The 1153433-nt window shown below is 42.6% G+C and overlaps 1 protein-coding gene and 1 pseudogene across 1 annotated transcript; one reads left to right on the forward strand and one right to left on the reverse strand.

The window, feature by feature from the left end:
* The first annotated feature begins 146321 nt into the window (after positions 1-146321).
* LOC124796073 (chondroitin sulfate proteoglycan 4) lies at positions 146322-689848 on the forward strand. The gene is made up of 22 exons (XM_047260159.1): positions 146322-146561; positions 173452-173594; positions 193776-194081; positions 203220-203514; positions 208912-209214; positions 300881-301165; positions 351743-351940; positions 387541-387896; positions 456744-456999; positions 498186-498541; positions 529079-529190; positions 554037-554381; positions 558368-558790; positions 583498-583791; positions 592615-593166; positions 605634-605826; positions 630292-630447; positions 636800-637061; positions 663728-663899; positions 667889-668149; positions 676640-676963; positions 687036-689848. The coding sequence occupies exons 1-22, from the start codon at positions 146322-146324 to the stop codon at positions 688515-688517; spliced, it is 7314 nt and encodes a 2437-aa protein (XP_047116115.1). The 3' UTR covers positions 688518-689848.
* Positions 689849-698978: 9130 nt separating this feature from the next.
* Positions 698979-699096, reverse strand: LOC124796622 (annotated as a pseudogene).
* Between the last annotated feature and the right edge of the window lie 454337 nt (positions 699097-1153433).

Genomic DNA, 1153433 nt, shown 5'->3' on the forward strand with positions numbered 1-1153433 from the left:
ACTGTTTATGTTATATTACTGCTGCTTATCACAGTGTAAACTGAACCAAGAATGGAGGAGTAAAAACGGAAGTGCAGTTGAAAAACAACAATGCAACGGTACAAAACAATGTTATACATGTGAGCGCCGGCTCGAGGGTTAAACAGACGAAAGTTTTCAATACATCAGTCACTTATCTCTTTCAGAGGAATGTCGTGTTTTTTTCCAAAACTGCTTCATCCTGGTCAAAAGCCATCGACTCTGTATCTCAGACCTGACTGGCTGAAAGGAGTCGATGCTTACCGAATTTGACAATTTGCTAGGATCCCGCCAGAATCTAGGGGGTTTTGGTAGATCTCACAGCTGTAGGAGGCCCTCGAAATGGTGGCGATGTTCCGTAACGTTACTTATTTCTGACGTCACCCGTTAGTTATCCCCAGTAACTGACAGTCACCTCCAGTGCGGCAAACTTAAAAGAAATTTTAAGTGCGTTTCCCTTCCACGGATTTGTAGTTGCGAGTTGTCTTATCCGATTTTTGTGGGGGAATTGTTTCGGGTAAGTATATGTAGGTGAATAAATGATCGATAGTCACGGCCCTCATATTAGATCGTTAAACTGTTGGCTATCTGAAGACCCTGTTGACAGAAGAGACAGACGTGGCGACGTACAATTATTACTATTGCGGTCTGAAACCTGAAGAATAATTCGATCAGATACCTATGCTTGTCATCACCCTTGCATAGCTACTGCCATCTACACTCACATTGCACGTAAACTGTTTATTATAGCCGAGTATTTCCCCATTCCTAACACTTTACTCAAACGTTCATTAGCAAACTAACTATTTCTTGCTTATACGTGATGTGTCATGTCAACATGTCACTTCTTTCAGTCAATATGTGCCGTAAATTTCCTTTCTTCGGTTCAGCATTTCATTATTTGTTCTATCTACGCATCTAGCTTCAGCATTCTTCTGTAGCATCACATTTAAAGTGTTACTATTCTCTCTCCCTGTGTGTAGTATTTACTGTTCACATTTTGTTTTATTATCAAGCTTCACTACAAATTCGTTCAGAAATGACTACCGTACTTGCCATCATATTCCTCTTTTTCAGGAAAGGTTTCTTGTTATTCCCAGTCTGCATTTTATACACACTTTACTTCTACCATGTTCTAGTTTCTCTTTGTGAAGATTTCTTTGGAATTTTTAAGAAAAAATTATGATCTGTTGAATCAACAGCAACGTACATCTTTCAATCCAGTATCTTTGTAACAACAAAAAGGAGCTGTGTTAAGTACTGTGCTTTATTATCAGTTCCTTCATGATAAAAAAAAACAAGTACTAATATCTTTCAATAATTTTTAGTAAATTGCTACTGGATCTTTGTCTTTGATGACAGAATAGTCACTACTTCAGCCTTGACTCGCTAGTCAAAATTAGGCTTAACCCTCGGAGTACCAATTGGGGAGTGGGTAGGGGGGGAGGGTGGAGGAGACAAGGGTACTTTATATCACGTTTCGATAACTTTAAGCAGATATTTTATATTTTAAAACGTGAGAAATTATGGAGTTTTGATGACACCTCGTACCAGATTCCACAACCGTCTTAAATATGTCATTTAAACTTAGCCAAAGAAATTGTCTTACAATTAGACGCCACTTTCCCCAGTGAATGTCACATTCAATATTTTCAGTTTCAGGACGTCACTTACACATCAGTATCTCTTTAACTGTCTGTTGTGAATAAAAGTCGACAAAACTAGAAGTTTTTAAATTTTTGGTTGTGGTCATAGAGTAGCACTTCCAACCCCCCCTCACTCCCCTGCCTAGCATACCTTATAGAAAATGCGTTTATATAGCTAAGAATGTGCTAAAAGGTATTTTCAGGTTCCGGACTCTACTTGCGCCAATGCCTCTTGAGAAAGTAAGTTGTTAATTTAAGTCAACAACACTTAGCGGATTTTACATTATTTTTTATTTTTTAGAGATAGGTGTAAGGTACCGTTCCTCCTCTTGTCATGCGCGATATGGATAATGTTTTGGTATAGCAATGCATAAAGGTGTTCTGGAAGTGTGGCTGCGCCTAGACGTGCTCCGCGTCTTCTAACGTTTTCTTGCTGACCATCGTGTAAAACGTCTCATAATCTTACGCGCGTCGTAGTTCGCGTAAGACTCCGTACGACCCATGACCACTGGGAAAACAATGAAATGAACACTTCCCTTATTAACACGACGCAAATTACTACCAGAAAAAGGAGTATCAATCTGAACTGATCACTTGGAGTGAACTGCAATAGACCACTGTTTCCTGACATCAAAACCATTGATCAGGATATGAAATGTAGTCGGTAGAAATTATTGTCACGCTCTATAAAAGATTCGGTATCCATTGAAACGTCCCCTTTTTGAACAATTTGTACAGGACTGTGCTTAACCTGACAACAATATTTTTAGCGCAACGCAATCTGACTTTCAAGAATCCCTACAAAAGAATGGCCCTGACTAACAGTAAACTATACCTTTCACAAATCACTTACCTCACAAAAATCTTCGCTACTCAAGCTACTGCAATACAGCGAGCGCCACTACTGCCAGCTAAATAAAAGATTCAAACTATGGAAGGCACTAACTACTGATAGGGATAGTTAGCAAATGAAAGATATTAATAGAGAACGAACAATGTATTTACCTTGATATCATCATATATAAATATAGCAGTTCATGACAAATTTCAAAACTCCGCCATCTCTCTCTCCACATCCACCACTGCTGGCGGCTCACCTCCAACTGCGCAACGCTATGCGCTGTTAACAGCCCAGCTGCCGCTGCCCAACACTACAATGGTGAGTATTACAACAATGCAAAGCAGCCACAGACTGCACACAGCACAGCCAGTGATTTTCATACAGAGGTGGCGTTACCAATAAAAAAACCTAAACAGCCTACTTACATAGCCCCCATGCTCCCCACAAAAAATTTTACAAATTGGATTGGGCAGTGGCCAATACAGATTTGAAAAAAATTTTTCATAATTACAATAACAAAGAAATCAAATGCACACACTTATTGATACAATGTTGGTCAAAAGCTAAAATTTTCTCACAGTCTATAAAGACAGTCCTGATTCATCACAGTACAATTACAGTGTTTTTCTTTTTTTTTCAAAGTCTGAACAGTAAAAGAGAATGCACACAGAAGTAGTGGATTTCCATGCAGTCTTGAAGAAGTAGTGTCCTTCCATCGGAAAGACGGTGCTGACTCTTGACATGCTGACAGGTAATGGGCCACAACATAGCAAACCCACAGCAGAGTCATTCGACGTTTTGAAGAACATTGGTAGGTAGGTCATCACAGAGTAGACCCACTGCAGTCCTGGTAGAGATTACGGTATTAGTGGGCCATCAGAGGCGCAGACCCACTGCAGTCCTAGATTAATGTTAGTCAGGGCCATTCTTTTGTAGGGATTTCTGAAAGCCAGATTGCGTTGCGCTAAAAATATTGTATGCCAGTTTAAGGACAGTCATTTGTATAATTGTTCAAAGGGGACGTTTCAGGCAGGGTCGCCATATGAAACGTCCCCTTTTTGAACAATTTATACAGGACTGTGCTTAACCTGACACACAATATTTTTAGCGCAACGCAATCTGACTTTCAAGAATCCCTACAAAAGAATGGCCCTGACTAACAGTAAACTATACCTTTCACAAATCACTTACCTCACAAAAATCTTCGCTACTCAAGCTACTGCAATACAGCGAGCGCCACTACTGCCAGCTAAATAAAAGATTCAAACTATGGAAGGCACTAACTACTGTTAGGGATAGTTAGCAAATGAAAGATATTAATAGAGAACGAACAATGTATTTACCTTGATATCATCATATATAAATATAGCAGTTCATGACAAATTTCAAAACTCCGCCATCTCTCTCTCCACATCCACCACTGCTGGCGGCTCACCTCCAACTGCGCAACGCTATGCGCTGTTAACAGCCCAGCTGCCGCTGCCCAACACTACAATGGTGAGTATTACAACAATGCAAAGCAGCCACAGACTGCACACAGCACAGCCAGTGATTTTCATACAGAGGTGGCGTTACCAATAAAAAAACCTAAACAGCCTACTTACACCATGAATCATTTTCCTAGATTGTATTCACACTTTCTGGTAAGCAACGTCAAACTCACGGCGCTTATGGCCTCTTACTGGTCATGAAACATACAATTTGCATAAATATACCGATTAATATCTTCGGTATCATTGCAGGAGGACTTTCGTTACAGTATTCTGCAGCTACGACGGACTTTCAGTAATTAAAGCAACACGGTTTTCTTTCTGAAAGCAGTTTTATTTTAGCCAGGATTTCACTACACCGTATTACTTTCCACTATTTTGGCTACAAAATCCTTTTTTCAACATAACCTTCGTATAATGCGATGGCCTCACACCACCATACTGGGAGGCTCTGCGTACCCGCATGGTACTACTCTGCTGGCCGACGTCGGATGGAACTTGCTGCATCAATAGCGCCCCCATCACCCATGTATATCGGCGAAATGCATCTTTCATCGGGCCAAACAGATGGTGAACTCATAATGATGGTCTTCTGGGACTCTGAAGGGGTTGTTCTGTTCGATGTCCTCCGCTCATAATGGAACGATCAGCTCTGAGGCGTATTGTGCTAACCACAGGAAATTGAAGAGACTACTTCAGCGTGCTCGCGCCAGAAAAATGCAAACGAGTATCTGCATCTCCATGACAACGCAATCCTCACAAAAATTTGCTCAATCGACGAACTCATAAAATTAATTGGAGGGTTCTTTCTCGTTCACCTTACAGCCCCGATCTCTCACCTTTCGTCTTCCATCTGCTTGGCCCAACGAAGCATGCGCTCAGCGGAAAGCAGTACGTGGATTATGGACAGGTTACTGATGCAGCAAAAAGTTGTCTGTGACGTCATACAGTAAAGTGGTACCATGCGAGCGTACAGAACCTCCCAGTAAAGCGACGGATATGATGTCGAAAAATTGGGTTTCTTAGCGAAAAGAGTGAGGTATAATATGGTGTACTGTAATCCTGAATAAAACCAACCTGCTTTCATTTAAAAAAAGTGTTGTGTTACTTATTGAACGCTCCTCTTATATTAACCGTGGGAATGTTAATAAATGATCGGTAACAGCAACATCGATTCAGACGTCTTTTTGACTGCAGTCACCACTTCGTTGCCACAGTCACAAAAAGAGCGCCAATTTCAGCCTAAATTTTAAGAAACAGAGCTGTGACCAGGGACGGAAGCAGATTTTTTCGGGGGGGGGGGGGGGGGGGGCGGGGCGGGTCTACGGATCGCGCGGGCGCCGGCCCTTTGGGTTGTGGACCAGTATGCAGATGGGCCACGCGGCGCCATTTAAAAGGCAAATGGCAGCGGCGGCACACGCAGGGGCGTCGCCCTCCAACTGCAGTGCCTCACCAACACTTGGTGTCATCCTCTTGTACGATGTCGCTCAAGGCCCACGTTCCGTGTTACACTCATCTTGCTATTCGGTTGCCTCTCTCTGTCTACAAATACCTGCATATCGAAACCCAAATCTCGTACCACGGGATATTAGGAATATGCGAGCAGTGAACAGCGCTCGAAGACAACACAACTTCTTGGGTACAATACAGAGTGTCCCACTCAAACATCCCTGATTCCAAGGACTCAGGGGAGAAAAACCACAGTAGGTACGACAGAAAAAAATGCACCACATTGTATTTTTTTTAAGAGTTGGAGCCCCTCCACGCCCACACCGGCATGATGTCCAACTCAGTAGGTCTACTGCCATCTCTGCATAAGTATTCACTAAAGTGGAGTGTCGCAGGATGTGGGTACTGCGATGTTTTCGTACGTCTGGTTAAGGGTAACCAATAATACGCGCTCATCTGGAGATAGATTGGGTCGAAGTCGAAGGAAGGGTAGTGGTTTGAAGGGCAGAGGAAAAAAAGTGCCAAGGCAAGAGCCAAGGGAAAAAAGCCTCTACGATAGTTAGGTCGGGTGGTATGAACAGCAGCGGATGTCTTGCTGCCTGCAAGGGTAGGCTTTGCTAGTTGTGGGTATCATGCATGTCGATACCTTTGACGTTGTGCGGTTGTGTTGCTCGGTGGCTGCCGCTGGGTGCCGGTGTAGAGCTCTCGTTCATCGTCAGCAAGCTGCAACAGGTTTATTATCGTTTTTGTGTCCGATAGGTCATATATCGGATGCACAGTGTAGGGTGATGTTGGCAAATTGTTTGTGCGTCAGTGGGCGAGCTCGTCGGTGTCCCTGCTGTGGCCTGTTGGTCGGCTCTAATAGTAGCTGGTTATTACCATTCAGTGTTGCTCATACGCAGGGGCTTGCCGACGTTTGTTGCTTGTTAGCGTATGTTAGTTTACCAAAGGGGGCTATGCCCTAGCTAGTAGTGTCTTTGGCTGCTTGTGCTTCCACCTATGGTTGTGATCGTAGTTTCCCAGTGAGGATGAAAGGATTGTTCGAGTGTCTCGTGTTCCTATATAGTCGTGCGGCGTGTTTTTTTGAATACTTCCTTGAGGGTATCAAGGCGGTATTCGTGGTGAAAATCCACGGTGCGTGTGTAGCGTGGAGCGTTGCTAATGATTCGTAGCACTTTGTTCTGTATGATCTGCAGTCGGTGCAGTCGTGTAGGAGCTGCATATCCCCAGACGGGAGCTGCGTACGTCATCAGAGGTCTAATCAGTGTCATGTATATGGACCTCGACACCCTCCCATTCAGTGTGCTTTCCCTGTTGAGCGTTGGGTAGAGCTGTTTGAGCCTCGCGTGCGCTCTGTTGGCAACGTACTCGATGTGGTCCTCCCATGTAAGTTTCCGGTCCAGCCAGACACATAGGTATCTGACTTTCTCTCGGAAACGTATTGGGCGTGTATGTAGTGTTATCGGTCTACTGTGTTGATGTTTGCCCAGTAGTTTCGGTCTGCGTGTGAACAGAATTGCTTCGCACTTGATGTTTACTTTAATACGCCATCGCTCCAACCAAGGCTCAGCTGTTCTGAGTGCTGCCTGTATTCGTGAATTGATGTTCGACGGTTTCCAATCTTGCGCAAGGATGGCGGTGTCATCCGCGTAGACGGCTAACGTGTTTTGTGTTGCAGAAACAACATCGCCGATTACTTTGCAAAGAAATTATCGTCGTGTGTATGAATGTGATCCACCTCATGTGAAAACAATTAAGGAATAGTATAGAAAGTTTCTGACAACAGGAAGTGTTCTGAAATATTCTGGTGGTGCATGTTACGGAGGTTCATAAGAGACAGTGGAGGACATCAAACGTTTCTCAGAAGCCCACGTAAGTCAATTCGTCAATCATCTAGGCAACCTGATGTACCTCAATCAACATTGCGTTGTGTAGTTCACCAGCGTCTTCGTATGTGTGCTTAAAAAGCGCAAATTATGCACTTGAAGTAGTCAAGACTCGTTCTTCATCGCGGATGAACCACAATTTTCTAAAATTCTCTTTATAAACAGAAGGCGGCCATTCACCTTCAGCACTACAGTCCTTACGTGCTCGTTCCGTTTCATACCGCTTAGCAACGTTACGCTCTTATATTTAATAATACTAATGTTGTATTTTAACGTTACAGAATTGTTTTCTTTACTCAACTCCAAAAAACTTACATTTTTCTGCGTTTAGAGCAAGCTGCCATTGGACCATTCGTAACTTCAACTAGAAATTTTATCTAAGTCATCTTCTGTCCTCCTACAATTACTCAAAGATGACACTTTCCCGTACACTGCCGCATCATCAGGAAACAGTCGTGTATTGCTGCTTCTCCTGTGTGACACATCATTTATGTATACAGAAAATAAGAGTGGTCCTCTGTGTCTCTGCCCTGTTTTCTCTGGGACACTCCTGACGATAGCCTTATCTCTCATGTGTTCTAGGACGACGTACGTGTCCTATTAAGTGCGAAGCTCTTGAGCTATGCACATACCTGGAAACATAGTCCATATATTTCTACTTTCGTTACTAGTCTGCAGGAGAACACCGTGTTAAATGCTTTCCCGAAATCTAGTAACAGGCCTGTTGTCGCTCATCCACGTTTCGCAGCTTACTATGTGCCAAAGGGAAATCTGAGTTTACCGCGTTCATCCACGTTTCGCAGGATATTATGTCCCAAAAGGCAATCTGAGTTTAGCACGAGTGCTGCTTTTTACGTCCGTGCTGGTTTTGTGAAAAGAAACTCTGCCATCATAAGGGAATTTATTATAATCGAACTGAGAATATTATCAAGAATTCTTCAGCAAACCGATGTTAAGGATTTAGCTCTGAAATTTTGCGGGTCCATTCTTTAACCTTTCTTGTACACAAGAGTCACGTGAGCTTTTTTTCCAGGCGTTGCACTGGGTGAGAAACTCACGATAAATGCAATATAAGAAAGGGGTCAATGCCGCAGCCTACTGTCGGCAAAACTAAACTGAGATTCCATCAGGACCTGGCGACATATTTGTTTTCAAATCTCTGCTGACTCTCTACACCAGGAATGGGAGTCTGTATGGCTGTCAAACAGCACTATGCCTGTACGATCCCCCTGCGTGAATGATTTTTTAAGTGCGAGACTTAAAACTTCGATTTCCCTTGTGCTGTCTTCCTCTGCCAAATCAGAGCGGTAACGAGTGACTAGATAGAAGCCTTCGAGCCACTTAATGATTTTATCTTTCTTTCTTTCTTTCGCTTACGCCATAGTCCCGCTGCGATCGCAGGGTCGGCGTGGTTACAACGAATTTGGCAATGTTAGGGATGGCCGGATGCCCTTCCTGCCCCCAGGATGGAATCAGTGTACCCCAACTGTCTGCGTCTAGCGTAAATCGTGAAATAGCGTGGAAGTGTTTCAAATGTCTGCACGCGTGTAACTGAGGCGGAACGTGGGGACCAGCCCGGTGTTCACCTGTCGGGATGCGGAAAACCGCCTAAAAACCACATCCAAGCTGGCCGGCACACCGACCCTCGTCTTTAATCCGCCGGGCGGATTCGATGCGGGGCCGTCGCGCCTACCCGAGTCCAGGAAGCAGCGCGATAGCGCGCTCGACTACCCTGGCGGGTATATAGGACCATAATTTTTTCGGGTCCTCGGATAGATCCTTTGCTAACGTATGACGATGGGTCTTTTCCTTTAATCCACTTACTCGGCACATAGTTTTCCGTGAGTCTTTGTCCATAATTCCTCAATGCCCATCACACAGTAACCTAATGATGTCCATAGATTTTTTCCTACGTACGACGCTAACATCTGCTCATCTGCTCCTTGCAGCGAAACACTGCCTGACAAATAAAATGAAGCACCTAGAAGATGTAGTCCGAAGTTAACTGTATCTTCGTTCACTTACACACAGTCAGCGAAAATGCACTCAAATTCAGAAAACGCAGAACAATTTGCACGACTATGGATAGGACGTTCATATTCACAAGACATGTACATTAATATCTTCTGCAGAAATAATTAGCGTTTGAACCATGTCAGTTCTCTGGTTCAAGCAATATCAACATCGGTATCGCGTTGCAACATCATCTACCGGTAAAATGTGACTGCGGTTCTCTTTGTCGCTATAAACAGAAGGTAATGGATCACTGTGACTTGAGCGGACGTCCAGAATGCCTCGCAGACGTATGCACGAACCTTGTCGTCAAATCAATAAGTTTGAAAGAGGACGCATTATTGGCATGAGAGAATGTGATGCATCCATCCGCGAAGTGTTTCGGGAGTGCAATGGGTATGTGGAGAATGGTTCACGGAAGGCCTTCAACACGACGAGATAGATCGGGTCACATTACCCAGACCAGCCCCCAAGAAGATCGACACGTCGTCAGAATGGTATTGCAGCACAAATCTGCGTCCTCCTAGACTCTAGCATAACAGTGGAACACATCGTACACTATCAGAGGTGACAGGCCGTTGCCTTTTATTATGGTACGGGTTTTCTTTCAAATTTATCGCCGCATTTTTGTTCGCCGCAGAGAGGGGGAGCGGCGTTACAGTGACTGCATTCCCACAAGACATACAGCGCCAACTCAAGGCCTTATCGTGTGGGGTGTTATTGGGCACAACCATGAATCGTAGTAGTTGCGTGTCCTTAGCACTGTGACCAGTGTGGCCTACGTGAACGACATCGTGTGACACGCAGCCATACCTTTTCTGCACGTCATCCCAGACGTCATGAGCCGTGATTTATTTTCAAAGAATATTCTTAAGAATTTATTTTATTTACCAGCGATTCATCAAGAACATTAACACATTTGATCGCACTATATGAGCATGGAAGTATTGCCAGGGAGTAACTGATGAAATCATAACCAAATTCCTTTTAACAAATGGGAATTTTATTCACTTTAATAGTGCCTAAAAGCATTTTTTAGAAGAAACAGATTTAAAATTATAATCAGAAAGCACCCTCTAAATATCAAAATTACAATTTATTTACAGGCAGAAAGAAACTAGTTTTGACTGTATGAGCTTTCGGGCATAGAATCTTGCCGCTCCTTTTTGACACGGCCGTAGTTACGACCGCTCACAAAAGTCTCTGAAAGCCTACACTGGTGCCAATCTGCAACACACCAGACAACTTTAAACTAAGAGTTTTAACAATTTACAAAAGCACACAAACTATGTACCCCCCATAAGAGGGATGGAAATGGTACAAAACACTAACAATAAAAATATTAACCTTGCCACCGAAGGTGCAACTTGATTTTAACTTCTAAGCAAAGTCTTACGGTGAAAGGGTGGCAACTTTATATACTAAAATGATCATTTAAATAAAAGCCCATGAAATGCAATCTTATATAAAATTCTACAAGGTTGGCCAAACAATAGTTAAGATGCTCTACAGTACACAGATACCGCCTCTCAAGACCATAGGCAATAATATCAAAGATTCCAAAGATCAAAACATATATCAGGTATTAGGCCGTTACACTCCAAGCAATAAATTCGTTAACACACCAAATTCGACAAACATGACAGAGGCAGCTACTAACGTACGGTAGATTGATAGGAAGATACCGAACCGCAGGTTGCTCCAACCCGTCCCTACTCCACAAGGGAAAAACGGACCAACCAATTTATAAACAACCACCTTCCCGCGGGTGGACAAACGGAGAAGAATGGTTGGACGATTACAAAGCAAAACGGCTGGTGACCCCACCAAGAAAACAAGTAGAACTTAACAAGAGTAAATCAAAAAAGATATCACCAGTCACTTCTAATAAACTGCGATCTCTCTAGAAGACCTGGCGCAGCACCCCCCAAATCGCTCTCCCGAACCGTCCGCTGCCAGCTACTTCAACGGACGCAGGAGGGCGCGCCGATCTCCCGTCTCAGGGCGTCGCATCTCTCACCGACCAGACTGATGTAGGGATTGACTCCTGTTGCTCTCATGTCGACCGCGAAGTCACTCCCCCTCGCTATACGCCGCGGCCCGCTGGACTCACGTGGCGACCTCACATGCGCCGACGCTCAAGACTGGGAAGTCATCTCGTGTCTCAGTGCGCGACCGACCAACCAATCGATCCAACCGCCAATGACCATTGCCTGAGCAAACTCGAGCAGACTGGCGGCCTAATGCGCAGACTCAGATGCAGGAACTAAGCCCCGACCGGGCGACCACTCGCTGAGTTCTCTTACTGGCGGAGTGGAAAGACTCTCATTTTGCCGGCTTTAAGGGCTGATCCGAACGACAGACATACTAGCACTCCGAACGACAGACAGAGACTAACTGCCTAACAAATGCGGACCAGAGACAGACTAGCAAGCTGGGGACGAGAGACTGACCCAGACTGACCGCTTGGAGAGCTCATAGCGCCCCTTAAATGCACGTGAACAGGCAACCTTTCCCCTTTCCCACCAGAGGGAGACACCAAAGCTGCGATTGCCACAGCGGCTCCACCGCCAGAAACGGAGGGCGACTGCTTCACACTACGCGCTGCGGCGCGCTCTTCACAACAGCCCTTTTTACTACGGCTCACGTCATTTTTCAGCAAGACAACGGACGACCACATGTTTCTGCACAAACACGTGCCTTCTTGGTGTCCCAGGAAGTCAGCCTTTTGCCCTGGCCCGCCAGATCAGCAGACTTGTAGGCAGTCGAAAATGTGTGGGATGTGGTGAAATGCTTTGACCCAATGCAAACCATCACAGATGAACTTTGGAATTAGGTGAATGTAGCATGGATAGCTATAGTACAGTACGCCATGGGCGCCTTATACGTGTCGATGCCACCACGCATGGAACACGTTATCGGGGTCCATGGCAGCCCTGTGCCTACAAGGCAACAGGACACATGCTGAACCGAAGTTACTGAAATGCTAATAGTTTCTGCAGAACATACTAATGTACAGGTACTGTGGATATGAACGTCCTACCTCTAGTCGTTGACGATGTTCTGTTTTTTTTCTTTTTTATAAACATGAGTATATAAATGATTATAGTTGCAAATCTCTGTGACAGAACTGCCACCAGAGTGCACTAATGTTATTAATGTTCAGAGATGTAAGAATTATCTGGTACGGTTTATAAGGGACGTGAAAGACCTCAGATGTTGAATGATCACACGCAGATACCGCATCAGCACCTGAAACAATTTAAAAGAAGCTTCATTTTGGGTTACCATTTAGCCGCCTGGTCGAATCGAAAAACATTCAGACTTATGGGGCATTAGGATACGACAGTTGGCTCGATGTTGGACTGCATAAGAAACTGATCCCAGATGTACTTGTCGTCAAGATGCCCGTCGCCCATACGTGACCATAGGGGAGGATAGCCATATTGTGCACCAAGAACGTCGTAATCCCTTCACATATGCGCCTGCCAAATCAGACACACGTACTGGACAACCAACAACATTCTGTGTCATCCCGCACTGTTGATAGAAGACCAGCTGAAGCCAGACTAAGGAATTGCCCTGCCAAGCGTACGCTACCGTTTACAACAAAATACGAATAACTGCGTTCCAAGTGATACCATCAACGGAAGCATGGACTAATGATGAATGCCGTCGCATTGTGTACAACAATGAATCGTGGTTCTTACGCTACTCCAGATGACCATCATCGGTGAATATGGCGGCAACCTGGGGAAATGTCCCATTTTTGCTGTCGTTATAATGGGGGGAACCATTCGGTATAACTTTAAGCTACGGCTGGCATTCAGTGAGGAACTCTGTCTACACAATGGTGAGCCACGGATCTCCTGCGTCCTCAGGTGCATCTCTCATGCGAATATCATCCTGCCATATGTGAACAGGACATGCTCGTCCACACGTGGCACGTATCTCTAAGAACGCGTGATGCCGAGGTAGTCCAATTGCCAGCAAGATTTCCAGATCAGTCAGCGACTGAACCTGCGTAGGACCATTTCGGTCGTTAACTCCGCCTCCGTGCAAGTACCTGGGATATCAAGGACCAGTTACATCACATGTGGACAGGATGCAAAGGCTCTATCACACACTTCCAACCGAATCAGTGCATGCATACATACCAGAGAGTGGCTGCTACATCGTACTAGTAAATGGGCTCATACTGCCAAGTTCTTCGTAAATCTGGCTCAGTTCTTTGCTAATCGAAATAACATCAAATACCCTCTCAATCTGTGAAGTTTCAATTCGTTCCCCCTCCCCTTCTCGGTGTATATGAAAAATATCTACCGCTAATCTAGGGCGTTTGATGGGCACAAGCACATCTAACACTACCAACAGCTCTTACCAACCAAAATTTGAACAGGTCACGATTTTCCATTCCAACCGATATGGTCCCGAGCTCAGGGAGGCCGCTGCAGGCGATGTCTTGCTGTTAGCAAAGGCACTCACGTCGACCGTCTGTTGCTATGAACTATTAACACCAAATTTAGCTCACTGTCCTCACGGATACGTTCGTCGTACGCTCCATATTGATTTCGATAGTTATTTGATGAAGTCTTGCTTGTCTGTTAGCACTGACAACTCTACGCAAACGCCGCTGCTCTCGGTTGTTAAGTGAAGGTCGTCGGCCATTGCATTGCCCGGCCGGCCGGGGTGGCTGAACGGTTATAGGCGCTACAGTCTGGAACCGCGCGACCACTGCAGTCGCAGGTTCGAATCCTGCCGCGGGCATGGATGTGTGTGATGTGCTTAGGTTAGTAAGGTTTAAGTAGTTCTAAATTCTAGGGGACTGATGACAGAAGTTAAGTCCCATAGTGCTCAGAGCCATTTCAACCATTTTTGCAATGCCCGTGATAAGAGGTAATGCCAGAAATCTCGTATTCGCGGCACACTCTTGACATTGTGAAGCTCTGAATATTGAATTCCCCAATGATTTCCGAAATGGAACATCCCAAGAACCTAGCTTCAGCTACCATTGCGCGTTCAAAGTCTGTTAATTTTCTCCGTGCGGCGATTATCACGTCGGAAATCTTTCCACATGAACAATCAGAGTACAAATGAGAGCTCCGCCAAAGTACTCCTCTTGTATACCATGAGTACGTGATACTACCACCATCTGTATACAGGGTGTTACATACAGATACGGCCAAACTTTCAGGAAACATTCCTCACAAACAAAGAAAGAAAATCTATTATGTGCACATGTGTCCAGAAACGCTTACTTTGCATGTTAGAGCACATTTTATTACTCCTCCTCAAATCCCGCTAATCATGGAATGGAAACACACAGCAACAAAACGTACCAGCGTGACTTCAAACACTTTGTTACAGGAAATGTTCAAAATGTCCTCCGTTAGCGAGGATACATGCATCCAGCCTCCGTCGCATGGAATCCCTGATGCGCTGATGCAGCCCTGGAGAATGGCGTATTGTATCACAGCCGTCCACAATAAGAGCTCGAAGAGTCTCTACATTTGGTACCGGGGTTGCGTAGACAAGAGCTTTCAAATGCCCCCATAAATGAAAGTCAAGAGGGTTGAGGTCAGGAGAGCGTGGAGGCCATGGAATTGGTCCGCCTCTACCAATCCATCGGTCACCGAATCTGTTGTTGAGAAGCGTACGAACACTTCGACTGAAATGTGCAGGAGCTCCATAGTGCATGAACCACATGTTGTGTCGTACTTGTAAAGGCACATGTTCTAGCAGCACAGGTAGAGTATCCCGTATGAAATCATGATAACGTGCTCCATTGAGCGTAGGTAGAAGAACATGGGGCCCAATCAAGACATCACCAACAATGCCTGCCCAAACGTTCACGGAAAATCTGTGTTGATGACGTGATTGCACAATTGCGTGCGGATTCTCGTCAGCCCACACATGTTGATTGTGAAAATTTACAATTTGATCACGTTCGAATGAAGCCCCATCCGTAAGAGAACATTTGCACTGAAATGAGGATTGACACACTGTTGAATGAACCATTCGGAGAAGTGTACCCGTGGAGGCCGATCAGCTGCTGATAGTGCCTGCACACGCTGTACATGATACGGAAACAACTGGTTCTCCCGTAGCACTCTGCATACAGTGACGTGGTCAACGTTACCTTGTACAGCAGCAACTTCTCTGACGCTGACATTAGGGTTATCGTCAACTGCACGAAGAATTGCCTCGTCCATTGCAGGTGTCCTCGTCGTTCTAGGTCTTCCCCAGTCGCGAGTCATAGGCTGGAATGTTCCGTGCTCCCTAAGACGCCGATCAATTGCTTCGAACGTCTTCCTGTCGGGACACCTTCGTTCTGGAAATCTGTCTCGATACAAACGTACCGCGCCACGGCTATTGCCCCGTGCTAATCCATACATCAAATGGGCATCTGCCAACTCCGCATTTGTAAACATTGCACTGACTGCAAAACCACGTTCGTGATGAACACTAACCTGTTGATGCTACGTACTGATGTGCTTGATGCTAGTACTGTAGAGCAATGAGTCGCATGTCAACAGAAGCACCGAAGTGAACATTACCTTCCTTCAATTGGGCCAACTGGCGGTGAATCGAGGAAGTACAGTACATACTGACGAAACTAAAATGAGCTCTAACATGGTAATTAAGCGTCTCCGGACACATGTCCACATAACATCTTTTCTTTATTTGTGTGTGAGGAATGTTTCCTTAAAGTTTGGCTGTACCTTTTTGTAACACCCTGTATGTGCCTATTTGCTATTCAATGACTTACGTCACCTCAGTGTACGGACCCTCGGAAACAAAACAAGACAGAGCTCGTCAGAGTTCGAGAGTTCCGTGAATGACAGAAACCTCGGATTAACGATCTACAGCGGGTACTACGTAAGTGAGCAACAGGCTCCAATAACTTTGTGCTTTAAGGAGGACATGCAAAAGGTTGCCCGTACATACCTTCTAAGGGTTCGTTCAGAACAGCTCTTCCGTGGTTGGTTCTGAGTATCAATAGCACCATATGTTACTGTATCTTAAGTTACAATTTGGTATGGCCATCTGTTCTAGTAACCCTCGTCCAGTAAGCATCATCAGATCGCTCTTCCCTATCTCTTTATCTGCCTCCTTATCCTTACATCCGAATGTTTCAGTAGTGTCTGTAACCAAAGAGCTCTGAAAAAGATCAGCTTGAACCTGTCGCTTTTCAATCCTGTATGCATCCGCTCGTGTACGAAGAACGGTGAGCTTAAATCCCGCGTCGCCTTTGATCTGATAACGACCTAAAGTAAGTACAGGGTGGCGCACGAAATGTATTACCAATGGTTTCTTTCACAATGTACGACGCACATTAGATATCCAGCTGGGATCTCTACAGCAGTACCAGCAGATCACTTGGAGAAACAAATGAGTTACGAAATGACGTGTAATTCACGATACTGCCGCTAGGAGACTAGTAAGCAGCAATGGCTGACAATCGAAGACTGACGACACAGCAACGATCGGCAATTGTGTTACTTTTTCATGAAACGAAAAGCCTTGTTGTGACTCAGAGGCGTTTTCGACAATAGTTTAACACACGAAGGGTCCCTTGCAAGAAGACCATCCACAGGTTGTACGATAAATTTGTACAGGAAGGAACGGTATTGGAAGAAAAGTGACCTCGGCCTAAGCTTGTTTGTTCGCCAGAGAATATTGAAGCGGTATGAGTTGCTGTACATAGAAGTCCCGGGAAATCGTGTAGAAAGGCAGCAGTGCAACAGGGAATATCCAGACGCTCCGTTCAACGCATTAGTAAAAGTGACCTCCATATGCACCCATACAAGATGATCTGTGCAAAGAAGCTCACTGAAGAACACAAGCAGCAGAGACTACTGTTTGCTCAGTGGGCGGAGGATAGGGAAGAAACTCTCAACAACGTTTGGTTTTCAGACGAGGCGCCTTTTTTATTTAGACGGTGTGGTTAACAAACAAAATGTACGGTTTTGGGCCACTGAAAACCCGTAAGTGCTTCATGAACGACAACATTATGCTCCGAGGATTACAGCGTGGGCAGCAATTTCCGGTCACGGACTAACTGGACCCTTTTTCTTTGAAGAAACTATGAACAGGGAAAGTTATTTGAGCATGCTTCGCGATAGCTTCATTCCACAGCTTCTTGCTACTGCCTTGCCCTTCAACACGCAGTGGTTCATGCAAGATGGAGCAAGGCCACATACTGCAAACACTGTGTTGGAGTTTTTACACGAGCATTTCGACATACGGATCATGTCACTCAGGTTTCCAGGTCGCTTCAGTGACGGGCAAAATTGGCCCCCCAATAGTCCAGACCTCAATCCACGTGGCTTTTTTCTTTGGGGGTACCTAAAGGAATAAATTTTCCCGAAACGTCCCCGTGATTTAATGGAGCCCAGAAGACTTAGTCTTCAAGCTTGCAGTGAATTACGGAAGACATGTGTCGTAGGATAATCACTAACTTGAGTGTTCGTTTGACGGAAGTTAGGAAACGAAATGGTGGACATATTGAGCATGTGCTGTGTTAGAACAAATCTCCATGGACGGCTCTTCATTTTAGTATATGTTTCTTTCAGATTGTATTGACAATAAAGTTTATATTCAAAAACAAAATGGTAACACATTTCGTGCGCCACCCTGTATGTTCAAACGGTTGAAATGGCTCTGAGCACTATGGGACTTGACATCTATGGTCATCAGTCCCCTAGAACTTAGAACTACTTAAACCTAACTAACCTAAGGACAGCACACAACACCCAGTCATCACGAGGCAGAGAAAATCCCTGACCCCGCCGGGAACCCTGTATGTCGCGACCCACGTCGTGTTACGTCATATAAAACTGGTAGGCTATCAGATGTTGGGCGTTGGCTTCCATTTCTGGTTGAGCACCTTTAATAAGGAGAAAGAAGCCTCAGAGTACTGAAGACAGGATTTTCTGTTAGGAGGACTAGTAAGCCGCATCTTACGACGAATCCGCTTGAGCTTCTGAGGCAGACCAGGTACACTGTACAGGCTGAGCTGTCCTTTGTAGTGTACAACAGCGGAGAAGCAAGAAAGCAAAAGAAGGTACCGTCCCGTTTTAAAGAATTATGAGATCGCAACAGTAAATATCAGAGGACGCCTTCACAGCACGTACAACAACCAAGGCTGCGGAAAACAACATTTGAATCCACGGCACGTGTTTGCTGACAACACCGAACGGGAATCGACAGCTGTGAGCTAGCATTCAAACCAAAGCGAAGCCATAGTCACAGAGTACTATTAAAATTTGTTAAAACTAGGACTGCGGGTGCAGCTCGAAGTAAACTACTCTCACTGGAGTGAACAGCAACTTAGGCAGATGGCGAAGAAATTTTACTGGAGAACTATGAGTTGAACGAACTTTGGATTTCCATGCGTGTTTGCTACTCTCTAGCATAAAAAAAGGGCCAAAAGTATGGCCGAATGGGCAAGTCTTATTGACATATTGCAACAGCAGTTTTGAAAAGCCTTCCAAGGAGAGATAAGGGCATCAGACGTTCCAGATAGCCATGGTGCATTTGGGAACCTGGTGCCTGCGGTGTTCATACAGGGAACCGAAAATGAGATGTTTAAAACAGTCGTGAGTGCAAGAGGATCAGAACTTAGCACAAGCAGTACAACTTGCATTAACTGAAGAAGCGTCTACCGCCTCTTCTGAAAAAGTTTGCAGACTTCAGTCGCCCGAGAGAGTACTGTTTTAGGTGTAAGAGAGGATTTCGTCATGCGAGGAATTGCACTATGCAGGAACACGTCAGGAAAATAAACACCATGCAGTCGAGTTGTAGTGGAGCACCAACACAGAGGAGGATAGAGGAAACTCTATGCAGAGGTCATCATAGGAAAATTGGAAGCCTGCGAGCGACGGGGTGTCATCGATGCGAACTTCGAGGGTTATTTAAGGTCGTATGATCAGGCGAGAGTCCTGATGTGTTACTTTTGTAAAGAAGCAGGGCATCTAGCCTGACAGGGCACTATAAATCCCAGGCTAGTGAATACGAAGACCCAGAGACTGGACAACCAAAGAACTGGATGAGCATGCAGCCATCCCTTGTCGCAAAACAATGCTGGGGAGGCGACAAGAGCGGGAATAATTTTATATTTATAAGATGTGTGCAGCGAAGCTGCGGGAACAAATGTTTGTTTGCAGACAGTGGAGGTAAAAAAAGACGCAGTCATTTACCATCTACACGCAGCCCAAAACGCAGTATACAGGGGCCCTCGAACGCCAAGCAAGGCAGAGTTAGAGTCTTCCAAGAAACGACAGTACCCTCTAATGCACGAACCTACAGCAGATACTATGTAAGTACAGTCAAACTCAATTATCTTTGTGCACTAAGAAGAACTTGCAAAAACTTCGGTCGTCATACCTCGGGACTAGAGTTACTGGTTTCCATCGTACATTTGTCTAGATGTACCTAGTCTGTGTGTCACTTTCATTGTGAAGTGTACTTGCACCTAAGAGTTTGATTAGAACAGTAGCATCTACCTCTTCCATGGTGAGTGGTCAGGGATACCGTATGTTACTGCGTCTTAACAAAGTCATAAGCCGGAGAAGCCATTTTTACTAGTAAGCCTCGTCAATGTTTTTCCAAACAAGTGTCTGTGCTCTTCTGCATCTTCATTGCTAACAGGTGAAGATGTAATAAAACGCAGACCAGTAAGCCAACTCAGAGTTTTATTTCTGTATCATCTCCATATCTACCCCATTTATCCTAACATCCAAATCTTTCTGTACAGTCTCCAACAACAGAGACCTCAGCTTGACCCGTCACTGTTTCGCTGCTATAGACATCCGCTCGCATATCGAGAAATGGATCACATTAAATCCATTGTCACTTCTGATCTGAGGGATGAGCTTCTAAAGCAAGTGTATAGCGACCCACGTCTGGATACGACATGTGCAAGGCTGTAGCAGCTTCCCTCCCCATTATTGTTATGGAACTAATACCCCTGTCACATGTACCGGTGTTATTTATTATTGTTCCCACATATTCGTACTTCTGCACGTTTTATTTCGCCCTCTTCTGTGTCATTTTTCACCAAGTCCTATCCCATACACACAGACCCTCATGTCCAGATTTATTTCCAAACCGCATTTGCTGTATCGCTCTTTAATCTTTCCAAGCAAATTTTTCATATCCTCTTCCTGTTGAGAGAACCTCACAATGTCATCTGCAAATAAGAGAGAATGAAGGATATAGTCACCATTGTTTTTTCTCATGCCTGACTATTTCCTGCACTAGCCATGCACGGCCTATTAAAAATAAACGTTAAACAGAATAGGTGACATTGCTTTAGAATAAGGTGCCTTTGAGAAAAACAGATAGACATTACGTAACAGCCGGCCGGCGTGGCCAAGCGGTTCTAGGTGCTTTAGTCTTGAACCGCGGGCCCGCAACGGTCGCAGGTGCGAGTCCTGCCTCGGGCATGGATGTGAGTGATGTCCTTAGGTAGTTAGATTTAAGTAGTTCCAAGTTGGCGAGTAGGCATTCTTCGGCTGCTGATTAATAGGGCTGTGTTTGAATACTGCTCGAACTGTTCGAAAAATTTACATCACAGTTCGGGAAATCTCGGATTCTGTTCCATCTTTTGATTGGCGTGCGATGCAGTGACTTGTTTTGGTAGTATCACAACGACCTGTCTTAGCTTGTTAATGCCTTGTGGATTTTAACAATAAAAAAACTGTGAAACACGGACCAATATATTTTCTACGGTGTAGGTCACGCGTAACAACGACAACTAATAAATAAATAAAAGATTACAATCATGATAATATAATGAAGTGTGATGATAATATTTCCGAGACGTGTCACTCCATTGTAACTTATTCTCGCCGTAAAAGTTAGTCACTTTATTACGATACATTTCGTTTGTTCGGTATTTAATTCTTCATCAGTTGTCTTGATTGTTTTATTTGAATGTTGCCGTCGTGTTTCCAAACTGATTAAACTCTGGTACTGTTTTTATCAATTATTCTAATTGAATTGCTCATTTGCAACCTACTTCAATAATCATTATCGCCTCTCGTAGTAAAATAAAATTTTATGTTGGGTTCACTCAAGCAATATTTTTTGGAGGACAATATTTTCGACTTTGTCTGCTACCTTTACTACAAAATCACATAAATATTTAAATATACATACTGTATCCTGCCCCCATGAACCATGGACCTTGCTGTTGGTGGGGAGGCTTGCGTGCCTCAATGATACAGATAGCCGCACCGTAGGTGCAACCACAACGGAGGGGCATCTGTTGAGAGGCCAGACAAACGTGTGGTTCCTGAAGAGGGGCAGCAGCCTTTCCAGTAGTTGCAGGGGCAACAGTCTGGATGATTGACTGATCTGGCCTTGTAACACTAACCAAAATGGCCTTGCTGTGCTGGTACTGCGAACGGCTGAAGGCAAGGGGAAACTACAGCCGTAATTTTTCCCGAGGGCATGCAGATTAACTTATAATGGCGTCCTCTTGGGTAAAATATTCCGGAGGTAAAATAGTCCCCCATTCGGATCTCCGGGCGGGGACTACTCAGGAGGACGTTGTTATCAGGAGAAAAAAAAATGGTTCAAATGGCTCTGAGCACCATGGGACCCAACTGTTGTGGTCATAAGTCCCCTAGAACTTAGAACTACTTAAACCTAACTAACCTATAGACACCACACACATCCATGCCCGAGGCAGGATTCGAACCTGCGACCGTAGTGGTCGTGCGGTTCCAGACTGTAGCGCCTTTAACCGCTCGGCCACTCCGGCCGGCCAGGAGAAAAAAAAAAAACTGGCGTTTTGCGGATCGGAGCGTGGAATGTCAGATCCCTTAATCGGGCAGGTAGGTTAAAAAATTTAAAAAGGAAAATGGATAGGTTAAAGTTAGATATAGTGGGAATTAGTGAAGTTCGGTTGCAGGAGGAACAAGACTTTTGGTCAGGTGAATACAGGGTTATAAATACAAAATCAAATAGGGGTAATGCAGGAGTAAGTTTAATAATGAATAAAAGAAATAGGAGTAGGGTAAGCTACTACAAACGGCATAGTGAACGCATTATTGTGGCCAAGATAGACACGAAGCCCACGCCTACTACAGTAGTACAAGTTTATATGCCAACTACATCTACATCTACATCTACATTTATACTCCGCAAGCCACCCAACGGTGTGTGGCGGAGGGCACTTTACGTGCCACTGTCATTACCTCCCTTTCCTGTTCCAGTCGCGTATGGTTCGCGGGAAGAACGACTGTCTTAAAGCCTCCGTGCGCGCTATAATCTCTCTAATTTTACATTCGTGATCTCCTCGGGAGGTATAATTAGGGGGAAGCAATATATTCGATACCTCATGCAGAAACGCACCCTCTCGAAACCTGGCGAGCAAGCTACACCGCGATGCAGAGAGAGCTCCTCTCTTGCAGAGTCTGCCACTTGAGTTTGTTAAACATCTCCGTAACGCTATCACGGTCACCAATTTAGTATTGGAGGGCAGCGTGGAGGGTAAAAGTCGTAGAGTGAGACCAAGAGACGAATACACTAAGCAGATTCATAAGGATGTAGGCTGCAGTAGGTACTGGTAGTTGAAGAAGCTTACATAGGATAGAGTAGCATGGAGAGCTGCATCAAAGTAGTCTCTGGATTGAAGACCACAACAACAACAACAACATACTGTATGAGACCTCGTATTGTAAATTTGTTTCAGCACAATAGAAGTTTGTGCAGTGATGGGATTTAATGCTGTTTCCTCCACCCTGTCACAAAACTGTAAAAGTTATTGCTGTGTCAAGTTCGTAGTTTCTTGCGGTTCCTTGCACTCCTACCGCACGAGTCAACTGTCACGTTATATTTCGAACAAGATCGATACTGTACCGGACGTTGCAATGTGTCGGGAAATCTCGATCCTGTTCGAACACGAGTATCGTCTGCCCAGCCCCAGTGATCCTTCTTATCACCGCTGTAGCTGTACTGCTCTTGAGCTGTTTACTTGTGACTCTGGCAATGAAAATTGTGTTATAGAGGGCCTTGTTTGCGACACTCCGTTCCCGAGCCTTCTCTTTAGCCTACGACAGCTGGAGATATGTTGACACCAATGAATGTTTGGCGATATGTTTTCTGCTCATGGAGGTGAATTCATCATCCAGTTACATTCCCAGCCTACAGCGAAAAATCAGAACGGCTTTCTTCTTCTCGTTCTACGTAGCACGATCCAACTGCCAGGGTAGGCATACCGCAGGATAAAATTTTGTATCCAGCAAGTCTCCATGTGCAGTGGAACCTTCTTTACACTGCCCTCATTAAACCGAATCACCGGTTCTAGGCCATATTTTTTATTTTTTGTTTGTACAGCAACCTTAATTGTGCAGTAAGAAGTTTTGTTTATTTTTGACAAAATCATTTTTTATGACATCATAAAGAGTTTTGGCCCACAACGATCATCTTCAAATGGCATACGTGGTTTCGAAGGAGCACAGCACGACAGTCATATTCTGAACACGAAAGTAACGCAACCAAAGTGCGTAACATTGAACTTTATCGTAGCTATCATTACATGACTACTACAACAGAGTGTATAAGAAATGGATCCTCAATGAATTCCCCAGGGAAAAAAATGTCACAACATTTCACACATCACAACGCTATAACAGAGATATCAGACCCACAATCTTACCAGTAGGAATATTTGAATAACAGCGTATGTGGAAGATGTATAAAATGATAAATAATTCTAAATTAAGGATAGAAAGAAGTAATTTTGAACTTAACACGTGCGGATGACCTCGGTACTGACAAAGGATATTAATACTAACAGCTTAGTTCATATAAAAATGGATCCCATTTAACTTCCTTTACAAACAATCGATGCCAAAAGTAAGAGGCTCATGAAAAATCTTAATTTCGAGTGAAGTTAAACTGATGGCCTGCAGTATATCCTTGGTTGTCATACAGTCCCCATCGTTTTCAAAACATTTGTTGTTACCCACAATGAAGCAATTTGTTTCGACTCCTTGCAGCGGTTATGTGCCAGTGTGATGAGCATATGCATAGTCTGGGATATACGAGACTAATTTCGTTTAGTACTGCACCATCCGCCGGAACTGATAATGAAGAAAATTTACGAAAGTTTTCACATTTCCCCTAGAAAGGCTGAAACCTGTGCGACTGTTTTCATTCTTAAAAGCAGCGTGTCTGACGCAGTTCCAATTCCATTACCTTTGTTGCTTCACTTATTCCGAAACTACTTTAGCGCAGCATTCGAATGCTCTACTGGAAAAAGACTGTTCTTAATCAGCATTCCTCTATCGGTTGCCCCCACTCAAGTCTATAAGACTGTAAGGTCCCTTCGTTAGGCCAACATTTAGACATCCATATTTAGAACATTTCCTCGGAACGGTTTCAAAATAAACTTTTATGAATGCAATCTCAACCGGAGAAGGCGGAAGACGTTTACTTCGAATTGCTAATTAAATAACTGTCTTGTTAATTGTAAGAGTTTTCAGAGTGCCTTAATTTGCATTTTAATTAGCACTCCCATGGTTCTGGCATTTTAATTTATTGTATCCTTAATGGTTTTCTGAAACAAGACTAAATGCTTTAAGGGAACCCCAGAGAGAGAACACAGAATACAGTATTATTCTTGTCGGTCTAATTTCAGACTGCGATTCTTAACTTAATCTCGTTTCTCGGCCACGATTGCTTGTTTTACAGCTTGTGAAACGTAGATAAGGTTTCACGAAAGCGTGTTAGATTTGTAGCAATTTCAACTTCATTATCATGTAAGTGAGAGCAAATTCCCTCCGTACAGTGCGCCGCAAGAGGGATTACGCTAGTGATGTTCGTATGAAAAATTACATTTATTAAAATGTAACCCAAGTTTTAATATACCAACTGCCCGGAGTATGCAGTGACCGCAAAGATCGTGTTTCAGCTGGATTGGTGTACATTGTCGTCATTTCAGGAAGTAAATGTAAGTTAAAAACCTATTAGGGTAATTCACCTGCCCCTGCTTTATGCAACACGTTATGTTACAGCAGGGCTTCAAGAACTATGTGCGAGATTTTCATATTCTCTCGCATTCCACGAGCGGACTAGTAGTCGTACATAAAAAATTAACACGATCTTTTTGTAGAAAATTTAACGTAGTTAAAATTTTTACTGGGATACGTATCGCTTCATGCAGTAGTTTTCAAGTTATTCAAGAAAAACCTACAGAAGCGACCTTCAAACATACCCCTACTTTCACACTCATCCACCATCGGTCTAAATTTCTAGTACGTTGTTCACGGTACTCGCCTCTAATACTGTACAAAAACTTGCGACTGTAAGAATTATTTTCTAAATTCGGCTGGAATTATTACGCCACCGACATAGTCGAGCACTTACAAATTGTGAAACTGACGTTTGTGCAAATTTTACCTAACAATTTTGTGGATTTGAGCAGCGTAAAATAAACGATTACATCGTTGTATTCGTCAGGAGGTCTGACAACGAAGCTACTGTTAAGGGTAAGTTCGGATCGAATAGTCAACGTAATTAGTTGTACCGTGACCTTGACAAAAGTCCTTTTCTTTTCATTACCCTGACAGGCACATTTAAATTAATAATGTTAACAAAATAGCAGACAATGCCAGTAGCTTAAGAGCCCAGTCAGCAGAGACTAAAAAATGTCTAATACCGTTTAGTCGTAAATGAGTGTAAGAAGGAGGGCCACGAACAACATATAACGAACGCCACTAGTGAGGCATGAGTGTGGGGACGGAGGTGTGTTTGCAGGTCATTTTTGTGCGGTTTTCTTGAATAACTTTCAAACCATGCCCTCCGGTGGAAACGTATCCAATTACAAGACTTAATTACGTTAAACTTCCTACAAAAAGATCTGTTCACTTTTGCGTTTGCAGTCAAATCGTCTTTTTCTCTTTACACAACATTTCGGCAACATCCTTGTTTCGTCGCAAGCAGATATTGTTTCCCTCAGTCTGGAAAGCAACCAAACTGGGATAGAGACACGTTACACACCACCTTGGGCGATTGTTTTCAGGCGCCTTTAAGCAATGAAAGTCAATTCAGATTCATAATCAACGGAAAAGTTTTACGAAAACGTAAAGCAGTAATAATAAATTCGTCACCTGAAACATGATGTTGGTACCAGTATATTTCATTTCATGCTCGGAGATGGAATAGAAGGCTATCAAAAAAATTCATCAGTAAGGATAACATCTTAATAAGGACAGAGGCTTTAGCGCTAAGCGCGGGAACTGGAACACAAATCACGCAGGGAAAGCTCTCAGTGTGTTCTCTCTGCTCATAGAAAGCATCGATTGCATCCGTTTTTGTATGTGAAGGTTATGTCTTAAGATTTTTCCTTGCATCGAAATGTCATCTAAAGAGACAATGACAACTCGACCTCAAACTTAAAAACTTGTAAACCGTCAGTTTCCTAGGAAGTCTGAAGAACCACATTAACTAGAGAACCTGTGAAAGACGATTATTGTTAATGAAGTAAAAGATCCACGCAGAGGATACCAAAGGAAAAAAATGAAAGACTGCCATAAAAATGCGAAGGAACTGTTAATCAGAACTCAGGGAGAAGTAGTCTAATTCACAATCGATTTATTGATCTTAAACAAGACAAGACAACAAAATTATTAAAGAAAAACATACAACAATATTTATTTAACAAAAGCCTTACTAAAATGGGATCTATGGTGGCCAAAGCGATCTGCTGGGGATCGACACACGACACTAACCAGAAAACTATTCGCTCCATCTCACTTCATACACGAGAATCCAGGTTATGGCATCAAACTAGGCCACCACCAATCATCTATATTCTACCATACAAAACAAAAAAGGAAAAATATGGTTAGAAAGAACAGGGTCCTGAGAAATAGATATTATAGCCCTACGTTGCAGCAGCGAATACTTTACCGTCCTACTGGTCAAGGCGTCATACTACGATGCGTTCGGCGACTGAAGTCATGGACGGCAGAAATCTGTTATTAAATGCGCGTTCCCGAAAAATGCAAGTACGCGGTCTCGCGTTCGGTTAATTGAGAATGTAGGTACTTCCCTAAGAGCCTCTGAAACCCCGACGGATTCCAGTGTGCAGGTGGACCCGTTTGCTGGTCTGCCAAACCAATTTGACTCCGTGCCACGACTGTGCGTGTCGGAATACGTCAAATGTTTAGGCGGCCGACTCAAGACAAATAAGTACACCCAGGCGTCACTCGTTGTGACCGTGATGATATAAGCAGTACCTCTGCCGGTTCAGAAGGTGACTGGCACAGGCTATAAGTCGCACCCTAGCAAAGGACACAAGTCTCACTGTTTAGCTAGAGACCTGCAGTTCTTTACTAGCGAAGCGCCAGTACAAGAGACTTGTACAAGAGAGACGATCTCCCTTTCTCTGTGTTACCTCCTCAGCTCGGTTCCAAAAGCACACTTCTGTTTTTTTTTTTTTTTTGACTTCCCCCAATCTCGCACAAGCCAATCGCGAGCTGGATCCCAGCATTCTAAGCTCAGTGAATGGTCTTTGCACTGCAAACTGATTTGACCAATCAGAGACTTAAAGTTAATTGGTAGAAAATGCAAAAAAAAAAAAAAAGAAATCAGCTTTGCGGCCTCTTTCCCACACGTTTGCCGTGTCTTTTGCTAACACAATACAGGGTGGAAGCACAGCCCTCCATAAACAGCTTGTTATATCCCCTGTTGCGTCCATTTCCAAGTTTGCAAAGAACGGCCATAAACTTGCATTGACAAAAGATGTTTTGAAACAGCGTCTGCGCGTCTGGGCGCCAGTTTTCCTGTCCCACAGACATTTGCAGAACGTTTACATTTCTTTTGGCGGCTTGCTCGCTAACAAGGCCTACAACGCGCTGTCGGCGAATTTTAGGCGCTGGGCCGTATACCTGGACGCCTGGCGCCAAAGCTAATGTGTTTCGCACAATGCGAACACTGCACGCGGCCGTCTCTTCATCGTTCTCCAGAAAGAAACGCGCTTTGTCGCCCCCCCCCCCCCCCAACTGCAGTCGTTTAAGTCGGCACCCTGTTCCTTTGATCGTAGGTAAAGCTTACCGTATTTCTTTCCCTAGAGCACTCAAACAAGACCATAAACTGCTGCCCACCATTTCATCACAATGTATGAAGTCAAATCGCCGTAGACCGTATTCCATACACCAAATCAGAAGTGAGAGTGCCCTGCAATCTCTCACCTGAAGTAGCTCATTTCCCTACTTCAGCCTTATAAGTAAAAGTATCGCCTCAGAAAAGATGGTTATGGTTTAACAACAAGCTACGGAAAGAAGCGTTGTGAACTGATGAATGATATGGTAAGGGTGACAGTAAAGCTAAGCAATTTAAATAGTTTTCATTTCTTTTATTTCTCTCTTCCAAGCCCTGAATAGAATGTAAGAAGACATTATATAGAAATTCATTTTTATTGTATTGAAGCTAAATCGCACGTGCAAAAGGAGATAAATTTAATAACTGATGGTGAAGTGTGGTACAATGATGGCTAGGGTCGGCAAACCATGTTAATTGCACTACTTGTTAATAGATGGTGCCAATGTTTCCAACCAGATCAAAACTGTAGCGCTGCCGTGCTATTTCAAACATAGGTACGTTTATAAATAAATGTAAGAATTTCGTTATTATGTGAAAAAATTATTTGCAAAATATTTTTAATTAAAAGCTCGATCATTGTAACTAAACTGGAAACGATATCTTTGACAACTGTTTTACCTTAACTGTCACACTGGAATGTAATTCACACTTCACTTAATTTTCTGAGATCGGCTAGAGGTAATTGCTGTAAGAAAGGACACTAAGCATTTCGTACTAAAGAGTTGTTAAACTGATATCAGTAAGACTTTTCTGTCATGTAATGCGAGGAATAATCTTGATTGGGAGGAGCGAGAAAATTTTTTTGAGTACATCTATGATAGATCTGCACAGTCCCAGCTTGCCAAGCCGTACTTTCATTGTTCGTCATTATTAATTTCTGTTAAAGCTATGATTGCAATTAGGTATTTAATATTATTATAAGTTTTCATTTCTCACGAAAACATGAATGAGCAAACTGTAGACAAACCATCATCTATGCGTATACAGGTTGTTCCAAAAAGGTACGGCGAAACTTTCAGGAAACATTCCACACACACAAATAAAGAAAAGATGTTATGTGGACATGTGTTCGGAAACGCTTAATTTCCATGTTAGAGCTCATTTTAGTTTCGTCAGTATGTACTGTACTTCCTCGATCCACCGCCAGTTGGCCCAACTGAAGGAAGGTAATGTTCACTTCGGTGCTTCTGTTGACATGCGACTCATTGCTCTACAGTACTAGCATCAAGCACATCAGTACGTAGCATCAACAGGTTAGTGTTCATCACGAACGTGGTTTTGCAGTCAGTGCAATGTTTACAAATGCGGGGTTAGCAGATACCCATTTGATGTATGGATTAGCACTGGGCAATAGCCGTGGCGCGGTACGTTTGTATCGAGACAAATTTCCAGAACGAAGGTGTCCCGACAGGAAGACGTTCGAAGCAATTGATCGGCGTCTTAGGGAGCACGGAACATTCCAGCCTATGACTCGCGACGAGGACACCTGCAATGGACGAGGCAATTCTTCGTGCAGTTGACGATAACCCTAATGTCAGCGTCAGAGAAGTTGCTGCTGTACAAGGTAACGTTGACCACGTCACTGTATACAGAGTGCTACGGGAGAACCAGTTGTTTCCGTATCATGTACAGCGTGTGCAGGCACTATCAGCAGCTGATCGGCCTCCACGGGTACACTTCTCCGAATGGTTCATTCAACAGTGTGTCAATCCTCATTTCAGTGCAAATGTTCTCTTACGGATGGGGCTTCATTCGAACGTGATCAAATTGTAAATTTTCACAATCAACATGTGTGGGCTGACGAGAATCCGCACGCAATTGTGCAATCACGTCATCAACACAGATTTTCCGTGAACGTTTGGGCAGGCATTGTTGGTGATGTCTTGATTGGGCCCCATGTTCTTCTACCTACGCTCAATGGAGCACGTTATCATGATTTCATACGGGATACTCTACCTGTGCTGCTAGAACATGTGCCTTTACAAGTACGACACAACATGTGGTTCATGCACTATGGAGCTCCTGCACATTTCAGTCGAAGTGTTCGTACGCTTCTCAACAACAGATTCGGTCACCGATGGATTGGTAGAGGCGGACCAATTCCATGGCCTCCACGCTCTCCTGACCTCAACCTTCTTGACTTTCATTTATGGGGGCATTTGAAAGCTCTTGTCTACGCAACCCCGGTACCAAATGTAGAGACTCTTCGAGCTCGTATTGTGGACGGCTGTGATACAATACGCCATTCTCCAGGGCTGCATCAGCGCATCAGGGATTCCATGCGACGGAGGGTGGATGCATGTATCCTCGCTAACGGAGGACATTTTGAACATTTCCTGTAACAAAGTGTTTGAAGTCACGCTGGTACGTTTTGTTTCTGTGTGTTTCCATTCCATGATTATTGTGATTTGAAGAGAAGTAATAAAATATGCTCTAACATGGAAAGTAAGCGTTTCCGGACACATGTCCACATAACATATTTTCTTTCTTTGTGTGTGAGGAATGTTTCCTGAAAGTTTGACCGTACCTTGTTGTAACACCCTGTATACTCAAGCAGCAGAACTTTCTACCAGAGTAACTATGTCGGATAGATGGCAGATAGGACACCGAAATTCGCCTTCGTGGAAAACTGGCAGGAGTAATAATATTTTAAATGGAATTTTTTGGTTTACGTTGGAGTTAGGGAAGGAGATAAGACCTCGGATGAGGAGATATAATTTCCGCTGGATCAGTAGGAGCAGAAGACGTTAATCCGTCCATTGTGTTGCCAACCTGGCACGTACAACTCGATGGCCTCCCAGAATGACTTTTTCCGACAAGAGCCCCCTCCGCCTATTGTGCAGGCCAGACGACAGAAGCGACTTGTAGAGCCCAGCGCCTCACCGTCCCCATTATTCTCCTCCCAATCGATAGGCCCAAGAGGCAATCTGGGAGGGTAATTAGTTGTAGGCCCGGAGGTCCAGGGGCGCCGCCCGTAAAGACAGGAGCGGCCGCTGCCATGTAAAACCGCCTCAGCGCTCGTTCCATCCATCCATTGTGGACAGTATCGAATTTACAAGAGATCAGATGAGAAGTAATCATCTCTCCCGACGAGTAAATCAACAGATCAGTCTACATCAACACGTCAAGCGCTGAAAAAGTAGTGTCTCTTATTTCTTATTTACTAACCGAGTGACAGGGCGCAGCCTTTCTTTTTTTCAGTACTAAAAATGTTTCAGGAGGGACAAAATTAGCTTAACAGCAGTAGTACCGGAATGTCTGATAGTATAGAAAATGTGTTTTCAGTATTAGAAATTTCTCTGAAGACTGTGTTGAAACATTCTTCACACTGAACATTACTACGGGGGTCGACCAGAAAGTAACGCACCGCATTTTTTTTCTCAGCCGAAAACAGTGCTACGAATGCGAAACGTTACGCATGTATTATTTGAAGTCTGCTGAGTGAGCGCGCCAGGTTTCCGTTTCAGATAACGTAGCTGCAGGACAGTTTCAAAATGGCGTCTGTAGATGATTCAAAATGGTTCAAATGGCTCTGAGCACTATGGGACTTAACATCTGAGGTCATCAGTCCCCTAGATTTAGAACTACTTAAAACTGACTAACCTAAAGACGTCACACACATCCATGCCCGAGGCAGGATTCGAACCTACGACCGTAGCAGCCGCGTGGTTCCGGATTGAAGCGCCTAGAACCGCTCGGCCACAGCGGCCGGCTCCGTAGGTGATGTACGTTACAAATAACGTGCCGTCATTGAATTTTACCTTGCAGAAAAAGAAAGTGTGGCGAGTATTCACAAACGCTTGTGCGAAGTCTAAGGAGCATCTGCTGTCGACGGAAGTACAGTCAGTCGCTGGGCACGGAGAGTGAGGTCATCAGAAGGTGGTTCGGCGGAGCTCCACGATTTGCAGCGGTCGGGGAGACCATCCACGGCTGTCACACCCGACAAGTCCGGAACCGTGCGACTGCTACGGTCGCAGGTTCGAATCCTGCCTCGGGCATGGATGTGTGTGATGTCCTTAGGTTAGTTAGGTGTAAGTAGTTCTAAGTTCTAGGGGACTAATAACCACAGCAGTTGAGTCCCATAGTGCTCAGAGCCATTTGAACCATTTTGAACCACACCCGACATGTTGCAGCGAACTGATGTTGTAATTGGCGAGGACACACGCATTACGACTCGGCAGTTGGCAGCCAGTTGGAGGGTGATGAGGTGAGTCACTCAGTGAAGCCCTGACTTCGCCACCAGGACGAGGATTGGTACCGACAGGGCACACATGCACTTGTTTCGCGCTGCAGGAAGGCCGTAGAACGGCATGGATATTACGCGGAAAAATAGGGTTCAAATGGCTCTGAGCACAATGGGACTTAACATCTATGGTCATCAGTCCCCTAGAACTTAGAACTACTTAAACCTAACTAATCTAAGGACATCACATACAACACCCAGTGATCACGAGGCAGAGAAAATCCCTGACCCCGCCGGGAATCGAACCCGGGAACCCGGGCGTGGGAAGCGAGAACGCTACCGCACGACCACGAGCTGCGGACGGAAAAATAGGACGTGTAGGTGAAACACCATTGTTACGTGTGTGTGATTCTCATTATGTTCAATAAAGAATTGTTGAAGAAAAAATTGCGGTGCATTACATTCTGAGCAACACTCGTGTGGTACGTTACTTGTGTAAGTAGGCTGTTTAGGTTTTTATGTTGGCAACGTCACCTAGCGCTCTGTATGAAAATCACTGGCTGTGCTGAGTGCAGTCTGTGGCTTGTTTGCATTGTTGTTTGCTATTGTAGTGTTGGACAGTTGGCTGTTAACAGCGCGTAGCGTTGCGCAGTTGGAGGTGAGCTGCCAGCAGTGGTGGATGTGAGGAGAGAAATGGCGGAGTTTTGAGAGCGGATGATCTGGACGTGTGTCCATCAGAGACAGTAAATTTGTAAGACTGGATGCCATGAACTGCTACATATATTATGACTTTTGAACACTATTAAGGTAAATACATTGTTTGTTCTCTATCAAAATCTTTCATTTGCTAACTATGCCTATCAGTAGTTAGTGCCTTCAGTAGTCTGAATCTTTTATTTAGCTGACAGTAGTGGCGCTCGCTGTATTGCAGTAGTTCGACTAACGAAGATTTTTGTGAGGTAAGCGATTTGTGAAAGGTATAGGTTAATGTTAGTCAGGGCCATTCTTTTGTAGGGATTATTGAAAGATTGCGTTGCGCTAAAAAAGAAAATACTATGTGTCAGTTTAGTGTTGATCAGAATAGGTAAAGAGCGAAATGTCTGAGTACGTTCAGTTCTGCTCAGCTGTTTGAAAATCAAATAATGTAAGAGGTTTATCAGCACAGTAATTTATAAATTTTTCTAAGGGGATGTTTCACTTGTTACACCTATGTAACTAGATGTCATAGGAATATACGCTAGTTTATTTTATACATATTTCTGCCCGTCACGTTTTGGTTGTTTACATTTATGGACAGTTGTAGCGGAATTGAAATATCTACAAAAGTAATTTTTTTTCTTAAGGTTTTAATTGGATCGTCAGCTCTTATAAACTTGATCGTATCCCCAAGCTCACATAGTTTGTCAAAGAATCTATCAGCTTGTTAATTGCTACAACCTACTGCTTGCTGCAAACTCGTCTATTCGTGTGTCCTCAGCCGTAAATTTCCATGTTCATAAAATCATGTTGATTGATTCTTCCTTCGCTTCTTGGTAGAACAACACACTTTAAACGAAAAGTACAGTATTGTCCCTGTCATTTATAATTACAAAATCATTGTAAAAGTCTTTTACCACTTTCAATTTTTACCTTATTTAATCGATACTTTATTTTCAGTTGCTCTGTATTTTCGTACACTAAATTCACGGCATAGGCTGTCTATCACATTTGGCAAAATCTTCAATGACACCCACGCTCATTTACTGAGGATTTTAAAAACGTGCCTTTAAATAGAAAACCTAGAAATAGCTCTACGTGTCTGCATCAACCATCTGGCGTCGGAAGTGTACCAAGTGGTTGCCTACCTGTGGCCTGTAAGCATACGTTCCGAGCGTCGGTCTATCTGGAATATCCTCCTCGGCCACTCACACGAAAACAGCGCAATTTCACCGCTGGGCGTCGGAGTTCTGAGTTGCATCGCAGAGGCGTCAAAAGAAGGGATAGGTAAGAAGGGCTGTGGCGACTTTCCCATAGTGTGACACGTCCTTCGGCGGAGTTGGGCAGAACTGTGTTGAAACTTGGTGACAATGTGTAATCATTAACCTAGTTTACAAAAACATGAACTTCTGCGCTCTAGCCTATATTTCTCACGTGTCAACACATAGCTGTTGACACCGTCGTCGACTCCTAGGGTGACGTCGTAGTGTGCCACGCTTTTACACAATTACGTAGGAAGTTAGTATGAACCTTTGAGACAAATGTAAACACATCGCAGTGATAGAAAATCACGGTGTTTCGAAAAAGTTGTGCTATAATTCTGTTGCGCACTTTAGTCTCTTTGATAAAATTGTAAGGACAGCGAAACTGTACCGGTGGCATGAACCATCTGCATCTAAATCTACGTGACTATTCTGCAAATTCCTGGCAGAAGGTTCATTGATCACCTTCAGAGTGTTTCTCTTGCATTCCACTCTGGAACAGTGCGAGGGAAAAACAAAAACGTAAATATTTCCGTATGAGCTCATATTTACTTTATTACGATTTTGTTTCTTTCTAAGAAGGCTGGCGTCAACAACATATTTTCGCACTCAGAGGAGAAAGTTGGTGATAAAAATTACGTGAAAAGATCTCACTGCAACGAAAAACGCCTTTATTTTTATGATTCCGTCCCCAACTAGCGCATCATATCCGTGACATTCTCTCCTCTTTTCTGTTATAATAGAAAACGAGCTACCTTTCTTTCAACTTTCCTTCGTCAGTCCTTTCTGGCAAGGATTCCGTGTCGCACAGCAATATTCAAGCGAAAGACGGAGAAACGTAGTGTAGTTGTTTCTATAATGCTTTGGTGGTGCATCTTCAAGTGTTCTGCCAATAGAACGCTGTCTCTTGTTCGTCTTCCCCACAACATTATCTATGTGATCATTCTAATTTAAGTTGTTCATAATTCTTATCAATAGATATGTAGATGGATTGACATTTGAATTTGTGTGATTAACTGTGTAACCGAAATCTAAATGATTCCTTTTATCACTCATGTGGATTACCTCACACATTACATTATTCAGAGTCAATTTTCATTTTTTCACACCATACAGATACATTGCCTAAATCATTTAGCAATTGGTTTCGGTCTTCTGATTACTTTGGTAGACGCTAAATGACAGTGTCATATGCAGAGGCCTGCTTAGATTGTCACAGAAACAGGTTTTACTGATTAGGAATTGAAACTTTGACAAATTTTTTGATTTAAACGGTTTATCACGTAAGATACAAAAAGTGCAATGCTTGTAATTTTGTACAAGGCAGTATATAACGGCAATAACAATACAGCACAAGGAAAAGTGAAAATGTAAAAGATATTGCTGAGAATCTCTAGATATGCATACAGATATACAGATAATAACATGATCGGGGAAATATTAAACATTTTCTTAACACAATGCGACATTACTGATTTGGGTGACGACAGCACCAGAAAATAGGCGTACTTTATCATGGTAATATGGATTAATACTAATAGGCTGTTCCGCATGTACAAGTTAGGATTAATTTTATATAAAGTTAATACTCTGTATATACCCTTGAAGCATTAAGTACCTGCGCATATTACCCGCAGCCTTCTGCAATTTGTTCTTAAAATATATCTCTATTTAAAGAAATTTTGTAATAATCAAACTTGGAACAACAATGGCCTCTTCTACTCACAACTTTACCTTACCTTTGCACAAGAAAGGGGAAAAAGTTACGAACTAAGATATTTTTGACACTCTACCTTGTGAATTAATGTTTATGACACACACGGAACCAGTTTCATTAGCAAATTGAGATCAGTATTGCTTGACAAAGCGGTTCTAAACATCAATGCCGGAATAGATTAAAAAAAATAAATTTGAGCGTAGATTGAGAGCTGTCATTTCACTGAGAGAAATTGTTATAGCGAGAAACAAATGTTCACATTTTACATTATAACGAGAGAATACATTATCGAAGGAACATGCAAACAGCTGAGCTCAGTTATAGCTCACGTGGGAAAATCATGCAGCTGACTGGTTCCTCACGCATAAAAATGTCTTTCCACCTAATCTACAAACTCTAATCTAAAACCCTGCAAACAAGCTTTCTGGGCGCAGCTTAAGAAAAATTAAGCCGATTTTATCCGCCTTCCTCCCTGGCCACGTGTGGCCAAATGCAGAATTCTACAGATTAAACGGTGATCAATAAACTTCAGAGTGCTTCAGAATTTACGTACCGGACGTGTACCACGATTAAGATCCCATTTGCAGCGCAAAACGGGAAACTTTGATGCGCGTAGCAGACGGGACGGTGTTCTGTGAGGATTAAGTGGTCCCGGACAGCGAGGGGGTTTGGTTTTGCGTCGCGCCGCAGATTCGGCGAACTGTGGGCGGATGGAAGGCTATTCATTCCCAAGTATCCGGCAGGACGTGTGGGGGCGGCCCTGTAGGACTAGCCCTGTGTGTGTGTGTGTGTGTGTGTGTGTGTGTGTGTGTGTGTGCGCGTGCCACCTGGTGAAGCACCTGCCTCCTTTGAGCAGTAGAAGCAGCGACAGTAGCGCCACTCAGCGTCGAGCGCGCCAGTTACGAGTTTGCCTCCTTTTTCTCCGGCAGGCAGTCGGAAATTCAGTTGCAACATTTCGCCCGTGCTGTGTGGGGAAATGCCTGCCGTTTGAATACAAACGGCTCAGGCGGACGGCGCGCCAGGGAGGCAAAGAAACAAGTTTCATGAGCACGGATGCGGCGTGGAAAAAGTTGCCCGTTGGGTCTTGTATAGTATACTGCTGTCGCCGACCAACAGCTGCTTCGGAGATCGGAAGCGTGTTTGCGCTGCTAATGACCGGCTGAATAAAAGAATGTTGGGAGTAAACGGAAAGCGTTTATCACAAGGAGTGGCTAAAAGGATTCGAATGACGCTTTTCTGCTCAGTATTGGACAATCGACTTTCGTTTAGGTTCCGCCCTCAGTCCAAGCCCAGAGCGTAGACTAAAAGCGACATTTAAGAAAGCGGCAGTGCTTTCAGATTTTACGTTACTTGTCGCATTCAGACTATGAAAGCGAATAAAAGCGAAAATCTCTGCACTGGAACACCTTCTCGGTCCTAGACTCGAGTATATATGGCGTCACTGGCCCTTAAGCTAGCACCTTGCTCAAATTAGATATAATAATGGAAAACATATAGGCAGATTCACAAGCAGCGACATCGTCGCGAAAAAACACGGTGACCCGTATTTGTAATAAGTTTCCTTTAATTTACGTCTATGGTCACAACCTTTTCTGTTTAACAGATTACCGGTTTCGGTCTTTAATGACCATCATCAGATCTGCAGTAAACATGGGAAAAATATAAATACACTCGCAAACTGTATACAGCTTAAGAACAGTACATAGAGCATATTGAAAAGTAGTACTGACAAAATTTACATTTGTGCGCTTTAAATGTGAAGAGGCGTACCTGTCTCATAAAAACGAAGTCCTAATGCACTGCAGTCATAGTGGCATTGTCAAATGTTTAATGCGGAATCAGCACCAGCATCGTCAAATACATATAAATCACATCACATGCACGAGTCATGTTGCCAGTAAAACTACTGTTTAAAACAAGCTGCCGTACAGTGGGCACAAGATGTTTGTGTAGTACGTTGACCAGATGTCGCTAATGTCAGCATACACTAGATTTCAATAATTAATTGAAACAGCGAAAATAAAAGGAGGATACAATAGTTAAAGTCTGTAGTAAGCTTATAACATATAAAAGGTATTACAGTAATAAAAAGCAATAAAAAGAAGAACACGACAAAAGTAATATTACTAAAAAGACGAAAAGTTAAAAAAACAGTGGTTGACATATGCTCTAGTGCCAATATTCTAGACAATGACATAAATATTAAACACAGTTGATATTGCACCGGGTAATATTAAACAACATAAAACAAATCGCTAAAGGAGCCACAAACGAATGGAAATATAGTTCTGCACATAATCAGCGCCCTCTGTTAGCGCTAACGCCAGATTTCCGCACAGGCGGGAAGTGGTTGCAACGGAGTGCCGCAGGGTACGAGGGGCCCTCTGCCGGTCACGTTCCTCCAACCACTTCCCGCCTGTGCGGAATTCTGGCCCTCCCCTATACCGCCCCACCAGGCGCACACACACAAACATTAGCAGTCACAGAGATGAAACAATCCATAATTTCGCGACAAGAAGACACTGCAGTATAATTCCTTCCAAAATGGCGTACACTTCAGTACTTCAGGAATATATCAGACATTGTAAGAAAAGGAGAAAGCAATCGCAAGCAGATACTAAATATTGAAAATTTAGAAACTTCCTGTAAAACATTTTAAAGCTTCCAACATTTTTAATGTATTGCCTCAGTTGCATTTAACATTTTTTTTTTTTCAAATTGATGAACAGTTTCAGTAGCTCATCTACCATACTGAGATCTGAGAACAGACAAACGAAAAGAAAAATTGCCTTTAATAACGGGGTTATGTAAAAAAGTGTTGTTGGCTTACTTCTAGAAGAAAACTACAGGGAATTAACGAGTCATGTAGTATTACAAATGCAGTATCAGAGGGAGCTCAAGAGATTACTGTAGTAAGCATACTCTGAAGTATGTTAGTTGCAATATTTATTAGGAGATGAAGAGGCAGAGCAGTGTGGGAGCTGCATCAGACCAGTCTTCGGACTGAAGACCACCACCACAGCAACAACAACAACAGCACAAACTTGTGAAATTTATTTAACATGAGTGTACATGGGCAAATCCATGGGTAAAAGCCTCCTCTAATCCCCTTAAACAATTTCAACAAAATCTGATATACATATTAGTTACCATCTGGAAAGAGTGAGGGGGTAAGAACCACAGTCCTGCTATTGGCGTCGGAAGGAGGAGATGGACACAGACAAGAGGGAGGAGGAAATAGACAGAGAGAGAGGAAGGAATAAATAAACAGACAGGAGAAGTGGAGATGCTGAGAGAAAGGAAAGAGTAGGAGATGGACAGACAGGGGCAGAAAGAGATAGGTAGAGGGAGGGGTAGGAGGAGATGAACGGGGAGAGTATGAAGTGGACAGAGAGAGAAATGGACAAGGAGCAGATAGACAGAGAGAGTGGAGTATATGAACGGAGAAAGGGAACAGGAAGAGATGACCATGGGGAGGTTAGTTAATTAGTTGATTCGTGGGAAGGAACCGAACAGTGAGATCATAGGCCCCATTGGATTAGGAAAGGATGGGAAAGGAAGTCGGCCGTGCCCTTTCAAAGGAACCATCCCGGCATTTGCCTAATGCGATGTAGGGAAATCATGGAAAACCTTAATCAGGATGGCCGGACGCGAGTTTGAGCCGTCGTCCTCCATAATGCGAATCAATATGCTAACCACTGCGTCACCTCGATCGGTTTGTCTAGATGTAGACAGTGTACATCGACAACTTCAACCATCTGAAAGGAAAGACCAGCCCGTTAATAACATAGCACATGCCACACGACAGCGCCTTTAGTCAGATATCAGCACAGAGAAACACCAGTTTAAAGCTATATCGGACTGTGTAACCAGTTTGGCATTTATGATTTATTTGTAACTTTTGTTATGACTCTGCAGGATTACACTATGTCGCATTAAAAATGAGAATCGTAAGTGTTGATGGTTTTCTTGCTGACATAAACGACTAATTTTTTGCGTTTGTCTTTGTAAATTATATTGGATTCTTTGTCACTGAACATTATTTTTATCATTGTTTCAGGTAAGGAAGTTTCATAGTGCACTGATCACCGATATTCCACCTGCTGCCTGTGGAAGAAAACTCTACAAAAGTTCGTATCAATTAAAATGTATACAATTTCATTAGTGTAAATCAAATGTTTCAAAGTGACCTTAAGTAATGAAAAGCCTAAATTTTTTCACTACTTCAGTGGTGGTGTTCAGTATGAAAAATTATATGTATATATATATGCCAGCTTGCAGCGAAGAAGTTAGCGTGCAAATGGTTATGAGAAGTGACTGTGAACTGAGTGGCGTGGTTAGTTGTCGCTAGAGATCAATTTGTGCTTGCTGTTTTCCGAAAGATGGCCCGACAGAGTAGCGTGTTTGTGTAAAGTTTTCATTTCAACTTAGGAAAACCGCTGCAGAAACTGACCAGACGTTTGGGCAAGCTTTTGGAGATTACTCTTAAGGTCAGATACAGCTTTTCAAACCGAGTGACGGACAGGACTTGAAGATGATCCGAACTTTCTTTCAAGGATTACCAATGGTGACAAAAGTTATGTTTATGGCTAACACAATGAAACAAAAAATGTATATGTCGTGTGACTAGGGCCTCCCGTCGGTTAGACCGTTCGTCGGGTGTAAGTCTATCGATCTGACGCCACTTCGGCGACTTGCGCGTCGATGTGGATGAAATGATGATGATTAGGACAACATAACACCCAGTCCCTGAGCGGAGAAAATATGTGACCCAGCCGGGAATCGAACCCGGGCATTTAGGATTGGCATTCTGTTGCGCTTTCCACTTTTTTTTTATTGATATAGTTCGTTGCGTTTGATCTGGGCGGACGTCACAAGACATCCGTTCAAGCTGATCGTTGATTCCTTTACTCATTTTTTTAATTTTTTTTCAATTTTTTTTTTTTTATTTTATTTTTTTCACAGGGCGAACAGCCCTCGCGCATTGGAAGACTTATTTTTCAGCTTGGTCAAAGAATTTCGACAAGTCAAGAGTAGCATAATGTACGGGATTATTCATAAAGTGTTCGTCGCTCTGAACAAATGGTCAGTAGAGGCTTCTGTCTCGATGTTTTTAGACGTTTGAAGAGAGAACTTCCACAGAAGTGGCGTACGAGCGACTGATTACTCCACCATGACAGACCGCGTACTGCCTACATCATACAGGAACACTTTTTTTTCCTCAAAGCGAGATTACACTGTACTCAACAGACCTAGCTCCGTGTGACTGCCTCAAGTTAAAAATGAAGTTGAAAAGATGAATACCTGATTCAGTGAAAGATTCAGACGAAGTTGTAGAGGGTACTAAACACACCAACAATGAAACACTTCCAGAAGGCGTTCCATAAATGGCATAAACGGTGGAATCGCTTTATTCTGGCCCAAGAGGATTATTTTGAAGGTGATGGTGCACAACAAAACATAGATGAGCCTTAAGAGCAGGTAGTATTAAAGTAGTGGATGTGCGACTGTAGAGTATCAACGTTATTGTGTAATAAATCCCCATGGAGCATCATCACTAAATGAAATATTCAAGACATTCACCTGAATGTTTTGAATAAGAGAAAAGTGTGTGCAAAGTTTGTGCGCACGGCTTGAATACCGAAAGAAAACGACGTTCTACATGCCGCGACTTGACTGAAATGCGAGCACGGTCAATTCTTTTCTAGACAAGATCTACATGGGTGACGAGACATTGTATTATCAGTAAGAACATACCACCGAACGACAAAGTACAGTAATTTACATGGAGGGTTGACGATCTGAGGGCATAACTGACATTGACGTCAGTGTAAACCGCAAGTTGAACAACATCCCAGAGAAGGACTTCTTCTGACAGCTTCACATGTGTGTATGGACCTTATGAGCTTTGTACTCTTAGTGGGAGGGGGGGGGGCTGACTTTAAAACTATCAGTTTAATTTTTTTCAATTTTTATGGTTGCGTGCTTCAGTCCGTAAAAATGGGAACCTTACATTATCACATTATTGTCGGTCCGTCTGTCTGACTAATTGTTTAAAAACCTTTTCTTTAGGTACGAGTAGCCGTATCAAGTAGAAATTTATGTCTACGGTCCATTGCAGCTGTAAAAAGGTGAAGCAGCTAAGTTAGAGCAGTGAGAAGATACGGCCATCTATTTAGCATATTCGGTCATCCGCAGACTACTCATCAAAACCACCAGGGTACTCCCCTTTGGCATACAATCATGAGATTTGGAAAGGGGAATGTTTCGAAGTACAAGTATGGGGATAAATCCTAACTGTTAATTTGTAATTATAACAAACTAATTTTGTTTCGTTTGTTATCTGACTGTATGTCTTTCTCTCCATCAGTTTAAAATTTATGTCACATACTGAAGTCTATAGTCCTTTGGTGATGTAAAAATGTAAAGCTTCTAAGTCAGCGTAATCAAAAAATACGGCCATCTATGTGACATGTTTGGTACTCGCAAACTTATATAGCCATGAAAGTTGGCAAGAAGAATGGTTTCACAATACAGATAAAGGAAAATATATATAATTTGTGACTATACCATATGACAAAAAATTGTCATTTGTTATCCGACTTCTGACATGAAATTAAAACATTCTAGAAAGTCTTGGAATATGTGGGTCCAATATTCTGCCAGTGTCGATAAGTCTTGGAATATGTGGGTCCGAAATTCTGTTAGTGTTGATAATAGGCAAAAATCGTCATTCTCATCGATTTCCGGTAAGGCTGAACTCTCCATGTACATACACGGAAGAGCCAAAGAAACTGATACACCTGCCTAATATCGTGTAGGACGCCCGCAAACACGCAGAAGCGCCGCAACACGACGTGCCATGGACACGACTAATGTCTGAAGTAGGGTTGGGGGAAACTGATACGATGAATTCTGCAGAACTGTCAATAATTCTGTTAGACTACGAGGGGGTGGAGGTCTCTTCTGAACAGCACGTTGCAAGGCATCCCAGTGTTCCTGGAGCCACTCTGTAGCAATTCTAGACGTGTATGGTGTCGCATGGTCCTGCTGGAATTGCCCAAGGTCATCGGAATGCACCACTCACATGAATGGATGTAGGTGATCAGACAGGATGTTTAAGTACGTGCCACCTGTCAGATCATTATTGAGCATATCTGGGGTGCCTTGCAACGTGCTGTTCAGAAGAGATCTCCACCCCCTCGTAGTCTTACAGATTTATGGACAGTCCTGCAGGATTCATAGTATCAGTTCCCTCCAGCACTACTTCAGACGTTAGTCGAGTCTATGGCACGTCGTGTTGCTGTCAGAGCCGTACGTAGACGTGTCATATGTCTGCAACTGCGCTCGACCCACACCATTACAGAGTCTCCGCCAGCTTGAACAGTCCCCTGCTGAAATGTGGGGTTCATGGATTCATGAGGTTGTCTCCATACCCGTACACGCCCATCCGTTCGATATAATTTGAAACGAAACTCGTCTAACCATGCAGCATGTTTTTATTCATCAGTCGTCCAATGTCGGTGTTTACGGGCCCATGAGAGAAGTAAAGCTTTGTGTCGTGAAGTCATCTAGGGTACATGAGTGGTCCTTCGGCTTCGAAAGCTCATATCGATGATGTTTCGGTGATTGGTTCGCCGGCCGGAGTGGCCAAGCGGTTCTAGGCGCTACAGTCTGGAACCGCGCGACTGCTACGGTCGCAGGATCGAATCCCGCCTCGGGCATGGATGTGTGTGATGTCCTTAGTTTAGTTAGGTTTAAGTAGTTCTAAGTTCTAGGGGACTGATGACCTCATAAGTTCAGTCCCATAGTGCTCAGAGCCATTTTTTGAGTGGTTCTCACGCGACACTTGTTGCTGACCCAGGACTGAAATCTGCAGCAATCTGCGGAGGTGTTGCACTTCTTTCACATTGAAGGATTCTCTTCAGTCGTCGTTGGTTGCGTTCTTGCATGATCTTTTTCCATCTGCCGCGATGTCGCAGATTTTATGTTTTACCGAATTCCTGATATTCGCGGTACACTCCTGAAATGGTTGTACGGGACCATCCTCTTTTCATAGCTACCTCGGAGATGCTGTGTCCCATTGCTCGTGCGTCGACTGTAATACAACGTTAAAACTCACTTAAATCTTGATAACCTGGCATTGTAGCGACACTAACCGATCTAAGAATTGCGCCACACAAATATTGTCTCATGCAGTTGTTGCCGACAGCAGCAACTAGTTTTGCCTGTTTACATATCTCTGTACGGATGCCTAGACCAATTTCTTTGGCACTGCAGTGTATTTTGCTATAGAACCGTCAGTACGCGAGTTCTACCCGCATCTGGCCAATTTTTATTAACGTAGTCTTCGAAACATTTCGGAGGGTCGGCGTGTTATAAAGTCCCCTGCGACCTTTTCCTGTCTCAATGTGAAGGCTAATTTCAGGATCTGCTATAGGGATTTTCATACGGTTTTCGCTAATAGAGAGACTGATTCACAAGGAATATGTGTAATTTATTACCACTACGCCTGAAAGTCGTTCGGCCGTAGACAGTGCTACTCATGTGAAACCGTGGCGGGTCGCGTCGGTTGTTTTAAAACAAAAACTTTCTCTTTATGAATAACGCCATAGAAAGACTACTGCCGCTTGTGCTTTTAGAATTCTGAGTGGAATACACTTCTTCACGACGAGGCGGATATTTCCCTGGAAGGATGTTGTAGGGGGCATAAGAACAACAAAGTCAGGAGGAGGACACGCTGCTCCGGCCCTGGCGTCCCACTTTATCTTGGGGGTCGCGTTGTGAGTTTGGCACAGGACATCCATAAAGCACCGCCCTGTTTATTTATTCCGGTTCGGGGCGCGCGCAGCTACAGTCGGCAGGAGGAACAAAAAGCACTTCAGTCGTGTCGATTTCCTGGTACGACGGTGGCGACTGAATCTTTTATAATAGCTCCGTAAATTTCATCCGAAACTGCCGCGGGCACGCAAAGTGGTGTTCATAACACGCTTATAAATTGCTCGGCGTTACGGCGAGATGAGCTAATACTCGTGATGTACGGCCGCGTCTGGCCGAATACGAGCGGCATGCTGCGGGCAATTAGCACAAAATGGCCGTAACTTGCAGTACGCCGCACGCCGATGTCTTTCCCCTTTAAAAAAGATTAAGCGCTTCCAACTGTAGCAGGGCCGTTAATTAAAAACTAGCGTCTCTTTTGTATGCAAATGATCCCAGATGCGGAACGTATACTTGAATATGTTAATACTCCAGAGGATTCGTCTTGTTACTGCAGGATTCAGAAATGAAACAGCTCCAGATTACAGCAGTCATTATCTTTTCGGGGCGATTTATGACGGAGTGCAAGTCTAAAACATTCCCTTCCTACGGTTGGTGAGTCATGTTGTGCCAATGGAATGAAAGGAAAGTTCACCTTGTCCGAGGGTAATACAAATGTCCAACAACCAGCTTACACTTACTTGAGACTAAGGTAAATGGTATCAGGGTAATCCAGGGAATAACGACCTATGGCGCAATCTAGCTGCGAAGACTGTTGTCAGTCTTCGTTCGAATGTTTCTTCGACGTTTTATCTCAGAAGTCAGTGAGTGCCAGTCGAATCAAGCTGTTATTGTGCGTTTTGTGGTACTGAAAAATAGAACGAGTGCTGTAAATTCCCACCTACGTTGAGATCAGAGCTGTTGTTCTCACTTTTCTAAGTTCGAAAGCTTAAACCTCGACGAAAGGAAACTTAAATCGGTACAGTAATGATCGAAATAGATGAGAGGCACTTGTGTAAAATGTTCAGCAATGGATGAACAAATTTGCCTTATGAAAACTTGACTGTGTCGTCGCTCTACACAGACGATTTAGACAGTGAAAAACAAAATCATGCACGTTTTCACGAATCTCAAAGAGTCTTGTTATGTTAACCGGGGACCTAGAAACGACGGAGAGGCTCCTTCCCCGCCGCAGCCACAGTGGTCCACAACCCGACGACGACTACCGCAGTCCGCTTCACCCCTCCGCCACCCTACACCGAACCCAGGGTTATTGTGCGGTTTGGCCCCCGGTGGACCCCCAAGGAACGTCTCACACCAGACGAGTGTAACCCCTATCTTTGCGTGGTACAGTAATGGAGGTGTACCCGAACGTGGAGAACTTGTTTTGCGCAGCAATGTCCGACATAGTGTAACTGAGGCGGAATAAGGGGAACCAGCCCGCATTCGCCGAGGCAAATGGAAAACCGCCTAAAAACCATCCACAGACTGGCCGGCTCACCGGACCTCTACACAAATCCGACGGGCGGATTCGTGCGGGGGACCGGCGCTCCTTCCCGCCCGGAAAGCTGCACGGTCAACCAGGCGGGCTTCAAAGAGTCCTTGGGCAAGAAATATTTTAGTAACGATGGACACGTTAAGAAACAGAGAGCAACCAGTTTAACGGACTGGCGACAGTCGACAGCGATTTTGGAAATCTGTTGTGCGTGAACAGATACGACAAATACTTAAATAACAAAGAACGCAACATAGGGGTATAAAGTGAGACTCAGTTGTAATAGTGTCATGATTTTCGTTGACAAAAATGTTCCTTGAATCTTCTCAAACCAGTTAATCGTAACTTCGTTTTATTCCAAAGTGTACATTTCACTGGGGCCTTTAGAATTAACAGTGCACAAAAGTAAGTAGTTCAGATATTGGATAGAAATACGGCAGCGTTTACGGCGCTGAGTTACTGGTGCAGTGCTCAAATTTTATCACTTCTTATTTCTTCCATTCATTGTCACTAAAATGTTCGGGCCAAATTACTTGCAATTTCCGAAACCGAATTTCGTAGAGCATCCCCCTATCGTTTCGCTGTTGAGGCGCAGAGTCATGCGTCGACGGAAAGATAAAGTGGCTGGAAGTGAAGGAGAATAAGCTCCGACTAGTAAAGCCCACACCGCGGCCGTGAGGTGTCTCCTTCCAGCCATCCAGACGGGACGAGATCCTCTTTACTCGTCTTCGCATAGCCCATAGCCCTATGATGCATGGCTTCTTGTTCCGGCGACAGGAACTTCCAATGTGTCGTGCTTGTGTCGTACAAATCACTGTGCGCCATGTTTTATTAGACTGTGTTCCATTTTCAGACAAAAGGGCAGAGGCGAATTTGCCTGCAGATCTGCCCTATCTTCCACGTAACGTTCAAACAAATATGGTGACAGTTTACGGTTTTGTGATTTGTAAAACTTGTTTCCTACGATATTACAGAAACGTTCTTAAAGTGTTTACAAGGTGCTGGTTCAGCAATGTTTTTTGTAAGCGGCCGGGCAGTCACGTTTCGGTATGCCTACTTTTACATCAACCGTCATTTTACATTTGTTTCAATCCCAGGTATAGCACCTTGCACTCTGTCTCCGTTATCGTAATGCGTCTGAGATGGGGAGTAATTTTACAGGTCAGCGGGGCTGAGGTAGGAGTGAATGAATGAGTAACATGTTGTAGGTTTCTTCTGAACGGCGTGACAACAATTTTATTCACTCTATCCACTTTTGTTCCCTTTAATATGTGTAAGGGCGCTGACAAACTCGCCGTCGGACAACTGTAAGCTCCAACCAAATATATAGGCCTTCACGCGATTTTCAAAGACGATTTTAGCTTGGGAAAAGTTGCGCTGTTTCAGGAGGAAGGTTACATATGTCAAGAGGCAACAGAATTGGTACTAATTATATGTTGTTCAGCGGCCTTGTACAAGTGTTTCAGTCGTACCCTGTTTCGACGGGTTGCGCAGGATACGGTCGCCGAGGTGCAGTGAACAGTTCTCATCGAAAGCGCTAAGCGAGTTCATTCGTTGGTTCAGAAGTTTTCAACCTTTCGGCCCGTCAGCGGTGATAGAATCGGGGCTCGCACACTGCAGTCCTCCTCAAACGATTTTACAGAAACTATTTGTTAAGAATAATTCATTTTTGCTTTACTTGTGGCTTTATATGTCAGCTTCATGACGATGCGCCCATTATTCCGATAATGGTCATAGTTATTGTGATAACTACGTGAAAGTAAGTCACTGCGCGAAATTCAGAAAAGTGTGGAATGAAAAATAGAGTTCGCTATGATTATGAGTTTGGTGCATATTACATAACATGCTGCTGCGTATGTAATTTAGCTAACATATTGAATTTCTCATTAGACTTGAGTAGAACTATAAATCTGTCACCAATCTCGAGAAAATTGATCTGATATAGCACACTCCTTTGCATACACGCCGCGCTAGCGATAAGGCCAAAGTGAAATATCCACAACATTCCTCGTATTTCATAAACGGTTTCACATATCGAAATGAGATTTTGGTGAATCATAGTACACAAAGAGGAGAGTATTTTACTATATCGTTATAATGTAAAACTTCATTATCTACCGTGTTATTCCAATAACTACAGACTTTTTCGGTGAAAGAATGTAATTTTTAACGGTTATCGATAGCTGATGAAACGAGAAATGCTAAGCATTTTTGTACTGAGGATGTGCTTTTTCATAAGCTACTGACTTTACTTTTCCTCAGTTCCTAAATTAATAAACCACTGTTTCAGAACTCTCTCGCAATTTTATCTGCACAGGATGTTAATGAGATGAGACAGTGTAAATTCCACTATGTTTTGGCAAAAAAAGCAGATTTTGACATGGCAACCAGAGAAATGTGTAGGTTTTACTCAAAATTCGCCATTCCTAACGCTTCTCTGAAATTTACGAATGGTTAACAACCCAGGCGAAAATAAATCGTTTCGTTTTAGGCAGAATTCTTTTAGGTACTAACGAAAGCCGAAGTCACTGTAGATCTATTAGAATTGTCACCATGCAAGTGAGGGCGTGGAGGGGCCCCACTTAATATCTACAAAAAATATGAGCATAGGCTGCAGTTTTGAACGGTACTTTCCCCTCTAGCCCTCAGCATTTCCCTACAGCGCTCTGAGCGGCCACGGCATTTTGCGCGCGTTGTATCTCTCTAGCCTATCCCAGTAATACTGCTCTTACCTAGATTCTGAAGTGGTGAATGTAATTCGCCTGCGATATCTACAAACCTTCGATGCGGGAAAAGCTGCAAGACATTTTGAGGTAACATCCGTTACTCTTTCCTATTCAGGATGCAGATTCTCGTTGAATGCTTCGTTACTAATCGTACTCGAGAAAGGTGTCCTTCACATGTATTTTGTACTATTGTGCAACTAGAAGCGATGTGTGAAATCGATTGCAAAAGTTTATTGAAGACACGAGTGAGCTCTCCGTTACTCCCTATACTCTGTCTACTCATCCGCTTTGTATTGTGTGGCAGATCTCAATCACTGAATGGGGCTTCCTCCCCGATAGCTGAGTGGTCAGCGTGACGGATTGCCGTCCTACGAGCCCGGGTTCGATTCCCGGCTGGGCTGGGGATTTGCTCCGGTCAGGGACTGGGTGTTGTGTTGTCTTCATCATCTCATCCCCGTCCGGCGCAGCAGGTCGCCTAATGTGGTGTCGAATGTAATAAGACTTGCACCAAGGTGGCCAGACCTGCCCCGTAAGGGGCCTCCCGGCCAATGACGCCAAACGCTCATTTCAGTTTTTTACTGCGTGGGGCAACATCCACCAGCATAACTGTCGGCGCCACACTTGAAGTCCGAACCATAGGAGACTGCTGAGTAGGCGCCCAGTGTGAGTGAGTGTCTGGCCAGGTAGTTGAATGGTCAGCGTGACGGATTGTCGGTCCTCTGGGCCCGGTTCGATTACCGGCTGCGTCGTGGAATTTTCTCCGCCCAGGGACTGGGTGTTGTGCTGTCCTCATCACCATCCTATCATCCTCATCGACTGCAGGTCGCCGAGTGGCCTCAAATTGAAGGATCGGCACCCGGCGAACGGTGTGCCCAACTGGGGGCCCTAGCCATACTGTTAAATAAATAAACAATGTGGTGGGTACATCAGGAAGAGGAACGCAGATAGTGCTTAACTACCTATCGAAGGGGAGATCAGAGATGAAGCTCAAGCTCGGATGAAAGACCAGCAGCGAAACCGCTAACGTCTTTTAAAAAGGAATTACCCGAACATTCGTCTGAAGTTCTTAACGAAATCTAGTAAAACCGAAATCCCGCCGGTCGGGCTTCTCATGGAACACTATCCCTCCTAAATACGAATGCAGTTTTTCAACGAATGTATCACTTTCCTCACTTCTCGCGGCAGCTGGATAAGAACGATGGTGAAACCCAGACGCAGCATACAGCTAACCCTTGATGATAACCGCCAAAGGAACAGTCGAGCTTAATGTCCCATCTGACGAATCGATGAAGTACCATAAACGGCGTGTACACCCAGACGCACAACTGCTGCCAAATAACTGTTCAAATAATGTCCGACTACCTCAATTTCTGTATATATATATATATATATATATATATATATATATATATATATATATATATTTACATGGATACTCTGCAAATCACATTTAAGTGCCTGGCAGGGGGTTCATCGAACCACCTTGACAATTCTCTATTATTGCAATCTCGTATATCGCGCGGAAGGAATGAACACCTATATCTTTCAGTACAAGTTTTGATTTCCCTTATTTTATCGTGGTGATCGTTCCACCCTATGTAGGTCGGTGTCAACAAAATATTTTCGCATTCGGAGAAGATTCCAACCGAGCGACGTGGCTCAGTGTTTAGCACACTGGACTCACATTCGGGAGGACGACGGTTCAATCCCGCGTTCGGCCATCTTGATTTAGGGTTTCAGTGATTTCCCTAAATCGCTCCAGGCAAATGCCGGGATGGTTCCTTGGAAAGGCCACGGCCGACTTCCTTTCCCATCCTTCCCTAATCCGATGAGACCGATGACCTCGCTGTTTGGTCTCCTCCCCCAAAACAACAACAACAAGAAGATTCCGTCGCAACGAAAAACGCCTTTCTTTTAATGATTTCCAGCGCAAATCCTGTATCATTTCTGTGACACACCCTCCCGTATTTCTCGATAATACAAAACGTGCTGCCTTTCTTTGAACTTTTTCGATGTACTCCGTCAGTCCTACCTGGTAAGCATCCCGCACCGAGCAGCAGTATTCTAAAAGACGACGGACAAGCGTAGTGTAGGAAGCGTCTTTAGTAGGTCTGTTACATTTTCTAAGTGCCCTGCCAATAAAACGCAGCCTTTAGTTAGCCTTCCCCACAACATTTTCTGTGTGTTCTTTCCAATTCAAGTTGTTCGTAATTGTAATACTCTTGGATTCTTTAGATTATTGCCCGCATCTCGTGGTCGTGCGGTAGCGTTCTCGCTTCCCACGCCCGGGTTCCCGGGTTCGGTTCCCGGCGGGGTCAGGGATTTTCTCTGCCTCGTGATGGCTGGGTGTTGTGTGCTGTCCTTAGGTTAGTTAGGTTTAAGTAGTTCTAGGGGACTAGTGACCATAGATGTTAAGTCCCATAGTGCTCAGAGCCATTTGAACCATTTTTTTTTTAGATTATTGCAGGGAAACGCCAGACTCAAACAAAGACACCGTCTCTCCTTCGTCTCTGTTAAGCTGACAAAGTAATTCGTTTGCACTACTGTCGTCGTCGATGAAGTACTAAATGTGAAGGGAAAGACGTCGCGAAAGTACAGTATGACAAAATCCCGGCTGCTCCCGAGCTGCAGTGTCTGACTGACAGTAGCGTCCTGTTTTGTTTACTTCTCCCCTTTCTGTCTCTCCGACCGCTAACGTGCAACGTGTACTGCTTCCCACTGATCTGAATATTCGTTGAGTCCTGCCAGCGTACACAGCTAGAGGCACAACGGGTGCGGACTCGGTAATAACGGCGAGCCCGCTGCTCGGAGCGAGGCGTCTCCACGAGGGACAGGGAAACGGCATTATCGATTCCTCCTTGCCGGCCGTAATATGAGGAAATAATCCTTTGAGTGCACAGCTTCTTTGAAGCAGCGTGCAGCACTGTCAGACCGGGCGTGGGGGCAGAACCGCATGCAACGGCCGAGGGCCAAAGCTAGCCGCCACCACCACACAGAGAGCATGTCGTCCATTGTCATTCCGAACGGCGCCAGCAGCACGAGGTCATCGTACTGAGAAGTATTACTTGTAGCACCTAACAAGGACCAATTTCACTTTTCATCTTGGACAGCTAAGCTAGACGTACACAAAGGGCGTACTTGCCGAACAATAGCAGCGCTCATTCGGCAGAATTTCTTTGTGCGTCATTTCTGCGTGAGAGCCAGTTTCACTTGGCGTATATCACAGTTACAATCAAAAAGTTTCTCATTTTACTTCCACGACAATTCATCTAAGTGACATATCGGATCTGAGGTAATTACGTCTTTTGTTCCACCGAGCGAGGAAGCGCAGTTATTAACAGACTAGGCACTGGTCTCTAATTTATCTCCCAGAAAACGTAATTTATCTTCTGCGCGGGTTCTAGACACTACTTCAGCCTAAAGTCAAGGCAACTGCCTTACTATCGTCAGGTTACGACTGATGTTCTTCCACTACTGGGCAATTAAATTGCTGCACCAAGAAGAAATACAGATGATAAACGGGTATTCATTGGACAAATGTATTGTACTAGAACTGACATGTGATTACATTTTCACGCAATTTGGGTGCATAGATCCTGAGAAATCAGTACCCAGAACAACCATCTCTGGCCGTAATAACGGCCTTGATACGCCTGGGCATTGACTCAAACAGAGCTTGGATGGCGTGTACAGGTACAGCTGCCCATGCAGTTTCAACACGATACCACAGTTCATCAAGAGTAGTGACTGGCGTATTGTGAAGTGCCAGTTGCTCGGCCACCATTGGCCAGACGTTTTCAATTGGTGAGAGATTTGGAGAATGTGCTGGCCAGGGCATCAGTCGAACATTTTATGTATCAAGAAAGGCCCGTAGAGGACCTGCAACATGCGGTCGTCCATTATCCTGCTGAAAAGTGCGGTTTCGCAGGGATCGAAAGAAGGGTAGAGCCACGAGTCGTAACACATCTGAAATGTAACGTCCACTGTTCAAAGTGCCGTCAGTGCGAACAAGAGGTGACCGAGACGTGTAACCAATGGCACATCATACCATCACGCCGGGTGATACGCCAGTATGGCGATGACGAATAAACGCTTCCAATGTGCGTTCACCGCGATGTCACCAAACACTGATGCGACCATCATGATGCTGTAAACAGAACCTGGACTCATCTGAAAAAATGACGTTTTGCCATTCGTGCACCCAGATTCGTCGTTGAGTACACCATCGCAGGCGCTCCTGTCTGTGGTGCAGCGTCAAGGGTAACCGCAGGCACGGTCTCCGAGTTGATAGTCCATGCTACTGCAAACGTCGTCGAGCTGTTTGTGCAGATGGTTGTTGTCTTGCAAACGTCTCCATCTGTTGACTCAGGGATCGAGACGTGACTTCACGATCCGTTACAGCGAAGCGGATAAGATGCCTGTCATATCGACTGCTAGTGGTACGAGGCCGTTGGGACCAGCACGGCGTCCCGTATGACCCTCCTGAACCCACCGGTCCATATTTTGCTAACAGTCATCGGATCTCGACCAACACGAGTAGCAATGTCGCGATACGATAAACCGCAATCGCGATAGGCTACAATCCGACCTTCATCAAAGTCGGAAACGTGATGGTACGCTTTTCTCCTCCTTACACGATGCATCACAGCAACGTTTCACCAGGCAACGCCGGTCAACTGCTGTTTGTGTATGAGAAATCGGTTGGAAACTTTCCTCATGTCAACACATTGTAGGTGTCGCCCCCGGCGCCAACCTTGTGTGAATGCTCTGAAAAGCTAATCATTTGCATATCACAGCATCTTCTTCCTGTCGGTTAAATTTCGCGTCTGTAGCACGTTATCTTCGTGGAGTAGCAATTTTAATGGCCAGTAGTGTGTGTGTATATACGAGGGATATCCACAAAGTACATTACGTTTTCGTTTGTGTCTGTTACGGGCGGGGCTAGCGCGGCCCTCTTGGTGTCATGGCATTCCGCCGCTCAGTCTGCATCCTGCCGTGCTAGTGAGAGGTTCGTGCTGTACTCCGTTGAGTTACTGTGACAGTTTGAAATGTCAGCGTTAATTGAAAATGCCGCGAAGTGTGAAGTGCGTGCTGTAATAAGGTTTCTGACTGGAAAAAACTGTACACCGATAGAAATCTATCGGCAGCTTTGTGAAGTGTATGGGGACAACATAATCACTGAAGGTGGAGTGCGTCAATGGGCCATAAAATTTAAAAATGGCTGAACTAACGTTCAAGACGAAGAGCGAAGTGGAAGACCCAGCATAGTGACTGCCGAACTTGTCGAAAAAGTCGATGCCGCGGTCCGTGAAAACCGTAAGTTCACAATAACGGAACTCTCTATGAGTTTTCCACAAATTTCACGAAGTTTGTTGCACGAAATCATTACGGAAAAGCTTGGTTACCACAAGTTTTATGCAAGATGGATACCAAAAATCTTGACAGAGATTCACAAAAATCAGCGAATGGCTGCAGCGTTAACGTTTTTGGACGCTTACGATAAAGATGGCGCCTCATTACTCGATCGCATCGTTACTGGTGACGAAACATGGGTTAAGCATGTGAACTGCGAGACGAAATTGCAGTCAATGCAGTGGGGGCACACAGATTCCCCCCAAAAACCCAAGAAATGCATGCAGACAATGTCGGCAAGGAAGGTGATGGCGACTGTCTTTTGGGACAGAAAAGGTGTGATTTTTGTGGATTTCCTGGAAAGAGGTACTATAATAAACTCTCAAAGGTATTGTCAAACTCTGCACAACCTCAGAAGAGCAATACGAAACAAGCGCAGGGGAAAGTTGGGCTCAAAGACCTTGCTGATTCACGACAACCCCTGGGCCCACACGGCAAATGCCACTCGTGAAGTTCTCGAATCTTTTAAGTGGGAGTTGTTTCCTCATCCGCCGTACAGTCCCGACCTGGCACCGAGCGACTTCCACTTATTCCCAGCAATGAAGAGGTGGTTGGCTATGCAGCATTTTGATGACGACGCACAGCTTCATGAAGAGGTAACCACGTGGTTGAAGGCGCAGGCGGCCGAATTTTACGACGAAGGAATTTCCAAGCTCGTCCATCGCTACGATAAGTGCATTAATTTAAATGGCAACTATGTAGAAAAGTAGTATTTAAGTGTGGCTTTCATCTGTATATAATAAAAAAATTTCCAATCCTTTATTTATTTTTAATTTCAAAACGTAATGTACTTTGTGGATAGCCCTCGTATATATTTTTTGTCGGACGTCTTGTCTGACTGGTTTGATGCGGCCACTACCAATTCTTAAATTTCTCTGCTGTGCTAGAGCTCCCTCTAGTACTATGAAGCTTATTCCGTGATACTTCAGTAGATGTCCTGTCATCCTGCACCTTTTTCTCTTCAGTGTTTTTCATGTAGTTCTTTCTTCGCCGCTTCTCCGGAGAATCTCCTTATTACTTACTTTATCAGTCCACCAAATTTTCCACATTCCTCTTTAGCCCCACATCTCAAATGCTTCGATTCCCTTCGGGTTCCGGTTTTCCCACTGTCAATGTCTCACTACCATTCAGTGCTGTGCTCCGAACGCGTATTCCCACTTAGGTAAATTAAGGCCTATGTTTGATTCTAGATGACTTCTCCTGAACAGGAATGCCCTTTTTGCTCCGACCATCATGGGTTATTTTCCTACCTTGGTAGCAGAATTCCTCAAATTCATCTACTTTGTGATCACCAATTGCAATGTCAAGTTTCTCACTGAGCTCACTTCTGCTACTTCTTATTAATATCGTCTTGCTTCACTTTCCTCTCAATCCATTTTCTGTACTCATTAGACTCTTCAGCCCAACAGGTAGTGTAATTCTTCACGTTCACCGACGATAGCAGTCTCATCATGGAATCTTATCACTGAGACAATTGCACCTCTAATTAGAATTCCACTCTTATCCATTTTACTTCGACGTGTATATTGAACAGCAGGGCTGAAAGACGACATCCCTGCCTTGCACGCTTTTTCATCCGTTCCCTCCTTTCTTGGTGTTCCGCTCTTATTGTTCCATCTTTGTTCATGTACATTTTCCCTACAGCTAATCCCCGTTTTGTCTGAGGTTTTCGAACGTCTTGCACCGTTTTACACTGGCAAACGCTTTTATCACGTCAACAAATCCTATGAACGATGCTTGATTTTTCTACAGTCTTGCTTTCATTATCATCCGCAACGTTATTAGCAACCGCAACGTCAGAACTGCCTCTCTGGTGCCTATATATTTCCCAAAGTCAAACTGATCTTCATCTAATACCTCCTCAATTTTCTTTTCTGTTCCTCTGTATCTTATTATTGCCAGGAACTTGGATACAAGAGCTCTCAAGCTGAATGTGCCATAGTTCTCGCACTCGTCGGCCCTCGCAACCTTGGTAATTGTCTACTACATTGCCAGTCCCATACATTCTACACACAAACGTGAATAATCGTTCTGTTGCCACTCGTCCCAATGATTTGAGAAATTCCGATAGAACGCTATCGGTCCAACTGTCTTACTTTGTTTTAAGTCTTCCAAAGCTCTTCTAAATTCTGATCCTAATACTGGATCCCTATTTCTTCAGTATAGACTCCTGTTTCTTGTCCTATCACGTCATCAGATAATTTCTCCCCTTCATAGAGGCCCACTGTGTACACTGTCCACGTATCCGCTCTTCCCTTCCACACTTAATGTTAACACTCTTGCTTTTAATTATACCGAAGATTGTTTTGACTTTCCTTTCCCCCTGCAACTGCCTTCCTATCCCTCATGACTGTTACGAGGTACACCCAGAAAGTTGTGCACCGGATTTTTTTTCTTCAACAATTCTTTACTGAACAGAAATAGAATTACCTACACGAAACAATGGTGTTTTATCTAAACACTCTATTTCTCCATGTAATCTCAACCTCGCTCTATGGCCTTCCTCCAACGCGAAACAAGAGTGTGTAAGCCCCGTCGATACCAGCCCTTGTCCTGGTGGCGGAGCCAGTGCTGCACTGTGTGAATCACCTCCACATCGTCCTCAAAATATCTTCCACGAATGGCATCCTTCAACGGCCCAAACAAGTACAAGTCCGAGGGGGCCTAGGTAGGACTGCAGGGTGGATGGGGTAACATTGTCCAACCCTGTTTTGCGATGTGTTCAACAGTCCTCAGACTTATGTGTTGCAGCAAAACATCTCCTACGTTGTTGTGGCGCCGAAGTCTCCAGAAGCGCATATTGAGCTTTGTTAATGTGTTGAGATATGCTTCTGAAGTAATGGTACCGTCTCTTGGCATAACATCAATGAGAATCACACCTTCACAGTCCTAGAACACAGTGATCAAGACATTACCAGCGGAAGCAGACGCTTCGAATTTTTTTTCTTCTATGTGGAGTGGGAATGGCGCCATGAAACCCAGGTTTCATCACCTGTCACAGACCGGGTCCAGAAGGCCTTCCCCTCGGCTTCAAAACGTTGCAACAAATGAAGACAAATGTTTTTTTTTCTGTGCAATTTGTGATCCACTGTTAGATACCGCGGGACCTATCTTGCACACACTTTTGAATGTCCAAGAGTGCGTATAATTGCATCCACTCTTCCTTCCTGATTGACAGAATGCAGCGCCAACTGTCAGGTCGTAATGCGCCTGTCCTCGTGAATGACTTCATTAGCTCGCTGCAACATGTCATGTGTGACAACGTGGATGGTCTCCCCGACCGCTGCAAATCATGGAGCTCCGCCGAACCGCCCTCCGATGACCCCACCCTCCGTGCCCAGCTTTTAACTGTCGACAGCAGATGCTCCATAGACCTTCCATAAGCATTTGTGAATAATCCCCATAGTTTCTTTCTCTGCAGTGAGAAATTCAAGACGGCACGTTGCTTGTAACGTACATCACCTACAGGCGCCATTTTGAAACTGTCCTGCAGCTATGCTGTGTCGGAAGTGACGGAAACTTGGTGCGCTCACTCAGGAGATTTCAGATAATACATACGTAACGTTTCGCGTTAGTGGCAATGTTCTCAGCTGAGAAAAAAAAAATGCGGTGCATTACTTTCTGGGCAACGCTCATATAATCTCATCTGCTTTTATATACTAAATTACCCGTTCAGTATCCTCATATAATTTCTCTGTGTCTTCACCTTCTGCTTGTGACGTTGACATGTATATCCGAACTATTGTTATCGGTGTTAGCGTGCTGTTGTTTCTGATGAGAGCGACCGTATCGTTGAACTTTCCACAGTAACTCGCTCTCTGCACTATCTTCCTATTCATAACGAACCCCGCTCCCGTTGTAGCGTTTTCTGCTGCAATTGGTATTACCCTATACGCGCCTGACCAGTTCAAGTTACACTATAAAGACTAAACACAGCCTTTTGCAAGCGTCATAAAGCCACTGTAACAATACAATTTTTCTAATAGTTTCGGTTTGCTAGGTTCGTGAATGAATAAGTAAATGTACACACACACACACACACACACACACACACACACACACACGCACACGCGCGCGCGCCTAAATATACACACACACACACACACACACACACACACGTCAAAAAATAGAAACACACAGATAGCAATAGCAGTCGCTGTCACTACCGCTGGAACTAAACAATTCATAAACGCATTGCCCTCATCAAAACAAAGCTCACAAAATGGTGAGATGGCAGTGATACTTCCCAACACAAAAACGTGAACATATTTAGTGGTGGTGAAAGTGCTGTGTGCTAAAACCTACCACATATGTATAGAAGAAAGCGAAGAAGAATGGCGTAAGAAACAAAATAAACCGTGACTAACGGTAATAGTTAATACTGTTTATAATAGTTGAAAGCGTGAAACTGTTCTCGATCCTAGAAAACCGAAATTGTCAGAAAAGCTGCATTTTTACATTAATCATTGAAGAGGCTTCAGAATATAGTGATACGGCTTTGGTGTTGGCGAAATAAATCTCAGGTAAACAGACTGGTATGAGTGTGCATAGGACACAATACTTCGGCAATCGACCACGTTGCCATCATCAGGTGCGCTTATGTACTGACAGGCGGTGGGCCGGCGCCAGGTATATATAGGACAATCCCCCTCGCTCCTCCCTCAGGCACTTCCTATGAGGGTGCGGTCCGCGCCCCACGCGGTCCAGGTACAGCGTCCGTTCTCCTGCCGTCTGGGCGCTGCGTCTTCTCGTTCAGGAGGGTCTGACGGCACCGCTCTCGTTATTCTTCCATCCTCACCCGAAGTTGGTACACTCTGGGAAATATGCTTTTTCTTCTTAATCTGCGTGATCGAGGCGTCCCACGCCTTGCTAAGGATGTAACCGCTGTCACGATTTAGTTGTGGCTCCCTTATTCTGATATCTATGGCTTCTTTGATGACACAGTCCCAGTATTTGGAAGTCTGTGTCAGGACTTTGGTTGGTCATAATCCACGCTGTGGAGTTCCGACAGGCAATGGTCAGCCATAGTGACTTATTGGGCTGTTGCAGTATAGTTCTAAACATTCTGCGTGGTGTCTGTTTGTTCTATATCGTGTCTCCCTACCACTTTCGCGCAACGACGCTCTGAGCGTGTTTTTTAGGGAATTGACTAGTTTGTATCTGGGACCTGTTGCTGGTAAGGAGACGCCAGACCACACATGATATGTAGAATTCAGAAGAATTCAGTGAGACTAGCGATGATGTAACCAAATATTTAATTATTTCAGCGTCAGCTCCACTGCACTCCCTGTAAAAGAATCTTAATACTAACTAAATTTAGTGGAAGGGGTTCAAGGCTTTCCTATTTTTAGTTAGCTGGTAAAATATCGTCGAAAAAGCAGTTAAGTTTACCAGTGGAAATTTTATTCTACTGACAAAATATTGTTTATAAATTGCACTATTGATAAAAGGAAATGTTTTAATACAGGATGGTAAAAACCAACTGCGTTCAACAAAAATGTGGACGAATATTCCCTGAATGGGTTTCCAAGTTCTACAATGGATCGAAGGATGACCTATGCCATATCACATCTATTATCTAGGTTTAAATTGAGTTTCACAAAAGAGAAAACTATCAAAATGGTCTACAGTGACTCTCAGTTATCTTTAATTACTTATCTAACTTGTCGTAAATTACAGTGGCTGATGTGGCATCTCAATAACTATATAACAGAAAAATCATCGCGTTTCAGATTTTTACTTCAAGTGGCAAATGTGAACACCATGAGCTTTAATTGACGATCGACACTAGTATTACGCAAAAAGGGGGTGTAACAGATGAGACTTCTGCAGTTCTGAGTGAAACTTTATGCGCTGTTATGCGGCATCGCGTGCGTTCATTACCTTGCCGGTGTTCGTCAGGGGGCGGCTGGCAGCACAGCTCCGCTCACATCGCCGTCTCGGAAGCAACTCTCGTACCTAACTTCTCCTTACTACAATTTACCGAAGTTGGTTTAAAAAACTATCTGGCTGTGTTTTCATCTGACCAATCAGGGTCTCAATGTTAACTGTAAGCTCCGCCTACAATAATTCTGTCTATCCAATGAGAAACGTTATACTTTTCATGGTGGGGCAATGTTTTTAAAGCTTGCAACGTAACAGAGACGCGGAAAAGTCTCACGCTAAAATTTGCAGCTGGTGTGGTCCTTTTAATGTTATCATAAGATCTATACTGTTCTTCTGGAGGGCTCTATCTTTTAACATGGGCTGGGGGGTGGTCCTGACGTAACAGAGACGCGAAAAAGTCTCACGCTAAAACATGCGGCTGGGGTGGCCCTTTTTGTGTTATCGTAAGATCTATACTGTTCTTCTGGAGGACTCTAGCTTTTAACATGGGCTGGGGGGTGGTCCTAACGTAACAGAGACGCGAAAAAGTCTCACGCTAAAACTTGCACCTGCGGTGGTCCTAGTGGTTAGCTGGCGACGTGGGTGTCCAGTCCGTCCCTTATCGTAGGGCCTTCTAACTTAACACGGTTCTGCTCTCGGCTTCTGTTCTCGTTTCTCCCCTCGGAACTGCGTCTGTCTCACAGTGCGAAGGTATGACATGCATTTAGGCATTCTTGTGTTAGTCTGTGGTATTCCATTTGTTCACTCGTTACTCGTATTACTTTGGTTAATTTAATGTCACGATTTATTCGGAGCTATGTGACATACTACTGGATTTCCTTATCATGTCAGGGTTTTCATGGAAGGTGTTGGATTTGCCTGACACCTTACATAATGTGCTGTTGATGTTCTCGGCATCGGTCCTCAATGGTACGAGTGGTTTGACCTATGTATACACTACCGCACTGGCAAGGTATCTGATAAACCCCTGATTTACGAAGACCAGGGTTGTCCTTGACACTACCAAGAAGGCTCTTGATTTTGCTTGGAGGACGGTTTTCACTTGGTGTTTACTTAAAATGCGTCCAGTTTTTCCGGATAAGACCCAAAAAAAACGGAATAATAGCCAAGGCAGCCTCCTCCTGAGGTTCATCCTCAGTTCCCGCCGGTGCTGCAGATGTGAGATGTAGAGCCTTCCGAATTTTCCCTTCCTTGTAACCGTTCCCCCGAAACACGGTCTTCAGATGGTCCAATTCTTGTGGGAGACTGTCCCTGTCGGAGATGGTCTGAGCTCTGTGTACAAGAGTTTTGAGCACGCCATTCTTTTGTGCCGGGTGGTGGCAGCTATCCGCATGTAGGTATAAATCGGTGTGCATCTTCTCCTTATACACGCTGTGACCCAAAGTGCCGTGAGCTCGTCTTCTAATCAAAACATCTAGGAAAGGGGCATCCCATCCGTTTCGATCTCCATGGTGAACTTAATATACTCGTGTCTGGAGTTGAGATGTGTGAGGAAGTCTGCCAGTTTATCTCTTCCATGTGGCCAGATAACGAAAGTCTACAAATTATGAATTTTTACGATATTTGTGCTTTAAAAAGAAACAAGAATCATATGTACATCATCTAAGTAATTAAATTTAGAATAGAATATTTGTGCTCCTCATTTTCAAGAAGCAATTTCACTCACGTAATGTATTTTCATCACTTTTGTAAGCATCACTGGGTGTCGATAGTGGATAGATTTTAATTTTTCGATTATACTATATAACACGTATCAGAATACTACATTTTATGCAGTAGAATTAAAAAGAATAAAGCGTTGGTGACAACTCACGGCCCTCCTGTGCAGCAACTAGGTTTGAGCATTTTATTATCCTTGTTTTATAGTGCTGGACGTATTTTTATGTCACGTCTTAAATTGTATAGCGGTTCTATTTGTTAATTTTAGATCGAAAGATGGCCATTGGAGACGGCCCAAATCAATAATATGAAAAGATAATCGTAGACTGGAAATGGGAATCGCTGAAAGTGGGAAATAGCAGAATGTAAGAAAACGAGAAAAACCATGACACACTAACATTACAAGTCTTTAAATCCGAAAGAATTATGTTTTCACATCATTTTTTTACAGCATTTAATTTGTTGGTCAGTGAAAGGCGAGGAATATTTCCTATGATGAGTAGCTCCTGCAGTCTGAACCCCAAAATTACATGATACTTTGTTTCATTTCATCATGCTGCACAGTACAAAGTTAAATTCACTTGATATCAACTTACACCACATTGTGGTGGTCCTTTCTATGCAAGAGCCGCCCCTTTGTTAGTTACATAATGTGTTCCTCGCATTCTTGGCTCAGTATTCTTCTCACAGCTGCTGATATTTCCTTTTCTTTCCAGCACAAGGCACCGCACACAAAAGATTCATGGCGAAAATAACTGAAATGAAGTAAAATGTATTATTGCTTGCTGCGTGTGGAAAAGGCAGCGAGAGACGGGTTGTATCACGTTAACCACCGCCGTCAGACACGCTGTGCACATTCAGCATTCCTCATGTCTCAGACAAAGGAACTTATACTAAGCTAAATCTAGTGGCAGGCGTTTAGCACAAGGAGGTTTCTCTGATACTTTCAGCGTATCTCAAGTTGCTAAACACGGTACTTACAGCGGTTTACAGGAAAAATACTTGTAAAAATGAAAATTCCAATTTTTACACATCTCAGCGTATCCCATGTTCATCCTTCAGTTGTGATTGTGTCGGGAAATAAAAAAAAAAGTTAATAACCACATCAGCAGTCGCGGTCGTTTCCACACGATAGCTGAAAATAATGTCGTATTGTTTTAGACATTCGTCATAATTCTTTCTGAAAGTCGCTTCCCTGGCGTCTGCCTTCTTCTTACATCTATCCACCTTGTTGTCAGGAGTTCCTCTAAAATGCAGTAAAGCAACACTTCATTATTTAGCATTGACATGTATTAACCGAAGATATTATATTAGAATAGCGCCGCCAAAGAATCGAAAATCTTACCTCAGTCAATTGTATTATCCCCAAATAGACGCTATTGTTTTTGGTTACGCTAGGTCTTTAATTTCTGTGAATATTTCATGTGAGGATCGGAAAGTAGTAAGATACCTTTGAGCTAGTCCCTGTGGCAATCTCCAACATCAGTGCTGTACCGACTGTTGCATACAGAACACTGTCTCGATATGGTTGTTTGTTGCTCGTTGTAACGCAGCGGTTCCCAACCTGGTCGTAATTACCCCATGGGGGGTGAAAAGAAACTTTCTGAGAGGTAAAAACTAAACTATTCCATTCTGTTTCAGTCACGAAACTAAATTATTTTCAAAACATCATTACTATTATCACAATTTTGTAAGGCTAATTTTGATTCTATAATTTATTAATAATTACTTTTGCTCAATGAGTAGCATTTATGCAGTGGATATTACAGGTTCTTTACATACTCCACCCACCACATAGATATGTTGTGCTTTGTCCCATATTCACGAGCGATAAATGTGTCCTATACGTAACAATTGCTAAATATATCACGAAAACAATTGTTAAATATCTCAAGAAAATGTCTTCTCCAATTTGTAGATAGTACCTGTATTAGTCCAGAAGTTGCTTCATTACTCGCTTCGAAACAGATAAATGAATTAATTGACAACACGACACAGCAGTAACTACATAATGGCTACTATAGTGCTGTACACAGTTTAAGTACTGTTATTATTAGAGGGGTTAGATACAAAACATTAACAGCCGGAAGTCACCCAATTTCTGCCCGTTCAAAGTAAGGAGAGTAGCAATGAAGTGATTTACGAGCAATAAGTACAGTCCATACATCTGTAATTGTTTTATTTTAAATAGGGTTGCAGGGTGCAGGTCAAGGAAGTATGCGAAGAGGAGTAATGCAGGGGACGTATGTCTTGTAACCAGAGCGTACACTCACTTCGATTGTTAGCTTTCATTTCTAAGAAGGAGTTGTGGGTAGCACTTGCGATGCACCACGAATTCCTTCGTCATTTATTCTAAAACACACACACACAAACTAACGAAATATCATTCTTCTTTCATCATTTCAAAAATAAGAGTGTTCCAAGCAAAGTCATTCTTTCTACAAGTTAGCTAGGTGCTAAGGTGATACTGTGGGGGAGGTGGGGGGCAACAGACGGCACGGAGGGGGAGGGGTGCAGGGGGGGGGGGGAGGGTAATAGCTAGTGTCTGATTGCACTCGTGGGTAACGGTCTAAGAAAGGTTGGGAACCACTGCCCTAAACGGGCCTGTCATAGAGGGCGAGACGGCGAATGACCAGCGCGACACCGTGGAACGGCCATTAAGTTCCTGTTTATAGTGTGTCTTCATTAGCATTACAGGATGCAGACATTGCATTTACCATGCAGGAGGGCGGTAATCATAGAATGATGCCTCCTTGGTGGTTGCGGCCCGTCACGAATTCTTCTCTTGTACCAACCTCTTTCGCTTCGGCGTAGAGCTTGAACCCTCGATTTTTATGAAATTTCGTCTATGTTGAATACTAACAGACTTCTCTTGGTCAGGAATGCCCTCCTCGCTGGTGATAATCTGGATTTGTCCGTCATGCGTTAATTCACTTCCAAAACAGCAGAATTCCTGAACTTCTCTCTTTCAAGCAATCAGATTTTGAATTTCATCATTAGTCTAATTTCTCCAAATCGTGATTACTTGCGCTTTTCTGTGGTTTACTCTCAGTCCATATTCTCATTAGACAGTTCATTGCATTCAGAATGTCCTGCAATTATTCACTTTCACTGAGGATAGCAATGTAAAAAGCCAATCTTGCCATTGATAGTCTCAATTTTAATCCCATTTTTGAACCTTTCTTTTATTTCCGTCATTGCTTCTTTGATGAACAGATTGAACAGTAGGGGTGAAAGACTACATGCCTCTCTTATACATGTCTTAAGCCGAGCGCTTCCTTCTAGGTCCTCGGTTCTTATTGTTTCCTGTTTCTTCTTCCTCTACACAACGTTCGTAGCTGTCAAATGACATAATTACATTTATGATAAATATGAATAGGTGCCGCACGGGATTAGCCGAGCGGTCTAGGGCTCTGCAGTCACGGACTGTGCGGCTGATCCCGGCGGAGGTTCGAGTCCTCCCTCGGGCATGGGTGTGTGTTCGTCCTTAGGATAATTTAAGTTAAGTAGTGTGTAAGCTTGGGGACTGATGACCTTAACAGTTAAGTCCCATACGATTTCACACACATTTGAACATTTTTATGAAGAGGTAAAAATCTGGTTGTAACTATGGCGTTTTATTACACGAACATGGAATACGACCATTATTTATCTGCTGATTCAAGGCATGCTGTTTCGGGATGGCAGGTCTGCAACTGCGTAGCTCTGAGGAAATTTGTCAATTTTTTATTTTGTCCGTCTCAGTTGTATGAATAAATAACCTTGGCTGCAGTGGTTACCGTTTTCTGGCTGACACGCCCATTCTCAAACCACACACCTTGCTAGCAACCGTAACTAATTGCCTTCTGGCGCCATATTGTATAATTAGTTATGGTTAATAACAAGGTATGTGGTTTGGGAATGGGCATGTCAGCCAGAAACCGTTAACTACTCAGCAAAAACTGTTTATTCATGCAAATGAAACATACAAAATAAATAATCATCAAATTTACTCATTGTTTTATTGGCTAAGAAAGCAATACGTGTCGTAATTCAGTACATTCAATGAACAGCGAGTTGCCGGCTATGCGTCTTGCGGATTTAGCGTGCACTTTCTTTTCTATCTTCCGTCGAGTCTTCACTGTATTGACTGGTTTGGTGCGGCTCGCCACGAATTCTTCTCCTGCGCTAACCTCCTCATCTGCGAGTAGCACTTGCACCCTACTACATCCTCTATTATTTGTTGTTTGTATTCCAATCTCTGTCTTCCTCAGCACTTTTTACCCTCCACATCTCCCTCTAGTACCACGGAGTTTATTCCCCGACGTATTAACACATGTCCTATCACCCTGTCCCTTCTCCTTGTAAGTAGGCTGTTTAGGTTTTTATGTTAGTAACGTCACCTAGCGCTCTGTATGAAAATCACTCTGGCTGTGCTGTGTGCAGTCTGTGCTTGGTTGCATTGTTGTTCGCCCTTGTAGTGTTCGGCGGTTCGATGTTAACAGCGCATAGCATTGCGCAGTTGGAGGTGAGCAGCCAGCAGTGGTGGATGTGGGGAGAGAGAGCAGTCAGCAGTGGTGGATGTGAGGAGAGAGATGGCGGAATTTTGAGAGCGGACGATCTGGACGTGTGTCCATCAGAGACAGTAAATTTGTAATATTGGATATCATGGACTGATAAATATATTATGACTTTTGAACACTATTAAGGTGAATACATTGCTTGTTCTCTATCAAAATCTTTCATTTGCTAACTATGCCTATCAGTAGTTAGTCCCTTCAGTAGTTTGAATCTTTTATTTAGCTGGCAGTAGTGGCGCTCGCTGTATTGCAGTAGTTCGAGTAACGAAGATTTTTGTCAGGTAAGTGATTTGTGAAAGGTATAGATTATTGTTAGTCAGGGCCATGAAAGTCTGATTGCGTTGCGCTAAAAATATTGTGTTTCAAAAAATGGTTCAAATGGCTCTTAGCACTATGGGACTCAACTGCTGTGGTCATCAGTCCGCTAGAACTTAGAAGTACTTAAACCTAACTAACCTAAGGACATCACACACACCCATGCCCGAGGCAGGATTCGAACCTGCGACCGTAGCAGCAGCGCGGCTCCGGACTGGAGCGCCTAGAACCGCAACGCCACCTTGGCCGGCTATTGTGTTTCAGTTTAGTGTTGATCAGAATAGGCAAAGAGCGAAATGTCTGAGTACGTTCAGTTCTGCTCAGCTGTTCGAAAACCAAATAATGTAAAAGGTTTATCAGTACAGTAATTCATTAATTTTTCGAAGGAGACATTTCATCCTTTCCAGTGTTTCCCAAACGTTCCTTTCTTTCTAAATTGCAGGCGACATATTCTGTGGGTAGAAAAGTGTACAACATGCGTTAATTTTGCTATGTATTATATTAAGTGAATTTCATGCTTCATTGCATCAAAAGGTACTGAAAATATTGAGGCAGAAGCAAACAGAAAAGCGAATTACTCGTTTGACGCAAGCACGTCTTCACCTGAGTACAACCGCCATGTAGTGTCTGAAAATTTGAACTAGGAACTATGTTTCTGCGAAAAGAGAGCAAATAAAGGTATGATGTGTTTTAACTGTAATCATCTCAGCAATGTGAATGCTAATCTAAGTCAGAAAATCTGGTTCTGCTCGAAATATGAAAGCAAATAATTAGGTCTAAAGCTAAATGAATACAGATCCACTACGGAAATTATTTCAGTGCTACTTCAGGAGATATGGCACTTAAAAATTAATACAGCGTGAAGCATTTAGTGCTTTGGAAGAACTCAATAGCGGTAAGATCCAAAGAAAATCGAATGAAAACGAAAATGTTTGTGCAAATCTTTGCAAAATGGTTCAAATCGCTCTGAGCACTATGGGACTTAACATCTGAGGTCATCAGTCCCCTAGAACTTAGAACTACTTAAACCTGACTAACCTAATGACATCACACACATCCATGCCTGAGGCAGGATTCGAACCTGCGACCGTAGCGGTCGCGCGGTTCCAGACTGTAGCGCCTAGAACCGCTCGGCCACACTGGCCGGCAAAACTTTGCAAAAAGTGTTCAAAAGAAAAGAATGGTGTCGTATGTGTGTGCTGCGAAAGCACATTTCATTATCGATGTGGCAAACTAGACCCATCACTAAAGAATAATGTAAATTGGGTACGAGTGTGGAAGTCTGAATTGTGCAGACTCAATAAGAACAGCAGTCCAAATCTTTCCGACGCTTCTGATATAAACATCGCAAATAAGTGCTCGCCAGTCATACAAGTGAAAAACAGATCAAAAGATTATAGTGTTTACAGTGACGAAACCCTTTCATCACAATTTATAGGTGAAGGCACGCTTAACCGGCGTACGACAGACATTCAAATAAGTGGTACTAAGGTGAATAACAGCTCTGAAGATAATCAGTCCGATCAACACGCAGCTACTACCCAACACCATCACCCACTATCTCAAAGCTCCAAGGAAGAAAAATCAAGAAGAAAACTGATGCTTATTGCCGACAGCCATTGGCGCGGAATCGCCTCTCATATACCAAATGAGGCATCTACAACGATTGCTGCTACGGGATTCATCAAACCAGATGCAGGTTTAAATGAACTGAGGAAACACGCAAACTCAGCAGAAGTCGGCAAGTTATCCACAAATGATTACGTTGCGCTAATTGGAGGATCGAACGATATCTTTAAAACGAAACATCAAATGCCTGTCAGGAACTAAAGAAATGTTTGAGTCACTTAACTCACACTAATGTTGTTGTTCTCAACATCCCACATCGTTATGATCTACCACAATGGTCATGCCTGTCAGGAACTAAAGGAATGTTTGGGTCACTTATACTAATATTGTTGTTCTCAACATCCCACATCGTCATGATCTATCACAATGGTCATGCGTGGATCATGAAATAAGTGCAGCTAATGAGCAATATGAATCAGTTGCTAAATACTTCAAAAACATTACTATAGTGAATATAAACAATATTGGCCACCGATTTCACACGAATCATGGACTGCATCTAAATAGCCTAGGAAACGACTTGTAACGAATAAAGAGCTAATTGTAATAGGAAATAAGCCTCAAGAGATAATCCCGCCGTCAGTATCGTTAGACAAACATCATCGGTCTGTTTCTAAGGCTTTTTAGGCCTAATGTTAAGACTGGTGATAATCCAAGGTGTAATAATTTATCAAACAGTCTTAGTTTATGGGGAGATGCTAAGCTATCGAAGTGTAGCTACTAAAACAAGAAATACCAGTAGCAGTAAACTCTGTGCGTTCGCCAAAACATCAGTGATTTCAGAAACAAACTGGAGCTTCCAAATCTCGACATTATTGACACTAAATCTGTAAACCATGCACAAGTAATATGTCTTACAGAACACCAAGTGACAAGTGGAACTGAAATGCCTCAAACTGATGGACACTCATTAGCAGTCAGCTATTGTAGATCCATAAAGGAAAAAGGATGCACTGCAGTCTATGTTAAAACTAATGTAGAATATAAATCCCTAGACATAAGTACTTACAGTCTAGATTCTCACTTTGGAGCCTGTGGAATCGAAATTACTACAAATAACAAGTCAATTATAAATTGGCAGTTTACAGGGCCCCTGCAAGGAAAATATGTATCTTTCTTAACCATATGGAACAACTTTTGAACCAAATATATTAAAAACACAAGGATTTAATTATCATGGATGATTTTAATACTAACTTCTTAACTACAAATAGCAGCTGAAGAGAACTAGAACACCTGATGCAACCATTTAACCTAATCTCAGTACTTAACTTTCACACTAGAGCTACTAGTACTTGGAAGAACAAAAGAGATACAGAGGCAGCAGTATCATTGTTAAGTCAAATTCTGAATGGTGTGTCATATCATGATGGTCAGCTGCTTAGAGTAAACGATATCAAACTGTGTGATAAACTTAAACACTCCTTTAAGACTGTCAGTCCAGTCAAAAATGATAACTTAGAAATCTTTAGACTTCTCTTACAGAAGTTCGACTGGACCCCTGTATTTATGTAGAGGAATATTAATGAAAAATTTAATCTGTTCTCTAATGCATTTCTGTCATTACTTGAAACTGTATTTCCAAAAATAATCTTGAGAAACAATCCTCATGCCGCAAAACGGAAACGTTGGATTACTAAAGAGATCAGAATTTCCTACCGAAAAAAAGAAATTTATTAGAATCCCTAACGTTATATAATGGTCCCATCAAAAAGGACTATAGATTGTACTGTAATACTGTAGAAAGAGTAATAAAAAAACCAAAACTATGTACATAACATCTGAAATTGAGAAATCAAACAACAAATCGAAAATCATCTGGCAAGTTATAAAAAGGGAGAGTGCTAAAAAAATATAGTACATGACTCACATAGAATTAATTCAGGATGGAAATATTGTAAAAAATTCTGAGGAAATTGCTAGTATCTTCAATAAGTATTTTTAACAGCTGCAGAAAAAATTGGCTGTGAAGGCTCAATGGATGATGCGATAGCCCTTCTGCATAAAGTTAATAATGCCAGAGTTTGCCAGATGCAGATAACCCCCATAAGAATTAGTGAGAGCAATAAGATAATCAGAGTGATGAAGTAAAAAAACTCTTGTGGGGTTGATAATATTTCAACTAAGATGGCTTCAAATGGCTCTGAGCACTATGGGACTTAACTTCTGAGGTCATCAGTCCCCTAGAACTTAGAACTAGTTAAACCTAACAAACCTAAGGACATCACAAACATCCATGCCCGAGGCAGGATTCGAACCTGCGACCGGAGCGGTCTTGCGGTTCCAGACTGCAGCGCCTTTAACCGCACGGCCACTTCGGCCTGCGCCGTTCTTTAAGATTAACTATTTACGTATTGTAATGTACCTGACCAGCGCCAAAAATTCGTTTCAGTCACATGGATCGTTCTTAGTGTATAATTAATACAAAATTTCTTGTAATTTGAATAGCAGAATATTCGGTATTCCTTCAAACTCATCTCCTCTTAAGTGACTGCATTGGTTCAAATGGCTCTGAGCACTATGGGACTTACCATCTGTGGTCATCAGTCCCCTAGAACTTAGAACTACTTAAACATAACTAACCTAAGGACATCACACACATCCATTCCCGAGGAAGGATTCGAACCTGCAACCGTAGCGGTCACGCGGTTCCAGACTGAAGCACGTAGAACCGCACGGCCCCACCAGCCGGCTTAGTGATTGCATTAAGAGAGGTTATCGAAAGCTGTTAGAAAAGGCCTTCGAAGATGTACCAACCATCATCGTCCTCTTGCGGATTACTCACCTGTTGATCCTCTGTTCCCAGACGTCAGATTTCGTTTCTTACAGAAACTGTTTCGTCGCCCAGTAAAGAATTGATTAACGAAAAGGGGCAGCAGAGAAGCTACATACCAATGATTTTCTGTATAGTCTGACAATGTATGTGTTTATAAATGGATACATAAATGAGAGGTAGCCCTATAAGAAGTTTCCTAAACTGAAAGAATAATAAATCCACTGGGAGAGCAGTGGACTTGCTGTAGCACAAGTCAAAAGAACAAAAGTTCACACAATCAGTAACTTCTTCAGAATAATAACCAATCACTAAAGAGAGCGCAGAAATGAATTACTATGAACCACTGTTGCCAAAGACGCTAGTCATGGATCAAGAATGTGGTCACAGTAACAGGGGTTGGACAATAGAACTTACCATCCTACATGTCGATTTGCAGCGCCGGTATCTCGTGGCGCAAATGTAGCGGCAACCATCATAGTTGCAGCGTGCTTCGCATTGGTATACATCACGAGCAGTTCGCGGATGGCTAACGCAAGACTGCTCCCAAGGTAATGGAAGACAACACTTGCCACAAAATAGCGGTAGTTGCTGGACGATGAACGTCACTATGTCGACACCTTTAGAACCTGCTGCGGAGTGGGTTGAAGAGCTGCTCTCCGTAGTACTTAAAGACTCAGTCGATGAACTACAGTGCACCTCCTCGGTATACGAAAAGGTCCTTGCAGCCAACCTAACAAAGGTTGGAGGTATAACCGATCCTGCTGTTCTGGCCTACTGGAGTGGCCAAATTCCTGCATTCATGTTCGATGTCCCGAACTGTCGCGGATTCCCAAAACGTAGAAGAGCCGGGCCAAATTGTCCTACCGCCTCCAACCGATGGTGTTCCATGCAAACATACCCTGCAGACCTGGAAAAATTACTTTAATCGTATTAAATGTGTAATTAAAATCGACGACTTCTCAGTTAATTAACTGATTAGTCTCATTATCGTATCAGCTTCCTTGCTACTTTATTGGGAGTGCGAATCGTGATCAGAATTAAAGGATTAGTTTTGCTACTGTTTCTTCCTATGCGGTAGAAATTGGTCTGGACAAATGCTGTGGCGACGTCACGTAAGTTATGTGTTTATTAAAGTCACTGCCTTACGCTATGAATAAATTGTTGAAAAACCTATTTGGGCATAAGTTGCTGTTACTCTTTTGCCTAGCCGTAGGACAGCTATTCTCAATTGTGTTGGCTTCAAATGCATAACTCATTTCGCAGTTCTGCCCGTATAACAGTCTTCCCGTATGTGCTTAATGATTTTCTACTTCCCTGGAATAACTATTAATTTTTCTGTGTAGCGAAAGATAAAGGAGAGACCATCTGAGTACAAAGCGCTTTACTAAACGTGGTCCTGTTTGAGGTGGTATCCTCTCGCCTTCCTCCTACCCCTGAACTGACTTACCTTGCCCTTTACAGAGGACCGACAGTTCAATCTGGACTCGCTATTTTTGACATTAAAAATCGTTGCTAAATGATTTTTTGAGTCATCAGTCTTGTAACTAGTTTGATGGGGTCCACCACGAATTCCTCTCCTGTGTCAGCGTCTTCATCTCAGCGTAGCACTTGCAATCTGTGTCCTCAATTATTTGGCGGATGTATTTCAATCTCTGTCTTCCTCTATAGTTTTTTGCCCTCTACGACCCCCTCTAGCACCATGTAAGTTATTCCCTCACGTCGTATCACCTGCCCTTTCATCCTGTTCCTTCTCCTAGTCAGTCTTTTCCATATATGTCTTTCCTCTCCGATTCTTCGCAGAACTTCCTCATTCCTTCCTTACCTTATCAGTCCACCTAATTTTCAACATTCGTCTGTAGCACTATATCTCAAAAGCTTCGATTCTCTTCTGTTCCGGTTTTCCCACAGTCCATGTTTCACTACCATGCTCCAAACTTACAATCTCAGGAATTCCTTCCTCAAATTAACGCCTATATTTGATAGTAGTAGACCCCTCTTGTCCAGGAATGACATTTTTGTCAGTACTAGTCGGCTTTTGATGTCCTTATTGCCCTATCCGTCATTGGTTATTTTCCTGCGTAGATAGTAAATTTCCTTAACTTCATCCACTTCGTGACCATCAATCCTGATGTCAAGTCTCTCGCTGTTCTCATTTCTGATCATGCTCATTACTTTCGTCTTTCTTTGATTTAGTCTCAGTCCGTTTCTGTACTCATTAGACCATTACTCCTTTCAGCAGATTTTGTAATACTTCTTGACTTTCACTAAGGATAGCATTGATATCATCGAATCGTATCTTTGATATTCTTTCACCTTGAATTTAAATTCCACTCCTGAACCGTTCTTTTATTTCCATCATTGCTTCTTCGATGTACATATTGAACAATAGGTGCGAAAGACTACATCCCAGTCTTACACCATTTTTAATCTAAGCACTTCGTACTTGGTCGTCCACTATTACTATTTCCTCGTGGCTCTTCTGCCTATTGTATATTGCCAGTCTCTCTCTATAACTTACCCCCATTTTTCTTAGCATTTCGGACGTCTTGTACTATTTTACACTGTCGAACGCTTTTTCCAGATCGACAAATCCTATGAATGTGTCGAGTCTTCCTTCCATTATCAACCGCAACGTCTGAATTGCCTCCTCATCTAACACATCCTCAGTTTCCTTTTCCATTCTTCTATATATTATTCTTGTCAGCAACTTGGATGCATGACCTGCTAAGCTGATTGTTCGCTAATTGTCGCACTTCTCAGCTCTTGTGGTCATCGGAGTAGTGTGGATGATATTTATTGGAAAGCGAGAGGGTACGTCGCCAGACCTAGACTTCCATTCCTCTTCAATGCACTGCCTACTGAGCTATTCCGTTATGCCGTATCTATACCTTTAGAGAACTTCAACCCTATCTCGTCATTCCGTAGTACTTTCGTATCCCAGTTCTTTGCGCATTGATTCTTCCTGACTAATGTCTTAAACTTCAGCCTACTCTTCATCACTACTACATTGTGATCTGAGTCAATATGTGCTCCTGGGTACGCCGTACAATCCAGTATCTGATTTCGGAATCTCTGTCTGACCATGATGTAATCTAATTGAAATCTTCCCGTACCTCCCGGTCTTTTCCAAGTATATCTCCTCCTCTTGTGATTCTCACTATTACTAGCTGAAATTTATTACAGACTCAATTAGTCTTTCTCCTCTTTCATTCCTTGTCCCAAGCCCATATCCTGATCTGACTTCTTCTACTAATCTTGCCCATACAACTCCATTCCAGTCCGCGATGACTATTAGAGTTTCATCTCCTTTTACGTACTTCATTACACATTCAGCATCCTCGCATACTTTCTCTATCTCTTCAGCTTTCGATGTCGGCATATATACCTGAACTATCATTGTCGCATGGGTTTGCTTTCGATTCTGATAAGAACAAACCTATCACTGAGCTGTTCACAGAAACATACTCTCCGCACTACCTTTCTATTCACTACGAACCCTACTCACGTTACACCATTTCCTGCTGCTGTTGATGTTACCCTATACTCATCTGACCAGAAATTCTTGTCTTCTTTCCATTTCACTTCACTGACACCTACTATATCCAAATTTAGTCTTTGCATTTCCCTTTTCATATTTTTTAGTTTCCCTCCCGGAGATCCGAAAGGAAAATACTCCGGAATATTTTTGCCAACGGAAAGATCATCATGATACTCTGAATTACAGGCCACATGCCGTGTGGATACACGTTACGTGTCTTTAACGCAGTGGTTTCCATAACCTTCTGCATCCTCATGCCATTGATCATTGCTGATTCTTCCGCCTTTAGGGGCAGATTCCCACCCCAAGAGCAAGAGAGTGCCCTGAACCTCTGTCTGCTCCTCCGCCCTTTTTGACAAGGCCGTTGGCAGAATGAGGGTGATTTCTTATGTCGGAAGCATTGGGAAGCCAATGCTGATTATTAACCAAAATTTAAGAGGTGGCGTGTTCCCGAGTTCGGGACCGAGGCCGTTTTCATTACTAATAAATGACGATAGCCGTAGACGATGATATGTGGGACGTAGAAATCCTACTACTGGCTGGAGGTTGAAGGCCAGCCTTATATATGTGGAGCCTAGCGCTTAACAACAGAGCCACCGAGCACGTTTACAGCATTAATTGACTTCGATTACCTTATATATTGTAATAGACACTGTTCCCGCCTGCATTCTGTTTTACTTCTTTTTGTTCATTCATATGATTTTCCATTAGTTCCATTAGAACTACTGACAGCCCTGGGAGAGCCAGTCCTGACAAAACTCCACCATCGGGTGAGCAAGTTATATGAGACAGGCGAAATTCCCTCAGACTTCAAGAAGAATATAATAATTCCAATCCCAAAGAAACCAGGTGTTGACAGATGTGAAAATTACCGAACTATCAGTTTAAAGAGCCACAGCTGCAAAATACTAACGCGAATTCTTTACAGACGAATGGAGAAACTGGTAGAAGCCCACCTCGGGGAAGATCTGTTTGGATTCCGTTGAAATGTTGGAACACGTGAGGCAATACTGACCCTACGACTTATCTTAGAAGCAAGATTAAGGAAAGGCAAACCTACGTTTCTAGCATTTGTAGACTTAGAGAAAGCTTTTGACAATGTTGACTGGAATACTGTCTTTCAAATTCTGAAGGTGGCAGGGTCAAAATACAGGGAGCGAAATGCTATTTACAGTTTGTACAGAAAGGAGATGGCAGTTATAAGAGTCAAGGGGTATGAAAGGGAAGCAGTGGTTGGGAAGGGAGTGAGACAGGGTTGTAGCCTCTCCCCGATGCTATTCAATCTGTATATTGAGCAAGCAGTAAAGGAAATGAAACAAAAGTTCGGAGTAGGTATTAAGACCCATGGAGAAGAAATAAAAACTTTGAGGTTCGCCGATGACATTGTAATTCTGTCAGAGACAGCAAAGGACTTGCAAGAGCAGTTGAACGGAATGGACAGTGTCTTGAAAGGAGGGTATAAGATGAACATCAACAAAAGCAAAACGAGGATAATGGAATGTAGTCGAATTAAGTCGGGTGATGCTGCGGGTATTAGATTAGGAAATGAGACGCTTAAAGTAGGAAAGGAGTTTCGCTATTTGGGGAGCAAAATAACTGATGATGGTCGAAGTAGAGAGGATCTAAAATGTAGACTGGCAATGGCAAGGAAAGCGTTTCTGAAGAAGAGAAATTTGTTAACATCGAGTATTGATTTAAGTGTCAGGAAGTCGTTTCTGAAAGTATTTGTATGGAGTGTAGCCATGTATGGAAGTGAAACACGGACGATAAATAGTTTGAACATGAAGAGAATAGAAGCTTTCGAAATGTGGTGCTACAGAAGAATGCTGAAGATTAGATGGGAAGATCACATAACTAATGAGGAATTACTGAATAGGATTGGGGAGAAGAGAAGTTTGTGGCACAACTTGACAAGAAGAAGGGACCGGTTGGTAGGACGTGTTCTGAGGCATCAAGGGATCACCAATTTAGTATTGGAGGGCAGCGTGGAGGGTAAAAATCGTAGAGGGAGACCAAGAGATGAATACGCTAAGCATATTCAGAAGGGTGTAGGTTGCAGTAGGTACTGTGAGATGAAGCAGCTTGCACAGGATAGAGTAGCATGGAAGGCTGCATCAAACCAGTCTCAGGACTGAAGACCACAACAACAACAACAATTTCAATTACTCTTTCTTTTTGGCTATACCGACAGCCTGTCGCTGAATTCTCGAAATTTTTTTGTGTTGTCTACTTGATCAGGAAAATAAAAACTGAACAACAGCCTAGAATTGGTCGCACGTCTTGTGTGTGACTTCCTTTATAGGTGAAACATGGACGATAAATACACTCCTGGAAATTGAAATACGAACACCGTGAATTCATTGTCCCAGGAAGGGGAAACTTTATTGACACATTCCTGGGGTCAGATACATCACATGATCACACTGACAGAACCACAGGCACATAGACACAGGCAACAGAGCATGCACAATGTCGGCACTAGTACAGTGTATATCCACCTTTCGCAGCAATGCAGGCTGCTATTCTCCCATGGAGACGATCGTAGAGATGTGGATGTAGTCCTGTGGAACGGCTTGCCATGCCATTTCCACCTGGCGCCTCAGTTGGACCAGCGTTCGTGCTGGACGTGCAGACCGCGTGAGACGACGCTTCATCCAGTCCCAAACATGCTCAATGGGGGACAGATCCGGAGATCTTGCTGGCCAGGGTAGTTGACTTACACCTTCTAGAACACATTGGGTGGCACGGGATACATGCGAACGTGCATTGTCCTGTTGGAACAGCAAGTTCCCTTGCCGGTCTAGGAATGGTAGAACGATGGGTTCGATGACGGTTTGGATGTACCGTGCACTATTCAGTGTCCCCTCGACGATCACCAGTGGTGTACGGCCAGTGTAGGAGATCGCTCCCCACACCATGATGCCGGGTGTTGGCCCTGTGTGCCTCTGTCGTATGCAGTCCTGATTGTGGCGCTCACCTGCACGGCGCCGAACACGCATACGACCATCATCGGCACCAAGGCAGAAGCGACTCTCATCGCTGAAGACGACACGTCTCCATTCGTCCCTCCATTCACGCCTGTCGCGACACCACTGGAGGCGGGCTGCACGATGTTGGGGCGTGAGCGGAAGACGGCCTAACGGTGTGCGGGACCGTAGCCCAGCTTCATGGAGACGGTTGCGAATGGTCCTCGCCGATACCCCAGGAGCAACAGTGTCCCTAATTTGCTGGGAAGTGGCGGTGCGGTCCCCTACGGCACTGCGTAGGATCCTACGGTCTTGGCGTGCATCCGTGTGTCGCTGCGGTCCGGTCCCAGGTCGACGGGCACGTGCACCTTCCGCCGACCACTGGCGACAACATCGATGTACTGTGGAGACCTCACACCCCACGTCTTGAGCAATTCGGCGGTACGTCCACCCGGCCTCCCGCATGCCCACTATACGCCCTCGCTCAAAGTCCGTCAACTGCACATGCGGTTCACGTCCACGCTGTCGCGGCATGCTACCAGTGTTAAAGACTGCGATGGAGCTCCGTATGCCACGGCAAACTGGCTGACACTGACGGCGGCGGTGCACAAATGCTGCGCAGCTAGCGCCATTCGACGGCCAACACCGCGGTTCCTGGTGTGTCCGCTGTGCCGTGCGTGTGATCATTGCTTGTACAGCCCTCTCGCAGTGTCCGGAGCAAGTATGGTGGGTCTGACACACCGGTGTCAATGTGTTCTTTTTTCCATTTCCAGGAGTGTAGTTTAGACAAGAAGAGAATAGAAGCTTTCAAAATGTGGTGCTACAGAAGAAAGCTGAAGATTAGATGGGTAGATCACATAACTAGTGAGGAGGTATTGAATAGAATTGGGGAGAAGAGGAGTTCGTGGCACAACTTGACTAGAAGAAGAGATCGGTTAATAGAACATGTTCTGAGGCATCAAGGGATCACAAATGTAGTACTGGAGGGCAGGGTGGAGGGTAAAAATCGTAGAGGGAGACCAAGAGATGAATACACTTAGCAGATTCAGAAGGATGTAGGCTGCAGTAGGTACTGGGAGATGAAAAGGCTTGTACATGATAGAGTAGCATGGAGAGCTGCATCAAACCAGTCTCAGGGCTGAAGACCACACCAACAACAACATGATTTTTAAGCTATATTCCGTAATCAACTCCGCCATACCCGTCATAGATGCTGGTGGCGTGGCACCGAGATCGAGCCCACATTCCATTGCACCTCATTCCACTTTGGTAATAATTATTGAGTAATTATTTTATAGAAGAGGTAGTGAAGGAAACCTTTATTCAGTATTGTCTTTTTATGTAAATGATCTCATGAGCTAATGTGAGCTCTAATTACGCACCAGAGGAGTGTATGCAAAAAAGAATCGAGATGCAACAGGGCCAGTCTTACGGTAAAATCTGGCTGGAAAGGAGCATCTGGCGACGCCTCTGACGGTCGGGATCCGCTTGTGGAAGCTTCCACAACATTTGAGGAATCTTTATCACCCTTGCGAGGAAAGCCTTTGCTGGAAGAATGCGACCGCGAGTGAGCCAGAGCGGGAACGTTCGTAAAATAGTGAGCAGCAGTTTTACATCCTACAGGCACTCCTATTAGCTTCATATAAAAATATCTGTTCAGAACAATAGTTGCTCCCCACTGAGCAGATGCTGTAAGCACGGGAGCGTTTCCGTGACTTCCCTAAACTGCTCCAGGCAAGTGTCGGGGTGGTACCTTTGAAAGGGCACAGCCGGTTTCCTTCCCCATCCTCGAATCAGACCGAGCTTGTGCTGCACCTCCAGTGTCCCCGATGTCGGCGGGACATTAAGCTCTTATCTTCGTTTTTATTCTGCTGATTGGAGAGAGGGCGTTACGAAAGAGAACTCAACGGAAGTGTGAGAATGCTCGATGAAAACGACGTAACTGAGATGGTTATTTTGGAGCTAACCACGAGAACAGCTCCAGGGAAGCTACCACATTCCGTACTTTCTCATGTTCTATTACGTTGACAGCAGATTTTGCAGCATCTTACCAACATTAGAGAAATTTAGAAATGAAAATTACTTATCGCGACACAATGGCCCTCAGAGATTTTGGTCCACAGTCAGGAAGCGAAGCACTAGTGCGTCAATATCTTATAATGATCTCGTGTAGCAGGAAGAAGATTTTCCTGTTACTACTTTGGTACCAGGCATAAGCGCAATTGGGGAAGTGCTTTATAAAGTATTGTTTTAGGAAGCCACCGCGCCTCAAAGCAAATGGTGTTTTCTCTCCAGAGATAAATCTGTTTTGATCGACTAAAAATTATTTCGAGCAGGTAGTTCACGAGCCCACGTGAATGTAAACGGTTGCGAAAGCACACTTGACCTCTTAGCAACAAATAATCCTGAGTTAATAACGAGCATCAAAACGGATACAGGGATTAGTGCACACAGGGTTGTCGTAGCGACATTGAATTTTGTAACCCCCAAATCCTCCAAAAATAAACAAAATGTATAATTATCCAAAAAGCAGATAAAAAATAACTTCATGCCTTCCTGAGATACGATGTCCACTCCTTCAAAATTAATAGCGCACTGTAGGTGTAGACCAGATGCGGCTTGAATTCAAAGAAATAGTATCGGCAGCAATTGAGAGACTTATACCAAATAAATTAAGAAATGATCCTCCTTCGTACACAAAATGGGACAGAACATTCTTGCAGAAACAATGAAAAAAACATGTCAAATTTAAACAGACGCAAAATCTTCTAGATTGACAGTCTTTTACCGAAGCTCAAAATTAACGTGGACTTCAGTGGGAGATGTTTGTAATAGTTTCTGCAACGAAACTTTGTCTCGAAACCCATCAGAAAACCCAAAGACATTCTGGTCGTATGTGAAATATGCTAGCGGCCAGACACAATCAATGGCTTCTTTGCTCGATAGCAATGGAGATACAATCGAAAGCAGTGCTGCCAAATCAGAGTTATTAAACACTGCCTTCCGAAATTTCTTCACCAAAAAGGATGAAGTAAATATTTCAGAATTCTAATTAAGAGTAGTTGCCAACATGAGTAACGTAGAAGCAGATATCCTGGGAGTAGTGAAGCAACTTACGTCACTTAATAAAAGCAAGTCTTCTGGTCCAAAATGTATACCAATTAGGTTCCTTTCAGAGTATGCTGATGCAACAGCTTCATACTTAACAATCATATACAACCGTTTGCTCGACGAAAGATCTGTACCAAAAGACTGGAAAGTTGCACAGGTCACACCAATATTCAAGAAAGGTAGTAGGAGTAATACACTAAATTAAAGGATCATATCATTTACGTCGATATGCAGCAGGATTTTGGAACACATATTGTGTTCGAAGTTCATGAATTACGTCAAAGAAAACGGTCTGTTGACACAGTCAAGACGGATTTAGAAAAATCGTTCTTGTGAAATACAACTAGCTCTTTACTCGCACGAAGTGTTGAGTGCTATTGACAAGGGATTTCAAATTGAATCCGTATTTCTGGGTTTCCAGAAGGCTTTTGTACTGTGCCACACAAGTGGCTCATTGTGAAATTGCGTGCTTATGGAATATCATCTCAGTTATGTGACTGGATTTGTGATTTCCTGTCAGAGAGGTCACAGTTCGTAGTGACTGACGGAAAGTCATCGAGTAAAACAGAAGTGACATCAGGCGTTCCCCAAGTTAGTGTTATGGACCCTTTGCTGTTCCTTATCTATATAAACGATTTGGGAGACAGCCGTCTTAGGTTGTTTGCAGATGACGCTGTCGCTTATCGACTATTAAAGTCATCTGAAGAACAAAACATCTTGTAAAGCTATTTAGAAAAGATATCTGTATGTAGCGAAAATTGGCAATTGACCGAAATAACAAGAAGTGCGAGGTCATCCTCATGAGTGCTGAAAGGAAACCGTTAAACTTCGGTTACTCTATAAGTCAGTCAAATCTAAGGGCAGTAAATTCAACGCATTACAATTACGAACAACTTAAATTGGAAGGAACACATAGAAAATGTTGTGGGCAAGGCTAACCAAAGACTGAGTTTTATTGGCAGGGCACTTAGAAAATATAACAGATCTACTAAACAGACTGCCTACACCACGCTTGTCCACCCTCTTTTAGAATACTGCTGCGCGGTGTGGCATCCCTACCAGATATGACAGACGGAGTACATCGAAAATGTTCAAAGAAGGGCAGCGCGTTTTGTATTATCGGGAAATAGGGGAAGAGTGTCACTGAAATGATAAAGGATTTGGTGTGGACGTAATTAAAACAAAAGCGTGTTTCGTTACGGAGGAATCTTCTCACGAAGCTCCTATTACCAACTTTCTCTTACGAATAAGAAAATATTTTGTTTACGCCGACCTACGTAGGGACAAACGACCACCGGGATAAAATAAGGGAAATCAGAGCTCGCACGGAAGGGCATAGGTGTTCGTTCTTTCCGCGGGCTGTCGAGATTGGAATAATAGAGAATTCTGATGGTGGTTCGATGAACCCTCTGCCAGGTACTTAAACGTGATTTGCAGGGTGTCCATGTAGATGTAGACACATCTTGGATCTACCTAACGAAAACGCTTCTTTAACGTTCTTAACCATTGTGATGCTCGTGATTTTTGTAAACAACAAGCAGGTAGCAGCAGGGCTCCAGTCTTTAGCTCATGTAATATCAAGATAAGAGCGTCTGAGCCAAGATAAGAGCGTTTAAGTCGGGGGTCCGTTAGCACATAATGTGGACATACAGCAAGGAGGTGGTGTTAGTTACCGCACTCTCTCGGCCTACTTCACAGGGCGTAGCACCCTATGGTGCGCTCTAATCCCTGAATTTATTCCCCTTCATTCTTATTCCATTCTTTTAAATATCACACGACTAATTGTCCGTAGAAATGGATGCTTGCTTTCACTGCCTTAATTCGTTTCGTTAGATCTTAATTTTTCTGTTTCATAACTCTACGAATTTTTAGGATTTTTACAGTCTGTGAAGTGTTTTATCTGTCAGTCTGTCAGTCTTCCGCTTTATAGCACTACACTTAAGGTGCCCTTAACATCAGTGCAATTTTTCGGTTTTATTTTACTCTTAAAATCACATACGAAGTCCCTGGCGATGTTTGTTATTTAGTCTGTAAATGTGGGACAAACATGCCCAAAATATTCATTTGCCTTTCCTTATCCACTTAATTTTTTACTTCCAGTCGTAAACATTCGCCCTAACTTCACGAATCATTTTCATCGACGAAATTTATCTTTTTCGGTTATTTCCTGACGTATTGCTACGAATTGCAGTAGTATCCACATATCTTCATATTATAGTATTAGTAGTAAGCTATGTAAGTATTTGGATGCAAATCATCCGGAATAAAAAATTATAATCGTGTGATAATGGTAAAAATAATAGTAAGAAAGGTTCAGATATGATGCTGTATCTATGTAATAGCTCATAGAAGTCTATAGAAGAATATCGAAATAGATGGTAACACATATAATGGTCAATCGACAGTAGTGCAGATTCTTAAGACACGTCTGATAGCTTTTGGTCCGTGGAACAAAACTGAAGTAGTTGCCATGTTACCCGAATATACAAGGTGGTCCATTGATAATGACAGCGCCAAATATCTCACGAAATAAGCATCAATCGAAAAAACTGCAAAGAACGAAACTCGTCTAGCGTGAAGGGGTAAACCAGATGGCGCTACGGTTGGCCCGCTAGATGGCGCTGCCATAGGCCAAACGGAACCCCCATTTTTATTACACATTCGTGTAGTAAGTAAAGAAATATGGGTGTTTTAGTTGCACCAGTTTTTTCGCTTTGTGATAGATGGCGCTGTAATAGTCACAAACGTATAAGTACGTGGTATCACGTAACATTCCGACAGTGCGGACGGTATTTGTTTCGTGATAAATTACCCGTGTTAAAATGGACCGTTTACCAATTCCGGAAAAGGTCGATATCGTATTGATGTATGGCTATTGTAATCAAAATGCCGACCGGACGTGTCCTATGTATGCTGCTCTATATCCTGGACGACATCATTCATGTGTCCGGACCGTTCGCCGGATAGTTACGTTTTTTTAAGGAAACAGGAAGTGTCGAGCCACATGTGAAACGTCAACCACGACCTGCAACAAATGATGATGCCCAAGTAGGTGTTTTAGCTACTATCGCGGCCAATCCGCACAGCAGTAGCAGACAAATTGCGCGAGAATCGGGAATCTCAAAACCGTCGGTGTTGAGAATGCTACATCAACATTGATTGCACCCGTACCATAGTTCTATGCACCAGGAATTGCATGGCGACGACTTTGAACGTCGTGTACAGTTCTGCCACTGGGGACAAGAGAAATTACGGAACGATGAAAGATTGTTTGCACGCGTTCTATTTAGCGACGAAGCGTCATTCACCAACAGCGGTAACGTAAACCGGCGTAATATGCACTATTGCGCAACGTAAGATCCACGATGGCTGCGACAAGTGGAACATCAGCGAACTTCGCGGGTTAATGTATGGTGCGGCATTATGGGAGGAAGGATAATTGGCCTCCATTTATCGATGGCAATCTAAATGGTGCAATGTATACTGATTTCATACGTAATGTTCTACCGATGTAACTATAAGATGTTTCACTGCATGACAGAATGGCGATGTGCTTCCAACATGATGGATGTTCGGCACATAGCTCGCGTGCGGTTGAAGCGGTATTGAATAGCATATTTCATGACAGGTGGATTGGTCGTCGAAGCACCAAACCATGGCCCGCACGTTCACTGGATCTGACATCCTCGTATTTCTCTCTGTGGGGAAAGTTGAAGGGTATTTTCTATCGTGATCCACCGACAACGCCTGACCACTTGCGTCAGCGCATTGTCATTGCATGTGCAAACATTACGGAAGGCGAACTACTCGCTGTTGAGAGGAATGTCGTTACATGTATTGCCAAATGCATTGAGATTGACGGACATAATTTTGAGCATTTATTGCATTAATGTGATATTTACAGGTAATCACGCTGTAACAGCATGCGTTCTCAGAAATGCTAAGTTCACAAAGGTACATGTATCATATTGTAACAACCGAAATAAAATGTTCAAACGTACCTACATTCTGTATTTTAATTTAAAAAACCTACCTGTTACCAACTGTTCGTCTAAAATTTTAAGCCATATGTTTGTGACTATTACAGTGCCATCTATCACAAAGCGAAAAAACTGGTTCAACTAAAAAATTCATATATCTTTACGTACTACACGAATATGTAATAAAAATGAGGGTTCGTATTTAAAAAAAACGCAGTTGTAGTTGATATCCGTTTGACCTATGCGAGCGCCGTCTAGCGGGCCAACCATAGCGCCATCTGGTTTCCCCCTTCAGGCAAAACAGGTTTCGTCTTCGTAGTTTTTTTCGTTTCACGCTTATTTTGTGAGATATTTGGCCCGGTCACGATCAATGGATCATCCTGTATATACTGTCACAGGATATGGAAATGAGTATAGTTTGGCTGGGACGTATGTACGTCTGGGCTTTTTCATAAGTTTTGTTTCATTAAACAACAATTTACAATACCAGAGCACATATAAATACAACAAACCCTGCATTCAGCCTCTTGGTGAAATTAACTTAAAACAACAAATGCCAAATAAAAAAATCAATTATTTGCCCCACAGTAAAAAATAACATGAGCTACAAAGTGGGTAACAATAATACACAATAACACCTTATCCTAAGGTACAGGCATACCGTATACAGATAAAACCCTATTGCTTCTGCCTATAAATGACTTTGCAAGAGGACACAAAAATAAAATAGCAACAAGCGGAATGGCTCACTAAAAAGGTCTACAGTCCATGTAACTACCAACTCCACCACAGTACTCCAGACAGCTAACATACAAGTACAACACAATCCATACACACGCTCAATGCGCTATCGAATCTATAAGGGATATTCATAAAGAAGCAAAGCTACAATGACTTATCACCAAAATTTCATGACAGCCTCACAGTGTTTCTACATTCAAAACAATAATGGTACATTCAGCGAGCACCATGGCTTCGCTATGCAAATGCACTTCAATACAGTTACGTTAAAATCAGATTCATTCTAGCCTCACCATGCTTGTTTACAACAACAAATGATATCATACCGACTTCCCTGATCCAGCAGCAACGCCGCACTGTGTTGTGGTCAGTCGAAATTCTGACACCTACTAATGCCCACCAACTGCAATTATGGCACACACAAAAAGCACAGTCACTGTATACTCTGCTCTGTATTGCTGTAACCGAAAGCCTCCATCGTACTTCCTCGCTGTATCCGACCTTTCTTTTTCTCCTCTATGTGTCACTTGGCCTTTCTGCCATACATACTCAGAGCGACGGGCAGAATCGACAGTATATTGCGCAGATATGGCTTCAAGACTATTTATAAACTGGCAAAGAAGATCAGAGTGTGTCTCAGATTGGCAAAGCAGAAAAGGGACCCACGTGCAATGTCGGGAATATACTGTATACCAAGTACAGGTGGAAAAGCCAGTGTTACAATTACTGGATGATCAGACAGCAAAAGGATCGCCGAACATAAGCAGCATTGCAGATTGGGGCAGGTAGACAAATCAGCCGTGGCAAAGCACGCTCTGTGTGAGACCGATCAGACACTAAAATTCGCCGACACGAAGTTCTTGCTGTAGAGAAGAGCTATCACACCTGCATGTTCAGGGAAGCTGTAGAAATACAACAAGAAAGAAGAAAGCCTCCAGGTAAACTGATCCTGGAGTTCCATGCTGCAGAGAACGACCGTTGCAGATAGAAAAGGTAGAATCGCAATGGTAACGACCACGGGAAAGCTCTTGGATAGTGGCGCGCCAGGTAAAAGTAATCCGTAGCCGCGAGCTCCACTCCAGTCCATTACCAGCAATGGAGGGTGAAGCGGCGACAATGCCAGCCACTCGTGCTAGCGAAACGTTAGAAAAATTGTCGAAGAAACGGCCGAGGAATCCGACATCGAAGCCAAAAGGTAACTTTTCAACAAGTGGCCACGAAACCCTTAACAGTTACGTCAAAGATACATACACTATTGCCATTAAAATTACTACACCAAGAAAAAATGCAGATGATAAACGGGAATTCATTGGACAAATATATTATACTAGAACTCACATGTGATTACATTTTCACGCAGTTTGGGTGCATTGATCCTCAGACATCAGTACCCAGAACAACACCTCTGGCCGTAATAACGGCCCTGATACGCTTGGGCATTGAGCCAAACAGAGCTTGGAAGGCGTGTACAGGTACAGCTGCCCATATAGCTTCAACACGATACCACAGTTCATCAAGAGTGACTGGCGTATTGTGACGAGCCAGTTGCTCGCCTACCATTGACAAGAAGTTTTCAGTTAGTGAGAGATCTGGAGAATGTGCTGGCCAGGGTAGCAGTCGAACATTTTCTGTATCCAGAAAGGCCTGTGCAGGACCTGCAACATGTGGTCGTGCATTATCCTGCTGAAATGTAGGGTTTCGCAGGGACTGAATGAAATGTAGAGCCTCGGGTCGTAACAGATCTGAAATGCAACGTCCACTGCTCAAAGCGCCATCAATGCGAACAAGAGGTGACCGAGACGTGTAACCAATGGCACCCCATACCATCATGCCGGGTGGTATGCCAGTATGGCGATGGCGATTACATGTGCGTTCACCGCGATGTCGCCAAACACGGATGCGACCATCATTGTGCTGTAAACAGGACCTGGATTCATCCGAAAAAATGACGTTTCGCCATTCGTGCACCCAGGTTCGTCGTTGAGTACACCATCGCAGGCGCTCCTGTCTGTGATGCAGCGGCAAGGGTAACTGGAGGGATGGTCTCCGAGCTGATAGTCAATGCTGCTACAAACGTCGTCGAAGCGTTCGTGCAGATGGATGTCGTCTTGCAAACGTCCCCATCTGTTGATTCAGGGATCGAGACGTGGCTGCACGATACGTTACAGCCATGCGGATAAGATGCCTGTCATCTCGACTGCTAGTGATACGAGGTCGTTGGGATCCAGCACGGCGTTCCGTATTACCATCCTGAACCCACCGATTCCATATTCTGCTAACAGTCATAGGATCTCGACCAACACGAGCAGCAATGTCGCCATACGATAAACCGCAATCGCGATAGGCTACTATCCGACCTTTATCAAAGTTGGAAACGTGATGGTACGCATTTCTCCCGCTTACACGAGGCATCACAACAACGTTTCACCAGGCAACGCCGGTCGACTGCTGTTTTTGTATGAGAAATCGATTGGAAACTTTGCTCATGTTAGCCCGTTGTAGGTGTCGCCCCCGGCGCCAACCTTGTGTGAAGCTCTGAAAAGCTAATCATTTGCATATCACAGCAACTTCTTCGTGTCGGTGAAATTTCGCGTCTGTAGCACGTCACCATCGTAGTGTAGCAATTTTAATGGCCAGTAGTGTAATAATAAACTACCCCCGACGAGACACTGCCATGCATGCAGTCTTTCCTGCAGCGCTGCAGCTTTTTGGATGGGTTCGTAGACTCGCCTTTTCTTTTTCATGTGTGGCCTAACTGCTGTAACTATTCTCGCATGCCACTGTGCGCTAAAACTAGTCCACCTCCCGAGAATGGTAGGGTCGTCAGTTGCGGTCCGGCTTGGCGCACTCGCCTCTTTCGGTTGCTGGTCGTACAGGGTTTTCGTCCCGTTCGTCTCGTTCTAAACAGCATCATTCGTCACTGGCCCATTTTTCCATTTAGAACCGGAGGAACCGCTCTGGAGGCGGCTTAACGCATTGCGCTGCCGCCGAAGCCGGGAAGCGGCGTCCACAAAGCCGCCACGCACGCGCGTAGAGCAGGCGTGAGAAATTGTTAAGAGTGCCGGACGGCGGAAAAGCGAAGCTTTAATCTCGGGGAAAATAAATGAAAAACCAGTGCGCGCGCGCGGGAGGCCAGAGCAGTGGTGCCGCGCCGGTCCCCGCGGACGACCAGTAAATCAGCGGGGAGGGAAAGCATTGTCTCGCCGGAAACAATCGCTGCCGACCGCCGCGCCGCGCCCAACTTGCCGCCAACAAAAGAACGTACACAAGCGGTATGGCACCAGAAAATAGAGCCCCGCCAGAATTAAAAATACTGTACGCCGCGCAAGGAGCACAATACTCTAAGTGTAATATACTCGAGAGACTGCAGCGCGTTCCACTAGGCTGGTCAGAATCATTTTTTATGTCTTTATCTAAGCTTGAGGGGCGACTGCGCACAAGTTGGCCAAGAACTCGAAATAATCCAACAGACTCAGATGCAACAGCGTTGTAGTTTGTGTAAACAAAACCAGGAGTGCGGCGCAGAGAGAATCCCGGATCTGATAGCGCGTCATGAGCTGATGGGAATTTGTTTGAAAAATTACGAATTTCTGCAGCTTGAGAAGTAATCAGAGACGCCACTTTCCTTAATGAACTTTTTAGGCTAATGGTACGTGATCAATATACGCCCTCCTTCTCGGTCTGAGATTCTTATTTCACGTCTAATATCGGATGTCTCTCCATAGTCACAGTATTTTTTGTTTTCCTCTTTTCTTGTCTAAACATCATTGTACATCCCGATTCTAATATATAAAAATCCAAAAAAGCGTTTAAACAAATTAAATTCTAGTGTAAATCATTGTAAGAGTGATCACACAGGGCTCATGGACACAAATTCCCTCTCTCTCCCTCTCCCCACATCCTTCATATCCTCTCTTCGCACACTCACAAACACACACACACACACACACAAACAGAAGAAAACAAACAAATCTATTCTATGGTTTAGAATCTTGCATATAGTGCAGCAAAATATTTTTTATATCATTATTTGCCTAGTGGTTATAAAGTTAAATATACCTAGTATTAATAAAGTACATTATGTAGCAAGTTTTCCGTCATAGAGTGTGACCGAACACTAGCAGTTTTACGTGAATTCAGTTCGTGCTTTTGAGTGGCAACAAATTTCATGTAGCCGCTAGTTTTCTCATACCGCAGTTAGCTTACAAGACCGATGTTTTGTGACCAATTCGTCATATAATTGTTTACTGGATATGTTAATATCGTTTAAATGCACCACAAAACTTTTATACTGACTTACGAAATCTGTTGTTCCGCATTATTAGACGCTGCGCGCCACATCAGATGCTGTAGCTACCGTCTGCGTAATCGTGGGGCGTAATCTTGGCTGTAGCACAAATGTTAATTTTTATCCTTCTCAGAAGTTACCATTTTGCTCGAAAGATTCGCCCCATCACTCAATGGAGCCGTGGCAATGTTTTTATTTGGCCAAATAACGTTATCACCATCGTCTTTCTTTATGAACTGAACAGTGCACGTGCTAAATGGATTGTTGTTGAACAATTAAGGCGAACATCCATCAGTTCCGAGGTAACTGATGGATGCAGGGGCTCGATCGTAATATTTACCCCCTACTCCCGAAAACAATGCCTTAATCATAGTACTGCCTAGCTTCAATATCGTTTTGATACCTTGAATATAGTTAACTATTGAACAGATTATACTGCAGGCACATAGTTAGAGGTGATTGTGTCTTACCTTATTAACCCTCTCGAAGAACTACTATATCTGCATTTTTACGGTCGCCGAGCTCTGAAGAGCTAATTTAACTTCGCCTAATTTTGAAATTGACCGTGAATTTAAAAGCAAATATATTAACAGTGCTTTATACTCAGAACTCTAATTTGGAAACGAGCCATACTGGTTATAATACCATTTTTAGCAATCGTTTTCAAACTCTTTAATGTGTTGATTTATTGAAAATTGTTAACTGGATCGTGAACTTTCAGGTTGGAAAATTTACATCAGCAAATGGAAAACTAAAAGCGACCGATGCGAGGATCTTAAATTTATCCAGTTTGAACGATCTGCATTGTTAGCAGTATGTTCTGAAGTACTAAATTCTGAAAATATTATTAAGATTCTATATACGGTAGCTTCTGTACAGGTTATTAGTTATAAAACTTGATTAAGTATTTAGGATAGAACAACGATATTGCTTCACTTTGACCTATCGTGATTGTTTACTTATTTACAACATCGAAGTCTTGCCTGGGTGGTGTGCATCGTCGGCTGTATGAGGTAATTGCATCATCGGAGCGTTGGTGGAGAATGATCTCACACAGCTTCTTCTCGTCTCTGAAAAATTAATACACGCCAAGTAACATGACGCTTCCGAGAGCCACTGTTCCAGTAGCAGCCGTGGATCACAGACTTTCAGAGCGTCATTAAGTCTAGAAATTCTCGTTTCCGCAACTTGTTGATTTCAGGGACGACTTAATAGCGTGCACGTGAATAGCCACACCACTCTGGTGAAGATTCGACGCATCTTTTAACACCACAATAATTATACATCTGTTGCGCACGTCACCATGGAGTGCGCCAAGCTACTCGTGCTGTCCGTTCACTTGAGTTTCGCGGTATTAATTTTACTTCTAATTACCTCATTGTCTAAACTGCTGGAGCAGAGCCGTCGCTTTCTGTTAAAGAGGCAGATAATACATTTATTTATCATTTTAAATGAGTCCACCTATAAAAAGTAAAACATTTTACACGCCTACGAGGATGCCTCTTTTGCCAACCTCCACATATTGTTATAAGATTAATCGATCGATAGCTGTACGGAAAGCGATTTTGAAATAAATTATTATTAATGTGTTTGATTATAGTTGTTCCGTTACAATCTAACATTCTGCGTGGTGTCTGTTTGTTCTATATCGTGTCTCCCTACCACTTCCGCGCAACGACGCTCTGAGCGTGTTTTTAAGGGAATTGACTAGTTTGAACCTGGGACCTCTTGCTGGTAAGGAGACGTCAGACCACACATGATATGTAGAATTCAGAAGAGTTCAGTGAGACTAGCGATGATATAACCAAATACTTAATGATTTCAGCGTCAGCTCCACTGCACTCCCTGTAAAAGAATCTTAATACTAACTAAATTTAGTGGAAGGGGTTCAAGGCTTTCCTCTTTTTAGTTAGCTGGTAAAATAACGTCGAAAAAGCAGTTAAGTTTACCATTGGAAATTTTATTCTACTCACAAAACATTGTTTATAAATTGCACTATTGATAAAAGGAAATGTTTTAATACAGGATGGTAAAAACCAACTGCGTTCAACAAAAATGTGAACGAATATTGCCTGAATGGGTTTCCAAGTTCTACAATGGATCTAAGCATGACCTGTGCCATATCACATCTATAATCTAGGTTTAAATTAAGTTTCACAAAAGAGAAAACTATCAAAATGGTCTACAGCGACCCTCAATTATCTTAAATTACATATCTAACTTCTCGTAAATTACAGAGGCTGATGTGGCTTCTCAGTAACTATATAACTGAAAACTCATCGCGTTTCAGATTTTTACTTCAAGTGGCAAATGTGAACACCATGAGCTTTAATTGACGATCGACACTAGTATTACGCAAAAAGGGGGTGTAACAGATGAGACTTCTGCAGTTCTGAGTGAAGCTTTATGCGCTGTTATGCGGCATCGCGTGCGTTCATTACCTTTTTGGTGTTCGTCAGGTGGCGGCGGGCAGCACAGCTCCGCTCACCTCGCCGTCTCGGAAGCAACTCTCTCCTAACTTCTCCTTACTACAATTTACCGAAGTTGGTTTAAAAAAACTATCTGGCTGTGTTTTCATCTGACCAATCAGGGTCTCAATGTTAACCTTATGCTCCGCCTACAAAAATTCTGTCTATCCAATGGGAAACGTTATACTTTTCGTGGTGGGGCAATGTTTTTAAAGTTTGCAACGTAACAGAGACGCGAGTAAGTCTGACGCTAAAACTTGCAGCTGGTGTGGTCCTTTTTGTGTTATCTTCTATACTGTTCTTCTGGAGGGCTCTATCTTTTAACATGGGCTGGGAAGTGGTCCTGACGTAACAGAGACGCGCAAAAGTCTCACGCTAAAACTTGCGACTGGGGTGGCCCTTTTTGTGTTATCGTAAGATCTATACTGTTCTTCTGGATGGCTCTAGCTTTTAACATGGGCTGGGGCGGGTGGTCCTAACGGTTAGCTGGCGACGTGGGTGTCCGTGCCTTATCGTAGGGCCTTCCAGCTTAACACGGTTCTGCTCTCGGCTTCTGTTCTCGTTTCTCCCCTCGGATCTGCGTCTGTCTCACGGTGGGAAGGTATGACATGCATTTAGGCATTCTTGTGTTAGTGTGTGATATTCCATTTGCTCACTCATTACTCGTATTACTTTGGTTAATTTAAAGTCACGATTTATTCGGAGCTATGTGACATACCACTGGATTTCCTTATCATGTCAGGGTTTTCATGGAAGGTGTTGGATTTGCGTGACACAGTACATATCACCAACCTTTGAACTTAATTTTTGTACTGAAGTTAGGCAGTGATTGAATCGTTGTCCAAGCCAGTCAAAAATTATTCCGTTATCTAAATTTTGTTGCCTACTGTTCAGCTACATTATTCTGTTCTATGCTAGTTTGCATTCCTAATTTATATTTTTATAGTCTTCCACATTATTATCAAAAATATGTTTATATTGACAAGGGAAGAATATTTTTATTCTATTATAATAATTATTTTTTAATTATTTTCTTTCTTTATTTAATTGTGAAGTTTGTTTCTTAAGAAGTTTGTTATCGAAAGTGAGGAGTCTTTCACATCGATTTTCTTGGAAATATTGTTTTTATAAATGTAGTATTTAAGTAAAATCTATTCCTAACACATTTTCTAAATATCATGTACAAGTAAAATGTTTTTGTTTCTAGACACACATTTCAACATTGTTACACTAACAAATAAGAATTATGTCCAAGATTTGCTTTGACAAAGAAATATACATACACAAGTATTGAGATATTATCCTAACAAATGGTACAAATGTTAAAAAAAAGGGAAAACATCCAATAAGATAATTTTTTATTCTTTGTTTTTATAAGGAGAAAATAAGTAAAATATAGTTATTCTTTTATTTTGTGAGGAGAAAACAAGTGGCATATAGTTTTAGTGTTTATTACACCTTAATTTTGTTCTTTATATACTGTCCATTTCAGAACTAATGACTTATTTTTATCGATAGTCACTGACTGTTATTTTGTAGTTTATTAGCTGTCTGGTGTGCTTAACTTATTTAGTTTTTCACACGTTTCTTTTGCACAATTCCTACATCACATAATTTGATTTCACACATTCACACAATCCTATGAATGCTTAAGCATGAGGTTGGCAAATGTTTTTTGGACGAAGGTGATGGACTTGAGCGAGATGGATGTGGGCAAGTATTTGATTTACAGCTTCGTTCGTCATTCCTTGTTGGCTTTGCAAGTGTGTGTTGCTGTTGTGGAGGTCTCATAATGGAATGGAGCTGTGAGTGCAGAATCTCGTGGGTTACTGGCTTCGTATGCGTGAATGTCATCGTTATGTGTCGCTGAAAGCGGTCGTTTTTCGTTGTAATACTTCGCAGACGACTACTTTACAGTAGGATAGGGATTTGGGGAGGTATGTCGTCTATTCTTCAGCCATCTTCTTTCTTGGTCTCAATCTTGCGAATCTTCAACTTCTGTTCTTCCTACTTTTTCTCTGCTTCTTACTTGATTCTTGGTTCTTCTCTGGGCAGGATATGGAAATAATTATTGATAACTAGTCACTCTGAAGTTCTCCTCTTAGTAACAGTTTGTTAAATTATTTGGGCATGTCATTTTTACTTTGGGGAAGTTTTCTTCAGTTTCGTGCATCAGTGTGCTGTTCAATAGCAGTAAAGTGGCTTTTACACTTTTTTTTTTTTTTTTGCCAGTGGTGGCTTGCCCAAGTGGTCTTCTCATCGGGCCGTTTTTTGCTCGTTCCGCTGAATCAGGGCGTCCCGGGGTTTACGAGCGGTGAAAGTCCGGTGTTTGCTTGTCAGTCCCTGCACTGGTCCCTTCCATGTTCCACCACCCTGTGGTTCAGCAGATATACAGCCCACTTCAGCTACAAGGGCCTTCTGTTGGTCTCGCTGTCCTTTCCCTTCTCTCGACACTTCTGCCTTGTAGGAATCGTGTTTTGCTAATTATGTCCTTTTCTTTCTTGATACTTCTCGCGTTGCAACTTGTGGGTCGTTGCATCTGGTCTTTGCTGGAGTTTTTACAATGGTTCTTACAAAAAGTTTTACTTATAATCATCTAACATATGTCTAGTACCTACATTGTTTTACGCCTTCTTAAAAAGCTTTACAAATTTTGGCGCCCTTTCCGTGTTAAAATTCTAAGATATTTTGAGTCTTAACTTCTACAAAAATCCTCAAATTCGTTTTTTTTATTTTTTGTGTAGTGTCGTGGTGTATACCATTTTAGTATTTCATGCTGTTAGACTATCTACGCTTTATCCCTTCACCTTAATCTATCTACTATTGGTGTTATTTTTGTTTTTGTTTTTGTTTTTATTGAAACTTCTTTCTCCTGACGATCTTATCTGCAACATAATCTAGAAATATTGTGCTGATTATTTACCAGTAATAAAATTAATCTTCAAACTTGTACTGAAAGTGTTTAATACTGCCAGTCTTAGGTAAAAATACCTCTGCTTTATCTCGTAAAATACCCTCTAATTCTCTTTTAATGTGTTCCGAAATACCTTGAATTTCTTGGAATTTTTCGTCGATTTCTTTATGGACTTCTAACATGAGTTGAGGCGATTCCCCCTTTTGTACATGCCATTCTAATTCTCGCATCATTCTTAATTGTTTGTTTGTAACTGGTATTTCTTCTAATTTTAGCTTTTGCTCAAAGAGAAGTGTGACATTCCCGAATGTTACACTACCTTTCCCCATATCTATTATCGCTCATCTCTCATTTAAAATATCTGCACCTATAATCAAATCTACAGTTAGTTTAGGTATAATCACAAAGTTAGCTTCGATCTTTTGACCTTGGCACGAAAGAGTTAACCTTGTTTGTCTCGTAACTTCCGCAGCATTGTTTCTAATAGGACCTCTTACTTTAATCTTACGTGTTTTCAGAACTGGCAATTCCTCATTGGCATTACACTGCATGAATAAATTTTCTGAGATCGCAGTCAGTTCACTTCCACTATCAATTACAGTATTGACTGGGATATGCTTTACCATGGCCTTCACAATTGGTTGAATTTGAAAGGGTTGGTTCTGTTCTTCTTCTTCTTGCATCAACGAATCCTCCACTGGATCATACGTGAGTCTTTTTAGGACTTTCCCTTGTGACTTCGAACTTTCTGTAGGATAAGCTTCGACTGCTACTTGTCTCTCTTTTATTTCCTCTTCTCTATTTCTTCCTTCATTTACGCTTTCTTCAACATCCTCTACTTTTTCCTCATCCTCGTCTATCTTTTCCTTCTTCGTCGCTACTTCCACATAATCGCATCTAAATGCTCTAATTATCGCTTCATAACTTCCTTCATTATACACGTTGGGTTGTGTGCCCACTCATAACTTATTTTCAACTTCTGTCGACTGCACATTATCGTCATTGAATTCTCTTTCCCTGGTTTCCATCTCAAATAGCTCTGCAATACTCATTACATCGTCCTTTCCTCCTACATTCATTGTACATGCCTCTGGTAATTCATCTTCCTCGTCAGTATTCTCCCAATTAATTTCGTCCCAACACGATATTGTTATTTTCTTGTCTTCGTTTTCATCTGGTCCCTGCGGATTTGTTTCTTCCATCTTCTCTTCTCGTGATAAGATTTGTACTTCTCTGTTCAAGGTGCTGCAATTGTCCTGAGTCAGTGCGTCATTCCCTTTGGCATGGGCGCTTAGCTGTCAATTAGAACGTATTTCGGGGTTTGGTGGTCTTACCTCCACCTCTTCTATCTGTATTCTCTTTTCTTGTTCAGCTTGTTGATAGTGGTTTCTTTGTTGATAATTTGTCGGTCTATTGGTTCTCCAGTACCCGTTCCGGTTGTCGTTATTTCCTCTGTAATAGTTGTTGCCGTTCCTGGGTGAATTATAGTTATTGGCATATTCTCTTCTAAATCCATAACCGGTTCTTTGTTGAAATCTATTGTCGTTTCTTGGTGCGAAGTTATGACATGGTTCGTAATTATTGTTTCTTCGTACTGTGTCTTGTGGACTCCACTGCTTTTTGCTTTTGTTTTCACGTGCGCTTCGTCTTTTTCTTGCGTCATCTTCCGAAAATATGAACTCTAGTTCCCTTAGAATGCCTTTAAATGCTTCGACGTCGTTGCCTCCGCGACCTACTAATGATTGCTGGTATTTCAATGGTAGCTTCATCGCATTATTTAATCAACTCTCTGTCACTGTATGGTACATCTAAGCATTGATTTTTCTTTGCCATTAATTCGAAAAATTTCACGGGACTCTTCTCTCCTGAATTTTCAAAATATTGGTTCTGTAATAATTCGTACTTCACTCTGTTCTGTGCTTCGCTAGACCAATATCGTGAGAGAAAGTTCTCTCTGAAATCTTCGTACGATCGGCATGTCGCTGCAACATTCTGCATGGTTTCTGCGATTGTTCCTGACATGTGTGCACATGTGGTCTGGTAATTACTCGGAATTGAGTAATAAAAGTTCGTGTAAGTAATGAGTTTCCTTCTCGAAAGTGTTGAAATTTTCTGACTGTGAGGAAATGGTCGTTGTCGTACTTCGTCATAGTTCCATATGAAATTCTCGATTCTTCGCCACCTTTGTTTCTGATCATTTCTCCCGTCGTTCATTCCGGTTGTGGTAGATCCATTTGATATTGTCCACTGTAACTTTCGCCTACCTTTGCGTAGTATCGGTTGTGAACGTGTAGCTGAATGCATTGCACTGTACTCTTCGCGACCTGGCTTTCCATTGTCAGGTATTGGTTCCGTATCTTGTCTGGCTAACCTTGCTGCTTCATTGCACGATCAAACTATCTTCAAACATACGTTTGTGGTTCCGCATGTGTTTGTGATGACGTTTGTTCATCAAGAATTTCAAAACGTGTTTGTTGCTGTGCAGGCTGTCTGATTTCACGTATGCTACATTCCGCCTGTGATTGGAATCGCAAATGCTTGTTTTTCCGGTGCTACTACAGATACGGATGTGGTTGCAGACTCTGTGCTTGTTCGATCCCGTTCACTACGCTCTTCAATGGTTTGCAACAACTCTGCTCGCAATTTCTGAAATTGTGGCTTCGTTTGCGCTTCTATTTTGACTATGCGGTTATCATATCTTTTCAGCGCTGCTTTTGTGATACGTTTGTGTAACACACTGGTTTCAACAACTTCACCCGCTGTACCTGCTGCTTGTCTAGTAATTTCGTTTATCTGTTTCACTAGTTTCTTGACTTCTCCCTGGGTGTTGTTACGAAATTTTTTTGATCTCGTTCTGAATGTCATTACGCAATGTTTGTACGTCCGCTTGTACCTTGTCAATGTCTGTTCTCAATTGATTGTGACCTGTTATTAAGTTTCCTATCACTTCTCGAGATTCTTTTGCCTCGTCTTCAATATGACTTAGGTGTAACTGAATTTTTTTTTGTTTTGTTCTTTAATCTCACGCATTTGTCTCGTGGTTTCTGCATTCTAATTTGAATTTGGTTCGCTATGTCTTTATTTTGCCTTGTCATGGTTTCCGTAATTTGTTGTAATAATACTGCCAAATTGGTGGGTCCTATTGCGTTTTCTTCCGACGTCCTACGCTCTGTGTGTTCGCCCAAGTGTTGGTTCGCAACCGATTGCATTCAACTGTGCTGTGACACGTTTCTGCTCGCATTCCTTGCACTCTGTGGTGAGGGAGCTCTGATTACTTGTACTATGGGTTCTACGTATTCAAGGCGCAAGTTAGAATCCTCATCGACTGTCTCTCTACTTTCCTGCTCCTCTGTCGTATGCTGACTTATGTTTTCTATGCCTTGACGTACATTATCCTCGTTATGGTGCGTTATATGTCCTATTTATCGCGATACTGCATCGTCTGTTGTACTGTCCTCTATTCTCTGTCCATTTTCGTGCTGGGTCTCTACCTCAATTCGGTCAAGGTCTCAATCTGCCATTGCTAATCTTTCCGAATCCCTTATTTTCTGTTTTAAAAGCAATTCACGCGCCCTACTTCGAGTCAACATGCGCTCATACGATCTCACGCGTTTCATAAAATTTTTGTTCACACGACTTGACAAACCATTCACTTAATTGTTGGGTCAGAACCAACTTGTCAACGATGTATTCGCCACCTGTGCGCTTGCATTGGAGAGAAAACTTAATTCTAACATTTTTTAAAAATTCATAACTTAATTATGCTATCGTCTCTGCTAGAATGTCTCACTATCTATCGCTGCAGCTACTGTTTTCAACTATTTATGCCTTTAAAAAAAATTTTGTTATACGAAAATTTTTTAACAGGATATTTTTCTGACCTAGTTAGGCATGTGGTCGACCTTCTATCATGGTATTTTACCACCCTGGCAGGGTCGCCATTTTCTAACATTCTGCGTGGTGTCTGTTTGTTCTATAACGTATCTCCCTACCACTTTCGCGCAACGACGCTCTGAGCGTGTTTTTTAGGGAATTGACTAGTTTGAACCTGGGACCTGTTGCTGGTAAGGAGACGCCAGACCACACATGACATGTAGAGTTCAGAAGAGTTCTGTGAGACTAGCGATGATATAACCAAATACTTAATGATTTCAGCGTCAGCTCCACTGCACTCCCTGTAAAAGAATCTTAATACTAACTAAATTTAGTGGAAGGGGTTCAAGGCTTTCCTCTTTTTAGTTAGCTGGTAAAATAACGTCGAAAAAGCAGTTAAGTTTACCATTGGAAATTTTATTCTACTCACAAAACATTGTTTTTAAATTGCACTATTGATAAAAGGAAATGTTTTAATACAGGATGGTAAAAACCAACTGCGTTCAACAAAAATATGAACGAATATTTCCTGAATGGGTTTCCAAGTTCTACAATGGATCTAACGATGACCTATGCCATATCACATCTATATTCTAGGTTTAAATTAAGTTTCACAAAATAGAAAACTATCAAAATGGCCTACAGTGACCCTCAATTATCTTTAATAACTTATCTAACTTGTCGTAAATTACAGTGGCTGATGTGGCTTCTCAGTAACTATATAACTGAAAAATCATCGCGTTTCAGATTTTTACTTCAAGTGGCAAATGTGAACACCATGAGCTTTAATTGACGATCGACACTAGTATTACGCTAAAAGGGGGTGTAACAGATGAGACTTCTGCAGTTCTGAGTGAAGCTTTATGCGCTTTTACGCGGCATCGCGTGCGTTCATTACCATTTCGGTGTTCGTCAGGTGGCAGCAGGCAGCACAGCTCCGCTCACCTTGCCGTCTCGAAAGCAACTCTCTCCTAACTTCTCCTTACTACAATTTACCGAAGTTGGTTTAAAAAAACTATCTGGCTGTCTTTTCATCTGACCAATCAGGGTCTCAATGTTAACCTTATGCTCCGCCTACAAAAATTCTGTCTGTCCAATGAGAAACGTTATACTGTTCGTGATGGAGAAATGTTTTTAAAGTTTACAACGTAACAGAGACGCGAAAAAGTCTCACGCTAGAACTTGCGACTGGGGTGGCCCTTTTTGTGTTATCGTAAGATCTATACTGTTCTTCGGGAGGGCCGTAGCTTTTAACATGGGCTTGGGGGGTGGTCCTAGCGGTTAGCTGGCGACGTGGGTGTCCGTCCCTTATCGTAGGGCCTTCCTCGTTTCTCCCTCGGAAGTGCGTCTGTCTCACGGTGGGAAGGTATGACATGCATGTAGGCATTCTTGTGTTAGTCTTTCGTATTGCATTTGCTCTCTCGTTACTCGTCTTACTTTGGTTAATTTAATGTCACGATTTATTCGGAGCTATGTGACATACTATTGGATTTGTGTATCATGTCAGGGTTTTCATGGAAGGTGTTGGATTTGCCTGACACCTTACAACAAGAAGAAATTCCCTACGCAGGGTGTTACAGAGTGATGTTTAAATATTTGGGCAATTGCGGGGTATGCAACTTTGATTGTTTTGATATAAGGAACCTAGAACGGTAAATGTGAAACCAAGTTTCTACAGTACCACTGGTCTGTTGAAAATGCGCGCACTACCTGTAGGACGAGTTGCCAGGTGAGATTATTAGTGAAAATTTGAGCTGAAGTTCTTCGAGATCACCTTATTGGGCCACACAGCGTACCATATCGTTTGAGTGGCACATGATACTTCACCTTCCTGGACAATGCCTTGCATGTACTTCTGGAGGACGTTCGCTTGTAAATGCGCTCTAGTTTGTGATTGAGAACGATTGTACTGCAGCGTACTTTTGTAGTTGAGCTGGGGCATATGTCATCGACAACTTCAAATTTAGAATAACTGTCAGAAGTTGCTGAATCGCTTGGTCTGTGCATTCCCTTGACCTCAGATCTCTTTTTCGACTGCGGTTATGTAAAGTCGATTGACCGGCATCTGAGGCCGAGCGGTTCCAGGCGCTTCAGTCTGGAACCGCGCGACTGCTACGGTCGCAGGTTCGAATCCTGCCTCGGGCATGGATGTGTGTGACGTCCTTAGGTTAGTTAGTTCTAAGTTCTTGGGGAGTGATGACCTCAGATGTTAAGTCCCATGGTGCTCAGAGCAATTTGTAAGGTCGATTGTGTGCTCAGCACCAATAGTAACAATACCTGAGCTTGTTGAGCGCCCCTTTACAGCGTCTGATATCACCAGAGGGTAGCGCAGAATCTTACAGGGTATTAGTCAAAACATGACTCATTATGAAACGCTGTAGATGGTTGTTACATTGAATACCTGCTTTAGAAAAATGAAGCCACAGTTTCAGTTTACACTATCAATTGCACTCTACTGTCAATAAACTTTTTCTTATGTTTCATTTAGCCTACAGAATGCATAGAAATTATGTAGTGCTGTAGTAATATTATTTCACATTTCAGGCTTAAAATTTGGAATGAAAAATTTTAGGAAGTAATTAAAGGAAAACAAAGAGCATACCAGTGTTTTCTGCAAACTACCAGACTGATGAGAAATAAAGCCAAATCACTAATAAAACGCTTATCTAGATAGTTGGGATAAATTTTTAGCAGCGATAGAGCGTGTCGTATATGGCAGACTAGACTTGGCTTTCAAAATATTAAGATACTTAAGCAGATCTGAGCAAAATACAGCATAAATAAATGTAATACGTCAGGAACATCTGGCAAAACATTACAAGAACCTGTGGTATAATCCAAAGGCAAGAAGTCATTATGAAAATATAACTGATTATGTTAAGACAGATTTGCTTATCTTACAATAAATGGAAGATGTAATTAAAAACGGACATTCAGAAATGCTCTAGACCCAACGCGATTAATATAGAGTAGATTATACATGGTGGAGTATTGCTTAAGTTGATAATCTTACATCTGATCCATCCCTGCCGTCTAAACACTAAAATTCCGAAGACTGGCTAACTGCAAAAGCGTAATCACAGCAAAACTTCAATTTATAGATGTGTCAGTGTGTTAAACACTGTCTGCTATATACATTTAACTGCGTTAAATAACGTATTAAAGACTGTTATAGAAGCACTATTTCCAGAAGGACAAAGTGGCTTCATTAGGGGAAGGTTACATAGCGATATTATAGTTACATTGCAACAAATAATACAGAAAAGACGAGAATACAATTTACGAACCTACCTACCTTTAATAGATTTTGAAAAAGTATTTGACAGGATGGCATGAAAGAGCCTGTGAGAAACCATGGCAAAATGTGAGTACCGAAATCACTAAATTGCATCAAGAGTCTGTATAATGAAACTTAGATTGTACGTGATACCCCCAATTACACAGGGAAAGAGAGATTATTAAACCACGATTTGAGACAAGGATGTACATTATCACCTTCTCTTTCTAATTGTAACTCGAAGGAGGAGTAGTGCGACATTCACTGAGTTTGAAAGGGGTCGTGTAATAGGGCTACGAGTAGCTAGATGTTCTTTCTGCTATTCAACGTACATAATTTCTGACGTAAATGTACGTTCGCTAGAAGATTGGACTTAGGACCACCACATGGCACTTCCGCGAGGGGAAACCATCGTGTTCGTCGTATGTCTCTTCCGCATCGTACTGCATCTGCAGCGGCAAACTGAGCAGCAGCTTACACCACAGTGATACAAAGAACTGTTACAAGTCGGTTACTTCAAGGACAGCTTGACCACCGCCGTTTGCGACTTCAGCGGTGTAAAACGAGAGCCAATTGGAGGGCAGGACGGAGGTCTATTGTGTTTTGTGGCGAAAGCTAGTTCCGTCTCGGAGCCAGTGATGGCCCTGTTTTGGTTAGAAGGATACTAGTTAAGGGCCTGTGCCAACCTGCGGCCAAGACACACTGGACTCGGAGCTATGGTCTGGTCGTTATCCCACGCACCATCACTACAAATTTGTGCGTCAGTCAGGTGATTCGACCTGTTGGGGTGTCATTCATGAACAGCATTTCAGTGGATGCTTTCCAACAGGATAACGCTCGTCCAGATACCACTGTTACAAGGCAATATGCTCTACAGAGTGTCTACATGTTGCATTGGCCTGCTCGGTCCCCAGATCTGTCTCCAATCGACCTTGTATAAGATACCATCGAAGGACAATTCCAACGTCTTCCACAGGCAGCATTGATCGACTAAGTGCAACACAGTGCATGCACGTTTACCTGCTTACAATCAACATTTTGGTGGCTACACCTGTTATTAGAATACCAGTATTTCACATTTTCAGACTTATCTCGCGCTTCCGTTAACATGTGATCTTGCATTGTTAATCACTTAAATATGTTACGTAAACAAAGGTTTTCCCGAAATTTCACTACTCTAGTTAATTATTTTTTAGTGCTGTGAATTTTTTCCCGCCATTGTATATAGGCAATGCCATCCGAACGTGTAAACACGGATAAACCGCCAAAATGGATCCCTAACCACAAGAATAAATGTAATAAAGAAAAAATGTATTAATATTCTACTATATTCAGACGATAATATATTAATGACAAATTCTGAAGACGAACTACATAAATCAATCCATATTTTAAACTTAATTTGAAGTCGTTAAAATTTTAAGATAGTAGCAAATAAAATTAAACGATGGCTTTCCGTGGGAAATAACGAGTAAGAAGCAAAACTGTAATCGAAGATCAGATTTTGGAACAAGTTCAGCACTTGCGTTAGTTAGGGAGGTATATTACTTTTATCGAAGATAAAGCCATAGCCTCAACTGAAAAATAAATAAATAAAAGAAACTGCAAAAAAGTTTATCGCTACTATAGAATTTCACTAACAACTGCGACATTTTGAGAACTTTTGTCTCGCAACAGAACTTAATTCTATCGATAATGAGCCATGCAGTCCAACGTTCTGTGTTGCATCTGTCTAGAGTTTTCTGTCCAGTCACCGATCAAAGTATTTTCATAGTACGTGCCACTGTATATCCCAACTGAAAACTTAGGAAAAATTGATAATTACTCAATGGAACTAGTAACCTTAGGATATCATGTGTGAAGGTAGCAAGTTGAGTGTCGCGTGAGGGATGATATTACGTTACCCCAGCATGTATGCAGTATTTATTTTATTTCTTTGTTTATTCTGGCAGGATCAGGCCATGAAGGCTCTACGCGTTTTACACCGAGACTATAACTAATCACGCTTTTTGTAGTGACAGTTTCCAGTATCATACAAACGAATTTTACAACTGCTTACTGGTAAATTATAAGTTTTTGTACGTTTAAAATATGTCTTATGTAACTCTTTAATCTTCATCAACCATCACAGAATTCTATGAAGTGCACCCATAAGGTTCAACTATTTCCATCCAGTAATAGCCACTTTCTTAATATTGCATCACTTTTCCCCCAAGCAGTTAAATTGTCTTTGTACAGTATTCACATCTCGACGTGTTACATCCCAGCTTTAACTTTACAACATCTTATATGCATGTAGTTTTGGCAACCGGCAATCGTATCTGTGACTTACAGAGTGAGGGTCTCGTTCCGGGATATAACTACGACTAGAATAACTGCGCAGCAGAAAATGAGGAAGCACCATGATAACAAACTAGCATAATAAGAACATGTAGAACAGAGCGCTGCCATATTGCTCAATAAACGATGAGATTTGAATATAAAGGAAATCACTGGAAACTAACAGTAGTGTTAGCTCTACATAACAGATAATGTATCATATCGATTCATGGTAATCTTTGACATAATAATCAGCCATTTAAAACTGTGTCTGTCCAAAATCGCAAACAAGGTAGTGAGCTCAACAGACATTGTGCCTAACCCTAGCTTACTGTTGACTTTAAGAATACATTTTAAAATCAGTCAGCCTAATACCCAAGGCAAAAGAACTGACAAATGGTTGGAAAGGGCAAAAAGCCGTAGCGAATATGAGTGCTAAACTCCCGATATAGGTTCTTTACCTGGCTTAGCTGCAAAGTCCGGAGAGGAAGAGGCGGCATCTGACGTTGCGGCAGCTCCGACGGCGGTTTTTTTTACTAACAACATTGCGACGGGGTTCTTTCTGCAAAACATCGCTTAATGCGCACAGGAGTGGTTAACTTCCTCAGTTCGCCAACACTTGCTGTTCGCCAACGCTTGCTCTTTCTGTATCGGAAAACAGACCAAGATGGACTCCCTACACTAAACGCTGCTGTTCTTGAAATCTTTCTTCTTTGTCCTATTCAGGGCGATTCGCCTGCACCGGGATATGATCCGGATGAACTGCAGGCATAGCGTGAGAGAGAGGCGAGGTGCAGTTTTATTAGATCGGTTTGAGAAAAAACGGGAGACTGCCGTAGATTTCACGTTACCAACGCTCTAGCGACAATGGTACCAGCACCTACATCCACCCCCACTGGCTCAGGAGGAACCGAAGGAAACGCATTCGGTTGGCAACCACTGTGCATGGTAAAGGGAAGTTTTAAACAAAGCAACTGCGTTCAGACAAAGACTTCTGGGTTTCATTAGCACCCGTCTTATGTATTTTAAATAAGCAGTTAACAATTAATGCCATCAAATTGAAACTTTGGGTACTGTGACTCTCGTACCTCGAGATGTTATTGATAGCTCTCCTTGCTCAGTCCAACGCAATTAAACATATAAAATTCGACCATAGGGTTTTAATGAATCTAAATTAGTCAAACAATAAATTATATGACTACATTTCTTCAATTACTATTAAAAGATATGATTGTCTAAAGGAAGCTCTCAATTTCTGAGGTGCTACAACACAAATGGTCTTTTCTGATTACATACCGATCCCCTAGGAGAAGATTCTTTCCCTCCACAAACGCTGTAATGTCCGATCATAGAATATTCTATACGATCCTGTAATTGACCCGTGCGCTGTTTCGATATGAAATGGAACGGGTGGTATAACCTCTTTCCTTGTAGCTAACAAGTATACCGGGGTAGCAGCTGGCCGCGTCAGTTTGCTCTCAGTCGGTAACCGGCAACAGCTGGCAGATGGTGCTCCAAGGACAAATGCTGACAGGCATGTGGGTTTTGGTCGCTATGAGCAGTTACTGTAACTGAATATTATTTTGAGCGAAATGGAGGCGCCATTGTAGCAGCTATTCATTTTGAGTCATTAGTCTGCTTAAATACGGCCCGCCATGAATCTCACTCCTGCACCAACCTTTTCGTCTCAGAGTAACGCTTGCAGCTTACGTCCTCAGTTATTTGCTGGATGGATTCCAGTCTCTGTCTTCCCCTACATTTTTTATCCTCTACAACTCCGTCCAGTATTGTGGAAGTCATCCCCTGATGTTTTAACATATTTCGTATCACCCTGCCCCATCGTCTTGCCAGTGTTTTCCATATATTCCTTTCCTTGAAGATTCTGCGGAGAACCTCTTAATTACCTACCTTATCAGTCCACCTAATTTTCAGTATCACAAATGCTTCGATTCTCTCTTGCTTCGGTTTACCACAGCCCTTGTTTCACTACCAGAAAATAGTGTCTTCTAAACGGACATTCTTAGACATTTCTTCCTCACACTGAGACCTATGTTTGATACTACTGTAGACTAGAATTTTCCTTTTTTTCCATTCTAGCCTGCTTTTTGTGTTTTCCTTGCTCCACCCATCATTGGTTACTTTGCTTTCTAGACAGCAGAATACCTTAACTTCTGATGTTTTTTTAAGTTTCTCGCTGTCCTCATTTCTCCTATTTCTCATTACTGTCGTGTTTCTTCAGATTACCCTCAATCCACATTCTCGTTACACAGTTCATTCCATTCAAAACATATTGTAGCCCTCCTTCACTTTCACTGAGGATAGCAATGCCATCAGCGAATCTTACCAATTTACAGACCCGAGAAGCACGTCGATCTGGTTTGGTGAGTGATGGCACTTTAACTTAATCTGCTATTTATAGCTACAGAATTCACGGACAAAGTGGAATCATTGAATCATAGGCATTGTCGTCACTTGGACTGGCTTGGTGAGCACACTAGCGCATAGACTATACAAACATTCAGAGTTATCGACCGTGTCGCAAAGATCGTTATGTAATGTGTTATGGTCTGAGTTAATTTCATTTTATTAAAAAGCTTTTACCAGTGCCTAACCTACATTGCGGAAGGTTTCTGGCTGTTCGGAGCATAGTAATTCTTGCTTAGCGGATTTTTGTTCGGTTCTTAATTTATCATTATTCTCGCTGTCTTTGTATGATATAATTTTGTACTGAGAATTAATTTAACTGCTTGTTATTCTAACTTTTCTGTTTATTACTAGGTTTGTGTGTGTTGTACAGTGTACGAAATTAATTACTGAAAAATGTGATTACTTAAGCCTTATATTGAGCAATAAAGTGAGCAATGCTGTAATCCCTGACGTCACAGTGGACAGTTTTCAATAACTGAAAGATACATCAAAATAAAACCAATAAAAATTGCACATCAAATGAATTACTAAATTTTGTCTGACTAAATTATCTAAATTACATTACTTAAAGTCCACTGCCAATTTACGTATCTAACTTACGAAACCAAACTCAAAGTACGAAAAAAGGTTCACACACGGATAAATCACACTGTTGACTCAAATGTGCAGGGTGTCCTACTCAAATCTCCCTGATTTCAAAGACCGTGAAGAAAACACACATCAGACACGACAATGAAAAATGCACCACATTGTAGAGCATCTCAAATGACTTATTTATTTATCATCAATACACCTCTACATGTGAACCATTCATAGCATGAAGAATACCGAGACTATACTCAATTTCTTGCCAAGTCCTTTGTAGCATTTCTTCTGTTATTGTTGCAATCGCATTAGTGATACGATGTCGCAACGTAGGACTATCGTCCACTTTGGTAGCATACACACAATCTTTCACGAATTCCCACATGAAGAAATCAAGCAGCATAATGTCAGGTGAAAGTGGTGGTCAGGCAATGGGTCCTCCGTGTCCGATCCAATGACTGGGAAATTTCCTATCCAGGAACTTGCGAACAGCCGTTGACCGATGCAGCGGAGCTCCATCTTGTTGAAAAATGATGTTGGGTTGCACGTCTTGCATCTGAGGGTACACAAACATCTCCAACATGTCCAGATACGCCGGCCGGAGTGGCCGAGCGGTTGTGGAGCTTCAGTTTGGAACCGCGCGACCGCTACGAGCGCAGGTTCGAAACCTGCCTCGGGCTTGAATGTGTGTGATGTCCTTAGGTTAGTTAGGTTTAAGTAGTTCTAAGTTCTAGGGGACTGATGACCTCAGCTGTTAAGTCCCATAGTGCTCAGAGCCATTTGAACCATTTTTGTCTAGATACACTGACCCATTCACTGTTTCTTCCGCAAAGAAGAACGGTTGCAGAATTTGCACTTTATAAGCACACGTACGAGGTGAACTACACGATGCAATGTTGATCGAGGTACATCAAGTTGCCTAGATGCTTGACGAATTGACTTACGTAGGCTTCTGAGAAACGTTTGCCTGATGTCCTCCACTGTGTCTTCTGAAACTCCGAAACGTGCATTGCCAGAATTTTTCAGAACACTCCCTGTTGGCAGAAACTTCCTATACCATTCCTTAGTTGTTTTCACACCAGGTGAATCACATTCATACACACGGCGATAATTTCTGTGCACAGTAGTCGGCGATTTTGTTTATGCAAACCACACTACTGCTTGCGAGTACTGATGTGGAGTCGCCATTTTCACTTCATGCGACCGTGCTGCACTCTGGCGACGATACTTGACACTTCTGACGACGGAATATAAATTCTTTGAGATGCTCTGCAAGGTGGTGCATTTTTCAGTGTCGTATCTACCGTGGTTTTTCTCTCCTGAATCCATGAAATCAGGGAGGTTTGAGTGGAACACCTTGTACTTAGCACAACGAGAGCCCGCCTGCTTAGCTCGGTGGTAACATGCTTGCCTCCCGTGCAGTGGGCCCAGGTTCGATTCCCGATTCTCCACTCGTGGACTGGGTGTTGCGTTGTCCTCGTCAGCATTTCATCCTCATCACCGGTACGCAAGTCGCACCATGTAGCGTCGACTGAACCAGTAATGCCATACGTTCATTTCATTTCGTTTGTACAGCAAGAAAATAACTTCGAAACTGAATGTAGGTTATATGGCCTAATCACAGATTAACTCTGTAATAACATTATTCTGTATGTGTAGTGTAACTGTATGACTGTGGTCCTTTATGCAGCAAAAGTTTTTTCTCGAAAGTGGAGCACAGCATGCAGCGCTGCAGAAAAGCTACATTAAAATTTAACCTAAAAATAACATTCAGAAGTGTGTGATCACTATTGTTTCACAAAAACGTATGCCTGAGGAAAGAGAACTAACTTCCCTAGCTGTGAGCAGTCTTTGAGATATGTTTCAATCATGTTTCGGTACGACAGTTAATTTTACAATAGAATGCTAATTACGTGCAAGTGTGCAAAATTGTAAATTTACTTTAAATCAGCTCTTCGCGAACGTCTTTTACAAAACCCATAAATTCTGTCATCTTTCTGTTATTCACTCATTCCTATCAAGTCTGTATTCAATACTTAGCGGATCATTTCCAGATAAAATTTACTGACTATTCAGCTCCATGTCTGCTTCCCAACACACCTCCACTAATAAGAATGCTCTCTCTGTGAGCGCCCTCTTGCAGAGATGGTGTAACAAGATCGCGGGTCAGTATAACTTGCTCTCTTTGTCAGATGTGAGCAAATCGATATGAAATTAACAACTTTGTAATGACGAAGATGACATCCACATCTCCCATTGTTCTAGTGAAAACCTCGTGGACATGGTTGTTCGGATTTTATTTATACATTCGTGTAAGCAATCACCGGTAGTTATTTTCATTTCACCTGGAGAGTATAAGTAATATTTCCTTGATTTAGCTAAGCTTGTATATTACGACTGCCCATTCCATCCTTTCATTTGCTCAGCTTACAAGTCTCAGTTGGTGTGTTGACTACTGATGTGTATTTCTCTTTGGAACATGAGTAAACTAAAAACGTCTTATTGCGTTCTTGTAAGTCTGGATTCCATACTGCGCCATCTCAAATTCTTTTGATAGAAGGTCCACCATGCTATCCAGTTCTGTCGACTTTCAGTTCCTAGTTATTAAAGTATTTTGCTCTTTCGTTCCATTTAATTGAAAGTGCTGAAGTTCAGGTGTTAAAAAAGAAAAGAGGAAATGTAAGCTGTTTACTAAGTAAAGTCTTTTCTGGATCAGACGTTATTTTTTATGGCCTGGTACCTTACTACACCTAACAGTTCGGTTGTTACTCTATTTCAGCACCGGACGAAAAGACAGTCATTGACTCTCCAGGAAGTACACGTTGATGTAAACTCTCTGAAGGTGGCTAACTATCTCGCTCTTGTTTCCTGAGCTTATCCACATAGCTCAGTGAGATACTCAGAACCACTTCTTGCCCTGAAGCACTCTATGATGTGTTTCAACCTGAAAAAGCTGTTTTAAGGGCATGCTGCTCCATACATCTCAGCAGGTGGCGTAAAAGTTGCTGTTATCATAACTGAAAAGAGGCTCCTACTCAAGGTACTGAATGAAACCAATTCTCGTCTAAAATGTATGTGCTGTTTTTTCATTTTAACAATACACATACTACTACCAAGTTCACCCTGACAGGCAGTTAGCGACGTAACAGAAATATTACGTCAAGGTTTGTACTACCGTAATCCGTTCATTCACACAGAACATTCTCTCACTAGCAGTAAACTTAAGCCCGGAACTGGGTATCTGCTGTTCAAGGAACTACTTCTTTAAACAGTCAGTCACTTGTTTGAAAAAACGAAATTTATGTGTAATATGATTACACACGATCCTTTCACATTAATGTGACTACCGCCTATGCTAGAAGTCAACGTGCAATAACCACCCATAGACAGCAGGTGGCAGCACAAACAGTCGAGGGTGTATAAAGCGTGTCGAGGGGAACGCAGAAAATACTGCAGTCGTTGTCATAATGCGGAAAGGGAACGATTTTGACGTCTAAAATGGCATGATCGTTGGCTTCGGGCCAAGGGCGGAAGCATTTCCCAAATGGCTGCATGTAAATTGCTCCCGCGCGCCCCATAGTTGAAGCATACCGTACTGGTGAAATGATGCTATCCAAAATCGGTGCCAAGGTAATAGTGATGATAGATGTGAACGACGGTGCAGAGATGTGTACGGGTGAATAGAGGTGCAAAATTTAAGCAACTGACCGCCCAGATGAAGGGGCTACCAACAGTGTCTCCTCAACGATGATTCAATGAACGTTGGTGCATGTAGGCCTTCGCAACAGGCAACCATGCTGACTCTGTTCATCGGCGACGAAGGCTGGAATGCGCAAGCAGTTGCCACAGCTGGACGTCCAGTGAGTGCCGACAAGTGACCCTTTCAAATGATTCAAGTTTAATGCTCAGTCGAACTGAAGGCCGTTGGCGTGTACGGAGTGAAATGTCTGAAACCAAACACCCTCCAACAATCGTCGGAAGGGCCCCGGCCGGAGGAAGGTGAGTTATGTCCTGGGGAATGTTTTCGTCGCATTCAATAGGCGATCTCGACATTCTGGAAGTCACAATAGATCGATACATGTATGCATCTATACTTGGAGACCATGTCCACCCAGACATGAAGTTCGTTTTTCCTCGGCGCGATGACATATACCACCAGCTATAATGCAATATGTCATACAGCTCACAGTTTACGTGCTTACTTCGAAGAGCAACATGGTGAATTAAACCTTAACCGCCTGGCCACCAAACAGCCCCGATTAAAACCCAGTCGAGAACCTGTGGGACCGCCTTGATCTGGCTGTTCGCGCCATGGATCCACAAGGAGTGGGCATGACTTCATATTCCTGTTGGCACCTTCCACATCCTCGCTGAGTCTCTTGCTGCACTTGCTGCATCGACCAGAGCTACAAAAGGTGGTTATTCAGTCTTTGACAGGTGGTCTCATCAATGTCACTAGACAGTGTAGTTCACCACTTGAAATGTGTGTTCTTATAGGACAATTACTCAATGAGTTCCACCCAATAATATCCAAACAGTAGACTCTGTACACAATTTATTAAATTGCCAATACTAAAATCTTTGAAATAACAACAAATTCATATAACTTACAAAACTTAACAAATGGTTAAAGAATGAGCTTTAAAAACAATAACGGCGCCTTGCTACAACAAACCAAGAACCTTTTACAATAGTGCTTTTAGAGTTTATCCAAAAGACAAAATCCAATAATAAGCTAACTTGGCATTACAATTTAAAACGATTTATATAAAAAACTTTGAGAAAGACAACGGCGCTTGGCACCATAATATGAAAGAAACGCAACACACAACCAATAAATATAATAACAAAATAATAATTTGATACAACCAAAGGGCGAGGGCAACTCCCAACGCAATCACAGACGAGCCAGTTCTCCACACTTCGGATCCTTCCCGCCAGAAACGGTCCCCGAAAAAACCGCTGAGGGCTTACCGACAAGCCTCCCACAACTGCCCGTCACTTACGCACTTTGGTTATGTTCTGTAACACACGACAGATAATATCAACACAAGATAACATTCAAAAATACAGTATAACATCCCGACAGCACATGAGACCCACAGCGCCGTTAACTCGGGCGCTCTTAATAAGTGCCAGAAGCCAACACACACAAATCTCAAACAATTCTCGCTTCCTAAAACGAAACAATAAAAGTCAAGCGCACATGAATAGTCAAACCACAGTCTTAGAAGTGCCTTAACGACACTAAACGCGACTATTCCACCAAGTTAATAATAACACAGTAAAAAAATACAGAACATACCACTAAATGTTGTTACACAACCAAATTGACTAGATCGTGTTGTTCAGGTCCCAGAAGACCCCATATACCAAGCAGCAGTAATTCACTATGTATATACTGTACAAAACTGCCCGTCTTAGGCAGACTTTACCTAACACATCGATTGCCAAATGTACCATACATGAACGCAACTCCGGGCAGGACTCAAGTTGAGCAATAAATTAGTACAAACAAATATCGTAACGAGCCACACACACAGAAAAAGGTTCCAACAACACCGTCCCACATCATAAAAGTTCAGAAACCGCTGCTGGAGCTTCCAGCCCACACCCTAACCTGGCAGACGACTCCAAAATTCAGCAACTAGTTGTCTCCGGGCCAGAGTATCACAGGACCCCGCCGGACCTCCACATCAGACAGGCAGGAAGAACAAGTACGCCGACTCCAATTAATCACCATCGCATGGCCAGAACAGGGACGAGTCGCCTCTGCCCCAGACCACTCTACTCATATTGCGAGGCACAACAACCTTAGCGCTAGTCACTAGTCGGTCAGGCAGAGCGAACTTCACGTTGCGTGCAATACCCGGAAAACCAACTACCCTCTCGCTTTCCACCGGCCACCGCAAACACACGCCAGCGACGTCATAGCAAATCGCCACCGGAGCGCCACCCGCATTAGGACAGCGAACTATAATCGATTACAGTGCGCACTCTGAACAAGATCAAAGGTTAGCGGCGCGCGCCATTATCACCACTATTCCGTAAGCTGAAGTTTCTGATATAAGGGTGCAGAGTACGCCATACAAAATTTTAGCCCGACGGAAGAAAGTCATAATTGTCATCGGAAATCCCTCAACTTTTGAAAACGTGGTTTGTAGCTAATATCATCAGTTTCCATACTAGTCAGCTTCTCAGCAAATACCTAAATTCGAGCATTTTTATGAAACTACTAGTGCACCGGGAAATACGTCCACACGTTAGTAAACCTAAATCTGGACTCGTATCGACGAGCTCCAATGTCTCCCGCTTCCAGAACGCGAAATAGTCGTCATCAGACTGGCTGGAACAAAGTGTACCTAATCAGCTTCATGTCATTCCCGTCCTTGATCAGTCGTCACACTCAAAGTCAATTTAATCATATGCCAAAACTTACACTGTCCGAAAGACAAACTCAAATGAAGCCCTTACCTGTCGTAAGCACGGAAGTAAATATTTTGATTCTAGAATACCTATACTAGTAACATTATAATAAGCATTTCCTTCCATACATGTGACTCACTGCACCATTGCACCATGTGAATCACACACTTATTCGTAGTTAATTGTAACAAATTCCAAAATACCCACCTCACGCTCTGCTTTCACCCCCTCACATACCCTAGCCTTTCCCGGTTCCTACAAAAAGTAGACTAAAAGAAAGAGATTCTGTAACGTCTAGCAACTAAAACATAGCATTAGTTCCTGCTTACAGGTGTGAGTCAATCTATGAATTGTTACAATAGTTTTTCAATGTCAGTCATACGAATATCGTCGAACAGAAATTGCCTTACTCAGTCTTAACATCGAGACTCGATATTTTAAGTGTATTGCGCACCAAGTGTTGACATTTACTCAAGGAAATACATATCTTCCAATGATATCAGGTGAGAGAAATGTATTGTTCATAAAATTTCACAGATTAGCGAAGATATCAATGTAGAAATGGTAAAGTATGACTATTTTCTGATATTTTGAAAGGTCCTTCTTCTTCTTCTTCTTCTTCTTATTTTCAAGGAGTAGGCATCTCGCCTGCTACCATTTTGGATGTATTCCTCGCTCTTGCTTTCCTTGGCTTGTAGTTCAGTACTTGTATTGTCTGTCTTTCTTCTGGCACTCTGTCTATATGTTCCAGCCATTTTATTCTCATTTATTCATCAACTAGATCAATTCCAAATTCTACTTTGATGCCATAATATCTTATCTGGTCGCTCAGGCTCTCACAGTTGTTGCATGTCATAACTTCCATTTTACTGCCCTGTATACGTGTTTCTTCTTGCTTTCGTATTGTCCAAATCCCTGAGCCGTCGTCAGCACTAATGTAGCCATGGCTTTATATTTGCTTGTCTCGGCAATTTGTAGCCTAATGTTCTGGTATCATACCAAACATTATCTGATAATTATGCAACTTATTCTTTAAGTCGTTTTCAGAGTGGTAGCTTACGTCACAGTCTAATAACTAATGAGAAACGTATTCTAAAACAAGACCAGTTTTTGATCGTCCAGGTTTTTGCTTTAAATGCCATAACTGTGGTCATTCTGTAGGAAATAATAAAATAGTAGTCCCTGTATATGTGGTCTCAATCACTTTTAAAATTATTTGGTGGCCAGTAAATACCTAAATACCACGGCGTTTATCTGGTTATCTGGTCCTATTTTAACGCCTCGCTCAGCCTTGGATTTCCTTTGTCTAACAGTATCGTCAAGATAAATATTAAACAGTCCCGGCGATAAGTTACACCCTTGTCTGATACCTCTGTCAATTGCTATAGTTCCTGTCTTCTCTGTTCCATGCGTTTATTACAATTTTTGTTTCATGACACAGCCTTTTAACAACTTCCGTTAAATGACTGCAGCACCACCGTCTTTCTAAACTACTACATAAAATATGTCGGCTGACCCAGTCGAAAACTTTCTCGTGCTTTATAAAACGGATACGTGTTTCTATATTAAATTCCCTCCTTTTCTATGATTTGTCTTAAAATATAGCGATTTTTCCCGGCCTCGTACGGGTAGCACTTTGTGTCTACAGCCGTACGGTTTATCAGGCATAACGGTAATAAATTATGTACACAAACCTTCCTCGTGAATCAAGCTGTTAGTGAAAACCGTAATAAAATCCCTACAGCAGTTCCTGAGGGTAGCTTTCATATACTGACAGAAAAACAGGCGGGGACAGGAATTAAAAAAAAAATGGTTCAAATAGCTCTGAGCACTATGGGGCATTAACATCTATGGTCAACAGTCCCGTAGAACTTAGAACTACTTAAACCTAACTAACCTAAGGACAGCACACAACACCCAGTCATCACGAGGCAGAGAAAATCCCTGACCCCGCCGGGAATCGAACCCGGGAACCCGGGCGTGACAGGAATTCAGTAACACGTATACATTTCCTAAGGAAAATGTTGTGGATGTTGTGTTTGAATGTTACAGGCGGGGACAGGAATTAAAAAAAAAATGGTTCAAATAGCTCTGAGCACTATGGGGCATTAACATCTATGGTCAACAGTCCCGTAGAACTTAGAACTACTTAAACCTAACTAACCTAAGGACAGCACACAACACCCAGTCATCACGAGGCAGAGAAAATCCCTGACCCCACCGGGAATCGAACCCGGGAACCCGGGCGTGACAGGAATTCAGTAACACGTATACATTTCCTAAGGAAAATGTTGTGGATGTTGTGTTTGAATGTTACAGGCGGGGACAGGAATTAAAAAAAAAATGGTTCAAATGGCTCTGAGCACTATTGGACTTAACATCTATGGTCATCAGTCCCCTAGAACTTAGAACTACTTAAACCTAACTAACCTAAGGACGCACACAACACCCAGTCATCACGAGGCAGAGAAAATCCCTGACCCCGCCGGGAATCGAACCCGGGAACCCGGGCGTAACAGGAATTCAGTAACACGTATACATTTCCTAAGGATAATGTTGTGGATGTTGTGTTTGAATGTTACTATTAATTCGGCAGCAGAAAACTGGTTTACTGCTATATCCCACCAAGATGGAGGTCAGATTGCACGATAGTATAAGGGGCGATCAAAACGTTTTCGTTCGAAGGCCATACGGTCCGGAATCGGTATGCCAATCAGCAATATCTCCGTGAGTATAGAGGCAATCATCCCACCAACACAGCAACGCCTTGTTTAAGGGATCAAAGGCATGGTAGTCATTCGTGGAGGTACCAGGACTGTAGGGCGGACGTATGAGTTCCTCCCAGTTGGGTTGCTGCAACTTCTGCGTTACGAGATTTGCTACATGGGGCATACGTTATCATGAAGCAGCACCTTTTGGGGCACCATTCCACAACTGGGGCTTGCGACGGACGTACTGCCTCATACACACATTCTTCATTCTCCCATGGATGTCTAACGGTGCTGGTCCTCCAAGAGTCAGAAAAAGGAATAACTCGTTGGTGCTGTTTGGACGCATTTATAGTAACGTCGCCGTAGTTCACGTTCCCACATCTATCACACGCACGTCACAAATATGTGAACAACACACTAATCCTTTGCGTACATGTCGGTGCTTATATACCCTTACAGGAGTCGCCTTACGCTGTATTTTCCCTGCAGCAACGACCTCAAATGGAAACTTTCTTTTCGCCCCTTACACCATCAAGTTACACACTTGCTTGACAGTGCGTCGTTAGAACCGAGATGTGGCAATACAGTAAGAAATAACCAGTAACATTTATTAAGACAGTAAGTTTACTTAACTTTTGGTAACAGTCTGATGTGTGGCACTGGATGTCCTACACCGAACACAGTAAAATCTAAATAACTCTGCAGTCACTATGAAAGTAATTTATACAGACACTCGTTTGAATGTATCTATTGCTCCGTAAATAGTGACTGCTGAGTTGCAGTGTAGTCTTTAGAATATAATCTGTGGCGCTATCCGCCGAAGTGTAATTGCAGGGACTGTACTGAGCTGCCTGCAGGCGTTGAACTCTACTAGTTCCTAATGCGTCTTCCCGGCTGTATGGTAGAAATTTCATAAGCATCTGCCTTGTCGAGCTGCCAAAACCGTGGTAGCTTCGTTATATAATCTTAAATATAAAATCTCCGCATTAACAGGTGTATTTCCGAGAAGCTTATTCCAATTTGTAATCATAAGTATCGTAAGATCAAGAAGAACTAAGAGCCACGTGCAGATATGTTCAAATGTGCAAAGACAGTTGGGATTGATGAAGCGTGGCGTTGGCATAAGGAAAAAGACCGGTTATATATTGTAGCTTTTTATCGCTTATTTTGGTGCCACTAATCTCTTAAGCGCTTCTAGTTTTCAAGATCTAATGAGAATTTTAAATTTTACAATCTTGGAAAGAAGTCAGCTGATACAACACATGAACGTAAGAAGAAAATTCTTAGAAACTTATATCCTCACTCGAAATGGGAATAAGCTAGAAAAATATTTCTTTCCCTGAATACAGGTTTGAAATCGATTAATAAAAAACTGCTGATGAAGGGAAGATCTTGAAAGACGATTACATAGCAAAACCCTTAAAATTTTCAAACTTGCAGCAAACAGACGTAGACACCACAGTTTCTTGCGCGAAGAAACTCACAAACAACCTAGATGCCTGTACTTACATCGTTGCACCTGAAGTGTTGCCTAGGTTCAAACTGATGAATCCTACGACCCCATATCTAAGAGGACAATTAAAGACCCATAAAGAACATAGCCCTATTCGTCCAGTAATTAATATTATTTATAACCCAGGGATGCTGCATCATAATTTCTTTTATGTTATTTTGAAAAAAAGAATTTTGTTTTCGAAAATGATAACCCTTTTCGTAATAGGAACCAGCTTGTGGACCTATTATATGGACGTTCTTTTCCAGAATTTCCCTTACTATTGTTTGTGGACATAAGGAATCCCTACACAAAGGTGCCTCTAGAGGAAACTATTTCAATTATTCAAGAAAATTTTTCAAGCATCTATCATTAAAATATTACGTTACTTAAAGTTCCTACTTCATTTAATTATTTCTCTTTTAATAATTCTCTTTGCAAACAAGGCGATGGCTTGGCAATGGGCAGTTTCTTCGTGGGATTTTTGACCGATGCATTCATCAGTTTCATTGAGCAAAATTATTTGAGGAACACTTTAACCCTAGACAAGAAAATTTTTGTTTACAAACGTTACGTTGAGGATATATTCATTCTTTTCAGTGGAAATACAGTAGCTTGCCAATGAATCTGATGAACTGCTGAAGATTATTTACAAATGAAATCATGGATGAGTCGGGTAAACTAAATTACCTAGTCCTCCATTTACAGTGGATTAATGATCAAGCTAGTTTTGATGTCTACAGAAAATCAGTCACAAGCAATTCAGTCGTTCACGCTACATCTGACCATCCTTGACGTTATAAACTAAGTTTTTTCAGCTCCGTGATTGATCGTAGCCTTGGTCTACCACTCGGTGAAAATGCCATCCGTGAAGAACTGAATTATCTAGAATTTATAGCAAGTAGAAATGGCTACAGTATTTCTGTAGTGTAGATGTTGTATAAAGAAAAGAAACTGAAATTGGACGCTTCATCTACAGCCGAGTGCCCTAGACCAGAGGTAGAGTGGATCTCCCTCCCTTTCGTAGGCTACATGTCTTACAACCTAGCCAACGTTTTCGGCGTACAAACGCACGTATAGCTTTCACTGGTGGTACAGCTTCTCCATAATGAACAGGCACAGAAAAGTATACATGTTATGGGGTTTCCATATCAGAATGAACCCAGTGCAGCGTTGGTTATGTTACACAGACGTGAAGAATGTTTAAAATCATGTTTCACGAACTTCTGTTCACAAAAAGAAGCCAGATAAACAAAAACCCTCGTCCTTGCAGAACATCTAAAGATATCCGGCCATTGTCCGCCTATTATCAGTAATATGCAGAGTTTGCATTTTTCCCATAAAGGACTCAAACTAAAGTAATTTGTAAAATTTAAGATCGCTTAACGCACTGATTTTGGTGTTGATAGCCTCCTCAGTGATCAGCTGATAAGCAAAAATCAATCTTTTTTGATATAATGACGTCTATCTTTAAAGAAGTTTAGTCTCGTGGCTGTGAAGTATGCTGGTATCTCTTTTGTTATGTGTTTGACGCCTTTATCACTAAGACGTAATTTAATTCCTGTTTTTCGTACTTATAGCGAACTTTACGTAAGGTATAATTATCTTTTCAGGTAGATGCCCATTAACTTAACTCTTATTTTAGGGCTGTCATTTTAGAAAATATGTACATTGTGATTTCTGTATATGAATACGGTCCTGCGTTGTGGATAATGCCAACGAAATTTGTCTGGTTTTACTGCACTAATTACACTCGAGACCCGATTACCATATTTTCCACATTCTCTGTTCGTTAGCGGGGCATCTCATACATGTTTTGGTCTCACTCCACGAATCTCTGCTGTATGTGTGTGTTCCTAACCTGGCGTCCTTCACGCATGGCAATGAGAAAGGCAATTAAATGATTTTTCGGTATCTATTTTCATTGCCTCCATAGTTGCCGGTGTCAATAGTAATTATTTTCAGTAATTTTTTTTTCGCTATAATTTTTTATCGTTCCGGTTCTTTTCAGGAACCGGCTTGACATGCATTGGGAATTTTCAACTTCTTGATATCCCAATCGCATGTTGCCGATGTATTTGCATCGCGTAATCATTTTATGGATGCGCCGTGAAAAGTTTCCATAAATATTCAAAAAACTTTTAGAGTGCGCTTTTGCACAATTGCACGATATGGGATCAGGATCTTTCCGTATAATTATTTTTTGCATTGTAGATATTCTGAAGATCCCTACAACAGGCGAAACACAACACTGAAATTTGAAAATAAAAGCCTCCGAAATCGAGACTGTGATTTTATCTAAGAAATTTTTCCGGTTCCTAATGTATCTTCCAGAGCTATGTTAGACATCTGCGGTGTGTTTCTGGCGACGCTGAGCAATCTTAGACGACCAGACTCAGTGTTGCCAGGAGCACCTCCGAAGATGTCCAGCGCAGATATGGACGAAACGTCAGGAACAGAAAAGTTTCTTCGACAATAGCGATGCAGGCCACAAGTCTCATCTGCTACTAAGTCTTCATTCTATGACTGCACTGCGCTGTACTGTCTGACTGCAGGATGTGCACACTGCGTGTGTATGTGTGTGTGTGTGTGTGTGTGTGTGTGTGTGTGTGTGTGTGCCGTGGTGCGTCGTCTCTTCTCCTTGTCGATGGCAGAGCTTTCATTTCCGCACAGCTCTAGCCAGATTAAAAGTAGTCCCCAGATGACAGCGCTCTCTTCGGTAGCTGGCACCTCTAAGGGAAGGGCAGATGAGTACGACGCGCTGGTGGATGTGGCGCGGAAGCAGAAAGTGGCCCGGATTGGTGAGTGCTATTTGAAAGCTTTAGCGTACTCCTTAAGCCTAGTACACAACAGAAAACATCACATTTAAATTCGATGAAGTGTCCTTGTTTTTCGGTACATAATAAAGTTACAATTTCCACTCCTTTTATTGTCAAGCTGCAGTACAAACTGAAACGTAAGGAAACACAATAAATTAGTAACAAGAAAATTACGCACTTATTCGTTAGAGAACGATTTTATGTTCAGTGCTGTGTCCCGAGCGGTACTCGCCGAGTATGAAACGAAGTAGGCCGAAGCACAAAGCTGAGCGACGTTTGAGCTGTTGGCAATAAAGAGACGAGTGGATGTGCAGCAAAAAATGTAATATGGGGCGAAAGGCGCATCCGAGGCGAGTCGTCCGCCGCAGAACGTAAAGAGAGGCACGCGGCTCGAGCAACATTTTAATTTGACGCTGCATGCTCAGCAGGCCGGCATAATTCATCCCGGCCCGCTCTACTCTCCTCTAACGCTCTCCAGCTCTCCAGCAGGTCCGTCCGGACCCACCTCTCCAGGCGCGAGCAAGCGGCTACCGCCCTCGTTTCAGTGAAAACACCGACTCCCCACCTCGATGGGCGCACCGCGTTTGCTGTTCTGCATTTGCATCTCATTTAAGAAGGTCGGCACGTATCGTCCCTTATTTAAATCAGTCTGGGGTATTGCTCCATCGTCTTATAAAGTACTTACAAACATAAAATACTAAACTGAAATTACTGCCGTGTTACAGCGGCCTTCTCAGGGCATAGTCTGTTCCCTGAGGAACACTGCTACAACACGGCCCCATTACCGGTTATTTTAAAATTTTATCGTATTAAGTATTTTATAACATTACGCAGCAGTACATCCAAAGCGATTTTAATTACTCTGGCACCGACTGTGGAAGCGTACGAATTTCTATGTGTAATCGTCTTGTCTCTGTTATAATCTCATACTGCAAGCCCAATCAGTTATGGAGCTAGCAGTATGGAGGCAACAAACTCCATTCCAAGCACTTTTAATTCAAAAGAATTACACATATTCAAAACTTAGTTTTATCACGAAGTCGTTTATCAGTATTTAAAACGTGGATTGGTTGGTAGGTTGATTTTTTTTTTTTTTTTGGGGGGGGGGTGGACCAAACAGCGAGGCCATCGGTCCCACGGATTAGGGAAGAAAATGGGCCACGTCCTTTCAAAGGAACCATCTCGGCATTTGCATGAAGCGATTTAGAGAAATCACGGAAACGTAAATCAGGACGGCTGGACACTGGTTTTAAGACGTAAGCACGGAATATTATAGATTTAAGGCCGTAGGTTTTATGATAAGATAATAATCACTCGATTCTATTTAAATGCACCTATAAAGGAAGTCACACACAAGACGTGCGACCAATTCTAGGCTGTTGTTCAGTTTTTATTTTCCTGATCAAGTACACAACACAAAAAAATTTACAGTATTCAGCGACAGGCTGTCGGTATACCCAATAAGAAAGAGTAATGGAAATTGTTGTTGTTGCTGTTGTTGTGGTCTTCAGTCCTGAGCCTGGTTTGATGCAGCCTTCCATGCTACTCTATCCTGTGCAAGCTGCTTCATCTCACAGTACCTACTGCAACAGACCATCAGCTGTAAACAAGTGCTAGCGGACAGCCAACGTCGAAGGTCGAATTGTTTATCAAATACTACAGCCTTAACTAAAAACAATATGACAACAGTCCAGAATGAATTACTCAGTCATCATTGAGACTAGGTTCAGAACTCTTTCATCATCAAACTACAGATGAGAGTATTTATCTAGTACATTATTTTAAGAAATGATTGCCCCTTGTTACTTTGGTGTTGCCCACATTATCTGTGTTTTATTTACAATAGCCGTGTGATGAGATTAGTTGTAAGTGTGCAAGCACGCCACTTCATACGGCAACTACTTTTATGTAGTAGGGGGTTCCCTTCCTGCTACCATTTGTCTTCGGCGCTGAATTTCTTTGGTGAATACAACGCCAATGACAGTGATCAAATTTCCCTGCATTCACCTAGCACCAAGAACTCTCACAGGTATGTGAAATAGAAAAAAGCGCACAGGCATGCATACACCTTACCAGTGAGGGAGGAGACCTAGAAAGTGGTTGTAGAAGTGTCACTGAACTGAAAGAATAGCACAGCGACTGAGATATACGTGCTGCAAGCTACTTTTTAAAAAATGGTGGGAAATACCATTTCCTAATATAAGGGATCATCTAAAACCGCTTGTGGCTCACTGATCTCCAACGTGTTGATTTCTTCTGACTGTACTGAATAGTCGGGTCATAAATATATATAACTAAACAAGGAAAAATTCAAGCTGAAAAATATGTGGCTACTACAACTGAAATATAACACACTAAAATCACAACGCAGCGGAGAAAACATAGAGTCTACATTTGGAGATTATAGCGATGTATCAGTTGCTCGAGCTATAAGTCCTCAGTGGTGTGTCAGAAACCCGGCCGCTGTGGCCGAGTGGTTCTAGGTGCTTCAGCCCGGAACCTCGCTGCTGCTAGGGTCGCAGGTTCGAATTCTGCCTCGGGCATGGATGTGTGTGATGTCCTTAGGTTAGTTAGGTTTAAGTAGTTCTAAGTTCTAGGGGACTGATGACCTCAGGCGTAAAGTCCCATAGTGCTCAGAGCCATTTGAACCATTTGAACTTCACAATATGGTAACTCAAACTAGTGGCAGTCTAACGAATGACTAATGATAATCTTGCTGAAGCTACCTGACGTCCAATAAACTAAATGCAACGATGGAAGAATACGCCAAAGCCGGAAGCGGCGGTGTGCACTACGTGCCGGCCGCGGTGGTCTCGCGGTTAAGACGCTCAGTCCGGAACCGCGCGACTGCCACGGTCGCAGGTTCGAATCCTGCCTCGGGCATGGATGTGTGTGATGTTCTTAGGTTAGTTAGGTTTAAGTAGTTCTAATTTCTAGGGGACTGATGACCACTGATGTTAAGTCCCATAGTGCTCAGAGCCATTTGAACCAGCCAGCACTACGTCCCCAGTATACTGTGTTTAGAGCGCCCAGAACGAGAAAGGGATCACTACCACCAGAGTAGAAGACTCACCAACCGTCCTACAATCAAGCAAGCTGTCAAAACTACACGACTTACCGGACAGCAGAGGCAAGACGAGGAAACGAACACTGCCGTTACATACACTAAACCCCAGGGCAGGTAACTGGGGCGTTATCGGCCACCAGGCAAGAAAAATTACCGCTGGTTGAACTTAACAAATTGTAACAAATTGGCGTCTTGCCTGTGTCATTGCCAATAATATGTAAAATTCGTCGAAATCCTCGATTCCCACAATGGATGGTCTACATACTTAATTAAGTTTGTTCGGAAGCCTCAGCGCGCGAGGTCTACGCGCACCTTGTCAATTTCTCTAAATCGCCTGACTGGTAACTTGAAGAGTTTCATATATTCCGTTTGCATATCTTGTGTTATTAACTCATTTTATTCAAATATTTTTTCTCTCTTTTTTTATATTGCATTTCTATTCCGCTATGTTCGCTTCATTCTCGTCATTTATCATGGTGTAATGAATTGATTATCCACAAAACTGCCAGTGTTACTGGACATGGCTCTACAGAATGATAGGAATGACGAATTAATCGATTATGAGAACGGTATCACTCTCTGCTGAGTTTCTGCCGTCATCTACTTGAGGCATCAAGTGCGTGCAAGTCACCTGAATTTTGTTAAGCAAACACTTACAGGGAAACCTCCTTTTCACTACGATCGGGTGGCTTTGATTGTCTATTCTGTAACATTTACGTTGTGTTTAGATTTCCAAAACACTTGCACAGTGTTTTGATCTATTTCAATTTCTTTGTAACACGCCTTTCTAAAATTTATTGTATTCATTACAACCTTCCATTCGAATGTACTCCATTCAGTATGATGTCATGTTTGCTAGTGGAAATGGTTCAAATGGCTCTGAGCACTATGGGACTTAACATCTGTGGTCATCAGTCCCCTAGAACTTAGAACTACTTAAACCTAACTAACCTAAGGACATCACACACATCCATGCCCGAGGCAGGATTCCAACCTGCGACCGTAGCGGTCACGCGGTTCCAGACTGTAGCGCCTAGAACCGCTCGGCCACCACGCCCCGCTGCTAGTGGAACTCCACAAGTTATGATCCAAGTCTTCATGCAAAGCTAGCATGTTAAAGGTTGGGAAATGTGGGTATTATAAGTTGTAAGGAAAACGACCGACTGAAATTGACTGTCAGAAGAAATCGAAACCGTCCACAACAATGGAAATCTTCTGAGTAGTCTAGACCGAATGCTACCCGCCTTTACAGCTGAGATCACTAACAAACCTCCTAGGGGCGGTGCTCGACTTGGAGATAGCCCTGTTCTAAATCTGCGGGTGGAAGGAATTTTTGACACAGATTGATTGGCCAGTAAGAGGAGAATAGGAGGTAGCCAGAAGTAGAGCATTGCAGCCGCGTAGCGCATGCGCGTGAACAGCGTTCGTCTGTATCACTAACTATACACTGATACGCGGAAGCACGTGGCTGACTCGGTGTCACACGGCTCTTACTGGGACTGGAGGACAATAGCCGCACGGCCTTGCCGTGCCGGTAAGAAAACATAGACTCTACCTACACGCCTTCGACATTACTTACCGGTGGCCAAGTAAATGTTGAAATGCGCTTAGAATTAGAATTTCTTTTTAGCTGTCGATTTTCCATGTTTTCTATGGAGAAGGTGTGCGCTATACAACTGAGTTTCCCCAAATATTACCACAGTATAACGAAAATTAAACTGATTCTGGAATATTGAATGTTTGAAAAGCAGTTGTTTCAGTCATATATATCAGTGAAATAATAGCTACTGAATTAACCCTCGCTTTCAATCAGCTGCTAAAATCGCACTGACATGTAGACATATTTTGAACAGAACGAATTAAAAACATTTACGTTGGCAGTGTGATTTTAGACTACACTCATGGAAATTGAAATAAGAACACTGTGAATTCATTGTCCCAGGAAGGGGAAACTTTATTGACACATTCCTGGGGTTAGATACATCACATGATCACACTGACAGAATCACAGGCACATAGACACAGGCAACAGAGTATGCACAATGTCGGCACTAGTACAGTGTATATCCACCTTTCGCAGCAATGCAGGCTGCTATTCTCCCATCTAGACGATCGTAGAGATGCTGGATGTAGTCCTGTGGAACGGCTTCCCATGCCATTTCCACCTGGCGCCTCAGTTGGACCAGCGTTCGTGCTGGACGTGCAGACCGCGTGAGACGACGCTTCATCCAGTCCCAAACATGCTCAATGGGGGACAGATCCGGAGATCTTGCTGGCCAGGGTAGTTGACTTACACCTTCTAGAGCACGTTGGGTGGCACGGGATACATGCGGACGTGCATTGTCCTGTTGGAACAGCAAGTTCCCTTGTCGGTCTAGGAATGGTAGAACGATGGGTTCGATGACGGTTTGGATGTACCGTGCACTATTCAGTGTCCCCTCGACGATCACCAGTGGTGTACGGCCAGTGTAGGAGATCGCTCCCCACACCATGATGCCGGGTGTTGGCCCTGTGTGCCTCGGTCGTATGCAGTCCTGACTGTGGCGCTCACCTGCACGGCGCCAAACACGCATACGACCATCATTGGCACCAAGGCAGAAGCGACTCTCATCGCTGAAGACGACACGTCTCCATTCGTCCCTCCATTCACGCCTGTCGCGACACCACTGGAGGCGGGCTGCACGATGTTGGGGCGTGAGCGGAAGACGGCCTAACAGTGTGCGGGACCGTAGCCCAGCTTCATGGAGACGGTTGCGAATGGTCCTCGCCGATACCCCAGGAGCAACAGTGTCCCTAATTTGCTGGGAAGTGGCGGTGCGGTCCCCTACGGCACCGCGTAGGATCCTACGGTCTTGGCATGCATCCGTGCGTCGCTGCGGTCCGGTCCCAGGTCGACGGGCACGTGCACCTTCCGCCGACCACTGGCGACAACATCGATGTACTGTGGAGACCTCACGCCCCACGTGTTGAGCAATTCGGCGGTACGTCCACCCGGCCTCCCGCATGCCCACTATACGCCCTCGCTCGAAGTCCGTCAACTGCACATACGGTTCACGTCCACGCTGTCGCGGCATGCTACCAGTGTTAAAGACTGCGATGGAGCTCCGTATGCCACGGCAAACTGGCTGACACTGACGGCGGCGGTGCACAAATGCTGCGCAGCTAGCGCCATTCGACGGCCAACACCGCGGTTCCTGGTGTGTCCGCTGTGCCGTGCGTGTGATCATTGCTTGTACAGCCCTCTCGCAGTGTCCGGAGCAAGTATGGTGGGTCTGACACACCGGTGTCAATGTGTTCTTTTTTCCATTTCCAGTAGTGTATAATTCTCAACTCTGTTTATAATTAACTAAAAATCTCTAATCCAGCTGCACCGTAGGCTTTTGTGAGTAAATCGAGAAACTGAAGTAGTAGAACTTGTCACATATCGTAATATGAACACAAAGAGAAAGGAAGCGTAAGGTGTGGTGCTGAAACGAGATGGATATTAATTCGAATAGATTTCTGTTTGGATAATTCTTCGCGTAAGTAGGACATTACAAAAGGTATTCGCCAATAAATTATCTGTAAATTAATGAACGAATAACATACAATGGCACTGTATTTTTATTGTTTGCCTCCTGTACAGAATTAGCATTTGTCCGTTGGCTCAGTGCAGTTTCTATTTTATAAATAACTTATTTATGGTTTGTCCAGAAATGTGCCTTTGTGGCTCAGTGTCTTAAGTTCCAGATTACAACACTCAGGGTGGTTGGATACCAGGTTTTTCCTACGATTTTGTCTGTTCTTACTGCTACTTTCACCTTCAACAATGACAATTATGCCATGTCAAGTTGCACCGTATTTCTGAATGTTGTTGTTGTCTTCAGTCCTGAGACTGGTTTGATGCAGCTCTCCATGCTACTCTATCCTGTGCAAGCTTCTTCATCTCCCAGTACTTACTGCAACCTACATCCTTCTGAATCTGCTTAGTGTATTCATCTCTTGGTCTCCCTCTACGATTTTTACCCTCCACGCTGCCCTCCAATGCTAAATTTGTGATCCCATGATGCCTCAGAACATGTCCTACCAACCGGTCCCTTCTTCTTTTCAAGTTGTGCCACAAACTCCTCTTCTCCCCAATTCTATTCAATACCTCCGCATTAGGTATGTGATCTACCCATCTAATCTTCAACATTCTTCTGTAACACCACATTTCGAAAGCTTCTATTCTCTTCTTGTCCAAACTATTTATCGTCCATGTTTCACTTCCATACATGGCCACACTCCATACAAATACTTTCGGAAACGACTTCCTGACACTTACGTCAATGCTCGATGTTAACAAATTTCTCTTCTTCAGAAATGCTTTCCTTGCCATTGCCATTCAACATTTTATATCCTCTCTACTTCGACCATCATCAGTTATTTTGCTCCCCAAATAGCAAAACTCCTTTACTACTTTTAGTGTGTCATTTCCTAATCTACACTCCTGGAAATTGAAATAAGAACACCGTGAATTCATTGTCCCAGGAAGGGGAAACTTTATTGACACATTCCTGGGGTCAGATACATCACATGATCACACTGACAGAACCACAGGCACATAGACACAGGCAACAGAGCATGCACAATGTCGGCACTAGTACAGTGTATATCCACCTTTCGCAGCAATGCAGGCTGCTATTCTCCCATGGAGACGATCGTAGAGATGCTGGATGTAGTCCTGTGGAACGGCTTGCCATGCCATTTCCACCTGGCGCCTCAGTTGGACCAGCGTTCGTGCTGGACGTTGCAGACCGCGTGAGACGACGCTTCATCCAGTCCCAAACATGCTCAATGGGGGACAGATCCGGAGATCTTGCTGGCCAGGGTAGTTGACTTACACCTTCTAGAGCACGTTGGGTGGCACGGGATACATGCGGACGTGCATTGTCCTGTTGGAACAGCAAGTTCCCTTGCCGGTCTAGGAATGGTAGAACGATGGGTTCGATGACGGTTTGGATGTACCGTGCACTATTCAGTGTCCCCTCGATGATCACCAGTGGTGTACGGCCAGTGTAGGAGATCGCTCCCCACACCATGATGCCGGGTGTTGGCCCTGTGTGCCTCGGTCGTATGCAGTCCTGATTGTGGCGCTCACCTGCACGGCGCCAAACACGCATACGACCATCATTGGCACCAAGGAAGAAGCGACTCTCATCGCTGAAGACGACACGTCTCCATTCGTCCCTCCATTCACGCCTGTCGCGACACCACTGGAGGCGGGCTGCACGATGTTGGGGCGTGAGCGGAAGACGGCCTAACGGTGTGCGGGACCGTAGCCCAGCTTCATGGAGACGGTTGCGAATGGTCCTCGCCGATACCCCAGGAGCAACAGTGTCCCTAATTTGCTGGGAAGTGGCGGTGCGGTCCCCTACGCCACTGCGTAGGATCCTACGGTCTTGGCGTGCATCTGTGCGTCGCTGCGCTCCGGTCCCAGGTCGACGGGCACGTGCACCTTCCGCCGACCACTGGCGACAACATCGATGTACTGTGGAGACCTCACGCCCCACGTGTTGAGCAATTCGGCGGTACGTCCACCCGGCCTCCCGCATGCCCACTATACGCCCTCGCTCAAAGTCCGTCAACTGCACATATGGTTCACGTCCACGCTGTCGCGGCATGCTACCAGTGTTAAAGACTGCGATGGAGCTCCGTATGCCACGGCAAACTGGCTGAAACTGACGGCGGCGGTGCACAAATGCTGCGCAGCTAGCGCCATTCGACGGCCAACACCGCGGTTCCTGGTGTGTCCGCTGTGCCGTGCGTGTGATCATTGCTTGTACAGCCCTCTCGCAGTGTCCGGAGCAAGTATGGTCGGTCTGACACACCGGTGTCAATGTGTTCTTTTTTCCATTTCCAGGAGTGTAATTCCCTCAGCATCATCAGACTTAATTCGACTACATTCCATTATCCTTGTTTTGCTTTTGTTGATGTTCATCTTATATCCTCCTTTCAAGATACTGTCCATTCCGTTCAACTGCTCTTCCAAGTCCTTTGCTGTCTCTGACAGATTTACAATGTCATCGGCGAACCTCAAGGTTTTTATTTCTTCTCCATGGACTTCAATACCTACTCCGAATTTTTCTTTTGTTTCCTTTACTGCTTGCTCATAATACAGATTGAATAACATCGGGGACAGGTTACAACCCTGTCTCACTCCCTTCCAAACCGCTGCTTCCCTTTCATGCCCCTCGACTCTTATAACTGCCATCTGGTTTCTGTACAAATTGTAAATAGCATTTCGCTCCCTGTATTTTACCCCTGCCACGTTTAGAATTTGAAAGAGAGTATTCCAGTCAACATTGTGAAAAGCTTTCTCTAAGTCCACAAATGATAGAAATGTAGGTTTGCCTATTTCTGAATACGTGTTGAAATGTAGCTCCCGCTCTAACTGGCTTTATCTATTCGGAGATGGGAGGAAGTCAAGGACACACCACCGTGTCTCGTAAAGCACTGCAATGCTTAAAATGTTTCACTTACATTGTGTTGGACCATACAGAGTATGTAGTGACTCATATGTTTTATGCAATCAGCTTTGCATGAAAATCTCGCTGGTAAAAATTTAAAAGAAAAGGAGAAAAGCCTTATATCAAACAAGGGGTTATCGATGCCATGCATCATTGTCGGAGATAAGGCATTTCAAAAAATGGTTCAAATGGCTCTGAGCACTATGGAACTTAACATCTGTGGTCATCAGTCCCATAGAACTTAGAACTACTTAAACCTAACTAACCTAAGGACATCACACACATCCAAGCCCGAGGCAGGATTCGAACCTACGACCGTAGCGGTCACGCGGTACCAGACCGAAGCGCCTAGAACCGCACTGCCACACCGGCCGGCGAGGCATTTCGTATACATGAAAATTTAATGTGTCCTTGTGGAGGAAGGAGTTTAATAAAAAATAAAAGAATCTTTAAAAATTGACCGCCACGGACTACGCTGTTCATAGAATACACTCTGGCAAATACGAAAAATGGAGAACGGAGATTTTTTCATCGCCAAGTGAATGTTCGAGATGGACTTTCAATTGACGTAATAAATGTATGCTGTGTTTTACAAAACATGCCAGAAAGAGATAAACTGAAACTTTCCCGAAGTCCTACAAGCTGCTGGAAGTCGTCATGAAATTTGTATCACGATACAAGGAAGGACTGGCTGCTTCGACAAGTGCATGGACAATGAAGGCAGACAGCCTGCTTAGAAATGGTACCGCGGAGCCAGCTGGCCGTTACAGTACCCGGGCTACAGTGCACTTGGCACGTCATCTTTTTATTGGCTGCCACAGACTGCCTGCATAGTGAGTTAGAGCCCTACCGCACTACCGACCGAATCCCCTGTTCTTGCGCATGCACGTACCCCCCCCCCCCCCCCCTTCCCTGCTGCTAAGATGGCCCAAGAACTCTACGTAAGCAGCCAACGATGAGAATGCAGCCGACAAAAACTCTCAGTCTTCAAAAATTTTCTTACTTTACTAACACTATCAGATATGAGTGTCTCTTTAGTCTAATTAAGCAATTCGTTGTTGTAGTGCTATAAAATGAGTGAACCAAGGAAGATCTCCGTGGTTCCTAACGATTAACATCACCAGAATTTTAATCTAAAGTCTCCTAAAACATTTATGGAATGCCACTGGACGACCAGAGCCATCCAAAGTGTTTTACTATTACCTCTGAGTGAGCTAGCCTTTAGAATATGGAATAATTTTTCAAGCCGATATCCGTCTATGCAGATACTCAGAGCTTTTGGATCAAAAAATTTCAGAAGAGACGCTGGGTTCGTGTTATGAAGAGTTCGTAATATTGCAGCACACTTGCAGCTGTTGTATCGTGAATGTGCCGAGAGACGATTGTAAGACCTTTTACGCCTTTATATACAACCTGAAATTATTGCAGCAAAATCTTACCCACAATTTAAAAACAATCTTTAGAAAGAATGCTATTGAGGAGAAACAAAAGAAAAATAAACAGGAATAAAACCAAGTTTCTTTTAGGAATTACGTAAACTGTAATTATCTAGAAGGGAACGGTCGCCACCCTGATTTGGCAATATTGTACCAAGTGCTAGTGTGGTTCATAAAGAAAGTTAACTACTGGACTGAACTTTACTTGATACTATTGGATTAAACTTTACTTGATACTGAAATTCCATTAATTTGAGATGAAGCAGGTGGCAATGTCGGTCTCCTGTGCTATTCAAAGAAAGAGGAAAAAGTATCCATGGGTCTTGCTCTGTAACTATATCTGAAGATTCTCTTCTTAGCCTCTGATTTTCGCAGTACAAAGCCAGTCAAAGTTACCATGAATAATAAGCCAAATTATGTCCACATTCTAGAATGTGTTATAGAATCTTGCAGTTCTTCTCGCCCTTTTCAGGTCATAAGATGCACGTGCGTTGTCTGCTAGCCACCAACTGAGTCAAGGCTCACAGCAGCCTTGCAGTTCGCCCGCTAGATCCACTTTTTCTATATCCGCCCAGCCAGTTCCTTTGCGGAGGGACTTCCCTCCAAGTTTTACGTGATTACAAGGCTACTTTCCCTACCTGCGAGCCAGTGTTACAAGTAAAGTTTTAACATTTTCATTCCCTTACAGTACATTACTTTTGAAATTACGTTCATAGATTAATCGCGATTACACGGATAGCGCTATGGGACTTAACATCTATGGTCATCAGTCCCCTAGAACTTAGAACTACTTAAACCTAACTAACCTAAGGGCATCACACAATACCCAGTCATCACGAGGCAGAGAAAATCCCTGACGCCGCCGGGAATCGAACCCGGGAACCCGGGGTAGATGTTTATCATTGGGCCTTAAGCCGTTTGTGCAGTTGCTAAGAATTATTATTTTTTGGTCTTCACCAGTAACTTTTTTTAACCACTTGTACCGCAGCAAAATAAATCTTTAAGTTATTTTAGGCATCGGCGTGAAAGGCACTCATTATAAGGCCTTAGGTCATTTATGCAGGTGCTAAGTATAGTCAATTGATATTTTTTAATTTTCTGTTAACGAGCAACCATAGGGCGACTAACAATTTGGTTACAAATGCTTTGTGCTTGAGTTATTTGATAATTTCATTTTTTCCCTCCAACATGGGGCGACCATTTTTAATACATCATATTCCCATGCATTTCAAGGGTTTAGACTTTATTTTGTGGTCCAAGTAGCTTTCCATGCCCCAGTCACCCGGTACCACTTTATATCTGTCTCATAGTTAACGGCGACACAGATTACTTTTCATAACACTGGGGTTTCACAAGTTTCTCGTTACTAGACCTTCCCCCAGGGCCCTTGATTGAATTTCACGCTTCTCTGCTGTCTCTCACGAAGTGAAGACATATGATTTTGTAGATGTCATCCACCCCTCATATGGTGGTATTAAGCCCAATTGTCACTTTGGGGCTACTAGAGAGCAGCAGGCTATGCCAGAACTAGGTTTCACCTCTACTTTCTCTCACCACCATATAACATAACCGTAATACCACAATTTGTATACATCCCTTACAAGCATTATACTCATTTGACATTCTGAAAGTCACAACTCTCGTACACCGGTTGGAAAGGTGGCACAATTTCCAGAGGAAGACAACCCTTATCGACTAGACAGCGGGACAAACTATGTGCAACAATATATAGATACTACGCTAAATTACGGATAGGAATGCCACATGACTTTTTCTTCCTTTGTACTAAACACTATCTGTCCGTCCAAAAAGTTCGAAGGATGCTTCAATAAAAAAAAAAGCATTAAGATGGTGGTTTTAAAGCTTCAAGTGTTTAACACAGTCTTCACTCCCCCAACCCCACCCCTCTCTCTCTCTCTCACACGCACACACACACACACATACACATACACACACACACACACATACACATACACACACACACACACACACACACACACACACACACACAGGCGCGCGCGCACCCGAGCACACACATGCGGACAACGTACAGATTGTCCATAGAACGCTTTGTTGGGATAATGTTCAAGTGCCACTTTAAAAAAAATGGTAAAAATGGCTCTGAGCACTATGGGACTCAAGTTCTGAGGTCATCAGTCCCCTAGAACTTAGAACTACTTAAACCTAAGTAACCTAAGGACATCACACACATCCATGCCCGAAGCAGGATTCGAACCTGCGACCGTAGTGGTCTCGCGGTTCCAGACTGTAGCGCCTAGAACCGCACGGCCACTCCGGCCGACAAGTGCCACTTTACATTGGCTTGAATGTAGGATGCACCGTCAAGGCCCTGAGCCTTCATGTGAATTACTGCAATTCGTCGTTATGTGGTAGGTTTGTTATGATTACACCAAGGCACGTCGCCAGTGATCCTTTTTTTTTTTTTAGATAAAAATATCGGATTTTTGCATTATGTTGGGGAACCAAGGTACGCAGGTCGAACTTTATACACATTTTTCTCAAGACATTCTGGACAACCTCTTGAACACTGTTACATTGCGATTTCTGACACAACCTCGCTGATGACACACTGCTTTTACACGTCCGGAACTTAATACTACCAACTCTCTGATTAGTCAAATGCACATCTCCTGTTTACAGTTGTTAGTTCAAAATCCCACCGTCGCCACCGCGCTGACGTCGCTTGTGCGCCCTGAAATAAAATCACTCTCGGAATTTTTTGGACAGGCAGTGTAAGAAATTTAAATTTAAGGCTTCGCTAGTCTGATCGAACACTTGTTATGCTTTACCCTCCCAGAATCACAGAACAGTCATATCTGTACCCAGAATACCACGCTAAGAGTCGAGTTGCAAGCAAAAATTTTACAAAGAGCAGTTATAGGCGACTGTAATCATTTCGAGGTACAATATTTCGTCTCTGTAGAGCTCGCAAAATGCTTCGGAGATTCATTTGTGACGCTATGGTTTTGTTCACGGATTATGTATAAGAGCACTGAAACAAACAGAATAAAAGCTAAATTTAACGGTAGCCTGACAAAGTCATCGCTGTAACAGAACATTAGTAAGTCCCTAAATACGACTTAAAAATTTAAATTAAAGCTTCATTTCCGTATTTTTCTTCCAATATTCATACATCATCCGTCAAAATTATACATCTCGTCATTTGCAGAAGGTCTAAATATTACAGAATTCGAATCAGGCAGTTTCGAACGTAAGTAACTTAAAAGTAGATACCCTCGGCGAAGCGAAGCAGCTTACGTCAGCAAAGGCAACTCATCTGGTCCAGACCGTAAACCTGTTAGATCCCTATCAGACAATTTTGATGCAACAACCCCATATTTAGCACTTATATACAGCTACTCTCTACGGCAAAGATCTACACCTAAGGACAGCACAGTGGTACAGATCACACAGACATACAAGAAAGCAAATAGAAGTAGTACCCTAAATTATAGACCAATTTCACTGTAATCTATTTGCAGCAGAATTCTGGAACACATACTATGTTCGAACTTTATGGTTGGCTGGTTGATATAGCGGGAAGGAACCAAACAGAAAGGTCATCGGTCCCATCGGATTTGGGAAGGAAGTCGGCGGTGCCCTTTCAAAGAAACCACCACGCCATTTGCCTAAAGCGATTTAGGGAAATCACGGAAAACCTACAACAGGATGGCTGGACATGGGTTTGAACCGTCATCCGCCAGAATTCGAGTCCAGTGTGCTAACCACTGAGCCATCTCGCTCGGTCAAACGTTATACACAGAAGGAAACCATACACTGGTGTATAGTCAACATGGTGTCAAAAAATTTCCTTCTTGTGAAACACAACTGGCTCTCTATTCTCACGAACTAACTAGATCCATGAACCGGACATCTCGGATTGCTTTCATATTTCTGTATTTCCAGAAAGTCATTCTTCATAAGCACCTTCTAATCAGATTGCACGCATGTGAAGTAATGCCGCAGTTGTGCTACTGGATTCGTGATTTCCTTTCAGGGCGGTCATAGTTTTTTCTAACTGAAGGAAAGTCACCGAGATATTTGGCGTTCCCCAAGGAAACGTTATAGACCCTCTGCTGTTCCTAATACACTACTGGCCATTAAAATTCCTACACCAAGATGACGTCCTACAGACGCGAAATTTAACGGACAGGAAGAAGATGCTGTTATATGCAAATGATTAGCTTTTCAGAGCATTCACACAAGGTTGGCGCCGGTGCCGACACCTACAACGTGCTGACATAAGGAAAGTTTCAAACCGATTTCTCATACACAAACAGCAGTTCACCGGCGTTGCCTGGTGAAACGTTGTTGTGATGCCTCGTGTAATGAGGAGAAATGCGTACCATCACGTTTCCGACTTTGATAAACGTCAGATTGTAGCCTATAGCGATTGCGTTTTATCGTATCGCGACATTGCTGCTCGCGTTGGTCGAGATCCAATGACTCTTAGCAGAATAAGGACTCGGTGGGTTCATGAGAGTAATACGGAATGCGGTGCTGGATCCCAACGGCCTGGTATCACTAGCAGTCGAGATGGCAGGCATCTTATCTGCATGGCTGTAACTGATCGTGCAGCCACGTCTTGATCCCTGAGTCAACAGATGGGGACGTTTGCAAGACAACAACCATCTGCACGAATAGTTCGACGACGTTTCCAGTAGCATGGACTATCTCCTCGGAGACAATGGCTACTGTTACCTTTGACGTATCACAGGAGCGCCTGCGATGGTGTACTCAACGATGAACCTGGGTGGACGAATGGCAAAACGTCATTTTTTCGGATGAATCCAGGTTCTGTTTACAGCATCATCATGGTGGCATCCGTGTTTGGCGACATTGCGGTGAACGCACATTGGAAGCGTGTATTTGTCATCGCCATACTGGCGTATCACCCGGCGTGATGGTTTGGGGTGCCATTGGTTCCACGTCTCGGTCACCTATTGTTCTCATTGAGGGCAGTTTGAACAGTGGACGTTACATTTCAGTTGTGTTACGACCCGTGGCTCTACCCTTCATTCGATCCCCGCGAAGCCCTACATTTCAGCAGGATAATGCACGACCGCATGTTGCAGGTCCTGAACGGGCCTTACTGGATACAGAAAATGTTCGACTGCTGCCCTGGCCAGCACCAATTGAAGACGTCTGGGCAATGGTGGTCGAGCAACTGGCTCATCACAATACGCCAGTCACTACTCTTGATGAACTGTGGTATCATGTTGAAGCTGCATGGGCAGCTGTACCTGTACACGCCATCCAAGCTCTGTTGACTCAATGCCCAGGCGTATTAAGGCCGTCATTACGTCAAGAGGTGGTTGTTCTGGGTACTGATTTCTCAGGATCTATGCACCCAAATTGCATGTAAATGTAATCACATGTCAGTTCTTGTATAATATATTTGTTCAATGAATAACCGTTTATCATCTGCATTTCTTCGTGGTGTAGCAATTTTAATGGCCAATAGTGTACATATAAACGATTTAGTTGACAATCTGAGCGTCCTATTACATTGTTTGTAGTTGATACTGTCGTTTAGCGTCCGGCAATATCAGCAGAAGATCAAAACCAAGCGTGTGAAAGGGAAAATAACCTGAAAGTGGTTTAATGAAACTTCTTCCAAGCACGCAAGCGTGAACTGGAGAGTAATTGTGTAGGTGTAAATGTTAACAAAAATGAGAACATATCACTGTTTGTAGAGTAAGTTTTCTCCTCTTCGGCCACTAATTTTGCGAAAGAGCATGCTAGGAGAACGTGTTCTTCAGCAAGAACGTGTCCTTCGGGCGGCTACACGAAACATAATCGCGTGCGTGCTTGTGTGTGTGTGTGTGTGTGTGTGTGTGTGTGTGTGTGTGCTCGACGTTTGTTCGAGCAGAGAGAGAGAGAGAGAGAGGAAAGGAAAGGAAAGGAAAGGGTTCCCTTTCAGAGGCCTTCCTGCTGTACTTCATACACTCAGTAAATGGAGCCTCGCAGCTGAGTTACGAGTGGAGGTGTTTGCTTGAGTAAAGCTTCTACACGTTCGCGGACTATTGCGACTAATCTAGATTTCCGCTCTAGACAGCACGAAGGCGTTAAATCCAGGCAGAGGGAAGCCACGGGCGACGGCCTTTTGTGTGGCACGGAGCCTGTAGAGATTACGCTAAATTACGGATACGAATGAGTCCTCTTCACGCACTACTCTCATGCGGTATAACCATTTGTCTTAAAGCCACATTAAATGTCGACAGAAATTACTGGAACTAGGCTACACTAGAAATTGCCTACAACCTTCTCACAAACTTCTTCATCATCACCACCATTATCACCTTCTTTTTCTTCTCCTTTTTAGATTCGTTCATTTAGAGAGCCCGTATAAACTTCATTGCTGGCTTAGTGGTTTTTGCCATTCTGTTCTCTCAGTAAAGGCTACATGAGGGTCATCAGTTTTCTGATAGTTCTCTGTGTCTCACCACGGTAAAACTTATCAGCCAAGATGCCAAGCACACCTCCTCGAAAACACAGTAGTCAACCTTCCGTTTATGAATCGAAGTGTTATGTTCATTTTACTCAGCTATTCTTTCTTGTAGGAAAGAAAAGGAAAATGTTTTCTATACTGATAGACGGCATCTGACGAAGGAGATTAAAAAATATTTCTTCGTTTTATAGAAGTCACTGATTGGGTTTCTTGAAAGACACATTTTATGTGTGAAAACTGGAACAAGAGAACAGAATCATCTGAGATGTGATGCTTCAGAAAGATGCTGAAAACTAAGAGCACATAACAAAGATTCTCCACAAAATCATTGACGAACAGAAGATATGAAAAACGCTGTCTAGAGGAAGAGACAATGGGGTTGGTGTAGAGATAGGTTAACGTTTCTAGTCTTGGGGGAAACTGAAAAAGGCAGATGTTTTATGCAACAAACAATTTAGGGCGTTAAGTGTAAGTATTACTTGGAGGAGGGGGAGATTAGTGTTTAACATCCCGTCAGCAACGAGGACATTAAAAACGGAGCACAAGCCCGGATTAGTGAAGGAAGAGCAAGGAAATCGGCCGTGCCCTTTCACAGGAACCGGCCCAGCATTTGCTGAAGCGATTTAGGGAAATCATGGAAAACCTAAATCAGGATGGCCGGACGCGAGTTTGGCCCGTTGTCCTCTTGAATGCGAGCCCAGTGTGCTAACCACTGCGCCATCTCGTTCGGTAAGTATTACTTGAAGATGAAGAAAATGATAAGTAGAAGAAATCGTGGTAGCCGGCATAAGTCTGCCGCGTCATTTTGAAACAGTCAAAACAGCTAGCAAATCGCCTTTTGCCACTCTTTGAAACAGTATAATCAACTCTAAAAATTGTCGAAGTGTCAATTTTGTAGTTGTTTTGACCGTTTCAAAGTAACGCTGCCAAGCAGCCAGAAAGTTTTATTCGTAGTGTCGTAAACTATATTTACCACTAACTTGAATTACCATTTCTCTATTCCTACTATAATGTGTTTTATTTATACTATTTATTTCTCTGAGTTGATTTCACCCGTTTTCCCTGCATATAGTGCGTCACCGGATGCGGTCGAATATTCTCTTAATATCCTTGTAATTGTGTTTAAAAGTACTTGCCTCTAGCATTGATTCGTGTACATGAAAAATACCAAGCTAGACCATGATAAAGGCTGCGTATTACGCCCTCCTCCGTAACAGGCAGCGCAGCTACTCCAGAGCTGGTAGCCTACTGCCACCAACTTTTTGTTGAAACCGAGCTAATGGTGATGGCATCTTTACATTTATGAATAATGTGTACAAACTGCGAGCACTTATTATGATTACGAATATTGTAGTGGCACGGGCGTGTACAATTGCTCGTTGCCATGATCATACTGGTTCCAGTAATCAGCTAGTGGAGCATTTTGCCATCACGCCTGTCTCGGTACGCGGTCAAAACTGCTTGGTCAATGAGCAAACGATGTTACCGAAACTTGGAACGCTTCGGCGGGATTGTTGCATGTGGAGTAAGTGAGACGTGAGGCTCTGCTCACCAACAGTTCCGACCTGGCGTGTATAAATTCCGATCGTCCAGGTGGCAAGTGCTACGGAATCGACGATGGTGTAAAGGGGGCAGCCGCCCTGAGGCCATCGTTGTTCATTCACGAACTGTCAGCAGACGTCTCCATTCGCCATCCTACAGGACCACATACTTGGTATTCCAGACGCAATGTCGATGTACCGATGGTCGAACTAAGTCCCTCCCCAGATCCCGCTCCACTGGGCGTCCGCCGATGCCAGACGCTACCAGACGGACACGGGTGAGACTTCGCAAGCGGACATCACCACGCCACTGCAGGCCAACGGCGCGCCTTTCTAGTGGCATTGCCCCATCAGACAGCTGCGCCAGCACAAGACAGCTCTGCCCCTTCATTACCGCCCTGGGCCGTTGGTTGTAGCAACTGCTTGTTTCTCCACGGCAATATATTCCACACCAATGACGAATTAGGGTCAGATGTCCAACCCGCTCCTTTCCCAACGCACCTGCAGGAATTGGTCATGAGACTTTTGTAGTAAACCAGTAGCATCCATTCAGAATGTGCTGGCACAATAGCTCTATGCTTAGCTTTCATGAGGGGGGACTTCAGATGTACAAAGAATACATTAAAATAGTCCCGCCACCATCTCCGAACACCTACCATGTATAAATAGTAATGATGTGGCACTCTGAAACAGGACGAACGCCGAGAAGCTTACATCAAGGTCACATAGCTCCAAAGACTTGTATACCTTCTTGGCTTTTTCCAAGATCAGTGTGTAGTATGCCTTGAACCCGAAATACGAGCTGCGACGATAAAGCAATGAGACTGAGTTTCTTTGCAAGATGTGGCAACCCTGCAGGCTTGCGTAGGCACAATATCTTTGACCTTGGTCTATAAGCTGCTTCTGGTCCAAGCGTCACATCGATGCAACTGCTCAGTCGCGAGTTGTCCTGTAATAAGTTAACACGTATTTGTGTCTCTCGTCACGGAAACGGAACTGCATAATATTGCGCAAAGGTATGCCATTTCTTTTTTAATTAAATTGGGTGAAAAAGCGACGACATCTTCAGAAGGCTTTTGGAGAGGATGTTATGTCAAGAGATCAAGTTTTTCGTTGGCTTAAAATGTTTAGTAACGGTAGAATGAATGTTGAAGATTAAGACCGCAGTGGACGACCATCAACCTCACGGACGGATGTCAACATGGCCAGGGTGCGTAAACCCGTACAATCTGATCGAAGATTATCCATGAAAATGAAAATGATCGGAGAAGAACTGAACATCAATCTAGAAACGTTTCGTCTAATAATAACTGAAGATCTTGTATGAGAAAGAACTGTGCAAAAATGGCCCCCAAAAACCTCACACCACAACAGCGAGAAACACGGAAAAATGTCGCAGCCGATCTCTTAGAGCAAACGGAAATCAATCCAAAATTGTTGAGCAGTGTTATCACTGGTGACGAAAGTTGGTTTTTTCAGTGCGATCCAGAGACAAATCGCCAAAGTTCGCAGTGGTGCTCAAAGGGATCACCCTGACCAAATAAAGCTCGCATGTCAAAGTCAAAAGTGAAATGCATGCTTGTGCGATACTTTGATTCCAAGGGAATTTTTCATAAAGAGTAGGTGCCTCCTGGACGGACAGTTAACCAATATTACTACAAAGAAATTTTAGAAAGACTTTGTAAATGAGTTCTTCGTGCCCATGCCAACATTGCTGATAATTGGATTCTGCATCACGATAATGCGCCATCCCATACTGCTCTGTTAGTGTAGCAATTTTTAACCTCAAAACAAATTTCATTACTACCACAGCCTCCTTATTCACCAGATATCGCTCCGTGCGACTTCTTTCTGTTTCCAAGAGTCAAAACGGCGGTATAGGGATACCATTTTCAAGCAACACAAGATGTCCAAAAAGCTATGACGAGGATCTTGGAGGATATTACAGAAGATGAGATCCAGAAATGTTATCATCAGTGGCAGAAACGCTGGAAAAAGTGTTTGCAGTCAGAAGGGAACCACTTTGAAGGAGACAACACTAAACTTGAGGAAAATGGTAAGCAACATTTTTTTTCCACATCAGTCTCATTACTTTATTGACGCACATCGTATGCCGTTGCAAAGATCAAGTGGGTATTTAATCTCAAAATCTATATATATTTCATTACAAAATTGATACGTGTATTTTATCAAGTAACGTACAACTAAGGGAGGCATATCCAGAGAACTTGGATTTATGGACGTTACGGATTCTTCCTTTGACTAAGATAACACTTTTGCTTGCCGTTATGTTTGGAACTTTGCTGTAGTCTTAACTTCTCCGGCGATCGTTCCGTTTCAGGCTGCCACGTCATCACTACTAAAATATGATAAGTGTTTCGGGATGGTGTCGAACCTATTTTAATATATTTTTGGTACATGTGAAGTCCCCCTAATGAAAACAAGAGTCCGAAACGTCAATACGTACCAGAATTTTGGTTATGCCTCCCTTAGCTGTATACCGCGTGATCCCTATAGTATGTGACTGGAAAGCTTCACATGTCATACCAATACACAAAAGAGAAAATAGACCCACATCGCTAACGTCGGTTTGCAGTAGGATTTTGAAACATACGAGATACTGTGTTAGAACATTGTAAGTTACCTCGAAGAAATCGATTTATTGACATACAGTCATGACGGGTTCAGAAAATTTTATTCTTGAGAAACACAACTGGCTCATTATTCTCATAAAGTAATGAGCTATCGACAGGGTATCTCCAACTGGATCCATATCTGTAGATTTCCAGAAGGCTTTTGACACATTCCTAACAAGCAACTTGTAATCCATATTGCGTTCCTATGGAGTGTGTGGAGTATCGTTTCAGTTGTGCTACTGGATTTGTGATTTCCCGTCAGAAAGTGGCAGCTAGTAATAACTGACGGAAAGTCATCGAGTAAAACAGAAGTAATATCTGGCTCTCCACAAGGAAGTGTTATAGGCCTTGTGCTGTTCATGATATACATACAGGATTTAGGAGACAATTTGAGCAACTCAGTTACATTGTTCGCAGATGGTGCTGTCATTTACCGTATTCTGAAGTCATCAGAGATCAAAACCAATTGCAAAATGATATAGACAATATATCTGTATCGCGCAAAAAGTGGAAATTATGAAAAGTGTGAAGTCGTCTACAGGAGTACTAAAAGGAATCCGCTAAATTTCGGTTACAGGGTAAAACACACAAATCCAAAGGCTGTAACTTCAACTAAATACTTAGTGATTAAAATTACGAATAACTTAAATCAGAACGATCATGCAGGTAATGTTGTGGGGAGAGCAAACCAGAGACCGCGATTTATTGGTAGAATGCTTAGAAAATGCAACAGGTCTGCTAAATAGACTGCCTACACTACGCTGGTCCTTTCTTTTGTGAAGTACTGCTGAGTGGTATGGGATCAACATGAGATAGTTAAATGTTGTATGGATCATTTTACATGGTAAATCGTAATGATGCTCAGAGTCATTTTACATTCGAATTGCAAATTAATTTGTGCAATCGGTTTCATTCTGAACATTTCTGAGTGAAAACTAAAACAGATGTGAGTTAGTAATTCCTACCTACCACCTTCTACAAATTACAGTAATAGCCATTCTTTTTCGAGATAGTAGGAGCTGTCGAGGAGAAACTTTCTCGGTTTGTTACGACATTTTACTTTGCTGTGTGTGAGACGTTTCACAGGACTGAGTAAGTGGTCAAAAATTTTTGTTGCAGCATTGTGCTGCCCTTTTGTGCTAAAGACAAGCTTAATGTGGAGAAATGAATTTCATTTTTCCTTCTGGTATTGTAATTATGTACTTCATTTCTCCTTTTGGACTGTAGTGGGTTATTTACAATAAACTTTAAGAGGGAAGAAATATACTGTGAAGCAGTAGTCAGAATGCCCAACTCCTTAAATAGATGCCTACAAGGTGATAGTGGGTGAGCACAACATATTATTCTTACAGCACGTTTTTGCGCAATAAGGGATTTCTTTCTTAAAGATGAGTTACCCCAGAGCATTATTCCACATGACATTGTTGAATGAAAATACGCAATTATATCAAATTACTGGTTTGTCTCTCCTGAAGACTTACAATGATTCTAAGCGCGCATGTGACTGTTTTAGGTGTTCTAAAATGTGTTTTATTTAAGTTGAAGTTCCCATCAATATGGACTCAAAAGATATTTAAAGTTTCCACCCTATTTATTATTTCCTCACCATGTGTTACATGTACCATTGATGTAGTAGCTCATGATGTATAGAACGGAAAATGTGTCTTTGTAAGATTGAGGATAAGACCATTCGCAGAAAACCAGTCAATGATACTTTTAAGAGTTTGGTTTACCATTTCTTCTGTGTCTGTACATATGCCTGGGTTTATTACAATACTAGTGTCATTAGCAAAGAGAATTAATTCTGCTTGTTGTATACTAGGCGGAAAATCGCTCATTATTTGAGGAACTGTAGTGGGCCTAAGACTGAACCTTGGAGAACCCTATTCGTGATTTCTCCCCAGTCGGAATTATGTGGTTGGACTATATTGCTTGAATTACTAAGTACAACTTTCTGCATGCTCTTGGTCAAATGTGACATTACCCATTGGTTGGCTGTACCATCAGTCCCATAAAACGTCAATTTTTTAGGAGCACACTATGATTCACACAGTCAAATGCCTTAGAGAAACCGCAGAAAATGTCAGTCCACCCTATTTTATAATTCAATGCTTCTAACATCTGGTGAATGAACGTGTAAATAACATTCTCAGTAGAGCAAGCCTCCTGAAACCCAAACCGTGATTTGCTAGGGATACAGTTGTTGCTAAGGTGATAAACTATTCTAGAATACATCATCTTCTCAAAAATTTTAGAGTGATATCAGCAGTAAAACAGGTTAGTATTTTGACATTTCTCATATCACGTTTCTTAAATACAGGTTTTATACCAGCATATTTCAGTCTCTCTGGAAAAGCCTTAAGTTAGTGATACATTCATTACTGGGCTTATTCCACTGGCACAGATTGTTAGTATTCAATTGGAAACACCAAAAGAACCAGATGAGCTTTTATTTTTGAAAGAACATGTAATTTTCTTAGTTTCACAAGTTGGTATGACTGAATTATATGAAAGCTACATTTTCTACATTCCGCTGGGATTTGGCTCTTGAATTGTTTGTCCCGATGTTTTCTGCTATTTTAAAGAAATGATTATTAAACGCATTTGCTACCTGTGACTCATCATTTTCACTAAACTAACTTATTAAATTGTAAATAACTTACCTTAGCGAGAGTACAAAATCTCAGATGTCACGCGCGGCGCAGGGCTGCGCGGAAGACGTGGGAAAAGTTCATAGAAGTATCGCTTATTTTTTGTTATCGCGAAACAAGAAAGAGAGTGCCACGGGTATGATATGCGGATTGGCGTGCCAATCTTTAAAATAAAAGCGCTTTTCGTTGCGGCAGGATCTTCTCGTGAAATTTCAGTCACCAACTTTCTCCTCGGAGTGTGAATTTTTTTTTCTTTTTTTTTTTTCGCGCTCATCTACGTAGGAAGGAACGATCATCATAAAATAAGAGAAAACCGAGCTCACACAGAAAGATCAAGTCTTTGGTTTTCCTGCGCGCTGTTCGAGAGTGGATGGAATTGTGAATTGTAGAGTAATAGCATAGATCTATATGAAACTGTTGTAAATAAAGAAATGCTTCCTCTCTCCACTATGTAAGTGACGGGAACTGCCCACACCTACAAATAAGAGAACGCAGCACATTTTCCTACTGTTCACTAAATCAGCCTATCTTGCTGTTAGGAGCTTAGAAAGGGGATGCATGGAGAGAGAGAGAGGAGGGGGCGGTGGGTGTTGTGCGGTGGCTGACGCCGGCCCTGGCTGCCCTGCTGTTGCAGCGTCCTTCTACGGGGCGAGCTACATCGCGGTGCCGCTCCAGGACGCTCGCAGCACCACCGAGCTGGAGATGCGCTTCCGCACGCAGCGCGCCGACGCCATGCTCTTCCTGGCCGCCGGCCGCATCGACTACTGCCTCGTCATCCTCGAGACCGGCAGACTCAAGGTACGGTACGCCGCAGCAGCCGCCGCCTTAGACTGCTTCAGGACGCCACGCCGCCCTCTTTCTGGTGCCAGAGTACCAAGAATTGCGCAAACGTAAACAGATTCAGTTAAGGCGACCACGCTCTGCCTATCTAAACCATGTTAATTTAGGCAAGTATTTGATCCATTTCTGAAAAAAACTATTTGATGCAGGACCTTAATATTTTACTGTATGTTACATGATGCTACTAGAGTCAACTGTACTAAAATCAACTTTATCCATTTCATAGTTTTTAAGAAATACTTTTTTAAATTTATTAACAAAAAATATTAAGTTTTTTCTGCAGAAAATATTTCTGTGAACTTCCCAATGGGGGAATATTAATGAATGTAGTACCAGAAGTGGCTTTTTATGTTATACAGAGTCTCTTAAAATTTCATTCACTTAGCTAAGTTTCTGATATATAGGGGAATGTTGTTGTTGTGGTCTTCAGTCCTGAGACTGGTTTGATGCAGCTCTCCATGCTGCTCTATCCTGTGCAAGCTTCTTCATCCCCCAGTACCTACTGCAGCCTGCATCCTTCTGAATCTGCTTAGTGTATTCATCTCTTGGTCTCCCTCTACGATTTTTAACCTCCACGCTGCCCTCCAGTACTAAATTGGTGATCCCTTGATGCCTCAGAACGTGTCCTATCAGTCGATCCCTTCTTCTAGTCAAGTTGTGCGACAAACTCCTCTTCTTCCCAATTCTATTCAATACCTCATCATTAGTTATGTGATCTACCCATCTAATCTTCAGCATTCTTCTGTAGCACCACATTTCGAAAGCTTCTATTCTCTTCTTGTCTAAACTATTTATCGTCCATGTTTCATTTTCATACATGGCTACACTCCATACAAATCCTTTCAGAAACGACTTCCTGACACTTAAATCTATCTCGATGTTAACAAATTTCTCTTCTTCAGAAACGCTTTCCTTGCCATTGCCAGTCTACATTTTATATCTTCGACCATCATCAGTTATTTTGCTCCCCAAATAGCAAAACTCCTTAATTCAACTACATTCCATTATCCTCGTTTTGCTTTTGTTGATGTTCATCTTATACCCTCCTTTCAAGACACTGTCCGTTCCGTTCAACTGCTCTTCCAAGTCGTTTGCTGTCTCTGACAGAATTACAATGTCATCGGCGAACCTCAAAGTTTTTATTTCTTCTCCATGGATCTTAATACCTACTCCGCACTTTTCTTTTGTTTCCTTTACTGCTTGCTCAATATACAGATTGAATAGCATCGGGGAGAGGCTATAATCCTGTCGCACTCCCTTCCAACCACTGCTTCCCTTTCATGCCCCTCGACTCTTATAACTGCCATCTGGTTTCTGTACAAATTGTAAGTAGCCTTTCGCTCCCTGTATTTTACCCTTCCCACCTTCAGAATTTGTAAGATAAAGGGGCATATGTATTGAAAATTTTAGTTTGCGGGAAATTAACTTTAAAGAAAAAACTTTTGAAATTTGTTACTTACATTTAATTACAACTGTCCTGCTGCATATGATGGCCCTTCTTTGGCTTCTAGCAGGTGTTCTAGCTTCTTTTTCATCTTCCTGGAAGTTTGTCTTGCTTTCTTGGCCGTATTAGACGCCGACCTGTCTTCATCGGCTATCCTCATTTTTTCGCACCAGGGTTAATTCCCAGATATTTTAGTACCCAACACTTGCCAATATTACCGCAATTGAATGTAATAACAGCATCATGATCTCCCAGTTTCATTGTATGCATGCCTACAAATACAGTTTTAGGAAGCCGGTTCCAAATTATGCTGTTGAAACATTCGTTTGGGTTCTGTGTCTGCCCATACAGACATTTCCTTAGAAGGTCAGGATGAGCCAAGTCTCTGAAAATAGGCTTAACTGCTGTAATAACTGCAGCAGGAAGAGAATGCTAGTGAGAATAAGATTCTCCAGTTGCCTGAGTCCTATTGTATTTGCACCACGAATTTTCTCCTGATGGACACAATCCAGGACATGGCTTATCATCAGTAGAGGACTTATGGAAGAATAAGGCCCAGACATCTCTCTCCACTGCCTCCAGATTTTCTTTATTTCTCCTAATTGCCTGCCCATAGTATACCCGTAAGTTTTCTGTAACAACTACTCGCAGTCCCACTTGAACAAAACTAACCGCATGTTTGAAGACGTGTTGTTTACAAACAGCAGAAAGAAAAGAATACGGACCGTTGCAGTCCAAGGTTAGCCAACACACTCGGGAGTAAAAAAAATCTCTAACGTGCAATGTAGAGGATATAAAGATCTAAAATATATGCCGAAAAGTGGGTGACAGTAAAGTGAGCGTCGCACATAAACACACGTGGTAGGAAAATGGTCTTTAAATGCTAGAAAAAAAATTTTCAGCAAAACTTTTCAGAGTACTTAAATAAAACCTTAATCTATCGAAATATGATGAAAACGGAAAATCGACTTTTTTCGACCTGGACGACGGTGTGGTCCCCTTACGTTACTTTGCCTGTGAGGTTGAAGATCATCAGTGCTGATCGTTCGACTGTTTATTTATTGGTTGGTTGTTGGTAATTACCGAATGTGAAGGAAACTACTCTTCGTGCACTGACGCATTCTAGCCTACAGCTCAGTGCCAATATACATGAGGATATTTAACAGTTTAATTCGTGAAAGGTGACTCATCGCTACCAATTTCCTATAGTTTCCATAAAAATGTAATATTGTGAGGACGGACAGACGCTCAGAACTTCGAGGAAAGTATATATCTTCTGCGAATCGATGCACAGGTTGTCCATGACTGAAGTTCCAGTTTAAAAACGCCCAGAATGTGAACAGAATATTGATGACGCGGGGTGAAACGTCGAAAGGGCGAAAACAACGAAAATTTCACCAACAGATGGCGCTCTAAGCATCAGAATGTTCACATCAAAAGACGTGCGACATACACCTGCCTCTCAGTCTGCGTCCGAGATGCACAAAATGACTGTCTCCATGAACGACCTCTCGCTTTTACAAGAAAGATGGCTGTGCACCAGTAGCTCTGCAGAAATTCTGAACACTGAAGGGTATGAAAAAAAAGCATTGGTCCGATGTCTGCTAAGGGTCTGGAGAAAATGATTACAAAATTCGAAAAGACAGGTTCTTTCGAAGTTCATTGTGGCAGAGGAAGGGAAGATGTTAATCTGACATTTGTCAAAGATGTGGCCACAACATTGGAGGTGGGATTTACAAACGCACATTGCATAAAATCCTACAAAACATAAGAGTATTGCTTTCCATAAAATCACCCACGTCAGGAGTTGCTTCCTGCTGACGTGTACGGCAAACCAAACGCTCGCCGTGGAATTTCTTGCTAGCATAGAGGTGGAAAATGAAAGGCCATGGAATATTCTGTGAACAAACGAGTCCCACTACCTTCTCCAACGACATGTCAATAAGCAGACTTGCAGGTTATGACAAAAGAAAAATCCGCAAGTGGCCGCGCGGCTTGAGGCGCCATGTCACGGACTGCGCGGCCCCTCCCGCCGGAGGTTTGGGTCCTCCCTCGGGCATGGGTGAGTGTGTTGTCCTTAGCATAAGTTAAAGTCGTCCCAAAGTCAAGGGACCGATGACCTAAGCAATTAGGTCCCATAGGAATTCATACACATTTGAAGTATTTTTTTTTTCTCCAAGGGTGACTGTATGATGCTGATTGAGAGCATCACTTATCGGTGATATGGTATGTTCGGTAGGCTGTGATGTCACGATCAACGAAGCTTTCCAGTCCGGATACATTGGGTACGCCTGTACCACCACGTACAACAGCGACTGTTAACCATCCGTTACCATGAGTAAACGAATCATTGATGTCGATGCTGAAGTTCAGTCTGCAACCACAAAAGACTGCAGGTCCATCCAATAGAGAGTGTGCAGCGACAGATTTGATGGTATTCTTTTTCTTGTCGGCAGCAGATGTGGTCATTTCCACGTCTTCAATTGTTTTGTATATTGTCTGTCTTGCACGGCAGAACAAAAAATACCATCTACCACACAATTATTGAAAGTAGCACAACATATGGTGCAGAGTTGTGGGAACTAACTCAGAGGCAGAAAGATCACCTGCTGGCTGTCGAGATGGATTTCTGGAGATGGAGTTGTGGATACTCCAGACTTGACCATATTAGAAATGATAAGATCAGAGAGGTTATGAATGTCAAAAGCACAATCCTAGACTTCATAGAAAGGAAGCGCCTACTCTGGTATGGTCACTTACAGCGTATGCCAGACACAAGATGGCCAAAACGGGTTGGCAATGGACTCCACATCAAAGAAGAAAGCGCGGTAGACCTGCGAGATGCTGGAATGACGACGTCAACGAAGCAATGGCGGCGAGAGGTCTTGATAAAGGAGACTGGAATGACCGTGAACGATGGAGATTGGGGTGCGAAAGGCGGCGGCAGCCGTAGAAACCACGCTCATATATATATATATATATATATATATATATATATATATATATATATATATATTTTCTGCTGCCTCAGTAATATGCTGTTCAAATTTGTTCTCTTTCTACAGCGTTTATAAAGTGGAACTTTAAATATGAACATCCTGTACTGCACTTCCTCCACAAATATCATCCAACAAAGAGTATGAGGAAACTGCAGTCACAAGCGAGAAGACACTTCAGCTTACTGACCCATTGAACTTCGTACAAGATGACAATGTAAGTTATCAGTATTTTAAATTTGCGCTCTAAATATCTTGTCGAAGTATGGGTCGATTCTGCTTGTTGATCAGAGAATTTGACCGCTTCTGTATTACGGTAGTTAGCGCGGCTAGCTTATGAAATGAAAATACTGGAATCGACTGTAGTTGTAAGTTCTGTAACAGGGTTCTCTATACCTCAAACGTCAAATGATAAGCTACTTGGATATGTAAACAACATAAACGATAAACGCAGATCGCCAAATTGAAATCTACAAGCCTACACCAGCCTTGTACCCGTATAACATACATTCACTCACCAATAAAAGAAATAAAAATACTGCATACTTGCTTAAGAAACGAACGGTGTGTTAGTTCGCAAAATGGTTCAAATAGCTCTGAGCACTATGGAACGGAGCCTCTATGGTTAACATTTTCATACGATGGCTCCAATATAAGTCACTGCGAAAAGTTTGCCTTTTTCTCTATGATAATGCCACAAAAGTGTTATGATCACTAACATGCCACCACACGAGAGTACTTTAGCACCCTCTTCTGCAGAGGCAGGTTGAAGCACCCCATTGTTCGTTGTAATATATCAGTTAGAGTATGGAAATTCTAACTTTATTTCGTTGCATTTTTCAATTCGTCGTGCTTGGCCTGTGTTTGTAGGCACATCCCCAAGGAATCTTACATGCGAAATCAAACTACAAGCGAACAATTCTGGTTAACTTAAAGGACAGTTAATACACTGAAATGCGAAATATGACCTGATTACCATTAATAAGCATTTATCAGTCATTGTCTGTTACGGAGATGCTGTCGATTCTGTCAAAAGCCAGATGTAGTGGCCTCGTGAAAAATACTGTAACGCCGCTGCTATAAAATTTCGTTCCACCCCTTGCGTACCTGCCATGACTGATGTTAGGGGATTCCAAAATCAACTCGAAACATTATAGTGAAATTTTCTCATAACAGTACTTACTGAAATACAGAAAAGGAAGGGTATGGTTTGTACCCAGATTTAAACTAGTTGACTGCTAACGGGAGGGATAGTTCCCGCCAACAATACAGCAATGGGAAACTAACACTGTCGGCTCTTACTACGTTGCCACTTCCAATGGGCAGTTGTTCCTGCCCGATCTCGGTTGAAATGTTGCAGTAAGTATTCGTATAACGTTTGATCTTGCGTGCCCTTTAATGTGTGATGAAAGTAAGCTAAGGAAGGGCACAGCTGAGGCACTGTAGACTCTAGAGGCTAAGTCAATTTCAGAAATTTTACCGCATTTTTGAAGGACATAGACTCTTAAAGCTTTATACTTTTTACGAGTTTCATGGTGACAAAAAAAGCCATCTTCCGTAGCTTATGCATAATAAAATAAATACTGTACCAAACTGCAGGAAGCCCCGTTGTCGAGCCGGAATTTTAGTAATCAATGGAAAATCTGCTTGAGTGATTTCAGTAGTTTTCGAGACATAACGTTATAAGTTTGAAACAACTTCTCGTACGCGAAATTTTACACCTTTCAAGAACATTAAAGTAACTCTGGTCCTTGTTCAAATGGCTCTGAGCACTATGGGACTTAACATCTGAGGTCATCAGCCCCCTACAACTTAGAACTACTTAAACCTAACTAACCTAAGGACATCACACAGAGCCATGCCCGAGGCAGGATTCGAACCTGTGACCGTAGTGGTCGCGCGGTTCCAGATTGCAGCGCCTAGAACCTGTCGGCCACAACGGCCCGCTCTGGTCCTTGTTGAAACTAAGAGTAGCTTTCTAATACGCTTAGAGGCAAATTAGATATCTACATCGCACGTAAATTTCAGATTGTCTTCTGATTTTTGCAGGAGACGGAGACATTAAAGCGATTTTACATGACGTGGAGAGCAGGTACTACGGCGGTTGCCAGCAGACAAACATTTGTCATAACAACGTCGCAAGCTAGGATACCAGATTTCATGTCCCAAGTAATTTAAATCACACTGTATTGATTAAGAGACAGGATTCAAATTAGGGTATGGTGATTTAGGCTTAGTGCGTATTCCCCAATTTTCTATAAGGTTAAATCGCGGATAATTTATTTACAAAATATGACCAAAGTTCCGTAATCAATGCTTGCGCTCTCTCTGTAGTGACGTGTCTGTTACTTTCTATTTAGACTAGTTTTTAGATACAGTTTTCCTTCCTTAGATACCTAGTGAGGAAGCCCTCAGTGGTCAAGAACATGTCATATAGAAAGAACAAATTATAAAAATTATACAAGTTTAACGTCATGTCAGCAAAGAAGAAATCATGGTAACGGAATGTTCTCACAGTTTCTTAATTGTACTTCTGTGCACGAAAGTTGTTTGTGGTGTTCAACTTTAAAAGAAAGATACGTACACGCATCGCGAGTACATTCGACGGTACTTAGGTGTACACAGCTGAGCAAATAGTTTCTTACATTAGTCATGGTGTACAGGGTTCGGATAAACCTGTAAGGGTACATACAGGGTGTTTCAAAAATGACCGGTATATTTTGAAACGGCAATAAAAACTAAACGAGCAGCGATAGAAATACACCGTTTGTTGCAATATGCTTGGGACAACAGTACATTTTCAGGCAGACAAACTTTCGAAATTACAGTAGTTACAACTTTCAACAACAGATGGCGCTGCGGTCTGGGAAACTCTATAGTACGATATTTTCCACATATCCACCATGCGTAGCAATAATATGGCGTAGTCTCTGAATGAAATTACCCGAAACCTTTGACAACGTGTCTGGCGGAATGGCTTCACATGCAGATGAGATGTACTGCTTCAGCTGTTCAATTGTTTCTGGATTCTGGCGGTACACCTGGTCTTTCAAGTGTCCCCACAGAAAGAAATCACAGGGGTTCATGTCTGGCGAATAGGGAGGCCAATCCATGCCGCCTCCTGTTTGTTTCGGATAGCCCAAAGCAATCACACGATCATCGAAATATTCATTCAGGAAATTAAAGACGTCGGCCGTGCGATGTGGCCGGGCACCATCTTGCATAAACCACGAGGTGTTCGCAGTGTCGTCTAAGGCAGTTTGTACCGCCACAAATTCACGAAGAATGTCCAGATAGCGTGATGCAGTAATCGTTTCGGATCTGAAAAATGGGCCAATGATTCCTTTGGAAGAAATGGCGGCCCAGACCAGTACTTTTTGAGGATGCAGGGACGATGGGACTGCAACATGGGGCTTTTCGGTTCCCCATATGCGCCAGTTCTGTTCATTGACGAAGCCGTCGAGGTAAAAATAAGCTTCGTCAGTAAACCAAATGCTGCCCACATGCATATCGCCGTCATCAATCCTGTGCACTATATCGTTAGCGAATGGTCTCGTGCAGCAATGGTAGCGGCGCTGAGGGGATGCCGCGTTTGAATTTTGTATGGATAGAGGTGTAAACTCTGGCGCATGAGACGATACGTGGACGTTGGCGTCATTTGGACCGCAGCTGCAACACGGCGAACGGAAATCCGAGGCCGCTGTTCGATCACCTGCTGCACTAGCTGCGCGTTGCCCTCTGTGGTTGCCGTACGCGGTCGCCCTACCTTTCCAGCACGTTCATCCGTCACGTTCCCAGTCCGTTGAAATTTTTCAAACAGATCCTTTATTGTATCGCTTTTCGGTCCTTTGGTTACATTAAACCTCCGTTGAAAACTTCGTCTTGTTGCAACAACACTGTGTTCTAGGCGGTGGAATTCCAACACCAGAAAAATCCTCTGTTCTAAGGAATAAACCATGTTGTCTACAGCACACTTGCACGTTGTGAACAGCACACGCTTACAGCAGAAAGACGACGTACAGAATGGCGCACCCACAGACTGCGTTGTCTTCTATGTCTTTCACATCACTTGCAGCGCCATCTGTTGTTCAAAATTGTAACTACTGTAATTTCGAAAGTTTGTCCGCCTGAAAATGTACTGTTGTCCCAAGCTTATTGCAACAAACGGTGTATTTCTATCGCTGCTCGTTTAGTTTTTATTGCCGTTTCAAATATACCGGTCATTTTTGAAACACCCTGTATGTACTCTTATGTACATAGACGATAGGAGCATGGTAAACGTTTCAGTAGCTGGATCTTTTTTGCCCTATTTAGTAACTCCATAATTGTATAGATTTCACATTAGAACGTACTGTTATACAAAGTGTTTGGGTATTGCTGAAATTACAACAAAGGAGATGCTGGACTACCGGCAGACCAAGTTGTGTAGGTAGCACAGTCATTCATTAACATAACTCACTTCAGAAACCGTGCCATTTGATGTGTATGGGTTTGTAAAGTAAAACGTTTTCCCTCCTGCTGAATTATAAATTCCTTTGACCGCATCACGTTTTGTTAGATTCGCTTTGATTACGACTGTCACTTTTCCTCACAAAAAGGGGTGACAAGAGAATCGAGGCGTGAATGTCAGCACCTCTTTAACAGTGCTCTGGTCTTTTAAATATTATAATTGCATATATGTGCATGCCGGCTGCTCAAAAGCTAAAGGGCGTTTCGCGATGTACATGATGCCACATATTACATCTAGCTGTCTGCTGGCTCGTTATTAAAGCTCCTCTTTGATTTTTTTTCTCCTCTGTCTCTGTCTCTCTCTTTCTCCCTCAATCACACTCACTTTTGGCTTTTGACTTTTACAATATACTCATGTTCTGTGAAAAAGTACTTCAAGCAGATTGCATTTCTACTGACAAAAACATAGTTATACTTACTATGCAAAAATTGAAACTATTTACACAACCGCACCCTAGTTGTAAGCACCGACACCAAATAAAGACAACTCAGATCCGTTAGCCTCAGGCGACGAAGTTTAGCTACTGGGAAAATATTTCGTGTTTAGAAATACTCGTACATGTGTCTTGGTAGCTCCAAAAGTGAAAGCGGACTGCATTTCCACGGCTTCGTAGCTCGATCAGTGTTCAAACCTGGGACATTTTTTGCCACTTAACGCGACTTTAACCACGTCTTTAACCAGTAGCAGTTCTGTAGGAGAATTATCAAGCTGTGTTGTAGGTCAGATTATACTTTAAAGACTGGCAAGGTAGGTTGGTTAACTAATTACGTGGAATCTAAGAACATTTCACTGTCAGTTGGACCACGTACCTCTCGAATGTTAAAACCAACTTTTCTGTTGATACTAACCTGAAGACTTTTACGAACGTTTGTACTCAGTAGGCATTCTCGTAACTCTATAACACACCAAACGTTAGTGAACAAATGCTTCGGTCATAATATTTAAAGACTTCTTCAAAAGAAAACGAAGTTAGTTGCTCTAGTTGGTGCAAGGGGAATAAGAAGGCAAACGTAAAATTTTTATGTTCATTCGGTGTTGTGGTCATTAAATACACAACGCTAAAATCGAAACTGATCTCTGCCGAGGCGTTGTGCAGGTAACATCATATCATTCGACTAATGTATTGAGACAAAGTGTGCAGAACTAAAATCAGTATGGTCGTATGTGAATTTAAACCTATAGCGTGCACTTATAGTGTCCTAACTGTTCTTGCCAGAAACGTTCAGAGTGTGCGAACAACAAATTCCACATTTTTTCGACCAAAACTCTCCGAGAAAACAATACATTGAATTATTTATTGACTGTTCCTCGTATTTCGCATCTTTTTTCGCTTTCATTCTTTGCAGGTGCCATATGCCCACCCCCAGTATATGAATAGAATGATTTGTTGATATCCATTAAAAGATACAATTTTAAATATTGGATCTGAAGCTGAGGTCAGTTTTGTTTGGCTGACACAGGAAAATGCTTCTAGCATGTCATGAGCAGTTAAAGTATACTATAAAAAATTGCAAGTGACAATAGAAGTTGTTATACTGTATGTTATTTTAGCTTGTGAACATAATAGGAATTGAAAATGGTTTCATAGAGTGATTTTTTATTTGAAGGAAAAACCAAACGACGTCTACATAATGGTGAATAGAAATGAAAAATGATGTACCATATTTATGAAAACCAGTATTTATGAAGCTTGAAAGATCATAATTCAAAAGCACTCACCTTTACGCGTGAACATGCGGAGCACAGAAATCCGTATTGCATGTAAACCATTTCAAACGTTCTTCCATCCAAACTCCTCACGGCATTTTCAAGACAGTCTGAAGGTAACAACATAAAACACATTCATATATAAGTCAACAATAATTTCATGGTAGCTTAAACAGTAACCACGGCCTCTTCATATAAGGTGGTCATCAGCAACAGTACTCCGGAAAAACAGAAATCGGCATATGCTTCATATGAAAACTGGTATTCACAGTAGCAGGAATTCCTATGGCCATTTTATTGTAAATCCTAAGGCACAAGTTGGAAGAACGTAGAACTAACTCATTCATGCATAAAATGATCACTTTATAAGGTTTCCTTTGCGCTGCTTCGTCTAAAGGAACCACGTGGATCACAAAATGAATGGAAAGTGTCATTTGTGTACTAATCGAAAGAGATCAGTATCTTTGGAAACAGTAATTTCTCCGGCAGCGATTTTTTGAGAACTGAATGTGAGTTTTACTCGAGCCTCTTTCGACGTCGGCATATATGCATGTGCCTCTTGCGGCCAAAGGTGGTCTGCGAAGGTCGTTCCTATACCAGGTGTAGAAGTATGAAACTAAAGTTCCCCTACAGATGGTTCTAGCCGTCAGTGAGACTGCGTCTGCAGGTACATCTGCTTGCTTTAACTGCTGACGAAGAATGTCAACATACTGTAACCCAAGTTCCATACATTGGTATCTGTTTCAAACCAGTAAACATGTCGAGTTTTCTGCCTACCAACTACGACTTGCGGACAGCGTTGGTTTTCTGCTATCAGTTGAAGAAAACGCCTGCAGAATCGTTTAGAATGGTTGTCGAAGCATTCGGCGAACATGCTCTTGGGAAAACACAGTGTTTTGAGTGGTTCAAAAAATTTAAACTTGGGATTTTGACGTGAGAACCGTGAGAAACGACGAGCGCGGGAAACCACCGAAAAAAATTGTAAGTCAACGAATTTCAAGCGTTATTGAATGATGATATCATCAAATTCTACAGGAACTAGCGGAACAATTGAATGCGACGCAAAGGCCGTTTCTAGTCGGTTGAAAGCTATAGAAAAGGTACAGAAAGTGGGAAAATGGATTCCGCATGAACTAAATCAAAGACAGCAAGCAGTTAGAAAGACCACTTCTGAAATATGCTGCTCGCCAGACTCAAAAGAAAGTTGTTTCTCCATCGAATAGTGACAGATGATCAAAAATGGATATATTTTGACACTACTAAGCATCGCAAATCATGGGCGAATCCAGGCAAAACATCGACATCCACAGCAAGACCAAATTGCTTCGGAAAGAGGACTATGGACTGTGTTTGGTGGTATCAGCAGGGTGTCATCTATTATGAGCTGCTAAAAACTGGTGAAAACGTTAACACTGATCGCTACCAATAGCAAATGATCGAATTAAATCGGGCATTATGCAAAAAACGACCGGAATATGGAAACTGGCAACACAGAGGCATATTGCTCCATGATAACACCACATCATACACAGATAAACGGGTCAGGGAAACGATCGAGGCGAGTTCAGTTGGGAAATTCTAGGGCATGCGGCTTATTCTCCAGACTTGGCTCCGTCCGATTAACATCTCTTTGCATCACTGGAACACGCTCTCACTGAACAACGCTTCAGTTCGTATGAATTGGCTCGCTGACTGGTTAGCTTCAAAAAAGGAACTGTTTTTTGGCGCAGCATTCATACCCTTCTGGAGAGGTGGGAGAAATGGAGATTATGTTGAATAAAATATTGTTTATCAGTTTCAAACAACACACGTCTAATTATTGCAATCAAATTCCGGTTAACTAACTGCATAAAAGATATTTAATTTCTTTACCGATTTCGGGCACTTAGTTTACCTTCTTCAGAAGGTTATGCCTATTGCATATCAGTAAAGAAACTAAATTTCTTTTATGCAACTGGCTGCTTATTATTTCATTATACGCGACTACAGTTACTGAAGATACATAAAATACAATACTATGAAACTATGACTTTATTTGCCAGTTAAACGGCTGGTTAATAAAGAAAAGGAATGGGAATTCTCATCTGCAGATTGGTTGTACTTTCTGCAGACCCCATTTCTACGTGCATCGAAAATTCACATTGTATTTTCTTCCATGTCACTTCTTCGAAAACTTTTCCGACAGGCTTGGTTTCTTGTATGATCAGTTAAAGGGATTGAAAGCAGAAGGAAATTTCAATAACAGAGTGAGAATATTCATTTTAAGTTTGCGTTGTAGTAACCTTACGTTTATCGCAACATATTTTGAATCTCTCGATCTGAGGTGACGTGTTATTTGAGGTCACCCGTCCTAGGGACGCGAGCGGCTACTTGTGATGACAGTAGTCAAGATGAGATTTTCCAGGGCTCTGCGGTTGGAGACAGTACAAAACTACTTCGGAGGTAGATATGGGGTTCATATAGAAATGAGACTCTGGGTTGGCTTTTGATCTGCTTTTAATGCTTGTTCAAGTGTTGACATGAACATGCTAAGAGCACAGATACTGATTTATCACTTGAGTCCTAAGACCCATGGGAAACATAGACGACGCTTTCAAACGTCATCTTAATATTGGATGCTCTAACCCTTTACTTGAACAAATGGCCACTCCGGCCGACAACTGTGTTAGGAATAGGGTACACTCCATAACGTATGGCATATAAGACAACGAATCATGAAGTAAGGCACTTTTTATTGCTCAAATCGAGCCTTTAGGTTCAGTTATATTCCGTTGGTCCATAAGTTGGTAGCGTTTTTGTTTCTCATTTCGGTATTCCGATAGCTGTGGGTTTATTTATAGATTGTCATTGTTTCTTTGTAGTTCACTGTTACTATTTGAGATAACATATGGCCATTTTGTCATTTGGAGATAGAAAGTGGAACTCTGGACGCCAGAAAATGGAGTGCCAAGTGGAGAAATCGGAACATTTCCGAGATATTCTTCTCTTGGAGTTCAGTAGAAGGGTGAGAACAGCGGAGGCATCCAGGCACATTTGCACCTTGTATGGGGAAATGCCATGCGGCAGAGCACGGCGAGAAAATGGTTTTCTTGTTTTCAAGAGGATCGTTGTGTCATTAGTGCTTGTCCACGTTCAAGAAGATCTTCGGGGTTTGCTGAAGAACGTTTAAAAGCATTAATCCATAGTGATGCATGTCAGTGTACTTGAGAACTGTCGAATCTGATGAACTGTGGTATTTCACCATTGTGCGACATTTGCATCAAAAGGGGAAGGTTAAAAAAAACCGGCGTTTGGGTACCGCAAGCTACTGGTGTCTCTATGCTAACATAAGGCACATAAAGGAACGGTTTAGCCCAAACAAAGCTGCAACTTTCCGTACAAAGACCTGCGTACATCTTTCAAAAGGTAATCTTACGCATCTATTCTAACAGCATGGGTCCTACTAATTACTTCGAGATGTAACAACCATTGCTGACATTTATTTTCAATAACTGAGACGTCTTCCAGACTTTATCCAAGAACAACAATCAGGAAGACTGCCTTCTAAAACACTATACAGGAGTTGGGTTGGAAAGTCATGCCCCATCTACCTTATTCACCAGATATCGTACCCTCAGATTTCCACCTTCTTCGCTCTCTATCGAACAGCCTTCAAGGAACTTCCTTTCCTAATGGAAATGCGCTCTGAACAGGACGAGTTCTTCGTCTCAAAACCACGAGATTTCTACGGTCGTAAATTCGAAAAATTACCCTGGCGTTGACAGATTGTTGTAAATAGTGAAGGATAAAATACTACTGATGACTAAAGTCTCTGTTATACGTATGTGTTGAGTCTGTTGTACATGTGGAAAAACGATACGAACGTGTGCGCCATCTTAATACATCACAATGAAAGTGACAACCATATCTACGAACTGGTATGCAAAGGTGCAAAAGAAACCACTAACCAAAGTCTAGAGGTACAATGAGGCAAGTTTTACAAACCTTTTTCACAGAAGTTTAATTAAGTGTAATTCTTCTCACTCACACAGTTTCCTCTGTTGGTAATCACACGAGGCACTGATCTCAATGTACGTTAGGGACAAACTTTGTTGCTGGCTGGAACTTTTAACTGACAGTCGATTAGTGGCCTGCGTTTGGGCCTGTTTTAATTATAGATCGCACCTAACTGCGTCGCTTGTTGTGTGCAATTCGCAATCCGGGGAGCACGACATGGGTGGTTTCTTAATGCGTATGACCATATACCGAAGTTACGAAAGCGTCTGGTGCTTTATACCTCGAACTAAGTTACAAGGATTGCTACTGATATTTACACCAAGACGATTTTTATATTTTTCTGGCAACCTTTCATGATTAGGTTACTACACGTTCTATTTAAGCTGATGATAATCTATTTACTTGAGTCACACAGAAAATACATCTTTATTAAAACCAAAATCGAAAATCAATTTAAACCATTGGAACAGATGGTTTTCTATTCTGAAAATAAAATTACAAAATAATAAAACGGTACGAACTATTACTTGCATTAAAAACTTCGACCGACAAGTAAGATATCAGACGGGCTGCTTCACTTATACTTGAAACGCGATCAAGTATAGTCTTATATTCGAAACATGGTCGAAACCTTCTTTGCAAAAAAAATATGCTGTGAAAGACCTCGTGGTGCCAGTGTGACGTGAAATGATGGCATCATCACTGAGAGGCGACCTCGCGTTATGGCAACTCTCTCTATGCTTAGTTTATGCTACAAAATGTAATTAATTTTATGTATGTTCTCATAATGTTATGTGTTCACTTGTGTTTTATTCGATGATACACATCCTTCGTCCCCTCTTTCAGTTTCGTAGCGTTTTTTCTGTACTTTTATTTATCTAATCATTGCGGACAATGCATGGGAACCGGACATACACTAGTAACAGTATTTTTATTTATATTACTGTGACACATGTGTAATAAAGTGTAGATGTAGTTGCGTGAGTAAATGTCAGACCATAATTCCCAAGGTTTTGGATTCAACTCCAGTTCAGTATTTATGTATTCGTTTACAGTATGAGAAACAACATACTCCCCGTTGAAGTGTAAGTCACCGTGCAATAGGTGGAGCACCCAACAGTAGGTGGAACGAATACAACGTTGTACCGCTTCCAATAGGACCACTGCAAACCATTATGATATTACGAAGTTTCAGGTTGATGAACGTGTCACTTATTAGATTCAGCAATCCATACTAATAGTATAAATGCGAAAGTAACTGTGTCTGTTGCGTTTTCACGACCAAACCGCTGAAACGATTTCATATTAAATGATTATATGGGCGATGTACTTGAGGACAATATTATGGAAATGGAAGAGGATGTAGATGAAATGGGAGATAAGATACTGCGTGAAGAGTTTGACAGAGCACTGAAAGACCTGAGTCGAAACAAGGCCCAGGGAGTAGACAACATTCCATTAGAACTACTGATGGCCTTGGGAGAGCCAGTCCTGACAAAACTCTACCGTCTGGTGAGCAAGATGTATGAGATAGACGAAATACCCACAGACTTCAAGAAGAATATAATAATTCCAATCCCAAAAAAAGCAGGTGTTGACAGATGTGAAAATTACCGAACTATCAGTTTAATAAGTGACGGCCGCAAAATACTAACGCGAATTCTTTACAGACGAATGGAAAAACTGGTAGAAGCGGACCTCGGGGAAGATCAGTTTGGATTCCGTAGAAATGTTGGAACACGTGAGGCAATACTAACCTTACGATTTATCTTAGAAGAAAGATTAAGAAAAGGCAAACCTACGTTTCTAGCATTTGTAGACTTAGAGAAAGCTTTTGACAACGTTAACTGGAATACTCTCTTTCAAATTCTGAAGGTGGCAGGGGTAAAATACAGGGAGCGAAAGGCTATTTACAATTTGTACAGAAACCAGATGGCAGTTATAAGAGTCGAGGGGCATGAAAGGGTAGCAGTGGTTGGGAAAGGAGTGAGACAGGGTTGTAGCCTCTCCCCGATGTTATTCAATCTGTATATTGAGCAAGCAGTAAAGGAAACAAAAGAAAAATTCGGAGTAGGTATTAAAATCCATGGAGAGGAAATAAAAACTTTGAGGTTCACCGATGACATTGTAATTCTGTCAGAGACAGCAAAGGACTTGGAAGAGCAGTTGAACGGAATGGACAGTGTCTTGAACGGAGGATATAAGATGAACATCAACAAGAGCAAAACGAGGATAATGGAATGTAGTCAAATTAAATCGGGTGATGCTGAGGGGATTAGATTGGGAAATGAGACACTTAAAGTAGTAAAGGAGTTTTGCTATTTAGGGAGTAAAATAACTGATGATGGTCGAAGTAGAGAGGATATTAAATGTAGACTGGCAATGGCAAGGAAATCGTTTCTGAAGAAGAGAAATTTGTTAACATCGAGTATAGATTTAAGTGTCAGGAAGTCGTTTCTGAAAGTATTTGTATGGAGTGTAGCCATGTATGGAAGTGAAACATGGACGATAACCATTTTGGACAAGAAGAGAAGAGAAGCTTTCGAAATGTGGTGCTACAGAAGAATGCTGAAGATAAGGTGGGTAGATCACGTAACTAATGAGGAGGTATTGAATAGGATTGGGGAGAAGAGGAGTGGCACAACTTGACTAGAAGAAGGGATTGGTTGGTAGGACATGTTTTGAGGCATCAAGGGATCACAAATTTAGCATTGGAGGGCAGCGTGGAGGGTAAAAATCGTAGAGGGAGACCAAGAGATCAACACACTAAGCATATTCAGAAGGATGTAGGTTGCAGTAGGTACTGGGAGATGAAGAAGCTTGCACAGGATAGAGTAGCATGGAGAGCTGCATCAAACCAGTCTCAGGACTGAAGACCACAACAACAACAACAACAACGTACACAATATAATATAATGTATAGATCTGCACTCGATATACAGATGCGTGCACGACAGATAGATTTGCACCATTGCCCATAGCCCTCCGCCCGCAATAATCCGTATCCTGCGTTGAGTAGTTGGGAGGAGGGGGGTGGCGTGTTGAGCGACCGCAGTCGCAGTTAGCGACTGGTTATGATCAATGTGGCACGCCCACTGAAAATTTTGCATATCACCATTTCCTGTTTATCGAGAACAGCTGGCCAACCGAGAGAAGATTACCAGAACTGATCCAAACTGTCACTGTCAATTATGTTGGCCTCTTATTTTTCAAATAACCAGAGGTTCCTCCACCACATCAATGGTTATAATAGAAAACTGACGTATTATACAAATAATAGTCAGGGTCAAAATGAGTTTGTTAAAAGTATTAGTAAAATGGACTACCGTCTTAAGCGTTCTGCATATAACAACGTAAAATGCAACAACGTCTATTAGATGACAATTAATAGCTGCCGACAGATGTTGTCCCGATGGGGACAGCTGAGAATGTGTACCTTGACCTGGACTCGAACCCGCGATGTCCTGCTTACATGGCAGACGCTCTATTCATTTCAGCCACTGAGGACACAGATGAACAGCGCGACGGCAGGGACTTATCCCTCGCACGCTTCCCATGAGACCCACATTCCCAACTGTCCACAGTCTACACTCGTAATGTTCGTAATAGATATTTGCCCAGCTACTTATTACTCGCGCACACTAAGGTGACGATTCCCGTAACAGGTAGGGCAACCTGTGCGCATTCGCACAGACGAAGGTCAATGGCCGGGTAGCCATTTTAACTGTTCTCGACAGTAACTGTTCTCGAAAGAACAGATTCCATTGATGTCCGTGCAGCTTCTCTAGAATAAATGATAATTAATTGAAACCCTCAGCTGCCGACAGGTGTTGTTGATGTACCTCGATGGGAACAGCTGAAAATGTGTGTCTATTAGCAAATCCGATTTAACTGGATCATTCGTGACATGAGCAAGAGGGGTCCCACCACAGGGCACTAGATGCAATGGCCAGCAAACCATCAGGTGTTTCATCAACTTTCTGGATCGCCGCCAGATGACGACATCTAGGCTAAGTACGAATATTTGGTATTTAGACAATGCCAAGCGTGCAGCAGAACAAACGTCTTCCGTCTGAAACCCATAAAAATTCGTGAAATATTCCGTACGCTGTGGAACTGGATGGCCCAGAACATCTGTTGGACGTAGTGAAGAAACAATCTAGATTTCATCCACTCTTTCGGCATTCTACAGGAAACTACGGTGTGATATCCACACTTGAGCCAATACGTGGAGTTTATAACTGTGAATGAGAATCAGCGGAAAGTACACTTCATGGAAGCGAAAGTGTTACAACATGAAACACCATCCCAATAGTTGTGAAACTCTGCGGAGATGCTATTCACTATTCCTGGTATATGAACCCAGACCTGAGCGCAGGCTGTGTGGAAGGAAGTGGGTTAGAGGGTCTGAGGAAACCACAGAAAGGACGTCCGTCTAAAAGGGGGCAGGTAAAACATATTAAGGTAATTGTAAAAATGATCGATATTGTAGTTGTAAAAATTTCGTAGCTGTATTGGCAAGGTTAGGTTAGGTTAGTGTTGTTTAACGTCCCGTCGACAACGAGGTCATTAGAGACGGAGCGCAAGCTCGGGTTAGGGAAGGATGGGGAAGGAAATCAGCCGTGCCCTTTCAAAGGAACCACCCCGGCATTTGCCTGAAACGATTTAGGGAAATCACGGAAAACCTAAATCAGGATGGCTGGAGACGGGGTTGAACCGTCGTCCTCCCGAATGCGAGTCCAGTGTGCTAACCACTGCGCCACCTCGCTCGGTCTATTGGCAAGGAACCAGAGCTCCAAGCCCTAATAGAAAGCTCTGAAGCTCAAACAGTTATAGTACGGAAAGCTGGCTAAAGCCGGAAATAAGTTCAGAAGAAATTTTTCGAAACGACCTAACAGTGTTCAGAGAGGATAGCTTAAATACAGTATGTGGTAGGGTATTTACTGCTGTCAGAAGTAGTTTACCGTATAGTGAAACTGAAGTAAATAGCTCGTGCGAAATAGTACGGGTAGAGGTTATACTTGACAATCGGACTAAATTACTAATTGGATCGTTTTACGACCCCCCGACAGATATACTTGCTGAACAGTTCAAAGAAAACTTGGGTCTCATTTCAAAGAGGTACCCCACTCAAACGATATAGTCGGTGGTGACTTCAATCTACCGTCGAAATGATGGAAAACTTATACTTTTAAAGCCCGCGGCAGGCATAAAACTTCATCCGAAATTGCACTGAATGCTTTCTCAGAAAATTGCTTTGAACAATTAGTTCATGAGCCTACTCGAAGAGGAAATAGTTGCTAAAACATACTGGACCTCTTAGCAACAAATAATCCTGGACAAGTAGGGAGTATCATGACGAATACAGGGATTAGCGACCACTAGGCATTTGCTGCTAGACTGAATACCGTAACACCTACAACCATCAAAAAGAAACGCAAAGTACACCTATTTAAAAAAGCTGTTAACACCTTTTTAAGAGACAGTCTCAACTCATTCCTATCTGATCACGTAAGAGTAGAAAAGATGTGGAATGACTTCAAAGAGATAGCATCGACAGCAATTGAGGGACATATACCACATAAATTAATAAGTGATGGTACTGATCCCCCTTGGCACACAAAGCGTGTCCGATCGCTGTTGCAGAAAAAACGAAAAAAAGCAAGTCAAATTTAAGAGAGCGCATAATTCCCAAGATTGGCAAAGTTTTGCAGAAGTTCGAAATATAGGGCGTACTTCAATACGAGATGCTTTTAATTATTTCCACAACGAAACTCTGTCTCAGAATCTGGCAGAAAACCCAATCAATACCTTTATGACAGTGCCACTAAAGCAGAGTTATTAAACACGGTTTTCCGAAAGTCCTTCACGAAAGAAGACGAAGTGAAAATTTCTGAGTTCGAATCAAGAACAGCTGCCAAGATGAGAAACTTCTCGGTGTAGAAAAGCAGATTAAATCACAATAAAAGCAAAGCTTCCGGTCCAGATTGTATACCAGTCAGGTTTCTTTCAGAGTATGCTCATACAATAGCTCCATATTTAGCAATTAGTACAACCACTTGCTCACAGAAAGAACCGTACATAAAGACTGGGAAATTGCTGAAGTCACAACAATATCCAAAAAGGGAAATAGGAGTAATCCGCTGAATTACGGGCCCTAACACTAACGTCGATTTGCAATAGGGTTTTGGAATATATACTGTGTTCCAACATTATGAACTACTTCGGAGAAAACGATGTATTGATATATAGTCATTACGGATTGAGAAAACATCGTTCTTGTGAAGCGCGACTAGCCCTTTATACTCATGTAGTAATGAGTGCTATCGACAGGGGATGTCAAATTGATTCCATATTTTTAGATTTCCAGAAGGCTTTCGACACCCTTCCTCACAAGCGTCTTCTAACCAAACTGCGTGCGTATGGAAAATCGCTTCAGTTGTGCGACAGGATTCGTGATTTCCTGTCAGAAAGGACACAGTTCGTAGTAACAGAGGGAAAGTCATCGAGTAAAAGAGAAATAATATCAAATTACCTGGTAGATTAAAACTGTGTGCCGGACCGAGACTCGAACTCGGGACCTTTGCCTTTCGCGGGCAAGTGCTCTACCAGCTGAGCTACCCAAGCACGACTCACGCCCCGTCCTCACAGCTTTATTTCTGCCAGTACCTCGCCTCCTACCTTCCAAACTTTACAGAAGCTCTCCTGCGAACCACACTAGAGCACTTGCCCGCGAAAGGCAAAGGTCCCGAGTTCGAATCTCGGTCCGGGACACAGTTTTAATCTGCCAGGAAATTTCATATCAGCGTACACTCCGCTGCAGAGTGAAAATCTCACTCTAGAAATAATATCCTCCGTTCCCCAAGGAACTGTTGTAGGCCCTCTATTGTTCCTGATCTATATTAACGACATAGGAGACAATCTGAGTAGCCGTCTTAGATTGTTAGCAGATGATGCTGTCATTTGCCGTCTTTTAAAGTCATCAGATGACCAAAACGAAATGCAAAATGATTTAGGTGAAATATCTGTTTGGTGCGAAAAGTGGCAGTTGAACCTGAATATAGAAAAGTGCGAAGTTATTCACGTGAATACTAAGAGAATTCCGCTAAATTTCGATTACGTGGTAAGTCACACAAATCGGAGGACCGTAAATTCAACTAAATACTTAAGGATTACAATTACAAATAACCTAAATTGGAATGATCACATAGATAATGTTGTGGGTAGAGCAAACCAAAGACGGCGATTCATTGGCTCTTAGAAGGTTCAATAGGTGTAATAAAGAGACTGCTTACACCACGCTTGTCAGCCCTATTCTGGATTATTGCTGTGCGGTGTGGGATCCGCATCAGGTGGGACTGACGGATGACATCGAAAAAGTTCAAAGAAGGGCGACTCGTTTTGTACTATCGTGAAATAGGGGAGATAGTGCCACAGACATGATACGTGAATTGGAGTGGCAATCATTAAAAACAAAGGCGTTTTTCATTGCGATGGGGTCTTCCCATGAAATTTCTATCAGCAGTGTTCTCCTCTGATTGCGAAAACATTCTGTTGGCAGCCACCAACATAGGGAGAAATGATCATCACGATAAAATAAGAGAATCAGGGATCGCACAGAAAAATTTAAGTGCTCGTTTTTCCCGCGCGGCGTTCGAAAGTGGAACGGTAGAGAGACAGCTTGAAGGTGGTTGATTGAACCCTCTGCCAAGCACTTTATTGTGAATAGCAGAGTAATCATGTATACGTAGATGTAGAGTGCTGCTCATCGGCGTAGGATTTTGCACGTTAGTACCGCAACCGGACGTCGAGTGGCGGCAGGTGGCCTTTCCAGACGAATTACATTATATGCTCCAGCGGAGAGATATCCACTGGCATTCCCTGGATGATCTCTTTCTGGAAGGCACAATGGATCAACACAGGTATGTATGTGTCCTTGTGGACCATGTCCATCTCAACATGCTGGTTTGTGTTTCCCTCGGCTTGTTGGTAATCTACCAACAGGACAACGCAACGTGTCAAATACTTCACATTGTGCGTGCGAGGTTCGAAGCCCACTAGGATAGTCTACCGTACTTCCTTCGCCACCAGGCTCTCCGGATTTAAGCCCAGTCCAGAATCAGTTGGACTACCTCGATCGCGCTGTTCGCGCCATGAATCCTCAACCGAGAAACCCGGGACTGGTGTCGGCATGGCTGCACATCCCTGACGGTGTCTTGCAGAGCCTACTCTTTCTCTGCCTGCACGTCCGCGCTGCAAAAGATGGTTATTGACGCTATTGACAGGTGGCTGCATTAATGTGACTCGATTGTGTAACTTCCCAATATCTTTTTGAGGAATCTCTTGTCATGTCTGAGACAAATGTGGTGTCAGTCCCTCAAGATTGATCCCTGAAGACTGGTGTGCAAGCAAAGATAAGTTTGATACGCCATCGCGGACGTAGTACACTAGTGACAAGTAGGAGAACAGGGTAGGCCAATCCAGAACTCGTTCGTTTTTGGAGGCTTTTGTGATTAAACTGTAATTGGTGTTTTACTTCAACGTGCTGAAATCAACCATTTGACGGTATAACAATGGGTTTTAACCATCTTGCTACGTATTGGCGAGCATTCAAAATCCCTTCGAAAATTAACAAATCAGTCCTATTGTCATATGAAATAGTTCCCCGCAACACGATTGTAGGAGCTCGAGAGTTATAGGCTTCAGAGTTGCCGTTGCGAGTGAGATTTCACTAAGTCGACTACGTGCTCATTGAATTCAGTGTGACCACCAGAAAATGAAACTACATTCCTCGCTGAGCATCACAGTGTGCCAGTGAGAATCCCAATTGACTGTCTCTCTACATCGTGAAAGTCTCTGTTGTATGTGGTATGGCGTCAGGGGTTAACGACGCTTGGAAACGAGAGATGTTAGCGCAGCTTCCAGTAATCAGTTTTCGACGGTCTTTCTGCCTTAACTTCTGCTCTGATTTTAGCTATTGTAATCCATCTACTCCTCATTCGAGTCACTTCAACTCGTGGTGTAAACCTTCCGCAAAAGTACACGTGCCTGCATTTCTTGCCTGAATCCATCTCAACACTAGTGGTTCCGGACACATCGCACAACTGCTCTTTGTCAGTATGATGCATGCATATTACACACGGCAGTGATTCGACTTTTCTCACAGTCTTAATAATTTTGATTCGTTGCACATGGCCGTCCCCCGAACCTGCTGTGTTGCGACGTCCACCTGAAAAGTTCCACTAAAGTTAGACTCAGCCAACAGCCACATTATAGTCACTCTATTCCTCCTCTGTGCGAATAAGTTTTGTCAGCACCGAATATATCGAAGACACAGAAGTAGTAAATTTTAAGAAACATGCCCGACAGCTTTGGAAACACTGGAGGATCATTTTGGTAGCCATCGATGAAGGTGTTGTTGATGGGACACTTTAGATTTCCGTCTGTGTAATTAATTAATTAATTAATCTGACTTTAAGCCTTACTCCTAGCATGATAGCTGCTGTTACAAGTGGGAACCGAATGAAAAGAGGGTGATGGAAAAAAGTAAGTACTTTCATTCTTATTTCGAAAGTAACCGCTATAACTGTGGGACAAGACGGTCAAAGCCTTCATGGAAAAACGTTACCGTTTCCTACAGAAGCACGTTTGGACTTCTGCGTGCACCTCTTCGTTCGGAGCGAATCAATAGCCACGAATGTCTTTCTTCAGAAATTAAAAGACATCGTAATCGCTTGGGGAGAGATTGAGACTTACTGGGGAATGTGTAAGACCTTTCCAGTGGGACTTCTTCGGATCCACCCACATGTTGCCAGGTTGTTTCGACAACGCTGCAAAAGTTTCGCTGGGAAACAATTATACATCCTCCATACAACCGAGCGAGGTGGCGCAGTGGTTAGCACACTGGACTCGCATTCGGGAGGACGACGGTTCAATCCCTCGTCCGGCCATCCAGATTTAGGTTTTCCGTAGCCGGCCGGTGTGGCCGTGCGGTTAAAGGCGCTTCAGTCTGGAACCGCGTGACCGCTACGGTCGCAGGTTCGAATCCTGCCTCGGGCATGGATGTGTGTGATGTCCCTAGGTTAGTTAGGTTTAATTAGTTCTAAGTTCTAGGCGACTGATGACCTCAGAAGTTAAGTCGCATAGTGCTCAGGGCCATTTGAACCATTTTTTAGGTTTTCCGTGATTTCCCTAAATCGCTCCAGGCAAACGCCTGGATGGTTCCTTTGAAAGGGCACGACCGACTTCCTTCCGCGTCCTTCCATAATCCGACGAGACCGATGACCTCGCTGTTTGGTCTCTTCCCCCAAACAACCCAACCCATCCTCCATACAGCGCCTGAAGAAAGACATTCGTGGCTGCCGATTTTCATCAGACGCCGAAGGCACTGCATGTCTTGTCCCATAGGGTGATAAATGTATTAAAGATTGTGACGATTAGTTTTGAAAAATAAAGTTTACTTTCTTTTTTACATCTGTCTCTTGTTCATTTGACCGTCTTCCGAAGACGGCAAGAGCTGACAAGTGCGAGAATTATCGCACAATCAGCTTAGCAGCTCATGCATCGAAGCTGCTTACAAGAATAATATACAGAAGAATGGAAAAGAAAATTGAGAATGCGCTAGGTGACGATCAGTTTGGCTTTAGGAAATGTAAAGGGACGAGAGAGGCAATTATGACATTAAGGCTAATAATGGAAGCAAGGCTAAAGAAAAATCAAGACACTTTCATAGGATTTGTCGACCTGGAAAAAAATGGTGCAAGCTGTTCGACATTCTGAAAAAGTAGGGGTAAGCTATAGGGAGAGACAGGTCATATACAATATGTACAACAACCAAGAGGGAATAATAAGAGTGGACGATCAAGAACGAAGTGCTCGTATTAAGATGGGTGTAAGACAAGGCTGTAGCCTTTCGCCCCTACTCTTCAATCTGTACATCGAGGACGCAATGATGGAAATAAAAGAAAGGTTCAGGAGTGGAATAAAAATACAAAGTGAAAGGATATCAATAATACGATTCGCTGATGACATTGCTATCCTGAGTGAAAGTGAAGAAGAATTAAATGATCTGCTGAACGGAATGAACAGTGTAATGAGTACACAGTATGGTTTGAGAGTAAATCAGAGAAAGACGAAGGTAATGAGAAGTAGTAGAAATGAGAACAGCGAGAAACTTAACATCAGGATTGATGGTCACGAAGGCAATGAAGTTAAGGAATTCTGCTACCTAGGCAGTAAAATAACCAGTGACGGACGGAGCAAGGAGGACATCAAAAGCAGACTCGCTATGGCAAAAAAGGCATTTCTGGCCAAGAGAAGTCTACTAATATCAAATACCAGCCTTAATTTGAGGAAGAAATTTCTGAGGATGTACGTCTGGAGTACAGCATTGTATGGTAGTGAAACATTGACTGTGGGAAAACCGGAACAGAAGAGAATCGAAACATTTGAGATGTGGTGCTACAGACGAATGTTGAAAATTAGGTGGACTGATAAGGTAAGGAATGAGGAGGTTCTACGCAGAATCGGAGAGGAAAGGAATATGTGGAAAATACTGATAAGGAGAAGGGACAGGATGATAGGACATCTGCTAAGACATGAGGGAATGACTTCCATGGTACTAGAGGGAGCTGTAGAGGGCAAAAACGAGGAAGACAGAGATTGGAATACGTCAAGCAAATGAGGACGTAGGTTGCAAGTGCTACTCTGAGATGAAGAGGTTAGCACAGGAAAGGAATTCGTGGCGTTCCGCATCAAACCAGTCAGTAGACTGACGACCAAAAAAAACTGTAGGATGGCCGTGGTTAGTGGCTAGAACACTGGGTACCCTCGCTGGAGGTCCCCAGTTTAGCTCGAGATAGGGGAGGGGAATTTTCCTCGTTCCAGTCGCTCCAGGTCCACTCACCTGCCATCAAAGAAGAATCGGGTTATCCTCCCCGGGAATAAAATGCGGCTGGGGCGCTCGATTCGCCACCAGCTCCCTCCGTCACTACCCTACCAACAGCGAGGCAAATGACGCGGTCAAGAGCTTGTGCTGCAGATTTCACCACTTTTTTTGCTTTTTGGTACTACACGGCGTTCTCTCTAGCGAATGCGATCCGTGACATTTCACCGGCCCGCTACACCTGTTTGCAGCAGTTGCGCTCTCTCACTGAGGACGCGGCTGATAGTGGCTGCCGCCCTTTCTGCCGACAGGTGCGCATCAACGTGGGCGACGGCGAGCGCGAGATCTCGTCGCCCAAGGGGCTGCGCCTGGACGACCTGCAGTGGCACGACGTGCTCATCTCGCGCCGCGACGCCGCCTTCAGCCTCACCATCGACACCATTCACGTCGTCACGTACGTATCCGCCGGTGCTACCATAGACTGACAAATAGCCAACATTTTGCTGCAATACTGCTTCGATAGAAACAGTTATACACTTGGATGAACCTCAGTTAAACATCATCCTCCAACTGGTTATTTTATCCCTGTTGGACTTTCGCGACCGTTAACGATGGTTGGTGAATGATGCAACCAGCCACAAATACTTTCTCAATGTTTCATTTTGCTGCCATAAGCGATATCGGACTAGCAAGCCCATCTTCAGATGACTAATATTTTTCGTTACATAGATGTTTTGGTCAACAACATGTCTGCTCCACACTGAGCTAATATGTTTGAGGAATTAGAGCTACTTTATGAGTTGTTTCATTAATAAAAATACGGTAAAGTGCATGCGTTATATATATATATATATATATATATATATATATATATATATATATATATATGTTGAATTGCAGTAGAGGGTGGTTCGTTTTGTTTTGACCCACGTGGTTTTCTAGCTCGATGTATATGTTCTTGAATTCCACCACAATACACAGATTGTAAATCAGTTACTGTAGCACTCTTCACAATATTCTTAAAATCGGAGTTGAGCATCGCACGTGTGTTACACCTTTTCCTTTACAGTGTCAAGATTGTCATCACGCAAAGATACAAAGATATCATTCACTGAACATCGACAAGGATGTAAACGGAGCAAATGATTATTTGTGGGATGTGCAAAATGTAACATGTTAATAATAGATAAATATTTGCACCTTAAGCTGACACATATATCTGCTTTATAATATGGAGTCGTTAATAATTATCACTGATAGTATAAAAATCTTAGTACAAACAGTTTATCGTGCTGTCTTTTAATAATAAGTTTACGCTTACGGTGCAAACATTTTTCTGTTATTAACATGTAAAATTTGGATATCCCACACATCATCTTTGTTCTGTTTATATCCATGGTCGACATTTAATGAACGATAGCTTTGTAAATTTACTTAATGATAATCTCTGCGTTGTAGAGAAAATCAAGTCTATAACAACTGTGCGATGCTCAACATGCATTTTCAGAATGTCCGCCCCTAGTAGCTGAGTGGTCAGTGCGAGGGAATGTCATACCTAACGGCCCGGATTCGATTCCCGGCTGGGTCGGAGATTTTTCTTCGCTCAGGGACTGGATGTTGTGTTGTCCTTATCATCATGATTTCATGAGTATCGACATGCAAGGCGCCGAAGTGGCGTCAACTCGAAAGACTTTCACCAGGCGAACGGTCTACCCGACGGGAGGCCCTAGCCACACGGCACGGCATTTTCAGAATGCTGCGAAGTGTGCCAAGTTACAATATGTGTGTTGTGGTACAATTTAAGAGCATATACATGGAGCTAGAAGATCACGCGGATCACAAAAGAACGAACCACCTTCTATTGCAATATACGTAAGTGAACACAACTACACTCCTGGAAATGGAAAAAAGAACACATTGACACCGGTGTGTCAGACCCACCATACTTGCTCCGGACACTGCGAGAGGGCTGCACAAGCAATGATCACACGCACGGCACAGCGGACACACCAGGAACCGCGGTGTTGGCCGTCGAATGGCGCTAGCTGCGCAGCATTTGTGCACCGCCGCCGTCAGTGTCAGCCAGTTTGCCGTGGCATACGGAGCTCCATCGCAGTCTTTAACACTGGTAGCATGCCGCGACAGCGTGGACGTGAACCGTATGTGCAGTTGACGGACTTTGAGCGAGGGCGTATAGTGGGCATGCGGGAGGCCGGGTGGACGTACCGCCGAATTGCTCAACACGTGGGGCGTGAGGTCTCCACAGTACATCGATGTTGTCGCCAGTGGTCGGCGGAAGGTGCACGTGCCCGTCGACCTGGGACCGGAACGCAGCGACGCACGGATGCACGCCAAGACCGTAGGATCCTACGCAGTGCCGTAGGGGACCGCACCGCCACTTCCCAGCAAATTAGGGACACTGTTGCTCCTGGGGTATCGGCGAGGACCATTCGCAACCGTCTCCATGAAGCTGGGCTACGGTCCCGCACACCGTTAGGCCGTCTTCCGCTCACGCCCCAACATCGCGCAGCCCGCCTCCAGTGGTGTCGCGACAGGCGTGAATGGAGGGACGAATGGAGACGTGTCGTCTTCAGCGATGAGAGTCGCTTCTGCCTTGGTGCCAATGATGGTCGTATACGTGTTTGGCGCCGTGCAGGTGAGCGCCACAATCAGGACTGCATACGACCGAGGCACACAGGGCCAACACCCGGCATCATGGTGTGGGGAGCGATCTCCTACACTGGCCGTACACCACTGGTGATCGTCGAGGGGACACTGAATAGTGCACGGTACATCCAAACCGTCATCGAACCCATCGTTCTACCATTCCTAGACCGGCAAGGGAACTTGCTGTTCCAACAGGACAATGCACGTCCGCATGTATCCCGTGCCACCCAACGTGCTCTAGAAGGTGTAAGTCAACTACGCTGGCCAGCAAGATCTCCGGATCTGTCCCCCATTGAGCATGTTTGGGACTGGATGAAGCGTCGTCTCACGCGGTCTGCACGTCCAGCACGAACGCTGGTCCAACTGAGGCGCCAGGTGGAAATGGCATGGCAAGCCGTTCCACAGGACTACATCCAGCATTCTACGATCGTCTCCATGGGAGAATAGCAGCCTGCATTGTTGCGAAAGGTGGATGTACACTGTACTAGTGCCGACATTGTGCATGCTCTGTTGCCTGTGTCTATGTGCCTGTGGTTCTGTCAGTGTGATCATGTGATGTATCTGACCCCAGGAATGTGTCAATAAAGTTTCCCCTTCCTGGGACAATGAATTCACGGTGTTCTTATTTCAATTTCCAGGAGTGTATGTTGCACCATATACAATGCAAACACTTTAGCGTATTTTTATTAATGAAACAACTGACAATGTGTGGAGCAGACGGCATGCTGCTGACCAAAACATTTATGTAATGAAAAATATTAGCCATCCGAAGATCGGCATGGTAGAGGTAAACCAGTTATGGCAAAAAAATAAAACATTCGGAAAGAATTTGTGGCTGGATGGGTCATTTACCAAATACCTGGTTCTCAACTGTTGTAATAAAAAGGATATCAATAAATTTTCTTCACAGCTTTAGCCTGTAAAAATTTAAACCGATACTAATTAATGACAGCTGTTTTCAGCGTCATAAAGTTTTGTTTCCGCATTCGTATACGCCAATGTGTGCACCCCTGGTGGCATGCATGGACAATGTTGAGTGCTCAGGGTTGGGGTGGATGGGGGGGGGGGGGAGGTGCGGCGTGGCTTCGGTCGGATTCCCATATTTCGTCGTTTTTTCCACTTCAAAGTTCCATTATTACGCCTTTTGAAACTTATTTTCCGATTTCCTTTATCGTTATCCATTCTCGCATATTGAAAATTTTCGTATGTGTCTTCTGTTTTTGTTTAAAATCTCACTCACCTCAGCAGCTTTTAACATTCCCTTGCCTGCCTGGTTCAACGTCCAGCTCTAGCTTCCTTAAGGTGACGCACCTTACAAACAGTCTCCTAAACTCTGGGTTTTACTTCCTAATGCTCTGGTGATTGTACCAAAGAATTCTTCGAAACTCTCTTTGTGTCATTGTGAATGTCAATTAGCTCGCAGTAAGACACATTGCATCCTGATATATACCCTATGATGTTATCATTTACATTGAACTCGAGCATGGAAGCACATTCTGTATGTGACGTTTTCACATGCAAAAAAATAAAATAAAATAAAATAAAATAAAATGATACACAAAGGCTCTCTTGACTGTCGATCGTGTTGTCCAGATACTCCTCACATTACTGTATAAGCACCATCTCGTTACAGCTACATTCTGTGGTGGTTGAGGCAGGTCTGTAACCCTTCAGACTTGAGCATCCCGTGTACAGCTGGCGCAGAGAAAGGGGAACATTTGATCTTGATGTTTCCTAGCCTGTTCATGGTCGACAGTTGGAGGAAAACGCCAAACTGTCGGGTAGTAACCGACATTTAATTAAAGTGCAGCGGTGCGGAGTATGTGTGGTCGCCGTGAGGGCGTATTATCAGCCATGGTGACAGTATCACAGAAGCACATAGAGTGTTTAGGAGCCACTATCAGGTCAATTTCCTTCATCATACGTAATCAAGACGTAGATTCCTATCTTTTAAGAGACTGCGTCGGTTTTAGAAACAAAAGAAACCTAGTGGGTTTGTGTAATTTATACCTGTACAGCGTCGATGCTGTGCGAGCTGCATTGGTAAGGTGTCGTCATACTTCACTACGAAAAGTGGCCTCGTCATTGGGGATCGGACGTAGGAACTGGTAAAGAATATTCCACAGTCTTCACTTTAATCCTTACAAGCTTCCGATTCTTCAAGAACTAAAACTTCATTATTCTGTATTGCGGGAACAATATTCTGAAAACCTGTTGGCTAAAATCAATGAGGATGCTAACATCGCTGAAAAATTTTTGGATGTAAGATGAAGCCCATTTTCCTCTAACTGCTTACGTGAATAACCAGAACATTTTGCACTGGGCAAAAAAGAAACAAAAAAGCCAAAGTTGCTATGCGGCGTGGAGTGTCGTGTTGCAGGATGATCGACCCTTACTTCTTTTCATAGTAAAGCAGGCTCTGCCGTCAGTGTCACGTCTCAGTGTTATGTCAACGTGACACATTTTTGGCTTCAAGGCTTCATTCTGTTAAAGATCTTGATATTCTGCTCACTAGGCTTCAACAGACTGAAGCCACCTCACTCACTGCCTGTAGCTGCAGTGACACGTTTGTTTGTGGATCTAATTTCAAAGAATTCCGACATCACTTGGTGCCAGAAGCTCCAGACTTCTCAGTCTGTGACTACATGTGACATCTGAAGAGCGTTGTATACCAGATTAAACCAACAAACCTTGCCCAGCACACGACTGAGATTGAGGAAAACGTTGTCGGCATCCCGGAAAATATATTGCACAGCGCTGAGAAAGACCTACAGAACCGAATTGCTGAATTTGTACGGCGAAATGGACAGCTGTTTTGAAAGTGATGCCAGTGAAATTTCCCCTCTGGTAAAACACCGATTTCTGCACCTGGTTGCTAATACACTCGATGTACGGTGCTTGAAAATGGTCTAAGGCCGACATTCTGCAAACGTACTGCAATGAAAAAAGTCCAAATGTAGGCCACATTCTTTCATTTAAATATTGCTGAAATGTTGTAGTGCAACGGAAAACATTGCCATCCACCAAAACTTTAATCAGTAACGACCACTGAAAACACATTACACTCAAAACCATGAATCCCAACGGAATTAATTTATTATTTTTCAACCGAAAGCTCAGACTTGATAACGATTCTGAATGGACATTGGCAACCCATAACATCTGCACTACTATTCTATGAAGCTAACTAACAGTACTGTGAGAACTAGAGGATAATCTTGCTCATAAAGTCGTAAGGTGCAATATTTGTGGTTTACTTACTCTAAGATTGAAGACAACCGTGTAAGTTGAAATGACATCTTTAATGTCGCAATATTAGCAGAAAAATAACCGCTTCTACACAGTTTCCAATGTGAAAAAAAAACAGTTGTCACTATAACGCATCTCGTAAACATCAAAAAGTGAAATAATCCTAAACACAACAATATTAAATTTTAACTCTCAGAAGGTTAAATTTTCCAAAACATGATAATATTAATGTTTAACTAGAAGTTTCTTTACAAAATTGTTCCTACATTTACGTTATGATGTTGGTCACTGCCACGAAAATCGTCTGATTCCGGTTCGAAGTTTGGTACTATTTGTAGGATGACAATCAAGTCTATGGTGGATGGTTAGTTATGTGACAAATTGAGCAAACGATTACCCAAGATCGCTCGGGTTTACAGTGGACGCAAGTTGGTGAACCAACAATTTTATGCCGCTGCGTGCGGTATTTACCTTAAGCTGCGATGTGCTGTCTTCTACTAGACCGCTCTCTTCCGCTGAAATTACTATAAAACTAATTACACCTTTGCTACGTTTCTCGTTATGTGAGAGAACAAGTACTCATCCCCAGTCTTAGAATGTGGCAATATACACGCGTATGGTTGTAGCAGTGTGCATATTATAATTCCCTCTCAGTTCTCACGAGAACAATTAACTAATTGGCTGGTTCGTTTCTCCACAGTTGGAGCTAAACGGTGCTACAGTTAATTTCTAGCTGGATATCAGCCACTGTGAACGCAGTGTTCAAACAAATGTGCTCTGATCTGCACTTGACGCCAGTTCAGAGAAGAGTCCACGAAAATTTACGTCTTCTCTTACTCATAGCCGAACTGTCTCCCCACCTGTGTTTTTTCGTTTTCACGTAACGGCTTTTTTCGACCAATAGGAGCGTTCGTCTTATTTTGTGGAAACACTCTCTACCAATCGCAAGGTCCCTACCATTAAACTGCGTCGAAACTTTGGCTCTTTTCTCCTTCCTAGCACGTTCCGCCAATCGGACGTTCTGTGCCCGTTCTAGATGCCTAAATGCGTACGTTGACTCTCTCAAGTGTGCACCACTCACTGGACATGTGATGGAAAATGCGTCACTGGTCTTGTTTTGTATCCACTTGGAATTCCAAAACGCAGTTTTCTAAAAGTTTCCTTTCCTGTCCTCCATTAGATGAGCCACTATACTCGCTCTCCCAATCTGAGTCACCTGGTCGGTCATTGACTTTCTGGGTGGGACACCCCTTTAAGTGGTTTCCATGGTACCCCCTGTAGCACGGCCTTACCTCAGCGTCGACCCTCTGAATTCCAAACTAAAACGCCTCTTGCTGCATGTTTCACCTTCCGCTCAAACATGTATTGTAGGAACGGTGTGTTAATTACTGCTGATTGAATGTCATCCCTTTGTGCATCACATACTGCTAGACAAATTTGCTCCTTATTGCCGAATTAAGTTAGGTACTATATTCACCTACCCTTTGCGATGTATAAACCTCTCATGTAAGGTGAGAATCTGGCCTTCATTTCTTCTGCCACCTTACAAAGTGTTTCACCCGAAGCTAAAAACTACAAGGAAAGCAATGGTGTGCTACATCTGGTAAAATTTCATCATGGAGTGGACTTCATCATCCCTCACAACTTGGGCTATAAGCTATTTGATATCTTTAAAACTGAAGATGCGAAGATTTTATGTGTTCGTTTAAATCCGATTAGAACTGCCTATTGTTCTGTTAAAAACATTATTTAAATCTGAAACAGAATGCCTGTTTTAACGTGAAGGATCTAACTGTAGAAAATGAGAGCATGTGATGAACAAGCGCAAGATATTTTGATTTCAGTACCGATTAACTTGATACACGAAAGCGCGCATTGTTCTCACTTTCACTCAGATTCACCACACATCACATATATTGCGCGCCAGAACAAAAGCATTCGGAAACAAAGGAAATTTCGTGATTGAAACCAAACTCGTGAATTCCACTTTCACCTGAAGAACGGTATGTATTAAAATAGAAAACAATAGGAGCAATGCGAGTGACAGAACAAACAGATATTAAAAAATGGTTCAAGTTACATGAGCCAGCAGACACTCGGTCGACACAAAGATTTCACGTTTCCACAGTTAAACAAATGAAAATTATTTCGAGTCTGACTAAAACTAGAAATTTCTACGTAATAGCAAAGAGCTGGCCAGCTGCTTTAATGAAGCAGCCACTGCATTCAGAACTGGGCGCTAATGACCATAGAAGTTTTGCGCCCTAAAACAAAAAAAAAAAAAAAATGCATTCAGAAAATAAATAACGCGTCAAGGTGTCTGTATGTTTTGAATTAGTTATCAGTTGAGGAACGTGATGGCAGGCACGTAGAGCTCCAGAGCGAGACTCACTTCCGGGTTTCTTTACCATGTATACACAATAACAATCCCATACATATTATATTATAAAGTCTGTTTTTGAGTATGTTTGTTATGCCGTCATGCTGACACTGCTGGACGGATTTTGAAAAAATCTGGAATCAGCTTACAGCCGAAATTAACACACAGGCTACTATTAAAAGTGTGTAGTAAAGATATTTTTTTATTTGAATAACACACAAATCAAAAAAGTTTTGCATCACCCCGGTTCCCAGAACTCCTGAACATAGACGTTGTCTGTGGATGTTGTATCACAGACCCAGTCCCTTTGACCAGAGATATCACTAAACCCGCCCAAAGATGTAAAGAACCATGCATCAGCAGCGCCTATTAGACGGAGGGGGTCCGACAGCCGATCAGTTCCAGTCATTCCACCAGGAAGGAAGTACACGGCTCGTGTTGTCTGTAGTTCAACCATGCCTAGACGGTCAATAGCGCGGATCGATCGCGTCCGCCTTGTTACTATGTGTCAGGAAGGGCTCTCAACAAGGGAAGTGTCCAGGCATCTCAGAGTGAACCAAAGCGATGATGTTCGGACATGGAGGACATACAGAGAGACAAGAACAGTCGATGACATGCCTCTCTCAGGCTGCCCAAGGACTACTACTGCAGTAGTTGACCGCTACCTACGGATTGTGGTCGGAGGAACCCAGCCAGCAACACCACCATGTTGAATAATGCTTTTCTTGCAGCCACAGGACGTTGTGTTACGACTCAAACTGTGGGCAATTGGCTGCTTGATGCGCAGCTTCACTTCCGACGTCCATGGAGAAATCCATCTTTGCAACCACGACAAAATGCAGCGCGATACAGATGGGCCTAACAACATGCCGAATGGACCGCTCAGGATTGGCATCACGTTCTCTTCACCGATGAGTATCGCATGTGCCTTCAACCAGACAATCGTCGGAGACGTGTTTGGAGGGAATCCGGTCAGGCTGAACGCCTTAGACACACTGTCCAGCGAGTGCAGCAAGGTGGAGGTTACCTGCTGTTTTGGGGTGGCATTATGTGGGGCCGACGTATGCCGCTGGTGGTCATGGAAGACGCCGTAACGGCTGTACGACACGTAAATGCCATCCTTCGACCGATAGTGCAACCATATGGGCAGCATATTGGCGAGATATTGGTCTTAATGGACGACAGTTCGGTCCCCATCGTGTACTTCTTGTGTATGACTTTCTTCAGGATAACAACACCCCTCGACTTAAGTGGGCAGCGTGTTCTCCAGACATGAAACCTACCGAACACGCCTGGGATAGATTGAAAAGGGCTGTTTATGGACGACGTGACCCAGTAACAACTCTGAGGGATTTACGCCGAATCACTGTTGAGGAGTGGGACAATCTGGACCAACAGTGCCTTGATGAGCTTGTGGATAGTATACCAGGACGAATACAGGCATGCATCAATGCAAGAGGACGTGCTACTGGGTATTAGAGGTTCCGGTGTGTACAGCAATCTGTACCACCACCTCTGCAGGTCTAGCTGTATGGTGGTACAACATGCGATGTGTGGTTTTCATGAGCAATAAAAAGGGCGGAAATTATGTTATGTTGATCTCTATTCAAATTTTCTTTACAGGTTCCGGAACTCTCGCAACCGAGGTAATCCAAAACTTTTTTTGATGTGTGTATAAAGCGAAATCTAGAACAATAGTTACTGTTAGAAGAAGGTATTTACTCTGACTTTTGAACTGTATCGTATTTGTGAAAATACTTTTATTGCTTAGTTTGCCCTACATAATACTATTAAATGTAATGAATACAATGCTTACACAATCTTAAAAGTGTTTAGTCAATACCTCCATACAAGCCCGTCGCATTTTAGCCGCTAATGTCAGGCATACCATATAACTTGAGGATTCACAACGACAGTGTCATTTAAATGCTGAGACAGAGAAACGTGGTGCCTTTAAATGTAGAACGTGGTAGGCTTTCAGTTAACCTGAATTTGATTATGATACAAACACATCAAGACAATCATGATCTTCTCCATGATAGGCATGTCGCAAACAGTCATGAAATTATTTACTCCCTTTCCTGGCACGTTTTGTAATTGGCTACTCGGTGGCGTAAAAACTTTTTCCGTAATTAGACGAGTGAGTAGTGAGCGACATGTAGTACGTTAACGTCTCCCAGCGTCTCAGAATTTGATTTTGATTATTATTGTTTTTATTATTATTATTAGTAGTAGTAGTAATAGCAGTAGTATTTTTATTCTGGCCCGTGCAGTTTGCTAGCCCACAAGTGGCTGGCCCCTAAATACCTCCAAGAGATAGCATTTGTTATGGTGCATATGCGTCATTTGTGAGTTTCGGCACTAACATTTCTCTATAAATGACTGTTTAACCACGGGTAGCACCGTTGGAGCGCAGTTAGTAATAATAATAATAATAATAATAATAATAATAATAATAATAATAACTCTATGGCCGGCCACTGTGGTCGAGCAGTTCTAGGCGCTTCAGTCCAGAACCGTGCTGCTGCTACGGTCGCAGGTTCGAATCCTGCCTCGGGCAGGATGTCCTTAGGTTAGTTATGTTTACGTAGTTCTACGTCTAGGGGACTGATGACCTCAGATGCTAAGTCCCGAAGTGATTAGAGCCAATTGATTTTGAATAATGCTGTCCTCCATTGCAACATGTGAAATTGTATTAACAAAATTCCTCCTAACACACACACACACACACACACACACACACAGAAATCAACTAGACATCATAGACAAGGAAATAAAAAGCAAATCAGAAAGTAAGTCTTAAAGCAAATCTCTTTAAGAGCACAGCTCACTAAAAGAATAACAATGTACCACGCATAGCTGGCCACCATCGTGCTACGCAGTGGCATACGGTAATTGCTCTCTTGCTGCAGTTACAAAAAATTCGACATATAACACAGGCTCCCAGCAATTCGCAAATAGCTGAAAATAGCAACAAACAGCCTAACACAGTTAATTAACAAGCTCATTCTAGACCGCTTGTGTGCAAACCACAGAAGAACCACTTCAAAAGTGCAACGTAACAAGGGTGACGGAGCTTCAGGACAGTTGTTCAACAAGTTCAAATCGCTGCCCAGTGACAGAGGTAGGTGCTCAAAACAAATATTACTGCAGTTTTCAGCTAAGAAAAAATTCCACGGCAGGTTCCCGGCCATCAAATGGTTGAGCGTTCAGTGACTCGGAATTGGTGCCTCCAGAGAGCCAGCTCCCTTAACATACGACTGCACGCCCATGTATCACAGCTCGACGCCACAACACTACCGCCCTGCAGAAGTGTGCCCACTAGTTACCCAGCAACCAGGCAAAGATGTTCCCGCAGAGCGGTTGCATGCACGAAACTTATCTGTCGCGCGCGGCTCAGTATGTTCTGAAGCAAAGTTTGGGACAAAACTAGCATATACCTTCATGAGCGTGGGACACCACCTAAAGAGCACACTCAGGCTGCCTGGTGAACCAGCCGATGGTCGTTAGCTTGCCATGCAGATTCGATCTGGTGTAAGTCAACACCCTGTCTCGCAATTTAGTATGCTGCACATGTTCTCTTGTGTATTTCTAAGATCACTTAACGGACTGACTGCACTAGACGCCATAGGTGGCGCCATGATATGGTACATTGTGAGTTCCTTTATCAATCCAGCAAGACACAGTTGAGGATATCGCAGTTAAAACAATGAATAAACAACAAGATCTGTCAGAGATCATAAAAAATCACTATCGGAACGTCTCACACGATGCAGAAATTTTACCGTGATGGCACATAGAGTCACAGTATTGTGTTTACGTAGTGGTGTGGCTTTACGCAAGGGAAGACAGTTTGGACGATGATATGAGAACTCTTCAGCCACCAAAATTTCGACCTATTCGCAAGATTGAAGAGTTTGCAATGTTAGTGCATGCCAACTGTTTCAAAACGGTAAACCATCTCACAGCACAATAGGAGTCTTTCACAGGAAGCGCTACAAAATTCAGACTGATGACCTGAACTTATGCTTCCCAGCAATGTGTGCTATACATCCTCATGCAAGACCAGCATGCTTATCACACGACGGTTTGTGTGGATGTGATCGGTAATTATGATGAGCCGGCCGTGGTGGCCAAGCGGTTCTAGGCGCTTCAGTATGGAACCGCGCGACCGCTACGGTCGCAGGTTCGAATCCTGCCTCGGGCATGGATGTGTATGATGTCCTTAGGTTAGTTAGCTTTAAGTAGTTCTAAGTTCTAGGGGACTGATGACCTCAGATGTTAAGTCCCATAGTGCTCAGAGCCATTTGAACCATTTTTGAGTTCTGATTACGATTTGATGTTTGTCAATCGGATCATACTGGAAAAGAAGCATGGTCTTCCCAGTACGGTGCGCAACTGAATCGACAATCCGCCACTTAGAGAATGTCACTATCGCCAACACAGAAAAAAAGGCGACAACACTGGGCAAAAGGCATTGTGATACTTGAAGTGTTCAAATCCAATTGGTGACTTGGAATTCTACCCAGCTGGTTATCCCAGTATGATCCCAGCTATTTACGCGATTCAGTTCGTCGCAAGCCTCCCGAGCTATAGCGTCGAAAGAACTGGCTGTTGCTACACTATAGCACAAATGCACATCGCTCTGTCCTTGAGGAACTCATAAAGCAACAGGGCACCGTTTTATCACAGCCTCCGTTCAACGTGTCTCGCACCATGCGACTTTTCTGTCTTTCCCCGCACTCCTTGGGGGATGTAGATTTCATTCGGCTGAAGAGGACATTACTACCGCAAGAGAGCCGGTACGGGACCTTCCTGCCCATATGTATCAGCAGCTGCGTGGGCGACTACGAGCATACCCGCCAACGACAACTATTTTGGGTGAGGATGAGGAGCTGTTTAAGTTTTCACCGTGGCCATGTGGCCTTCAGGCCAAAAACCGATAAAAAACATAAAATGTGTACACAACCTTGGCTATATGTCCTTCTGGACTAACGCCAATAAACAAAAAGAAAGGGAAGTGTAAGTCGCGCCCGCACGCATCAGTCTGAAAAATTAATAATTAATAACATGAATAAACCATTTTATTAAAAAAATTCTTTGGATGTCAAACATTAGAACTCTTAAAAGATAGCCATCTTTTAAAGTCCATTAGACCAATGTTTAGTAATCTCCATAGAAGCTGATGTTACTATAACGTGGTTATTCTTTGTGCCCCGTAGAGTAAATGGAGTGCAGTTCAGTAACAGAGATTTGTACTCCACGGCAGTCACAATAATTTGCATTATCAGATAGAGAATAAGAATGTAGTATGACACAGTATCCCTGAAGACTACAGAAGCGAGGAACCTTTGCTTAGAAATTGAGTGATTGACTTTCAGTTATTTGACTCTCATCTGCTGCAGTTCTAACGACAGTTTATGGGGAATGACTGGTTGGTCAGGCTGTCACTACCAGAAATCGTTGGCTCACTCAGGTAATAGCTGTTCGTCATCAACCATATAATGTGTGCTTGGTAAACTGTTCTGTCAAGTGTGACAATCGTTACTGTGTTTGAAAACAGCAGGGTAGTCCGTGTACGCACTTCACGTGTTGGCTTAACGGCCAATGTTTCGATGCTGTCATTTACGCGTTTTCGTCACGTTGATAACATGAACAGTATGCCGCAAATGCAGCAATAACCTTTTTGTAATGCAAATGCAGGAACTTTTCATACGACGGTGTATTCGTGCAGTCATGAACTTATTAACGTAGTTCTTTATAGAAGCCGAAATATACGGCTCTAACACGTATATGGTAAGTTATTATGGCAAAATAGACTTGCACCATAAGCAATACGTGAGTGGTCCAACGTCTTCCCATGTGAGTCGGCAGGTAGAAGTATCTACGCTCAGTTACAGAAAGTCACAAATGCAAAATCTCACAAGATGATAGTGACGATTTTTTTAATGGAAAAGTATGACGAAAAAAAAGAAAGATCTTCAATGGTAAACATCGAGTATAACACCACAAATGACACGTTAACAGAATTTACTGAGAATGTCAGGCCTGTCCATAACATGTTTCTATTAAATAAAACAAACGGGCTTGACAGCTGCTAAATAGTGGCAAAATTTAAATTGATCAAGTTACATCAAATGTGCAGCCCTGTACCATTTTAAATGCAATTGGACCAACACGCCATTAAGCAGGTGGTCTTAATTTTTTGGCTCTTAAGTGTATTTCATTGCCCAATCGTATCCTGGTATTCGGTCTTTTGCTTCTAATATTTCTTTGGCGTATGGCGCCTTTCTCATTGCTGAAGATATTAACTTTGTCCATTCAGCTTTCTCAATTTCTAAGTTCAGCAAGACGATAGAGTTCTTTTTACATCTCCGCACTACTTTGATCATTGATTGTCCGTGCAGAATCCAAAGTCTGTGTTTAGCAGTGTTACCACTACCTAAATTGTTAAATTCTGCCACACTCCCTATTTTTAAGCCTGGCATTTTTATTCCCACTCTGCAAACCTCATTGCTTTGCTGTCTCTCTGTCATTCATTTTGGACAAGAGTGGCTATAAGCTGCGAATAAGAACCAGTTTATCGTGCATTACAAATCATTTTTCTTACTATGGAGATGTGGTTGGTTCCTCACTATAAGAGGTCGTACCTCAAAGTACTAGCTGCATTGGTGACAAGCCGAGTTCAGAATAACATGACACGAACTCGAAATTACACTCGCGTATATTCCGAAAATATTTCAAGGAAAATACGAAGGCGTGCTGAAAAGTAATGCCTCTGAATCTTTTATGTGAAAACTCTTAAAGATTTCCCAGTTTTAAAAATGTTATTAACATCCTAAATATCTGTTCTCTACATATTTGCAGGTCTCTGTGACTAGAGGGCTACGAATTGTAGCATGTAACATGGCGGTGTATAACCTAACTGTGTCGGTATGTGAGAAACAGCGTGCTGTAATCGAGTTTCGAATTCAAAGAGTTCGCTGCCATGTTTGCAACAAAACGAAGCCTTGGGTTCGCTTTCACTGCCCGTTCTCCATACAGTCCCCTCTTCACCCCATCCAATTTTCATCTGTTTCCAAGACTTAAGGAGCACGTTCGATGACTGCACTTTCATAGTAACGAAGCAGTGGAAGCAAAGATGAGGTTGTGGTTTCGTAAAGAAATTGAAACAGTCTATAGTGACGGTATCAACGAAATTGTCCCTCGTTGGGAGAAAACATGTGTCTGTTGGCAGGGCGAGTATACCGAGAGACAATTATACAATGAAGAATAAAGATCTAGGACATTACCAATGTTTGTCTCATTGAAAAAGGTCTAAGAATTTTTACATAACAAATTCGGAGATATTATATTTCAACAAGTCCTGGTATTTAGTGTTTTTCTGCTTGTCTGAGTTCCCATGGTTCACTTTGGTACGGCACACTCAAGCTGTCTTTATGACTTCTTCTGTGGGGTGTCGAAAGGATGTGGAACGCTGTTATCGGCTGACGTTATGGAATTTTCACAGTAGAGGGGAAATAAGAGTGCCTGTGTCATTAAGAAGTACGAAGCAATTATCCTTCAAGCATGCATGCATGTCCGTACAAACAGGCACTACAGCGACCACAGCCGTCAAGAAATTCCGGAAATGTATTCGCAGTAGCAAATATGACCCACTAGCGACTCTATTTTGGAATTACGACAGCGAAAATTCATGGTAGACAGGTACTCAAACATGGATTTCCCTCTGTAGGCGAGCAGTCACCTTGAACGCTTCGGGTATCCGTGTACGAATCACAGCCAATCTTCCCATCCAGGAAGTACATATTTGATGAGAGTAGGAGGCCTGGCATTGGCGAATAAATACGAAATAGCAGTGGCTGCGTTGTTAGGAAGTACGATGCAATTTTACTTCGAATACGCAAGCATGGCCGAAGGAACAGGCACTTCAGTGAGTACAACCGTCAAGAAACAAAGCAAATGTATTTTCAGTTGCGATTATGAACACCCATCAACTGTGTATTGAAATGGCGACAGTGACAATTTGTGACAGACTGGGTCTTGAACCCGAATTTCCCAACTTAACGCGAGCGTTCGCCTTCGGTTATCCCTGCACGAATTACGGCCAGGCGCGAACTTCCATGCACGCATATCTGAAGGAATATTTCATTCTACTTCTTAATAACATAGGCTCTGCTTTTTCTTATTTATTCTCCAATACCAAGCCCTAGCTCTAAATACAGGGTGTTTCAAAAATGACCGGTATATTTGAAACGGCAATAAAAACTAAACGAGCAGCGATAGAAGTACACCATTTGTTGCAATATGCTTGGGACAACAGTACATTTTCAGGCGGACAAACTTTCGAAATTACAGTAGTTACAATTTTCAACAACAGATGGCGCTGCAAGTGATGTGAAAGATATAGAAGACAACGCAGTCTGTGGGTGCGCCATTCTGTACGTCGTCTTTCTGCTGTAAGCGTGTGCTGTTCACAACGTGCAAGTGTGCTGTAGACAACATGGTTTATTCCTTAGAACAGAGGATTCTTCTGGTGTTGGAATTCCACCGCCTAGAACACAGTGTTGTTGCAACAAGACGAAGTTTTCAACGGAGGTTTAATGTAACCAAAGGACCGAAAAGCGATACAATAAAGGATCTGTTTGAAAAATTTCAACGGCTGGGAACGTGACGGATGAACGTGCTGGAAAGGTAGGGCGACCGCGTACGGCAACCACAGAGGGCAATGCGCAGCTAGTGCAGCAGGTGATCCAACAGCGGCCTCGGGTTTCCGTTCGCCGTGTTGCAGCTGCGGTCCAAATGACGCCAACGTCCACGTATCGTCTCATGCGCCAGAGTTTACACCTCTATCCATACAAAATTCAAACGCGGCAACCCCTCAGCGCCGCTACCATTGCTGCACGAGAGACATTCGCTAACGACATAGTGCACAGGATTGATGACGAGGATATGCATGTGGGCAGCATTTGGTTTACTGACGAAGCTTCTTTTTACCTGGACGGCTTCGTCAATAAACAGAACTGGCGCATATGGGGAACCGAAAAGCCCCATGTTGCAGTCCCATCGTCCCTGCATCCTCAAAAAGTAATGGTCTGGGCCGCCATTTCTTCCAAAGGAATCATTGGCCCATTTTTCAGATCCGAAACGATTACTGCATCACGCTATCTGGACATTCTTCGTGAATTTGTGGCGGTACAAACTGCCTTAGACGACACTGCGAACACCTCGTGGTTTATGCAAGATGGTGCCCGGCCACATCGCACGGCCGACGTCTTTAATTTCCTGAATGAATATTTCGATGATCGTGTGATTGCTTTGGGCTATCCGAAACATACAGGAGGCGGCGTGGATTGGCCTCCCTCGTCGTCAGACATGAACCCCTGTGACTTCTTTCTGTGGGGACACTTGAAAGACCAGGTGTACCGCCAGAATCCAGAAACAATTGAACAGCTGAAGCAGTACATCTCATCTGCATGTGAAGCCATTCCGCCAGACACGTTGTCAAAGGTTTCGGGTAATTTCATTCAGAGACTACGCCATATTATTGCTACGCATGGTGGATATGTGGAAAATATCGTACTATAGAGTTTCCCAGACCGCAGCGCCATCTGTTGTTGAAAATTGTAACTACTGTAATTTCGAAAGTTTGTCTGCCTGAAAATGTACTGTTGTCCCAAGCATATTGCAACAAACGGTGTATTTCTATCGCTGCTCGTTTAGTTTTTATTGCCGTTTCAAATATACCGGTCATTCTTGAAACGCCCTGTAAATATGACGTTCCTGGACAGAAATATACGTAACGTACGAGTGGAGGTTGTGACATACGGACTACGTTAGGACGTGGTTCGCGCACGGATAGCAGAAGTGATTAAGGCTACCGCTCGCATAAAGCGGTAAATACGGGTTTTGGTCCCTGGTCCAGCACGAATTTTCTCTGTCGTCATTCCAATATACAACATGATAATAGCGATATGCTTGTAAACAGATGGCGGTCGTATCGCGTACAGGAGGTATAAAAGTATAAAAGGGCAGTGCATTATTGGACCGCCATTTGTACTCGGTTGATTTATGTAAAAAGCTTTCCGAAGTGATTACGGCGGCGCAACTTGAATTAATACACCTTGAACGCGGAATGGTAATTCGGGCTAGACGTACTGGAAATTCCATTTCGGAAATCTTTAGAGAATTCAGTAGTACGAGATGCACAGTGTCAGGAGTGCGCCTAGAATACCAAATTTCAGACAACGCAGTGGCCGACGGTCTTCATTTAACGACCGCGAGATGCGGCGTTTGGGTAGAGTTGTCAGACCTAAAAGACAATCAATACTGAGTGAAACAACCGCAGCAATCAATATGGGACCTACAACGAACGTATCCGTTTGGACAGTGCGGAGATATTTTGTGTTTATGGGTTATGTAAGAAGACGGTGGAGGCGAATGCCTTTGGTAGCAGCACATCGCCTGCAGCGGCTTTCTTGGCTGGTGACCATATCGGTTGAACCCGAGACGACTGGAAAACCGTGGCCTGGTGAGATGAGTCCTGAATTCAGGTGGTAAGAGCTGATGGTAGGGTTCGAGGATGGCGCAAGCGTCACGAAACCATGGACACAGGTGGCCACGAAACCATGGACACAGGTTGTCAACAAGCCACAGTGCAATATGGTGGTAGCTCCGCAATGGTGTGAGCTAAATTTATATGATCATTGACTGGAAATGGTCGGGTTCAGGTATTTGGAGACCATTTGCAGCCATTCCTGAACTTTATGTTACCAAACAACAGCTGAATTTTAATCAATGACAATGCGCCTTGTCACAGGGCCACAATTGCTCGCGATTGGTTTGAAAAACATTCTGGACCACTAGAAGGGACACTATACAGGGTGTTACAAAAAGGTACGGCCAAACTTTCAGGAAACATTCCCCACACACAAATAAAGAAAAGATGTTATGTGGACATGTGTCCGGAAACGCTTAAATTCCATGTTAGAGCTCATTTTAGTTTCGTCAGTATGTTCCTCCACCTACGCTCAATGGAGCACGTTATCATGATTTCATACGGGATACTCTACCTGTGCTGCTAGAACATGTGCCTTTACAAGTACGACACAACATGTGGTTCATGCACGGTGGAGCTCCTGCACGTTTCAGTCGAAGTGTTAGTACGCTTCTCAACAACAGATTCGGTGACCGATGGATTGGTAGAGGCGGACCAATGCCATGGCCTCCACGCTCTCCTGACCTCAACCCTCTTGACTTTCAATTATGGGGGCATTTGAAAGCTCTTGTCTACGCAACCCCGGTACCAAATGTAGAGACTCTTCGTGCTCGTATTGTGGACGGCTGTGATACAATACGCCATTCTCCAGGGCTGCATCAGCGCATCAGGGATTCAATGCGACCGAGGGTGGATGCATGTATCCTCGCTAACGGAGGACATTTTGAACATTTCCTGTAACAAAGTGTTTGAAGTCACGCTGGTACGTTCTGTTGCTGTGTGTTTCCATTCCATGACTAATGTGATTTGAAGAGAAGTAATAAAATGAGCTCTAACATGGAAAGTAAGCGTTTCCGGACACATGTCCACATAACATATTTTCTTTCTTTGTGTGTGAGGAATGTTTCCTGAAAGTTTGGTCGTACCTTTTTGTAACACCCTGCAGAGAGGTCAGTTGGTACCAAAACCCTTAAAGGGGACACTTCCTCAATTATGGACGGCTGTAGAGGCACCATGGCTCAATATTTCTGCAGGACACTTCCAACGGCTTGTTGGGTCCATGCCATGTCGAGTAGCTGCACTACGCCGGCCAAAAGAAGGTCCAACATGGTACCAGGAGGTAACCCATGACTTTTAACACCTCAGTTTTCAGCCAATGGTGATTCATATTCGCAATCGTCGATAAATTTCTTGCATTTTGTAGTATACTTCATTTGGCGAGGGATGCTCTTTTTGGATGTTCTTGTCTGTTCCTTACATCCTTCCTGCTTTGTGGGTTATGCATTATTTTGGTCCTCAAGCATCAAAATTTCTTCACTTCGTCTGTTCTTAATTGAGATGACAAGTTTGTCGTTAACGTCTTGTTGAGAACCAGCAGAAATGGTATTAGAATCGGGCATTATTTGCATAAATTATCCAGCGCCTTCTTCCCCTGTGTGAAGATCTTAATCCTGTTGCTCCCTGTGGCTCCTCGTTTGCGCTCAGTGAGTAATGGCTGCCGAGTGCGGCCCGCCGCCACTGATTAGAGGCCCCCTCGGCTGGCGGTAACGAGTCGCCGCTAGCGTAGAGGGCGGCGGAGGCGGACAGACCTGTTGAGCCCCCTGCGGGCGCCGCCTTTGCAGGGAGAAGCTGCCGGGGCGCTTCTTCGAGCTGAACGTGCACTTCGGGCTGTTCGTGGGCAGCCAGGGCGACTTCTCGGAGCTGTTCCTGGGCCACCTGGAGAACCTGCGCGGCTGCCTGGCCGACGTGCGCTACAACGGCGTCGACGTGCTGCGGCGCGCGCGCGAGAGGCACGGCCACGTCGACGTGCACGGCGTCACCTGGACCTGCGCGCCCGAGTTCGACGCCGCCAGCGACCGCGACATCAGCTTCGTCGAGAACGACGCCTTTCTAGCGCTGCCCAACCTCATCTCGCGCACCGGCGTCAGGTAAGGGCTGCGCAGCGGATTACCTCGAAAAGTGTAAAACCGGAATTTGGTTGCAATAATTACACGTCTGTACTTTGATAAACAATATTTTATTCAAAGTAATCTCCATTGCTATTTGTACATTACTCCCAGCTCTCTGGCAAGCTACACTACTGGCCATTAAAATTGCTACACCAAGAAGAAATGCAGGTGATAAACGGATATTCATTGGACAAATATATTATACTAGAACTGACACGTGATTACATTTCCACGCAATTTGGGTGCATAGATCCTGAAAAATCAGTACCCAGAACAACCACCTCTGCCCGTAATAACGGCCGTGATACGCCTGGTCATTGAGTCAAACAGAGCTTGGATGGCGTGTACACGTACAGCTGCCCATGCAGCCTCAACACGATACCACAGTTCATCAAGAGTAGTGACTGGCGTATTGTGACGAGCCAGTTGCTCGGCCACCATTGACCAGACGTTTTCAATTGGTGAGAGATCTGGAGAATGTGCTGGCCAGGGCAGCAGTCGAACATATTCTGTATCCTGAAAGGCCCGTACAGGACCTGCAACATGCGGTCGTGCATTATCCTGCTGAAATGTAGGGTTTCGCAGGGGTCGAATGAAGGATAGAGCCACGGGTCGTAACACATCTGAAATGTAACGCCTACAGTTCAAAGTGCCGTCAATGCGAACAAGAGGTGACCGAGACGTGTAATCAATGGCACCCCCATACCATCACGCCGGGTGATACGCCAGTATGGCGATGTTGAATACACGCTTCCAATGTGCGTTCACTGCGATGTCGCCAAACACGGATGCGACCATCATGATGCTGTAAACAGAACCTGGATTCATCCGAAAAAATGACGTTTTGCCATTCGTGCACCCAGGTTCGTCGTTGAGTACACAATCGCAGGCTCTCCTGATTGTGATGCCGCGCACAAGGGTAACCGTAGCCATGGTCTCCGAGCCGGTAGTAGATGCTGCTGCAAACGTCGTCGAACTGTTCTTGCAGATGGTTGTTGTCTTGCAAACGTCCCCATCCGTTGACTCAGGGATCGAGACGTGGCTGCACGATCCGTTACAGCCATGCGGATAAGATTCCTGTCATCTCGACTGCTAGTGATAGGAGGCCGTTGGGATCCAGCACGGCGTTCCGTATTACCCTCCTGAACCCACCAATTCCATATTCTGTTAACAGTAATTGGATCTCGACCAACTCGAGCAGCAATGTCGCGATACGATATACCGCATCCCGATAGGCTACAATCCGACCTTTATCAAACTCGGAAACGTGATGGTAAGCATTTCTCCTCCTTACACGAGGCATCACATCAACGTTTCAGAAGGCAATGCCGGTCAACTGCTGTTTGTGTATGAGAAATCGGTTGGAAACTTTCGTCATGTCAGCACATTGTAGCTGTCGCCAACGACGCCAACCTTGTGTGAATGCTCAGAAAAGCTAATCATATCACAGCATCTTCTTTCCGTCGGTTAAATTTTGCGTCTGTAGCACGTCATCTTCGTGGTGTAGCAATTTTAATGGCCAGTAGTATATGAATGCCGCACCATAAAAACAGTTCTTCTTTTGAAGCGAAGCAGCCAAAGAGTCATTTTCGTACATTTTCATACGAACTGAGACGTTGTTCAGCGACAGCGTGTCCCGGTGATACAATTAGACGATAATTGGACGGAGCCAAGTCTGGAGAACTGGCCGCATGCCCTAGTATTTCCCAATTCAATGCATGGATTGTTTCCCTGACCCGTTTTGCTGTGTGTGATGGGGCGTTGTCATGGAGCAATTTGCCTCTGTGTTGCCTGTTTCCAAATTCCGGTAGTTTTTCACGTAATGCTAGATTTAAATCGATCACTTGCTGTTGGTAGCGATCAGTGTTAACGGTTTCACTGGGTTTTAGCAGCTCTTCTGATCCCACCAAACACAGAGTATTGTGTTCTTTCCAAAGCGATTTGATCTCGCAGTGGATGTCGATGGTTTGCCGGGATTCACCCATGATTTACGACGCTTAGGATTGTCATAATACATCCATTTTTGAACACCTGTCACTATTCGATGGAGAAACGACTTTGTTTTGTATTTGGCGAGCAGCATTTCACAAGTGGTCTTTCGATTTGCTTGCAGTTCATGCGGAACCCATCTTTTCACTTTCTGCACCTCTCGCGTAGCGTCCGAGCGAAGAAAAATGACTTTCTGCGTCACATTCAATTCTTCCCCGAGTTCCTGTTGAGGCTGAGTATCGTCTTCATCCACTAAGGTCTGCAATTCGTTATCTTCGAACTTTTTCCGTGGTTTCCCGCGCTCGTCATTTCTCACGTCAAAATCGCCACTTCTGAGTTTTTTGAACCACTCGAACCACTATGTTATCCCAAGAGCATGATCGCGGAAAGCTTCGACAAGAAAATTCGATGCGATCCTGCAGCAGTTTACTTCAAATGATAACAGAAAACCTCTGCTGTCCGCAAATCGTAGTTCGTAGGCACAAAAGGCGACGTGTTTACGGGTTTGTAACAGATAATGATATATGGAACTTGGGTTGTGTGTGTTGACATTCGTCGTCACCGTTACAGGAAGCAGATGGCCCTGCAGACGCGGTTTCACGGACCCTACACTGACGGCCAGCACCATCTACAGGGAAATTCCGGTTTCATATTTCTACACCTGGTATACACGGTAACATCGGTGGAGTAACGAAACGAGGATACTTCTAATTTCTCATACGAAAATAGTTAAAAGCTGACACATAAAAATAAAAAAGACCTACGACGAAGGAAGTACAGAACGGCATCTGACTCTGACAAAAGAATGAAGTTAAAAACACAAGATAGTACCATGAACTTCTACAAAGTGAATCTTTTGTTTGGTAAAGATACTTCGAAACTTTGAAATTGGCACCTATAAGCCCAACAGATGTTCTGAAATAATTACAGTATTGCTTGGCCGAATGTTAAACTGAAAAAAAACCGCATGCATTTACCAAGGATAGTTGTGGAACACACAATAGTACTGCTCAGACTAAATTCTGGCGAGGAATCGTCCTAATATGCTGGTGCTGCTATAACTACTCACCATTAATTAGCAGCCCAACATGAGCAGAAAGTTGCCTCCGTCTCTGGCTGCCTCAAGTACGATGCTGGGATCGCACAGAGGAGAACTTTGGATCCCCGACTCGCTGCTCCAGTGGCGGCTGCATATTGCAAAGCTGTGTTCGGCACCACAACCTGCGTCGAAATCCCTCTTGTCTGTGTCATTCCAACACCTCGCTCTTTCCTTACCACCAAGAAAACATGACCACCAATCATTTTACAATTGTCCAGTGTCTGCCTGTGGCATAATTGCTTCTGTACCAAAGTATCCCATCAAGAATGTGCACCATGTTAAAATTAAGTCCATTGACCTCTTTAGCGTCCCCTCCTCTCTAAAAAAACTTCCTTCTGTGTGATGCGACCTCCGGACATCACATGGGTTTTACCAATCGGCATTTCGCATCCAGCAGCTAGCTTCACTTCTCAGGTCCTGGGACAGTTAATGAACTATGCCCGGGGCTAACTCCTTAATCTGCGACAGATTCATGTTTTTTGGAATACTGGAGACTTTTATCTGCTTGGGACACTATTCTTAGTATGTGTTGTGCACCGACCTTCTCCCATCCCACAGTGCTCTGCTCGCTAGGCGAAAGTGCAAACATACCATAAAACTGATCAACAGCTGTATTCCGCCAAGAAACTGCACGATGACACAATTTCCAGCTTGACAGCACTCCTCTACCTGCAGCACGGCCCGGCTCTGTTTCCATGAACACCTGTGTCCCAGCTGCATCCCAAAGCTCGTTTTTTTCTGCTGGACCTCCACCACATGTGGATGAGATTCCCAAGCTCTCTCAGAACAGCAAAGAACAAATACACCACCAGTTGAAATGTGAAAATGCTATTCAAGAAATAAGTCACCAAGAAGTCAGCACATACAGTAACTGCAGTCATGTTTAGTCTTTAAAGGCATTGTTGTTAGATCCTACTTCTGCATTGTTCTCTAGTTGAAGTAAGTATGATATTGAATGAAAAGAGACAAGCAAAATGGCTTGTCGTTTTTCATGACCAGATGTTCCTGATGATAGAATGTTGGTATGCCTACGAGGTATTCGGTTCCCTCACAACACTGAAGATAACTCTTATCTACGACTGAACTGTGTATCGGTTCCAATTCATATCCCAATAGCTTGTTAGATGCAGGTATTTGTCTGAGTTGACCGATTTCAACTGTGAGTCTCTACAGTTATCATCAAAGATTACTACGTTTTTCGTTTTGCGAAGTGAAAAGTTTTACATTTCTAGACATCTGAGACGAGTTGCCAGTCTTAGCACCATTTCTAAATCTTATTGATATCTGACTCTTTGCGCAGCTTTTTTCAGGCATTACCACATTACAGATAACTGCATCATCTGCGAAAATGTCTGAGCTTACTATTAACATTGTCTGCAAGGTCATTAATACACGGTATAAATACCATATTTGTTTGACAGGTATTCGACCGTGCTATGGAACTTTGTTCAATCCAAACGATTCCATTTGCGTTCAGAATACGTTCTAAAATTCTACGACGAACCGACGTCAAGGAAATGGGACGATAGTTTTGTGGGTCCCTTCTGCTGTCCTTGTTGTAGATGGATGTGACCTGCGCCTTCTTCCAACCACTAGGCACATTTTTTTGCTCGAGTAATGTACATTATGGTTAAAAGAGAGGATAATTGCTGAAAATTTGCTGTAGGGTCTGTCAGGTATTGTTTTTGTGAGATGTTTTCGATTATATTCTGCTACGACAGTAGTTGAAGGTTTCATGCATTTCTCTCTTGACAGCCGAATATGTTTCATTCAGCATCTCGCTACGTACAGCTCTATGCTTCGTTTTGAACTTGCTACGAAATGCCTCCTATTTCTTTATGAGTTTTATTACAGTGACCATATACCATGGAGCGTCACTCCCATCATAAACCGCTCTACTAGGTACATATCTATCAAGTACGTGATCATCTTGTAATGCTACTACTCGATTAACTTACGAGAAATCATAATTTTAACAAGAATTTCAACTTTATAAACAGTGGTTGATATGATTGCTACATTTCCAGTGTACATCTTGGGCGTTACAAAATATCGGATGGTAACGTACAACTGGGATAAATTTTTGAAACTCTAGTAAGTCTGAGATATGGCAAGCCATTTGGATTGTCTCTTCTTATTCAATATCATAATTCAGCTAGAGGATGATGAGGAGGCAGAACATAACAATAATAGCTTTGAAGAGTGAAAAGACTGCAGTGACTATAAATGCTAACGTCTTGGTGACTTCTTCTCTTATTTAGCTTTTTTTATATTTAACATGGTGCTGGTTCTGTTCTTAAACTTTTCTGAGAGAGCTTGCGAGACGGCACACTTGTTGGACACAGGACAGGTGATGCCGGATCTGGCAGAAAATGCTGGCCTTTGTTATGTAGCTGGGACGGGTATTTACAGACAAAGAGTTGGACCATGCCACAGGTAGACAGAGATGCGTTTTCAGGGTGGAAGTTGCGTCACCTGGAGGCTCCCTGATGGGTGGCATCTTTTGTTTGGCTTTATAGCGTGTTTCAATTGTGGCCAGGTGAACAGAACTGCGAGATGGAAGAGAGAACTTCTATCAGCAGGAGGCCAGTATTTTGCCATGTTCAACAGATAAAAACCTCGAGCTTTTAAAAACACATGAAGAGGCTGCAGAATAAGTGGCTAGCCGTAGGCACAGTTCTTTAACTTTCCCACACTCTGGTAGGCGAGCCCTGCTGCTGTGTGCAAAATTGTCAGTTGGTAAAATTCATGTGATGTCATGAGGTCAGACCACATAGCTGGAAGTCTTTTAGAGAAGAGGGGACGACAGAGAAGTCATCGGGGCTTTTTATCATTATGCACATTTTGGATGAGATATTTTGATGAAGAAGCAGTTATGCCTGACAGTGCATGTTAAATTATTGACAGTCGTGTTTTCTTGGTGGGAAGGGAAGAGCTGGCTGTTCTATTCTGATAGATAAGAACGGACTTTAGGGGGGACCTTGACGCTGAAGGCATCTCTACAGGCTGCAGTCTCTACTGGAGCTGCCCGTCGCAGGTCCAATGTTCGAGTCTGCAGAATCGCAATACTAGCGTCGCACTTCAGAGACCCAGAGACAGAGACCGCATTTTGCTTGTCTCTCACTGGTAATTTATGGGGAGCAATACTAGCAATACCAACACATTGGGACAATCGCTGATCAGAATTCAGTCTCAACATTGTAATTACTTGTTCCACGTCCATCAGTGTACTGGTAGATGCATTATTATCAGCAAAGCAGTTATTGTAATCGATCAGTAGGAAAATCATGAGTTCTTTCAGAACATCAGTTGCACTTACGGTTGTTAATTTCAAACTTTTGAAGCAACTTTGCCAAACGGAAGATTCACTTTATTTTGAGCTCATGGTACTTTTTTGTATCTTTAACTTTTTATGTCATAGAGTCAGCTGCATTTCCATATTCGTTCATTCTTTGAATAAATTAATATGTTTATTCCAATCTTTTTCTTGTTAAAACACTTTTTTTTATTTTTGAAAGTGGGCAATTTCCCCTCCCTTAGGATTCACAGCTAAGGCCTTAACATTCCTTTGGTTTATTAATCTGCTTTCATGTAGTAATGTGGCGTGAATCTTACGCGTGTGCGTCTGCTTCATAATTAATTTTTTTAATCGGGTTTCAATAGACATGGGGTTTTGCAAGTATGCATTTCTGCCTGGGTTTTTGCGTATCGACTAATAAAAAGATCAGTTTTTCAGTTAGATGTTATTTATTCGTTGCATTTGCACCAATTTTTGACAAAACCTTTTCCATTAAACAAGGCGTACTGACAAACGTGAACTTAGAAGGTTATTGGACTATGACTAAACAAATTCCGACAAGGCTCCACATTGGTGGGTCCTGAAACCTCCATATAAATGACGTTCTAATATTACGACATTTTTCAGAGCTGTTGTAGTCTGCATGTAATTAAATTTTTAATAAAAATTATGAAGTCTACTAACGGAATTTGGTTTTACATGGTAACATGTTTGTCAATTAGAAAATTGCTAAAAATGTTTTCATATTGAAATTTTATTAAAGAGCTTTTGCAAGCAGACAAGTGAAATAAATCTGAATTGTATTTTAATTGCATAGTAATTTAATAAATTTAACAATCTTTTACTCAGATATTTGACTAATAATTCGTACATATTGCCAAGCTGGTTGCGATGAATCGAGTTTTCTGGAATGAGCGATAAATGGTAATTTTAAGTAAAATAATAGCATTATGGTGTCAAACAGCATGTTCATTAATTATATTGGAAATCTGACAAAAAATTGAAATTACAAGTTGCAAAACCGGCACAGTAATTTCAAACATTCCCCTAATCACTGCTTATGCATCGTATAATTGGTTAGATATGATCAAAAAGTTAACTAGAATGACATGTTACAACCTGTTCCTTTATATTTGACAGAAAGTTCTTTTGTGTGCCACGGTCCAGAGTTGAATGTTTCATATGTCTGTCACTTTATCTACACTGCCGGCCATCCAAAACGCAACACCAAGAACCACCAGATATCATAGCCAAATTGGTATGGGATATAAGGCGTTGAACAAAGATCATATGATTGAAAATACACCCCTCTGTGAAGCGAGGAAGATGATGAAATCAGTATTGGGTGTTGCTGCTATTTCTGGCTGGAATTGGTGCTACACGCCTCGGCATTGAATGGAAGAGGCTCTGGATCTGTTGTTGTGGTACAGCAGTTCATGCTGCTTTTACATATCGTCAAAGTTCAACAACCATAGACCAGATGTTTACCGGGATACCGGGAGGACAGGGAGAAAAAAGCAGCAACCAAGTCTGAAGGGCGAAGAAGAGGTCTTGAACATTGTGTGCCATGAATGGTTGCGCATTAATCTCCTACAACGTGCCCGTCGCCAAGCTCCAAAGGTATGGGAGCACAACAGGCTCCAACACTTCAGAGATGCAGATCTGGCTGGTTAGTCGGCCGGCAGTGCGAATTGGGGAGGGGGGGGGGGAGGGGGGAGGAGTGGAAGTGGAATCCAGTAACACCCAAAACCGTAATATCGCGTACAGGAGCAGTTTCTCACCACGGTGATTCTAGACTCTAATCTACCATCTCGGCAGCGCGGGCGGAATTGGGACCCGTCGGTAAAACAATTTCTTACCTTTCCATTGGCCATATCCGTCGTTCATTGCGCCATTGCCGGCTCAAACGCCTATGGTGTTGACTCAAAGGTAAACGCAGCAATGGACGCCTTGCGGACAATCTACACAGTTGCAAACGACGACGAATCGTATACGCGGGCACTGCTTGTTGCGCAACAGACCGAATTCTTTGTTATGTGGTTCGTGATTTGGCTGAGCTATCCATCACTGCGTGGCGCTCAGTATAGCCGTTATTATTTGCAGTGCAGCAACGAGGTGGGTGCAGTAGGTCTCGTCGGTCCGTCATTCTCTTCTGCAGACAGCGATTGCAGATCCTCATTACAGCTGTTTGGTTCCGTCCTACACGATCACCAATTTTTCTGAAGGGTAACCGCAATCGTTATAGGCAACTATTCTTCCTCCGCCGAATTCCGAAAGGTGCAAGCTTTCTTCTACGCGGCGTTCTGAAACTGCTTATTCAAAACAATTGCACAAAAGTACAATTCCAGTACATCCACGCGGCCGTGTGTTCCCCCTTTATACAGCGCTTGAAATTGGCTCTACTGGCACCCATGGTGTGCGCCTGCACTGCAAAACTAGTTGTCTGCCTCTTTCTTCACCACAAACGCAAGCTGAAAATTTCACCTGATTTGGATGCTCCCTTCAGGGTGTTGAATTTTGGGTGGCGAGCAATGTAGTCTGCTGAACACACAAATCTTTCTGATCCCTTCAGTTGTCCACTGTATTTTGGTAATCATTGTTGTAAGGCGAGACGAGAAGTGTGCCTGGATAGCTCAGGTAGTAAAAGTACTACTGGCGAAAAATAAAGTTCCCGATCAGACACACAGTTCCAGAGTGGACGAGGTGTGACGCTGGTGGCTGTGGCACGCAGGTGGCGCATGGACGTGAAGACGGCGTCGCCGCTGGGGCTGCTGGTCTACAACGCGGGGCTGACGACGCAGTCGGACTTCGTGGCCCTGGAGCTGGTGGACGGCCGGCCGCGACTGCTGCTCAACAAGGGCAACGGACCCACAGAGCTGCAGAGCGACGTCGCCGTGGCGGACGGCGCCTGGCACACGCTAGCCGTCCACTTCAACCCCACCTTCATGGAGGTCTCCGTGGATGGCGCAGTCTCCAGTCTGCGCCTCCCACCGGGCGGTAGCCGCTTCTTCGACCTCGCTGACACCGTACGTAAGCTCTCCTGTCGCACAGCTCCCTCACTGTTTTATGCTCAAAACGCAGAGTAAATGTAACACTTGAGGCTGGGAGTGATTCGGACGACAGATTCTCTTTGGTGTGAGAACAAGAAAACTAGCTATATCTCTCAATTGATGTTAGTCCTATAAAGATCATTGTAGTCTGACAATGCAGAAACAACTACAATGGCAATCAAGACTAAAGGGTGAGTCTGGAAACATCCCCCAGGCTGTGGCTAAGACATGTCTCCGCAATATCCATTCTTGCAGGAGTGCTAGTTCTGCAAGCTTCGCAGGAGAGCTTCTATGAAGTTTGGAAAGTGGGAGACGAGGTACTGGCGGAAGTAAAGCTGTGAGGACGGGTCGTGAGTCGTGCTCGGGTAGCTCAGATGGTAGAGCACTTTCCCGCGAAAGCCAAAGATCCCGAGTTCGAGTCTCGGTCCGGCACACTGTTTTAATCTGCTAGGAAGTTTCAAGACTACAGGGTGTTCAAAAAGTTTGGACCGGAATAAATGTCGCGAAAGTTGTCAGAGGCAGGGACGAGCTGTCCGGCATCGTAGAATCCGCGATTCAGTTTCCATTTCTTCAATGGGTGGGTAGTCATGATATACATGTTTTAAGGGTATAATCTGAACAGAAACACAGTGGCGAAGTCCGTTCAAATGGTTCAAATGGCTCTGAGCTCTGTGGGATATACATCTGTGTCATCAGTCACCTAGAACTTATAACTACTTAAACCTAACTAAACTAAGGACATCACATACATCGATGCCCAAGGCAGGATTCGAATCTGCGATCGTAGCGCCTAGAACCACTCGGCCACAGTGGCCGGCGGTGAAGCCAGTTTCGCACTGTTTTTGATGGGTACAAAGTTATGCATCATTTATTATATCATTTGTAATTCGTCATCAGCCATGACACGAATGGCTCGCATCACCTTGAAAAGCAAATTGCACTTAACAGAATGTGTTCCATATGCTGTCCGTATAACTAAAAACATTTCCGTTTCCGTCAGAGAAAGCTTGCATGGTCACAGGTAGACATCTACGGATGTCAGATCAGGTGAATGTGACAGCCACTTCGTGGGATCACGATCTCCAATCCAACAGTTGGGTAACTAGGCATCTAACGATTCCAGTACACAGGCGTGTTAATGGGGTGGTTCCCCATCCCGCTGAAAGTACGAAGGAAATGCCCCATCTTTGTTGAGAACTATAAACAAGACCACCCCATCCAGCACCTGCAGCTAGGTCAAAGCACTGATGGTTTCCATCAGGAAGATAGAGCCAATGAGACGCATTCCAAATGCCACACCATATCATCACTTTGCCACGTCCTTTAGACCTACAGAGAGATGTCCAACTCGGATTTTCCTATGGCCACTATCGCTAGTTGACGTGCCCATTGACGTAAGAACTCGCGTCATCGCTAAAGAGTATGTTGCAAGCAATATTGTGTATGGTGGCGTGTTGTGCTAACACCTACTCACGAAATTTGCATCTTACGCTCACGGATGATTTCCACCAGATACTGTTCGAGCTGCATTTGAATGGATCCCATTTCTGTTGCGTAGGATTCGGTGAATAATGCTCCGAGGGATGCCGTGCCGTTGAGCGAGTTGCCCGATACCTTGGACGGGAGTCATTTCCACTGCTGCTAACAGTGTCGTGGTCGTAGCCCTATTAGTTGTTGTGTGGGGACGGCCAGTACGGAGTTTATCTGCCACTGACGTCGTTTCTTGAAACTTTCTGAACAATTTCCTGACGGCACTTTCCGTAATGATTTCCCTGCCAAGGTGTCGCTGGCTGAAGTCCCTGGTAATTGTCATGGAACTCCGGCCACCAGCTAGCAGGATGATTTCTATCCTCTCTTCTTTGGTCAGCGGCATGTTGTCCTTTACATTAACTGCCCATCTGTAACGACAGGAACAGAATGTGATTAGCTTTGAACACCCTGCATGACGAATTACACATGTTATAACAAATTATGCATAACTTTTTACTTATCAAATATCTTGGCGAACGGAATTCACCATTGTGTTTCTCGTCAAAGTCTACTCTTAAAATATGTATCACAAGACCCTCTCCTTTTGAAAGAAACTGAACTGAATCCAATGTGGCAGATACCAAGATGGCGGAAGGCTCTCGCAGGTCACTCAAAAACTTTTCACCCTCCAACTTTGCTTATATCCATATCCACTGCGTCCCTGCTTCTTACTAGGTTAGCGATGTTTAGCCTAGTCGCTACTTTCGCGACACTCTCTCCAATTTAGCAGGCTACCATATGATGGAACGTAATGCGTTATTTGCTTCAACAGTGACAGTTTTATATGGAAGCAAGAAAAAAGTTGTGGGACCACCCCCCACGCCCAAACAGTTAGTTTAAATCACCTGCCTCTGTGATGATTTTTAAGTGACGTGGGGTGAAAAACCATTTCTGTGCAAGAATGGGTTGCGTCATTGAGTCGTGGCAGGGATGCAGGCCATTGGCAGCTCGAGAAAAACAATATCAGTAAGTTAAATATCTTTTTGAGATTCGTACTATCACAATCGTGCTGCAGTCCATGGAACTCTAAGAACTCCAAAGATTTTGCTCCAGAACTCCTATTCGAAGCTGTTTATTATACGACTTTCACCCATTCTTATGGTCGAAATCTAACATCGGTACATCTCAATTGGAGACACTGTAATCACTGCTGTTCGGAATTTTGTTGTTAAAGTTATGTCTCTACCAAATCAGAAATCATGAGGTAGGACATTGCCTTTCTGCCAAGCAAAAGTGTCTCCTGATGTCGTCGGTGAAGTTTCCGTCAGGAGAAATATGGGATCCGAGATAGTTGAAAGCAGAAGCAGGTAGTGATAGGTGAAAATTCTGGCTTTAAATTTATGTTTATTCTTCTGATTCTGTTTTAAAATGGTGGTTCCGCATCTACGGATCATTCAACGTTATTCTTGTCTATGTATTCCCGCGGTGATTAGGTCTAGTCCCACTGAACTCATCCACAATGGCCAAGCAGAAAATTTTAATTCATGTTAATTACTTTTGAAAACAGTTTTGGAGAAAGTCAGCAATCACAATGTAATACTTAAAATTAATCACAAAACTCTCAAGATCGCCAGGAACATTTATTAACAGATGACCGGCTCCGATCATCACTTAATCATCTTCAGATCTTCACCTGTAATACACGGCGGACATTAAGAAAGCCGATAAACTGCAGGGACCTATTCCTGAATGGAAATGGGGGAAAAAACGGTTCTTTGAGCACGTGTCAGGAGAGACATCGTATCCACGGTAGATGGCGCTGACGAATGAAAGTTCTTTTGTCCACATGCCATGTTCTCCTTGTGTGTTGCAGGGTGTGTGTTTGACACAGCGTACTGTAAGCAGGAGAATGGTCCGGTATTTATGTCGGGAACAAGCCGAGACGGTGTTTGTGTACGGCCAAGAAGATGGAAACGGTCAAGAGGCAACATACCCTGTAGAAGTCGGCTCTACAGATGTGGTGTACGCACAGTCCGACGCCTCTCAGCACCGTCCTCTGTCTGGGAAGGCCCATGGGCACATAAATGCTCAAACAGGTCGTGAAATGTTGCGTGATGCGATTGGTGAGAGTACTTGTTCTGGTATAGACCATTTCGACCTGCTTGGCCGTACACAGATACCATCACGGCTTGTTCCCGACGTGAATACCGGTCCATTCCGCTGCTTACAGTGCGCTGTATCAGTCACCCAGCCACGTTACAGCAGGAACACACGGGACGTTTCAGAGCAACTTTTATTCGTCAGCGCCATGTAACGTTGTAACGGTGCATTTAGAAATATATATTCATAGGAGATTTTTTCCTCCATTTCCTATCAGCAGTCTGTCCCTTCTGTTTATTGTTTTTATTAATGTTCACCCGCTATAAGACAAGATATCAATTGGAGTGATACATAAGGAGAACCTAATATTGGGTATAAAATTACGGAAACATAGATGTAGCCGTATCGATCGACAATGGGCATGCACGGAGAAGGAACTGCTGAATGACGATAATCAACTACTAGAAAGAACTGTAGAGCTGTTTCTTTAACACTAGAGACTCCGGCTACAGATGACAGCATGATGTCCAGTATTAACCGAGAGGATTATGTGCAAAACGATGTGCTTGTCAGCAAATACAACGTCAAAAATACGTAGAATAATTTTATAATAAAGGGGTAAGAGGTTAGTAATACAGCTATTGTCAAATATATTAAGAGCTTTAAAAAGGAAACAAATGATCATCAAATTCGTTGGTGTAATTTGCTCGTTAGTGGGATGCTGGAAAAATAATAACTGTATTTTGATTTCTAAGGGGATGGAGTACGCCAAAGATGTAGCAGGAAGGCCACTCCAAAGAGTGTATCGACAAGTGACGTCCATCATCTCTTTGTGAATCACCCCGCTGTTCTATCTTTGGAACGCCGTCCACCGTCTCCATAGAAACCAACAACATAGCAATTATTTTTCGAGCGTGGGCCTAGAGGGCAAATTACACACAATTAATGTGATGCCATTTCCTATTCTTAAAGCTCTCGGCGTATTTATTTGACATTAGCTCTATTAACAAACTGTTCATCAAGCGAGGTGGCGCAGTGGTTAGCACACTAGACTCGCATTCCGGAGAACGACGGGTGAAACCTGCGTCCGGCCATCTCGATTTAGGTTTTCCGTGATTTCTCTTAAACGCTTCAGGCAAATACCGGGACGGTCCTTTGAAACGGCACGGCCGACTTCCATATCCTTCTCTAGTCTGATGAGACGGATGACCTCATTGTTTGGTACCTTGCCCCGAATCAACCAACAAGCTGTTTGTCTTTTATTATAAAATTATTCTACGTAATTTTTACGCTCTATTTATTAAAAGTACATCTTTTTGTACGTAGTTCTCTCGACTTATGTAGCCGCGCGGGGTAGCCATGCGGTTTCAAGTGCCTTGTCACGGTCGATGCGGCGGCTCCCCCCCCCCCCCCCTCCCCGTCGGAGGTTCGAGTCCTCCCTCGGGCATGGAGCGTAAGTTAGTTTAAGTTAGATTAAGAAGTGTTTAGGCTTAGGGACGGATGACCTCAGCAGTTTGGTCCCATAAGACCTTAACGCAAATTTCCAAATTTTCGAATCATGTCTGATCGGGTAACGCTGACATCACGCAGTAAGATGTATTCCTCTATATATCCTGTATTATATTTCACTTGAAGGTCTGAAGATGAACATGTAGTGATCGAAACCGGTCACCTTGTAATAAACATGACTTGCGACCTAGATTTTTTCGTAATTAATTTCAAATCAATTCGTATTGTCACTGTACGTGCATTTCGTGCTGTGCTACGGGGGCGAGCGAGTGATGGGTCCCGCCGTGCCGGCAGGTGTTCGTGGGCGGCACGGAGGTGAACAAGCGGGCGCGCGCGCGGACGCAGGGCGTGCGCTCCGCGACGTCGTCCTTCCGCGGCTGCGTGCGCAACATGTGGGCCGAGCAGCGGCGCGTCGGTTTCCCCGAGGCGCGCGTCACGCACGGCGTGCTGCCCGACTGCGTGTGGACGTTCGCGTGCGCCGCGCGCCAGCCGTGCGTGCCCTCGGCGCGCTGCCACCAGCACGGCGTCGACTCGTTCCGCTGCTCCGACTGCGGCCAGCCCATGTGCGTCAAGCCCGACTACGCGGAGAGCTACAAGGTGCGTGCCGCCACTGCCCTCTGCCTGCCACCCGCTGCACTAGGCCGACCAAGCCGACGAACGACAGAGACTGGATTCGGCTGATAGTTGGTAGCCAATGCACTGGCGTTCGGCTTCTCATCCACACCAAACGAAGGGCTTGCGGCATAGAGATTTGGCCTTGTAGGAAAGCAATTGATCCATAACTTGCCGGCGTTGCTGCCGTTTTGTTATTCTTATGAAGTAGCGTTTTAATTGCCATTTCACCTGACCCTATTACGAGGTGAGAAGCGGATTTAACAGTCGTCGCAAGTGTAAAATTTATTTTAATGCAAGAAGCTTAGCACTAGAAAAATAATAATAAGAAGAAGAACAATAAGAAGGAGAAGAAACGACAACAATGTCTGTAGACGACCTCTCTTTTAAAAAAAAACTGAGCAGCAGTGTGGTGGGACAAAATTAATGACTACCTTAAAGCTGAATTGGAATATGGGCCATTTAACAATGTTTTGCTAATGGAAGCTACAGATTTATTATGGAATGTTGAAGGCCCCAAAAGCCCCAAAATTTCCGAATATGACACGTCTTCAAGGAGAACTGTACCTGCCGCAGAAAGTTAATAGTCACTTCCAGTTTTGTCGTGTATTTCACTCTCTAATTGCTGATATCGCCCCCACCCAGGAGTCTAATATTTCCAGTTTGCTTTTAAAATCGTAGTTCGTAGATGCCCATAAATATTCCCATTTACGATAAAACTGCCAGCTTTAATGCTCTCTCCATTTTTCACTCTATACCCCACTATTTTTAGACACAATAAATACATGCAGTCAGCAAGAGCAATCATTATCTAAATGGAAAACAGCGACTATTAAAGTTAAGTTTTTCAGGACAACCACAAGTCGCACTCAATATATTTTATTGACTGATTTCTCTCTTAAATTGAACAGCCTGCTACTGTACTTTCAATTGTAAAGTCCAGTGTTTCTCATGCTAAATTAAAAAGCGAAACATTTCAATAAAACATACTAAGCATGCCTTGTCGCTGTCCTGAAAAGCGTACGCACCAGTTCTAGACACACAGCAAATCGGTACTGTACCAACGAATGTTCGACCCAGCGTCCACACTAGGAGGAGGATCACAAGGCCAACCAACCGCCAGCGCTTTCATGTTACCGCCGTCAGATGTAACCGCAAACGGTTCCAGCCTCCTCGTTGGCTCCAAATTGCCCTCCGTACGCCTTAAGCAAATCTCGGCTCATGAAGCGGTTGGCTGTCGTTCGTTGGCCTTCGTTGGCCTAGTGTGTACTCGACTTGGAAGAGTAGCAGTGTGCCATTCACCTTGCCTCTTTGAATACACCGCTCCTCATCAGTTCACCGTAGTTAAGAAACGTCGCATGTGGCCAGTACTCGGATGGGTAACCGCCTGGGTAGTCCTCTTGCTGTTTGCTACTTTTCCGTTGCTTTTACGGCAAAGAGGAGGAGCGTTGGTTGCGTAAAGCCCCGATCACCAATATTGGTGTCAATGCTCTGGGTTAAATTCTAATCTTCTCCGCAGTGTTTCATGAAGTCATGGAACATGACATGGTTGAAAGTGATCCGTCAGTTTGATGAGGACCTTAAGCTCGACGGCACCCTTGATGCTATTCGACAGGAGTAGGCTATTTCCTGGCACCAGCTTTTACCCTTTCTTCCACTTTTCTCATCATCCTCCAACATAAACACGATACCACACTACTCAAACCCACTACAGCCACCACACTTACCAGTAAGACTTAAACACACAAGTGTCTCACATTCCGACGGGAAGGTGCCGTTGTGGTCCAATGACACGAAACCTTCCCAATCAGGTAGCTGCACCTGCCCGTACGTGTCACGAGCCAACGATGCCATACGACTTTACTTAACTCGGAAAAGTGTAGCTGTGAATATGAAACCTATCGATGGCGTTAGCCCTGCATATTAAACACTCATTGCCACTCATTACTCCCAACGATAGATCACCTGGTAGCTATCTCCATTACGGAAATATGTATTTCGACTGTTATATATAATGTAACAGTCAGCCAAACGGATGTACACAACTTTTTCAAAAACCACATTAACCATGTTTTGACAGCTCTAAGACTATCTTCATCAGAATGGTAAAAGTTACCTAGGAAAATCTATAAGGTACAGGTAATATACACCAAATAGTTACATATGTGGAAATTTTCAAATAAAAACCAGAAAACTGTACTTACATGAACTCACATGGCAACTTTTAAATTATCAGCAACAGTGCTATCGTCAAATGACATGGTTTTGATGCATGAGTCAAGAATAAAGGTTATAATAAAAAAGACAGACAGTGATCACAGAATAATGCAATCTTAAGAGCGGCGGCACTGGTTAAGTTCTGTAACCGACTAAGATGTAACCGACTAAGACCGGCACATACACGGCGCAAGAGTCATCAGACTAAACGGCATATAAGCCAACACTGCCATGAGATGGACACAAGGATTAGTAGTGCCATCTAGTAACAAAGCGGCAAACATAAAAACATCTACGTTAAGAGCAAAATTACATAGCTGTAGGTATATATTAGTAACAGATAGTAGGAAATACGAAAGTTTGCAAAAATAGTAAATCAGCCTTTTTACAGGTAGTTATAAATAAAGTAGAAGACTGACAATGTCAGTTGAATAAGGGAAACCGACATTCCCAACACTACTCTGAGGAAAATTTCAAAACTTAGGCTGTTCTAAGTAACGCCCCTAAACCTTGAAAAACGTTTTTATTACGCATCTGCAATTGTTCGTTAAGAATGAAACCGTATTTAAGCGACAGATGCTTGAAAATTTCTAGCTCTTCAAGGATATCGAGTCGGAGACCTTTTTTCTTGGATTGTGGAATACTGACATCTGGAACGTCTTTGAGTTTATGGCCTGTGATTAACAAGTGACCGGCAAAGGATGAATTATGAACATTAGTACCCTATTTTCCTAGAAGATGTTCTCTAAATCTTGCAGATATAGCTCGCTCTGTTTGCCCTATGTAATGAATTTTGACTGTTAACGTAGCGTTCCACTTCGAAAATCACTTCCGGAAATTCGTGCCAAGCAGTGGATTCTTGGTCGGAGGAAAGAGGTGAAAGACATTCCGTTCCGTGTCGGGAGAGTACAGAGAGAAAAGCAAAATTTGAAAGCTCATAAACCCAGTACGTATCCTGTGCAGAGTGATGTCGTCTGAGTCACTCGAAACCCAGTCTGCGGCAATCTTTCTCATATTCCAAATTAAGTGTAAGATGCTCAAACTGGCCCACGGACGGTTTCTACTTTTTAGGCTATCGCCTAGGTTGTGATATCTCGGTCTTGGTGCTTTCTCTTTCTCTTCCCGGGTGATCAAAGAGAAATGGTCTGCTACTCCGTTCGTAGTCATTCAGATTCGTGTGAAGGCTCTGTAAGAGTCTGCGATTCCTAATCATTTTGTCATACATGGGTAGAATAAAAATATCGAAAGCCCGCGAGAATTGCATGCTTGAACATAAATGCAGACGCTAACCGAACATGCAGATTGTGGTGTTATATTCGACGACGAACGGTACCTGCAAATGTCAGTCGTGTTCAGAAGAGTGTTCTGTTTAGTTTTGAGTACACTATGTCGGCAGTAAGTCGACATGAACATGAAGAATTGTTTTCGCTCGTATGATAGGTGCTTCTGTAAGCAAGGTAACTGAAGTGTTTAGTGTTTTAAAAGGCACCACATCGAAGATCTATAAGACACACAGGAAAAGTGAAAAAGCATCAACCGCTGGAGGAAATACGCAGAGTGCAACAGTGACAGACAGTCACTGAACAGTACCGTGACGAAAAGTATGAGGACGGAATTTGTCAATGTCACTGTAGAACTGAATGTCACACTAGCGAACCCTGTCAGCAAAAAAAAAAAAGCAACACGAACGCGTGATACATAAGGAAGGAATTACAGGGAGGGCTAGAATTCCAAAACACTAAGCAGTGACGCAAATGCCTGTGACGGGAAAACGTTGTGCCGAAGCCGTAAAACCTAGACAATGGAGCTGAAGGAGGAAGTCTTTTAGACGGACGAGCCTTGTTTCACACCGTTTCCATCTTCAGGAAGAGTTTACGTCCCAAAAGTGAAACAAACTGGGAGTTCAGTTATGATTTGGGCAGCCATATCAGGTATTTCATGGACCCATGGTTACGTTGGACGGTTTATGCGACCCTTCTTGCTGACGCGGTGTATCCCGTGGTGCAGTGTCCGTTCCCCAGTGGTGATGCTGTGATGCAAGAGGACAGAGCCTTTCTTCTATTCCCTTGAAAACCATGCAGAACCTGTATTCACTAGACGCGGTGCGTGAAAGCTGTTTCCAATGCCTATCGTTTTCATACACCGTATTATTCATGGTAATGTGCTGTGTCTTTGATGTTTCCATATTTTTATCCACCCCTGTACGTTGGTACACTGCCAGCGCTTACTTACACCAACTCAGCATGGATTGTTGCACCGTTCTCTCTTCTTCAAGCGCCGAAAACAAATTACAGCATTCCACTCCGCTTCATCGGTGGACCGTGTTATTTAGTTGTGGCTCCTCTAGTGGCGCGCTAGTGGCTAGCAAAACAAACAAAACATGCATTACGTGTCTTCATTTCTTCGATTTTGTATGCCATTGGTACAGGAACATAGACAAATTAAAAACGAAAATGAGAAGTACTGATGTTCGCAATAAAATGATTACTGTTGTGAAACATTAATACTGTGTATTTCAGATATTTTTTCGAGGTGGTAATTAAAATTTTATGAGCATCTCTTTTATTCCTCTCCTTTTGCAAGAAGAGATTATCTGGACAATAAAAGCTATAGAGTCTGAAGCTAACACCTTCCACTTCCAAGACCTGAATTTTAACTTTGATTTTATTCGTTTGAATACTAAGACAGGATCGTGTTAAAATGTAAACTGTTCTCCTATTCACGATGTAAAAGTGGTAATTGTTTACTTGTGTCGGAAGTACATGGGAATTATCTAAACAGAGGCATCTGATTCGCATGAAAAGCGCTCACAAAACACTATTAAAAATGTTTCGGTTGTCGAACAAAGATGAAACACGGCCATATAAAAGTCAGTAAACCTTGATTTTTCGTCGTCAGTTGCCTTGTAACTATGTCTTCTTAAATCGTAGTCTAACTGTACAGACCAATTCTAGAGCGCGGCGTCCTCTGCACCAGGAAAAACGCATCTCGGCTGAGCACCTCGTGTGTTACTCGGCAAAGACTATCGTAGCATGAACTAATTTCGTCATATGAATAGGTACAGCCACGCTCCAGTTCAAAGTAGTAATCGTTTGAAATATTGGATTTTTAGAAAGAATGAGACGAAGCTCTCGGAGGAAGAGACCAATTGACCTAAGTAAAAGCATCCAGAGCAATTCACTGGAAAAACTGTGGGAGGTAATAAAGAATGAAATAATTGAGGCAGGACGGGATACGCTGAAACAAGAGGCCAAGAGATCCTAGATAACTCACAAAGTGCTCTCTTTTATTGATAAAACAATAAAATGAAGGTAAATGAGGTAGGGTAGGCTATTTAGAAATGAAATTAATTGGTAGTATAAACAGGTAAAATCAGAACGAATGAGAGGCACTTGAGAGACAAAGAGAAATAGAGGAATATTAAATGTAACATTGTTGTTGTTGTTGTTGTGGTCTTCAGTCCTGAGACTGGTTTGATGCAGCTCTCCATACTACTCTATCCTGTGCAAGCTTTTTTATCTCCCAGTACCTACTGCAACCTACATCCTTCTGAATCTGCTTAGTGTGTTGATCTCTTGGTCTCCCTCTACGATTTTTACCCTCCACGCTGCACTCCAATACTAAATTGGTGATCCCTTGATGCCTCAGAACATGTCCTACCAACCGATCCCTTCTTCTGGTCAAATTGTGCCACAAACTTCTCTTCTCCCCAATCCTATTCAATACTTCCTCATTAGTTATGTGATCTACCCATCTAATCTTCAGCATTCTTCTGTAGCACCACATTTCGAAAGCTTCTATTCTCTTCTTGTCCAAACTATTTATCGTCCATGTTTCACTTCCATACATGGCTACACTCCATACAAATACTTTCAGAAACGACTTCCTGACACTTAAATCTATACTCGATGTTAACAAATTTCTCTTCTTCAGAAACGCTTTCCTTGCCATTGCCTGTCTACATTTTATATCCTCTCTACTTCGACCATCATCAGTTATTTTGCTCCCCAAATAGCAAAACTCCTTTACTACCTTAAGTGTCTCATTTCCTAATCTAATTCCCTCAGCATCACCCGACTTAATTAGACTACATTCCATTATCCTTGTTTTGCTTTTGTTGATGTTCATCTTATATCCTCCTTTCAAGACACTGTCCATTCCATTCAACTGCTCTTCCAAGTCCTTTGCTGACAGAATTACAATGTCATCGGCGAACCTCAAAGTTTTTATTTCTTCTCCATGAATTTTAATACCTACTCCGAATTTTTCTTTTGTTTCCTTTACTGCTTGCTCAATATACAGATTGAACAACATCGGGGAGAGGCTACAACCCTGTCTTACTCCCTTCCCAACCACTGCTTCCCTTTCATGTCCCTCGACTCTTATAACTGCCATCTGGTTTCTGTACAAATTGTAAATAGCCTTTCGCTCCCTGTATTTTACCCCTGCCACCTTTAGAGTTTGAAAGAGAGTATTCCAGTCAACATTGTCAAAAGCTTTCTCTAAGTCTTCAAATGCTAGAAACGTAGGTTTGCCTTTCCTTAATCTTTCTTCTAAGATAAGTCGTAAGGTCAGTATTGCCTCACGTGTTCCAGTGTTTCTACGGAATCCAAACTGATCTTCCCCGAGGTTGGCTTTTACTAGTTTTTCCATTCGTCTGTAAAGAATTCGTGTTAGTATTTTGCAGCTGTGACTTATTAAACTGATAGTTCGGTAATTTTCACATCTGTCAACACCTGCTTTCTTTGGGATTGGAATTACTATATTTTTCTTGAAGTCTGAGGGTATTTCGCCTGTTTCATACATCTTGCTCACCAGATGGTAGAGTTTTGTCAGGACTGGCTCTCCCACGGCCGTCAGTAGATCCAATGGAATATTGTCTACTCCGGGGGCCTTGTTTCGACTCAGGTCTTTCAGTGCTCTGTCAAACTCTTCAACCAGTATCATATCTCCCATTTCATCTTCATCTACATCCTCTTCCATTTCCATAATATTGTCCTCAAGTACATCGCCCTTGTATAGACCCTCTATATACTCCTTCCACCTTTCTGCTTTCCCTTCTTTGCTTAGAACCGGGTTTCCATCTGAGCCCTTGATATTCATACAAGTCGTTCTCTTATCTCCAAAGGTCTGTTTAATTTTCCTGTAGGCGGCATCTATCTTACCTCTAGTGAGATAGGCCTCTACATCCTTACATTTGTCCTCTAGCCATCCCTGCTTAGCCATTTTGCACTTCCTGTCGATCTCATTTTTGAGACGTTTGTATTCCTTTTTGCCTGTTTCACTTACTGCATTTTTGTATTTTCTCCTTTCATCAATTAAATTCAATGTTTCTTCTGTTACCCAAGGATTTCTACTAGCCCTCGTCTTTTTACCTACTTGATCCTCTGCTGCCTTCACTACTTCATCCCTCAAAGCTACCCATTCTTCTTCTACTGTATTTATTTCCCCCATTCCTGTCAATTGCTCCCTTATGCTCTCCCTGAATCTCTGTACAACCTCTGGTTCTTTTAGTTTGTCCAGGTCCCATCTCCTTAAATTCCCACCTTTTTGCAGTTTCTTCAGTTTTAATCTACAGGTCATAACCAATAGATTGTGGTCAGAGTCCACATCTGCCCCTGGAAATGTCTTACAATTTAAAACCTGGTTCCTAAATCTCTGTCTTACCATTATATAATCTATCTGATACCTTTTAGTATCTCCAGGGTTCTTCCATGTATACAACCTTCTTTCATGATTCTTAAACCAAGTGTTAGTTATGATTATGTTGTGCTCTGTGCAAAATTCTACCAGGCGGCTTCCTCTTTCATTTCTGTCCCCCAATCCATATTCACCTACTACACTCCTGGAAATTGAAATAAGAACACCGTGAATTCATTGTCCCAGGAAGGGGAAACTTTATTGACACATTCCTGGGGTCAGATACATCACATGATCACATTGACAGAACCACAGGCACATAGACACAGGCAACAGAGCATGCACAATGTCGGCACTAGTACAGTGTATATCCACCTTTCGCAGCAATGCAGGCTGCTATTCTCCCGTGGAGACGATCGTAGAGATGCTGGATGTAGTCCTGTGGAACGGCTTGCCATGCCATTTCCACCTGGCGCCTCAGTTGGACCAGCGTTCGTGCTGGACGTGCAGACCGCGTGAGACGACGCTTCATCCAGTCCCAAACATGCTCAATGGGGGACAGATCCGGAGATCTTGCTGGCCAGGGTAGTTGACTTACACCTTCCAGAGCACGTTGGGTGGCACGGGATACATGCGGACGTGCATTGTCCTGTTGGAACAGCAAGTTCCCTTGCCGGTCTAGGAATGGTAGAACGATGGGTTCGATGACGGTTTGGATGTACCGTGCACTATTCAGTGTCCCCTCGACGATCACCAATGGTGTACGGCCAGTGTAGGAGATCGCTCCCCACACCATGATGCCGGGTGTTGGCCCTGTGTGCCTCGGTCGTATGCAGTCCTGATTGTGGCGCTCACCTGCACGGCGCCAAACACGTATACGACCATCATTGGCACCAAGGCAGAAGCGACTCTCATCGCTGAAGACGACACGTCTCCATTCGTCCCTCCATTCACGCCTGTCGCGACACCACTGGAGGCGGGCTGCACGATGTTGGGGCGTGAGCGGAAGACGGCCTAACGGTGTGCGGGACCGTAGCCCAGCTTCATGGAGACGGTTGCGAATGGTCCTCGCCGATACCCCAGGAGCAACAGTGTCCGTAATTTGCTGGGAAGTGGTGGTGCGGTCCCCTACGGCACTGTGTAGGATCCTACGGTCTTGGCGTGCATCCGTGCGTCGCTGCGGTCCTGTCCCAGGTCGACGGGCACGTGCACCTTCCACCGACCACTGGCGACAACATCGATGTACTGTGGAGACCTCACGCCCCACGTGTTGAGCAATTCGGCGGTACGTCCACCCGGCCTCCCGCATGCCCACTATACGCCCTCGCTCAAAGTCCGTCAACTGCACATACGGTTCACGTCCACGCTGTCGCGGCATGCTACCAGTGTTAAAGACTGCGATGGAGCTCCGTATGCCACGGCAAACTGGCTGACACTGACGACGACGGTGCACAAATGCTGCGCAGCTAGCGCCATTCGACGGCCAACACCGCGGTTCCTGGTGTGTCCGCTGTGCCGTGCGTGTGATCATTGCTTGTACAGCCCTCTCGCAGTGTCCGGAGCAAGTATGGTGGGTCTGACACACCGGTGTCAATGTGTTCTTTTTTCCATTTCCAGGAGTGTATGTTTCCTTCTCTCCCTTTTCCTACACTCGAATTCTAGTCACCCATGACTATTAAATTTTCGTCTCCCTTCACAATCTGAATAATTTCTTTTATTTCATCATACATTTCTTCAATTTCTTCGTCATCTGCAGAGCTAGTTGGCATAAATAAATGTAATGTTGGCATAATAAATGTAACATTATTTAACTAATATGTGCAAGTTAGTATTAACCTACGAAATTTAGATCGAAAACCTCCATTAATAGTAGAAGAAAGAGCAGACAGATGGCAAGAATACACTGAGGATCCGTAGGAATGGGAGAAACGATCTAGAAATGTGATACAGAACGAGGACGAAGATATAGGTGGTACAATAATGCGGTCGTACTATGAGGAACGCTGAGTCGTCTGAATTCAAATCAGCTGGAATCGGTTAGCACAGAATTCTATGGGAAGTGTGAATGTTTTTGAGAGTATCAGAGATATGTAGAATGGATGACTGAAGCAACTGATTACCACAAAATTATCATCATCACGTTACGAAAGAAGGTACGTGCAAATGAATATAAAAATTATCGAACGACTGATTCGACAGGCCATGCTTGTAAAGTACGACAGTCACGTTTGCCCCATGAGAATGACGATGGAGGCAATCGATGATAGTGAACCGAGAACTTTACATGTAAGGACTCCGTCCCTAAAACCTTCGTAACCATGTGAACACAATAGATAGTAATTGACTAAGAGTAAGTATATCACGCGCTCTGAAGGTTATATACAAACTTAATTATGTATTAGATCATTCATCACGAGAACCGAGGATCTCGATGATTTTTGCCTGTTATTGATATCGGTACAGGAAAATATCGGTCCCAGGAATTCCTAGACTTCTCTGTGTTATAATTACAGATTAAGAATTTTCGGATTTTTTTTCCTTTACTTGTACCGTGAAACGTTGCTTCTAGCCAAAATTCATGATTCTATGTTTTTTATGAGTGAGTTTCCCAGTATCAAAATATTTGACATAAATAAATGGCTGCATCTTTTGATTACATTGACTTAGAAGCTTAAACTTTTTACACCGCCAAGGTATGTGGCACAAATTTGAACTTGTTACGTCAACCTGCTCAAGAGAAAAATATTCTTAACAGTTGGACAGACAGAAGGAAAGATGGACAACAGAGTGATCCGTTAAGGGTTCCGCTTGTACCATCCGATGAACGAAAGCCTGAAAACAGAATGATACACAGTTTGTTTTTAAAAAGGAAAGAGGTAAGACAAAAGCCATTTTGACATTGCGCTTAGTATTGGAAAGCAGATGAAAAATACCAGAATATCTTGAGACGTTCCCTTCCTCCATCACTCGGAGCTACCATGGCGTGCCACGAAATCAAACTGGCAGCCGCCGCCAGTCCACATGCTGTTGGCGATGTGCAGTGCGCGAATCTCGCTGCTCTCACAGTACTGCTCGCAGGATTTAATCGGAAACGTATATTCGCGAGTTCGGATTATTTTTCTGCTCTGCTTCCCTATAAAATCACTCTGAAATACCGAACGCCAGCCCCACTTTGATCCGTGAGACAGAGTTATGTAAACTTCTCACTAATACAATGTCAATATCGAAGCCCTGTAGTAATCCTACTACTTCCAGGAAAGATCCCGAGATCAGACAGCTGATTTGTGATGGTTGACGACTAATACACGGCTCCATGTGGCCTCTAACAACTCTTGTCGATATTTCCTCACAACAAAATCAGCAGTGCAGTTCAAAGGCAATAGGGAAAGAATTGTACCTAAACATCACTCTCAAACTTACAATGCAACAAATATCCGCCACTTTCCCGACACCACCTGCAGCTAGCTAGTTGTTTCAGGTTCTGCTCTGAGGCCTTTATTTATCCATAAAGTCCGCACTCACTAATAAGCAACACTCGCCAACAAAACGGAAAATTATCTAACTTAGTAACTTAGAAGTAGATGCTTCGATGTATGAAAGTCACTTAACCACTTGATGAAGCCAAGTCATCCGATCCAGACGGTAGACCAATTAGGGTCGTCTTTTCGGATCAAAATGGTTCAAATGGCTCTAAGCACTATGGGACTTAACATCTGAGGTCATCAGTCCCCTAGACTTTGAACTACTTAAACCTAACTGACCTAAGGACTTTACATACCTCCATGCCCGAGGCAGGATGCGAACCTGCGACCGTAGCAGCAGCGCTGTTCCGGACTGAAGCGCCTAGAACCGCTCGGCTACAGCTGCCGGCCTTTTCGGATCATGCTGAATTAACAATCATAGATAACTCATCGCTTGACGAAAGATCACCACATAAAGCGCAAGATAGGAAACTGAAGTAATCCTACTAATTATAGACCTGTATCGCTGACGTCGTTTTTTGGCTTCTCGAATATATACTGTGTTTGAGAATTATGAGTTACTTAGAAAACTACTAATGACACACACACCGAGCTGTTGAAAGTCATCCGATAGCGGTAATGACTTACATAGGTGGCGGTGTTACCGCGTACACGAAGTATAGAAGGACAATGATTGACAGGCCTGTCATTTGTACTCAGGTAACTCATCTGAAAAGGTTTCTGACGACGGGAATTAACAGACTTTGAACGTGGAAAAATAGTTGAAGCTAGAAGATTAGGACATCCAATTTAGGAAAATGTAACTAAATCCAATATTGCGAGATCCACCGTGTCAAGAGTGTTCTGAGAATACAACATTTCAGGCATTACATGTCGCCACGGACAACGCAATACCCATAGGCCTTCATTTAACGACCGGGAGCAGCGGTGTTTGCTTAGTGTTGTTAGTGCTAACAGACGAGCAACACTGCGTGAAATAACCGCAGAAATCAATGTGGGACGCTCGACGAACGTATCCGTTAGAACAGTATGTCGAAATTTGGAGTTATAGGCTATGAGAGGAGACGATTGACGTGAGTGCCTTTGCTATCAACACAACATCGCTGCAGCTTCTCTCCTGGGGTTGTGATCATATCGATTTGACCCTAGACGACTGGAAGACCGTTGCCTGCTCGCATGAATCCAGATCTCAGACGGTAAGAGCTGATGACAGTGTTCGAGTGTGGAGCAGATCCCACGAATCCAGGAGTCCAAGTTGTCAACAACGCACCGTGCAAGCTGATGGTGGCTACCTAATGACGTGGCTGTGTATACACGGATGGACTGGGTTCTCTGGATGTTCAGCTACAGGGAGGCCATTTGCAACTGTTCATGGACTCCATCTTCCGAAGCAACAATGGAATGCTTATAGATGATAATGCGCCATGTAGCCGGGACACAGTTGTTAGCGATTTGTAAAAGAACGTTCCTGAACAACTGAGCGAATGTTTTCGTCACCCGAATAGCCCGACGTATATCCCATCTGACATTTACAGGACACAGTCGAGAGGTCAGTTCGTGCACAAAATCCAACACAAACAATACTTTCGCAACTACGGACGGCTATAGTGACTACATGACTCAGTATTTCTGCATGGGACTGCCACCGTGTTGTTGAGTCCATGCTACGTCGAGTTACCGCACTAAGCCGGAAAGAAAGTGGTATGAAACGGTATCAGAAGATATCTCATTACTTTTGTTATCGCTTTGTAGTTATCACGGTTCAGAAAATCGTTCTTCTACAACACAACTAGCTGTTTATTCTCAAGAAATAATGATTGATATCGGAAGGAAGATCTCAGACTGATATCATATTTCAAGATTTCTAGAAGGTTTTTAACACCGTTCCTCGCAAGAAGCTTCCAACTAAATCAGGTGCTTATGGACTATCACCTCAGTTGCGCAATGGATTCGTGATTCTCTGTCAGTTCGCAGTTCGCAGTAATTGACGGAAAGTCATAAAGAAAGTACACATGATGTTCGACGTTCCCGAAGAAAGTATTAGACGCCCTCTGTTGTTGCTAATCTGTATAAACGTTTTAGGAAACAATCTGAGCCGCCTTCTTACCTTGTTTGTAGATCATACTGTCCTTTACTGTCTAGAGCAGTCATCAGAAATGATTTAGACAAAAACTGCTGTATGGTGCGAAAAGTGGCAATTGAGCCTAAGTAGTGAAAGTATGAGGTCATCCACATAAGTGGTTAAAGCAATTCGCTACATTACAGTGCATCGATATATCACACAAATCTGTACTGAAGAGCCAAAGGAACTGGTACCCCTGCCTAACATCGTGTAGGGAACTCGCGAGCTCGCAGAAGTGCCGCAGCACGACGTGGCATGGACCTGACTAATGTCTGAAGTAGTGCTGGAGGGAATCCTGCAGGGCTGGCCATAAACCCGTAAGAGTGTGAGGGGGTGGAGATCTCCTCTGAACGGCGCGTTGCAAGGCTTCCCAGATATGCTCAATAATGTTCATGTATGGGGAGTTTGGTAGCCAGCGGAAGTGTTTAAACTCAGAAGAGTTTTCCTGGAGCCCCTCTATAGAAATTCTGGACGTGTGGGGTGTCCCATTGACCTGCAGGAATTGTCCAAGTCCGTTGAGATGCACAATGGACATGAATGGATGCTGGTGATGAGACAGGATGCGTAAGTACCCATCACCTGTCAGAGTCCTTTCTAGACATATCAGAGATCCAACATCACTCCAACTGCACACGCCTCACACAATTACAGAACCCCCATCAGCTTGAACAGTCCCCTGCCGATATGCAGGGTCTATGGATTCCTAAGGTTGTCTCCATACCCGTACACGTCCTTCCGCTTGATACAATTTGAAACGAGACTCGTCCGACCAGGCAATATGTTTCCAGTCATCAATAGTCCACTGTCGGTGTTGACGGGCCGTGGTGAGGCGTAAAGCTTTGTGTCGTGCAGTCAGCAAGGGTACACAAATGGGCCTTCGGCTCCGAACCGCCTTATCTTTGATGTTTCGTTGAATGGTTCGCACGCTGACATTTGTTGATGGCCCAGCATTGAAATCTGGAGCAGTTTGCGCAAGTGTTGCACTTCTGTCATGTTGATCGATTCTCTTCAGTAGTTGTTGGTCCCGTTCTTGCAGGATCCTCTCCCCGCCACAAAGATGTTGAAGATTAGATGTTTTACCGGATCCCTGATACTCACGGTACACTCATGAAGTAGTTATGCGGGAAAATCCCCACTTCATCGCTAACTCTGACATGCTGTGTCCCAGCACATGTGCGCCGACTATAACACCACGTTCAAACTCACTTAAATCTTGCTAACCTTTTATTTTAGCAGCAGTAACCGATCTAACAACTGGACCCAACACTTTGTAACTAACCTGCTACTACGGGTTATTACGTTATTATTGGGAATGGAAATACTTATTGCTTATGAAATTAACGTGAGAAGATTGGGGTCGCCACCGACTCTAACTATACAACTAATCAAAGGTTTGGTCGAGTCGGAAAATAAATTAAAATGATCACAGACCAAAAACTCACAAAAATGCATACGTTGTGATGTCGCTCATAGGGGATACGATGTAATTAATAGTATTCCCCGTGCACTGTTCACGACAATCAAACATTTAAAATAAAATATCACATGCAAGAATGCTGTGCAGAAGATCAGCTCCCAGCAACACACCTGAAAATAAGACTTAATCTAAAGCATTTGTTGTAAAATACAAGGGGAGACTAATCACTGGACCTGTGCATAAGGAAACGCATTGGATGTGCTAACGGGAAAGCTACGAGGTGACTGGCTTAGGTGCAAAAACGTAATCTCGGAACACAAGAGAAAATTGTAGGTAAAATCATTTATTCCTAAGATAAGGATGTGAGGCATGTACGCGATTCCTGCTAACACGTGGTTTGTGGAGACACAATTTCTAGGTATAGTGCCCAAATTGCAACAATATCACATCACACAATCATGTTAACATTATCTAAAACAAACATGCGATCGGACAGTTAGTGATGCCGGTAGCCCAACAACTATAATGTTCTACCACGTGGTTGGCTCCCCACGGACGAAAGACACATAAAGCAAGGAAAATTCACGAGAAGGCAAAGCTCTAAATATTTAGAAAGGTAAAAGCTTATGCAGGCACAGCTGAAGGCAAACAGACATTCATACAGAAGCGAGTGCTCACTTCTTATCGACACCTTTGTGTGACGCTCTTCCGGTGGATCCAAGTCTGCTACAGAAATTTGCTAAAAGAAAAATCTGCCAAAGTTTTGCATTCCTTGCTGCGACAAGGCAAAGCAATCTTCCAGATGTGAAAAGCGAGACCAAAAACTAACAGGTCTCCTCTCGCCAAGTAACAGCGCGCCACGCGGTCAGTCTAACTCACCCTTCTTCGACTGGAGCACAGCTGTGGACGCTTCCCGTACCGGCGGCAGACTGCCACCCTTTTTCCTCTCCAGCCTCCTCCACGCTCCGCGTGGACCGGAAAACCCAAAGATGCCATTTCCGCCACCACTCTAACGCAGGTGGATTTCTCACAAGTAGCGAAAACCTCTTTGCCGACTTGACCACTACGAGAGTTGGCTATTCTGTACCACTGCTGCTGAATCTGTACGACTATCGCAGACTTTCTGCAGCAGACTACGCCACCGTCTAGCAACGTGACACACAACGACATTCATTCAATCACACCACTATGAGAGTTATGAGGAAAGAGAAACAAGGGAAAGAGTTATTTTATTTGAGCGCCGGTTTCGGCGCTACATGATTGAAGGGGTCGCCGTGTTAAAAATGTATGCCTAGTAGTCATTGAATGCTAACTCGTATTTTGATTGGACCAGAAATGGAAATCTTCCCTTACGTCAGTCAGGGGACCTGAAGATAGCATAATGTAGCGACGAAACTGGTTGCTCAAATAAAATAACAGTTGGAACCTTAGACGGCTGAAAGGTGTTTTGACTCAACATTCCATTTTCTTCAGGCTCAACGAAAACCGCCTTCACCCTGTAGCTGGAACCTGGTTGAGTCGACTAGAACAGCTAACATGCAAGCATAAATGGGCTGTAAAGCAATGATGTGTTACAACTTACCTAGCATTTGTGTACCTAGATGACGTGTTCGGCAATGTGAGATTGAAGCAAGTAGTCCCCACTTCTTGCAAGGGAAGCATCCAGTTTCTAAATCGTAAAACTGAATAAAAATGATTTAAAATACGGAGATATGTCTATTCTACTTCCCAACCAGATTATTTAGCTATAACACTCAGTATTTGTGTGGACTTGATTTTTGAAGGCTGGCGAAACAAAAGACTACACAAGCCACTGAAGGAACAGTATCTTATAACAAATAATTGTGAGTGGTACATTTACTACAATCATAAATGTGGTATTATGCGGGAAAAAGCAAAAAGTGTGCTTGAAACAATGTGCAGTGTGTCCGGTAAAAATACAATAATATAAAATTTAATAACTTGAGGTAATTGGGAATTTTATTGCTGGCTTGCTTCTACAAGTATAAAACTAGTAAATAAACTCCACCCGTACAGGCCACGAAGGCCCAACGGTACCGACCGGCTACCGAGTCATCCTGGGGCCATAGGCGTCGGTGGGTGCGGAATGGAGGGTCATGTGGTCAGCACACCGCTGTCCCGACCGTTATGTCAGTTTACGAGACCGAAGCCGCTGCTTCTCAATCAATCAGCTCCTCAGTTTGCCTCACTGTCAGTGCACCCTGCTTGCCAACAGCGCTCGGCATATCAGATGGTCACCCATCTAAGTGATAGCCCAGCCCGACAGCGCTTAACTTCGGTGGCCTGACGGGAACCGGTGTTACTACTACGCCAAGGCCGTTGGCAGTCTGCAAGCATAGTAATTCAAAATGTTTTCTGTGTTTGCTTCCGGCAGTTGGTACCGCGTGCGCATGCGCCTAACTGCTTTGTTCACATAAACGCTCGTTAGGAGTCATGTCGCCTCCAAAGCAGAATGTTTTCTGTGTACCTTCTCTCGGGGAGCTAAAGTCTGTCACAACGACGTTTTCGGCCTGAGTATGGACTGTGGCCAACTGACGATATTTCCAGTTATGTAAGAAGAGAAGCGGAACTACCAGCTTCGGCAAACAGAGAGTTTGCTTTCGGTATCGGGCCGCCACGCTAAGCACTCACTGACAGAGGCTACTGTTGAATTAATACGTACGTCCTTCCGGCGGAGCCATCGTAGATCAATCAGCAAGTAGGCAGCTACAGTTATATCGTTCGACAGTACACTATGTCCTCCAAAAAAGGCTCCATCTAATGCTGTACTCTAACTGCAGCTTCGTCACAAAATCAAGGATGATGGCAGGCCGCGATTGAAGGCATTCGCGGAGACAGTTCTGGTCAAAACGGATGAAAACGAGGCGTTCCTCAATTTGATCTGTTTCTCAGACGACGCTATATTCCACACTTCTATCCCGGTAAACACGGCACAATTGCCGCAACTGAGGAATTGTATTTCCTTCTCCCCACCCCCATGTAGTGATGCACTGTGAACTTGACTCTCCGAAAGTGAATGAGTGGTGCAGTTTGTTGAAGGACAGCGTTATAGATCCATTCTCTTTCGCGGAGCCTGCAGTTCACGCATCAACGCACGTAGACATGTGGAGCTGTAAGTTATGCCACACCTTCCTCATGACCCTGCCATTTTGCGGACATCGCGTGGGATTTATTGCATCATGAGTTCCCAGATTGCCGGACTCGGTGAGGTGGTCCATTGACTTCTTTGTCCCTTAGAAGCATAGACATTACATCACTTTACGACACTGAAGAGCCAAAGAAACCGATACACCTGCCTAATATCGTGAAGTGCCTCAATACGGTGTGGCATGGACTCAACTAATGTCTGAGGTAGTGCCCGTGGGAACTGACACAATGAATCCTGCAGTGCTGTCCGTAAATCCGTAAGAATACGAGGGGGTGGAGATCTCTTCTGAGCAGCACGTTGCAAGGCGTCCCAGATATCCTCACTAATGTTCATGTCTGGGGACTTTGGTGGCCAGCGGAAGTGTTTAAACTCAGAAGAGTGTTCCTGGAGCCACTCTGTAGCAACTCTGGGCGTTTGAGGTGTCGCATTGTCCAGCTGGAATTGCACAAATCTGAATGTACAATGGACATGAATGGATGCAGGTGATCACAGAGGATGCTTACGTACTTGTCACCTGTCAGAGTCGTATCCCATATCACACCGGCAGCACATGCTCCACGCCATTACAGAGCCTCCACGAGCTGGAATAATCCCCTGCTGACATGCTGGGTCCGTGGATTCACGAGGTTGTCTCCATACCCGTACACGTCCAACCACTCGATACAATTTGAAACGAGACTCGTCCTACCAAGCATCATGTTTTCAGTCATACACAGTCCAATGTCGGTGTTGACGGGCCCAGGCGAGGCGTAGAGCTTTGTGTTGAGCATTCATCAAGGGTACACGAGTGGGCCTTCGGCACCGAAAAGCCCATATCGATGATGTTTCGTTGAATGGTTCGCACACTGACGTTAGTTGATGGCCCAACACTGAGATCTGCAGTAGTTTGCGTAAGGGTTGCACTTCTGTCTCGTTGAATGAGTCTCTTCAGTCGTCGCTGATCCAGCTCTTGCAGGATATTTTTCCGATCGCAACGATGTCGGAGATTTGTTGTATTACCGGATTCCTTATATTCACGAAACACTCATGAAATGGTCATACGGGAAAATCCCAACCTCATCGCTATCTCGGAGATGCTGTGTCCCATCGCTCGTGCGCCGACTATATCACTACGTTCAAACTCACTTAAATCTCGGTAACCTGCCACTGTAGCAGCAGTAACCTATCTAACAATTACGCCAGACGTTTATCTTATAAAGGCGTTGCCGACCGCAGCACCGTATTCTCGTGTGTGTGTATATGTATGTATGTACGCATGCCTGTACCAGTTTCTTTGGCGCTTCAGTGTATTTTCTGTAGAAGTTTATAAAGAATCAAGTGTCCCAGACATCAAATCGTGATTTATCCGATCTGCGACATCGCATTCGTGCAGCTATCGCAGTTGTTACACCTGCAATCCTGCAAAGCACTTGGAGAAAAATGAAGCAGAGCTTAAATGTCTGTCGCGCCACTAATGGTACTCAGTCGAAGTGTATCAGGTATGAATCGGTTACCATGCTTGTGGAAACATTCCCTCAATAAATATGTGAATTACTTCTCAAGTCACTATATTCTATATCATTATATTTTTAAGGCAGACATGTTGTTGTTGTTGTGGTCTTCAGTCCTGAGACTGGTTTGATGCAGCTCTCCATGCTACTCTATCCTGTGCAAGCTTTTTCATCTCCCAGTACCTACTGCAACCTACATCCTTCTGAATCTGCTTAGTGTATTCGTCTCTTGGTCTCCCTCTACGATTTTTACCCTCCACGCTGCCCTCCAATACTAAATTGGTGATCCCTTGATGCCTCAGAACATGTCCTACCAACCGATCCCTTCTTCTGGTCAGGTTGTGCCACAAACTTCTCTTCTCCCCAATCCTATTCAATACTTCCTCATTAGTTACGTGATCTACCCACCTAATCTTCAGCATTCTTCTGTAGCACCACATTTCGAAAGCTTCTATTCTCTTCTTGTCCTAACTATTTATCGTCCATGTTTCACTTCCATACATGGCTACACTCCATACGAATACTTTCAGAAATGACTTCCTGACACTTAAACCAATACTGGATGTTAACAAATTTCTCTTCTTCAGAAACGCTTTCCTTGCCATTGCCAGCCTACATTTTATATCCTCTCTACTTCGACCATCATCAGTTATTTTGCTCCCCAAATAGCAAAACTCCTTTACTACTTTAAGTGCCTCATTTCCTAATCTAATTCCCTCAGCATCACCCGACTTAATTAGACTACATTCCATTATCCTTGTTTTGCTTTTGTTGATGTTCATCTTATATCCTTCTTTCAAGACACTGTCCATTCCATTCAACTGCTCTTGCAAGTCCTTTGCTGTCTCTGACAGAATTACAATGTCATCGGCGAACCTCAAAGTTTTTATTTCTTCTCCATGAATTTTAATACCTACTCCGAATCTTTCTTTTGTTTCCGTTACTGCTTGCTCAATATACAGATTGAACAACATCGGAGAGAGGCTACAACCCTGTCTTACTCCCTTCCCAACCACTGCTTCCCTTTCATGTCCCTCGACTCTTATAACTGCCATCTGGTTTCTGTACAAATTGTAAATAGCCTTTCGCTCCCTGTATTTTACCCCTGCCACCTTTAGAATTTGAAAGAGAGTATTCCAGTCAACATTGTCAAAAGCTTTCTCTAAGTCTACAAATGCTAGAAACGTAGGTTTGCCTTTCCTTAATCTTTCTTCTAAGATAAGTCGTAAGGTCAGTATTGCCTCACGTGTTCCAGTGTTTCTACGGAATCCAAACTGATCTTCCCCGAGGTTGGCTTCTACTAGGTTTTCCATTCGTCTGTAAAGAATTCGTGTTAGTATTTTGCAGCTGTGACTTATTAAGCTGATAGTTCGGTAATTTTCACATCTGTCAACACCTGCTTTCTTTGGGATTGGAATTATTATATTCTTCTTGAAGTCTGAGGGTATTTCGCCTGATTCATACATCTTGCTCACCAGACATCCTGTACGTTAATACGTACAGTATTTACAGCCCCATATTTCCCGAAATGGAAGTGTTGTGCTATCCTAAACCTTTCCCTTTCTCGTTATCGAATTTCAATAACGTGATCAAAACACATCGAAAGTGAACTTTATGCACACGTTACAAGGATAACTTGTTGACATACTATGTACTACTCCAGTGCTAAGACACCGAAAATGATGTGGCGATCATTGTATGAGATTGAAATAAGTTCTGTTGATGTTAGTGATAGCGAAATGTAATATCAGCTAAAATCATAGGAAAGGCTACTGGATCCATTGAGAAAACTATAAGTGTCTGCATGAATTACACAAAAAGCTTGTTTCTCACCTTACAACAGGTTACCGTGACGCAATGCTGCAACAAAGCGTTCGGTCAGACTGGAAACAGTAACAGGTCATTCCCGTTTACAAGAAGGATTCTCCGAAGATCCGCTGACGTCAATATATTGTAGAATGTTATTTTTTGTGAATTTTTTGAAGATAATAAATATCAGTATGGATTGATAGCACTGTTCGTCCGTGGTTCGATGAACCCTCAGCTAGGTACTTAAGTGAAGTTTGCAGCGTATCCATGTAGATGCAGATGCAGACCATCATGGCAGAAAACAAGGGCTTCCATATCGGGAAAATGGGAATGGGGGGCTTGGCCAAATATTTCACTGTTGAGAGAAACGTAAACGTTCAGATGGTGCGTCATCGAAGACATTGCAAAACTCATTTTAAAATACATATCAGTCTCATTATATGTCATATTTACAAGATAGTTGCACCTTCAATTTGTATGAGTTGTATCTTCGTCAATATCTGAGACTTTATAATTCTCGTATTCCATTTTTTGCGAAATTTATTTTACTTACACATACGAGATATCAAAAAATTCCGGAACTTTGTACAGAAAATTTTTCTACCTTACCTTTTACTTATTGTGCATGGTCTCCTTTGAAATACTCTCGTCCACAATTGATACACATCTCCCAACGTCGTTTCCACTTCCGGAAGCAGTCTTTTGTACGCCTCTTTCTGGATTGCGCAAAGATTCATCTACGAATTTTCTCTTATCTCGTTAACGTTGATAATTTTCGTCCTTTCAAAGGGGTTTTCAACGTTGGAAATGAAAATGATTCACAGAGGCCAGGTCTGGGAGTACAGAGGATGAGGCAGAACAGCGATTTCGTTTTTTGTGCAATAGTCACGCACCAACTGGGATGAATGTGGGGGTGCGCTGTTGTGTGTCATGAATTCTCCCGACACATTTCAAGCTATTACCTTCTCACATTTTCTCGCAGGCATGGCACCACTCCCGATAACCATCAGTTAACAGTTTGTCCTCGTGGCACGAATTCGTGTTGAACTAATCCTTCAAGGTCAAAGGAAACTATCAGCATGGCTTTGACATTTGATCTGACCTGACGAGTTTTTTATGTCTTGGAGAATCTTCCCCGACCCATTGTGAAGACTGAACCTTGCTCTCAACATCATAGCCATAGACCCACATCTTATCACCAGTTATTATTCTCTTCAGGAACATCTCGTTCTCATTTGCGCTATCCAAAAGCTCTTCACAGGCTGCGAGGCGAAATCCTGTGTGTTCTTACTAATGAGCCGTGGGAAGAACTTAGCAGAAAGACGATGAATTGCAAGATGCTGTGTCAGGATTTCATAGCATGATCCAACTGAAATGTCACATTCTTCTGCAGTCTCTCTCGCAGATTGGCACGTACCATTTCGTTGACGTCCCTGTCATGAGCATCATCGGTAGACGTCGAAAGGCTTTCTGAACGCGGATCATCTTTAACTTCCGTCCGGACGTTTTTAAACCGTGTAAACCATTCATAACACAGAATACGGCGTAATCAGTCATCACTGTGGGTTTCCTGCAACATGTAACGCACTGTATCTCTGTAAAGGTTTTCTTGAGTTTAATGCAAAATTTACTGCAGACGTGTTGCTCCTCTAAGTCTGCCATCTCGACTTTCGCGAACTGTTTGACACAATAGTCTACCCAGTACACAACTGAACTGTAACTAATAGATATACAAGAATGAAACTTCCGGTCGTTACATTTTTAACACAGGCATGTGCAGGGATGCCAACCGCATTTCACTCCAAAACATAATTGGCGTGAAATTACGAATGTTTCGGATTCTTTTGAACAGACCTAGTATTATTAGCCCCAACAAACATGCAATATAAAAGATGAATTTGAAAGACATGTGTGAAAGTGCGCGTTCTACCAAAATAGTTATTTTGAGCCAAACAGAGAGCCTGTAGCAAGGATTTTAAACTAAAATTCCTTCACGGCAAGACCCCAGGGTAACGGCGGATCCCACACATCTCCCATTCTGGCGTCTGCACCTGACTACACAAGTTATCTTTTCAAAAGGACTTTTTTAGATGTCAGACAATGGAGTTTTACAACGGTTAGTCTGGTCCTTGGGCCACCCGGTGAGCAGAGACGGGCGCAAGGAAATTCTGCGCTGAAGGACAGCTCTCAGCCCTGAATGCATTTGTAGCTCAATCTCGTCCTTTTTAAGAAAACTGCTGTGTTTCCCGAACCAGCTGTGAAGCCTTCAAGACTACAGAAAGTAGCACTACCCTCGCCGTAATAAGAGTAAGGGAAGAGATGAAGTAATTAACTGGGCAGTAACTGGTAGTACTGAAAATTTTCTGTAGTCATGATGCAACGTCAAAGGATCGGCTACATTGACCATTAAAATGAGCATGTATCGTTGTAAAATACGTTGCATGGCTGTTTAGCGATAAGCTGCCATGTAACACAACCTTCTCAACACAGGGTAGCAGTGGCACGCTACATCTGAATTACTTGTCGGATATATTCCAAACTCTATCTCACTACAGTTTCTACTTTCTACATCTCAGTCTAGTACCACGGAAGTTACTCCTTGAAGTCTTCAAAAATGTTCTATCATCCTGTCCGTTCTTCTTGTCACTGTTTTACATATATTTCTTTCCTCGCCCATTCTCTGCAGGACCTTCGCATTGCTTGTCTTGTGAGTTCACCCAAATTTTAGCATCCTTCCGTTCCATCACGTCACAAACGCCTCGATTCTTTTCCTCTCCAGTGCCCCCGTAATTCATGATTCACTTCCATACAACATTGTGCTCCAGATGCACATTCTCAGAAATTTCTTCCTCAAATTAAGATCCACGTTTATTACTAGTACACCTCTTCATGCCAGGAATGCCCTCTCTGCCTGTGTTAGACTGCATTTCTCGTTCTCCATCCTTCGCCCATCATACATTAGTTTGCTTCCAAGATATCACATTTTCTTAATTTCATCTACTTTGTGGTCACCAGTTGTGATGTTAACTTTATCACTAATCTGGTTTCTCCTACTTCTCATTACTTTTGTTTCTGTTCAGTTTAATTTCAATATCATCACCGAACCTTACAGTTGATAATCTTTCACTCTGAATTTTAATCCCACTCATGAATTTATTTTTTATTTCCTTCATTGCTTCTTCATTGTACAATTGTAACAACAGGGGCAAAAAAATTATTAATCAGTAGGAACTCTATTTAACCTGAACACTCTTTTCTTTATCTTCCGTTCTTATAGTTCCGTCTTGCTTATTATGCATATTGTATATTATGCATTTTTCCAATTTCAAATATCTTGTACCATTTTACATTATCGAACTTTTTTCTACGTCGATAGATCCTATGATTTTGTCTTGATTTGTCCTTAGTTTTGTTTCTGTTATGAAGCGCCACGTCATAACTGCTTATGGTGCCTTTACCTTCCCGAAACCCAAATTTATCGTCGTCTAATGTCCTCAGGATCTTTTCCATCAGTATTGTCAGCAAAGTGGATGCATGATCTGTTAAACTGAGTATACGATCGTTTTCGCAGTTACTGCTCTTGTATTCTCTGGAACATGCTAATGATAAACTTCCTAAAGTTCGGTAATACATCTGCAGTCTCATAGACTCTTCAAATCAACCGGATTAATCGCTTGTTTGTCGTTTTCCAGTGATTTTAGAAATGCCGAAGGTATATTTTCTATCCCCTTTGCCTTATTTGATCTCTAAGCTTCCAAAGCTCCATTTGATTCCAACACTGGATCCCTTATGTCTTCCATATCGACACCCGTTTCTTCTTCCAGCACTTTCTCACCGATAAAACCTCCCTCAATTTTCTAACTTACCCCTTGATGTCTCAGGATGTGTCCTATATCTATCTGTCCTTTCAGTCAAATTGTACCATAAATTACTTTTCCCCCAATTCGACTCAGTCAGAAACGTTCTTCGGTAACATTACATTACATAAGCTCCTCTTCTCTTCCTATATCTGTTGCTTATCCTCCCAGATTCGTAATCGTATAAGGCTTTAATATAGACATACACTTTTAGAAAAGAGTTACTAACATTTAAATTTTTCTTCCGTTTACCCGTTATGATCTTAGATCCTCTGTAACTCAACGATCGTCGATTATCTTGTTGACCAAATAACATAATTCATCTACTTCTTTCAGTGTCTCATTTCCTAACATGGTTATCCCTGAATCGACTTATGTAATTCAGTTACGTATCATTACACGTGTTTTATTTTGTTTTTCATTTGATAACCTCTTTTCAAGACACAAGTGTATGTCATCTTTATAATTCTGTCAATATCATCTGCAAACACTGAATTTTTCATCCCTGAATTTTAATTCCTATTCCACAGTGCTCTTTCGTCTCCCTTAGTGCTTTCTTAACGTACAGACTCAATAATACTGGGTTGTCTACGACCTTGCCATACTTCTTTCCCAACTACAGCATCTCTTTCATGTCTACCAAGTGCTATATCTGCGGTCTGTACAAGTTGTAGCTAACGTATCATTCATTATGTAATCCCCGCCACCTTAAGAATTCCAGAGAGTGTGTTGTAGTCCACATTGTCAAAGCTTTTTTTCCTAAATCTACAAATACCATAGATGCAGGTTTCCAATCTGTCTTATAAAATAAGTCGAAGGCACAGTTTTACTTCGCGTGTTCGTATATTTCTCTGCAACCCAAGCCGATCTTCACAAATGTCGGCTTCTACCACTCTCTCTATTCTTCTGCAAATAATTTGTGTCAATATTATGCAATCACGATTCATGAGACATGATTCTGTAATATTCACGCCAATAATACTCACCAGCCTCTTTGTTATTGGGATTATTACTTTTTTTACACGTCCGGTGCTTTAGTTTTGACTTGTTTAGTTCTCTCAAAGATCTTAAACATTTTGAGGAAATGTCGTCTAATCCAGACTTCTGGTTTCGAGTTAGATCTTGCAAAATTCTTCTCGCGGTATCACAGATCCCAGCTCATATTAATTTACTTCTTCTTTGTTTTCTTCATATTCATTTCCTCCAGAGGTGTTTCTAATTTTTCCTAAAAGCGGCGTCTGTGTTCCATCTATTCTTGCACGCTTCTGCAGCTTTGCATTTCTTGTCTAACCGTTCGTGCTTAACCTGTTTACATCTTCTGTGAATCAAATTTTCCTGATGTCTGTATTCCGTTTTACCTGTTAGCTGGCTGCATTTTTACCTTTCTGCCTCTCGTCCGGTACATTTAATATCTCGTGTGTTATCGAAGGTCCCTGCTAGATCTCTTCTTTTGTTGTTGTTGCCATACTATCTTCGTTTTTCCATCTGTCGAAGCTACCGATTCGCCTTCTGTGTGTTCCAGCTGCGTTTCAATCTATAGTTATCTAATGTTCCCTTTACAACTGTGAACAACCTTTGTTTGTTTCAACTTATCTATGTCCCATCTTCTTAATTTCCTAACTTTCTCTAATTTCTTCACTTTTAATACACAATCCATAACCAATAACCTATGTTCTGAGTCGTCATCTGGCCATGGAAAATTTTTGCAGTTTGAAAGATGGTTTATGCAATCTGTCTGAAACCTCCCGTCGTCTCCAAGTTTGTTGCAGGTATGCAGACGTCTTTCGCGATTATTAAACTATATCTTAAGCTAGGTTCTGCACAAACCAGCAGGTTTCACTTTTCATTTCTTACTCCTAGCCCATGTTCCCCATTTACTTTTCCGTCTCTTCCTTTAGCTAATATCGAAATACAGTTCATCGTCACATTAAATTTTCATCTCCTGTTAAGAAGTGAGTAAGCTGCATTTGTCACACCATACATTCTTTCAATCCCTTCTCTATCTAAGGAGCTAGTAGGTATGTACACTTTTACCGTTTGTGGGTCTTGGGTTTATGTTGTCAAGGCTAAGATAATGCGTTTACATAACCATTCACAGTTATTCAACCACATTTCTATTTTGTCAATCACTGTTAGATCTATTCCTGCACTGATTTTCTTTTAATGCATTTTTGTCACCTTTCTGTGGATCATTATTAAACCCACTTCCACACCACAGCCTTTGATTTTGTTTTGATACGCTTCCCTCGCGTGATTCTAAATTCTGCCCTTCCAGCAACCTCGCTTCAGTTCATTTCATTTCACTTCACTGAACCCAACTACGACTAACCACAACCTATCCATTTCTGACTAATGGCGACGTGCTCATCGCGAGAGATTCAGCATCTGTTTTGATATTTAAAATGTACTGTTCATTTTGCGATCTCAGTAGCACTGTTTTTCTATGACTAGTTTCGTTCAAACTTGATCATCTTCAGATCTATCCATCTCTGTTTTTAACTAGTGTATCTTACATACACCATTCAATGATCTAATATTCCACACTCTGACCCGTAGAACGCCAGGTTTATTTTCTCTTGTGACAACATCCTCCTTACGAGTTCCATCCCAGAGATACGAATGGGGATATATTTTACTTTCGGAATATTTTACCCAAAATGATGTAATCATTAAATCGTACAGTAGAGCTTCATGAAGTCGAAAAACGTAACTAGTGTACAAGACTAGCTCAGTCAATCATCCAGCTGCTGCCCTGCAGTTAGTGGAAAGTCAGCTACCGCACTTGAGGAACCATACTTTAGACTAGTTTTTCCAAATATAACATTTGGATTTGGAGGTATCTGTGGTATAGCTATTTGTATTGTTGACACGCAGCCCATTCCACCGCGTCAAGTTTCACGATTCTAGGAGGTTGTAAGCGATTAAATAGAGTTAACACTGAGCCCAGCTTCATATTCCTCCTGCTGCTGTCTATACGGCACCGTGCACACGTTAGTCTTACCGAAAACCATATTGATGAGTTTGACGTTGACGCTGTGAAGTCTGTGTAGTCTGCAGTCCGAACGGCACACTGCAGCCATGAAACTGGCGGGCATCCCCACAGCAGTGGACGGCTGTCGTGCCGTTAGCACGGCGACATGTGGGCTACTAGCGCCTCGGTAAGCATTGGAGCCTCAACATCTTTCAGACACGGCATGACACGGCTGTCTTAAAGTCAAACAACAGCATGTACAGTATAAGGGTCTATCTAAAAGTTTCCATTCGAAGGCAGTACAATTCACAGTCTGTAAGCAATCAGGCAAAATCACCGTGAGCGTCGAGGCAACCATCATGCCGACGCACTAGGTTGAACATCCCCGTTTCGTAAGACACCGTATCCTGCTGCTTGAAGAAGTCCCTAACTGTCTGCTGCATATCCTCGCCCGACAGAAATCGTCATCCCTTCAAGGCCTTTTTTAACGGACCGAAAGCATAATAATCGCATGGGGAGTGTTCGGGACTATCGGGCGGGTGCTCTAGTGTATGCCACTCGAGTTGGCGTAACTTCTACGTTTAGACATTTGTGATATGGGGACGAGCGTTATCATGAAGCAGCAGCACGTCTTGTCGCGGTTTTCCGCCAACTTAACTGCACATCGTAATTTCTTCAGCACAGCGCCGTACCGTTCCCCAGTGACGGGGATTCTAGTTTCCTTGAAATCAGTAAGCAATGAGCTTCAACATTCCAGCAGACGGCTAACTCTGGAACTTCTTGGGATGAGCGAACGATGTATGACAGAACTCCATCGTCGACGCTTTCGACTCCGGTTCCCAGTGGTGGCGCCAGCTATCGTCGCCTGCAACAATGGAGCTGACCTCCCGGATCGACTCGTGTGTGTCGAAGCCTTGTCGCGCTATTGCACAACGGTGGTTTTCGACATTCATGCTGCCGCACACACGTTCACCATTCTCTGATGGATGTCTACTGGTGTTTGCCCTTCGGCAGCCAGGAGAAGAGAAACCGCACTTTGCCCCTGTCTAGGCATTTGGTAGTAACGTCGCCATGTGTACGGATTTAACGCACGTACATGTGAAAGACACAAATGACACACTAAACCTTGCCTACATGTTGGTGCTTACACACCCGCATTGGAGTCACGCTACGTTGCGTATACGTTGCAGGAACTCCCTCAAACATACTTTTTGATCACCCCTCATTCGTTCTACAGTAATTTTTTTTAAATTTTGTTTTCATTATGTCTTCTCATAGTCCTATATATGGCTTGGGAACTCGCTGAGCGATTAATTTCCTCAGTGTAAGAATGGTCCGTTTTCTGGGACGAAATTCTAGAAAATAACATGGACAGGGTTCACAAAGAGAAGTGCAGTGATCTATGTATTCTAGAAACTGAATGGATAATTTCAAGAAATGAACGACAAAGGAGAAATACGATAACTAAATTGTTCAATCACTTAAAGATGTTATATTATGCCATTTTGAAAAAAAAAATATGTACATTGAATGGAGCAAGAACAATCTTTACAAAAATTACAATTTAGATTATTGGCAGTTTACAGACACAGTTGAAGTCAAAATGTAATCCTCAACTGTGTTCCTCACATCATTTGCCGAAAATTCTCCTCGCACGAATCTAGCAGCCTCCATTCTTTTAAGTCCAGTTAACGGTAACTTATCTTCATGTAAGTCTGGATGTTTCCGTGGCCGCTGTCGTTGATGATAAGACGTTCTGAATCGTTAGAGCACGTCATATACCTCTTCAGACATCTTTCTGTTTTTCGACAGTGTTCACCCACCCAGGGACATCTGTGCAATCCCGAATAGGATCCCAACACAAGGATCTAAATGTCGAACAGTGAACGAGTTTCATAGGAATTTAACGGAACCCAACGATACAAAATATTTTAGCGTCAAAGTATTTCCAGATTTATAAAAATGGTTCAAATGGCTCTAAGCGCTATGGGACTTAACATCTGAGGTCATCACTCCCCTACACCTAGAACTACTTAAACCTAACTAACCTAAGGACGTCACAGACACCCATGCCCGAGTCAGGATTCGAACCTGCGACCGTAGTAGCAGCGCGGTTCCGGACTGAAGAGTCTAGAACCGCTCGGCCACAGCGGCCAGCCTCAGATTTAAAGCCCCCTCTGTCACGCACTAAGTTACGTGAAACGTCATTGGTTCTCTCAGTACCTACACAATAAATAGGAAGTGTACATTATTTTTGCTATCATAGGCGAAGATATTCAAAATCTCAAAAGTAAGGGAGCTACAACTGGGTGCACAACAGCAGCCGGATAAAAACGAAACCGTTACCGCAGGATACGGTTGTCAGCCAAATGTGAAACGGTATAAGAGGACTTGGATCAGAGCATGGAGGACCTGAAGAATTGCCTAAATGGGGCATCTTGACTTGGAAGAAATTTTCGTTTTAAGAGGCAAGATGACGTTTTTCCGAGGTTCGTTATGCAGTTAATTGAACGCAAATCCATTCATAGCATAAAAATGCACACTATGTGATCAAATGTATCAGGACATAACCAGAAACACAAGTTTTTCATATTAGGTGCATTGTGATGCCACCTCGTCCCAGGTACTCCATATGAGCGACCTCAGTAGTCATCAGACATTGTGAGAGAGCAGAGTGGGGCGCTCCGCGGAACTCACGGACTTCGAACGTGGTCAGATGATTGGGTGTGACTTGTGACACACGTCTGTGCGCCAGATTTCCACTCTGCTAAACATCAGTGGGTCCAATGTTTCAGATGTGATAGTGAAGTGGAAACGTGAACGGACACGTACAGCACAAAAGCATACAGGCCGACCTCGTCTGTTGACTGAGAGATACCGCCGACAGTTGAAGAAGGTCATAATGTATATTAAGCTGACATCTATCCAGAACATCACACAGGAATTCTAAACTGCATTAGCGTTCACTGCAAGTGTAATGGCAGTTAAGCGGGAGGTGAGAAAACTTTGATTCCATGTTCGAACGGCAGCTCGTAAGCCACACATCACCCCGGTAAATGCCAAACGACGCCTCGCTTGGTATAAGAACCGTAAATATTGGACGATTGAACAGTGGAAAAACGTTGTGTGGAGTGACGAATCACGGTGCACCATGTGACGATTCGATGGCAGGGTGTGCGTAGGGCGAATGCCCAGTGAACGTCATCTGCCAGCGTGTGTAGTGCCAACAGTAAAATTCGGAGGCGGTAGTGTTATGGTGTGCTCGTGCTTTTCATGGAGGAGGGTTGCACCCCTTGTTTTGCGTGGCACTATCACAGCACAGGCCTACATTGATGCTTTAAGCACCTTCTTACTTCCCGCTGTTGAAGAGCAATTCCGGGATGGAGATTGCATCTTTCAACACGATCGAGCACCTGTTCATAATGGACGGCCTGTGACGGAGCGGTTAAACGACAATAATAACCCTGTAATGGACTGCCCGGCACAGGGTCTTGACCTAAATCCTTATGAAACACCTTTGGGATGTTTTGTAACGCCGCCTTCTGTCAGGCCTCTCAGTGCAGCACTCCGTGAAGAATGGGCTGCCATTCCCCAAGAAACCTTCAAGCACCTAATTGAACGCATAACTGAGAGAGTGAAAGCTGTCATCAAGGCTAAGGGTGGGCCAACACCTTATTGAATCCCAGCATTATCGATGGAGAGCACCACCAACTTGTAAATCATTTTCAGCCAGGTGTACGGATACTTTTGATCACACAGTGTAAGAGTACAAATTCGAGTGAAATACATTAAACATATGTGACACATGCGTATGCAGGTAGAGCTCCACGCAAAAATCTCCTTCTAAGCCCCAACATGGATTTCAGCCAGACTTGGTACCCATATTATTTACCATCTAGTAAGTAGTACTGTGAGCACAGGAAACAGCAAAGTCCTATTGGGATGGGTGTGATTACGTGAAGAGAAAGGGGTGAGGAAGGACAGATAAAGAGGAGTACATGGTCGCAGATATGTGGAGGACGAAATGGACAGAGAGAGGGGGAAGACAAATGCACAAAGAAAGGGGAGATGGACAGAGGGGGGAGGGGCGGAGGAGGAGATGGGCAGAGAGAGGGAAGAGGAGGCGATAGAAGGAGTGAGGAGGAGAAGGGGAAGGAGTTGAAGGACTCATATAACTGGAAGAGAACGTGGACAGATTGGGAAAGAAGCAGATGGACAGAGAGAGTGGACAGTAGCAAACGGATAGCGAGAGGGCGGAAGGACTTGGAAGGACAGTGGAGGAAGGAGGACGTGAATAGAGAAACGAGATGAAAGGAGATGGACAGAGAGGAGGGTGGAGGAGGTGATTAGTCAGGGGGGGGAAGGAGATGGAGTAACACAATTGGAGAAAATACAAACCTGGGCAACGTGGAGTACTCAACTAGCCCTTCATATGTCGTGGGCTTTTACATGTTTCCTACACTGAAGTATCAAGTTTCCAATTTAATATTTCGTTAACAAGTATATGTAATTAATTAGAAAAACTGTGGTAGGATGCTGTGTAATTTTCAGTAATTTTGTCATAGCAAAATGAATCAGGTATTGGCTATATTACTGTTAATCTTGATCCGCCTCTTTCGTAACGAATAGATTTTTTAAGCGTTGTTACTGTTTCGCTAGCTCATATTTCAAATAGGAAATTGCAGAAAATATCCATACATCAGTCGCCTAGAGAGCTTTTGCTGGTTAAATCTGCTGTTGCGTGTTACACGACTCTCTTGTTTCGGGAAAGCCGACATTACCGGCAGGGAAAGTGTTGTGTTAACCTCATGTCTCTCCATTCCATTTATTTCCCGTGTCGGATTACACACTGTAAAAATGAAGCGCAGTGGTGCCGGTGATGGAGTATGATGTAGCATACGTCTCGCCCACGAGGTCTGACAGGGGAGTTTATTACTGTTACTAAAGTGGCCGTCACGAATATAGTTATCTGAAGGTCATCTCAGAGAGTCCTAAAGCACTGCCAGGTAGTGAAAATTTCAAATGTTAGTAAAAATTGCGAAAAATTTGTATTTTAGTCTAGTCCAAAAGAAACTTTGCCAGCTGCTACGAAAAAAAAAATAAATAAAAAGTGACGTGGCAAGAAGTTTAAACACACACACTATATATATATATATATATATATATATATATATATATATATAGTGTGTGTGTTTAAACTTCTTGCCACGTCACTTTTTATTTATTTTTTTTTTCGTAGCAGCTGGCAAAGTTTCTTTTGGACTAGACTAAAATACAAATTTTTCGCAATTTTTACTAACATTTGCAGTCCAAGTATGTAAGTGGTTCTGTTTTTTTCCACATTTTAAAGAATATATATATATATATATATATATATATATATATATATTCTTTAAAATGTGGAAAAAAACAGAACCACTTACATACTTGGACTGCAAATAATATATGTACATTCACACAGTTTACAGATGCATGTAATACATATTTTATCGTGAAAATATAAAAGCATCCAGAGATAAAAAATAAAATACTGCAATATGCGTGAAACAGTTCAGACCGTATTTCGAAAATTGTTGTCGCTGATGAAATTCTTTTCTGTTGGGCGTTGTACAAACTTCGAGCCACAAATTTGTAAAAAGCCTATGAAGTTACTGGCATTTCGTCACTTCAGTCATCAACCAAATTGCCGATATACGATGTACAAAAGTAACTGTACGTACTTTCAGGATAATATTTCCTCTGAAGTTGAGCAAAAGATACTTTTGGGCGTGATTTTGTGAACCCAAGTTTTATCGAAGTATATTATAAGACAGTTGTCCTATGCATGCAGGAAGTGCGCTTTACACAAAACTACATTCTTACTGCTGAAGTATCTTTGCATAACATTAAAAATTGTAGTCCCTCATTTTACTTTCTGAATTAAAGGCCAAGTGAGTGGAGAAGACAAAGAACGGAGATCCTTGAGGCACAATAACTAATTTTGTCACGGTGATCGCTTCGTATTTTTCTAGCCGTCGGATAGTCAGCTCTGTCTTGCCATCTACGCACTAATATTGTGTCAAAACCGTCAAATTCCATAATTTCCGTTTTAATTTATATCCCTTTCTTAGAGAGTCAAAACAATTGTTCACATCTAGAGATTCTGCTAATGTTTCTGCACTGTTAATAAGGAGTGCTGTCGCTTCGAAAATACTATGGACTTTTGCAGAATTTGTGTTAATCTTGTCTTCTTCACTGTTGGGTAGATTAGTAAAAAAACCTTCAATACGTCCGGCATTACAAGCTTAGATTGTTTCCGAATGTCTCTTCGTCCTTTACACGCATCGACCGAAGTAGCATTACATATAGCCCATTGTTCCTACATTTCGCTCACTTCCAAACACACGGCAGTGCACAACTCCACACATGTCTGAAACCACACTTGAAACCACGAAATCGCACAGAGACATAGAACATCTAGCTGTTAATTGTACACGTCGCAACAAAGCTGTGAGGTGGGCGAATCGCAAAGCTTAGCGCAGGTGACCAGGTTCAAAAAATGGTTCAAATGGCTCTAAGCACTATCTGGGGTCATCAGTCCCCTAGACTTAGAACTACTTAAACCTAACTAACCTAAGGACATCACACACATCCATGCCCGGGGCAGGATTCGAACCTGCGACCGTAGCAGCCGCGTGGTTCCGGACTGAAGCGCCTAGAAACGCTCGGTCACAGCGGCCGGCAGGTGACCAGGGAGTGGGTGTCACCCTGAGACCCTGAGGTGTATACTTTCGGGATGGCCACTGTTGCTATTTTTGGCCACGCTTTGCTGCGGCTCTGTCTGGTTAAATGGAATAGAAAGAAAAGAGAAAGCACCCGTTTCTTACATACATGGGAATTGGGAATTGGATATACACCTTAAACTCCTTCTCTCCCCCCCCCCACCCCCACCTTTCACTGTTCATCTTCTCCTCCTCCTCTCTTTATCCATTTCCTCCTTCCTCCTCTCCCTATCTATCACGTTCTCCTCCTTTCTGTGTACATCTTCTTCTCCCTCCTCTCTCTCCAAATCTTCCTGCTCTCTCTTTCTCCACTCCTCTCTGTCCATCACCTCCTCCTTTTTATTGCTATCTTCGCTTCTCTCTCCATTTCCTCTCCCTCCCTTTCTTTATCCATCTCCACTTTCCGTATTCTGTCTCCATTTCCTTCCACCCCTCTGACCATCACCTTTTCCCCTTCTCTCTGACCTTGAGCCTTGTTCATCGTTATTCCATATACAGATTCAGTAGTAATATTCTAAACATAAGCCAATCAGTCGTACATATATCTTCTCTGTTTGGTTACTACGTTTCACTGTTTCTGTCCGAATGTACATTAGAATGTAAAAATTTAAAGTAAATCAGTCAGGAACTTTCCGAGATATTTGGTAATGACGTTTCCTCTTTATGTCTTTCATATTAATTTATGTACTCACCATATAGTGGACATGTTGATTCGCAGAAAGAGACAACCAAAACCGTGTCGAAAAGGTAGCTACTGGCCAACACACACACACACACACACACACACACACACACACACACACACAAACGCCACTCACACACACATGACCGCAGTCTCTGACAGTTGGTGCCAGCTGCTAGAGCGGTGTGTGTGAGTTGATGAGTTGCATTTGCGCGCGTGTGTTGTGCGTGTGTGTGTGTGTGTGTGTGTGTGTGTGTGTGTGTGTTGTCTGTTTTTGCCATAGGCCTTGCTGGCCGAAAGCGAACTTTCCGACAGTCTTCTTGTTTTGCCTTTCTGCATCTCAGCATCTCCACTACAAGATGAGTAGCAACTATCCTTTTCATCATATTCTTACATTCCATCCTGAATTTTCCACTGTTTGATATTGGTTTACATGTAATACATATTATATGTAGGTATATAAAACACGCTCATTATTAACGTTATGTCATAATTTCGAAGGAATCGTCAAGAACATTCAGACATTTACGATTTTTTACAAATGAACAATTACATTGACTTAACAATGTCAATGTGAACATTAAGTAAACCTGTACAAAATTTGCCATCTGGTGGAGAAGTAGCGGTGAATTTCTAACTGGTAATTAAACAAGAAAAAAGTGTGAAAAGAGTTTGTCCAGAAACTTAGCATGAAAGAAAATCGAAATGCAAATTTACATTAGAAAGAATGCAGGCTGATTCCTCGACTTAACAGCAGAGCGTTAGACAGTTTCAAAATCTGCGGCAAATAACGCAGATAATACTACGAATGTGTGAAATTATACCTCCTGTATTCATAGGAAATATTCTGTTTTAGGGAATATAATTTATTTAGACGCTACATATGCCAGTACCAGTCTTGTGCAAACAACCACTTGTCACATCCACTCAGATAATAGTGTGTACATGATATTCTCTTACAGTTTTGTATTTAATTATTCGCTACATCGTAATATTTTTACTATAACAGCAGTGTATGGGATAAGATGTAGTTCCATTATTGAGGTGTTATAGTAGCCAAGAACGAAGAATGCATTGTATGCATATTTAAAAATTACTGGAGGACCATTAGACATAGCTCACAGAAAATAATGTTGGAGAAAAACGTAGTATATTGTCATTGAAGTGCAAGTTCATAACAGTGCTTGGGCGTCACAGTGACACTGGATTGAAGGGTCGAGCAAGGTGTACAGAATAAAATGAAGTGAAGGTTATAATTTAGCAACTACTTACGGTATTATGGAATTACAGTATCTCCAAAATTACTAGGAAGCGACTATACACACGTTTTGTGGAAATTATTGTGAAGAGGTATAGATACTAAAAAGAAAAAGAAAGTCTCCACGCAACAGAAGTGAGGTATTAGAGGAGTTGAAAAATCACAATAAACGTCAGGGTAAAGAAGAGGCCGTCAAGTAAGTGAATGTAATAGATGTAATATTATTACATTACATAGAAAGGAAATAACGAGAATGGTATGGATGTTTATTGAACACCTCAAGAAGTATAGCCAAAAAGGTATGGAAGAAAATTTTAATGTAAGAATTATACAGGTTATGCTGCAAAGACAATTACCAAACGATACTTGCAAGTGTAAAACTGCATCGAGACTGGATTGGATGTTCTATCAAGGATGCTGTAAAATAATCGCTGGAGCTTATATACATATTGTAAACCTTCAGGAAATTTCAAATTAACTCCATTCTTATCAAATTCTTGTCACAAGCTACCTTTTGATCATACTAACATTAGTGCATATATAACGGATGTCCATCTGTCACTGTTGCAAAACGGAGTATCTCATCATACTAATACATGTATGTAAATACAATGAAGAGTGAAGATCAGCAGAATTTGCGAACACATTGACTTGTTTATTTATCAGGCTTTCAGTGATACAAATTTAAGTATACTTATTTGATAGTCTGCAAAAAATATATTTTATTGGTTTAAATTCCCAGTTGTAATACGTCCCAAAACAGAGGAAGTGGAATCTTCATTGATTACTATTGAACAAATGTACGATTACTGTTGACATTGTGTTCATTGGGGTACAGAAATTAGTAGACAATGTTTCCCAAAAGCATAAGAGACACGATATCTTATTACTACTTCAGAATGATTGCTCTACAATATATGCAATATATGCATGTCGATGAAAAGCAATTATCTGTTACGTGGCCCAATAAATAAAAACTCACTTCTTTTAGAGAACGTTCTGCAACACACACTGCCTTGTGAAATTCAGCTGCTTTGGTTTTATATTTAGTCTTTTAGTACCTGGTGATCAATTGTATGAGTGCTGGTTTTCAACCGAGTCATACTTGCACCATAAATTGCCGTTGTCAGCAAGTCATGTTGTTGTATATTGCATTTCCTCCACACACATTTAGAGATTAGTATCAGCAATGAACTAGTCCTATAATTACTGACAATTATCGCAATTACAATGTGATTTTCTTTACAACAGGTTTAACAATGGCAGTTACAATTCAAATATCAGTTAGCCACTGACAGGTGTCGCAAACTGTATAGTGTCACGGGTTATTTCTTCGAATACTGCACACATATGTAAATTGCCAAATGCTGATTTCCTTTGGTCTGAATTCAACGCTAGAATATTACGCATTCTGTGTTGATTACTGGCCTCGAGATGAATTCATAGGCACATCTCCATGTCGACTTCTCTTTTTTCTGATAAAGACCATACACTTGTCCATGTCACACCAGTTTGACGAAGTATGTAATGTTTTGAGTGCTTTTAACTGGCTTTAGTCTGAAAACAGAAAAATTTCTTTGGAACTACGACCTGACGGATGAAACATCTACTTCGCTAAATTTGGACACATCGTGCACTGGTATTTTGTAAAGCTAAGTGTAACACGAAACGATGGGATCTCGTCTGTTACACAGACTTCCGTATGAGGATCTTAAAGAGTTTACTGACGACTTGTCTAAGACTACAGCGGGGAGAAATTCGTGCGCTGATTACTATCTTCCAGACGCTTGCACCCTAAACGCATACTATATAGTGCACAGCAGAAACAAAAATGCTAATAACTATAGTCTACATCTATCATACATCAACATTATCATCTCTTACTTAAATATTTGGTAGAGGCTTCATAGGACTTGTTTGACTATTTTCGACCATTCCACTCTCGAATAGCACATGGAAAGAATAAATATTTAAATCGTTCAGTGAGAGCTTCAATTTACCTTATTTTATTACGATGTCCAGTTGTCCGTATGTAAGTGGGAGTCAACAAAAAAATATTGTCACTCAGAGGAGAAAGATAATGGCAGTTATTTAGTGAGAAGGTCAAGTAGCAACAGAAAACGCCTTTGTTTCAGTGATTGCCACCCCCATTCACCTATCACATTCATTATTCTCTCTCCCCTGTTCGCGTTAATACAAAACGAGCTGCCCTTCTTAGAACTTTTTCAATGTCCTCTATCAGTCCTTTCTGGTAAGGATCCCAGACAGTACAGCAATACTCCAGCAGAGGACGGACAAGCGTAGTACAGGCAATCTCTGTAATAGATCTATTGCATTTTCTAAGCGTTCTGCGAATAATACGCAGTCTTCGGTTTGCCTTCTGTAGAAAATTTTCTATATAATGGTTGAGATTTAACGTGTTCGCAATTGTAATCCCTAGGTATTTATCTATAACTTTTAAATCTGTATAACAAATTTTACGGAATTTTATCACTCATGTGCAGACATTGTTCGGGCTAAAGTGCCACTTTTCCCATCATCTTGTATAATGCATTTTGCAAATCGTTTTGCCGGCCGAAGTGGCCGTGCGGTTAAAGGCGCTGCAGTCTGGAACCGCAAGACCGCTACGGTCGCAGGTTCGAATCCTGCCTCGGGCATGGATGTTTGTGATGTCCTTAGGTTAGTTAGGTTTAACTAGTTCTAAGTTCTAGGGGACTAATGACCTCAGCAGTTGAGTCCCATAGTGCTCAGAGCCATTTGAATTTTGCAAATCGTTTTCATGTTTTAATAACTTTCCTAAAAGGCAAACGACAGCAGCAATTGGAAACAATCTAATAAGCCCACTCACACTGTTTACTAAATTATTTATATCGATTTGGAATAGCAGAGGACTTACAAGACTTCCATGGGCAGTCCAAGATATCACTTCTGTGTCAGTTTATGTGTACTCATTAAGAGCGTACTAAAATGATTGCAGTTGAAACGACGCATAACCTGAAATTAATAGTCCTTGAGCCTTCAGAGTCGTGTTCAGATGTTTCATGTAGCTGAACGACCATTTATTTCGCACGTTCTCTGATGTTACTTGCTATCAATGTTGCAGTCACAGAATTTTAATCAGTTGAACCACATTTCATAATCTGTAAAGAAAATAATTAAATCACTGATTTTCATGGCCAAGACCCGTTTTACAGAAATGGATATTTAAGCGAGAAATTTTATTTTCAGAATAATGATTCCCATTCATCATTTTCAAATAACTGACGTTACGCTGTCAGGGACTATGACAGTAGTAAACAGCTACTCATTTCTTCTTCTTCTTCTTCTTCTTCTTCTTCTTCTTCTTCTTCTTCTTCTTACTGTTATCCTATGCTAAGTCCTGTTTCCTTCAAAACTCATCAGTCTGCCCTGAGGTTGTCGCTCCATCTTTTCCCTGGACGCCCAATGGTTTTTCTTTAATCTGTTCGGCTGGTCCCGGCGGAGGTTCGAGTCCTCCTTCGGGCATGGGTGTGTGTGTTTGTCCCTAGGATAATTTAGGATAAGTAGTGTGCAAGCTTAGGGACTGATGACCGTAGCAGTTAAGTTCCATAAGATTCCACCCACATTTGAACTTTTTTTTATCTGTTGGTGATTTATTTCTTACCACTTTCACAATATTCCTTGCATCCATCTCGTCTAAGTGTACGTTCGATTCATGTCTTTTCTTATGTACTCATTCATTAATGGTGTTCAGTTGACATCCTTTTATAATTCTTTCACTTCTCTGTTTCTCAGTGTCTTTCCTGTAATACTTTTCAGAACTTTCATTTCTGTGTTTCCCAAATGCCTTTTTGTTTTTGCGTTTCTGGACTTGTCTCAGCTGTGTGTGTCATAATTGGTCTCACTGTTACGTACCTTCTTGCCTTTGCATGTTTTCCTGTAGGCTTACTTTTCCAAATAGCATCATTTAAACACCTTACCACTTTGTTCGCTTTTGCTACGTCTACCCATTTCGTCATGTTATTTATTTGTTATGGCACTCGTCGAAAACATTAACTTAATAACTGATGGTGAGCTTAAACGTCTGGCTGATAATAAAATACATACAAGGGTATGTCATCATTTAGACCTTTTCTGCACCTCCAGGATCGTCCTCTACATCTACATTTACATCCACATCGGTACTCTGAAAACCACTGTGACGAGGATGATAGACCGTACTTCCCATTGTCCAACGTATTATGATCTCTTCGCATTCCATTCGAGTATGGAGAACAGCAAGAACGTGTGTTTAGGTGCTTCTGTGCACGCTCTGATTAGACTAATCTTGTAGTGAAGACAGAATCTGGAAGCGGTACGTAGAAGGTTGCAGTGTATTCCTAGATACATCAGTTAACTCTGGGTTCTGAAATACCGTAAGTAGTTTCTCGCGGGACTGTTGGCGTTTCTCTTCAAGGATCTACCGTTTCAGTTCTCCGATACTGTCCCATCGTTAAAACAAATAGGTAAACATTGTGCTCCCATTAGTATACATTCAACATCATCTGTTAACATTATTTGACTAGCATCCCGCACACCTCACTAGTATTCTAGCACGGGTTGCACTTGGTGTTTCATAAGCAATGTAGACTAATTGTATTTTCCCAGATTCCTAAGAATGAACCAAATTCTGACACCTCTTTTACCTACGGCTTTATGTGATCCTTCCATTTCATATCGCCTACAAATTGGTTCCCCCAAATATTTGTTGAGCTGACTGATTCTATATGTGAATCATACGTATTTTATTAATTAGATACTAAGTTTTCGCCATTTATCAAGTGTTAAAATTTACGTTTCTGGTCGTTTAAAACAGTCTTTGGGCTACTTAGAAGCCTTATTTCTGCCACTTTTTGGAGGCATTACTTTGTTGTATTACGGAAGTTTCATATGCCTAGGTACATGGAACATAACTGCGAAAAAAAACCTTGCCTAACAGAATAAATATTTGAATTGTTCGAGGATAGAAGGAAGAAGTATAATTTGCGGGGAAAAACTGGAATACAAAAATTTAAGTCACTTAGGAATGAAGTAAATAGGAAATGTAGGAAACCAGGGTTAAGTGTCTGCAGGTATAATGCGAAGAAATCATCGGAAGCAAACGGTCTTCGGAAGAACTGATTCAGTGAATAGGAAAGTTAACCTCGGGTGAAATTAAAAACATGGTCGACAACATCAAGGGTACTACTGGAATTCCACTGTTAAAGGCGAAAGCGAAAGCAGATACGTGGCAAGAGTACAAGGAAGGCCTCTACGACAGGGAGAAACTGTATGATGACGTGATAGCAGGAGAAAAAAGGAATCGTTGTGGAAGATATTGGATATCCAACATCAGAGAGACAGACTTTACAGAGCTTTGAGATACTAACAATCAAATAAGGCAGAAGGGATAGGAAACATCCCTTTGCAACATCTAAAATCATTCGGAAGAAACTGTATATAAACGACTGTTCATGTTAGTGCGCAGAAACTATAAGACTGGAGACATACGATGAGACTTTCAGAAAAAATCATCCATACAATTCCGAAGGCAGCAAGGGTAGATAAGTGTGAGAGCCATGACGCAATCAGCTTAAAAGCTCAAGCATCATAAGAATGCAAGATTTCACCGACGATGAAGCTCATTCCGTTTTCGGAAGGGTAAAGGGACCATTGACGCCCTGATTGATAATGAAAGCAAGGTTCGAAGAAAAGTCAAAACACATTCATGGAAAGAGCTTTCAACAATGTAAACTGGTGCAAGATGTTCAAAATCCGGAAAATATAGCAGGAAAATATAGGGTTTAGACGGATAATATACGATATATACTAAAACCAAGATGAAACAAAAGGAATGAGAGGGAAAAAAGATTAAAATGGATGTAAGAAAATATACAGTATTTCGTTTCTACTCTCCGACCTATACATCGAATAAGAAATGACGAGCAAAAACAAAAAGTTGAAGAATGGGATGGAAGTCGCGCTGTAAGGATATCAATCATAAGATTATATGAAGGTATTGGTATCCTCTGTGGTAACGAAGAGGAATTACAGGACCTGTTGAACAGAATCAACGTTCTAATGAAGTCAGAATATGGATGAGAGTATACCGAACAAAGGCGAAGGTGATAAGGAGTAGCAGTAAAGAAATTAACGCAAAGCTTAATATCAGTACTCGTTACGACGAAGTAGTTAAAGTAAAGGAATTCTGTTTTATGGAAGCAAGATTATACACTGCCTGAAAAAATTAGTAGATCATTTTGAAGGTTTCCAGCTCAGTCAATGTTTATGCTTGCAACGGTGCATGCGGAGTACATAAATGATTATATTTACGGATTAATAGATCAATAGCACAAGCGATTCTGTGGTTCCAGGTATCGACCCATGTTGAAATATCTGTATTAGTACGTGATGGAGCCTCCACCGGCGGCAATTCAGGCACTGACTCTGGCAACCAGTCAGTCGTACAGATAGCGAATACTGACGTTGGATACGTTATACCAGACCTGATCAACCCGCTCACATGGTTCCGTAAGGGATGTTGGCTGACGATTCACGCGGGTCACTTCTCGCCCCATCATATCCCTCATACTCAGTAGGAGACAAGTCCGGACACCATGCTGGCCAGGGGAGTGGCTGCACGTCTTGCAGAGGAAGTGGAGTTTCACGGCCAGTGTGCGGGCGGGCATTATCCTGTTGGAACAAAGTATCTCCTTCCTGTTGCAAGAACACAAAAGAAAGGATCCAACTACATTCTGCACGTACTGAGCGCTGGTTAGTGCCACCTCCAGATATACCGAAAGTGAGCGAGAGGTGTTGCCTTTCGCACCCCAGAGCTCGAGGTCTATCTATTATGGGGCCAGTGTGTCTTGGACGAATGCACTCTACGAGTCAGCGACCACCACCTCTACGTCGTACGCACAAACGAACGAGCATCACTTGCTCGCAGGCAGAACCTGCTTTCATCGCTAAAGACTACGGCACTCCTTCAAGTCGAGCGGTGCACATTGATATTGTGGTGTGAGTGGAAGACGGGTTAGAGATGTCCGTGCCCGTGTTCCCATTACCAATAACCGGCTCGAAAATTTCGTGTTGACACGTCCGAGCTATAGGCTGCGGTAGCTCTACGATCTGCCACTGTTGCCCATGCAATACCATGATCCTGGAGAGATTCTGTGCTGTGTGGACTTCCACAACTTCGTCTAAGGGTGTGAAAATACGCATGTGACCACTGATACCAGCATTGTTGCACAACTGACGCAGAACATCCAACTTGGCAGTCCTCCTAAAGGACTGTTCCGCCACCCGGAGGTCTGAAATGTGACCCTTTCTAAAATCGCTCAGTTGGTTGTAGGCACTATTGCGTCTGCCTGGCACAGTCGCCTGCGTGCTTCACACGTTTGCACCACATTGAGTCTTCTGGCTGTGAGCATTCCCTATTAAACGGTAGACACAGATGGCGCTCTGGTAGCTATGCCATTACGCTATTTGTTGGCGGAAGACGTTGAAACCATTATCAGTACATATACTATACCCCAGTTGGCATACGCCGTTATCGGATCAAAATCGACGTCGACGTTCCAGGTGCACATTTTGTTTTTCCTGGCAGTGTATATGATGGAAGAGCAAAGATGACATAAAAAGTGAAACGTCCCCTTAGAAAAATTATACATGACTGTGCTTAAACTGACAATGTATTTACCTTAATAGTGTTCAAAAGTCATTATATAGCAGTTCATGACATCCAATATTACAAATGTACTGTTTCTGATTGACACACGTCCAGATCATCCGCTCTCAAAAATCCGCCATCTCACTTCTCCACATCCACCACTGCTGGCGACTCACCTCCAACTGCGTAATAATTTCCTTTATACTGTAGGGGAAGACAGAGATTCGAATACGTCCAACAAATAAGTTTGGAGTTGTTGAAGTTGGAACAAGACAGGAATTCATGGTGGGCCGCATCAAACCCGACAACAGAGTGATGACAAAAAAAGATTAATTACAGATAATAGCATCATCTCCCAAAGCGAACATTATTGTTGATACTGTCTGCCAGGTCATTATTATACATAAACAGCAGCGGTTCCAATACACTTCCCTGTGGGCACGCCTGAACCTACTTCCACATCTGTGACCAGACTTCGCAGTCACGACACCACACTGCATTTTCTCCACTAATGAAACCTCAGTACAGTCGCAATTTTTGTTTAATACGCCACATCTATAGTACTTTCATTAACAGTGTCGCAATGAGTCACATGCTTTTTGGAAGTCAACAGATGTTGCATCTGTCTCCGCCTTGATATAAAATGGTTCAAATGGCTCTGAGCACTATGGGACTTAACATCTATGGTCATCAGTCCCCTAGAACATAGAACTACTTAAATCTAACTAACCTAAGGACAGCACACAACACCCAGCCATCACGAGGCAGAGAAAATCCCTGACCCCGCCGGGAATCGAACCCGGGAACCCGGGCGTGGGAAGCGAGAACGCTACCGCACGACCACGAGATGCGGGCACCCTTGATATATTCAGGACGTTATGTGCGGAAAACTTGGGAATAATGTTTTTGCAGAAAATGTCCGCACCAATTGCTCTTTTCTGTTTGTTTAAAAACACGACCAGTTTCGGTTCCCGAGGACATTATCTAGCGGCATCTACACACTATCAAACATCAAAGTACAATAGAATTAGACAAGGAGAAGTAATAAGAATCATCAGCAACAATCCAAATACGTAAATGTTAGAAACAGTTGATACATATAGTTCTTAAAAGCAGTAAACTAACATAATGTAGTGTGAACTCGTCTGTTAATAAAATGGATAGAAATTATTTAATTAAAACTATGTTGAAAGACAACTTGACAACAAAGAAAATAAAAATATGATAATAACGAAGGTGGTTACACCGTAGTATCGACGTATGTCTACATCTACATCCATACTCCGCAAGCCACCTGACGGTGTGTGGCGGAGGGTACTTTGAGTACCTCTATCGGTTCTCCCTTCTATTCCAGTCTCGTATTGTTCGTGGAAAGAAAGATTGTCGGTATGCCTCTGTGTAAGCTCTAATCTTTCTGATTTTATCCTCATGGTCTCTTCGCAAGATATACGTAGGAGGGAGCAATATACTGCTTGACTCCTCGGAGAAGGTATGTTCTTGAAACTTCAACAAACGCCCGTAACGTGCTACTGAGCGTCTCTCTTGCAGAGTCTTCCACTGGAGTTTATCTATCATCTCCGTAACGCTTCCGCGATTACTAAATGATCCTGTGACGAAGCGCGCTACTCTCCGTTGGATCTTCTCTATCTCTTCTATCAACCCTATCTGGTACGGATCCCACACCGGTGAGCAGTATTCAACCAATGGGCGAACAAGTGTACTGTAACCTAATTCCTTTGTTTTCGTATTGCATTACCTTAGGATTCTTCCAATGAATCTCAGCCTGGCATCTGCTTTATCGACGATTAATTTTATATGATTATTCCATTTTAGCCGGCCGGTGTGGCCGAGCGGTTCTAGGCGCTTCAGTCTGAAACCGCGCCATCGCTACGCTCACAGGTTCGAATCCTGCCTCGGACATGGATGTGTATGATGTCTTTAGGTTAGTTAGGTTTAATTAGTTCTAAGTTCTAGCGGACTGATGACCTCAGATGTTAAGTCCCATAGTGCTCAGAGCCATTTGAACCATTTTATTCCATTTTAAATCACTCCTAATGCCTACTCCCAGATAATTTATGGAATTAACTGCTTCCGGTTGCTGACCTGCCATATTGAAGCTAAATGATAAAGGATTATGTATCTCTTAGATACATGATAAAAAGGTTGTTCAATAGTCTTACAACGAAACGAGAAAGCACAGTAGACGACACTCTGTGACCCTATGATGGACGAAAAGTCTATCTGGTGAACAACGACGGTAAACGAGCGGAAGCAGCAAACGATATATATCTCTGCATACGAACACTTTGTTACTATGATATATACCCATAAAGAACTGAGCATGGTCTGTTGTTAACAATAAATGAGCCTGCTGTACAATGTAAAGAGACATTATAATACATGAAACGTTTGTTCGTTATGAACATCGCTCTTATTATGGTGCGCATGACTGTAGATTTCAAATTCCTCAGAGATGTTCATACCGGTACCTTTCTCCCTTTTATGCAAAGCTGTGAGATTATTGGTAATACTAGTGGGACTGTGTCATTCTGGAATTAAGTGAGAAACAAAGTTTGATTCGTCTTCATCATTCTTCCTTCTACTTCTGTATCCCCTTTCGACGTAGTTTTAAGTTTCTGTCTGTTTGGCCAATATGGTACGTACTGCAATCAGTGTGGCAGATTTTATAAATACCTGCACTTGCAAATTTTAGACTAATGTTGTACACAAGTAGCTGACCAAGTGTGTCACGCTTCTGAAGGCAGTTCCAACATTAAATCTACGAAACAGTGAACTTCGTTTTCAAGAAAAATTTCTTCAAAAGAGAAACAAGATGGATTTTACCTTTTCGGCCAGATCGTCACTAGCTACACTGATCAGTCAGAACATAATGACCACTGCCCACCGCGACGCTGGATGCAGCCTGATGCAGTTTCGGGCACGTGTCACGACAACAGAGGTATTAAGTGGAGCAGACATGGACGGGGAATCACCCTGGTGAAGATATGGGCTGCAAAGATATTGAGATAAGCGACTTTGACAAAGGGCAGGCTATTATTACGCAGATACAGTGAACGAGTATCTTTAAAACGGCGAAGGTACTAAAATGTTCACATGATACCGTCGTGAGTATCTACGAGCCGGCCGTTGTGGCCGAGCCGTTCTAGGCGCTTCAGTCCGGAACCGCGCTGCTGCTACGGTCACAGATTCGAATCCTGCCTCGGGCATGGATGGTTCAAATGGTTCAAATGGCTCTGAGCACTATGGGACTTAACATCTTTGGTCATCAGTCCCCTAGAACTTAGAACTACTTAAACCCAACCAACCTAAGGACATCACACACATCCATGCCCGAGGCAGGATTCGAACCTGCGACCGTAGCGGTCGCGCGGCTCCGGACTGAGCGCCTAGAACCGCGAGACCACCGCGGCCGACGGGCATGGATGTTTGTAATGTCCTTAGGTTAGTTAGGTTTAAATAGTTTCTAAGTGTAAGGGATTGAAGACCTCAGATTTTAGGTTCCATTGTGCTTAGAGCCATTTGAACCACTTTTTGAGTACCTACGAAAGCAGGCAGAAGGTCAGTGAAACTATCACTAGGCTCTAAACAGTTGGACGTTCACATTTCTCGAAGGCTTGTCTGCTTTGTAAAGTATTGTAGATGGTGATCTGTGGCATCTCTGCCGAAAGAGCACAATGCTGGGGCACGCACAAGTGTTTTGGAGCCCAGCGTTCATCGTACATTATTGAACATGGAATCCGCAGCACACCACCCCCAAGATTTCACATGTTGTCCCAACGACATCGTTAATTACAACTGCAGTCGGAATTCGATCGTCAATCAATGGAAACGCTTCAGCCCTTCGGGTGAATCACATTTTTGCTACACTAGGTCGATGGTCGTCTTCACAAATGTTGTCATCGAGGTGAACGGTGCATCGAAGCGTGCTGCGCGCCATGGACGCAGGCTGATGGGAGAAGCATTTTGCTATGTAAGACCTTCTCCTGCACCTGCATTGGACCTGTGGTACAAATCGAACACCCGTTGACACCTGCGAGCCACCTGCATCCCTTCATGCTTGATGTCTTCCCCTCGGGTCTGTCATCTTTCAGCAGTATAACTGTTCGTGTCCCGGAGCCAGAACCGTGCTACAGTGGTCTGAGGAGCATAATAGTGAACTCACGTTGATGCCTTGGCGACGATATTCGCCTGTTGTAAATCCTACGGAACCCATCTGGGTCGCTATCGGGCGCCATCACCTCGTGCGTATATGTTCAAATGTGCGTGAATTCCTAAGGGAGCAAACTGTTGTGGTCATGAGTTCCTCGACTTACACACTATTTAAACTAACTTATGCTAGGAATAGCACAAACACACACCCATGCCCGAGAGAGGACTCGAACCTCGGCGGGACGGGCCGCCACACTCCGTGACATGGCGCCTTAAACCACACGGACACTCCGCGCGGCGTACGTGTATCAGCGGCCCATTATTTACAAGAATTCCGTGACCTGTCCATAGACGTCTACTGCCACATATGTCCACAAACCTCCCAACAAACTGTCGGATCCTTGATATGCAGAATCAATTATGTATTTAATTCCAAAGGCGGACAAGCAAGCTACTGTATCAAGCAGATAGTCATAATGTTTTGGCACGTAAGTGTATGATGCCTTTGTTTCCGAATACCTAAAGTTTTAGAATTATATATATTGTCAACAACAGAAAGATGATATCCGGTTTTGGAGGCAATTTAGCACAGTATACAGGGTGGTCCATTGATCGTGATCGGGCGAAATATCTCACGAAATAAGCATGAAATGAAAAAACTACAAAGAACGAAATTTGTCTAGCTTGAAGGGGGAAAACAGATGGCGCTATGGTTGGCGCGCTAGATGGCGCTGCCTTAGGTCAAACAGATATCAACTGCGTCTTTTTTTTGTAAATAGGAACCCCCATTTCTCATTACAGAGTCGTGTAGTACGTAAAGAAATATGAATGTTTTAGTTGGACCACTTTTTTCGCTTTGTGCTAGATGGTGCTGTAATAGTCACAAACATATGGCTCACAATTTTAGACGAACAGTTGGTAACAGGTAGGTTTTTTAAATTAAAATACAGAACGTAGGTACGTTTGAACATTTTATTTCGGTTGTTCCAATGTGATACATGTACCTTTGTCAACTTATCATTTCTGAGAACGCATGCTGTTACAGCGTGATTACCTGTAAATACCACATTAATGTAATAAATGCTCAAAATGATGTCCGTCAATCTCATTGCATTTGGCAATACATGTAACGACATTCCTCTCAACAGCGAGTAGTTCGCCTTCCGTAATGTTCGCACATGCATTGACAATGCGCTGACGCATATTATCAGGCGTTGTCGGTGGATCACAACAGCAAATATCCTTCAAGTTTCCCCACAGAAAGAAATCCGGGTATGTCAGATCCGGTGAACGTGCGGGCCATGGTATGGTGCTTCGACGACCAATGCACCTGTCATGAAATATGCTATTCACTACCGCTTCCACCACACCCGAGCTATGTGCGGGACATCCATCATGTTGGAAGTACATCGCCATTCTGTCATGCAGTGAATCGTCTTCCATCGGTAGAACATTTCGTAGAAAATCAGCATACATTGACCATCTAAATTGCCATCGATAAAATGGGGGCCAATTATCCTTCCTCCCATAATACCGCACCATACATTAACCCGCCAAAGTCGCTGATGTTCCACTTGTCGTAGCCATCGCGGATTTTCCGTTGCCAAATAGTGCATATTATGGTGGTTTACGTTACCGCTGTTGGTGAATGACGCTTCGTTGCGAAATAGAACGCGTGAAAAAAATCTGTCATCGTCCTGTAATTTCTCTTGTGCCCAGTGGCAGAACTGTACACGACGTTCAAAGTCGCCGCCATGCAATTCCTGGTGCATAGAAATATGGTACGGGTGTAATCGATGTTGATGTAGCGTTCTCAACACCGACGTTTCTGAGACTCCCGATTCTCGCGCAATTTTGTCTGCTACTGATGTGCGGATTAGCCGCGACAGCAACTAAAACACCTACTTGGGCATCATCATTTGTTGCAGGTCGTGGTTGACGTTTCACATGAGGCTGAACGCTTCCTATTTCCTTAAATAACGTAACTATCCGGCGAACGGTCCGGACACTTGGATGATGTCGTCCAGGATACCGAGCAGCATACGTAGCACACTCCCAGTGGGCATTTTGATCACAAAAGCCATGCATCAACACGATAGCGACCTTTTCCGCAATTGGTAAACGGTCGCTTTTAACACGGGTAATGTATCACGAAGCAAATACCGTCCGCACTGGCGGAATGGCACTTGATACCACGTATTTATACGTTTGTGACTAATACATCGCCATCCATCACAAAGCGAAAAAAGTGGTCCAACTAAAACATTCATATTTCTTTACGTACTGCACGACTATGTAATAAGAAATGGGTGTTCGTATTTTAAAAAACGCAGTTGATATCCGTTTGACCTATGGCAGCGCCATCTAGCGGGCCAACCATAGCGGAGTCTGGTTTCCGCCTTCAAGCTAGACGAGTTTTGTTCTTTGTAATTTTTTCGTTTGATGCTTATTTGGTGAGATATTTGGTCCGGTCACTATCAATGGACCACCCTGTATACATTTTTTTGTTAGTTTCTATGTTATTAAGGTGTAATCTAAGTAATCTGCTTATCACTGATTGGATAAAAGCTTTCTTTTGCTGCTCTGGGTGACAAGAGTTCATCTGCATCTACAGCTACATCGCACTCCGCAAGCATCCTAACGGCATGTGGCGGAGGGTACTCCTGATACCACTATCTGTTCCCCCCAACCCTGTTCCACTCACGAATTTCTCGAGGGAAGAATGATTGTCGGTAAGCTTCTGCATTAGCTCTAATTTCTCGAAGTTATTCGTCACGGTCTTTGGCGAGATGCAAATGGGAGTGATTAATATAATATCCTACACTTCCCGAAAAGTACACTCTGAAAATTTCGATATTAAGCCTCTCTTGTAACGTCTGTCACAGGAGTTTGTTACAGATCTGTGTATCGCTCTGGCGCCGAATAAACAACCCTATGACAAAATGCGTCGCTCTTAGTTCGATCTTCACTATCTCTTCTGTCTGTACTATCTGGTAGGGACTGATGAACAGCACATTTCCTTAAGATTCTTCATACATTTCCTACTATTTTTTTGTGTGTCTATTCCACTGGGTAGATGAGTTATGAGAAATAATGATATCAGTTGTGTGTATGTTTATGATATATAGCAAATGAACGACTTTAATTACATAAATCCGGAAAATTGTCGTACTTTTCTGATGTTCAGCAGAAAATTTAATATTGGGATGAAGTTCGTTCATCTTACGGGCTAACAGATCAACGTCATCTTTAGATAAAAAAAATGGCTCTGAGCATTATGCGACTTAACTTCTGAGGTCATCAGTCGCCTAGAACTTAGAACTAATTAAACCTAACTAACATAAGGACATGATAGTAGTAGAAATACATTTACTGGTACACAGAGATATTCTATTATGCTACGATTTATCAATTAACACGCGCACGTAAGCCGCTACGCATCTGGCCTCATTAATATTTCATCCTGTTTCAGGCGTATTATATGAAGGAAATAATAGCATCCCGGATGCCCTCCCGGAAGATGATACAATATTCTGGCAGCCGGGAAAACTTCAAGAAAATATCTCATTAATACTCGTTTCGTGTTGTTCGTGTACGGGGCAGCGCGCACACATTAAAATTTTAAGCAAAGGTCACACGGCCACGTTTTTCACCAGCCATATTACGGAGGTCAGTCACAACAGTAGCTGTTCGCGGATACCACTAACTTTAACTAACAGAAACTTTTCCTCTTGCTGTTAACCTATGAACGGGGCAATCCTTTCTGTTGGCCACGATCTGTAACAATACTCAATAGAATTTTATGACATAAAATGAATATGATATCCGAAAGGGAAAATAAGTTCAGAAATAATTCCATCTGCAAATGCTAGACGACAAATCAAGCGCCGGCCGGTGTGGCCGTGAGGTTCTAGGCGCTTCAGTTTGGAACTGCGGGACCGCTATGGTCGCAGGTCCGAATCCTACCTTGGGCATGGATGTGTGTGATGTCCTTAGGTTAGTTAGGTTTAAGTAGATCTAAGTTCTAGGGGACAGATGACCTCAGATGTTGAGTCCCATAGTGTTCAGAACGTTTTTGACAAATCAAGCAACGCCTCAAGCTAAATACGAAAGACTTCAATTCCTATGACATCACCTGAGCAAATGTCAACGGTTGTTGAAACTATATGCATAAGAGGACCTACGTACGATGTAATTTGTATTCATTCTACACGCAGCGGTGTTAGTATATTCCTGGGAAGCTAGGAATAGAAGTTAACAACAGTACAAACACAAGAATCCTTTAAGCACAGCATTATTAAACTGGCTTACATCGAACATTTACTTTGAGTATTTCCTTCTTTTGTTCAGTCTGTATTCGGCTGCACACTCTATATTATTGTTCCCCTCCGTCATTTCCTTTCCTTCACCTCTCACTTACTTGTTGGCCCATTCTCCTACATTTCCCGACCCTCATTATTTGAATTCCTCAGGTCTTCCTTCCTATTTTCCTCTCTTACTGTTATCTCCCTATTTCTCTCCATATTTTTCCCTCTCTTCGTCTTTCACACACTTCCTCATACTCTCTCTTCCTCTACGATTACCTTCTATATTCTTTCCATTAATCAGACTCTTCTTTTTCCCTTTCATCACGTTTCTTGCCCTTAGTTCCTCGATCTGTTCCCTTGCCAAAGGCTTTGTCATACTTACCCTTCCCAATGACTTCCTTTTTCCCCCATATTCATCATCTCATTCGTTCCTTCCTTCCTCTTTCCCTCTTCCTTGCTAACATCGCATCCTGTTTCCATTACTTCATTTTTCACACGCTCCCCCATTCCACTCTATCCATATTCTCTCTTTTCATCATCATCCCCGTCCCCTTCATGCCTACCTACCCTTACATTCTTCTGCTTCAGTTTATTAGATACCTATGTGTTATATAAATCATCTTCACGATAAACCTTGTGATGTGAAACGTGGCAACCGAAAAGAAACATAGACCAAATACTTTAAAAAGCTGAAAAAAATTAAGTGGCTACGTGCTGGCAATTTTCTACACGAATAATTAATTATATCTATTCAAGAATTTCTCTATGATGTGGAAGTTGTTCCGGCGAAACATCTTTAATCTACACTGCAGCTATGTGCCAAACATTTTATTTTCATGAGCAGATTTGCAAAGATATTTATAGCTGCACCTTTCACCATTTTCTGTGCCAAAGTTTGAATCTTTGAAAGGTTCTCAGATCAGTGTACTTCTAGTAAATACCTCTGTTATTCCAAACTCATATCGATTGTTGGTAGAAAATTTCGTAAGTGTGAGGCTGTAGTAACTATGCCCAGATGCTTAAAAGATGAATGAAATGAATGCAAGATGTACATGTGTGAATCCCACACACAATTCTAATTACTTTCTTTTGTGCATAGAGTGATTTTTGCCAGAATGTTATTCCAAAAGACTTCGGTGATTAAAGATAGGCAAAATATGTTCACATACTGCCTTTTATATTCCGAAAGTAGGCAGTAGTTATTATCGCAATAGCAGCCGATCGACACACTTTTTTTTCAATAAAGCTTAGAACTAGCCCAGTTGGGCAACATTTTGAAAAAACATAGTTTTTCTGTTCCTGTGTCTTTGGTCGGCACCACACGCTTGTATCAAGCTAATTGGTTCAAATGGCTCTGAGCACTATGGTAATTAACATCTGAGGTCATCAGTCCCCTAGAACTTATAACTACTTAAACCTAACTAACCTAAAGAAATCACACACATCCACGCCCAGGTAGGATTCGAACCTGCGACCGCAGCGGCCGCGCGGTTCCAGACTGTAGCGCCTAGAACCGCTTGGCCACCACGGCCGGCTCATCATAATTACCGATCACATCCACACAAACCGTCGTGTGATAAGCATGCTGGTCTTGCATGAGGATGTATAGCACACCCCGGCCGGCCCAAGCTAATTCTGCTTTCTGATTGAAATAAAATGGCAGAGCATTGACATAAGGCTGTATACCTCTTAATGAGTAATTAAGAAATTAAATTTGGTAAATAATTATGTGGAATACAGGAAATAAAATTTTTGTTGCCCCTGTAAGTCATTATACACGCTACCTTGGTTAGTGTTTTAGACTTTTAATGATACAAACTCCACAAAAGAACTAAAAGGTAGCCTTTTTCCGAGGTTTCCACCGTTATAACACAGAAGTATGAAATTTGTCTCCGAGGTGCCTACAGTCTTCCTCTGTAATGAAGATAAGGCATTGGGCCATGCAATGTCAGCCCCAGGGTAGGTGACGCTTCAATGAGCAAATGCTCGACACATGAGAAAAACAGGCCAGAGGACAAAAGTTCATGTCAGGTGGGTTAATGATGTCACAATGGCACCAAATTTCACCAAAATTCTGCCCGGTGCTACCGTAGTTGTGTCACACGATGGGGAGGTTGTCACAGACCGCCCCCTCTCCCCCTCCATTATATACGTGTCACCTCTTTACTTGACACCGTGGTGATCGAGTAAGAACCATAGCGCCCAGTGTCGAAATCACGCGGTTTTAGTATGGGTGCGTGAGGAAACATTTCAGACACACTACCGCTCAGAGCTGCCGCGAAAACTCCTTAGCAGATGGCAAAAAAGACCTGGGACCTGAATGTAATGACTCCTTTCGTTGCAGCATTCATTTACACAAACTTCGTAGTCAAAAACGACAGTTTGCACAGTGCGATTTACAACAGAACGACTTTCTTGACAACCTTTAACACTGCTAACACGCTCCAGATGATTGAACCCATTTGTAAGGACATCACAGAATTCAACTCCACTGAATATGATTGCACCTCATTGGAGTCTGCAGCACGACCGCAATTTTGGGTCTGGTACACAGACTGGAACCACTACGGATCGTTCAAAACCTCTTGACGAAATGTGAACGTGATTCTAAGCAGCAAAGTGTATTTCTGCTTTCCCAATCGTTCTGCTTTGTACGCCTTCTGTAGCGTGATGATCGGGTATGCGACATTGACATGTGCGTAAAGAAAACAGCAAAGGTTCTCCGTAAGTTCAGCAACACCATCTCTGCCACCCTTGCACCTCTGTTGACCACCTTAAAAATGTACCAGTACAGAGACCACCATTGATCGACTCCTAGGTTCCTGTGGGCACGCAACCCCCCGACATGTTTCAACTGAATGGCACTATGCTGTAGATGTAGATGCTGCTGTTTTAGCAACTGCTCTTCGTCATGAGGAATCTGAGTGATGATGAAGGGGTCGCCTACCTGCAGGCACCACGTAACCAGTCAAGGGTTATCCCGGTACACATACATGTTTAAAGTGCTCAACAAAGGTGCGCAGTGCCACCAATAGTGTTGCCAAACTGCGAGGGGGAGCCTTTGTAGCATCGCAATGGGGAAATCGCAGAGTTTCTATGAAGTTACTCTTTAATTTTGAGCAGTGTATTCTAGAGACAATGCCTTTATTGTTCCTATACGGTCATAATGATTCACAGCTAATCTATCGAATGTAGATAGAGAGAAAATAACCAATCTCCGTCGATTTAAACCCTGGCTCTTCATTGTGAAGCCACCTCATTCGCTTTCGGGCAGGATTTACGGGGAAGAGGGGGGTGGGGGGGGAGGGGGTGGAGCAGACATTTCTAGTGTGTTGCCACTGTACACAGTGTTTCTTTTTTTCCCGCTGCAGACAGCCCAGCGCGGCCCAGCCTGTCAGCTGTGCAGCTTGCGCAATCCGCACTGTTATGTATTTTAACGATCGTGTAAGGACGCCCAGAGCACAGCTGTTGGCATCGCTTGACACGAGTGAATGTCCCTTGTTTTTGGGCTCATTGGGACTCGAAATGTCCGAGTGTTCATTTCAAGAGGAACGATAAAAATTTCCACTCATGTTCCACCACCATCATTGCTCATAATTTGTTATCTTGCTTTTTCGAAACATCCGTTCGTTATGATCCAGAGATTAACAGAAGCAGTTCCCTTCAATAGCGTGTACCGCCACTGTCATCCAAAAAGAGTTACACTGAAATTTGTAAGTCATATGCTGATTAGCGGATATGAATGAAATTCAGTCTCTTTTGTACGTAACAGAAAAAATAATTTCCACTGAATACTGCCTGATTCAGTTAAGATGGACAGTTCGTTAGAACGGCGTGATATGGACAAACTCCTCAATATTATTAAATAAACGAAAACTATTCCAACTAAAAATACACATTTTCCTATGTTTCATAAAATTTTAATAATATTAACCTAAACTTGTAGAAAAATATGTTTCGTTTTGTAATTATTTACGATGTTTCATTAATAACCGACCGTGGGAAGGGTATGTAATGTAAATATAACTGAAAACGCAATCTGTGATCATGAAACTCAATACAGCAGGCCGCACATAAAGAGTCGTAGATACAAATCGTCTACGCCTTATTAACTGAAATAAATCCGTACTGAATTCTCTGAAGCGCGAAGTAAAATGAGTAGAAATTTTGACTGGATGAATTTCTGTTTTCAAATTTATATTCATAACAGTAACAGTCAAGCCTAAATAAAATGCTAGTATTTAAAGTTAAGACGTTGTGCTGGGTAGGATCTCACTGTTCTGTCGTACTCTTTTACCTTGTGCTAGGTACGAACTCAGCAATGCGGAGCTCCTTTGTGAGTGAAAAATGATCGACCCAAGTATAATTGCATACGCTTCCGCGGCCAGAGTCAATTGAGATGTAAGTTTTCTTGATCTCGTACCGCGTCATAACGTAAAAACCTACCGGAGGCCAGGAAGAAGACCACTGTTACCGTCGTCGAAACGTTCATTTCTCCTGTATGGTTTTTTACTTTAAGTGGTACATACTCAAAAAAATTTTGTATTAAAAAACATCAAGCAATCTGCATTTAATAATTGCTGAGATACTGGACCTAAATTGTACATTAACTAAATGGCAAGTAAATGGCTACTTTGAGCTGAAGACTCATTTACTAATTTGTTGCCAGTCTTACCCAACTATAGTTTCATGTGCACACCATGGACATAACTAAGGCAACTGTAAGCCCATCGGCAATACTTTAGTCATACACATAAGAAAATATGAACATGGATAAGCTACTGCGAACAGCATAGTGAACGCAGTATTGTAGCCAAGATAGACACTACACCTACACCCATCGCAGGAGTGCTAGTTTATATGCCACCTACCTCCGCAAATGCCCAAGAAATTGACGAAATATATAAAGCGATAAAAGGAATTATTCAGATAGTTAAGGTAGAGAGGTGGTAGAGAGTTTCAGGGAGAGCGTTAGGGAACGATTGAAAAGAATGGGGGAAAAATACAGTAGCAGGAGTATGGGTAGCTTTGAGAGATGAAATAGTGAAGGCAGCAGAGGATCAAGTAGGTAAAAAGACGAGGACTAGTAGAAATCCTTGGGTAACAGAAGATGTATTGAATTTAATTGACGAAAGGAGAAAATATAAAAATACAGTAAATGAAACAGGCAAAAAGGAATACAAATGTCTCAAAAATGAGATCGGCAGGAAGTGCAAAATGGCTAAGCAGGGATGGCTAGAGGACAAATGTAAGGATGTAGAGGCTTATCTCACTAGGGGTAAGATGGATACTGCCTACAGGAGAAAGGAGAACCATTTGTATGAATATCAAGAACTCAGATGGAAAACCAGATCTAAGCAAAGAAGGGAAAGCAGGAAAGTGGAAGGTGTGTATAGAGTGTCTATACAAGGGCGATGTACTTGACGGCAGTATTATGGAAATGTAAGAGGCCGTAGATGAGAATGACATGAGCGATATGATACTGCGTGAAGAATTTGACAGAGAACAGAAAAAGCTAAGTCGAAACAAAGCACCGGGAGTAGACAACATACCGTTTGGACTGCTGATTACCTTGGAAGAGCCAGCCTTGTCAAAACTCTTCCATCTGGTGAGCAAGATGTATGAGGCAGGTGAAATACCCTCAGACTTCAAGAACAATATAATAATACCAGTTCCAAACAAAACAGGTGCTGCCACGTGTGAAAATCACCGACTATCAGTTTACTAAGTCACGGATCCAAAATACTGACACGAATTCTGTACAGGCCAATGGAAAAACTGGTAGAAGCCGACCTCCAGGAAGATCAATTTGGATTCCAGAAAAATGTAGGAACACTCGAGGCAATGCTAACCCTACAACTTCTCATAGCAGATAGGTTTAGGAAAGGCAAACCTACGTTCATAGGATTTGTAGACACAGAGAAAGCTGTTGACAATGATGACTGGTATACCCCCTTTGAAATTGTGAAGGTGTCAGGGGTAATATACAGGGAGCGAAAGTCTATTTACAAATCAATACAGAAATCTGGACGTTATAAGAGTAAAATGGCAGGAAAGGGAAGTAATGGTTGAGAAGGAAGTGAGATAGTGTTTAACCTGTCTCCGGTGTTATTCAATTTGTACACTGAGCAAGCAGTAAAGAAAACAAAAGAAAAATTTGGAGTAGGAGTTGAAGTCCGTGGAGAAGAAATAAAAGCTCTGAGATTTGCCGATTGCATTGTATTTCTGTCAGAGACAGCAAAGGACTTGGAAGAGCAGCTGAACGGAATGGTCAGTGTCTTAAAAGGAGAATATAAGATGAACATTAACAAAAGCGAAACGAGGATAATGGAATGTAGTCGAATTATACCAGGTGATGCTGAGGGAATTAGATTAGTAAGTGAGACACTAAAAGTAGTAGATGAGTTTTGCTATTTGGGTAGCAAAATAACTGATGATGGCCGAAGTAGAGATGATACAAAATGTAGATTGTAACCATGTATGGAAGTGAAACATTGACGATAAACATTTTCGCAAGAAAAGAATAGAAACTTTTGAAACGAGATGCTACCGCAGAATGCTGAAGATTTGGTGGATAGATCATGTAACTAATGAGGTGGTAGTGAAAAGAATTGTGGAGAAGAGGAATTTATGGCACAAATTGACCAGGAGAAGGGTTCGCTTAATAGGGCACATTCTGAGGTATCAAGGGATCGCCAGGGAAGTGCGTAGGGTAAAAGTCGTAGCCGGAGATCAAGAGATGAATACAGCAAGCAGATTCAGAAGTATGTAGGTTCCAGTAGTTACTCGGAGATGAAGACGCTTGCACAGGACAGAGTTGCATGGAGAGTGGCATCAAACCATCCTTTGGATTGAAGAACACCACCACCACAATAACAATACGCCTAAAGAACAACCGAGTCGCTTTGAGATGCTTTGCAGGTGGTGTAGGTCTGTTACCAGCAGGTCACGTAACCGACGACCACTTAGTTAAATAATGGCAGTTACAACAACACATTTCCTTTCAAACAGCCACCCTGACTGACCCTGATAGCCGGCCGGTGTGGCCGTGTGGTTAAAGGCGCTTCAGTCTGGAACCGCGTGACCGCTACGGTCGCAGGTTCGAATCCTGCCTCGGGCATGGATGTGTGTGATGTCCTTAAGTTTAATTAGTTCTAAGTTCTAGGCGACTGATGACCTCAGAAGTTAAGTCGCATAGTGCTCAGAGTCATTTTTGACCCTGATATTTCGATGCTAGAGATGACATTACGTCTCTTTGTATATGAATTACCTGTGAAAGACATTTTCGACTCATTTTTGTTAAACTAAAAGAACTGATATTCCTTTCTTCTACCTCTTCTTCTTTTTCGAACTTTGGTGATATAAGGTTCTATCCTGCCAGTAACCTGCATTCCGTGTTAAAAAATAACACTGTTCGAATTGTTTCGTCTTTATTTTCGCAGCATAGTACGAAACTATGCCTTCCCGTTCTAATAAAGTTTGTTTCGTATAATTTTTGGCCTGCAAATTAGTTGGAAGTAGTTCGGTGGGGTGACGATCGCGCTCCTTAAGAGCATTATTGTATTCCAATTACAACATTTGTAAGTCGAACTAGCAGCCTACATTTCAAACAAAACCAGAATGTGATTATTATTATTTTTGTGAGGTGCCGGGGCTAGCAGTGTATTTAACACTAAATTCTCCTCGAATCTTCATATGGAAATGATGCTCTAAGCCCCCCCTTTTATAACTCCTACTTTTGCTGTTGCACATGGATTAAGAAGAAATTGCGAACTGACTGTAATCGACCTGGCAAGTGGAGTAGAAAAGAGTTTGGCACCTGCAATAATTTAATTTGATAGACATTAATTAAATAAGGGAAAGTTTCAGTAACATAGTGAGAAATGAAAAGGTTGCTCTACCGATTAACCGAATGAAAGTTCTGTCCAAAATAACAATTTGATTTATTATGACTAAACTCAAAATCATAAACAAAACACATGAAACATTTACAATACCTCAAACTGGATCAAATTGGATACTCAAATAAATGCTGTGAAGGTGAAGTTGTCCATAAACTAGATTGTGACATCTATGACAAAGTGGTATGTGGAGCCAATTCCTTGCAACTCAAATCATAAGAGAAACACCCAGCCAACTCAACATTAATTGCTGCTATGGTAGTGATAACTCAGAAAATGAACACCCAAGACAGAACAAAGTTAGAATATACGAACAGGCGCGCTCTGCTGAGCTCTGATTATCACAGTGCAAATTCCCTAATCTGCCGGTGCTGCGGACATACATTACCAAGCTGTCTTTTTAACTGCAAGGACATGATCTGGCGTACCGGAAGCGACGGCTGGCTGCTTCGACGTCCCGTCGTGGTGATGAGAATGTCGCGAGTATAGCCCGAAACAAATTGTCCTGGTCTGGTTGTTCCAGACTAAAGACTTTCCATCAATACAAATGCGCCTCTGAGGGAGACGAAGAAGGCTCGCCACACAATCACTGACGGTACAGTGATTGATTTTAACAAGCGAAGTCACACAGTAACTCCGATACAGTCAACTTTAGCCAAAACTGCCCAAGACAGACAACATAGCTCGCTTGTACGCAGAACGCTCAGTTGCCAACTATACTCGGAAAGTTACGTTGAAGTCGAAACTTCAGCAGCTTCGTTAAACAGTTACAATCAAATAAAAGTATATTAGACAGCCAACGGAAGGCAGGCTGTCCACAGCAGCGAGAGCTTGGTCTTGTAACCTACTCCGACCGAAAGGCGAGAACCGACTCTCACAAGAGCACCCGTACAAACCGAACACAAAACATTCCAGCCCCCATGACAGTGGCCGTGGTTAAACGTTCCATCAGCAACTCGAAAACCGGCGGAAAATTCCACTCTATTGCACTACAATTCCACCAATGGAGATTCTTGGCGTCAATTTCTGCGCCGATTTTGCTACGTCGCGGAGCTATGCCCTGAGCAAGCCAATCACAGTTACGACTTCGAAGAAAACGCTGGGATTTGCCCGCTAAGACTGCCTGGGGACACAAGTCATTCCCACGCCTCGATGGTAGCCCGCCAGAAAGAGTTTTCGCTAAGTTTCTGCGAAATAACGGAATCTCTAGCCCAGCCGCTCCTTCAGGCCCCTGCGGGCGTGTCTCCGCTGCTATTATGACAATGTCGGCGTCTGGAAAGCATTCACTCGACTCCCTCACACCCATCGGCTTAACCATTTCAAGATCAGCGGAGCCTGCCTGTCACCGGACCACCCGGGTGACGAGAGACGCTGCATGGGAAGTCCGCGTGTGAAGGAATAGCAACTTTTCACCACTTGCAGTTAGAGAGGAAAATCGAATTAGTCAGAGTGAGATAGAAATATGAGAGGCGGCTTCTGCCACCTCTCATTATGCAGAACTAACTCTTTGGATTAACGATTAAGGATAACACGGTTTTTCACCACCTAGCTCGCTGCATTCAAATGACGACTGCTTGGTATGAAGCTAATTCTTGCGTGAGAATGAAAGTAAACTAATACGAGTAATAATAATTTTCTGACGTGAGGAAGTACTAGTGAAGCTAATACCTTCTTGCCAATTTATGATTTCTTGATTGCAGTGTAATGTACCCTTCCTTCGAAAGTATTTTACTTTGATAAACAAATTTAGGCGGGGGCATTAGATAAGTAATGACAAGGAGGGCATGTATGCCAGTATGGTACCACTCCGATGGACGACGCGGAGCCAACGTCTTGCTGCATCAGTAAACTCCCCATCATCCATGTACTGCTTCGCGTACAGTGAATCTTTCATTGGGCCAAACAGGTGGAAGTCTGAAGGTGCGAGATCTGGGCTGTAGGCTGGATGAGGAAGAACAGACAAATAAAGTTTTGTGAGCTCCTCTTGACTGCTCACACTTTTGAGTGAGGTCTTGGATTATCTTGGAGAAGGAGAAATTCGTTTGCATTTTTCTGGTGACAAACACGCTGAAATCGTTCCCTCATTGTCCTGAGACTAGCACAGTACATTTCAGAACTGATGGTGGCGTCACGAGGGAGGACATGAAACAGAATAGCCCCTTCAGAACCACAGTCGACCGTCGCCTTGACTTTAACGCCTGATAGTGTGGCTTCGAACTTTATCTGCGGAGGAGAGGTGGTGTGGCGCCACTCCATTGACTACCGTTTTGTTTCTGGTTCGGGCGGGTGAACACATGTTTCATTGCCTGTTACGATGTTCGACATCCTCGTAACCTGTAAGCAATTCTGCAAAGATGTTCGTTTATTGTTCTTTATTATCTTGTGTCAGGCAGCGAGGAACTCAGCGGACACACTCCTTTAAGTACCAAATTGTTCAAATGGCTCTGAGCACTATGGACTTAACATCTGAGGTCATCAGTCCCCTAGACTTAGAACTACTTAAACGTAACTAACCTAAGGGCAACACATACATCCATGCCCAAGGCAGGATTCGAACCTGCGACCATAGCAGCGGTGCGGTTTCGGACTGAAGTGCCTAGAACCGCTCGGCCATAACGGCCAGCTCTTTAAGTAACCCAGCTGATGGATGTGAGCCGGCCGCGTTGGATTTGATGGTCGAGCGGCTGCTCATAAGCCACACATCACAGCAGTAAAAGCCAAACGACGCCTCGCTTGGTGTGAGGAGCGTAAGCATTGGACAATTGAACAATGGAAAAACGTTGTGTGGAGTGACGAATCACGGTATACAATGTAGTGATCCGATGGCAAGTTGTGGGTATGGCGAATGCCCGGTGAACGTCATCTGCCAGCGTGTGTGTAGTGTCAACAGTAATATTCGGAGGCGGTGGTGTTATGGTGTAGTCGTGTTTTTCATGGAGGGGGCTTGCACTCCTTGTTGTTTTGCGTGGCACTATCACAGAACAGGCCAACATTGATGTTTTAAGGATCTTCTTGCTCCCCACTGTTGAAAAGCAATTCGGGGATGGCGACTGCATGTTTCAACACGGTCAAGCACCTGTTCATAATGCATGGCCTTTGTCGGAGTGGTTACTCGACAATAACATCTCTGTAATGGACTGGCCGAGCGGTCTCAGGCGCTGCAGTCATGGAATGTGCGGCTAATCTCGGCGGAGGTTCGAGTCCTCCCTCAGGCATGGGTGGGTGTGTTTGTCTTTACGATAATTTAGGTTAAGTAGTGTGTAAGCTTAGGGACTGATGACCTTAGCAGTTAAGTCCCATAAGATTTCTCACACAGTTGAACATTTTTTTGGACTGGCCTGCACAGAGTCCTGATCTGAATCCTATAGAACACCTTCGGGATGTTCTGGAACGCCTACTTCGTACCAGGCGTCACCGACCAACATCGATACCTCTCCTCAGAGCAGCGTTCTCTTTAGAATGGACTGCCGTTCCCAAAGAAACCTTCCAGCACCTGATTGAACGTATGCCTGCGGGAGTGGAAGCTGTCATCAAGGCTAAGAGTGGGCCAACACCAACTTTCATCAAGGCTAAGGGTGGGCCAATATCATACTGAATTCCAGTATTACCGATGGAAGGCGACACGAACTTGTAAGTCATTTTCTGCCAGGTGTCCGGATACTTTTGATCACATATACCTAGCAACCAACCGTTGGATCCCTGATAGACAGAATCGGTTAATTTATTGCGTTGCAAACAGCGGCAAACAAGCTGTTAAGTAGGTGGTCATAATGTTTTGGCTCATCAGTGTAGTTGCGCCTTTAAATACGACCATCCCAGTGCCACACCGCTCCGCGACGAAAGTTCACAAAATAGGTCTACCTTTGACGCCAGACTCATCACGTACTGTGACTCGAGATTCCGCAATCCGTGCACTGTTGGCACACCTGCATCAAACTGGGTGACAGTAGCGCTCGTAGTTCGCCTCACACACCGCATGACGTCTTATGGTCTCATGCCAGCAACGACTTTCAAGTATTAGCCCAGCTGTTTTCTCCTGAACAGTACGAATTTAAACAGAATGGCACCAGCTCGAGTAGAGGTTGCTGTCTCCTATTGTTCGATACCGGTTGGATACCTCGACACCCAGCTACGTTATTTCACGCCTAAATATTGAATAACGATCTATTTTGCTGCACTACCGTCCCGAGCCGCAGGCTATCATCGTGACTGCCTTCCGTCCTCCGTTCCCTCGTCTCTTCCCGCAGTCAACAGTAACAGTACCTTCACGATGTACAGTACGTATCACGGGCGGGCTGGCACGTGCAGTGCATTCCAACAGAAGATCTGACTTAGCACATGCTTACGCAGACGTGTTCCTAAGATCTTAATCACATTTCAATTTTAAAACTGGATAGCCGCTTACTATGTGGACGAGCGCCTAATGGCTGAGATATGCGCTAACAACATCGTGTACACGGCACCAGACAGCAGCGATGTTACAAGCTGGAATAATATCCCCTGAAGGAATGCACGTAACTACTTTTAAGCACGAACTTCATGTATCTTACGAACAACACGCTGTGTAATATGAATGCTCCAACCCAATTACAAATCTATTCATATAGTGACAGTGCCGGTACCGACATTGACACCCGTACATAACGCCAACCACTTTCGTGAAAGAGCACATCGTGTATCCCCATAGCTAAGAATAACTTGCTATTAGTTATCAACTCTTCATCTACATCTACATGATTACTCTCCCAGTCATACCTGCCTGTCAAGGGCGCATGGAACCACTTTTCACTATTTCTCTACTATTCCACTCTCTAACAGTGCACGGGAAAAACAAACGCTTGAAACTTCTAGTACGAACTCTGATTTCGCTTATTATATTACGACGATCATTTCTCCACGTCTAAGTGAGGGTCAACAAAATGTTTTCGTTTTCAGGGCACGGAGCTAGAGATTGAAATTTCGTGAAAACATCTCACCGCAACGAAAAACGCGTTTGTTTCAGTGATCGCCACCCCAATTCGTATATAATTTCCTTGACACACGCTCACATATTTCCCGATTACACAAAAAGATTTGCCTTTCTTTGAAGTTTTTCGAGGTCTTTCGTCAGTCCTACTGGTAAGGATCCCATACTGCAAAGCAGTATTATAGCAGAGGCCGACAAGCATAGTGCAGGCTCTCTCTTTATTGGATTTATTGCATCTGTCAATATAACGCAGTCTTTGGTTCACCTTCCTCACAGCATTATCTACGTGCCTGTTTTAATTTAAGTTGCTTTTCAGTTCAATATGAAATCCGGTGAACTGTACTGAACGCTGTCCAGAAGTCAGGGAACATGACCTCTACCACTTTCTGTGTTTATGGAATGCATGGTGATTTTCTCTCTCCAGAAAGGGAAGGGCAAAATACGTGTTTCAAAAGTATACAGCCAACTAAAGCTACCAATATAGGTAGACACCGAACGAAATGCGTACCGTATTCGCATTCCAACGTCGTGACTGTTTTGTACAAAAGCAGAAGGGCAGATCGCTGCCGCAACACAGTAGGTCCGCAGTGCTAACATACTGATGTACAGATACTGGGCTACTGTTAGCTGCTAGCCACTGCAGTGCAGACAGGCCGTCAGACAGCTGTGCTAGGAAGAGCCGCACTACGGATCGGAAGCCTCGCCTTTCAATCCATACTCAGTCAGTTGCAGGATGTCTCTGCCACTTCGCATTTATTTGAACTCCGTAATGTTTGTGTAGTGGTAGTTATAAACTGTAGCTTAATACCACTTCTTCTTTAGTCAGAGAAGTATGTATAACACTAGTGGAGATCTGAATAACAACGTATTGGTACACCTTGTATATCGATTACAGCAGTGAAAATATTATTATTTGCTTACAAAACTCACGTAGACCGCAAGCATATAGTGGTATTCCAACAGAATGGACGGTAACCTCGAAGAGAGGGGGCAAGCTCGTCAGCAATTATCTGAATCTCCTTGTGCAAAACCTTTACTAATTTTTACACACTACATGACACTCATTTTGCAAACTATGTAATGTTTGTGCTAGTGATTTCTCTGCCTCCGACCTGCATACAGAACTAAAATCTTACACGTTTTGGCAAACGAATGATCGTTATGGTAATTCCACATTTCTTTAAACTTCTCAAATTACCTTCCAGCTTCTTGGTGCATACTGTTTGTTTCCAAAATGACTAACACTAACAAGGAGTTATAAATCGAACCTTAATACCGTCTTAGTTAGTCCAGGTAGTGTATATCCCGGCATTTTATAACTTCGGTAACATGTCCATGTTAGGTCGTTTTTATTTATAAATATTCAGCTACGGTATTCCGGTGCTGTGTATAGTAGCATGTGCATGTAGGCTAGTGTTTTTATCCTATTATTTCGGATATATTTTTGTTGAGTTGGATGCTTTGCTTCAGTTACACGAACTACACACCACTAAGACGTATGCAGGAGTTCGCATGATCACTACACAGTGCCACATCAGCGGGCACACTACGCTGAGCGGCGATGTTTAGCGTATCCCCCAATCAACAGCAGCCACCGTCTAAGTAGTCAACCTTCTCTGAACAAGCGGCTCTGTGCTGGGCGCCTAGACTGACGTTAGGAGCGACTGCACTACTGCAGCAAAAACCTCCGAGCGCTGGACATCGGGCGGAATGCATAGCTACAACTAAACATTAGAAAGCGGCGCTCTTTGTGGTGCTCTAAGTTTAAATCTAAGTCGCTGCTTCCCTTTATAAAACCGATACATTTCTGAAACGGCTTTACACTTACCCACGATCCAGTTACCAAACTTGATAGTAACCTAGTGTGCTTGAAGGAGCGCGATGTAACAATTTTGGAGGCTACTTTCAACAATACACACAGCAAAGCAGATGCCTCTAACCAACACTGTTCATAGTGCCCAAACATTCCACTGACTGACGTACTGTCACGATTAGAATGCTATCCACTATCAATAATAACAGCGATTGTCGTAGAATAAAATCTCGAGCGGGTGAACACTGCATATAACCATTACATTAGGTTGAAAAAATCATAAGGTGTGGTCTGAAACCAAAATGCAAATGGCTTTCCGTAAGCAGTGTACACAACGAGTATGAACCGTTTTAAGTAAATCGCATAGAGAACGTTGTGTTATCAGTTTTTAAGTATTTGTCCTGTATTGGAATCCATACCAAGAAAATATGATAAGAAACATCGAATTCAGAGACGTGCCGCAAAGATATTAACAGGTCGAAATAAATGAACCAGTTGAAGTTGCAAGAGAAATGTTCGTGGAACTTAAATTAGATTATCTTTGAGCACATTCTACAAATGCACCAAGAAGGAATTATTGGAATGGAACGAAAATAAGGAGATGTGATGTACACCACTACGAAAGCAGTAATTCGGCTTGGCTTGATCGACACAGTTGTTGGATCCCATCCTCAGTGATATCGTGAAACATATGTCCAATTAGCGATTTATATCGTCAGAATCCCGAGTTGGGTAGAGAGCCCTGCCCATAATGTTCCAAATGTTCTCAAACGTGGCGAGATCCGGCGACCTTGCTGGCCAAGGTATGGTTTGGCAAACACGGAGACAAGCAGTAGAAACTCTCGCCTTGCGCGGACGGGCATTATCTTGCTGAAATCAAAGCCCAGGGTGGCTTGCCATGAAGTACAATAAAACGGAGTGTAGAATACCGTTGAGGAACGGTTGTGCTGTAAGCGCAGAGCATGACAACCAAAGGGTCATGCTATCGAAAGGAGCGGCACCCCAAACTACTACTGCTGGTTCTCAGGCCGTATGGCAGCCGGCAATCAGCTTGATACCCTCCGCAGTCTGGGGTGTCTCCAGATATGTCTTTGCGGATCACTAGGGCTCAGTTCGAAGTGGAACTCATCACTGAAGACAGTTATACTCCAGACAATGAGCTTCCAGGCCGATGAAGTGTCTGGAGACACCCTGGACAGCGGTGTGATACCAACTTGACTGTCACCAGCCATGCAGCCCGACAGCCAGGAGCGGTAGTCTGGGATTCATATTTTCATATGTTAATATGTGTGTGAAATCTTATGGGACTTAACTGCTTAGGTCATCAGTCCCCAAGCTTACACACTACTTAATCCAAACTATCCTAACGACCAACACACACACCCATGCCCGAGGGAGGACCCGAACCTCCGCCGGGACCAGCCGCACAGTCCATGACTGCAGAGCCTAAGACGGGTCGGCTTATCCCGCGCGGCAGTATGGGATTCCATTACTTTTTATAGCAGGACTCTTTCATTGTCATTCGCGGAACCCTTATGGCACAGCGTTTGCGTACGTCGATAGTTTCTACTGCTTGTCTCTGTGCTTGCCAAACCCTAAAGCTACGCGGTCTGGGGAGCCTTGTCACGGTCCGCGCGGCTCCCCCGTCGGAGGTTCGAGTCTTCCCTCGGGAATGGGTGTGTGTGTTGTCCTTAGCATAAGTTAAAGTTAGATTAAGTAGTGTGTAGGCTTAGGGACCGATGACCTCAGGACCACACCAGCTTGGCCCCATAAGACCTTACCACGAATTTCCAAAAATTTTCCAAACCCTACCTTGGCCAGCTAGGTCGCCGGATCTCACCCCAGTTGAGAACGTTTGTAGCATTATGGGAAGGGCCTCTACCCAGCTCGGGATTCTAACTATCTAACGCGTCAATTGGACAGAATTTTCCATGCTGTTCTTCAGGATGACATCCAATAACTCTGTCAATCAATGCCAAACCAAACAACCGCTTGCATAAGGGCCAGAGGCGGACCCACCAGTTGCTCAATTTGTAAAGCTCTTTCTCTTGAATAAATCGTCCAATTTTACTGAAATTGTCATCATTTGTTCGTTTGTACGTCACATCGACGTAGTTCTCGCGAAACAATGTTCTGTCAAAGGACAGAAACATCAGGATGGAAGAAAGGCCCCACCAGTAAAAATAACTCGGTTCACCTGAAACGAAAGTGCTCGTATGTAGTATTGTGTATACATACAGCAAATTTTATGAAATTTTATAGTTTTTCTTCTGTAACTGCAACGATATCGTTTAGTGTTACATAGACAGCTCGTGAAACGGGCTATTATCAATATGTATATGCGTAGTCGTGAAACAAACATCCAAGAGATGAATTTTCTGATATAGCTTTCTAAAGTTTCATCCGTCAGACGCCATAGTAGACAGTTCCTCTCGAGCGTAATTTCCGATTACATGATAGGCCCCGGCATTGTTGTACAGCTGTTATTCTGTCTATTGTAACAGAGATATTTTTATTAATTTTTGCTGCAACAGAGACTATTTTCTGTAGCATTTTGATATACAGGATCGCTAAATGTCATGTAGTCGTCAAAGTTGCGACTGTTTCAGTTAGCACTTTCAACAGAATGTGACAAAGGTTTCGTGCTACAAGATAAACTTAATACCCCAGTGTGACATCGAAGAGTAGTTGAATGTAGATCTGGAAGCAGGACTACCATCAATTCCTAACTATGCAAATTTGTGTTCTTACCTTTCCACATGCTATTTCGTCCAAATGTTATTTATTTTCCACTGTATGACAGCTTAAGTCAGTCATCGAGACGTACATCGTCACGGTATACGTATGGTCGTGGAACCAAAGGTCTAAAAGAGAAATGCTAGAATTGAAAAAGTGCACGAGACGGTTGTAGTCCTACCACACTACAGTTGAAGCTGTACATAAGATGAACCATGAGCTACTGCTATAATCCAGACAGCTGTTCCATCCGAACACTATTTCAACTTCAGTCAGTTCCACATTAAATGGTACGATCACGGGAGTTCTAGATGCTTCCTTTCCAGTTTTTACCCAGAACCCCACATGGTATTACATTGTTGTTCCCACGCAGATGAAACTGAGTTTCCAAATGGCTCTGAGCACTATGCGACTTAACTTCTGAGGTCATCAGTCGCCTAGAACTTAGAACTAATTAAACTTAACTTAACCTAAGGACATCACACACATCCATGCCCGAGGCAGGATTCGAACCTGCGACCGGAGCGGTCGCTCGGCTCCAGACTGTAGCGCCTAGAATCGCACGGCCACTCCGGCCGGCCTGAGTTTCCATCTCGACGTTGTCTCCCACAGAGATGAACTTGGAGAATGTACTGCGTAGATACCTGTTAAATGCATCACACATTTTTCTTACGATGCACAATCCTTTCTTTACTATTTTCATGAAATTCCACTTGGTCAAAGATTTTAACCACGGCAAGTCCGCCAGAAAACGGTACTGTGACGCCATATGCACATTAAAATTTCTTGCTAGGGAGCATACCATTCCGGTGTGCTTCTTTTATCAGTGTCAATGACAAGTCGGACGCACTTCTGTAGCAGTACCCGTAAATCAAAGCGTTCGTCAGTTGGACTCATCTTTCCACCAAGACGTTTTGAGCTGTTAACAACTTCACAGCGGGTATGAACAAATGAACGATAGAATGTGTGTCTGGGTTGAAGTGAGGTGGTGCACTCTCAAAAACGACAATATCAGGCCTCCGCTGCGTAATAGGTGCAAAAGCATAAGACTGCACCTAGAGAGGAATCTTACAACCCATAATGTTGGCATGCTGATCGATTTAGCACAGTTTGCTTGAGATGAAACATGGCAGATCAACTAAGGCAATGTCAATGGCAGTTCAATAGTTCATACATTTTCCACTCCTCTCTCTATGTTAGAAACAAACTTAGCATTTCATGCATTTATAGCTTTTGTTTCACTTCACAGTTCATTAATAGAAAAAATTATTAGATATGTTTGGACTATAGTTGCTCAGAAATTAAAGTGCGTATACATCCAACATGCAAGACGTCTTTGACAAGAGGCTTCCCTCTTCACACGAACACCTGCGTATTTGTTGGCGGATTAACCTACATTCACATCATACTACACATATCAGCGATGACAACCGTTTTTTTTTTTTTTTTTTTTTTTTTTTTTTTTTTGCGACATCGCTTGTAGCGCCTCTGCGCGGCCCATGATTATATTGGTTGAACGATAGATGATTGGAGAAGCGAGACCTGGTCAGATCAGTCATGATTTCAGTTGGTAAAAGTTGATGGTAGGCTTCCTGTGTGGCACAGACCCCACGAATCAATGGACTCAGGTTGCAACAAGACACTGTGCAAACTGGTAGTGGCTCCGTAATGGTGTGGACTGAGCTCACATGGAAAATACTGGTACTTCCGTATTGATAACTGACTGTAAATGGTTATGTTCTGCTACTTTAAACCATTTGCAGACATTCATGGACTTCGTTTTCGCAAACAACGATGGAATTTTTATGGATGACAAGGCACCATATCACCGGACCACAGAATATTCTGCACAGTTCTAGCGAATGATTTAGCCACACAGATCGCCGATCGCGAATCCTACTGAACATTTGTGGGACATAATCAAGAGGTCAGTTGGTGCACAAAATTCTGCAGAGGCAACAAAAAAATGGTTCAAATGGCTCTGAGCACTATGGGACTTAACATCTTAGGTCATCAGTCCCTGGAACTTAGAACTACTTAAACCTAACTAACCTAAGGACATCACACACATTCATGGCCGAGGCAGGATTCGAACCTGCGACCGTAGCAGTCCCGCGGTTGCGGACTGCAGCGCCTAGAACCGCTCCGTCACCGCGGCCGGCCACAGAGGCAACACTTTCGCAGTTATGGACGGTTATAGAGGCTGTATGGCTCAATATTTCTGCAGGGAATTTTAGTGAGTAGTTGAGTTCCCGCCACGTCGAGTTGCTGTACTATGCCATGCAAAAGGAGGTCCGACGCACTATTTTTGGGCATTTCAAGACTTTTGTCACCTCAGTTTAAGAATGACGAGACGTAGACATCGTACAGACCTTATAAAATGTCGTGATATATATTATCACAACTAACGGATATGATATTAAGCTGCGATTTATAAGTACACTGTTTGACTCTACACAAATGTAAACAGATCTGAAACAAATGGAATGTGAAATTTCAATCCTGCGGCTGGCTAAGTAGAGATCAAAACAGAAACCTCCTGATTCATTGTACAGCTCCTTCTATCACAGATACTGTCTGATGATGCTTTCTACGCTGCTGTGGCTAGGAGATGACGTTCTCTGAATCTTCTGACTGGCTTGATGTGACCCGCCACGAATTCGTCTTCTGTGCCAAACTTTCCATCTCAGAGTAGCAATTGCAACCTACGTCGTCAGTTATCTTTTGGATGTCTACCTCTATGGTTGTTATCCTCTACAGCTCCCTCCACAAGAATTCAAGCTAATAAGAGCCCAGTACCTATGCGATCGCTATGCTACAGTCACTGACCTTTGACCATTCAACTTTTGCGAAATGACAATCATGGCATTGTACTGCAGATATGGTGCGTGAATCTGTTGGTGTCTAGATCGCCAGTGTCAGCCGGTGTGCAATTTTATACACGTCTTACGCCATTACTGGAGACAGAATATCAGCATGCATTCCATAAACATTGATTATGGACAATTGAGGTCGCTCTATTCGTCCACGAATCCCAGAAGGTAGTCGGTACTGTCTTCCCCGACTTCTGATTAGTGTTCAGTACAGCTCTGAGATGCCAACACATACAAAAATACAGAATATCACGTTACATTTGTGATTGACCTGAAGGATGCTGAAAATTTTGTGTGAGGGCAAACCAAAGACAGAACACTTCGAAGACGCAACAAAGACTGCCTACATTACACTTATCTGTCCTCTGCTAGAGTACTGCTGTGCGTTATGGGATGCTCACCAGATAAGATTGACGGATGTCATCGCAGTGCTCAGAGAGGGGCAGCTAGTTTAGTATTATCGCGAAACAGAGGAGACAGCGCCACGGTTATGATACGTGAGTTGGGGTGGCAATCATTAAAACGAAGGCGTTTATCGTTGCTGCGAGATCTTTGCATGAAATTCCAATCTCCAACATTTTCCTCTGACTGCGAAAATATTTTGTTGACGCCTACCACGCACGGATAAATGAACATCGTAATAAAATGCGAGAAATCGGAGCTTACACGAGAAGATTTAAGTGCTGATTTTTCCTGTGCGCCGTTCGCGAATGGAACGGTACAGAGACGGTGTGAAGTGGTTCGATGAACCCTCTGCGAAGTGCGTAAGTATGAATGGCACAGCAGTGATGTAGACGTAGCTGTAGATGAAGATTCGTAGTAAATAGCATGTTGTTCTTAACGGTGGGAAAACTCGCTGTGTTTGTTCACAATCCTGGATGGCGTTAGATACATGAGTGTGTGACGATAACATATTCGATACAGCTCGGCGATGTAGCCATATAAATAAAATACGGAAAATCAAGCTAGATTTCTGACTGGGATGGAGAGTTCCTAGAAAACACCGTGTTGTTCTTAATATAGAGGAACGTTCGTGCTTAGTTACACGCAGTCCTTCAGGGAATACGATTATAGCTTCATAGGTACTCTCTAGTGCGGTGTGCACGATGGGGTGCTATCAGGTGTCCTCTGGTTGAAGGCACTGAATCACACAGTACGTTCGAGATACACACTGGGAGGGTGATAAAAGTAGTGAGATACCTCCTATAGCGTGTCGGACCTCCTTATGCCCCTCCCCTACAGAAAAATTGAACCAGGCTGCATCCACAGTCGTCCATAATTTTGAAAGTGTCGCCGGTGCAGGATTTTGCGTACTAACTGACCTCTCGACTGTGCCCCATAAACGTTCAATGGGATTTATGTCGGGCGACCTCGAAGGCCAAGTCGTTCTTTCGAATTATTCAAAATGTTCTTCAAACAAGTTACGAACAATTGTAGCCCGGTGTCATAGCACATTGCTCTCCATAAAAATTCTGCTGTTGTTTTAGGTAGTGGAAATCCATGATCGGTTGCAAATTGTCTCCATGTAGCCGAACACAATAATTTTCAGTCAGTGATTTGTTCAGGTGGACTGGAGGACCTAGTCCATTCCATATAAACACACGCCACACCATCATAGAGCCGCCACCTTCTTGCACAGTGCCTTGCAGACAACTTGGCTCCGTAACTTCGTGGGGTCTCCACTACATTCGAATACTACCATCAACTCTTGGCAACAGCGAGAAGCACAGCAGGCGATATCGTGTTATCAGCAAAGGCACTCGTGTCCCTTGTCTGCTGCCATAGCCCATTAATGCAAAATTTCGCCTCACCGTCTCAACGGATACGTCCGTCGTACGTCCCACATTCATTTGTGCGGTTATTTCACGCAGTGGTGCTTGTCTGTTAGCACTGACAACTCTACGAAAACGCCGCTGATCTCGGTCGCTAAGGCCGTCGGCCACCGCGTTATCCTTTGTGAGAGGTAATGCCTAAAATTTGGTACTATTGATACTGTGGATCTCGGAATATTGAATTCTCTAACAACCTCCAAAATGGAATGTCCCATGCGTCCAGCTTCAACCACCATTCTGCCTTCAAGATCTCTTCCAGGGCTGAGTTGCGTTCATCTGGGGACAGTGTTTTTTTTTTTTTGCAGTTATGTCAGCTAGCCGTATCTCCGCCGCCTGTGCCATGAGTAATTAATATCTCAGAAGGAAACCAACAAAGGAGCACTACCACAACTTCGTGAAAGAAGCCATTGAGAACTTTTGAAAGCATAAAAAGGATGTTTAAGTTTAAAAACAAGCAAAGCCTCGCAGTATTTAATCGATAGGCTCACGATGACTCTAGCGCCGTGAATTAATTGTCTGTTACGTGCTCCTACGTTAGTACAGTCTTTTGCCCAATTCAGTACTGTGATTGATCCCTGATTCTTAGCAGTTACCTCCAGCTATGAACTGTCCCTGAGCATCATAGTCAGAAGCTAAAATCCATTATATGTATATGCAAAAGAAACTGGTTTAGACATACGTATTCCAATACATATATATGTAAACAGGCAGAATATGAAGCCACGGTCGGCAAAGCCTATGTAAATGAAATGGAAATGGCGTAATTTGTTGGGAGGCCCCTTGCGGGGCACGTCCGACCACCTTGGTGCAGGTCTTATTACATTCGACGCCACATTAGGCGACCTGGGCAACGCCTATACAGGGTGATTCACGAAGATATGCAAATATTTTAATGTGTTATTCTACAAGTAAAACTAAAGAAAAAAGCTCATATAAACATACGTCCACAAATGTTAGCAACTTCGCTAATATGAAGCCATCGCCATCTCAAAACTGTAATAGGTTAAAGTGCAGCAGGATTCCCATTTATTTTTTTGTTATTGGTCAGTTGAATTTAATAAAACTTGTCCCAGACGTCTACCTCCAGTAGTTTTTCAGAACATCCAGAGAAGCAAAGATTATTATACAAGTGAATTTGGTTACTTTACATTAAGAATGCAGAAACGTTTATGTCACTGTTAACAACCATCAGTGAGTTGTTTCAGTCGTTTCCTAATCTTGAAACGAGTTCGTTGTTCAGTGAAAGAACATAACAACAGTGTATTTAAGTGAAACCACATAGTAACTGTTGTAGTTTGTAGATTATTTATGAAATAGGGATGCCTTTCAAATTTACAGCAGAGGAATAGCCTAGATTGTGTTTATTTATGGCAAATATGATGGTAATGCTACGGCTGCAGTTAACGAACATCGCATACGTTATCCAACTCGGAGTATCCCGAATGCACGATCCATTAGTGGATTATTTCGAATGTTACGGGAGACAGGTTATCTACCTAGCGTTCATGATCAGTACGAGCGCTCGATACGTGAAGACGATGATGACTACATTATGGATGCTATTCAACGTAGCCCAGGTACCAGTACACGACGTATCTCTCAACGATTAGGCGTTTCACAATCTAAGTTATGGCATACGCTGAAGTACAATAAGCTGTATCCTTACCATAAAAAAGTGTATCATTTACATCCGGGAGATCCTGACCTTTGCGTGGAGTTATGCAGCTGGTTAAATACTAATCGGCAGTTACACAAATACGTTTTATTTACTGATGAGGCACACTTTACCCGAGATGGTATAAACAATTTACATAACGAGCGTGTCAACGTAATTTCCAGCAGCGAAAAATGGTTCAAATGGCTCTGAGCATTATGGGACTTAACTTCTGACATCATCAGTCCCCTAGAACTTAGAACTACTTATATCTAGCTAACCTAAGGACATCACACATATCCATGCCCGAGGCAGGATTCGAACCTGCGACCGTAGCTGTTGCGCGGTTCCAGACTGTAGCGCCTAGAACCGCTCGGTCACCCCGGCCGGCTCCAGCAGCGATTTAGCGTAAATGTGTGGTGTGGTGTAATCAACACACACTTTATTGGACCATTCATTTTCCCAGAACGTCTAACTGGCGAGACGTACTTACAATAGCTTCAAAAAGAAATACCCCTCTTGCTCGAAGATGTTGCATTTGTTACGCGATTGCAAATGTATTTTCAACATGAGGACTCGCCTCCACATTTCACCAACGCCGTTACTACACATTTAAATCAACATCTTTCCCATAAATGGATTGGTCCTGGCGCTACACGTCTGCAGCCACCCACATCGCCCGATTTAACACCAATGTATTTTTGTGTATGGCAATGTATGAAAGACATAGTTTATAAGAACGGACTCAATGAGGCATAACTTGCTTGAATTATGAACGCAATAGACGAAATTAAGATCAACCCTGTGAAACCGAAACGACCAACAAAATACGTTCATACACGTGCAGCTAAATGCATTGAACTTGGTGGAGACTTTTTTGAACATTTATTGTGAATGTATTGGGAAATTGTAGGTACACTGTACAACTTCCTTAACACTGAGCTTTGTTTTTTCCGGTTTAACGTAAATTCACGTGAGCTATGGTATTATTTATTTTTTTAAAGCGGATTATCTGAGACATTCATACAGTTTCAGTTACCGATATTACCATCATTTTCCCAAAATTAAATTCTGTACAATATCTGTTGAAAACTTTGTGCAATTTTCTGGAATTTAAAACAAAAATTGGACCAAGTATTGAATGAATTAAAAATTTTACGAAATTATATCTTTGGTTCTCTGGATGTTCTGGAAAACTACTGCAGATACACGTCTGGGAGATGTTTCACTATATTCATCAGACCAATAACAAAAAAATAAATGGAAATCGTGCTCTACTTTAACCTCGTACAGTTTTGCTATATGTTTATGTGTTTTTCTTTAGTTTCACTTGTAGAATAACATATTAAAATAGCAATTAATATTTGCATGTCTTCGTGAATCAGCCTGTATAAGACGACAAGTGTTTGCCGCAGTTGTCATATCGGTCTCTGCTGCTACAATGGCAGGTTATCAAGATTTAAGTGAGTTTTAACGTGGTGTTATAGTCAGCGCACGAGCGATGCGGCACAGCATCTCCGAGGTCGCGATAAAGTGGGGATTTTCCCGTACGACAATTTCAATAGTGTACGGTAAATATTAAGAATCTGGTAAAAATGCAAATTTCCGACATAGCTGCGGCTGGAAAAAAGATCCTACAATAGCGGGACCAACGATGACTGAAGAGAATCGTTCACTGTGACGGAAGTGCAATCCTTCCTCAAATTGCTGCAGATTTAAACGCTGGGCCATCCACAAGTGTCAGTGTGCGAATCATTAAACAAAACATCATCGATATGGGCTTTTGGAGCCGAAGGCCCACTCGTGTACGCTTGATAACGGCACGACACAAAGCTTTACGCGTCGCCTGGGCCCGTCTATATCGAAATTGGGCTGTTAATGACTGGAAACATGTTGCCTGATCGGACGGGTCTTGCTTATTGTATCGAGCGGATGGACGAGCACGGGTATAGAAACAACCTCATGAATCCATGAACCCTGCATGTCAGCAGGGGACCGTTCAAGTTGGTGGAGGCTCTATAATGGTGTGGGGCGTGTGCACTTGGAGTGAAACGGGACCTCTCATACGTCTAGATACGATTCTGACAAATGACACGTACGTAAGCATCCTGTCTGATCACCTGCATCCTTTCATGTCCATTGTGCATTCCGACGAACTAGGGCAATTCCAGTCGGACAATGCAACACTCCATACGCCCACATTTGCAACAGAATGGCTCCAGGAGCACTGCTCAGAGTTAAAACAATTCCGACGGCCACGAATCTCCCCAGCCATGAACATTATTGAGCATATCTGGGATGCCTTGCAACGTACTATTCAGAAGGATCTTCACCCTCTCGTACTCTTACGTATTTATTGACAGCCCTGCAGGATACAGGGTGTCCATTCCCTCCAGCACTACTTCAGACATTAGTCGAGTCCATGCCAGCTGGTGTCGCGACACTTCAGCGTGCTCGCGGGGGCCCTACAAGATAGTAGGCGGGTGTACCAGTTTCTTTGGCCCTTCAGTGTAAAAGTGGGAACCAGCTTCCAGACTTGCTATATATATCCTCTACTGTCAGGTAACAATCGCTGCGGTGGATAAGAAGCACCTACCTATCATAGTGTAGGATAGATGAGTCATAAATAAGATGCGTGAAAAAGTGCCTCTTCATGTAAGACGTTTAAATTTGTTACTTCTGCACTACTAACTCTATGCGCAATAAATTTCGCAGACTGTAGCATGCCGCGAAATACGTCTACAAAATTACATCGTGCTACAACACACAGTTCAGGAGTTATGGTGTCATAAACACTGAGATGCGTGAGAAAAATGCTGCATTATATATGAAATTTTAATATATTTTTTTCTTTACTACAAGGCTCTCCGACCGTCTGTTCATCTTAAGGAAATTCCTGACACCTCGCAGCACTTTTGACAGCTTTCAACTGCGAAGTAGAAACCGCTGTACGTGAAAACGACAGCCGTCTATAGAGCTGTGAAGAACCATTGCCATAGAGACGTTTACAAAATCTCACTGTAAACATTGCGAAGCAGATGTGCCCAGCGTACAGAAACTGTCCGGGATTCTGTTCCTACACACTTGTACGTTTTACATATTTATTAGTAAAATCGTTTCCTAATTTCAAACGAGTTTTCGCGAATATATGGAAATTAATCTTTTTCAGTATTACACCACAAACACAGTTCATTATTTGTTTTCGATTGTAATAGAAGGCCGACCGGTGTGGCCAAAAGGTTCTGGGCGCTTCAGTCTGGAACCGCGCTACCGCTACGGTCGCCTCGGGCATGGATGTGTGTGATGTCCTTATGTTAGTTAGGTTTAAGTAGTTCTAAGTTCTAGGGGGCTGGTGACCTCAGATGTTAAGTCCCGTAGTGCTCAGAGCCATTTGAACTACTTTTCTAATAGAAAACTAGCAAAATGAGTGCCCGGATATTTGCCAGTTCTTATTTAGATAAAGCACTTAGCTAGAAATTTAAAAGTGAAGCAGCATACAGGGCACATATATAAAACCTTTTCTTCCCGTTCCTTACAATAAACACCAGTAACTTACATTCCCCCTACTTTACGTCGCAAAATAGCGCATCTGCCGAGTGCAACACTTGAAACACGAGCTGCTGCTGCACAAGGGCGGCTGTATGCAATATTCCTTCACATTTATCTAACGCTTTTGGCACGCCGTATTTCCTCGTCATTATTCTGCAATTACCGCTCCTTTTTGTAACCTAGTATCTCTCCCGTAGTCGTACAATTCCAGGAGAGACCTTTGCAGGGGTCTTTGCTTGCTGGAAATACGAAGAGGCAATAAGCACCAAATTGAGATATCTGAAATTGCTTGCTCGGAGACATGAAGCTGTAGTTATGGGCATATTACCGATACTCGACGCAGTGTGCTGGAGCGGTACAAACATATTGCAACGCATTCCTCGCTATAAGAAGAGCGCTTTGATAAATCAGAGTCTTGTGTGACATTGAAAGATGCTACACTCCTTATATCTTCTGCAATATCTCTTTCGTCGCGTATTCTATTCGCGTAGCATGCTAAGAGATAATATAATGGTAGTAAGCACATCATCAGGGAAGAAGTTTCTAAAGACTGTAATGGAAAACACAACCACATGTTCTTAGGTGTTTCTCAAAGATCTTAGCTGCGACAGTGCTAAATTAACGTTGTCTTCCGACTTTCCATACGTTCAACCGACGTCTAGCATACTAACAGTGTATGGCCACAGTCCCTTTCATCATAGCGATCTTTAGGCTACTTTTCCATTACAGCCGAATCAAGTTATCTATAGGCCTATACGCTGCATTGGAAATGAATTCTGAGGTTTATTCATATCAAATTCTGTTATACTGTAGAGACTGTAGGTTACTAAAGTGAAGAAACTATCAAATATGATTTGGGAAAATAGCAACAGCCGAATGTTGGTATTTCCAGTTTGCAGTAGAAATTGTATCCGTTATATACAGTTTGCGTGAAGCGAGCGAGGAACAATATGAGGTACGCCTTGTCTTTGATAGAAGAAATACTGAGATGTCATTCTGGACACTGCAGGCAGCATACTACTGAAATGGTGGAACACATTCTCTTTTTTGAATTGTTACGATATTTTTTGGAGACAACGAAGTACGTATGAGTGAAACATTATTTCTTAAGCATTTTGGGATATTTAGCAAAAAGCCGTAGTCTCCATAATGTGCGTTGGTACCATTCGTATTGCGTGACAAATCGTGACTGAATTCACTCAAACTATATCTTTTTTCATTGGAGGAGGACGTCATTTTGAATATTCTTACCGCGACGGCAGTCAGATTTATCTGAATTGTATTATTCTTAGTCAGAGCTTAATTACAAAACAGCAAGTGCAGTGGAAAAATGTAGAAATTTTCAACCGAGTTTTTAATGGTTGTGAGTCGAGGACTGGGAATTTTACTAACTGACGATATTGAGCTGGATAGCATTTATTAAAAAGTTCAGTTGCGGTAGGCACCATTGTCTTGGAGGCTACAGTGGAGATTTCCTCGCGGCTGCTGCGGGACCACCAACTGGGAAGGCAATGTGAGATCCGAACGATCCCCTCCAGTAACGGCCACAGACCCCTTACTGCCATCGGTGTAAGAACCATGGCCCACTTGTAATGTTAAAACCCTATAAACACGACAGGCAACATAAGATTAGGTAATTATGTATGAAAGGAATTCTGAAGCAATTCGTTCAAAATCTCGCATATGCAACATTAAGAAACCATTTAAAATTTACAAAATCCATATATTCTCTTGCAGTACTAGAATTTTTAAAACTGGCTTTATATACTACCTTTACTCAAGAGGTTAAATCTTACTCAGTTGTGAACACAAAGTCAAATTTCACCATTAATATCAGTGCTTGAGTTTACTTTGTAACAGTCTTTCACATTGAAATAAGGCAAGGGGATTCATTATTTATCCAGTTTATCCTCGTCGACGAAAATTACCCTACAAAGCAATTTACACCGCATTAATAACATATCACCACAGGACAACACACAAAACGGGATTACGACTTTAAAGGTGTGCTGTTAAACGCTGTGCTCTCTACATGTCAAAACAGCAACCGTTCAAACTAAGATAGCTCAGGGCCAGCATAACAGCGCTAGATATGTCTGGATACTACTTACGCTAGATAGCTAATCAGTACACCATCGTAAGAGAGTGAGGTGCACCACATCTAACTTCGAATTTACGGGCAGCGCTACTGCGCGCAGGAACATTTCTTACACTAGTATTCGTTATTTACGAGGCGTATTCGGAAAGTAAAGTCCGATTTGGCGCGAAATGGAAACCACTGAGAAAATCCGATAGAACTTTGCACAGATGTGATGGACATCATTAGTGTCTTTAGTGTGCCCGTCGATCGCTTCACGTCGCTCTTTTCAGTTCAGAGCGCAAAGTGATAACGTAGAAATGCCTAAAACAAAAGTGTCTCCCACCAAGTATATGGATCCGGTGAGGGATTTCGCCTGAAGCTATGCAGCCTACACAACATAAGTGTCTTGCTTTTCTTTCTTCAAGACAATTCTCAGACGCATTCTTCAGGGCTGCTGAGGACGCTCCTGCAGCGTTTACGATGGGAAGTGTTTGATTACCTACAATACAGCCGTTAATTGACTCCCTCGGTTGTTTATCTCTGCTCACATGAACCGCTGGCTACGAAAACAACATTTTTGCAGAAAGAACGAAAGGCAGACCAGCGTGGAGAAATGGCGGAAATTAGAGGCGGCTACTTTTTGTGATGAAGGTACGGGAAACTTTGTACAACGCCACGACAGATGTCTAAGTCGGAGCGGCGACTATTTAGAGAGGTTGCTGGAAGGTGTGGCTAACTGTTGCGAATAAAAACTTTTTGATATTCACACTGGTATCCATTTCGCGATCGATCGGGCCTTACTTTTCGAACAGCCTTCGTAACTAAGTACAGCACAGGAAACCAGCATCAGAAGGCCACACCGGTTGCGCTGTACACAAACTACAAAATCATCACCTGTTTGCTCACACTGTATTTGGCTTTGCAAATACCCTGTCTGGTATATTTGACCAGGACACACAAGGCGTGTAATACTTTCAGAGACACAGCCGCTAACGGCACAGACCTACCCTTTCATCGCGCATATGGCGCCGGAAAAGAGGTCTGAACCAGAATCGCAAATACAATCTTGCAGTACCAGCACACATGCGTGAAATCTGCAATCACGTTAAGCCACAAGTTGTAAAACGTCACCGTAGGAAACCCATAGCAATGAGCTCAGATAGAGAGAGAATGAACCACTCACGTCTTGCTGTGAGCCTCATGCCAGACCAACAATAATAGCAATACCATGTGACAGCGCCGGAACAACTTACGTGCGCCGCAGGCCGTCCTAGCTCGTGGCATCAGAAGCAGACAACACTGACCTTGTGCCGCTCCAGTAGATGGCGCACATGACCCACCACACAAAGACCGTGGTTAATTTGCAGCGTCTCCTGACCAGGTGCTTCCACAGAATTCCAGTCGTGGTCACTACAAATGGAATAACACCTTTTCGCTATTACAGATTGTCACTAAAAAAATCGTGAACTCTCGTCAAAACAGCGAAGTTAAGGAGCTCGCAGTATCAACAACGATAGAACAAAAGCCAACTGCACCTCAATCACAATTTCGCCGACCAGAACGTGCCTACACAAGACGACCACCAACAATGGCGACGACGTTAACTCAAATACTAAATAGCAAACCTAAGGTACGACACAAACCAATCAAACTCAACGTAAATGGTCTCCATTAAATAACCTGCTATCTGGTTTTTGCATCGACGACCCTGTCCACTATTGTAATACCATCTTTTATAGAGCCATCATCCCATAATTCAGACAAGTCATGTGGAATTCGCAGTAGAAAAAACTACAGGTCAACTATGTGCCCACAGACGCCAACCATTAACACTTCTCGCTATTATGCCCGAGCCACATAACACGAGTTCCGTGATGAACACTGAAACGTCTAACTCGCAGCATATCACAGGCCCGCCAGACAGCTCCACGCCTCGCCGTGCGCCGCTGTCTGCCACAGAGGGCGCTCACTCGACAGCCAAGAAGATAGCTGCCCATCAGTGCCCCTAAGTGCGGCGCCTGCCAAGCAGACGAGCGGATTCAAATCGCCGGAGCGGTGGACAACCTGCACAACTTTATGAAACATAATGAACTTACCATGACGCAATCATTACTGACTACGATCCCTGCAAGTCCTAATATGGTGCTGCACTTGAACAATTACAGCTTACTGGCATCCTCTATATGGTTAAAGCAAGCACATCCAGTTTCTGTAATAAGAGGCAAAGAATTAATTTTAGGTTTCATGCTCTAACAATAAGCGAAATAGAGCCTCTGTAAAACGAAAACACAGTATTTTATTCTTCTTTAACAAAAGTTAAAGAAGATGAAATCAAGACTGACAACACAGAGGTCATGGTGGTGTGACGAATTGTGGGTTATTAACGTCCTCTCATATGGCTTAAATTTTTCTGCGCATCAATGTCCATGCGAGCATAGGCAATGTGCCCGAAGCCGGCTACGGAAGTCTCTGCGCTTGGCTTCCTCCAGGCCACCATATATTGCTCTTTGCAAATAAATGCGGACATGCATGAGTTGGAGGTCACATCCCTCTCATTGGACTATCTCACAGAGATTCAAACGGAAGGCAGCTGCTCTTAACGCAAATTGTGAAATGAATTTTCTCGTAGGATTCAAAATATTTATTACGTATTTAATAAAAGAAACTTACAAGGACTCCCAAAATCTTACATTCCTTTCCTCAGTCAGTGAGTTTTATATTCCCTTCCTGCGACCCGTTAATGACGAGTCTAACTTTCATTGGTGTCACGTGAGTGAATGACGGGTACTTCTGCAGTTAAGTGCACTAAGATTGAATATCCCGCAGACAAATTACCAAACACTTGATGATGTTACGAGACACTACGGCGACGGGGATTTAACCCACGATATTGACAACTAGTCTAACGACGGCGGTACGCCATTAATTTTCCATCCCTAGGAAACCAAAATCGGGAAACAAACATTACGTCTACCTCAACGTTACTTTTAGAACGAGTCACACGTCCTGAGATTGAATGTGTTATCGCAGCAACTGTGGCAGACTGACACAAGTGTTGTAACTTATGCTACCTTCTTTTGTATATCATTTGTGCTTATGTTTTACCGTGAACGTCGCACGACACGTTACGTTTCCCCCTCACAATCTACCTCTCGTAGGTGATTTCTCTTCCAAAAGTAAAGACAAATCTGTTTTATATATTTTCTGAGTGGTTAGATAGTGATTTTTTCCTTTCTGTCTCGTGTCATTGTCTTCATCCACTGATACGTATTGCTACATCTCTGCATTAAGGCTCTAGAAAATTTTTCGTTGTAGCTTTATGCGCCTGTGAATACTGCGAAATCGACAAAAACATTGACTCCCTTACATCTATGTGGTTTCTGACTGCTGGGTAAACTCGTAATTTGTGACTGTCACTGCGCAGCGATACGGTCATATATAACTCAGTGTTAAGGTGTAGAACTGGGCTTACATAGTGCGAAGACATATAATGAAGACCCAAAGAAATCGGACACCTGTCTAACATCGTCTAGGGCCCCCACGAGTGCACAGAAGTGCCGCAGCACGACGTGGCATGGGCTAAACTAACGTCTGAAGTATAGCTTGAGGGAACTGACACCATGAATCCCGCAGGGCTGCTCACAAATCCGTAAGAGAACGAGGGGGTGGAGATCTCTTCCGAACAGCACGTTGCAAGACACCCAACATATCCTCAATAATGTTTATTCTGGGGACTTTCATGGCCATCGAAAGTCTATAAACTGAGAAGAGCATTCCTGGAGCCACTCTGTAGCAAATCTGGACATGTGGGGTGCCGCATTGTCCTGCTGTAATTGCCCGGATCCGTCGGAATGCACAATGGACATGAATGTAAGCAGGTGATTACGTACGCGTCGCTGTCAGACTCGTATTTAGACGTATCAAGGGTCCCACATCACTCCAACCGCGCACGCCCCACACCATTACAGAGCCTCCATCAACTTGAACAGTCTCCTGCTGACACGCAGGGTCCACGGATTCATGAGGTTGTCTCCATCCGCTCGATACAATTTGAAACGAGACTCGTCCGACCAGGCAACATGTTTCCAGTCATCAACAGCCCAATTTCGATATAGACGGGCCCAGGCGAGACGTAAAGCTTTGTGTCGTTCAGTCATCAAGGGTACACAACTGGTCCTCGGCTCCGAAAGCCCATATCGATGAAGTTTGATTGAATGGTTCGCACGCTGACAGTTGTTGATGACCCAGCACTGAAATCTGCAGCAATTTGCGGAAGCGTTGCACTTCTGTCACTTTGAACGATTCTCTTCAGTCGTCGTTGGCACCGTTCTTGCAGGATCATTTTCCGGCCGCAGCGATATCGGAGATTGATATTTTACAGGATTCCTGACATTCACGGTACACTCGTGAAACGATCTTACGGGATAATTCCCACTTCGTCGCTACTTCGGAGATGCTGTGTCTCATTGCTCGTGTGCCGGCTATAACAACATGTTCAAACTCACTTAAATCGAGATAACCTGTCATTGTGGCAGCAGTAACCAATCTGACAATTGCGTCAGACACTTGTCTTATATAGGCGTTGCCGACCGCAGCGGCATATTCTGCGTGTTCACATATCTCTGTATTTGAATACATAAAGCCTATACCAGTTTCCTTACTGCTCCAGTTTACATTGACCCGTTGGTTTAAAAGGCTCTGAGCACTATGGTACTTAACATCTTAGGTCATCAGTCCCCTAGAACTTAGAAGTACTTATACGTAACTAACGGAAGGACATCACACACATCCATGCCCGAGGCAGGATTCGAACCTGTGACCGTAGTAGTCGCGCGGTTCCGGACTGAAGCGCCTAGAGCCGCTCGGCCACCGAGGCCGGCTGACCTGTTGGTAACTTCTCACTTTCCACAAATAGCATGCCGCAATGTCACCATGTTCCTGCATGAATTACACGATTTCATATCAGCAAGGTGTAAGAATGAGCATGACGACGCTAGAACACATACAGAATTCTAGTATTTTCAGTGCTCAACAGTCGTTTGTATAAAAACGGAGAATTTTTGTTTTAGTAAAATCTTAGATTGTGGCTAACGAAGTGAAAAATAATTTTGTCGCCTGATTACGAGATAATGCCATTGAAATAGGTTTTAATAAAGAATATAATACATAAACCGCACAAACAGTCGATTTGTTGATGCGTCCGGCTGCGACTGTCTTTACTAGTGTTGCCGTCGTGAGGTATGAACTTTTGCAGCAGACGACATCACAATGCGGAGTTTCAATGACGACTTTCCTTACGCTTCTGTACTACGTGAGGTTTTCTTAAGACGACGCTGCTGCTGGATATGGAAATCCTGGTGCTGGCAAATGAAGGTGGCAAAAGGTGTCTTATACTCAATAAGACACTGCGAGCTACTATGCAATGGTCTAAGGAATTTCTTGGCCAGATCCAAATTCTTGTTTCCATCTGCGGAGTATACCTTCTACAACTACATCTACACTTGCGTAGTCACTATGCTACCCACAATAAAGATACTGGCAGAGAGTTCAATGAACCACCTTCAAGGTGTCTGTACCGTTCCACTCTCGAACGGTTCAAATGGTTCAAATGGCTCTGAGCACTATGGGACTCAACTGCTGAGGTCATTAGTCCCCTAGAACTTAGAACTAGTTAAACCTAAGTAACGTAAGGACATCACAAACATCCATGCCCGAGGCAGGATTCGAACCTGCGACCGTAGCGGTCTTGCGGTTCCAGACTGCAGCGCCTTTAACCGCACGGCCACTTCGGCCGGCTCACGAACGGTGAGCGGGACTTAAATTTATCTGTGCGAGCCCTAATTTCTCTTGTTTTATCGTAATGATAATTTCTCCCTTTGTAGATGGGTGCCAACAGAATGTTTTCGCAATCGGAGGAGAACATTGGTTATTGAAATTTCATGAGAAGATCCCGTCGCTACGAGAAACGCTTTGTTTTAATGATTGCCACTCCATTTAATCTATCATGTGTAGCCCTGTCTCCCCTAATTCGCGATAAGAAGTTGTCCATTACACACTCTGAGTTGTTACAGTTCTGCTTCTCCAACTAATTCATTCGACGATGACATAATTGCCAAGAATATTTTAAGAAGTGTGACAGTTCCAGAAGGCTTAAGAAGCTATCGATGGCCTGGCTCCATCGATGGGCCGGCTCTGTTTTGTCTGTGGGTACTGAAAGTAGTCACTTGCTAGTAGTCACTAAGTGTTTCCAGCATTGTCAAAGAATTGCCATGTTTGTGGTGACCTGTTCTAGAAATTCACAAAGCGCAAGGGAAACTAGGTAAGATTTGCAATATGTTCTTGTAATTGACTAGTGTTAATGGCTGAAACGTCGTAGTGATATGGTAATAGTGCAGCCATGTCCTTGGAAAACACGAGCAATTTACTTCATTTTGTCATACTAACAACATAAAGACTTGGGGTTGTTCAGCGATACCTTGAATGAGCCACATCGAATTCGTCTAACACACACATCAAAAAAAGTTTTGCATCACCCGGGTTCCCAGAACTCCTGAAGATAGAAATTGAATGTGGTTATTTAATTATAGACAAGCCCCTTTGACTGCTCACTAAACCCGCCCACTGATGTTAACAACCATGATGGAGCAGCGAACAGTTCCAGTCATTTCAACAAGGAAGGATGTACACGGCTCGTGTTGTCTGTAGTTCAATTATGCCTAGACGGTCAATACTGCGGTTCGATCGTGTCCGCATTGTTACTTTGTGCCAGAAAGGGGTCTCAACAAGGGAAGGGTCCAGGCGTCTCGGAGTGAACCAAAGCGATATTGTTCGGAAATGGAGGAGATACAGAGAGACGGGAACTGTCGATGACATGCCTCACTCAGGGCGCCCAAGGCCTACTACTGCAGTGTATGATCGTTACCTACGGATTATGGTTCTGAGGAACCCTGACAGCAACACCACCACGTTGAATAATGCGTTTCGTGCAGCCACAGGACGTCATGTTAGGACTCAAACAGTGCGCAGTAGGCTGCATGATATGCGACGTCACTCCAGACGTCGATGGCGAGGTCGATCTTTGAGCGCCGTACAGATGGGCCGAACAACATGCCGAAAGGACCGCTCAGGATTGGCATCACTTTATCTTCACCGATGAGTGTCGCATATGCCTTCAACCAGACAATCGTCGGAGATGTGTTTGGAGGCAACCCGGTCAGGCTGAGCGCATTAGACATACTGTCCAGCGAGTGCAGCAAGGTGGAGGTTCCCTGCTGTTTGAGGTAGCATTATGTGGGGCCGACGTACGCCGCAGGTGGTCATGGAACGATTGTACGATACGTGAATGTCATCCTCCGACCGATTGTGCAACCACATCGGCAGCACATTGGCGAGGCATTCGTCTTCATGGACGACAATTCGAGCCCCCATCGCGCACATCTTGTGAATGACTTCCTTTAGGATAACGACATCGCTCGTCTAGAGCGGCCAGCATGTTCTCCACACATGAACCCTATTGAACATGGCTGGGATGGATTGAAAAGGGCTGTTTATGGACGACGTGACCCAGCAACCACTCTGAGGGATCTACACAGAATCGCCGTTGAGGAGTGGGACAATTTGGACCAACAGTGCCTTGATGAACTTGTGGATAGTATGCCACGACTAATACAGGCATGCATCAGTGCAAGAGGACATGCTACTGGGCATTAGAGGTACCGGTGTGTACAGCAATCTGGACCACCACCTCTGAAAGTATCTCTATATGGTTGTACATTATGCAATGTGTGGTTTTCATGAGCAATAAAAAGGGCGGAAATGGTGTTTATGTTGATCTCTATTCCAAGTTTCTGTACAGGTTCCGGAGCTCTCGGAACCGTTGTGATGCAGAACTTTTTTTGATGTGTGTATAAGGTCTAAGCAGCCCATTACGAACAAAATTTAAGTTCTCAATAGTTTGTAAGAGGTTTCACAATTAGTTAGATAGTTTTTATTGAAAGTCCTAAGGAGTCGACATTTCTTCTTTTATGCGTTTTGGTTTCGAATACATGTTATTCAGTTTCAGATTCCAACAATGAACTATTAAAAATAATAAAAAAATGAAATTTATTGACACTTTATTAGATGTGTATAGTATTTAACAGCCCGTTCACGGAAATTTTGTGGCCGAATGAAGGAAGCCAATCCCCTTGATTGCGCCAAAGACATATGTTTTAATTTTTTAAACATTTCATTAACAGTGAATATTTATGTCTTCTGTGCCTACCAAATGGAAATTCAAAAGAAAATGTTCAAGTACAGAGACAATGAAATATTTAATACAATAGCCAAGGATTGTATTATGTACTAGCTTAGCGTCCACCGTTTCACTCGTGTAGAATACATCACTGCAGAGAGTTCTTAGTTTTTATCTAATCGAATTGTTATGTTGTTCACGAATTGCAACACCTTCAGAGCTTTTCACGCTACTTAAGGCTATATAAGCATGGTCTTTTCCGAAAGCACTTATAATCTAAAGGCGATTCTGTTACCTGGAGCCCATGCCTTTTGTTGTCTTATGGAGATATTTCTATAACAACTTTCATCCCCTAACAAATATTCCTTTACATCTGACCGAGAAGTGAAATGCCTATCTTGATAACTCAGCTTCAAAATTTTTTTAATGTGATGAAATATTTTGTTAAAAATTTTCATCGCCTATTGCACTACTTTAGGGGTTGAAATTCCAGAAATACTGAGACACGTATTTTTGTTATTTCTAACTCTGAAGTCAAACACCAGTTGCCACAGATAAAGCCTTAAAAATCCTTTAGTAGTTCTTTAGTAATTACTTATTTTCAAAAAAAACTTTCACTCACTATCTCACCCCCTCCCCCTAGTGGTTCAATTTCAAAACGTTGTAAAACACATATTGTTTATTTTGCGACTCAGAAACCAAATACCAGTTTTCGTAGTTCTAGCTTCAAAATTCCCTTGGAAGTGGAATTTCTAAAAGTCGCTTCTGAAACGACGCCTACAGTATAAGATTCACACATCCTCCAAATTTCAAGTTTCTGCCCGTAGTGGTTTGGGCTGGGCCATGGTGAGTCAGTCAGTCAGTCAGGACATGGCCTGTTATTTCTTTAGGTGGCCCATCGACAACAATCTTCCCATAAAATGAGGCACTACTCTGACTTCGCACTCGACCTCCACAAGGTGCTGACGGCAGCTGGTTTGGCGACTGCTGCAGGTGTTCTCCAAGCCGACGCTGCCGGTCGACCTGGAGATCCTGGTGCTGACGCCGCTGCAGGTGGCCGAGGGCGGCTCGGCGCCGGTGACGACGCGCAACGTGGACGTGGTGCTGGACTTTCCCAAGTACGGCGTGCGCGACACGGGCGTGCTCTTCTTCGTGGTGGAGCCGCCCAGGCACGGCCGCCTGGAAGTGGACCGCCAGCCGCACGGCCAGGGCCAGCAGTCGCAGTCGCCGGCGCAGGCGCCGCTCGCCTTCACGCTGCTCGACATGACCAAGGACAAGGTGCGTGCCGCCTCCGTAGCACGCTGCAGCGAACGTGGCGAGTACACCGCTCAAAACATTAGCCAGCCCTAAGACACTAGTACGGCAACGACCTGGCCGCAGTGGCTACACCGGTTCCCGTGAGATCACCGAAGTTAAGTGCTGTCGGGCGTGGTCGGCATTTGGATGGGTGACCATCGAAGCCGCCATGCACTGTTGCCATTTTTCGGGATGCACTCAGCCTCGTGATGCCAATTGAGGAGCTACTCGATCGAATGGTAGAGGCTTCCGTCAAGAATATCATCATAACGACTGGGAGAGCGGTGGGCTGACCCCACGCCTCTCCTATCCGCATCCTTCCCCTAAGGATGACAAGGCGGTCGGATGGTCCCGGTAGGCCACTCGTGGCCTGAAGACGGACTGCTAAGACACTAGTACCGTCCCTAGAGGCTGTAATTATTTCAATTCGACTAGTACAGACAGTCCATGAATCCCTTCGGGTATTTTTAATTATTCATTGCTGTTACATCTGAATTTGACCACTTCTGATTCTGAGGTAGATTGTTACATTCTGCATCTCGCATATTTCTTTCAATACTATATTTTATCTTTATAAATAAAAATTTTAAATTCGTTTATTAAAATCTTAAATCACCCAAAGTTCTTCACCGATTGCTTTGAAATTTTGACAACAACGTTGCATTTGCATAACGCGAGTTTTTATATACCTCCTTTTAATATACAAGGTATATAAATAAAAAGTAATACGTAAAGGGGAAACGTTATTACATATGAACAGATACTGACTGTATATTTTTATTACATGTTGTTGTTGTTGTGGTGGTCTTCAGTTTAGTGACAGGTTTGATGTAGCTCTCTATCTCCATGCTACTCTACCCTGTGCAAGCTTCTTCATCTCCCAGTACCTGCAGCAACCTACATCCTTCTGAATCTGTTTAGTGTATTCATCTCTTGGTCTCCCTCTACGATTTTTACCCTCCACGCCGCCCTCCAATACTAAATTGGTGATCCCTTGATGCCTCAGAACATGTCCTACCAACCGATCCCTTCTTCTGGTCAAGTTGTGCCACAAACTCCTCTTCTCCCCAATTATATTCAGTACCTCTTCATTAGTTATGTGATCTACCCATCTAATCTTCAGCATTCTTCTGTAGCACCACATTTCAAAAGCTTCTATTCTCTTCTTCTCCAAACTTTTTATCGTCCATTTTTCACTTCCATACGTGCCTACACTCCATACAAATACTTTCAGAAATGACTTCCTGACACTTAAATCTATACTCAATGTTAACAAATTTCTCTTCTTCAGAAACGCTTTCCTTGCCGTTGCCAGTCTACATTTTATATCCTCTCTACTTCGACCATCATCAGTTATATTGCTCCCCAAATAGCAAAACTCCTTTACTACTTTAAGTGTCTCATTTCCTAATGTAATTCCCTCAGCATCACCCGAGTTAACTTGACTACATTCCATTATCCTCGTTTTGATTTTGCTGTTGTTCATCTTATATCCTCCTTTGAAGACACTGTCCATTCCGTTCAACTGCCCTTCCAAGTCCTTTGCTGTCTCTGACAGAATTACAATGTCATCGGCGAACCTTAAAGTTTTTATTTCTTCTCCATGGATTTTAATACCTACTCCGAATTTTTCTTTTGTTTTCTTTACTGCATGCTCAATACATAGATTGAATAACATCGGGGATAGGCTACAACCCTGTCTCACTCCCTTCGCAACCACTACTTCCCTTTCATGTCCCTCGACATGTGGGCTATATCTTCTTAATATAAGAAACGTTGTCAGCTAACAGGAAAGTTGTATTGTGCCTTATCGGCTTATGATTACAATATTACTACAGAGACCGAACTTGCAATAACAATAAACAAAGCGCAATGTCAGTGGGTGAGGGGGTGGTGGGACATAAAAGGTGGAAAAGGAGGAAACGCACAGTGGCAGGGGGAAGAAGGCAAGAGGGAGTGAGAACGAGAAGATGGACTTACTCTGACGGAAAAAGAGTCCAATACCAAGACGTAACTAATGTAGAATATTGAACTCTCGCGAATACATTTCCCTAGGTAACATATTTAAGTGATTAAAGTTTTAGCACCACATGTTAATGTAAGCACGAGAAAAGCCAATGCAAATGTGAAGTGCCAGTACATTAATATCTGGCGCAACCACCAGAATCTTGAATACAAGCATGCAAACATTGTACAGGGCCGCATTTGAGTTTGTGCAATGGAGTTCCATACCTGTTGCACTTGCAGGGACCGTTCATCTTGGTTTTGGATGACGCTGAAGTTGTCGTCCGATATGGGCTCGATTGGAGACAGATCAGGTGATCGAGCAGGCCGTCAACATGTCGACACACTGTAGAGCATGTTGGTTTACAACAGCGGTATGTGGACTGGCGTTATCCTGTTGGAAAGCATCCCATAGAATGCTGTTCATGAATGGTAGCACATCAAGTCGAATCGCCAGACTGACGTATAATTTTGCGTTCAAGGTGTGTGGGATAGTCAACAGAGTGCTCCTGCGGTCATACGAAATCGACACCAGACCATAACTCCAGGTGTAGGTCCACTGTGTCCAGCACGCAGACAGGTTGGTCGCAGGCCCTCAGCTGGCCTCCTCTTAAGCAACACACGGCCTTCACTGGTACCGAAACACAACCAGATTTTATCAGAAAACACAACTGACCTTCACCCTGTGTACCAAGTATTTTTCGCTTTTCAGCACTAAGTCGCAAATGGCTGTGTTCTCGGGTTAGTGTAATGCACGGCATTGGGCTACTGGTTCGGAGCTCTCCTCGAAGTAATCGATTTGTAACTGTTCGATGTGTCACTGTGGTTCCAACGGCGGCTCAGTTTGCTGCTGCACGTGCATTACGACGCGCAGAGTCATCCGCCGAACACGATGGTCTTCCCTCTCGGTAGTGTCACTTGGCCGTCAGGAGCCCGCTCTTCTTGCAACCGTACATTCCTGTGACCACCTCCTCCAGTAGTCATTACAAGGGCTACGTTTCTGTCAAGTCTTCCTTCAATATCGCAGAAGGTATATCCAGCTCTTCGTACCCCTATTACACAGCTTCCTTCAACCTCTGGTGCCTTCGCCGTATTAAAGGCACTCTTGTCTATCATCAACTTACCACGACCTATCTCATAGGTAGCTGATGCTCACGACATTTCAGTGCGTATTTAAAGTAAACCTTATACGCATCCTCATTGTGGAGCTATTAGCGCCACTCTTTGCAACTGGTGCGAAATTTTAATAGGCATCATCTTTCACGCCTGCCAACTACCGTTCATGTCGCACAACTCCTTCGTGCTGTTGCGAATTTGTCTACCGTCACTGTATTTATGCATAGAGTAAAACACAGCATGTCATGCAACTTTACTTCATTCATAAATAAGTTTTGCAGCAACGCAGCAGATGACTCAGCTGTCAGTTTTCTGCTTTCCATAAGTCAAACATACATGCGAACACAGTTCTCTGCGCGGTAGGGCGAAAAATTCGTTTCAATTATTTCAAATTATACAGAAGACCGATAAACAAATCCTCCACTAGATAGAAAGGTATTTAGAACTAAATAAAGAGCATAAAGTCATGGTCACACCTTTTTTTAATGAGATTCAGAAATTGCTTGCTGATGAATACACAAAAATTCGGATTACCTCTAAAGATATTTGAGGGGCGCTTTTCGAAATGCAAAAACATTTTCAGACTTCCAGTTTCTGCTTCACTGAGATTACCAGTCACGATTCACACTTTTAATTCATTATAAATTCTTCGAATAATGGAGAGTGAGTGAGTAACTCAGTTTTATTTCATTAAAAATTGTTCGAACAATGGAGAGGGAGTTACTCATCTTCGAAGTATCCCATAAATGTAAGCAATAACGAAAAGACAGCCATCTACATCTACATGATTACTCTGCTATTCACAATAAAGTGCCTGCCAGAGGGTTCAATGAACCACCTTCAAGCAGGTCTCTCTACCGTTCCACTCTCGATCGGCACGCGGGAAAAACGACCACTTAAATTTTTCTGTGCGAGCCCTGATTTCTCTTATTTTATCGTGATGATCACTTCTCCCTATGTAGGTGGGTGCCAACAGAATATTTTCGCAATCGGAGGAGAAAACTGGTGATTGAAATTTCATGAGAAGATCTCTTAGCAACGAAAAACGCTTTTGTTTTAATAATTGCCACTCTAATTCACGTATCATGTCTGTGAAACTATCTCCCCTATTTCATAATAATACAAAACGAGCTGCCCTTCTTTGTACTTTTTCGATGTCACCCGTCAGCCCCACCTGATGCGGATCCCACACTGCACAGCAATACTCCAGAACAGGGCGGACAAGCGTCGTGCAAGCAGTCTCTTTAGTAGACCTGTTGCTCCTTCTAAGTGTTCTGCCAATGAATCGCAGTCTTTGGTTTGCTCTACCCACAATGTTATCTATGTGATCGTTCCAATTTAGGTTATTCGTAATTGTAATCCCTAAGTATTTAGTTGAATTGACAGCCTTCAAATTTGTGTGACTTTTCGCGTAATCGAAATTTAGCTGATTTCTTTTAGTACTCATGTGAATAACTTCACACTTTTCTTTATTGCGAATGAGGCTGTGATGCGAGACAATGTTTTTAACCTACAGTTTTGCTGCAGTCGTTTCACAGCAACTTCATAGTGAATCCAAAATATGTGTTTCATTTTTTATGCTTCAAGTAAAACGTTTTCCGAAAAAGTACTTCGGCAACTTTGCTTCTTTTACATATGGTACGTTCTTTCAGCATCGCAGCAAACGACTCAGTTTCCAGCTTTGTGCATTCCTTGAATTAAATTTAAATCTGGACACGATTATTTGCGTGGTATGGCAAAGAAGTCTGCCATAAAAGAATTCTGTTAGTGAGTCTCAACAACGCATTGCACTGCGTATGCTTCACAAGAGGAATGTTGTAAGACGAGCTAAACGGGTATGTCATCCATGTCTCTTCTTTTTTTTCTTTTATTTGTACCACATCAGCCAGCTTCCGATACATGCACTATGTGATCAAAAGTATTCTGACACCAACCAGAAAACTTTTTCATATTAGGGTCGTTGTGCTACCGCTTACTGCCAAGTACTCCATATTAGCGACCTCAGTAGTCATTAGACATCGTGAGAGAGCTGAATGGGGCACTCCGTGGAACTCACTGACTTCGAACGGGGTCAGGTGATTGGGCGTCCTTGTGTCATACGTCTATATGTGAGATTTCCACACTCCCAAACATCCATAGGTTCACTGTTCCCGATGTGATAGAGAAGTGGAAACGTGGAGGGACACACAGGCACAAAAGCATACAGGCCGACCTCGTCTGTTGAGTGACAGATCGCCGACAGTTGAAGAGGGCCTAAATGTGTAATAGGCAGACATCTATGCAAACCATCACCCAGGTATTCCGAACTGCGTCAGGATCCTCTGCAAATGCTATGGCAGTTAGGCGGGAGGTAGTAAAACTTGGAATTCATCTTCGAGCGGCTGCTCATAAGCCACACATCACGTTGGTAATAGTCAAACGACGCCTCGCTTGGTGTGAGAAGCGTAAGCATTGAACGATTGAACAGTGGAAAACCTTGTACACAATGATGCGATCCGATGGCAGAGTGTGGGTATGGCTAATGACCGATGAACTTCATCTGTCAGCGTGTGTAGTGCCAACAGTAAAATTCGGAGGCGGTGGTGGTGTGGTCGTGTTTTTCATAGAGGGGGCTTGCACCTCTTTTTTTTGCGTGGCACTATCACAGCACAGGGATGCACTGATGTTTTAAGCACCTTCTTGCTTCCCACTGTTGAAGAGTAATTCGAGGATGGCGATTGCATTTTTCAACACGATCCAGCACCTGTTCATAATGCATGGCCTGTGGTGGAGTGGTTACACGACAATAAAATCCCTTAAATGGACTGGCCTGCACAGAGTCCTGACCTGAATCCTACAGAACTCCTTCGGGATGTTTTGGAACGCCGACTTCATTCAAATGGTTCAAATGGCTCTAAGCACTGTGGGACTTAACATTGGAGGTCATCAGCCCCCTAGACTTAGAACTACTTAAACCTAACTAACCTAAGGACATCACACACATCCATTGCCGAGGCAGGATTCGAACCCGCGACCGCAGCTGCAACGCGGTTCCGGACTGAAGCGCCTAGAACCGCTAGGCCACGGCGGCCGGCGCCGACTTCCTACCAGGCCTCACCGACAGACATCAATGCCTCTCCTCAGTGCAGCACTCCGTGAAGAATGGGCTGCCATTTCCCTAAGAAACCTTCCAGTACCTGATTGAACGTATGACCGCGACAGTGGAAGCTGTCATCAAGGCTAAAGATGGACCAACACCATACTGAATTCCAGAATTACCGATGGAGGGCGCCACGAACTTGTAAGTCATTTTCAGCCAGGTGTCTGGATATTTTTGATCACATAGTGTATTGAATAACTCACACGTACATACACCCATGATTCGCATACAACATTTACCTTGGTTGTACACGTATTACTTACGGTGTGTTCCTACCACTGTCATGAGATGTCACGACGTATGTCATTTCAGTATCGAACAGTAACCATTCATGCCTCCAGACAACCTTCCTGCTGTGAGCTGCTTTCAGGGTGTAACTAATATGAAAGTGATGACATTCACTTACTTAGCACTGTTCTCTGAATTTTATTCTCGGCTCCCAAACTAAATTCGTTACACCAGTCAAGTTGTCTTATCGTAGATAATGCTACCAGTGTGGAACCGGAAAGTGCCGCTAGTAATATATGATATTAAACATCAACAGCATAATCCTACAATCCTATCAACAGGAAACTGTAGAAATGAAAGAAAGTGACAAGAGTCAAGTAAAAGTTAAATCAAAACCCACTACTACGGGACACCCTGTCCATATTCCATTGCAACACTCATCAGCAATCTTTGAACTTCTGAAGATTGCCTATCATGCATTCCTCTGCGTCTATGTTTAACCCTAATCACACTACTGCCACGTCAGCCTACCTATCCCGGCAGCGCTGGAGCCTCCGCATTGACATTTGGTTCCCTATGACTAATTTTTTGTACCAGTTTAAACAATAGTGCTCTCTACATATCTTTATGTTTAAATTAACCATTTCAATCGATAGTGAATGTTACTGACGTACATAATTCAGCATTATAACTAACATCTACATCCATTAGTGTGGTCCCAACATGACCATTAGACCAATCGCCTAAAAGAACCTTCCTGCTGCTGATAGTGTCCAATACTTATCTTAATTTCTCATCATGCTCATCGTTGGCATTGACTTTATTATAATGTGATGGAGCGTACACTCGAATTACAACTACCTTCTAAACTTTCACTTCAAGCTTTACTTTTATAGCACGCTCATCTTCTGCATTCCAATTCTTATAATTTTTTGCTAAGTTTCTCTTGATAATCATAGAAACTCCACCCTTTGCTCATTTGTCTTTATGGACACCTGTCTAATAATTGAACATCAACCGTCAGCTTTTCGCTTCCTTTCCCCTTCCGTTTCTACTTAGTGGTTTGGAAATGCGATGTGTATTTCAGGTATTACCCGATTATTCTTACAGACAAGCCGTCTTCAGATCCCTCTAAAAACTAAATAAAATGTCACTTAAGCACACTAAACTATTGACTTCATATGACATGTACAAAGTCAAATATACTTATTCTCGATGCGACATTGGAGTCATACTCAGGGCCTCCTATGTAGTGTGACTGTTGACTCATGTTCATCAATTACTTTATGAATTGTTGACGCATGTGCTACCTACGTTTTCACATTTCGAGGCTTCTTGATGCTAAAATTGATGCGTTACTTCGTACCCAGGATGAAAATGTGTTACTCTGTAAGTGCTATATGCTACTAATGTACTTAAACGACATTTTTCCTTTGGAAATGGGTTGTTTGTCATCTGAAAACAGTAATATTTATAAAGACTTAGCGATCCAAGGCTGTTAAATAAAAACCTGTACTTCTGCCTTACTTATTCCTCACTGGACAAACAGTGCGTAATTTCTGAGAAATGGATAAATTTGGACAGCATTTACTACACTGAACCTGTGGATGCAAATCCTTGGCCAAGCGTATAGATTGACGTCATCTGTAATTTTTCTAATCCGATTTTAACGAATGCATGTAAGTAAAATGTAGACTTTTTACTGCCAGAAATGTCAAACACATGAAAATGTTCCAAGTTATTATGCCGAATGAATTTCATGTTGAAATCGAAATTTCATCTCCGTCTACCAAGATAACATCTTCAAATGCAGTTGGTCTAAGGCACTGTAGTCATGGACTGTGCGGCTGGTCCCGGCGGAGGTTCGAGTCCTCCCTCGGGGTTGGGTGTGTGTGTTTGTCCTTAGAATAGGTTAAGTAGTGTGTAAGCATAGGGACTGATGACTTTAGCAGTTAAGTCCCATAAGATTTCACACAAATTTGAACATTTATTTTTTCAAATGCAGTTGTAGCTTTTTTTTAAGGTTCTATCCACACCTTGGCTCGCTACTGAGTCAGCGCTGAGCGAGTATGTACATAAAAAAAGCTATAACCCTCCTTGAATCGATCCTCTGCAGGACCAAGGTATGCTTTAATACGTCTGAATGCACGGGCGGTCCCTTCTAAAACGGAGGTACGATTTCCTTTCCCTTCTCTTTCCTATCTGACATCTGGAAACAAATGAAATTATCATTAGACCTTCAGACCGTGAACTTCCTTCCGTGTGCATTTGCTGTGGATTTTTCGTGTGGTTTAAACGAGTTCATCGTCCAGTGCTTCGTCTCTTGTACAAATGTGAGGTCGTCAGATACAGATCAGAGGTTGGAAAGCCTTAGCTTCCTTTCCACAAACTTCGGGCTGGCGAAGCCTGTTGTTCACTTCCTTTACGCAAAAGATGAACACTCTTTCTCTGGACACTTTAAAGATTTTTACTTCTGTTGTCACTCGGACGACACTGCGGCTAGCAAGGTGGCCTGCTAGGGCAAGAACCATAACTTTTTCCACTCAGCGCTACGTAGTTTTTAGATCGCAGATCAAAGAAGTCGACGATTTATATGCATTTCACCTGTGCTTGGCTACTGGTGTATGAGACATAACAATTGATACTTCTTAACTGTAATGAACCGTTCTTTCCAAATTTGTGCTGTAATGAGCTATTATGAACTGGCGGAACGTAAATCTTAGTAGCAATACAGTTGTATTTTTTGTCGGGTCGTAGATGTTTTTTTAAACGACTTCTTAACGCCATCGGATGTACTGCACCTTGTGGCCCTGCGGACGTGTGACGCGGTAAAAAAAGTAGGTAAGCAGAACAGACACGGATGGGGGATCACCCTAGCGAAGATATGCGCTGCAGATGGAGAAATCCACTGAGGCAAGTGATTTCGAAAAAAGGGCAGATTATTGTTATTACACAGAACCTGTGAACGAGTGTCTCGAAATTGCGAAGCTGTTCACGTGCTACTGTAGTGAGCATCTACTGAATGAGGCAGGACAGTGAAACTACCACTAGGCGCTAAATGGCTGGACGTCCACGACCCTTAAAAAAAGGGGGGAGGGGGTTTCGGAGGCTTGTCTGCTCTGTAATTAGGACAGATGGTAATGTGTGGCATCTCTGCACAAAGAGCGCAATGCTGGTGCATGCAACAAATATTTCGGAGCACACCGTTGATCGCACAATGTTGAACATGGAGCTCCGCAGCAGACTACCCCTACGAGTCATGCGTTGGACCAATGACGTCTTCAATTACGGTTGCAGTGAGCATGGGACCGTCCGAATTCGACCATCGATCAATGGAAACGTGTCGGCTCTTCGGGTGGATAACATTTTTGCTACGATAGTCGATGGTCGTCTCCACAAAAGCTGTCACCGAGGTGAACAGCGGCTCGAAACATGCAGCCCGCCAGGGACGCAGCCTGGTGGGAACAGTATTATGCTATGGGAGACATTATCCTGCGCTTACATGGGACCTGTGGTACTAACTGACAGCTGCGTGCCACTTGCATTCATTCATGCTTGATGTCTTCCCCGATGGCGATTTATTGTTTCAGCAGCAAAATTTTCATTGTCTCGGAGCCAGAATTGTGCTACAGTGTTTTGAGCAGCACTACAGTGAACTCACACTGAGGATTGGCGACCAAATTCGCCTGACGTTACTCGTTGGAAGCCATCTGGGTCGGCACCGGACGTCATCACCGCGTACGCATATCTGCGGCCCATTATTTACGCGAATTACATGATCTGTGCGTAGACATGTAATGCCACATACCCCCCAAAAACCTACCAACAAACAGTCGCATCCCTGATACGTAGAATCAGTAATGTATTTCGTTCCAGGGATGGACAAACAAGCTATTAAGCAGGTGGTCATTATGTTTTGGCTCATCTGTGTGTAATAAAAATAATAATGCCAGTCAGTGAAAGCAGTGCCTACGTGGCAGGCTCGTATCGTCTTGGAAGAGAAACCGCTATCTCAACTCTGTATTTTCGCTGTCATTCTGCACTACACGGCTCCGTCTTTGTTTTCTTTTCTGTCTGAGCCTGACGCCAGCTCCTTTAGCCACGTCAAAACATCCGCTGATTGACAGCCCGCTGCTGTAATCGTCCGAGTCTACAAACCATCAGACTCCTTAAGAACGTCCAAACAACGAATAACAGTTAGCTTAAGGAAGTGGGAAGATTTATTCACCGAAGGCGGCTTCTAACGATATGACAAAATAAGCAGAGATGTGTTGAAGTGTGATGGTGCACTGTACTCGGAAAATATTTTGCTTCGCATAATATTACGAGTTCACGTGTGGCAGATTTCGTCACAGCTAAGAAGATTAATGTTTGCGTAAAGGTTTTCATCTTAGTTCATTAGGATGATTCGCTTTGCTCCTTAACAGAGTGTATAGATAACAATTCGCTAAATGAATTCAAAAGTAAACTGACGATTTTAATATTTTTTGTAAGTAAACCTTATACAAATGTACACTATGACATATGTAACTTTTATCCTTTAATTTTGTTGACAATAAAGTTTTCATATGAACAATAGGTTTCGAATATGAAATGTTGATTGTCACATACCCCCTCATCGCAAAACAACATCGTGTTATGAAGACAGGCAGAGTAAATTCATTTGTCACAGAGATGGGCTGATCATGGAAAATCCTAAATTGCATGAAGTAGTAAAAGTAAACAGAACTTTGTACACTTATTTACGGATTTGTCCATGGAAATCGTGTCATATAAAACAGCTCAAAACGCCCTTAACACAATATCATGTAAGCAAGGAAGTTAGTTCAAACTCTTGACATTTACATACGATTTCAACGGTATGAGAGAAAACAAAGCCTTGACACGTTTTATACGACATTCTGAGCTACTGTACGTTGTATTTCGAAACAAAGTTATACTGCTCAATAAAATTTCGTCTTGTTTGCAAAATCATTAACAAATTTCCTTTATTTCATTAATGAGACTTATTTTCTATAACTTCAGTGGTTTTGGCAAGTATTGCTGCTGCCACACAGTTACACCTGTAATCCGTAGACTTGACTGCTTTCGCTTTATAATGGCTGAACACATTTTTTGTAAAATTTAACTCTTATACAGAACGGTCTCCATATGTACTGAAGCAGCAAAGAACCGGTATAGGCATTCGTATTCAAATACAGAGATATGTAAGCAGGCAGAATACGGTGCTGCGGTCGGCAACGACTACATAAGACGACAAGTGTCTGGCGCAATTAATAAACCGGTTACTGCTGCCACAATGACAGGTTATCAAGATTTAAGTGAGTTTGAACATGTTGTTATGGTCGGCACACGAGCGATGGGATACAGTATCTCCGAGGTAGCGATGAAGTGGGGATTTTCCAGCGTGTACCATGAATATCAGCACCCGGTAAAACATCGAATCTCCGACATCGCTGCGGCTGGAAAAAGATCCTGCAAGAACATTACCAACGACAACTGAAGAGAATCGTTCATCGTGACAGAAGTGGAATCCTTCCGCAAATTGCTGTAGATTTCAATGCTGGGCCATCAGCAAGTGTCAGAGTGTGAACCATTCAACGAAACTTCATCGATACGGGCTTTCGGAGCCGAAGGCCCAGTTGTGTACCCTTGTTACTGAACGATACAAAGCTTTACGTCTCGCCTGGGCCCGTCTGTATCGAAATTGGGCTGTTGATGACTGGAAACATGTTGCCTGGTCGGACGAGTCTTGTTTCAAATTGTATCGAGCGGATGGACGAGTACGGGTATGGAGACAGCCTCATGAATCTATGGATTCTGCATGTCAGCAGGGGACTGTTCGGGCTGGTGGAGGCTCTGTAATGGTGCGGGGCGTGTGCAGCTTCAGTCATATAGGCCGCCTGATACGTCTAGATGAAGCTCTAAGAGGTGATACGTACGTAAGCATCCTGTGTGACCACTTGCATCCATTATGTCCATTGTGCATTCCGACGGACTAGAAATACTTCCGCTGGCCACCAGACTCCCCGGACATGAACACTATTGATCATATCTGGGATGCTTTGCAACATTCTGTTCAGAAGAGATCGCCACCCCCACTTACTCTTACGGATTTACTGACAGCTCTTCAGGATTCTGGTGTCAGTTTCCTCCAGAACTTCTTCAGACATTAGTCGAATCCATGCCACGTCGTGTTGAGGCACTTCGGCGTGCTCGCGGGGGTCCTACGCGATATTGGGCAGGTGTACCAGTTTCTTTGGCTCCTTAATGTATCTCTTACTTACATCAATTTACTTTCAATTAGCTAATTCTTCAAATTTATCAGCAATAGCAGATGGTTATCGATACGTCTAGAATCGCGTATTTTGCTCCTACAAACAAAATAGGTATGTGACCAGCTCAAATGCTATGCACTAATTGTGATTTCCATCACTAACGGCAGCAGTGCGCAAGAACACACTGTAGCAGAACTGTGTGTTGAATGTTGACCCGAGTTCCAGTATTTAGTAATAAAATGTTAGAACGCATCGTTTTCACAAGTTCCAGAGTTCAGCAGTTTTGTGGTACATCAGTAAACAAAAGAAAATTATCTACAAACCGCTCATGGACCATACTAGCACCAGAAATGGAGTGAGTCTCAGAAAAGGCAGAAATTGTTAATTCCGTCTTTTGAAATCGTTTCACTGGGGAAGATCGTAATATTGTCTCCCACTGCGATTAACGCTATTATTGAAAATCGCATTAATTAAGAGTCATATGTGAAGACTCTGAACACACTCAGGAACACGTTTCTGATATGTTAAATCTAATAACAATCTAAACGAAATCTTGTTCCGACGCAACAGTGCGCACTCGTACACAGATCAGATTGGGTTTGACATCACTGCTTCATCCACCCGGTAGGCCAGACCTGGCGATCTCGGAGCTCCTTCTGTTGGGGCTAGTTTGGATTCTTTAGGTGGAACACATTTTGAAGTTGATGAGAGCGTGATAGACGAAAGGTAAACATAGCTACGAGAGTAGGCAAGAGCTTTTGCCAGAAGGAAAACGTGCTCTTACACTACATGGTGCTAAGGCCACAGAACGTGAGGGAGAATTTGTAGAAAGACAGCAGACGTAAAAGAAAATATATTGATTGATATCGTCATCAAATTCTAGCTGTTAAGAATATTCTGAGAAAAAAATTTTTGGGCATTATTTACTGATTGGTCCTGGTAAATAAACGACACCTCATCCCTTATTTTCTTCTAAAGTTGCTTTTCAGTTTCTTTCTGCCATCTGCTGGTCGACTGGAATGAAAAGTCAGATGACTCTCATGAACAAACACTTTTCCAGCTTACAGTTTTTGAGCCACTTTTTGATTAGCAAATAGCAATCTATGTCAGTTCTGCAGCGAATAATGCCTTCGCCATTAATACTGCCAGTGACAGTATAAGAGCACAGAAGTAACTAATAGATTAGAGATTATACTCTCAATATCAGCGGAGATGCTATCAGGTGATACCGCTGACGATGCTATCAGGTGATATATATTTGACTCTCGTAATCTCGCTAACAATTTCTGCCATTTCCTTTCTACAAATTACATGGAATTTTAATAAAATGGTTTCACGTTCACTGTTTCTGAAGATTTTGAAAACCAGGATTCTATTATTTTGTAACAAACGCCTTATCTTGCTGTAAATTCTCATGTAAATTTTCATATTCACCTCATTAATTAAATAATCAGTTTAGAGCGATATTCTTCGGCCACTAACAGGTGACCAGTTTGGGATGCTTTCAGGGGCACTGATGTTAATTTTGGTATACAGAATGCAATATCATAAACTGACTAGAGGGAAATGTTGCAGCTGCATAGTTTCGCTCGCTTGCGCTGATAGCACGCATTCCTTTCTACGGCTCACTGACCACTGGTTTAGAAACAAATACCGTGCTAGGAGATCAAACGTGCACAGCAAATACCATTGCGTCCAACACAGCATTGCAGTAGTAGGTTGGATTCGTTATCGGACAAAAATTTTAATGTGTAAGCTTTTGCTTTCTGCCCAATTGCCATTCCGAGCGGTGTTGCGTCAACAGTAATCATAACAAGAATGTACTTCACGTTCCAGAGTCGTATTGGCGTAAATAACTGAAGCCACTTACATTCGTAAGTCTGTGAAGGATTAGAAAATCAAGATGTCGCCAAGTTTAGCACTAAAGTGATGTGGTTCCTGTAGACATGAACAGAAAGGATACTGATATTCGTTTAACCATGAAGTAATTGCTGGGGTAGGTACGTACAGTTCACAGGGAAAGACGTCAAATACCTGAGAAAAAAGTCTGTAAAATACTTTATCATTGTAGGCACATAAGCTTTGATAATGGCAGTTAACGCAAACGGTCTTCCCTTGGTGGTAACACCGGTTCCCGTTAGATCACCGAAGTTAAGCACTTTCGGGCTGGGCTTGCAGTTGGATGGGTGCCCATCCTGTCTGCCGAGCTCTGTTGCCAAGCGGGGTGCACTCAGCCCTGTGAGACAGGCTGAGGAGCTACTTGACTGAGAAGTAGCGGCTCCGGTCTCGTAAACTGACATACGGCCGGGAGAGCAATGTGTCGACCACATGCCCCTACATCCACATCCAGTGACGCCTGTGGTCTGAGGATGACACGGCGGCTGGTCGGTACCGTCGAGCCTTCATAGCCTATTCGAGCGGAGTTTACTTAGCTTAGTTTAACTACAGTTAACACTTACCAAAGCAGGCATCTGATGGAGCTTGACACTGAAGAGGAATTTAACTGTTATACCTGACGCATTGAAACGTTCCTTTAGTTCACGCCTTGGAGCATGCATGGAGTCACGAGTCCGCGGGCTGTATCCACTTACTCATGGCTATTTGCAACACGCGAAACAAATTACGCTACGGAAATGTTTATTGGCGGACCCGTATTGATTCTCAAAACTCCTACACATTTAAAATCAATGTAAATAAGTGTCGCACGTCTAATCAATAATTAAGAGCCCGGTTGTCATACGAACTGCTCTCATTGAGATTCCGATATCCAATCACTGGGCTGGAATACGTACGCCGCTAGAAATTCATACACCGCTTCAAAGTGATTACTGGTAATTTTTCCCAATATTCTCCACAACATAAAATACTATTCAAAGTCAATAGCAGAATTACATAAAAACAGCATACTCATATTTTAATCCGAAGTAATGCAATTTATTGGCTTCAACGGAAACCTCGCCCAGTCTGCCCCGTTCGCTAGACACCTCCGTCCAGATAGCTCTTTCCGTCCACAGCCTGACTTCCGGCATCTACCTACTGAGATCTGCTCACTCGTTTAACGGCAACGCTCTCCTAAAGAACTGAAATGATTTAACCCGAAACCTACACCTGCGGATTGTATTACTTTCTTAATTTTACGTACTGCTGATCACGTACGATTACTTTCTACCGACGTCTGGAACATGATATGAGAACATTACCTCCGTCCCAGAAGGCACACGAGTTCTACACACCACGAGGGCTCCAGGGCTAACACCTCATCTCGCGCGATTCAAACCGCTCCGTTACATTATTAAAGAAATAGGCCTTCCACAGAATCAGAAGCAGCTAGTCATTGACTATTTCCTGTCACGGCGTATTGCGCTTCTGCAAGGTGTTGCATCCTGTCTGGACTTTTCACAGTTTCTCTGCAGCTGGTGTTGGCAGACAGTGGGCGTTACGGGAAATTACTGAATAAAACGCTCTCGGTTTTCAAGCCGCGTCAGTTCGAATAAAATCCTCGATCTTTCGATGACCATCTGCGCCATCGTCGTCAGAAATTCACTAACTGCCGGGGCTGCTACGGTTTCTCGCTTATATGGGCATGATGACATCATCAGCAGCCAGTCAGATAGACCCAATGTAGAACGCCCGTAAGTCGACCCAGGCAGCTAGAGCAGTTACTGCCCGTGCCAGCACCGGTGACGTCAGGTGGCTCCAGGGGCAGGCGCCACGTTCGAAACTGCCGCTCCCGCATCGCGCATCTTTCTGTGCTTTCTTTCATGTCCAATGCCCGCCCCCATGCCCTGCTGAGTGTGTACCACTGGTCTCTGTTGAAATTGTTGTTTAAACAAATCTCGGCAGCTTCCGTCATAACGGAGTCCCAATATGTAGATGCATGAGCCAACAGTTTTGTATCTTCGAATTGTATTTTATATCCGTTTTCTAGGCAATGCTCCGCTTTTGACTTCCCAGTGCAGAGGAAATATACCGCAGAAAATTTCACAACATTAATTTCAGTAATTACAGCAGAAAACTGTGTTGTTGTTGTTGTGGTCTTCAGTCCTGAGACTGGTTTGATGCAGCTCTCCATGCTACTCTATCCTGTGCAAGCTTCTTCATCTCCCACTACCTACTGCAACCTACATCCTTCTGAACCTGCTTAGTGTATTCATCTCTTGGTCTCCCTCTACGATTTTTACCCTCCACGCTGCACTCCAATACTAAATTGGTGATCCCTTGATGCCTCAGAACATGTCCTACCAACCGATCCCTTCTTCTGGTCAAATTGTGCCACAAACTTCTCTTCTCCCCAATCCTATTCAATACTTCCTCATTAGTTATGTGATCTACCCATCTAATCTTCAGCATTCTTCTGTAGCACCACATTTCGAAAGCTTCTATTCTCTTCTTGTCCAAACTATTTATCGTCCATGTTTCACTTCCATACATGGCTACACTCCATACAAATACTTTCAGAAAGGACTTCCTGACACTTAAATCTATACTCGATGTTAACAAATTTCTCTTCTTCAGAAACGCTTTCCTTGCCATTGCCAGTCTACATTTTATATCCTCTCTACTTCGACCATCATCAGTTATTTTGCTCCCCAAATAGCAAAACTCCTTTGCTACTTTAAGTGTCTCATTTCTTAATCTAATTCCCTCAGCATCACCCGACTTAATTAGACTACATTCCATTATCCTTGTTTTGCTTTTGTTGATGTTCATCTTATATCGTCCTTTCAAGACACTGTCCATTCCATTCAACTGCTCTTCCAAGTCCTTTGCTGTCTCTGACAGAATTACAATGTCATCGGCGAACCTCAAAGTTTTTATTTCTTCTCCATGAATTTTAATACCTACTCCGAATTTTTCTTTTGTTTCCTTTACTGCTTGCTCAATATACAGATTGAACAACATCGGGGAGAGGCTACAACCCTGTCTTACTCCCTTCCCAACCACTGCTTCTCTTTCATGTCCCTCGACTCTTATAACTGCCATCTGGTTTCTGTACAAATTGTAAATAGCCTTTCGCTCCCTGTATTTTACCCCTGCCACCTTTAGAGTTTGAAAGAGAGTATTCCAGTCAACATTGTCAAAAGCTTTCTCTAAGTCTACAAATGCTAGAAACGTAGGTTTGCCTTTCCTTAATCTTTCTTCTAAGATAAGTCGTAAGGTCAGTATTGCCTCACGTGTTCCAGTGTTTCTACGGAATCCAAACTGATCTTCCCCGAGGTTGGCTTCTACTAGTTTTTCCATTCGTCTGTAAAGAATTCGTGTTAGTATTTTGCAGCTGTGACTTATTAAACTGATAGTTCGGTAATTTTCACATCTGTCAACACCTGCTTTCTTTGGGATTGGAATTATTATATTCTTCTTGAAGTCTGAGGGTATTTCGCCTGTTTCATACATCTTGCTCACCAGATGGTAGAGTTTTGTCAGGACTGGCTCTCCCACGGCCGTCAGTAGTTCCAATGGAATATTGTCTACTCCGGGGGCCTTGTTTCGACTCAGGTCTTTCAGTGCTCTGTCAAACTCTTCACGCAGTATCATATCTCCCATTTCATCTTCATCTACATCCTCTTCCATTTCCATAATATTGTCCTCAAGTACATCGCCCTTGTATAGACCCTCTATATACTCCTTCCACCTTTCTGCTTTCCCTTCTTTGCTTAGAACCGGGTTTCCATCTGAGCTCTTGATATTCATACAAGTGGTTCTCTTCTCTCCAAAGGTCTCTTTAATTTTCCTGCAGGCGGTATCTATCTTACCTCTAGTGAGATAGGCCTCTACATCCTTACATTTGTCCTCTAGCCATCCCTGCTTAGCCATTTTGCACTTCCTGTCGATCTCATTTTTGAGACGTTTGTATTCCTTTTTGCCTGTTTCACTTACTGCATTTTTATATTTTCTCCTTTCATCAATTAAATTCAATATTTCTTCTGTTACCCAAGGATTTCTACTATCCCTCGTCTTTTTACCTACTTGATCCTCTGCTGCCTTCACTACTTCATCCCTCAAAGCTACCCATTCTTCTTCTACTGTATTTATTTCCCCCATTCCTGTCAATTGCTCCCTTATGCTCTCCCTGAATCTCTGTACAACCTCTGGTTCCTTTAGTTTGTCCAGGTCCCATCTCCTTAAATTCCCACCTTTTTGCAGTTTCTTCAGTTTTAATCTACAGGTCATAACCAATAGATTGTGGTCAGAGTCCACATCTGCCCCTGGAAATGTCTTACAATTTAAAACCTGGTTCCTAAATCTCTGTCTTACCATTATATAATCTATCTGATACCTTTTAGTATCTCCAGGGTTCTTCCATGTATACAACCTTCTTTCATGATTCTTAAACCAAGTGTTAGTTATGATTATGTTGTGCTCTGTGCAAAATTCTACCAGGCGGCTTCCTCTTTCATTTCTGTCCCCCAATCCATATTCACCTACTATGTTTCCTTCTCTCCCTTTTCCTACACTCGAATTCCAGTCACCCATGACTATTAAATTTTCGTCTCCCTTCACAATCTGAATAATTTCTTTTATTTCATCATACATTTCTTCAATTTCTTCGTCATCTGCAGAGCTAGTTGGCATATAAACTTGTACTACTGTAGTAGGTGTGGGCTTCGTATCCATCTTGGCCACAATAATGCGTTCACTATGCTGTTTGTAGTAGCTTACCCGCATTCCTATTTTCCTATTCATTATTAAACCTACTCCTGCATTACCCCTATTTGATTTTGTGTTTATAACCCTGTATTCACCTGACCAGAAGTCTTGTTCCTCCTGCCACCGAACTTCACTAATTCCCACTATATCTAACTTCAACCTATCCATTTCCCTTTTTAAATTTTCTAACCTACCTGCCCGATTAAGGGATCTGACATTCCACGCTTGTGAAAAGTACCAGCAATATGACAGGCTATGTGGTATCAAAATTTTCTCTTGATTGGTGTCTGCGTATGTAGTCTTGCTATGTAAATTACGGGCAAAATTTAGTCCAACTTTGATCCTAAGTACCGGCCGGATGAAATTGCTTTAGAAATATTGATATTCGCGGAGATGGATAAAACGTCTGCAGATAAGTAGGGTATTTGTCTTATCCGCGCATACCTCTACCTGTGTTCTAGGAATGCTAGCTTTCGACTGCAGCATCCTAATCCAAGTAAAGTTGTTTGTTTGAGGCAGTTCATGGTCCATGCTGCATAATGTGGCCAGAGTCTGTTGCGCTCGCTTAATCGTTTATAGGACTGCCAGTGATCTGTGATATACTTCCACTATGTAAAAATAACATTAAGTGGGAAATAATAATGTCAAAATTCCTGCCAGAAGGTATCTCTTGCGAGAGAAACCCTGTTAGCGGGGGGAAGGGAATGATGACGGAGGATGCTCGTGTTTGGGTCAAAAGCAAATCCATTCTACATATCTGGGCTAGTTTCCTGCAGAACTCAATGTGTAACCAATTTCGCAAGCCGCTAGGAGCTCGCCAAAAAGAAGACCTCAACTGTAAACGATGGTACGGACCAAGTTAGTTGTTTTGAAAGATTGCACAGTGAAGTTTCAGTAACATCTCAAAATGCGTTCTGTCAAGTACATGCAGTGTGATTTTCTTATAAAAATAAGTTATTATTGCAAACATACTCACAATTTACGACACATTTTTAAAAGGACCAATTATAGCTAAAATTTTATTCTTAAAAATTTGTGAATGGTTATGTAACATTGTTGACTTGCAAGGATCTGAATTAATGATTTTTGCCATAATAAGTTCTAAGAGCCTCTATTCAGCACAATACAAAAATTAATTTTAGCAATCACTTTACTAAACCATGTAAACAATGTCAAGAATGGCCCTTATCATTTCTACCATCATTTTGTCACGTAAATTCACATAAACTATGGCAAGGAACACAGCTAAATATTGTTCATTTGCTTAAATAAAAATTCATATTTACATGATAAGTAACAACTTTTGAAGAGCCTTTGCGTTTTTTAACGTGTTCAGAATCTTTATCGAAATCATAGTTACCCATATCATCCTCAAATTCGTAAAAATCCTCTCAGAAAAGCATTTTCCTGGCACGAAAACCACCCGTGTTACTACCAGTGACAGCTATATTTCCGGCAGTTACCACTGTTTATGTGTACACATCCTGACAAAGTTACCATGCAGTGACAATCTGAAATTAGAGATTATGTTGCCATTTCTCGATTTATCGTAGTAGTGTCAACTATATGAATAAATAACATCATTTAGCATGTTCAGCATGCTGTAACTCTGCTTCTCATCGATCGTTCCTTTACATAGTATACAGTCGAAGACTTCAAATCTGAGAGTAGGATGAGCAGACCGCGTCGGAGAAAGAGGCGAGTTATGGACCTCAGAGTCGGAGGTAGTGTGTTGCTAAAGTTTAAAGTTTGTGAACCGCGCTGATCGAAAAAGAAATTTTCCCTGTGAAGGAAGCTTACAAGAAATCACTGGTGTGTTGTGATGAGCTCGCTATGAGTTCTGATTGACAACGGTGTCCCTTCCGTCGAAACATAAGTGTCGTTCGGTTCTGAAGTGATTTTTAGCTTAAGTAGGTTTTAAATTTGATCGTGTTTTATATATGTGGAACTTTATTCCAAAGTTGCAAGAATAAAGTTAGAGTTAGCTATTAGCGGTGTGGTTCTATAGAGGTCCTGAGATCTTTCTGAGTACTATTAAATTCCTATAGACCTTAACCAGTGCTCAATGTATCATGACCGTAACTTTTCACGTGGTTCAGAACAAATATTAGTAAACTTGTAATTTGTGTGGATATTACAATTAAATATGAAAACTTTCAAACACAGAGGGACGAAAATGTCAGTTAACATTCCATTGGTTGTCCGAGCTTTTAGTATAACTTTTGCTCTTAGGTCATTCAGTTCATAAAGAGACATTATGTTACTCCTATTTCCATTCCATGAGAAATATAAATTGGCATACAATTCGATCGTTATTCTATATTTAATTAATTTCAAGTTTCATACCGACCACTAATATTCAACCTGGACTCTTCATTTCTACAAGAGTGTAATCAGACTTTTAAAATCTCACTGTATCAGATTGTCTGTAAAGGGACCCCAAGGTAAACCAATTGGACCATTGTGAATGACAATTTTTAAATAGTACATCACTTACGTTTCACAGTTTACTCGAATCAGAAATCAGCACTTAATATTTTTGGCTAAAAACTGGTTTAAGCAGTACAGTTGCTTGGTACCAAGGTAGTGTTTTAGGAATGGGAACTACTTTTTGGCGTCTGAAAGACACCGGCGTACGTTATAGAAATCCTTCGCGCTAGCTGTAAGTTTAGAGGCAGAATATTCAATCAGTAAAAGCTGCACGTCCTCATGATTTAACATCAGTTCCCTGACGCCAGGCACAGAGCTTCAGTAAGAGCAGCCGTGAAATATTGCGCTTCATTTTACACTCACGCATAATGCGGAGAGCTTATATTCGTGAAGAAGAATGGTCGGGTATTTCAGCGGGCGCGTTCAGCTCCCAGATTCTGGCGATAAAGTGAAGGCATCCATAAGGTTGATGGCGGAGGGCGCCGCTCGAAGCTTCGCCCCGCCCGAGGCCCTAGGTCGCCGGCGGCCGGCGTTAGCGCCATGTTGTTCGGACTTGTACAGCTTTCGCAGCGCGGTATGAGCCCCAAGTTTTTGGAAGAACATCTGCATACTTTCAGGCACTCTCCCAAAGCGAATCTACTGTGAAACATGAGAAGTGTGTTGCAGATTTGTGCATGTTCTTCAAGCAGTATCCCAATAATGTAACTTTCGTTGTTGCCGATTACATGATGTATAAGCATGGAGGCACCGCTTACTAGGCTAACACTCAACTCACTTAACCACAGCAGTGAGGCTGATCTTCAATTTTCTCGTTGAGACTCAAGACTAAGAGTATTAAAATAGTATACCAGAAATCACGAATTATTTTCCCCTAGCTTTCATAAATTTCAAACTGAAGCAAATGTGTTTTGCCACCGTCACCTTCACGTTCTGTTACATTCATTTTCAGTCTGCAATCTTCGGACAGATGATTCTCTGTTGGTACAAATGGTTCAAATGGCTCTGAGCAGTATGGGACTTCTGGGCTGTTCAGTCCCATAGAACTTAGAACTACTTAAACCTAACCCACCTAAGGACATCACACACATCCATGCCGAGGCAGAATTCGAACCTGCGACAGTAGCGGTCGCGCGGTTCCAGACTGTAGCGCCTAGAACCACTCGCCCCCCCCCCCCCCTCGGCCGACTTCTGTGTTGGCACTCGTATCTTGTACAATAACATACCGATTTCTAACCTAATTTTGTAATTCCGAAAACAAAAACACGGCACAGAATTGGATTAAAAGATTAGTTGCGGACGTAATGTGTATATGGATCATAAAAGTATTTAGAGGTAGCTCTTAGATGCCCTGTGAAATGGGATTATCACGTACGATGAGTATTAGGGAAGACGAATGGAAGTCTTAATTTTGTTGGAAAAGTCCTGGGAAAGTCCTGGGTAACCTCTTTATCTCAGAGTAGCGTTCGCATCAGACGTCCTCAGTTACTTATGCGCGTAAAAAATTGTAAATTTGTGGTAAGATCTTATGGGACCAAACTGCTTAGGTCATCGGTCCCTCAGCTTACACCCTACTTAATCTAACTTAAAAACTTACGCTATGGACAACACACACACACCCGTGCCCGAGGGAGGACTCGAACCTCCGACGGGGAGGGGGGGGGGGGGGGGACAAGGCGCCCTAGACCACGCGGCTACCCCACGCGGCCACTTATACGTGCATTTATTGTCTTCACATACAGATTTTACCGTTTATGCTTCCTCTAGTACCATGAAAAATATTCCCTAGTGTGGTAACACGCATCCTTTTATTCCGTTCTTCTTGTCATTGTTCTCCGTATGTTCCTTTCTCCAACGACTCTGCGGAGAACCTTCTTATTCCTTAGCAGCCCCCATTTTCAACATCCTTCTGTTGCACCACGTCTCAAACTCTTCAGTTCTTTTCTTTTCCGGTTTTCCCACAGTTCAAACTTCACTGCCATACAATGCTGTGGCCAGAATGTTCAATCTCAGAAATTTCTTACTTAGATTAAGACAGATATTTGATACTACACCTATATCTACATGGATACTCCGCAAATCACATTTAAGTGCCTGGCAGAGGATTCATCGAATCATCTTCACAATTCTGTATTATTCCAATCTCGTACAGCGCGCGGAGAGAAAGAACACCTATATCTTTCCGTATGAGCTCTGATTTCCCTTATTTTACTGTGGTGATCGTTTTTCCCTATGTAGGTCTGGGGTCAACAGAATATTTTCGCATTCGGAGGAGAAAGTTGGTGATTGGAATTTCGTGAGAAGATTCTGTCGCAATAAAAAACGCCTTTCTTTTAATGATATCCAGCCTAAATTCTGTATCACTTCTGTGACAGTCCCTCCCATATTTCGCGATAACACAACACGTGCTACCCTTTTTTGAACTTTTTCGATGTACTCCGTCAGTCCTGTCTGGTAAGGATCCCACACCTCTCAGCAGTTTTCTAAAATAGGACGGACAAGTGTAGCGCAGGCAGTCTCCTTAGTAGATCTGTTACATTCTCCAAATGTCCTGCCAATAAAACGCAGTCTTTGGTTAGCCTTCCCCACAACATTTTCTATGTGTTCCTTCCAATTTAAGTTGTTCGTAATTGCAATACCTACGTATTTAGTTGAATTTACGGCTTTTAGGTTAGACTTATCATTCGTGTAACCGAAGTTTAACGAATTCTTTTGGCACTCATGTGGACGACTTCACACTTTTCGTTATTTAGAGTCAACTGCCAATTTTCGCACCATTCTACAAGTAGGCCTCTCTTGACCAGACCCGTTATGCCAGTTTTGATTTCTTTTAATGCCCTCCTTGATTGGTCTGTCATGTGTTACTTTGCTTCCAAGTGAGCAAAACTCCTTAGTATGGTCTACCTCGTGGTCCCCAGTTTTCATTTTCAGTTTATCACTATCTCATTTCTACTACTTTTCAATACGTTCGTCTTTTTCTGGTATACGCTGTTCATAGTATGTAGTCATTAGACAGTACATTTCATTCAACATGTCCTCTAATTCTTCTTCACTTTCAACGAGGATAGTAATTTCATCAACGACTCTTATAAGCGATATCCTCTCGCCCTGAATTGTGATCTCAGCCTCTAACGGTTCCCTTATTGAAGCCAGTGCTTGTTCGATATACAAATTGAATTGTGGGGTATAAAGACTACATCCTTGTCTCACACCTTTTTTAATCCTAGTACATCGTTCCCTTCTTTCCATTCTTATTGTACACTAGGTGAGTACCTGGCGTTATCCGGGCATGTTTTTATTCTTGTCTTTCATTAGTCTATCTTCTCCTTCCCCCTCTTCCTGTAACACTACTCCTCTTTCTATCCTGTGGCCATCTCTTCCACTTTCCCTCTCAGGCCATTACCTCCTCTTTTCTTTCTCTGTCTCTTTTCTCCTCCCCTCTCTCTATCCATCCACTCCTCCCCCGCCCCTCCATTGTCTGCTTATCTCTTCCTCGCCCTGTCTCTCTCCATCTCCTCCTCTTTCCTTTCCCTGTTCCAGAAGGTCGCTGGTGATTCTTATCCCCACACTACCTCGAGACTAGTATGCATACCCAGTTTGGTTGAAATCGTTCGAGGGTTGCAGGATGAGCTTTTTACCCGTGTCTTTGAACGCATATCCACATGTCATATCCATTTCACATACATTTGTACATATATTTCACCTTTATTTCTACCTAATTTCGCCCTACAGCTTCATTTTCACGTAGCTCAATGTCGTATCTCCCGAACTATGTCTCATGCAATGACAAAATTTTGTAGAAATTCACTGGCATACCTCAATACCGCCTAAAAATTTGTCGTGAATACAGTCAGTAGTAAAGAAGTAATAAGCTGAAACGTCATGCTTGTTGCGGTGATTTTACTACATGAACAGCGAAAATGTGGTAATCGATAAACATTTTCCTTTCATCATTTTGTGGAGGTTATCAGCCAGATTAAGATTCGTAAAAATTTGAAATTATGTTTAAACTTTGTTGCAAATCACTAGGTGTTCTCATTCTTAAATACTGAATAACTGAAGTACGGTTATTTGTGTATCGTGGGCTACGTTCCTTTTTCACCCCCACCACCACTCCTGTGATATGTAAGTCGCCCTAACCCTAAAAGCGATTCTTTTTAGACAGTAAGTGAATTGTGCACAAAGTATGGTTGAAATCGGTCCAGTGGTTCGGTAGGGGATGTGGAACATAAATATATACATATACAGGGTGTTAAAGGTATAGGTACAGATATTGGGATAAGTGGTACCTTAATGTGTACCCACTTCAGTGTGTTAGTTGCTTTTTCTTTGCATCTAACAGTCTTTCCACAAGCACACCGCATAATTCACTGTCTGATGTTTTCTGCAATGTCGTAACTGCGCCACGAAGTGGAATGCCCCTGTCAGTATAGGCTATCCGTTCAGCGTTCACACGTGAACACTCAGTATCTAACCTGCTGCCCAAGGGAAAATAAACTGCAATGGCTTACTTGTGTCACGCGTGCTCGGAAGTACCATACTACGCGTAATAGCTACAATTATTAGTCTGCAGACGATGTAACGGTGTTTAGTACACTGTCCTCAGTCATAACAAAAAGTTAACACTCTGTATATACACATCCATTTTTATAATGTGTATATATTCTTTGTATTGTTCATATTGTTTATTGTCCGTCTTTCCATATACCTTACTCCTGTTTCTCTCGGAATTTTGAATATCATTCATCATTTCATATTGTCGAACACTTTTTCCAGATCAATAAATCCTATGAAGGTGTCATGTTTTACTTAAGTCTTGCGTCCATTAGCTATCACAACCTGAGAATTACCTGTCTGCTGCTCTTACCTTAAGCCATACTGATCATGTACTGTCTTTTCATTCTTAGTGTATTATTCTTGTTAGCAACTACAGGAGTCCTTCCGACGACTATTTCTCTTTCGATTTCTTCATATTTTTTCTGCAACCATTTGGCCTTGGTTCCGTTGCATTTCCTATTTATTTAATATCAGAGTCACTAATGTTTGTGTATTCCTCAGTTTCGCTGTACTCTTTTTCATTGATCCATTGAAGGACTTCTCCTGTTACCCAAGCTTTCTTCGCAGTTACGTTCCTAGCACCAGTCTTTGTCTACCCAACTTCTGTGGTCGCCCTTTTTGGAGACGTATATTCCTCTTGAACTAAACTGTTAGCTGGGTTATTTCCAACATACACACAGCCACAGAACGTCGAACGCATCTCCACATTGCTCAGTACATCAGTCTTCGGTTTCTTTGCATTCTGACTCTTCCAGAAGATTCTCTTAAACTTCAGTCTACTCTTCCTCATTGCTGGATTGTGAACCGATTTTGTATCTGCTCCTCGGTATTTCTGACAATCCAATACCTGATTTCTGAATCTCTGACTGACCATGATATAATCCAGCTGGAATTTTCCCGCATCATGTGATATTTGACCAGTTTATTCGCAATTATTTGCGGAAACTATCTGGCGAACTCAGTTAGTCTTTCTCCTTTTTCATTCAAACTATCATAGCAAACTTTTGGAACTCTACCTTCTGCCCCCTTCTCACTACCATCTTCTAATCCCCCAGGTAGCGTTTCGGTGACCGACTATAAGATGTTCCATCTTACTGAAGTTTTAGCGACCGAGCAAGGAGTCAGTGACGACATGCGCAGTACAGCTCATCTCTAGTGACGCCGTAGCTAAGCAAACATTTCTTGATCACACTATCAGGGATGTCTGAGTTTCCTCTACAATTACTGGTTGCACTTACTTTCATGACTCATCTATAGCGCTTTAGTCACGTTCGCCAAGGCTTTAGCTTGCGTAAAAAGTGGTCCGTTGATACTCTAATGATGTACCACCATATCGGAGGATATATTCAATTCTTTCTGTAGAACCATTAGGAATAGAGTATCTTTCCCTATTCGCTACCTAATCTCTCTATTCATTTGATTGCCTATTTAGTTTTTTATTACCCCTTCCATTCAGAGTTGCTCATTTATTGGTCTGGGCTATGTTCAGAGTAGTTAAGAACCCAGTCGCCTGTTATTACGAACGAGGTTACAGTCCTTAATAATAATTTAGCGCCATTATTACTCATAAATACAAATATATATTCTCATAAGCAAGTTTACAAGCTGTAAGGGTTCCACAGTTTTTTTGTGAAATTACCCACTCGTTAGGGGGCGTTACGCTTAAAATTTAACTACGAGGGCTCTTTGAGGCTTATCTCTGGGCGGACAGTTTCAAATATGTCGCAGTAGGCTATTACGGGAATATATCTGCATTCACTTTAAAATAAAAGGTTCGGTGCAGTCGTTAGAACTAACAGATACACTCTGAACAAAAGCCTCTAGAATATAATGGGTGAGCTTGCCAGATTAGAAATCATAGAATGTAAGTGAAAACAACAGATCAAGGTGGCCAAGTGATTAATGAAGTGGACTCACATCGGAAAAAGTGGCATACAAATCACCATACAGCCTTTCACATTTAGGTTTACCATGGTTTCCCTCAAGCTGTTTCACCTTATTGCGGATATCTACGGCCGGCGCCGCTTCTCCACCTCCAGTCGCCATTTCCCTTTGTCTCGAATTTCCTCAATGTTCATATTCCTTGCTTCCATTTCCTCCTCCACATCATTTTGCTTGTTGCGTCGTGAGCGAACCCTTTTCTTTCGGTGGGATGGCATCTTGGTATCCTCAAGTTTTTTGTTTTATTTTATTTTATTTTATTTTCGGCATCAGCCTCCCATGAAGCCCTCTGCTGTGCCAATCCCCTCATCTGGAGTATCACTTGCAACTAACGTCCTCATTTGTTGTATACTTTCTACTCTACATCTACATCTATACTCCGCGAGCCACCTTACGGTGTGTGGCGGAGGGTACTTATTGTACCACTATCTGATCCCCCCTTCCCTGTTCCATTCACGAATTGTGCGTGGGGAGAACGACTGCTTGTAAGTCTCCGTATTTGCTCTAATTTCTCGGATCTTTTCGTTGTGATCATTACGCGAGATATATGTGGGCGGTAGTAATATGTTGCCCATCTCTTCCCGGAATGTGCTCTCTCGTAATTTCGATAATAAACCTCTCCGTATTGCGTAACGCCTTTCTTGAAGTGTCCGCCACTGGAGCTTGTTCAGCATCTCCGTAACGCTCTCGCGCTGACTAAATGTCCCCATGACGAATCGCGCTGCTTTTCGCTGGATCATGTCTATCTCTTCTATTAATCCAACCTGGTAAGGGTCCCATACTGATGAGCAATACTCAAGAATCGGACGAACAAGCGTTTTGTAAGCTACTTCTTTCGTCGATGAGTCACATTTTCTTAGAATTCTTCCTATGAATCTCAACCTGGCGCCTGCTTTTCCCACTATTTGTTTTATGTGATCATTCCACTTCAGATCGCTCCGGATAGTAACTCCTAAGTATTTTACGGTCGTTACCGCTTCCAATGATTTACCACCTATGGCATAATCGTACTGGAATGGATTTCTGCCCCTATGTATGCGCATTATATTACATTTATCTACGTTTAGGGAAAGCTGCCAGCTGTCGCACCATGCATTAATCCTCTGCAGGTCCTCCTGGAGTACGTACGAGTCTTCTGATGTTGCTACTTTCTTGTAGACAACCGTGTCATCTGCAAATAGCCTCACGGAGCTACCGATGTTGTCAACTAAGTCATTTATGTATATTGTAAACAATAAAGGTCCTATCACGCTTCCCTGCGGTACTCCCGAAATTACCTCTACATCTGCAGATTTTGAACCGTTAAGAATGACATGTTGTGTTCTTTCTTCTAGGAAATCCTGAATCCAATCACAAACCTGGTCCGATATTCCGTAAGCTCGTATTTTTTTCACTAAACGTAAGTGCGGAAGCGTATCAAATGCCTTCCTGAAGTCCAGGAATACGGTATCAATCTGCTCGCCAGTGTCTACGGCACTGTGAATTTCTTGGGCAAATAGGGCGATCTGAGTTTCACATGATCTCTGTTTGCGGAATCCATGTTGGTTATGATGAAGGAGATTTGTATTATCTAAGAACGTCATAATACGAGAACACAAAACATGTTCCATTATTCTACAACAGATTGACGTAAGCGAAATAGGCCTATAATTATTCGCATCTGATTTATGACCTTTCTTGTCTGTGTCTGCCCCTACTACTTTTACACTCTCCAGCACCCTCGCGTACCATAGAAGTCATATCCTGATATCTTAACACGTGTTCTGTCATCCTGCCCCCTGTTCTTGCCAGTGTTTTCCACACTTTTTTCTCCTTGACGATTCTGCAGAGGAAGTTCTCATTTCTTCATAATTTTCGGTACCATTTTACAGCACCACACCTCAAAAGCCCCAGTTCTTCTTCCCAAGTTTTCTTCAGTCCACGATTCTTTTCATACAATCCTATGTTCCCAATCTATTTTCCTCGAATAAAGCCCAGTGTATGATAGTAATAGATTCTTTTTGGCCAATGATGTCTTCTTCGACTGTGTTAATATGAATCTGGACCTGAACAATTCCTTTGAAAAAATGCAGTTAATTTCCTTCCGAATTCTCATTCTATCGGAGCTAGCCTTCTAATGATGTAACCGTCGACTAGATGTTAAACCCTATTGTCCCTACATCACAGGTTTCAAGTTGCCACCATGCAGACCTACGCAGACGTACATCTACTTGGGGTAAATAGACTGATAATCTAACCTCCACAGAAACCAAATTTATAGCTTGTAAAACACAGTTACTCTTCCATTCAGATCACTACGAATCAAGATTTCTGTGCATCTTCATTATAAGGTGAGTCTGACAGAGTCCACTAGTGATCATTTGAGATAAATAACGTTTGGAATATTCCGCCAATATGGCCATTGATTCCATTTTAGTAAAAACCAGTAAACACTCGATTCCTTGAAGAGTCGCACTACCACGTATAAAACCGCTTCAAATGTATAGTTACCTTACAAATGAGTTAATGTACTAAGTATTTGAGGTTAAGCAAATGAGCATGAAAAACTACAAAAAATGTCTGAAGTTTTGCTTGAAGTCTGCTGGAAGCCCGTAAGTGCTCTCATAATGAAAAACTACACTGAAGAACCACAGAAACTGGTATACCTGCCTAATATCGTGTAGGACCCCAACGAGCACGCGAAAGTGCAGCAATACAACGTGGCATGGACTCGACTAATGTCTGAAGTAGTGCTGGAGGGAACTGACACCATGAATCCTGCAGGGCTGTTCATAAATCCGTAAGAGTACGAGGGGGTGGACCTCTCTTCTGAACATCAAGTTGAAAGGCACCTCAGATATACCCAATGATTTTCATGTCTGGGAAGTTTGGCGGCCAGCAGAAGAGTTGAAACTCAGAAGAGCGTTCCTGGAGCCACTCTGTAGCAATTCTGGACATGTGGGGTGTGCTATTGTCCTGCTCCAATTGCCCGTATATGTCGGAATGTACAACAGACATGAATGGATGCAGGTGATCAGAAAGGATGCTTAATTACGTGTCACGTATGAGATTCGTATCTAGACGTATCAGGGGTCCCATATCACTTCAAATGCACACACCCCACATCATTGGAGAACCTCCACCAGCTTGAACAGTCCCCTGCTGACATGCAGGGTCCATGAATTCATGAGGTTGTCTCCATACCCGTACACGTCCATCCGCTAGATGCAATTTGAAACGAGACTCGTCCGACCAGGCAATATGTTTCCAGTCATCAACAGTCTAATTTCGATGTGTACGGGTCCCAGGCGAGGCGTAATGGTTTTGTCGTGCTGTCATCAAGGGTTCACGAATGTGCCTTTGGTTCCGAAAGGCAATATCGATGATGTTTCGTTGAATAGTTCGCACGCTGACGCTTGTTTATGGCCCAGCATCGAAATCTGCGGCAATCTCTGGACGGGTTGCACTTGTGTCACGTTGCACAATTTTCTTCAGACATCACTGGTCCCGTTCTTGCATGAACTTTTTCCGGCTGCAGCGATGTCGGAGATTTGATGTTTTATCGGATTCCCGATATTCATGGTACACTCGTGAAACGGCCGTACGGGAAAATTACCACTTCATCGCTACCTTGGAGATGCTGTGTCGCATACCTCGTGCCCCGACCATAACACCACTCACTTTAATCTTGAGAACCTGTCATTGTAGCAGCAGTAACTGATCTAAAAGCTGCGCCAGACACTTGTTGTCTTATATAGGCGTTGCCCACTGCAGTGCCGTAATCTCCCTGTTTACATATCTCTGTATTTGAATACGCATGCCTATACCAGTTTGTTTGCCGCTTACCAATTTAGATGAATGCAAGTAATAAAATGAAAGACCTGCTGCCATCGTTTTGCTGTTATTTTACTATACTGCAACCAGGAACTTCATATTTGATGGCTGCAGACACCATCTCTCTTTCACAATATTCTACGAAAGTCAATTCATAGATTTTCACCACTGATGGTATCGTGTATACGACTAGAGTTCAGCCCCTCAGCGTCAGTTAAGCCATGAAGATGGTGCACTGTATCACACCACACAGGTGATTAATATCAATATCCCGGTTACAGATGTTTCATTTTATTAAGTAAGTGAATGGTTCAAGTCTCTCAGACTGTCAATCACAGGGATGGACATTCAAAATCTACATGAAAGTAATCTGGGTAATTGGCGCTCCATAATGAGCAAAAACAAGTTTTTCGCGCAACTAAATGCTTATGACGTCATATTTCCTAAACTATGGGTCATATAATATTTGTACAGGTATATTCAGTTATAAGAGTGTATATAGATATTGTCTGTTAACAGTGGCCGGTCGGTGCGGCCGAGCGGTTCTAGGCGCTTCAGTCTGGAACCGCGCGACCACTACGGTCGCAGGTTCGAATCCTGCCTCGGGCATGGATGTGTGTGATGTTAGGTTTAAATAGTTCTAAGTTCTAGCTGAATGATGGCCTCAGATGTTGAGTCAAATAGTGCTCAGAGCCAATTGTTAACGGTGTTGCGAACATAATCGGTAGCAAATCATTTTGTAGGAGGTGTCGGCGAGGAAAGATTCGTAAAAGTTTTTAATTATGTGGAAAGGTGGTCGGAACGACCTTTGGAATGCAATGCGGCAGTGAATCTGCGTGGCATGGATTCGATAAGTCCTTGGTAGGTTTCCAGTGATAGGAGGTACTAGATGTCTATGCACACGTTACGGCGTTCCAATACATTATTGTTGGCCCGTGATTTACTATCATAGCTCCTATGAATGTCCATGTGAATGCCACACATAGCATAATACTGTCGCGACCATCCTGTGCCTGTCTTGCAGCTCGTGTCTCGAGAATCTGCTCACATAGATAACGACGCGTTCGCACCAGACCATCAACCTGTTGTAACAATAAATGTGGTTCATCCGACTAGACGACATGGTTCCATCGATTCACAGTCCAGTCTCGATGATCCCGAGCCCATTGTAATCGTTGCTGACGATATAGTCAACGTGAGGGGGCTGTCTGCTGCATTTTCAGCAATGTGCACTGAACACTTTGGTCCGAAACACTTACGCCGGCATCCTCATTGTACTCTATCGCCAGGTATCCCTCATCATGTCTTTTTTGCATTTAATATTACTTTATATTCTCTAATAGTCATGCATTATAAGCAGCAGAGGTGCAAAGACAGTGACAGGATTTAATTAAGAGTCAAGCACATTGAGAAACTGCAGCTACTGCAGGTAACACAACGAGGAGGAAGAAGGAACATTGCAGCTTAGCATTCGGTCGACGACGACATCATTAGAAACTTAACCAAAGCTCTTATTGGGGAAGGGTCGAGAAAGAACCCGCCAATGCCCTTTCAAAGAATCCGTTGTGGCAGTTGCCTTAACAATCTTTGGGGACTCAGGGAAGACCTCAGAGTGGAGGGTAGGATGAACTCATTGTCTTACGAGAGTTGGAACCTTAACACTGTCAGCAACTTGTTTACAACTTATACAAAATAGATACACGTTTCAAAGTTGTACTTTGCAGCATCAGTTGTGTTGATGGTTTGAAAGGAGCGACCTAGAGCCCAATGAATCCCTGTAACAGTTCTGAAGCGAATGCCGCGAAGTACTTCATCTTAGGACTCAAGATAGAGTCACAAGGGCTTAAATCTGCGGGTGGTACAACACTTCCCAGTCCCATTGTTCGAACATCTTAGTCTCAAATTGCGCCATATGCTACCGAGCATTGTCCCACATAGTCGTGGGCGGATCCTGCAGAAACTGTCGCCGCTTCTCTCTCTAATACAGTCGCAGGATGAGTGCCAGAAATGAAGAGCAGGGAATTTATGTGCCCCCGCCAATCTCCTTGGACTTAAGCCACTGTGACTTCAAATAGATTCCTAATAGAAGGAAGCACTTCACGGCATGCGCTTCAGAACACGTACAGCGATTCGTCGGGCAATAGACCGCTCCATTCGAACTATCAACACAAATTCTACAACGCTAGTCACTCTTTTCGAGGGTGGTAAAACTTCGAAACATTTGAGATTTGTATACGTTTTAGCCGGCCGTTGTGGCCAAGTGGTTCTAGCCGCTTCAGTCCGGAACCGCGCTGCTGCTACGGTCGCAGGTTCGAAACTTACCACAGGCATGGATGTGTGTAATGTCCTTAGATTAGTTAGGTTTAAGTAGTTCTAAGTCTAGGGGACTGATGACCTGAGATGTTAAATCCCATAGTACTCAGAGCCATTTGAACCATTTATATGTTGTAAATAAATTGTTGGCAGTATTAAAGTTCCAACCCTCGCACATCTGTGCCATTTCAGACCGTATGAACGAGGAGTTTTGACAACCATGATTCCGTTAGTCTCCTGTGTAGAGGTAATTCGTTCCCTAGCCCGCACATCCTTCTTGGTGTGCTGAGAGATTCAGGCTGGTGTGTCGCGCGTCGGCTGCCCTCAAACTTGTGGCAATATCAGCAGTTCTGGTAGCTTGCCTCTCTAGGGACCTGGCTCACGGTTCTCTGCGGAAGGAATCGCAAACTGCGGTTAAGCCTGCCGCAGGGGATAATAAGTAAGCCTACAGTTTCTGACAGACTTAGGGCCAAGCTACTAGCTTCTGTTTTAACAGTGCGCTCCTTCTCAAGCGCTCGACCTACTTTTGAACAATATCTGCAGCTAGTGTCCACAACTCGTAAGTGAAAAGCATATTTCAGAACCGACAAGATAATTGCAACCTTTCTAAATGGAACTTCATCAAGTACCGGTTTTGATCAGCTGCTGATTTTGAGGCGTAATATACGTCTGTATTGCAATGTCCTTACTGTAGCGTCGAATAAAATAAAAAAAATCCTTTGTGATTGCCACCCATATTATGTATTGACTATAAAAGTCATTTTACCATTGACAACAGTGACGCAAAATAGTCTTTCTTTTATTTGATACCACAGTGTGGATCTTACCATAAAGGCTGTTGCAAATAATTTTTTGATCCCTGTAATTCATGAGAAGATCTAAAAGAGCAGTTCTTCTTCTCTGCACTTTTCGTATTAGGCCATTTGTGGTCTTTTATGGTTCACATCTTTTTCTCGGTCTTCTAGAGAGTTCTTTATCTGGCGTGATGTTCTCTCTAGATCCAGGATTATGCATGGTCCATTCCATTTCTTCATGTTTTAATCCAGTTCTTCTTTCACACTCCTAATTTTCAAGTCCTTTCGAATATCTTCACCTCGCATTCCATCTAGTCTTATACATCCACTCACTTTCCAACGAAATAATATTTCTGTTCCCTGTACTTGCTTTCCTGGTCTTTTATTCAGTACCCACGGTTCACTTCCATATAACAGAACTGACAATGTGACTATTTTACATAAGTTCAGTCCTATTTCTTTCTGTGTTTTATGCTTTAAAGTTCTATTAACTGTAGCGCAGATACTTAAGGATCTATTCAACTTAATCGACATACTCTTCGTCTTCATACTACATTTTATATCCATGATAGTTAAAATATTGTACTTGTTCGATTGTTTTTAAACTAATCGCTATCTTAATTCTCAGTGAATATTTTCCACAGATCACTTTTGGCTCATATTTACTAGATGGTAGCTTCATATTATAGTCTGTTCATGTTTTATTTAGTTCATAAATTCGTCTCTGTAAATCATCTTCTCTTTAAAATATCGCTGTAAGGTCATGAAGGAATAGGAGTGATTTTAGGCTGGTCTGGCCCTCTTTATTTGTTTGTATCGGTTCTGTACATACGGCTTGCATATTACCGCTACTATATTTAAGATCACACATTTTTGTTTTTGCAGACTTTTGATAGTTGATACAAACTGTAAAGGGTAGCCTCTGTGCTCCTTTATTCTCCATAACTTGCATTTGCGAAGTAAAATCGCGAATAAGGGTTGAGTCCATGTCGATACTAGATGGGAGTAGCTTGCCATACTTCTATCTATTCTGCGTAACTTTTTCTAAAAATACTACGGAAAGCCTTCTCAAAATATATAAAAACAGTTTCAGTCTTTTTGTTAAACTCTCTCTGCTTGTCAGTAATCTGTCGTAAAACCTTAAACATGGCTACAACTTCAGCAAATGTATGAAAGTAAACTTGGAGAGGTTGAAAAAATCAGCAACCAGTTCAGTCAAAGGTTTTCTGTAAAATAAAAAAAAAACTGCGTCAGTCGTTGATTGTCCCTTTCCAAATCCGACTTGTTATCCTACAGTTATTGTTTTAAGTATTTTGTTTAACATTCTTGCATAAAATATACGTGTTGTGTCAAAATGTTTATTCTTCTGGGGTTCTCGCCTATATTCTTTCCTCCTTTCTTACGCAACAATATTACTCTGGCGTTCTTTCATTTTCGCTGTATATCTTTTTGTTTCCAGCACAAGATAAGCATATGAGTTAACTTAAGGTTTAGTGACAATGTTCCATAATCGATCAAAATTTGTTGGTTTTCGATTTTTTCCAGAGCTGCTGTGAGTTCTTTTGTTGTTCTGTCATCTAGGCCCTTTACTTCTCTTTCGGGATTGTTGTCTTTCCTCTGTTCTTGTTTCTATAGTATTTTATCTTCTCTTCTTTCGTAGTATTATTGAAATTAATTGTATCTTTTTTGTTTTATCTAACGCTTTCAAATCTCTATATGCTCGCGCTGATGACCATGACCAGAATATTCTGTACTTCTGAAGTATCTAAATCATTATCAGATAAAATATGCTTAGAAAAGCTCATTTGTATGAGCTTTCCTAAGCACATTTTATTTGATGATGATTACTCGAAACGCGTGTTACATAAAGTTTTTAGAGGTCAAGACGTTTCCATGGAATTAGTACATGCCAAGTCTGGATGGTTGCATAAGTTACAAATGGAAGACTTCATCAGTCAAATGGAAGTATTGTATCTTGCTGGTGGGCTCTCCCTTCCTTCTGTGTAATTTCTCTTTTGTAAATAGATTTGCTTTCCAGGGTAAGCTTTCAAAGATATTTTTATATGACACTTTTTTGTATTGCTTCCGCAATATCTGCTGATCAAATTTGGCAGCTTTTTTTGTTGCTTATGTTTGTCAGTTCTTCTTTGGTGGTGCTCCTGGTAGGCAATCGCTCTAACTTAGTATGTTCTGATATAACTCGAAATACTTTCATCCTGACGTAAATATAGTTTATAGATCTCATCTTGCTTATTTTTAATGAAAGATTTCTTCTGCTTCCATTTAGCAAAAGTTTCAGTTTGACATACTACAAGATAGTCATCAGACCCGATATCTAGTGGAGGTCAGTGAACTTAAACTGAAAGAAGATAATCATTTCTTACTTATCAGCCAAATACAGAGTAATATTAGCAACAACAGAAAATATTAAAACGGGAGTAAGACTGATTGTGCACTGGCGAAGGAAGGGACAAATGGAAAACGTAGACATGAAGGGACAGGATGATAAGACATCAGATCACAGCTTCCGCTCCACTAGAGAGAGCTGTAGAGGGTAAAAACCGTAGTGGAAATATGGACTAGAATATATCCAACTAGTAACTGAGGACGAAGAGGTTGGTATAAGTGGAAATTTGTGGCGCGCCGCATTAAACCAGCCGTAAGACTGAAAGTTCCTCAGTAGCCGTATCTTGGTTTATCTTCGGAGCAATATGACGCGTAATCTCGCGCTAAGAACGCATCGTCCTTGACCTCGTTCATGAGCGGTACTTCGCCCGATGCCACAGCAGCTGTGAGATCGAGACAGAGGAATATTTCAGTGTTTGTGTGATTATTTGCAGAGCCTATAACATCCGAGGCCATACACACCACTTTCTCATACTGAGCTGTTGTAGCAAGCTAGTAGCTTTCAAATGGCTTTGTGAGATATCACGATTGTCTTTCTGGTCACCAGTTTGCCAAATTCTGTTACTTGTTTGGTATTCTTCTTAGGAGCAAATGGGGTTGAAATGAATGACTGTTCGGCGGGAAACAAGCCAAGTATTTTGCAACTACCGTGTTAAATAACAAATTTTGGAAGCTACTCTGAATGAAAGCTGGAGAAAGGATACGGTTACTCTGGCGGTACCTGGATGATAAGGGCTTTCGGCTACTGCAATTTCTGAATACACGCTGGCGCTGGAGAGGGTGATTTAATGGCAGCAGCTCCGTGATTGCTATAGTGGATTGCTAGCTGACGTTTCCAAAGCGGTGGAAACAGTTATTTAACCTACGATGGTATTGTTGTTCGACAGCAGTATCATTTAGGTAGTGGGAGGAGCTGCAGGTGGAGGTGGAAGAAACAAACTTGGAGGAAATTTTAGTTTGAATAATTCCTATCACTTCTGTGAATGCGCAGTTTTGGTGTTACTTTACGAGCTTCACAGTTTTAAGTTCCATCCACAGATGTTTATGTTTTCTCATACTGCCGAAGACATCGAAAATATCCACTTTGAGGTTAAGCATAAAATGTTAGCGTTTTTCCCAGAACTGAGTGCAATAGGACTGCTAAGGCGTAGTGCAAAAGGAAGAGTAGGATTTAATATTCGTCGACGTCGAGATCACTAGAGGGTGGAGCGCAGGCTCGAACTAGGGACAAATTTCCGTCGTGCCTTTTCAAAGGAACTATTCTAACAGTCGTCTTAAGCGATTAAGGACATAGGAAATCTAAATCTCGGTTGCAGACAGGGATCGCAACCTCGGTTCTTACGAAGACGATTCCCGCCTCTTAGGTCTGCGGCACCTGACTGGGTTACATGACTGAGAAGCAGGGGGTGGGGGCAGCTGTATTTTGTAACGAAATTTTAGCTTTTTAACGTTGTAGGTTTAAGTGATGCTTGGAAATTTCACCAAAAACTATTTCTATAATATACAGGATGGTCCATTGATCGTGACCGGGCCAAATATCTCACCAAATAAGCGTCAAACGAACGAAAAAACTACAAAGAACGAAACTTCGGTCTAGGTTGAAGGGGGAAACCAGATGGCGCTATGGTCGGCCCGCTAGATGGCGTTGCCATAGGTCAAACTGATATAAACTGCGTTTTTTTTAAAAATAGGAACCCCCATTTTTTATTACATATTCGTGTAGTACATAAAGAAATATGAATGTTTTAGTTGGACCACTTTTTTCGTTTTGTGATAGTCACAAACATATCGCTCACAATTTTAGACGAACAGTTGGTAACAGGTAGGTTTTTTAAATTAAAATACAGAACGTAGGTACGTTTGAACATTTTATTTCATATGTTCCAATGTGATACATGTACCTTTGTGAACTTATCATTTCTGAGAACGAATGCTGCTACAGCGTGATTACCTGTAAGTACCACATTAATGTAATAAATGCTCAAAATGATGTCCGTCAACCTCAATACATTTGGCAATACGTGTAACGAAATTCCTCTCAACAGCGAGTAGTTCGCCTTTCGTAATGTTCGCACATGCATTGACAATACGCTGACGCATGTTGTCAGGCGTTGTCGGTGGATCACGATAGCAAATATCCTTCAACTCTCCCCACAGAATGAAATCCGGGGACGTCAGATCCGGTAAACGTGCGGGCTATGGTATGGTGCTTCGACGACCAATCCACCTGTCATGAAATATGCTATTCAATACCGCTTCAACCGCACGCGAGCTATGTGCCGGACATCCATCATGTTGGAAGTACATCGCCATTCTGTCATGCAGTGAAACATCCTGTAGTAACATTGGTAGAACATTACTTAAGAAATCAGCATACATGACAACATTTAGATTGATATCGATAAAATGGGGGCCAATTATCCTTCCTCCCATAATGCCGCATCATACATTAACCCGCCAAGGTCGCTGATGTTCCACTTGTCGCAGCCATCGTGGATTTCCCGTTGCCCAATAGTGCATATTATGCCAGTTTACGTTACCGCTGTTGGTGAATGACGCTTCGTCGCTAAATAGAACGCGTGCAAAAAAACTGTCATCGTCCCGTAATTTCTCTTGTGCCCAGTGGCAGAACTGTACACGACGTTCAAAGTCGTCGCCATGCTATTCCTGGTGCATAGAAACATGGTACGGGTGCAATCGATGTTGATGTAGCATTCTCAACACCGACGTTTTTGAGATTCTCCATCCTCGCACAATTTGTCTGCTACGGATTAACCGCAACAGCAGCTAAAACACCTACTTGGGTGTCATCATTTGTTGCAGGTCGTGGTAGACGTTTCACATGTGGCTCAACACTTCCTGTTTCCTTAAATAACTTAACTATCCGGCGAACGATCCGGACACTTGGATGACGTCGTCCAGGATACCGAGTAGCATACATAGCAGACGCCCGTTGGGAATTTCGATCACAATAGCCATACATCAACACAATGTCGACCTTTTCCGCAATTGGTAAATGGTCCATTTTAACACGTGTAATGTATCACGAAGCAAGTACCGTCCGCACTGGCGGAATGTTACGTGATACCACGTAGTTACAGGTTTGTGACTATTGCAGTGCCATCTGTCACTAAGCGAAAATAGCAGTCCAACTAAAACATTCATGTTTCTTTACGTACTACACGGATATGTAATAAAAAGGGGGTTCCTATTTAAAGAAAGGCAATTGTTATCCGTTTGACGTATGGCAGCGCCATCTAGCGGACTAACCACAGCGAAGTCTGCTTTCCCCCTTCAAGCCAGACGAGTTTCGTTCTTTCTAGTTTTTTCGTTTGATGCTTATCTCGTGTGATATTTGGCCCGGTCACTATCAATGAACCACCCTGTACAGTTTAGAGAGTTAATCCGGCTCTACAGCTACATCTACCTACATACATACTCAGCAAATCACCGTAGTCTGCATGAGGTACTTTGAACCACAACTAGTCATTCTCCTTCGTCGCAAATAGAGCGTGGGAAAGACAGCTATCTATATGCCTCCGTAGGAGCCCTAATTTCTCTTATTTTCTCTTCGCCGTCCTCACGCGGGACGTATGTCTGCAGCAATAGAATTGTTCTGCAGTCTATAGCAAATGTCAGTTGTCTAAACTTTCTAATAGCGTTTCGCGAAAAGAATGTCCACCGATAGATAGTTTTTCGACGACTGCAGTGAAGTTATTAGCGTAATGGTACTATGCGTGTGGCCGCCAGTGCACATCTCAAACTCAAATTCTGTCTAAACAGGCCTTGAGACCCAACGGTACCGATGGACAGCCATCTCATCCTCAGCCCATAGGCGTCAATGGGTGCTAATATTGAGGAACAAGTGGTCAGCACACCGCTCTCGCGATCGTTGCAGTTTTTGTGACCGAAACGGCTACAATCAAGTAGCACCTCAATTGGCCTCACAAGCGCTGAGTGCACCTCGCGTGTCAACAACGATCGGCAGATCCTGTCGGACACCCATCGAAGTGCTACCCTAGACTGATAACGCTAAACATCGGTGATCTTACGGGAACCATGTTACCATAGCGGCAAGGTTGTTTCCGGAGCATATATACCGCTGTGTGTAGTCGTTTGAGAAACGTCGTGCTGTTAACAAGAGGAGAAGCAGACTGTAAAAATGCTGTATTTGTCGAATTGATGGCAGCAGCTCCGCGATTGCTGTGGTGGGTTGCTAGCTAATGTTTCTAAGGCTGTGGTTCGGTTTTGAAGACTCGTTTCTCGAAATTTTTATATTAGCCTAGAAGATATACACTGCTATGTTCGTCATTGGAGAGGGTTTCAAGATAACTCCACGACACAAACCATCAACTGAAAACAATTCTACGTTTCCAAATTAATATAAACAATTGTCCTCGACATATCTCTCCACTCGGACATTCTTTGTGACATATCTGCAAGATCAATAGCCGTACGCCATTTCATATAGAACGTATTGTCTTTAGCACAGAGCCAACGCATTTGTAAGACGTGTTTGTATTTTATTTAACCCAGTTTCTGAGAATGTTATCACTGCACAAAACTATCCTCTTACGTCGCTTCCCACGGAGAAGTTAGTTAAAAAAAAGTTGGTTAATACTTTGGTAATGGCTATATGTATGAACATAGTCGTATAGAACATAAAATATATTTTGATTATCGAGAAAAGCACAACAGTCACTGGCTGTAACAATACTGTCAATCTACAAGATACGAATTTTTCCCGTAAATAGAATTCTGACGTAGACTACTTTTATAGATTCGACTGAACGTTCAGGATCTCAGTTCTATTTACGATATTCTTCAAAAAGTGGGGTTAAATATTTTAATACCTATGTTAACGTTACTGGCCGGCCGCGGTGCCGGCTGATGTGGCCGAGCGGTTCTAGGTACTACAGTCTGGAACCGCGTGACGTTGCGGTCCCAGGTTCGAATCTTGCCTCGGGTATGGATGTGTGTGATGTCCTTAGGTTTGAGTAGTTCTATGTTCTAGGGGACTGATGAACTCAGATGTTAAGTCCCATAGTGCTCAGAGCCACTTTATTGGCGTTACTGTGATGTATCTGTCATAATGGTTCGGTCTTAAGGTATTTTCTCTGATAGTTGCAGATACGAGCGTCATAAGTCTGGCGACAGATCACTGCGGAAGGCTCATCAGTATCAAGAAAACAATACTTCTTCCTCTTTTCACCGCTTCATCCAGTTCACTCAATAAATATGTACATTTGTCTAGCAGTCGAGCAGAAAGAGTGCTCTCGAAGTTGTTCAAAGACTTATCAGAAACATTAATAACAGTGTAAGAGGTTTTTGAAATATTTCTCTAGATAGACCTTTTGTATCTCTTGGAAGGGGAACTCGCTTTTATTTCGGCGACTACTTCTATCGCATTTATTACGAGCTTATAAATTTCCACAGCTCTCCTGAAAGGGAATTCCTGTAAAAAGAAGAAGATATCAAGGGAGGACTAGTTAGTTAAGTGACATCGTCCTCAATTCTATGACGAATTCAAATGGACAATGCAAGTGTTCTGAAAAAGATAAAAGGCAGATGATCACAGTGTAGTTTCCTCTTAGCTGATATCTCTTCTTTTATATAATTAAGTATCGACATCCTGTCTTACAACCTCATTTCTCGAGCTGAGCGGAACTGGAAAAGAATCAGTGTTTGCAGAACCAAGCGTTACACAGTATTATCTGGACTTAATTTACTTCAGTTGTTTTCTCTGATGATTTCAATTGAAATTACGTTGGGTCGCTTTAGCAAGCTCGATCGGAAGGTACAAGGGTGATCAAACTTCAGTACGTATACTTTTCTGTCTTATTACGTAAACATCCCACATCGAAGGCTGCAGTCTCTAATTACCTCTCTTCCAATAGAAGATCAAATGCTATTGAATGATGAAGCTAAGGCAGTTTTGTCAGAGAAGTAGCACAAAGATAATACAGATCTGATTCTGCGTGTGTTCCCAGCGCTGGATGGAATTGGTGTAAGGAAACTGCTAAAAATTCTGTGACAATTACAGTTAGAGAATATCAAGTCCAATACACCTCTAAAAATTGGGTATGTGACAATAATATCTAATTCTCTGGTCACCAAAGTGAGTGAAATCGCACATTAATTACAACAACATTCGGAAGAATAGATGTTTTGCTCACCTTACGGCTATTCTGATTTGTAATTTTTTTGTTGTTTCACTGTCAACTAAATTTTTAAATTCTTTCTACATGGTGTTCTAATGTCGCTTCACAACCAATTTTCAGTACTCGTCGCTTAAACGACTGCATAATAGACATTGAGAATCCTTGTCCCTCCCTTCTGTTGCTCCCATTCACTTTATATACCTGTGACGATAGTTCACTTAACTGCCTCTTTCTGTGCAAATAGCCACTGGACATGTGAAAGCCCTTCATACCACAATCAAATAGCGAAGAGTAAACAGCGCTGACACCACGATTCTGCCAAACTCAAGTGAGTTGTGCCGACTGAAAAATGCGACACCGCAATAGTGACTCAAATGTTGTGCGGTACCTGGTACTTCCCAGCAGAGGTAGACCCGTACAACCAGCTCGCATGTGGTTAGGCACACCGTGGTCAGTCCTGTGTTAAACCGTAACCAAGTTCCGCCTAAATCACCGGAAGGCAGGTTCTCTTCTCCGTAGAGGTGTTCCGTATGTTCCTGAAGGACGCAACAGAAACTGATGCTACTACCATCCCCCAGAGCAAACCCAAAACTGCTCGTTGACACGGAGCTTGCAAACGTGTCCAGAACTGAAGAGTACAACCATTGCTCCTGTAGTCATATTGTGCAAGCTGCCCAAGACAAATCGAACACATCAGCCTCTTCGGTGCTCGACTGTATCTCATTTTGTTGTTTTAATCGAGATATAGGTTCGTGGACGCAATCCATTTCTGGAGCGCTCAATGTAGTTCGGAGCATCAGTTATAAAATAATGGAGATCATGGATAAAGTAATAAATTTACAATGTATAACTGTAAACGTAGATTCTAACGGTGTATCTTCCCTGATGGAGAGTATCTGGTCACCTATAAGTGAACATTAATAAGGAGTGCATGCAGCCTTCGCCTTTGTCATGAACTCCAATGGGGACACTTTCAGTGAGGTGTCAATGTCTGTCGAAGTATGGAAGCACATCCTTCCCCAAGAGCGGAAGCAGATACTGTAATAATGTTGGACCGTGGGATATAAAAGGAAGCCGACATAGTATCTCATTAGAGAGGTGTGCTACAGCTTTCAGGTCGGAAATTTGGACAGACCGCTCCTTTCCAAGAATGTTATTGTCCACAAATTATTGCCCACAGATGCTGATTTATGACAGAGTGCATTGTCATGAAGATAAAGTGATCGTCATGTAACTGCTTCTCTACTGTAAAATGTGTTCATATCCTCCCGCATTTAGTATTTTCTCAGGAACACCAAGAGAATGACAACCTAAGGGCAAATACGCCACCATAAAGCAACAACACATCCTCTGTATCCTCTACACATGGTGGCAAGTAACGGTCTCCAGGCTTTCGCCAAAACCAAACCCTTCCATCGGTCTGCCACAGGGCATAAGGTGATTTATCATTGCGCAACACTCGTTTACAGTCATCCACTGACTAGTGACGTCACCCCTTACAGTATCTCAAGCGTAGCTTACCAGTGACCGCAGTAATGTGTCGCTTATAGGGAGTTGATCGATCAATGTACCCCATTCATTTTTAACTACCTATGCATTGCCATGGGGCTAAATGGACTGGTGGTAGCAGTTAGAAACTCCGAGTAAATTCCTCCGCTGATTTCATGAGATATTTTAGCACAGTGCTCCTAAAAAGGTTTTGCTCAATAGCCAATACTGACATTGTGAGGCGACCCTTTGGACAGCATATGTATCAATCTTATTACTAATTGATAACTTATATACATATGTCCGTGTAACGTCAGTTCGTAATTGACTAGCTATAATAAAGCGCCATAAGTTGACGGGAAATGAGCGTTTGGCATCATTGGCAGGGAGGCCCCTTGCGGGACGGCTCCTGCCGCCTTGGTGCAGGTCTTGTTACATTCGACGCCACATTGGGCGACCTGCGCGCCGGATGGGGATAAAATGATGGTGAAGACAACACAAGACCCAGTCCCTGAGCGGAGAAAATCCCGAATCCAGCCTGGAATCGAATCTGGGCCTGTAGCACCACAATCTGTCACGCTAACCATTCAGTTATCGGGGCGGACATAAGTGGTGATCACATCATATCTACACCATTCGGAACACTCTGCCTCTAACTGAGGCCTTTTCCAGATTGCTGCCAGCCATACTGATCCATCGGTTCTAAGACTACTGTAGCGAGGAGAGATGTTGTTTGTTTTAGTATGTGTGCGGACGACTTTGATTAATAACACACCGAAGCGCCAAGGAAACTGATATAGATCTGCATATTCAAATACAGAGAGATGTGAAAAGGCAGAACACGGCGCTGTGGGTCGGCAACGCCTGTATAAGACAAGTGCCTGGCGCACTTGTTAGAACGGATACTGCTGCTACAATGACAGGTTACCAAGATTTAAGGGAGTCTGATCGTAGTGCTATAGTCAAAACACGAGCGATGGGACACAGCCTCTCCGAGGTAGCGTTAAAGTGGGGATTTTCCCGTACGACCATTTCACGAGTGTATAGTGAATGTCAGAAGTGCAGCTTCTTCCGCAAATTGCTGCACATTTCAGCGCTGAGCCACCAACAAGTGTCAGCATGCGAACCATTCAACGAAATATCGTCTGTATATGCTTTCGGGTCCGAAGGCCCACTCGTGTACCGTTGATGACTGCACGACAGAAAGCTTTACGCCTTGCATGCGACCCAACACCGACATTGGTCTGTTGATGACGTTGGTTTTGGCGAAAGCCTGGAGACCGTTACTTGCCACCATGTGTAGAGGATACAGAGGATGGGTTGTTGCTTTATGGTGGCGTATTTGCCGTTAGGTTGATGACATGTTGCCTGGTCGGACGAGTCTCGTTTCAAATTGTATCGAGCCGATTGACGTGTACGGTATGGAGACAACCTCATGAATCCATGGGCTCTGCATGTGAGCAGGGGACTGTTGAAGTTGGTGGAGGCTCTGTAATGGTGTGGGGCGTGTGTAGTTGGACTGGTATGGGACCCTGATACGTCTCGATATGACTCTTACAGGTGACGCGTACGTAAGCGTCCTCTGTGATCACCTGCATCCGTTCATGTCCATTGGGGATTTCGGTGGACTTGGGCAATTCCATTCCAGCACGACAGTGCGACGCCTCACACGTCTACAATTGCTACAGAATGGCTTCGGGAACACACTCCTGAGTTTAAAAACTTCCGCTGGCCACCAGACTCCCGAGACAAGAACATTACTGAGCATATGTGCGATGCTGTTCAGAAGAGATCTCCACCCCGTCGTACTCTTACGGATTTATGGACAGACCTGCAGCATTCGTGGTATCAATTCCCTCCAGCAGTACTTCAGTCATTAGTCGAGTCCATCTCACAAAGTGTTGCGGGACTTCTGCTTGATGGCGGGGGCATTAAACGATATTATTCAGGTGTGTTAGTTTCTTTGGCTCAGCAGAGTAGTATCTGTACTCATATTTAAATACAGAACTGAATATGAAACACGATCATAATGGTTTGATAAATTTTCTTGAACTGACTGCGTTGTATTACAGCAGCCTTAATTAATTTAATGTTCTTTGTTACAAGTAAGTACGGTACCACATTTGATAATGACCATCTCTGTAATGCGAATACACGAATCCATTTTACTTCCGTGTCGAAATTTATACCATATAAGCTAATCGGTACTGGTTGCGCAACTTCGTGAATTATCAGTCCTGAAAGACAAACAATAAAGCGTAGCCCCTCTCACATCCTGTAGGCTTTAACCTTGCAATGGTCAGGCGCCACCCTGCTTAACGCTCTGCCTCTGAGGTGAGCGCCCAACTGTACTCATTCCACAGCCGAATTTACCAATTTCAATTAAAATTAAGCACATTTTTACTGTCTCAGTAGTTTCATTTCTTACTCAGCAGAAAAACTACACTATTAAGGAGCTCTTCACGTTAGTTGACGTGTTTGACTTCGGTTGTTAGTTGCTAGATGCATATTATTTTAACATTCGGGTAAGAACTGCGGATCACACGAATTCTTGATTCGAGCTGCATGTCACCCGCTGGCCACAGTTTGATGAGCACTGTTTAGGAACGCCCCTGCTATGCTCGACGATCCCTGACCGTCAGTACATGAGGTGCACCTGCTCTTGATTTAGTTGTGGTTAAACTTCCTGGCAGATTAAAACTGTGTGCCGGACCGAGACTCGAACTCGGAACCTTTGTCTTTCGCGCGCAAGTGCTCTACCAAGTGAGCCACCCAAGCACGACTCACGCCCCGGCCTCACAGCTTTACTTCTGCCAGTACCTCGTCTCCTACCTTCCAAACTTTACAGAAGCTCTCCTGCGAACCTAGCAGAACTAGCACTCCTGAAAGAAAGGATATCCTTTCATGCTTGGGTAGCTCGGCTGGTAGAGCACTTGCCCGCGAAAGGCAAAGGTCCCGAGTTCGAGTCTCATTCAGGCACAGAGTTTTAATTTGCCAGGAAGTTTCAAACCAGCGCAAACTCTGCTGCAGACTAAAAATCTCATTCTGGAAACATCCCCCAGGCTGTGGCTAAGCCATGTCTCCGCAATATCCTTTCTTTCAGGACTGCTAGTTCTGCTAGGTTCGCAGGAGAGCTTCTGTAAAGTTTGGAAGGTAGAAGACGAGGTACTGGCAGAAGTAAGGCTGTGAGGACGGGGCGTGAGTCGAGCTAGGGTTGCTCACTTGGTAGAGCACTTGCCCGCAAATGGCAAAGGTCCCGAGTTCGAGTCTCGGTCCGGCACACAGTTTTAATTTGCCGGGAAGTTTCATACCAGCACACACTTCGCTGCAAAGTGAAAACCTCGTTCTCAAAAATAGCTCTGAGCACTATGGGACTTAACATCTGACGTCATCAGTCCCCTAGAACTTAGAACTACTTAAACCTAACTAACCTAAGGACATCACACACATCCATGCCCGAGGCAGGATTCGAACCTGCGACTGTAGCGGTCGCGCGGCTCCAGACTGAAGCGCCTAGAACCGCTCAGCCACATCGGCCGGCAAAATCTCGTTCTGTTAGCTGTGGTTGTTCCCTCGCGTTACCATTACAGTCACTTCGCCAATGGTCGACTCCTCGATGGATTTGTTACTCAGTTTATATTCAATGACTAGACCACTGCGGTCTCATTCTGCTGTAACTCCTTCCTACTGACAATATTGCTCGCCTTCCTTTATAGGGGAAAGTCGTGCAGTATTGGCCGGCTTAAGTCTTTAGACTTTACTATAAAACTGTCGTGGTTAATCGGAATATTAATACATTATTTTGTTGCCCCAATACATGTTCTATGAATAGCACAATGTAGTGATTATTTGATATCTAATTAAACCGAAAATAAGACTATTACCAATATAACGTTCGTAGAAAGTGCCTCGCAGTATCGGCCATTGTCTTTCTGTGATAATATTGATTGTTAGCGATGTGCACTGGCACTTACTGAATAATAATAGAACACATAACCATGGGTATGTATTGTTACGATTTCAGCTTAGTTCGCCGATGTTCAGATCACTGTTTTACAGAGACATCCAATAAAATATATTCTGCTCATCCACACATCCAAGAAACGGTCCGATTCTAAACTAGGTTCACAGAACCCAGTGTTCTTCAAATGACTCAGAAAACAGAGTGCGCTTTTCAGTTTCTTCTGCTGACCCATTATTGCCCGTTTACTCCGCCACTATGTAATTGACTGTCTATGGCCACCCTCTGTGTGTTTATTTTATTTTGGAACACGCGACTGCAGTACATCTTTCTTCTACTGTCTCCTTCAGTCTTTATTTTTTCTGCTTTTATATTCTCTCTTTAGTCGCGATCTTCTTTTCTAATCGTTGAAAACGCTTTAGCAGCCACCCTCGCTCACTCCCATTTTCATGCACTCCTTATTCCATTTTCCTCTTACTTTTCCTCATGTTCTTCCATTTCAGTCTTAAAAGAAGTAAAAAGTAGAAAATACAATTAAAAAATTTAAATTACTTCTGAACGATACTGAAAGACAAGGTGGTGGCTTGTACTCCACGACGAACTCCAGTATTGTACGTTCTTCTATAGAAATTATCATGAAACGTTGGTAGATGTCATTCCTTACACAACACAGGTAACCAAAATATAGCAGCGAGCGAGGTGGCGCAGTGATTAGCACACTGGCCTCGCATTCCGGGGGACGAAGATTCAAACCGGTTTCGGGCATCCCGATTTAGGTTTTTCGTGATTTCCCTAAAACCGCTTCAGTCAAATGTTCCTTTGAATGAGCACGGCCGAATTCCGTCCTCATCCTTCCCTAATCCGGTAAGACCGATGAAATCGCTGTTTTGCCCCCTCGCCCGAATCAATCAACCGAAATACAACAACTTACCTTAAAAATTGGTACCGCGCTCCTCAAAATATCTTCGCTTCACTAGGAACTACAACAACCACCATCATGTACTAAAGGCAGAGAAAGCACTGAAGAGAGGAAGAAGATATCCTACTCCAGTGCATATGGATACGTAAGCCAGCTCCTGTTTACTGTACACGTTTGCTGCTTGGAGACGCGGCCGGTAGTGTAAGCCAGCCGATGGTGCACGAATCTCCGCTACTGACGGGTCCTCCTCTTGTAACGTCTAGTGGTCAGTTCTGAATTACCTGGGGTTGTCCGGGTGCTTTTCATTAGATTGTGTAGTGGATGGATAGACAGCAAGTAACTTCTCTTTCCGTGTGCGGTTGGCAGGTGCGGTACACGCACGACGGCTCGGAGCAGCACCAGGACGCGGTCTCGCTGGAGGTGGAGCTGTCGCCCGACGCTGAGTTCACGCTGCCCGGCTACCTGCAGGGGCGCCACCGCTTCGCGCTGCACGTCAACGTTACGCCCGTCAACGACCCGCCGCTGCTCTTCCTGCCGCCCGGCAAGACGCTGCGCCTGGCCCAGGTAGGCAGCCCGCGGCTCACGCCTCGCCCACTATATTGCCCGCGCCTGCATGATGAATGGCGCGCCGCGCGCATTCGTTTCCGTCGTCGTCCGGGCACAACCTCCACCCCGTCCCACTCGTCTTGCTTCCTCTCTCACTCCTCGTTTCTCACACCTGGAAAAAAACGCGCGGGGATACGTGTCTGGAAGCTTCCGCCGGGAAAGGTGTCATTTTGCTGCTCTCTCGAGCCATCCAACAGACGATTTTTTTTTTTTTCATTGTGCTTTAGAACAGGTACACATTCGAGAGCTACTCTCGTACACAAGTCTGAGATATTTTTTGTTTTGTTTTTACAAACATATAAATAATTGCCATAAAATGCGACGCAACGTAACAGTTTTCAGTTTCAAAAAAATAGATAATATTAAAAGAAATATGAAAATCAAATTTATACGTGGTTACAGGTCTTGTGCCTATTTTTAAAATTATAATTACGTTTGGGACCTAACTCACGCTTCTATAACATAAAAAAATAAAAACTTTCTGCTTGCATTTAGCCCAGAGAAAAGAGCGAATAGAACCAGAAGGGTCGCTCTTACTACTTTTCCTGTTTATTTGTTTTAAGTAAGTAGGCGAATAGCGAACATGGTTTTATTCAATACAGCAATCAAATATATTGCACGAATTGTAGTTCTTTTATTCTGTTTTCCAAATAAAAATTATCATTTCAGTAATTATTTTACTTTAACTTTAAACTGATGAACTTGGTGTCTTTGTTAGTACGTTAAATACCAACACCTTTTTTTAAAAAATGATGTTCCTGAATCGAAAAGCCGTATCCCCAGAAGTAACGGAGTGCTTTCTAACAACATCTCCTTGACAAAAAAATGACTCCTCACCAGATATAAGAAAACATCTTTCATCGGCTTTTTTTCTAAAATAAAATGCATTTAGTCTGCTAAATGACTGCTTCCTTTTTCCATGCACTTTAGTCACATCATAATCTTTTGGGTGGAGAACAGTGCCAGGTAGATATTCATTTCCATCAATCTTTTGGTGTTCTTCTGGAAAAACACTGACGATTACTGTGTCTACAAACATCTCAAATTACCAAAACACAACCCTATATTCTCAGTAAGCCGAAACGATAGTCAGATTAAAGTATATTTTTTTAAAAACTGAACGTTTAGTTCATGAAACGGAACTGCAAAACTGATTGTTGTTACTGTGGTCTTCAGTCCAAAGATTGGTTTGATGCAGTTCTCTATGCTGCTCTATCCTGTGCGAGACTCTTCATCCCTGAATAACTGCTGCAACTTACATCCTTCGAAATGTGATTATTGTATTCATCACTTGGTCTTCTACGATTTTTACACCCCCACTTCCCTCCAACACTAATTTGGTGATGCCTTGATATCTCAGAATGTGTCTAACAAGTGATTCGTTCTTCTAGTCAGGTTCTGCGACAAATTTCTTTTATTTTCTTTCCTTTTCAGCACCTCCTCCTAAGTTACGTGCTCTACTCATCTAATCTTCTGCATTATTCTGTAGCACCAAGTTTCTAAAGCCTCTTCTTGTCAATACTGCTTATCGTCTGTGCTTCGCTTCCATACAAGGCTACATTTCGTACAAATGCTTTCAGAAAAGACTTCCTAAAATTTAAGTCTGTGCTCGATGTTAGCGAACACCTCTTTCTTCGAAACGCTTTTCTTACCATTGTCAGTCTACGCAGCATGTCACTCTCAATGGAGAGAAGTCTTCCGAAGTAAGAGTGATTTCAGGTGTGCCGCAGGAGAGTGTCGTGGGACCGTTGCTGTTCACAATATACGTAAATGACCTTGTGGATGACATCGGAAGTTCACTGAGGCTTTTTGCGGATGATGCTGCAGTATATCGAGAGATTATAACAATGGAAAATTGCACTGAAATGCAGGAGGTTCTGCAGCCAATTGACGCATGGCGCAGGGAATGGCAATTGAATCTCAATGTAGACAAGTGTATTGTTCTGCGAATACATAGAAAGAAAGATCCTTTATCATTTAGCTACAATATAGCAGGTCAGCAAGTGGAAGCAGTTAATTCCATAAATTATCTGGGAGTACGCATTAGGAGTGATTTAAAATGGAATGATTATAAAAAGTTGATCATCGGTAAAGCAGATGCCAGACTGAGATTCATTGGAAGAATCCTAAGGAAATGCAATCCGAAAACCAAGGAAGTAAGTTACACTACGCTTCTTCTCCCACTGCTTGAATACTGCTCAGTAGTGTGGTGTCCGTACCAGATGGGGTTGACAGAAGAGATAGAGAAGATCCAACGGAGAGCAGCGCGCTTCGTTACAGGATCATTTAGTAATCGCGGAAGCGTTACGGAGATGGTAAATAAACTACAGTGGAAGACTCTGCAGGAGAGACGCTCAATAGCTCGGTACGGGCTTTTGTTGAAGTTTCGAGAGCGTACCTTCACCGAGGAGTCAAGCAGTATATTGTTCCCTCCTACGTATATCTCGCGAAGAGACCATGAGGATAAAATCATAGAGATTAGAGCCCACGTAGAGGCACACCGACAATCCTTCTTTCCACGAACAATACGACACTGGAATAGGAGGGAGAACCGATAGAGATACACAAGGTTCCCTCCGCCACACACGGTCAGGTGGCTTGCGGAGTATGGATGTAGATGTAGATATCCTCTATACTTTGGCCATAATCAGTTATTTTTCTGCCCAAACAGCAATCTTAACGTTCAATATCTCGTTTTCTAATTTAATTTCCTCAGTGTCGTCTGATTTAATTCTAATACTATCTATTATCCCTGCATTGGTTTTTTTTTGTGTCCATCTTATATCCGTCTTCCAAGACATTGTTGTTGTGCCAAAATGGAAGCCGAAGAACTCTCATTTTCCTATTTTGCATTACTGTTATGATGTTACACTGCTGCTTGATCTCTTTGGAGATTCCACTATTTTTCTCAATAGCCATATTTCCATCGTTCATTAGTGGACTCTGTCTAGAGTGTCAGTCTTCTACAACTATACGGTAATGCATTCCAGATGAATTTGACAGTTACAATGAACAACAGATTTGAAGCGAGAATGTGTAAATTGCATGATTTTAAGTTAGTTACGTTTATCTCAGTATAAAATGATACAAAATCAACATCTCCATATATATTTAGCTCTAGTTTTTTTTAAAAGTAATATACATTTTTGGTATAAATAGCTCACTAACTAAATATGCGTTCATGCTCAAAGATTCGGAACAACATATTTTAAGTGAATAATTACTTGAATTATGTGTTATGCATTGATAAATCTCAGTGCCATTCTGGAATTACAAAAGTAAAATATTAAGAAAAAATGAAGATAATATTACATGAAAGAAAATACTTTGTAAGTCTACTTTGTACCCGAACTATATAAACCACAAAAGGAAATATATAAATCACCTGGTCACAAACACATTTAAAGGATTACAAATGTTAAATGTTCATATATAATGTATATACAATTACATATTTTGTTCAGAGATAAATTCAGAAGATGGCCGTTTTCGCTGGCTTGACGTTTATATGCATACTCGGGAACATCCCTTATGACAGTCCAGCAGTAATCTACTAAAACAGTAGGGCTCCACTTTCCGGCATATCTCTTCTCAAATGTGGCAATATCTTGATGAAATCGCTCCCCATGTTCATCACTTACTGCACCACAATATTTGGGGAAGAAGTCAAAGATGACTACGTAAGAAATGCATTTTCAGTGACACATTGTCTACAATCTCCTTGTAGTTTATTGCTCGTTTGTTCACTAAGAACTGTAAACAGACTGTCCTAAAACATCCCCATGCATGCTTTTCATCACCTTGTATGATTCCACCAAAAGTCTCGAATCTGTGTGCCTACAAAGATGCCCTCCTTTACTTTGGCATCACTTAAGTAAGGCAGTTTTCGCCTTAAGTACTTAACCACGTCACCATCTTTGTTCATTCTCTTAACAAAGTTTTTCATGAGACCGAACTTGATGTGCAAGGGCGGAAGCAGAATCTTTTTCGGGTCTACTGGAGTTTCATTCTTAGTGTTCTTTATAGCTGGTTGAAGAGATTTTCTGGTGGGCCACTCATGTTTGCTGTAATGAGATGCACGAGCTCGGCAATCCCTTTCACAGAGAAAGAATGAATATATAGTACACCCTAACTGCATACCTAATAGCAGTGCAACCCCTTTTAAGTCACCACAAATGTGCCATTGAGATTTTACTTGATGGCTTCTAGTAAAGTTTTCATGTTTTGGTATGACTCTTTCATATGCACACTATGCCCAAATGGAATAGAAGGAAGCTCATTACCAATATATAAAAGCACTGCTTTTAAGCTCAGACGAATCAACAGTCTCCACTCATCATGGTTGTAATTAATTCTCAGAGCCTTCATTAGACCATTTATGTCTACACATGCCACAAGACTGTCTTGCATGTTAAAAAAGGAGTGAATTGTTGCTCTCTTCTGTTCTAGAATAAAATATTTACAATTGCTTTCCAGAAAATGGCACTGCTGCAGTCTTGATGCTAAAATCTCAGCCTTTGCTTTAGAGACCTACAAATCTCTAATGAGATCACTTAACATATTTTGGGACAATTTTTGTGGATCATCAGTTGATGATATATTTGCAAGAAACTCTGGATCTTGTTATGTACATGTTTCAGGACATTCCGAATCCCTATCAGAAGTAATCCTGTACTCTGTCGGTGGTTCAAGTATCGGCAATCCTTCCCCATGTAGAATTGGACGTATGGTAGATGGAATGATAAGATAGATCACTGTCCGCTTCTTCTTCTCCTCCTCCTCCTCCTCCTCCTCCTCCTTCTTCTTCTTCTTCTTCTTAGATATTCCCTTCTTGATCGGAGGAACCGCACAAAAGCAGCAGTTACTGACACGGTTAGGTGGCTCACGCCAGATCATCGGCACTGCAAAGGACACTGAACGTCCTTTCCCATGCAGCCAATTCCTGAGGTTGCTGGCACATGCATTGCAGCTCACTTGTGGAGCCCAGAGTTTATCCTGATCACCTATTTTGCACCCAGAATAACAACTGTAAGCTTTTTTAATCAATGGAGGTATTCGCTGCTTTTGTGAAGCAAATATCACTTCTCCACACACATAGCAAAATGTGTCAGCACTGTTAACACAAACTCGTGGCATTTTTGTCCACTTCATTAGCAGACAACTTGAACAACTGGCAGTTAATCTGGAAACAAATGTACAAAAAGTATTACATGCATTAATAAAGTCACTGAAGTTGAAGAGGAGGGAAACAAAAAGATCAGTAATTATTGGTACCAAAATGTTTATATCCAAAATATTGCACACAAGTAAGACCATGGACAATAATATAATCCATTGTAACTAGTAATTATGACTCTGACAAACCATTATAATATTTAATTTTAAACTTAATATAAAAATCCGTATATAATCATCTCAACATAATAAAACAGTGTAAAACGTGAAGTAGAGCTAATTTAGAATTGTCGTTGTTCAAAAATCAAATGGCTCTGAGCACTATGCGACTTAAATTCTGAGGTCACCAGTCGCCTAGAACTTAGAACTAATTAAACCTAACTAACCGAAGGACATCACACACATCCATGCCCGAGGCAGGATTCGAACCTGCGACCGTTGCGGTCGCTAGGTTCCAGACTGCAGCGCCTAGAACAGCACGGCCACTCCGGCCGGCAATTGTCTTTGTGATGTTCGCGATCAGCACTTTAGAATTGACAGGAATTGGCTATTTTAATTCGGTTTACATTTTCATTGTTGCACAGTGTTATTTTTTCACTAAACGTAATTTACTTGCTTCAGTTCTGATCTCAGATATCCTTTTAGATTTCTATTTCTTTACTATCATAATTTTTTCTAGTTTATTTCCCTTGTTTCAAATTTAGAAAGCATATTTAGCATATGTTTTTTGCGATTCGCTATGAAGGCAATATCATTCACAAATCATAGGCAGTTCATGGAAACTGTAGTTTCCAGCCGCTATATACAAGCTTTCTTTACTCACACTAGCCGAAATATAAAATTAGCGTCTGTAGGGAAGAGACATAAAAAACGATTTTTATGTGGGAGATGAAAGCAATTTTCCCCTCATCCACAAGGAATCTTTAGAGAATCTAAGGAAACACAAAGCTCGTAGACATTTGGAAAAATATCTCTTTCTTCTGACAATTCGGATGCACACCACGCTTAACGCAACATCGGTGCTGGAATTTGGCGATATGTGAAGCGATTTCTCGTTCGCTATAATTCAAATTTGAAAAAGTTTGAACGCGCCTTATACAGTTCTTAACGTGCCTATAGAAACCAAAGTCGATTAATTTTTGTTGGAACAATAAAAGTTGGTTAACAGCCACCCTAACATTGGACATTCAATAAAATTTCATGGAATTGCTCATGTATTTTCATTATTTTACCTTTGAAACGTAATATGTATGAAATAATATGACAAGTGTTGAGAAAAATACAAATTTAAGGAAATATGAGTGGAACTCGATCCAGTGATCCACGGATTACGGATCTTAAAGCTAACAACATGACCGCCACCATCCCACGGTCGGGATCGCAACGCACCAGTATATCATCGACGTATAAAATGTCTCTCGGATTCGCCTAAGTAGAACGCTTCGTTACTTACACACTATGTTGTCGTAATGGACTGTTAAAAGTGTACAAAGCTTAAAGAAAAACTGTAATCCGAAAGTCGTGACCTCCCCTTGTATCAGAAACCGAGTTTATACCGATTGTCACATCGCAACCAGTTGATCTGTTGGGTCAAATATAGTATCCGGTCAGTAAATACTTTTTACTTTCTTGGGCGGTATCAGGTTATTTGTGATCTGATGACCAGTTTCTGTTAGGTCTAACATTCTACTCCGCAAGTAAATATTCTAGACGTGCCAGAACGATCACAGACCATGTAGCTGGATTAATTTCAGCGTGGCCCTACTGTCAGCATAGGTGAGGTTGGATGACACTTTCAAATAATTACCCAAAACTTGGGACTTCAGTTGAAGGGAACGTTTACTTGCCCAAACGGATGTGAGCTACAGATAAGTCTCAGGACTCCTGTTCAGACAAACAGTCGTTGCTGACCACACAGCGTGCCTATGACAGACTATCACATTGCAGTCTGCCAACTAAGATCGTAGGGAATCGATTTCTTGGTCCCAGACTGTGAGAAAAGGTCCAAATCGGCAAAGTTTCTCTCACAAATGCACAGTACCTCTTGTGCCATTGCGAGTCTTTTGTAAGACTTCATTTTCAGTCAAATTTCACAGAAGGCTGGGAGTGAGACACGGAATCTTTATGAGGGGATTTCCAGTTCCGACATTTGCTTGATGACCAAGGGAAACCTCCTAAACCTTGATCGAATTGGGGGATTGGAACTATTGTATTTCTACATAGTGTTGCCCATTGTCCCCAACAAAAATTAAATTTTCTTTTTATGTATGTATATATCAGAACAGATTCAACTATGGTGTCACTGATAACAGTTAGCTAGTAGACAATCGCTTGGGAGAGTGGCTGTTGTTCGAATACATCAGACACGCGTAACGAGAAAAACTAAGACTCCTTCCTACGGGCAGCTGTACTTTCCAGCCGCACACAATCTTGTAACGATAAAACAGTACGAAGTACATACAGATCTGCTCCTACGTGATACGTTATGCTTTAGCAGCAGAACAACTCATAAGCATTCGTTGTTGCCTAACGTGCTCATCACGATGGTAAACTTGCCTAGACAAACTCGACTGTCAGTCTCTCTACCACTGGCCTCTGGTGTTGTGGGGTCTAGGCTGGTTCACAATTTCCGGCAACGTCTTTTCGTCATTTACTACAGGTAGCGTTGACCTAACTCGATCTTCCAAAATGACATTCCACGTATCTATGTGATAACGGCGGGGCGGGGGAAAGGGGGCGGACAGAGGGAGTCTTTGGGAAGTGGTAAGATGCAGGGGATAATTTTCAAATAGGATACTAGAACAAAGTTTTTATTAATTTATTCTCCTACTGTACGGCGAATATAAAATCTACTTTCAAAACATCTCCACATTTCATCATAAAAGAGCTTTTACTCAATTTAAAAGTAAAAGAAATATCTCTGAAATTAATGAGAAGTACAATGTTGAGCTCGATGAACTGATTAACAACCTTCCCCTCAGTGAAGTTGTTAAATAACAAAAAAATAGGAACTTTAACTAACTATACTCTTTAATCACCCTTGTTTCAAAACATACATTTCTTATTTCCCAGTGTTGGTATAACCAATTGGCGCCTTGGAATGATAATAACTAATAGACAGGATACCGAATGACGGATTATTGTAACAGACACAAAGCAACAAAATTAAAAATTGCATTTAGACCGCTAAAACATCAATTTAAACACAAACCAAATATGGCTACTAAAAGCACCGAAAATGCTCAAACGTAGTTTGTTAGAGCTTTAAATCCTTTAAATTACTGCAGAATATGTAGAAAGATTTTACGGTTGAGTGCTCTTAACTATATCTCGCTCCAGAAATTCATATAGCTTAAGAGCAACAAACAATTGTTAAATTAAAAGGATTACACAGCTGAGGTGATGATAATAAAAAAGAAGAAACATAATATTGATTTAAATTGAAGGAGATCACTGCTGTCAACAACAGCGGGACACTGCGCAGAGCCGGCCGGTGTGGCCACGCGGTTCTAGGCGCTTCAGTCTGGAACCGCGTGGCCGCTACGGTCGCAGGTTCGAATCCTGCCTCGGGCATGGATGTGTGTGATGTCGTTAGGTGAGTCAGGTTTAAGTAGTTCTAAGTTCTAGGGGACTGATGACCACAGATGTTAAGTCCCATAGTGCTCGGAGCCATTTGAACCACTGCGCAGAATCAGCGGTGACGAGTGAAAATGTGTACTGGACCGGGATTGGAACCCGGGATCTCCTGCTTATTAGGCAGGTACGTTAACCACTGCACCATTCGCGACACAGCGTTATCGGACCTGCGCGGACCATCTCGGCTCGGTTCATCGCCGATCCTTGTGCCCACCGACAGCAAGGTATCCGCAGTTCCTGTCCACTGACTCCACGTTCGCTACTCTGAGATTTCCACGTGAGGTCGGACATCCGCAATGAAGAAGGTGGATCCATTGCCCAGCTAGGCGTATAAATTATATGAATGCATGGTGTTTGTTCTTTCAGAGATGTCCGAAAGAACAGACACCACGCATTCGTATAATACATAGTATTCAACCGTTATCATCCCACTCAATGGAATATCGAATGCGTTATCACTCAGAATAAACGACGCTGTTGAACACAACGACAAAATGTCTACCGAGGCTGACAGCAATAAGTTAAAAGTTCAGTGCCAATCTCCTGTAAAATCCGAAGAACAATGTTTAACAAAAGGTTCTCACCAAAACTATTTTCGTCTGTGACCGGCGTGGAATAACGATGTCATAGCCGTCGGTGTCGTGTAGCAACGGTCGTTAACCCTCTAGGGACCAGTTCCTTCGTAAGGCGCTTCTCAAAGTTAACAGAGAGGCCTGGCCTGCAGGAAATGCACCAGAAACAGGGGCCCCAAATAGAAGACTCCCGCTTGGCCACAACAGAGGGTAATATGACCTAATACCACACCTAACCCATGAGCAGAGATACTGTCCGCCCTTCCTCCGCTCAGCATGACCGCTCCGCTTGTCTGCATAACGCCAGATGCTCACTCTGGGCAAGGAAGACAAACACGTACGCACAAGTCTAGCGAAGATACAGTGGCCCACACATCGATTCCACGCACTCGCGGGTCCTATGGTCCTCTCCCTGTGCTACTGCCTAATTCGAGGAGACTGAAACTGTTATCCTTATGCTTCCATAGACGTATGACACTCTGACTGTGGCCATATAAAGTACAAAAAGTATGTAATATGCGAACAAAATTTCACGTTTGATCATTCCTTGAGGGTCTCTAATTTCCAGTTGCCCTTTCTTTTTTTTAAGCTGTCATTGAGTTAGATGGTGCGTTGGCTCAGCTACTGGACTCGCATTCGGCATGTGCTCAAATTTTCATTGAACATATACAGGAAAGCGCCAAAGAAACTGGTATAAGCATGATTATTCAGATACAGAGATATGTAAACAGGCATAATACGTCGCTGGGGTTGGCAACGCCTATATCAAGCAGCAAGTGTCTCGCGCAGTTATTAGATCAGTTACTGCTCCTACAATAGCAGGTTATCAAGATTTAAGTGAGTTTGAACGTGCTGTTTTAGTCGGATCACGAGCGATGGGACACAGCGTCTCCGAGGTAGCGATGAAGTGGAGATCTTCCCGTACGACCGTATCACAAATGTACCGTAAATATCACGAAGCCGGTAAAACATCAAATCTCTGGCATCTCTGCGACCGTAAAAAGATCCTCCAATAACGGGACCAACGAGGACTGAACTGAATCGTTCAACGTGACAGGAGTTCAAAAATGGTTCAAATGGTTCTGAACACTATGGGACTTAACTTCTGAGGTCATCGGTCCCATAGAACTTCGAACTACTTAAACCTAACTAACTTAAGGACACCACACACATACGTGCCCGAGGCAGGATTCGAACCTGCGTTTGTAGCGGTCGCGCGGTTCCAGACTGTAGCGCCGGCGTGTGAGAGGAGTGCAAACCCCATTCTCAAATTGCTGCAGATTTCAATGCTGGGCCATCAACAAGTGTCAGGGTGCGAACCATTCTACGAAACATCATAGATATGGACTTTCGATAGCCCACTCGTGTACCCTTGATGACTGCATGATACAAAGCTTTACACCTCTCCTGCACTCGTCAAAACCGACGTTGGACTGTTGATGCCTGGAAACATGTTGCCTGGACGGAAGAGTCTCGTTTCTAACTGTATCTCATGCGGATGGACGTGTACCGGTACGGAAACAACCTCTTGAATCCATGGACCCTGCGTGTCAGCAGAGGACCGTTCAAGCTGGTGGAGGGTTTGTAATGGTGTGAGTCGTGTGCAGTCTGAATGATATGGGACCCTTGATACGTCTAAATACGGCTGGGATTCGTAACACGTACGTCAGAATCCTGTCTGATCACCTGCATCCATTCATGTCCATTGGGCATTCCGACATACTTGGACATTTCCAGCAGGACAATGCGACATCCCAGACGTCCAGAATTGCTACGAAGTGGCTCCAGGAACACACTTCTGAGTTTAAGCACCTCCTATGCCCACCAAACTCCCCAGATATGAACATTATTGAGCATATCAGGGATGACTGGCAACGCGCTGTTCAGAAGAAATTTCCACCACCTCGTACTCATACAGATTTATGGTCAGCCCTGCAGGATTCATGGCGTCAATTCCCTCCAGCACCATTTCATACATTAGTCGAGTCCATACCACATCGTGTTGCGGCAGTTCTGCGTGCTCGCAGGGGCCCTACCCGATATTTGATAGGTGTACCAGTTTTTTTTTTTGCTCTTCAGTGTAGATATTTCATGATTTCCCTTAACTGATCAAGGAAAATGCTGGGCTGTTACTTTGGAAATGAGACGCTCGATTTCTTACCCCGTTCCTCTACCATCCAAGACAGTATTCCATTAGCAGTGACCTAGTACATGGCGGGGCATTAAAGGCCAATCTACCTTTTCTATACTTAAAATATGTATTATTACGTATATATATAGCTACCTTGTGAAGTTATGTACTGTTACAACGCAAAGATACAGGACTAGTTTTTGTCATGAGAGGAATTCAAATCCCGTCCGACTATTCTCCTTAAAGCTTTCCTTGATTTCTGAAACCACTTCGCGGATATACCCGGATGAATATTTAGACTAGAACAAGACTGTTTCCCTTGTCGGTTGTTATCCGCTGTAGCTCATCCTCCGTTTCTATCGAAATCAGAGCCGTCAGGACGTTAAGATACAACTTTCATAAAGGGACAACTTTTTAAACGGAATCATTCGGTATTCGATCATCAGAACTATATACAACCCTGACAAACACAGCCACGTTCCACCTCGAAAATAAATAACAAAACTTCCGTCATAGTTAACACTTATTATGAGTAAAGTACACCAACAAACTGACAGTTGTTATTGACTTAATTTGTTCAAGTGCAAATGGCTCTGAGCACTATGGGACTTAACATCTGTGGTCATCAGTCCCCCAGAACTTAGAACTACTTAAACCTAACTAACCTAAGAACATCACACACGTGCATGCTCGAGGCAGTATTCGAAGCTGCGACCGTAGCGGTCACGCGGTTCCAGACTGAAGCGCCTACAACCGCACGGGCACACCGGCTGGCATTTGTTCAAGTAAGTATGGTATTATGTTTTGAGCAGTTACGCATTCATCCATCATAGACCTTCTTCTACGACATAATATTTAGTGATTATTCAATGTCAATAAACTTCACCTACACCCGTTTGTTTGAAGATGTTTCATTTTATTCTGAAAGCAACCAGTTTCGGCAAATTGTTTACCCACCTTCAGCTCCATACGCTTTCATTCAAATAAACGACCTTGTCGTAAGCGCCCTCAAACACTGGATATCGCGAACTGCAATCGTTATACAAATGCTTCATACGAAAATGTGACAGAAAGCTGCTGTCACGTCTTCGTATGAAGCATTTGCATAACAAATGGAATTCACGAAATCCAATGTCTTATAGCGCTATTAGATAAGTTAGTTTATTTGGATAAAAGCGTATGGGGCCTGAAGATGGCAACATGTATTACGGTAGCTGGTTGGTTTCAGAATAAAATAAAATATCTTGAAGTATACGGCTGTTATTGAATTTCATTGACATTGAGTGAGTACTTACCAGCCGATGTCTCCTGGCCATGATGGACCAACAGAGATTTAATATTTAGTGCGTCGTCATGAGGTTTAGTGTGTCGACATTAGGTTTAGTGCATGAGATAGACGTGCACGCTGAGATATCCATCAAATCCACTCAACCGGTTTGTAGACCGTAGGACTCATATACTGGCAGCCGACGGGTGATTCCTTGGTGGTTTCCCACACTCGTTACGGCTGACCTTGATGTAGTATCTTAGCATCGCCTCAAAAACACAGCAAACTATTGATGCAATACAGAGAATAGATTTAAACAATTTACACATATGAAACATACTCGACACTCGTACTCTTGTGGCCTTAGACATTACATCTGATCTCAGAAAGAAGGAAATACGCAAAACTTGCCGAGTCAAAATCCCCCAACGATTTTGGTATAATGCCAGGAAATGAAATGTGTGGTCAGCCACCAAACAGTCCGTTGTGACTATCCGACCTCACAAGTTAATAATATTTACTGCAAATAATCCCCGAACATAACTCATTTCTTGACCCATATCTAGAACTTCATCCATCTCTGTTAGAGAACATACTGATGCGCTAAGAGTGAATTGTCTGCCAGTCTTACACTTTTTAGAAAAGCTTTAATTTCTTTTGAAGCATCCAAGACGTCACCTAATTCTCTCACGGTCCACCCTAAATCGCAAAAGCCGTAGAAGATTCGCGACTGTCTTCACGTTATCAGCCCACATACGTCCGCACATTTGGTCGGGACCATTACTGCAGATTGTGAAAAACTCGAGCATTGTAATCTGCATGTAAAAGATTTGGCAATATGCGTAACACTAAAGGCAGTTAATGAGAATTGTATACACATTTTTCTCAGCGATGTAAGAGGAACAAAGAACGGGAACAGACACAGGAAAGTATTTTGAACGGAACAGGTCTTAGACAGGTTGCTTTATTGAGCATGGAAATAAAACTACAGTAATTAAATTACAACCTGCGCCCCAGGCTGACAAGAAGAATCGGAGAATAAGCAAAGTAAAATGCGTTGTTTCTAAATATTCTTTGTAGAGTAATTTTTGATGGTTCCTTTCTTTCGTTTCCAAGCATTGTACTACCAAAACACAGACGTGTGCATAACAGGAACTGGTTTCTGACACGGCAATATGTCCTATAGGCACATAGACCATACTCCATGGTCACATCGCATTTCCAGCGCATCAGTAGAATCGAGCGCGCCACGGTTTAACTCCCGTGAGAAGTTGGAGGATAACCTGCATTACATATCTTAGGAAAGAAAAATTCTGCGTTGTTTCTAAATATTCTTTGTAGAGTAATTTTTGATGGTTCCTTTCTTTCGTTTCCAAGCATTGTACTACCAAAACACAGACGTGTGCATAACAGGAACTGGTTTCTGACACGGCAATATGTCCTATAGGCACATAGACCATACTCCATGGTAACATCGCATTTCCAGCGCATCAGTAGAATCGAGCGCGCCACGGTTTAACTCCCGTGAGAAGTTGGAGGATAACCTGCATTACATATCTTAGGAAAGAAAAATTCTAAGTCGCTAGTACCAGATACTATATTCCCAGTTGGGATCTTTCTCGTCGATCTGGAGCGCTATAGAACTCGCCTGTCGTACTCTCCGCCTGCTGAGAGCATCTCGTTATTCCCAAAGGAATTCCTAGGTGCCGACTGCGAGAGAATATTATTCACTCGGAGTAAATGTTGGTAGAAAACGATAAGAGTTAATTACTTAACGTTAGCCAGATATATAAACCTACAGTCAGCTGGCGGGAAATTTGTGGCTAGGTTTCATGTCGTGTACTTCCGATTATATAGATATACAACAATTTGGACCTTTATAGGTCCTTCTACGAAAACAGGGCAATTTTTTTCATCTCTAGAAGTGCAGACAAAAGGTATATGTTGGAGATCTACTTCTTGGTCATTATTGTATCCTGACAGTTTTCTTAAAGCAAGAAAAAAAGGAGAAAAATCACAGTCAGGACAGTGTCAAAAGACTTTATGTTTCTTTTGCTTCTTATCGTTCCTGTTCTCCTTTAGTTGTTGATACTATGTGAGGTGGTGCAGCGATAATATGTTAGGATCGCATTCGAAAGGCGGTCTAAATCTCTGTGCAGGCACTTACATTTAGGTTTTCCGAGGTTCCCCTATATCGCTTAAGGTAAATGTAGGGACTTTCCTCAGAAAAAGACACGGTCGATTTCCTTCCCCTGATTAAGCCTCCGTCGACAACAGGGGTGGCCAAGTATTCGGGTCGAATGCCATGCCCTGGCACAAGTGCCGTAGCGGTCACCCTCAATACAAATTTCCCACACTACCACTACAGATTGTCTGAGCATGAGGTGGAGCAAGAAGGAGAAATTGAGGTCATGCTGCCATTAAAGTCAGTGTAGTCGCACTGAATCAGACTTAGATTTATACCTCACATTTCTCAACAACATTGGTCAAAAGCAAAACCAATGTTCAGTATTATTTAGTTATTTTTGAAACACTAAAGACAATATAATTTTTATCTGGTACCATTTGTTGGCATACGGACAGACGCAGGCAATTTCACTCAGACACTCAGAGTGCCGCGTGATATTGACTTTATTTAGTTTCGTACTCGAAAAAAAGTATTTAACGTATGTATGTTAATCGAAATCTTGTGGCACTTCTGCAGCCTCATTATGGAGACATGGTACTGTACCTCAGGAAAGCAATGTAGACGTCTTGGACAGGCTTACCACAAAAGCCTTAGTCTTTAAAACTGAAATCGCTTTGCAAATCAATCAGTTACATCTGCACATGCACTGTGGCGCTTTCAGATGAAACATCAAACGGTCTCGAAAATAGCTCGATGATGTAAGATTGGGTGTGTCCTCAAAACGTTACGAGACTATCCTTGTAATTCTTTCAAAACCACAATGAATTCTTCAAACTTCGCGTGCTTTTCTTCTTGTTTTCGTACAGCAGTGGGCTTAGGGAAATGGGCAGTGTTTGCCACAATTCGTCTTTCCTACGACGCGATTTTCTCTTATTCTTGCATCCTCATTAAATCAGAAATAATTTGTTTCTCACCTTGCAGTGTCTTACTGTGGGCAGTGTACAATTAAGCACACTTAAAATGTGAGATCTGTAGTCTACTCCAGAAGTTCAAATTTTCGTTCCTGTTCTTTTTCCGTCATAAATTATACAATATTGGATGCTCCTTCATTTAACAAACGTACTTTGCAGTGATACAAAAAATATCCATACTCTTCATACAGTTCCATCGAAAACTGTTGCAACTGACAGGAATAATGTGTGTGAGTACAGAAGTTTTACTGTTCCTAGCACCAGTTCCTTCACGTGCTCCATGTCTGCAATTTAGCACAAATTGGTTCTTGATATACGGAACAATGAACCCCGTCTGTTGATCGTTGTAATCGTTTACTCTTTGACAGTCAACTAAATCTTTAAATGCTTTGTGCGCGTATTGGAATGTCGTTTCACAGCAAATCAGAAGTACCCGTCGATTATGCGAATGCTTCGTAGGTATAGAGAATTCCCATTCCTCTCTTCTGCCATTTCCATTCATTCTTAAAGGCTGATCGCTAGAGTGCCTCGTTTGCGCAAAAACAGTCAACGGAACTGTAAACGTCCTCCATACCACAAACAAATAGCGAAGGGTTAACAGCGCTGACAGCGCAATTCTGCCGAGCTGAAGAGAATTGTGCCGCGCGAAAAATGCCACACCGCGATATTAAGTGAAATGGCGACCTTTACCGAGTACCTTCGAGAAGAACCGAGGAAAGCAGAGACAGACTGGGCCTTGGCGCTCATGCGACTCGCACGCGACGGCCGGAGTGGCCGAGCGGCTCTAGGCGCTACAGTCTGGAACCGCGCGACCGCTACGGTCGTAGGTTCGAATCCTGCCTCGCGCAGGGATGTGCGTGATGTCCTTAAGTTAGTTAGGTTTAAGTAGTTCTAAGTTCTAGGGGACTGATGACCTCAGAAGTCCTATAGTGCTCAGAGCCATTTGAACCATTTCATTTGACTCGCACGCTTGCTGCACGTGCAGTTTGGCACGCCATGGCCGAACATTGTCTTGAGTGACTCGTCGGTGATGGAACGTTAAAACTCAAGTTTCCTTCCTTCCTCTGACCGTTTTCTGTTGTGCATCAATTTTTTTCCTTTTTTCGTTTCTCAAACATTTCTCTATCCCCAGGCGTTTGGTACCAGTTGTTGTTGTTGTTGTCTTCAGTCCTGAGACTGGTTTGATGCGGCTCTCCATGCTACTCTATCCTATACAAAAAGTAACTTGGACGTCTGTTTTCTTGTAGGTCCTACATGATGGTGTATTCTGGCGGCTCCTGTAGGGTGAATTTTGCTCTCAGATGGTCATAAGTTCCCATTATATGATTCGTCTCTGTTGCCTTGTACTGACACACTGTTTGTCGGTGAGTGTAGTCTTGATGCTAGTCGTGGGTCCGCCGCTTCTTTCTACTTGTGGTTCGATCATCATCCAAGTTGTTGATTCGAACTCGAGCACTGGGTGGACACAGTGAAATCTGGTTTCGCAGGACAGAGCGGTTCAGGTTATAGTTGTAGAAAGGGGCCAAAATCAATTATTGTCAGTTGCCCAAAACATACAAACTTTATTTACCTAAAACACGTAATCAAACATGCCCTTAAAAGCATTCAAAAACAAGACGGCGGAAGGCCTTATCTTAAAATATTTCACGTAAAGCTCGGATGAAGGCCACATACTGAACATATAACAACTCAAGGCTTAAGGCGTGGATAATAATAAGGATGTCCGCCCTCGGTAGCTGAGTGGTCAGCGTGACAGACTGTCAATCCTAAGGGCCCGGGTTCGATTCTCGGCTGGGTCGCAGATTTTCTCTGCTCAGGGACTGGGTGTTGTGTTGTCCTAATCATCATCATTTCATCCCCATCGACGCACAGGTCGCCGAAGTGGCGTCAAATCGAAAGACCTGCACCAGGCAAACGGTCTACGCGACGGGAGGCCCTAGCCACACGACATTTCATTTCATTTCATAATAAGGATTTCAATGGGCAAAATCTCCTTTTCTTTAACCCTTAATCACAGTCGTGAGTAATTCTCACGCAACTACCGTCGTGCGGCCCCGTGGACTGCTTTCAGAAGGCAAGAAAAATATGTAAAAATCACCAATCTAGCGCTACTTTTTGAATTTAGTACTAAGTATTTATTCCTCAATTATAAATAAATGGTAACATATGCACAAAATATTGTTTCGCTGCTGTGAAAATTACATATTCATATTGCACTCTAAATTCTCATTGAATTTTACAGTGATGGACAAATATCGAAATATCTAAGTGTAGTTAGTTACTTGAAACTTGGTTGTTGCAGGTTAATGTTGATCAAGTACCATCAGTGTTAAATTTAACGAATACTCTTGACAGCGAATTAAACAGAAAAAATCTGCACTACTGAAAGTGGCCACATTTCGCACCACCTTACACGCAATGCGGACACACCTTACAAGAACATTAGAAACAAAATGGGACCTTGCACTTGCGACACAAATAACGTCTTTCTCTTCTTTTTTGTTGGATAAATGCGACATGTCTTCCTTCCATCCCTAGGAAGTTTGTCCTCCTTGTCCAGCTCTTCATAGAGATGTACTTCAGTTCCTAGAACTCGACCGATAGAAAATTTCTATTCTCGTGGGAGGCGTTTATTCATTATCCTTTCGCGCAGTGAAGTGCATGGGGGCTTAATTAAATATATGATTGAAAATATTTTTTTTGTTTTAGTATGTCTGTCCGATTACGCAGTGTCTCGTAATCGGCTGGCCCTGACTAGAATTATTACGCTATCTGACTGCAAAGAACAATGTAAGAAAATTTTCGTAAACACAGTTAATTAATTAAGTCCCCAGCAACTAAAAAACCAACAAAACCAATAAGCACAAGAGTCACTGTTCTGTATGTGGGAGTGTGACTCAACGTCCACATCTGGCACGGTTCTTTTCCAACAAGACAAGAATTTTTAAATACCAACTATACTGACGTGACAAAAGAAATTTAGAAAAACTATAATTACGCAAGAAAACCAGAATTCACTCCAATACAAGAACACAAGCCAGATGCTTTGTTGACTGAACCTGTAGTGACGCATTATTTCAGACACACAATTAATAAAAGAACATTGTAGTTTTTACCTTCATATATATTGACGAAATGCACACAATAACATCTGCTATCTCTCCCATCAAATAACTGCATAAAACATGGAACAACACTCTTTACTACAACATCTTACTCCGACTTCACGACAAGCAGTGCCCACTAGCACATCTCGGTACGAACTCTTAACACATACTGTCGTCTACGAGCTCTCTACTAGCACTCTCCTCTCCGATCTCATAACAAGCACTGACCGCTACGAACTCCCGACAATCACTGACCTCTACAATCTCATAACAAGCACTGACTCCCATGAACTCTCGACAACCACTGACTGCTACGAGCTCTTAACACACACTGTCCTCTACGAGCTCTCCACTAGCACTGACAGCCATGAACTCTCGACAACCACTGTGGAGGCGGCTTAATAGTACTCTTTGGCGCAATCTCTGGCGCAGTGGCACAGTGTAGCCACCTTTCAGAAGGTTCGATCAGTTCTTTCGCCAGGGCTTTCATGAAGTTCATCCTGGTAAGCACAGTTTTTTCCTTGAACGACTGATGAGCAATATATGCATTGACAACACTCACGTCAAGAATACGGAAAAACACGGCCATGGTCCAGCGTTGTGTGCAGCGACTTGAACAATATTTGACAAACTTGTCATCTACAGTATCAACACCACCCTTTGTGTTATTCTAGTGGGCTATTATTACAGGTTTTTTACTTTCCACGTCATCTTGTACGGAGTGATGCATTGTTGATACACGAATTACTGCTCTTCCTTTCTTAGGCACATGCGAAATGAGGGTGATGTGTTTGGTAAATCCATCCTTCACGTCTACCCGAAGGCAACAAAGATGCCGGACGCATTTTTCCCACTGTGGTCAAACCATTTTTCCGTAGCACATCTGCAAGTTCGATTGTCACATACCAGTTATCAGCGGTATGTGCTATTGGCTTGCACAGTTTGAGGACAGCCTGAGTAGGAACGGCGTATTTCTTCTCGTCTGGGGAAAGTCCTGCTCCATCTGTACCTTTTCCACAGTAGAGATAGGTGTTGAAGATGTAGTTAGTCCTGGAGTCTGCGAGGCATTGAAGCTTCAGGCCGTACTTCGCCGGTTTACATGGAATATACATTTTGAATTTACGGCGTCCTCTGAAACTGATTAGCATTTCATCAACTGTAACATTAGTCCAAATAATATAGGATCGCTGCGAATTTTCGTTGAATTTATGTAGAATGTTTGTTATAGCAGCTGCTGGATCAGAAACCCTACGTAACTCCCTGTCATTAGGGTTGTCAAATCTCAGGCAGTTGAAAATTACAGCAAATCTTGTTGACGACATACTGATACGGAAAATACCACGGCCAGTCCCATCAGTACAAAAGAGAGAACGTATGTCTTCGTTATTCGATTTGAATACTGCAGTGTATATAAGAAGGCTGATGAAACTCTTCGTTTCAGACATAGTACAAGGTCTGACTTCTGTTCTCTCAGTATTCGTGTATTTTACACGAATTTTTTCAAGTTTCTCATTTGTCCATGTGAGTATTTCGTTCAGCATATCATCACTGAAAATATAGCTCGAAGCAGTCAGTGGATCGATCTGTGATTGTCCTCTGACTTCGTGTCGAAGTGCTGGTATCTTCAATATATTATGAGCTGGTATTCTGACATGCCTGTTTGGTTCTACTGCCGACCACATGAACCTGTTTCTGCCATAGAAGTACTTCCTAGCACGTCCCTCATCTTCATCGTTATATGATTCTCCTTCAGACCTTTCCTCGTCACTTTCACTCTCGCCAGACACACTGGATTCCGAATCATGATCTTTATGAATAAAATCGCTATCCTCCACATCAGAAAAGTCAAAATCGGGTATGTCGCTCCCTGCTTCATCAATAATTTTTGAAAGTTTTTCTTCAAAATTCGGATCGTCTGTTCTCACAAACGAAGGACCAGGTTCACCTGACGTATTTCCAATGTCATTGTCACCGACAGATGCAAAGAACAAAACAACCAAAACCAAAAAATAAAAATTTTCAGTCAGTCACTGACTTACACTAACACAGTTGTGCGGACCCGTGGACGTCGTTTCAACGAAACAAAAGCACACACAGCAATTTCAGCAGTCACTGGCGTGGCAACAAGCAGTAGACTGAGAATAAGGAAGCTACTGGGCCGCCTAGCTCTTCAAGATCAATAGCGTTCCTAGAAACAGTGGTGTGAAAAGTAGCGCAGTCCCAGGGACTGCACGACTGTAGTTCAGGGTTGAAAAAAAAATTAGTTTAAGCAAGAATCTTCGAAGTTTTAATTTAAGACGGCTGCAGGCCTTATCTTAACATTAAAACTAAATTAATAGACGGCTGAAGGCCTTGCTCAGTACTTGAGATTAAAAGAAAATCACAGTCTAAAACAACAGAACAGTGGTGCTCAGAAGTGCCCCAAGGGTCGGTCTGAGTTGGAAACTCTAAAATAAGTTTAGGTGAAACAGGCAGCCAAGCGTAATACTAAATAACCGGATGGCAACCAAACCCAGGGACGGCTGAAGGACCGACCAACAACCTAATCAATTCCCTTCCACCCGACCATCAGCACGACAATAGAAAAATCAGCGACGACGAAGATACCAGCAGCATTACGTCTTGAAAACTGGCGTCTAAATACAGTCAAGATACAATAACCACTCGAAAATCTGAAAAAGACCAAAGGTTGTCGAAATAAAGTCCGTGCTGGACAGCAGCAACATGGCGAGGAAAAACACACTGCTGGAAAACTTCACTAATGACCAGGGCAGGTAACTGGAATGTTAATGGCCACCAGGCAGAAGATACCGCTGGTGCACTTCACTAATAAGTATCAACCAATTCAATACTTAAACACCATACAGGAAGACGGCTGCAAAATTTCGCCGACTCCAACACACCATACATCGCTGCTTGCAGGAACAGCCCAGAAAACAACGAATATAGAGATGTCACAGCAGTTGAGGTTTGTTAACAGGTTAACTTATCAATTAACTTCAGTGTCCAGGATCGGTGGGCGACGAGCTTTGTAGCTCTCGCAGCTAGCTGCTCACAAATTGTACCGCGCGTGCATGCCGCCAGCGGCCCCGGCTTGACGTCACGCCGCGGAGGTTTCCTCGCTGCTCTGTCCCAACCAACCGACTGCCACACACAGCACACATGCAAATATAGCGGTCACACCAAAGATGGTACCGCAGTACTAGTATCGATAAGCGCTGCTGCTGCCACTAAGGAGGCAAGTCAGCGACTAGTTATGGCAGTAACTCAGGGAGAAATAAGACGCCACTCGATTGTGACAAATACCAAAGAACAAGGCATCATTGCGAGCTGGCCATGGCTCAGACAGTTTTCTAGTTTTATATTGCCGCCGGTTGGTCAACTCTTTGCTGACGCAATTTATGTAATTAGCTGATACTCGTCATTTTCGGGGACCTTAGATATTGTTTATGTGATATGAGGGTTTCATGACGTAGTTTGATCTAATGTGTTGCTTCATATGTGACTGGATGGGCTTTATTCTCCAGTTCTTGTTTTTAGGCCCCGAGTGCGTTTGTGTACACTCATGTTCAGAAAAAACAGAAACCTTAAACGATTAGGAATGGGACATTCATACTCATAGGACACGAACATTAGTATTTTCTGCAGAAATGATTAGCATTTCAACCATGTTCACCCGCGGGTTCAAGGTCAGCATCGATACCGCGCCGCAACACCACCTACCAGTGAAGTTTGCTTGTGGCTCTTGTTGCCTTGCAGGCGTATGCGCGAACTGTACCACAAAATCAGTGATTTTTAATGACTCATTATTTCCATGAGTGAATGGGATGCGGATACCAGGTCGCATCACCCATATCCCCCCTCCCCCCGAGAAGATCGACAGCTCTTCCGCATCGTATACTATCAGAAGTGACAGTACATCGTCGTTCTTTACGGCATGGGTTATGTATAGGTCGTCCACTTCTCCGTCTACCTTTGAAAAATATGCAGAAACTTGTTAAACGGCAATGGTGTATGGAATGTTGTCACTGGGAACAGGAATGGCGTCAGACAGTGTTTTCGGACGAATCTAGGTTCCGTTTGTTTGAAACTGGTGGCCGCGTTTTGGTTCGCCCAGACAGGGGGAGTGGCATCACAGTGACACACAGCACGCACTTAAGGCCTTATGGTGTGGGGTGCTACTGGCTACAATCACAGCTGGTGAGTGTCCAGGGCACTGTGGCCAGTGTGACCTACGTGAATGATACCCTGCGGCCCATAGCCATACCTTTCTGCACGACGCTCCAGAGGTCATTTTCCAGCAGGACAATGCGCGTCCACATGTTGCTGCACGAACACGTGTCATAGGATGTCAGGCTTTTGGCCTGGTCCTGGCCCGCCAGATCCCCACTCGTAATACTAACCGAAAATGGGTAGGATATGGTCAAACGACAGGTGCAGCGCTATGACCAAACGCCAACCACCATAGATGAACTTTGGAACCAGCTGATTGCAGCATGGGTAACTATACCACAGGACGCCATTCACGCCATACAGCGCCGATGCCATAGCGCATGGATCAAGCTATCAAGGCCCATGGCGGACCCTGTGCCTACTAGGCAACATGACGCATGCTGAACCAAGGTGACTGAAACGCTAATCATTTCTGCAGAACATATTAATGTACATGTCCTGTGAATGTGAACGTCCTATTTCTACTCGTTCACAGTGGCCTATTTTTTCTGAACATGAGTATATTTTCCTGTAGCTCGAAAAGTTTTATTGAAAAGCTGCAAAGTACAAAATATTTAGTACGCAGTATCGTTCACGGATTGAGCAATTTCTTAGTAGGCCGTTGTTTCTCGTGGAATGTCCAATACGTACAGGTTGTATAGAAAAACGGAAGTATCGTACCCAATGAGTTTGTGCTGTAAGGTTAATATTTCCACGTTTTTCATCTTTGGAACTGTGTACACTTTTAAAACCATTCCAAGGTGAGGTACTATGTTCTTAAGTGGCTCAGCAATTTAAATCCGCTGTGTCAGCAGTCTTGACTTCCATACATAACACATTTTCTATTTTATTTTGCAGTACTTTTCAGTAAAAACCATTAGAAATTTACAGCGGTACATTGCTCTTTTCCGATGATCTCACAGATGGGTATTGTTACTTCATCTGTTCAATACATGAAAGGTATTAATAGTGTGGCGTTCTTGTCATTATATTTATTTCGATGTACAGGGTGTCCCAAAATAGTGTAAACACTCTTTGAAAATGAACATCTCTTTAATGAAAGAGGTTAAAAATATAAATTTAGTGGTGTTAGGTGCCTCATGGATCGACTTAAGGTGGTAAATGCTCAAAGAGGTGTCAGTCCATCGCAATACACCGTCGACAACAGCTTACAACTGAGCGACATGCCAACTTTATTGTTTCCAACGGAATAGCATCACCAGCTTGCTCGATTTACTCTCTGAGATCATCCAGCGTGTATGGTCTCGCAGAGTAAACTGTGTTGTTGAGAGTACCCCACAGAAAGAAGTCTAGAGAACGTGGAGATCGAGCGGGTTACTCCACACTCCCACTTCGTCCAATCCATCTGGCAGGAATGTACGATTGAGGAATGCCCTCACATTCAGGTGAAATTGAGGTGGCGCCCCATCCTGTTGGAAGTAATAATCTTCATTTCCAAACAGAATGCTACGACCAGGAGTTATCATTTCCAACATTTCCAAGTACAAGTCGCCCGTATCAGTGTTGTCAAAGAATTACGGCCCGATTAACCCTTTAGAAGACAGACCACACCAGGCTGTTATACCTGATATTAAAATGCCTTTGCTCGGTTGCATGTATTCTCCCTGGTCCAGTATACGTAATTATGGCGGTTAGTTGTTCCATCTAGTTTAAACGTCGCTTCATCTGACCAAGAATTCGTTCTTGGAATCGCTGCTCTTCTTCTCGTCTGTTAATGAACCACTCACAAAATTCACTTCGCCTTCGCCTGCAGAATCATGCATGGAGAAGTCTCGAAATGTAAGGCTTGAAGTTGTGAGACCGGAAAATTCTGTGAACACTGCTTCTGATATCCCAATTTCAAGAGAGCATTGCCTCACAGATTTCTTCGGGGATCGTGTATATGGCTGGATTATTGCATCAACACTCTCATTGTCTGTTGAATTTATCTTTCGTTCGCTATGTCCCTTCTTCAAATCGTGCACCGTCCCTTCGACTTCAGACTTATCTCTGATTCTTGTAATTGTTACTCTTGGCCGTGGTGGTGTTCCAAATTCAACTCTCCAACATCGGCATACCGCACTCACATGCTCTGTTTTCCAGTAACATTTTATCACCAATTTCCGTTGTTCAAACGATAATGCCATGCTTGTTGACAATCCTGAAAAAAGAGAAAGTAGTGTTACGTTTTTCACCGGTTTCTAAATTATTAGCCATAAAATTGTATGTCTGTCTCCATTCATTAAAGAGATATTTTCTTTCAAATATACATTATTTTGGGGCACACTATGTTCATTCGTTTGAGAAACATTCCCTGTTGTTAGTCTCGATAATTTATTGTTCATATTCTGTTAGCATACAACTCTAGCTCTCCATCGTTTTTTCTTGTTAACTTCTTAAATCAGTTATTTTCTCCTTGTCCTTGTTACTCTATTTACGCATTTCAAGGTTAAATATTTCGATCCATCTTCCAAGTGGTCTTCTTGCGTTACTCTTGCCAACTGAATTATTTACGTTATATGTCACGAAGGCATAACGCAAGTGTACCATGGTATCAGTGCGGAGATTATGACGCACCAGTTACCCTAATGTGTGATTTATTTAATTTAAAAACATAATTTATTTCTGGAAAAGATGATCCTGTTATCAAGTGAATAAAAATATTATGCCATCAGGCGTACTTTTCGCTGTGCCTTATGGCGTAATACTTACAAGAACGTGATGATGGGATCATTTCTGCCTGAAACATTTTTACTTCGTACGTTAAATAAATCAGATATCTGGAAACATGATACATACATTATAATCTCCAAACTGAAATTTATAGCTAAATTTGTTTACTTCATTATTAATATATAACAAATTATTTTTCATACGCTGTCCATGCTATTGCTGTTTTATGTATTTGGAGCTGCTATTACAGATTTTCCTTCTTTTCCTCTAGAGTGGGTTGTAAGCTTACACTTTGTACAGAAATGGCATGCCAACAGCATACGTATTCACAACTCAGAAGCAGATATCCATAAATCTGGCTTCTTTGTTAGCCATTACTTGTTCCTTCTAAGAGCACCCCTCCCCCCAACCCCCCCCCCCCCCCCCTCCCGTAAGCTACTGCTTTCTGCTGTTACTCTTCAAAAATTCGTTTAAAAGCTGTGCAGGAAAATAGCGGCCTTTGTCGAAAGATCACTCACACTGAAGCCATCATTGTAGGCCCAGATCACAACCCATTTAGAAGGATAACAGGAAGACCGTTCCATCATCTCCAATATGAACCCTCCTTCTCCTTGATGCTGGAAACCTGCTCTGGTGCTCACAGTAGCCAGGAATGCAGTCAACAGATGTAGCCAGTAAATATTGTCTGAAGTGAAAGTTTCGCCTTCATCTGTAATTACTATTAATTTTACACTATTTGACGATTTCGCCTATTATGCCATTTTCTAACGATAGTTTCTGTACTTAAGCACAATCCAGTAACTTTACCTGCCACTATAAAATGGCAGGCAGAAATTTATAGCCGTGCTAGCAGTTGGTAAAAAGAATACGTTAAAGTAGTATCTGAACCGATAAACTGATTATTGTGAGTAGACAGTAATAAAACAGCTCCGGCATTCGCCGAACAGATAACACCGGCAACTGAGTACAAATTGAAGTGTTCCTGCCGTTCGTACCAACAGAGAGAAACTTTCTGGCAGGTGAAAACTGTGTGCCGGACTGGGACCTGAGTTCGATATTTTTGGCTTTCGCGGACAAGTGCGTTTCCGCATGATCTATTCAAGCATAGCTCACGACACGCTCTCACAGCTTCACCACTGCCTATCGTCGTTGGATATTTCAGTCGGTAGACTACTATCGACCGACTTCTAATGTTAGTCCGGATCCGACGCACAGTTCGAATATGCCAGAAAGATTCAAATCGGCGCAGAGCGAAAAGTCATACTGTAAATACAAAGACTGTATGCATGACTACTTGTCAGTTTTACTAGCGATCTGCATCGGCTTGCCACGGTCAGCACTTTCTACTGTTCAACGACTTATCTGGAGTAATGGTAATATGTATACTATATCCACAAAGTTTCCTGGTTAGTTAGACTATTACTGAAAACCGTATCAAAATCCCTACATTAGTTCACACAGAAACATAAAAACGCTGTCGCTACTAATTACTGAATATATTCCAATTCTCTGTCTTCTTTTACAGTTTTTGCCCTCTACAGCTCCCTCTAGTACCATGGAAGTCATTCCCTCATGTCTTAACATATGTCGTATCATCCTGTCCATTCTCCTTATCAGTGTTTTGCTAATATTTCTTTCCTCTCCGATTCTGCGCAGAACGCATTCCGTACCTTAACAGTCCACCTAATTTTCAACATTCTTCTGTAGCACCACATCTTAAATGTTTCGATTCTCTTCTGTTCCAGTTTTCCCAAAATCCACACAATGCTCTGCTCCAAACGTATATTCTCAGAAATTTCTTTCTCAAACCAATATCAGTGTTTGACACTAACAGACTTCTCTTGGCGCCGTCCACTGTGGTCAGTGGACGCTTCAGTCCGGAACCACGTGGCTGCTATGTCGCAGGTTCGAATCCTGCCTGTGGCATGGATGTCTGTGATATCCTTAGGTTAGTTAGGTTTAGGTAGTTCTAAGTATAGGGGACTGATGAACTCAGATGTTAAGTCCCATAGTGCTTAGGGTCATTTGAACAACTTGAACTTCTCTTGGTCAGGAATGCTCTTTTCGTCAGTGCTAGTCTGCCTTTGACGTCCTCCTTGCTCCTTCCGTCATTGCTTATTTTGCTGCCTTGTAGCAGATTTCCTTAACTTCATCTACTTCGTGACCATGAATCCTGATGTTAAGTTTCTCGCTGTTCTCATTTCAGCTGTTTCTCATTAGTTTCGATTTTCCTCGATTTACTCTCAATCCATATTCTGTACTCGTTAAACTGCCCATTCCATTCAGCAGATAATTTAATTCTTCTTCACTTACACTCAGGATAGCAAGGTCATCAGTGAGTCGTATCATTGATATCCTTTCAGCTTGTATTTTAATTCCACTTCCTATATTTACATCACTACTTCTTCGTTGTACAGATTGAACAGTAGGGGCGGAAGACTACCTCCTGGTCTTACACCCTTTTTAACCCGAGCACTTCACTCTTGGTCGTCCACTCTTTCTATTTCCTCGTGGCTCCTGTACATATTGTATATTACCCGTCTCCCTCTATAACTTACCCCTATATCTCTCAGAATTTCGAACATCTTGCACCATCTTACATAGTCGAACGCCAAATCGACAAATCCTATGAACGTGCTCTGATTTTTTTTACTCTCGCTTCCATTATTAACCACAATGTCAGAATTGCCTCTCTGGTGCCTTTACCTTTGCTTAAGCCAAACTGATCGTCATATATCACTTCTCAATTTTCTTTTCCATTCTTCTGTGTATTATTCTTGTCAACAACTTGGATGCATGAGCTGTTAAGCTGATAGTATGATAATTCTCGCAGTTGTTAGCTCTTGTAGTCTTCGGAATTATGTGGATGATACTTTTCCCAAAGTTAGATGATATATCAGTCGGAGGTATATCAACAGGCGCATACATTCTAAACACCAACGTGAATAGTCGTTTTGTTGCCACTTCCCCCAATGATTTCAATAATTTCTCCCTCATTTGATCTTAAGTTCCCCAAGCCTCTCATAAATTCTACTTCTAATACTGGATCCGCTGTCTCTTCTATACCAACTGCTGTTTCTTCTTCTATCAAGTCATCAGACAAGTCTCTCCCCTCTTAGAGATATTCAATGTACTCTTTCCACCTATCAGCTCTCTCCTCTGCATTTAACTGAGAATTTGCCGTTGCGCTCTTAATGTTACCACCCTTGATTTTAATTTCACCGAAGGATATTTTGACTTTCCTATATACCGAGTCAGTCCTTCCGACAGTCGTTTCTTTTTCGATTTCTTTGAGAGGTTCCATGCCCTCTTTTGCATGTCTCCTCTCATTTTCATCAATTTTATTAATGTTCTATGTCATTGCACGGTAGTAACAGACCGAATAAGGTTATTGTAATGAGGATATTTGCACTGAGAGCTCAAAAAACTCTTTTCACTTGATTCCTAAACATTTTGGGTTACTTGCCTGCGTGACCTGTGCGAGACAAACATCGGAGGACGCGGCACACGGCACTTCCGGTTGGGGGTTGCACTTCCCTGAATTCTGAGGGGTTCGCACAATAGGGTTAAGCGCCTGGTGGAACGACTGACGTCGGTCGAGTTTCGCCTATTGTATGCAGGGCGAAACGACCTGCGAGATGTCTGAGTGTCGCCGCATTTTATGTGATTACCGTTCCGGCGCGTCCGGAACAAAGATTCTGGCACCGACTGACTGCATTGTCCTCTTGATTCTGATAATACTTGTGGACAGTGCCCTGCTGGGTGCGACTGTCTGGCGCCGAATGGCCGGTGGTCTAGGCTGGTTGTTTTCGTAGCTGGTCAAACGGCAAGTTCAGTGCCCTCAGCTGAATAGCAGAGGCATGATTGGTCAAGTTAAACTGGGGCTTGTTGACGTCATAAGACCCTGCTCGAAATTGGAGGGAATAGTCGCTATTGGCGCGATTGATGCTTTGAGACAGTGTGTGGGACTTTTGGAATCAGAGCTGAATGCTGATTCGCGGTTTTCGAGGAGAGTAGGGAGTTGAGCAATGTTGGCTTCGCTCACGCGTTGCGAGGGCATGGGGATTCGGAATCTGACTTCCTCGGAGTCGGACGGTCTTGCAACTTGGTCGCTCCTTTTCGGAAGAACGTAGAATTCTCGGACAGCCTTCACGGCCAGGGATTGACACAGAGTTGCTGCACGGAAGAAGTGGGTGCCTACATCATCAGGACGCTGCCTACCGACGACGTGCTGCAGATTTCAGTACTGGTACAGTATTTTGCGGCTCCGGCTTTGTAGGTCCTTGTCAGTTTTATACTGAATCCCTCAGCACCACTTGCGCTCGCTTTGCTACAAGCCCACCTTACTTGTTTCTCCATGTGATCCCATTTGAGATCCCACTATTAATTGCGATACTGTTATACAGTCGGAAGATTAATACTTGATTCATCAGGACCTCCAGTCACTATCGTCATTCTATTGCATCACAGAGAAGAGGAGCCCATGTTCTCGAGCGAACTCTTGTTCTCATAATATTTCAGTATACCCTATCCTTTAACCTACTGTTTGTGTCGATATTCATGTGCATTTATGTTATGATTTATAGTGAATCTCATTGTAATATTTAATCCGCATGTCATTTCGTAGATATACGCAGAATCCCATTTCTTGTTGTTTATTACGATAAAGTTCTCTTTTTTCTGTCTAGATTACGATTTTTATTAAATTATTGTGAGTGTGCAGGGGCCACCATCATTTTCTTCCATTGCCGTTGTGCACATAATTAATTAGCTGGTAGATACGGAAGGGGTCGAGTGCATGTCTCGTTCTCATGCTAAATTCGTCTGAACTAAATAGGAACAAATTTTCTCCACCCCGGCATCTCGCATCTTCACATTTGTCATGCAGCCATTTCGCCTTAGCTTTCTGCACTTCGTATTCATTCCATCGAACGATTCTAGAAAATTATCCGCCAATTCGTAGACGGTAAAAGTAATCATATAACTGTCTATCACGCGAACTCTGGCGATGTACAGAATCAGAGAACAGAATGTGTAGTCACATGCGTAGACAAAGCTTAAATCACCTTGTAGGTGCACGGTCTCTAAACGATAACCAGAAAATGGCGATATGCCGACACCTAGACACAGTACCTCTTTCAGTCAGAGGCTTATATGCAGTTATCCGTGTTTCATTAGACACAATATAGTCGCTGCCGTAAGTTCAGGCTGCAACATGTACAGACTCCATACTATTACAGGCTCGCGATCGCTGAGTGTCTTCGGCCGGCCAATAAAAAAGCCGCAATGACGGCTTGCAGAATAGCTCTTCCCGACCGAGGAAAACAACCACTTTTCTTCTCGTGGCTCCGACTAGTGATCGACTAACTTTTCCGTGTTCTACTCACGCTAATCAAACACTACTGCCACCAGAGAGGAAAGAGCACCAATCAGTAGCAAGTGTGGCCAACTCATGTGTGCTAATACCAACCTAAACAGTAGTGCCGCACACGGCACAACTGTGATATGCGTTTTTCATTCGGTGTGAAACTGTTATCACTTACTCATACTACGATGAACTACCTATAAATAAAATGACCTTGCCCATGAGAGTATTTCACTTTTATTTTTCGGCATTGTATAAACAGGATTCATAAACATTCCTTGTGAATCAGTGTGTCTCCTATTGAACACTGTATAAAAATCCCTACTGTAATTCCTGAGATTAGCCTTCACATGCTGACGGAAAACGCGGTGGATAACTTTAAATTAGAACTACGTACGGATTTGTAGATTTTTATGTTTGGTTGGCATACACTATAGGCTGGACAGCTTGGTGACTTGTCCTCATGCGCGTCAACTACAGATGGAAAATGGTGTAACAGCTAAAATTGGTCACAAGTGTAAAATCCATATCTATTACAAAATGTATGTATGTAATGTATGTATGTATGTAACGACTGGACCGACTTCAACCAAACTTGTCTGGAAGCACTTTCTGTGGTGGTGAGAATCACTTACCTTTCAAAAAGTCGGAGATGGGTGTGAAAATATTTTGTAGCTCACGACGGGCAAACTCGCAAACTTTATTCATCCGGAACTTGAAAATGAGTGCACTTAGTCACTTGCAGCAAACTTTACATATTATTTAGAACAGTTGCGAAACTTTTTCTTGCTGCAAACCTTCTCAAAATGATGCGAGGAAAAAAGTTTATTGCTTACTACTGTTCATGCAGTGAAACTTCCGCATCAGGCGTGACATTTAATTTATTACTTCTGTACTATAACTGTGTTCACGACTCACTTTACAGCTAATACACACATATATTCTTGAGTGTAACTCCAAAATTACATCATTTTACGACTCATAGTTCAAGAGATATGACATCATATACACTGCGTCGCGCGAAAATAAACTACAAGGTGCAATTCGTTAGAGATTCAGCTGCAATATATGTGCAGATATGTGTGACGTATGTCATGCAAAGTAAATGTGAATGTAAGTACTCTGGAAAAGCTGCAGGTAAGCTCCTCCAAAACCCCCTGGATCGATTTCAACCAAATGTGATAAACATATTAGTATGCGGAAGAAGTATTGTAGAACTCATTTTGGGGCAGGAGTGACAACGTGGAGCGGGGAGGGGGAAGGAGTATGTGGAGAGACAGTGGGGGGGGGGGGGGAAGGAGAACGTGGACAGACATATGAGGGAGGAGAAGATGAACAAAGTGATGGGAGGTGGAATGGCCAGGAAAAGGGAAACTGAGGAGGTGGACAGAGAGAGGTAAGAGGAGGAAGGAAAGAGGAGGAAATAGGCAAAAAGAGGAGGAGGTGGAGATGGACTGAGAGAGGTTGGAAGACGAGATGGACATAGAGAGGAACAGGTGGAGATAGTGGAGGATGGACGAGGTGGCCAGAGAGAGAGGAGAGGGGGAGGACAGAGAGGAGGGTAGAGAAGATTGCCAAAGATACGGAGAAGGAGGAAATAGAGTAACAGAATTGGAAGAAACACATACCTGAGAAATGCTGCATATTCAGGTAGTGTGTAGTAAACACATTCGAATGTAGAAAAAAAAATTGTCATTTTAGAAATTTTGTACATCTGTGCTACATGACAAAAGAAAAGTAAGTAAAAGCTACGTCAAAAGGAAAGGAAATCCCAGATACCGCATGCTGTTACTTCAGATTTACAGCAGTGTGAATACTGACGAAAGTTTACTGTCGAGAATAAAGTCTTACAATGTTGGTCAGCTTGGGGATTTTAAAAGAAAGAACGGGAAAAATGAAACTGTTCCAGAAAGTACAGGGTCTCCCGAAAGTACGATAACTTTTGAAAAATCGTGAATTCGTGATAGAATAACGTAGGTAGAGAGATGAAAACTGGAACACATTCCTGAAATGTCGCGTGAGAATTGTGCTGATGACTGGGTGTTGTGTGATGTCCTTAGGTTAGTTAGGTTTAAGTAGTTCTAAGTTCTAGGGGACTGATGACCATAGATGTTAAGTCCCATAGTGCTCAGAGCCATTTGAAGGATTTTTGAGAATTGTGCGTAAAATGACCTGTAGTTAGGGAGAGATCATCCTGACAGGCACCTGCTGGAAGGTACGGCCCTATGCAGAATGGCGCTCCACCCCATAATTCTACACATATAAAAGACCTCTTGAGCATACAGTTTTGTGAGGATAAAGTACTGGGCTGCCACATCCCTCATGCTTGACCTCCCAGGTACCCAAACCTCGATCGGTATGATTTCATTATTGGTAGTGACACACTGTCAACCTGGAGATACGCGGTATGTTGTAATTTTTTTTTATTTTTGTTACGGACTGAAAAACCCATGAAGAGAAGAAAGCCCAAAAAATCGTCTTTGTTTGGATGGGATACTAGTTTCGGCTAGGGATCTAGCCATCTCAGATTATAAAACGTTCTTCATGTGTGTTGATATGCCGTAATGATTCAGATTGCTCTGAGCACTATGGGACTTAACATCTGTGGTCAACAGTCCCCTAGAACTTAGAACTACTTAAACCTAACTAACCTAAGGACATCACACACATCCATGCCCGAGGCAGGATTCGAACCTGCGACCGTAGCGGTCACGCAGTTCCAGACTGAAGCGCCTAGAACCACACGGCCACACCGGCCGGCTATGCCGTAATGGCACCAACAAAAATCAAGAATTTTTATAATCTGAAGATGGCTAGATTGATAGACGAAACTAGCAATCCACGCAAATAAAGGAGATTACTTTACGGGTCTTCAGCCTCTAACGTAAATAGACAAAATTGTCTCTGTTAGAAATCAGTTGTCGTGTTAATTACTGGTTCTGTGTCACACGAAGGGCGATTTGTTGGTCATTTTGCGCACTTTTGGATTCAATAAAACCCCAAATTATTTCAAGCACTTGTGTCAACTTTTTCAACCTCGACCAACATTGTTCCGTGAAGTCTTGGATTTTCAAAAGTAAACGGACATTTGAGTCACTTTAAAATAGGCAACCCAGTTTACGTCAACTGCTCCAAGTGCGGTTGATGTAAGTTGTGTCGCCTACCTTAAGGTTCTAACAACCCAACCACAACAAAGATCAAAATGTAATAATGATTGTGGTGTTGCTCACGCTGCTAAATATTGCATTATCGGGCAACAACAAAGTTATTATGTGGAAGGTGTCATTAGAGCACAGTTAATAAAGTCATTTCATGTAATAGTGAATAAACTAGGCACTCATCTTCTCGTGTTTCCCACACTAGTCTCGTAAAATCATGGCTCAATCGTCGAAAATCTAGGTGGTGATGATTCCTAGCTCGGATGCAAAGAGGCCTAGGTTTATTCTGCTATAATCATAAGTTTTATAGATGTGTTTCACAAACCATTCTTGAAGATTAATCCTTTGAAAGTTAGCACCACGGTGATGTTAATCAGCACTCCGAATTGAAGTTACACTTTTTTTTATTGCTTTTGTTGCAATATCACGTAACACACAAAACATCACTTCACAATACAAAACATACTTGAAAACATCTTCCTCACTGTTAAAGTTCACATTTTATAAGCTGACTACAATATGCGTCTTTCCAACATGAGGTCCAAGACTTGACTTTTTCAGGGTCCGACTCTCTAACTAACTAATAATCGCTTACGCGCCCAAAAATCAGAGTTGAAAATTGAAATGTGTGTGAAATCTTATGGGACTTAACTGCTAAGGTGATCAGTCCCTAAGCTTACACACTACTTAACCTACATTATCCTAACACATACACCCATGCCCGAGGGAGGACTCGAACCTCCGCCAGGACCAGCCGTACAGTCCATGACTGCAGCGCCTTAGACCTCTCGGCTAATCCCTCGCGGCAAAATCAGAGTTACAATTACGTCAAAGACCATAGTGACAAAAGAAAGAATACGCACAAGGATAATATCTTTGCAATATAAAAATATCGATGAATCAAAGTACTTCTACATTAATGAAATCAAATCTGAATGTTGTCTCAGAAATATGTCAACTACTTTACAGAAACACAGTTGAATATTACTGGTATCGAGAGGTTCGGGTGAGGTGCCGCAATGGTGACGTAATTCAAGTTCCATTACAAGGTGCACGAACATTTTGGCGGGTCAGTTTCATTTCGGCCAGCCTGTGTTACCAGCTCAGCTGGTCTCCGTCCTCGAGCTAGCCGGCAGGGCTGAGGAGGGCTTCGCGTGCCGCAGGGGACGCGCAAGGTGCTGACGCGGTCGCTGCTGCGCGCCGAGGACCCTGACAGCCCGCCCGAGGAGCTGGTGTTCACCGTGCTGAGCCGCGACGCGGCCGGCGGCCACGTGGAGCGCGCGCTGCAGCCGGGCCGGCCGCTCGACTCGTTCACGCAGCGCGACCTGGACGCCGGGCTCGTCGCCTACGCCCACCCGCCGGCGTCGGCGTCGCCCGGCGCCCCTGCCGGCGCGCAGTCGCGGCTCGCGCTGCAGGTGTCCGACGGCATCGAGACCAGCGCCGCCGCCGTGCTGCGCATCGCCGCCTACCCGCTGCAGCTCACGCTCATCAACAACACCGGGCTCGTCATCACGCACAGGTAGGCCGCCGCTGCTCCCCAGCTAAAGCGCCAGCAGGTGACTAAGTGCAAATTCATAGCCAAAACATGCCGTAGAAGAGAAGTGATGCAGCTGCCTCGAACCGAAGTCGCCATCTGTAGGCGCACACACACACACACACACACACACACACACACACACACACACATATACAGGGTGAGTCACCGACCGCTACCGCTGGATATATTTCGTAAACCACATCAAATACTGACAAACCGATTCCACAGACCGAACGTGAGGAGAGGGGCTAGTGTAATTGGTTAATACAAACCATAAAAAAAATGCACGAAAGTATGTTTTTTAACACAAACCTACGTTTTTTTAAATGTTAGTTTTGTTAGCACATCTGAACATACAAACAAATATGTAATCAGTGCCGTTTGTTGCATTGTAAAATGTTAATTACATCCGGAGATATTGTAACCTAAAGTTGACGCTTGAGTACCACTCCTCTGCTGTTCGATCGTGTGTATCGGAGAGCACCGAATTACGTAGGGATCCAAAGGGAACGGTGATGGACCTTAGGTACAGAAGAGACTGGAACAGCACATTACGTCCACATGCTAACACACGTGGTTACCGTTTTCAATTACGGAGTGGAATAGAGTGTGTCCCGACATGTGAGGCCAATAGATGTTCAATGTGGTGGCCATCATTTGCTGCACACAATTGCCATCTCTGGCGTAATGAATGTCGTACACGCCGCAGTACATCTGGCGTAATGTCGCCGCAGACTGCCACAATACGTTGTTTCATATCCCCTGGGGTTGTAGGCACATCACGCTGGCCAATTTATGCGTCCTCCTTGTCTTGTGAAACGCCCGTCGAACATCCTGTCAAGGGTCAGCCTAGTGTTAATTGCGGAATGTGCAGGTGCACCATCATGCTGATACCACATACGTCGACGCGTTTCCATTGGGACATTTTCGAGCAACGTTGGCAGATCATTCTGCAGAAACGAGATGTATGTTGCAGTGCTCTCCGATACACACGATCGAACAGCGGAGGAGTGGTACTCAAGCGTCAACTTGAGGTTACAATATCTCCGGCTTTAATTAACATTTTACAATGCAACGAACGGCACCGATTACATATTTGTTTATTTGTTCAGATGTGCTAACAAAATTAACGGGTTTCCATTTTAAAAAACGAAGGTTTGTGTTAAAAAACATACTTCGGTGCATTTTTTTATGGTTTGTATTAACCAATTACGCTAGCCCCTCTCCTCACATTCGGTCTGTGGAATCGGTTCGTCAATATTTGATGTGGTTTACAAAAACTATATATATATATATATATATATATATATACCACTGGCAAAATTGCTACGCCACGAAGATGACGTGCTACAGAAGCGAAATTTAACCGGCAGGATGAAGATACTGTGATATGCAAATGATTAGCTTTTCAGAGCATTAACGCAAGGTTGGCGCCGGGGGCGACACCTACAACGTGCTGACATGAGGAAAGTTTCCAACCGATTTCTCATACACAAACAGCAGTTGACAGGCGTTGCCTGGTGAAACATTGTTGTCATGATTGCTGTCATGCCTCCTGTAAGGAGGAGAAATGCCTACCACCAAGTTTCCGACTCGGATTGTAGCCTATCGAGATTGCGGTTTATCGTATCGCGACACTGCTGCTCGCGTTCGTCGATATCCAGTGACTGTTAGCAGAATATGGAATCGGTGGGTTCAGGAGGGTAATACGCAATGCCGTGCTGGATCCCAACGGCCTCGTATCACTAGCAGTCGAGATGACAGGCATCTTATCCGCATGACTGTAACGGATCGTGCAGCCACGTCTCGATCCCTGATTCAACAGATGGGTAAAAGACAACAACGATCTGCACGAACAGTCCGACGACGTTAGCACCAGCATGGACTATCAGCCCAGAGGCCACGGTTGCGGTTACCGTTGACGCTGCATTACAGTCAGGAGCGCCTGCGATGGTGTACTCAACGACGAACCTGGGTGCACGAATGGCAAAACGTCATTTTTTCGGATGAATCCAGGTTCTGTTTACAGCATCATGATGGTCGCATCCGTGTTTGGCGACATCGCGGTGAACGCACATTGGAAGCGTATATTCGTCATCGCCATACTGGCGTATCACCCGTCGTGATGGTATGGGGTGCCATTGGCTTCACGTCTCGGTCACCTCTTGCTCGCATTGAAGGCACTTTGAACAGTGGACGTTACATTTCAGATGTGTTACGACCCGTGACTCTACCCTTCATTTGATCCCTGCGGATCCCTACATTTCAGCAGGATAATGCACGACCGCCGCATGTTGCAGGTCCTGTACGACCTTTTCTGGATACAGAAAATGCTCTACTTCTGTCCTGGCCAGCACATTTTCAGATCTCTCACCAATTGAAAACGTCTAGTCAATGGTGGCTGAGCAACTGGCTAGTCACAATACGCCAGTCACTACTCTTGATGAACTGTGGTATCGTGTTGAAGCTGCATGGGCAGCTGTACCTGTACACGCCATCCAAGCTCTGTTTGACCCAATGCCCAGGCGTATCAAGGCCGTTATTACGGCCAGAGGTGGTTGTTCTGGGTACTGATTTCTCAGGATCTATGCACCCAAATTGCGTGAAAATGTAATCACATGTTAGTTGCAGTATAACGTATTTGTCCAATGAATATTCGTTTAGCATCTGCATTTCTTCTTGGTGTAGCAATTTTAATGGCCAGTAGCGTATATATAATAATTGATGTTCAAATTTAAAGCGACAAACGGTTTCCATGGTCGCCTTTATTTTGCTACAAATGAAATGTGTTGTGGCGAGGGCCTCCCGGCGAGTAGACCCGATCGCCTGGTGCAAGTCTTTTGAGGTGACGCCACATCGGCGACTTGCGCGCCGATGAGGATGACATGATTACGATGAAGACGACACCTTCTGCCAGTCCCTAGGCGGAGAAAATCTCCAACGTAGCCGGGAAGCGAACCCGGGCTCCCCTGTTTGATAAGCCGGCGCGCTGTCCACTCAGCCACGGCGGCGGACATTTTGCTACAAAACAGTACAAACAGATGATAGTAAAGTAGAAAAAAATGTAAATAATACAGAACGTAAATGACTGCAACATGCGTAGCGGTTGACAAAAATGTTCTTCGTTTTTTCCAACTTAACGGATTTATATAAGTATATACAGCCTACAGTTGCAGATTAACTTTATCGTTAACCTTGGTTTCAACGTTAGTAATAACGTCTTCTTCAAAACATAAAATATTATTTAAATGTTTGCCTAAAACAAGCCATGTTTTAGGCAAACATTTAAATAATATTTTATGTTCTCTAGAAGACGTTATTACTAACGTTGAAACCTAGGTAAACGACAAGGTTAACCTGCAACTGTAGGCTGTATATTCTTATATAAACAATATCCGTTGCTGTCGCTGCATAAAAATGTTAAAAATTATTAATGGATTTACACTCAAATTCTGACAATTGGTTGTTGTGCTCAGTATGGGGTGTGACCACCTCCGGCATCAATACAGGCCTGACAACGGCGGGGCATGCTGTGAATGACGTCATGCTGACGTGATAAGGCCTGTGTCCCTAGTGCGTCACAGACGTTCTGTATGGGATTCAAATCGGGAGGGTGAGCAGGCCACGCTATGTGTGCAAATTCTTCCTTTCCAAGGAAACATCAACCACTGGTGCTCTTGAGGTCGAACATTATCGTCCGTCAACACAAAGTCTGGGCCGATAGCACCTCGCAACAACCACTCGTGAGGTGCCAAGATCTCGTCACAATACCTGGCAGCAATTACACCTTGCCGATTCAACCGTGCAATTTCATGAAGAGCTTTTCAAAATGATCCCTGCTCAAACAGTTAGGGCCCTCCTCGATATCGATTTCCCTCCTCAGTGTTTGGGTCCAGAAATTGTGTTCCACATACCCTCCGCCGACAATCACTCTACAGTGCAGACTCGTCTCTGAACGAACATTGGCCCTGTTGTGACGTAACAAGACAGCTACGCCACACTAAAGTAGCCGAAAGGCACGCGTTAATCTCACGTAGGTTAGAGAGAGGTCTGAAACAGGATACGTAATGAATGGTAGCAAGAAAAGTACGTAGCTGCTATAATACTTAACTTTTAATCCATCATTCGTATACAGCATTCCTTGATGATACAAGTGAGACTCTATCTTAAAATGGTTAATGGCGCCTTGCTAGGTCGTAGCCATTGACTTAGCTGAAGGCTATTCTAACTGTCTCTCGGCAAATGAGAGAAAGGCTTCGTCAGTGTAGTCGCTAGCAAAGTCGTCGTACAACTGGGGCGAGTGCTATTCCGTATCTCGAGACCTGCCTTGTGGTGGCGCTCGGTCTGCGATCACACAGTGGCGACACGCGGGTCCGACATGTACTAAATGGACCGCGGCCGATTTAAGCTACCACCTAGCAAGTGTGGTGTCTGGCGGTGACACCACAGGCCCACTATTCCACCCGCCAAGTGGAATGTTGACAGCTCCACTCTAGACGTTCCCTTCTGTGAAGACGCATCAGCGGTACACATACAGCAGGTCTCCGACAATAAAAGTCACTCTGCTGAAATCTTCTACACACCGTTTGCCTGTATACAGTACCTCCAGTGGATGCTGCCACGTCAGATGTCAATTGCCGTGATGTACTAAGGCGTGCACTTCCAAATAACGGTCCTCTCTTTCTGATGTCACACGTCGTCCGCCCTGGCCTGGTCTTCTCGGATGCAGTTCTGGTCTCGAAACTGTCGCCCCATCCGAAAAATAACCGAACGATTCACGTGGGTCATCGGCCACATCAGTTTGCGACTGTCCTGCTTCCATTTTCCCTATGGCGCTCCACCATAGAGAGTCTGCTAGGAGTCTTCTCTATGCCAAACAGCACCGTCTATGACTGTGTACACAGCGATTGTGGATGTGGGACTATGCAGCAAACACCATCCCGTTCGCTAGATGCCCAGACGGTGCGGAACACGAATCATACTGGCATCTGTTGACAGTTTGTATGATTATATCGAGAATTAGAAACAGGTCGGGATAAAGCGGTTTGGCCACAGCGTACTTTGGTAATTTGCGATAGTCAGCGCTAGTCGCCAACATCACGAGATCAGGTACGGAGCGAGCTTTCTGTATGTTCGAGGTCAACAAAAACAAGTGTGCTACAGCTATTCAATGGATGTTTAGAACCAAGTACCGTAAGAAGCCACCAACAAGGAAAAACACGAAAAGAGAATACGAAAAGCGACTTCCACAGCCGACGATACCATGTTGGGACGGGTATGGCAAGAATTCGATTACCGTACTAATGTCTGCCGGGTCACTCACGGTTCGCATATGTTTGTAAAAAAAACATTCTGAGTTTCTCTTCAAAAAGCAAAATATATGACACCGGTACATGGAGAAAAATTGTATCACAAAATTTTAAGCATGGGTAGCTGATGCCAGTAGGAACCAGAATTACTGATGTTGTGTAGGCCGACAAAGCACAATTTTTTTGAATGCCTTGCCTCCCGTCAACAGCTGTTAGTTCGCGTACAGAAATTCTTTTACAAATTGTGTCGGCCCTGGAAAGGACCTTCTTTGTAGCTAGGACTTTGTTCACTTACAGGAGGTGCTCGAACTAGCTACCCTATGACGCTGCGCAAGCTTGGTAACGTCGAACGGGTTTTGCCGAACTCTTTCAAAGTTTCCTGGCATTGTCCTGATGTGATTGGCGGCATGTTGAATGCGATCCATCCGTTCCTCTCCATTTCTAGGTGATACGCGTCCCGATGAGTGAATTAGAACTTTGAAGAGTCCCCACAGGAAAAAGTTTGGTGGCGCGAGGTCTGGTAATCGAGGGGGCCATGTCCTACTACCACGTCTGCCAATTACCCTGTCGTCGAAGAGTTCATTTAAATATCCGCGCACAGAACGACTGTCACGTGCGGGCGCCCCATCATGCTGCAACCACATGCGTAGCCGTATATCCAGGGAAACACCTTCCAGCAGGCGGGGTGGAGTTTCTTGCAAAAAGTGAAGGTAATATGCCCTGGTAAGTCGAGGAGGTAGACGGATCGGCCCAATCAGATGGTCACCCAGGACGCCTGCCCAAATGTTGAGCGAAAATCGTTCCTGTTATCCGTTGACGTGTATGACATGAGGATTTCCCCTTCTCCAGTAATGAACGTTTCGAGTGTTGTAAAGGCCATCCCGAGGGAAGGTGCACTCGTCGGTAAAACACAGGGGCGGGGAAGTCGGGATCTCGTGCAACATGTAGCAGAAACCACCGGCAGAAACCTAGCCTGTGTTCATAGTCCGCCACAGGATTTGTATCTTGGACAGGGTGGAGACTAAATGGATGCTGGCCGTCATCCCTCAAAACCTCCCACCGTTCCTCATACAACCGCCGAGATTCATGCGAATTACCTTCGGCTAGTCCATAAACAAAAACCATACCTCGTTCTGCTTGAAACGAATACTGTATGACTAAATCGCTGGTGACGTGTGTGTGCTCTGAAGCGAAGCGTACGTGTGAATGCCTCTGACGTGAGGTGGTTACAAGACCTATTCGACACGTTTGCGTATCACGTTGGAGCAGTGACGGGAAGAGGGGCATTTGTATGTGCGAACCGACAACCTTAGCGCTGCCCGTCACCCGACGAACGGCAACAGGGCAATCCCACTGCAAATCGGAGCGAGTGACGCAAAGTTTCCGTAGTTTAAAAATGGTAGGCTGTCGGCCTACATAACATTAGTAATTTTGGTTCCTACTGGCACCAACTATCCAGGGATATATATATATATATATATATATATATATATATAGGGTGAGTCACCTAACATTACCGCTGGATATATTTCGTAAACCACATCAAATACTGACGAATCGATTCCACAGACCGAACGTGAGGAGAGGGGCTAGTGTAATAGGTTACTACAAACCATAAAAAATGCACGGAAGTATGTTTTTTAACACAAACCTACGTTTTTTTAAATGGAACCCCGTTAGTTTTGTTAGCACATCTGAACATATAAACAAATACGTAATCAGTGCCGTTTGCTGCAGTGTAAAATGTTAATTACATCGGCAGATATTGTAACCTAAAGTAGACGCTTGTGTACCACTCCTCCGGCTGTTCGATCGGGTGTATCGGAGAGCACCGAACAACGTAGGGATCAAAAGGGAACGGTGATGGACCTTAGGTACAGAAGAGACTGAAACAGGACATTACGTTCACATGCTAACACCGTTTTATTGGTCTTTTTCACTGACGCACATGTACGTTACCATGAGGGGTGAGATACACGTACACACGTGGTTTCCGTTTTCAATTACGGAGTGGAATAGAGTGTGTCCCGACATGTCAGGCCAACAGATGTTCAATGTGGTGGCCATCATTTGCTGCACACAATTGCAATCTCTGGCGCAATGAATGTAGTACACGCCGCAGTACATCTGGTGTAATGTCGCCGCAGGCTGCCACAATACGTTGTTTCATATCCTCTGGGGTTGTAGGCACATTCTCCTTTAACGTACCCCACAGAAAGAAGTCCAGAGGTGTAAAATCAGGAGAACGGGCTGGCCAATTTACGAACATCCTGTCAGGGGTCAGCCTAGTGTTAATTGCGGAATGTGCAGGTGCACCATCATGCTGATACCACATACGTCGACGCGTTTCCAGTGGGACATTTTCGAGCAACGTTGGCAGATCATTCTGTAGAAACGCGATGTATGTTGCAGCTGTTTCGGCCCCTGCAATGAAGTGAGGAGCAACGAGGTGGTCGCCAATGATTCCGCACCATACATTCACAGTCCACGGTCGCTGTCGCTCTACCTGTCTGAGCCAGCGAGGATTGTCCACGGACCAGTAATGTATGTTACATATATTCACTGCCCCGTGGTTTGTGAAACCCGCTTCATCGGTAAACAGGTAGAACTGCAACGCATTCTCTGTTAATGCCCATTGACAGAATTGCACTCGATGATTAAAGTCATCACCATGGAATTGCTGATGCAGCGACACATGATTCGGGTGAAAGCGGTGACGATGCAGTATGCCCATGACACTACTTTGGCTCAGTCCACCGGCTCTCGCAATGTCCCGTGTACTCATGTGTGGTTTCATGGTAACAGCAGCTAACACACCAACTGCACCCGCTTTTCCTGTGACGGGCCTGTTACGGACCCGTTTGCGTGCTACGACCATACTTGTTGCATACAGTTGGCGGTAGATGTTTTGCAATGTGCGGCACGTTGGATGCTCTCTGTCCGAGTACCGTTCTGCGTACACCCTGCAGGCTTCAGCTGCATTTCGTCGACACTCACCATAGATGAGTATCATCTCCGCCTTTTCAGAGTTCGAATACACTATGGCCACAGTTCCTACAACACTACACTATCACAGACGTCTGGTAACACGGTGTACTACAGTTGGTCTGCGTGCGGAGACGAATGCAGAATAACAATAGCAGCAAGCGCTACATGCGGACACTGCGACAGCTAGACCAAACCCCAACAGTGCACTACAGCCACACTCGTAAACACGGTCGTCATCGTAAACATGTCCCTGCAGATGCTGCTGGCCGACCGTGGCCCGTGTTTGTTACAACACGCAACTGAACGTCGGAGGTTTCAAGCGTCAACTTTAGGTTACAATATCTCCGGATTTAATTAACATTTTACAATGCAACAAACGGCACTGATTAGGTATTTGTTTATATGTTCACATGTGCTAACAAAACTAACGTGGTTTCATTTAGAAAAACGTATGTTTGTGTTAAAAAACATACTTCCGTGCATTTTTGTATGGTTTGTATTAAACAATTACACTAGCCCCTCTCCTCACGTTCGGTCTGTGGAATCGGTTCGTCAGTATTTGTTGTGGTTTACGAAATATATCCAGCGGTAACTTTACCGCTGGACATTAGAGGTTAGAGAACTACTGTCGGTATTTCGAATTGCTCACTATCTTCAGACGTCGTTCCTCTAAAAAGTTTCAAAAGTCCATCATATTCTCTGGACCGTCTCAACAAATAGAGCATCGCCGGCCTTTGTGGCCGAGCGGTTCTAGGCGCTTCAGTCTGGAACCGCGCGACCGCTACGGTCACAGGTTCGAATCCTGTCTCGGCCGTGGATGTGTGTGATATCCTTAGGTTAGTTAGGTTTAAGTAGTTCTAAGTTCTAAGGGACTGATGACCTCAGATGTTAAGTCCAATAGTGCTCAAAGCCATGTGAACCATTTTTTGAAATAGAGGATCGTCTGGCCCCGAAACCACGATAATGTGTTCGTTTTAGTAGGTGGTTACTACGTCCCTTCTGGGAAGAATGCAAGCCCTGCTCCAATGTTGTGTTGTCCCATTCGAAGAAAGAAAGCGACCATTTGCGTCGCCAAACGCCACACTTCTGCCGAGGGGCCGCATATGAGGCATCTACATCTACATCTACATTTATACTCCGCAAGCCGCCCAACGGTGTGGGGCGGAGTGCACTTTCCGTGCCACTGTCATTACCTCCCTTTCCGGTTCCAGTCGCGTATGGTTCGCGGGAAGAACGACTGCCGGAAAGCCTCCGTGCGCGCTCGAATCTCTCTAATTTTACATTCGTGATCTCCTCGGGAGGTATAAGTAGGGGGAGACAATATATTCGATACCTCATCCAGAAACGCACCCTCTCGAAACCTGGACAGCAAGCTACACCGCGAAGCAGAGCGCCTCTCTTGCAGAGTCTGCCGCTTGAGTTTGCTAAACATCTCCGTCACGCCATCACGCTTACCAAATAACCCTGTGACGAAACGCGCCGCTCTTCTTTGGATCTTCTCTATCTCCTCCGTCAACCCGCCCTGGTACGGATCCCACACAGATGAGCAATACTCAAGTATAGGTCGAACGAGTGTTTTGTAAGCCACCTCCTTTGTTGACGGACTACATTTTCTAAGGACTCTCCCAATGAATCTCAGTGTTCATCGAAGTGCAGAGATTGGCATTGAGGACATAATGGTGAATCCGTCATACGTATCGCACGTAGTCTGGATCGAGCGAATTTTTGCCATTAACTGTTAGGCGCCACACCGCACGTTTCTCTGTTCTAAGGAAACTTAGTGTATCGATCGCCGTATCACATGCCACGTGTTATTTGGCTGCCTCCCCTAATCAGGAGGTGAAGTGACCGGGAAATGTACTGGATCGCCATTGGCGCCATTCAAGGAACTGATACTAGTTCTTCTATTAATATTCCTGTCAAACATGTCTGAAGTCGTCTCCAGAATTTTAACATCGTGCTGATATATAGTGCTACCGCTCGTCAGTGAAAATCCACAAGACCCAGTCCAACCTCAGCAGGAGGGAGGGTAAGGGCGTCGTATCTTGTTGTAAATAGTACACCTGCACTCACGAAGGAACCGAGCACCGCCAGTATGTGTCATGCCATCGTCATCGGCATTCGGAGTACTTGGGCAAAGCGCGGAATTCGTGACGCTAGGTAGGTGTTAGCATATGTGACCCCTTGGAGCACGTCTAATGCCCGTGTGATGTTACTTTTGTCTCCCGTCCGGACTGACTGTATTAGTGTCATAGTTGTACGCTGCTGTGTATCGTATGTCAAAAAAATGGTTCAAATGGCTCTGAGCACTTTGGGACTCAACTTCTGAGGTCATTAGTCCCCTAGAACTTAGAACTAGTTAAACCTAACTAACCTAAGGAGATCAAAAACATCCATGCCCGAGGAAGGATTTGAACCTGCGACCGTAGCGGTCTTAAGATTCCAGACTGCAGCGCCTTTAACCGCACGGCCACTTCGGCCGGCTGTCGTATGTCGTTGGTGAAAACAATCCCTATACATTTCAGGGTATCCATGAGCCGTAAAGGTGCTACACATTCTTCCTTTAATCCAAGAGCAATATTTAACGTCACCGACTTGTCCATATTTATACGGCTCCCAGTGGCGATTCCATATTTGTGGATTCAATCTAAAGCTACGCGCATATCGTTTCCACTTCGACGTTTGATCGAGTGAGATATCTTGGGGCAAATTGCGGAGGCGTGCTGCCGTATTTAAAATATTTTACAGTCGCAGATAAGGAGCGTGAGTGGCCGTTAGTCCCGTATCCGTGAGGCAACCGAGGGTTTATGTGTCGAGATAATCAGCCCCTCCACGGAAGCAGGCGTTAAGGGCACGTCAGGAGACATTAATTCGCGGCAGATAGCAGTCACTCTGGATGCCATCATATAGCTAAATGTCCTACAGAATGCCAAAGGGAACCCATCAGGACCCGGTGATTCATTCACCGCTCCCCTACCAATCGTCTCCAACCCTTCTCTTCTGCAATCACCTCCATCAATTGTGCATCCACCTCTGGTGGAATCGCCGGCCACGGTGGTCTAGCGGTTCTAGGCGCGCAGTCCGGAACCGCGCGACTGCTACGGTCGCAGGTTCGAATCCTGCCTCGGGCATGGATGTGTGTGATGTCCTTAGGTTAGTTAGGTTTAAGTAGTTCTAGGTTCTAGGGGACTGATGACCACAGTAGTTAAGTCCCATAGTGCTCAGAGCCATTTGAACCTCTGGTGGAATCGTAGGTGTAGCTTCGCTTATGGCCATCATTTCGGTATCCAATACAGTGTGAAGTTGAGTGTAATGTATGCAAAGTCATTGTCTATTTCTTGTTGTGATGTTAGGTGTCTGCTGCACGTACCAGGACTCTTCGTTGGTTTTTGCTTTCGTTCACAATGTGATATAACGAAGGGCGTTTGCCTGTAACCTGTTCTAATGTCCATACCCTGACCACTGCACCTTCGAGGTGGCGTCGCATGATGGATATAATTTTGGCCTTTTCGCTCCGGAGAAGGCCCATTCCCGTAGCACCGTTAAATAGTTTTCCATCGTCTGACGTCACCGCACTACCTGTTCACGACCACATGTCGTCATTACACGGCGTAGAGCCCGTTTGGCATAATCCATCCGCCAACGCAGGGTCATGGAATACTCCCGAAGGCGATGTTCACAAGATGTGCAAACACCTTCAATGACGTCCCGACAAGCTGAGTCCCTCAGGTGGGCGACCTTCATTTTCCAAGGACCGCGGATACTACCACCGGAGGGAGATCGTACATGTAACGCTGTATGGTCGATACAGGTTGTAGGACATAATTCCACTTCGTTCGAGACTACTAGCGGAATGACAGTTTCCATGGACATGCTTTCAGGTGTCAACCAAACGCACGTCCTGCGCCAGCATTCGTAGTTGTGGGCACGAGTATATCGAGGAAATTGAGCTTTGGGTGGAAGTACACAATTAAAATCGCCGCCTAGGATCAAGTGGTCGTTTCAACCTTGGAAGAGCGAGGTAGTTTCCTCTGCGAAGAAGCGGGAACGCTCTCATCTCCTGTCTGTACCGCATGGTAAGTAGATGTTGATGAGTCGTATATCAATCACCGTAATTGCTAATCCACGCGCCGACGGTAGCTACAGCATATCCTCTGCCGTAGAGCCTTCTCTGAGAAGTACTGCAATGCCGCTGTCAATTTCGGAGGCACGTGAGAGAGAGGATTCGTCGCCGTACGTGACAGGAAATTCGTTGACGTATCCTTCCTGGAAGAGGACGATGTCGATGTCTGCCGCTTGTAACATATGTTTGAGCAAAGACATCGTAATAGCCGGCCGAAGTGGCCGAGCGGTTCTAGGCGCTGCAGTCTGGAACCGCGAGACCGCTACGGTTGCAGGTTCGAATCCTGCCTCGGGCATGGATGTGTGTGATGTCCTTAGGTTAGTTATGTTTTACTAGTTCTAAGTTCTAGGGGACTAATGACCTCAGAAGTTGAGTCCCATAGTGCTCAGAGCCATTTGAACCATTTTGAACATCGTAATATGAAACCGTGTGGATTGATATTGATAAAAGTTACCTGATATGCTTGTCTTCGTTCCGTCGCAGTTTTTTCGGATATGGGAGCTTACGCCATCTGTTATTTAAGTCGCTCCGTCCTGTCCGCGCCCTTGGGTTATTTTTTTTTATTTTAAAGTGACGGCGCCCCGGACTGTCGACTGTTGCGACCTTCAGTTGACACCCTTCACAATCATCAGGCCAGTCTCCTTGGGAAAAGTTTGCCGTCGGTAGAGTCCTTCCAACCCCGTCAGTCTCTGTCGTCTCTTCTACTGACCTGGATTGCAGCGGACTGCTGGTAGCTCTGTGTTGTCGAGCTTTTCAGTTCGCTCTTGGCAAATGCTGCTGTCGAGACGGTGGTGTTCCGGATCTGAGGCCTCGGTAGCCTCTGTAAAGTGGCCTCTTCCTCGTTGTTTTCTTGATCGTCGCCCTTCGTGAATATTAAGCAGTCGTTCGACGAGGTGAGAGCTCGTTTGTTGTGCCGTTTCGAGTATCGTGGCTTACGTGTGTGCGTTTCTGTATCCGAATGAGGGCGAGCGAATCTGTCACCACAGTAGGTAGCCATTGCCACCATCTGACAATGGATGTCCATTTTCTCTGTGTTATAGGCACCAGTAGTTAGTAGTTGCTGCTCGATGGGAGGAGGGGGAGGATCGTTGCTGCCCAGAACATGCTCGTGGGCCGTAGTCGGCTGTTCGAGGGAGTGTCCATCTGTTCACTGAGGTCATTGTTCAGAGGGGTGTTCTTCCGGAACAAATTTGTATACGTGAGAAGTAAGGCTGTCACGATAGGTGTTGCTACAGCTTCACCTGTCGGTACTTGTACAGTTCACCGTTGCAGACATGCTGAGCCAACGTGGCCCTGACCACAGCCTGAGCAAGGTTTTGGCTGACCATAATAAATGACTATCGCTCTGCAGCTTGCAATTGTGAGATAATACGGCACATTTTTTGTTATCTCCATCTGCATTTCTTTCACCCCATTAAGTTCTGGGTACGTCGTAAAGGTTTTAGATTTTTCTGCACCTTCTCATAGAGTTGTAGCGCGGCAATCACGATGCCAGTCGGAACCTCAAACGGTAACTCCAATACTCTGACAGTTCTTAATCCATGCCCCGCATGATCGATAGTTACAGCTCCGACATAACTGTCAGAATGTCTAAAACTAAGTCCATCTTGGTTGTCCCTTACAATCTTGTCACACACCGTGTCACTGATCAATTTGACTTGTGATAGAGGAGTTGATTTTAGTAATATCCTGTGATTCGATTTTAATCTCTTCTCGTATAAATCGTTCCACTTCAAATGCGTTCGGTGATGGAAATTCATTAGCTGATCTCGATGGTGGACTTTCGGTACGGATGAGCCATTCTACATACCAAGTGCAAGTACTAGCGAAGAGTAACAGGAAGTAAACAACCTTGCGAGTGTGAAGCTCCGCGGAAGGACCTAAATAGACGTTCGAGCCGTACGACTGCTGATAGCAGGCTACTGCTCGGAACCCCGAAGGCTATCATCTGCGCTGCAGCTTCGACGAGGAAGCTGGTCCTCCGTATATGAGATACATTGCCTAAAGACTGTACCTACAAACGTCGTTTGATTTTTAAAATGTAAACTGTACCAAAAAGAATCGCTTTTGGTATATCGCCAATGTGCCGCAGCACTGAAACGGTATACTTTCGTAGCACATACAATAACACTAAAAACGTCAACTGCAGGAAGCTTTTACCTACCGATATGTAGTTTCCTGTCATTTTAGCTGTCGTTGTAGCTAAACCGACGCGTTTTTGAGAGATCCTCAAGTTGCAAATTTTTTGGAACAGCTTGTATTCGCACCACGTACTCTATGATAGAGAAAATCTACTAAATAAAGCCAAACAATATGGCGGCTCCTATGCTCCTTGAGTGGACGGCTTCTTAAGTTAACGTGCGTACGTTAGAGCCTAGGTTACGCCGGAACCAGCGAAGTTACCTCGTCCACGACTAGTTTGCAGTGCCGGGGTATAGCTGTGGAACCAGGGCGACTCCAGAAACTCCGACACTGTTAGGAAGAAAGAAGTTATGGACGTTATCTGCGAAGTGTTGCTGTCCATTTGAAAAGAAATATTTTTCGTTTCCAGAAGACTTCTGATGCACTCATGTCCGGGACTGAATGGTTTCCTCCTTGGGCGTCGTACTGTTCCTCATGCGTCATGCCCTAGCGCCCTCTCCTGTCATAGTAACTGATAATTTGTCCGAGTCACTTCTCTTGCTGACTCAGCTTGTAGTGTATGTGACACAGCACTGTACACAGTTGTTCTGTATTCGTATTGAGAGCTTGCCAACATGCTGCTTACTGACGGAAAGGCAAATGGCAACGGGCGATGGGAAGCAACGTTGTATCATGAGACCTACCCACGGCAACAATAACCACAGCATTCAATGTTTGCAGCAGTGTTTCACCATTTGTCTGAGACAGGATCCTTTCAGAGAGCAGGAAGTCGTGAAGGACGTACCCGAAATGTTCGGACACCAGACGTGGAGGAAAATGTGATTAACACAGTGGAAGGCGACCGCCGTGTCAGTACCAGGCAGGTATCTTTACAGGGCAAGTCAAACGACCGCGTTGAACATTTTCCATGACAGTTGTTACTACCCCTATAACTTACAGCGTGTGCTGTAGCGACAGACTTTCCTCATCGGCAGCAGCTTTGTTACTGGTTTCTTTACCAGGCAACCACGATTCCGGGATTTGTGTCACCCATCCCATTCACAGGTGACGCCACCTTTACGCGGAGTGGTGTCTTCGACTTTTATAACAGTCATCTGTGGGATAGTATGCAGAACTCCCATGGAATGGCGACAGCATATCATCAGCGTCGGTGCAGCCGGAACGTGTGGGTCGGCATAATTGGCGACTGTTTCGGGAATAGTCTTCCTTCCACGTCACCTAACAGGCGGGGTGATTTTTCCTCCCCTGCTGGAAGAAGTGTCATTAATGATACCAAAGGGTTATGTGGCTGCTAGAAGATGGTGCTCCAGCCCACATCGCTGTTAGCGCCCGGACGCATCTCAAACGTGTCTTCCCTGGTTGATGGATCAGACTCGGGGATCAAGTTTTATGGCCTGCTCGTTCACCGGAACTTAACCCATGTGATTTCTGGTAATGGAGCCATCTTAGAAATATCGTGTATGCAGAGCCCATTCCACATGTGGAGACACTGAAGCAGTGAATTCATACTGACTTTGACACTGTTCGTATGCAGCCTGGACGATGTCAACGCTATGTTATTTGCTGAAGCTTAAGTGGCGTCACAAGCTAGGAGTAGGATGATGCTATATCTGTGTTATAGGGTTATTAGCCGAAGTTACTGGTGGTTTTTCATACTTTTTCTGCCGAAAGTTTAGTTATTTAGTGATGCTAAACGCATTTACAACTTTTCAGTAACAATGGAGAGGAATTTTGTGAAAGATGGTAACGGACACCTTAGGAAAGTTGATGCGTTTATGGTTTCTTCGTTCCTCAGATACAATCAAGGTCTCATTTTGCGAAAATTAGACACATGAAAACTGCGTTGCAGGGTGACGGACGGAAGAACAGTGAGTCGCAGAATTGCCCTAAAACTGAGGGTATCTGGAATTGTGTATTATTTGCTCGGACCATGCTGAAAATATTTTCCAGGGCAACCTGTGACAGCCTGAGGGGGTTGTTTGGGAAAGGAGACCAGACAGCGTGGTCATCGGTCTCATCGGTTTAGGGAAGGACGGGGAAGGAAGTCGGTCGGGCCCTTTGAAAGGAACCATCCCGGCATTTGCCTGGAGCGATTTAGGGAAATCACGGAAAACCTAAATCAGGATGGCCGGACGCCCTCCCGAATGCGAGTCCAGTGTCTTAACAACTGCGCCACCTCGCTCGGTGTGACAGCCTGAACAATAAAACACAGTGGAAAGCTTTTCATTCAGAAGATAATTATGACTGTCAATTGCTGTGGTTGTTGCCAGAACTACTACTATTTTCCTGGTATCTGTTGTGACTTGGCAAGACAGCCAAGCCACTAGGAGAGGAAGCCGAAAGGCACGCGTTTAAGCTCACGCAGGCTGGCGTGAGGTCTGGAACAGGTAAAGTAATTATACTAGCAAAAGAAGGTACGTAGCTTCTGAAATACTTAACTTTAATCCATAATTGGTGAACATCGGTCTGACGGTACATGCATCACAAGATAAATAGCAAATGATAATGGCGCCTTGCTAGGTCGTAGCAAATGACGTAGCTGAAGGCTATGCTAACTATCGTCTCGGCAAATGAGAGCGTAATTTGTCAGTGAACCATCGCTAGCAAAGTCGGCTGTACAACTGGGGCGAGTGCTAGGAAGTCTCTCTAGACCTGCCGTGTGGCGGCGCTCGGTCTGCAATCACTGATAGTGGCGACACGCGGGTCCGACGTATACTAGCGGACCGCGGCCGATTTAAAGGCTACCACCTAGCAAGTGTGGTGTCTGGCGGTGACACCACAGTATCTCTTTTTCTCAATTTAAAATTTTGAGACGGCGTAATAAACCTCATGGGAAATTGCTGGGCATCATCGTGTTTGCCGTCAACAATTTTACACATTGCAGTGTTTCTGTTCCGCCAAATCATTAATTTCAACCGACGGAAAATCATGTGGATATCCACTCGACGGAGCACAACCTGGAAATGTCTGTTGTTCTATTGCTTATTTAACAAACGCTCAAACATCATTGTTTAAAATGCTTAAGCTGGACCAATATTCTTTTCAACGTAACTCTCTGGTTTCAGACAATACTAACATTTTCTCTTTGTTTAAATCATACAACCCTACAACAGGCTCAGTGTAGACATTTGGAAGTGGCAAATTATGGTCTTCAGCGTCTTGTTTGAGAAGTATAATGTGGTCGGAAATTGTTAAATTGTTTCTCAGATTCTTCAGAATAAGAGCTACATCAGCCATGAACTACAGCTTTTTAACAACTTGCTTGTGATCCATCTCAAATCGCTATACTAGGTACACAAGGTGAGTCAGCTAAGATACACCTCCACAGACATAACCAGAAGGATTGAAATTTCTCATAATAAGAGTAGATGAGAACACCTGGAAATTCGCCAATTGTCCGCTATCACTTGGCGAAACGGCACCTCGATATTTTTGTTCACTCAGGATATGTTTGGGGTGACCTGTATTAGCTGTCTCCCCCTGTAAAAGATAGTACAGTTTGCGCTTCCTAGTATGTAATCCATCCATTAAGTGGAACAAATTAAGCAATGACACACCATTAGTCACTATTCGGTATGAGATGATGCATTGCCTAAGACACTGGATCTCATCTACTCAACCCTCATTGAATTATGGGTTTGTTTATAATACTGGAGATTACGCTAAAGGATAACTTTCCTTTCTTTCGTTTGTTAGATTGTAAATGTAAAAATCCTCCATTTACAATATACTCATAGAATGAAACCAAAAGTTTAAAACAATCCTGATTATCATTGCCACTATCGAGAAGTTACAAAGAGAAAGCTGCCAAGGTATTAAATATCAGATTTGCGAACAAATGAATGCTTAAAAATGTTTCAGTGTAGAACGAAACAACGGTTATTTCCATGGAAATGAGCAGAAGATATGATCAAAGAGGTAAGAACGATGTTAGCGACCCTGTTATGGTAGGCAGCAGACAACGCCTGTGCGACGTTAAAATAGTGGCAGAGTGAGAAGCTTACTCATTTCTTTGCTGGAACGTTATTCAGTATGTGAGGTCTACTTTAATCTTCGTAAATTCTGCAATAATCTAAAGAGACAGCACATACTCGGCATATTACTTATTCTGGCATTCATTTCAAGTGACGCTCCTGTATGGCATTAAAAGAAAGGGTTAATAACATCTGCTCTGCAGTGAAGAGTCAGCAGTTTCTGACTTTGGAATGGAGGTCACGGGTAATTGAAACGCTCCGCCACAAAGGAAGTCATTTCCTGACAAAAAATGTAGCCAGAACGTTTCTTTACGATCGCTTCGGAGAGACTTTTTAAAATGAAACAATTTACGGCTGCCTTTGGCCAACGCTTAAAGAGGCTTTTAAAGGGCACGAGCGGAATAAATTTCAGCCGCGTGGAATGAACAACAGTCTCTCGCTCGCCTGTCGCCTTCTTTTTTGCCGTCCGTTTTCCTCCGTCTTGCCGGAGGAACCGCTTGCAAACAATCTGTCCACTTCTATTTAAATCGTGTGCGAGAACAGGGTTCATTTGCTTAAAAGTGTCCTCGCAGACTCACAAAGACGACATCTTCAGAAACTGCTTGGAGAGTTAGAAATAATTTAGTACCTTAATATTTATATCGATGGTTTTGTTCGCTGGCGAACTAATTACTGTAGGATTAGTGGAGATGTTACTGTAATGAGAGAAGTTTTCTGTTTGCAACCAAACAGTTTTCTACGCTCTACCAAGTGGACGTCACGGAGGACGTAATTAATTAATGATGTTACACGGAACTTGCTGCGTAGTCTGTGTTTGCTCTTCTTCTGGAAATTCACAACCGAATGCTCTATCGGAATGTAGAAAATATCGATCGATAATCGCAATAAGAACTGATTCAGTCAGTGCTATAAAATGAATTTGATGGTCATGTTAAACATCCAGCATAGCATGCAATGTTACGGTTGTGCCCTTAGCGCTAAACGGGAGCAACCACCTGTGACAAGCAACGTGAAAAACTGATGGCTCATTATTTTACTGTTCGTGTGCGTCGCCGTTGGACTGACCAAAATCAAGAATACTTGTCGGTAGAGAATCTCCATTGAGAGAAAAAAATATCGTTACCCTTTCTTATATAATACGCTATTTTCCTTTGCTAAAAATATGGTTCGGATTGTTGATATTCGGAGTGATTATAACATTCAAATCGCATTTAAGGTCAATTTTCTCACAAAATATCTTATTTTTAAGTAATTAAAAGTTAAAAATCGTTAAATATCAAGGTTAAGTCACGTGATCGAAAACGTTCTATTATTGGCTGAAGCTCTACTGACGTCACAGACTATGACTAACACGAAGCTATATGTGTGTTACAGGAGTGTTAGCCGAAGATACTAGGTTTTTACGTGCTTTTTCTGCAAATAGTTCAGCTATTTGGTGATGTAAAACCCATTTACAACTATTAAGTGTCAACAGAAAGGAATTTCGTGCACGCTGATAGTGGAAACCTTTCGAAAATTAATGCGTTGATGCTCCACTCATATAGAGCGGCATTATGTGCAAGGACTTACATTCTTTTCTCTGCTCATGCAACATCGCTAAAACCATAGAAAACTAAGGAATTGTGGAACTTTTGCAAATGGATCCTTATATCTAGATTGTCGACTAACAGTCATGAAATACGACCCTAAGCACAATAAAATTATTCACTAATTCTTGGCAAGAAACTCAGCAGAGTTACCGCTTTCTTTTTAGTACACAGGGCAGCCATCCCTCTGACTGAACACGCTGAGCTACCGTGCCGACGCTAGAAGCAAATGCTCTGTGGCACAACAGATAGCGCATGTGACTGTAGAGAGAGAGAGCGCGGGTTAGAATAATGGAATAGTTGTATATTTTTAAAAGATTTACACGAAATATGAAAATAGCGTTAGCGAGAACTTATTCTATCAGTCGTTTCGATGGTGGGATGTACTGTATATAGCTTCATATTAATCTTAGTCTGAAAAATGGACGACTGAAGATAAATGCATCCTCTTTGCTTACAATCAGTTACCTTTTTTTGTAAAGCATTGCTAGTAGTCGAGATATCTCCGTGCTCGCACAGTACAACGAGGTGCAGGACGATAAGGTTTTATATGCGGAGAGATATAAAGCATATTCAACATGCATGTAATTGAAAGCTAAGTGCGGTGCCATTTGTGAGTGTAAACTAACATCAGTGTCTGAAGCAGACTAGCCGGCCGCTGTGGCCGAGCGATTATAGGTGCTTCAGTCCAGACCCGGGCGACTGCTAAGTTGGTAGGTTCGAATCCTGCCTCGGGCATGGATGCGTGTGATGTCCTTAGGTTAGTTAGTTTTAAGTAGATCTAAGTTGTAGGGAACTGATGATCTCAGATGTTAAGTCCTTTAGTGCTCAGAGCCATCTGAACTATTTTTGTGAAGCAGACTTAATTTCATTTTATTTAAGATGATGAAAGTTAAAAGCTTAAACAGTATTGTTCCTAGATGGACAATACGAAGATAAAAAACACTGTTTCTCATAAAGTAAAAAGTGTGTGGTCACATCAACTAGAAAACATATTTTAGAACGTTACGTGTGTGAACAGCTATTGCGAAGGTAAGTGAATGTAAACGCCAAGGGAAACACAATAATACTCTGTTTGTAATCGGTGCGGAGAAATTTTTGTCCTTGTGATATGGTTTTTACATGAAAGGAATATCGCTTTGTTTTATAAAGAAGTTAAAACATTGTCGCAGGCTAGATTAAACCCAACGATCTACGCATATCATCCTTTAATATTCGACAGTCCACCGCTCTACAAACCGAGCTACCAATGATGTGTATGGAAGCGGGCATAACGATAATTTTTACTAGGAGTTTGATTTCGTCGACTGACGCTATCCTTCTTTGTAACAGTGGGCAAGAGTATCACGGAGGTAAATTAATGATAACTTCAGAGCGCAAGACATTTTTAATTAAGAAAGGGAACTTGGACATCGACTTCATGGAATTTGCCTTTACAGTGCAACAAATTTTTACCCACGTCCTCATTTTCTGAAACACCCAAAAACAATTTCTTCAAGATTTTTTGTAGATGTTTTTGTGCGGTGTGGTACTAAACACTAATAGTAATCCATTTTCCGAAATGTTAATGCAAAAACAAGAAAGCTGCTGAAAATACTTTTTTTACCTGAGCGTCTCAATACGAGGTTTAATGAGATATGTGTCCATTTTGGTTCATTGTACGCCAGAAAATTGCGGACTTTATTTTTTTTTTTCCTGCACACTTCAGACTTTTTTCTTTATTTCGACATGAACGGTTTTCTCTGCTTCACCTTCTTTGGACTATTCTCAGTAAGAACCACATAAAGTCACCTCTGATATACGATTTCTGTATGAAGCAGAACCTTCTATGACAGTTGAGATCCTATGCACCTAAGAACTTTAAGATTTCTGTTATACTACAACGCCAACTGAAGTAAGACTTTAGAAGTCTAGTTTCTGCAACCTGATTGTGTTCACACCAGGTGTGATCCTAGTTGAAGCAGCCGGCCGAAGTGGCCGTGCGGTTAAAGGCGCTGCAGTCTGGAACCGCAAGACCGCTACGGTCGCAGGTTCGAATCCTGCCTCGGGCATGGATGTTTGTGATGTCCTTAGGTTTAACTAGTTCTAAGTTCTAGGGGACTAATGACCTCAGCAGTTGAGTCCCATAGTGCTCAGAGCCATTTGAACCAACCTAGTTGAAGCAGCTTTAACCACTTTGTCCAGGGTGTGTGTTGCTGGTTAGCTGAGTTCATTCTAAGTGGACAAAATACTTCATTCTAAATTCCCCAAATGCATTTTGGCGAACACGAAGTTCGTTTATCATGTTATGTTAATCTAGAAAGAACTTGTCTGAGAGAGTAGATTTTCCTTTTTACTAAAAATCTCACTACGTTGCATCCCATCAGAATGTGTTCTTTTAATATCCACTGAGCCATGTTTTTTTCGTATTTCACCAAAAGTTTGCCTAAATTCAGAAAGACTATATACCGCTAAATGGGCTCAAGTCCTTAGCACATATTTCCACACACTGGTCAGCCACTGAGTCTTTACCCTCTTATATGTATGGAGTGGGGAAATTGTTAGTGAACTTTACAAACAGATCGTAACATACTTGGGATTCCCGAATGAGTGTTTACTAACTTTTTACGCAATTTGCATTGCGAGTCACCTACCGATATATTTGAAGCTGCTCTTTTTTGTGACCGGTATATATTCCCCAATTCTTAATTTCTCCCAAGTTTCATTTAAGTTTTGTTTGTTCATTATGATAAATGAGCTGCAGTGAAACTATCTACGCATATACCTGCATAGTGACGTTGGATGGATAACGCTACCTGTTGTCAGGGGTAGCAGGCTGAACGGGTCCCGGGAAACTTGCCGGTATTGCTTCATCCTAAGCTGGCCTCCGTTGGCCACTGTTCCTCATTACACACGCACTGTTGTGTTTCCATTGCAGCAAGTTGAGCTGCTTTAATGGTTGCAGCGGAGATAGGTGCAGGCAGGAGAGACTGTAAGGAAAATCTGTAGACCTCTGGTTGTGTCCTGTATGGACTGGCGTTCGTATATGCCGGTGCTGGTTTCCACCAGGCTGAACAAAGTTCACAGTGTCTCGTTGTCTGCACTAGGCACATATTTCCTTGGAATAGTTCAAACTGTGGCTCACACTTTCCAGGAATGAGTTACTGTTGGTTTCCTATTGATCGCACCACTCCAGACGTAGTTTGTGGGTAAAATTACTGCTGCCATTGTATGGAACTCAGCTAGCTCAGGATGTGGCTCTAATTGTGGCGAATGTGTATGGGAATGGCATTACATCACTAGCAATGAAGGACACAGTGAGAGTTGTATTGGTAAGCACTGCCCTGTTCTAAATATACCTATTAAAGTAAAACTGGGTGAAGGAAAGGCCCTTCCTTGTTTTTTTTTCTTTTTTTAGTCTTCTGGCTGGTCTGATGCGCCCGCCACGAATTCCTCTCTTGTGTCAGTCTCTACATCTCAGAGCAGCACTTCCAACTTACGTCCTCGATTGTTTGCTGCTGGATGTATTCCATTCTATGTTTTCTTCTACAGTTTTTACCCTTTACAGTTCCCTCTAGTACCACGGAAGTTATTCCTTTGATGTCTTAACAGAAGTCCTACCGTTCTATCCCTTCTTCCTGTCAGTGTTTCCCATGTATTCCTTTCCTCGCCGCTTGTCTAGTGACATGCATGCATGTCCAAAGGAATATTACATCGTAATTCGGAATAACACAGGCACCGCAATCTCTTATTTATCCGCCGACATCGGACAAGCGACTTTCAAGTAAAATGTCTCAGCTGTACGGTAATATACATAATGGATGTACGAGGACGGATTGTAGGCAAATGGTTGACGACGAATAAAAGTTTGGGTCTGGCCGCGAGTCGTGATCGGATAGCCTAATGGTAAACCAACCACTCGCGATAACCGGGAAATCCGGGTTCGAGTCCCGGTTAAGCACAAGTTTTAATTTTCGTCATTCCACTATAATCGTGATGGTTGTCAATATCTGCAAACACATTTCTTGTACATCTCAAACAGTTAGATTCTCTTCTTTTCCGGTTTTCCTACAGTCCACGTTTCACAACCATACAAGACTGTGCTCCTAACGTACATTTTCAGAAATTTCTTCCTCAGATTAAGGCCTGTGCCTGACCAGTAGACTTCTCTTGGCAAGGTATGCCCTTTTTGGCCGAGCTTGTCTCCTTTTTATGTCTTCATTGCTCCGTCCGTCATGAGTTATTTTGCTGCCTAAGTGAAGAGGTAGAGAAAGTATATCAGAATACTGAACTGGCTGAACTGGTAGTTCAGTACGTAAAGGAAGACGAGAACCTAATAGTTCAAGGGGGACTGGAATGCGGTTGTAGGGGAAGCAGAAAAAGAAAGGCGGTACGGGTGAGTACTCACTTGGTAGTAAGAATGAGGGCGAAGAACGTCAAATTGTGTTCTGCAATACATTTCAGCTAGTAATAGCAAATACTCCGTCGAAGAAAAATATATTTCTTCTCCTTTCAGCAATTAAATTCAATATATCTTCTGTTACCCAAGGATTTCTATTAGCCTCGTCTTATTACCTACTTGAACCTCTGCTGCCTTCACTATTTCATACCTCAAAGCTACCCATTGTTCTACTACTGTATTTCTTCCCCCATCAGTCGCTCCCTAATGCTCTCCCTGAAACTCTGTACAACCTCTGGTTCTGTCAATTTATCCAGGTCTCACCTCCTGTAATTCCCACCTTTTTGCAGTTTCTTCAGTTTTAATCTACAGTTCATAACCAATAGATTGTGGTCAGAGTCCACATCTGCCCCTGGCAATGTCTTACAATTTAAAACCTGGTTCCTAAATCTATGTCTTACCATTATATAATCTGAGACCTTCCAGTATCTCCAGGCCTCTTCCATGTATATAGCTTTCTTGCATGATTCTTGAACCAAGTATTAGCTATGATTAAATTATACTCTGCGCAAAATTCTACCAGGCAGCTTCCTCTTTCATTTCTTACCCCCATTCCATATTCACCTACTACGTTTCCTTCTCTTCCTTTTCCGACTACCGAATTCCAGTCACCCATCACTATTAAATTTTCGTCTCCATTAACTATCTGAATAATTGCTTTTATCTCATCATACCTTTCGTCAATCTCTTCGTCATCTGTGGAGCTAATTGGCATATAAACTTGTGCTTCCGTGCTAGGCATGGGTTTCGTGCCTATATTGACCACAATAATACGTTCACTATGCCGTTTGTAGTAGCTTACCCGCACTCCTATTTCTTTATTCATTATTAAACTTATTCCTGCAATACCCCTATTTGATTTTGTATCTATAGCCCTGTATTCACCTGACCAGAAGTCTTGTTCCTCCTGCCACCGAATTTCATTAATTCCCACCATATCTAAATTTTTAACCTATCCATTTCCCTTTCAAAATTTTCTAACCTACCTGCCTGATTAAGAGGACGCCATCATCATTTAATCATACAGTATAGCTGCAAGCCCTAGGGAAAAATTACGGCTGTAGTTTCCCCTTGCTTTCAGCCGTTCGCAGTACCAGCACAGCAAGGCCGTTTTGATTAGTGATACAAGACCAGTTCAGTCAATCATCCAGCCTGTTCCGCTGGGGACCTGTCCTTGTCAGACAAATGTTATAAAACTAAGTTTACCGTTGAATGTACCACATTGCGTTATTTGCAAAGCTTTTTGGCCAGTCATGATAGTGTTTACAAGTATTACGGCTAGGTGAGTATGAATCTTGCGTGTATTATTCAGCGACTCACTAAAATAGACGAAATTTACGCGTGCCTCCGCCGTCTCGGTTACAATGATATTCTTGTATCGGGCATTGTGCTGGCTACACGGAGTGTAGTTAATAGAATTCGTGCCTATTTCCTAATTTGTTGGAACATAGCAGATAGGAGGAACGATGAGGGTTGTAAGGTCCATGATGTTTATAGCTTCTGTTTATAACAGCGCAAGGATACTTGTTGTTACGAGCGTCGTTGTACTTGTGAAGTATAAACAAAAATTGTAATATTTGGCAAAAAATAAATTCATAAAATATGCTTATTTATTTGTCTTGCTGCCGTATTTGACTCGTAAGATCGTCTACAAACAATCCTCAGTACAAATAAAAGCAGCGCATGAAAGGGTTAAATTAGCTAACAGGGCAAAAAAAGTCTCCCCAATTTGACGCACAGATGAATCGTTAAGCTTTTACACATGGCGCAGCGACCTAGCGACGTGCTCATCCGCTCACCCACTGTCTCTGCGTGAGCTTAAGGAAATAGTGATCACTGAAACATTTCATTTTTCAATCGGACATTGTGCGTAAACATGGGTAATGTAAGGACATGATGGACAGATAAAAAGGGCAATCCTGTTTGGCCTTGCCCATGGCCATACCGTGTGTAAAGTTTTCAGATTTGTTGGTGTTTCAAGGCAGATGGTTTACGTGTTTAGAAGCAATGGTGTAACACAACGTGGTCACAAATACGACATGAGAACTGCGATTGGGAAAATATCTTGGCTGAGAGACACCGAAAGAGAATTTCACGGCTTGTGAATCAAAATCGCATTAAAACCCCGACTGGAATCGCTGCGGACAGTGAATGAAGGTCCATCCCAGCCAGTTAGTGAGAATATTGCGACTGAATCGCCGTGCAAGGAATATGTGGAGAAGTCACCTAGGAAGAGACCATTGCCCCTAATGGTGCATAAAGCCGGGCTGGAATTCATCGAACCTGGACAGTAGCTGACTGGCGAAACGTAGTATGCTCTGACGAATCACTATAGCCAATGCCGCACGTCGTCGCGTTCACCGAAGGCTAAATAAAGTATTTCATCCCGGATGTGTGGAACGTCAGGTTCAAGTCGGAGATAGGTCTGAAGTTCTGGGGGTGGTGGTGTTATCATGAATTGGGCCTGCTCTTGAGCTCACCACTAACATGTAACAGCATGTTTATTTAAACTTTCTGAATGATCAAGTGTTGCCTTTTAGTCAACATCTCCATGATGCTTATGCTATTGGTATCTGTATTTTTCAAGACACCTGCTTCAAAGTTCAGCGGACTGGAAGAATATGTGACTGTATTCTCAACACCCACTGCCTCCCCAATTACGTCTCGATTGGCCTGTAAAATCACTTTGCTTAAACCATACAGAAAACCTGTGTAAAAAATCGGTGGCACGTGTTGTAATAGTGGGTAAAACGCAATTTGTTGGAATTACGAAATGAAATCCTCAGCGAGTGGATTAATCTGGATACGACATACCTGCACAAACTTGCGCATCGCTACCTAATCGAATACAGCGGATATCATGTCCAGCGTCGGAATTACACGTTATAAAATGATGCTCGTAATGGTTTCTCTAGGGATCACTACTTTCTTATCTGGTGAGCTTATGAAGAGGCACACGCGCTATACAGAATTGTATGCTTTGAGTGCCTTAAGGAAACAGAAACTTTAAAATTCCAAACAGATCGATGTTTAAGCTTGTTTGTGTAGTTACTTAATACACGCCTGTGGCTACATTCAAGTTGTTTGTATTTACTGTGTTTCGAAATAGCTACATATTCCATAAATTACTTACCAGTGGTATTTACTCTGACGGAGGAGGTGACGGGCTGAAAGACTGTGCAGAAAATCGCGGCGTGGCGGTAACAATACACTACAACAACGGAAACAACGCGGACGAGTGTTCTCGTAAGGTACAGATCTGGCATGCGTTTATCGTTGAAACAACCGGTTTGCGATTACACCGATTTTTCTTCTCCAGATTAACCTGTTTGTTAAAACCACTCAGAACAAGCTGTTTCTGAAATATCCCATTTTCGGTCGTTTACTTCCATTATTTGCGGCAATAAACGTAGACAGAGGGCAAAGACTGAAAAATTCTAAGACTCCCTCCGACTTTCGCATTACACGTTTCAAGACATGTACAATCAAAGTATCAAATAAAATAGTTAATTAAAAGAAAACAAGGTCTGTCCATCGTTCTCTGCTTTTCCCCAATCAACCTCTTCTTTCACCTTGTCGTCGGAGCTGAATCGCTTTCCGGCCATATGTTCTTTTAACCTAGGGAACAGGTGGTAGTCACATGGCGACAAGTCAGGACTATAGGGTGGTTGGGTGACTATGTACCATTGAAACTGTTGCAGGAGCGTAACGGTTTGCCGAGCAACGTGTGGGCGAGCATTGTCATGGAGAATGTGTACGCTCTTGCTCAACAGTCCTCTTCTCCTGTTCTGAATTGTCCGTTTGAGTTTTTTAAGAGTCTCACAGTACAAGTCAGCGTTAATTGTGGTCCCAGCGATTCAGCTCCGACGACGTGGTGAAAGAAGCGGTTCATAACTTTCTGAACATTACGGCGGCAAGCTGGTATGAAATGGGCACACAAAAACTGCCATAGCGTCTACAAAAAGCATCGACAGAAATGGTATTTATGTCGAAAAATAGCTAAATGTTCAAGCTGTAAACTGATGTAAACCGTTGTAGAAATAAACAGGTCTATGTACTTATAAAAAAATTGGAGACCTTACTTTTGGGATTACCCTCGTATTATAAGCATCTCGCACTGAATTCCGCGCTACATTTCGAGCTTCCGTAAACATCGACAATCTAGGGGTTTTTGTGTTCTAGACGGTCAATACCGCGGTTCGATTGCGTCCGCATTGTTACTTTGTGCCAGGAATGGCTCTCAACAATTGAAGTATCCAGACGTCTCGGAGTGAACCAAAGTGATGTTGTTCGGACATGGAGGAGATACAGAGAGACAGGAACTGTCGATGACATGCCTTGCTCAGATCGCCCAAGGCCAACTACTGCAGTGAATGACCGCTACCTATGGATTATAGCTGGGAGAAACCCTGACAGCAACGCCACCATGTTGAACAATGCTTCTCGTGCAGCCACAGGACGTCGTGTTACGACTCACACTGTGCGCAATAGGCTGCATGAAGCGCAACTTCATTCCCGACGTCCATGGCGAGGTACATCTTTGCGACCACGACACCGTGCAGCGCGGTGAAGATGGGCCAAACAACATGCCGAATGGACCGTTCAGGATTGGCATCACGTTCTCTTCACCGGTGAGTGTCGCATACGCCTTCACCCAGACAATCGCCGGAGACGTGTTTGGAGGCAAGCCGGTCAGGCTGAACGCCTTAGACATACTGTCCATCGAGTGCTGCAAGGTAGAGGTTCACTGCTGTTTTGTGGTGGTATTATGTGGACCCGACGTACGCCGCTGGTGGTCGTGAAAGGCGCCGTAATAGCTGTACGGTATGTGAATACCATCGTCCAACCTTTAGCGCAACCATATCGGCAGCATATTGGTGAGGCATTCGTCTTCCTGGACGACAATTCGTACCCCCATCGGGAGCACATCTTTTGAATGACTTTCTTCGTGACAACGACATCGCTCGACTAGAGTGGCTAGCATGTTCTCCAGACATGAAACCTATCGACATTCCTGGGATAGATTGAAAAGTGCTGTTTATGGACGACGTGACCCACCCAACCCCTCTGAGGGATCTACGCCGAATCGCCGTTCACGAGTGGGTCAATCTGGACCAACAGTGCCTTGATGAACTTGTGGGTAGTATGCCACGACGAAAACAGGTATGCATCACTGCAAGAGGACGTGCTAATGGGTATTAGAGGTAACGGTGTGTACAGCAATGTGGACCACCACCTCTGAAGATCTCGCTGTGTGGTGGCACAACATGCAATGTGTGGTTTTCATGAGCAATAAAAACGGCGGAAATGACGTACACATTGATCACTACTCCAGTTTTCTGTACAGGTTCCGGAACTCTCGGAACCGAGGTGATGCAAAAATTTGTTTGAAGTGTGTGTGTGTGTGTGTGTGTGTCACAAAATCGGTTTACCTTCCGAAACAAACGAAAGCGCCAGAACTGGGTCGATTAAATATTAAATTAATATGCAGAAATTCAAAAACTAAACTACCGAATCACGCAAGTAAAATTAAATAATTGACTGGTTGTTGCGTACTAGTAAGATGTCACAATATCGGGAACTTCCCTGCTGCTGCTGTTTATCGAATGACGGCTGCTGCCTGACTGACATAACAATTCCATCTATTTATATACTTACCTGTTTCCAGACGTTAAGGAAACTTTAGAATGAATGAGAAGGTTACATTTCTCAAACTGCCTTAGGTAGCGTATAGCACGTAACGTGGATGAAAACATATTCGCACGTCGCATTGTTTAAAACAATACCACGATATCTTCCGATCGTTTTCCTTGTTGCAAACGATGATCCTCTCACAGAGGGCAGGGCTGGATACATCAGATGCACGCTCCTGCGTCGTCGCTGAAGCGTTGCCAATTGACGCACGGTGGTGCAGGAGAGTCGAGCAGCAACTGACAGATGCAGCTTCCGACCTCGCCACCAACTGCCGCGTCCACCGCTCTCCTTGCTGCGTGTGTCAGTGTCCAGCGCTACCGCACTGCGGGGCTCCGTGCTCCCTTCTTGGTGACCACAGTTACCTGCTGACAGCCACGCCACGCTTGTGCTCATCGCTCTGCCCGCCACTTCCTCTGCTCCCCTCTACGACACTCATATATCGATTATGTAGACCAGCTGCTTAGTTCGTGCCTCTGAGAAGCAGCCGAAAAACTTCGGCTTAACCCCGATCTTGCCAGGCCAATACTTCGACACTGCACAATAATCGCAAGAGGTTTTCCTCTTCGAATCAGCGATTTCTTCATTGTGTTCCTCCGTCATGATGCATTTATACGAATTTACGAGCAGTAGAGACAGGTTTTCCCCCGTTTGGACGTAGTAAATAACGTGAAAAATTTTTATATGTATGTTTAGATTTTCAAAGAGAAATTTTTTAAAATAATCTCCTACCTATCCGAAGACACTCATTTGCATATGATATCAGTTCACATCTGCCTACTGATCCCATTGATTGTAGTCCAACAAGCATTTCCCTTTCAATTTTTCGAGATTGCTTTGGCGGTCTATTATTTCTGTCGATGCCATTTCAACTGCATCACATGCGGACGACATACGCACGTCTCTTCTGACGCGCCACTTCAATGCCATTAGCGCACTCGTCCAGCTAATTTCCAGTTCTCCTCGCTGCAAATTGCATTCTACTTTTGCAGTCTTTTTTGTCTATTCACACGAACCATACTCAGTACGTCTGTTCGTCTGTCATGCAAATACTGGGATACATTTGTACTTGTGAACCAGTTGTCAATGCACAATTGGGTCCTCTTCCAAAATAACCTTCCAGAAGTGTTGTTCCTAAATTGCCCCATTCTTTGAAAGCCTTCATTAGTTCCAACATCAGTCGTTCCATCCGTGTAACCGAGCGAGGTGGCGCAGTGGTTAGCACACTGGACTCGCATTCGGAAGGACGACGGTTCAATCCCGCGTCCGGCCATCCCGATTTAGGTTTTCCGTGATTTCCCTAAATCGCTCCAGGCAAATGCCGGGATGGTCCCTTTGAAAGGGCGCGGCCGACTTCCTTCCCCATCCTTCCCTAATCCTATGAGACCGATAACCTCGCTGTTTCGTCTCTTTCCCCCAAACAACCAACCAACCAACCGTGTAAACTAACAAAAACAGTACACCTCCTGTTTCACAAGCACATAGTTCTTCCTTCTCCTTTTCCAGTATCTTCATGGGGTCGGCAGTTTAATTTTAGTAACATTAGTCGTATAGGCTAACCGAATAGCCTTCCTGCTCTCCAACCGTCCCCCCCCCCCCCTCCCTCCTCCACCTGAGACGGAATTTCTGTACTCCAGCTGTCTCCATCTACTGTTATCATATGCGAAAATGTGCAAACGTTTTCTAAGCCACATATGGAACCATACTGCTTCCGTGTTTATCTACATCTACATCGGTAGTCTGCAAGTTACATTTAAGTGCCTGGCAGACGGTTCATCGAACCACCATCAACAATTCTCTATTCCTCGAATCTCGTATAGCGCGCGGAAAGAACGAACACCTATATCTTTCCGTAAGAGCTCTGATTTTCCTTATTTTATCATGGCGATCTTTTCTCCATACGTAGGTCGGCGTGAACAAAATATTTTCGCATTCCGAGGAGAAAGTTGGTGATTGAAATTGGCCTTTCTTCGAACAATTTAAAAAGCTTCTTCTTCCATGTATATGAGCTATATCAACAAAATTTTGTAAGTATGTTTATTAGTACGACTATCAACCGCATGAATTGCTGTAGTTCACGTAACGTGTTCCTCTCACGAAAAAAGTTTGAAATTGAAATGTCGAACATCTTCGTTCCTTTATTCCTGCCGCATAAATACGTTGATAGCACAAGGCGTACCCAAATTAACGATAGGTATATGCTTTGCAAGTAGTTACATGTAATTCTACAGCCATACACTGGAGACCATTGCGGAGTGCACAGCAGCGGTAATTCTCATGGAGAGCGAGATGAACGGTTCCTTAAATGCCTCTGAACGCGCTGTAATTAGTCTCATATTGTCCTCACGGGTCGCTACGGGAACAATACGTTAAGGGTCTGTGGGACACTAATAGACTCATCACTTAAAGCTACTCCATGACATTTTGTAAACAGACTTTCCCGTATCACTTCGTCTCTGTCTACAACAGTTGCCGGCCGGTGTGGCCGTGCGGCTCTAGGCGCTTTAGTCTGGAACCGCGTGACCGCTACGGTCGCAGGTTCGAATCCTGCCTCGGGCATGGATGTGTGTGATGTCCTTAGGTTAGTTAGGTTTAAGTAGTTCTAAGTTCTACGGGACTGATGACCACAGATGTTAAGTCCCATAGTGCTCAGAGCCATTTGAACCAATCTACAACAGTTCAGTTTATTCAGCATCTCCTTGACACTCTGGGTCAAACAAAGCTGTGACAATTCTCTCTATTAGTTCAGTATTCCCTTATGGCTGAACCCGCCGATTTCCCGTTTAGACCTGTCTGCTGAATCCTTAAGAAGCTGTTGGTGTGGAAGCGAAACTTTAAATTTATCATTTTTGGGTCTAAACTTTTTAATTACGAAAATAACAAGTATCAGTTGCCTTTAATTTACGTCTATGGTCACAAACCTTTTGTTAACAGATTACCGGTTTCGGTCTATAATGACCATCATCAAATCAGTTTTATAAAAACAAAGTCCTAATGTACTGCAGGACTTTGTTTTTATAAAACAGATCTGATGATGGTCATTATAGACCGAAGCTGGTAATCTGTTAACAAAAAGTTTGTGACAATAGGCGTAAATAAAAGGAGACTTATTGTATATACGGGTCACTGTTTTATTCGCGGCAATGTCGCAGCTTGTGAAAGTATCAGTTGATTTGAATTTACTTGCAGCAGTGTTTAAATATTGTACAGAATCAAACTGTTGAGAATACCGTGCTTGGAAAAATGCTGCTGTCCAAAACCGGCCAGGAGGGAACTGTGGTGCAGCACAGGCCATAGATGACAGGGTGAACGACGGCTGCGGAGACGTATACAGGGGAATAGACGTGCAACTGTTGAGCAACTGACCTCTCAGATGAAGCAAGGGGCTACCAATAGTGTCTCCTCAACGACTGTTCAGCTAAAGTTGCAGCGTATGGGCCTTCGCAGCAGGCGCCTGGTCCATGCTGACCGGCGTCGAAAGCTGGAATTTGACGCTAGTGCCGCAGCTGGGCTTCCACTGAGTGGCGAAACTGGCCTTTTCACATGAATCACATTCCATGCTATGTTGCATAAAACGTCTTAGAGTAAACACCCAGCCACAATCAAAAATGTTCAAATGTGTGTGAAATCTTATGGGACTTAACTGCTAAGGTCATCAGTCCCTAAACTTACACACTACTTAACCTAAATTATCCTAAGGACAAACACACACACCCATGCCCGAGGGAGGACTCGAACTTCCGCCGAGACCAACCTGACAGTCCATGACTGCAACAATCGTTGGAAGGCTCCGACCAGGAGAATGGAGCTTTATGGTCTGCGGAATATTTTCGTGATATCCTCTTGGTGACCTCGTCTTTCGAAGGAAGGCACAGTGCATCAACACAAGGATGTATCTATCCTTGGGGACCTCGTCTTTCGAAGGAAGGCACAGTGCATCAACACAAGGATGTATCTATCCTTGGGGACCTTGTCTAGCCCTACACGCAGTTTGCTTATTCCTCGGCACGATATCATCTACAAGCTGGACAATGCAACATGTACGTTCGTGGTTCGGAGAGCTCCAGGATGAGTTTACCGTACTCCTCTGGCCACCACACGCCCCGGATTAAAACCCAATCGAGAATCTGTGGGACCACATTGATCTGGCTCTTGGTTGCATGGACCCTGAACAGAGAAACCGTTCGCAGCTGGCCGAGGCACTGCAGTCAGCATGGCTCCAAATCCCTGTCAGCACCTGTCAGAGCCTCTTTGACTCTCGTCCAGCACAACAAGCACCGTTCCGCGCTGCAGAAGGTGGGTATTCAGATTTTGACAGGTGATCACATTAAGGTGACTGGACAGAAAGGTGTGTGTTGCACGAATGTTTTTGTAAGCAATCTGCTTTGCAGATTGTTTAGGTTCCTCTAGTCCATTATCAGTGAAACGCAGTGCAGGGGATGGACAAAAATATGGAATCGACAAACACACGACGCACTACCATGCCTAACACGGTGTAGGAAAACCGTCGGCACACAAAACAGCTTCCTTTCGTCTTGGATTATGCGCGTTTATAGGTGGCATAAACTCTGCATAGCTTCTCCTTCCACTCCTTGCCCTACATGCCCGCATCTTCTATGTGTGACTTAAAAAATTAAAAGAGAAGGCTTGAAAAATTATGGAAACATCCTTGCCCTACATGCACGCATCTTCTATGTGTGACTTAAAAAAATTAAAAGAGAAGGCTTGAAAAATTATGGAAACATCACAAACACAGCACATTACCATGTTTAATACGGCGTAGGAAAATAGTCGTCTCGGAAAGGGTAAATACATGTTGTGTATGATTTCCACGAGACCCATGTACCAAAACAGTGGCAAATTTAAGTACCGATGATAGAGGATAGCGATCAAGCACTCTTCGCTCCAGAGTAGACCAAAAAGGCTCTACAACATACGGTGTCTGGGCTGCATCTTCGTGTTCACAATACCAGTCCCAGACGATGCGAGCTACGAGAACAGTGGTCCTGTCGCCTTGGAACAAAGCATTACGTTTGGGGAAATACATATACCATGGGATGGACCTTATCAGCCAAAATGGTAAAAAAATGGCTCTCAGCAGTATGGGACCTAACATCTGAGGTCATCAGTCCCCTAGAACGTAGAACTACTTAAATCTAACTAACCTAAGGACATCACACACATCCATGCCCGAGGCAGGATTCGAACCTGCGACCGCGGTCGCGCGGTTCCAGACTGTAGCGCCTAGAAACGCTCGGCCTCTTCGGCCGGGAAAATGGTCACATAATCCTTGGCAGCGATGCGACCTTGCAGAGTAACCATGGGGTCCATGGAATACCACGATATGGCTGTCCAAATTGTCACCTAACCTCCGCCATGTTTCACTCTTGGGACTTAAATTCGGACAGAAGTTACTGACAGTTGGCAGCGAGACATATTATCGTCCGCATTGTGACTTAGCGGAAGATGCTTTCCCGCTTTCCCTGTATGCGGTATAAATCTTCGATGTTGTGTCTCTTCACACACCAGACTCCTCGGTTACGTTGATTGCTAAAGCACCCACCATACGAGCACCAGAAATTCGCCACGACTGGCGCCTCCAACACTTTGAGGATATTGCACAAGTTCCGTCCGTTGTCAAATACAACAGTGCAGACTTGGCTAGTAACTGCATTTATGTCTTATAGTGTTTGCATATTTTTGTGCAAACTCTGTATGCCACCTGCTTTACTTACGACTGAGTCTTTGCGATAGTTCCATTTCATATCCCTAAGATTGTTACACCCAAGTGTTTGCATGAGTTGACCAATTCCGACCTTGTGTCACTGATATTTTAGTCGTACGATATTAGATGCTTTCCCTTGGTAATGAGAAAAATTTTTACATTTCTAAATCCTGAAGGCAATTTTCCAATGTTTCCGTCACTCTGAAAGCTTTAAGACATATCAGATCAGTACCTGTGCAGTTATGAAGATCGTAATAGGAAACGTAACTAGTGCGTTAAGATGAACGGCATGAAAAGGGCTGAGACGTCTCTGACAGACTGAAATAAAATTTTGCAGAACTAGCAGGTAATATACACTACTGGCCATTAAAATTGCTACACCAAGAAGAATTGCAGATGATAAACGGGTGTTCATTGGACAAATATATTATACTAGAACTGACATGTGATTACATTTTCACGCAATTTGGGTGCATAGATCCTGAGAAATAAGTACCCAGAACAACCACCTCTGGCCGTAATAACGGCCTTGATACGCCTGGGCACTGAGTCAAACAGAGCTTGGATGGTGTGTACAGGTACAGCCGCCCATGCAGCTTCAACACGATACCACACTTCATCAATAGTAGTGACTGCCGTATTGTGACGAGCCAGTTGCTCGGCCACCATTGACCAGACGTTTCCAATCGGCGAGAGATCTGGAGAATGTGCTGGCCAGGGCAGCAGACGAACATTTTCTGTATACAGAAAGGCCCGTACAGGACCTGCAACATGTGGTCGTGCATTATCCTGCTGAAATGTAGGGTTTCGCAGGGATCAAATGAAGGGTAGAGTCACGGGTCGTAACACATCTGAAATGTAACGTCCACTGCTCAAAGTGCCGTTAATGCGAACAAGAGGTGACCGAGACCTGTAACCAATGGCACCTCATACCATCACGCCGGGTGATACGCCAGTATGGCGATGACGAATACACGCTTCCAATGTGCGTTCACTGCGATGTCACCAAACACGGATGAGACCATCATCATCATCATCATCATCATCATCAGCCAATTCAATCATTAGATGATGTGGCCTCTTCGAGTCGTGGATTCAGGTAGGCTTTCAGAAGTCTTCTCCAAGTGGGACGGTCTTGGGCAGTTCTCTGCCAGGTGTTACCAGCGATCTTCTTGATGTCTTTGTCCCATCTGTCTGGTGGTCTTCCTCTAGGCCTCCGGTGCTCTCTCGGACTCCACTCCAGTACCATGATGAGACCATCATGATGCTGTAAATAAAACCTGGATTCGTCCGAAAAAATGACGTTTTGCCATTCGTGCACCCAGGTTCCTCGTTGAGTACATCATCGCAGGCGCTCATGTCTGTGATGCAGCGTCAAGGGTAACAGCAGCCAGCGTCTCCGAGCTGATAATCCATGCTGCTGCAAACGTCGTCGAACTGTTCGTGCAGATGGTTGTTGTCTTGCAAACGTCCCCATCTGTTGACTCAGGGATCGAGACGTGGCTGCGCGATCCGTTACAGCCGTGCGGATAAGATGCCTGTCATCTCGACTGTTAGTGATACGAGGCCGTTGGGATCCAGCACGGCGTTCCGTATTACCCTCCTGAACCCACCGATTCCATATTCTGCTAACAGTCATTGGATCTCGACCAACGCGAGCAGCAATGTCTCGATACGAGAAACCGCAATCGCGATAAGCTACAATCCGACATTTATCAAAGTCGGAATCGTGATGGTACGCATTTCTCCTCCTTACAACGTTTCTTCAGGCAACGACGGTCAACTGCTGTTTGTGTATGAGAAATCGGTTGGAAACTTTCCTCGTGTCAGCACGTTGTAGGTGTCGCCACCGGCGCCAATCTTGTGTGAATGCTCTGAAAAGCTAATCATTTACATACCACAGAATGTTCTTCCTGCCGGTTAAATTTCGCGTCTGTAGCACGTCATCTTGGTGGTGTAACAATTTTAATGGCCAGTAGTGTACACACACACACACACACACAAACACACACACACACACACACACACACACACACATGGGATAAAGAAGGATGAATTCTTAAGCGACTGCTGATAATTCTCTACCTCTCTGTAAGTCAAACACAGACTCGCACCCATAGTGAAGTTTTCCAATGTGCGACAGATGTCGGTTTTTGATTGAGTGCCCTTCTGGGCGCGGCGTTGATTATTCCCTCGAAAGCATTCTCCTCCAGTGTGAGGGGGCAGTTTGAAGAATCGATCACTTCGTGTTGACAGTGGCTGTTTGCACGGAGGCGCTCTCAGCCTCGATAAACTGGTCTGCGAAAGTGGCAGCCGAAAGGGAGAGGAAAAGTGAAGAGAGTGAGCAGTCCTCCGGCTGTTCTCTCGGCGAGTAGCATACTTATCTGTCAGCAGACTTCGTTTTGCAAACAGCATTCACAATCCTATCAGCGCGCTCACGAACTGCCTTCACACAAATACTGAAATTTTCTTTTGAAAGTGTTAATACACTTAGCAACGTTCACACACCGTTATATTTGTGACTGTTCGAATAGAATTAATTGCTAGCGAGAAGTACGAGTTTAAAATAAATAAACGAATTCCCGTGATGCCTTAGTTAAAGAGATTGTGTATCATAAAGGTGATTTATTAATCGCTGCGGAACCAATATTACATTAACCCTCTAAATACCGCATGCGTCAGACTCTCATGAGATACCACGCACGGATCTGGGCCCCGCGTTACCAAATTGGTACCATCAGTATTATTACTTGTATAATGTCAGTACAATATAAGGACATTAAACATCACAGAAAAATAATATTTATTTTAACTTCGGTACCAATTTAGGGGTTCAGATAAATGAATACGTAACTATGCTTTATATTATAATAGCAATACATTTGCTTTTATTAATGTGTAATATTGAATAATTACAGAATAAGTCATACACATGTATTTCTCATATTAACTGAAACTAATGATATTACAAATTACACCATATACAAATATGAAAATACTAAATATCAATCGCTCTGCTCTTCCATTTTCACATTTCTGTTCGACGACAGCAACCGCATGTTTGTAGGAATGAATCTCATAAACACGCCCTGCCCTCAACTCGTGGTCTCGTGGCTAGCGTTGCTGCCTCTGGATCACGGAGTCCCGGGTTCTGTTCCCGGCCGGATTGGGTATTTTCTCCATCCGGGGACTGGGTGTTTGTATTGTCCTCGTCATTTCATCATCATTCGTGAAAGTGGCGAGATTGGACTGTGTAAAGATTGCGAAATTGCACGGGCGCTGACAACCGAGCAGTTGACCACCCCACAAACAAAACATCATAATCGCATCCAATTCCTAGGAAATATTCCTGCGCGCGAGTCAGGCCTGGAAGTACTTTTACAATGTTTTTTTTTTATTTCTTTTTATTCGACAAAGATAAGGAATTGTTTATCCAAAGTGTTTACCCATCTTTTCCGACGTAAAAACGGTAATCATTGCCTGGGATTTCGTTTAAGGGATCGGAATTTTCCTCCCCGAATTGTTCTGAATCGCTACTGTGGCAGTCCTTGTACACACTTCCCTCCTCTCCTTCACTTTCATCGATGAAAGCGCATGGAGGCTCTCACACACAGCCCATGAAATATTTGAGGTATAACTTCAACATGTTTATTGTCCCTATTCCTGGAAAATCAAAAGGGAACAAAAATGTAATTGTATGCATTGCGTTTATGGCATTATCAGCAGCCGGCCGCTGTAACCGAGCGGTTCTAGGCGCTTCAGTCCGGAATTGCGCGACTGCTACGGTCGCAGGTTCAAATTCTGCCTCGGGCATGGATGTGTGTGACGTCCTTAGGTTAGTTAGGTTTAAGTAGTTCTAAGTTGTAGGGGACTGATGACCTCAGAAGTTAAGTCCCATAGTGCTCTGAGCCAGAGCAATATGCAGCGGCGGTTAGTACAAACAAGGGAAAAAGCAAAGGAAGATCAGACAAAGCAATGACGCACATGATTGACCGCGCGATATAGAGTGTCGCCTTTATGATGTTTTCAGTTCAGCGGATAGTTTCTTAATGACTGTACAAGGAAACAGAAGACTAACACGTTCAATGCTCGAGGAAAGGGTGAACCTGTGTATTCCTATAAACTGAAACTGAGGGTACTTACGAGTAATACGTACTTACGCGTACTGTGATGTTGCGGCACTCCCTGCCACACCCCCCCCCCCCCCCTACCCCCGCGCTTTTTAGACCGTTAATAGTTAACGATAAATGAAAAGAGACATCATAGAAAAATAATGCTGGAATGCAAGCACATCGAGAAAGATAAAGTTTTAACTAGATTCATCCAATTTTATGTTTCAGATTAATAAAATAAGGAACTTGGGGTAAATTTTCACTTACACACCGGATTAAAAACTTGCTGTTTCAGACGAACGATCGAATTTTACGATGGTATGTTCTTTAACTTGCTTGTACAGACAACTTTGGTGTACTTTCTACAATTACGTTTAGCATCAAAGTTTTCATTTACTTGCCACATGTGTTCAGTGTGATAAATTCTTCTCGGGTTATCAGCCGAATGGTGGCGTCGTCTTATCGCAACGTTTCAATGAGTTTCGTACCCGTCATCTACGCCAGAAGATGATGGGTACGAAACTCATTGAAACGTTGCGACATGAAGACGCCACCACTCGGCTGATAACCCGATGAGAATTCATCAGTGGAATACGCCGAGAAAGACTGCAATCGCATATGTGTTCAGTGTGTCTTCCACTGGACGCACGACAAATATCCAGGCAACAGCCAAACTTGTTCCGCACTATAGCGAAGGTGAATGGAGTTATTGCATGCGGCTTGAAGGTCACTCAGCGTTGCTGGAAGTACAGGCACATGCATGGACATGGTGCTCCACAAAAAAATCGCATGTAGCGAGATCAGGCGACCTTCAAGGACAGTGGTGGAATGCGAGTTCCATACGCACCCTAAGCCATCTCCATACAGCCTATAACATTCAACGTGCATCGTGCTGACTTGATGTCCACCATGCTGCTGTACGCTCAGAATGCCTGTTTACACAGTAAGTGTCCCTCAGTGTGGTAAACGCGACCGCAGCGCGCTCAGGCGGCAGTCCTTGGCCATGCCTTGAATAAAAATCTCTCGGTGTACACGCCGCGTCAATTCAGGATAACACTCCAAGCTTTCGACCACTACCTCCATGGTCGTCGTCAGGGCTAAAACTGACTGTCGTGAACTATTTTCTTTCTTCATTGTGATTTTAATACCTGTATAAAAAAAACAGGTAGGCTGGCAGCAGCACATTACGCCGCTCTTCAGCCCATGATATTACAATGGTAAAACAAAGAAGACACATAAGTTGGATCAAAACGGCGGGGAAAAAAACAGTAGACACATGAACATAAAAAACATGAAGCCGTTCACACTCGATGACAAGCCACACTACAAACTGTTGACACGACGCACAGGCACTGATGACGTTGATAGTACACGTGAACGATGGAGCGCGACGGTGAACACTGAACACAAAACACGACGGCACACACGAGACATGGATGGCGATGATCTATGGCACGCGAATGTCCACTTAATGTGTGCGAGTCCGGAGACCTGCCAAGAGGGGAAGAAGGGTGAAGGTGGGGGGAGGGTAGAACAAAGATGCCAATGGCAGAGGAAATGGGAGGAGGAGTAGAGGGACGGGGGAGGGGAAGCCCGAGAGAGGAGTGGGGAGCAAGGGAGGAGGGAGGGAAGGGGAAGAGAAGGGAGGGAGGGTGCCCAAAGGAACAAACACAGGAAGTGGGAGGGAGGATCAAAGTTAGTAGGAGGAGTAGATGGAGGGGAGGAGGGCATCATCAGGGAGGGGGAGCCGGCGGAAGCCACCTTGGGAGAGTGTAAGGAGGGTGGAGAGATGGAGAGCAGGTGGGACGTGGGAATACATGTGCGGCAGCAGGCGGGGGTGGGAGAGGATGGGGGAGACAAGCGGGTAAGGACGATCGAGTTTACGGGATGTGTAGAGGATCCATATCCTTTCAAGGAAAACGAGGAGGTGGGGGAACGGAATGAGGTCATAAAGGATCTGCGTGGGGGAGGGGAGACGGATGCGATAGGCGAGGCGGAGAGCATGGCGTTCAAGGATCTGAAGGGATTTGTAAAAGATATGGAAGGCAGAGATCCAGGCAGGATGGGCGTAACAGAGGATAGGGCGGATGAGGGATTTATAGGTGTGGAGGATGGTGGAGGGGTCCAGACCCCACGTACAGCCGGAAAGGAGCTTGAGGAGACGGAGTCAGGAGAGTGCCTTGGCTTGGATTGTCTGAAGATGGGGGGTCCAGGAGAGGCGACGGTCGAGGGTGACGCCAAGGTACTTATGGGTGGGGGTGAGGGCGATAGGACGGCGATAGATGGTTAGATAGAAATCGAGGAGGCGGAAGAAAGGAGTGGTTTTGCCTACAATGATCGCCTGGGTTTTGGAGGGATTGACCTTAAGCAACCACTGGCTGCACCAAGCGGTGAACCGGTCAAGATGGGATTGGAGAAGGTGTTGGGAACGCTGCAGGGTGGGGGCAAGGGCAAGGAAGGCGGTGTCATCGGCAAACTGGAGAAGGTGGACGGGGGGTGACGGCGGCGGCATGTCCGCCGTATACAAAAGGTACAGAAGGGGGGAGAGGATGGCGCCTTGGGGCACACCGGCGGAGGGAAAAAAGGTGTAGCAATCCATGTTATGGATGGTGACGTAGGAAGGACGTTGGGAGGGAAAGGAACCGATCAGACGGACATAGTTAATAGGAAGGGAGAAGGTTTGGAGCTTGAAGAGGAGACCAGAATGCCATACGTGGTCATAGGCATGTTCGAGGTCCAAGGAGTGGAAGATTGCGGAGCGACGGGAATTAAGCTGTTCGGAAAGGAGATGAGTGAGGTGAAGGAGAAGGTCATCGGAAGAGAAGGACGGCCGAAAGCCACACTGGGTAACGGGAAGGAGGCAGTGCTGGCGGAGATGCTGGTGGATGCGTCGGGTGAGAATGGATTCCAGGACCTTGCTGAAGTCCGAGGTAAGGCTGATGGGACGGTAGGAGGAGACGGCGGACGGCGATTTACCGGGTTTAAGGAACATCAGGATATAGGAGGTTTTCCACAGGTCGGCGCAGTAGTCGGTGGACAGGACTACATTGTAGAGCCTGGCCGGGGTGGAGAGGAAAGAGACAGGAGCTTCACGAAGGTGGCGGTAGGTGACACGATCGTGACCAGGAGCGGTGTTTCTTCCGGCTGAGCGCCGATGTTCGTCGAACATTTAAATGGTGTACATCCAAACATAAAATTTACATTGGAGGTAGAAAAGGAAGGGAAGTTACCTTTTTTAGATGTGTTGGTGGAGCGAAAGCCAGATGGACGATTCGGCCATTCTGTGTACAGGAAGCCAACCCATACAGACTTATATCTGAATAGCCACAGCTTCCATCGTCCGTCTCAGAAGAGAACTATGCTGAATACTTTAGTACACAGAGCCAGGACTATTTCCGACTAGAACCACCTCGTTCCCGAGATTAACCATTTGACGATTGTTTTCAAGAGGAATGGTTATTCTGCCGGTGAAATTAAATCAGTATTGTCCAAGAAAGTAAGACACGATGCCGGCCATATACAAGAAGAGGACCAACACATAACGCGGCTTCCTTTTTGCGGTGTTACAACAAGCAAGATAGACAGAATCCTAAAGAGGCAAGGAATAAAACCAGTGTTCCGACCACCTAGGAAAATTAAGGGAATGTTGAGACCACTCAAAGATAGTCTCTGCTTAAGAGTGCCGGGAATTTATAATATTCCCTGCGAATGCGGCATGAATTACGTGGGCCAGTCTGTAAGAACCGTTGCCGACCGCTGCATCGAGCACCAACGCCACCTGAAATACAGGTATTTGGAAAAATCAGCGGTGGCTGAACATAGCCTGCTTAACAAGCATAAGATTTTATTTGAAGAAACCAGAGTAATAGCCCACGCATCGAATCACTGGGACTCTGTGATCCGGGAAGCAGTCGAAATTAGCGATAGTAACTTTAACAGACACAACGGCTATGCACTTAGCAACACGTGGAAGAGTGCACTGGATAAAGAAAAGTCGCAGAGAAAAACTTCCCGCACTTTACCTCCTGATTCAAGGGGTGGCGCTGCAAGCAAAGCGGGATAGAAACTACATCTTTGGAAGTAGAGGGCACCACTTCACTACGCGCCATATCGCTGTTGCTATGACCTATTCCAGCCAATCAGAAGCCGTCCTTTGCATATAAAAGTGGGAACCTCGCTAGTTCACGACAGTCAGTTTTAGCCCTGACGACGACCATGGAGATAGTGATCGAAAGCTAGGAGTTTTATCCTGAATTGACGCGTCATGTACACCGAGAGATTTTTATTCAAGAAATACGTCGCCAAAGACTTCGTAGCACTGGTCATATCTGACCCGCACATCACACAGTTTATTTATGAAATGTAAAGTTCCCACGTTAGCTCAAGTGCACGTTTCTTCCCTTGCCAATATGATAATCAAGTTGTCTGTAGTCAATCTAAGGGGAACCTTCAGTAACCATGAACACTGTATAAACCAAAAAGGAAAGGTCAATACCCAGTCATCAAGGACATCAGCTTATTAAAGTTCGATTAGATATAATGAGAGACAAATTTACAGTAGTCTTTAACATAAGATAAAAAATTATCTCATCACTCTCACTTTGTATTAAAAACTCTAATGTCATTCTTATTTGATCAGTGATTCTGTTCACAATCGGAATCTTTACAATATGTGAGCGACAACAGTTGAAACATGAAACTGCAAAATATCTTAGTGCAAATAGTGCAAGGTTTCTTGCAAATAAAGCCAATCGAATGAACCCACTACTGAGAGAGAGCACATTTATACTTACGTAACACTGAATATTACAGAACTTATTTCCGTTGAATTAATAAGAAAGTCTCAAGAGTCTTTTATAAAACGTGAAGGTGTGCAAAAAGTTTTAGGGATATAGCGGGAGGCGCACCTGAGACACCCTACAAACACGGTTCGTAACTGTATGTCTCTGTTTATTACATGATGCTGAACTTCGGTAACTTGTGAAAATGAGTTGTATGTTACCATCTCCTGGACGCTTTAGTCACCAAAATGTTATTGACTCACACTTAATTATAACAAATCGCAGTAACAACAGTGTGTTGTTGGTGGATCGTCAATGTGATGATACCTTGAAACATGGAACTTACAACATGAAAATTCTTTAACCACCGGGGATTACAACAAATCGCACCTATGACTACATGTTTTTGAGAGATCAGTGTCCTGGTGCTTTGAAACGGCATATATTCATTGGACGTAAGCTACAATATAAAACTCATCAACTATGGACTTCAAGTGAAATCCAATATGGCGCCTCGCTACTTTGTACTGAAAAGAGAGACGGCTTGCAAGTGACGTAGGTGGCACTCTTCCACCTCGTTGGTCTACGTTCCAAAACGCACATGTGACACTCTCGACACAGCTCTGCGCATTCGTAAGGCCTCCGTGGTGTGCTTTCTTCATGGTGTGACGTCAGAAACTCAGCACGCTCAGCATTGACGTTCATTTGCACAGTCCGTGTGACGACAGCTTTGCGATCAATCAATCGTTGAGGTAGCGCTTTGTTACAATACGCTCTTACACGCAGACGCCAGTGCGGTGGAGCACCGTCCCGTTAAAAATTAAAATTTTCGGAATGTTCTCGCAATTGTGGCAAAATGCAGACGTCCAACACATCCAGACACGTGATTTCTGCAGCTATCTTTTCTGCAAAAAAGAACGGTCCGTAAATATTTTCTCCGGAAACGACACAAAACACGTGAAAGATCGGAACGTGTGTTTTCGATCACGGTATGTAGATACTGTTTCCCCCACATGCGTACGTTGGGCCTGTTCAATTCTACTTGAATGGAAGGTAGCCTCATCACTGAGTAAACGTGATAGGAAACTTATTTTCCATCTCTATGCACAGAACAGACTGACTAAAATTTTCGCTTAGTTGTTTATCACCACCATGAAGGGCTGGTAGCAACCCTATATGGTTTGGAACACAAAAGGCTCCGCAAAATATTCCATACAGACACGTTACACCGAGGTGACAAAAGTCATAGCATACACTCCCATATCGTGTCGGGCCTTCTTAAGCAAGCTGTAGTGCAGCAACTCGACGAGACATGGACTTAAAAAGTTGTTGGAAGTCCCCTGCAGTAATATTAAGCCATGCTGCACGTGTAGCTAGCCATTATTGCGAAAGTGTTGCCGGTGCATGATTTTGTGCAAAACCTGGCCTCTCTATTATGTGCCATAAAAATTCAGTGTGCCGGCTACTGTGGCCGAGCGGTTTTAGGCGCTGCAGTCTGGAACGGCGCTGCTGCTACGGTCGCAGGTTCGAATCCTGCTTCGGGCATGGATGTGTGTGATGTCCTTGGGTTAGTTAGGTTTAAGTAGTTGTAAGTCTAGGGGACTGATGACCTCAGATGTTAAGTCCCATGGTGCTCAGAGCCACTTTTGAAATACTGAGTGCGATTCGTGTAAGGCGTCTGGGTGTCAAATCACTCGCACGAGTTGTCCAGAATGTTCTTCAAACAAATCGCGAACAATCGTCGTCCGGTGACATGGCACATTGACATCCATAATAATTTCAGCGTTGATTGGAAACATGAAGTCCCTGAATGGCAGCAAATTGTCTCCAAGCAGCTGAACCGAGCGAGGTGGCGCAGTGGTTCGTTCGCACACTGAACTCGCACTCGGGAGGACGACGGTTCAATCCCGCGTCCGGCCATCATGATTTAGGTTTTCCGTGATTTCCCTAAATCACTCCAGGCAAATGCCGGGATGGTTCCTTTGAAAGAGCACGGCCGACTTCCTTCCCCATCCTTTCCTAATCCGATGAGACCGATGAGCTCGCTGATTGGTCTCTTCCCCCAAACAACCCAACCCAACCCAAGCAGCTGAACATAATCATTAATAGTCAGTGATCGGTTCAGTTGGAACAGAGGACTCAATACATTCCATGTAAACACAGCCACTGCTCTTGGTCTTTAAATGAAGCCCGTCGGCCACTGCGTTATCTGCGGTGGGAGGTAACGTCAGAAATTGGATATTCTCGCCACATTCTTGACACTGTGGACCTTGGAATATTGAATTCCCTAACGATTTACGAAATAGAATGCCCCATGCGTCTAGCTCCAACTAGCATTCCCCGATCGAAGTCTGTTAATTTCCGTCATGCGACAGTAATTACGTCGGAACCTTTTCACATGAATTACCTGAGAGCAAATGACAGCTCCGATAATGCACTGACCTTGTATGCCTTATCTACGCGATACTACCGCCATCTGTACACGTGCATCTCGCTATGCTACGACATTGTCACATCGACTGAATTTTCTCATTTTGAGGAGACAGATGGAGCGCTCTGATGTACTTGCCAACAACTTCCTAAAGCCAGCATTGCATAAATATTTCTTTATTTAAAACAACGACTTCGACAGTCTTTGCTGTAATCTTCATGTCTCAAAGAATGTTTCTTATATGGATCGTGTACGCTTTAAACTGGACCTCATGCCAAGTTTTCATATGAATAAAAACAGCCCATTACAAAAGTATGGTTATGGCACACATCAAAGAAAGTTTTGCATCACCTCGGTTCCGAGAGTTCCGGAACCTGTACAGCAAATTGGAATAGAGACCATCATAAACATCATTTCCACCCCTTTTATTGCTCATGAAAACCACACATTGCATGTTGTACCACCATACAGAGAGACCTTCAGACGTGTTGGTCAAGATTGCTGTACACACCGGTACCTCTAATACCCAGTAGCACGTCGTATTGCATTGATGCATGACTGTTCTCGTCGTGGCATACTACAAGTTCATCAAGGCACTGTTGGTCCAGAGTGTCCCACTTCTCAACGACGATTCGGCGTAGATCCCTCAGAGTGGTTGGTGGGTCACGTCGTCCATAAACAACCATTTTCAATCCATCCCAGGCATGTTCGATAGGGTTCATGTCTAGAGAACATGCTAGCCACTCTAGTCGAGCGATGTAGTTATCCTGAAGGAAGTCATTCGTCCATGAAGACGAATGCCTCGCCAATATGCTGCCGATATGGTTGCACTATCAGTCGGAGGATGGCATTCACGTCCTGTGTCTGCACGAAAAACATTATTCAACACGGTGGCGTTGCAGTCAGGGTTCCTCCGAGCCATAATCCGTAAGTAGCGGTTTGTCCACTTCAGTAGTAACCCTTGGGCGGCCTGAGGGAGGCGTGTCATAGACAGTTCCTGTCTCCCTGTATCTCCTCCATAATCGAACAACATCGCTTTGGTTCACTCCGAGACGCCTGGACACTTCCCTTGTTGAGAGCCGTTCGTGGCGCAACGTAACAATGCAAACGCGATCGAACCGCGGTATTGACCGTATAGGCATGGTTGAACTACAGACTACACCAGCCCTGTAGCCTACCTCCTTCCTGGTGAAATGACTGGAACTGATCGACTGTCGGACTCTCTCGATCTAATAGGCGCTGCTGATGCGCGGTTGTTTACATCTTTGGACGGGTTTTGTGACATCTCTGAACAACCAAAGGGACTGTGTCTGTGATGAAATATCCACAGTCAACCTCTATCTTCAGGAGTTCTGGGAACCGAAGTGATTCAAAACTTTATTTTGATGCGTGTGTAACTGTTAAAAATTGAGAACGCAAAACTACTTTTGATGTTGTATAATGGACGAACCAGCGACCAAGCTACGGTTTCTACCGACTCCCGCATAAACCGGCCACTTACAAGTTGCATAAAGATTAATTTTTAATCTCTAAGTTAAAATCCACCAAATATTCTACCTTCATTCTTGTAGATGATATAGTCTTGTAAAACCAGATCTGTCTGAAACATGTTGTATTTAGACTGTTTATTTTAGTAGTCGTACTGTATGGGAATATCGAAAAATACACACGGGGCTGACAAAAATGTGGGGATGTCATAAACCTAGCACATTGCTATGCCCAGCAGGATGTAGGGAAGCCATATGAATTTAAAACAGCTTCCTGTCGTCCCAGAATAGACAGATATGGGTCATGTACGGTTTTCAAGGTAATCATACCATTATTCCTACGAAAATGTGGCAAGTTCAAGTACTGATGATGGAGGTCGATAGATATCACCCACCCTTCTCTCGAAAGCAGACCGCAAAGTCTCATTAACTCTCAGATATGGTGAACGTGGTGGCTAGGGTAGATGAGACAATTCGTCCTAGTGCTCACAAAACCAGTGCTGGATGAAGCGAGTTGTGTGAACAGGGCGCACTTCCTTGTAACACACCATATCACCACTGAGGATTGAACCTTGTAGAGTCCACGTTTGATGACGACGGCCGATGCACAGTGACCCATTTTCGTCCAAAGCGCTTGGCGAGTTCGTACGTTTGAAATTTAGCTAAAACATTAAATTTTTCTTTATACTTGGGTGGAGGGTTCTATCTGTCACCGATCTCGAGAAAACTGATCTGACGTAGCACACTCATTTGCGATCGCGCAGTGCCAGCGAGAACGCCAGCGTGAAACTTCCACAAAGTGAAACATCCACAACATTCCTTGCATTTCATAAACCGTTTGCGATGTCGAAACGTGATTTTGGTAAATGATAGCACACAAGCAGGACCGTATTTTGCCATATGGTTATTATGAATATCTACATTATCTGTCGTGTTATTTCAGTAACTACAGACTTTTCCGATGAAAACATGTAGTTTTAAAGGCCATCGATACTGGTGAAACAAGATATGCTATGGTTTTGGGAACAACATACGTGAAGGCATTATACATTTATTTCGTACCGAGGATTTATTTTTTCATAAGATACTGACTATACGTTTCATCAATTACTCAATTAATAAACTTCATAAACCACTGTTTCAGTATTCTGTCGCAATTGCGACTGCACAACATATTAGTGAGGTGAAACTGTGTAAACTCCGGTGTGCTTTGACAAAGGAAGCAAATTTTAACGTGATAACAATAGAAATGTGTAGGTTTTTCTCAAAATTCGCCACTCCTGATGCTTCTCTGAAAGTTACAAGGGGTTAACAAGTCAGGCGAAAATAAATCATTGCATTTTCGGCGGAATTCTTTTTAGATACTCACCAAAGCTGAGGTCACAGATCTTTATGAATGGTCACCATGCAAGTGTGGGCACGGAGGGGCCCCACATAATATTTTTTTAAAAAATGCGAGTTTAGGCTTCAGTTTAGAATAGCACTTTCCCTCCAGCACTCAGCATTTCCCCTACAGCATCTTCCCGCAACCCCCACCACTACCACTCTCCCCAAGCCTATACTGCCGTCTGTGCATCTATCGACCACAATATTCTGTGTGGACTCTACCTTGGGATGGACCTGCAAAGCCTCGACACTACTGCGACTACACAGAGTGCCCATGGGACCCAAGGAATACAACGAGATGACTGTCCAAATCACCACCGAACCCCCACTGCTTTTTAGTCTTGGGATGTTATTTCAGCCATACGTCGGAAACAATGTGCAACAACACTCATCCAACCAAACAACTTTCTTCCATTGCACCATTATCCAGATGTAGCGGCCTCGGCATCACGTTAGCCCAACACATTTAGTTTTGTAATTCCAGCTCGCCCTGGAATTTCCAGCTTATGGTGATCCATTTGTGGTGTTTCGCGAGTGCGTCATTCAGTTCTGCAGTGAGTGTATTGCTCGTTAAAATCCAATTGAATGGACGTATTTCACGATCACTGTGAACACATTTTCGTCCCCTTTGTGACTTAGCGGATGCTGTTTTACCGCTTTCTGAGTGTGAGGTAAAAATTTCCTATTGGTGCCTTTTGAGATACCAACCATTTTGGTTAACTTGGGTGTGGAAGCACGCAGCATACTAAGCACCAACTATTCACCAACGTTTGAAATCACATAGCTCCAACTCAATGCACTCATAATCAGTCGGAACGCTGTTCTGACCCCGACTGAAACTTGGAATGTATTGAGGAACTGCTTATTTTCTGTTCGTGGTCAACTAAAACAGCGCAACGTGAAGACTTGGCTAACATCTGTATTTATGTTCAAGCATGCGTTTCTCTCTGTGTTTACATATTTACGTCCAAGGCCTGTATACGGTATTAACCTGCGTGTGCTTATAAACGGTGGTCAGAAACAGTCTGAGAAGCCTGTGAGGGCGTTGCAGGGTAGTTTGTGCTGAGAAATGAATGTTAAAAGAAATTCGATACGTTGCGTTGTTTAATTAGCATTGAAGTTAACCAATCGGGCCGTTACGAGATCAAATTCAAGCAGCCTCTCCAGGTAATACAATTGGTGTCAGTTGTTATCATAGCGTAGATGACAGCGCATGAGACTGCTTAATCTTCGGCTGGGGTTGAATACTTACAACCGCCAAACGTCCACTTTTTGTATCGCTCTCTTGTTCGGTTTTACAAAGGAACACATTTGGCGGCACCGTCTCTGCCGGGCCGCTTGAATTTCGGTACTTATCGATATCGATTACTTTCATCTCGATATCGATACCTTTCTATTTATATGTTAACTCGTATATCATATGTGCACTTTATAGCGTGCCTCATATCGAATAATTTCAGTAAAAATTTATTATATTTTGCATCACCTCGGTTCCAAGAGTTGCGGAATCTGTACAGAAATTTGGTACAGAGATCGACGTAAATATCATTTCCGCTCTTTTTGTTGCTCATTAAAACCACACATTGCATGTTGTACCACCATACAGCGAGACCTGTGGTCGTGGTCAAGATTGCTGTACAAAATGGCTCTGAGTACTATGCGACTTAACTTCTGAGGTCATCAGTCGCCTAGAACTTAGAACTAATTAAACCTAACTAACCTAAGGACATCACACACATCCATGCCCGAGGCAGAATTCGAACCTGCGACCGAAGCTGTCGCACAGCTCCAGACTGCAACGCCTAGAACCACACGGCCACTCCAGCCGGCATTGCTGTACACACCGGTACCTCTAATACCCAGCAGCACCTCCTTTGGCATGGATGCATGCCTGTATTCGTCGTGGCATACTATCCACAAGTTCATCAAGGCGCTGTTGGCCCATGTTGTCCAACTCCTCAACGGCTATTCGGCGTAGACCTCTCAGAGTCGTCCTTAAAACAGCCCTTTTCGATCCATCACAAGAATGTTCGATAAGATTCAGGTCTGGAGAACATGCTAGCCACTCTAGTCGAGCGATGTCGTTATACTGAAGGAAGTTGTGGTGTCACCGCCAGACACCACACTTGCTAGGTGGTAGCTTAAATCGGCCGCGGTCCATTTAGTACATGTCGGACCCGCGTGTCGCCACTGTGTGATCGCAGACCTAGCGCCACCACAAGGCAGGTGTCGAGATACGGACGAGCACTCGCCCCAGTTGTACGGACGACATTGCTAGCGACAATACGGACGAAGCCTTCCTCTCATTTGCCGAGAGACAGTTAGAATAGCCTTCTGCTAAGTCCATGGCTACGACCTAGCAAGGCGCCATTAGCCTTACCTACTTTGAGAGTTATCGTATAAATGTCTCAAGAAGAACGTTGTAAACCAACAAAGAATAAAGTTAAGTATATTCCAAAGCTACGTATTTTCTGTATAGCAGTCCTGTCGCTGTACGAAAAGCGTTATTCAACGTGGTGGCGTTGCTGTCAGGCAAATCTGTAGGTAGCGGTCATCCACTGCAGTAGTAGCCCTTGGGCGGCCTGAGCGAGCCATGTCATCAACAATTCCTGTCTCTCTGTATCTCCTCCATGTCCGAACAACATCGCTTTGGTTCACTCTGAGACGCCTGGACACTTCCCTTTTTGAGAGTCCTTTCTGGTACAAAGTAACAATGTGGTCGCAATCGACCCGCGGTATTGACCATCTAGGCACGTTTGAGCTACAGACAACACGAACAGTATTCCTCCTTCCTGGTGGAATGACTGGAACTGTTCAGCTGTCGCAATGCCTCCGTCTAATAGGCGCTGCTCATGCATGGTTGTTTACATCTTTAGGCGGGTTTAGTGACATGTCTGAACAGTCAGAGGGACTGTGACTGTGATACAATATCCACAGTCAACGTCTACCTTCAGTAGTTCTGGGAACTAGGATGAATCAAAACTTTTTTTGACGTATGTATTTGCCAAAAGTTTTGCTGCGAGACTTACTTCCGACAGTTTTAAGAACTGAATGCTTGAGCGCCAACAGGCAAGAATTTCACAAGCCATGTGCGTTCTAGCAACTGAGTGAGTGTACGAAATTATTTGTAACGCTCCGACGTCGTTGGCAAGGTTTCGTTCGCTGTTCGTTCACTGGGAATTCCCTTGCGTACACGATATGGCTTATTTATTTCGTTTTGTATTGTTATTTAAAACAGGTTAAGTACTTGCATTACTGAATCAATAGGCAGAATGAAACTGAGATTTGCCAGTGTTTTGATAAACTGGACGGCGACGAAGTGCAGTGCAAAATCTGTTTTAAAAATTTGAATTCTTCCGAAGATATTTCACACCTGAAAAGTCATTTAAGGCAACACCTCGCAACCCAAGGTAAAAATATTTACTTCATAAGATAATGAAAAAATGAACTAAACACCGCATTATTGGCCTGGGCATCACCTCTGGAGTTCTTCCGCCACATGGCACAGTCTTTCTACTTAGCTCCACTTCGATGGCATGTGTGTCTTTGTAGAGAATATAAGATAACTACTCAAACATAAAAACCCAGAATATCTCCGACCTAGTCAGTAATCGATACCGGTATCTCGCAATGCTAACCGCTAGACCCCAAAGACGGTCGCACATTTGTAAATATATGACATGGTAGATGGAAGAATGGTAAGATTAGGGACGATTTAATTTTCTTATTTTCGGTACTGTTAGGCTGTTTTTCTAAAAATGTGTTCGATAATTTCATATATAAAGTTCTAAACTTTTAAAAATTGTAATCTGTGATGAGAATAAACACATTGCTTGATATAATGCTTGTATTATTCTGTTTAAAACATTATTTATCTCCCTGTATTACAGACAGATTTTAAAAACCATAGCTTGAGATTTTGATAAAGATCGATAAAGCACAGATAGCTTTTCGGATGTTTTCATGAATACGACACTTCCTTACGATACTACATATGAGTAAAATATCGATATCTTTAGTTCGACAGAGTGTAATTTCATGTAACTTTTAAACCGCAGTTCGAAACACACTGCTTTCCATGGAACACGCACCCTTCTAACAAGCGAATTTTCCATCCATCTCATGAAACCATCTGATCTCATTATGAAAACATTTATCAGTACTAGACATAATCCGCAACTCTAGTTATTCTGTGATGATGACCCAGCGAAAACGTTGTGTAGTTAGAGGTTCAAAGCGTTTTATCCATTTGTATCCAGTTTACATTAGGATAGGTAATACTGACTTTAACCACATATAATTTCTATAAGTCTTGATGGTGATTCGCAGTAACTTGTAGGCCATATAAGTACTAGTCTTTCGCTGCTACACTTTTTTTCAGTTGACTTATTCTGATAGTATAGCTATGACTCTGAAGCCCTTTTATGTGTTTGTGCGCGTTCTTCATGAGGTTCGTAGGATGTTCGCAACACAGCGTCCCTGTTCATGACACACCGCGGTTTTTTTTTCTTCCAGCTTCATGTTACTTTTAAACTGTGCAGTCGATTCACAACACCTTTCCTGGTAACAAAGTATAATTTCCATCTTTCTCATTATAATTACCTTATTTCATAAGGAGCATATTTATTACTAATACGACAATCCGTAGCTCGGTTGTTCTGTGAAGTTGTGTGTAAGATTCTGTGTGTAAGATTCCCGTTAAAATAGTTTTAACTGAGTTAAAGAATCTGGTGTGTATAGTATTTTATTCTTGTTCCACAATGTGTCATTTTCACAAATATATCGCTCTTGAAATTTAACTTGTTCTGACTAATGATAACTGTGCAGCAGGAAGCATATCGGCAGCACAGAACAGCATACCTCCCCTCAGGCTACTTTTTTTTTTTTTTTAAAAAAAAAAAAGGAGGACTCATTTGTAGTAGTGATCGCGTCAATAACTGGGAAAGATTTTAAAAAATAACGAATCCCGAATTCCGCTTGATACCAGAGGGATTCACTTTTTCCTCTGTGTGTATGTTAATTAATTAATTTAGTGTATATGAAAATCTGCGTACTTTTAATTATGACCATAATTGATAATTTTCAGGTCTCGTTCACTGAAATTTTGTACCGTTTCGTATTAACGCTTATCATTTTTGCCGAGTACGACTTTCCTGACAGTGGAATACCATGCTACCAGCGCTTCCGAACGTATTTATTTATTCATTCATTCCCCGTACTGTCCTTCCGTGCTTTTCCTTCACCCTCCGAACAAGATACCAATGTGTGTCAGTCTCCATTGCAGGTTGTTCGGTATTCACTTTTTCAAATTATTTACTGTGTTGTTTTGAGTCATCAGTCTTCTGATTGGTTTGATGTGGCTCGCTACGAATTCCTCCCTGTGCCATCCTCTTCATCTCAGAGTACCATATGCAGTCTACGTCCTCAGTTATTTTTTGGATATATTACAGTTTTTATCCTCTAAATATCCCTGTTGTACCACTGAAGTAACTCCTTGATGTCCCAGCAGGCGTCCTACCACCTTGCTCCTTCTTCTTATCAGTGTTCTACATATGTAACTTTATTCGCCGAGTCTGCGAAGAATCCCTCTCATTCCTTACTTTGTCAGTCCACGTACTTTTCAACATCCTTCTGTGGCACCACGTCTCAAACATTTCGATTCTCCTTTGTCCCGGTTCCCCACTGTCCATCTTTCATTACCATACAATACTGTGATCCAAACGCACATTCTCAGAAATTTCTTCCTCAAATTACGAACTACGTTTGACACCAGTTAGCTGGTCTTAGCCAGGTATGTCCTCTTTGTGTGTACTAGTCTGCTTTTTATGTCCTTGCTTCGTCCGTCATGGGTTACTTTGCTCCCAAGATAGCAGAATTCTTTAACTGTACCCATTAGACTGTTTAATGCATTCTACAAATCTTATAATTCTTCTTCACTTTCACTGAAGAGAGCTATGTCATCTGCGAGTCTTATTATTGATATCCCTTCATCTTGAATTTTAATCGCTGTTGAAACTTTCTTTTATTTCCATCATTGCTTCTTTGGTGTAGAGATTGAACAGCGTGGGATAAGGTTTGCGTTCCTGTCTTTTTTTTTTTTTGTCATCAGTCTACTGACTGGTTTGATGCGGCCCGCCACGAATTCCTTTCCTGTGCTAACCTCCTCATCTCAGAGTAGCACTTGCAACCTACGTCCTCAATTATTTGCTTGACGTATTCCAATCTCTGTCTTTCTCTACAGTTTTTGCCCTCTACAGCTCCCTCTAGTACCATGGAAGTCATTCCCTCATGTCTTAGCAGATGTCCTATCATCCTGTCCCTTCTCCTTCTCAGAGTTTTCCACATATTCCTTTCCTCTCCGATTCTGCATAGAACCTCCTCATTCCTTACTTTATCAGTCCACCTAATTTTCAACATTCGTCTATAGCACCACATCTCCAATGCAAATGTTTCGATTCTCTTCTGTTCCGGTTTTCCCACAGTCCATGTTTCACTACCATACAATGCTGTACTCCAGACGTACATCCTCAGAAATTTCTTCCTCAAATTAAGGCCGGTATTTGATATTAGTAGACTTCTCTTGGCCAGAAATGCCTATTTTGCCATAGCGAGTCTACTTTTGATCTCCTCCTTGCTCCGTCCGTCATTGGTTATTTTACTGCCTAGGTAGCAGAATTCCTTAACTTCATTGACTTCGTGACCATCAATTCTGATGTTAAGTTTCTCGCTGTTCTCATTTGTACTACTTCTCATTACCTTCGTCTTTCTCCGATTTACTCTCAAACCATACTGTGTACTCATTAGACTGTTCATTCCGTTCAGCAGATCATTTAATTCTTCTTCACTTTCACTCAGGATAGCAATGTCATCAGCGAAGCGTGTCATTGATATCCTTTCACCTTGTATTTTAATTCCACTCCTGAACCTTTCTTTTATTTCCATCATTGCTTCCTCGATGTATAGATTGAAGAGTAGGGGCGACAGGCTACAGCCTTGTCTTAGACCCTTCTTAATACGAGCACTTCGTTCTTGATCGTCCGCTCTTATTTTTCCCTCTTGGTTGTTGTACATATTGTATATGACCCGTCTCTCCCTATAACTTACCCCTACTTTTTTCAGAATCTCGAACAGCTTGCACCATTTTATATTGTCGACAAATCCTATGAAAGTGTCTTGATTTTTCTTTAGCCTTGCTTCCATTATTAGCCGAAACGTCAGAATTGCCTCTCTCGTCCCTTTACTTTTCCTAAAGCCAAACTGATCACCTAGCGCATTCTCAATTTTATTTTCCATTCTTCTGTATATTATTCTTGTAAGCAGCTTCGACGCATGAGCTGTTAAGCTGATTGTGCGATAATTCTCGCACTTGTCAGCTCATGCCGTCTTCGGAATTGTGTGGATGATGCTTTTCCGAAAGTCAGATGGTATGTCGCCAGACTCATATATTCTACACACCAACGTGAATAGTCCATTTGTTGCCACTTCCTCCAATGATTTTAGGAATTCTGATGGAATGTTATCTATCCCTTCTGCCTTATTTGACCGTAAGTCCTCCATAGCTCTTTTAACTTCCGATTCTAATACTGGATCCCCTATCTCTTCTAAATCGACTCCTGTTTCTTCTTCAATCACATCAGACAAAGCTTCACCCTCATAGAGCCTTTCAATGTATTCTTTCCACCTATCTGCTCTCTCCTCTGCATTTAACAGCGGAATTCCCGTTGCACTCTTAATGTTACCACCGTTGCTTTTTTTAATGTCACCAAAGGTTGTTTTGACTTTCCTGTATGCTGAGTCTGTCCTTCCGACAATCATATCTTTTTCAATGTCTTCACGTTTTCCCTGCAGCCATTTCGTCTTAGCTTCCCTGCACTTCCTATTTATTTCATTTCTCAGCGACTTGTATTTCTGTATTCCTGATTTTCCCGGAACATGTTTGTACTTCCTCCTTTCATCAATCAACTGAAGTATTTCTTCTGTTACCCATGGTTTCTTCGCAGCTACCTTCTTTGTACCTATGTTTTCCTTCCTAATTTCTGTGATGGCCCTTTTTAGAGATGTCCATTCCTCTTCAACTGTACTGCCTACTGCGCTATTCCTTATTGCTGTATCTATAGCGTTAGAGAAGTTCAAACGTATCTCGTCATTCCTCAGTACTTCCGTATCCCACTTCTTTGCGTATTGATTCTTCCTGACTAATGTCTTGAACTTCAGCCTACTCTTCGTCACTACTATATTGTGATCTGAGTCTATATCTGCTCCTGGGTACGCCTTACAGTCCAGTATCTGATTTCGGAATCTCTGTCTGACCATGATGTAATCTAATTGAAATCTTCCCGTATCTCCCGGCCTTTTCCAAGTATACCTCCTCCTCTTGTGATTCTTGAACAGGGTATTCGCTATTACTAGCTGAAACTTGTTACAGAACTCAATTACTCTTTCTCCTCTTTCATTCCTTGTCCCAAGCCCATATTGTCCTGTAACCTTTTCTTCTACTCCTTCCCCTACAACTGCATTCCAGTCGCCCATGACTATTAGATTTTCGTCACCCTTTACATACTGCATTACCCTTTCAATATCCTCATACACTTTCTCTATCTGTTCATCTTCAGCTTGCGACGTCGGCATGTATACCTGAACTATCGTTGTCGGTGTTGGTCTGCTGTCGATTCTGATTAGAACAACCCAGTCACTGAACTGTTCACAGTAACACACCCTCTTCCCCTACCTTCCTATTCATAACGAATCCTACACCTGTTATACCATTTTCTGCTGCTGTTGATATTACCCGATACTCATCTGGCCAGAAATCCTTGTCTTCCTTCCACTTCACTTCACTGACCCCTACTATATCTAGATTGAGCCTGCATTTCCCTTTTCAGATTTTCTAGTTTCCCTACGACGTTCAAGCTTCTGACATTCCACGCCCCGACTCGTAGAACGTTATCCTTTCGTTGATTATTCAATCTTTTCCTCATGGCAACCTCCCCCTTGGCAGTCCCCTCCCGGAGATCCGAATGGGGGACTATTCCGGAATCCTCTGCCAATGGAGAGATCATCATGACACTTCTTCAATTACAGGCCACATGTCCTGTGGATACACGTTACGTGTCTTTAATGCAGTGGTTTCCATTGCTTTCTGCATCCTCATGTCGTTGATCATTGCTGACTCTTCCGCCTTTAGGCTCTGGCTCTGAGCACTATGGGACTCAACTGCTGTCGTCATAAGTCCCCTAGAACTTAGAACTACTTAAACCTAACTAACCTAAGGACATCACACACATTCATGCTCGAGGCAGGATTCGAACCTGCGACCGTAGCGGTCGTGCGGTTCCAGACTGTAGCGCCTTTAACCGCTCGGCCAATCCGGCCGGCTCCGCCTTTAGGGGCAATTTCCCACCCCTAGGACAAGAGAGTGCCCTGAACCTCTATCCGCTCCTCCACCCTCTTTGACAAGGCCGTTGGCAAAATGAGGCTGACTCCTTATGCCGGAAGTCTTCGGCTGCCAATGCTGATTATTTATCAAAATTTAGGCAGTGGCGGGGATCGAACCCGGGACCGAAGACATTTTGATTATGAATCAAAGATGCTACCCCTTTTTTTTGTTTTTTTGATTTTTTTTATATCTCATTTTCTTAGCTTTTGTTCGTTGCATCTGCTCGGGGCGGACGTCGTAAGACATCCATTTTATGTTCGTTGTTGATCGATTGACTCAGTTTTTTTATTACAGAGGGCACGTAACCCTCTGACCGGACACGCTGAGCTACCGTGCCGGCCCCCTAGACCACGGGTGCTTCTGTTCCTGTCTTACACCCATTTTAATTCAAGCACATCATTTTTCGTCTTCTTAACTTATTCTTTCCTGTTGATTCTTGTAGTATTGTATATTACCCGTTTTTCCGTATACCCTACCAATATTTTTTTTGGAAATTTTTTCACATTGCATCATTTTACACCGTCCACTGCTTTTTCTGGTACGACATAACCAATGAACGTGGCTTAATATTTCGTCAGTCATGTTTCCCATTATCATGTGCAACGTTAGGACTGTCTCTCTGTGGCCTCTACCTTTCATAAAGCCAAACTTGTCTATATTATTTTTGCAAGGAACTTGGGTGCAAGATCTGTGCAAATTGTGTGGATGACATTTTTCCGAAAATCTGATGGCGTGTCACCAGTCTCATAGATTCTATACACCTGCATGGATAGTCGCCTGGTTGCCACTTCGCTCCAAATATGTTTGAAGTTCTTAAGGAATGTTGTCTCTCCTTATTGCCTTATTTTCTCTCAAGTATTCAAATGCCCTTTTAACTTCTAGTACTGTATCCACTATATCTTCTCTGTCGACTGCAATTTCTTCTTCTGTGACGCCCTTAGACAAGTCCGCCCCCTAACAGCGGCCTTGAATGTGTTCTTTCCACCTATCTGCTCTCTCCCCTGCGTTTAATACGGGCATTGACACTGCACTCTTGCTTTTAATTTCACCGAAGGTTGTTTTAATTTTTCCAATCGTTGAGTTAGTCCTTCCCACGATCATTTCTTTTTTCGGCTTCTTCACATGTTTACCGCAGCCATTTTGCCTTGGGTACCCTCCACTTCCAACTTATTTCATTCCTAAGTGATTTGTATTACAGTAGTCCTGTCTTTCCCTGAACAGATTTCTATTACCTTCTTTCGTGAATGAACTGGAGTATTTCTTCTGTTACCCAGAGTTTCTTCGCAGATACCTTTCTTGTATCTGTGTTTGACTGTCCAACATGTGTGATTGTCATTTTTTAGAGAATTGCATTACTCTTTAACTGATCTGCCTACTCGATATTCCTTATGGAGGTAGCCACATCCTTAAGAACTTCATTACATCTCATCATTCCTCAGTACGTTGGTATCCCAGTTAGTTCCAAACTGTTTGTACGAACGATTCACTTAAACTTCGAGTAACTCTTCATCACTTTTGAATTGCGATGGGGGTCTAGATCTCTACATCTACATTTACATGGATACTCTGCAAATCACACTTAAGTGCCTGGAAGGGGTTTCATCGAACCACCTTCAAAATAATTCTATATTATTCCAGTCGCACGCGGTAAAAACGAGCACCTATATCTTTCCGTGCGAGCTCTGATTTCCCTTATTTTATTGTGATGATAGTTTCTCCTTATTTAGATCGGCGCCAACAAAATATTTTCGCATTCGGAGGAGTACGTAGTTGATTGATATTTCGTGAGAAGATTCCGCCGCAGCGAACAACGTCTTTGTTTTAATGGTGTCCATCGAAAAACTTGTATCGCGTCAGTGACACTCTCTCCCCTATTTCGCAATTATACAAAACGTACTGCTCTCTTTGAACTATCTCGATGTACTCCGTTAATCCTATCGGGTAAGAATCCCAGACCGCGCAGCAATACTCCAAAAGAGGACGGACTGTCTGTTGAGTAGATCTGTTACATTTTCTTTGTGTTCTGCAAGTGAAACGCAGTCTTACGTTTGCATTCCCCACAACATATTCTATGAGTTCTGTCCAGTTTAAGTTGTATGTAATTGTAATTCCTAGGCATGTAGTTGAATTTACAACGTTCGGATGTGATTGATTTATCGTGTAATCGAATTTTACCGGATTCCTTTTAGCAGTCATGTAGATGACCACACACTTCTAATTTTTTAGGGTCAACTGCCAATTTCGTCTTCTGATGGCTTTACTAGATGATAAACGACAGCATCATCTGCAAACAATCTGATTTTCTCCTAAAACTTTTTTATAAATAAGAAACAATAGAGGGCCTATAACACTACGTTGAGAAAAGCCAGAAATCACATCCGTTTTACTTGATGATTTCCCGTCAATTACTACGAACTGTGACCTCTCTGATGGGCAATCACGAATCTAGCCGAACAACTGAGACAATATTCCGTAAGCACGGAATTTCACTGTAAGACATTTGTGTGGTACAGTGTCAAAAGCCTTCTGTAAGTCTAGAAATACGGAATCAACTTGAAATCCATTGTTAATAGTACTTAACACTTCGTGTGGGTAAAGGCTAGTTGCGTTTCACTAGAACTATGTTTTTTTTTAAATCCTTGTTGGCTATTTGTCAATAGTCCGATCTCTTCGAGGCAATTCATAATGTTCCTCCTGGGCGTGCCTTAAAATAAAATATCTGCTTTCGGAATCTCTTTCTGACCATGGGTTAATAAAGCTGAAATCTTGTCGTGTCTCCAGGCCTATTCCAAGCATACCTCCTCGTCTTGTGAGTCTTGAATATGGTATTCGCTAATACCACCTGAAATTTGATGCAGAGTCTGCCTCCATAACTGTGGGGTGATTGCTATGCGGGGGTGGGCGGCTCGGGTTCGATTCTCAGCCGGGTCGGGGATTTTATGTGCTCGGTTGTTCTGTTGTCCACGTCATCGTTTCACCATCATCGACGTGCAAGTAGCTGAAGTGGCGTCAAAGAAAAAATCTTACTCTAGACGGCTTAACGATCCCAAACCGGAGTCCCTGTCAGTAATCCCATACAGTCATATTATTTCACTTAAGACCGAACTCAGTCTTTCCCCTCTCTCATTCCTATACTAACAACAATAATGTAACAACACTATTCTCCACCTGAAGTTCATGGTGTGAAACATCGAAACGCGTGGTGGGAAAAAAGACAAGTGACTGACACAGTAAACTGTTTAATTTAAGTAAAGCTATAATTCCATTCATTAAACTTTTCTCCTTTTTTGTTTTCTGTTCTACACGTAATAGGCGTATGCTATTAATACTTGAAAGTTCTACATTCTTATCCATACTGTGTTTATCTTAACGTTATTATTCAGTGTATATTTGTCAGATTAATGAAGATGATGATAATATAAATAATAATGGCATATGGCTCGATGGCCGAGTGTAGTCTGTCTATTAGACGCCACTTCCGCGAGTTTCCTGCCATTATCCTGCTCCAGTTTTCATACTGGGAAAATGAGAAAAATAGTTTAACGTGAAATCGGAACTAAGTGTCGCTCCTATCGCCTTGTGACACTGTCGAGAGGTGAAGGTTAGACTAAAGGCAGACTGGAAATTTTCATATCCCGACCTGGCTTCGGTCCCATGATCTTTCGCTTTCCGGGCACGTATTGTACTGCTGGGCCACCAGACTCGGCAGAGCACTGAGGACGTTTTCAGTTAAATTTAAAGTTACAAAAATTGTAAAACCTATCTATAACACTCTGTGTATTGTCTCAATCGTATTTAACATTAATATTTCGGTTTATTAACTACCATCGTCAGATATTAGACTGGACAAACCAGAAGAAAAATTTATTAATTAACAAATGGTTCAAATGGCTCTGAGCACTATGGGATTTAACATCGGAAGTCATCAGTCCCCTTGAATTTAGAACTACTTTAACTAACCTAAGGACATCACACACATCCATGCCCGAGGCAGGATTCGAACCTGCGACCGTAGCAGTCGCGCGGTTCCGGACTGAAGTGTCTAGAACAGCTCGACCACCGCGGCCGGCTTATTAATTATCAAAGTGATGTAAAAATTGCTATTCACCTTATTTATAAAAATTAACATATCACATGTAGTATTATAAACCCACTCGCTATGTACAACACGCTTGCATCGTATGTAATATTCTTATTTTAAATCTTCAGGTAAAATGTGCTATGCACAGCTTACAACGAACTAAAGTCATATATATTATGTAATAGCAAACCAATAAGAAAAATAAATAATTATTTAGTGGAAATACTATTTCGTTGAACAAATCGTGCTATATGTGACAGCAATTGAAACAAATAGCCCGTACACCATCGTAAAAAAGTTCGTATATAATATTCTGGTAACAGTCAGTAAATGTAAGCAGAAATTTGTCTCTGGAAAGGTAGAAGTAAGTCTCAAATGTTTGCTTGTTATTAACCGAGCATAAAACTAATATGATTCTCCAAAATTGTAAAACATTCGCAGTGAAACATCCCATGTAAGGTGTACTTTAAGTCAAAAGTAAATCATAAAATGTATATACTACTATATTACATTGCCACTCGCCACACTGGTTAACTTGTCAAAACAGTAAAGATATACGTACACTGGGTGATGTACGATCCCCCCCACCATAGTTTCAGCAATACTGACCGTTGTGTTTACATGAAAAATGTGAGTTAAAAGCCACAGGAAGTGCAGGTAGTTGTCGTTTTGGTATATAAGCGATAAGCGAGAAAAAAGATTTTTCTTTTCCTCCTTTTTTTAAAGAGAGAAAAAGAATTAAAACTGTGTGAATGCATATTGCAAAGGATAAAGAATATGAAACGACTTAAAAAAGTTTTCCATTTCAAAAGATTAAAAATATCGTGTGACTAAAATAGATGAAGCAAACAAATGTTGTAATTTATCACATGACATAAATCATCGTCATTCATAAGCAAAACTATTTAAATTAACAAATTTATTCGTCAGTGCATAACATGGAACAATTAGTAAAGTATATTTAATATCAAATGCAATTAATGAGGACGACACGCCATATAGTATGACGTGACCGCAGGCAGAGCCGTTGTTGAGTTTAAGGCGCCATTCGATGGAGGTTGATGGGATTGTATCCAATGGCTTTCGGGCTGCCACTCTCGCCCTGCCTATCTTGCTATGATTGCCGCCGTTAGAGTATCTCATGATCGACACTAAAATAATAGTTCTGATTAAATTCAGTTTGTTCGTTTAATATACGATCTGGCGCGCCCTTCCTGCTGTTATAAATTTCCAATTTCTTTTACTAAACTAACCTGCTTCCCTTAGGCACATTGTGTAATACTTATGTTCCGCGAGTAGTGTCTCGTATTGCATGCTTCTGCATACCGAAAGCTGTTTTTATGTTGAGTGTACAAGTGTTTCCTAAACCGAATGTCAAATGAACGACCAGTTCAGCCGAAATAATAGCGGTCACAGCCGTTACAACTTATTGTGTACGCCACAAATTTCTAAATTTATCCAGTTTTGGATCTATTCGGTGGGGTAAGCATACTGTCTACGTTATCAGTTATCTGTACACCGACCTTGACGTCCGTTGTCTGGAAGCATTGTTCAATCTTATTAGAAATTGGTCCACTATGGATCGTGGTCGTATATCTATTTTTAGCATTATGATCTCATTCTTGTTTGCTGTGCTGTCGCTGATTTCAGAAGCTAGTTCTTTTTTTCTAAATTTATGGTGCGTTTTTTTGCATCCGTTGGCAAAAGCAATCTGTTTCAGTGAACTAGATTCTTTATTAGGTTCGTTTTCGTGTGAAGACAAACGTAATATTCGATTTATCATTAGAAAGAAAGCGTTCTTTTACTCTTTTCTTTGATGAAATGTTTTAAATTTACGAGTCACAATGACCATGTCCTCCACAGCATTCTATCCTCATGCTAATTATTTGTTTTTAGATTAACATATCATATTTAAAATCTCTGCTTCTCATTTTACTTTTTCAGAAACTTAGATATTTAAATAGTTATCCCTAATCAAAGTTGTTGTATTCCAGAATGTTGGAATATTAATACGTAATCGTTTCAAAATGTCAGTTGTTTCTAAAAATGTATACTTTTTGCAAACCTAACGCATTAGTTAACAAAATATTGCAATTACAAAATTTAACTCCCCAGGGAATGGGCTTTGGAATTCGTAGTGCACGTTAAAACTTTCCTATCAACAAGTAGTGTCTACCATTTTAAACATTTTTTCATTATACAGTTTAAAATTAAACCAAATACCGTGTATGTGTATTACCTTTTTTCTCGTCTTTTGTATTTTCATTGCGTATGTAATTACTGAGTGTTTTAGCATTTTGTAATTCCTCCATATGGTGCGTCTTTGAACAGGTAGTCGTTACGTAAATTCATACACCAGTTTCAGGTCAGTGAGTGTTTATTATTCAGTAGTAGTCTAGCACTGAAAGAACAAAATTACTGTGTTAATTATCTGTGTTGCCACTCAGTGGGTCATAAGCGGATTATGTGAGTTGCTGATGTGTGTTATTATATCCACCAAAGTTACGTTTAGTATCAATAAATATGATAAACTGAAAAATAAGGTTTGGAAGTGTTCTGCAAATTTACTTAATAACTGTTTAAAACACTAAGTTACCAACGGGAAATTAGCGACGGAAGGAGATCATCCAAAGAAGGCAACCAAAACGGATGGTAACGTTACAAGTTCTTCCAGAGTTTTCAGTTGGTGTGCATAAATTCACAGGTCCTCCAGTATCAGTACACTGTCTAAACTTTAGTAAACAGTTTTCTTTCCTGCCTATGTAATTCTGTAACTGGAGAGGAAGGGAAGGGCGCTCTCTGCCATCCCTTTGTTCTTACAGTTCATCCCTTCTACTTGCAAGACTGTATTGATCGGCCTCTCTCGTAAAGACTGAACTTCGTAGCATGAAACACATAGCTGTTGGGTCTTTCGTCGTGATGTCGATGACACACGAAGTTATTCGTCTCTGTCTCGCTACCAAAATATTCACGACAAAGTATTGAGAGATTCTCCCCTAAAATTATAAACAAAATATGAAATACGCTGTAGTAATAATTAGTTTTAACAATACGACTGGAAGACCAAGAATGAGGTGCTCAGATAAAAAGAGTGTAAGACAAGGATGTAGTCTTCTGCCCCTAATGTTCAGTCTACGCTTTTAAGGCGCAATGACGGAAATAAAATAAAAGCTGAACAGGGGAATTAAAATTCAGGGTGAGGTGTGTCAATGGTAAGATTTACTGATGACATCGTTACACTCAATGGAAGCAAATAAGGATGTGTTGAAAAGAATGAACAGTGTAACGGGTACAGCAATTGGATTGAGAGTAAACCGAAAAAGAGACAAAATTAATGAGGAGCACTAAATATGAGAGTTGCGATAAACTAAATCTCAATATTGGCGACCACTAAGAGGGTGAAGTGGAAGAAATCTCCTACTTGGGAAGCAAAGTAACTCGTGATAGATGAAGCAAGGAGGACATAAGAAAGGCGAAGTAAGGAGACGTAGCAGAAATGAGAACAGTAACAAGCCTGACTGACATCACAATTGGGGTTCACGATGTAGACGAACGTAAGTTATCCTGCTCCCTAGGCAGCAAAATAATCCAAAACGCACGAGGCAAGGACATAAAAAGCAGCCTAGCACTGCCAAATAGAGCATTCCTGGCAAAGGGAAGTTTACTAATATCAAACGTATGTCTTAATTTGAGGAAGAAATTTCTGAGAATGTACGTTTGGAGCACAGCATTGTATGGTAGAGAAAAACATGGACTGTGGGAAAAATAGAACCATTTGCGATGTTGTGCTAAAGAAGGATGTTGAGAATTCGATGGACAGTTAAGGTAAGGAATGAGGAGGTTCTGCGCTGAGTAGGAGAGGTACAAATGGTTCAAATGGCTCTGAGCACTATGGGACTTAACTTCTGAGGTCATCAGTCCCATACAACTTAGACTACTTAAACCTAACTAACCTAATGACATCACACACATCCATGCCCGAGGCAGGATCGAACCTGCGACCGTAGCGCCGTGCGGTTCCAGACTGCAGCGCCTAGAACCGCTCGGCCACGCCGGTCGGCTGAATAGGAGAGGAAAACACTGACAAGGTGAAGGGACAAAATGATAGGACATCTGTTAGGACATCACAGAAAGACTTCTATGGTACTAGAGGGGACTCCAGAGGGTAACAACTGAGATTCATTGGAAGAATCCTAAGGAAATGCAATCCGAAAACAAAGGAAGTAGGTTACAGTACACTTGTTCGCCCACTGCTTGAATGCTGCTCACCAGTGTGGGATCCGTACCAGACAGGGTTGATAGAATAGATAGAGAAGATCCAACGGATAGCAGCACGCTTCGTTACATGATCATTTAGTAATCGCGAAAGCGTTACGGAGATGATAGATAAACTCCAGTGGAAGACTCTGCAGGAGAGACGCTCAGTAGCTCGGTACGGGCTTTTGTTGAAGTTTCGAGAACATACCTTCACTGAGGACTGAAGCAGTATATTGCTCCCTCCTACATATATCTCGCGAAGAGACCATGAGGATAAAATCAGAGAGATTAGAGCCCACACAGAGGCATACCGACAATCCTTCTTTCCATTAACAATACGAGACTGGAATAGAAGGGAGAACAGATAGAGGTGCTCAAGGTATCCTCCGCCACACGCCGTCAGGTGGCTTGCCGAGTATGGATGTAGATTTAGATGTAGATGTACAGGACGTCAGAGACTGGAATATATCCAGTAAATAATTATTAAGGATGTAGTTTACAATTGCTACTCTGCGATGACAAGTTTGGCACAGGAGACGACTTCGTGGCAGCAAACTAGTCAGCAAATGAAATGTGGTTCACGATGTAGACGCGGGCTTGAGGGTAATCCCTACATCTTAGATTACAGCAACCAATGAGGTTACAAGACTATTCTGTTGGCGCAATCTCTCACGACAAGTGTAGTTGTAGTACTATATGTTGTTCGTTCCTCACTTCGCTGACGTTATCCGTCAGTTACTGTATCTTTGCTCAAATGAAAAGTGAGAAATTGGAAAAAAGTTGATGGCTGCCAGAGCCAGAATTGCCAAACACACTTGATTGTCGAATGTAATTTTTTTGCTCGCTGTATGAAACTCTAGTTCCCGCTGTCGGGCTGCGCAGGACGTGGGCGCGGCTGCAGCCGGGGAACCTGTCCTTCGCGGTGAACGCGGACGACCCCAGCCTGGACGTGCGCTACGAAGTGGTGCGGCCGCCGCAGTTCGGCCACGTGCAGCGGCAGCGCGGCGCGGGCGCCGACGGGCCCTCCTCCACCCCGACGCAGTGGGTCAACGTGGACCACTTCACCAACCACCAGCTGGCGCGCGGCATCGTCCGCTACGTGCACACCGAGGGCGCGCCCGCCCACGACGACTTCAAGGTGAGCCCCGCCACTGCCGCCTGCACCGGGACCGGGTCCACAGGCCTGTCCGATACGGCCAGACATCATTACTTGTTGCATAAAAAGTTCTCGGTTTACTTGCCGCGTCAGATTTGGATCCAATCCCAAGCTTACGATGACTACCTCCATCATCTTCCTTTATTATGATTTCATTCCCCTGCCCCATATGGGCAGGGGAGGGCTGTCAGCGGCACAGTCCGCCGCTCTTCAGGCCAATGACAGGACAACTTAAAATAAGAATACAATGTTACATACATAAGGTGATAAAGGGGAACTTAAAACAGAATAATGCGAGAAAATGGAGGTAAAAAATAGAGACTAACAGGGAGACGTTCATGGAGGACAGTTAAAAAAAGTCACCAGAAAGTTAAAAAAACACAGTTATTCTTCAAAACTCAGAGAAGACACTGAATGGACACGCACACGTTAAAAGTCGGCCACAGTAGTAAAAACGCTATGGAACAACACACTTAAAACCCACTTGGAGCACACATGACGAAGAATAAAACTGCCAGGCGGGATCTGCCGAGGGAAGGGCAGAGAGGATGGAAAAGGAGAGGAGAGCAAGGGGCAGCAGGGGAAGCAGCGGGATGAAGAGAGGAGGGGCATCAATGGGTACACGAAGAGGCAGGAGACACAAGGGGCAGGGGATGAAGAGGGAAGACAGGGCAGGAGGGAGTGCAGAGACACTGAAGGAGGCAAAAGAGATGGAGGGGGAGTAGGAGGGGGAAGTCGCTCAGGAGGAGGGAGGGGGAGGAGAGGGAGCCCTGAGGAGGAGGCAGGAAGATGGGGTTAGCGTTGGTAGGAAGGGTAGATGTGAGAGCAAAGCTCATCATCCGGGAGTGGTAGACGGTGGAAGTTGCGTTGGGAAAGGAGATGAAGGGTGTGGAGATGGAGAGAGAGTGGGACACAACGATAAAGGAGCGTCAACTGGTTGGAGGTGGAGAGGAAGGGAGACACCAGGGGGTGAGGGGGATCAAGGCACCGGACAGTGTATAGTGTGCAGATGTGTTCAAGGAAAAGGAGAAGGTGGGGGAAGGGGATGAGGTCGTAGAGGATACGCGTGGTGGTCGGAAGGCGGATGCGGAAGGCGAGGTGGAGCGCATGGCGTTCGAGGATTTGGAGGGCAACAGCTGTGTGGAACATCAGCGTCACCTGAAATACCGGTATCTAGAAAAATAAGCGATGGCTGAGCACAGTTTGTTAAATAAACATAAGATTTTATTTGATGAAACAAGACTACTTGCTCACGCTTCTATTGGGACTCTGTCATCTGGCAAGCAGTAGAAATCAGACTCTGTGAAAATAATTTCAACAGAGACTCCGGTTATGCACTCAGCAATGCATGGAAGCGCGCAATTGATACCGTCTGTTACGATGGATGGCGCTGCAAGTAACGCTGGATAAAGCGCGCAAATAAAATCTATGGATATAGAGGCCGCCACCTCGCCGTTTCCACCGTGACGTCATCCAGCCAATGAGAAGCCGTCCACTGCTTATAAAAGCGGAAGCCTCGCCGGTCCACGACAGTCAGTTTTACCCCTGACGAAGATGGCGGAGGTAGTCACCGAAAGCTTGGTATTTGATCCAAATTTGACGCGGCAAGTAAACCGAGAAATTTTTATGCAAGGACTCCGTCGCGAAAGACTTCGTAATCATGTCATATTGTATCATTATTTATTGAAAACACTCTCAGACAAAAAAAGACGCACCCCGAAGGAATTAATGGAATGGGACGGAAATCGATAGCTGTGATGTACATTTACAAACAAACAAATGATTACAATAAAAAAATGAATGATCTATTCAAAAGAAAGAGCTATACAAATTGGACAGCGTAATAACACATTGGCCCACCTCTGGTCCTTAACGCAAGCAGTCGGCTTGGCATTGATTGCTATACACTTGTTAGATGTCCTCCTGAGGGCTATTCTGTGCAACTGGCCCTTAGGTCGTCAAAATCTCGAGCTAGCTGGAGGCCTCTGCCCATAATCCTTCAAACGTTCTCAATTGAGGAGAGATCCTGTAACCTTGCTGGCCAAGGTAGGTTTAGCAAGCTCGAAGACAACCAGTAGAATCTCTCGCCATGTACGGACGGGCATAACTTTGCTTAAATGTAAGCCCAAGAGGGCTTCCCACGAAAGGCAACAAAACAGGGCGTAGAATATCGTCGACATACTACATGTCATCGGGGCTCAATTCAAAGTGTAACTCATCACCGAAAGCAATTCCACTTCAGTTAATGAGATTCCAGACCGAAGATGTGACTGGACACCCCTTGGACAGCGCTGGGACACCAACCTGAATGTCGCCCGCCATACAGCCCGACAACCATGACTAATAGTCTGGGGTGCCACTTCTTTGCGTAGCTGGACCCCCTTGGTTGTCGTCCCCGGCACCCTTGGAACAAACGGTACGTCTATAATATACTACTCCCCATTTTGTTGGGCTTCATGGGAAGATATCCTGGGCTTACATGTCAGTAAGACATGTACACTACGGAAGTTTCTAATGCTTGTCATTATGCTTGCGAAATCCTACCGTTGTAGGAGCTCTCGCCAATTTAGAACATTTGGAACTTTATGAGCAGGGCAAGCTTTTGACAATGTTGACTGGAATATCTCTTTCACATTCTAAAGGTTACAGGGGTCAAATACAGGGAGCGAAAGGCTATTTACAATTTGTACAGAAACGAGATTGCAGTTATAAGAGTCGAGGGGCATGAAAGGGAAGCAGTGGTTGGTAAGGGAGTGAGACAGGGCTCTAGCCTCTCCCCGATGTTATTCAATCTGTATATTGACCAAGCAGTAAAGAAAACAAAAGAAAAATTCGAAGTAGGTATTAAAATCCATGGAGAAGAGAGGTTCGCTGATGACATTGTAATTCTGTCAGAGGCAGCAAAGCACTTGGAAGTGCAGTTGAACGGAATGGACAGTGTCTTGAAACGAGGATGTAAGATGAACAACAACAAAAGAAGAACTAGGATACTGGAATGTAGTCGAATTAACTCAGGTGATATGAAACTTCCTGGTGGATTAAAACTGTGTGCCCGACCGAGACTCGAACTCGGGACCTTTGCCTTACGCGGGCAAGTGCTCTACCATCTGAGCTACCGAAACTCGACTCACGCCCGGTTCTCACAGCTTTACGTCTGCCAGTAACTCGTCTCCTACTTTCCAAACTTTACAGAAGCTCTTCTGCGAACCTAGCACAACTAGCACTCCTGAAAGAAAGGATACTGCGGAGACATGGCTTAGCCACAGACTGGGGGATGTTTCCAGAATGAAATTTTCACTCTGCAGCGGAGTGTGCGCTGATATGAAACTTCCTGGCAGATTAAAACAGGTTCGCAGAAGAGCTTCTGTAAAGTTTGGAAGGTAGAAGACGAGATACTGCCAAAAGTAAAGCTGTGAGTACTGGGCGTGAGTCGTGCTTCGGTAGCTCAGATGGTAGAGCACTTGCCCGTATAAGGCAAAGGTCCCGAGTTCGAGTCTCAGTCAGGCACACAGTTTTAATCTGCCAGGAAGTTTCATATCAGCGCACACTCCGCTGCAGAGTGAAAATTTCATTGTGGAACTCAGGTGATGCTGAGGGAATTAGTTTAGGAAATGAGACACTTAAACTAATAAAAGAATTTTGCTATTTGGGGTGCAAAATAACTGATGATGGTCGAAGTAGAGAGGATATAAGAGGTAGACTGGCAACGGCAAGGAAAGTGTTTCTGAAGGAGAGAAATTTGTTAATATCGAGTATAGATTTAAGTGTCAGGAAGTTGTTTCTGAAAGTATTTTTATGGAGTGTAGCCATGTATGGAAGTGTAACATGGACGATAAATATTTTGGACAAGAAGGGAATAAAAGCTTTCGAAATGTGGTGCTATAGAAGAATGCTGAAGATTAGATAGGTAGATCGCATAACTAATGAGGAGGTGTTGAACAGAATTGGGGAGGAGTTTGTGGCACAACTTGACAAGAAGAAGGGACCGGTTGGTAGGACATGCTCTGAGGCATCAAGGGATCACAAATTTAGCATTGGAGGGCAGCGTGGAGGGTAAAAATCGTAGACGGAGACCAAGGGATGAATACACTAAGCAGATTGAGAGGGATGTAGGTTGCAGTAAGTACTGGGAGTTGAAGAAGCTTGCACACAATAGAGTAGCATGGAGAGCTGCATCAAACCAGTCTCAGGACTGAAGACCACAACAACAACAACAACAACACCAACATGAGCAGGACTCTCCACAACCGAAACCGCCAATGGGACAGAATTTGGCAGCTTGCCCCACAGAAAGACATCCAACGACTCTTTCAATCAGTGCCAAGATGTATCACTGCTTGCATAAGGGCCATAAGCGGAGCAATACGTTATTAACTTGCTCAATTTGTGAAGGTCTTTCTCGTGAATAAATCATCCAATTTTTCTGAAATTGTAATGATTTGTTTGTGTGCACATTTGCGTCATATTTACCGATTTCCGCCCCATTCGGATAATTGATTCTTGGTGTGTCGGTTTCTTTTTTTTATAGTCTTGGAGTGTATGATCCAAACTCTTCCCCCACAGATTTTACTCTCTACAGTCCCGTATAATAACATGGAAATTATTCCATACTTCAAGTGCTCTCCACATGTTCCTTTCTTCACCGATGCTACGGACATCCAACTCATTTCTTATCTTCTAAGCTTACCTAGTTTTCCTCAACATTCTACAGCACTACATCGCAAACACTTCGCTTTCCTTCTCTTCCAGTTTAGCCCACAGTCCTCGAATCACTTGGCGACAATGGTGTGCGCCAAACGTCTATTATCAGACATTTATTCTTGAAATTAAGGCCGACATTCGATATTAGACGACTTCTTTTGGCCAGTAATCGCCTCTTTTCCTGTGCCAGCCTGCCTTTTATGTCCTCCTGGATTCATCTATCATGTGTTAATTTGCTTCCAAGACAACAGATTTCTTCCACTTCATCTGCTTCGTGGTCGTCAATATCGATATTAAGTGTATCTTTAATCTCATTTATCCTACTGCTCATTACTTTTATCTTTGTGCAGTTTATTCTCAAATCATGTACTATGCTCAATAGGCTGTTCATTCCATTCAACAGTTCCTTAATCCCCCCCATATTCTCTGAGGGCAGCAATGTCTTCAGCGATTGTTCTCATTGACATGTTTACATCCTGGATTTTAATCGTTTACAAGTTTTTTTTCTAATTTTCCTATATCTCTGTCAAACTGACCTAGGGCAGCAAATTTCCACAGCCTGACTGAAACCCAATACACTATCTGATAAAAAGTATCCTGACAGGTTAGCCGAGCGGTCTAAGGCGCTGCAGTCATGGACTGTGCGGCTGATCCCGACGGAGGTTCGAGTCCTCTCTCGGGCATGGGTGTATGTGTTTGTCCTTAGAATAATTTTGGTTACGTAGTGTGAAAGCTTAGGGACTGATGACCTTAGCAGTTAAGTCCCATAACATTTCACATACATTTGAACATTTTTTTAGCGTCCTGACACCTATTAACAGACATTAATATGGAGTGTGCCCATTCTTCTACTTTATAAATGCTTGAACTTTGCCGGGGACGTTTTCAGTGATGTTTTTCAATGTCTGTGGAAGAAAGGCTGACCATTTATCCTCGATCAAAATCCGAAACCAAACAAGTTGGTGATGTAGGATGCTGTGGTCTGGAAGGAAGGCGGCGTTCTATTCATCATAAAAGTTTTCCGTTGCGCTCGGCCTGGACTCTGGGCGGGCCAGTCCATTTCGGGCATGTTACTGGCCACAACCATTGTCTCATACTCGTAAATGCTATTTCATGAGAGCGAGTGTTGTCATGCTGATATCAACAATGATCGTCTCCAAACTGCATTCAGTGCATATTGTACTCATATCCCTCCACACTTCGCGTTTTCTTACGTTCAGTAGTTAGCCACCTCCTCCGCACATCACTGCTGGCATTTCATATGACGGCTGATACCGTCGTCCAGGCATTTGCCAAACCCAAACCCTTCCACCGGATTGACACACTATATAGCGTGATTCATGGCTGCAAACCACTCGCTTTCAGTCACCCGGTGTCCAGTCATGTCGCTCTTTACAGCATCTTAACCTTTGCTTAGCACTCATTACAGAAACGTGTTGCTTACGAACAACTGCTCACGCTATTCTTTTTAATTCCCTGCGTACAGTCATTATGCCAGCTAGATTTCTGGCAGCACTTTCTCATAAGTGGTTTGTCCCGCTGACTTCATGCAATTTTTTACAACGGCCCTCAGCAGTTTCTGAGGATCCCTGTCAGTCAGTCCATGAGATCTATCTGGTGTTGGTTTAACTGTGATTGTTTCTTCACATTTACATTTGACGGTCACTGGCATTACATGTGACGGCAGGTACCGTTGTCCAGGCATTTGCGAAACCCACTTGTGCAGCTTTAGAGGAGTTGAAGCGTACACCATGTTCGAATTCACTGAGCTCTCCAAACCTACCTATTCCTCTGTTACTGCTTCTCTACTATCCACCCAACACTCCTACCCTCCTTTTGTACCGGCGGGTCAGCTTCTCGTGACAGCTACTGATTAATTCCGCGTTACACAGGGGTATCCGGAAGCTTTTGATCAAAGAGTGTATGTCTTTCCTAAATATTTCCTTACAAATTTCTCTCTGAGGCAAAGTTAAGGTATCATTCGATCTGTCAAGCACTACTTGGTTTGATTCTTTACATTCTACCGGCATATTTGTGGACAGTTCAGTCTTTTTCCAGTGTCGTGCTAAACTTTTCATCTCTTTTGTCTTAGAACATCCATAATCTGTTTTCCTTATATTGATTTTCTCCTCCTGTTACTCCTTCAGCGCCAGATTCACTATTCTGCAGCTGATGTCCCACAAACTTGTCCCTTCTTCTGGTAATAATGTCCCTAAAAGTCGTCCCTCATCTATCCTTTCTAGCACATTTTCATTTCATAGTTAATTTTGAACGTTCTTGGACAGATCCGTTTATCGAATGCCACAGTTTTATTTGGATGTCGAGTGATCCATATCAGTTCAAAATAGTGCTGTCTTCCGAACTGTTAGAAACTCCTTTCTCATTTCCTAATCAATATCTGATACTAACAGACATCATTTATTCAAGAAAACTTGTTTCGCCAATGCCAGTCTGTTATTGATATCGTCCTGGCTTCAGCATTCCAGTAAAGTAGTCTTTCCTAAGGGCTTCTGCTCATGACCTTCACCTTTTCTTGCCTCGCCCTTACACCGGTTCCTGTGGTAGGTATGCTGAATACTGCTTTCAACAGAGCTGAGTCTTCCTTCCTTTCTGCCAGATGTGCTACGTCTTCTAACAACAATATCGTCAGCATTTGTACCCGTAACAGTTTCATACCTTCTCCAGTTTTTCCCTGTTTCTTGATTCTTGAAATAAAACTTCAGCAAAACTAGTGCACAGCTGCAACCTTGGCTTATATACTTCTGAACGCTAAGTCGTCTTTCCACAACTCTAAGTGCAATGTCAGAATTGCTTCTGCTCTCTCCCTGAAACGATGGAGTGTAGCCTTTCCGTCTCACACTCAATTTCTTCCGAGGTGTTGTTCCGCCCCCTCTGAACAGGGAGAAATATTACGGTTTAATTTCCCATCGTCGAGTAGATCATTACAGACAAAAAAACAGTCTCACTTGGAAATGATGGGGGATAGCAGCTACCATTCGGGATCAGTAGACTGTCGTTTCTCTTTTTTTAAATTTTATTGTGATTACTTTTCATTCAAACCCAAAAGGAGTTCAAAAATGGTTTCACATTTTCAACGTCTACCGTGCATTGATGGTACAGTGATTAGACCGAGATGACTACTTGTTAGGCTCTTCTTTCATTGGAAGAGGTTCAGAGATGAAACTCTGCAACGAAGGAATACATACTGACATTATTACCAAGGTACAACGTGCAGGACAGTAGCGTCCACCAACTGCAATTAGAGAGACAACGTTAACATCTCTTAGGCTGTGGAATTGCGAAGCGCTCATTAACATTGGATTCAGTATTTTCATGTGCAATTCAGCGCACAAAGCTCAGTGCACAAATAAACTGTCACGAACGCACACAGCTTTTAACTCGGTACTAGAGCTATATCACGCAATACAATGTATACATTCATTCTCTCCATGTATGTACATTAATGCCATGGCCGCGATTGGTGCTTCAGTGTTAATTGCTAGATGCGAAGAACGTTAGTTTCCTTTCTGTTGAGAATCCTGAATCCATTAAAACTTTCGTAGAGCCAATCACGTATCTCAGTAGGTGCGCCGTACGATCGCGTCGTGATAGTTATTCGACCATTATCACCATTATGACAAGGTTGTAGTATACCCACCCAAAAGCAATGATCCCCCTTTCGGCATTTGAGAGGCGACCCATCCCCAAAAAAGTTATTTGTTTTCGACTTTGGAATTTTTTAGTTTTCATGCGTTTTTGTGGCTCTACAAAATTAATATCCCATATTACAAAGAGTGTATTAACACTTCAATTACGTAAAATAAACATATCAAGTATCCAGCACTTAAAAGTTCTCTATGTGCTGCGAAAAGGGAAAGTACAGTGGTGCCAAGGAAAGGCCAACCACTACTTATGTGGTATCGCATTTTGGACGCAAAGGGGATATGTAGGAAGGAAACCTTCACCTTAGGTTAACAACGAAACAAATCAGACAAGTGTAGTTTATTCACCGAAAGAAAAGAAGTGAAATGTCGTATGGCTAGGGCCTCCCATCGGATAGACCGGTCGCCTGGTGCAGGGCTTTTGAGTTGACGGCCCTTCGGCGACTTGCGCGTCGAAGTAAAGAAGTAGATGTATTTCGATGAGATAACATGAATATATGCATTAACATAGAAAATTTGCATTACGACGTGATGTCTTTTCATCGAGATTTACTTTCCTCTAAGTCATTAGTTATATAATCACTATTAATCTTGTTTACAAGCTGCTGCATTGCAGTCCCTATTTCTAATTACATGCCGTTCTGCTTTATTTTTGTGATGTCCATCGCTGTCTAATTTCCTCTCGGCGCCCTAGCCACTAGACTACGTGACCTAGACGGAATCCGCCCCTGAGCGAAGACCTGAATCAGTTCCACGAAAAAAATCACGGACAATTAGTAATTTTCCAGGTGATTATTATGTCAATGCTAAACGTCGTTCAACGAAAACATTTTGCTGTATGTCTTGTTAGTGAGAGAGTAAGATCACTTCTTAAGACCTGTAGCTAACCAGATCCTTGGAAACGGAACAGTGGCTTGGACTGAACAAGAAGTGCGGGGGGGGTGGGGGTGGGAAGGGGGGGGGGGGGTAGGAACATGAAGGGTTAACGTCCTGAAGACGACAAGATTATCAGAGACAGAGCAGAAAATAGGAATCGGGAAGGATGGGGAAGAGAATCAAACGTCGCTTTACCAAAGATTCCATCCCATCTCTTACCTTAAGTGATTTCAGGCTACACGGGAAACCTTAAATCTCAGACTAGCTCGCAGTTTAAAACTAAGCTATGTAAAGGACAGGGAACCTCCGCAAGCTCTACGGACCGGGATATCCGGGTACGACTCACGGCCCACTCCCGCCACCCCCTCCCCTCGAGGATCAGCTTCACATCCGCCATTACCCCTCTCGTATCTCCCAAACATCACAGAGGTTGTCCTGTATACCTTGCGGGACTAGAGCTCGTCAAAGAAAGAATATAGGGAGAAACAAATTACCACAAGCTAGGTAATTCTTCCATTTTGATGACGTCACGGGTCAAAGCAGTATTTCCCAGGATGTTAGTGCGACACCGAACTGCAGGTTCCAGTTCATTGTCTGCACCGACGCGATGTACATCGTCTGATCAGAAGTGTTCGGACACCTCTATGTAATACTAACTCGACCACTAGATGTCACTAGAGGCAGGCCCGCCAGTGTAAAAGGAGGCGAGAAGTATTGTTCTATCAGTAGAGAAGGAGAAACAGCAGGTCAGTCGGGCACAGTGACTTCGAATGTGGGCTACTCATTGGATGTCACCTGAATGACAAATACGTCACGGACATTTCATCCCGTCTAAAGCTGCCCAACTAGACGCCCTCTCGTGGGCGACCGAGCGGGGTAGTGCCATGGTTAGCACACTGGACCCGCATTTTGGAGGACGATGGTTGAAACCTGTCTTCGGTCGTTCGAGTCTCGGTCCGGCACACCGTTTTAATCTGCCAGTAAGTTTCATATCCACACTCTGCTGTAGAGTGATAATCTCATTCTCGGACATCCCCCAGGCTGTGGCTAAGTCATGTCTCCGCAATATCCTCTCTTTCAGGAGTGCTAGTTCTGCAAGGTTCGCAGGAGAGCTTATGTTAAGTTTGGAAGGTAGGAGACGAGGTACTGGCAGAAGTAAAGCTGTGAGGACGGGGCGCGAGTCGTGCTTGGGTAGCTCAGAATGTAGAGCACTTGTCCGCGAAAGGCGAAGGTCCCGAGTTCGAGTCTCAGTCCGGCACACCGTTTTAATCTGCCAGGAAGTTTCACTTAAGGCAAATTCCGAGATGGTTCCTTCAAAAGGGCACAGCTGTTTTCTTGCAGCTTCCTTCCTTAATCCGAGCTTCAGCTCCGACTCTAATGACCTCGTTGTCGACGGGATGTTAAACACTTATCTCCTCCTCCTCCTTCTGTAGTGGTCGGTAGAGACCAAGTTGACTATCATTGTTCTAACTCGCCACAAAGGTGTTCAATCGGGTGCAGGTCAGGACTCCGGGCAGGGCAGTCCATTTGTGAAATGTTGTTGTCCACAAACCATTGGCTCACAGACGTTGCTGATAAGATGGATTGGCATGCTGATACAGTCACCGTTTCCGAAACGTTCCTCTACTGTACGCTGCACAAACGTTGTAAAACGTGTCCATGTCCTTCCATATTTAGCGTTTTTTTAAGCGCAATACGGTGAACACACAGTAACAACGACTACATCCCGGTACCTTAACAACACCTTCTCAGCGCTTCACTTTTGGATCGGTATCCCACAAGATGCGGCGTAAACCATCACCCCAAATGACTTGTTTACAGTCATTCATTGATCATTGGCGTCGCTCTTTAGACTACCAGACTTACCTTTTACAAAGGAAATTTGTTACTTATGAGAAGCTGCAGGATGATTGTGCCCCATTCTTTCTAACTCCCAATGCAGGGTCGTTGCACTAGCTGGACAGCTGTTAGCACTTTGGAATTCTGTAGTGATTCGTTTCGCTAATTTAATGCCAAAATTTTACAATCACTCTCCACTGTGTTCGACAGTCCCTGTCCGTCAGTGCGTGAGGTCTACCTGGTCCTCGCTTAGCTGTGATTCTTACGTCGCACTGCCTCTCCACAATCACATCACCAACAGAGACACAAAGGTGGGCCGTAGGTGAGAAAGGTTGGCTACCTCTGAGTTAGAACGTCATCTTCGCTCCAGATCCCAGAGTCCAACATCGCTATCTTCTCTGGTTTCGACTTATCAGGAAGAATTGACTGCCATTTCTTCACAGTCAGACACCTTATTGAAAGTGTCTCCAGCGAAGGTATCAAAAAGAAGGGTGGGAAAACCTCACATTAATCTCCACTAATAAGTGCCTAGGTAACGCTTATTAGATAGCGTATATTCTATCAAAGAACGGTATCAATGTTTGCGAATTAATACATGTCAACACACCACTGAAGGTTGCCCTTATAATCGCATAATTCCAAAAGTTTCACAACTAGCGTACGAGACTTTTCAGCCATCATAGAATGTTAGCGCAAGGAACATATATTTGTAGTTGCCTTTGCCTTACTTTTTAAAATGATGCTCCAGACCAGCAGTTCCCAACCTGCAGGTAATTACTCCATGAAGGGTAAAATCACATTTTCTCAAGGGTAAAAACGAAAAACGTTTCATTACGTTTCAGTCGTGGAACTATATTTTATAAAAAAATAATATTGAATATAAAGTTATCAATAATTACTTTTTCTCATTCACTAGCATTAATGCATGACAATATGCCTCGGAGGTTTCAGACCCTTCACATATTCCCCCAAGTGCACACGTACTTTGTGTTTTCTACCATACATCAGTGACCGCAAAAACGATACATACGAAACTATACATAACAAAAGTTAGATATACGATGAAAATATCTTCTCCATGTTGTAGGTATTTCATCCAACAGACCAGAAAGTGCTTCATTACTCAGTTCGAAACTGATAAATGAATTAATTGACACCATGACACAACAGTAACTACACAAAGAATACTATGCTGTACACAGGATTTTAAATTATTTATTATCATTATTATAGTGGCTAGAAACAAAGCATTAACACCCTGAAGCCTGATAGTTTCTACCACAGAAGAGTCCAACAATCAAGAGATTTACAAATAGTAAGTACAGTGCACACATTTTGACATGGTTGATTTCAAATGGGGTTGTACTTGAAGCAGTTGCCGATAGGAAGAGGAGTAGTGAAGAGGAAGCATGTTTTGTAACAAGTGACTACCCTCACTGGGGACAGTAGGTTTTCTTATGTTAGAAGGATTTGCAGTAGCAGTCACGATGCTTCACCATTCGTTGTAAACACACACACACACACACTCACACACGGAAATGTGGGTGTCAATATTTATAAATGTGAAATTTTATTTTTGACTATGATAACAGTTATAAAACAAGGGACTGAATGGATTTGGAACTTGATGTACGATGTGTATTAACTGATAAACTCTCACATATATATTGTTACACACAAGCAGCACCAATCGTCTCATTGACTCATAGTCCGAGGTTTATTAAAACACAAAAGCGAACTATAATTTATCTTTCATCAGTTTAGAAAGAAAAGTGCTCAAAGAAAATTATTTTTTATTCTTACGTTTAAGTAGGAGCTAATGTTGGTAATGGAGTGGAGGAGGGGAGGGAGGTGAGTGGTGGGAGGTGAGTGGGGCAGGGGGGGGGGGGCTACCAAATATCTAATTGGGGGAGGGCTACCAAATATCTAATTGCACTCAGCGCAATCGTCTATGAAAGGCTGGGAACCACTGCTCTAGGCAAAGCCGTTAGCGTGAATTTGTTCCTCATCTTGTCTGAATCCACCAGACGCGTAAGCAGCGCTGGAGACGGCGAGCCGGTATGTATTTTTCAGAGGAATTTGATGGCGGCGCCCGCTATGAGCCCAGCGTGGCTCTGAAGTCGCAATTTGCCGCGCGACGTATCGGTTTGCTCGCCGCTTGTGAACTGCGACTGCTCTTCCGCTGCCGTCTCTGATCGGCTACGTGATATGAATCTGGCAGACCGACACAAGCGCTGAATGCTCCCGTATCCCTTTTCCGAGTCGTTGTGAGGAATCACAGCGGCAGTTGCCGGCACGGACGTGATCTGTGTGGACCAGCGATACCTGACAGTTTCCTAAACGAGTTGGAGACAGCAGGTTTCACGTCACTGAAACTGTAAAGGTCCACAGAACCACAAGAGAAGCGCTTGTTTCGCATTACGTTTCAGTTGCTACGCAAACGAAAATAAATTCAAAATATCTCCGGGATAACTGTCGAAAACGTTTAATAAAGACTGTCGTTTTATCCGCCCCATGGCAGAGAATTGTTTGACGTGTTCCTTCGCCGAAATGATTTATTTCTAACGCAGAAGAATTTTCAGAAGCAACCCGCTCGCAGGAGGCTGGACGTGCGTAACAGGACTGTACCTTCACTACAACCAAATACAGCGACCGACTCTGTCAAGGAGATAGTATTCCGGCTCATTTGCTGGTGATTCCCAAAGTGACTTTACCAGTTTATCCGTACGGTACATACATACTTTGACGAACGAATACCAACCTTGGAACAGTGTTGCAGCAACATAACTGTATGTTTCTTATCCTGCGTCCGTTGTCGATCATAAATAATCATAACATCTAGCCATTATCATTATCGACATCATGGACTATACCTATTGGCCTGTTCCTCCTCAGGCCTCTTCGCACCATCTTTCTAAAGGATGACCAATATTTAGTTTCCTCTGGGACTTTATTGCAAAACAGTGTGCGTGTCTATATTGTCTGTTGTACACTGAACATGATCCCTCCATTTTATTCCGTAAATTTTTGCAACACCTGTAACTGACTCCACTTTTAATTCCTGTTTTCCAATATTCTTATAATCTAGAAGGGACTGTCCCGCTACATAGCGGAGAAACCTCATTTCAGACGGTTCAATTTGTCTTAATAGGTCAGAAGTTTAAATTCAACCGTCGCATCGATACAATAACGGAAGAGCTATAATTTTTTATTACTGGACTAGGGTTTCGTTTTGAACGTTACGTCTCATTGTGCTACAGACTGCCCCAATCTTTGAAACTTAGTAACAACATTGTCTGATATGTACATACAGTAAGGAGACAAAAGTCATGGGCTAAGGATATGCACATGTACAGACGGTGACAGTATTGCGTACATAGGGTGCAAAACAACAGTGCATAGGCCCAACTGCCACTGGTACTCAGGTAGTTCATGTGAAAAAGTTTTTGACGTATGGCCGCACTACTGGAGTTAACAAACTTTGTATGCGGAATTAACACATTTTGAATGGAACTACACGCATGGGACAATCCATTATGGAAATCGTTAGAGAATTCTGTATTCCACGATCCACAGGTTCAAGAATGCTTGGAATTCCAAATTTCTGGGATTACCTCTCACTACGGACAACGTAGTGACAAATGGCCTTCATTTAACGAACAAGAGCAGGGAGTTTGGGTAGAGTTGTCAGTACTAACAGACAAGCAACACTGTATGAAATAACCGCAGAAATCAATGTAGGACACACGACGAATGTATTCGTTTGGACAGTGGACGAAATCTGGCGTTAATCGGCTATGGAAGTAGACGACGGACCCCGAGTACCTTCGCTAGCAGGAAGGACTTGATCGTCCGCAGCGCCTCTCTTAGGCTCGTTACCATATCGGTTGGGCCATAGACTACCCGAAAACCATGGCCTCGTCATTTGGTAAGTTCGAGTGTGGCGCAGATCCTACGAAGCCATGGATCCAAGCTGTCAACAAGGCATTGTGCAGGTTTGGGGTGGCTCCATAATGGTGTGTTCTGTGTTTACACGGAATGGACTGCATGCTGTGAATGTTCGGACACTTGGAGACCATTTGCAGCCATTCTTGGACGTCATGTTCCCAAGCAACGATGGAATTTTTATGGATGACAATGCGCCATGTCACCGGACCGCAGTTGTTCGCGATTGGTTTGAAGAACTTTCTGGACAAATCGAGCGAATGGTTTGGCCACCCACATTGCCCGATATGAATCCCATCGAAGATTTATCGGCCATAATTGAGCACAGAATCCTGCACAGGCAACAGCTCAGCAATTATGGGCGTCTATAGAGCCAGGTAGTATTAATATTTCTGCAGGGGACTTCCAACGACTTGTTGAGTACGTGCCACGTCGAATTAATGCACTATACCGGGCAAAAGCAGGCCCGAAACGATATTAGGAGGTAGCCCATGACTTTCATCACTGTCAGTGTAAAATACGATTATTTATTCATTTAGTACAAACCGTGCCTCTGTTGGTTCAGATCCTCAATATGCCATCACTTTAGTTTCACTTGTGGAAATTTTTACACCATGTGTAACAGGAAGCCGGTTTAATTTATGTATTACTGTCTGTATCTAATTTTTAGCGAAAACATCGCGAAGAACTAAATTACATTCTAGAAGATAGGTTAACTCCCAACAAAAAACTTTCTCATCAACATCGTTTGGTTGCAGATGACAAGCTACCTGTTAGTAATGAACACAATAGTGATCCAGAAAATTCATGCACACCAAATGTAAAGGTATTTACGAAAAGTTACGATCTGTTGTTTGAATTAAAAATACACATAATTTTATAATCATTTAACAAAAATGTCCACATTGCAGAATAAATAAATTCGAAAACCCGCTGATGATTGCACAGTGGTGCCGAAACATGTTTGGGTACTGAGAAAAACGGTGTTTTTCATAACTGGCGGACCTCACATCCAAAAAAATTACCTGGTCGTCATCAAACCGTAATGTTCTACAATTTATACTGTCAATAATAAAAGTATTGTTTATATTATAAAAAAAATTCTCGCGACCCCTTCAGCATAAACGTCAAAAAGCGTGTGTAAATTAAGACCCTTTCTTTTGATACGTCGTTAAGAGCTTTATGAGACTGATTCACTTTTATGACGGTCAATCTTTATCTTCTTGTTTACGTAAAGGCATTGTACAGCTGATATTGAGTGCTCTGGGGTTCCCATTATGCATTTCGTTTCGCCCTGTCATATGCCTTCTCATTGTCTATGAACACACAGTAACTCGGTAAATAAAACTCTTTTTTGTGGATATTTGTGTAAACGAAAAAACGCATTCTGTACATGACATTTCATTTCGGCATTAAAATCGGACACCAGATAATAGAGCATCGTTAAATGGGACAAATTTTTTATTAATACTTTGACGAATATTTTATAACGGGAATTACAACAGAGTTGTTGTTGTTGTGGTCTTCACTCCAGAGACTGGTTTGATGCAGCTCTCCATGCTACTATATCCCGTGCAAGCTTCTTCATCTCCCAGTACCTACTGCAACCTACATCCATCTGATTCTGCTTAGTGTATTCATCTCTGGGTCTCCCTCTACGATTTTTACCCTCCACGTTGACTTCAAATACTAAATTGGAGATACCTTAATGCCTCAGAACATATCCTACCAACCGATCCCTTCTTCCAGTTAGGTTGTGTCACAAATTACTCTTCTCCCCAATTCTATTCAGCCCCAATTCTGTTCAGTACCTCCTCATTAGTTATGTGATCTACGCATCTAATCTTCAGCATTCTCCTGTAGCACCACATTTCAAAAGCTTCTATTCTATTCTTATGGTTCAAATGGCTCTGAGCACTATGGGACTTAACATCTGTGGTCATCAGTCCCCTAGAACTTAGAACTACTTAAACCTAACCAACCTAAGGACATCACACACATCCATGCCCGAGGCAGGATTCGAACCTGCGACCGTAGCAGTCGCGCGGTTCCGGACTGAGCGCCTAGAACCGCGAGACCACCGCGGCCGGCTCTGTTCTTATCTAAGCTGTTTATCGTCCACGTTTCAGTTCCATACATGGCTACACTCCATACAAATACTTTCAGAAACGACTTCCTGACGCATAAATCCATCCTCAATGGTAACAAATTTCTCTTCTTTAGAAATGCTTTCCTGGCCATTGCCAGTCTACATTTTATATCCTCTCTACTTCGACCATCATCAGTTATTTTGCTTCCCAAATATCAAAACTCATTTATTACTTTAGGCATCTCATTTCCTAATTATTTTTCTTCCCAAATACCCAAACTCATTTACTACTTTAAGCGTGTCGCGGCTCGTGGTCTTGCGGTAGCGTTCTCGCTTCCCGCGCACGGGGTCCCGGGTTATTATCCTCGTTTCGCTTTTTTTGATGTTCATCTTATATCCTCCTTTAAATGCACTGTCCATTCCATTCAGCCGCGCGGAATTAGCCGAGCGGTCTGGGGCGCTGCAGTCATGGACTGTGCGGCTTGTCCCGGCGGAGGTTCGAGTCCTCCCTCAGGCATGGGTGTGTGTGTTTGTCCTTAGAATAATTTAGGTTAAGTAGTGTGTAAGCTTAGGGACTGATGACCTTAGCAGTTAAGTCCCTTAAGATTTGACACACATTTGAACATTTTTGAACATTCCATTCAGATGCTCTTCCAGCTCCTTTGCTGTCTCTGACAGAATTACAATGTCATCGGCGAACCTCAAAGTTTTTATTTCTTCTCCATGGATTTTAATTACAACTCCGAATTATTCTTTTGTTTCCTTTAATGATTGCTCAATATACAGATTCAATTAAGCTTTACACCTAAGATATTTGCTGAATTGTTTAAAATATCCTTATCCTGTTTTCAATCAAATTAAGTGTATAAAATGACGCATAGTTTCTATCCATAGCTATAAGGGCCAGTCAAATGAAAACGAGGGAGACGAAAAAAGTAACTAACTTTCTAACTAATCCTCTTAGCTGTTAACACGTTTATCCCATTGTGGGACAAGACGGTCGCTACCTTCTACAGAATCATAGTTGCATCCAGGCGTGCACATCTCCGTCCGAAGCGTATGTACTGCCACGAATGTCTTTCCTCAGGGCTCCAAAAATAGGGAAACAGCATCGAGATAGACCAGTACAGTACGGAGGATGTGTAACGGCTTCTCAGCGAAACTTACGCACCGTTAATAGAAGCACCCGCCAGCAAAATGCCCGTCTGCATGTTATCAAGGTTGTTTCAACTACGCTGCGTAAGTTTCGCTAAGCCGATACACATCCTCCTTACTGTCCTGGTCTTGCTCGATGGTGTTTCCGTATTTTTGGAGCCCTGAAGAAAGACATTCGTGGCCATGCCTTTGCTTCGGACGGAGATGTGCACGCCTGGAAACAACTATGTTTCTGTAGGCAACTGTAAACATTTTTTTCTATGAAGGTATGAACCATCTTGTCCCACAGTGGGATAAACGTATTGACAGCTATAAGAATTAGTTCTGAAATAACAAAAAATTACTTACTTTTTCCGTCTCCCTCATTTTCATTCGTCTACTCCTTTTAACGGGTGTCCAGGCCCATTTGTTTATAGTTCAGCACCTATAAAGATAGATAAGTTTATTTGCCCAACATCGTACACAGGAGCTCAAATTTTTTTATGCATCTTGGTACAGTTAAGTGTGGCCACCTTTTATAACTCGACAGATATCGAAACAGTTTTCCACTTCTCGCCACATGTTCATAAGCGTAATAGGTGCTATGGCCTCTACTGCGGTAGATCCATTGTCAAATCGAACTGATCTCGAACCTTCGTTGTGTAAATAATGTTCTTGATAAAAACCCATACACTGAAATTCAGCGGGAGACCCACACCCATCCCTCCTTACTATCAAACGCTGAGGAAAAGTTTCAGGTAGGGATATCGTAATATCCCCATGATAGTGGGGTGTGGCACTACCCTGGGCCGGCCGCGGTGGTCTAGCGTTTCTAGGCGCTCAGTCCGGAACCGCGCGACTGCTACGGTCGCAGGTTCGAATCCTGCCTCGGGCATGGATGTGTGTGATATCCTTAGGTTAGTTAGGTTTAAGTAGTTCTAAGTTCTAGGGGACTGATGACCACAGATGTTAAGTCCCATAGTGCTCAGAGCCATTTGAACCGTTTGAACCACTATCCTGTTGGAAAATGACGTCGTCAGACATCTGTGGAACTGCATGGTTCACCGACATTCGATATAGTTGTGCCCTGTCACTGTACACTCCGTTTAATCGACCAACCACACCATGTTTATGTAATCACAACCACACATTAACTTTTGGTGTGTCCTTTTCGTAATCAGTCACATCTCCTGGATTCTCATTTCGCGATATTCTACAGTTATATCGGTTAACTCTGCCACACACGCGGAAGATAGCCATCACTGAACAACAATGCACTAAGGTAGTCTTTGTTTTCGTCCGTACAATGCAACATTTCAACATGAAAATCACATCGCGTGCGGTGATTCTCAGGTTTAATGTGATGCAAAAGTTTGAGTTAGTAAGCACGCAACCGGAGACGTTTGTGCACAATGTCGTGCACCGTAGAATGGGGGACAGCTGTTTCCCTACTAGCTTCTCTAATGTATTTACCTGGGATTCAAGGGAATGCTTTACATTTCCACGGTCTCTTCATTCATCTGCATTTTAGGATGTTTTCCAGCAATTGAAATCAGACTTCCCGTTTCTCGAATACTCCTGTCCCACTGATAAATGGTTTTTCCTGTGGCAGGATCTCCCTTCCATTCTCTTCTTTAGACACCGCTGAACACGTGTAGCTCACACTGAACCTTTCAGTGCGGCCCCGCAATGTTAGCTGTCAGGAGTAGGACTGCCTGCTGCACAGTAAACAATTGTGAGCATGCGCAGTACGACTCAAAACTGTTCGTAAAATGGTGAGGACCACACGTTCACGAGTGTCTCAGTGTATTGCTTATTTACTCAACAATATAAAACGACGAGTTCTTTCATTACAATCATTTGTTTATGTACACGCCTAGCACGAACACCATGTACATTAATAACGGAGATATCAGCATCAACTTCGCTTTTTCTGCTGCTACTATCGGAGTGCTAAAAGAAATGCATTAAACGGCCTTCCACCCTTTTAAATTATGTTGGCAGTTTCGGAGAAATTACAGTATTTAGAAGTTAAGATTTATCCGACCCGCTCATATGGCGTAGTGCGCAGCATACTAGATTGCGAGACAGGGAACTGAGCCAGCTCCGGGTCGAATCCGCGTAGCGGATTAAGGACCATGGTCGAGTAGACCGACCAGTTCGAGTACGGTCTACAGGAAGTTTCATACGCTTGTTTAAATAAATGCTGGACTGATAAATTAGGATAACACAGAGAAAAATATTTTCATGAATCATTGAAGACAGATAGTGCACAGGCCTTCTCTCGCTTAGATTGTATGGCCTCTAGGAAGGGTATCCTGCCCCAGAACAAAATACAGTAAAATAAAATTTGCCAGATCTTGAAAAAGCGAACCTCGTACTATAAGAGTTAAACGCTAGGAAAAAAAGGAACAAAGAAGTAAAACTAAGGGCGTAGGATGATCTGTTTTGGACAGGAAACCGATGACTTGCCTCTGTGTGAGTACTTACTGTTACACGAAACTCTCGTGACGGGCTGAAGGGGGGACGCAACTTGAGGCAGTATGATGATTCTAATCACACTGGGCTTCATGTGATTTGACTGACACACGATGCAGAAACTGAGAAGCCAAAGACTTAGAATCTGATGATAATTCACCAGTTATCGGCGGCAAGATTTCTGCTCTTGTTTCTACCAGAACCTAGAAAGAAAGGGGCAAGCAAAATGTTGGTTGATTTGTAATACAGGGGCCGGCCGCGGTGGTCGAGCGGTTCTAGGCGCTTCAGTCCGGAACCGCGCGACGACTACGGTTGCACGTTCGAATCCTGCCTCGGGCATGGGTACGTGTGATATCCTTAGGTTAGTTAGGTTGAAGTAGTGACTCAAATGGTTCAAATGGCTCTGAGCACTATGGGACTTAACTGCTGAGGTCGTCAGTCCCCTAGAACTTAGTACTACTTAAACCTAACCTAAGGACAACACACACATCCATGCCCGAGGCAGGATTCTAACCTGCGACCGTAGCGGTCGCGCGGTTCCAGACTGTAGCACCTAGAGCCGCTCGGCCACTACGGCCGGCCGTTTAAGTAGTTCCAAGTTCTAAAGGACTGATGACCTCAGATGTTAAGTCCCATAGTGCTCAGAACCATTTGAACCATTTTGTAACACAGAGAATCGAACCATAAAGATTGTTCAGTAATATCACCAAACAGCAATAAGAAGAACGCATGCAGAAGTTTTTAAGTTTTTGAGGGGAGTTATTCAAGAAACAGTAAAACTATTTGTACGAAAAAAGTTTTTGTAATAGCTTGAAAGGTGGCTCTCATTGTGATTTCGCTTTTTATTTATTTATTGAACTGCATCTTATTCAAAACATTAATTATTAGTGACTTTTTCGTGCGGCTTAAGTGCTTCAGATTCGCTTGTGTCGCTCTGGATATCAGAACTACACGGAGCTACGTTTTCTCGTCACAGTCCACCGCGCATTCGGGAGGACGACGGTTCAATCCCGCGTCCGGCTATCCTGATTTAAGTTTTCCGGGATGGTTCCTTTGAAAGGGCACGGCCGACTTCCTTCTTCGCCCTTCCCCAATCCGATGAGACCGATGACCTCGCTGTCTGGTCTCCTCCCCCAACCAACCCAACCAAACCCCTCAACCGCGCTAGGCAGGAAGCGCTATACAAACCACTGTCGCAATAGGTTCTTCGTGGGACAAAAAAGAGTGACTTCAACAGTTCTCAAAAAATACTTCCAGTGCGTGCTAGCAGCTAAAATTTACCTGGTGTATTTCTTTGGTTGTATTCTTCCTGCATAAAAAAAAATTCAGTGTGGGTTTCGATATGTAGGATTCGACCATTCTCTTTTAAATGTCCACTGCCATAGAGTAATTATCAGTAATAAATTATACACATAAACTTTCCTCGTGAATCAGTGTCTTAGTGAAAACCTCGTCAAAATCCCTACGGTAGCACCCTCACATACAGACAGAAAAGCATGGCGGGGAAATTAAATTTATAATATGTACAGATTGCTGCAAAACGAACTAACGTACTAAAGCTGGACTGTCCGTTAGCTTGAAATTGTATTTCACTATAGCTGAACTGGATCGACAGATGAATGGATGATTAAGTTCTATTCATTTCCGTCTTCATACAGGGGAAAGCCCAATGAAGCTTACTGTACTATATGTTGCACGAAACGCCAGATCGGAATTAGCGTAACAGAATTAATCCCGGCTCTAGCGTATAAACACGTAATGTTCGCAGTTTTCCTGAGCACGTAGCATAGTGTAATATTGAATGTAAACTCTGGTTATTCAAACTCGCTGCCTGCAGGGTTCTTGCACAACGTACCGTGCCGCTAATGACAGTACGTTTTCGCAACACAAAACAATATAGAACAGCACGGCCGCGCATGCGGTAAAACGTACTGGTGATTGTCACTGGTTCATTTTCGTTATTAAAATGGTATCGATACACCCATCCACACCGTTTCACAAAGAAACTCCCAATACTATCTAAACGCTCCCAACTCAACACACGAGTTTTTGCGGAGGAGAGCAAGTACTAACTCGAAAGAATTAACGAAGCTGATCCCTATTATTAATGGATTTTCATAATCAATCCGAAAAGTATGACAAAATGATTGGAAAAATTTGTAAAATAGCGACACGGAATGTTAGAAGAATGAGCACGAAACAACAAGAAGTAGCAATAGAATTGAACACTGCAGAAACTGATACGGCGGTAATATCAGGAACAAAGAAGAAACTACAAGGCTCCAAAAAACTTGATGGTTATATTATGATATAGAGTGCAGTAAGTATAAATGAACGGGTAAGAGTTGGAGCAGCAGTTATGATCAAAAGTACCCACAGAAAATGGTTGCGATCATATATCTCCATAAATGAAAGACTGATAAACTTAAGGTTAAAGATATTGGGGAAGCTGGTGAGTGTAATTGGCGGGTATGCACGAGAGGAGGCAAAGAGGAAAGAAACGCTTGCAACCTGCGAATGCATGTAGATGACGATTAATAGAGTACCTATTGTAGAACATTTAATAATGCGAGGGAACGTAAACCTATCATTAAAGGAACAGTGGGACCACACGGAGAACATACTGAACACTGTAATGGAGACAGTTAAGAGATTTTTCTGCCTTCAACCAATTAAGGATAACAAATAGTTTTTCCCCATAAAGGTATTTGTAAATTTAAATGGTCTGCTAGGGGTACTAGATCTATAATAGACTATGTTATTGCAAATGAGAGCGCAATCACACACCAGTTTGCAGAGTATATGATGTTAGTACTGACCATTTTCTGGTAATATCAAAACTAAGAATCCCACTGTATAACAATTAAAGCACATCAAAACGCGAGCACTAAAAGTAGTCTATAGAAAACATTTGCTTCAACATCCAAGTATTTAAACATTATACTGAAAACGTCTAGATGAAGAACTAAAACATGTGCAAGAATGAAGAACATTAATTGAGTGTGGAAAGAAATAATGGGAATAATACACTAGCTGCTGGTGAAGCCTTATGGAAAAGGATGACACACAAAAACATAAGGAGACCTCCAATCCGAAACCGAGAACCAGCAGACATCATAAAATGTAAGAAACAGACCAACGTGAAGTATCTACATTCAAAGAAACAAGAAGACTTTATATACCAGCAGTTGAATCGTACTGTTAATAGCTCGCGCCTCAAAAAAGAGTTACAAAAAAGACGGTACAAACATTTTATAATGTGATGGAAGAACCAGTTCTTATGTATGAGTCACAGAGTTGGATTCTAACAGCCAGACAAAGGAGTAGGACAGAGGTAGCATGGATGGGACTCCCAAGACAACATACTACAAACTATAATGGAGATTGGTTAAGAGATTACTTCACGTTGGCCTGTTTCTTACATTTTATGATGTCTGGTTACAGACTCATCGATCAGATCAAAAATAGTGAAATAAAGAATGAACTGGGTGTCAAAAGTATACATCAGAAAACAGAAGAGTAGAGAAAGAAATGGCTTGAACACATTCAAAGGATGTCAGAAGAAGGAATACTTAAAGTGATGTATAAACATACACCTCAAGGGAAAAGGAATGTTGGGCGTCGTTAAGCAGAGATGGAAAGATGACCTGCAATCACCTTGAAACTGGAACAGGCAAGGATGCATAAATCAAAGCTGGGTATGATGATAATGAGAATAACAACTCTGATCGTTATCGTCTGCTTGCCACAATAAATTCTTTTAACTGGAAATAAAACGCAGACGAACCGGTAACTGTTCTCGAAAAAATCACATTAGTAATTTCAGTTTCTTATTGTCTTCCGATTACGCTCATCAATGAACAGAGACTGGAATCTTGTTGATTTCATGAAGCAATTTGGTAATGTGTTGTCAATGTTTCCTTGATATTATCTGACAGTATGTGAATGACATAAAATGCTCGTTATATTTTTAAATTTATGTGCCGGTGAATTGGAACGTAATTGAATTTTTCAAATATACGAGTCTGTATGACGTCTTTCCACGTAGCTTTGTCCATCAAAAAACAGGAACCAACAAAGCTGAAACCACAGGCAGACAAGCGACTCATGCCACGAGGCATATTTTAATCGACATCCCCGTAAAATATTTGGGTATTGCACTGCAGGGTCTGCCGCAGTATCAAACTTCGAAAACTTTACCGGTACAGATTGGGAAATTATGAAGTTGTCAGTACCTGAGGTCTTATTAGGCTCCATGGTAAATGTAATGGGTTTACAGAGGTGTAAGTTCATAGTTGTTCAAAGCTTATGAGATCCTCGGAAGTACATACCCTAAAGAGATTGAACTACAGAAATTTTAAAATGTCAGTGACTACACGTGGCTTATATCTATTTATTTCTACATTGGAAAGCAATGAAGTTTTCTTTATAGTCCTTGATACTCGCAAAAGATACAGAGAAGAAGGTAAGGCTGTAATTACATGTAAGTGTAAAATTTTTCCGTTCTGGGAAATATTTTATAACCTATCGTTCCAAAAAAAATTCCCAAAGACAAATTATATTTTTGCTATACGCCAGCGTACATTTTGAACATGTTAATCGTCTGCGCTTCAGTTTGCGATATTAGAGGTTAATAAAAGCCGTCGCATTACGGATGCTGAGAGAGTTTGTCATTTAATATTTGCTATTACATCCACATTCAAATATCTGAGACCCCCTCCACGACTAACCACAGTACAACATCCTCCACGCCAAATGTGTTAGAATTATATTAACATCTCTGAAGTAAAAGAAAAATGCATGCACACACATGCGCAAACAAACACAAAAACCGCACACATACGCACAGTTACAGAGAGAGAGAGAGATAGAGAGAGAGAGAGAGAGAGAGCAGAAGTGAACAATCATTAGATCTGCATCATTTACTTCGTTAGGTTGGCGACACTGCCTTAATCAAATAAGAAAAGAGACACCGAGTGAAGACACAGTAACGAGAGATATCACATTGTCCTAAGAAAAATCTGCAGTTAATGTTAGACGAGTAGCGGCGTTCCGCAGCAGCTAGCTTAAAAAATATGAGAACTACAAAAAACAGATCGCGATGTGAAAATGTGTCGATGTTTTATAGCGAAGTGACAGCGCGAAATCTAACCTATGGCAGGATGAGTGTAAATACAGGTTGCGGCTGAAAAAAAGAACGAATAACTCCCGGTAGTAATTAATTAATGACATTTTATGGCGAGAACAATTTGATCTCTGAGTATTGCAAGTAAAACCAAACCTGTTTTATTCCCGATTAAATTCACTGAAAATGTCTAAATATAAAAGCTGAAAAGCATCTGGAACGAAAATAGATTGCAGCAAGTAAAAGGCGTCTCCGTCTATGAAATGGAGAGTAGGTAATTTACCAATTAACTTTATTTTCTCCGGACAACAGTCAGAAAAAATATTTTTAAATGCAGAATCCATTTTCGACATCCAGGGTCATTATCAGACTGTTTAAAGCAGTAGTCGTCGAACTGTGCGCCCGAATGAAGACGAATTCTTGCGGCCTGCGGTTCTAAGCCGCATTTCGTAATAGTGTTCATCTGGCAATTAACAGCCGAATCCAAAAACATAGCCTAAAGTTAAAGAGCTTCTTAAGATTATAGTTTTCCTGTTCAGTAAAAAACAGAAATACTTAAGAGAGACTAATATTTTGAGACTTTCTCAATTTCACTTGACGTTGGTGAATTCGGCCGTGAGCTACCTCAGGGATAGAGGTGTAAGTAGCGCTTTTCACAACATTTAGCAAATATTTCTGAGCGTGTAAAATCACTTTCGTTAATCAGTTAATAAACGGCTGACAAAGACAACACGAGAACACTTCGTCAGGATATTACAGTGTCACAATTTTTGGGGTTCCTGAGAGTGGCAGAAATCTGAAGCACAGAACAGACTGCGCGAAATGGTCGGAATGATCCTGACGTTCAGCGGTCCGACCTGGCTAGATTGCCGCGTCCTTTACTATAGCTACGCCTCTAGTGACCTCGATGAGGACGGGACGTTAAACCCAATCTTCCGTCTAGTCTACTGTGGGCTCGCAACATACCGATTTACGTATGCCATCAGTTAATAGTAAGTTCGGTACATATGCGAGTTGCCGCCACACAGTGTCAGTACTGGCTCTTTGACGACCACTCGGCTGAAGACACTTGATGAAAATCTGTGTCAGCAACGCAACAGAATCTTTACTCATCGCCTGCAGCTCGTATATTTAGAGTTGGACCAAGCAGAGATCGCATATCACACCACCTGCCCATATCTAACAGTCGCAAAGCCATCAACGCAACCATATCTGTTTCTGAACTTGTCGCACAGTAGTAGGTACTCTTTCTAGGTTTATTTTAGTAGGTGTTCTTTCTAGGTTTATTGTAGTAGATGTTCTTTCTAGATTGTCCACTCTTCCTTCGATCCTAGTCCAAACAAATGAACGCTCAGCAATCTGACATGGTCCACACTGCACTGGGTGTTGTAACGCCTTTGGTTATAGGCTCTCCTTACGTATCAATCATTACGAAATTATTGCAGCGAAAATGATACAGTGACGCATGCTAAATCATGTAAAATCTTCAGTGTTTTTGCTAATTATCGTGATATATTTTTGTTCTACGTAGTTCTGTTTTCAAATCTCATTGGACAGTCGCTCTCCCTCTTCTTTCAATCGTAACCATGTGATCTTGCCCTCGTATTCCGGAGTGAAACAGACGTGAGGAAAATAGTTGAAAAGAGGCTATAAGAATGTCGAACTTAGCTTTTTCGAGAAATATTTCTAAAAGAATAGTCGATGGCTACCGATCCGGCAGACAGCAGAAATAATATGGAATTTTGGTGGATTTTCTGCGTCGAATGTTTTGTGTGAACAGGAATGTGTTGTTCCAAGATACATACGTGCCAATTTGGTGCCTTCAGAAAAACTGATCATTGAGACAGTTTGAACTATAGTCCTCGAACTCGAATACTGAAAGAGATGAGAGACTGCAAGACGACTTTGTGGCTTCAGTATTTGCTTATACGGTGGAATCTGTACAATACGCCTTTAAAATTTACACATACTTCACGCTCGAAAAACAGCCTATTTTAGAGCAACGTTTTTGCCACCCGTATCGTCGTTTACCTTATGCTTTCGGCCTGCGCCCTTTCGAAACTTTATTCCGGAGTTTTATTGTTTATTAATTAATAATTTTTTAAGAAGCGAAATTTAAATATTTATTGTTTGTGCGCTGTTTATGGTTCGGTACGATTCACATATAGGCAATTCTTTTTTTTCTATATTTGTTAATTTTTTCTAATATGGATCAGATTTGGACCTTCAGGTTTTTATATTCTATATATTCTCAATTTTTAATTGTACTTGCGGTTCATTTAAGTATATCTGAGATACTATTAGGAGGATAATTATTACGGTCAACATAAATAATAATACTGAATAATAATAAAAACAATAGCAGCATTAAGTCATCAAAACCAAAGACAACACAGCAAATGGTAAAATTCTGCAGAAATTTTTACGAAGTCTCAGAAAGTCTCAGACGGTGTTCAGGAAAGATAGATTAGGCAGAAGTGGTGATGGAGTGTTTGTGTCTGTCAGTAGTGGTTTATCTTGTAGTGAAGTCGAAGTAGATACTCCGAGCGAATTGGTATGGGTGGAGGTTATACTTAACAGCCGAACTAAGTTAATAATTGGCTAGTTCTACCGACCCCCAGACTCCGGTGATAGGGTTGCTGAACAGTTCAGAGAAAATTTGAGTCTCGTAACAAATAAATACCCCACTCATACGGTTATAATTGGTGGGGACTTCAACCTTCCCTCGATATGTTGGCAAAAATACTTGTTCAAAACCGGTGGTAGGCAGAAAATATCTTCCGAGATTGTCCTAAATGCTTTCTCCGAAAATTATTTCGAGCAGTTAGTCCACGAACCCACGCGAATTGTAAATGGTTGCGAAAACACACTTGACCTCTTAGCCACAAACAATCCAGAGCTGATAGAGAGCATCATGACTGATACAGGGATTAGTGATCACAAGCTCGTTGTAGCTAGGCTCAATACCGTTTCTTCCAAATCCACCAGAAACAAACGCAAAATAATTTTATTTAAAAAAGCGGATAGAGTGTCACTAGAAGCCTTCCTAAGAGACAATCTCCATTCCTTCCGAACTGACTATGCAAATGTAGACGAGATGTGGCTCAAATTCAAAGATATAGTAGCAACAGCAATTGAGAGATTCATACCTCATAAATTGGTAAGAGATGGAACTGATCCCCCGTGGTACACAAAACAAGTCCGAACGCTGTTGCAGAGGCAACGGAAAAAGCATGCGAAGTTCAGAAGTACGCGAAATCCCGAAGATTGGCTAAAATTTACAGACGCGCGAAATTTGGCACGGACGTCAATGCGAGATGCCTTTAATAGGTTCCACAAGGAAACATTGTCTCGAAATTTGGTAGAAAATCCGAAGAAATTCTGGTCGTATGTAACACAAGCGGCAAGACGCAGTCAATACCTTCGCTGCGCAGTGCCGATGGTACTGTTACCGACGACTGTGCCGCTAAAGCGGACTTACTGAACGCAGTTTACCGAAATTCCTTCACCAGGGAAGACGAATGGAATATTCCAGAATTTGAAACACGAAGAGCTGCTAGCATGAGTTTCTTAGAAGTAGATACCTTAGGGGTTGCGAAGCAACTCAAATCGCTTGGTACGGGCAAGTCTTCAGGTCCAGATTGTATACCGATTAGGTTCCTTTCAGATTACGCTGATACAATAGCTCCCTACTTAGCAATCATATACAACCGCTCGTTCACCGATAGATCTGTACCTACAGATTGGAAAATTGCGCAGGTCGCACCAGTGTTTAACAAGGGTAGTAGGAGTAATCCATCGAACTACAGACGTATATCACTGACGTCGGTATGCAGTAGGGTTTTGGAACATATACTGTATTCAAACATTATGAATCACCTCGAAGGGAACGATCTATTGATACGTAATGAGCATGGTTTCAGAAAACATCGTTCTTGTGCAACGCAGCTAGCTCTTTATTCGCACGAAGTAATGGCCGCTATCGACAGGGGATCTCAGGTTGATTCCGTATTTCTAGATTTCCGGAAAGCTTTTGGCACTGTTCCTTCTAATCAAGCTGCGGGCCTTTGGGGTATCGTCTCAGTTGTGTGACTGGATTCGTGATTTCCTGTCAGGAAGGTCGCAGTTCGTAGTAATAGACGGCAAACCATCGAGTACAACTAAGTGATATCAGGTGTTCCCCAGGGAAGCGTCTTGGGACCTCTGCTGTTCCTGATATATATAAATGACCTGGGTGAGAATCTGAGCAGTTCTCTTAGTTTGTTCGCAGATGATGCTGTAATTTACCGTCTAGTAAGGTCATCCGAAGACCAGTATTAGTTGCAAAGCGATTTAGAAAAGATTGCTGTATGGTGTGGCAGGTGGCAGTTGACGCTAAATAACGAAAAGCGTGAGGTGATCCACATGAGTTCCAAAAGAAATCCGTTGGAATTCGATTACTCGATAAATAGTACAATTCTCAAGGCTGTCAATTCAACTAAGTACCTGGGTGTTAAAATTACGAACAACTTCAGTTGGAAAGACCACATAGATAATATTGTGGGGAAGGCGAGCCAAAGGTTGCGTTTCTTTGGCAGGACACTTAGAAGATGCAACAAGTCCACTAAAGAGACAGCTTACACTACACTCGTTCGTCCTCTGTTAGAATATTGCTGCGCGGTGTGGGATCCTTACCAGGTGGGATTGACGGAGGACATCGAAAGGGTTCAAAAAAGGGCAGCTCGTTTTGTATTATCACGTAATAGGGGAGAGAGTGTGGCAGATACGATACGCGAGTTGGGATGGAAGTCATTAAAGCAAAGACGTTTTTCGTCGCGGCGAGATCTAATTACGAAATTTCACTCACCAACTTTATCTTCCGAATGCGAAAATATTTTGTTGAGCCCAACCTACATAGGTAGGAATGATCATCAAAATAAAATAAGAGAAATCAGAGCTCCCGCGCGCTGTTCCGGAATGGAATGGTAGAGAGATAGTATGATTCTGGTTCGATGAACCCTCTGCCAAGCACTTAAATGTGAATTGCATAGTAGTCATGTAGATGTAGATGTAGATGTTTAACAACATTTGGAAAACAGGAAAGATTCCAGATGTGTGGCAAATTGCATTGATCCACCCGCCACACAAAAAGGGAGAAAAAAAGTCCACAAGAAATCGTTACTTCTGCCAGTGGCATACAAAATATTCTGAAAAATTCACCTCACGGGAGCTGAAGAAACTTTCGACAAATAACTGGTAAAATGTCAGCATGGTTTTCGATAGGGTGTACCCTGCTCGGACATTTTTTTAACATAATTGATAACTCAACACAGAACGTTAACCAGCAAACGTATATTTAATAGTACCATTTACTGATTTCAACAAAGCATTTTTCAGTATATTGAGAAACAATAGACAAAATCAGTAGAGAATTTTAGGTTCAAACAAAATTAGCGAACATAATTCATGAAAGTTTATCACGTACTATATCTAAAGCGAAATTTTTGGGAGACGTATCCAGCAATTTGAAATAAAAATTAATGTTAGACGAGAAGAATAACGTTTAACTGCATTTTACAAAAAGTTGTAAGGATCTGCAATTTGGAAAAATCAAAATATCACAAAATTGAGCCAGTAATTCAGGGAAAGAAATCAAAGGCAATTAAGACAAACTGCGTGGCATTTTCCAATGATTTTGCAGTACTTTGTAAAAAATCTGACCGAAGGGGTCACTCAGATACATCTTCTGGAAGAAAACATGAGTTGGACAGCCTCGTAATTTCAAAAAAAACATGAAAGACAAATATAAAAAATGCTGCAGAATATATGGAAACACAGTTAGCCAAAATACAGTGAGTTAGTACGTTCAAATAATTTGGAGAAACTATATGAAACTAAAGAGCAGAATGATCCAGAAAAATTAAGTATATTTAGGAGATACTAAATAGAAAGGGCATATGGTTTGACAGAAAGTATCTACAAAACGAAATGTATAACTAAAAGAACTAACTAAAATACTGTGCTACAGCAGTAAGGCCAGACTCTTTATATACAAGTGAACGTTTAAAGACGAACTATAAACTGAACGGAATACAGATATTTGAATGACGTATTATTAGAAAAATAATGGGTTCACACAAATTACAGACGGTTGGATAACGATAAGTATCGATGAGGTATACGAAAATTTAGAGTAAACATCAGAATTAATGGCAAAGCCAAAATTAATCTTTCTTGGGCACCGCTACCTAATAAATGAGAACACGATAAAGAAACAAATGTTCCTGTTTTCGGGAAAAAGAAATCAACAATGGCAACTATTGCACAAATAGGGAAAGAAGCAGATAGATACAACATCAGCGAATCGAAAACAAGAGAAAGAAGACTTTTTAAGAGCAACATTCTAAATTTAGAAGGCTCTCAAGTAAGAAGAAACAAGAAATCGATAACAACAAAGACAGAAGAAAGAAAAGACAACATGGGAGAATAACTCGAAGGACCATTGAAAAAATGCGAAACGACAAAGACATAACAGTAATTAATTGAAGTTGTTACGTGATTCTAGTGTGTTAATAGGAAGATAAAAAATAGCAGATGTCAAAAATAAGATACTATTAATTAGTTTAGCACTATTGAAGCCGTATTTAATAATTTAATGCTACCAGAAACGGAAAGAAAAATGGCGGAGGAGAAGTTTGAACTGACAGTGACATAAAGCGTTAAGAAAGATCGGCCTGAATAGAGAAATATGAATATGACGGAACATTAGAGGAGGAGGACTTAGGATGCTGCAGTAAGCTGCAGGTAAGTACGTAGAAGACACAGCTATTATGATATCGTAAGACTTCTTTTTCATTTCGGGTGCCACAACACAATTTTCCACCCTAGCTGTATTACGATCGCAGTCATTTTAGTTACTTCAAAGGGGCAGCTGATTCCAGTGCCATTTTCAAATGCTTACTCCTAACATATACATCTGTTACAAATTAAAGGACGGAAATACATGTTACGAGTAATCATTTGAAAATGGAACGTCGCTAAAATCACGTGAGTCTGTGATCGTAATATAGCTAAAGTGCAAAATGGAGCTGTTGTTTACCTGTCGTAGAAGGTGGGCCATTAACTGTCTTTCGAAGTTATCTCCCTGACATTCAGAGGAAGTTTGTTCCGAAGGCAAGTTCCTGATACGGAAAATGATTTTAAGAACTGGCAGCATAACGTAATGTTGTAGGGAGGAGTTTGCTTTGTTGAGAAAGAGTGGTTCTGATACGCTGTTGAGATAATGTAGCTAGAGATGAAAATAAATAGAAGAGTGTGCAATGATTTTAGAACCTTTGCCGTTTTACGGATCGGCGGTTGGGACTGATTCATGCTGCAGCTGCAGCCCAAACCTCGGAGTGTACCTCTGCTACCCTTGGGAAGGATAGCGCAGAGTGGACATCTATGCTGACACTTACTATCGCTTATTAATCCTTCCCTGCACCACGGGGCTTAACATTCCCACCCAGTTTTTATAGTCGTAGGAAAGCATGGAGTAGAATTAATACACTGGCATCCTATCGGGACCTCTGTATAGCTAACGAAGGCTAGTATGTAGAGAGGCGCCCTTACGCCGAAAAAGTGAAGCCTTCCTACGCCATATTGGCGAGTCTTGGCGAAGTGTTCGTGCTACAGTTCTGCTCTTCGATCACTTAGAACAGGAATAAAACGTTTGGCTGTTTTGCTGCGATGTACACCCTGCTTGACGAGGGAGAATTGGCGTTAAAAACTAAGTTTTCAACTGCCCGATGATGAGTATTAATCCAAGAAAGTATATTGTCTCAGAGTTCAAAGTATTAATGCTAAGAGTGTAGATTTAACAAAGGGCCTTACCGGAGAAACAGACTTCCAAGACACACGAAGATGACGGATAAGCAACAGCTGATGCTTGTGCTTTGCGTAGATAACGCCATCCCCCTTTCGGTTCACCTCTGCTCTAGCACGGGGAACATTTCGGCAGCGACAGTACAATACAGTGATCAACCAGAACATTATGACCACCTACCTAATAGCCGGTATGTCCACCTCTGGCACAGATAACAACTGCGACGCGTCTTGGCGTGGAAGCAATGAGGCCTTAGTAGGTCGCTGGAGGGAGTTGGCGCCACATTTGCACAAACAAGTCACCTAATTTCCATACATTCCTGGTAGGGGGTCGATGAACTCTGACTCCACGTTCAGTCACATCCCCGGTGTGTTCGATCGGGTTCAGATCTGGCAAGTTGGGCACCAGCAAATCAATTGGAATTCTCCATTGTGTTGTTCGAACTACTCTACCACACTCTTGGGGCTTTATCTTGTTGAAAAATGCCACTGACGTCGGGGAACATGATCATCATGGAGGGGTGTACGTCGTCTGCAACCAGTGTACGATACTCCTTGGCCGTCATAGTGCCTTGCATGAGCCCCACTGGACTTATGGATGCCCAAGTGAATGTTCCCCAGAATATAATGGAGGCAGCACCAGCTCGTCTCCATTCCGCAGTGCAGGCATCAAGGAGCTGCTTCCCTGGTAGACGACGGATTCGCACCCTCCCATCGGCATGATGAAGAAGATATCGGGATTCACCAGACCTTGCAACGCTCTACCACTGCGCCGACGTCACGTGCCCGTTTCAGTCGTACTTACCGATGTCGTGGTGTTAACGTTGGGACATGTTTGGGTCGTCGGCTACAGAGGTCCATCGTTAGGTGGGTTGGGTGCACAGTGTGTTCAACCACGTTTGTGCTCTGCCCAGTATTAAAGTCTGATGTCAGTTCCGCCTCCGTTCGCCGCCTGCCCTGTTTGACCAACCTGCCCAGCCTACGACGTCTGACATCTATAATGAAGAGTGGCTGCCCAACCCCACGACGCCTGGACGTGGTTTCACATTGGTTTCATCTTGGTTTCGCTCTTGCCAAGCCTCCGGGCCATCAGAATCAGCCCGCGATGAGATAGATCTCGCGCCTTCCCAGTCTACATAGAGCCAGCACGGTCACTCATACTACACGCACCGTGCGTTTGTCTAGCAGATGTCGCTGTTATCGCCTAGATCAGTTTCTATCGATTGTAGGTCCGTCGTCAAATGTTTTAGCTGATCAGTGTATCTCTGTTCACAGGGGACAGAAGAAAACGACAGACTGTGTTACTGCTGTGTTGTTCGTTTCGTCTTGAGAGTTTACGGGACCTGCTGACGTGAAATGACGTTACTGTGTTTTGATGTTTATAATCTCGTTTGATATTCTTTTTTGTAAATGTAAACTGACATTACTAACGCAACAAGTAAATAACTGGATCACATACGATGGACATGTGCGACAGGAACTTAAAGCAGCAAACGTATATTTAATAGTACCATTTACTGATTACAACAAAGCATTTTTTAGTATATTGAGAAACAATAGACAAAAATCAGTAGACAATCTGACGTTCAAACAAAATTAGCAAACATATATCATGAAAGTTTTACAAATACTATATCTACAGTGAAATTTATATGAGAGGTATCCAGCCATTTGAAATAAAAATTAATGTTAAACGAGAAGAATTATAACGTGTAACTGCAATTTACAAAAAGTTGTTAGGATCTGCAATTTGGAAAAAGTGAAAAAAATCACAAAATTGAACCAGTAATTCAGGGAACGTCCAGAAAGAAATCTGGGGGCGTCAGATCCGGTGAACGTGCTGGCGATGGTATGGTGCTTCGACGACCAATCCACCTGTCATGAAATATGCTGTTCAATACCGCTTCAACCGCAAGCGAGCTATGAGCAGAGCATCCATCATGTTGGAAGTACGTCGCCATTCTGTCATGCAGTGAAACATCTTGTAATGACATCGGTAGAATATTACGTAGGAAATCAGCATACATTGCGCCATTTAGGTTGCCATCGATAAAATGGGGGCCAATTATCCTTCCTCCCGTAATGCCGCACCATACATTAACCCGTCAAGGTCGCTGATGTTCCACTTGTCGCAGCCATCATGGATTTTCCGTTGCCCAATAGTGCGTATTATGCCGGTTTACGTTACCGCTGTTGGTGAATGACGCTTCGTCGCTAAATAGAACGCGTGCAAAAAATCTGTCATCGTCTCGTAATTTCTCTTGTGCCCAGTGGAGGAACTGTACACGACGTTCAAAGTCGTCGCCATGCAATTCCTAGTGCATAGAAATATGGTACGGGTGCAGTCGATGTTGATGTTGCATTCTCAACACCGACGTTTTTGAGATTGCCGATTCTCGCGCAATTTGCCTGCTACTGATGTGCGGATTAGACGCGACAGCATCTAAAACACCTACTTGGGCATCATCATTTCTTGCAGTCCGTGGTTGACGTTTCACATGCGGCTGAACACTTTCTGTTTCCTTAAATAACGTAACTATCCGGCGAACGGTCCGGACGCTTGGGTGATGCCGTCCAGGATACCGAGCGTCCTTTTGGCATTTTGATCACAATAACCATACATCAACACGATATCGGCCTTTTCCGCAATTTGTAAACGGTCCATTTTAACACGGGTAATGTATGACGAAGCAATTACCGTCCGCACTGGCGGAATGTTACGTGATACCGCGTACTTACACGTTTATGACTATTACAGTGCCATCTATCACAAAGCGAAAAACGTGATCCAACTAAAACATTCGTATTCCTTTACATTCTACACGAATATGTATCAAGAAAAAACGCAGTGGATATCCGTTTGACCTTTGGCAGCGCCATCCAGTTGGCCATCCATGACACCATCTGGTTTCGCCCTTCAAGCTAGACGAGTTTCGTTCTTTGTAGTTTTTTCGTTTGACGCTTATTTCGTGAGATATTTGGCCTGGTCACTACCAATGGACCACCCTGTATAAGAGTATATAACGTAGAAATTACCACAGACTGCCACAATTTTCTTCATAATAGAGCGCATATTAACTTCCTCATAACGATAGAAACCAGTTTCAAAATCTGAAAATATACTACAGTAAAATGATGTCTGTAAGCCCACTTTCAGCGAGACACAGCGCAACTACTAAATGAGTCTGCTGTGACCTCTGACCTGTTGAGAATGTACTGCAGTCCTGGGTCTACATCTACATCTACATCTACATTGATACTCCGCAAGCCACCCAAAGGTGTGTGGCGGAGGGCACTTTACGTGCCACTGTCATTACCTCCCTTTCCTGTTCCAGTCGCGTATGGTTCGCGGGAAGAACGACTGTCTGAAAGCCTCCGTGCGCGCTCTAATCTCTCTAATTTTACATTCGTGATCTCCTCGGGAAGTATAAGTAGGGGGAAGCAATATATTCGATACCTCATCCAGAAACGCACCCTCTCGAAACCTGGCGAGCAAGCTACACCACGATGCAGAGCGCCTCTCTTGCAGAGTCTGCCACTTGAGTTTATTAAACATCTCCGTAACGCTATCACGGTTACCAAATAACCCAGTGACGAAACGCGCCGCTCTTCTTTGGATCTTCTCTATCTCCTCCGTCAACCCGACCTGGTACGGATCCCACACTGATGAGCAATACTCAAGTATAGGTCGAACGAGTGTTTTGTAAGCCACCTCCTTTGTTGATGGACTACATTTTCTAAGCACTCTCCCAATGAATCTCAACCTGGTACCCGCCTTACCAACAATTAGTTTTATATGATCATTCCACTTCAAATCGTTCCGCACGCATACTCCCAGATATTTTACAGAAGTAACTGCTACCAGTGTTTGTTCCGCTATCATATAATCATACAATAAAGGATCCTTCTTTCTATGTATTCGCAATACATTACATTTGTCTATGTTAAGGGTCAGTTGCCACTCCCTGCACCAAGTGCCTATCCGCTGCAGATCTTCCTGTATTTCGCTACAATTTTCTAATGCAGCAACTTCTCTGTATACTACAGCATCATCCGCGAAAAGCCGCATGGAACTTCCGACACTATCTACTAAGTCATTTATATATATTGTGAAAAGCAATGGTCCCATAACACTCCCCTGTGGCACGCCAGAGGTTACTTTAACGTCTGTAGACGTCTCTCCATTGATAACAACATGCTGTGTTCTGTTTGCTAAAAACTCTTCAATCCAGCCACACAGCTGGTCTGATATTCCGTAGGCTCTTACTTTGTTTATCAGGCGACAGTGCGGAACTGTATCGAACGCCTTCCGGAAGTCAAGAAAAATAGCATCTACCTGGGAGCCTGTATCTAATATTTTCTGGGTCTCATGAACAAATAAGGCGAGTTGGGTCTCACACGATCGCTGTTTCCGGAATCCATGTTGATTCCTACATAGTAGATTCTGGGTTTCCAGAAATGACATGATACGCGAGCAAAAAACATGTTCTAAAATTCTACAAGAGATCGACGTAAGAGATATAGGTCTATAGTTTTGCGCATCTGCTCGACGACCCTTCTTGAAGACTGGGACTATCTGTGCTCTTTTCCAATCATTTGGAACCCTCCGTTCCTCTAGAGACTTGCGGTACACGGCTGTTAGAAGGGGGGCAAGTTCTTTCGCGTACTCTGTGTAGAATCGAATTGGTATCCCGTCAGGTCCAGTGGACTTTCCTCTATTGAGTGATTCCAGTTGCTTTTCTATTCCTTGGACACTTATTTCGATGTCAGCCATTTTTTCGTTTGTGCGAGGATTTAGAGAAGGAACTGCAGTGCGGTCTTCCTCTGTGAAACAGCTTTGGAAAAAGGTGTTTAGTATTTCAGCTTTACGCGTGTCATCCTCTGTTTCAATGCCATCATCATCCCGTAGTGTCTGGATATGCTGTTTCGAGCCACTTACTGATTTAACGTAAGACCAGAACTTCCTAGGATTTTCTGTCAAGTCGGTACATAGAATTTTACTTTCGAATTCAATGAACGCTTCACGCATAGCCCTCTTTACGCTAACTTTGACATCGTTTAGCTTCTGTTTGTCTGAGAGGTTTTGGCTGCGTTTAAACTTGGAGTGGAGCTCTCTTTGCTTTCGCAGTAGTTTCCTAACATTGTTGTTGTACCACGGTGGGTTTTTCCCGTCCCTCACAGTTTTACTCGGCACGTACCTGTCTAAAACGCATTTTACGATTGCCTTGAACTTTTTCCATAAACACTCAACATTGTCAGTGTCGGAACAGAAATTTTCGTTTTGATCTGTTAGGTAGTCTGAAATCTGCCTTCTATTACTCTTGCTAAACAGATAAACCTTCCTCCCTTTTTTTATATTCCTATTAACTTCCATATTCAGGAAAAAACCATGAAAACCATGAAAATCCGCCAATTTACCCCACGAATGAGGAGACGAGGTGTTCATGCTGACTTGAGAGACTTGATCCGACGGCCGAGGCCGTCACGTTAGTGAAAAATAAAGGCCTGAGATCGGCAGCCGAATGAGTCAAAAATATCCTCGGCACTCGACCGCCATTGTGATACTTCGCCGAAATCCGATGGTGTGTGGTGTGTGGCCAGCTATTCGCACATAACTGTAATCGACAGGCCGCAGCCTAAATTCCGTGTCGAGGAGAATCAAATGATGTAACAACTTGTGCGAAGGAATACATAGGGCAATGTAATGATGTAACAACCTTTTTTTTTCCTTTATTGACTTTCGATTCCCCCAGAAGGGGGCGGGCTGGCAGCAGCTTAGTACGCCGCTCTTCAGCCTACAGAATTTGTTTTAAATAGGTGAAGATAATAAATAATAAAACCAGGTGATAAAATCGGTGACTTAAATGGTAAAATGGCGGAAAATTGTGGAACTTAAAACATAGAACAAAGAGTTGATGATGCTAATAAAATACATATGAAGCAGACAGGTAAAAGAATAGACAGACAATTAAGAAATCATGGTGACAGTCTGGTTTCTGGTCGCAAGAGATATAAAATTTACACCCAGCGACAGCATGGTTTCTGTTCGCAACACTTTGGAAAGACGAACAACACTGAACATTCACTTGAACACTGCACTACAAAATTGGCACAAATATGATATACCACAGCCGAGGGCAGATGGGGGGAGCCTGGACAGAGGACGGGGAAAGGAAAGGGGGGGAAGGAGAGGACGAAGTGGCCGTGCGGTTCTAGGCGCTGCAGTCTGGAACCGCAAGGCCACCACGGTCGCAGGTTCGAGTCCTGCCTCGGGCATGGATGTGTGTGATGTCCTTAGGTTAGTTAGGTTTAACTAGTTCTAAGTTCTAGGGGACTAATGACCTCAGAAGTTGAGTCCCATAGTGCTCAGAGCCATTTTTGAAGGAAAAAATGAAGAGGGGGGAGAGGGGAAAGGAGCCGATGGAGGACGAGGACACATAAGAGTGTGGCGGGTGCTGGGCAGACGCGACAGGGAGTGGGGAAAGGCAGAGGAGTGGTATACAAAAGGACTCGGGGGGGGGGGGGAGAGTGGAGGCAGAGAGAGGTTAGATGGGCAGAAAACAAGATGAAAGGGGTGGGAGAGGGAGCCCATGGAAATGGCAGAGGAAAGGGGGGGGTGAGGTTCAGAATTGATGGGAGGGATAAGTCGAAGGACAGAGGCCCTCATCCAGGAGGGGGAGTTGACGGAAGCCACCTTGGGAAAGGAGATGAAGGGTGTAGAGATGGGGAGAGTAGGGGGACACAACAGTAAAGGCATGGCAGAGGGCGGGGATTGGAGAGGAGAGGAGCAACCCTGGGGTGAGGGGGATCGAGGCGGTGGGAGATGTAGAGTATGCGGACATGTTCGAGGAATAGGAGCAGATGAGGGAAAGGAATCAGGTCATAGAGGATCCACATGGGGGAGGGAGGCGTATACGGAAGGCGAGGCGGAGTGCATGGCGCTCAAGGATCTGGAGGGACTTATAGAATTTGGGGGGGGGGGGGCGGATATCCAGGCGGGACTGGCATAACAGAGGATGGGACGGATTAAGGATGTGTAGGTGTGGAGGATGGCCGAGGGGGCAACCCCCATGTCTGGCCAGAGAGGAGTTTGAGGAGTTGGAGGAGGTTGTGGGCCTTGGATTGGATGGGGCGGAGATGAAGGATCCAGGTGAGATGAAGGTCAATGGTGAGGCCAAGGTAGGTGAGGGTGGGGGATAGGCGGACAGGACGGGCGCAGATGGTAAGGGAGAAATCCAGGAGACGGAACGAGCGAGTGGCACGACCTACGATGATTGCCTGGGTCTTGGAAGGATTGGTTTTCGGGAGCCACTAGTTACAGCGTGCGGCGAAAGGTCAAGATAATTCTGGATAAGGCGTTGGGATGCGGTGTCATCGGCGATGTAACAACTCTTGCGAAGGAATACATAGGGCAATGTTAAACATGTGACGACGAGAATACGGCTTGTGCCTCGACCTCACGTGGTGCTGTGGGCAGTTCAAGGTGTCGGTGCTGGACGTGGAGAGCCCCAAGACGTACGACTTCCGCGTGACGTTCACGGAGCTGCAGTTGGTGGCGGAGCGCGCGCACGAGCTGCTGCTCAACGGCAGCCGCGACGCGCTGCTGACGGACGCGCAGCTCAGCTTCCGCACGGCGCCGCTGCCCACCGACGCGGCGCTGGTGCAGTACCGGCTGACGGCAGCGCCGCGCTACGGCGCGCTGCACCTGCAGGGCTCGCCGCCGCACCAGCACCTGCAGCTCGCCGACACCTTCACCCAGCTGGACCTGCGCGCCGGCCGCCTGCGCTACCGCCTGCACCGCAAGGCCTACTCGCACGTGCGCGACGAGATCAGGTAACGGCTCCCTGCCCATCTGTAATCGCTCTCTGATTCTGTTGTTATCGAGTGTATACATGAAGGTCGCAGCAATTTATTCAAGACGGCAAAATTGCAAAATTTCTCTTTTTGATAAAACTGATCATTTTTATTTATGTCAGGGACTGAGAACTCATGAAGTCAATATCGTCTTTGAATTGATTACTAGTTTCGGCTGAAAATCTAGTAATTTGCAGACATTAAAACATTCTTGATGAGTGTGGATGCCATTACGGCTTCACGTATCGTTAAAATCCTTTTCAAAATGACCACATACGAGGGTGGCTCAAATGAAAACCTTAAATTTGTAATAAAAAAATCGAAATTCCGCGCCGTTATCCTGTAAGTTGGTAAGCGTGCTACAAACAGCGTGCAGAATGGCCTCTAGTTGGCAGCATAGTGAAGATGCACACATACCGTCGCAGTATCATTATAAAGATGGCCGCCCCACTTGCGACTTGCACCAGGGAAGAACAGCGTTCTGTTGTTGGTTTTTTGCGTAGTGAAGGTGTAAAACCTATTGAAATTCATCAACAAATGAAGGTTCAGTACGGTGATGCATGTTTGTCACAGCAGCAAGTCTACGAATGGAGTAGGAAGTTCACAAATGGTGTGACTTCAGTGGAAGATGCTCCTCGTCCAGGTCAGGCACAACGAGTTGTGGCTCCACAGAACATTGCAGCAGTTGAAGCCACAGTGAACGAAAACCGCCGAGTGAGACTGAATGACACTGCAACATTTTTACAGATTAGTCTTGGGTCAGCACACCACATTGTGCATGATGTGCTCCAGTTTCATACAGTGTCTGCAAGATGGGTGCCACGGCAGCTGACTCCTGAAATGTGAGAACGACGTGTTGATGCTTGTGAAGAACTACTTCAGCGCTTTGAACGAGAAGGTGATGGCTTCCGTGCAAGAGTCGTTGCTGGTGACGAGACCTGGGTTCACTTCGACCAACCGGAAACGAAGAGAGCGTCTTTCCTCATCACCAAAACCAAAGAAGTTTCGAACCGATCCATCAGCAGGAAAGGTTATGCTGACTCTCTTTTGGGACGAAAAAGGCGTCATTTTGGAGCATTACATGCCTACAGGGACCACTGACGCCATTGCGTCATACACAGATCTCCTAAAAAATCATCTGCGGCCTGCAGTCAAATCAAAGAGACATGGATTGCTGTCAGCAGGTGTCCTTTTGCAACATGACAAAGCAAGGCCCCACACTGCCCGTACAACAGTTGCAACAATCACAGACCTTCATTTTGAGTGTCTTCCTCGTCCACCTTACTCGCCATACCTTGCCTCAAGTTATTTCCGTGTGTTTGGACCACTCAAAGACGCAATGGGAGGAAAGAAGTTCCGTTCTGATGAAGAGGTACGCCACGCGGTGCATGAGTGCTTGCGCGGACTACCAAATCAATTTTGTTCTAAAGGACTTTATGCACTTTGTAAGCACTGGAGGACTTGCATTGAGCGTGGGGTAGATAATGTTGAAAAGTGATACATCTTTGTACCACTTCTGCACAATAAATAATATTTAATAAAATATTTAAGGTTTTCATTTGACTTACCCTCGTACATGCAAGACATGATGAAAAACAGCTTTTCATCATTCATGGTCACAGTGATTGACCGATGGTCACTAAACAAAGGAGTTATGCCCTTATAAATTCAATATTTGCATCATTTCATTCTTAAGGTCTACGTTACAAAGTGATGTAATACTGGTTGTGTCAATTAGTAAGTTTTAATGGCACAACGGCTTTGTTTTATGACTACAGTTCAGTTACACTGGGCGCGAACGCTGAAAAGCTGTGTTTTGTTATGTCAGGTATAGATTTTGTCAGTTTATGAAAATTTTTAATGATCTGTGTAGCCGTAATTGTACCAACATTCGCAGGTTCGTATCCTGCCTCGGGCATGGAAGTGTGTGATGTCCTTAGGTTAGTTAGGTTCAAGTAGTTCTGAGTTCTAGGGGACTGACGACCTCAGAAGTTAAGTCCCGTAGTGCTCAGAGCTATTTGAACTATTTGTACCAACACTACTCAAGAATATTTAATGATGTGAGGGTGGCTACATTAACAGCTGAAACACGTAATCAATCCAAAAAAAAGATTTCATGTTCGATCTTAACTTCATGGGTTCTCAGTCTGTGATATAAATGTAAAAATATTGCAACAGGTCTCGTATCTGCTGAGTTGTACTGTCAATAAACTCGATAAAAATGGTTCGTCAAGCCTGAGAATGTTTTGTGCCCCACGAAATAGATTTGAAATGATGTTTATAAATCTCATGATATTTTAAGCATTTCATAGAATTACGTTAAAATTTTTGAAGCTACATTCACTTTTTTACGACTTTTTTTATAAGGCATCTTTCTTGTCTTTCAGTTCGGCACAAATCTCGCAAATAATTTTATACTAATTTCTCGATGACTTAACGGACCTGAAATTTTATACATAGATCAGAACTGGATGAAATTGCCATATTAATTTGCTTTCTCGTCGATCTGTTTAGTTGGGAGGGGTGGGGGGGGGGGTGAAATAGTTTGATAACACGACATCTTGGCTGCCCTGTAGGACTGGCGTGTTATGTTGGTAGTATCGAAATGCGTTACAGTTCAATGCGAAAAGAGTAGAGACACTGGAAGGGGGGTGGGGATATGGATATCACTTTCTTGTCTGTCTGTTCGGTACAAATTTTGAAATTTATTCTAAACTAATCTCCTGATGAGCTAGAAGTCTGAAAGTTTCAGCATAGCACAGAACAGGATGATATGGCAATATTAGTACGCTTTCTTGTCCAATGTGTGGTGGAAGATAGTTTGTGTACCACAACCATTTCTCCCCGTACCTGTTCCAATTATGAATGGTTCGTTCTTTTCGTGAGATATACGTAGGAGTAAGCAACATGCTGGTTGAATCAGGTGAAGACAAACTGAAATAAACCGGAAATATACGACAGGTCTCTCTTATAATCTCGTCAAAATGTTCGATACCGATTCAACGATTTCACACAAATAAGACTAAGAAATGGAAAACAATAATTTAAATAAAAATGCATTTTCATGTATGTCATGTTTCTAAATCACAATGAAAGATGTAAATAATTTCTCCTACCCCCATATAGTTTCCTAACCCCATACAGAAAGTTCTGAAAATAAAAGACGTGGGGCACATGCAACATACAATTTATGCCTGGATGGAAACACTTTCCTTCTGTTACACCACTACTGTTATCACTTACACGCATCCCACGCTTTTCGATTTGAATCTTACAAGAATTTTCATAGTTACTAAAAATTCACAATCACAGATATTCAGGGCTATCTGTACGAGGTTGATTGTGTATGGGTATTAGGATTGTGTATGGGTATTATTCTATACTTTTTAGTCAGATTTACTTACGTTCTGTATTAGACATGTACTTTCATTTAAATAATTATTATGATATTAATTTGAATATGGAAGTAGGAAACATTCGAACGTAATCGTCAAACTAATTAGTGAAACGAACACCCGTCTTTTCGTGAAGCCACCATGGTAGCTCACTGTGTTTAGTCTTAGGATTTCCCACTGTAATAAAAAAGCTAATGAACTACCAAACTACCAGCTTGAACAGCTGTCATGTGACTTCCAAGCAGGAGAAATTCCAAGAACAATAACGAAGAAAATGAAGCAGAATAAAAAGACAACTTTTCTGGATACTAATCAAAACGTCATCGATCTTGCATCGAATCTTACCACTACTTAAATTTTTTAATAAAAGTCATAAGCAATGACGGCCGAAGAATTACAGCATAAGAAGTCACCCTCATTCTGCCAACGACCTTGTCAAAGAGGACGGAGGAGCGATAAGAATTCAGGGCCCTTTCTTACCCTTGGAGGTGGGAAATTGCCCCTAAAATGAGGAACATCAGTAACGAATCACAGCATGAAGATGCAGAAGGCAAAGGAAACCACTGCAGTAAAGACACATACTACACTCCTGGAAATGGAAAAAAGAACACATTGACACCGGGGTGTCAGACCCACCATACTTGCTCCGGACACTGCGAGAGGGCTGTACAAGCAATGATCACACGCACGGCACAGCGGACACACCAGGAACCGCGGTGTTGGCCGTCAAATGGCGCTAGCTGCGCAGCATTTGTGCACCGCCGCCGTCAGTGTCAGCCAGTTTGCCGTGGCATACGGAGCTCCATCGCAGTCTTTAACACTGGTAGCATGCCGCGACAGCGTGGACGTGAACCGTATGTGCAGTTGACGGACTTTGAGCGAGGGCGTATAGTGGGCATGCGGGAGGCCGGGTGGACGTACCGCCGAATTGCTCAACACGTGGGGCGTGAGGTCTCCACAGTACATCGATGTTGTCGCCAGTGGTCGGCGGAAGGTGCACGTGCCCGTCGACCTGGGACCGGACCGCAGCGACGCACGGATGCACGCCAAGACCGTAGGATCCTACGCAGTGCCGTAGGGGACCGCACCGCCACTTCCCAGCAAATTAGGGACACTGTTGCTCCTGGGGTATCGGCGAGGACCATTCGCAACCGTCTCCATGAAGCTGGGCTACGGTCCCGCACACCGTTAGGCCGTCTTCCGCTCACGCCCCAACATCGTGCAGCCCGCCTCCAGTGGTGTCGCGACAGGCGTGAATGGAGGGACGAATGGAGACGTGTCGTCTTCAGCGATGAGAGTCGCTTCTGCCTTGGTGCCAATTATGGTCGTATGCGTGTTTGGCGCCGTGCAGGTGAGCGCCACAATCAGGACTGCATACGACCGAGGCACACAGGGCCAACACCCGGCATCATGGTGTGGGGAGCGATCTCCTACACTGGCCGTACACCACTGGTAATCGTCGAGGGGACACTGAATAGTGCTTGGTACATCCAAACCGTCATCGAATCCATCGTTCTACCATTCCTAGACCGGCAAGGGAACTTGCTGTTCCAACAGGACAATGCACGTCCGCATGTATCCCGTGCCACCCAACGTGCTCAAGAAGGTGTAAGTCAACTACCCTGGCCAGCAAGATCTCCGGATCTGTCCCCTATTGAGCATGTTTGGGACTGGATGAAGCGTCGTCTCACGCGGTCTGCACGTCCAGCACGAATGCTGGTCCAACTGAGGCGCCAGGTGGAAATGGCATGGCAAGCCGTTCCACAGGACTACATCCAGCATCTCTACGATCGTCTCCATGGGAGAATAGCAGCCTGCATTGCTGCGAAAGGTGGATATACACTGTACTAGTGCCGACGTTGTGCATGCTCTGTTGCCTGTGTCTATGTGCCTGTGGTTCTGTCAGTGTGATCATGTGATGTATCTGACCCCAGGAATGTGTCAATAAAGTTTCCCCTTCCAGGGACAATGAATTCACGGTGTTCTTATTTCAATTTCCAGGAGTGTATGTATTCACAAGACATGTGGTCTGTAATTGAAAAGGTGCCAAGATTATTTCTCCGTAGGCAAAATAATCTCGACTAACCCTCATTCGGGTGTCCGTGAGAGGACTGCCAAGTTGGAGGTCACCAAGTGAAAGATATTGAACACCCAACGAAAAGATAGCGTTCCACGATTCGGGGCGTGAAATGACCGAAGTTTCAATTGGTAGGGAAGCTAGAAAATCTGAAAAGGGAAATGCTAAGGCTGAGTTTAGACATAGTACGATCAGTGAAGTGACATAGAAGAAGGGTAAAGATTTCTGGTCAGGCGAGTATAGGGTAATATCAACAGCAGCAGAGGATGGTATTACAGGAGTACGACACGTTATGAATAGGAAGGTAGGGTCGAGAGTGAGTTAATGTGAACAGTTCAGTGATGGGGTAGTTCTCATCATAATCCACAGCAGGCCAATACCGACAACAATAATTTGGGTACACATGACGATGTCACAAGCAGAAGATGAAGAGATACAGAAAGTACATAAGGATACCGAATGGGTAATTCAGCACCATGGGAGATGAAAATCTATTAGTCATGGGGGACTGGAATGCGGTTGTAGGGGAACGAGTAGAAGAAAGGGTTACGGGAGAATATTATCTTGGTAGTAGGAACCTGGTAGTCAAGGAAGGCAGGACTCGTTTACGATTGTGGACGGGGCCGAAATCAGTTACTGTTGGTTACCTTTTGCTATTACACACATTTATTCTAAAACGGTAATGCCAGACTCAGCAATAAATAAAGACATCACACGTTATTAATGAAGGAATAAACAACTGTGTAAATAATAGTGCTTTCAGTACGTTACAATTTACCAAATGAGCATAAAATACAGACACAGCAAATAACGTTTTAAAAACAAGCCTATGTGATCCCATTTAGAATTTTAAGGTAAGTAACTACAGTCACGGCTGAAGGCCTCTAACGCCAAGAACGGCAATTATAAAGAAAATTAACAAATATACTGTAAAACAGCAATGCAGTAGCAAGGTTCATTTAAAAAGACAGGCAACTGATCACCAAACGGGTGAGACGAAATGATGGTAAACTTGGTAACACAACCATTTAAACCTGTTGTGACGCCAAGAATGGCAATTGTATAAAAAATTTTAAAAAAACATACAGTAAAACAGCAAATAGAACAGCATCTGATCACCAAACAGGTGAGACAAAATGATGGTACACTTGATAGCACAATCATTTAAATCTGCTGTAACACCAAGAATGGCAATTATGTAAGAAATTTAGAAACATACAATCAAACAGCAAATACAGTAATAAAACACAAGGGCCAGTTACAGACGGTGCACCAGCGATCGACCTCTGAGTAGGGGAAAAAAAAAAAAAAAAAAAAAAAAAAACCACTTCACAAGATGGTAACTCAGACTAGTGGCAGTCGGACGAGTGACTAATGATAATCTTGCTGAGGCTATCTGACATCCACTAAACCAAATGCTAAGATGTAAAAATACGCCAAAGCCGGAACCGGCAGTCTGGACTCCGCCCGCGGAATACTGTGCTTAGAGTGCACAGGCGGCCGCTGTGTCCGAGCGGTTCTAGGCGCTTCAGTCCGGAACGCGCTGCTACTGCGGTCGCAGGTTCGAATCCTGCCTCGGGCATGGATGTGTGTGCTGGCCTTAGGTTAGTTAGGTTTAAGTAGTTCTAAGTCTAGGAAACTAATGACCTTAGAAGTGAAGTCCCATAGTGCTTAGAGCCATTTGAACCATTTGATTTAGAGCCCCCGGAACGAGAAAGAAATCATTACCACTAGAGTAGAAGAATCGCCAACCAATCTACAATCAAGAAAGCTGTCAAAACTACACGCCTCACCGGGCAGCAGTGGCAAGGCGAGGAAACGTTCACTGCCGTTACATACACTAACCTCCAGGGCAGATCACTGGGGCATTAGCGCCCACGAGGCAGGAAAAATACCACTGGTTGAACTTAACGAATAGTAAAAAAAACTGAACGCAACAAACAGTAACTAGATGTCCAGGAAAGGTAATCAGATCCGCCTTCCCCAATCACTCCACTCACTGCTCTTCGTCTCAGCAACACTATGAGCAGCAACACGAACCCAAGTCACTGGAGAATCGTAAGATCTCACAATGGTGGAGGTTTCTCTACTTGAATCCAAAGGCACTCATTTTAATACTTGCAGGATCCGGTTTACAACGAGATCGTGCACCCTCGTGACCACAAGCCTTCGATCGGGCAGTCCATGCGTGCTGCCAGAGGTCCCGGAGTGTTCTGGCACTGCGCGGACCTGAGTCTCCAACCCAACTGACCACTGACACGACACGGAAGAACCACCACGTCGACCCAAAGATAGAGCCACAGTTACTACACTACTGCAGTACTGCTGCCACCAGCGGACAGGCAACACTTGCGAAACCAAGTGCCGCCAGTCAACACGAGAAGAAGACAAACAGCTGCAACCATGTCAACTAAACTATACGATCTGGCCTCCAACAGAGGAGAGAAACCTGCAAACACCATCAATACGAGCCGCAGTACGGCTCAGAGAGAGGAGAATGATAACTGCGTTCTGCAATAAATTTCAGTTGGTAAAGCAAATACTCTATTCAAGTATCACAAGAGGGGGCGGTATATTAGGAAAAGGCGGAGAGATGCGGTAAGATTTCAGTTACCTTATTTCATGGTTGGGCAGAGATTTCGAAATAAGATACAAAATTTTAAGACGTACTAAGGAGCTGATATAGACCCAGACTACAATTTAGTAATGATGAAGAGTAGGCTGAATCTTAAGTGATTATTCAGGAAAAATCAATAGGCAAAGAAGCGAGATGCGGATGTACCTAGGAATGAAGAGGTACGGTTGAAATTCTCTGAGGCTATTATTGATACTGTGTACACAGTAGCCATTTCAGTTGAGGAGGAATGGGTGTCTCTAAAAAAAGCAATCACAGAAGTTGGAAAGAAAACCATAGATACAAAGAAGGTAACCAAGAATTAATCATGGGTAAAAGAAGCTGACCGGTGAAAGAAAGAATTACACAAACGTTAAAAGACATTCAGGAATACAGAAATACAAGTCGCTTACAATTGAAGTAAATAGGAAGTGCAGGGAAGATAAGGAGAAGTGGCTGCATGAAAAATGTGAAGAACCTGAAAAAGAAATGATTGACAAAGAACTGACCCAACATAAATTAAAAGCAAGGGTGCTAAAATTAAGAGCGCAATGGGAATTCTGCTGTTAAATGTAGAGGAGAGGGCGCATGGGTGGGAAGAGTACATAGACGACTTCTATGAGAGGCAGGACTTGTTTGATGTCGTGATAGAAAAAGAAACAGGCGTCGATATAGAAGAGACTGAGGATCAACAATAGAACCAGAATTTAAAAGAGCTTTGGGCGATTTATGATCAGATACGACAGACGGGATGGATAACATTCAACCGTAATTTCTAAAATCATTGGGGGGGGGGGGCGGGGGATGTGGCAACAAAACGAATATTCATTTTGGTGTGGACAATGTATGATACTGACGATATACCATCAGACTTTCGGTAAAATATCATCCTCACTATTCCGAAGATAGCAAGAGCCGACAAGTTGCTACAATTGTCGCAAGATTTTACTTTAAAGCCGATGCGTCCAAGATGCTGACAAAAATAACATACTGAAGAATGGAAAAGAAAATTGGTGATGTGGTAGATGACAATCAATTTGCATTTAAAAAAGGTAAAGACACCAGGGAGGCAGAGTTGACGTTTCGGTTGATAAATGTAAGCATGACTGCAAGATGGTAAAAACTGTAAAGGATGCCAGAGATTGTAATAGATCCAGCACATAACTGTGGGCGTAGGTTGCATTGCAACTCTGAGATGAAAAAAAAAAAAAACAAAAAAAAACATTGAATCCTGTCTTAAGATAATGTAAATATTCGTGTCGTAGTATGAGTGAGTTTGTAGGCGCTGAAAACCTATTCAATTTGCATTTTGTCTGATGACCAAGCCATTTTTGCAGACGATTGAGATGACATTAACAGCATGGTAAGAAAGTTGCACTGAGAATACCAGAAATGGGACTTAATCAATAATTTACAGAAAACAGAATGATTGGTCACTGGAGGAATGAGTAAAGATCTTCCGTTGGATTTTGGGACAGCAAGGTCTGCGGACTCATACAAATATTTGGGAATCATTATTAACAAATATTGATCCAGTAAAAGCGAAATTAAGAACTGTATTTCTTGAAAGGAGACTAGTAACCAAGCAATTAAATGAAGTTTTATGGAGTGTACGTATTACATCAGAAACGGAGATCAGGAGAAGTAAAGCTATTATAGAAAATATGGCAACGTACGAAGCAGAAACATGGGAGATAACACAACGGATTAAGAGGAACTAGCGCTCAAGGGAGATGGGATTTTGAAGGTGTTTCGGTCGGTTGACACAACACGACTGAAAGAGAAGCTCTGGAAACAACAGTAATGCATGCAGTCAGAGCAAAACGACTGAGAAGCAGATCTATGTCACAGAAGTAATGTCGGGCGGAAAATTGGATGGTAAGCTAGGATGCAAGAAAGAACAATAATAGTATACTAAATCTCAATAAAATAAAATGACTGCAGGATTAAGAAACTACACCTATGGCCATTAAAATTGCTACAACACGAAGATGACGTGCTACAGACGCGAAATTTAACCGACAGGAAGAAGATGCTGTGATATGGAAGTGATTAGCTTTTCAGAGCATTCACACAAGGTTGGCGCCGGTGGCGACATTTACAATGTGCTGACATGAGGAAAGTTTCCAACCGATTTCTCATACACAAACAGCAGTTGACCGGCGTTGCCTGGTGAAACGTTGTTGTGATACCTCGTGTAAGGAGGAGAAATGAGTACCATCACGTTTCCGACTTGGATATAGGTCGCATTGTAGCCTATCGCGATTGCGGTATATCGTACCGCGACATTGCTGCTCGCGTTGATCGAGATCCAATGACTGTTAGCAGAATATGGAATCGGTGGGTTCAGGAGGGTAATACGGAACGCCGTACTGGATCCCAACGGCTTCGTATCACTAGCAGTCGAGATGACAGACATCTTATCCGCTTGGCTGTAACGTTTCGATTTCTGAGTCAACAGACGGGGACGTTTGCAAGACAAAAACCATCTGCACGAACAGATCGACGACGTTTGCAGCAGCATGGACTATCAGCTCGGCGACCATGGCTGCGGTTACCGTTGACGCTGCATCGCAGACAGGAGCGCCTGCGGTGGTGTACTCAACGACGAACCTGGGTGCACGAATGGCAAAACGTCATTTTTTCGGATGAATCCAGGTTCTGTTTACAGCATCATGATGGTCGCATCCTTGTTTGGCGACATCGCGGTGAACGCACATTAGAAACGTGTATTCGTCATCGCCATACTGGCGTATCACCCGGCGTGATGGTATGGGTTGCCATTGGTTACACGTCTCGGTCACCTCTTGTTCGCATTGACGGCACTTTGAACAGTGGACGTTATATTTCAGATGTGTTACGGCCCGTGGCTCTACCATTCATTCGATCGCTGCGAAACCCTACATTTCAGCAGGATAATGCACGACCGCATGTTGCAGGACCTGTACGGTCCTTTCTGGATACAGAAAATGTTCTACGGTTGCCCTGGCCAGCAAATTCTCCAGATCTCTCACCAATTGAAAACGTCTGGTCAAGGGTGGCCGAGCAACTGGCTAATCACAATACGCCAGTCACTACTCTTGATGAACTGTGGTATCGTGTCGAAGCTGCATGGGCAGCTGTACCTGTACACGCCATCGGAGCTCTGTTTGACTCAATTCCCAAAGTATCAAGGCCGTTATTGCCCCCAGAGGTAGTTGTTGTGCGTACTGATTTCTCAGGATCTATGCACCCAAATTGTGTGAAAAAATAATCACATGTCAGTTCTAATATAATATATTTGTCCAATGAATACCGGTTTATGATCTGTATTTCTTCTTGGTGTAACAATTTTAATGGCCAGTAGTGTATGTATATTATGGCGGCAGTCGAATCTAATAATAAGAGGACTCAGAAACATAACGTTGGTTGATTTAAAAACAGTAAGGAAATATGCTATATGCCAAGACTGCAGGCGGACCCCTTTTCTGCCTCTAAAGTGACGTAAACACGGAACTGCAAATGTGCCGCGTGACATACAGTATATCCTTTCTATATGTAAGTAATGTTTCTTGTGCAATTAACGAGTGTTTTATGTCACTACCCCTCTTAGCCTTCTAATTATTGATTACTCTTGCTGTGAACAAAGTTCAGTTTTTAAACTATTTGGTTCAATGGATTAAGAGATAAAAGAGTTGCGAGTATTGATCGCGAGGTGAGCTTCATCAATTAGCGTTTAGCCACTTCTCGTTTTGTTCCTATCTTGAAGCGTTTCGAAATATCAGTGACAGTACGGCTCACTTGGGCATTTTCAATATGTGCATCCCGCAGCAGCAATGGTACAGCTCGTACCTGTTACCTGTAGTCCTAAAAACGAGAATAGCTAGTTGTAAAAAACTGAATATCATTCATAATACTGTTCCATAATTCCGTAAGTGCGATGAAAGGGTCAACAGTTTCTGTCGAAAACACCCTGTAAGCATTGCCAAAATGGTTTTGTGTCATGTGCCACCATGTATTACTAACCAAATACACAAATGTACCCTCACTGAATTAACACTAATGAGAGCTTTGTAGAAACGTGAAATACGGTTGTGAGAGTTGCGAATTGAATGCATTATACACTAGTGGTGCGGCGGACGAAGCGGGCTGTGGGTAGTCGTTTCCACGTGCATCGCTTTGAAAAGGCCGAATGCTGTAATCTCTAAACGATGATTGAATGTTGTCCGCGCACAGAGCAGAGTAAGCGGCGGTGCGGCATTCTCTATTGTCAAAGCAGCCCGCTTGTTTGTCTCTCCCTGTGTGTGTGTGTGTGTGTGTGTGTGTGTGTGTGTGTGTGAGTCTGTGTGTGTGCCTGTTGAGCTCACGGTGCAGGTAAATCCACTCCAGCTCCCTGGAATTACTCTGGTTCTTTTTGTGCTTTGTTTTTTCTGCAGAAAACGGCAGTTTTCGTGATTGCCGTTGTTAACCTCAATTACCTAAGTTGTTACTCTGAGCTCTCTCTTCTTTAACCAAGTCATCATTTGCTCTACAACTGCTGCACCAGAGTACATTCCTGCGGAGCGAACTCTGTGCTTAGTGATGAGGACAGCTGTATCGTGCCGTGGATGAAAACAAACGGAGCTTTACGTGTATTCCAGACAAGTGAAAAGCGAAACAGATGGTACAGGCTGTTGATGCTTCCAACATGAAAAAAAAATTATTTGCATAGGAAATAAAATTGCTTGGATCGTTTTATCACTCAAGTAGATACTGGATGTTATTTTCTTCCAGGCTGACATCTTCAAAACATTGCACTGATGTCATATTAATTTCGTAAGAGATGAAGTCAGTATTACAGTTCCGGTACGATGCAAAAAAAAAAAAAAATAAAAATAAAAAAGAACCCAAGGAACACTGATAACAGTAGCATTTACATTTATATATACTCTTACACATGGTAGTCCCGTTGATATTCGTCAAATTTTTTGATACGAACTCACTCATGCCATACGAAACGGCGGTTCTCCGTTATTGCTGCATAAAGTATTTTTACAGTTGGTAGAATCTGGCCGAGGGTTCTAGGCGCTCCAGTCTGGAACCGCGCGACCGCTACGGTCGCAGGTTCGAATCCTGCCTCAGGCATGGATGTGTGTGATGGCCTTAGGTTAGTTAGGTTTAAGTAGTTCTAAGTTCTAGGGGACTGATGACCTCAGATGTTAAGTCTCATAGTGCTCAGAGCCATTTGAACCATTTTTTTGGTAGAATCACATTTACGATTGTCTGCTTCAGTCTTCTTCGAATGCATTAGCAGGACTTCGATTTAATATTCATTTCCACCTACAAGATACGGATTCACATATGTCAGTAAATGCCACATAGTGTCCTATGTTTCAAAACAAAAAAAGAAAAACAAGAAAAAATACACGATTTACTGCCAGTTATTTTTCCTTTAAGCTCTTCATTTCCCTACAGATAGTGTCATTCCACTTTAGAAATTCTTTGCAGGTTGCAGGTGGGACAACGAAAGGGTTTATTGGGTAGGTATGGATTTCCGGTGCTGACATTTGAGTTATAAAACAAAAACAAAAGTAATTGTTGGTTAGTGAAGTGAAGATGGGCGTTTTTGTGGCAGCATCTTATGTGGAGCACGTATTGGTCTCACCGCGGACTTCTAGTACTCAGCCATACACAATTGATATCACAAAGTGTACGGGCTTGAAGATGGCGTTGACCCAACGTCGAAACTAGTAGCCAAATAAATATGAAATCTTACGTACAGCTTGAGGAGTTTCATTTTTAATGAAAATGATACAAGCAGATGTCCCACTATTATCCAATTTAAATATGGATGTACGAAGATTATATTTTAGTCAGTGGAGCATACATACTGCCTTGAGACCGTGTAATATAGCTGGACTTGGGGAAAAGTTTGTGACTTGTTGAAGAGTGGACTGGTCCGTGATTTACGCTCGAGTGGTGCAAATCATAGCATTTTGCTCGAAAAAAAGGAAGAAAACATTTTACTATTCCGTGTAGCGGTCTGGGACATTTGACTTTTCATGTATAATGGAACTAATCTTCTTCCCGACGGGTCATGTCGCGTAGTTTTGAAAAGCAAGAGTTGCTTTTACTGCAGGTCTGGAAACAATGACTGAAACGTCATAAATGAGCAAAATTAAGTTTAAACCTCGGATCCAGTACATGTTGTGACGGGTCTTGTCACAAGAGATAATTTATATTGTTTTATCTCGTGTCACTTTCATTATTTGTTTGGCCGAACATTATTCGTTCGCGTAATATAGCAGCTGCGGGTGACACATTTCCGAATGTAGACCTACATCTGTTATCTCACACTTGATCCAAGTCGCACTTGTGTTATTTTCTTGTTAAAAAAGAGAGAAACAGTTTAATTTAAATGCTACCTTGTTATCTTTGAACAGAAAATAATTTTTCGACCCCATCGTTTTCGAAAACATTGGTACTGTCCACTGATACCGCTAGCTATGCCAACTCGTATACCTTGAGCACTCTAATAAGTAGTGGTCGGACGTGTTGCTTATCCACTCGGGAAAAAAAACGTAGAAAAGCAGGAGTCAAATAGGTAACCAATTGTCGGAAAACAACTATATAATGCCATAAGACATTGTCGGATGCGATGTTTTTCCAGAGATTCAAGCTTTTTTTTTGCGTCCCATCCTGAACCTAATCTTTACGAGCTATTATTATCGTTAGGTGCGCACTTTATGACAATGTTTGTCGTTTATCGTAGTTCTGAAAATCGGCGAATGAAGGACATATGTCCTGTTCTCCTCGACTTTCTCTCTGGTCGTTATTTCAATTATTTTTTCTTTCGTTTTGCATAGCGTAGTATTCCGTACTCAGTGCAAGTATTGTTGTGTTGTGAATTGATTTATTGATGCTGGAGTGGCTGTATCTGTTTTGATGACAGCAATGCGAACTACATCAAACTATTTAGCAGCTACTATAACTTACGGCCTGATAAAAGGAGTATTAACTTTCTCCTTGTCACTTCTGGCTAATGACTTGCCTCTATTTCCAAAGATATAAAACTGAGTGTATGTCCAGAGAATAATTACATATTAATTGCGTTAACTGGCACAGGCAAACAGTTTAGTACCTTTGCCGAAACAAAGAGAAAGTCGAGCGTTGCTGCAATTTGGTGGTTTTCGCCCGAACGACAAATGCTGTTGCGTGTCACAATTAACACTGTTGCTGTAATGTCGCCAACATTTTGTACAATACCTGCGTACAATTTGATACCTAGCTGCTTCCCGCAAAAGCTTTATTGTTTCTGCAAATTGGAATACCATTAAGGAAACGTGTACGAGTATAATGTTTAAAGGAAATTCAAAGCGAAGTGTGACGTGAAAATGTTTACAATTACGGAGCGACAGCAAGCGTTTATGTTGGGCGGAGCAGTTTGAACGACTGTTGGGCATACATTGTCGGTAATGAACGGGCTATACAGGAGTGTCGCATTTTGTGTTTTGCTGTCGTGCACCGGGCAGCTTGAATAAAAGACCACTATGCTTGGTCGAATCTAACGAGTCCAAAGGACAGCTTATGAGCAAGCTACAGAATTCGAACGAGAATGAATTGCTGGCCTTTCCGAGTGTCATTTTGTCGTAGGATGAATGGCTGTCGACAACAGTAAACCATTTATGGACGGTATAGGCCAAAGAGAACCGCACGCATTGTAAATTGGCAATGAAAATCGAAACAAAATACCTGAACTACGCGAAAGACAGCTAACCCGAGCACTGGTGACGGACCGCAAAATTTTATGTCGCGTTCGGGCACATCGTTGGCTATCGCTAAGAGTGTTCTGCCTTCTGTTCACACAGTTTTCTGAAATCTCTTGTGCATCTGTATGAAATGCGCACTGTTAGACATGGGTGTCCTCAGAAAATTACCAATAGGTGGCGGATGTGGGGGGAGACTGGTGTGGGGAACGTAGTACACTCGAAAATTACCATTTTATTCATTTCTGATGTGGTGAGATTGCATACGTGTTATGCCACAAGATAAGAGGCACAGAAAAGTTATTATGTACCTGAGAATAGATGCCTACGCACTAAATTCTGCGGGTAGGTTACTACTATAATTAAAAGGTAAGTACTCCAAGTAAACATTTTCGTATTATTAGAATGATTGTGAAAGTGAAAGTTGATTATTCGAAATCATATGGGGCATGTATCCAATAACGACAGAAAATAAAGCAGTGGAATATAAGAAAGACCTATTTCTTCGTAAAACAAATAATATTAGATACATAAAAAAAATTGAAATGTGAAACAGAAAAAGTCATAATAACTGCGAAAATTCTGTTGAATATCAACAAAAATAACCAGTCAAAATATAATAGGTATAATATAATAATTTCATTCCTTCTCCAGCTAAGCTTACAAAAATTCACCGTTTTCAGTCTGCACATTGCTTTGTATGCATGTTTTCTGATTCTCTTACACCAGCTAGCATAAATAAAATTAACAACATGCCTTGAACGTAGTGTTGCCAGCTGTACGGATTTTGTAGGAGTCATTCCTACTTTTCTATAACTACCCGTGTCCCTACGTGAGTATGACGAGACACACTGAAGTCCCTAGTTTTGCTTTACATTCACAGTTTTACTTTTTTATATGGTACTGCATAATTTTTAATTTCATATTCTCAAGTTTACTATCTTATTGTTGTTAGTCCAAGTCAATACGTTCCTAGAGGTCTAAATGATGAAGTAGTTTACTTCCCTATAAGATACATCAACAATTTGGTTCTTAAAAACAAAATTTTAAAAACACCTTTTCGAGAGCGTGTGGCTAGTGCAGCTTTTGAAGCTTGACGTAGTTTATAACATGCATCTGACGGATCAAAATGTTTCATACATGGACTTACAGTCTAAAAATATTATGGCGGGGATGTTTCATCTCTGTCTACTATTGTTAAAGATTCGATCGCAGGTAAATACTTGTGACAAGCAAGGGTACAAAGACGATTGCTGCTAGTTTCATTAGCAATAATTTAAGTTATGCTCTTAGATTCCTGTCTGGCCACATACACGGAAATCGCTACGTATTCAGAAAAAAGGTGAATTATTTGTGACAAGAAAGAATATAAATCTTGTTTCACCCACAGCAATTTCATCTTTCATTTCTTAAACATATAGAAGTCATGAAATCGAAGATACTCATTACTGAGAAAGCGCGCCCTTATATTTAAATAACAACTAATATTTCAGAAAATACTTAACTTTGACGATTAGAGATGTCTCAGAATGTGTTACAAACACGAACAGGATAAATATATTTTCGTACCAAGCGCTATGCGAACCTACGACCTTTGGAACTGCAGTCTGTTGCCTCACCCACTTTATTCCTTTTTTTTCTCATTTTGTTCGTTTTAGTTCGTTGCATATGCTCGGGGCGGACGTCAGAAGACACCAGTTTCAGGTCGCCGTTGGTCCATGAACTCAGTCTTTTTTTTATTACAGAAGGCAGCTAACCGTCTGACCGAATACGCTAAGCTACCGTGCCGGCTCCGCTTGGCTACTACAACTCGCATGCATTCAGTACTTAATTCCGCATAATTCCAGACGAGAGAGACGCAGGCTGACTCAGTTGCCGAATGATGCGGGTGTAAGCCGTAAATGCATGAAACTTTGGATGGTTTCCTCTATCAGGCTTCACAAAATTCCGTTCAATTGTTATTTGAAAGTTTTAAAGGTGTTTCGATAGTTATTAAGTAGACCATTTGCGGAAATAAGTACGCGAAGTCACTACTAATTTCAGCTAACTCTCATGTGATATATGTAAGTAGAGTCAACCTTTTGAAATTTAATGATTTTTAAACTCTTAATTACATAATAATAACAATTATTTTGTGAGAATATAGACCAAAACTGTTTTTTGATGTTATAATCATTCACAGTAACAACAATACAAAACCATATTTCTAACAATGGAAGACATTCCACCCAGATGAGTCCTGGTGATTTTTCAGTAACACAATCACTAAATCCGAAGCTGAAACCACTCAATATGTCTAAAATAACGAATTCTAGATGTAAATAAATCACATCGAATCGAACAAGTGAGCCATACCGAAACCTAAACACCACTCGTTACTGTTGGAAAACCGGCGGGACAACCGTTCGGTAACAAGTTCTCAGAAGCTTACAGAATAGCAGCTTCGGATAGACAACCGAAAATGGCGTCGCTACCGAGGCTAACCTACTGCACCCATCGGTATGAACCATGATACAATCTCAACATAATGGCGATTTACCTAGTGCATTGGCGTACAAAGTAGTTTTCGAAAACTGTGTATCAATTAATGGCCAAATTACGTTGATTAATGATTATGCTTCTTTGATTTCAACTGACAGTGTACACTCAACGTAAATAGGCTTATTATTTCGTCCATAATGGCTGGTTTTCGAGTCCTGCGACTGATTAATATTTACTAATAAATAAAAAAATACCAAAACCAATAAATCCACTTGAAGATACTGTGGGATCTTGGAAGCACGCAGTGGGCAAAGTCAAGTTGACTGAGACGGAGCAGTGTTACTTCCAAACAAGATTATGCTATTCAGTGTTAAACATTGATTTTTAGTCATGCTCTTGAAATCTGGAACGTCACATTACATTACAGGTGCCTTATTTTTATTTATACCGTACATTAAATCACTTTTCGATTGACTGCAGACAGTTTTGGAAGACGGTTTTGCTGGCTGACACGCAGTCTGCCGACTGCTCAGACATCCGCTCCTGTACGTGCGCAGCGAACGAAAGTGAATTACACAGTGGCGACTGGTGATCATTAGCTAACGTTCACTGAAAGTCAGAAAAAAAACAGAACACCTTGAATGACTAGAGATAGGACGTTCACATTTACAGAACATGTATATTAGTATGACCTGCAGAAATGATTAGCATTTCAGTCACCTCGGTTCAGCGTGCCCTGTTGCCTAGTGGGCATGAACCCTGATAACTTGTTCCATGCTTCATGGTATCGACGCATGTAAGGCCCAAATTGCGTCCTATGGTATAACCATCCAGGCTGCTTTCACCTGGTTTCAAAGTACACTCCTGGAAATTGAAATAAGAACACCGTGAATTCATTGTCCCAGGAAGGGGAAACTTTATTGACATCACATGATCACACTGACAGAACCACAGGCACATAGACACAGGCAACAGAGCATGCACAATGTCGGCACTAGTACAGTGTATATCCACCTTTCGCAGCAATGCAGGCTGCTATTCTCCCATGGAGACGATCGTAGAGATGCTGGATGTAGTCCTGTGGAACGGCTTGCCATGCCATTTCCACCTGGCGTCTCAGTTGGACCAGCGTTCGTGCTGGACGTGCAGACCGCGTGAGACGACGCTTCATCCAGTCCCAAACATGCTCGATGGGGGACAGATCCGGAGATCTTGCTGGCCAGGGTAGTTGACTAACACCTTCTAGAGCACGTTGGGTGGCACGGGATACATGCGGACGTGCATTGTCCTGTTGGAACAGCAAGTTCCCTTGCCGGTCTAGGAATGGTAGAACGATGGATTCGATGACGGTTTGGATGTACCGTGCACCATTCAGTGTCCCCTCGACGATCACCAGTGGTGTACGGCCAGTGTAGGAGATCGCTCCCCACACCATGATGCCGGGTGTTGGCCCTGTGTGCCTCGGTCGTATGCAGTCCTGATTGTGGCGCTCACCTGCACGGCGCCAAACACGCATACGACCATAATTGGCACCAAGGCAGAAGCGACTCTCATCGCTGAAGACGACACGTCTCCATTCGTCCCTCCATTCACGCCTGTCGCGACACCACTGGAGGCGGGCTGCACGATGTTGGGGCGTGAGCGGAAGACGGCCTAACGGTGTGCGGGACCGTAGCCCAGCTTCATGGAGACGGTTGCGAATGGTCCTCGCCGATACCCCAGGAGCAACAGTGTCCCTAATTTGCTGGGAAGTGGCGGTGCGGTCCCCTACGGCACTGCGTAGGATCCTACGGTCTTGGCGTGCATCCGTGCGTCGCTGCGGTCCGGTCCCAGGTCGACGGGCACGTGCACCTTCCGCCGACCACTGGCGACAACATCGATGTACTGTGGAGACCTCACGCCCCACGTGTTGAGCAATTCGGCGGTACGTCCACCCGGCCTCCCGCATGCCCACTACACGCCCTCGCTCAAAGTCCGTCAACTGCACATACGGTTCACGTCCACGCTGTCGCGGCATGCTACCAGTGTTAAAGACTGCGATAGAGCTCCGTATGCCACGGCAAACTGGCTGACACTGACGGCGGCGGTGCACAAATGCTGCGCAGCTAGCGCCATTCGACGGCCAACACCGCGGTTCCTGGTGTGTCCGCTGTGCCGTGCGTGTGATCATTGCTTGTACAGCCCTCTCGCAGTGTCCGGATCAAGTATGGTGGGTCTGACACACCGGTGTCAATGTGTTCTTTTTTCCATTTCCAGGAGTGTATATCTGTGGTGGTTGACATTGGCTCACGGCGCTGCACTCGTCTTTTCAACGTACCCCGCACATTTTCGATTGGCGACGAGTTTGGTGATCTGGAGGCCAGGGCAAACCGCTGACATTCTGCAACATCAAGAAGGCACATGTTCGTGCAGCAACTTGCGGTCTTGCTGATAAATGGCCGTCTGGGGTCTTAAGGAAAAAGGGTATGGCTACGGATTGCAGGAGTCATTCACGTGGATCACACTGGTCACAGTGCTCTGGATACGCACCAATTGTGATTCGTGGTTGTAAACCGATGGCACCCTTGACCATAAGCGCTTGAACTGCCGCTGCATGTCTTGTTCGAAGACAGCCACTGTGATACCGCTTCCCCTGCCTTCGCCGAACTAAAATGCCGCCATCATTTTCAGACAAACGGAACCTGAATTAGTCCGAAAACACTATCTGATGCCAATCGTGTTCCCAGCATCATCTTTCCAAACACCATTGCCTCCAGCATGCTTCTGCACATTCGTCGAAGGTGGGCGGAGAAGTAAACGACGCACACATAACCCATTCCGTAATGAACGGCGACAGATTGTCACCCCTGATAGCGTACGATGTGTTACATTGTTCCACTGTTGTGCCAGAGACGAGCAGGATGCAGATCTGTCCTGCAATGCCATTCGAATGAAGTGTCGATCTACTCGGTGGGTGGTCTGGATGGTGCAACCTGACCCGTCTCGTTGTGTTCTACGGCCTTCCGTGAACCATTCTGCACATACCCGTTGCTCTGCCAAAACACTTCGTCACATTCCAGCAGCAATTTTCCGGATGGACGCCTCACTTTCTTTCATGCCATTAGCGCCCTCAAACTCACTGATTTGACGATACGGTTAGAGCACACGTCTGCGAGCCACCCTGCACATCTGCTCAAGTCACACTGATCCTTTACCTTCGACTTAAAGCAACAACGAGAGCTACAAGCACATTTTACCGGTAGGTGGTGTTGAGACGCGATCTCGATGCTGACCTTGAGCCCGCGAGCCGAAGTGGTTCAAAGGCTAAAAATGCCCTTTTTTGCTTTCCATGTTTATTATTTGGGAACAATGATTCTTGGGGTACAGGTGTAGTGAAATATCTAAAACATATTGATGCACCAACAAAAAATTGCGGAAATCATAAACATATTAATATCATACTAGATCTCTAAAGACAAAGTGGGTATTTATGGGGCTGTTACTGTATACGGACACCTCCCATGAAATGTGAAACACTAGATGTCATGAGAGACGGGCCCGCTGGTATAAGAGGGAATGTTCTGTTTTCAGTAGAAAGGCAGTAGCAGTGCAATGGGTCGAGCAGCAGAGCTCAATGACTTCGAACGGGTACTAGTCATTGGATATCACCTAAGTAACAGATTGTAAAACGCCTGGGGATACAAATGGGTGGGGTGGTACCTTTTAAACTTGTTGTCGTTTCGTGTCCGTTTCGTGACCGTGTGCCCTGTCCACACCACGAACCTGATAATCTCGCGGCGGTCGTACTATTCTGCTCCACACTGCTGCTGGCTTGCCTGAAATTATCTATCTAAATATGCAAGCAACTCAGGGGAGCCACTCAACGTCAGAGCACAACACTGTTCTACGTCTGGTATGAGCAACTATATTCTGAGGCGATAAGAAATCACAGGTTGCACTGTTTACATTCTAATTCATAAGTGTTCATCCCAATTAATGGATGATCACCAGTCCACAATATCACTCAGACGAGCGTACGCGTAACTGACACGACGCGGGTGATCGTTGATAATGCGGAGGCCGAATGATCGCACGAAAGTTCTTACGTTCGTCACGCATACACAGATATCTGGTACCAGTCCTCCTTGACACTAGTAATGATATTTTAACACTGTTCACAAAGTTAAATTTACAGTTCACAGTTCTCAGTTGTACGAGCGTGCGCGTAAAAGTCGCGCCGCGGTTGGCTGTTGATAATGCGGAAACGCGATGATCGAACGCACGTCCTCACGCTCGCCACAAGACACTGGCACTTAAATGCTCTCTTTTATGGTAAATAGTATTACTGGTTCACATTAGTTCATTCTGAGAGACCGAACACGGCGCGGATGATTGATACTGTACGGTACGACACGCAACGAGAGGATACACAAATACGTTATCGGTGACACTGCTCATTTTTTTATTACTTCTTGACGCACTTTCCTCTGAATCACTTCCATATTCCATCACTTTACTGTAACAGCACTTGTAGCAACACTTCAACCTGAATACTAACAAAGCTTCTTACATGCGGAGCTACCCACAACAAAACACACCAGTTCCGTGTCCCGCACTCGACTCTTCCGACGCGGCTGCCCGCAGAGATACTCCACAACTCAGCCAGCGATATGACAATACGCTTACGAGATCCGTGAGGGGCGTTTCAACCCATCCAAAGCTGCCCAGGTCGACTGTCTGTGATGTGATTGTGAAGGAACAACAATAGCTACACCAAGATCAAGCAGACGTCATCTACTAATGGACAGGGACCATCGAGTACCGCATGGAGAGGTTATAAAAAGTTGCATGAAATCAGCGGACCGAATAATTAGTGTGTTCCAGAGATCTACCTCCAGTCAGTTAGCACAAGGACGGTGCGTAGAGTGTTAATGGGGAATAGGGATCAGCGAGCCTCCCATAAGCTACACATTTTTGTAGTCAGTGCTAAGCGACGCTGCAGTTGGGATAAAGTACGATATTAGTGGGTAGTTAATGACTGGAAACGAGGTTTTTAGAGTGAAGAGTCTCACTATACCTCATGGCAATCGGCTGGAAGGCTATTCGTTTGGTGAATTCCTGCCGTGAAATACGGAGGAGGTGTTGTTACGTTATGGGTGTGTTTTTCGTGATTAGGATGTGATACTCTCCTCGCGCTTACAATAATGCAACATGTGGATACAAGGAATGATGAAGCATTGTGTACTGCGTACAGTAGAGGAGCAATTTGGAAAAGTGGTTTTATTAACTTGACGGTGCTCACTGTCGCGAAGCAGCACCCGTGAGTCTATCGACAGAGTGCCCCGAGTTGCAACTGCACGGAACGGAACGCCTTTGGAACGAGTTAGAACGTCGACTTCGCACGAAACCCCAGAATCCAACATATCTACCTTCTCAGCTTTCAGCTCTTGAGAACGTACGGGTTGCCATTCCTCCAAAGGCATGTAGACATCTCATTGATACCCGACATAAAAGCGAAGTGTCAACCATACCCCATATTAACGTCCACTAATAGGTGTCCAAACGCTTTTCATCATATTGTATACATAGTGATATGCAGGATGGACGATATATATAGCGAAATGCAGGAAGAATTATAGGATCGGTCCTTGATGTGGGCCGGCCGGTGTGGCCGAGCGGTTCTAGGCGCTATAGTCTGGAACCGCGCGACCGCTACGGTCGCAGGTTCGAATCCTGCCTCTGGCATGGATGTGTGTGATGTCCTTAGGTTAGTTAGGTTTAATTAGTTCTAAGTTCTAGTCGGCTGATGACCTCAGAAGTTAAGTCGCATAGTGCTCAAAGCCATTTGAACCATTTTTGAACCTTGATGTGGGGTGAGATACTTGAGCTTGAACGTGCATAATGCACTGCACATAAATAAGTCTAACGACCCAATTGTGTGCATATACACTAATGGCGGCATGTCACACCAAACTCTAAGGATACCTGTATGGAGTTGTCTGAAGTGGAGCGACCATATAAAACCTGTTGTAGGAAGAGCAGACGCCATGCTGAAAATCATTGGCTGAATACTAAGCAAACACAATGCACCCACAAAAGAAGAGACACAAAAAAAGACTCGCTCATCCGATTATTGAGTATTTGTCATCGATCTGAGTTGAGCAGAGAGACATATAAAATACAAAGAAGAGCAGCGCGGTTCGTAAATGGGTCCTTTCGTAAACTCCAGAGCGTTACAGAGATGTACAAACATCAAAGGCAGACACTACAGGACACAGGTCGTGCAATACAAACAGGTGTAAAGTTAAAATTTCTGGGGCTTCCTTTCCAAGAAGAACTAGGCAACTTATTTATTCCTCTCGCACGGACCTCGCGGAATGGTCAAAATGAGAAAACTTTTTCTCACAGATGTATTCAGAGAACAACCATAGTGAGGAAATTAGAGAAATAAGAGGCCAAACTGAGGTTAACCGACAGTTGTTCTCCGCACGCACCACTCGTGAATTAAAAATTGGAGCAAATTTTAGTGGTAGCAGGACTACCTTCCACTACATACCGTACGGTGGCTTGCGGAACACAGATAATGACGTTCATTCGCATTTAAAGTGCTTCGGTAGTCCCACGGTAGTCTTTTGACTCACTCCCAAAAAAATTCTGTTAATGTAACGGAAGCGTTGATTCCAACCGAATACAGAAGAAGAAGACGACGTAACAGACTTAGGCAGTCGCGTGGTTCCAGCCTTCTATGTGACGTAGGGTAAACATATACCTCCCTTTCTTCAAGAGTGTTGAAACACCTCTGCGCAGTGACACTTCCGCGAAGTCTGGAGCTCCTGCTGAAGTATACTAAGCGGTAACTGTGATGACACACTGATCAACAGTGTAGCCGGAGATCTAAGGTAGGTTGGTATGTGACTGTTTGAATTTAATTGGCATAGCTTTGGGCGCCGCAGAAATGTCAACAGACACCATCTTCCCGCAGGTATCACTCTGCACTACTCTCACAAACTCTTTCGCAGTGTGTTCCAGAACTATTCGTCGTCCACCTTCCCAACACTACAACCTAGACAAAATACAGAGTGGTTACAGTTAAATTTCAATAGGTTTCCCGCGGGAAACGAGTGACCGTAAGACAATGAAACATTGTGGAAACGTTTGTAAGGGCATGCGAAAGAGAAACACTGAGTAAACCGTTGAAGAAAACACTTTGTAATTTCCACGGGGGATGGTAATGTTTGTTAATTGCGTCCCATGTTTACGTTCCAGATTGCGTACGTTGGTAAGTGTGACGGTCATCTGCATCCATGATAGCCTGGGAACGCACTAGAGTTTGTTCTATTGCTTCCCGAACGAACGGTACACTGCGGATGTTCAACTCGTCCGCTGCTTGAAGATTGCACATTCCGTCGAGCATTCTCAGTCATGACAACAGTGGTATCTTCAACAATATGTGGTGCAGTTTTCCATCGACCTAACCCAAGAGCAATTCGTAAATCTGCAGTTAATTCGAACTCCCAAATTATGTTCTTCAAACCGGTTGCAGAAAGAAGACGTCTCCGTATTTCTTTAATGCGTCGATACTCGCGAAGAGTAACATCACTGTTATTGTCCTTGCGATAAAACAGCTTTAGGAGTAAATGCCTGCTCACCTTGTCCACACCCATGTCGCCTGTCTACCACTCTAATGCAGGTGTTTCAACCCTAACGGCAAATACTGCAGCACACAGTCTGAACATCAGTCCTCTGAAGATGGGTACCCAGACGGTAAATGTTTTTCCGTCTGCACTGGCTCAGCTAGCGGAAGTGTAATTATAACCACCCTCTACACTGGCTGAAAGCGTCATTGAAGGATGTGTTCAATATTTATCAAAGTTCACTGAGATGTTCACCATATAAGGGGTGTTAAATCATTTAACATTCATTCCAATCAGAACTGATAACTATCATCGACATCAGTGTAAGGTACTGACCTCGAGAGTCACTGACTTGCATGACCCTTCACAAAACGTTACACAAGCGAAACTGAACACTGAACTCTACAGAATGCCACTCAATATCCCAGCTGATTTCCGCTCTACATCAGGCAAATCTATGTTACATGTGGTATGGCATCAGCGGAAAACGACGTGAAGCACCTCTATATCTTCAAGCGAATTGTAGTAATCTGTTCTCTATTGTTCGTGGGACTGTAACATCTACCGAGATGCCAACTGTTGCCATCCGTCAGAGACAGTTGACCTGCCCTACGATCTCTTGGTGTAGTGTTTCTGGAAGGAGCCGCTCCTGTTTTTGTCTAACTGTAGTCCAGCTTGTTATCGCTCGTTCTGCAGTCAATAGTTTAGCCGGAGATCTAAGGTAGGTTGGTATGTGACGGTTTGATTTTAATTGGCATAGCTTTGGGCTCAGCAGAATGGCAACAAAACCATCTTCGCGCAGGTATCTCTCTGCACTACTCTCACAAACTCCTTCGCAGTGCCACCGTATCCCTCAAGCGAAAGATCCTACCTCTCGCGAAGTGCGAAAGAAGGAAGTAAGCTGCTCGTGTACGTCATTTGGACGTGCTCTGTGGCGATCTCCACCTGAAAAGTTCCAGCAACGATCAGCATACCCAACAGCCATCACCTACACTCACCATTCTTCATTTGTGCGAATGGTTCTTCTGTCTGAAAATAAGTTCGCATAAATATGAAATTTTAATCAGCATGTCTCACAGGTATGAAAACACTGAACTATCAGTTCTGCATTGTTCGGTCAACTTGTTCGAAAATTACACTGCTAGTGTTCTGAAGAAGACATCTTTCAGATGTAAGTTTCTGATTTAGTGCCTGCAAAAATTAAATGTGAGAAATGCAGAATGTTCCTACACGGGACATATGACACAAGTAACACAAATAGTGACATAATTAACAGACCAGAAATATTTCGAAGTAAGGCTGAATAGCTTATCCGTCAAGTTCTCCTACAGTAAAACATATGAATTTTTAACATTCGATACACCACTGTATATCTTTTATCTTTAAAAATAGTGCCTTCTTACTGCCAACAATAGAAACTCGACACAATAAAGGAAATGTCATAGAAATGCGGATCCTTATATCTATTATTTAAGTGTCACCTAATCATAGGATTGTTGTAAGAATTTTAGGATCTCCTTATGTAAGTAGGATCGAGAATGCAGAACTTTTATTTAATCTAATGAAGAGGACAATTTACAGCGAATAATGCAGAGCAATGTTCCGAAAATTGTAGGAAACTAAAATAAAATGACTGTGAACTCAGTAGGACCACGTTTATTTAATCAAAAATGAGTAAGACTTTCACATTAGAGCAGCTGGCAAAAATGAGAATATATACATGTATGGGATTTCAAGATGCTTTAAATGAGAGCTTCTTAAAAGAAGGCTTGTACTGCCTGAGTGAAACTTACATTCTCTAAGTACAGCAACAGGGCGCCAGAACCAGACGACAGCCGAGAAGGGAAGCCTCTCGAATCCAAGTTCCCTCATGAACTGCACGAAAATCCCGAGCTTCACTCGGAGGGGAGACTGCATGCTGCTGCCAGTTTGACGAACGAGTATGTTCATTTTTCGACTTAAAAACAGGGGAAAGGGGCATAAACTTTCCAATGAAACTTAGCAAAAAGCATTATTACGATTCACGTGGTTTGCACTGGTTTTGAACAGTCTCTCTCCATTATTCAACACCATCTGCGCCGCTCATTGTGGTGGAGACGTGACTTTGGATTGGACAGTCCGTAATTTTAGAAGTACGAGCTTTCTGATGCCAAGGAGGCACCAGAAGGCGGCTCCTTTCCGACGTGAGAGTTCAAAGGCCAATTTCACCCCTCCAACACTTGGTGGTAGTGTGCCTGTGACAAGCGAATCAGTGCGAGGAACTGTCCACAATAACCATTTTGGGAAACAGTACCATTTTCACGAAAATTGGCTGTAATCCAAGAGTTCTTTCCTGCTTTTGAGACACCATGAGAACGCATTCTGCCAAGCCACAGACCCACTCGCTTCTGGGGAGAGCTCGAATAATTTCGTCTCCCAGTAAAATGTACCAAGCTCACGTAATTAACTATCGCGCAATTGTAACAGAGATGAAACGAAATCGCAAATCGACAAGTGACTCTCATGTTACATGCTCATTGCATAACGTTTGGCATTTCCGTCAGTTCAGATACGTGAAGCTCGTGAAACTGCCAGATTGGCAGCTGCACCCAGGCCTACTCCCACACACCTCGCTGAAACGTCAAAATTAATTTAATGCAAGCGTGGGAAGGTCAGTGTTTGACGTTTCGCTGACAAAGTAGTCACTGGAAACAGAATGGAACTGAACAACGGTAATACTATAAATATGCCACATCCTTTACTAGAGAAAAGACACAGGGATCACGAATCACTACGGCTGGGCCAGGATTTCATCCTCTCTTCTTACAAGGGAAACTTCCTGTCGCACCCCACCCCCACCCCCGCCCCCGCCCCTTCTCCCGTCAGTTTTAGTGGTAAAATGTCCCAGTGGAGCCGGCCGGAGTGGCCGAGAGGTTCTAGGCGCTACAGTCTGGAACCGCGCGACCGCTACGGTGCAGATTCGAAACCTGCCTCGGGCATGGATGTGTGTGATGTCCTTAGGTTACTTAGGTTTACGTAGTTCTAGGTTCTAGGGGACTGATGACCTCAGAAGTTAAGTCCCATAGTGCTGAGAGCCATTTGAACCTTTTTTTTTGTCCCAGTGGATAGCCCGTCAACAAAAAACACAGATCAAGCATGAAAACAGGAAGATGGCCTACTGAAATATGAAAAAATATTAAAAAACGACCAAAACAGAAACAGTGAGCGATCCAAGCTGAAAACGTGCAGCATCGAGCGAAGAGCATGAGCCACTGCATCGTGGTTATGTGGCCACGGTGTTGGACGGCAAAGCGGGACAACAATGTTCAAATCTTCCTTGTACCCCATTTTTTCTACACCAAATTATGTACTTTCCATCCAGTCATTGACGTATCTGTTCTCCTTCTCTAGTCTTGGCAATTTCCATACCATACGTTGGTTACAGAATATGTGAAATTGTGTGAGAATATATTACCGTCGCAAGTAAATGTAATTAATAGTGACGCAGTCGAAATGCCGCATATAGACCTCTCACAGAAATGAAAACATCAAATAAACAGGTGTGATCTGTGTTACGAAAAAGGAATTCAAGAGTCAGAACTTCCAGAACGGAACGCAAGAGTCCTAACACGTGGTACTTGTGTCAAACGAATTGGAGCAACGCACGACTGAATTCCCCTTCCTTAAACATCAATATTCCAAACGGACATTACACCACGGGCTTCTAGAACGGGACGCAAGATTCTCAACACGTGGTACTTGTGTAAAACGAATTGGAGCTACGTACGTCTGGATTCCCCTTAGTTAAACCTCGCAGTTCCAAACGGACATTGCACCACGATACAGACACAAATTTGAATACAGCGAACGAACACATCAGTAAAAGGACGGGCATGAAACTTCCTGGCAGATTAAAACTGTGTGCCGGACCGAGACTCGAACCTTTGCCTTTCGCGTGCAAGTGCTCTACCTGCTCTGAGGACGGGGCGTGATTCGTGTTTGGGTAGTTCAGATGGTTAGCCGGCACTACCTCAGGGTGTTCCGTCAGAGGGGTAGCTGCCCTCTGTATCAAAAGAACTGAGTGAACGGTTCAACTGTAAACTGGGACGTCCGCGACGAACAACAACGAATAAAATCAGGTAAAAAAAAAAAAAAAACAACTTAGAGCACTTTCCCGCAAGGCAAAGGTCCCGAGTTTGAGTCTCGGTCCCGCGCAGAGCTTTAATCTGCCAGGAAATTTCATATCGGCGCACACACCGTTGTAGAGTGAAAATCTCATTCATAACGGGCGGCTGATTCATAATTTTCTGAAAAAATAAAACCTTCCGCAGCGCAGTTCAACACCATGGCCACAAAACCACGATACCGTGGCTATTGAAGTGTGCTTGATGGTGCACATCTTTAGCTTGGACCGTTCACCGATTATATTTAGATTCTTTTCCACACTGCAGTACACCTTCTTCCTGTTTTCACGCTTGATCTTTCAGTTTTTGACGGGCTGTTCACTGGACCATCTTATCAGTAAATCTGGGGGGCGACGGGGGGGGGGGGGGGTCAGTTGTAAAGGAATGCTTGTGATTCTGCAATACATCCGCTCAAGCGTCTCAGAGCTGTGCTGTCTCTGTGTGTCCAGGTTCCGCGTGACTGCGCCGGGCTGCGAGCCGCTGATGGGCTCCCTCTCACTGGTGCACGTGCCGTCCGTCAAGACGCGAGCGGAGGTTCGCGCCACGCTGGAGCGCCTCCAGGTCAGTGCTCTGCGTACGACGCGCGCTCACTCTGTTGTTGTTGCCGTCTTCAGTCCAAAGACTGGTGTATCTCTTCACACTACTCTACCCTGCGCAACGCTCTCCATCTTTGAATAACTAATGCAGCCTACATCCATTTGTACCTACTCATCGTGTTCAGCCTTGGTTTCCTCTCATACTTCCCTCAATTACCGAACTGGCGATTTCTTCGTGCCCAAGTATATTTCCTACAAAACAATTCCTTCTTTTAGTCAAGCTGTGCCACAGAACTCTTTTCTCGCCGATTACATTCAGTACGTCATGATTACTTACTCGGTCTCCAATCTTCTGTTGCCCCACAATTTAAAAGCTTCTACTCCTTTCTTGTCTAAACTACTTACCGTTCACATTTCATTTCCATACAGTGCTACACTCCAGCCAGGCACCTTGAGAAAAGACTTCCTAAAACCTCAGTTTATCTTCGGTAAGATTAGAAGCTGAAGAATGAATTAAAATTTGTACCACAGCTGGCGCTTGAATAACAGGTCTCCTACCTGCTAGGCAAAAGTGCTAACCACTATAACACCATAGCACTGGTGCCACCACAGCTGCACAGACTACTACACTCTAGCGCCCTCCCTAACACAAACTTCAGGAGGGCATTGTACTAGGATTGTCTGTGCAGCTGTGGTAGCCACGATGCTACGGAGGTGTAGTGGTTAGCACATCCGCCTAGTAAGAAGGCGACCTGGGTGCAAGTCCCACCTGTAGCACAAATTGTAATTCATTATTCAGCTTCTATCCTTATCGAAGGTAAATTTAAGGTCATATGTCTCCACGAGAATGTAATTCCGTCCTGGGACGTCTGCAGTTCCTGATCTATATAAATGACCTGGGTGACAATCTGAGCAGTTCTCTTAGGTTGTTCGCAGATGATGCTGTAATTTACCGTCTAGTAAGGTCATCCGAAGACCAGTATCAGTTGCAAAACCATTTAGAAAAGATTTCTGTATGGTGTGGCAGGTGACAGTTGACGCTAAATAACGAAAAGTGTGAGGTGATCCACATGAGTTCCAAAAGAAATACGCTGGAATTCGATTACTCGATAAATAGTACAATTCTCAAGGCTGTCAATACAACTAAGTACCTCGGTGTTAAAATTACAAACAACTTCAGTTGGAAAGACCACATAGATAATATTGTGGGGAAGGCGAGCCAAAGGTTGCGTTTCATTGGCAGGACACTTAGAAGATGCAACAAGTCCACTAAAGAGACAGCTTACACTACACTCGTTCGTCCTCTGTTAGAAAATTGCTGCGCGGTGTGGGAGCCTTACCAGGTGGGATTGACGGAGGACATCGAAAGGGTTCAAAAAAGGGCAGCTCGTTTTGTATTATCACGTAATGGGGGAGAGAGTGTGGCAGATATGATATGCGAGTTGGGATGGAAGTCATTAAAGCAAAGACGTTTTTCGTCGCGGCGAGATCTACTTACGAAATTTCAGTCACCAACTTTTTCTTCCGAATGCGAAAATATTTTGTTGAGCCCAACCTACACAGGTAGGAATGTTCATCAAAATAAAATATGAGAAATCAGAGCTCGAACAGAAAGGTTTAGGTGTTCGTTTTTCCCCCGCGCTGTTGGGGAGTGGAATGGTGGAGGGATAGTATGATTGTGGTTCGATGAACCCTCTGCCAAGCACTTAAATGTGAACTGCAGAGTAATCATGTAGATGTAGATGTACTAGTCATTTCCTTTCCTGTTCCATTCGTAAATGCAGATAGGAGAAAACGACTGTCTGTATTCCTCCGTACGAACCGTGATTAATCTGATCTTCGTTGCCCTTGAGTGAAATGTAGGTTGGCGGTAGAACAATCCGTCTGCAGTCAGCTTCAGATGTGTGTTCTCTAAATTTACGCAGTAACGTTCCTCGAAAAGAACGCCACCTTCGCTCCACGGATTTCCGTCTGACTTTCCAAAGTATCTCCGTAATACTTGTGTGTTTTAAGTACTTACCGGTAACAAATCTAGCAGCTCTGCAGATGGACTCTCACTAAATTTTGAGAAAACGAAGTTTATACAATTCTGTATAGTAAACGGCATAACACCATTGATAAATATAAACTATGAACGGAAGTCTGTTGCTAATGTAGAATACTCAAAATTTCTGGGTGTGTGCATTGATGAGAACTTGAATTGGAAGAAACACATCGATGATCTGCTGAAACGGTTAGGTTCAGCTACTTATGCTATTAGGGTTATTGCAAATTTTGGTGTTAAACATATCTGTAAATTAGCCTACTTTGCCTATTTTCATTCACTGCTTTCATATGACGTTATATTTTGGGGCAAGTCGTCATTAAGAGAGAAAGTATTCATTGCACAAAAGCGTGTAATCAGAATAAAAGCTGGAGCCAACCCAAAATCACCTTGCAGACATTTATGTAAGGAACTCGGGATATTCACAGTACCTTCGCAATACATATATTCACTTATGAAATTTGTCATTAATTACCCATCCCACTTCAAAAATAACAGCGAAGTGCATAGCTACAACACTGGAAGAAAGGATGATATTCACTATTCTGGATTAAATCTCACTTTGGCACAGAAAGGGGTGAACTATGCTGCCACAATAATCTTTGGTCATTTGGCAAATAGTACTGAAAGTCTGACACATAGCCAACCAACATTTAAAAGAAAATTAAAAGAATTTCTGAATGAAAACTCCTTCTACTCAATAGACGAATTCTTAGATATGAAGTAGTAACTGTAAAAAAAATTAATTAATTAATTATTTTGTGTAAAGAAAACTTACGTTAAAGTGACTCGTTCCTCATCATTACGAAATGTCGTATTCATGATCTATGGAACAAGGATTAATGTACTGTATGTATGTATGCCCACTTCTGAATTGCTTCGATGTCTTCCTTCGATCCTACCGGGCGCAGGTCCCAAATTAGCGATACAGAGGAGTGGGTCGCAGTAGCGGCCCGTATGCGGTCTCCTTTACAGATGAACCACACTTTCCTAAATTCTTCCAATAAACCGAAATCGGCCAGTCGCCTTAACCACCACTGCCCCTATGTGCTCGTTGTTTTTCAAATCGTTTTGCAACGTTATGCCTAGATATTTCATCAACGTGACTGTGTCAAAAAGCCCACTACTAATGCTGTATTCGAACACAACTGGTTTGTTTTCCCTACTCATCTGCATTAACTTACATTCTTCTACATTCAGAGTCAGCTGCCACTTATCACATCAACTAGAAATTTTTTTCTAAGGCTTCTTGTGTCCTCATACAGTCACTTACCGACGGCCCCTTGCCGTACACCACAGTATCACCAGCAAACAACCGAAGATTGCTGCTTACCCTCGCCGACAGATCATTTACTTGAACGGAAAGGTAACACCGGTGCTGTAACACTTATCTGTGGCATTCCTGACGATTCCCTTGTCTCCGATGACACTCGCCGTCGAGGACAACGTATCGGCTTGTATGACGTACGAAGTCTTTGAGCCAGTCACATGTCTCGGAACCTGTTCTATATGACCGTACCTTAAATAACAGTCTGCAGTAGACCTTGCGTCAAATGCTTTTTGGAAATCTGGATATGGAAGCTGTCTGTTGCCCTTCTTCCACGATTCGCATATTTAACTCTTTCAACTGTAGTGCAAACTTGAATATTCATATGACAATCAAATTTAGTAAGTAAATATGGATTGTACAGTATAGCGTAACCATTGTCAAGGGTTTGTGCTCAGACATTAACGCTAACACCATTATCATGCTATCTGTACAATGGATATCCATTAACTGATTGTTGTCTGATTTCAAACAAATCTTTAGGAACTTTACATGCATTTGCCATCTCTCCTACACAAAGATTTTTGATTAAGTGCACCATACAATCCATGCATCATATGTCTCGCAACGTATTCGTATACTTTACAGTGCATTTGAATATCTGGGATTTCTGAAGATACGACTTTACAGATATCACAAATGTTTACTACTTTATCGATTCCACAAAGTGATTAAAATAAGGACTGTTTTTTTAATTCAGTTGTATAACTTATTACCTGAATTTTACCAAAGATGCGTTTCGTTACTGCTGCATTCTTTCAATTTCACCTTCAATACTGGCACAATAATTTCTGGGCGGAAATTGCCGTATTCATGTGGATCAATGTAGTTAATAATAATAATTTTTATACATATTTTTAAAGAACCATTAAATGAAGAAGGCAAAATAAATATTCTTCCAATATTTGCAGTCTGATTCGAGTTTCGTTGTAAATGATCTCTTTCGTTACTGTAAATTTCTGACCTTGGAACAGACTGTTTTTACCGTATAAAATGGAGTCTCGTACCTTCAATACATTCATATATACTAGTAATGCATTGCAAAAATAGTTTATCTGAATGATATACTGTAGCACTCCGTCTTCAGGCCACGAGTGGCTTACCGGGACCATCCGACCGCCGTGTCATCCTTAAATAGGATGCAGATAGGAGGGGCGTGGGGTCAGCACACCGCTCTCCCGGTCGTTATGATGGTATTCTTGAGCGAAGCCGCCACTATTCGGTCGAGTAGCTCCTCAATTCGCATCACGAGGCTGAGTGCACCTCGAAAAATGGCATCATTGCATGGCGGTTGGATGGTCACCTATCCAAGTGCCGGCCGCGCCCAACAGCGCGTAACTTCGCTGATCTCACGGGAACCGGTGTATCCACTGCTGCAAGGCTGTTATCCTTCGGAATGACGTAAAAAGCTTAAATCATATCTAATTTAAAGGCAATAGCACGCATATTGCATCATAGTAACTTCATTTGTACACTGTTTTGCAGTGGGCGTGTTTGGTGTATTATGCAAGAAGTTGGCATGCAAAACAGTGACTCCATTTGGAAATAAAAATGGTTTCGTAATGGGTCCAGTAAGAACGATTGGGAAGAGCGAGAAGGTGGTGGAGTGATGGGCAGGAAAAAGATCTGCTGGCCTAACCCGTGAAGTTGATGGCGATGAAGATCATAAAAACAAGTCATAACTATATTCTTTCCCATGAGATGTTCAATCCCGAGAATATAGAGTATGAAATCTCCAAAACAATGCATAGTCATTTTTTATTTGTCTGTGAACATGGGAGCTAATGGGATAATCCTTAATCTCCGTGTAGGACACGTATTGTGAAGGCGAGTTTCCATTTGTTTGCATTGCTCTCTCTCTGTCTCTCTGTCTCTCTCTCTCTCTCTCTCTCTCTCTCTCTGTGTGTGTGTGTGTGTGTGTGTGTGTGTGTGTGTGTGTGTGTGTGGTTTTTTTTATGGGAACATGAGTAGTAGTTTTTATCAATGTTGTGAATGAGAGTGGGAGGACAGAAACTTCGTACCAGAACACTACACATTACTCTACATTAGTATTTAGGGACCAGTTAAGAAACCAAATCTCCAACAGCTTCACATCCTCCCACCCCTCGAGGCTTGTAACGGATTTGAAACTTAACCGCAACATTATCGCATGTTCTAATGAAGACATCCGCATTCACGTCTTTTCTTCCTGCCGGCGAAACTCCTGATGACGATGATTTCCTCCATCGTTAGTGTTTGAAAACAATATCTCTTAGTATAACACCGCCAGAAGTAAGGGCACTGTACAGTAGTACGGTTATCACGTAAGGGCGACATTAATTTCAAAATCTGTCCTTTCGTTACAAAGATATTTTTCAGCTACAGCGATAATTGATAATCATTGTCGGAACCTTGGCATTATATATTAGCATCCAAACTGAAGCCTCCACCACGAGGGTGCCCCTTAGAAAGCTGTTTGTCTACACCGTTGTGACCCTTCGCGTTCTTTGTTGGGGCAGCTCGCTCGGCGTAAACACGAAGCGAATAAAGAGCGGCCTTTGGTTCTTTTCCGCCGCGCTGCGGACACCTGTAGGGAGAGAACAGGGAGCCTTGTCAGACTGTCCTGTCCTGTCCCCTCCCCCCTCCCCCCCCCCCCTCTGGCCCCATCCTACCCGTGGCCCCCTGGGTAACTAATTACCGACGCGTTCGGAGTGGCCAGCAGGGCGGTGCGTTGGCCCACCTTATGCAGGACGCACTTAACCTAATGGATCGGGCGCGCGTACTCACGGCTTCGCCGCGCGCTTTTGCGGTAATCAAGTTACCGCCGCTGGTGCGTAAGCATCCCGGTAATAGCCATACTATAAACACGGCACACACGCTGAAGACACCTTGTGTCGAGAAGATCGTGTACGGCGCCATGAAAACCGCCTCTAGTCGTCCATTTTGGTCACGGAACTGAGTGTGTAGTCGAGAAATGCGACACTCTAGACCAGGGGTGCTGAAACTTTTTTAGGCTTCATATCTACTACAAACGTTTAAGCGCAAAACAATACCGTAGCTAAATTTAAACATTTTAATTACAATATATATATATATATATATATATATATATATATATATATATATATAAAAGACAATTTTCTCTCCATGAACAGTTGTAAGCCTACTACTCAATTTTCAAGATATTATATATATTATTATTATGTGCGATTGGACCCATACGGATCACGCAAAGCTTTTCCGATTCGATTTTTTAATTCTCCAAACTTCTCTCATTCTTTCCCCATGAATTCTCTTTCTTTCCTCTGTCCATTTTGTCCCCTGTCTCTTGCAAACTTCATTCTCGGGTTGTACTTTCCAACTATTGATTTTTTGCCTGTATACATTTCTGTTTATAACTTCTGAAGAATTTATTTGTGCATTTGCTAGATCTGTTTTGGTTTCTTGTATCCAGGGTATGGTTTTCAATTTTTCAATGTATATTAAAATTTTGTGGGAGAGTCTGGGTGTTGGGAGTCTGTGGATATGACCGTAAAATTTTAGTCTTCTTTTCCGGATGTCTGCGGCGAGGTTAGATAATTTTTCTGTAGTTTTCCGAGACTGTAACCTGTATCCATCTTCCGTTCTTTTTGGGCCAAGAATCTATCTGATAATTTTGCTTTCCTCTTTCAGGATGCCTTCCAGGTCGCCTTTTCTATGGAGTGTGAGTGTTTCGCTGGCATATAGTGCTTCGGGCTTGATTACTGTATTGTAGTGTCGTATTTTTGAGTGAATGGAGAGACACTTTTTATTGTAGATGTTGTGGGTTTTCCAGTATGCTTTTTTCAGTTTTTGCAGTCGAACTTTTTGTGCAGTTTTCTCTCCCCCTGTGGGTTCTAGGACCTCGCCTAAGTATTCAAAGAATGGAACTCTCTCAATTTGTCCATATTTTGTAGTCAGTTTTTGAGTTTCAAATTTTGAGCAGATGAATTTGGTTTTTTGGAAGGAAATTTGTAGCCCAACTTTTTCAGCGCATTCTTTGAGAATGTCTATCTGTTTAATTGCTGTGGTCTCGTTTTCTGCTAGAATGGCCACGTCATCTGCAAATGCCAAGCATGAAATTTTAATACCATCTTTAGATCTTCCTAGTTGTATAGGCTTCCAGTAATTTTGATTCTTCAGTTCTTTTTCCCATTCTCGGATGACTTTGTCTAAGACAAGGTTGAAGAGGAGTGGAGACAAGCCGTCACCTTGTCTGACGCCGGCTTTGATCAGGAAGGGCTCTGATATTTCACCCAGGAATTTTATTTTAGAAGTTGTGTTTGTGAGCGTTTCTTTGATAAGGTTTAGGGTTTTCGGATCGAGTCCTAGCTCCTCAAGGATAATAAAGAGAAATGGCCTATCGATTGAATCATAAGCCTTTGCGAAATCAACAAAGGAACAAATGCTCGGACTGTTTCTGACTGCTTTGTATTTTAGTGTTGTCTTCAAATTGAAAATTTGTTCTGCACAGGATCGGTGAGGGCGAAAGCCAGCTTGGTATTCACCAATACTGTGTTCGAGTTGTTCTTGTGTTCGTTGAAGAAGACAAGCTGAGAGGATTTTATAAGTGACGTGGAGAAGGGAGATTCCTCGATAGTTGTTTATATCTGCCATGTCTCCCTTTTTATGCAGTGGATGAATTAGGGCGCATTTCCAATCTTCTGGTAGTTTTTCTGTCTGCCAAATGTCTGTGATGATTTGAGTGAGTTCTTTGAGGGAATTTGGTCCAAGATTTTTAAGTAGTTCTGCAGTGATATTATCTTCTCCGGCTGCCTTGTTGTTTTTCAGTCTATGAATATGTCTTTGGATCTCCTCTAGTGTAGGTGGTGGGGATTCTGGGTTTGTGTAGATAGCAGTTTCTTGAGGGAATCTTGAAGAAGGTTCAGGGCAATTGAGGAGTCCGGAAAAGTATCTTGCCAGCTCCTTACAATTTTCCCGAGTTGTGCGCGCTAGTTTTCCATCTGGTTTTCTGAAACATAGATTTCGTGAGCCGTATCCATTGATTCTCCCGGCAAAGGTCTTATAGAAGTCTCGTACATTATAGTTACGGAAATTTTCTTCAATAGACTCACACTGTTCCTTGAGGTACTTCCTCTTCACTTGTCTGATTGTTTTTGCCACTTGTCTTCTGGTGTTGTGGAAGTGATCTAGATTTTCTGGGGATTTTTTTACTGTTATACTTCAGAAAGGCTTTCTTTCTTTCTTCCAGCGCTTTTTCACATCCAGAGTCCCACCAGGGGTGTTTTGTGTTCTTTTTCAATGGGATCAGTTCTTTTGCCTTCTTTGTAATTTTTGTTCGAAATTTTTCCCAAGAGTCAGCTGGTTCCTTTTCCCACTCCTCCTTCAGATTGGTTTCTTTGATTGTTCGTGTGTCAAATTTCATCATGTGTGTTTTCTTCGGATAGAATTTTTTTGGGGTGAATTTCACTTTAATGCGTGTTAAGTAGTGGTCTGAGTCAATGTTCGCCCCTCTGCGGACTTGGACATCATGGATCTCTTTCTGTACGAAATAGGAGATGGCAATGTGGTCAATCTGATATTCGCCGATCTCTTGTATGGGGGACCTCCAGGTCTTTTGTTTTCTAGGTTTTTTTCTCAAAGATGTAGACATTATTTTTAGATTATTTTGTTGGTATAGTTCAATAAATCTCAGTCCGTTTCTGTTGGTGAATCTGTGTGCTGGATATTTTCCTACAGTTTTTTGGTGTTCTTTCTCTCTGCCAATTTGTGCATTGAAATCTCCCATTAAGATTTTGATATCATCCCGAGGAATTTTGGCCATGACATCTTCAAGTTTAGTCCAGAATTTTTCAGTTTGTAGTTGGCGTTTTTTGTTGTCTATGTTTGTGGGTGCATGAACATTTATCAATGTGTATTTCTTGTTGGCGCACTGGATACGCATGGTCATGAGGCGATTATTTATGGAAGAGACCTCTCTAATTGAGCCTAATATATTTCTGTGCACCGCAAATGCCATGCCCAGGAGTGGCGTACCATTGGCAATTCGTTTGTCAGTCTTGCTCTTGAAGATGCGATAGTTTCCATAGTCTATTGTATTTTCATCCGTGAATCTAGTTTCTTGTAACGCTAAGATTTTAATTTTTTGTTGGTCTAGCTCTGTTACTAAGTTGTGTAATCTTCCAGGTTGAATTAGGGTCTGAATGTTGGGTAGTGTCTCTAGTATAACCCCAGTTAGCATCACGTCGCTCTTCTCATTTCTGAGCTCGCAGTGAGTGCGTAAAGATGTCTAGAAAATAGTGTCTGCCGCCAAGTACGAGGGCCTGGTGAGAAATTTCGCCTGAAGCTATGCAGCCAACATTACATAACTGTCGTGCTGTTTCGTCTTCACGACAATTCTCAGCCGCATTCTGCAGGGGCAGTGAAGATGCTCCTGCATCGTTTTCAAATGGAAATGTTAGATTACCCACAATACAGTCCGCAATTGTCTCCCCCTGAGTTTCATCTCTGGTCACATGAACCGCTGTCTTTGAAGACAACATTTTGACACAGACAACGAGGTGTAGGCCAGCGCGGAGAATTGGCGGAAAGCACTGGCGGCTGCCTTCTATGATGAGGCTATTGAAAAGTTGGTACAACGCTATGACAAAAGTCTAAGTCAGAACGGCGACTACGTAGAGAAGTAGCTGAAAGGTGTAGCTAATTGTTACAAGTAAAACATTTCTGATGTTCACTGTGGTTTCAATTTGGCAATCAATCGGACCTTACTTTTGGAATAACCCTCGTATATATATATATATCATCATAAACAGTGAAAAATTTGATGAGATACTTGGCTTTGCATATCATTGCCAAATTTATTATAATCCAGTTTTACTGTGTACATGCCGGCCGGTGTGGTCGAACGGTTCTAGGCGATACAGTCTGAGATAGCTACGATCGCAGGTTCGAATCCTGCCTCGGGCATGGATGTGTGATGTCCTTAGGTTAGTTAGGTTTAAGTAGTTCTAAATTCTAGGGGACTGATGACCTCAGATGTTAAGTCCCATAGCGCTTTGAACCATTTGAACTGTGTTCATCATTGAAAACGCTGTTGTCTCTCATAGGTAAGTTGATCCAAAAACTGATAAAACTTACGATGCCCCTTTCATAATGGTAGGGTAGGTTTTTACACTTGCTAATTTGGAAAAGCTATCTTCATAGTATTCTGAGTTTAAAGAAACGTCATTATTTCGTTTCAAAGTTCAGTTTCACTACAAGAGAAAAGAGCATTCATTTTCCTTGAAATGTGTTCCACATCGAGTTTTTGAAAAATTTGAGCTATGAAAGCTAGAACAGATTCTGTTGCCTTGATATCTGAAAATCTGCTTTCAAACTCTGTATTCGCTGTTTTCAAGTTGGCCGTACACTTCTTTGCATCTTCTTCATGAAACGTCGTTTGTTGATCTGAGAGTTCTGACTGTATTTAACTTAAATATTTCATATTTAATTTCTGTAAATGTTGTGTCCAAAGGTCAAGTCCCGCAGCAAACCATGAGCCCTCTCCCCGGTCACCTCAACTCCCAATCGCAACGCGCCAAGTTACCGTTCGCCAATAGAAACCTCACCATGTCGGAGGAAACACTGTTGCTGGGAGCGAGCGTTAAAGGCGGTGAAAAACAGATATTTTTAAAAATATCGGGAGTACGATATATCGACATTTAAAATAATATTATCATCTGACGTAGATTTATCTAAGCAAGGTATCCTTTAGTCGATATGTAAACGACAAAAATATCCATGTATTGGCCTATAAAAATATCAGCTGGGCATTACAAATATACTTTAGAGATACATATTGAAGTATTGATTTATTATTACATAACTAGCCATTAAAATTGCTACACGACGAAGATGACGTGCTACGGACGCGGAATTTAACCGACAGGAAGAAGATGCTGTGATATGCAAATGATTAGCTTTTCAGAGCTTTCACACAAGGTTGGCGCCGGTGGCGACACCTACAATGTGCGGACACGAGGAAAGTTTCCAACCGATTTCTCATACACAAACAGCAGTTGACCGGCGTTGCCTGCTGAAACGTTGTTGTCATGCCTCGTGTAAGAAGGAGAAATGAGTACCATCACGTTTCCGACTTTGATAAAGGTCGGATTGTGGTCTATCGCGATTGCGGTTTATCGTATAGCGACATTGTTGCTCGCGTTGGTCGAGATCCAATGACTGTTAGCAGAATATGGAATCGGTGGGTTCAGGGTGGTAATACGGAACGCCGTGCTGGATCCCAACGGCCTCGAATCACTAGCAGTCGAGATGACAGGCATCTTATCCGCATGGCTGTAACGGATCGTCCAGCCACGTCTCGATCCCTGAGTCAACAGATGGAGACGTTTGCTTGACAACAACCATCTGCACGAACAGTTCGACGACGTTTGCAACAGCTTGGACTATCAGCTCGGAGAATACCCTTGACGCTGCATCACAGACAGGAGCGCCTGCGATGGTATACTCGACGACGAACCTGGGTGCACGAATGGAAAAACGTCATTTTTTCGGATGAATCCAGGTTCTGTTTACAGCATCCTGATGATGGGGTGCCATTGGTTACACGTCTCGGTCACCTCTTGTTCGCACTGACGGCACTTTGAACAGTGGGTGGTCATTTCAGATGTGTTACGACCCGTGGCTCTATCCTTCATTCGATCCCTGCGAAATCCTACATTTCAGCAGCATAATGCACGACTGCATGTTGCAGGTCCTGTACGGGCCTTTCTGGATACAGAAAATGTTTGGCTGCTGCCCTGGCCAGCACAATCTCCAGATCTCTCACCAATTGAAAACTTTTGGTCAGTGGTGGCCGAGCAACTGGCTCGTCACAATACACCAGTCACTACTCTTGATGAACTGTGGTATCGTGTTGAAGCTGCATGGGCAGCTGTACCTGTACACGCCATCCAAGCTCTGTTTGACTCAATGCCCAGGCGTATCAAGTCCGTTATTACTGCCAGTGGTGGTTGTTCTGGGTACTGATTTGTCAGGATCTGTGCACCCAATTTGCGTGAAAATGTAATACATGTCAGTTCTAGTATAATATATTTGTCCAATGAGTACCCGTTTATCATCTGCATTTCTTCTTGGTGTAGCAATTTTAATGGCCAGTAGTGTAGATATTCTGTACATCAACAAGTTAACAGCTTGCCTATCCTTCTTGGAGCAAGAACAGAAACGAAAACGGTGGAAATTCACGCTTGGCGAAACCTACTGTGCTAACAGTGGTAGCTGCATGGAAGTGGGACAATAAGAGGTTTCGAATGGGCCCATCATTCGGTTTCGTCACTTATCAGATTTGTCCGGAATAATTCTTGCCGACTTCCCTGTTTTTTTCATTTCTGCAAAAGCTGGCGACCTAGCAACTGTAATGTCAAAATTGCGTGCAGTTTCTGTTACTAGCGCCGAGCGCCGATTGCGTCAACATTTCCCCCTCACACGTCTCTGCCCACCACAAAGACCTGTCTTGTCACTTAGACTTTTGTTCATTATTTTCAGTAACTGTTTTAGAAGAATGCTGAAGAGGAAGAAATAGCATACTAGTTCTGTTAAAAATTGTTTTTTAACACAGCTGGTGTACTATTTTTCCACGTCGGAATTCTTGTTATTCCATACACACCGCCACGCCCCAGTGAAGTCGGACTTCTTCTTTGTGCCAATTATACTTGCTTCATATAGTCAAAGAGAAAGACTGGACGTGATGAAAGCTCAAAAGGTAGTAATATTCTTTCACACAGTGAAAGTAAAATTATGGTCTTCTACAGTTTCAAAAGTACAATTTCGAATATTTACCGTAAACTGCGAAAGAAATATTATAAAATGAAATTATCGGCGCACGATATTGCCATTTCAATACCTGCATACCGATATACCTTGCAAGGGGAAATCGCTTCTCTATATCGATATCATTTGGAATATATTGATATTTTCCGACAGCCCTTGTGGGAAGAGACGGACACACTATTGTTAGACTTACAGCCTACAAATGCTGTGAGGAACACTCATTTTCCACAAATAGGTATTTTACAAAACAGCTCATCTAAACATATCTCGGTCAAAGGATTTGATAGATGGGCTCATAAAGCCATGGTGATCGACTGGTCGATCGCTATCTACGGGATGAGCACCCCTGCTCCAAACGCTGCTTAACATTATTACGCAGGTTTGCTGATGATGTGTAGGTTATGCTGCAATAAAGAATTTCTGTACTGGTGCCACTGCACCGCTTTTGTTGCTGTCATTGATTGATTGATTAATTTTAACAGGGAAGCTAAAACAGCTTAGGTCTGACCCGCCACTGCCCGCACCGAAACTAGGTTTATTGTGCGGTATCGCTCCCTGTATATCTAGTAAAGCCAAGCAGTGCCCTTAAATAGTGCAAGGAGTCCCTCTACCAGTTTTTTGTTAGACACAATTTCTTCAGGTCTAGTTGTCCCGAAGATTCTGTATCTTTTACTCTCCAGTGCTATGCATTCGAAGATTATGTGTGATGCAGTTTCTTCACCCTCATCATAGACCGTACATTTAGGGTCCTCTTCCGTTATACCCATTGTCTGTAGGTGTTTTTTTGAAATTCCCATGGCCGGTCATCAGTCCAGTCATGAGTTGATCTCTTTCCTTTTAAATCCTAGGATTACAGAGCTTCTTTTAAAAAATGGCTTGGGCATTATTACCTTACCATGTTTTTGTTTATAGACCTTGGTCCAATATACTACGTGCTGTTTCCTAAGCCAGTTGCGTAGTTCCAATTTGATCGTAGCCTTGATGATTGTCAGGACCGGTTCCGGTCCAATAAATGGAGTTGTTGCCCCCATCCTAGCCAATCTATTGGCTTTTTGTCGCCATAAAACAAGCTGCTTCTAAATTTTCTGTTAGCGAAGATGCAGTTGAGGCATAAACGAATATCTTTAGTTCGAACGCCATTAGGGTTAATACATCTGTAACATTAATTATTTTATTTTATTTGGTTTATTTACTTGGATGAATTATGCCGTTAGGTCTCTGTTACCAGCAACCAAAACTGCTGGCGCATTAAAAAAAATATATCCAATGTGGCAGGGTGAATTTAAGGAACTCTCGTATCCCTATAGGCACAATACTTGATAGTTTATGCAGGTTTTGTCCACCCTTAGGACGTGGTCATTACTTTCTTGTTGGTAATAGCACATTTTAGGAGGGTAATGATTTCAGAACCAAAGATCTCTGGAAGCAGAAATAAAGTGACAGATTAACAATGTTACTGTATAATACGTATATTCCATGATCTTTCGCTTCTATTTCAGGGTGTTGAAATTGAGGGCATGACATTTTCACGGTGTGCCGGAACTTAAATTTCCTTTTGAAAGCGTGAATATTTGTGAGAGTGGTTGACAAAAGAGGAGTTTTAATGGCTTTTAGTGGTGTGTTAGGTCGTGTGTATACTTTGGATAAGCCGGCTTTGACGAAATAGAGAAGTCTGTAACACAGTGTCGAAACAGAAAGGGGTGGATACAAGATTTTGAGGAAATGAAAGTTAAGCATAGAGAACCCAACGTTATATTCGTACCCTTCTGTCTCTAGTCTCACGGGGCTCTTTGTGACGTATCATCCTTCTAGTGGGCTATCTAAATAAAGATAGTCGCTCTCCGCTGCCGTTAATACGGGTCCTCCCAACAACGATAACTGTAAATAATCACCAGTCACACAGACACACCACACACACAGAGTCACCAGTCACACTATAAAATGGTGGGTGATCCCGTGAAACAAGGATAGTCCACTAACTGGGACGCAAGACATCCCTCTTATGCTCATTTCCCGAAATCCAGCATCTGTTCAAACGATGCGCAAATTATAGCGAGATCAACGCTAGATAATAAGTTAAAATAAATCGAATTAAATGAACAATTCTTCCATTCACTTACGTCATCAACAAATTAATAAGAGTTAACACACTGATCTGCAACGTCAGCACAAAATACTTGGAAATAATTCTAAAGATAGGAACTACCAAATACTAATAATATCATCTCAGTATTGATTGACAGTGAAACTCTGTTATTAAACTTAAGTCTCGAGTTACACTATTAGAGTAACCGTCAGCAGTTTCGAGCTTCGTATCCTGCCTCAAGTAGTTGCTAGAACTTTGCTAAGTCTCAGTAACACCCTTAGTAACGCACAGGTACTCCCTGGAAACTAGTCACTTTAACAGAAAACTGTGTATCTTCCAGTCCTTATTCGAAAAACTTCCTTCATCCCACCCATAAACTAACTACAAGTTCTCATCAGAACTGTAGTTTGAGTCACACTGACGGCGTCTCTCCGCTTTCAGCCACTCTACGTAGAACTCCTAGCCTCTTCCTTCTAGCAGCGTACACCCCGCTGCCTTTATGTACCTCGTCGCACTTATCACCCACAGATCCTCCGGTCTACCCTACCAGCTTAGCACCGCACATTTCAACTCCTGTATCACTTTGAAGAGCTTAGCGCTGGAGAGCAAATCGTGGCAGGCCGTATCAAAACAATCAGAAAACGAATTTTAAAAAAAGCAAAGAACGTCGACGCACATTTTGGCCTCTCCCATATTTTGACTGGTTGCCTCATAAACAACCATAGATGTGTGCTCACATTGATCTCTCGGCTCCCTGCTACTCCGACGTTTTTCTTGCTCCTCCCTGGTGAATTTCCCGGGACAGCTGACGTGTGGATACCACAACTATTACCCTTAATACGAAAGCAACACTTTCAGCTACTGACTCACATCCGTTCGGTGTTTACAAATAGACTCAAAATTACCATAGCCGCTATGGTTCCATAAGAACTGATATCTCATAGGCTTCGTAGCAAAAATTGTTGAGAATGGGTTAATCTGGCTGCGTCTGGCGGTCCTAGGGCGCATATGCACCAGCATTACCTAAGCCGGCCTTCAGGCTTTCCAGGGACGTACCATAATAAACACCATTCCCAGTCTTTCACTGGAGACCGTTACCCAGGTTGATATTTTCCTTCCGATCAAGGTAACAAATTTCAATCAAAGGGTGGCCGCATGGAATTTACTTATTGTGTATAACATGAATCACTGCAAATGTATTTATATGTGGTTCCTTAATACACACACATATCAATGTGTTTGTTGTTTTTTCTCAGTGTCGAACTGTCTTCCGACAAATTTTACGACCTGATGTTTTCTGCACGGTCATATTGCATCACTAAGTTCACTACACATGTCAGTATAGACTAACTGATTGTTTTGCGTCCACCTGTCTACACTTCCTCATATGTTGCCAAGGAGAAAAGAAACATTAATGGCTTGCTCTCGCCATATATACTTTTAGGAACTAACCTACCTAAAAGCACGCGACCGGTAATACCTAGAAGTATCAGCCTGAAGTAGGCGTAAATACTGATGTAATATTGTTCAGTACATCGTCATCAGCCAACAAGGGAAATATTTCCACTTATACCCTTTACACACTGTATATCTTGACACTGGCTCTGAGCACTATGGGACTAAACTGCTGTGGTCATTAGTTCCCTAGAACTTAGAACTACTTAAACCTAACTAACCTAAGGACATCACACACACCCATGCCCGAGGCAGGATTCGAACCTGCGACCGTCGCAGCAGCGCGGCTCCGGACTGGAGCGCCTAGAACCGCACGGCCACCGCGGCCGGCTATCTTGACACTAATGCCCCACTAACTGAGCTCTCGCAACTTCAATTCTCAGATGAATCGACCGGTAACTCTGCCGGTAATGAAGTACTGTGGAAGACTGAAAAAAACTTTTCTACGCTTCACTACAGAATTTCAGTGAGAGTATTAATATCGGATTAATCATCACCACGTAGAATAAATATATATGTTGAGGAGTTAAGCTTGTACTTCGTGCGTTCTTCGACCGAGAAGATAGTGACGTATGTGTGCTCCTGCAGGTGTAGGGGTTTTATTATGCTACTGATATGTGTAATTATCGATTTCTCTGTTTCGATAACTAGTATTGATACCAGCCCTTTACGATTTATTAGTACCATCAGAAAATCAGTGTCAGTACTGGACGTATCAAATGATTTTTTCAAAGTAAAAACTTCTGAAGTCAATGCGAATTTAAGTGTATGCATAATTTATATAGTGTACAGTGCAACTGTAAATAGTGCATACCATGTGCAGTCTATAATGAACACATTACAGCAACATACACAAGTAATATGAAATGTGTATCCACTATTTTAAAAAGTGGTTTGAGTGTTTTTATATGCCGGCGGATAGTGCAAATTAAGTAAAGTACTTTGATTTTGTCTTACATTCTAAATGAGTGCTTTTGTCTTAAACAAACGTTTTTTTGTGATTGACCACGATGTTTTCCATCTACAAAGCTGATCAACATGCTCCATTCTTCCCGGTTTTCTACCATACTTTCCTTAGCTGTGTATGGAGTATTTTTCTTGATATTCTCTATTAGCTGATATCTTCTTCTTCCTTTGAGTGCATCCTTTATGATACAGCCTTTTGCCCATCAATCGTTTGAGGCAATTTGTTGGACTGTTGTTTCCAGTGTTGATCTTTCTCCAGTCACTGTGTGTAACACACCTAATTCCTCATTCTATCTCTCCATTTCAAGACAATCAGTTCTTTTCCAAATCCACATCTAGAAAGCCTCTAAAAATTTCTGCTCTCTCCATACTAGCGACGTGTTTCGGTAAGGTACAGGCCAGCACTCCATGTAAAACGGTTCACTAATATTTTCCTTAATTGAATGTTGAATGGGCCACAGAAAGTACTCTTCCTTGTGTAAAACATTTATTTTGTTACAGCTATAATTATTATTAATTCTGTATTACAAGTCGTTCTACTGATTATTTTCCGTCCTAGGTGCCGTAAATTATTGACTTGGAAGACGCCAACTGAGCTTGTCAAACGTTTTGGCTGTCAAGATTATCCGCATCAGAAGGGACAACTGGGATCAGATCACTCCCCATGAACTCAGATACTGAGACGAATCTGTTTCATGATGGTAACTCTCCTCCCGAAGAGGCCATGAAGGCCCAAAGGTACCGACTGACCGCCGTGTCATCCTCAGCCCACAGGCGTCAATGGACGCGTATATGGAGGGGCATGTGGTCAGCACACCACTTTCCGGGCCGTATTTCAGTTTCCGGGACCGGAGCCCCTACTTCTCAATCAAGTAGCTCCTCAGTTTGCCTCACAAGGGCTGAGTGCACCCCGCGTGTCAGCGCTCGGCAGACCGGATTCCGCATAAAGTCCTGATGCGGCTGCAAACAATAATTAAATAATTTCTGCCCTTTCTTTTTTTCTTCCCCCTCCACCTTCAGATTACATAACAACTCGCCCTTTCGTTAGTGTAGTGTTGTTAAACATTCGCAAATAGAAATTTCCCTTTCTCTGTGTTTCATCAATCACGAAAACAGCTTTATTGCATATGTTCATGTATGAGCTTACATAGAATATTGTTAAAAATTGGGGTCAGTTTCAGAAGTTAGACAAACGTCTTTCCACTTATTGAATTTTTAATACTGTTTGAAGGAACCGACACCCAGTCTAGGGTCACTTTATTGATGTCGTTATACCAATGTGGAACGCCAACGGCCTTGACGCAGCTGTATCACGGGTTCCCGTCAGATCACCGAAGTTAAGCGCTGGCGGCTGGGCTAGCACTTGAATGGGTGACCACTGTGTTCCTAAAGTATGCGGAGCAATCTACTTACTACTTGGTTGTGCTCTAACCAAGAATTCTTTGCTATTAATTTATTGTTAATGTACTGCATCATCCGCTTCCATAACGACTCATCAAAGCACACTACTAAACTGCGAATCAATGCTGAAGAAGAAATGTTGGGCCAAAAGGTGAGTCACTTCAGTTGACAGCACAGGCCAAAAACAAGGAGGGTAGTATACTGTCTGAATGAAGGGTCCGACTCTAGCTCCCAGTAGCTCATCTGTAGATCAGCTGTACGCCATGGAATTTTTGTAACGATTCTTCCACGTTTTCAGGTGTATCGGTTTCTTAATAACAGGCTGTCGTAGGTTGAAATTGCGGGTTCGATTACTCCTTGGCCAAGCACTGCCTGCACCTCCTCAATGCCTTCTGTTTGTATCCCGGAGTAATCGCGCATGGGTGCACAAAAACTTCAATTATTCTTTCACCTTAAATCAGACCGACATTTCTTTATCGTGCCCATTTTCACTGAAAAGACTGTCGAATGGTTTTCGTATAACTTCTCCTTTTCCAGCGATCTGATATTTTAGTTGCCTATATCTTTTTATCTAATTTTGAATTTAAGTACTGTACACCTTCCATTTGAGACTAATCTCTTGCAATATATGCCTGTTGACTCTCCTCAAAACTCTGAGGTCTTGCATTATAACTTTCAGATTCCAAACATACACTCCTGGAAATGGAAAAAAGAACACATTGACACCGGTGTGTCAGACCCACCATACTTGCTCCGGACACTGCGAGAGGGCTGTACAAGCAATGATCACACGCACGGCACAGCGGACACACCAGGAACCGCGGTGTTGGCCGTCGAATGGCGCTAGCTGCGCAGCATTTGTGCACCGCCGCCGTCAGTGTCAGCCAGTTTGCCGTGGCATACGGAGCTCCATCGCGGTCTTTAACACTGGTAGCATGCCGCGACGGCGTGGACGTGAACCGTATGTGCAGTTGACGGACTTTGAGCGAGGGCGTATAGTGGGCATGCGGGAGGCCGAGTGGACGTACCGCCGAATTGCTCAACACGTGGGGCGTGAGGTCTCCACAGTACATCGATGTTGTCGCCAGTGGTCGGCGGAAGGTGCACGTGCCCGTCGACCTGGGACCGGACCGCAGCGACGCACGGATACACGCCAAGACCGTAGGATCCTACGCAGTGCCGTAGGGGACCGCACCGCCACTTCCCAGCAAATTAGGGACACTGTTGCTCCTGGGGTATCGGCGAGGACCATTCGCAACCGTCTCCATGAAGCTGGGCTACGGTCCCGCACACCGTTAGGCCGTCTTCCGCTCACGCCCCAACATCGTGCAGCCCCCTCCAGTGGTGTCGCGACAGGCGTGAATGGAGGGACGAATGGAGACGTGTCGTCTTCAGCGATGAGAGTCCCTTCTGCCTTGGTGCCAATGATGGTCGTATGCGTGTTTGGCGCCGTGCAGGTGAGCGCCACAATCAGGACTACATACGACCGAGGCACACAGGGCCAACACCCGGCATCATGGTGTGGGGAGCGATCTCTTACACTGGCCGTACACCACTGGTGATCGTCGAGGGGACACTGAATAGTGCACGGTGCATCCAAACCGTCATCGAACCCATCGTTCTACCATTCCTAGACCGGCAAGGGAACTTGCTGTTCCAACAGGACAATGCACGTCCGCATGTATCCCGTGCCACCCAACGTGCTCTAGAAGGTGTAAGTCAACTACCCTGGCCAGCAAGATCTCCGGATCTGTCCCCCATTGAGCATGTTTGGGACTGGATGAAGCGTCGTCTCACGCGGTCTGCACGTCCAGCACGAACGCTGGTCCAACTGAGGCGCCAGGTGGAAATGGCATGGCAAGCCGTTCCACAGGACTACATCCAGCATCTCTACGATCGTCTCCATGGGAGAATAGCAGCCTGCATTGATGCGAAAGGTGGATATACACTGTACTAGTGCCGACATTGTGCATGCTCTGTTGCCTGTGTCTATGTGCCTGTGGTTCTGTCAGTGTGATCATGTGATGTATCTGACCCCAGGAATGTGTCAATAAAGTTTCCCCTTCCTGGGACAATGAATTCACGGTGTTCTTATTTCAATTTCCAGGAGTGTATAAACACAGACTCCTTAAAAAGAATGTGTATAGACTATCTTTGCGGTACTATGTCACCATGTTCAAAAAGCAGGGTCAGCTGACATTCCCTCAGTAAATCCGAACAATAAATAAGGTTAACTAAGAGCTTCGGTATCACCAAAAAGTTCGATTCTAATTTGTGAATGGCACATGAACTCCAGCCGCACTTTTGGTTCAGACAGGCAATTTTTCTTACTATTGCACCTTTAGTCTTCGTTTTCTTTAGTCCTGTCATTAGTCAACTATTATTCTCAGTGTATCTCTGAGTTGCAACATGCAGTGTGCTGGAAATCAGAGTACCATTGCCCTGAGTGACCTCCAACATAACCCTTTCTAAAAAATGGTAATTAGTGATAACAAGTCTCACATTCTGGTAGTCTTGTTCTCTTCTAACAATAGTTCCCTCGTATCATCGTGCCCCAGCATGTTCATTTAATTGGCGCCACGGTCGTTGAGAGGTTCTTCCGTGTGTCTACCTGTGTAAGCCATCCATTATTACACCTAAGAACTCCTTCCATTATTGTGATTTCGACGATTCGGAGATCGAATTTAAATGATTTTACCCAAAAGTCTTGGTCTCGCTTGCTCATGTGAACAGACTGCCATTATTACATTGATAGTTGTTCTAGGTACATCTGTTCCGTTGATATTGCCAAAAATGTCCCGCACCTCGTGAACGGAATCGGTTACTATGGCACCCATTTGAGATGACGTCGAGGCCCAGTAAAGTTCTGTTCGGCTCCCGTTGCCTATCTATATCTTTGTCTTGATTCTGAGAAAACTATAACATTTCAAAAATACTTCTAAAGGTTTCAATGTCCTGTCCACAGCGTCCGGCAAGCACATGCTTCTTGTTGGTCTGTAGCTTTCGAGAGTAAAATCTTGGGACCGAATTAGCACCAACCGCATCTCCTGCTTAACAAACATGCCTTTCGCTGCTTTACTCTGCGCCAGTAGCTATATATTGTACTTTCTTGCATCTTGACTCATTTTCGCAATACCACAGAGCAATTTATCTTGTCTCCAACTGGTTTTTCCGATGACAAACTGGGCTCACTCACTTGAGTATCATTAAGTGTGGTAAGACCTCACCTAGTGTCGTCTTCCTGATTGAAGAATCCAGCTTTCACTTGTGTGTCCATATTTAGTGGCATCACCAGTCTTCGAACCTCTCTTCTGCAACTTCTGCTATTTTCCCCGTACCAAAACACCTTCTCGCTCGCTCACAACTGCCTTAACCAACTTGGATTCCGTAAGGAACTGTTGTGCACAGCGACCGTAGACTATAAGGAAAGAGAAGCACACAGCAACCCCCTTAAATTTTATTACTCTTGCATATTTGATATCGACTATAAATAGCTATCCTCAGTGCATTTCAGTTAGAATCCAACGAACTTGCGGCAGTTCATCTCACCATACGATCTTGCAAGTGTTTAGGCAGAAGGAAACACTATTCACAACTAAGATCATATGGTGACATGTACTGCCGGCTGATCCTGGCGGAGGTTCGAGTCCTCCCTCGGGCATGGGTATGTGTGTTTGTCCTTGGGATCATTTAGGTTAAGTAGTGTGTAAGCTTAGGGACTGATGACCTTGGCAGTTAAGTCCCATAACATTTCAGACACATTTGAACATGTACTGCCGCGAGTTTGTTGGATGGCAAATCAAATGCACTGAAGATGGCAATTTATAGCAGAAATCTAGATATTCAAGAGTAATAAAAACTAATGAGATGGTAACCGATTACTTTGTGCCTCTCCTTCCGCACACATACATATTCTAGCGGAAGTGTTGCCCACTCTTCACTGCTTGACTCCTCCATGATCTTTATTGATGCTCTCTTTCTACTTCTCTTTTTATCCTACTCTGATTTCTCATCTACATTTACTTACAGTTTAGCACAATGGAAAGTACCATCACCGTTAACCCTCCATGAACATTCTCCTCGAGAACACTGTGTCTCACACAGTTCACACACTAAAAACCCACCAGAAATTGCGACTCTGTTACAACGCCGGTAATAAAACGCAGTAAACCAAAACCAACCAACAAAATATAAGAAAAATGCTAAAACAGAAATGCATGGGTTGTTAAATGCACTAGCAGCTTAAAGGTTTTCGTTTATGACATTTACTGAAAACATTATTAAACATCAATACAAAATTTAAACAAATAATTCATAATCAGTGTCGTTACTTGTTAAATAATATGCAATTACTTAATGAAGTTTTATTTAGAAACCAAATCTGTATAGGGTTCTGCACTTCACAGCTAGAGAATTTCTGATCGCACATAAAAATATGCGAAATGATCAAATTCTGTACAGTGTCGCCAGTTAATGAAAGATGGCAACTGAACTTGATTGAGGTATTGGCTATCGATCTGCACTGGATCAACCAAAAGACGCACATCTTCCCCGACTGTTGACTGGAAATGGCTATGTTAGGCTACTTGGTGGACATCTGCAGTTATTCATGGACTTCATGTTCCCAAAAATGTTGTTTGGTTGGTTGATTTGGAGGAGGGCACCAAACAACGGGGTCATCAGTCCCACCGTATGAGGGAAGGATGAGAAATGAAACGGCCACGAGGTATCAGAGGAACCATCCCGGCGTTTGCCTGAAGAGATCTTGGGAAATCACGGAAAACCTAAAACGGGATGGCCGGACGCCAGTTTCAACTGTTGTCATCTCGAATGAGAGTCCATTGTGCTATCTCGAATGCGAGTCCATTGTGCTATTGCGCCACCTCGATCGACTCCCAAACATGTCAGTGGGCCACAGATGTTGGCAACTTGTTTGAAGTACAATCGGGGTACTCTGAGCGAATGATTTGGCCACCCAGATCACCCGACATGAATCCCATCGAACATTTATAGGACATAATCGAGAGGTCACTTCGTGAACAAAATCCCGCAACATCACTTTTCGCAGTTATGGATGGTTGTAGAGGCACCATGCCCCAATATCTCTGCAGTGGACTTCAGACGCCTGGTTAAGTCCATGTCACGTCGAATTGCTGCACTAGGCCGGGAAAAAGGAGGTCAGAGAAGCAATTCAGAGGCGGGCTGCTAGATTTGTTACTGGTAGGTTTGATCAACACGCGAGTGTTACGGAAATGCTTCAGGAACTCGGGTGGGAGTCTCTGGAGGAAAGGAGGCGTTCTTTCCGTGAATCGCTACTGAGGAAATTTAGAGAACCAGTATTTGAGGCTGACTGCAGTACAATTTTACTGCCGCCAATTTATATTTCGCGGAAAGACCACAAAGATAAGGTAAGAGAGATTAGAGCTCGTACAAAGGCATTTAGGCAGTCATTTTTCCCTCGTTCTGCTTGGGAGTGGAACGGGGAGAGAAGATGCTAGTTGTGGTACGAGGTACCCTCCACCACGCACCATACGGCGGATTGCGGAGTATGTATGTAGGTGTAGATGGTCGTCTGGCTTGTAGCATACGCCACCCGCTCCTGCCCACAAGTTCGATGAGGGGCGGGCGTTGGTGCATTTGACCAACTATCAAGTTAGAACAGCGTACACTAGATCAGTTGGACGTATTGCAAACAGTAATTGCCCTCTTAAACTTGCCTGGATTAGGCGATGCAATACGAGGCAGCGGTATCAATAAGGAGCGTTGTTTGGGATGTGGTAGTGGAACAGCGGTACCACGTGCGCAGGTGACGGAGGGCGGGCGCGAGCCTGTGCTGCGCACACACCTGGACCTGGAGACGGCGGGCATCACGCAGCTGCTGTACAACGTGACGCACGGCCCGCGGCACGGCCGTCTGGACGTGATGGATGTCGGCATGGTGCAGACGCTGCGCGAGGCCACCAACTGGTTCTCGTCGCGCGAGCTGCTCACAGAGCGCGTCTTCTACGTGCACGACGACTCGGAGACGCGCCGCGACTCCTTCCACTTCGTCGCGCTCTCCAGCGAGGAGGAGGACTTCCAGTACGTCGGCGTCTTCCACGTGGACGTCCTGCTGCGAAACGACAACACGCCAGTCAGGGCGGTGGATAAGGTAAGCGGCCCAACCCTTTAGCGCTGTTACCCTGCTATAAGACAACGCACGAACATGTGTTCAGTGAATGCCGCTTTTAGAATCTGAAGATGGTCATTGTATGGCCGAAACCAGTTATGACTGTGTCATAAACATATGATTGCTTCCATAAATAAACAAAAAATTTTACATTCAAGGTTACTGAGACTCCCCTCTGTGACTGACGTGCTTCCAGGTGGCCTAGTGTTCTAGGTTGCAAAACAGGGTCAAAATGGCGTCTTTGTGGCATTACGTTGTCAACTTCATCAAGACGCAACACTCTGCTCCTTGTTAAAAAAAATGGTTCAAATTGCTCTGAGCAGTATGGGACTTAACATCTGAGGTCATCAGTCCCCTAGAACTTAGAACTACTTAAACCTAACTAACCTAAGGACATCACACACATCCATGCACGAGGCAGGATTCGAACCTGCTTCCTGTAACGGACAAACAAAAGACTGAGTTAAGAGTAGTATCATTCACTATTTATTTATTTATTTATTTATTTATTGTTCCGTGGGACCAAATTAAGGAGAAGTCTCCATGGTCATGGAACGATTCAATACATGAAATTATAACACGATAGTAGAAATACATAAAATGAAATATAAAAAACATATCCAGGCGACAAGTCGTAAGTTTAAATAAAGAAAATCAACAATGTAACACTGGAATTTGCTTAATTTTTTAGCTCTTCCAGGAGCTCCTCGACAGAATAGAAGGAGAGAGCCATGAGGAAGCTCTTCAGTTTAGACTTAAAAGAGTTTGGGCTACTGCTAAGATTTTTGAGTTCTTGTGGTAGCTTATTGAAAATGGATGCAGCAGAATACTGCACTCCTTTCTGCACAGGAGTTAAGGAAGTGCATTCCACAAGCAGATTTGATTTCTGCCTAGTATTAACTGAGTGAAAGCTGCTAACTCTTGGGAATAGGCTAATATTGCTAACAACAAACGACATTAAAGTAAATGTATACTGTGAGGGCAATGTCAGAATTCCCAGACTATTGAATAGGGGTCGACAAGAGGTTCTCGAACTTACACCACATATAGCTCGAACCGCCCGTTTTTGAGCCAAAAATACCCTTTTTGAATCATAAGAATTACCCCAAAAAATAATACCATACGACATAAGCGAATGAAAATATGCTAAGCAGACTACTTTTCGTGTTGAACTGTCACTTATTTCAGATGCTGTTCTAATGGTAAATAAAGCAGCATTTAGTTTCTGAACAAGATCCTGGACATGGACTTTCCACAACAGCTTACTATCTGTCCGAACGCCTAGGAACTTGAACTGTTCCGTCTCGCTTATAATATGCCCATTCTGTCTGATCAAAATATCGGTTCTTGTTGAATTGTGAGTTAGAAACTGTAAAAACTGAGTCTTACTGTGATTTAGCATCAAATTATTTTCCACAAGCCATGAACTTATTTCATGAACTACATTATTTGATACTGTTTCAATATTACACACAAGATCCTTCACTACCAAGCTGGTGTCATCAGCAAACAGAAATATTTTTTAATCACCTGTAATACTAGAAGGCATATCATTTATGTAAATAAGAAACAGCAGTGGCCCCTGCACCGATCCTTGGGGAACGCCCCACTTAACAGTGCCCCATTGCGACTGAGCATCACTACCACTCTCAATATTGCGGAGAATTACCTTCTGCTTTCTGTTCTTAAAGTAAGAGGCGAACCAATTGTAAGCTACTCCCCTTACTCCATAATGGTCCAACTTCTGCAGTAATATTTTGCGGTCAACACAGTCAAAAGCCTTCGTTAAATCAAACAAAACACCTAGCGTTCGCAACCTTTTATTTAATCCGTCCAAAACCTCACAGAGAAAAGAGAATATAGCATTTTCAGTTGTTAAACCATCTCTAAAACCAAACTGTACATTTGACAGCAAATTATCTGAATTTAAATGCTCCAGTAACCTTGCATATACGACCTTCTCGATAACTTTAGCAAACACCGATGGCATAGAAATAGGTCTAAAATTGTCAACATTATCCGTGTCTCCCTTTTTATAAAGTGGCTTCACTACCGAGTACTTTAATCGGCCAGGAAACCGACCACTCCCAAAGGAAAAGTTACAGATATGGCTAAGTACTGGGCTAACATACATAGAACAATACGTCAGTATTCTGCTAGATACCCCGTCATATCCATGAGAGTTCTTGGTCTTTAGTGATTTAATTATTAACTCAATCTCCCTCTTGTCAGTATCATGGAGGAGCATTTCAGGTAACAGTCTCGGAACACTTTTTTCTAAGAGCGCTATATGATTCCCTGTTGGAACTAGGTTTCTATTTAGTTCACCTGCTATATTCAGAAAGTGATTATTAAATGCTGTACATATATGCGACTTATCAGTAACGCGGACATTCCCACTACGCACTGATTCTATATCCTCGACCTGTCTCTGCAGACCAGCCACTTCCTTTACGACTGACCATATGGTTTTAATTTTATCCTGAGACGTAGCTCTTCTATCTGCATACCACATACTTTTTGCCTTCCTAATACCATTTTTAAGCACCTTACAATACTGTTTGTAATGGGCTGCTGCATTTAGATTTAGCCTGTCTCTAACGTTTTGATATAACTGCCACTTTGTTCTACAAGATATTCTTATCCCTCTAGTCAGCCAGCCAGGCTGCCTGTTTGTGCTAGTACCCTGTTTTGAACGTTCTAACGGAAAGCAACTTTCACTTTCAAAGAGCACGAGAAAAGTCTTGAGAAAAGAATTATATTTATCATCTACTGTATCAGCGCTATAAGCATCTTGCCACTCTTGTTCCTTGATAAGGTTTACAAAGGTCTCTACAGCAACTGGATCACCTTTCCTAAACAGTTGATAACTATATTTAACACGTGTTGCAGCACAAAAATCTTTTAGAGTTAAAATTTGTGCATCATGATCTGAAAGGCCATTCACCTTTTTGCTAACAGAATGCCCTTCTAGTAATGAGGAATGAGCAAAAATGTTGTCTATGGTTGTTCTACTGTTCCCTTGCACTCTCGTTGGAAAGAATACGGTTTGCATAAGATTATATGAATTAAGGAGGTCTACCAGCATCCTTTTCCTTGCACAATCACTTATACAATTGATGTTGAAGTCACCACATATAACTAACTTTTTGTATTTCCTATAAAGTGAACCAAGAACCTCCTCTAGCTTTAGCAAAAATGTTGTGAAATCGGAGGCTGGGGATCTTGAAATCGGAGTCTGGGTTTACCTTTGGATGTGCCGCTATTCACACCACAGAGTACTCATTTCATGTACAGAACGAACAGATGGGGTCTCGGGGACTGCATATTTTGTAGTCCTTACCCTCGTATCATCGTAACCGACAAGAAAATCGTCTCCAGTATACTGTCATAGCCGGCCGAAGTGACCGAGCGGTTCTAGGCGCTACAGTCTGGAACCGCGCGACCGCTACGGTCGCAGGTTCGCATTCAGCCTCGGGCATGGATGTGTGTGATGACCTTTGGTTAGTTATGTTTAAGTACTTCTAAGTTCTAGGGTTACTGATGACCTCAGAAGTTAAGTCCCATAGAGCCATTTGAACCATTTATACTGTCATAACGTCTTTCCAGTATTGACATGGATGAATGAGCACGAACCGAAAGCCAATAAATTGAAATGAAAACAAGAAGGATTCGCACGTAAATATTTACGATGATTTTTGCTGACTGTTCACCATTTCACTTTTCGTTTTCGTGATTATGCTTAACCTTCAGACACTAGCGTATATCACACATGAGTTCTTCGGGAACATTATTTGCCTAACAATAACGCGATTTTCTTCTCCAGTCCGCAGATATCGTTAGGAGTCCTGACTGGAGGTCTTCGTGTTTATTGAAGCTTCCGTGAGATGCCTAGCCGCTTTTAATTACCTCCTCGCTTATATGAGTTGAGTGTGCAGGAAGTCGCAGCCGGTGGGTTTTGCTTGCAGGTGTTCCGCGTGGTGACGGGCGGGGAGCGGCTGCTGACAGGTGACGATCTGCGCTACTCGGATGCCGACATCGACACCAAGCCGTCCGACATCCTGTACACGCGCCGCGGCATCCCCAACGGCGGCATCTTCCAGGCGGCCAGTCCTAACGAGGCGCTGTTCGAGTTCACGCAGGAGGACCTCGACAAGCGGCGCGTCCTCTTCCGGCACGAGGGCGACGAGTACGGCAAGGTGGGCCTCTGGATCACCGACGGCCAGTTCTACGCCAACGGCATCCTCGAGGTGCGCGCCTCGCCGCCCTTCGTCGAGATCGTCAACAACACCGGCGTCATCGTCAAGCAGGGCGGCGGCGTCGTCATCAGCACGTGGAACCTCAGCGCCGAGACCAACCTCAACGTCTGGGGCGAGCAGATCTCCTACGAGGTAATAATAATTTACGTATTAGTGAACTACTAGCGGGAGTCATAAAATCACTTCGAAAAATTAAGCTGCGACCATCAAAGAGGAACCATTTGTATACTCAACAGAAGGATCGTCTCAGTGTAACTATCCTCCAGTAAAGGGTCGAAGCTTGAATATTACACATGTCTTCTACCTTAGGCAAATGGAGGAAATCGGTCGGTTCACTTTGGAGTATGTGTGGTCTACGGAGCGCCTTAAAGGAATTACGGAGGCACCTATTACTTCATGGGCGGTTTCCTAGACAACCCGCAAACCATGTTTTTGGGTGACAAAATCGTGCCGCATTTTCCAAGACGACTACGAGCAGCAAATGACTGAAATTTTTACTATATATTGCTAAGATACCGACCTCAAAGAACCTTGAAAAGTTTCTTGATATATTTATTCCTCTCAGAGATACAGAGGTTCAAAGTTTCTCTCCTCTTACATATGTAATACGTACGTAAAAAATGGTGCGACATAATTTTTGTGCACATAACGTCCAGTGTGAGTTGTAAAATTGTACAGGGTGACTCACCTAACGTTACCGCTGGATATATTTCGTAAACCACATCAAATACTGACGAACCGATTCCACAGACCGAACGTGAGGAGAGGGGCTAGTGTAATTGTTTAATACAAACCATACAAAAAAATGCACGGAAGTACGTTTTTTTAACACAAACCTATGTTTTTTTAAATGGAATCACGCTAGTTTTGTTAGCACATCTGAACATATAAACAAATACCTAATCAGTGCCGTTTGTTGCTTTGTAAAATGTTAATTACATCCGGAGATATTGTAACCTAAAGTTGACGCTTGAAACCTCCGACTTTCAGTTGCGTGTTGTAACAAACGCGGGCCACGGTCGGCGAGCAGCATCTGCAGGGACATGTTTACGATGACGACCGTGTTTACGAGTATGGCTGTAGTGCACTGTTGTGGTTTGGTCTAGTTGTCGCAGTGTCCGCATGTAGCGCTTGCTGCTATTGTTATTCTGCATTCGTCTCCGCACGCCGACCAACTGTAGTACACCGTGTTACCAGACGTCTGTGATAGTGTAGTGTTGTAGGAACTGTGACCATGGTGTATTCGAACTCTGAAAAGGCGGAGATGATACTCATCTATGGCGAGTGTCGACGAAATGCAGCTGAAGCCTGCAGGGTGTATGCAGAACGGTACCCGGACAGAGAGCATCCAACGTGCCGCACATTGCGAAACATCTACCGCCAACTGTATGCAACAGGTATCGTCGTAGCACGCAAACGGGTCCGTAACAGGCCCGTCACAGGAGAAGCGGGTGCAGTTGGTGTGTTAGCTACTGTTGCCATGAACCCACACATGAGTACACGGGACATTGCGAGAGCCGGTGGACTGAGTCGAAGTAGTGTCACGCGCATACTGCATCGTCACCGCTTTCACCCGTTTCATGTGTCGCTACATCAGCAATTACATGGTGATGACTTTAATCATCGAGTGCAATTCTGTCAATGGGGATTAACAGAGAATGTGTTGCAGTTCTACCTGTTTACCGATGAAGCGGGTTTCACAAACCACGGGGCAGTGAATCTACGGGACATGCATTACTGGTCCGTGGACAATCCTCGCTGGCTCAGACAGGTAGAGCGACAACGACCGTGTACTGTAAATGTATGGTGCGGAATCATTGGCGACCACCTCATTGGACCTCACTTCATTGCAGGGGCCCAAACAGCTGCAACATACATCGCGTTTCTACAGAGTGATCTGCCAACGTTGCTCGAAAATGTCCCACTGGAAACGCGTCGACGTATGTGGTACCAGCATGATGGTGCACCTGCACATTCCGCAAGGATGTTCGACGGGCGTTTCATAGGACGTGGAGGATACATAAATTGGCCAGCCCGTTCTCCTGATCTTACACCTCTGGACTTCTTTCTGTGGGGTACGTTAAAGGAGAATGTGTACCGAGATGTGCCTACAGCCCCAGGGGATATGAAACAACGTATTGTGGCAGCCTGCGGCGACATTACACCAGATGTACTGCGGCGTGTACGACATTCATTACGCCAGAGATTGCAATTGTGTGCAGCAAATGATGGCCACCACATTGAACATCTATTGGCCTGACATGTCGGGACACACTCTATTCCACTCCATAATTGAAAACGGAAACCACGTGTGTACGTGTACCTCACCCCTCATGGAAATGTACATGTGCGTCAGCGAAAAAGACCAATAAAAAGGTGTTAGCATGTGGACGTAATGTGCTGTTCCAGTCTCTTCTGTACCTAAGGTCCATCACCGTTCCCTTTGGATCCCTACGTAATTCGGTGCTCTCCGATACACACGATCGAACAGCGGAGGAGTGTTACTCAAGCGTCAACTTTAGTTTACAATATCTCCGGATGTAATTAACATTTTACAATGCAACAAACGGCACTGATTACTTATTTGTTTATATTTTCAGATGTGCTAACAAAACTAACGGGGTTCCATTTAGAAAAACGTAGGTTTGTGTTATAAAACATACTTCCGTGCATTTTTTTATGGTTTGTATTAACCAATTACACTAGCCCCTCTCCTCACGTTCGGTCTGTGGAATCGATTCGTCAGTATTTGATGTGGTTTACGAAATACATCCAGCGGTAATGTTAGGTGACTCACCCTGTATAGTTATTTCAATTTCAAGTAAGTAAACTACCAAAATTTTTTAGCCCATAAATATATTTTGATATGAGTGACGCAACCAGCTGTGGAAGGGTAAAGAAGGGATGGGTATGAGCAACTTGCTACCATCGACTAATGGATGTGAGCGAGTTACAGTTTATGGGTAACGTGAATATGTTTGCATGCCAAAAGTTTTGGGTAAATTATGAAAGGTGCTGACGAGAGTAGAATGTGTCCGTTCGTACATTACTTTTTGTCACAGACTTTTAGTAATCTGGAATACATTCACCTTTTTTGTGCTCCAATAGAAGCATTTTTCCACTAGTAGTCCTCCTTTACATATTCATCCTTCAATGCGACATATTCTAAAGGTGGATGACCTGGCTGAGACAGTCCTCGTACAGGTACAAAATCATGTCGTCCTCATTTTCCAAAACAATGCGAACAGAGAGGAAGAAGTCTTTCGATATCATGTCGGATGAATAAGTCAGGATGAGCAGAGATAAGATAGGCCAAAGAAGCAGAATGTGTGACTGTGTCTTCTTGGGAATGAGATGAGGTATTGTCATGGAGCAAAAACACCCCACTAGACAGCTCTTTTGTGAGGTGACAATTGTGCTGAGAAGAGATTTGCTGACGTTTCTGCGGAGCCAAGACACTTTAGGTAGTTTTTTGCTTTTACATCTGTTCCTTGGTCAGCTCACAACCAAACCATCACATTTCAATCTGAGCTAGACCTCGGGCTAAGCCACAGATTGTCAATACGCCCAGGTTTCTTGTTTTCAAATTCGTTGGATTCACCAGCTTACAAATAGACTATTACCTCCCGACCAAACTTGACCTCAGTCACCACAAACTGGTTTGTTGCATTCATATTCGTTAGCTTTGCAACGCACAATCGAATTGTTAGATTAAAACCTTAACCAGGCCTTGTTCGAAAATGGACTAAGCAGCATGACTAAATAATCATAAAAATGTGACTGGTCATACTTTTATTCAACTTTTCAACATATATTATAGCTTGTTCCTGTATTGTATCGTATGGAACTGGGGACCAAGGAACGACGGAGAGGTTTCGTCCCCGCCGTAGCTCTCAGTGGTTCACAACCTCACAACAGGCTACAGCAGTCTTTCGCCGAGGCTGATAGAAAACCGCCTTAAAAACCATCCACAGACTGGCCGGCACACTGGACCTCGTCACTAATCCGCCGGGCGGTTTCGTGCCGGGAACAGGCACGCCTTCCCGCCCGGAACGCAGTGCGTTAGACCACACGGCTAACCGGTTGCGTTAGCTTGCTCCTACTAGTACGGGTTATAAACTACGGCACTCTGTGCTACAGCGCGAGACAGACAACAAATTCTTATAGAAGTTGCGACACGGTCGCGGTTTAAACAGTGACCCGAATATAGAATAAGTTTTCTTTAGTTCACGTGTATGGCCACAAATATTTTGTCATCAGACTGTTTTTATAAAACAGATCTGAAGATGGTCATTATAGTCCGAAACCGATAGTCGGATGACAGAATACCGGTTACCATAGACGTGAACTAAAGGAAATGTAACAAATTCTTACTAGGAGACCATACAGGAATCTGTTCCCCGTAATTTTTTTTTATATTGGTGGTATGTAAAGTTCAGAACTCAAATAACAGTCACACAATGCATACGATGGAGCTCTCAAAAATTCTCGAGAAAATCAACTTTGAAGTTTTTCCATTCAACTTCAATACGCTAAACTGAGATCGGATATCCAACAGACAGTATGGGGCTGTGCTAGAGTACTTGCAGCCACGTGGACCGGTGGGGTTTCATTCTCGCCTAGAAAGAGATGCATCTTTTATGTGCATTTTTATTAAGAGTGAAATACATAAAGAAGAAAAAAGGGATGTTTTTCTTTAATTGAAACAAACTTTAGTAACCATCTTGAAGAAGAGATTGGCAATTTAAAATTTATATTTGCAATGAAAACTGGAGTTTTGTGTGATTTGTAATTAGAAATAAGAAACTTGCATTTTTATAAAAATGCCAGTTAGCTTTTTGTATAAAAACTAGACATATTCGTCATCAAAGATTGTCCGGGATCGTTATTTATAACAAAAACTGTCCAAATTCAGTCTTCAGATTGAATTCTTTATTTTCACAACACTGGTTTCGGGCCAGCTACCCATCTTAAGATCACTTGTTACAGTTTCAGAGTATGCTGTTGAATATGGAACTGAAATTTCACTTTCACGAATTATGACAGTAAACTTTCAGTTCCAGACAGTTTATTTTATAACTATAAGAGATGAACTCAAAAATGTCCAGCTGGTCCGAAACTAGCCATTTGAAGACAAAGAAAACGGATCTGCACACTGAATTTCGACAGTTTTGAATTACCTTTGTGTTAATCAGCATATATTTATTGAAATTTATATTTAAACTGAACAGTACAAAGAAATACGGAAAAATGCCCGAAACGAGACTCCAACTAGCGATACCAGTCTAGTGCGCTACCGATGGTTTTCCATTTTTGTTCTTTTTGCGCTTCACAGAAGTGTTTGTAGAATATGCACCTTTTTTTAAAAAAAGTCTGCATTGGTGAGGAATCGAATACAGACTACCCACTCGGCAGAAAAGCATTACCACAGAGCCACATGACCTGTCAAAAGACGTACTCTATTTTCGGGTACCAAAACTTCTAAACCTCAAAGTCTGTTTGCTCGCGAATTTTTGACAGCTGCATCGATCTGCCTTTCGGATTGATATCTAAGTTATGAACTTGGTGTTCCATAAAAATAACAAATTACAAGAACCCGATTGGCATGTCGTCTCTCTGTTATTGTGATTGTTTGCTACCTTCGATAAGCCGCTTATACCAGCAAGAGGCCAGGCCCCGCTGAAATTAATTCCGACAGATGTACTACTCTGGAAAAGTCTTGACAGCGCCCTGTAACCCAATCAGGAGATTTAGACTGTAAGCTGCTGTGCCGGTTTGCCCCTTGCGAGTATAGTCTGTTAGCATCACACCATGGCAGTCCCAGAAGAGAGCGTGGTCTTGCCCGATAATGGACGGTATTTCGTCTGTTTCGGCTTTCGTGAATCCACGTTCCTGCTGCTTGCTTCCTCCCTTTGACTCAGGGTCACGGTGATACCGCAGCAGTTGCAGATGGTGATGAGGTGCCTGAAGATGTCATCTGGGTAAGCTTGACGCCACTGCAACATTTCCACTGCTGCTTTCGGCGAGATTTTTTAATGGGTGTGAGTAGTCGCGGTAAGTGGTCGTGGTATCCACAAGAGGCGATCTTTGTCGTGTTACAAATGTAGTGCAAAATGTTAAAAACTGACCTCTGACTGACTTCCAAATTCTACAGTATATAGCGGCCTTCGAACGCCAGAGCATACTCTTCTAGCTCCTGTTTCAATATTTTGGTTAGCCACTTCGTTTTGCAACAGTGGAAGAGTCTACGTCACCTGACTACTGAGCTATGGGATGCCGCGTTGTTCCCGTAACCTCCCACCAACTCAACACAGCAGGTTGTAGTGTTGTTCTCCTTGAAATGCAGAAAGCGAGTAACAGCGCGATACTCCACATTATAGCTGGACTCCATCATTTTGCTTCGACTAATCTAGCGTCGTGCTACGGTGCTGTGTTGCAGAGATTTCATTGTGCACCAGTCCTGCTGAGACGTAGATGGAAACAAACAAAAAAAATTATATCACAACAGAACAGTGAGCCAGAAAGTGCAAAATAAATTTCTTTTATTTCCGTCTATGATCACAAAATTTTTAGGTCCTTGCACAACCGCCTTCGGTCAGCGACGATCACCTTCAGATCCGTTAAAACAGATCTGTTAAAACAGCTCTGAAGGTAGTCAGCGCTGACCGAAGTCGGTAGCCTAAGGACCTAATAATTTTGTGATCACAGACGGAAATAAAAGAAATTTATTCTCTCCATTGTTATTTAACTGTGCCCTAGAAAAAATAGTAAGAGAATGGAACAAGAAAATCAATAGTGGAATCCGACTAGGAACATAAAACAAAGGCATCAAGGTTAATTGCCTAGCATTTGCAGATGATATGGCCCTACTAGCTGAAACATGGGAAGAAGCCAAAGAACAGATCCTCGAATTACAGAAACAAGCAGAGAAAATAGGCCTTAAAATTTCTTTTGAAAAAACCAAAATAATCACAAATATAAAAAAGCCAATGAAATATCTTAAAGTAAGAGACCAAAAGATCGAAATTGTTAAAGAATTCAAATATGTTGGTGAATGGATTAGCTGGAACGCCCTTGAGAAAAAAGCAATAGAATTAAGAAGAAACAAAGTTGAATTAGCCTTTCAGCTTACTAAAAATACTTATAATAAAAAGTCCCTCTCATGGAATTCAAAAATAAAACATTACAACACTGTCATTAAACCAGAAGCACTATATGCAGCTGAGACATTATCTATCACTAACCATGGCCCAATTGAAAGGCTAAGAGATCAAAGAAAGAAAAATATTGAGAAAAATTTTAGGCCCCAAATTTCATAACGACAAACTAATTCATACCAAAAATGAAACACTCTACAAAACCACAGAAAAACTTTCGGATACATTAAGGAAAAGAAGAATTGAGTTTTATGGGCACATTCTCAGAATGAACCCAAATAGACTTACAAAAAGAATGTTTGACTACTTCAGGAATAAAAAATCCAAACCAAATTGGTTTATCCAAACAGAGAAAGACTTAAGAGAACTACACATCACAGAAAAAAATGCTCACAGACAGGACCGCAAAAATGATAAGCAAAGACAGAAAAGAGGGATTCCAGCTCCAAAATAGAAAGAAAAGAACGATTGTCATCTCTGATGAGGAAAGAAAAGCAAGATCAGAAAGAATGAAACAGTACTGGGCGAAAAGAAAGGCACAGAACACACAGAAGTGATTGATTCAACGTACCCCAAAGTTGGGTGAAACGAAGAAGAAGAAGAAGAAGAAAATCTATAACAGACGGAAATAAAAGAAATTTATTCTAATAAAATCTATAACTTTATTTTCGAGGTCATACTTGAAACATTACACCTATTGTAATTTTGTCATATGATGACATGGTTGGAGATCGTGGTTGTTATTTGAAGACAAATGTTGATGGTGTTGAAACAGCAACCAGCCACAAATTTATTTTTAGTTCCTTTATTCAAAGGGTTCCGTTACCGGTTTCGAATCGTTACGATTCACCTTCAGACGATTTTCATGCTTCCATTACAACATGTGGTGCGTTTTTTACAGATTAATTGTCCTAAAATATAAATAATACATAATTAAAAGCACGCCACACAGATGGTTGCGTTACAGATTTTCATTGGATGTAAGTAACATGAAATGTCGGTTTAGAGTGTTTGTTTTCATAACATTCGTCCAACAGATGTGAATACATTCCCACTGCATTCTCATCGTTGCACACGTAAATTTTTCTCACTGAACACTCTGGATTTGTCACAGAAAAGATTTCTAACACGCACCACATGTTTTGATACGTACAAAGTTCTTACAAACATATGAGTGTCAAAGATGCTATGATATATCGCAACATTATGAAGATGTTCCATGTTTGGGAAAAGATTATTTATTCACTAATGCAACTGAAACCCCCTTTACACTAGTACAGAGAGACATTGGTTTTGTGAGTTTTAGAGCGAATACTATTACATTAATAATAAAGTTGTTCCATTTTTTTGTACTGTATAGGTAAGACAGTACATTATTTATTTACATTTAGCATCATGAGAATTGTAATAACATGCAAATTTGCTACCTGATATGCAGACAGGCTTAGGAATATTATTTGCTTTGGAGCATGGAAAATAATTGTTGAAAATGTTTCAGGAGAGGGGCGTTAGCTAACCCGGTTTGTTCATTAAGGATGTAGTCTGAGGTGCTTTGTGTGTGTGTGTGTGTGTGTGTGTGTATTGATAGTGGCTCCTTTTTCTGCTAGATGTAAAATTTTTAAGTTGTTCTCAATGTTTCACACTGAGTGGTTTTCTTCAGCAATATGGGCTGCAAATGCAGATTTGCTCAAGTTGTCAAGCATGAATGTATTCTTTGTATCTAACTTCAAAAATTCTGCCTGTCTGTCCAATGTAGAATTTTGGGCATGCGCATTCCATTTTGTATATTTCTGATTTACCGTAGGGACTCTTAGAGGTATTTACATCATGGATAACTTTTTGTTGTAATGTTTTATTTGTGGAAAAGCTGACTGTGATATTTTTCTTTTTAAATAAGTTTGCTATTTTCAATTGCGAAAATGAATATATGATCTTTTTCCAAACATGGGACATCTTCATAATGTTACGATATATCAGAGCATCTTCGACACTCATATGTTTGTAAGAACTTTGTATGTATCAAAACATGTGGTGCGTGTTAGAAATCTTTTCTGTAACAAATCCAGAGTGTTCAGTGAGAAAAATTTGCGTCTGCAACGATAAGAATTCAGTGGTAATGTGTTCACATCTGTTTGACGAATGTATGAAAACAGACACTCCAAACCAACATTTCACGGAAGTCACGTCCAATGAAAATCTGTAACGCAACCATCTCTGTGGCGTGCTTATAATTATGTATTATGTGTATTTTAGGACAATTAATCTGTAAAAATATACACCATATGTTGTAATGAAAGCATAAAAGCCGACTGAAGATGAATCGTAACGATTCGTAACCGGTAACGGTACCCATTGCATAAAGGAACTGAAAATAAATTTGTGGCTGGTTGCTGTCTCAACACCATCAACATTTGTCTTTATACCTATTCTTCGCATGTTTTTTTCTGTTCCAATATACGCTCTAAGACAAAAAATAAAAAAATATCCGAATGCCACGAACATGTACAGACAAACGAAAGCTTACAATATCAGAAAAATTTAATGTTTTATTCAAGAGAAAGAGCTTCGCAAATCGAGCAAGTCAATAACATGCTGGTCCACCTCTGGCTCTTATGTAAGGAGCTATTCGGCTTGGTATTGAATGAAAGAGTTGCTGGATGTCCTTCTGAGGAATATAGTGGCAAATTACGTCCAGTTTGGGTGTCAGATCGTCAACATCCCGAGCTACGTGGAAGGCTCTGCCCATAGTGCTCCAAATGTTCTCAATTGGGTGGAGTCCCGGCGACATTGCTGGCCAAGGCAGGGTTTGCCGGACATGAAGACAAGCAGTAGTCGACTCTCCAACCGTGTGCAAGCGGGCATCGTCTTTCTGAAATATAAGCCCAGGACGGCTTGTCACGAAGGGCAACAAAACGGGGCGTACACTATCTTCGATGTAACGGTGTGCTGTAACGGTGACGCGGCGAGGGCTGCTACTGTGAAAGACATCGCAGCCCAGACCATATCTCCAGGTTGTTGGGCAGTATGGCTGGCGAGGGTTAGGTTGAAACTCACTGGCTCTGGGAGTCTCCAGACACGTCTTCGTTGGTCTTTTGCACTCAGTTCGATGCGGCACTCATTACTGAAGACAGTTCCACGACAGTCAACTAGATACCAGGCTGAAGTCGTGTCTGGAGAGTTCCCGGTGGTGGGATATCAACCTGAATATCGCCCACCATACAACCTGACAACCATGAGTGGTAGTCTGCAGTGCCGTTTCTGGCTCCTTCAGTTGTCATCTGCGGCACTCTTACAGTACAGCGGTACGTCGACAGTCTTCCACGTCCTGTCTTGTACCCTTCGTGGTAAGCAATTTAAATCCAGTACACAAGTAAACAAACAAGGAACAATTGTGAATCTGTTGGCTGATTGGACTGGTGTCACAGGGTTCTGCTCTGGCTCCACTGCCTTCCTTCATAGCAATTTTATATGAGTAATATTTGTGTGTGTGTGTGTGTGTGTGTGTGTGTGAGAGAGAGAGAGAGAGAGAGAGAGAGAGAGAGAGAGAGAGGGAGAGAGATAGGAAATAATCGTGGTGGACCGTAGCAAACTAGTCAAATGACTGACCACACAAAAAGCTTCCATCAGAGATGAAAAATGCGATTGATAAACCCCACATTTTCCCTTCTAAACTGAAAGCCTTCATTGCGGTGAAACTTTTTCATTCAGTACAGGTGTTCCTCGCAGTAGGTTAGCACTTTGCATTGTACGGCAAGTATTACGTACAATAAACTTTATTTGTTTCTTAAAATTTTATTGCCTTCATTGTTTGTTTTTAAATTTTCTTATCTGTTTCGTAGTAATTACGTAATGATTCGTTCTACAAATAGGTGCCGTGGCTCATATGGTCCCACAGCACCGGATACATTTCACAGAATTAAACAGATACGTTCATCGTGAGTGGACTGTATGGTCTGGGTAGATAAAAACTAAATACGTTATTGATTGCAGTGTTTGGGAGACCCGGAGTCGAAGGCTGTCGGTTTAAGCGACTTTGGAAGTATTGCTCCTGTTGCGCTGACGGGTGCGATAAAAACATTTATCCCGGTAACGGACGGTGACATTGTACCATTAATAATATCCATCGACAGTGAAGGAACGGCGACGTGATAGATTTGGACGGTGATGACAAGAGAGTGTGCACGTCCAAGGCTTCTTCGTTTTCTGAAGCGGCTTTGGCGGAAATCTGAAGAGAAAAATACAGCAGAGGCATAGTACAGCGTTGATTTACAGGAGACATCCCGTACATCGTCGCTTGGTCACACAGCGACGTCGGTATTTACGGTAGTTCCAATCCCCAGGTTCTGACCAAGGCTTTCGGGAGATTTCCCTTGGTCGTAAGGGAAATGTTTGGAAGAAAGTCCCCTTTCAGACATTCCCAATTGGGTATCCCGCTATGCACTCAAAGTCTGCTAGATATTTTGCTGAGTCCAAGAAAATTTTTCAACAGCACACCTTGCTTTAATGAGTACTGAATGGAAGACGTAAAAGATTTAACGAAGACGATTGGTGGCCGTATTTGGCTCTAGTAGATATTCGCATAGGTCTATATTTTGAGACCTGTAATTGTTAAAGGGGATGCCATAAAAAATGTGGACTAGATGAGTACCAGCACTACCCATCGGATGAGGTATTCTTCAGCAGATATTTAAGTTACAATATCAGAATCGTGGTAAAGTTTTTTTTTTCAATATTATACTTGAAGTCCTGGTCCCCAGATTCGCCAAACACCATACTTATTAAAAACGTAAGATATGCCTATGAGAGCGAGGTAATAACTCGCAAAGCGTCTGTTGTAATCTGTGAAATCCTTACAAGCACTTTTAGAACAGAACTGCAGTAGATTCGCCAGCTACAGATGTGCCAGTTCGTTGTTAGACGATTCATCATTATGGTATTGATGATGATTATGCAGTGTATTGTCAAGCTGTAAGTGATTTGCAGTTGCTGCTTTGATATATAAATGCGACGCTTCGCTTTCATCCCTTAAAGAATTTAATTGAATAATAGTTTGGCTCTGAAAGCCATAAAGTCGATATGAAATTCACCTGCGGTTTTACTACGTGATTAATAACAGCACGGAGCCATAGTTCCGACCATAGACTCGGTTAAACGAATTGCGTCACCACCTTCTGGAACCATGGAGGGAAACTATTTTAGTAAAAACGTATGTCTGCTGCCAAAATTTCTAATTCTAGACAATGAAAGTATGAAATGATCGCGTGGAATTGATGGCCGGGAGGCCCCATCCGGGATAGTTCGACCACCTGGTGAAGGCCTTATTTGAGGTGACGCCACATTGGGCGACTTGCATGTCGGTAAGAACATGATGAGGACACAACAACATTCAGGGCCCGAGCGGAGGAAAATCTCCAACCCGGCCGGGAATCGAACCATAGACCGCTGCATGGTAGGGAAACACGTCACCACTTTTCTTATCTCATTTTGTTTGTAATTGTTCGTTGTATTTGTTCGGGCCGGACGTCCAATGACACCAGTTGAAGTTGATACTTGATCCATTCCCTCAGGTTTCTTTTTTATTTTAGAGGGCAGTTAACCGTCTCACGAACACGCCGAACTACCGTGCCGCCAATAAATACACACATCAAAAAAGTCTTGCATCTCCCCGGTTCCCATAACTCCTGAAGACAGACGTTGACTGTGGATATTGTATCACAGACACAATCCCTTTGACAGTTCAGAGATGTCACTAAACCCGCACAAAGATGTAAGAAACCATGCATGAGCAGCGCCTAGACGGAGAGGGTCCAACAGCCGATCAGTTCCAGTCATTACACCAGGAAGGAAGTGTACGGCTCGTGTTGTCTGTAGTTCAACCATGCCTGGACGGTCAATATCGCGGTGCGATCGAGTCCGCAATTGTCACTTTGTACCAGGAAGAACTCTCAACAAGGGAAGTGTCCAGGCGTCTCGGAGTGAACCAAAGCGATGTTGTTCGGACATGGAGGAGATACAGAGAGACAGGAACTGTCGATGACATGCCTCGCTCAGGCTGCCGTAGGGCAACTACTGCAGTGAATGACCTCTACCTCCGGATTATGGCTAGGAAGATCCTGACTGCAACGTCACCATGTTGAATAATGCTTTTCGTGCAGCCAAAGGACATCGAGTTATGACTCAAACTGTGCGCAATAGGCTGAATGATGCGCAACTTCACTCTCGAGGTCCACGGCGAGGTCCATATTTCCAACCACGACACCATGCAGCGCGGTACAGGTGGGCCCAATAACGTGCCGAATGGACCGCTCGGGATCGGCATCACGTTCTCTTCATCGATGAGTGTCGCATATGCCTTCAACCAATGAATCGTCGGAGAGTGCAGCTAGGTGGGGGTTCCCTGCTGTTTTGGGGTAGCTTTCTGTAGGGCCGACGTACGCTGCTGGTGGTCATGGAAGGCGCCGTACGGGTGAACGATACGTGAATGCCGTCCTCCGATCGATAATGCAACCATATCGGCAGCATATAGGCCAGGCATTCGTCTTCATGGACGACAATTCGTGCTCACGTCGTGCACATCTTGTGAATGACTTCCTTCAGGATAACGACATCGCTCGACTTGAGTGGCCAGCATGTTCTCCAGACATAAACCCTATCGTTCATGCCTGGGATAGATTGAAAAGGGCTGTTTATGGACGACGTGACCCACCAACTACTCTGAGGGATCTACGCCGAACCGCCCTTGAGGAGTTGGACAATCTCGACCAAAAATGCCTTGATGAACTTGTAGATAGTATGCTACGACGAATACAGGCTTGCATCAATCGAAGAGGACGTGCTACTGGCTATTAGAAGTACCGGTGTGTACAGCAATCTGGACCACCACCTCTGAAGGTCTCGCCGTATGGTAGCACAACATACAATGTGTGGCTTTCATGAGCAATAAAAAGGGCGGAAATGAGATTTATGTAGACCTCTGTTCCAGTTTTGTATACAGCTTCCGCAACTATCAGAAACGAAGTGATGCAAAACTTCTTTTGATGTGTGTGTTTGGTGCCTCAGTACATAAGAAGTGGCTCCCAGCTAAGCAGGCAGACATTCTAAATTATATTTTAGATACTGCGGCAGTATGTTATAACGATTGCAGACGAGGTATTTTTTTATTCCTCTTACATGACGGTTTATAGTCAGTTAAATTTTGATATTCGTCGCCTTTTCCAGGTAGACTGTATATTCTCTGGTAAAACATTCGTTACAGATCGGCTGTCCATTTTTATGATCGTGTTTTAATGTCCCGTTATCGATATGCTCACGTGCATTTACACAAATCATACACGCCTGGAAATTGAAATAAGAACACCGTGAATTCATTGTCCCAGGAAGGGGAAACTTTATTGACACATTCCTGGTCAGATACATCACATGATCACACTGACAGAACCACAGGCACATAGACACAGGCAACAGAGCATGCACAATGTCGGCACTAGTACAGTGTATATCCACCTTTCGCAGCAATGCAGGCTGCTATTCTCCCATGGAGACGATCGTAGAGATGCTGGATGTAGTCCTGTGGAACGGCTTGCCATGCCATTTCCACCTGGCGCCTCAGTTGGACCAGCGTTCGTGCTGGACGTGCAGACCGCGTGAGACGACGCTTCATCCAGTCCCAAACATGCTCAATGGGGGACAGATCCGGAGATCTTGCTGGCCAGGGTAGTTGACTTACACCTTCTAGAGCACGTTGGGTGGCACGGGATACATGCGGACGTGCATTGTCCTGTTGGAACAGCAAGTTCCCTTGCCGGTCTAGGAATGGTAGAACGATGGGTTCGATGACGGTTTGGATGTACCGTGCACTATTCAGTGTCCCCTCGACGATCACCAGTGGTGTACGGCCAGTGTAGGAGATCGCTCCCCACACCATGATGCCGGGTGTTGGCCCTGTGTGCCTCGGTCGTATGCAGTCCTGATTGTGGCGCTCACCTGCACGGCGCCAAACACGCATACGACCATTATTGGCACCAAGGCAGAAGCGACTCTCATCGCTGAAGACGACACGTCGCCATTCGTCCCTCCATTCACGCCTGTCGCGACACCACTGGAGGCGGGCTGCACGATGTTGGGGCGTGAGCGGAAGACGGCCTAACGGTGTGCGGGACCGTAGCCCAGCTTCATGGAGACGGTTGCGAATGGTCCTCGCCGATACCCCAGGAGCAACAGTGTCCCTAATTTGCTGGGAAGTGGCTGTGCGGTCCCCTACGGCACTGCGTAGGATCCTACGGTCTTGGCGTGCATCCGTGCGTCGCTGCGGTCCGGTCCCAGGTCGACGGGCACGTGCACCTTCCGCCGACCACTGGCGACAACATCGATGTACTGTGGAGACCTCACGCCCCACGTGTTGAGCAATTCGGCGGTACGTTCACCCGGCCTCCCGCATGCCCACTATACGCCCTCGCTCAAAGTCCGTCAACTGCACATACGGTTCATGTCCACGCTGTCGCGGCATGCTACCAGTGTTAAAGACTGCGATGGAGCTCCGTATGCCATGGCAAACTGGCTGACACTGACGGCGGCGGTGCACAAATGCTGCGCAGCTAGCGCCATTCGACGGCCAACACCGCGGTTTCTGGTGTGTCCGCTGTGCCGTGCGTGTGATCATTGCTTGTACAGCCCTCTCGCAGTGTCCGGAGCAAGTATGGTGGGTCTGACACACCGGTGTCAATGTGTTCTTTTTTCCATTTCCAGGAGTGTATTTAGTTATGAAACGGTTTCAGCTGTTTATTCATTTATGTTAACTTCAGTTTTTTAGTATGTAGTTGTGATTCACGTGTCCCATTACACGTACGTCATATCGGCCACAAAACCGAAATTTAGAAATATAACAAAAAACAAGAAAATAAAACCAGAAGTCATCACAAAGTAAATCCTTATGCCGTGTATGCCCCTGCTGAAGCATGGAAGAAGTGAAATCTAAAACTTAGTCAATCTGCACAGAAGCATCCCTATGTAATGTAGTATGAGAATTATTGCGATATAAACGTTGTCAGTCGTTAAGAGCTGTAATAGCACAGAATAAAATAATTTATGAAGGATACTAGTACGTTAAAATAATGAGAGCAGATCCTCAAGAAAATATGAGTCTACGAAGAAAGGACCAACAAAGAATGAATAATATAAATATGACAGGATGGGAACCAGTAGCTGTAAAATTGCAGAAACGCTACACAAATATGATAGATGAGACAAGAACGAGCACACAGCAAACGTGTGCAGAGAGAAGAATGCATGCTGTACCAAAGCAGTCAATATCTACGGGAGACAAAGCATAGATACAATAAAAAGTCTTTGACCAGTTGCAGCTCCAATCCATTTACACACAATGGAACTACAGATTAAGAGTCGTGCTCGGCGCAGGATTCGGATCGGCAAGCCCGAGTACTGCTCAATGGCTCCTACCACTGCCAGCGCGCGCCCAGACCACATGAACTTCACTCGGCCACTGTGCGCGAGAGACAGGCCGAACACATTTCGCATAGCTTGGCGGAAGTTTTGGGTGTCGACCGACGCTGCCACACCTAGTGACATAGCCTTGCATTGCCACGATGGTCGTATGCCCTGTGGAAGTTCGGCCGCCGAGTTGCAAGTCTTTTCGATTGGCGCTGCATTGGCCGACTTGCGTGTCAATGATGATGAAATGACGAGAAGACAACACAGTATGCAGTCCCCGAGCGGGGAAAATCCCGGTCGGGAATCGAACTCGGAGCGCTATATGACGGTCAGAAGCGCTTTTTTTCCTCTCCTGGAAAAGAGAGGGGGGAAAAAAAACAAGATCCACTTTCCACTGTCCCTTGTGTCCTAAGAAAAAAACAAGTCCATGTCTTCAAGCGTTGGCGTCCATCTATGCCTGTCCCAAAACAACTAACCTGTTACTAAAGAGGGAGGGCGGGTGTAGGAAAGTAAGAAAGTAGTGGGAAACAACAAAACAACAGACAGGGAAGCGCAGAAAGTAAGAGGAGTTTAGTAGAGTTTTTTTTTATTTTATTTTTATTATTATTTTTTTAATGTACTAGAATTTCGGGAATCGCTCTCGCCTTTGGATAGCGGAACATGAAAACATCTCGAAATTAGAGATTCTGTTTGTCGTTCGTTCAGAGCATCATGTCGGCAAGATAAGCATCAGCATCTCGTGGCTTGAACGTCCCAGCTCGAAGGTGGGTAATGAAAGACGCTCCATAGAAATTTGGAAAAAAGCGCTCGTATTAGGGATTGCGAATAACTGCACAGGTACTTCCAATAAACCAGTTCCGATTTCTCATCGGCGCCCAAAAGGTAGCGGATCGTATGGCCACGCATCCCATTCACAACGTTAGTTTTCCCTGCAAGGTAACGAATCACGTCCGGCAATAAAAATGTCTGGAAAGTGATCTGAGGAGGTGTCTGTCGGGTAAGAAAGCCAACATACGCTACGCGAGCCTCCAGATGTCAGAACACGGACCAGGCCACCGTGAAGACAAAGGGGTGTGTCAGCGAGGTGGATGCGATGCAAATGAAACTGTTCGACCTGTTTGCCATTGACGTTGATATACAAGGCGGACTGGTGTCGAGAAAGCCAGCATGCAGCGTTTTCCATACACGACCTCATGTGATCTGGGGAAACTTGTGTTCGACTGGACTGGGAGGCAGATGCATTTGCAATGCGTCATGTACACTCTTTGTCCGGCGCGGTTAGTGGAAGTAGTAAGAAGTGGAGGGTCTAACTTAATTCCAGAATGAAACGCCGAAAGTGGTAAAAGGTGGTGTAATGTCTAATAACATGACTGGGGTTGACATGGAAACTGGCGCATATTCCCGTAGAAGCGGTCCAGTGAGGCTTGTCGGGCTATGGCGCCGAAATTTCAGTTCCGAGCTAACAAAAAGTGCCTTAACTCTGTCCGGCACGTGGAATAAGCCAACCCTACCATTCACGTACTGAGAAAGCTGTACAACATCAAGGGGTCTGAGTCCAACGAGGCCAGCCCTGATTATTTGGAGGAAGCGTCTGCTGTGTTGCTGCCGAACGACGGAGATCACTCGTAAAATCAGTGCCCATGAAGTGGACAGTGGTGACCACATTTAGAGGAGCGATACATCTCTCAGGTAGGCCCTCACCAGTGAGCGATTTGGAAATGTTAAGAGAACTGCCCGATGCCTCCCCATATGTCGCCCATATGTCAGAGCCACGACGATTTTATCTTCACTGAATAGGTAGAGGACAAGATCGTCAGCCTAGGCCTACAGCAGAAGCTATGTCCATGCAATGATAGGCCCACCAAGTGCTGGCGAAGTCCCTGGTGTACGAGTTCTAACGCCAGAGCATACACTATCGTGGAAAGTGGGCAGCCCTGTCGGACAGAGCGTTCAGTCCCCAGAGACGCAGTGAGGCGTCCGTTATCGAGAATTCTTGATGTCGCACCGCTCAAGAGGCCCATTACCATTGTTGCTATATGAGACAGAAAACCCACGCGCCGGAGGACCGTCTTCAAGAAGGTGAGATCGACTTGGTCGAATGTCTGAAGTCAAGTGATGGCAGTGCACCAGGCAGAAGTGGCGATGCAGGGAGTGTGATCATGTCCCTGTAATGGAAAAGGGTCAAAAGGGTCATATGAGTATTGCTGTCACTACCCAGGGTTATCTGATCAAGGGATGTCGCGTTTCATGCTGTCTTCTTTAGTCGTAATGCCAAAAAATGGTGAACATTTTCACGTCGTTGTTGGGTAGAATGATGGAACGGCCGTTAGGTCAGGGGACTTATTGGCAACTCCCACCTTCATAGCGTCAAGGACTTCATCCGTGGTCATGTCTTCCTGAAGTTCTTGTGCCACGTCCTCTGGCATGACGTCGACGGTTAGTGCCGCTTCCTTCTCAGATAAGATCGGTCGATGTGAGACGGCAGGGTCCAGCTGCATAAAATAGATATGGAAAGCTTTAGCGATAGCGCATTGCATAGTACATCGTCGTCCTTCCGCATCAGTTAGGTTGTATATGACAGCTCGACGACGACGCCGGCGTTCTGTGAGGAGGTGTTAGATCGATGGAGTTTCGTGAGACACATCGTCGTGGGTCGAGCGTCATTCCATGAGTGAAGTGATCTGTGCTTTAGCACAATGCACTAACTCCTGACGGGTGAGAGAGAATGCCATCAAACTACAGTCACGTAATATCGTTTAACAAAAGCCCATGGTGCTGCACATGCCAATTCTTGACGTCTTTGCCTTATCTCGACAATGCTCTGAGTAGATCAGGCGATACGCAGGAGGGGCAGTTTAGACGCGATACGCAGGAGGGGCAACATCGACGGCAGGAAGCCTATGCATTCTGAATTATCATCCAGCAGTCAGGGATAGTCAGGTGGGCTACGTTTAATTTTCATAGGCCATGACTGTGCTACACCTGTTGGCGGGCGAGAGCGATGTCACAGATGTAGGCCTAATGGTCGGAGAAAGCCAGAGGTCATAACTTCAGCATGTCAAGTATCACCAGCAAGGGAACTTGTGAGGTATACACATTCGAGACGACTTGACGAAAGTGCCGTATAGTATGTGAACCTGTGCAGGTGCTATGAACCATCCTCCACGTGTCTATGAGCTGAAATTCGTCGATGGTGACAGAGAGGGATGTCCATGGGGAAAGGGGCGTTTATAAGCAGGCCTAGTTGGTCCCCACCGAGGACCAGAGCATCCAGGGGACCCTCAAAAATCGGCGTTACCTCGTCAGCAAAAAGATGTATCGTTTGCGACTTCGACTGGAGCCGGATGGTGCATATATAGTTAGTGTTCAGATGCCAAAAGGCATACGAGCCTTACTCCTAGTATTAGGAAGGTACACTACATGTGGGGGAGCCCTGCGTGGAGGTCGATGGCCAGTCCGATACCATTGTCAGAGGCATGGGAGATGCGTGCTGTGTAGCCAGTGAGAGTGTAGAAATCAGTGACGATCAGTTCTTGGAAGAGGGCGGGGTCAAGGGTGTCATGTGTAACAGCCGTGGATGGTCTCCACGACCGCTGGAAATCGTGCTCAGCCAAACCGCCTTCTAATGACCTCATCCTCCGTGCCCAGCGACTAACTGTACTTCTGCCGACAGCAGATGCTCCATGACTTTGCACATGGGTTTGTCAATATTCCCCACAGATTCTTTCTCTGCTGTGAGAAATTCAATGATGGCACGTTGCTTGTAACGTACATCACCTGCAGACGCCATTTTGAAACTATCCTGCAGCTACGCGATCTCTCGGAAGTGGCGGAAACTTGGCGTGCTCCCTCAGAAGACCTCAGATAATACATACGTAACGTTTCGCATTCGTAGCATTATTTTCGGCTGAGAAAAAAATGCCGTGCATTACTTTCTGGGCAACCCACGTATACACAGAAAATAATAGCTGTCCTTCACTGGGGCACTCCTGACGATACCCTTGTATGAACACTCGCCGTCGAGGACAACATGCTGGGTTCTGTTACTGAAGAAGTCTTCAAGCCAGTCACATATCTATGAACTCATTCCGTTTGCTTGTACCTTCGTTATCATTCGACAGTGTGGCACCATGTCAAAAGCTTTACGGAAATCTAGGAATGTGGACTCCGCTTGTTGCCCTGAAAGATGATTACTGTTAATGAAGTAAAAGATCCACACAGTGGACACCAAATGAAAAAGCTACTCCTTATGTTTCTGATCCTGACTGCCATAAAAATGCCAAGGAACTGTTAATCAGAACTCAGGGAGAAGTTGTAGTCTAATTCACAATCGATTTATTGATCTTAAACAAGACAAGACAACAAAATTATTAAAGAAACATTCATACAAAAAATATTTATTTAACAAAAGCCTTACTAAAATGGGATCTACGGTGGACAAAGTGATCTGCTGGGGATCGACACACGACACTAACCAGACCCCTACTCGCTCTATCTCACTTCATACACGTGAATCCTGGTTATGGCATCAAACTACGCGCCCACCAAGCATCTATATTCTACCATACAAAAAAGAAAGGAAAAATATGGTTCGTAAGAACAGGATGCTGAGAAATAGATATTATAGCCCTACGTCGCAGGAGCGAATACTTCACCATCCGACTGGTCAAGGCGGCACACTACGATGCGCTCGGCGACTGAAGTCATGGACGGCGGAAATCTGTTATTAAATGCACGTTCCCGAAAAATGCAAGTACGCGGTCTCGCATTCGGTTAATTCAGAACGCAGGTACTTCCCTAAGAGCCTCTGAATCCCCGACAGTTTCCAGTGTGCAGGTGGACCCGTTTGCTGTTCTACGAAACCAATTCGACTCCGTGCCACGACTGTGCGTGTCGGAATACGTCAAATGTTTGGATGGCTTCCTCATCAGCTCAGTTCCAAATGCACATTCCTCTTTTTTGTCTTCCCCCAATTTCACACAAGCCAATCACGAGCTGGAGTCCGGTGTTCTAAGCTCGGTGAATGGTCTTTGCACTGCAAACCGATTTGACCAATCAGAGACTTAAAGTTAATTGGCAGAAAACGGAAAAAATTCAGCTTTGCGGCCTCTTTCCCACACATTTGCCATGTCTTTTGCTAACACAATACAGGGTGGAAGCACAGTCCTCCATAAATAGCTTGTTATCTCCCCTGTTGCGTCCATTTCAAAGTTTGCAAAGAACAGCCATAAACTCGTATTGACAAAGCATGTTTTGAAACAGTGTCTGGACGTCAGAGCCCCAGTTTCCCTGTCCCACAGACATTTGCAGAACGTTTACATTTCTTTTGGCGGCTTGCTTGCTAACAAGGCCTAAAATGCACTGTCGGCGACATTTCGGCGCTAGGCCGTATACCTGGACGTCTGGCGCCAAAGCTAATGTGTTTTGCACAATGCGACCACTGCACACGGCCGTCTGGAAATGTCTCTTCATCGTTCCCCAGAAAAAACGCGCTTTGTCACCCCACCAACGCCGTGCTTTTACTGCAGTCGTTTAAGTTGGTACCCTGTTCCTTTGAATGCAGGTAAAGCTTACCGTATTTCTTTCCCTAGAACACGCAAACAAGACCATAAACTGCTGTCCACCATTTCATCACAATGTATGAAGTCAAATCGCCGTAGATCGTATTGCCTACACTGAATCAGAAGTGAGAGCGCTCTGCAATCTCTCAGCCCTTCATCCATGGTTCGCAGGATGATCTCATGTGGGGAAAGGGCAAGCAGCGATTTATTTTAGCCTGACTTGTTAACCATTTGTAACTTTCAGAGAAGAACCACGAGTGGCAAATTTAAGTAAAACCTATACATTCCCCCAGCTGCCATGTCATAATTTTCTTCCTTTGCCAAACAACGGAGTTTACACTGTATGACCCCACTAACATGTTGTGCAGGCACAATTGCAAGAGAGTTCTGGAACAGTGGTTTATTAAGTTTACTAAGTGAGGAACTGAGGAAAAGTGAAGTCAGTAGCTTATGAAAAAGTACATCCTCGGTACAAAAAAAGTGTAATTGTTTCACGTATGTTGTTCCAAAACTCAGCATTTCTCGTTTCACCAGCTATCGATGGCCTTTTAAAATTCTTTCACCGAAAAAGTCTGTAGTTATTGGCATAACGTGGTAGATAATGAAGTTTTACATAATAACCATATGGTAAAATACTCTCCTCTTTGTGAGCTATCATTTGATAAAATCTCATTTCGATGTCTGAAACTGTTTATGAGATGTGAGGTTTCTTGTGGATGAGATTTTCATTCTGCAGCGGAGTGTGCGCTGATACAAAACTTCCTGGCAGATTAAAACTGTGTGCCGGACCGGGACTCGAAGTCGGGACCTTTGCCTTTCGCGGGCAAGTGCTCTACCATCTGACCTACCCAAGCACGACTCACGCCCCGCCCTCACAGTTTTACTTCATCTCCTCCCTTACAAACTTTACAGAAGCTCTCCTGCGAACCTTGCAGAACTAGCACTCCTGAAAGGAAGGATATTGCGGAGACATGGCTTAGCGGCAGCCTGGGGGATATTTCCAGAATGAGATTTTTACTCTGCAGCGGAGTGTGCGCAGATATGGCTAAGCCATGTCTCCGCAATATCCTTTCTTTGAGCAGTGCTAGCTCAGCAAGGTTCGCAGGAGAGCTTCTGTAAAGTTTGGAAGGAAGGAGACGAGGTACTGGCAGAAGTAAAACTATGAGGACGGGGCGTGAATCGTGCTTGGGTAGCTCAGTTGGTAGAGCACTTGCTCGCGAAAGGCAAAAGGTCCCGAGTTCGTCTCGGGCCGGCACACAGTTTTAATCTGCCAGGAAGTTTCGACTCTTGTGGATATTTCACTCTGGCTTGATCGCTGGCGCGGCGCGGTCGCAAATCGGTGTTCTACATCAGATTAATTTTCTGAGATTGGTGGCAAATACCTCCACCCAAGTCTAAAGAAAAATTCAATATTTTAGTTAAATTTCACACACAACAACATATTATGTAATGTTTTGTGTCAGCTGAAGAGGCAACACCGTGTTACGAGTGGAGGCCGAAATGCACGCGTTTTAGCTCACGCAGGTTGGCGTGAGGAGGAAAGAACTATACTGGCGTGAGGTCTGGAACATGACAATGAATGAGAATTCAGAAAGCGGACGTAATTAGTTTGATACTTAATTTTAATCCATTAATGATGAACGTCGCTCTTGACGGTACGTGATTCACAATATTATCTGTTCGGAATACATTATTGAAGTCATTATAGTAACTGAATATGGCGCCTTGCTAGGTCGTAGCAAATGACATAGCTGAAGGCTATGCTATACTGTCGTCTCTGCAAATGAGAGCGTATGAAGACAGTGAACCTTCGCTAGCAGAGTCTGCTGTACAACTGGGGCGAGTGCTAGGGAGTCTCCCTAGACTAGACCTGCCGTGTGGCGGCGCTCGGTCTGCAATCACTGATATTGGCGACACGCGGGTCCGACGTATACTGACGCACCGCGGCCGATTTAAAGGCTACGACCTAGCAAGTGTGGTATCTGGCGGTGACACCACATAATGTGCACCAAATACAAAAGCAAAGCGACCTCTAATTTTCATTGCACACGTTTCCGAATTTCGCGCTCTCTTACTTTCACGTAGATATCACAATAACTATGATCTTTAACGAAGTGATGGGCACATCATCATGAAACTGACATATAAAGCTGTAATTAAAGCAAAAATGAAATTTTTCTACCAAATAGTTTCTGTAAAATCGTTTGAGAAAGACTGAAGGGCTCGCACGCTCCTCGATTTTGTCGTCGGTGACCTTCCGAACAAACGAATGAACTGGACCAGCGGTTTGGACGAAAACTGGTTACTGCGCAACGGCCACTGTATCCTGCACAAGCTGTGAGGTTCCACCTCTTTGAGACAGTTTCAGCGGTCTATTCTAGGGGGCGATATTTCATGGGCCGCTCAAAAAATGTTCAGATGTGTGTGAACACTTATGGGACGTAACTGCTAAGGTCATCAGTCCCTAAGCTTACATACTACTTAACATAAATTATCCTAAGAACAAACACACACACCCATGCCCGAGGGAGGACTCGAACCTCCCCCTTGACCAGCCGCACGGTCCATGACTGCAGCGCCTTAGACCGCTCGGCCAATCCAGCGCAGCTTGGGTTGCTCAGTGTGGGGTAGTTTGGACGAGGGTGTAATGGGTCCGTGTGTGCTGGGTTCGCAGGTGACGGAGGGCCCCAGCCACGGGCAGCTGGTGGTGGGCCGTGAGGGCGCGGCGTCGCGCTTCTCGCAGCTGGACGTGGAGCGCGGCGCGCTGCTGTACAAGCACGACGCCTCCGACTACTACAGCGACCGCGTCGCCTTCCGCGTCGACGCCGGCGGCCGCGCCTCGGCCGACGGCCAGCTGCTGGTGCGCGTCTTCCCCGCCGCCTACTGGGAGCCGCTCGTCGTCGCCGCCAACCGCACGCTGCTCGTCGAGGAGTCCACCAGCGTCGTCGTCTCGTCAGACGTCCTCAAGGTCGGCCTCTCGCCTGCTCCAGTAGCACTTGTTTTCTTTCTGAGAATGATTCTTTACATCTCCTCATTACACGCTTCGCTAACGACGGTGTTGGCTGAATAGGTGAAGATGCTCAATGAAATTGTGGCAGACCTAAATAAGAGTACCTTGTATCGTATTGTATTAACATACGGGGGACCTAGAAATGACAGAGAGGCTCCGTCCCCGCCGCAGCCGCAGTGGTCCACAACCCCACGACTACCACAGTCCACTCCACCCCTCCGACGCCCCTCACAGAACCCATGATTATTGTGCAGTTCGGCCCCCGGTGGACCCCCCCCCCCCCCTTAGGGAGCGTCTCACACCAGACGAGTGTAACCCACGTGTTTGCGTGGTAGAGTAAGGGTGGTGTACACGTACGTGGAGAACTTGTTTGTGCAGCAATCGCCATCATAGTGTAGCTGAGGCGGAATAAGGGGAACCAGCCCGCATTCTCCGAGGCAGATGGAAAACCGCCTTAAAACCATCCACAGACTGGCCGGCACCGGACCTCGACACTAGTCCACAGAGCGGATTCGTGCCGGCGACCAGACGCTCCTTCCCACTCCGGAAAGTCGTACGTTAGACCGTTCAGCTAACCGCGCGGACAAGAGTACCTTACTCAAAGAAAGAAGGAGTCCATGAACTGGAAGTAGCACGAGAATTGCTTTTCCTTTATTGTATGTTATATGTTAACCGGGGACCTAGAAATGACAGAGAGGCTCCGTTCCCACCGCAGCCACAGTGGTCCACAACCCCACGACGACAACCACGGTCCAGGTCACCCCTCTCCCCCCCCCACACCGAACCCAGGGTTATTGTGCGGTTCAGCCCCCAGTAGACCCCCCAGGGAATGTCTCACACCAGACGAGTGTAACCCCTGTGTTTGCGTGGTAGAGTAATGGTGGTGTACGCATAGATGGAGGACTTGTTTGCGCAGCAATCGCCGACATAGTGTAACTGAGGCGGAAGAAGGGAACTAGCCCACATTCACCAAGGCAGGTGGAAAACCGCCTAAAAACCATCCGCAGACTGGCCGGCTCACAGGACCTCGACCCAAGTCCACCGGGCGGATTCGTGCCGGGGACCAGGCGCTCCTTCGCACTCTGGAAAGCAGTGCGTTAGACTGCTCGGCTAACCGGGCGGGCCTTTCCTTTATTACTTGAACTACAAGGGCTATTCGGAAATTAAGGTCCGATCCCTCTTGAAATTGAATAGTACTGTGAAAATCGAAAACGTTTTATTTGCAACAGGTAGTCACACGCTCCAGCTACTTCTCTACATTGTCGCCGCTTCAACTTGGACATTTGTCGTAGCATTGTGCCAACTTTTGAATACTCTCGTCGCAGAAGGCAGTCGCCTGCGCTATCCACGAATACTCTACGTTGGTTTTCAGCTCGCTGACTGTGCCAAAATACGAGGGGTGTTTGAAAAGTCCGTGCAAAGTCCGAGGGATGGCACCACCGGCGCGTATCGAGGTGATGTTTAGTTAGTAGCATCTTTGGAAAGAACGCACACCAGGTTTCAGCCATATTGGTCTATTTCTTTATGTTTGGCATTCGTGGTGAATCAAGGAAGTCGAGTGATTGTCAAAAAATGAAAGAAAAGGAATTTCGTGTGGTGATTAAACATTACTTTATGAAAGACAAAACGCCTAAGGAGACTAAAGACTAGCTTAATAAACATTATGATGACTCAGCACCTTCTATTACAACAGTTAATAAGTGGTTTCAAAATTTTTGGAGTGGCCATATGGGCACAAGTGGTGCTGAATGCTCTGGACGCCCTGTGGAGATTACGACTCCAGAAATCATTGATAATATCCGCGATATGGTGATGGATGGCAGAAAAGTTAGGGTGCGTGAGATTGCTAGTGCTGAGGGCATCTAGCATGAACGGGTACATAATATATCGCATAAACATTTGGACATGAGAAAGCTACCCGCAAGATGGGTAGCGCGATTGCTCAAGTCTTACCAAAAACGGAATCGTGTGAAGTGTTGCAAGGATGGTTTGCAGCTGTTCAGGAAGAATCCGCAAGACTTTAAGCGTCGTTTCGTCACTGTCGATAAAACAGGGATACATTACTATATTACTGAGACCAAACAACAGTCTAAACAATGGGTTACCAAGGGAGAATCTGCACCAAAAAAGGCGAAACCGTTCCTTCAGCCGGAAACGTTATGGCGACAAGGGATAATCCTCATCGTCTATCTGGAAAAGGGTAAAACTATTACCGCTGCATATTATTCATTCTTATTGGACCGTTTGAAAACCGAGCTGCAAGAAATAAGTCGGCGATTTGACCGCAAAAAAGTCCTTTACCATCACAACAAAACACCAGCACACACCTCGGCAGTTGTGGTCGTAAAATTAATGGAAATAGGATTCCAGCTCGTTTCACATCCCTCCTATTCTCCAGACTTGGCTCCCTCGAACTACTATTTGTTCCCCAATTTGAAGAAATAGCTGCCGGGACAAAGATTTATTCAAACGAGGAAGTGATTGCAGCAACTAATAGCTATTTAGCAGCCTTGGACAATTCCTATTTTTCGGAAGGGATCAAAAACTGAGAACAGTGTTGGATGGAGCGTATAAGTCTAAAAGGAGTCTGTGTCGAAAAATAAAAAAGGTTTACCCCAAACATGTAAGTAAGTTTTAGTTTAGCATGGATTATTCAATCACCCCTCGTATTGTCTTCAAAACTAGCAGTCCATATGAGCAGAGGTGCAGAGGTGAAACTCAGGGACAACCAGATATGGGCTGTATTCGGGAGGTGACCAAACACTTCCTATCGAAGACACTGAAGGAGCATCTTCATTGCACCTGCAGAGTGCGGCCGAGAATTGTCATAAAGCAGGAACCACATGACAATTGTGTTATGTGGGCTGCATGACATCAGGCGAAATCTCTCACCAGTCCCTCATGTCTGGTGGGAGACGCGATTTCCTAGGCACCTTTAAGTGCTCCCTGTGCACTCAGTATTGAAAAGAGCGACGTGACGCGATCGACTGACATACTAGAGACACTGCCCAACGCATCTGTGCAAAGCTTCTTCAGATCTTCACAGTGGTTTCCATTTCGCGACCGATCGGAACTTAATTTCAAAAGAGTCCGCGCAAGAATCAAGCTTCATTTAAAAAGCAGTACAAAATTGCCTATTCTGAGAACTACAACCAGTAAGAAAATCGCAATAATATTCTTCTGCTTCTGGCCACAGATAATTTTCAGAACAAGCATATCCTGGTATTTCTCACGGCAGATGATTCGTAGTTCTGAAAGTGTAAAGTAGAACATTTTAGAATTTGAAATTATATAGTAATAATAATAGATAACTTTTGGAGATTATCATGCAACCTTACCGGTGTAAGACAACTCAGCCGAACTCAAACTCTAATCCATTGGAGTCTTCAGCTGGAGGAGAAGATTTCAAAGTAGTAGTCTCTCAAAGTCCATTATAAGTCGTCCTCAATTTGACAAGACTCAGGTTATTTCTGTTTATCGTACAACCTTACCGGTGTAAGAAAACTCAGGCAAACTCAAACTCTAATCAATTGGAGTTCTCTAAGTGGACACGTAGGAAAGGGACACTTTTGCTTGTTTAAGGGATTCGTAAATTCTGTCCATTAACAAAAAGTTTCAGATGTAGCTTCATCAATATTCAGTGGTGAAGGTTTTCAAAATGTTCAAATGGCTCTGAGCATACTATGGTACTGAACATCTGAGGGCATCAGTCCCGTAGAAGTTAGAACCACTTAAACCTAATTAACCTAAGGACACCACACACATCCATGCCCGAGGCAGGATTCGAACCTGCGACCGTAGCGGTCGTGCAGTTCCAGACTGAAGCGCCTAGAACCGCTCGGCCACACCGGCCGACGGTGAAGCTTTTGACCACGCAGATGTTTACACCTCTGTCATGCCTTTGAGGATTACTGTGTGAGCTTCCTGGTTTGTAAGTCCCAGGTTTTTATAACATACACATGAGAATATCCTCGTTTTGGAAACGTTACTTCTACAGTGTCAAATCTTCACTCTACTGTAATCAAGTTGCGCAAAAATCGAATATTTGTGTAGCTCTTATTGTGGCCACAACACGAAACACAGAATATATCAAGATTTTTCACGGCTACGTCAAGCTAATTCTAAGAAAATGCACGAATCATAAACTTTAGGTGTTCAAAGCATACATAGTAACTGTCGTGTATAGTATACCGCATTAAATGTAATTTTAGGCAGAGGCAGATCCGTGCTAAAATCCATGCATAAGGTTTCCTTTCCCAAGCCCTTTCAGCTTTCCTCCTCTACTTTTTTCTTCCTCTAGTAAAAAGCGTTTCTTTATAATCTGTGAAACTCAATTAAAGTTTTCAAATTCTTCATTTGAATCTCAATACGCCTCAGTTATGCTAGTGCAGTGCACTTATCTTTTCCCATTTCGAGGCATTTTAATTTGATTCTGTATTTGTTACAGGTATTACACATATCTGTGTCGGGAACAGAAGGCAACATTAAATATGTCTCTATATATTTCATAAGATTCCTTAATTCTTGGGTGAGCTCTTTGAATAAACTGAACATTTTACTTATAGCACTTTCCTCAGAGGGGTGTACTTTACTTGTATCTGTTAACCCACAATGACTATTTCTACTCGTATGTTGCTCAAAGTTATTAACTGTTGAATATAATAATGTCCGGTGCCTGTTGTCATGTTTCCCCTCTTATCAATAGGGGCACTCCCGGCAGTTCGAAGACTAGACACTAAATATTGAAACTTATTTTTTATTTTCTGTATATTGACATGAATGCCTTACAACAAAACTGTATCTTTTTTCTCCGTGTCTTATTTGCCCTTGAACTCTGAACCTGTTAAATCTTGCTTCACATTCATCTTTCCTAGGCTTCTTAAGCCGTACTGGAAGTGCAGAAATGGGACCACACAAATCACCATTCTGCAAAACTAAGATTCCATTAAGTTTAATTCATTTAACATACTTTAGTTTTATCTTCAGGCACGTTGTCAAAACATTGTAACCTACAATGACAGTTGTTTCCATTTCGTGAGCTCGTAAATTAATATTTTTGTTTGGCTTTTTTCTGTTCTTCGTTAGTTAATGACCTCCTTTCAAACTTCACGACAGGCTTCATACAGTGGCTCACTTTCCGTAACAGTATTTTCAAAAAACTGCAGAAACTTTAGCGCTCTATATAAAGACCTGCACACGTAAGCTTAATGTGCCAATGATGCACATAATTACGACAATGTTTGAGAACGACTGTGTGTTAGTGCTGCAATCTGTATCATTATTTATTTTAAAGACGCGCACTTAATAGAGTAAGCCTTATTTCTCCTGTTTCATATGGACTGAGCTCTTTCCTTCCTTGTACAGGTTCCTTTGAAGGCCCATTTACAGTACATTTGAGCTTGTTTTTCCTACTTACTTTAATAGGAAATGCTGGGTCTGCTGCATACTTTCACGTACTGGTGAAAACTAAGAAACCGAAAAAAATGGACTTAGCTCTTGCTTTTTCTGGACTATTCATATGTGAAACTAATTAAGTTTTTCAGTTTTACAAAATAAGTGCAAATGTTACTGATCATTAAGATCAAGAAGAGTATCTAAACTGAAATATTAATGTTCTGTAACATTTATAAAAGTGGACTTGACTCACTATTATCCTGGGCTCTTCAAATGGTAAGAATTAAGAATGAAAGTAAATAAGAAAACGAGGAGAAGCGTGAGATTACAAGGAAAGAAGAGTGGAGTAAAATCACGACTCATAGATCACAACTAGAGCATGTTACAAAGTTCAAGTGCTTGGTAAATATTACTAAGGAAGACCCCAAATATGTCCTGCAAATAACATCAAGAATAGCGGTAAGCAAAACAGATTTCAACAAAAAGAGGCAATTGCTATGGCACTCAGTGAATAAAAAATCTGAGAAAAACACTGACCGAATACTATGTGTAAAATGGAGAGCTGGAAAAAAGTAAAGAAAGATCAAGACACTGGAAACTGTAGGGTGCGAATTGAGAAGACAGTGAGAATAGAGGAGGTGTTGAGAAGTTGATCTGATGGAATTACATTTTTCTTGAAACATGTGAGACCGGTAATGAACTAGCACCTCGGCAATGCTAACGATTTAAGAAGGGGTTAGGTTAGGTTAGTGTTGTTTTAACGTCCCGTCGACAACTAGGTCATTAGAGACGGAGCGCAAGCTCGGGTTAGGGAAGGATGGGGAAGGAAATCGGCTGTGCCCTTTCAAAGGAACCATCCCGGCATTTGCCTGAAACGTTTTAGGGAAATCATGGAAAACCTAAATCAGGATGGCTGGAGACGGGATTGAACCGTCGTCCTCCCGAATGCGAGTCCATTTAAGAAGGGGAAAATGGACAGAACGTTTGCACTGAAGTTCGTGTTAGGGAGGGCACTTGACGAGGACAGTTCGCGCAGGGCTGTTAGCCATAGTGCCGGCCGGTGTGGCCGAGCGACTCTAGGCGCTACAGCCTGGAACCGCACGACCACTACGGTCGCAGGTTCGAATCCTGCCTCGGGCATGGATGTGTGTGATGTCCTTAGGTTAGTTAGGTTTAAGTAGTTCTAAGTTCTAGGGGACTGATGACCTCAGATGTTGAGTCCCATAGTGCTCAGAGCCATTTTGTTAGCCATAGTGTTGTCGTGGTGTAATGGTTACCATATCTGCTTAGTCAGCAGAAGACCTCGTTGAAGTCTCGGCCGTGGCACAGGAGATCAAAACCAATTGCAAAATGACTTAGACATGATATCTGTATGCTGAGAAATGTGGCAATGTCTCTGAATAAGGAATAATGTGGCGTCACCCACACTAATGGGAAAAGAAATCTACGAGGTTTGGAACTGTAAAAGCTTCGACTATTTATTTACAGTTCGTACAAATAGATACGTGTCTCAAAGTTTTGCTGATATCCAGAGTAGTCGCCAGTATTGTGTATAGCCCCCGTTGCCAGCGATGTGGAAGTCATAGGATACTCTACGCAGTGCCAGTTGTGTTAACAGTTCGAGAGGCGCGGTCTTTTGCCCAACGAATTTGTAGCAGTTCTGAAGCGAATGCCGTGCAGCGTTTCCCTCAGTCTAGAAATCGAGTTGAACTCACGAGGGCGTAAGTCAGGAGAGTGCAGTAGGTGGTATAGCACTTAGCAGCCCAGTCAGTCATACAAATCAGAAACAGCTTGCACTGTACATGCTTGAGCATTGTCCTGAAAAATGGTGATCAGGTCCAGCAAAAAGTGTCATCACTTCTGTACCTAACTTGGTCGTAGGTTGTGTTCCAAAAATGAACAGCATAGGCAGCGATTCATGTCAGGGTCCAAGTCCGGGATAAGTTCAAAGGGCTCTGAGCACTATGGGACTTAACATCTGTGGTCATCAGTCCCCTAGAACTTAGAACTCCTTAAACCTAACTAACCTAAGGACATCACAAACAGCCATGCCCGAGGCAGGATTCGAACCTGCGACCGTAGCTGTCGCGCGGTTCCGGACTGCGCGCCTAGAACCGCTAGACCACTGCGGCCGGCTCCGGCATAAGTGGTGCGCGATCAAGCACCTGCCGTCGGAATCGCAGTAGGGGCATCCTCATTGGCTCTGCACTTTGCGGCCGAGAATCGTCGTGAAGAAGAGTGCATAACACATACGTTATGTCGGGTTGCATGAAAATAGGCGAAATCTCTCAGCTGGCACCCGTACTTGGCAATAGAAATTGTTCTAGCCATCCTTACGTTCTGAAAGCTCAATACAGGAAAGAGCAAAGTGACGCGATCGACAGGCGTACTAGAGACACAGCCCAACACGTCTGTGCGAAGCATCATTGGATTTTTCACTGTCGTTTCCGTTTCGCGACCTATTGGATTTCGTAAAGGTTATATATATATATATATATATATATATATATATATATATATATATATATATATATATATATATATATATATATATATATATCGGCTACCAACCACTCACTTTGTTGTTCTGGCGTGGCAGTCTCATTGTGTTGCGTTGTGCTGTTTCCATTTCCGTGGCTCTCAGTTTGTGAACAGTGACCAAGAGAGCCACGAAAATGGAAACATCACAACGAGACTGCCACGCCAGAAGAACAAAGTGAGTGGCCGTTACAAAACATTTCCTTGCAAACATCAGTCCAGCTTCCAAAGTGACATCGCCCCTTACTAAGTTTTCTCTTCTTCCACAGGATGACCACTGCATTTACGAAATGACCATGTAACATCAGCATGACCTTATTGTAAAGTTGTTTTTGTAATGGCATTTAGCCTGAAGATGAGGTATAACCCTCGTAACATGTCGCTAAATAAACAAGTAATACAATAGTTGTCAAAGTTTGTGACTGGTAGCGATGATTAAAAAAACCTTCACGTACTTCTTGAGACAGTCACGATGAAAAAATAGTCAAAATGGCTTCAAATTCTATTGGATATTACTTTCCGAATAGCCTTCGTCCCAGTGGCTGCTGCTCCCATTTTGACAACACATACATACCTTCCTAAAATGAAAGTCTGTGCGTGGCGAAATTTCTCACCATCCTAAATAACACGAATTGTTTGAGTGTTCCTTTCAGTATGTATTATTATTTTAGATGTGTATGCCCTACTTATAGGATTGATTGCTCTGGTCATATCTATAATGAAGGTGATTCAGCTGGCAAACAGCTCGCTAGTGTGTCATTGTTAGGCACCCCTTTATTGTCGTCCGTTAACGCCGTGTGTGCCACAGTAGGGTAGGTTGTGTATTAATGCCTTGTCGCTCGGCCACAGGTGATGCACCCGCAGATCCCGGCCACGGACATCGTGTTCACGGTGGTGGAGCCGCCGGCCTACGGCTACCTGGAGCTAGAGCCCCCGTCGCTGTCGGCGCAGCCGAGCTGGAACGCCAGCGAGGAGGCGGGCGCGCTGCCCGGCTCGCTGTCGGAGTTCGACCAGGCGACGGTGGACGAGGGCCGGCTGCTGTACGTGCAGGCGGCGGCCAACCGCAGCCGCGACCACGTCACGCTGGACGTGGGCAACGGCGTGCGCTGGCTGCGCGGGCTGCGCCTGCAGCTGGTGGTGGTGCCGGAGCGCCTCTACCTGGCGCCCGCCGCCGCCGCCCAGGCCGTGCACGTGCGCGAGGGCGGCGCCGCCACGCTGCCCGCCGGCGCGCTCCTGCCCGCCGCCACAGAGTACTACCGCGGCAAGGTCACCGAGTTCCGCGTGGCGCGGCCGCCGCGCGCCGGCAGGCTGCGGCTCGCGCCGGCCTCCCCCAAGGGCGGCCCCACGGCGCCCACGCTGCTGCGCTTCACCACGGCCCAGCTGCAGGCCGGGCTCGTCCAGGTGACTCACCTGCCGCGTCTCGTATCAAACGCTCCGCGGCAGCACTAGCGGCCATGCTTCGTTACTCACCCTTTCCAAATTCCTTTCTCGATTATCGTTCGCCAGTCTGCTATATATTATTTAGTTATTTAATCTGATCTGGTTAGGGCCGTCAGAACCTCTCTTACATCCGACCATGTTTTCACACATATACTACCTTTTTTTTCCATCACAGTTACTTAATCTGTATATTGAGCAAGCAATAAAAGAAACAAAAGAAAAGTTCTGAGTGGGTGTTGAAATCCACGGAGAGGAAATAAAAACTTTGAGGTTCGACGATGACATTGTAATTATGTCAGAGACAGCAAAGGACCTGGAAGAGCAACTGAACGGAGGCTTTCAGACAGTCGTTCTTCCCGCGAACCGTACGCGACTGGAACAGAAAAGGGGGGTAATGACAGTGGCACGTAAAGTGCCCTCCGCCACACACCGTTGGGTGGCTTGCGGAGTATAAATGTAGATGTAGATGTACATGTAGACAGTGTCGGGTGATGCTAAGGGTATTAGATTAGGAAATGAGACGCTTAAAGTAGTAAAACAGTTTTGCTATTTGGGGAGCAAAATAACTGATGGTGGTCGAAGTAGAGAGGATATAAAATGTAGACTGGCAATGGATAGGAAAGCGTTTCTGAAGAAGAGAAATTTGTTAGCACCGAGTATAGATCTAGGGGTCAGGAAGTCTTTTCTGAAAGTATTTGCATGGAGTGTAGCCATGTATGGAAGTGAAACGTGGACGATAAATGGTTTAGACACAAAGAGAATAGAAGCTTTCGAAATGTGGTTCTACAGAAGAATGCTGAAGATTAGACCGGTAGATCACATAACTAACGAGATGGTATTGAATAGAATTAGGGAGAAGAGAAATTGGTGGCACAACTTGACTAGAGGAAGGGATCGGTTGGTAGGACATATTCTGAGGCATCAAGGGATCACCAATTTAGTATTGGAGGGCAGCGCGGAGGGTAAAAATTCTGGAGGTAGACCAAGAGATGGCAGATTCAGAACGATGTAGGTTGCAGTAGGTACTGGAAGATGAAGAAGCTTGCACAGGATAGAGTACCATGGAGAGTTGCATCAAACCAGTATCTGGACTGAAGACCACAACAACAACAGTTACCTAAGAAACAATAAAGAAAGTATATCGTTCCAGAGACCTTCTCAACTGTCAAACACCTATGTTGCGTATATGCAGGAGTTGACACTTGAAAATTTGTACCAACACTAGGATTCGAACCAGGGCCTCCAGCTCACTACGTAGATTCGCTAACCACTACGCCACCCTAGCTCAGTGACCTTGCACTCCTGCCTGGAGTACGTAGCATGCCTCCCTCTTCAGTCCTAATTCCCATTCGTGCTCCACCCAAGTTGGTATTCGCACTAGAGGTCTTTGAGTAGGCGGAATATCAAAGAGGTTGAGATGTGAAAGTGAATTAGGATTGAGGAGGGAGGCCGAGCGGTTCTGCAAAGCCACTGCGCCAAGTTGGTTAATGCATCTGCCTAGTGAACAAGAAATCTAGGTTTCTAATCCAGGCCTTGGTACAAATTTTCATTCGTTGCTTTTAGTCTGCATACTTACATCGTAGATGTCTGAGACTTCAAAAGGTCTCTGGAACCATGTACTTTAATTTGATTAAAGCACCCATGCCTAGGTTGCAGGCAGGATTCCCCGTTTCGATCGATTCTGAGGTGCTATTCCAAAACTGTTGGACAGCCTTTGCAGTGCTGTCCGAGTTTAGGGGGAATACCAAGTGGGCTGTGGCGTGAATGGGAATTCTGACTTAGGAGCGAGGCCTGCTAGGGAAGTTCAAGCAGTTGTGCAAAGCCACTGCGCCTGGGTGCCGTAGTGGTTAGTGCAACTATCTAGTGAGCAGCAGATCTCCGTTTCGAACCCAGCCTTGGTACAAAAATACTATTAAAATGATTTGAGTGTTGAAGCGGCAATTTGAGTAAATAAGACTGACTCTGACTTCATAAAAATTATTCTGGCAGTACTTGTATTACTGCAGCTGCTGCCACTATTAGTGATAATAGTAATATTAATAACAATGACAATAACAACGATAATCATTGTGTAGGATATAAAAAGAATTTATAAGTGTATAAAATAGATGTTTATGATATAGTGAGTTCAGGAGAAGGGAACTTTTAGACACTGTATCAATTAAGAATAGGTACAGGGAAATGAGGCAGATGTGGTTCGAAAGGAGGCTGTTCAAGAGTAACGAGTGCGTGCAGTAAAAGTAGTAATCCTTATTGCTGCTTTAATACAGGGCTGTCCAGCATACGGCCAACGGGCCATAACGTGGCCAGCGGCGACGAAGTATCAGCCCCGCCATAGTCCAACGAAACTGTTCATGACCGACAAAAGGAACAGATGGCAGATTTTTTGGAGAATTAAAAGTGGTTGAATGATTTGCCTTCTTTATTTTACGAACTAAATACATCGCCGACCTAAATTTAAAACTCGAAGGTAAAAATCAACTATGTGTACAAATGTATGGATACATTCAAGCATCTATTAAAATCCGCATCTTGTTCGAGAAACAGATAGAAGCAAGGCTTTCAACCATTGAGAGATCTTATCTACGTGCTATCAAGAGACACTGGACTCCAACAAGTACCTGCCTTTGCTTTAAAAATTAAGGAATCATGCTGAAGAAAGATTCACAGATTTTAAAAATGAAAAGCTCTATATGAAAGTGTTCTAAAATCCTTTTCTACTTCAAACTGCAGAAGTTATGTTACACGTACAGATGAAGTTGACTGGACTTAAAAATACTGAAATCCTGAAAACAACCTGCCATAGTTGCCTGCAGACTCAACTCATAGAATTTTATAAAAAAAATATATCGAGCCTGATCAGTATACCTACCTACCCAAGTTAGCAGTTGAATAACTGTGCTCATCCGGAAGCACATATATATGCGAACACTTTTTTCCGCAAGTGAAAAACGTAAAATCTAGAACGAGATATTCACTAACAGATGGCCATCTGAGCGGAATTCACAGAATTTCAACATCGAATATATACCCTAATATCAAGGAACTACGCAAAATAAATAAATAAATGTTTTTGGCTCCTTGAGTTTGTGTTGTATTTGTTTCATTTTTTCATTAATTTAAAGTTTTATATTCTAATATAAATACATGTTGCCTATCTACCTAGGTAACTTGAGTTTTATTTTCATTGGTTTAGTTCCTTTACAAAATCGTTTTCGGTCTTTCCCGCCACAATAATAAAAGTTAATAATGTGGCCCACTCAGAATTTCGGTTGGACACGCCTCCTTTAGTAGATAGGTCATTAACTGTCTTCTGAAGCTGGAGCTGTAACAGATTTATTGAAGACCTGTTGACGATGATGCTAGGTTGTTTTAAAATAAACTTTGCGACATCTGATCCCCGTAAAGGAGGTGTGTAAGGAACAGAACTCAATACTCAGAGATTTTTTTCCTTGCTTTGAACGTTGTTATTGTATGGAAAATACTGAAAAGAATGAGAAGTGCTTCTTGTTGGCTACATTTCTACTAGTTTAAACAATACCGCTCTATTTCTGTACTTGTTTTATCATAAATAAAACGACTGCTTCAATATTAATGGCTCTTGAAACAAAATCTTCTTCATTGGCACCTATAACCATTCAGATCTCAGGCAGGGTACCTAGAACGTTCTTAATAAATTATGTATTATGTAATTTGTCTCACTATATTTTGCTGTGTTGAGGTGGTCAGCATATTCCACAGTATTTGAATACCTTTCTCAATTTTTTGGATACAAATTAGTTATGTACAAACAGAGATACATTTTTTTTATTCACTTGAGAAATTTAAGTTTTTGGACGTTGGACATCGGACATTTCCACTCATCGGTTAAACAACAATCACAGAAATGTATCTTTCGTCCTTGCAACTGTTCTTTCTCCAAAATATTTCAAGCTTCCCTTTGCTTAAAAAAAAAAGTCTTGTGTTCCGACATATAACGAATGTCTTCTCATTGAAAAGTCAGGTACAGTTTGGATTCCGTAGAAATGTTGGAACACGTGAGGCAATACTGACCCTACGACTTATCTTAGAAGAAACATTATGGAAAGGCAAACCTACGTTTCTAGCATTTGTAGACTTAGAGAAAGCTTTTGACAATGTTGACTGGAATACTCTCTTTCAAATTATGAAGGTGGCAGGGGTAAAATACAGGGAGCGAAAGGCTATTTACAATTTGTACAGAAACCAGATGGCAGTTATAAGAGTCGAGGGGTATGAAAGGGAAGCAGTGGTTGGGAAGGGAGTGAGACAGGGTTGTAGCCTATCCCCGATGTTATTCAACCTGTATATTGAGCAAGCAATAAAGGAAACAAAAGAAAAGTTCAGAGTAGGTATTAAAATCCACGGAGAAGAAATAAAAACTTTGAGGTTCGCCGATGACATTGTAATTCTGTCAGAGACAGTAAACGACTTGGAAGAGCAGTTGAACGGAATGGACAGTGTCTTGAAAGGAGGATATAAGATGAACACCAACAAAAGCAAAACGAGGATAATGGAATGTAGTCGAATTAAGTCGGGTGATGCTGCGGGTATTAGATTAGGAAATGAGACACTTAAAGTAGTAAAGGAGTTTCGCTATTTGGGGAGCAAAAAACTGATGATGGTCGAAGTAGAGAGGATATAAAATGTATACTGGCAATGGCAAGGAAAGCGTTTCTGAAGAAGAGAAATTTGTTAACATCGAGTATAGATTTTAGTGTCGGGAACACGTTTCTGAAAGTATTTGTATGGAGTGTAGCCGTGTATGGAAGTGAAACGAGGACGATAAATAGTTTAGACAAGAAGAGAATAGAAGCTTTCGAAATGTGGTGCTACAGAAGAATGCTGAAGATTAGATGGGTAGGTATTGAATAGAAATGGGGAGAAGAGGAGTTTGTGGCACAACTTGACTATAAGAAGGGATCGGTTGGTAGGACATGTTCTGAGGCATTAAGGGATCACCAATTTAGTACTGGAGGACACCGTGGAGGGTAAAAATTGTAGAGAGAGACCAAGAGATGAATACATTAAGCAGATTCAGAAGGATGTCGGCTGGAGTAGGTACTGGGAGATGAAGAAGCACAGGATAGAGTAGCCTGGAGAGCTGCATCAAACCAGTCTCAGGACTGAAGACCACAACAACAACAGTTGCCGTAAAAGCAGTGCCAATGAATAAACTTAGCAAAGTCACGAGATTTGCGCAGTTACAACCACGTTATTTCGAAAAAACTCGGCATGTCTGTATCTCGTGGGCATTACTGAACAACTGGATCTCATTCAAATTTTGCAATCAGTACATCTACATTATGAACAAGAAGTGTCCTGTAAAACATTGTCAGCAGAAGATTATCTTTACTGCGGGATACACTTTAACCAGCTGTTGTTACATATCTATCGATACCTCAAGGCTCAGTATGCAGGCACACTAAAAAACAGGCTTAAACTGCCAGAAGATAGTAAATAATATAGTGTGTGTGGATATAGGAGTCTCACAGCCTGCCTAGAGCACAGCAGGCCCCTTCTCAGGCGCTGGTTAATGAGCCCACTGAGATTCTGCGTGACGTTGAAAAAGACCCTCCTAAACTCACCGACTCCATGATGCCCGAGTTGACGCAATGAGTAAATCCATGTAGGCTACTAACCTATGAAGTCATCTGCGTTACACTCACTGATCTATTCTGGAATTCTGATCATTTCTGGCTCCTGCAATCTACATCATTGAGTGTCCTTGGCACTGCAGCGAGTGGGGTCTTTCTACCCTTCCGTAATCTCCGCTCTAATGGGGGGTGGGCGGATGGCGGGGGGGGGGGGGGGAGGGGATTCGTGACGAAGCGCCCTAGACCGCGCGGCTACCCCGCGAATTTGTGTTTTGCCTTTTATACATATGTGAAATTTTTTAATTTCCCATCTGCGGTATCTGTCTGCGTGTTCGGGCTAATCTCAGAAACTACTGTACAGATTTTGATACGATTTTCACTGACAGATAGACTGATTCACGAGGAAGATTTTTGCCCATAACTCATAAATATTTCGTGCAAATTCGGTGAACTATGATGGATTTAACTCCAGACCACTGTGGAAACGATGTGGCTACCATCTATCGGTGAACGGCAGAGTTGGAGTCACGTAAGGTCTGCTGACTGCTGTGCTAGGCCGGTGAGAGCTGACACTGCTGGGAGGCCGGAGCGTTCTGCTGCCGACTTCCTAAACCACCTGCGACGTTTCAGATATTGAGCTGATAAGGACAGCTTTTTTTGGTGTAGAATTATTTTTTAAGAGGTGTGAAGGGAAGTGGGGGAAAGATCAGAGAAAAAATGTAGCTCGCACTGGTCTGGCACTGCAGTAATGATAGTTCCTAACGTTGTTCTCCGAATTTTAATCTCTGCACAATAGCCCGTAAAGCAAGACAAGTAGATATTTGATGACACTCTTACGAAGCTGGGGCACGTCACTAGAGTAATATAAAAATTACGTTACTGAATCACAGAAACAGGCTATGTAGTAGCTAATAGCCGGGCTTACTACACTGACTGTGGCGCTCTCGCGTTGTCGGCTCCATAGTGCACACGTCCGTTCATTGTGGTGCCTCCAAACTACATGACTGCGCTGAACAGTGCTCCAGATAGGAAGGAGCACATAAACATATTTACAAACTCCCCAACAGGGCGGGTGCTACACTGGGCAGTTATAAAGACGAAGTTTGACGTCACTATGAGTGATGAACATATTTAGTAACAAATTTAAATACTGTGTCTAACATAAAAGAGTTGAGACTGCTTACTTTACTAAGAAATTATTTGTCGAGGTATCTTTCTGGACAGCTTTCTCCGCCTGAATCTATCTCCTGAAGTGATGGAATTTAGTTAAAAGTACAATTAATGTTAGGAGTATAATGAAGGCTAATTAAATTTATTAGTTACGAACTAATAGCACTTGAGGATACGAAATTAATCTCCATATACAAAAGGCAATGTCCAGACTGACTGATCATCGCCCAGCCCAAACCACCAAGGATAGAAACTTAAAATTTGGGAAGGCGTGGATCTTACGTAGTGGGCATCTTTTAAAAAGGGAGTCTTCGAAATTCCAGCCCTAATGGATGAAATAGGGGACGAAGGGTGGTTTTGAAAAATTTTGATATTTAGGCAGTTTTCAAGCTAAACCAACGAAAACTGGTATTTCTTTTCTCGCTCAGAAGTAATGGTATTTCGTCTCTCGCTCAGAAATAAGGAAATACGTGTTTCAGCGTGTTTAGAAATTTACCCTATGGGGATGAAATAGTGGGCGAAATCTTTCTTTAAAAGTACATCATTATTAAAGAACTGTAACACAATTTTTAAATCTACATCTGTGAGCGTTGGTATTCCACTTCTCGGAAATAAATAAAGAACTACGAATTTCAATATTTCTGGAAATTCAACTTCTAAGAGACTGCAATAGAAGATAAAAATTTTAAGAAAATATTTCGTGACGTTAAAAAAATTTTAAAGCTAAATTTATAAACAATGGTGTTTCACTTCACGGTTGGATATAAAGAAATACACAAGCTGCGATATGGTCGCGAATTGAACAGTGATCCGAATATAGAAAAAATTTCTTTTACTTTTCGTCCCTGGTCACAAATATTCTTTTCATATGACTACCTGTTTCGGTCTATAATGACCATCTTCAGATTTGTTTTATAAGAACATGTCAGAATATATTGGAGCCATAGTGGCATCGTCAAATGTCGAACACAAAATCAGCGCCAGCATCGTCAAATGCATATAAATAACAGCATATGCAAAGCTGACAAGAGGAATTTTTCATAGGTTGTTATTTATATATATTTGACGATGATGGCGGCGATTTTCTGTTTAATATTTGACAATGACACTACGGCTCCATTATATCAGGACATGTTTTTAGAAAACAGATCTGAAGATGTCATTATAGACCGTAACCGGTAGTCTGATGACAAAAAAATTGTGGGCATAGACGTGAAGTAAATGAAATTTATAAAGAAATATTTGTTAGGGAATGAGAGATGCTATGGAAATATCCCTACGAAAACGCAAGAAGCATGATTATAAAAAACTGTGGACTCCAGCTAACGGAATTGCTTTTTGGTCTGAAGTACATTCCGAAAAGACCATGTTTATATAGCCTGAATTAGCGTAAGAAGCTTAGGTGTTACAGTTTGTGAACAACATGAAAATTCGGTTAAATAAAAACAACAACAAAATCTATGCAGGCCATACAGTGTATGCAAGCGAAGCACGGGCTCTAGTCTAGTTTAATAAATAAAATTATTATATACATCATTTATAGCAGGAAAACTGAAAAGAGAGAGACTTAAAGTGTTCGAGATATGGTGCTATGGAAAGAAGCTGTAAATTACATGAGCTGGTAAGAAATGAATAAGCGCTCCACACAGCTCACATTCTAAGTACTATTACTTGTTGTTTATACATCGGCGGGTTGAGGAAGTTACGGAAAAACTGACAGGACGTACGGACGTGATGATAGAATATGCGTTAAGATATCAAGGATTAACTTTCATTGTACCAGAGTGAGCCACAGAGGGTAAACACTGTAGGAGAAAACAGAGATGGAAATGCACCCAACAAATAATTGAGGTTGTATTGTATTGTATTGCATGTTAACCGGGGACCTAGAAACGACGGAGAGGCTCCGTCCCCGCCGCAGCCGCAGTCGTTCACAACCCCACGACGACTGTCGCAGTCCACTTCACCCCTCCACCGCCCCACACCGAACCCAGGGTTATTGTGTGGTTCGGCCCCCGGTGGACCCCCCAGGGAACGTCTCACACCAGACGAGTGTAACTCCTATGTTTGCGTCGTAAACTAATGGTGGCGTACGCGTACGTGGTGAACTTGTTTGCGCAGCAATCGCCGACATAGTGTAACTGAGGCGGAATAAAGGGAACCAGCCTGGCGGATTCGTGCCGGGGACCAGGCGCTCCTTCCCGCCCGGAAAGCCGTGCGTTAGGCCGCAAGGCCAACTGGGCGGGCTAATAATTGAGGTTACGGAGTGCAATTGTTACTTCGAGGTGAAGGTAACCACAGGAGAGGAATCTGTGACGGGCTGCATAAAGCAGTCAGAGGAGTCACGACAAATAAAAAATTAAAAGAATCAGTCAGTCAGTGAGAATGTACGTGAAATTCATGGGCAGTGCACACCCACTGAGAGCTTCTCAAGTGGTCTCTCTGTGTGTTTTGTGGCTTCAGAGAAAACTTGACGTGTGCAGGCAGCTACTAGCTACAACTCCTATTAGCAGTCATCACTTAGGCACACAAACAAAATCTTCCATAACCCGCCAGAAAATCGTGGAATGCCTTATTTCACACCTAGAAGTGAGCTGTTTTTTCACCAAGGATAATATCGAAGTGTCCCGCAGTGGGAGGATCTCTCCGTCATCGTTTCTGCATTCTGTGGGTGTGTCCATACAACTGACTGGCCAACTCGAATGCTTCTCGCCGATTGTATTATATAACAGTACCTTCCGTACCAGTTGAGTAGCGCACCTTCTCCCATACCAAAAAACATTCTCTCTCTCTCTCTCTCTCTCTCTCACACACACACACACACACACACACACACACACACATACACAAACACACACACACACACACCGCAGTTATTATTCCGAGTTACATTTTCTTCGATACCTGCCAACATCCAGTTGATTTTGTATGTCCATTCTTTTGATGGAAGCTTTGAGGGAATTTGACCGTTCACTTATGTTTAAAAATTTAACACCTATATCCGTTCGTTCGATGATTTTGTAATATAGCTACCAGTTTCCGTGATTCAATACACCATATCGTATACGACATTCTGTTAGTGGCCAACATCTGTGAACTGGTTTCCGCAGACTGTAAAAACGATGTTGTTCCTCCAACCATCAACTTGGTCGTTAATGGTTAGAGACATAAACGAAAGTTGGTGGGCGTGTTTCTGCACCTGATATATGATGTCCGTTCAAATTTAGCGCCAGTTGCATAAGGGCTAGTGCACCAGTATGAGCATACAAACTAGGTATGCTTTAAATGAACGCTGTAACAGTCGTGATCGTTAGTTACCTGTGAGATTGCACGTCTTGAGTTGATTTTAGTGACGAACGCTTTTAAGGCGACAGAGACGCCATTGCCAACACCTCACTGAGTTTGACTGGGCTACAAGGAGTTGTATGTTCCTCGTAAGATACTCCAGAAAGATTTGGCAAGACTGTGGCCACTGTACAACACTGCTGACAGCGCTGGTCACAAGAATGTAGGGTCCTAAGAAGACCGGGCTCCCGACGGCCACGTGTCAATACTGAGAGTGAAGACCATCGTGTTCAGCGTACTACGTCTGCAGCAGCAATTTAAGCAGCAGTTAGCACTACAGTGACACAACGAACCGTTACAAATCGGTTTCTCCAGGGATAGAACCGAGCTAGGCGCCCTTTAGCGGGCATTCAGCTGAACCCAGACTACAGCTTATTGCAAGTTTAGTGGTAACAAGCTAGAGCTTACTGGAGGGCAGGATGGAGGTGTATGTGTTTTCAGATGAAAGCTGTTTCTGCCTCCGGCCAGTGATGCCGATGTTTTAGTTAGGAGGAAGCCTGTTGAGGGCCAGCAACAAACCTGACTTCGTGCTAGACCTACACCTGGATTTTGTGGTGCGTTTTCGTATGACGGCAGTAGCACTCTCGCGGCTAACCGACCCACCCTGACAGGAAATTAACGTCAGTCTGGTGATACGACCTGTTGTGCTGCCATTCATGAACAGCATTCTACGGGATGTTTTCCAACAGGGTAATGCTGGCCGAAATGCCGTTGTTGTAACACAACATGTTGCAACCCAACATCTGTCCACATGTTGCCTTGGTCTATCAGAGCGCCGCATATGTCTGCGGTCGAACACCACTCCAGCGTCATCAAGAACCAGGATTAACCGTTCCTTTACTAACCGATGACTTGCTACCGGCACGGAACTGCAGCCCACAAACTGACGTCTTGCAACTGTACAGCCCAATCAATGGATGTTTGCATGTCTCGTTAGCGAGATGAAAGCAGAGCTCACCATCTGCAGCGTCGTTGACAGGACTGACTGCGGACCTCTGGTATAGAGTCGAGTGGAGTGTCTGAATCAGAGGCTGAGACGGTTCTGCGACCGTTTAGGCTGCTGCAGATTCCTCGACTTGCGCCATAGGGTGGTGGGGTTTCGGGTTCCGCTGGATAGGTCAGGAGTCCACTGCACACAGCAGGCGGCTATATGGGTAGCAGGGGTTGTGTGGCGTGAACTGGGCGGTTTTTTAGGTTAGATGGCCTCGGGCAAGTACAGAAAGGGCAACAGCCTCAAAGGGTGCGGGGCAAAGTCAGGACATGCGGGGACCAAGCAGCAAAAAATGGCTGTGAGCACTATGGGACTCAACATCTGAGGTCATCAGTACCTTAGAACTTAGAACTACTTAAACCTGACTAACCTAAGGACACACATCCATGCCCGAGGCAGGATTCGAACCTGCGACCGTAGCGGTCGCGCGGTTCCAGACTGAAGCGCCTATAACCTCTCGGCCACAACGGCCGGCACCAAGCAGCAATCGGAATTGTAGTTGTAATCTGTTGAAGCTGCGTTGGTAAAGTACCGGAAATTCAAGCGGTGATAGAAAGCACCGAAGCTGAAATCATTATAGGTAAATTCCGCCGAAATTTTTACAGAGGCACAGACGGTGTTTAGAAAGGATAGATTGCATGCAACCGGTGGTGGCGTGTTTGTCGCTGTTAGTAGTAGTTTATCCTGTAGTGAAACAGAAGTGGATAGTTAGATGTAGATTACTTTCAGCATTGTAGCGGTGACACCGGTTATTAATGTACCAGCATTTCATATTTCCAAAGGCTTATCTCGCGCTTACATTAAGCTGTGAACATGCAATCTTAATCACTTACACATGTCACCTACACAAACGTAGTCCCGAAATCTTATTACTCTACATTAATTAGAGTTTGGTGTTGCGACTGTATGAACTTGGATGGTCTTACACGAACCACTCGCTGTGAGTAATAATAGCCGGCCGAAGTGGCCGTGCGGTTAAAGGCGCTGCAGTCTGGAACCGCAAGACCGCTACGGTCGCAGGTTCGAATCCTGCCTCGGGCATGGATGTTTGTGATGTCCTTAGGTTAGTTAGGTTTAACTAGTTCAAAGTTCTAGGGGACTAATGACCTCAGCAGTTGAGTCCCATAGTGCTCAGAGCCATTTGAACCATTTTGAGTAATAATAAAGCTTTTATCAATTCCGAGTGGAGTGTCGTAGTCAAGAACCTCCTAGAACAGAAAATTAATTAGAAAGTTGTCCGCATTTGTAAGTTTTGGCGGTAGCTACATAGGACTGTTGACATCCCGTTCTACGGGTGTGTGTTGCAGTACGAGCACGACGGCAGCGAGACGCTGAGCGACGACCTGATGGTGGTGGGCGTGGCCGGCGAGAAGCGCAGCGAGCCCGCCACGGTGCGCGTCCACGTGGCGCCCGTCAACGACGAGCCGCCCACGCTCGTCAACAACACCGGGCTCGTCGTCTGGGACGGCGCCTCCGCCGTCATCACGCCCGCTCACCTCGGTGAGTTTACCCTGACCGTGGCCCGGGAATACCTAGCTGTGGAGCGAGCACTCTGGTGCGCCGAACAGGTACATTGTATCCTAGGTCACGTGAGCCCCGTGCGGCACAACGTTTGGCCTTAACCTGTCTGCTGATGCTGAACGCCATTACCTCGCTATTGGGCAAACAAGACACTCACCCCTGCCCCCGAAGTACAGCCGACTCTGTACACATCTTTCACAGCTATTACTAACAGACCGCATTCGACATCTGGAACGAACTGAAGGCCGCATTTACACCCAGACTGCTGGATAATGGTCCACATTAAAGGCCCGTACCGCAAACATTTAAAACAAGCCAATGTCTTACTGTGAGTGCTGGCTTTCACAGTGAATTTCCTTGATGAAATCTTCTTTTGTTAACAGCCGAGTCATGACTCCCTTTTGTGGCTACGTTTCGACGAGTTTTCTACTCGCTATCTTCAGTCGAAGTGTCATGTTCACGTTCAGTTCTCCCGTCTGTTGGGGCCCCAATGGGTGGACCAGTCGCCTACCTCCAGAAATATCGCTGCCAGTAGTGGCAAGGCCTCCAGGCGAGGCATCATCTCAAAAGGTGATGTGCTCCCTGCCGCCGTTGGATAAGCAGCTGAGCAGCAAGTCGTATACTCCTAGCTCACTCATTTGTTACATAGTTTAATTCTTAATTTCTTTGCGTGTTTTTGGTTCTTGCATTGTTTAATTCATAAATTTCGGGCGTATTATAGTATTTGAGAGTGTAGCATCGTGTTTTAGTACCTGAATAGTGTAATTTCGCTTAGTCTCCTTCCGCCGCCGAGCAGTGTCAGCAGTGCGCAAGTAGCAGCATTACTGCATTTACTAGGCAATCTTGTATTTTAATAACCGTTTAAATTTTGTCGATTTGTTTGCGCTCTCTGTAGATTAGTTCAGACGTTCTTAGCAAAACAGTTTTTAGCATGGATAGGGACTGCAACTGCTGTGTTCGGATGCAGGCTGAGTTGGCATCCCTTCGCTCCCAGCTTCAGGCAGTGTTGGCTTCGGTCACACAGCTTGAGGCTGTTGCCAATGGGCATCACTGTGGGGGTCGGGATGGGGGCTTGTCGGGGACGGCCAGCTCGTCCCACGCATCCCCTGATCGGACTACGACTGTGGTTGCCCGGGATACTGCCCGCATTGAGGCTGATCCCTCACCTGTGGTAGAGTGGGAGGTCGTTTCAAGGTGTGGCAGGGGGCGAAAGACATTCCGGAGGGCTGAACGGAAAGCCTCTCCAGTTTGTCTGACGAACCGGTTTCAGGCTCTGTCTCAGGCTGATACTGATCTTCGGCCTGACATGGCTGCTTGTCCTGTTCCAGAGGTTGCCCCTCAGTCTGCAAGATCCGGGCAGTCGCAGAGGGTGGGCTTACTGGTAGTTGGGAGCTCCAACGTCAGGCGCGTAATGGGGCCCCTTAGGGAAATGGCAGCAAGAGAGGGGAAGAAAACCAATGTGCACTCCGTGTGCATACCGGGGGGAGTCATTCCAGATGTGGAAAGGGTCCTTCCGGATGCCATGAAGGGTACAGGGTGCACCCATCTGCAGGTGGTCGCTCATGTCGGCACCAATGATGTGTGTCGCTATGGATCGGAGGAAATCCTCTCTGGCTTCCGGCGGCTATCTGATTTGGTGAAGACTGCCAGTCTCGCTAGCGGGATGAAAGCAGAGCTCACCATCTGCAGCATCGTCGACAGGACTGACTGCGGACCTTTGGTACAGAGCCGAGTGGAGGGTCTGAATCAGAGGCTGAGACGGTTCTGCGACCGTGTGGGCTGCAGATTCCTCGACTTGCGCCATAGAGTGGTGGGGTTTCGGGTTCCGCTGGATAGGTCAGGAGTCCACTACACGCAACAAGCGGCTACACGGGTAGCAGGGGTTGTGTGGCGTGGGCTGGGCGGTTTTTTAGGTTAGATGGCCTTGGGCAAGTACAGAAAGGGCAACAGCCTCAACGGGTGCGGGGCAAAGTCAGGACATGCGGGGACCAAGCAGCAATCGGTATTGTAATTGTCAACTGTCGAAGCTGCGTTGGTAAAGTACCGGAACTTCAAGCGCTGATAGAAAGCACCGAAGCTGAAATCGTTATAGGTACAGAAAGCTGGCTTAAACCAGAGATAAATTCTGCCGAAATTTTTACAAAGGTACACACGGTGTTTAGAAAGGATAGATTGCATGCAACCGGTGGTGGAGTGTTCATCGCTGTTAGTAGTAGTTTATCCTGTAGTGAAGTAGAAGTGGATAGTTCCTGTGAATTATTATGGGTAGAGGTTACACTAAACAACCGAACTGGGTTAATAATTGGCTCCTTTTACCGACCTCCCGACTCAGCAGCATTAGTGGCAGAACAACTGAGAGAAAATTTGGAATACATTTCACATAAATTTTCTCAGCATGTTATAGTCTTAGGTGGAGATTTCAATTTACCAGATATAGACTGGCACACTCAGATGTTTAGGACGGGTGGTAGGGACAGAGCATCGAGTGACATTATACTGAGTGCACTATCCGAAAATTACCTCGAGCAATTAAACAGAGAACCGACTCGTGGAGATAACATCTTGGACCTACTGATAACAAACAGACCCGAACTTTTCGAATCTGTATGTACAGAACAGGGAATCAGTGATCATAAGGCCGTTGCAGCATCCCTGAATATGGAAGTTAATAGGAATATAAAAAAAGGGAGGAAGGTTTATCTGTTTAGCAAGAGTAATAGAAGGCAGATTTCAGACTACCTAACAGATCAAAACGAAAATTTCTGTTCCGACACTGACAATGTTGAGTGTTTATGGAAAAAGTTCAAGGCAATCGTAAAATGCGTTTTAGACAGGTACGTGCCGAGTAAAACTGTGAGGGACGGGAAAAACCCACCGTGGTACAACAACAAAGTTAGGAAACTACTGCGAAAGCAAAGAGAGCTCCACTCCAAGTTTAAACGCAGCCAAAACCTCTCAGACAAACTGAAGCTAAACGATGTCAAAGTTTGCGTAAGGAGGGCTATGCGTGAAGCGTTCATTGAATTCGAAAGTAAAATTCTATGTACCGACTTGACAGAAAATCCTAGGAAGTTCTGCTCTTACGTTAAATCAGTAAGTGGCTCGAAACAGCATATCCAGACACTACGGGATGATGATGGCATTGAAACAGAGGATGACACGCGTAAAGCTGAAATACTAAACACCTTTTTCCAAAGCTGTTTCACAGAGGAAGACCGCACTGCAGTTCCTTCTCTAAATCCTCGCACAAACGAAAAAATGGCTGACATCGAAATAAGTGTCCAAGGAATAGAAAAGCAACTGGAATCAGTCAATAGAGGAAAGTCCACTGGACCTGACGGGATACCAATTCGATTCTACACAGAGTACGCGAAAGAACTTGCCCCCCTTCTAACAGCCGTGTACCGCAAGTCTCTAGAGGAACGGAGGGTTCCAAATGATTGGAAAAGAGCACAGATAGTCCCAGTCTTCAAGAAGGGTCGTCGAGCAGATGCGCAAAACTATAGACCTATATCTCTTACGTCGATCTCTTGTAGAATTTTAGAACATGTTTTTTGCTCGCGTATCATGTCATTTCTGGAAACCCAGAATCTACTATGTAGGAATCAACATGGATTCCGGAAACAGCGATCGTGTGAGACCCAACTCGCCTTATTTGTTCATGAGACCCAGAAAATATTAGATACAGGCTCCCAGGTAGATGCTATTTTTCTTGACTTCCGGAAGGCGTTCGATACAGTTCCGCACTGTCGCCTGATAAACAAAGTAAGAGCCTACGGAATATCAGACCAGCTGTGTGGCTGGATTGAAGAGTTTTTAGCAAACAGAACACAGCATGTTGTTATCAATGGAGAGACGTCTACAGACGTTAAAGTAACCTCTGGCGTGCCACAGGGGAGTGTTATGGGACCATTGCTTTTCACAATATATATAAATGACTTAGTAGATAGTGTCGGAAGTTCCATGCGGCTTTTCGCGGATGATGCTGTAGTATACAGAGAAGTTGCTGCATTAGAAAATTGTAGCGAAATACAGGAAGATCTGCAGCGGATAGGCACTTGGTGCAGGGAGTGGCAACTGACCCTTAACATAGACAAATGTAATGTATTGCGAATACATAGAAAGAAGGATCCTTTATTGTATGATTATATGATAGCGGAACAAACACTGGTAGCAGTTACTTCTGTAAAATATCTGGGAGTATGCGTACGGAACGATTTGAAGTGGAATGATCATATAAAACTAATTGTTGGTAAGGCGGGTACCAGGTTGAGATTCATTGGGAGAGTGCTTAGAAAATGTAGTCCATCAACAAAGGAGGTGGCTTACAAAACACTCGTTCGACCTATACTTGAGTATTGCTCATCAGTGTGGGATCCGTACCAGGTCGGGTTGACGGAGGAGATAGAGAAGATCCAAAGAAGAGCGGCGCGTTTCGTCACTGGGTTATTTGGTAACCGTGATAGCGTTACGGAGATGTTTAATAAACTCAAGTGGCAGACTCTGCAAGAGAGGCGCTCTGCATCGCGGTGTAGCTTGCTCGCCAGGTTTCGAGAGGGTGCGTTTCTGGATGAGGTATCGAATATATTGCTTCCCCCTACTTATACTTCCCGAGGAGATCACGAATGTAAAATTAGAGAGATTAGAGCGCGCACGGAGGCTTTCAGACAGTCGTTCTTCCCGCGAACCATACGCGACTGGAACAGGAAAGGGAGGTAATGACAGTGGCACGTAAAGTGCCCTCCGCCACACACCGTTGGGTGGCTTGCGGAGTATCAATGTAGAATGTAGATGTAGAAGACGCGGACGTCCTTATTTTGTACGGTCCTCTTAGTTTCAATTTTTCAGAAGACAACTGATATGAATTAATGGACCCCTCACCTCTCAAACTCTTCGTTTCTGGTGTCAGATTATCTGTTGCTCCCAGTCCAACTCATGTGCTCCAGTTTGTAAAATCGCTAAGAATTTTAGAAAAATCATAGCGGAATTTTAATAGCCATAAGTGAACTCGATATCATGGAAACCTGATTTATTTTGGTACCAACTTTCTCCAAATCAAGCCACATAAAATTCTTTCGGGAGCAGATTCTTGAGCACTTCAGGATGGGCAAAATCGTTTTCATACGACTTTGTGCTTCAAAAAAATGTTCAAATGTGTGTCAAATCTTATGGGACTTAACTGCTAAGGTCATCAGTCCCTTAGCCTACACACTACAAAATCTAAATTGTCCTAAGGACAAACACACACACCCATTTCCGAGGGAGGATTCGAACCTCCGCCGGAACCAGCCGCACAGCCCATGACTGTAGCTCCTCAGACCGATCGGCTAACCCCGCGCGGCTTTTTTCGTCAACGAGATACTGAGGGAAATGTACAAAGAGCCGTAAGACCCTTAGTGTCGGACCGATAGCTTAGTAATCAGAGACATCATAATAGGTCCACGCGACCACCGAGAGCTTTTTAGCGCGCATTTCAGAACTCCAATTAACAAACGCATCTTTTGTACAAAATATTTTCTGTCGTAGTAATTGCACTAAACGGTAGCCAGGAAGTTCTTTTACACTTGCAACTACTTCATTGCTATTTTAATGGCACAGTAATTGTCCCAAAACATCTGTATGTAAGGCACCTTTAACCCTGCACAGCTTCATATGCCTATATGTCTGCCTACTCATCTACTTCATCAGCTACAGTGCCCATTTTCAAGTGGAACTGCATTGTGCTCCTTTTAACTCCACTTTCTGCAGCACGCTTTCTGGTCGACTTACAGGGCAAATGCATCACTGATGCACCAACTTCGGTCACGTTTCCCTTTAGGTTGATGGATGACCGGAGCGAGAGACAGCCGATACAATTTCCAGGCGAGAAGTTTTCATCTCCCGCGTGATCGACGTCAGTGAACTTGGTGGCTCCTAACCGAACTGTTCGTGAGACATCTCCATTCCCTGCGAGATATTTTCTTTCTTATGCTTTGGACATGGACTCAAACAATTGTCACTAAGCGCTCTTCCAAAGTGAGGTCATCGCAATCTGTTATTGTTCTTCTCCAAAGACAAACAGGAAAACAATAAACTGCTCTACATACGAAATTTATTCTCTTCCCCAGGATTCACGTGGTAGTTAAGCGGCAACCACGTTGCAATTCACCTGAGGAGCAATGTTGCCATATCAGTGACTGAGATACAGAGTTCAAATATTAAATACCTCACTTGTTACTCTGTTACATGCATTTAGCCCAAGTGTAAAGGCAGTTTCTAGCCACATTGTACTAGCCACTGGAAACTGCAAAAATTTCCAATTACCTGCTGAAGCATTATGACGGTCGTACCGGTCACTGTAACTGCAACATACAAAACTACCATAGTGACTGTATTCTTCAATGCAGGCGAATAACGACATCGTAGCAGCAGAGAAAGCTGTCATTGCAATCATAAATTATAAAGTGAAATTTCATACAATGAAATAGCAGCCTTAAATTGTAGAGACTGTTGACATGAAAACTACCTAAAAACCTTTTTTGTCGGTTTTCTATCAGAAAACATAGGTTCAGCCTAGTGTCTATGGATACCAAATACGGTTCGCAATGAAATTGACGTAAGGCTGTGAAGAAATGAATGCGGGGACATTTCACTAGACTGCAACAAGTGTCACAGCTCGCATATCGCTCTTTTTGTAGATACGAAGAGAGAAGTACCACAATTTCTTACGTTTTTACTTTCCTTGATAATATTTTTGAATCTGTTTTAACAGCATGCAATGGCGTTTTGAAACGGTTTCAAAATGGGCCAAATAGAACGTGTCTAGAAAATCGTCACATTAGCAGCTACGATACGCAGTTTTATGTTTCTGTATTACTTTTAATGGATTTTCTTTCTATTTTTATAAAAGGCAAACCCGCAGTAACGTTCTACAGTTTCCTCTATATGTTTGGCGCATCTTATGTAAAAGTGTCCAGCACATCGCAGAATAAATGTCACGTGGTAAATTCATAGAATTAAATAAGGGTAAATCAAAGCCAACTAACTCTTGTACACACACACACACACACACACACACACAGACTGAAATTTTTTAGGAACTAATGGTTTTTTTTCTGGTACGTGGATTTTAATCCTCGTTGATCCTTAGGAAACATAAATTACTTCTTCTTCCCTTTTCCGTGCATTCGTCCCGTATCACCGCAGGGTTGGCATTGTTATCTACGGGTTTGGCATGGTTATATTAAAGAATTTCCTTCTTGTTGCCATCCCTTGCCCACTTGGACAGAATACGTGTACCCCAACTGTCCGCGTGTAGTGTTACTTACGTGGAAGTGAGCTTAAGTGTTCTGAATGTTTTCGAATCGTGTTACAGTACCGGGAGTTGGGTACAAGCCCAGAATTCACCTAGGGGATGTGAAAAACCGCCTGAAAAGCTCACCCGTTCCGGCCTGTACACTGGCCCTTTTTGTTACTACGCTATGGTATACCCACCCGCACACCGCTCTGCCCCCTGCCCCCCCCCCCCCCCTCCCGGTGTGACTCGTTTCAAAATTATTTGGGACTGTTCAGGAAATAACTCATATAAGTCATTCCCTCACGCGCTCACGTGAGTGTACCTTCAATGTCGCTCACTCTTCATGTGGTCTCATCGGGGAAACTACTGCCACATCAGTATATGTCCTTTAGTCAGGCGACTGAAGACAGGAAAAATATCCTCTCATAAGCAGCGTTTTAACTCCGACCGCCGATGAGAAATTGCGTCAGCAAAATGGTAATAACAAAAGTATAACAGAGGTGTTCTCGGTTCAGGATGACAGCGACGGTCTTACGATGTGTTGCGCGTTTAAATGGTATGAGCTCAGGCGGCTGGCACCTTTATACTTAATACTAATTTACTATACCATGGCCTCCTTTCAAATTGGATGCTTGTGACATAAACATTGTACACATGACTTACCTCTCTAAAAAAAGAATTTAATGGTGATAGCACTAGCACCACAGGAACAACGCCAATAGCAAGAAAAGAACATGCAATTGTCGTCAGATATACACATAATAAAAAAAAGTTTTGCGTCACCACTGTTCCAAGAGTTCCGGAACCTGCACAGAAAAATTGCAGTAGACATTAGCATAAACATCATTTCCGCCCTTCTTATTGCTCATGAAAACCACACATTGCATGTCGTACCACCATACAGCGAGACCTTCAAAGGTGGTGGTCCAGATTGCTGTACACACCGGTAGCTCTAATACCCAGCAGCACGTCCTCTTGCATGGATGCATGCCTGTATTCGTCGTGGCATACTATCCACAAATTCATCAAGGTACTGCTGGTCCAAATTGTCCCACTTCTCAACGGCGATTCGGCGTAGATCTCTCCGAGTGGTTGGTGGGTCACGTCGTCCATAAACAGCCCTTCTCGATCTATCCCAGCCCATGTTCGATAGGGTTCATGTCTGGAGAACATGCTGGCCACTCTAGTCGAGCGATGTCGTTATCCCTAAGGAAGTCATTCACAAGATGTGCACGATGGGGGCGCGAATTGTCGTCCATGAAGACGAATGCCTCTCCAAATACTGCCGATATGGTTCCACTATCGGTCGGAGGATGGCATTCACGTATCGTACAGGCGTTACGGCGCTGTCCAAGACCATCAGCGGCGTACGTTGGCCCTACATAAAGCCACCCCAAAACAGCAGGGAACCTTCACCTTGCTGCACTCGCTGGGCAGCGTGTATAAGGCGTTCAGCCTGACCAGGTTGCCTCCAAACACGTCTCCGACGATTTTCTGGTTGAAGGCATATGCGACACCCATCGGTGAAGAGAACGTGATGCCAATCCAGGGAGGTCCATTCGGCATGTTGTTGGGCCCATCTGTACAAGGCTGCATGGTGTCATGGCTGCGAAGATGGACATCGCCATGGACGTCGGCAGTGAAGTTGCGCATCATGCAGCCTATTGCGAACAGTTTGAGTCGTAACACGACGTCCTGTGGCTGCACGAAAAGCATTATTCAACACGGTGGCTTTGCTGTCAGGATTCCTCCGAGCCATAATCCGTAGGTAGCGGTCATCCACAGCAGTAGTACCCCTTGCCTGAGCGAGGCATGTCATCGACAGTTTCTGTCTCTCTATCTCCTCCATGTCCGAACAACATCGCTTTGGTTCACTCCGAGACGCCTGGACACTTCCCTTGTTGAGAACCCTTCCTGGCATAAAGTAACAATGCGTTCGCGATCGAACCGCTGTAGTGACCGTCTAGGCATGGTTGAACTACTGACAACACGAGTTGTGTACTTCCTTCCTGGTGGAATGACTGGAACTGATCGACTGTCGGACCCCCTTCGTCTAATATGCGCTGCTCATGCACTGTTGTTTACATCTTTGGGTGGCTTTAGTGACATCTCTGAACAGTCAAAGGGACTGTGTCTGTGATATAATATCGACAGTCAACGCCTATCTTCAGGAGTTCTGGGAACTGGGGTGATGCAAAACTTTTTTTGATGTATGTATAATTAAATATAAAAGCTATTCGAAAGGAAACTGGTAGCGTCATTTATACGCCTGAAATCATCAGAACCTCTTCATAAATGTCATATTACAAACAAGCTCCTCGCCAGGCTGTGAAGGCCCAAGGGTGTGCCGGCCGAAGTGGCCGTGCGGTTAAAGGCGCTGCAGTCTGGAACCGCAAGACTGCTACGGTCGCAGGTTCGAATCCTGCCTCGGGCATGGATGTTTGTGATGTCCTTAGGTTAGTTAAGTTCAACTAGTTCTAGGTTCTAGGGGACTAATGACCTCAGCAGTTGAGTCCCGTAGTGCTCAGAGCCATTTGAACCATTTTAACCCAAGGGTGTCTACCGTCCGCCGTGTCATTCTCTACTTCGCAGGGTCATGCGGATGCGGTATCGTGTTGTCAGCACACAGTTCTCCAGGCCGTTTCGCCGACTTTCCAGGCCTTGGAGCCTCTACTGATCGGTCAGGTAGCTCAGGTGGCATCACGAAGCCAAGAGCACCCCGTACCAGTCCTCTGACGAACGAAAAATCTCTGGCAGTACCGGGAATCGAAACCGGGTCCTCCGCATGGCAGTCGCCTACGCTGACCATTCATTTCGGAGACGGACAAATGTAAAATTATGCGCTCCACAAAACGTAGAAAAGTATTACTGTATGACTAAATCATCAGTGAGTCACTATTTTATAAATATATTGGTGCAACAGTTTGTAGGGAAATGAAAGCGAATGGCCACATTGCCTCAGCTGTAAGTAATACAGACTGCAGACATCGTCTCGGTGGCAGGATATCTGAAAAATGCAGTCAGTCTACAAAAGAGACTGTTTACAAAGCACCTTTGCCTCACGTCTTAGAATAATGCCCAAGTATGTGGCACACATTCCAGGTAAGACTAACAGGAGGTACAGAACGTTTACGAGGAAGGGCGACAGGAATGGGCACAGGTTTGTTTGCTTACGGAAGAACTTACGGGATGTGTTGAATAACGTCAACTGATACACGCTTCAAAATAGTCGTCAATTATCCCGCGAAAGCACTCACGAAGTTTCAATTTAGAAATATTAAGTGAAGAACCTGGAGTTATTCTTCGTACACCTGCGTATCGCTCAGGTAAGAACCGTGAAGAGAAGGTAGACTAATTAACGCACCCAAAGAAGAACATAATCAGTTATTTTTGCGAGTTCATTACGCTACTGGAACGGGAAGGTATTGGAGCGTGCCTTCTGCCATGAACTTCACAACGATTGGCCGTGTATGTCTGTGGATGTAGAAGTAGATCGTCTTCGGGTTATTGGATCCCTTCCCTCTACTACCTTGAACACTAAATTTTATTTATTTCGTACGTGTAATGCCTTCCTTGTTTCCTGCAGAGAACTGGACCACACAAAACTATTTAGGTAGTGTAAAAAGCAGCCAAGCATTGAATGTTTCCCTCATTTCCGTAAATGTTTTGTTCTACGTTGCGGCATATCTGATCACTTCAGGCAAATGTTTACATAAATCTAGTATTTGCCTTAAGTGTAATGCGTCAGCTGCACAGTACCTATTCTCGTTTTTGCTCGTAAGCTTTCCCACAGCTGTAGGTCCATCGATTCACTATATGTAAAATACGGTTTATAGTTGATGGGCGGGAACTCATGAAGTAAAAGAAACAAAGTTAAGATACTCCAGTTCTATTTTACAACCAGATGACACATGTCACTCACGCTTACACGGCAGTTATTCAATATGGTTGACATGTTCTCAACCTAAACTTGCTAATTAAATTTTATAGCAGCTAACGATAGCTGACTCAAGTATGTCTCATACGAGAGACCCAGCTGGTCTTGGGTGTAGCTGTTGCATGTTGGTGCCTGAATACGTGTATGGCATTCTGCCGTGTCTGTATTGAGATCTACACTCAAGTCTCAAACGTATGTACTTACTTCATAACTAACAGGTCACAAAGCATTATAACATTACTGTTGGCTGGTCAGTTTCGAATACAATACTGATTATAATTTAAAATGATATACTTCGAGAAATGTGTAATCACCATTTGTAAGTAATAAAGTAATTAATGTTTCAATGGGCTTACAGTAATTAATTTAGTACTAATTAAAATATAACTTTTTAATTGGATTAATTTAGCTATACTAAGGTACTTTGATATTCTGCTTTCAGTTTCTCTTATACCGGATGTAATCAAATTGCATTAAGACCTGCCATCGTGATCTATACGGATTTCTGTATTTCAATAAATCTCAGTCCAATGGAACATTAAGCAAAATGGGTAACTGGATGTATATATTCGATTAACTCACAGACATCCCCACGAGTAAACATATTGTTGTTGTGGTATCAAAAAAATCAGAAACTTAAAAGCATGGTAGAGTCAGGACCCAGTAAGACATAAAAATATAACTGAAATAGCGCGTGAAGATAGCTGGGGAGCCAGACACATTCCACTGTGTAGGACTGCGGCGATCGATCCTTTATACATAACTTTAAGCAGGTATCTGTAACTGTAATTGAAGATTTTGAATGAAATGATAGGCTGTGGCTGTAAAATAGTTTTATTCAAAGTTACGACCGTTCTCATGTCAACTGAAGACGCATCCTCGGGTGATCTGTACAGAATTAGTAAAGAAAAAAATATCACAAAGAATTCTTAACAATGGACTGAGGAATAAAGGGAAACTGAAGTACAGTATCGTATTAACCTTACCGGAAAAGTACTAAATAGGGCTGAGTAACTCATAGCAAAAGGATAATTGGCTTAGAGCCGTTCCCCGTCATTCACGTCCAATTTATGAAACACACAGCGTGCTAAGGGTGATAGTCCATAGTTAAAATGAAGGGGATTGCGCAGAACCTATAGAAATAAATACTGGATAAAGACAACGTGCGCAGACAAAGTTATAGACTAGTGACAGACCGAGACAATATCCAAGCACGAACACAATTAACGGAAAGAGACTTATGCAATGTTACTAAAGCCTGAGTGGTAAAACAAAATTCCTCTTCCTAACAATATATAATACAGTTTCATTGAAAAATACAAAGGGCAAATCTAATATTGACGCCTCTAAAAGTGGTAACATAATATGTGGTACCCGTGGAAAATTAGATACTGCTTGCGATAAAGCATCGAAAAGTACCATAGGCAAGAGTTCAATATTCAACTTACCACACACCGTCGCATTATTAGGACTTTATCCGGTCTTCCATTAAACAGGAGTTCTCACCCAGAAATCACTTAAAACTTCGTGACAATGGACTTTCGAAGTATTTTCTTTTCGACCAGGCACGCAGCATAGATTACTTCATAATATGAGGTTTATAATGAATAGCTCAAGGTTCAAAATGGTTCAAATGGTTCTGAGCACTATGGAACTTAACTGCTGAGGTCATCAGTCCCCTAGAACGTAGAACTACTTAAACCCAACTAACCTATGGACATCACACACATCCATGCCCGAGGCAGGATTCGAGCGTGCGACCGTAGCGGTCGCGAGGTTCCAGACTGTAGCGTCTAGAACCACTCGGCAATAGCTCAAGGTAAATTGGAAATATTTTAATTTGTGAGGTTTCTTCTGCACTAGACGCTTGATTCGGCTATAATGCCATTATCAAAGCTACACATAGAGGTCAGTTTACATCTAGTTGGAACAGATGCCCATATTGCCTTAGTGAGTAAACTGTCGACTATTCGTTGCTAAATTGCTATAATCACGTAAGTTCTATTTGTGTAGAATATTTTCGTGAAATACCGTTGACAGCTAATCTGACAGTTTATTCTCGGTGATGCTTTACATTTACTAGCAAAGTATTCTAAATAAATCACAAAGTAATTTTACGAACATGTCATGTGTTAGAATAAACTTTTTGTAAAAATAATAGTGTGTATTCATAAACCAATTATTTCAGACAACGAAAAATTCATGTAAACATCAGAAGATGAAACACCCACGTGCACTTAAGGATATACAAATAAATAACATTCCGGCTGTATTTGTAGGAATTGAAATTTCCAAAAGCTGCAAGCTAGTTCGTTCGTTGAAAATTTTGTTAGCTAACAGTAAACATTCAGTGGTTCAAACAAGGACACTATCGGAAATGGAACTTACAGATGTAATCTAACGTACTGTTCATTTAAAATTACCAGCTGTTTTATTTCGATAGATGAAAAACTTGATCTGATTTACTGCTATAGACCAGAATGCCGCTTTAATTTCGGAACACTTCGGATATCGAAGAGGTAATAACCAATATAATATTTTATGATTAAATATTTTCTACAAAGAGCTGAAGTTGTGGAATGTAACTTGCAGAAAATTATACAGTCAAATGATTCCACAGTTTTGTCGTCTTTTAGAGTGGTAGTATAACGCTTCAGATTCATTTTACTTTTTTTTTTTTGGCCGCCGGCTAAGGAATCCATTTAATGAAGTGAGTCGAGACGGGATATTTAAGACGCGCCATCTCGCGTTTCGTCCCCCTCTTGCCATTTATAGCGGATAATAAAGTTTGATGAAGAAGATGCGATGGAGACAAAGACGTGGAGCGGTGCAGTGAAGGAGCGCCGCGCTTTGGGGGTGTAAAGACGCAAGTAACGGCCGGTGGTGAGGTTGCGGACGGGTCGCCGTACGCCGGTCACGAACTCTTCGCGAGTATAACAGTTTTTATTATCTCTGTAGCTTAATTGTTCCTTGTTAAGTCGCTCGGCGCGGATGGGAGCAGCTCGCAGATACTGTCTCGCCAGTAGGAGTGGGTGGGGCCGGGCATGGCGGTGGGGGGGGGGGGGGGGAGGTCAGAGGAGCAGGCGGGGGGGGGGGGGCAAGAGTCGGCGCCTCCTTGAGACCCCCTCTCCCCTCCAGGCGTGCGAGCAGGCTTCCGGAATAAATCCGGAGGGCGGATTTATGGCGGCGGCCTGCGCGCCGCTTCCGCCCCGCGGCTGCTTTATTGTTTTGTTATAGAGTCAACATATTCGGCCGTTTATTGCTTCCCGGGAGAGATTTTCATGCGGCGCGGCAACCGACATGTCAGGCGGTCGACCCGGTTTCCTTATTCCGAGCCGGCAGGTATCGGCTGGCTGGCGAGATTGGGTCGGCGGCGATATTGCGCGGATATTTTCGGGCCAGCCGCGCGTTGCATCGCCAATGTGGCGGCGCTGGCTCGCGAGTCCAGTGGAGTCCGTGGCTGCACCCGAGTCCCTCCTTTCGAATTTCATCGCTTAATCCCAGCACGTAAGTACGGGTGCACGTATATTCTGCCGGCAGTTTTGAAGCTAACAGAAGAATAAAGACAAGACAGACTATACAATGTACACAGAACTTGCGTTTAAGAAGTGCTCCAGGTTTGTTCCATTTTCATAAATTAAATGTCGTGTGACTAGGGCCTCCCTTCGCGTAGACCGTTCGCTTGGTGCAAGTCTTTCGATTTGACGCCACTTCGGCGACTTGCGCGCCAGATGGGGATGAAATGATGATGATTAGGACAACACGACACCCAGTCCCTGAGCGGAGAAAATCTGCGATCCTGCCGGTAATCGAATCCGGGCCCTTAGGATTGACATTCTGCCACGCTGACCACTCTGCTACCGGGGGCGGACTCCATTTCCATGAAAATATGCATAATTTCTTATACATATTAAATTTTTTGTGGCTTTCATAATAAAAACTTATAGAGGTCAGCAATCCCTTCTTACAGCTCATAGTCACTGTCCAGTTTGGATCGCTATTCCTTGCATCATCTTATATGATCAAAGCGTTTTGACCAACGCCATCATCACAAAGTTCCGTCATTTGACTGTATACATCGTTTATCCTACTGTACACTCATGATTTCGGGATTTGCTATTTACAAATACCATAATGTTTATCATGATAAGACTTTCTATAAACGAAGTCCTTATCAAACTATATTAAAAAAGGATATATAATGCAATTGCCACAACATAAAAACGGGAACATACTGACAAAAACGTCTGGCACAAATAAAACAAACGTATGTGACATACACTGGATAATTGTGCCATAAAATGGTCACCAAAAACGGTCGTTACATGTACGGGCACCATTATCTCAAGCCATATTGTCGAATTTACTAAGCCCGCCGGAGTGGCCGAGAGGTTCAAGGTGCTACAGTCTGGAACGGCGCGACCGCTACGGTCCCAGGTTCGAATCCTGCCTCCGGCATGGATGTGTGTGATGTCCTTAGGTTAGTTAGGTTTAAGTAATTGTACGTCCTAGGGTACTTATAACCTCAGAAGTTAAGTCCCATAGTGCTCCGAGCCATTTGAACCTTTTTTTTTTATTTACTAATGTGATGGAAGCCAAAGATGAACATCAGAGGCTATCAAGTTTATGTGGTGTGCTCTATGGCTGACGTCAGAGCCTGTTTGTTTACAGACAGTTTCATACAAAATTAAATACACGTATCTCATTCTATCCCGAGAGGTTGTAGCGTTGCAATTTTGCAGTTAAAAATTCAAAAATCTGGTGTTGTGCTTACATTGAGTTGCGCTATGTCGCTGGTTATGAATGACAGTCTTGTGTGGCCAAAGTACCTATCATCACTTTTAATATTTGCGCCATTATTACCAATATTTTGACCTCTTTCTCAATTTTATCCTTTATAGCGTGCGTCATGTAATGAATAACTTCCGAAATTACCAAGTGTTGAACACTCTCCCTGTCGTTTTTTCTGAAAGACATTTATTGTAATTACTCTCTTTCTATGTCAATAATACTGCATTCGCTATTTAACCATTCCTTTAATTATTTTATGCATTATTGCAGTTTAGGATGTGTCGTCGTTTACGAATGATTCATTATTATTATATGCTGGTCAGCTGCATTACATACTGCAGACACGTCGCGCACGTCATATTGAACATCTGATCGTACAGTGATCAATCACGTGGCGTTTATATGATGATCACTGTATAGTCAAATTTGCAAAAGCAGTATAATTGAGGCAGTTATACATGAGTGTGATGCCCAAAAATAAGAAAATCATGAAATCGAAAACCTTTACTTCCGACCGAACTAAAATAAATTGAAATATGTATTGTTGCTTACTGTTTTTATATCGGTCGGTACTTAGGTTCGTGCCATTTCTACGATGCTAGCAACACAGGTTTACCAGATTTTTTTAAATGCCGACAGCAAGTCGTCTTAGCTGCTTAGTATATGCAGTAGGTGTTTTTGTTTCATTCCTTGGTAGTAATTCATGATGACCAATGGCTGTGTACCTCCACCAAATGCACAACATGTTTTTCTGACGCTGTGAGCTATCGTTCGAATGGGGTGTTCCCTTTTTGCGATGGAGTGAACCACTCTTTCCTCTTCTTTAAGTTCGCATTTGAGCACCACTTCTGTCACCTGCTGCAATCTTCCCAAACAATGATTTTCGCCAACGACAAATTAAATGATAACAGGCTGGCAAAGATGAACATATGGTTCCTCGCTGATTTTCTGTTGGTGTCGCTTGACACATATTTATTAGCAAATATGTGTGAAGCTCTTGAGTTGTGTGACAACTTTAGTTCTTTTAATGGAACTGTACTGTATATTTTGAAACAAACTGCCTTGTTTCTTTTTGAGAAAGCAATTACACGCAGTTTTGGATTCCACAAGCACGAGTACAAATAATGGATTTCATTATTCAGCTGTGGAAGGCACTTAATGTTCTGTAAATATAGGTGGAAGACATTTATAGAATGGATATTGTACTACGAACGAATCAGCAGACACAGTGTAATTAACTCCAGACAACAGATGGCCTTACGATTTATCCACATATTAAGTGCACGATTTTCTTCCTTGAACTTTTAAAAGCAAAGGCGTGTAATTGCTTTGGCAGAAAAAGATCATAACAATTAGTAGCAAATTATACTCTTCAGCCTCATCAAAAAATTAAAGTTGTCACTCATCTCTAGTACATTGCAGTATATATTTTCTAGTGAATACACATGAATCTACGTACATCAGCATATTGTTTACAATATTCATCATCCCGTTATCTTCGAACCGCCCTGATAGCCGTGATTGTTAAAGCGCCGCTTCCAGCACGGGGAGGGGAGCCGGCCCCGGATGGAATCCGCCGGTGTGTTGACGATGAAAGTCGGCGTGCCGGCCAGCCTGAATGTGGTTTTAAGTGGTTTTCCACTTCCCTCCAGGTGAATACAGGGGTGATACCCAAGTCCTGTCTGAGATACAAGTTTCACAAACACTTACAAAAAAAACTTTCCCTATCTCTCACATGAATAACGCTACACGCAGACAGTTAAGGCACATAGCGTCATGGGCGTAACGAGGTGGCGACAGGAAGGGCATCCGGTCAGTCCTTGAATTAACGACGCCAATTTCATTACCAACTATGACGACCCTGCACTGATATGGAAGAAAGGTACAAGAAAAAGATTATCGAATAATCTTCGCAAATTTAGCAGATAGTGTAATATGGCTCTAACCACCATTCTTGAAATTTGCAAGTCGCTATTCCCTGGCATGTTTACAAAGCTTAACAAATTCACTCATGAGAGAGAGTGCTCTTATATGAACATAACATCGAATATTACGGAACTTCTATTAAATTAGTAAGGAAGTCCCAGACTTTTTTACAAACGCTTAGGTGTATAAGAAATATTTGAATACATCTGGACGCAAACATACTCCTTTCTACTTTGTAGCTCCACATCTCTCTCCACTACACTACAGTGAACTCATACACTTTTTGACAGTGTCTCTCGCCGTAGGATCTCCTGAAGGCCTTTACCACCAACATGTCATTAACAGACGTTTAATTATAACAAATCGTACCAAGACTGATGTGTTTCTGATAAATCTTCAATGCACCGATGTCCTGAAAATGTATTCTAACATAACACACAAATTAAAACAAGAAAACAACAAAAAAATGAAATTCTATTAATCACTCATAAGACATTTCGCATCATTTCATCACAACAAATTGTACCAATATGTACGTTACCGAAAGATTCTCAATGTGCTGGTAGTTTGGATCAGAATATATTCTCGGGAGAAATTAGTACCATTTGAAATTTCTCGACTACTATAGAATTTCGTGTTCGTATAGAATTTTATCCACAAGAGTAGTCTGCAATTGACAAGTAAGTGAAGCTATTTCTCTACCTTTCCACTCGCGAACAGTGCAGTGGAAAAACGAATACTTAAACCTTTCCGTGCGAACTCTGATTTCAATTGTTTTATTAAAATGATCATTCCGTCCTATTTTGGTGGGTGCCATCAAAATATTTTCGTATTCAGAGGAGAAAGTTCGTGATCGAAATTTCGTAGAAAGATACCTTTATTTTCATGATTGCCACCACAACTCGCATATCATATCCGTGACATTCTCTCCCCTGTTTTGCCATAACACTAAACAACCTGCATTTCTTTGAACGTTTTCGGTGTCCCCCGTTAATCGCATCTGACGTGGATCGCACACCGCGCAACAATACTCTAGGAGACGACAGGCAAGCCTAGTGTACACAGTCTCTTCAGCAGACCTGTTGAATCTTCTAAGTATTCTGCCAATAAATCTCAGTCTTTGGTTCGCTTTCTTCACAACATTATCTATGTGATCCTTCTAATTTAAGCTATTCGTAATTGCAACCCTTAAGTATTTGGTTGAGTTCACAGCTTTTAGATTTGTGTGATTTTTATAGATTTACGAAATCAATTGCTACTTCTAGGTCGATACTGATATCTTCTGCAAATCGTTTTGCAATTGGGTTTGATCATCTGATGACATCACGAGACGGAAAATGACAGCATCGTCTGCTAACAAACTAAGAGGGCTGCTCAGATTGTCTCCTCAATCGTTTATGTAGATTAGGAACAGCAGAGGCTCTGTAAGATTCCTTGAGGGACGCTAGATTTCACTTCTGTTTTACTTGATGACTTCCCGTCATTTATTACGAATTGTGACGTTTCCGACAGAAAATCACGAATCCAGTCATACAACTGAGGCGATACTCCGTAGGTACGCAATTTTATTAGGAGTCGCTTGTGAAGAGCGGTGTCAAAAGCCGTCTCGAAATCTAACAATATGAATTCAATTTGACATCTGCTGTCGACGGCACTCACTAATTTGTGTGGATACAGAGCTAGTTGTATTTTACAAGACCGATATTTTTTGAATCCGTGCTGGCTATTAATAACGTGTTGTCCTCGAGTTTCTAAACTCCTACTGCAAATATATGTTAGGGATGAGGATGTGTAATTCAGCGGATAACCCCCATTTCCTGTCTTGAGTATTGATGTAACCTGTGCAACTGTTCAGTCCTTAGTTTCTGATCTTTCGCCTAGCGAAGACTCGTCGTTTTGACGTCACTCCCGTGTAAGCTACGAGTGACAGTAGGTTCTCCCACCAGTAGTTCAAGCCTCGGTTGTATGAAACGACGATCCAGCGAACGTTGGCAACACGGCGCATGCGCGGGGATGCAAGTAGTGGCTGCAGCGCAAAGCCGGCGCTAGCAGTTAGGCCGCCCTAATATCGGACCGAGGGCGCCGCTTGACGGTGGGGCACGGCACGGCACGGCCATCGGGTAACGACTCTGTCTTTATGTGCGCCGCCAGGAAATGAACCCATCCCGGCTGCCCGTTCCACCAGCAGCCCCAGCTAGGCGGTCGCGCCACGTGCGGCGAGTGCAGGGCCTGGATAGTGCCTTACTCCCACTATAAACTGATGCGTGTAGGCAGAGACACCATTATGAACGCCAGATACCACTCTACCCACCCTGTGCAATAGTTGCAATGACTCGCTTTCTGTACTACAGGAGCCAACTTCGGCTAGCGTTGTGAAAAACACACCCCCGGCAGATACAACGCTGTTACCGTGCAAAACTGTCTGTAGCCTGGATCGTGGCCTGAGTTCTGAGAGGAAGTGGATGCATAACTTACTTCACGTACGCCATAAACCGTTGAAGCCACTCAGAGGTTCGCAGAACTCGCAGAGATGCCAAACTGCGCGGGTTTGACGTTTCAATTATTGTTCCACATAAACCCTGAGATTTCTGTGGAATTAAGTCCGAGATGGATATAAACCTTTGTAATAAGACATACGATATTTTAAGGGGCTGTAATATCGTGGAACAATGTAGAACAGAAGGTGGCTGCCAGGGAGGTTGGCATGGAGCATAGCCTGTCCTGATTAGCCACATTGGTCGTGGTCTTCTGTCTGCAAACTCGTTTGGTGCAGCTGTCCATGGTACTCTATCCTGTGCGAGCCTCTTCGTCTCCGAATAACTACTGCACCTACATCTTTCTGAATCTGCTTACTTTTTTCATCTCTTGGTCTCCCTCTACGATTTTTATCGCCCACACTTCCCTCCAATACTAAATTGGTGATCCCTTGATATCCCACAATGTTTCCTATCAACGGATCCCTTTTTCTAGTCAGGCTGTGCCACAAATTTCTTTCGTCCCCAGTTCTTTTCTGTACTGTCTCATTAGTTATGTGACCGACCCATCTAATCTTCAGCATTCTTCTGTAGTACTACATTTCGAAAGCTTCTATAGCCGTTTTATCTGAACTGTTTATCGTCCATGTTTCATTTCCATTCATAGCTACTTCCTAACATTTAAATCTATATTCGATCTTAAAAAACTTCTTTTCCACATAAATTATTTTCTTGCCACTGCCAGTCCATATTTAATATCCTGTCGGCCATAATCATTTATTTTGCTGCCCATAGAGCAAAAGACGTCTGCTATTTTAAATATCTCGTTTCTTAATATGACTCCCTGATTTAATTCGACTACATTCCATTATCTTTGTTTTGCTTTTGCTAATGTTTATCTTATATTTTCCTTTCAAGACCATGTCCATTCCGTTCAACTGCTCTTCCAAGTTCTTTACAGTCTCTGCAGAATTACAATGTCATCGGCAAACCTTAGTTTTTGTTTCTTCTCCCTGGACTTTAATTGCTACTCCTAATTTTTCTTCTGTTTCCTTTACCTCTCGCTCAGTGTGCAGGTTGAATAACATCAGAGATAGGCTACAACCCTGTCTTACCTATCTTCGAAGATAAGTCGTAGGGCCAATATTGGCTCGCGTGGAATCCAAACTGAGCTTCCCCGACGTCAACTTCTGCCAGTTTTACCATTCTTCTGTGAAGAATTCATGTTAATATTTTGCAAACATGGCCTATTAAACTGAAAGTTTGATAGTATTCACAGCTGTCAGAAACTGCTCTCTTTGAAATTGAAATTACTCCGTTCTTCTTGCAGTCTGTCTCGTACACCTTGCACACCGTATGGCATAGTATTGTCATGGTTGCCTCTCCAAAGGCTTCAGTAGCTCTGCCGGAATATACTCTCGGGGGTCTTATTTCGACTTAGATCTTTCACACATTTGTATAGTGTAGGGCCCCCGCGAGCACGCAGAAGTGCCGGCACACGTGGTATGAATTCAACTAATGTCTGAAGTAGTTCTGGATGGGACGGACACCATGAATCCTGAGGGCTATCCATAAATCCGTAAGATTACGAAGGGGTGGAGATCTCTTGTGAATAGCACGTTGCAAGGCGTCCCAGATATGCTCAATAATGTCCATGCCTGGGGAATGTAGTGGCCAGTGGAAGTGCTTAAACTCAGGAGAGTGTTCCTGGAGCCACTCTGTAGCAATTCTGGATGTGTGGGGTGTCGCATTGTCCTGCTGGAATTGTCCAAGTCCGTCGGAATGCACAATGGACATGAATGGTTGTAGGTGATCAGACTGGATTCTTACGTACGTGTCACCTGCCAGAATTGTATCTAGACGTATCAGGGGTCCCGTATCACTCCAACTACTCACGCCCCACCAGCTTGAACACCCCCTGCTAAGATGCAGGGTCCATTGATTCATGAGGTTGTCTCCATGCCCGTACACGTCCAACCGTTCTACACAATTTGAAATGAGACTCGTCCGACCAGACAATATGTTTCCAGTCACCAACAGTCCAGGCGAGACGTGATGCTTTGTGTCGTGCAGTCATCAAGGGTACATGAGCGGGCCTTCGGCTCCCAGAGTCAATATCAATTATATTTCGGTGAATGGTTGGCACGCTGACACTTTTTGATGGTCCAGAATTGAAATCAGTAGCAATTTGTGGAAGCATTGCATTTCTTTCATATTGAACGATTCTCTTCAGTTGTCGTTGGTCTTGTTCTTGCAGGATATTTCTCCGACTGTAGCGATGTCGCTGATTTGATGTTTTAGCGGATTCCTGATATCCACTGTACACTCGTGAAATGGTCATACGGGAAAATCGCCACTTTACCGCTACTTCGGAGATAGTGTATCCCATCGCTCGTGCTCCGACTATAATACCACGTTCCAACTCACTTAAATCTTAATAACCTGCCATTGTAGCAGCAGTAAGCGATCTAACAACTGCACCAGACACTTGTTGCTTTATGTAGGCGTTGCCGACCGCAGGACCAAATTCTTCCAGTATACATACCCCCTTTTTGAATACCCATGCCTATACCAGTTTCTATGGCGCTACAGTTCCCTTTTCTGGTATTGGGTTCTGGATATCCCAACTGTATCCAGTTATTTCCAGTTTTCGCCTGTATGGCGCTGCCGCCGCCTCCATTTTGACCCACAGTTGTAATGAGGGCATGTCCAGCATGGCCTCCATCCCAGCAGCTGGCATGCTCGTAATTCCACCTGGAGCGGCTAAGTAGGAAAAGGAAAAGAACACCCGTTATGGTTAAGAGGAAAAGGAAGAGAAGGAAAAATAGTAGGTAAATGTGGACTGGGGGAAAGGAATGAAAGAGGAAGCTGTCTGCGTAGTATTTTGCAAAGACCATAATTTAATCATTGGTCTAAGAATCGGAAAAGAGGGCTGCATACGTGGAAGAGATCTGTAGATACCGGAAGGTTTCGCATTGATTACATAATGGTCAGACAGAAATTTAGGAACCAGAATTTAAATTGTAAGACGCTTCCGGGGGCAGATGTTGACTCTGACCACTATTTATTGATTACGAGCTATAGATTAAAACTGAAGAAATTCGAAAAAGGTATGAAATTATGGAGATGGGACACGCATAAGTTGAAACAACCAGAGGTTGTTGAGAGCTGCAGAGGGACCATTAGGCAATGGTTAACTAGAAAAAGGAAGGAAATTATGGAGATGGGATGTGCACAAGTTGAAACAACCAGAGGTTGTTGAGAGCTGCAGAGGGACCATTAGGCAATGGTTGACTAGAACAGGGGAAGGAATGCAGTAAAAGAGGAATGGGTGGCTTTGAGAGATGAAATAGTGAAGGCAGCAGAAGATCAGATAGGTAAAAAGGCAAGACCTAGTAAAAATCCTTGGAAAACAAAAGAGATTTAGTTGACGAAAAGAGAAAATTTAAAAATCCATCAAATGAAAGAGGCGAAAGAGAATACAAACCTTTAAAAATGAGATTTACAGGAAGTGCAAAGTTGTTAAGCAGGGCTTGCTAGAGAACAAACGTAAGGGCTTAGAAGCAAATTTCACTAGTGGAAGGATAGATACCACCTACAGAATATCAAGAGATCACATGGTAAACCCGTCCTAAGCAAAGAAGGGAAAGCTGAAAGGTGGAAAGAGTATATAGGGGCTCTATACAAAGGAAAATTGAAAGCCAATATTATATAAAAGGAAGTGAACGTAGATGAAGATGAGATGGGAGACATGATACTAAGAGAAGACCTCAGGATTCATGACTGACACAGAAACACACAAAGAGTAACGTTATATTCATTATCTTCGGCCGCTGTTTGAGTGGTTCGGAAGAATATCAAACACTGAATAGTGAAATGATCATTTAACCTGCGAGTGTAATCTACATTCTCGATAGGTTTCACTAGGTTAGCGTAGCCTGATTGAGAAACGTCTGGTGAAACACCAGTGTGGTTTCGACCACACGTGCTGCTGATCTGTATAGCGGGATTTTCTTCATATGATCATTCGCGTGTTCCAGCTGCCACCGACGCGGACACGTCGGCCGCCAACCTCACATTCATCGTATCGTCTCCACGAGCCGGACACGTGGCGCTGTACGCTGCGCCGTCTTTGCACGTCCGCAAGTTCACGCAGGCCCAGCTGGACTCGCACCAGATCATCTTTGTGCACAGCGGTAAGTAGCACGGAGGAACAATCGACAGACGGTGCAAAAATTATTTCACAGACGTGGCATTTTCGCAGGCACGTGCTGTACATACAACGGCAAAAACAAGTAAGCCATCCAGGAAACTAATTAAAACATGACGTGTTGATAGGGTATGTGATGTTACTTCAATTATTACAAAATCAGATTAAATTTTCAAAGAACATTGCAATATGAACCCAATTATCAGTAAGACGGAGCACTTCCTCTGGCCTGAATTCGGCTGGGAAGATTGGGAAGGGTGCCATAAAGATGTTATGTCCTCCCCTGAGGCAAGCTGGCACACACTGATAGGAGATGGGCAAACTCGTTCATCCTTGGGAACTAGTTCACTGCTGATCGTTCATTTTTACTCGTTCACCGTTCATTTGTGATTGGTATGTGGTTCTTATGAAAAACTGAAAACTAGTAGTGTAGGTCACTGTAGGATGGAGGGCATCAAAAGGGGGCACTTGCCTTCTTCTTGGAGTATAGAGTTTTTATTCATTACAGAATTCTTACACACTTTTATAAGTAATTTCTGTGATTCTGCAGAAGCTCTCATTTAGTCAACCGTAGCCTTGTGTGGCTGATCGCAGGGAAACAATATAGGGTTGCGCACGGAAAACCGGCCCCGAGTACAGACTGCTCGCCTATTACGGACGATGTGTTGCCCGTTACGAGCAGATACAACAAACAGACAAACATGTAACAATTAGGCAGTGAAGAAATAACAAGCTAATGCAAGCAACAATTGCGAAACAATCGATGACGATGTGTAGAGAGCTAGAGAAGAGAACACGAAAATCTCACGCGACGCGCATGGGCTATAGCTCATGTAGTCTTGTAAAGCTGTTTGTGGCTGTTTCCCAACAAGTCTCTTGTATAAAATTCTTCGTTTCGACTTCCACTACCTAGCTATACTACGTTGTAAACAATAATCGTTTACACCCTATATATACTTCACGTTGTCTCTCAGTTCGTAGGCGAAGTAGAGGCTTTATGGGAGCATAAAATAAAATGTGGTTTTCTCATCATACTTGCGTTACACGCTTAGTAAAAATTAGGTTTTTATGTTGCATTATTAAAGTTAATGCAGCAATAATAATAATAATTAAATTCGCAGTAATAAAGTTTATGGTTTGAAAGCTCCTTCTACACAAATGTTTTTGAGATAATAAGTATATAGGATTTTATGGCAATCTATGTCTTTTCAAATGGAGAGGCACCGCTTTTCCTACTGAGCCAAAATGACCCACAACACACCGTTTTTTATGTAATTTACGTAACTATAAAATACTTTTTGATTACCGGTCGTGGACGCTGAATAGCCAGACCCAAGTGCAAGAACAGTTTGGAACACATGTAAAATGGGCGAGCGCTGTGAACGAAACGAATAACTGGATACTGAAATAATTAGGATCAGTCGGCAGTGGAACTAAGACAAGTGGTCATGCGAAGAACGACGAGTGCGGCCGAGGGAGAACGAGACTGAGACGAGCACGCGACCGAGGCTGGAACGAGAACTGCCGAAGTGACCGCCGCGACTGAAGTGAACTAGTGAACTATGAACCGATCGTTCCTCGTTCCCGAGAACTATAAGTAGACCGCCGCGACCGAAGCGAACTATGAGTCGATCGTTCCTCGTTCACGAGAACTATAAGCAGACCGCCGTGACCGAAGTGAACTATGAACCGATCGTTCCTTCGAATTCGTTCCTCGGTCCTTTCGTTCATCTTGGTGAACCGTTCCTTTGCACCCGTTCGTTCGCGAACTACCCATCTCTAACACTGATGTAACTGGTCTTTTATATCCAGGATACTGGCGTTGAGATGAAGTTGCCGTCGAAAATGGCCCCACACATGTACTGTGTGGGGCAGAGCTGACTACCTCAACATCACACAGATAGTTCAGAAACACAAGTGCCATATGTGTACGACCGCAGTGCTGTTGAACAATGGCTCCATATTACTGTCACATGAGAGATAAGACACCAGAACACTGTATGTTCAGGACATACAGTTGTGCAATCTTAGCTCCCTCAACCACAACCACTATGACCTAAAGTCAAACGCGGTATCTCCCCGCATCATGTTGCCGCAAATAACATCACTTTGTCTCTCCAAAGTATTATGAGAATGGGTTCCCTCTTAAGGTCGCCACTATATTTGCTGAGGATGATCAGCTGGAGTAGTGGAGAAGCGCGACTCGTTGCTGTAGGTAGTGCGCCACCATCCATAAGCAGTCTACGCTGCTCGGTCTCAGTAGCACTCGAGACGAATCGGTTTGTATTGCAGTGTTAATGGCACTCTACGCATAGTCTAATGTAGCTGCTACTAGTCTCCGACACATAAGCGTGATGACACAGAATGTGACGGGGAGTCCATTCTTGGACGGCAGACACAGATGTGGAAAGGTTACGATGAGCTTGGTGTACAGTTTGGCGACCCTCCCTTTTGGTGGTCAGACGTGTCCGATGGGAATCTTGGCGGCGAGTATAGTTGCCATCAAGTTCCCATGCAGTCGAACATCGCGCCACTGTCACATCCGAATGCCCCACAAATCAGGATATTGGACAGTTCGATCAGCCAGCCAACTGGAGACCCACAAAGAGGCCTCTCTTCAAACTCTGTCAGGTGCTGATAACGTTGTCTCACAGGAGTACGCGGCATCTCCGTGTCCTTCCGATTGATCAATCGTTTTTTCAAGCCTTTTATGTACCCTACCAGGCCTGGAAAAAACACGAACCATACGTTTTCTGGTGGTCGCTCTGCATTTCACAGAGAATTGCAATTCTAAGCATTTACATATCCGCTGATGATGTGTACGTGTACGAAGTTACGTTGAGGTTCGACATGTTTTCTGGGTGCTTCACGCTTTTTTGTCAGATGTATAATTATCGTGGGCCAAAAAGCTTTAAAAATACGTAGTGTGACGCGTTAAATGATAAAGACAGTTACATGAAATTTTTTTAGTTGTGAATAACAGTTCTGCAGATTAATAAATGTGAGGAAAGCGTACATGAGGTGCCAAAAAAAACACCGACAAGCTTTAGGGACAGATTCCAAAAGAAGAAAAAATACAAGGGGACTAAAGCGCATGCCTTAAGAGATATGAACACTCGTTCATCTTCGATTTTATGAAACACACCTCTTCTACTGCAAGATAATTGCTTTTCATGTTTTGGAAAGTGGTAATATGGACCACATCAAGACAAAAATGCATTATAACCATGACCCGAAAGTCCATACCTTACGAGCTATGAGCTCTTGTTCAGTAGAAGCCGGCCGCTTCAGTCGTCGGCCGCTTGTGGCCGTGCGGTTCTAGGCTCTACAGTCTGGAACGGCGCCACCGCTACGGTCGCAGGTTCGAATCCTGCCTCGGGCATGGATGTGTGTGATGTCCTTAGGTTAGTTAGGTTTAACTAGTTCTAAGTTATATGGGACTGATGACCTCAGATGTTAAGTCCCATAGTGCTCAGAGCCATTTGAACCATTTGAACCGCTTCAGTCAGGAACCGCGCGACTGCTACGGTCGCAGGTTCGATTCCTGCCTCGAGCATTGATGTGTGTGATGACTTTAGGTTAGTTAAGTTTAAGTTGTTCTAAGTTATAGGGGACTGATGACCTCAGATGTTAAGTCCCATAGTGCTCGGAGCTATTTGAACCATTTTTTTTTTTTTTTGTGCAGTAGAAGAGATGTGTTTCACACTAACGAAGATGTACCGGATGATCAAAACGTCAGTATAAATTTGGAAACTTAAAAAACCACGGAATAATGTAGATAGAGTGGTAAAAATTGACTTGACACACATGCTTGGAATGACATGGGTTTTATTAGAACCAAAATGCAGGATGTCGCTCCACCCGATATTGTTAGACGCGTGAAAGATCTCTTGCGCGCGTCTGTTGGTCATGATCGTGTGCCGCCACTTTCGTCATGCTTGGCCTCCCAGGTCCCCAACCTCAGTCCGTGCGATTATTGGCTTTGGGGTTACGTGAAGTTGCAAGTGTATCGTGATCGACCGACATCTGTAGGGATGCTGAAAGACAACATCCGACGCCAATGCCTCACCATAACTCCGGACATGCTTTACAGTGCCGTTCACAACATTATTCCACGACTACAGCTATTGTTGAGCATTCCCTGTAAAGAACATTATCTTTGCTTTGTCTTAATTTGGTATGCTAATTATTGCTATTCTGATAAGATGAACTGCCATCTGTGGGACATTTTTTGAACTTTTGTATTTTTTTTACTCTAATAAAACCCCATGTCATTCCACGCATGTGTGTCAATTTGCACCTCTCTATCTACATTATTCCGTGATTTATTCAGTTTTCAAATTTGTACTGACTTTTTGATCGTCCGGTACAAGTGCTCATACCTCTTAAGGTATGCATTCTGGAGCCCATGTTTACTGGACTTTTTCACTTATTTCTTTTTAAGGAACCTACCCATTAAGCGTGTCGGAGTTTTTTGAGGACACGCTGAATATTTCCTGTAAGAGTAGTTGTACCAAATTTGTCCGTAACATTTTATAAAGAAATACGTATCTAATGGTTGAAAATTTTCTTCTCTTCTCTTCTCTCTCTCTCTCTCTCCTCTCTCTCTCTCTCTCTATCTATCTATGTATCTATCTATCTATCTACACTAATGGCCATTAAAACTGCTACACCACGAACATGACGTGCTACAGACGCGGAATTTAACAGACAGGAAGAAGAAGCTGTGATATGCAAACGATTAGCTTGTCAGAGCATTCACACAAGATTGCCGCCGGTGGCAACACCTACAACGTGCTGACATGAGGAAAGTTTCCAACAGATTTCTCATACACAAACAGCAGTTGACCGGCGTTGCCTGGTGAAACGTTGTTGTGATGCCTCGTGTAAGGAGGATAAATGCGTACCATCACGTTTCCGACTTTGATAAAGATTGAATTGTAGCCTATCGGGATTACGGTTTATCGTATAGCGACATTGCTCCTCTCTTTGGTCGAGATGCACTGACTGTTAGCACAATATGGAATCGGTGGTTCAGGAGCGTAATACAGAACGCCGTGCTGGATCCCAACGGCCTCGTATCATTAGCAGTCGAGATGACAGGCATCTTATCCACATGGCTGTAACTGATCGTGGAGCCACGTCTCGATCTCTGAGTCAACAGATGGGGACGTTTGCAAGACAATAACCATCTGCACGAACAGTTCGACGACGTTTGCAGCAGCATGGACTATCAGCTCGGAGACCATGGCTGCGGTTACCCTTGACGCTGCATGACAGTCAGGAGCGCCTGCGTTGGTGTACTCAACGACGAACCTGGGTGCACGAATGACAAAACGTCATTTTCTTGGATGAATCCAGGTTCTGTTTACAGTATCATGATGGTCGCATCCCTGTTTGGCGACAACGCACATTGGATGCGTGTATTCGTTATCGCCATACTGGCGTACGACACGGCGTGATGGTATGGGGTGCCATTGGTTACACGTCTCGGTCACCTCTTGTTCTCATTGACGGCACTTTGAACAGTGGACTTTACATTTCAGTTGTCTTACGAGCCTTGGGTCTACCCTTTATTCGGTCCCTGCGAAACCCTACGTTTCAGCAGGATAATGCACGACCGCCTGTTGCTGGTCTTTGTGGACACAGAAAATATTCGACTGCTGCCCTGGCCAGCACATTCTTCAGATCTCTCACCAATTGAACACGTCTGGTCAATGGTTGCCGTGCAACTGGCTCGTCACAATACGCCCGTCACTACTCTTGATGAACTGTGGTATCGTGTTGAAGCTGCATGGGCAGCTGTACCTGTACACGCCATCCAAGCTCTGTTTGACTCAATGCCCAGGCGCATCAAGGCCGCTATTACGGCCAGAGGTGGTTGTTCTGGGTACTGATTTCTCAGGATCTATGCACCCAAATTGCGTGAAAATGTAATCACATGTCAGTTCTAGTACAATAAATTTGTCCAATGAATACCCGTCTATTTATTTATCTACCATTCAGGTCAATGTCCCGCCGATTATCTAACCACGTGGTTAAATCCAGATTTTATTCAAATAGGATCTGACAGGACATTAGCAGACTGGCACGTCCGCTCGCAGGGAAGCAAAACTGGAAGTCGTTTTCATGACGGCTGCGTTCGACGTACCGGCGACCTGTTTACGTTGCTCTTTGCCCCGCGACCAGCTTTGCCTAACTGTTAAACGGAACTGTGTTGCTAACCTTGTTTGATTGCACTTTACATGCGGTAGCGATTTGGGGTGGCAGCGCAGACGCGGGCGCACGCGGTGGGAGTTGAACTGAGGTGAGACGTGAGGTGTGACGTGCGCCAACAGGTGGCAGCGTCCCCGCGGGCTTCGAGGTGTCGGTGAGCGACGGCGCGCGCACGGCGGGCCCCTTCAACGTGACGGCGCGCGTGCGGGCCGTGTCGCTGCGCGTGGCCGCCTCTGGCGCGCTGCACGTGTTCCCGCAGCGGCGCGCCGCGCTCTCGCCGCAGCAGCTGCTGGCCACGGCGTCAGACTGGCAGGCGCCGCGGCCCAGGCACGTCGTGTACGCCGTCTCGCGCCAGCCGCAGCTCGGCCGCCTGCTCTTCGTCAGGTGGGCCCACACACGCTACCGTTTCTATGTCCTTTGTAGTAAGCAAGCAAACAGTGGATGATTTGAAACCTGTTTTGTCGAGGGAAGGCGGGATTCGGTTACGATTGTGGACGGGGCCGTAATCAGTTACTATTGGTTCCCTTTCTCAGTTACACACATTTATTTTTAAAACAGTAATTCCAGAAAGCAGGTGTTGACAAATGTGAAACTTACCGAACTATCAGTTTCATAAGTCACAGCTGCAAAATACTAACGCGAATTCTCTACAGACGAATGGAAAAACTGATAGAAGACGACCTCGGGGAAGATCAGTTTGGATTCCGTAGGAATGTTGGAACACGTGAGGCAATACTGACCCTACGACTTATCTTAGAAGAAAGATTAAGGAAAGGCAAACCTACGTTTCTAGCATTTGTAGACTTAGAGAAAGCTTTTGACAATGTAGATTGGAATACTCTCTTTCAAATTCTGAAGGTGGCAGGGGTAAAGTACAGAGAGCGAAAGGCTATTTACAATTTGTACAGAAAGCAGATGGCAGTTATAAGAGTCGAGGGGTATGAAAGGGAAGCAGTGTTTGGGAAGGGAGTGAGACAGGGTTGTTGCCTATCCCCGATGTTATTCAATCTGTATATTGAGCAAGCAATAAAGGAAACAAAAGAAAAGTTCAGAGTAGGTATTAAAATCCATGGAGAAGAAATACAAACTTTGAGATTCGCCGATGACATTGTAATTCTGTCAGAGACAGCAAAGGACTTGGAAGAGCAGTTGAAAGGAATGGACAGTGTCTTGAAAGGAGGGTATAAGATGAACATCAACAAAAGCAAAACGAGGATAATGGACTGTAGCCGAATTAAGTCGGGTGATGCTGAGGGAATTAGGTTAGGAAACGAGACGCTTAAAGTAGTAAAGGAGTTTTGCTATTCGGGGAGAAAAATAACTGATGATGGTCGAAGTAGAGAGGAAATAAAATGTAGAGTGGCAATGGCAAGGAAAGCGTTTCTGAAGAAGAAAAAATTTTGAACATCGAGTATAGATTTAAGTGTCAGGAAGTCGTTTCTGAAAGTATTTGTATGGAGTATAGCCATGTATGGAAGTGAAATATAGACGATAAATAGTTTAGACAAGAAGAGAATAGAAGCTTTCGAAATGTGGTGCTAGAGAAGAATGCTAAAGATTAGATGAGTAGATCACATAACTAATGAGGAGGTATTGAACAGAATTTGGGAGAAGGGGAGCTTGTGGCACAACTTGACTAGAAGAAGGAATCGGTTGGTAGGACATGTTCTGAAACATCGAGGGATCACCAATTTAGTATTGGAGGGCAGCGTGGTGGGTAAAAATCGTAAAGGGAGACCAAGAGATGAATACACTAAGCAGATTCAGAGGGATGTAGGCTGCAGTAGGTACTGGGAGATGAAGAAGCTTGCACAGGATAGAGTAGCATGAAGAGCTGCATCAAACCAATCTCAGGACTTAAGACCACAACAACAATTCCAGACTCAAAATAAATAAAAAACGTCTCACGTTATTAATGAAGGAATAAAGAGCTGTATAAATAATATTGCTTTCAGTTCATTACAATTTAGCGAATCACCATAAAATACAGATGGAGACAATGTTTAAAAATAAAACAAGCCACTGTGATCACGGCTGAAGGCCTTAAACGCCAAGAATGGCAATAAATAAAGAATGTTTAAGAACTCGCCGCAACTTACAAATTACAGGTATTGAAATATTAAAGGCAAGTCGCCGAAAACACCGCAGAAGGCGTCAGACACCAGGAATGGCAATACATTAGGTTTGAAGTCTTACTGCTGAAATACAAATACCAAATAGGATTTTTAAAAAAAATGGTTCAAATGGCTCTGAGCACTATGCGACTTAAATTCTGAGGTCATCAGTCGCCTAGAACGTAGAACTAATTAAACCTAACTAACCTAAGGACATCACACACATCAATGCCCGAGGCAGGATTCGAACCTACGACCGTAGCGGTCGCTCGGCTCCAGACTGTAGCGCCTGGAACCGCACGGCCACTCCGGCCGGCTAAGATTTTAAAGCAAATGAAAATCACGACTGAAGGACTTACACGTCAGGAACGGCAATGATATAAAAAAATAGAAACCTGTTGTAAAACAGCAAATACAATACCAAAAGTTACTTAAAAAAAAAAAAAAAGCAACTGATCCAGACGGTGCTCCAGGAATCGATCTCTGAGAAGTTCCGGCAGTAAACATTTTCTCCAGCGATGAGATAGGCAGCCAAGAGTTGCACTCACTTCACAAGATGGTAACTCAGACTAGTGGCAGTCTAACGAAAGACTAATGATAATCTTGTTGAAGCTACCTGACGTCCGATAAACCAAATGCAACGATGGAACAATACGCCAAAGCCGGAACCGGCGGTCTGCACTAGGTCCCCAGAATACTGTGTTTAGAGCGCCCGGAACGTGGAAGCAACCACTACCAGATTTCCGTCAGATTCCACAAACCCGAACATCTGAACAAACAAATCCCAGTACGGAACACCAGACAAACTAACAGTAACTAAAGCCCCATTCGATTTGCGTGCGAGGCAAAACCGAAATGTAACCAACCAGAATCAGCAACCACTCGTCATTGCGGAAACAATCACAAAGCGAGCCAGAACCAAGTACCAAATGAGTGACGTCAAATTCAGCAGGCACGCAAACGTACACTGCACTCACTGTGACAACTATGACGACGGTTGGCACAATGAAACAAATCTCTTCAGTGCTTTATTAATTCACAGTTGAGTAACCACACCGTCTAATCATTGAGCCAAGTGCTTCTAGCACAATAGGGTCTTCAAGTACTAATTGGTACACAGATCCACCAAACTGCACATGAGGGGCCTATGATAATCTGTCACAACATCAGATACGTACTACGGGCACACACGGGTGACCGACTCCGCTCTACTAGGATTGAAATGTACTCATCTTAAAGCTTGCTGGATTCGGTTTACGACGAGGTCGTGCACCCTCTTGACCACAGCCCCAGTCCAAGCGCGCCACCAGCAGTCCCAGCGTGTTCTCGCACTTCCTGGACCTGCCTCCTCCTGAGTCCCCAACCGAACTGCCACACTCACATGACACGGAAAAACTACCAAGTCGCCCCAAAGATAGGGCAACAGTTACTACATATCGATAACCGCCGCTGCTGCCACTAGCGGACAGGCAACGCTTGCGAAACGAGTGGCGCCAGTCAAGACGAGAAGAACATAAACAACCGCAACCATCCCAACTAAATGGATACGGTCTGGTCTCCAACAGAAGGTGGAAACTGACTAACAGCACCAACACGAGCCGCAGCGCGGCTCATGGTTCATGATTAATGAATGATTCCTAGGTAGCATTATTTGTACATCACACAAGAGCAAAGTTCATCATAAGCGAAAGTCTGAATAACAAAACTAAGGCTGTTTGGTTTATTTGGGGGAGGGGATCAAACAGTCAGGTCATCGGTCCCATCGCATTAGGGAAGGATGAGGAGGGAAGTCGGCTGTGCTCTTTCAAAGGAACGATCCTGGCATTTACCTGAAGCGATTTAGGGAAATCACAGAAAGCCTAAATAAGTGGGGTTAAACCGTCGTCCACGCGAATGGAAGTCCAGTGTACTAACCACTGCGCCACCTCGCTCGGTATTAAAACTAAAATACAGGTGCGATCTGGTAGTAGTATTACGCAATCAAAATTCTCAGTGATGGCGGTAGCGGTCGTCACTACTAAGCACAAGTACACACTGCAAGTTCCATAGAAGCAATAGCAGTCCAGTAGCACCGAGTCTTGGAATGCCAGCAATGGAGGAGGTGAAGGCTCCGACATAGGTGGCTGCCGGCTAGGTATGGCTGCAGTGGAGCATCATCCTTCGTGGCTGCAGGAGTGACGTCACGATGCGGTGCTGATGCAGACCCCTGGGCTGGGCTCGGTTAGGGCTTCGTTTAATATGCCACAGGGTATCCAGTGTAAAGCCCGGAGCATGAGTGTATCCAAATGTCTGCTACTTCGTGCCACACTGCACGCGAGGAGATGCGCGGGCCGTGTGCACGCCGACGCTCGGCCTGTCTCGGCTTCTCTCGGTACTTCTCGGAATAATCGTTGCAAAGAAACATTTCATTTCCCACTGCGGTGCGGCATTTTTCGGTCGGCTCGGCTTTCTTCATCTCGGCCGAACCATGGTGTCACCGCTGTTTATACCATTCGCTGTTTGTTTGTTGTATGAAAGAAGTTTACAGATCCAGTGGAAGTCGGTACAAACAGAGGCAGTCTAGCGATCTATCGCCACAAGCCTTATAAATGAGTGGGAATCACAGAATAGAAGGACAAGAATCCTCAGTATCTGTAATGGGATATACGTCCGCCTACATAGCTAAGTTGTCAGTGTAAATGTCTGCAATTCAGAGGACCCATGTTCGATTTCATGTACTGTGGAGAATATTTTCTTGGTGAGAGGACTGATATGGGCTGAACTCAGCCTCTTGATGCCAAATGAGCAGCTACTTGACCGAATGCTGGCGGTTCCATGGTCTGTAAAACCTGCAGAAGGCCCAGGAGAGCAGTGTGATGACCACATGCCCGTCCATACTGCAGCCACATGACGCCCCAAGAGGATGACACAGCGCCCAGTAGACATCCCTTGGGCCTTTGTGGACTGGCAAGGGGTCCGGTTTTTGGTGTGAGATATACAGTAGCATATTCGATAGGTACCGGAAATTTTCTATGAAATGGCATTACAACACCACGCAGAAAAAATTTAAAGATTTAGTTGACGATAGAAGAGCAGAAAATCGATCGAAAACTTGATTCATTGATGTGTACATCAAGAAGCTTTCTGTGCGAAATTTGCAGATATGAAGCACGCGATGAAATTAATGGTACAAATAGTAAATTTTCAGCGGTCTAAGGCTCTGCTGTCATGGACTGTGAGGGTGGTCCCGGCGGAGGTTCGAGTCCTCCCTCGCTCATGAGTGTGTGTGTGTTTGTCTTTAGGATAATTTAGGTTAAGTAGTGTCTTAGCCTAGGGACTGATGACCTTATCAGTTAAGTTTCATAAGATTTAACACACATTTGAACATTTGAGTAAATTTTCAGAGGTCGCACACATTATTTCACTCAGAGTTGTGTAACAGTTTCTATGGAATTAAACGAAGACTGTGGGGACTTTCTATGTTACTGCATAGTAAGTAGCTTGAGTCAAGGGAGAATCCTGGAACGATTTTCCTACAAGGGTTGGAACTTAAATAGTGGCAACTATTTATTCACAATCGATACAACAGTGTTACATGTTTTCACCTGTTACTGTCTTTCAAAGTAGTCACGAGCGTTGTGTAGAACCCGTTGTCAGCGATGTATACCGTTAGCATAGCCTGTCCGTTGATGATGCGAATGGAGCGGTCTAAGGTTATGGTGATTCTCGTGTACGACAGTGATGGTGTTAGCCTAACGCATTACGTTCATCCACGGAACACCGTCAATGCACAGTGTTACTGTTCGTTTTTGGAGCATCACCTGCGACCAGCTTTGCGAAAGAAGCGGCGTTACTTTCTGTGCAATCCACCGATCATTTTGCACAACAATGCGCGGGCGCATACAGAGCAGGCTGTCGTTGCTTTGTTTGGTCGATGGGACTGGGAAGTACCGTACCATCCACAATACTCCCCGGACTGAAGTCCTTGTGACTTTGATTTGATTCGGAAGATGAAGGAACCACTTCGTGGCATTCAGAACTGTTCCAGAGATTCGACAGGCAGTAGACCGCTCCATTCGCACCATCGACAGAACAAGCTCTGCTAACGGTATACTAAGCCTTCCACATCGCTGGCAGCGGATTCTACACAACGCTGGTGACTGCTTTTAAGGACAGTAACAGGTGCCAACATGTAACTCTGTTGTTTCGGTTGTGAATAAATAGTTGTCACTATTTAAGTGCCAACCTTCATATCTAACACCCGTTATTATTGAATTTACCAGGGGAAGAGGAAAAGAGGAACGGAAATCAGAACATCCGGAACCGATAGAAAAAAAAGAACGCCCATTTCCTTAACTCAATGGCGTTAAAAAAAGGCAGGGTTCAAAGAATTCAATGTAGTCCTGACAAAATTTGAAGGATAGTATTATAAAGGTATTGAGGCCATTGCCAATCTTACATCAGTTTTCGAGGTGTTTTCGAGATGGTTTGCCATCTCAGTTGAAACCGCCCCTGCGCAGGTAACTGATTGATCTGCTATATAATTCCGATTTAAAAGACTAATTCTTTTAGTTTAAAACTGTCCAGGAGGTCTAAGTCATTTTCCTCGTGAAGAGTATACAAGTCTCCATAATGCAAGGAAACACGGTAAAATATTCGATCAACATATGTGTCTGAAAGGAGTATTCGATTATGAAACTAAATAAATCACGATTACGTGACAACCTGGATGCGAAAATACGTGAAATTTTCTGCATCTGTCCATAATGCAAGGAAACAAGGTAAAATATTCGGTCAACATATGTGTCTGAAAGGAGTATTCGATTATGAAACTAAATAAATCACGATTACGTGACAACCTGGATGCGAAAATACGTGAAATTTTCTGCATCTGTTCATGTGCCGACAATTAGTATCAGATTAAAATTATGTCTTCAGCGTACCTAAAATAATAAACTAATACTCAATATTTGTTTTGCTTGTGATCTATGTTGTTGAGAAACATGAAACGTGAAAACAAAACGTATGCAGTGCGTCTGCAACTCCATTCAGATGTGGCACTTTCGCTGTTTCCCCTCTTCTCTCTCCTCACATCCAAACAACATGGGATAGCGGTGGGTATTTGCGCAGCCAGGTGGGAGAACTACGTCATGTGAACAAGAGCACTGCTCGCGTGAATAATTCTTGGGTCAACCTGGCGTATGCTGTTGCTAGCGATCGTGCCGCGTCTTAAGTAGATCGCAGACACGAGGATATCACACATCGCTCGGTAAAGGTGTGACTTGTGGATGCAACATAGTCCCTGAGATTGCAGCGTCGCTTTCGCCGATGCCCACGTTGGTGGCACCTGGTAGAGTTTAGTGTGTTAGCTGGTGAGGTACTGTCCATCACCAGTAATGTTTCCTAAACACAAGTCGTGCTTGTCTTCCTCGGCGCAAGACTGTCTCGAGAGGAGCGCCCGCAGCACTGGAGACGACAACCCGCACATCGTGAGTGTTATGCCACAAGCAGAAGTGGCAGGCGAACAGCGGGGCACAATAGTAGCTAGAATAAAATACAGGGTGTTTCAAAAATGACCGGTATATTTGAAACGGCAATAAAAACTAAACGAGCAGCGATAGAAATACACCGTTTGTTGCAATATGCTTGGTACAACAGTACATTTTCAGGCGGATAAACTTTCGAAATTACAGTAGTTACAATTTTCAACAACAGATGGCGCTGCAAGTGATGTGAAAGATATAGAAGACAACGCAGTCTGTGGGTGCGCCATTCTGTACGTCGTCTTTCTGCTGTAAGCGTGTGCTGTTCACAACGTGCAAGTGTGCTGTAGACAACATGGTTTATTCCTTAGAACAGAGGATTCTTCTGGTGTTGGAATTCCACCGCCTAGAACACAGTGTTGTTGCAACAAGACGAAGTTTTCAACGGAGGTTTAATGTAACCAAAGGACCGAAAAGCGATACAATAAAGGATCTGTTTGAAAAATTTCAACGGACTGGGAACGTGATGGATGAACGTGCTGGAAAAGTAGGGCGACCGCGTACGGCAACCACAGAGGGCAACGCGCAGCTAGTGCAGCAGGTGATCCAACAGCGGCCTCGGGTTTCCGTTCGCCGTGTTGCAGCTGCGGTCCAAATGACGCCAACGTCCACGTATCGTCTCATGCGCCAGAGTTTACACCTCTATCCATACAAAATTCAAACGCGGCAACCCCTCAGCGCCGCTACCATTGCTGCGCGAGAGACATTCGCTAACGATATAGTGCACAGGATTGATGACGGCGATATGCATGTGGGCAGCATTTGGTTTACTGACGAAGCTTATTTTTACCTGGACGGCTTCGTCAATAAACAGAACTGGCCCATATGGGGAACCGAAAAGCCCCATGTTGCAGTCCCATCGTCCCTGCATCCTCAAAAAGTACTGGTCTGGGCCGCCATTTCTTCCAAAGGAATCATTGGCCCATTTTTCAGATCCGAAACGATTACTGCATCACGCTATCTGGACATTCTTCGTGAATTTGTGGCGGTACAAACTGCCTTAGACGACACTGCGAACACCTCGTGGTTTATGCAAGATGGTGCCCGGCCACATAGCACGGCCGACGTCTTTAATTTCCTGAATGAATATTTCGATGATCGTGTGATTGCTTTGGGCTATCCGAAACATACAGGAGGCGGCGTGGATTGGCCTCCCTATTCGCCAGACATGAACCCCTGTGACTTCTTTCTGTGGGGACACTTGAAAGACCAGGTGTACCGCCAGAATCCAGAAACAATTGAACAGCTGAAGCAGTACATCTCATCTGCATGTGAAGCCATTCCGCCAGACACGTTGTCAAAGGTTTCGGGTAATTTCATTCAGAGACTACGCCATATTATTGCTACGCATGGTGGATATGTGGAAAATATCGTACTATAGAGTTTCCCAGACCGCAGCGCCATCTGTTGTTGAAAATTGTAAATACTGTAATTTCGAAAGTTTGTCTGCCTGAAAATGTACTGTTGTCCCAAGCATATTGCAACAAACGGTGTATTTCTATCGCTGCTCGTTTAGTTTTTATTGCCGTTTCGAATATACCGGTCACTTTTGAAGCACCCTGTAGCTTTGTAATTGACAGATATCAGTGGAAAGGGGTGGTCTTGCTAGCTATCGCAATACGGCGAAAAAAGAGGCGTGAATGTTAAAGTGGACTTTGCACAGCTGCTTGCGCGTCTACCACTACCAACGACATTTTGTGTACATGACACTTTGGCAATGCCTCAATGTTGACGCAGTTTTGTAGACCGCTCTTGTTTTCAGTTCTTCAGCTACGGTACCGGCAGCAACATTTGGAACATCACAGTCCAAAACTACCAACGCTGCTGGCAACTGCCATGTCTCTCCTTTCACCTTAGGAAACATAGTACGAGCACGCCATGTGCTCATGTGATCGATGCAGATCGCTCCGTTTCTGGCCGTCAGCGCTTCATTGCTTTAACTCTGCTGTTATCCTTCAATCAGTACGATCCGGAAATGAGTTTGTTCGTCCATAACATTTTTATCTTTAAAAATTAGATCCAGAAATTAATTATTTTGTTTTTCTACGGATTCTACTTAGCTTAAGGCTTAAATGTATTAGTTGGTTTTCTCCTCCTAGTTATAGCTTAATATGTTACCGTTGTGTCCTTGGTGGTTATACGACACAGCTCTTTAAAAATTCGTAGTATACAGTATACACATATTGACAGCAAAATTTTATTTCTACATGAATGAGACACTTTCGTGTTCATTGCTTTTTTACACTGAAGCGCCAAAGAAATGTATAGGCACGATAACACCTATGTACGACAACAAATGTCTGGCGCAGTTGTTAGATCGTTTACTGCTCCTACAATGGCAGGTTATCAATTTATTAAGTGAGTTTGAACGTGGTGTTCTAGTCGGCGTACGAGCAATGGGACATAGCATCTCCGAGGCAGCGATGAAATGGGGATTTTCGCGTACGACAATTTCACGAATGTACTGTGAATATCTGGAATCTGGTAAAACATCAAATCTTCGACATCACTGCAGCCGGTAAAAGATTCTGCAACAACGGAACAAAGACGACTGGAGAGAATCGTCAAACGTGACAGAAGTGCAACCCTTCCGTAAATTGCTGCGGATTTCAGTGCTGATCCATCAACAAGTGTCAGCGGGCGAACCATTCAACGAAAAATCATCGATATGGAATTTGGAGCCGAAGGACCACTCGTTTACCCTTGATGACTGCACGACACAAAACTTTACGCCTCGCCTGGGCCCGTCAACACCGACATTGGACTGTTCACTGGAAACATGGTGCCTGTTCGGACGAGTCTTGTTTCAAATTGTATCGAGCGGATGTACTGTTACGGGTATGGAGACAATCTCGAATCCATGGACGCTGAGTCCCAGTAGGAGACTGTTCAAGCTGGTGGAGGCTCTGTAATGGTGTGGGGCGCGTGCAGTTGAAGTGATGTGGGACCCCTGATACGTCTAGATACGACTCCGACGGATGACACGTACGTAAGCATCCTGTCTGATCTCCTGCATCCATTCATGTCCATTGTGCCTTCCGACGGACTTGGGAAATTCCAGCATGACAATGCGACACATCACACGTCCATAATTGCTCCAGGAACACTGTTCTGAGTTTAAACACTTCCGCTGGCCACCAAACTCACCAGACGTGAACACTATTGAACATAGCTGGAATGCCATGCAACATGCTGTTCAGAAGAGATCTCCACCCCCCTCGAACTCTTACAGATTTACAGAAAGCCCTGCAGGATTCATGGTGTCAGTTCCATCCAACACTACTTGAGACATTCATTAGTCCAGTCCATGCCACGGCGTGCTGCGGCACTTCTGCGTGATCACTGGGATCCTACACGATATTAGGCAGGTGTACCAGATTTTTTGGCTCTTCAGTGTATATCAATGCTGCTCTTTGCTTGCTTATTATCGAAATGTGTGAAGTTACGCAGCAAAGTAGGACACTTAAAACATTCATTGATTGTAATTATTATCGCTAACGGTAATGTTTCTTCAACTGTTTGATGAGGACGTATTTCATGTACTTAACTCAGTAATTTCTGTGTGACTACCATGACGAAACGATTTCTTTGTGACGAGCAACTGAAAGCAATAGTCCGTGTACGTGTCAGTGAAGAGGGCGAAAACCAAACCAGTAGCTATTGAATTCATACTACATCTCAGTCAGAAGACATTTCAAATTTTGAAACCTCACGTTGCAATGTGCAAACAGAGGAAGTACATCAGTCAAAAGACAAAAATATCACGTCGAACTTACATTTTCCAGAGGCAGGTAGAGCATCCAGTGAAGACATTTTAAAATTGATTCCTGGTTCATTGGTTGTTTTGGTGAACAGCACACTATCATTGAGTACAGTTGTAGCAGCGTACTAAATTTGTTCATAATATAAGGAGATAGTTACCTAATGATTAAAAATTTATAGTTCCTTTTGTCCCACATTTTAGGTCCTGTCCCACCAATTTTTTAAACCATCAGTCTTTAAGTCTCGATAATCTCGAAATTAGATCTGATGGCACTAGTTAATGTCTATCAACGGCAAAGCCTCCAATTAACGGACAAGCGCCCTCTGCTTAGAGCAAGCATGCCGTCGCGAAAAACTTGTGTGCCGTGTTACAGATGTCGGCGACGAAATCTGAGAGAATAAGGAGCAAACTAGGTTTCATGAACTTGTGTTCAGTAGTATATGGTAGAAGCCATTTTATTCAAACTATTCAATTACCTTGCAAAATCGGCCTTTCGTTGGGACATGGCTGTGGATTTCCGCGGACCTCGAAGTTTCTGCACACACACACACCTCTACATGAACCGCCGCTTTCGTTTCAGTACACCTGCCTGAATGTCCAAGACAGGCTCTGCATATACAGCATCTCTGACGTGCTCTCATAGATAGAAGTCCGAAGTGCTAACGTTCTGAAACAAGGTGGACCATGCATCCAGGAAACTTCTTTCGTTCCCTCGACCAGGAAAAGCATTTGTTAGGTGATTCTACACCTTAAATCGAAACTGGGATTTCCCAGTCTCATCTAGCAGCCACGTGATTTTTACTACAGTAGAAGCACTTCTCCCGCGGAGGCGGCAGAGTAACCGGAAGAAGTGCACACGCGCCATGCTTCTGAAACATCGTGGACAGGTACCACATAGCAACTGCCAATAATCCCGCCCAAACTTAAGAGTAAACCGGTATCTACATTTCGTATCCGGCGTGACAAGCTGATTCTCTGTAGAACACAGGAGAGTTCTGTGTAAGTGGAAATTGATGTCGATCACTGCCATACACTGCACAGGATGCTGCATAGTATGACAATGTCGACTGTATCACAAAAGCATGTGGTTTTGGACATATCTTCATCACCTTCTAAGCTATTATTCTCTCAATTTGATCCGATTCTTGAAAAACAGACTGTGTATTCAGATAGATGGCACTGCTTCGTTCGGTTCAGAAAAATGGTTCCATTTTGTTAACCTTTATGAAGATAAATCATCAAAATCGACTATAAATACTTTCGTGCAGACGCTGCCACGCAGCTTTACATATTTAATGAACATCATATCATCCTGATGGCTATCAAGTTATTTTTAATATGTGACATCCTGTGCGTAATGAATTATGTCCAAAAGTCGTAACTGCAAAGTAGAGGAAATAGAGAACTGACGGCCATTTACTGCCTAAAAGTGTTATCAGAGTACGCCAAAGACAGCGGCGCCTTATACGAGAAACTGTTGAGCAGGCGTATTGCACGTAGTTGTTTACATCAACTACTCCATCTTCCAAGATAAGTGCAATCATAGCATCTATATACATGGAGATATAATTGCCATAGTTCGAAATCATGGCATCGTGTTATTGTCATTTACTGTTGATCTCTTGGTTAGGCACAAAGCGAACCCATCAGACACTGACATAAGGGCTGAAACAAATAATTCCAAATCATCTTTGGAATACTTTAACTTTAATTTACATACGATCTGCGATACTCCACACGACTGTCATTCCGCTTCACTTTTCCCCCGACGCACTATCTCCTGTCATGTTCTTGTTGTTGTGGTCTTCAGTCCTGAGACTGGTTTGATGCAGCTCTCCATGCTACTCTATCCTGTGCAAGCTTTTTCATCTCCCAGTACCTACTGCAACCTACATCCTTCTGAATCTGCTTAGTGTATTCATCTCTTGGTCTCCCTCTACGATTTTTACCCTCCACGCTGCCCTCCAATACTAAATTGGTGATCCCTTGATGCCTCAGAACATGTCCTACCAACCGATCCCTTCTTCTGGTCAAGTTGTGCCACAAACTTCTCTTCTCCCCAATCCTATTCAATACTTCCTCATTAGTTATTAGTTATTAATTATTAGTTATCTCCTGTCATAGGTTATTACAAAAAGACCTTGTAGCCGAGGCTGCTACCTTGGTGCTCGAGTTGGAGGTAAGCCGGTCCGAATCATGGTGGTAGCATTCCAAACCTCTACGCAGTGTCTCGTGAGCGAGAGTGACACTGCTGATGGTGATCCGTCCGTCCGATGGGGATTTTGAAGATCGGCGGCACCGTTGGTGCTGTTCTTCAGGAGTAAGCTGTATGCCAGTACCGGGTTTCATCCTCTCCTTTTCCTGGTCATAATTACACAGAAACGAAACAGAACACTACACTACATACGTATCCAGTTCACTCTCCAACACTCTATAAATACACATACGACGAACTGTCACATATCCGCAAGCAGAGGAGCCAATGTGCGTGCAGGGAGAACACTCTTTCCAGTGGGGCATCCCAGCCACTGTTGTCACGCCAGATTTACATTATATTTCTGTAACTGTTATTTTCATAAATAATGTGGAATTACACATATCTCAGGGTTTACTTTAGTCTCATATACCTGAACGAAATAGATGTTAATTTCTACTACCTTATTACTCTAATTTGATGATGATCGTATGGCTCATTTATCTGCTCTCTAGTAGAAGTAACATACCAGGCAACAATAATGAAGTGACTAGGAGTTAGCATTATAACAAAACGAGTAGTCTATGCTACTGCAGTTAGTATTTACTTCAGGACGGATTAGAGTTTTCTGATGCAAAATAATGTTGTCTTTAGAACTATGAGTGGTGATACCAAGGGAAGGAGCTTCAAGAAATGATTATTTGTTTTATAGAAAGATGTGCCATGGCCTCTGCTACTCGCAGAGTACACATTTCACCCGTATAGGACGAACCGTGCACTCTTGCCTCGTCAAGTGTGAAACCGGTATTACCTCGGCGTATCATAAAACGCCCAAAGCACTAAGTGGAAGGACTGGACCTTGAGGCAGGGAAGCTTCCACTTTATATTGTTCACACAATTTATTGAAGTCAATGAACACAAATAACAATTTCATAAACTTCAAGTGAGAACCTATGTACATGAAGCCCATTAGTTGGCTTTCAGTACCCAAGCAAATGTAACAACTCTTCAGATCAGAAAGGCAATGCATTAAAAGAAAGGGTAACTTTACACATGAACTGTAAATAACTGTATTTAGTATTAACAAATAGTGAAGAAATACATTTAAAATAATAAACTCCCAGTCAGAGAACACGTATAAATAAAGCCCATCAGTTTCCTTTAGTTACTAACAAATGTGTAACAACTTTTCAAACGAGACAGATAATACCTTTTATAGAAAATAGAAAACACTGCACACCCAAAGGGCTACAGTAAGTTCATTTACAGTTTTAAAAACTTGTCCAAATATATTCTTTTAAAAGAAAGAGTAACCTTACACACGGATTCCCAACTACTCTGGCAATAATCTACATCAGACAGTTCTCTTACAAATAGTTCCCAGCTCACGGCATCTGCCAAGTGCGGACACGAACGTCCTACGGAGCGGCCAATACGGGCCACACATGGTTCTGCCTTTCGGACCCAATTTATCTGCCCGACCGAGGGCGCGGAGTACAGCAGGTGCGTCCGACTTCCCTCCCCGGATGCTCTTCCCCCTCAAACGGTTAATTCAGAGAGCTGTTATTGGGTGCACCTAGGTCTCAACGGAACATTCAGTTTCGTCAGATTCAAGAACAAGCGAGGACCCGAAGGTGTAGCCCAGACCCACCACGATAATCGACCCCTTGGTGTCTAAAACATTATACACAATAAGCCCCTCGGCTGGGATGGTAATGCAGAATGCCGAAGCTACTAGACACAAAGCAACAAGAGTTCCATCAAAATGGTGCAACAAATTGCGTACGGTTCGACCACACATGGATTACTAACAGATTCTCATAACTCAGAACTCGCTAAATGGTTCAAATGGCTCTAAGCAGTATGGGACTTAACGTCTGAGGTCATCAGTCCCATAGACTTATAACTAATTAAACATAACTAACCTAAGGACATCACACACATCCATGCCCAAGGCAGGATTCGAACGTGCGACCGTAGCAACTGCGCGGTTACAGACTGAAGCGCCTAGAACTGCTCGGTCACAGAGGCCGGCAGAACTCGATAATAGTTTGTCTCAAATGGCTCTGAGCACTATGGGACTTAACTTCTAAGGTCATCAGTCCCCTAGAACTTAGAACTACTTAAACCTAACTAACCTGAGGACATCACACACATCGATGCCCGAGGCAGGATTCGAACCTGCGACCGTAGCGGTCACGTGGTTCCAGCAGCATCAGAGAAGCAGGTCGCCACTACAATTTGCTAATAAAATGTCGTCGCTTAACGGCCACCGACTGCTTGGCTGCGCAGACCATCTCAAGACACGGCCGTTGCAATTGTAGTCTGTACAATGCCTTTTCAAAACACCTTTTCACCGACACGGTTACCTCCCCTCCTTGGGCAATTACACCGTCTTCTCTCCACCTCCCAGCTAAAACTCACTCGCGCTCACCCGTCGATCCGCTCACCGCCTCGTCACCTGGCGACCGACTCACCAGCGCCGAAAGGTTAGCATCTCTGAACAAATACCGCCGCAAAGCCGGCATGGCTCAATGTGGTCCCACGTATTTCTTGTTACGTCGCACGTCACAAACACGAAAGGAGTGAAGTTGCCGTTGGCAGAAAGCCAAAATCAACTATACAATTAAACTTTCTTAATAATACGACACGTTATTTCTAAATATAAAATAAATAAAATTTCTTTTTAAGAAGTGGATTCCTGTTCTTCTGGTGCCTCCTGCGTGCAATGTCGTTTACTCTCCATTACTGCTCGCAACTGGCCGAAGTATCTTCGTCCTCAGCGCCGTCCCCAGATCCGACAGTGAAGACGTCCCATTTCGATTGCGAACGAAAGGTTCACTTCAAAATATTACATCACTTGATAAAGCGCTGGGGCAGTCTAAGTAACGTCTTTCTATTACTCGGTACTGATGCTCTTGCAGTCTGCGACCGAACTGGGGCGACCAGTGACGGGCGGCTGGTTAAGTCAGCTTTGGCAGGGGGCAATGAACTGCGTCTTCCTGGATATGCGGCACTGCCATTGCCTTCTTGATGCCGTTTCTTAGCAGTGTGCCGGTCTGTGGGCAGTCGACGCTTTAGATCTGCTCATTTACGACAAGTACCAGCTCTTGGGATCGCTCAGACATCTGTGACGTTTAAGTATAAACGTTTCGAAACCAGTCGAGATGCCTCAGCGCTTTATCAAGTGGTGTAATATTTTGAAGTGACGCTTTCGTTCACAATCGACATGGGACGTCTCCACTGTCGTATGTGACTGCCATTAAGAGCCATATAAAATTTATATGTCGTCCGAACAAGACACAGCCAAGGCAGAAACACCACAGGGGCAAAGATGCGATCTGGTGCCAGTGCCGTAGAGACTGGCCACTTGCTCGAGTTCCACCGGCGCCACAGGCGGCGCTGAGGATGAAGTTACCGACTACACCTCGGTCAGTTGCCGGCCGAGTACAAGCTGCCATTGATCAGACGACAACGGACAAGACGATATTCGGAAGACAGAAGAGCAGCAACCGCCCACTTGGTTGTAGATGATCGTTCAGGGCGGACTTAGACAGGGAACGTGGTTTAGTGAAATCTTAGAAGTGAACAGACAGTTGTTGTAAATTCTATTTGCTATGTACTGTGAAGTTTACCTACGATTCTTTGCTCTTAGTTATTACGGGCCATTTCTTTGTTGTATTGCAAGCAGTGTTGCAGACTTCATATTTCAAGAACCTTCGTTCTCCTATCCTGTTTCCTGACCCTGGGACATAGCTGTGTAATAGTGGCAGAAGCCGTTTTATGAACTCAAAAACTTGACCTACCGTGACAAAAGTGGCAACGGGGCCTCCTTAGAAGTAATGACGAGGCCTTTACAAATTGGCGACGACGGTTTACAAAACTGGCGACGAGGGTTTACAAAGTTTGGTGCCAATGAACACTGCACACTCGAAGGATTCGCGTTTCACAACAGAATCGGTTAATCGATTGTTTCACGGGATTATGGAGAATAAAGATAACAGATAATAAGAAATTACAATGCGCACAGCATATAGAAAAGTCAAACCAACATTCGGTGAAATTAACAGCGCGCATTGTAACACTAAGAGCGCAACGGGAATTCCAGTGCCAAATGCAGAGGAGAAAACTGATACGTGAAATGAATACATAGAAAGGCCTCTATGAGGGGGACGGCTTGTCTGATGACGTGACAGAAAAAGAAAAAGGAGTCGGTAGGGAAGAGAGAGGGGATCCAGTATCAGCGTCAGATTTTAAAAGAGCTTTGGAGGACAACGATCATATTAGGTAGTTGTTGTTGTTGTGGTCTTCAGTCCAGAGACTGGTTTGATGCAGATCTCCATGCTACTCTATCCTGTGCAAGCTTCTTCATCTCCCAGTACCTACCGCAACCCACATCCTTCTGAATCTGTTTAGAGTATTCCTCTCTTGGTCTTCCTCCACGATTTTTCCCCTCCACGCTGCCCTCCAATACCAAATTGGTGATCCCTTGAGGCCTCAGAATATGCCCTACCAACCGATCCCTTCTTCTAGTCAAATTATGCCACAAACTTCTCTTCTCCCCAATTCTATTCAATACCTCCTCATTAGTTATGTGATCTACCCATCTAATCTTCAGCATTCCTCTGTAGCACCACATTTCGATTTCGAAATCTTCTATTGTCTTCTTGTCCAAACTATTTACCGTCCATGTTTCACTTCCACACATGGCTGCACTCCACACAAATACTTTCAGAAAAGACTTTCTGACACTTAAATCTACACTCGATGTTTAAAATTTCTCTTCTTCAGAAACGCTTTCCTTGCCATTTCCAGTCTACATGTTATATCCTCTCTACTTCGACCATCATCAGTTATTTTGCTCCCCAAATAACAAAACACATTTACTACTTTAAGCGTCTCATTTCCTAATCCAATTCCCACAGCATCACCCGATTTAATTCGACTACATTCCAATATTCTCGTTTTGCTTTTGTTAATGTTCATCTTATATCCTCCTTCCAACACACGGTCCATTCCGTTCAGCTGCTCTTCCAGGTCCTTTGCTGTCTCTGTCAGAATTACAATGTCATCGGTGAACCTCAACGTTTTTATTTCTTCTCCATGGGTTTTAATTCCAACTCCGAATTTTTCTTCGGTTTCCTTTACTGCTTGCACAATATACAGACTGAATAACATCGGGGATAGGAACCCCTCGACTCTTATAACTGCCATCTGGTTTATGTACAAATTGTAAATAGCCTTTCGCTCCCTCTATTTTACCCCTACCACCTTCCGAATTTGAAAGAGAGTATTCCAGTCAACAATGTCAAAAGCTTTCTCTAAGTCTACAAATGCTAGAAACGTAGGTTGGCCTTTCCTTAATCTATTTTCTAAGACATGTCGTAAGGTCAGTATTGCCTCAAGTGTTCCGACATTTCTACGGAATCCAAACTGATCATCCCCGAGGTCGGCTTCTACCAGTTTTTCCATTCGTCTGTAAAGAATTCGTGTTGGTATTTTGCAGCCATTGCTTATTAAACTGATAGTTCGGTAATTTTCACACCTGTCAACACCTGCTTTCTTTGGGATTGGAATTATTATATTCTTCTTGAAGTCTGAGGGTATTTCGCCTGTCTCATACATCTTGCTCATTAGATGGTAGAGTTTTGTTAGGCTTGGCTCTCCCAAGGCTGTCAGTAGTTCTAATGGAATGATGTCTTCTCCTGGGGCCATGTTTCGACTTAGTCTTTCAGTGCTCTGTCAAACTCTTCACCTAGTATCATAGCTCCTATTTCATCTTCATCTACCTCCTCTTCCATTTCCGTAATATTGTCCTCAAGAACATCACCCTTGTGCAGACCGTGTATATACGTCTTCCACCTTTCTGCTTTCCCTTCTTTGCTTAGAACTGGGTTTCCATGTGAGCTCTTGATATTCATACAAGTGGTTCTCTTTTCTCCAAAGGTCTCTATAATTTTCCTGTAGGCAGTATCTATCTTACCCCTAGTGATATGTTCCTCTAAATCTTTACAATTATTCTCTGGCCATCCCTCCTTAGACATTTTGCACTTCCTGTCGATCTCATTTTTGAGACGTTTTTATTCCTTATTGCCTGCTTCATTTACTGCATTTTTATATTTTCTGCTTTCATCAACTAGATTCAATATCTCTTCTGTTACCCAAGGATTTCTATCAGCCCTCGTCTTTTTATCTACTTGATCCTCTGCTACCTTCACTATTTCGTCTCTCAAAGCTACCCATTCTTCTTCTACTGTATTTCTTTCCCCCATTCTTGTCAGTCGTTCCCTAATGCTCTCCCTGAAGATCTCTACAACTTTTGGTTGTTTCAGTTTATCTGGGTCCCATCTCCTCAAATTCCCACTTTTTTACAGTTTCTTCAGTTTTAATCTACAGTTCATAACCAATAGATTGTGGTCAGAGTCCACATCTGCCCCTGGAAATTTAAAACCTGGTTCCTGATTCTCTGTCTTATCATTATATAATCTATCTGATACCTTCTAGTATCTCCAGGGTTCTTCCATGTATACAACCTTCTTTCATGATTCTTGAACCAAGTGTTAGCTATGATTAAGTTATGCTCTGTGCAAAATTCTATCAGGCGGCTTCCTCTTTCATTTCTTCCACCCAATCCATATTCACCTACTATGTTTCCTTGTCTCCCTTTTCCTACTATCGAATTCCAGTCACCGATGACTATTAAATTTTAGCCTCCCTTCACTATCTGAATAATTTCTTTTGTCTCATCATACATTTCATCAATATCTTCGTCATCTGCGGAGCTAGTTGGCATATAAACGTATACTAGTGTGGTAGGCGTGGGCTTCGTATCTATCTTGGCCACAATAATGCGTTCACTATGCAGTTTGTAGTAGCTTACCGGCATTCCTATTTTCCTATTCATTATTAGGCAGAAGTGATAGATAACATTCCATCAGAACTTCAAAAATCTTTGGGGGGGGGGGGTGAGTGGCACCAAAATGAATATTCACGTTAGTGTGTAGAAATTATAAGACTGACGATATACCATCAAACTTCGAAGAAAATCGACCACACAATTCACAAGATTGCAAGAGCAGAAAGTGTGGTAACCATCTCACAATCAGCTTAACAGCTGAAGCATACAAGTTCCTGACAAGAATAACATACAGAAGAATGGAAAAGAAAATTGAGGATCTGTTAGATGACGATCAGTTCAGCTTTAGAAAAGGTGAAGGCGCCAAGAAGCAGTTCTGACGTTTCGCTTGATAATGGAAGCAAGACTAAATAAAATCAAGACAAGTTCGTAGGATTTGTCGACTTGGAGAAAGCGTTCGAAGTTCCAACAGAAATAGGGATAAGCTGTAGTGAAACATGGACAGTGGGAAAACCGGAAGAGAAGAGAATTAAAGCATTTGAGATGTTGGGCTACAGAAAAATGTTGAAATTTAGATGGACTGGTAAGGTAAAGAATAAGGAGGTTCTCCGGAGAATCGGCAAGGAAAGGAATATATGGAAAACTATGACAAGAACAGGCTGGTAGGATATCTGTTAAGACATCACGAAATAACTTCCATGGTACTAGAGGGAGCTGTAGAGGGTAAAAACTGTAGAGGAACACAGAGATTGGAATAGAACCAGGAAATAAATTAGGATGCAGGTTGCAAGTGCTTCTCTGAGATGAAGAGGTTAGCACAGGAGAGGAATTTGTGGCGGGCCGCAACAAACCAGTCAGAAGACTGATGTCTCAAAAATAAAATGTCTAAAAGTGGTATTTTCCACACAGACTCTCTTACCTATGAGGCGACATGGTTCTGCATAGTGGTCAGGAAGAGCTGGAGTCTGTGTGCTGTTTGTTTCACAATTCTAGGAGTTGCAGAGGGGACTTAGTAGATAAAGTTTTTGTGATGATTCCATGTCCGGAAATGTACCGCTTAGATGTAAAATTTCAACAATGGACCACTTTCAAGTATCTTGCTTCACGCTACTTAGGCAGGCAGTGGAGACACACACCTACAGTAGCTGCTTCAAGTGGCGGTCCTGCTGATCGTTGCATAAAATATGTCTGAGACGCATGCTTTCGTACCCACGGTTCAAACACCCTGGTGCACCACAGTCAACTCTCCTAGCTGCGAACGTACAGGTTTGTCGCAGATATTTCCGTAGACGGGCGAAAATCGTTTGTGATGAACTGAGGTGGCGCGAAAGACGTTCTCGACACACGTGTTGTGTCACTTCTACATGTCCTAGAAGAGTGTAAAAGGAATTGTCAAACACCTATGTGTGATGAATAACGACAGGATCATGTCCCCTAAAACTACGCAGACCCTAATTACTCTCAAAGCCGTGTGGTAGGAATTGCTCGCAATAAAAATGACATTTTACTAAGGGATTGACTTAATTTTGTTATTTTTCTGCTAATGTTTGCTACTATTATTAAGGTATGTATGTATTGTTGTACTACGGTCGGAGGTTCGAATCCTGCCTCGGGCATGGATGTGTGTGATGTCCTTAGATTAGTTAGGTTTAAGTAGTTCTAAGTTCTGGGGGACTGATGACCTCAGAAGTTAAGTCCCATAGTGCTCAGAGCCATTTGAACCATTTTGTCCTGTTGTAAATGAGTTTCAATTACAGTCGTATTATCGAATACAAGGCGACTTCAATCTGCTGCTTTGTCGTTCTGAAATATCGGATACTCCAAAGATATTTCATTTTCACTGACATCTGTAAAGTCAGCAATCTTTCCAGAGCCAAAAGGAGGTGCGTCACCATCTTCTTCGTGGCCATAGTTGTCCTGCGGGCATCTTTGGCAAGTTCTGCCATCCGCCGCTCTGTTCGCTCTACACACTTTTCGTCCGGGTTGGGTTGTTTGGGGGAAGAGAACAAACTGCGAGGTCATCGATCTCATCGGATTAGGGAAGGACGGGGAAGGAAGTCGGCCGTGCCCTTTCAAAGGAACCATCCCGGCATTTGCCTGGAGCGATTTAGGGAAATCACGGAAAACCTAAATCAGGATGGCCGGACGCAGGTTTGACCTGGTCGTCCTCCCGAATGCGAGTCCAGTGTGCTAACCACTATGCCACATCGCTCGGTACTTTTCGTCCACTTTTGTACAGAAGTTCTACCAGTCTGGTGAGATCTCAAGTTCGAGCACGTTCGTAATTTCGGTAATGCTTGTTGGGCTTTCGTTGAAATTACATATCGACTATATGTTCCCTCTGTGAATAGTTTCCAGAGATACTTTTTCACAATTCACCTTGTAACTCGATAACGGAGTTTCTGGCGAACTTAAAAGGAACACTATAATAGACGTCTCAGAGAACATTTTAAGCAAAAAAATCGATTTTTTTTTTTAATTTTCAAAAATGACTATCCGCTTAATATGTGTTCCTTCTTCGTTTTTGCACGTCAAGGATCCGTGAAATTCTTCTACATCTGTAGAGAATAGTTTTGGTGATGTTGAATCCCGGACTCGTCTTTCAAAACTGAAAGTAGTAGTTTTCGCTACCCTCATGAACAACAGAACTTGAAGTATTGAGGAATTTATTGTTACGTATACTATCATAGGTTGAATCATTGTCCTCTTTCTCAATGACTTTTGGTACAGGCTTTGTTGCCCCTGAATCAAAATCTTTCTCAAAAACTATTAATGTCCAAAAAGCGTTAATTCATACTCATTCTTTATTTTGTTCAACCGCAAAACATCACTTGTGCTATATTCACAGGATATAATGTTACTGAAGGTCTTGTACATTACGGACAGAATGCAGATAGACCATACGTCATTTATGCCTCGATCTTGTGATGTTGTCATGCGGGAAATAATTTAGCAAATCCCATATGGATTTGTATGTCTTACCTGGTATTACTTCCAAAATGTCATTGTTTTTATTATTAAGTAGACAAGTTTCTAATTCATCTCTTTTTAAACATTTAAAGAAGTTTTGAAACCGTTATGCATGTCAGTTACAATGCCATCTGCCATCTTACGTTTCTCTTTTGTTGTGTTTGTACTCTTATTGTCTTCAATAGTTCATATTACAAGATTTTTCTAGTATCTTGTCACATCTTCTCAAAACATTTCTGAGTCATTATATTGTCGACTGCTTAAAAATCTCGTCTCCTTTTCATCAGCTGCCTTGATCGGTTATTTATTTTCTTTTCCTTTTCTTCTTTTAGTGCTTGTAAGACCCCCGTATAACTTTGATTAACATAATCTATACAGTTATATAGTAATCATAGGTAGTAACTGCAGTATGCCATGCAGAGCCCTTCTAGTTCGCATTTCATCCACCGGCGTGATTTATCTGCTAGACGAGTTACACTGGAGGTCGAGCATACCGTCAGTAGTCTCAGGGGTTTGAACAGAGTCGTGGTCTCGTTTATCAACAGCGGGATGCTCATCTCGTCGTATTGTGTTGATGCATACCGGACGGTGCAGCCACTTCTGTATCACTGTGTTTGCAAGACTGATACATGGTCGCAGTACATCACGCTGAGCACATAATTCCGCAGATTCTCTCCCATCTCATCTCCTTTACCGACAAAAAACGTCGTGACAATTCACTGTGTTCGTCAACATAACGAGTCGCTGTGTTTCATGGAGAACTGTCACCATTCCAACTTATAAACAAGTAAATGGACAACGCAAGAGAAAGCAATGACATCTTATAAATTGCAGCAAAAGAAAACTATCCCGTAAAATATAAGACTAACATGACGCCAGTTAATGATTAGGAGGATTGCCCATCACAGAAAAGGCGGGAAACGCTACTTTGACTGCACCACCCGGTTACTGTCTCATGTCTGCGCATTTGCATCTCCCCCAAGGTGTATTCCGAGTATTTTCCTGTGTCATTACGTCTAAGTTACTAAGAATGACAGACGTGTTTAGTGACCTGCTGAATGCAACACAAAACAGTATTGACGATGATACAAGACGTGTTCATTCCCTAGTGTTGTGAACAGTACCAATCTGTGGGAAACGTGTGCGAAACTCTTTGCGCAAATGTTTATAAGACTAGGAGTATTTTGGCAAAACCTCCAACAAAGTCTGCAGTGCCAAATGTAGTGGTAGAGTGGCACAGACAGGATCTTTAGCGAATAAAAAGTGTAACTAACCGAAAAGATTTCGCATACTAGAAAATGTTGCGTTTGTAACATTGTAAACATCTTACTGGTTAGTCTTATTTTGACCGCGCTATTCAACTAGCGTTCTTGATTGAGAACTAGCGGCTCCGGTCTCATAAACTGACATACGGCTGGAAGAGTGGTGTGCTGACCACATCCGCTCCATATCCGCATCCAGTGACGCCTGTGCTCTGAGGATGACACGGCGGCCAATCGGTAACGTTGGGCCTTCCTGGCCTGTTCGGGCGGAATTTAGTTTACTTTTATATAAGTAGCATGCCTATGTAGGACATATTTGTAACTACAGGACGATTCCGTAATGATGTTAAAAACTTTCAGAGATGTTGGAGAAGAGTAAATGTATCAGTTTGAGTTAAAGAATCCTGGTCAGGGAAGGATCGGGTCGACAGTTATAGGCGAAAATTGCTGAAAGTGGACCTCTGTTACTGCAGGGTATTTGCTTTCCATATTTGGGGAGCAGGTACTGGGAACCTAATCAACAAAAAATCGTCTAGTGAATACGGGCTAATCGTCTAGTGAATACGGCCTCCAAAGTGCACAACTTAATGAGCTACCAGCACCTGGTCAGTAGAAGAAACGTGTTTCGTGGTAGCAAAAATGAACAAGTGCTCATAGCTTTTAAGGTATGTACTTGGGAACCCATGTTTACTGGACTTTTGTTCTTGATTAGGTCCGTACCACCCCATCTCAAAAAATGGAGAGCAAAGGGCTTGCAGTAGAAGAGGTCCACTGTCAGCGGTATCAGAAGGGTTTTCGCTTATAACTTTCGAGTCCCTACCAGTTCGCATACTTGACATTAATACAGTTACCCCTCCCCATCATCACGGAATTATTCTCTACATATCTACTCCAAGCCACAGAACAGAGGAAGGCGCAGGGCACTTCGTACCAATATCGGTAATCGTCTGTCCTTTTCCATTTGCGTAATGAGCGAGGGAAACAAATTACTGCCAGTATGCCTCGGTACTCACCCTAATCTCGCTTAAGTTATTCGTGGCCCATACACGAGATGTACGGTAGTGTCAGCTGAATGGTATCACGGGCTTCCTCGAATACTGTGCTTCTCAAAACCTGCGTCACATTTTTCGTATGTGTCATACCGTCCGGAATTCGTTCAAAATCTTTGCGATGCCTCTTTGAAAAGACGTTCAGGTACTGGAACAATACTTTAGGGCCGGCTGCTTTGGCCGAGTGATTCGAGGAGGTTCTGTCCTGAACCGCGGTGCTGCTACAGTCGCAGGTTCGAATCCTGCCTAGGGCATATATGTGTGTGATGTCCTTAGGTTAGTTAGGTTTAAGTAGTTCCAAGTCTAGAGCACTGATGACTTCAGAGCCATTTGAACCATTTGAATACTTTAGGGTTGGCTAGTCTAGCGTCTTAGATGCAGTTTTTTCTACAAAAATGGTTCAAATGGCTCTGAGCACTATGGACTTAACTTCTGAGGTCATGAGTCCCTTAGAACTACTTAATCCTAACTAACCTAAGGACAGCACACACATCCATGCCCGAGGCAGGATTCGAACCTGCGACCGTAGCGGCCGCGCGGTTCCAGACTGTAGCGCCTAGAACCGCTCGGCCATCCCGGCCGGCTTTTTTCTACAGACTCACTCCACTTTCATAGACCCTTCGCAACAGATCTGTCTTCCGTTCGCTTTCCCTAATACCGGTTTCGTGTGATAGTCCCGTTTCAAGTCGCATCGTGGCATTGTCGCTAATTACATAAACTATGTGACGTGCTCAAGATGTTCACCATTAACGTAGTAAATACCGGGTTCTTTTTCTTTGATAGACATTATCCTTACTTTACCCACGTATACACAGACCTACCATTCATGACACCAAGTGAAAATGTTTTCAGTGAGTTCATGCGTCAGCTTACGATCGTCCAACGACAGTACATTCAGCGAACAGTCCCACAATGCTACTGATCCTTTCTGATATGGTGTTACTCCCTTCCATCAGGATTCTCTCTCTCCTTCCATATCTCATTACCCTTAATGGCACTGAAAAAGCCTAGGGAAATGAATACCGTAACACGCTTTCCTATCTTTTTCATATGGTGGTACTCCCTTCCATCAGGATTCTCTCTCTCCTTGCAGATCTCATTACCCTTAATGACACTGAAAAAGCCGAGGGAAATGAATACCATAACACGCTTTCCTATCTTTTGCATATATCTATCATAGTGCTTAATAATGTCAGAACAATACATTTTCGTAGGAGCTAGTTCATATTCTGATCTTGGGAGTGAAGTGTACCTGACGCGCGTGACAAAAGAGTTCGCAGTCTTACTGTACTGAAGCGTTCGGCCATGGTGTGTGTGCAGCGGCGCGCAGGGTGCCCAGAGGCAGCTGCAGCTGGCGGACAACTTCACTCAGCGTGACGTCAACGAGAGCCGCGTCTGGTACGAGAACACGCACAAGTTCTTCGGACTCTCCACCAACGACTCTTTCGCTGTCGACATACGCGCCGACTTCGCCGAGTCAATCTTGGGTCATGTAAGTATCTACCACTAAACTTCAGGATCTCGTATTTGTACTACTATATTTTGCCTGTGAAATCGTCAGTGGTTTTAATTAATTCTATACTATTCTGAGTTCTTAGAAAAGCGTATTTGTGAGTAACTTAGCACGAACCAAATTCCTGCAACGAGACCGAAACGTTTATGTTCCAGTGTTCACCTGTTGTTGTTCCGTATCACAGCCTGAGCAGCAATAAATTTAAATTCGAGAGAGGGAACGAAACTGTCAATTTAATTTCTGTGTTTATCACAATGGTTGATGATCGGAAATTTGCTCTCTACTCTCTTTCCTGTGCAGATATGACTCCTATAACATTACAGAGAAGTAATATGTTTATGAAGTGTATGAAATTTAGAGCTGTCTCCCATCTTAATTTTGTTTAATAAGTAATGTCATATTTAATTATTCTGGGATGTTTGCCAAAACAATTTTCTTGTTTAAGAAGTTTTTCTCTAAGTCATTGCTTGGAAAAAGTAGATGGTCCTTTAATCCGCACCTACATTGTCCATACGTACGCCGGTAAACTATAAGGGAAATCAAGAAGTTTCCGTTTGAGGGCATTCCTGTAACCTACGAGGATGAGTCAAAAGAAACCTTAAATATCTTTTTAAATATTATTTATTGTGTACAACTGGTACAAAGCTGTATCACTTTTCAACATAATCTCCCCCACGCCCAATGCAAGTCCTCCGGCGCTTACAAAGTGCATAAATTCCTTTACAAAAAAATTCTTTTGGCAGTCCGCGTAACCACTCATTCACCGCGTGGCGTACCTCTTCATCAGACCGGAACTTCTTTCCTCCCATTGCGTCTCTGAGTGGTCCAAACATATGGAAATCACTTGGGGCAAGGTCTGGTGAGTATGGTAGATGAGGAAGACACTCAAAATGCAAGACTGTGATTGTTGCAACTGTTGTACGGGCAGTGTGAGGCCTTTGTTTGTCATGTTGCAAAAGGACACCTGCTGACAGCAATCCACGTCGCTTTGATTTGATTGCAGGTAGCAAATGATTTTTGAGCAGATCTGTGTATGATGCACTAGTGACAGTGGTCCCTCTAGGTATGTAATGCTCCAAAATGACGGCTTTTTCGTCCCAAAAGAGAGTCAGCATGAACTTCCTTGCTGATGGTTCTCTTCGAAACTTCTTTGGTTTTGGTGATGAGGAATGGCGCCATTCCTTGCTCGCTCTCCCCAGGTTTCGTCCCCAGTTACGATTCTTGCAAGGAAGCCATCACCTTCTCGTTCAAAGCGCCGAAGAAGTTCTTCACAAGCATCAACACGTCGTTCTCTCATTTCAGGAGTCAGCTGCCGTGGCACCCATCTTGCAGACACTTTGTGAAACTGGAGCACATCATGCACAATGTGGTGTGGTGACCAATGACTAATCTGTAAACATGCCGCAGTGTCATTCAGTGTCACTCGGTGGTTTTCCTTCAATATGGCTTCATCTGGTGCAATGTTCTGTGGAGTCACAACTCGTTGTGCCTCACCTGGACGAGGAGCATATTCCGCTGAAGTCACACCATTTGCGAACTTCCTACTCCATTCGCAGACTTGCTGCTGTGACAGACATGCATCACCGTAATGAACCTTCATTCGTCGATGAATTTCAATGGGATTCACACCTTCACTACGGAAAAACCGAATAACAGAACGCTGTTCTTCCTTGGTGCAGGTCGCAAGTGGGGCGGCCATCTTTACGCTGATACTACGACGGTATGTGTGCATCTGCACTATGGTGCCACCTACAGGCCATTCTGCACGCTGTTTGTAGCACGCTTACCAACTTATAAGATAGCGGCATGAAATTTCGATTTGTTATTAGAAATTTAAGGTTTTCATTTGACTCACCATCGTATATGCAACGTAGAGCAACTCCGATTCGGTTATATAAGCAGCGAGATGTAGCAAGGGATTAATATGGCATTCGTATCTTTCTAACGTGGTGCGAAAACGTGAACTATGGCGACGTTATTACTAGGACCAACTTGTTGTTGTTCTTTTCTTGACTGCCGAAGGACAAGTACCGGTATACATACATCGGAGAATAAAGAATGTGTATGGGGCAACATGTCCGTCGAAACTATCGTTTTGGAATGATGCTCCATGTTCCATGCTGGTCGAGATTCGACACAAGACGCCGGTCGATCCGGGAAGTAGCACCATCTCAAGAGTGGGACACTCGAGCACCCACACTATAGTCCTGATCTCTTCCCATTCGATTATGACGACTCGGTTCCTTATAAAAGGCTTTGAAGGGTCGACGAGAGTGTGCATCAGGCAGTTACGGACTTCTTCACATAGCAGGACACGGTGTTTTACATCAGATTCAACCTCGTTCGCCGGTGGGATGAGTGCATCAATCCTCACGGCCATTTTTCCTGATTGGCATACCGATTCCGGACTGTACAGCCTTCGAGTGGAAACTTTTTGATCGTCCCTTATACAGTAGTTTCAAGTCTCCCCTGACATTCAGATGACAGCACCACTATTCCAACTTAGACAAAAGGGCTGTTGCAGCGTAAAACGTTTCTCACACAATGCGCTGAAACACATATTTTGAGTCACAGCTTCCACTTCGGGTGCTACGCTAGTGCAGTACGATTTCCGCTCTTACTACATACTCTAAATGAGATGTAATCTTTAACGAGTAGTAGTAATTTCTTGGGGATAGTTGCCAGAGTAACATAATCCTTTCAGTTGAGTTCTTGTTGTAATATTCTGCTCAACGTGACTATATTAAGAATTTTCACGTAACTTACAGTTTCATATAGTCTGTTCGTTTCTGCTGAAGACCTTACGTGAATTCTCCCATATGGGACTTCCTGACACGATTAGTACATATCGTGGCTACAGACCATGCTCGCAAACGACGAACTTCCCACCAGCTCCGGTGCCTTCACCCGTTTTCTTGTAAGCTATCAAACGCGCGAGTGGATTAGAGGTGTCCATTATATGGATCTTTGTGTGCAGTTTTAGTGATAAATGGAAATGGTTTTGTCATCTAAATGTGTCAGAAATAAAACGAGTTAATAACGAGAGGTCATGGCACGGGTACCATACTGTCTCTTAGCCGTAATGTCTCCCTGAGAGTAATGATTCAAACCAGTCTTCACGGTCGGACTCTTCTCGAACGACAGGCTTCTTTCATGGTACACTAAGCACAAACACATATGAAGAGTAGTCTTTTTAAATATCAGCATAAAAAATGAAGGTACTAAATTAATTTTTTAGGCATAGTTTCCTGTCGTTATGTAGACAGGAGTGACACCACAAGCAGTCGACCAATGGTGTAAACGCCCAGAAGATGACCCCTACGTCGGCTTCAAACCGGTTGGCGGTAATAATAAATGCAATTAAGACTGTTTTTGAATAATTGATTAATCACACTAATCGCTGCTTCATCTCGACAACCATGTTGTCCAAAAAATTTTTATCTGAAACTTCCTGGCAGATTAAAACTGTGTGCCCGACCGAGACTCGAAAGGCAAAGTTCCCGAGTTCGAGTCTCGGTCGGGCACACAGTTTTAATCTGCCAGGAAGTTTCATATCAGCGCACACTCCGCTGCAGAGTGAAAATCTCATTCTGGAAATTTTTATCTGTTTGTAGATACATGTCCATAGTCTTGTTGTATAATAAAGCTACTACGCCACAGTAAGGCAGACAGTGTCTAAAGAGCTGAAACAACATGAGAAGCCAACTGGTAATTTGTAGCTGGGCTCGCCACTTTGTTTTGGCACATCTAGAAGCATGCTGTGTTACTGGGGGATTCAGTTTATATCACGGCTACAGGAATGAACCTATTTCGAGATGATAATGAGAACTTCATGACTTCGTAATATCCATTTATTTGAAACTGGCACCAGTGCTTCGTCCCAGAAAACCCCAATGACGATTGACTGTACAGTTAAGACCGTCCATTATTGCCAGTGGGTGTAACCGAGAGAGTGCCGCCCTCCGCAGGTGGTGGACGTGGACATCTCCGTGTCGTCCGGCGGGCTGGAGCAGTTCCTGCCGCTGCCGACGCTGCAGGTGGAGGAGGGCGGGTCGGCGCAGGTGCGCATCAACACGAGCGGCGTGGCCGCCTTCCTGGACAGCCGCGCCGAGGTGGAGGTGGCCTGCCTGCTTCTCGACCTGGCGGCGCCGCTGCATCACGGCCAGCTCATCATCAGCGGCAGCGACAACGAGACCATCTTCACACAGTCCGAGATGGACGCCGGAGAGGTAACGCTCTCTCTCTTTACTTCCAAATGTCCACGTAAAGTGGCTTTCAGGCCATTCGATTTCACCACCAGGAGTCTGATGGGGTATAGTATCACTTTGCTGCAGTATATATGTCGCCTGGCAGCAAGTTTGCCACTATGGGAAAACAATGTTCTAATCGAAATTATAATCTTCTGTGTTGGTAGGCCACATCGTATTTCCTCTAAGCTATCGATGTTTTGACCCCTCTCTTTTAAAAGGGAATTATCCCGTGCTTGCCCTGTGGATGTCGGATTATTGGGTAAAATTCTTGTGGTTACCATTGGTGGGCGAACTTCATTGGTTAGAAAGGTATTTTTCCCACACTTGTCCTGGAGAAAAGTTATTGGTTAAAATTTCTCCTGCTGCTTTTGGTGGGCGATCATCGTTGGCTAGAAACGAAATGGGCAGAGCAAGAGAGGAGTAGTGTATATCCAAGATACTATTGTCCGCAAAGGTGACTTCCAGGGCCCTTTTCCCCCTCTCTTGCTCTCCCCCTTTCACTTCTCGCCAATGATGATGGCCCACCAAAAGTAGCAGAAGGAATTTTAACCAATAACTACTCACCAGCTTAACTTTGGGAAAGATCCCTTTCTAACCAATGATGTTCGCCTACTATTGGTACCCACAAGAATTTGAACGTATAATCACACCTCCAGCACATGCACGGGAAAAGTCTCCTTTATAAGAGAACATCGCACTGGTCTCTGCCAGTGCTCAAACAACAGTGGCCGCCACAATGTTCTGAAGAACTTCCCAGCTGAGGGATCTAAACGTCTATCGTTTAGAATAAATATGATATGTCATAACAATCCAGAAGAGTTTAACTCCAATAGTGGCCACGAAAGCCTGCAGATTTACATAACGTTCTTATCATTCACTACCCATGCCAATGAGTATAGATCTAATCGAAAGCATCCATACACTCCTACATAATTCAGATTTCGCCATTAGGAGTCACGAGAGGTAGACAACCTAGTTATAAAAGAGGCGACGAGTTCTGGTTTATTAGTAGAGAAGCACTAACAGTAGAACGGATCCATCAAGAGAGAACAGTGCCTTCGAGTGAGGACCAGTTATAGGATGTTACTTGAATAACAAATCCATCAGGGGCATTTCTTCCCTTCTAAAGCTGCCCAAGACTGTAGGTGATGTAACTGTAAAGTGGAGACGCGAAAGAATTACTATCACTAAACCAAAACCTGCAAGACACCATGTACTCGCGGAGAGGTAACGTCGAACATTACGGCGAGTGGTTGAAAAAAATCACATGGAATCAGCGGAAGCAATCACCCGTGAGTTCCAAAGTCCTACCAGCAGTCCAACTAGCACAAAGACTGAGAGCCGGGAGTTAAGAATAGCGGACTAAGGTGGTCGAGCGGCTCCTCAGAAGTCACACAATTCTGTAGTCAATCGACGCATGACGTAGTGCAAAGACCGACGGTACTCGACAGTGGATGACTGGGAACCAGTGATTCAGAAACCACGCCATGCCTTACCGCAGTACGATGGAAGAGTTTCGATTTGTAGAATACATATAGAACGTTACTTGCCATCCTCTTTAGTGCCAGTGACGAAGTACAGGGGAAGTGGTATGTGAAGGGAGGAGGGGGTGTGGTCAGGGTGTAGCTCCATTATTACCCCAATGGTTAAAGATATGAACACATTTTAACGCATACAGTAGAGAAACATGTCGGCGATTACGATTATATCTATATGACAAGACATCCTTTCATAAAACACGATTTGTGACGCACTGGTTTGTGAACATCAACACTCCTGAAGCGAACTGCCTACCGAGAGTACCCATCTGAAACCAAAGAACACCTTTGGGATGATTTAGAACATCGATTTCGGTCCTAACTCCAGTGTCTAACAACACTACCTCCTCTGGATGCGGCTATTGAGGAAGAATAGGCTGCCATTCCTCCACAGACGTTCCAATACCCCACTCAAAGTGTCCGCAGCAGATTTTAAATTGTCATAAAGGTATAAGATGGACACACCTCGTATTAAGGTCCAATAATAGGTGTCTGGACACTTTTGGTCAGGTAGTGTAGATGTAGATAACAAGGGCTATTTAATAAGCTCGTTTAGCTCTCCATGAGTGTATAGCAAGTATACGTATGTCTAGTTCCATTACTGAGCTGCAGAAAAAGCTTTGTTCAATCATACAGCATCCATCCGCCTTAAAGAAGCAGTGTATAAGTCATAACGAAAATCAGGATGGCAAAATTTTCTCACTTCTGTAAACTTGTTGGGAGCTTCACTGCTCGCGACATAACATTTTTTCGGCGTCATGATTCTTAGGTGATGTTAGGAGTATCAATTTACGTGGATCATTATCGTATTCAGGTTCAGATGTGCAGGGACCTCTCAGCAATACAAAATTAAATGGTTATTCAGAGGCGCTTATATGAGAGGACTAATTACCTTACAGTAGGTAAGGGTGACGCAAAAAAAAATGGAACTTGTCTATCCAGCCTAGCATCATGGTTCCTACTCATTTCATTTCAGGAAATGACTAGAAACAACAGTAGTCCTGATACACAGAAAGAAAAAAATCGCAACACCAAGAAGGGGTTGTGTGACATAAACTAAAGTTGGTAGGTGTGTATTTGCATCTGAAAGATGATTATCTATTCAAATTTCGCGCCAGTCGCATCAATTGGCGCTGGTACGGCTACGAGAAGCTGGATGTTCCTTCTACGATACTGCATAAAGACTTGGGAGGAATGTAGCCACTGTACATGACTGCTAGCAGCGGTGGTCACGAGAATGTACGGTCCAAGATGGCTCTGGATGGCCACTTGGCACTACGAGAGGACAAAACCATCTTTTCGAGATATGGCTGTGGTGCAACCCAAAGCATCTACAGTAACAATGTGAGTAGCAGTTGACACCGCAGTGACACAACAAAGTGTTACAAATAGTTTACTTCAAAGACAGCACCGCGCCAGATGCCCTGTGCTGTACTTTCCACCGACCCCAAACCACCGCCGATTGCGAGTTCATTAGTGCAAGTGAGAACTCGTTGGAAGGCACGGTGGAGGTCTGTTGTGTTTTCTGATGAAAGCTGGTTCTGCCTCCGTGCTAGGGATGGCCGTGTGTTTGAAAGCGGCTAGCTTAGGGCCTGCGACCAGTCCGTCTGTGTGATCGACACACTGGGGCTACAGCTGTGGTTGTAGTCTGGGGTGCGCTCTCATCGTCATCCCACGCACCCTGACTGCAAATTTGTAAATTAATCTGGTGATTTGAAATCTTGTGCTGCCATTCATGAACAGCATTCCAGGTGGTGTTTTCCAACAGGATAACGCTCGTCGACATATCTCTGTTGCTACCAAGCATGCTCTACAGGGTATTGGCATGACGCCTTGGCCAGTTCGATCACCAGACCCGTCTCCAGTCGAGCACATAAGGGACATCATCGGACGACAACTCCAGCGTCACACACAGACAGCATTAACCGTCCCATTACTGACCGACCAAGTGAAATAGACATGGAATTCCATCCCACAAACTGACATCCGCCATCTGTGCAACACAGTGCATCTACGTTTGCGTGCTTGCTTTCAACATTCTACCGGTTACACCGATTATCAATGTACAAACATTTCACATTTTCAATGGCCTATCTCGCGCTTATATTAACCTGTGAACCTGGAATGTTCATCACTTAAATATGTTACCTAGACAAATGTGTTCCTGTAATTTCATTACTCTACATTAATTACTCTTTGGTGTTGCAGTTTTTTTCTTCGGGGTATAACGCCTCACAGAGTGTAATTGAATCGATGGGGAATGTGTTTTTCTGGATTATCATCAGCCAAGAGAGATAGACACAGCTCAAACTACTGCTTCTGGTAACACCAAAGAATCATCACGACACTGACAGAATCATTTGGTGTGGTTCACCTTAACGTGGTCTAGTATTGTAGAGGCACATAGTTTCCAAAACATGTGCATATTGTGTTGCTCGAGGCTTTCCCGACGGACTAGTAGCAAATACGGCTCTTGGGTTAGACATCGGATGTCGTGAAAATTCCAAAATATTTCGTCGGCACAACTAATGACATATTCGTGCAGCGAACACAATTCTCAGGCTGTGACCGAAGCCTGCTAATTACGACAGTCAGAGAACAAACTGCGCATGCGTGAACGCGCCAAATTTCGATAAGCACGGACATGCAGATCGGTAGCGAGAGAGACAGCTACGCTACCTGTCGGACGATGAACGCACGCACAGAGGCTGTCAATTACATTGTACGCTGCCGTCGGCCACCCCAGTGCCCTTTGTCGGGAGCTGCTTTCCGGAATACGTGTCCGCGCTGACGTGTGCCCGTTCCCGTCGTTGTCAAACAAATATCTAAGTCAACGACCGCAGCGTTATCCATCGTAAGACCAGCATTTATGTTTTGTGTTCGCAGTAAATTTTAAAATGGCCAGCGCTGGATCTCATGCCGTGTTGAATGGAATCCTGTGTCCCTGTCAAGCAAAGCAGTCAAGCTGCGAATTTCTGCTGCTTCTTTAAATACGCTGTCCCAGTACGAAGACGAGGACTACAGAATTTCGGTGTACTTATATTCCATGCAATGTCCTGTACTGAGGCAATGCTAGGCCACTGTAGATTCGTCTTTTTGGTCCACAGTGGTACTTCGTCGATGTCCGACACATCTGTCCTCCACGGTACGACAAGTTCGTCCAATGTATGAGATCCCGCATCTACAGAGAATCTCATAGACACCAGGCCGTCTTAAACCAAGATCTAAAAGAACTCTGAGATTCGTTGTCGGACGAAAGAATTATTTCACTTTGTTTCTCCTATAACCTTCCTGTTTTCGAAGAAAGCGGTCTAGGGCGTCTCGCCACGGTCCGCGCGGCTACCCCTGTCGGAGGTTCGACTCCTCCCTCGGGCATGGCAGTGTGTGTTGTCCTTGGCGCAAGTTAGTTTAAGTTAGATTGCGTAGTGTGTAAGACTAGGGACCTATGACCTCAGCAGTTTGGTCCCCTAGGAACTAAACACAAACTTCCAAATTTTTCGAAGAAACGCCGCCTACGTATGGCAAAGCGACCATTCCTCTTTCTTCAACAGTTTCTTCCAACTCCTCATTTTCTCTAGCACGCGCCGCATATAAGGCACGGCGAACGACTCTAATAATACGGTACGGAGGTGGCGTAGCTCATCAGACAAGCGAAATTAGAATTATATTAATACCTTCAGCTGCTAACGGGCGTTGATGTATACCAACGGGGACAGGTGAAAATGTGTGCCACTTTCAGACATGTCCGAAAGAACCAACACTATATCCATATAAATATACAGGGTGTTACAAAAAGGTACTGCCAAACTTTCAGGAAACATTCCTCACACACAAATAAAGAAAAGATGTTATGTGGACATGTGTGCGGAAACGCTTAAATTCCATGTTAGAGCTAATTTTAGTTTCGTCAGTATGTACTGTACTGTACTTCCTCGATTTACCGCCAGTTGAACCAATTGAAGGAAGGTAATGTTGATTTCGGTGCTTGTGTTGACATGCGACTCATTGCTCTACAGTACTAGCATCAAGCACATCAGTACGTAGCGTCAACAGGTTAGTGTTCATCACGAACGTGGTTTTACAGTCAGTGCAATGTTTACAAATGCGGAGTTGGCAGATGCCCATTTGATGTATGGATTAGCACGGGGCAATAGCATTGGCGCGGTACGTTTGTATCGAGACAGATTTCCAGAACGAAGGTGACCCGACGGGAAGACGTTCGAACCAATTGATAGGCGTCCTAGGGAGCACGGAACGCTCCAGCCTATGACTCGCGACTGGGGAAGACCTAGAACGACGAGGACACCTGCAATGGACGAGGCAATTCTTCGTGCAGTTGACGATAACCCTAATGTCAGCGTCAGAGAAGTTGCTTCTGTACAAGGTAACGTTGACCACGTCACTGTATGGGGAGTGCTACGGGAGAACCAGTTGTTTCCGTACCATGTACGGCGTGTGCAGGCACTATCAACAGCTGATTGGCCTCCACGGGTACACTTCTGCGAATGATTCATCCAACAATGTGTCAATCCTCATTTCAGTGCAAATGTTCTCTTTACGGATGAGGCGTCATTCCAACGTGGTCAAATTGTAAATTTTCACAATCAACATGTGTGGGCTGACGAGAATCCGCACGCAATTGTGCAATCACGTCATCAACACAGATTGTGAACGTTTGGGCAGGCATTGTTGGTGATGTCTTGATTGGGCCCCGTGTTCTTCAAATGGTTCAAATGGCTCTGAGCACTATGGGACTTAACATCTATGGTCATCAGTCCCCTAGAACTTAGAACTACTTAAACCTAACTAACCTAAGGACATCACACAACACCCAGTCATCACGAGGCAGAGAAAATCCCTGACCCCGCCGGGAATCGAACCCGGGAACCCGGGCGTGGGAAGCGAGAACGGTACCGCACGACCACGAGCTGCGGACATCAATTTATTAGCAACCTGTTTCCAAAGTCTTGTAAATATACAGTGGGTGAATTTTCCGAAAGGTATGAATCAGAAAGTTCCACTTGAAAATAACTGATGTCTGCATCAGCTCTTGTAGTGTGGGTGTAGTTGTTTACCACAAGAGCTTATGCGGATACCGGTTATTTTCACGTGGGAGTTTCTGGTTGATATTTTTCGGGAAAATTCAAGCACTATGTACAAGAGTCGTTCAATAAGTAACGCCCCAGATTTTTTTCTCAGAACATATTTATTGTTAAGTGTCGGAATTTGGTGACAATATACATCAACATGTGGTGTCCATGTCCCATTTGTCTACATAGTGTCCATCATGTTCTATGGCCGTACGCCAACGTTGTGGAAGAGCATGTATTCCCTGCTGGTAAAAGCTCTCGACCTGTAGGCGTAACCATGTTTTCACTGCATGACTGACGCTCTCGTCGTCTTCAAAGTGACAGAAAAGCCTCTCCGTCGTCTCAAAACGCTCCAGCAATTGAGATGAAATAGCCTTTCTTTCAATCTTGTGGCCTACTCTGAGGATTCGTGGAACCCATCGTGAGCACCTCTTTGAATATCTGAGAGTCTCGATCGTTTCAGACGCACTTTCAATGCTAACCGACGACTGTAGAACCAACTTTCACGTTGTGATGCGCCAGACGGCACGAATAACGTCATCCGCCCGATTCAACATGTCTGGAGCAGTGGCTGTGACAGAACGTCCCGAGCGTGGCTGATCATGGAGCTCTGTTTCTGCATTTCTTGAGTCCGTAACTTTCTTTACCCACCGCCCAGCTGTACTATCAACTGCTGCATCGCCATGCACTGCACGCAAACTTTATGGGTGTTCATCACGGTTTGTTTTTCTGCACAGAAGAGCTCAATAACAGCACGCTGCTTGTAACGTGAATCGTATGTAGACGCCATTTTGACACTGTACTACGGTTCTGCCACCTGCCATAACGCTTCGAAACTTCACCGGCGCACAGAACAAACATCAAATGTTAAGCACCACCAATTTTTAAAAAAAAAGTGGGGCATTACGTACTGAACGACCCTCGTATTTACAGGGCCTGATGATGATGAATTTTATCGTCGAAACCGGTGGCCAATAAACTGATAATGAAGTTACAGCTGACCATTGTGTTGCAAACTGTAATATTCCCATTGGCTGTGGTCCTCTCCTCCTGCTTAACAAGGACGCACGAGCCGAAATGTATTAACAGTTTGGCCTATAGCAATTACTTTTGAAATAATAAACAGTTTCCAGGTAGGAGACGAGGTACTGGCAGAAGTAAAGCTGTCAGGACGTAGCGTGAGTCGTGCTTGGGTAGCTCAGTTGGTAGAGCACTTGCCCTCGAAAGGCAAAGGTCCCGACTTCGAGTCTCGGTCCGGCACACAGTTTAAATCTACCGGGATGTTTCAATAAACAGTTTATCAATATTTTTTCCATCTGTCTCGTTTTCATGTGATTGCCCCTTATATTTTCTTTGTGGAATGTATATACGATAAAGCTGCACTGACTTCCAATAGCTCTCTTTTGTGCATGTACTGGCCATATTACGGCCCGAGAAACATTTCTGACCCGGAACGTATTGCTGGAGACATTGTCAGGGAACAATGTTACCAATGTTACCGAATGTATGGTTGAAATTCCTGTTCAAAAATCTGTTCTAAGTACCACGGGACTTAAGATCTGAGGTCATCAGTTCCCTAGACTTAGAACTACTTAAGCCTAAGTAGCCTAAGAACATCGCACACATCCATGACCGAGGCAAGATTCGAACCTACGAACGTAGCAGGCGCGCGGTTCCGTACTGAAGTGCCTAGAACTCCTCGGCCACAGCGGCCCCCGAAATTCCTGCTGCTGGGCACATTGTTGGATTGTATTGTCGGCAATCTGGAGTTTTTACTGCTGGTGTAAACGTATCCTCTGGTTGTTGTGGACGCTGAGTGTGCATCTCCATGGCGGCGGCAGGTGGTGTACCAGCACGACGGGTCGGACACGCTGAGCGACGAGGTGCGCTTCTCGCTGCGGCTGGAGCCGGGCAGCGTGCTGCTGCTGAACGCGACGCTGCCGGTGGCTGTCGCGCCCGTCAACGACGAGCCCTTCCGGCTGGTGACGCCGGCGCCGCACGCCACCGTAGTGCAGGGCCAGGCGCGCGCCCTCTCCAGGGAGCTGCTGCTCACCGAGGACGACGACACGCCGCCCGCCCAGCTCGTCTACGAGGTCATCAGCGGGCCCAGCGCAGGCCGCCTCGTCAACGCCGCCAACGCCTCGCTCGGCGCCGCCAACGAGACGGTAACTACCTGCCTTACTTCCTCTCTAACATGCTCTCAACAGTGCGCGACCCAAGTACCGAGTGATCCCAACTAACAACAAAGGCCAAATATCGATGATTTGTGAAGTACGGAATTCGAACAACGATCATCTCAAAGGCATTTAACATATAAAAGCCTCGTTCGATGGAGTCTTGAGTAATGTTCGTTATCAGTCGAGTTGCGATGTTATGCTGTCGCAACGTTTCGACAAGTTTCGTGGTCGTCATCTTCAGGCGAACTGTCAGGGTCAGTCGAGTTCGTTCCTTTATAGCGGCTGATCCACAGATTCCTCTGCCGAGAGCCCAACAGGTGAGCCAAACACGTATCCACCGGAAGGTTGGCCTACTAGCCAGAAAAGTTTGCACCCCGGCGGCTATAAAGCTATGGATTGGACACGAACCCTATTACTACGAAACTAGGCAGAACGTTGCCGCAACACGTTGCCACGACTTCTATCTCGTTTCGAGAGGGTGCGTTTCTGGATGAGGTATCGAATATATTGCTTCTCCCGACTTATACCTCCAGAGGAGATCACGAATGTAAAATTAGAGAGGTTTAAGTGGTTGAAATGGCTCTGAGCACTATGGGACTTAACATCTGTGGTCATCAGTCCCCTAGAACTTAGAACTACTTAAACCTAACTAACCTAAGGACATCACACACATCCATGCCCGCGGCAGGATTCGAACCTGCGACCGTAGCGATCACGCGGTTCCAGACTGAAGCGCCTTTAACCGCACGGCCACACCGGCCGGCAGACAGATTCGAGCGAGCACGGATGCTTTCCGGCAGTCGTTCGTCCCGTGAACCATACGCGACTGGAACAGGAAAGGGAGGTAATGACAGTGGCACGTAAAGTGCCCTCCGCCACACATTGTTGGGTGTCTAGCGGAGTATAAATGTAGATGTAGATGTATCATAACCGAAGAAGACTTCATAAGTGAAGTTCTCTGAAAAAAAACCAGCATTTCCTCTCAACATGAACCGAAGAAGATTTCATAAGTGAAGTTCTCTGAAAAAAAAACCAGCATTTCATCTCAACATGGGACTTTTTTTAAAGTGTCGTTAGTTTTTAACCGGTTTGACACTGACCTTCACTTTTCCCACCCTGTGCTAACATTTTTATCCCTACATACCTACCCTAAGCAACCTGTTCTACAATATGTTTGGCATATTCTACTCTTCGTCTGCCCCCCAGTATTTTTTCCCGTCTACTCTTCCCTCCGACGCCAAATTGGCCATTTCCGGAGTCTACAACAGAACCCCTTCTAGCCTGTTGCTTATTCGTTTTATCATCATCTTAAGCGCACTTCTTTACTCACCTACTCTTTTTACTACTTTTCCATGTCGTACTTACTGCTCTCACTTAATTTCCAACATTATTCGACTGCACCACATCTGAAACTGTCCCACCTTCTTCTTATCCATATTTCCATATTTCACAACCAAACAATGAGTACAGACCCTTTTCCTCCGTTCCATATCAATATCTGATAGCACTGGCGATTTTTCTTGAACAAATCTTTCTTCACCTATACCAGTCTACAAGTCGCCTTTCAAAATATATGTTCCACATCATTAGGACAGGCCAAGTAAGTTTTCTTCAGTGTTGCACAACGCTTCATAACTGGACAGAGATAATGGCACTGTTTTCTACATAATCAGCTTCGTTTAGCCTTAAGTTTTATTCTGTTCTAAATAGACCTATGGCGTTAATTCCTCTCAAAAAGTCTAAATCTTCCTTAAGTATATCCTCAAGGACTACGTTGTGTGCGAGTCCTGGCATTAATATTCCCCTTGCCCTTTAAAAAAAATGATCCAACGACCGTTAGCAGGCAGGAGAACTAGAGGAAGTTAGTTCCAAAGAAGAGAGCGAATTCATGACGAGTTTGTTTAGTAATCACAAAAACGTCAATCTGATGCTCATCATACTACTGTGACAGATGTTACAACAGAACCGAACTGCATCACTGAATGCTTCACTGTCAAAATTCCGTGAGCGCATGTCCCACGAAGTCAAGCAACACATTGCTCCTCCAACACACATCTTGCGGAATAAGCATCATAGCTGCCCTTATGGCGAAGCACACGCGTAGAACAGAACAAGTGGGAGATAATAGTGGCGCGGAATGTACCGTCTTCCACATACCGCATAAATGTAGATACACACAGGGAAACGATTATTCGGGTCCTATGTGTATTTTATATGAGCCACGTATGTAATATCGCAAGCACAATTTAGTTTCCTTTTCTTTCCTCAAACATGAGATCTATTCATCGACCTGAGAACGTTATATGTTATTGTAGTAGTGTTCCATGTTGGTTGATAATCGAACATCCTCTCCATTTGATGCCGTATTAACCGGTCCGAAAATTTCGAGGTGCACGTGACGTGTGATGCATCTGTCGGCGAAGAAAGGTAGAATAACGATGTCGTATGTGCGCAGACTTCTGCTGTCAGAGATGTGCGTCACGGACATGTTCACTGTTGCCGTAACATCCTCTGGATGAACTGGTGTACCGCATCGTCGATGGTCCCCTTATATATCGTCACGACCCCTCTACTGGATATTAAATTACGTCACAATTTAAAAAAATTGTTGATAGTCTCCTAAGGATAATTGCTGCTGTTTATTACCCCATTCATTCAGAGCTCCTGAAATCATTGGGAGGAAGTGGTAACCAAGCGATATTAAAGTAGCTGTGTGGAATCTATGATATATCGTAAGGCATAGAGAAAAAATATCATCCAGATAGTCCCGATGTTTGGCAGGGCCGATAAGTGCGAGGTCTGCCACATAATCTGGTAAGCGACTCTTGCACCCAAGTTGCTGACAAGAGAAACATATAGAGAATGGAAAAGAAAAAGAGGATGTGTTAGATGACGATCAGTTTGCCTTTCGGAAGGGTAAGGGCTCCAGAGAGGCGACGTTGGAATTGATAATGAAAAAAAAGACTAAAGTAAAAGGAAACGTTCATAGGATTTGTCGACCTGGAGAACGCTTTCGTTAATGGGAACTGGTGCCAGATGTTTGAAATTCTGAGATAAAAAAAGAAGTAAGCTAGAGAGAAAGACGTCTAACAAACATTCTTGTTACTGTACATACGTTGTGCACGAGTTAAAGATAGTGTAAGACAGGGATGTCATCTTTGCCCATATTGTTCGATCTATACGTCAACAAACAATGATGGAAATAAAACAAAGATTCAAGAGTGGGATTAAAATTCAAGATCGAAGAGTGTCAACGCTAAAATTCGCTAATGACATTGCCATCATCAGTGAAAGTGGACAAGAATGCAGGACGTGTTGAATGGAACGAAGAATTTGAAGAGGGCATAAGATGGATTGAGAGCAAGCTGAAGAAAGACGGAAGTAATGAGGAGTAGTAGAAATGAGAGTAGTGATAAACTTAACATCAAAATTCGAGACCACGAAGTAACGGAATTCTGATAACTTGGAAGTAAAATAACACAGTACCGATTAGGCAAGCAGGTCATAAAAAGCTGATTTACACATGCAAAGAGGACATTTCTGGCCATGAAAATAGTGTTAGTATCAAACATCGACATTACTCTCAAGAAGACGTTTCTGACAAAGTACATTTTGACCACAGCAATGTATTGTATAGTAGTGTAGGGAATCCAGAAAAGAAGAGGAACGAAAGGTGTGAGACTTGGTGCTATAGAAAGGTGCTGAAAATTGAGCTGGATTCTTAAGATCGGGAATTATGAGGTTCTCCACAGAATCGGTGAGGAAAGGAACATATGCATAACACCGACTAGAAGAAGGCACAGGATGACAGGACATGTGTAAAGACATTAGGGAATAACTTCCGTGATACTAGAGAGAGCTGTAGAGGGTAAGAACTCTAGGGGAAGACAGAGATTGGAACACATCCTGCAAATCTTTGAGGACGCTGGAAGTATACTCTTAGATGAAGAAGTTACTAGAAGAAAGGAATACGTGGCTAGCCATATCGAACTAGGCAGAAGACTGACGACTCCAAGACAGAACAAAAATTCCCATTCAATATGAGACATGAATGGCAGTCAGACAGGAATGGGGTGTCGATAATTGTCTTACTCATGTGAGACGTGGCTCACGTAGCGGCGGTTTATGGCTGGTAGCGCTCGCAGATTGTTTGGGCAACGGTTGCTAACGAAAATGCAAACCTCTTGCCCCCCTCTCTATTCATATTGTATCATTGTTTCCATATTTAAGCGGCCTCACTGATCTTGTGCTTCAGCATCCCTATCTGCTTTGCAAGTATGGAAGTGTCCCTGAATTTTATTTTCTTACCGCAATGTGTCCTACGCCCTGTGTCCTGTGTTTACACTACCTCCAGACTGAACGCTGAAAGGCATAATCAGTCTTAAACGATGATGATGATGATGATGATGATGATGATGACCGCAATGTTTGTGGTGTTTTGCCACCGCCGATTTGTTGTGATGTCTGTGTCGCATTAGGGCTTGTGCTCCCGGATGGGTGTTCCTTCTAGCTTTACGGTTAGGCCTGTGTTGACTTCACCGCACACCTTGTTCACTGATGCAGTGCACACAACTGTTTTGTAGGGTCTAATACTTCCTGTCTCATACGGTTGCTTCGCAAAACGGACTGCACACCACCTTACGACACGACGCTGTCCATTAAGGTTTATGTTTAATAACTATGTCGTTTAAGGACTACGTATTATCTACCTTCACATACACTTCTGCTCCTGGCATCGCTGCCTCCTTGATGGCGGTACCTCTCGGTGTCCTACGCCCTGTGTCCTGTGTTTACACTACCTCCAGACTGACGTCACAAGATGAGCACGATATCGAAGTTACCGCCTGAACACCTGTTGAACGCAAAGCCTTGTTTCCACACACTGTTAAGCACAGTCACCTACGCTCATCATGGAACGTTAAATGTGTAACACTAAAGATGTCGTACATGATTCCTACTAGCTGGCAAATGCAATTAAAAACTTGCGAATTTTCTCTGTCTCTGTGAGATAGTGGCAATACAAAATCGTTGATACGCAGTAATTGTAAAATATTCACGTTGCTAATTTTCTTGTTTACTGTACCAACTAGCCTACTATTATTTTCGACCTTCGACCGTATCCTTCGTGATGCTGTAAATCCGCGTACTGGTCTCATACGGTGAAGAAGTGGTGGTGACCTTCAAAGGGTGAAACATTTTGAGTCCATCAAAGTCTACATTCCCTCCTTCGACTACCGCTCGACACTTTACAGGAACGGAGAAGATGCGCCATTTTTTCCTGTCATCGTTCTGCAAGAAAACGCTTGCAGTAAATTGTTTGTGGATTGCCACTGCGTTGACCGATATGACCGTGGCTCAGAATAAAGGCAGAATTCAAGTTCTATAAACAATTGTGCATTTCAAGGAAAACCGGTCCCTAATGATAGAAGCAAGTATCGTATCTTACGAATTATACTCGTTCTAAATTAACAGAAATACTCTGAAAGGTGGTGGTGGTGGTTAGTGTTTAACGTCCCGTCGACAACGAGGTCATTAGACACGGAGCGCAAGCTCGGGTTAGGGAAGGATTGGGAAGGAAATCGGCTGTGCCCTTTCAAAGGAACCACCCCGGCATTTTCCTGAAACGATTTAGGGAAATCACGGAAAACCTAAATCAGGATGGCCGGAGACTGGATTGAACCGTCGTCCTCCCGAATGACTCTGAAAGGCACGGGATTTATAGAATATTTGAAACACTTCAATCTACACTTCGTTACGAGTCATTCATCTAGCTAAAATTATTGCCACAATTTTCACATGCGGGTTTCACTGACAAGTAGTTCTTTTGTTGGTTCAGTAGTGGCGTAGCACTTCATCTGCCGACAGTACGTTCCAAAGGCATGAAATATATCTATGCACATCAGGCTGTAGCTGTGGGAATACTATTGCTCCACTATTCACGGACAAAATTATCAATTTCTGCAAACATATATGTTCATCAGTTTTTAAGACCCCCATATCCGAAACCTAATCAGGTCACTGAAAATAATTACGAATTAATTATTTTATAACTGTAACTTTTTATCTCCTTGTACTTAGTCATCATGGTTCTCGTAGCCACACTTTATATTTGTAGATGTTACTGATCCAAAATCTAAGTATGCCTGGGGCATTTCGAGGGATTTTACGCATCTTCGCTACCCGTTATATTAGTAACATTTTGTATCTTCCCTATTCGTACTCTTTTACATTTATTTGCGCCTCACAGGGAGATATAGTAAGGTCCTATGAAAATTGTGCCGTTTCCTCCATCACAATGAACGTATTATGCTTCAGTTTTTTGATCTGGTGAATGGCGATTTCAACAAGAGTTCAAACTCTACACTTGCGGCAGACATTGGCGAATATTGACTACTTAAATTTTGGTGGACACACGTATTGACAGATCGGAAATAATTGATGAATACCAAGCTCAGTGCGGTCGAATTAGTCTTGTATCGTGTTGGTAGAGAGTGAATTTCGGAAAACGATGCAAATTAGAGAGGCAGGAGAAGAGGTAAACGAAAACATTTTGAATACTGTTGGGAACTGAGTCATACAAATATTGAATGGTAGTAAACACGACTTAACTCACTTCTACCAACGAAATATTCCATTTCATCTGGAGGTGCTGTAAGGGGTAACGGAGCGATATTTGTTTCGCAGCATAGATCAAAAAAGGTGAGCAATGTTCATTTCACCACTTCCGCATTTCCAGTCGTGCGACTGGAGGCGTTAACATCTTTCACTACCCGACCCAGTTCTGGGATCAACGTTCACGTTGTTAGATAAGGTGATACTTATAATTATGTTTCCTTTCAGTATAAAACTAGGGGTCTCTGCAACCCATTATAAAATAGTTCCGTCACACGTTAACACTGATTGTCAGTCCTATTTTTTCTTTCGTTTTTTGCTGCTTCCACTCCTTAAGCAAATGATGTAATGCCAACTACTCATTTATGAATAACCATCTTTCATATATTCCTGTCTCTTACGTCTCTTATAGCAAGTTTAGTTACTCTTTATTTGCTAGGATATTTTACCTTGACCTGCTGTCTATAAATTCCTTCACGAAACATTGCAAAGCTGAAGATTCCAGTCAAGTTGTTATTTTGAAATGCATTATTTATTTGTGTGGAATGAATATCTTATTTCAGAATGAAATCCTCAGAGGAAAATTGTTTGTACTATACACAATATTTTAGGATACCCTAAAGTATATGAGACTCTTTTCTTAGATTTTTTCATCCTGAGCAGTTACCAACGCCTCTGTTTCCTCCACGTCTTGTAATCTAGCAGATTTTTGCCGCTTAATTTTGTTTTCTAACAGATTAACTATTGACTTTTTATTACTTTTCTTTACACATTTCAATCGAAGTTTGAAATCTTGGAAATTGTTATATTATCATTAATAATAGTGGTCACTAATACTATAATTATTATACTTATTATACAACACTTTGTTAACTCATATCCTTCCGATATTGAAACTGTGAACTGGAATACTGTGCTGTTAATAACTATCGATATGATACGTAAATGTAAAAATTCCACAAATATGTAAAATAGAAAAACAAGATTCGCTTCTCACATAAGCATATATTTGTGATACCTGCACTTCAGAAAGTTAAAACCGCATGATAAGTAGTTATTCTTACTGCAAACAAGGAAAGGGCAGCATTGGTCGTAAGTGTTTTGAAATTATTTATTGCAGCAAAGTGATTTCAGTCAGTGCATGACTATCTTCAGTGCAAATAGTAAAGTCTTGAAGATTTTTGTGATAAAAGCACGTATTACAACTTCATTTTGGCGTCAATGGAGAAGAACATAGCAGTTAACGAACAAGTTTTGATATGTTGCAGTTGTAAAATGTAATTTTATTAGACAAGTCTTAAAATTTCAGTACTTGCAGTGAAAATTGTCACATAGCGATTGAAATCTAATTGCTGTAATAAATGGTTTCAAACTTCTTACGGCCGATGCTCCCATTGTTCTTGTTTGCAATACCAATATTGTTGTCGTTGAGCGGATAGTTCCCAATGGAATCCAACCTCATGTATTTACTCACTGTTTCTCAAAAGAAAAAGTACTTGAAAAATTGATGTTATTAGCCTCTATACCCCGTAAATTGCGTCAGAGTGCTTGGGACCCGTAACCTACAAAAGAAGCAAATCCATCGCAAACAGATGTGCTCTGTTACACATCCGAAGGTTTAGAGAGGTAAAGAATGTGTATGTATCTTTTTGATTTGCAGCACCTTCTATTGGCCGTGTTTGCAGTTAAAATTTTTGGATGTGAGATCCGCCAGTTATGCAAAACACCGTTTTTCTCAATACCCAAACATGTTTCGGCACCACTGTGCCATCACCAGTCGGTTTTCGTTTTTATTTATTCTGCAATGTGAACATTTTTGTTAAATGATTATAAAATTAGGTGCATTTTTAATTTAAACAACAGATTGTTTCTTTTTGTAAACACCTTTACATTTGGTGAGCATGAATTTTCTGGATCACTTTTATGTTAATTATTACAGGTAGCTTGTCATCTGCAACCAAACGATGTTGCTGGGAAAGTTTTTTGCTGAGAGTTAACCTATCTTCTAGAATGTAATTTAGTTTTTCGCGATGTTTTCGTGCCTATTTTCGTATTTACTTTTCGTGTGGCAAGCACTTCCATTCTCCGCATCATGCTGAGATATTGTAATGCATACGTAACTATAACAAGTATTTTCCACAAATAACGTAGTAGAACGCTTTTCACTACACTAGAACACAGTGTGATTGTGGTTTGTTACGTGTCCCAACCACGTCAGTGTTCATTTGTTCACCAGAGAGTTCGGCGCCAAATTTGAATTACGAAAATATGCGCGAATACATCGTGAAAAACTAAATTACATTCTAGAAGATAGGTTAACTCCCAGTAAAGAATTTCTCATCAACATAGTTTGGTTGCAGATGACAACTGCCTGTAATAATTAACACAAAAGTGATCCAGAAAATTCATGCTCACCAAATGTAAAGGTATTTACAAAAAGAAACTATCTGTTGTTTGAACTAAAAATGTACATAATTTTATATTTAAGAAAAATGTTCACATTGCAGAATAAATAAAAACGAAAATCCACGGATGATGCCACAGTGGTTCAAATGCTTCAAATGGCTCTGAGCACTATGCAACTTAACTTCTGGGGTCATCAGTCGCCTAGAACTTATAACTAATTAAACCTAACTAACCTAAGGACATCACACACATCCATGCCCGAGGCAGGATTCGAACCTGCGACCGTAGCGGTAGCTCGATTCCAGACTGTAGCGCCTAGAACCGCACGGCCACTCCGGCCGGCCATTAAAGGCACAGTGGTGCCGAAACATATTTGGGTACTGAGAAAAATGGTGTTTTGCATAATTGGCGGACCTCACATCCAAAAATGTGTAGCTAGTCAGTTCCAGAGTTGATTAATTTATCATGGTCGGGGTTCACAGTAATGTAGAATTCTTTTAAGGACATCACATTCGCCGTAATTCTATTCTTGGCCTTTGGGCCATTTTAAAATGGCACTGCAAAAGATTTTGCTTTAGCACATATGAAACTTTAAAATCCTCTGACATGTATAGAAGACATCGTCAAAAAAAAAGCCTATTTCTGACGGTGAATTTTAAAATATGACATGTACTGAAGCAAAATCTTTTACAGTACCATTTTCAAAAAATGGTTCAAATGGCTCTGAGCACTATGGGACTTAACATCTGAGGTGAACAGTCCCCTAGAACTTAGAACTACTTAAACCTAACCAACCTAAGGACATCACACACATCCACGCCCGAGGCAGGATTCGAACCTGCGACCGTAGCGGTCGTACGGTTTCAGACTGAAGCGCCTAGGACCGCTCGGCCATTTCGGCCACAGTACCATTTTAAAATGGTCCAAATGCCGAAATTGGAATTGTGAAATAAATAATTTCTGTAGTCAATGGCGAATATGATCTCCTTAAAAAATTGCAAAGTTGCTACAAAGAGTTCATGATCCTCTTCTCGTACGGCAGGTGGTGAGATTCACGCAAGCGGACATCGACGCTGGGAACTTGATCTACGAGCATTCGGGCCCGCTGCAGCCGGCCACGTTCTACTTCCGCGTGTGGGACGGCCGCTTCAACCCCAACTACACGGTGTTCACGTTCCACGTGCTGCCGCTCACGCTCAACGTTTCTCTGGGTCGGCCGGTGGCACTGCAGCAGGGCTCGAGCGTGGCGCTGCTAACGGCCGACCACCTGGTCGTGTCGACCAACGGCCGGCCCGAGGACGTACGCTACAACGTCACGCGGCCACCGCGCCACGGCGCCGTCTACGTCCACGACTCGCCGGCCCGCGAGTTCTCGCAGGCCGACCTGGACGCCAAGCGCGTCATGTTCATGCAGTCCGACATGACGGCCGAGAGCGACGCCTTCCAGCTGCGCGCCTGGCTGCCCGACGGAGCCTCCGGCGCTCCGGCCGTCGTCGTCGACGGAATCGACGTCGAGGTCAGCGTCGAGCCGCTCGTCAGGATCGGCAACTTCACTCCGACGGCCGGCGCCAAGAACCGACTGGGACTCCACGCGCTCGACGCTACGCCGCTGGCGAAGCTGACCAACAGCAATCCGACGTACCTGGTGGAACGCAGGCCCAGACTGGGCCGCATCAAGAAGATCATCCGCAGCTCCGGCGAGAAGAGAAAGGAGCGCGAGCGCGAGGTGAAGCAGTTCTCGCACGAGGAAGTCGAGAGCGGCGTCATCTTCTACGTGGCGAGGGCGCTGCCGCGGCTGGAGCCCGGAGGGGCAGAGGACGCCTTCCAGTTCGTTCTGAGAGCTTCCATCTTCCAACCCGCTCGCGGAGAGCTGAGGTTCTTCGTCAGGCCAGAGATGGCCGCGGGAGTGGTCAGCGACGCGGCGAGCGACGTGGGCGCCGCGGTGCAGTCGACGAGAGGTCCTCCGCAGCCGCTGCCGGGGCCCAAGAGCCCCGTCAGTCGGGAGAGCGAGCAGTCTTCCGGCACTGTCATGAGCAGTGACTACGTGCTCATCGTGAGCATGGTCCTGGGTGTGGTAGTGGTGTCTGTTCTCGTCGCGGTTGTGGTCAAGTGCCGTTCGTCGAGAGCTAGGGCGGCAGCCAGCGGCCGCGCTGTCCAGTCGAAGGTGGACCTGTCTGCGCCGCCTCCACTGCCTCGCCCGCCCCCAGACGACCTCCTGCCTCCGGCCCCCGCCTCCCCCAGCGGCCTCCAACGCGGCGGTATCAGCGCCAAACGGTTTGCGGCCAACGGCTCCCCAACTCCGCTCGGTTCGGGACTGCCGCCGCCGTCCGTTCTCCAGTGCAAAGTGATTCCTCTGGAACCCGTCGAGTCCGTGGCGGGTTCTGACGGCGAACTCAATGCCCGGTACCCCTACGGCGTTGCCGACGAACCGACGGAGGAGTGGAGCAGTTACGATGCGTCCGAAATCGCATATCCTCCACGGACAAACAACCCCATGCTGCGACGGAACCAGTACTGGGTATGAGAGTTCATGGCAACGTAGCACATTGAAATTGCAGTACAAACAGCGCACATCTCAGGGCCAGGGAAACTGTCGCTTACGGCAGCATGGACGCTCGTAAGACTTAAAGAATTTCGCACGGATTCCCAGATATATGAAACAAGGGAATTTTGTTGTCGTTAATCTGCTACAAAAGCGTCAGAAATTATTGCGTACACATAATCTTGAATATAAACTTACAAGTCTGCAACAGTAACTTGTGAGATACAGAACAACCTGTAATGAGTTCACACGAAAATAACTAGCTACTTATCTACACATCGTGAGCAATCCATGGGAAAGAACCGTGAGCATTCAGATTCTCACACACAAGTGAAATAAACAAAAGATGGCAATCAAAGTGATAGGAGGAAATCTCGGATACTACAGGTGACGTTCCCAGATAAGTTAATAAATTTGTTTTTAACAGAATTGCCCCGGCATTATAAACTGTTAAATGCTGTCCGTTCTAATGGACACAATAAACAGGATTGGGACGTTCTTAAACAAATATGCCTATCTGAGTGAAATAACAAAATAATTTGTGAGAAATCGAGTGTCAAGGAAATGGTCAATTACTGCTCATTAACACATAAACTGATATCACAGTCCGCAGTTTCAGAAAATACAGCACACTGGGCGATAAAATTGTGTATTCTGAAGGTGTATGTGAAGAAGTAACTAACACATACATTAGATATTAACACAGTTAATTGGAGAACGTTTATTCGGGAAGTATCTAAGATTTCAAAAAATATATTTCACGTTGAAAGTAACAAGAATAAACAAATCACTATATGAGCTCTCAATAATCATTCGTACTCTACAATGGAAATAAAGCGCAAAAAAATCTGAAAAAAGTTGCCAAAACACAAATCGTGAACTGCAGTGTCTCTACAGTTGTTTGGACAAGTGGCTATTTTGTTGTGTATCGTAAGAGTAATTATTTTTTAGAACTTTGTTATGCATATGCCTGACATACAGATAACGCAGTCACTTAATATTGTGACCTATTGATTACCTACGATCCTGTTTTCCAGAGACATTCAGGTCTTTCCTCGACTGCTACAGTGTTTATAAACTCTTTGTCTTTCTTCAGCAAGTGTGGCACTACATAATACAAAATCTTCCGACTCGTTACAGAAATACTGCTTTAAAATATACTGAATTTGTTTCTGTGACAACGCAACTGTCATTCGATACTGGTTTCACTTACATGAAACTGTGACTATCGGCTCAATTACAAGATAATACTGTAAAAATATATGATTGTATGTATGAAAAATGTGGAAATGACTTGATACAGGAATGTATTTTTTTAGGAATGACTATTAGAAATAAAAGAAGACTTTCTGAAACTCTGTTATTTAATAATGTCGGCGTTTTATTAACAACCTATCTACCAAATCGTTTAATCCTTTCAAAAGGTCGTAGTCTGAAATAGTGAACCCGTACAGAGAGGGATGGTCACTTGATTGAAAGAGTGAACTCATAATTAGGATCAACATCCTACAAATTGTGGCCACTAGCTATTGGTCTCGTGTAGTTTCTCAGAATCATTTCAGTTGGATACTGGGACTTCTTCGACTGAGCTTTCAGTCCTGCCCGAAGCCCTCGGCGTCCTTCAAGCAGACGCTTCGGCAGCCAAAGTATTCGAAAATAATATCCCTTTACTTCAGTGAATTGCGTATTTTTGTCGAATCTGATGAGTCATTACATCGACTTACCAAAGCATGTAAAATTATGTGCTTACGAATGTTGATATTCTATTACACCACAAGCCGTTTGTTTTCATTTCGTCTACGATACGCTCAATGCATTACGTTGGTCCGCTTAATACGGGATGAGTCAAAAAGGACTTTATGGCTTTCGAATCATATAGAAATTTGTTAAGATAACTAACAGAATAGATACAGGTGTCATCTTGTAGCAAACAACCTCACATTTCACATTAGAGTGTCAAGTGTCATTTTGGTTCGATGTAACTACCATTTGTGATGCGGCAAACATCCCACCGGTAGTCAATTTCTTTCCACACTCGTTGCAGTAAATCGGGCGTAGCTTTGCTGCTGCATCAAAAATTCAATTTTTCAGTTCGGTTAAATAGTATGGTGGGTGGGGGGGGGGGAGGGGGGAGGGGGCATACACAAGGTCTTTACTGAAACCCAGAGAAAGTAATCCAGTGGTGTCAAGTCCGGTGAGCGAAGGGGGCATGCGTTTGGCCCTTCACGGGCAGTCCACCGACCTGGGAAGCGATTATCGAGGAAATCTGGAACTTCCACGAGGAATTGAGGTGGTGCACCGTCTTGCTGGTAGTACATTATCACCATCGGTCACCTTAATCGGTATGTGGAATTAAAAAGTTTTCAAGCATATCCTTATAATCATCGACAAGCGAACGACCTGGTGATTTATCACGTCGCAGTGAATAACCCGCCTCAACAAAGTTCTTCGGCCAAGAGTAAATTAGTAAATTGTGAGCCTGCTTGTGGTTCTTTAGCGTGTTCGGTGGGAAATTTATGCCGAACAGTTATTCTAAAAGCTCGCTTCATGAAACTAAAACACGCAACAAGTATTCCCCACAGCAGTGAAAGTAGCCATTTTAGTTGAGCACTAGACTGGGACCCCTGGTAGTATAATGTGGTACTGGTGCACTACGTGATCAAACCTGAAGTTATTTGCTACAAAATTACACATCTACCGCTTCTGTAAGTTATCTGAAAAAATTTCTATATCATTCCAAAGGTCTAATACCTCTTCGTATTGCTAGGCTTCCATTCTTTGCGTCCCAGAGAGAATAGGAGCATCCCCCTCCCTCCCTCTCTCTCTCTCCCTCCCTCCTCTCTCCCTCCCTCCCTCCCTCAATCCCTCCCTCTCCCCATTTCACCGTTTCCACGGCGAATTAATTTTCGAAATATAATTTAATAAAATCTGGAATTTTCGTAGGTAATTCTTCTTTACTGTGTAACCTTGGAAACAGAGTGTGAGGCCAGTCTCGCATTCTTACGGTGTTATTCATATAAGGGTGGTCAAATGAAAGAGAAACAGCTGGTAAAATGTAAATAAACTGTTTATTTTTTCGTTAAGTAATTGCCATAACTGTTAATAGGTTTATCCCACTGTGAGACAAAACGGTCATTTCATTCACGGAAAAATGTTCGTGGTTTTTCTACAGGACTATAATTCTATCCATGCTTGCAGTTTTTCGTACGAAGCAGACAGACAGCCACGAATCTCATACATCATGGCTCCTAAGATATGGAAAACGCACAGGGGGGAGACCGGGACTGTGTGAGGGTAGATGTAAGGGCTTATCCGGCCGGAGTGGCCGAGCGGTTCTAGGCGCTACAGTCTGGAACCGCACGACCGCTATGGTCGCAGGTTCGAATCATGCCTCGGGCATGGGTGTGTGTGATGTTCTTAGGTTAGTTAGGTTTAAGTAGGTCTAAGTTCTAGGGGAGTTATGACCTCAGAAGTTGAGTCCCGTAGTGCTCAGAGCCATTTGAACCATTTTCTGTAAGGGCTTATCAGCGAAACTTCAGCAGCATAATCAAAACAGTCTTGTCAACATGTGGGCGGGCGTTTTGTCAGCAGGTTGTTGCGAACAGGCTGCAGGAATTTCTGATAATTAGTTGAAACCCTCAGCTGCCGACAGGTGTTGTTGATATACCTCGATGCGGATAGCTGAAAATGTGTGCCCCGATCGAGACTCGAACCTGGGATCTCCCGCTTACACGGCAGTCGCTCTATCCACCCGAGCCACCGAGGACACAGATGAATAGCGCGACTGCAGGGACTTATTCCTTGCACACTTCCCGTGAGACCCACATTCCAAACAGTCCACAAGTGAAGACAGTTGGGAATGCTTGTAACGAGTGTCTTGCGAAAACGCAATTTGATGATTCACTACGGCTGTGACATCTGTCGAAACTGATCGAAACTTCCTTCAGGTGCAGAAGAAATATGAAATCTGAAGGACCTAAAAGCTGTTTTCTTACATATGTATCAAAAGATGAGGTCAGTCCTTGAGTAGAAGGTCAGTCCTCGAGTAAATGATAGATGACTTTATTTGCATGATGAAATTTGAGTACCATATTTCCGTATTCGTCCACGTGCATGAAAAGAGGGGTGTTTGAGGGACGGTGTGTTTGCACGCCGTACTGAACATCATACGTTGCCAGCCATTATGTTTGTTTGGTTAGCTGCCCCTTGTCAACCGCTCTGTAACGAAGTACGGTGTTCAGTTATTGATATTGTGTTTCTTTTTTTTAGCGCTATTTGAGACGGCTGAAGCGAACAGCTGCAAAGATGAAGCCCGTGTAGCACTATTCGCAATGTTTACTAACGAGGAATACCGGAGCATGCTTTGTTTACGGATTCTGTGATGGTAATGGGGCCGCGGCTGAAAGAGAATATAGAGAAAGATTTCACAACGGTGCCTTTCAAGGAGAGTAGTATTTTCAAGCACTTCACCAACAGGAATGCTACAATCTACCCATCATGTTGGTCGACCAGGATCTGCTCCACGTTGTGAGAGGAAATTCTTGATATTGTAGAAACACTTCCATCTATCAGTACAAGGATTAATACCGCATCTGTGTGGCGGGTGCTTCATCAGAAAGGTCTTCATTCGTACCAACTGAAGCCTGTGCAAGAAAGACTAATAGAGTTCTGCAGTAAACCTCAACCGGCAGTAGCGAATATATTGTTCAAACATCACAAGAGAAGGAAGTACACTTGGAGAAGACCTACAGACACTGGAATGTACCAGTTGGACTTCGTCATGGCCAGACAGAGATTCCGAAATCACATATTGGTTATAAGACGTGTCCAGGAATAGATATAGACTCAGACCACAATTTAGCAGTGATGAATAGCAAGCTGAAGAGAATCATCAGGAAAAAGAAGAAAAGTACTGAAAAATGATAAAGTATGTTGGAAGTTCTCTAAGGCTGTAGGTACTGCGATAGTAAATAGGGCAACGGGTAGTTCAGTCGAAGAGTAATCACAGCCATTGGATAGATAATACGGTGCACGAAGATAACTGCAAGGAAATCTTGGGGAGCAGAAGAAATATTTCTGTTGATGGACGAAAGTAGGTAGTACCAAAAATGCTTAGGAAAAGACAGCAATACAAAAACGTTATCTACTTCGGAATAAATGAATAGGAAGTACAAGGAACCTAAGTCGAAACGGATGCATGAAAAATGTGAAGTAATTGAAAGGGAAACGGTGTCGGAAACAGAGATTCAGCATAAAGAAAAGTAAAGACGAAGATTAGCGAAACTAAAAGTAAAGGAGTCAACGTACAGAGTGCAAAGGAATTTCACAGTTAAATATAGTGGAGAGAGCGGATAGATGTAATGAGCACACTGAAAGCCTCTACAGCGGGAGGAACTGTTCTATGACGTAATAGAAAAAGACCATATGGATGACACAAGGGACCAAGTATTACAGACCGACTATAGCAGAGCTTTGGGAGATTTACAATCAAATAAGACAGAAGGGACAGATATCATTCCTCGGAATTTCTAAAACCATTTGGGGAAGCGGCAACCAAATAATTAATCAAGTTGGTGTGTAAAATATATGAGACTGGTAATATACCATTCCATTTTAGAAAAAATCTTACACGCGCATCCCGAACATAGCAACGGAACATAGGTGCAAAAACTTTCATCCGTTTAACTTAACAACTAACGAAACCAAGTTGCTGCCAAAAATGATACACAGAGTAATGGAAAAGGAGATACGGTTTGGCTGTAGGATAGGTAAAGGTATCAGATAGGCAGTTCTGACTTTGTGGTTCATAATGAAAGCACTAGTTAAGAAAAATCGAGACAGCTATTTAGGGTCTGTCAACGTGGAAAAAGCCTACGACAGTATAAAATGGTGCAAGCTGTGCGAAATTCCTGGAAATATAGGTAATATCCATAGGAAAAGGATACTATACAATATGAACCAAGAAGGAACAAAAATAATGAATGACCATTAACGAGGTGCTCGGATTAATAAGGGTGTACAACAGTAACGTAGCCTCTCCCCTGCTGTTCAACCTGTACATCGAAGAAGCAGTGACGGAAATAAAGGGTAGGTTCAGCATTGGGACTGAAATTCGGGACGAAGTAATTCAACCATAAGATTCACTGATGATGTTGCTGACCTCAGTGGAAGCAAGAAGGAATTAGAGGACGTACTGGACGAAAGAACAGTCTGCTGAGCAGAGAATGTGGACTGAGAGTAAACCGAAGAGGTATAAAAGTGATGAGGGGTAGCAGAAATGATATAAGTCGTACAGTTAACATCAAAAATGGGAAACACGACGCAGAAATTTGTAATACCTTGGATGCAAAATTACGTATGACGGACGTAGTACCAAGGAGTGCTTTCCTGCCCAAAAGAAAGCTACTAGTATCAAACACTGGCATCAAGTGAGGATGAAATTTCTGAGCATGTACTTCTGGGACACACAGTTCTATGGAAGTGAATCGTTTGCTATGGGTGAAGTTGAAAAGAAGAGAATCGAAAAATTTATGAAATGGTTTCATACATGGAAGCTGAAAATGAGGTGAACTGATAACATAAGAGATAACGGGTTTCCCGCAGAATCAGCGAGGATGGAACTATGTGGAAAACATTGAAAAGAACAACAGAATTGTAGGACCTATGCCAAAACATCAGGCAAAATTTCAGCGGTACGGTACTAGAGGGAATTGCAGAGGGCAGAGGGTAAGTACAATCGGGGTAAAGCGAGAATCGAACACATTGAACAAATAATTGACGATGTAGGATTTAAGTGTTACTCTGGGATGAAGAGGTTGGCACAGAAGAGAATGTCGTGGTGCGTGGCATCAAGCCTGTCTGATAACTCCCCATCCCCCCCCCCCCCTCCATCCCACCATAAAAAATATATTACCCACCTACATTCCTCCCAGCCATCAGTACCTAGCCATTGACGACTAGCTACCAATGACAGCCAAGGGAATTTTACCCGTTATTTCCACTTCTTTGAAAAAGGGGCGAGAAACATATGTGAAAGCTTTCGATCGTCGAAAGATACCAAGGCAAATGCCACTAGTGAGTTAACAACGTTGAGTTGTAGAAGTTGAAGAGGAGTATGACACGGTCTAATTACCCAGCTGGTTTTACCATTAATGTTTCGAAAATCTACGCTGCGGTCTGATCAACACTCAGGCCAAGCAAGATGCGTAAGATACACAGACATCTTGATCCATCGCATGGCTTTACTTCCAAGAAAATCATTTAGCCAGAGAAGAATGATTTAGAGAAAAATTGTCCTGGGTATACCATAGCATACGCACTGGTGATCAATAAAATTGCAACTTCAGGATGACGGCATTAAACAAACGTGAAACTTGCATGCTCTGATCTATTAGGTTGGTACATAAATAAGTAGCGCTTTTGTCTTGCGTGATGGTATTTCGATCGCTACGGGTTCATTTGGCGATTGTCATTTTTATAGTAGTTCGCCATTGTTCTCTGAATTTACATATTCTGGCTTCGTCATGTAGAGATAATGAGTGGAGCTGTGGACGGTAGAAGATGGTGTGCCAATTGGAGAAATCGGAGTATTTCTGGCATATTCTTCCCAGGAGTGACAGTAGCGGAGAAAGCCATTAACATTTGCAGCATGTATGGGGATAATGCCATCAGGGAATAATCTAGTTTTATTCCTTACACCCTTTTATCCAAGTAATCATTTCTGTGTCCATATCGGACGCTCCTTGTAACCGCTGCACTGGGTGGAAGAAAAACTTGCGGCCGTAACATTGTTAATTGGCGGGAATTCCCGAAGCCTGTAAGAAAATAATTTTGTACAATATATTCTCAATATATTTTCATCAGAACACATAGGATAAGTTAACTGAAAAATATTAAGATCTAACAAAATAGCAAAGTGCTGGAATAAATACCATTTTCTTCACCCACAAAATCGAGACAAAATCGTGAATTTTGAAACTCCTTCACCAAAGAAGACGAAGAAAATATTCCTGAGTTCCAGTCAAGAACAACTGCCAAGATGAGAAACACAGAAGTGGATATCCTCTGTGTAGAAAAGCAGCCGAAAACCCTTAATAAAGGCAAGGTCTCCGGTCCAGATTGTATACCAGTCAGGTTCCTTTGAGACTATGCTGATATAATAGTTCCATATTTAGCAGTTATATACAACTGCTAACACGCAGAACGTTCCGTACCTAAAGACTGGAAAATTGCTCAAGTCATACCAATATACAAAAAGGGAAATAGGTGTAATCCGCTGAATTACTAGTCGATATCACTAACGTCGATTTGCAGTAGGGTCTTGGAACACTGTGTTGGAACATTATGAATTACCTCGAAGAAAACGATTTATTGACACATATAGTCAGCACGGATTCAGAAAACATCGTTCTTGTGAAACACAACTGGCTCTTTTCACTCTTGAAGTAATGAGTGCTATCAACAGGGGGTGTCAAATTGATTCCAAATTTTTAGATTTGCAGGAGGCTTTCGACACCGTTCCTCACGAGCATCTTCTAACCAAACTGCGTGCCTGTGGAATACCGCCTCAATTGTGCTACTGAATTCGTGATTTCCTGTCATAAAGGTCATAGCTAGTAGCAGTAGACGGAAAGTCATGGAGTAAAACAGGAGTAATATCTGACGTTCAGCAAGGAAGTGTTATAGGTCATGGTTCCTGATCTATATCAACGACATAGGACAGCATCTGAATAGCCATATTAGATTGTTTGTTGATGATGCTGTCATTTATCGTCTTGTAAAGTCATCAGATGACCAAAATGAATTGCAAAATGGTTTGGATAAGATATCTGTATGGTGCGAAAAGTGGCAATTGACCATGAATAAAGAAAAGTGTGAAGTTATTCACATGAATACGAGGCCTGTCCAGAAAGTAAGTTACGATCGGTCGCGAAATGGAAACGAGTTTGAAAATCCGATAAAGCTTTGCAAAGAAGTGTTGGGCAGTGTCTCTAGTATGACTCTAGGTAGAATTATGTCGCTCTTTTCATTCCTGAGCACTTAGTGAGCTCGTAAAGATGTTATAGAAAATAGTGTCTCCCGCCAAGTACGAGGGCATGGTGAGAATTTTCCCCTGAAGTTATGCAACCAACATTACATAACTGTCGTGCGGTTTCTTCTTCAAGACAATTCTCAGCCTCATTCCGCAGGGGCAATAAAGATGTTCTTGCATCGTTTCAATTGGAAATATTTGGTTACCCACAATACAGTCTGTAATTGTCTCCCACTGAGTTTCATCTCTGCTCAAACGAACCGCTGGCTATGAAGACAACATTTTGGTACAGACAACGAGCTTTAGGCCAGCGTAGAGAATTGGCGGAAAGCACTGGCGGCTGCCTTCTATGATGAGGGTATTGGAAAGTTGGTACAACGCTACGACGAATGTCTGAGTCAGAACGGCGACTACGTAGAGAAGTAGCTGAAAGGTGTAGCTAACTGTTACAAATGAAACATTTCTGATTTTCACTGTGATTTTCATTTCGCGATCAATCGTAACTTACTTTCTGGACAGCCCTCGTATTAAAAGACATCAACTTACACTATAAGTCACACAAATCTTAAGGCTGTAAATTCAACTAACTACTTAGGGATTACAATTACAAAGAACATAAATTGAAACGATCACATAGATAATATTTCGGGTAGAGTAAACCAAAGACCGTGATTCACTGGCAGAGCAGTTAAAAGATGCGATTCTGGAGTATTGCTGTGCGGTGTGGGATCCGTTTCAGGTGGGAATGACGGATAAGATCGAAAAAGTTCAAAGAAGGGGGGCTCGTTTTGTATTACCGCGAAACAGAGGGGATAGTGCCACAGACATGATATGTGAAATGAATGGCAATCATTAAAACAAAGGCATTTCTCGTTGCGACGGGATCTTCTCATGAAATTTCGATCACCAATTTTCTCCAGCGATTGCGAAAACATTCTGTTGGCACCCACCTACAAAGGGAGAAATGATCACACGATAAAATAAGAGAAATCAGAGATCGTACAGAAAAATTTAACTGCTCGTTTCTCCCGTGCGCCGTTTGAGAGTGGAACAGTTTGAAGGTGGTTCACTGAAACCTCTGCCAGGCATAGCAGAGTAGGCTTATTCATGCAGAAGTAGATGTAGATGAGATGAAGATAGCGCAAAACGGTTACGCACGCTGATAGAGAATTGAATTAAGAATAAAAACTAAAACTAATGTCCGTCCGTACAGGCCTTGGAAGGCCCAACGGCACCGACCGGCCGGCAGCCGTGTCATCCTCAGCCCACAAGCGTCACTGGATGCGGATATGTAGGGGAATGAGGTCATCACACCGCTCTCCCGGCCGTAGGTCAGTTTACGAGACCGGAGCCGCTACTTCTCAATCTAGTAGCTCCTCAGCTTGCCTCACAAGGGCTGTGTGCACCCCACTTGCCAACAGTACTCGGCAGACCAGACGGTCACCCAACCAAGTGCTAGCCCAGCCCAACAGCGCTTAACTTCGGTGATCTGACGGGAACCGGTGTTACCACTGCGACAAGACCGTTGGCTTTGATTAAGAATTTCAGCATCAGTATCGTATGTACTATTCTCGAGCTACGTTTCCTGCCAATTTGAAAAAAAAAACTCTTTCGAGAAAAACGCATTTGAAGTTCTGGGTTACTCTTTTTCTACTTAAATATACGACAGGCGTTCAATAAGTAATGCAATATATATTCTAGGCTAGTTTCCGTTGAAAAATTCTGAAGTTGTTGTTGGACACGGTGGAATATTTCCACTTCAACCCCTATAGTTTCCTGAAGTTCCAATAGGTGGCGGCGCTTTACGTGGTTTTCAGAATGGCGTCTGCATCGGAAATTGGTTCCAAGCAGAGAGCTCTCATTGAGTTACATTTGGCAGAAGATCAGAGCTTCGCATATATTCACAGGCTCTTGCAGAATGTCAGCGGAGATCTGGCAGTGAACAAAAGCTCGACGAGTCTTTGGGCGAGGCGTCTATCATCATTGTAAGAATGTCGGACAAACCTTTCCGATCTCCCGCGTGAGGGCCGGCCGCACTAAGCTTTGACTTCAGTACTGCGCACAGTCTCATTCGAAGTGATCGACGGATCAAAATCAAACACCTCGCTGCACAGCTGGACATCTTAGTTGATCGTTCTGACACAATGGTCCATCAGTCGCGGTAGTCGGAACTGCGTGCCTGCTGCGTTCCTCGCCAACATAAAGAGCAACGAAGGACTGTCAGTGCGGAGCTGCTTGCACCTTGCGAAGCCCAATGAAGGATGCTCTCCGTGGGAAGCAGTACGTGGATAACGGGGAGGTTATCGAGGCACCAAGACGTTGGTTCCGACTTCGACCACTAGAGTGGTACCATGCCGGCATTCAGGCCCTTTCAGTAATGTGGCTTAAGGCTATCGCATTGAATGGAGATAAAGTTGAAAAATACGGTTTATTAGCCAAAAGAGTGGCGAATAACGTGGTATATTGGAATCCTGACAAAAATATATGTTGCATTACTTACTGAACGTCCCTCGTACCTATAGTCAGAGATCACTGGACCACACAGCAAACCTTCTAGATCCAAATGGAGGTACTCCATCTTCTTCGTGGCCAATGTTGTCCTGCGGGGCTCTTTAACAGACTCCGTCACCCGCTGCTCTTCTTGCTCGATACGCTTCTCGTCCGCTTTTGTGTAGTCATGGGTTGAACACAACTCAATTTCGAGCATGTTCATTATTTCCACAGTGTCTCTTAGGCCGTTATTGAAATTACACACTTCCACACTGGCAGCGATGTCCAATATTTTTACTACTGTGAATCGTCTTGTATGTTGATAACAAAGTTGATGAACTTAGGTTAAGCATTACAACAGAGCAGACATCACAGAGAACATTTGAAGCAAATTAACAAAAACACGATGTTTTGAAATTTTCAAATAGGTCTACTCTCCTCATCCTAATAGTGCTGCTACACTTAAAAACTGATTTTAAGACTCGCAACTTACGAATTATAAGTAACAATGCTGCCATTTAGTTTAACTGTCATGGTTTCTTGTACGCTGACTGGCTATCATGTCTCACATTTAACAATATGTCATGTACTTTTAATCTTATTATGTGCAGTATTATATTCTGCCTGGTTTTGTCAGGACGTATATTTTATTGGACATTTTAATGAGTTTTCTTAAAATATTACGATTTTTAGTATACAAGTAATGTCGGATTTCGCCTTATTCCGGTCGTAATATTAACTGCCTCTTCCTCTTACATGAGATTCGCATAAATAATCCTCAGTGTTTCGTATGCACCTGAGTCAGGGCTGTAAAGTGGTACATTGTTTGTTTCCATTAAAGATGTATCTTGATCAGATAATCTATTAACGAATGGTTACACATGAATTTATTCAGCCTGAGCACGTGTATAAAAATGTTATCAACACGAGTTGGAAAAATGACTATTGGAACTAGATTCAGGCACGCACATAATGATTCAAATTCATTTTTACTGTCCGTATCTTTTAAGAAATCTACATCGAAATCTCCATCAACTATTAATTGTTTTCTCCTTGTATGACAGCTGAACAATACATCTAGGTTCCTCGCAAATAGTTGGTTTCCTTGAGAAGATCTGTAGACTGTTACAATATTTACAGAGAAGTATTCTGCAGTAATACCACACAAGCAAAGCACTACCTTCTAGGTTCTGACCTACACAAAAACTGTTTGTATAATATTTCTGTTCTTGTGTCCTGTTAACTTTACACGAAAATGATGCTAGTCTCTAAAGTCTGATATTTAGCTTCTCCACCCTTGAGATTACACGTTCAGGGAGGCACAGGGCGTCTACCACTTCAGAATTTTCCACATCTTCTAGGCATACAAGGAAATCATTTATATTGTATTTCAAGTCTCTATTGTTCTGATGAAACAGGTTAATTTTTTAACTGACAATCTCCGACAAAGGTCATTAATATATCCAACGCCTTGCAGTCACTTGCCTTTAGATCATTCGTGTATCACGAACAGGATACCCTCTTGCAGCTTGTCACCTTTCAAATCTGTGGCAAAGTTTAAAACACTGATTTGAGATTTAAGAACGTCTACGGAATAAAACCCATCCAACGTCCTATTTAAAAGGACATATGCATTAGAATCAGCATATGAAGAATGGAAAAGCACCTCAGACTCATAGATGGGTGGAGAAGGTTATGCTTTCATAATTACCAAAAATATCCAAGCAGTGAAGAAAAAATCAAGACACTGAACTACTGATAATATTTCCGTAAAAATAGTGTATACGCTTGTGGCCTCCTGGAAGATTAGTTAATCACGTGTAGTATGATATCTCCTGAATCTACAGGAGGGACGATCAAGAAACGTCTGCTCTGTGTTACACCTCAGCAGTTAGTTAAGAAGTCGGTTTGACAACTGCAGGGACAGGTACAAATATTTCTTGGTTTAAAGAGAGATTTCTTTGGGTGAACAGAGGATTCTGTGGTACGTTTCGTTAAAATTAACTAATTCTTTGGCAGCAGGCTGGTAGTGCGCGCAAGGTGTGTGTGTGTGTGTGTGTGTGTGTGTGTGTGTGTGTGTGTGTGTATGGTATGGGACCATCGAATAACTGCACTATTTTCACATGTGAACCGTCATACTGACGAGATAACGAATAAACACGTCTTTATACCGATTTCAATGCTCGTGGAAGGAATTCATCAATCTGTTTTACATCTATTCTCGACACTCAATACGACGTTCGCAAATGGATTGCACAGTGAAGCAGTGATAGCGACGCTTCTCAGAAGAAGCACTGCGCATTCCTCGCAGCGTTTGTGCTGACGCTTCCGAGTTGAAATATCCCTTGTGGGGTTACCTGGAAAAGGAAGGCAGTACTCAGGACTACGAATCCTTGCTGATGTATGTAAGCGAGTAGTAGTCGAGACCGCATGACGTATCCAGTGGCAACCTAAACCCAAACATTTTGTGATTTATCGTATTTAAATGGCTTACAACAAACAAACATAGATATTGATGTTTCATCATATTGGCTGTCGTAAACGCAGATCAGGACACCTCAAGAAGTTCACACATCATGGCGACTGTTTCATTTACCGAACGTCCAATGAATACTATTCATTGTTTTAGTGTTGGTTTGCAATGTATACTGTGACCAAAAAAAAACTGCAATGCCCCGCAGATGGATTACACGTTCAGTTCTATAAACGGATTACATTGCTGCAGAGAATAATTATTTGAATTGGTTACATTATAGTCGTAATAACTGCTACGAGTTATACAGTAATCACTGTAGGCCAGAACAACATAATAGTAACCGGTTATTAGCGCTTTAATCTATTGCAGACAGGAACAGCACTGCAGACATTTTGCGCTATACTGTTCCTATAGTGGGATTTATCATTTTAAATAAATTCCTTAAGCTAATTTGACCAAATGCTGTTTCAGAATAACTATTGTACCGCCTGACTGCATGGGCGCGAGTAATTAATCATACTCCTATTATTCAGTATCACACACTCTCTGATAAAATCTAATTTCAAAAGGAAATGAGGCAGTTCGGCTGTTCCGGTCGTAATTTTGACATGCCGTTTATTATTGACGGCCTAACAGCAGACTTCCCTAACACCAAAATATGCTAAAGAGATTTTTTCAAAAGCCTACAAATAAACGCGTAATGAATGATTTTCCATTTCTTTTAGTATTTTTATTTAAGATAATATTACCAATATCCATCCAAAAAATGTGCTGTGTTTGTAACGTTCTTTCGAAAACGATCTCCTTCCCCTCAGAATCATTCTAAACTTCTGGTACTTGAAATCTACAAGTAATGAAATCTGAAATGTAACTTTATTTAATCTCAGTTACTTTATACACCAAACCGTTAACCCATCATGTCTCAAGATCTATCGAAACTAGCGCCTTTCACATTAAAAGTTCAAAGTAACTTCAGTGTCAACAGTTACAACGAAAATTCATACCTTGAAGCATAAGTCCTCTTCAGACTTTACAGCACGTTAATAACATGAAACATTATCATCTTTTACAGGCCTTACAAAACATTTTTCAGTGAGAAAGGGACTAAAATATACTGATGCTGTCGAATTATGAGTCGGAAGACTTCTTTTTTTTCTTTTGAGCCATCGGTGTACTGACTGGTTTGATTCGGCCTGCCACGAATTTCTCTCCCGTACCATGGAAGTTATTCCGTGATGTCTTACCAGATGTTCTATCATACTATCCCTCATTCTTGTCAGTGTTTTCCACATATTCTTTTCCTCTTCGGTTCTGACCAGAACCTCCTCATTCCTCACCTTATCAGTCCACCTAATTTTCAACATACGTCTGTAGACCAACATTTCAAATGCTTACTCTCCTCTGGTTTTCCAACAGTCCATGTGTCACATCCATTTCTTCCTCAAATCAAGGCCTATGTTTGATACTAGTAGAGTTCTCTTGGCCAGGAACGCCGTTTTTCCCATAGCTAATCAGCTTCTGATATCCTCCCTGCTCTATCTGTGATTTTGCTGCCTAGGTAGCAGAATTCCTTAACTTCATCTACCTCGCGACCATCAATCCTGATGTTAAGTTTCTTGCTGTTCTCATTTCTGCTACTTCTCATTAATTTCATCTTTCTTCGATTTACTCTCAGTCCATATTCTGTACTCATTAGACCGTTCATTACATTCAGTAGATCCTGTAATTCTTCTTCACTTTCACTCAGGATAGCAATGTCATCAGTGAATCGTATCATTCACATCCTGTCATCTTGAATTTTAATCCAACTCCTTAACCTTTCTTTTATTTCCATCATTGCTTCCTTGAACAGTAGAGGCGAAAGACTACCTCCCTGTCCTACTCTCTTTTTAATTCGAGCATTTCGTTCTTGATCATCCACTCTTATTATTCCCTCTTGGCTCTTGTACATAATCTACAGGGTGTTTCAAAAATGACCGGTATATTTGAAACGGCAATAAAAACTAAACGAGCAGCGATAGAAATACACCGTTTGTTGCAATATGCTTGGGACAACAGTACATTTTCAGGCAGACAAACTTTCGAAATTACAGTAGTTACAATTTTCAACAACAGATGGCGCTGCAAGTGATGTGAAAGATATAGAAGACAACGCAGTCTGTGGGTGCGCCATTCTTTATGTCGTCTTTCTGCTGTAAGCGTGTGCTGTTCACAACGTGCAAGTGTGCTGTAGACAACATGGTTTATTCCTTAGAACAGAGGATTTTTCTGGTGTTGCAATTCCACCGCCTAGAACACAGTGTTGTTGCAACAAGACGAAGTTTTCAACGGAGGTTTAATGTAACCAAAGGACCGAAAAGCGATACAATAAAGGATCTGTTTGAAAAATTTCAACGGACTGGGAACGTGACGGATGAACGTGCTGGAAAGGTAGGGTGACCGCGTACGGCAACCACAGAGGGCAACGCGCAGCTAGTGCAGCAGGTGATCCAACAACGGCCTCGGGTTTCCGTTCGCCGTGTTGCAGCTGCGGTCCAAATGACGCCAACGTCCACGTATCGTCTCATGCGCCAGAGTTTACACCTCTATCCATACAAAATTCAAACGCAGCAACCCCTCAGCGCCGCTACCATTGCTGCACGAGAGACATTCGCTAACGATATAGTGCACAGGATTGATGACGGCGATATGCTTGTTGGCAGCATTTGGTTTACTGACGAAGCTTGTTTTTACCTGGACGACTTCGTCAATAAACAGAACTGGCCCATATGGGGAACCGAAAAGCCCCATGTTGCAGTCCCATCGTCCCTGCATCCTCAAAAAGTACTGGTCTGGGACGCCATTTCTTCCAAAGGAATCATTGGCCCTATTTTCAGATCCGAAACGATTACTGCATCACGCTATCTGGACATTCTTCGTGAATTTGTGGTGGTACAAACTGCCTTAGACGACACTGCGAACACCTCGTGGTTTATGCAAGATGGTGCCCGGCCACATCGCACGGCCGACGTCTTTAATTTCCTGAATGAATATTTCGATGATCGTGTGATTGCTTTGGGCTATCCGAAACATACAGGAGACGGCGTGGATTGGCCTCCCTATTCGCCAGACATGAACCCCTGTGACTTCTTTCTGTGGGGACACTTGAAAGACCAGGTGTACCGCCAGAATCCAGAAACAATTGAACAGCTGAAGCAGTACATCTCATCTGCATGTGAAGCCATTCCGCCAGACACGTTGTCAAAGGTTTCGGGTAATTTCATTCAGAGACTACGCCATATTATTGCTACGCATGGGGGATATGTGGAAAATATCGTACTATAGAGTTTCCCATACCGCAGCGCCATCTGTTGTTGAAAATTGTAACAACTGTAATTTCGAAAGTTTGTCTGCCTGAAAATGTACTGTTGTCCCAAGCATATTGCAACAAACGGTGTATTTCTATCGCTGCTCGTGTAGTTTTTAGTGCCGTTTCAAATATACCGGTCATTTTTGAAACACCCTGTACATTACCGGTCTCTCCCTACAGCTTATCCCTGTTTTTCTCAGAATTTCGAACATCTTGCACCATTTTACATTGCCGAATGCTTTTTCCAGGTCGACAAATTCTTGCTTCCATTATCAGCCGCAAAGTCAGAATTATTTCTCTGGTGCTAAAGCTAAAACGTTCCCTAAAGCCAAAGTGATCGTCATCTAACCCATCCTTAAATTTCTTTTCCATTTTTCTGTACATTATTCTTGTCAGTCACTTGGATGCATGAGCTGTTGAGCTGATTGTGCGATAATTCTCGCACTTGCAGCTGTTGCAGTCTTCGGAATTGAGTGGATGATATTTTTTTTAAAGTCAGATGGTATATCGCCTGAGCCATGCATTCTACACACCAACGTCAATGGTCGTTTTGTTGCCACTGATCCCATGATATCAGAAATTCTGGTGGAATTTTATCAATACCTTCTGCCTTATTTGACCGTAAGTCCTCCAAAGCTCTTTTAAATTCTGATTTTAATACTGGATTGCCTATCTCTTCTAAAGCGACTCCTGTTTCTTCTTATGTCACATCAGACAAATCGTCTCCTCAAAGAGGCCTTCAATGTACTCTTTCCACCTGTCCCCTCCCTCCTCTGAATTTAAGAGTGGAATTCCCGTTGCACTCTTTATGTTACCACCGTTGCATTTAATTTCACCGAAGGTTGTTTTGACTTTCCAGTATGCTGAGTCAGTCCTTCCGACAATAATTTCTTTTTCGATTTCTTCAGATTTTACATGCATTGATTTCGTTTTAGCTTAAAAATGGATCAAATCGTTCTCAGTCCCCTAGAACTTAGAACTACTTAAACGTAACTAACCTAAGGACATCACACACATCCATGCCCGAGGCAGGATTCGAACGTGCGACCGTAGCAGTCGCGCGGTTTCGGACTGAAGCGCCTAGAACCGCTCGGCCACCGCGACCGGCCCTCTGGGTCACAGCATGCGTATCATGCAGGGAGTTTATCGTCCCTGCCATTCCTAGTTATTGCATTCCTTAGCGACTTGTATTTCTGTTTGCTGAATTTCCCTGAACATTTTTGTACTTCCTTCTTTCAACTATCAATTGAAGTATTTCTTGTGTTACCCACGGTTTCTTCGCGGTTACCTTTTTGTACTTATGTTTTCCTTTTCAACTTCTGTAATTCCCCTTTGTAGAGACGTCCATTCCTCTTCAACTGTAGTGCTTACAGAAATATTCCTCATTGCCGTGTCTATGGCCTTAGAGGTATCCAAACCTCTCGTCATTGGTTAGGATTTCCGTGTCGCACTTCTTTGCGTATTGATTCTTCCCCATTAATCTCTTAAACTCTTGCCTACTCTTCATCACTACTACATTGTGATCTGAGTCTATATTTGCTCCTGGGTAAGCCTTGCAATTCAGTATTTGTTTTCGGAATCACTTCCTGTCCATTATGTAATTTACGAGTAACTGAAATCTTCCCGTATCAGCCGGCCTTTTACAAGTATACCTCCTCCTATATGATTCTTGACAGAGTATTCGCTGTTACAGCTGACATTTATTACAGAATTCAATTAGTCTTTCTGCTCTCTCATTCCTTGTACAAAGCCCATATTCTCGTGTAACATTTTCTTCCTTCCTCTACAACTGGATTCCAGAGCCCCATGACTATTACATTTTGATCTCCGCTTGCGTACTATATTACCCATTCAATTTCGTCATATACTTTCTCTATCTCTTCATCTTCAGCTTGCGATGTCGGCATGTATACCTGAACTGCTGTTTTCGGCGTAGGTTTACTGTCGATACTGATAAGAACAACCCTGAACTGTTCACAGTAACATACTCTCTGCTCTACCTTCCCATTCATAACGAATCCTATTCCCGTTATACCATTTGCTGCTGCTGTTAATATTATCCTATACTTATCTGACCAGAAATCCTTGTCTTCTCTACATTTCACTTCACTGACCACTTTAGTATCTAGATTAAGCCTTTTCATTCCCCTTTTCAGATTTTGTAGCTTCTCTATCAGATTCAGACTTGTGACATTTCACGCTCCGCCTTGTAGAACGTTGTCCTTTCGTTTGTCATTCAATCTTTTTCCCCATGGGCAGGCCGCTCCCGGAGATCCGAATGGAGGCTACGCCGGAATCTTTTGCCAGGGGTGAGATCGTCATGACACTTTCCAATTACAGGCCACATATCCTGTAGCTACATGTTATGTGTATTTAATGCAGTGGTTTCCATTGGCTTCTGCAGACTCATGGTGTTGGTCATTGCTGATTCTTCAGCCTATAGAGGCAGTTTCCCAACCCAAGGGCAAGAGAGTGCCCTGAATCTGTAACCGCTCTTCCATCGGTTTTGGTAAGGCCGATGGCAGAATGAGGGTGACTTCTTATGCCGAAGGTTTCTAGCCGCCAATGCTGACTATTAACCGAAATTTAAGCGGTGGCAGTTTTCGAACTCCTGGACCATGCGTAAACTTCTGTTAACACTGCATAAACACAGCACTCTTCTGATTTTAGGCTAAATTTACAAACATGCTTCGTAAGCCACCGAACAGTGCGCGACGGAGTCAAGCCTACTTGTTCCTGTGGAATTTAATCCTTCTCTTCCTCCACCGCCCCGACACACTCGTCCTTCCATTACCAAATTCACTGTGCCTTGCTGCCTCAGGATAATCCTTATCAACCCATCACTTCTTTTACTCATGCTATGACGTAAAACCCTTTTTCCATAAATTCGATCTGAATTTTGGGAAAACAAAAACTGTGTCATATTTATCAGATCCAGAATTTATCCACTATCTTATCTCTCAGATTACAGTAGCTTCGCTTTTCAACATTTTTAATAGTTAAACAATTTTCCTTTAATTAGTGAATTATTTTTCTTCTGCTATTATTTGCTTCAAATATCAAATCTTTATTTTCAAGTAACGATTATCTTTAATGACATAAGGTATTCTAAGTGTCTGTTTTCAGCAACAGCTAAGCACATAAACAACTAAAAGCTGTAAACAAAATATTCATCATGTCTGTGTAAAATGTTTTGTGACAATTTCAATAATAATAAAATGGGACCAAAGTAGATGTGGGGATGTCTGCTGTAGAATTCCAACCGCCACACGCCCCCTAAATACTAAACATGTATCTGATTATATGCAGGTCATCATGCACATATAAATAACATCTTTCTTAATTACATTGATCCCATTTAACTATCATCAGAATTCCAAGAGAACGTTGTACATATGCTTGCTCAGCGATCGACTCCATTTGCCCAGACTCTCTTTGACCATATTGGCACTGAAACGAATGACGACACAGAAGGGGCCGAAATACTGAGCATGTTTTTCCAAAACTCTTTCGCAGAAGGAAATCGTACTGTAGTACTTCACCATGGGGAGAAAAGCAACTGAAATGGCTCAACGCAAGGAAGGTCATTGAACTTGAAGGCATACTAATCGCTTATAGACTGAGTATGTCAAAGCACCTGCTGTCTTCTAGCCGCAGTGTACCGCAGGGCTTTGTTGGAGACAGGTATTCCTGAGAATTGAAAAAAAAAGCATAGTTCATTTCCGCTTTCAAGAACGTTCGTCGAAAAGACGCACAAAACTAAAGTCGATCTGTTGCAGAATTTTGAAACATGTGTTATGCTCGTGTATTATGAGATTTCTAGGGGCCGAAAATCTCCTCTGTAGGTACCAACATGGGCTCCGAAAACAACGATCGTCCACGAGACCCACAGAGCAGGAAACAGCAGATACAGGCGCACAGTAGATGCCATCTTTCTTAACTTCCGGTTGGCGTTCAATACAATTCCGCGCCGCCGCCTCATGAACACAAGGTAAGCATGCGGAATATCAAACCAGCTATGGAGCTGCATTGGAGAGTTTCTGGCAAGCAGAAAAGAGCACGTCATTCTGAACAGAGAGAAGTGTACAGGCGTAAAAATAACTTTGGGCGTGCCCCACTGGACTGTTATAAGTTATTTACCTCTCACAACTTACAGGGTGGACCATTTTAATCCATAATGGGGAATAAATCTGGATAGAGACGAGATACAGCCAATCGTTTTAGATAAAAGTTGTAGGTAGGCAAAAAGAGTAATGCATTGCTGCGTTGCGGGCTAAACTGACTTTTTCAAAGTGGGAAACCTAATATTTGAATCAAGATTTGAAAAGAGCGGCAAAATTTACGTATAAAATGATACAGTATTCAAGGTCATGATAAGAATCAGTGAATGTCAAACAAGCAAATATGTTTTTAGCTCTGCATAGTAGGAATTAACTAGGAATAGACGAGGGATAAAGCAAAACACAGTGTTAGATACAGATTGGAAGAGACAGGTGGGGGGGGGGGTCACTATTATAACAATAGTCCTAATTTTAAAGGAAATTGTCGAAGCTCATTCCAAGATTGAGTTTTGTTTCATGGAAACCTCTACTTGTGGATTAGATTTGAGTAGATTAGATTAGATTAGATTGGTACTTGTTCCATAGATCATTAATACGACATTTAGTAATGATATGAAACGAGTCAGGTTAATAAAATGTGTCTATACAAGATATTACATTACACAAAATATTAAATGAGACTTAATTTTTTTGGGTGGGGGTGGGGAAATTACCCATTTACTATATCGAAAACTTCATCTAATGAGTAGGAGTTGCCATTCAGATATTCTTTTAATTTCCTTTTAAATGCTGTATGGCTGTCTGTCAGACTTTTGATGCTATTGGGTAAGTAACCAAAGACTTTTGTGGCAGCATAATTTACCCCCTTCTGAGCCAAAGTTAGATTTCCCCATGAGTAGTGAAGATCATCTTTTCTCCTAGTGTTGTAGCCATGTACACTGCTATTACTTTTGAATTCGTTCGGATTGTTAATAACAAATTTCATAAGTGAATATACAGGTTGTCCCAGCAATCTTGTCCACCCAAAATATCTCTGGAACAATAACAGCTATTGGAAAACGACTTTCACTGGTATCAATGTAGGGCTGAGGCCCATGAATGTACATATTTGGAAACATTCTAAAACGAAAGTATATGTGTTTTTTAACACAAACTTATGTTTTTTTAAATGGACCTCCTATATTTTTTCGTCAGCAATCCATAGCATGACAAACCACATACACAATGTCGTTGATTGCATCGCAATATTCCCATTACATTCCGAGATATTAAGACACGAAGTTGACGCTTGAAACACCCGACATGCGCTGCTAGCGCACGTCCTGGGGCTCAGGCGTGAACCCCATGCTGCCCGTAATCGCGATGTGATTGACAAGCGTAATCACACCTCCATACTTATCAAGAGGTCCGAAGCGAATAATACGGTCTGCTGCCATCCTGCATTAACGTCGTACATTCCAGCAGGTATTTATCCCATAGCCTAGGGGTGATGCGGTTCTGTAACATATCTGTGTACCGCAACGTTAGTCACAAAGTTAACTTCGCTTATCGTTAATCCGTTACTAAAAAGGTAATGCCATTCAACGTTAAAACTTTACTTTACTGTGGATCTAATGCAAGTGACAGTTAATCATTCACTCGTAATAGTAAAATTCATGTTGATGGTTTTAGTGAAACGAGCAAGTGGACTAAAAGTTTTACCGTTGTTTAGGTAAAAATGTTTTGATTTGGGAAGTTCAGGTAGGACATAGAAGATGAATGTAAACATGTTTAACCAATTAGTTTTATTATCACATAATTATCAATGTTATGTTTATCTAATGCGTTAAATGACAAATTGTTGGAAACAAATGTTTCTTAACATTACTGGGTAAAATGGCCCTTTGTAGAAACTTCCACTGTGATACCAGCACTACATACTAAACATAGTTCAAATGGTTCAAATGGCTCTGAGCACTATGGGACTCAACTGCTGAGGTCATTAGTCCCCTAGAACTTAGAGCTAGTTAAACCTAACTAACCTAAGGACATCACAAACATCCATGCCCGAGGCAGGATTCGAACCTGCGACCGTAGCGGTCTTGCGGTTCCAGACTGCAGCGCCTTTAACCGCACGGCCACGTCGGCCGGCTACTAAACATAGTGTTCACATCTCATGCTCAAAGTGATGCCCATTGGCTTGCATACAAAGGGTCACTCTGCGGACGAAGGATGCCCCACTTCGTGCTACTGTTTCCCCTTTGATGGCTGTTCAAGCTTCAATAATGCGCTGCTTCATGTCCTCTGGTGTTGTTGGTTCATGTTGGTAAACAGCATCCTTCACTGCTCCCCAAAGAAAATAATCCAGCGGTGTATGGTCCGGAGATCGGGCAGGCCACCTAACTGGGCCACCTCGTCCAATCCACCTACCAGGGAACTTACGGTTCAGAAGTCGTCGTGCTCGTAAGGCGTTATGTGCAGGGCATCCGTCATGCTGATACCACATGACCATTCTCCGGTTCAGAGGTACGGTGTCCAAGAGAACAGGAAGATTGTGTCGTATAAATCTGGAGTATTGTCTGCCATTTTGGATGCCATTTATAAAGAAAGGTCCGATAGTGGTATCTCCAATAATCCCACACCAAACATTAACTCTCCACGGACGTTGATGCTCTACCTGACGGAGCCATTTTGGATTGTCTGCGGACCAATAATGCATATTCCTCATATTGACAATTCCTTTGTTGGAGAATGATGCCTCGTCGGTAAAGAGAACATCCACAAAAAAATTTGGATTAGTCAGAAGTTTTTGGTGAGCCCACCGACAAAATGTTACCCTATTGCGGAAGTCATTTTCATGAAGATCCTGGTGTAAATGAACATGGTGAGGATGAAATTTATGACGTTTAAGAATACGCTGTGCACTTGATTTCGACACACCAACTTCACGTTCAATTTGACGTATGCTGATTTGAGGATTCACAGCTATGGTAGCGAGCACAGCAACTTCAGCACGTTCATCTGTGCGTGTTCTAGGACGATGTCGAGGTCTTGGATTTAAGCTTCCCGTTTCACGGAGACGAGATGTCAGACGACCAAACATCCGGCGCGAAGGCGATGGCTTGTCAGGGAATCGTCTTCTGTACAGTCGTTCTGCCTGAACAGCATTTCGTCCACCTACAACAGGGTACAGTACAGGTATGTAGAGTAGGGTAGAAAACAGACATATTAACTTAATAATCATAACGTTCGCTAACAGTACTATCAACAAACAAGCAATCTCATAACGTATTTCCCGCCAATGTACATTCTCCATAGATCAGCAGCATTTCTACCATATCTTCATGTGTGTACATTATACTGTACAGTATAAGTTCCACAACACAACGTTTATTCACAATGTGTACTACCTCCGTGCCGTCACTAGATTACTCTGATGCACGACTACACTGGCAAGCGGTGTACTGCACGCCAAAGCAACAACAAATGGGATGCTCGGAGGGTGGTGGAGTACAGGAGTTTGCATGGGTCACAAATCATAAACAAGGCGAAGTGGTAACTGTGGCAGTAGTGGGAACTACGTTGGACACTTGACTAGGTAGAGCCAGGCCCTGCGCGACAGGCACAATGGCTCATATAACGCAATAGATAAACCTTATTTTGGGTGTGCAGGATAGATAAGACAACCTGACGGGTGTACACCGATTGGTTCAAATGGTTCAAATGGTATATACCGTGTTTTGTCAAAGTTTAATGAGAGCCCATTTGCAGAGGATCACTTATTGATTTTCTGAAAAACATCGTTTACAATTTCATCAGTTAATTCTTGTCTGTTGGGTGTGGTAGCTATACTTGTATCATCGGAAAAAGTACCAGCTTTGCATCCTCGTGAATATAGAATGGCAAGTTATTAATATATATTAAGAACAGCAGAGGACCCAAGACTGACCCTTGCAGCACCCCATTCTTGAATGTGAAATCGAATTTGGAAAGAGCAAACAGAGATTTATCTCTAAGTTTAATTAAAACGTTTACTGGGAAAAACAAATACATTGCAGCGTATATATGGTATTGCGGCATTTGCAAGACACAACAGATAAATAAAACGTAGATAATTGATTCACAACTCATTGAATGAGTCCCCTCACCTCTCCTTCCTTGGCATGGCCCTTCCAGTTTGTATTTATCATTTTATTTTGCTGTGTCCCTCCTCTAATCTGAGTTAATCCCAGCCATAACTGAAACATGTTGGCTAATTTGACCTTCATTGAGCTACCTGTGACACTGAATAATGTATTATTTTATACGTGAAATTTACTGCTCTTTTCAAATCTCAAATCAAAATTAGGGTTCCCATTTTTAAAAAATCATATTAACCTCCAAATCGCCCTGAAAATCACGGTGAAAGTCACGCCCGTTAGTAGTAAATGTCACCCTCTTTGTCGCCTAAAACTTTTATCTAAAATATTTTGCTGTATCTCATGCAGAGTTATTCCTCATTATGGATTAAAATGACCTAGCAGATAAATTTTGATGGTGAAAAACAGTCTTGGTTGCAATTTTAGTTTTTTTATTTATCAACTACGCGTTTCACCTTATTTAGGCATCTTCAGGCTGATCTTAATTTGATATTTCTTAGGATCGTCCTAAGGATTGTTCTAAGAAATAACAAAAGAGATCAGCCTGAAGATGCCTAAATAAAACAAAACCCGTAGTTGAGAAACAGAACAAAAAAACTAAAATTGCAACCAAGAGTGTTTTCCACTAATACTATTAAACGCTGGTTTGCTGATTCATGCCACAGATGGATTGGAAGAACCTAGCAGATAACATCGAAAGTTCTATGAGGCTTCTCGCGGATGATGCTGTTGCACACAGAGCAGTCGTGAAGCTAGAAAACTGTAGCGAAATGCAGGAAGACCAATAGACGATCGACGCTTGGTGCATCGAGTGGCAATTGAACCTCAACATAAACATATGTAATTTATTGAAAATACTTAGAAGTACACTTTACTGTATGATACAATTGCAGGACAATCACTAAAAGCAGTTACTTCGATAACGTATTTAGGAGTATGCGTGTGGAGCTATTTAAAGAGGAACTATCACATGACGTTAATCTCGAGTAAGCAGATGCCTGACAGAGATACACAGGACGAATACTTTGGAAATGTAGTCCATCATCAACAGAAGTGGCTTACAAAATACTCATTCGACCAACACTTGTATATTGCCCTCCAGTACAAGATCCGTACCAGACAGAACTGATAGATAAAATAGAGAAGATCGAAAGAAGGCCAGCGCTTTTCGTTAAAGTTTCATTTAGTAAGCCCGCAAGTGTCACAGAGGTGATCAAAGATTTTTTTCTCAACATTTATTTCCGAGCACAACCTAACCTGCAACATAATCATGTACTCGTGGTCTAGGGGTAGCGTCTTTGATTCATAATCATAATGTCTTCGGTCCCGGGTTCGATCCCCGCCACTGCCTAAATTTTGACAAATAATCAGCATTGGCGGCCGTAGACTTCCGGCATAAGAAGTTAGCCTCATTCTGCCAACAGCCTTTTCAAAGAGGGCAGAGGAGCGGATAGAGGTTCAGGGCACTCTCTTGTCCTAGGGGTGGGAAATTGCCCCTAAGGGCGGAAGAATCAGCAATGATCAACGACATGAGGATGCAGAAGGCAATGGAAACCACTGCATGAAAGACACGTAAGTGTATCCACAGGACATGTGGCCTGTATTTGAAGAAGTGTCATGATGATCTCTCCATTGGCAAAAGATTCCAGAATAGTCCCCCATTCGGATCTCCGGGAGGGGACTACCAAGGGAGAGATTACCATGACAAAAAAATTGAATAATCAACGAAAGGATAACGTTCTACGAGTCGGGGCGTGGAATGTCAGAAGCTTGAACGTGGTAGGGAAACTAGAAAATCTGAAAAGGGAAATGCAAAGGCTCAATCTAGATATAGTAGGGGTCAGTGAAGTGAAGTGGAAGGAAGACAAGGATTTCTGGTCAGATGAGTATCGGGTTATATCAACAGCAGCAGAAAATGGTATAACAGGTGTAGGATTCGTTATGAACAGGAAGGTAGGGCAGAGGGTCTGTTACTGTGAACAGTTCAGTGACCGGGTTGTTCTAATCAGAATCGACAACAGACCAACACCGACAACGATAGTTCAGGTATACACGCCGACGTCGCAAGCTGAAGATGAACAGATAGAGAAAGTGTATGAGGATATTGAAAGGGTAATGCAGTATGTAAAGAGAGACGAAAATCAAATAGTTATAGGCGACTGGAAAGCAGTTGTAGGGGAAGGAGTAGAAGAAAAAGTTACAGGAGAATATGGGCTTGGGACAAGGAATGAAAGAGGAGAAAGACTAATTGAGTTCTGTATCAAGTTTCAGCTAGTAATAGCGAATACCCTGTTCAAGAATCACAAGAGGAGGAGGTATACTTGGAAAAAGCCGGGATATACTGGAAGATTTCAATTAGATTACATCATCGTCAGACAGAGATTCCGAAATCAGATACTGGATTGTAAGGCGTACCCAGGAGCAGATATAGACTCAGATCACAATATAGTAGTGATGAAGAGTAGGCTGAAGTTCAAGGCATTAGTCAGAAAGAATCAATACGCAAAGAAGTACGGAAGTACTAAGGAATGACGAGATACGTTTGAAGTTCTCTAACGCTATAGATACAGCAATAAGAAATAGCGCAGTAGGCAGTACAATTGAAGAAGAATGGACATCTCTAAAAAGGGCCATCACAGAAGTTGGGATGGAAAACATAGATACAAAGAAGGTAGCTGCGAAGAAACCATGGGTAACAGAAGAAATACTTCAGTTGATTGATGAAAGGAGGAAGTACAAACATCTTCCGGGAAAATCAGGAATACAGAAATACAAGTCGCTGAGGATTGAAATAAATAGGAAGTGCAGGGAAGCTAAGACGAAATGGCTGCAGGAAAAATGTGAAGACATCGAAAAAGATATGATTGTCGGAAGGACAGACTCAGCATACAGGAAAGTCAAAACAACCTTTGGTGACATTAAAAGCAACGGTGGTAAAATTAAGAGTGCAACGGGAATTAAACTGTTAAATGCAGAGGAGAGAGCAGATAGGTGGAAAGAATACATTGAAAGCCTCTATGAGGGTGAAGATTTGTCTGATGTGATAGAAGAAGAAACAGGAGTCGATTTAGAAAAGATGGGGGATCCAGTATTAGAATCGGAATTTAAAAGAGCTTTGGAGGACTTACGGTCAAATAAGGCAGAAGGGATAGGTAACATTCCATCAGAATTTCTAAAATCATTGGGGGAAGTGGCAACAAAACGACTATTCACGTTGGTGTGTAGAATATATGAGTCTGTCGACATACCATCTGACTTTCGGAAAAGCATCATCCACACAATTCCGAAGACGGCAGGAGCTGACAAGTGCGAGAATTATCGCACAATCAGCGTAACTGCTCATGCATCGAAGCTGCTTACAAGAATAATATACAGAAGAATGGAAAAGAAAATTGAGGATGCCCTAGGTGACGATCAGTTTGGCTTTAGGAAAAGTAAAGGGACGAGAGAGGCAATTCTGACGTTACGGCTGATAATGGAAGCAAGGCTAAAGAAAAATCAAGACACTTTCATAGGATTTGTCCACCTGGAAAAAGCGTTCGACAATATAAAGTGGTGCAAGCTGTTCGAGATTCTGAAAAAAGTAGGGGTAAGCTATAGGGAGATACGGGTCATATACAATATGTACAACAACCAAGAGGGAATAATAAGAGTGGACGATCAAGAACGAAGTGCTCGTATTAAGAAGGGTGTAAGACAAGGCTGTAGCCTTTCGCCCCTACTCTTCAATCTGTACATCGAGGAAGCAATGATGAAAATAAAAGAAAGGTTCAGGAGTGGAATTAAAATACAAGGTGAAAGGATATCAATGATACGATTCGCTGATGACATTGCTATCCTGAGTGAAAGTGAAGAAGAATTAAATGATCTGCTGAACGGAATGAACAGTCTAATGAGTACACAGTATGGTTTGAGAGTAAATCTGAGAAAGACGAAGGTAATGAGAAGTAATAGAAATGAGAACAGCGAGAAACTTAACATCAGGATTGATGGTCACGAAGTCAGTGAAGTTAAGGAATTCTGCTACCTAGGCAGTAAAATAACCAATGACGGACGGAGCAAAGAGGACATTAAAAGCAGACTCGCTATGGCAAAAAAGGCATTTCTGGTCAAGAGAAGTCTACTAATATCAAATACCGACCTTAATTTGAGGAAGAAATTTCTGAGGATGTACGTCTGGAGTACAGCATTGTATGGTAGTGAAACATGGACTGTGGGAAAACCGGAACAGAAGAGAATCGAAGCATTTGAGATGTGGTGCTATAACGAATGTTGAAAATTAAGTGGACTGATAAGGTAAGGAATGAGGAGGTTCTATGCAGAATCGGAGAGGAAAGGAATATGTGGAAAACACTGATAAGGAGAAGGGACAGGATGATAGGACATCTGCTAAGACATGAGGGAATGACTTCCATGGTACTAGAGGGAGCTGTAGAGGGCAAAAACTGTAGAGGAAGACAGAGATTGGAATACGTCAAGCAAATAATTGAGGACGTAGGTTGCAAGTGCTACTCTGAGATGAAGAGGTTAGCACAGGAACGGAATTCGTGGTGGGCTGCATCAAACCAGTCAGTAGACTGATGACCAAAAAAAAAAAAAAAATCATTTAGCGTTGCCTTTCCTCCACAACGTAAACTTCATGTACGCCATAGCAAGCTGGGTTCTATTTTAAGAGATCTATCGTAGCTGATATACAGTTACCTTTACTCATTACAACCATATGATCCTCTTGATCATTTAATGATTTTACCACAATCTTCGACTTATTATAACAAAAGGTTCTGTTAACATTTCGATGAGAATATCATGTGATATTCAGTTATTTCACTTCTTTTAAGCTATTAAGTGCAATATTTACTGCATATTTGCGAGTCAAATCTTTTTCGTTTGAAGTTTAATATCATTTCCCGTACAGAAAATATTAACTTCTTTCAGATAGAAAACCAATTAAACAAATATTTCGACTGGAAGCTATTAGATATTGCTTAAACTCACGCTGCCCTGTGAAAACAGGTTTGGATATACCAGGAAGTAGAAAGACTCTCTCGATGAAACTTTTGAATATAGATAGAAGGGCAATAGAATGAAACCCCATTACAGGAAATTGGAACGGAAAAGGAAAATTAAGAATGTTAGAAGTGAAGAAGGAAAGAAAGGCATCCCCGAAAGAAAGATACTCTTCCCATCCCCCATACCAGGATTTGTCACTCCCTCGATGGTAGGTCGATAAGTAGAAGAGTTCGTCAGTCTCTCAAAACGAACACCACAAGCGTCACCCCGGAAGCTTCAAGAATTGTTTCTAACATTATGTTATGAAAGTCCTGGGAAATTGATACAATGCGCATAGTATTTGATTCGAAATCTAAAGCAGACTTAAAAGTAGACTGATTAATTAGCAATACATGCAGTCCATTCATAAAATTCATTACGTATGTTAAAAATGAGAGTAGGCTTGGCTACTCGGTAGGCTTGGCTACTCGTATTATAGCTAACCACCTTTAGAAAAATGCACAAACCCATTTATGTTATCAGTTAGAGATTTCCGAAGAGTTTGGTTTCACTTTGTACGTAACTAATGGCATATTAGTGTTATAGCCCGCTGAAAAAAAAGTAAAATTTCATACCAAACGTCACCGTTTAATAAATAAATGTACAAACTCCCATTATAAAAATAAATAAAAGTGTATACCAGTAACCTTAATCTAGAAACTTGTCTGGGATTGGCGCAATCGTTAATTTAGAGTATGACTCTCACACAGAAGACTCCCACAGGATATTCTCCTTTCGCCACCTTCGCTAATGCTATCATCACCAATTCTGGTGGACTCTGTGGCACGAACACAGCTCCAGCCAGTAAATTGATACTTTGCTTCAACAAGAGGAAAAGTTATTTCCCTAAAGAGGACAAATTGTTCTAAGATCATGGTAGCAATTACCAGTTAATTGGTAGTTCCCTGTAGCCAAGCAAAAAGATACTTCCCTGCATAGAGGATAAGGTATAATATTTATTTATTCGTCCAGAAATATGATTTGTAATTTTAGTACAACGAAAACAAAAACAAATTATACATCAATGGAAAAAGATCGCAGCACCAAGGAGTTGTGCGACGTAAACGAAAGTGGGCAGGCGTGTTCTTACATCTGAATGTTGACGTCTATTCAAGTTTTGCGTCCGTCGCAGAAGAGTGGCGACAGTGTCACCATTATGAGGATGCAAAAAAAAAAAATACTCGATGTAAGCGTTAGTTACCTTTGCGATTGCACTTAAGGCTTCAAAGACGTTGTTATTAATATGCCACTGAGTCTAAAGAAGGTCGTGTAACAGGACTACGAGAAGTAGGATGTTCCTCCTCCGATACTGCATGAAGACTTAGTAGGAATGTAGCCACTATATGTGAATGCTGGCAGCGATGGTCACGACACTGTATGGTCGCAAGAAGACTGGGCTCTGGAGGGCTGCGTGGCACTACCGAAAGATAATCATGTTCAGCTTATCCCTACGGTTCATCGTACCGCATCTCCAGAAGGAATATGAGCAGCAGTTGGCACTACCGTGACAAATAGGTTACTTCGAGGACAGCTTGGAGCCAGAAGCCCTCTAACGTGCATTCCAATGACCCAAAACCACCGTTATTTCCGACTTCAATGCTGTCAAGTGAGAGCTCGTTGGAGGGCGGGATGCAGGTCTGTTGTGTCTTATGAAGAAAGCTGGTTCTTCCTTGGCGCCAGTGAATTCCGTGTGATGGTTACGAGGCGAGTTGAGGCCCTGCAACCAACAGACCAAGTGCAACAGGCGTGGAAACCTATCCCAGCAGTTATATTCACCTGTGATCTTACAGTGTCAATCACTTAAATATGTTTCCTAGATAAAAGTATTCCAGAAATTTTAGTGCTCCGCATTAATTATTTTTTGGTGTGATTTTCCATCAGTGTATACGCATAGAATATAGATTTAGCTTTTATGAGAATAGGGCAGTTGGTTGGCCATGGCCTTGAGGGAACCAATCTGGAATTTGCCTAAAATAATTTATGAAAATCCTGGAAAACCTAAATCAGGATACGTGGATAAAGCAAACTCTGGCCTCTCTAATAAGAGGTCAGTGTCTTAACAGCTGCACTGCTTCATTAAGTTGGTGCCTGTTGTAGAGTGTTGTTCGCTTTGGAAATAATTTGCTTCAGATAACTTATAATATGAAATATAGTTTTGGCCTTCATCGCTGTACACGCTAAAGACTCCCAAACCATGAACATTCTGCTATGCCCTTACACTAACTCCAGGCTGCTCAGAAAAGTAACGCCAGGCTTGTATTCCGTGTACTATATATGGTCCCTTCAGTCCACTTAAAAAACTGAGTCAGCCCGGCCCCATGATGAGTGAGATTAGTATGTGGTAGTTTATTCCCAAACTGTTCCATTCCATGTTTTGTAATTTAATATGCAGATCCCAATAGTCTGTTAAGTCAAATCAATAAGGCTGCATGAGGAACGCAATCAGTATTCGCTTCTGCCAATGACTGCATTTATAATTATTTCTGTATCTCCTTTCTTCTTGGTATAGTGAGGCAGTCTCGTTATTCGGCAGTATTGGGGATTTTAGAAGGTTCGTAAAAGGGAAGTTCACCAAGTGGAGTGGAAGAGCCAAAAGCTGTTTTCTGCCGAAGCCGTTCTCCATGCAGGTGGAGAGCAGTGGGTGACAGGTTGCCATCCCTGTTCAGCAGGAAAGTTGGGGAGACAGGACAGTGTGCCATAAAACTTCAATGTTTGAGAAGTGCAAGGAATCCTTTTTGGCTAAGATAAAAAACTTAAAGACAATAGAAAACGTGAGCCCACGAATCATGTGAGCAGCCGTTAAGCCCAGGTGTGGACTCCTGGAATGTTTGTTTAAAATTTAGTAACAGGTTCTCTGGCTGGTTCGTATTAATTATTTCAGCAGTGGGAGCGAGTTCCCACACATTCGTGTATGTACGTGCTTTGGTTGGACAGGACTGAAAATCTGTCATGTAGTGGAAGAGATTTTCTGGCTTCTTCCCCAATTCATGGGAGAATTAACACCTTAACGGTTAATCACGACCAAGTCCACAAGAGTAGTAAATTGTGAAACTTGTTTATTAAGACATCAGTGGTCGAAACTCACAAGGTCTCCTGCAGTTGTCCGTCGAGACAGCAGTGTTGGCAAAACTAGCTAAGTTTCATAGAGAAAAGTTAGAACACACTTACTTCAAGTGCGCCATCTAGAACACTAGCTTTGAGGCAGCCATAAAGACACTTGCCCCAGGTCGTTTCAGGGAGCTGCAGACAGAGAGAGAGAGAGAGAGAGAGAGAGGTTTCACCAACATAGAGCAGAGTACACAGGCCAAACTGAAATTAGAATTTTGAGGCACTACTGCAGACGACTTCAGCCCTCCCACTCAAGAGTGGTAAGCACGTGCCGTCGTTATAGTTTCCAGAAGAGGTGACTATGAAGTTAGCTAATTTCCATCAGGGTTTCATTTCGCAGGTCTGCTTTTTCACAGCTAGCTACAAGGACGTGCTATTAAGTAAGCCTCCAAAGTTTGTTTATGATAATTATTAAAGCTTTTCAAATACAACAAACTTAATAAACATTCTTCTCCTTTATTCCTCATGTCTGATGTCTGTTTCTTAATATAGTCACGCTGGCAACTAACACATTTCTCCCAGTGAGAGGACAGTTTGATGATACCATCACTACAAAACGTTTGACTTTCCTGATTGAACCACACTCTCACCTCTTCTTTGTGAGTTACCGAGCATTTCGCTCTCATTTAAGTATATGGCCGAAAGAGACAGCCGTCCAGGAACTGTGAAACGAGTCCCGTCGTCCCGGACCGTGTGTAAAGAAAGAGCGCAGGATCGCCACGAGATGGGGAAATTCACAGGCATCTATTGTGCTGAATGAGGCCAGGCTGATCAGGCCTAAGTGCTGTAGTGTGCGAGTGAGACACACGAGAACCCACGTGATAGGGAAATCCCGTAGGAGCTGTTTGTGCCCAGAGAGGCGTAGCGGTGTTAAATATGGCGGACCTAAGATCGACCATTAAGGGAAACATTTATGAAAACTATTAACTTCCGTAGTAAATCAGGGAATGAAACCACAGTAATTTAATCTACCAATTTTCTTCTCATGGTGATCCCAATAAAACTTGAATATTCATCATATCTATAATAGTTTAGGATTTACTATTAAAGTGAAATTAACAAGTTTTGTAACAAAGACCTGAATTCTAAAATCCAAACGCTTTGGTCGATCTTAACAAGCGACATCTCATAAAAAAAATGCATCATTAAAATACCAGAAGTTGTAAATATCTACTCTGTAGCTTTATTTGTTTAAAAAATAGCTCTAAGCACTACGGGACTTAACATCTGAGGTAATCAGTCCCCTAGACTTAGAACAACTTGAACCTAACTAACACAAATAGATTATACACATCCATGCCCGAGGCAGGATTCGAACCTGAGACCGTAGCAGCAGCGCGGTTCCGGACTGAAGCGCCCAGAACCGCTCGGCCACAGTGACCGGCTATATTTGTTTAAAAGGTGTAGTACATTTAAATTATCAGTATTTTCAGTTAAGCATCAGATCATCATTCCCTCCAAACAAAACACACTGAACGATGACAGCAGACACATTATTGAATCATTAGGTAATAGAATGTTTGTTGACAAGTTTAGTGTACAATATTTACTTTTGTTCTTTATTTATCTATCAGAAGGCACATTGGTGCAAGGCTACTGGCTATGACATTCTCAAAGTTAAGAAGGTAAGTGTATTGGTTTTATGTAAAAGAATTTAGCGTTTATTATGTAATGGATGTTATTGTTACTTTATTTAGAACGTGAAAGTGGTCAAGCTTTGACTATTTAAATATGATTAAATATAAAATAATGTAGAATAGGCAGCAGACAATCAGATGGACGGCTTCAGGAAAGGGAATGAGCGACGATGTTCGGCACGCGGGAGACGCGGCCGGAGACGGGCAGAGGGACAGTTCGACTGGAGACAACAAAGTGGACTGTGCTGGTGCAGAAGCGAAAGCGGAGAGTTTGGCTGGAGGCACCAAAGTGGACAGTGCTGGTCTAGACACCAAAGGGTACAGTTCGGGTTGAGACGCGGAAGCGGACAGTAGGTCTTTAGGTAGATAGGGAGTGAGACGACTTATAAAATTTCGCATTTTGTGGTATCGCGGAAGTTCGTGTCTGAGCGGTAAGCAGCCACGCGCCTGGTGTGAACTCTAAATTTTCGCGTAATTAGGGAGGTGAAGTACTGGACTCATAATTCACGATGAGATTGTGAGTTATCGAACTGTGTCAAATGAATATGGGCTCGAGTGTAACAGTAACTCAAAATACGACCACTTTCGCTATTAGTTTGCTTTCTGAATACACGTTATTCTAACCAAATTGCAACTGTGTGGGCTACATCATTTATGGGACGTTAATTTAATTCCCGATATTATAATTACTGTTGTTATGTATTACACTAACTTTGTATATTTCATATAATTTCGCAAACTTGCCATCAGCCAGACAATTTAACCAAGGGGACATAAGAGCCCGCCGGCCGAAGTGGCCGTGCGGTTCTAGGCGCTGCAGTCTGGAACCGCGAGACCGCTACGGTGGCAGGTTCGAATCCTGCCTCGGGCATGGATGTGTGTGATGTCCTTAGGCTAGTTAGGTTTTACTAGTTCTAAGTTCTAGGGGACTAATAACCTCAGAAGTTGAGTCCCGTAGTGCTCAGAGCCATTTTTTGAACATAAGAGCCTAATTTAGAGCATGTAATACAATACATAGTGTTCAACCTCTAGACGAGTTTGAGCCATTTCGACGAAGAGGAACGGCATGTGAGCCTGATCATCTTTGGGATGTTAGCTCGCAGTTGGGGGCTCGTCCGAGATAGGAATTTGGAAAGTGTTAGTTGAAGTTAAATGTGAGATCGGTTCAGGATTGAATATTAGGTTTCTTTAACAGTCATGAAATTACAAGTGTAATTCTCACAGTTAACGAAATTCTGTGAACTAGGTCCCAACTCTGTGGCAGTTTAGGCAGTTTGCATTGTGGCTCTGGGCTACGAATTTGGCAACAGTTATGTGCTCCGAGTTTTAGCAGTGGTTAGGAATGATAAAAAAAAAGTAGCGCGGAAGAAGTGGCGACATCGAAAGTACGTGATGAAAGCCAGCAGCGGCATCTTCAATGGCGATTAATCGCGCAGCGGTGGTTGCAGTACCACAGCAGAGGCTACGAGATCTTCAGCGTTGGCTTCAACTCCAACATCGGCAGCAATACCATGGCAGCAGGATCCAGCACGACAAAGCTAAGTACCTGCGGTGATATCGAGATTATGTATGATTCTGTAGTTCAGTCGCCAATAATAGACGTCGCCAATATTAAGCAGTCAGCCAGTTTGTGTGGGTCCGGAAATACTACCAAGTCGCTTAGCCCGATGTCGGAGGAGGAGAGCGTGATCGGCGGTGAATTTAGTAGGGAAAATAATCAGAAATAATGCAAGGGAGATGAATTTGGGGCAGACATGATGTCGCAATTAATGCAAATGATGAGAGAATTGGGATCCAAAATTTGTTCTGTTAAAACCGATATGGGTGACGTAAGTTTAAAAATTGTTTCGGTTGTGAAAGACGAAGTAGGTAAAATTGCTGGTGTAGTCGAGAAACTGATCGACAAAAACTTAAAAACCATTAGAGATGAAATGGGCAAAATTTCTGATATAGTTGGGATACTTGACTCTAAGATCAAGTGGAGAATAATTTCAGTGATAAGGTGGATAAGCTGCAGGCACATCTGGGAGGCAACGTAAGAAATTCTGTGATTAGGCAAGATGCTCTAATCGCTGAGACGACAGAGGGTATTAGCATCTTATCTGTTCGGATAGTTAAAGGGGAGAAAGAAGTAGATTAAATAAAGGAACAAGTAGAATCTGGCATTAAAATTGAAAATGCTAAAGTTAAAAAGCAAATCTATGAAATAAAAAGCGAACTGAGTTCTTTAGCTGCACATCATACTTCTACAGTGATCTGTGTTCTGTGGATGAACTCGGGAACGGTCAAATGTTTTGGAGACGACGGGATATATCACCCAGTAAATTTTCTAGCAGCATGCAGGGATAGTTTTGTAAGGGGAATGTTCGACGAGGCTAAGATGAAATTCGTGAAAAGACATTTGGAAGGTGAGCTGCAATCGTGGGCAAATATACACAGAGATACGTTCACTACCTACGAAATATTTGAAAGTAGTTTTCTGGAGAAGTTCTGGAGTGTAGCGAAGTCAACGCGACTTCGAAACGAGTTACTGAATGAGTCAACATTTAAATACAGGAACGGGTCGAGGCGAGAATTTTGTAAAAGTGAACTTGCGAGATGTGGGATCTAGTGCACAGTCGTAGCAACTCAATAGATGAATTTTTGAACTCTGTAGAAAAATTATAATGAGCGTTGAAATTTAAACCGCAAAGTAAGCAGACAAACAGTTTTCAAAGCGGAAATCATAATTTATGTCCGAGTAACTACTATGAAAGACACTCAGGAAGATATTAATGGAACGCAAACAGCAGTTTTGATAAGGAAAACGGTAACAGGAACATATCCAATGACAAAATTGAAAATAGCAATAGGAACGGATATTTGCGTGACAGGGACCGACACTAAGAATGTAGATTTGAGGGACCGGCACCTGGCGAGATGAACTAGGGTAATGGGAGATCGGGAAACAAAGTTTCGCCGCATCTCAGGTCCGGAGAGAGCAAAATAAACCTACGATGAATAGGACGCCAGTAAACAGAAATGTGATATGTGTCAATAAATAGGCAGAAAGGCGTCAGAATTTTGAAATGAAATTAGTAAGAGATGAGAATCAAATAGGCAAATTTTCAAATCAGATAGTACGTAAAAGGCTTAATCCTAAGATGACGAAGGATAACGATAAAGGCGATGACGACGATTTAGGGCTAAATGATTTAGGGCTAAATGATTTGTTTCATGAATGTGAGATGAAAGAGTGTGTGAATACTAATACAATGAAAGATTCTGTGTGCCAAAAGGAGGCTGAGGTGGAGCAGAATTTGGTGAAGTTAGATGGTATAGAAAATTCTAAAGAGGTACTAACCAGCGGTAACGATCATAGTGATGAAGGTGACGATGTTTCAGGTGATATTGTAGCGGCGAAAGTTGTTAAGGGGGCTAATAAGGCTGGCGTATAATTAGTCTCATCAGCTGTTGATGAATTTGTGTGTGTTCAAATGGCTCTGAGCACTATGGGACTCAGCATCTGAGGTCATCAGTCCCCTAGAACGTAGAACTACTTAAACCTAACCTATGACAGCACACACATCCATACCCGAGGCAGGATTCGAACCTGCGACAGTAGCAATCGCGCGGTTCCGGACTGAAGAGCCTAGAACCTTTGTGTGTGTATTGGCGGATATTGGTGAATTGTTTTTGAGGGAAGGTAGTAATGATGTTTTATGTGCTGAAGTTACGAAAGTTGAAGCTGCTGGTATTGATACTTCAGAGGAAGCAATCTATGTGTATCTTTCTACTAATGAAGGTGAACCTGAAATTCTGGATGGATCTGTGGACCTTGAATGTTTGTTTGAGAATGAATGTTGATCTGAATTTGTTGTACGATCTGAAATTAATGTGGGGCAGGGCGTGCAGGAGAAGAAAAGGTATTATGCTCAGGTTTAAATCAAAACGCAGCGGAATTTAATGGTAGGATTCTGAAATTGCACGACGCTGTAGCTACAATGTATGTGATGTAACGACAGAGGATGGTGAAACTATGAATGGTTCTTATATTGGTGATTTGTCAACGGAGGTAAATGAGCTTTTATGGAGCGAGTTGTATGATGTATCAGCTGCTGTTGAAAGTGGTGATTGTGAAGTTGTTCGTAATGATGTGGAAGTAAAAAGTAATGCTTTAGTTCATGATAATGATGGTGTAGCTACTAATGTAGATAATTTTAAGGGAGAATACAGTGAGTTTGATTCTAATATAGAAAGTGATATTTGGACAGAATGATATCTTAAGGAGGAATGTGATTTTACCGTAACTGATTGGCGATGGTACGGTAGAACATTACGATCGTTATTGCCTCATTTGTGGATTCGAGAGTAGTTTAAGACAGTAAGAGGTCTAGAAGGGAGAAAAAATTAAATTGGGGCGAAAGGAGCATTTAATGAATTATTTTGGGAAGAGTACGAAATTGAGGATTGGATCGGACAGGATATGTGTACTCTAGAGATGGAAGAGCAGGGATGAGACATAGGGAATGATTTATTGAGGGAACCGTTTTTAGAGCGAAATGAAATGATTAATGTTCAGCCTATCATTGAAATTAAAGTAAATGATGAGAAAGTAGACGCACTGCTCGGCTCTGGAATGTGTCGGTAGCGTCGGAAGGTTTTGTACATAGGGTAAAGATTAAGAAACTAGTATTACTACCTGTAAATAGCGTAAAAATTAAAATAGTAGTTGCGGTTTAAGGAAGCCGTTAAGGCAAGAAGTGCTCTTGGAAGTCAAGTGCGAGGAGAATCATTTTAGTATAGGGTGCTTTGTAGTGAACGGACGTGTAAAAGATGTGGTGCTGGGAACAGATTTCTTACGTAAATATGAAACTTCGCTTCACTGCCTGGGAAGGTGCTCGGATTTTGAAACTGAGGGTGAAAAAAAGAAAAGTAAAATTTAAGAATCTTTTGATGGGGGACAACCAGATTGCGCACATCATAATTAAACATGGTTGGGATGAAGAGAACAAATGGTAGAAGCAGTCGACCGTATATCTGAGATAGAGGAAAAGGAATTGTGTGCATTGTTGCGCCGTTATGAGGGCATATTTTCTCGTCGTACCGGTAAATACTCCATTAAAGTGCAAGCCTTACATAATTCCTGTTCGGATCGGGAAGCCGTCAGGGCCAGGTTAAGGCAAATTCTAGAATGGGATATTGTAGAGCAGTGTACGAGCGATTATTTTAATACCATTGTAATTGGAAGTAAAAAAGAGAAATCGGTTAGAATCGTGTTAGGAGTGTCTAAGATAAATAAGGTAATTGTGAGAGACGACCAGCCTGGTAATATGGAGGAACTGCTGCAAAATTTCAGGAATACAAAATTGATTTCTGACCTCAGGATTTTGGCAAATCCCATCGGCAGAAGAAAGCGCACGTTACACAGCTTTCTTATTCGAAGGATGAAGCTACCAGTTTAAGGTTGTACCATTAAGCCCCACGATTTCAGTGGCAGAATTTGTGAGAGAGCTAAGCTATGTGTTAGGAAAACGCTTGATGAGTAAGTTGGTGTGGACGACATTTTAGTAGAGACGGAATCCTGGTACGAACACTGTAAATAGCTGGAGGAAGTGCTTGTGGCCTTAAGACGAGATGAGATGACGTTAAAGATTGCCAGATGCGAATTTGTCCGAGTGGAAAGTCAGTTTATAGGACACAATCTTACATCTGAAGGATTTTAACCGAGTACCGAGAAACTAAAATCAATCGCAGCTTGTAAAAGGCCAACCAACAGAGAGCGATTAAAATCGTACCTCGGATTATGTGGGTTTTATCGAAAATTCTTGGGGATAGGGGAATGAATAACCCAAATTTATGTAAATTATTAAAGAGAAACGCATCCTGGAAATGGACCGAGGAACATGAAAAAGAATTTAAGAACATAAAGGATAAACTGTGTGTGAGGAAGATGCTCTATTATTCCGACATGACACTCCCGTTCTGTTTGTCGTCGGACAGTTCAGGTTTTCGGATAGGCTGCGAAATCTTCCAAGAAAAACAAATCGATGGGAAGATAGAACACCGGAGTGTGGCTTTCACCAGCTGCATACTCAACAAACAAGAACGTGGAGCTGCTTGCAATCGTGTATGGGTTCAAAAAGTTCCATATTTATTTACGGAATGTAGAGAGGTAAAAGTGCTATCCGACCATAAGGCCCTTAGCTTTCTGCAAAGACTGTATAATACTAAACGACTGTTTGATGCGCTGGGCAATGTTCCTGCAGCAATTTAGTTACCAGATGCGCTACATCAAAGGGATCGATAATTGTATTGCCGATGCTCTGTCGCAGCTACCCGTTGGAGAGGAAGACAATGAAGGGGAGTTGACAAAGAACGAATTTCAGCTGCTGTACATGAAAGGAGTACCGGGGGAAAAGGAAATTCGGGTAGTCTGCAAATATATGCGGAGAGCGCAAAATGATGACCCTAAACTGAAGAACATCAAAATCAACTTTGAGAGCAAGGGTTACGAAAAAATACTCCGCTATTTCGAGATCCACAAGGGCGTGCTGTTTCGCAGAAAAGACGAGAAGACGGATCACTGGAGACTGTGCTTCCCAGATAAATATGTGGAACAGCTGATAGATTACATCCATGTAAGTCACAGTCATTACGGGGCCCAGAAATGCCTGGAACTCATAGATCAATAAATCCACATTAATAACGTCGCCAGACGAGTAAACACACAGCTGGCTGCCTGTGATCAATGTCAGCGAGTAAAATATTGCACTGCAACTCAACAAGGGGTAATGCAAAGTATAATACCGACCAAGGTAGGAGAGTTACTGGCGGTTGACTATTTTGGCTCACTGCCCACAGGACGTGGCGGTATGAATTACGTATTTGTAGTTGTGGACCTCTTTTCAAAATTCATTAAACTTTATCCGATACGAAAAGCTAACACCAAGACGCTGAAAGCCAAATTAGAAAAGAATTTTCTTGAAAACGTAATCAAACCGCAAAGGCTGCTATCTGACAACGGATCTCAGTTTACATCAAACGTTTGGAACAAATTTTTGAACGACCAGGGTATGAAACACATTAAAATATCCGTGCACCACCTGGCGAGTAACCCTTGGGACGACTGCGTCGAACTTTCGCGAGTGAAGACGCTCAAAGTGAGTGGAAAAAAATGTTCAAATGTGTGTGAAATCTTATGGGACTTAACTGCTAAGGTCATCAGTCCCTAAGCTTACACACTACTTAACCTAAATTATCCTAAGGACAAACACACACACACCCATGCCCGGGGGAGGACTCGAACCTCCGCCGGGACCAGCCGCACAGTCCATGACTGCAGCGCCTAAGACCGCTCGGCTAATCCCGCACGGCAAAAGTGAGTGGAATACGTACATTTATTTGAGGACATTGTAAACAGCGGGAAAAGTAACGCATAATGCAGCAGGATATTCGTCCTTGGAGGTGTTGACGGGAGTCAAATCGAAATCTCTATTAACGGAAACTGTGGAGTTCCCGTAGCGCCGAGATGAGTCGGCCGCTGAGAGAGAGAGCAGGCGGTAAAATCCCGTATGAAGAAGTTGGCAGAGGAAAGGAAGAAACGGCAAACCAATTAGGAGACAAAGTTCTAGTACGTACAAAAGAAAAGTCCAGCTAAGTGGATGGAGAAATAAAATAGTTGTTTGAGCTGTACTATTGGCCATTTGTAATGGCAGGATGTCCACACCATAATGAGTACCAACGGCAAACCAATTAGGAGACAAAGTTCTAGTACGTACAAAAGAAAAGTCCAGCTAAGTGGATGGAGAAATAAAATAGTTGTTTGAGCTGTACTATTGGCCATTTGTAATGGCAGGATGTCCACACCATAATGAGTACCAACTCAAATACACTGTTTCAGAAAAACTTCTAGAATTAAGACATGTGACCGAATTGAGACTGTAAATTGAGAAGGGGAAGTAGGTTAAGAAATAAGTGTATCTGCGTTTAGAATATATGATTATTTGGAGGGGTAATTTGTAATGTTTTATTTCAGAATTTCTTGTAGCTTGTTTGTTGTTTCGTCGCATAAGGAATTTTTTGGCGCAAGATTCGCCACGAGATGGGGAAATTCACAGTCGTCTATTGTGCTGAATGAGGCCAGGCTGATCAGACCTAAGCGCTGTAGTGTGCGTGACAGACGAGAACCCACGTCATTGGGAAACCCCGTAGGAGCTGTTTGTGCCCAGCGAGGCGTAGCAGTGTTAAATTTCGCGGACCTAAGATCGGCCATTAAGGGTGACATTTATGAAAACTATTTAATTCCATAGTAATTCAGGGAATGAAGCCACAGTAACTTGAATCTATCATCTTGCTTAAATTCTCATAGTGATCCCGATAAAACTTGAATATTGATCATATCTATAATAGTTTAGGATTTACTGTCAAAGTGAAATTAACAACTTTTGAAACAAAGACTTGAATGCTAAAATCTGAACGCTTTGGTCGATCTTAACGAGCGACATTTCATATAAAAGCGCATTATTAAAATGACCGATGTTGTAAATATCAACTCAGTAACTTTATTTGTTTAAAAGATATAGTACATTTAAATTATCACTATTTTCAGTTAAGCATCAAAGTATCATTCCCTCCACACCAAACACACTTAACAATGACAACATGACACCTTATTGAATCATTAGGTAATAGAATATTTGTTGTAAAGTTTAGTGCATAATAGTTATTTTTGCTCTTTATTTATTTATCAGAAAACACATTAGTGCAAGGCTACTGGCCGCGACATTCAAATTTAAGAAGGAAAGTGTATTTGTTTTGTGTAAAAGAATTTAACGTTTATTATGTAATGGATGTTATTGTTACTTTATTTAGAACGTGAAAATGGTCAAGCTTTGACTATTTAAATATGTTAAAATATAAAGTAATGTAGAATAAGCTTTACCCAATCAGATGAACGGCTTCAGGGAAGGTAACTGCAACATTTAGTCAAGCGAAGATGTTCGGCATGTGGGAGACGTGGCCGGAGAAGGGCAGAGGGACAGTTCGACTGGAGACACCAAAGTGGACTGTGATGGTCTAGACACCAAAGGGTACTGTTCGGATTGAGATGCGAAAGCGGACAGTCGAGGTGTGTTATTGGACTTGTATTTCGCGATGAGATTGTGAATGATCGAACTGTGTCAGATAGATATGGGCTCGAGTGTAACAGTAATTCTTAATACGACCACTTTCACTATTAGTTTCTTTCTGAATAAAAATTATTCAAACTAAATTGCAACTGTATGGCCTACATCATTTATGGGTCGTTAATTTAAGTCCCAATATTATTATTGCTGTTATTATATGTTATATTAACTTTTTATGTTATTTACAATTTCGCAAACTTGCCATCATCCAGACAATTTAACCAAAGGGTCACATGTGCCTTATTTAGGGCGTGAATTGCAACATGTGCTGTTCAGCCCCTAGGCGAGTTTGAGCCGAGACATTTCGACGAAGAGGAACCGCATGTGAGTCCGAACCTCTTTGGGATGTTAGCTCGCATTTTGCACTGCTTCACCATCGTCGAGATGTTGTCCACAAAGACGTTTTTTAAGTTTAGGAAACACATGAAAATCGGATGAGGTCAAGTTGGAACTTTTTTCCAAAAAATTTCCGCACTGGCTGTATGAATGATTTTTATTAAATCTGCGACCAGTTTCGCGCCACTTATTGGTCATCCTCAGGCAATATACGCTATTTATAACATAAACATTGATAAAAATCATTCATACCGCCAGTGTGGAATTTTCTTTGAAAAAATGTCGAAGTTTGGCTGTGATTGCCCTCCCTAAAAAACAAGTTCGAACTGTATGAAGGATGATCGATGACAGCAAACAGGAGGCGTCAGATTGTTGCAGAAGTTTCAGCACTCATGTGTGGTCTGGCATGGTCGTTCTGATGGAACGTGGAGGAACGTTTTCTGTGATTAGAAACTCTGTTGTAGGACGCTATTTCTCACGTACCTATATAGCTACGTTACTCATTGCCATGTTATACACTACTATTCGAAGTCCTCTAGCAGCAGCAAAGCGTTAAGTCTACCGAGTAATATACATGTATTGTATTGTATTGTTATGTTAACCGGGGACCTAGAAACGACGGAGAGGCTCCGTCCCCGCCGCAGCCGCAGTGGTCCACAACCCCAAGACGACTACCGCAGTCGACCTCACCCCTCCGCCGCCCCACACCGAACCCAGGAATATGCATGACTTGTAATATCTCAACCAACATTGGGAACAGAATAAGAGGCTAGGAGGTATTACTTTTCGGCATTCCCTCATAGTTGCACCTGTCGTGTGCTCAGATGAGAGTATTGATGTTTATTCATGCTTTTCGAGATGCTTTTCTTTAAATCGCTAACCACTTTGTCAATCATTAGCTGTATTCACGATAAAATTTTAAATTGTTCTGTTATATTTCCATCCACCTATGCCAAGGCTACAGTTCATACTTGTAATACCTTGTCCACTTCTTAAATATTTGTATTCTTGATTCAGTGGGAAACCTGTTTTTGGTGTCTTTTCACAGTAAATCTCATTGCTATAGTGCCCATTAGTTTCCTTTTGTAGTTTCCTCTTCTTTCGTCAATATATTTGCTACCCATACATTCATTCTTGACTATGCCCCCCCCTAGTAATCTTCACTTAATAAGACGTTATCTGATGCGTCCCCTTGTTTGCTTTAAATTTATGTGATGTTATGAGGCGCTTCCTTTCCTTGTATGTCGCTGGGGATAGGATCTGTAGAATCTCAGGTTTATGCCAAACAGCTCGCCCGCCACCTCGCAAAATTCAGCTGAACTCAGCAGAATGATAAGACATTGCAACGTGCTTTGTATATCTTTGTACTTGACTTTTTTGTGAAAGCATTGCTTTATGAGCATATGTTATAATGTCATAGGTGTTGCAGTTATCACCTGTTATTATTAACCACTATTCTCCGTCCTCTGAATAATCTTTAGTTATTTAGTCGAGAGATGGCAGGGCACTCTTACTTTTGATACTTCGTCCTACTGCATCATGTTCATAGGGAAGGTGATCTTTATTTCTTGGTTTCTACTTTTGATACGATCTGACTTCATTCATATGGCAGTAGTTAACACTCTTGCTTGTGTGCTCTAGAGAAGGCATAGCGGTAAGCATTACCCCTGTTCTAAAGAAGAGGGTGCTGAATTAACTGACAGCAGTAAAGGCGTATGGCGGCTGAGAAGCGAAGATCTCTTTTCTGCTGATGGATGAAAACGTTAGCCGACAGCCACATCCCCGGTCTCACTGTGAAGATACAGGGGGTGGCGCCGGTTAGTCGGTGGGTGCGTCCAGGTAGGCTGACTATGGCCAAGGAATCACTGCAGCTTTGCCTTGCACATTGTATGACTTAATGGCCAGTAATAAAGCAGAGTATGCGCCCTTGTTAGGTAGGAAGCAGATGAGACGGCTGAGAGTTTTTGCTAATTCCTCGGGCAGGGCAGCATCCAGACTCTGCTACAAAACATATTTGTGAAAGCACAAGGCTTTTAGCGAGTTTATGGCCATTCTTTAAAAAGTTCGAAATGGATGCAACAGGGGAGATAGCGATCTTTGTATGGAGGGCTGTAGCTTCATCTAAGTCATGCTTTTAGCAAAGACACGGCGTAAAGGCGTGAGAAAGAGGGTGTGAAGCTGAATGTTTCTTCCTTTTCTCCCAATTAATTTTTAAAGTCGCTGGTTGGTCAAATCTGTGTCTGCAGAGCAGGGGACCGGTCTCCCAAGCTTCGAATGCCGAGTTCTAGCTCGTGATTGGCTTGTGCTAAAGTATGTGTGGTCCAAGCATGCCAATGTGCTTTACTACCAAGCGTGGAGGAAAGCTGTAGACAATAGAAAATACCACTCTTCTACTGGCGCTTCACTAGTAAAGAACGGCAGGTCTTTACCTAGACGATGTGACCTGTGTCCTTTGCGAGTCTGCCACTTAGGGCCTGTGCCAGTCACCATGTGAACCATCAGAGGTACTACTTCTTGCATCATGCACAAAACGAGTTGAGCATGGGTGTACTTATTTGTTTTGAGTCTGTCGTCTTCATGTTTGACTTATTGTGTCATGCATAGGCGTGTCACGGAGTCTAATTGGTTTGACAGACCAGCAAACAGGTCCACCTAAACACTGGAGTCCACCGAGGATTCAGTGGCTCTTAGGAAAGTATCAGCCTTCGGAATCAGTCGAACACAAGACCACGTACTTGCATACTTCCGGGCGCACGCCGTTAATCACAGATTGCCGCTGTTCGCGACTGCTGTCAGCGAGCGCATCGTGCTGTGCCGCCCTCACCTGCAGAAGGGTGAAGTATTCGCTGCTACAGCGTAGGGCTCCGATATATGCTTCTCAGCACCCTGTTCTTCGGAACTATATTTTTCTTTGCGCAGTAGTTGAATATAGATGAGAGTAGCGTAGATTTTGGGCCATACTACAGATTCACGTTTATGAAGTCAGATAAAGCGATTAGTTCTGGTTAGTGCGGGTGCGTTCATCCCCAGTTGATCACTTTGTTAACCATAGATCACATATTATTGAAAGCGATTGTCAGATAAAATGTTTGGGTGACAATTCTTTAGCCATCATTTATCAGTTGATATTAAGAACGGATAAATCAATTGTTATTTAGACCACAACTCCTCCCAGTGTTCTGATTTACATTACCTTTGCCATTTTACTGAAGTCATGGTCTTGTCAAAAATCATGGTTCAATCATAAAGAGATTGAATATACTTATTAACATTTTTTTGATATTTGGAGTGATATGTGAGAATATTACATTTATTCAAGGCTTTAATTTTCAGCGGCACCCTATCAGTCAGATCATTTTTTGTTTTGTTTTTTTTTTTACACAAAGAGCAACAGCTTGCAACTGTTGGCGAAAACAACCACCATCTTACAACTGAAAACCACTGCCAGAATCTTCCAATTGATAGAACCCGTGAGCTTACAAAGTATACACTACTTATAAGATTGTTGATGCTGCCTTTTCGACAGAAGTATTTTAGTAACCTTTTCCATCTTCTTGGACAGTTTATTATAATTTCATTCTCTGATGGAAAATGCCATTTTCAGTTTATTATTTCTTTTCCCTGGAAAATATAAGTTGAAAGTGGCTATTGTTCCATTGTTGTGTGGACCGATTACTACAATACTTAGCGATGTTTTTCACTCATGAAAGAAAGTCAAGAGCATGGCATGCTGTTGAGATCTTACTTTCCAGTACCTATATGTGCTCATTCAGTGTCAACTGACAATGAATATTCATCCATAAATAGTTTCTGTACGTTGTACTGTCTGTAGATTTGCCATATATGTTAAATGTGATGAAGTTGTTTTGGTATTCCTCTTATACCTAGTGCTGCTGTTTATTAGTATTTTTTAGTCAACAGTATCAGAGGCCTTGTGTGTCTATAATACATTCTTGTCAAGAGCGGTTCTAGGCGCTCCAGTCCGGAACCGCACTGCTGCTACAGTCGCAAGTTCGAATCCTGCCTCGGGCATGGATGTGGGTGACGTCCTTAGGTTTAAGTAGTTCTAAGTCTGATGACCTCAGATGTTGAGTCCCATAGTACTCAGGGCCATTTGAACCAATGTGTCAAGACCTTCAAGTACCATATTTGAGAACTCTACATCTGACATAACTCAAAGTCTCATGGACACACAATAATAACATTTTTAGCACTTCAATTACAGTGGCTATTTTCTTTGTACAACAACATCTTCAGAACATAACTGGACCCAGAACACTATCCCCAGGAACATCTATGTTTATACACTCCTGGAAATTGAAATAAGAACACCGTGAATTCATTGTCCCAGGAAGGGGAATCTTTATTGACACATTCCTGGGGTCAGATACATCACATGATCACACTGACAGAACCACAGGCTCATAGACACAGGCAACAGAGCATGCACAATGTCAGCACTAGTACAGTGTATATCCACCTTTCGCAGCAATGCAGGCTGCTATTCTCCCATGGAGACGATCGTAGAGATGCTGGATGTGGTCCTGTGGAACGGCTTGCCATGCCATTTCCACCTGGCACCTCAGTTGGACCAGCGTTCGTGCTGGACGTGCAGACCGCGTGAGACGACGCTTCATCCAGTCCCAAACATGCTCAATGGGGGACAGATCCGGAGATCTTGCTGGCCAGGGTAGTTGACTTACACCTTCTAGAGCACGTTGGGTGGCACGGGATACATGCGGACCTGCATTGTCCTGTTGGAACAGCAAGTTCCCTTGTCGGTCTAGGAATGGTAGAACGATGGGTTCGATGACGGTTTGGATGTACCGTGCACTATTCAGTGTCCCCTCGGCCAGTGTAGGAGATCGCTCCCCACACCATGATGCCGGGTGTTGGCCCTGTGTGCCTCGGTCGTATGCAGTCCTGATTGTGGCGCTCACCTGCACGGCGCCAAACACGCATACGACCATCATTGGCACCAAGGCAGAAGCGACTCTCATCGCTGAAGACGACACGTCTCCATTCGTCCCTCCATTCACGCCTGTCGCGACACCACTGGAGGCGGGCTGCACGATGTTGGGGCGTGAGCGGAAGACAGCCTAACGGTGTGCGGGACCGTAGCCCAACTTCATGGAGACGGTTGCGAATGGTCCTCGCCGATACCCCAGGAGCAACAGTGTCCCTAATTTGCTGGGAAGTGGCGGTGCGGTCCCCTACGGCACTGCGTAGGATCCTACGGTCTTGGCGTGCATCCGTGCGTCGCTGCGGTCCGGTCCCAGGTCGACGGGCACGTGCACCTTCCGCCGACCACTGGCGACAACATCGATGTACTGTGGAGACCTCACGCCCCACGTGTTGAGCAATTCGGCGGTACGTCCACCCGGCCTCCCGCATGCCCACTATACGCCCTCGCTCAAAGTCCGTCAACTGCACATACGGTTCACGTCCACGCTGTCGCGGCATGCTACCAGTGTTAAAGACTGCGATGGAGCTCCGTATGCGACGGCAAACTGGCTGAAACTGACGGCGGCGGTGCACAAATGCTGCGCAGCTAGCGCCATTCGACGGCCAACACCGCGGTTCCTGGTGTGTCCGCTGTGCCGTGCGTGTGATCATTGCTTGTACAGCCCTCTCGCAGTGTCCGGAGCAAGTATGGTGGGTCTGACACACCGGTGACAATGTGTTCTTTTTTCCATTTCCAGGAGTGTACGTTTCTTGTCTAATACTTGTTTCACTAAAATATATTCACCAGTAGATTTCTGAACTATGTCTACCATTTCCGTACTATTTTCCACATAACATTGAAGCCACTTGTTTGCTATTCCTCTTAAATATAGTGATTCTAGCTAGCACATTATTATTATTATTATTAGCTGCAACATACAGTAATAACAAGTTGGTAATTATTTGCCTACCCTCAAGGGACTCTACTAGTTTCCATCATCTCAACATATACCACTGTCGGTAGGCATTCCTTAAACGGTTAGGGGACCACAATATTAAATAATGCTACGACTCTTCATGAGGCTTCACACAACGTATTCTATCACAGTACACAAAAACAATTAGTGTCGCCCCTAGAAAGGATTATTTAGTTAAATAAATGTTCCATAGATCATTTTAAAGATTCTTTCACCGAAATGGTGAGGGATAAGTCAGTTTGCAGGATATTCATACATGATTAGTGTTAACATTAAGGCATACATTATTTTTCTGTCCAGTTCATGCAACTACTCTTAAAAACAATTCTTTTTACTGGTTACCAGTTTTTAAGTATTAATTCATTACTGGAATTGGGGGAGCTGTCCAGGGGTAACGACTTTAAGTTGGATTTAAAATTTCCATTGTTTGAAGTTCCTTGCGGCTGTTGTTTTCCACACCACACAGAGCATTATTCGCGTCCGTGATGGAGTGTGAACAGTTCGTAGTGTGCACTCAGGGTAACTATTTACACCTGCTTATGATTCCGTAAGCTATGACGGTCTCCACCGAATCGTGAGGCCAAAGGACCCTGATGGACCAACTGCGTCTGGATGAGGCAAAATTTAGGCAAGTGTTCACGTTTCCGTCAGCACTCATGTGCGACTGTTACGCTTATTCAGCTCTGCATTGTAGATTCGTTAAACTTTCTTCATTGTAGATGATGAATCAATTGGCGATTGCGAAATTGAATTGTCGCACAACACTATTTTTTAACCACTGGGTGGCAATTCTACATATCTGATATACATTGCACAAGTTACTTAGCACTCTTTCACAAGTACTTGCACTTCCTGACACGTCTGATGTCGCATAAGATTGGTTTACACAGGTTTACAAAATATGCATTGAAACGTCCCTTTAGAAAAATTAATTAGGAGACTGTGCTTAAACTGACACACAATATTTTGTTAGCGCAACGCAATCTGACTTTCAATAATCCCTACAAAAGAATGGGCCCTGACTAACATTAAACTATACCTTTCACAAATCACTTACCTCACAAAAATCTTCGCTACTCAAGCTACTGCAATGCAGCGAGCGCCACTACTGCCAGCTCAATAGTCATAATATATATAGCAGTTCATGACAAATTTCAAAACTCCGCCATCTCTCTCCCCACATCCACCACTGCTGGCGACTCACCTCCAACTGCGCAACGCTACGCGCTGTTCGCATCCAGCTGCCGCTGCCCAACACTACAATGGGAGACAACAATGCAAACTAGACACAGACTGCACACAGCACAGCCAGTGATTTTTATACAGAGGTGGCGTTACCAATAAAAAAACCTAAACAGCCTACTTACATAGCCCCCATGCTCCCCACAAAAAATTTTACAAATTGTTTTGGGCAGTGGCCAATAATGATTTGATAAAATTTTTCATAATTACAATAACAAAGATATCAAATGCACACACTTATTGATACAACGTTGGTCAAAAGCTAAAATTTTCTCACAGTCCATAAAGACAGTCCATATCGTTCATCACAGTAAAATAGCAGTGTTTTTCTCAAAGTCTGAGCAGTAGAAGAAAATGCACACGGAAGTAGTGGATTTCCATGCAGTCTTGAAGAAGTAGTGTTGTCTTCCAATGAAAAGACAGTGCTGACTCTTGACATGGAGACAGGTATTGGTCCACAACAGATCAAACCCACAGCAGAGTCAGTCGAAATTTTGAAGAGTATTGGTAGGTAGGTCATCACAGAGCAGACCCACTGTAGTCCTGGTAGGGATTACGGTATTGGTGGGCCACCAGAGGTGCAGACCCACTGCAGTCCTTGTAGAAATAATGGTATTGATGGATCATCAAAGATGTAGACCCACTGTAGTCCTTGTAGAGATAATGGTATTGATGGATCATCAAAGATATAGACCCACTGTAGTCCTTGTAGAGATAATGGTATTGATGGATCATCAAAGATGTAGACCCACTGTAGTCCTTGTAGAGATAATGGTACTGGTGGGTCATCAAAGATGCAGACCCACTGTAGTCCTTGTAGAGATGGCCAGCAGCCATCTGTTGTGACTGTGCAGGTGCACAATCACGATTGAAGAGTCATGCGGATAATATAGCAAGTCCATAACCACCACTTGTGCACTCACAAAGCTTTTGGAATTGTCCTTAGAACGAGCAATGCTGTTATCTAGTCCCTTGCTGAATTATTAACACACGTGCAACAGTCCCTACTTCTCACATATTGTCCATATACTATGACCAACAGAAACGTCTGCAGTGAAATGTAACTTACAAGTTAATAATATGATGAACTGTTGTCAATTACAATTTTATAACATAAGAATACAATTACAAAGGTACAAAATACATCATTAAAGAACATAACAATACAGATGACATTTGTAGTACAGGCTTTGCAACAGAATATAAATAAACATATACATCAATGTTACAGGAATTATGAGATAAGTAGATACATAAAAGATCAGAATAAATTTTGAAACATCAACTTCACACATGAGCATTAAAACAAAACAGAATAAATAATGTCTAAGCATATTTACAAGGTAAATAACATATTATTAATGTCAATTATATTTGAGGATAACAGTATTCCTCATCATAGTGAATGTAGCTTAGTATTAGAAAAATTCTACAACATAAGTCTTATCAGATAAACATATAAATATAGGAAAACATAAATACCCAAGGGAACACAAACATATAGCGGAATAATACAAGGAAAGGACAAGGTTTGTTTTACTGCAGTATTTTGCAAACAAAACTTTCTTTACTTCTCGGAGATCTCCCTTCGTTCTTCATTATTTCCAAAAGTCCTATCTATACCTGCTTTCTGTACTTTTATCGTATAGCATTTCTTCAAATTCATCGCAACTCATTCTCTTATAGGCTACCCCCTCTTAAGCTAACTTAAATCTACTGAGCTCAGATGCTAAACTAAGGGACGAGGCAATGCAGCAGCACAAAACAACTAACACAAACATCAATGACAAAAAATTTAAATAGGCAAAGCAATTGCAATATTACAAGTAATATAAGGCACTGTGCAGCAAATAAGAAAAATAAATCAGTAGTAAAACTAGCTTAACAGAGTAATACAAAGTGAAATTTAGTAGCACTATGCATGGCAAACAGCAGCAGCAACTGCTATAACTAATACCTAAGCATGGCAAAGATCAAGCAGAAAAAATATTACACTAAAGACAACAATGCAGATAAGGGAAATGTCTATTCACATCTTAATATCTATATCATTAAAGTGGTGCACCACAACTTATTCTACAAAATAAATTAGCAAGTACTTGAAAAGAAAATTATGTATGCAGTTCCTGTGAAGGTAAATGTCTTTTTATGCCCCCTCATTTGTTTGAAAAAAATTATTATTTACTCGATCTCTAGACAGAAAATATTTATATTAGTACATCTATAAAATTTAATTTTAACCATTGCTGCAGTACCGCTAGAAACTAGATATTAAACAAAATGAGCAATCTCTCAACTAGAAAGACAATGGATGTAAAATGTTTCTCATCATTTCATTAGGCATTTTAGTAAATATCATAAATTAAGAGCTCCACAGTGTAATCATACGTTTTCAAGTTCGAGCGTGTCGTATTTGCGATGCTTTCTACAAAGGAATGTCAATAGTGAGGATACTGGCCTCTTTTTTTTTTGCACCTAATGGCTTTGTTTTGTCAGACGTCTACCTCTCAGCTGGGTGCCCAAAACGCATTACGCCAAGGTCAGTTACCTTTCTTGCTGAAATATTTACGACGTCAGTTTCCGCTACAGTGACAGTCTCATATAAAATTATTTCACAGGTCAAGAATTTGGGTTACAAATCTGTAGAAACAAAATCCTATTGATATAACAGTGTCCAAAAAATTTTCGTCGGCATTGTAATACATTCACGCATTTACATACATTTCATAACTCTTAAAGTACGATTCTTGGTTTCCAACATCCTTTTCATAAATCAGAATCCCTAACCACTACTCATTATTCCTTACCTTATTACACATATTCATATTCGTCGACATTTCTTCAATATTTTGTCATAATAAATACATAGCATAATCAAATTCCTCATATAACATCAGCTTATTGATCGTAAACATACCTCAACAGCATAATACACATCGTCATCGTAATAATAACACCATAACACCTCAGCAAAATCTCAAAAACGTTGTAGCTTTCTGTAATAATTTCAAAACCTAAAAAGAATTCTCTGCTCATTTCAATAGTGTCATCAACCTCAAATGTACTTTAAAAATCATGATCCCATACCAAATATATCATTTAAAGCTCTCATAATATCACAATGGGTCCGAAAAAATATGAACAGTTCACAAAGTACAGACAAAATACAATTTCATAAGTGTGAAGTTATCCAACTGTGTAATTACGTAAACATCTGTCACTGATGTAGTAAAAAATGTTTCTTTCTCTGTTAAATGATCAGATAGCTGTGTAATTCTGTGTTAGAGAAATATGGTACCGATGTGTAAAGTTGTATAAGCAAATACCATATTAGCTAGGGATCCTTGTGCTTGCCAAACACATGGTACACAAAGTAAGCGTGTACCCCCCTGAGGATTAATGTAATTATACCCTCAGGTGTTACGGATTACAGCAATGGAATGAAATGTATAATGGAAAACCTTTGTATCATTGTACTCCAAATATCTTTAAAAATAAATATTTTAAGTACAAAATTAATCACTCAAATACGTGTCCTGTAGCGCTAAATGTCCATCTTGTTGCAACATAATCTCTGTGGAAGTGTCGTAGTTATCGTCCTCCGAAAGCTAAGTTCTGCAGAAGTCAATGTACTTACCTCATGATGCACACAAAAGTGAAATGCTTTGCGTATAGATAACTTAGTTATTACGCTTATTGCCGTGACGAGGAAAGTACTGTGGTGTAACGTATTGTTGTGCTACGGAAAAGGCTGCCTCATTGTAGCTATACCACAAAAGTTACTACTAAAACATGTTTTACTATCCAGAATAATTCAGAAAAACTGTGCAGATATAAAACAGATACACCGCAAAAGCAACATTGTAAATTGTCACTCATTAGTAACTTCGTGATAAAATCGTGTAGCTGTCACATAAACTAACCACTGTGTCATCTGGTATCTCACTGAAAGTACTTTAAATCCAGAATGTATTTTCAAGTAAACCAAAATGTTGCATTAAAATCTCATTAGTAGTATCAGTAAGTGTTCTAAGTATGTAAGTCTGATAGTCGTTACGTAATCGTGCAACTAACAAGCAAGAATATACAAATACAACACTGTGTCGTATGTTCACTATAACAATACATTCGTAATTTCTGTTTAAAAATGTTCCCTAGGTTCTAGACTGGATGTTTAACTTCAAACATTGTTACATGTTAACAGTTTCTTAAGTCTGACAAAGCATACTAGAAATGTGAAGTGAAAAGTTTTATGGCAAAGACAAAGTTAAAAAGCAGATTTTCTTTCAATAAACGGTTTTACATGTGAAATGTATTGCAATCATTTACCCTTTCCAGTGCGTAGAGTTTCAGCTTCAACGAAATCATCGTGTGGTATATGTCGGTAAAGAATACTGGAATTTTTCTCAAGGTTAGCATCTATGTTATTTTTCTCGGAGCCAGCTGGCGCACGCGGCTGCCTGTTGTGCGAGTCATTGTCTGTCTCTTTGTTGGCGCGCGCCGTTATTGGGATTAGGAGACCTAACTTCTACAAATTCACTTTGACGAGAAGGCCCTGCCCTGTTTAAATCCCGCCAGTTCTGATGCATTTCAGGTCTGTCGTTACGATCATATCGTCTGTCGTCATGTCGGTAGATTTCATAATTTCTTTCTTGTCGGTCATGTGGTGGATAATTTCTTCTTGAATCGTATCTGCGGGCTGAACTGTTGCGTCAGAAGTTATTCTGTCTCCCTTGATAATAATTGTTTTGGTTCCCATATTGTCTGTTTCTAAGGTAATCTCTGTCATATTCATTACTACGGAAATGCGATCTTTCTCTGAAACTATTATTGCTCTGCCAGTGGTTGTCATATGGGTGGTGTCTGTTTTGGTCACGATTTGCGTTGTAAGAATAGCCTTGTCGTGTCCTGTTATTGTTTCTGTCGTCACGGAATTGTGACGTATGTGACCTGTAGTGATTATTTCCCTTTTTTCGCATCCGGCGCCTGTCTGTGTCAATTTCTAATTCTTGTAAGAGTCCTTGAAAAGCTTCAATGTCGTCTTTGCAACGTCCTGCCAAAATAATATGTCGTAAATGTTCAGGCAATTTGATTAAGCAAATGCGGATGAGTTCTGAGGGGCTGTATGGGTCTGACAGGTACTGATTCTTGTGCAACATGTCTTCAAAATATTTCACAAGACTGGAAAATTCAGATTGTTCGAAATGATTCATCATTATGATGCTATGTTTTACTCGGTCTTTTGAGACCAATATGCTGAGAGGAAGGCATGATAAAATTCTCCTTCACTGTGACAATCGTGAATGACCGATCGCATTCTTACAGCTGGTTCATTCTCCAAGTAGCCACACATAAATTCTAATCTGTGCTCTAATGACCAGTTGGGAGGAAAACAATGAGAGAATTGATGGAGCCACGCTTGTGGATGAATGTCGTTGCCAGAATTCTTAAACGTTTTGAATTTACGTGTAGTAATGAACAACTTATAGTCAAAATCATCGTGTCGGCGAGTCGCATGTCGGTCATTGTTACGTCGTGTCGGCGGTTCAATCTCAAAATTCGGTACACATTGCTAATTTCTTTCATAATTTCCGAAATGCGCTGTGTTATTATTTTGTGGCTGTTCCGTATTTCTATGTCCCTCTTCCCGTATTGGGGCGCGAGTGTCCTCTGAAATACGTAATTCTTGTACTACTTGTGCCAACTGATCTTGCACTTCCCGGATTTCTCTTTTGTACTGTGTATTGATTTGATTTTGATTTTGTTTGAATTTTCTAATTTCTTCATACTCTTCAGTGTCAGTGAAGGCTACAGGTGTTGTGTCATTCAGATCATCATCTACATTTGTAGATAAGTTAGTGAACTGATCTGAAAGTTCGGCTACTTTATCCGATAGTGAAATTATTTCCTCTGTATGTTTTTCTGAACCAAGTTTCAGAGTGTCCATTTGTGTTGAAATCCTATCTACTGTGTCCTTTAAGTTTTCCTGAGGTTTTGCAAGTTGCGTAACTGTATCGGTAGATGCAACTGAGTCAATTTTAGCTTGCAAGGTCTCATGATTTTCATGAACAATAATTTGCAGTTCTTTTACGGCTGCTTCGTGATTCTGTAATGCATTTTCATGCTGCGAAAAAATAGGTTGAAAATGCTCACAAATTTGTGTTTTTACGTCATTACAGACTTTTTGACATTTCGATTCAATGTTATGTAACTCAGTAGTTAAATCTTCACGTGTTTGTTCAAGCGTGGTGTCTAACTTTTAAAGATTTTGTTCCATTGCGTCTAACTGTTGCTGTGTTTGTCTCTGGTGTTGTTCCATTGTGTCTAACTTTTTAAGATTTTGTTCCACTGTGTCTAACTTTTTAAGATTTTGTCCCATTTGTTGCATTAACTGTAATAACAGTGCACTGGTGTCTGAAACATGTTCCTCAGTGATTTTCGGCAGCGAATTTGCACCGGCAACATTTACATTTTGACAAGCGGAAAATGTGTCTTGACTCATTTGAGAGAACGGTGAGAACCCAAAACCTGAGTCTACAGTATTTGCAATATTGTTTTCTGTCATTCCCGATTCCTGAGGCGAGCTGTTGCCGACCGATCGATCGATAATGCTTCCCTATTCACTACCTGTTACACCGTCTACACCATTATTTGACGCCCGCTCCATTTCCCTATGCACAGTTACCAAATTACTACTTTGAATGTCTGTTAATTCACTACACAGTGGTGCTGATAAGCTACGCTCGTCGTCACTATTATTTCTCAGTTTACTTTGTAGCCTAGTGTTACGTTTTTCACACGCCATTATTGTCACAATATTTCACACGATAACACAGAAAAGCACAATTTGAAGAGCAAAAACAAGAGAGCACATTAATATAGTACTGAAAATAATATCTAGTTAATTGCAGCTGCGAAATACTTGGTGCAAATCTACATGCATGCCACAACTGTTTTACTGTACAACAATGAAAAACAGCAACTACAAAGGAAATTCTCTCTATGATTACGCGCTAGCAATAAACAATAGCTACACTAATTACACAAACTACAAGAAAAAAAATCAGAAGATTCCAGTGAGGTATCCTAGGCTAAGGGTCGACATATGAAACGTCTCCTTAGAAAAATTAATTAGGAGACTGTGCTTAAACTGACACACAATATTTTGTTAGCGCAACGCAATCTGACTTTCAATAATCCCTACAAAAGAATGGGCCCTGACTAACATTAAACTATACCTTTCACAAATCACTTACCTCACAAAAATTTTCGCTACTCAAGCTACTGCAATACAGCGAGCGCCACTACTGCCAGCTCAATAGTCATAATATATATAGCAGTTCATGACAAATTTCAAAACTCCGCCATCTCTCTCCGCAAATCCACCACTGCTGGCGGCTCACATCCAACTGCGCAACGCTACGCGCTGTTCACATCCAGCTGCCGCTGCCCAACACTACAATGGGAGACAACAATGCAAGCTAGACACAGACTGCACACAGCACAGCCAGTGATTTTTATACAGAGGTGGCGTTACCAATAAAAAAACCTAAACAGCCTACTTATAGCATGAACGTATTTACAAAGAAATGAAACAAGTAAATGCCATACAGGCCCATTTACAAGAAAATCTTTTATATATTATAATTCGAGGATCCCTGTAATTAGTGTTTGGTGACATTTTTATTTTTAGCTCTAAGAAAATTTTCTCCTTTCTATTTCTTTCCGTTATTGAAGAATTTACTTCTCAAAATCCTTATATCTCCCATAATAACACAGTCAAGAGCAATTACACCAATATACGAGGAAAGGGAAAGTATAGGAACTTCATCGAAAAACCTCTGCTTAAGATAAACATTATGCATATTCTCGTACCAGTAATTGTTTTCACAAACAATGTACGCTGCTTCGTATAAGGACAGGTGCTCGTACCAGTAATTGTTTTCACAAACAATGTACGCTGCTTCGTACAAGGACAGGTGATATATAGTTTGTAAATCCATGTTATGCTCGAAGCATAGTGTTTCTTATACCACTATTTACGTCTCAGTATCCTTTGTTTAAAATTTATATTCTTTAGTCAGCTTATCACTGTTGAAACCGTCTTTGTGCGCACGAAATCGATACACATGTATATATGTTTTCACTGAATTTTATGCTCAGATTCACAGGTAACTCTGTATTATTCTCTGTACAACGTGCAAATGAGTGTTAATCTACCCTCAGATTTGGCTTGCATAAACAGGTATGTTTACTCAAAGGTTTACATAATCGCTTAACGGGCAGGCTAACTTAATGTGAGATCTACTGTAATCGTTATTACTCTTCAGCTGGCAGAGCTATATTTGTGCTTAGCTGTTTCAACGTACTGAGTATAGATGTACCCATTTATCCTCCTTTCCATAAATTTACACACAGTCACAATTGTACATAACTTATAAACTGCTGTGAGTGAGGTGGGGGCGTTTATTTGGTACGTTACACCTCCACTTCAATCCTCCTGCCACGTAGGATGTGCTACTTTGCATCATTCCCTACAGTGTTCTTATTATTACACGCTTTCTTAATTATGCATAACCACCTGTAGGATAGTCGTCGCGTTTATTTACACATATGGACACATAAAGTACAGCGCGGAACATTTAATATTTTTGCTAATAACGTTTCATCTTCATATCTGTCAAAGTATATTTTTCTCAATATCTCATACTTCCTTATGCACACTTTGACAGTGATTTGCCTATTGCACTGTGCTCGTGTGTGTAAATAATGCTTATTTGCCGTAATAATCGTTACTTTGAGGCTTGTAGTTGCTAGCTATGCAAAGTTTTTGCCATTTTAAACATGTGTACATAATTTCATTTTCTTCTTCATTTTGTTTTATTTTATTTACTTATTTTTATTACTTCCTACACAGTACATTAGTTTTTCGTATTCATTTTAATATAGAGGTAGTTTTCAGTACAATAGTGTAAAGTACTGAATAATCGGTTGTAATTTTATGTAAATAGCCTAGTTCTTCCTTACTATAAGTAACCGTATATGGTGTAATACAATTCGCACTTAATTTTAGTTTCGTCACTATATTCATTAGTCTGTTCCTCTGCGTAGCTTACTCGTTAAGTTTGTTTTATTTACTACCTTAGTAGTGGCAAAATGAGCATGTCATTACATAAAATATTTCATACTAGCAAAATGTATGTGGAAAACACAGTGTCCAGTAATAAAACTCGTTATACGTTTTTATTCATCTGGTTAATACACCGGCTAGCGATATGAGTTACCAAGTGTACTCTTTGTTCCTATAATAAGATGTATACGTAACATGGAATAACAGCTTTTCCACTTGTTCGTATTTAGTGTAATTTTGTCTTACATATGTGCGAGTGTTTACTTAATGTTGTTTATGCATAGTATTTTGCTTTGCGCAATTAAGTCTTATGTCATCATTTTCACTATTTAATGTTTGAACGATGCGCTGTATCTCTTACATTCAATCATTGTTTGTTAAGCGGCGCACTAGTGCGTTGAGTATAAGCGCATGTGCAAATATGGCCACTGCAGACTACGTCCAAAGTGGGAGAGGAGAGGAGGGAATGTTTACCACCCGTAACTAAGCTAATTTCTCGTGCTGCGCCAAATGCAAGCAGCCAGATTGTGTTGTTGTTGTGCATATCCACTGTTTCCAAAAAAAATAATTAACGTACAATTTGTATTTTATTTCTCAGTTTATAGAATAACAAAATTTTCGTAATAGATATCAACGATTCTTCGAACTTTTCTTGGATTATACCTCTTCTAAAATTCATTCTGAGATTCTCCAATTTGTATATTTTGTCTGCAGTTAAGAAAAAAATGTATATTGTATCACATCCTAGAAGTGTTTTCATTTTTTTACTCTCAGATACATACTCTAAATTTCTTTAAGGATTATGCATTGTATTTTCCATATTGGCTGTAGGTGCTGAAGTGGCTGAGATGCATCGACCTCTTCAGGTTTACTTATAACGGAGTCTTGTATTTTCTTTTGGGTTGTAGGCATAGAAGTACGTGAGGTGCGTCGACCTCTTTTGTTCAGCGTATAAATTCTTTATATCTTTATGTTGATATAATCCACACATTTTCCCCGTTTTTGGGTTGTTGAACAAGTAGCACGCAAGTTGTGATATTCTGTATATAGTATATGGTTCTGTGTATGACAGCTGTCATTTTTTGTTAAAGTTTTTGTGTTTGGTAGATTGAGGATGTGTGCGCAATAGTACCTCCTGTGAAAAGTAGTTGTGCGACGTCTTCTTTTACCATATTGTTTTCTACTGGTTTGTGCCTTTGCTCCCAATATTATTACTTTTGTTCTACCGGTATCTCTTTCTCAGATTGTTTAAGTAAGGGCTTAACCGAATCGCCTATATTGTTCTTCTCATACACTAATTCGATTGATGTAAAACCTGTTGATGACTATGGCAATTTATTTATAATTTGGTGAAAGGGTGTCATATATCCAGTCCTCTTAGTGTACCTGTGTGGTGTACACGTTCTGATAAACGTGTTAAACTCGCGAAATACCCACCCTATTGGGCTGGCGTTGGGACGAAATTTGTATTCATAAGTGTGATTCATGTTGTGTGACTTGATAAATTGTTTCCACTAGGGACTTGTAAAGTTATTTGCATTATTAGACAAAATAGCTTTTGGTTCACATACTCTCACAAATTATTCACCTATGATTCGCTTGATCACGGGCCCCACCGTTAGATTTTAGTGGCAAACAACTGCAGATATTTAGAAAGCCCACCGTACAAGACTATTACATACTTCACTCCTATTTTGACATCACCACTCAGCCTGTACTTCATCGGTTATTCCTTTTATATAATTTGTCTTATCTGTATATAGGTCATCTCGTATATGTATGTCTTTGTCATACGTTAAGAAATAAGTGCCTATGAGCGTCATGCCCTCACTCCCGTATTCTGCAAGCGGCGTGTGCTCTAAGCCGACCAATCGTCGTTTACAGTCTGGGGAGGAGGGGTGCTGCTGCTCATGTCAGTCACTTCTACAGTGTTTATAACGTGACTGGTATTTTGCCACGTTCTATTCTCCGCATTATCGGCCGCGGCGTTTCGCTGGTTTTGGTTTATGCCTTTCCCACAGCTGTTGGTTTCTTCTTCTTCTTCTTCTTCGCGGATGGATCACTTAGGACCACGCGTAATCAACATTTGTTGGCCTTCCTTTTCGCCCAGTATTACTTCATAAACAACGAATGGGCTAGCTTTTGTTGCGTAGACCATGTATGTCGGTTAGTTTTTCTCTCTTCTTCCTCAAAACCCCGTGTGTTTGTGATTTTTCTGATTTCATTTCTATCATGTAGATTTGGAGACCCTAATTCTCTCAGGTCTTTTACCGTCTGTTTGTACCAGTTCGGTCTTGTAGTTTTGTTCTTTAAAAAGTATGGATTTTGTGCGTTAACCTGTTTGAGTCCATTCTTTCTAAGTGCCCCATGAATTGGATTCTTCTCATGCGCATTGTGTCTGTTATTTTGGAGATATTTTTATATATTTCTGCATTGCGTTTTGGATAATGTACCCCATCTTTAGTTCTTGGTCCTAGGATTTTCCTCATTATCTTACGTTCTTTCACTTCTAATTCCTCTTTTAGTGTTCTGTGTTGAAGGTTTAGTGTCTCAGATGCGTTGAGAGCTTCGAGTCTAATTACTGTTGGGTAGTGTCGTATTTTGCAGTTCCACGAGAGACTTTTTGTTGTAAATGTTTTTTGTTAACTGAAACGCCGTCTCCATTTTCTGGACTCTTGATCTGACAGATTTCTTTTCATTACAATTTTCTGCAATCCATTCACCTAAATATTTAAATTCTTTTACTCGTGAGATGTAGTTATTACCAATTTTGAGATCAGAAGGTGCATCTTTGACGTCAGTCATAAATTTTGTTTTTTCGAATGAAATTTGTGATCCTATTTTAGCTGCCTGTTCTTGTAATAATTCTAGCTGTTTCTGTGCATCAGTAATGTCTTGTGCGATCAGTGTCATGTCATCAGCAAATGCTAAACAGTGTAATTCTATGCCCTTATGTCTTGGTCCCAGTCTGTGTGCTGGTGCACCTGCTTTTTTCCATTCTCTAACAACTTTTTCAAGAGCACAATTGAAGAGCACTGGGGACAGTACATCCCCTTGTCGTACTCCTGTGTCTATTTCAATTTCTGTGCTCAATTCTCCCATAAATTTTACTTTGGATTTGGTCTCCGTGAGTGTTTCTTTTATGATGTTTGTTGTCTTTTGATCTAGTCCAAATGCTGCTAATACTTCAAAAAGGGATTCTCGGTCTATACTGTCATATGCTTTTTTAAAGTCGACAAACGTGATGACATAACTTTTGTTTGAAGTACTATGTAAATATTTCATTGAGATTTTCATGTTAAGGATCTGTTCTACGCAAGATCGAACTTTTCTGAACCCACCTTGGTATTCGCCTAGTTTTGAATCTAGCTGAGGTTCTGCGCGGTTTAGTAGGGCTTTAGACAGAATTTTGTATGTTATTGACAATAAAGCGATTCCACGGTAGTTGTTGGGGTCTGTTTTACTTCCTTTTTTGTACAGAGGATGTATGATTGCAGTCTTCCAATCGGTGGGGATTTTTCCAGTTTTCCAGATTTCATGTATAATTTCTTTGAGTTTTGCAATAAGATTTTCTCTTGCATTTTTCCATAATTCTGCGATGATTTGGTCTTCTCCTGATGCTTTGTTATTTTTCAGTGACTGAATTATCTCTTTAATCTCTTGTAAACTTGGTGGCTTTGAGTCTGGGTTTCGTTGTGTACGATGGAACTCAAATTTTTCTGCAGGCTTCTCACAATTCAGTAATTTAGAAAAGTATTTAGCAAGAATTTCACAGTTTTCGGTGTTGGTATGAGCAATTTCCCCATGGTCGTTTTTGAACTGGAGTGATGGAGGAGAGTACTTTGTTAATTTTTGTTTGAATACTCTGTAGAAATTTCGGGAATTGCTTTTCGTGAAATCATCTTCTATGTCTTGCAATTTTTTGTCTTCGAGTTGTTTACGGACTGTTCGTATTGCTTTTGTGACTGTTTTCCTGGTGTCTTTGAGATCTTCCAGGGTCTTTTGATTTTTGTTGCGCAACCAATTTTGCCACGCCTGTTGTCTGAGATTTATCAGTTGGTCACACTCATCTGTCCACCATGGGTGTTTACGTGTTCTTGTTTGCGGTGCTACAGTTTCAGCTGCATTTAAAAGTCCTGCTTGCAGTTGTTGCCAATTTTGTGGTTTTAAATTTTGCGTTTCTTTTGTAAATTGTTCATTGCCATTTATCTTTTGTACATCATATTTACGGTGTGGAGATTTCTTAGTGAATTTTTTTTTTTCTGGAATGACATCTAGGGAGAATTTTGTTGGGTAATGGTCGGAATCTAGGTCTAGTCCATTAAGGACTTTAAGTTTCATGATTTCTACTGTATTTACGCGGGAGATCATTAGATGATCCAACTGATATTCACCTAGTAATGGATTAGGTGAGATCCAAGTTTTCGTTTTCGAGGCTCTTTTCTTGAAAAATGTTGATTTGAAAAATAGGTCATGGTTTTTGCAGATTTCAATGAGTCGCATGCCATTCCGGTTGGTCTGTGTATGCCCTGACCATTTACCTACCCAGTATCGATATTTCTTTTCTTTACCGATTTGTGTATTGAAATCGCCCATAAGGATTTTGACATGGTTATTTGGGATTTTTTGGAGAATATTATCCAATTGGTTCCAGAATTCTTCTACTTCTTCTATTTTGTTTTTGTTAGTGATGTTAGTTGGTGCATGTCCGTTGATTAGGGTGTATATCTTATTAGCTGATTTTATTGTCATCGTGGAGAGCCGACCCGAGTAAGATTTGAAAGTTGCGACTGAATCAAGTATTGATGTATCTACTATAAATCCAGTTCCTAATTGTGGACAATTTGCCATGGCTCGTTTTCCAGGTTTTCCTTTGTATATCCTGTATCCTTCCGAATCAAAAGGATTTTCATCTGTATATCGTGATTCCTGAAATGCAATAATTTTGATTTTACGTTCTCTGGATTTGTTTAGGATGTTTTTTAGTTTTCCCATTTTTAAGAGAGAATTTACATTAAATGTCATTAGCCAAATTCTAGATTTTGGTTTGATTTTCTTATTACGGGGTTTTGAGGTACTCCGATTTACCTCCATGCACACTTCTGTGGTCTCCCCAGAATCCGAATAGACCACTTGCGGTTTTTCAACCGTGGGATTTGACCCACTGGGGTAATTTGTCTTTGAAGGTGCTGTATCCATGTTGATTTAATTGGACTGGGTTTGTGACTGAAATTGAGATTTCATAATTGTTATTTATGCGTGGGTATTCATTCCCATTCCTATACCCTTGTTTATTATCTTTCGGACTGAGTCAATTATTCCAACCATTACGGTTATTTCTTGATGGTGAGCCAGTGTACCATAAACTGTAATTTCTAAGGTTTCTCTCTTAGAAACCGTTACTTTGACAGTTCCCGAATTCTCCATTGCCGTTATATCCCTGCGGTGGCGCGTATGGATGCCAACCGCACTGTACGTTGCCTTACTGATTTCAGCTGTTATTGCCATTGTTGTTATTGTTGTTGCTCTCGTTACCATGATTGTTAAATCCTTCGTTTTTGGTGGACCCTACTGGTTTCTGTTACACTCATTTGAGTTTTGACTACTCTAATTAATGAGATCAATGGAATCCACGACCGTGAGAAAGTATTCCAGTCTTAAGTTGGCACAGTCATCAGTTTCTCACGAATGTCATGCCGATGATGACTCTTTAATATTCTCAAAACACCGACATGTGATATCGGATTGCTCCAGTATCTCGTCTTGTTCAAGTATCTTTCGAAATACCGGCGCAGTCCGCCTTGTTTTACGTTAAAAACTTCCATTCCTAGTCTTTTCTGAATCCCCTGCGACCAGTAATTCTCTAAGGTCTGTTCAGATCCTTCATACGTTCAACGATGATATACCTCTTCGGCTTCCCACAATCACGCATCATCTTGTATGAAACCGACAACGAACTGAATGTTTGGCATTTCGGTCCAATGCCGAAATAAAAAATTTCTGAAAGTTCTCACAGAAAGCAACGGAGTACGTTCTCTTGCATTCTTGTGAGAAGACTGGGAATTGTCTATGTTTTATTAGACTCTCGTTTATTACGATAGACGATTGGCCTGGCTTTACGTCATCAGATTGCGAGGCCATCCTGCGCCTTTTCGGAGGTGGCAATGTTGCGTAAGACGATACTGGCACATACGTTTGATTGTTTGCAAACTGCTCTCCTTCGCTTTTGTCAACATCTACTTTAGCAAAACAATGTTCGCTTGACTACTGTCTAGTACTACTTTTTTGTTTTGATTAGCTGCGGAAGGCGTTTTGATCGAACTGTCTCTTTCACTGATAAGTTGGGAACGAATCTATCTTCTGTTGCTTTCATACCGCTATCCACTTTAGCGAGAATTGTATGTCCTATTTCGTTTATGATCACGTCAATCGCGTCAACATAGATTTTTTGTTCTCAGTTAATCATTTTACGCTGTTATTGATACGTTCGTACTCACTTTTCAAAACTATTTGTCCTAAAGTCGGAAATCCTACGTCTTGCGTGCGTTTTTGTACATCACCCAGTAAATTTTCGCCCGAAATCTTCATTTCAAATACGAGTGTTTCAATTGTTGCCACTTGAGCTACGCTTTCATGAGCGCTTTGTAAACTACCGTGCTCCGTTAAAGTTCCTCAACTTGACGTGCACTTTGACCTTGTTCTTCACTCACACTAGAAAGTTTTTTTCTCTAGCCGAGTGTCCATATTAGTAAATTTTGTATATAATTTATTGGTTGCGTCTATCAACTGTGCGTTCAAGTTAGTACGCAAATTGTAGAAGTTGTCCGAAAGTGTCGTGACGTTTTGGTCTAAGGTACTGAGACTTTGATCTAAACTGCGTAGACTAGCGGACACTTTTGTGACTTCTGTACTAGTCTGTACGTAACTCGATATTCATTTGTATTAATTTCTGTAGTTATTGTTCTACGGTTCATACCAGCGAATGATGATTGTCTGAGTATAACCTGAGTATGTGTGTGTCTTATTGCGTTTTTGCTGGTAACATTCACCTTTTCTTATTGTATCCTCACTGTCGAATATGTGGAACAAATACTGAATACAATTAGTATTCCAATAATCACTGTCGCAATTGCATTACTTTTCATTTACGATCCGAAGATTGCGGAATCTGGTCCCGGTTCGGTCGCCAGTGCATTATATTCCATTTTTACTACTGGGTGGATATTAGAGTTTTCGAATTGGAAATGTTTTATGACTTTTAACTGTGAAGTCGTAAATGGAAGTTAATTAATTGCTTTTACGGCCGGATTCCGAACAGACACTGTCAAATATATATGAATTATAGTTCCTACGAAATTTAATAGTAAATGTTGTTAGATGTATTTTCTTGTTAGTGGGAAACTTTACTTCTTCTTTCTGCTACAATGGGCACCTTGAATACAGCCGCCATAAAAGTTGCTGATTGTTGGACCGTGTCGCTTAATGTAAGTAACTCATATTTCGATGCGCTGAGATGAACTGTTTGTCAAATAAATAGACACGCACTGTGTTGTACTTGACGTTACTTAAATTAACCCAAAAATACAATATTATTAACAAAACTGTTACAACAGAAGCCGCATAAAATTTTTGCTTCCTCTCTTCATCAAGACACACCCCAGGCACCTCTCGGTCTGCCGACTTAAAAACAACTGACTGTCACATCCCTCTCATCTAACAGCATCTCTGCTGTGGCGCATCGCTTCCTTCTTTATCTTACGCATACCTTATTGGAAGTGTCTAGCAAGTGCGATTCAACGCTAGTGAGCTTTCCTGTTCTTCACACTATAATTATACACCGATTTTTTTATTCTGTAACAATCTTCTATGGTTACCAGATAAAATCATTACACAGCCAGATATTTGTTTCTCGAAATGCGCAGCCAAGATTTGAAGCTCATGGAGATACTTCAATGCCCAAAATTTTCAGATTATTACTGTCTTATTTATACTTCTGTCTGCTCATCCACAAATAACTGCACGTCTTGTGAGCTGATCACACCTCTGATTCTTCTGGTCGTTTGATTGGCTAACACTTTTGCCTTGGAGTGTGGCATACTGGTAACCACAAAGGGTTCTCCTGGTATTGCTGACTTTAGAATGATCTATATACTTGAAGTAACTACATTAACTCTCTGACCTAAGCTGTAGATGTAACAATTAAAAGACGAACACTACTGCAAAAGGAAAGCACACCCAGATGGACGTGAATAAATTAGTGCGACAGACGAAAAGCGACATCAGCATACGACGTATTGAAATGAGATAATCACGCCCTTGCGACAGTTCTGACGGCAATAGTGTATACGTTCTCCTGTTGAGACTGTTAAAATCCCTTCGAAAATTTATAAAAAACACAAAAAGCAGCAGGAAATTCAAGTGTGGGTGTTTATCCTAGCGCTTCCAAAAGATACCACTCAGCAGAGTATAGGCAGCATCACACCCTACGGTCCCTTTACCAACAATTCACACAGAAATTTTCCAGGTTCCCCGCTGTTTCACAATCAGACCATTTGGAAGGCTCATCAGTTGATTTATTCAGTTTCTAAATTTAGTATTTAAACTTTCTTCTTAAAAGATCTGAATTTGAGAGTTTTGTATTTTAAAACACAGCCATTCGTTCCTAAATCTCTTTTTGGTATGTAATATTGTTAACGTCCTTTCAAAGTGAAATAAATATTGCAGAAAAAATTTAAAACGTTTCACTTTTTTCATTACCTGATGCTGACTGACAACATGTGTATGGTCTGCATACATTCTCTAAAGGATGTGTTTCAGCGTTGCATTGAAACTTTTATTTTTACATGTAGCCCTACTCCGTCAGAAGTTTTCATATACATAGCTGAAAAATGTGTCACCATCATTTCTCAAGTACAATATCGTAACACTGCATGTAGGAGTACTGGCATTCTACTACCGGTCAAAAATCAAAACCACGAAGTTACTAAGAACCCTTTCAAAGATGTTAATCTTCAAGGACGATAAATTCCCGTCTTTTGGCAGCCGGAACCTTCCTCTACACTTACGCCACGTGTTGCAAAGTCAGTCACAAACCAGACTAATGATAAATAAATGTGCTCGTCCGTGGGCTCCTGCGTGACATTTCTTTCTCTCGCATTTGTGGTTAAGTTTAGATAAAAACAGCTATTGAATATGGATATAAACGGTGTGTACCTTATCTTACATCATTCCTTTAATATTTCATTGTTGATATTGTACCTTTATACACAGAAATTTTAAAGTTTAAATGTTTTTAGTTACCTGTCTGGTCTTGTCGAGCTATGCTTCTTTTGCAGGCATGAAATTTAGACCGATGGCAGTTGTTTAACATAATAACGTTGTCCGACTTCATCCGCCATTTTGTTTTTTATGCCTTCAAAGAAAAATGTTAACTTTGTTAATCCTCTGCAAGATAGCAATTTTTCGTTTATTCTGTTATAGATTCGTTGGGATTAGCCAAGAAATTTATCAGAAGGGCCTCACACGATATTTTGAACCAATTGAAAGGGAGGAAAATGGTTGAGACGTCTTCGTTCATGGAAGGAAAACTTACAGAAATGTTGAAACGCCCAGCTGATCCAATAGCTGTTTGAAGTCGTGCTTTGAGATATTTCAAAAGTGACTTTAAGAAAAATTGGATAGGCGATAGTTATAAAAGCGAACGTCTGGTGTAAATAACTGAACACTGGATTAATTCTTTGACTGAAGTGCCGCATTGATTTGCAGCACGTATGCAAAACCCGGGACGACATAAAACACCCCAAGAATTAAATGACAGCAGCAAGCATCGAAAGACTGAGATTTCTGACAGCAGATCCAACTGAGAAGTTAACTCATTCAGAAGACTTTTTGCCGACCCAGAATGCTCTTCTCGAATCACTTGACTCAATGTGGAGAAAGAGCACTTGCCCGCGAAAGGCAAAGGTCCCGAGCTCGAGTTTCGGTCCGGCACACATTTTTAATCTGTCTGGAAGTTTTATATCAGCACACACCCCGCTGCATTCTGAAAGATCCCCCAGGCTGTGCCTAAGCCATGTCTCCGCAGTATTCTTTCTTCCAGGAGTGCTAGTTCCGCAGGAGAGCTTCTGTGAAGTTTGGAAGGTAGGAGATGAGGTACTGACGGAATTAGAGCTGAGAGGACAGGTCGTGAGTCGTACTTAGGTAGCTCAGAGAGATGGCTGGTCTCTGTAACAAAACACTGAGTGAAAGGATCAACAGTGAACTTCAATGATGTCATGTGACGTCCGCTACGACGAAATACAACGAACAATAACGAACAATACGCAAAAAAAATGTGGGTGGAGCTCTGGTTCGCGAAAGGCGACTGTTCCGAGTTCGGTCGCGAGGGGGAGCCGCGAGGTTATAGGCGTACTGTCATGGTTCGCGCGGCTCCCCCCCCCCCCTCCCCCGTCGGATTCGAGTGAGTGTGTGTTGTCCTTAGCATAAGCTACTTTAAGTTATATTAAGTACTGTGCAGGCCTAGGGACCGACGACCTCAGCAGTTTGTCTCATGAGATCTTACAACAAATATCCAAAATTTCCAATTTCCGAGTTCGAGTCTAGGTCCGGCGCACAGTTTCAATCTGCCAGTAAGTTTCATATCAGCACACACTCCACTGCAGAGTGAAGATTTCATTCTGAAGACAAGATATTAATTTAATAAGAACCATGTTTATTGTGTCATAAACAGACTCGTTCCAAAAATTTGGTTTGTCGAAACTAAATTCTTACTGGAAGTCTAACACTTATCATACTCGTTTTAAGAGCTATGGAAGAGGTGCATAAAATATGATTTGTAGACCACTGCCACGTAATGTACCATTAATATACATCAAAGAACTTAATATACACAAAAATTGTTTAACCCTCTCTTTGAACCTGTAATTTAACATCGTTTCCTCAGTCACCACTCACCTTTCATAAACACACGGTCGTTGGCGTAAGCAATTTGAAACAAGAATAGATCTGAGTACCAAGAGCAACGGAACTAGTTTTAAACAAGCAGTGAATAAGCGATGTTGTACTGTGTACGAAATTTTGAAGTACTGCAATTAAATCAGTTACAACCACATAACGAAAAGACTGTCGGATCTGTTTGTTGCACATGGCACACTAATCTGGAAGCGGCGGTCGGGTACATCTATCTGAAACAATGAACGCCAACTGCATCGTAAAGATGATTAGTGCATGTTCACGCTTGTGTATCAGATATCTGCCGCTGTTTCGAGACTGGTCGAAAAATGGTTCTGTATGGCGTCCCGTTGCTCTTGATAAAGCTGTCCCTGCAAATGTCACTTCCTTTACACACGTCCTATTAGAAACCAATATCGGCGAATCGTTTTCCGTTACAAATTAGCATTTATATTGTGTTCTTCAGTGACGAAAGCGTTATCGGAAACCAGTAAAAATTCTGAGGCTCTTTGAGCTAACGGAAAATATCCGATTGACTACTGTTTCTGAATACTCTCGGTCACTGCACTTCCAGATTATTGCTTCTTGGTCGACTATTAATTATAAAATCGCAGAGCAATTGTCTACCTGCTACTCAATCGGATACCACTACGGTACCGATAATTCGAGGCCACCTTCGTAAATAAAAAAATGCGGCGGTGCATTTACGGTAGTACCCAGATAAAAGAGTCAAAACTCAGTCAGATTTCAGGTTTACTCAAACATCTGGCAAATGGTCATTTTTTCTAGAATAGCCGAGCGAGGCATACGAGGAGCGGATTCAAATAACGACCACCCCCCCCCCCTCCTCCCCGCAACCTCCCCCCCCCCCCCCGCTCCCCCACGTTTTAATGGTATTTCCTGAAACAATCTCTTGCGGATATCGGGTCGCTCCATTACACAAAGCTGCGACTGATACCAGCTTCTGTTCTGATACAACTTACCTGTTTCTCCATCTCTGATGACCTCAGTGTTGACAGAACGCTAAACCTCAATTCATTTCCCTTCTTCCAGTGTTCGTCATTTTCCCAAATTCATCACAATTATGGAAAAATATGGTTTATCAGGCTTAAAGCAAGAAACTACTGTTGAAGGGATGTAACGGATTATTTAGCGCAAACATTAAATTATCGATAAATAAAGCAATGACGGTAGTAACGTTGAATATCCAAACGGGCAATAAGCATGTATCGCTGACGTCCGCCCGTTGCAAAATTCTGAAACATGTTTTACGCTCTCGTATTACGACCATTCGGGAGACCGAAAAGTTTCTCTGTAGGAATTAACATGGGTTTCGTAAACAACGACCGCATGAAACTCAACTCACTCTGTTCGCACACAAGACCCAGAAGCAATGGAATTTTACAAAAGCTGACTGGCCAAAATTCTCTGAATAACTTGATTATACCCTGAGTTTGAACCCTCCAACCAGCAAGAGCTATGAGAGGTTTGTGGGAGCGGTCCCAAGTGGGTACTGCAAAAAATACATTCCCGGTTGGACTGGAATATGCGATGACCTGTACGCGGAGTTCCTCAAGAATGGGGAGCGGGAAATAGCGGATGAACTATTACATAACATCGAATTTATTAGACGGCAAAAATGGGAGAATACTGTTGAAAATATACACTTTTCAAAGACAAGCCGACAAGCCTGCGTACTGCGTAAACTTGGAGGCGCAAATCTACCTGAACATAGAAAGGACGAAATATCTCCCAACAAGGTTGCATCCCTCATAGTTTCTGCGTCTAGAGCCCCACGAGACAGAAAGCACACAACAAAAGTGAGGAAGGACTTTAAAAACATTAAAAAGGACCCGTTTAATAGACTCGGAATATTCATCAGATATTCGTATCGAGGAGGTTACCAATGCCCTGAAGAAAGTTAAACCAGGCAAAGCTCTGGGTTTCGATGGTATCCACCCTGAGTTCCTCATACATGTCGGAGCCTACACAAAACAATGGCTGCCTAAGTTCTATACGGACATTCTCCAAGTGGGTAACATTCCTCCCTCACTTAAACGAGCAAAGATCGTCACAGTCCTGATACCTGGTAAACCAGGCGATAGACCAGAGAGTTACCGCCCCATTGCCCTTCTCAGTATGGTCTATAAATTACTAGAAAGACTGCTCCTCAACAGAATAGGCCAAACTATACTAAAAAAAATCCCTATCGAACAAGCAGGATTCCGTCCCTATCGCTGACAACATATATAGAGGCGGGGTTGCAGAAGAAACATAAAGTAGCTGCAGCATTCATAGACCTAGCAGCAGCCTGTGATATAGTTTGAAAACAGGGGCTCATGTACAAATTAATCTGTGCCGTCCCCTGCAAGAAGATAACCAACCTCATTGACGATATGTTGTCAAATAGAACCTTCAAAGTAATAATGGGGAATGAGAGAAGTGAACAGATGAAACTCAATAATGGACTCCCACAAGTCTTTGAACTTGCGCCCCTTCTTTTCAGCCTTTACAAAGCTGACGTGCCTGCAACCAGATCGCGTAAATTTGGTTACGTCTGACGACTGGGCTCTGGCAACAGCCCACAGAAATATAGAAACTGCCGGAGATATCCTTACGAGAGACCAAGGGATTCTCAGCGAGTGCTTTAGAAAATTGAGTCTACAACCTAGTGCTACAAAGACGGAAGTATCTGCCTTCCATTTGAACAACAAAATGTCCAACAGAGATCTACATGTATATCTAGACGGCAAAATACTAAATCACAACAAACACCCAAAGTACCTTGGGGTTACCCTAGATAGGACACTAACATTCAAAGAACACCTGACGAAAACTGCAGCGAAACTTAAAACACGCAACAACATATTGCAGAAGCTCTGTGGCACCACTTGGGGCTCCACAGCATCTACCTCAAGAACATCCGCACTTGGCTTGGTGTATCCAGTGGCAGAATACTGTGCCCCAGTGTGGCTCAACAGCAAACTCACACACATGGTAGATAGCCAACTTAATGCAACAATGAGTATTATATCAGGCACAATCAGGCCAACTCCTACAGTGTGGCTGCCCGTTCTCAGTAACATAGCCCCTCCTAATCTGCGCCGAGAACACGCTCTGGTTAGAGAATTTCAAAAAATCATGACCAACCCTCAATTACAAATCCATGAAGATACTCACGACATCCAAGGAAACCGACTCCCGTGTAAGCATCCTCCACTAGACCGCACAGGCGCTGCACCAAACCAATTTTAAAATAAATGACCGATGGAAAGAGGAATGGGAGAGCAGAACATCAGTAAACTGCCACAGTATGCCATGCATCTTTAGTAAACCAAAGGGATTTGATTGCCTTCGCAAAGTCTGGTCAACTCTTAATCGCATCAGAACCGACTGTGGGAGATGCGCCGACTCCTTAGACAGATGGGGTAAACTTCCTTCAGTCGCTTGCGATTGTGGCGCTGAGAGACAGACGGTCAAACACATGTAGGAATGCCCACTAAGGGCATATGTGGGTAACCCACAGGATTTCCTAATGACGACCCAAGAGGCAATCGACTGTATATCATCTAAGCCTGGACGTTTGTTTGTGATTGCTCTTCAGTGAGTGTAAATTTGCGTTTGGTGGTGTCCTTATATACAAACTGTGATGTTATGAGTCATACGCTAAATAAATACTAGCCTGCTGCCGCTTTAAAATTTTTTTTAAGAAACCTGACTGGTGCAATACCTACTGCGCTGAAAAGTGCCCTCTATTTGTGGAGAGTGGACTGATGCAGTTCTTAAGAAATGCTCCTGAGTATAGCATAAAACAATGATGTGGAGTGATGTAAAATACATAAGACATTCATAAATATAACAAATGAAACATCGATGAGGATATTAATGATATTAAAAAAAAACTTTATAAGATACCAAAATGGAAGGATGGGAAGATATTTTTGGAATATTTCATTTTATGTATTATATCAGTCCAATAGGATACTCCCGAGCACTACAAACTTTACACCAGCGAGGATCTTTATAAAAATATTTTAAAAATTATTTGATAATTGTTTTATAAAATTCTTTTAAAATATTTTAATGCTATTAAATTCCACATAAGTATTTTATGCTATACTTATGAGCATTTCTTAAGAATTACATCAGTCCACTCTCTACGAATAGCGGACTGTTTTCGGTGCTGTAGTCACTGCACCAATCAGGATTCTTTAAGAAAAATTATAAAGGCGCAGTCAACTTTGTGTTCCATATTCGACAGGTTACTCTGTAACAAATGGTATATTGCTCAAATTTGAGTTAGAATTAATTTTCTTCTACAGTTATATTTCAAACCATTCATAATTTCCACCATTTGTGATTACATAACATTTTTCGTAATAGGTATGAAGATGGACAGCTGGTCCTAAACCGGTCGTATGTAAATAAAGGAAAGCGATCTGGAAACTGAATTTGGACAATTTTTCAGTATCTCTCTTCCTCCTTCGTACATGTCACAAAAAGTATATGAAGGCAAAATTAGAGATATTCGAGCTAACTCGGAGGCTTACCAGGAATCGTTATTCCCTCGAACCATTCGCGACTGGAACAGCAAAGGGGTGAAATGACAGTGGAAAACGAAGTGCACACCGCTACACACCGAAAGATGTAGACTTAACGAACATAAAATCTAGATGAGACACAATAGAAAAACTAGAAGAACTCTGTTATCTAGGTAGCGAGGTAATAATGTTAGAGGAAGACTGGCGTAAACCAAGGATATTCCTTCAGCTTGGCAGTTGTATGACATGAGATACTTTGACCAAGACTTAAGTCAGAACGTTGAAAGGAAGTGTTGATAAAGGAGGGGAAACGTGGTAAATATGGTGTAGAAATGACGCCTTGAGGTGTCAGGTATTCTGCCAGGTATCAGTGTAGTTAATGCACGATATTCCGACAATGTGACTCTTTATTTCTATCCGGTGCTGCCAGAGATTGCTCGTCGAGTGGAATGGGTCTAATATTTATACCTACCGTCGGTTCCAGGTGTTCCGTTTGCACTTCCGTTACCACTAGTAGTGTGCTTAGGCATTCCTTTTTCAGTCCAGGTGTGCCTATCTGCATGCTGACGTTCCGTTTCCGGTTCCAGATATTTCCTCTGCGGTCCGCTCTCGATAGAAACATTCTTAGGCGTTCCTTCTTCGGTCCGGTGCTCCAGGCCTAGCGCTACTGTTTCGCCTTTGGTCCAGTGCACCCGTCTGTTCTGTTTTCGGTCTGGTGTGGTTCAAGATGTTCCCTTTGCGGTCCTCTCCATCTAGAAGTGTCCTGCGACGTTCCATCTTCCGCCTGCTGTGAATGGAGCTTTATCTAGGATTCGTTTCCCATCTCCCCATCTCTTTTTGAGGAGTTATATTGCTGCCAGCTCCACTACAGGATCCCATGCTTTACTGAGTTAGTACCCAGTGTTACGATTCATGAGCTGTTGCGTCACCTTTGTAGTTTCCCTTATCAGACTGTGCCCCACTCTGGAGGTCCGTGCCAGAATCCTCGTTCAATCAAAAGTTCATGGAATGAGTGTGTTCCAGACAGTGCTCGGCAATGACTGATTTAAATGCCTCTCATAGTCGGGTAATATCAACAGCAGCAGAAAATGGTATAACAGGTGTAGGATTCGTTATGAATAGGAAGGTAGGGCAGAGGGTGTGTTACTGTGAACAGTTCAGTGACCGGGTTGTTCTAATCAGAATCGACAGCAGACCAACACCGACAACGATAGTTCAGGTATACATGCCGACGTCGCAAGCTGATGATGAACAGATAGAGAAAGTGTATGAGGATATTGAAAGGGTGATGCAGTATGTAAAGGGAGACGAAAATCTAATAGTCATGGGCGATTGGAATGCAGTTGTAGGGGAAGGAGTAGAAGAAAAGCTTACAGGAGAATATGGGCTTGGGACAAGGAATGAAAGAGGAGAAAGACTAATTGAGTTCTGTAGCAAGTTTCAGCTAGTAATAGCGAATACCCTGTTCAAGAATCACAAGAGGAGGAGGTATACTTGGAAAAGGCCGGGAGATACGGGAAGATTTCAATTAGATTACATCATGGTCAGACAGAGATTCCGAAATCAGATACTGGATTGTAAGGCGTACCCAGGAGCAGATATAGACTCAGATCACTATATAGTAGTGATGAAGAGTAGGCTGAAGTTCAAGACATTAGTCAGGAAGAATCAATACGCAAAGAAGTGGGATACGGAAGTATTAAGGAATGACGAGATACGTTTGAAGTTCTCTAACGCTATAGATACAGCAATAAGGAATAGCGCAGTAGGCAGTACAGTAGAAGAGGAATGGACATCTCTAAAAAGGGCCATTACGGAAGTTGGGAAGGAAAACATAGGTACAAAGAAGGTAGCTGCGAGGAAACCATGGGTAACAGAAGAAATACTTCAGTTGATTGATGAAAGGAGGAAGTACAAACATGTTCCGGGAAAATCAGGAATACAGAAATACAAGTCGTTGAGGAATGAAATAAATAGGAAGTGCAGGGAAGCTAAAACGAAATGGCTGCAGGAAAAATGTGAAGACAACGACAAAGATATGATTGTCGGAAGGACAGACTCAGCATACAGGAAAGTCAAAACAGCCTTTGGTGACATTAAAAGCAACGGTGATAACATTAAGAGTGCAACGGGAATTTCACTGTTAAATGCAGAGGAGAGAGCAGATAGGTAGAAAGAATACATAGAAAGCCTCTATGAGGGTGAAGATTTGTCTGATGTGATAGAAGAAGAAACAGCAGTCGATTTAGAAGAGATAGGGGATCCAGTATTAGAATCGGAATTTAAAAGAGCTTTGTAGGACTTACGGTCAAATAAGGCAGAAGGGATAGATAACATTCCATCAGAATTTCTAAAATCATTGGGGGAAGTGGCAACAAAATGACTATTCACGTTGGTGTGTAGAATATATGAGTCTGGCGACATACCATCTGACTTTCGGAAAAGCATCATCCACACAATTCCGAAGACGGCAAGAGCTGACAAGTGCGAGAATTATCGCACAATCAGCTTAACAGCTCTTGCATCGAAGCTGCTTACAAGAATAATATACAGAAGAATGGAAAAGAAAATTGAGAAAGCGCTAGGTGACGATCACTTTGGCTTTAGGAAAAGTAAAGGGACGAGAGAGGCAATTCTGACGTTACGGCTAATAATGGAAGCAAGGCTAAAGATAAATCAAGACACTTTCATAGGATTTGTCGACCTGGAAAAAGCGTTCGACAATATAAAATGGTGCAAGCTGTTCGAGATTCTCAAAAAAGTGGGGGTAAGCTATAGGGAGAGACGGGTCATATACAATATGTACAACAACCAAGAGCGAATAATAAGAGTGGACGATCAAGAACGAAGTGCTCGTATTAAGAAGGGTGTAAGACAAGGCTGTAGCCTTTCGCCCCTACTCTTCAATCTGTACATCGAGGAAGCAATGATGGAAATAAAAGAAAGGTTCAGGAGTGGAATTAAAATACAAGGTGAAAGGATATCAATGATACGATTCGCTGATGACATTGCTATCCTGAGTGAAAGTGAAGAAGAATTAAATGATCTGCTGAACGGAATGAACAGTCTAATGAGTACACAGTATGGTTTGAGAGTAAATCGGAGAAAGACGAAGGTAATGAGAAGTAGTAGAAATGAGAACAGCGAGAAACTTAACATCAGGATTGATGGTCACGAAGTCAATGAAGTTAAGGAATTCTGCTACCTAGGCAGTAAAATAACCAATGACGGGCGAAGCAAGGAGGCATCAAAAACAGACTCGCTATGGCAAAAAAGGCATTTCTGGCCAAGAGAAGTCTACTAATATCAAATACCGGCCTTAATTTGAGGAAGAAATTTCTGAGGATGTACGTCTGGAGTACAGCATTGTATGGTAGTGAAACGTGGACTGTGGGAAAACCGGAACAGAAGAGAATCGAAGCATTTGAGATGTGGTGCTAAAGACGATGTTGAAAATTAGGTGGACTGATAAGATAAGGAATGAGGAGGTTCTACGCAGAATCGGAGAGGAAAGGAATATGTGGAAAACACTGATAAGGAGGAGGGATAGGATGATAGGACATCTGACAAGACATGAGGGAATGACTCCCATGGTACTAGAGGGAGCTGTAGAGGGCAAAAACTGTAGAGGAAGACTGAGATTGGAATACGTCAAGCAAATTATTGAGGACGTAGGTTGCTACTCTTAGATGAAGAGGTTAGCACAGGAAAGGAATTCGTGGCGGGCCGCATCAAACCAGTCAGTAGACTGATGACCAAAAAAAAAAACTCGGGTATGCCTCTGATGTTCCCTGCGTATGATGTCCGCTGTACTAATTGTCTGGCCGCGACATGGCACACTGGCAAGGTAAATTACAAATTTCTGGTTTCATATTCCCAGGTCTCTTTCACATTTCCCAGAGTCTCCTTATATTGGTATGTTGACAGAAGACAGAGTTCATCTGATTTTAGCAGAAATAGATCCTGCATAATTATATGCCAGAGTCATTGTCCCATCTTGCTCCTCTTCTGGGACGTGTTGTGGATTGGCTTGTTGAAGGCCTGCTGAATCTGTTTGGCAGTATATCTATTCTTGCATAATTCTGATCGTAGATGCTCTATTTCTGCTGCCAAACTCCTTGGGTCTGGCAATGTGTGTGACCTGTTGACCAATGTATTCAGAACGCCATTCTTCTGGGCAGTGGAATGACAACTATTGGCTGGCTGGTACAAATCAGTGTGCTTATGTTTGCGATGCGCACTGTGGCCAAATGATCTATCAGTTCGCCTTTACCAGTTACATTGTGAACTTTAATATTAGTGTGGCATTGGTTAAGATGTTCCAGAAACTCATTGAGCCTCTCCCTACTACGGGGCAAGATCACAAAGGTATCGTCCACATGCCTGAAGCAGCACTTGGGTTTGTATCAAGCCGTCTCTAATGCCTCCATTCTAATCTCTCCATGAGCGTATTGGTTACCACTGGTGACGGTGGGCTGACCATGGCTGCATTTTCTGTCTGCTCATATTATTAGCCCCATATATAAAGTAAGTTGAAGTCAGTAAATCGCTGCACGCCTCCAATAGAGCATTGTCAAATTTTCTCTGCAATAAATTCCAATGAGTCTTTCAGTGGCGCCCTGGTGAACAGGGATGTCACATCATAACTGATCATTATATCAGTTTCAGTGGTATGTAGTTGCTTGAGGCGTTGCAAGAAGTCCTCCATGACTTCCCAACATAAGAGAACAGCAGTTTCTTCCAGCACTTAGCTGTTAGGTTTGTTGATGTGTCAGTGTTGCTGGCAACTGGGAGCAGTGGCGCGGCCTCTTTGCGTACTTTCGGAACCCATATAGTCTAGATGGAAATGGCGACCGTATCTGTTAGTGTGACGCACTTTATTATCATAATCAGCCTGCTGCAAAATGACTGCAAGCGCGATCGGACGGCAGACGAAACGCTTGGAATCGACCACGCAGGGGGAAGACCGTAGATATAAATACTGCGCCCGTTCCACTCGACGAACAGTCTCAGCCGTGAAAGTCTGAACAATAATGGTGAATTTGTTTGTCCTCCACCAGTCATTTAACAGAAGAAATTTGTTCTGCTGTACTTAGGTCTTCATTACATCAGTCCAAAAATATTTATAATACTGTTGTAAGTTTCCCAGATTTTCGGGAAGCAATGACGATACTCCTACTTCCACAGTTTTCTGAATCCTCGGTCCAAAAGACCCTGTACTCTCTCGTAGGCATTGACAATAATTTGACAATAACTGACAATAATTTTCTAGAAACTGTTAAGAGTGGGTTACTATGTTCATATCATTTCGGTTCACGAGAACGATTTTTGCCCTTCGATAGGCCGGGGTTCATTTCAGAGTCGATTGGTACAGGCCACCTGGAAAAAGAACATACGAATGAAAATATTTTATCATACGTGACGTTAAAAAGAGGTTCAACTTCAAACAGTCTTCTAAATGACCTACACAAATTAGAAATGGGAGAGGGGCCGTAACACTTCCACGCGGAACACCAGATATCACTTCTATTTTACTCGATGACTTTCCGTCAGTTACTACGAAATGTGATGATTCAGACAGGAACTCACGAATCCAGTCACACAGCTGGATGATGCGACATATGCACGCAGTGTTATGACAACCGCTAGTGCACAAAGGGTTAGAAGTCGCTAGTGGAGAACCATCGCTTCGTGGTCTTCCGCTTTTTGCCGTCAAGGAGGTCGCCTTGAAAGTACTCCCTTTGGCCATCTGTCTTCTCCCAGTATTTTGACGTGCTCCAACCATCCTAGCTGTATTTCTTCTAATCTATCCGTAATACTATAACGGGTCTGCGTCCTTTCTCTGATTTCCTCTGTTCTTAAGCCCTCAAGTCGGAAAATTCTACTAGTTCTTCTCATCCGCTCTAAGTATCTTTCCATTTCTTCCTGTACGTTCCCAAGAGTCACTCCCACAACTTCTTACTGGTTCCACGATGAATCTGTATAAGCGCAATTTGGCATATAACTCATTTTTGACGATCAGAGAACAGTATTTAACTTTCGCTAGCCGCCCGTTCCTGCCTGATCCTTTGTTGGATATCTTTGTCAGACATTCCGTCGTGTGGTAGGATGCTACCCAGATATTTAAACTCTTCACAAACTTTAATTTGATGTCCACCATTGTTCAACTTACATCCATCATCTCTGCAACTAAGATATACCGTTCTCTCTCTGTCAGTTTTCTAACCCACTTGTTGTATTCTTCCTACAACCTCCTAAGCGCGTAATATGTATCCTCTTCATCGCTTGCTGCAACGACATTATAACAGGGAGACCAGGATACAAATTGGCTTTTTCCAGGAGGATAACGCATGGCGCCACAGTGACATTTCATGCCCCCACACGCCTAGAGACATGTGCTGAACCGTGATTGCCCAGTCCGGTCCACGATTTATCACCCGTGCAACATGTCTCTGACGCAATGGGTGTATATATACTTTCACACAAGTCAGCAATATTCATGAACCAACAAAGCATGTGTTTCAGACATGGCAGGAAATTCTTCGAGCTGTTCGGAGACTCTCTGCTGCCATGTTAAAAGGAACACTCACACCCACCGGTGTCGCACATTGTACTGAAATTGTTGACAAAGTCCGAAAGCAATTATTTAATATCTCTCACGCGATTAAAATCTCCACAATGTGTAACTATTTGCTCCCATGCTACGACGAATAGACGTAGCCGTCGGATTCGCATCTTATACTGAAATTATAACGAAGTTAGAAGTTAATACCCGTCATATGATCAACATGTCAATAACGTATAATGAATTTCGGACTGGTATCGATGTTTTAAGTGTTTCCATTTCCGTCAGTGTCTCATCATATGATGCAATTCGCCACGTTTACGTAACTTGTACTCAGAACAGTTTCAAACGTTTTGCCAGTCAGTGTTTAAAGCAAGGTCATTGTCATGCACAACGTATGTTTTTTTTGTTTTCTTTTTGGCATCCAACGTTGTTCCTTCGAACTCACTGTCAAATGCCTGTGTATAATTTATCACATTTTTTATAAATGCGACCCAATAGTCTCAAAAGTAAGTCATAAAAGAACCTGCGACCTATCGCTACCTGATATGTGTGGACACATGGTTCGAAAACAGGAGGTGAGTTATTTTAGAATTTTTTCGACAGATGCCTGATTTCACAAGTCCATCTGCAACCCCCGCGTCAGCTGTGAAGTGGTTACCCCACAACTACATTGTCGACTTACATCGTTCTAATCAGTAGTATGGTGGCATCCTCTAGTCGTTTCTACGCATTATGGTCTTCAGTGACACGCATCCAAGTCGATGTTGTTTTCTAATAGCGTCTCGCCGCCGCCCATTATCTTGGCTTGTTTCTCGTAAATCACAAAAGATCATCCATGTTCCATCGGTTATCTGTTCACCTACCTAGGTGAGAGAAAGTGATTTGAATACTTGATTATTCGTCGATTGTAATGATAGGAATCAACGTTTATTGATTTACCGATATAGGGAACGTTTCAAAGATTGCAACCAGAATATTGACTGGTTTGACTTTTAATTCTGACATTTTTGTAAGAAATGACTTCTTTCATTTCAAGTCATTTCTCCTACACAGATTATCGTGTAACTCAAAAGGCTCTCTCAGTAGAATCTCCATACTATTTTCCACTGCGATCCATCAGTTTTCACTTCTGCAATATGTTGCATCAGAATGCTCATGATCGCGTTATATTCATTTTGTGAACACAGTATGTCGATTTAGTCTGTTGGATACGAATAGAGACGAAAAGACTTGTCCTGCCTGATACCTAAAGTACTAAATTCTACTATCCGTAGTCACTGGGTTGCCTGTCATTATCTTTAAAAACGTTTGGGTCCAGCTTTAAACAAAACCTATTTCTCTCTCTCTCTCTCTCTCTCTCTCTCTCTCTGTCTCTCTCCCTCTCTCTGGCCCCGTCCCTGCACGCACAACCACACAACCACACAAAAACACACACACACAATCGATTGTTTATGATTAGCTACTGTGTCAGCCGCATCCTTTAATTTACGGTCTTTGAACTTGTTATTACACAGTACAAAAGCAACATATGACCACTAATAAGTGTTTACATTGCTATTTAACATTCAATGAAAGGATTCAGTTCACACATAATATTCGGATTCACGTACTGTAGTAATTTTCCCTTCATTTTGTTCTTCCGTAAACATATCGAAAATACCTTTTGTTATTCATTAACTTTAGTTTAATTAACCAGATGATGCAGTTATGATATACGAGTCGTCGGACTGTAAAATGGTGTTGTAACAATTTACAAACCGTACGCCGGATAATATATACAAAGCCTCCTTTCTCTTTTCACGTAAATTGAATACAAAAAATATTTGACTTCAATAAAATGTCCTGAAATATGACCCTTTTATACAAAATATTTACCAAATAATAATTACTAACGCTGTCTGATGCCTTCTATAGTCCATATGGTGTCGGACCTGTCAGCTACTATAGCCCGGGTACTCCTTATTTGCCTGTGTTGGCGGCTTTTTGTGTCCTCCTTGTTCATCTGTCATGGATTATTTTGCTTCCAAATTAGCAGAATTTCTTAAATTCGTCTGCTTCCTAATCATCAATTTTGATGTTAAACTTCTCGATATTCTCATTTCTGGTACGTACTACTTATATCTTTTTCTGTTCTATTCTCAGTCCATATTCTGTACTCATTAAACTGTTCATTCCGTTCTACAGAGTCTGTAATTCTTCACTTTCACTGGGTACAGCAATGTCATCAGTGAATATTATTGTTGATATAGTTTCATTTTGAATTTTAATCCCACTCTTGAACCTCTTTTTATTTCCGTCATCGCTTCTTATGTATACAGATTTAACAACGTAGGTGAAAGACTGCTTCCTTGTCTTAAATCCATTTTAACCCGAGCTCTCGATTCTACATCTTCCACTTTTATTGCTTGGTATCTAAAAAATAAAAACCTGCACAATTTACTTATTTTTTCAAAACGCGTTTCGATAGTTTAGTCTCATCCTCAAGTTCGTTTGTTCACATAAAATGTTTTTCTTCTGTTTGCACGTGTGATTGTCTGCCTTTCTTGCACCGTACTCTTCTTTTTGAGGTTACTCCAATCGGAAAAATCTTACAAATAAATCTTGAAATATTTTTATATGCTAATGTTAGAGATATTATATGACTTACATGATTTACTTTTATAATCAAAACATGATACGGAGATATTATGACAGTGTCGGTTCACAAAAAGTTTGTGTACTATCACGAGTGTTACAATTCCTGAGGATTAAATTATTCACTTAAAGTTGTTAATTATAAAATTTATTTTACTGTTTTGTCTATTGAAATATGAATTATGTTTCTATTGTGTTGAAGATGTTGAGTAGAACCTATGGGGTACTGTTTCTTCTATGTAGTTTTACATTTTATTTTGTATGTTTGTAAGCAGAAAAACAGAAATACTACCTCTAACATCAGCAAATGGAAAACATTCCAAGGTTCACTTGCCTGATTTTGCGATTGAAGTATAACCTCAAAAAGACAACTACAGTGCAAGAGAAGCAGAAAATTACATACGTAAACATCACAAAATATGTATGTAAGCAAATAAACATAAAAATGAAAAAATGGTTCAAATGGCTCTGAGCACTATGGGTCTTAACTTCTAAGGTCATAGAACTTAGAACTACTTAAACCTAACTAACCTAAGGACATCACACACATCCATGCCCGATGCAGGATTCGAACCTGCGACCGTAGCGGTCACGTGGTTCAGACTGTAGCGCCTAGAGCCGCACGGCCACACGGCCGGCATAAAAATGAGAATAAATTCTTGAAACGCGTTGTACTAACTGAGCATGAAAAAATAAGTAACTCGTGAAGTTTTTCAGTGCCTAAATCACAAGCCACACAGTTGCAGACGACCCAAAAACATCGGCTATAATGATTGCTGCCTCTTGGTTCTTCTATCTATTTTTTACAGCGTGGACGAGAAGTCTCTGTACCTCTGTAACCCCTGTTTAGTACCAAATGTTATTATGCAGGCTCGTAGCTACGTTAATCCTTATCGGTTATTGGACTTCATGTTTACCTTTTTTTTCAGTCACAGTCGCAATCGAGCTTTAATTTGTAGCTGTGGCAGATGTGAGCGGTCATTCATACACTATTGAGGAGCGATCAGCGTTAAGTGCGTGGGTCCACGAACGACAACACCGGCGCAAACAATGAGACAGATTATGGGAGCACTCCCGGTACGATAACGATTTAATAAGGCTCCACCGCGAAAGGCAATATCTCTGATTGAGAAAGACATGCCCTTGCTTTTGCCTTGTTAAAGACTAACCGCAGGGTGGAAGGCACGAGAAGAAACATGCATCTGAGGCTCTGGTTCTCCTATGAAGTCAACAGGCAAAGGTGCTTCGGAACTGGGTATACCGAGGACAACAGTGCAAGAAAAATGAAAAAATATTATAAGGTCATACCTTTTCCACCGATGTTCGTAAACGAGTTACCGGATACAGACCGGAATGAGCGCGTTTTAACATTCCGTACTATGATAACTCAGTTTCCAAATGCAGTGAACCGTGCCAAGGTTATCTTTTCAGATGAATATGCCATTTATCCCAGCTCACGTGTGGACTTGCATTCGGGAGGACGACGGTTCAATCCCACGTCCGACCATCCTGATCTAGGTTTTTCGTGATTTCCCTAAATTGCTCCCGGCAAATGCCGGGATGGTTCCTTTGAAAGGACGGATGACCTCGCTGTTTGGTCTCTTCCCCCAAACAATCCAATCCAAATCCAGCTCGCGTGACATTGTTTGGGAACATGAAGTCCATGAATGGCTGCAAATGGCCTCTAAGTATCCGAATGTAACCTCTTATAGTCAATGATCGGTTCATATGGACCAGAGAAGCCAGTCCATTCAATGCAAACCATTTTGGAGCCACAACTAGTCCCTTGTTGACAACTTGGGTCCACGCCCTCGTGGGGTCTGCGTCACACTCGAAACCTATCATAACCTCTTACCAACTGAAATCGAGACTCATATGACGGGGCACAGTTTTCCAGGTGTTTAGGGTCCAACCGATATGGTCACGAGCCGAGGAGAGGCGCTGCAGACGATGTAACATTAGCAAATTATCCAATTTAGCCCACTGTCCTACCGGATATGTTCGCCGTACGTCCCACATTGATTTCTACTGTTGTTTCATGCAGTGCTGCTTGTTTGTTACTACCCAGATGCCGCTGGTCTCGGTCGTCATGACGGCCGTCGGCCACTGCGTTGTGCGTGGTGAGAGGTAATGCCTGATATTTCGTATTCTCAGCACACTCTTGGCACTGTGGATCTCGGAACACTAAATGCTCCAACGATTCCCGAAACTGAATGTCCTATGCGTCTGTTTCCAATTACCATTCCGTCAAAGACTGTTAATTCCCAACGTGCTGCCGTAATCACGTCGGACACCCTTTCACATGAACCACCTGTGTACAGAAGACAGCTCTGCCAATGGAGTGTCACCGGGAGAGGTAGCGCAGTGGTTAGTCCTCTACTCGCGCTAGGGCATCCGGATTTAGGTTTACCGTGATTTCTCTAAATCGTTTAAGGGAAATGCTGGGATGGTTACTTTGAAAGGGCACGGCCAATAGCCTCCTCTATCCCTCCCTAGTCCGAGCTTGTGCTCCGTCTCTATTGACCTTACTGTCGACGGGACGTTAAATACTAATATCCTTCTCCTCCAATCCTCTGCCAGTTTATACCTTGTGTACTTGATACTATGGCCGTCTCTATATGTGCATACCGCTATCCCATGACTTGTGTTATCTCAGTGTATGTTACCCGTATTTCCCTATTGTTCACTGCTATTTTACTCAGAATTTCGAACATCTTGCGCCATTTTACGTAGTCGAACTCTTTTTCTTGGACGACAAATCCCTGAACGTGTCTTGCTGGTTCTTCAGCCGTACTTCCACCATCAAGCACATCGTCAGAAATGCCTCTCTCGTGCTTTTTACTTTCCAAAAGGCAAATTGATCGTCATCTCCGAACATATCCTCAATTTTCGTTTCTAGTATTCTGTGTATAATTCTCGTCAACAGCTTGGATGCATGAGCTGTTAAACTGGTTGTGTGATAGTTCTTGCACTTATCTGTGTCGATGATTTTTTTTAAGAAAACCCGATTATATTCCTATTGGATGTTATCTGTCCAATCTGCCTTACGTAATCACAAGTCTTACAGAGCTCTTTTAAATTGTGAGTCTAGTACTGAACCCCCAACGTTTTCCATACCGACTCCAGTTTCTTCTTCTATCACATCAATGGACAAGTCCTCTCCCTCATAGAGCTCCTAAATCTACTCTTCCAACTATGCGCTCCCTCCTGTGCATTTAACATCGGATTTCCCATTGTACTGATAATGATACCACCTTTGCTTTTAATTTCACCTGCCATTCTGACTGAGGTTTCCCGCAGTATGCACAAATCGAAATGGCTCTTCAAAAAAAAAAAAAAAACTACAATGCTGAGTCAGTCCTCACCACTATCATTTCTTTTTCTATTTCTTCACATCTTTCCTGCAGCCATGGCTGCCATGCACTTCATATTTGTTTCATTCCTAAGTGATTTATATAGTTGTATTCCTGTCTACTGGAAGGTATCAGATAGATTATATAATGGTACGACAAAGATTCAGGACCCAGATTTTAATTTGTAAGACATTTCCAGGGGCAGATGTGGACTCTGAACACAATCTATTGGTTATGAACTGTAGATTAAAACTGAAGAAGCTGCAAAAAGATGGGAAATTGAAGAGATGGAACCTGGATAAAGTGAAAGAACTAGAGGTTGTAGAGAGCTTCAGGGAGAGCATTAGGGAACGATGTCAAGAATGGGGGAAAGAAATACAGTAGAAGAAGAATGGGTAGCTTTGAGAGATGAAATAGTGAAGGTAGCAAAGGATCAAGTAGGTAAAAAGACGAAGGCTAATAGAAATCCTTGGGTAACAGAAGAGATATTGAATTTAATTGATGAAAGGAGAAAATACAAAAATGTAGGCAAAAAGGAATACAAACGTCTCAAAAATGAGATCGACAGGAACTGCAAAATGGCTAAGCCGGGATGGCTAGAGGACAAATGTAAGGATGTAGAGGCACATAACACTAAGGGTAAGATAGATACTGCCTACAGGAAAATTAAAGAGACCTTTGGAGAAAAGAGGACGACTTGCATGAATGTCAAGAGCACAGATGGAAACCCAGTACTAAGCAAAGAAGGGAAAGCAGAAAGGTGGAAGGAGTATATAGATGGTCTATACAAGGGCAATATCCTTGAGGACAATATTATAGTAACGGAAGAGAATGGAGATGGTTCAAAATGGTTCAAATGGCGCTGAGCACTATGGGACTTAACTTCTGTGGTCATCAGTCCCCTAGAACTTAGAACTACTTAAACCTAACTAACCTAAGGACATCACACACAACCATGCCCGAGGCAGGATTCGAACCAGCGACCGTAGCAGTCCCGCGGTTCCGGACCGCGCGCCTAGAACCACTAGAGAATGGAGATGAAGATGAAATAATACTGCGTGAAGAGTTTGACAGAGCACTGAAAGAACTAAGTTAAAACAAGGCCCCGGGAGTAGACAACATCCCATTAGAACTAATGACAGCCTTGGGAGAGCCAGGCCTAACAAAACTCTACCATTTAGTGAGCAAGATGTAGGGGACAGGCGAAATACCCTCAGACTTCAAGAAGAATATAATAATTCCAATCCCAAAGAAAGCAGATGTTGACAGATGTGAAAATTACCGAACTATCAGTTTAATAAGCCACGGCTGGAAAATACTAAGAAGGATTCTTTACAGACGAATGGAAAAACTGGTAGAAACCGACCTCGGGGAAGATCAGTTTGGATTCCGCAGAAATGTTGGAATACGTGAGGCAATACTGACCCTACGACTTCGCTTAGAAAATAGGTTAAGGAAAGGCAAATCTACGTTTCTAGCATTTGTAGACTTAGAGAAAGCTTTTGACAATGTTGAGTGGAATACTCTCTTTCAAATTCTGATGGTGGCAGGAGTAAAATACAGGGAGCGAAAGGCTATTTACAATTTGTATAGAAACCAGATGGCAGTTATAAGAGTCGAGGGGCATGAAAGGGAATCAGTGGTTGGAAAGGGAGTGAGACAGGGTTGTAGCCTCTCCCCAATGCTATTCAATCTGTATGTTGAGCAAGCAGTAAAGGAAACAAAAGAAAAATACAGAGTAGGTATTAAATCCCATGGAGAAGAAATAAAAACTTTGAGGTTCGCCGATGACATTCTAATTCTGTCAAAGACAGCAAAGGACCTGGAAGACCAGTTGAACGGAATGGACAATGTCTTGAAAGGAGGATATAAGATGAACATCAACAAAAGCAAAACGAGGATAAAGGAATGTCGTCGAATTAAGTCTGGTGATGCTGAGGGAATTATATTAGGAAATGAGACACTTAAAGTAGTAAAGGAGTTTTGCTATTTGGGGAGCAAAATAACTGATGATGGTCGAAGTAGAGAGGATATAAAATATAGACTAGCAATGGTAAGGAAAGCGTTTCTGAAGAAGAGAAATTTGTTAACATCGAGTTTAGATTTAAATGTCAGGAAGTCGTTTCTGAAAGTATTTGTGTGGAGTGTAGCCATGTACGGAAGTGAAACGTGGACGATAAATAGATTAGACAAGAAGAGAATAGAAGCTTTCGAAATGTGGTGCTACAGAAGAATGCTGGAGATTAGATGGGTAGATCCCATAACTAATGAGGAGGTATTGAATAGAATTGGAGAGAAGAGAAATTTGTGGCACAACTTGACTAGAAGAAGAGATCGTTTGGTAGGGCGTATTCTGAGGCATCAACGGATCACCAATTTAGTATTGGAGGGCAACGTGGAGGGTAAAAATCGTAGATGGAGACCAAGGGATGAGTACACTAAACAGCTTCAGAAAGATGTAGGTTGCAGTAGGTACTGGGAGATGAAGAAGCGTGCACAGGATAGAGTAGCATGGAGAGCTGCATCAAACCAGCTCTGGACTGAAGACCACAACAACAACAACATTCCTGTCTAACCCCGAATATTTTTGTAGTTCCTTCCATAGCTTATCAATTGAATTATTTCTTCAGTTACCCAAGGTTTCTTCGCAGTTACCTTCCTTGTAGCCATGTTTGAGTTTGACTGTTCACAGCTATGACTGCCTTTGCACTATGCCAGCTGTCATCACCTGCTCCTACGCAGTGGTGCATTGCGGACATTCGTTCATCAGATTTACACAAGTCGTTAGCAGAACTTTATCACCTCCAGTCTGTGTTAGTCCAGAACGGATGCTCCGTGAAATAGATTCACTACGCAGTTCTACCAGCACGTGCTGAAAATCAGCAAGGTGATGGTTTTCCAGTCTTATACATGGTGTATATAAATGAACATCGGGGTTTTAACGCTTTATAATATTTATTACATTAAACGTACAGTTATGAATGATATTTCAAATGAAAGAGCAATTCAAACAGTTTTACCAAGACCCTTATAAATGTCCAATGAGAGCACCATTTGTCACATGGCACGCATCAAGTCTATAGCAGAGTTCTTCCCAAACGTTGATACGTGTGTCTTCAGTGACTGTAATAACAGCTGCTTCAATCAGGTTGCTTAATTCAGGGAGGTCTGCTGGTAGCGGAGGCACGTACACACAATAATATAATAAAATAACGGAATAGATGATAATAAAATGTTGAAATACGTGGCTTTTTAAAATGTATTGAATTATGAGATTAATTTTTCGGCGTGAATGACAAGCACAATAAGCTGAGCCATGCCTGGAAATAAGTTCGTATTAGTTCATATTATTTTGCAGGACGAAGTAGTTTCTTTCTCCACTGTAGATTTGTGCTTACCACTCTTTATAATGCTACGTTTGGTCGCCGTGTTCACCTTTGAAGTCTTGACCGTGTTCCCATTAAGCTTATCGGATCTTCGTAATTTTCCGAAGTACACATGTAGGCTTCAGTTCTTGTAATTATTGTACTATTTGAAATAATAACTCACACGAACCTTTCTGTTAATAAAACAATACTGTATTTTTCTAAACGGTGCACATACACTCCTGGAAATGGAAAAAAGAACACATTGACACCGGTGTGTCAGACCCACCATACTTGCTCCGGACACTGCGAGAGGGCTGTACAAGCAATGATCACACGCACGGCACAGCGGACACACCAGGAACCGCGGTGTTGGCCGTCGAATGGCGCTAGCTGCGCAGCATTTGTGCACCGCCGCCGTCAGTTTCAGCCAGTTTGCCGTCGCATACGGAGCTCCATCGCAGTCTTTAACACTGGTAGCATGCCGCGACAGCGTGGACGTGAACCGTATGTGCCGTTGACGGACTTTGAGCGAGGGCGTATAGTGGGCATGCGGGAGGCCGGGTGGACGTACCGCCGAATTGCTCAACACGTGGGGCGTGAGGTCTCCACAGTACATCGATGTTGTCGCCAGTGGTCGGCGGAAGGTGCACGTGCCCTTCGACATGGGACCGGACCGCAGCGACGCACGGATGCACGCCAAGACCGTAGGATCCTACGCAGTGCCGTAGGGGACCGCACCGCCACTTCCCAGCAAATTAGGGACACTGTTGCTCCTGGGGTATCGGCGAGGACCATTCGCAACCGTCTCCATGAAGCTGGGCTACGGTCCCGCACACCGTTAGGCCGTCTTCCGCTCACGCCCCAACATCGTGCAGCCCGCCTCCAGTGGTGTCGCGACAGGCGTGAATGGAGGGACGAATGGAGACATGTCGTCTTCAGCGATGAGAGTCGCTTCTGCCTTGGTGCCAATGATGGTCCTATGCGTGTTTGGCGCCGTGCAGGTGAGCGCCACAATCAGGACTGCATACGACCGAGGCACACAGGGCCAACACCCGGCATTATGGTGTGGGGAGCGATCTCCTACACTGGCCGTACACCACTGGTGATCGTCAAGGGGACACTGAATAGTGCACGGTACATCCAAACCGTCATCGAACCCATCGTTCTACCATTCCTAGACCGGCAAGGGAACTTGCTGTTCCAACAGGACAATGCACGTCCGCATGTATCCCGTGTCACCCAACGTGCTCTAGAAGGTGTAAGTCAACTACCCTGGCCAGCAAGATCTCCGGATCTGTCCCCCATTGAGCATGTTTGGGACTGGATGAAGAGTCGTCTCACGCGGTCTGCACGTCCAGCACGAACGCTGGTCCAACTGAGGCGCCAGGTGGAAATGGCATGGCAAGCCGTTCCACAGGACTACATCCAGCATCTCTACGATCGTCTCCATGGGAGAATAGCAGCCTGCATTGCTGCGAAAGGTGGATATACACTGTACTAGTGCCGACATTGTGCATGCTCTGTTGCCTGTGTCTATGTGCCCGTGGTTCTGTCAGTGTGATCATGTGATGTATCTGACCCCAGGAATGTGTCAATAAAGATTCCCCTTCCTGGGACAATGAATTCACGGTGTTCTTATTTCAATTTCCAGGAGTGTATGAAATACATACTCCTCACTTATTCATAGCGACCCCAAAATGGCGGTCTACAATTACTCGCTAAGAATGGCGTGCTTCTCACTCGTTCACTAGCTGAGCGCGAATCCTTCCTTCCTCCTACTGGTACCAGAAAAAATCCTCTGTTTTTTAACAACTGAAAGTCAAAAATACATGACGGTAGGCATAGGCTCTATGATGGGCTACCGCTTCGTCTTCTCTCTTTGCCTTTAAAGAAGACGAAAACACAAAGGAAATGCAAAAGGTCTATCACATATGCCCCTCTACTGTATACTGTCGGAAATAAGTCTCTTTATTTAGGGAGACAGTATACAGTAGCCTTATTAACCTTGGGGCTCATAGTTCAGTCACTTGGTGCACGTCAATGGAGTTTTAATACCCTTATGCTACTACAAGTATATCTACAAAGCTCATTTTCTCGGCCATTACAAATTCATACAGATACATACATTCACATATACTTATATCACGTAATTACATTCACATATATTCATATTACATATCGCACGTCCATGGCGTGCTAACGTCGTAGTCTCTTATTTCTCCCTACATTTGTTAAGCAGTATTACCAGGGGGAAAATGTTACATTTCTTAAATTGTCCTTTCACTATGTTTTAAAATGTGTTTTTCTCCTTGGCTTTTGGTTCATTAGCTATTCTGAGAAACTGTCCTTTCGGCACACGTTATCTCATTGTTCGTTGCACTTATGGCCACCAGCAGCTCATTGTTTAAAGCGCCCGACGCAGTGACGCAAGCGCCACGTGAGCAGCTGCACTGCCCGCGCACACACTGTAATGTCGTTCCAGGCTCATGAAGTCGGTGTTGTATATGCCCTCCAGTCCGGAGACTGGATACGACGGATTCAGCTCCAACGCTCAACCCGAAGAACACCAATACCTCATCTCGCGCCTGGGCGACGCTTTCGGCCAGTGACATTGAAGGTAAGAGCCGCACTGCAGGATTCGGCATTATCTTCCGTCGTGCATTATAGTTCAGCGGTTCTCACACCTCAACTCGTGGTTATACGGATTTCCTATGATATCTCCGCCGCACACGCATCACACTCTCAGTATTCACTTTGCTAGACTGTAGCGTTTACTGTTATTACGGCTGAGCCGTTATTTTCAATATTATTAGGCCTTACTATTTTTGTATCACTTCACACATGCGAGTATTTACTCGTCCGTCTCGTTGCACTTCACATACATACATAAATTGTTCTTCTTCAAGAATAAAATCCCACATAAAATTGATAATAGTGCATACATAGACATAAACATTGACAATAATAAAGTTCGCATATAAATTTACAATTCACATTCACATTTCATATACGGACTCCAAGACATGCACCCTCTTACACACCAATATGTAAATCAGGAGGTATCTTTAATTTATTCTGAATATTGGCATTTTCTATTCTTGTCTTGCAGGACCGACCTCCTCCTGCGCGTTTTTACGTCCACAACTACACATAGAAAAGAGTAAATACGTACATTTTACATAGACATCGACATTAGCAATAATACAGTTGGCAAATAAATGTCCAATTCACATTCACATTTCGTATATGGACTCTTATGTTAAGCAGCATCTGACACAGCAATAAGTAAATTAGAAGGAATCTTGCACTTGTTCTGAATGTTTGCTCTTTCTTGTTATTGTCTTGCAGGACTGACCTCCTGCGCGATTTTACATCCACAACTATAATAGAAAATACTACATACATATTTTCATAGAAATCGACATTGGCAATAGTAAAGTTGACACATAAATGTACAAGTTACATTCACATTTCCTATATGGGTTCCATGTAAGGCATCATCCATCTTACACACTAATAAGTAAATTAAAAGGACTCTCCCATTTGTTCTGAATTTTTGCTTTTCTCTTGACTTGCAGGCCCAAACTCCTGCGCCTTTTTACCATCACAAATACACATAGAAAATACGTTCCAGCACTACTCACTACATGGAAAACAGGATTTGCTAAGGTCTGCTTCAGAGATCAAGCTGCTTCTAGGATTGCTATTTGTAGTGCGTCGTTAGTGTACTTATTCTATCCTTGCCATTTGATAAATCTTCATACTATGTATAATATTTACAAGTGCTCGTTTGTGAGCAAGTGTGGGGAATGTTTTATCCCTTGACAATCCTAACTTCATCACTGCTTGTTAATCGTCGTAATATTCCACATTCGTGAACACATATTTCAAGCCATATTTCTGCCTTATTGATTCGACGACATGTACATGTTTACCTTTGTGACGTGTGACCGATAATTTTACCGTATTTTTGTCATGTGTAGCTCCACTCATAATTCATTATCGCTAAATAACAACGCGCATGTGCTAAAATAATGCTTTCGCTCCTGCGTGCGTCAAGAACTCAGTGTAGAAAAAATTGTTTCACTCCATTTTGTGTTCATTCCTCATACGAATCGTGTATCATATTTTCATTTATATTAACCTTACAGTTTCTCGAGCTGTAACAGTTAGTCGCTAAGGACATATTTTTCATACTAGGTTGTTTTACATTCTGATGCCTGTGTAGCAAATCACTGTGCTATGGTGTGTTTTAAATGTTATCATGTACCATTGTTACTATCGACTTCACTGTTTCTTCTATACTCCTCACTGCTTCTTCGTGATGTTCGTTTTCATGGCCCTTTCCTAGGTACCCTTGTAATATTAATCTTCATATTATCACCGTATACCCATATAATTATTCATTAAAAATATTCCACATAAATCGCCATTTATACTCATGTACTACCTACAGGGTTCTCCCACTAGAACCACCGCACTATTTATTTCTTCCCACAAACATAAATAAACTCGTATTACTCTAATACAATTTCATTATCTTCCTAGATTCACTCCATGCACGGTACGTCACCACAAACGTAGATTAACTAATTAATACCTTCAATCGAATCTAATAAAACCTTTCACTCACTCTACTTCAAAATATTATCCAGCAGTGAAATTTCATTTATTTCTCCATATCGCTTTTGTAAACATACAGAACTTACCTCAGTTCATTTGTTTTAAGTTCATGTAATTACGCTGTGTGTGTATTGGTTGGTTTTTTTATTTACTTAGCTTTTCTCCCGCGTGTTGTTCAATTCATGTTTACAGCTTTATTTTTCTGATTGTACTATAAGGTATCGTGTAAATAATAGCAACTAACATAGGTGAGTTCTGTAATAACAAATTTGTGGATATATATTCTCCCTGTACATTAAGCTCACTACTTCTAATGTTGTCTGTAAAGAAGTGTAGTTCTACGATATGTTATTTTATAGTTTACGTCTCAGTCACACGCACGTCTCAGTCACGCGCATTTTTCTATGTTTATATCTCATTCTACCTTTCACATCGTCGCTCACTTATGTGTTGTATGTAAGTCGCTTAGTTCTTAAGTTATGTGCTAATCGCGTTCTTTCAAGTGTACATGTTGTTACTTCCCTTTTCAACTTGTCTTAATCCTGTTGTATATAGTCGGATAGGTCATTTCCTGTGTTTATTCTCTTCTACGTTGAATACTGAGAAATAAGTATAACTATGTACGTTCATGGATTGTGTTAAGTTCACAAATTTAGCGTACTCTACTCTCCTTATAGTTTACTTGCGTCACTGCGCTCATTTCCTTAAAGCTTCATATGCTTAGCTTAATGATATACTCTTAAAATTAGTGCTCTTTGCAGTATAGTCGCCGACTTAGGAATAAATGTCTCTATTCGTTTAGTTTGTGTTGCTCATCTACGTCAGAGTAACTAGCTGATAGGTACCCCACTTCGTGTCGCTTCCGTTTTGCCCAGCTGGTTGCGCGGTGTGGATGCCGATTCGCTTAAATTCTAGAATGGTTTCCGTCGCGGTGCGCAGTGTGTCTTTGCGCATCGTACAGGGGACACTGAACTCAACCTTGCTTTTTGCCTACTTGGCCCCTACGATCAGCTGTTGGCCGCTTCGTATATAATTGTGGAAGTACGCTCTGCTTTAAGCGCGGCAGCACGGCTCAGTATACCTCATCGCTCATGCCTCTCGCTTAAAGCTCACGCACTGTGAATTAAATCTTAAGAAAGTACAATATCAAAATACAAGGAAAATTTATTTTCACTAGGCTGCATCTCACTCTTTTGCATGTTAGATAGTAAAAGAAAATTGAACATTCCTTATTGATGAAGCAGGATAGTAGAAGAGGGAGAGAGCACCGAAAATATAAATATTGTACCCCCTAGCTGGAGAGGAACCTAGCGCCAGTCGGTTTATTCGTCAAAGAGCGACAAACCTCCTTCCTTCTTGCGTTTTACTGATGCAACAGATAAGGACAGAATGAGATTTGGATTTTCATTTAATAAATTTCCGCAAATCTTTATGTGGATACATGCCTTTTATTTTACCATTTTTTATATTCCCTATCAAGTAGCACCCCGGATGTGGCTTGTCAACAACTATATACGGACCAACATATAACAATTGCCATTTTTTATTTCAATGCCTTTAATTTCGATGATTTCCGATGCGTTCGTAGTAGTACCTCCTGTCCAATCTGGAATTCTGTTACATTTTTCAATTGCCTGTCGTAAATTCCTTTCCTTATTTGAGCTTGCTCTTCCAATGTTATTAGCGCTCGCCGTACTTTCTCATCTAAGACTACGTCTTTGTGCCGTAATTTAGGTATCGGTTTTGCCCATTCATCTAGCTCCACCTTTTCAAACATTAGTTCGGCCGGTGTGTGCCCTGTTGATGTGTGTGGTAGGTGATTTACTATGTGCTGAAACGGACCCAGGTATTCTGTCCATTTCCTTTGGTTCTGTGGTATATATGTGCGGATAAACCTATTAAATTCACGGAAACACCGTTCGACGGGACTTGCTTCCGGGTGGAACTTGGATACTAAAATATGACGTATGTTTTGTGATTTTAAAAATGATTTCCATTGGTCACATGTAAAATTTGAGGCGTTATCAGTTAGGACTGCTTGGGGTTTCCCAATGCGTGGTATGTAGTCTTCCAGAATTCGCCTTATAATTGGCCCTGACCTAACTGTTTTGACTGCGTACAGCTGGAGATACTTACTAAAAACATCATACAGGGCTACGATGTATTTAACTCCGCCGCGGGCTTGGGGATAAGGTCGTGCGGCGTCAATAGATACAATATCTCTTGGTTGCTTTATTATTATTGGGTTTAGTACGTTAAGACATGTCCTATTCTGATGTTTGACCTTTTGACACACCGCACAGCGTCTGATTACTTGCTCTATACGTCGCCTCATATTAGGGAAATAACAATACGTAGAAATTTTGGCGGCACACTTTAGCACTCCATAGTGCCCCCATGTGCGGTGAGTGTGTTGAATTAAGTTTTCCATATATTCTTGAGGTATGCACACACACCACTTATCCATTCGTCGATCTCTTCTGTGAAAGACGACGCCATTACGTATAATGTAATACTGCTCTAAACATTCGTGTGTTCTAGCCTGCAATTTATTCCTTACCTTGCTCCATCTCGGGTCTTCTTCCTGTAAACGTTGCATGTTTTTGCACATTTTAATATAACATGGTTTAAAAGTTCCATCATTTATTAAAAGCACCTTGAAGTCTGATGTTTGTTCCTCTAACTCGTGGAAATCGGTAAGACCTTGAGGTAACCGTGATAGTTGCCAAAACATTCTGTTCCCCTTTTATGTACACTATCTCAAAATCAAACTCTTGGACATACATGCACCACCTCGCTATTCTCTTATGTAACAACTTGCACGTCAGAAGAAAGGACAAGGCTTGATGATCACAGTAAACTTTGGTATGTTTTCCCCAAAGGTAATATTGAAATTTACGAAACGCCCAAACTACTGCTAACGCTTCTAGCTCAGTTACGGAATAAGATCTTTCACATTCTGTGAGGGTTCTACTGGCAAAACTGATTACATTGACTTCTTCCTTACCATCCTTTGTTATTATTTGAAACAGGCACGCACCGTGCCCCTGATAACTAGCATCGGTGCTTAAACAAAAATCCAATTCCATAGTTGGGTGTTTCAGGATAGGCGCGTTAATCAGCGCCTGCTTAATCTGCTGAAAATCATTTTCACATTCTTTAGTCCACAACCAACTGTGGTTTTTACGCAGTAAGTTTAATAGTGAACTGTTCAACAATTGTTGTGGCAGAAACTTCCTGAAAAACGAGGCCATTCCTAAAAAACCTCTTAATTGTTTCTTAGTATAGGGTGTAGGGGAAATTCCGTATCGCATCTAGTTTACTGGGGTCAGGTAGAATTCCTACTGGTGAAATAATACGCCCTAAGAATTTTATTTTTTCCTTTCAGAATTCAGACCTTTTAAAGTTATACGCCCTAAGAATTTTATTTTTTCCTTTCAGAATTCAGACCTTTTAAAGTTAACTGTGACATTGTATTCATCAAATTTTTGAAAAATCCTTTCCAAAATACTTACATGTTCATCCCATGTTAGAGTTGCAATTAATAGATCATCAACGTAGAGTGTAACCTGGCTAAGCAGTTCCGGTCCAAATACCCTGTCTAGTGCTTCAATAAATACACCAGCGCTCGCATTTAATCCGAAAGGCAGCACCCTAAATTGGTAGCTCCTCCCGTCATTTATGAAAGCTGTATACTTTCTACCCTCTTCATGTAATAAAATTTGCCAGTACGAAGCTTTCAAATCAAGGGATGTTAAATACTTAACGCCATGAAACTTTAATAGCTGCTCTTCTAGATTCTCTGGCATTGTTCTTATAGGAACGATGATTTTATTTCCCTCGCGTCTAACACCAACCGCACCGTTCCGTCAGTTTTACCAACTGCGAGAATCGGACTGCAGTAAGGTGAGTGCGATGTTTCAATAACCCTACACCTAATCATACGCTCTATTTCTTTTCTTACTGCCTCTTTCTTTGCCCAAGGGGTGCCATATGACGTTCTACAATATGTTTCATGCGGGTATACTTCCATTTTATACTCATATCCCTTAATAACACTAGGTTGTTTACGAATAATGTTATGATATTTGAAGAGTAATTTTGTCAGGTCACTTCGCTGTTCATTGTTAAGACAAGTGGATTTACTTATTTTACTGTCTACTATTTGCTCATCGAGGATCTCCCTACCAGTGTCATTAAGTTCCATCTCCTTTGCCATTAAGGATTGAGGGTAGACAAGTTTAACATTAATGTCTGGTATCGGCCTAATCTGATTTGTCATTGTAGTTCTTATTAAGTCCACAGTCAGTGTGCGCTCCCCTACATGAAATTGGCATTCCCCGCTGCCGATACCTATTTTTATCCCGTATCTTCTGAACACGTCCATACCAAGTATACAGTTCACTATAAGTTTGTCTACCAACAAGAAAGTACACTGCAAAACTACACCACATACGCTAATTGGTATGCTGGCCTGTAATTTTATAGCTTTAGATTTACTTCCCAACGCCGTTATGATCTTACAGTTCTCTACAGGTAGTGTGGGAACATTTACTTCCCTCGCTATCTCTTTGAACAAGCTAGTAGACATTAGGCTTGTCGACGCACCAGTATCCAAAACAACTAGTACATCTATGTTTCCCACCTTTACCTTTATTGTTGCTTGAATAATTTCACTTACCTTGCGTGATGTTTCTTTCTCTTCGATAAACAAGTCTTCTTTCATTTCTGCGTCCTTCTCATACCTTAAAAATAGATTCCGGATATGCTGTATGTGTAGGTTTGTTTCAGTGTCTGCTTCCTCCTTTCGGTTCCTGTTCGTTCTAGTGTTTAAGTCGCTCATATTCGTACTGTGGCACACTGACAGTTCATTACCTTCTTCCTCTAGTCACGCTCGATTATTATTTCCTGGGACCGGTAAAGGTATTGTTTCATTTTCTGCCGTCACTTCTACTATGTTTACCGTATGTTCGCGTGCTCGCCAGTTCGTGTCCCGGTTGTTTCGATTTGACTGTACGGGCTGCCTGTTATCTCTCGGATCCCTGTGTTGCATATTCCGTTCCTGGTAACTTTCATTTCCTTGTCGCCTATTGTCGAAGTTTTCCCTCGAATTTCTATTGTCTCGGCGATTACCGTACCTATGGGGCTGATATTTAGTTTCGTACCCTCGGTCACCCTGTGGCTGATGGGTAGACCGATTGTACGGATTTCCGTTGTGGCGCGTCGGTGCATATGGACGCCATTCATTCATACGCACACGACCGTTATAATTTCCAAAGCCATTGCCGTTACCGTAGTTCTTCCCGTTTGGGTTGTGCCCATTACCGTTACGATAACTAGGCGTGCCTTGCCCATCCTCATGAATCAGATCTATTGAGTCGAGCACTGAAAGAAAATACTCGAGATCATATTCGGGAACAGTTATTAATTTTTCCCTAACATTTGCAGGTAACTTGTTCTTTAAGATTTTCAGTACATCTACATGAGATATCGGATTATTCCAGTAACGGGTCTTGTTTAGGTATTTTTCAAAATATCTTCTTAGCCCCCCGAATTTTGAATGATATGGTACTGGGTTAAATACCTCTCGTCTTAACCTCTCCTGGATTGGTGTTGACCAGTATTAAAAATGCATTCTCAAACTGATCATATGTCTCTCAAAGTTCTGACATCTCCGTAGCCCACAAAAGGGCATCACCGTCGGTGTGTCCTACTACATATTTAATCTTTTGAGCTTCTGTCCAAGTCCTGGGCAGTACATTTCTAAAGGCTCGGACAAACACTACCGGGTGCGTTCGCTTTTTCTCATTTGAGAATACGGGAAACTGTCGATGTTTTATTAAGCTCTCATTCATTAACAACGCTGTCCAGCACGGCGGAACAGCATTTCCCTGCGGTGATGGTATATTTGTTTCAGCAAAGTTTTGCTCGCGTCGCGCGTCGACATGTGGTCGCGCGGCGTGGGTTGGGCATTGTTGCCCGCGCCACTGATTTCTCCCACTGGCTGATGGCTGTTTATCGCTCCGCTTACCGCCCCAGGCGATGATATTACATTACTTTGTTAACTATTTCGTCTCTTAACCGTAGTTCGAACTGTCTGATATCATGTCCTACGCGTTTTAAGATTTCTTCTTCCTTGTCCCCCATTACTTCCTTTACCGCTTCCACATAGGTACGCTGTTCACGCACGCATTTTTCTGCGAATGTTGTATTTTCGTCCTTTGCATTGCTCTTTACCGATTCATAAAGCTGCACAATGTCTGAGTTGATCCTCTTGTGTTCTAACTTGAGTAATCCTACCTCCAATGTGATTTTTTCTACATTTTCTGGCAGGTCGTCACAGAAAGAATGTAGTTTCGCTACTTCTGATTGTACATTGTCTAAGTTGACCTGCGTATTCTTTTGCATTGCCTGTAAATTCTCTTGGGTTTCTCTAATTCCGGATAGCTCCTGTCGATACGTGTGTGTTAGTGTTTCAAATTTTTCGCCCATTATGCCCTTTAATTTCTCACCCATATCGTGAACCGAAATTTGTACTTGTTCATTAATTTTCCTATCCACCTCCGTGGAGATTTGTGAAATCTGCTGTGTGAACTTCGTGTCCAGACTATTGAGTTCTGTGCGCAAATTTTTTACTTCGTCTGAAATGTGTGTCATGTTTGTATTAACCTTCCCGATCTCGGACTTTACTGTGGTCATGTCTGCTTTCATATTAGTCATATCTGCTTGTATCGTTTGTAAACTTGACATTTTAGTCTCTAAACCCGACATTTTTGAATTTATGTCTGCTTTCATTGCATTCATGCCTGTTTGTATGGTTTCTGTTGAGGCTCAAAATAAGGCTTGCATATCTTCCGTATTCACTTCCGGCCTACGCCTGTCAGCATCTGCGTCCGTACTACGCGTACTGCTCTCATTTAAAATATTCTCTTGCCTCGAGGTGCCGTTAGTTACGTCTACTGTAATTAACGTATTGCTTGTAATGAAATATTCTGTATTCACGGGCGTCGAATGCACCAATTGCATGTCGCGCCCAGCCTCCAAATAATCACCGCTAAACGGTTCCAAACCACTCATTGTTGCATTTTGCAAATGAACATCCACTACATTGGCATTCTGATTTTCGAATGACATTTCCTTATTGTTTTGACCCTCCATTATAGAAATCCTTATACCACTGCAGTTATCAAAATAAAAATGTTCTTTTTTAAGATTTTACTTCCGCGCTACTTCTCACGCGAAAAAATGCATATACAGTTGTATATAATTGTAGTCTCAACTGTTCTTCAATCAATATATTTTCCATACTAATAAAGAAATGTCATTATCTCTACTTGACTACAATAGCGTTAATCTCTGAAGCTTTAGGTCCTGGGTTTTAGGAAATAGGCGGATGGATTTTCTAATAGGTCTACTGGGAACGCATTCTCTATATGCATTGCGCGGTCCTACCTGATTGTTGTCTTGTAAATGGTACTTCCTCTATTGTGCTTTGTTGTGTGCTGTTGGTATTGTCGCCTTCTTCCTTCTAATTTATTTATTATTTCCTTTCGATAGTATTTCTTCAGTATCACATCACCGTCTCTGTCACATCATCAGCGTACATGGAACAGAAAGAAATTGTTAATATACATGTATATTCATTTTCCTAACAATACTAGTACTCACAGTTTTGCCCACTACGTATCGTGCCTGTCACGTGTCGCCACTTTATAATATAATAAAATAATGGAATAGATGATAATAAAATGTTGAAATACGTGGCTTTTTAAAATGTATTGAATTAAAGAGATTAATTTTTCGGCATGAATGACAAGCACAATAAGCTGAGCTATGCCTGGAAATAAGTTCGTATTAGTCCATATTATTTTGCAGGGCGAAGTAGTTTCTTTCTCCGCTGTAGGTTTGTGCTTACCATTCTTTATAATGCTACGTTTGGTCGCCGTGTTCACCTTTGAAGTCTTGACCGTGTCCCCATTAAGCTTATCGGATCTTCGTAACTTTCCGAAGTACACAGGTGGGCTTCAGTTCTTGTAATTATTGTACTATTTGAAATAACAACTCACACGAACCTTTCTGTTAATAAAACAATACTGTATTTTTATAAACGGTGCACATATGAAATACATACTCCTCACTTATTCATAGCGACCCCAAAATGGCGGTCTACAATTACTCGCTAAAAATGGCGTGCTTCTCACTCGTTCACTAGCTGAGCGCGAATCCTTCCTTCCTCCTACTGGTACCAGAAAAAATCCTCTGTTTTTTAACAACTGAAAGTCAAAAAATACGTGACGGTAGGCATAGGCTCTATGATGGGCTACCGCTTCATCTTCTCTCTTTGCCTTTAAAGAAGACGAAAACATAAAGGAAATGCAAATGTCTATCACAACACGATCCTTGATGAAGCCATAAAGGAAAAAAGCACATGGCGTTAGGTCGGGTGAACGTGGAGGCCATCCAAAGCAAGCCCTGTGACTGGGCCCATTGCGATTGGGAAGAACTCGGCTATAGACTTGATATGTGCCGTGTGACAAATGGTACTCACATTGAACATTTATAATGTTCTTGGTAAAACTGTCTGAGTCACTCTTTCATTCGTCATATCATTTATAACTGTAAGTTTAATGTAATAAATGTTAAAAAGCGTTAAAACCCCGATATTCATTTATAAACACCCTGTATTTGAGGCGCGTCCTTCACGGATCAGCAGCATTTTCAAGAAACACCGAATAAAATGTGTCTTTCGTCCTCCGATAGTGCGAACGATGTTGACTTAGGTAAAAGACAAGCTAGGTCTAAGGAGACCAATAATATACAAGATGTCTTTTCAGTGTGCGAAATAACTAATTTGGCAGAAATGTCCCACTGTTGAAGGCAGTTGCGATGAACACATACTTTACACCAATCTAGGTCAGCCAGGAAAATCTAATGACGACTTTCTTGATACGGGACACTGCACACACTCCGGAGAGACGGAGATCCGCTCTTCAGCCACATCGACTGTCGTTGAAGAAGTGGTCGAAGTACGTGCAGAGTTTTATCAACAGACACATGGCATTTCAGTTTAGCAGTGCGTGAGAACCAGTATTTAGGCCTGCCGACTGGAGAGAATCGATATATCCAAACAACGCAAGCGATCGCTTGGGGCTCCAGGTTGAGAAGGTAGAGGCATCCATAGTGCGAAGTTTGTAGATAGCGTAAATCATAAATAGTAGCGAAAAATTTTTAAATTGAATGATAAACGGTCTTGACCGCAGTAAAACACTTATTGGCAATGACAATCCATATCGGTCAAAAATGTGACCACCTTCACACCATATTACACCATGTTGGCAGGCGATGGTGGTGAACGGAACTAGCATCGTGGATCCACGGACGTCAAATGCTCAGTTAATCCATTGAACTCAATGGCTCAGATGTTCCACGAACGTCAACTGCGCAGGTGATATTCGTGTATCCACAACACCTGCTCCGTCCACCACCACCGCCTGCCATCGAGGATTAATATGGTCTGAAGGTGGCCACATTTTGACCGATATCGATTACGGTTGCCATTAACTATTTAATTACAGTCACCTGTTTTCAATTCAGTTCTAAAATATTGAATCAGATTGCTAATATTCTCCATTAAATTGTTCTCAAACGTTACTAGTAGTGAAAAATCCACCTCAGTCCTCACTTGATTTATATTCTCTTTTAAAAGTCTTACCAGGACCACAAGAAACGGTACATAATGTATGAGACAGGGAGTGGGAAAAAAGGGGACGATATTTCTCTTGTGTGGAAAAATGTGGTCGAACCAGCCCTGAAGCCAGGACAGCTAGGTCGGGCGCGGGTGCTCGTGCACTCCCTGCGTTCAAGGCTTCCAACCGGACCTACTCGCCCCGCGCATGGGAAGTCCGTGGCTCGTTTCTCCGGCAAGCGCCTCTCGGCATCAACGCACTCTGCTATGACGTAATAGTCCCGCCTCCTAGCGCCTTCGCTTTCAAAATGGTTCAAATGGCTCTGAGCACTATGGGACTCAACTGCTGAGGTCATTAGTCCCCTAGAACTTAGAACTAGTTAAACCTAACTAATCTAAGGACATCACAAACATCCATGCCCGAGGCAGGATTCGAACCTGCGACCGTAGCGGTCTTGCAGTTCCAGACTGCAGCGCCTTTAACCGCACGGCCACTTCGGCCGGCGCCTTCGCTTTCCCAGCGGACGAGTGTACAGGGTGGAGCAGAGGAAACGCATGTTTTTTTTGAACCGCTAGTAAGCTTTGACGACAGGGGGTATTGACCTTGAACGAATGTTGGCAGACTGCCCATACAAGACAGTTTCAGTCCCTATGTAGCGTTGGAGCGTAGAGCATCGTGTGTTTGTTGTCGAGCAGTACTTTAGAAACAATGATTCCGTCACAGTGCAGTGTCTTTTCCGTCAAAATTTTAGATTTGGACGTCGAGGTGCAGTGTCTGATCGAAATACTGTACTCCGATGTGTAGCAGCGTTTAGAAGTACTGGATCTGTGATGAAAAAGAAACCACCTCATCTTCTCCGTTCAGTTCGTGCTCCGTAAAATGTAGACCAAGTGGGAACGGCAGTTCTTGCTAGTCCGAAATGAACGGCTAGACGACAGGCTGTAGCGCTGGGTATGTCACATCGTTCGCCCCACTGCATCTTACATGATGATCTTAAGTTTCACCCGTACAAGATAATGGTCGTCCAGCAGCTTATTGAAGGGGACTTTGTGCAGCGCAAAGAGTTTTATAGCATAGTAGTCGAAATTTTTAAGGAAGATGCAGATGTTAGTCTTCATGAGTGATGAGGCACATTTTCACGTAGACAGTTATGTCAATATTCAAAATCGTCGGTATTGGGCGCCGGAGAACCCACATGAATTACACCAAAGACCTCTCCACAGTTTAAAAGTAACAGTGTGTTGCTGCATTTCAGAGATGGGGATTGTTGGACCCTATTTTTTTGAAGAGGAAGGAACTGCAGTTACAGTGACATCAACGCGCTACGGTAAAATGTTAAACAACTTTCTTCGTCCAGAACTTGAAAGGCGTCAAGTGAACACGAGAGAAATATGGTTTCAGCAGGACGGTGGCACAGCTCACACGGCGAGAGCATCCATGGAAGTGGTTCGACGAATGTTCCCAGGACATGTTATTTCGAGACATGATGTTCACTGGCCACCTCGCTCAACCGATTTGTCGATATGCGACTTCTTTTTGTGGGGAAATTTAAAATCAAAAGTCTACGTGAACAAGCCTGGCACAGTGTATGACCTCAAGAATTACATTCGTCAGGAAATTGAAGCCGTGCCGAATGAAATGTTGGAGAGAGCCATGCGTTACTTTCTGGAGACGACCCAAATTTGTATCCAGTAAGACGGACGTCGTCTCCAAGAAATTATTTATCGAACCTAATTATAGTATGTATATTTAAAAACTGCATTAAAAATTTATCACTTAATGCTTGTCTTTATTATTTTTATCAAACAGTGTCCCAGTCATTCAATAGTTAAAAACATGCGTTTCCTCTGCTCCAAGCTGTATAAACCGGCGACTATGAACAGGTCCTCACAGTCGCAACTGAAGATGATGAGCTGCTTGCTCGTTGAAATATTGAGCAGTTGCCATAACACTATCCAACACAATGCCCGAGAGCCTTTCAGGCAGTTGTTATGTCGTGGAAGCCTCACAGCACATCAAATCAACTTCATATTCTCCACACGAATTTATACAACTGTGTGGTTCTAGCCATTGTTTCAGAATTTCTTACGATGCAAAAGAAACAAAATACATCGTCTGTCCAAAAAGTTCCGAGATTTATTTCATTCCTGGCTTACAAGTGACGTCAGCAAAATGACAACAATGGCGGCTTGAACCAACAATCTGCAACAAAAGTAGTGGATTCGACTAACCAGTTACATGCTGGCAGTGTCAAGTAGCGGACATGGGGCAGCACCTAGTCAATCTCACCTAACCGGAACAACAGCTCCAGTTCGAACTTTTCTGAGGTTATTAGACCGGTCTCTAAACTTTTTCAGCTAATGGAGTACCTGTGCTGCATACTGCAAAAGACGCATGTTTCCTTAGTGATTCACAATCCATGGTTACAGAAAAATCGAAATCCGCAACGTGTTGTGTATTTCGTGGTTTTTTTCGTGATTTTCATATTTCATTTACGAGTAATGTTGGCCTAATGAAGGTTCTACATTGTGCCTTTCCTGGATATGCACGTCTACGTTGCCTCAGTGTGTTCTGTCTGCGCCTAAATCAGTCTCTAAATAAGAATACTCTCACATTCATTTCGTTCCACTGATATTTGTTTCTACGCTCCTACAGTTGTAGCCTGTTAGTCCAAGGCCTAAAACCGATTCGAAACAAATATTAGTGGAAGAAAAGATAATTTGATAGTTTTTTAACCATAAATACGAATTTATTGTATTAAAATGCGACAGAAGAACCGACTAACAGGATTCAGTAAATTTACGTCGCTTCCTTTTGGCGTATGTATTGTAGTATAAGTGGTGGTTTGTGGCTTGGGGCGAATGAGCCTGTTACTGAGAGTATCCGACTAAATATCTCAAACAGAACTGGGGAATACAAATAAATTTTGTTCGTTTATACTTTGTTGGTTAATTTATGTTTACGGCCTGCTCACATAGATAGTTAATTTTACTATCCTTGGGGTGTGAAATCGATTATATTTTTGATATAAACTGGTGCCATAACTTCAAAATCTTAAGTACAGGTAAGGGAACATACCGTAGAATCTCAGCTGAGATCTGGTGACACCAATTTTGGTGGTATATTCTGTCTGATCTTTCTTAGTTGACATAATCACATGTTACGTAAAAGTAACTTGTCACAATACTGCTCCACAATTTCGAGTATTTACAAAAAGTGATTAAATGATGGAACTGTTTCAACAGCAGTAGCTGTCAGTTTTATTCGTTCAGTGCATCATGTACATAAATTACGTTACTCACCTGTTTCGGCCTAAGGCCAATTTCATACATTTGAAACACCTAACACCTTGGATGAAGAACTGAACGGTCAACGGTGGCATGCTTTCAGATGTTCTGAAAGGGCCAGCACTGTCTGACAGTGGTCCTTCCGGCCGGCGGATACCTCGTGATCACTCCCGCCACTGTTTGCAGCGCATTGCGAGACAGGCAGGCATTACTTGGACGTATAGTTCTATCTGCAATTCCACCCCTGACATATATTCCCCTGTTGAAAATGACCGCCTTACCGAATCCAAAATGGGGATGTTGTTGTCCATAGACCTTGAAACTAAGTCATTAACATTTTTTTTTTATTATTAAGCACTGACCAACAGAATTTTCCCTGACAAAGACAACTCAAACTTAACGTATTCATTTATTACTCACAATATAGATGCCCCATGCAACCTGACTGCTATACATTGACAACATGACTTCCAATAATCAAAGCAAAAGAATGGCCCTGAACTGCAATCAATCCTAACAATAATACATATCGAAAAAATATTAAATTATAGAAATATGAAACTAGCTCCAATTCTGTTAATTGCCTAAACTAATTTCAGTCACAACTTGGAAACCCCATTCTTTTTCATAAGTCACTTACCTCACAGAAAATCTTCATAACACGAACTAAGAAATTACAGCAAGTAGCAACAACAGCCAACTAAATGAAAGAATTATAACTACTATAGACTCAAACTACTAGGAGGCATTAGTTAGCAAAAGAAAGACTTTCTTGTACAGCAAACAATGTATTTAGAAAATTTTATTTTATTCATGTGACATCCAATTCCAAAAATTATATAGTAGTCAATAATTCCACTACCCAAACATTATCAACCATACATCAATTATCATACCTTTCCTTGTATATTTTCTTATAAGAAATTTCATTTCGCTTTACATTGCGTGTCCTACCAACACAGAGTCTACACTAAGAAAAACATGTCCATACGCTTATCTATCGACTCGCTGACTGCTAGTCCATCCAGCCACAGAATCTCTTGCCGAGGGCACAGAGCGCTGTCAGCGATACTAACACGGTTCATAGCGCTACCAACACACAACAAGCTACTTACAACTTTGAATTGTAGATTCCTCCCATATACGCGGATTGTTTGCGAAGATAGAAGAAATCGGACCATACACACTAAAGTATCGTTACTTGTTCCGAAGATCCTGTACAACACGTTCATACGATTACTGCTCTAGAAATACAAAAGTGTAATGGTGTCGGAGTCTTCATTGATAGCTTAGAATTTCTTGCGAATCATATCACCTGTCCTCAAATGGAGTGTACTTCCATAGCACGAATCTAACAGTGTCATAGAACTTCCAATGGATACAATGAATCATTTACATCGCTGCAACAGCTTCACACTCCACGCATTATTCACAGCTACTACAAGAGTAGGGGAAGATTCGGAACTTAATCACAATACTGGTAACTGTTAGATAGTGGACCGACTTCATTACTTTATTTTATCTACAGCAGAGTATATCCACGTGGATAGTATGCATATGTGTAGTGCTAGTTATTTATTTAGAAGCAAACCCCATGTTTACACACTTATCAAACTATTGTACATTGAGAGCCAATTAACCAACAAGTACAACCACACCAAATCGATGTCAGTGTTTCCTCCAGCAACAGCAGTCATATTAGTACCTCTTACAGCTCGATCTGGACTACAGCTCATCAGTTTCTGAGTCATACCGACTGGACTTTGGTCACTCACCTCCTACTTTCTCACATCTTAGTGGATCCTCTTCCCTCCCCTCTCAAAGACCATGCAGATGAATTTGAGACTAACATATTCTTCTTCTTTAACTTACCAGCTTGTCAGTTCTTAGCTTTTGGGTTGCTTCCCTTAAGATTCCAAAGAATGAATCCCAACCCCACGCATGCATTCTACTTCACCTAGTTCCAGATGCTTTTTGCAAGACATTTTACAGCAATTAATGCATCAGATGCAGAATTTCTAGTCCTGTTAATGTGCAATAGATTTATTTACGTTCAGGTTAACTACAACTCTATCACAGGTCTTTCTGCTTGCTTGCTTGCTTGCAGACAAGGCCATCACCCATTAACACCCCCACCCCACCCCACTCTCCATTTAAAACAAATACACTTCAAGCGGATTTACAGTGCATGGTAGACAGTACAATTCACCAGTATTATCGATTATCTATCGACTCTAATCTAACACAGTGATCGAGTAAAAAATTGCCTATATACTTTCACACATGACCTAATCTACCCCTATGTATCTGGGAGAAGAACGTCATCTTTTCTAGACTTCTTTTCCGTCACATATTAAAATGGAGTACGCCCACCTATAAGATCCTAGCAGCCTCCATATGATGCTTTTGCTACACTGCTCAAGAACCTAAGACGAACAGATGTGGGCTGACAGAATTGGCAGACAGTGACTAGATAGTGTCAAGCTGTCAAACTGATGTTTCTGTTCACCAGTACATATTATTTAACCACAAATGGCCCTAAATGCGTTAATGTCGGGATAGCATCTGAGCTACAAGTTATAGTGGAAATTGGGAATGTGTACTGATATAAGTACTGTTGTGTAGTGTGCTCCATTCCATAATTAACAGGTTTTTCTTTAAAACTACAGCCTTCCACAACCTATACATCCCATACTGCTTTTTGAACTGTACCTATGCATTGTATGCATTTAGACAGGGTCAAAGTACAGTTCATTTCTATAGTGAGTCCATCAGAGACTATATTTAGTGGAGGGATCTTCCTATCAAACTCCTCTAGAATCGGGAAGGTAGTAAGACACACTCACTGCTAGGAAGGTAGAATTCCGATGGGGTGTTGACTAGAGGTTTGAAATTCTAAGAAGAAAAAAGAATTGTAAGAACTGATTGCTACTGTGATGTTCCAGACAGCTGCTCCATCAAAATAGAAATTTTAACATCAGCCATCTCCAATCTGCATGGTTTGATTGCAGGTCCTTAGATCAGTGGTTTCCAACCTGGGAGTTATTTCCACCTGAGGTGTAAAATGAAATTTTCTGAGTGGTAAAAAGTTTCAGCGATAAAATCAAATTATTTTCAAAAGATCATTACTATTATTACTGTTTCGTATGACTCTATTTATCATGAAAGTTATGAATAAGTTCTTTTTCTCAGCAACATTAATGCCATGGAGGTTACAAGTTCCTCACATTGTCCAACCATGATAACCATATGTTGTGACCTGTTGTTCACAATTGGGTTTTTTTACAACAATTTCGATGTTTAATTAGAACAGTGAAGCATTTTCCATCACTCGTATATCGATAGGATGCACCTCTTCCTACACCTCACTGATAGTTGCTGTCCTATCCCCTCTCGCCACTTATGTGTGTACAAGTCTTCAGCAGGTGTACACTTGTAGATCGTTAGGAGCCAATTCCTCCAGCAGCAGTTGTAGGACATTTCGCTGCCTATTTCGAGTGGTATTGTGGACTAGAGCACACAAAAAGCTGAACAATACGCACAAGCGATCGTAAAGGGGAGAAAAAGCGGTTTAACGTGTCCTCATATTAGCCCCACACACCAAGGCCAGCACCTCAGGTTAATTTAGTCTGGGTCAGTGAAACATGAAGTTGTCTGCTACATTGTGGACTGACCGGCCGTTTTATAAAACAAGAACAGCTCCAACACAGGTAGTAGTCTCTAAATGCATCCTCAGTCCTGCTTCATCACCATTATTCGCTCATCCATTACCAGCTCCTTCCATTCCCTGTGTAGGAGGCTATGGACACAGTCCTCAGCTTTACACTTACAGGTAATACACTTATGAGATTGATTTCTGTCCAACACCAAAATCTCATCCATGGAACACATTTTCTGCCAAAAATAAAGATGGCACTTTCCACTCCAGCCTTTCTCCAGCCAATTCAGAAATGGGGGCGGTGTGCAGAGGAAAGTGGGGGCGGAAGGAGGGGCGGCTCTAGAACAGTTCCAAGCTCCCTCTGATGGCGGTATTGTGGGCTAGAGCGGTCGGTCTTCAAACCTTGAGGTGAACATACACATGCACGATTGGGAAAAGTGGGGGTGAGGGACGGCAAAAGTGGAGGCGGAGCAGAAGAACGTGGAGGCAGCAGTAGGATGATCCAGATGCAGGTTAACACCCTCAGAAATAAATTAATTAATCTAATAAAGACACTACCTTACGTCTTTCCTTCCTAGCGCCGCCGCACAGAGTCTTTCTCCCACCAGTTTCCATGTGGGGAATGGAGTGGGGAACTGGGAACTGGTGGGAAGGTTTGGGGGTTTCCCAGGAGGAGGGAAAAGAGGCTCTGAACTGGGGACGGGCTGACAAAGAAAAATGTCCCCTTTCCCATAGAGTTGGGAGAGGCAGAATGGTACACTGAGGGGTTTCTCAGAGGGACAGATCAAGGGGTGATAAACGAACAAGCAGGGGCTCATAAATCAATTAGCGTAACAATAGGTTAAGGGAAGGACTAGTTTAATTCCTCAGTTTAATTAATTGGCATATCAGTTTGATATCAAAAGAGCTACAGAACCCGGTTCATCTCACTATTGCAGTTGGCAACACGGTGATACAATAAACTCCTATTCCAAACCACCGCCATTTGGAAATTCAATAGTGTCAAGCCACAGCTCATTGGAGGGCAGAGTTTGTGTTTTCTGGTGAAAGCTGGTTCTGTTTTGGTGCAAGTGATGGCCGTTTGTTTCTAGGAGGAGGTCATTTCAGGGTCTAGAACCACACTGTCTGCAGCCTAGACATGCTGGACCTACACCTGGAGTTGTCGTCTGAAGTGTGATTTCATATGATAGCAGGAGTACTCTTGTGGCTATTCCATGCATCCTGACTGGTGATTCGACCTGTTGTGCTGCCATTCAAGAACAGCATTCCAGAATAAGTGTTTTCCTATACGATGAAGATCGCCACGTATCGTTGTTGTAACGCAATATGCTCCACGTACTGTTGACTTGTTGCCTTGGTCTGGTTTATCACCACATCTGTCTCCAGTCGTTACGTGTGGGACATCATCGGACGACAACTCTGGCGTCATCCGGAAGCAACATTAACTGTCCCTGTACTGACTGGACAATTGCAACAGGCATGGAACTCCACTGCACAAACTGACATCTGGCACCTGCACAACACAATGCATGCATGTTTGCATCCAGCTTTCTGGCGGTTACACTGGTTGTTAATGTACCAGCGTTTCACATTTGCAATGACTTATCTCGCACTTATTAACCTGAGATATTGCAATGTTAATCACTCAAGTACGTTAGGTATACCCGAATTTTAGTTACTCTACCTTAATTATTTTTTGCTGATTTGATTTTTTCCGTCAGTGTAAATTCATTTACATGGAAAGACTAATAGGGATATGCGTTTATTAGTTCTGAATATTACCTTATTTGACCTAGCATTCATAACATATATTCGAATACAGGAACATGTACAGGGGTTGAAGAAAAATAAACATATATCGCAAGAAATGCATGCTTGATATTAATCCAGATGCTAGCCTAGCCTGCAGGTTGCGCTGTTGTATTTGGCTACGAACGTCTACTGCACAGTGCCCCCTCCCCCCCCCCCCCCCAATACAAGCGTCAGTCGTGGTCAGAACAATGATCTGTGTAACTGCCACTACATTATGTCGGAGCTAAGTGGAGTCGAACATGCGCAGATTGTTGATACTCGTGTGGTTGGTTCTTCTGCAACCAAGGTAGCCTAAATGTTTTGTGTTCAAACAGGCACCGTATCGAATGTGTTTACGGCATTCAGGGAAAGCCGAAAAACTTCATCCGCCAAGTCACAATGCGGAATATGTGTATTTGAAAGTTAGCTGCATGTTGTAAGCTGAAACTGTGGGTAGCTAAATTACTAGCTGTCTGTCTTCTGAGATTCCTTTTACAGATTCAATCTACGGGGTGTCCGCTAAGTCACTCCCTATTTTTAACAGTTACAATATCTTTTTTTATGAACCAATTTTCTGAGAACTGCTTTTATTAGAAACAGCACTCGTTGAGGTTGTGTTTAACATCATTTTTTTCTTTTGTTTCAGTTGGGAAATGCTGCCTGTGTTGCCCGACGAAGAAGAGGCCAAAACAGCAGTTCGGCATGAGGTCTGGGGATCTGTGGTGCGAGTACGGAGGTGGTGGAGGACTAGCCGAGAGATTCATACAACAATGGATGCAAAAACAACTAAAAATTGCCATTCTAAATTACTAACAACAGGGAGCGTAACAGATGTCAAAATTTCAAGAAGATAATCAACTTCGAGAACACCAGAGAATATTGACAAAGTTCGTCAAGTGTTCACAAGGAGCCCTAAGGAATCACTGCGCCAAGGATATTGTGAAAGTGGTCTTCAAAGCTATGCAGTGGCAACAATTCTTAAGAAATATCTCACTTTTACGCCGTGCAAGCCAAGTTATGTGCAGCAGTTGTTTCCTGATGACTCCGACGGAAGAGTGGTGTTTATAGAAAGTGTCTTGGGTTGGATCGATGATACGCCAGAACTTTTTACGAGCATTCTGTGGACTGCTGAGTCAGTTTTCAACATTGAGGGATTTGTAAAGAGGCATAACTGCCATTCCTGGTCCACCGAGATTCCACACAGATGTGATGAAAAAGCATAGGGGTGTCCGAAGGTGACAGTATGGTGTGTTATCAAGTCATCTAGAGTTTTCGTGCTTTCTTTCTGTTGAACACAACGAATGGCGGAAGATACCCGGAAATGATGCAAGATCGTGCATGGCCAGTGATTTCACAGGGGAACAACCCACAGCTTCGCTTCATGCGGGACGGAGCACCTGCACATGTGGCACACGATGTCTGCGAATGGCTGCACAACCACTTCCAATTTCGTTGGACTGGCAGACGTGGTGCATATGAATTGCCTGCCCGCTGCCCTGATTTAACGTCTTGTCATTTTTTCCTGTAGCGGAGGGCTGTGGAGAACAAGAGAAAGCCAAGGAACTTGGATGTTCAAATGGTTCAAATGGCTCTGGGCACTATGGGACTTAACTTCTGAGGTCATCAGTCCCCTAGAACTACTTAAACCTAACTAACCTAAGGACATCACACACATCCATGCCCGAGGCAGGATTCGAACCTGCGACCGCAGCGGTCACGCGGTTCCAGACTGTAGCGCCTAGAGCCGCTCGGCCACTCCGGCCGGCCGAACTTGGATGTATTGGAAGCAATAATATCTGATGTTTTAGCCAAATTTCCATGTACCAGTTCATTTTAAAAAATGCGTAGAGAATGCTGGAGCTTAGGTAGAGGTTTAAAATGATGTTAAACACAACCTCAAGGAGAGCTCTTTCTAGCCAAAGTAGTTCTAAGAAACTTAGTTCACAAATAAATACATTATAACTGTTTTAAAATAGAGAATGCCTTATGACATATCCTGTACAGTAGAATCGGCGTAGCTACCCTACTTTTGAACATGAACTTATTTATGCAAATTACTTTTTAGGGATGTGACGCTGATTAGTCTGAAATGCATATGACTGTCTATAAATTTGATTGCACGAAAGAATGATTCACAAGAACACTCACAATGACTGTTACGTAATTTAAATGTACCCTCTTACAAAAGGCATCTGTTGAATTTACGCGAAACTTGACCAACTGAAAACTGTTCCTAATATTCTATCAGAAACGCTCCTTTAGGCCCTACAACAAATTCTTGCCATGGAACGGATGACTTGACTCTGCTCTGGCTGCGCTGAAAATGATAATTTGAAGGAAATCAATGCCTGGCACTTTGCCTTCTTACTCTTTTTTATGTTGCTGTTTTAGCAAATTAGTTTTTGATTCTCTTTTCAAAATTATTAATTATTGTTAACACGAAAGTGCAAGGCACGACATTGCAAATTTTGCACAACTTGTTTCTCTGAACAGTGGGAATATGTTTCGTGAAGTGTCTATATATGACAAAAGGAAGTACTTTGAAATTGAATCTTTTAATAGCACAAAAGCGAACTCCAGCTAATATGAATAATCAGCGTTCTCATTTTTTGAACTGTCGCACTCTATAATGTCTGCTTCTACAAAATATTTCTATTGCAATAATTTGTTTTCTTGAATTACTAATAAAATATTGTTTAACTAATCTAAATGGGGGGATTTATTAGAAATACCGAACACATTATTGATCGCTCTTCCTGACTGCCAACATGTAGATGTTGCTGGACACAATGAAATCTTTGCACAGCAGTAATAACTGAAGTCACCCTTGCAGCTACGAATTCAAAATATGTTACCTTTTTCGGAACTGCTGTGTCTTTATACAAAAATCTTAAAAATCACCCTTCATCCTCAGGTTACACGTCGCGAAACGTCTCAGATAGAAATCTCTGCGCGGCACATCCGCAATCCAAGCTGCTCATTCCGCCATGGTTCAGCACCCTCTCGCCACGATTTCACTGCTACTACTGCGCAAGTAAACTGACATACGGCCAGGAGAGCGGTGTGCTGACCACATGCCCCTCCATATCCGCATACAATGATGCTCGTTGGCTGAGGATGACACTTCGACCAGTCGGTACCGTTAGGCCTTCCAAGGCCTGTTCGGACGCAGTTTAGTTTTAGTTTAGTAAGACATGGTAATGTTTTGTGTAGTTGTGGTACCATATTTTTGTCCATCCCCGTATACTGTAGGTCTTTCGGTGCTGATTGCGGTAGTAAAATCTTGAATGGGAGGATAAAATATAATCGGGCCCAACGATTTTTATCTGAACTCAAAAAAAGCAAAGCACGTAATGTGAAATGCCACATCATGGACGCAAAAATGCTAGACACACATCCGAAACCCATGAATTACAACCACCTTCAGAGGCGGCATAAAGCCTCACAGGAGGCCTGCGACAGTGCCGTAAACTTGAGAGGACTTTTGTCAATGTTGCATAGGTCGCCGAAAATAAATTGAGCACCTGTTGTTGAAAAATTTTTATATTGACGCGTTTCGGGTGCAGCTCACCTTAAAAACATCAAATAGAATAACTTTCTATGAAAGCATGCAGCATTCACGCGCGTGCTTACTTACCATCAACGCTCAGTTGAGCATGTGACTCCGTACTTTAAATGAAGGCTATACTATTATTTGACTATCTGAAGATGTTTACTATTAAAAACAGTCTTGATCACAATTTTTCACAGTTTATTATCTGAAGATGGTCTGCATCCGAAGAGCGTCAGTATAAACATTTTTTAACAAAAAGTGACCAATTCTTTTGTAGATATCTATTCAGCATTGTAATAAGTCCTCTCGCCATTACAACCAGCTGTGTGGTTGGAGTGTACCCCGCCTCTAGCAGTCAGGCGGTCTCCTAAGATTTATTGGTCTTCCGATATGTTCGGTTTTTTTTGGTTCTGGAGAAGAGATTTCTCGAATCCACGAAGGTCTAGGCTCCTCTCAGCGATATCGCATGGCGTTAATGCCTGAAAGTATCTTTGGACGATGGGCAGGCACGAACAGCTATACTTATTTCAGCTGTACCACTTTCTACGGAATCGCGGCTAAACTGAGAAACTTTTATATTGGCTTGGCACAGTGAGAGTGTTCTGCATACAGATGGAGATGTACTGAAGGTAACGTAAATGGAATCTGGGAGCTTAAACGCAGTCCTTGGCGACTTGCAGCAAAAGAAGAAGAAACGAATCTGGTAGTTTAAACGCAGTCCTTCGTGACTTACAACAAAAGAAGAAGAAAGATATTAACTATTCTTCACACACATGTTGTGTGTGAAATACTGAATGTTGGTCAAGAGCACGTGTCACCTAACGCTTTGCTATAATCCGATTAAAATTACTTGATAGATGACACTTCACACGTGGTAGCTGGTTCCCTCTAAACAGAGCCCTCAACGTCACACTCGAACCATTCGTCGTTGCAAAACCATCGCACCAGAGGACTCACTTCCAATTTTTTGCCCTGCAGTCTTTCTTGACGGTTTTGGATCCCAAATCCTGGATCTTTGGCCCTTTTGTTTCGTATTCCATCACACATGGTACAAAAACCACACACACGTACGAGGGTGTTCCATCTCACATGGTACAAAAACAACACACACACATACGAGGGAGAGTCAAATGAAAACCTTAAATTCGTAATAACAAATCGAAATTTTGCGCCGTTATCCTGTAAGTTGGTAAGCGTGCTACAAACAGTGTGCAGAATGGCCTGTAGGTGGCAGCATAGTGCAGATGCACACATACCGTCGCAGTATCAGTATAAATATGGCCGCTCCACTTGCGACTTGCACCAGGGAACAACAGCGATCTGTTATTCGGTTTTTGCGTAGTGAATGTGTGATACCTACTGAAATTCATCGACGAATGAAGGTTCAATACAGTCATGCATGTTTGTCACAGCAGCAAGTATACGAATGGAGTAGGAGGTTCGCAAATGGTGTAACTTCAGTGGAAGTTGCTCCTCGTCCAGGTCAGGCACAATTAGTTGTGACTAAACAGAACATTGCAACAGTTGAAGCCATAGTGCAGGAAAACAGCCGAGTGACACTGAATGACATTGCAGCATGTTTACAGATTAGTCATGGGTCAGCACACTACATTGTGCATGATGTGCTCCAGTTTCACAAAGTGTCTGCAAGATGGGTGCCACGGCAGGTGACGCCTGGAATGAGAGATCGACGTGTTGATGCTTGTGAAGAACTTTTTCGGCACTTTGAAAGGGAAGGTGGTGGCTTCCTTGCAAGAATCGTTACTGGGGACGCAACCTGGGTTCACGTCCACCAACAGGAAACGAAGAGAGCGAGCAAGGAATGGCGCCATTCCTCATCACCAAAACCAAAGATGTTTCGAAGAGAACCATCAGCAGGGAAGGTACTGCTGAGTCTCTTTTGGGACGAAAAACGCGTCATTTTGGGGCACTACATGCCCGAGGTACCACTATCACCAGTGCATCATACACAGTACTCCTAAAAAAATCATCTGCGGCCTGCAATCAAATCAAAGCACAGTGGACTGCTGTCAGCAGGTGTCCTTTTGCAACATGGCAATGCAAGGCACCGCATTGCCCGTACAACAGTTGAAACAATCACAGACCTGGATTTTGAGTGTCTTCCTCATCCACCATACCAGACCTTCCCCAAAGTGATGTCCATATATTTGGGCCACTCAAGGACGCAATGGGAGGAAAGAAGTTCCGTTCTGATGAAGAGGTACGCCACGTGGTGCACGAGTGGTTGCACGGACTACCAAAAGAATTTTTTTCTGAAGGAATTTGTGCACTTTATAAGAGCTGGAGGACTTGCATTGAGTGTGGGGCAGATTATGTTGAAAAGTGATACAGCTTTGTTCCACGTCTGCACAATGAATAATATTTAAAACATATTTAGGGTTTTCATTTGACTCACCCTTGTACAACGGTGCTAATGAAATACCCACGTTTCATACCAAACACTACTGATTCCTTCCGCACAAGAAGGTTCCTTCCGCACAAGAAGCAATTTAGCGTCACATACACAGTTCTTATAATCACGGGAACGATTTACATTAGATAAGCTTTGGACGACGTTGCGTGAAGCCATATTTTCTGAAGGCTGCAATTAATCGTTGCAACTGGGTCACCAGGATCATAAATACAACCACCTTCCACAATGTAACGGCGTAGCACAGTGGGTAGCATACAATCCTGCAATGAATATTTTTTATTTTTTAAAATCTAATCAAAAGACTTTGATTATTATTTATATTCGTTTAATTACTTAGAATGTGTTTCTTTTATTTCTAAAATTTTTCAGCGTCATTTTCATCATCATATTGACCTTTTATTTATCCTTATTTTTCTTCTTTCATTCGTTTTTCGTTTGGAATCTGTTTGAGTCACCTATAGTCTGCAACCAAGTACCAACCAGGACTGCTCATCGGGTGATAACGAGGCAGCCCGTATAGCCAGTAGAAGGTAGTTTTAGGTAATCAATGACAGAGAGAAATTACTGTTAGCCTTTACCACTGAAACTAAAATTATTCTGTAGTGAGTGATGTTGTGGGGGTTGCCTTAAATGCCGTGGAGAAAGTAATCGTGATTTTAGTTCTGCCGAGCCGGCCGGTGTGGCCGAGCGGTTCTAGGCTCTTCAGTCTGGTACCGCGCGACCGCTGCGGTCGCAGGTTCGAATCCTGCTTCGGGCATGGATGTGTGTGATGTCCTTAGGTTAGTTTTTCTCGAATACACTACAGATCGGGAGGTTGTGGTTAGCTTCGGACATCAGGGATAGAAAACGCGTCGTCTGCCGCCTTTCAGTCACTCGTCACTAAATGTCAGCTGTCGACAGCGCATCTCGTATTTCTGACGTACTGCGTGGAGGCCACTTCCAACATTGTTCCTTTCGTGAATTCACCGGTTGTGTTTATGTGTCGCCTGTAGCCAAGTGTTAGCCGGCACCGGATGTGGTAACACTGTCGGGGCAAAGTGACAGGACGTCAACTATCAAGTAATTTTAATCGGATAGTATCAATCAACAAACACGCTGCGAAGACAGATTGAAATCTCTACAAGTTCAGAGAGCAGAAGCTGCGATGAAGGATAAGCTGCGATGGCTGCAGGCGTGTCCGGAAGACAGGCCTGGACTGCGCGCGCCTAAGGCGGCATTCATTGACGTATCCCGTCCCGCGTCCCCCGGGACTTGCTCGAAGCTGTTGGAGGCAACAGGATGGCAGTACACAGCTGCGCGACGCCGTTCGACCTGGCGAAGTTGGCGGCAGCGGGTAAGTCGTCAAGGAGAGGCGGCGGGGTAAACTTGGACCCTTCTCGGCGGACGGGCAATATCGCGCCCAAGTTCCGGACAACTCGGCCCATCGAAATTGCCGTCGGCTGCCAAGCCGGGGACTGCAGTCGTTGATGCCTGCCTGCCTGAGCCCAGCGCTCTGCGCGCCGTACCTCATTTCCCAGTCGATATTTACACCATTCTATAAAACCGGTATGGCCACAGATTTACAACGCGTTTCGTCGAAACTGTCTGCGTGCCTACTTTCGCCTCTATAATATTTGAAGGAATTGTGGGCTGGGGGTATCCACTTTCAGAAAAATCTCGCTGCCGCTCAAAAAGACTAATAAAGGTGTCCTAGGAGGACGGATGCGTAGATTCTAGGGCAGTACACACACAATGAAAGTAACAACTTTGGTAACGCGGGTTACAGCAATTCTAGAATGCGGGTTTACCCTATTTGTCGTGCGCTGACTACAGTTCCACGAACAATATATAAATAATGTTCTACGAACTAAAGTCGGAAGAAACTTCTGTCTCGATCTACTATTCCTAGAAGCCTATACTCAGTTTGATCTCTAAGCAGGCGGTCTCCGTCCAAACACGATACTTCTATTCACAGTTCTGCTTTTACTGAAGACCAACCACTGTCTATTTGTCAGCGACTGTTTCTGTCTCACTCGACGACGTGAAAGACTTGAAGACACAACGAACGTTCTGCTGGAACTCCAAAGCAAGACTTGGACGGCAACTTATAACTGACAACTACTGCTCGTGCACGGTTACTTAAGGGGGAACGACAGGGCGACGGTCGAAAAAACTCGATTTTTTTATTACGGAATTCGAATGCATATACATTGAAGAATTATTCCCCAAAATATTATGCGCGAACTCCAAGAAGTAACGATTCCGCGACCGTTTGAAGCCGAGCGTTAGAGAACCGGTTCCCCGCGCAGACTCCGTGGTTATACCGATTTGAGTAAACTTGATACGCTGGAGCGGTGTTTGACCGGTTTTACTCAAAACGTAAAAGAAAGTTTCAGTAGTCTCATTTGGAGACACGCTCCAAAAATAACATTCAGCCATAGCGAAGCGGCCGCAGTGGACAAGCGGTTCTAGGCGCTACAATCTGGAACCGCGAGACCGCTACGGTCACAGGTTCGAATCCTGCCTCGGGCATGGATGTGTGTGATGTCCTTCTGTTAGTTAGGTTTAAGTAGTTCTAAGTTCTAGAGGACTGATGACCTCAGAAGTTAAGTCCCATAGTGCTCAGAGCCAGCCAGCCGTAGCGAAATTGTCAACATTGCTTCAAATTTCGCCGTATATCTATTCAGTGAAGGCCGTACTGCACTAATGCATGTGGCAAATGCCCATAAAATCAAAATCGCCGATGAAATGCGATGATTATGTGAAGCTGGAGACGCGAGCGTTGATGCGCTCAGCGACGAAAATGAGGGCTTATCAGGTCAAAGTAGCAGGAGGCGGCCATTCACTAGCCGGGACGATACTTAGTACGGATATCCCGTAAGTTTCAAGCTTTCTCCCTTTTTTTGTATGATAAATACTTTTCAAACAACGCGTTTTTCTCAAAACCATGTTTGTCTGCATGGTTGTTGTCCCATGCTACAATTTTCTTCCGATTTTAATGATTTTTGGTCTCGCTTGATGCAAATTGTACTCTCTTCATGTCTTCGTAGCCGATTTTTCTTATATCGATATTTAGTACTTTTTGGGGACAAAAAGGAATGGTCCAAAAAATGGCCATCCTTTTCGAATGTCTATTATTCGCAAAAAATTCTCTTTACAAATCCCTACGATGAATTAAAATTACATCTGTAAGGATAAGGGTAATATGTTAACTTCAGCACCACAACCGGTGTTACAGCGATAAACGTCGATCTACCTCCTTTCAGAGCCGTCCCGGAAATATCCCAGTTACACAGTGAAGATATTAATATTTTTCAACAAAAACCTCAATGCATGCTTTATTCATTGCAGCAAATCCCATTTGCCTACTACATTGCAGTACGGAGAAAAAAATCATGTATTTGTGCAATACTTTCGTCCGTCACCCTGTCGTTCCCCTTAATCGCGCATCTCCCTTCCAGGGGGCTGCCTTTCCTAGGGACGTGATTCTCGCGGGCAGCGTTCTTGGCTTGTGAGCAGCGATGTTCCTACTGAGGACGGACGTCCGCGGTACTTCTGGTATCAAGTGTCTCAAACTCTTCTTATGTGCTATCTCAGTGCACCACAGAAGGGTTAGAGGGAAAAACCAGGTAAGTCACTTTTTATTTCGAAATTGAGTTGTTGCTACAGCTCGGTTCAGATTGATTATATTCACGTGTTGAGGCTAAAACAGGAAAAAAGCCAGCGAGTCAAGAGATTTGAGCATTCGAAATTTTGCTGTAACCTAAAAGAGTCAGATAAGTCAATCCTTCAAGGGAAAGCTACACGTAAGTCAGTGGCGACTCATCTGGCCACGAGAGGCAGAGCAAATGAAAGTCTGATGCACTCTTTCCCACCAGTAAATTGCAGCGAAGGAAAATCAAAAAGAAGGTGGCTGTCTGAACAGACTATGGAAAAAAACGTATCCCCGCCAAATGATCTTTACTTTTGGAGCCACATTTCGAAATACTCGTTCTGTATCCGTGTTCTCGCAACAGGCGAATCCTTATCCATAAAGCATTGCGACAAAGGGTGGAGGTTAACACCCGTCCACTGTTTTCCACACCTACAAAATCTTGCTCAGAGCCAGCCTCTGCTACGCAAATGTTGCCTGGATCTCCATCCACCAAAGCTCTGGAAGTCCCTCGAGAACCTCAAACGCCAAGCACTTCCTTCTCGCCCTTCGGATCCCTTTACCTTCCCCCACATAGATCTATAACATCTTATCAAATTCACACAACCCCTCTCTCCCACATGAAACACATCCAGATCTCCCGTACTACCCGCAAACTAGATTCAGATAAGCTCATTTTTTCGCCTCTGATCACCAACCCTGGCATGCCACCCCGCCTTTATAAACACATCCCTAAGTGCCTACACTTACCGCCATTTCAAATCCCTACACCTACAGCCACTTCATATCCCATCTCAACGTAACTTCAACCAACTCTCTCTCCCAGACTATGAGATTTGCCCCGAAATTTAGCCATCCTGCAAACTTTAACTCATCCTCACTTATCCACTCCACATCAGGGCTCTTCTTCCCTGTTCTCTCTCTACTCATCCCTACTCTTTTCCTCTTGTACCACTACCCTCTCCACACGCTGTTCTCTTCCTCATCCTCTGTCTTTCCCAATGCCTGTGTTTCCACTTGCGGCGGCGCGGTTCCTTCCGTCCGTTTACGACGGACCTGCACCTATATGTGAACATTGTCTCAGCAGATCATCAGTAGGGAAGCCGAGCGAAACCTATTGTACTTCGACGTGAACCAGGCTGCAATTAAAGTCACTAATCTACGTTTCGGGAGAAAGTTTTCACACTAAATGAAAGGTTGGAAATTTTGTCCTTAATTAATATATTCTGAAACTTAGGTGAACAAGTATCACCACCAACCCCGTGCTAGTCTTAACACAGTCACTCACTATCCCTTTCACTCACGTTAGCAAGTTTATGGTGTTGCGTTTCCCGAAAACGTAATAGCTACAAAAATACGGATAGTTTTTGATTGAGAATGCTCGACAAATATTAAGTCTGTCGGTACCTAATGCAGTCACAGTTTTTAGCCACAGACCTGCTCAATACGCCATGCGAAATTTATGTCTTTTATCGTCACAAAATTCACATAAAAATTTCGAAATTTCTACACACCCATCGGACTAATTATGCCGTCACTTTACAACACTTTTGATGTATGAACCACTCCTAGATCTGGCAACTTATCATTTCTATCGTAACTACTACTACATACTAGAATGAAATTTTCACTCTACAGTGGAGTGTGCGCTGATACGAAACTTCCTAGCAGATTAAAACTGTGTGCCGGACCGAGACTCGAAGTCGGGACCTTTGCTTTTCGGGGGCAAGTGCTCTGCCAAATGCGTAAGTCAGATTGCGTTGTGCTAAAAAAATATTGAGTGTCAGTTTAAGCACAGTCATGTACAATTTTTCGAAGGGGACGTTTCATATGTCGATCCTTAGCCGAGGATACCTCACTGGAATCTTCTGATTTTTTCTTGTAGTTTGTATAATTAGTGTAGCTTTTGTTTATTGCTAGCGCGTAGTTGTAGAGAGAATCTCCTTTGTAGTTGCAGTCCTTCATTGTTGTACAGTAAAACAGTTGTGGCATGCATGTAGATTTGTAACAAGTATTTCGCAGCTGCTTGCAATTAACTAGATATTATTTTCAATGCTTTATTAATGTGTTTTCTTATTTTGCTCTTCAAATTGTGCTTTTCTGTGTTATCGTGTGAAATATTGTGACAATAATGGCGTGTGAAAAACGTAACACTAGGCTCCAAAGTAAACTGAGAAATAATAGTGACGACTCACGCCCCGTCCTCACAGCTTTACTTCTGCCAGTACCTCGTCTCCTACCTTCCAAACTTTACAGATGCTTTCCTGCGAAGCTCGTCAATGGCTAACTTAAGAGGACAGTGCTATGATGATGCCTAGAAAATGAGAGGTAAGTTCAAAGCACCCAAAAAGTTAGTTTTGGATACACAACCAAAAGCACGTTATGTGCACTGCACCGCTCACAGTTTAGACTTGGCAGCTTGTAAGTAGGCTATTTAGGTTTTCTTATTGGTAACGCCACGTAGCGCTCTGTATGAAAATCACTGGCTGTGCTGTGTGCAGTCTGTGGCTAGTTTGCATTGTTGTCTGCCATTGTAGTGTTGGGCAGCTGGATGTGAACAGCACATAGTGTTGCAGTTGGAGGTGAGCCGCCAGCAGTGGTGGATGTGGGGAGAGAAATGACGGAATTTTGAGAGTGGATGATCTGGACGTGTGTCTATCAGAAACAGTACATTTGTAAGAATGGATGTCATGAACTGCTATATATATTATGACTTTTTAGCACTTTTAAGGTAAATACATTGTTTGTTCTCTATCAAAATCTTTCATTTGCTAACTATGCCCATCAGTAGTTACTGCCTTCAGTAGTTTGAATCTTTTATTTAGCTGGCAGTAGTGGCGCTCGCTTTATTACAGTAGTTTGAGTAACGAAGATTTTTGTGAGGTAAGTGATTTATGAAAGGCATAGGTTAATGTTAGTCAGGGCCATTCTTTTGTAGGGATCATTGAAAGTCAGATTGCGTTGCGCTAAAAAAATATTGTGTGTCAGTTTAAGCACAGTCATGTACAATTTTTCTAAGGGGACGTTTCATATGTCGACCCTTAGCCGAGGATAGGTCACTGGAATCTTCTGATTTTTTCTTGTAATTTGTATAATTAGTGTAGCTTTTGTTTATTACTAGCGCGTAGTTGTAGAGAGAATCTCCTTTGTAGTTGCAGTCTTTCATTGTTTTACAGTAAAACAGTTGTGGCACGCATGTAGATTTGTAGCAAGTATTTCGCAGCTGCGCTTGCAATTCACTAGATATTATTTTCAATGCTTTATTAATGTGTTTTCTTATTTTGCTCTTCAAATTGTGCTTTTGTGTGTTATCGTGTGAAATATTGTGACAATAATGGCGTGTGAAAAACGTAACACTAGGCTCCAAAGTAAACTGAGAAATAATAGTGACGACGAGCGTAGCTTATCAGCACCACTGTGTAATGAATTAACAGACATTCAAAGTAGTAATTTGGTAATAGTGCATAGGGAAATGGAGCGGGCGGCAAATAATGGTGTAGACAGTGAAACAAGTAGTGAACAGGGAAGCATTATCGATCTATCGGTTGGCAACAGTTCGCCTCAGGAATCCGAAATGACAGAACACAATATTGCAAATACTGTAGACTCAGGTTTTGGGTCCTCACCGTTTTCTCAAATCAGTCAAGACCATTTTCTGCTTGTCAAAATGTGAATGTTGCCGGTGAAAATGTACTGCCAGAAAGCATAGAGAAATAGATTCCAGACACTAAAACATTATAATTGCAATTAATGCAACAAATGGAACAAAATCAGAGACAAACACACCAAAAGCTTCAAAAGTTAGACACAATGGAACAAAATCAGAGACAAACACAGCAAAAGCTTCAAAAGTTAAACACAATGGAACAAAATCTTCGGAAGTTAGACACCGCGCTTGAACAAACACGTGAAGATTTTACTGACTTACTTAACACTGAATCGAAATGTCAAAAAATCTGTAATCACGTAAAAACACAAATTTGTGAGCATGTTCAACTTATTTTTTCGCGGCATGAAAATGCATTATAGAATCACGAAGCAGCCATAAATGAACTGCAAACTATTGTTCATGAAAATCATGAGACCTTGCAAGCTAAACTTGACTCAGTTGCATCTACCGATTCGGTTATGCAACTTGCAAAAACTCAGGAAAACTTACAGGACACAGTAGATACTCTGAAAATTGGTTCAGAAAGACACATGGAAGAAATTAGTTCATTATCAGAGAAAGTAGTTGAACTTTCGGATCAGCTAAATAATTTATCTACAAAGGTAGATGATAATCTGAATGACACAAAACCGGTAGTCTTTAATAACACAGAAGAGTGCGAACAAATTAGGATATTCAAACAAAATCAGAATCAAATTAATACGCAACACCAAAGAGAAATCCGGAAGTACAAGATCAGCTGACACAGGTCATACAAGAATTACGTATTTCAGAGGACACTCGTGCTCCAATACGGGAAGAGGAACATAGAAATACGGAACAGCCACAAAATAATAACACGGGGTACTTCGGAAATTATGAAAGAAATTGGCAAGGTACACCGAATTTTGAGATGGAACCGCCGAAACGAAGTAACAATGACCGATATGCGACTCACCGACATGATGATTTTGACTATAAGCTGTTTATTACTACACGTAAATTCAAAACGTTTAAGAATTCCGGCAACGACATTCATCCACAAGCGTGGCTTCATCAATTCTATCATTGTTTTCCTCCCAACTGGTCATTAGAGCACAGATTAGAATTTATGTGTGGCTATTTAGAGAATGAACCAGCTGTAAGAATGCGATCGGTCATACACGATTGCCACAGTGAAGGAGAATTTTATCATGCCTTCCTCTCAGCATATTGATCTCAAGCTACACAAGACCGAGTAAAACATAGCATCATATTGACGAAACACTTCGAACAATCTGAATTTTCCAGTCTTGTGAAATATTTTGAATACATGTTGCACAAGAATCAGTATCTGTCAAACCCATACAGCCCCTCAGAACTCATCCACATTTGCTTAATCAAATTGCCTGAATATTTACGACATATTATTTTGGCAGGACGTTGCAAAGACGACATTGAAGCTTTTCAGGGACTCTTACAAGAATTGGAAATTGACATTGATAATTGCGGGACGCGAAAACAGGAACACAACAATTACAGGTCACATCCGTCACAATTCCATGACGAAAGAAATAATAACTGGACACGACTAGGCTATTCTTACAACGCAAATCGTGACCAAAACAGACACCACCCGTATGACAACCGTTGGCAGAGTAGTAATAATTACAGAGAAAGATGGCATTTCCATAGTAAAGAATGTGACAGAGACAACCATGGAAACAGACAATATGGGAACCAAAACAATTATTATCAAGGGAGACAGAATATCTTCAGACACAATGGTCCTCCGCGCAGTTACGACTCAGGGAGAAGTTCTCCACCACGTGACCGACAAGAAATTAATTACAGAAATTACCGACATGACGACAGACGATATAATCGTAACGACAGACCGGAATTGCATCAGAACTGGCGGGACTCGAACAGGGCAGGACCCTCTCGACAAGGTGAATTTGTAGAAGTTAGGTCTCCTAATCCCAATAACGACGCGCGCCAACAAAGAGAGAGACAATGACTCACACCGCAGGCAGCCACGTGCGGTGGCTGGCTCAGCGAAAAATAACGTAGACGCTAACCTTGAGAAAAATTTTAGCATTCTTTACCGAAGTATACCACATGATAATTGCGCTGAAGTTGAAACTCTGCGTACTAGGAAGAGTAAAGGTTTACACAACATTTCACATGTAAAACCGTTTATTGAAAGATAATCTGCTTTTTAACTTTTTTTTGCCATAAAACTTTTCACTTCACGTTTCTGGTATGCTTGTCAGACTTAGAAACTATTATCATGCAACAATGTTTGAAGTTAAATATCCAGTCAAGACCCAAGAGAACTTATTAAAACAGAAATTACGAATACATTGTTATAGTGAACAGACGACATAGTGTTGTTATTTGTACATTCTTGCTTGTTAGTTGCACGATCACGTAACGACTATAAGGCTCACATACTTAGAACATATACCGGCACTGCTAATGAGATTTTCATGCAACATTTTGGTTTACTTGAAAAGACATTCTTTATTTGAAGTACTTTCTGTGGGATTAAAGATGAATTAGCATTTGGTTTCTTTGATAGCCACACGATTATATCACGATGCTACTAATATGTGACACAGTTTACATTGTTGCTTTTGCGGTGTATCTGTTTTATATCTGCACAGTTTTTCTGTATTATTCTGGAAAGTAAAACATGTTTTAGTAGTAACCTTTGTGGTATAGCTACAATGAGACAGCCTTTTCCATAGCACAACAATAGGTTACATTGTAGTACTTTTTTGATCACGGTAAGGTACGTAATAACTACGATATCTATACGCATAGCATTTTGCTTTTGTTTATTACGAGGTAAGCACATTGACTTCAGCAGAACCTTGCTTACAGAGGACGATAACTACGACAAAAAAAATGGTTCAAATGGCTCTGAGCACTATGGGACTCAACTGCTGAGGTCATTAGTCCCCTAGAACTTAGAACTAGTTAAACCTAACTAACCTAAGGACATCACAAACATCCATGCCCAAGGCAGGATTCGAACCTGCGACCGTAGCGGTCTTGCGGTTCCAGACTGCAGCGCCTTTAACCGCACGGCCACTTCGGCCGGCTAACTACGACACTTCCACAGAATTATCTTACAGCAAGACGGACGTTTAGCGCTCCAGGACACGCATTTGAGTGATTAATTTTGTGCTTAAACGATTTATTTTTCAAGATTTTTGAATTAGAAAGAAAGTTTTCCGTGATACATTTCATTCCATTGCTGTAATCTGTAACACCTGAGGGTATAATTACATTAATCCTCAGGGGGGTACACGATTACTTTGTGTACCTTGTTGTAGTGCTACAACGATGAAAATTAATATTAGGACGATGTCAAACCTTATTTTCATGATTTAAAGAAGTATTCATGATATTAAAAATGTAATTATAATTTTATTATTTTCATTTTTGTGCTCAGTGTATCAAAGACTTTCTAGTGCACGGAATAAATTAGCATTGTTTGTACTACGAAACTATATATGATTGTTAAGGGTTAAGCATGTAATAATTCGATGTAAGACACTTTGTTGAGTCTGAATTTTGTTCTCGTACTGGTCAGTAGAGAAGGAAAAGCTCCTTAATCGATGTGAAGGAATAAAGGCTGTAAAAAGGAGAGAGAGAGAAGGTAAATACAAGTTATTCAAAACAAATATCTCTAGAGTGTAACGTCTTGTGATTTCCTATGACTAAAAATTGCAAGGTCTAATCTGAACCTGTCCTGAATAACAGCGAAAAACATTTATGTTGTCATATACTTTCTTCGTTTGATCACAATTGTGATTCGCATGTTTCTTTTTGTTACGCGATGTGTTATGAATATTTTCATTATACGCGCAAAAGTGCACACAGCTTTAATCGAACCTGCGTCTTTCGGAAACGATGACTTTTAATCAGTACAATTACGCGAATACTGTCTAAATCGCAACCGTGATCGCAAAAGTGTTTCCTGGACCAAATAATTCTTATAAAATGTGTATTCTCCAAAGCGAGCAGCATTGCACTATCGCTGACTCGCAACAATCGAAAAAGTAAAAACAGTGCTTAAATAAAATTGCCACCTTTTAATAATTATTATTATCCCATTCAATAAATAAATAGCAATTCAGTGGCTATCCAAACAATAAACAGAGAGGGCAATTCAGTGGCAACCTATTGACAGGACTAGCTTATATGTGTGTGCTAATGTGTGTTTTTTCTATTTGTTTCATGCTGTAATGAGCGGAAATCTACGACGACCCTAAGCACGATATTTTTGCTGTACCATTCCATCCCAGCGGCAGCAGAACGTAGCACTGCGAAAGGTAGGCACCACATCTTCTTCAACCTGGTGCTGTATCTTACAAAAAAAAAAAAAATTACAATTTGTGAGTGTGTCCTCTTAGGAAGTGATAAGAGTCAATTATATTTAAATAACTGCGAGAAGGATGAGTAAAATACAGCATCAAGTGTCTTCAGTAGAGGTTAACTGAACTAGATTGGAACTGAATTTTAATCAAACGAAAGTGAACATTTATAGTGCTGATTCCAATCTGGCGCAGTGTAGTAATTATTTTATGTTTTGTGTGACGGAATAATTGATGTGTTGCGTGTGACGTTTTCCCGATTAGACTTGCACCCAAACATTCGCAATCATGGTGAAAACAGTGCCACGTGTAAGAAAAGCTACACAGCAGGAAGTAACTGTAGAACATTCAGAGGAGGAAGGAATAACTAGTGATGTAGAAATTGATAATATTTTTTCAGATCAGACAGCGGAAATAGAACAGAACACTAATATTAAAGTCAGTGATCCATGTGCTGTAGAACACTCAGGCAGAATACAGACGGTAGTTCAAGTGCACACTGAAGCAGAACTACAAGAAACACCAGTTACAGTCGATTTACCACCGGTAGAGCCAACACAAACAGTAATGGATCCATTTCCTCTCTTAATGACGAAAATGGAACAAATGTTTAAAATACAGGAACAATCACAGATACAGTGTGAACAAGAAACTGCTAAACAGCTTGCAACTGAGATTAATAATACTTTAGATAAACGTATTAGCAGAGTATATGAACGGATTAGTACCTTGGATGAACACATCAGTCAATTAGACGAGCGTACGCAGTTAAGCTTTTCACGGTTCTCGAAAGAGATAGATCAAAAGCTTGAAAACCGGTTAAAAGAACACGATCGCCAGCTGCGACAGCAAATAGATGCCCAGTTGTCTGCTATACAGAACAACATTTCAAGTATGCAACAAACATACCATGACATACCACAGAATGTAAAGCAAGTAACCCAGGATGTGGACAAATTACAACAAACACACACTTCTTTGGAAGCAGAAATACGCAACATAAATACACGTATAGAAAACCTTACGGTTGATAATCAAAACGTAATAGAACAAAAATGCAAAGAAAAAGAAGAACGCGTTGTGACCACATTCAACACATGGCTACATGACAAAGACAAACAAATTAGTACTGTTATACAGAAGGAACTACCTGTGATGTTACACCGAGCAGGAACACAACTGATACATGAAAACAACACAAAGATTCATGAACTCCAGACTGAATTACAAAACGTGCAGAAAGTGCTTAATGAAACACGTATGCAGTGCTTAATGAAACACGTATGGAAACATCTCATAACAGTTCACCGGAATGTGTTAGTATCACAGAAACACACCCTGATCATTATGAAACGCCTTTAACTGAAAGTAGGGGGCAGACAGGCAATAATTTCAATCCAACACGTGGAGTAACATCCGTTTAGGAAGACCATACACAATCATTGGTGACTCAGGATGCTTTAGTGAAGAATTCACAGTTTCAGAAGTTTACCAATGATAAGAACGGACCCCATCCAATTGTGTTTATCAAAGGGATCAGCGGAATAATGCCAGAAAGTTGGAACGAAAGGGAGGAAATTGTCTTTACCATTACCCATATTCAAGGTGAGCCAGCGTTGTTCGAGACACAGAAAGCTGAACAATGCAGCTCCTTCGATGATTTTGAACAAGCTTTTCTAAACAAGTATTGGTCGCTTGGGGCACAAGAACGATTAAGAAAAGAAGTTTATAGTCCTGAGCCATTTAATAGAAAAGGCGGTACTTTGCGGAAATATTTCGAGAAGTATCTGGACAAAGTGAAATATCTATCAACACCAATTCCTGAGTGTGATGTTTTAAAGATATTAAAGGAGAAGTCACCCTGTGATATAAAGGAGAAATTGTTTCACATTCCTGAAGACAACGTGGAACATTTTCTATCTGTACTGGACTCTTTAGATTTGGTTATTGAAGAGGACAGACACCATTATGGGAATAATTCGTCGAATAATGGTAATGGCAACGGGCGAAACCACAAGAACAATAGTAATAGAAACACCTACTATGGGAATCAAAATCATTGGAATATTCCGAATTATTCAGGAGGGCAGAACCACAATATGAACACAAATGGACAGTACGGTAATGCACCGAATCACGATTATCATCCACAGAACAATAGTGGACAAAACGATAACGGAAACTTGTCAAAGAAACGGAAACGAGATTTTAGAGCTAACGCCAATTACAATAACGGTAATTTTTCAAATAATTAGCAAAACATGCAACCACCACATAACTGGTCAACACAGAATTATGCACAACAGCAATGGCAGCAGCCTAGACCACCGCAATATCACAACAACAATCATGTACAACCCCCGTACAATACAAATATGTCAAATAACATGCAGCAGCATATGAATGCGCAGCCATGGCAACCACCGAATCAAAATATCAAGATCATTGAGATAAGTGAACCGCAACCATCAACCAGTACCATCCAGTCAAACTAGATGCGACGACATACTGCTCCCGTGTGTCAGTCGCAGGGTGTCTAGGGGACACTTGCATGAGTGATGTTACGGACAACCAGCTGTAGTAACAATGAGGATGTGTCTCGCATAGAATCAGCAGCGATCGGGTCGAACGACGCAGAAGATGCAGTGTGTCGGAATATTTCTATTGATGTTGGTCAGCAACGTAGTTCAACTATGCAGATGTTAGGATATAATGACGGAGTCTATATTCGAGACGAATTATGTCAAGATTTTCGGAAGAAGTGTAATTTGTTTGAACGGGAAGTTGTACAAGCAGCTATAGTATGTGATATTTATGGTATTCAAACTACGGTGGTGTTAGATACTAGAGCATCTGTTTCTGTGCTGAATGAATCGTTCTTTCTTCATTTGAAGAAGATTAGAAAGATTTCGGTTTTTCCAGTCACTAATTGTCAAGGTACAGGAGCCATTAGTCAGAAAGGCCAACTAGTTCGGGAACAGACACGGATTTGTATTAATTTTGGAATGGGAGCCAAAGAGTGCACCTTCCTTATTGTAAATTATTTAGCCGTGAACTGTCTCCTCGGATTACATATTTTGCGCCAGACGGAAACTATAATAAATCTCGCAAAGGGTTAATGCAGCATGTGTTTCGGTGACACGAGAGTCAGGTTAGACTTGGTAAAGACAAAAGAATTGCATGGCAAACATTGACAAATTTTAAAGATAGAACCGATTCGCGCACATTTATGGCGGCTTCAAGATAGTTTCAATTGCAGTACATTCCCGGTCATGGAAGATGTGAAGGACGAGTAGAATATCCACCTCTCTGGAATAGTAGAAAAAGTACAACAATCCTCTGGTCTTGACAGACTGCAACCAAAGCAATTATTAGACACACTTACTAATTATCATAAAGTATTTTTGAAAAAACCTGGACTAATTAAAGGTTACGTGTACGACATGCAAGTGTTTCCCCATGAAATTTACTGTCATCAAACGTACTCAATAACCAGCGCGAAAAGGGAAGCAGTAACAAAAGAAATTAGACGAATGCTGGAATGGGGGATTATTGAGACCTCGTTATCACCATATAGTAACCCATTTTTACCGGTAATGAAATCCGATGGAAGCGTAAGGTTAGTTCTCGACGCTCGCTGGATTAATCAAATTATTATTCCTGTCAGGACGCGGCCTGAGAATCTAGAAGAACTATTACAGAAGTTCCATGGGATAAAGTATCTATCTAGCCTCGACCTCCGCGCGTCATACTGACAGGTGGTCTTAACGCCAAGATATAGGAAATATACAGCATTTATTTATAGAGGAAGAAGATATCAATTCAGAGTATTGCCATTCGGATTGAATGTCAGTGGCAGAGTCTTTATTAATGCGCTTGACACTGTCCTAGGCCCGGATTTGTTAGAGCAAGTTACTGTCGATGTGGACGATTTATTGATTGCTTCACCAACGTAGGACGAGCATATCAAACTAATGAACTTGGTAGTACACAAATTTGAACTTGCAGGTGTTACGGTTAACCTTAAGAAGTCCAAGTTTGGAAAGACGGAGATAAAGTCTCTAGGACATATAGTATCATCAGAAGGAATCTTCGCGGATAGTACGAAACTCGAGGCTATCAGAAATTGTCCATATCCGGCCAACAAAAGACAATTAAAGGCATATATGGATCTTGTATCCTTTTTCCGAAAGTTCATTCCTAATCAACGGTTTAACAGCGAACATCTATTTGGGCTTCTGAAAAAGAATGCGCCGTGGGTGTGGACTGAGCAGTGTGCACATGATTTCGACACGATCAAGCATTGCTTGTTAAATGCTGAAATCTTGCGCCATCCAGATCTCTGTAAGGATTTTTGCATAACCTCAGATGCTTCATGTACTGTGTTAGGTGCATGTTTATTTCAAACAGAAACAGTAGACAGACACGAGCAAATAAAAATAATATCTTTCGCAAGTCGTGTATTATCGGAATGCGAACGCGCATATTCCACTACAGAGATTGAAGCATTGGCAGTGGTATGAGCTTTTCGCAAATTTCATTATTATGTTTATGGTAGACACGTTCGGGTGTACTGTGATCATCAGGCTTTGAGTTTCCTGCTGACCTGTAAACTTCTCCATGCACGTTTGGCAAGATGGACATTAGCGTTGCAGGAGTATGGTTTCCAGATTATTTATATCAAAGGAAGTAATAATATTGTGGCAGATGCTTTGTCTAGGCTACCCCAAGGTTTACCTCAATTTAGCGAACTCACAGAGCAAACATCGGAATTTAAAGTGTTACTAATGATGGACAATGTTAATCGTAAATATTTTCTAGACATGTGTAAAAATATGGTACAAAAACAGGATGTAGATAATATTTGGCACGAGATCAAGGATCAACTGAGGACGGATCCTACTTCGAAATTGAATGAATATTACATGTTACATCAGGATGTGTTATTCTTTAGAAGCCATGAGGATTCACGAAACTGGCTAGTATGTATTCCGCAGCAATGTGAGCAAAAGTTAATAATATATACACATAATATTTGGAGTCATTTTGGTTCAAGGAAGTGCCTGGCGAAACTAAGAATGTATTGTCATTTTAATAACATGTATAGAAAGATCCTACGGATGACGCGAGCATGTGACATTTGCCAGCGCGTAAAGCTATGTGCTTTATCATCGCAGAAATTAATGCAGTCAATTGTTCCAACTGCTTCGCGCCACCTTTTAAGTATTGACATCGCTGGACCTCTGCCAACTGCCAGAGGAGGGGTCAAATACCTCGTAGCAGTGCTAGATAACTTTACTAAGTTTGTAAAGCTATTTGCTACAAAAACAACAGCCACGAGAACTATAATAAATCGGTTGGAAAATGATTACATACCTCATTTCGGAACGCCAGAAACATTACTCTCTGACAATGCCTCAAACTTTACGAGTGTTACCTGGAAGAAATTCTTAGAGAAACATAATATAAAACCAATTTTCATTTCGAAGTTCCACACCCAAGGTAATCCCACACAACGTGTGTTCCGCGAGTTTAATCGCTTTGTGAGAACATACTGCTCAGCTAAACAAACTAAGTGGGTAGAATACATAGAGCCGTTTGAAAGTGTTGCAAACTACATACCACATTTATCAACAGGTTTTACTCCAGCAGAACTCACATTAAAAATAAAAGAGAACAATAGTTGGGTCAACCCACCTCCAAAACTAAATACCGAACGGCAAGGATCACACAAACGAGGACTACAGAATACTCAACAATTTAACGTGAGAGATATGGTGTTAGTAAGGAATTATCCAAAGTCGCCATTATTAAAGAGAAAAATAGAGAAGTGGTTTCCGTTATATTCAGGACCATTTGTGATCTTAGGTACACCACATAAAAATAGTTATTTCTTGGTCTATTCCAACTCAAATATACAGAAAGGAATATATAATCACCAAGACTTGAAAAGATATGTATCTTAAGTACAGTAGATGACCTTTTACGTGTGTCATAATGAGGTGAAGTCAAACAACAAAGACTCAAGTACTGTGCGACTAGGCTAAGTGACAATTTTTAAGTAATGGAGTAGTGTATAAGAATTTCATGGACACACAGCGATGTGGCGTGTGGGAGAATAGGAACATACAACATTGGAAGCATCAGTGCTGCTTGGAGGAAGAGACTCTCAGAATGCCAATTAGTTGTAAGAAAATTTCAGCTCCAGTTCGACAGAGAAAAGGACGCCGAGCTGCAGAAAGGAGAAGAAGAATTCCTTCAAGATGATTCCACCCTAAGACACATAATCAAACATAATACAAACTCGTTGAGATTTAGTAAACTTTCAGGAACTTTTGCATGTGAAACTATGAACAGTGAACAGCACTGCATATTTCACACAATAGTAGCATATAGTGACTTTAGAAAATAAACGTTTCATTTTGTTGTTTGTTAACTATTTTGAACTCACTAGGGTGAGCAGGTTATCTTCTTTTTTTTTTCTTTCAGACTGTGTACAGGATACACTTACAACATGTAAAGTTTATGCGAGTTACGTATAGGTTTAATAAATTTTCCACTGTAAGTTAGTGCTCGGACTTGCATGAGCTATAAACCAGGTCGAACAAGATGTTGTCCATGACTGAACAGATCATTACACAGACAAACATATACAGACTTGTGTTTATCGCTGCACAATTCTTTGTACTTCAGGAGCACCTTTCCGAGAAAATATATGACTAAGGATTTGCTTTTATATTGTAAATGACTGCAATTATGTACTTCATTTGATAGGTACAATCATTCAGTTATTTATCATCATGTAACTAGACTGTGTAAAGACATTCTTATGGGTAGCACAAGGACTTTACCTTGTCAGACTTGATAACTGTGATCAAGTGACTACGTGGTGGAGTTAACATGTCACAGATGACGTATGAACAAAGACTTCCTGTGAACATAATACTCTGCACGTACGAACTTTATTTCACTGGCGAAAGAGTGGAATTTATCACAAAAGTGGACTCAATGAGTGCGTTGTGTTACCATGATTTCGTTTTGAAATTTTGTGCTACGAGTGTTTAGTAGTGCCAAGTATTCAGAGTGTTATTGGGACCACATGCGTGGACGTAACATTCCAGGCCAACTAAAACTCAATACCAAGTGTTTTTATCGATCAGTTAGCAACAGTGGCGAGTCGTAACAGTGTTGGTAACTGCTACTGACAATATCATTAAACCCGTTGCAGAACTGTATCAATGTTGGAACGAAATTACATGAACCTTTAATTGCAGATAGTCAGTTACGTCGGAAGGACGAATGGACTTGCATCATGATAAAGAAACTCACCAACAGTCGAACACCTCACAAAAAAAACACATTCTTCTTGTTGAGTGAAAGAGTAGCGTGAAATATGATGTAATTTAGATGTTAATTTAAGGAACTGATACTGCTGTTTGAATTTCATGTGACTGTATGCTGGGATGCTGAGCACACGTGTCAGTGAGGGCAGCATACTGCAGCGACATCATCCGTCATCCCTTGCCGTACCCTGCCATGTCATCGCAGTCCGTCGTAGACTTACCTGATGGGGCTTGATATCGGTGTTGCAGTACACCAAGTCGCCAGCCGTCGTCACCAGCAGCACTATCACGAAATTGTACCATTATTAAATGTCATACGAAGTTAATATTCAAGTGTTGAAAATTAAAAAAGAGGGTATGGAAGATGGGCTCGCTCCGACGTGGTCCTTTTCTGGGGTTTTTCCCATTGGCCTTTGCCCAAATGGGGGAGCATAACTCAAAATCCCTTAGACTTGAAAGTAAACAAAGCACATGCTTCCAAGTGAGAGAACACAGTGAACTTTAAACAGAACAGACAAGGAAAATAAGCCTGCTTGGATGTCCAATCAAACAAGTGTGAATGTACATCCAAAGGGGGCAATGTAGTGCTACAACGATGAAAATTAATGTTACGACCATGTCAAACCTTATTTTCATGATTTGAAGAAGTATTCACGATATTAAAAATGTAATTATAATTTTATTATTTTCATTTTTGTGCTCAGTGTATCAAAGACTTTCTAGTGCACGGAATAAATTAGCATTGTTTGTACTACGAAACTATATATGATTGTTAAGGGTTAAGCATGTAATAATTCGATGTAAGACACTTTGTTGAGTCTGAATTTTGTTCTCGTACTGGTCAGTAGAGAAGGAAAAGTTCCTTAATCGATGTGAAGGTATAAAGGCTGTAAAAAGGAAAGAGACAGAAGGTAAATACAAGTTATTCAAAACAAATATCTCTAAAGTGTAACGTCTTGTGATTTCCTATAACTAAAAATTGCAAGGTCTAATCTGAGCCTGTCCTGAATAACAGCAAAGAACATTTATGTTATCATATATTTACTTCGTTTGATCACGGTTGTGATTCATATATCTCTTTTTGTTACGTCGATGTGTTATGAATATTTTCATTACATGCGCAAAAGTGCACACAGCTTTAATCGAACCTGCGTCTTTCGGAAACGATAACTTTTAATCAGTACAATTACGTGAATACCGTCTAAATCGCAACCGTGATCGCAAAAGTGTTTCCTGGACCAAATAATTCTTATAAAATGTGTATTCTCCAAAGCGAGCAGCATTGCACTATCGCTGACTCGCAACAATCGAAAGAGTAAAAACAGTACTTAAATAAAATTGCCACCTTTTAATAATTATTATTATCCAATTAAATAAATAAATAGCAATTCAGTTGCTATCCGATCAATAAACAGAGAGGGCAATTCAATGTGTTTGGCAAGCACAAGGAGCCCCAGCTAATATGGTATTTGCTTATACAACTTTACACATCGGTACCATATTTCTCTAACACAGAATTACACAGCTATCTGATTCTTTAACAGAGAAACAATAAATTTTTTACAATGTCAGTGACACATGTTTAAGCAATTACACAGTTGGATAATGTCACACTTCTGAAATTGTATTTTGTCTGCACTGTGTGAACTGTTCATATTTTTTCGGAACCATTGTGATACTTTGAGAGCTTTGAATGATGTATTTGTTATGGGATGATGAATTTTAAAGTACTTTTGAGGTAGATGCAACTATTGAAATGAGCAAAGAATTTTCTTTAGGTTTTGAAATTATTGCAGAAAGGTATGACGTTTTTGAGATTTGACTGAGGTGTTATGATGTTATTATTACGACGACGATGTGTAGTATGCTTTTGAGGTATGTTCATGATCAATGAGATGATGCTACATGAGGAATCTGATTATACTATTATTTATTACGATGAAATATTGAAGAAGTGTTGACGAATATGTAAATGTGTAATAAGGTAAGGAGTAATGAGTAGTGGTTAGCGACTCTGATATGTGAAAAAGGATGTTCGAAACCAAGAATCGTACTTTAAGAGTTATGAAATGTGTGTAAATGCGTGAATGTATCACAAAGACGAATATTTTTTGGACACTGTTTATTTATAGGATTTTGTTTCTACACATTTCTACTGTAATTTCTCGACCTGTGAAATTTTATTTGTATCCAACTGTCATTGTAGCGGAAACTGTTGTCGTAAATATTTCAGTAAGGAAGATAGGTCACTGTAAGCACCCAGCTGCGCGACAGTCACCTGGAAAAATGCCATTAGTGTGTGCCTTTCAGAGGCACAGGTGGAGAGAAAAGGAGACCATTGCCCTTGCTATTGACATTTCTTTGTAGAAAGCATCACAAATACGACACACTCAAACTTGAAAATATATGATTACACTGTGGAACTCATAATTTATGATATTTACTGAAATGCCTAATGAAATGATGAGATACATTTTACATCTATTGTCTTTCTAGTTGAGAGATTTTTTACTGCCTTTGGAGACGCCATTTGCCTAGTGAATGACGTTTCACGCATTGATTTGTATATATTTGCTCATTTTGTTAAAATAAAATTTAATATATGTACTAATATAGATATTTTATGCCTACAGATCCAGTAAATAATAGTTTTATGATTTACTTCCAAAAAAACGAGGGAGCACAAAAAGACATTTCCCTTCACAGGAATGCATACATAATTTTGTCTATGACTGGGTAACTTGTTTCATAGAGTAATTTATCGTGATGCATCACTCTAGTGTTAAGATCAGACATAGGTATTAGACATTTCATATTTTTTTCTGCTTGAGCTCTGTCATGTTTAGATATTAGGTATTGCATTTGCTGCTGCTGTTTGCCAGGCATAGTGTTACTGAATTTCACTTTGTATTATTCTGTTAAGCCAATTTGCATTTTTTGTCATTGCTCATTGCGTTAATTTGTTATGTGCTGCTGCATTGCCTCGTCCCTTAGTATATATATACACTCCTGGAAATGGAAAAAAGAACACATTGACACCGGTGTGTCAGACCCACCATACTTGCTCCGGACACTGCGAGAGGGCTGTACAAGCAATGATCACACGCACGACACAGCAGACACACCAGGAACCGCGGTGTTGGCCGTTGAATGGCGCTAGCTGCGCAGCATTTGTGCACCGCCGCCGTCAGTATCAGCCAGTTTGCCGTGGCATACGGAGCTCCATCGCAGTCTTTAACACTGGTAGCATGCTGCGACAGCGTGGACGTGAACCGTATGTGCAGTTGACGGACTTTGAGCGAGGGCGTATAGCAGGCATGCGGGAGGCCGGGTGGACGTACCGCCGAATTGCTCAACACGTGGGGCGTGAGGTCTCCACAGTAGATCGATGTTGTCGCCAGTGGTCGGCGGAAGGTGCACGTGCCCGTCGACCTGGGACCGGACCGCAGCGACACACGGATGCACGCCAAGACCGTAGGATCCTACGCAGTGCCGTAGGGGACCGCACCGCCACTTCCCAGCAAATTAGGGACACTGTTGCTCCTGGGGTATCGGCGAGGACGATTCGCAACCGTCTCCATGAAGCTGGGCTACGGTCCCGCACACCGTTAGGCCGTCTTCCGCTCACGCCCCAACATCGTGCAGTCCGCCTCCAGTGGTGTCGCGACAGGCGTGAATGGAGGGACGAATGGAGACGTGTCGTCTTCAGCGATGAGAGTCGCTTCTGCCTTGGTGCCAATGATGGTCGTATGCGTGTTTGGCGACGTGCAGGTGAGCGCCACAATCAGGACTGCATACGACCGAGGCGCACAGGGCTAACACCCGGCATCATGGTGTGGGGAGTGATCTCCTACACTGGCCGTACACCACTGGTGATCGTCGAGGGGACACTGAATAGTGCACAGTACATCCAAACCGTCATTGAACCCATCGTTCTACCATTCCTAGACCGGCAAGGGAACTGGCTGTTCCAACAGGACAATGCACGTCCGCATGTATCCCGTGCCACCCAACGTGCTCTAGAAGGTGTAAGTCAACTACCCTGGCCAGCAAGATCTCCGGATCTGTCCCCCATTGAGCATGTTTGGGACTGGATGAAGCGTCGTCTCACGCGGTCTGCACGTCCAGCACGAACGCTGGTCCAACTGAGGCGCCAGGTGGAAATGGCATGGCAAGCCGTTCCACAGGACTACATCCAGCATCTCTACGATCGTCTCCATTGGAGAATAGCAGCCTGTGTTGCTGCGAAAGGTGGATATACACTGTACTAGTGCCGACATTGTGCATGCTCTGTTGCCTGTGTCTATGTGCCTGTGGTTCTGTCAGTGTGATCATGTGATGTATCTGACCCCAGGAATGTGTCAATAAAGTTTCCCCTTCCTGGGACAATGAATTCACGGTGTTCTTATTTCAATTTCCAGGAGTGTATATATATGAACTCCCCGTGTGAGGTTGATAGATCCTCCATCGGGCGCCTCCCCAGGTGGCGGATAGGGGAAAGCCTCCCAGATATGGGTGGCACCGAGGAAATCAAATACTCGGGGCGGACCAAAACTATCACATCCTCGAGGATAAGTACCCGGAGTAAAAACCGGCGAAACGAAGAAAACTAACACAAAAGCCCAGACACGTCTGTGTGGTAACCACTGGTACTCTGGCCAGCGTCTGTCACCAATGGTGCGGCTGATACGAACTCCAGGAACTGAAAATCTCTGGTTCTACCAAACTGGCGCAAGCCAGACGAATTACAAGCATAATGGCAAGTACACCTAAAAACAACATTACCCCAGGTGGACGATCCACCCGTCGCAAGACGGCAACCAGGCACTCGGATTCTGGGGAACCTGGAGATGTACTAAAGGGCGAGTCGGAGCGCTCTGGCAAACTACCCAAGAAAACACACACATACTTTGGCACCTTCAACATACAGACACTAATACAAACGGGAAAATTACACAATCTAACAACGGAACTCACCAGTCAAAAGATCTCGATCCTAGCGCTACAAGAAACAAGATACACTGATTCAGACACAATAGACTACGGAAACTACAGATTCTTCAAGAGTGGAACCAACAGGAAAATCGGCAAAGGAGGAGCACTCCTCGGCATGGCCTTCGCAGTAAACAAAAACATCCTAGACTCAGTAAAAGAAGTCAACGCGATCAACAACAGGCTCATGACCATGCGAATCAAACACGCCAACAAGAACTACACCCTCATCAACGTACATGCCCCCACGAACGCAGACAACAAGGACAAACCAGAAGAAATAGACAAATTCTGGGACAAACTCGAAACCACCCTGGCAAAAATACCCCAAGACAACGCAAAAATTCTACTAGGCGGTTTCAACGCACAAATCGGCAGAGAAAAACGCTACAGAAAAACAGTAGGAAATTTCCCTGCACACAAATTCACCAACAAAAACGGCACCAGACTGATCGAACTCTGCCAGCAAAATAACCCCAAAATCATGTCAACCTCCCTGATGAAAAAGCCCAAGAAACAAAAGACGTGGCGATCACCAGGCCACTCACTAGGCGAATTCCAGATAGATCACGTGGCAATCTCCTATGAATACCAGAAAGAAATCCACGACGTCCAAGTGAGAAAAGGCGCCAACATAGATTCGGACCACTACCTAACAAGAATCAAAATCAAACTCACACCAAGAAGACAACACAAAAAGAAATTGACCTCACCGAAATTTGATACAAGAAAGATCAGAGAATCGAACATCACAGAACACTGGGAAAAACAAGAGGCGAAAGACTGGACCAGCTTTAAACAAAAAATTGTGAACACAGCCAAAGAACTGATCCCGCTGACTTGAAAACCCAGGCACCCTTGGTGGAACACTACCTGCGAAATCGCCCTACAAAATCGAAGAACAGCTTTCACTAACTACAACAGCAACAAAACACAAGAAACACAGGACAACTTCTACGAAATTCGAAGACAAACATCGAAATCAATAAGACAAGAGAAACGCAAATACATAAACGATCAGCTAAACTCCATCGAAGAAGACTTCAGAAATTTCAACACACGGGATTTCTACAGGACGTTCGCCAACCAAGTCAAAGGATACTCACCACAGAACCTCTGCTTCAGAAAAGAAGACGGAAAACTGGCACTTAGCAACAAAGAAAAGTGTGAAGAGCTCGCGAAGTATTTTTCAAAATTACTAAATTGGCCGGAACCTAACTCAACCTTCGAACCCCGAGAACCGGCCAACGCACCGGAAGACTCACCATCACCAACAAAAGAAGAAGTCCTCCACTGCATAAAGAAACTGAAAAACAACAAGGCAGCCGGTAAAGACGGAATAACGGCAGAACTGCTGAAGAACCTAGGACCAAACTCGCTAAACGAAATCGCACAAATCATACAGAACACCTGGACAACCGAAATCATACCTGACGACTGGAAGACCGCACTCATTCACCCGCTACACAAGAAAGGTGACAGGACAGACACAAACAATTATAAAGGAATGTCCCTGCTACCGGTCATCTACAAAATTCTATCAACCTGCCTTCTCACCAGAACGCAAGGACAACTGGAACCCGCCATCTCGGAATACCATGCGGGTTTCAGACCCAACAGAGCCTGCCTCGAACAAATCTTCAACCTGAAATCAATCATAAAATCCCACATGACAAGCCCCAAAAAAATCATCTGCACTTTCGTCGACTTCAAAAAGGCTTACGACTCGATCGACAGAAAGTCCCTCATCCAAATCCTCAGAGAAAAAGGCCTAGACCAAAAGACCCGAAGACTAATCGAACAGACACTAACCAATACAAAATCCAAAGTCAAATTCATGGGCGAAATCTCGGACCCCTTTGAAATCCACACTGGCCTAAGACAAGGAGATGGACTATCCCCACTATTGTTCAACATCGTCCTGGACAAAGTAATGAGCGAATGGGAAGCTGAAGTCAGGAGACGAAACACCTGGGGACCAGTCACATTAGGAAGGAAAAGACTGGAAATCCCTTACCTAGCATTCGCAGACGACCTAGCGATACTTACCTATGACCCAACATCAGCAAAAACACAGATCGAAATCCTGAAAGAATGCGCCGAGAAAGTCGGCCTACAAATCTCTTTTGAAAAAACGCAAGTCCTAACAAGAGAAGGCGACGACATCACAACAAAGTACGGCAAAATTAAAGGGGTCACACACTTCAGATACCTAGGCGAAATCATCGAACTGACCGGAACAGAGAAACTGGCTTACGAAGACAGACAACAGAAGACACGGAAATCACTAGGCATGGTACGAAACGTCTACAACAAACAATGCATTTCCAGAAACACCAAGATCAGACACTATAACACAGTGATCAAACCCGCCGTACTGTATGCCAGCGAAACACTAGCACACAACAGGAAAATCAAAATTGAAGAAATCAAAAAAGAAGAACGCAAAATCATGAGGAAAATTTTAGGAGGAAGACCCACACCAGATGGCTGCAGACTACAGAAGAACTCAACAGTAGAAGCATATTCGAACTTCGAGAACGATACGAGAAAAAGGCGCCTTAAATTCTACGGACATTTAGATAGACTCCCTGAAACAAGACTCACCAAGAAAATTCTAGAACACATCAAGACACTTAAAGTCTCGACACCCTGGATGGAAGGAGTCCGAAAAGACCTACAAGCAATTGGCACCACGAACACCACAGACAGAAGCACCTTCCGAAAACACATAGAGAATTGGGAAGTAAAGTCAGAAGCGCTAAAACAGCGGACCAAACAAGAATGGTCTGAGGAGAGGGAAGAGGCCCTCTCCAAGAGAATGAAGGAGTACTGGAAGGACGAGAAGAACAAGCCTTCAAAGTCATAAGCTTAACGATTTCCTTTTAGGGAAAATTCGCCAACAATAATAATAATATATATGAGCTCAGTAGATTTAAGTTAGCTTAAGTGGGAGTAGACTATATAAGAAACTAACTATGGAGAATAGGGAGAGAATGCATTGAGAAGTTATATGAAAAAGATTTGGGCCAAAATGAGTATTGTACTCTGAGAAATAATTATTTTGAAAGAAATATGAATAAAATGCAGAAAACTGATATATATAAGACTCTTTGGGAATAATGATGAATGAAGGGAGATCTCCAAGATGTAAAGAAAGTTTTGTTTGCAAAATACTGCAGTAATACATACCCTTTCCCTTCCCTTCGTATTATTCCGCTATGTGTTTGTGTACCCTTGTGTATTTGTGGTCTTCCTGTCTTTATGTGTTTATATGATAAGAATTATGTTGCAGAATTTTTCTAATACTCAGCTACATTCACTATGATGAGGAATACTGTTATCCTCAAATACAATTTGCGTTTATAGTTTGTTATTTACTTTGTAAAGATGTTTAGACATTATTTATTCTCTTTTGTCTTAATGCTCATGTGTGAAATTAATGTTTTGAAACTATTCTCATTATTTTATATATTTACTTATGTCATAATTCCTGTAACATTGTTGTATATGTTTATTTCTATTCTTTTGTAAAGCCTATATTACTACAAATGTTATCTGTATTATTATGTTTTAATGATGTTTTCTGTATCTTTGTAATTGTATTCTCATGTTATAAAATTGTAATGGACACCAGTTCAGCAAATTAAGTAACTTGTAAGCATTCATTTCAGTGCACATGTTTCTGTTGGTCATAGTAATGCACAATACGTGAGAAGTTGGGACTGTTGGTGTTTGCATGTGTGTTAATAATTCAGCAAGGGACTAGATAACAGCATTGCTTGTTCTAAGGACAATTCCAAAAACTTTGTGAGTGCACAAGTGGTGGTTTATGGACTTGCTATATTGTCCACAAGACTCTTCGATGGTGATTGTGCACCTGCACAGTCGCAACAGATGGCTGCTGGCCGTCTCTACAAGGACTGAAGTGGGTCTGCACCTTCGATGGCCCACCAATACCGTAATCTCTACCAGGACTACAGTGAGTCTGCTCTGTGACGACCTACCTACCAATAGTCTTCAAAACTTCGACTGACTCTGCTGTGGGTTTGCTCTATTGTGGCCCATTACCTGTCTGCATGTCAAGAGTCAGCACTGTCTTTCCGTTGGAAGGACAACACTACTTCTTCAAGACTGCATGGAAATCCACTACTTCCGTGTGCATTTTCTTTTACGGCTCAGACATTGAGAAAAACACTGCAATTTTACTATGATGAACGATCAGGACTGTCTTAATCGACTGAGAGAGAATTTTAGCTTTTGACCAACATTGTATCAATAAGTGTGTGCATTTGATTTCTTTGTTATTGTAATTGTGAAAAAATTTTAACAAATATGTATTGGCCAGTGCCCAAAACAATTTGTAAATTTTTTCGTGGGGAGAATGGGGGTTATGTAAGAAGGCTATTTCGGTTTTCTTATTGGTAACGCCATGTAGCGCTCTGTATGAAAACCACTGGCTGTACTGTGTGCAGTCTGTGGCTAATTTGCATTGTTGTCTGCCATTGTAGTGTTGGGCAGCTGGATGTGAACAGCACGTAGTGTTGCGCAGTTGGAGGTGAGTCGCCAGCAGTGGTGGATGTGGGGAGAGAAATGGCGGAAATTTGAGAGCAGATGATCTGGACGTGTGTCTATCAGAAACAGTACATTTGTAAGAATGGATGTCATGAACTGCTATATATATTATGGCTTTTGAACACTTTTAAGGTAAATACATTGTTTGTTCTCTATCAAAATCTTTCATTTGGTAACTCTGCCCATCAGTAGTTAGTGCCTTCAGTAGTTTGAATCTTTTATTTAGCTGGCAGTAGTGGCGCTCGCTGTATTGCAGTAGTTCGAGTAACGAAGATTTTTGTGAGGTAAGTGATTTGTGAAAGGTATAGGTTAATGTTAGTCAGGGCCATTCTTTTGTAGGGATTATTGTAAGTCAGATTGCGTTGCGCTAAAAAAATATTGTGTGTCAGTTTAAGCACAGTCATGTACAATTTTTCTAAGGGGACGTTTCAAGCTGTAGACGGTTCCCGCCATCTTACGTCTATGAGGAATTAATAAACACTGTAAGGGAATCCAACAAAAGGATGGGACTTTTCGTAAGCATAAGCCGTGAGAGCGCCAACGACAGAGCTGGTATACGACCCCATTTGCCCAACTTGATGGACTATGTGAGCTACTAGTATCTTGAGAATATCGAAAAACTTTGAAGAACTTCTGGAGTTTTTTGAAACATTTTTTGCAAAGGACAAAACAGAGTCAGGTTACAAATGTGCAGTCTACCTTGATTCAATGTTACAATTCAAGACTTATTTCTTTTTACATCATCATTGCAATGCAGTGAGTCCAGTAGAGGATGTCACTGAAAAAATTCAATTTCCTCATATAAGTGACGCTGATCTGGAAAAAATATATGAGGGCTTGATTTGTATATTGAATGGAAGGCGTGATAGTTTTGAACACCTTTTGGAATTGTGTTTAAAAGAAAAACCTTCACAAGTTGATGATCCTTCGCTTCCTCGGAATCGAAGTATACCAAAGAAGTATAAAAACAACGAAGCCAGCTCACCGCACACTTTCAAAACCCCAAAGGAATACTACAAAGCTATTTACATTGAAGTTTGTGAAACGGTGCAGTCTTGCATTACTGAGCGGTTTGCTTCAACTGGACTCACACAGGTCATCGCAGCTGAACAAGAGTGCTTGCATTTAGTAATTAGAGGTGAAACAAATTTGGAAAAAGCAACTGAGTTTTTTAGAAATGACCTGGACATTGAGAGACTGCGCTTACACTTGAATATCTCAGCCGATATCGGTAATAAAAACACAACTGGTCTTAAAAAAACACGCGTAACGTAAGAAAGTACATTACACACGAGCCTGCAGTTAGAGAAATGTTATGTGAAATAGTAAACTGCATTCAGCTTCACCAAGTAGTTCCAATCACGAAAGCAACAGCAGGGCGGTCATTTAGCGCCCTTAGACGTCTCAAGTTGTAACTCCGTACAACAATGAGACAGAAGCGAGACTTGGCTGTTCTTCACGCCCACCGCAATGTGTTGGGTGAATTGGATATCCGACCAGTCATCAACGACATCATATTCAGTAATCATGTCACACTGTCGACATCTGCACCTTTCTAAAGACACTGTAGCCCTAAAAATGTCATTTAGAGCAAATATTAAAAATCTTTATAAAATAGAGAATTAAATACATACAATAATTTAAATTTTCATTTTCGAAATATGAGTACTAATTTAGTACTGTATTACTCTATTACTACAGTACTGTATTAGTTATTGTCAAATACTTCAATATTTTTAGGGTGTAAGACCCAGTTAAAACCCGCTGTTTACATACTTTTCGACCATGAGTATTAGGCATACTGTATTAACATTATTAACTGTATTAAAGCAACAACTTTAAGGTATTGTTTTTATTTAATGAACCCTTCGCCTTATTCAAAGAATGCTTAAATTAGCTATTTCACTTATTAATCAAAGTGCTATTACTGTGCGAAAGCAATATTTTACGTTTTATTCTTTTAATGATAGTTTAGGATATATTTAAATATAAGTTCAGTCTTTTCAGAGCTATATATATATATATATATATTCACTGCTCTGTAATAGTCTACAAGCATGATTATTACTGTAAATTAAATTAGCTTTTTACGAAAATACCGTGCGTGTTTATATTTTGTTTCTTTTTTCAAAGCCAAAAAATGTGTCGGGCTTGTCGAGTTTCCCGGAGAATCGAGTTATCGAGAGCCCTGTTTTCGGGGTTCTAATGTTGATTATATGACTCTAAAATGCTCAAAAAACTTTAAAACTCACTATTTCTCATGTAAAATTTAGAACATTTCCCGGGAGAAGACCCCAGTAACGGCCCCCCAATATTTTTATAAGTCGGCGCCCCTGGTCGTGGCCGTTTTGGAATTATTGCGTCTGCCTCACTTGACTTACCTGTTTCTTTCCCCTTACAAAGTGACGTTTGACTGCATTTTGGGAAACTATTTCATTCTGGCAACACTCAGGATGCCAATAATGCTATTTCCCATTCGATGCATCCAAGAGCTTTAATTTATGAAATAAAATTAATGAATGATCTTATATAGCAATGTAATTACAGGTCAACCATTAAAATCACTTTTTCTCGAGTTTCATAGAAACTGACTTACCCGGTTCTTTCCTCTGGTCCTTCATTTTCATTGGTAATACAACAGTCAAAAATCGCAATCCACATTATTGTGTTTTGAACGCCATCAAATAAACATCATCATTATTTGATAAATATTGCCCGAACGGTTGGACGAAATATTCATGAAAATTTCGCAAAGCGATGTTGAAACTTCTACTTCTGGTTCTGTTAAAGGGTGAGTCACCTAAGATGTCCAACTCATATACTTCCGCAACCGTTTTAAGTTATTGTATTTTGTTTTCAGCCACCTGAATTGTTAGAAACTTCTTCATTAAACGGCGTATACTTTTTCATAGCAATAATAGTTATAGAGACATCGGTATCAATTACTGTAGTATCTGCTATAAGTACTGCAGTTTTAAAACATATAAATTCAACGGCATTTCACTCTTCAAATTCCGATGACTTGTTTCGGAGTAAATGCAATATTCAGAACTTAGGAGCTATCCGTTTTGAACATGAAAGCTACTGCTGTCTTATGCGGAAGTTCACAAACAAACATGAAATTCTATGGTCTACATATTCGAGTCGTGAGAGTCAGCACTTGTGTTTATGTTTAAGCTAATTCTTATTTATTGTTCAGTCACAGTTGCACATTTTTAATTAGATTACATGTTTCGATCACTCAGGATCTAAGTTGTTGGGTCTGAAGCAACTACTTATATCTGAAGATGATCTAGGTAGTTTTATGACATTGCGTGAGTTAGATAAGACCTTTCAGACCAGGAACTGTAACTAAATATTCATATTATAAGGAAATAGCCTACTACTTATCTAATAATCGAAAATCTACGTTTTTGCCTCTAAGTGTAATTGTGCCAGAGTACGAACATTGTTGATAATACACTAATGAAAAACAAATGTACACCATTTTAGAGCTTTCCAATTCAGTCCTGATTTGTTGCTGCAACAGTGGATATGAAGTACATGAAATGATTACATTTACAGATTAATAGCACAAGCGGTTCTGAGGTACCAGGTATCAACCCATGCTGAAAAACTCATATTGGTACGTGGTGTAGCCTCCACAGGAGGCAATGCTGGCGCTGACACTGGCATCCAGTCGATTTTACAGATAGCGAGTACCGATCTGGAATACGTTATCCCGCGTCTCACGTAGTTCTCTAAGAGTTGTTGGTTGACAAGTCGCACGAGTCACTTCTCGTCCCATTCATATCCCACATGTTTTTGATTGGATTCGAGACCGGAGAGCGTGCTGGCCAGGGGAGTTGCACTTCTTGCAAAGCACGTTGAGTTTCACCGGCAGTGTGTGGGTGAATATGATTTTGTTGGAACATTCTGCATATGCTGAGCGTGGTTAGCGTCCCCTCGAGAAACACCAAAAGTGAACGAGAGTTATAGCTTATCACACCCTAGACCATAAGGCATCGGCTGGGGTCAGTATTGCTTAGAGAATGCCCTACACGAGAGAGCGTCATTCCAAATGATTTTCTGGTAGCACCTGTCGAGCAGTGTACGTCGGTGCTGTGGCGTGAGTGGAAGACGGGCTAGAGGTGTGAGTGACCGTAATCCCACTGCAAATAACCGTTTCGCAATGATACGTGTTTACCCCTCTGGGCTCATAAGCCCTCTTACCTGCGTTGTGGTAGCTGATCTGCGACGAGTCCAGTCGATCAATTGGCTGTAGCGCATCTCTGTGTAATGGCTGCCGGCTTGCTTCACATGTTTGCACCACACTGAGCCTACTGGCTGTGAAAAAATGGTTCAAATGGCTCTAAGCACTATGAAACTTAAACATCTGAGATAATCAGCCCCCTACACTTAGAACTACTTAAACCGAACTAACCTAAGGACATCACACACATCCATGCCCGAGGCAGGATTCGAACCTGCGACCATAGCAGCAGTGCGGTTCTGGACTGAAGCGTCTGGTTGTGAGCGTTCCCTGTTAAAGTGTAGACACAGATGGCACTGCGGTACCAATCTATTGGCGGACGACGTTGGACCCGTTAACAGTACATTTGCTATCCCCCAGGTGGCGTATGCCGTCACACCAGGTGGCATATACCGTCATCGCATCAAAATCGACTTCGCCATTTTCTTAATGTTTATGTTCCGACTTTTAATTCATTGTTCCTCAGACTTTTAAACCACCACTCCCTAATACCCGACTTCATGCAAATCAGATCTGACCATATATCCACACGTCATCATAGAATGTGAAAGTCAGAGATTTGCCCTCTCTGTAAAGCAGGATAGGCAGCGATATGCGACAGCTCTAACAAGAGTACACGTTGATGCAGGCACAATTGCTTCGGAGCTAATCTTTCAGCGCACATTGTGGAACATCTACATCTACATCTACATCCACACTCCGCAAGCCACCTGACGGTGTGTGGCGGAGGGTACCTTGAGTACCTCTATCGGTTCTCCCTTCTATTGCAGTCTCGTTTTGTTCGTGGAAAGAAGGATTGTCGGTATGCCTCTGTGTGGGCTCTAATCTCTCTGATTTTATCCTCATGGTCTCTTCGCGAGATATACGTAGGAGGGAGCAATATACTGCTTGACTCTTCGGTGAAGGTATGTTCTCGAAACTTTGACAAAAGCCCGCACCGAGCTACTGAGCGTCTCTCCTGCAGAGTCTTCCACTGGAGTTTATCTATCATCTCCGTAACGCTTTCGCGATTACTAAATGATCCTGTTAACGCTTTCGCGATTACTAAATGATCCTGTAACGAAGCGCGCTGCTCTCCGTTGGATCTTCTCTATATCTTCTATCAACCCTATCTGGTACGGATCCCACACTGCTGAGCAGTATTCAAGCAGTGGGCGAACAAGCGTACTGTAACCTACTTCCTTTGTTTTCGGATTGCATTTCCTTAGGATTCTTCCAATGAATCTCAGTCTGGCGTCTGCTTTACCGACGATCAACATTATATGATCATTCCATTTTAAATCACTCGTAATGCGTACTCCCAGATAATTTATGGTATTAACTGCTTCCAGTTGCTGACCTGCTATTTTGTAGCTAAATGATAAAGGATCTATCTTTCTGTGTATTCGCAGCACATTACACTTTGTAAGTAGGCTGTTTAGGTTCTTATATTGGTAACGCCACGTAGCGCTCTGAAAATCACTGGCTGTGCTGTGTGCAGTCTGTGGCTGCTTTGCATTGTTGTAATACTCGCCATTGTAGTGTTGGGCAGCGGCAGCTGGATGTGAACAGCGCGTAGCGTTTTGCAGTTGGAGGTGAGCCGCCAGCAGTGGTGGATGTGGGAAGAGAGATGGCGGAGTTTTGTAATTTGTCATGAACTGATATATATATATATATATATATATATATATATATATATATATATATATATATATATATATATATCAGTAGTTAGTGCCTTCCGTAGTTTGAATCTTTTATTTAGCTGGCAGTAGTGGCGCTCGCTGTACTGCAGTAGTTCGAGTAATGAAGATTTTTGTGAGGTAAGTGATTTCTGAAAGGTATAGTTTAATGTTACTCAGGGCCATTCTTTTGCAGGGATTTTTGAAAGTCAGACTGCGTTGCGCTAAAATTATTGTATGTCAGTTTAAGTACAGTCTTGTATAAATTGTTGAAAGGGGACGTTTCATATGGCGACCCTTAGCCGAGGATACCTCACTGGAATCTTCTGATTTTTTCCTTGTAGTTTGTGTAATTAGTGTAGCTTTTGTTTATTGCTAGCGCGTAATTGTAGAGAGAATCTCCTTTGTAGTTGAAGTCTTTCATTGTTGTACAGTAAAACAGTTGTGGCATGCATGTAGATTTGCACCAAGTATTTCGCAGCTGCGCTTGCAATTAACTACATATTATTTTCAGTGCTATGTTAATGTGTTCTCTTATTTTTGCTCTTCAAATTGTGCTTTTCTGTGTTATCGTGTGAAATATTGTGACAATAATGGCGTGTGAAAAACGTAACACTAGGCTCCAAAGTAAACTGAGAAATAATAGTGACGACGAGCGTAGCTTGCCAGCACCACTGTGTAATGAATTAACAGACGTGCAGAGTAGTATTTGGTAACTGTGCATAGGGAAATGGAGCGGGCTGCAAACAATGGCGTAGACAGTGAAACAGGTAGTGAACAGGGAAGCATTATCGATCGATCGCTCGGCAACAGCTCGCCTCAGGAATCCGAAATGACAGGACACAAATTTGCAAATACTGTAGATTCAGGTTTTGCGTTCTCAAATGAGTGAAGACACATTTTCCGCTTGTCAAAATGTAAATGTTGCCGGTGCAAATGCAGTGCCGAAAAGCATAGAGGAACCGATTCCAGACACTAACACATTATTATTGCAATTAATGCAGCAAATGAAACAAAATCAGAGACAAACACAGCAACAGTTAGACACAATGGAACAAAATCTTCAAAAGTTAGACACGATGGAACAAAATCAGAGACAAACACAGCAACAGCTTCAAAAGTTAGACTCATTGGAACAAACTCTTGAACAAACACGTGAAGATTTAACTACTGAGTTACATAACATTGAATCGAAATGTCAAAAAGTCTGTAATGACGTAAAAACTCAAATTTGTGAGCATTTTCAACCTATTTTTTCGCGGCATGAAAATGCATTACAGAATCACGAAGCAGCCATAAAAGAACAGCTAACTATTGTTCATGAAAATCATGAGACCTTGCAAGCTAAATCTGACTCAGTTACATCTACCGATTTGGTTACGCAACTTGCAAAAACTCAAGAAAACTTAAAGGACACAGTAGATACGATTTCAACACGAATTGGATACTCTGAAACTTGGTTCAGAAAAACACACTGAGGAAATAAGTACACTATCGGAGAAAGTAGCCGAACTTTCGGATCAATTCAGTAATTTATCTACGAAGGTAGATGATAATCTGAATGACACAAAACCGGTAGTCTTTAATGAGACAGAAGAGTGTGAACAAATTAGGAAACTGGAACAAAATCTGAATCAAATTAATACGCAACACCAAAGAGAAATCTGGGAAGTACAAGAACAGCTGACACAGGTAATACAAGAATTACGTATTTCAGAGGACACTCGCGCCACAATACGGGATGAGGGACACAGAAATATGGAACAGCCACAAAATAATAACACTGGACACTTCGGAAATTATGAAAGAAATTGGCAAGGCGCATTGGATTTTGAGATGGAACCGCCAAAGCGAAGTAACAATGAGCGATGTGCGACTCGCTGACATGATGATTTTGACTATAAGCTGTTCATTATTACACGTAAATTTAAAACATTTAAGAATTCTGGCAACGACATTCATCCACAAGCGTGGCTCCATCAATTCTCTCATTGTTTTCCTCCCAACTGGTCGTTAGAACACAGATTAGAATTTATGTGTGGCTACTTAGAGAATGAACCAGCTGTAAGAATGCGATCGGTCATTCGCGATTGCCACAGTGAAGGAGAATTTTACTATGCCTTCCTCTCAGCATATTGGCCTCAAGCTACACAAGACCGAGTAAAACATAGCATCATGATGATGAAACACTTTGAACAATCTGAATTTTCCAGTCTTGTCAAATATGTTGAAGACATGTTGCATAAGAATCAATATCTTTCAAACCCATACAGCCCTTCAGAACTCATCCGCACTTGCTTAATCAAATTACCTGAACATTTACGACATATTATTTTGGCAGGACGTTGCAAAGACGACATTGAAGCTTTTCAGGGACTCTTACAAGAATTAGAAATTGACACAGACAGTCGCGGGATGCGAAAACAGGAAAACAATCACTACAGGTCACATCCGTCACAATTCCGTGATGAAAGAAATAATAACTGGACACGACAAAGCTATTCTCACAACACAAATCGTGACCAAAACAGACACCACCCGTATGACAACCTTTGGCAGAGTAGTAATAATTACAGGGAAAGATCACGTCTCCGCAGTAATGAATATGACAGAGACAATCATAGAAACAGACAATATGGTAACCAGAACTATTATTATCAAGGGAGACAGAATACTTTCAGACGCAACATTCGGCGCGCAGTTACCATTCAGGGAGAAATTCTCCAGCACATGACCAACAAACAAGAAACTATGTTAACTACCGACAAAACGACAGACCAGAATTCCATCAAAACTGGCGAGCTTCAAACAGGGCAGGGTCGCCATATGAAACGTCCCCTTTGAACAATTTATACAAGACTGTGCTTAAACTGACATACAATATTTTTAGCGCAACGCAATCTGACTTTCAAAAATGCCTGCAAAAGAATGGCCCTGAGTAACATTAAACTATACCTTTCAGAAATCACTTACCTCACAAAAATCTTCATTACTCGAACTACTGCAGTACAGCGAGCGCCACTACTGCCAGCTAAAGAAAAGATTCGAACTACGGAAGGCACTAACTACTGATAGGGATAGTTAGCAAATGAAAGATATTAATAGAGAACGAACAATGTATTTACCTTGATAGTCATTATATATATATATATATATATATATATATATATATATATATATATATATATATATATCAGTTCATGACAAATTACAAAACTCTGACATCTCTCTCCCCACATCCACCACTGCTGGCGGCTCACCTCCAGCTGCACAACGCTACGCGCTGTTCACATCCAGCTGCTGCTGCCCAACACTACAATGGCGAGTATTACAACAATGCAAAGCAGCCACAGACTGCACACAGCACAGCCAGTGATTTTCAGAGCGCTACGTGGCGTTACCAATATAAGAACCTAAACAGCCTACTTACAACTTGTCTACATTGAGATTCAATTGCCATTCCCTGCACCATGCGTCAATTCGCTGCAGATCCTCCTGCATTTCAGTACAATTTTCCATTGTTACAACCTCTCGATACACCACAGCATCATCCGCAAAAAGCCTCAGTGAACTTCCGATGTCATCCACAAGGTCATTTATGTATATTGTGAATAGCAACGGTCCTATGACACTCCCCTGCGGCACACCTGAAATCACTCTTACTTCGGAAGACTTCTCTCCATTGAGAATGCAGAAGATGAACCCTACACGTTCGCATATTGGCCCAAGACATTCTCAGTTACGACTGCTGTGGGCACAGGATCATGGAGATTGAACGTGGATCAATGGAAACGTGTTACTTGGTCGAATAAATTACGTTTCCTGTTACACCAGACAGATGGTAGTGCCCTGATATGCTATTACCCGGGAGAACGGCTTCTCGAAACCCACCGCGCCCCGGACAAAAGCCGGTAAGGGCAGTATTTTATTGTGAGGGAACTTAACTTCCAAGATGCTTGTGGTAATAATTGAAGGTGCGGTGACAGCCTGCGGACTATGTGAACATCGTAGCTTTCATACATTCATGCTCGATGTCTTTCCCGTCGGTGATGGCACCTTCCAACCCGATGTCAGTCTGTTCCACAGAATCGTAGTACAATTTATTCAGGAGCATGATAGGAAACTCACACCGATACCTTGGGCACCAAATTCGCCTAATGTGAACCGGATGCAGCACATCTGAGAAGCTATCGGACGCCATACGCGTGCCTACAAGCCAATATCCCGTAATTTGCTACAACGACGTGAGTCGTGCGTGCCATTTATATCTGTAAAACTACCGAGAACTTTTTCGATCGATACCATATAGATTCCGGATTTTGTCAAACGGGAGGGGGGGGTCCGATTTGTTAAATACTCAAGTTTTTAATTTTATTCTAGAGCCATTTATTTATTGGTTCTACGTACATAATTTGCTTTTGTGAGGCCTTCGTACAAATAGTATTTGGTGTATGTTATACCAAAACGCGCAATTAAATTTCTCCTTATTTGGCAATATGATAACGTCACTCAACTGCAAAAAAAATTAAAAATCGAGTATAATGTATTGCCTACTTCCTAACAGAACACAGTGCAATCTTCTAATACTATATTACAGCAAAATAAACTCGACGTTGCGTTGATTAACCTACAAAGTTAATCATGTTCAAATCTGCAACTTCCTGGCAGATTAAAACTGTGTGCCGGACCGAGACTCGAACTCGGGACCTTTGCCTTTCGCGGGCAAGTGCTCCACTGGTATCAGCGCACACTCCGCTGCAGAGTGTAAATCTCATTCTGGAAACATCCCACAGGCTGTGGCTAAGCTATGTCTCCGCAGTATCCTTTCTTCCAGGAATGTTAGCTCTGCAAGGTTCGAAGGATAGCTTCTGTAAAGTTCGGAAGGTAGGAGGCATGGTACTGGCAGAAGTAAAGCTGCGAGGACGGGGTGAGAGTCGTGCTTGGGTAGCTCAGATGGTAGAGCACTTGCCCGCAAGAGGCAAAGGTCCCGAGTTGGGATCTCGGTCTGGCACATAGTTTTAATCAGCCAGGAAGTTTCATATCAGCGCACACTCCGCTGCAGAGTGAAACTCTCATTCATGTTCAAATATCTTTTAACAGCAGTAATCTGTCTCCAACTACGGTCTTGTATTTAAATTTACGACTTATCTGACACCAAATCAGAATTCCTGCAGAACATCAAAGCTTCCCAAGGTCCTCAATTTAAACCCAAATATTTACTTAAGTACCTTTCATTTCATTATAATTCTTCAATTTTCTTAAACGATTAATGGTTCCTTTTTAAATTCTTATTTCAACAAACTGTTTGAATCTGTAGCAACAAAATTTATTTCTAAAACAAGACGCAGTACACAAATACTATGAGCTACAGTTTTGAGATCATAAAACTGATTCGCGCCTTAATTTCAACCAGACTTCTAATGTATACGACCTCACAAATGAATTTCGTTTTCTCACTAGTAATGTGGTTATACAGTCTTTGATACCAATTCACTCCTCTACGATGGTCTAGAACGGGGGTCATGGGAAACCCGCCTCGAACAATTGCAGCGAACAATACAGAAGAAAATGAGATCAGATAAAGAAAACGGGGGTAGTACCTTTGATTAATAATCAAAAAGTCCTCGGTCCCGGGTTCGAATCCGCCGCTGCTTAAATTTTTATTAATAATCAGCATTGGCGGCCGTGAGCTTCCGGCATAACAAGTCACCCTAATTCTGCCAACGGCCTTGTCGAAAAGAGGACGGAGGAGCGGGCAGAGGTTCGAAGCACTCTATTGTTCTTGCGGTGAGAAACTGCCCCTAAAGGCGGAAGAACAATGTAAACCACTGCATTAAAGACACGTTAATTGTATCCACAGGACATGTAGCCTGTAATTGAGAAAGTGTCATGATGATCTCTCCATTGGCAAAAATTACGGAATAGCCTTCCTTCAGATCTCCGGCAGGGGACTGACAAGGGGTAGGTGACCATGAGAAAAAGATGGAACAATCAAAGAAAGGATAACGTTCTACGAGTCGGGGCGTGGTATGTCAGAAGCTTCAACGCGGTAGGGAAGCTAGAAAATCTGAAAAGGGAAATGCAAAGACTCAAGCTAGACATAGTAGGTGTCAGTGAAGTAAAATGGGAAAGAAGACAAGGATTTCTGGTCAGATGAGTATAGGGTAATATCAACAGCAGCAGAAAATGGTATAGCGGGAGTAGGATTCCTTATGAATTGGGAGGTAGGGCAGAAAGCGTGTTACTGTTAACAGTTCAGTGATATGGTTGTTCTTATCAGAAACAACAGCAAACCAACATAGGTATAAATGCTGACGTCGAAAGCTGAAGATGAAGAGGCAGAAAAAGTATATGAAGATATTGAAAGAGTAAGGAGAGATGAAAATCTAATTAGTCATGGGGGACTGGAATGCAGTTGTAGGGGAACGAGTAGAAGAAAATGTTACAGGAGTATGTGGGTTTGGGACGAGGAATCAGAGAGGGGAAAGACTCATTGAGTTCTGTAAAAAAAATTCAGCTAGTAATATAGAATCACAAGAGGAGGAGGTATACCTGAAAAGGGCCAGGTGTTACAGGAAGATTTCAGTTAGATTACATCCTGGTCAGACAGAGATTCCGACATCAGATACTGGATTGTAAGGCGTACCGAGGAGCAGATATAAACTCAGATCACAATATAGTTGTCACGAAAAGTAGTCTGAAGTTTAAGAGATTAGTCAGGAAGATTCAATATGCAAAGAAGTTGGATACGGGAGTACTAAGGAATGACGAGATAGTCTTGAAGTTTTCTCCGCTCGTTGACTGGATGTTGTGTTTTCCTCGTCATCATTTCATCCTCATCACCGGCACATAAATCGCCAATGTGGCGTCGACTGAAATAAGACTTGCACTCGGCGGCCGTACTTTCCAGCATAGGGCCCCCCGCCCATCAATGCCACACATTCATTTCATTTTCATGTATGAGGTTGGCGACATAGTATTGACTTTCGGAAAAATATTATCCACACAATTCCGAAGATTGCAAGAGCTGACAAGTGCGAGAATTGTGGCACAATCAGCTTAACAGATTATGTATCCAAGTTGCTGACACGAATAATCCACAGAAGAATGGAAGAGAAGAGGATGTGCTACATGACGATTCGTTTGGCCTTAAAAGGCACCACAAAGGCAATTCTGACGTTGCGATTGATAATGGAAGCAAGACTGAAGGAAAATCAAGACATTTTCATAGAATTTGTCGACCTGGAAAAAGCTTTCGACAATGTAAACTGGTATAAGATGTTCGAAATTCTGAGAAATATAGGGTTAAGCTACAGGGAGAGATGGATAGTGTATAAAATCCAAGAGGGAATAATAAGAGTGGACGATCATGAATGAAGCGCTCGGCTTAAAAAGGATGTAAGACAGGCACGTAGTCTTTCCCCTCTACTCTTCAATATGTACATCGAAGAAGCAGTGATGGAAATAAAAAAAGGGTTCGGGAGAGGAATTAAAATTCAATGTGAAATTATATCAATGATACGATTCGCTGATGACATTGCTATCCTGTGTAAAAGTGAAGAAGAATTACATGATCCGCTGAATGGAATGAAATATGTAATGATTGAGAGTAAAACGAAGAACCACGATGTAATGAGAAGTAGCAGAAATGAAAACAGCGAGAAACTTAACATTAGGATTGATGGTCACGAAATAGGTGAAGTTAAGGAATTCTGTTACCTAGACAGCAAAATAATCCGTGACTGACAGAGCAAGGCAGGCATCAAAAGCAGACTAGCACTGGGAGAAAGGGCATTCCTGGCCAAGAGAAGTCTGCTAGTATCAAAGATAGGCGTTAATTTGAGGAAGTAATTTCTGAGAATGTACATCTGGAGCATAGCATTGTATGGCAGTGAAACATGGACTATGGGAAAACCGGAACAGAAGAGAATCGAAGCATTTGAGATGTGGTGCTACAGGCGAATGTTGAAATTTAGGTGAACTGATAAGGTAAGGAATGAGGTCTTGCGCAGAATAGGAGAGGAAAGGAATATGTGGAACATATGATAATGAGAAGGGACAGGATGATAGGACATCTGTTAAGACATGAGGGAATGACTTCCACGGTATGAGGGTTTTGTAGAGGGTTAAATTTTTAGAAGAAGACCGAGATTGAGAGATTGGAATACACCCAAAAATAATTGAGGACATCGGTTGCAAGTGCTACTCTGAGATGGAGGTTGGCACAGGAAGGAGAGGAATACGTACCGGGGCGCATCAAGCCCGTCCGAAGACTGATGATCCGACCCCCCACGCAAAAAAAAAAAAAAAAATGTAAGACTTACAACGTCGTTTAAGTGACGTTTATTTACAAACACGTCAGAGTCGTGATGATTGAACTCACTGTTGCAGGGATATTTCGAATAAGACATTTCACCGAAGACTGTCGTTCTTGTGACAAAATTTGAAGACTTGATAACTCGCCGTCCCACAAGTGATCCATCTTTACGAACAGATAAACAGTGCAAAATGACGATCGCTTGGCAGCTTCCAATACAAATATGGCTTTTAGTGCTGGGAGTCTCCGAAGAGATGTTCGGCTCGCCTTCTATGCAGCTCTTTTTATTTCAGTAGAAAGGCTACGTCTTCAAGAGATCTGGAATCTTTCAGGAATAAAAGGAACTCGGAATGTATTCTCTGTGGCTTGTAGCGAGGGACCAACCCCCGCATTTTCCTAAATTGAAAATGAGAAACCACATAAAAAAGATTCTAAAGCTACCGGCGGATGGATTCGAGCAACCTTGCCTTTTTAGTCCAGGGACTGCTACCTTACCGCCTCATGGCGCAGAACCACCCCGCTCGGTGATAATTCGTAGAACCTGGTTGTTGTACATTGCTTTCAAATAACATAAAAATCATCACAATAAGAAATGAACTTCAGATTTTACGTGTTTAAATTTAACTGTGGATGCTTCGTCGTTTGATAGTGCATGAATGAAAGCATTATTTCAGAATTAATTGTGCACGTAATTCGTGGCTCCCGTTATATCACAAGAGTATAGCTGCATTTTGGATGAAAGGATGGGGCGGCGGAGATGCAGGGAGCAGTCGTATCGGTTAAATTCAGGCAACCCGTTGAAAATATGTTGTAGAAATGAGCTGTCTCACATACTTCTTCCGCTCTCCACAATTCCTCCCCATCGTTCTCTATCGGAAACGGTTTTTTAATTGAGAAGTGGCTTGGTGAAATGCAACCATGTCGCCATTCCGATGATATTTGTGTGTGTGTGTGTGTGTGTGTGTGTGTGTGTGTGTGTGTGTGTGTGAATGCCTAAGGGACCAAACTGCTTAGGTTGTCGGTGCCTAAACTTACACATTATTTAAAGTAACATACGTTAAGGATAACACACACACCCAAGCCCGAGGGAGGACTCGAACCTCCGGCGGGAGGAGCGCGCAATCCATGACGTGGCGCCAATGACCGCGAGGCAACTCTGCGCGGCTGGATGATATTTTTGTTGATCAACGCGACTTTTTGGCGACACAGGCTAATCCAAGTGAATTTTTATTCACTTATTTTAACTTAATGGTATCTGCAATGACATTTACCGCTAGGTTGTCTTGTGAAATACTGAAGTGTTGCAACCCCAAACTTCTATCAGTCTCTAAATAACGGTTCCAGTACTAACGTTAAACAGCTATAGGTATATGCTTAGTTTAATATAGTATTTAGAAAACATCTTAAACTTACCACAACGCTAATGGACGAATCCGCACACAGCACAAAAACAATAAATGGCAGCGACTGCATTAAATTTAACGACAAATAAGAACTCAGTTGATTAAAAAAACAACAACTGAACTCCAGAAGGTCTACAGTGTACAATAGTTTGCCGTGGATAAAGCACTTAGGATAGCCGAACGTGCTACCGATATATCGATGGCTCCGATATTTCGATAGCTTAAATTTATCAGTGGCTTTGTTGACTGTCGTTACTGCAATCCCTTTTTCGTCTTTGACTGAAAACCGGAATATAAGGAGTGATCAAAAAGTTTCCATTCGGAGGCCGTACAATCCAGATATACCACGCACGCAACCTTGCCGAGGGCATTGAGGCAATCATCCCACCGACGAACCAGCTTGAAGATACCCGCTTGGTAAAATACCGTGTCCTGCTGCGTGAAGAAGTCAATAACTGCCTGATGTATAATCGCGTTCGACAGGAATCGTCGACTCTTCAAGGTCCTTTTAAGAGACCATGAGAAGAAATCAGGACTATGAGACCATGACGAGAGATCCGGACAGGAGTGTCCCTCACATATAGATGACCTGATTCGGCAATTCACTATTGCCATCTTCCCACTTGATTTGGCGTAACTTCTGCTTTAAGACATTTGCGACATGGGGACGTTATTAATTAGCAGCACCCTTTGTCACACTATTGCACATCGGCAGTTATAGACAAACATTCTGTCCCACACATATTCTTCATTCTCCGGTGGATGTCTACCAGTATTTGCCCCTTCGCAGCAAAGAAAAGAATAGCAGCATGTCGGTCCTGTGGGAACGCACTAAATAATAACGTCGCCATAGTTCACGTTTACACATTTACCGCACGCGCGCCGGAAAGACACAAACGTCACACTAATCCCTGGCCCACGTATCGGTGCTTAGGTACAACCTTATCGGAGTCGCACTACTTTGCCTGTATGCAGCAACGCCCTCAAAATGGAACTTTCGATCGCCATTTACATCTTTCAGTTTCACTACTTGACAATTAAGTGTTGTGTAATTTAATTTAGGTTGTGTAGGGGCCTGGACTGCTCTCCCACCTTTGGCTACGTACTTGGCTGTTGTATTGCAATCCAAAGGTTGGCAACACATTAAGGGAAAGATTTTTGGCCTAAATGTAACGGAAGATGGCTACAGACTAAAATTCCCATTATACAACAGAAAAGGTATTAAATCCAGCGGCAGACATCCGAACAAGGAAATTAAAATTTCATGAACGAATCTATTGTCTCCTGGAAACAAGGCTTTACACACAAGACATTAACATACACGGAACGACTGGAAACTGTACCGTTGATTCTGCAAATACATTACTGGCCATTAGAATTGCTACACCACGATGATGAGGTGCTACAGACGCGAAATTTAACCGACAGGAAGAAGATGCTGTGATATCCAAATGATTAGCTTGTCAGAGCATTCACACAAGGCTGACGCCGGTGGCGACACCTACAACGTGCTGACAAAAGGAAAGTTGCCAACCGATTTCTCATACGCAAACAGAAGTTGACCGGCGCTGCCTGGTGAAACGTTGTTGTGATGCCTCCTGTAAGGAGGAGAAATGCGTACCATCACGATTCCGACTTAGATAAAGTTCGGACTGTAGCCTACCGCGATTGCGGTTTATCGTATCGCGACATTGCTGCACGCATTGGTCGAGATCCAATGACTGTTAGCAGAATATGGAGTCGCTGGGTTCAGGAGGGTAATACGGAACGCCGTGCTGGATCCCAACGGCTTCGTATCACTAGCAGTCGAGATGACAGGCATCTTATCCGCATGGCTGTAACGGATCGTGCAGCCACGTCTCAATCCCTGAGTCAACAGATGTGGACGTTTGCAAGACAACAACCACCTGCACGAACAGTTCGACGACGTTTGCAGGAGCATGGACTATCGGCTCGGAGACCATGGGTGCGGTTACCCTTGACGCTGCACCACAGACAGGAGGGCCTGCGATGGTGTACTCAACGACGAACCTGGATGCACGAATGGCAAAACGTCATTTTTTCGGATGAATCCAGGTTCTGTTTACAGCATCATGATGGTCGTATCCGTATTTGGCGACATCGCGGTGAACGCACATTGGAAGCGTGTATTCGTCATCGCCGTACTGGCTTATCACCCGGCGTGATGGTATGGGGTGCCACTGGTTACACGTCTCGGTCACCTCTTGTTCGCATTGACGGCACTTTGAACAGTGGACGTTACATTTCAGATATGTTACGACCCGTGGCTCTACCCTTCACTCCATCCCTGCGAAACTCTACATTTAAGCAGGATAATGCACGACCGCATGTTGCAGGTCCTGTACGGGCCTTTCTGGATACAGAAAATGCTCGACTAATGCCCTGGCCAGAACATTCTCCAGTTCTCTCACCAACTGAAAACGTCTGGTCAGTGGTGGCCGAGCAACTGGCTCGTCACAATACGCGTCACTACTCTTGATGAACTGTGGTATTGTGTTGAAGCTGAATGGGCAGCTGTACCTGTAATTCAATGCCCAAGCGTATGAAGGCCGGGGCCAGAGGTGGTTGTTCTGTGTACTGATTTCTCATAATCTATGCACCCAAACTGCGTGAAAATGTAATCACATGTCAGTTCTAGTATAATATATTTGTTCAATGAATACCCGTTTATCATCTGCATTTCTTCTTGGTGTAGCGATTTTAATGGCCAGCTGCGTACAAAAATTACCTAGAAAGACCCCAGTCAAAATTCCTCAGAGGCTTTAGCAGAAACCCGTACAGAAAAGAAATGACAGATGGGAAGTGCCGTCGAAGAAAGCAACTTTGCAGAAAATAGTAACAAAAATGGTCTATGGCAGCAAACAGGCCATCGCCAAGGCCGTAGGCTGACTAAACGCAGACATGAAAGAAATCCGGTTTATCAGTTAGCCGGGAAAGATGTATTGTTATCTTCTGCGTACGAGGAAAAGCTTGTGCGTCGGCCTACTAACTGTAGACTTATGCTGTTGTCACAGTGTCATTTCTAGAGCTATTTCATTCAAATAGCATACCGAACAGACGTCTGTGGCTAACGTCGTTCATGTGGCAACAGTGCGCTTCGTTCACACGGCTACCAGCTACCACCTACACAGCTCACTCACGATCAACAATGGTTTCTTTGCTGCTACTTCGCTAGGGTATTGTAGAACGTGGAAAGTCGGCCAACCGGGTGCAGAAGCAAATACAAATGTCTCCGACTTTTGTCAGTTTCTGACAACTGTGGTCTGGAATGAGACACGACCACAGACCATACATAACATAGACTGCGCACGCCCCTGTATCCCCCATGTTGAGCCAGTGCTTTCGCTGTTCCCGAGTTTCTGTTGGTAAAGTAAGATGTATGAATAAAAAGTAACTCAAGATGAAGCCTTTTGCGGCTGATTAATAATGTTGCGGCGGCCGTTTGTCAATAAGCCTGTAGACTGATGTACCGTGTTCAGCTAAACTGAACCCTCGTGTAATCAAACGAGCGATCTGTTACTGGCAATCGGCTGCGCTGGTCTGTTATCTAGTGTCACAATACTACTGGAAGTAGACTTCCCATATGCATTTTATATACTGTTGTTCTAGCACTAACTAAACTCTGACAGACGCTAAAGCATTGAAAGTCATATGTTTCTTTGCTACTCATAGCGCTCAATGTTTAAGCAAAAAGCCATTCTGTCGAATCTCACTGGACTAGGGTGACCAAATTATTCTCGGTGAAAACCGGGACACATTCACCCGGTTGCCAATGGACGCCTCGTTCCACATTTACCCAGGTTTCTTAATTTTAAATATTAATGGTTTGTTGATACATTTTGTTAACCCGATTATTATAACTAATAAGAGGATACAAAAGATTGATATACTCTAGATTATCTGTGTAATTAATGACTTTTAATAAACGTATATAGTAATAAAGAAATGTATTACGATTTTACAAAATTTTACAGCCATTCAACTTTTAATCAATTAATATTAACATGAGCTTTAATATTACTGAGTACTTGTAGATGGAATTGACTGTCCTTAGAGGAAAGGGTATTTTTCACTGCCTCCAGTCTTCTTGATCATGTCTTTTTTCTTTGAGACACAGTGATAAAACTCGGCACAATCCATTTTGTAGTTGCACAGGATCTGCAGGATTGCTTCAAGAGAGTCCACCTCCATTCTGTTTCTTTCATCAGTCCACTGGATATTCATGAACGACAATATTCTTTCCACGTTGGCATTATGGGCTGGGATTGCAAATAAATACCTTGCAATTATTACCAACTCAGAGTAATGCTGAAGACAGTCACAGCTTTTAAAAAAACTCACGCACTCCTCTGACATTCCAATGGTGTTTTTTTTTTTTTCATCATTCCACTTGTGAAGACTTTCTTCAACAAAATTTGTCAGTATGCCAAACTGATCAAAGAGAATGGAATCATCGATTTCAATCTCTTTACTCTTCAAATAAGAAACTGTCTCTTCAACACTTTCCCATTTTGGCACTCTCTTCAGTAACATCCAATCAAACACCGGCGATGAGGGTAAATATGAGGCGCTCCACTTTCTGGGATATTCTACACAAGTGTCATAAAACTTGCTAACTTCTTCTCTAAAACTCCTTTCAGCTGCTTCTGATACTTCTGCTCTTTTAAGGACAGATTTAACATTAAAAGAAATGAACAGCTGTTCTCTCCTCTTAGTAACAGTTTCCAGAGTATTTTTCAAAACATTATTTACCTCTATTACACTTTTCGTGCTTCCCTCAATTTCCTTTATCCCACGCTGCAAAGTGCTAAGCTGACTATGAATGAACCATAAGTAGGCTTCACTTAAAGGGTTACTGAAAAACTGAAACAATATTTTGGGGGCTTTGTCTTCATTTAGGAAAAAATCTCTTAACGTTTTAAACAGGCGGATTACTCTTTCAACTGCTGGAAACAGTGATAACCAGCGAGTTTTCGAGTGACACATTGCATTCATATATTCAGTTCCCACATAATCACAGAACTCCTTAAGCCTCTCTGTTCTAACAGTACATATGTAAAAGTGTGAGTATACCTTCATGACGATACTTTCAACATCACAGCTTAAACTGTCAGCAGATGTCTGCACGCTATTGTGTAAAACATGTGCAGGGCACCCTATGCCTTCAACGTTTTCATGCAATGTTGCCTTTAATTTGGTAAATACGTTGCATTTGCCTTGTCTTTTTAAACCACCAAAGTTTGTGTTGGTATTGTCTCCACAAAATGCCACAAATTTTTTTTTCTCAAGATCAAATATTTCGATAGTATTCATACAAAATCTTGAAATTTCGTCAAATGTTTCATTAGGTAGGGAACTCACCTTCAAAAGTTTGGTCTGAATTCTCCGATTAATATTGAAAAATTGAACAACAAACGGAAATATTTTAGTGGCCTTATGATTGCTGGCATCAGTGGATATCCCGTAGAAAGAAGACTTTTGATGTATTCAAGGCTTTCCTTTACACTCTGGGGAGCAATAACTCCTTTCACTAAGGCTGACACTTTAGTTCTTGCTAAACTAAACTATTTTGCAATGGAGGAATCATCAAACATAATGCTGTTAAGCTTATTAGTACAATCACTAGATCTATAAGTTGTAAGTAGGCTGTTTAGGCTTTTATATTGGCAACGCCACGTAGCGCTCTGTATGAAAATCACTGGCTGTATTGTGTGCAGTCTGTGGTTGGTTTGAATTTTTGTTGTCCATTGTAGTGTTGGGTAGCTGGATGTGAACAGCGCGTAGCGTTGTGCAGTTGGAGGTGAGCCGCCAGCAGTGGTGGATGTGGGGAGTGAGATGGCGGGTTTTTGAGAGCGGATGATCTGGACGTGTGTCCATCAGAAACAGTACATTTGTAAGAATGGATGTCCTGAACTGCTATATATATATTATGACTTTTGAACGCTGTTAAGGTAAACACATTGTTTGTTCTCTATCAAAAGCTTTCTTTTGGTAACTATGCCTATCAGTAATTAGTGCCTTCAGTAGTTTGAGTCTTTTATTTAGCTGGCAGTAGTGGCGCTCGCTGTATTGCAGTAGTTCGAGTAACGAAGATTTTTGTGAGGTAAGTGATTTGTGAAACGTATAGGTTAATTTAGTCAGGGCCATTCTCTTGTAGGGGTTATTGAAAGTGAGATTGCGTTGCGCTAAAAAATATTGTGTGTCAGTTTAAGCACAGTCATGTATAATTTTTCTAAGGGACGTTTCAAAGTTTGGTGACGTTTTACCGTGTGGTAGGCTAGTGTAAGCTCGGCTGCTCGAACTTTCGTCTTTTCCCTTGACTGATGTTTCACAAAATAATTTTGTAGAGTTTTACTGCAGCTCGGTGCACTGTATCTGTGAATGCGTTTCTTTGACCTGATGTGATCAACTACGTCGGAACGTTCACCATGACTTATACTAATAAAACAGTTACATACGGAACAGTCTGCTTCCTAATCGAAACTACCTTTCTTAATGAAATTCCATTCCTTGGAATAACAGTCACTGAACTTGCAGGCACGTTTCGGCATTGCGTTTCACAGTACTGCAGCAATAATACCACTAATATGAAAAAAGTATTGCAGTTTGTCTGACAAAACATCAACTACTACACTGTTCTGGCAATGAGTGTGTGAGTAAGTGGCGCTACAATCGGAGGGTTTCAAGCTCTGTAACTATAATACAACTTACTACTTGTTGGCCAAAGTACCGCTCAAAGTAAATTATTGCCTGAGTGTATCAATACTGATACTGCGATTACTAGTATGGGACAATGGAGGTTTTAGACAAATAAGCTAAAATATATTAATTTCTTGTGTTGTATTTCCTTTAATATAGCGAAATCCCAAAAATTTGAGAAAGTTTCGCGAAATGTGTTTAAAAACTGAATTCCGGGATTTTTGGGCGTCCCGAAACACTGGACGTGTTTCACTGTGGCTGATGGTCATGTTGATACATCTGGATTAAACCTACTTACAAAATTATAAAATTTACTAAGCGTGCGTAGAAAACATTACAGTATAATAAGTTTCGTAGGAGGCCGGGCTCAACTTTGACAGTTCTGTCAGGGACGCAGGATCAACTCGGCACAACAGCCCATGTATTTCATGTACTGAAATCTGGGTACCCTCTGCTTGGATGGAGAGCTGTCCAGCACCTTAGTTGACAATGACAACGCTGCGTGCATAGTGGAATTCGCCGCTTCACAGTCTCAGTTGCAGGGCGTCTATCTAACAGCTTCCAGGGGCAAAAATTTCGCAAAATTATTGACCGAATTTAAAATGCTGCCATAATCTGCTCATTAAGAAGTATTGTCTTATGTTAATAGTTTAACACAAAAAGACTAGTATTACAATTACAATATATATATATATATGTGTGTGTGTGTGTGTGTGTGTGTGTGTGTGAGTGTGTGTGTGTGTGTGTGTGTGTGTGTGTGAAGACCTGCAACGCATCTCGTGCGACCACCGAGATTATATTCTTCCAGTACTTGAGAATGAGAGCCCTTTGTGAGTTGCAAATTTTCCTAAACTTCCTCTCGCTTATACGCTTGACAAAGTTTAACACTTTAACTTATTAGTAACGTAATGAGGCTTCTGAAACTGTTTCATGCATGGGAGCACGATTCTTTAAAGATAATTGGGGGTTTAATGATGAATGCTGTGTATTTTGGAGTTAATTGTTGACATTACGTTCAATAAAATTAATTTAACAGCAGTTAAGCTTAGAAAGAGGCTGTGTAGTGTCATAGTAAATGCTTGCGTGCGGAACGATGTGTATCTATGATATTTAGCGATATTCCGATCGCGAAAATGCTAAACGGTGTAACAAAACAGACCATACGAAACCACCGAGCGAGGTGGCGCAGTGGTTAGCACATTGGACTCGCATTCGGTAGGACAACGGTTCAAACCCGTCTCCGGCCATCCTGATTTAGGTTTTCCGTGATTTCCTCAAATCGTTTCATGTAAATCCCGGGATGGTTCCTTTGAAAGGACACGGCCAGTTTCCTTCCCCATCCTTCCTTAATCCGAGCTTGTGCTCCGTCTCTAATGAACTCGTTGTCGACGGGACGTGTAACTCTAATCTCCTCCTCATACGAAACCAGCACATGAAGATTTCTGCCTTTTTCAACATAGACAGAATACCATTTAATAGATAGTGAAGAGACTTTCATATTTGATGACTTCATTGAAGCGAAAATAATTTTATCTTTTTATACATCGCGAATCAATGATAGATATTGCTTGTTATCAGTGGCATACCCAGCGATGAAGAAATCAGAGTAGCTGAAATGCCCCTTCCGTCCCCTTCCTGCCCCCAGCCACTTAAGGGGATACGGAATCACCTATCCCCGCAATGTTAATATATGCCTACTATAGGGAACATTTTCTCACAAACTACTGGAGACAGAGAGGTAAAAATTTTACTGTATGTGCATTCATATGTTACAACAATACTGAAACAACAGTTTATTGGCAAAGTATTTTCTTACAGAGATATTGTACATTTATTTTTAAGTAAATTTTTTCCATCGCTTTTTACTAGACTATCACCCCTAAGTCTTTTGTAAATCAAGTAATTAAAAAATCGTTGTTTCAGTATGTAATAGGGACCTATGTCACTACGTCATAAAAATTTCAGACTTCTAGGTTGACCAGTACCTGAGATAATGTTCCTAGATGAAGTAAAAAGTAAACTTACGGGAAACGGAGAAAGAAGATTAAAACATTCCTGATCCGTAGCTAATACCCCCTTCACAGTCTTCATAATCATCTTCAAGTCTTCTTTTGGCACCCCTCTGCACCTGTCTTGCTTTTTTCACTAATGTCTTGATTATATTATCAGCATGCCTTAGTCTGTGCTGATCTAAAAAGAACATAGCACGTACCGTACGGGAACCAACACACATACCCAACTTTTGAAGGACCTGGCATTTAGTTATATTTCCAAGATTGAAGGTTGTCACAGCATCATACACACCAAAATGTAGTGTATTAATTCCGACAAACACTGTTTTTGGGAGACGATGCCATATCACACTATTCAAGCACTCGTTGGGGTTCTGCGTTTTTCCGTGAAGACATTTCATCAGAAGACTTCTGTCAGCCAGATCTCTGAAAATGGGCTTTATTTCTGCCATGATGGCTGATGGTAGACTGTGGTGGTGAATGTATTTCTCTCCTGTTGTTAGTCCCCTATTGTATTTACACCAGCTGTTTTCACCTTTGGGGCACAAACCATGTTGTGGATGCTCATCCGTGGATGTGGTGTGGAAATATAAAGCCCATATAGCTCTCCTCATTTCTTCAAGATTGCCTGTATTTTGCCTGATTGCAAGGCCATAGCAGTTCTGAATGTGGTCTATTATGGAATCAGTCAATCTTCCTCTGCCATCCAAGGTTTTCCCATCATCTAGTTTTTTCCCTTTCATAACTGATTTTAACCTTCTCAGCCTGGCACCCATTCTCTTCTGCACATGTCCTATACATTCAAGTTTGCTTATATTTACACTGTTCCCATATGGTTTGATTTCCAAAACTTCTTTGAATGCTTTAGAGTCGCCATCTCCCAGATATTTGACATAGCGAACATTATACCACTGTGAAGAGCGATGAAAAATTTTCTTCACCCCAGCAACCTCCATGCCACCACTACTACCATAATAATTAGCAATACAGTCATCACTGTGTTCATTTTTCAGCCTGCCTGTGCACCTACAGTATTTAGACATTATTGCAACATCAATAACCTTGCCAGTATCAACACTAGTTGCTGTTACAACACCATTGTTGGAGGTGTGGCCCCTTTTCTGCCACGTGCCATCAAACGCCACTGTGAGGTCACGACTGCCGTCATTTTCTTCCACTGCTTCTTCCACAGCAACCTGCATTGACTTCTGTGCTACATCTTCAACTGCAGATCCTAGTACATAATTGTAAGCTTCAAACTTTGAAGGTGCACTTGGAAGATTTAGAACACCACATAGCATATCACCAGCTGCTTTGCCCTTACCAATTGCTCGCAATCCATAAACTAACCTAATATTTACACTATAAAGTTCAGTTTTCTTGTATCCATTATTTACAGTTACTGAAACCGAACTTGGAAACTTACAGCTGTATTTACAAACACTGCATATTAAATTAAACTGGGCAGCCAGGCCAACATGCGATTCTACTTTCAGAGAAACGTTTCCATGACATTTTTTGCAGCACAAACTGTTTTCAAGAGCTTCACACAATATATTCGTATCAATGAGTTCAAAAACTTCATTCCCTCTATCAAGTAAATTATATTTCTCTTCCAAATCTCTTAGTTTTTTATGAGAAGCACTGTTTTCATTTGGTGTAAGTTCGTTCGGCAAATCAGTAATAAGTGGATTCACATTTTCCAACAGTGATGATGATGAACTGCTTTGCTTTGCTAATGAATCATTATTTCTTTTCTTTTGCCAGTTCACACGCTTTTTAAATACTTTTGCTTTAGCTCTAGGCATTTTCACTGCGAAAAATGAAGCACTAAATACGAAATAACTCAACAACAACAACTTTCTTATATCACACTGTTTACAAAACAGTCCCGCCACAAAGTCAAAGAGTAACTTGAGGAAACCAGAGAGAAACATTTTCGGGCAACTAGTGTATAAATAGTCGCTGGAAACCGGGATATTTGAATTCATGTCACTTTAAAGGTACTGCCAAAAAGTTCATGGTCAGCCACGAGAGACGTGTATAACTAAAGCGCAATACCCGATCTCACAAATATATAAAAATAAAATAGTTATAATTGTAGTAGAGCTATGTATGATACGTCATTTTAAAGAGGAAACATGGCAGAATATAATTCGCCAATAAAAAAAAATTCGATTTTTTAACCCAAAATCCGATTCCGTATCCCCTTAAGGAAACAAAAATTCACGAACCAAACTGGCACCATACCCCACCAAAGAGACTGACTTATCAATTCTGTATCAGGTCCAAGAATAATGGATACTGAATAGTAGCAAGTTAAAACAAAGCTATTTGTTGTTGAGATCGGAACAATTACGTCATTCACCGCCAAACTAAAATGGGTGTCCGTCCCACCTCCCCACCCTTTGCCTAGGCACCTCGAAATGTCCTGGGTTCGCTGTGTTGTTGCTGGTTTTAAGGGCAAATTATATCACAGTTATTAATACCCGAACGCAGTGTTTTTATCTACGCTTTATAATTCGTTCCGTGTGATATTTTGGCGATGTACAATTCAGTTTGTGTCAGCGAAGGACACAGTGACCGATGCATGGTGACCAATTTTCGTCCAAAGTGATCTACATCTACATTTATACTCCGCAAGCCACCCAACGGTGTGTGGCGGAGGGCACTTTACGTGCCACTGTCATTACCTCCCTTTCCTGTTCCAGTCGCGTATGGTTCGCGGGAAGAACGACTGTCTGAAAGCCTCCGTGCGCGCTCTAATCTCTCTAATTTTACATTCGTGATCTCCTCGGGAGGTATAGGTAGGGGGAAGCAATATATTCGATACCTCATCCAGAAACGCACCCTCTCGAAACCTGATGGGTGAGTTATTCGTTTACTCAGAAGTGGAAGCCAACAGTGTTTGCCACATTTCGGCCGATGACAGAATCGATGTGCGCGCCCTGCTGAAAAACGATTTTATGGAAACAATTCGCCAAAAAAAAAAATTATTTTAGCTTTATATATCAGGTTCATAATGTGATCATTACGTTAATGCTCATAGTTGCAATGGTATTTATATGGAAAATACTGTGAGAAATTCGAAAAAGTTTGCAATGAAGAATAGGGGTCACTATGATTTTGCGTTTGGTGGATATTAGGTAATATGTTGCTGTGTATGAAATTCAACTAACGTATCGAATTTGTCTTTAGGCTTGGGTGGAGGTCTCAGTCTGTCACCAATCTCGTGAAGACTGATCTGATGTAGCATACTCATTTGCGATCGCGACGCGCCAGCGATAAAACCAGAGTGAAATATCCAACATTCGTCATGTTTAATAAACGATTTGAGATAGTGAAAAGAGTTTTTGTGAATGACAGCACCCAAAGAGGAAAGTATTCTGCCATGTGTTTAATATGCAGAACTTCATTACCTACCGTGTTATTCCACTAACTACAGACTTTTTTAATGGAAGTATTTAATTTTTAAGGGGCATAGATAGTTGAAGCGAGAAACCTTATGGGTTTGAGAACAACATAACTGAAGATATACACGTTTATTCTGTAACGAAGATGGCTTTTTCATAAGCTACTGATCTTACTTTTCCTCAGCTGCTCACGTAGTAAAACGCTGCTTCCGAATTCTCTCGCAGTTGTGTTTGCACACTTTGTTGGTGACCCGAGTTTTGGCAAAGGAAGCTAATTTTAACAAGGCAGCAAGAGAAATATGTAGGTTTTACTCCAAATTCGCCACTCATGACACTTGTCTGATTGTTACAAATGATTAACAAACAAAATGAAAATAATCACCGCTTTTTCACTGTAATTCTTTTTAGAAATTAACCAAGGCATATGTGACGGATCTTTTTGAATGATCACCATGCATGGAGAGGCTCCAATTAGTATTTACAAAAATGTGAGCTTCAGTTTAGAACGCCACTTCCCCTCTAGCGCTTGGCTTTTCCCCAACTGTGCCAATTCCTAACGCCCACCTCTACCACTGTCCCGACGCGTATCCTGCTGACTGCACATCTATCGGCCACACTGTTTTGCGTGCTCTGTACTGTACGGTTCTCTACCTCCACAATATGGCAACGCTTGGTTGCACTAACGTGACCAATTCTGGAGTGCTATACGCCAAATAACACAGTACAAGCCTAAAGTACTAACATCTTCTTACAGGTGAGCACTTCCCATAACCGGATGCACTTCTACGTTAGTGATCCTGACCTAATACGAAATATTATGCAGAACGACATTATGAAAGGTCACGCCTTTCAACAAATGATAAAAGCACGTTTCATCTTTCATCGTCAAATGTTGAACCATCAGCTACTCTAGCAATCTTAATCGCTCTGACAAGACCATTTTTAAGCGATTTCGGTTGTTCAGAAACTGCCCCAAACGAATAGTTGTTTATTACATGTGATTATAAGGAATCTCTGGAAATAAATGAAACCCATTGTCCGAGCAATTCGACAGTCCCTTCAAGAGAAAATCACGCCAAGCCCCTCTAACGGTGGGCTCCTTTAACTCGTAATATTGCAAATGAATACTTTTGGTTCTTCAGGTACCCAATACCTCAGCATACGCATCGCAATTTACATTTAGAGCCAGAGTACTTTGTTCATTACAATGCAGAAAGAAATACTAGAATATCGTTTTAGTATTTTCAAGTTTGGCTTCTGATGTCACGTCTTTAAACCAATTAACTACAAAGGCTGTGAGGGGAAGGGACAAACACGCATTAAGTGTTTCGTGAAAGCATGCACATACACGTTTCACGTACAATCTGTCGTAGCATCCTTGTACAAACAAGTTTGCGCTGTGAATATATGGATTCCGAAGACTATCTGCATTTTTGGCCAGCAGTGTGGCAGGGAAAAAACACGAGGAAACATGTTTTAGCAAAGGCCAGTTAATGAAACGAACGACATATTCTCACATTAAGTACTGAGGATATAATCACATGATTGGTGTAAAAATTCAAATGGCTCGAAGCACTATGGGACTTAACATCTGAGGTCTTCAGTCCCCTAGAACGTAGAACTACTTAAACCTAACTAACCTAAGGTCATCACACACACCCATGGCCGAGGCAGGATTCGAACCTGCGACCGTAGTGGTCGCGCTTTTCCAGACTAAAGCGCCTAGAACCGCTCGGCCACAGCGGCCGACGGATCAGTAAAGAAGCTCTATCACCACAAGAATGAGTATCAGAGAAATAGGTTCGATTAGCTTGTAAGAGGTACGGTTACGCTTCGGGAGCTCAAGTAGGAATCCCAGGAGGAAAAATTTATTTCGAAGAACATTGAGAAATTTTATTTGAAGCAGACTGCAGAAGGATCCTACTGCCGCCAACAGACATATCGCGCATGGACCACGAACATTAAGATACGAGACATTAGGACCCATACGGAGGCATATAGACAATTGCTTTTCCCTCGCTCTGTCTGCGAGTGGAAAGGAAAAGGAAACGGTTAGTTGGGGTAAAATGTACCCTCCGCCACGCACCGCACGGGGAGTTTCGGAGTACGTAGATGTAGTATTTCTCACGTGCTGAAGGGGCTATGAAGATTTCAGATATGTATCTATATAAACAAATCTGCAATATGCGAGTGCTTACTCTTGTACGTCATGTCTTCCTGATCTAGGTTAATAAGTAACGCCGAATTTTTTTCATTACGTACTTACGTTTGGGAGAATGATGCTCAATTTGTGTGTCACAGTGTCATCTGCTTTGTATTTTGTTTACAGTATGACAAATGCAACATCCTTCTAGGGCTTGCTGTGACAGTCCAACGTTGATAGGATAAGGCTAGTTTTCGCATATTCCGATAAGCTTACCTGGGATTTGATAATGATTTGCTTCATGTCGTACAGCATATCATCCTACGAATATGACCCCATCGTACAATCGGTTTGTTGGTAAACACATCAAAAACTTTGTACATTGCTACGCCCGCTGAAGCCTCCGTGATTGAAAATCTGTCAAGTGCCAATGACTTTGAACAGTCCTAATTTTTGCACAAAATTACCCCACAGAGTGAAGCACGCTTACACAGAGTGCTTGATCATGCATGTTTCTCAAGATTGCAGTCACTTGTATGGTCGCCTTGAGCACATAAAAAAAATTAACATAGTAAATAAAATTCCCTGTAATTATTTCAGACGGTGAGTTTAACGCTACAAGCTAAATTAAGAACTATCTTTTGTACAAAGAAAAAATCCGTACGACGGCGTAATTTTCAAATCCAGGGCGTTTGTTGGTTTCTTTCCCTATTATATATATATATATATATATATATATATATATATATATATATATATATATGCTGAGTGCACATATACGGGGTGTTCAAAAAGTCTCTCCGCAGTGCCGTTTGATTGTTAGCCGCGCGTGCCGTATAACTGTTCGCCAGACTGGGTTACTTCCCTTCAAGTGGACTCTCCCAACATTCCACTGTTTCGTTTATTTCAGCCAGCGTCTGTAGTATCGTTGGTGTGTGTCGTTACGTACTGACGTGAACTTTTACGTTTAGTTCCTTTGTTCGTTTCGTTTTTGTCACTGTTGAAATGCTAACCATTGAAGAACGTTTGTTTTTAGGCGAACAAGCGTTCAAAGCTGGCGGTAAATACATAGTTTTAGTTCGTCAGACATTTAATTCAGTTTTCCCAGAGACAACATTCCCACATCACGATACTATGCGGTATTTGACTAACAAATTCCAAAGTACGGGTTCAGTGACAGATGCACCGAGAAGTGGTCGTCCTAGCGTTTTGTCAGAGGATAAACTACTGGATATTTCCGATGAAATGTCCATGAGTCCGAATTCAGTAAGAAAACTCGCCCAGGAAATCGATGTTAGTGTCGGAGCGGCCCTCACAGCTGTAAGGAAAAAATTAGAACTTTTCCCATACAAAGTGACAGTTGTGAAATAACTGAAAAATACTGATCATGGCTCAAGGGACTGCATTATTGTCAATGGCTCAAAAATTTTGTTCAACAAAATGGAAGGGATATTCTTAATGAAACGTTTTTCACTGATGAGACGTGGTTTCATTTATCCGGGTACATGAACTTGCAAAATTCTCGTATGTGGAGTACTGCAAATACATTGTGTATTCATGAGGAACCACTTCATTCTGTGAAAATAGGAGTTTGGACTGCAATTTCTAGACATCGGATTGTGGGTCCCATATGTTTCAACGAAACAATACACGCAGAACGATACTGCAGTGATACACTGTACCCATTCGTAGGAAAACTTGTGTTAAGTGAAATGCAACCGCGCATACAGCTCGCGTTTCAACGTCACTGCTTGCTGATGTTTTTAGTGATCGCATAATTTCACAGGGGCTTTGGCCTCCACGATCGCCTGACCTAACACCACAAGACTACTTCTGGGGTGCAGCGAAATCAACTGTCAATAAAAACCATCCAAAATCCGTCGATGAATTAAAAACTGCAATATCGACTTTCACTGCTTCTGTTACATAAGAAATGTTACAGCTTGGTATGGTAACATGATTAGACGAATTGAAATGTGTATTCAAACAGCAGGGGGACACTTTCAACATTTAATGTGAAAATGAATATTCAATATTAATAACTTGTATTTCTCTGAGTTTCATTTCGGTATACAGGGTGTTACAAAAAGGTACGGCCAAACTTTCAGGAAACATTCCTCACATACAAAGAAAAAAAATATCTTATGTGAACATGTGTCCGGAAACGCTTACTTTCCATGTTAGAGCTCATTTTATTACTTTTCTTCAAATCACATTAATCATGGAAAGGAAACACACAGCAACAGAACGTACCAGCGTGATTTCAAACACTTTGTTACAGGAAATGTTCAAAATGTCCTCCGTTAGCGAGGATACGTGCTTCCACCCTCCGTCGCATGGAATAGACTGCGCTGATGCAGCCCTGGAGAATGCCGTATTGTATCACAGCCGTCCACAATACGAGCACGAAGAGTCTCTACATTTGCTACCGGGGTTGCGTAGACAAGAGCTTTCAAATGCCCCCATAAATGAAAGTGAAGAGGGTTGAGGTCAGGAGAGCGTGGAGGCCATGGAATTGGTCCGCCTCTACCAATCCATCGGTCACCGAATCTGTAGTTGAGAAGCGTACGAACGCTTCGACTGAAATGTGCAGGAGCTCCATCGTTCATGAACCACATGTTGTATCGTACTTGTAAAGGCACGTGTTCTAGCAGCACAGGTAGAGTACCCCGTATGAAATCATGATAACGTGCTCCATTGAGCGTAGGTGGAAGAACATGGGGCCCAATCAAGACATCACCAACAATGCCTGCCCAAACGTTCACAGAAAGTCTGTTAATGACGTGATTGCACAATTGCGTGCGGATTCTCGTCACCCCACACATGTTGATTGTGAAAATTTGCAATTTGATCACGTTGGAATGAAGCCTCATCCGTAAAGAGAACATTTGCACTGAAATGAGGATTGACACATTGTTGGATGATCAATTCGCAGAAGTGTGCCCATGGAGGCCAATCAGCTGCTGATAGTGCCTGCACACGCTGTACATGGTACGGAAACAACTGGTTCTCCCGTAGCACTCTCCAAACAGTGACGTGGTCAACGTTACCTTGTACAGCAGCAACTTCTCTGACGCTGACATTAGGGTTATCGTCAACTGCACGAAGAATTGCCTCGTCCATTGCAGGTGTCCTCGTCGTCCTAGGTTTTCCCCAGTCGCGAGTCATAGGCTGGAATGTTCCGTGCTCCCTAAGACGCCCATCAATTGATTCGAACGTCTTCCTGCCGGGACACCTTCGTTCTGGAAATCTGCCTCGATACAAACGTACCGCGCCACGAATATTGCCTCGTGCTAATCCATACATCAAATGGGCATCTGCCAACTCCGCATTTGTAAACATTGCACTGACTGCAAAACCACGTTCGTGATGAACACTATCCTGTTGATGCTACGTACTGATGTGCTTGATGCTAGTACTGTAGAGCACAAGCACCGAAGTAAACATTACCTTCCTTCAAATGGGCCAACTTGCGGTGAATCGAGGAAGTACAGTACATACTGACGAAACTAAAATTAGCTCTAACGTGGAAATTAAGCGTTTCCGGACACACGTCCACATAACATCTTTTCTTTATTTGTGTGTGAGGAATGTTTCCTGAAAGTTGAGCCGTACCTATTTGTAACACCCTGTATTCACATACGGCACGGGCGTTTAACAATCATACGGCACTGCGGAGAGACTTTTGTAACACCCCGTACAACATTAAATTTTAGGTCGTTAAGGTGGTTCAAGGGGAAATAAAGCTTTCTTGCAGCGGAGGCCTACCTTACAGCATACATCTACGCAGCCTAGTCCGAGACGCCTGCTTGGCAGTGTTTGCACTACAAATGCTCTGTCCGGCCACTGTGCTCACATTCTAGGACATTTCTCGAATTTTTTACTACACGTTTCTTTAATAAAGTTATAAAAATTATACGTTTCCATTTAAAAAAACTCGCTTCAATATCTCCGTTGATACCAGCGCTAAAAACAATCCAAACAAAAAACTACGTGTCTGTCGACGCTCTAACATCTGCCGAAAACCGGTTCGATTTTCTAAGTGTAAACGTTCATCAAATAAAATGGATGTTCGTCTTGAGTGACTGACCGTGTATAAATAAAATGCGAGTCGTTAAAAATGTTGTGAAACGCAGTCAGGCTAGCGATTTCACTCTTGTTGTATATTTTTCAAAAGAATTTCGTCGCAGTCACTGATGGCAAACTGTCCAACGACTGGTTTTCCATGAGCTCAATTTTTCTTTTCACAACCATATTTAACCTAACGAATACAATTGCAGTGTTTACGTTGGGAGTTACATACGGATATTAAGCGTGAAGTTATATGGGCACCGATTATTGATATCTGAATTTCCTTAAGTTTTATCCGTATTACGAATGGCGTCATGATTATAGTTAAGATGTAAGGCACTCGCACTCTACGCTGCTGTATTTTGCGAAACTTTTGCAATAAAAGTAAAAAGGTGAGAATGGTACAAAAAATATAGATTAACACGAAAACAAACATGTGTATAATGCGTAGTTTTTGAATCCTGTATGAGTATTCATTTCTTCTATCCTGATATCCGATATCGAATACATTTATAAGTTTACGAGCGATTATACGTGGTATAGAACTGGAAAAAAAACTGTTTTCGCCTGGACGTTGTCTTTTTTCCAGTCCTGATGAAAATTCAGATATCGTATAACTTCGTGGGACTGAACGTTTTGCAGAACATTCCTAACGTACATTTTAATTGTACAATTGGCTGTGAGTTTCTTAAGTTATCAGTGCTCATGGTACCCATAAATGTGTCGAATATGCAACATGGTAAATGTAATGGAAAATAGGCCTTTCTCAGTGCGATTAGAAAGCATGAAACCATATTATTGTAAGGTGCTCGCATAGCTACAGTCAGACAAAACGTCAAAATGTTTTCTGTGTCGTTATATATTGTACAGCTTTTCAGATCTGTTGCCACCGTTTACATTTTCTGCATATAGAATTCTGTTCTTTCTTCCAAGCAGTTAGATGACCTTGATGAACAGCATACAGGCATGTACGAACATGAAACTTTCTTCTTGGAAAATCTTAAACATTTTAAGTAAATATCTGAAGGTAGACCTTTTGCAGTTAAGCAAAAAGGCTGTAATGTTTCCGTGTAACATTTCACATTTTTTCGTACCAAATATGTGTTAGTGAGATGTGCGTAGCTGGATTTCAAATCTTGGATGTTTCTTCTGCTATCTTGACTGAAAAACGTAAAATCAATTTAAGTACATATGTGAAGGCGTATGTTTTGCAGTTCGGCAAAAAAGCGAAAATGTTTTCGTGTAACATTTCAATATTTGGAACCAAATCTGTGTTTTTGAATGTGCATAGCCTTATTTCAAATCTTGAACATGTATCAGTGTCTATCCTGATGAAAATTCAAATATTAAACACATACGTTTATAAAATTGAAACAAATGAGCCCTCGGTCACAAGACTAAAAAATTGTGACCAAGGGCTCATTTCGTTCAATTTTAATTTATAAACGGTCACTGAAACAAACAGCCATGTTTAAAACTGACATACGTTTACACTAACGTAAATTTTAAGTGTCAAATCCGATAGTTTTGAGTCATCAGTCAATGTTCCCGGCAGTTCGTCATCGGCGATGGATACACTGAAAAAGGTCATAAATGTGTTAAACTTGGACGTGATGCTGGTAAGTAGTTCTCTTACGAGCATTAAGAATATTTTTATTTAGAATAATTTGCGAAAAGATCTGACCGTGCATTGGAAAGAACAAAAACCATTAATAACGTTATTTTCTGTTAAGGCTCATGGCAACCTTAAATGTGTTAGACATACCGCAAATTGTTGGAAAATAGTGCAGTTCTTCGTACGATCATAGAGTATGAAAAAATATTTTTCCTTAAAACAGTTTGCAAAAGAACACTATATACCAAATCCTGATCTGGCATTCGTAAAACATTCATGCATAATATTTTCAGTCTCTTCATAAAATTTAGTGAGCTTTCTCAAATCTGTTTCGAGTGATCATATTTTCCGTATCGATAATGCTATTCAACGTCACAGTGATGAACTGTACCTTGTCAAGTATGAATATGTAACTACTTGTCTTATTTTCCAATCCTATGAATAAATTTAAGCACATACGCGAACAGTTTATAGTAAATAGAAATTTAAAGAGTTGTAATGAAATTAAAAACAAACTTTTGTCGGTTCTTTTTATTTGGATGACCCAAAAATGATTTACATTACAACAAAAATTTTGTTTGAGCAGCAACTTTCGTTTACACAGAATGTCGGAAATGTTTAGCCTGGGCTTGCCATCCCCAGCAGCTTCGATGTTCACCCGCACACAAAGATCTTGGAGGAAACAGCACCAGGATAGTATAGTGGTTGGTACTCCCATAGGCTGGTACTTCCATAGACTGGTATCACATTGTGGTCCCAGTTGGACGATGGTAGCGCCTCACCCGGGCACCTGCAACAGTGCCGTTCATCTTAATCACAGCTTCTAATCCCTCTGTTTTTACATGCTAACAAACAAGATCTTTCTTTATACTTTAAGGACTTTAATATCTGTGTCCGGGCATTGATATGCTGAGGTGTACGCAGCTCTCAAAAAACAATTTGCAAATTAACCGCTTTGCAGACTCGAAAAGATTCACGACAGTTGTGAAGCACAAAGCGTTTTTATCTTTTTAATGTAGTCACCGATAGTTGGGTAATTACATGTCGCTGGTTTGAATCTAGCTAGGAGATTATTTCAATTCCCTATGTATTTAATAAATGGAAATGTTTATTAACAAATAATGTATTATAATTTTTTAACAAAAAATTGTTATATTCTTAATTACTGATCTCATGAAATTGCGAGTATTCATATTAAATTGAAATTATTTACAAACAGGCAAAGCATCAAATAACAATGTATAGTTTTTTTTTCTAGAGGCAGAACTGTCATTGATGTAATTTTCTTTCTCACTTAACAATACGGCATTTCATGTGTTATCTACTAAATTTTTCTTTATTTTCATAAGGCCACCAACTTAAAATTAAAAATGTTATTTTTATTATAGAATTATGATTCGGTATTTGATAATTTGGCTTGGTAATAAATATAGAAGGTAAAATATCAAGAAGCTGTTACTAACGAGAGTCTAAACAATGACATACAAAGCTTCTGCACTGAACTGCAACGAATACGTCAATAAACGGTAACTGTGTGTACTTGACACCGACCAAAAAAGTTCTTTTGCGTCGAATTTCTTTAGGAAACCAATGTCCGAACACTGACCTTCGTACGTGCGAAAAAAAAGCATGTAAGAAGACAATGCTAGCGTAAAGTAAAATATGCACAGCTTCTTACTGTGAGCTTGACAGGGCTAATATTCGAACTGTTTTTAAGACTTTCGGCTAGATGTAGCGCCAAAATTAGGGGAGTATATTTCTTCCTGCCTGGTACGACGGACTTTATTCAGCGACATATTAAAGCAAATATTTACTAAAGGAACAATGTATTTTTTGTGGCGTCCGATGGCTCGTAATCCAGGGAACTGCGTCGAACTTTTCCCCAAAAAAAAAAAAAAAAAAGTGATTCAAATGGCTCTGAGCACTATTGGACTTAACACCTGGGGTCATCAGTCCGCTGTAACTTAGAACTACTTACACCTAGCTAACCTTAGGACATCAGACACAGCCATGTCCGAGGCAGAATTCGAACCTGCTTCCGTAGCGGTCGCACGGTTCCAGACTAAAGCGGCTAGAGCCGCTCGGCCACAACGCCCGGCAAACTTTTTCCAAGTCTAAGCGAAAAATACTATGTACGGTAAACTGTTTCTAAGAATGCGAGAGGGATGCGCTGATGGGAAAGAAGTGGCTCCGCTCGTTAAAACCGAAAAATGGGCTAAAAAGTGATAGATTAATACAAAAAAGCAGTAATGCGCATAAAACAAACGGAAATGCGAGACTGCGAAAGTGCGTGTTATGGGTATGCATATCAAATACAACATTTCCTGTTTTTCCGATGTCACAGCAAAGTCCTACAACCCAAAAATCTGTAGATAAATGTACGAGAGGCGTTTGAAAAGTCCGTGTAAAGTCCGAGAGATGGTTCCACAGGTGCATATCGAGATCATGTTTAGTTATTAGCATCTTTGTAAAGAACGCACGCCATGTTTCAGCCATATTGGTCTGTTTCTTTGTGTTTGGCATTCATGTGAATCAAGGAAGTCGAGTGATTGTCAAAAAATTGATGAAAAAGAATTTCGCATGGTGATTAAACATAGCGTTATGAAAGGCAAAACGCCTCAGGAGACTAAAGAGAAGCTTGATAAACATCACGGTGACTCTGCACCTTCGATTAGAACAGTTTTATAAGTGGTTTCAAAATTTTCTGAGTGGCCATAAGGGCACAAGTGACGCTGAACGTTCTGGACGCCCTGTGGACGTTACGACTCCGGAAATCATTGATAAAATCCATGATGTGGTACAATGGGTACATAATATTTTGCATTAACGTCTGGACATGAGAAAACTATCCGCAAGATGCGTTCCGCGATTGCTCACGCTTGACCAAAAACGGAATCTTATGAAGTATTGTATTGCAAGGATGGTTTGCAATTGTTCAGGAAAAATCCGCAGGACTTTACGCGTCGTTCCGTTACTGTGGATAAAACATGGGTACATTACTAAACTCCTGAGACCAAACAACAATATAATCAATAGGTTACTAAGAGAATCAGCTCTAAAAACGGCGAAGACCATTCCTTCGGCCGGAAAGGTTATGGTGACTGTCTTTTGGGATTCGCAAGGGATAATCCTCATCGACTATCTGGAAAAGGGTAGAAATATTACAGGCGCATAGTATTCATCGTTATTGGACCGTTTGAAAACCGAGCTGCATGAAAAACGCCGGCGATTCGACCGCAAAAAAGTCCTTTTCTATCACGACAATGCACCAGCACACTCCTCAGCAGTTGTGGTCGCAAAATTATTGGAAATAGGATTCCAACTCGTTTCACATCCCCCCCCCCCTGTTCTCCAGACTTGGCTCCCTTGGACTACTATTTATTTCCCAATTTGAAGAAATGGCTAGCGGGACAATGTTTTTATTCCAATGAGAAGGTGTTTGCAGCAACTAATAGCTGTTTTGTAGACTTGGACAATTCCTATTATTCGGAAGAGATCAATAAATTAGAACAACGTTGGACGAAGTGTATAAGTCTAAAAGGAGACTGTCGAAAAATAAAAAAGGCTTACCCAAAACACGTCAAGCAGTTTTTATTTTTGCACCGACTTTTCAAACGCCCCTCGTACATGGAAGTTGGTGACATACGATAAAAGAAAAGATGTTACACCTATATGCAAGGGAATGAAAATGAATTTCTAGTAACTGATTACTGAAAAATGCGCAATAAAACAATACCAATCGCCTTTTATTTGGGTTTTATTTTTAGGCTACCAGTTTCGACGATACATTACGTCATCTTCAGGCCTATACAGTGGAGGTTATAACTGAGCAATAAGTACATACTAAAATTAAAATACAGAGCGTATTGTCTATAACCTTCACTGTATATATTTTAATTACGTAAATTAGTATGCAACACTTACATCTTTTAGAGAATACGCTCTGTATTTAATATGTACTTATTGCTGTTATAGCCTTCACTGTATAGGCCTGAAGATGGTAGCCTAAAAATAAAACCTAAGTAATGGCCATTGGTATTGTTTTATTGGGTATTAACCAGCCGTAGTCCTACACTCCAGCCAGAAGATGGAGTTACATTCATTGAAAAATGCAGCTGTACCCTACTGTAAATACTGTAAAATCAACGTGCGAACTAGAACGCAGCAACTCTGCAAACATTTAAAATATGGAAAATTGATAAACAACCGACTGCAGAAGTTGATTCGAACCCAAGCACAATTACGGATGTCTTTGCAGGCATTATAAGAAATTCGTTAAGCAGCTGCAGCTAATGAGAAATTACAAGTTACAAAAACATGATCCGTTCGGCAACTGTATGCGGGATCGAGGCTCATACTTGACGGAATTGTAAACTGTAGTCAGTGAGTGACAAACGTATTTGCAAGGTAAACAGTGCCATCAACGAACGATGTGACCATCTTGGGGTAGTTTTCAAATAAATTTGTGTGAAAACTGGGTGGAAAAAGATGACATACATTTAAGTAAATTGGGGCCTGTTACAGTCAGCAGAGCGTTTACGGATGTCTGCAATCATCAGATATAAGGGAAACTAATATGCCGTACAAGGGGTGAAAAACTAAATGTTACAGCTGAAGCCGAATATAAACATCAACCAACACAGGAGGCACTACACAAAGCATACTGTCAGAACAGTCCAAACATATTAAGTCAGCAAAAAAAAAAGTACTCCTATATTAAGTCCAGCCTGACACAGGGCATCACTGAACATGGACTTTAAATGTAGGTAGGCAATCTTACAAAGGACAATACCTTACCTAGTTACTTCTCTTCATCTAAACATAAAAGTGGAAGTTCTGTGTAATTATGTATGTGAAAATAGTAAATCTAAAGTTTAAAATGTATAAACAGCAAGAGTGTGATTAATCGAGGCTTTCCTGATAAACTGGTTGTAGAAGCGTGTACGTCGTGCGTGAAGTGTCAGTTCCGACAATAATAAACAATCAGAAGTGTTTCAGACGTCCCTTCTGAAGTAATAAGGGTTCAAAAACCACGTCACGTCTATCTCAAAAACCTTTAAACCCAAAAGTAATAAATGTTTTACAAACAAGGTCCTTGGCAATGAGACCACAAAATGAGAGCTTTCTAATTCAACTACTTAAGAAGTTAAAGCTACTTCTACATCGGAGAAATTTTGTCATGAGGAAATTTGAGAACTTGGGGCCAGAGTGTAAACTAAACGACATAAAACTTTCAGAATGTGCGCAAATGAAATTACTCTACCTTGCCGAATTTTGTAGCTTTAACACACGTTTCCACTGAACTACAGCACTTCCAACATGGCTGACATGTCAGAAATGTCATTGCGACAGTTGTGCACCCATCACTTAACAGGGTCCTACCCACAAAATATTAAAATTTGTGTGCTATAAACATGTGAATCTTCTTTTAGTCGCTTAGTAAACGCGCACAGCAAATTTGAAAAAAACTTGAGATGGCTAAATAAGGGCCCCCTCTAAAACTAGACCGCTTCACGTGGAATCATCCTCACAGGGTATGAACATTTGTCACACTTTTTAAAATGAACATTGCTTCTTTCCACGCAAAAAATCTCAGTCGATGATAATTTGAGATATGTTTTTAATTTTCTTTTTCTTGTTTTGACTTAGGGAGACGGAACTCTGAACGCATTTGTTCCAGAGTATGCGGGTAAACTTTGGGGACGAATTGCTTACACCACTACAAGTAAAAATACTAAGCATGTATTTTCGAAACGCATACCTTAAGAACTATGAGCACTTGTCCATCCTCGTTAATGTGAAATACCTCTTCTACTGCAATATTTTGGGAGTAGCTGCAATATTTTGGGAGTAGAGAGAGTATGAAAAAAAAATTAACTTCACTATGCATGGTCTCTAAAACGGTTACTTTACGAGCTAGAGAAATAGTTCGATAGAATAAATGTGTTCCACTGTAGAGAAGATGTACAAGTGTGCATAGCTGTGAAGGTATTCGTTTAGAGCCCACGTTTAGGGACCTTTTGGTCAGTACAACCTCCTCCCAAAATACAGAAAGCAAAGAGCTTGTAGTAAAATAGATGTGCTTCACTGAATCGGTGGATTAGTGCTCATAGCTTTTAAGGTGTGCATTTTGGAGCCCATGTTTACTAGAAATTTTTTTCTTGTCTTCGTCTGAGAAACCTGTCTCCAAAGTTTGTGAAAGTAACATCCTGCATAGCTCTACTGTGAAACCTAGAGAGGGAAACAAAGTCTACATGAAATTTATTTTTATTCCTTGTTTTCTGATTATCTACCTTACAGATGACATTTTTATTATTAAAAACATCCTTCAACTGGCGTCTGCAAAAAATATGACAATCTAAACAATAACCTTACAGCTCACTTCTGCTTATTTAGTATACCAGAAGATAATTCTAAACAACAGAGTGAAAACCACGGATAGTATATTAGGATGTACTGCACTGATGGTATTATGGCTGATTGCATCCTCACTACTTGTCATATCCTAGGAAAAAGCGATAAACTCAGGGAGACAGATTTACACGTAAATGTGTAATATTAAAGAAGTTACATAATTCTGCCGGTGATCTGATCAGCTTTATGACTCAGAATGTCATCTGTCCTTAAATCCTTAGGGTAGCATGTAGCTCTGCATATTAATACGTAAGCCATGGCCAGTCACGACCCGAGTCGAATTCACAGTGAGGAACCAGTAATGGTAATACCACAAAAATGAAGTCTGTGGCCTCACATAACAATTACTTAGACAAGGAGAGAAATGTCTGAAAGCTAAAAATTAGCTATAATATTTAAATTTAAGAAAGGCGATGGGAAACAAAGAATTACAATGTCATATCTTGAGAACACAGAATAAAAAATATTTTCGGAGATAACGTAAAGATTCGCAATAATTTTAGAAAATATCCTGGTGGAAGACCAAACTGCTTTCAGCAAGGCTATGTTCTAGTCAGACAAGTCATTTCCAAAATGATTTTTCACTCTGCTGCGGAATGTACGATAATATGAAGCTTCCTGGACTATCAAAATTGTGTGAAGGATCAAAACACGAACACGGGACCCTCGCCTTTCCAGGGCAAGTGCTGTGCTAACTGAACCACCCAAGAACGACCCACGGCCACTCCATCACAGTTTTACTTCCGCCAGTACCACAGCCCCTAGCTTCCAGCTTCACAGAAGCACTAATGTGAGACTTGCAAGACTAGTATTCCTGGAAGAACGGCTATTGCGGAGACACGGCTTAGCCACAGCCTGGTGGATGTTTCCAGAACGAATTTTCATTCTGCAGCGGTGTGTGCGTTGATATGAAACTTTCTGGCAGATTAAAACTGTCTGCCCGGCCGAAACTCGAACTCGGGATCTTGCGGGCAAGTGCTCCAACTGAGCTACCCGAGCACGACTCACAACCCCTGTTCACAGATTTACTTCCGACAGTACTTCCTCTCCTATCTTCCAGTTGCGATTTACGGAAAGGAGAAAGTTAAAATAAGAAATCTACTAAGACAAGGATGCAGTTTGATTCTTTTTTAATATCTTATGTCGATGGCACATTGCGACAATAATTAAGTAGAAAAATAGTTTTACACCCTTTAAATTTAACCAACGGCATTAGCATTATCAACACTCTTTGCTGATGACTAGCTACAAATAGACAGCGAAAATACCCTTCAAAAATCATTTACATGTTACTCGTAAATATAACTGCAAGACTATTGTTATGGTTTTCAAAGGTTAAGGATACGGTACCAACAAACGATCAGAAAATCTAGGGTAAATAAATTCAACTTCTGAGGAAACAATTATATTATATTAATGGGACTATATACAAACACTGATTGAAAATGTGAGGAAAGCTACCCGAAAGATGTTCTACAAAACAATAGCAACATCTACACTTAGTAATAGTGGAACTTGAACAAAAACTCCCGGAAATTAACGAAGAATGCGAGGTTCGAGAAAAAAAGCGTGTTTAAGAACAACAGCTGACTACAGACTGTCTCACAAGGAATATAATTATCAGACAAGACCATAAGACAAAGACAATAGATCAAGGAGGAAAATGAAGGAATCATGCCAAGAGGACGAATGAAAATAGACTGCCCAAAATAGCAATAAATTATCGACAATTAAAGAAAACATCAATCCCCAGAACAAGGAAGAGGTTAACAGATCGAATAGAAACTAGCAGTAGAGGCACTGAACAAGAGGATGTAACAGGCAAGTGCCTAACAACTGAAGAACGAAAAATAGTCTATTTGGATACGAAACCGCATTGTGAGACCACAGTTGTGCACGTCACTTAAATCACTTACGTGGATATTCAGCTTTCAGTAGACATCTAAACCATTTCGTTTCTGGCGTTATTGCGAAAAGTGGAAGATACTGCGCTAGTACATGCTAGGGACAGAAGCACTGACTACTTAACGGGTGGACGATATTTTCAATTGCACTCCTTGCAGATACTATCGGAGCGCCACACCTGCTTCGTGCGCGCTGGACATTAACAGTCTTTACAGGCTATTACACAAGTATGGAAGTTATAGCAACTGGAGCCCACGAAGCATACGAATATGTGTTGAGAACGCACAACAGCGCGGTCATTAACACAGAAGCGTGAATTATATTTCGAAGCAATTTACACTTTAAGCAAATGAATATAAATTCATCAGTAATTAATGAAGGTGATTACTGATAACAGAGTTTCGAAATAGGGGATGTGTTAATAGTTGATTTGTCAGAACCTCCTAATGATCAGTTTATACCTAATTCGGTAGCAGTTTCGAAGTAAAAAAGAATGAGCGCTATACACCGCAAACATTCACGGTTAAGTTTGTGTCCGCCAACACACTCGCAGGAAGTTGCAGGAAAGGGGTAGTCGCACCTCCTCTCTCCCCTGTAATGCGCAATACAGAGTTTTTATTCAGTACAAATTCTGAGTGGATAATAACAATTTTCCAACTATAAAATTTAATTCTTACGGCACGACACGTCTCGAAACTGAGCAACTCATGTACACAAACCGCATCCCTCATCTCGGATACATTTCTAGAATATTCTGTGCGCGTGTGTCTTTCGCAATGCAACAATACTAGTAGAAAACGAAACAACTACATCCTTTTGTCCACTAGCCCTCACATTAAAAAATTCGATAAAATATGCAGAGCAACCGTGGTTCACTTTGTATTATCTCATTTAAAACACAGTGCCAACATATTATTCATACAACTTCCTGTCTATGTTGTGGAATATGATTTCACTAAACAATTATAGGTGATAGCTGTTTCATACATTATGACCCATATTTTGAAATCTAAAAATATCTTTGTGACCTCTATATCCAGAAATATCGGATGTTACAAATTCAACAATGTGAAGATAGTTCCGTCACTATATTTCATTTGTTATCCGCCATGACTGATTTTGCTTCATGCAGCAATGACATATGGAAAGTCTGAGACTACATCGAAATGCGAAATGTTTCATTGTTCAGATAAACTGGAAATTTTACCATATAATTAGGCTAGAATGGACGCAAGAGTAGACGCGTTTATATGACAACGTGTAAAGAGAGTAATAGCCGCGCGGAGTGGCCCCGGATTGCGCTTCACCTCCCGCCGGAAGTTCGGGTCCTACCTCGCGAATGGGTGTGTGTGTTGTTCTTAGCATAAGTTAGTTTAAGCAGTGTATAAATCTAGGGACCGATGACTTCAGGAGTTTGGTCCCTCAGGAATTCACACACATTTGAGGATTTTGTAGATTAATAAATCCTTTGGATGTATTTCGCTGCATCAACGTTGGTAACCGGTATTAATGACGGTGTTTGACAAACATTACTGGTGAAAAGAGCCTCTGTTTATATGTGCAACAGAGAAACTCGATACAGATCGTACTTTCAGTTGTATGTGAACAGACGCCCAAAACATGGGACTGACAGGATTTTAGGAATTTTGTGTTTCGTTGAAGCGTAATTAGCTTTTTAATCTCGGGTGCTTTGGTAAGATATGTGACGAATTACTTGTCAGTTTTTGACATAGCATCAGTATAAAGGGTGAAAGTTACGCAGGGCCTCCATTGCATTTTTCATAGGGTATGTACTATGCAGACACCAAATGCATGAACCAAAAAATTTGGGTATTCAGAATGAATATTTAGTTAAAAAGGAAAGTGCATTATTATGCAAAATCCATTAAATATGGCACAACAAAGGTATCAGTCCTACGCTGCAGATCAGTGTTACAACAATCTCAGGCTCACACTCGTTAGCTTCACTACTCATTACCAAATTACCTAGACTTCAGGGTACGTTACACATCAGTTTGGAAACGAAATGATGATCCAGATGAGGAACATAAATGTATGATTGAACGAAACGTAGGATTCCGATTCTACACAATGCAAACGTTATAAAACTGCTGCCATTATGGTACTCCAATGATTTGATTTCTCCACACGTAAGTGCTGGAAATCCTCACTACATCGAAAATTCGTCTGAAAATAAAAAAAAATTCAGCTAACGTACGATGCCCTTACTCGTATTTTGACATTAATGGCATCTGCTCTGTCATTGCTTGGGCACACGACCATCTTCAGTGGTATAAAAAGAAACGCTAGCACCGAACACTGATATTTTCATTTCGTGTATCTGTGACTGTGTCCAAGCCGACCCAGGAACAATATTCCGTTCAGAATGCCGTAAGTCACTGCTTTATAATGACTATGTATTGACGTCTGACGGTAAAGAAGTTTTCAGAATTTAAGTATATCCACCAATGCTGTCACGTCCTTAGGAAATCATTTCGCTTACAGATTTAAATTCCAGTTTGTAAACACCCTCGGTTACTGTTATTCAGCCATCAATTTTTGTACAGATTCATTTCGACAGACGTTACTTGCAAAATTATTGTTATTGTATTACCGTGGCTGTAACGTCTAATTACATCAAACTTAATTATTCCAGTTTCCGTAGCGATGTGCCCTAACTCAAGAGATACCAGATGCCTCCAAAACGATTAATAACGTACTGGTCAGAAATTTATTTTATCTTACAAACGCAAAACCCACTCATTGTAATTTTGTGTTATGTTGTTTGATAAGAAAATGAATTCTATTTTAAGGGGATAAATTCACTTTATTCATATGCAATCGATGGTTTAACGCTAGCACAGCCAAATCAATTATGTCGCTATGTAATTTGTAACTATATTCTTTCGAAATTTCGAACAAAAATGTACAGTTGGACACTACGTGTCATCCGAAGAGTTTAGTGGTTTCCTTTCGTACAAGTTCTCGTGTTACTGCCCGTGAACTTAAGTTCCCGCTATTCTGACAGCTAACTGCTTATCGTCAAGAATTAAGCATGTATTCTCCCGAAATTTGGTGAAATTGGCAAGTTAAAAAAGTAATTTTGTATTGTTCGTGCAAAAGCTAAAACGTATGCTCGTACATATATACTCTGCAAACTACTGCGTAGTTCACGGCAGAGGATACTTCGCATTATACTAGACCTGTGACCATTCGTGCTATCCTTCTCTGTATACGTTCAATATCCTGTTTTAGTCTCACATGGTAAGGGTCCACACACTTTAGCAGTATTCTAGGATGGGGCACATGGGTGGTTTGTAAGCAATCAAGCTATCTCCTGTCTAAACTAACTGCATTTTTCTAGTATCCTACCAATGAACATAGGTCTTACGCCAGTATAGGATATTCAGTTCCATTTAAACGCTCAATGTCTAACAGGTAGCACAGCCCAACATCGTTACATGCAGTAAGCTAGCGTTTGTGACTGTCATGATTATTTTATAAATGCCTCACGATATTGAAGCAAGGATCAGAGTTGTTCAAAGGTCAAAGGACGAATATTTGTATGCTCAGTTCAGCCCCCCGCATTCATGTCTACGGAGATATGTTAACTACGGGTTACAATTCAATTAGTTTGAAAAGGGAAAATAAAACGATACAACAATAGATATTTTCAAAGAAACCTTTCATAAAAAAGGACCTAGTAAAAAATAAAAGGACCTACTAAAAAATAAGGGGAAGGAAGTTGCCGCCCCAGTTTTATTCAACTTCAAGTACAACGTAAACATCGAGCAACAGGCCTCTAATATTTACATCTTTGCCCTAACATTTGGTCAGTTTCTCGGTTATGTCTGTAAAGACTTATTATGGTCACTCATTTTAAATCAGTGGAAGAGCTGTCGAATGTTTTGAAGATAATCATCACGTTAGTAGCTCAGTATTAGTTCTTTCCCGCAGGTGTCAGAAAACGTGTTACAGCATCGCGAAACATTAATTATTAGTTATTAGGAGAGTCATCTTCATACTTATATAAATCGCTAACGGGGGTTACACTTGTAACTGCATGTCTGACAAGCATACATAAACAAGGGTTTTGCGCAAACACGTTTGAGCTTATAGAATGTACAAGCTGCTTCATAGAATTTAAATTAGGCAATCGTTTGAAAGTATACGACAGCATCCTTACAATAGGATGACTTGTACAACAATTCGTCAGTAGCTAGATAGTTTTCGTAGTGACGAGTCAGTTGCTGAAAACATTTTCTTTGCGCATATGAAAGTCAGATTTTCCTGCGAAAAGGCGTATCCTGATATAAGCAAGAAGGGTTGCTATAATTGATAGCCTTTTTAAATTTAAAGTAATTTCTGCAGAAGATAAAGATATAATTAAAGTAATTTAATAATTCCACAGATATCATTCTGTTACCATAGGGAATAGAAACAAAATCGTTTTACAACACGAAAGCAAAAGCATTTCCTCTCATGAACACGTATGGTAGTTATTGTGAATAGTCATTTCAAAGTGTTCAATGACCTGCAAAAGTCTCCTAACAATTCTTTATTCAGAAGAAAACCGACCCACTTGTAGCTGAAGTAACTCTCTCCATGTTTTCCATCATTGTAGCCAGCACGATGTGGAAAATTCGACCTTTTCGCAAAATAATTCGCAATCTTGGACCATCATGCAAGCGCATCGCGGCCTGATTTCGACACGTTTCAGATACAACCTGATGGTTGTTCACACATTCTTGAGCCTTGTGAAGGCGGAGGGATTTGTGCATGCTTGCGCAAAACACTTCACTTCATCATGCGTACTTATCAAGCCATGTTACGCCTGTAGCCACCTCTAAACACGACATTTTCAGTCATTTTCCTGCACCTGCTACGCAACGTAAAACTCGCGATGAATAAATGGTGATGGTGCATAAACTATCATAGTACTGTCGTCAAATGCTGGCGCTCTATTTACAAACGAACCGAATAACGATCACTCATAGAGGAAAAGAATGATGATAATGTATGAAGAGTAATAACAGCCCAGTCAATGTGGACCAGAACATACCTGACTGGGGGAAAAATCAATGTAGTCGCAAATTTTTGTACACTGGTATGAAGGAGTGAAACAGTATACTAAAAATCCTGATCGAAGGAGTGTGAGCACTGGGGTGGGTTTAGAAGTTAACATTTTTATGTTTTTCTTTATCAACACGAAAACCACAACTCGTAGGGACAATGTCTCATCTTACGAAAAGGTTCCCATTCGTTTTATTTCCTGTAACGCATATAGTCTCCGCGTTGCAGGGGAATCGAAAATAAAAAACACATTTTACCAGTGTAAAATTAGTGTATCTTTACACGGAGAGTGAGTTAAAAACAAATATTAAATGTATATACCACGTCTAAGTGCAGGAGAGACATATTAAGGGATAAATTGTTTACGGGGGTGTAACAGGTGAGGGAATTAGATCACCGGATTATGTCCATGCACTTCCCTCCTTCATAGGTCTGCAAGCTTAAAATTGAGCAGGTGATTTCCCACTATCGACCCCTCTACTCCACAAGAAGCAACTACAGTGTGTTTCACTATTCTTCAGTTTCACTATTTTACAACTGTCCGTGCTATTCTTCATGCAAGAGTGCTATTAACATTCATTGCATTCCACTACTTATTGATATACAACATAAAACTAATATACAACTAATTTAATTGTAGTTATGATACGTATGGTCACATGTTAAAAACCCATTGAATAATTAGCACACTCTCATTACGATCGATCTGACTTTCGCTACACTTAGCCGCCGACGCATGTGAACAAAGCATCAGTTACAGCGACTCCACTACATTCTCAGTGATTTCGTTTTATCTATCCACGTAAGATTATTGGACAGAATGCTGAGAAAGGAAAAATCTGTCTGTAATCTGAAAATCGAGCAGCGCAAAAGGTGGAGGAAGTTGCCTTTCAACCGCTGCACACGACTATGAATCGACTTGTCCCGTAGCGGTGTAAATCGGTGTGCAGAGATTTACGTAGATTCTGTCCACATCTGTTATTTTAAACCGTATCTGCATTCAATGTAGTGTCAACGCATTTTACGGAAAATAAACACTCTCCTGGCATGTCAGTGAACTGCGTCGTCTGCGATTCACAAGTACTGTGATCTTCGTATCGTCACACCTACGAAAATTGCTTGAATGGCCTCACACGGCAAAGTCAGAAACTTCGCACCATGAAACGGTATGATCCTAATGAATGTTATGAATTGTCGTCAACTGTCGTACCGTCTTTCCGTGTTGATATGGCAGTTTGGGCACGTACCGAAAGCCAATTAAAAAAATAAATATTCGCAGTGGAGTGTCGGTATAGCTATGCAAACATCGTATAGTTGCGCCTTGTAACAGTGGAGTAGATAGGAAATCACTTCTCGATCTTCACTTTTCAAACCTATGAAGGAGGGAGCACACAAACAAAATCTGGCGATCTATCTTCCACCTTCCCTCGTTAGAGAATCCCCCCCGCCCCTCCGGCCCTGTTACACCCCCAGAACACAATTTATCCCTTTATATGGCTCTACTGCTCTTATACATGGTACATACCATACATCTAATATTTTAGGATTGTTTTGTGGAGGTGTAGAGCCTCGGTATGTTTTTAAGAAAGAGAATATGCTCCAGAGTGTAATACACTTGTTGTCAGCATTACTAGCTAATTTCGACTGTCGGTCATTTTCAAGCTCTTATCACAACCCTTAAGCTCCACATAAAAAAATCATATGGGAAGGCACATATTTTCATGCGCGTCTGTGACAAATACAGTCCAGTAGTGCACAAGATGACGTCCATTAGTAATACATCTACATCCATACTCCGCAAGCCACGGTAGGGTGCGTGGTGGGGGCACTTGTATCACTACTAATCAATTACTTTCTTGTCCCATTTGCAAAAAGGGCGAGAGAAAAACGACTGTGTGCCTCCGTGAAAGCCCTAATTTTGTCTTACCTTTGCGGTCCTTAAGTGATATGCACCTTGGCTGCTGTAGAATGGTTTTGCAGTCAGTTTCAAATTCCGGTTCTCTGTAGTTTGTCAATAGTGTTCATTGGGAAGAACGTCGCCCTCCCTCCACGACATTAATACGACCTGATGCGGATCCCAAACACTCGACCAGTACTCAAGAATAGGTCACACTACTCTCCTATACGCCGTCTCCTTTACAGCCGAATTTCCTACAAGTCTTTCAATAAATCAAAGTCGACTGTTCGCCTCCCCTACTACAGTCCTTACATGCTCGTTCCATTTCATACTGCTTTGCCGCATTAGGCCGAGATATTTCATCGTTTGACTGTCAAGTAGCACTAACGCTGTAATCGAAAATTACATACAAAAAGCTGCAACACCATAAATGGCAGCTTTATACATGTGTGTTACGTATGAAAGTTATCTTGTGTGCTACTGAACTATTTGTGCCACACACACATCTGGAAATGTGTAGCTTTACATATGTACTAGCTACTTTTGATGTGTCCCTTGAGGCTTGTGGTAAATTCTTGAAAATGACCAATAGTCGAAATGAGCTAATAGCACAGATAAAAAAACATACTACAACTTGTTTGGATCATTTTTTTAAACATTTGATATTTGTTTTTGACCCACTTCATTAAAGATAAACATTAATTTTTACCGTTAGAACTATTTTTAACCATGTGCCAGGTTTCTACCACGTCCAACGCGGAAACTAGAGAAAAAATCAACATATCTTTCTAGTCGTAAATTTAATGTTTAATTTCGTAATGGGAAACATTTTCTCTAGAGGCTAGAAGAGACAGTTTTCGAGCTGTTCACTAAAAATATGATAAAGTGACATTTAACACTCCCCCATAAACGGTCACTCCAGCGGTCAGGATTTTTAGTATCTTGTTCATGACTTCCTCCTAGCACTGTGCAAAAATTTTCAACGGAACGAATTATTTCATCTGATTTTCCTTCTTGGACTAGACTGCAAATGCAGAGTGAAGGTGGAAGTGGACTTACTTGTTTATCAGCAGCAAGGCTTGCAACAAGGGCCGCAGCAGGGTGCACAGCACGGGACACAGCACGGCACACAGCACGGGACACAGCAGGGCACACAGCACGGCGCGCAGGGCACGCAGCACGGCCCGCAGCAGGGGCCGCAGCAAGGGCCGCAGCAGGGGCCACAGCAGGGACCGCAACTGCAAACAAAGGGAGCAATTATCAGCAGTCAGCATTCAAACGGCGAAGTACACAACACCGGCCATACCAGGGGAGTCCACAGGGGCCAGAGCACGGACCGTAACTACAACAAAAAGTGAGCACACTTTCAACAGTCAGCACAGAGTACATCGAAACATGCAGCAAAGAAGACAGCAGAGGGACCAACAAGAGCCATAATATTGACCGCACGGGCAGCAACTGCTAATGGCACCGATTACACTGTCAACAGTCAGGACAGGGCACAGCAAGGCAGAAGGCGTGGGCTTCAGCAGGAAAGATGGCAACTACAAAGTGCACATGTACGCTGTCAGCTGTCAGCAAGGGACTCGGCAGCACATCATGTGGCACAGTGCGCAGCAGGGGCCACAGTACAGAGTGCAACTTCAAACAATGAACACATTATCAGCAGTCACCACAGACACAGCAGGGGCATCAACAGGAGCAACAATATGCATCACAACTGCAAACAATGTGAGTGCATATTCAGCAGCATTTTCATCAGTCAGCACAGGACACAGCAAGGCACGTGGCATGAGCCTCAGCAGGGATTACAGCAACATGACCCCTGCAAAGAACATGTCAGCATCGTCCTCTGTCAGCAAGGGACTCAGCAAGATGGCGCACAAGGCATGTGGCATGGCGCGCAGGGTGGGGCCACAACATGTACTGCAGCCAAACGAATGTGAAATTGTCAGCAAGGAGCATAATGAGGCATGCAGTCGCTGCAACAGGGAGCACAGCACTGAAACTGCAAAGACCATGAATACATCAACATTCAGCTCATGACACAAAAGAACATTCAGTGTGGTACTGAACAGGCCATAACAACTATGGCAGCTGCAAAAATGGAGTCTGCAACCACCATCAGACATAAGTCTTACTGTGCAGTATACTCGTATCATAAGTGTTATATTCTAGACACAGTACAAATGTAAATAATATAGGCAGTCTGCACTGAACAGATCACAGAAAGAACGGCAGATGCAAAGAAAGAGTCTGCAACCACTATCAGATATAAGTCTTACTGTGCAGTATACTCGTAGATGTTATATCCTAGACACGGTACAAATATAAATAATATAGGCAGTCAGCACAAAACACAAAACAGCATGTAGCATAGTGCACAACACGATCTACAATACGCAACTACAACAATTGTAAATATGAATATATCGTTAGCAGACAACATGGGGCCACATGATCTACATGGGACATGGGTTGAAGTAGCGAGCTTGTGAGAGGACAACTCAGCATCTGGTAGTACAAAATCATTTTGTCAGCACAAGTTACAAGAACAAGAACCAGTGGTAAAAGGACAATCACAGCATCCGCAGCTTTTGTTGTGCCTGTTGCTATGGTAACTGTTTATGTGACGAATGTTGCGCAAGTGAACATGAACTATGAATTACATGATGTTGTACCCAATCATATTGCTCGTTCATAATTTCATGTCCTTCATAAGTGACGTTATCTATCATTTTATTTCACTTGCAGCAATTTGAGCAATTATGTCCCATTCTATACAACAGTTCGAAATTCATAATACGGAAAACACTATTACTATCATTAATTTCATTTCATTGCTGGTTCTATTAATCACAGCAATTTAACGCATGCTATTAGGTCCCAACCTAACCATCACCTAATCGTGACATCTTCGGAAAAAAACATTCAGACCAACCGATTCTCATTAGCTACCGTGTACTATCAGCCCTTGGCTACGACGGACGATAACGAACTGCCAACAGCAACAAGAGAGCAGTGCACCGGAAAAGAGTTACTCCATACTAGATCGCGGGCTTCGACCAGTGACGTAGAAACATGCACCAAATGTCAAACAGCATGGCGACTATTTCAAACGGACTAAGCTTCATATCAGTCTGACACAACAACCAGGTTTTTTGCATTCACTTCTGTTGACTTCAACCTTCCAGATTAACTTACACCACCGGGTAATCTGCAGATCAGTCCGTGGCTACAATCAAATTTTTCGCTTTCACATTTGTTCGCTCCGCAAACTGAAAATATGTATCAAAATGTTACGTCAAAGATGCCATTCATATTTAACTGGCTAAAGCCGACCATTAGTGCTAAGTATTCCTCTTCATCCAGTTTACTCAGGAGTCTCAGTAGGAAACAGCACAGTGTAGCATGGACAAAACAGACGTCGCAGTATGGACTATAACTGTGAAATATATAGTTAATAAGCAACACAGCGTGCAAATAAAAGCTGCTTCAGTATTGCTCAATATTATAAAGAATATTAATTTGTCAGCATCTAACATAGTATACTGCAGGGCCTGCAGCACAATACGTAGCATAGGCACAGTAACAAGCATATAAATATACGGATTGGCTCCCTCTCCCAGCAAAACTACGCTTTATGTTTGCGTAGTATTGTTAAAATCAGCAAGGAACGCAGCATGGGAACCAATAAGGAATATATCAAAGAACACAGGAGTATACGGAATACTCAAGAGAGCCAACAACAGCACCAACAAAGAAAATTATTGTCTCCACTTACTGTTCAAACGCTTTATCACAGGAGATGATAAATGTAGAGTGGAATGCAGTTACCTCTGGATGAAGGCGTTACTTTGTTACTGTACACTCTAGAGTAATACGAACTGTATGATTCAACACTATGGGGCCCATGGACTTATCCAGAACTAAAATTTTAAGAATTTTATTTTATTTAATTGAATCTCTAAGTGATAGATCTCCACGTGCTCGGTCCTGCCTCTAACGACAATGAATTAGATACGTCGTTAACGTGAGCCCTGTTTCTTCCGTTAGCATCACAGACAAGCATATGTGACACTCAATATCTCTAACACGAAGCTGTGTTTAATTAATAGCCGTTGCCGTTTGTCTTCCTTTCACATACAAAGATATAATTAGGATATAACAAAAGGCTCAAGTCACGCTCTATTCACTCCGTTTACAGCTTATTTTTAGGATACAGGGGACGTTACGCGTAGTCTTCATACGTTCACACAAAATGGAGCTGCTGACAATAAATCTTGAATTTGTGCGCAGCTAAGAAGATTCTCTTTTCTAATGTCTAGTGTTGTCATTAACATACAAGAACTGAACACATTTAGTGAATGACAACTATTTTTATGTCTATGTACGCAAAGCCAGAGCCAAACTATTTTCTGCCCTGCCCTCAAACTTCAAAACTACGTATCTAAAAGCAGATGCCTTTACGAACTCGAATTACGAAACAACTGCTATGCGCATAATAAAATATGGGCAATGAAAACTATACAAAGACTAGTTTAAGTGTCCATGACAGGTTAAGCGACGTTCAAATCAAATGTCGATATTCTGTTAGAAATGTTACAGTTACTACGCTGAGTATTTATGGCTGGTTATGTGACCAAGTGTCAGTATTCGGCAAGAAACATTGCAGCTAATATATAATCTAGAGCTATCAAACAGATATATTTAAACAGTAATTTGCACAACTAAGGTTATTCCCGAAGATTTTACTGTAATACATGAATAAATGCCAGGAGGGCATTATAACAGTTAAGTTTTGTATTCACAACAGTATTCTCACTATCCCTGAAGTCTCGAAAACTAGCATATGTTGAGTGATCAACCAAAAGAAAATAGTTGCTTGTTAAAGTCCGTGTATTTGCATTCTTAATGAATTCATACGTGACCTTAAAACTTCCGATTACTGATTTACATTTAAGCTAATACTGGGAAATTCGGATACTGTAAAACTCACAAACGTTTTTATGGATGTTACTATTCGCAAACGAAGTTCCTCAAATTCCGATGCAACTACGTAAGTGTAGTCACGACAGTTTCTCTGACAGTGTGCGTTAAAAACGAAGTAAGCGTTAAAATTAATTAAGGTAACGTCGAATATCCAGAAAGAACAAAACGAAGTTACGGAACGACATTAAGGAGGAAATGCAGTATTGTGAACTGCGAAACATTACTTTAAGGGCAGATAGATAAATGGATATTATTTCTTCGTGGACAGCCATATGAATCATGTCTGCGGATAATCATATGAACATTCCAAAGAAATCGCGCTCGAACGTTTTATGTCGTATGAATAATATTCGTGGATAATCATAAGAATATTTCAAAGAAATCACGCTTGTTTGTATCATGTACTTTCTTAAGCCGAATGAAGTGACTATTCTACCCATAATAAAAATTTAAAAAACTGTCATGTGCATAAGAACGTAAACTGCATCACCATGTACGGCTACACTAAATCGCAAGTTTGAATGAAATCGTATCAAATTATCACGTCCACTGTTTGTACTTCAGAAGTAATCAATATTAAATCTCGCCAAAGATCATGGCACAAATATAGGAAGAGAACGATATTCAGTGTTAAAAGGGGAAGATACTGAACGGTACAATTATTTATCGGAGAAGCATTGATAGAAAGCGTCTCTTGATACGGTCAAAATTCAACTGTACGTTAACATTAATAGTACACACAAAAGATTCGAGAAAATTATCGTGTCATATGTAACAGTTTCTTGCGGTAATTTGCGCGCAGTAAAAATTACGCAAACAAAACGAAGGCACAGTTTAATTCTAAATGTGGAACAGTCCCATCTGCTTCTAAGCGTTTTTGTACATAAGTACAGGTCCAAACACCATTCTTGTAAAATTAAATCCAGTGATCTAAATTCGAGAAAAAAGCAACCGGATCAGGGTTATAAACCACAACCGGATGTATGCGATCATGAACTGTACATTCGTAAATTAAATCTTATTTCACTAAGGCTCAAACCACGATAATGTTCACCTGCCGGATGTATGCGATAATGAACTGTACATACGTAAATTAAATCTTATTTCACTGAGGCTCAAACCACGATAATGTTCACCTGCCGTAATTATATTCATTACAAAAACGATTTCCTCAAAAAACAAAATTATTGCGTTAATTTAGTTTCTTCGCTGATGGCAAGAAACATGGCGGAATCTAAACTGAATTCATACGAGAAATGTTAATTTGTAAAAATTCATCGCTGCATTTTCGACGAAAGCCGATTAACAAATCCTACAAATAGCATCAGCTTTGTTCAAACAACACATTTAATTAAGCCCAAATAAATGTGCATACCAAATCATTTCGTTGTAGTCAGCAAAACTAGAACGAAAAAACGGTAGACAAAACATACGATTATTGCTAATGCCAGAATTTAAAGCCAGAGACGCGTTGTGACAAAAGTCACAAACGCTTTTACCCGAACTACAAAACAAGCTTTGTCATTACGTAGAATAAATATGAAAACTATCACGAAGCCAAACACATAAATACACATACTAAAAACGACTGAAATTTGAAAAAGAATTTTCACTTACCCAGGCATTTTGTGGTGTGGTTATTAACTAACCAAAGTAACAGAGAATTTTGAAATTGCCAAAAAATTGGCAAATATGGAGTTGCTGCTCAATCTGATCTGTACAGACCAGGTTCCAGACTGACAATGGCGAATTTTCATCGAAAGACAAACTCGTAGCGATTATGTGACGTATTGTTCATTGTAGGCAGAAAAATGGCTGTCGTTTCGGCCAGAACTGTGACCGGATAAACGTTTGCGTTCTTTGCTCTCGCAGGAACATTTTCTCGAAACTACATTCAAATACGCGGAAATGAACTCTTTCGTGGAATCGTGAAATAATAAGTGGGAAGTGTAATCCTTTACGTTTTGCAGAAACCGCCAGTTCCGCGTTATATGTTTCACATACATATAGAATAATAAAGAAAACTAACAACTGACAATGTTGCTAACATTACGACAGAAATAAATCCCGATTATGGACACGACAGCAGGCATAATAGTTAATTCATAGAGAGTATCCCAGGTCTGGCCTGTCGTAGTATTGTCGTTGCGATCGAAATCATATCTACTGGTTTATCACTGAGATGCAGGTTGTGCCAATTCAACAGACGCACAAAACTTGACAATTCCGTGTAGCCCTATTGCAAGTAAGCGCACTGCGAGGCGATTCGACTGCTGATTTTACATGCATTCCGTATAAACTTACTACTTTGTCAACAACTTGTGGGTAGTTTGAACAAGTAATAATTAATGTGAAGCCTAAGCCTCGAGGCCGTCGTTCTTGTAACGTGATGGCTGCATCACATGTTTTTCAATTCACAGCAAGGAAGTTTATAATCTTATACCTCAGTACATAATTCAGTTCAAAATCCTATCACTGTGTGTGCACTACCTTTTTCCGAACTATTCTCAGTCTCATATCTATTCTTTGAAGGCTTTGATGACATACTGCTTCGACGTCCTGTTAGATGCGATGTTTCCAACCTTTTCTGCCAGTTCTTACCGCTCATTCTTACTTGAAACACAAAACTGTATACTATAAGATCATAAATAAACTATCAAAAGTCAATAATGCATACAAAATTAAGATTCGAAGCGAAATAATTGTCTTTTTCGTATACGTGCTGACGTTTGCTGACGCCAAGTAGATGTATAGTTGTGTTGCAGTGCTTCTAACTATACCCGGACACTACTATTGCGGGTATCGAGTTGGCGCAGGGTGGGCCGTTTCTGGTCATCTGAGGCGCTAGAGGAAGAGCTCGGAATTACACAGAACACCTTTTTTTCCAAGTATTAGACTTTTTGCCTCATATTTTAGAAGGTCCAAAGAAACTTTAATATAATTAAAAAATGATTGTTTCAAAATTTTACAGTGGTGTTATCCCGTAATAATCGCTCCCTTTGCAAACTTAAATGTTTTTGAGTCAAAAGTTAAACCTACACAAGAAGATAACACGTAAAAGTAATTTTTCAGAAGGATAATAAACAAACCCACTGAAGATAGTACACAAAGTAATGAAACATGCCTGGGTAAAGCTATAATACGGTGTCCTGCATAAGGGGGAATTTCTCTCTAGATATCTCAGAAACTACGGAAATAAGAAGAGCTACAACATCCAAAAGATGATGTTTATGGTGGGGTTTGTAACATAACGTTGGTGGAAATGTAGGGCAACAGTTCAACATTGTAAGACACAGTAGTTGCGTACCACAATTGTTCCCAGCGTGGTCAAACAACTCTGAATGACGAAGAACGAAGTGGAGACCACCTCTCAGTGAATAATTAGGAATATCAAGAGAAGCAGAGGCCCTAGTGCTCGAAGACCCCGCGTCTAAAACTCAAGATGATAGTGGAAGATGTGAAAATCAGTCCCCGATCTGTTTTTACCTGACACGGTATTTTGAACATGACGGAGACAGCCACCCGCTGTGCCTGTCGAATCGAGGAAATAGCGAAAATATTGCAATGTGTCGGGCCAGTCCAGACGATTTTTAAAGTCGCTTTATCAGCCGGGATGAGTGTTGGGTTTTCACTATGTCCCAAGACAAAGGAGCAAAGCAAGCAGAGCAGATACGGCACCAATAGATGCGAAGACTCAATCGTCATCGGGAAAATTGATATAGATTGTTTTTTGGTGCGCTAGTATCAGATTATGCCTGTATGAGTCAAAGCGCCACAGCAGCATCCATCGACATGTCCTGACGACGTTGCAGGTACTAACAAGAAGTGTCATATTCGCAGCTTGATTTTCCCAGGTGTTAATTAAAACATTTGATACTTTCGTACATGAGTCCATACTCATACACCAGAAAACTCTATGTAAACATAATTTCTCTAACTTAAGTGTCGTGGACGTTAAGTGAGAGGTACATTGGAAAATGCGCCTTCTGAGTTCTCAAAATTTTGCACTTGCTGAACAAATTTGTGAAGCTTTCAATTTGATTGGACAAAGTCCTGACGAATCGTATAAATCTGCTTCCTTTACTGAGAAAACAAAGGTGAAATGAAGAGATTACTTCAGCAGCTCAAACGACAATTAATTGTCATATCAGTGGTATACCGCTAGCTGACAAACCAGGCTTTGCCCGGCTATTCATTTTGCCAATTTTCCATTACAAACGCACAGTTTCTGTACGCTCGACGCACCTGCTCTGCTTATCTATATCGCAATTTCGTAAACGCCTCTGTGGCAATGCCTCTTCATAGTCCTATAGGCAGCCATTGTTTTCACCCACAGCCGTCTGCGCTTCGCGGTTGAAAGCTGTCAAAAGAGCTGCCTGGTGTTAGGAAAGTACAGATGTATTAAACCTTCATGCATAATACGGCATTCTTTCGCGCATCTCAGTGCTTATGAAATTAGATCTCCTCATCTATCATACAATGATATAATTTTGTAGTTGCATTCAGCGACATATATGGATATTGTTTGAAATATGTGTAAACGATTTGAATTACTAGCAAGGAATTAATTAATTCAAACATCATGCACAATGCAGCAGTTTTACACGCCTCTCAGTGTTTTTGACGTCATATTTCGTCAACTATGTGTGGTACCATGGTATAATTTTGTAGGTACATTTAGCGGCGTATGTGGGTACCGTGTGTGAAATTATTTGTTAACAGAGTTAGTAGCATAGAAGCAATAAATTTAAACCTCATGCATCAGGCGACTGTTTTTCACGTGTCTCATTGTCTATGACGTCATATCTCCTGAACTGTGATAGGTAGAAGGTTCTCACCTCCACAGAGATGGTTGCCTGACAGTGATGGGTGTGTGTATCAAGTTTGGTTGAAATCAGTCCAGATGTTTCGTAGGAGATATAGAACATACCTACATGCGTACATACATACATAAATCCTTTTTTATAATATGCATGGTTTACCGTGGTTATGCCATAGCCTATATGGATGCAGTCTAGGTTTTTATAACAAGTTACTAGTTAGCGCACATGAAATTAAGGTTACATTTCCAAAAAACCATGCCTTTCCCGCTGCATGTAAACCGAGTCTCTTTTTCGGGCTATGTTAATATTATGTGGTTCCATATCAAATACCGTATGAAAGGACGAATGAAGACGACAAAGATATTAGAGATACGAACGAAATAGACTGCTGGAGTGTGGGCAACATAGTCGACTGGTGGAGGGCGGGTGGCTCGCATGAACATAGAGTTGTCCTGTGAAACGCGAAGACGAAAACCGAAAAGAGCATGGAGACAAGAAGTTCAGGAAGCCACATAAAGTAGGCACTCGGGCGACATTACAAATATGTAATAGAGGCTTTCGACGTACTGCATGCAGGAAACAGCGATTGTTGTAAAACACACGTATAAGAAACTTAGTTTTTCCAATCAAATCATAGATTATGTGAGAGTGTCAAGTAGCAACAGTTCTACTATATCCTCGCATGGTAAGTGTGCCAAATAAACGATTGATTGCTAAAATAGGATATAGACTTGTATATCGTATCTTTATGAAGTTAAATTAGCCACAACCAGGAACATAAGCGAACCGTAGAATTTCCCTGAAGAAGACAAACGGTCTTGCGTTGGAACACGAGAGACATTATAGAACTCTCACTACTCTAAGAACCGATAGACGAGAGAAGTGTTTTACACATTTCAGCTAATAGCGAAGCCAAGCGTTTCGGTGATACCATTTAAAACACTAGGATTATCGATGATTAAGCTACTGTAGCGATAACGCTTGCCATAGGCGAAAATGTTTATCAAGAAACCTAAGTTATATATGTATTGGTAGAGATGTGGGACAATCGCTATTTTATTGATAAAAGAAAACGTACTGATACTTTGTTCACTCGTATTTTGACACCTCGACTGGAGTCTGCGAAGAAGCATTGACACGTTTCGCACGGAACGTATGTTTTAAACTTGCATGGCATTGTGATCGTCTTGTTTCGAACACTATTCAGTTCACAAAAATTAAATGGTCGCAATGTGTTGTTACCGTATAGCATCATAGACGCCAAATTTGCGTATACATTTAAAAAATTTCATTAAATAGAATTTTTTGCTGTTTAAATTATCCCATACAAAAATAAAATATAAGAGTTACTTTCTCACGACTTCGCACTATACAGGGTGAGTCACGTAAGATAAAACACCCAGTTTATTTCCCGACCGGCCCCACATATCGAAACGAGGTTTTCTGGAGTTGATAGTATGATGAGGGACACGTAATATTTTGTATGGAGAATGCTCTAAATTTTGGTATCAACCTACGTACTGAAACAAGTGTGTTTACTTTTTATGGAACTATACGCTTTTCATAACGGCATTCAATAGGCCTTGGAAAGACTATTATAGTGATATAGCGATTGTTAGTACTGACCCTGAAACCTTTCGCAAAATATTCCGAGAAGCGTACTAAAACGAGGAGCAATCAATGCCGCCACAGTCGAGTATTACGGTGGTGTAAACACCGCCAAGCAGAACTCCCTTGTGCCAGTGTCTGGCGTTATACGTAGTTAAACAGGCCTACGCTACTAACAAAAAATCTCATTTCCTGTCCGACACAGGTACAAGGGTGGCAATGACGTTTGTGTATGGGTCTAATGCTATCTTCTGGGGCATCAGATATGGCTCAGGAAAACTATTTCAAATGTGCGTACGTTTCCAGGTTTTTGTTGAAACGACTACAGATTCGTCAGCCATTTTTCCATTACTATTTTAACAATACTCGTTCGACCGTCACCATATAGAAGTACCAAATATAACTGCTCCTCAATGGTGTCTGTGTCCTCATGCAAGAAATGCTGAAGCAGAAACGACCTGCCATAGACAACATAATTTCTCCTAGTTCTAACGATCTGAATAATTTCCTTTATCTCATCATATATTCTTTTACTTATCTGCAGAACGATGGGGATGAAATGATCATGATTAGGACAACACAACACCTAGTCGCTGAGTGGAGAAAATCTCCGACCCAGCCACTTCGGCGACTTGCGCGTCGATGGGGATGAAATGATCACGATTAAAACAACACAACACCCAGTCCCTGAGCGGAGAAAATCTCCGACCCAGCCGGGAATCGAACCCTGGCCCTTAGGATTGACAGTCTGTTGCGCTGACCACTTTTTTTATTTTATTATTTTTTTTACATATTAGTTAAAAAAAATCCTGCTTCTGTCGGTACAAAACAAGAACGGTCTACATTCCTCTTTTGGGCGCGTACCTCGCTAATCCCGTTATGCCTCGCGTTGGTGCCGGGTACGTCTTCACGTGTGGTGGTAGATCCCCTCCACTGCCCTGGTCCTTTCTTGTTCTGATACTTGTAGTCAATAATTAAATTCTCCTACCCGGGACACCCCAACTGGGTGGGGGATCAAGCAAGGCACTCCCTAAAAAATTTGCGTAATATTTTCGATATCTCGGATGTCTCATAAGCTGTGAGTGATGTTCTTGTAGTAAGGCCCAAAAGTCGAGCACATTCTTACTGCCGTCTCGGAAAAGATAACGCACAGTCAAACCTCGAATCCAAGTCAGTGCGTTTGTCTTTGTTCGGGGATAATATGTCCTATCTGGGAGAAGTAGTATCCGTGGTTCTATTACTTGCGGCCCCACCCGAAGGAGGAAGGCGATCATTTTTTTGACCAAACACCATACGTCTGCCGAAGGTCCGCATATCAGGCGAAGCTCCTCTGTGTCTATAACATTGCACTGCGGACCCAGTGGCTCGTCCGCCATATGAATTGTATGCAACCTGGAACGAGTCACGTATTTCCCATTTACCACCTGATACCACAGTGCGCGCGTTCCCGTATCAAGGTGTGGGTGGTGCACTGTACGCCATACCACTGAGCACGTAACTGTTGGTTATGGGCAAGCGATGATGAGATGTGAGACACCGCTACCGGAGCCGAACGAGAAGGTGGAGCGAGTTCGCCTATCAAGGTGCCCGTCAGACTTGTCTGGTGTCGTGTCCACATCTTTATCATCGTGCTTACGTAAATAGCCGCTGCTCGGTCGCGTACGTAGACTAGTCCAAGACCTCCACGACTACCAGGAAGGGTGAGGGTTTCGTATCCGACCTTAAAAAGCAGACCTGTGCTCACAAAATATCCTAGTGCCGCCAGTATTCGGCGGGCCAACACCACCGGCATAGGAAGAACTTGTGCCAGGTGGGGGATGCGAGAAGCTAGATAAGTGTTGGCAAAGGTGATCCGTTGTATCATAACCAGTGCCCTTAACCTGTGACTTCGGACACTCGCACGAATTGTTTGCAGAAGATGTCTGTAACTCAGTGCCGCCGTGCGTCGAACGTCTGTAGTGAAGATAATTCCTAGGCATTTCATCTTGTTGATCGGCTGTAATGGTGCTACACTTCCTGTCGGGAGTCCTCTCCCGATGTTCATCGCTCCCGACTTTGCAATGTTCAGGCGACTTCCCGTAGCCATACAATACAAATTAATCCAATCCAAGGCCACTCTTGCCTCGTCACCTGACCGTGCTAAAAACACTAGGTCATCCGCGTATGTTCTGCATATAAACTTGTTTTGCCTTATGGTCATTCCTTGGAGTCGATTCCGGAGCCCGCAGAGCAGCGGCTCGACAGCGATGGCATATAATATCGATGACAGCGGGCACCCTTGTCTGACCGATCGTGAGATGGTGGTGGGCCCCACCAAGCGTCCATTGATGAGCACTTTGGATGCGGCTCCGTGGAGTAGTCTCATGACGACGGTGACAAAACTTTCCGGAAACTTCATTTGCGTCATCACGTCCGTGAGATAAGCATGGCTCAGCCTGTCAAATGCGCGATCGAAGGCTATCGATACCAATGCACCCCGGAGACGACTTGTTGATGCCAGTGAGATAACATCGCGGTAGTCGCTGAGTGCCGTTTGTATGTTGCTATCTCCTCCTAGCAGGGTTTGGTCGAGTGATATCACTTGGCATATTACGCGTTAAAAGCGTGCTGCAAGTATCCTGGTGTAGATCTTGTAGTCGCAATTAAGAAGGGTCAGTGGCCGGTAGGCCTGTATCCCTGTGTCGCCGGATGGTTTGTGGATGGGGATGATCATTCCTTCCACGAAGGAGTGTGGAAGAGGCACGTTGGGAGACATCAATTCGCAGTACATGGCAGTCCATCGTGGAGTCATGAGATCTTTAAATGTACGACAAAACTCTAACGGAAATCCGTAGGGCCCTGGCGATTTGTGCGACGCTCCCTTATCAATCGCTTCACCTGTTAACTCCAGGTTGGCCGTCTCGTCAAGACACGCGGAGAGCGTTCGTCGGACCTCATGAAAGGCTGCCTGATCGTGTTCCGCTTCGTCATACGGCGACCATCTGGCAGTACGACCGTCTGTATTAAGGTTCTGCGGCTACGTTGTTTCTCTCTGATAACGTGATACATCGACGGTGATTCTCCACGGACTCGTTCAAAGGCCCTTTGCACGGATTGCGACATCCTCCAGACGGCGGCTCGTTATGGAAATTATTTGGGCCTGTGCTCGTTTTATACCGGCACGACGCTCCTGTGAAGGTGCTTGTACAGAAAGTTCGCGGAGCATCGTGAAATAAAATGCCGTCGCGTGTCGCCTCCACATCATCTGCTCTCTTCCGTATGCATTTAACGCTCGGCGCAATGCAGGCTTAACGCATTCCAGCCACCACTGCAACGTCGTCGGATATGTCGGGAGGCGTCGTTCACACACGTGCCAAGTGTCTTCGATTATGCGTCTGCACTCAGGTTCCCTGAGGTGTGCTGTATTCAGTTTCCAAGCACTACGACTCCTCCACCCTTGTTGACGACTCAGGGAGACCGTGCATATACATGCTATGTGATCTGAAAAGGCGACAGGCCACAATTCCGCATAAGGATCGCAGGTTCGAGACGACGTGTTACGTAAATGCGATCGAGACGACTTGCAGAGTGACTCGTGACGTAGGTGTATCCACGTCTGCCTCCATGTATCGTCTCCCATGTATCAATGAGATTCATGTCCTGTATGAGTTGCCGCAGCTCCAGGCATGAAGTGTAACGTGGGTGTTGATCTCTTGATGCGAGCGCGCAGTTGAAGTCGGGTTCATACCGACCTAAGAATAGTGTTGCAATCTCCTCTGTGTAAAATCGGGATCGATCGCGCTGTCTGTCGGACCCCGACGGTGCGTAAATGTTAACGACCCGTACTCCCAGCACTGTGGGCGCCAGTCCTCGCGCTGACGGCAGGTACACCACGTCCTCGGCTACTATGCCGCTATGTAGAAGTATCGCTGTTCCGCTTCCGCTGTCGGTAGTAGGTGTAATGTATGTATCGTACTCATATAGGTCGGGGAAGCTCTCAACACATACTTCCCGCAGAAGAACGATGTCGACGTCTGACGCATGCAAAATTTCTCGTAATAATTGCAATTTGACAGGTGTTCTAATCGTATTAATATTCGATAGAGGCTGTTCGATGTGCCTGCCGCCGTACCACTCAGCTACCGGGGGCGGACATCTGCTGAACTAATAGGCATATACGCTTGTAGTATTCTGCGGTACCGTATGGCTTTGGAATTTCTGCCAGCACTGACTGCACGCGTTCCATTGCGTGTCTCATCATCAACGCAATTACATCAGTAAGAAAGCGGTTTATGACCTGAATGAAAGCTTTCAAGCCCCTTGCAGTCTGATTTTTGATACGGGCAAGTGATGAGACAGTGTATTTTGTTACTGCAGCCTTCAGCATCGTAACAGACAAGAAGTTATTTATCAGTACAGCGTCTCACATTGATTAACACACAGAAATGTTAGTAGAACTCTAGCGCGTCGCATATTACAGAGCGTAAAAGTGTGGTAATTATAAATCAAATCCAGCCGTTAGTTTCTCTCAATAAAACCAAACGTCCGTACACACGTAAACACAATGATGTTCTTCTTATTTAACCCAAATTATCTCGTGTTAAAGACTTAAGATTCCTGTTTAGTCATCTGAAAATCTGGTTACTTTTTTAAATCTTGCCCACATAGTACATTCCTTAAAGTCAGTACTGGAAACTTTTTCAACATGTTGAAAAACCATAACGATAATCTTAAAGACATTCATATACGTATTTCTCACACAATTTTATGAGATAATTACAGGTATGATTGGCTGGATACGTTTTTGGGCGCTAGGGAAGTGATACATTCGTTCCTACGTCCCCATTAAGTCCATCACTCTTGTCCGTCCTACAAGAAAATAAACTAGATTTTTATCTGGATTCTACAACGGTTATAATGCACTATAAATTGACTTCATAAGTGACAAGCTCTGTGATTTAATCACTGTAAACATCATTTGCTATATTACAGAAAATTATCAAAGCGTCAGCATTTTGGAAAGTAATGAATCAATAATAATAGTAAGTTGTTATTGTGATCTTCAATTGGAAGACCGGTTCGATTCAGCTATCCATGCCACTCTGTCCTCTACAAACCTCCTCACCTGTTGCAACCCACAACCTCCTGAATCTGCTTCCTGTATTCATCTCTTGGTCTCCCGCTACAAATTTTACCCTCCACAGTTTCCTCCAACAGTAAACTATTGATCCCTTGACGTCTCAGAATATGTTCTATCCTGATGTCGACATTTGGATTTTGAAGTGCATACACTAGACACATCCCAAGTTTATTTTACAGACTCTATGCTTATATTACGAATACAGGCCCCTTCAGAATTAAAACTGCTGCATACTTCTCCTCAATTCTGACGGGAAATCTGTTTGTAAGTTCATCAAAGTTTCCTGTTCTTTGTAAAGTCGCAAGTAACCACACGAAGGAATTTAAAGTGTGTGATAAATTTCTGCACTTGAAACATTCTCAAAAAAACAGTTTACAAATTTCAATTTTTGATTTATTATGTACATTGTGATCTAACATCAAAGGCAACGTCAAAATTTTAAATCTCAAATTCACTGTTTCGGCGCTTTTGCATTGTGGTCGAGCGTCCTAATACATTCAAAAACGGTTCCTTCTACATCCACAGATATATGCAATAGCACGTATATACTCAATGGCGAGTGTTAGCGGTCGATAGTGCTCCATGGAAGTATAGCACAGAGATCCGGAAGTGTTATTAAGGTAATGCACATTAACAGATTGTTGAAAACAGTCAATAGCATTTTAAAAATGATATGTGATAATAACGTATATTTTACTAATAAATGACTTATATCATCTCAAATCGAAAATCATACATCCATATGCACAAACAGAATTGCTTAATAGGCAGGTTTGTCAAGAACAAAGCATGTCACCGCAGGTATAACACGTTTCACAGTCACAATCAGATGATCGGTTCATTTTTTCTGTTAAATGTTACATTCATAGCAGTACAAGCAGGAACGCAAGTTTCTCATAACGCGGCCGGCTACACCGGAACTGTTAACCGTCTCATGTCATTGTCGAGAATACAGTTTCAATTTTGATTTAAAATACATCCACAACCAATTCTGCATCTTATTTACCATCATTATTTATGTTAGCAACAAATTTAAACAAAATGGTATATACAGATTTGTAATTTTTACTTTTTTTTCCTTTTCCATTTTATTTTATTTTTTCTCTAGTTTTATTTTTCCGCAAAATTTTCAAAAAGATACTAATAATAAAACTGAATTTGTATGATATAACATGTAAAATAACTAAATGTACGATCTGCTGTATAATAACAGGTAGCAGGACTTTACTTGAGAAATAAATAAATAAATGCCGAAAATGGGCGCAAGTGACTATACAGGGCGAGTCATGTAACACGTATCACATCTTTTAAATCGGGAACGGTTCCAAATATCGAAACGAGGGTTTCAGCAAATGATAAAATGCTAAGGGGCACGTACTTCCGTATGTAACATAAAATCTTAACTGTTCTATTGATCTAGTATGGTTTAAAAGGTAGAATGATATGTTTTTTAACGGCAACCGATAGCGCTTGAAAAGCCGAGTAAAACGATATAATGGTTGTTAATTTTGAGGTTGAAACACTTCACAGAAAATTTCGATAAGTATTCTGAAGCTGAAAAGCAAGTCGGCCGAAATCGGCTACTGTGTTGTAAACACGCTCATGGTATGCTATATCGTTGTTACTTGTCGGCAATCGAATTTAATTATTATAGCGCAGACTGGAACTCGATAGTGGGGAAAGGACAAGGTAAAATAGTAGAAGAGCATGTACAACATTGAAGGAATTTGTACAAAGCACAATTTAAACAAATTTCTAACATTTTGATTCAAGAACCGTGAAAGACAGACATTTCGAACATTACGAGCGAAATATGTGAACTGCGATTTCCGTTTCTTAATTTATTGGTTATGAAAGGCAAATTACAAAAACGAAGTTGCACCAACGTAAGTGAAGGAAATGGGACTCGAATAAGTTAAAATAACTAGAGGTTGTAGGCAGTTTCATAGAGATTATTATGCAATTATTCACCGAAACACGGGAAATTAATAAAATAGAAGACGAATGGCTAACTTAAGAGACGAAATAATGAAATCAGAGGAGCGAACAGGCATATCGACAGGGTCCTGTAGAAACTTCAGATAACACAAGACATACTTAATTTGATTGACGACACGAGGAAACATACAAGTGTAACAAATGAAGCAGGCAAAAGAGAATAAAGACTTCTAAAATATGAGATTGATAGGCAGTACGAAATAGTACAGTAGGAATATCTAGAGGATTAAGGCAAGGCTGTAGAACGATGTATGACTACGGGCAAGATAGATACAGAAAAATTCTAGAGACCTTTGTCAAAAAGAAAATCAGCTCTATGAATATTAAGGGCTAAGATGGCAAGCCAGTATGAAGCAAAGAAGGCAAGGCTGAAAGTTAGAGGGAATATTTAGGACTATACAACAGGGGGAAACGACGCACCGCGAAGAAATCATCAGAATTCGGCAAAAATCGGCAGATGTGATGTGCTTGTACAGGCAAACAAATAATTACACTTTCAGGAAAATTGGATAATTTATTCAAGAGAATGAGCTTCACATTGGGGCACAGGATATCGTCGACGTACCGACCCCTGGCCTATAATCTCACTGACTGAAGTAGCATCGTCTTCCGTGATGAGTCCCGCTTTGAACTGAGCCCCGATGACCAGCGACCCCAAGAAGTACCATTTCTTGTCGTAAAAGGATCCCTTTGATTTCCATTCGTGGCACCCATCATGGTGCAGCGGTACATCGCCGATATTTTACACATCGTTTTGTTGCTCTTTATGGCAAGTCATCCTGGGCTCACATTTTAGCAAGATAATGCCCCGCCCGCACACAGTAGAGTTTCTACTGTTTGTCTGCGTGTTTACCAAAACCTACCCTGAGCAGCAAGGCCACCGGATCTCTGCTCAATTGAGAACGTTTGGAACATTATGGGCAAAGTCCTTCAACAATTTTGGGATTTTGGAAATCTAATGCACCAATTTGACAGAATTTGGCACAATATCGTTCAGAAAGACATCCAACAACCTTGTCAATCATTGCCAAGCCGAAAAACTGCTTGCATAAGTGTCAATAGTGGACCGACGCCTTATTGACTTGCTCAGTTTGTGAAGATCTTTCTCTTCAATGAATCATTAAACTTCACTGAAAATGTAATCATTTGTCTTCCAGTAATTCCTTCGTGTTTGTGGTGCGTCTTTTTCTTTTCTTTGAGTTTATTATATAAGGAAAGATGAAGGAAATGAAGAGGAGATAAGAACTATGCTACTGCGAGAAGAATTTTACGGAATACTGAACGAAATACTGAAAGAGCTCAGTCAAACTTGGCACCTGGAGTATACGACATTCCCTTAAAACTATTGAGATCCTTGAAAATACTGTTCCACCTGGTATGCGAGTTATGTAAGACTTGAGAACTGCCGCGAGCAGTGGCCGAGCGGTTAGAAGCGTAATGTCACTGACTCCGCGGGCCCTCTCGCCGAGGTTCGAGTCCTCCCTCGGGGTGTGCGTGTAGTTCAGAGCGTAAGTTAGTTTAAGTAGTGAGTAAGTCTAGGCACCGATGACCTCAGCCGTGAATAAAGACTGCTGTTCATTAAGTCACGGTTGCAATATACTGACACGAATTAAGCGTCAGCAGTTCAACGTACGGCAAATAATGGTACCCTTTAGGGAAATGGAAGCAAGGAATAGGAAAGGACACCAAGTGCACTCAGTGTGTATGCCTGGGGGCCTCGTTGAACTTGTTGAAGAGGCTATTCCAGCAGCCATTAAGGGAACAGGTTGGAACCAGCTACAGATTGTGGTGCACGTTGGAACACATCTGGGCTCCGAGGTCATTCTTGGTTCGTTCGACAGCGACTGGCAGAGAAGGTTCAGAAGACAGTCTTGCGCATGGGGTTCAACGAATCTCACAATTTGTAGCATTGACCCCAGAACTAACCTTGTCCCTTTGATTCTTAGTCGAGTAAAAGGACTGAACCAGACACTTCGAAGGTTCTGTGACACACTAGACTGCAACTTCCTGGAGATGCGTCATAGGGTTGAGAACTGTAGGATCCCCCTAAATGGGCCAGGTGTGCACTACACATCAGAGGCTGCTATTCAGGCAGCTGACTGTGTGTGGGATCCACACAATCCAGATATCGATAGCTGTAGGAAATCCTGAAGTATCAGCGTAAGATCGAAAGAAGTGTCTCCACAGGCAGGAATATTAAAATACTAGTGGTAAACAGACGAATTCGCAACGAATTGCCAGAGTTTGAAGCACTTAAGAGTAGAGAAGATGAAATTACATCAAAAAGCAAAGAGCCTTTTCTATCATTCGCCCCTTCCACTCTCCCACAACCTTCCCCCGTACTCACAATTTCATTTCGCTTCCTACTCCTCACATTTTCCTCTAATTCACACTCCATCACACTGTTATATACTGATGTGCACTCATGATGGTTTCTCCCTTCCCTTTACTAAAAAACAAATTCCCTCCATCACTATTCCTTTCCTAATCTTCCACAGTATACAAATACACAGAAACATAGTTAAATAGAATTACACACATACAAAAATCTAATATAACAAAGGTTGTAGGTCAAAAACGAAGTAGTGGAAAGGTTACGTTTGCAACACTACAAAACATAAATCACAACACAGAAGTACGAAAGAAACAAAATACATGGGTGTGCATAAAAATGTGTTGTGAAAAACATAAGAAATGCATAGTGCTGTAGAATACCTAAAATTTCCACCTAAATTATCAGCGTCTAACGCAGAAAAACAACTAGCAGACAGCATTTCCCAACGTAAGCGATAAATCAAGCAAAACCACCGAAAGTACAAATCAACGTATTCTTAACGAAATGTTTTTCGATCTAAAAGCAAATCAAAATGTAAATAACTTAATTACAGACCACAGATGATGCTATATCTCAATAAAGCGAAACGCTTCTAGTGAAAAAAAATCATGCGTTTTTGTAGCTGCAATGACAGAACAAAAATACTCTCAAGAATTGTAAAGCAACTACGGACACTATGGCCACACAAATGAAGAAATTACTTGATTTTGTCTCACGAGGAACCGCTTGTAAAAGTGTTAAGTGCACACGGCCGTTCCTGCCTAGCGCGCGAATCGGCCGTGAGAAGAGAGGGTCACACCTTGGAGTGCAAATGTCCAGGATGACATGAGCGAATTTTTAGCACCCAAACCATCCAAAAGTGGCACGTACCATTAATGTTTTGAATAACAGGCAGTTAATATACAAAGGTAGCTAGCAGAGGAAAATAAAAGCAGTGTTTGATGTTACATTACAGACGACTTCCATCAATAGGGACTTTAATTTGTTGAAATGAAAAATTTCTTACACGTACATGATTTTATAACAACTCCTGTAGTAAAGTTCTTAGCCTAATTCTTGTATATTCTTGTATATTTGGTGACCATACACCAATTTTTCTGTCAGCTGGGGCCAGATTGACACTACCATACCGAGTATGAGATTTTTCTACCGAAATATTTTCTTCTGCCTTAGATGGAATAGTATTACCTTCTCGTAACGAAATAAAAGTATCAAAGCCTAAACTCAATGAATGAGTACAGTCAATGCTTGATGAAGTAGAGAGTTTAATTCTGTTTCAGCGATGACTCACATCTTGATCAAAATTATAGAAGCAAACATGACAGTGACTCAGTGTTAGGCGAGGAAGAGGAAAATGAAAATGAAGTGAAGAACGAAGAGGTCAAAAGAAAGTAAGACAGAAGTTTGCTCTTTCAGTTGTAGCAGAGCAATAAGCAGTGATAGTTGAAAAAAGATTGTAGGAACTGCGTATAAAACGCTTATTTGGTTTTGTTTACTTCCTGGTTGGAGACGTTTACAGTTTCTATTATTTCATTGTTACGGATCGTATTGTTATAACTCATTAATAATTTCTGACTCAACGATTTGTGATAGTAAAAACATTCTTAGTACAGAGAATTTTTGTTATTTTTAAGTCACTTTTTAAGTTGTTTACAACAAAATATTAAGAACTATTAAGATTTTATTGATTACAGGGGACTGTTTTCTTTCCATTACCCTAGTTACGGGCAGAGATTCAAAATGGCTCTGAGCACTATGCGACTTAACTTCTGAGGTCATCAGTCGCCTAGAACTTAGAACTAATTAAACCTAACTAACCTAAGGACATTACACACATCCATAACCGAGGCAGGATTCGAACCTGCGACCGTAGCGGTCGCTCGGCTCCAGGCTGTAGAGCCTAGAACCGCACGGCCTCTGCGGCCGGCTACGGGCAGGTTTATTTATGTGTATTTAAAGACAAACTTCCGAAATTTCAACCTATATCTTCCCAATTTTTTAAACTCCATCTTCCAAAAAAATTCACATCTGGCAACACTGGAAAGCCCAATATTTCCAGGCAGCGTAATATATTTCCAAACCTATTCATTTCTCAATATTATTGCGCAACCTCTCAATGAAACTAATAGTCGGTCAATATCATTGCGCATCAGGAAATGTTGCCCATTATTATTGACTGTCTAGGGGGCTGTTTACAGGACATGTCATCACTGTCAGTGTGAAGTGCGATCGATTTACAGCATAAAATCGGGCGAGGCGGCATAGTAGTTATAACACACTGGGTTCGGACTCGGAAGGACGATGGTTCAGACATGCGTTGTGTTTCCAGTTTCTTGAGGCAGACTGACAAACTGCAGCTTTCACCATTCAACGTCAATTTTAAATACTTAAGTGCATTTAAATGTAAAACTGTGATCAACCAGTAAAACGGTGATAAACCTGTATGTTTTTTTGAACAGCACAGTGCTTTACCAGACATTGTCCTATTAGAGATGGAACGGCGTTGTCTTCTCCCGAATATTGAACTGACTTACGCAGGAATTATAGGAGGCTTCAGTTTAACATGAATTAAGAGCCAACCATGTTCTTAGCAACTGCATGATACTGCTGTTTTTGGCGTGGAGGGAGAAAGTGATGGCAACACAGTATCATCAGCGACGTGTCCTTTCTTTAATTCTGAACACCAAATTTGCTTAACCTGTCTGCAAGGAAAATGAAAGTGCTTAAGTGTCATAAATGAAAAACATTAGTCTCTTTTATGTACATAAAATGTAGATAATTTGGATTCAGTATGTAAGACATAAATCCATCACACACCAATAGGTCTCTATAGGATGCCGTCACTTTCTTTTTAAATTCGATACTCAGAAATAGTGATTAGCAACAGATGGCCTTGATACGCAGCTTACATTTTCTTTACACAACTTTGATGATTAGTGGTTCCTTATTAAAAGCTGTGATAATAGGTATTATTTCTATTAAATGCAAATGAAACAGTTTTACCAAGTAACGTTATAAAAACTGTGGATTTCTTCAATACGTAACAAACTTTTCCCTAGATGCTTCATGTGGTGTCACCGCCAGACACCATACTTGCTAGGCGGTAGCCTTTAAATCGGCCGCGGTCCGGTAGTATACGTCGGACCCGCGTGTCGCCACTGTCAGTGATTGCAGACCGAGCGCCGCCACACGGCAGGTCTAGAGAGACGTCCTAGCACTCGCCCCAGTTATACAGCCGACTTCGCTACCGATGGTTCACTGACAAATTGCGCTCTCATTTGCCGAGACTATAGTTAGCGTAGCCTTCACCTATGTCATTTGCTACGACCTAGCAAGGCGCCATTATCAATTGCTATTTATCTTGTGATACATGTACCGTCAGACCGATGTTCACCAATTATGGATTAAAGTTAAGTATTCCAACAGCTACGTACTTTATTTGCTAGACTCAAATCCTTTAACTGTTCCAGACCTCACGCCAGCCTGCGTGAGCTTAAACGCGTGCCTTTCGCCTTCACCTCCTAGTGGCTTGGCTGTCTTGCCAAGTCACAACACTTCAGATTAAACTACATACCATCGTACTGTTCCATAATTGCAATGACAAGTTCGTGAAAGGATACTGCACGAAGAAGGAAGGAAGGAAAATCAGTGTTTAACATTATTACTCGAGATCTTCATACTGTTGTGAGAAAAATTTGACTGCTTCGCTACCGGAGAGATGCCGTTTACGCACATACGTGTCTTCACCACATAGCTGGACAAATTTCACCGAAACTGGTCACAAAGTAGTTTTGAGGATATCGTATAATTCCATTACATCTGTCAGCTTCATGAGCGGTTCTAGGCGCTACAGTCTGGAACCGCGCGACCGCTACGGTCGCAGGTTCGAATCCTGCCTCGGGCATGGATGTGTGTGATGTCTTTAGGTTAGTTAGGTTTAAGTATTTCTAAGTTCTAGGGGACTGATGAGCTCAGAAGTTAAGTCCCATGGTGCTCAGAGCCATTTGAACCGTTTTTTGTCAGCTTCAAATCCAATACTATTTCAAGGGAAATTTTGCATTGTTCAGTGAGTGATACAACGACACAGATCTTCATCCGTAGCACCTTCCTTGACTTGGTCATTCTGTCCAGTTGCAAAAATATTGGTCATATTTCAAAAGTTGCTCATTACTCTATTAGAGGTTTTGTTATCAACGTACATTTCTACGACGTAGCAACGTGTTACGGCACTTGCATTGGATTGCGACTTTTTGCAATGGTATGTATAATTTACGCTCTGTGCGCTTCTTAAAATTCGTCACAGTAGTAACTTCGCGGGAAAATGTCTGTAAATATCATTGACTAGCAGCTTCTGTCATACGCCTTTCGCTTTCCTCGCGGATTCTTACGTGTCAGTTTTGAAATAAACGTCACCGGTATTTCGAAAACTTAGCACTTTGCTCTCTCCTAATCGCCTAGATCTGGATTCTATCGTTCCTTACAGCCTGCAGATGTTTCCCAGAAAAATTTTGGGCCGTTTATTCCTGATAATGTTTACTGTATCTTTCAGTTTCTGCAGAGTTGAAACACCTGATAACAGTACCAGAATTGCTATTGAAATGGCGAACTACGTTACAAACTCAAGAATCACAGAAAACGTAATAGAATACAATGCAGTACGACACACTACGCCTCCGTCGAGAAAACTGACCACTTCCAGTCAGTGTTGTTAGGATGTCACTGCAAATGGATCATACAGCCCACTCGCAAATATCATACTACCACCGAAAAATCATGTATCTTTATTTTTCAGTCTCTGCCTCCTTCCACCATCTTGTCCTATACTGATAGTATTAATTGACTTATTTTCCGTTGTTACAAAGAAACATTAAACTATTTAACAAAATAAGAACATTTTTATCAGAAGATGCAGCAGTGTTTTCTGCAGCAGCTCTGCTTTGTTTCTTTTCATAACTATATTTTGTGGGAACCGCACTTTTTGACGTCACTGTCAAATGCTCAGTTGTATTAAAATGATTTGAGCTGCAAGGAACGCGGCAATTTTAAGCTCGGCTTTCATGGTTTGTCGAGCGTTGTCGTACCTTTCGACAAAAACTACGCAAAAGTTGACATGATTTTTCATTGATACCACTCACTGTAATTAAAAAGGTTTTTTTGATCGTACGTGTTTCTTTACTGTAGTTACAGTAGCTACTACAGAACAATTAAGGAATTTGGTTTTTGCCTTATAGCAATTACTGCTATCCATGAGTGCAATGCTTGGTTCCCCTCCCCTCCCATGCAGTGCGAAATTGCCCAAGCCTGTGCTGATGTTTATCACTTTTTGGCACATTAACTCGTCGCATCTTCTTTTTCTCTTCGTAATAACATCACATCACCATTTAACCTTACACCCTATTAATAAATTACACAAATTAACACAAAATTTTAATGTTATGGCGGACTACGTACCGAACTAGAGCACGAAGAACCGAGAATGATTGTTAAACAACTCACAGCTCAGCTGACAATATAAACACGTTAATGAGAAATCATACACTACAGGAAATCCATTGTTAGTTAAGTATCACTACATACCCTTATCGTGAGGGTAGTTCATTGTAGTGCAAGTGCTTCGTAATCGCTTGATAGTAACCTAGTAATGTATGCAAGAGTTGATTTATTTCCGAACAGTTTATCGCTTAGAAATTAAAAATTCCAGGGTTATCTAATTTTCGAGTATAATCCTTAACTTATAACCATACATCATACAGAATTTGAAATTATGGTTTGGCCGGGTTCGATTCCCGGCAGGGGACTTGGTGTTGTGTGTCCATCATCATTGACTCGCAAGTCACCGATGTGGCGTCACCTAAAAGGGACTTGCAATACGGTGGACCAACTCCCCCGCATGGGGCCTCCCGGCCAACAATGCCATTCCATCATTTAATTTTTTTGCCATTGTTGTTGTACCCAAGAAGCACCTCTGTCGTCCAGCTCAGGTCGATGGCGTAAGCTTGTGAAATTCGATATTTGCTATCCACGGATTTATCAATTGAGCGCTTAGACGTACCAACAATTTTTTTAAAAATCTAACCTCAATATTGAAGTAGCTGTCACGCTATACGTATCGTGTCGTGAAATATTCTGACCCTAGTGGACTATGTACGAGACGCAGTGCAGGATACCAACCATAAATCTTTGAAATCAGCGCTTGCTTATACTTATCTCATAGTTATAGATACTAGCAGTCCGGTAGGCAAATGGTTATCAGTTAACAGAAGCTTACGCAAACGATCACTTGTTCGCCAAATAGAAGTCAATCAAAACATCTCGCAAACAAGTCACACACTGTCTATGTTAAACAAATATATCAAACAAAGGCAACACAGTCGAATAATTTTGAAAGATGTTAAGTTAGACGAACTGTTTGATAGTTTATGCTGCCCTAAAAATCGTGGTTTAGTGGGATGTGACTTTGCGAAACTCGATTAGTTCTAAATCCGTTTTATACAGGATGGATCACCAATTATTGCCACCAAGAATAACTCCGAAACTATGATAGGAGCAGAAACGTTTGTGGGACAAAAGTTGCGTGCAACAACGAGGGCCATAATATGAGGTTGGTTTTTTGTTGCTAGGTGGAGTCGCTTCAGAGACATGAAGGTCAACTTTGCTTTTTCAAATGAGATGCTACAGTTTGGTACTTTTCTGACTGCGGCTATAGAGACCAATCCAATGATGCGTAACAGCAAGGTCTTTGAAAATCAACGACTGTCACAAAGGTGGCATGAACGTCCATGTACAAAAGGTGTTCGAAGTGATGACCATTGGTATCAACAGAAGCTCTCCTACGAACCTTGAAGAACTAGCACTCCTGAAAGAAAGGATATTGTGGAGACATGGCTTAGCCACAGCCTGGGGGATGTTTCCAGAATGAGATTTTCACTCTGCAGAGGAGTGTGCGCTGAAATGAAACTTCCTGGCAGATTAAAACTGTGTGCCGGACCGAGACTCGAACTCGGGACCTTTGCAGCATCCCATTTAAAAAGAAACAAAATTGACCCTCGTTTCTCTGACGAGACCCTACATAGCAATAAAAAGCCAACGTCATATTATGGCCCCAGTTGTTCCATGCAACATTTGTCCCACAAACCAGCAATTCGTTTCTGTATAGGTTTGTTGGGCGACCGACAGAATAATTTTGTTTGTTGGGCTATCGGTTGAATCGGGCCATCGGACTGTCTTTCCCTCCATCACGTCACCCAGCAAACTGAGCCGTATGTAGCACTGTCGTGACAACTGCCCGACTGAGTTCGTCTGTTGTCAATGTGCTCGAGGAAAAGAAAAGGACGCTACGCGTAGTGGCTAAACAGCAGGATTTGAAGTAGACAAAATTTTGTTGTTGCATTGGTTGGAGAGTTTTAAAGACAGTAAAACTTTGTGAGGCGTGGTGTATGAAGAATTTAGTAACAAGGATGCAAAAGCAAAAAACAAAGCAAATCCTTCGTTTTTGGAAGTATTTAAACATGCACCCAAATGCTACGCTATCTACTACGTGGATGAAACTATAGGATGTGTGTATCATGTATAAAGGGCATTCAGTAACATATGTACTTTCATACAGGAGAATATTGTAGAGTAATCTGTGAATTATTATGGGTGGAGGTTACACTCAACAACCGAGCTAGGTTAATAATTGGCTCCTTTTACCGACCTCCCGACTCAGCAGCATTAGTGGTAGAACAACCGAGAGAAAATTTGGAATACATTTCACATAAATTTTCTCAGCATGTTATAGTCTTGGGTGGAGATTTCAATTTACCAGATATAGACTGGGACACTCAGATGTTTAGGACGGGTGGTAGGGACAGAGCATCGAGTGACATTATACTGAGTGCACTATCCGAAAATTACCTCGAGCAATTAAACAGAGAACCGACTCGTGGAGATAACATCTTGGACCTACTGATAACAAACAGACCTGAACTTTTCGACTCTGTATGTGCAGAACAGGGAATCAGTGATCATAAGGCCGTTGCAGCATCGCTGAATATGGAAGTTAATAGGAATTTAAAAAAAGGGAGGAAGGTTTATCTGTTTAGCAAGAGTAATAGAAGGCAGATTTCAGACTACCTAACAGATCAAAACGAAAATTTCTGTTCCGACACTGACAATGTTGAGTGTTTACGGAAAAAGTTCAAGTCAATCGTAAAATGCGTTTTAGACAGGTACGTGCCGAGTAAAACTGTGAGGGACGGGAAAAACCCACCGTGGTACAACAACAAAGTTAGGAAACTACTGCGAAAGCAAAGAGAGCTTCACTCCAAGTTTAAACGCAGCCAAAACCTCTCAGACAAACAGAAGCTAAACGACGTCAAAGTTAGCATAAGGAGGGCTATGCGTGAAGCGTTCAGTGAATTCGAAAGTAAAATTCTATGTACCGACTTGACAGAAAATCCTCGGAAGTTCTGGTCTTACGTTAAATCAGTAAGTGGCTCGAAACAGCGTATCCAGACACTCCGGGATGATGATGGCATTGAAACAGAGGATAACACGCGTAAAGCTGAAATGCTAAACACCTTTTTCCAAAGCTGTTTCACAGAGGAAGACCGCACTGCAATTCCTTCTCTAAACCCTCGCACAAACGAAAAAATGGCTGACATCGAAATAAGTGTCAAAGGAATAGAAAAGCAACTGGAATCACTCAACAGAGGAAAGTCCACTGGACCTGACGGGATACCAATTCGATTCTACACAGAGTACGCGAAAGAACTTGCCCCCCTTCTAACAGCCGTGTACCGCAAATCTCTAGAGCAACGGAAGGTTCCAAATGATTGGAAAAGAGCACAGGTAGTCCCAGTCTTCAAGAAGGGTCGTCGAGCAGATGCGCAAAACTATAGACCTATATCTCTGACGTCGATATGTTGTAGAATTTTAGAACATGTTTTTTGCTCGAGTATCATGTCGTTTTTGGAAACCCAGAATCTACTATGTAGGAATCAACATGGATTCCGGAAACAGCGATCGTGTGAGACCCAACTCGCTTTATTTGTTCATGAGACCCAGAAAATATTAGATACAGGCTCCCAGGTAGATGCTATTTTTCTTGACTTCAGGAAGGCGTTCGATACCGTTCCACACTGTCGCCTGATAAACAAAGTAAGAGCCTACGGAATATCAGACCAGCTGTGTGGCTGGATTGAAGAGTTTTTAGCAAACAGAACACAGCATGTTGTTATCAATGGAGAGACGTCTACAGACATTAAAGTAACCTCTGGCGTGCCACAGGGGAGTGTTATGGGACCATTGCTTTTCACAATACAGGGCGATTAAAAAAGAATACCACAACTTTAAAAATGTGTATTTAATGAAAGAAACATAATATAACCTTCTGTTATACATCATTACAAAGAGTATTTAAAAAGTTTTTTTTCACTCAAAAACAAGTTCAGAGATGTTCAATATGGCCCCCTCCAGACACTCGAGCAATATCAACCCGATACTCCAACTCGTTCCACACTCTCTGTAGCATATCAGGCGTAACAGTTTGGATAGCTGCTGTTATTTGTCATTTCAAATCATCAATGGTGGCTGGGAGAGGTGGCCGAAACACCATATCCTTAACATACCCCCATAAGAAAAAATCGCAGGGAGTAAGATCAGGGCTTCTTGGAGGCCAGTGATGAAGTGCTCTGTCACGGGCTGCCTGGCCGCCGATCCATCGCCTTGGGTAGTTGACGTTCAGGTAGTTACGGACAGATAAGTGCCAATGTGGCGGCGCTCCATCCTGCTGAAATATGAATTGTTGTGCTTCTTGTTCGAGCTGAGGGAACAGCCAATTCTCTAACATCTCCAGATACTGTAGTCCAGTTACAGTAGTACCTTCGAAGAAAAAGGGACCAAAAACTTTATTGGCTGAAATGGCACAGAAAACGTTCACCTTAGGCGAGTCACGTTCATGCTGAGTTGTTTCCCGCGGATTCTCAGTGCCCCATATACAGACATTGTGACGGTTGACTTTCCCGTTAGTGTGGAAAGTTGCTTCATCACTAAACACAATCTTTGAAACGGAAGATTCACCTGTTTCCATTTGAGCAAGGATAAAATCACAGAAATCGATTCTTTTAATCTTATCAGCTGCAGACAGTGCTTGAACCAATTTCAGATGATAAGGTTTCATAAATAACCTTTTTCGTAGGACTCTCCATACAGTTGATTGTGAAATTTGCAACTCTCTGCTAGCTCTGCGAATCGATTTTCCTGGGCTGCGAACAAATGCTTGCTGGATGCGTGCTACATTTTCATCTCTCGTTCTCGGCCATCCAGAACTTTTCCCTTTGCACAAACACCCATTCTCTGTAAACTGTTTATACCAAAGTTTAATACACCACCTATCAGGAGGTTTAACACCATACTTCGTTCGAAATGCACGCTGAACAACTGTCGTCGATTCACTTCTGCCGTACTCAATAACACAAAAAGCTTTCTGTTCAGCGGTCGCCATCTTAGCATCAACTGACGCTGACGCCTAGTCAACAGCGCCTCAAGCGAACAAATGTACAACTAAATGAAACTTTATAGTTCCCTTAACTCGCCGACAGATAGTGCTTAGCTCTGCCTTTTGTCGTTGCAGAGTTTAAAATTCCTAAAGTTGTGGTATTCTTTTTGAATCACCCTGTATATATAAATGACCTAGTAGGTAGTGTCGGAAGTTCCATGCGGCTTTTCGCAGATGATGCTGTAGTATACAGAGAAGTTGCAGCATTAGAAAATTGTAGCGAAATGCAGGAAGATCTGCAGCGGATAGGCACTTGGTGCAGGGAGTGGCAACTGACCCTTAACATAGACAAATGTAATGTATTGCGAATACATAGAAAGAAGGATCCTTTATTGTATGATTATATGATAGTGGAACAAACACTGGTAGCAGTTACTTCTGTAAAATATCTGGGAGTATGCGTGCGGAATGATTTGAAGTGGAATGATCATATAAAATTAACTGTTGGTAAGGCGGGTACCAGGTTGAGATTCATTGGGAGGGTCCTTAGAAAATGTAGTCCATCAACAAAGGAGGTGGCTTGCAAAACACTCGTTCGACCTATACTTGAGTATTGCTCATCAGTGTGGGATCCGTACCAGATCGGGTTGACGGAGGAGATAGAGAAGATCCAAAGAAGAGCGGCGCGTTTCGTCACAGGGTTATTTGGTAACCGTGATAGCGTTACGGAAATGTTTAACAAACTCAAGTGGCAGACTCTGCAAGAGAGGCGCTCTGCATCGCGGTGTAGCTTGCTCGCCAGGTTTCGAGAGGGTGCGTTTCTGGATGAGGTGTCGAATATATTGCTTCCCCCTACTTATACCTCCCGAGCAGATCACGAATGTAAAATTAGGCTTTCAGACAGTCGTTCTTCCCGCGAACCATACGCGACTGGAACAGGAAAGGGAGGTAATGACAGTGGTACGTAAAGTGCCCTCCGCCACTCACCGTTGGGTGGCTTGCGAAGTATAAATGTAGATGTAGATGTAGATTACAATAGACAGCACACAAGTATCCCAAACTGATACTTTTTGTAACATTGTCTCGACCTTGTGCGCTTATTTCGCTGTCGCGTGGGATTTGAAGTACAGGATCCAACCATTTCAGATGCAGGAACGGAGAGAATCTTATTTGCCTCGCTCTATAGTTCGACTTCCACTCTTTCATAGACAAAAATATTCGTATGCATAATACAGCAATTTGCCAGAGAAGGAAGAGATTGCCGAGAACGTTTGTAATCGCAAATATATTTTCATTTTGATGTTTTATTTGAGCCATTCTTTTATTTCAAGATTTATTTAGTTTTCGTTAGTTGACATCTCTAATCATCGTCACTGTTGACATTCATAAATATTGGCCGGATTTCGTTTCTTTCTTCATTTAGTTCCCTCATCATGGTTTGCGCCAAAGAAGATGGTTCAAATGGCTCTGAGCACTATGGGACTCAACTTCTCAGGTCATTAGTCCTCTAGAACTTAGAACCACTTAAACCTAACTAACCTAAGGACAGCACACACATCCATGCCCGAGGCAGGATTCGAACCGGCGACCGCAGCGGTCTCGCGGTTCCGGACTGCAGCGCCTAGAACCGCACGGCCACTTCGGCCGGCTGCACCAAAGAAGTGCGGGACTGTAACAGTCTCTAGACATAGACATAAGGCAGAAATGTAAAATTCCCCATGTACTCTATTTTAAAATAAACAGCCTGTTGTACAAGGGGCGTTCAAAAAGAAACTAACCGGTGGCATAATTACAGAAATCCGTATCTGTGTGTTAGTAGTATTGACCCTGGCTGTTGAGACACTTGTCCCACAGTGACACAAGGCGGTGAATCGCTGTCTCACAAAATCACTGGGGCGGCGATGGTAACCACTTCCGCACCTACAGCTGGACGTCGTCATCCGAGGTGAATCGTTTGCCCCTCTGAGCCTTTTTAAGTGGACCAAAATTGGCGTAATCGCAGGGAGACGTCTGTACCGTATGGAGGATGACCGAGAACCTCCCATTTCAATTTCTGCAAGAGTGCCGCGACTGTGTTGGCCGTATAAGGCTTTGCATTGTCGTGGAGCAGGATGACCCCATGGGTGAGATAACCTGGTTGTTTTGATTTGATCGCTGGGCGTTCACTGTTGTCCCGTGCTGCAGGAAGTGGATCAGAAGGGGGCCATATTGGTGAAAGAAGAACGTCAGCATAACCTTTCCTGCACTAGTGTGGATGGCCTTGGCTTTTTTTTGTGGTGGTGAAGCTGGGTGCCCCCACTGGAGACTTTGACGTTTTGATTATGGTTCGATGTGCGGACACCATGACTCATCTCCAGCCACCACTCGTGGTACGACCGCATTCCGTCCCCGAGCAGAGCGTTGCAGTTGAGCAAGACAGTAGGCCATTCGACATGCTTCCTGGTGTGGTTGAAGACTGTGAGGCACCCATTGAGCATACACTATAAGCTTGTGCAGTCGTTAATTCATGATGGTGTGAACACTTCCGACGTTCAATCCGACCACGGCGGTTATGGCTTCCCCTGTCATTCGGCGGTCCTGGGTCGTGAGTGCATCCGTCATCGGTAATGCCGTGTGGTGCTCCAGACCGTGCATCACGAGCTAACGACACCCGTCCTTCCCTGAAGCGCTTGTGCCTTGCCTTGACCCTTGTAAGGGACATGTAGAGTTCGCCGTACACTTGTGACATTAGTCGATGAATGTCGGTTCCTCATACTCCTTCCACTATCAGAAAACTAGCAACACCTCTTTGCTCTTCTGTTGACGTCTCCATGTTGCATGGGGGCTTAATTAAATATATGATGCAAATAATTTTAGTTTTTGTAGCTGTAATGTCCGATTACGCTGTGTCTCGTAATCGGTTGGCCCTGACTAGTATTATTACGCTATCTGACTGCAAAAAAACAACAACAAGAATGAAATGAAATTTTTCGTTAACACAGTAAATTAATTAAGTCCCCAGCAACTATAAAACCTACTAAACCAAAGCACAAGTATAACTGTTCTGTATGTGGGAGTATGACTCAACGTACACATCTGGCACGGTTCTTCTTCAACAAGACAAGAATTTTTAAATACCAAATATACTGACGTGATAAAAGAAAATTAGAAATACGATAATTGCGTAAGGAAAGTAGAATTACACTCTAATACAAGAACACACGCCAGATGCTTTGTTGACTGAACCTGTAATGACGCATTATTTAGGACACTAAAATAAAAACAAACTGAGTTAATTACCTCATTTATATTGATGAAAATCATTCTAATCCTTACATTATATCTCAACCAGAACTCTCCAATATCACATCTCAGCAAGCACTGCCTAATAGCACATCTCAACAAACACTCTCTGCTACAACATCTCAGCACAGACTACCACGAGACCTCGACAGGCACTGACTTCTACGAGTTCTTAACAGGCACTGTGGAGGCGGCTTAATAATACTCTTTGGCGCAAACTCTGGCGCAGTGGCTCAGTGTAGCCACCTTTCATATGCCCCTCCTCCACAGGCCAGAATTTGATGGTATTTTTGCCAGCATTGGTGGTGAAAATACCACCAAATTCGTCCAGAAAAATACAGACAAAAATAAAAGATAATATTAATACCTAAATATAACATAATTAGTTAAAATTTTGGCTTTGCACTGACCTTTCAATAACCTAATATATGAAATACAGCAAGCAATACAAATTCTTTTCATACATGTGGCTTTACATAATAGTTTACACAATACATAAAAAATCAGTTTATACAAATGTTCACATAAAATACTTTAAATTATTTAAAAAAAACAAATAGTTGATAATTCCAGCCCAGCAATGGTCAACAGGTGCAAACACCAACAAGTGACATCATTTCAGCAGAAGCAGTCCATCAGTTGCACCCAGCAATGTTGAGTAGGTGCAGACACCAAGAAGTGACATCATTTCAGTAGAAGCAGTCCATCAGTTGCACCCAGCAATGTTGAGCAGGTGCAGACACCAACAAGTGACATCATTTCAGTAGAAGCAGTCCATCAGTTGCACCCAGCAATGTTGAGAGCAGGTGCAGACACCAACAAGGTGACATCATTTCAGTAGAAGCAGTCCATCAGTTGCACCCAGCAATGTTGAGCAGGTGCAGGCACCAACAAATGACATCATTTCAGTAGAAGCAGTCCATCAGTTGCACCCAGCAATGTTGAGCAGGTGCAGACACCAACAAGTGACATCATTTCAGTAGAAGCAGTTCCATCTGTGGCACCCAGTAAAGTTGAAGAGGTACACACAGCAACAAGTCACATTAGTTCAGTAGAAGCAGTCCATCAGTGGCACCCAGCAATGTTGAGTAGGTGCAGACAGCAAGAAGTGACTTCATTTCAGTATAAACAGTTCTAACAGTGGCACCCAGCAATGTTGAGTAGGTGCAGACACCGGCAAGTGACATCATTTCCATAGAAGTAGCCTCATCTGTGCACCCTGTAATGTTGAGCAGGTGCAGGCACCGACAAGTGACTTCATTTCCATACAAGTAGTCCATCAGTTGCACCTAGCAATGATGAGCAGGTCCAGAGAGCGGTCCATGATATTCACTATCACTAATCACACTGTTCATCAGCAGAAATTAATCATTCCTAAGTGTCACCAATCATGTAGAAAAACTACAAGTAACAGTCCATAATGTTCACTATCACTGATCACACAGTTCATCAGCAGAAATTAAACATTTCTAAGTGTCACACATCATGTTGAAAAGTGCAGGTAACAGTTCATAATATTTACCATCACTAATCAGACAGTTCAGGCATGAACAATAGTTTGAATGCACATACAATGCTTTTACACTAAACATACAAATCATAACAAACACACAAATGATGTCAGATAATTTTCATATTAACTATTACAAATACTCAAATATCAGTAAACCTATAATATTTATGGGTGTCAGTGCAAGCCACAACAAACAAATGAAATAATATTTAGGAGATAGGTGGGTAGGATTAGGAAAGGAAAACACACAAAACACACTCACTCATCTTTCATCCACATTAAGTACTACTGTGTAATTGAATAGTGTTAACTGTGTAAATGCAATTCTGTCAAAATCTGATGTGCATCATGTGTATCAAGTAGTAATGGCAGCAATGTATAACAGTCAATAATAGTTAGGTGAACGTCATAGTCATCATGTCAAGACCAATGTTTGCCAAGCCAGATCAAATGTACTGTTGTTGAACAACTGTCAGTGAGCCAAGATATGCAAATACTTCCTCTCTTCAAAAAAAAAAAAATACTGCTTAGTGATTTAACAAAGTGTGTGTAGAGACTATCTTCCTTCTACTTTAGTGTTCTAGTCTGCTATCTTCATCATCCTTGTTCCATAAGACCAACAAAAAAAATATGCATCTCACTTACTTTACCTCTTATCCACCAAAACTCCAATAATCATCAGCTTCACACAATCTCAATAACACCTCAATAATACCTCTTCAATACGTCGATACATATAAACCTTATTGCCAATATATGCTCCTCACTTACTTTACCTCTTATCCACCAAAATTCCAATAATCATCAACTTCACACAATCTCAATAATACCTCAATAATACCTCTTCAATGCGTCGATACATATAAACCCTATTACCAATATCATTTCACTACCATAACAACTCTTTCCTCCAGTCAGTCTCCTCGAACAAGTACAGATAAAATCCTAGTGCAAACTTCAGTTCATCACCCCATACAATCTGAAGACACATTGCTAACACACAACCTCTGTGTAATCCATCTGACCCAAATCTTCTGCTCATTATGAATTATAAACAAAGAAATGCATACATGACCTCTAACAGAATTAGTTCGAATAACTCTCAGTAATTAAGTACGATTACGGAGTGTGAATAATCATAATATTTCACAGTGTGTACACCACTTCAAGAATTATGGCAAACAGAAGCAAACATGTGGGGTATTTCTTTTATCAAGTGTCACTTCCTATTTCAATTGCTCACGAAAAATGCAGTGTAATAACTGTTAATGGTCTAAACCTAGTAATGGTATGTCATGTCGTTAGCTTCCTTCCTATTAGCATAAAGTTATACAGCTTCCATAAAACCTCCAGCTCATGTGACTTCTATGAAGTTTCTTGTACTAATGTCGTTCGTCGAATTATAGCAGTTCATTTTCTTATCTTAAAAATATAAGGCACTTAGCGTAAGCAAAACAAGCAATAACGAGTAAATATACCAGTAGTGAACAGAATGTCAAAAAGTGGATGCAGCACAAATCCTACAACGAGGCTCTGCCAAGCGAACAATCTATAATTAATCCAATAGTGTGACCTAAACTCTCTGTTTGTACACAGTATATCAGCATTTCTATACACCAAATTAAAGAGTAGTTATGACAACAACAGATATGTATAAATATGCAATCCATACGCATAGCAGCAAACATATGTTATCTAACATAATAAACAGGTCATTAGCATCATATCAGCATAAGCAAATAAATGTTCATATGTCATCTTAATAAGTAAACATGAAGGCGCAAGCAGATAAATCACAAAGTGTAACCTACATACATAACCACAGTCAGCACAATTAATCAGGTGACAATTATAATTTAAATAAATAAGCACAGCAGGCACATAATTAAAAAGTATGACATCAGTGAAAAAGCAGTGCAGCCAAGCGATGCATAATATACACAAGTTACAACCCAGTTCATTAATAATCATTGTCAAAATCAGTTAACGTACGGAAGCACGTCGCTTCACAAGTAATTTCATAGAACATAAAATTAGCACAAAGTATGAATCACGTAATCGCGAGCAGCAAATTACGTCTAAAGTACGTACCTAAGTGAAAATATGTTACCTGAAAAACAAACTCAATTAATAGTTACCTTTTTTAGTTTATTAGTTTCTTCTTCAAAATTACATTCTTCCTGAAAATTTCTCGATAGCAAGTCGTCTTAACGTCGAAGACACACAGAATTTACCTGAAGTTCTTAAATATTTTATAGAACCGTATCCTGAAAAATACTGAATGTTAATAACAGAATTCATCAAGTCACTATAGCTTTATACTGAATTTAATCGGAGAAATTAAACTGTGTATTTGTTTACGGCTGTCAGTGCATTCGCACTGAGCGCTAGATCAGCTGTAGGCGCGTGACGTAGGAAGCAATTGTTTTCGGCCAACGACTGCCTTGTGCGGCGCGCAGACTTGACTGTTGCTTTGAGTATGTGCCGCCGCCAAAACACAGCGCGGTATCCTTGTACTCTCCGCATGTTTACATCTAGCTGTTAGTTTCTCTAAAGTATGTCATTTCACAAAAATTTTTCAAAAGTATATCATTCCACAAAAATTTTTACGTTAGATATATGATGTATTCCTTTAGAGCGTCGAGATTTAAGAGTTTCTACTTCGACAGTGTTATCATGAATAATTTTACGAATTCTATATGGACCGTTATAAAGCAGAAAAAATTTGCGACACAAGCCTTTTCCTTTGTGAGACAAACGATGAGACTTAATTAACACCTTCTGACCAACTGACAAGATTTTTAAACGACCAGGATGCTTAGCTGATTTCTCTCTTCTCGCAGCCGCAGATGCAATATTTCGTAGAGCCAGGTTGACAACTTCAGAATGCCGCAGTTTCCGTGAAGGCGGAAAAGGAACGATTTCAGATATGCGATTTGTCGGTGCTTTATTTTTTAATACCAGTATAGGCGGTAAAGAAGTTGAATCATTAGAGAGTTCATTCAGAATGTTTTGAAAAATATGAAGATACTGATCCCACGTTCTGTGATTCTGATGACAATAAAGTCGACACAATTTATTGATTTCCTTCATCCATCTCTCTGAAGCGTTAGATTGAGGGTGAAAAAGTGAAATGAAGATTGGTTTAATTTTACGACGCTGTAGAGTACGAAGCCATATTTTAGAACGAAACTGTGATCCATTATCTGATATAACCTTATCAACATGACCAACTTCTTTAAGAAAATGTTTGATAAAAGCGTTAGATACTGAACGAGCTGTTGCTTTGCGTAAAGGTGTAAAACACACATATTTTGACGTCAACTCCACTGCTACGAAAATGTACGCAAAACCATTAGTAGAACGAACCACTGGACCGAACAAATCGACTGCAGCCATCTCCTTTAATTTCGCTGGAATGATAGGAAACAACGGTGCTCTGTGAGAAACTGTTGGCGGCTTAGCCTTTTGACATAATTTGCATTTGGCCAGAACAGATCGAATACGTTTTTCCATATTACTGAAGTAGCAATTTTCTCGTAATTTATGAAAGCATTTTCTGGGACCAAAGTGTGCATAACTGAAATGCGTATACCAAATCAGCTTATTAACCCACTCATCAGGAATACAAACTAACCAAATAGAGTTGTCGAGCGATTTTCGTTTAAAAAGAATGTCATTGCGAACTAAATAATGCTGTCTAATCGCTACGCTTTCCTTTCTCCTCCACTTCTCCTTAATGTCCTTCCAGATTGGATCCTTATTTTGCTCCTTAGCGATGTCCTGGAGCGAAGACGAAATAAAGTTCTCAAACGCAACACCTTGAATATACATCAAACAATAATTGTTTTCTATGCAGTCCTCTTCAGCACTTTGTTTCAAACCCACAGGTGCACCTGATAAAGCATCAGCAACAATATTTGAAGAACCCTGTATGTAAACAATACTAAAGTCAAATTCCTGTAGGTACAACGCCCATCGTGACAATCTGCCATGAGTTAATTTTGTCGACATGAGAAATTCCAGAGCTCGATGATCGGTGTAAACCTTCGTATGTCTACCAAACAAAAATGTCCGAAATTTTGTAAAAGCCCAAACAACAGCCAAAGCTTCAAGTTCCGTAATCGAATAATTCTTTTCTGATTTAGAAAGAACACGACTTCCAAATGCAATAGTTTTCTGTACTACAACGCCATTTTCTTCTATCTCTTGAAATAAATGTGCACCTAGGCCCTTGTATGATGAGTCCGTCGCCAAACAAAATTCTTTAGATAGATCCGGATGTGAAAGAAGTGGAGCCGCAACTAAAGCATCACGAAGCTGTTCAAATTCTGACTGAGCTTCCTCATCCCAACACCAATTAGATTTCTTTCCGGATAGTTCACATAAACGAGGTGTGGCCAAATCGTCCAATTTAACAAAGCGTCAAAGAAAATTACAGACACCAAGGAAACTACGAACATCACGTTTTGTGGTAGGAACAGCATAGTTACGAATAGCGTCTAATTTCTCTGGATCAGGAGAATACCTTCTGTAGAGATAATGTGACCGAGAAATTTCACCTGAGAACGACCAAATTCAAATATTTCCAAGTTTACTGTAATGCCAACTCTTGCAAAGATACGTAACAATGAATCCAAAATCTTGTTGTGCTCACTCCAAGAATGTTTAGCAATAAGAATATCGTCAACATATGAAGTAATGTTGTCACGAAGATAAACAGGTAAAATTTCATTTAAGCTACGAATGAATGCTGCTGAAGATACATTAAGTCCAAACGGTAATTTCCGAAACTGGTAACAGTTACCAAAGGCTAAAAAGGCAGTATATTTTCTACAATCAGGGTGGAGTTCTATTTGCCAAAAACTTGCGCGCATATCAATCGTGGATAAAACTTTGATTCCATGGAAATGTTGAAGAAGTTCATCTAAATTTTGTGGGCGGTCAGTTTCAGGAATGATGATATTCTTTATCTGTCTGGAGTCCAAAACCAAACGAATTGACCCATCCCTTTTAAGAACAACGTGTAATGGACTGGTATAAGGACTGACTGCAGGCTCAATAATGCCCTGATCTAACATGTACCGAAGTTCATTCTTAACCTTGTCTCTGTAAGCCAAAGGAATAGCGTACGTTTTCCCCCGAAATGGTGTGTGTTCTTTTACTATAAATAAATATTGTAGGCCTTGTATAATTCCTGTGTGATGACTAAATACTGTACCATGTTAAGTCAAAATGTGGTGCAGCTCTTCTCTTGCAACATCATATGGCACTTCAGCTTTCTTAACCTTTTCATTAATTAATTCTTCGCTATTAATTATATCATCCATCGCGTCCCTGTATCTACTGTCATTGTCATGAATGAACACATTGTCGTCATAATACTCAACGAAAACATCAGAAGTAAGAAACCTTAAACATTTTGTATCTGACTCAGATCTTGTTAAACACTCGAAAAATTTCAAACATTTCGGCATTCCAGCAACAGTCAAATTCACACTTCCTTCTTTAAAGTTCAAAATTGCCTTATGTGCGTTAAGAAACTCCATACCTAATATAATTTGTGTGTTGAGTAATGGAACAATAATAAAATTAGCAGAAAATTCGTATCCTTGACAAATGAAATTTAAGTTGGTCTGTTGTTTGACTTCCACACTTTTTCCAGAAATCGCTCCTCGAATTGTAGTTTTAGAAATAGGTAACACAGGACAGGCAATAGTTCTTTCACATATACGAAAAACTGATTCACTAATGACATTCAATGGGCTCCCAGAATCTAAAACTGCAGTGAACTTATTCTTACCCACACATACTTCAATAACAGGGTGTAAAAATGCGTCTACATTATTTTCCTTTTCGTCTAGCAAAATGTCTCTCATGTCTTCCAGGCGTACGTAGTGTAAAGTCGTAGTGTCATTACTTTCTGAACCGTCTATATTGCTCCCAGAAGCCGAAGCTGCAAGTCATTGTCGATTGTATGCGTCACGTCTTTGAGTATTCGCGTCATTTCGCGGATCGATTTCTACGATTTGCACTTGTCTCTCTGAAGTTCTGGCACGTGGAGGATGCCAATTAGGTCCCTCCTGTCTGTTAGATGCAAATTCTTGGCTGTGTCTGTTATTAAAATTTCTGTTTTCCTGTCTGTCTGCATAACTTCTTCTTGTGTAATTTCGACTGTCACTTCTGAAATTATTATTGTATCTACTACCCTGGTTATTTCTGTAGTAAGAATTTCTATTACTGTATGAATAATTTCTGTCCTGATGATACCAATTACTGTTTCCGTATGATTGATCATTCCGGTACGAATTACCGTTATTATAATTGTCTGTGTAATTTCTGTTACAACGTCTGTTATTGTCATAGGGCTGGTATCTATTGTCCTGTCTGTTACGTCTGTCATTCTCAACATTACCCATATAACGCCCGTTCCGATCACTATCCCTTTTCTCTGAAAATCTATTGTAATTACTGTTACTGAAAAAGTTACAAGAAGTCCCGTCGTCATTGTCATACTCGAGTTCTTGTAGCAAAGTCTTAAAAGTCTCAATGTCGTCTTTACATCTTCCGGCTAAAGCTATTTGTCTTATGGATTGTGGCAGCTTAGTTAAACAAATGCGAGTTAATTCAGTCGGGCTGTAAGGGTTGGAAAGGAACTGATTCTTTCGAATCATGTCTTCAAAATATTCTGCTGGCGTGTGGAACTCAGACTGTTTAAAATTCCGATGCATAATCAGACTATGTTTGACTCTGTCTTGTGTGTTTTAGGACCAATATGCCGATAGAAATGCATGATAAAAATCATATAGATTATTACAATCTCTGATGAGTGCGCGCATCCGCGTCGCCGGTTCGTTTTCTAAATATCCACACATAAATTCCAGTTTGTGACTTAGTGGCCAATTTGGTGGAAGTGCGTACATAAATTGATCTAACCATGCACATGGATGTATGTCATTCTTAGAATTGCGGAAGATCTTAAATTTCCGGACAGTCAAAAAGTGTTTATAGTCAAAGTTTTCGCCTCATGGCGACAAAGACCTACCGCGTCTGTCCCAGTCCGAACGTCGATTATTGTAAAGTTCGCGCGCCTGGCTCTCTCTTGTTGCATCCCATAAATGAAACAAATTATTTTCTTCAAACCCCTCTGCTATCTGTGATTCTAAACTTCTTCTACTGTCTTTTCCTACAATTTCGCCTTCAATTTGTTTGACTTGCTTTTTTAATGCCTCAAATTCCCTTTTCACGCGTTCATTAAATTTTCCCTGATTCTCAACATGCTTATTTATGTTCTGATACTCTTCGGTTTCTGCAAATGGTAATGGAGCTGTATCATCCGAATCTCTGTCCGCATGTAAACTAAGATTTGTCAATTTGTCTGAAATCTCCTCAACTCTTTCCGATAAATCACCTATTTGTTCTTTCTGTTTATTTACGACTTCCGTAAGTGTCGCGACTCGGGTTTCAGTATTAACACATTTAGTAGTTAATTGTTCATACTGTTGTGTTAGGTTATTTAATCTGTCATTCGGTACGGATTCCTCGATTCTCTCAAATATTTCTTCCTTATCTTTTGCATGTTGTAAATTTAACTCTGAAAATTTCTGTACTATCACGCGATCTCTTTCTTCCTGTTCTCTATCCTGTTCCCTTTGTCTAATCTCTATTGCAATTAATCTATTATTGTGAGAATTTAGAATCGGTTGTACTTCTTCTCTGATTTCTTTCTTTAATTCATCTTTCATATTTTTGAAACATATCCCAATTCGTGAATCTAACCATGTTTCCAAAGTTCCCATCTCTGTTTTAATTGTTCCTATCTCTGTTTTAATTCAGATCCTAACCGTGTTTCCATTGTTCCCATCTCAGTTTTAATTGTTCCTATCTCAGTTTTAATTGTTCCTATTTGTGATCCCAAATTTAATATTGCACTCATCAACTGCTCCATATCTTCTGTCGTTAATCTCGGATTCTGTGAATTTTCTGATTGAGAAAATTTTTGAAATGGTTCCGGACTGTTTTCCCGACTTATTACATTGTTTTCCACTTCATAATCCATCATACTGGTTTCCTCTGTTGGCGAGTTCGCCATGTTAACAATTTCGTCATTCTCACTATCCATCATTTTTGCCTTTTTCATCGATCGCGTAATCATTTGCAACACATACAAAACTCGTCACTGTGCGAAAATTACACACAATGCCTCCTTATCTCCAACAATACCATTTACATGCAATGTCTCCCTCAAACACGATCAATCGAACAATTGAAATAATTGCACTAAATTGTCAAACCCGTAGACAAGACAACAAAAAAAAATAACTTTTGAAAAATACCATTAGAAGAATGCCAATTACCAAATCTACACATGCAAAATAGGCTACAATTACTAAACTAGAAATTACTACAACAATACTACTGTCTACTATTTTTACAATCAGAAGAATTCCAAGGGACGATCCGAAGCAGCGGTCGCCACGTGCATGGGGGCTTAATTAAATATATGATGCAAATAATTTTAGTTTTTGGTAGCTGTAATGTCCGATTACGCTGTGTGTCGTAATCGGTTGGCCCTGACTAGTATTATTACGCTACCTGACTGCAAAAAAACAATAACAAGAATGAAATGAAATTTTTCGTTAACACAGTAAATTAATTAAGTCCCCAGCAACTATAAAACCTACTAAACCAAAGCACAAGTATAACTGTTCTGTATGTGGGAGTATGACTCAACGTACACATCTGGCACGGTTCTTCTTCAACAAGACAAGAATTTTTAAATACCAAATATATTGACGTGATAAAAGAAAATTAGAAATACGATAATTGCGTAAGGAAAGTAGAATTACACTCTAATACAAGGACACACGCCAGATGCTTTGTTGACTGAACCTGTAATGACGCATTATTTAGGACACTAAAATAAAAACAAACTGAGTTAATTACCTCATTTATATTGATGAAAGTCATTCTAATCCTTACATTATATCTCAACCAGAACTCTCCAATATCACATCTCAGCAAGCACTGCCTAATAGCACATCTCAACAAACACTCTCTGCTACAACATCTCAGCACAGACTACCACGAGACCTCGACAGGCACTGACTTCTACGAGTTCTTAACAGGCACTGTGGAGGCGGCTTAGTAATACTCTTTGGCGCAAACTCTGGCGCAGTGGCTCAGTGTAGCCACCTTTCAATGTCCCTGTTTGCAATGCGACTGACACGTTGGACGATTGATGCATGCTGCTGCTAGTTCTGTATAGTCACGTGACGTGCACACGTGCCCTCCAGCGATGGGCTGTGACCTTCCACGCTTTGATCGGAACCACACCTCCTCACAAACGCCACGATATTATCCTCCTGTCACCGGTTTGCGCATTCCAGACTCCGGCTCGTTTCTTTTCGAATGGCCCTTCTTTTTCTTAATCCATACTCAGTGTTTTGCGAGAATATGTCAAGAAGTATTTCCCAGTACTCTCCGGGATCTAGACAGTATGTTATAAAACAATCGTTTCTCATTCGTAATACTGTTCAGGAGGTATGGTTTATCCCAAGATGTAACTCGAAGAAATTCTTTACCCGCCATCTAGGTCCGTATCAAGCAGTTGAAACGACCTCACCGGTGAAAGTTAAGCAGGCACAGCTACACATGTGCCACGGAAGTGATAATGGCTTATGATCCACCAAAGGCAAAAATATTATGCTGACGCCGAGGAAATGATCACCATGATACACTAAGGGAAATCAGAGGTCGTACGGAAAGATAGGCGTTCTTTTTTTCTGTGTGCTATGCGAGATTGGACTAATAGAGAATTGTGCAGGTTGTTCGATGAACCCTAACCAGACACTTAAATGTGATTTGCAGAGTATCCATGTAGATGTAGAATTACAAAGTTATTAAATATATTTTTGTTTACCTCACGTCGTATACCACGGTAATAAGGGATTTACGAATTATTTAAGTTCATTTATGATTTAGCTTGTGTATGACCATAAACTAAATTTTGGCGCATATTAATGATTGATATTAACGCACTGCTTATTTGTTGTTGGTGGAGTTACTGTAGTAAGAGGCAGAGCATCAGACGAATAAGCGCAGTGCAAATAGCTCTGCAATACGCTGTTTAGTTGTTAATACAGAGAAAACAGGTTTTATACTACACATAATATAGTATAGCGTTCAGATTTTAAAGCAGAAGAGTAACTGTGGAATTACCAAATTTCCTTATTAGATATTAAAGTAAGCATTCTCAATAGAGTTATTTGTGTTCATTGGTGTATAAAATTGGAGAGCTAACTAGTGGCCATTGTAGATTTGGGTGGATAGCACTGATTTATTAAAAGAAAATGAGTTTTGGATCACCACTTCATGAAAGTGAGCTTCCAGCTAAACGGTGTAGGTACGAATATTACCACAAGGAAATAATATACAAACACCACAATTCTACATGGCAGAAGGTTGTTGATGGTATTGACTTTAAGAACGGTTACTGACAGAGTAACTGATACAGAGATTAATGCCATCCTTCTGAAATCATAATCTAAGGAGTGCACTCTATAGTCCGTGAGACGAGTGATTAGTACTGACAGTTCCGGCGGGCAGACGGCGCTGTTGCCGAACGTGGCTCACAGCACGCGGCGCCCTGTCTGCTACACGCATTCTCTAGCAGCTGAAATAAAAGCGAGACAAAATACAAGTCGTATTGGTACGCGTGAATTTATTTAAAGTTGATGCTTGAAATATATTAACTCGAAAACTGATAAGAGCTATTTAGTACAAGTATCTAAGATGCTGAAACATAATAAAGTTATTTGTTAAACTTTACAACTGAAATGAAAACTATTTTCGCAAGTTTTTGAACATTAGCAGTTTCGGTTTCCATTGTTAAGTATTAGCATTATTAATTTGTTCTACTACAAGCTACAGAATAATTGGTCAGTGTATTAAGAGTTATAATCTGAAGAAAGTAATCGCAATATGATGATCTGGCTGTAGATCGATAGCAAACTCCCTCTTTACATTCCTGAATACGTTGTAGTTACTGTAATGGAAAAACACCACTCACATCACTGTCAGAATCTGATTTGACCTTGTCTTCCTCAGCTCTACTCGAACTACCACTGCTCTCTCCCACATATATAATTAAATTTTCGATGCATTCTTCCACAACCCCTTCGGTTTTGGCCGCCTCTCTGATGGCACTTGCAGTGCTGTTTACAATTTTAGCCCACGTCTCGCTTGTCACTTTATTGATAGCTGCTGGAAGGAGAGTTTCCACTTCAGAGATCGTGAATTTTTTATTGTTTGCAGCAATGTAATTTTTTATCTGCGCCCACACTCCTTCAATTGCATTGAAGTGACAGTGGTATGGAGGAAGCCGAACGATTTCATACCCGTGCCTTTTAGCAATCTCGTCAATTACATATGTTGGAAATTGGGGTTTCTTTTGTGCCACAATTTCGAGCAGTTCCGCTTCCTTAAATCTTCTCTGAAATCTACTTTTCGCCGTTTCAACCACTGAATGATATCGTCTTTTTTTGTTGCCAAGGTTGGTGCCTTACCGTGAACAACGGAATGATAAGGCGCATTGTCCATAACAATCACTGATGGACTTGTCAGATTCGTCATAAGCGATGTCTCGAACCATTCTTGAAATACTACACTGTTCATTTCTTCATGGTAATCTCCCGTCTTTTTTGACCGAAACATTTTCAAGCAGTTTGGCACAAAACCTTTCGATGTTCCTGCATGTAAGACAATAATGCGCCCTCCTTTGCCAACAGGCACTGCCATTGTCCCCTCGGGCGTTCCATCATTCCAGCCTCTACGTAAAGAATGGCTGGCATTGACCCAAGTTTCATCTAACCACACTATACTTTCGAATTCCACACCCATGATCCTGCGCAGAAATCTGCACCGCCATGCAACTACATCTGTCCTTTCCATTAATATTTTGCGTCCGTTAAACAGTGAATAGCTGAAGCCTATGTCTTTCAACACTGTACGCAATGAAAATTTGCTCCCTTTAAAAAGATCGTCTTTCTGAAGCGACACCTGTAATTTAGATAGAGTGGGATTTTCCCTTCTCTTATAATAGCTGTATATATGACGACGAATAGCGTCTTTCTGAAAATCGTCCAAAGCTGTCACCTGCTTATTTCTCGGTCGCTTCTTTCCTGGTGTGTGCAGCTTTGTTGTGCCACTCTCGTCACAATCTACACTTTACTGTTCTTTCCCTATCTTTACAACAGTGTTCTTACTTATTTTCAATGCTGCTGCAGTTCTCTTCACAACCTGAACAACAGGAATTAAGGGCCCACCTTTGTCCTTTTCTTTCTCAAAGTAATCCCTCACAGAGCGCACGAATTCACGGGCCTGGGTGTGTAGCACACTTTTCTTCCTCCGTTTCACTTCTTGTGTTGGGCTGGTACTACCCGCCGCACTAGACATTGTTTACAACGAAACATAAACAAAGAAGCACTAAAAACAACAAAAACGAAATAAACTGCGAATTCAACTTCAGACAAACGACGAACGACCACACCGCCTGCACGCGAGACACTGGTTAAGTTTCATAAGCGCGCGCGACCGGGTTTCGGAGCGGCAACGTGGCCCTTGCTACCCGCTCAAAGTCAGGCGGTCATTGGCTGCCTGCCTGCGGTCGCTAGGCAACGGAAAGACGCTACCGAGCTGTCAATACCAAAGACTCGTCTCCCAGACTATAATAACTGAATGGTCCTGAAACCTTGTAAAAATTAAATGAAGTAATACCAAGCTATCAGAAAGATTGCTGTTACGTACGGTTCACTGTCAATGTATTTGGAAGGAGTGACGCTTATTTGAATTAGTTAGAGGGCCTAAGCTCGTAACGTTTAACCATCCTTACCTGGAGTATTTCAAGAAGTGGAGACTGCTGACAGGAGGATATTATGACTGACAGCATGATTCTTGGACTGCCTGTCTTTGCCGTCCGTTGCGTAACCGTTACATTTTAGGTCCATTACAAATTCCATTGGCCTCACAATCGCCAAAAGATTCAGCAGTCTAGAACTCACTAACACCAGTATCTAAATTTTTAAGTGGGAGACTAAACAGGGTGGGTATCTCTAAAATCTGACTTGGTCCAACAAAATGTGGCACGAGTTTGGTAGAAATATTTGTCTCATCCCTTGCTGTGAGTCCAAAAATTCTTTGCAAACACAAAATTCTCAATCCTTAATGAGGTAGGGCGCCTGTGGTACTTAAATCTGCCAGCCTCCTGGTTGTGTGCAAAACGAATGTTATTTATCACCTTACTCTAGTTTCTCTTAACAGTGTCCGCATAAGCTTCCTTGGGTAAGAAGTCGTTGCAGAAGTTGGATGTCAGAGGAAATGCAAGCATTAGTTTTGCTTGGGTTGTGTTGTACTGCATGTTTCATGCTTCAGTTAACCCCAGTCTTGCTGACAGGCATTTACCGGTAGTGTTCTGTCTGCTGTATTGTTAATTCATGAATATTATGAGTGATGCCTGCAATGTGTATCAAAAATGGCTTTGAGCACTATGGCACTTAACATCTGAGGTCATCAGTCCCCTAGAACTCAGAACTACTTAAACCTAACTAACGTAAGGACATCACACACATCCATGCCCGAGGCAGGATTCGAACCTGCGACCATAGCGGTCGCACGGTTCCAGACTGTAGCGCCTAGAACAGTTCGGCCACTACGGCCGGCTTGCAATGTGTACTCAGCATAAATGTATGTTCAATTTTCTTGTCGTGACTGAAGCTGTGTGGACATAAAGGTATTCTGGTTATGGTATGCTCTCATTATGTAAAAATACTACACTGGAGAAGCCAGTGTTTCAGCTATAGTTTCAGTGCCCTTCTTGGTCTACTGCATGGCGGAACGCTGTTGGTGGTACTGACGTCAAGAACAGTGACCGATAGAGTAACTACGCAAAAATTTTTGCCATCCTTGTGAAACACTTATCTGTTTACTCGAATAACATTTTTCAGCAGTCTGATATAAAGATCCTGGAATCTTCTGATAGATCCAAAAGAACCGAGGCCGGAACGTTGGTTTCTCTAGTCTAATTTTTTTTCTTTATGGTACGGTACCTGGCTCTGGCTGCAGAAACCTGTTAGTTGAAGCCAGGTGGCAGTTGTTTCTTAAATTTATGTCTATATCATTTAACGTGGCCTATGTGTTTTGTTCTGTTTTTCCTTTATAGAGGCTCGTTGGTTGCTCTGAGCTAGTAACTATATGACCATTCATCCTAGTCTATTATTGTGCACATCCGCTAATGACAATGTTTTTATCTTTGATTTAGTTAACACAATATTTGTTAATCTTTGATGGAAAGAACTACCAGAGTGAGGTGAAGTTTAATAATTTTCCAGCTTCAGTAAATTGTTCAGTTCTTAATTTTAAAAGTTATTTTTCTTTGTTGTTATTTAGCGAATAATAATGGTTTGGTGTCTCCGCTAGATTGTTCAAGTGTGATGTTCATTTTATTACATTGCTTGAAGTTTATTAGAATTAATAATGATACTCAAAAGAAATATATAAATATTTGCAGTACAGTTTTTAAATGAATAAATTGTATTTTCTGGTTCAAATGTTACTTTTGCTCACTACCTTCCATGGTAGCAGTGTGTGTTTCTTTCGTTATTAGCGATTATTTAATAATTTTTGTTATGGTGTAGCTTGATAACGCACAAGGGAGCGAAATTACATAATTAGTAGTAATAATAAATGAAAGCGGTTATTTAAAAATAAAAAGACAGTTTATGCAGGAAAATGATATCTGTTAAGAAATTTATAATAGTTGTGAAGCTATGCATAGAATGAACGTTACTTTGTCGCATGCACAAGTCGCTGACTAATGTGAAGCAGTCTAATATTTTGCCACCAAGACACAGAGTATCTTTAAAGATTTTTGGCTATAATTGAAGAAGAAATGAGTTACAGATTTGTTGTGAAACAAACATCATTGATGAGGGGTGAGGTGGTGTAGAAGTTCTGACAATGGACTAACATTCTGGAGGACACAGGTTAAAAACCTCCATTTGGATATCCATATTTAGATCTTCCATTGTTTCCATAGCTTTTCTGGAACAAATGTGGGCGATTTTCGTTAATATCCTTCTCTAACGCCAGCTAGTTCTTTACTTCTAATAAGTAACTGCTTACGTAGTGAGTTTCCTTAATAGCGAAGTGGTTTGCAAGCTTTTCTCCATCATCTGACGGCAGTTCTAGTATTTATACTCCATACAGCGAGACAAGAGCTCTGAAATTTGACGCGGCCTTGGCGCACGTGCTTCGCGCATCTGTGACGATGAATCAGATCGTGAGCGTTTGTGTACGTTACCGTGGCAACGCCCCAGTGTTGCCGTAGTGCTTTCAGTCAGTTGCGCTACGTGCTACGCACAGGTTTGTGCGTATGCGTGTGCATTTTGCTACTTCTGTGAGTTTCTCGCCATATGTGTAAGTAGAAAAGTGTGTATAAGTGGAAAATGGCTGCCTGTAGTGCAAAGTAGAGTGCTTTTTGGAAAGGAGCTACCCTGCAAGCCCAAGCACGCGAATTTATATACAGATTGCGTGTTTACTTTGAACGGGAAAGGAACAATGGTGGACCTTTGATGTCAGTGAGTAAAGTGGCTGACAGAGTGGCAGAAGCATTGAACATCTCTGCAGCGACAGTGAAGAGAGTCACAAACGATAAAGAGGCTGCCAATTCAGCTGCGAGCACTGTTATTGGACGCCTGTAAAGTCGAGGAAGAAGTCGTATCGCGTTTTCTGAAACAGGCAGCTTTGACGAAAGTGCTCTGAGGCAACACATATACACGTACTACAGCAGGAAGGTATATCCAACACTTAAAAATTTGATGGCATCACTGTCGGACAGTGACTTGTTCACAGGCACAACAAGTCTCTCCCTGTTTTGAAAAAAAAAAAAAAAAAAAATTGGCTTCCGTTGGAAAAAGTTCTCAGGACGAAAGGTATTAATGGAATGCGGAGACACTGTAGCATGGAATGTCGTTTCCTGTAATATGTAATATGGATTGAAGAAACATGGGTCAACGTACGTCATGCACGTTCCTTCGCATGGACAGAAGGCACGTGCCACGGAACTATTGAGTGTGCCAGCTGGTAAGGGAGGGCGACTAATTATTGTTCATGCTGTCTCTATGAACGGTTTTGTGCCCGATGCTATGACGATGCTTCAGTTAAAAAAAACTGTCGACTACTACGAGGAGATGAATGCATATACATTCAAAGACTGGTTTGTTACTCGTTTGCTACCAAACGACCGGCGTTGCCTGGTGAAACGTCGTTGCGATGCCTCGTGTAAGTAGGGCGAATGCGTACCATCACGTTTCCGACTTTTATAAAGGTCGGATTGTAGCCTATCGCTATTGCAGTTTAACGTATGGCAACATTGCTGCTCGCAGTGGTCGAGATCCAATGACTGTTAGCAGAATATAGAATCGGTGGGTTGGCAAAAGATTCCGTAATAGTCCCCCATTCGGATCTCCGGGAGGGGACTGCCAAGGGGGAGGTTACCATGAGAAAAAGATTGAATAATCAACGAAAGGATAACGTTCTACGAGTCGGGGCGTGGAATGTCAGAAGCTTGAACGTGGTAGGGAAACTAGATAATCTGAAAAGGGAAATGCAAACGCTCAATCTAGATATAGTAGGGGTCAGTGAAGTGGAAGAAGACAGGGATTTCTGGTCAGATGAGTATCGGGTAATATCAACAGCAGCAGAAAATGGTATAATAGGTGTAGGATTCGTTATCAATAGAAAGGTAGGGCAGAGGGTGTGTTACTGTGAACAGTTCAGTGACCGGGTTGTTCTAATCAGAATCGACAGCAGACCAACACCGACAACGATAGTTCAGGTATACATGCCGACGTCGCAAGCTGAAGATGAACAGATAGAGAAAGTGTATGAGGATATTGAAAGGGTAATGCAGTATGTAAAGGGGGACGAAAATCTAATAGTCATGGGCGACTGGAATGCAGTTGAAGGGGAAGGAGTAGAAGAAAAGGTTACAGGAGAATATGTGCATGGGACAAGGAATGAAAGAGGAGAAAGACTAATTGAGTTCTGCAACAAGTTTCAGCTAGTAATAGCGAATACCCTGTTCAAGAATCACAAGAGGAGGAGGTATATTTCGAAAAGGCGGGGAGATACGGGAAGATTTCAATTAGATTACGTCATAGTCAGACAGAGATTCCGAAATCAGATACTGGATTGTAAGGCGTACCCAGGAGCAGATATAGACTCAGATCACAATACCGTAGTGATGAAGAGTAGGCTTAAGTTCAAGACATTAGTCAGGAAGAATCAATACTCAAAGAAGTGGGATACGGAAGTACTAAGGAATGACGAGATACATTTGAAGTTCTCTAACGCTATAGATACAGCAATAAGGAATAGCGCAGTAGGCAGTACAGTTGAAGAGGAATGGACATCTCTAAAAAGGGCCATCACAGAAGTTGGGAAGGAAAACATAGGTACAAAGAAGGTAGCTGCGAAGAAACCATGGGTAACAGAAGAAATACTTCAGTTGATTGATGAAAGGAGGAAGTACAAACAAGTTCCGGGAAAATGAGGAATACAGAAATACAAGTCGCCGAGGAATGATATAAATAGGAAGTGCAGGGAAGCTAAGACGAAATGGCTGCAGGAAAAATGTGAAGACATCGAAAAAGATATGATTGTCGGAAGGACAGACTCAGCATAGAGGAAAGTCAAAACAACCTTTGGTGACATTAAAAGCAACGGTGGTAACATTGAGAGTGCAACAGAAATTCCACTGTTAAATGCAGAGGAGAGAGCAGATAGGTGGAAAGAATACATTGACAGCCTCTATGAGGGTGAATATTTGTCATGTGATAGAAGAAGAAACAGGAGTCGATTTAGAAGAGATAGGGGATCCAGTATTAGAATCGGAATTTAAAAGAGCTTTGGAGGACTTGCGGTCAAATAAGGCAGAAGGGATAGATAACATTCCATCAGAATTTCTAAAATCATTGGGGGAAGTGGCAACAAAACGACTATTCACGTTGGGGTGTAGAATATATGAGTCTGGCGACATACCATCTGACTTTCGGAAAAGCATCATCCACACAATTCCGAAGACGGCAAGAGCTGACAAGTGCGAGAATTATCGCACAATCAGCTTAACAGCTCATGCATCGAAGCTGCTTACAAGAATAATATACAGAAGAATGGAAAAGAAAATTGAGATTGCGCTAGGGGACGATCAGTTTGGCTTTAGGAAAAGTAAAGGGACGAGAGAGGCAATTCTGACGTTACTGCTAATAATGGAAGCAAGGCTAAAGAAAAATCAAGACACTTTCATAGGATTTGTCGACCTGGAAAAAGCGTTCGACAATATAAAATGGTGCAAGCTGTTCGAGATTCTGAAAAAAGTAGGGGTAAGCTATGGGGAGAGACGGGTCATATACAATATGTACAACAACCAAGAGGGAATAATAAGAGTGGACGATCAAGAACGAAGTGCTCGTATTAAGAAGGGTGTAAGACAAGGCTGTAGTCTTTCGCCCCTACTCTTCAATCTGTACATCGAGGAAGCAATGATGGAAATAAAAGAAAGGTTCAGGAGTGGAATTAAAATACAAGGTGAAAGGATATCAATGATACGATTCGCTGATGACATTGCTATCCTGAGTGAAAGTGAAGAAGAATTAAATGATCTGGTGAACGGAATGAACAGTCTAATGAGTACACAGTATGGTTTGAGAGTAAATCGGAGAAAGACGAAGGTAATGATAAGTAGTAGAAATGAGAACAGCGAGAAACTTAACTTTAGGATGATGGTGACGAAGTCAATGAAGTTAAGGAATTCTGCTACCTAGGCAGTAAAATAACCAATGACGGACGGAGCAAGGAGGACATCAAAAGCAGACTCGCTATGGCAAAAAAGGCATTTCTGGCCAAGAGAAGTCTGCTAGTATCAAAGATAGGCGTTAATTTGAGGAAGTAATTTCTGAGAATGTACGTCTGGAGCATAACATTGTATGGCAGTGAAACATGGGCTATGGGAAAACCGGAACAGAAGAGAATCGAAGCATTTGAGACGTGGTGCTACAGGCGAATGTTGAAATTTAGGTGGACTCATAAGGTAAGGAATGAGGAGGTTCTACACAGAATCGGAGAGGAAAGGAATATGTGGAAAACACTGATAAGGAGAAGTGACAGGATGATAGGACATCTGCTAAGACATGAGGGAATGACTTCCATGGTACTAGAGGGAGCTGTAGAGGGCAAAAACTGTAGAGGAAGACAGAGATTGGAATACGTCAAGCAAATAATTGACGACGTAGGTTGCAAGTGCCTGAGATGAGGAGATTAGCACAGGAAAGGAATTCTTGGCGGGTTCAGGAGGGTAATACTGAACGCCGTGCTGGATCCCAATGGCCTCGTATCACTAGCAGTCGAGATCACTTATCTTATCCGCATGGCTGTAACAGATCGTGCACCCACGTCTCGATCCCTGAGTCAACAGATGGGGACGTTTGCAAGACAACAACCATCTGCACGAAAATTTCGACGACATTTGCAGCAGCATGGACTATCAGCTCTGAGACCATGGCTGCGGTTACCCTTGACGCTGCATCACAGACAGGAGCGGCTGCGATGGTGTAGTCAACGATGAATCTGGGTGCACGAATGGCAAAACGTCATTTTTTCGGATGAATCCAGGTTCTGTTTACAGCATCATCATGGTGGCATCCGTGTTTGGCGACATCACGGTGAACGCACGTTGGAAGCGTGTATTTGTCACCGCCATGGTATGGGGTGCCATTGGTTATACGTCTCGGTCACCTCTTGTTCGCATTGACGGGACTTTGAACAGTGGACGTTACATTTCAGATGTGTTACGACCCGTGGCTCTACCCTTCATTCGATCCCTGCGAAACCCTGCATTTCAGCAGGATAATACACGACCGCATGTTGCAGGTACTGTATAGGTCTTTCTGGATACAGAAAATGTTCGACTGCTAGTCACAATACGCCAGTCACTACTCTTGATGAATTGTGATATCGTGTTGAAGCTGCATGGACAACTGTACCTGTACACGCCATCCAAGCCCTGTTTGACTCAATGCTCAGGCGTATCAACGCCGTTATTACGACCGGAGGTGGTTGTTCTGGGTACTGATTTCTCAGGATCTAAGCACCCAAATTGCGTGAAAATGTAATCACATGTCAGTTCTAGTATAATATATTTGTTCAATGAATACCCGTTTATCATCTGCATTTCTTCTTGGTGTAGCAATTTTAATGGCCAGTAGTGTATGTCAAAAGATATCAAACTGGTATGAAATACAGCGAATTAGAACCGCTTAACACTAAAATAAAAACTGTTGCAGTCAAATAGCTGTAACATCATTAAAGAAAATATTTATGTGTGTGTTTGCGCTTATGAAAATATGTTCCATCAAGGAACACGTCGGTCAGCAGAATGCCGCCGCTATAGGAATGCTGCATTGAATGGCGCGACATTGTTAGGTTCTGAAGCAGCCGAGTGTTGACTCAGCCGAAGAGTGGGAAGGGAAGATCGGGCAGCCCGCTTCCCCCACGCACGTCCGTCCGTGTGCTGTTAGAGCTCTTCTCTCGACGTACGGAGTATAGTTAAGGTGCATTACTGCTGGGTAACCAACGACGCTGAAATATATAATGTCCTGTGCGTTTTAGTCGTGTACTTTTCTGCAGAGCCCTTCATTTGAACTTGAGACGTTCACTGTTCAGAAACTACCAGCTGTTGATAAGCTCCTACAATTCTACTACAGCTGTGAAACTGGGTATTCGTGAGACTGATTTTCGGATTATTTTACGAAGGGATTGTCCAAATTGTCCGGGTTGTAAACATTGTAGTTTGTCCCATATAATCGTTTTGACAGTTATACTGAGGAGTAATTATCCTTTTGATTTTTAATTAGGACAGAGCGTTTGCATTTTTTGGAGTCAGGCCAGACAGACGGTAGCTCCTTTGACATATGATTTGTGCTGCTAAATGTGATTTGTGCTGCTAAACAGCTAAAACGGTCAGGCAATCTCAGCTGTACGTTGTCTGCTTATGGCTTCCAGACACAACAAAATTTTATTTGCAATATTTCATGTAATTATTGACCTCTTTTTAAAATTTCAGATGTTTTCGTAATGTACTCGTTATGAGGTTTGATCTTACGTTGAAGGTTTAACATAAAAAAACAAGTTATAAAGTTAGAAACTCTGTATATCCTGAGGCAGTGTAACTCACTGGATGCCAATTATCCAGATTATCTTCAACCTCAGGTGTGGTGAGACGGTGCCAAAGTAGTAATTTCCATCACACCATAATATACAGATCATATTCAACCAGTGCATGATAGTATGAGCACTTACTGACTTCCAAAAAACTTTACACATATTTTCAAACCCTTTAGTAATTTTTTCTCGCCGACATCCCACCATAGAATCACGAAAGGACAAAAGTTAATAGTTTCTACGTTTTCGATGTTCATGACGGAAACTTAAGCAGCAGACATGACGTTTTAATTTAAAACTTCTGTACTACCAAATCTATCCGCAGCAGATTTAGCAGACAGTATTGACATATTTGTCCTTTCAACATTGCAGCATAGTCAGCAATCGTGATAATCTAATATATAAGAAACTATCAGCCTCGATTGCGGTAATGAAACCCACCTTTACCTAGGTTTCAGCCCAAATAATTGAGCCTTCTTCAGAAGATATACCTGAATCTATAATTTGTCTAAGAGGGCATGGTCTACAAATAAAACTAAAACAGCCTGACTACGCCTATTCAGGATGTTTTAGTTTTACTTACAGACCATGCTCTCTTAAATAAAATATAGATTCAGGTATATTTTCTGAAGAAGGCTCAATTATTTGGGCTGAAACCTAGGTAAAGGTGGGTTTCATTACCGCAATTGAGGCTGATGGTTTCTTATATATTGTACTGACATTGACAATTGCCACTGAAGCTACCTGCAAAACTATATCATTGTACGATGCAAAGTCCAGGAGACATGGCGTTTTATACATGGTAATTCGACTCGGTGATGAGGGGGGCTTTTGTTTCTACGAAGCGACCTAGCAGCCGCCATCTGTGGACAAGATGTTCTAACTTTAAACCTGGAACCTCTTGGGTTTTCTTTCCCTATACCATTTAAAATAGCCAGTAGATGAGATTAACATTGACTGGAGCAATGGGAGTAGTATCTGCAAAACTAGATTTAAAAGTGAGAGACTTTTCGATGTAAAGTATTCTCTCCGTACCTATAATTTGCAGACAAATTTTGATAGTAGGCAGCACTTACCAGCTTTCTGTATAAATACCGTCAGTGGAAGAAGGTCCCACAATGTCTGTATTTGAGTCATTTTACGAGTGACATCTGACTGCCTGAGTGCGGGGACCAATCGTGGGCCCTTCGCAACAGAGGTACTACTTCGTAGTGCTATTCATTTCCAGTAGCGGATTAAAAGATTTGCCCCCCCCCCTCTAAGCACACCATATTATATGTGCCCCTCCCAAAAAAAAGAAACATGTTTTAAATATACCCGATCATTTCACAATTGCCGTTTTGGGTGGGAGCGCTGTGAGCTGTTTCCGTACTCTGCTATTCGTTGTTCTGAAGGACGCGTGAGCGGTCTAGTCGCGCTCAATCAAAATGTAATACGGTTCCTGAACTTAACTTATTGGATGGCAGTGGATAAAACAAACTTGAAACTGCATTGTGTTGAGACATTCTTCTATCGAAAGACAACAGAAACGAACACACGGAAAATAACTTTTGTTGGAGGAGCCTAAAAATTCGGCAGAGCTCGTAAGAGACAACGGATTTTTGTTTTACATTAGCTTTTAATATGTTCTTTTACACGAAATAAAAAAAGTTGTGTTACGATCTACAACTTGAAGCAAACGTGTCATACAATAGAAATTAATGGGTACTTTTATAGAGATGCGCTCAAAATTAAAATTAAACTGTCGTTTTGCGATGTAATAACTGTGTAGCTGATAAATGAAAAACACGTTCGGTATTAATACGTGAATCTATAGGAAACCGTAAGAAATGAAAATGAAATAGAGTTTCGGTGCACTAATAACTATATACAGACGCAAAAACACGGGTCTCCATTTGATATTTCATAATTTTACATACTAGTGCGGAAAAGTCAAATTTGTTTTATAATCTAATAGCTAACGTGCAAAGCCATTACGGTCTGTGTAGCTATATGCTGCATAAAAAGTGTACACAATACCTTTAATCTGTGTAAATGCTGAACAGTTTTGTATTGCAGCTACTGCTCTCACCATAGCTCTTTCTAACGGTATTAGCAACGTTTTTACATATTTACCTACAGAACTGAACTACGTTATTTAAACACTTCTTCATCTGAGCGTACTCTGCAGTAACGTGTATTTCCGCGATAACTATACATTACAGCGGATGCGAAGAATACGCATCAGTTGTTGTATACTACAGTATCAGTATGATTTGACTGTACAGCGCCGAGCGGCCTGGTGATTCGGGTATTGTTTAGTTGTTTAGTATTGCCGGGCGCCTTCGGTCAGGTCTGCACGTAAATGAGGTTTAGTTCCGCGTTCTGGCATCAGCAATTGTAAAATAAACAGTTAGTTTGTAAATCCAGTGAATGTGCTCTAAATTATAATTAAAATCACATTATAAGCTTAATTTTTTTAAAACTAATATGAATAAATAAACTCACCAGCTGCAAAGTTTGCATCTGGCTTTGACGGCAGAAAACTCATTGATCGTATCTTCGCAGTTGAGACGGTTATCAGTTAGGAGGTCGGCTTCGATGTGAAGAATGGACAAGGCGTTCAGTCTCTCCTCAGACAACGTAGAACGTAGGTACGATTTCAGTCTTTTAAGAGCTGAAAACGAGCGTTCTGCTGAACAATTTGTAGGTGCCGTACACAGAAATATTCTAAGATCAATGTCAACATTCTGAAACACGGACTGTAACCTCTCTTTTCGTAAAAACTTACTCATTTCGACTGGTATATTACTAATATCAGAAGATTTCCAAAGTTCCACAAAATGTACACATTCACTAGGGAAGGAAGGCTCTAAATCTGTGTCATATGGCAGTTGGAGTTTTGCTGCACGTTCAGCAATACCGTCAGGTGCACTGTTCTTAAGGTTACTGAAAACTTGGAAGGAGTCGAACAGTGCTCTATAGCTTTCCTTCCTCCTCACTAATTCGGCGTACAAGTTGTCAAGTACTGGGAGAAATGTTTCGAATCTAAATTTTTCCTTTCCAGTCAGAAAAACTTCTTCAGAGTCCGCTTCTTCGTCGTCATGAAGTTTGCGTTTTCGTGATCTTTTGTAAGTGCATTCATAGTCTATATCGGTCACAGTCGCCATGGATTTATTTCCGTAATAGTCGAACATGCCACAAATTGATGCAATAAATCCTTCAAGTAATTCAAATAATTCATGCACTATTTTAGTGTCAATATTTACAACTTCAGATTTACACTATTAAATCTCTAGAGTACGTCCTTCCAAACTGTCAACATGAATACTGTTTCTAGTCTTCTGAGTTGATTCAATAAAGCTGAAGCCTCATTTCGCACAAGTGATTTTTCACACGTATTATTGGCAATATGTGTGAGGGCATTGATAACGAACTCCCTGTTCTTATATAGACTTACACACTTCCTCTTTTGGTGACCAACGTGTTTTTGATAAACTTTTTACCGTTTTGCTTCCTGTTTCATGAAAGAAAGAAGTTCATCCCAGAGCCGTGTCGATTCAGAGAAAAAATTATAAAGTTTTTGCACAACAATGAAAAATGAACATGCATCCCAACAACAGCTTGCAGCACTAGTGCGTACTAAATTCAGTGAATGTGCTGCACAAGGCACCTAATGCACTTTCGGATTCCGTTCTTTAATGCGTGCCTGCAAATCAGTGTAGGTTTCTGACATAGTGCTTCTGTTGTCATATGACTGGCCCCTACAGTCAGTAATATCAGTGGGATTTGTAGAAAACACTTTTAGTACGGCCTGAGCTACGTTTTGGGACTTGTGTCCCGGGTTTGGTAAAAACAAAATGAAACGTTCAACAGGTTCACCATTCTCGTTCACATATCTTAATATGCAAGACAATTTAACAATATGTGTCATGTCCGCAGGTAGAGTCTACTATTATAGAGAAACATGTGTCTTATTGTATTTCACTTATGATACGAACCGTGTTTTTTAAGTAAGAACCGTTTTGAAATTAAAAAAAAAGACGTGCTAAGATTTCTCAATAATATTATTTTTACATGAAAGGTAGTACCTTAATCTACTTTTCTACATAATTTCCGTCAATATTGAGGCACTTGTCATAACGTTGTACCAGTTTCTGAATACCCTCCTCATAGAAGTCTGCCGCCTGACTTGTTAACCACTCCATCACCACTGTTTTGACTTCGTCATCGTCTCGAAGACGCTGACCCCCCAGGTGTTTCCTCAAGTGCATAAACAGATAGTAGTCACTGGGCGCAAGGTCGGGGTTGTACGGAGGATGATCTTAAAGTTACACATCGAAAATATGTGATGAGATTTTTGGTCAGATTCGCCACATGCGGACGGGCATTGTCTTGCAGCAAAACGATGTCCTTGCTCAACTTGCCAAATCTTTTGTTCTGAATTGAACGGCGCTGATTGTGCAATGTCTTACAGTAAGCTGCTGGATTGATTGTCTCATTACGACGTAGAAATTCCACAAGTAATGCCCCTTTTCTGTCCCAAAAAACTGTACACATGATTTCCCGGGCAGAAATTGTTTGCTTAAACTTCACTTTTCTGGGTGAATCTGAATGCCGCCATTCCATGGACTGTTACTTTGATTCTGGAGTGACGTAGGCCACCCATGTTTCATCGCCCGTAACAATTTGGCGAAAGAAATCATCACCGTCATTGTGGTACCGCTCAAGGAAAGTCAATGCACTGTCTAAACGTTTGGTTTTGTGCATATCCGTCAACATTTTCGGTACGCAACGTGCGCACAATTTTCGGTAATTCAAGTGCTCGGTCACAATGCCATCCAAAACACTATGAGAAACATTAGGAAAGTCATCCCCCAAGGAGGACATCATAAAGCGTCTGTCTTGTCTCACCTTATTGTCCACTTTCTGCGCCAAACTTTCATTAACGACCGAAGGACGCCCACTCCGTTGTTCATCATGCACATTTGTACGGCAATCTTTAAATGCTCTCACCCAATTTCTTACCATTCCATCATTCATAATGTTTTCTCCGTAAAATGCACAGATCTCGCGATGAATATCGATCGCTTTTAGGCCTTTAGCACTAAAAAATCTTATAACAGCCCGTACTTCACAGTACACAACGTAAACACTCAGTACACAACGTAAACAAGGAAGAATCAGACTATAATGGCGTCAGTGCGTGGATTAAGGTACAGGCTTTGATGTAAAAATAAAATTATTGAGATATCTTAGCAGGTTTTTTTTAAATTTCAAAACGGTACTTACTTTAAAAAAAAACACGCCTCATAATTCTCTTTATTCGTTCAGAAAGAAGCTCTATTATTTCGTCAAGGTTGCTGAAGAGAGGTAACTTGTATGTCTCTGCCCTGGATTTCCATATTGTTCATTGTGCTCTGCGAGAAAAGGATCAAACTCGGCTATAAGTTCAAGAGACATCGTAAATTGACCATTATGTAATGAATGGAATCTTTCAGCGTGTCCACTTAGGGGAAGCCCACGACTTGTTAGCTTTCTCACTATTGCAAACACCCTTTTCAGCACACTGCGCCAGTACACCTTTTGTGTCTCAACATTTGACTCGAAATCGTTATCTATTGCTCCAAGTGTCTTTTTTCTTGTTAAGAGTGGTAACTCAGAAATTTTGTTCTCAAGTGATTTTTCCTTTAAACACGGAGCGATGAACTGACCAACTCGGATTACTCGACGTAACTGTCCTATGAAAGAACGACAATGCAGAGTAGTTTAATTTCATTTTCGCCTGTTTCCCTGTTGTCAGTGAACAGTAGAAGCACACCTGCCGGCTGAAATTCATCTCGTAAGAAAACGGGACAGTAAATTTTTTGGCTTCTGTTTCCCTCTTCGCCAGTATTTTAGCTGGGACGTAAATATGTTCTGAATATTCTTGACCTGTCGTTCTAATTTAAAAAGCAAATAATTTTTGCAGTTTCTTTCAGTGAGGTGTGCTGGATCGATTCTTACCTCATTTATTGTTATAATATTTTAGCGATTTCTGTGGGCAGAGAAGACCCCACAAAGTTTAAGTAGTCTTGTTGCCTGTTGATGTGGTGTGCTGTCATTTGTGTGAACACTGCTGTTATGTCTACACGCAAATGCACCTTTTATTCCAACATAAAATAAAAGTAACCTTTCCTCGAAGAAAAATGCTTAGTTAAGAAGTTTTATATAAAATTTGCAATGGCACGCACGAAAATTGGTTTCTTCTTCTTTTTCGCCAAAATAGTAACCAAGTAAATAAATAAATAAAATTCTTTGACTGTCGTGAAGTGTACTTCACATATTATTAAATATTCTGCTAAATGTTCTTTTCGTATATACATGTGTTTAAAACATTCCCAGTATCAACATATTTTGTCAAACAGGTGTCATTAAATCAAAGCTCAGATATTGAGGACCACAGAGCTTTCACATTAATCACAGTAATGGAGGGTTGACTTGATACTTCCCCGTAATATCTACAAGAAATTTAAGTAGAGTCAGGTTTTACATACTAGACACACACATGATGCAGTATTTAAGAAACTGCTGATTAGTTTATCACAGCTTCTCAGGGATCCCGGTATTTTCTGGGGGAAAATATGGTAGGGTTAAGTAGAAGCCGACATTAAATAATAACGTTTCAAACATTGTATTGTAGACTGCCGTCCTGACAGCCTACTTCAAAATATTTTGAACAATCGTGAAGATGATATCAGACAGAAACCCTATGTTGAAGTTCCATTCAGTCACCAAGTAAACTATGTATATTTCCAAGCTTGTATTGTCTATTTTCGTTCCTAAGACTTATTGAAACTAGCAAGTTGTTTAACAATATTAAAAATCTTTGTCGTTTGTAAGCGCAGTTATTTTAAAACGTAAAAGGTTTAAATGAATACAGAGCAAAAAATGCCGCTCCCCATAACGTGCCACCCGTAGGCCCGTGTCTAGTGGGCCTATATGTAAATCCGCCACTATTCATTTCTAATAATTTTCTCGTGGAGAAACGGAAGTCATGGCTAAAAGTACGTAAAATGGATTAAAAAAACAATCTCGACGGCAAAAACATTTATTTCGGTGGTAGCTGGTTTCGGTCAGCGTTTGACCAACCCCAGACCCTCATACTAAAATTGAAGGACTTACAGGGATGCCTGGTAACAAAAATGTTGTGTGACTAGGGCCTTTTTAAGTAGTTCGTTGCGTTTGGTCTGGGCGGACATCACAAGACATCCGTTTAAGTTGATCGTTGATTCCTTGACTCAGCTTTTTTTTTTTTTTTTTATTACAGAGAGCACGCAGCCCTCTGACCGAACACGCTGAGCTACCGTGCCGGCTCCAGTTAGCTATCGAGGGGTGACAGTTCTGTTAATAGTAGTAACATATACAGCACATAATATATAATAAATATTAAATTATGGTGTTATAACTACGATTTTAGGCGGCCGTGGTGAATGGGGCGGGTGTTTAAACTCCACAAACGTCAGGTGCTAAAGAGAGCAACGCATGGTTCCCATGGAGACGTCGTTATCTTATCGATATGTGCCATACACCAGAAGACGACTTCACAGCTGCGACAGCGACTGGATATTGAATATATGTATTGGCATCCAGGCTGACATGTAGAAGTGCTTGCCAGGTACCTTAATGGGCCAAGTTTTTTTTTATAGTGATTACTGTGTAGTGCCTCCATTAAAGTAATATGATAATTTTGCTCTAGGCTAACTAGAGAAGACTATTTCACTTCTGTTCGTTTTTCCTGTTTTGTTTTCCAAATAATAACTACAAGTTCATGCTTATTGCTGTTTTATGGTCTTTTTTTGAGTATAAACAAATGTATTCACAGTATCTTTCAACTTTTGACTTCTGATGCATTTTTTTTTACATTTGTGACAACCTAGATGGGTCCACGATGCACTATATCGTAGTGATGTAACCTGTATTTCCGTACGTCTGACATTATGTATGCCTATTTTATGGAATGTCGGGGAATATTCATGCCTGTAAACAACTCTGTTCATTGTTCTTTTAAATTTCAATTTCTTATGCTCAATGTTTTATGTTGTTGACCACCTCGACTTACGGCGTCACTGAAGCAGTATTTTCACTGGCGCAGCGATCTTGGTGTAATCTGCAATGCCTGGCATGCATTTCTACATGTCGGCATGCATGCCAGTACGTATTTAACATCCAGTTGCTGTCGCAGCTATGAAATTGTCTTCTGCTGGATAGCGCTTATCGATACGACAGCGCCGTCTCCTTGGGAACGATTGGCGTCGCTTAACCATTATCATTGCTGGCATACAATCAACGAGTTTGCAACGAACCGCCACAGATGGCTTCCGGTGTTCTCACAACCGATTATGATTAATTATCTTTTTTAGATATATTTTATCACACATTGCCGAAACTGTTTATAGCAGTAACTTTACACAATGTAATGCACCTACTTCTTCATTTCTTATCAGCTTTCAAGTTTCACGTAAATATTCTGTATATAGTATATAATAATATTGTTACAACAGTTTTACGTCGTGTGAGCCAGACTGACTATCACTGACGTAATTCGGTATGTAGTGGGCGGAGAATCGCTTATTAAAGCAACAATTGTGTTGCTTTTCTCTGTAGTTAACGTTCCATTCACCGCCATCGCTACCATCATTTGTATAATTTCTTCTTTTAAGATTTGTTATATATGGTGTATGTACATGTTAACCCATATCTGCCTAGCGTAACGTATATGTCACGGAACAGCTTGTCATTGTTTTCTCTCGTTGGCAACAATGTCTACATTTGGAGTGGCTATTGTTGTATGGCTTTCAGATAAGGAGACTTTGTTGTTCATGTTTAGGTAGGTTTCAGTCAGTTGCTAGCATTAAGTGGTCAGTGACTGATACTTCAAGTACGGAAGACTTTTCTGAATGAGATTATGTCTTGGAATAAGAAGTAAGTATCATTTCTTATCGCAAATTATAATACAATTTGTTTCAATTATGGTTGATTATAATGTTAACAGTACTTAAATTTATGTTAATGGTTATCTTCCAAATGCTATTCTTATTTTTGTGGCTCCAAATACAGTTTTAATTTTGTGTTGCATATATGTCAAGCTAGGCAAAACAGTGAAAATAACGAATCGTCCTCTTTAGAGGTCTATCTCTCCATATGATTCTTGAAGGGGAAGAAGAAGATGCAACAGATATATTTATTGAACATCCAGAAGCTAATGTGAATTCGGATGAAGATGATGGCGAAGAAGATGGGGGAAGAAACGTCGATAATCTGGGACCAAGGCAACTCCACCGTGGTGCAGAAGTGGTTTTAGCAAGTAAAAACAGGTTAACTAGTGAACCTGAGATTAATTTCTCTCCTGATGCTGAACCAGATGAACAGGAAAAGACACAGATCTTAAAAACTGCAATCAGAGATTGGAAAAAAGACGGTCTGCGTAGTGTTACTTCTGTATTTCCTGAGAGTGATTATAGTAAATACAGAAACTTGTCTCCAGTTCAGTGCTTCGAATTATTTTGGAATGACGAAATAATTGAATTTCTTCTCAGTCAATCGACGTTGTATGCTATGTTCAAGAACTGCTCAGATCCAAAAATAACATATGAAGAGATAAAAGGTTTTCTAGGGATTTTAATTCTTTCTGGCTATAATCGTTTACATAGCAGAAGATATTACTGGGATTCTCTATTGGACATGAGAAATGAAATGGTCCACAGCACGATGAGAAGGGACAGGTTCGAAACAATTATGAGATTCCTTCACTCGTGTGACAACACAAAAATAGATGCTAATGATAGAACGTGGAAACTTCGTCCATTAATAAATATGCTAAGAAAAAAGTTTGCTCTCCACTTTCAGCCTGAGCAAGATTTCTCTTATGATGATAGCATGATAAAGTATTTTGGCAGACAAGGATGTAAACAGTTTCTGAAAGGTAAGCCCATTAGATTTGGGTACAAAGCATGGTGTCTAAACGCAACCATGGGTTATGTACTGGACTTTCAAATATACCAAGGAGCTGATCCTCAGAGGAATGAAAAATATGAGAAAGCGTTTGGAAAATGTGCTGCTCCTTTGATTCAAATGATCGATTCTCTTCCTGAAAACAACAAACATCTTCCCTACAGGTTTTATTTTGACAACCTGTTTACATCACAGACATTGTTGATTTACCTGAAGGTTTTGGTGCATCTGGGACTATTCATGAAAATCGCCTGCCTAAAGAGTGTCATCTCATATCTTCTAACACCATTTCCAAAAGGAATAAGAGAGGAGATTTTGGTTACAAGAATAGCAAATAAAGTGGAATAATCGTTGCCAGATGGCTAGATAATTCTACAGTAACAATTGCTTCCACAAGCCATGGTATCAGTCCAGTCAGCACCGTTGCCCGATACTCTAGAGAAGAGAAGAAAAGAGTACTTGTACCTCGACCTAATGAAATTGGAGAATACAACAAAAATATGGGAGGTACTGACCGAATGGATGAAAGTGTAGCGTTATGTAGAGTGAGAGTCAGAGGAAAGAAATGGTGGTGGCCAATTTTTACATGACTTCTAGATATCTCTTTACATAATGGGTAGCTTCTTCATAGAAAGACTGGTATAAATATGCTTCAGCTGCACTTCTGGCGCTACAATGTGAAATGTTACCTGACTTCCAATGCTGCAATACCAAGAGGTCCCGGACGCCCTGCAGGTAATTCAAACCAAGGCAGAGTGCTGCATGATATTAGATACGATGAAACAAATCATCTGGTAGTCATGGTGCCACAGAAAAAAAGAAGACGCTGTGCGGCGGAAAACTGCAAAGGAGCCCCAAGAACAATGTGCTGCAAACGTGATGTTGGTTTTGTGCATAGAATGTTTTGTGCCATATTACAGAATGTGACTACTGTCGCCTGAACTTGATGTAAATCACATACAGTGTATTATTTTACCTCCTGTCACATACTCTGCCTAAAATGTATGTTCTGCCTAGTGTGACATATATGTTACGCCCTTTTTTGTTTCAATTATTGATTATTTTTTTGTTTTGATTATTTTATTGTTTTTCTTTGATGATAATAAACACATAAATATCTAATTTGTAGAAAACAGAAGAAAAAAATAATTCACGCGTAAATGGGTTAATATTGTTACCATACGTCTCTGTAACTCCATTCTATGTTCATATTTCAGGAGGAGTGTCTGAGTGTGCCCAAACACTGACGGAAACTGGTTTCCAACAAAATAAATGTTTTTTGCGGTCGAGATCGCTTTTAATCCATTTTTAAATTATTCATTTCTGTTGATCCACAGTGTCTGGCAACATTTACCTTCCAGAACAGAAGTATTTCTGAACTTATAACTGCATTTTCGTGTGGAGACTTGCAAACATCCTCAGAATTTTTTCCGATTTTGTGGGAGAATTTTTCAGCTTATTGCGTCCGTAATTACTTGGTCGTTGCAGTATTCGTATTTGATGTTGACGAAAGAAATGATCATGGCAAGATATAATGAAAGTAATAAAAACACTGTATTTTTGTGTGTGTTCTAGGGAATCTGGATCTACAGAACACTGAGCTCTTTGCTTGATTTGTATTGGTGGAGATTTCTCCGGAAATTTCTAGAAACCAGTTGGAAGTGGTCCACTGACTGCTCATTTTCCAGTCCGGTGGTCGGACATTGGAATTATTTCGCTGCAGCTGGATTCTTACAAGACATTCATTATATCTGTTATGATAATGGCTAGTTTAATCCTGTATTGCGCTTCAAAGCGAACTTATAAAAACCATCTTAAAATTGTAGGATTATCGAGAATTTAACAGAGTTCGCCGCTAAACATTTCCATAGTGATCAATGTTGTTAAAAATGGTTCAAATGGCTCTGAGCACTATGGGACTCAACTGCTGAAGTCATTAGTCCCCTAGAATTAGAACTACTTAAACCTAACTAACCTAAGGACATCACACACACCCATGCCCGTGGCAGGATTCGAACCTGCGACCGTAGCAGCAGCGCGGCTCCGGACTGGAGCGCCTAGAACCGCACGGCCACCGCGGCCGGCGGAAACAGAAGAGAATCCAAGCATTTGAGATGTGATGATGCAGCCGAATGTTGAAAATTGAGCACACTGATGCGGTAAGGAATGAGGAGGTTCTGTGCAGAGTTGGAAAGGAAAGTAATACATGGAAAACCTCAGCCAAGGAAAAGGGACAGGACGATAGGACATCTGTAAAGACATCATGGTTCTAGAGGGAGCTGTAGAGGGCAAAAACTGTAGAAGACAGAGACTGGAATACATCCAGCAAATAACTGAGGACGTAGGTTGCAATTACTACTCTGAGATGAAGAGGTTAATACAGGAGAGGAAGTTGTGGCGGGCCGCATTAATCCAGTCAGAAGACTGATGGAAAAAAAAGTGGAAGGAAAAGAGGGAGTGGATGAAGATGAGATCGGAGGTGATATGCTGCGAGTAGAGAGATAGAAATCAGTAAAACGCCTTGGGCACCTCCGGAGAGCCAATCATGAGCAACTGTGACAGGTGTTATGCGGAATATAAGAGACAGACGACATACTCCCAGCCTTAAAAAAATATAAAATATTCAGTACCAAAAAAGAAGGCAGCTGCTGACAAGTGTATTGCTGAACTTTCATGCAATATGTCATGGCTGTAGAAATAAAATAAACTGTATTACGCACGGCGAGATGGAACAATTGATAGAAAGTTCAGTTTCGAAGAAATGTAGGACTCAGAAGAAACGTTTTACTTGTAGAGACACCGGACTGCAGTTGTGGGACATGAAACGCAGGCTGTAGTTGAAAAGTGAGTGAAACAGGGTTGTAACCTCTCCACCACCTTATTAAATCTGTAAATCATACAACCAAAATGTGGATCACGAAGAAAACGGGAGAATGTGTTAAAGTTAAGGGAGAAGAAATTTAAACACTTAAGGCTTTCCGATGTCGTAATCATGTAGCAGACTGAAAAGGACTTCAAAGATCATTTTTGCGGAATGGATAATACGTTGGAAAGATGCTTTAAGATGAACACCAACAAAAATAAAACGAGAGTAATCAAATGCAGCTGAATGAAGTCGGATAATGTTGAGATACATACTGAAAAAAGTAGACTGGGTTGCTAATTGGTGACCAAAATAACTGATGGTGGAAGCCATTACGGGGGCAAAAGTGTAGACTGGTAACAGAGGAAAAAAGCTCTTCTGAAAGAGAGAAATAAGTTAACATAAATACAAGTGTACTTGCGTCTTTTCTGAAAGTATTTTCCTTTTTGCATATTGTATGGAAGTAAAACAGTACATATCAGAAGAAAATAGAAGCTTATCAAATGTGACGAAAGCTAAAGATAAAATGGGAAAATAGAGTTACTAAGGACGACGAACTGCGTAAAACTGGCGAAAAAACAGTTCTGTGACAAAAAGAAGGGATTGGTTGATAGATAACATAAGTGAAAAGTAATTTTCTATTGGACTTATGTGCAGTGAGGTCGGGGAGGGGGGCAATTTCTAGAGGTAGACCAAGAACGAATACAGTAAGCAGGTTCAAATGGGTGTGGAGAAATTAGGCGGACATGAAAAGACTTGCTCCAGTCAGAATAGCGTGTAGAGCCACATCACACCAGTCTTCGTACAGACGGCTCCGTCACAACAGCATGCAGCTGTGAGTGCCCATCATAAGATGAAAAGAACAAACATATATTTTCCGGATTGATGACGAATTAAACGGCTGATTTTGTTGAAAATTGTGTCTCGTACTTTCTCACTTTTCAGATTCAAGAGCTTCATAGTAACTACATCCGTGTCTAGAAGTTGGTGTACTTTAATTCATGAGTGAATCAACGTGATTTAGCGATAACTGAATGATGCAAGATGCAAACTTTCTACGGTTAAATATTGACTGAATTTTTATAAGTTTTTGCGTTGTAAGGTCCATTAGATTAAGGAAAATTTTACAAACTGGTTTGCTAGTATTGCATTTTTGCTTGCGTAAGTCAACCTCATCACCACGTCTCCCATCTCATTGAGACAATTTTCCTTATTACATATCTATATACATCTGATTATACACATCGTAGCCATTATTTCTTTAAAACAAACGTGCTTTAGATTTAGATTTTTCCGTTTGGATTACAGTGACTTCATTCTTTATCTATTACACCACACGGCGGGCCATTCTATTGATGAACTCACATCATAGGCACCCTACGAACTTACGAACTCACATTATAGGCACCAGTAGGGGGAGGGGAGGGGGTAGCGAGTACAGAGTTTGTATTCATTACATAATTCTCATTGGGGTCAAAAAGTAATTTCCGTGATTTAGCAAAACCTCTCGTTTAGCCAGTTGTAGCACATGCTAGCTGATCACAGTGCAGCAATACTGTGACAGTTGCCATCGTCCCTTTAGAAAAGTTAATACCTGACATTCTGTTGTGGGGCAGTGGCTTCATTCGTTTATAAGGGCCCCTTCACACGAGCCACCTAGAAGCGCTTCTCTGCAGCGCCACACTACCTTCCACAGCAATGAGCACGCTGCTGTACCGCAGATCAAAGGAAGGCGCAATGGAGCCGCTCTTGTGTACCATGCTGCCTTCCTTTATTGTCTCTTCGAGATGTTGTTGTCAAGTTGGATACTTGACATTTCCCAGCTGTTGTGGAATCACTTCCCCGTCGCAATTTTCTCAACGTAATCAACAAAACTAAACGCAGAGCTCCCCCGAGCACTGTTTCGTAATGACAATAGCGGTACCACGTGCACAGGGCTGTAACTTAAAATTTGCTCTCTGAACTAACACTTTCGAGGAAGATGAGTCAAGGGTTCATTATGACTTCTCATTTTTGTTTATAAGCAACAGTATTCTCATTTTTAACTATTTCCTATTTCAGACTTGACTTTTCACATTCAGCACCAACTAAACAAAATATTCTACTGCTTTAATTCCTAAATTATTGATCATTTTGGTTAGTACATATCAAATTTATTCATAAAAGGATATAATTTTAAATCATCAACTCAAAAATCTGTCGCGTTGCACGTCGTTTTAATAATACAACAACCTTTACCTTGAAGATAATCATGAATTGTGCTTACCTTTTAAGTATCAAAGTAGTCTACCTGTAAAAAGTATAAGAGGTCGATAAAGAAAATTCCAGAATTATGTCCACAAAATTTTTCTGCTCTTACCTTTTATCTATTGGGCACGGTCTTCTTCGAAGTACTTTGTTCCACAACTGATACACCGCTCCCAATACCGTTTCCACTTCCGGAAGCAGTCTTGTTACGCTGAATCGTGTGAACTGCCGGATATCTCGTCTATCGTTGCAAATCTTCGTCTTTCCAAAGGGGTTTTCAACTTTGGAGGTAATGAAAAGTCCACAACGCCCAAGTCTGGAGAGTACGGAAAATGAGGGAGCACGTAATTTCCCTTTTTTGTACAATAGTCACACATCAAGAGGGATGAATGCGCGGGGGCGTTTTCGTGGTGCAAGAGCCAAGAATTGTCTCGCCACATGTCAGACCGTTTTCCGTCTCACATTCTCTCGCAGGCGTGGTAACACCGATAGTACCATCGATTAACAGTTTGTGGCAAGAATTCATGACGAACTAATCCTTCAGAGTGAAAGAAAACTGTCAGCATGGTGTTGACATTTAGCCTGACCTGACAAGCTTTTTTTGGTCATGGAGAACCTTTCCGACTCATTGTGAAGATTGAACCTCGGTCTCAAAGTAATAGTCGTAGATCCACGTCTCATCACCAGTTATGATTCTCTTGAGGAGTATCTCATTTGCGCCATGCAAAAGCTCTTCACAGACTGCAAGGCGAAGATCTTTCTAGTGTTGACTCATGAGCAATGGGATTAACCTGGCTGCAGCATGATGCATTCCTATGTGCCATGTCAGTATTTCAAGAATAATCCTGCTGAAATGTGACATTCTCCTGCAATCTCTTGGGCAGTCAGTCTTCGATTGGCACGCAAAATTTCTTTGACATTCCTGACATGAGCGTCGTTGGTAGACATCGAAGGGCGTCCTGAATGAGGGTCAGCTTCCGTTCAGCCATTTTTAAACCATATGAGCCATTCGTAACACCGGTTACGGCTTAAGCACTCATCACCGCAGGCCTCATGCAACATTTGGTGTGTTTTAGTAAAGGTTTCTTGGGTTTGACGCAAAATTTAGAGCAGACTCTTTGCTCCTCGGACTCTGCCATTTCGATTTTCGCGAACTGTGGGACACAACGTTCTACTCAATACATCGCTGAGTAATAACTAACAGATACACAACACTGACACTTCAGCTAATTACACATTAAACACAGGTGTGTGCAGGGATGCCAACAGCATTTCACTCCAACACATTATTGGCGCGGATTACGAACGTTCCCGAATTTTTTGAACGGATCTTGTAAATACTGAGATAACCATTCATTCTCTGGACTGTCATATGTTTCTGTGTAACCTATAAAATTTTGTTCTAGTGACATGACACGTCTCAAAACTGAATAAGTAATTTATAGAAAAAATTACAGTTTTAGAGTGCTGCTCCCCTCTCCTTTCGGAAAAGTTTCTATGGACGCCCATGACTCACCTTTCACTTAAATAATTACATTGCAATCTTCTGATGTCGTACCCACTTTTAATGTTACTATACTCCACCCTGCTCATTAAATACAAGGTATGGTCAAAAAATTCGGCTACGTACGTAATTTCGTGCCAATGGTGTGCTGCAGCGGAACTCTGCATTAAATTGTGCTTAAAATTCTAGAAAACCTTTACAGAGACGCACCAAATAATGCAGGGAGTCTACGGTGATGAGTGCTTAAGCCGTACTCGGTGATACGAAAGGTTCATACAGTTTAAAAATGGCCGGAGGGAAGTTAAAGATGACCATCGTTCAGGATGCCCGTCGATGTCTACCGATGACGCTCATGTCAGGAGCGCGAAAGAAACTGTGTATGCCAATAAGACTTACTGTGCAAGAGATTGCAGACGAATGTACATTTCAGTTGGATCATGTCATGAAATCCTGACACGGCACCTTGGAAATGCATCATGTTGCCACTGAGTTCATCCCACTGCTCATGAGTGAACACCAGAAACAACGTCGCTTTGCAATCTGTGAAAAGCTTCTGGATTGCTCAAATGAGAACGAAATGGTCCTTAAGAGAATCATAACAGGTGATGAGACGTCGGTCTACGGTTATGATGTTGAAACCAAGCCTCAATTTTCACAATGGGTCGCTAAGGATTCTTCAAGACCAAAAAAAACCTCGTCAGGTCAAATGCAAAAAGCCATGCTGGTAGTTTCCTTTGATTCTGAAGGATTAGATCATTATGATTTCGTGCCACAGGAGCAAACTTTTAATCGATAGTACTATGGGAAAGGTTGGCGAGACCTCCGAGAAAATATGGGAAGTAAGCAGCTTGACATGTGGCGAGACAATTCATGGCTCTTGCATCCAAAGTTGAAAACAATGTTTAAAGTACGAATATTTGTAACGATAGACGAGATAAAAGAAAATTCGCAGGTGGTGGTTCGCGCAATCTAGCAAGAGCCGTAGCAAGACAGCTTCCGGAAGTGGAAATGTCGTTGGAAACGGTGGATCAGTTGTTTAGGAGAGTAGGTCGAAGGAGACATTGCACAATAAGTAAAAGTTCAGCGTAGAAAAGTTTTGTGGACAAAGTCCGGGAATTTTTTAAATAGATCTCGTAGATGTAGGGGGAGATGGTCAGAATGATGCATGCCCGCATGCGGAACGTGTAATACACAATAATATTTCACAGTCGATTAAGCGTAGATCAGTTGGTGATGACTCTAAAAAAACGTGGTGAGGCATAATATAACAAGTACAAAGGCGCCAGCCGACAGTTACAAGATGACGTTTGACGGAAATGAACGTTTTTCAAGCGATGCCAGATAAGAAAATACATTGAAGTTAAAAATGTTTCAGTGATCTTCTGTGTCATTTCATGAAGAACTATGTGTACTAAAGGTAATTTAGGTCACGGAGCATTAACGATCTCATGCATTTTTTAAACTCAGTGAGATTGTTTCATTTGTAGCCTTCATTGTTGGTAAATTTCCGATGGGCACATTTGTATAATAAAGCACGTGGCACATAGATACGTATCAATGGACCCCACTTGTGTATGAAAGTGCCAGCTAAAGTACATTGTGCCGCAACATAATTATTTTTTTTACCATGAAATGGTACGTAAATATGAACAAAAGACAGAAAGAAGAAAGCCGGCCGAAGCGGCCGAGCGGTTCTAGGCGCTACAGTCTGGAACCGCGCGACCACTACGGTCGCAGGTTCGAATCCTGCCTCGGGCATGGATGTGTGTGAGGTCCTTAGGTTAGTTAGGTTTAAGTAGTTCTAAGTTCTAGGGGCCTAATGACCTCAGCAGTTAAGTCCAATAGGGCTCAGAGCCATTTGAAACATTTTTGAACAGAAAGAAGAAATATAGATGAGAAGAAGATAAAAGCTGCCGTAACCGATGTTACACTGAAAATATTACCCATACTAAAAGCAGCTGAAAAGCATGTGATCAAACCTGGAACTTTGCGACACCGTATTGAAAAGTTTCGAAAAGCTCATGAAGAAAATCATCAGTCGTCGGTTCTGCTTCATATAGGCCTAAATATTATGTTGCTCGGGTATTTCCAACACAAAAAGAAAAGATGTTCACAGAATATTTATTGACATGCAGCAAAATGTACTATGGATTGCCCATGCAGAAACTTTTGACACTGGGTTATGAATACGTGGATTATTTGCGATATAAATTGCCAGTCATGGAAAAAATTGGAGAAGATTGGGTAACAGGATTTAGAAAAAGTAACTAGGGACTTCACCTGAAAAAAACCGTAAACATAAGTACAACAAAAAGTTTTGCATTCAGTGCAGCAGCAGTTACTGAGAGTTTTGACTTTACAAGCGTGTAATGTTGCGCCATAAACTTACGCCTGATTGCGAAACAGGAATTAACACAGTCTTACCAACGCCTAAAATTTTGGCGGGAAAGAAACACACACCAGTAGGACTAATGGTATCATCTGAATCAGTAGAGCTAGTTCTATTTTGCGGAATAGTAACACAACGGCATTGCACTTCCTCCTGTTTATGTCTTTCTTCGTGTGCATTTCAAAGATTGATTTCCAGTTCTTATTATTTGTAGAAATCACGAAACACATATTTCGTTCGAAACTGTCAATTTCTGTAGACACAATAGAATCATGTGCCTGTGTCTACCCTCACGCACTTCCCACAAGCTACAACCATTTGATGTCAGCGTTTTTGGTTCGTTTAAATGCAAACTGAAAATAGCTTTCAATGACTGGCATACTCTAAACACCGGAAGGACTTCATCCACATACGTAACATAGCTGAACATTCAAAATTGGTGTTTCTGCAATCTTTTACCGCAAAGAATATCACAAGTGGCTTCCCAAAGTCGGAAATTTGGCCATTTAACAAATTTGTGTTTGGGGACGACTATTTGAGTCCTACAGAAGATGGTAATGTAAGTTCTCTAGAAGAAAATGATGACAATAGGCAGGACATTGAAAGTTAGATTACGTGGGGGTGGGAAGAAATCGAAATGATGAAGTTAGTGATAGTTGCGAAGGAGACGAAACGGTAACTCATCGAGTGATGAAGGTTTGACATCCCTGGAGCTTGTTCCTTCAAGCTCTAAGACTATATTAATGTCACCAAAAGCAGTAACACCATACCCAACAAACGTTTTTAATGAAAAAGCGTCTAAAAAAGGCATACAGAACGGAAAATCCAGGATTTATACCAAAACAACAGAAAAGGATAGACTACAAGTGTTTCACGAAAGCAGAGAGGAAAGGCTTATAGAAACCAGAAAGCCTAAAAAGAAAAGAGTCTGTTCCAGTTTACAGTCACTGCCAGATTCCGTTTCAAGTCAAAATTAGTTGTTGGAATTAAGAGACAACGAAGGTGAAAACTCAGAACAGAAGTCTGAGACAAAAGGTGGAGAAAAGCTGAGAAGAAGTAATCGATTGTTCCTTATGTGGCCAAAGTAATTTCCAAATACAATTTGAGCAACTAACAAGCCTCATATCACAGAAAAAAACAGAATCTTGTTCTTTTATGTTTCCAAATACAGAATACATAAGAAGCGTTGATTTGAGAGAGTTTTACACTTGCTTAAGCCAAATTTCTCAAAAGGTACAACTGGAACAGCATTTCTCCATGCTTTCTCAATTGATTTTGTGCATATACTGAGCAACTGAAGTTGCTTCTATTGTTATTAAGAATGTTATGTTTAAAGAAAAAATGGGTCAATTGGCTCTGAGCACTATGGGACATAACGTCTGAGGTCATCAGTCCCCTAGAACTTAGAACTACTTAAACCTAACTAACCTAAGGACATCACACACATCCATGCCCGAGGCAGGATTCGAACCTGCGACCGTAGTGGTTACGCAGCTCCAGACTGTAGCGCCTAGAACCGCTCGGCCACTTCAGCCGGCGTTTAAAGACAAGCATCGTATACTTGGAGAGAATGTTTGTTAGCCTAATAAGAGGCTTTTATTTCAAGGGACAAGTTGTTTCGTAATTTTATTAAAAAGTAATTCTTTTTAAGCAACTTTGAAATTTAATTTTCATACGCAACTTCAATTTTTGTGATAAATGTGTGGCTGATTACGGTTTCGTCACAATAAAAGTATAATTTTTATAGAAGTCTTCCAAATTGCAAACAATTTCACACAATTTCCTCTTCGCCCCAAGTGAAGTATCTCAGTGACCCTTAGGTGGAGCAGAATCATCCAAAACCAATTCTTATTCAAAAGGTGAAATATGTTTTTTCTTGTAACTAAGCAGTTCAATTGACTTATAATATTGATACATAGCGCAATATACTAAGCTTAGAGAAACAGTCATTTGTTACATTTTATCATATGAAATTTCAGTTAGAATTTTTCGGCATCAGTCTGCCCCACTTCCTCCTATATGATGTTGGAAAAGAAAAATAGCTCCCTAGGAACCTATTAAGATCTCATGAGTAAGACATGAACTTACAAACGCTTTGAGACATAGACTCATATGGAAGCGATCGTTCATGATATCAGTCTATAATGCTGGAGTATGTATGGATTTCGCTACCTAAATGGTGATATTTCGCTGCCTTGGAAGAAAACCAACGTAACTCTAAAAGTTCCAGTTCTTCGTGCATGTCATCATCAAAATGAAAAATAATGATTTTTATATGGAAGACTGGCACAAATGTAATTGGCCACCAGATATAATTTAGTTCAGGACTGAGTTAACAAAACCTGCTCAACCATCAGAGAAACAGCAACGCAATGACAGTAGTTCAATCAAGTTTGGACCGTGTCATGTAGATCTAGCCTGCGACTGTCGCGTTTCAAAAATTTTCACACAATTGTTAAATCTGTTGGAAGAAGAACGTCACATTCTGATTTGTGCAAGCGTTCTCCATAAGAAGGTAAGCATACTCATTAAATTTATAGGTATATTACCCCTTGTGAACAATGGAGCTTGCCGTTGGTGAGGAGGCTTCGCTTGCCGTTGGCTAGGAGGCCTCAGCGATACAGATAACCATACTGTAGGCGCAACTACATTGGAGGGGTATCTGTTGAGGAGCAGAGAAACGTGCAGTTCCTGAAGAGTGACAGCAGCCTTTTCAGTAGTCGCAAGCCCAAGAGTCTGGATGATAGACTGATATGGCATGATCAAACAAATAGGCTTTGCTGTGCTGTTACTGTGAACAGCTGAAAGCAAGAGGAAATTACAGCCTTAAGTCTTCCCAAGAGAATGCAGCTCCACTGTATGGTTGAATGATGAGGGTGTCATTTTGGGTAAAATGTTCCGGAGATAAAATAGCCCCCATACGAATCTCCGGGCGGGGACTACTCAGGAGGACGTCGTTATTACGAGAAACAAAACTGGCGTTCCACGGATGGGAGAGTGGAATGTGAGATTTCTTAATCGGGCAGGTAGGTTAGAAAATTTAAAAAGGCAAATGGATAGGTTAAAGTTAGATGTATGGGATTAGTGAAGTTCCGTGGCAGCAGGAACAGGACTTCTGGTCAGGTGAATGCAGAGTTATAAATACAAAATCAAATAGGGGTAATGCAGGAGTACGTTAAATAGTGAGTAAAAAATAGCAATGAGGATAATCTACTATGAACAGCGCAGTGAACATATTACTGTAGCCAAGATAGACATGAAGCCCACACCAACCACAGCAGTGCAAGTTTATATGCAAAATAGTTCCGCAGATGAGAAGGAAATTTAGGAAATGCATGATGAGATAAAAGCAGTTATTCATATAGTTAAGGAAGCCGAAAATTTAAGTCATGGGAGACAGGAATTCAATTGGGGGAAAAGGAATAGAAAGAAAAGTGGTAGGTGAATATCGACTGGCGGAAAGGAATGAAAGAGGAAGCCGCCTGTTAGAATTTTGCACAGACCTTGCACGTAATTTAATCATAGCTAACACTTGGTGTAAGAATCAAGAGAGAAGGTTGTATACGCCGAAGAGACCTGGAGACACCAGAAGGTTTGAGATTAATTATGTAATGATTAAACAGAGATTTCGGAACCAGATTTTAAATTGTAAGGCATTTCCAGTGGCAGATGTGGACTCTGGCCTCAGTTTTTTGGTTATGAACTACAGATTAAAACTGAACTGCAAAGGAGCGGAAATTTAAGGAGATGGGAACTGGATAAACTGAAAGAACCAGAGGTTGTAGAGGGTTTCAAAGGGAGTATTAGGGAACGACTGACAAGAACATGGGAAAGGAATACAGTAGAAGAAGAATGGGTAGCTTTGAGAGATGGAAACAGTGAAGGCAGTAGGATTTTAAGTAGGTAAAAAGACGAGGGCTAGTAGAATTCCTTGGGTAACACAAGAGAGATGTTGAATTTAATCAGCGGAAGGAGAAAATATAAAAATCCAATAAATTAAGCAGCGGAATGGAATACAAACGTATAAAAAAATGAGACAAACAGAGAGTGCAAAATGGCTAAGCAGGAATAGCTGGAGGACAAATGTAAGGATGTAGAAGCATGTATCGCTATGGGTACGATAGATACTGCCTGCAGGAAAATTAAAGAGAGCTTTGGAGAAAAGAGAACCACCTGTATGAATATCAAGAGCTCAGATGGAAAACCAGTCCTAAGCAAAGAAAAGAAAGCGGAAAAATGGAGAGAGTACATAGAGGGTCTGAACAATGGAGACGTACTTGAGGGAAGTCTTATGGAAAGGTAAGATGAAAAGGGAGATATGATGCTGGGCGAAGAATTTGACAACCCTGAAAGACTTAATTCAAAGCAAGGTTCCAGGAGTATACATTCCATTAGAGCTACTGATAGCCTTGGGAGAGCGAGGAGAGATACCCTCAGACTTCAGGAAGAATATAATAATCCAAATTCCAAAGAAAGTAGGTGCGGACAGGTGTGAAAATAACCGAACTACCAGTTTAATAAGTCACGGCTGCAAAATACTAACACGAATCCTTTACAGAATAATGGAGAAACTCGTAGAGACCTATCTCAGGGAGGATCAGTGCTGACTCAGGAGAAATGTAAGAATACGCAAGGCAATACTAAACCTACGACTTCTCATACGAGATAGGTTAAGGAAAGACAGACCTACGTTTCTAGCATTTGTAGACTTAGAGAAAGGTTTTGACAATGTTGACTGGAATGCTCTCTTTCAAATTCTAAAGGTGGTAGGAGTAAAAATAGGGAGCGAAAGGCTACCTTCAATTTGTACATAAACCAGATGGCCGTTATAAGAATCGAGGGGCATGAAAGGGAAGCAGTGGTTGAAACGGGAGTGAGACAGGGCTGTAGCTTCTCCCTGATATTATTCAATCAGTATATTGCGCAAGCAGTAAAGGAAACAAAAGAAGAATTTGGGGTGGGAATTAAAATCCAGGGAGAAGAAGTAAAAACTTTTAGGTTTGCCGACGACATTGTAATTCTTTCACAGACGGCAAAGGAACTGGAAGAGAAGTAGAATGGGATGGACAGTGTCTCGAAAGGCGGATACAGGATGTATATCAACAAAAGCAAAACGAAGATAGTGGAACATAGTCAAATTAAATCAGGTGACGCTGTGGGAATTAGATTAGGAAATGAGACACATAAAGTAGTAAATGAATTTAGCAATTTGGGGAGCAAAATGACAGATGATGGTCGAAGTAGAGAGGATATAAAATTTAGGCCGGCTATGACAAGGAAAGCGTTTCTGCAGAGGAGAAATTTGTTAACATCGAGTAAAGATTTAAGTGTCAGGAAGTCTTTCCTGAAAGTATTTGTATGGAGTGTAGCCATGTATGGAGGTGAAATGTAGACGATAAATTGGTTAGACAAGAAGAGCATAGAAGCTTCCGAAATGTGCTGCTACAGAAGAATGCTGAAGATTAGGTGGGTAGATGAGGAGGTATTGAACAGAGTAGGAAGAAGAGGAATTTGTGGCACAACTTGATTAGAAGAAGGGAACGGTTGGCAGGACACGTTCTGAGTCATCAAGCGCTCCCCAATATAGTACTGTAGGCAAGCGTGGAGGGTAGAAATCGTTGTGGGAGACCAAGAGATGAATACACTAAGCAGATTCAGGATGACGTAGGTTGCAGTAGTTCCTCGGAGATGAAGTGGTTTCCGCAGGGTAGAGTAGCGTAGAGAGCTGCATCTAACCAGTGTCTGGACTGAAGACCACTACAACAACACAAGGTGACTTTCCTGTAACATGCACTACGAGATGTTGTCTCTGAATTTCCATATTTAAACCTAGATTTAGGAAAAAAGTCACTTGAATATTTCCATTTAAGTTAAGTGGCAATTGTTTCTACAATTATGTGTCTTTTTTTAAATACTCCACCAAATACAGCCTGCAGTATTTTACTTTTTCTCACACAAAATCGCATATTGAATATTACAGTCTGAAAAGTTTGTGGAAGGTACTGCGCGGAGTGGCGCAGTGATTTGCACACTGAACTCGCTTTCGGGAGGACCCACCTCTGGTCATCCTGATTATACCCTAAATCGTTTAAGGCAAATTCCAGGTTGGTTCCTTCGAAAGGTCACGGCCGCTTTCCTTCTACATCCTTCCCTAATCCGAACTTGTGCTCCATCACTAATGACCTCGGGTTGTCGAAGGGTCGTTAAGCACAAATCTCCTCCTACTCTGCAGAAAGTAAATTTTCACAAAAAATTAAATTCCAGTATTTAAACTTCCTCTTAAAAATAGCACTCAGTAGTTACATAAAGAATGTAAGCAAACTTGAGATCAAGTGATGGTATCCTCATTTTACCACCACGCAGAACACATTTGGTTTTAAATAACACTTTAAGTACACTGAAGCTGCAAAGAAACTGGCATAGGCATACGAATTCAGCAGATATATGTAAACAGGCAGAATACGACGCTGCGGTCGCCAACGACTAATAAGACAACAAGTGATTGGCGCAGTTGTTAGATCGGTTACTGCTACTACAATGGCAGGTTATTAAGATTTAAATGTGTTTGAACGTGGTGTTACAGTCGGCGCAAGAGCGATGCCACAGAGCATCTCCGAGGTAGCGATGAAGTGGGGATTTTCCCCTACCAACATTCCACGAGTACACCGTGAATATCAGGAATCTGGTAAAACATCAAATCTCCGACGTCATTGCGGCCGGAAAAAGATCCTGCAAAAACGGGACCAACAACGACCGAAGAGAATCGTTCAACATGACAGAAGTGCAACCTTTCCACAAATTGCTGCACATTTCAGTTCTGGGCCATCAAGTGTCAGCCTGCGAGCCATTAAACGAAAAATCATCGATACGAGATTTCGGAGCCGAAGGCACACTTGTATACCGTCAATGACTTCACGACACAAAGCTTTGCGTGTCGCAGTCACAGTCGTTGATGACTGAAAACATGTTGCCCGGTGGAACGAGTCCAGTTTCTAATTGTATCGAGCGGATGGACGTGTATGGGTATGGATCCATGGACTCTGCATGTCAGCAGGTGATTGTTCGAGCTGGTGGAAGTTCTGTAATGGTGTGGGGCGTTTTCAGTTGGAGTTATATGGGACCTGTGATACGTCTAGATATGACTGACAGGTGAGTGGCTCCATGAACACACATCTGAGTTTAAATACTTCCGCTTGACAGGCCTGAAGGATTCATGGTGTCAATTCCCTCCAGAGCTACGTCAGACATAAGACGAGTCCATGTGACGTCGTGTTGCGGCACTTCTGCGTGCTCGCGGGGGCCCTACACGATATTAGGCAGGTGTACCAGTTACTTTGGCACTTCAGTGTATTTTATCTGGAGAAAGAGGAAGGTATCCATCACTTTTGACCTGAAGTTCTTCCTCTGAGTGATCTGCTTGTTCGCTAGCAGTATTGTGATCACTGGCTGTTGCAAAATCGTACTTGCACGAACACGTTTTGTATTTTATTGAACCAAACAGTTGCGTAGATTACGAGGCGAGCCGAGGTCTACGAAGCTCCAACACAACAACGAACGTGGAAGGTGATAATGCAACTGACAATAAAACATTCGGCGATATAAGGAGGGTAGTGGGGATATAGAAGCTTTCCCGCCAGAATTTACCTTGGAAAGGAAGTTCGAAAATTCTCGGGCGTTACGACGGACCACACCTCGTTATGTTAAGGGTTCACCGTGCGGAAGCGACAACTGTAAACGTTTAGCTGTGTGTAGCTTGGACAATGCTATATGATACTTCCAACTGTTGCAGCGCTGCATATTGTTAGGCAACTTTACGTGACAACAAATGTCTGGTGTCTGCAAGTCTACGTGCCCGCATGTTTCTGGACACCACCTCGACGACGGAAACCGGTAACTAACAGTGAATTGGTTAGAAAGGGGGGCTGGGGGGAAGGGAAGGGGACAGGCCGTCTATAAGTCTAACTAATTTCGAACTCGGAGATTCGCCCAACTTGGTGGCGTTACTGGAAAGTTTTGTGCTTTTTTCCTGATCATATGAGGTATAAGTCGATCAACGAACAAATACTCATATCAAATTATTGACATACTTCTACGAAAATGTATGGAATGGGACAGATTTATTGGCACGTTCTGTGTCAGAGTATTGGAAACAAAAGCTCCCGATTATGTAAGTTGGTTAAGAGGACAGCTGCATTAATCAGAAGCTGGTATTCTGCAGAAGGATGAGCGTACGGCTCCATGCCCCGCGTGCAACAAAACCCAGTTTCCTTCTCAACAGAGAGTACACAAAATAAACAATGGCGAAGGTGATTTAAAATTCCGAGAGTGCACTGTTCTGTATCTTAACTTGGAATTCAGAATTAGGTGTTGCATAATGCAATCTCGTGCCCTGCTTTCTGTGGCAACACAACACGGGTGGATTCCGAGGCAGCGAAAATGGCTCAACCCAAACAGGGGCCGGTCGGGTTGTTTGTACGCGCGTCCATTGTTTTCAAGCAACTGGCAAAACAATTCGGACAGGGCAATATTGACGCAGCGCCGGGGAGACTGTCGTGTGCCGCCTAAGTCAATCAGTGATTAAACAGGCTGTTTTCGCTGCCGCTGCCACTGCCGCCGACAATGGTTTGGAGTGCGCCGATGCAAACAGGCGCACAGCCGCGCCGGTTCAAACTGGACAAAGAGCATCGCGCGGCGCGGAAGCGCCACAATGGCCCGGTCGCCAGCGACGCCCATTATGCTGATTTGCACGTCGGATTCATTCCGAACGAGTGACGGCTGACTGAAGAGTTTCACTAGGATACGAGCGAGAATAAGGTCATACGTCCGTTAGCGTGAAATATAATCAGACATCGCGAAACAACAGATGGTACATCCTGGAACTGCTATATAGGGTGGGCGAGAAGCGCCCGAACCCCCTGCTATCGAATACTAGTTGATTCGAATTACGTATTAAATGTCAAACGTATTGGTATTTTCCCTGCCAAGCTTTAACTACATATCCATACGCTTCCATGTTCTTGACACATTTTTGAGCATTCGTAGCTTAACGACCTTAATAACTCCCCGTAACCAGAAGTCTGGTGTGGTGACGTCAGGACTTCCTCGTGGCCATTTCAAGGGAGCTGAAGGACCACGACGTATCCAACATCGTGGAAAGTGTTCATATAGGTATTCGTTCACTGTAAGAGTGTAGTGACCAGGCGCTCCGTCTTTCTGCAACCACGTGCGTTCTATGAAGCCCCTTTCATCAAGCTGAAGTGTAAATAATTTTTTAACATGTATAAATAGTTTGCGCCATTCACAGTTCTTCCAAGCAGATACAATGTCATCGCTGCACATATCATTACGTGAGGCGGGTTCCCACCTAACTCAACTGTAATGTCATATGGCTCAACCGACAATATTTCAAGCACGTGAGTTGTGATAAACGGCACATTTATCTGAAAACATACCCCTGGGACGATTCACTGTATCTGTAAATTGAATTAACAAAGCACGGCATGCTAAAGTGCTCTCATTACGGTCTGTATCTGATAACTCGTTTACGAATTTCGGCTTTATGTGATATCCCACGTTTACGTGTCGATTTCATGGCAGATCGTTCAATCGAAGCAGAGACTCCTGCACATGTTTCTTCTAATGTCTTCATCCTTTCACCCCGTGGTCTGTCTTCAATAGCCATGAGGAGTGGTCACACGGTTTGAGACGCCATATCACGGATTGTGCGGCCCCTCCTGCCGGAGGTTCGAGTCCTCCCTTGGGCATGGGTGTGTGTTGTTCTTAGCACAAGTTACTTGAAGTTAGTTTAAGTAGTGTGTAAGTTTACGGACCGGTGACCTCAGCAGTTTGGTCCCTTAGGAATTCACTCACATTCCTAAATGTGAGTGTGTTTGTGCCTGTCTACAATATTGCCCAAAGCAGGAGCACGTCTTTACAAATCCTGAACCGTTTCCTTTCGCGATGCAGCCTTATTGTATCTTCCTGGAATGTTCCAATAATCTGCCTCATTGTCTGTCTTGTGTATCGTCAAAAAAAATGGCTCTGAGCACTATGGGACTTAACATCTGGTGTCATTAGTCCCCGAGAACTTAGAACTACTTAACCCTAACTAACCTAAGGACATCACACATATCCATGCCCGAGGCAGGATTCGAACCTGAGACCGTAGCAGTCGCGCGGTTCCGGACTGAAGCGCCTAGAACCGCTCGGCCACCGCGGCCGGCTGTGTGTTGTCTTTCGTACACTCACACACTTGTGAGTAAGTGCTCCTCAATAGCGAAACTATGACCGGCATATCTGCCATGGCTACAAATTAAAACTCGAGTGCGGCTGAGACTGCGAAGGCATGTAAACATGAACTACGAGATTTCATTCCAACAACTGAAAAGAACTAAGGTAGCTACCAATCTGCTTAATGACATTTGATACTAAACAGGAGCTATAAGGTTATGGGGACTTCTCACCCACTACGTCAGATCCATTGTTGCTCGCACTTAGAACAGTTACCCGCGATTCAGATTGCTGCAAGCTGGTGCTTCCTGGTAGAATAAAACTATGTCGGGCCGAGACTCGAACCCGATACTTTTGCCTTCGTGGGCAATTCTCAAGAGACTGAGCGATCCAGGCCCAACCAAGAACCTGCTCTCACAGATCATCCACTGCATATATCTCACCAGTACATTCCACACTTCTGTCGGAAGTAGGGCTGTAAAAGCAGGTCGTGGGTCATGCATGAATAAATCAATCAGCAGAGGATTTATCGCGGAAGGCAGAGATTTTGATTTCGAGTCACGGTCCGGTTTACAGTTTTAATCTGCCAGCAAGTCATAAACTGCACAATTTTGGTAAACATTTTTGGAATACAGTGATCAATTAATTGTTATATTTAGATTAAAGTTCAGTCTTGATCACGTTATGTCTGTTTTAATGAGTAACCGGTTTCGTTTTTTTTTTCTATAAAACCATCATCAGACCCATTGGCTCCCTTGGGTCTGATGATGGTTTTATAGAAAAAAAAAACCCGAAACCGGTTACTCATTAAAACAGACATAACGTGATCAAGACTGAACTTTAATCTAAATACAAGTCATAAACTACTCCACACTGAGCCACAGTGTGAGTGTTTATTCTGATATGTGACAGATTAGTTAATAGTCAGTGTGCCACAAATCAAAATTAGTTACTTGTGAATTCGCAGATGTTTCACCAGCAAACCCCAGTGAAGAAATATACGGTTTGTGTAAAACGGCGAAACGTGTATATTGTCGTTGTATATGAAGGAATATGGATGGTGACCTATCCGTGCTAGTGCGAGCGGAATTTCGCCACTTTCGGAAGCCAGCAGACCGAATCTGCTTTCTAATGTACTAACACAACTATTCCCAATCAATCTTTCATCTCTTTAACCAGTTCCACGACGGGCACTCTCTTCATATTAGGTGCACAACATCAACAGGAATTATAAAATGCAAGCTCCCCACCAGATAACAACGCGGAAACGGACATCACGATTAAGATAAGTAGATCTTTTGCTATAAGCACATTTATAGTGCCAGAGGGAGTCAGTACTAAAACATCTCTTACTAGACATTTCAGAGGTACAAGTTAACTGCTATGCTATTCGTTTAACACAGAAAAGCCACTGAATGGCTATCAAAACGCACACGTTCCATTCCATGCTGGTCCCTAATTTGAAAATTGACTATGCGACCAACTGATGGTACAGTAATGTATGTGCACCAACTCACCAATGTTGCACATAACTCATACCTGATGTCATATAGCACATCTGCACAGCAACAAATATCCTTTCGAATTCTTCGTCTCCTGACAGGATCGTACAATCAGTGGATAAGTAATCCAATCAGCAGCAGGCTCTTCAGTCCGCCTTGCTGTAGCCTTTAGCATTATTTTTCTATAACTGTGTGTTGAATAAGTCAACGGCCTTGCCGCAATGGTAACACCTGTTCGAATCATATCACCAAAGTCAAGCGCTGTTGGGCTTGGCTAGCACCTGGATGGGTCACCGTCCGCGTCTGCCAAATTCTGTTGGCAAGTGGGCTGCACTCAGCCCTTCTGAGATCAATTGAGGAGCTACTTGATTGAGAAGCAGCGGCACCAGTCACAAAAACTGACATGGGCAGGGAGAGCGGTGTGCTGGCCAAATACCCATGTGTTATCCGCATCAAATGGTTCAAATGGCTCTGAGCACTATGGGACTTAACATCTATGGTCATCAGTCCCCTAGAACTTAGAACTACTTAAACCTAACTAACCTAAGGACATCACACAACACCCGGTCATCACGAGGCAGAGAAAATCCCTGATCCCGCCGGGAATCGAACCCGGGCGCGGGATTATCCGCATCCGGTTACGCCCAAGGGCTGAGGATGACATGGCGGCCAATCGGTACGTAGGGTCTTCAACGCCTGTTCCTACGGTATTTGTTCTTTTTTGTTTGTGGGATAAAATAATATCCACAGATTGTAGTGAATCTAACAAAACTTTTTATAGTAAAGAGGATATTCTCAATCCATGTGCCGCCTTGTGATTTGCCTTTTTTTTTAGCCAGGTTGATAACAGTTTTTTGGTGGCATTGGAGAACGCTCCGTGGCCAGGCATTACGGCCTGCTTCAGCGGTGCCCGGCGTTGTGTCGTCGCAGGCATTTCGTTTCGTCGTGGACACTGCATCATCTTTCACCTGGACACTCAAATTGCTGTCGCGATCCTCTTCCACCGACATGAACTGACCGTTTCTCTTAACCAAAAGGGCTTGTTAGCTTGCATGTATAAAACAGCTTGATACGTCTAATCACTTCACAACTGAGTTAATACAGGGTGTTTCAAAAAGAATTACCTGATTTCAGATTTCCATACTTACTGATAAAAGTATACTAATGACATAGATGAATTACAAAATGGTCACAAAAACTTAAAGATTTAGCTATGCTGTTACAGATGCTTTATGGGTCCGCCATCAGCAGCACAAAAAAATCTAGATTCTAGACAACAGCAAAATGCGTCATAAACTCTGCGCAATTTATCTGCTTTTAAAAAAGTTATGGCGGCTGTCATTCTGTTCTACAATTCTTCTATGTCTCGAGGTAAAGGGGAGATGTACACACTTTCCTTTACAAAACCCCAAAGAAAATCCGCATAAGGTCATGTCTGGCGATCATGGAGGTCAAAAATGCAAGGCAGTGTCTCGCGTTCCCGTGGGTCCTATCCGGCGTAGAGGCAGAATGTCAATGAGAAATTGATGTACCTTGTTTTGCCAGTGTGTTGGGGCTCCATCATGTTGGAAAATGAAGTTATCGTAGTCCTCCTGAAGTTGTAGATGACGATAATTCTGCAGTGTTTGAAGATAGTTCAACGCTGGATGGGGCACACAGGGCTCCGAGAAAATTCCTTGTATTCCTGGCCCCCAAGATCGCCAGACATGATTATTCATCTCAACTCTACCTTGTGACATACAAGAAGTGAATAACAGAATAACAGACACCATAGCTTCTATAGAAGCGGATACATTGTGTAAAGTTTATGACTTATTTAGCTGTCATCTAGAAGCTGTTCATCCTCCTAGTGGTGGAGGCGTAGAGTAGTTTTAATAGCATAGCTAAAACTTTGAGATTTTGTATTATACTATTCAACCCATGTTTGTAGTATATTTTTATCAATAGAAATGGAATTTATAAATTAAGTCAGTCATGTTAGAGAGAAAAAATTTAGAAAATCTTTAAAATGATTTTTAAAGTGTGTTGGAAGTTACTAATTTATGTCATTATCAAACGCTGCATGAGTACAGACGGGGTGATTTGCGCTCCATTTCAACCAAATGCTAACTTTTCATGCATCTCAAAGTTTATGACGTCATATCTTCTGAATTATGTGTCGTACAATGTATAATTTTGCATTTATATTCAGTAGTAAATGTGGTGTCTGTTACCTGCACATTTTTTGTATCTGCCACGCAACCGATCGTACGAGGAGGTCTGAATGGACTGCACGCGGAGCGTGGTTGTACCTTGTGAAGAGGGGTTCTCGAAAGCTATGACTCGATGCTATTGAACGGTGGGGCTTCGAGCCATCTGTCCCTGACCATATTTTGGGCGGGAGAGCTGATGAACGGACAGCACGATTGATGGAGGTCGTCTAAGCAGTCTGGAGAACATTGTGTGTTCAGCAGCAGTGTATCATAAAGTACTGTATTGTGACTGCATTCTGTTCTTCATTTGTACTGTGACAGAATTGCACTTGGACTTGGGCATGTCATCTGAAGTTATATTTTGAATATGGTTGCCCGTGCCAGTTTGACTTACGACCTGTAACTTGGACTTACTTCATTACCCCTTTGGAAAATACTCTGGGCCGTTACATTAATGTAGACAGCATGCTTACACTGTGTTTACCTACGAAGCGAACTGTTAGTTTGTCGTTTCAATTTAGCTTGCCACCCTTGATCGTACTCTAACATGATCGTGTTACTGGCTCGTACTGAATGGCTGTGGGCGAGCCAATTATATGGCAAAGAAGAGAAGCCCCTAGAGTAGTATTAGTTGAGCTACTCCATGTTTCATTTAATAAATTATTAATCGATTCCATTTACTTTCACATCAGTTATGTGTATCGCAAGCTCTTCTTGTGATGGTTAAATTTATGGTTATGTGATATTAACACCTGTTCAGTTACAGAATACAGCTAAGGTTAATTTGGATCCTTTTACGTTAAGACATACACTAATTGGGCCATGCTGTGGACGAGGTTGGAATTTGTTTAAATGTATTACTGTTTAGCACATGTCTGACATGCAGAACCATCTGTCGATCCAATCTTGTTTTAAAAGATCTAAACTTTCTCTCAGCAAAGTTTTCAGTGTTTTCTTAAGAAATAGTTATTTGATAAAATTGTTTTTGTGTCAAAATAATGTGTTTGTTTGAATATTATATTGGCTTTATAAAGAGTTTTTATGCATAGTAAATAAATTAGGACGTGGTTGTCTTCTTAAACAAATGTCTAATATAAGTACAACCTGTGTGCGAATTGGTTTAGCCCACCACTTTATCCTTATTAGCTGCTTTGTATTCTATTTTCATGTCAAGTTAATTCATGCTAGGGAAACGATGTGTATACGGGCTGCAAAATATGTTACGAATAAAGCTAGTGGTAAAGAAATACTTAATAGTCTCTTTTCCTATGGTAAAAATATGGTTCGGATTATTGTTATTCTGAGTGATTATAATATTCAAGAAACATTTACGGCTAATATTATCACAGAGTATCTGTTATTTTTATGCAATTAAAGCTTACAAATCATTTAATATCAAGATTTGGTGACGTGATCGAAAATGCTCTGTCATTCGTTGCAGTTCTGGTGATGTCACAGACTAGGAGTAAGACGAAGATATACTTTTGTCGCAGAAATGCTACCCGAAATTACTGGTTTTTATGCACTTTATAATAGTGATGGAGAACGCCATTACGAGTTTTAAGTAACAGTGGAAAGAACTTTTCCGAACTCTGATAGTGGAAACACGAAAGTTGATATGTTTATGCTGCATCCTTCTAGAGCGGTGATACGTGCAACGACGGACATCTTTTTTCCTGCTCTCTGCTAGATCATTAAACTCGTTCAAAACAAAGGAACTGCAGAACTTCTGCAAATGGATCCGTGTCGAATAAGTACAGGGTGTCTGAAAAGTCTTTCCCTGATTACATAAATTGATAACTCAGGCTAGAAGTAAGATACAAATATGAAACTGGTGTGTAATTGTTTACAAACTATCAAAGTTTTTTTCACACATCAGTAAACTTCCACATGAGCACCCTTGGTAGCACGTAGCACATCCAGGCGATATTCAATTTCCGTCCACACATTAGCCAACATCACTAGAGGGATCGATTCAACGACTGTGGTTATCCGTTGCCGCAGGGTTACAAGATCTGGTACACGTGTTCGGTAGACCTCGTCCTTGACATAACCCCATAAAAAGAAGTCCAATGGGGTTATGTCAGGAGAGCGTGGAGGTCAAACCGTTGGCCCATCACGACCAATCCATCGCCCAGGGAAGGTCATATCGAGATAGGCGCGGACGTCCAAACCCCAAGGAGGCGGTGCACCGTCATGGTGAAACAAGACATCGGGGTGACACTGAAGCAGCTGAGGAACAGAATACAGTTGCAACATGTCCAGATACACTGCAGATGTGATGGTAGCCTCAGCGAAGAAGAATGGCCCGATAATTCGATCGTGTAATAGCGCGCACCAAACATTCACCTTTGGACTTCCTCTGGTGCACTCCATGACATCGCCTGGGGGTTGTGAACCCCAAATGCGCACATTATGGCGATTTACTACTCCACTGACAAAAAACGTCGCTTCGTCGGAAAGGCAATTCGTCTGAGATAACCATCATCGTTCTCAGTACGTGATAGCATTTCGACCGCAAAGTCATATTGACGTGTACTGTCATTGGGCAACAAGGCCTGAACGATTTGCACTTTGTACGCACGAAACAATATACGTTTGTGTAAAATGTCATGGAGAGAGCTTTTTGGCATCTGTAATTCACGTGAGGCCCTGCGCACCGATTTCTTCGGATTTCGCAGAAAAGACTGCCCTACAGCTTCCACCCTGTCTGCTGAGGTTCTTGGTCGACCAGACCTCGGAAGGTCAGCAACCGATCCTGTATTCTTGAACTTCTCATACCAGGCTTTAATGCTCCTGACATCAGGTGGATTCCTTCCAAATGCTGTCTGGAAGTGTCTCTGCACTGTGGTTGGTGATCGTGTCTCATGGTACCACAGGACACACTGTGCCTTCTCCTGATTGGTTAACATGGCTTCTTGGGCACTGCACCTCATCCACTACTTACGTGCTGCGAACCTAAAACAGAAAAAAAACTTTGATAGTTGTAAACAATTCGACACAAGTTTCATTTTTGTATCTTACTTCTAGCCTGTAATCAGGGAAAGATTCTTCGGACACCCTGTAGATTGTCGACTATCAGTCATGGATTACTTTTCGCAGATCTTAGCTCTGACTTCCTTTATACGAGATGCTCACCAGAGGCACTCCCCTGAGTAGACGTTCTGTTGCGCAACGGATAGCGTATTTGACTTCGAATAAAGTTCGAATCCTGGAAGAATCTTATTTTTAAAAGTTTTACACGAAATACGAGAATAGCGCTATCAAGAACTCATTGTAGCAGTTGTTTCGATGATGGGATACGTTACATATAGCTTCGCATTGATCTTAGTTTGTGCAATGGGCAACTGAGGGTAAATGAATTTACTTTGCGTACAAACATTTCACTTTCTTGGAAAGCATTGCTGGTTGTGAACGTATCACCACACGCCCCCAGTACAACGAGATGTAGAACGATGAGGTTTTGTGTATGGAGAGAGACGAAATATGTACAATATGCAGGTAACAGAAACGCAACGGCTGTGATGTTTGTGAGTGTAAACTAACGGAGCCGGCCGCTGTGTCCGAGCGGTTCTAGGCGCTTCAGTCTGGAACCGCGCTGCTGCTACGGTCTCAGGTTCGAATCCTGCCTCGGGCATGGATGTGTGTGATGTCCTTAGGTTAGTTAGGTTTAAGTAGTTCTAAGTATAGGGGACTGGTGACCTCAGATATTAAGTCCCATAGTGCTTAGAGCCATTTGAACCATTTTGTAAACTAACGCCAGTGTCTGAAGCAGACATAATTCATCTTTACGTAAGATGATGAAACTTCAGAAGTTTAAACAATAAGGATCCTAACTGGGCTGGACGAATATAAAAAATAAAGTAAGGAGTATGTTGTCACATAACTAGAAAACATATTTTTGAACGTGACGTGTCTGAACAGCGATTGCAGATGAGGGTGCATGTATACGGCAAGGAAAACACAATAATACTCTGTTTATGATCGTTGTGGTGACTTTTCGGAGTTGTGATTTTGTTTTCATATGTGAGGACTGTCGGGTCCCCAATTCTAGACAGCATTGTACCTATATCAGAGCCATTTGAACCATTTTGTAAACTAACGCCAGTGTCTGAAGCAGACATAATTCATCTTTACGTAAGATGATGAAACTTCAGAAGTTTAAACAATAAGGATCCTAACTGGGCTGGACGAATATAAAAAATAAAGTAAGGAGTATGTTGTCACATAACTAGAAAACATATTTTTGAACGTGACGTGTCTGAACAGCGATTGCAGATGAGGGTGCATGTATACGGCAAGGAAAACACAATAATACTCTGTTTATGATCGTTGTGGTGACTTTTCGGAGTTGTGATTTTGTTTTCATATGTGAGGACTGTCGGGTCCCCAATTCTAGACAGCATTGTACCTATATCAATGTACATAATTCGACGGTCTGCCGCTCCAGCAACTGAACTACCGAATGTACGTGAAATTAGGCGAAACGACAATTTTCACTAAGAGTTTAATTTCGTTGTGTGACTCTATCCTTCCTCGGAGGTAAATTAATGTTAACTTAGGAGTGTAACACTTTTTTAGTTACGTTAGTGAAATTGTTCGTCGCATGGTGGCATGTTGTCGGTACAGTCCAAGCTCATTTTACGCATTTTCTCATTCTTTGGAATACTCAAAAACAAATTTTCGGGAGTTTTTTTAGTTGTATTTGTACAGAGTGGGACTATGCACCATCTGTAACCCATTTTACGAAACGTAAAATCCAAAACAAGACGTCACTGTGAATGAGCTTTATCACAGTAGGAACAGCGAACTATCCAATGACGTCACAGTTTCACATGACTCGAATGAGGCATTTTAGCAGGCTTTCAAATTATTTAAATTACATTTCCAAAATCTTAAAGATGACAGCGAATCATCAGCTATTTGAAGAGGTGGGAAAAAACAGCCAATCAGCTGCAAACTAAAGGTTTATTTAGTCCTTGACCTAGGTTTCGATATTTCTTCAGCTAATATAATTTACCACCATGTGATGTAACAAGGCCTCTCTTTCTGAAAAAGACACTTTTAGAAATATCGAAACTTAGGTCAAGGGCTAAATAAGCCTTTGGCCTGCAACTTGTTGGCCCATTTTTTCAACTTCTTCAATTTCATTTCCGTTTTTATAAAGTAAGACTGAAATTCAAGCATGTTATGAGCATAAAATGACGTAATTTACCATTTATGACCATTTCCAAAAAACAATCAAATACCTTGTTAGAACGTCATGCCTGACGACTGATGAAAGAAGAGAGAAAATGTAGTGAGGATATATTTTTTTGTTTCATTGTTCTTTAGGGGTCTTTCAAGAAGAAGATTCACAATGGTTTGAAATTATAGATAATTTTGGTCGAATATGGTCTGGGTAATTTGTGGTTTGTGAGTTACAGTGTTTCAAGAATATACACAGTTTCTAACTGTAATCTTGTCTTACACTGTAAGCCTTTAACAAAAGATAACTCCTCTTAATGAGTACCTAGTGACAGCATTCTGAATTTTAAATTCAGTCAATAATTGTGTGATGTATTGAAATTCAAATCATTGTTGCCCCTGGAAGCCGTTAGGTACCTTACGTCCAGCTCGGACTGGGCACCATGAACCGTGCTAGCCATTTAGATATACAGACTGCTGCAGCTGGTCAACAGATAAGCTACGCTTGAAGCTAAATGCGTAGCGCAGTTGCTTGCGTGACAAGGAGCTGCACCAGGCCCGCATCTAATCCGCGCGGCGTATCAACGACCTATAGCCTCGTACGCCGGCCAGCCTGAATATGGTCTTACAACCTTGTTTAGGCAAAACTAGGATGATCCCCAATGTCGGAATCAGAACATAAAATAAACAAACAGTTAAAAATACGATAACACGCAAAAAATATAAAATTCCCCTGGGTTGAATGGTAGTCAGCTGAAATATCGTGGAAAGTCGTCGATGACATCCGGCTGCGAGGCCGAAACCTCACGAAACACAGAGCAAAGTGCACATGATTCGAAGATAGGAGCACACCACTTCTATTTCTTAGGTTAATTGACTACTGTGGCAACAGGAAGAGCTTCCAACCACAAAGTTATAACTAAATTTGTTGATAGCGGAAACTGAGCGAAGGGATCAACGCTAATTTACTTAGTTTTCCATTCAACTAAACGCCAAGGTGTTGGAAAAATATCGAAGTGGCTCTGAGCAGTATGGGACTTAACATCTATGGTCATCAGTCCCCTAGAACTTAGAACTACTTAAACCTAACTAACCTAAGGACATCACACAACACCCAGTCATCACGAGACAGAGAAAATCCCTGACCCCGCCGGGAATTGAACCCGGGAACCCGGGCGTGGGAAGCGAAAAATATCGAAGTGTGAGGTACTCACAGAATTAGATTGCCATATAGAAAAGTGGAAAATGGATCAACCATGTGGCTTCAGTGAATCAACAGAACACAGGAGCAGAAGAAACAAAAAAACAGTTTAGAACTGAACTGGCTAAGACTTATACATTGTCTCCCACATAAAACCGGTACGCCTCAAGCCCTAGATTCGAGTAATAATGGACAAACAAAGGAGAACAGATTATTGTAACGCTAAAAAATATTTACTTACCTGTTTATAAGAGATGCTGGAAGTAGTGGCCATAGGCATCCAGGCATCGCTGACTTCATGTGATGAGGTTAACCAGAAACACGCTTTATGGCAGCAGGCGAGATGTTGTTCATTTCTCTAGTAATGTTCCGTTTAAGATCGTCTATTGTGCGAGGATTCGGCATACACTTTGCTTTCTAGTGAGCCCCATGTATAAAAACCACACGATGTTAAGTCCGAGGATCTTGATGGCCAGAGGCCTCTGCTGATAAGTCTGTCTTCAGAGAACACGTTGCTGACGTGGGCTACACTTCGGTTGGATGTGTGAGCGGTTGTTGGAGTATTGCATACAGCTTCTCTGCATCTGTTAATGCTCCATAGAAGCAGTCAAAGATCTCTAGATACTTAGTACTGTTGTTGTTGTTGTTGTTGTTGTGGTCTTCAGTCGAGACTGGTTTGATGCAGCTCTCCATGCTACTCTATCCTGTGCAAGCTTCTTCATCTCCAAGTACGTACTGCAGCCTACATCCTTCTGAATCTGCTTAGTGTATTCATCTCTTGGTCTCGTCTACGATTTTTACCCTCCACTCTGCCCTCCAATACTAAATTGGTGATCCCTTGATGCCTCAGAACATGTCCTACCAACCGATCCCTTCTTCTAGTCAAGTTGTGCCACAAACTCCTCTTCTCCCCATTTCTATTCAGTACCTCCTCATTAGTTATGTGATCTATCCATCTAATCTTAAGCAATCTTCTGTAGCACCACATTTCGAAAGCTTCTATTCTCTTCTTGTCCAAACTATTTATCGTTCATGTTCCACTTCCATACATGGCTACACTCCATACAAATACCTTCAGAAACGACTTCCTGGCACTTAAATTTATCAATGATGTTAACAAATTTCTCTTCTTCGGAAACGCTTTCCTTGCCATTGCCAGTCTACATTTTATATCCTCTCTATTTCGACCATCATCAGTTATTTTACTCCCCAAATAGCAAAACTCCTTTACTACTTTAAGTGTCTCATTTCCCAATCTAATTCCCTCAGCATCACCCGACTTAATGCGACTACATTTCATTATGCTCATTTTGATTTTGTTGATGTTTATCTTATATCCTCCTTTCAAGACACTGTCCATTCCGTTCAACCGTTCTTCCAAGTCCTTTGCTAATGTCATCGGCGAACCTTAAAGTTTTTATTTCTTCTCCATGGATTGTAATACCTACTCTGAATTTTTCTTTTGTTTCTTTTACTGCTTGCTCAATATACAGATTGAACAACATCGGGGAGAGGCTACAACCCTGTCTCACTCCCTTCCCAACCACTGCTTCCGTTTCATGCCCCTCGACTCTTATAACTGCCATCTGGTTTCTGTACAAACTGTAAATAGCCTTTCGCTCCCTGTATTTTACACCTGCCACCTTCAGAATTTGAAAGAGAGTATTCCAGTCAACATTGTCAAAAGCTTTCTCTAAGTCTTCAAATGCTAGAAACGTAGGTTTGCCGTTTCTTAATCTAGCTTCTAAAATAAGTCGTAGGGTCAGTATTGCATCACGTGCTCCCATATTTCTACGGAATCCAAACTGATCTTCCCCGAGGTCGGCTTCTATCAGTTTTTCCATTAGTCTGTAAAGAATTTGCGTTAGTATTTTGCAGCCGTGACTTGTTATACTGATAGTTCGGTAATTTTCACATCTCTCAAGGCCTGCTTTCTTTGGGATTGGAATTATTATATTCTTCTTGAAGTCTGAGGGTATTTCGCCTGTCTCATACAGTTTGCTCACCAGATGGTAGAGTTTTGTCAGGACTGGCTCTCCTGTTAGTAGTTCTAATGGAATGTTGTCTACTCCCGGGGCCTTGTTTCGACTTAGGTCTTTCAGTGCTCTATCAAACTCTTCACGCAGTATCATATCTCCCATTTCATCTTCATCTATATCCTCATCCATTTCTATAACTTTACTCTCAAGTACATCGCCCTTGTATAGACCCTCTATACACTCCTTCCACCTTTCTGCTTTCCCTTCTTTGCATAGAACTGGGTTTCCATCTGAGCTCTTGATATTCATCTTAGTAATGTATAAGGCGTAATTAAAATATGTGTGATCAATAATGCGCACGCCGGACAACGCACACCAAAATCCTATTTTTACCGAATGAAGAGGTTCTTCATTCAGACTAAGTGGGTTGTCCTGCTACCAGTATCTGCAATTCTGGTAACATACGTAACATGACAAATGAAACCAGAGCTCATCTGAAATGGAGTCCAAGTAACCCTTAGCGATTGATGTTAACAACCAGTTACAATAATGAACTCTTTTTTCCGCACCCTCAGATTTCAAACCTTGCACCGCACTGACGCGATAGGCTTTTAATTTCATACTTTTTAGTACACGATGACACGACGTACGAGATACACCAGCCTTCTGCGATAAGCTCCTTATCGCCTTGCAGAGACTTCTAGTAATGCCAGTGCGATCTCTGTCTATAGTTTCAGCACAATGTCAGTCGCCTACTCATCTGCACATTCTGAAAGGGTCCTACTGCCCTCCATTTCTCGTACAGATCTTGAAAAGTGCTGGACATGCGCAGTTTCCTACCAGGATACTTCGCTTGAAGCATTTCTTTAGGTTCCTTGATGGAACCTGCCTTAATGTAACACTCCGCAATATCAGTTCGCTGTTCTAATGCAAACTGCCCCACTACGGTAACAACTCGACAACAGGAATTTATCACGACAGTTGACACACGAACACGAAACTGCACTCAACTTTCCGATAAAATGCAGTGTACCAACTTTCGAGACACGGATGCCACTTCACAAGCAGTCCGACTGGAGGAATACTGGTTATGTGACACGCGCTGTAAAAAGATGCAGTTCCCCACCTGATATCACTATATTCCTTTTCTTTTATATCGCACTTTAAATTGAAAAGAAAACGCATTTTGGTACTACTAAAACAACTTACTTCAGCCACATTTGCACTTATAATCATTGGAAATCGTGGGGAGAGACACATCAGTAAGTTGACATGTTTAGCCTGTTTTCATTTAATAATGTCACATGGAATAATATTCTGAGGTAAGTTATCTTTAAGAAAGAAAGTCTTCATTGCGCAAAACGTGCTGTAAGAATAAATATGTGGTGCTGAATCACGATAATCTTATAGACATCTGTTTCAGACGTTGAGCTTTCTGATTACAGCTTCGCAATATATTTATTCCCTCATGAAGTTTGTCATATACAATCCACTACATTTCGTAAAGTACAATGATGCATGTAATTACAATATCAGAAGGAAATATGGCATTCATCACTCCACTTTAAGGTTTTCTTTAGCACAAAAAGGGTTACTGCAACAAAAACAAAAATTTATAACTTACTGAGGGATATAATATGTGTCTGACAGACAGCAAGGTAAAATTTGAAAAGAAATTGAGAAAGTTTCTCCTTGACTACAGCTTCTATTCCTTAGAGGAGTATCTATTACTATGATGGGTAATTTCCTCAGAATAATATGTTACTATAATGTGTAAAAGGCAGTGGCTAGAAATTACTAACTCACATGGGTAAGACATTTCTCTTTTGCAATAAAAGTTAGTTAAACAGATCTCAGAAAAATTCGGACTGTAATGATATGTGCAAATTAATTTGCGATGTGAATGTAAAATAACTCGTTCCACGTCATCACGATCTATCTTGCAATATGATCCATGAACGCGCAACAATAACTAACTTATTAATCGACTTACATTGAACTGTAATCGCGAGTTCGAGTCCTTCTGCTTTCTTCCTACATGTAAGAGACGAAACAGTGCGCATCTGGATCATAAACTACACAGCTGAGAGGCATTTTTCAACAATCGACTAGAATGAGCATGACTATCTGCGCTCCCCTGTTACAGACACAATAAACCTCTTTCTGCAATAGATTTCTCCAGTACCACCACAGTACTATCGAACGTAAAATCACCACCCCTTCTCCCCTTTCTTGTCATCTACCAGTGGAGTACACAGTACGTTAACGTAAGAGCTTGCAAAAATTTAATAGGACATAGAGGATGCTCCACTGTGAGGTAGGGAACCTGTGGTCGGAGAAGCCAGCTTAAGGCGGTAATAGTAATAAAATCACATAAATGTGAACTTTTTTATTTACATTAATTACAGTTAAATATTCATGGTGTGTTTCGAATCACATCACAGGCAGCTACGGTTCTGGAAACTAATTTCGTCTCCGTATGGGCTCTCCGTCGGGGTCATACACAAGTGACTAGATATCCCCAAAGGAAATAATCAAGGGGATTCACGCCTTGTGAATTCGCAGGCAACGGAATAGGGCCTCCCCTTCCAATTCAGGGACCAGGAAATACAGCACTGAGATGGTTGCGGTCATCCATACTGAAATGAGGCGGTAAACCGTCATGTTGTCTCCATATCTTCTCACGAATAGGCATGGGTATGTTCTCCGACAACTCAGGTAAAGTTCCTTGCACGAACCTCAAGCGCAGGTGGTCATTGAAACGGCCAGGTAGAAGATATACCTTGACGCCTACAATGCTGGCCCGTATATTCACAACAAAACATACTAAATGGTGTGACTCGACTGCAGCGTGTGCGTTTTCCTCATCCCACAAATGGCTATTCCTGGTGTTCAAATAAAATGAGGCCTCGTCAGTAAACAGTACGATTTGGAACAAATCTGGTTGATCAATCCATTGTTGAGCAACCACTGACACAATGCATGGACACGTTGTGGGTGATACGGGTTAATGGTTGTTCGTGGAGTACTCGCTACACACTGGTATGTGGAGCGCCCATTCCACGTGCAATACGACGAGTGCTTGTAGTGGGTTCCGCTGCAACACGTTCCAGCACCCCCCCCCCTTTCAAAATCGGGTGTGGAGCGCTCATGTTCCCAGGTCCCTGGTTTTTTCTTTCCAGCGAACGTGTCTCCCGCATTCGTCGATGGAGAGAAATAAACAATCGTCGTGACGGATGATACCTGTTTGGAAATCGCTCCATATACAGTCTTTCAGCAGCGAGAGCACTGCAACGTACTATCTCATACACAAGGTGCATTTCAGTAAGTTCTGTACCAGTACTGCTCCATCGAATTGTAATGTATGTCTCTGAGTAGCACTGAGCAACTAATGGGTCTGTCGTTGATTCATAGCACGTTCTGTCATGGAGCAATGAAAATATGATACAACAGAACCACCTTACATTAGATTAGATTAGATTTACCTATGGGCAAGTACAGTAAACAAAACCCACATAAGGACTTCCCAGTAATCAGGCTCAAATTGTTCAGTGGAGCATTCTCTATGTCCTATTACATTTTTGTACGCTCGTACGGAGACACCCTGTATGTCTTCCAAGAATACAAACTACTGCACTTGAACGCCACTGCAGAATAGTGCGTTAGCCTCCTCGGCTAAGGAGGAGGGTTCCAAGAACAAGCAATTCATCCTATAGTAGTGTTGTCGTATGTAGCTGGGACCTTGTCGGCTCGCTCAGAGATGGGGGTGTAGAAATGAAGTCAAAAATTTATGTAATACGATTAATATTTACTTAGAACACAATTACATGGACTTTGTTGTGGCAGAAGTAGTTTGTACACAATAATTTTCGGAAGAATTCACCTTCTTCAGCAAGTATTTTCCATTGTATGTATTTATAAAATTCCATGTAAGTCAGCTTGTAGTTAAACCAGCGTTGTATGATTGATTCCACAGTCCCTGGCAGCAGTCGATTTCTTTCATCAGTCCACTGAGCTGACTTTAGCGAAAATATTCTTTCCACAGTGGCGTTGTGTGCGGGAATAAGAAACAAATATTCAACTAGTTTTAGTAATGGGCACATGCGTTCAAGATTTTCGGTTTCCTTCAGAAGGAAGATCCACATTTCTTCTGCGGAGTGTTGAGACTTCCGTTCTTCCGAGTCAAGCTCAGTTTCTAAAAAGCTCCTCAGATACATAAATTCCTGAAAACAATTGTCGCCTGAAATCTTCACTCCATTTTTAAGCAGGTATGTAGTAGTGTTTACAGTCATCACCCAATCTGGAGTTTCAGATAGCTCATCCAATCATGCAGTCAAATGCTTGATGCTTATTAGAAGAAATAGCCCATTTCTCTAAGTAATGAAATGCTGTGGTATAGAAACGCATTGTCTCTTCCTCAAATTTCGAAATCAATTAACTATTTTGTAGTTAGAGTTCTCATCATTTAATTTGAAATTGATCTTGGTTTGCATGCCAGTAAAACTGGCAGTCTTTCTTTCATTCACGCACCTTTGAGTGTCGATCAGTATACAATATTTCTTATTTCAATCATCCAGACTTCGTTCTTCTCCACGCCTTTAACATATTTTTTAAAGAGAGCTAAGTTTAACTGCAGAAACGCGAAAAAAATTCAGTGATCGGACTTCCAAATTTTTTTTATTTCTGGGCTAAGAAAATTCTTTTAATGGAATCCAAAGCTTAAGAATTCCCTCAACTGCGGACATTAAAGACGGCCATCTTGCTTTTAAGTGAGATAGAAGAGTCTGATAATTTACATCAGCGTATAAGTAAAACTCTTTCAGCTTCTCTGTCCCTAAGCTTTACATTGAGAAATAATCGAATATTTTCATGACGATTACTTCAATGTCGACAGTTACGACCTAGCAGCGCTCGATATAGTACTGTGGAGAATATGACCAGGGCATCCAATTCCTTCTGCATTCTTTCCTAGTGTTTTTTCAATTTGGTGAAACACATTCTGCTGGCTGGGTCGATGAAGCCCTCCGAAGTTAGTATTGTCTCCACAAAAAGCGATTATTTTACCTAACTTAATTAAAGTGTCTATACAAAACTTTTGCAATTGTGGTCGATGTTTTGTTATTCATCAAATTTCAGCAGTCTGTTAGATTCCCTGAGTTCCAGTAAAGGACTGAACAACTAATGGAAACATCTTCCCAGCCTTTTGGGCTGATGCGTCGGTGTCTTGCAATGGTTTGCTGCATTAGGATACGGAGTGTGGTGCGAGAACATTTCTAACAATCGCTGGAGCTGTGGTCCTGTCTGTAGACTGCTTTCGGCGACTTTGTAGCAAGTACGTTGCGGCATTCGGTCAAAAGAACTGAAACATTGATGACGTTTGACATCTTTATAAGCTGTTGTTAGTTCTGCTGCCATGACAGTTTCTTCCCGGATACCTTCTTTAACCATGAATGTAGATGCTTCGGCGAATCTGTTTGTATGTTTCATCGTAGAAATGTGATGCCTCACATCTACCTTACGTCCGTGAGTTACTGTGATGAAACAGGTACAAATCTCACACAACGCTCTCCGATCCCTACGTCCTTTCTTGGCATAAGACCACGCTTTTGCTACTTTTTCTCATATCATAGATAGGGATTTTCGTAAGCTATGATAAGTTCGCCGATGACATTGTGATTCTGTCAGAGACAGCAAAGGACTCGGAAGAGCAGTTGAATGGAATGGACAGTGTCTTGAAAGGAGGATATAAGATGTACATCAACAAAAGCAAAACGAGGATAATGGAATGTAGTCGAATTAAGTCGGGTGATGCTGAGGGAATTAGATTAGGAAATGAGACACTTAAAGTAGTAAAGGAGTTTTGCTATTTGGGGAGCAAAATAACTGATGATGGTCGAAGTAGAGAGGATATAAAATGTAGACTGGCAATGGCAAGGAAAGCGTTTCTGAAGAAGAGAAATTTGTTAACATCGAGTATAGATTTAAGTGTCAGGAAGTCATTTCTGAAAGTATTTGTATGGAGTGTAGCCATGTATGGAAGTGAAACATGGACGATAACTAGTTTGGACAAGAAGAGAATAGAAGCTTTCGAAATGTGGTGCTACAGAAGAATGCTGAAGATTAGATGGGTAGACCACATAACTAATGAGGAAGTACTGAATAGGACTGGGGAGAAGAGAAGTTTGTGGCACAACTTGACCAGAAGAAGGGATCGGTTGGTAGGACATATTCTGAGGCATCAAGGGATCACCAATTTAGTATTGGAGGGCAGCGTGGAGGGTAAAAATCGTAGAGGGAGACCAAGAGATGAATACACTAAGCAGATTCAGAAGGATGTAAGTTGCAGTAGGTACTGGGAGATGAAGAGGCTTGCACGGGATAGAGTAGCATGGAGAGCTGCATCTAACCAGTCTCAGGACTGAAGACCACAACAACAACAACAACATGATAAGTTTATTAGATGGTGAACAGTCGACGATAACACTTATAGTTATCGAAATGCATGTTACTATATACACTTCACACCCTTCAGACATTACTAATTTGCATTCGTTGTTCGTATTACGCTTACAAAGAATCGTCTTATCAGATCGCTACTCAAATGGGAACCTCCCGATTCTTCAGCTGGCTCTGCTTGAGTAGTGGCAGCCTCATGCTACTGGAGAAGTCAGGCATTTTCTCGAATGAGGCACTAGATCTATAAGGTGCTTGAATCGTCGATCCAGGGTACCTAACATGCAACGCCATCCGTGCGACGACCTTGTCAACATAAACTTCTTGACATAAATAAAATTAACTACAGCTGCATTTACATGTTGCACTAACAGATGGCATTATTTCAGTACTTGAGCCAAGCTCGCAACAGTATTTAGCAAAGTCGGGACAAAACTCAGTGTTGTCGGAATGTCGGGAGAAGAAGGTCAATAATGGTGATGGCCCCGATACATCGGACAGGTAGAAACCCTTTTCGGTAGGCAACATGGCAATAACCCGGAAAAGAGATGGGCCAAAATATTTTCACTTCTCTTCTGTCGTCGCTAAGCGCAGTGATGTCTAAAATGGCAAGGTTGACACTTTTGTGTCGAAGCCAATGGCATCCTTATCGATACCGAGTATTCGACAGTTGGAAAATATCGTGAAAAATATCACAGTATCGGAAGCATAAATGATGGTGGGGGTAATCAGGACCTTGCACACGGGTTTAATGAGAATTAAAAATTGTTGAGAATCTGTGTAATATGCAGTAAACAATCGAGTTGATCCATGGAAAAATAGCATCATTCAGTTACATACCCCTGTATTCAAAATGAGTTACTTTGTCTATTTTACTCCTTACGTTTGTATCTGGTTTCAGTATTTCACTGTATAATCTAAGCAAGTCTTTTTGTGTTCAAGAATAGCTGAAAAAGGATAATCCAATACTACACTGCGGGACTTTAGCATCGATGTATATGCTTCGATTCTATCGTGGTATCAAGACAATAAAACATATTGTTATCGATCTGAAATGTGGTATCGAATCTTCGATTGAAACGTCCCTAGTCGTTAGCCCTAAGGCCCTGCTCGCGGGAATTACAGCAGGCTACAACTTGTAATCAGATGCGGCAGATGGAAAAAGTAGCAAGATCCCGATATCCACATGCACCTTCAGCAGTCGTCGTCCTAGAGATGCCCCCTACGAATACAGTGCCATGGAATGAAACACATTTACATCTCGAAGCCGTAATGACCGAACACATTAGCGAGAAACCTCGTGTGAGGGAGCACATTAACTGTAGCTGTACTTCGCTCTCTGTGGATGTGAGAGCTAATGCCGAAACTCACATCAGACGCATGTACCTTTAAGTCCACTTCTGATGCTTGATACAAATCTATAAACGCTATCCAGGTAAAATCTGTGAGCAGTTTATGAGACTACGCGGTTGATCCATAGGATTTTTGACTTAATTATTACCGCATGGCACTTGACGGAACCGCTGACGTGGGCTGGCGCCTCTCTGTGTTCGAAGCACACAATTCGACTAATATTCGAAGGGACATCATCCAAAAGTTCATCTAACACACCTTTAAACGACCTATGATATCTTATAAAATGTAAAATAACGTCATAGAAATTCCACTTCGCAGATGTGAATGATTTGTAGAAGTTTGAAGCAGTCGCAGACATGTATCTCAGCTATTTCTGTGGCACAAGAGCTGTTCGCTGAAGACGGGAGGAGTCATATAGCCAATAGTTATACAGAAATTGCATAAGCAAGTTTGGTTAACTTATAATATATCAGCGTCCGGTAAAAGAAACTTGTTACTCATAAACAGGCATATAAAAATCTCACGAAACACTGGACATTTATTTGCGACACACCAATTTATTGCAACGCGACGCTCAGGAAATTCTTACCTTTTTTTTTTTTTTTTTTTTTTGTAAAAAAAAAGACACGTACGAGTAGGATTCGCGCGCTGAGGGTCACGTGCAATTCTTTAGTTCATCCATCCTGGGAATCGAGAGTCTCAACGATTTTTTGCTGTTTTTGATATGGATACTGGCAAGCTATCGGTCCCGGGAATTCACCGACCGTATCAAAATATCTACAGTAATTCCCCAGACTAACCCGAACGTATAAAGAAAAATGAACAGGTAACTTAAGTTTAGATATATAGATATTGTAGATATAATAAAATATTTTTATTTGCTAAATACGACAGTACTACAACTTACATTTTATGTTTGCATGCAGTAATGTTCGTCTCTAAAACTTTTGACGGATGATGAATGCAATCTACACTGAAGAGCCAAAGAAACTGGTACACCTGCCTAATATCATAAAGAGCCCCCGCGAGCACGCACAAATGCCGCAACACGACGTCGCATGGACACGACTAATGTCTGAAGTAGTGCTCGAGGGAACTGACACCACTAAACCTGCAGGGCTGTCCATAAATCCGTAAGAGTACGAGGGCTGGAAATCTCTTCCGAAATGCACGTTGCAAAGCATCCCAGATATGCTCAATAATGTTCATGTCTGGGGAGTTTGGTGCCCAGCGGATGTGTTTAAACTTAGAAGAGTGTTACTGGAGCCCCTCTGCAGCAATTCTGAACGTGTGGGATGTCGCATTGTCCTACTGGAATTGCACAAGGTCGTCGGAATGCACAATGGACATGAATGTATGTAGGTGATCAGACAGGAGTCAGAGTTTCACAAGCTGCTACATCGTCGCGAGAAAACACAGTGACCCGTATATGTAAGTTTCCTTTAATTTACGTCTATGGTCACAATCTTTTTGTTTAACAGATTACCGGTTTCGGTCTTTAATGACCATCATCAGATCTGTTTCATGTTTCTATGAAACAGATCTGATGATGGTCGTTAAAGACCGAAAGTGGTAATCTGTTAAACAAAAAGATTGTGACCATAGACGTAAATTAAAGGAAACTTAGGAGTCAGAGTTGTATCTAGACGTATCAGGGGTCCCATATCACTCCCACTGCACACGTCCCAACCATTACAGCGCCTCCACCAGCTTGAACAGTCTCCTGCTGACACGCATGGGCCTTGGATTCATGAGGTTGTCTCGATACCTGTACCCCTCCATCCGCTCGATAGAATTTGATACGTGACTCGTCCGGCCAGGCGACATGTTTCCAGTCATCAACAGTCCAATGCCGGTGTTGACGGGCCCTGGCGAGGCGTAAAGCATTGTGTCATGCAGTCAACAATGGTACGCGAGTGGGCCTTCGGCCCCGAAAGCCCATGCCGATGATGTTTCGTTGAATTGTTCGCGCGCTGACACGTATGGTTGGCCCACAATTGATATCTGCAGCAATTTGCTGAAGGGTTGCACTTCTGTCACGTTGAACGTTGTGTCGATGGCCACGTTCTTGCAGGATCTTCTTCCGGCCGCAGCGATATCGAAGATTTGATGTTTTACCGGGTTCTTCATATTCACGGTACACTCGTGAAATCATCGTACAGGAATATTTCCACTTCATCGTTACCTCATGGATGCTGTGTCCCATCGCTCGCGCGCCGACTATAACACCACATTCGAACTATTAAATCTTGATAACCTGCCGTTGTAGCAGCAGTAACCGATCTAACATCTGCGCCAGAAACTTGTTGTCATATATAGGCGTTACCGTCCGTAGCGCCGTATTGTCGCTGTTTACATATGTGTGTTGGCGCTTCAGTGTATGTTCTAATGGCAAAAACTATTTTTATGTGACATAATTAGAATTTAACAATTTGTAATTTTTTTTGCTTTATTTGTACTGTAAGACCTTGCTTCCTGCCAAGTATCTTGGTTTTTCGTCAACTGGATGTATCACAGACTTAGCTATGTGACACAGATTTGAACTTCGTACATCAAACTGTTCAAGAGAAAAATGGGTCTTAATAGACGGACACATAGGCAGATGGATTAATAACTGATAAAAATAGTCTATTCGTGAGATATACTTACAAATTAAGAATTACAGGATTTTTTGCTGTACTTGCAGTTTTCAAATTTTGTTGTTCTAAGTGAACGGAAAGTACGCTAAGGGTGTTAATGAGTGAGGTTTCGAGAATCAGAGTATGTGACACAAATGGCCGTATCTTTTGATGTCACTGACTTAGAAGCTAAACATTCTTGCACCGCTAAAGGGCCGTGGATCTTAGGACGTGACATGAATTTGAACTTGGTACGACTATTCATTCAAGAGGAAAAGGGGTTGTAAGAGACGGACAGATGAGACAGATGGATGAGAAATAACAAAAACACATTTTTCGTGTTATATGAGTACAGATTGACAGTTTCCGGATTTTTTTCTGCACTTGTACTATGGAACTTGCTTCCTGACAAATTTCATGATTCTAGGTTATCGGGAAGTACCCCATAGGTTTTGATGAGTGAGTTTTGGAGTATTAAAATATGTGACGTAAATGGCTGTAGCTTTCGACGGAATTGACTTAGAAGCTTAACATTTTTAAAGTGCACAGGGACCATGGAACCTAATATATGAAATAAATTTGTACTAGATACGTCTGGCCGTTCCCAAGAGAAAGGTTTCTTAACAGTCCGACAGGCAGGCAGAGAGACGAACAACAAAGCCATCGTATAATGGTTTCGCTTTTAAAGGTTAAGACACGGAACCTTAGAAATGTCGGGAGGGGGGAAGGGGGGGAGGAGGGGTTGGTGAGGTTGAAACTCGCCATCAGTCCTCTCAGCCCTAACCTTCTCTGTCTCCATGTTATGTTTATTACCAGACACCCAGACAGTCACACCACAATTATCACTCGTGGACAACAGGATGAAGGAAATTAAAATACCGTCCACGGGCACTAATTAAATAAAACAGTTTGGCTCATCATCTCCCAAGAGGTTTAGCGTAGTCTAGGAAGAGTTAAGTTTAGCGTGGGAGATTCAACAAAGGCACAACAAACACGGCGTGTAAATGGCACAGTATGTCAAGTTACATGAAATGAAGCAATGGGCACGTTTCAATTTGCTATCTGACAAGATATTTCTTAATTACAAAAAACTGTTAGTTCTTTAGGTGTTCTGGTGGGGCTGTACTAAAAAGTTGTGACGTTAATAAAACACGAAGTTATACATATAGTACAAAAGATTAATTTCTGAACTTTGATAATGGCTATTAACCGTGACAGAAAAGACATGTAGACAGGTGCGTGCCATTCGTTTGAAAACGTATTTAATAACTGTTGGCAATCGTCTTCTAAAAATGATTTGTAGGGAGTATCCTTTAATATGACACTAAAAAGTAGGTCCGAACAGGCTGCGTAAGACCAAGTGGTAGCGATCGACAGTAGTGTCATCCTCAGCGGCCAAACGGCACTGGACGGATGCGGATATGGAAGGGCATTTGGCCAGTACACTGCACTTCCGGCCGTTGTCGGCTTTCGTGACCGGATCAGCTACCTCTCAATCAAGTAGTTCTTCAGCTGGCTTCACAGAGGCTGAGTGCAGCCCACTTGCGAACAGCGCCTGGCAGACCCAAACGGTCAGCCGTCCTAGTACTAGCTAAGCCCGGTAGCACTTAACTTCGGTGATACGATGGGAACCGATGTCACCACTGCGGTAAGGCCGTTGGCAAGAGAGATAGTGTGGAAAATTGCGATGTACTGAGAACAGCGAGAGAACAGAGTTAACGAATGAAATAAAACGAAGGAAAATAAATTTTTTACGGAACATACCGAGAAAGAGTGTGTGGTTTATAAAAATGGTATTCTAAGAGAATGTGGAAAGTGAGAGGAAATAAGGGAAGAAGAGATTTCAGATCCTGGTGACGCACTGGACGACAGCACATTCACCAGGATTGTTGAGGAAACAACGGAGAGCTATAAATGGAGATGCAAAGGATCTGGTATCACAGCAGAAAATTGATAATAATGATGGTTTATACGTGGGGCGTCAAATACGTAATGCTACACATTTTTTCTCCGAATTGGATTGAAAAAGATGCAGAATTTGTTCTGGGACATCGTGAAACATCCCCGTTACAGTCCCTATAGTTTCGCGAAATTCCAGTGGGTGTCGGTGCTACACGTAGCATTCAGTATGAGGTCTATAACGGAGGTACATTCCAAGCAGAGAGATGCCACTGGGATTCTTTTGGTGGAAGACGAGAGTATCGCAGATATTCATAGGCGCTTGCAGGATGTCTACGGAGAGTTGTCAGTAAACAGATGTACGGTGAATCGTTGGGCGAGGTGTCTGGTGGAGAGAACCTGTTCCATCTCTCACGTTACGGCCGGTCTCACAAAGCTGTGATTCCCGCAGTTTTGGAACGTGCGGACACTCTCATTCGAGGTGGCGACGGATCACAAACACCTCGCTGCTCAACTCGACATCGGTGTTGCTACGTTGAACGGTGATTTATTTTCAAAGAATATTCTTAAGATATTATTTTGTTTACTAGCGATTCATCAAGAACATAAACACATTTAATCACACTATGTAAACATGGAAGTAGTTGCCAGGGAGTAACTGATGAAATCATAACCAAATTCCTTTTAACAAATCGGAATTTTATTCACTTTAATAGTGCCTAAAAGCATTTTTTTAAAAAAGAAACAGATTTAAAATTATAATCAGAAAGCACCCTCTAAATATCAAAGTTACAATTTATTCAGATGCAGAAAGAAACAAGTTTTGACTGTATGAGCTTTCGGGCAGAAAACCTTGCCACTCCCTTTTGACACGGCCGTAGTTACGACCGCTCACAACAGCCTCTGAAAGACTACACTGGTGCAAATCTGCAACACACCAGATAACTTTAAACTAAGAGTTTTAACAATTTACACAAGCACACAAACTCTGCACCCCTCCCCCCCCCCCCCCCCCCCGTAGGAGAGAAGGAAAATGGTACAAAACGCTAACAATTAAAATATTAACCTTGCCACCGAAGGTGCAACTTGATTGTAACTTCTAAGAAAAGTCTTACGGTGAAAGGGTGGCAACTTTATATACTAAAATGATCATTTAAATAAAAGCCCATGAAATGCAATCTTATATAAAGTTCTACAAGGTTGGCCAAACAATAGTTAAGATGCTTAACAGTACACAGATACCACCTCTCAAGATCATAGGCAATAATATCAAAGTTTCCAAAGATCAAAACATATTTCAGGTATTTAATAGTGCCTAAAAGCATTTTTTTAAAAAAGAAACAGATTTAAAATTATAATCAGAAAGCACCTTCTAAATATCAAAGTTACAATTTATTCAGATGCAAAAAGAAACAAGTTTTGACTGTATGAGCTTTCGGGCAGAAAACCTTGCCACTCCCTTTTGACACGGCCGTAGTTACGACCGCTCACAACAGCCTCTGAAAGACTACACTGGTGCAAATCTGCAACACACCAGATAACTTTAAACTAAGAGTTTTAACAATTTACACAAGCACACAAACTCTGCACCCCTCCCCCCCCCCCCCGTAGGAGAGAAGGAAAATGGTACAAAACGCTAACAATTAAAATATTAACCTTGCCACCGAAGGTGCAACTTGATTGTAACTTCTAAGAAAAGTCTTACGGTGAAAGGGTGGCAACTTTATATACTAAAATGATCATTTAAATAAAAGCCCATGAAATGCAATCTTATATAAAGTTCTACAAGGTTGGCCAAACAATAGTTAAGATGCTTAACAGTACACAGATACCACCTCTCAAGATCATAGGCAATAATATCAAAGTTTCCAAAGATCAAAACATATTTCAGGTATTAGGCCGTTACACTCCATGCAATAAATTCGTTAACACACTAAATCCGACAATCGTGACAGAGGCAGCTACTAACGTACGGTAGATTGATAGGGAGATTACCCTACACCCCGAACCGCAGGTTGCTCTAACCCGTCCCTACTGCACAAGGGAAAAACGGACCACCCAATTTATAAACAACCACCTTCCCGCGGGTGGGCAAAGGGAGAAGAATGGTGGGACGACCCCAAAGCAAAACGACTGGTGACCCCACCAAGAAAACAAGTAGAATTTAACAAGAGTAAATCAATCAAGATATCACCAGTCACTTAACTTCTATAAACTGCGATTTCTAGAGAAGACCTGGCGCAGCACCCCCAAATCGCTCTCCCGAACCGTCCGCTGCCAGCCGCTTCAACGGACGCGGGAAGGCGCGCCGATCTCCAATCTCACTGTGTCGCAGCTCGCACCGGCCATACCGATGTCGTGGGTTGACTCCTGTTGCTCTCGTGTCGATCGCGAAGTCACTACCCCTCGCTATACGCCGCGGCCCACTGGACTCACGTGGCGACCTCACATGCGCCGACGCTCAAGACGGACAAGTCATCTTGTGTCTCAGTGCGCGACCGACCAACCGATCGATCCAACCGCCAAAGACCATTGCCGAAGCAAACTCGAGCGGACTGGCTGCCTAACGCGCATACTCAGATGCAGGAACTAAGCCCCGACCGGGCGACCACTCACTGAGTTCTCTTACTGGAGGAGTGGAAAGACTCTCATTTTGTCGGCTTTAAAGGTTGATCCGAACGACAGACATACTAGCACTCCGAACGACAGACAGACACCAACTGCCTAACAAATGCGGACGAGAGACAGACTAGCAAGCTGGTGACGAGAGACTGACCCAGACTGACCGACTGGCGAGCTCATAGCGCCCCTTAAATGCTCGTGAACAGGCAAGCTTTCCCCTTTCCCACCAGAGGGAGACACCAAAGCTGCGATTTCCACAGTGGTGCCACCGCCAGGAACGGAGGGCGACTGCTTGACACTACGCACTGCGGCGCGCTCTTCAAAACAGCAATTTTACCACGGCTCGTAAGCCTAACACACTCGTCCAACAGTCGGGGTACTCAAAGAGCGACGAAGGACCATCTGCGCGAAATTTCGCGTTGCGAGGGTAATAATGAGAATTTTATGTCGAACATCGTCACAGGTAATGGAACAATTTGGATTCATCACCTCGAACCGGAAACAAAACGGGAACCAGGGAATGGAGCCACACCCCCTCTCCTCCGATAAAAAAGTTCAAAGCCGCGCCCTCAGCTGTTGAAGTTAAGACGACGGTCTTCTGCGACTCTGACTGGGTTATTGTAGTCGATGTCAACCTTCATGCTTCAACGATAAACTCTGAAGTGTATTGCGTTTCCTTCAGGATATTGAAGAAACTACCTGAGCTTGTTAATTACCACAAAAAAGCAAGGCCTCAGGAAAGTCCACTCACCCGATATGAAACACCAGAACTTCATAGGACTGCTCTTCCTGATCCTCCCTAAAGCCGGATCTCTCACTTTCCGACTTCAGTCTGTTTGGTCCGAAGAAGGATGCACTACGCAGGAGGCATTACGTCCACGATGGGATGGTCGTTGATGCAACAAGACATAGGCTCCGACGTCAACCAATAGAATGGTAACATACAGGCATACAAGCCCTCCCAGTAAAGTGTCGTAAGACCGTAGTATTGAACGAGATTACGTTGAAAATAGGATTCTGTAGCCAGAAGAGTGGAGAATAATATGGCTTAATGGAGTCCTGAAGAAAACTAACCTGCTTTCAGAAAAAAAATGCGTTGCATTACTTACTGAACGCCCCTCGCACTTAAAATTCGCCTACTCAAAATTTGAAGAGATGGAAGTAAAGAAAGTGGAAGTGGTCGGTACACGATAACTGTGCCGTTATAATGATTGGGTGCCCTGCGGTATAAAACGGGAGAAGAATTCCTACAGCGAGAATTCTTGGTCACTGGTGGGGAAGGGACTGTCAATCAATCAACGCGATCGCCGCAGCTGCGCCGAGTTCGTCGTCCGGGCCGTAATGGATGTGGCGCTCAGTTGTGTGTAATCAGAGGAGAGGCCGGGCCGCATTGTTTCAGTAATTACCATTACCTGCGCGCGCCAGCCGGCCCAAATTCCTGGTGTCGAATTGTCACACTTTGTCACGCGTATCCCGTTTCGGCAAGCAAAGACTAATTGCGGCGGACGGCGCGCCGCAGGGCTGACGGGGGTTTGAAAGGCCCGCCGGCAGAGCCGGCGCCGCCCCCGGCACAACAGCCACCGGCGACGATGGACGAAGCGGCGGCCGTGCCGGCGATTTTCCCAAACGTGGCGCGGCTATCTGGAGCGGATAAAATTACGGCTCTTGTTATCCGGTGTCAGTAAACCAGAGGGCTCGTGAAAGCGCGTTAGGCCGGGGGGCGAATCGGTGCGCGCTTTCGATAAGCCCGGCGGTTGACATTCGTTTTGACCACACGTGCCGCGGGTACTTATCCCCGGTACACACGCGCATCAGCTCTTGCGGCGACGCCCAGCGGTGACTGGACTGAAGTGATTTCGCATCGACAAAGCGAGAAATGAATTTCAATGCTCTTCCATTCTGGTGCAGACAAAGCCTATTTCTCGCGACCGCGAGGGATGATTGAGCAGCATAGCGTGCGGCCGCACTAGCCGATTCTCACAGGGGCGTGGCTGTGGTGATTACTCTTCCGACTGGTGCATTTGTGCACCGCTCCTCCCCCCAATAATCCAATATACAACAAAGTGTAGCTTCTCATAGTCTGTCTATGCTTACGTTGAGCTATCACTGTCTGCATTGGTGTGTAGCCACTGACAGGTTCACGTAATTCTCTAATTAACTCTTTTGAAAATTATTTAGGAGAGCTTTTACAGATCTTCATATGAAAGTGATCACCTATTTTTATCCTGACTTCAGTCGTTATTTAGCTGCACGTATAGTTCGTAAACTGAAGTCAGTTTCTCTTTAGCAGCGTTTTGCCCAGTGCCCGGGAAAACTGCCGAAGCTGTGCCCCGCATGCTGCTGTCCCCCTGAACTACCATTCTCCACTTTTTTCTACGGAGATTAAGAAAATCCTACAATTTTTAAGTTGTTTTAAATTTAAAAGTGGCATCATTGAAAAAAATGTTACTTGACTGATGGTGATAAAAAATATTACATGCCAATAATTAAATTCAGCATTGAAACAAATAAATTACAACTTATAAACATTCTAAAAATACTGAATGGGAAACAAAGACAGTAACTTATAGATTAGTTAATTATTCATTCCATAGACTAATAAAAGAGGGAATCCTAAAATGTAATTAGAAAAACTTGAGTTTCATTAATTTTAATGATCCTCAGTCAATAAACAGTAAAATTATGTACATGAATTAAATTTAAACTTCTAATATTTACAGGTTTAATATTTACATCTGCTTTCATTAAATCCATCATTCAGACATTTGCTAGTTTCTTGCCTATTACAACCAAGTATTGTCAAAAATGAAAGTAAATTATTCATTTCAGTGATCCTCAGTTAAGAACAGTCGGATTATGTACAAGATTTAAAATTAAACTTCCACTATTTACAGACTTAAGACTTACATCTGCTTTCCATACACCTATCATTCACACAGTAGGTAGTTACTTGGCTGTTACAACCAAGTATTGTCAAACACTAAAGTATAATAAATTTTCATTAAAATGGTCTACTGCACTTGTTGAGAAACTCATGAAATAGAAGGAGTTGGCCACCAAAAATTCTTTTAAATTATGTTTAAATGGTGCCTTGTCTGAAACTAGATTCTTAACTAATTACTATTAAAAACAGTCTTGACCACAATTTATTTAATAAGGTGACCGGTTTCGACCACTACTGTGGTCATCTTCAGATCTATACGTTGTATACAAAGCTCTAATTAGAGGGCTACATACATTAAACAGAATACATAAAGTTATAAAGCTATAAAACGTTGAATTACCATTGAGTAGGAACCTCTTTGTTGGAGAATCACTACTGGAGAAACCAGTGCACGTCTTACTATATATAATGGAGGCTCCACCCACTTCTGACTGCATGATGTCATTATTAACCAATGAGTTATAAGTCGAATTACAAATTTAAAATTTCTTAGTTAAAAGAACATTGTCAAGAATTAGAAATAAATACACACTAAACTTAGCTTATTAAACAGCTATTGTCAATTAAGAAGCGTTAAAAATATTTAAATATGTAAGAAAATGAACTTCGGTTTGGCAGTAGATGAGTTGCCCTCTCGAGGCCTGTCAGTGAACCATTTGGAACCACTGGTTGCTATGGTGAAGGTAGACGCCGTTGCAAAGATGATGCAGCAGGCTTTCTTCACTGAAGTTGTTGTACAGTCGATAGTCGAACTAGTGGTTGCCATGGTGAGGACAAACACCAGTGCAAAGATGTGGCAGCAGGATTCTTTCCAACGAAGTTGTTGCGAAGTAGAATGTCAAAGACTGTGGCGTCAGATGATGTATTATTGAGTAGCAACTTGTCTTTATTGAAACGAAAAGAGTAAGCTACAATAATCTGTAGCTAACATGTATACCACATGCTGCCCAAATATGATACGAAGTAGTTGTCCATATATATGAAATATTATCTATGAAGTTGATATGTAGATTACATGAGCCTTTTTTTTTTTTTTTGATGCATTGCTATTCCTCTGTTTATATGCCAGTCATATAAGCAAATAAAAACGAAAGACTTTAAAATTATAAAATTATGAACCAGTGTCAAAAATAAAACGATGCGAATTAGCAATATGCAGTCTAAAAATATAAAAGCAAAAATTCTAAAACATATAGTCAAACATAAAATAATGTTTGGTAAAAAATGATTACAATGTGAAGCTAAAATATTTGATGAAAGTCTTTATAGTTAGAATATATATATATATATATATATATATATATATATATAATTTAACCATTTAAAACAAAGAACAGAAGAGTAAACATTCTAAAGCAGATCATCGAAAAGCTCAAAGAAATGTTTGTCTTTGAACTGAAGTTGTTCGTTTAAAACAGATAATGGATTACTTTTGTGAAGTGAAAAAATTTCAATTTCTTCTAAGGCATTTAGCAGTGGTCCTTTTGGCACAGTATGTAATATTTTCAAATTGCTAGAAATGCTACCTTCAGAATGATTGTATCCATCAAGCTGTAGACCAAATATTGATTTTATGCGTGCAGTACCAGTAGTATGTTCTTTGAAACGTGTTAAAAAGTTACGGCCAGTTTGGCCAATATACTGTTTCTCACAGTCATTACATATTATTTTATAAACGCCTGACCTTTGATATCTATTTGAGTCTCCAATTGTGTGTTTCAGTTTCATCTGTAGGGGGTTATTAGTTTTAAATGCTATTGTCACGCTTGTGTTCTTAAATAATGTATTTATTTTATCTGAGATAGGTCCCATATATGTTATTTGTATAAATCTCTTCTTGGAATTTACAACAGCGTCATTTTTTTCTTTTAATTTTTGATATAACAGATGAACCTGAAGGGAATTATAATTGTTAGCAACTGCTATCTGTTTTAATGTATCAATTTCCTTTTGGATTGCGTCATGTTGGAGGGGTAATTTCAGTATCCTATGTATCATAGTTTTAAAAAATGCCATTTTGTATCTTAATGGATGGCATAATGTAGCATTTATTATTATGTCGGTTGATGTGGGTTTTCTATAAATAGAAATATTATGTTTTCCATTCTGATTTGTAATTGTGAGGTCAAGGAAATTAATACTATTGTTACTTTCGTGTTCTACTGTAAATACAAGTTTTGGATGTAAATTATTTAAGTTGTTAGCAAAAGCATCAATTTCTTCCTTAGAGCCGTTATATAATAGCAGTGTGTCGTCAACATATCTTTTGTAGTATATAATTTTATTTGTTATTTCTGGATTATTTTTGAAAAATTGGATTTCAACGTAGTTGACGAAGATATCTGCTATAGTGCTAGCCAGGGAATTCCCCATTGCAAGTCCATCTTCCTGTATGTATATTTTATTATTAAATGAAAAATAATTAAAATCTAGAGTAATTCTTAACAGTTCGATGAATTCTACTATTTCTTTGGGGCTCATGATTTTGTGATGTGTTAAGTTATCATTAATGATAGAGATAGTCTCTTGAATAGGTATATTCGTGTAAAGATTTGTGATGTCCAACAATGCGAACCATGCGTTTTTTGGAATATCCACATCATAAATTAACTTAGTTAATTAGAAACTGTTTTTAATACTATAATTTTCATCATATAGAAAGATTTTAAGATTTGATTGAGCTTCTTGTTCAGGTTATAAGAGGGACTGTTGGTATTATTAACAATTGGACGAATTGGTAAATTTGGTTTGTGTAACTTGATTTGCGATCTCAACTTAGGTAAAGTTGGGTTCATAACTCTAAGTGTTATTTTATCTTTAGGTGAAAGTAAAGAGTCATTATCATCAATCAGCTTTTTAATTTTCGTTTGAAATCTTGAAGTCGGGTCTTTATTAACCTCAGTTATTCCATTAGCGTTAAAAAATTGTAAAGTTTTAGAAACATAATCATCTTCGCTAACAATGACTAGAGTATTCCCTTTATCTGCCTTCATTGCAATAGCTTTATTAGTTATTAACTTCTGGCTGATTTGCTTTACAAGTTTTAATTCATTATTATGTTTATTTTTATTTTTTTCATTAGTGATGACATTCTTAGTTTTACGTGCAATGTCACATATTTCAGACCTACTAAACTGTGCATGTTTTGCAGCAATCTTTACATCAGCAATCACACGTTTAATATTTGCATTATTCAATTGTGGAGCTAAATTATATTTTAGGCCTTTGTTTAAAAGTGTTGTCTCAGCAGGAGTAAAAGAAATTTTGGTTAGATTGGTTACTCTTGGATAAAAGTTATGTACATTTGGTGAAACATCTGGTGAACACACATTTTGGTGACTAACAAGGGCTGCCATTTTCTTATTATGCTTATTAAGAATAGTTCCTCGTACCGCATTAATTTTCTCATCTGTAAAGTTAAGTAGCTGTGAAAATATTAATGGTGACAACTGACTGCTAATTTTTAAATGTAAACTGTACATTTCAAGATTTAATGCATCTTTTTCTTTATATGCTTCTTTAATTTCAGATCTAACCCACAGAATGCTACACTTCTGTCGTAAAAACTTTTCTATATTTGATCTGGTATTAAAACTAATTTTTACATAATTAGGAATCACATTATTCATTAGGCATTGATTGTTAAAAGATATTTTGGAATTAAGTTTCATAATTTTAGTGCGTAACCCTCTAAACTTCTTGTAATCTCCCAATACCTGACTTGGCAATAAATGAATTACTTTTGAATGCATTGTGGGAACAGCAGTGATCAATGTCTTATAAATAATTACTATTAAAAACAGTCTTGACCACAATTTATTTATTAAGGTGACTGGTTTCGACCACTACTGTGGTCATCTTCAGACCTATAAGTTGTATACAAAGCTCTAATTAGAGGGCTACATACATTAAACAGAATACATAAAGTTATAAAGCTATAAAACGTTGAATTACCATTGAGTAGGAACCTCTTTGTTGGAGAATCACTACTGGAGAAACCAGTGCACGTCTTACTATATATAATGGAGGCTCCACCCACTTCTGACTGCATGATGTCATTATTAACCAATGAGTTATAAGTCGAATTACAAATTTAAAATTTCTTAGTTAAAAGAACATTGTCAAGAATTAGAAATAAATACACACTAAACTTAGCTTATTAAACAGCTATTGTCAATTAAGAAGCGTTAAAAATATTTAAATATGTAAGACAATGAACTTCGGTTTGGCAGTACATGAGTTGCCCTCTCGAGGCCTGTCAGTGAACCATTTGGAACCACTGGTTGCTATGGTGAAGGTAGACGCCGTTGCAAAGATGATGCAGCAGGCTTTCTTCACTGAAGTTGTTGTACAGTCGATAGTCGAACTAGTGGTTGCCATGGTGAGGACAAACACCAGTGCAAAGATGTGGCAGCAGGATTCTTTCCAACGAAGTTGTTGCGAAGTAGAATGTCAAAGACTGTGGCGTCAGATGATGTATTATTGAGTAGCAACTTGTCTTTATTGAAACGAAAAGAGTAAGCTACAATAATCTGTAGCTAACATGTATACCACATGCTGCCCAAATATGATACGAAGTAGTTGTCCATATATATGAAATATTATCTATGAAGTTGATATGTAGATTACATGAGCCTTTTTTTTTTCTTTGATGCATTGCTATTCCTCTGTTTATATGCCAGTCATATAAGCAAATAAAAACGAAAGACTTTAAAATTATATAATTATGAACCAGTGTCAAAAATAAAACGATGCGAATTAGCAATATGCAGTCTAAAAACATAAAAGCAAAAATTCTAAAACATATAGTCAATCATAAAATAATGTTTGGTAAAAAACGATAACAATGTGAAGCTAAAATATTTGATGAAAATCTTTATAGTTAAAAAAAAATATATATATATATATATATATATATATATATATATATATATATATTATTTAACCATTTAAAACAAAGAACAGAAGAGTAAACATTCTAAAGCAGATCATCGAAAAGCTCAAAGAAATGTTTGTCTTTGAACTGAAGTTGTTCGTTTAAAACAGATAATGGATTACTTCTAAGGCATTTAGCAGTGGTCCTTTTGGCACAGTATGTAATATTTTCAAATTGCTAGAAATGCTACCTTCAGAATGATTGTATCCATCAAGCTGTAGACCAAATATTGATTTTATGCGTGCAGTACCAGTAGTATGTTCTTTGAAACGTGTTAAAAAGTTACGGCCAGTTTGGCCAATATACTGTTTCTCACAGTCATTACATATTATTTTATAAACGCCTGACCTTTGGTATCTATTTGAGTCTCCAATTGTGTGTTACAGTTTCATCTGTAGGGGGTTATTAGTTTTAAATGCTACTGTCACGCTTGTGTTCTTAAATAATTTATTTATTTTATCTGAGATAGGTCCCATATATGTCATTTGTATAAATCTCTTCTTGGAATTTATAACAGCCTCATTTTTTCTTTTAATTTTTGATATAACAGATCAACCTGAAGAGAATTATAATTGTTAGCAACTGCTATCTGTTTTAATGTATCAATTTCCTTTTGGATTGCGTCATGTTGGAGGGGTAATTTCAGTATCCTATGTATCATAGTTTTAAAAAATGCCATTTTGTATCTTAATGGATGGCATAATGTAGCATTTATTATTATGTCGGTTGATGTGGGTTTTCTATAAATAGAAATATTATGTTTTCCATTCTGATTTGTAATTGTGAGGTCAAGGAAATTAATACTATTGTTACTTTCGTGTTCTACTGTAAATACAAGTTTTGGATGTAAATTATTTAAGTTGTTAGCAAAAGCATCAATTTCTTCCTTAGAGCCGTTATATAATAGCAGTGTGTCGTCAACATATCTTTTGTAGTATATAATTTTATTTGTTATTTCTGGATTATTTTTGAAAAATTGGATTTCAATGTAATTGACGAAGATATCTGCTATAGTGCTAGCCAGGGAATTCCCCATTGCAAGTCCATCTTCCTGTATGTATATTTTATTATTAAATGAAAAATAATTAAAATCTAGATTAATTCTTAACAGTTCGATGAATTCTACTATTTCTTTGGGGCTCATGATTTTGTGATGTGTTAAGTTATCATTAATGATAGAGATAGTCTCTTGAATAGGTATATTCGTGTAAAGATTTGTGATGTCCAACGATGCGAACCTTGCGTTTTTTGGAATATCCACATCATAAATTAACTTAGTTAATTAGAAACTGTTTTTAATACTATAATTTTCATCATAAACGTAGAAGGATTTTAAGATTTGATTGAGCTTCTTGTTCAGGTTATAAGAGGGACTGTTGGTATTATTAACAATTGGACGAATTGGTAAATTTGGTTTGTGTAATTTGATTTGCGATCTCAACTTAGGTAAAGTTGGGTTCATAACTCTAAGTGTTATTTTATCTTTAGGTGAAAGTAATGAGTCATTATCATCAATCAGCTTTTTAATTTTCGTTTGAAATCTTGAAGTCGGGTCTTTATTAACCTCAGTTATTCCATTAGCGTTAAAAAATTGTAAAGTTTTAGAAACATAATCATCTTCGCTAACAATGACTAGAGTATTCCCTTTATCTGCCTTGATTGCAATAGCTTTATTAGTTATTAACTTCTGGTTGATTTGCTTTACAAGTTTTAATTCATTATTATGTTTATTTTTATCTTTTTCATTACTGATGACATTCTTAGTTTTACATGCAATGTCACATATTTCAGACCTACTAAATTGTGCATGTTTTGCAGCAATCTTTACATCAGCAATCACACGTTTAATATTTGCATTATTCAATTGTGGAGCTAAATTATATTTTAGGCCTTTGTTTAAAAGTGTTGTCTCAGCAGGAGTAAAAGAAATTTTGGTTAGATTGGTTACTCTTGGATAAAAGTTATGTACATTTGGTGAAACATCTGGTGAACACACATTTTGGTGACTAACAAGGGCTGCCATTTTCTTATTAAGCTTATTAAGAATAGTTTCTCGTACTGCATTAATTTTGATATCTGTAAAGTTAAGTAGCTGTGAAAATATTAATGGTGACAACTGACTGCTAATTTTTAAATGTAAACTGTACATTTCAAGATTTAATGCATCTTTTTCTTTATATGCATCTTTAATTTCAGATCTAACCCACAGAATGCTACTCTTCTGTCGTAAAAACTTTTCTATATTTGATCTGGTATTAAAACTAATTTTTGCATAATTAGGAATCACATTATTCATTAGGCATTGTTGGTTAAAAGGTATTTTGGAATTAAGTTTCATAATTTTAGTGCATAACCCTCTAAACTTCTTGTAATCTCCCAATACCTGACTTGGCAATAAATGAATTACTTTTGAATGCATTGTGGGAACAGCAGTGATCAATGTCTTATAAATAATTGCTATTAAAAACAGTCTTGACCACAATTTATTTAATAAGGTGACCGGTTTCGACCACTACTGTGGTCATCTTCAGACCTATAAGTTGTATACAAAGCTCTAATTAGAGGGCTACATACATTAAACAGAATACATAAAGTTATAAAGCTATAAAACGTTGAATTACCATTGAGTAGGAACCTCTTTGTTGGAGAATCACTACTGGAGAAACCAGTGCACGTCATACTATATATAATGGAGGCTCCACCCACTTCTGACTGCATGATGTCATTATTAACCAATGAGTTATAAGTCGAATTACAAATTTAAAATTTCTTAGCTAAAAGAACATTGTCAAGAATTAGAAATAAATACACACTAAACTTAGCTTATTAAACAGCTATTGTCAATTAAGAAGCGTTAAAAATATTTAAATATATAAGAAAATGAACTTCGGTTTGGCAGTAGATGAGTTGCCCTCTCGAGGCCTGTCAGTGAACCATTTGGAACCACTGGTTGCTATGGTGAAGGTAGGCGCCATTGCAAAGATGATGCAGTAGGCTTTCTTCACTGAAGTTGTTGTACAGTCGATAGTCGAACTAGTGGTTGCCATGGTGAGGACAAACACCAGTGCAAAGATGTGGCAGCAGGATTCTTTCCAACGAAGTTGTTGCGAAGTAGAATGTCAAAGACTGTGGTGTCAGACGATGTATTATTGAGTAGCAACTTGTCTTTATTGAAACGAAAAGAGTAAGCTACAATAATCTGTAGCTAACATGTATACCACATGCTGCCCAAATATGATACGAAGTAGTTGTCCATATATATGAAATATTATCTATGAAGTTGATATGTAGATTACATGAGCCTTTTTTTTTTGATGCATTGCTATTCCTCTGTTTATATGCCAGTCATATAAGCAAATAATATCGAAAGACTTTAAAATTATAAAATTATGAACCAGTGTCAAAAATAAAACGATGCGAATTAGCAATATGCAGTCTAAAAACATAAAAGCAAAAATTCTAAAACATATAGTCAATCATAAAATAATGTTTGGTAAAAAACGATTACAATGTGAAGCTAAAATATTTGATGAAAGTCTTTATAGTTAAAAAATATATATATATATATATAATTTAACCATTTAAAACAAAGAACAGAAGAGTAAACATTCTAAAGCAGATCATTGTAAAGCTCAAAAAAATATTTGTCTTTGAACTGAAGTTGTTCGTTTAAAACAGATAATGGATTACTTTTGTGAAGTGAAAAAATTTGCTGGCAACTTAAAAATTTTGCTGGCAACTTAATGAAAATATGCGCTGTTGAATACTGGACTCCTTTCTGGGCAAGAGTAAGTGATTTTAAATCTTTATGTATATTGTTCTTAATCCTAGTATTGATGCTATGTACTAAGCAGTTAGCTGGAAAAAGAGATGTATTATTTACAACAAACTTCATTAAGAAATAAATATTCTGAGAAGCTGTGGTTAATATGCCCAAGTCTTTGAATAGGTTTCAACATGGTGTTCTTGGATTTACACTACTCATTACTCTTATTATACGCTTCTGTACTCTAAACATTTTTCTCTGTTGATGTAGTTACCCCAAAATATGATACCATATGACATAATGGAGTGAAAATAAACAAAATATGCCAGTTTTTTATATTTATACCTCCTGTGTCTGACATCATTCGCATTGCAAACACAGACTTGTTTAGGCGCTTTAGCAGTTCGCTAGTATGTTGCTCCCAACTGAATTTATTATCAAGTTGTAATCCCAAGAATTTTACACTCTCAACTTCTCGTATTTCCATGTCATATTTTGTACACACATCTTGGAAGTTCTGAACTGCATATAGTGGGTCTTTTCAAAGTTTAATGACAGTGAATTGGCTATGAACCACTTATTAATGTCAGTAAAAATTGATTAGCTGCCCTTTCTAAATTTATATTTGATTTAATATTTATTGCAATGTTTGTATCATCTGCAAATAAGACAAACCTGGCACTACAGTACATTTGTTTAAGTGTGATGTATAATAAGAAACTGTTGTTTATATCTTCTTCATAAATTACTGTTTGTGTATAATTTGCTAGAGCCCGATTCACGAACGATGGTGTTTCGCGAATGTCGAATTATGGGCGGGGACTGCATTATTGTGGATTCCAAGCGAGAGCTGCGGTACACGCATGCACTTGCTTTGCGCTTGTAGAAAGCGTGTATCCTGCAAATTACGTCTCTCGCTTGCTTATGTACAATGTGTCGCTTACCATCGTCATCACCGATGACAACTCGAAACAAATTGAATAAAACTTCACTAAATAAATCTCTATGGTGGCGTTTAATGTTCCCTTTGGCTGCAACGTTCATTGCAGAGCGTTCCAGTCGCTACTGAACGCATACTGGTGCGCAGAACAAGCCTAAATTCTACCGCCATCGTTTGTGACTCCATCTATAATAAAACATAAAATAAAAGGAGCTATACCAATAAGGAAGAGTTGATAAAGTATCTATTTCCAGGAATTTGGTTTTTCTTATAATTTTTCTTCGCATTTCCTTGCTTTGAGCCAAGTAAACTCATTATCTATGCCACTGAAGTCAAGTTTAACAGATGCTTCGTATTCTGTCCGTTTTCATCCATACTTCACAATATGTGGTTTTTGCACTCTTTAATTTGCTGAAAGTGGGCTCACAAGTTGCTACAATCGATGGCTTTGTCATAAATATCCCCTAAGGTATTTCAACGTTTGTTTAAGCATCTCTTACCCCATACTTCGAAAGCAAACCTTCAACATATCCAAATGGGAAGCCCTGCACATGCTCTTCACTAGCTCCTTCACGTAGGTTTAAACACAGCTATTTCATTAACTCTCTTCGCCGTACCATCTTTACTGTGTCTGTCACCAAAATTAGTTGAAATTTTTGCAATGCAAACTACGGAGCTTTCATTAAGGCGTTTACTGGCAGGATTAAAATGAGGTCAAATTATGTGATATTTGTGAGGTCTGTTTTCAATTTCACTTATTATTCTGTGAAATGCTCACAACACTGCAGGTCAACCAGTGTAGCTCCAGTCGTAAGTGGGCAGGAACTGGCAGAAATCAGAAGCCTTCAGTGGAATAACTGGCTTCAGCACCAATTAGCCGACCTCTGAGATCGCACAACAATGCCATAGAGAAGTAACAGCAAGAACTCTTTTGCTGAACATATACGAGTTTCGTGGGTGGACAGCTGTGTAAACCAGGCCTACTATTGATAAATACACTACGGTGACAAAAGTCATGAGATAGCGATATGCAGATATACAGATGGCGGTAGTATCTCTTACACAAGTTATGAAAGGGCAGTCCATTGGCGGAGCTGTCATTTGTACTGTGATTCGTGTGAAAAGTTGTCGGACGTGATTATGGCCACGCGGCTCTGAACTCTGAATGGTAAGTGGAGCTAGACGCATAGCACATACCACTTCGGAAATCGTTAGCGAATTCAGTAATCCGAGATGCACAGTATCAGGAGTGTGCCGAGAATACCGAATTTCAGGCATTAGCTCTCAGCAAGTACAACGCAGTAGTCGACGGCCTTCACTTGACGACGGAGAACAGCGGCGTTTGCGTAGAGTTGTCAGTGCTAACAGACAAACAACACTGCGTGAAAAAATCGCAGAAATCGGTGTGGGACGTACGAAGAACGCATCCGCTATGACTGTGCGTCGAAATTTGGCGTTAATGGGCTGGCAGCAGACGACCAACGCGAGTGCCTTTGCTAGCAGCACGACATTGCCTGCAGCGCCTCTTCTGGGCTCGTGACCATATCGGTTGGACCCTAGTCGACCGTAACACCGTGACCAGGGCAGACGAGTCCCGATTTCAGTTTGTAAGAGCTAATGGTAGGATTCCACGAAGCCATTAATTCAGATTGTTAATAAGGCAATGTGTGCGCTGATGGTGGCTTCATAATGGTGCGGACTGTGTTTGTTTGATGGCCAACTAACTTGTCCAACTAAATTGATCATTGACTAAAAATGGTTATTTTCGGCTGCCATTCATGGATTTCATGTTGCCAGACAACGAAGGAATATTGATGAATGACAATGCGCCATGTCACCATGCCACAGCTATTCATGATTGAAGAACATTCTGGAAAGTTCGAGGTAATGGTTTGGTGAACAAGATCGCCCGACGTGCATCCCGTCGAATATTTACGGTACATAATCGAGAGGTCAGTTCGTGTACAAAATGCTGCACCGGCAACATTTTCGCAATTATTGACAGCTATAGAAGCATCATGGCTCAATATTTCTGCAGGAAATTTTCAACGAATTCTGGAGTGCGCGTCACGCAGAGCTGCTGTACTATGGTGGGTGAAAGGAGGTCCAATGTGATATTAAGAGGTATCCTATGTCTTTTGTCACCTCAATGTAAACCACGATTGTGATATCCACATGTCAGGGATACGATTGTTTGGTAGTAGTCGTTTCTATGATGCTACTTGGACGAAGTACGATTGTGCATCTACAGTCACAGGTGGAGGGTAAGACTTCTTCTGGTAGGCAGAAAACAGGAACACTATAACTACCAGTAGGTGAATTCATGCGCCTCTCTCGTTTCGTTCTTGCCTTTTTTGTTTTTTTTTCTGATCAATTATTTGTGCCTTCTTTATGGCTGCGTCCTTGGCGAGGCCTATCTCGCTATGAGCTTTGTAAGGGCCTACTTTTAATCTACACTAAACAATAAAACGAAAAAGGACGGTGGAGGGGGGGGGGTGTTTAACAACACTTTCTCATTGCGGTCGTTCTAGGTAAGGTGACCGAGGATTTGGAAGGAAATTGGAGGAACCTATATTCGTAGAGCAGCTCCAAAATTAACTGTGTCATCCAGTTAAATATCGAAAAATCTCCCAATCATCGACCCAATTCTGTACTGTTATACACTGGCTGACAAAGAAAAGAAGACCCAGAAGGGGAGGAGGAAACTATATGAAAAACATGGTTTGCGTGCGTATGTAGTGTTACTGTCGTGTTACAAAATCGAGTCACATTTACAAAGGACTTGGCAGTAAAAGCCTGCTTATCTGTATGACGCTGCACCCGCTCTAGCATGTATTTATGCCCTAATTCGGTTGGGAAGGGCATCGTAGAGCTTTTGTACCCTCTCCTGAGGCACGCTGCTCCAAAGCTACTGTAACTGGTCGTTGACGTACTGGATACTAACACTAGGACGGAGCTGAAGTCCGATCTGGTCCTACGCATTTTCTGGGGATCTCACTGGCCACGGAAGTAACTGAACATCATGGTGACAGTTCATAGAGAAAGGTGTCATGTGTGGACGAGCATTGTCAATGTTGAAAGACGACAGCATGGTACTGCTGCATGACACTCACTACCAGCCTTGATCTGAAGTGATACATAATGGCTCTCTATACCTTTATGCCAGGAGTAACGCCAGTGTGTCTCTCCAAAACAAAGGAAGAATGGGACTTTTCCCCAGATCGCACCCATAATTAACGGCGATGGTCATCCGGTTTGTTGCAGAACCGCGGCTCATTGCTGAACACAAGGCGAAGCCATTCATCGGCAGTCCATGCTCCCCAGGCATGGCTCCACTACAAACGCAGCACTTTGGGTTGTGGTTTAACTGCAGAACGTTAATTCCCTACAGAACACCGAGCGAGGTCGAGCAGTGGTTTGTACATTGGACTCGCATTCGGGAAGACGACGGTTGAAACCCGCATCCAGCCATCCTGATTTAGGTTTCCGGTGTTTTCTCTAAGTCACTTCAAACAAATGCCGGGATGGTTCCTTTGAAAGGGCACGGCCGATTTCGTTCACCATCTTTCCCTCATCAAATGGGACTGATGACCTCGCTGTTTGGTCCCTCACCCAAATCAATCAGCAAACCAACCCTACAGGGCCGGCTTCTGCTAGTCTCCGACCGATAGTGCAGGGCGACACAGAACGTCGCAGGGAGTCCATTAGTTGTTCTCGGATAGAAGGCGCAGGCGTGAAGGAATTACGATGGGCTTGGTGCCCAGTATGGTGATTTTAATGATTTTACGGTTGTCAGCTGTTCCGGTTTTCCGGGACAGTCTTAGTTTCAGATTAAAGAAATCGGGGTCCGAAAAAATACTTTCGGGACGGCAGTTTCTTCTGGATTTCGGATTTTAAACAAATATTGTCATCATATCTATTTTCCCTAAATTTTCGCGTGCATCGCCGGGTGTTTTTACCATAGCAGTTGGCTAAGTCCCTTAATGAATGTTACTGTGCGGTAAGGCTGTGAGTTTCCATTATTGTCCATTATCTCACTTCAGTTTAGGTGTTGCACCAACGTGTTTCTCTGTTCCTCTGTCTGAGTCGTATCGCAGTTAATTTGTTATTAAAATGTTTCATTGTTTCAAGTGAACTAAAAATGCAAAGAAGAAGTGTCCATTCCAAGAAAAATATTCAGAAAAATGGTTCTTCATAAATCGAAGAAGAAGTGAATATGAAGTAGAATGTGTAATCTGTGTTATGTTTCCATTGTATGTAGGAGAAGAGCCAATACCGAATGGTTGTAATTGATGTGCGACTACTCACAGAAGTCCACGTGGTCTGTAATTATCGTATGGCAGTGAAAGTTCGTAGATATTCTAAGGCGTTAATACGCAACCGATTTAAGCTCGAAAAAAATTAGTTCCAATTTTGGCTGGCGGAAGGAAATCTGGAGCTGTACAGCACCTTGTCGACGTCTCTAGCGTAAGCGACGGTAAACAATATATTTACTATAATGACTTTCTCATCTCTTTGACTTTTTCTAAGCCCTTCCCATTACTAATCTATTACATTCGCAGCGCCCGATTTGCATCTGGTGGTCAAAATTTTTTCCAGCGTGTATCGGTTCCGCATTAACGCATTTCAATATCTACCTAGTTTCGCTGCCATACGATAACTGCAGCCTACATTGGACCTCTGTGAGTAGCTGTCTTTCAACGATACACTGGAACGTTTAGCTATCGTAAACCGTAAATCAAACGTGAACTCTACGAGCACTTTAAATAATGGACTGTTACCTTTTATAAGGGGAAAATTAGTAACAGCAGCGGAATTGGCAATGTGATAGCACTCTTTCAACTCAGTGGACTATACTGCAGAGATTAGATCCCAACTTCTTAATGATTCGGAAACAACAAAAAATGTGAATTGGGCAGAACAAAATCTACAGAAATTGTGAAATTAGAGTTAGTGTGCGACACTGTCAAGCAAAGATGTAATGCTCCTTCATAGGTCCGTTTTTTTCGTACAACTGCACACTGTAATAAACACAAAACCGAGAAAATATACCTAGTTTCTGCTTCCCAAATTTTATTTTTAGACAAATGTCCCGTTTTGTCAGACACAAATAGTGGGAATCCTACTTGTGGTGGTCAACGTGCTCGAATGGTACCTTGACCGTTGGTATGCCTGTCCTTTCGTTCCCATGACGTCCAACGCGGGATACTGTCACATCCGAAGGCTTCATAAATCTGAATATTGCACAATTCGACCAGTCAGCCAAATGAATATCCATAACGAGGCCCATTTCAGACAGTCAGGTGCCGATAAGGCTGACTCCTACGAGTAAGCTGCAACTTAGTGTCTGTCAGAGTGATTACTCAACATGTCATTCTGATCGTACCCCTTATATACCCTACCAGCTCTGGCGACAACACTAAACACGGACATCACCAACGCCCTCTGATGGTCATTACACCCGTCAGAGAGAATTGTGACTCAATCATTGCAATCATTTACCTACCCGCCGATGGTGTGTACCTTGAAACGCGTATGTACTCGGTAGCAGCGATGGCGAGGCATGACAGAATCTCTGACCAGAGAGTTATTTATCGTTGCTAGTCTGCGCTTGACCGCGCGAGAGTTCAGTTGCATGTAGGGAGTCGGCAGTTGCAGTGCAGTTGCGAAAAAGTTGCACGTAGCGAGTCGCGAGAGCATGTAGTTCGTTCGTGTTAGTAACGCGCGAGAGACAGTCGCAGTTGTGTGTGAGGAGTCGGCGGGCGTCGACATGGGGCTCTGGTCAAGGTTCAGGACGAGGTGTATTTTTAAATAAGGTAATGAAGCAGCATTGCGCTCATCTGATAATGTAATGTATCTTAACAGTTTGTTCAAGAATCGCCCCAATAATTATTTTGTTCTGAAAGCAATTTTTTAAGAAAATAATCATTACAATTGAAACAATACTTCCTATGCTTTTCCTGCCAGAATCAATTTATCAGATTTGCACAGGGCCTAAGGTCAGCGCAGATGACCTTATAAAATTTATCAGGTTGATCATAACGTTAATTTTGTGGGGACTTAATATTTTTGCACATTTTTATTATCATTGAGTTTTGTTACTGTGGGAAGCTAACATTTGGCTCTATTTGCATTTTCATCCAATTCATATCATTTAAAAATAATTACGGGGAGGTTACACTTAGCAGAATGAATATTCATATTTAGAAATTATCTTTCATTTTTGCGGGAAGGTTACACTTGGCTCAATTCCTATTAACATTTGATTATTGTCATTTCAAAAAAATTCTCCGGGGAAGTTACAACGTGTACGAAGTTAAACTTACGTCCGACCATGTCTTCTGGCTGTTTAACTTTTTTCCGTCAGGCAGTGTATAATTTGAATCCTCAACATCTCTTGTACTCTCAGCCAACAACGTGTTTTCGTGATGGTGGTAAGAACTTTCAAGGCTGATAGAGAAGTTCCGTTATATCAGTTTAGTATACTGAACTCTGATCTGTAAGAGCTGAGTCGAAAGCTACGAGTGAAAACGGAAAAATTTTAAATTGACAAGTGAACACATTTTTGTAACTATTTCGTTTATCTGCTAAACTTTTGCAATGTGCTACATTCAAAACAGCTGATATTCGTCCCCAGATTTTGTAGAGAGCCATGACCTTGCACAAGTTCTGCTGAGGATTTTCCTTTCCCTTCCCCTCTTGACGTACGCATGCACGTTAATATGGCTGCCCACAATTCAGTGATAGCAACTGTACACATAATTAATTAATTAATTACACTTTCCAAGTAAAGATTCATATGTTTTCGTTTTCTGCTACAGGGTTGTCATGGCATTCGACTTACAAGTGAAATACCCTTGTTCGAACGGCTGAAACTGATTAAAAATGATTTTAAAATACGATGTTGTATCGTTCTAACACCCATTAATGGTATTTACCGGATAACCTCTTCATATTTACGTACATTCGGTATCTGAAGGGTAACTAACCTAAAGACAATAGGAAGCACTAGTCTCAGAGGAAACGATACGGTGTAACGGAAAATAATGACCAGCAGGTTCACAAGAATCATAAATGAGGTAATATTTGGCAACAAGCCAAGCATTCACTTCAAACAATATTAACACGTGCAGTACCCGCAGAGTCACGTTTTCCTAAGTGGAGGCGGTTGTACCATAGAAAGATCTACATTTATTCCTCGTCTAAGTGTAAACATGGAATTGCATTGAAGTGATTTAAATACAGTGCAGTAGGTACACCTCGTGCCAAAGATTTGTATAGCAATGCTTGTGGTGTCACTCTTTCTAGCGCTAGTGGAACTAAAAGGATGATTGGAATAATTAAAGCATAGGGAACCCTTCAGGATAGAAACAAAAGACAGGGATTTGAATTTATTATTAAATGATTAATTTCTATTATAAATTTTATGTGTTACACGATGACAGGGAGAGAAACTAAGTAGCTAGTGCTGCTACGTTGTAATACATCTCAAGAACGTGAGGGTAAAATGGAAATGAGCGTATGGCGTCAGTGGCCGAGAGTTCCCAGGCGGGAAGTTCGACGCCAAGTGCAAGTCTCATTGCGACGCCACATTGGGCAACTTGTGCGTCCATAGTGGGGATGAGACGATGATGAGGACAGCAAAACACCCAGTCCCTGAGGGGAGAAAATCTCCCATCCCAGCCGGGAATCGAACCCGGGCCTCCGTGAAACGTGAGGGTGTAACAACATAACAGCTCACGGAGAAGTTGCAAGCGGATGTGTAAACATCAGTAACGTGTCGCCAAAGTTCTGTTTGCTCACCTTTCGTCTACTAAAGTAGTCTCCCTCTCGCAGATCTCTCACGGGCGTGGTTCCGTTGATGATTTGTCCCTGTGAATCTGCAATATTTATTTATTTCTTTATTTATTGATTTATTTAACCTGGCAAGATTAGGGCCATCAGGCCCTCTCTTACATCTAACCAGGCATTCTACTTATTTTACATTCATACGTTTTAGTAGGCATGTTAAACTACATCTAGTACAAAAAGTGAAATAAACAATTAGAAAGGTACACCTGGAAAAATACATACATATAGAGTTTATATTCGTAGATCGTAAGTACTGTTATAATTAGACATTATTGAAGAGACAAATTTTAGATAGGAGTGCTGGCAGCAGGGAGTATGAGGGAGACTCATGGTGAAGGGAGGAGAAAAGTAGACATGATGAAACATAATTAAGGAAATATAAAGGAAAAGAAGATAGCGTGGCTAATAGAGATAAATGAAGGGGAAGGCATCTCAGGAGCAAGATAGGAGACGCTAGCTTTGCTAGCAGATGAGACGATTGGCCTGGTACATTAATTTTGTGGAGAACTTTATGAGGATGATAGTAGGAAATGCTTCAACTTCTTCTTAAAAGCAGCAGGAGATTGAATTTTGCGCAAGGTAAGGGGTAGTTTGTTCCAGAGGCGGACAGCGGCAACTGAGAAGGAGTTTGCAAAAGTTTTTGTTTTGTGAGTGGGCACAGTTAGGATACCAAATAAGAGTGACCTCGTGTTTCGATTATGATGGCATTACAGGTTTTTAATCTCTGAAGCAAGGTACTGGGGTGGTTGCGCGACGAGGAGTCTGTGAAGTACACATAGAGTGTGGTAGTCACGCAATTTGTCCGGCCGCAGCCACTTTAGCTCGGAGTATGAAGCACTAACATGATCATATCGGCGAATGTTGCAGGTGTAACGCACACAGGCATTCATGGTTAGCTCTAGCCGTCTTTTGTTTTCACTACTCGTGCATTGTTGAATCACATCACAATAGTGGAGGTTCGGTAGAACGAGTGCTTACACGAGCTGGCGTTTCAAGTCCTGTGGAAATATGTTCCGAAACTTTTTGAGAGCATAGAGACAAGCAGACGTCTTTCGGCACACTGCGACTGTATTCTCCGCCCAGTTGAGATGCTCATCCAAAGTTACACCCAAGTTCTTCATTGTTTTCTGATATGGTATTGGAGTACCGTCGAGCAGAATAGGAGGTAGCCGTTCGCGGAAATCTGAACTTATTAATTTCTGATGGGCTATTAAGATTACTTGCGTCTTTTTTGCATTTAGTTTAAGCCCCAGGCTTTTCGCCCATGTTACTACCGAAGACAGATCATCATTCATCTGAGCGATTGCAGTGTTTACGTCTTCAGGTCTGACGGTTAGGTAGAGCTGGAGGTCGTCGGCATAGAAATGATATTTACAGGCGGACAGAACCGACGAAATATCGTTGACATATAAAGAAAACAAAAGTGGTCCTAAGACTGATCCTTGTGGCACTCCCGAGGAAACAATAGGAATATGCAAGTCTATTTTCAGGTAATGAATACGTAATTTTTAAGGGATGCCAAGAATTCTGTCCGGGTTGCAATATTTAAAGTAACACTTAACAAAATCGCTGATGCAGTCCCAATATAATCGTAGTGAACTATTGTACCACGTTATATGCACTACTGCAGAATGCGATTTACGAACTTACTCTCAGAGCTTCTCACCAGCGACTCCTCGCTAAATACTTCTGGCGACGAGTCACGCCACCCAGCTGTTATCAAGCTGCAGTGCAGAATCCATCTCTTAGACCAGGAAAAGGAAAACTACCATACAACGGCACGCTACTGCCGACCAAATATTTTGAGATACAGACAGTAACACTGCAATATAAACCACTCAGGAATCACATAAGTAAGAAGTACAGGTATCCCAAAGCCAATTGTCTACCGGAAAAATGCGAAGAAATCGGAAAATAAAAGGACTGACTCAGTATATAGAAAAGTCGAGACATCTCCTGTGGAAATAAAGCTAAGGTAGTTAAGGGAAAGAGTACAATGGGAATACCACAGTTAAACACGTAGATGAAAGCTAATAGGTTGAATGAATACATTGAAGGGCTGTATGAAGGGTAGAAATCGTCTGATGACGTGATAGAAGAAGAAACTAGAACCGATATGGAAGGCACTGGGGATCCAATCTTAGCCAGAATTTAAGGGAGCGCTGGAAGACATGACATTAAGTAAAGCTTAGGTGTTAGATAAAATTCCATCAGAGTCTCTACACTTATAGGAGCAAGTGGCAACCAAACGACTGTTCAGGTTGGTAGGTAGAAACTATGAGACTGGTGACATACCATCAGGAATTCGGAAAAAATTTCATCCACACAGTTTCAAAGATAGCAATGGCAGGTAAGTGAAAGAGCTATGGCATAATCAACTTTACAGCTCATGCATCCAAGTTACTGACAAGAATAACACACTGAGGAATGGAAAAAAAACAGAGAAACTGTTAGATAACCATCAGTATGGATTTAGGAAAGGCAAAGGCACAAAAGAGGAAATTCTGATGTTACGCTGCATTATGGGAACAAGACTGAGGAAAATCCAGACACGCTCATAGGATTTGTCGACCTAGAAACAACGTTCGATACTGTAAAATGGAGCAAGATGTTCTAAAATCTGAGGAAAATAGGTGTAACCTGTAGGGAAGAACGCGTAATACACAATATGCAAAAAAGGAAAAAATAACAAGTACACGCACTAAGATAGGGAAACCGAGAACGAATTGCTCGTGCTAATAAAGGTGTAAGACAGGATGCAGTTTTTCGCCCCTTCTGTTCGATCTATGCGCCGAAGAAGCAGTGGCGGAAATAGAAGACACGTTCAAGAGTGGGACTAAAATTCACCGTGCAAGGACTGAAGAGGAATTACAGGATCTGTTGAGTGAAATGAGCAGTCCAACGAGTGATAGTAAACCGAAGAAGGACGAAAGTAGTGAGAAGTAGCTGAAACGAGAGTGGTCTGGCCTTCTTCCTTTGAGGTCATGTGACTTTTGCGGCCATCTGTTGATTTTTCATCACTGGTCTGTACCCGTGGCTCAACGTGCAAATATACACTGGCTGCACCTGCTAGCCATTGGAATTTGAGCACCGCCCGAACGTCGGGAGACCGTGTATTTTTAATTTTTAAATAAGTTATATACAAACACCCGAGGATGCGATCAAATCTTCGTGAAACTGGATTTGTGTGACCCTGTAATAATGGAATTGCTAACCGCTAATGCGGTTTCCTTTAGAAAGTTTTTATAGTTAAAAAAAATTAAAATATGTTACCATGTATCTAACCTATAGATGCCCAAACCGTAAAGTCATAGCCTTCAAATTTATTAAATGTGTGAATATTTCTGCAGGTGTGATTATGGGTCACTGTGATTCAGTCTATCCGTTTAAATGAGTCTTCAGTCGACTCTTATTCAAGTAGACTTGTACTGTCCTAATACGTCTGCAATAGGGAAACCATCAGCTGCTTTTGGCAATGCTCGGGGCAGAATGCTGGGATAGTGCGGTGTTTGTTTTAAGCCATGCCACTGGCCGCGAGTTTCGCTTTCACGTAATTGCGGTACGGCTGCGCCAGAAATGATGCGGTACGTCCACATGTTGCTCTTATCCAGACTGAATATTGCTAGATTCCTCTTGTATTCGGATATAGTAATTTTCATATGGGTACTTCCCTTGTCAATCAGTTCTACTTAAGAGTTTCTTTTCTCAAAGCAATTTTTTTGTTCTTCTCTATCGTCCTTGATCGTTTCACGCAAACGCCTTTCGTTTTGTAATAACTTGTAGTATTAAATCTCACGACTCATTGTAGCATGACACCATCTAGAACATACACATACAGTTTGAACTGACATCTATTCCTATGTAACCAAAAACGCAAATAGTTTTATTCTTTTTTTTAGCGTCTCAAGTCTAATCTTGAAACTGGTCTATTATAAATATTCGCTTTGAGTATATAAATGGTAAGTGTAATTATTTAACTGTTTTCTTAGAGCATAATGGATTGTCACTATCTGCTGAATGAAGAGCGAATTTTGCACAAAATACCGTATTTACAGATCATGAAGCTGCGTACTTAAATCAAGGAGAAAACGGATTCCTTATACTTCTTATATAGTCGCAATCTGCATCAACCGAGATGATGCTGGCTACAGATCTTTTGCACTCCTTGCTGCCAGTATACTGTTCCAGTTTGTTCTTTTGCATTGTGAAGCGACCACCTTTAGCGGATTGTCCTAATTATATAAAGCTGAAAGAATTGCAGCTGTTTATTTTATTTATTTCTCTGTTAGAGGGATGTAATATTCACATCACTTTCTGGCAAACATATTCTTTATTAGCATGGAAGTAAATAACGGATCGAACGTCAAAACACTAAAAATTTGAGTTACTGGTGGAATGCCGCTGTAAAAGCCACACAGAGGCGTTCAATAAATAAAATAATGGAATTTTTTTTTTCTTGACCTGTTTCGGTTGAAACAGCCCGAAATATCTGGTGGGGCATCGTGGAATATTCCCGTTTTAGCCCCTTTACTTTCAGGAAATTCCGATAGATGGCGGCTTTATACGTAGCCTTGAGAATGACGCCTGTAACAGAGGTGCCTTCCAAGCAGAGAGCTGTCATTGAATTTCCTTTGGTGAATAACCAATGTATCGTAGATATTCATTGGTGCTTGCAGAATGTCTACGGAGACATGGCAGTGAAGAAAAGCAAGGTGAGTTGTTGGGCGAGGCGTTGGTCATCATTGCAACAAGGTCGTGCAAATCTGTCCAATCTCCGGCGTGATGGCCGGCCGCACTCAGCTGTGACTCCTGCAATGTTGTAATGTGGGAACACTCTCATTCAAGGTGATTGGCGGATGACAATCAAACACGTCGCTGCATAACTGGACGTCTCTGTTGGTAGTGATGACACACTCGTGCACCATTTGCGAGTACTCAAAGCTGTGCGCTTGCTTAGCTCCACGCTGCCTACCAGAAGACAATTTTCTGTCGCTCTTCGTCACAGGCGATGAAAAATTGGTTTACCACTTCGAACCGGAAACAAAACGGCAGTCCATGGAGCAGCGCCACAGCACCTCTCCTCCGAGGAAAAATTTCGAAGCAGCACCCTTAGCCGGTAAACTCACGGCAATGGCTTTCTGTGCCTCTGAAGTTGATATTTTGTTTGATGTCCTCACTGATGGTTCAACGATCAACTCGGAAGTGGACTGCACCACGCTCAGGAAACTAAAGAAACGACTTCAACGTGTTCATAGACACAGAAAGGCAAACGAACTTCGTGAAAACACAAGGCCTCCCTTAAGTCTGCGCACCAGAGAGGAGCTTACGGAACTTCATTTGACCACTCTACAGCCGGATCTTCCACCTTTCGACTTTCATCTGTTTGGCCCAATGAAGGAAGCACTTGGCAGAAAGCAGTATGTGGACGATTATGAGGTTACTGATGCAGCAAGACGTTGGCTTCGATGTCGACCAGAAGAGTGGCACCACGCAGCCATACAGACCCTCGCATTGAACGCAGATTATATTGAAAGACAACGTTTTGTAGCCATGACAGTGGAGTATAATGTGGTGTATTGCAATCCTGAATAAAACCAACTTGTTTTCGGCAAAAAAAGTGTTGCATTACTTATTGAATGCCCCTCGTGGATTCTTATACAAGCTCCAGAAGAGCCAGAAACAGTATTTACAGCTATCAGAAGGTGACACTCGTGTCTAACACCAACATCGACGTTCAAATAATTAATCATGAGCTAACTCTATGTTCTCTGTTAGTGTTTTTGGGTGCACTTCTATGAATTGCTGTCAATTGAAGTGGCTCTCTGGTTTGTTTGCAACGACAGGACACAGCTGACATATTTATTACAGATAGATAATACACAGTATTGCAAAGTGGAAAGGAAAACTGCGCTAAAACGGAGGAAGAGAGCTGAAAGTAGTGCTCAAAGGTAAAGGAGGAACTATGCAGCGAAGGAAATGGATGTACTCGAAAAGACAATATTCTGGTTCCAGCTATAGAGAGTCCCAAGCACGAGGTATGTTGTGACTGTCGTAGTATTTATTGTAAGGCTTGGAATAAACATAAGTAATGTTCAATTATTTTAATGCATTTAAGTTATTATTCAAAAGAATTTCGTATCGTCAAAAATCATCGTTCTGAATATGAGATTATAGTTAATTACTTGCATGGAATCACCTACTTATCCGCAAAGACGTAGGCCTAGGTATGTTGATTTAAAAATGTTATTATATACACTGTTTCACTTTTTAGATTTTCTGTAAATGCCACTTTAAATGCAGACGGCTTTCATATGACCACGAACTTGAGTTGTTTAATCATTGGTATTCAGTAAAAGATGCAGTGGAGCAAAATACCTATGCAAAGTCTCAGTACATGTTTACAAACCGAAGAGACGAAGATCAGAAGATAGTAATGACGGCAATGAAACTGATCAGCTGTCTACTGAGAAGGGTGCGGAATAACCGTAACATCAAAGAAGAAAAAGTAACCATGTGATACTCGTTGCCTGGTGGTGATGGAGATGTAATAAGAGTACGTAAAGGAACATTACGTAAGGTGGCATTAGTACAGTTAAATCAGATTGGTGAGACTGTCTATGAATGAAACGAGGAAATAAGACAAAACACTGGAAATATAGAGAAGAAGATGAAAAGCTGGTTGATGATCAAATTAACGCCATACCAAGGCAAGAAAGCCACTATTCGAGGGAAAATAAGCTGACAAACAATGCTTAAGTGACGACCTGACTTTCGTTTATTCAAAGAATTTTAAAATTATTATGAAGACACTACAATCACATACTACTTATTTGCTTAAGTCTTTAAAGACGTATTCCCCAAATTTATTCCCCAAACTAAAATTTCATTTGTCAAGTGACACATGTTCTACACGTGATCTTCTTAAATCAAAATTGAGGCGTGATCCCAATAATAAACACAATGAACTGCAGCTAGACCTCCATCATCGAAAAGCAATGAAAGCTACGGATTCCATGAAAGCTGACACAGTCAAGAGTCCAGGATGTAACTCGAAAGTATGAACGTTTACAACAGATTTACAAAAAGTAATTTCTCTTCCTTTATTAGAGCGCAGTGAAATACACTACTTACGGCAGTCCTCAGATTAAAACGTTTGCATTTATGTTGGTGATATTGAGACCGTTCACTTGTTTTTCTGACATGAGACCGTGTGTGGTAGGGATGGGAATGAAATAGCTTCCTACGTGCAATAAGTCCTTACATCGAATCTTTCTTGTAAAAGGAAACTGATAATGTGGAATGGCAGCTGCTGTGGACAGAACAAAAATACTATGAGGATGTTTCTGTGACTATCGTTATTTTGCTCACATTGGGAAACGAAAGAAGTTAACTAGGTTCCAAAATATTTAGTTGGCCTCATCACTGAAGCTAGTCACACAATGCCTTTCACTGTGACTGTTATGCGATATCTTCTGCTTGTAATGTAAAACGATGTAGCATTTCATTGGCCACGTTCCTCTCCAAGAGGCAAAAATCTCATTTTCCAGATTCTTTATTTCACGCTCTGCATGCAGTGGAAAGTAGAATTCCACACTGTGACGTAACCAGCTCCTCGTCCACGAGCATTTTCACCTCCAGAGAGAGGACGGCCGTAACAATGTTTACCAAGTGAGGTGAAGGCGAATACGAGTTTGAAGTTATTCGCTTTATTAGTCACTGAGAAGGTACTTGAGCTGAGCGATGTATACTCCGCATAGTGTTATCCCGTTACGCAGTGCTTATGTGTTTTTAAGGATACTACTAAAACAGCTGATAATAAAGCGTTTACTGACGCCAGTTTTTCAGCAATACAGCAAGAGAAACTTCACCGCCAGCGAGGATGTAGAGCACAGCTGAGGCTGCTGTCCGTTGTAACAGTAGAACGTTGACGCGATTTGCCGAATATTGCCGGGGTTTGCCGAGCGCTGCCGGAATTAATGAAACGCTCCGGTCGCAGCGCTGCCAACAAAAACACATGATCGCCGCGGCACTGCTCCGTGCCTCTCTGCTTCCACTGTTATCCGGCGTATGCAGCGGTGCTGGTTTGTTTCTCCGTCGCTGCTGTCCTCCACGCTACGCACCTTTGGTCGCTTAGCACCGCTCCACTATTGACTGCAGTCTAACTAACAAGCTGCATTTTCGTCCTGGGAAACGATTGTGCTCGAGACTCGCGCTAGCTATGCGGCAGCCCAAAGAGCACTCACTACAACTGGAAAAAAAAGAGGTCCACCGCCCCGGCAAACAGTGAGTGAACGCTGTATGCTTACAGGGCAACTGAACGCTTCACACTTCAAATTTTGTCATAAGTACTAGCGACAGAAATAGATTCTAAAATTTAAGAAGTATTCTATAATTGGAGTACAGCGATCGGTATAAAATGCTAAAAATCAATTAAAAACAGAGCAGTGACAACCATTCTACTACAGATCTGCCGCCACCAGCTGCCATAAAAAAATCTGTAAACGCGATCCAGACTGTTTATAACTGATGTTTAAAAACAGATTCACCTAACCAACCTTGGTTAAAAGGCAACCTGCTCAGTTGTGACATTAGATTTTGTGAACAAAATGTTGATTTTTTTGACCAATACGATGTCCTGCGGCAAAATAAGGCTAAAATAATACCTTTAAAACACTGTTGCGAATCACCAAAATATTAGTACGAACAATACGTTTGCCACACCAGGACTCCAACATGCTTTCTGTTATAGCAATGGTATATTAAGAGCTATTATTTTGATGGAATTTGCTTATGAACTGACAACGTAAATACATAAATATATTTAAGTAAGTACCACAAACTGTTATATTAGCATTATATCTGGAAGTAAATCAATTTTTTTTCACACAAGGGAACTTCAGAAAATGTTACACATTATTACGGCAGGCTAGGTAACTCTTATTGACTGTGCACTAGACATAAAACTCATCGGGTAAATGATAGCCGGCCGCGGTGGCCGTGCGGTTCTAGGCGCTCCAGCCCGGAACCACGCGGCTGCATCGGTCGCAGGTTCGAATCCTGCCTCGGGCATGGATGTGTGTGATGTCCTTAGGTTAGTTAGGTTTAAGTAGTTCTTGGGGACCGATGACCTCAGATGTTACGTCCCATAGTGCTCAGAGCCATTTGAACCATTTTTGGTAAATGATAGTATTTTTCAACATCGTCACCAAGTCTCTAAACAATGGCCGAACTTTTAGCAAGCGTTCAATTCCTCAACGATAGCAATCCTCTCTTTGCTCTTGGGGCTATCCGAGAACCGTTGTGTGAATGTCTTCATAGTCGGAAAATCTCCGACTGCTACGAATCAGTTCCTCGACTGCCTGGATATTGTCATCTGTTGGCCGGCCGGTGTGGCCGAGCGGTTCTACGCGCTTCAGTCTGGAACCGCGCGCCCGCTACGGTCGCAGATTCGAATCCTGTCTCGGGCATGGATGTGTGCGATGTCCTTAGGTTAGTTAGATTTAAGTAGTTCTAAGTTCTAAGGGACTGATGACCTCAGATGTTAAGTTCCATAGTGCTCAGAGCCATTTTGTCATGTGTGGTCCATGTCAATGGCTCTCCTTCCCGATCAGCATCGCTGACGTGTGTGTGGCCTTGGTCCAATTGTTGGCACCATTTCACTCCGCCTGGACATGAATTTTCATCTGGTCCATATACAGCGTGGTCCCGTCATGCTATTACAAACATTCAGGGATGAGAAAGAAGGGTAAATATATGGATTTGATGCAAAAGACCCTCGTGCGGAAATTACAAAGTCGAAAGTTATAAGAGAAATTCGTCGTGATAGTCGGACAGTGCAGTACATGTACCATTACTGTTACTGCTGATATTGTAGGCTAGGCAAATGTCACAGGCGGTAGCAGGCACCAAGCAAGCAAAAAGAGTCTAGTAAAAAGGGGTTCATCATCGATACTGTGAAACACATCTCTTCTATTGCAAGCTCTTTGGTTTCCATATTTTTGGATGAGATAGTATGGACGAAAACAAGAACAAAATGCACAGTAAACAAGTGCTCCAAAGTGCATACCTTAACGTCTATGGGCACTGGTTCAGTAGAATTGCGTTTCGTAGGAGTGAAGGTGAAAAAGTGCTCACCATCAGATGTTGAACACACAAATCTACAAACCAGTGGTAGAGGAATTTTAAACGAAAAGGAAGATTCAGAATCTGATTCAAGAAGTGCGATGGCTATCCTCTTTTAAGCGATAGTACGAGAAAACCAACGAGATACTGTACCTTTTTTTCTACTCACTACTCTGATATGCCAGTGATTAATAACAGCAATTTACAAAACCTCCCAACGTGGTCAAGTCCTGTAATTTTATGCTGATTCCTCCAAATACATTCTAACCAAGAAAGAATTATCCGAATAGGACGGAAACCGGTAGGCAGGCAAACAAATAATGGGTGGTCCACCTCTGCCCTTTAAGTAATCAAGTTATTCGCCATGGCATTGATTGATTGAGTTGTTAGCTGTCTCTTGAGAGATCCCAACTTCATCTACACCTACATCATACTCCGCAAGCCACCTAATGGTGTGTGTCCCACTGTCGTGTGTGTCACATCTGTCTTGAGGGCCCTGCCCCTAATGCTCCAAACGTTCTCAGTTGTTGAGAGATCCCGCCAAGGTAGGGTTTGGCAATCATAAAGCTAGGCATTAGAAACTCTCGCCGTAAGCGGGCGGGAATTACATTCCTGAAATCTGAGCCCATGATGGCTTCTCATGAAGAACAACAAAATGGGCGTAGAATATTTTCGGCGTACATCTGTGCTGTGATGGTGCGGTGGTCGACAGCCAAGGGGTCTTTCTATGAAAACAAAAGACACTCCAGATCATCACTCCTAGTTGTTGCTCCATATGGTGGGGGAAAATCAGACTGATGTCTCACCGCTGTCCGCCGTTCAACAGATACGTCTTCGGCCTGGAAAGTCATTGGAGTAGAACTTTCTTCAGTGATGTATATAGCTTCGAACTCAGCCCCGACGACAAGCAAAGATGTATCCGGAGGTGCGTCAGGCCAACAGCCGGAAAAGAGGGGGGGGGGGGGGGGTTGCTTATTTCTTTTTCATAGCAGGACCCCTTTGTTTGGCATCCGCAGCACTCTTACAGCACAGTGGTACATCGACAATATTCTAATCCCCGTTTTGTTGCCCTTCTTGGCAAGCAATCATGGTCTTAAATATAAGCAAGATAAAGCCCACCTGCACACTGCGAGAGTTTCTACTGCTTGTCTTCGTGCCTGCCAAACTCTATCTTGGCCAGCAAGGTCGCCGGATCTCTCCACAACAAAGTACAGAGAATGTTTGGAGCATTTTGGGTAGGGAATTCCAATCATTTAGGGACTTTGACGATCTAACACGACAACTGGACAGAATTTGACACGTTATCCGTTTCAGTAACTTTATCAATCAATAACTGCTTGCATAACGACGAGAGGTGGAGCAATGCGTGATTGACTTGCTCATTTTGTGAAGCTCTTTGTCTTGAATAAATCATCCGATTCTTCTGAAATTTAATTAGTTTTTGTTTATCTGTACGAGTATATTGGCATTGCATCTACCGAGTTCCGTCCCATCGGATAATTATTTCATGGTGCGTCGTTTTTTTTGTGCTAGAGTGTGTGGTGACCCTGTTGGCCTTGACTACGTAGATACTAAGACTAAAATGGATAAGACTATTCCGACATACGCCCAAGGTGCAATACTACACAGGAAGAAGGATATTAAACCTAATTCCACTGGCAAAGGGAATAAGAACAGCTTCATAATGATCAGTGCCAGCTTGAAATTCAACCACACAAACTCCCCGGAATTCACTTCAAACCGTCACCATTCTGCGACTTTGGAGACATCCAGGATGTCAATTAAATATGTTGTGGCTACCCTAGACGCACCAAGGAGAGTAAGCATCTATAAGCTTCTCGTGGAATTCGTATTGACCTTTGCCATTAAAATATAATCAGTTGAAGTGTGTGTATGTGTAGGGACGGTCGGGCGGAGAGGGGGAGGAGGCAATGTACGTCCATATAGAAACTTTTTGTTAACATAAGATGCAGAGACGTTTTGGACTTTTCAATTATCGTTAATGTCCATCAAAACGGAGTTTAAAATTACTTATCAATTACTGGAAAACGAAGATTCATGTTTTCAACGGAAATGAATCCCTGTTAATTTGTAGTGGCTGAATTACTGTACCCAAAGGCCACCAAAATAAAAAAAATGGTAATTTAATCCAAACAATGGCAGTCAGTGCAGCAGACTGTTATGATTCCGAAAATTTGTTTTGTCTGTGGACCCAATTGCAACTAATATATCGGAACAAAATGTACCTTTGTTGAGAAGAGTTATACTTACAGAGGTACTTCATAAAGCAGAAGTCTAAATGTAATGCATATGGGAGGATGTTTTCAGAATACATTATTTACTTCTGCAGTAAATCGCTCAAATAAACAAAACAGACAGATGAATTGTATATGCCACACCTCCGCGCAGATTCGGGTTTAGTCATAGTCCGACATTCAGTTTATGTTGCCTAGGAGATTTAAGCGTGTTTCTTTGCTCACATACACGATATATTTCACCTCTATTGATAGAAAGATTCTAATAAAGTTCTCAGTTTAGCTCTGGCATTCATCAGGGGAATTCTTTGAAATGTGTTTGCATCGTCATATGAAATTTAATTAAAAACCTACAGCTATTTTAATTATAACGAATAAATCATAGATATGAAGAAAGAATAGTATCCACGGTAACTCAATCGACGAATTACTACTTTTTTGCTAGTCTTTATACCGATGTAAAGCTCATTTAATGAGATCTCACGGGATTTATCTATCTAGGCGTGGAAAATGAAACCAGTGGCTAGTGCATATCCTACGACTGAGACAGTAATTCAAAGCTGTTGAACTCACAGATTAAACTGGCCGTCTATTTAATATCTTTAGACTCTAGTTAACGTTAGAAACTTCGTCATTCCTACTGTTATCAATAGCTATATTATTACATGTAACACTTTGAACTCCACTGAATTCTAAACACATCTGTGCCTTAACGACCCAGTAGGAATCCCTAGAAAACTGTACCAGTTTAATCACATCTTAGATTAAGAGGTTCTATACACAGCGGCGTTCTCTGGGCACTGCCTATAATTACTCCAGGACTTATCTCCCACGTCATTAATATAGACTGCCTCCGGGAGCTATCGTGTCATGCACTCCAGTAAGCGTATTAGGCTACGACACTTAATATGAAAGTTACCTGTGTGCAAGAACACACACTCAGCTGTCAGATGTATTACACAACTATTTATATTATGATGAATATGGTGATTTGTGCCTTACATAAAGTCACTCAGAAACTCTGCTAATTTCGTAGGGTGTGAATGGACATTCTTCCGCTAGTAGGAACTTTGCTATTGATAGAGAAACAAAAAGATAGTTCTTAATTCTATCCATCGCTGTCAGCGTTTATTCTGTGACTGGACTACTTTAGTAAAATAAAGAACAACCGCCTTCAGTCACAATGGTGATTTGATTTTAATACACGCTGCTTTTCGAGCCCCAGAGCTTCGTCTGCATGTGCTTTGACAATCTTCGTCAATTTTCTTTTCAAATTTACGTTCCTTGTGGCTCTGATAAGATTACGAGGGCAGTTCAATAAGTAATGCAACACCGTTTTTTTCTCGGCCAATTTTGGTTGAAAAAAACGGAAATTTCTTGTGGAATATTTTCAAACATTCCCGCTTCGTCTCGTATAGTTTCATTGACTTTCGACAGGTGGCAGCGCTGTACGGAGCTGTTAAAATGGCGTCTGTAACGCATGTGCGTTGCAAACAACGGGCAGTGATCGAGTTTCTTTTGACGGAAAACCAGGGCATCTCAGATATTCATAGGCGCTTGCAGAATGTCTACGGTGATCTGGCAGTGGACAAAAGCTCGGTGAGTCGTTGGGCAAAGCGTGTGTCATCATCGCCGCAAGGTCAAGCAAGACTGTCTGATCTCCCGCGTGCGGGCCGGCCGTGCACAGCTGTGACTCCTGCAATGGCGGAGCGTGCGAACACACTCGTTCGAGATGATCGACGGATCACCATCAAACAACTCAGTGCTCAACTTGACATCTCTGTTGGTAGTGCTGTCACAATTGTTCACCAGTTGGGATATTCAAAGGTTTGTTCCCGCTGGGTCCCTCGTTGTTACAGGCGATGAAACATGGGTTCATCACTTCGAACCTGAAACAAAACGGCAATCAATGGAGTGGCGCCACACCCACTTCCCTACCAAGAAAATGTTTAAAGCCATACCCTCAGCCGGTAAAGTCATGGTTACAGTCTTCTGGGACGCTGAAGGGGTTATTCTGTTCGATGTCCTTCCCCATGGTCAAACGATCAACTCTGAAGTGTATTGTGCTACTCTTCAGAAATTGAAGAAACGACTTCAGCGTGTTCGTAGGCACAAAAATCTGAACGAACTTCTCCTTCTTCATGACAACGCAAGACCTCACTCAAGTCTTCGCACCCGAGAGGAGCTCACAAAACTTCAGTGGACTGTTCTTCCTCATGCACCCTACAGCCCCGATCTCGCACCGTCGGATTTCCATATGTTTGGCCCAATGAAGGACGCAATTCGTGGGAGGCACTACGCGGATGATGAAGAAGTTATTGATGCAGTACGACGTTGGCTCCGACATCGACCAGTGGAATGGTACCGTGCAGGCATACAGGCCCTCATTTCAAGGTGGCGTAAGGCCGTACCATTGAATGGAGATTACGTTGGAAAATAGTGTTGTGTAGCTAAAAGATTGGGGAATAACCTGGTGTATTTCAATGCTGAATAAAACAACCCCTGTTTCAGAAAAAAAATGTGTTGCATTACTTATTGAACTGCCCTCGTACATTAGTTTATGACAATGTGGCATGTTGTAAATATAAGTTTACAAAGTAGTGGATACGACGTATGTTAAATTCGCAGTGCCCCACTGTGTAATATACCAATGTGATCTTACCAGGATCAGAACCACCACGTATCTACTACTTGAAGTAGTAAGTTATTTTTCGAATTGTCTTAGTTTTGTAAACTTATATTCACAATGTACCACTTTATAATATACCAATGCAATCTTACGAGGACCAGAATTAACGTAAATTTGGAAAGAAAATTTACTTAGAGTGTCAAAGCACCTAAAGACAAGCCTCAAGGCTCGAAATGCACCGAGCGGTTGTTCATTTTTTTTAATGGTATTCTCTGAATAAACGGAAATTGGGGGTGGAGTTGAAGCCATTTCACAATTTAAGGCACACGATAGTAATATCGTAGCTGCAGTTTCCAGCTCTGACCTTCCAGGAATCGTAAGTTCCAGTGTTGCTGAATCTATCTCGCATGACATACAGAGAGAAATAATATTTTTGTCCTTTATCAACCAGTCTCTATTTCGTTCCGAGTACTGAATCATGCAGCGAAAAATGTAATACTGGCAGCGGCGCGCTATTTAATAATGCATTACTGTGCGATAAACTCAACTAACTGCAGGGTGAAGGTTAGCCTACCGCCGACAGTCAGCTTCGAATCCAATAATATGTCGTTTTTGTTGTACGTAATTTACAATGCACACGGATGAGGTCTCTACAATTTAATGATTGTTCAAATTCTTTCAGTTCATAAGGTGATATTTTCGATTTTTCTTATTCTATGAGTGAGGACAACTGTGTAAGTTGTATTGACTTGTTTAATGTTGCAACGTTTGCATAGAAATACACACTTTTACACAGTTTACAATGTGACAATGTTAAAACAGTTGCCAGGATTACGCATCTCGTCAACATCAAAAAGTGAAATAATCGGAAACACGAGAATAGTAAATATTAACTCTCAGAAAGTTAAATTATCCTAAACACGATAATATTAAAGTTTAACTAGACGTTTCTTTACAAAATTATTCTTACGATTTCGTTATGGTGTTAGTGAGTACTGCAATAAATCATCCAATTTCGGTTCAAAGTTCCGTACCAATTTTTAGGATGACAATCAAGTCTACGGTAGATGGTTAGTTACGTGACAAACTGAGCAACAGGTTACCCAAGGTCGCTCGAGTCTACAGTGGTTCCAAGCTGGTGAACCAACAAGTTTACGCTTCTGCAACCCGTACTTACCTTAAGCTGCGTTATGAAGTGTGATAGGATGTTATTGTCACTAACTCCACATAATTTGTAACGTGGCGACCCAAGTCCGCACCTGCCTACAAGGTCCAGACTGACGACTGACTGGTGTACACATGTGTTCACGGGAAATTTATGTTCCTTGCTTCCTGCAAAGCCTACCAAGAAGCATTCTATATGTGCATCTATTCATGCAGTGTTACGTCCTATTGGGAATGCCTTCCAATGTTTGAAGCACTATTGTTCGTGTTCGACAGATGCATCTGCTGACATTGTTATCCCTGTCTTGGATTCCCACAACCCTGTGCTTGGCGTCTAACTCGTCCAAACTTACAGCATTCAGGTTACCGACATTGCTTCTGTACATGACCTTTACTACGACATCTGTAATACTTTAAATCCGAAGCGAAAACATGTGGTGGGGCGACAAGTTCTTTAGTGGTAGTGACAGTTTCTTCTAATTGCTTAGCGACGTTAAGAGCTATAGGCAAGTCCCCAGAAGTTTCCACAGTCACCCTATGTGACATTATGACGTGTATTCCACTCTGAGAAATTTACAAAGCCGTGTTTTAGGCTTTCCGCAGCAGGACACTATCGGCTTTTACGTTTAGCGTCAGTTGGTATGTTTGCACACTGATCTTCCAAAACCTACCTGAAAACGCCTGTACTTCTTAAAAAGGCCTCTATGCTTCTACGTTTTTATCGGAAGGACCTATAATGGAGGCATAAGCCGTCGGCTAACTGTTGGAATCTCACACGTATGCTTTAGCGTCGCCTGTCAGACATAAATTATCCACACGGAGATAAGTCTCGACGACCAAACACTCGTTGTGGATGTAGTCGAAAAATGACTTGGAACTGTTGAGCAACTGAGCGTTCAGCGAACGCTACTGCTTGTGGGCCTCCGCAGTAGGCGCCTGGTTCATACACTCATGGTGACCGCAGTTCATCAGCGACGAAGACTGAAATTTGCGCGCCATTACGGCAATTGGTCATCCACTGAGTAGTGACAGGTCTAGTTTTCCGATGAATCACGTTATATGCTCCAGCGTACAGATGGCTGTGGGCACATATGGTGTGAAACGTCCGAAACCAAACACCCTGCAACAATCGTCGGCATGGTCCAGCCCGGAGGAGCGATCGTTATGGTCTGGGGAATGTTTCCGTGGCATTCTCTGGGTGATCTTGTCAGTCTGGAAGGCACAAAGGAACATCACAAGTACGTACCTATCCTTGGGGACCATGTCAACCCCTAGATAGAGTTTGCTTTTTCTCGGCATGATGGCATCAACCAGAAGGACAAAGCAACTTGTCACACAGTTCGCACTGTACGCGAGTTGTTTGGAGAGCACCAGAATGAGTTTACCTTACTCCCTATCCAACAAACTCTCCGGATGTTAAACCAATCGAGATCTTCGGTACTACCCCAGTAGGGCTGTTAGCGAGGTGGACCTTCAATCGAGAAAACTAACCAGGTGGGCAGGCACTGAAGTCGGTATGGTTCCAAGTCAGTGTCGCTACCTTTCATAACCTCACTGACTGTCTTCCTGCACGTCTCTTTGCGATCCGCGCTGCAAAAGGTGGTTAGTTAGGCTTTTGACAAGTGGTCACAACGTGACTGGCCAGTGTATTACGAGCATGTCTGAAGCAATATTTACTGTACAATAGTGATTAGTCGTGAGATTTGCTTCAAAAAGGCTGACGACAGATGCCGTTATAGTGAGAAGGTTGCTCAAAATTGCTATTGTCATACGTTACTAATAGACAATAATCAATGAGCTCCATTAATTACCTCATAGAATTCCACTGCACTGGAATCATCTTATTATCACATGCAGATGTATCATTCAAGTTCCTGCGAGTGCAGTTTTGTTCCGCTTCTGCCTACCTACACACCTGTGATTATTACGTATTTTCAATTTCAGTTCAGAAGTCAATTATTGTTAACTTTCGCACACTTATGAGCTGACGACCGTAATTTATTACCTGTAATCAAATTTCATATTGTTTCAGTTACAAGTTATTTAATCACATACGAAAATTTATTTCCGGTCTTTGTCCTACGCGGTAAGTATCCATGCGACAGCAACCAAATTGTAATCCTGCTTGCATCTTTTGGTTAGCTATTCTTCAGAATTGACGTCTTTTCTGTAAAATAAGGCACGGCCGTTGGGTAACACCCACCACTAAATTTCTTCTAAACCGGAGAGTGTAGGTAGGTTAGACTTTTCTTGCCGTGAGGGGACATTGTATAAGTTAGTAGCAAGATTAGAAGCGTTGTCCAGAATTGAGCTTATTCAGACAATAAGAGAATAGAAGCTTTCGAAATATGGTACATAAGGATGCTGAAGATTAGGTGGGTAGGTCGAATAAGTGATGAGGAGGTGCTGAATCGAACCAGTCTTCGGACTGAAGACGACAACAACAGTCCTATGCGTGAGTATAAATCAATCAAATACTTTTTCTTCCTGTACAAATATCGTCTCATGAAATTGGAGGTACCTTTTTGTAACACTCTGTATAAAAAGAAGTTCACGTATATTCCAGGCAATGATTTTATAATTCTCTTCTATCTGAAATACATTGCAAACGGATCGAAAGTAGTCATTTACTGACACATCAGCATGCTGTTTCCTGCAGACATCTGCGCTATCCCCGCTTCGCCTGGGGTACTCGCCTCCCCATCGGACGCATACATATTCTTTGTCCTTGTTTCCTGGGGGCGGCACTAGGCGTCACACGAGGAAGGTAACGAAATACGTTACACGGACGACGACGGCAGAACTACAAACACGTGAAGGAGATCAAAAGCAGTAACTCAAGCCAAAATATCATCCGGCATTCGCTGCGACGATAGGCCCGTTGCAGACAACTGAAGATGAAAGCTATTCGACTGATTCAAATATTGGCCAGGACATTATGGTAACTCGATTGATCTTTATACATTACAGAAAGCATGAAATATCATAACGATGAATTTCTTTCATTTTATAAATGAAAGTCTTGGCTCTTTTCAATCAGTCTTCCAGACAAGAGACAGCTGTTTCCTGCAAAGAGTCACTAGTCCGAAAGTCAAGCAGTCGAAAAGTAAGGGAACAGCTTTCTTGTAATGCTCTTTAGTTAATAGAGTGTTAACGATCACTAACTGGCATAAGAAAAATAGGTTTAAGTTTGACACAGCTACAAATTACACCAAATTTACTGGACTGTAAGGCACAAAATAAAGAACTCGCTTGTGTGTGGTTCTGCAGTAAAGAGAAAAAAAATGTGCAAAGTACGTCATTTGTACAGTTATAATATTCAGCCAAGTTTGACTTCAATGTTTACTACGAAATTTCGTTGACCTTATACTATTTTATACTATTCGATTATAATACTGTTCATACCATAAATAAGCGACTACCTCTCCATACAGTGTTCATTTCAGTATCAGTAATTAGGCTTCGAAGGTGTGTTGACATTTACTAACACTGTTCGTGAACGAGCAAAAGCGAACATGAATATGGGGTGTGTTCATTTTCGCCTTCATGACAGCGTGCACTCTGCTGCGAACATAATGAGGTGACTGTCTGTGGTGGAATGGCAGTCCATTCTTGTTCAAGAGCGGTGCTATTTATCATCGGCGTTACATAAATTAATAGTCTTCCTTTATTGTTATTTTCATCTTGCATTTAATACTGTTGCACCTCAGAATAAATTTGGTGGGCACACTATGGTTTTTTAAATTTATACCTGGCGATCTCAGAGACAAGCAAGCCAACTCGGAACTGGTGTATTAGTCGGTATGTCAAGATGGCGTAGCGCGAATGCAGCAGAAGACATGGCACTAGTCGAGCGTTGCCACACAACCTACAAAATAGGTAAGGAAAAGAGAAAACACCGCGCTACATCTTGACTGGTTTCATTGTGTCCATGTGATTCGATTTCTTGGTCAGCAGATCTTGAAGAGTGTTTGACCCCCAATTGAGCTAGTTCATTTAACGTTACCCAGCGCGCACCACGGGGAGGTGAATTATTATCCCACATAATAGGCTGGCAAAGCAGATAAAAGAAATGCTAACCGGTAGGCCATTCTATGCTACTATGGAACGCACAACAAGCAGACGAAGAAAACTGAATAATGGCCATCCACAGGCGTCAGTCCTGGCACCGCTGCTACTTGGCATGTACGTCGTCGATATGCCTGAAACAACATCTTTAACATTTGGGTATGCTGACGATTGGGCAAAGACCACACGGGATAAAGATATGGGGGAAACTGAAAGCACAGTGACATAGGATCTTTGCGTCATGAGAACTACATCCAGGATTGCTGGCTATGCTAAGCCCAACAAAGACATAAGTTACCTGCTTTCACTTGAATAATAAAACTGCAAATAAAGAACTAGCGCTTTATATTAACAATAATTTACTCTCCCATAATATGACTACGAAGTACCTAGGAGTCGCCTCGGATGCGATCATCAGTTTCAAACAGCGATCGACAAAAACAGCACCTGGACTCCGAACCAGAGACAATATAATTCAAAAGCTATGTGGCAGAACTTGGGGCTCTACGGCATCCTCTCTCCGTGCGCCTGCTGTGGGATTAGTCTACTCGGCGGCAGAATATTGTTGACCGTTATGACTAAATAGTGCTCATACGTAGAAAATCGACGTGGAATTGAATAGAACCATGAGAAAAATGTCTGGTGCAATAAAAAGTACACCCGTCTATTGGATACCAATACTTAGTCATGTCCCCTCACTTGCGCAGGCACCATGCATTACTCAGAGAGCATAGAAATATACAGAACAACGCCCAGGTTCCTATTCATTCTTTCTATCAAGATGTAAACATAACAAACGACTGTCAAGAGAGCCTCCAGTTGTTACTGCTGAAGACCTGCAACGAGATGACTTCGACGTGACAGAGAGTTGGCGCTGAGAGAATGACTTTGATACATTCCAGAGAGACCCAGTGCATAACCGTAAAACCGTCAGGGTTTGATCATTTCAGGAGAGTGTGGGCTGGGCTGAAAAGGATACGAACGAAACACAGAAGATTATTGATACCTCCGGGTGTAGCACGTAACCCCTCGCCACCACTCCACAACTCCCTCACCCATAGCGGCCTTGGCCAACCCGGGTCGCTTCATTTATAGTCAGGAAGTGGTCGGCAAGTACGCTAACGCCGCTACGTCTGTCTCAACGGTTCTTTGGTAGTACATACGCAGCGCCGACCGCCGTCTCACAGTACGGGCACAATGTAGTGGGGTGAGTGAACATTTTTCTTTATACACTCCTGGAAATTGAAATAAGAACACCGTGAATTCATTGTCCCAGGAAGGGGAACCTTTATTGACACATTCCTGGGTTCAGATACATCACATAATCACACTGACACAACCACAGGCACATAGACACAGGCAACAGAGCATGCACAATGTCGGCACTAGTACAGTGTATATCCACCTTTCGCAGCAATGCCGGCTGCTATTCTCCCATGGAGACGATCGTAGAGATGCTGGATGTAGTCCTGTGGAACGGCTTGCCATGCCATTTCCACCTGGCTCCTCAGTTGGACCAGCGTTCGTGCTGGACGTGCAGACCGCGTGAGACGACGCTTCATCCAGTCCCAAACATGCTCAATGGGGGACAGATCCGGAGATCTTGCTGGCCAGGGTAGTTGACGTACACCTTCTAGAGCACGTTGGGTGGCACGGGATACATGCGGACGTGCATTGTCCTGTTGGAACAGCAAGATCCCTTGCCGGTCTAGGAATGGTAGAACGATGGGTTCGATGACGGTTTGGATGTACCGTGCACTATTCAGTGTCCCCTCGACGATCACCAGTGGTGTACGGCCAGTGCAGGAGATCGCTCCCCACACCATGATGCCGGGTGTAGGCCCTGTGTGCCTTGGTCGTATGCAGTCCTGATTGTGGCGCTCACCTGCACGGCGCCAAACACGCATACGACCATCATTGGCACCAAGGCAGAAGCGACTCTCATCGCTGAAGACGACACGTCTCCATTCGTCCCTCCATTCACGCCTGTCGCGACACCACTGGAGGCGGGCTGCACGATGTTGGGGCGTGAGCGGAAGACGGCCTAACGGTGTGCGGGACCGTAGCCCAGCTTCATGGAGACGGTTGCGAATGGTCCTCGCCGATACCCCAGGAGCAACAGTGTCCCTAATTTGCTGGGAAGTGGTGGTGCGGTCCCCTACGGCACTGCGTAGGATCCTACGGTCTTGGCGTGCATCCGTGCGTCGCTGCGGTCCGGTCCCAGGTCGACGGGCACGTGCACCTTCCGCCGACCACTGGCGACAACATCGATGTACTGTGGAGACCTCAAGCCCCACGTGTTGAGCAATTCGGCGGTACGTCCACCCGGCCTCCCGCATGCCCACTATATGCCCTCGCTCATCTTAAAGTTACCCTTGACAGGCCGCAGGAATTTGCAGATTTATCGCAATTTAGAGGCGACTGTAAAAAGGTACGTTTAACGCCAGTGCGGTGGAAGTTTCATGACATGTCAGCCCACGAGCTGCCATGTGCCAAGGCTGTGCCAGCTGTGATAAACCTTTTGCATTTCTTTTACGTTTTCGTCTTCTTTAAAGGCAAAGAGAAGAGATGAAGCGGTAGCCCATCATAAAGCCTACGCCTACCGTAAGATATTCTTGATTTTCAGTTGTTAAAAAACAGAGGAGATTTTCTTGTACCAGTATGAGGAAGGGAGGATTCGCGTTCAGCTAGTGAACTAGTGAGAAGCACGCCATTTTAAACGAGTAATTGTAGACCGCTATTTTGGGGTCGCTATGAATACGTGAGGAGTATGTATTTCATATGTGCATCGCTGAGAAAAATACAGTATTATTTTATTAACAGAAATGTCGTGTGAGTTGTTATTTCAAATAGTACGATAATTACAAGAACTGAAGCCCACCTGTGTACTTTGGAAAATTACGAAGATCCGATAAGCTCAATGGGAACACGGTCAAGACTTCAGAGGTGAACACGGCGACCAAACGTAGCATTATAAAGAATGGTAAGCACAAATCTACAGCAGAGAAAGAAGCTACTTCGCCCTGCAAAATAATATGAACTAATACGAACTTATTTCCAGGCATAGCTCATCTTATTGTGCTTGTCATTCATGCGGAAAAATTAATCTCATTAATTCAATACATTTTAAAAAGCCACGCATTTAAATATTTTATTATCACCTATTCCTTTATTTTGTTGTATTATACAGCTCATGTACACGATTTGGATATTTGGCGCAAAATTGTTTTGAGGCTAGTTGGGAGATAACACAGCGTATGGACTAGATTATAAGTTTTTTTTGAGTAAGTACTGTTTCCCTATTTGTGTCTGCTTATTGGTGTAAACGGCAGTTGTAGATTACGCGAAATGTCAGACACATGCTGCTACTACTGGTGCGGCCGCTGCCGCTTTAACAGATCAGTACAGGCGTTGTTGCATGTGAATTCCCAGCAACACCAGTGTAATGAAAATCTACGTAGGCGGCTGTTCAGCCATGGCTGCAGTCTGCATCAGGGAAGGCTAACGCAGTGTTGAGTGTACCCTCTCCTCCTCTGAATCCGTCGGAAGCTAGCTTAATAACGCCTTTGTCTGGCAAAACAATTGAAAATATGGCTATGTACGCTAACGATGTTACAAGTACCGCCACAATGAGTGGTCGGTCTGACGAGATTTGTCTCCATGTGGTTAATTTACATTTGACAGGTGAAGCTAAAGCATACGTTTCATATCACGAAGTTCTTGGCAAGGCACAAATATTTTAACAGTTGGCTAACGGTTTAGGTCAGCGTTATCGTAAGCAGAATGGCACAAATCTGAATACTTTACGCGAAAGCATAAGAAATCGGTAAAGGTCTTTAGATAGAATTCTGAACATGACCTCGCAGACGTGCAAAATGGAAAAAAAAGAATAAAAAGGCAGAAGCCTGTAGAGTATTGCAGCTGGAAGCCAAGAACAGAGCTTTGCTTGTTTTTCTGCATGGTATCCCCTCCGAATTAGGAGGGAAAATCCTGGTGGCTTGGTAGCAGCACTTGAAGTCAGTAAGCAATGAGAAGAAATTAACATTGCCTCTTAAGTACGTATTGACGGCCGGTTTTTGCTTAAGTGTTTAAGTATCATAAACGTGGGCGTAAAGGTCATTTACAAAGGAGTGTCGACAACCGGAAGGCTATAGATGTGGACAAGTAACACACTGTGTACAGTAATATCAGAATCGAAAGAGGTGAAAATAACGGTAGCAGAAGCAGCTATTAAATAGAAACGGGAATGCTTCACCTGTCGGAACGCACTGCCAACAGGGCGTATCTCTGCACAAATAAATCCATAGCCGGAATGCTGCTTGGCAGGTTTGGTGGAGAGCAAGGGTCATAAATTCCTGGTAGACACGTGTGCACACGTGTCAGTCGCTAGTCTGGACCTTGTAGGCATCAAGGGACGTAGGTTCCCATGTTACAGATTACCTGGAATCGGTGGCAATGTCGTAGACTCGTTAGACACGACACTGCTCAGATTTAGTATTGGAACTTAAAATTTTCGTGAACTGATGGAAGGGTGCTATACCTATGTGAAAAGTATTTAGCGATTCTTGGGCTGAGTGTTCTAGATACATATGGTGCTAAAATCGGTCTTTTAAGGAATACAGTAGAACTTAGTGGTGCTTCTTTTTTCATTGGAGGACACAGTTACAAGCAATACAATCTCATAACGCACACCCCTCGTCTTGCCAACTAAACTGCAAACATGTACACAAAAAATGTACAGAGAAGTTACTGAGGGTTTTGTTGATACTGATTTACCATGTAGAGCCCTGTAGGTGAAAATAAATGGTTCTTGGCACTATGGGACTTAACATCGGAGGTCATCAGTCCCCTAGACTTAGAACTACTTAAGCCTAAGTACATCACACACATCCATGTCCGAGGCAGGATTCGAACCTGCGACCTTAGCAGCCGCGTGGTTCCGGACTGAAGCGCCTAGAACCGCTCGGTCTCAACGGCTGGCCGCACTGTAGGTGACAGAGCTACTGGTAGATTATGAAGAATTGGGCAAAATGTATGGCTTCGTACACAGAAACGTAGTGTGTGTAAGTGATATTAATGTTTAATTTATTGTACCTATAAGACTGGATAACTTTGGCATTTGTATGATTAATATGTCCTAGGGCTTCATTGCTGCTGCGTTATATGTATTTCGTAAAGAGGAGATTGGTAGGTCATACAGGTAATATGATGTTCAGAGCTGCAAGGAAACCGTCGGCAAATCGGTGTTACGTAGTAAAGTGGGTCACTTCCAAGGCAATGATCAGCAGGCAACGGAAACATTGCTACTATGGTCCTTTACCAGCATCACCTGCTACTCAGCACTGCACACCTATGGGCAATAATACACCAGTCTACGCAAAGCCATACCACATATCGAAGCATCTCCAACGTAAGAGTTCATAGATGAGCAATTGGTAGAAGGGGTACTAGAGCATAGAGGTAGCTCATAGGGTTTAGCATTGGCCATTGTACCACAGAAGTCAACAGGAGGTACAAAGAAATACAGATTCTGGTGCGTCAGCTGACATGACAATGCTGAAACGTGACTGACGCCTATCCACATCCACACATTACAGGAACGTTGGAAACTGAGGACAGTCCAGTAATTTACTAGTCCTAGATAGAGACCAACGATGGCTTTCATGGTATCATGGGAGCCTTGTCATATGGGCTAAAAAACATACCAGTCATACTACAGATGTTATAAGACACAGCTCTACTTGGGCTGAAGCCTAAAACTTACATGGTTTAAATACACAGTTCCATTGTATCTTTAAAAGATATACTGGAAGCTGTGTAGCATTTGAAAGACGTGTTTCACAAAATACAGTCAGCATGTCTGATGCTTAACATAAATAAATGCCATTTAGCACAGACGTAAATGACCTACCTTTGAGATGAGATTAAAGGGAAGTTGTTCAAACCAACTCTTGCCTAAAAATGGCTCTGAGCACTATGGGACTTAACTGCTGTGGTCATCAGTCCCCTAGAACTTAGAACTACTTAAACCTAACTAACCTAAGGACTTCACACACATCCATGCCCGAGGCAGGATTCGAACCTGCGACCGTAGCGGTCGCGCGGTTCCCGACTGTAGCACCTAGAACCGCACGGCCACCCCGGCCGGCACTCTTGCCTAACAGAGGCAGTCTGGAAATTTGCAATGCTGTAGACCAGTCGATTATTGGCTTATTTATTATCAAAAATTTGTAAAAAGCTTACACATGTTGCAGAACCATTTAAGTGGTTATTAAGGGTGAATATGACTCTCCAATAGTCAGCAGAAAGTCAGACAGCGTTTGAAAGACTGAAGGCAGTCGTAGTTTCTGTTCCAGTACTCATCTTTCCTTATTTTGAGAAGGAATTTATCCTGTCTTTCGTTGCCAGAAACTGGGTGGTTCGTTATATTCTTACCCCGAATGCTGATGGCAAAGAACATGCAGTAGCACATGCTACAAGACAACTGAAGAAAGTAGAGCATAACTACTCCAGTAAGGAAAGGTAAATTGAGTGGCAGAGATCATAGGCATTTGACAAGGGCAGTTAGGCATTCTGGTCACAACCAGTCAGTGACGCATTATGGCTTACTCTGCCGAACGATTAGTGTTTCTGGCAGCATTCAAGGACGTGGTGTTACAACAAGCACATGACCTTATATTGTCAGGCCACGGTGAAAGCAGAATGATGGACATAGCCCAGAACTATTCTGGTGGAAGACAAGAAAGCTTGATGTTGAGCAGTACGTAAAGGACTTTATACCTTGTGTGCAGAGCAGAACTTAGTCATCATACAATCCCTTTGCTAACACTAACAGGGGCATCGGGTAAAGCCTCTCAGATGATTGGGCTCAATACGCTGCGACCGTTCAGTGCAAGAAATAAATACACTCCTGGAAATGGAAAAAAGAACACATTGACACCGGTGTGTCAGACCCACCATACTTGCTCCGGACACTGCGAGAGGGCTGTACAAGCAATGATCACACGCACGGCACAGCGGACACACCAGGAACCGCGGTGTTGGCCGTCGAATGGCGCTAGCTGCGCAGCATTTGTGCACCGCCGCCGTCAGTGTCAGCCAGTTTGCCGTGGCATACGGAGCTCCATCGCAGACTTTAACGCTGGTAGCATGACGCGACAGCGTGGACGTGAACCGTATGTGCAGTTGACGGACTTTGAGCGAGGGCGTATAGTGGGCATGCGGGAGGCCGGGTGGACGTACCACCGAATTGCTCAACACGTGGGGCGTGAGGTCTCCACAGTACATCGATGTTGTCGCCAGTGGTCGGCGGAAGGTGCACGTGCCCGTCGACCTGGGACCGGACCGCAGCGACGCACGGATGCACGCCAAGACCGTAGGATCCGACGCAGTGCCGTAGGGGACCGCACCGCCACTTCCCAGCAAATTAGGGACACTGTTGCTCCTGGGGTATCGGCGAGGACCATTCGCAACCGTCTCCATGAAGCTGGGCTACGGTCCCGCACACCGTTAGGCCGTCTTCCGCTCACGCCCCAACATCGTGCAGCCCGCCTCCAGTGGTGTCGCGACAGGCGTGAATGGAGGGACGAATGGAGACGTGTCGTCTTCAGCGATGAGAGTCGCTTCTGCCTTGGTGCCAATGATGGTCGTATGCGTGTTTGGCGCCGTGCAGGTGAGCGCCACAATCAGGACTGCATACGACCGAGGCACACAGGGCCAACACGCGGCATCATGGTGTGGGGAGCGATCTCCTACACTGGCCGTACACCACTGGTGATCGTCGAGGGGACACTGAATAGTGCACGGTACATCCAAACCGTCATCGAACCCATCGTTCTACCATTCCTAGACCGGCAAGGGAACTTGCTGTTCCAACAGGACAATGCACGTCCGCATGTATCCCGTGCCACCCAACGTGCTCTAGAAGGTGTAAGTCAACTACCCTGGCCAGCAAGATCTCCGGATCTGTCCCCCATTGAGCATGTTTGGGACTGGATGAAGCGTCGTCTCACGCGGTCTGCACGTCCAGCACGAACGCTGGTCCAACTGAGGCGCCAGGTGGAAATGGCATGGCAAGCCGTTCCACAGGACTACATCCAGCATCTCTACGATCGTCTCCATGGGAGAATAGCAGCCTGCATTGCTGCGAAAGGTGGATATACACTGTACTAGTGCCGACATTGTGCATGCTCTGTTGCCTGTGTCTATGTGCCTGTGGTTCTGTTAGTGTGATCATGTGATGTATCTGACCCCAGGAATGTGTCAATAAAGTTTCCCCTTCCTGGGACAATGAATTCACGGTGTTCTTATTTCAATTTCCAGGAGTGTATGTATTGTCAATTACAGATCACTTCTCAAGGTTTGTTGCAATGGTAGCGATTCCCATCACATGTGATGTACTTCATGTTTCATAACCTTGAACAAGCCCATTATATCCACAGGCTGCATGCAGAACAGAGCGAGTTCATAGAACTACGTTATTACGTTAATAATCAGCACAATGACTGGGATACGTACCGCCAACATACAGCTTTTGCATGTAATTCTACATACTAGCACTAGCCTATCTCCATTAGAGGTGGTTTCCAGGGGAATTTGCGATCCCCTTCGATGACATCATTCCTAAATTGGGACTTAACTGAATCAGTGTGTGAAGAGGGTCTATGATGTGGCAGAAAGTGAAAGCTTGGAATGAAAAGAACAGTCGGGACAATGTGTAGGAAAGCTACCTCATTATTGAATGGGTCGGTGTGTGTTAGTCACTGATGCTTATATGCTTAAAGGAAAGACGAACAAGTTTTTGACAGTATCAGGACCATTTTGTTGTCATTCAGTCTGCCTGACCCTCAGTCTGTCTGTTCGACTATTAACAACCCTTTTTCTCAGCAATGGTTAGATTATTAAGTTGAATTTTATGTCACTAAAGTCGATAGTCCATTGGCCATGTAAAATGTTTAAGCTTGTAAGTCAATGCAATGGGAAGATACAGTCATTTATGTCACCTATTTCGATACTCACAGACTCATCTCTACGTATTGGGTAAGTACGTTGGCCTGGAATTATAACATTTGGCAGTGCAAGTGATGTAACTTCGTAATTTTTTAACATAAAAAATATATTTTGTATATGACCGAGCTCCTAGCAAAGTTAGAAACGTCTCTTGTTTGTTATAATTTGTCTTGATAATTGAACAGAAAAGTTGTGACGTACAGTCAAACGTAGTTAAGATTTATGAAAACTTTGAAATATATTCCTCCGCGCAGTTATGTGATATTATTCGTGCGTTAGTTAAAATTCATCTCACTTTTATTGATAGCGTCACATTGACTTCGATAGTGAACTGCCTGAATTAGTTGCAGGGTTTTTCGGAAATATTAACTTCTCCGAATTATATATTCCGAAATGATTGTCATAACGAGTGTGACTACAATATAACTTAAAAGTTTGTTTGACACTACAATACTGAAGCCACAGTTACAGTAAATTTTTTCTTTAAAAACAAAGGGTTACATTACCGGTGTCATTATTTCTCGTAATTTTGTCAGATGGCTGGCCGAAGTGGCCGTGCGCTTAAAGACGCTGCAGTCTGGAACCGCAAGACCGCTACGGTCGCATGTTCGAATCCTGCCTCGGGCATGGATGTTTGTGATGTCCTTGTTCTAAGTTCTACGGGACTAATGACCTCAGCAGTTGAGTCCCATAGTGCTCAGAGCCATTTGAACCATTTTTTTTGTCAGATGTATGGTCATAATCCCCGTTACACATTCTCCAACTGATGTTTTTACATTTGAAAATGACGACGTACTTCTTTCAAATCGGTGATGTAACCCTTTCTTTTTAAACAAAAAAATTTTTATACTGTGAATCAACTTTTAAATCTCCGCGTTTGTTATAGTGCTCATTGTATCCAAATTCTTTCCTGTGGCGGTTGTCTCCTCACGTAATGTAAGGGAGAAATAATGGTACGGAGTTTATGCAGGGAAAAACCTGAGTGATATTTAAGAGTTTCAGACGGCACTGAAGCCGTGTTTGGATGGCTTGTTGGTTAAAGTGATATTTCACGATCACCAGGGCATTCGGATTCGAATCCCTGTTTAGCATAAAAGTGTAATAATTTCCGTTTAATTAAGGAAGCCGGAAATGATTGATTTTGGTCCGTGATTTAAGAATATTTTAATTGGTTCGCGTTAACTTTAGTCCGTTTAAAACAGACCTCTTTTACATTTGTCACTAGCTGCAGGCCGCGAACAATTCACACTGCGGTAGCAGAGAATTCGTCTTCAGAGCTTAAGTTCCGAGGCGCTGTGACTACGGCACGGCAACTCTGCCCAACACTAACGTACGTACTACGGGCAATAAAGGACATACTTAAGCACAATAAATTGCCAGAATGACCCGTAGCGACTTGAGCTCTCGCCTTCTTGCACAGCCACGAGAATTCAATATAGAGAGGAATGCGGCGCTGCTCAGTATGCCGGGATATCGGGATGACATGGAATGTCTGGGGAAGCCTCAGCTGCGGATAACGTTGGCCGAGCTTTCGACGTTCTCTTCGATAAAGTGAAAGCAACGGTAAATGTTTCAGAGCTAAATGTAGCACGGTCCATTTACTGTTTGCACGATCTCTTCAAACAAATGCACATATTGATACCGCTGAAGAACACAAGAGTCTACTAATAGTTTTCATATCGCTTGCTGATGTCGGGGCGCGTATAGGTCATTTTTTGTGTATTAAAAGTTGGTATTAGTACGAATCAACTTTTTATTTGTCATTCCTATTTTTTTTAAAATGCTATCAGTAGTTGTCCTCCTGTCTTCTGTGACTTGTACGAGCATCTAGTCCTGAAATTGCAAATATTTTCTCCATATGTTGGAACTGAAGCTATGGTAGGTGGGTGTAAAGCCTCACGTGGGGTAAAAACCTTCACCGTGTGTTTGAACTGACTGCCAGCGGTTCAGGATTTGATCACAAGGTGGCTGGTTGTAGCTTATGATTTCATGGAATATCGTCCCGGCAAGTCGCTCCAGAGGTAAGATAATGATATACGTCTGTTTTTTTACTACTAACATGTAAATTTTTTAATGTTTCACTGAAATACTGTATAGTTTAAGCTTTGAAAGGAAGAATCAAAGAATTACTCGTTGACCACATTGTATTTAATCTTACTCTCTTGTGGAAATAATTGTTCCGTTGGTCCTCAAAATCGACCATTGTGCTTTTGTCCTTAAGGTAGTTTCAATCATGGGCAAAATTTTACCATTTCCTGGAGAATGTTTAGGTTTGCGTTGGCCTTTGGACGATATCTAACCGCAATAACATTGAGTTTGGAACTCTACTCGCCACTGGTAATGACTTCGGTCTTGGGAGTCTGAGGCAATTACACTAGCATATACACCGTTGCATTATTCCAATCAGTCTGTTGTAATTACCAACTCGGCAACTTCTGTGAAAAAAAAGAAATCCGTTTTCAGTTGCCGTGCTTAAATTAGCGAGTCTTCGTGAAAAACGGTTGCCGGTCGTTGTGGCCGAGCGGTTCTAGGCGCTTCAGTCCGGAACCGCGCAGCTGCTACGGTCGCAGGTTCGAATTCTGCGTCTGGCATGGATGTGTGTGATGTCCTAAGGTTAGATAGGTTTAAGTAGTTCTAAGTCTAGGGGACTGATGACCTCAGATGTTAAGTCTCATAGTGCTTAGATCCATATGAACCATTTCTTGAAAAACGTTGGTACGCTGACGTAATGTGGTACACGCTTCTACATTCTACAGAGAAGCAGTCGTTCTGAATTCTAGCACCAAAACACATCTCCTGATTGTTGCTGACGAGTGATGAAGGTAAGAAGGGAAGAAAGTTTAGGGTGTAGCGTTCAATCGACGAACAGGAGTTCGGATTCGACAAGGAAGTGTCAGCGACATATACAAAGACCCATACCCGTATTGGTCTAAAGTTTTTGGAAAAATCACAAGCAATCTACATTTGGAGAACGTAAGACAGTTCACCGTTGCATTTCCCACATTTGAAGCAATATAGCCGATGAGGAAAAACCATTTGAGATCCAGTAAAAGATCGGTCGTAAGCCATCCGGCAGGTGAAACCGTCTTTATCTTATTTTGTGCGGAAATATCTTCTTCCATCCACTGCTTCGAGGTCTTTTCGTTTCTGCTGGTTGACTCAAGAATCATCCAGAGTGACATATCAGGCACAAAATCAGTCAAATTATTTTCTTGCAGGTGAAACATTAACAATACGTTTTCGCGTTTTCATTTGCTCAGCATTCTCATATTTATTTCCTCGTACGATGTGTATACTAAGTACTCTTTATCCTGTATAGGACTCTTTATCTTGATTTGCTTTTGAAAGCGTATGAAGCAATACAGTGCTCCGCATCTCTCTCTATTTTCATCTTGGTTAGCAGTTTTGGCAAAGCTTCCACGTCGTTCTACTTGAAGAGATGTCCTACCACGCTGAGTACAACTTCCTATCTCTTAATTGTTGGAAAAAAGGAGCGGATTTATAATAAACGATCACCAGCTGTACATAAATTTCTGTTACCGTCAAGCCGTATAACAGAATTAAAGTGGGGCACTAATTCATTTAATCCATTGGCAATAAATCCAAACGACACATCTAAAGAGTGGCGTAAACAGAACTATTCCAGAAATTAAGTGGGTAGTTGACTACCTTTTGGTTCTGCATGAACAAAAACAACAGAAATAAAATCTGTACTGCAAAATGATGGTTCAAATGGCTCTAGGCACTATGGGACTTAACGTCTGAAGTCTTCAGTCCTCTAGACTTAGAACTACTTAAACCTAACTAACCTAATGACATCACACACATCCATGCCCGAGGCAAGATTCGAGCCTGCGAAAGCAGCAGCAAAGTGGTTCCGGACTGAAGCGCCTAGAACCGCACTGCCAAGTACTGAAATTATAGAAATGAAATGAATAGAATTAATGGACTTCATGAACACGCCCCCAGCCACAACTCAAACGTTAATTGTTGTTACATTATTAATTACGAGTGGCGATCAAAATGTTTCCGTTCGAAGCCTGTACAGCCCACAATTGGTATGTCAGACAGACAAAATTACTGTGAACATTGAGACAATCATCCCAGCAAAGCACCAAGCTGAAGTTACCTGTTTGGCAAAACACCGTATCCTAATGCGTGAAAAAGTACGTAATTTCCTACTGCACATCCTCGTCCGAAAAGAGTCGTGGATCAAGGCCTATTTATGGAGCAGTAGGCATGACAACTGCGTGGGGAGCAGGTGCTAGTCTCTCATTTCAGCTGGCGTAACTTCCGCGTTACACATTTGCGATATGGGGACGTGCGTTATCATGTAGCAGCATTCCACAACGCTGCAGCAAGGCCCTCAAACGTTAATTTTTTGATCATATTTCATACGTTTCTGCTTCCGGATTTCAGCACTGATTTCGCCAAGGTTTTTTTGCTGTCAGTGATTACGTCTCCACTGATTCCAGCAATTTAATTTAAATTACTATTTCAAACAGTGTGTTTGTCCGGAATAGCAGAAAAACAGGCTAAATTCGATAGTATAGTAGAACATAAATTCTCACTCAGAGCAGCAGAGTCGCGTACGTGACCGGAAGCAGTCACGATTTGCTATTTGCCCTGCCAACAAGGGCGACTCTTTAGCATCAAGAGCCTCAGAGCAAGCGGGGAAAAGTGACCTTTGAACGCCGTCACTGTGAAAATATCATGTGTGAGTGCCATGTTGGTGTCACGCCCTCTCGCGTGATTAGCCCCGCCTGTATACGTAACGGTAGAAGCTTCCAGAAGGATGGGGCCGTGCGCAAAGACACCTATAAAAGGGCTACCCACCCTACTAGAAGGGTCGTAGGAGTTTATTCGTCACTGGGTGACACTAGTCGGCACTTCAGCCGGCACGCTCGCCTCGCACCACGAGACTTAGGCTTAGGGAGGAATAGGAAGTTTTACAACAAAATGAGGACACTTTGTATATAGTCTTGTACATAGGGAATGTGCCAGGGGGAGCTTCCAGTAATAGTATTCCTGTCTCCGCTTTATGGTATCCTCCTCGGATCCCCGAGATTCCTGCCGATACTCTAACCCATATAATAGCCTACTTTTCAGCCAAGCAAGTGAACAGCAGGCGCCCCACTAGCAGAAGTTGTTCTCGACGTACTTTGGTGAGTTCCATGACGCACATTCGTGCAGTCCTTCCTATTCCCTCTCAGGAATCGTCGGTGGGAGCGACATGTTTTCCTGTGGCACAGTACGTCACGAACCTCCCCACCTACTGCTTTCTCCAGTGATGCATTTGAAACACATCCTGAAGGAGAACACCTTCTTGTAGTGTTTGAAGGTAACTGGATGAATACAACTGCAGTCGCGCCTGTGGACGTGCTCACATAGTCTAAAGCAACTCCTCAGAATAAGCAGGAGCGGATCTGAAGCCGAGACCCGAATAAATTTTCGTTGTTTAAGACATACTGAAATAAATATTATTTAACGCCATCCCTGTGCAAGGTGAGGGACCATTCCTGCCATATGTCCAAACTCAATTATTCAAAGTCGTTATAACTGACAGATTTTTTTATTGATGCTATTTCTATATGAGTAAGCAGATGTGGTCATTTATTTTTAGCCTATGCATCTGATCCAAACTTCGATCGCGAGCCTTTGAACTGGATTTTTTACATTAATAATACAAGCAGTTTAATTAGCCTCTACTGAAACTGATAGGTTAGAATGTGCATCTACAGAACAAGAAATAATGTCGAACGCTGCAGCTCAGCACAAGGCGTAAAATATAATCTATTCCCTCTGACGTATGTTTGGTGCGATAACACGGAGGCGTATTTTGGACGCCTCGCGAATCTTTTAGCGTCGGTGTAAACGGGGCTTACAAGACTGTTAGTGGGCTTCAAACGCCGAAACTGCCCGTCGCTCGGCTGCAGATGCCGTTAGTAGCTCCGGGCACCATCCTCAGCATTACCTGCCTCAAAACTTCATTCTCGTTGGACCAGTCCCCTTAGTATGTAAGAGAGTAAAATATATTTCTCAGGGTAAATGACATGACTATTGTTTTGATTATCACACGAATTTTCGGTGAGAGGGAATAAGGCTCACGAGGATACAAATAACATGTGTTTCATTACTGGCAAGAGTGACTTCACAGACAACGCTTCTGTGGCTCCTCTATTTCGATAAATGTTTGTTCTTCAATAGTTCAAACTGACAGTCACGAAATAACAGAAAATTCATTTGCGTTCGTCACTGCAGAATGATGTGTGAAAGATTTTATTGGCAAGAAGCAGCTGGTGTTGAAGGACCCCACCGTCAAATTTTGAGTGAGGATGAGAGACAAGCAGAGTATATATTTTTTATTATGGAACATATCCTTTCTAGTCGCTCGTTTACTAACTGTGGGCATCAGTGACGCGCATTCATTACGGTCCACAGTCCTTTGTATCCAGTTCGTAATTAGATGTTGTTCTAATGGAATTTTATTGCGGCTTGCGAAATGTCGTTTGCATTCCAGATTATATATACACCATCGGCTACGAATTTTTAGAGCTCACTCACACGGTTATGCATTTTCCACTGAAGCGGGGGGCATTGGAACAAACGTATCCACGAGGCAAGTAGATACCCAACTGCAGTATATTTTCTGCAATTTATCGACGCTTTCAGGGAATAGGGATATCTCTTGTTGACAACGGTGATGTTGGAAAGCACAATGCGAGAAAACCTGGTAAAGACGTTTAATTACAATGTTACTTAAAATCCGTCTTGATTGCAAATTTTTTATTCATATGACCGGTTTCGGTTCATTCAGAACCATCTTCAGATCTGATATTTCAGTTACAGGAGTAACCCGTCCAAATCCGATGTGACGTAGCATGTGAAAGTTGCTGGATTTGGACGGCTTACACCTGTAACTGAAATATCAGATCTGAAGATGGTTCTGAATGAACCGAAACCGGTCATATGAATAAAAAATTTGCAATCAAGACGGATTTTAAGTAACATTATAAAATCACTGATTGCTGTTATCCCATAAGACATTATGTCTGTTTTTGCAACGTTTAATTATGCTCATTCAACGTGCACGGTTCGCGTAGCTGTGCGGATCTTTAAAGAGTTTCACAAACTTTGGGGACAGGTTCCTTAATCAAAACCAGAAAAATAGTACATATGAACATCTTTCCGAAAATACTTCATTTTCGACTTACTAACTAAAGTGAACAATTTAGGCTACTGGATCTCATCGATATATAAACTCTTAATATATACTCTAAATGTTCTCTTGCTTCTAAACACGCTTGAACTTGTCGAATCACGGACTGTTGCACCCTTTCAAATACTCCTTGGCTGTTTCGAAATGGTTTTGCAGGCTTCCATTACACATCGAGAAAGAGTTTCTTCCTCCAGGTGGTCTGCTACTTAAAGTACTTGTTTAAGAAGTCCCCAGAGATAATAATCCAAAGGATTGATGTCGAGGGAACATGCAGGCCATGGAACTCGTCATACACTACTTATCAATCTGTCATAGTAGATACCAGCCAGTGCATCTCGTACATGAAGACTGAAATGTGCTGGAACTCCATCAAGCGTAAATCGCACGTTTGTAGTTATTGGCAGGGACACGCCTTCTAGTGGATCTTAGAAGGTGTCCTGAATAAAGTCCCTGTGCACTCCAACTCTAAGAGCTGGAGAACGTATGACCGTACGTCAACTAAAATTCCAACTCACACATTACTTTTAAACTGATGAAGATGTCTAGCCTCTGCTGCAGCATGAGGTCTGCGATCGGTCAATATGGTTGGGTTGAGGAAATTTGTTATATCATTTTCTGTATTTTTATTTGATTCCGGGAGTTTTCCATAATAGCTTTCACTAAGACTCTTTGTTTATTAGGGATCTCTAATTCTTCTACTGCTACTGTCAATGCTATCGTAGGCCGATCTGAAATCTATAAAGAGGTAATGTGTACCAATCCCATATTGTTTACATACTTGTAGTATTTGCCGAATCGTGAAGGTCTGATCAACAGCTGATCTTCCTTGACAATTTCCACGTCCATAGTCACCATCAGCATCTTCAGACTAGTGTTAAAGACTGTATTCACTGGTAATATAAAATAAAAGTAACGCCCAATAAACTGGTGGCAGCCATTACTGTGGAAGATTATATTCACATCTATGTAATGCTGTAACGTAGCAACACAGATAAATTTGTAGGGGTGGTGGACTGAGTCTTGAGGACTTCGAAACCTCTAATGTGTTTCTGCCATTTGTTTACTATTCTTCAGGCAGGCACCACTGTCATACAAAATCTCTGAAATAATCTTTCCGCTTTCAACAGGTACAATTGTTTATTTCAGACTCTGTTTCTGATTTCAGCATTCATCCCCTTTAATAATTTTTTCACAATGCGGGGCTACAGTCATAATATATTTCTTTAAAGTCAGTACCGCCAGTAGACTGTTGTTTATTTACAGTGTTACATTTACACTTACACATTGTGTAAGAGTCGATGTATCTAATATTCTTTATTTCATACTTTTAGACAAATCATTACACAAAACGTTTGACTGCTGATGAATTACATTCGCAGCATCAAATATCTTTAAAATTTCATGGTCCATCGTAATTTATTAGGAATTAAATTTGTGTGATATACTGGGATATTTGTGTATACTCTTAAAGATAAAGTTCTTAAAAGACCTTAAAAATATACTTAGCGATGCAGTGTAAACAGTATACATAAAACTTTACATTCATAGCTGTAAATGAGTCAGTTCAATCATAAGGAGAACCTGGAATCGAACGCAGGACCTTTCCGGCGCCCATAATCACAAAAGTTAACGCTACACTACAGCTAACTACTATTTTAGGTTGGTAATCAGTTATTTATATCTGCATTTGGAGTAGTTAGTCATGTAGTCAGTCATTCTTCCGCATTTATTGGCTGTTAAAAGTTCTTGATCATGTAAAAAGCATTCGTATTTATTTTGTTGATGACATAGTCAAATGCTCCTCTGCTCATTCATGTGAGTTCGAAGAATTTGTCTGGTGATCTTCGCAGGTTCGAACCCTGCCTCTGGCATGGATGTGTGTGATGTCCTTAGGTTAGTTAGGTTTAAGTAGTTCTACGTTCTAGGGGACTGATGACCTCAGATGTTAAGTCCCATAGTGCTCAGAGCCATTTGAACCACTTGATCTTCGTAATTGATGATATTTATGAAATTCTCCATGGAGATTCATCCCTTTATAAATTTCATGCAGAGCATTCCTTTTCTCTTTATTTTCTTAAGTAAACCTTATTTTGTAGCCTGACTGTCCATCTGCAGTATTCTTCACTTTAGGGGCGCCATTACAAGAGGTGCATTCAAGTTCTAAGGCCTACGATTTTTTTCTAATTAACTACTCACCCGAAATCGATGAAACTGGCGTTACTTATCGACGTAATCGCCCTGCAGACGCACACATTTTTAACAACGCTGACGCTATGATTCCATGGCAGCGGCGAAGGCTTCTTTAGGAGTCTGTTTTGACCACTGGAAAATCGCTGAGGCAATAGCAGAACGGCTGGTGAATGTGCGGTCACGGAGAGTGTCTTTCATTGTTGGAAAAAGCCAAAAGTCACTAGGAGCCAGGTCAGGTGAGTAGGGAGGATGAGGAATCACTTCAAAGTTGTTATCACGAAGAAACTGTTGCGTAACGGTAGCTCGATGTTCGGGTGCGTTGTCTTGGTGAAACAGAACACGCGCAGCCCTTCCCGGATATTTTTGTTGCAGTGTAGGAAGGAATTTGTTCTTCAAAGCATTTTCGTAAGATGCACCTGTTACCGTAGTGCCCTTTGGAACGCAATGGGTAAGGATTACGCCCTCGCTGTCCCAGAACATGGACACCATCATTTTTCAGCACTGGCGGTTACCCGAAATTTTTTTGGTGGCGGTGAATCTGTGTGCTTCCATTGAGCTGACTGGCGCTTTGTTTCTGGATTGAAAAATGGCATCCACGTCTCATCCATTGTCACAACCGACGAAAAGAAAGTTCCATTCATGTTGTTGTTGCGCGTCAACATTGCTTGGCAACATGCCACACGGGCAGTCATGTGGTCGTCCGTCAGCATTCGTGGCACCCACCTGGATGACACTTTTCGCATTTTCATGTCGTCATGCAGGATTGTGTGCACAGAACCCACAGAAATGCCAACTCTGGAGGCGATCTGTTCAACAGTCATTTGGTAATCCCCCAAAACAATTCTCTCCACTTTCTCAATCATGTCGTCAGACCGGCTTGTGCGAGCCCGAGGTTGTTTCGGTTTGTTGTCACACGATGTTCTGCCTTCATTAAACTGTCGCACCATCGAACGCACTTTCGACACATCCATAACTCCATCACCACATGTCTCCTTCAACTGTCGATGAATTTCAATTGGTTTCACACCACGCAAATTCAGAAAACGAATGATTGCACGCTGTTCAAGTAAGGAAAACGTCGCGATTTTAAGTATTTAAAACAGTTCTCATTCTCGCCGCTGGCGGTAAAATTCCATCTGCCGTACGGTGCTGCCATCTCTGGGACGTATTGACAATGAATGCGGCCTCATTTTAAAACAATGCACATGTTTCTATCTCTTTCCAGTCTGGAGAAAGAAAATCAGAGGCCTTAGAACTTGAATGCACCACGTATAGAAACAGCAGATTGGCTCTAAGCAGCCATCTTGTAGCGCGACATGTTCGCTCACACCCAGGACACCCCGAGCTCTTCGCCCGATGCTGCTGCTTGTAGCTGGAGTGTCGTGTATCCAGAAGCCGCTCGCTGTCGGTCGCTTCTGTCGCTCACGTAGGACACGGCCTCACTGTTGAAGTAGGGCGCGTTGTACGAGCCACAACGTTGTGGAGATACAAAAAAAATGGCTCTGAGCACTATGGGACTTAACTTCTGTGGTCATCAGTCCCCTAGAACTTAGAACTACTTAAACCTAACTAACCAAGGACATCACACACATCCATGCCCGAGGCAGGAATCGAACCTGCGAACGTAGCGGAAGCGCGGTTCCAGACTGTAGCGCCTAGAATCTCTCGGCCACCCCGGCCGGCGCAGAGAGACAGACTCGCCTCCCTGGAGACCAATCATTTTGCCCTGTTCGAACGCACTCACATGACAGTATTCCAATCTGTGGTATTGACGAAGCATAGTGGCACTTTGTTAAATTTTTGCACTTTGTATGAAGGCTCCACCGCCCATTGCATAACACTGACCAGTCCAGTCACACAAAAGAGGGCGCTGTTAGGCCTATGTGCACGCCACCTCTCTGACATTTAAATAACTTACTATGGTTCCACTGTTCTACGTATTATCTTTATCGTGGCGCGTGGCAGACCATTGCTTCTGAGTGTTTCACTTTTTACAAAGAGTAGTGAATTATAGTTTTAAATTCGAAGATGACATGATATAGCTTGTCACATAACCGAAAAATCATACAAAAACGAAATCTAGACTCCTTTGTCCATAAAATAGCTTTATGTACGATGCAAGTGCTGGTGTGTGATTATGGTCAATCATAAGTGTAGAAGTGTTCTACTCTGATTTTTGTGAATTAATACCTTGTAGCATTACAACGTCGCCAAGTCTGTGCACGAATTTCAACGGTTCCATGCGTAGGGATACACTTTCATGGTGAAGCTGACCGTTAGAAGTCCCAGTGACTGGCAAGTTGGCGTTTGAAATTGGTCCTTCAACAAAGACGCATTAAGGCTGGCGCTAAAAATTAGTACCACTATCATCTGCCCTTGCTAGTAGAGGATGTTTAGTAACACTCAAAGGCGAGCAGCGGTTCTCACCTTTTTCGGGGACTGTGTCGGAGACTTAAACACACCCTTCTGTGACTCTCAGCCTCTGGACCACAAGGGGTACACTTTAGGCATTATGTTGCACCGATGTTCCTCAGAGCTGAAGTCTCATCCGTGTAGGAAATGCTTTTCGACGAGCAAACCATTTAAACATCTTCTTGCTAGTTGACAAGTATTACGAAGATGTCACTAAAATAGGGATACAATGTAATAACAAAGTCATCATGTTGCCACTAAGGTAATGCTAAATTTTCTATTTCCATCATATAATCATTTGCAGAGTTTCTCTCGTGAGGCCTCATGTTTTGAATACAAATATAAAATTTCGTGTGTGGGACTTTTTTCCCTGTTGACTGAGCACTGAATACTGCTGGGATAATCTGTAAAACATGAACAGTTCAAGTCCGCATTGTTACTCATTTCAGTGTTGCCAAAACTGATTACGTAAGCTTCACGTCCCGGTGAATGAGAGCTTTCATTCAGTATTATTAAATAATATAACGCTCTAGCTCTGTCAGTCGGCAGTGAGGTTATGGAAAATATACAAATATTCGCTGACAGTCATGCTACGTTCTGTGTTACCTACGGTCTTAGGAAAAAATTAAGTTATATTTTGTGGTGTTATGTTTAACAGGTTGTCAAGAACGTCGTCTTGTTGCTCACTACACTGCGAACCGTCGTTTACTGCTACCAAAAGTGGGTATCAATGCCCCAAGGAAAGGGGTTGTTTCATTTACGTCCTATATGCCACTCATTACGACCTTTTCATGTCGATTCTGTGCGACGGTTTGTCTGAAATATTTTCCTGGACTATCCATAAGAAAAGCGCATGATTTCAACTCTAGCTGTCGCGGTTCTGACCTCCATGGCAAAGGCGTTAAAAGAAGGGGTGAAATGTCGCTAAGAAGGGGTGTACGACCTTCCCGTTTTGAGACACCTGCACGGTGCCGTAGGGAAGAATTATACCGAAATTTGGATCCAATGTGACATCATTAACCTGAATGATACTGCACATGAACTTCTAAGTCCTGACCTTTTTTTCGCATGTGTCGACACCTTGCCGTTTGAAGCGTAGCCTGAGGGTAGCGTCGCAGGACGCTAAGATTTTGCACCATTACAGAGGAAGTTGTTATATTTCTTTGTCGGAATCGTAGACAATTACGGCCTTCGCGAAAGTGATCCTTTAATTGTGTGGCGCAGATTGTTTTCTGGGCCAGTTTTATTTTCCCACCCAGTATACTTATATGAGTCTGTCTACGGCTCTGTTTTATATAATACTATATGCTACCCACTCGCTTTTAATTTCTATTAGTAGCTTCGTCATAATTAAGTGAGATGCCAAGGTTAATTAACTCCAGTAAGTACGAGAGGAAGCTGATACGTGGTACAACGTTGGGACAGAGGACTGTAAGGCAGGTGTTGATGTTAATAAGAACAGACAGAACCAGGAAAACATCCATTACATTGGCAACACACCAGAGAATAGATTAAATATTGGCACTTGCAAAACTGAAAATCGTATTTTTGTTTAAATGAGGTTGTTACGAAGCATTAACATTCGTCACAAAATCGGGCTCTTTATTTATTGACAATGACGGTTTCACTTCAGTTGAAGATACTGCGTTGAAGACAGTGTACCATGGTAGCCAGGCCGACATTTTAAACGTTGATGTTAGGAGAGTACTACAGCTGAAAGACTTACACCTGATGGAAAGGTATTACACAACACCGTAAATTTTGGCTGTCACTCTTCCGTAAGAGACAATATCTTTTTGTCCAATAACAATTAAAAAAGTGATGGGTGAGCTCGGTAACTGCTCAGAACTGCTTCATAGTCCATTATAGCTGTGCATTAGCTGCAGATTCTGCAGTGGCCTTAAACAAGAACTTCTACGAACGTCGTTGAACAGGTAACAGTTTAGCCGCGCAACAACGTTAATACGGTCGTATTTTAGTCTGAAACACTAACATCCTGTGAAGCATTCCATGAAGGCCATTTATAAAAAATATGTAACCGCAATGCGATATTGTCATTGATTTTTTACTGCTTAAGCGGCGGGTCACCGCTAACGTAATTTGGCGGTTTGCAGAACGCCCGTTATGATGGCGAAGAGTCAGCAAATGTCATTTACGAAACAATTTCATTTATAGCCACAACAGCAAAACGTGTAATAACTGTGAGTAGTTTCGCCAATTACGTCATATTCCGACAGGGTACTCATTGTAATATTATTTTATGTGTAATCCCTCTCACTACGAACAAGAATCTCATATGTAACATACTAATCATGAGCTACTCCGTATTCGTTAGTGAATAATATATGTCGTTCGTAATGTATTACTATCGATGCTAAACAAGCGGAACAACGATACAAAAGAAACCACGTTTCATGTAAATAGTATCTGTGATAAACATCGACGCTCGTAGATTGTTTTGTAATTATCCTTCTTCTTTTTCTGGATATCAAATAGAAAAGACCTAAGTGTGATGTAGTCTACCGTTATCTGAATTGAGTGACTGAAACTGCTATCTTTCTGTTTTGATCATACCTACAGCCCTTTCTTGATAAATGAACGTGCATTTATAATATTTAGCCGAATTAGAGATGGCTCGTTTGATAACAACGAGCAGGCGCCTTCAGCGCTTTGTCGTTAAGTGTTCTGTTGTTTACATTGAACCTGTATTATCTTACCAAGTCCGATAGCACAGTTTTTCGAAGTTTTTTTACATATTAGTTAATTTCCGCAGTGAAGCACAATCGAGCGTATTGCCGATCCAACTCCCCCCCACCGACGGAGGTTCGAGTCCTCCCTTGGGCATTGGTGTGTGTGTGTGTGTGTGTGTGTGTGTGTGTGTGTGGTTGTCCTTATCGTATGTTATTTTAAGTTAGATTAAGTAGTGTGTAAGCGTAGGAACTGATGACCTCTGCAGTTTGGTCCCACAGAACGTACCACAAATTTCCAGTTTATTGCCGATCAACACTGCACTTTGTAGTAAATATGGAACTTTTACAAAAGAGAATAAATCCCATATATGGATGAGATCATCATCACGTTCGACAAAGAATGACAGTTTCATGTAATTCTTGGAGTGTTTCCTTTCGATAATTGTTTTTAATTGGAAAAATATATTAAAAGGTAACCATTCCAGGAAAGGAAAGGCTGTTTCTTGCGCTGCTATATTTTACCACCCGTGAGGTTATAGTGATAAGCCAAAACGATATGACCACTGCCTGCCGCAACGTTGGATACCTCCTGTTGGCGCTACAGGCGCGTGACGCAGCAACCAAAATATGTAAGCGGGAATATGGCCTGCAAATGGGGAAATCCGGCGACATAAGCGACGCTGACAAAGGGCAGATTATTATTACGCAGAGCCTGTGAACGATTATCTCGAAAGCGGCGAAGCTGGTCGAATGTCCACGTCCTACTGTCGTGAGCATCTACGGGTTGAAGTAGAAGGACAGTGAAACTACCACTAGCCGCTGAATGGTTGGACGTCCACGACTCTTCTCAGAACTTGGGGTTTGGAGGCTGGTCTGCTCTGTAATGTAAGGCAGATAGTGTTCTGTGGCTTCTCTACCGAAAGAGCGAAATGCTGGTGCATGCAGAAGTGTTCCAGAGCAGACCGTTCATCGTATGTTGCTGAACATGAAGCTCCACAGCATACCACCTCTACGTGTTCGTCAATTAAGATCTGGTTTCGACTGTCGATCAATGGAAATGTGTCGGCTCTTCAGATGAATCACATTTTTGCTACACTAGGTCGATGGCCATCTCCACAGACGCAGTCGATGAGGTGAACGGCAGCTCACTGGGGTATGGATGCAGGCTGGTGGGAGCAGTATTATGCTATGGGAGACAATCTCCTGCGCTTGCGTGGGACCTGTGGTACTATTCGAAGATACACTGACAGCTGCGAACGACCTATATTCCTGCATGCTTAATGTCTTCCCCGACGGTGATGTCATCTACCAGCTATATAATTGTTCGTGTTTCGGTGCCAGAACCATGCTAAAGTGGTTTGAGGAGCGTTATATGAACTCACTTTGATGTCTCGGAGACCAAATTCGTCTGGTGTAAGTCCTATGGTATCCATCTGGGTCGCTACCGGACGCCCTCACCGCATACGCATATCAACGGCCCGTTATTTACACGAATTACATGACCTGTGCGTAGACATTCTTCCACAAGCCTACCAACAAACAGTCGGATCCGTGATACGCAGAATCGGTGATGTATTTCGTTCCAAAGACGGAGAAACAAGCTATTGAGCAGGTGGTCATAATGTTTTGGCTCATTGTACGAGGTATATTCCCACGCCTCGCGGTGCTTCCTTTCAGCGCGGCGTAATCCGTCAAGTTACGGTGAGCTTTTCTCATTCAAGTGATTGTTGTGACTGTTAGTAACCAACAGCTCGAAGCTTTTGTCAACAGCAATGTGTACTGTAGGAACAACGACCTTACAGTAGATTTATTTTTATACACTCATTAAGGATTTTGTTGGTGGAGCAACCGCATCCACTTTCCTTTTCGACAAATCGGTATTTCTAGCATTTCTTTTCTTGAGTAATAATTTCGAAGTCGTGTTTCTGAATTATGCTTTGTAAGAATACCATTGCGTACAAAGAAAACAATTCTGGTTTTTGGCGTTCTCGCTTCCCGCGCCCGGGTTCCCGGGTTCGATTCCCGGCGGGGTCAGGGATTTTCTCTGCCTCGTGATGACTGGGTGTTGTGTGCTGTCCTTAGGTTAGTTAGGTTTAAGTAGTTCTAAGTTCTAGGGGACTGATGACCATAGATGTTAGGTCCCATAGTGCTCAGTGCCATTTGAACCATTTTTCTAGTTTTTGGTTGGTGCCCATCCGTGCACATGCGATCATTGTTTCAGTATACCCACATATGAACTTATAAGCTACTCGGCATATTTGTCCGTCTCATAAAGTTTCATTGTTAACATCTTATTCTCCAAAAAGATTGTTAAAAATCGCAAATGGGGTCAGGGGTTCTGCAAAACGTATTTATACATGTGATGGCCATGTCAGAAGAACAAGAGGGTTTAGGCAGTGTATATTACCGTGTCCTTTGCAGAACGAGCGAGGACGTTGTCGTTGAATACAAACGCACTCTCGGACCACCACCACTCCTAAAGGGAAGGCCATGAGAGGTGCATCTGAAGTCACTCAGAGAGGGGCAGGGTTGGAGAGAGGCTGTGATGACAGAATCGAAGAGCAATACATGGTCTAATGAGCATCGAACGCAATTTCATGGCCACACCTATTTTTCATTGCAACGTTTTCGAATTTCGTGCCATATCTTACTTATATGCATCACAACTACTATGACCATTAGCGATATGATGAGCACTTCATTATGAAGCTGACATACACTCCAATACATAAAAAACCGACGCACCACGCAGGAGTTATCGGAATGGGACGGAAATCGGTACGTGTGATATACATGTACAGTCAAATAGATGGTTACAATTTCAGAAAAAGTGGATGATTTATTCAAGAGGGAGAGAGAGAGAGAGAGAGAGAGAGAGAGAGAGAGAGAGAGAGAGAGAGAGAGGGAGGGAGAGAGAGGAGAGATCCTGCGAGGTTTCTGCCCGAGGTTAGGTTTTGCAACCACGAAGAGGAGCAACAGAAACTCTCGCTGAAATGTAAGCCCAGGATGCCTGCCATGAAGCACAAAAAACTGGCGTTTGAAAATCGTCGACGTAGAGCTGTGCTTTAAGGGTGCCGCTGGCGACAACCAAAGGGGTCGCGCTATGAAAACAAATGGCACCCTACACCATCACTCGTGGTTAGGTGACAGTCAGGTCGGCATCCTACCGCCGTCTGGGGTGTCTCCCTTCACGTATTCAGCAAGAATCTCATTGAGTGTAGGAGAACTGTCTTCTGTGATGAGTCCCGCTTCGAACTAAGTCCAGATGGCCAGCGAAGACGTGTGTGGAGACATCCTACTGGTACATACTTGTAGCAGTTTACACCACTTGCACGGACATTTCACTATTCTACAACTTTAAGTCTAACTCGTTCATACATGGGTAGAGTAGTAGTCATTTAAAGCAGCCAATAGGAGAATTTTGCTTTAATGGGAGGCACATGATGAACGCACGCTAGAAAGACACTCCATAAATATATGAAGGAAAATAATCGCTACACCACTAAGGAGTTGTGCCACGTAATGGAAAGAAAGTTGGTAGGCGTGTTTCTACATCTGGCAGATGGTGTCTATTCAAGTTCCGCGCCTGTTGCATAATGAAGATACAAATCAGGTTTGCTCTAAATACACGTTGTCACGGTGGTAAGTGTTAGTTATGCTTGAGACTGGACGTGTTGAGTGTTGCTCAAGAACGCCTTTAAGGCGAAAAAGACGCCATTATCAGCACCTCACTGAGATTGAAAGAGACCGTGTAACAGAGCTACGAGAAGCTGGATGTTCCTTCTGCGATATTACAGAAAGACGTGGCAGGAATGTAGCCACCGTACGTGACTGATGGCAGAGTTGGTCGCAGGAAGGCAGGACTTCGGACTGCCACGTGATACTACCGAGATACTATCGTGTTCGGCGTATGCCTCTGGCACATTGCACTGCATCTGCAGCACCAATTTGAGCAGCAGCTGTCACAACAGTGACACAACGACGTTACAAGTCGGTTACTTCAAACACAGCTCCGAGCCACACGCCCTGCAGCGTGCCTTCCACTGACCCAAAACTACCACCGTTTGCGATTTCACAGTGGTGTAAAGAAGGCAGGCTGGGCTGCTGTTGTCTTTTCTAATGAAAGCTGGTTCTGCTTCGATGCAAGTGATGGCAATTTGTTGATTAGAAGGGGGCCAGTTGAAGGGCTGCAACCAGCCTGTCTGCATTATAGGCACCTAGACCTCCACCTGGAGTTATGGCCTCGGATGCGATTTCGGATGATAGCAGGAGCACTCTCGTGGTTTTCCCACCCACCGTAATTGCAAAATTTTCTATCAGTCTGGTGATTCGATCTTTTGTGCCGCCATTCACTAACAGCATCCAAGAGGAAGTTGTCCCAACGGGATAACTCTCTCCCAAAGAAATATTCAAACGTGTGTGAAATCTTATAGGACTTAAATGGTAAGGTCATCAGTCCCTAAGCTTACACACTACTTAACCTAAATGATCCTAAAGACAAGCACACACACCCATGCCCGAGGGAGGACTCCAACCTCCGCCGGGATCAGCCGCACAGTCCACGACTGCAGCGCCTCTGACCGCTCGGCTAATCCAGCGCCGCTAACTCTCTCCCACATATCGCTGTTATAACCCAACATGCATTACAGAGTGTCGACATGTTGCCTTGGCTACTCGATCACCAGATCTGTCTCCAGCGGAGAACATATGGAACGTCATCGGACGACGACTGCAGCATTCACTACTAGCATTAACTACTTGTGAGATGACCGACCATATATATCGTCTGTAAGAACTAACTGTGGCAGGAGAAATATCGTGACGTTGCTGTATTGCATTCCCTAAGAATGATTTCAGTTTAAAAAAAATATCCAATTTGGGTAACTGAACTGTAATGGTACAATTTATTAAAACAGCCCTCATTTCAATACTTCTGCGGTATTATCTTGCATTTGGTCTGAAACGTATTTCATAAACGACGCCATGAATGCCTTTTGACTGTGAACATATTTACTCGTACAAGCCATTGTTACAGTTTCGTGTGTGTGGTAATTTTCAAGTGGAAATATTGCATATCTGCGAATAGAAACAGAGTGGATACAAAGGATGGTACTCAGTTACTCATCAAGATGATTCTTCAGGTTCTCTGCCTCGTGATGGGTGTTGTGTGCTGTCCTTAGGTTAGTTAGGTTTAAGTAGTTCTAAGTTCTAGGGGACTGATGACCATAGATGTTAAGTCCCATAGTGCTCAGAGCCATTTGAACCATTTGATTCTTCAGGTAGTTTTGTATTTCCATTTCTTCAAGTAGGTTCATATTCTACTTTTTAGACAACGTGTAAAGTATTTTTAGGGCTGAATCTAGGCTATGAACTTTATGTTTGTCAGTTTCAACGTTTGCTAACGGTGGAGGTCTGCTCTCTGTCTGATGTGCTGTTTAAATTTATCGCGCGTCGTGTTTGTCCGATACGACATTCAGTGAAGATACACATTCAGTTTTGCTGAGCCCAGGCCTTTCAAACGGGTTAGTTATACCAGAGTTGTGTCGATTAACTTTCCTAAGATATTGTAAGTGTGATACCTGCTCTGGTTCCCTTGAACACTTGCTTAATTTTATCTGAGACTGTACCTAGGTAGGGATGAGTGTATACAATTTACGCCATTTTTGTTTTGTGTGCCCTCGTTCATTGTAAACGTATTCTTACAGTTAAGGATCCAAATTGCGGATGTGACAATGACATGCTTGTATATAAGATGATTTTTAGATTTTGTCATGTGCTAAAACACAAAGTAACGTATGTATGATTACTTTTAGTATTACATTTTATTATAGAACTCTCCTAAGCGTAGCCAGATGAGACTGCCAGACTACGAATCCACCCTTTTTTTCCACTTGAGAATGGCCACACGGACGAAACAGCAATAGTATATTGTAGAAATAAATAAATTTAAAGTAAAACAGCGACAATGAAGTCATTTGCTAAATTTTCCATGACCTTGAACGCCAGCTATGAAAAACTAATCAGAAGGTATTTCAGATAAACTGGACGTTATAGTCTTTCAAAAAAATTGTGTATTATCAAATAACTACTCGGAAACTGTCACAATATTAAGTAAACATTTACAATCTTTTATAAGCAAGGAGTAGCGTTCGTCAGTGTTGTTTGTTCTTTGACGCTTTAGGTGGTATGACTACAACTGATGATCCTCGCTGCTGCCAGATGATCAGAATAGTGGTCTCGCGGTATAATAGCGAACAGCAATAACAACACCTCGACGCGAACTGGCACAGAATGGGCTCTCGTGGCAGAGGGCATTGCTTTGGGGCCAGGAACTTCCGAAACGTACCGAATGGTTTACAGGGCGCTGCAGTTGTACTTAGAAGCTAAGAGGTTTCCCCCAGAGAACTGTTAGCGGAAATCGGAGAAGCACTTAACATTATAACTCCCTCTGTAGGAGAGGTGTTGCGAAAGTGGAAAGCCCAGGGCGAATATTGCCTAAGTGTGCTTTCCGCTCAGGCCAGTTTATGTTGAGTGGGGGTCACGGACCACCTTCACGGAGGAGGATTGAACCACATCTCCTCCATATTCTGGATTCTGCTTTCAGATTGGTCACTATACGCTCTCCAATAGTAGCAAGCCTGCGTTGCTCAGTATCTCGGGTCTCCACCTGGGGATGGGGTCCTGAAGGCGCGCGCTAGCACACCATCTGTCCTCTGTCCTTCATTTTACATCTCCCTTCCATCCCCCTGTTACGCTGTACCCGAAGGATCTATCACTACATGCGAAGTAACCAGTTCAGGCCAGCATTCCCATAAAATACATAAAAGAATCTTCGGCTGCTACACGCACAGAAACAAACGAATGGCGTTCCCTCTACTCGTATGTGTGGGACGTTTGTTTGGATACTCCAGCATTTAAACAAACGGTTTGTAGTGTACGCAACACAAGAGCTTAAATGGCACTCCAGTTGCAAACAAACAGTGCAAGAATGAACGGTGGGAATAGAGTATACAGGGACTGTATAACGGAATGAAACTCGAAAACAATATTGTAGAGAGGGAATAGGAACTGGATGAAGATGAGATGGAGGAAGCGATATAGCAAGTTGAATTTGGCAGAATACCCGAAGACTTAAATTGAAACAAGGAAACCAAGGGGTTACTGAGATCCTTGGAAGAATGAACCATTACAAAACTTTTCACGATAGTATCTCCGACAAATGACACAGAAGAAATATCCTCACTCGTCTAGATGCATGTAATAATCATGATGCGCTGGAAGACTGTCGATGACAGATGAATATTACTGAATCACGTATTTAATCTGCCATGCCTGAAAATATTAATATCAACTAGCTACGCAAGAAGGGAACGAGTGAAAGAATTCGACCTGGGGGGAAGATCGGTTCGGTTCCGAAGAACAGGAGCAACACGCGAAGTATCACTGGTGATACGATTTGTCTTGGACGATAGAGTGACGACAGAGGGAGTGAAAGACTACCTACAGCTCGATATTTTTTGTGCAGTCATCAGTCTTCTGATTGGGTTGATGCGGGCCATGCCGCGAACCTCTCGCCTGTGCCAACCCCATCATCAGAGAGTAGCTCTTGCAACCAACGTCATCAATTATTTATGAATTTATTCCAGTCTCTGTCTTACCCTATAGTTTTTACTCTCTGCAACTTCCACTTCTATCATGGAAGTTATTCCCTGAAGTTTTACCACACGTCCTATCATACTGATCCTTCTTCGTGCCAGTGTTTTCCGTATGTTCCTTTCCTCGTCGATTCCGCGGACAACTTCCTCATTCCTTATTAAAATTAGCATAGAAGCCACACTGCAGTTATACGAGTCGAAGGATATGAAAGGGAGGCGTTAATACAGAGCGGAGTGAGATCAGGGGGTACGCAGAACAAGCGGAAAAAGAAACCAAGGAGAAATTTGTAAAAGGAGTTGAAGGAGAGGAAAAAGAAACTTAGAGGCTTGCCAAAGATATTTTTTTTATTTCAGAGACTGCGAAGGATTTGGAAAACCGGAGGAACAGAAGAGACAGTGTCTTGAAAAGAGGTTGTAAGATGATTATAAGAAAAAGTAAAACAAGGATACGTAGCCGAATTAAAATCGGGTAATACTGATCGAAATCAGTATTTGACCTCGACGCTGATGGGCTCGACATTATTAATTGTAAAGAGAAAGCTTACAATAACGCTGCTACAGTGGCTGGAAGACAGAAGGAATGTAGCAACGATTGCGATATATGAATCATAAAGCAGAATTTGTTCCTTGCTCAAATGACTCACTGAACGCATGTGGTTTCGGTGGAGGTGAGTTCAGCAACTGTCTCCAGAACGTGGCTCTGTTTCCTGTGTCTACAAACCTATGGAAAGTTCTACGTGCTGCTACAGGCGAGTGTTTGAAGAGGATTCAAGATACGCGTTGAAATGCAAGAGACAATATAGTAAACGTGATACGTTATTATTATGAATTATTATGAATCATAAAGCAGAATTTGTTCCTTGCTCAAATGACTCACTGAACGCATGTGGTTTCGGTGGAGGTGAGTTCAGCAACTGTCTCCAGAACGTGGCTCTGTTTCCTGTGTCTACAAACCTATGGAAAGTTCTACGTGCTGCTACAGGCGAGTGTTTGAAGAGGATTCAAGACACGCGTTGAAATGCAAGAGACAATATAGTAAACGTGATACGTTATTATTATGAAGAAATTTTGAGAAACATAGAGAACCTAACAGAAATAGACCAAAGTTGGAACGCACGAACTTTGTTAGTTGCGAGAAACTCTGTTATCGTTTCTATGTTTCCTGTGTCTATGGCAACCTGTGCTGCGTGAAGCGAATGATGCCCAGAATAATTTGCAACCGGAGGGATTTCCTTATATCAGTGTACTCAGAAAATAAGCTCCTTACGGTCGGAATTGGAAGAGAAACGAGAGGAAAGTATGGACGAGAGTTTAAGTTACGCTAAAAGCTTTTATGAGAAACTTGGCATTTTTATTGACACTCCAAGGCGATTTAGGAGGAGGCACATTTCTGCAGGCGGAAGTAGAGATGCAGGCTTATCAAACGAAGACGATTTAAAATGAAAGATTTTTCACTAGGTGGAGCCACCGCCGAACTTCGAGAAAGGTTCCAGTAGCTCCAGAATTTGGCCGAAAAATATGACTTGCTAAGGTCTGCAATAATGCTAGGCCTCGATGATGGGGAATGCGGCCTCGACCGATCTCCTCATGATTTTGACGGAGTGATATTTGATTGAGTGCAACTACGGGTTTGCGTAGGTGAACAGACTGTCAGAAAGAACTTATTGATTCCACACCGCTGCGTTTATTAAAGTTTATGTTTGAGTCCAGACGTGAACGACAGTTACCTGATATAGACTGACAGGAAAAAATTGCGACACCAAGAAAACGTTGTGCTACATAAACGAAAGACGGTAGGCGTGTTTGTATGTGTGAAAGATGATGTGTATTCAGATTTCGCACCAGCAGCGTAAGATGATGCAAATCAGGTTTGCTTTATGTACTCGTTGTGATGGTCTTGAGCGTTCGTTATCTTTTAGACTGGACTCGATGAGTTAATGCTAGTCAAGAATGCCACCAGGGCGACAAGGACGCCATTATCAACACCTCACTGAGTTTGAACGAGGTCATATAATACGAGTACGAGAAGCTGTATGTCCCTTCAGCGATATTACAAAAAGACTTGCAGGAATTTAGCTGCTGTACATGATTGCTGGCAGCGTTGTCACGAGAATGTATGGTCACAAGAAGACAGGGCTCTGGACGGCCACTTGGCAATATTGAGAGGGAAGGCCATCGTGGTCAGCTTAAGGCTCTGATGAATCATACTGCATCTGCAGCAGCAATTTCAGAATCAGTTATCACCGCAGTGACACAACTATCTGTTACAAATCGGTTACTTCAAGGACAGCTACGAGCCAGACGCCCTGTAGCGTGCATTTCACTGACCCCAATCCACCGCCGTTTGCTATTTCAGCGGTGTCAAGCGAGATCTCATTGGATGGCAGGCTGGAGGTCTGTTGTGTTTCCTGATGAAATCTGGTTCTTCCTCGATGCCTGTGATGGCCGTGTGTTGGTTAGAAGAGGATCGGTTGAGGGACTCCTCCGTGCTAGGCTCACTAGAACTACACCTGGAGTTATGCCCTGGGGTGTGATTTCGTATGATAGCAGCAGCGCTCTTGTGTTTATCACAAGTATCCTGAGTGCAAAATTGTACGCCAGTGTGCTGATTTGACCTCTTGGGATGCCATTCATGAGCAGCATTCCATGGGGTGTATTCTAAAAGAAGGACTCTCTCGAACATACCGCTGTTGTAACTCAAATTATTCTACAGAGTGTGGACATGTGGTCTTGGTCTGCTCCGCCGCCAGATCTGTCTTCAGTCGAGCACATGTGCGACATCATGGGACAAAAACTCCAGTGTCATTTAAACCAACATTGCCGCCCGGGGTAGCCGCGCGCCTTGTCGCGTCTTCTCGTGGTCCGCGCGGCTCCCTCCATTGGAGGTTCGACTCCTCCCTCGGGCATAGGTGTGTGTGCTGTCCTTAGCGTCAGTTACTTTAATTTAGATTAAATAGTGTATAAGCTTAGGGACCGATGACCTCAGCAGTTGGGTCCCATAAGATCTTACCACAAATTTTAAACCAACATTAATAGTCCCTATATTGGTCAACTAAGTGCAACACGGATGCACTTCCATTCCGCAATCTGACATCCGGCACATGTACGACACAATGCATGCACGTTTGCATGCTTACATTCAGCAGTCTGGCGCTTACACCTATTGTGAAAGTAACAGCTTCTTACATTTGCAATGGCTTATCTCGCGCTTACATCAAACAGTGATCTTGCAATGTTAATCACTTACATATGTTACGTAGACGATTGTAATCCAGAAATTTCATTACTGTGCATTAATTTTTTTTTTGTTTAGATTTTTAACGTCAATGTAGTTATAATGTTGAGAATATCCTCACACATGGCGGTTGTGAGACAAGCTTCCCTAAATTGGAACTAATTAAAATCTATTTTTGATCTACCCAGATATTCTGGCTATCGAACATGAGGTACAAATTAACATGGACATATGTGCGAAAGAGTTTTCGCTGCGTATAAGACGCAGAATAAAATTTTAATTAAAAAAAATATATTTTATTTGAATGCATTTGAAACAGTGACAGCCGGACATTGTGGCCATACGGTTGTAGGCACTTCAGTCCGGAACTGCGCTGCTGCTACGATCGCAGGTTCGAATCCTGCCTCGGGCATGGATGTCTGTGACATCCTTACGTCTAGGGGACTGATGACCTCAGATGCAAAGTTCCACAGTGCTTCGAGCCATTTGAACCATTTGAAACAGTGACAGAGTGGGACTGATTTCTTTTTTCTGCTTAACTGCAATAATAGGGCGAGAGGCGCATATTTAGAGCTTGCGCCTGGTGAAATCCATGCTGTGCTGCTACTGGTCGCGTCCTGCCGTAGTGCAGTGGTACAACAATTTGACCAAGGCCGCACAGACGTTATGAAACATCGCCTTAGAAAAATTATACATGACTGTGTTTCAACTGACACACACTATTTTTTAGCGCAAAGCAATCTGACTTTCAATAATCCCTACAAAAGAATGGCCCTGACTAACATTAACTATACCTTTCACAAATCACTTACCTCACTGCACACAGCACAGCCAGTGATTTTCATACAGAGCGCTACGTAACGTTGCCAATAAGAAAACATAAACAGCCTACTTACATAGCCCCCATGCTCCCCACAAAAAATTTTACAAATTGTTGTGGGCACTGGCCAATACATATTTGCTAAAATTTTTTCACAATTACTATAACCAAGAAATCAAATGCACACACTTATTGATACAGTGTTGGTTAAAAGCTAAAATTTTCTCACAGTCCATAAAGACAGTCCTGATCGTTCATCACAGTAAAATAGCAGTGTCTTTCTCAATGTCTGAGCAGTAAAAAAAAAAAAAATGCACACGGAAGTAGTGGATTTCCTGTTGCCCTTCCAACGGAAAGACAGTGCTGACAGTCCTTGTAGAAATAATGGTATTGGTGGGCCATCAAAGATGCAGACCCACTGTAGTCCTTGTAGAGACGGCCAGCAGCCATCTGTTGCGACTGTGCAGGTGCACAATCACCATCGAAGAGTCTTGCGGAGAATATAGCAAGTCCATAAACCACCACTTGTGCATTCACAAAGTTTTTGGAATTGTCCTTAGAACCAGCAATGCTGTTATCCAGTCCCTTGCTGAATTATTAACACACATGCGAACACTAACAGTCCCTACTTCTTATATATTGTCCATATACTATGATCAACAGAAACGTGTGCAGTGAAATGTAACTTACAAGTTACTTAATTTGATGAACTGGTGTCAATTACAATTTTATAACTTAAGAATACAATAACAAAGGTACAAAATACATCATTAAAGAACATAACAATACAGATTACATTTGTGGTAATGCAGGCTTTACAGAAGAATCGAAATAACATATACATCAGTGTTACAGGAATTATGACATAAGTAAATACATAAAAGATCAGAATAACTTTTGAAACATCAACTTCACTGAGCATTAAAATAAAATGGAATAAATAATGTGTAAACAACTTTACAAAGTAAATAACATATTATCAGAAAATTTCTACAACGTAACTCTCATCAGATAAACACATAAAGACAGGAAGAACACAAATACCCAAGGGTACACAAACACATAGTGGGATAACACATGAGGAAAGGGTAGGGTTTGTTTTCAGTGTAACATTTGCTACTGCAGTCCAACCCAAAACTTCATTCCATAGATCTTTCGTCTTATTTCAACATTTGTTTCCACCAAAACATCCTATCCAAGCATGCTTACTGTATTTATATGTTCACATATTTCTTACCTCATTATTTATTTTCCATTACCTTACCTCATCATTTATTTCCAAGAAAATCCTACCTAAACTTGTTGCCTCTAAATCCTACTTTTTTGTTCATATTCTCTTTAAAAAGTACTTTTTGGGACAAACCATTTTCTTATAGCTTCTCAATGCATTTCTTCACAACTCGTTCTCTTGTATAGCCTACCCCATCTTAAGCTAAATTAAATCTACTGAGGGACGAGGCAATGCAGCAGCAAAAAACAGTTAACACAAACAGCAATGACAAAAAAATTCAAATTGGCAAAGCAAGCAGCATAAATTAGCAAAGCAATTGCAATATTACAACTAATATAAGGCAACGCACAGCAAACAAGAAAAATAAATCAGTAGTAAAACTGGCTTAACAGAGTAATACAAAGTCAAATTCAGTAACATTATGCCTGGCAAATAGCAGCAGCAAATGCAATAATTTATATCTAAACATGACAAAGCTCAAGCAGAAAAAATATTAAAGTATAAATGGCCATGTTTAATACCTATGTCACATCTTAACACTAGGGTGATGCATCACCTTGACTTACTCTAGCAGACAAGTTACCAAACCGTTAAAAATTGTTTATGCAATTCCTGTGAGGGAAATGATTATTTGTGCTCTCTTTTCTAAGAAAGTACATCATAAACGTATTCTTAACTGGGTCTGTAGACAGAAAATAGTTATATTAGTATATCTATTAAGTTTTATTTTAACCAATGCTGCTGCAGCTAGAAACTTGATATTAAACAAAATGAGCAAATATATATATAAAGCAACATATGGAACGTCATTCACTAGGCAAATGACGTCTCCAAAGGAAGAAAATTCTCTCAACTACAAAGACAATAGATATAAAATGTTTCTCATTATGATGCTATGTTTTACTCTGTCTTGTGTAGCTTGAGACCAACATGCTGAGAGGAAGGCATGACAAAATTCTCTTTCACTGTGACAGTCGTGATTGGCCGATCGCATTCTTACAGCTGGTTCATTCTCTAAATAGCCACACACAAATTCTAATCTGTGCTCTAATGACCAGTTGGGAGGAAAACATTGAGAGAATTGATGGAGCCACGCTTGTGGATGAATGTCGTTGCCAGAATTCTTAAAAGTTTTAAATTTACGTGTAGTAATGAACAGCTTATAGTCAAAATCATCATGTCGGCGAGTCGCATATCGGTCATTGTTACGTCGTTTCGGCGGTTCCATTTCAAAATTCGGTGCACCTTGCCAATTTCTTTCATAATATCCGAAATATTCTGTGTTATTACTTTGTGGTCGTTCCGTATTACTATGTCCTCTTCCCGTACTGGAGCGCAAGTGTCCTCTGAAATATGTAATTCTTGTATTACTTGTGCCAACTGATCTTGTACTTCCTGGATTTCTCTTTTGTACTGTGTATTGATTTGATTTTGATTTTGTTTGAATTTTCTAATTTGTTCATACTCTTCAGTGTCCATGAAGGCTACAGGTCTTGTGTCATTCAGATCATCATCTACCTTTGTAGATAAGTTAGTGAACTGATCTGAAAGTTCGGCTACTTTATCCGATATTGAAATTATTTCCTCTGTGTGTTTTTCTGAACCAAGTTTCAGAGTGTCCATTTGTGTTGAAATCGTATCTACTGTGTCCTTTAAGTTTTCCTGAGTTTTTGCAAGTTGCGTAACCGAATCGGTAGATGCAACACAGTCAATTTTAGCCCACAAGGTCTCATGATTTTCATGAACAATGGTTTGCAGTTCTTTTATGGCTGCTTCGTGATTCCGTAATGCATTTTCATGACGCGAAAAAATAGGTTGGTAATGCTCACAAATTTGTGTTTCTACGTCATTACAGACTTTTTGACATTTCGATTCCATGTTATGTAACTCAGTAGTTAAATCTTCACGTGTTTGTTCAAGTGTGGTGTCTAACTTCCGAAGATTTTGTTCCATTGTGTCTAACTGTTGCTGTGTTTGTCTCGGGTGTTGTTCTATTGTGTCTAACTTTTGAAGCTTTTGCTGTTTTTCTCTCTGATTTTGTTCCACTGTGTCTAAGTTTCGAAGATTTTGTTCCATTGTGTCTAACTTTTGAAGCTTTTGCTGTGTTTGTCCCATTTGTTGTATTAATTGTAATAACAATGCACTGGTGCCTGAAACATGTTCCTCAGTGCTTTTCGGCAGTGAATTTGCACCGGCAACGTTCACATTTTGACAAGCAGAAAATGTGTCTTGACTAATTTGAGAAAACGGCGAGGACGCAAAACTTGAATCTACAGTATTTGCAAAATTGTGTCCTGTCATTTCGGATTCCTGAGGCGAGCTGTTGTCGACCGATCGATCGATAATGCTTCCCTGTTCACTAATTGTTTCACTGCCTACACCATTATTTGCAGCTCGCTCCATTTCCCTATGCACAATTACCAAATTACTACTTTGAACATTAGTTAATTCATTACTCGGCGGCGCTAACACACTGCTTTCGTCTTCACTGTCATTTCTCAGTTTACTTTGGAGCCTAGTATTACGTTTTTCACACGCCATTATTGTCACAATATTTCACACGACAACACAGAAAAGCACTATTTGAAGAGCAAAATAAGAAAACACATGAACAGAGCACTGAAAATAATATCTAGTTAACTGCAAGCGCAGCTGCGAAATACTTGGTGCAAATCTACATGCATGCCACAACAACAATGAAAGACTGCAACTCCAAAGGAGATTCTCTCTACAATTACGCGCTAGCAATAAACAATAGCTACACTAATTACACAAACTACAAGAAAAAAATCAGAAGATTCCAGTGAGGTATCCTCGACATATGAAACGTCCCCTTAGAAAAATTATACATTACTGTGTTTAAACTGACACACAATATTTTTTAGCGCAACGCAGTCTGACTTTCAATAATCCCTACAAAAGAATGGCCCTGACTAACATTAACCTATACCTTCCACAAATCACTTACCTCACAGAAATCTTCGTTACTCGAACTACTGCTATACAGCGAGCGCCACTACTGCCAGCTAAATAAAAGATTCAAACTACGGAAGGCACTAACTACTGATAGGCATAGTTAGCAAATGAAAGATTTTAATAGAGAACAAACAATGTATTTACCTTAACAGTGTTGAAAAATCATAATATACATAGCAGTTCATGACATCCAGTCTTACAAATTTCAAAACTCCGCCATTTCTCTCCCCGCATCCACCACTGCTGGCGGCTCACCTCCAACTGCGCAACGCTACGCGCTGTTCACAGCCAACTGCCCAACACTACAATGGCAGGCAACAATGCAAACTAGCCACAGACTGCACACAGCACAGCCAGTGATTTTCATACAGAACGCTACGTAACGTTGCCAATAAGAAAACATAAACAGCCTACTTACAATGTGAGTGATACTGGTCAACGATACATTCCCGATTTTGCACCGTACGACTTCCATCTTTTTGGTTAGCTGAAAGATCATTTTTGGCGAAAGAGATTTACTAACGATGAGGAAGTTCACACATCGATTCTCGAATGGTCCCATGTAACAAGTTTCTTGAATTACCCTCGTATCAACAAAATCTCCTCATTTTCCAGTGATCTAACGATTCAACTTGGTGAGAAACAGAACTTGTTCATCAAATTGGGTGTGATGCAGCGTCCGATCTCTCCTTGTTAATCTTAATGCTTTTTCACTGTGATTGACTTGTCTCATAATCGAAGACAGGCTCTGCACAGGTTCAGGAGGCAATTTGGGGCATACCACAAGACATAAGAAAATATGACACGGGGAATGAGCACCTCTTCAAGTTTTGATTCTTAATACGAATCGTGCCATGTTTGAACTACGGGACAGATGGGTCAGAACTTGTGGATAAATCATTGGCTCCGTACTGCCGTACCAAATCATGTGGCACCAGGAGATAGCCAACCAAATGGCCAGATTCCAAAGCAGGTTGCTGTAGATGCGACTTCATTGAGTTGCACGCTGATGTTCTTCCGCTCCCGCTTCACAGACGGTGCTTACAATGAGCACCTGTAATGTGAGTTGCTGTCGAAGATTTCTAAAGGATATTTTCCAAGTATTTTCATAAAAAGGCCCAGAATCTCCGGTGACTCACTGATGAGTAATAATGGTTCAAATGGCTCTGAGCACTATGGGACCTAACATCTGTGGTCATCAGTCCCCTAGAACTTAGAACTACTTAAACCTAACTAACCTAAGGACATCACACACATCCATGCCAGAGGCAGGATTCGAACCTGCGACCGTAGCAGTCGCGCGGTTCCGGACTGAACGCCTAGAACCGCTAGACCACCGCGGCCGGCGAGTAATAATGTAACTGTGACTTATTAGGTTTGATATCCCAGTTACCTTCGTTTCCGTGAGAAACGTTTCGCAACAATGAGAAATCCTGTGATATGCCATCGCGAAAACATACAACACAAATACAAACGCGTAGGTACGAATGCGAAACTCTTGTACAGTGTGAATGCCTTCGCTGCTGTAAACAGCTCAGCACATCGAGGTCGCGCTGCTCTTTCATTGGATTCTGTGAGCACGTACACTTTTCTCGGTTAACCTCCCATATTGCTTACCAACATTACCTGCCGGAAAAGTAAACCGAATAGTATGGAATGCAAGCCTGACGGCCAAAAGCAAACTGGGCATTACCGTTGACAGCAACAGGTACTTCAAGCAAATGGATTACTTTTTGTGAATCTTTAGGTTTTGGCGGCGCGAAGAGTGTTCCATTAAGTTTCGTGTGTGCAGCCGCAAGAATTCTCCTTCTTCTTCTAATATTTTGGTCGTATAACGCTCAGCCATCTTCAGAGTGAGCCGCAAGACTGCCGCTCCAGTGCTCGCTTCGCCCCTTTATACTCGAGTACCGCACAACTGCGCATGCGGCCACAGATGCAAATGCGCACGAGACGTTGGTCGGCGGCAGAGACGTGAACAATGCGCGTATTACATCTATGATTGCGCAGTCGATCTGTGTTGGTATGTCGATATATCATTGTGAGCTGCACTGTGACGGCATCTTCTTGAGTTTATTACAGCAAGTGCCGGATTCCATGATTTATCAAGGTTGAAACCACTATTTTATTAATTAAATTCCACGTCAAGCGAATTTCAATTGCCTCCTTGACTATCGAGTCCCAAAAAGATGATGTAGTTGCCAGAATTACGACGTTGTCATACAACATAATGTGACCAGTGTCAATACAGTGTTCTGCCACTGCTGACTTGTTAGGTTGTAAAAGTCGTGTGTAACTCCAGTGTTCTGTACATCTTTCTTGGACAGTACGGGTTGTTTGTCCTTTGTAAGAAAGACCACATTCACATGGAATTTTGTAAACTCCAGATTTTCGGAGCAGCAAATCATCTTTGACGGAGCCCACAAGTGCAGCAGTCTTAGCTGGAGGACGAAAAACTGCTTTTACTCTGAGTCCGCTGATAATCCGTCCTATTTTTGATGAGAGGCTACCCACATATGGCAGGAAGGCCATCGATTTAAAAGGTTTCTTCGTCTTCTTCTGCTTTATTTGTGGAATCCGGCACTTGCTGTAATAAACTCACAAAGACGCCATCACAGTGCAGCTCGCAATGATATATCGACACGCCAACACAGTTCGACTGCGGAGTCATAGATGTAATTCGCGTACTGTGCGCGTCTCTGTCGTCGACCAACGTCTCTGGCGCATTTGCATCTGTGGCCGCATGCGCAGTTGCGCGGTACAGGACTATAAAGGGACGAAGCGAGCACTGGAGCGGCCTCCCTTCCGTCCTCTTTTTTCCCCACCTACCCTCTCTCTACCCCCGCCTTCTCTCTCCCGAGTCCTGTTGCATTTCCCTCCTCTGACTTTTCCCATTCCCTCTCGCATCTGCCCTGCCCCTCTCCCCCCTTATGAGTCCTCTCCCTCCTTTGGCTCCCCCCCTTTTCGTTTTTTCCTCTCCTCCCTCCATGTTTTCCCCCTCATCCAGGTGTCCCCCACCCAACTGCCCTTGTCTAGGGAGTGCCATCTTTGTGCCGACATTTCGTGCAGTGTTTTCCAGTGAGTGTTTTACAGTGAGTGTTCCGTGTTATGTGTCTTTTGGGAAGTGTTGCGAACGGCCATCATACTGTCGCTGGCTGTGATTTTTTTTATCCCTTGTGAACAGAAACCAGACTGTCGCCAGGTTTTTTTAATTGTGTGTCTACTAGTCTGATTTCTGTGTATTTTATTAACATTGCCAACCCCTTTGCTTTATGTTTTAACTTTCCACAATTTTCCGCCGTTTTACAATTTAAGTCACCGTTTTATCGCCTGTTTTTCTTGTTTCTTTTCTTCTTACGTTTCTTGAAACAAAGTATGTAGGCTGTAGAGCAGCATACTGAGCTGCTGCCAGCCCGCCCCCTTCGGGGGGGGGGGGGGGGGGGGGGGAATTGAAATTCAATAAAGGAAAAAAAAAAAAAAAACTGGATCAGCAGTCTTACGGCTCACTCTGAAGATGGCTGTTCGTTATACGGCCGAAATATTAGAAGAAGAAGGAGAATTCTTGCGGCTGCACTCCCGAAACTTAATGAAATTGATTATTTTTGTTTCCCAACAAGATTCAACGAATACGGTTGACACTTGCGCTATTGTGAAAACATGCAAAGATAAATGGGGGTAAGAAACAAAATTAAAACTAATTTTTCTGTAACGAGGCACCAGAATCTAAAAGTCTCTCATGCCAAAATTACTCATATAATATCACTGAACAATGTACGACATTCTCTCAGTTTAGAGTTCATGCCAAAAACAAAAAGACGTGATGTAATATCCGAGCTAGCAAAAATGTCTCACGTACAAAATTAATTTCAGGGGTTGTTTAGGCTGTTGTCACATTTCAGGTGACGAGCACGCATGTCGCAGCCGCGCGCAGTAATGAACTGGAAGTGAGGAGTGGCTAAGTTGCGCGGGTGGATGCAGACTCACGCCCGCGGCACAGTTGGGCCGTGTGCCCCTCCCCTTCCCGGCTGCAATCTGCCAGATCTCCCATCTCGCCCCGCGGACGCCTCTCAGCCTCCCCCCCCCCCCCCCCCCCCCCGCTCACCGCCCCTCTTTCGTTCGCTGCGAAAACGAGATCAGCAAACTTTGCACTTTTTTTTAAACGAGTTAGGAAGGAAAACATCCTTTTGAAAGGGCGTACTTGAGAGGCTGTAGTGGAATATAAACTACCCAACTCTTCGCGTCGACAAGTTGTTCCATCGGCGTATGAGCGACTGAAGGGAGACGTTTCGTCACAATACCGAAACCGTGACGACAGGATCCTCAGTTTATCCGTTAAGCCCGTAGAGTGATACTGTTCTGGCTGTTGCCAATCGCTATGTTGAAGCTGCGCCGTAATATGAAGTTCATTTAAGCAGGTTTGTTTGGCCTGTGTGAATTTCTGAGTTTCATAAAATCTTTAGAGATGAGAGGGACTGAAGAATCCACTCTTTCCCTTACATGAGCGGTTTTGTTCGAGTAATTAGAGGACTAATACCAATACAACATCTTTTGTAACCATCGCTTTTATTAAGTAAGTGATTGCATTGACATATCTCACTCTCTCTTCAGACTAATAAGATGAACAGTCTCATTCTCAGGATGTGAGTGGAGGCGAGAAGGTGGAGTTATTGTGCTCCGCCGCTCATTGCAAGATCCTGATGGAGGTGATTAACGGCTGACTTTGTCCGACCAGTTACGAAAAGTGTGTATCTGTATCGTGTCGATGACTGTGACGAGTGTTTGTGCAGTACAGTTTCTCTTTTTATGGATGAGAAGAAGAGAGAGGGGTGAAATCCGGTGCCGGCACATGGCCTACTCCTCGCGAAGAGCACCAACAGAGGCCGTCGAGCTTTACGTCCCCATCTTAAAGAGAGACCACCTTCAAAGCTGTAACAAGTCCTCATTCGACGGTGTGTGATGCTCATGTGAACATAAATTACATACTAATGTACGTTAATATGACGAAGGTCATGGCATAGCGATATCCACACATACAGATGGCGGTAGTATAGCGTACACAGAGTATTAAGGGACAGAGAACGGGCGGAATTGTCATTTGTACTCCGGTGATTCTTGTGAAAAGATTTCCGACGTGACTGTGGCAGCATGACAGGAGTTATAGACTCTGAACACGGAATAATAGTTCAAGCTAGACGCATGGGGCGTTCCATTTTGTAAATCTTCAAGGGTTTCAATATCCCGGGAACCACGGTGTGAAGAGTGTGCCGAGAATACAAAATATCGGGCATAACCTCTCACTACGGCCAACGCAATGGCCGACGGCTTTCACTTAACGACAGAGAAAAGCGGCGTTTGTGTAGAGTCGTCAGTGGTAACCGCAGAAATCAGTGTGGGACGTACGACGAACGTTTTAGGACAGTGCAGCGAAATTTGGCGTTAATGTCTATGACACCTGACATTTTTTTAAATGTAGCTATACGGTGCAATGGTTGACACGCTGGATTTGGTGATGAGCGAATACCATTACTTGCGCAACGTCTCGTACTAACTATGTACTCTCCTCGCTACCGCTTAGTATTTAATGACATCGACGTCGATGCCCTCTAAGCTACTCTATTTCTGCAGTTGAAAAAAAAATGCATCTGTTTTTAGCACGATGTTTGGAGAGTTGATCGTTCCTCTTGGATTTATTTCAACAAGACATTCCCCATTAAAATATGCGCTTATGTGTAAGAAAAAGTAGCGTTAATGTCTATTGATCTCCTAGGTATCAGTCGATGTATTCCTTCCATGTGGTCTGCGTGACGTCACCGTTACGGAACATGATTAAGTGGAACCCAAGAGTTTCACTTAGAGAATAGTCTTACACGTACTGCATATTATTTAAGAAAATCACTGTTAGGGATTGAAACCTGTCCGACTACATGGGTGAGTCTTATTCATGCCATCAACTTTTCTATCTTCCAAGACTTATTTTTTCATGTGGTGTATTTTCATGGATAGTAGTGACAAATACTACATATAACACAGCTGGATAAAGTTTGCAGTTTGCAGCTGAGATCCCTCACCCTTTCTAGCTTTACTAACGGCGTTGTCTCTCGGGATCACACTACGCTTCTCACACCGTAACAGTTGGCCACACGAGTTGTAGACACTCTTGGTATGTTCTCCTGCCTGAATGCTATTGGTTCTCCTGCCTGAATGATATCCTAGAGCACAAGATGATATGTACTTTCTCTTTTTGATTTAGGAACAGCAGCTCCGAACGATTTTGATTTTCTTGCTCGATGTGATCCTGCAGTTTAAATGGCTGCCAGGCATTAGTCTGGAAAGAGGAGACGTCTGCAAGTTGTCGTAGGCATTACGTAATTTATCATCCCTGAGTTGATGATAAAGCCTACTACGTGACTCTCTAGACAACGAATAATATAATGTATAATGTTGTTTCATGAGTCGCTTTCCAGTTGACGCTTCACACCGGAGAAAATTGATCTAATGATTGAGGTTGGTGGCAGTTTCCTGTCAGCAGCTTTTAGAGCGTCGGTAATGGAATTTCTGATAAATAAATTTTCCGTGCGGGTGAAAGTGTCGCTAGAATACACAGAACGCGCATTCTGTCACACATGCTGTATATAGCAAGATACATCAAAGTATGCACATTTACAAAAAGAGTAATCTGTCTCTCAAAATTAGTGAGCAAAAAACGTTGCGGCAGCTTGATTTGTGTACGACTACAAAGGAAAGTTTCGTTTGAGAGATTTCACGGGGATTCGATGGACCTGCGTCCACTGACAGCGTTATTAATGCGAAATGGAAACGGGGAGCACTACGTCCAAATTACACCTGCGCTAGAACGAAGTAATTAGCTGATTGGAAACCGCGGGACTCTGAGGTATATTCTATGGAACGATCGCTGGATAGCCCAGTAAACTATTGCAAGGGATTTGCGTTACAGTGCAGCTAGAGGGAGCAGTCACATTACGATCCTCAGAGAAGCGATAGATTTCCGTATCAAGCGACGTAACACCTCCAAGAGGCCATTATACGTAAGTGCCACGTTCTTGGCCTCTGCGGGAGCTGAAAAGATTTTAGTGGAAACGAAATGAAATCGTATGGTATTGATGGCCAAGAGACCCAGCCTACGGAAGTTCGGCCACCGAGCTGCAAGTCTTTTCAGTAAACGCCACACTGTGGGGGTTGCGTGTCGCGATGATGAAATGACGATGAGAACAACACAGCACCAAATCCCCGAGCGTAGAAAATATCCGACTCGGCCGAGAATCGAATGCGTCCCCATGGCAGTAAGATGTGCTGAACACTTTTTTTATTACTCAGCTAAGAGGGCGGGCAGATTTTATGGAATGGTGACTATAATGTTTGTGTTATGGGCAATCAAATGCAAGTGAGAATCTAGTGGTTTCTTAGTGTAGTAGGACGGCAATGAAAATAGGTGTAGTGGTATGATGCCCTGATGTTCTCTTACTTTTAGATGACAGCAAACAAATACAAGTATCAACGCAAACATTGTAGATAACTAAGTGCTGCAGCAACTGTGACATTATGTACTGATTCTGACCAGAGAGAAAGGACCATTGCCTTAAGGTTCGCCGCGCTTGGTCTCGGGAGTCTTTGTCACGGTTCACGCGGCTCCCCCCGTCGGAGGTTCGAGTCCTCCCTCGGGCATGGGTGTATCTGTTGTCCATAGCGTAAGTTAAAGTTAGATTAAGTAGTGTGTAAGTTTAGGGACCGATGACCTCAGCAGTTTGGGCCCGTAAGACCTTACCACAAATTTCTTTTCCTTAAGGCTCAGCTGACGGATGTGATCGGTGCCTCGATCTGAAACTAACTGAATACGTAGTGCATCAGATTCTCGTCAGATCATTCTGTCTAAAACCCAAGCTACAGTATTCATCACGCGTCAGGAAGAAATGCAAAAAATTCCTTCATCAGTGCATCACACTAGTCTTGGCAACAGTGCCTAAAGAAAGTCACTCTTATAAGATGATTCTCGCATAAATTACGTACAATTCTTGCCTCCTGTAAACTATCGTTTGACAGTCGGGGAAAAATATATGAGAATAGCTCGTTCAGGAACAAGGGGCAGATTTTTATTTTGATGTGGAGAGGTAGAATAGAGAGACCACCGTCATGTTAAGAAAAGGAGGAACAGAAATTTCTGTGCAAAACTTAAAGACGAGCAGCACAGGACGGACAAAAGTATGGAAACACGAAATCAGAGCGAGTTACCATGCCTAATACGGTGTAGCGAAACCGTTGTTCAGTAGTCTCGACATGGATAAGTACATGCCCTGTATGGTTTTTAATGAAATCGTATACCACTGTTCGCGCAAAATTCTGGCATGTTCAGGCAAAGAAGATGGATGTGGGTAGGGATACATCTAGTGGCTGTGATGGCCAAGGCAGATACGACAGTCCATTCTCGTGCTCACAAAACCAATCCCGGTCGATGCGAGCTATGTGAACAGGGCCCTGTCGTATGGGAAAACAGCATCAACATTAGAAAACAAATATTGCACCATTGGATGGCTATCATCAGCAAAAACGGTCACATAAGCCCCGGCAGGAATGTGACTCGCAGACTAACTATGTGCCCTATGGAATACCACAATATAGTTGCCCTAATCTTCAAAGATCCCCACCACATTGCACTCTTGTGACCTAACCTCGGCCAGAAGTTGGAAATAAATGTCAAACAAGACTCAGCCGACTACATCACATTCTTTCATTGCTCTAGTGTCCAGGTTTTCGGCTTTGGTACGACCTATTCGTTTTGAGGCGTCTGCATCACACATGAATAGTTTTGGAATTACGTCTCGTCTGCTTCTGGAGCTCCCTTCGCGTTATTTTGGTGCTGACAGGGTTCCCGAGTGCTGCTACATTCAGTTGTGCAGTGACTTTTACGGCTGTTGTCCCTTCAGTGACCGTCCGTCGCGATCAGTCAACACAACTTTCGTCCGCATTGTGACTTAGCGAAAAAAAAAAATGGTTCAAAGGCTCTAAGCACTATGGTACTCCACATCTGAGGTCATCAGTCCCCTACAACTCAGAACTACTTAAACCTAACTAACCTAAGGACATCACACACATCCATGCCCGAGGCAGGATTCGAACCTGCTACCGCAGCAGCCGCGTGGTTCCGGACTGAAGCGCCTAGAACTGCACGGGCACAGCGGCCGGCTGTGACTTAGCGGATGATGTTCTTCCGTTCTCCATGTATGGGTATAAAGATTTGATACTGTGCCTATTGAAACCTCAAACACTTCGGCTACTGTGGTGTGAAAGCACCCACCGTACAATCTCTAACAATTTACCCACGTTCGAATTTATTTAGCTCCGACATAATACGCCCTTCGCTATACAGAACCTGTTCTGACCACGATTGACACTCGCAACATATTGTGGGTTTTGTACAGGTGCCGTTCTATGTCAAATACAACGATAATGCAGACTTCGCTAGGACCTTCATTTACGTACAAGCATGTGTTTCGCAATGTTCTTGTCCAATCCCTATTAATAAATTATCATAACATATTATCATAGCATATTAATTACTAGGTGGAAATAAACGATAACTGTCATAAAGTGTTGTCAGAGATCTCCCAGTCGTCCACAGAAGGACGTACCAGTGGGTCAGTTGATGGCGACTATAGCGCCAAATGGGGCTGACCTCGCAGTACGAGACAGTTGAATGAACAGGACAAGGCAGTGTGTTACAATAACCGAATACTTATGATGCACTCAGGTGGTGTCCTTCATTACAACGTTGGACGGAGACAATATTTGGATGATTACACATGGAGAAGAATCATCAGGAAAGTTGAAGAAAGATAAGATGTATCGAGTGTAGTTTGGTACTGTTCACAGCATTGTTTCAAGTGCATGGGTAGTGTTCCGAACCGCAAGCAGTGATGCCCAATCAACTATAGCAGCAGATGACTGTTACATTTAACGGGACTGCAGCCTCACACTCCACAACATTTGCGATGGTGCCAAGAGCATAGGGGATGGACGAATGAGGAATGGAGTCACGTGCTCTTCTCGGATGAGAGCAGATGCAGTCTGAGTAGCGATTCTGGACGTACCCTTAAATGGCGATACGTGGGAACCTGTAATGCACCCAAGAACACTGTCGAATATTATCGTTTTGGTGGTCCACTTTTGGGTTTCTGGAGGCATAATTTGAATGAGCAAGTTGACCTCAAAAGTTTTTAATGCCGTGCACTCAGCAGTCAGCTTTAATGTGACACTGTGCTCCTTCCCCATGTATTTTCAGCCCTGACTTCATTTTTAGAGACGACAAAGCACGACCACATAAACCAACGCAGGTGGAGGAGCTCTTACAACATGATGGTATTTTGGTAATGGAGAGGCCTGCCGTACCCACGACTAAAATCCCATCGAAAACACGTAAGATTCATTGGAAAGACGTATTTCCGCATGCCCACACGCATCAACGACCGTCCAGCAGTTCTCAACCGCGTTGATGGAGGAATGGAGCAGTCTGCCGGAAGATCTCCTTCCTGAACTTATGGGCAGCATGGGAACACACTGCAGAGCACCCATGGCTGACAATGGCGATCATGCATCCTGTTAGGAACCCTGTCGCAGCGGGAGGCATCATAAATTGCAGTTACTTTAGTGTAATTATATTTGCATGAAAGTGTCATATTGTTCACCTTATTGTGTATTTCTTGTAGCTACCATCTCTACAATACTGGCAGCTATTTCTATTGATGGTACAATTTTCAGAGAGCTATGTTATTTGGCAGTGACACATACTTCAAAGCCGGCCGAAGTGGCCGTATGGTTAAAGGCGCTGCAGTCTGGAACCGCAAGACCGCTACGGTCGCAGGTTCGAATCCTGCCTCGGGCATGGATGTTTGTGATGTCCTTAGGTTAGTTAGGTTTAACTACTCTAAGTTCTAGGGGACTAATGACCTCAGCAGTTGAGTCCCATAGTGCTCAGAGCCATTTTTTTGAACGTACTTCAAAAGTTACTTGAGTTCAGGAAGAGTCACAGGTGTTAAATAGCACTCTGAACTGTCATCCGTGGAGAGTGAAATGAGACATCTGGATGCCAGTAGATTTGTTCCGTTAATTTCTTTACTTTGTCCTTCAGTTGTAGTATGTCATTAACAGCTTGGTGGAGGCGTCCAGTTGTCTCTCACATGAAATAATAGACGTCTGGCATTGCTGACAGCACAAAGAGCAGGACCGAGTGTGGCATCACTTGAATGTCGCTGTCAGTAATGTTTCCGGCGCGACCACAATTACAGCACTGTGGCGCAGCTGACGATGCCCATGAACTCCCTCCGGTGAGTTGGTGGCTCCCTCATGACTCAGGGCCTTCTCTCCATGTATAACAGGCTTGTGGTGTAGCGTGTGATACGGAGATGGGAATCATTTAGTACACGAATCGCTCAGTACTTACATGCTCCAGACTATGGTCTTTTGGGGTTTAAGGGATATACTGTAAACACTTCCTAGGTGCCAAGTGAGGGATGATTTTCGTCCTGTCACTAGCGTATTGCAGTGTCGGCTGTTGCTATACTGTGCCCAGCTGGCTCCACTTTGGAATACCCGTGTTTTGATTTGCACTGCGTAACCCTGACGCCCACCTGCTATTGGTCCGATTGCAACTCAGTTCTACTCTTACGTACTTCCTGAGGGAATACAATCGATACACTACACAGGTATGACATTGCGGAGTAACTGAGTGGTAGATTTCAAATATTGAGCTCTGGTGATCAAGACGCGTAGTATAAATGGATAAAATTAAAATGCGTTGTACAATACATGTTAGAGGTGCATGTGTTGAGCACGGTTGTGAGGGATGAGGAAGACTTGCCATTGTGATACTACTGAAAACTTCTATAATCAGTTTGAAGTCACAGACTAACTGTCACAGCATCACATGGGGCTACAAAGAAATGGAAGACAGCCGGTCGGAGTGGCCGTGCGGTTCTAGGCGCTACAGTCTGGAGCCGAGCGACCGCTACGGTCGCAGGTTAGAATCCTGCCTCGGTCATGGGTGTGTGTGATATCCTTAGGTTAGTTAGGTTTAATTAGTTCTAAGTTCCAGGCGACTGATGACCTCAGAAGATAAGTCGCATAGTGCTCGGAGCCATTTGAACCATTTAACCAATGGAAGACAGCAGCTATATATTACAACAATGTGCTGAAACAAGTAACTTATATATATTGCATAGCTCAAATTACCTTGCTCCTATATAGAAAAATATGGAAGCGTGGGTACATTCCTGACAACTGCTTCGTCAGTGTAAATGTGCACGAACAACGCCTGATAAACGCATGTGAGCCTACCCATGAAATGCAACCCGGGCCAATTGGAATTCAGACATATGCTGCTGTTAGAAATATGCCATTTCGCAGAGGATCAGTTTTAAATGGATACAGAATACATTTCATTTCGATGCAAAAATAAAAAAAAAAAATTTAGCCCAATACCAGAAAACTGCAGAAGCTTCCTAGAGATTCTCCAAAAAACTTCAAAGAGATGTAATTCACGATGCTGGAGATAATATTTTAACACTAGTCTCACGGATGTATCAAAGGACATCGTGGACAAATAGACAAATACGAAGCACTTTTGATAAGGATAGTGTCTGATGCAGAACAGGACTAAAGAAATACTAAGTGAAACAAGAGATAGGAAGCGGATAGAAACTGTGGAAGGAATGGACATAGCTAACAGTAGTAGAATAGTCTGAAACTTAATAATGGAAGATAGCTGTGATCCTAAGATTTTGATAAGGATAGTGTCTGATGCAGAACAGGACTAAAGAAATACTAAGTGAAACAAGAGATAGGAAGCGGATAGAAACTGTGGAAGGAATGGACATAGCTAACAGTAGTAGAATAGTCTGAAACTTAATAATGGAAGATAGCTGTGATCCTAAGATAGTCAAAGGACTGTCAGTATTAACACCCAGTCAAGTTTCGGACCAACTCCTCGTAAACATAAAAGGCAACTGAACATGTCACACATCCAGAATCAACTTGATGTGCCATTTGCTTCAAATGAACTCAACCTATTGTTAAACTCAATGAAAAACGGAAAAGCAGCCGAAGTTGAAGATGTCTGTATGGAACAGATAAAATCCTTGGCCGTGGTGCCAAAACAATAGATCCAGGGCCCTATGAACCACTACATCAGGACATGCAAGATTCCAAAATGTGGCAGAAAGCAATGACAGTAGCAATGTCAAAGCCAGGATCCTTATCCAGAATCCCCCAAGAACCATCACCCGATATTTTTGTTCTGCCACCTACACAAACTGTATGAACGACTGATACTGAATCGCATAACGAGTATTGTGAACCCGAAACTGATGCATCGGTTTCAGGTCAGAAAAAATCTTGCACCAGCCAGACTTTGTCCCTTACTAAAGGATACGAAAATAAGCAAATAACAGGAGTAACTTTGGTTGACCTAAACTCTGCATATGGAACTGTAAGCCATAGGTCGTGACAGAACTGTATAACACACTTAAAAACTGCTAGGTAGAATTCACTGAATGACCATTGCCATACAGAATGTTCCATTTTATGTATGAGGACCGAAAGAGAGGATAGCGACGGCAAAAAAAAGGTATCCCCTATTGTAGCTTCCCAGCACCCCTCTATTCAGCCTGTATACCAATGACCAGCCAACACCAAATTACACCACCCACTTCCTGTACGCCAATCTGTCCCTCATAGTTCAAGGTATATATTGGAACTACGGGGCTAAAAGAAATAGTTCATATTTACTACATGACTCAAATTAATCCTGAACCTGCTCTAAATACCTTGTCTGTAGACTACCAGAAAAATTCTCTTAAATCAGATTCCGCGAAAACACAAGTCAGTGCTTTTCATCTTGTCTGAAAGCACAAAAATCAAAAGCTGGATGTAACCTACAATGTCATCATACTGTATCACACAGATAAACTGTCATACTTACATGTTGCATTGCGCATGTCACTGATGTACAAAAAAATGTTCAAATGCGTGTGGAATCTTACGGGACTTAACTGCTAAGGTCATCAGTCCCTAAGCCTATACAATACATAACCTAAATTATCATAAGGACTAACACACACACCCACGCCCGAGGGAGGACTCGAACCTCCACCGGGACCAGCCGCTATAATGACTCCTTTTCTTACTAGGCTAATTACTGTTTGGCTCTACAGGGCCATTATACTGAAATGTTTCCCCACACCACCTAGTATTGTCTTTCTATTTGTGTGAGTAACTGTATGTTCACTGTTGTGGGTAAATACATACAGCGTACACAGGGCGGTGTGTGAAACTGATGGCGATTACACGCTTCCGCTGTTGTAGAAATCTGCTCCAAATGCTGCATATACCGTGTTGAGCTGAAAGTGGTAACCAAAATACGGAGAAATATTCTTCGGGGCTCTGTTGCATAGCAATCAGATTGCTTTCAGTTCTGAGAAATGTCCAGTTACTATTGTGGATTTGAATGATCCATGAAGTGACTTCTTTTCCGAAGAAAACATCGAACTATTTCACTAGAACTGAACGCTCCCATCGGAACTGTTTCAACTGGTGTTTTTTAGTAAATCACAATAGCAGTACATCGCTGGGTGTATAATAAGACGTACCTTCTTGAAATGAACAATATTTTATTGTTCTGTTAGCTGATTTCCTTCCATATGCACTTATATTTTACAATGTGAATCAAAAACTCGCAATGGCGTCGATTTTTTTACATCACAAGAATGGCTCTCCACCCCTAAAAAATTACTCTTAACAAGAACAAAAGAACTCTATATCGTAAGAATAATTATGTGAGCGCTGACCGCCACAGAGTAATAAACAATATATTTGTCTCTCTCTCGCACTGTCACAGCAAGTTACGCTGCATGATACATCATATATGCCCCTCTTGTGGACGAACGTTTTTGGGCAAAAACAAACACGAGCGTTCACACAACACTATATCGGTGATTGTTTATGACGCTGTATTAATGTCCACTAGAGTATTAATGTCCACTGTATTTCTTATGATATTTTGGTATTAGTGAATGACTATCTAAATGTAAATTATTGATTTGGGTGCATATACTGCTGACAAAGCCTGTGCTGAATTCCTGATGCAGCATATATGCATAGCTTACATGCTTGCTTTAATTCATTTGTCGAGGATGGCGTGAGATGTGATCAGAAACCTTTTTCATCATCACTCAAAGCTTCTGTCACTCGCCTTGGGATGTCTCAAACGGATAATCTAGCCATTCGGCCAAGCCCCACAAAGGAAAACCAAGGAAAACCTCGGGGTAGATTTACCATCCTCGTATTTCTCATTTGCAAAGAAAATTAATTGAATTACAATGGAAAATAAAAAAAAAATTACAATATGGATTTTTTTAAAATGAATTTAAACACTGTTCACAAAAGAAACACAACACTGTTAATCTTCTGTGTCTTGAGGTGAACCGTCGACGCGTTGGTTTACGTCCATCTACGATTCCCTTGTATCTGTCATCTCCTGGTAACTGATGGAATTCTATTCCCATTTCACCGTCTCCTCGTAGGTATTATGGTTTCCCGCATATGGTTAACATGAAAATAAGAGTCAGTGTAAGTTCCGTGCAAAAGGTATTTGATCTATGCTGAGCTGAAATAGAATCTAATCTAAAGTTCTTTCTAATTGTCTGTCCTGAATTCGAAATATTCGGAAGTCGTAAGGTGTTCTTCATTTCTATGAACAACCCTATAATGCACTATACACAAATCCAACTGGTGCTGCCGTGTCAACTTATGCTCGTCATCCTTCAGATGGACTTTTACACTTGTTGATGTGCTTATAACTGAAAGGCATTTGCTCAGTTGGTAACTACGCGAGTAACAATTGACATAACATAATTTACATACACAGGTATGTTACAACAATAGTACAATTATAAAGACAATGTTCATCACAATAGATTGAAACAAAGTAATAGGCGTCCTTTTAAAACTGAGAACGGGTTACCCCTTCCGAACAGCATGACTTCAGCTCAGCAAGTAAAAAAAAGCAAATACAAACATACACTGACATTGTTAAATTGACATAAGGAAAAATATCTTGCCATAGACCAGATTCATTTGAGTCACTAACCCATGGTCATTATGCATTGTGAAACCTGATTGAAATTACTATCTACTAAATAAAAAAATTTTAAAAGAAATCATTCATACTATAGCTAAATTCTCTGCATACTGAAAAGAAAACTTATCCTTACAGTGGAAAACCTATACATAATGTCTACATATCTCTCGTACAGTATGCCTGAAAAGAAAAACTAACTACTAAATTGCAAAAAAAAAAAAAAAAAGAAACTATCCTAAGTTTGATTCATAGGTTTAATGAAAATTCTCTAATCAATATTATTTGATAAGAATAGTATTTTCAATCTTCAGAATCTTCAGTCATCATGAAATTGCTTTAACAAGTGATGAGGATACATTCCTTTCACCTTTCCATTCTTCACATCCTTCAAAACATAAGTTCCTGGATGGGGTATTTTGGTAATCACAAATGGTCCTTGATACAATAATTGCCATTTTGTGTTCTTCCTCTGTATAAGTGAAGCCTTAGGATGAGTTTTTACTAAAACTTGGTCTTTCACTTTATATGTTTTTATTTTTCCAAGTCGATTGTCAAAATATATTTTCCTTTTTCTTGCCTTGTCCATTATATTGAGTAAGGATTGTCGTACTTTATTTTTTAGGTCTATTTTGTTAATAGCTACTTTAGGAATTGGTCGAATCCAGTCATTCTGTTCCTGTTTTCCAAACATCAGTTCGTATGGGGTGTATTCTGTCGTAGTATGTGGCATATTGTTTACAATTTCCTGAAAATCGTGAAGATAATCGATCCATTTGGGTTGCTGGTTGTGGCAATATGTTCTCATGAACCGGTTTAATTCACGAAAAATTCGTTCCACGGGATTCGCTGAAGGGTGGTACACTGATGTTTGAATTTGTTTTATACCACAACTGGCTAATGTTTGCCTCCAACGAAATCCAGTGAACATTGACCCATTGTCAGAAAGAATAGCCTCTGGTTTGCCTACTTTGACTATATAATCTTCGACCAGCTTCTTGGCTATGGATGCAGCAGTAGCTGATTTTAATGGATAAAGTTTGACATACTTAGTGAATATATCAAGAAAAGCTACAATATATTTGCATCCTCCCCTTGATGATGGTAGAGGACCACAGACGTCGACCGAAATGATTGACAGCGGTTTAGTGGGTATAATAGGATGTAGGAAATCTTTCACACAAAAATTTCCCGGTTTGGCTAGCTGACAAATTTTACATCTCCTTAACTGTCTGTGCACTTTCCTGCGAATGTTTGGGAAGTAGCAATATGCTTGAATCTTCCGAGCACACTTTAATACTCCAAAATGTCCCCAAGTGATGTGCGTGTGCAAAATTAAGTCATTCTCATTATTCTCGGGAATACACACCTTCCAATTATCTGAATCAAGATGCCCTTTGAAAAATAAGACTTCGTCCTCAACTTTGTACAGTCTCTTCAGATCATCGTTTCCAGACTTTGCTAAAGTTTCCTTTATTGAATGCCTACGAGGATCTTCATTCTGTAGTTTTTCCATGTTCTTACACATGTCAAGAAAATGTTTCCTATATATTCTATTAGTCATTATAAGAACATTAAATTCGGACGGATTGCCGGTGATGTTGATAGTTGACAAATCTCCATCTGGCATTCTAGACAGTGCATCAGCGATGAAATTATCCTGTCCGCTTAGGTATTTAATTTCAAATTGAAACTCTTGGAGTGAGAGCGTCCATCTTGCTAATCTTGGATGTAATAATTTACATGTTTGCAAAAAACTTAACGCTTTGTGGTCACAGTATACTGTTGTCTTCGCTCCATATAAGTAATAGTAAAATTTCTTAAATGACCAGACTACGGCCAATGCTTCCCTTTCGGTAGTCGTATATGTTCTTTCACAAGCAGTAAAGAGTCGGCTAGCAAAAGCTATTGGACAGAAAGTTGATTTCCTATCTATCATCTTTACTTGGAAGAGGCATGAACCTATTCCAATTTCCGAAGCATCTGCCATTAAACCGAATTCTTGGCTCATATCTGGATGATATAATATTTGTGAATTGACTAAGGCATGTTTTATTGCTTCAAATGCATCCTGACATTGTTGCGTCCACACCCACGGAGTATTTTTGCGCAACAATCTGTACAAAGGTTCTGCATTAATAGAGTGGTCGTGAATGAAACGCCTGAAAAAAGAGAGAACTCCGAGGAAGCCCTTTAACTGTCTTTTTGTTGTTGGAACTGCAAAGTTTTTGATTGCCTTTAGTTTCTCGGAGTCCGGTAAGATGCCTTTTCCATTTACAAGATGACCCAAAAATTTGATTTTATCTCGAGCAAAATGGGACTTTTGCAGATTTGCGGTTATGCCTGCTTCCCTGAAACGTTCTACCACTCTTCTCAATAAATCAACGTGCTCCTCCCATGTGCTTGTAGTTATGAGCATGTCGTCCACAAAGTTAAATTGCTTCGAAGTGCAGGTCCCAGTGCATGATCTAGAGCATTTATAAAAACTCCTGAGCTCACGTTTAGCCCGAAAGGTAAAACCTTAAATTGATAGCTTCTACCTGCATGTACAAATGCGGTGTACTTTTTTGATGGTTCGTCTAGAGCCACCTGCCAAAATGAACTTCTCAAATCAATATTTGTTAAGTATTTCATCCCCTCGAATTTTTGAATTAGCTCATCGATGTTTTCCGGGTGAGTTCGCACGGGCATGATAATCTTATTTATCTGCCGTGCGTCTAGCACGAGACGAACTTTTCCTCCCTTTTTCGAGACAACATGAAGCGGACTACAGTATGGACTCGTCGAAGGTTCGATCAGATCCCATTCAAGCATCTGGTGGATTTCCGCATCAACTGCCTTTCGTTGGTGCCACGGTACTGGATAAAAAATACGGCAGAAAACTTGGTGTGGTATCACATCTAAATGGCATGTGTATCCCTTGATTACACCAGGTCTTTCTTGAAAGACTTCATGATATTCCTGTAGAAGATCATATAATTGCTTTCTTTGGTGTTGTTGCAAATATTCAGGTTCTTGCACCTTTTCATATACCATAACTTCAGGGTTTAAAACTGGTTGCAAGTAATTAATTTGGTAATACCGTACAGGTTTGCTATGTATCCACTTTATTTGCAGCTTTCGTCCCTGTCAATACTTTCCATGGGTACTATATTCCCTGAGAAGATTCAGTTGATGTTTCTGATCCATTATTGTAAAACTGGCACGGCCTAGAGAAAAATCGATATGCCAATTTCTCTCTCTAAATTCATCTATACCCAGGATACAGTCCTCAACCAATTTTTTTATTACAAGGAACGTGCAATTTATAGGTACATTTCCTATATCTAACTGGAGTTGAGTCTGCACTTTAACCTGAGAAGACTTATGACCAGTAGGACCTACAATTCTACAACATTGAACAGGAAAAATCGGTGGATTTGATTTCTGAAGTATTCTTTGAAATAACTTCTCAGAAACGACATTTACTGCTGCTCCTGTATCTAAAGTAACTTGCACAGTAATGCCTTCAATCGCTGCCTGAATATTCGAAACAGGTACAGTGATATGTTCCTCTTGACAAGGCATCATATCCTGCTGAAGTTCTTCTATTAATAATCTGCCTTCATTGTACCGGAAAAATTTGACGCTCGAATTTTCGCCCCTGAAAACTTCCTCGACTGCACCGTCGGGGCTTCTGACAGTCGAGTTCAGTTTGACGATTGTCCATTATTAGTAGATGTCTGCTCCGTTACGTCGGTTATTATTGGTGGTTGATTTCTCCATTCATTTGCATTATCATTTGGTACCCAACCTGAAGTTTGTGGTTGGTTGTGATATTCATGGGTTGGTTGCTGATATCGGCGTTTTTGCTGATAAATCCCTTCTTGATAGTATCCTTTCCTCTTCTTATTATTCTTCCTCCATTTCCGTTTATATGTTTGTTCACATTGTTGGTCATGATTACACTGGTCGGGATTTTGGTTACCAAATTTCACGTTTTTCTGGAAATAATTCACCTGTGGGTTTGGTGAATTGTGTGCAAAAGGTTTGTTTCCATACTGTTTGTTGTTACTATTGTATTTGTTAGGTTGGTAACTTGGTTGGTTATAGCGCACACGAGATTCTTCGAACAGAATGTCTATTGAATCCAATGTGGCTAGAAAATCTTCCACATGTTGTTCAGGCACATGTAGAAGTTTTTCCTTAACTTCAAGTGGAAGTTTGCCCTTTAATATTCGAATGATATCCTGCGTCGGGATTGGTTCATTCCAGGATTTACTTTTATTTATATACTTCTCGAAATACTTTCTTAAAGATCCATTTTTGAAAGAAAAAGGTTGTGGGTCAAAAACTTCCTTACGTAGTCTTTCTTGTACACCTTTATTCCAGTATTTGTGCAAGAAAGCGCGTTCAAATTGGTCATAATCTTGACACCAATCGGATGCTTCTGACGCCCACATCGATCCATCTCCATGTATGAATCCTGCAACGTACATAATTTTTTGTTGCTCAGTCCACATTCGCGGCAATATCCCTTTAAATTGCTTGATAAATACCACGGGATTGATCGACTTCCTTTCGGGAATAAATATCTGAAATTGACGATATTTAAGCATTTTTTCTTCATTCATAGTCACAGGTGTATTCTGGTGGCTACTACGCGGTGAATGATAATCTCGATAATTTGTTTCTGGTTGATTACGTAAATATGCACCAATACATGGATATTGTTGCATGGATTCGGTTTCACTGGTTTCATCAGGAATAATGTCTGCTTTTGATAAACTGCAAGTAGTATGTGCCCCTCTAGTATTAACTAGACCCTGCTGGCATGCTTTTAATGTATTTTCTATCTTTGCTTTCCAAGCAGGAAATTCATCTCCTGTATTCTCCTTAATCTCTTTAACTTCTGCTTTAACTTGTTCTTGTGCAGCTTCGTTGTTAACTTGCACGTTAGAGACTGTTTCTTTCAAGGTTTTGTCAACATAATTTCGCACTGTCTCGGTTTGCTCTTTCGCCCAATCTTCAATGTCCTTAGAAAATGCGATCTTATGTTCATTGAAACGTTTCTCTATGTGTTTCTCGCCTTCGAGACTGAGAGTGTCTATCCTCCGAGTAAGCTCAATGACAGCTTGCTCGTTATCGTGCTTAATTGTATTCACGTCTTGCGCAATAGTGTTCTGTACATGAATAACTTCTTGCACTTGATGATTTAGTGTACCTTGACGACATAAGATGTCTTTGTATTTGTTTGTTAATTCCTGATACTGTTGTTCTTGTGTAACTATGAGTTGTGGCTGACTGGTAATCAAGTAACTCTGCTTTGTTTCCAAACTCTGGAATTTTTCAGTAATCTTATCATTTATTTCTTTTAGTTTATTAGATTGCTCCTGAGCCAAATTAAATTGTGCACTCTCCAATGCCTGGAATCTACGATTCATGTCGTTTGCAAACGTGGATTGTGCCGTTGCAAGATTAGATTGCGTGGTTTCCAATGCCTGGAATCTACGATTCATGTCATTTGCAAACGTGGATTGCGTGGTTTCCAATGCTTTAATCCCTTGTGTTATGACAGTCAAACTTGACATCAGCTGGGATAACAAATCGGTATTCTCAGCAATTGGCGATTGCACTGGGCTTAATGAGGATTGTACCGACACAATTTTCGGTAGAGTCATTTCGTTTTCGCCAGAGTCTGTGTCAGAGATGAAATTCATATTGTTTGTTGGTTGCTGCATATTTCTCTGGACTTCTTTCGACATATGAATGTCGGAACTAGCAACCGTTTGTGTCGACGGCATGAGCGCATTAATTATTGCTGGTTGCTCAGCCATAATCGACATATCGCTAACTACGCGCGGTATTAAATTCTGTGGCACTAGTTGACGATGCATTCACACTATTTAATTCATTTTGTGGCATTGTGATGCGTGCTTGCTTATTGGCTTTGAACATAGATCTCGTTATCACCATGTAAATGAGCAACTGACAGTTTCTCCTCTAAATATTTCCTACAAAAGTGACTATTAAACTTTTACACACGCAAAAACGTTAATGTCCTAATGCTGTTAATGTACACTTTACAATGTGACACAAAAACAGTGCACAGATAACGCATAAAATGTTGTCTTACTATATCTACTGAAATACTGGAATTCTAGTAAAAGTAATATAGCAACTCTATTTATACTTAGAAAATTTCTACATGAAGGGTCACTACAATGCATAAATGCTCAAGAAAGCTAGTAATTCAAATGTTCTGGCCTTTTTGAAGTTTCTGCTCGGCTGCTGGGACGGCGCACTCGTTCTCTTCACAAGATACTCCTGCACGTTAGCGTTAGCATGAAACATACAAAAGGACCATAATGTAGTTACTCTATAAGACTAGACATATATACACACAATGAAACATTAATTACTAAATTACTAACATATTTATATTGCAGGTTCACTATGAGTGTTGTATCAGGATCGTGTCCTGTCTAACGGTAGACATTTATAATGACTCCTTTTCTTACTAGGCTAATTACTGTTTAGCTCTACAGGGCCATTATACTGAAATGTTTCCCCACACCACCTAGTATTGTCTTTCTATTTGTGTGAGTAACTGTATGTTCACTGTTGTGGGTAAATACATACAGCGTACACAGGGCGGTGTGTGAAACTGATGGCGATTACACGCTTCCGCTGTTGTAGAAATCTGCTCCAGATGCTCCATATACCGTGTTGAGCTGAAAGTGGTAACCAAAATACGGAGAAATATTCTACGGGGCTCTGTTGCATAGCAATCAGATTGCTTTCAGTTCTGAGAAATGTCCAGTTACTATTGTGGATTTGAATGATCCATGAAGTGACTTCTTTTCCGAAGAAAACATCGAACTATTTCACTAGAACTGAACGCTCCCGTCGGAACTGTTCTCAACTGGTGTTTTTTAGTAAATCACAATAGCAGTACATCGCTGGGTGTATAATAAGACGTACCTTCTTGAAATGAACAATATTTTATTGTTCTATTAACTGATTTCCTTCCATATGCACTTATATTTTACAATGTGAATCAAAAACTCGCAATGGCGTCGATTTTTTTTACATCACAAGAATGGCTCTCCAACCCTAAAAAATTACTCTTAACAAGAACAAAAGAACTCTATATCGTAAGAATAATTATGTGAGCGCTGACCGCCACAGAGTAATAAACAATATCTTTGTCTCTCTCTCGCACTGTCACAGCAAGTTACGCTGCATGATACATCATACCGCGCAGTCCATGACAGCAGCGCCCTAGACCGCTCGGCTAATCCTGCGCGGCACTGATGTACAGACATCACTGCGAGAAGGCCTGAAAAGTCGCAGGAAAACTAAATAGGTTACAGTGTCTACTAACTGAAAATGGGAAACTAGACAAAAAATGCTGTCGACCACGACCCAGACAGAGTATGCTTGCGTAGTGTGCTCCAGATCTGTATGTGCTAAGAAGGTCAACGTAAGTTTACATGGAACATTCCAGCTTATAGCTGGTTGAATACAAATCTCGATCAATTATACAAAGCTGCCGGACTTAGCCGCCCAACTCCCGAAGAGTTGGTCATGAGGATGCTGGGAAGCTTGAGCATACCTTCGATGAACACCAATCGTATGGAACTTCATGGAGATCTGAAAGACTTAAATCCCGCAAGCGATTCCTGATCAAAGAACTCACTGTCTCCAAACGAATACCATACAATACAAGAGATACGCAGCGGCGTGAACTCTGGTGGAAGGTTTGGAGGATACTGGACTGCATCAGACTGGAAGTGCCACCAGTGAAGGCAAACCTGAATGAGTGTGAAATTTTAGATGAATATAAAGACAGATGTGAAAGTCATGAATGTCAAGACATTATTCTAACTCTCCCAGTAAATGCATTTTCGAAGAATTTTGGTATAAAAACGGGGAAGAAATTAAGGTAGCCCAATTTTTGGCTAAGAAACTTCGGTCTCCGGACACAAAAAATAAAATGAGGCTTGAAATAACAATTAAAACGTCTCCCACTACACCTGACCGACTGGTATAGCAAGCGTATGAAGATCATTCTCGAATATAAGTCTTCGTTGCGAGAATATTGTTCCATGAGTTTCGCCTTTGGAGGGCATCATAAGATTATCATGGCTGAGAGACATTTGTAGAACTAGTATGACATGGAAAAAGTATACGTCCAGATGAACTCGGGCATGTACCTCCCATACAGTCGTGACAGCAGGTGCAATGGTCCAGCGATAGTACCGCACTTACAGCATAGCACACATCTTGCTTCACTAACCATAGTACAACGCATGCTAGCTAGTTTTCATCGTACTGTGGTTAGTGAAGAAGATGTGTGCATCGCTGCACTACTGCATCTGTCGTCATGAATTTAAGAGAGGCACATGCCGAGATTAGCACGATCTGTACATATCCTCATTCCATAGCATAGTAGTCCTAAGAATGTCCATTTATCTGATGATGTTCTGCAAAGGCGAAACGCTTTATTAAAGCAACACTTCCGCAACAAAGACAGTTTCATTTAAGAAGAAATTAAGAACTGTCTTTACTTAAGCGCTTGTGAAATTCGTGAGCGCCTATTGTGACTGAGGTGAAAAAAGTCTTGGGACAGAAACAATGCGCATATACAGATGTCTGTAGTAGCGCGTACACAATTCGTAAAAGGGGAATCCACTGTCGGAGCTGTCATTTGTATACAGGTGGCTCATGTGAAAAAGTTTCCGATGTGAGTATGACCACATGACTGTAATTAACAGACTTTGAACGCGGATTGGTCGTTGGAGTTAGATGTATGAGACATTCCATTTCCGAAATCGTAAGGGAATTTAGTATTTCGAGATCCACTGTGTCAAGAATATGCCGAGAATGCCAAATTTCAAGCATTGCTTCTCATCACAAATACGGCACTAGCTAACGGCCTTCACTTAACTAAGCAGTGGTGTTCGAGTAGAGTTGCCTGTGCTAACAGGCAAGCAACACTGCATGAAATAACCACAGAAATCAATGTGGGATGTACAGCGAACATATCCGTTAAGACAGTACGGGGAAATTTTCCCTTAATGGGCTATGGTAACAGACGACCGACGCGAGTGCCTTTGCGAGCAGCAAGACATTGCCTGCAGCACCTCTCCGGGGCTCGCAACCCTTGACTGCTGGAAAACCACGGCCTCATCAGATGAGTCCGGATTTCGTTTGGTAAGACCTGATGGTAGGGTTCGAGTGTATTGCAGACCCTACGAAGCCATGGAACCAAGTTGTCAAAAAGCACTTTGTAAGATGTTGGTGTAGGCTGTGTTTATATGGAATAGAGCGGGTCCTATCGTTCAAGTGAATCGATCATTCACTGAGAATGGTTATGTTCGAATACTTGGAGACCATCTGCAACCATTTATTGACTTCATGTTCCCACACGACGATATCCTGCCATTGAGCCACAATTGCTCTCGACTGGTTTGAAGGACATTCTGGGCAATGGGAGTGAATGATTCGGCCACGCAGATTGCCAGAGAGGAATCCCATAAAATATTTATGTGACATAATCGAGAGGTCAGTTTGTGCACCAGTTCTTCATGGGCAACACTTTCGCAACTATGGACGGCTGCAGAGGCAGCATGGCTCACTATTTCTGCAGAGTCTTCCGACGACTTTTTAAGTCCATACTACATCGAGTTGATGCACTACACATGTCAAAAGCAGGTCTGACACAATATTAGGAAGACTCCCACCACTTTTATTACCTCATTGTATGACAATCTCGGACCCAACAGTCCTCGAAAGCCCAGCAGTACAGATCGACCGTCGTGTCATGCTCAGGCTGCCGGCGTCATTGGATGCGGATATGGAGGGGCATGGGGTCAGCACACCGTATTCCATACCGTTTTCAGTTTTTGTACCTGCAGCGGCTACTAATCGGTCAAGTGGCTCCTCAATCAGCATCTCGAGGCTGAGTGCACTCTCGTAGGACAACAGCGCAAATTGGCCCGGACGCACGACGGTACTTAACTTCGCTGACATGATGGGAACCGGTGCACCCACTGCGACACACGCGTTAACACCTTACACAATGTTTGATAAGAAATGTATAGGCAAACATATGGTACGTCACAGAAGCTGAAAACTAAAACCAGCTATACAGGGTGTTCAAAAAAAAAATTGAATACTTTGACAGACGGTAGTACCCATCGAAACAAGGAAAATAATTTCAATAAAGATGGATTCGGAAATGCATACTTTCTGCGATGAACGCGTGTTTCTAGGAAATGTTCAAGCCTCTGCCCTCCGGCGTAAGGAATAACGCACCCTTGAAGTAAACCCGTTTGTTGTCACTGCTGGCACGCACTGAAGACACGACCCTGTGGTGTCCGCACATCATTGATTGGCGTGGCGTAGACCAGTTCCTTACAGTGGTCCCATAACTAGTGACGAAAGTGTGCTGATACGCCACCGTGCATGAACCACATTTGTGTTCGTTGCTGCGATGGCACTTGCTGCGATGGCACAGTCCCCAGCAAGGTACGCAATACATTGATAAGAAAGTCCAGATAATGCGCCCAAATTCGGCTCTGTGTTAGCAGGTGTGGCCCTGTTAATCTGTCGCCAAGTATGCCTGCCCCTACGTTGACTGAGGATCGGTGTTGATGCCCTCTTTCATGAATTGCTTGGGATATACATCAGCCCATACATGCTGGTTATGGAAATTCAAAACACTATATCTTGTGAATCCTGTCTCATAGGTAAACAAAATCTTGAATGTGCGCAGTGGATTTGCGGCACATTTCTACAACAGCCATTGAAAGAACCGCTGTCCGCCTTGCTGATGTGGTCTTATGGCCTGAACGCGCTGTAGACGAAATGGGTACAGAAATTGCTCATGAAGTATCCCCCAGATGAGACAGTGAATCACGCCTTCTGCTGCTGCTATTCGTCACACACTGGTCCCATGCCTTTCTTCCACCGAAAGAAGCACACGCTCCTCCATGTCAGGCGTGCGGACTGAGCGGGGCCTTCCACCGTCAGTTCCGAGGTGCAAGGGTACCTAAGACGCTGGAAAAGCCTGCTGAACAGCTTACCAGAGGGCACTCTGCCCTGTGGATATTTTTCAGCCTAGAGTGCACGGGGTAGCAGGCTACGTCCATTTGCTGAACCACAGCAGAATATCATACCCGCAATTTCACTTGTCGAGTGGTGGAAGAGAGAAAATTTAAATGTACTGCACCATTTGTACGTAAAACTGCGCAGTAACAGTAAACAAGTGGGAGGAGTATATAGAGGGTCTATACAAGGGCGATGTACTTGAGGACAGTATTGTGGAAATGGAAGAGGATGTAGATGAAGATGAAATGGGAGATACTGCGTGAAGAGTTTGACAGAGCACTGAAAGACCTGAATCGAAACAAGGCCCCGGGAGTAGACAACATTTCATTAGAACTACTGACAGCCTTGGGAGAGCCAGTCCTGACAAAACTCTACCATCTGGTGAGCAAGATGTATGAGACACGCGAAATACCCTCAGACTTCAAGAAGAATATAGTAATTCCAATCCCAAAAAAGCAGGCGTTGACAGATGTGAAAATAGCCGAACTATCTGTTTAATAAGTCGCAGCTGCAAAATACTAACGCGAATTCGTTACAGACGAATGGAACAACTGAAAGAAGCCGACCTCGGGGAAGATCAGTTTGGATTCCGTTGAAATGTTGGAACACGTGAGGCAATACTGACCCTAAGACTTAACTTAGAAGAAAGATTAAGGAAAGGCAAATCTACGTTGCTAGCATTTGTAGACTTTTGACAATGTTGATTGGAATACTCTCTTTCAAATTCTAAAGGTGGCAGGGATAAAATATAGGAAGGGAAAGGCTATTTACAATTTGTACAGAAACCAGATGGCAGTTATAAGAGTCGAGGGACATGAAAGGGAAGCAGTGGTTGGGAAGGGAGTGAGACAGGAATGTAGCCTCTCCCCGCTGTTAGTCAATCTGTATATAGAACAAGCAGTAAAGGAAACAAAAGAAAAATTTGGAGTAGGTATTAAAATCTATGGAGAAGAAATAAAAACTTTGAGGTTCGCCGGTGACATTGTAATTCTGTCAGAGACAGCAAAGGACGTGGTAGAGCAGTTGAACAGAATGGACAGTGTCTTGAAAGGAGGCACTAAGATGAACATCAACAAAAGCAAAACGAGAATAAAGGAATGTAGTCGAATTAATTCGGGTGATGCTGAGGGAATTAGATTTGGAAATGAGACACTTAAAGTAGTAAATGTGTTTTGCTATTTGGGGAGCAAAATAACTGATGATGGTCGAAGTAGAGAGAATATAAAATGTAGACTGGCAATGGCAAGGAAAGCGTTTCTGAAGAAGAGAAATTTGTTAACATCGGGTATAGATGTGTCAGGAAGTCGTTTCTGAAAGTATTTGTATGGTTTGTAGCCATGTATGGAAGGGAAACATGGACGATAAATAGTTTGGACAAGAAGAGAATAGAAGCTTTCGAAATGTGGTGCTACAGAAGAATGCTGAAGATTAGATGAGTAGATCACATATCTAACGAGGAGGTATTGAACAGAATTGGGGAGAAGAGGAGTTTGTGGCACAACTTGACAAGAAGAAGGGACCGGTTGGTAGGAGATGTTCTGAGGCATCAAGGGATCACAGATTTAGCATTGGAGGGCGGCGTCGAGGGTAAATACACTAAGCAGATTCAGAAGGATGTAGGTTGCAGTAAGTACCGGGAGATGAAGAAACTTGCACAGGATAGAGTAGCATGGAGAGCTGCATCAAACCAGTCTCAGGACTGAAGACCACAACAACAACTAGTGAATCCGCATCTGGCGGAAGATACAACACCATGACACGTACCCAGGATTAACAGTACTGTACAGTAACGCACACAAACGCGGCGAAAACTTACGTAGCCCACATCAGGACTCGACCCCACAACTGACTGATGACCACATAATGGTAGGTAGAGTAGTGTGAGGGAGACATCATAATACACTGCCGATACATTTGACGGAGCACCAATGCAACGACTGTGCTAATACACGCAACCAAGCGTCGCGCAGCCCTTCCTATAAACAGGTGTTTATCTCGAAAAGTATGCGATTCCCGACCAATGTTTACTGGACTTTCGATGAGTAGTACCACCTCTCAAAGTATTCGAGACGTTTTTCTTAGCACCCTGTACGGTGGACGCCAAGTAACGTCTCTTGACTTGATGTAGTGTTGATCATTACACGCAATGTACACATGAAGGATATACTACACGGGAAGAAGTACGTGGATGATTATAGAAAACATTCATGTGTTTAGTCTTCTGACTGTCTCCTAGAGCGGCCTTTCAGAATATATATATCGTTTAGAGGTTGTTCTTGCATCAAAACCATTGTAGCCGCTCCGTTGACAGAGAACAACACCAAATTGAGTCGTTTCTACGACTTGGTCACTTGCTATGGACCAGCCAATAGCACTAGTCGACAAGCATTCGTCATGTAAACTAAATGACATCCTCAGCATCTTTCCCATCTGAAACAAAATCATGTTGAGCCTATTGGCGACTCGGGCGCGTGATGTGCGAAGGATTGTACGAGGAGCAATAATATCCGTTAAAAAAATGCTGAAATTTCTGTGGAATGTGGTGGAATATTCCCTCTTCTGCCTCATGATGAAAGTCTGACAGGTGGATGCGCTATACGCAGAATTCAAAACAGTGTGTGTATCTGGATGCGTTCCAAGCAGGGAGCTATCAATGAGTTTCCTTTGGTGGAAACCGAAGCATCAGAGATATCCAGAATGTCTACGGAGACCTGTCAAACAAAATCACGGTGAGTCAATGGGCGATTCATCCGTCATCAGCGCAACAAGGTTGCGCCTGCATGTCGGCCAGCTGTACACAGCTGTGACTCCTGCAATATTGGGACAAGTGGACACACTCAATCGACGTGATCGGTGAATAACATTCAAACACCTTGCTGCTCCATTGCACGTCTCTCTTGGTAGCGCTGACAAACACTATGTGATCGAAAATATTGGGACATACCCACTAACATACTTTTTTCACATTAGGTGCATTGTGCTGCCATCTACTGCCAGGTACACCATATCAGCGACCTCAGTAGTCATTAGACATCATGAGAGAACAGAATGGGGCGCTCCGCGGAACTCACCGACTTCGAACGTGGTCAGATGACTAGGTGTCACTTGAGTCACACGTCTGTACGCGAGATTTCCACACTCGTAAACATCCCTAGGTCCATTGTTTCCGATGTGATAGTGAAGTGGAAACGTGTATGGACACGCACAGCACAAGAGCGTACAGGCCGACCTCATCTTTTGACTGACAGAGACTGCCGACAGTTGAAGAGGGTCGTAATTTGTAATAGACCATATCATCACACAGAAATTCCAAACTGCATCAGGATCCACTGCAAGTACTATGACAGTTAGGCGGAAGGTGAGAAAACTTGGATTTCATGGTCGAGCGGCTGTTCATAAGCCGGACATCACGCAGGTAAATGCCAAATGACGCCTGGCTTGGTGTAAGGAGCGTAAACTTTGGACAATTGAAAAGTCGAAAAACGTTGTGTGGAGTGACGAATCACACAATGTGGCGATCCGAAGGCACTGTGTGGGTATGGCGAATGCCTGGTGAACGTCATCTGCCAGCGTGTGTAGTGCCAACAGTAAATTTCGGAGGCGGTCGTCTTTTTCATGTAGAGGTCTTGCATCCCTTGTTGTTTTGGGCGGCACTATCACAGCACAGGCCTACATTGACGTTTTAAGCACCTTCTTGCTTACCACTGTTGAAGAGCAATTCGGGAATGGGGATCACGTCTTTCAACACGATCGAGCACCTGTTCATAATGCACGGTCTGTGACGGAGTGGTTACACGACAATAACATCTCTGTAATGGACTGGCCTGCGCAGAGTCCTGACCAGAAACCTACAGAACACTCATGGGATGTTTTGGAACACCGACTTCGTGCCAGGTCTCACCGGCTGACATCTATATCTCTCCTCAATGCAGCACTATGTGAAGACCTTCCAGCACCTGATTGAAAGTATACCTGCGAGAGTAGAATTAAACATCAAGGCTAAGAGTGAGCCAAAATCATACTGAATTTGGGCATTGCCGTTGGAGGGCGCCACGAAATTGTGTCAGTTTCAGTCAGGTGTCGGGATACTTTTAATGACAATATGTATTCGTCGTCCAGTTGGAGTGCTATAATGTACAGCGGGGATTTCGCAACTTCCGACTTCCATCTGTTTGGCTTCGAAGGATGTACACCACGAGAAGCAGTACGGGGATGATGGGGAGGTTGTTAGAGGGGTATCATACGGGCATACAGGCCCTCCAAGTAAGGTGGTGTAAGGCCTAGGCAATGAGCCGAAATTGTGATGAAAATACAGCTTTGTAGCCAAAAGAAAAGGGAATAATATTGTGTTGGATTCCTGAATAAAACCAAATTGATTTCATATTAAAATGTGCTACATTACTTACTGAATGCCCCTGGTATATAAGTGAAGCACAGACGCATAGAGATATATCTAGCGGCTGCCAATGTGGAGATCCACTAACATAAGCGATTTTAACAAAGGGCAGATCACTATCGCCTTGTGCCTGAGAACGAGCATCTCGAAAATCGCGAAGCTGCTGCGGTGTTCGCCTCCTACCGTCCTGAGTATCTATGACGAAAGGCAGAACGATTCGTGAAACCACAACTTGGAGAAGATGTGTTGGATGTCTGCGCCTCTTCACAGAACATGAAGATAGAACGCTTGTCCTGTCCATGAAACGGGATACACGGCGATCTGGGGATGACTTGACGACAGGACACAATGCTGGTGCAGGCGCTAGTGTCTCGGAGTACGATGTTCAGCGCTCATTGCTGGACGTTGGATTCCATACCAGATAAGCCTCGCATGTTTCCGTGTTGACCCATCACAATCATGATTACAGTGGGAACGAGATCATCGAGACTGGAGGGTGGACCAATGATAACGCGTCGCCTTGTCGGATGAATCGCGTTTCTCGTTACACCAAGTCCACGGTCATTCCCGGATCCATCTAGGCAAACAGATGCTCGAAACATGACTCCTTAAAACTTAGACCGTTTGGGGCATGGAGGACATGCTTCTGAGATTCCATAGGACTTGTGGTAGTAATCGAATGTGCCATGACAGCTGTGGGCCACGTGAACACGTGACATCTTTCATCAGGATAAGTCCGTTTGACAAGGTCAGAGTTGTGTTACAGTGGCTTGAGGAGCATGATAGTGAACTAATGTTCATGTCCTGGCTACCAAATTAGTCTGATTTGAACCGATGGACGCTATCGGGCACCAGCTCCGCTTCCGTAAACCACCAGCCCGTAATTTTGGGGAACTGGGTGACCTGTGCGTAGACTTTTCTGGTGCCACTTACTTTCACAAACCTACCAATGGCTTGTTCAATTCTAGCCACACAGAACTGCTTTCGGCAAGTGGAGCAACACTCTATGAAGCAAGTTGTCATAACGTGTTGGCTCTTCAGTTTATAATCCTAAATAGTTTCCAGTAACTGATGTAGAGTAGTAGAAAGCCCCATCGCTAATATGGAGGAACACGTGAGACACATCACGAACAGCTGATAGCAACCGCTGGAATCCAATTCGAAAGGAGCGGAGCTCGGGTCCGTATTGGGGAGTCCAGATTCTGCAGTTTCTCCCTATATTTCATGGTAGGGGCAATTCTTATCTGCATGGAACGACGCGCCCCTCTCTCTGACGCCGCCGTTTCAAGTATCTGCTACGATTTCATTACCCTTTGTGGTCATTCATTTCTTGTATCTATTTAATTTCGAATGAGTCATGTATTTAATTTTTATCTCATTATTCCTTGGTCTCTTTGCATATTCAAAAGCATCAATACTATGACGACATAATAAAAAAATAATTACGTTGCAGGAAATGTTTAGTGAAACGTTGGAGCCATTCTCTACAAGTGCAATTGTATTATCGATATCCAGAAAGTGATTTTCCTCCGTCATCTGCGACCTACCATTTATATGTCAGTGGTAAAATACGGCTACTAACTAAAGTTCAAGTTACTCTTTCCCGTAACTAATTTTTATTTTGCTTCCTTCTTCGAAATTGAAACTATAAAACGAGAGAAAATGTAGTTGGAAGACCTCACTTGTTGATGTGATATCTTACTTTGTTTGCTCGCAGGCCATATGTCTAATTTTATCTCCATATTTTGCAACGTGAGTCACAATGATGAAAAAGATTTTGACAGACGTAGAGTCCCAAGAATCATGGAAAATGAAGAACTCGTCTACCGCTGCCTCTGTTTGCGTGTGAGTGCAGAGGCACTCACCTTAATTACCGTTACATTTGTAATTACGTTTACATTTCTTTCTGGAGTCTTCCCCGCAAGTAAGAAATGGTCGTTTTATTCTTTAGACAGAAGAATTATTACTCGTTTGTGGGAATGAAGGTAAAGTAACAGACTCAAGAGTAAATGCATTGCGTTTCACGAAATATGTTTGGTATTTTAACTGTAGCGAACATACACTTCCCTTGCAATATTACAGACAACTGTATATGTTTAGCTTTTATTTAGCTCAAACAAACTACCTCTCTTGTAATAGCGCAGGAAGTGGTATTGGGTATAACCACAATAAGGTATGCTGCTTGAGGAAAGAGTATAGCAAGCGCGGCTCTGCGAGTATTAAGACTTAGGGGCACAAAAAAAAACATTTGAATCAGAATTTTCTAAAGTGTACTCTAAATAGTTGTTATGTATGTCTTTAACACGCAATACCTGAAAAAACTGAAATTGATCCAAGCGAATGGAGAATACAATTTCGAATTTGAAACTGAACCAATTAACTGGAAGTATCGAATCGCTGAGATTCATCCCACTCCACTGATTCAGTTTCAACAAAGACTAAATAAAGCAGTGTATGAACTAAAATAGGGGAAAAGCATTTCAATTAAGTGTTCTGTAACAGTAAATCCAATGTGAATAAGCTTTAATGTATCATATCAAAACAGGCAATGAACCGCTATAAAAAACTTTGTGAAACATATGTGCAAAAAAAGAAGATGTATAAATAAAATTTAAAGAAGTACTCATAGTTTGCTTCAATAACAAGTAGTAAATGTAACCTTGGGTACCAAAGACTGCACAAATAAATGGTAAATAAGAAACCGGACTCGAACATGGTAGACAGGACTACATGTAACATGGACAGATGGAAACCTTTAGCAATATGCATAACCTGATTTTAAATTAGGATTCTCAGGTAAATTCCATAAAAGAGTATTTACATAAAATTTTAACGAGAACGCTGACATGTCTTCAAGTAAGACCGAAAAACTGAACATGTATTTATACTGAGTACACAAAAGACTGCGTTGCAACTCATATAATATTCAGAAACTGTCAACAGGGCTCAAAGACAATTAACAAAAATAAGTTACATAAGTAATTATTAATGTAAGTTAGCGTGACGAGTAAACTCCTTTTAAATAAAAAAGGAAATAATTCGAGCCTAAAGGTCACAGTATAAAGAATCTACGGCATCGAGGGTAGCTCCAAATGCCAGCTCGTACAGTTTATAGATGAAAGCCATCTCCAGTCGTGTCCATACGGCTCAGCCATTCCATTTTGCGCGCGATTGCTGTATATAAAACACAGCAGATAAAATAACAAGGCTGTCTTCCACCAAATCCGAGTAACATTTATATTAGGCATGTAAACTGACAGATTAGCAATGCACATTCTTGTTCAAAGTGATGTCCAGCGTCGGCAGTTGCTTACAGTGGCCGTGTACCTGCTGTTTGATGGTGGTCCTCCAGTAATCGGTGGTCAACGATCGAGGGCGACCACATCCGGACCGCCATTAAGTCTCCGAATCAGATAAAGCCCCAGGGACAGTTGCTTAGCTAAGGGCAAAGAGGTTTTATCGCGCTTTCGATTTCATGTGGAAGCAGCGAACGAGTCAACCTTTAACTTACTAAAGGATACACGTATGTCTTTGGTTAGCAAAAGTCCTGTTGTTAGTTCTGGGAATTTATGTCGATAATGCTTATTGCGGAACATTATTTGTGTTCTCTATCTTCTTTAAATATACACTGATCAAGAGTTTTTGATGCCAGATCACCTGGAAGTTGTGAACAAGGCACTTGAGAGAAGAAATGATTATGAATAATCACAATCTTATTTGTCCCGTGAGTCATATTGGCAAAAGCCCTCGTGCAGATGCAAGAGCAGCCACTAGGAGACGCAAATAAGACTCGCTCTCCCGCAAAGCAAGAAGAAAGAAAGCAATCCAGAAGAGCAAACGAAGAGCCTGGCGTTCTTTCTGTATACTGAACCGCCCGTGGCTGTAATGGAGGATAATGGAGAAGCACCACAAAAAATGCTTTACCGGCTCAACGGTTAAAATCAATCGGCTCAGTCAAAGAGCAATTACAATTAGGTCACCTGGCTTCTACAACAACATCTGTGTGAGTGCAGCATAGAGTACATTGGTAAGACCCAGCGATGCCTGTCGTAGCGCTGTTCAGAACATGTGAGGATCGTTGGCCTCAGTGAAACTGACAAGGCGGCAGTGGCGGAGCACAGCATGAACGAAGGCCTTTTGTTTTTAAGCATACGAAGATCTCAGCGGAGGAAACGGGTTCTGGGATTCGGTCATCAAAGTGCAGTAGAAATTAGAGTACGTGACATGTTGTCAGCCAGCACAGTAGTTTCCACATGGGATGTGGCATTGGTGGTATCGCATATCGATACCACCCCAAAGGCATCTTTAGGTTGGTAACGGAATTTCAAGCTTCCCTTAGACATCGACAGTGGTCATATGGGACTGGCAGATCCAATGGTTACGAGGCCAATGAGTCACGCCTCCAGCAGCTTTGTAATACAAGCACCCTTTGCAGCCGCAGTATAAAATGGCCTGCGGCAGCTCCTTGCCCACATACGCTTGGAACCACTTTGCTGCAGGATGCTACACAGACGCCACCCAGTCGCGGTTGCACCTCCATCGTTCGAGTTAGATGTAGACAACATACATGGCGACGAGACATTGAGCCTGCGTGTGACACTCTTCGAGTTGTTTTCTTCCTGCTCTGTCGTCTTTTTTATTGGTTTTTGGTGTTTTTTGGGTACCCAGTGCTTCCTTGCTTGTATTCTTTATGCTCTAGGTTGCAAAGTTCCTACTGTTGCACCCCTGTTCGCTTTTTCTGTGTTATTTTTCGCTTTTTGCTGTTTGTCTTTCTCCATTGCTTCGTAGATTATGGCTACTAAGGTGCAGTCGCCTGCTGCGCTGCCTGCAGTCGATCTAATTCAGTTTATTCAGTTGCAGAGTCAAAAAATGGCGCAACTGTCTGAAGTGATGTATCGTTGCATGACGGCGCAGATGACTTCACGCGTGACGCCGCGCCCATCAGCAGCGCCACAGCCGGCATCGCCTGCATTGTTCCCGCCATATCGTGAGTTTGACGAGGCGAAAGAAGATTGGACAGAGAGCATCGCAGTATATCGCATACTAGGTACTGACAAGCATTATTGGTTAAAAACAGTCTTGGTTGCAATTTTAGTTTTTTTTTATTTTTCAACGACGCGTTTCGCCTTATTGAGGCATCTTCAGGTTATCTTTTCTAAATGGACGCGGCAGGTACCAAGGTCTGCATAACGCGTTCCCGTTCACTCGCTCCTGTGAACGGGAACGCGTTATGCAGATCTTGGTGCCTCTCGCGTCCATCTAGAAAAGATAACCTGAAGATGCCTAAATAAGGCGAAACGCGTCGTTGAAAAATAAAAAAAAACTAAAATTGCAACCAAGACTGTTTTTAACCAATACTGTTAAGCACTGGTTTGCTGTTATGCCACATATGGACTGGAAGAATTTCTACTGACAAGCATTCTTATTTCTTGGACACAACAGGAATGTGCATTTTTAGGTTGTACACGAAACTTTTTCCCTCGTCCTGCCAAAACCTAGTATCATACGACGACCTACTACAGGCGCTTACGAAGTGTTATGAGGACAGAGTTCAAGGACTGCTACTCGTTAGTTCTTTGGACTACATAGGCAAGAAGGACAGACATACCGTCCGTGGGTGACTGAATTGCAAGGCCTGACGAGTCAGTGTAGGTTCAAAAGTGACTGGGAAATATTACAGTGATAATGGTTCATGGTCTTATCACGCACAACGTAGCTGACGCGGGAACAGATTCTTAAATACGCGGACCCTTCCTTGCAACACGTTCTGTAGATTCTAGACTATCAGGATTCCTGCGAGAGTGTAGCAGATGGTTTTGAGGATGCGCCTGTTTGTTCTCAAAAAAAAAAAAAAAAAAAAAAAAAAAAGCCATGACAGGTGTGGAAGCTTGCAAGTGACAGCCCGGCCAGCCACAGCCACAGCGATCATGTAAACATGTGTTGCGTCTGGCACATGGTGTGACGCCGTGCCATTGCTGTAATAAGGTACATGAACGCCGATCTTGTCCCTACCCTGCAGATGAGCCGAGAGCGCTAATGCGCTGCTTCTTGAACTCGGGTAGGCGCGCTGGCCCCATAACGAATCCACGCGGCAGATAAACAACGGGACCGGTTTGCCGGCCAGCCTGGATATGGTTTTTAGGCTGTTTCCAAATCCCACTAGGTGAATACCGGGGTGGTCCTCACATCCCGCCTCAGTTATAGGATTCCCAGACATCTGAAACACATTCGCACTATTTCATCGTTACACTAGAGGCAAACAGCTGGGGTACACTGATTCCATAACGGGGGGTATGGGGTGGCGGCAGGAAGGGCATCCAGCCACCCCTTTCCATTAACCATGCCAAATCCGATTGTAACAATGCCGACGCTGCGCAAACTGTGGGACTAAGGCACAAGCGAAAGACGAAGAAGAATCGGCGATATTGCCCCTCGCGTGAAGCAACTTTCATTTTTGCGGCAAATGGGAACATGTACAGTTTGCACGGTTACAGAAACGTAAGACACCCCCTTCTGGTACTCCTTCACGCAAGTCTTAGTCACAAACAGTGTGTAGTGTATATTCAAAGCCTCACAGTGTCATTAGTGCAAAATAAAAGTGTAGTAGCTGTTCAAAATCAAATGGCTCTGAGTACTATCGGACTTAACATCGGAGGTCATCAGTCCCCTAGAACATAGAATTACTTAAACCTAACTAACCTAAGGACATCACACACGTCCATGCCCGAGGCAGGATCCCAACCTGCGACTGTAGCAGTTGCGCGGTTCCAGACTGTAGCGCCTAGAACCGCTCGGCCACCCCGGCCGGCAGTAGCTGTTCAGGAAGGGCTCCTAACTGCAGTGCTACGTGACGACAACAAATTTTTGTCTTTTACTATTTCCGGTCGATCGATCTGTTTTCTACTTGACTCTGGAGCCTCAGTGACTGCTCAACTGTAGCACTTACGAACTGCTTGGCAAATGTTAAGTTATGCATCTGGCGTCGTACGCTGATGGTGTGCAATGACCAAGACGTTCCTGTCTTAAGCACTTGTAGCCTTTCTGCAACTTTCCGAAATTTGTCCTCAGACAGTTGTAATGTTTTGGCTCTCGACTCTTTTCCTTTGTTTGGATTAAGCATTCAAGACAATACCTCTAGCGTATCAACATCTTCAGCTCAGTGTAGTACTTGCATACTTACGTCCTCAATTATCTGCTGGATGTATTCCGATCTCTGTCTTCCTCTACAGTTTTTGCCTTCTGCAGCTCCCTCTAGTACCATGGAAGTCATTCCCTCATGTCTTAACAGATGTCGTACCATCCTGACCCTTCTCCTTGTCAATGTTTTCCACATATTCCTTTCCTCTCCAATTCTGCGCAAGACCTCCTAATTCCTTACCTTACCAGTTCACCTAATTTTCTTCATTCGCCTGTAGAACCACATCTCAAATTCTTTGATTCTCTTCTGTTCCGGCTTACTCACAGTCCTTGCTTCACTACTGTACGATGCTGTACTCCAGACGAACATTCTCAGATATTTATTCATCAAATTAAGGCCTATGTTTGATGCTAGTAGGCTTCTCTTGGCCAGGAATGCCCTTTTTTGCCATTGCTAGTCTGCTTTTGACGTCCTCCTTATTCCGTCCGTCATTGGTTATTTTATTGTCTAGGTAGGAGAATTTCTTAACTTCAGCCACCTCGTGACCATCAATCCTGACGTTAAGTTTCTCGCAGTTCTCATTCCTGCTACTTCCCTTTCCATTCGTCTTTCTTCGATTTACTCTCAATCCGTATTCTGTGCTCATTAGACTGTTCATTCCTTTCAGCAGATAAAGCAATTCTTCTTCACTTTCACTCAGGATAGCAATGTCGACAGCGAATCGTATCACTGAGATCCTTTAACCTAAAATTTTAATACCACTCCTAAACCTTTCTTTTATTTGCATCATTGCTTCTTCGATGAACAGGTTGAACGGTAGGGGCGAAAGACTACATTCCTGTCTTACACCATTTTAATAAGAGCACTTCGTTCTTGGCCGTCCACTTTTATTATCCCCTTTACGGTCTTGTAAATTTGTATATTATCCGTCTCTCGTTATAACTTACCCCTATTTTTCTCAGTAGTTCGAACATTGTACACCATCTTACACTTTCGAACGCTTTTTCCAGGTCGACAAACCCCATAAACGTATCTTTATTTTTCTTTAGTCTTGCTTCCATTATCAACCGCAACGTCAGGATTGCCTCTCTTGTGCCTTTCTTGTAGTTGTCTTCAGTCCTGAGACTGGTTTGATGCAGCTCTCCATGCTACTCTATCCTGTGCAAGCTTCTTCATCTCCCAGTACTTACTGCAACCTACATCCTTCTGAATCTGCTTAGTGTATTCATCTCTTGCTCTCCCTCTACGATTTTTACCCTCCACGCTGCCTTCCAATGCTAAATTTGTGATCCCTTGATGCCTCAGAACATGTCCTTCCAACCGGTCCCTTCTTCTTGTCAAGTTGAGCCACAAACTCCTCTTCTCCCCAATTCTATTCAATACCTCCTCCTTAGTTATGTGATCTACCCATCTAATCTTCAGCATTCTTCTGTAGCACCACATTTCGAAAGCTTCTATTCTCTTCGTGTCCAAACTATTTATCGTCCATGTTTCACTTCCATACATGGCTACACTCCATACAAACACTTTCAGAAACAGCTTCCTGACACATAGATCTATACTAGACGTTAACAAATTCCTCTTCTTCAGAAACGCTTTTCTTGCCATTGCCAGTCTACAGTTTATATCCCCTCTACTTCGACCATCATCATTTATATTGCTCCCCAAATAGCAAAACTCCTTTATTACTTTAAGTGTCTCATTTCCTAATCTAATTCCCTCAGCATCACACGACTTAATTCGACTACATTCCATTATCCTCGTTTTGCTTTTGTTGATGTTCATCTTATATGGTCCTTTCAAGACACTATCCATTCCGTTCAACTGCTCTTCCAAGTCCTTTGCTGTCTCTGACAGAATCACAATGTCATCGGCGAACCTCAACGTTTTTATTTCTTCTCCGTGGACTTCAATAATTACTCCGAATTTTTCTTTTGTTTCCTTTACTGCTTGCTCAATATACAGATTGAATAACATCTGGGACAGGCTACAACCCTGTCTGACTCCATTCCCAACCGCTGCTTCCCTTTCATGCCCCTCGACTCTTATAACTGCCATCTGGTTTTTGCACAAATTGTAAATAGCCTTTCGCTCCCTGTATTTTACCCCTGCCCTTTTAGAATTTGAGAGAGAGTATTCCAGTCAACATTGTCAAAAGCTTTCTCTAAGTCTACAAATGCTAGAAATGAAAGTTTGCCTTTCCTTAATCTATTTTCTAAGATAAGTCGTAGGGTCAGTATTGTCTCACGTGTTCCCACATTTCTGCGGAATCCAAACTGATCTTCCCCGAGGTCGGCTTCTACCAGTTTTTCCATTCCTCTGCCAAGAATTCGCGTTAGTATTTTGCAGCTGTGACTTATTACACTGATAGTTCGGTAATTTTCACATCTGTCAACACCTGCTTTCTTCGGAATTGGAATTATTATATTCTTCTTGAAGTTTGAGGGTATTTCGCGTGTCTCATACATCTTGCTCACCAGATGGTAGAGTTTTGTCAGGATTGGCTCTGCCAAGGCCGTCATTAGTTCCAATGGAATGTTGTCTACTCCCGGGGCCTTATTTCGACTTAGGTCTTTCAGTGCTCTGTCAAACTCTTCACGCAATATGATATCTCCCATTTCATCTTCATCTACATCCTCTTCCATTTCCATAATATTGTCCTCAAGTACATCGCCCTTGTATAGACCCTGTATATACCCCTTCCACCTTTCTGCTTTCCCTTCTTTGCTTACAACTGTGTTTCCATCTGAGCTCTTGATATTCTTACAAGTGGCTCTCTTCTGCCTTTATCTTTTCTAAAGCCAAACTGATCGTCATCTAGCAAATCCTCAATATTCTTTTCCATTCTTCTGTATATTATTCTTGTCGGCAACTTGGATGCATGAAATGTGAAGCTGATTGTGCGACAATTCCCACACTTTTCAGCGGTCGCAGCCTTTGGAATTGTGTGGATGACATTTTTCCGAAAATTAGATGTTATGTTGCCAGACTCATACATTCTACACACCAAAGTGAATAGTTGTATTGTTGCCACTTCGCCCAACGATTTTAGAAATTATGGGGGAATGTTATCTATACCTTCTGCGTTATCTGATATTAGATCCTCCAAAGCTCTTTTAAATTCTGATTCTAATACCGGATCCCCTATCTCTTCTAAACCAACACCTGTTTCTTCTTCTATCATATCACAAAAATCTACCTTCTCATAGGGGCTTTCAGTGCAATCTTTCCAACTATCCGTTCTCTCCTATGCATTTCATAGTGGAATTCCCGTTGCAACCTTAATGTTACCACCCTTGCTTTTAATGTCACCGATTGTTGTTTTGTCTTTCCTGTGTGGTGAGTCTGTCCTTCCGACAATCATTTCTTTTTCCATTTCTTCATATTTTTCATGGAGACATGTCCTCTTAACTTCCCTGCACTTCGTATATTCCTTAGCGACTTGTGTGTCTGTATTCCTGAGTTTCCCAGAACATTTTTGTACTTCCTCCTTTTATCGATCAACTGAAGTACTTCTTCTGTTACCCATGGTTTCTTCGCAGTTATCTTCTTTGTACCTATGTTTTCCTTCCCAACGTCTGTGATGGCCCTTTTTAGAGATGCCCATTCCTCCTCAACTGTACGGCCTTCTGAACTATTTATTATTGCTGTATCTATAGCCTTAGACAACTATAAGCGTATCACGTTACTCCTTGGTACTTCAGTATCCCACTTATTTGCGTATTGATTCTTACTGACTAATGTCTTAAAGTTCAGCCTACTCTTCATCACTAATATATTGTGCTCTGAGTCTATGTCTGCTCCGGGGTACACCTTACAATCCAGTATCTGAATCGGAATCTCTGTCTGACCATGATGTAATCTAACTGAAATCTTCCGGTTTCACTCGGCCTTTTCCAAGTATATCTGCTCCTCCTGTGATTCCTGAACAGTGTATTCGCTATTACTAGCTGAAACGTGTTACAGAAAGCAATTAGTCTTCTTCTTCTCTCATTCCTTGTCCCAATTTCTATAATAATGTGTTACATCTCCAGTAACTTGAACTTTGGCACATCTTCCTGCACCTTTCATCCAAATACAAACAGACTCTTGTTCACTTATTTTACGATGATTTCTTGTTCTTAAATAAAATGAATGGTTAGATACAAAGTGTGACAATCCCAAATCTCTATTAAACACTTCTGAAACATGAATTGTACGATAAGATATTACATCTCTTGCATTGAATCCTTCCAAACCAGTAACATTTTTCACTTTATTACCATCATAACGAACAACAGCAACTGTAATCCATCCATTGCCAGCTTGCGCTCCGTCTAATTGCGTAAGTGTAAAATTAATTGTACACCCACAAAACACTGATGGACCTTGCAAAATAACTTGTGATCCTTTGTTAGCAACTCTGACTTCCAGATCTTCTATCGCCTTGTAAACAGTTTGACGAGAACGTCGATATCTTCTGCTGTAGCGAGGCATCTCGGAACATGCAGTTGCACGCGCTGCTGCTCGCCGACTGACGTCAGCTTTGACTGCTCAATGCTTATATGAGCGCGAAGCTCGTGACCTTGAAAAGGACTTAGAAAATTCAGCGACTGGCGGTGCCGGAGGCGGCGAATCCCGTACGCGCGCGGTAGGATCTCTAGACCGCGCGCGGACGGGATTCAGCCTTGGCAAGGTGCCAGAGCTCTTCCAAGTCCTTTGCTGTCTCTGACAGAATCACAATGTCATCGGCGAACCTCAACGTTTTTATTTCTTCTCCGTGGACTTCAATAATTACTCCGAATTTTTCTATTGTTTCCTTTACTGCTTGCTCAATATACAGATTGAATAACATCTGGGACAGGCTACAACCCTGTCTGACTCCATTCCCAACCGCTGCTTCCCTTTCATGCCCCTCGACTCTTATAACTGCCATCTGGTTTTTGCACAAATTGTAAATAGCCTTTCGCTCCCTGTATTTTACCCCTGCCCTTTTAGAATTTGAGAGAGAGTATTCCAGTCAACATTGTCAAAAGCTTTCTCTAAGTCTACAAATGCTAGAAATGAAAGTTTGCCTTTCCTTAATCTATTTTCTAAGATAAGTCGTAGGGTCAGTATTGCCTCACGTGTTCCCACATTTCTGCGGAATCCAAACTGATCTTCCCCGAGGTCGGCTTCTACCAGTTTTTCCATTCCTCTGCCAAGAATTCGCGTTAGTATTTTGCAGCTGTGACTTATTACACTGATAGTTCGGTAATTTTCACATCTGTCAACACCTGCTTTCTTCGGAATTGGAATTATTATATTCTTCTTGAAGTTTGAGGGTATTTCGCGTGTCTCATACATCTTGCTCACCAGATGGTAGAGTTTTGTCAGGATTGGCTCTGCCAAGGCCGTCATTAGTTCCAATGGAATGTTGTCTACTCCCGGGGCCTTATTTCGACTTAGGTCTTTCAGTGCTCTGTCAAACTCTTCACGCAATATGATATCTCCCATTTCATCTTCATCTACATCCTCTTCCATTTCCATAATATTGTCCTCAAGTACATCGCCCTTGTATAGACCCTGTATATACCCCTTCCACCTTTCTGCTTTCCCTTCTTTGCTTACAACTGTGTTTCCATCTGAGCTCTTGATATTCTTACAAGTGGCTCTCTTCTGCCTTTATCTTTTCTAAAGCCAAACTGATCGTCATCTAGCAAATCCTCAATATTCTTTTCCATTCTTCTGTATATTATTCTTGTCGGCAACTTGGATGCATGAAATGTGAAGCTGATTGTGCGACAATTCCCACACTTTTCAGCGGTCGCAGCCTTTGGAATTGTGTGGATGACATTTTTCCGAAAATTAGATGTTATGTTGCCAGACTCATACATTCTACACACCAAAGTGAATAGTTGTATTGTTGCCACTTCGCCCAACGATTTTAGAAATTATGGGGGAATGTTATCTATACCTTCTGCGTTATCTGATATTAGATCCTCCAAAGCTCTTTTAAATTCTGATTCTAATACCGGATCCCCTATCTCTTCTAAACCAACACCTGTTTCTTCTTCTATCATATCACAAAAATCTACCTTCTCATAGGGGCTTTCAGTGCAATCTTTCCAACTATCCGTTCTCTCCTATGCATTTCATAGTGGAATTCCCGTTGCAACCTTAATGTTACCACCCTTGCTTTTAATGTCACCGATTGTTGTTTTGTCTTTCCTGTGTGGTGAGTCTGTCCTTCCGACAATCATTTCTTTTTCCATTTCTTCATATTTTTCATGGAGACATGTCCTCTTAACTTCCCTGCACTTCGTATATTCCTTAGCGACTTGTGTGTCTGTATTCCTGAGTTTCCCAGAACATTTTTGTACTTCCTCCTTTTATCGATCAACTGAAGTACTTCTTCTGTTACCCATGGTTTCTTCGCAGTTATCTTCTTTGTACCTATGTTTTCCTTCCCAACGTCTGTGATGGCCCTTTTTAGAGATGCCCATTCCTCCTCAACTGTACGGCCTTCTGAACTATTTATTATTGCTGTATCTATAGCCTTAGACAACTATAAGCGTATCTCGTTACTCCTTGGTACTTCAGTATCCCACTTATTTGCGTATTGATTCTTACTGACTAATGTCTTAAAGTTCAGCCTACTCTTCATCACTAATATATTGTGCTCTGAGTCTATGTCTGCTCCGGGGTACACCTTACAATCCAGTATCTGAATCGGAATCTCTGTCTGACCATGATGTAATCTAACTGAAATCTTCCGGTTTCACTCGGCCTTTTCCAAGTATATCTGCTCCTCCTGTGATTCCTGAACAGTGTATTCGCTATTACTAGCTGAAACGTGTTACAGAAAGCAATTAGTCTTCTTCTTCTCTCATTCCTTGTCCCAAACCCATATTCTCCTGTAGCCTTTTCTTCTGCTCCCTCCCCTACAACTGCACTATAGTCCTCCATGACTATTAGAATTTCGTCCCCCTTTACGTACTGTGTTATCCTTTCAATATGCTTAGACACTTTCTCTATCTCTTCACCTTCTGTTTGGGACGACTTCATATACATCTGAACTATCGTTGTCGGTGTTGATAAAAACAACCCTATCACTGGAGTGTTCACAGTAACACACTCTCTGTCCTACCTTCCTGTTCATAACGAATCCTACTCCAGTTTTACAATTTTCCGCTGCTGGTGATATTACCCTACACTCATCTGACCAGAAATCCTCGTGTTCTTTCGATTTCACTTCACTAACATTAGGCCTTTGCATTTCCCTTTTCAGATTTTCTCATTTCCCTACCACGTTTAAGCTTCTGACAATTCACGCTCTGAGTCGTAGATCGTTAGCCTTTCGTTGATTATTCAGTGTTTTTCTCATGGTCACCTCCCCCATGGCAGTCTCCTCCCGGATATTCAAATGGAGGACTATTCTGGAGTCTTTTCCCAATGGTGAGAACATCATGACACTTTTACAATTGCACGCCACCTGAACTGTAGTTACACGTTATGTGTCTTTAATGCAGTGGTTTCCATTGCCTTCTACGTCTTCATGCCGTTGATTATTGCTTATTCTTCAGCCTTTTGCGGCAGTTTCCCACCCCTACGACAAGATATTGCCCTGGACCTGTGCCCGCTCTTACACCCTCTTGATAAGGCCTTGGCAGAATGAGGGCGGGGAACGAACTAAACGTGAATGCGACACTTCACCTGAAGATGACGAATAGGAATCTTGCCGAAACGTTCGACGGGACGGTACCACGACTTGGTTGATAACCCTAGAAGATTTCATCAGCGATGTTCAACATTTTTATTGGGTCCTAAATATCCTGTAGTGTCTCAGTTGTCGCTGACGTGTCTTTCTCTGACGTTTGTACCCTAGGAAGTAGTAAACCAATTGTGATGGTATCAAAAAGAGAAAGGTATTGTAAACTGATGTCTGGGTGTGGTGCCACTTTCTTCTGTTGTTTTCGTGCACATTTCTCATTGTCGAGGCAAATAATTTAAGATCCAACTCACGGTACTCAGCTGAATCTGAGTCTCGATTGGCATTGTGCCTGTTACCGCATTATCTGACAACAATAATCCTTCTAGCACTAAGGGACCAGAGCCAACTGATCGTGTAAACTTCAGCGAGACAGTCTCCCAGCCTCAAGTAATACACATACTCTGTGTTTCTAGCACAAAGCTGTGAGGAAGCTGTGTTATAAGAAGTGTCGGCAAGGTCTCAGAAGCGGCGGCCGGCCCGCGGGAGACGCAGGCTGGGTACGACCAGTCCACAGAGGATTCCTTGAAGGTGGGGTTGAAGTGGACGGCTAGCGTGTGCCACGCGCCGTCCGCCACGGCGACGTCGCTCTGCAGCTCTGTGGGTCCGTTGCCCTTGTTGAGCAGCAGTCGCGGCCGGCCGTCCACCAGCTCCAGGGCCACGAAGTCCGACTGCGTTGTCAGCCCCGCGTTGTAGACCACCAGGCCCAACGGCGACGCCACTTTATTAACTTTCTACATCTTCATTCTTCACTCGTAATAACGGCACTTTTTCTCTTGTTAGCCGAGATTGAAGTCGAAAAAATCTTGATATCCCTCTATTTACAGTCGTTTTCAGATAATATTGCCGCTTCGAGTTGTTAACACACACACACACACACACACACACACACACACACACACACACACACATGCACGCAAAAGCGCGAGCTATTTTTCGAGTTTTCTAAGCCTATTTTCCGTTTAGTGGCCAACGGCCTTGCCGCAATGGTAACACATGTTCGCCGCCAGATCACCGAAGTTAAGCGCTCTCGGGCGGGGCTAGCACTTGGATGGGTGACCATCCTGTCTGCCGAGCGCTGTTGGCAAGCGGGGTGCACTCAGCCTTTGTGAGGCAAACTAAGGAGCTCCTTTATTGAGAAGTAGCGGCTCCGGTCTCGGCAACGGACATACGGCCGGGAGAGCGGTGTGCTCAGCCTAAGGATTGAGGATGACAGGGCGGCCGGTGGGTACCGTTGGGCGGTCATGGCCTGTTCGGGAGGGGTTTATTTTCATTTAGTTACATTTAGTTTTCGTATGCGGTTCATTTCAGGCTCTTAAAATATGTGACTTTTACAACGTACCTTAACGCACTTCCTACTGTCACTATATCGGTTTTCTATACTCCGTACTGAAATATTGTGTGTTATTTTTTTCTACCTTTTTGTGCGTACTGAAAACATCGCAGATACAATGTGTGTTGTGTTCACTCCACATGTGAAGTGTGCGTTCTGTACTAGTGCGCACGAAAAATAAGGGGCTGATGTTGAGACAGGCAGTAAACTATGGCAGTGCAAGGTTGAAGGGGTCTGGTAGATTGGGGGTGGTGAGACCGAAGGTGTTTGTAGAGGAGGTGATTAGTAGTAAAGAATTTGGTAGCTGTGTTGAAACGGGAAGTTGAAATAGAAACCTATGGTAGTGTTTACTATAATCCTAGCGTTCGCAGAAAATAGCTCTGTGGTTGTAGGACTGTAATGTCTGTTACGTTTGCTGAGGAAGCTGGGCACGCAAGCAAGTAAAATATTTGTATTAAAAATAGCATTAACGATTCAAAGCTCTTGTGAGATGAAAATCTGACGAGTCTGAGACAATGTGCACAATTCTGTCTTTGTGGGTACACACACAAGCAAACATACTGCGGTACTTATTTACACATATCAAAAAAAGTTTTGCATCACCCCGGTTCCGAGAACTCTTGAAGATAGACGTTGATTATGGATATTCTGTCACAGACAAAGTCCCTTTGTTCACAGACGTCAGTAAACCCGCCCAGAGATGTAAACAACTAAGCGTGAGCATGGAGGGGGTCCGGACAGCCGATCAGTTCCAGTCATTCAACCAGAGAAGAGGTACACCGCTCTTATTGTCTGTAGTTCAACCATGTTTAGACAGTCAATACCGCAGTTAGATCGCGTCCACATTGTTACTTTGTGCCAGCAAGGGCTCTCAACAAGGTAAGTGTGCAGGCGCCTCGGAGCGAACCAAATCGATGTTGTTCGGACATGGAGGAGATACAGAGAGACAGGCCGCCCAACAGCTGCTACTCCAGTGGATGTCCGCTACGGCGAGGTCCATCTTTGCAACCACGACACCATGCAGCGCGGTACAGATGGGCCCAACAACATGCCGAATGAACCGCTCAGGATTGGCATCACGTTCTCTTCACCGATGAGTGTCGCATTTGCCTTCAACCAGAAAATCGTCGGAGACGTGTTTGGAGCCAACTTGGTCACGCTAAACGCCTTAGACACACTGTCCAGCGAGTGCAGCAAGGTGAAGGTGGCCTGCTGTTTTGGGATGACATTATGTGGGGCCGACGTACGCCGCTGGTGGTCATGGAAGGTGCCGTAACGACTGTACGATATGTGAATGCCATCCTCCGACCGATAGTGCAACCGCCGGCCGCGGTGGCCGAGCGGTTCTAGGCGCTCAGTCCGGAACCGCGCGACTGCTACAGTCGCAGGTTCGAATCCTGCCTCGGGCATGGATGTGTGTGATGTCCATAGGTTAGTTAGGTTTAAGTAGTTTTAAGTTCTAGGGGACTGATGACCTCAGATGTTAAGTCCCATAGTGCTCAGAGCCATTTGAAGCATTTTTGATAGTGCAACCATATTTGTAGCATACTGGCGAGGCATTCGTCTTCACGGACGACGACTCGCGCCCCCGTCGTGCACATCTTGTGAATGACTTCCTTCGAGTTAACGACATCGCTCGACAAGATTGGCCAACATGTTCTCCAGACATGAACCCTATCGAATATTCCTGGGATAGATTGAAAAGGGCTGTCTATGGACGACGTGGTCCACCGACCACTCTGTGGGATCTACGGCAATTCGCCGTTGAGGAGTGGACAATCTGGGCCAACAGTGCCTTGATGAACTTGTGGATAGTATGCCACGACGAATACAGGCATGCATCAATGCAAGAGGACGCGCTACTGTGTATTAGGGTACCAGTGTGTACAGCAATCTGGACCACCACCTCAAGGTCTCACTGTATAGTGGTACAACATGCAGTGTGTAGTTTTCATGAGCAATAAAAAGGGCGTAAATGTTGTTTATGTTGATCTCTATTCCAATTTTCTGTACATGTTCCGGAACTGTCGGAACCGAGGTGATGCAAAACTTTTTTTGATGTGTGTATTTAGTGATTGTTGCTGCTAATATCCAAAACCTGAGGTCATGTCACCTAATGGAGTTTGTACAGGGGTTGGATAAAAGTATGGGAAAACAAAGAGAAAGGCATGGCTGAAAAGAAATGTAAATGCTAGAGAAGCCTGTGTACTGTGCTGCTGTATTTGATCATGATCGGCACTTACGAAATGTTGTCATTAGACGTAAAGGGTCAGCGATGGACAGAAGAGAGATGACTGAGTGTTTGTGTTGTCCTCATCATTTCATCATGTTAATGAAAGTGGCGGGACTGGACTAACAAAGGTTGGGAATTTGTACGGGCACTGATAACCGTGCATTTGAGCACCCTACACACCAAACATCATCATCACTACCGTAGCTCACCGCATAAAGGCACCCTTTTCCGAGAGCTGCCTAAAAAATGTTGGACCTAACTGAAATCTAAAGTGGGTACGCTGTTGATGCCGATGTGGTGGGTGCTTTAGTAACCATGGGCCTTGAAATGTTTGGTGTTTCAAAATACACGATATCGATGGTTTATGCCACACACAGGAAAAGGTTTTCGGTTCATAACGCGGTTGATATAGCAAACAGTATGTATGATTTGAAGAAACAAGCAGTCGTTGTTGCAGTGTTAAATTTTTTTATTATTTTCCAATGACGCGTTTCATCTTTATTTAAGTATCTTTGAATTTGGCCTGCGAAAGAAACACAAAAATTCATAATAATTGTGTGACCCCATTTTAATGTGACTAGATTACCAAAAAAATATTAAAAAGCTTACCGATATTTGGTACCGTTGGCTACATAGCCTGCCACGCATAAAATGTCCCTGCATTTAAATGCCCCTTGTCAAAGCTTTAAAAACACTGCGTGTTGTCCTATATAATAGAATAAAACAGAAGATGGCAGAAAGTTGTTTTTAAAAAATATCTAACCTGCTTTGTCCGTAAATTAACAACCCACACCTGAAATAAGACGGAAGCAGCAAACAGGATCAGGCCTACAGTGAAACTTTACATCATAAACTTGTCGGAGGTGTAGTGCATGTTCTGGACGCACCATCACACTGGGTATGAAAACATACAAGGTCCCTAAGACTAGTGCACGCAGCTCTCGGAAGATGGTGCTTTTATGTGGTGAGCTGCGGTAGTGATGATGATGTTTGGTGTGTGGGGCTATTAGTGTAAGAACTACAGGCGATTTTTGGAACACCAGTCATCTATAATAACTGTCGTGGTTTGTCGTTATGACAAGATTTAGCAGTTGAACACTATCAAATGCGCGGTTATCAGCGCCCGTTCAAATTCCCAACCCTTGCTTAGTCCAGTCTCGCCACTTTCATTAAACATGATGAAATGATGAGGACAACACAAACACCCAGTCATCTCGAAGCTGGTGAAAATCCATGACCTCGCCGGGAATGGAACCAGGGACCCCGTGCTCGGGAGCTATGATAGTGTTCAACTGCTAAATCTTGTCATAACGACAAACCACGACAGTTATTATAGATGACTGGTGTTCCAAAAATCGCCTGTAGTTCTTACACCAATAGCCAGAATAATCCTGGCGAATAAAAACTGTAAACTAAAGTATATAAAAGAACATTGCTATAATGGGAAAACATAAAAGTACATGGGGAGCTCCGAATAGCTATTTTGAGCGTCCCAAGGAATATTACAGCCAACAACATTATGCGTTCCCGAATCTTCTCTAAAACCAGAATCTTCGCCACTCTTCCTGATGAATGTGATCGTGCCGTGCTAGCTATCTGTCACTTCCGACTAACAATGTCAACGCTATGACTAGATGTCAAGCAAGTGCGGCATCTAAACCGTAAAATACACTTCAATGCGATGTTGATAAATGCAAATACAGACATGAAATGTAATACGTAATCAAATTAATGTTAATAACTGTCGGTGATAACTGTATGGCACCCTATATAAGACACAAACATCGCTCACTCCAAAAGCTGATACCATGAATCAATCATTTATCAATGATGAAATACGAAGAACGTGGTTTCCAGCCGAAATCACCTACTTCTCCTGAGGACCTACATATGTGTCATTTGTTAGTTGATTTTCTTGACATTCATGATATCGACATTTCGTTTGAAATTGTGGATACGTTAGAAGAAATAGGACATAACTGTGACGATTCCAGGAATTGTGGTTCGGGCGACGTCAGTTGTGCCAGTAACAATTTTTAAGAATACCTTCCAAGCCTAAAAGAAAACCGTACTACAACCGCTTTCAGCGACAAAGAAAACGGCAGTGAAATACTTGTTAACCGAAGGAGGGGAAAAACGCTTGAAAGTTACGCAGTGTGCAAAGGCGTTTTCGTTTCGCAAAATCGGAACGTGAACTGTACAAATGGAAGAATGAATTACAAAAAGTAAGAAATATGCACCAAATAGAAGCCCTAAACCATATGAAATATAAACTGTTCGAAAGATTTAGAGCTACTTGTGAGATGCTATGCACCGTTACCGATGGAGATCTACTGTACGAAACTGGGCCCTCCGAATCGCATCTGACATGAACATTGCTAATTTCCAGGCTTCGTCGACCTGTCTACGCAGGTTCAAGAAATCGTACAGAATAATAAAACGCAAAATTACCAAGTTTACATCACGTAAACGTGTAGAAAAATTCATAGCTGACGTAAAGACGAAACTTGCTGATATCCCCGCAACTGCTGTTTATAATTCTGATCAGTCAGGTTTCGTGGAAGAGCTGCGTGCACACCGCACTTAACCATTTTGCGATGAAAAAGAGATGGAGTCGGTTGCCCAATCAACGAATGCAATGACACATTCATATACGATAATGCCAGTGACAAGGATCAGTGCTTTAGTGCTTCCGCAGCAGTATATCTGACTTCAAGAACCGCAAGGCAAATTAGGACCAAAAATAAGAAAATGAATTGTTTAATTGCAAAAATCTTGTAATCAACGTATCAAAACGTGGAAAAATGGGAAAGAATAGTTTTCAACGTTTCGTTCGAAAACTATTCCTACCAGGTGCAGAAACTAATTGATTTTATTGTATTGATGGTCTGTGCATAACGACGCCTTTGTTTGTGTGGAGGACCACAGAAAATCTATAGATGTTATGTGGAATCCAGCTGGAATTACTAGTGCGGTTCAACCTCCGATACAGAATTTTTTTCGTCAGTGTAAAGCATTTTTCAGGAAATTATCAGACAACATAATTTCCGATACCTCTCTCCCATTTCAGTTTAATCAGCAGAACAGTATTCTTAGACTCCAGTCATTTTTGCATTACCAGTTTTCTTCGCCACCCTTTAAGAATTTGATCAAGTATGCTTGGTATGCCGCGCAATATGCAGAACAACTGCCGTCACTATTTCTGACTCCATCCCAGTTCTGTCAAAATAAAACTAGTGGTTACTGTGAAGTGCTGACTGTATCAATTATTCCTCTTTCCGGTGTATCTGGTGCAGGAAAAATGTTTGTTTCTATCATTCAATAGACACATAGCATTTTTGTGACGACTACCGGAAATAAACAAAAACTGTTTCACTCATAGTCAAATGAACAACATTCAAACGTTATTATAAGAAATAGCGTACAAGAATTGTTATAAAATGTAGTACATTTCATTTCAACAAATTACAAGTCCTCATCGACGGAAGTCGTCCGTAACATCAAACACTGCCATGATTTTATTTTCTCTGCTAACCACTTTTACCAGAATTACATGCACAAGAACTGAACAGTCAATATGAAGTTATTCAAAAAACAGATTGTATAGTTTAAGCCAGGTTTTCACCGGAGTAAGCAAGCTAACAAGCTCGAGCAAACGAGAACTCTGTCTGGTGTATCCGCTATGCCTCTTGCAGGTCTTTCAACTGGACGCCACTGCAGCTACTTACGTGTCCCTGGCCTTCCCCAGTTGCCTAATCGGAAAATGAAGACCAGCATTTTAACTTGGAACCCGAACCACATGTCCTTCATGGCCACTCCAACATCTGTGAGAAGTGAATCCTCGTCTCGCTCATAAATGTTCGACGGGACTCACGTTGGGTGACCAGATCATTCGCTCGAATTGTTTAGAGGTCGTGAATAGCTGGCCCAGTGTCATGGCGTATTGTCACTCATGAAAATTCCATCGTTATTTGGGAACATGAATCTATGAATGACGGCAAATGGTCTACAAGTACCCAAACATAACGATTTTCAGCCAGTTATCGGTTCTGCTGTATCAGACGACCCAGTCCATTCCATGAAAGTCCACACCAGTATGGAGTCACCACCAACTTGCACAGTGCTTTATTTTCAACTTGAGTCCATGGCTTCGTGGGTCTGTGCCAAGCTCTTACCAAATGAAATTGGGACTCATCTGACCAGTCCATGGCTTTCCAGTCGTCTAGGGTTCAAGCGATAATGTTACGAGCCCAGCAGAGCCGCTACAGGTGAAGTACACTCATGCTCATAAATTAAGGATATCCTCCTTGGCCGTTCACAGAATTTCAACATTATTCTGTAACACCTCATCACAAATGCTTCGATTTCCTTCTGTTCTGTTTCCTATTGTCCATGTTTTACTACCATTCAATGCTGTGCTGCAAAGGTACTTTCTCAGAAATTTCTTTTTCACGTTAACGCATATATTTGACAGAAGCAGGCGTCTCTTGGCCAGGAAAGTCCATTTAGCCAGTGCTAGCCTACTTTTTATATCCTCTTCTTGAGGTCATTATGGCTTATTTTGGTGCCTAGGTAGCAAGATTCCTTAATTTCATCTACTTTGTGATCACCAGTTCTGATGTTAATTTTCTCGCTGTTCTCGTTTCTGCTACTTCTCATTACTTTGGTTTTTCTTCGATTTACTCTCAATCTATATTCTACATTCATTAGACTGTTCATGGCATCCAACAGTTCGTGTAAACCTTCTTCATTCCATTGTGGATAGCAATGCCATCAGCAAACATTTTCATTGATACCTTTCGCGTCGAATTTTCGTCCCACTCTTAATGTAAGTTTTTTCTGTCATCAGTCTTCCGACCGGTTCGGTGTAGTCCGAAATCCACCACGAAATCCTCTCCAGTGTCACATTTTTCGTCTTTGAGTAGCAATTGCAACCTAAGTCCTTAATTATTTTCTTGGCGTGTTCCAATTTCTGTGTATCCCTACAATTGTAACCCTCTAGTACCGTGTAAGTTATCCTCAGACGTGTTAACAGATGTCCTAACATTATGTCCCTTCTTTTCGCGTCGGTGTTTACTGTATATTCCATTCCTCGTCGATTCTGCGGAGAGCCTACGATGCTGTGCTCAGAACATACATGCTCAGAAATTTCTTACTCATTTTACGCCACATGTTTGATTTCAGTAGACTTCTCTTGGCCAGGAATGCCCTCTACCCGTACTAGACAGCTTTGCATGTCCTCCTTGTTTCGCCCGTCTTTCGTTGTGTGGTAACGCCGCTACATGAGAGTGCTCCAAGTCACCGTCTTCTTGAGTTAGTTTCATCTTCCATGGGTCATTCGAACGATTCCTTTATCGAAATGCTATGGAATGATTTAGTTTACAGTATATAAATACATGATTAGTCTTAACATGAGTGAACTCTTTACTATTTTCACTCCTACCCACAAACTACGCTCAGTTTCGTCTTTTTTCACTGGATATAAGTTTTTAAGTAGAAATTCATCATTAGGATGTACGGAATTGTTCAGGAGAAACGATTGTAAACTAGATTTGGGAGACATTTTATGTTATTGGGCAAATATTCAAAAATTCTTGTTGCTACTTACTGAACTCCTTTCCGAGTCACTGACAGCTAAACAATGGTAATAAAGGCCATTCTTCCCTCTACTGCTGTAGGTATGTACATCACTGTTCTTCTCAAATTGCGATGGATTATGTATCAAGTCCACGGGCCTCTAATCTGGGGAAAGAGCCGGCCAAGGTAAAGGACCTCTACATGCAATCCAATGATGTGGAAACAATATGTGGAGACATGCTGTAGTACTTAGTGTACTATGGGCTGGACAGCTGTCACGTGTGCACCACAGGTTCCTCCTAGTCTCCAGAGGAACGTCTTCTATCACACGTGCAAGACAGTCATTTAGTAGGCTGTGATACTTGTGCGCATTCAGTGTTCTGTATGAGAAACACAGGCCTGTAAGAAGATCGTTCACTATCAAACACCACACGTTTAGACTATATAGACGATGATGATCCACCTGATGAAAAAACGGGATTGTAAACAGATCAATAGTGCAAGTTTGGGCGGTTTATCGGGCTGTGATTGGTAAATGCGGCTTCATCACTAAACATGATACATAATACATCCGGAGTACCCTGTGTTAATGTCCATGTACGGAAGTCATCACGATTCCCATGCACCTCTTGATGGAGGGAGATTTGGCAGGGATGGAACCTATGTCTATGGAGAATGCAGAGGGGACTTGCATGACTCATGTCACTTCCTTGGGCGGGTCAAGTGCAACGGTAGCTACAACATTAATTTTTCTCTCTTCTATCGTCACTTTTTTCTTTCTGTTACAGTGTCTAGATGTTAGATTAGCACTTTCACGTATATAGTTGAAAAGGTTGATAAATAGTAGCCGAGATGTTTGACGTCTATTGTGATAACTTGCTGCATACACCGTACAAGAAAGAACTGCATTCTTTCTAAACTCTCTGTACACCATGAGCAAGTCGGCTTTTTGTGCATTGGTAAATACCATCGTCCACTGACGACCTACTGTTTGGATTGTTAAGCACTAACTGACTAGTAAGTCGCAGTCCACTCAAGGAACACATCAGCACACTGTAAGCAAACATAACAACATTGTACCTAGCAACTACACAGTTTAAATGGCACAAACAAGTGTCAGTGTGCAAAGTTTTCAAAATACGATGACTCGTAAACGAATCGCACTTGAATTCCGCTACAAAAACCACTGACATTATAATTTACCCTACTTTTAGTTTGTTAATGTCAATAGGCATTTTTCCATTTAAAAAGTGTATGTTTGCGTAAAAAATACAGTTTCTAAGTATTATTAGAGTCTGTTTATTGGCTAAAAGTATGAGCCCACTGACTACCAACCAATTCTGTGAAAACCACACATGAGTAGCACTTTCCCAGAATGACCTTTAGGCCGGGTTCAAGGTTATCTAGAGCCAGCAGTGCCATACAACGTTTAGGAATAGTCCAGTTTCGGAAAACAACTCACACGTTCTTTGGAAAATATCATTTACGAACTCTTCTGTTGCTTTCTCTCTAATGAGATGTATTGCAGCACTAGTATCGTCTGCAAAAATACCAATTTTTCTTGTTGAATGTTAAGTGGAAAGTCATTTACATGTATAAGGAATAGGAAGGGACCCAAAATGGAGCCCGGTGGAGCTCCCTTTGTAAATTTTTTTCCCCCCGTCACAAAGATTTTTACATTGTCTTGAACTATTCGGCACAATGTTTTGCATTCTGTTTGGTAAGTATGATTGTGGAGTTAAAACAGAAAAAAAAACATTTACGAGTGCCAGGTGTGTTCTCAAGTGAACTTGCAATCATTGAGACCCACACAGTGTAAGATCTTTTATCTCCTCCTTCCGATGGGTGTGTCTCCACAGGAACGGATTTCCATACGAACTTTTGTGCTCCTTATCCTCTCAACGATTGGTTCAAGTTGTTATTCCCTTTCCGCAAAATCATCATGTATTATTTGCCAGAGTATCAAGCATCTGTCACTGTTAATCATTACAGATTATGACACATTCTCTATTCGATGCTTCGTCCGCTCCCTGTATAAATTCAGTATATCGATCACATTCAAACAGACAGTAACAGCACAGTAAAAACTCCTGCTTCAGGCGGACTCGAACCTGCAACCCCTGGCATAGGAGAAGGCGAATCTAGTTCGAAATATCGGAGTACCTCCAGTGTCGAAAGAGGTTATGAAATGTTAGATTGTTCAAACCACTTGAAAGAACAACAGTGTCGATGACGATGGCAAAGCGAAGCGGTGGCGCGCCGTTAAGATGTGGCCTGTTAGCGCGCAGGAGCGGCACGGGTCAGTGCAGCGCGCGAGCCGCGGCCGTCCATCAGCGATTCGCGGAGCGTCCGCGCGCGCTGGTGCAATTTCCCGCACGCGGCCGGCCATTACGCGAGTAATTGTATCCGCCGCCGGCGCCGATATGCCACCGCATTGTCCTTTCGCGGTCGCGTCCGCTGCCGTCCTCCGCCCCAGGTTAATCAGTCCTGCCACCGGTAGCCCATTGAGTATTACATCGACCACCCCCCATTGCTTCCCTGTAAGTCCGTATCAACACCGTGGCTGCTAGCGGGCGATTTGTAGTAATATCCTGTGCCGTTATACCTTGTCCATCACAGCTTCCCGAATCGACCGACCATAGTAGCACGTGGTTCCTATCAACCGTGTCAAAGTAGGGTCTGCCTTAGAGGACTCGAAATCTGTCAAGTAAGTTTAACAGCAGACTTTTCGTTTAGTAACAGTGGCAACATACAGTGTGAATACCGTTTCGGGATACATACTAATCTCCAACATTATGAAATACCTCGACAAAACGATCCACCATGCATTCAGCAAACTGAATTTCCTCATTTTGAGAGTACTGAAGGGCGATCTGTTTTAATTGTAAAAAACCATTCAACAGCCAAGATTGTATAAAATACCGGGTGATCAAAAAGTCAGTAAAAATTTGAAAACTGAATAAATCACGGAAAAATGTAGATAGAGAGGTACAAATTGACACACATGCTTGGAATGACATGGGGTTTTATTAGAACCAAAAAAATACAAAAGTTCAAAAAATTTCCGACAGATGGCGCTTCATCTGATCAGAATAGCAATAATTAGCATAACAAAGTAAGACAAAGCAAAGATGATGTTCTTTAAAGGAAATGCTCAATATGTCCACCATCATTCCTCAACTGTAGCTGTAGTCGATGAATAATGTTGTGAACAGCACTGTAAAGCATGTCCGGAGTTATGGTGAGGCAGTGGCGTCGGATGTTGTCTTTCAGCATCCCTAGAGATGTCGCTCGATCACGACACACTTGCGACTTCAGGTAACTCCAAAGCCAATAATCGCACGGACTGAGGTCTGGGGATCTGGGAGGCCAAGCATGACGAAAGTGGCGGCTGAGCACACGATCATCACCAAAAGACGCGCGAAAGAGATCTGTCACGCGTCTAGCAATATGGGTTGGAGTGCCATCCTGCATAAACATCGTACGTTCCAGCAGGTGTTTATCAGCCAGGCTGGGGATGATTCGATTCTGTAACATATCGGCGTACCTCCCACCCGTCACGGTAGCAGTTACAAAACCAGAATCACGCATTTCCTCGAAGAAAAAAGGCCCGATAACGGTAGATGTGGTATATCCAACCCATACCGTGACTTCCTCGTCGTGCAATTGAGTTTCCACGACAGTTCTAGGATTTTCGGTAGGCCAAATTCTGCAGTTGTGGGCGTTGACAGACCCTCGGAGCGTGAAATGAGCTTCGTCGGTCCACAACACGTTACTCAACTAATCGTCATCTTCCGCCCACACCGCAAATGCCCCCGCTTCACTAAATCGCCGGGAAACAGTTCACGATGCCGATGGATTTTGTACGGATAGCGTCGGAGGGTACGCCTAAGTGCCAACCCAACAATAGTGTATGGAATGCTGGTGCGACGTGTGACTGCACGAGCGCTGACTTCCCCGTGCATAGACGAACCCGCTACTCTATGGCGATAGGATCGTAACGCTCAACTAGCACATTCCCTATTCTGATGGTACAGCTTCACTAAAAGCACCTTTTCAGGTAACGTCAACATGCTGCGACTGCTGGCGCATCCGATTCTCTCTCTCATTACAACTCCTTTTATACACGATTATCCTGCGCGGTCACTGACGTTTTGCTGTCCAGCGCGATCTGTAGGACATTTTGTGAACTTTGTTCTTTGTTCTAATAGAACCCCATGGCATCCCAAGCATGTGTGCCAATTTTTACCTCTCTATCTACATTATTGCGTGGTTTACTAAGTTTTCAAATTTGTACTGACTTTTTGATCACCCGGTGTTTCTTTATTTAAGACAACCAATTTCAACAGACTTTGCTATTATCTTCAGGTCTGTGCTGATTTTTATCCACTTGACATCTTGTGCATGAGCTTCAGCGTAAAACGAACATGTTTTATAAGAAAAGATTTTAAGACCTGAGGATGGCAGGAAAGTCTGTTGAACCCGGTTGACTTAAATAAAGAAATATTTTATGCGATCTGGGCTGTGGAAAGATTTTCTAGATTCAGATAATATTGTTCTTGTGCAACAGAAACGTTTCTTAATTGACACGAAGTGATGAGTGTTTTCGGCAAGGTTCCTGAAGTTGATTCCATATTTCTGCATTTGCAAAAGGCATTTGACTCCGTCCTTCGAAAATTGCTTGTAATCAAATTGCGTGTCCATGGAGGATAGTCTCAGTTGTACGACTGGATTAGTGATTTTCTTCCAGAAAGATCACAGTTCGTGGTAACTGACGGGAAGTCATCGAATGGAACTAAAATTATACCTGGCGTTTCTCATGGACGGGTTATAGTATTATTGCTGTTCCTAACCTACATAACCGTCCGCCCCTGGTAGCTGAGTGGTCACAGTTCGGCGCTAGGGGCCGTGCGAAGCGGAGGTCCGATACTTCCGCCTGTGCGGCGTGTGCGAGTGTTTGTTTACTTGTGGACTTCGTCTGCGCGCGGGCTAGTAACAACGATCATGGCGAACAAGTACAGGAAAACTACAGTACGATTCAATTTGTGCGAAGACTACGAACGACCAAAGGCTTTAGCAGTGGAACGATTCATTCGAGAGGAAGTCAAGATACCGCCAAACGATATTGTCGGAATTCCCCTGTCCATCATTAGTCCCTCGGTGTATGTCAAGATGGTAAGTGACGCGGCGTGTGAGAGAATTCTACAGGCGACAAAAGTGGGTCTCCGATTTTGCCATAGTGACGGGAATGTCGGCACGGTAACTGTAGAATATGCTGGTCTGGGTGTACGGACAATACGTGTTTTTGAGCTGCCATTTGAGCTCCCGGCTGAAGAAGTTATCGAGGCTTTTATGCCATACGGTACGGTACATGGACACACGGCAGAACGCTGGACGCAATTCGTCACGTACCCCGTTCTTAACGGAGTGCGACAGATCACTATTGATCTTCAGAAGCATGTACCGTCCTATCTGACAATTGGTGGTTGTCGGGCGGTGGTGATTTACGGTGGTCAACCACGTACATGTTCTGGCTGTGGCCAGGAGGGACACCTCAGGTCGAACTGTTTGCAACGGCGGATTACGCCACTGCCTTCAGATGTGCGGGAGCCGTCGCCGGCGATGACAGTACTACCGATCACCTATGCAAAAGCCCTCACTGCGTCCGCTGATGACCGAAAGGACACAGCCCCGGTGGAGGATCAAGATGGCACTCTCCGAAACCTTGTCGCAGACGTCGGGATGACAGAGGATGCTGCTCCGTCGAGCATACAATCTACGGCGACAACATCAGATGAGACCGATCTCCCACCAAGCACACCGATAGTACACGAAGCAGTTCCAGCCACTACGGGTGCTGTTCCGTCTGGAACGCACTCTGTGACGACATCAGTTTCGACCGAACTCCCGCCAAGTACAACGATGGGACTCGAAACACTTCCAGTTCCTACGGATGCTTTTCTGTGGGGCAGCCGTGATTCCCTACAATCTGAGGACACGGAAGGAAGATCACGCAAACAACGTTCCCCGAAAAGGAGGAAACGGCAGCGTCGCACGACATCTCCTCGGGATGACTCCCCTTGCCCCGACGACGATGTGCCTGTGGACCAAGACGACACAACAGCCTCTACGAAACAGGATGAGGCAATGGGAACTGTTCGATCAGACCCACAGCGGTCTGTCACATTGACGGTACCGGGACGTGGTGATGCTGAAGAGGAATCACAGCCAGTTGGCTCTCCAGACGCAGATGCTGTGGCTATGGACACGAATATATCACTGCCTGAAAAGATGTGGTATGACGATATTGAAGAGGCGCCGGACGTCATACAGAGGCAGCCGGCACTCACTAAGACGGCCTAATAATTGCTGAAGGTGAAGGGAGAGGGGCGGGAGAACGTCTTCTAACTCAGCCCCCAGCGCCGATGCAGGGAGATGTTGTTGCGCCTCGACAGAGTGGAATTCGACGCCACGCGAACCGTATTGCGACATTAAATATTAATGACGTGCGTTCACCGGCCAAAATACACCTACTGAAGGAAACGATTTGGGCATCTGATGTGGATATTGCTTTGCTGCAGGAAGTCCACATAACTGCACTCACATACATCGCAGACTACCAGTCATATTCGTCACATGGAGCTCTCAATGGGAGTGGGGTGGCAGTTTACGTGCGAGATGCCTTCCCAGTGGAAAACGTGTGTTATTTATTTATTTATTTATTGTTCCGTGGGACCACATTTAGGAGAAGTCTCCATGGCCATGAAACGAGTCAATACATGAAATTACAACACGATTGTAGAAACAGATAAAATGAAATATAAGAAACATATTCAGGCGACAAGTCGTTAGTTTAAATAAAGAAAATCAAGAATGTAACACTGGAATTTGCTTAATTTTTTAGCTCTTCCAGGAGCTCCTCGACAGAATAGAAGGAGTGAGCCATGAGGAAACTCTTCAGTTTAGATTTAAAAGTGTTTGGGCTACTGCTAAGATTTTTGAGTTCTTGTGGTAGCTTATTGAAAATGGATGCTGCAGAATACTGCACTCCTTTCTGCACAAGAGTCAAGGAAGTGCATTCCACATGCAGATTTGATTTCTGCCTAGTATTAACTGAGTGAAAGCTGCTAACTCTTGGGAATAAGCTAATATTGCTAACAACAAACGACATTAAAGAAAATACATACTGAGAGGGCAATGTCAAATTTCCCAGACCATTGAATAGGGGTCGACAAGAGGTTTTCAAACTTACACCATACATAGCTCGAACAGCCCGTTTTTGAGCCAAAAATACCCTTTTTGAATCAGAAGAATTACCCCAAAAAATAATACCATATGACATAAGCGTATGAAAATATGCGAAGTATACTACTTTTCGTGTTGAAATGTCACTTATTTCAGATACTGTTCTAATGGTAAATAAAGCGGCATTTAGTTTCTGAACAAGATCCTGAACATGGGCTTTCCACAACAGCTTACTATCTATCCGTACGCCTAGGAACTTGAACTGTTCCGTCTCGCTTATAACATGCCCATTCTGTCTGATTAAAATGTCAGTTCTTGTTGAATTGTGAGTTAGAAACTGTAAAAACTGAGTCTTACTGTGATTTAGCATCAAATTATTTTCCACAAGCCACGAACTTATATCATGAACTACATTATTTGATAATGTTTCAATATTACACACAAGATCCTTCACTACCAAGGTGGTGTCATCAGGAAACAGAAATATTTTTGAATCACCTGTAATACTAGAAGGCATATCATTTATATAAATAAGAAACAGCAGTGGCCCCAGCACCGACCCTTGGGGAACGCCCCATTTAACAGTGCCCCATTGGGACTGAACATCATTACCACTCTCAATATTGCGGAGGATTACCTTCTGCTTTCTGTTCTTAAAGTAGGAGGCGAACCAATTGTAAGCTACTCCCCTTACTCCATAATGTTCCAACTTCTGCAGTAATATTTTGTGGTCAACACAGTCAAAAGCCTTCGTTAAATCAAAGAAAACACCTAACGTTCGCAACCTTTTATTTAATCCGTCCAAAACCTCACAGAGAAAAGAGATTATAGCATTTTCAGTTGTTAAGCCATTTCTAAAACCAAACTGTACATTTGACAGCAAATTATGTGAATTTAAATGCTGCAGTAACCTTGTATATAACTTTAGCAAACACCGATGGCATAGAAATAGGTCTATAATTGTCAACATTATCCCTGTCTCCCTTTTTATAAAGTGGCTTCACTACCGAGACCTTTAATCGGTCAGGAAACCGACCACTCCTAAAGGAAAAGTTACAGATATGGCTAAGTACTGAGCTAACATACGTGGAACAATACTTCAGTATTCTGCTAGATACCCCGTCATAACCATGAGAGTTCTTGGTCTTTAGTGATTTAATTATTAACTCAATCTCCCTCTTGTCAGTATCATGGAGGAGCATTTCAGTTAACAGTCTCGGAACACTTTTTTCTAAGAGCGCTATATGATTCCCTGTTGGGACTAGGTTTCTATTTAGTTCACCTGATATATTCAGAAAGTGATTATTAAGTACTGTACATATATGCGACTTATCAGTAACTACGCACTGATTCTATATTCTCGACCTGTCTCTGCAGACCAGCCACTTCCTTTACGACTGACCATATGGTTTTAATTTTATCCTGAGACTTAGCTATTCTATCTGCATACCACATACTTTTTGCCTTCCTAATAACTTTTTAAGCACCTTACAATACTGTTTGTAAGGGGCTGCTGCATTTAGATTTTGACTGTTTCTAACGTTTTGATATAATTGCCACTTTGTTCTACAAGATATTCTTATCCCTTTAGTCAGCCACCCAGGCTGCCTGTTTGTGCTAGTACCCTGTTTTGAACGTTCTAACGGAAAGCAACTTTCAAAGAGCACGAGAAAAGTCTTGAGGAAAGCATTATATTTATCGTCTACTGTATCAGCACTATAAACATCTTGCCACTCTTGTTCCTTGATAAGGTTTACAAAAGTCTGTACAGCAACTGGATCAGCTTTCCTAAGAAGTTGGTAACTATATTTAACATGTGTTGCAGCACAAAAATCTTTTAGACTTAAAATTTGTGCATCATGATCTGAAAGGCCATTCACCTTTTTGCTAACAGAATGCCCTTCTAATAATGACGAATGAACAAAAATATTGTCTATGGTTGTTCTACTGTTCCCTTGCACTCTCGTTGGAAAGAATACGGTTTGCATAAGATTATATGAATTAAGGAGGTCTACCAGCATCCTTTTCCTTGCACAATCACTTATACAATTAATATTGAAGTCACCACATATAACTAACTTTTTGTATTTCCTACAAAGTGAACCAAGAACCTCCTCTAGCCTTAGCAAAAATGTTGTGAAATCGGAGTCTGGGGATCCATAAATAACAACAGTAAGAAGTTTAGCTCCACTAAATTTAACCACACCTGCACAACATTCATACACCTTTTCAGTGCAGTACTTTGAAACATCAATTGACTCAAATGGGATACCGTTTTTCACATACATGGCTACTCCCCCACACCGCAAAGAGCTCCTAGAAAAGCTGCCAGTCAACCTGTATCCTGGTAAAGGAAGCCTCTGAATTACCTCCTTATTTAAGAAGTGTTTAGATATACCAATAATTTCAGAGTCAACATCTATAAGCAGTTCAATAACTTTATCTCTAATACCTTGTATATTTTGATGAAATATACTAATTCCCTCATTACTCGGATACCCAAGCTTTGTAGAAAGCGGTTTCTTTGTTAGAGAGACTTCCCTTAAGCAGGAATACCTATCAGCTGACTTCAATCTAGAAAAGGTACAGCTCTAACACCCACAACTACCGGAATTTTCCCACGAGTGATCCCACCACCCCCACCTATGCTGTCACCTATAAGTTTTGCCAACTTCCCCTTCCCATACCTGTTGAGGTTCAGGCCATGTCTAGTGAAGTTATTACGCCTGACGGCTGTATTAAGATGAGGCCGATCGTGACGCTGAAACAGTTCCACGAAATGCACATTCGTGTTGCCAGTCTGAGTGGCTATCTTTTCCAGGTCACCATCTATGTCATACTCCCCATCCCTATCAATACTATTACCAGCCCCACCCACAATCACTACCTGATCCTCTTTAGTAAAATCCCTACATAACCCCCCTATGTTAAAAGTCACCTGAGCCAATCCTGCATTAGGCTTCACAATGCTGGTGACCTGGTACTCACTCCCCAAAACTTCCTGCAACTGCTGGCCTACACCTCTACCACGAGAACTACCTAACAGCAGAACCTTCTTCTTTCTCTTAGACTTTGCAACTGTCCTAGCCACCGTAACTACTGAGGTCTGCTGCATACTTCCTACATCTACAGCTACTAGAGATTCCTCTCCACTAGACTCTGACAGTTGGTCATATCTATTACAAACACCAATAGTAAAACTATCTGAAAATCTCCTTCTCCTAGCAGATCTCTTGCCAACAGCCAGCTCCCATTCCCCAACCCCCTTCTCCCTCCTCATCCTATTTAGCTCCTCCTGTGCGTTTTTCAACTGCACCTGAAGGGCACAGATCTTACGCTCCTGCTCCTCTATCAACTTACTCTTGCTACATAACCTGCAGTTCCAGGAGAGGATCTCACCAGAATGCCCACTGGCTTCCCCACTGCATTCCCCCCCAGTGAAAATACTTCGAACAAGTCTCACACCGCAATCCACTACTCACGAACCTACGGCAAAGCCCACACTTCTCACTCATGGTAAAATTTTACAATTATTGAAACAAGAAAACAACTTTATCTAAGTTCCGCTACTACAATAAGAAGATGTTAAAAACTGACTACAATAATCACAAACTTGCTCTACAAGGGAAGTAACTATTATTATTGACAGTATTAATCAACAACAAATGAGAATATAACAAAATACTAACACAGAAAGAAAATCAAACGTCTAATGACAGTAACGAAACTGAAAGCAGTTCGCAAAAATTTCTTCTGAAGTTATTTCACCGGAAAACACCAAGAACACCGGTTGAAGACTACTAAAGTTCCTAAATAAGCTACTATACACAAACAATTAATTAGTACTTAGCTTTCGATGCGCCGCTACAGCTGCAACTGGTCAACGCGGAATGTAAACACGGGTAAGAGGTTAAGTTGCTCGATACGAAACACTCACAAATATCAGGCCACAACACAAGAAATGCAGAGGTGAATGAAGAAACCACTAATAAGTCACTTATATAGTAAATATTATCACAAAAACAGTTAAAATATATATCTGAAACCTAAAAATAGATGAAAACTTAGAGAGTGATCTCACACGCAGTCACGCGCTTATCTTCCGTCTGCCAGGGTAATGGCTTTCACGACGTTTGGGACACGCATCATCAATCTTTATGCACCGTCGGGAAATAATCGACGGCGGGAAGGGGCGCGCTTTTATGCAGAAGACATTGCCCCACTATTCCATGGACTTTATGAATGTGTAATAATTGATGGAGATTTCAACTGTGTTCTCAGCCAGAAAAACCAATGGCCGCAAGCAAACATCAGCCAGGAGTTGCGAATCGTTGACAACGACCTTGTACTTAGTGACACGTGGGAATTACGACATGGAGATGCACCGGAATACACCTATGTGACAAGCCATTCGGCGAGCAGATTAGATCGCATTTATATCTCACGGGCTCATGCAAATGATGTCCAGGACGCGTAACGCTGGCCATTGGCATTTTCCGATCACAGCGCTCACATCTGTAGGGTGCTTCTTCCCCGTAAAGAGGTGTGGAACAGTAAGGCCCCGTGGAAACTAAACATTCAGCATCTACATGATCGTGAATTCCGTCAACGTATCCTTGAGACATGGACGATGTGCGAGCGAAGGGTTGGAAGGTATACGACGATGCTTGATTGGTGGCTGACTTGTGCTAAACCGGCGCTTCGCCGTACGTTCATCTCGTATAGCAAGGAGATGGCAGAATGGCGCCTCCGTACGACCGACTTTTATTTTGCAGCACTGCGCGTTCTGGATGATGGTCCGCCGGGACAGGATGTCTGGATCGAACGCAAAAGGATAAAAGCTAAACTAGTGGCTTTAGCTCGGAAACATCTTCAGGGAACCATGGTGCGCTCCAGATGTCACGATACGATAAGGCACGAGATTCCTTCCATGCACCACGTCGTGAGTGAATGAAAGCACCGACGACGCGTTTTGGTACGGGAATTAATTACCCGCGAAGACCGAAGAGTGACGCGTCAAGCGGACGTTGTCTCTGCATTCGTCGACCATTACCAACACATCTATCGGGAAGAAGCAGCCCCTGTCGATGACCTCGACCGTATAGCAACGTACGTCTCCCGTACACTGACGGTGGAAGCCGCGGAAACCTTACTGGAAGCCATTAGCTGTGAGGAAGTACATGATGCGATCGCACAAGGTGCGTTGAATCGGTCCCCAGGCATTGATGGGCTTCCTGCTGAATTTTATCGAGAATTTCGCAACGAAATGGCACCGCGATGGACGGAAATGTACAACGAGATGTTAAATTCCGATGCGCCTATTCCCACCGGCTTTTATGGAAGGCCTCTTGGTACCAGTACATAAACCGAAGCCAGCAATTACGGTCACACATTATCGTCCCATCACCCTGCTTAATGCTGACTATAAGATCTTTGCGCGGTTGCTAGCGTCCCGATGTCACATGTTCATTCGTAGCGTTCTCTCTCCAGAACAAACGACACCGGGTGGATCGGTGAATGTGCAGACAGCTACTGGCGAATGCCGTGATGTGATAGCGCTGGCGGACGAGTGCCGGCTTAAAGCGGCGATGGTGGCGGTTGATTTTGACAATGCTTTTGATAAGGTGCGCCACGACTATCTGTACGCTGTACTGGAACAGATGGGATTTCCTGACTGTTTTACTGGTCTCATTAGAAGGATTTACGTGGGCGCACAATCCTTGGTACCGGTTAATGGGTGTATAGCAGGGCCCATTCAAATTCGACGATCCATTCGCCAGGGCTGCCCTCTTTCGATGCTGCTGTTCGCGATAGCGTTGGAACCATTAATTGGGAGGCTAACCAATTCTCTTTATGGGATGGAACTACGGGGCTACACCTTCAAATGTCGTGCCTATGCGGACGACCTCCTGCTGCTCGTTCGTTCTGAGGAAGAGGTGAAGACGGTCCTTGAACTGTTGTTGGACCACAGTGTGACGGCGGGTAGTGCAGTGAACATGAACAAATCGGCGGCAGTGCCGGTTGGAAGGGGCCTTACGCCGGAAGAAATCAGTCCGTTTTCTTATGTGCAACGATTCCGCTATCTCGGCATAGACTTTACCTCATCTGTAAAACACACTGCGGCAGTTAACTACCGACGTATTTTGCAGACAACACGTACCATGGTCCGACAACATCTCCTACGGCGCCTGGATCCTTTGTAGCGAGTCAAGTATCTGAACACTTAGTGGTTTCTCGAATTGTGCATATTTCGCAGATCCTGCCCCTACCACTCACGCTCGGACGTCGACTTCTATCAGCACTAGGCTATTTTGTGATGACTGGATCGCCCCTCAAGGTGCGATACGAAACGCTCAAGGACAAGGGGGGACTCGGACTTACGAATGTTCACTGCCGAGCGGCGGCGCACCTTCTAGCCACGATGTACAAGCAATGGCAGAGCGGGCGTGTTTCCCTTCACATCCCGCCTACTGGATCTCCTAGTTCCAGCGTCCCTCACACCTCCGGTGGTGGTGGGCAACATTACGCGACATTTTTCGCATGTATCTACATTTATCGTGGAACTTCGTTATATCAGAGACGAGCTTCCGCTCACGAGACCGCCATGCGCGAAGGATTTTTATGTTTGGCTGCTACGACGGATAAGTCGTAATGTCATTGAACTCAAACACCCCAGGTTGCATTGGCCGCAGATTTGGACACATGTGCACCAAAAATTCCTTCCTACCTTCGTTCGGGCACTGTGGTTCACTGTCGCCTGTGGCAAGTTCAACACCAACCAACGGCTCCATGCAATTGGACTAGTGGACACTCCACTATGCCCGAAATGTCGCCAAGTGGATGACGACCATCACTGCTTAACTTGTATCGCGGTGGAGGACGTCTGGCTCCTAGGAAGACCGATGGTGTCTTGTTACCTCCGTGTGACTCCGCAACATGTTACATCTGCTTCTTTCTTACATCCGGAGAGTGACTACTTTCCGGCGAGTAAATCACAGTCGATCATCTGGGTCAAAGTTTGGACGATCGCGTACTTCTATGGGGATGCTGCCAAGTCGCGACTTGACTTTTGGTATTTCTTGCAGCAAGCCCACAATGAGGTTCATAGATGGTCACACAATCGGAAAACCTTTGCCAACTATCTTCAGGCAGTCTTCCGCGATCCCCCACGCAGTTGGGATGTGCCTGGTGCAGTCGGTGTGCACATTTGACAGCTGATAATGAACCTCACGCTTCCCTCACCACT

Source organism: Schistocerca piceifrons, chromosome 4, assembly GCF_021461385.2.
Source record: "Schistocerca piceifrons isolate TAMUIC-IGC-003096 chromosome 4, iqSchPice1.1, whole genome shotgun sequence".
Lineage (NCBI taxonomy): Eukaryota > Metazoa > Arthropoda > Insecta > Orthoptera > Acrididae > Schistocerca > Schistocerca piceifrons.

Excerpts from the sequence above, each read along its gene's own strand:
- LOC124796073 (XM_047260159.1), top strand. The coding sequence starts at position 146,322 with ATGGAGAGAGAGAGAGGAGGGGGCGGTGGGTGTTGTGCGGTGGCTGAC. Across the intron at positions 457,000-498,185 it reads CCGCCCACGACGACTTCAAG|TTCAAGGTGTCGGTGCTGGA; the intron begins GTGAGCCCCGCC and ends TGCTGTGGGCAG. Across the intron at positions 637,062-663,727 it reads GGCCGCCTGCTCTTCGTCAG|CGGCGCGCAGGGTGCCCAGA; the intron begins GTGGGCCCACAC and ends GTGTGTGTGCAG.